Source organism: Lissotriton helveticus, chromosome 7, assembly GCF_964261635.1.
Source record: "Lissotriton helveticus chromosome 7, aLisHel1.1, whole genome shotgun sequence".
NCBI lineage: Eukaryota > Metazoa > Chordata > Amphibia > Caudata > Salamandridae > Lissotriton > Lissotriton helveticus.
The window spans coordinates 749,705,642-750,859,074 of NC_136068.1; the positions used below are offsets into that span (position 1 = coordinate 749,705,642).

General features: G+C 45.9%; 1 protein-coding gene and 1 pseudogene across 2 annotated transcripts; one reads left to right on the forward strand and one right to left on the reverse strand.

Annotated features, from left to right (window-relative positions):
- Nucleotides 1-121,273: 121,273 nt before the first annotated feature.
- Nucleotides 121,274-629,008, reverse strand: RAD50 (RAD50 double strand break repair protein). 2 transcript variants are annotated; one of them, XM_078653096.1, is made up of 26 exons: nucleotides 628,831-629,008; nucleotides 611,428-611,609; nucleotides 553,950-554,033; nucleotides 537,004-537,155; nucleotides 533,453-533,638; nucleotides 494,949-495,153; nucleotides 484,322-484,450; nucleotides 482,307-482,472; nucleotides 471,395-471,588; nucleotides 463,003-463,209; nucleotides 439,201-439,383; nucleotides 422,175-422,332; nucleotides 416,233-416,408; nucleotides 382,155-382,392; nucleotides 371,243-371,432; nucleotides 352,688-352,814; nucleotides 349,318-349,511; nucleotides 346,539-346,649; nucleotides 338,356-338,448; nucleotides 338,157-338,270; nucleotides 302,955-303,082; nucleotides 291,835-292,059; nucleotides 156,275-156,360; nucleotides 147,540-147,679; nucleotides 126,540-126,673; nucleotides 121,274-121,566 (listed from the first exon to the last, which is right to left on the reverse strand). In XM_078653096.1, exons 2-26 carry the CDS (start codon nucleotides 611,554-611,556, stop codon nucleotides 121,380-121,382), a joined length of 3,936 nt encoding a protein of 1,311 aa, XP_078509222.1. In that variant the 5' UTR covers nucleotides 611,557-611,609; nucleotides 628,831-629,008; the 3' UTR covers nucleotides 121,274-121,379. The 2 variants fall into 2 exon arrangements, with proteins under 2 accessions (XP_078509222.1, XP_078509223.1); XM_078653097.1 differs by lacking the exon at nucleotides 628,831-629,008 and adding an exon at nucleotides 615,877-615,984.
- On the forward strand, nucleotides 157,242-157,927 carry LOC144767106 (phospholipid phosphatase 5 pseudogene; annotated as a pseudogene).
- Nucleotides 629,009-1,153,433: the final 524,425 nt, after the last annotated feature.

A 1,153,433-nucleotide genomic window follows, 5' to 3' on the forward strand; every position in this document is an offset into this window, starting at 1 on the left:
GAAGTGGTGCAGAAGGTCCGCATGCCGGAGGTATGAGCGGAAGACAGCGAAGGGCGCTCCAGACACAATAATCTCCGAATAGTGGGAATCCCGGAGCGAGAAGAGGGATCCGACGCTGTTCAATTTTTGGAGACCTGGATAAAAGCGGAGGTGGCGCCGGAGGGCCTCTCTCCCTTCTACGCGCTGGACCGCCAAAGCCTGGGGCCCCGCCACGCCCGATGGTGGTGAGACTTCTACACTATCGCAATGGCGACTACATCCTACAGAAAGCCAGGGAGCTGCAAAATTTGCGAATTGGCAACAGTAAAATACTGATGTTCCCGGATTACACCAGGGACGTGCAGCGCCAAAGAGCTTCTTTCTTAGCGGTGAAGCGGAAATTGAGGCAACTACACCTTCCTTTCGCAATGCTGTTCCCGGCCCGGCTACGAGTAACTGCTGACGGGGGTACGCACTTTTTCCTCACGCCACAGGCCGCCTGGGACTGGCTGGAAACCCGAGGGGAGTCTGGCGAGTGTTCACCACCTGCGGCCTTGTCTCAAAATCACTCCCCTACCACACTACCAATGCAACGGCCAGTCTCTCCCGCGGATTGGCGGCAAGAACGGAACAGGGGGGTTTGGGCGGTGGCGGCCATCAGCCACGGAGATCTCAGTCCAACCAGCAACAATTCGGAGTGCACGAAGAGTGGAGAAGAGAGCCCCAGTTCCAGCAGCGTCCACGGTCTCTCGGAGGCTGATCTGCCAGAGGTTACCCCACAAACAGAGGATGGGGTATTTAGCTGAAAGAACAGCATGAACGATGTGACTGACTTCAAGAGGTACCTGTGTTGCCTGCTTGGCCTTAGGACCCTGTACCTATTTGAGGGGTGAGCTGTCTGGGCACACTGTGGAAACTTTGAGGGGGACCTGGACAGAGATATTAACCTTTGGGAGAGGGGAGGGGGTTGGGGGGATATCTGGACTTATTGAGCCGACGTTCCAGGCAACCTGAACTGACTAGATTTTCTAAGTGCATTTCTTTGTTTGGATGGGGATGCCGTGTTGGGTGCCTGTCCTGGGGAGGGGGAGTTGGGGATGTTTTAATTGTGGGGTTTGGTTCAGGGGACCTGGGCGTGTCCGGGGGTGGACGGGTTAGAACATTGTCTATATCAGTGTCAGTAATGGGACCTGCATTAGGATACACATGTCTCACATGGAATGTAAGGGGTATGCATACTATGAATAGGTGCCACAAGATACACTCCTTGACACGTAGAGGTATACCCATCGCCTTCCTTCAGGAGACCCACCTCATTGCGAAAGAAGGGAAAGCTCTTCAGCGCCGCTGGAGGGGTCAAGTCTATTACACTACATTCTCTGCGTATGCGAGGGGGGTCTTAATTTGGGTAAGGGCTGGGGTTCCCTTTCAGTGCACATCGCAATTGATTGACCCAGAGGGCAGATATGTGGTGATCCAGGGGAAACTAGACTGTAGAGATTTAACACTGGGATGCCTATATGCACCTAATGTGGACCAACCCACCTTCTTCTCTTTGCTATCCCACAAACTGGCGACAGTCCTGGTAGGGCCACTGTTACTTGGGGGCGACTTTAATTGTGTTACAGATATTGACCTGGATCGCTCTCACCCCCCCTGCCGAATGCACTCGCGTATAAACTGGCAGTGGCGCGATCTACCTGGATGCAGACTTGGGGGTTAATAGACACTTGGAGGGTTCAGCCCCCATTGGTTAAGGATTACTCCTTTTTCTCCGCCCCTCCACAAGTTACATGTCCACCTAGATGCATTTCTATGCTCCCCTGATGTACACGGAGAGCTTTGCAATCGCGAATATCTCACTCGCACTATTTCTGACCATAACGCGCTGATGGCCCAGTTGAGATGGTCGCGGCCGCGCCCCAGAATCCCTACCTGGAGGTTGCGTCCGGAAGCGCTCGAGGATCAGGTCTTCCGAGCTAATATAGCCACGGCCATTGAAGACTAATTTCAGTTTAATGAGGGGACTGCGGGGTCGGTGACTGTTGAATGCGACGCCTATAAAATGGTCATGCGTGGGAGATGTATTTCCGCGGTGGCTGGGACCCGGAAGGCCCTCCTGCAAGACATCCAAAGGGATGATGATCGATTGCGCGCCTTAGAGAAGGAACGCCCTGAACGTTCGGATAAGCAGGATGAATTATTGGAGGCAAAGGAAGCAGTTGCAGCGAATGTAGAACGCCTGTGGTGTTTTGATTATAAGGCCTATATCACACTGGCGCACTCAGAGCGAGATAAGACGGGAGCCCTGTTGGCCTGGCTAGCTAACCCCGCTTGGCGCGGCTCAGTCATACTGGAGATGAGAGACCAGTTGGGAGTGGCCCGCTTTGATCAACAAGGGATAAATGAGATGTTTTTTGACTACTCTATGGAGCTTTATCGTAGTAAAGTGCTTCCATCTGAGGAAGATATACAGAATTTTACTGGGGGTCTGAACTTGCCGGAATTGGGGGATGAGGATGCGAAACTGTTGGGTAGGAACATTGAGGTGCGAGAAGTGCAGGTAGCCATCAAAAGTATGGCACGGAATAAAATGCCGGGTTCAGATGGCCTCCAGTAGAATTCTATCTCACTTACATCGACCTCCTTGCACCTCGCCTGGCGTGGCTCTATAACGAAGCCAAGAAGTTAGGTAGGTTGCCGGACTCCACCAGGGAGGCGATCATTATCTCCTTAATGAAACCGGGCAAACAACCCTGGGATAGATCGGCGTACCGTCCGTTATCTATGCTCAACTTGAATTACAAAATCCTGAGCAAAATTCTAGCGACTCGGCTGCTTCCCCACATGACCACACTGATACATGCCGATCAGTCTGGGTTGATCCCCGCTCGCAACACAGCGCTTAATATATGAAGGCTCCTACACATTTTGGAGGCTGATTCTTATGAGGTGGATACTGCAGCGGTGTTTGCTGTTGGCATCGAAAAAGCATTTGATAGTTTAGAGTGGGAGTACCTATTTCATGTTACGCGTCGAATGGGCTTGGGGCCTGAATTTTTGAGCTGGACAGCTTTGCTATACGCAGATTCCACGGCCAGAGTTCGAATGGGGGGGGGAGGTGATTTCTGAGGCATGTAAGGTGGGAAGGGGCATGCGCCAGGGGTGTCCCCTCTCACCATTGTTGTTCGCTATGGGGGTGGTGCCCCTCGCGGCGCACGCTCGATTAGGGTGGGCATATCAGGGATTAGACGTGTATGGATAGGTCCACCAAATCGCACTTTATGCGGATGACCTCTTACTGTTTTTGGCAGATACGGGAGAGGCCTTGCGGGGAGCAAAGTCTCTGCTGCGAGCCCTAAGCGTGGGGCAGGGTTAAAGGTCAATTGGACAAAGTCGTGCCTATTCCCGACCCGGGTAGATAGAACTTGCCCGCGGAACACTGAGGGGGTGACCTGGGAGAAAAGACGTCTTCCCTACTTGGGCATGGTGATTTACTACAAACGGGGGGATATACTTGAAGGGAATGTGGGGAAGGTGATCAGGGGAGCCAGAGCTAATTTTGAGTTCTGGAGCACCCTTCCTTTATCAGTAGCGGGATGGGTGGCACTACTCAAAATGGTGACCCATCCCCGGTTACTCTACTTCTTTAGGACTCTCCCGATCTGGATCCCGGTCAGCTATTTTCAGAGGCTTAAGACGATGATCAGTTCCTTTCTGTGGGGAACAGGCAGGCGCAGGGTGGCGCTCGGAACGCTCATGAGGCCCCGAGCGGAGGGGAAGCTAGCAGTTCCAGACTATGAGACATATGACATAGCAGCCCAACTTCAATGGCTCACACAGTGGGTAGCGAGGGCCTCTAGGGAGGAAGGAGAGTCAGGTGAGCCGACGGGTCCCTTGCTGGTATTGTCTCGCATAGTTCTGCGCCTCCCGATCGGAGACATGCACCTTACTCAGGAGTTTGCCACAGCCCGAAAATGTTGGAATAGGTACCTGCGAAGAGGGGGTATAGCAATCCCTTACGCGCCCGATATCCCACTAAAGATGTGCAGGGCACTGCCGCACGGACGAACCTGGCAGAGGTTGGAGGCCTGGGAACAACAGGGTTTATCAACAATAGGTGACCTATATGAGGACGGTACCCTAATACCGTTTGATGTCCTCAGGGACCATTTTGAACTACCAGGGGGTCACTTTTTATCACTTGCTGCGCTCACGACAGCAGTTCGTAAACACTGGAAAACGGGCATGGCAGAGCCACCTACATCTATGGGTTGCCAATATGTTGTGGTCACTGCTGGCACAACCAAGGCAGTTACATGCTTATACAAGCGCATGACCCAAGAAGCCCTACCCCATTGATAGCTTTGAAGACGAAGTGGGAAGCTGATTTAGGGACGGATATACCCGACACGGCGTGGAGATTCATGGCCGACAGGAGAGAGCTGATGGGATGAGCTCCGGGGACGAGGGATCACAAAAGTGTAAATCCCGACCCAGAGCGACCCCCCCGGACTCCCTCCTCAGACCAGCTCGACAAGCGGAGGTCTACACAGGGGAAAACGGGAAGAAGCTGACACAGGAGTCCCCGGCAGCCACGACGAAACAAAGGACCACCCCGGAGAGCTGACTGAGAGCGGGCTCTGATGAAACCGGAGCGCTCCTACCTCCCCCCCCACGCAGCCCAGAGAAAGGTAGGAGGCGAATTCCCGACCCGGAGTAACCAACCGAGCCCCCTTCTCGGACCGGCGCATCTAGCGGTAGTCCACAACGACAACACCATCAGGATGCTGACACAGGAGTCCCCACAATCTCGGTGATAACTAAGACTGCATAGGCTATCTGACCGATGTCTGGTTCCCCATTCACACCGGAGAGCACATCCCTCCCTCCCCGTAACCCATGAACAAGATAGGCGCCACCTCACTTACCACTAATGTGGGAAGCTCCGGACCAATTCCAGGAGTACTGCGCGATCCAAGGAGCTGCGAAAGACAGTGTCCCGAGGCAGCCATTAGATCGTTGACATGCCAAGAAGAGGAGACCGACCCTAAATGGTCTTTTTACCCAGAATCACAGTAGTTTCGTCGAGAGAAGCTCCCGACCACCGTCATGCTTCACTACACTCGGGACGTCTGTCCTCAAGATGGCCGCCACTCCACACCAGTCCCAGCAATCTCGGCGCTTTAAAGTGCTGAAATCGACTAATTAACACGAACAACTTGCCGATTGGATCACAACCCCCATAGTGGGCTAAAAGAGGGTGACAGGACCAAGAAAGCCTCATGGGTGGTCTTACCCCTTCACCGATCTGTGTCCAGGGCCACCTGACCCCAAAATGGCCACCAACTACGACTGTTAGTAGTAACTAAAGACGCCCTCACTCCGGACCTCCTAAACAGCAGGAGACGATTTGACTTTCTCCCCCTGCATAGCAGCAGAAGAGGATTGCAACAGGAGAGGATTAGTCTACCACCCCCCTGTACATGCCAACCAAAACTACCCAGCCCAAGGCAATAGTGCCACCAAGCTGGGCATTAGTATAGTTGAAGACTGCAGCACGACCCCCCCCACCGCAGAGCCCCCTACCCACATTATTCCTCTAGGGCAGCCTGAGCTCTCTACTGATATTCCAGTTCTCACAGCCTTGCTGGCTCCGGGCATATTGTTTCCCAGATAACAAATAACTCTTCTCCCAGTTGGAGAACACAGGTCCTCCGCCCCCCCTCCCCTATTAGATCTTTACACCCACCGGCAGGTGGTCTATACCCCGGATGGTCCGAACTAGAAGACTGCACTCTTATTGAATCCCTCAGTACGTCCACTGTACCTATCTGCTCCCCCCTCACATTAGACAGTGCCACCTCCTTCCTCAACCAAACCAATATGCCCCCAGCCATACATCTGGTCGAATGCCCATGCCTAACCTCGAACTACCTAACTCCCCACAGTCAAAACACTTTCGCTATTTCTTTCCCCCTGTACACTCTCTATCAAAGCATAAAAACTCCTTAAACTCAAAATTATCAGACAATTCCCAGAAACACTTATCGTAGACACATACCACTGCCCATCTAGAGGGCAGCTTAAAATGGACTTCATCTTTTACACAGTCAGACCGGAACACTGGATCAAAAGCCTTAATGCCCACCTCCTAGTCGCCAAAACCACCATCACAGCACTCAGTCGCAAACTTACCATCTCCCTTTGAAAACACCAGTCCCTCACCGGCTCCATTTCCACAACCATTTTTGACAACGGCACCATCCTGATACAGGCAAAAAATGAGAACCTCGAGTTCTTTGACTTCCTTTTCCTCACGTTAAAGAAGACCCCCTCTCTTACCCCACCACAAGCATGGAACGCTCGTCAGGCTAAACTCCAACCCCTAACAGTCACAGGACCCAGCTCGAACACCCCCACCACACCACCCCCCCGCCTACTAATGCCAACCAACACCAATTGTCCACCGGTATGAAGGTGCCTACTGCCGCCCAACTCTACCCACCCTCCACTCAGACTCAACACACAACAGTAGAGCCCCACTCCCTTCCCCTCCCACAACGTCCCCTGAACCCGCCCCCTTACACCCTGACAGCGCAACCCACCACCCTACTAGAGACAACTCATACCACCGTCCAATTCCACCCCACCACCAAGCTTAATCACCACTCCAGAGTAGAACCCTATCCCCTCCACCAACTAGGGAGTCCTCCCACAGCCGCTACACCACACACCCCTAACTATGATAGTCAGATCACTAGAGAAGAGCCCCATTCACATTCCCATCCACAATGGCTCCCTGGCCCCCACGCCCAACCACTCACAGTGCAGCCTACCACCCAACTAGAAAGTTCTCCCCCTCCCCCCTTGAACCCCCCCAGAAATATCTTCACCCGTGGTTCACCCGCACATATCCCGCATGATGAGTCAGCACACTCCACCCCTAAGACAAACCACATCCTCCCTTACCCCCACCCACTCCATTGACCAGTCGCATCGAGACAGCTCCCGGGCAGCTCATACCGAAACCTCAGAGTCTTTCCCCCACGCCTGCTGTTCCATACCAGTAACATCGCTACATGCGCGCACCCACCCCCAACACAGAACACCATCCTCCCCCCCTCCTACTCACACAAATAATATATCGTACCGCCTCACCCTTCTGGAAGCCCAGCTCGAAATGCTGGTCCGAGGCATGAACGATACCGTTTCCTCCCTAGCCAGAATCGAATTGCCCTCCCAACAGCCCGCTCACCCCCCTACCCCCGCCCTCCCCAGACTGCCCAAATCGCCTCCTCACATCCCGACCCTCGCCCCCACCAGATCGCTCCCACACGCCACTATACCAGAGGCAGAGAAGCGAACAGACAGACCGAGAAGAGTGAAGCCCTCCCTCTCCCCCCAGGAAGTGATCACACTCGCCTCATCCTACGACCGCCCGCGACCCCCGACCAGAGCACCTCACAGCATTCACAGAGAGGGACTCCACCCACCTTTACTCAGGTCCCCAGGCTGATCTCCTCACCCAAGTCCTCTATTCAAGTAATTACAGGAGTGGGCAGGGATCATCCCCCCTCTAGATTCCCCAGACCCCCAACACACCCAACCTTTCTAACCAGGGCCCAACCCAGCAAGTCGTTGCCCGAGGAAGAACCCCGCATCAGATGCTTGCTCATCAACAGCAGATCTGCCTCCAAACACGCAACAGAATTAGCAGAAGCTATCCTCTCTCATGATATTGATGTAGCCTTTATCACAGAAACCTGGTTCAACTCCCTGTCAGCCCCCATCATGGACATGCTGGTTCCACCAGGATTTTCAATCACTCAAAAAGACCGCCACAAGCAGAGAGGCGGAGGTGTAGCTATCATCCACAAGACTAACCTCGCTATCACGGAAAGCTCATCATGCCTGTATAGCTCCTTCGAATGCCTCTCTATCAACATCAAATCCTACGCAAAGAGCTCAATACTTTGCCATCTCCTCTACCACCCACCTGGCAATTCTAAGGAACTCGGTCTGCAACTCTCTGACCTAATCACCCAATGCGCGCTCAACAACGCCAACAACATAATCCTGGGCGATCTCAACATTAGATGGAACGAAACAAACAACCCGCTCATCCAATCCCTCAACAGCCTTCTGGTAGGAAACGATCTCACACAACACTGCTCTGAAGAAACACACTACAGAGGAGCGATACTTGACGCAATCATTGCGGACAAACACACAATCACCATTGACTATATCATTCCAGTAGACTGGTCAGACCACCACTTAATTCTGTTCCATATCAACCAACCAGCGCCAACTCGACACACAAATCAAGCTCCTTCCAAATGGATCAGGAATATTGCCCAAGTCCCACAGAACATTCTAGAACAGTGTTTCCCAAACTGTGGTCCGCGGACCCCCAGGGGTCCGTGACACATTCCCAGGGGGTCCGTAGGCAACAGTTTTAAAAGCACAGAAACATTTCTTGTATTATTAGCTGTTTTCCAGCAACAATAAAAGTGTCAAGAGAATGCCAGTGATTAATGTACCTGCTGGAGAGCGAGGATAGCTTTGTTCAGTGGCAGCTTTGATTTAACTAATGTAGCACAGAGGGTTAATGTGCCTACTGCAAAGAACGTGTAACATGCAACTTAAAAAGCAGTATTTTATGTGCCTAGGTTCGTGGTTACTGCTTTTGTCACGGAGATTCTTTTGTTATTGTGCACTTCATAAGTGACAATCGTAATCTAGCAGAGGGACCTATAAACTGTCATCAAAGAGCTGCTTGCAAACTGCATGCTACCAGTTAGTAACTTATATTTTGTCCCAGTTATTCATTATCCTGATGCAGCTAAAAAGATATAATTGGGTGGAAATACATTTTTAATGTTAAAGTCAATGCTAGCCACTGTGTTATGTTCTGAATCCTGAGTTTGTGCTTTTCCAGACCAAGCACTCTAAACATTTTGTATACACACTAATTTACATGTATGATTCTATGTCTCTATATGTGTGTGATGTAAAGTGCTCTGACATCCTACAATGGTATGAGAGATGCTATAAAACAAATGAAATGCATGTGACAGAGGGGCTATTACTTCAATATAAAATACTAAGGGCCAGATGTACGATCTGTTTTTATATGCGCAAACGGGTTCGCGAACCCGTTTGTGCATTCAAAAACCTATTGGGCCATGAACATAGCCTATTTCGCGAGTCACAATTTGTTTGCAACTCTCTAAATAGGTTTTGCAACTTGCTATTTGGAAGGGGCATTCCCTTCCAAATAGCGAGTCTCAAAACCATGTACAAATGTTTTGCGGTCGAAAACAGTCACAATTACCACCTACTTTAAGTAGATGGTAATGCATTCGCAAATGGGAAGGGGCCCCCAGGGGACCCCTTCCCCTTTGCAAACGCATGCAAAATTATTTTTTAAGGGCAGGCAGTGGTCCCAGGGACCTCTGCCTGCCCTTAGAAAATGAAACGAAAATGTTTCATTTTCTTTTTAAAATGCATGGTAAACAGGCTGCATTTTTGTTTTAAAAACTGCTTTATTTAAAAGCAGTCCGAGACAACCCATCGCTGGGAGGGCTGGCATTCCCAATGGGCTCGAAAATTGCGAGAGGCTCATTAATATTAATGAACCTCGCAATTTGCGACCCCATTGGGAATCCCAAACAGTGTTAAACACACTGTCGTACATTTCATTTAGCAACTCGTAATATGCTACTCGCAATGTGTTGCCAATTGCGAGGCGCTAAATGAAATGGTCGTACATCTGGCCCCAAAATCCTTAGTACTTTGGGTATTTGTTTTGTGTGCACACGTGTGTATTTTTTTTTAATTACTGTTTTAATGTTTGAAACTTAACTCCTACAAATTGCTTGGGGGTCCCCGGCTTCCAGTGTTGACTCAATGGGGGTCCTCAGGAGTCAAATGTTTGGGAACCACTGTTCTAGAAGAAGAATTAAGCACTCTTCTCCCGAACACAACGTAGCACCTCTCAACCACAGATCTCACCTCCCTCTACCATTCCAATTTGACGGCCACCCATGACCGCCTGGCGCCCTTGAAACTAAAAAAACACAGAAACATTCCATCGAGATCCTGGTTCACCTCTGACAGGGCCGGTCTTAGTAATTGTGGGACCCTGGGCGAAATGGAAGATGCGAGGCCCCTCTAATTTTCATGTGACATCACATGAAGTGACATCATAGAAAACTGACATCCAGTGGCGGAGGAGGTTCGCCCCAGTGCTTTTAAGCAGCGTCACTTAAGGAAAAATGAAATTATAATATCTAAGTTATTATATTATTTTTTGCTTGTTGCGGCAGCTTTGCAGGAGGGACGGGGCGTGGCTGCTCTGCTGACAGAGCAGGGGAGTGAAGGAGTGGTTTGCACTCCCTAAAGTGTGCATGAACGTTTGGCCGGCCATTGGGGCTGGCCAAACATTAATGCGCACTTTGCATGGTCTCCTTGCAGGCTGCATTACAGCCTGCATGGAGAACATGCCCAGCCTCCCATTCTCTAGCTGAGTGCTGATCCATGGTGCTCAGACCACTATCAGGAGGCTGGGAGTGGGATGCATCCTTCTTCCTGCCCTAGAAGTGGGGGAGAGGACCGAGAGGAGGCAGCGGTGATGGCAAGCGGCAGACAGGTAAGTGTGTGTTTTTTTATTTCATTCCCTCTCCCCGCTCCGTAAAGTGTGTTTGTACTCAGTACATGCAACAAACAAGGCTAAATAAGTGCAAGGCCTAGATCCTTGTGTGTGGTTGTCAATTGAGTAACTGGATTGGATAGTAAATCTGTTGACCAACAAAGACTGGAGAGGAGGCAAGCAAAGACCTCTGTATCTTCACAGATGATAGCAGAATAGTTTTGTGAGTTGCACCCATCTGTATAACTGTATAACGGCTGTATAACTGCAGATCAGTAGTTTGAATCTATGAGTTGGACAATCATCCTTCCAGGATCCAATATGTGAGCGTCATTATATAGTATAATAGCAACTCCTTAGAAAAAGTGTAATTAAACACTTTTATATGGTAGTGGTAATTCAAATGACAGCTAAAAATACCTTTATCACACCATTACATATGTATTGTGTGATTTACTACTGTGTTAATACCCAATGTGTTGTGTGCATCTTTTCATGGTATTCTTGGCAAGGGCTCAGAATAACATAACCTTTAACAAGCATTGGCAAAGCCAATAGGTCTCGCCTATAAGAGCATTTGGCTTTGGCAATGTGGCAAAGTGTATTTGGCATGTTGTACATTAGCGTGGCTGCTGTTCCACATGGTTAAAAGTTAGTGGCACAGAGTGACCTTGAGTGGAGTGGTGGGAGTAGAGTGTCAGACTGGATTTGATGGAGTGGAGTGTTGCAGAGTGGATTAGGAGGGAGTACAGTGTCATACAGTTGAGTAGAGGGGAGTAGAGTTCAGTGGTTCAGTGGCGGTGCAGTGTCATATAGTGTAGTACGATAGAGTGGAGTGCCGTAGAGTGGAGTGGGTTGGAATCGGGTGAAGTGGGTTGGAGTGGATTGAGACAGTGGGTATATTGGATTGGAGAAGTTAGGGGTGGATTGGACTGTAGAGTGAATTTGATTTAGTGGAGTGAGGTTGATTGGAGTGGATAGACTGGATTGGATTGTAGAGGGGTGGATTGAAATGGGGTGTGTTGGATTGGTTTGAGGTAGGGTGGATTGGATTGGATTGGGTGGATTGGACTAGAGTAGGGTGGTTTGGAGTGGGGTGAATTAGACTGGACTGGAGGGAGTGGATTGGATTGGACTGGAGAAGGTGGATTGGACTGGTGTAGTGGGGTGGATTGGACTGGATTGGGGTGAATTAGAATGTGGTGAGCTGGAGGGATTGGATTTAGTGGGTTGGATTTAACTGGGGCGGGTGATGGATTGGAGCAGATTGGGGTGGACTGAATGGGGTGGGTGGAGTGGGGTGGAGTGGAGTGGGGTGAACAGGAGTGTGGTCCACAGGAGTGGGGTGGACTAGACTGGAATGGAGTGGGGTGGAATGTTGTGAGGTGGGGTGGATTATAGTGGGGCGGATTGTAGTGGATTGTAGTGGGGCAGATTGGAGTGACCCAGATTGGATTGGAGTGGGGCAGATTGGATTGGAGTGGGGCAGATTGTTGTGGATTGGAGTGGGGCAGAATGGAGTGGGGCAGATTGTTTTGAATTGGAGTTGAGCAGATTGTTTTGGATTGGAGTGGGGCAGATTGTTGTGGATTTCAGTGGGGCAGATTATTGTGGATTGGAGTGGGGCAGATTGTTGTGGTTTGGAGTGGGGCAGAATGGAGTGGGGCAGATTGTTTTGGATTGGAGTGAGGTAAATTGGAGTGGGGCAAAATATTTATGATTGGAGTGGGGTAAGTTGGAGTGGGGCAAAATATTTTGGAGCGGGGTAAATTGGAGTGGGCAAAACATTTTGGATTGGGGTGGGGTAAATTGGAGTGGGCAACATATGTTGGATTGGAGTGGGGTAAATTGAAGTGGGGCAAAATATTTTGGATTGGGGTGGGGTAAACTGGAGTGGGGAAGATTGTTTTAGATTGGAGTGGGGTAAACTAGAGTGGGGCAGATTGTTTTTGATTGGAGTGGGGTAAATTGGAGTAAGGCAGATTGTTGTGGATTAGAGTGGGGAAGCTTGTTTTGGATTGGATTGGAGTAAATTGGAGTGGGGCATATTGTTATGGATTGTAGTGGGGCAGATTGGGATGGGAGGATTGGAATGTGGTGGAGTGAGGTGAATTGGTTTGGTGTGGATTGTATTAAGTGGAGTGGATTGGTGTGGGGTGAGCTGGGGTGGGGTGGATTGGAGTGGGGCGGATTGGAGTGTACTGCACAATTATGTGTCAAAGCATAATTTCTGAAAATGGACATGAGAAAGAAACAATGTTGCTTTGCAATAACATAATCCTCATCTTTTGAGAACAGTGTCCACAAGCAAAAACAAACGGAAGCATGAGTGCAAATTAAGAAAAGAAGACTTGGCAAAATAACAGAAACTTGACTATAGAAAATAAATCTTTGCAACCCTGCCCTGGGCTTCCCAGCACTACCTAATGGATATAACACCCTGCAAAGGGGGCCCCACACCAGGACCTTGCAGCCTAGGCCCTAATGGAATGCTGCGAGGCCACCTGCTCTGGGCTTCGCAGCACTGGATAATAGGCCAAGTCCCAGTGAAATGGGTCCCACAGATGGCCTTGTAACCTGATCGAGTGCTTCGAGGCCCAAGGGATGGAAAAACACCTCCCCTGTGCCTCAAAGCAGCAGCGAGACACTTTTCTTAACACTGTACTACTGTGCCATGCCAGTCTGATCTGGATGCTCCCTCCTCCCCTCAGCCACCTCTCCTTACCTGTTAATGTCCGGCTAGTCCTAGACACAAAAGAGCCTTCTGTTGCTGAGAAACGGAATACACAAAGGGCAGACAAGGTTTTTAACAGAGGTGCTGCCCCGCCCTTTTCCCGTAGAGGCGGCATAATTGCTGGCCTTGCTGCTATCACCTACTAGACCGAGCTGTTTGTTGTCTTCCAGAAAAGATTGGGGCCTGGCTTCTGGCCAGCCACTCTAAGCCAGCACTAATATAATTCACAACTGGAGGAGGAAGGCGATCAATTAATCAATACAATTTGGAACTGACCATGGTACTAACACTCACGGCTATTAGAATCACTGCCTGACATCCTTTAGGATTAATGAGGTAGCAACAGCGACAAACGAAAGATTCGTGTAAAGGTGTATTTTTTTACCCGGATCAAGTTGGCCGTTCTACGTTGTCATTTTTTTAAAGTTGGATACGTCAGCTTGAAAGAAACACCGATGTACATTTAGTGCACTGTTAGGTGTAAACGAGCCTTTCACTGAAAGCTTACAACCAACATGACACGGTTTGTTGCACGTGTATGTACTTTCATAGAAAATTCAGGACAGGAAGCCAGGGATGTGATTGTGTTTATTTACATAAGCGTAAGCGCGCGCACACAACCTTATCCCCCCCATCCCTCAAAAAACCTTGAAATTCACACATGAATAAAACACCATGCCGGGGCCGGCGGCGGGGCCCCCCTGAGAAACACACACACTCTCGATATTATTGGACGGACGGAAGAATGCACTGTGCTGTGCTCACCACTGCGCAGCGCTTTTCCCCAGGCCATCATCATTTATTATTCCCGCAACTGCGGGGCTGGCGGCGGGGTCCCCCAGAGCGCGAGGCCCTGGGCACCTGCCCATACCGCCCATGGCTAGGACCGGCCCTGACCTCTGACATCAATGATGAAAGAAGACTTCTCAGATCCCTTGAAAGAATCTGGAGGAGCAATCCCTCCACCCATCACCGCGAACAACTCAAGATAGCTCGCAAAAACTGCAACAAACTCATCAAGGACAAAAAGTCTTCTTTCTTCTGCTCCTCACTAGATAATGCTAAATACCGCCCCAAAGAGCTCTTCAGCATCATCAGAAACCAAACATCCAAACCTATCACATCCGATTCAGTGTCCTCCAAAGAACAATGTGACAACTTTGCCAGCTTTTTTAACGAAAAAATCACCAAGATCGACCTCTCCCTCATCTCAAACCCCTCCTTTCTCAAGGAGACCAAGACTCCATCACTGAATGACAACACCTTATTGATCCCACCCACTTAATGGTCTGTCTTCACGCCGATTCGGGAAGCAGAGATCGTCACCCTTATCACAAACGCCAAACCATCATCCCACTCCATGGATCAGCTTCCTACAAATCTGGCCAAAGTCCTAAAACACACCCTAGCCACAATTTGGTGCAAAATCATCAACAACTCGCTGAGCTCGGGAAATATCCCTGACTGCCTCAAGGTCGGCCAAGTCACGCCGTTACTAAAAAAACCAGGGTTGGACACGGAAGATATGAACAACTTTAGACCCGTGTCAAACCTTCCTCTCTTATCCAAAACACTGGAAAAATGCATTCTCTCACAGTTAACCCAACACTTAGAGAACATCAAGCTCCTTGACCCCCACCAATCGGGTTTTAGAAAGGGATGCAGCACTGAAACTGCCATCCTAAACGTCATAGACGATCTACATAAATCACTTGACTCAGACCAATTCTGCCTTCTCATTCTCCTTGACCTATCGGCCGCGTTTGATACTGTTGATCACACATTGCTCCTAAAAGTCCTCCAAGAAAGAGCAGGCTTGGAAATGACGGTACTTAACTGGTTTTCCTCCTTTCTACACAATCACTCGCACAGAGTAAAAATCAAAAACTTTGAATCCGATCCCCTACCAGTCATTACAGGAGTCCCACAAGGATCAGTACTCTCCCCCCAACTCTTCAATATCTACATGGAACCCCTCACCACAATACTCAGGAATTCAAACATCCCCTTCCACCTCTACGCTGATGACACGCAGCTCTATCTGGAAAACACTTCTATGGACGACATTCTCAAACTTAATGACACGCTCAAAGACGTTCAACAATGGCTCACACAGAACCACTTGAAGTTTAATCAAGAAAAAACTGAAGTTCTAATCATCTACAACAGAAACGAAAACCCCCAAATTGAAGAATGTCTCAAAGCCATCGACGCCCTCAATGGCACCCTCAAGCCGAAAGATTCGGTCAAGTCCCTAGGTATCACCTTAGACCCCAAACTAGACATGAAAAAACACATCGCGAGCTCCGCCAAAAGCGCCTTCCTCAATCTGAAACTTCTCTACAAAATAAAACCCTTCCTGCCTCCAAAGGACCTTTAACAGGCCACTCAAGCATTGATGCTTTCCAGAATTGACTATTGAATCGCAGCCCTGACCGGATCAGCTGAATCACACCTAGGCCCATTGAAATTCACCCTCAATGCCGCGGCTAGAATGGTCACAGGAACCAAGAAATTCGATCACATTTCTCCTGCGCACAAGGATCTGAAATGGCTCCCTATTGAACAACAAGCCAACTTTCGAACAGCATGTCTCACGCACAAAGCCCTTCACACAGGTAAACCAGAATACCTGGCCGCGAAACTCAAAAGGGCTGGCCAGTCCAGAAACCTCAGAAGCTCCAACACGCTTCTTCTCATTCCCTTGAAATCGCGGAAACACAAAACTATAAGTAAATCCTTTGCGGGCAATGCACCCCAGATCTGGAACACCATCCCTCCCCACATCAGAATGACCTCACATTTCCCGAAATTCAGACTTTACTCAAAGCCCTCTTCCTTGAGTCCACCTGAACTGAATGGGGATGATCATAGTACCCCTCACCCTTTTAGACCTTATGATCTGTATGATTATGTTATGTACAATGCACTTAAGTTGGCCAGATATGGAGTCTTCCTTCGCCGCTAAGGCATATTGCTGTACCTGTTGTGAAGCGCTCTGATACCCTTAGGTCCAGCTAGCGCTATACAAAACTTATAATAAATATATAAATAAATAAATAGTGGAGAGGGCCTGGAAGGGTACGCGAAATGCGCGATTCCAGTTGGTGCATTTTCACATCCTACATAGGGCATACCTAACACCAGTCCGTTTACATAAATACTTCTCAACCCAGTCAGCGACCTGCCCAAGATGTGCAATGGATGACACCGATTTCAAACATATGCTGTGGGCTTGCCTGCCGCTTGAATTCTTTTGGCAAGTGGTGACGGCACTTCTGAGAGATGTCACTGAAAGGGACCTACAACCCTCCATGGCGCATTGTATCCTTCATTGGTTTCCCCACACTTTAAAGAACAAAGTCACCAGTAAATTTATAGACCTGGGGTTCCTCTTAGCTAAAAGAGCAATAACCTCTCAGTGGAAAGCGAACAAAGGTCCCAGTTTAGATAAATGGAAAACTGAATTTTGTAAGTGGGCTCAATGTGAGGGGGAGGTCCGGTTACAAATTGCACATAGAACGAGTAGTGAACAGGCGTTAGAGAGGGCGAGAGCCTGGGAAAGACTGGTCATAGAACTTACACTCCCCGCAGATGAGGATGAGGAGGCCCCAGCAAATAGCCCTGGGACACACCCATTATAGTGTATCAAGATGTTCGCAAGACACCTCGCCTTGTCTGGTTGACAAACTGCTGCCCCTTCCTGTGAAGTGAGGCGATTCATACCACATAGTATCCATTGGTCCAATTGCTAGGTACGACCGGAGTTGTAAACCCATTTCCCTTCCAGGGGACACACCACGACACGCCTGGGGGGGGGGGGGGGGGTGATGTATTGAGAGAGGGAGGAGGGGGTATAGTTGGGGTAGTTAGTAGATGGTTGGGGGGAGGGGGGATCGCTTAGGGGGTTTTGTTCCAATATCCACACTTTGTTTGCACTGACACTACTGCCAAGAGCTAAATAAACATGTGAAAATATTCTCCTGCTGGACAACGTACTTTACTGAGTGCCTGCCTTTGGATGGGCCGATGATTATGTCTGCTATTCATTTTCTGATATGATGTTTTTCTGAGTTCTTAACCCAATAAAAATTGTATTGCAAAAATAAAAATGGTTGAAAAGGTAGGAACTCCATTTGTTCCTTCAGTACACCACATTTTTTTTATCTGTGATATTTTTACCTCCAGTGCGGATGCATATTCAATTAACTAAGAGATTGACAAGCAAGCCCACCTTTGTTTAGTTATATTCCCAGGGCGCACGCATGTTAGATTAAGAGGTGTAAGCCCAGGTTTTAGGGTATGGCTATCAGCACTAGCTTAATTTCTGGCCATGAACTGGAGCTCCTGTGACTCTTGGCGAGCAGAGCTCATGTCGCCCCACTCTGGTCAGTGATTCACACTGCCCAGACCTGGTGTCTGGGACAATCAGTCAGGACCAGGCCGCTAGAGATCAGGTTTTTGTTTGCAGCTATATCTCCATATCCTGTGGTCCTGACACATCGACCATCTAGGTTCTGGAGTGGACTTTGCCTAATGTCCATCCCGAGAGTGGGTAATGGCAAAAGAAGATATTTCATAGCAAAACATACATTTTTAAAGTGTATCCATGGAACTAGGCAGAAAAGTCAAATTGAGAGATGGCAATTCAGGCAGTGCAAATGTGGGGGAACATTCTTGAGGTTCATATTCATACTTGTGTCAGAACTCTCAGGACTTGAACACACACTCAGAGTTGTGTGGTGAGGCCCTCCAGCAACGGCTCTACCTTGCTGTCCATGCAGCTTACTGCTCTCCTTCTCCCCAGTTCCTTAAACGTCAAGTTTCCTGGCTTCCTTCCAAAATTTGAGATACTAGGCAAAAAGTCAAAATATCGAAGGCAAATAGACACCAGTAATAGCACTGGGAATATTTACACCAGAGAGAATCTGTTCCATTTGAAAAGTACAGGGTGCAGTGCCGGTGATTCAAATGTAAATTGCAGTATTCCAAACATTTATTATAACACCTGACGTGGCCATCTACTCTGATTCACCCCCAGATGAAGAACCTTGGTTAAAGACTGATGTTTTGCTGATTAACATCGAAACAAATAATTATTTCAAGAAGGACACCATTTGGATCCAATGATGACATAACAGTCTTTAGATGAATTGAGACTGACAAACCCTCTGCTTTTCCAAAAAATGCTTAGACAGGATGGCGACAGTATTTCTCTGAAATAAAATGCAGTACTGGCTGCCAAGCCTTTCTTTGTTCACATCTAACCAAAATTTACTATCAGTTCTCACGCTCACGGAGATGCTTCCCATAGTGAGGAGGAAAACACCTCACAGCGCAAGGTCTCCAGTTATTCACTGTGCTCGTCATTGCTTTCATGTTAAAGTCAACTACTTCATATAAAAAAAAAAAACTTTGGGATTTTCTCCTTGCAGCCGCCACTCCTAGTAGAAGACCTTAGAGTTCATTTAGTTTCTATTCATCCAATCATCAATCTTCATCCTTTCTATTCATATTTGAGAAAAGTGTGGGTAGTCAATTAAACATTAACACGTCTCAAACTTAGCGACCATTAGTCGAAAGAAAGCTGCCCCTGCTTGACCAGAACCTCGTTTTAGGCATGTGTCCTTCAAATACTCAGGTATTTTAAAGGCCTACTACTCTTGGAAGGCCTCTAGCCATCTCTGTGGAACCCAGAACTCTTGGGGTCATCTTTGACACGGATCTTCCCTTTGCCCCAGGTAAACGCACAGCAAAAGGCGTTACATTTTCACTTTCAGTACGGCTGAAAATTCTCCCTCAACATTGAGTAGAGATAACTGGAGGCTTCATAATGGCACAGTGGACCTCACCAAGAATCTTATAGACAGGGTTAAGAAAGTGAAACATTAAGTTGCAAAAATCTTTCTTAACTTAAGTAAATGAGATCATATGTGCCAGCATTAAAAACTTTCACTAACTCTCTGTGGAGTTTAGCATTACATTGAAAATCCAAAGCACAAATCACAAAAAATGCAGTCAAAGGTCCAAGATGCTTACACAAGTTAGGCTCTCTGTACATCCTTGCCAGAGATTTTGGAACAGCTAACTCCAACCTGATGCAACAACTCTATGCGTTTTAGGAAACTCTGTCAACTAAACTCTTCATGATGACTTTCAACTGAGCTTGTTCCCTGAGGCTAATATCAGAAGAATATATAATACATACCCCTGCATCTCGGTACGCTGATCAATATCTACACCATACGATATTCTAGCTCTACAAAGTTTTGTAAGATGACACTATAGGACTTGATAGCATCCACACAAAAAAATCATGAATAAATACATTTAAAAAACACAGAGTGGAGTCAAGACCTGATCCAAACTCATGTCCCATTTCATTTGTGAAGTTGCATCTCATTGGGCGAGAGTTCATTTGCAAAGAGTTTAATGGGTCAATTTTATAGAGCCACAGCATCCCCTTCTTTCTCTTGTTTAAGTTGCCATCAAGAACAGCCATGACAATGATACTTACATCTTTGCTTAGCCTGTAAAGATTGATCCTCAATCGTATGATTTGACCCTGCAGCGAGGGACAGTCTTTGATGTCCTTCAGCAATTTTTTTGCTTTGCAGAAGACAGATTCGTCTTGCATCTGATAGAGAGAAGATTTGGGACAATGATATATTCATTTTCTTTCTAAACATTCCATTCCATTACAATCATAACGACTTGTGCTGACAGTGTTGGGGTCCATTGCAGTTATTGGAGGCGGACTTCCTTGACCTTGGAAGCATCACTAAAATAGAGCATGTTTGCTAAGTTTCTTTTTGCACACTATAGAGAGATGTATGTTTGTGTACAGGATGTATCGAGCTCGTATCTGCCCAAGGGCTTCCCAGTGCAAGGCGTCAGATAAGACACAGAAGTTAGAGGGGGTTAGTGGTGCTGCTGGAAAAGCCGTGTTTCGATCTTTTTTCAGAATTTTGATTCTGATTCCAGAAGTCTAAATTCACGTGGAAGAGAATTCCACAGCTTTGGTGCCAGATGAGTAAAGGATCTGCCACCCCATTTGGCTCTCTTGATTCTGGCCGTTTGTAGTAAGAGATCAGAACAGGATCTAAGGCATCTGTTAGGGACATAAAGGCTCACCCAAGCCGCTGATTTACTGGGGCCCTTGTTGTGTTTGGCTTTGTGTGTCAGACAAAGTGCTTTGAATTGGGAGCCAGTGTAGAGCGTTTATGTGTTTCCAAGCAGATTGCTGTATTGGAACCTTACATAGCAGTCTGACAGCAGCGTTCTGGATGACCTGAAGTCTTTTGATGACATATTTTTGTGCCCCCAGAAAGAGGGAGTTTCCATAGTCCAGATGTGATGCAACCAGAGGATGGATTACTACCTTTCTGAACTATACAGTGATATGGTCCAGGATTTTTCAGATCTGAGTAACCCAAAACATGTGCCCAAGTGTTTGTTAGCGTGGGTTTCCATGGTTAATTCCCTGTCGAGCCAGAAGCCAAGATTTCTGATAATTGCGTTCGGGACAGGTGGACTACCCAGACAGTTAGGCCAGCTGATTAGAGGCCTGGGGACCGCATTGTTTCTGAGGAGCATCAGCTCTATCTTGTCCCCGTTCAGCCTCAGACTTGACATCCATTCCACAACTCTTTCCATTCATGGTGCTAACCTACCTGATTCACCATTGATTCTGGGGTCCAGAGAGACCACCAGCTGTGTGTCATCTGCATATGAAATCATAGAGATACCACATTCTTGGACTATCTGATCGAGTGGTCCCAGGTAGACGTTAAACAATGTGAGGCTGAGCAAAGAGCCCTGTGGCACCCCACAAGTCAGTGTCCTGATATTAGAGAAAAGGGTAGCTTCCATGACTTGAAATGTTCTTCCCTTCAGGAAAGATGAAAGTCACTCCTTTGTCTTGGATACCAATATCCAGTAATCTGTTTTGTAGAATAGAATGGTCCACAGAGTAGAATGCCGCACTGACATCTAGAAGAAGTGTAGCGGCTAAACTGCCTTGGTCCAGGGTCATTTTTAATTATTCAGTCACTGCTAAGAGTGCTGATTCCATGCTGTGTTGAACACGAAAGCCCATCTGAATGGGATGGAGGAGTTGGTTAGTTTCCAGAAACTCTGTAAGTGCTCATTTATATGTTTCTTTATTACTTTGCCAATAAATGGTAAAATTGATATATGACGATAGTTCCCGAGTTTACCAGGGTCTAAATTGGATTTTTTTTAACAACGGTTTGATAATTGAATGTTTCCAAGCTCTTGGAACTTTGCCTGTCTCTAGGGAGAGACTGATACGTTCAACTAGTGCCTGAAGTAAGACCTCAGTGACCTTACTAAGGACATGGGGTGGTGAAGAATCTAGTGGTGAGCCTGATTTGACCTTATCTATCAGATATCTCACATCAGTTAAGTTAGTGGGTGGGAGGCGAGTGAGGACAGGTGTGGGCGAGATCCACACTTGATCTCTTTCCTGGCTTGCGGTTCTTACTTCCAATCTGAAAGGAGCTATAGATATCAATTACTTTTTTAAGGAAGTAGGTGGCTAGATCATTACATCTTTACTCTGTAGCCTGAACGATATGATTATCAGGAGTTAGGGAGGTTAGAGATTTGACCCCTTTAAAGAGTTCCTCAGAAGAATTCTGAGCCTGGCTAATCTTTTGCTCAAAAATGTTGCCTGTTCATCTTTGATATTGTTGTGGTAAAGTCTGATGGCTGCCTTATACCTGGCTTTAAGTTGTATATCATAGTTCTTCCTCCATTCCCTTTCAATCTTTTAGCAGTTTTTTCTTAGGGACGCTAGTTGTGCGTAGAACCTTGGTGCCTTTTTAGGTTTGATTTTTGGTTTGTGAGTTGTTTTAGGGGCCATCTTAACCAGTGAATGTGTGATCCAGCTTTCCCAGCTAGAATAAGCTTCTTCAACCTTTCCCTGAATCTTGGGAGCACACGAGGCTAGGAGATCCCCCCACGCGTCTAAGCTAAGCTTAGGCCAGTTCCTCATTTTTGTGTTAATCGAAGGTTGGTAGTTTTTCTTTCCGGCTCCCCTATTACAAAGTGCAAATGGAATAAAAAAATGGTCTGACCAAAGTATAGGTACAGGGGAAGATACTAATATTTTGGGGTAGTTTGCGATTAGTGTATCTAGTATGTGTCCCTTAATGCGAGTGGTAGACGTTATCAGCTGGGATAGTTATAGCCCCTTGAGATCTAGCAACAACCTCTTAACATTAGGGAGATTCTGATCCTCAAGGTGAAAGTTTAGATCTCCTAAGATGGTGGTGTGGGCTTTCTTCACCATCAAGCTGGCCAGGGTGTCAGTCAGACTGTCTAGAAAGTCCCCATAGGGACCCAATATATTAATGGCCCTGAGAAGGTATATGTTGGTGAGAAGGAGATGGTGGATTGGCAGCTTTCACAGTCAAGTAAGGGGGTTAATGCCTCATTTAAATGTGTTTGTTATCAGGGCGGCAAGACCACCCCCCATCTTTACTATGCGATTGTAAATTTGATATCCAGGGGGGAGGGCCATTAAGATATCTGGGGTGGAACTGTCATTGAGCCAGCTTTCAGTAATGAACAAGGCTTTGAGATCGGCCTCCTCTAGTAGCAGACAAATTTCGGTTTTATGTTTAGGGAGGGATTGACTGTTGATGAGGACTAGTTTCCAGGCCATGTTCTCAGTGCAAGAGCTACGAACCTATGAATTAAGGTGTAGTGTAGTTCCTAACACCCACATGCATCAAGTGGTTTTGGAGTCGCAAACGGTGCGAATCGGAAAAATCGGCCGTTTGCGATTCCAAAATCACTTTTTGGGATGCATGAAATATTTTTAGAAAACTCGCTATTTTTTGCAATTCTTAAAAATGCGAATGCATTTAAGGAATCGCATTTGTGCGATTCCTTAAATGCAATGCATGAATTTAAAAAAAAATGCGAATTAGGAAATAGGAAGTGCAAATTAACACGAGGTTGACCCTCGTGTTAATTTGCGAAATGTTGCAAAAAAGCTCAAAAATGCATTTTTGAAAGTGACATGTTACACACACACATGTCCTTTGCACATGTGTGTGTGAAACTTGCACTAAAAAAACCATTTCAAGGGTGCAGGGGGGGTCCTTTGGACCCCCCTCAGCACCCTTGCAATGCATCAACAAATTGTCATTCGCAAAATCAAATTCGCAAAAAGCTAATGCCTTTCCATTGATTCCTATGGGCCTCTAGGCCCATAGGAATCAATGTAATGCCATTCCTTAATTGCGATTCGCAATTAAGGAATCGCAAATACCGAAAATTAAGAAATCCTAAAAACCTTTAAGATATCTTGATGTATAGGATTTTGCAATTCCTAAATTGCGATTCCTTAATTTTCGCAATTTATGAATTGCAAAATCCTACAATGATGCATGTGGCCGCAAATTCCCAATAGGCTCTAGGCATTGGAATAACATATCCTATAGATTTGACGTAGGACTTAGGTCGACTAGGTCTCTATCAAATATATTAGACTTAATTGTGAGTGGCAGCTACCTCAGAGGTCACCAGAAACTTTCTCGAATAAACAAAAAGGGATTAGTTTCTGACAACCGCATGAACATGACAACTTTGTTTCCCCAAGAATAAAACTGATCTTCAGAGTCGTGGAAACAATAGATAGATATTTTACTCAGTCAACCTTGCATGCTTCGTTTCATCAGAGGTGTAGAGAAATAGAGAGACGGGCGTTTTCAATAAAAGGGTTTTATTAAACAGTCTTCTTTCTCATGCAAGTAAAGTGAACTGCTACAATCGTAATACTGGTTGCAAAGTATAATGCGTACAGTAAGAAGAGTATTATTAAATATTACTGTACAAGCATTGTATGGTTTCTAGATCATAGATAAATACATACATAAATAACAAAGGTTAAAAAGTACTCAACTGGTGCTTCTAAAATACGCCTACCCCAATGTACCTAACCTAAGTCTAGTACGAAGGAAGAAGTAAGTGAGGTGTAGCATAGGTTTAGTTTTTGCCAAGAATCTAACCCAGATATCTCTTAGGGTCTAATCAGCTCCGTACCTTGGTTTTAGAATGAATGAGGTCTGGTATCTCTGTCTCGGACTCGATTTCCCAACACCCCGCGAGAGGAGCTTGGAAACACTGGAGCTGGATTCTCAGCAAGAGAAAGGACAGCTTCTCTGTCAGTGCGTCAGCTGGAGGGTCGGATTCCTTCGGCACTTGCTGTAGCGAGCTGCGTTGGGCAAGCAGATAGTCGAGCTGCTCCGAACCACTGTGTGTTTGCTAGGGCAAGAGTGGGTATATTCATACCTTGAAGGTGTCTAGTTTGACGTAAAGTCAGACATAATAACTTCACCAAAGAACCCCAAGGGAATGGTAGTTCTTAGAAAACGCCATGATTTCTAGGACAAATCAATATTCAAGTAAGGGTATGTCCCTGACCGCTGAAGCCGAGTTTTCAAAGAAATCGTTGTGGCTTTTTGGAACTAGTGGAAGTAGCCATGCCTGTATTTGGACTGGATGGGTTATGTCCAAATATGGGTATGATTTCTATGCCTATATAAGGGCAATGTGAATTATAGCTATATAAGGGCATGAATCGGTAAATTACGCTTGGATTCTAAAATGCTACACAACATTCACTCCACTTTATTATGTTCGATATTACTAAATTCTAAGCATTTTAAACATATCTAAAGCATGATGTGTAAAAATCCCTCACAAAATACATAAAATGCATTTGAAATGGTTGTACATGAAAGATGAGCATTTGTGCCGCACACATTTAAAAAACTATATTTTCATTCAAAGCATGTAGTGTGACACTGGAAAATGCTTATCAGAATGAGTCATGAAATAACATTTATGAAATGGCTCTTAAATACAGAAGAAAGGTCGAGACCATTCCATGACAGAATATATAAACTGTTTAGGTTGTGGACAAGGTCAAATATTGTCATTTGGAAGTGTTTCAAAGAATTCTTGTTCTCTAAGAATCGTTCTACTTTAAGCAGATTACTTTGTGCCAAAAGTTCAATTTTGGAAAAAGTCAAATCACAGACAAATAGAGTTCTAAGATTGGAAGTTTTGTTATGAAAAGTGAATGTCGAATACAGAGTCCCATAGAACGCTGTGTGCTAAATTTAAAAGTCATTCTCGTTATTAGGAGAAAACATCAAATCTTCTAAGCTGGCAAAGAAATCGTCTACCACAGTAGGTGAAAGTTGGACCACTTCTTTAACCCCTCCCCTGCTGGTGACGGAACCACTCCGTCATCAGCTGCGGTCGCGCTGTGCTGATGACGGAGCGGTTCCGTCACGGCCCGCTCGGCGCGCCTGCGTGGCGCGTTCTATTGAAAGGGCGGTGCCGTGACGGAACCGCTCCGTCACGAGCACAGCTCAACCGCGGCTGGTGACGGAGCTGTTCCGTCACCAGCATGCGGCCGCCCGCCCCCTTAGCACTGTGGCGGAATAGCCGCCGCAGTGAAGGGGTTAAGTAAATCGATAGCACAAAAATTTGAAGCATCGCCATCAGCGTTAGCCGCATTAGCAATGTTCATCGGAGATGGAGATGGTACCTGTGTGCCTGTCGATCCACATATCTCACCGTCAGCAGATTGCGTCTGTTAGATCTCAATGAATGCCGTCATCAGGATTGGTAGCCGCTGGGGACAACATGAAGCATGGGCCGTTACTGAACCAAGCAAAGTATCAACATCCGTTGGCAGTGCTGATGGAAGTGTTAGACAGACGTCCAACACGCATTCTTCTCCACATAGCAGGCATCGTAGAACAGGTAAGATGCAATCTTGCCAGATTGGTCAGAATGTTAGGAACCACGTGGTATTCAGGTCTCTTAAGCAAGCCAGGCCCAGCATCTGTATGATGCGCTCACGACACTTCATGCCAAGAGAGTGTTCTCGATGGTAATCTGGGTGTCGTTGCTGACTGGACTTGCCATATCGGAGCAGAAGGAACAAGAATAGTATTCCTGCTACGAGTACCAAAATGAGAGGCAGGGCGCCGAACACAGAGTGCACGAAGTTTGGCAAAATGCACAGGACTGCTTCAAAGGGTGCTAACAGTCCCGAAAAAACTGTCTTAAATATATGTACAATACCACTGGTATCTGACATGTTTAAGATACGACCTAGTCACAATAAGAGAGTCAGGGTATGATACAGTCACTCTTCTACCCCAAACTTGACAATTGAATTAACAACAAAAGAGCGATGTGGTCGAGTATCAAATAAACTCGATCATGATGTCTTAAAAAGGAAATAAAAATAAAAATAAACCCAGTGAGTGAACAAACACACAAATTAGTAGTAAAAGAACCCTCACTCACCACATAGTGGTGACATGCTTCATCATGGGGTTCTCACTGGAAGGACCGAATGCCCTCCCAGTGTGCTACCACGCCTGTTTACAGCGGAGCTGGTTATTTGTGTGTTGAATAGTGCCAACCAAAAAGATGTGAAAATGTGCAGGAATTAAAAAATGCCAAGTTGTGACTATCAACTATTTTATTAAGAGTTCAACTCGCATTGATTAAAAGGAGGTGAAAACAGGACTTATACCACCGTTTCGTTATTGAAAACCTCTAGTCCTTATAAATCGGTCAACATGTTTCTGCATGGGAGCCAAAAAATCGCTCTGCATTCGTCAGGACCTTCTGATAAATCTTCCGGCGGTGTGCACACACTAAGGCGCACCCGACCGTGAAGATATATGTGTGAAAAAGTAAAAAAAGGTAAAACAGACTTTTTACTCACGGTTTTACCCGTGGGGGCACTCACAGTATTTACTGGGGCCCATTCAATGATAGATATTATTTCAGTGCTCCAAGGATTCGGCCACGGAAGTGAACGGAGTTAGGTTTTCTACGGGGAGCCGCCGGCTGTAATGTAGCACGGCGTGAAGCATACCCCTGCTGTGGTTACCCATGGAGCACTGAAATAATATCTATAATTGAATGGGCCCCAGTAAATACTGTGAGTGCCCCCATGGGTAAAACCGTGAGTAAAAAGTCTGTTTTACCTTTTTTTACTTTTTCACACATATATCTTCACGGTCGGGTGCGCCTTAGTGTGTGCACACCGCCGGAAGATTTATCAGAAGGTCCTGACGAATGCAGAGCGATTTTTTGTCTCCCATGCAGAAACATGTTGACCGATTTATAAGGACTAGAGGTTTTCAATAACGAAACCGTGGTATAAGTCCTGTTTTCACCTCCTTTTAATCAATCCGAGTTGGACTCTTAATAAAATAGTTGATAGTCACAACTCGGCATTTTTTAATTCCTGCACATTTATCACATCTTTTTGGTTGGCACTATTCAACACACAAATAACCAGCTCCGCTGTAAACAGGCGTAGTAGCACACTGGGAGGGCATTCGGTCCTTCCAGTGAGAACCCCATGATGAAGCATGTCACCACTATGTGGTGAGTGAGGGTTCTTTTACTACTAATTTGTGTGTTTGTTCACTCACTGGGTTTATTTTTCTTTCCTTTTTAAGATACGACCTAACATTTCTATGAAATGTATGGGGCAGTTTGTTGATAATAGGGCATGTATCTCTGCAGAGGACCTTGCAACTTGTAGTTCATACATCTCTTTAGACGAGGTCAGTGGCACCGTTTTTTGTAAAAGAATGGCTTTCATTCTGCTTAAAGTATCAATTCGAATAGAAGAGATGTTCAGTGAAGGCCATAGCGGCGGCTCCCCATCTGTCTTAGCTTTAGGAAACAATACTTGCATACAACAAGTGACCCTGGCTGACACAGTTACGAGATAGGCTATTCCTGGCATCATTCTACAACAGCTGTGATCATTCAACATTATATAGCTCCCGTTAGAAAGCTTCCTAAAAATTGGATCTATCACTGCTGCAGGAGAACCTTGCAGGTGGCAGGATAAGTTGTTAGAAGAACCTTCACTGGCTCCATGTAAATTAATACCCTGACATAAAAGTGTACCGCTTAGTGCGCTCTTGCATTGTGTACCACTAAGAAATACCTCTTTTCCCCCACTCCAACATTTGTGTGTGTGTGGTAATTCCCAGGTTGACGTTATGTATTCCTTATCCAACCTTTCATACACGGCAACTGGTATATGTTTCAAACAGTATTGAAAATTGAAAACTGTGACAGGCAGAGTGATTATCCCGTGTATTATCCATTCTGTTGCAGGCTTTTCTGAAACAGTTAATGGTAATCTTTCCAGTTTTTCAATGCTCAGCACCGTGTAGTCTGCTCCTCTCTGTGCCAAAGTGATTTGTTTATCCGTAAGGTTAAATACAGAAAACAATGACGCGGTGTTGATTAGACGCCATGGCACATATCCAAAACGAAGATTTTGCAACGTCCAGCCTAAAAGCATTATAGAACGTAATTGTGATTCTCCATGCTGTAGCATGAGCAAGTCCTGTTCCATTATGTCTAAGGCAGAGGATACTATGCTGTCCAAAGAATAAATTCCGGATGCTTTCTCTAAATTAATACGATCAATTTCTCGTATTCTTTCTGCAGTCTCTGCCTGTGTCGCTTTTCAAGCTTCATTATAAATGGCATATATACCTGGGTATATGAAACATTTATGACATCGTTTCACAGGACCTAGTAAGAAGTCCCATAAATCAACGCCATCCTTAAGTAAAGATAAGTGTTGTTTAACCTCTGTGAGTGTAGATTTTTGTAGCCACTCAAGGCACAGTTTTCCTACACTGTATGTTGTTACTATCCCTGGATGTTGTCTCTGGACATATCTTGGATCTGACCTAGTTACTGTAAACCCTTGTGTCTTGTTCAGGAATCTATGACAGTTGTTCATGTATGTGGGCCAGATTAACCTTATCTTCCAATCAGGATCAGTTCTGTTTTTAAATAAAATAGTTTTTACGTCGACCCCTCCCTCTGAAGTGTTTTGACTATCAGGTGTAGGTATAGGTATGGACGGTTTGTTCAAATCTTTTATCTTGGCCAGGCTAAGGCAGGATATCTGTTGAACAGTGTCATTCAAAAACATTATTTGTTCGGGGATAATGCAGGCTCGAAATAAAGCTTCTATTCCCTGCACTTGCCAGTCTTTTGATCCCCAGACAGTTTTTGTTTCTATGTTGTCACTCCAAAAGCTGAAGCCTAATGAGGACAGCCGGGCATAAAAGGCTGCTGAATAAATTTGCTTTGTATTTATTAACATACTTTTCATTCCTGTCTTATTAACATTTCTACAGAAAATGTCTCCGGATTTGTGACATTAAAACCTGAGAAGTATGGAAATGTTTTCATATAATGTTTTTGAGCTACCTTTTGATGGCGTTGGACAATGTTCCCATTGATTGAAAGCATAAACATTTTTAGGGTTTGCAGATTTGTGCAAATAATGATGACCATAATGATTATAGCGATACATTTGTGCATAATCTGATGAACCTTCTAAGTATTCATGTTTTGTAAATTTTGCACACATCTCTAAGTCTGACATCATATTATAAACAGTCTCAAAGTCCCAATCATCAGAAAACGTGCTGACTGAAACAAAGTCACTCAAGGAAACCTTAAATTGATGTGGAATAATCAGTTCTGTCTCATACTATACCTCCAGGTATAGGAACGGCTGTGATGTTCACTGAGGTCAAGCCTCTTTGTTCAAGATGATATGATTTGTGTGGCTTCAGGAGCAAGTTGATGTTCTTACTTGCTATGTCCATTTTATCATATCTTCCATTTATATGCATTCCCAAAGTTAATACCATGGCTAGCCAAAGTAGGAGAAAAAGTATGCCAAGTTGTTGAAAAAGTTCTGTTACTTGTTCTTTAAAAGTTGTATTTACTGCCGTCATTTCAGGCTCACTGAGATCCTCAGAAAACATATCAAAGTTGATGAAATAGCCAGAGGCAGTTCTGTCAATTGTTGGAATTGCATCAGGATTATTTGAAATTACTGGGGCTACCTGTTCCTTTGTCATATTAGTGTACTCAGATGCTACATCATTGTAGACAGGAGTATGTATGTATGTGTCTTGTAAAGCGCACTGCTGCCCTGAGGCGTCGTGGCGCTGTAGACCGCTGGGGAAACCGTCCTGGCTATCCCTGTGAGATGGTCCCTACTGGGTATCTCCAAGGCGAAACCAGGCATCCCCGGCGTCTGTGGGGGGCCGTTGTAGAGATGAGGCAAGCTAATGCCCAGAGTTGCCGAGTGTGATCCCTGGTTAGAGTAGGCACCGAGGCGAGAATTATCGAGTCCGCTGACCCTGGTCCACGACCCTGCCACGTCGGGAATTGAACACTGGTCCCGGGCCGTTCTCTGCTTACAGGTCTGCCGCCTCTAACCAGTGAGCCACACCACTCCACTGAGTGTATTGACGAACTGTATTTGGGTCTCAAAAGGCACAAGTTCCATTGCTTTATTGCTTAGTCCTTCTTTTCTTACTGCAGATTCTTCAAAGGTGATGAGTCTTTCAGTTTGAACCTATTGGATAGTAGCAAGATTTGGTCTTCTGCTACATCTTTGTAGTCCACTGGGCCTACTACTTATTATCGGCCACATGATGTGGTTTGACCAGGTCAATGGCTACAAACCTGTTCTCTTTTCTTCCAGCAAGGGGCGGCAGTAACACTGTTCTTGGTCCGTGGATTGCTAGCACAGGTACTGGTTTTCGGTAAGAAGGCCCAAATCCCTTCTTATCCGCGATCTTTTCTCTGTCTAGATCCCCAATCTTTGGAATCCAGACAGGCCTTGCTGGGACGGGTGGTTCTCCTTCAGTGGTCGTTGGCTCTGTATTGTGTTGCTTTGACTTCTCCTTTTCTCGCTTAAGTCCTCCAAAACAGCCAAACGGTCTTTGATATCAAAGGGTTTTTGTTCCACCACTGAAGTGTGACGATCGAGGTCCTGGACAAGCATTCTAGTACCAAAAAGTATTTAATATGGAGTGATTCCATCCAGAGAATTTCTTGGCAGATTGTTTAAACTACATTGGACACTTATTAGATGTTTGACTAACCCGTCACCTGAGCCTAATACCCTAGCTGTTATAGATTGGTTTATGTCCCGGTTTTTTCTTTCCACAACCGAATTTCCCTCAGGGTGGAATGGACTTGAATACCGCAATGCAATGCCCAGATTGGCCATGGCCTCCTTGTAAGCTTTGGAGCTAAACGCAGGACCCTGGTCAGAATGTAGCGTGCCGATTGCATATGTGCCGATAAAGACTCGCAAATCTTTTATAACAGTTTGAGTGTCAGCCGAGCAATGAGACCACATCCAAATGAATCTTGAGCATGAATCCACTGCGACCATGATATATTTGTAGTTACCATCCCTCTGTAAGGGACCACAGTGGTCCAGGTAAACACAAGCTAATGGTTTATCTGAAATTAACAGGGGCGTCTGCGCCGGGCGTTTCATTGTTGAAACCTTCATTTTCTGGCAGATTTCACATTCCAAAACATAGTTTCTGGTCTGTTTCGTCATGCGCGGCCACCAGTATCTTTGTTTTAATAATGACACTGTGGCGAAAACTCCTGCATGTGCAGAGGCAAGCCCTTCATGTGCTGCTAAGATTAGTCCTAATCTATGTTCCATGTTTGGAATTACTCTACCCCCACTCCAGGGATTCGAGCAAAAGGAACTTTATTTGCATCAGTTATATATGAGTACTTGAGTGGAAAGCCTTTTGGTAACATTTTACCGCTGTCTTTATTGGAAGCGGTGACAGCTTGCATTATTTCGCTGTCTATTTTAGTTTTTGAACGAGTGATTGCAGCTACGGAAGCTGTTTGCACAGCTGCCTTCACAGCTTCATCAGCCAATGAATTGCCTGCAACGTGAACGCCATCACGTTGATGACTCAGTGTATGGATCACATGAGTCTTTTGTAGTTCTTTCTGTAATTGAACTACTTGTTCCCAAAGCAACTTATGCTTTATTGTGCCACCTTTTGTATCTTTGAAACCGTTTTGAACCAAGTTCTGCAAGTATTCATTGTAAGACTGGACGCAGTAATACGAATCGCACACTATGAGTGTGGGGAATTCGTGATCGGTATTTTCAAGCGCCATCTTGAAAGCCTGTAGTTCAGCTCGCTGAGCTGTACAGTCTCCGATAGATTGAGTTTTTGTGACCATAGGTCTGAATTTTCCATCGCGCCAGCGACCTTTAACAACTGCGCACGCAGCACTATAAGCTTGTTTACCCCCAATTGCGGGCTGTGCTGATCCGTCTGTATAAATTATACATTCGTACTGTTCTAGAGGCAGAATCTCAGTGGGCAGAGTTGGTTGTAAAGCCTTAGCATTCGGAATGCTTGCTTTTGTCACTGCCTCTAAGGCAGGTACAGGAGTAACGACCATTATGCGTTTACCCTGTGCAAGAGCTCTCTCTTTTGTTACTGCAGTTTGAACCATTGTCAGAATTTTTTCTGTTGAAGTGAATTTCATTACAGCTTGTGTGTACAAGTGTGATTTGTAAGCAATTGGTACTTTTTCTCCTTCATTAATTGTTAAGTACGTAAATCCGCATCTTCCTTGAATTATTCTGATTACAAGATTGCGTACGTTTAATCGTGTCTGTAAATGTGATGTTGCTAACATATCTGTTTGCACTGAATGCAACATTTCTGTGTGTTTTTGAGTACAATTAGTAGTTTTGAAATCAGGTTTGATTTATTCGTAGAGAGGTTTAACCCTTTCTGCGTAATTTAGAATGTAAGTTCTTCCAAAATTCAGGAAACCTAGAATTGACTGTAAGTTTTTCAGCATTTTTGGAGGTTGGAGTAGCGCACACTTTTCTAAAAAGTTGGCTGCCAGGCTTTTGCCTTCACTTGATAACTCGTATCCCAAAAATAGGACATTGAGGTGTGCAATTCTTGATTTTTTAAAGTTGAATTTGTACCCTTCAGAGGCGAATCCAAGTATAATGGTATTCACTCTGTTCAAGTGTCTATCCAAATCATCGTCTGTTAGATGTCATCGACATACGATAATGCCTCATCATCATACGTTTGTAGTAACTCTGTTACTCTGGCTGAAAATAACCCCGGACTATTCTTGATTCCCTGGAGGAATGTGTCCCCATAATTGAGAAAGCGGTCAAGTTCCTGCTTTCAGGTGCAATGTTTTGACAAAAGAAACCGTTAGAAATATCGAAAGTAGTTTTATATTTTTTACGCACAATGTTATTCATCAGTGCTGCACTGTGTGCATTTTGTACTGCAAAGGTTTTGCAACAAGAATTTAAATGTCAGTAGTCCAAAACTAGACAATATGTATTGTCTGATTTGAAGACAGGAAACAAAGGATTGTTCAAGGACGAGGTGCATGTTTCACTCACCCCTTGGTATTCAAGTTGATCTAATATCTTCCTGACCTGTTTTTTTTAGCTTCTTGCTTCACTGGATACTGCCTCTGAGCAGTTGGTTGTGATTTCAACTGGATTTTGTGGTGAGGGGAATCCTCATCCAATCCTACATGATTTTTATATAATGCTGGAGCCTGGGCCACAGCCCATTTTCTGGCATAGGTGTATTTTCAGTGAATTGGAATATGGTTGGAGAAGGCTGGCATAATGATGTATTCGCTGTGTGGGCACTCCCTGACACATTTTGGTGGCCAGTCTTTTTCAGCTAGAAGAATGTCATAACCCTTAGAGAGCTTTTCCCAAAAGAGTGCTCTTATTTTCCTAGTTATGTCCCCCTCCATCCGGAGTGTTACTTCATATAACGTATGGGGTACACTAACCCTGGTATCAGCTGTTTCAACTTGAATGTACTCATTCAAGTCCACAGTCTCCAGATGATCCTTCAAGATCATCCATCTATGGTGACGTCTGCTGCGCTGTCCAGCATTGTCTGGGCCCACTCCCAGTTCTTGAGTAGTGTCCTCAAGATCCTCTGCATGTCTGATGTTTAGACCTGCTACCTTCTTTTTGGTGAATTAGGTTTTCTTATTGTTTGGAACTTGTTGATCGTCTTTGGACTTCACGCGCTCTTCCTTGTGTTCTGACCGTCCTCTTTTTTCCGATTTCTGTAAGGAAGTCTGAAAGGTACGAGAGGAACATGTATCAGTATCTTGATATCTATCAGGTTTTCTCAAATTACTGTTCTTGAGGTTATACCTCTTTTCCGAGGGCTCCTTTTGAGGAGACCTTCCTCAGATCTGAGAACGCTTCTCATTAGAAGTTTGTTTAGTATTTTCCCACTTCTTTTTAGGAGTAGTGAGAGTATTTCTAATAAAGACCTTATTAGGACTTTCTGTTTGTTGGGGCTTGACTGGTTTCCCACCCAAACTATCCCTACCTAGTTCTTCATAGGATTTTTCAATTATTCTGGCCAGTTCATATGGTTGCTCAGTTATATCAATTTCCCTTATTTTTTGGCGGATCGCCACAGATGCTGCCTCTCCTTTAATATTAGCTAATATTATAGCTGGGACATGTTTGAAATCTTTCAGTAATTTCATACCCAGATTTAAAGCAGGCTCTGCCCCGTATTCATTTTGAATCTGTTTCAGGACGTCTGGTATCACCGCCATTGACGGAACACCATGTGTTTTTGTGTAGATTGCAGCAAAGACTGTACCCCAAGTGTCACAGTCCTCCAGGTGTGGTGCGATCCCCATTGGTAAACAGATTGTTAAAATTCTGTGTTTCTCATGAGGTGTACTGTCAGGAAATACTGCCTCGATTTGAGTAATTTTTTGAGCTATCCAAAATGGAATTTGTTCCCTTTTTGCAAGCAAAGCACCAATGACTGATTGTATAGTCTGTGGTGTAATTTTATTTGTGTTCCCCTGGTGAGGGGTATGTTGTGGAATCCTTATAGGAGGTTGGACTGTTAGAGTCCGCATGACGTATTGAACCAATTGTCTATGTGTTTTTATTAGTTGTTTTAGTTGAACTAATAGTTCCGCACCTGACATTTCTTCAATGTCAGGGTGTGGTGTATAGCTGGCTATTACCGGCCATGTTGCTCCTGGTCTACCTAGTGAACCGAGCCTGGTAATGTGATTTTTATGTTGTAGGGCGCCTTTAAACCAGAGCTGATGCTCTTGGTAAGTTAGTGGAATTTCAATGTCCTCGAAAGGAGTGTATTCCGTTGGATTATCCTCTACTTTGTAGAAGTGGCACACATGCGATACTGCATTTGCTTCAGGGAAGATTATTCATGAATAGAATACCTCTGTCTGCAGATATTCGTGTGCCTCTATGACAAAAATTACCCTACCACCACTTGATAATAGGCCATTTGTTATAAGCTTTATAGTGATGGTTTTCCTTAGGTTTTCCAGGATGATTATAGCATCCGGGTCGTTTTCTTGGAAACCTGTAATGTCTAAACCCGGTCGGGCTGCAGCTGCAGCTCTTCCGTTCTCGGGGTCACTCATTTTGTTAACCGAAAGTTTGCAGAGCAAGTTTCAAGGAAACAAAGATAAGGTGCACAATATTTTGGAACACTGTATCCTTCAAAGTTGAATCAAACCGAAAACTAATAAATAAGATTTTCGTCCTACTCAGTAATGGCGGATATTTTATCCTTTTACCTACTCCAGACGTCTATTGGAGTATTTTACGGGAAAAAGTGGTCTCTGTGAAAAGCACGACTGAGTTACTCTAGTATCTAGCGTTAAATTAGTGCCTTACCAAACGTTGGGCGCCATGTAGTGTAGTTCCTATATTCCCAATAGGCTTTGCGCATTGGAATAACATATCCTATAGATTTGACGTAGGACTTAGTTCGACTAGGTCTCTATCAAATAAATTAGACTTAATTGTGAGTGCCAACTAGCTCAGAGGTCACTAGAAACTTTCTCGAATAAGCAAGAAGGGATTCATTTCTGACAACCGCATCAACATGACAACTTTGTTTCCCCAAGAATAAAACTGATCTTCAGAGTCGTGAAAACAATAGATAGATATTTTACTCAGTCAATCGTGCATGCTTCGTTTCATAAGAGGTGCAGAAAAATAGAGAGACGGGCATTTTCAATAAAACGGTTTTATTGAACAGTCTTCTTTCTCATGCGAGTAAAGTGAACTGCTACAATCGTAATAACGGTTGCAAAGTATAATGCGTACAGTAAGAAGAGTATTATAAAATAATACTGTAAAAGCATTGTATGGTTTCTAGACCATAGATAAATACATACATAAATAACAAAGGCTAAAAAGTACTCAACTGGTGCTTCTAAAATACAACCACCCCAATGTACCTAACCTAAGTCTAGTACGAGGGAAGAAGTAAGTGAGGTGTAGCATAGGTTTAGTTTTTCTTTGCCAAGAATCTAACCAAGATATCTTTTAGGGTCCAATCAGCTCCGTATCTTGGTTTTAGAATGAAGGAGGTATGGTATCTCTGTCTCGGACTCGATTTCCCAACACCCCACAAGGGGAGCTTGGAAACACTGGAGCTGGATTCTCAGCAAGAGAAAGGACAGATTCTCTGTCAGTGCGTCAGCTGGAGGGTCGGCTTCTTTAGGCACTTGCTGTAGCGAGCTGCATTGGGCAAGTAGATAGTCAAGCTGCTCCGAACCACTGTGTGTTTGCTAGGGCAAGTGTGGGCATATTTATACCCAGAAGATTCCTCAAGACGTGGCTCTTTGACCAGTAGCGGAGGAGAGGAGCACCCGCTCTCACACCGGTAATTAGCAAGAACACAGTATAGTGCGGTTTAAAGATGTGTTTGACCACCCACTCAAACTTACTTTATATAATATTTAATCATCAGAATTGTTGTTATAGCCTCTGCTATATTAGAGAATTGTCAGTCTGAGCATCAAGCACTAGTAAAGAGCAAACATTGTGATCTGATCTCATGGCTAAACTTCAATGGCATGTGACGAGGCTACAACGACCCAAAGGCCTTTCTGAGGTCATCTCGCTGTCACCTGCATCTTTTTTGATATTGCGCTTTCTGGAAAACATGTATTGACCAATGAACTTGCTCACTTTCGTGTTCTCAAAAATATCTGAAACAAATGTGGCACAGTCTTCCTGAAAAGGAGAAAATAAACAAATGACGATCAGATATGCACAAGTGCTGTGCACCTTATCTGTATTCATTTTGGGGTGTGCACTGGACAAAGATCACTCTCACATGTATCTACACTATCAGTTTTAATAGCCGTTGAACATGTAAATAGTGCTTTGGAGAAGGGTCAAAGACGACAAGCAAGCAACAATATGTAAAGGGGGAGGTAAACATGTGATTATTAATAACGAGAGAACTGGATTTTTTTAATGGAACACCTCAGGGTGTCTCTACAGAACAGTGATCTCACAATATTCAATAAAAGGAAAAATCTGGTATCCAAACAGAATCATCATCTTTTTTCATTGTGATGGACAGAGTTTATTACTACTAAGCATTTGAAAGATACAGTAATGAAAAATCCTTTCGGTTGTTGCCAAGGCCTATTCAGTAATTAAAGGAACAATAGTCCCTAAGCATTAAATGTGAACACAATAATTGTGGAAAGTAATAATTCCCAGGAATTTGTTCCAATGACTATAAGCAAAAATGTATTTATTATAAGAATAAGAGACACATTAAAGAATTGAACACCGCCAGGGTAAATACAATACAAGTGTTAAAAACAGACAAACCAAAAAGCAGAACACATACAGGCAAATAGCAAGGTGTGGCCAGCAATCAGATACAACATTAGGGTCCCTTATTTAGAGAACAAAGCAATTCTGCACCCAAAAAGAAAGTTTATACAAAATATAACGGGTCAGAAGTGTGGGCCGGCGGCGTTTCGATCCCTTTTAATATGGGGTCCTCATCAGAACAGTTAATACTTTGCTTGCAACACGACGACTTTTTGACTCATGGATGCATTTTGTGCTAAAACAAAAAAGCACAAAATCAGGAGTGGTAAAATCAACAGCTTGTCCTGTTAGGGCCGCTGGATGTTCCTAAGCTAGTATTGCAGTAAAATGTTGTCACAAACGAAGTGTAATTAGGTGGTGTGGCCTAAAAGTGTAATTTCATCAATGTGATGTAACAAGCAATTACGTCCGCTGCCTACTTTTATGTAAAACACTATAGGAACAGAATAATGTAAAATAAGAGTTTTTATCACCCAGCGCATCCGCGCTCTCTTTATCGACTCCAGACGACTGTAGGGTGAGCAGGCTAGACTATTATTCAAAATTTTCAAAGCACATAAAGAGGCTGCCCCATTTGTTTAATATATAGGCTCAATCAGAGTCCTTAATCTAGGCCATGCATATGAGAGTTCACTGACACCAGAAATTGGACCACAGTTTTATAAAAATACCAAAAATCATTTTATTTATCTTAAATTCATAATTTTTTCATTTTTCTCTATAGATTTCAGTAAAACATTTCAAAACAATACAACATTAATTGAGATCAAAACGAGCATCACATTATATTATTTAATACATATCCCACAACCACTCCAACAGGTCTCAACAGCAAACATCCGACAGACATACACGTTTCAATGCATCATACACACTCAATGGTCAGACATACATCAAACATTACTCATTCATTCAGGTCCATCATTCTTCCACAATCAGATGTAACCCAGTTCCTCTGTCCAGATGGCACTCCCGCTAACAACGTGGGAGATCAGATGGCAAAAATATATCCAGACAGGTTATAACACGCCAACGCGCGTTTCGGGGCAGTGCCAGATTTTTAAGGCCACACCTTCATCAGGGCGATCAGACAGAAGGAGGGGGACATGACGAACCCGCATACAATCAACTATATAAGATAGACTATATTCCGACACTCCCAACACTAAGATTAACTTCTCAATTCCAAGTGCGTGGAGATTCAACTAGAACAGACACCAGGGGGCAGAGTCAAGTGATTCCGGGAACCTCATGTGTCTGGGTCCCGTGTGTTTCTTTGCGGTATCTCTGGGTTCACATAAGATAGAGCAGCAAGATCCAAGCCGCCGGATCAAGCGATGAAGGAGGACAGGATAGTGTCGGGGAATTTTTTGGGCTTCCCACATCCACATCTGTTTGGTTGCGAGGCACTTTCCTCTGTGTTCGGCAAGGGATAAATCAGCAACCGATCGAGTTTCTTCAAAGGTTTCACTCCTGGCGGCTGGACAGCATATGGAACGGGCTTTCACAGCTCCGACGTACACATCAACAGCAAGGCGTTTCCAGCCTGTACCCTTTAGGCCATGCACAGAAACCTACAGTAAGTGCACAAACAGACTGAGCTATCTTACCAACATGCTGAACGTGACATCGTTCTTGTGCATGTGCATACGCCTCACGGCCCGGGCACTCACCGTGTTTGACTTTGAGGAAAAGGAACCGACAGCGGCCACGGTCTCTTCGAGGAGGGTGCTCCGGATCCTGGCGCACCCCACCCATGCCAGGGCAGCGAAGAGAAGGGCACACCTCAGAGGGGACTTCGTTGTTCAGTATCAGCACCTTTGACAAAACCCCAATGAAGCCCGAGCTGAGCTGTCTTACCTTTACCCCAAATCGTTTTAAATATTGAGTTCAGAGGTTGGAAGGGATTTTTGGGGGACTACTCTGTGATAGAGTGTGGTCCAACCTACTCGTTTTTACACATACTCACCTGGGCCCATAAAACATACACACTTTGAACAGGTAAACCTACGCTAAATCAGAATATTATTTTAACCATTTAGGACCTATACCATTGACCTTACCAATCCTTGTCACCGGTACCTAAAGTCCTAAGGGATCAAGGGAGTTAGAATAATAGGTAGTAAATAAACATTTGCACTCATTTAAAAAAAAACACATTAAAAATAACCACAGACTCGGGAAAGATTTGAACACTTTATGTAAGTAAATTCGTAAATGTCAGTAAATACCAAATTAGTCACAGCTTGTTCAATTAAGAAGAATATAATCAAAGCAAGATGATGCAAAAATATTATGGAATTTTCTTTAAGCATTGAAACATAGGAAGGGTAAGAAAAGGAAATAGTACAATGACATACCCACATGAATTTTATATTTACCTACAATGGTGTGAAGACCAACCCTCAGCCACGGGCTGGGATAAAAGACAGGACTTCTTGCAGTTCAGATGCCAATAAGACAGCACAGGTGTAGTTCAGGACCAGTGATGACCAAATTAGGATGGATTCAGGTTGGAACCAGGTACACTCAGCTAAGTGCAACGCCAGCATTACACCCCTCACTGCGGCTAACAGTTGGACCCCGATTGGGTTAGCGAATCTTCTCCCTCAGGAACCCGATTGGGTTATCGAATCGCCGTCCCAGAACCCCGATTGGGTTATCGATTCTTCTGACAGAGTGCTCCGCCAGCACCTCTGCTCTCGATCGCCTATTGAGTGCGTTGGATCACTGACAGGTCAGCTATTCGGACAAGTCGGACAATCTAACTAGCTAAGCCTACCTTAGTTATACCATTTTCCAGGGCAGTGTGCCACCTCCCAATGTTGCAAATGTGTGTATTCCCTCAATTTGATTGGTCAAAAGATGAGGAGAGGTCATCACACCATACCAGTTATGAGGTCACTTGATTCAATAATGCAAATTATCTTCCCGCTCATAACTTTAATTTTCCCATGCATTTTATTCCATCCAACAATGGATGTTCTAATAGTAAATACAATGTTAAACAATTTGTCAAAATTTCTTCCTCTCGGAGGAGCTTCGTGGGCATCCAAGATGGTCATGTGAGCAGAGGGCCCCCGAGACCCGCGCTGCCCTTCGTTCATATCCTTACTACATCCTGATTTTGACGATGGGCTTTTGAAGACGAACTCTTGCTGATCCCGACGCTCTTTGACGAATTGAAATCGGACGTTGGGATCCACTTTTATGCCATCTTAAACTTTGCGGCTCGCCCCGAGGCCAGACCGGGGAGTAGTTGAATAACATCGGCCGGAGGGGTCTCCCCACCAGCGGTCTCCTGCCTGACTTTCAGTTTCGTTTTCCTACTCCCGGCAATGATCGGCTGAACCGCAGCTTGGATCTACCCTAGGAACGGCTAGATGCTTTCACACCGTGGTGTGTCTTTCTGGCGTTTTGCCATCTACTCTGCTCTATTGGCATACTTCGATTTTGGCCGCTTTCACTGTTTTTGACCACATCCAGGCCGGCCATTTTCACCAGGTAGCTCGGGCCCCTACGGGGTCCTTTCTCCAATATGGCCACCAGACCCGAGACGGAGAGACGCAAGATCAAGACGCCTCACCGAGGGGGTCAGACCCAGACAAACATCATGGATCACTACTCCCAATTGAAGGGTTCCCCCAGTAGTGTTGGCCCCATGCCTGATGAACCTAGGGCTGCCTCCGATACGACGCCAGGAGTGTCGCTGCAAGATGTGATGAGTGCTATCACCAATATGGAGGCCTCTATGGGGCAACAGTATGAGGCTCTTGCCTCCAAGATCGACACTGTGGCCGTGGATGTTACGCTGATTAGAGCTGACCTGGCAAAGACTAATGCGAGGGTCAAAGCATTAGATCTGAAGACCTCCAGCCTGACCACTGATGTAACGGACATTCAGACCGAGATCGGGAATCTGCGTTCTTCCCGGGATGTGCTGGCCCGTCGTCTGGAGGACTATGAAAATATGGCCCGCCGCAACAACGTGCGCATTATTGGGGTCCCTGAACATCCCGAGGCTTCTGCGACCGACCTCCTGGTGGAAGATCTGATCACCAATTATCTTGCTCCCACCGGACTCACTAAGTTCTTTGCGGTCGAGAGCGCACATCGAATCCCTGGCGGAAAGTTTCAGCCGGGTGCCCCCCCCGAGACCTATCGTTGCTAAACTATTCCACTTCAGGGATAGAGACGCCATCCTGCAAGCCTCTCGGGACAAGGGCCCTGTGAAGTTCGAGAATGCCACCGTGAACTTTTACCCGGATTTTACCCCGTTCGTTCAGAGGCAGAGAATGGGATTCCAGGGAGTCAAGAGACGGCTACGGGACTTGGGCCTTAAGTACGCCATGCTGTTCCCGACCAGACTCCGTATTGAGTATGGGGAACAAATGTTTTTCTTTGATCGCCCGGACAGTGTCAGTAACTGGCTTGATTCTTTGCCAAAAAAGGATGATCGTACTGAGCACCCCGGCGGAGCCGAAGGTGGCTTGCCGGAGCAGGAGTGACTGATGGATCCCGACGTCTGAACTTTTCAACTTCTCCAGCTGAGTTTGGACAATGATTCTTTAGTTCTTCCTTCCTATTGGCCTGAGGGTGGTGGGGGTGAAGGGGTCTCTTCCTCCCCTGGGGTTCTTCGTGTAGATTAGTTTCTTGATGGGGCGACAGGCACACTGCAAGTTGGGGTGGATTTTTAGTCTAACGCAGTGGTGCAGGGTGGGGGGTGTTGTAACGGGTTTCAGTTGGGGGGTGGGGGGTGTGTGTGTTTGTTTGTTTTAGTTCACAAGGCATTCAATTGTTTTATTTAACTGTCTCTGTCTTTGGGTTCTGTGTCTGGGGCGCTCTGCTTCTTCTCGGGGATGGGGGGTGGTGAGTTGAGACTACTATCATGGAATGTTAATGGGTTGGGCGACAGAATAAAGCGAGGGGTAGTGTTGCAGTTCACCCGATGTAGTTCTTCTACAGGAGACGCATCTTATAGGGAATACGTGTCGGGCCATGAACAGACGTGGATACCGCCTAATTGCTCACTCCGGTTTCATCTCTGGTTCCAGGGGGGTTGGCATTCTGGTTCGGTCTTCTCTCCCCCTTGAAATTGATGAAGTTATACTTGATGATAGAGGGCGCTATGCTGCGTTCACGGGTAGATGGGAAGGGAAGACACTGTCTATACTTTCGGTATATATCCCCCCTGGCCTTCAGGCCTCCACGTATGCCGACTTGGGTAGGGTCCTACTGGGGTTGCCTGAGGGCCTTCTCATCCTTGGAGGGGATTTTAACTCCGTTGTCTCTGGTACATCTGATCGTTTTCCCCCCAGGGGCTTGGCTAGATCCCATATGTGGTTGAGTGACTTCCTTGATACCTTTGGGCTCGTTGATAGCTGGCGGTTGTTGCATCCTACACAGCTTCAGTACACCTTCCACTCTTGGGCACATGGTAGTCTTTCTAGGTTAGACTATTTTCTAATGCCATCAGCTCAATCCTCCTTCATCATTTTCCCAGGGGTATTTCTGATCATTCCCCCTCGTGGCTTCGGCTTGCGATGGGTGCGGGCAATGCGGGCAGAGTGGCTCCTATTAACCCCTGGTACTTTCGTGATCCAAAAACTCGTTCTGAACTTGTTAAAGCCGTGGATCACTACTTTAATGACAATGTGGGGTCTGTTTCTTCTTCTGTAACTTTGTGGGAAGCTTTCAAGACTGTCATCAAGACTGTCATTCGTGGGCATTCTCTTTCACTGATTGCCGCTGCTAAAAAGGCTAAAAATGAGGAGCTTGTGTGCCTGGAAACTGAGATAACTGCACTAGAGAGTGACCTTGATACAGGAGTAACACGTTTAAAAATGCATTCCCTCAGTCTGAAGCAGGCCGATTACAGGTCCGTCGTTACTGACGCGGCTAGGGTGATATACATGGAGCAACAGGGCAGGATGTACGATGTGGGTGATAAGGCCGGTAAATTGATTGCTTGGCTTGACAAAAAGGAAAGAGCGAATCGTGTTGTCCCCGTGATTGAGAGGCTGGATGGTGAGTGTGTCACTGACCCTGCTGGGATTGTTGAGTGTTTTGTTGACCACTTTCAAACGGTGTATGCCTCTGTCTGCGACAGAGACGAGGAGGACTCCCAGTTGTTGCTTCGTGACATTGCGTTGCCCTGCCTTTGTGACAATGACAGAGACCTCATGGATGCGCCCCTCACGGTGGATGAAGTAGCGGAGGCTATACGTTCCCTCCGCTCAGGCAAAGCAATGGGCCCCAATGGACTACCCATTGAACTTTACAAACTGCGACCCGATAAAATGGCGCCCCACTTGAAGGATATGTTCCTCGAGGCTCTGGACTCGGGCTCCCTTCCCGCTGATCAGCGACTTGCCACAATTGTGGTCATTCACAAGGAAGGAAAGCCACGGGATCGTTGTGCCTCATATAGGCCTATATCTTTGCTTAATGCCGAACCAAAAATTTTGGCTAAGTTGTTGGCTAATCGTTTGATTAGGGTGATCGGGGACCTGATCCATCCGGATCAGTCCGGTTTCATTCGCCCTTAATCTTCGGAGACTCCATGGAGTCCTCGCGAGAGCTGGGACTCTCACTGAGTCAGCCATTTTAGCTTCCCTTGATGCTACCATGACTTTCGACACTATCGAATGGCCTTATCTTTGGGCGACCCTCTCAAAATTTGGATTCGGCCCGTGTTCATTGCATGGGTGAAACTTCTTTATGAGATGCCCCTTGTCCAGGTGGTGGTTAACGGGAAGGCGTCCGGTGTTTTCACACTCGGACGCGGTACTCGGCAGGGCTGCCCGCTGTCTCCTCTGCTTTTTGCCCTCGCATTGGAACCGTTGGCGGAGTGGCTCTGTTGGGAGCCTTCCATAAAAGGCATTCGTTGGTCTCCCGATTTCGAGGATCGTGTCTCGCTATACGCAGATGACATTCTCCTATATTTAACTTCCCCTCAGAAATCCTTATACGTGCTCTTCGATGTTCTTACCTCCTTCGGGAAGAACTCGGGACTCGTTATTAATTGGACTAAGACCTGTGTATACGTTTTAGCTGGTGGTCTCCCCCCATTGCCTCGTAGATTTCCGATTCAAATTACTGAGTCCGGTTTTAAGTACCTGGGGATATATGTTTCCTTGGACCCCACCGTTCGGTATGAGCGCAACTTGCTGCGTCCTCTTCAACGGCTGAAGTTAGATGTTACACGTTGGCGTCATTTGCCACTGTCACCGCTAGGTCGTGCGGCTCTCTTTAAGATGATGTCGCTGCCTAGATTTTTGTATGCGCTCCAGAACTCGTTTGACCCCGTTCCCTCTCGTTACTTTCGGAGGTGGAGAGTCTACAACGGCAACTGTTCTGAGATGGCCGTGCACAAGTCGCTCTGTCTACACTCACGCTTCCGTGGTATGATGGAGGCATCGCCCTTCCTGACATCAGGCGCTACTATTGGGCCTCCCAATTGAGTGCGGTCAACCACGCCACGCATGTTCCCGGTCCCGCCCCTGCCTTTGCCATGGACAAACACCTTCTGCCAGGGGGGAACTTCAATAGGGCGCTGCATTCCAGGAGGCTCTATACATCGCTGACTGGCCCAACGAAAGTCGCGGTACGTGTGTGGCATGATGCGACTGCGGCCTTGGGATGGAAGGATAGACTCACTTGCGCGACCCCCTTGTATGACTCTGAATGCCTGGGTAAATTAAGGATTTGATAAATGGGACATGATCGGAATCGCTAAGGTGGGGGATCTTTGGTCCAAAGGTGATGTTAAGACCTTTGAGGTGCTTAAGGCGGAGTATGAGCTCGGGGACAGGGAATTCTTCAGGTACGCTCAGTTCCGGCATGCTCTACTGTCGATCTTTGCTGTGGGTACAGCTATTCCTGAATCCTCGCCTCTTGAGGATCGTATTCTTGATGGACATGTGCCCGACAGCACTATTTCATTAATCTACAAGAAGCTTCTCTATAACAGGGTTGACCTGCTTGTGTGCCTGAGGGCCTTGTGGATTGCCGACAGTCTAGAATTAGATGATGAGGACTGGCAGTCCGCTCTGTCCTCGCCAAAAGAAGTCGCCATACCCGCACGCCTTAGATTTGTTCAACTTAAGATCCTCCACCGTGTGTATGTCACTGGCCCGAGTCTGATACGCATGGGATACTCCTCTGATGACTTATGTAAGCGTGGTTGCGGTATGACTGGTACATTTCTCCATATTCTGTGGGAATGCCCGGCGATGGTCGAGTTTTGGTCCCGTGTGCATGTTGTGATGGAGAGGGTCACTGGGGTGGCACTGCTGCCAGAGGCGAGGCGCTGCCTCCTGAATGTCTGGGAGCCCAATGACTACACTGCGACACAGATTGCCTGGGTGACCCTTGGTAATATGATCGCCAAAAGAGATATTGCACAGCTCTGGGGTTCCCATAGGTCTCCGACTGTAGCGCTGTGGGCAGAGAATATGCATGTTTCGTGAGAAGATTGTTTATCTGTCGCGTGGACGGCCCAAGAAGTGGGGCAGAATCTGGTCGCAATGGAACGCATACCGTGGCAATATATGCACCCCTCCCCAAGATTTGTTTCCCGATGCCACCTTGTCCCCCTGATTGACATTCCAAATATTAATTACGTTCTATTGCTGCTGGTTTCCTTGCTACCCCCTCCCCACGAAACACTATACTATGTTATGTATGCTACATTGCTGAAGCGCCGAGTACATGGACCCATGACTGTATTTCCGATCCATTTTTGCCTTGTGTAACATGTTATTGTTGTTGTTAATTTTCAATAAAAAAGCTTTAAAAAAAAAATAATAATAATTTCTTCCTCTCGAGAGGTCGCGGGGTGAGTTTCCCAGGCACATCTTCGAGCAAGACTGTCGTTAGCATAGATTCAATGCCTTGGCTTGTGGACTCTTGATAACGCAGCACATGCGCAGTTGCGGGACCCAAGATAGAGCAACATCGTACTTGATTGGTCCAAACACGAGCTAATAGCAAAGTCAAAGAAGAACAGTTTTAGAACAAGAATAAATGAATACACTGTATACCACTTATCTCTACTCTATTCCCATTATTTAATTTTAACTACAGAGTTAGGAATTAAGCAGAACGAACAATTTAACAAAAGCAGCAATGCAAGCGTTAGCACATGAAAATATTGAGCTGCCATCTTTAGTTCTAGTGTGCAGAAGCAGAGTGTGACAGACGCATGCGTAGAAAAGTTTCCCGCATTGCGCTGGCCATTTTAAGACACTCGAGTTACGGTTAGTAGAAAGTACATTGAAAAGCTTCTCTTAGATACTAGAAATGTCGTGTGGTGCATTGTTAGTAAGACAAAACATGTTGATTAAAATATTATATATTGTTTCGAGAGGGTTGAATCCAAGCAAGTCTCTTTACGAGAGAAACCTTGCCCCATCATCTGTGACGTGGAATTGGGCCAGGAAACAGCAGAGCGAATTACCGAGATAAGAGATATGTGGCACCGAGACTATGTGGGTAACACGATGCCCACTTTAAATTCGAACAGCTGACACTGGCATAAAGGGACGCCAACCGCAGAAGAAAGACTGCTGTTCACAGGCTACCACACAATACCATAGAAGTGTCTGCTCCCCACTCACACAAAAAGAGAACCTGTTTCTGTAATAAAGTCCTAACTCCTCCTCCCTTGTAACATGTATTCCATTAAAGCTTGACAAGGAAGGAAGCCTGTCACTTTGACCTGTCTAGCTGTATCTGAAACCACTGCTGCCACACACTTACTCGGGGTCACTGCTACATGATGGATGGCGCTGTAACTTTGTATAAATAAATGAAGGAATGTATGCAGTTTACTTATTCACATTGCTTTGGGCATGAATTACGAGTGCGGGTAAACATCCCCTCTGTGGCCTTGTCCATTCCAGAAATGTTATGGCCACAGAAAGTGTTACAATACACGGGTCGCTTAGGGGGTGAATGTGAGCATGACAAGATACTACCTGAAGTGGAATCGGCGAGTGTGGCCTTTACCCATCGCTGAAAGAGAAGACCAAAACAATGTCTACTGTAAAGAAAGTACTTACATTCCAATCCTCACAGGTAACAGTTTCCTTTTTAGACCCCCCCCTAAGCAGAGCAGTATAAGTTTTTTTCATGCAATGTCCCCTTTCATCACAAGAACGAGTTTATCAAATTATACAAAATAGTTGTACCTCTGTACTCATTTTATTACATATTTCTATTCATGTATGGTAAAACATAGCTCCCGATCAAAAATTCAGTATACCAACTCACTGGAAAAAGACAATTTGAGGAAATCAGTTATGCAAAAGAAGAACTCCTATTCATTTCTCATTGACAGAGTTTCATACTATCCGTGGTATTTGAGTATACAGTGTACAAATAGACAAATGACAGAAATAATTTTGTATCTTGTGTTACTGTTTATAAATCAACATGTGGAGGTCTCATTCTTGAACCTTCTTAGTTGGTGTGAGAAGATGGCAGCCGGCACGTGTTTCCTTAAAAAAGTAACTTCTTCAAGGCTTATGTTTGTATAGTTGAAGACTCCATTTAGCCCAAAACAGTAGGTGAAGGATTCTCAAAAAGGGGATCCTGGTAGGCATGGTTGCTGAAAACTATTCAATTCGGTTTCAGAATATTCACATCCAATCAAAATAGACCCAAGAGACGATATATCCAAGCCTCCAGTATTGGGCAAGTGATCCTTAATGTTCTCATATATGTCACGTCCTCTTTTCAGGTCATCCGACGAGGGACAAATGCACTTCTGATGTCCCATTTTTGTGCTCTGTGCACATTGCCTGTTCGGGAAGACAGTTAACTGTACTCTTCTTACATGAATAAGCACATGCACCTCGTGGGCCCTTCCCCCAACCTTGATCACTTGGTTCTCGCTTACACCTTTCACCAAAGTTGTATTTACTTAGAGCTGGTCATAGCCATGTTCTTGTTCCATTCATGTTCTCTTTAGAGGTAAAGACTGGCATACATTGTCACTGAAATGCCGCTCGCCCCCCCCCGCTACCCCCACCCACTGCAGTGACACATCTTGCCATTGCTCATGTATTGTTATTGTTATTTTTTTGCACAAACATATCAAAACATTTTACACAGACCCATTCATCAAGAGAGAGTGAAAGAGAGTAGGGGTAGAAGTTAGGACACAGACTGAACAGTATAGTGCTTGCAATCAATCACTCATGGCTATACTAAGGAGGAGTAGGCTGCTCACACCTTGCAAGAAGATCTGTATTTGGATGTGTGGTGAAGGGTGATGGAGCAGGGGAAAAGCCAAAAAATGTGTGTACCCCTTGTAAAGTCAATCCCTCATAACATGTATTAACCGTGTGAAGCATGATAATTAATCGACCAAAAGCATACACAGAATAAAGTTACACGTGGGAAAAACTAACTTGCTGATTTACAAAAAAAACGAATGTATTAATAATGTGAAGAAGTCATACTAATATAGTGCAATAATATTTTTTTAAATAAATAAAGGTGTGTATTTGTGTGTTTATCGAGTAGTTGTGTGACAAAATGAATACATTTGGGGTTTTTACTCCTGAGTAACCAGGAAGCAGGTTACTTCCTGGCTAAGTTGCTGTTCTGAATGAGTTCTCCTTGCCTGAATCGACGTTATAATAAATTGCTCCATTTTGGTGGATTCCTGTGTTCCTGAACTCACGGGAGTGCTGTGCCTGCTTGTTCCTTTATCCCCTTGACTCCAACTCCAGCCCAGGGGACTGCGGGGGCCGCTCGAGTAAGGAGACTTTGTTGGAGGGCAGTAAATTGACTCATTCCGGACCCCAGCGGGACTGCGAGGACCAGCGGGCAGTGCGTTGCTAATCTGCCGCAGCTGGTCCTCTTCCCGCCCCACCTCACGGATTGATTGATTAAAGTGCCATGCCGACTGCATCTCGGAGGATTCCTGTGTTCCTGAACTCACTGGAGTGCTGTGCCTGCTTGTTCCTTTATCCCCTTGACTCCAGCCCACTTCTCGCGGCCCCCGCTCCGTGGGCGCCGCTCGAGTGAGGAGACCTTGTTGGAGGGCAGTAAATTGACTCATTCCAAGCCCCAGCGGGACTGCGAGGACCAGCGGGCAGTGCGTTGCTAATCTGCCGCAGCTGGTCCTCTTCCCGCCCCACCTCCCGGATTGATTGATTAAAGTGCCGTGCCGACTGCATCTCGGTGGATTCCTGTGTTCCTGAACTCACGGGAGTGCTGTGCCTGCTTGTTCCTTTATCCCCTTGACTCCAGCCCACTTCTCGCGGCCCCCGCTCCGCGAGCGCCGCTCGAGTAAGGAGACTTTGTTGGAGGGTAGTAAATTGACTCATTCCGGACCCCAGCGGGACTGCGAGGACCAGCGGGCAGTGCGTTGCTAATCTGCCGCAGCTGGTCCTCTTCCCGCCCACACCTCCACCTATTTAACTGACCATGGGCTCGCGCACGCGGGACGCGCGCGGGCAAGCCGGGCTAAGCCCGGGCAAAGGGCGGGCCGTCTGTGGCCGTCCGAGGTCGGCTGAGGTTGGGTTGGGCCACCACCTTTTTTGTTTTTGTCTTGCTGTTTCTGTCTACGTAGGGAGGTATTGTTGTTCACCTTGGTGCCCCATTAATACCTGGCCTTCGTCCTCATTTTGAATCCTGCCCTTACGTTCGGGAAAAGAAAGATCCGTGCAATTGCAGACGTGTAGTGGGGTGGTAACTGGTCCCATAGATGCTTTTATAACCAGGGCGACTTGTATCTTGGAAAAGGAGATAGCCTTTGCCGAGAAACGTCTATCGCTCGATCTTATCATGGGGAAGCGTTCCTCTATAGGTCGCTTTGCGACAGTGGTTAGTCCCCAGGCATCCACCATGCTCTCTATCCTGACTTTGGACCCTGTGCTGGTGAATGTTCATCCAGAGGTGGAGAGATTGTTTCTGAACTCAACTGAGGGTGGCTCTCAATCCAGTATCTCTATAGGAAGTAGCGAAGGGGAAAGTGTGTTAAATGCTAGTCCTGTCCAACCCGATCCTATTTCTGGGGAGTCCCAACGGAATATAGCCTGTAAGAGGAAGAGAAGTAAGGGCCCTCAGAAGGGGGGTACTTCTAAAATACCCAAAATAAATAGTATTCCCCAGCCTATCCTTGCCCCTGAAACAATTATCAGCTCCCAGCCTTCTCTGGTTACAACTAGTCCCTCGTCCCCTCCCCAAGTATCACCTAGGAATTTAGCCAATAGCCCTGAGTGTTCTAGTAAAGACGATTGCCTCTTAAGTAAAATAGAACTACAGGTAAAAACACTTATGTTACCATTACTAGAACGAACTAGACTTATGAACTCGAAATTGGATTTATTGGAGAATCTTGTAAAAGATAATACTGGTATATTAAAAAAGCTACTAAATGTTCAAGCTACACCCCTCATTCCAACTAGCATATCAAATCCCTCGGGAGTCGCTGTTACTACTAAGCGGCCACTTCAGCCTCCCGTTAAACAAACTAATATTCGATCTGCTACTAATAATCCTGTTGGGGTAACATCTAGGGGTGGGAGCTTGAAAGCTGACACAATGCACAATACCAAGTCTTCTACTGCTGCCCAAGCTCTGAACCTTGCAAGGGGTGGTTCCAAACCGACCACTCTGACCAAACCAAGTACCAGAGCTTTGGGGAGCCAAGACAAAAACCCTCTTGCCTTGGTTCAGAAAGTTCATAAACAGGGCTCCCCTTGTATCGACTTACCTTCTGAGGCCACTCCTTATACGATTGTTTTAACAGGTGTCTCAACCCTTAGGGAAGACACACCTGAATCCTATGGGGACCTCAGAAACAAAGTTGTATTTTGGTGAAACAAAAACAGACCCCTCCCTCCATCCTCTGCCCCGGAGATATTGAGTGTCAGACGAGTAAACTGGGTGGGACACTGCCAGAACGACCTGGAAGGTGATTGTATCATTATAAATTTCAGGGATCCTTGGGTGGTTCGCTTTATACGTAGGGAAGCTAGATTTGGGAGGATGGGGGATGTGCAGTCATTGGGTCTTAGTTATTTTTATCCCAAAAGAAATAATGTCCCCTTTGGTAATCCCCTAAGGCCCAGAAGAACTTATGGGAGATTTCCAACAGACAGGAACACATACACTCCATTCACCCCACAATTGTTTAATCGCTTTGAAGCACTCTCTGGTTTGGAGGGTATTGATTGACTCCGTCCAGTACCCGACGGAGAGAGTCATTCAGGCAACCTTGAACATGGGGAAGCTGATCTACCTAGTAGAACATGTTTAGCTAGTCAGGAGGGGAGGCACTCGAAGATGGATCTGGTTGCTGGGAGTGTTTTAAAGGGCAATTCCCTGGACGGTATTCCGCCTATTAACGGTGGGGATCTAGGTCGAGACTCGATGGTTTTGAATTACGATGCCCCTTCCCTTCAGGACGGAGTACTTAAAATAGCATCATGGAATATTGCAGGGCTCAAAGGGCGAATAGCCTCAGATGACTGGGTAGATTTTGTTGATTCTTTTGATGTTTTATTATTTCAAGAGAGCTGGGCTCCTGAACCACTTTTTCGAGCAGGCTTTCTTAATTTTTATAAACCGGCCATCAGGGGTACTAAGGGTAGAGCATCAGGGGACCTAGTAATTTGGGTTAGGCAGTCCATCAGCTACAGGCCGGTGGAAATCCTAGTGGAAAACCCCGATTTTCTGGGGATCAAGTTATATAGGGAAAATCACCAGGACATTATTCTTATTAATATTTATGCTCGAGGCCTCCCCGGCGGGAGAAGCCCGGCTATTATAGAGGAGTTGGACTCCTATCTCGAATTGATTGGGAGAGATAATTTAATACTCATAGCGGGGGATGTAAACTGCACCTTTGAACCCCTGAAGAGTGAGGGTGAGGACTTGTGTTCTGAGGAAGATGCTATGTGGAACATTCCGAACCTGACTCTGAATCATATTAAGAAGGGTTCCGAGGCTGCTTTGCACTGGCTAGGGCTGTGCTTAGAGTGGGGTTTGAGGGCAGCCAATGGTCGTACGATTTCTGACAAAGCCGGTCAGCCTACTTTTGATAACGGGGCTAGTAAAAGCAGAATCGATTATATTTTGGTAAAAATGGAGTATTGGTCCCTCCTGGAAGACATGGTAGTTGTGGTTCGTCCCGAGAGTGACCATAACCCGTTGTCTCTAAGTTTGAAGCTCTCTGGTGGCTTAGACAGGTCTCCAGCAGCAACGTGTGTAACTGCAGAGGCAGTCTTAACAAATGATAGGAGGAGGGTCAGATGGTGTAGGGTCCTGGCGGATCCTGCCATGCTAGATGGCATATCTCTGGAAGTTTCATCAACCTTGAGTGCCATATATGATCTACCTAATAATATGGAAGTAGTCCACCAGATTAGTGATCTATACGAGCAGTTCTTTTATAAACTAAAGGCTCTCCTTACCCTACCTCCGAAGCTCGGGAAAGAGAAAATAATTAGCTCCAGTCAGAAATGGTATAACAAAAAATGCAGGGAGGCCTATAGTGGGCTCAAAAAAGCTATCAAATCTAGGATAACCCTTGATATTAAACTGTCACGACAAAAGTACAAGAGGGTACAGTGGGAGGCGAGGAGAGAGTGGGACGAGTGCTATTGGTCTGATCTATATGAGGCCAGCCTTTCCTCCAACCAGACTAAGTTCTGGGAAGTTGTTAAATGGGGCAGAAACCCAGACTCACAGTCCCCAGTTAATTATGTTTCGGCGGAAGCATGGGTGGACTTTTTCTCGGCTCAGTTTAAAGATCCCGAATATGAACTTCGTGACGCCCCGGAGATTTGGGTTCCAACGCCACCGTCTCTCTGTCACCCTTTGGTGTTTACGAATGATGACACGGAGTCCGCCCTCCGGTGTGTTCAAGCAGGGAAAGCTCCCGGGATGGATTGCATCCCAGCTGACTTATTTAAATCTGATCCCAAACTCTGGGTTCCTTATATTACTCATGTTGCAAATGCTATCGCCAAGGGGGCAAGGACCCCAGAGTCTTGGAAAGGAGCGGAAATTCTTCCCATTTTTAAAAAGGGGGATCGATCGGTACCAGGTAACTATCACCCCATAAGTCTCATAGATTCCCTGCAGAAAATTGTTGCCAGGATGGTTCTTGCCAGGGTTCAAGGGTGGATGGAGATGGAGAGTATTCTCTCACCACTACAGGCTGGATTCAGATCAGGCACCAGCACCATCGACCAGGTCTTCCGATTCGTTTTGATATACTGGAAGGTGGTGCTGTTGGGCGGTGGGACCATCTATGCCGCCTATGTGGACCTTAAGTCCGCCTTCGATCTTGTGCCCAGGGCAAAATTGTGGGATGTCCTAGGTAAGCTAGGACTGCCGTCCGAACTCCTTGAAATCCTGGTAAGACTGCATGAGGGCACTTTTGCTAAGGTGAGGTGGGGGAGACAGGGGCAGGTGACGTACAGCTTTCCCGTCACGAGGGGTGTCCGCCAAGGGTGCGTTCTGGCACCTACTCTTTTTTTATTATTTATAAATCAGGTGGTGACGTTTTTCGCAGATACTCCAACTGATGCACCTATATTGGGCGGGACCAAGTTCCCATTGCTCATCTTTGCAGATGATACATTAATCCTCTCTAAGACACGTGGTGGTCTCCAAAAAACGATTAATAGATTTGAGGATTTTTGCCAACTAAATGATCTGCAAATAAATGTGAGCAAGACTAAATTTATGGTTTTAACTAAAAATCATCCCATTAAAAGTTTTGTCAGCATGAATGGAGTCGCCCTCGAACAAGTGGATGTTATGACCTATCTTGGAGTGACTTTAGACTATCGCCTACGCTGGAACCCACAGGTTGACGCTCTCCACTTAAGATCTGTACGCCTTACGGGTTGTCTAATCCAGGAGCAAAGAATGTCTTTGACTAAAAGGGTTTTACCAGCACTGAAGATTTTTGAAGCAAAAATTAGCTCTGCAATATTGTATGGGGCCGAACTATGGGGTTTTAAGGATTTAACTCCCTTAGTAAGAGCACAAAATAAATTTCTGCGTAAACTGATAGGATTACCCCAATCCACACCAATCAAACCCCTTTTGCTGGATATGGGCTGTAAGCCGATAAATGAGATGGCACGGTACCGGCTCGTAGCATTGTGGAGAAGGATCTGGACGTCGCCGGATCTAAGTCTCTTTGCTAACGAACTAGCGGAAGTGAGATTAATCACGGGTTCTGGCAATATCCCATGGCTCCGGGAGGTGAAATTAATCTTGGAAAGTATGGGACTAAACCAATTGTGGGCTAATCCGGGGTCTACTGTGTTTCCCTCCAAAAAAGAATTTAAAATGCTTTTCTGGGTTTCTGTTAGACACCAATTTGTTGCACTGTCAGATGCTACCACCCTAACGGGTCGATTCTTGGTGCACAAATTGGATCCCCTACTTGAGAACTATTGGGATGTAATTACCAGGAGCCTGGACAAAAAATCATACCATCAGTTTAGAGTTGGGTCTCTGCCAGTAAGGTCCTTTTCCAAGAAATGGGATTGTTATACAACTGAGTACTGTCCCTGGTGTAATGACCAAAAGGAGAGTGTGGGTCATTTTTTCTTTGCCTGTCCAGCTTATTCAGCCCCAAGGAATAAATGGATTAGGCCTATCTGCCGTCAGTTGAATATTGGAGGGAGTGCAGAGGCATTGTGGGCTCTAAGAACAAACACCTCAGAGATTTGGTTATAGGAGTAGCAAAGTACCTAGGGTGGGCCTGGGTTATCAGAGCTAGACACCTTCATGTACATTGACCATAACTTTTAATTATGGATATCTTTTTCATACTGAGTCTTTAAAATGTACTGTTTAATTCTTGTCTTAAAATGATGAATTGTTTTGGATGAAATATGATGTTGTTAAATTTTATGTATGTATATATGATCCGGTTTTATTCCTTTTATGTAGATTGTCTTTTATGATGTAAAAATCGAAATAAAGACGTATGAAACTGAATACATCTGGTAAGTAAATGACACAAATTCGTTGCTTTGGCTAGGTAACCTCTAACAGGGAAAATTTGTATGGCGGGAGGTAAACAGAAGGGCTAAAATTCTAAATCTAAAGTCTGTTGTGTTTTGTTTTCATATTAGTTCTAAAATGGCTCTTTATGTGAGACTTCGAGAAGTATGGCTATACGAATGCGCGACTGTGCGAGAGATGCTTGAACGGTCTGTGCTCGGGGTAGAGATGTCAAGGTCAGCTTGTCCTGGGACACCGGAGTTGTGCCAAAGGATGCTTGAATTTGAAAGCCTGGGAAACTTGCATGCTGTAACTACATTATGTATAAAAGATACAAGGACGGGATGACAGATTGCAAAATGGACAATCTTGACTGTGTGGGAATATGCAAAGGTGACGTAGCGAAAATGTAAAACCAGTTTGGACGAAGAGGAAATGAGGTGATCTTCACCATCCCTCTAATGAACCAATGAGAAATGAGTATTGACCCTAAAAGTTTCAATTTTGAGTTAGATAGTTAGGGAAAATGTGTATAAAAGAGCCTGTACGAAAGAGGGAAAAGGTTGGTTCAGTGAATTTTATTGCGCGCCACAACATGCTGTCAGACTGAACGAAATTTGGTCCGGAAAGACTTTGAATTTTTTGGCCTTTAAATTTTGATGTGGCAAAGAATTGAATGCGGTGTCCTGATGGGAGATAGACATAGAGGAGGTTAGAAAGACAGTCAGCCTGGGAACCTGTTTCATGGTAATCCTGTCATCGTCTATGGCAGACTGGTAATATAATTTCTAAATTTATATTTCTAGAATGTATTAATAAATGCTAAAATTTTGATTTAAAATGTTATTTCTTTTTCTAACCAACATTTAGATAAATGTTCTTTATAAAAAAAACTATATGAGTCTATGTTTTCATTTAAATAAAAGTCATGAGAAGTTAGAAAATAAATAATAATTGGAATATTGTGATTGAGCTGGTCTTAATTGCCATCAACTAACTTCTACTAGCTGGTCCATCGACCAAACCAGTGGGGTGCCTTGATGTTATTTCCAAAAATTCTAGGGAAGGAGAAATTTTGTATATATACATATTTGCACAATCACATATTTGCACTATTTTGAACACTTCCAGGGCGGCTATTACTAGTAACATTTTGACTAGCATAACATTTGCACAAAGCGGATTTTGCACATACCCATTGAGATACAACTCCAATACAACATTCTTGTGATTTATGAAATACAGGAATTTATTCTGTCATATATTTCAATCTTCAGTACTGTAGCGAATTGGAATTTTTTATATTAATGATTTTTTATAAAAATAGTATTTATGTATTTATATATTTATATATTTATTTGCCAATTATATATATGAATGGGTACATTCTTACCTCTTTCTGTTTATCATTAGTCATCTAAATGCCATATTTTAATTCGTGACAACAATGAACAAAATACTGTATGACTTTTTGCATTCCTGCAAATGAATCTCTATTACCAAGTGTGTTGCTTAATAATATATTTCGCGATGTATGCATACAATGTATTACAACTATGATGTCGAAATGGAGAAAAGAGAGAACATAATAATACTGATAGTGTTTTGTCTATGTTTACCATATCATGTGATCGGGGTGTTAGCATCACAACAAAAAAACACGGCATAAAAATAGCAAGCAGACTGCGTTTCTGCCAGTGACCAAGGATACTCAGGTATCCGAGACACATCTGACGAAGGCTAAAATAAATCGAGACCTGCTGAACCACGAAATCTGGTGTCCGTTTCCCTTTTCTCGGAGGCATTACCGGCTGGAGTGCTAGAGACAGTTGGGAGAATACTGCTTGGACATATGTATATAATGTACACAATTTAAATTTAGGTTAATAGGGTGCTCTGCTGTCCAGAAGCTCGCCTTCTGTTTTCACTGATCCCAGGAGCAGTGTGGTGTGTGAATGTGTGACTCATGGTGCTACGGGCCCCACCGATGAGTAAAGTAAGTCAGCTCCTGGGTTAAGTGGGATGAGTTGGGAGGGTTGTTTGAGAGCCGCGCTGGGTCAGATTTCTTGGTAGGAGAGGTCTGGTTGCTATAGGTTAGTTTGGATAAGTAATGTATAGTTTGACCAGTTAGGTGTATATAAAACATATGTTCAAGATTTATGACTAACATTTTATGTTGACTTTGTATTACGTTATGTGTAGTCGGAATTTTGAAGCTTTCGGGAAGTAGGAAGTTGATCACTCTGTCTGCAGGCAGAGGAATGTGTGGCAAGAGAAGTTGCGCACTACATTGTCTGATTTCAAAGTGGTAACATCGTCGTATGTTATTGTTAGGGACATTTTCCATGTGAGAATGGTGAGTGTATAGCGAAGGCCACTTGTACAATTTCAGCTCTAAGAACAGGAGTCAAATGTACTCTGATTAAAACTTACCCCTGGGAGAGTAGCGGGTTTGTCATCTAAGCTTGTTAGAAGGGTAAAGTAGAGGGAAGTGCTGCTTTATCGGCGAAATTAAATTCTGTGGTAGAGAAGAGGTAAGCGCTGTCTACTGGAAATACAGAATCCTTGTGAGTTTGAATAATCTATTACTTTGGTTTTAGTGAAACAGGCACTGGAAATGATTTGTGCCATAACTAACTGATTTAAGTTGTATAAAATACACAAATGTTGTGTCGATAAATTTAGTAAAGGAGGGTTCAGCAGAAGCCAGAGCAGAGCTGACATCAGCAAGAGTCACGCTAGGATAGGTCCACGTGACTAAGACGTTTTGAGTGCTGATTGGTGCTTTAGCAAGGACTGCGCAAGCATAGGTCGAAGTGATTGTGACATGTTCTATTCTGATTGGTGCGTTAGTGTGAATCGCGCTGGGATAGGTCAGCATATTGGAGCAGTTTGAGACAGAGTGTACGGTTGTTTTGAAGGAAGAAAGTCTGTGGAAAAAAGGATTATTATTATTATGGACAAGATAGGGAGAAACCTTCATGATTTAAGAAACTTAAAAACTTATAAAAAAAGGGTAAGGAAATAGTTACTAGAGCGGCAAAAATACTTCCTCCACCGCATTATACATGATGACGAAATATGGCTATCATACTTCATTTTGCTAGAGAATTGGGCAAAGTATACTAAAAACGATGGAGTATTGGCATTTCCAGAAGTAGGTTCATTTAGCCTAGCAGTATTCCGAAATTTGAAAGAGAAGATTATGAGACTTGAACCGAAACCTAGACTGACACTATTTGAAGCATTGACGGAATGAGAAGAAGAGATGCATGAGTTGGAAAGAGAGAGATTTGATAATGCAAAGGAGATACGATGTAGTCTGAGAGGTTTATGGGGAACGACTCATGAGAGTAGAATGAGAAGATGGAGAAATGCTGAAGAGGAAAAATGTAAAATTAGAAAAAGTAAGTTGTGGGATCAGTGACACCAAAGATGAGGAGATTCTAAATAGAAGACCCCCTCCATATCAGCCAACTTCTGCAGTGGTGACACCAAATACACCACCAATGGAGACTAGATTGACAGGAACCCCAAAACAATATTCTGAAAAAATAAATAGCTCAGAGAAACAAGAGTTAAAATCAGTTGAAAATCCTAGTACTTCTGAATTAATGTGATCAACAAATGAATTAGCTGAGAAAATTCAAGAACTCGCCAGAAATATAGAAGCTGTAACTGTGCCAGTAACTATAGGTCCAGTAACACCAGTTTTTGAAAATCAAAGAATAAATGAGCCTCCGTTTACAATTCCATTGAATCCAAGTTTGCAAAAAGTAAAGGAAAAGATTTATCCTGACTTAAATGAAACCAGAAATACTATTAGAAAACCACCACCTGATTTGACTATAAATCAAAGCCCAATATATAGAATTCCTATGGGAACAGAGTCAGCATCTGAGACTCCAAAGAGAAGTATAGACAAAATAGAATTGACAAAAACTCCGATAGGGCCAACGGCAGAAGAATTAAATGATTGGGTTAAAGTTTGATTAAAAATAGATATGGAAAAACTGATTATTGGAACTATTGGAACTGAGAGACTAAAAACATATCAGGATGAAGAGCTTATGTTCATGTTCAAAAGTATAACTTGGAGAGCTAAAAATGTACATGATAAATTAGAAGAAACAGCGAACGAATTAGGAATGGAATTTGCAAAAATAAAAATGTTACAGAAACCCTACAGAGTAGATTTTACTGAAAAGGATATAGATAATTTGAATATCTCAGGAAGATTGACCCAAATAAAAGAATTAATTGTGTTACTGAGAAAATGGGGAGATGTAGATCGATGGAGAAGCAGATGGATAAAGAAAAAGGAAGAGGCCAGTGATAAAACATCCTTAGCATTCCCTGTCAAAGAAAAGGAATCTGAAGTGCCCGAATTTCCCATGAGAGAAAAACCAGGAGGAGGTTATGTACATGTGCCATGGACTAGACAAGATACATTATCATTTACAAATGATTTTCCAAGATTACAAGAAAAACCTGCAGAATGGCATAGACAAGTAGACAGGTTTGTGAAAATGTCAAAAGTATTGTGGGAAGATTTAGATGGATTATTTGACATAGTTGTACCTGCAGATTTGTGGATTTGCGGACAGAATGTAAAATTACTGTTGATTGGTCAAAAGAAGAATATCCAAGAGATGCTAAACCAGGTGCACCAGGTCCAGAGGTAATGAGAAAATATGATCAAGTTATAACATATTTGAAACGTAAAATTCCTCCAAAAGAAACAGATTGGGTAAAAATCAATAGAACTCTACAAGAGCCTAAATAATCTGTACATGCTTATTATGAAAGATTGCTTTTAGTTTTTAAACAATACAGTGGATACGAAACATTAAGTGATAAGGATATGAGTATTTTGTATACAGGTTTGTATTTGGTTTAAGACCAGAAATAGATGAAATGATAAAACACCACATGATGTGCTGGCAGTCCAGTTCAGTAGACAATGTACTAAGATATGCAAAATATTGTAGTGATGAAATTGATGCCAAACAGAGAAAGCTTAAAGAAAAAGCTATGTGGGCACAAGTGAAAGTAGCAGAACAACAAGAAGCGCAATTGCTTAATCAAAATAATGAAGTAGGTCAAGCAAAAATGAAGGGCAATATGAATAAAGGGAAAGGACAAATGAATAGAGATGAAGCAAAAAAGAAATGGCCATGTCATAATTGTGGCAAGATGGGGCATTGGAGAAACGGGTGTAAGTTACCCCCAAAGGTTAATCCGGAAAATAAATCAATTAATCCACAGGTGCAGAATGAGGTAAATCCACATTCATCGCCACAGCAACAGGTAGTTACTCCACAGAGTCAGGTACCCATACCACCTCTCCCACAAAGTGTAAATCTCCAGAAATACAGTGCAGAGACAGGAATCTAAGGAGGAGAGCAGGTAAAGAGATCACTGCGTGCAGCTGCAATTCCACAGTTTTGGTGGAGATCAGATGGAAATGATTCAGATGAGAGCTACTGACGGTGCCTAGGAGAGGAAGTGGAGTGCGTGCTTGGCGCAACTTTGGAGGTAGATCAATCTGGTCCTTTTGTGAATGGAAAGGTGAATGGTGTAAATATTACCTTCCTAGTGGATGCAGGGGCTACCCGTTCTACTGTTAGATCAGTAGAAATTCAGAACCTTCCTCTCTCAGGTGAGCATATCCAAGTTGCAGGTGTAACCCATAAGCAGATTAAAACACCACTCACTCAACCAGTGGAAGTGGAAATTAGAAATTTTAAAGAAATGCATTGGTTTGTGGTATGTGACAGCAGTCCTGTTAATTTGCTTGGACGCGACATACTCTGTAAAATGAGCTGTGCCATTTATTGTTCACCAGATGGCATTGCTTTCCAAACAGCAGATGATGACATACTGTATAAAATGACTAAGCCAATAATAGATTCAGAGCCGGGTGAAATGTTTCCAGTGTTTGACAGAGAGAAAATCCCAAATGAGTTCAAAGAAATAGTCAAATAGGAAGTGTGGGGCTTTACTGGAGAAGATATAGGTCTAATGAAAGATGTGAGTCTTGTAAAGATTTCTGAAAAAGAAAGAGATATTTACCCGAATATACCACAGTATAAATTAACACCAGAAATAATTGAAGGAGTAACCCCTGCAATTGACAAAATGATTGCACAAGGAATTCTGAAAGAAATAATGAGTAGCCCATTTAATTCACCTATAATGGGACTGAAAAAGCCAAATGGAACATTTAGAATAGTACAGGATTTAAGAAAGGTAAACAAAATTGTTGTCTCATGTTGTCCAATTGTACCAAATCCAGCTGTGATATTGTATCAGATTCCACATGATGCAGAATGGTACACAGTCAAATTCAAATTCAAAAATCTTTATTCGGTACATTTTTCATGACCATAAAAGCATACTAAAAATACATGATAGAAAATATATAAATCAATTCACAGATACAGTCAATATTTCAACATAGATCCAAGGAAACAATTTAGTTAAATTTCATTAAAAACTCATAAATTCATTAATATTAAAATGGAATCATCTCGTGTAGTATATAAAGTGCATTCGATTTTGGTTATAGATCTTTTAAGGTATTATGCATGTTATTATCCATCTTCTATGTACATAATTTTCATAGGTTAACGCCTCTAAATGGGAGAAAGTCTTTCTCTTCCTTATTGACAATTGAATGACGTTACATACAGCACTCATATTTTTTTCATCCTCCAAAGTACATATAATATTAAAAGCTACTTTATAATGGTAATATGTATTTGTTTTAAAAAGATGTTTCAAAACGAGTATACGAATGTCCCTATAAAAATCACAAAATAATAAAAAATGCAGCGTGGTCTGGGGAGATTTTCCATCGCATGGACAATTTGGTAGTACTTGGTATTTATTCCTTGTCTTTGGGAACGCAACCAAATAATGTAAAATACCAAATCTTAATCTGGTCAGTAGGAACCTCTGCTGGACATTTCTTACTATAACAAGGTACAGTTGTATGCCCATAAAAACGGGGCGTTCATAGTAAGAAACAACACTTTGTTTTGCACCATGCTCGCCCACCCTTACCAAGTCCATTGCAGCAATAAACCTTGTTTTCAATTCTCTCTTACTATAGACTGCAATTGACATGGGTTCCTTTGGCTCTAAAGTTAATTTGCAGCTTTTTAATAAAGTTTGTACATATTCAAGCCACAATATATCCCTACTGTTGTCTAGGGCCAAGCAGTCAAGTATTATACTCTTTGTAAACCCAGTTTCTTCACGCGTCCAAATCCCATGCCGTAATGTCAACCCTGCTGTTTTTATAAAATCACTAATGTAAGGGACAGACAATTCTCTATGGACTAGACAGTTTGAAGCAGAACTTGGAACTGCTAATAAACGTTTTAAAAACGTATTCTCCTGCATTTGGAGGGGGCAATATTTGCTCTCCCCCTTAGTGTTGCACCGTAACATGCGATCGAAATAGCCTTACTTCTGTAAAGCGAGAGCATTTCCCTTATCGGTTCATTTCCTATTTTTTTCGAGAATCTAAAAATGCCCTCTATACATAGTATACATTTTAAACTTGATAGATTAATATGAGGGCCCCACGTACTATTTTCATTAGACCTCTCAGAGAATGTTATTCTCAGAGGCCCAGGTTTCTAGTCTTCCCAGTAGGACTCTCCCCATCAATTTTGATGTGGAGTCAAGGAGAGATATGGGACGAAAGCACTTAGGATTTCCTCTATCCTCTTTTTTAGATATCGGGACTATAATGCTTTCAACCCAAGATGTAGGCAGTTTCCCATCAAAAGTAGCATTAAAGAAATTCAATAAAATAGGTGACCAGAATTCGATATCGTGCTTGAAAACATCGATTGGGACCCTGTCAGGGCCAGCAGCTTTACCGCTGGCACTTTTATTAAGAGCTCCCTTAATTTCTTCCAATGTTATTAACGATATTCCAATGGGTTTAACTGTTATAAAATTGTTTTCCTCCTTAGATGACAGGTAAGTTTCAGTGCTCGAAAAATATACAGGGGCACAAAGCCTACTAAAGGACATGCACTGAAACTTACCTATTGGACTACTACAACCATCATGCAAATCGGCTTCATTGTAAGCCACGCTCACTGGGGGCGATGTCATTCAATAAAAGGTGAATGCTAAAACAGGTGATATCTTTTGTGCCTCTGTGGAGCAGTCCATGACTAAGAGAATTGAGGCCAGATGTAGGAGCCATTTACCGACCGGTAACGGCCGATTTCGGCCGTTACCGACCGGTAAATGGGTTTTCTATATGTAGGGGCACTTTTTTACAGAATCGGTAAATTTACCGATTCGGTAAATTTACCGATTCTGTAAAATACCGAATCGGTATTTTTACCGATTCGGTAAATCTCAGATGTAGGTGGGACTCTTCAGAGTCCCAAAGGCCCTACAAATTCGGTATTTTACCACCCAATCCAATTGGGTGTTAAAATACCGAATTCAGGTGTTCATGCACATGTGTGCATGCACACCTATGCCATGTGACAGACAGACATGCCCTTAGGGCATGTCTGTGTGCCACATGGCGCACATGTCAATTTTTGGGGTGCCAGAGGGTGTCAAAGTGACACCCCCTGCACCCTTGCTAAAATCGGTATTTACCGATTCTGTAATTACAGAATCGGTATTTCCCATTGATTCCTATGGGCTTCACAGCCCATAGGAATCAATAGGAAATACGGATTCGGTATTTACCGAATCGGTAAATACCGAATATTACCTATTCTGTAATTCCACATCTGGAATTACCTACATCTCCCCCCCTCTATTTTACCACTTCTTAAATACCGAATCGGTAAAATTCGGTATTTAAGAAGTGGTAAAATAGATTTACCTACATCTAGCCATTGGTTGCCTCGAAACGCGTTGGGCATGGCCAAAATGCTGGACTGAAAGGAAGCGAGCGGCAAGGAGGCAAACAATACCGCGAGGTGCAAACATCGTCAACTGCATTCTTAATCGCAAGGGCCTTGATGGTAACTTGTTTGCACGGCTGCCCAAGCCGTGGGAGAGGTGCACCATTCCTACACATCAAGGAAAGCTGCGGACAGGCACGAACCCGCTCCGTATCAGCACGATGTTTTCTGCTAAATTAAGCCCGCATCTCAGGATGTCCTTCCTACTATAGGATTTAAATTCAAGCTCGAAAAATACACAGGGGCACAAAGCCTACTAAAGGACATGCACTGAAACTTACCTGTTGGACTACTATAACCAACAAAGAAATCGGCTTCATTGTAAGGCACACCCACTGGGGGCGATGTCATTCAATAAAAGGTGAATGCTAAAACAGGTGATATCTTTTGTGCCTCTGTGGAGCAGTCCATGACTAAGAGACGTGGTTGCCTCGAAACGCGTTGGGCATGGCCAAAATGCTGGACTGAAAGGAAGCGAGCGGCAAGGAGGCAAACAATACCGCTAGGTGCAAACATCATCGAGTGCATTCTCAAGCGCAAGGGCCTTGATGGTAAATTATTTGCACGGCTGCCCGAGCCGTGGGAGAGGTGCACCATTCCTACACATCAAGGAAAGCTGCGGACAGGCACGAACCCGCTCCGTATCAGCACGATGTTTTCTGCTAAATTAAGCCCGTATCTCAAGATGTCCTTCCTACTATAGGATTTAAATTCAAGCTCGAAAAATACACAGGGGCACAAAGCCTACTAAAGGACATGCACTGAAACTTACCTGTTGGACTACTATAACCATCATGCAAATCGGCTTCATTGTAAGCCACGCCCACTGGGGGCGATGTGATTTGATAAAAAGGTGAATGCTAAAACAGGTGATATCTTTTGTGCCTCTGTGGAGCAGTCCATGACTAAGAGACGTGGTTGCCTCGAAACGCGTTGGGCATGGCCAAAATGCTGGACTGAAAGGAAGCGAGCGGCAAGGAGGCAAACAATACCGCTAGGTGCAAACATCGTCGAGTGCATTCTCAAGCGCAAGGGCCTTGATGGTAAATTATTTGCACGGCTGCCCGAGCCGTGGGAGAGGTGCACCATTCCTACACATCAAGGAAAGCTGCGGACAGGCGCGAACCCGCTCCGTATCAGCACAATGTTTTCTGCTAAATTAAGCCCGTATCTCAAGATGTCCTTCCTACTATAGGATTTAAATTCAAGCTCGAAAAATACACAGGGGCACAAAGCCTACTAAAGGACATGCACTGAAACTTACCTGTTGGACTACTATAACCATCATGCAAATCGGCTTCATTGTAAGCCACGCCCACTGGGGGCGATGTCATTCAATAAAAGGTGAATGCTAAAACAGGTGATATCTTTTGTGCCTCTGTGGAGCAGTCCATGACTAAGAGACGTGGTTGCCTCGAAACGCGTTGGGCATGGTCAAAATGCTGGACTGAAAGGAAGCGAGCGGCAAGGAGGCAAACAATACCGCTAGGTGCAAACATCGTCGAGTGCATTCTCAAGCGCAAGGTCCTTGATGGTAAAGAATAATATGAATGTAGCAATAGGTATAGATATGCCACAATAAGGGGAATTGTGTATACACTTTGTATAACAATTATTTTGTAGGTGCAAGTGAATGTAAAGACACATACATTATCCAAAGGGGATGGGGATTTAAAGGTGGAAAAGATCCTGTTTTTCCTGGAATTTATTTTTTATGTGGAAACAAAGCTTATTATAGATTACCGGACCATTGGTATGGGTCTTACTATATAGGTTTGGGCTTTCCAAAAATATTTCATGTAGATAGAGGAACTAATTCATGCGATGGGTAAACCATTAACACGTAGAAGAAGGGAAAGTTTCTTAGAAATAGTAGGTGACATTTTTGGAGCATTGATACCAGTGGGTATATCTTTTAATGCAAATAAAATTCAAAAATTGTCAACGATAGTAGATCGTTTATCAACAGATACTGGCAGAAGATTTTTGATGGTAAATACTGAAATGGTTGCTATGAGAGCTATGATGATGCAAATCAACTTGCTCTTGATATATTATGTGCAAAAGAAGGAGGAGTCTGTGGAATTTTATAGGTACAGCACTGTTGTACATATATCCTGGACAAAAGTCAGAATATTCAAAGGTATATTAGAAACATTACTGAAATACACAAAGAAATTACTCCACTGGAGGTTGATGGTGTTCTGGAAAAACTTAGTAAGAGTTTTTCTGCTGTAAAGAAGTGGTTTGTAGAAATAGGCAGATCAATAATAGGGAAAGTTTTAATTCCATTGAGTGTAATAGTTTTCATAATACTAATATTGAGATTAGCATGCAAATGTATTAGAAAAAGAAATACTGAGAAATTGAGAAAAGAAGAAATAGAAGAAAACAAGGAAAGAGAACGTGAAATGGGTGAAATGGAGTTGGAGAAATATAAAGATAAGATGTATAATAATACAAGAAGGCTGGATATGAAGGATACTAAAGTCTAAAATAACCCAAATGAAAGAACCTGCAACATGTTTTGATTGAAATTTAATGGGGTGTTGTGTGGTGATGAAATCACCAAAAGGAGGAGTTGATGGAGCAGGGGAAAAGACAAAAAATTTTGTGTACCTCTTGTAAAGTCAATCCCTCATAACAATAACATGTATTAACAGTGTGGAGCATGATAATTAATCAACCAAAAGCATACACAGAATAAAGTTACACGTGGGAAAAACTAACTTGCTGATTTGCATAAAAAACTAATGTACTAATAATGTGAAGAAGTCATACTAATATGGTGCAAAAATATTTTGAAAAATAAATAAAGGTGTGTATTTGTGTTTTTATCGAGTATTTGTGTGGTAAAACGAATAGATTTGGTAAGTAAATGACGCATATTTGTGCCTTTGGCTAGGTAACCTCTAACAGGGAAAAATAGAATGGCGGGAGGTAAACAGAGGGGCTAAAATTCTAAATCTAACGTCTGTTGTGTTTTGTTTTCATATTAGTTCCCATTGAGGCCCGTGCGGTCTAGTTTGAAAATGGCTGTTTATGCGAGACTTCGAGAAGTATGGCTCTACACATGCGCGACTGTGCGAGAGATGCTTGAACGGCCTGTGCTCGGGTAGAGATGTCAAGGTCAGCTTGGCCTGGGACACCGGAGTTGTGCCAAAGGATGCTTGAATTTAAAAGCCTGGGAAACTTGCGTGCTGTAATTACATGATATATAAAAGATACAAGGACAGGATGACAGATTGCAAAATGGACAATTTTGACCGTGTGGGAATGTGCGAAGATGACATAGCAAAAATGTAAAACCAGTTTGGACAAAGAGGACATGAGGTGATCTTCACTACCCCTCTAATAAACCAATGAGAAATGAGTATGGACCCTAAAAGTTTCAATTTTGAGTTAGATAGTTAGGGAAAATGGGTATAAAAGAGCCTGTACAAAAGAGGGAAAAGGTTTGTTCCATGAATTTTATTGCGCACCACATGCTGTCGGACTGAACTAAGGGGCCTATTAGGATGGCGGACGGACCTGCATCCGTCCGCCACCCCAGAGGTGGAGGGACCGTCCGCAGGGGCAGCGGCGGTCCCTCCGTGCGAATTAGGATGTGACCGCCACCCTGGCGGTCACATCCTGTAACTTTAACATTGCGGAGGGTGCTGCTTGAAGCATGCACGAAGTGGCAGGCATCGCGCTGTGCCTGCCGCTTTGTGAATGCAAATGCAGGGGGGTACCAAGGGGGCACTTGCGGGCCCCCTTCACCCTGGGGGCCCGCAAGTGCCCCCCAGAAGTAAAGGTCCACATGCTTTTCCACGGCGGAAAAACCGCCACGGAAAAGCATGTTTACACATGCTTCCTAATTTGGCTGGCGGTGTCTTGCAGACACCGCCACCAAATATCAGGCTACACCCTGCAGATCAGCGGCCATCCTAATCTGGCAGGGGGTCTTTGTAGCCACCGCTGCGGTGAATCCGCATCCTATGGGCCGGCGGTGGCTTCCGCCGGCCCGGAGGATGCAGATTCACCGCAATCCTAATCGGCCCCTAAATGTGGTGCGTAAAGACTTTGAATTTTTTGGACTTTAAATGTTGATGTGGCAAAGAATTGAATGCGGAGTCCTGATAGGAGGTAGACATCGAGGAGGTTAGAAAGACAGTCAGCTTGGGAACCTGTTTTGTTGCAATTCTGTCAACGTCTATGGCAGACTGGTAATATAATTTCTAAATTTCTATTTCTTGAATGTATTAATAAATGCTTAAATTTTGATTTAAAAATTATATTTCTTTTTCTAACTAAAATTTAGATGCATGTTCTCTATAAAAAAAATAAGAGTATATGTTTTCATTTAAAAAAAAGTCATGACAAGTTAGAAAATAAATAATAATGGGAATATTGTGATTGAGCTGGTCTTAATTGCCATCAACTTCTACTAGCTGGTCCATCGACCTAAACAGTGGGCTGCCTTGATGTTATTTCCTAAAATTCTAGGGAAGGAGAAATTGTTTATTTATACATAAGTATATAATGTATAAAATGTAAAATTGGTTAATAGGGTGTTCTGCTGTCCAGCAGCTCGCCTTCTGTTTTCACTGATCCCGGGAGCAGTGTGGTGTGTGAATGTGTGACTCAGGGTGCTATGGGCCCCACAGATGAGTAAAATAAATCAGCTCCTGGGTTAAGTGGAATGAGTTGGGAGGGTTGTTTGAGAGCCACGCTGGATCAAGGGCAATACATAAATGCAGCATATTACGGTAACTGGTCAGTCTTGGGGGAGGTGATAAGAAGCAATAGAAGTTCTAGAGGAAGGAATGGAGGGAAGACCATAGATGATGAGGAAGAGAGAGCACGGTGAGTGGAGAGAAAAAGGAATGGAAAATATGATTCTTATAGGCGCACGGAAACCTATTATTGCCTTTGATTTATTGTAAGCCTGATGAGATAGTTCAAAGAAACATGAATATTAGAAAGAAACCAGGAAGGGTAAGCGTAGTTGATCACCAGACTTGCATTGGTGCATTTCATTTTAGGTGAATGTGCACAAGTGACCAGGCAAAATGCAGTCACCGATGGTGCAAGAGAGCTAATGGTTGATGTGGAATGACTCATTACCCAATTATGCATGCTGTGATGGGCAGAAGCAAAATGTGAATGACATTTGAAAAGATAAATCAATGACGAGGGCTAACCTATCGTGCTTCTAACAATGTACTTATATGTCTTTTGTTATTTATTAATTTTATTGATTATGTGAGGCAGAAGATCTCTGAAGCTGTCTATAGGTAAACGTAGTAATGAATAGTTCTATGAAAACAAGAATGTTATTTTTTTAAAAGGTACAGAAAATGAGGGGGCACTTGTAAGAAATTGGGTTATTCATTGATGAGGGGAGGAAACTCCACTCAGGCAACAATCACAATCCTTGTCAAAGTGAACCACACACGCAAGCCCCCAACCTGGAGAAATATATGGAAACATGTTCCACTCTCAACTGCACACCACAAATCATAGACTTCATGAAATCCGTGAGAATAGTACTTGATAAGAACTTGAACATGCAGGATCACATCAGAGCATCTACCAAAGGAGCAAACTTCCAAATGAGCATCCTAAGGAAACTCAAACCTTTCCTTTCCCCTGATGACTTCAAGTCTGCAGTGCAAGCATTAGTCATTTCACGGCTGGAATATGGCAGTGCAACACTCTGCTGTCTTTCGAGGTACAGACTGCCCCTCCGAGCTTCCCTGAATGCAGCCGCAAGGCTCTTCACAGGTTCCAAGAAGAGCAATCACATCTCCCCTGACTTGAAATCTCTAAATTGATTACCTTTCGAAGCACGGATACTAGGGGTGGCTGGTCCATAGGGGCGTCGGGGCAGCTCCACACTAGGCAGATTCAACAAGAAAAACTGCCCACGGGCAGCTGGAAATGTAAGCAGACGCAATTTGTCTGTTTACATTTCCGGCCTGTACTGGCAGCTGCTTCACAGACTCAAGTGCGCATGAGCACAGTCAGTCTGTCATTCAACAATAAACGTGCACGCACGCTGGCGAGAGCAGCAGGAGTCCAGAGTTGGACTCCGACTGCGCATCTGCGAGGGGCGCTTTTAATTTAAGCACCCGACTCCATTGACATCACATTAGGCATGCTGCGCATGCCTATTGTAGTACAGGAGTCTGAAGATAGGATCCTGCTCGGGCGGTGACGTATGGTCGCCCCATGCCCTGCCAAATGGCAGGATACAGTTGAGTAGCTGCCCCCCAGTTGCATTCAGTCTCATGATTTGCCACTTGCCATGAGAGGACTCAGAGACATGATGCAACGCGGGACCGGTAGAGGAGATGGCTCATCCTGGTAAGTTTATTTGTTTTTATTTAATTTAATTACATCCCCCCTCCCCGCGCGTACCACCCGAGTCATGCCGGCCCCGACTCTCTTCACATTTGTGGTGAACGCATGAAACCCTAGCCATCGGCGCTGTTGCCATTGGCATGTAAAGCCAGAAACCACTCGCTTCAAGTGTGCAATGTTTGCGAGGAGTATGAGTTAATCTCTTTCTTTGCACCTCTCCTATACTCGGTTTCACTTCCATACTAATCGACAATGAGACGTTCATGACCTCCCGTTTTGTATTTGGAACTAACCTCCGAGTGGGCACATGCCCTTTACAGATGTCTTATCAGACATGGGAGCGAGCGTAGACGCTCCCTTCAAGAGAGGACATTGACCTAAACACAGATGTCTAGTCAGGGGTTTCAAGACAGGAGCGCAGTGTGCCCCAAAGTCCTGACCTGTCCCGGCCCTCCTTGCTATTCCAGAACTTTTATTTTATTTTTATTTTTTTATTTAATGCATTCTTATAAAGCGCTGACTTTACCCGAAGATGTCAGAGCACTGTACAATAGAACCAGTTACGTTACATGAGAGAACTGATACAGGAATGGAACAAATAAAAATAGCATGCCATAGAATCAAAGCGACGTAAGCATAAGGCACACAATCTCAGGCACAGCAAGCACAGACTGTACAAGCAAAAATATGAATATAAATGACAAATTTTACAATGAATAAAGAACTTCCTGGCGAAAAATAGCAGGCCATAGAATCAAAACAACTCAGGCAAACGGAACACAAAATCAAACGCAGAAATCACAGGATGTACAAATAAAAATATAAATATATGTGACACATTTACAATGACTAAAGAACTTCCTGGCGAGGTCTGAGAAGGGGGGAATTAGTTCCGAAGGTGTCTTTGGAATAAAAGAGATTTGAGGTCCGCTTTGAAGTTCTGGATGCAGGTGATGGCACGGAGCGAAGGAGGAAGTGAGTTCCAGATTCGCACCGCATTACCTGAGAACGATTGTGCCATACATTTTTCCCTTTTGAAGGAGGGGGGCTCAAGAAGGAACTTTTCCGCATTCCGAGACAGTCTTGAGCCTCCAGACAATTTCAGTTTATTCGCCAGATAGCGAGGGGAGTGCAAAGCTTTGTGGGTGATGCACACCGTTTTGTAGATAGCTCTAGCCTCGATGGGAAGCCATCGGAGAGAAGACAGGATAGGGGCGATGTGGTCACTTCGTTTGGACCCTGAAATGAAGCGAGCTGCTGAATGGAGGACGGATTTGAGGGGAGAGAGGTGAGATTTGGGAATGCCAGTCAGAAGAGAATTACAATAGTCCAATCTAGAGAGAACTAGCAATTGAACCTTGGTTTTTAGGTCATTCTCCGGGAAGAACCGACGAATCCCCCAAAGAAGGCGCAGATGATAGCGTGCGCTTTTGGCCATGGAATTGATGTGTGAGATTAGGTTGAGTCTTTTGTCCAGTATGACACCTAAGGATTTAGCGCAGTCCACAATGATGGGCTTACTGTTAAGTAGATTCAACTGATCCAACCAGGATTGAACAGGAGGCGGGGAGAGAGAGTTAGATAAGAGGAGGAATTCCATTTTAGAGGGATTGAGAATGAGTTGGTGCACTAACATCCAGTTGTGAAAAGCGTTGAGAGTAGAGCTGAGTAGTGAGATATCATGAGGGGAAGAACCTTGAGGTATATTTGGGTGTCGTCCGCATAGAAATGATAGAGGATTCCAGATTTGCTTAGGAGGTTCCCTAATGGTTCCAGATAAAGATTAAACTGCGATACGTTGTCAAAGCGTGTTCAAGAAATCCGTCAGCAATGCCAGGGTGTTAAATTTAGACAATTAAAACGTGTTGTTCCCATAAAGACAGCCTTGGGTGCTGCAGTGTGTTGTTGTCACTAATGGAAGGTGATTGCAACAAAAACTGGCAACTGCATGCTCAGCGTAGAATGGGTGCTAAACTATTAACCCATGCAGGCAGCAGCATTTATAAAACTAAAGATAAACACTAGTATGGAGGGGACCCCGGCCACTATTCTGCCTCTACTGCTGCGCTGGGGTAATGTGCAAGATATGCTCACAGTGCCTGTTGGTCCAATCAGTAAGGAAGGGCTTTGTCCTTGTTAAATGTCTGCTATGCAGAACGGCAAGTCTTTATTGAAAAACTCAAAACTAAATTCACACACATGCACTGGCTTTGCCAATAGGCCGGTAGCCAGCATCTCAAATCCTAGTGGATTTGCCAAAGCTTGCAATATACAGGAAGCAATCGCCAACTAAAACATCTGCAAGCTAATTTTGAGAAAAAGTATGTAATTTAGAAGAATGCATTTTATTTACGAAATGTGGTATTACGTGCCTATAAGTGGTATAGTTCACCTGACATAGTAACAGCGTCCTTTAATGTTGATTTAATCTGTAATATTTTTAATTAATCACGCACAATGCTTTTTTTGCTTATTATGCAGTTTCCCCTACTCCCTATGTATTGCCATCCTGTTTCTGTAGCTTAAACCCTTGTTTGCCCCTCCCAATGTCTCTTCAATCCTTCTCTTTCTTCTCAATCATCACTTTCTCACATCACTGGTCTCGCCCTTTGTAATTTATATGTCCCCTATATGCAATCCTCTCTTGCTTAGGCCCTGATGTGAGCTTGGCTAACAGGTGGCGTACCCTGTCCACCAACTGACGGCCCACCCAGTCCATTCAGAGTCGGGAGGGCACTCATGTTTCTTCTGGTACTGCCCACTTTGTTCCGCCAGCAGAAACACACTACCAAGGTCCTCACAGATGTGAGGCCATACGTGTAGGTGGGGCAGAATGTCAGCAATATTTATAGCAGAAGGTCTGTTTGGGGCCGCCAGGGAAAGCACGGCTCTTCACCCTCCTACACAACAGCACCCAATGTCTACCATTGTCCTATTTACCGAATGTGTCATTTTCGATTCTGAAATGCTAAATAAACCCTCTTCTCCTCTGCATTCCTTCATGAGCTCTATCTCCTCACCCACATATGTATCTCCTCTGTATACGCAGACTAGCCCTTTCTCCATTTCTGCAATCTTAGTGTTGTAATGTTCTCTGTGTATCAGTCCTCTCCCCTTGAACACCCACTCCCCCGGTTCTTCCTAGTGCGTCTTGTTTCTCACTTGAGAGTTTCTTGAAATGTTCACCCAGGGGTGCTCCACTCTTCAGCAGTTGGAGTGGAGAGGTTGTTAAAAGGGCCACCAGTGCATGATGCCACAAGTGGTCTCAAAGCACAGGCAGATATCATCAAATCAGTGGTGGTGCATCCATTGAGGGCACTGGGTTGTTGCCCCACTAGCCACATCGCCCTAAATTGTGCAAGCAAATGAAGCAATTCTCAACTCAAGATGGGTTATGGGTTGCACAAGTTGATTTGTAGATACATCAGCCCTCCATCTGTAGCCAGCTTAAAGAAATCGATTTGGTGGGGATGTGCTCACTGAGAAAAGGCGGACAGTAGCGTGAAGAGTCACCTGCGGGCGGCAGAGTGAAATGTGGATATTTCAACAGGAATCTAGTTGAATCTATAAAAACCAAGGTTGTGGTGACATAAAGATGGTTGCTTTACATCGTAATACAAATGAGAAGTCTAGCCACCTTTGAATCACATAGCCGCTGCATGTCCTACTCCATTCAAGGTTACCCTTATCCTTAAAATATTTTCTATTGTGTGTAAAACAGCCAAGTGTGACTACCTATGTTACGTACAATATTGAGCTATCCTTGCTGAAGACGGCTGATTGCCAGAAACCGGTCCTAGGATGCTTGATTCCGGTCCAGGGAAGACATGGCTTGGCAGTGCAGGCTGGACTGTTCCCATGAGGCACAGGGTCAAGACTGATTTGCATATGGCCATGTCTGAACTGGGGTGGCTTGGTGAACAAAATAACGATGGAGTAAACCCAGATCTGTGACTGGGGGTGAATGTTCTGCCATTGTGCAACATTCCGTCCATCATCTTGTGTGTTTTGACGTACAATATTGATGTCGGCTTACAGAAGTGGATTCATGATACACTGCAATACCCTTTAAGGCGTTTTTGGCATTCTTGTTCTTCTAGCCTTCAGTCAGCCTTCCAAAGCATAAACTGCGGTGTCAATCAAAGGGGCCCTGCTGTGAGGGATACCCTGCACTTTGACCCCAAGGGGCTCCCAATGAATATATTGTAGTACTGTACTTCTCCTTGTACTGGTCTACAGAGCTCTCCTCAAAGATCTGAAAGGCTCCAAGCACTTAGAGCTACACACTCTCCAGAATGTGATGTCTTTCACAGTGAGCGCATGCACAGCATGTTTTATAAATGGGGTGCACACAGCTACCTACGTGTGAACATGCAAAGATTGGGGCTACGCATCCCGCTCGCAAGCATGGCCCGAGGACCACATTTGATGCTTTTAGTGAAGATAAGGTAGGCTTTGGTGCTGACACCCCAGGTGATGGCCTGGTATAGATTTGCTCTGGCACCGGCTAAGGTTACTTGTAGTTCAGAGCTGCACCCGAAGAACACACATGTATATCTAACCAACTAACAAATCCTTGTCTGCCCTGGCATTGCAAGCAGGCTGTGACGAGGATCAGCGATAGCTGTGAGCCTCTGTGTGCTTGTGCAGGCTACAATGCAACCAATAAGGTTGCAGAATGTTCCGACACAGGATGTCAACTTCACGGTCACCTTTCCTGCTTCCTAATTGAAACAATTAGTAGGGATTAGCACCAACAGATATCAAAAAAGGCACCAGAGATAGGATTTATGCAAATCACCCCGTTTTATGCCTTTTCTGCAATTCTGCACCTGTTTCATTTAGAGTCTGGTAAGGCTTTAAAAGAAACAGATGACTTTAGTCAACAATGGTTGTCAGTTCACCTCTGGGCCTTCATTAGCAGATGGCAACAGCATGCCAACAAGTGCACAAGCATGAACATTTAACAGTTCCCTTTTTTGTGTCCTAAAAGAGACGTAATGTATCTTTGAGAGCTGATGTAATGAACAAAATGTACATGCAGCAAATCATGCATTTTCCTGCAGGGGACTAGTTTTAACAAAATCGTAGAAAAGTGACACTGCAGTCCGACAGACCACGTCATATAAAGACGGCAATATCGCAAGACCTTTGACCGCCATGGTATCATTGGATTTTTTTTTATTAAAAGCTGTATGGTGAAGTATGGTAATGAACCGTGATAATTATCTTACGTTAGAGGGTTTCTTTGTATTTACAGGCCAGTCGGCACATTGGTTATGGGGGAATGCTGGAAATGTCAGTGTCATGTAGATGCATTCCATGCTGACTTGGAAAGGCTTGGCTGATACCGGCAGAGAAGCGGTTGCGTTTTGCAGGAAGGCATACATTCCCGGTCTCTGTTTCATACAATCCAGAGAGCGCCAAACATGCACGTTATTTTGAATTTTCAGTTTATAGATTCTCAGCGCATCAACCACTTGTCAATGACTTTTCTGTCCTTTACAAGGCATTTCTCACGGGCAGGCTTGATCAGCTACTATGGGAAAATTACAGATTTCTTTTCCCCCGCGAGAACACAAATGGTGCTTTCGAGACAGGGAGAGAGAGTGAGACTCAGAGTCAGCCCAGTTGGTATCTGGTAACGAAATTCCGTCATTAGATCTGATAAATGTGTGTTTAGCCACCGTGCGAGCCCTTCATGATTGACGGAATGCGTTTCGGGAACATGGTAGCTTAAAGGTTCCTTTGTGTGTGTGTCGTTTTGATCGTAAAAGCGGCGTGAGCGCCTCCATCCAGCTGCCCTCGCCATCCCACTTTGTACATCCGCTGTCAGCGTGTTTTCTGCAACTGCATCCCCTCCTCGCACCCTGTGATCCTCTGCAACCGCATCCTCCATCGGTAAATCCTGTCTTCACCCTCCTTCTGGGCATTCTCTAACCCTGCACCCCCTCTCCATGTATCCTCTGTCCCTGCAACTACAAGAGAATACCTCTAACCTGACCTATTTGCTTTCAACATGAATACATCTACACATTTAAAAGGATGCAACACTTATGAGAAATATTCAGGCAGACATGTTATTTGAATATTTCTCATAAGTGTTGCATCCTTTTAAATGTGTAGATTTATTCTCTAGTAGGTCCTTTTTTTTCTCCCTCCCCTAGACCTAAAATCAACTGCGGGAGTATCCTTGTTATAATCCTCTGTCCCTGCACCCTCCTTCATGCATTTTCTAATCTTGCGTGTATGCTCTTTCCCTACACGCTCCCTCTGGTCATCTTCTGACGCTGCATTCCCCTTCTCTGTACTGTCCGGCGTCTGCCACTGCTTGCAAACTATACATTCCCACTGCTTCATAAGCCTTGCTTTATTGCTGCATTCATTTGCTTTAAAATGCACAATTTGTCAATCTTTCTCAGGAGAGGGACCCTCCCTAGACCCCAGGTTTGTCAATTGAACTTGTTCAGATCGCTAACTAGTGTTTTCTATTGGAAAGGGTAGAGCCAAAGCAGTCTTGCTTTTACCCTACCCCTTGTAGGAGAGTAGGGTCTGCTATCCTATGGTCACCCCAAATTTTTGCTTTTTGCTTCACTGGTTTTCGACTACTGAGGCTGTGGGCCTGCTAATCAGACCCCCAGCCTGCTGTTTTCTCTCTAAATTATTAATACATGTGCTATAGGTACATACCACAATTGGAAATGGACTCCTTGTCAGCCCCTGTACCATGCACTATAGGTGCTCAGGGCATAGGTGCCACCAAGGCCTACCAGGGGCTGCAGCATATCTTTTGCCACCCCTGGCTGGTTCTTAAATTGACACAACTGGCTGATCACTCAGCTGGGGCAAGGTGGTGTAATCACCCCTTGCTTAGGTATAGTATACCTATATCTAAACCTATATCTGGACACATATAAACCTGTGAGCCACTCCTATGAAAGGCCTCATCAACCCTGGAGGCAGAGTGCATGGTTTAATGTGAGATGGAGCTCTAGCATGAGCTGAGCCTGTCTGCAGCTGTCGGGAACAACTCCCTAAGCTGTTTCAGGATAATGCCATACCATATACTATTAAGTGCATTATAATCCTCGCGGTTATATAGCAACTTTGGTTTGGCTTTATCAAAACATGTCGTGTAAGGTGTCATACGATTTGGAATACTATCCCCTCGCCAGTTCTGGCGACGGGGATAGCATTCCACCCCTCTAGAGGGAGAAGACATGTTACTTTACTGAAATGCGGTTAATTTCTAAAAGGGCCTCAGATCCACAAAATGGATGCTTCTGCCACAGACACAAGTCTGACCCCCTGAAGCTGACCGAAACCCAGCCAAGGGGGCCTGGACAAAGGGTTTCCTGTCGCAGGGAGGTGTCACACCCCCCCAGACAGGAGATAGTGGATTGTAGCTGGGAGGTTTGAAAGAAACCAGACACTGCATGGGGAGCACAAGGCTGCCCCTTGCATAATCCGGTCAAACCGGTTCTGGGGCACACCAGCCCCAGTCCCAGCGCGGCCTGGATCAAAGGAAAGGGGTGTATCCACCCCCTTCCTGGGTCCCACCCATAGGAGGGGACCTAGCAGGTAATTCAGCCCCCCAGATTCGAATAAGAGTGGGAGCAGTGCCAATGCACTTCAGATTATCCTGATGAAACATAAGAAATGAAACTCTGGACCCTTCGACATCCTACTCAACGTAGGAGACTGAAGAATCTCCCTTGTGGTCAAGGAGTGACCACCCTGTGCAAACAGGCACCATCCAGCACCTTGACGTCTGCTTTGTTGCAGTTCCCTCCGGAACTCGAGCGACAGAGATCAACGAGATCAAGCTTGCCTGCCCTCCAACAGCCCAATCCACAGTCCCTGCAGAGCTGAGACCCGTGGAGGCGACCGGAAGCGTGGGGCACACCATCTTGGAAAGACCTCGAGACGCTGACCGTGCAGCCCACGAGTGACCCTCGAAGCTGTACACCAGGGTTTGAGAAGCCCCAACCCTGAGCCACTCTTGCACCGAAGTTCAGCCCTCCACACTCGATGAGTGCTGCGTGGGGCCCTTCTGCTTCTTTTGGCTTAACGCGTTGGCCTGGTCACTTGCCAGCTGGCTTGTGGCCCCTGTGCCGACGAAAACCAAAAAACGACTTGTGATTCTGGTTGCTCCAGATTTGCACCAGCTCCCCTGAAAAGGAGCCCCCACTCTGACCTTCCTGGTCCGAGTGAGAAGCAATCTCCCAGTTCCGCGTGGATTGCTTTTGCCAAGTGTTGTTTGCTCCAATCTTGAAGCCGACAGCGAGAGCCTTCGTGGGACAGATCGTGACCCGCTCCTGGACATCGCAGATGCCCCAGAGCCCACGTGACAGCGGAGAGAAGCTCCTCGACAGTGACCTGATTGCGCCCGACATTGCCTGGTTCCGTCCTGGTTCCACCCTGGTCACTGCTGAGTGACCCAGACTCTGTCCCCTCTGCTTTCAGGTACTTTCTATCCGGATCCACCCTTGGATCCCACCGGACACTTCTTCTTCACAGCGCCTGCAGCCTCTTCAGCTTCAAACACCCAGAACCTGCACGACGAAACCCGACGCCACTTCGACCCTATGCACCCGCTTCCTGTGGGTGAGGTAACATTGCAACGCCGGTGTTCCCACACTGGTACACACCTCTAGGGTCTGTGTCTAAAGTTTTGTCCTTCTAGGTTCAGCGGAAGTATCCTTAAACTCTATTTGTGTAACTTTTACGCACCGTTGACTTGCATTGGTGCATGCGTGTGCTTTTAGCACTGCACCCGAATCCCGCGGACTTTTCCCGACTTCAGCATTGCTTGTCCCGACTGCTCCCAGTGATTCCCTAGGCCCTAGGCCTAACCACTGTTCGATTGGTATCTCTTATACCACTTTCTTAATATATGGTTTGAGTGGCCACCCGCCCTCATCCATAATTGTGCAACTTGTATGTTATACTGTGCTTTTGATTTAACGCTTGTGCCCCTTTGTTCATAAAGAATACTGGGGATTATTTTAAGTAATAAATACATATATTTTTAATAATATATACTTGTGTGGTGTCCTTTCATTTGATATTACAGGACTGTGATTGGTAAAACAGCTCGCTTAACACGACCTCTTGAGTTAAGCCTTTAAGGCTGCTTAGTCTATGCTACCATTAGGATAGCTTGTCTACAAGGTTGACTTACAACCAGACACCATAAGGGATAGCTTGGACTGATACAAGGTGGTTCCAGAATTGGAAACATCATATATCAGGCCACCTTCTCACACCCCTCTTCAGAAGTTAGACTTGCTTGGCAACCCAGCAATTCTCTGAAATAATGTATGAGTTTTTTCTTTAATGAATGCCTAGAAGAACTGAATTTTTAGTCCATTTATCACACAAATAGTGCTGAAAATTGCACCAAAAAGATGCCACTTTTTAAAAAATGTCTTCACGGGGGAGAACCCCCCCAACCCCCCTTATTGACATCAGGCTTGCTCGCTGCGCTCACTCGCATACATTGATTCGTTCTGCATACACCCACCAGTTTCAAATTTCACCAGCCGTCACTGACGGATTCAACTAAAACTTGCCTGCATGACCCTCAAAGCCCTTCGCTTCAACACTCCTCTATACCTCACAAAAAAACTTGAGCTGTCGGGTGGTGCCCGTTCCTCCAGGAGCTCCAGTACCTTGCTGCTTAAACCAAAAATATTCAGAAAAACAAAAACTTACAATCATTCCTTTTCAGGAATCACCCGGAGAATCTGGAACTCCCTACGGAAACAAGACTGATTCCATCAACAGTGTCCTTCAAAAAGGAAGTGAAAGCGTTATTTATGAGTACCTTTCTGACTTGAAGTTTAGGCGGGGTCCTGATTTACATAAACCAAGTACTTATGGGTCCTTCCTAGCCCATTGATCGGCTACTCCTCATCTACTGTCACAACAACTCTTTTTGCTGTATTATACTGACATATTCTTTTGCCTATTATTTTGTCGTAACATACCTACTGTTAAATTTGTCTATTGGTGATGTTCTGCCACAATTGCCTCCCCTTATGTGTGTCGCATCTCTCAGTAAAGCGCTCTAATACCATCTAGGATCATGATTGCGCTCTACAAAACTTCTTAAATAAATAACCATTTGGTAGCTTGACACAAAAACAGTTAGGCAATGTATAAAGTAATTATGCAGCACACAAATAGTAAGAAAGTGAAACCACAGCACAAGAAAAATCCCAAACCAACTTAGAAAAATAGAGTAAATTATAATAATTAAAACAATACCAGAACAAAAAATACAATCAGTAGAACCAAAGAGATTCGATTTCAGAGTTTTTAGGGAAAATAGTGCCTAAAAAAGCACTAGACTGAGGAAAAGTCACACATTTAGACTGACCACGATGGATTGTGGGTTGAATACAGGGACCAGATTAGTCCAGCTATAAAGTTACATTTTAAGTCCATTTGAGTTAGAGGAAGCCGTGAGGAGCAGGTTGAGCATCACAGACAGTTGTAACTGTAGCGTAAAGAGCTGGTCAGGCATCATGGACGATGGTTGCTGTAGCTTAAGTTTGGTGGCCATCGTGGACTGTCATTGCTGTATCAGGAGGTGTGGTCTCATGTTGCCGGTCGTCGCTGGTGGTCTCACTTGAAGCAAGCTTCAGAGTCTTGGGTCCGTTCACGGTCATGTGGAACCCAAACTTCAGAAGTCTAACCTTTTCTTCAGGAGGTGTACACTCTGATGCCATCCAAGGGTTCAGGACCTGGGGAGGCGCCTCTTGAGGATCAGAGACTCACTTCAGCAGAGGCCAGCAGCAGGGCTGAGGCAGGTCCAGTTGCAGCAGGTTGTCTGGGCAGTTGTAGGGAGGTCTCTGATGCTTTTGGGGTCCCTGTAGCTCACACAGGTGGTCATCCAACCAACCCTTGGAGTGACTCTGGTTACCCTAGGATGAAGGTAAGCAGGTCCAATATTTCTACTCAAACAGCAAGGCAGTCCTTGAAGCAACAGGGCAGTTCTCAGGCAGAAGGACAATCCTTCTGTAACACAGGTCCAGGAGTGTGCTGAAGGGTGGCTCTGGAGGTCCAATATTTATACTTCATGCCGACCTTCCTGTGTGGGGACCCCCTGTACTACCCTCACATTTGGTAGTGGAAAGGTCTTCTCCCCCGGCAATGCTCCCAAATTGTCTGGGGATGACAAAAGGCAGGGCAGTCGTTTCAGATATTTTTGTGTGTGCAGGAGCCAAAGCCCTATGAAGTGGGGCTGGATGCTGCCCCTTCCCAGTAATCCTATCAGGACAGTCCATACTACCCACACTTACCCCCTTTTGTGTTACTATCTGGAAGCAATATACATACGCCAACAGCAGAACCATTGAAAATCATGTAACCCAGGACAGTGGCAGAAGGCACAAATGATTGAGACAAGAAAATGTCAACCTTCTAAAAGGGCCTTTTCAGAACTGTGGGTTAAAATCTCACTTTACCATTAAAGAACATTTTAAATTACAATTCATTTGAGTGTAAATAGTGTATCGCTATCTGATCCCAACTCAAAGTTAACACTTAATACATGTATTAGGGTAAACCAGTGTTAGTCAATGGAAGAGATAGACCCGAAAAAAGTGAAAACGACTTTATGATTTTCACTGCCAGGACATGTAAAATGTAAGTTCATATGTCCTACTTTTTAAATACCGTGCACCATGCCCTATGAGCCTTTAGGGCCTACCTTAGGGGCGATTATGACTATAAAAAAGGTAGTTTTAGTCAGGCAAAAGGCTTATTTTGCCAGGTCGAAATGTTAGTTTAAAATTGTACAACTTGAAGGGGTGGTATTTTAAACATCTATTTATATTATCTCTACATAGGTATAATGAAATAATTTAGCAAGTAGGTCTGCACCATGCTAATTACATTATAGTTTCTATTCTGAATTTGTAATCAAGCGGCCTATAGCTTGTTAAAAAAACACTTAAGAAAAGGTGCTCAGATTCTCTCATTTTAAATGAAGTGTTTAAATTATGCCTGCATTCAATCCATAAACCCACATTTAGAGTCTGAAGTACAAAAATACTGCCTGCAAAAATTGGTATGTGGGCCCAAAGTGGCTAAGGGTATGCCCAGCTGTGGGTCCCTTGCTTGCAGCGCCACTGGATGCAAGCTAGCCTGGCTGATGAGGGGTGATACACAGAAACCGGTCCCAGGATGCTGGTTTCTGGTCCACCGAGGACCTAGCTTGGCTGTTCAGGCTTGACTGGTCCCATGGGGAGCAGTGTCAAGACTGACTTGCATATGGCTGGGTCCAAACTGGGGTGACATGATGAGCAAAATAACAATGGATTAAAGCCAGATCTCTGACTGGGGATGAGTGTTTGAAAACGTTCAGCACTCCGTCCATCATTTTATTTTGTGATGTTGTCAGTCACAAAGCTACCCACCTAATGAATATTAATAAGGCAGGTCCCTAATTGTGACCACATGTGGTTGGCAAAAAACACAGACATGGTGGCCAGTATGAAACAGCATATCATTTCTGCCTTTCTATTCCCAGACAAGTTGTTTTTAAAAATATCCTAAATTCTTTATAGGGGACATTAATGGAAAAAACTGATTTGGGAACACATTGGACGAATTGCCGCATTCTCTTGAGTTCACCTGTTATGGTTACCAAACGGAAGCTGTACCACAGGGGCAGCTTGCCCTGTGTGTTACCATCACCTTTGAGGAGTTGGTGACTTTTTAATGGATTACAACCACAACTTGAGTCACAAACCATTGATACAGGACATTCCAAAACGCAGGTAGGAGTGGATACCCATTTCACATCCCTTCCTAATCATGTTTTGGAATGGATCTGTAACACCCTGTTGCTAGTTGGAAATGCATTTTGGATTCGATAAATTAGTATAATACGAAGCAAACATAGGTTGTGGTCGCAAACCCTATGATTTTGCAAATAGCACAATTTGCGACTACAAAATGGCTTTGTACATCAGGCCCTTAGTGCTGACTCACTTTTCCAGTGTGGGAGTATCAACCTTCAAGAAATGGTTAAATTACTTAGCACAGACATGTTTTCACATGCCAAAACGTACAATACTGATGTTTACTGCTAGTGATTAGAAAAAAATGCCAGACACTACATTTTGCAGAACCATGACTAGCATGTCAAAATATTTTTCCAAAATAAGACATTTTAGTAATGCTCCAAAGTATATGCTTCAAGTTACTGCTATGTCCTTTACAGTTTCAGTAAGCGTCATTATTTCTAATGACTGTGTATGTTACAGTTATAGTAAACTTTCATGAGGTTTTCCAGTGGTAAAACATTAGCTCAATATCTATTGACAATTGTTGCAATTCTTCAGTTAAGAAGTCCTAGCCTTGTTCCCCATTTTCAAAGTCCAGTTCTTCTTTGGACATACTTTTAACCTTCTGACTTCCTTTAATTGTTTGGTCAGTCAATCAATTACAGCTCTGTGGTTCGCTGGTCTGTACATGGGAGATCTGTATGCATCTTTTAAGGTGGCTAGGTTCACATTACACAAATACCACATATATTCATAGATAAGTAGGGGTAGGGTCACTTTGGTAAAGAACAAAGCACCAAGGAACCAAAGTGTCTGCTAAAACTAGACAGGCTCTTTCCAACATCCCATCAGTGGTGTACTGAGTCATTCAGGTAATTGACTCCAGCACTATATTTTTAAACAGATGACCTGGCATTGTCAACTTGCTCCTTCATTCAGGGTCGGGTTTCCAGATCGGTAATGCTAATGTGTTAGAAATCGGGTCTAGTCTAGTTGGCAGAGGTATGCACCCGGTCCAAGTAGGGACCACAAACCTAGTCAGGGTACGTCAGATACACACCCTAAATTAACCCGTGGTCACCTTCTGGTAGCTGGGCACAGAGAAGTCAGGCTTAACTTAATAGGCAATGTCTAAAATATTTGTGCAACACTTTAACCAGTAACACAGTGAAAACACCACATAAAGACTCCACACCAGTTTAGAAAAATAGATATGATTTTAATAAACAGAACAAGCCCAAAACGACAAAACTCCAATAAGTAGAAGTCAAGATGTGAAGTTTTGAAGATTAAATGCAAAAAATAATGCGTAGAAGCATATAGTGCAAAGAGTTAACTAGTCACAACCGGACCAGGACAAAGTCAAGAGTTCAGGCTGCCCGCGATGAAGAGCAGGCTCACTATGGAACCCATGCAGGGCCGGCTGAGCGAAAGTACCTTAATCCTTGTCACAGCACCAGATGCTTCGAAGATCCCCACGCAGCTGGGGTGTTGCCCCAGATTTCTCCACGCAACTGTGACAATGCATCGGTTCCGTTGAGCGAAGTGCCGATTCCAATTGTGGCGGTTGCGAAGGTGATGCACTGGGTTAATCCCTGCTAGAGGGGTGATGAGTCGATCTTCTCCACGCAAAGGGGGCAATGCAGTGGTTCTGGAACGACACAGCGGCTTTGAGTGTAAAATGCTGATTCTGCTCCAGCAACTGCAATGATGTGTCAGTTCTGCTTGCCGTAGACAGGAGATGTGTCAGTTTGACTGGAGCAAGCACCTGGGTCCACTTCCTATTCCAGGCCCAGTAGCAGGTGGTGAGACTTTGATATTGTGTGAATGTTTTGAGTCCAAAATGCATTTGCAGAACATTCACATTTTACCGCCTACTTCAAGTAGGTGGTAACCCGTTTACAAATGAGAAGGGGTCCCCAAAGTAACCTTTCCCTTTGTGAATGTTTGCAAAAAAGTTTTTTTAAGTGCAGACAGTGGTGCCACAGACCACTGCCTACCCTTAAAAAATGTAAAGAGAACTTTTCATTTTTCTTTTTGAAACACATCCTGTTATCCTTTATGAAAAATGGTCTGAATTTAAAAAAGAAAATTGCTTCATTTAAAGGCAATCACAGACATGGTGGTCTGCTGACCCCAGCAGGCCATCATCCCTGTGATTTTAGTGATTCCCAATGGGTCACAAATTGTGACCTACCTCATGGACATTAATGAAGAAGGTCTACTTGCGACCCACTGGGAATCGCAAACAGTCTAAAATATACTGTAGTACATCACTGTTTGTGATGACCTAATAGCAAATTGCAAAAATTCACTATTAGGGAATTTCAAATACAGAGGTATGCACATCTGGTCCACAGAGCTTTAAGAGCAGAAAAATACCAACTTTCTAAAAGTGATATTTTTGAAATATTAATGTTAAATCCAACTTTACCAGTAAAAAGGATTTACCATTACCATTCAAATATGAAAGAGCTTCTCAATCAGGAATTGCAGCTTAAAAGTGTAATAAGTCGTTCCCAATATTAACCTGTGAGAGGAGTAGGCCTCACAGTAGTGAAAAACAAATGTAGGTGTTTTTCGCTACTAGGACATGCAAGACTTAAAAGTACATGTCTTACCTTTAACTTATACAGCACCCTGCCCTATGGACTACCAAGGGCCTATCTTAGGGGTGACTTATGTGTAATATAAGGGGATTTTAATGAATGGCAAGGGGTTTTAAATGCCATGTCGACATGGCAGTAAAACTGAACATACAGGCTCTTCAGTGGCAGGACTGCGATATGTTTAGAGGGCTACTTGTGTGGGTGGCAAAATCAGTGCTGCAGGCCCACTAGTAGCATATAATGTTCAGGCCCTCGGCACAGGTATTGCACTCTACTAGGGACTTCCAGATAAATTAAGTATCCAAATTGTGGATGAACCAATTTTACCATGTCTAGCGGACAAGCACATGCACTTTAGCATTGGCCAGCAGTGGTAAAGTGCTCACAGTCCTAAGGCCAACAAAAATAATCAGCAAAAAAGAAGAGGTAAACAGGCAAAAGGTTTAGGGGAAGACCAACCTAAGGCTGTAAGGTCTAACACATGCCCCCACCCTCCAGCAGAAAGTGGGGAGAGTTACCCAACATCTAGGGAGTTCTCATCACTAAGGAGGAAAACACTTGATGACCTTCAGCATTAACGTGGTCTACCCCTGGTCTCTGTTCCACCCTAAAGTCCATAACGTGTAGGGAAATGGACTGCCTCAATAATTTTGGATTCATACCCCTCATTTGCATTAGCCACCTGAGGAGCCTGCGGTCTGTATGAATCAGGATGTGAGTCCCAAACAGGTATGGTCTCACCTTTCTCAGTGTCCAGAGCACTGCAAATGCTTCCCTTTCAATAGCACTCCACCTGGGAGGTAACCTCCTGTAGATGAAGGCTACAGGCTAGTCTACGCCCACTTGATTAAGTTGTGAAAGTACTACCCCTATGCCATGCTCCGAGGCATCTGTCTAAACGGTAAATGTCCTGGAAAAGTCATGGACCTTGAGCACAGTGGCTGTGCACTCGGCCTGCTTTCAGCAGTCAAATACTTCTTGGTATGCCTCTGTTCAAATCACGTTCCTGGGCTACTTCTTCAAAGTCAGCTCGGTCAAGGGGGGCAACAATGGTGCCATATCCCTTGCCAAACCTCTTATAGCACCCAGTGAGACCTAAGAAGGCTCTGGCCTCATTCGATACTGAGAGTGTTAATCTGATATAGGCTAGCTCATACATTTGAGGCCAGATCATGTCATTTGTGTGGCAATTTTTCGATAGCTTTACTTCATTATTTTGTCATTTGTGCACACTAACACCACTGTCTGGGCGCAGGTTTCACCTCATTTATACCGGTATAACACTCCAATACATCAATAAGAAATTGGAATGTGACCAGTCAACCTATGTGAAGGGTCATCTGCTGCATCGATTCTGATGTCTCTACGTTTTAGATACTTTTCATCCTTTTGAGCTAAAAACATGTTCTGTTAAAATCTGCAGATTATGCAGCAGATGATAGATCATGTGGAAATAGGCCAATTTCACAGTTATGTGGAAAAACTTGTGGCAGCAAAATTGAATACTTTCAATAGCCCTGAATAGGTTAATAGGCAGCTCGGCTGTCGCAAGTGTTACTGGTAACTGGGTTCCCTTGTAGATGTTTCTAGAATCTAACAATTGAGCGCAAGGTGTGTAACCTGAAGGAACGCTCCGCTGTAGGTGTTTCCGAGCACTTCACAAATGAGGACATGACATATTGAGGACAGTTTTGCTTGAGGGACAGCTCTGCTATCTCATTCCTTACAGAGGTGTGTAGCCAGAGAGTAACCATTGGTATAGCACTGTTGTTTCACATCCTAGTGACGGCTGTGTACCCTGACGCTTAACTCTGCATACACATGCTTTTCTAATAAGGACAGCTGTTGCAAGTCATAAAATCCATGCAACCGTTAGGGTAGGTTTGCTGTCCCAACTGTTGACAACAGCTTTGGGGCCCCTGATAGAACTCTCCTGTCTCAACATTGAGAGGGATGTAACCCAGTCAATAGCTCTGCTGTTTTAAGCATTACTGAGAGATGTGCAACCAGAGAAGGACCTTTTATCGGAGGCCTTGACGAGAGCAGTGTAGCCTGAGGTACATCTGTGCTGATGCAGACATTGAGAGTTGTGACACATGTAGGGTAGTTTGGCTGACCCTCGTACTGCCTACATATTTGTAAATTAACTATTGCTCTGCTCTCCCAGTTGTTAGTGATGGTAATGGAAAATTAGGTGTGTCACCTGAGAGGCAGCTCTGTTATCATAATTGCTACTGAGATATGTGTGTATGCTAAGAAACAGCTGTGCTGCCCATGGCTTCTGTCACATCTGTGCAACCTAAGAGGAAGACATGAGGTTCCAAATGTTCATGAGAGCTCGGGAAGGTCTTACAGTATCCACTGGCTCAGACATTAATGAGATCCATGTAACCCAATTGCTAACCCTGCTGCCTGAAACGTTACTTGGAGATGTGCAACCAAGGAGGTACCTCTTCTGTCTAATGCCTTGATGAGAGCAGTGTAACCTGAAGCAGAGCTGTGTTGACTCAGGCATTAATGAGAACTGTGACACATGTGGGGTAGCTCTGCTGATTCTCGTGCTACCAAGATTTATGTAAACTAAGTATAGCTCTGTTGTCCCAGGATCAACTGACAGTAGTGCAAACTGAGGGATACACATCATGTGCCTGCAGTTTAGCATGCACTTGTTATTTGGTGAGCAGTTTATTTTTCTTTTATAAGTGGATGTAATTTGGGCTTTATATAGCCTTACACATATTTACGAATTAAGCTATAATTGTACTACCCAGGATAATGTGCTGCATGGCTAAACACTTATAAGGTCCCAAAGACGATCTCAATTGGCTATGCCAATGCTTGTTTCATATTGTTTCTCATTGCTTTTTGGGAGCGCCTCATTCTAGCTCAAAAACCTCCAAAGAGCACCATACCTACATTGATCATTAAGGTTCTTATTAACCCCTTTAATGCAGGGGATAAACCGTTCGCGTTGACCGCCCTACCTGAGCAGTGCAATGGATATGAACAGTGGGCCCATTATGGGGGTCAGGAGGAATCTCCGGTGCTTGGACTGGAGGTTTCCCCAATGTAAATATTTATGTGGCACGAGACCGAATCCCTTCTGCAACAGCCATAACTTGATCAATCATTTCAGCACACCGCTGTGATTATTCCCACAGGGCAATATGTACCTGCAGCAAGTGGTGCTCCACACACTTAGTGGGCTTTCTCATCATGCAAGCTTCCCAAAGCAAGGGAGAAGCATCGCTGAAAAGTGGATCGCCTACCCTTTCCGAAAAATATACCAGTATTTCCACTAGGCGACAAGGATTTTTTTGGGGTGGGGTGGTGGTGGTGGTAGGGGGGAAATTAGCCCTCTCTGCATTAAGAGTCCCACACAAGTGGGTTGAAGTAATTGCTGGCCATTTTTCCATCTACCTGGGGCCATTTGGGCCCACAAAATGATGTGATTGCCTCCACCCAGGGAATGGAAAATAGAAGTACTATATATATAACTTTTTTTTATGAAAGCTCCTGACTGAGGGCATTTTGCCACCCCTGGGCAAGAAACATGACATAAGGGCACACTTGGAAAGGGGAGAGCTCTCACAATCCAATGGTGCATCTCTGCCATGGATTCCTGATACGAGATCACTGCAGAGAGCACATCACCAAAACAGTAATTCTACTAGGGAAGTTTTTTTGCCATGGTGAAAGGGGGGGTCGATCCCTCTGGGCATGGATTGATGTCCCCCAGGGTTATTAAATTATTTTTGGGCTCACTACAAGAAGGGGCAAATGGTCAACTCTTTTCAGCCCTTAGATAACTCTGTGAGTGATGGCATTATATATTAAAGGTTCTTATAGACAGCCCTCTTCTTCAATGGGTCAATTGCTGTGTCATTGACATTTGTCGTTGGCTCAGTATGGCATACATAATGGGAAAGGGGTCAGCCCTCTTCAGACACAGGCTAACTTCTATGTGAGTAATGGCATTGTGCCCTTTCACAAGAAGCACATCCTCACACTAAGTAGCTCCCGTCAGGGCCAAAGTCTAATACAGCAATATGTGCTTTTGAGATCAAATTTCTTTTTTGATTTTGGCCAATATATATTTAAGAGTGGCGACAGCCTGGCAGATTCCCCAACAACAATGATTTGCCAAAACCGTGAATCTGTTTGGGGAGCATAATTAAATTTCAGCATTTTCTCCTCCCCGGTTGATAGGGCCATGGCATCCCCCCAGGGAAAGGAAGTCTGAAAAATGTATTGCACTTTAGTTTGACTTATTGTGTATTTTGCAAGTTGAAGTTTTTTTTTTCTCTATTAGATTTACTATACTTTGGTGTTGTGGCATGCATCCTAAAAACTAAGTGCTAGATTTATCCCTGGGAGGACGGAGTCCTGTCCGTCTGGATGGTAGAAGACTTAACGACCGTCATCCTGAAGGAAGTCTACCTGTTGTGATGGAGGACCCTGTCTGCCAAATTCTAAATGACACCCTATGTGTGGTTTCCCGCTTTTGTCCAGGAAGATGTGGTTCTTGTCGCTATTACTTTTATGGTACAATCTCACTTTTAACTTTCAACTCATATCTCAAACACAGCATTGACATGTCTACAAGTACATCTTCAGTCTACTTTGCAGTACATTTTATGAGGAAGGATTTACACAGTTGATAGAGATTGTTGCTCATTGAAGGACGGTTGTCCAAGTCCTAACTCAAATAATTGAGGCCGGCTATGATACTGTGACATCATCCTAGGTAGAGAATCATGAATCAGATTCAGAAAGTGGTTTTTTTTTTTGTTGTAATTCCATTTGATGGTGATTCATCTCTTTTAGTGATTCGGAAGAACAAGGCTATGGCAGTTGTGATGTTCCTCTCCAATTGCAATGTACACAAGTGACAGGGTGGCCCAATCTGGAGGGCAGGTAGGTACCACACGGAGCACAGGGATAATGCAAATTTGGCAGACCCCAAAACATTTCAGTTGCAGAGTGCCCCCATTTGCTGCAGATGTTGGATGTAAAGTCAATACTACAAATGTTTTGCCCATTGACTACTATATTTTAAGCGATGATGTGTTCCTTGAACAAATAGAGCACCAAGTGATTTTGCCTGCCAAACAGTTTTGTGAGGAGCATGGAGGCAGTCTGGTGCCTATTTCTCAGGCATACCTGTGCTCCACTTTATTCTGGGCGTTGAAAAAATTTCTAGGGCTTGCACTACTCCTGGGAATAGGACACAAACCAAGAATACATTCTTACTGGTCTCCTCGTATTACCCCAGCCTAATGGTGGTGTTAGACCTGGCACCATTGGCGTGGGTCTCCCCTGTAATGTAATGTAAGAGACATTTCTATCGCGCAACTTTCACTCCAAGGAGTATCTTGGCGCTCATTCAACTTAGATGAAAGAGTTGGAGGGAGAAAAAAGGATGTCCTGCATTCTACACCACAATTACACCAAGGTCCTACACATGGCATCGGGCAAAGAGAAAATCCAAGTTTTTAATGCTTTCCTAAAAGAGGTTTCTTGAGAAAAGGAGCGTAGAGAGGGGGAAGCTTATTCCAAGCCTTGACGCCCAATACAAAGAGGGATTTCCCACCTTTTGTAGCCAGTTTAAAACGAGGAAGGGTGAGCAAGTTCTGGCTGGCCGACCTCAGACCCTGCATTTTTTGCCTTTGCCTCCTGTGTTTTTGCTGTGTGTTGGACTCCGTTTTGCTGGTCTAGATGATTTGGGCACTTTGCCCCTGCTGATCAGTGCCAAAGTGCAAGTGCTCCCTTTGTAAATTGTGGTACGAGTTACTTACCTTCGGTAACAATGTATCTGGTAGAGACGATTCTAGCCGCAGATTCCTTCACGTAGAATTATCCCCAGGCGTGAGACAGGATCTGGAAACTTTTTTGCCACAGCATCCCTGGCACCGGGCGCAGGGCGGCATCACGCGACTCCACCCAGGCGACGTCCACGTACGTCATGTCAGCGACGTCACATAAGTCCCACCCCGGCGCTCCTACGCCAGTTTTCTTTGGAGAACTTTTCCGCACCACAATGCGGAGCCACCAGACAAAAAACTGTGGGAGCATGGGAACAGTGTGCCAAAGAGTAGAAAAAAAGAGACAAACGGCACCATAAGGAACAGTGCAACACAGCAGTGTCCAGAGGAAGGAGCAGAAGAAAGAACAGAGCCGGGCCCTGAGCAGCCATCCTGCCAGTACATAGACAGCCTTTCCCTGGAGACAAGAAGAACAAGTTACTTACCTTCGGTAACGTTCTTTCTGGTGGATACAATATCTGCCTGTGGATTCTTCACCTTGCGAAAATCCCCTGCGTCAGCAACATTCGGAAAATTATTTTGTAGCTCTTCACGCCGACATGGACGACGTTACAGAAGCACGGCATCGCGCGCGGCTCTGCTGTCGTCACTGACTCCATAATAGGGGTGCTTCTGTGACGTCGTCCACGTGGGCGTGAAGAGCTACAAAAGAATTTTCCAAATGTTGCTGACGCTGGGGCTATTCACAAGGTGAGGAATCCACTGGCAGATGTATCCATCAGAAACATGCGTACCAAGTCATAACACATGTAGCAGGCCTACCACCCCCATCCAGAAACAAGGAAGGGGAGCCAGTCCCAAGACAGACAGGAACAACAGCCTCCAAGCCACTCCAGCATAGAGGGCAACCACCCCCGAAGGAACAAGGGCAAGGCACGGCACGGCCAAATGACCCAAACCTGGAGTACCCAGAGCAGCGGGGCATAGGAGCACCGTAACCCCATCCTCCAAAGAGCCAAGAGGAGGAATGAACTGCAACCAGACGGAGTCACCCGTCAAGAGCAAAAGAAGGCACTCACAGGAGACACAGCCCACCACCGTGAGGCGAGTACCGAAGACCAACCCAAGGGTCCTCGCAGAACGGGGAGGAAGGGCGGCCGTGAAGGAATCTGCGGCTAGAATTGTCTCTATCAGATACATCGTTACCAAAGGTAAGTAACTCGTACATCTGATAGAGACTACTAGCCGCAGATTCCTTCACATAGAATAGATAACTTAGCAATACCCACGACGAAGGAGGGTCTGCGAAAGGACCCCACCAGCCTGGACAGACCGGGGGGCCCATAGGGGACCAGGTAAGAAACCTCGTCCCTGCCAGGCAAGAGGACCCCCACCAGCAGAACACCACTGACCCCAAGAGGATGTAGGAGGAAGAAAGAAGACTAAAGAGGCCCATACACTCGCAACAGATGAACCAAGAGCAAGGCCAGAGAGGCCGAAGCACCCCACTCCCCTACAAGGCAACAGAGCTTCCATCCAAGCAGAAGAAGAAGAAGCCTAGAGGCCCACGGAAACGAGGGAAAGAAGGCGAGCCCCTCCACAGATGGAAGGCAACAGGCCAGCCAGAACGGCGCCGACAGTCATAAGTCGCCAGAAGCAAGAAAAACAGCCTGGGGCCCCAGGAAGACCGTGCAGGCGACGCCTAACAAGGGAGAACACAGAATCATTCAAGCCCTCAGGACAGGAGCAGGAAGGTGAGGACATGCCCGGACACACCACTACGAGGGGCCACGCATGCAACCTCAAGAAGCAAAGCAACATACATAAATGCCATGGAGAACCGGCAGCCGAAGGCGACCACAACTCCCAACAGAGCGCAAGCTATATAACAGCTACCACTACTCCACATAGGGTACGTTAAGTCCCAGGATATGGGAACCCTCTTTGGAAGAACTTCCGCAGCAGAGGAAAAACACAAAAGAGCCACGGGGAAAGAAAAAACCCTGTGGAAGGCTTGTTACGCAGCCCAGGAGGAAACAGAAGGCCTAATCTCAGGGCCAAGTCTGTGCAAACAAAAACACAAGGGGCCGTCCAACAGCCAACAACGCCATAGTCCCAGCAAGGAGGACTCGAATGGCCATAAACGCGCTCCACAGCAAGGGCAACCGGCCCAAAGAAAAGTCCAGAACCAGCTCAACTCAGTAGTCACTGAGGAGGGGAAGGAGGAGGAGGAGGGGGATGAGGAGGAGGAGGATAAGACGGAGGAGGAGGAGGACGGAGCCCCACCAGGAACCATTGGATGGCGGAGTCAGCCGGGGCATGGAATAACAGGATGCCATCAAATGGAATCAGCCGCTCCCGAACATTTTCAGGGAACACGCCGTCCCTGTGAGAAGTTGGCCTGATATATAATGTTCACTATTCTAGTGAGCACTTTGTATCAGTCCAAACAACCCTTATTGATGATTGGTTGTAAGTCAACCTTATAGACCAGCTATCCTAGTAGCATGGATACGAGCAGTCTAAGGCTAAGACTCTAGAGGGCGTGTTAAGCCAGCTGTTTTACCATCACATTACCCCTTGAACACCAAGTGAAAGGACACCACACAAGTTGTTATGAAAATAAACAGATATTTATTTATAACAAGACTACCCTGAACTCTTTATGAGTCAGGGAGCTAAGCACACAACAAAACTCTTAAGAAAATACTTTAAGTCGCACAATTTACACAAATGCCCGAGGGGCACGAAAAACCATATATTACAAAAGTGGAATGCGAACTACTAGCAGGTAAGTAACTATTCTCATAGACTTTAGAAACGCTAGTCCTACAATGCTAAACACTTAGATTAGTTGCAGGAGGCCTGTGGACGTCGTGTGCAGAGTGGGAACTCTCACGCGTAAGGCGGGAAAAAGTCTATGGAGGCTAGTAGTCACAAAGTTACTGTTCTCGGGCGAACCCGACTAGGTGGGTCGAAAACGGGAGTGGATCCGAACACTTAGGGTGTTGGACTATGCTGAAGCACCGGAGTACTTGGTTTACCTAGCCCAGGGGCTGCGGCTGCATAGGGTTGAAGTTACGTCGGAAACCCTCGTTGAAGAACCAGGAGCCTGAAGAAAGAAGTTGCTGGCAGGCGGTCAGTGAAGAGAGTTCGTGGAGATCCAAGCCTGGATCAGGGAAGAAGAAGACCTGAAAGCAGAGGGGACCAAGTTCTGAATCACTAGCCAGTGATTTAGGTGGGCACCAGAGTGGCACCGGACGAAGTCACCTCGACCAGGTGAGTGGGCGCTGCTGGGCTCTGCAGTCTCTCGGACCAGGAGGCGTTGTCGGCGACCAGGATGGAGGTGCGAGCTGTCCCACGAAGGTATCTGCTGCTGACGTCGCTGGACCCAGGATTGGGCAACAAGTCTTGGCAAATGCAAGGCCCACGCGGTGGACCTAAAATGGCGTCTTGAGTGGACCAGGAGGGTCCAGGGTGCTCCTCTGTTGGAGGGGAGCAAGGGCTAGTCTGGAGCAACCAGACCAGCAGTGTTTGTCGTCGTGGAGCGTCGTGAGAGGGCCACTAGCCAACGGGCAAGCGACCTGGACAACGCGGTGAGCAGCAAAGAGCAGAAGGGCCCCACGCAGATCTCGTGGATGCAGGGGGGCTGAACTTCGGTGCTGGAGCTGCTCCGGGTCGGGGCTTCTCTTACCCCAAAGCACTCAGTCGAGGGTCACTCTGGAGTCGTGCTGGACAAGCGTCGTGCAGTTCTGAAGATGGCCGGTCCCTCGAGGTCTCGTCGCACCCACGGATCACAGCTGGGCTGATGATGTAGGTTGAGGTCAGAGGTGCCAGGGAAGCCGGTTCTCGTCGTGCTGGAGCAGTCTTGATCCGAAGGAGAGACTGGCAACAAACCACGATACTTGGTTGGTGCCTGCTGCTGCAGGGTGACTACTCCTTAGTCACAAGGGAGAAATCTTGAGAAGAGTTGAGTTCCTTCTTGCAGAAAGTAGTTTCAGGATTCAAAGATGATCTAATTTGGAAGGGGGCCAGTTCCTACCTTTATCCTGAAAAAGGGGGCTGGCACGCAACTAAGTCCTGCCCTATGGGTGGGACCAGGAGGGGGGTGGTTACACCCCTCTCCTTTGGCGGGCTTTTCCCCAGAGCAGGGGCTGGAGTGCCCCTGGAACTGGTTCCAGCCGGCCTATGCACAGTGAGCACCGGGGTGCCACTTGCAGTCACCTTCCTCTAAAGCCCTGCCTACCTAGGATACACAAAATCCTGTCTGGGACGGTGCTGGCACCGCCCCTGACAGGAAACCCTTTGTCCTTGCCTCCTGCTCTGGGAGGACTCCCAGCAGCAGGAGGGCAGACTTGTGTCTCGGTGGCAGCATCCATTTTGTGGAGCTAAGGCTATGTCTGACTTTAACCGGGGTTACAGGTTACATACATGTCGTGTCCCTCTAGAAGGGTGGAATGCTAACCCCGTCGCCAGAATTGGCGAGGGGTTAGTATTCCAATTCGTATGACACCTTACTCGACATGTTTTGATAAAGCGATACCAGAGTTGGCATATAACCGCGAGGATTATAATGCACTTAAGAGTATATGGTATGCGTTATCATGGAACAGCTATTAGGACTTGGTTCCGCAAGCTGCAAACGGGCTCAGCTCATGCCAGAGCACCATCTCACATGATTCCAAGCACTCTGCCTTCAGGATTGTTAAGGCCTGCCATAGGAGTGACTGATAGGAATACATGTGTCCATTTTAGGGTTAGATATAGGTATACTATATCTAAAGCAAAGGGTGATTACACCACCTTGCCCCAGCTGTCGTGCAGCCAGTTGTGTCAGATTTGGATGGCCAGCCAGGGGTGGCATAATACATGCTGCAGCCCCTGGTAGGCCCTGGGTACACCTATGCCCTGGGTACCTAAGGTACACTGTACAGGGACTGATAAGGTGACTCAGTATCCAATTAGATATGTACCTAAGGTACATGGAATCCATTTTACAGAGAGAGCAGTAGACCTGGGGCCCTGAATAGCAGGGTCCCAGGTCAACTAAGTCAGAAACCAGCAAAACACCAGGCAAAAAGTTGGGGGCAACCATAGTCAGGGATCTACCTTCCTACATAACCCCCCCCCCCCCCAAACGAAAGGAGATAAGGCTATCCTTGACAGGTAAGCCTATATTGCCTAAGTGGCCATTTAAGGAAGTACCAGCACTGGCATGGTTACCCCCTATGTCATGGTCCACTAAGCAATCCCTCACCCTAAGGGTATCTGAGGGTCTCCACCATAGGGAATCTCTACCTGTGGTGTGTTTTGGCAAAGTAAAAGGCTGGTGCTGAAATGGAGTACTGAAGTGAGGCTCCACTAATTTTGGGCTCAGCTTCCTCCAATCATTTTCCACCATAGAGGCCTTTCTTTCCAAGACTGAGTTGTTTTGGGCTCTCAGGGTCAACCTCTGGCTACCTACAGCTGGAGGTTGGGTCCCTCTGTTTGGCTTACTGGAGGGACAGGTCAGGTTTGGGGCCCTTAGGTCCCAGGTCTGGCTGTGCCCAACAGTGTCCATCTGGGGGAGGTCCCTAACTAAATTTAAGGGGGATCCCTCAGGAGTTTGTTTTATTTTCACTTGGCTAGGACTGCTAGCTTCAGTGCCCTTAATCTGCTGATTGGGGGATTCTTTTGGACAGGGGGCCCTTTGGGGTCCAACACTGGCCTCCCTGACCTCTACAGCCCTGGGCTGACAGAGGCAGGGTAGAGAGGGGCAGGTTACCTGCTCCAGACTGGGTCCCACCTTGGAAGGGTCCACTGACATCAGGGGTTCTGCCAGGCTAGGCCTGACTACCTCTGTGGCAGTTTCTTCACAAGGGGTCAGATCAGTTCCCTGAGGAGGCTGACCCTTACTAAAGTCTGGTGGGAGGGAGATTTCTCTTCCTCCTCAATGCTCTCTGTCTGAGTGGAGTGATCCATAGTTTCAGGCTTCACAACACTATCATCTGTCTGAGTTTGAGCTGTGGCCATCACAACTCTCCCAACCTTTTCAGGAGGGGGCTCAGTTTGGGTGTGGGCTGTGACCATCACAGCCTTGACAACCTGTTCTGGGAAGGAAGTTGTCTGAGATTGGGCTGTGACTGGCACAGCCCTCCTGACCTGTTCAGGGAGGACATCTTGGACTGGGGCTGTGGCTATCACTGCCCCACTAACCTTACCATGGATGTTTACCATTCTAAAATGGGGTTCTTGCTCTACTTCAGCCCAGGCTGAGAGCTCTAAATCATTCCCCAGTAGGCAATCTACAGGCAAGTTTGGTGACACTGCCACTCTCTTGTGGCCAGTGACACCTCCCCAGCTGAGATTGACCACTGCCATGGGATGATCTCTCTGTACTCCATCAATATTGGTCACCTGGTATGTGGCACCAGGTAAAAGTTGCCTTGAGGGGACTAGACTCTCAGTCACCATAGTGATGCTAGCCCCTGTGTCTCTATAGGCCTCAACTTTTATACCATTGATGAGGGGCTCCTGTCTGTACTTGCTCAAAGTGTTGGGACAAGTAGTGAAGTTGGCAAACCCCATGCCATTTTCACAGACAAGAGTATCTAAGTCAGGGGACCTGGTTAGGCCAGAGTCCCCAGGAACTCCCAAAGTAAATGCACCCAAATTTTTGGGGGCACTCCCACCACCTGGGGGATTACTACTTGTAATAACAGGAGGTTTGGGAATGTTACTTGGGGGTACGTTCTCCTTATTGTTGTTCTTTGGGCAACTGCTGTCAGTTTTCAAATGACCCACCTGTTTACAGGGATAACAATAAGGTTTCTTCTGGGCATTGGAAGGATTCTGGGACCCACCCCCCTCAGAGGATTTTTGGGGCCCTGACGTGGTTTGATCTGCAGATTTATTCCCACCCTTCTCTTGAGGCTTGGTTGATTCCTTTTTCTGGTCACCACCTTGGTTCTTAGGCCTAATCCTGGTTCTGACCCATTTGTCTGCCCTCTTACCCAATTCTTGTGGAGAGGTCAGATCAGAGTCTACCAGGTGCTGGTGTAATAACTGGTTCTGACAATTATTTAAGACTTGCTCTCTCATAATAAGATTATACAATCCTGTGAAGTCAGTAACCTTGCTACCCAGTAGCCAGCCTTCCAAAGCCTTAGTGGCACAATCAACAAAGTCAGCCCAATCCTGAGACTGAGTTTTCTGGGTATCACTGAACAGCAACCTGTACTGCTCAGTGGTTAAGCCAAACCCATCAACCAGTGTATTTTTCAGGACTTGGTAATTGTTAGCATCCTCAACTCAAGTAGTGAGGAGCTTATCTCTACCTTTGCCATCAAAGGAGAGCCACAGTATAGCTGCCCACTGACTTTGGGGGATGCACTGTACAGTGCAGGCCCTCTCGAAAGCAGCCATCCATTTCTGGATGTCATCCCCTTGTTTAAAGGGGGGCACTATCTTTGTCAGGTGTTTAGTATCTAAACCCTTCTCTTTTTCTCTTGGGAGATTGCTGCCACCAGTGGGAGCTAACCCACTCATCTGCTGCTCTCTTGCAAAGGCAAGCTTATCTTTGGCCAGGGCAAGTTCTTCCCTTTCAATCCTCAGAGTAGCCTGTCTCATCCTAGCTTCATGCTCCATTCTCTGAGGGGAAGTCAATCTCCTCTGGGGAGAGTTCCTCCTCCTCTGAGAAGAGGCATTAGAGTGCAGAGATCTATTGGAGTCCCTAGAAAGAGATCTATCTCTCCTAACACCAAGGTTAGGCCTACTTAGGGTCAGTACTGGGGGTCCCCCAGATCCTAGCCCAAGCAAGTCTAAGTTGACCCTAGTTAGCCTTCTGACTACCTCAAGACCTTTGTCTGCCTCATCCCCAGAGAGTTCCTCAAGATCCTCCTCCTCAACTGCTTTGTCAGTGTCAAGGAGGTCTGGATCCCCAGTGGTACCCTCTAAGGCTGGCATATTCCCATCTAGTTGAGAAATCTTTCTCGCATCATAGGTCTCTAAGAGACCTATCAGAAAGGGAATGGTGGGGTTAGACCCCTGTTTCAGTTTCCTGGAGGTACACACTTGTCTCATCTCCTGGAAACTGAGAGCTGCATATCTTGAAGTGACCTGTGGAGGGTCAATGCTTACCAGGGGAGTCTCAGTGGACTCTCCATGGTTAGACATGCTTTTCTAGTGAGGTGTAAGTGGTGCACTTACCTACACTATTTGTTTGCCTACTGATCCCTTGCTAGAGTTGTAGTTTAGGGTGTGCTAGGCCCTAGGAGCTACAACAGCTGGTTCAGTAGAACTCAGAGTATTCTAAGCTAAGTTAAATGTACCTTTAGTACTTATGTGATCTTTCAAATGATATTCTTAGGATATGTGTGGTAAAACAACAGCAAGCTCAAATCCCAACCGCTGCTCACCAATGTGAGAAGTTGGCCTGATATATAATGTTCACTATTCTAGTGAGCACTTTGTATCAGTCCAAACAACCCTTATTGATGATTGGTTGTAAGTCAACCTTATAGACCAGCTATCCTAGTAGCATGGATACGAGCAGTCTAAGGCTAAGACTCTAGAGGGCGTGTTAAGTCAGCTGTTTTACCATCACATTACCCCTTGAACACCAAGTGAAAGGACACCACACAAGTTGTTATGAAAATAAACAGATATTTATTTATAACAAGACTACCCTGAACTCTTTATGAGTCAGGGAGCTAAGCACACAACAAAACTCTTAAGAAAATACTTTAAGTCGCACAATTTACACAAATGCCAGAGGGGCACGAAAAACCATATATTACAAAAGTGGAATGCGAACTACTAGCAGGTAAGTAACTATTCTCATAGACTTTAGAAACGCTAGTCCTACAATGCTAAACACTTAGATTAGTTGCAGGAGGCCTGTGGACGTCGTGTGCAGAGTGGGAACTCTCACGCGTAAGGCGGGAAAAAGTCTATGGAGGCTAGTAGTCACAAAGTTACTGTTCTCGGGCGAACCCGACTAGGTGGGTCGAAAACGGGAGTGGATCCGAACACTTAGGGTGTTGGACTATGCTGAAGCACCGGAGTACTTGGTTTACCTAGCCCAGGGGCTGCGGCTCCATAGGGTTGAAGTTACGTCGGAAACCCTCGTTGAAGAACCAGGAGCCTGAAGAAAGAAGTTGCTGGCAGGCGGCCAGTGAAGAGAGTTCGTGGAGATCCAAGCCTGGATCAGGGAAGAAGAAGACCTGAAAGCAGAGAGGACCAAGTTCTGAATCACTAGCCAGTGATTTAGGTGGGCACCAGAGTGGCACCGGACGAAGTCACCTCGACCAGGTGAGTGGGCGCTGCTGGGCTCTGCAGTCTCTCGGACCAGGAGGCGTTGTCGGCGACCAGGATGGAGGTGCGAGCTGTCCCACGAAGGTATCTGCTGCTGACGTCGCTGGACCCAGGATTGGGCAACAAGTCTTGGCAAATGCAAGGCCCACGCGGTGGACCTAAAATGGCGTCTTGAGTGGACCAGGAGGGTCCAGGGTGCTCCTCTGTTGGAGGGGAGCAAGGGCTAGTCTGGAGGAACCAGACCAGCAGTGTTTGTCGTCGTGGAGCGTCGTGAGAGGGCCACTAGCCAACGGGCAAGCGACCTGGACAACGCGGTGAGCAGCAAAGAGCAGAAGGGCCCCACGCAGATCTCGTGGATGCAGGGGGGCTGAACTTCGGTGCTGGAGCTGCTCAGGGTCGGGGCTTCTCTTACCCCAAAGCACTCAGTCGAGGGTCACTCGGGAGTCGTGCTGGACAAGCGTCGTGCAGTTCTGAAGATGGCCGGTCCCTCGAGGTCTCGTCGCACCCACGGATCACAGCTGGGCTGATGATGTAGGTTGAGGTCAGAGGTGCCAGGGAAGCCGGTTCTCGTCGTGCTGGAGCAGTCTTGATCCGAAGGAGAGACTGGCAACAAACCGCGATACTTGGTTGGTGCCTGCTGCTGCAGGGTGACTACTCCTTAGTCACAAGGGAGAAATCTTGAGAAGAGTCTTGAGTTCCTTCTTGCAGAAAGTAGTTTCAGGATTCAAAGATGATCTAATTTGGAAGGGGGCCAGTTCCTACCTTTATCCTGAAAAAGGGGGCTGGCACGCGACTAAGTCCTGCCCTATGGGTGGGACCAGGAGGGGGGTGGTTACACCCCTCTCCTTTGGCGGGCTTTTCCCCAGAGCAGGGGCTGGAGTGCCCCTGGAACTGGTTCCAGCCGGCCTATGCACAGTGAGCACCGGGGTGCCACTTGCAGTCACCTTCCTCTAAAGCCCTGCCTACCTAGGATACACAAAATCCTGTCTGGGACGGTGCTGGCACCGCCCCTGACAGGAAACCCTTTGTCCTTGCCTCCTGCTCTGGGAGGACTCCCAGCAGCAGGAGGGCAGACTTGTGTCTCGGTGGCAGCATCCATTTTGTGGAGCTAAGGCTATGTCTGACTTTAACTGGGGTTACAGGTTACATACATGTCGTGTCCCTCTAGAAGGGTGGAATGCTAACCCCGTCGCCAGAATTGGCGAGGGGTTTGTATTCCAATTCGTATGACACCTTACTCGACATGTTTTGATAAAGCGATACCAGAGTTGGCATATAACCGCGAGGATTATAATGCACTTAAGAGTATATGGTATGCGTTATCATGGAACAGCTATTAGGACTTGGTTCCGCAAGCTGCAAACGGGCTCAGCTCATGCCAGAGCACCATCTCACATGATTCCAAGCACTCTGCCTTCAGGATTGTTAAGGCCTGCCATAGGAGTGACTGATAGGAATACATGTGTCCATTTTAGGGTTAGATATAGGTATACTATATCTAAAGCAAATGGTGATTACACCACCTTGCCCCAGCTGTCGTGCAGCCAGTTGTGTCAGATTTGGATGGCCAGCCAGGGGTGGCATAATACATGCTGCAGCCCCTGGTAGGCCCTGGGTACCTAAGGTACACTGTACAGGGACTGATAAGGTGACTCAGTATCCAATTAGATATGTACCTAAGGTACATGGAATCCATTTTACAGAGAGAGCAGTAGGCCTGGGGCCCTGAATAGCAGGGTCCCAGGTCAACTAAGTCAGAAAACCAGCAAAACACCAGGCAAAAGGTTGGGGGCAACCATAGTCAGGGATCTACCTTCCTACAGTCCCGAAGCCAAGCATGGCGACGGAGGGCGACAGAGGAAGCCATGGCCCGGCCCAGCACCTCCGAAATGTCCAGAGCTGAGCGCAGAATAAAAGCCGCTAGTTCCCTGCCATCCAATGCATGATGCCGTAAATCCACCTGAACAGTCTCCAGTGAAGTTGCGGATCCCAGCCTAATCCCACACACATAAGGTGCCCTAGCCAACACACATCAATCAATCAATCAATCAATGCATTTTTAAAGCGTGCTACATACCCGTGAGGTCTCAAGGGGCTAGAGGGCGGTGGGGGGGGCGCTACTGGTCGAAGAGCCAGGTCTTGAGAAGTCTTCTGAAGGCCAGCAGGTCCCGAGTCTGTCGTAGGCTGGTGGGGAGAGCGTTCCAGGTCTTGCCGGCGAGGTAGGAAGAGAATCTGCCGCCGGCGGTGGCTTTTTTGGATACGAGGAACTGTGGCGAGGGCGAGGTTGGCTGAGCGGAGGCTTCGGCTGGGGAAGCTGAGTCGGTTGTTGAGGTATGAAGGCCCGGCGTTGTGTAGTGCTTTGTGTGCGTGGATGAGAAGTTTGAAGGTGATCCTCTTGTTGACGGGGAGGCAGTGCAGGCCTCTCAGGTGGGGTGTGATGTGGCTGCGTCGGGGGACGTCGAGGATCAGGCGTGCCGAGGCGTTCTGGATTCGTTGTAGTCTTCTCAGGAGCTTGGTTGTTGTTCCGGAGTAGAGAGCATTCCCGTAGTCGAGTCTGCTGGTGACGAGGGCCTGGGTGATGTTTTTTCTAGTGTCGGGGGGGTGAGGGGGGGCGGATCCACTTGAAGATCCTGCGGAGCATTCGGAGGGTGTTGAAGCAGGATGCAGAGACGGCATTGACTTGCCTGGTCATGGAGAGGGTGGAGTCGAGGATGACTCCCAGGTTGCGTGCGTGGTCTGTGGGATGAGGGGCTGTGCCTAGTGATGTGGGCCACCAAGAGTCGACCCAGGCTGATGCGGTGGGTCCGAGAATGAGGACCTCCGTCTTGTCTGAATTCAGCTTCACACTGCTGTCCTTCATCCAGTTAGCTACGGCCTTCATTCCTCTGTGGAGGTTGGCTTTGGCGGTGGGGGGTCTTCTGTGAGGGATATGATCAGCTGGGTGTCGTCGGCGTAGGAGATGATGTTGAGGTTATGTTGACGTGCGACGTGGGCGAGCGGTGCCATGTAGATATTGAACAGCGTTGGGCTGAGGGTGGATCCCTGTGGGACGCCGCAGATGATCTCGGTGGTTTTTGAGCGGAAGGGTGGAAGGCGGACGCTCTGTGTTCTGTCGGAGAGGAAGGATGTGGTCCAGGCCAGGGACTTCTCTTGAATTCCGGCGTCATGGAGGCGTGCTGATAGGGTGCGGTGGCAGACTGTGTCAAAGGCTGCTGATAGGTCCAGGAGGATGAGGGCGGCTGTTTCTCCTTTGTCCATTAGGATCCTGATGTCGTCAGTGGCGGCGATGAGGGCAGTCTCGGTGCTGTGGTTGCTGCGAAAACCGATTGGGAAGGGTCCAGGATGTTGTTGTCTTCGAGGTAGCGGGTTAGCGGTTTGTTGACAATCTTCTCTGTCACTTTTGCCGGGAACGGGAGCAGGGAGATGGGCCGAAAGTTCTTGAGGTCCTTGGAGTCCGCCTTGGGCTTCTTAAGAAGGGCGTTGATCTCGGCGTGCTTCCAACTTTCCAGGAAGGTTGCTGTCTCGAAGGAGCTGTTGATTGTTTTCCGGAGGTGGGGGCGATGGTTGTGCTGGCTTTGTTGAAGACGTGATGAGGGCATGGGTCGGATGGGGATCCGGAGTGGATGGAGTTCATGGTTTTGATGGTGTCTTCGTCGCTGACGTTGGACCAGGCGGTCAGGCCGCTGGTGGGGGTGGTCGTCTCAGAGTTGAAGCTGTTGTGGATGTCGGTGATCTTGTGGTGGAAGAAGGTGGCCAGGGAGTCGCACAGGTCTTGTGATGGTGGTATGTCGTTGGTGTTAGAGCTGGGGTTGGAGAGTTCTTTCACGATGCTGAAGAGCTCTTTGGTGTTGTGTGCGTTGTTGTCGAGGCGGTCCTTGAAGGCGGTCCTCTTGGCGATCCTGATAAATTGGTGGTGTTTGCGGGTGGCGCTCTTGTGGGCTGTTTGGCTGTCTGGTGTTCGATCGCGAAGCCATTTCTTCTCCAGCTTCCGATAGGTGCTCTTGGAGGTCCGGAGGTCTTCGGTGAACCAGGCAGCTTTCTTGTTGGTGTGATTGGTTGTGGAGGTCTTGAGAGGGGCGACGGCGTTGGCGCAGTCGTTGATCCACTGCTTGAGGTTGGTTGCTACGGTGTCGGCGGGTGGTCTCAGGGCGAGGGTGGTAGTCATTTGGTCCTTGGTGACCTTGCTCCAGCAGCGGCATGGCAGCTGTTGGGTGCGGTGGTGTGTGGTGTGTTTCCTGAAGGTGAAGTGGACGCATCTGTGGTCGGTCCAGTGGGGTTCGGTGGTGTGTTTGAAGGAGACGTGGGGGCTTGTGGAGAAGATGGGGTCCAGTGTGTGTCCAGCGGGGTGGGTGGGGGTTGTCACGAGCTGTTTGAGTCCGAGGTTGGCGAGGTTGTCTATCAGGGCGGTGGAGTTGGCGTCGTTGTTATTCTCGAGGTGGAAATTCAGGTCCCCGAGGAGGATGTAGTCCGTGGAAGCGAGGGCGTGGGTGCTGACGAGGTCGGCGATGGTGCTGCTGAACTGTGGTCTTGGTCCGGGAGGTCTGTAGACGAGTGTTCCTCTGAGGGTGGTGTTGGGGTCGGTAGGGATCTGGAAGTGCATGTGCTCGGCAGTGGTGAGGGTGTCGTCGGTGTTGGTCGAGACTGAGGGTGTCCTTGTGGATGATGCCGATTCCCCTTCCAACTCCGTTGGTATGGTCCCTCCAGGTGATCTTGTAGCCCTGTGGGATGGCTATGGCGATGTCTGGTGCCGAGGCGACGTTTAGCCATGTCTACGTCAGGAAGGCCACGTCGGGGGCAGTGGAGTCTAGGAGGTCCCAGAGTTCGATGGCGTTCTTGCGAGCCGAGCGGGTGTTGAGGAGGATGCAGCGGAGGTGGTTGGGTTCTCTGGTTGGTGGTCTGGTGGGCTGGATGCTGGTGAATCTGAAGTTCCGGCAGGCGAAGGGCCCTTGGGTGCGCTTCGGGATGGCCCGGTAGCAGGGGTGGTCTCGTCTGGTGTTGAGTGCGTGGAGGGTGTTGGAGTCATAGTGCAGTCTGGCATTGCGGGGGGTGCGGGGTCCAGTGGTTATGGCGCTGGGCGCCATCCAGGCACGGACGGGCGCAGCCGGGCTTGCCTTTGGCGTGCCCGCTGCGCGGCCTCCATATGAGGGTCAGAGGGAGGGAGGAGCAGCTGGGAGGTGGGAGCGGGGCGGCCAATGGGGTGGGAGGGGGCGGGGCTGCAGCGGCGGGAAACAGAGGGAGAGGGGCAACAAATGAAGGGGGTACAAGGGGAGAGACGGGCCAAAACAAGCGGGAAGTTAAAAACAAAAGGCACAGATGGGCACAGCAGAATGGGGTACAAAAGCAGCAGGGCACAGAGGAGGGGGTACAAAATGAAAACATGGGCACAGAGGAAGGGGGTACAAAAAGGAAAAAATGGGCACAGAGGAAAGAGACAGAGACAAGTACCAGTGGGGGCGCAGGCGAGGCGGGCTGAGCACGGGCAGTGGCGGCGGCAGAGGGTCACAGGTCACACAGGGGGCTGCGTGGCGGAGAGGGGAGCGACCTGCCTGGTGACAGGGTCAAAGGTGTTAAGGGCATGCAGGGCAGAGCTGGTCAAAGCAAACATGTTGCGCCCCCAAGAATCCAGCCAGCGAGCCTCCCGAGACGGCAGAGCCAACAGTGGCGGCGGGGAGGGGAAAGCTGTCTGCAAAAGTGGACTTGAGGCAGAGGGGTGTAGGGAAAGACATGCCGGGTCACGCGGCGCTGGAAGGTGCAGGTGCAGAAGGTGTTAAGGCACCGGATCCCCCAAGGCAGGGCGCCTCCAAACCCTGTCAGGGAAGACAGGAGCGAACCCTTAAAGGGAAGCAATATCTCCCTCCCACCAGAGCCCTGGTGGAGAACCTCCAAGAGATGGTCTGCCGGAAAGTGAGCAATCGGGTCGCCCATGCGCAAAATGCCCACAGCCGTGGACACCACGTGAGCGTAGGCCGCACCCGCCTCCGTAGGGCCCCGCGGTGGAGAAAGCAGCTCTTCCGTGGGCGACGGCTGCAAACTAAGGCGGCCGTCCCGAAGCCAAGCGGGGCACGCAAAAGCCAGACCTGGAAGTCAGAAGGAACTAAAGAATCGGGGACCGGTTGTTCCCCGATGAATACCTCGGACTCTGCAATGGCGGGGAGCTGTCCTTCGATGATGCCGGTGAAAAAGACACCACGCGGCAGCCTGTCTCCGGGGAGGATGACACCAGTATAAATCCCACCTCCGGAGAAGAGGGAGCGTTCGAAGACGAATCCGTGACCCGACGCCTGTCTGGCAATGTAGAGTCCTCCGCCTGAGGCAGGACGGCAACGTCATCCGGCGCCGAAGGAGACGACAGATAGGGCTCCTCAAAGTTACACCGCGCCGGGGATCGGAGCAGGCCGGATCCAAAGCGGCCAAGGGGTGGCGCCGGAACAGCGCCGACTCGACCTCCGCCAAGGCAGCCGCCTGCGAGGAGGAACAAGAGGGACCAGGGGAGTGACATGAAGCCTTTCGCCAGCCTCGGCCCAGCATGTAATGGAGGTGGCCCCGCAATCCATGCGACGCCGCTAGGGGCGACTCAACCTCCGACTCGCCCTCCAAAGAGGCAGCAGACAGAACCACCTTGTCCAAGGACCAAGAGGGGCTCGGGGCTGTAACCGGAGCCATTGCGACCTCCCGCGACACCACAGGGACTCCAGCAGGAGTTTGCAGCGAGGCAGAGGCACCGTAGTCCAAAGGGCCGCACCCCAACAGCACCACATCCTTCAAGTCTGGAGCCGAACCATTCGGCACCGGGCGGGAGCGATCGGTGGCGCTGCGGAGGGCCCCGTGCAAGGCAAGTACTCCGCCAATGCCCCAGGAGGGGAAGGAGGAAGAGACGCCAGCGAGGCCTGCAAAGCTGCCGCATATGTCTCCATCTGGACTCTCGACGCTCCATCACCGGGAAAAGGTGGATAGGAGGCCGACACGCTGGGCCGCATCACTTGCGGAGAGCCCACGCCCCCTGCCGGCCAAACAACAGCCCCCGGGGACAAACTGCGACACTTACCCACCAGGGAGCGACGCTCTCATGACATCGGAGAAGGGCGAGGACGACGTCAACGTCTGTATCTGAAGCCTTCTGTCCAGGCTGAGAGATGCGCCGAGAGAAGTTTCATACGGCGCTCCCGCCGCAAGTTCGGCTTCAACTGTTGCCACGCCTCACAATCAGTGGTGCCGTGATCCTCTCCTAAACACCACATACAAATGAGGTGACGGTCCATTGCCGACATAAGATGCCTACATGACGTGCAAGTCTTGAAGCCTGAAGGCATTCGCACACTGTTCCACCAAAAAATAGTCAATGAGGAAGAAAAAAGGGGCCCAAAACAGGTCAGAGCAGAGACCGGATCCGTGTTGCACACGGAAAAGGAAAAACTGACGAAGGCGCGCCGGGGTGGGACTTATGTGACCTCGCTGACATCACGTACACTGACGCCTGGGCGGAGTCTCGTGATGCCCCTTCCCCCCCCCCCCCCCCCCCCCCCCTCCCCACCCCCCCCACCCCCTGGCACGCAGGGATGCTGTGGCAAAAAAGTTTCCGGATCCAGTCTCACGCCTGGGAATATTTTTATGTGAAGGAATCTGCGGCTAGTAGTCTCTATCAGATGTTATGGATTAGTGATACCATGATTTACTAGTCAGACCCTAGTACAGTGCACTGTGTGTGCCCAGGGCCTGTAAATCAAATGCTGCTAGTGGGCTGCAGCCCTGATTGGGCCACCCACAGAAGCAGCCTGTAAAAGGTGACTCTGGCATGCCATTGCAGAGCCTGTGTGCAGTCTAGTACTACCATGTCAACTTGGCAAGTGCACTCACTTGCCAGGCCCAAACCGTCCCTTTTGTTACATGTCAGTCACCCCTAAGGTATGCCCAAGGTATCTCTGTGGGCAGGGTGCAGTGTATGTGAAAGGTAGGACATGCACTGGTGTGTGTAACATGTCCTGATAGTGAATTGCTGCCAATTTCGTTTTTCACTATTGCAAGGTTACCTGTTCCCATAGGACAGAATGGAGAGTTTGTTATAACATCTTATAAACATAACTGGCCCTGGGAACAAGGTGGGAAAGTAAGGTTTAGTATGCCTGAACCCAGAATGTTAAGATGCATCTTTTAGTGGGGTGATTTTTACATTGTGTTTGAAAATACTACTTTTAGAAAATAGGTATTTTCTTGCCTAACCATCCACTGTGCCTCTGCTACGTTTGTGTATTGCATGCCTGGCTTTGGATGATAGGGGCTGGAGAGCAGCTGTGGCTCTAGAAGTCTGATGAGTCAGGGCTGGGCTGAATAGACCTGGGCTGCATTGAGAGTAGGGGGAGGAGATTTCCTTTCACCAGCATGGGCCCTGTCACACAAGTTACTACTTGTGTAACGATATATCTGTAAGAGACATTAGTTAGTATTAGATTCCTTACCTTAGAATATCCCCAGGCGTCAGACTGGATCCGGAATTTTTTTGCGTAGCAGTACCCTTGCGTGTCGGTAGGCGTTGTCTGCGGCTCCGCGTCCGTCGTGGGCGTCGTGGGCGCCGTAATGACGTCGTCGGAGTACTTAGACGCCGCCTCCGCGTGCTGACGATAGTTCTTAGACACAGCTTTTCCGCGCCAGAAGCGCTGAGCCATGTTAAAAACCAACACTGGTGCCATTGAAACTAGGGCCCAGAAAGGGGATAACCCTAACCCTAGATATCGGTTCGCAGAACGGGGAGGATGGGTGGGTCGGTAAGGAATCTAATACTAACTAATGTCTCTTACAGATATATCGTTACACAAGTAGTAACTTGTGCATCTGAAAGAGACACGTTAGTATTAGATTCCTTACCTTAGAATAGATACCCCAGCAATACCAACCCCGGTGGTGGGTCTGCGAACCAATATTCAGACCAGAAAGTCCTGGAGGACAGAACGGCCAAAGAAGCCATCCCTCCGGACTTGGCTGTCCAGTCAGTAGTGTCTTGCAAACGTGTGCAGCGATGCCCACGTAGCTGCCTGACAGATGTCTTGTAAGGGCACTCCCCGGCCCAGGGAAGTTGTAGTCGCCGTGGCTCGGGTGGAATGAGCCCGTAATCCAACAGGGGGCTCCTTTCTAGCCAAAGAGTAGCATTCCTGGACACACAAGATGATCCACCGGGAGATGGTCCGCTTGTGCACCGCTTTCCCCTTTTTAGCGCCCACGTAACCAACAAAGAGTTGGTCATCCACCCGGAACTGGCGTGTGCGATCCAAATAGAATGAGAGCGCACGTTTTGGGTCCAGACGGTGGAGCCGCTCTTCCTCTTTAGAGGGATGCGGTGGCGGACAGAAGGTGGGCAATGTGATAGACTGCCCGATGTGGAAGGCCGTGACAAACTTGGGCAGGAAAGATGGCTTAGTACGCAACACCACTTTGTCCGGGTGGACAGAAAGGAAAGGTGGAGTACAAGAAAGAGCCTGGAGCTCACTCACTCTCCTGGCAGAGGTGATGGCAACCAGGAAAGCAGTCTTCAGAGTAAGAAGACGGAGAGGACAGTTGTGAGGTGGCTCAAAGGGAGCGCACATCAGAAAAGTTAGAACACGGTTCAAGTCCCACTGAGGCATCACAAACGGAACAGGAGGGAACGTGTGTGTGATGCCCTTTAGAAATCTGTTACAATAGGGAACAAAGAAGGTTGATCAGGCAGCCTCAAAAAGGCTGAAAGGGCAGAAAGGTATCCCTTGATAGTGCCCAGAGCAGAGCCCTGCTGGGCAAGAGAAAGAAGGAAGATAAGAACCTCAGAGAGAGGGGCAGCAAGAGGATCCACAGCCTTTGCTGTGCACCATGCCACAAATCTGTTCCACCTGCAGGCGTATACCGACTTTGTGGAGGGACGCCTGGCTGCCAGAATGATATTACAGACTTCAGGAGGTAAGTCAAATGGCCTCAACTGTCGCCGCTCAATCTCCAAGCATGGAGGTGGAGACTGGACAGGTTCGGGTGGAGGACCGTCCCCTGTTGCTGCGACAGAAGGTCCTCCTGAAGAGGCAGACGAATTGGGGGAAAGGCGTATAACAGACCGCAACTCCACACGCGACAAAAAGCGTCGCCGAGCGAGTGCCGCCTTGGAAATTCCAACGCGCAGAACTGATGACATTGCGCGTTCTCTTCAGTGGCGAACAGATCAAACCAAGGCTCTCCCCATCGCTGAAAGAGGCCTTGCGCCACGTCCGAGTTCAGACGCCATTCGTGATCCATCATGCACCGACGGCTGAGCTCGTCCGCCCTGGCGTTCAGAGAACCTGCCAGGTGTTGAGCCACCAGGGTCACGCCCTGGCGTTCCAGCCATTGCCAGAGGCGCAGAGCCTCCTGGCAAAGGGTCCATGACCCCACCCCGCCCTGTTTGTTGCAGTACCACATAGTGGTGGTGTTGTCCGTGAACACTTGCACAACACTCCCCCGGACAGAGGGGAGGAATGCCTTCAGTGCTAGACGAATCGCCCGCAACTCCAACAGGTTGATGTGGAGCCGGGCCTCTGCCGGAGACCAGAGGCCTCTGATCTCCGCCTCTCCCATGTGCCACCCCAGCCCTGGAGGGACGCGTCCGTCACAACTACGTGCTCCGGTTGGGGGAGGGAGGGATCTGCCGCTGACCCAATCGCGGTCCGTGAGCCACCACTGCAGCTGTCTCGCAGTGCCCTCCGAGATCAGGACGTGGTCGGACAGGTTGCCCTGATGCTGGGCCCACTGAAACTTCAGGTCCCACTGCAGATCCCACATCCGCCACCTGGCGTGATGCACCAATAGGATGCAGGAGGCCATAAGCCCCAGAAGCCGCAGGGTCAACCTGACCGAGACCCGGGATAACGGCCGAAAGATGGGAATCAGAGCCTGAATATCCCGGACCCGCTGTTCGGGTGGATAAACCCGAAACCGCGCCGAGTCCAGAACCGCTCCGATGAAGAGGAGCTTCTGAGAGGGGCACAGGTGTGACTTCGGCACATTGATGGAGAACCCCAGCCGGTGCAGGAGATCTGCCGTAGTCTGGAGGGGGCTGACGACTGTCTGGGGCGAGCCCGCCTTCAACAACCAGTCGTCGAGGTAGGGGAAGACTGAAAACCCTAACCTGCGCAGATGAGCTGCGACCACCGCCATCACCTTTGTAAACACCCGTGGGGCGCAGGTAAGGCCAAAGGGGAGCACGGTATACTGAAAGTGCTCGTGGCCAATCGTGAACCGCAGGTAGCGCCGGTGGGCCGGCAGGACGGGGATGTGGAAATAAGCGTCCTGCAAGTCCAAAGCTATAATCCGGGTCTCCTGGGTCCAGGGCAGCTAGGACCTGAGCCAGTGTCAGCATTTTGAACTTCTCCTTCCGGAGGAAGCCGTTGACGTTCCGTAGGTCCAAGATAGGGCGTAGGCCCCCTTTGCCCTTCTTGGGTACTAGAAAGTAGTGGGAGTAGCAACCACGCCCTACTTCTGGCCCAGGAACGCGCTCGATGGCCCCCTTGGCCAAGAGGGCCGTAACCTCCTCCTGCAGAAGTCGCAAATGATCCCCCGATACACGGTGGTTCTGCGGTGGCATGGCTGGAGGAGTCGCCTCGAAGGGGAGGGAGTATCCCCTTCGGACGATTTGCAGCACCCACCTGTCCGATGTGACAGTGCGCCAGTGGAGGTGGTGATGGCGAACCCTGCCCCCCACTGGCATCACATGGGCCTGAAAGCACGGACTAGGAGGGTTTTGAGGCGGATGCTGCGGGGGAAGGTGTGGACTGACCTCGCCGTTGTCCCCGACCGCCGGGACGGCGGTTCCCAAGGCCGCCACCGCGTTGGGTATTACCTTGCGGAGCGTGGCTGGCAGCACGTGTGGGTACACCCCTTCCGTGGCCACGAAAGGAGTGAAAGGCTGGTGCGGGGCCGAGAGGCCCAAGGACTTGGCCATAGCCCTGGAGTCCTTATAGCGCTCAAGCGCATGGTCTGCCTTGTCACCAAAGAGGCGAAGGCCATCAAACGGCATGTCCATCAGTGTGTTTTGGACATCGGCCGAAAAGTTGGCGGACCTCAACCAGGCGTGGAGTCTGACCGCCACCGTCATTGCCATCGCTCTACCTAGTGAGTCGGTGGTATCCAGCCCACACCGGATAGAATATTTGGCTGCATCCCGGCCCTCCACAAGGGCTTGGCCGAGTTTGGCCCGTACCTCCAACGGACACTCTGGCAGCACTTCCGCAACCGTATCCCACAGAGAGTGGGTGTAGCAGCCCAAGAGGCATGCGGTGTTGGAAGACCGCAATCCGAAACTAAGGGACGAGAAGATCTTTTTACCGTACTGCTCGTACCTCTTGGATTCCCTCTCCGGCGGAGCCGACGGGAATGCGGTCTGAGAATTGGAGGCCTGGATGACCAGGCTCTCGGGGGTGGGGTGGGTGGACAGGAAACATGGGTCGCCCGGGGCCGGGCGGTGGCGTCTGGCCACATTCCTATCTACGGGCGAACCCATAGCGGGCTTGGACCAAGTGCCTAAAAGAACGTCGGTTAAGGCCTCGTTAAACGGCAGCAGAGGCTCGGCTGAGCATAACTGCGGCTTAAGGACCTCAGTGAGGAGGTTAGTCCTCACGGCCGCGACGGGGAGCTCAAGGCCCAAGGCCTTGGCTGCCTTCATCAACACTACAATATAGGTTGCCCCCTCCTCCGTAGCCACGGTAGGAGGTGAGACAAATCCAGTGTCAGGCGAAGTGTCTATACCACTGGCCTCCCCAAGTTCACCTGCCCAGTCCTCATGAGACTGGCATTCACGTGCCAGAGGGTCCACAGACCCCTCCCAATCCTCCCCATCACCCATCCCCTCGTACTCAGGGTTATCAAAAGATGGGGCCGGTTCATGGAAAATGAATTCCCCGAACGGCATCATATGCGGCGCCCAGCGGCGCCGGAACTGGGTCGAGGGACGCGTCGGGGACGGCGCCGCCCGAGGACGGCGCCGGTGGTGACACCTGAGGGGACGGTGCCAGGAAGGTCGTTAAGTCCACCGGCGGTGACACGGATCCGGAACCGGATCCAGCGGGGCCCTGCGGCGCTGGCTGCGTCGGAGCCGAAGCACCCGACGGTGTCGGGGCCGGAGCGCCCGACCCGCGAAGATCCCCAGACGGTTCCGCTGGGCCCGAAGGCGCCGCGGAGCCCGTCGGAGGAGAGAGAGACCTCATGGCCATGAGGAACCGCTCGATATCCTCCGGCATCGCGTTAGGCCCAGGGACCGAAGGGTATGAAGCCGGACGCGGTGCCTGCGACTCCGACGGAGCCGCGTGGGCGGTGCCACCCGAACCCCCGGCCGCGTCGCGCGAGCGTCGGGGGGAGTCGGAAGAGCGATGACGTCTCTTCGACTTCTTGTGCTTACCTGACGACTTCGACCCTGAGGAGTGATGTCGACTCCCGGAGCTATGATGGCTCCGCTCCCGCGACCGGTCCCTCGACCTCCGTCCGGACCAGGACCTCTCTTGGCGCGGGGCCGACTGCCGGAGTTCGAGCCGCTTACGGGACCGCTCCCGTCTAGCTTTCGAAGTGAGGGCCCGGCAGTCGGAACAGGCCTTGTCGTCATGGTCGACGCCGAGACAGTGGAGACACCGACGGTGAGGGTCCGTTACCGACATCAGTCGGTCGCAATCCTCACAGGGCTTGAAACCAGGCATCCCTACTGGCACCGAGTAGGAGTCGAAGACTCAAAAAATGAGATCAAAAAGATCAAAAAGAGTTAGTCAAAAAGTGACCAAGGTACCACTTTTTCCGGATCTGCGCTGCTGGCGCGGAAAAAAGAAGACCTGACGTCAGCACGCGGAGGCGGCGTCTAAGTACTCCGACGACGTCATCACGGCGCCCACAACGCCGCCGAAGGACGCGGAGCCGCAGACGACGCCTACCGACGCGCAAGGGTACCGCTACGCAAAAAAATTCCGGATCCAGTCTGACGCCTGGGGATATTCTAAGGTAAGGAATCTAATACTAACGTGTCTCTTTCAGATTGCCTTCAACAAAGCTGTCTCCACCTCCAGCCAGAAAGCTGCACCAGTGAGGACAGAACTGGTTTTGGTTTGGTACAGACACTCTCTGCCTTCAGAGGACAAAGGGTTTTTATGTTTAACCACTTGGCTGCTAAGGCTTTTCCCGTCCTGTGCTGATATTTATTGAATCCCATTATACATGACGAGTTCACCTTGTCATGAGCACAGCTCCAGTGTGCCTCATGACGAGCTCACCTTGTCATGAGCATGCAAGAGGTTAAAAAGAGGGGCCCAGACCCCAGACTTTTATATCACTTCTGGGAATCAAGAGGAACCTTTGCCAAGGAGAAGAGGCTGAGAAGCTGAGGAGGAATACTGTCCCTGTGCTGTTTGCTGTCTGGGGTTGGCCTGCAGTGGATACTTGCTGCCAAGGAAAGGAGAAAAAACATTGCTGTTTACTTTGTCACCTGCTTGAGGAAAAGATCTCCAAGGGCTTGAAATTGAGCTTGCCTCCAGTTTTGAAGTCTCAGGGACAAAAAGACTTCACTTCTTCTGTCTGTCTGGATCTGGAACTACTGTTTCAGCTGCCACAGAAGGAGATTGCAACACCGACCCCGGCGAGCGATGCCGTTACCTGCACCACAGTTGTAGGCACCGACCGTGAAGAGCACGAAGCACCACTCCGACTTGCACTGTAGGCACGATTCTTGCTGATGTCATGTCGCATCGACACCGAAGCCGTCACCGAGGCTGCTGCCTGCACCGGAGCCGAGGACACCGCTTGTGGCATCCACGATGCAACGTCCCGACTCGCACCGCAGCCCCAATTTTACCAATGCCGGTGCTTCATCAACGCGGAACAGATACTCTACGTCGGTGACTCCTGAATCCATCGACACCGCACCATGGTAAGAAACCGCCGCCTCAGTCACGTCACCTCCCCGACACAGTTAGGAACGATCTCACCTCCCCTGCACCGCAGTAAGGAATGGAGGCTTCACCTTCCCTGAGGTCGTATGGAACCGATGCTCCTCAGCGCCAACGAAGCATCACCTCCCCAACACCGTGCACGATCTTTGCCGTCATCAATTTCATGGTACTGTTCTTTGGGGGTCTGCTTAACTACGCGCCCAGATGCCGCAGACTTTGTGGTCGGGCCGTACTTTAGGATTTGTATTTGTCACAGTCACAAGGGGCCGTCCAGCAGCCAACTACGCCATAGTCCCAGCAAGGAGGACTCAAATGGCCATAAAACGCGCTCCACTGCAAGAACAACCGACCCAAAGAAAAGTCCAGAACCAGCTCAACTCAGTAGTCACTGAGGAGGGGAAGGAGGAGGATAAGGCGGAGGAGAAGGAGGAGGACGGAGCCCCGCCAGGAACCTTTGGATGGCGGAGTCAGCCAGGGCATGGAATAACAGGATGCCGTCAAATGGAAGATCAATCAGCCGCTCCCGAACATTTTCAGGGAACACGCCGTCCCTAAGCCAAGGATGGCGACGGAGGGCGACAGAGGAAGCCATGGCCCGGCCCAGCACCTACGAAATGTCCAGAGAGGAGCGGAGAATAAACGCCGCTAGTTCACTGTCATCCAAACGCAGGGAATTAGCGTTGGATGGCAGGTGGACTTATTTGTCCACCTGCCATCCAACAACTCCAGGTGGACTTATTTGTTGCAACAAATTTTAATTGAGTGAATAACCTATTTTTGAGGATATCTTGATACCTGTATTGTGGATTTTTGTTGTTTGGTCTTATTTTGGTTTAGATAAAGATTACTTATTTTTCCTAAATTGTTGTGGTGTCCATTTGTAGTGTTTTCACTGCATTACTGTATGTGTTCCTAAATGCTTTACACACTGCCCCAGTGATAAGCCTGTCTACTCGTGCCAAGCTACGAAGGGGGTGAGCAGGGCTTATTTTACAAGTGTATCCCCCTTACCCTGACTAGATGCAAGGGCCCCTATTTGGATAAAGGTACCTACCTCTGCCAACAAGAGACCCCCATTTCTAACAGGTGGAATACTCTGGATAAGACAAATCTGAACTATCCACATAGAATGAAGACTTAGACCCTGACTACATGTGCCAGGCAAATATTGTGCCTGATAAAATTTGATACTCTGGAGTTTGGTATTTTTCCTATGGGCTAATCTCGTATAAGAGCTTAGCTTTCAAAATGGGACAGTGAAGTGGAGTTTGGGCTTTCTTTGGTAAAACAACACGTTTTGGTATTTACTGGACCTCTTTCACCCATTAAAAGTCAGCATGTTTGCCCCACCAAAAGATAATCAATGCGCTGTAGGGCTTGAGGGAACTGTTGGGAGTGCAGAATTTATCACACTGAGCCAATCATTGAGTAAGGCAAACTTCATTCCTCTTCTAACTGCGACCAGAGCACCAACATCCATCTACGGAATGCCATAAAAGTGTAGGGCACTCATAATCGAGGTCTTAGTCTGGATTCTGGTAACTCTGTGCTAGGCGCATTTCCTTTCAGTTAAGTAGGGTTTCAGGGAGTTGAGCATCATAACTTAATGTCAACACTTGCACTCCTATTTGATGTGTCCCATTTCAGAATATCATTTGGCTGGAAGTACATGCCACTTTAGTATATAGTATGTTATACATTTTGTGTAGACTGCAACGGAGATGGCTACCATACATGACAGACAGAGACAAGAAACTGGAATTCTTTGTAGACCTGCACAAAACGCAGACGTGATGAACTCCTACATCTCTATGCCTGATCTCACTGGAAAGGGGCACTGTCTTCTGTACATCAACAAGGTCACTGAATTTAAATGTGGTTGGACCCTGTAGTAAATGAGAATGTCGAAGACTGCAGGTAAGTTAAAAATGTATTGTGAATCAGGTGCCCACGACTGCCAGTGACCAACCGGATCGGATCCCAGGATGAACTGAAACGATCACTGGAATCCTTGCCTGCCGCTCTGCTTGTCAGCACGGGCCATTACAAAGCATAACAATATTCAAACAACAACAAAGTTGAAGGAGAGGTGCAGCTCGAGGGTGGTACATAACGCACGAGCTGCATCAACACACACACAAGCACTGCAATACATACTTTCAAAGCAATACAATTCTGCACAGTTAAGAATGCCGGCTTGTTGCAGTTTGAGTTTTGACAATTTTTTCTAAAAGGAATGAACCATTACCAACTCTCGAAATTCTTGCATAAGAAAAGGTAGACTCCCCTTTATTGACCATTCCTGTTTTTTTTATCAGTACCTGATCTCCAACAGCAAAACCAAATTAAATATTATTGTTATTGTTCTTATAAAACATCTGGTTTTCTAAGACTGTTGCCTGGACCTTTTCTTTCCAAGCGAAACTCTCCCCCACATCTGCTGGAACACAGTCTCTCAGCCAAATAGGGAACAGAGCTGAATGATCTTTACACCCTCTTAACAATAAAAATGGAGTCACACCCGTGGTACAATGAGGTGTTGTGTTGTACTCCCAGACTTATTGATTTAAAAATGGTTCCATCTTCGCTGCAAGAGCTGTCTGTACCCCTTCCTTAATTATTTTATTTCCTCTTTCTACCAAGCCATTAGATGATTGCGAGTACAATGTAACTTTCAAGTGTTTAATATCATGTATGCTCAAAAATTTGCACATTTGACCAGAAACAAAATGTGAACCATTATCGGTCACAAGAGATCTGGATGACCCCTCAAGGGTTAACACTGGTTTCAGAAATGTGATTGCAGTCTCTGATGAAGGGGAATTGCCAAATGAAAGGTACAACCACTTAGAAAATTAGGTGACTAACAAAATGACATACACTATTTTACCAGGATGTGAGACAAACTATCCTGAAAAATCCATGCCCAATTTGTCCAAAGGCATTTCGGGGTATGGAACGGGGTGCAAAGGCATCCTGCTTGTCTTCCAATGTTTTTTTTTTTTTAAAGGGGGACCCCTATATATCTAATAGACTTGCTACACATAGAGAAAATGGCTAATTTGAGTAAAGGTCTGTAGCTAAGTCAGTCAGACATTTGACAACAAATACATGAAAAGTTCTAGGTTGATGAAATGATTATCTAGATGATTATATCCCACACATATAAGACTTGTCACACATAGGTGATAGAAAAAAATATATTCATTTTATTTATTAGTTTTTTTTGTAGTTATAAAAATATAATGAATCATCGCTCTCTGTGTTGACTTCATTTTATGTATAGATATACAAATTTGATCTCGAAGATTGATATTTCTTGTAAACATTCATATATATTATCTCTCAGGCGTATTAAAAACAATCAGGATAACATGAGACCTGGAAGCAAATGCAATGGTCTGTTCTCTGCTACCTACTCTCTGGCTTAAGACCACTTGTAACCCTTGGAGACTGGCATCCACAGTGATCATAGACAGACACTCATCCCTGAAAGCAGACAGAGTTGGAGCCTTCACAATCAAATCATTTACTTTATCAAAAGCAGTCTGCATGTCCTTCGTCAAAATGAACTTCTGCCCCTTAGCAACAGAGATCTTAGAGGTTCTACTGCTATTGCATACCCAAACACAAACCAAGCATAGTACTCTGCAAGACCTAAAAAGGAACACAGAGCATCATAGCCTTAACCAGCAAGAATGTGGGTTTGATTCTCAAATCGGTGATGGTATGACCCAAGTAATCTAAATTCTTGGTAGCAAATTTGCACTTGTACTTTCTGACAGTCATACCTGTTTGTGTGAGAATCGATAAAACCTTATACAGAATACCATTATGTTGTTCAAACGTTTTACTAAAGACAAGACTATCCTCCTGTTATGCTTGTACCCCTTTGAGATCGGCAAACAGGACATCTATTAGCTTTTGAGAGACGCTGGCGGGCGATGTCAATCCTCATCGCTAAATTGTATTAAATGAAGATCTCAAAAACTGCAGGTAAGTTAAAGATTTATTCTGAATCAGTTGCCCACGACTGGCAGTGACCGGCCGGCTCGGATCCCAGGATGAACTGAAACGTTCACTGGAATCCTCTCGCCTGCCATTCAGCTTGTTAGCTCGGGCCTATTACAAACCATATCAATATTCAAACAACCACAAGGTTGAAGAAGAAGTGCAGCCCGAGAATGGAAAAGAACACATGACCTGCACCCACATACACAAGCCCTGCAATACACTACAGTCCCAACCAGCCAATAAGAGCAAGTCACGTGGTCTTGACACTTACTTATAAAAATGCTGAGGATAGTGAAGGCATATAATACAGGACTGACTTAAAAAAAGGGTGAATAAAGCTTGGAAGGGACTCATCTTATCACCGTAAGAGCAAATCAACGGAGGCACTGAAAAGATTTATGATACCTACCTTGAAGTGCCTGCTGTTTTGCTGCTTCATCAGGATTGTATTTTCATTTTGCCGTAGCAACTGGTGAACCCAAATGGAGAATATCTAGGCTGTTGTTTAATATCATTTTGCATTAGATCTTAACTAAAATATCAAACAAATGATTACAGCTTTTAGCGAAGAAAAGTAAGACAATGCAGCAGCAAAACGAAATAACTTTTTATTGAATATTTTTAAATCTTTGAAACTTATTTTACATATATATTTTTTTTTGTAATTTCTCCTATTTTGTTTCCGTACACTTTTTTACAGTTAGTGAACATATGAACCCAAGGAAGCCACGCTGCATTTCACAATCTCGGAGCACTGGTCAATGTTCTTCTTGATTCGGTAAAAGCTCTCCACATATTCCGAACGGCCGAGGAGTTCAACAAAATCCTCATCATGAGTAATTATAAGAAGCTGGAAATTGCGTTGCTGTGATCGACTCTTGATTATCCTGAAGAGGAAAAACACAGGGTTTCAAAAATGTTACAGAAATCAAAGCTATGCAGTCGCGATATGGCACATCTGAGGTATATACAGTCCATCAGAGAACATCATCCCAATATCGAAAGTAAGCACTCTACAATTGCATAAGATTTTTTTCTTATGTACGACAAACCTGAATATTATTCCTGATTATTCTACCAACTCACAAAATACCCAAACATGATTTTTTGTATATTATTTGTTTGCTTTACTGAAGTGCCCTTCAGCTATAGTCGTATTCTGATGCCAATTTACCAAAGTTTCTACGTAGACTTAACATGGAATGTGATGGAGACATACACTGAATTATGGATCCACTGAAAGGAAAGATTGAAAGCATATTCTTGTTGACTAAAAGCTTCAGGAAAGAATAATGCAGGAAAATGATGGACAATAGAGAAACATGATTACATTACAGGCTCTTGAGAGTGGTGTATTACTCTGGATTCTGTGTAACATACTACAGAATAGAGGTAGTAATCCTTGGGGTCTACGTCTCTTAGACAAGGCTATCATTTTGTAGATTAAAGATTAAACCTATCAGTGAGCCACACCTCTGAGAATCCACACAAAAACATTCCAACAACTAGTAAAGGTATAGGTTAGTCAGGCACAGCGAGTATGATCTCTTCAAAAACACAATACCAGTTGTTTCATTAAGGTTAGGATTAAGTGAAAAGCAGGATAACTTTCTATGTAGTATTTCGTTGATGTGATCCTTGGTGTGAGTAAGTCATTATTAACATCACACAGAAAGGTTGCAAGAGAAGGACCAGCCAACACATTTTCCCGCTGTGGTGCACAGGCCTGGAGGCTTCATCAAAGCTGTTTACATATGAAATATGCATAGAACCAAATCTTTACTTTAGCAATCTTTATTTCGGCCATATGGCCATCAAAGATATACAATAAAACATATACAACCATTGTAAAATCATCCACAATCAGTACAAATTTATACACTGTAAATTGCTCATTTCTGTAATTTAAACTACTAAAATCGCATTGGACTTATAGAGTTAAAATGAAATGGAAACCTGTGACTTCAGGATACGGGTGCGGGTATGCCAGACATTGGAGAGAAATTTTGCTAATGCAAAAACGATTGGACTTGAGACGTCGGTTTTTAAAATTCTGTACATCGGGAGATACTCCCTACAACCAAGGTTTCTAATAAGCGGAAGGAGCCAATATTTCCTAGCTGCCTTGTAAGTTGTACAAAACAGGACCACATGTAGATCGCTTTCCTCGGCACAGGAACATGTCGGGCACTGCTTGGAAGAGGGCGGGGTTGACCAGGAACTGGTGAAGGATCGCAGAGGCAATGTGCCATATCTCCATTGGAGAAACAGCTTCCTGGCCAGCACGGGGGATATAGCGTCCAAAACCCTCTCCAGCCTATAAGAGTCCTTACTTAACGCAAATGCGGAAGTTAGTGACCCCTCCCCCTGGGAATCCAAGGCAATGCCTAGTTTCTGTTCATAATAAACATTGGCCAAAGCTCTCCGTGAGATGTTTGGTGAGGCACTGGCAGGATCAGACCAGAGGTCAGGGAACCCCAGTCTCGTACAGGTTTTTTGAATATATTTTATCCAGGGGATCTGTAATGCTTTAGGATGGATTAAAAGCTTCCTCAATTCCGCCCTGTAAGGCGAGAGTTCTTCACTACTCCATAGTCTTCGCCAGAAGACTATGGGTCTGAGACCTAGTTCGTCAGCTATTTGTCTCAGTCCTAGATCCAACCTCAGGGGAATGAGTGGGGTGCTGGGCGGAAGTGCCACTATCTGTCTGATAAAGTTGTTCTCAGTTGAGGACAGACTGCGGAAAGATGTATGGCCCCATAGTTCCGCCCCGTACATAGTAGCACCCCTGGCCTGCGCCTTGTAAATCTGGATGAGCGGCCCCAATGGGCGGTATGTGGAGCCTTTCATCATCCGCATGATACCCCCAGTGGTCTGTACTAGTTTGAGGTTGACCCTGGTCTGATGTGGTCCCCAGGACATATTTCCGTTCAGGGTTACACCTAGGTATTCAAAGGTGGCGACTCTCTCAAGGCGTGATGCTCCCAGGTATGGGTTCGGGCGCAATTTTTGGCTGGGGTTCAGGACCATGAACTTAGTTTTTGCAGCATTCATTTCTAGGCCCCTGTCTGAGCAAAAGGCCACAAATGAGTCAAGGATCCTCTGAATCCCCATAGGGGTTTTAGACAGCAGTAAGGTGTCGTCTGCAAACATAATTGCAGGCACCCTGCTGCCGTTCAGCTTTGGGGCGTCGGTATATTCAGTGCCGTTCAGATGGGCGATTACCCAGTTGACAAAGAGGCAAAACAGGGTCGGTGCCAGCACACAGCCTTGCCTAACCCCCCTGTCAACGGGGAATCTATCCGTCAGTTCCCCAGACCTCCCGCACCTCACTCGAGCATAGTTATTATGATGCAATCTCTGTAAGATTATCAGGATGTCCGGGGGTACGCCCATCTCGGCCAGGACACTCCAATGTTTCCTTCTGGGCACCAGGTCGAAGGCGGCCCTCAGATCCACAAATATTGTGTATAAGCTGCCGCCTTCGAATATCGCTGCCCTCCAATAAATGATGTTCAGTCGGAAGACCTGGTCCACTGTCGAAACTCCCTTTCTGAAGCCCGCCTGATAGGGACTGAGGGCCCCCGTTTCCTACACCCAGTCCTGAAGCCGGTTCAGCAGTACCCTAGCAAACAGCTTCTGTGGCACATCAATTAGGCTGATTGGTCTGTAATTGGCTGGGAGCAGAGGCGAGCCCTTTTGAATATGGGAACCACCTCTGCCCCCAGCCAAGTACTCGGGATTTCCATGCCACTCAGAACTCCGTTAAACAGAGCGGCAAGGTAGGGGGCCCAAACATCGGGCTCCTGCTTGAATAAATCCCCGGGCAAGCCATCCAATCCTGGCGCCTTACCCGAAGTCAGTCCTGCTATTGCTGCCCTAACCTCCCCCACTACTATTAGATCCCCCTCATAATCAGCCCGACCAATACCGGTGTCAATCCTAGTTTCTCCCAGCTCAGAACAATAAAGGGATTGAAAGTGTGCCTGCCACACCCCTGCTGCGATATTAGGCTCAATAGCTGAGTGGAGGCTCCCCGACCCCCCGTTCACTACTCTCCAAAACATTCGGTGGTCTCTTTTTGCGAGGGAATTAGTAAGCTCCTCCCATTGATTCTCCTCCCATTCAGTTTTAGCATGGGCAATTAGTTTTTTGTATGCCTGTCTGCTTTCTTTTAGCTTCTCACCCCCTAAGCCCTCCTTGATGATTCTGAGAAGTTCTTCCTTTGCCTTTCTGCAGGCTGTATTATACCATGAGGATTTATGTAGCTGCCCCCTCCTCTGATTCTGAACATTGCTAAAGAGGATGAGGGCGGCTCCCTTTATGAGGTCCTCATGAGCCTGGTATAATCTGCCAAGTGAGTCTTTATTGCCCGCCTCAGTGGCTAGATCTCCCACAGTCTCCAAAATAGGGATTAGCCCTGCATATAGCCTCGAGAGCGTCTCCTGGCTTGAGGCTAGTTTTTCCCACCTGATTCTTCTCCTATTATTGGACAATAGAAGTTCAGGTTTATTCTCCTCCACAGTTGTTATAGGAATTTGGAGGCCGGGATGAGTGAAATCAAGTTCCAAAGCGTTGTGATCGCTGTCCAGCCTTTCAGTAACCCTGAAATCCTGAACAGATGGCCAATTCACTGTCTGTACCAGGACATAATCCAGGCGGGATTCTCTTCCCGCTCTGTTATAGGTAGTTCTGCTAGGTAAATCGGAACTAGTACGCCCATTGCAGGCTCTAATTCCAAATCTTCGGGTGAGAGCTGTGATCTGCAATGCTACCGGTGTCCATGCCTTCGGGGGGGCTTCTACCAGAGGTACCAACCACCTGACCTCTTCTTCCATAGGGAAACCCTCTAGGAGGCCAGGCAGCGGCTTAAAGTGGGAGTTTAGATCCCCTCCCACTACATAGGGTAGATCTCTTGGTATTTCGGCTAAGAAGAGTGAGAGTTCCTCAATGGTAGGCGACTCCCTAGCAACTCCCACTGGCCTAGAATAGATATTAATCAAGGCGAGTTTCGCTTGGTTCGGCCACGACAGTAAAACCACAAGGATATCATCAGATGGCACCGGTAAGCGTGAGGCCTCACAGCCTAAGTGGGATGCTACCCACGTTGTTAGTCCACCTGAGGGGCGACCTTTGCCCTCCCACCTGGCCGGGATGGACACAGCGAGTATGATCTCTTCAAAAACACGATACCAGTTGTTTCATTAAGGTTAGGATTAAGTGAAAAGCAGGATAACTTTCTATGTAGTATTTCGTTGATGTGATCCTTGGTGTGAGTAAGTCATTATTAACATCACACAGAAAGGTTGTAAGAGAAGGACCAGCCAACACATTTTCCCGCTGTGGTGCACAGGCCTGGAGGCTTCATCAAAGCTGTTTACATATAAAATATGCATAGAACCAAATCATAAATAGAAAAAAGTGAATACCCAATATTGTCAAGTATTAATACTTAATTTGACTCCTCAAATGGCAATAATGATTTGTTTCATTCTCTATGTTCATTTTTTTTGTGTCTGTCATTGGACAAAGGAAGGAAGATAACTTGGCCACAGCACCAATGTCTTCCCCATGTAAAACCAGTCGTAGACTTACAGACTGGTAAACAGTGGTTGAATGTAGAGTGTTATTGGGTTCCTTAAATGCATATACAAACATAAGCCAACTAAAATAAACCGTTGCAGACTAATTATATCTGGGACAAAGTAGCAACAAATGCAAGTATACAAACGCACACACAGCCACACCCTTTACAATTTCATGAGTGTACCCGTTGCAGAGCACATGGAAAATAAAGGGTTTTTCTATCGTCAAGTACAATTATAAATTTTTAACAAAGTTTATGGCTATCAGTACTTACTCAACTAAGGCGTGCGCAAGAGACTCAATATTTTCTCGATCAAGATTGGTGGTGGGTTCATCGAGAGCAAGAATGCCACAGTTAAGGCAGAATGTCTCTGCTAGGGCCAGTCGTATAATGAGTGATGCAAGGACCTGCAAAAGACAGCAAAACAGCGTAATTATTGATTAGCATTTTAATGGGGCGTTTTGAAGGAATTCCAATTATTCATACCAATGCTCTCGTTTTCAACCAACTAGATATGCAAATACCCAAAACAAAATCATACTAGGTGGCTGACATAATGAATACTGGTGAATTTTGCTAGAGGGGGGAGCACGTAAGAAGCAAAGGGAAATTGGAGAAAAAAACCAGGAAGAAGAGATAAGCAGAGATTCACATTGTGAAATGAAAAAAAATCTGTCCCTAAGCAATCATTACTTCAAATTGTGTAATTGGTTACTTACTTATGACTTCCCATACATAATGAAGCATTTTGTCTATCTCTTGCATACACGTTGCAAAGAAAACCTGCTTTTGCATTGAGTCTCTAAAGTGCATTTATTCAAAAAGCAGTGATCAAATCGGGCACTAGTTGCCCCAAGCAGCTGTAAAGGAGAGGAACTTATCTGGCTAAGAAAGAAAACAAATTAACAGCAAACTATAGAAATGTCTAGACTTGAGCTACGATATCAAGTTTCAGTTCTCTAATGAGTAGATAAATGAATGAAATCAAGGAAAATACTAAATCTCAGAGTGCCCTTAAATTTTCTCAAAACGTGTGAGGCTTCTAAATGCAGTGGCAGCTGGTGACATTTGAAAGTGGTGCGGCGTAAAAGTTCGGTATGACTTAGGTATCTCAGCACAATATACATAACACAAGATTAGTATCATAACAGTTACCATTACAGAGGACAAGACACCAAATAACACATGCTGGCATCCACTCCTACGTGTGAAGAATGGGAAATGGAGGCATCTATGCCTTTGAATGATGAACGTCTGGCATCATGCAGGGATGCAACCTGCGATGCCCAAAATCCTGACTCTGAGGTTCCGTGACGATTTAACTCGTGTTTGTAACATTGTCGTAAATACATAATTTTGGTATCGGTGAACCGCAAATGATCCATTTAGTATATCCTGGTGTTTTCGCTATGCTACGAGCAAGAGCACTCCTGTTACCAACACATTTGTGATCTACCCATGGCATCCATCTTAGAACGCGGAAGCCATTTTGTATTCCTTGCCCTCACATAGTCAATGGACACGCAATGACCTCTTTTCATTGAAGGACACGTAGGCTTTGGCCGGCGATTCACCTTGCAAATGACACGTGCACCTTAGGCCAGCAACGCTGTGGCAGCATGACTCGGCAAGAGCTGCCTCCCCAGCCTGAGGCCAGTCCTGCTATACTGGTTCTTGTGTTCGTTGGCCTGATCATGATTAGGCGGCCGAAGCTGGTAACCGTGCCCATTTACGACCCACAAACATTTCTTATCCTGTCTTTCTATCTTCCACACCTGGCTCTGCTCCTTTCCTTCTGGGCCTTTAGTAGGGGGTGGTAACGAAATTTACGATGAGGCGGTCCGGGTCTTGAATGAAGAATTGACATGGGATTATGATGGACTAGTGGGAACCCCTCATTTGTAATGTTTTGACATCAGATACTGTTGACGATTCCTGTGCAACGCCAAATATTTATTGTATAAGACACGAATGTTTAGAACTGTGGTAACATGTAAAGAATTTGCCTGAAGCCCAATATTTAGTATATAAGGAACAACCCTCTTTGTACAAATCGAACAGGCTCCTAGATACTGCCCATGTGTAGTTTCTGTGACTTCTGTGTCCCTGCAGTAATAAACCTTTGGTCTTTGACGCCACCATCGAGAAGCCCGTGTTTCTGTTTATTTGTGTACCAAGACAGGTTGAACTCCGGGGTCTTCGGGTGTTGTCCCTGACACCTCTGGACGGTACCAAAAAAGTCCAGAACTCCAATTGGCGCCCAACGCGGGGCGACGTCATTCGGTACCGGTCCAAAAGCCTGAAGAATTCGAGGAGCTTCGTGTGAAGATTTCAGAGGGAGGCGCCCCACTTCATCGATCCCGGCATATCGCAAAAGTGGCCCCGACGTCCTCTTCCACGAGGGTTCCCGTTCAGACGGCTGCAGTGGTCCGTTGCCTTGACCGTCGCCCTGTCTTGGACCCGAGGTGCAGTCCTCAGTACGGCGAAACGTGACGGGTTTCTCCTTGGTGACGTCTTCAGTGCCTCAGTTAAGTATTTAGTGGTTGCTAGTTGGTTATTTTGTGAGGGTTGCTCCTATTTGGATAATCCTTTTAGTTCTCAGTTCAGTTCAGTTCTGTAAGGTTATCACTGGTTATTCTGGTTACGATAATCATTCTGTTCAGTTCAGGTATCGATACAATTATCAGTTCTGGTAGGCCTAAGTTCTCGGTTCAAGTGCGCATTTTTTGTGTTTTGTTTGTCTTGTGTTCCGGATTATAAAATGGTAAGTCGGAAAAATTGTATGTTGTCTTGTTTTAGTTGCAACAGTGATTCCCAGTTGGAGGACTCGTGTTTGGTTCCTCCGATTGGAACTCCCCTTTATGATCTATATTGCAAATTTGGTGTGGGCCCTATCTCTTATAACGAGATATGGATCCGCTATACAGAAAAAGATGGTGTCCTTAGTTGGCCACTACATGGTAGTTTTGAACCTGAAGTTCTCGATAATCTAGAAAGAAGGTTGTTTAAGAAGAAAGCCCGGCCGGCAATGTTTGATTCTTTCCGTTATTGGCGAAAAGAATCTAAACAGAGAGAAATTAAAAAGTTGAAGAAAGAACAGAAAGAGCAAGAGTTGACTTTAGAACAGTCTGCTAGGCAGCTGCAACTCAACGAGTCTGAGAAAGCGATGGAGGTGGCCGATAGAGAGCGTAATTTAGCGATAGACAAGTGCTATCCTGCTTTGCCATCGAGTACGGCTAAGATAGTAGAGGACCCTGAAAAGGATCCCCTGTTGTCTTACTTGTTACGATCACCCCCACCGTATGCACAAGGTGCTACGGCTCCACCTATACCGAATGTTCAATTACCGGTTGCTGGACAACCTGGTGTCCCTGTTCTCGCTCCCCTGAATCAAGTTCCTGTACCTCCTGTGGTCAATATTAATGTTCCTTCGACAACCCCTCTTCTAGGGTTGCCGACTTCTTTACCTATGCCTGTGTCGCTCACACCTGCTACTTCACAAGCTAATTTTCCAGCTACTCCTACTGTTCCTGATCTATCTGTTCCAACTGCTACTCTATTCACTGCCTCTGCTAATATTATGACTCCGCTTTCTGTTCGTCGAAGAATCACTGATTCTGTCTCTAATATTCTATCTCCCTTCTATAAAACTCTGATTAAGACTCCTACCTCTGACTCTGTGCAGAGACGTAGTCAGCTTCCCAGTACTGAAGAAAGAGGAATACTAGATTCCACTGCTCTTAGATGGGTTTCGAAAGTTGGAAGATATAATGTACAAAATGTATTAGATACATTTATGCAATGGAACGAACCGACACAACGATATGTGTTCGATGAAATGTGTTTCCTTCTACGTGAGGAATTGGAAGAGGATGACCCTGAATCAAATCTAGGAGAATTAATTAATGTTCAGAAAGAGTTTGCTACAGGTATGATAGTTGGACAAAATATAAAAGAAGCGATGGAACTGGTTCTAAGTTATAGATCCGACTCATCCCTTCTTTCACCGAGAGAGTTAGAGAAACGTAGTACGAAACGAAATCGTCAATATCCAATGAGAGAGGTTCCACCAATTTGGCGCGAAGCTGTGCAAGCTAATGCACCGCTTGGTATTGCAGCCGCTCCGGCCCAATTCCAGAGAGTATGGATACATATTCCATGGAAGCGAGCTGAAGTGTTAGCAGTAAAACAGGCTTTGCCAGATCCGCGTAAAAATCCTGCAGGGTACTACAAAGAGTTAGCTCAAACAGTTGACGCTTGTGTATTAAATTTAACTGACATAGATCTGCTGTTTGGTAATGTAGTACCGCAACCAATTTGGGCTAAAATTCGTAAAGAGAATCATCCAGTTGCCCTAGGTGGTGACTGGGCAGCTATAATTGCAGCGGATGGTCAACAAATAGGTGGTTCCAAACCAGAACCCCTAATTGCTAATTTGCCTGGTAGAATAATCGATTTAATGAAAACCTTGATGCCAGCATTGCGCGTTAACTGGGACAAATTGTCCGCGTGCAAACAAAAGAAAGACGAAAGCGTCTCCGACTTTTTCACAAGATTCGAGGAGACTTTTGTGGATCATAGTGGTCAGGATATGAGCACAGAAGGAGGTCAGAGATTATTTGTCGATAAATTTGTGCACAATCTGTTGCCAGAACTTAGTAGTAAATTAAAGAATTCTGAAAGTGCGTGGGCTGTCTCTACAACTGCGCAAATACTTGCGACTGCTCAGTACTATGAAAATAGGGATAAAGAAGAGAAGGAAAAATCAGATAAAAAGACGAAAGATTTAAAAACTAAAGTACTTTTACAACAAGCTTATCCGCCTCGCATGAATCAAACTAATATGCAGCAGGGGTCATATCAAAGAACGGATTATAACTTTCAAAGGCCACAATACCAGTGGAATCAATGTGCTTATTGCAAAAAGGAAGGTCATTACAAAAGTGAGTGTCCAGTTCGAACACAAAATAATGATGCGGCAGCTCAGAGAGGTCGTGGTAGTTCTATGCAAAACTCTAGAGGTCGAGGACGAGGTGCTATGCCTCCACAGACAAGCGATCGCCCCTCTAATTATTTCGACCAGCGAAATGGACAATCTGCCCAACAGAATAGGTCTCCACAGTATTATGTTGAAGACTATTATGAAGCTAGTGAGGAAGGTCAGCAAAGTGAATACTAGGACAGCCATGGACAAAGAGAGGGAGTAGTATCAGTACCAGTAGATCAGAGTGGGCCTTATGTCGCAGTAGCAACATCAGGTATAGTCGAACCGTTTCTGTTGGATACTGGTGCAGCAAAAAGTTCTATCATACATGCAAAACTCCCTGGCGCACCTTTGTCTGGCTCAACAAACGTTTCAGTAGGTTTTTCGGGCGCCCCTGTTCACAACCCTGTTTCTGGTCCTTTGTCTATTTCTGTTGGACCCCGTCAATTGAAAGCACCCCTGATTTTGACGACAGGTTGTAACGAAAATCTGCTTGGTTTAGACTTGTTAAAACGCCTGTACGCGACATTGTACTGTTCTCCAGCGGGAGTACAGCTTACGTTGGGTAAAAGAATCATCTCCCCGATGTACTTGTCGATGGATGCGCTCCCACCAGAGCTGCGTTCACTCCCTGATACTCTTTGGGCGACTGGTCCTAATGATGTAGGTCTATTGGAAATTCCACCCTATGTAGTAACTTTGAAAGCAAATGTCAAACTTCCACGAATTCCACAATACAGAATCTCCAGTGAAGGTGAGCGTGCGCTCCTACTGATAGTACAAGAACTGATCAAGAAAGATGTTGTAGAGGAGACTAGAGGTAATGTCTGTAATAGTCCTGTACTGCCTATTTTGAAACGAACTGACCCTACAAAGCCTCCAGTATATAGGTTCGTAATTGATCTTAGAGAGGTTAATAAAATTGTGATCCCACAGTTTCCTGTGGTACCAGACATTACTGCATTGTTAACGTTAATTCCCGCTACAGCAGCATGGTTTTCAGTTGTCGACTTGAAAAATGCCTTTTTCAGCATTCCGATAGCCGAGGAAAGCAGAGATATTTTCGGTTTTTCTCTAGGAGGACGAAGTTTTAGATTTAAACGCGCTCCACAAGGTTATTGTGAAAGCCCATCCATTTACAGTCAAGCATTAAAAAGTCAGTTAGATTCCTTCGTACTTCCTCGTGGTTCTGCTTTAGTACAATATGTCGATGATCTTCTAGTGGCTGCCGATGACAAGGAAACTTGCAAAACAGCTACGATTTCTTTATTGCATCACTTGTCAGATTTGAATCACAAGGTGTCACCTTCAAAAATGCAATACTGCTGCCAAGAAGTGACCTACCTAGGTCATCTCTTGTCAAAGGAGGGAAGGAAGTTGACCCCAGAGAGAATAAAAGCAATTACACAGATGAATGTTCCTAGCACGCAGAGAGAAGTGCGTGCCTTTTTGGGTATTACCTCCTATTGTAGGCAATGGATCCCAAATTTTTCTCTTTTAGCAAAACCATTAGTAGCCTTGACTAGGAAAGGTGTTCCGAGTCCGGTACCATGGTCTGTTGAATGTCAGCAGAGTTTTTCTGAGTTACGAAATGCACTGTGTTCAGCACCTGTATTGGGTACACCCGACTACAGTAAGCCATTTACGCTCTATGTCCACGAGAGAGAAGGTTGTGCATTGAGTGTGTTGACGCAGAAATTTGGTGATAAACAACGCCCTTGTGCGTATTTTTCATCAACATTAGATCCCGTAGCTAGAGCGTTGCCTAGTTGCTTGAGAGCTACAGCCGCAGCTGCAGCTTCCATTCGACAATCTGCTGGTTTAGTCATGAACAACATGCTAGTAGTTATGGTTCCTCATGCTGTGGATACACTCATGAACCGAACCAAGACGCAACACCTTACCAGTGCTAGATTATCAGGCTATGAATTGACACTATTAGCTAGTCATATTCAGATCAAAAGATGCAATGTATTGAATCCAGCAACATTGTTGCCGACTAGCCAAGAGTCGAGTGATTCCGAACCACACGACTGTTGTTTCAGAACTGAGGAAGAAACAAAAGGACGAATCGATCTAAAAAATACTCCGTTGTCAGATCCAGATGGCACGTTGTATGTTGATGGGTCTTGCTTCAAATTGGAGAATGGTGATGTGACTGCTGCTTATGCAGTAACGACTTTGAGTACGATTGTAGAGACTGCAAGAGTGAGTCAGAATTCTGCCCAGGCTGCAGAATTGATCGCGCTAACAAGAGCGTGCGTTTTAGCTAAGGGAAAGAGAGTGAATGTGTTCACAGATAGTCAGTACGCGTTCGGCGTGGCCCATAGTTTTGGCCGCTTGTGGAAAGAGAGAGGTTTCATTACGTCCCATGGGACTAAGATTCAACATGGTCAGCTAGTTAATGACTTGTTGGAATCTCTAACCTTACCGACTGAAGTTGCGATTGTGAAATGCAGTGCTCATAAAGCAATCACGGATGATGTTGGTCGAGGGAATGCTTTTGCTGATGAGATCGCAAAACAGACAGCTAGAAATATGATGAGTAGAATGTATGTTGCAACGTCTGCAAGATGGATTTCTGAGTCTGGAATGTGTGAAGACACAGTGGAAAGCGTGAAGGAAATTCAGAAAGAGGCGACTGAGGAGGAAAAACGTGCATGGAGAGAGAGCACGGGTAAATTGGACTCGAGTGGGTGTTGGATTGATTTGTCGGAACAACAGCGTTGGATGTTACCTGATGCGTATGTGCTTGCAGTAGTAACGATGGCACATGGAACAGCGCACATCAGTTCAAAAGGGATTTGTAAGATGTTGGCTCCGGTCTGGAAGAATGACGGAATTAGTAAGTGTGCAGAGAGAGTGGTGAGAAATTGTATGGTATGCTTGATGCATAATCCTGGCAAGGGAATCCCCACACCTGCAGGTCACTTCGCTCCTCCTTCCTGCCCTTTTGAAGTGATCCAGCTAGACTTCATTCACATGGACCGTTGTAATAACCTGAAATACGTCCTAGTGGTAGTTTGTGCTTTTTCCAGATGGATCGAAGCATACCCACTGAAGGACAACACTGCCTTATCCACTGCCAAAATTCTTCTTAAAGAATACTTCTCCCGATACGGAATGCCACGGATTGTATGGTCAGATAACGGAAGTGAGTTCGTAGGGAAAGTTATGCAGAGTGTGTGCGCCGGCCTAGGGATTAGGCAAAAATTTCATAGTGCAAATCATCCCCAGTCCGCGGGTTTAGTCGAGGGTTACAATGGCACCCTTAAACTGAAACTCGCTAAGATACAAGCATCCACGGGTTTGTCCTGGCCAGACGCATTGCCTTTGGCATTACTATCAACAAGAGCAACTGTACATTCTAGAGTAGGGCTTAGTCCTTACGAAATAGTTTTCGGTCGTCCTGCAAATGTTTGGGGGGTACCTAGACCGAAAGAATTTAAGCAGCTGGAATACCCAATGTTAATTGATTACCTTTTCGACTTGACTGCTAAATTGAGTCTTATTCACCAACAGGTTTTCGACGCATTGCCAAAGCCACCGGAGAGTCCAGGCCATCAGCTGAAACCGGGTGATCAGGTGGTCATCCGAAATTTTGCAAGAACGAAAAATCTTCAGCCCAGATTTATTGGCCCTTTCCAGGTCCTGTTAGCAACGAGAACTGCTATTCGTGTGGCCGGAAGGAAACATTGGATCCACACGACACATGCTAAACGTGTGCCTCTGCCACTTCCTTACGACAACTGGGTAAAGAAAGGAATCGGTGCCTCTGAAACGGAACGAGTCCCCAGGTTCATACCTTTCAGCGATGCAGAACTGATCACGGATTCACCAAATTCTGACTCTCCTCCTGAAACTGCTCTTTTGAACCCTGAACATTTGCCATCTGCACCAAAAGAACATTTGCCATCTGCGAACGTGAACATTGCAACGTCAGCTGAAAATACATTGTTTCCAGATCAGACAGCTCCTGCAAAACTGAGATACAACTTACGTTCTCACGAGATGGACAAATAAAGCAGAAAACTGCCTATTTTCAGATTTGCATTTTCTATACATTGCCTCCAGCCAGGAAGTTTGCTAATACTTTGTATTGTTTCTTTTTGTTTTAAAATTGCCTTGCCGTCTGGGTAGCCGTAGGGTCGTGGCTGTGTGCCTAGTTGAATCTGCAGGGGTCTGACACAAGGTCGATCTTTCTGTTAGTTCTGGGAACTCCCAGGGCTGATAGAGGCATTTTCATCTACGTACACATCATCAGTGGTCGCGAACGGTCGTAGAAGATGGAGCTTCCTGAGCTACAACGAGAAAATGTAATTTATGTTCGCAGAAATAGACTGTACAGAATACTACACAGCAAATGCTTTCTAATGCAATGTGCAGTTGCATTTTTAATTGTTTTGATAACGCTGGTGGGTGGAATCGTCTTTGGCGTACATTTGATTTTTGTGCCAGTAGCTACAGTACCTCCCCTTGATCCTACTACTTCTACGGTTTCTTCTATGCATTCTTTTCACTCATTTCCTGAACACGAACAAGCTCGACGCTCAGAATTTATTAATAATACATTTGTACAGCTCTTGCATCAACACCAACTGATAGTTAATACTACAAACTGCTGGGTGTGTGGCTTGATACCTCACACTATGGATAAAGGCATTCCCTATCTAGTCTTGCCTTTTAGCTATAATGGATCATTTCAGGCCTTTCAGACCATTTTTTCATATGCCCTTGAGACCTATCCTCCGCGTCCACCACGGTCCACTAAATACAACTCAGCCAACAAAGCTTTAGTCCAGGGAATTATTGATATGATTAAAGACGTCAATAATACTCCATCTTATCCTAGAGATGAATTACTGGTGTATCTGAGTTGGAACTCTACAGAGTATCGCCTTAGTTTGGGAGAAAGCAAGCGTAAAAGCTCCACTTCAGTTTGGGTCGTGCCTCACCGAGGTCAGGTCTGTTTGCAAGGAAATGGGAGAAATCCGAGAGCTCAGCTAGGGAAGAGTGAGTGCGTTGAGACTTACGTATTTCCGTCTAACTCCTCCCCTGCCTTTCTGACTGCTAGGGGTACCTACTTCATTTGTCAGGACAGAGCATATACATGGCTGCCTGCTGACTTTTCAGGTTCATGTTATATTGCTCGATTGTTACCCCCGACATACACTGCTTCTTCAGATTATCATAAACCCAGATTAGCAAGAGGTGTCTTCAGCAAGGAAGATACCGCTGGTCAAGAAGCTGGAGACTTCTTCAAAGGTTTCCTTCCGTTTTGGGGGCCTATGGCCAATAGTAGAAATCTTCGCCAACTAACACGGGTAGTTGAATCTACTATTACAGAAACTGCAGGTGCCCTTAGTAACTTAACAGCTGAGCTTCAGGCGGATCGTCTCATGACGTTACAGAACCGTATGGTTCTAGACGTAATACTTGCAGATCGAGGTGGGGTATGCAGAATGATCCAATCGAGCTGCTGTGTCTTTATTCCTAATAATGCTCCAACAGTCTATGAAGCAATCTCTAAGCTACACAAGATTTCCGACTCTATACACGTAGACAAGGGAAACTGGTCCTTCATGGAGTGGTTTTGGACTCTGGTATCAGCGTGGGGATGGAAGGTCCTGATGGTCATTGGCGCCATCCTAGTATTTCTGTTCTCGTGCTGCCTTATTATCCAATGTGGTCCCGCTCTGTGTAGTCTCTGTGCTGCAACCTGTTTCAGAAAACCACCTACATTAGGAGAAAAAACACGAGGCAGGATGATGATACAACGACATGTCGCTGACCTATTGAGCATAGAAATGGACTCTGACTCTGATATAGACTGAGTAATTGCCTATGTAAGGGCAAAAGGAGGGTCTGAGGTTCCGTGACGATTTAACTCGTGTTTGTAACATTGTCGTAAATACATAATTTTGGTATCGGTGAACCGCAAATGATCCATTTAGTATATCCTGGTGTTTTCGCTATGCTACGAGCAAGAGCACTCCTGTTACCAACACATTTGTGATCTACCCATGGCATCCATCTTAGAACGCGGAAGCCATTTTGTATTCCTTGCCCTCACATAGTCAATGGACACGCAATGACCTCTTTTCATTGAAGGACACGTAGGCTTTGGCCGGCGATTCACCTTGCAAATGACACGTGCACCTTAGGCCAGCAACGCTGTGGCAGCATGACTCGGCAAGAGCTGCCTCCCCAGCCTGAGGCCAGTCCTGCTATACTGGTTCTTGTGTTCGTTGGCCTGATCATGATTAGGCGGCCGAAGCTGGTAACCGTGCCCATTTACGACCCACAAACATTTCTTATCCTGTCTTTCTATCTTCCACACCTGGCTCTGCTCCTTTCCTTCTGGGCCTTTAGTAGGGGGTGGTAACGAAATTTACGATGAGGCGGTCCGGGTCTTGAATGAAGAATTGACATGGGATTATGATGGACTAGTGGGAACCCCTCATTTGTAATGTTTTGACATCAGATACTGTTGACGATTCCTGTGCAACGCCAAATATTTATTGTATAAGACACGAATGTTTAGAACTGTGGTAACATGTAAAGAATTTGCCTGAAGCCCAATATTTAGTATATAAGGAACAACCCTCTTTGTACAAATCGAACAGGCTCCTAGATACTGCCCATGTGTAGTTTCTGTGACTTCTGTGTCCCTGCAGTAATAAACCTTTGGTCTTTGACGCCACCATCGAGAAGCCCGTGTTTCTGTTTATTTGTGTACCAAGACAGGTTGAACTCCGGGGTCTTCGGGTGTTGTCCCTGACACCTCTGGACGGTACCAAAAAAGTCCAGAACTCCAACGCTGATAGCTCCACACGACTACAGTGGATACCACAATAGATCACAAAGGCAATAAAGGGCTTCATAACAGAAAGCCCTGCGTCATGCGTCACAGTGTAGAAAGTTGATTTACTACCTGGTTTCCATCTTCTGCATCAGAGGGAGGCAGAGCGAGCAGTCTAGGACAGACAGACAACCCAGACTTCAATACATCAATTTGTTTTTAGAGATAAGATCATATCTCTAAATAAATCAAACTATTTAATATTTGTATTTAATACGTGTAGGAATTACAGAAAGGCGCAGCCCCAGAGCCCTAATGGAGAAACAACCCCTTTCTAAATGCACAGTAAGGCGTTTAGGTGCATAGATAAAAACCCCGTTTAGCTGCAAGGTGAGAACGATTGCAGATAATTGCCTAATAAACATGGATACGAAAATTTACACATGAAAGAATCTATGGCTAAATAAAGTCAATACCCGATAAGGTGTTCCAGAAGATAAGTAACCTGTTCATTTGACAGAGAGAGACTTCTAGCCACAGATTGTTTCCCTTAGAATAGAAACAAAGCAATCTCTCCCTGGAGGTGGGTCTGTGGACTGTTTTAAAATAAGAAGTCCTGCAGGACAGAACTGGATGAATGCTCATCTCGCCAAACCGGATTGTCGAGGAAATACTGTCCGGCAAACGTGTATATTGATGCCTACGTAGCCGTCTGACAGATGACCAGGACTGGGACTCCTCTAGCCAATGCAGTATTCGCAGCTGTAGTTCTGGTTGAGTGAGTTCTTAAGCCTCATGGGGCTGTTTCTTGGCCATTGTATAGCAGATCTTAATGCACAGAATGATCCAACGATAGATGGTTCTCTTCTGAATTACCTTTCCTTTCTTTGCCCCTGCAAATCCAACAAAGAGTTGATCGTACACTCAGAATTCTTTGGTTCGAACAATGTAGAACAATAAGGCTGTTTTTGGATCCAGGCAGTGGAGTCTCTCCTCTGCTTTAGAAGGATGAGAAGGGGGGAAAGGGGTAGGCAGGGTGATGTTCTGCCCCACATGAAAAGGTGTGATGACCTTAGGCAAAAAGGATGCTCAAGTTCCAAGAACCAGCTTGCCTAGAAAGAATAAAGTGTAGAGAGGATTAACTGAAAATGCCTGCAATTTGCCAACCCTCCTGGCAGATGTCATCGTCACAAGGACAACAGTTTTGAGAATTAAGAGCTATAGATGGCAGGTGTGCTTCGGCTCAAAAGGGGAACACATGAGGGCGGTGAGAACTACATTTCAAGCCCCATTTGTGCATAAATAAGGCTGTGGGTAGAAACATATGCTGCAAACCTTAACCCCTTCCATGCTCATGACGAGCTCAGCTCGTCATGCAGTACACTGCTTGTGTGCTCATGACGAGCTGAGCTCGTCATGAACAATGGTACATATGGATCTTCAGCACAGAGCATGAATTGCTGTAGCATTCATGTGGTTACGGAACCTGGTCACAAGAGGTGACTTAATCAGGAAAGATTGGTAGGGCAACTGTAGAAAGGCAGAAATGGAGGACTGATATCCTTTAACTGTGCTCAAAGCAAAGCCTTGCCAGGGATAGAATGAACAGAAGAACCTCAGACAAGAGTGCTGACAGAGTATTAACAGATTTAGATGTACACCAAGCCACAAACTTGTTCCATGGACAAGAGTAAATAGTTTTAGTAGAAGAACCCCTGGCTGCCAGAATGACATCACATACTTCTGGAGGAAGATCAAACACCCTCAACTGTCTTCACTCAATATCTATGCATGAAGGTGGAGAGTAGACAGGTTTGGGTGCAGTAACCTGCCCTGTTGCTGTGAAAGACAATACTTCTGACTGGAGGACAGATACTCTTGCTCAGGAGTTCAGGATACCATTCTCTCCGTGCCCAATCTAGAGCTACTAAGATGACTTGGGGCCCAGTTGTTCTTGATCTTTTTGAGAACTATGGACAGGAGTGGTATTGACAGGAAGGCAAATAGAAGGCCTGAGTTCCACTCGAGACGATAACTATCTCTGAGTGAGAGTTGCCTTGGAAATTACAGCAAGCAAAACAGTCAACATTGTGCATTCTCGAAGGAGGCAACAAGATCTAATTAAGGATCTCCCCATTCTTTGTGACACCTCCGGATGGAGACACCATTCGTGATTTGCTAGGTATCAACAGCGGAGTTTGTCTACTTTGGCGTTCATAGAGCCCGCCTGGAGTTGAACCACCAGGGATATGACCTGTTATTCCAGCCATGTCAAGAGGTGCAAGGCCTTTGAACCGAAGATCCACAACCCCATCCGTCCTGTTTGTTGCAGTACCACATGGTGGTGGTGTTGTCCATGAAAAACTATACCCGTCTTCCCCTAATTGAAGAAAGAAAAGCTTTTAATGCCCTCCGAATCATCCGAAGCTCTAACAGATTGATGTAAAGCCTGGATTCCGCTGGAGACCAAAGTCCTCTGATCTACACATCTCCCAGATGGCCGACCCAGCCCAGAAGTGACGCATCTTGTTATTGTTATTGTTAATTTAGATTTATATCGCGCCAATCACCTGCAGGTCTCTAGGTGCTCGGAAATCGATGGAATCGTACAATAACTATAGGTCCCACAAGAAGATAGTACAGCAGCCAGATTACATTGCATCTGCCACTACAGTCAGCTCTGGGTGGGGTAGGGAAAGGTGTCTGGCACTGGCCCAATTGCAGTTCAGTATGCATCATTGCAGGTCTTTTGTAGTTCCATCTGAACGATGTCGGAGAGATTCCCCAAATGCTGTGCCACTGGGACTTCAGGTCCAACTGCAGAGTTTGCAAATGCCAGTGGGCATGTGTAACAAGCAGAAAGCAAGCGGCACGGAGGCCCAGCAACCTCAGGGTTGTTCTCACAGAAATCCAGGCTAGAAGCTGAAATATTGGTATTGTAGCCTGAAAGTCCTGGACTCACCACTTCAGAAGAAAGCCCCAAAGCTGTACTGTGTACAGAACTGCTCCGATGAAAGGGAGTATCTGAGAGGGAGTCAGGTGTGGCTTTGGCATGCTGATCGGGAACGCCAGCTAAAGCAGGAGGCTTGCCATTGTCTGGAGGTGGGAGACGACTGCCTGAACCACAATCTACTTCTGATGCCAGCAACCTCTCTCTAGCTCCCTTGCCCAAGTAGCCAACACTTCCAGACAGAGTAAGGAGAAGTGGTCCTCTGTCAGCCGTAAGTGGGCATCAAAGGTGGCCACAGAGTCGGGGGAATAGCCCCTTTGGATGAGCTGCAAAACCCAACAGTTGGATGTTAATGACCTCCAGTGGTTGCATATCCTGTCCCCCACTAGATACCCATGATGGTTGGAGGGCAAAATGAAGGGGTTTGGAAGCTGTGGCAGCCAGTGGGTGGTAGACTGGCCTGACTTCTGTCCCATGTCGTATGCGGGAACCACGTCCTAAGCCATGACAGTATTGCAAACCTCCTGGACTTGTTGGCTAGGAGTGTAGAGACAGTGGTTGAAAGCCCCCTCCATGGTCCAAAAGGGATGGAAGGAGGACCGGGGTTGGCGTGGGCCATATAGAGGGCCAATAACCTGGCAGTAGCTCTGCTGTCCTTGAAGTGCTTCAGTGCACAGCCCTCTTTCTCTCCGAAAAGACGTCAGTCATCAAAGGGCATGTCCATGAGCGAGGCTTAAACATCGACCGAAAAGCCAGTCATTCTCACCCACGAGTGGTGCCTAAGGGCCACTGACAAAGAAATCGTTCAGCCCAGCAAGTCTGTCTTGTCCAGCCTACATCCTATGGTGAACTTGGCAGCATTCCTCCCATCAGCAATTGTTTGGGAGAATATGTCTTGGTCCTCCTCCAAGACCATGACCAGCACTAGCGCAACTGAGTCCCAGATCGTACTGAAGTACCGGGCCAAGAAGCAAGCGGTGTTCACCAACCACAGTGCCAGGCTGGAGGAAGAGAACATCCTCTTACTGAAGGTATCTGCCCTTTTGGATTCCCTATCTGGTAGAGTGGTAGAAAATGTGTTGGGGTTGATTCTGGACCACCAAGCTTTCCAGGGTGGGGTGCTGGGTGTGGAACTGGTGTTCCCTGGGGCGTGGCAATGGGCAATTTTCCCATGCACCACAGACCCTATGCAGGGCTTTGACCAGGCCCTAAATAGGATGTTGGTCAGGGCTTCATTAAATGGGAATAATGGTTTGGTGGGGGCAACTTCTGGCTGAAGCCCCTCCATCAAGACATTGTCTTAAATGCCACTGAGGGTAGTGCAAGGCCCAGGACATCAGACACCCACCACACCACCATTGCGAATGAGGCACCCTCCTCCATAGCCATGGTAGGGGGAGAGACCATGCCAGTTTCTTGAGAGTAACCAATCCACTGGCATCTGCGAGATCCTCATACCAGGTGCCCTTGGGACCTTCTAATGGTTGATATCCATAAGGGCCCACAGACCCCTCCCAATCATCACCAATTCAGGCCAGTCGTAGGTATAAAGCATTGGCTACGATATGGGGAGTCTGCCCCCCATCAGCGTTGTAGCTGGCATCAGAAGATGCCCATCCGGCTCTGTATAGGAGTCTGGAATGATGTGGAGCGGTGCCACAGATGGGCGTTGGTGGTGATGAGGGCATCTTTACTGCAGCGGGAGCAGGGGAAGGTTGAGGATGCTCGACCGGCACCGCTTTGTATCTGCTAATGGATCCGAGGGGCCTGACTGATGCAGTTAGCGAACCCACCAGCAGACCAGTAGGGGCCCCTCCCAGGCCCATGGAGCCCAAAGATGGTCTAGAGGGGTTGGGCAGCCCAAAGTTGAGGTACATGGCCTTGGAGGAGGGGGAGGGGTACAGGAGGCAAATAGGGGGTATAGGAGAGGATTATCTTTTTTTATATTAAAAAATAATATCCCACTTTAGGATTTTCTTTTTTGAAAAAAAAAAAAAAAGAAAACAGAACAGTTTGGCAGAAGGCACTGTCATGCTGATGGACCCTTGCACCAAACTGAAAAGCATAGACAGGAGGGGAAGAGAAAGCGGTTTCTGCTAATGCTTTAGAAATGACCGCCAACTTGGCAGTCATTTCTGCATTCATTGGGCCCTGGGGGAGAAACGGGCCTCCCTTGATATCTAAATCGGCCCCTAAGCTCTCAGTCTTTATCTAAAACTGCCTCCCAACATTGATATGCTGAGAATGTTCAAATGTGCAAACCTTTTGGATATGTTTCACTTCCAACTATTAGGTGAGCGACATTTTGTGTATTTCTACAGCCTGTTACTGTTCAAATCTGTGTCACAAGTTGAATACATTTTTCCTTGAATTTTCTGTTCGTCTTTAGGTCGGTGAGAGAATGGTTGAATAGTCTCTTTGACAAATGGGATCCTTTCCTCCTCTGTCAGAAGAGATGCCTTTATACCACCGAGATGGGCATGTTACCTTTTCTGGAGAATCCACGGCCCTAGATCCGTCCAGTAAAAATCGGCAGCAACCAAAGGGAGATTTGAATAAAGGAATACACTATTATCCTGTTGGCTCACACACTTCTCAACCCACAACTGTCTCCAGAGCTGCTAAATCTCGGCGTTGCCATGCAGCCGAGCTCTCACACCTAAATGAAGTCCGAGGAGGCTGCTACACACCATATATACATTTTGATTGTCGATTTGTCCAGCTTCCCAGGACAGTTGTTGCAAAGTAACCATAAGGAAGGACCACACCCCATTCTCAAACTGTAGCATTACTTTATTCAGGCATATACCATGGCATAGGAACCAAACAACTCATCCTTAGCTGCTTTCTCAAGACAACTGGATACTTGGATCATATCATATATCAATACAAAACTAAACCACCAATCTTGTTCCTAAGGATGAATATTTCAGTCAAACAATATTCTGTATCTCACTCGGCTTCTTATGTAAAATCCATTTCAATACAGGGAATCAAATATCGCCAATTTTTGATTAGAGCAGTAATTGATCTCTCGCGGCACCTAACAAATCTCCCTGAAGACGGTAAATAGGTTTTGGGAGGAATGCTTTGCTCACGTTTTGAAATTTGGAAGGCTTCATCACAGAAAATGCATGTGGTAATTCAGCTAAACAGCAGTACAGTTATGTAAATATACATCCAAATCAAATTAATTTAAAACAAAAAATATTTTCTTAAAGAAGACTTATGAAACAAAACAATTCCTGTAGCATTGAAAGAAGCTGTACAATGATATTCCCTAAGAAATGCAAAAGAACTGGAGAACATTAAAGAGTCCCTCAACTATTTGTTTTCTAGCAAAGTGTCAAGATTTCCCACAAGCCTTGGTAGCAGAGCTACCTTGAAGAAAAATCCTTAAATCTGCAGGTCTGTCTAACATTTATTTCCAGTTGTGACAGCTGGTGCAGGCCCAGATCCAGCTGAATCGACTGGTAACTGCAAATCACCTAGACATGCACCAGGTTCCACCGTCTCAGGACCTTTCCACCCTCCACACAGCAGGGACAAGCTAGCTTGACTGGCAAGCCCTCAAACTCCTTATCACTGTGGGTAAACCAGTGACTTGCATCACCAGTCCTGGAGTAAAAAGCTGGAAGTAGTATTTCAGTTAGAGTAGGAGGCCACTTTCTAATGAACGTTAGCAAGGCGACAGGGACATCTCTACTCTTCAGATCCAGGATTATCCCCTTGCAGTGGGTCAACGATTGTATTTTAAATAGCAAACCAGTCAGTAATTGGTGAGTAGACCTATCCATTCCTAGCATAATTCACTCCCACTCCCAGTTTTGTAGCAAGGTGCTGTATTTTCTTTCCTACATTTATGCTTTGTGGCAGTGAAAGTACAGAAGATTTCCATGGAACACATTCAAAAAGACGATTCTCTTTCTCAGATGTGCACGGCTGCCCTCTACCACCCAACTATATCCTTGGATTTGCCAATTCAGCTCTCTGGGCTTCACAGTTAATCCATATCTGAGCCAATCTGTGTTCATGGTGTGGAATAGGGCTTGGTTCCTCTCGATCTTATGTGCAACTCTACTACAAGGGGATAGGTGCTACAGGATCTATTCAATCCCAGATGCCCCTATTTGACAGGTTCAAGGGGTTTCCTCCCACCGACCGCAGCCATTTTGAGACTATTTCTTAGTCAAAGCAGCAGAATCCTCAAAATGTATGACCGGGGTGCAATTACAGACAGAGACATGCATACATTTTGGAATCCACTTGAGCACGCTCAGGAAGAATATCATTCATATTTGCAACTGCCTTAAGGGTAATAAATATAACAGTCATTTAAATTCATCACTGGTGGCATCAGCACAGGTAATCTACACATTGCAAAATCGGTTTGAAAAACACCTTTCAATCAAATATTACAATCTGAATGCCACATAAAATATTTTACATAGCTGGCAATGTGTGCTGCAACAAAGTCTAGTAGGAAAACACAATCTAAAATCATGCCAGGCTTTAGAAAATAGTAGTTTTTTTTCATTCCTACAGGAATGATTGAAGACACAAAACACGTGGCTGCACCTGATTAGCATGCTACAGTCACTGCAGAGGTAAACTCCCAAATGTCCAGACCAAAAAGGACTTTGAAGATGAACAGTCATGAGACACCCTCGGGATCGAGAGCATGTCCGCACCTTAGACCACGACCAGGCTTCCTTCAATTTCATTTGAAGTTCTGCAACAGCAAGTTTGGCTGTGCAGTCGCAGATAGCCTTCTTATTCATCTTTGTGCACCAGGTGCACGACACAGAGTCGTGTCTCAAGCCGAGGCACCAGAGACAGACGTTTTTATTTTTTAACCAATTCTATTAGTTTTTAGTTCAGTACGTAGGTTACAAGAGGATAACAATCTGAAAACATTTGTATACTCTATACACCTTGGTATTGGCAGTGTTTTGCAAGGAGAAGTCGGTTCATTATTGCATACCAAAAAATAGCACCCAAATTGACCGCCAGATCACAATAGTGGGGGATATCATATCATGTCTGCGTGGGACCTGAAATCAGTTATCATCATATAAGTAGCGTCTCCTCACTACGCTTCTATATTAAAAACACAGCCTGTGATTGAGTCACTTTCTTCTGCCCAACAGTATGGATCTAAAAGGCACTCCCATAGGGAAGAAAACTGCATCCTTAGCCCCTACAAAAAAAAGAGTCACCGGGGCTCAGAGCCGGGTTAAAGGAAGTAACCAGCTAAGTCGACAACCCCGTATTCAGAGGAGTTATCTCATAGGGTGAGAGTGCCCCCAGTTAGGCTATAATGTACACTCTGCCCAGGCTGTGGTCACCTCCACGTAGTTTAGGTCTCTGCGCCCCATTGCACTTGAAACCGGGACTCTATCGTCTCCAAAAGAACCTAAGCCAGGGGACAGCGGCACGGATCGTGGCAATTATAAATGGATGGTGGGTATGGGATGCAGAGCATGATTATGCTGTGTCCGCCATCTTTGCTGGGTTAGCCTCGCCTTCTGCACCAGAGACAGACATAGTGGGTGTCCGTTACCCAGCATCTGAAAGTTGCAGTCCTTACAAGGTGTAAACTGCTGTGGTTTTAGGAGGGGACATGTCATTGTCAATTTTGCTGGCAAAGAATTTCTGTCAGTCTGACAGGATTTGGTAGAGCACTGGATCTGTGTTGGAAGGTGTGGAAAGAAAGGAACTCATATCAGGGTACGGATGTGGTGCATTTAGCATATATAGTAGACCTGATGTCACATCGGGTGGAATAGATCCAACGCAGAGCTGCAGGACACCACCTTCAGACGCGCAAGGGAATTGCAATAAAGATTCTCTGGATCAAGGCCAACACCCGGGGAAATTGAAAAGGTGAGGAATATGTAGTTAGAAGCCTCTATCAGAACGCCTAGATCCCTATTATCTGCAAACAAAAATCCTGTCTCTTGTGTAAAGAACATATCTCTTATGTTCTTTACAGCAAGTGGTCACTAGTTGAGGTTACTGGACTCTCCTTTGGAAAACCTTTCCCACTACCATTCAACAAGTTGCAGATATTTCCTCCTTTGGATGTAAACTCAAGACTCTTTTGTAACTGCAGGTGCCCCTTCTGTGGCAGACCAGCACCTGGAGACAGTCTCGGTATTTGGTATGTATATTAATAACTTTACATTTCATATAGAGGGAGGGAGAAGTGTGGCGCAGCGGCTAGAGCGACTGACTACGGAGCGTGGGGCTCACGGTTCGATCCCTGGCTGGCAGCTCAGGTCAGCATCATGTGACTCTGGGAAATAGCTCACTTAATCTCCCCAACAGCCCCTTGAAACCTTAAGGGGTGATACGTTCGCACTTTACAGGTATGGATTATTATTATTATAACATCATTTGTTGTACACTTATTTTTATCACCGAGATCAATGAAGGTAATAATACAAACATGAGAATTACTGCACAGTCTTTCCCATGGTGAATGTGGAGGAACAACTACAAAATATAATACTGTCAGTTTGAAGAGGCACATACCTTCTGACCAGCACTGCACCTCCCTCTCATATCCAGTGCGGTGTCGCCTTTTATCATCACTACTCTGTAGTTATACGTTCTTCTTTTGTCAGCGGCCACGTTTTCATCAGCATCAGAACGAATTTCAACATATTCAATATCTAAGAGAAAAATAAATATTTGTACACAATCTAACAACCTGTAGAGGGGCAAGATACGGTAATATGGTGTTGTCTTGATTACCAACAAGGGAGACTGTACCATCCAGTAGCGGTCGGTGGTAGAAGTAGCTGCCAGGCGGTGACGTGGGGAGGGGCATGGTGGGGGGTAGTAATCTATGGATTACGGAGAATTACAGATAAGTAAGGATTACAGATAAGTAAACATATAAATAAATTAAACGAATTTCGTTGCACGCACTGCATCCCCAACTGCGATGCACTGCACACAACAAAATTCGTTTTATAGGTTTACTTACCTGTAATCCTCTGTAATCCATAGATTACTACCACCTGCCCTGCCCCTCCCACTCCCCACGTCACCGCCTGGCAGCTACTCCCACCACCGACCGCTACTGGTACCATCTGCTTATTTCAGTGTGCTTCCAGTGTTTGTTTTTAGGTGTAGCGGTGAAGATTCACAGCTGGCAACTTGACCATTGCTCTGGCTCGCCTTTGGGCTACAAACACCAAGTCCACAACCTTTGATTCTGAGATCTCCTATGTCCACAACCGAATGGGACAACCAAGTTAGCACTTTATCACCGGAGACTCTTCTGCCACCAATATCTTACTAGCAAGGCACACTGGCTATCATTCGTCCTGATAGGCGCCATGTCCCAGGAATTTACTGCAGTGATTCATATGGGAAGCTCTCCGCTCAAACTTGCAACAACCTGCAGCCGTCTCAAAACCACAATATTCGTCTCATCTTTGGCTTAGAGAGATCTGACCACGATGACTTAACCTACTGAAATCAAGTTCCAGAGTCTTAGCTATAATATTATCATGACCAGTCATCCAGCTACCAATCAAGTGTAAGAGAAGGGGGGGCCAATCGGCCCCCACGCAGGCATGGCGGGGCCCGGCCCCTCCCACACCCCGCTCCCCTTCGTGGTCGCTTGCCCCCGCCCTCGCCCCGGAAGTAGTTGAGCACTTCCGGGGTGAGGGGGCGGGGCCGCGGCTTCGAAGGGGTTAAGAGCTTGGGGAGCGCGGGAAGCGGCCTCTTTGTGCCCGCGCTCCCCAGGCTCGCTCCTCGCCCCACCGTGGGGCTGTGTAATTTTCTTTTCTTTTATTTCAGGTTCCTTTGTCGCTACGGAGGACTCGGAGTTTCCTGGAGCCCAGACCGACGCATTTGAAAACGGAGCGTGAGAATTGGTCGCTGCGGAGGACTTGGAGTTTCCGGGAGCCCAGACCGACGCGTTTGGAAACGGAGCGGGAGAATTTGTCTTGTTGTCGTGGAGCCAGGCGAGCGGTTGCTGCTGTGAGGACACCACTGAGGCGGAGCAGGGAGAACGCGGCCAGGATAAAGCGAGAGAGGAGGTTGCACGGCCGTGCAGTGGTTACCGATTGAAAGAGAGCAGCAGGACACGAGGTATTTTGCGGGGCGGGTGGGCGGCTGAAGGAAGGCTTAGCGAACGTGCGGGGAAAAGCCAGTTTTAAATTGCCCACAACAGCGGTGCAAGGTAGTACTTTTGACGATAATTGTGCTTACTTTACTTGAAATTAATTAAGGAAGGCTTAGCGAACGTGCGGGGAAAAGCCAGTTTTAAATTGGCCACAACAGCGGTGCAAGGTAGTACGTTTAACGATAATTGTGCTTACTTTGCTCGAAATTAATTGTGCTTATTTTGCTTGAAATTCGTGTTTAAAAGTTATATGGCACACAACAGCGTGCATCTGTAGCTGCCAGCAACTATATAAAAAAGCTAAGCAAAGAAAGCTAGGGCACAGTGCGGATGGGAGACCAGGGAGGTTGCTTGCAGTGAAAACGCTCGAATTTAGCAGTGAATGTGGCTTCATATAATGCAACTGGTGATATGTTAAGTGCTCTGATTACATTTTAAAGTATATGAGCTGTAGTGTGTCCTATAAAAGTGATTGATCTGGTCAAGGCACACAAGGTTTAAATAATTGGTTTTACGTGAACGTGGTTTGACTTACGACTTATTTACGAATTAAATAAGTACATGAGACTGTTTCTTTTAATCCCTGTACAGGCCACCAATATACAAGGGGTTAGATTATAAGCTAAACAAGGAAGCCCCCACATTGTGATAAGGGGCGATATTGAACGTGCTTTTACTATTGAACTGTTAATCGCATTTTACTGATTTTACAACTTAAAGAAGGATATACCCTGTTGGGTGTAGGTAGTACAAAGCGGTGGCCTATATATTTCGTGCACCCTCAACTGGAAGTTTAACGTACTTTCTTTTTCAGGACTACAGACCGGGTCAGGTAAACAAGACTAGGATCTGGGTCCGCGTATTCCAGTTCGTGCACCTTCAACTGGGTCAGGTACGGAGCACGGTGTGCTCATAAATATGTCTGCAAGAAGGGGGCATGGGAATGCGAACGTGGGTGTAATGTTCCAAAAAATGATGCGCAGAATGTCTGCAATGGATAAGCGACTGGGGAAGTTTGATAAACTTGATAGGACTGTAGCGGAATTGGGGGCTAAGGTGGATGCTCAGGCTGGGCCATCGGGGAGACCTAAGCGGACGATAGTACCACCCAAGCCAAGGGGCGTATTTGTGACACCACCCAGGCGGGCGAGAAATAAGAGGGTGGGGGGTCGGCCACAGAGTCCTACTCCCAGTGTACCTCCAGCTGCACCTATCCCTCCACCTCAGGCCCCGTTGGGCGTCCCGGCACCGGTGCCCCAGCTGCCAGTGGCAGTGCCAGTCGTGCCGGCCATCCCGGTGGCGGCACCGGTGCCGCCTGTGGCGCCACCGCACATTCCGGTGCCCGTGAGTGCGGTCCCTAATTCTATCCCCGCGTCGGGGCCAATGCCAACAGACCTGGCAGCCCAGGTAGCAGCGGTCCTCCCGTGGTTAGGTGGGGGAGCGCTGCCGGCCAATACGGCCCTCACGGCAGAGCAGCAAACATTGATTACTCAGATACTGTTGGCTAGTGGCCGGGGCGCCACGCCACCTGCACCAGTTTCTCCCCAAACAGGTCCAGCGAACGATGGAGGCGGTGCCAAGACCGCGGAAGCGACGTTACCCAGCAACAATGGTAAGGAGACTGCCTTGCCACTGCTGGGCGAGGGAACATTGCCCTCCAGGGGGGAGTGTTTAGCACAACATGTATCACAAAGTGTGAAAAAAATGATATGGGCTGACAAATATGTTAATATTTTTTCATTACTGATAGATAACAGAGAATGGGAGTATGCAAAATCACAGAAGGATATGTTGTTGCCTAGTGAATGGAGAGCAAAATTGTACAAATTTAGGGTGGAAGAAAACATCATCAACTGGGTGAGGGCCTTTGCGGTGTACGGCGCAGTAATTGGCGAACGCTTCACGGGAATGCAACCAGCTATGAACTGCTATCAGAGTAGAATCGCAATGTTCCATGAGAATCATGCGGGGGATGTGTGGAAAGAATATGATGTAGCTTTCAGAAAGGCTAAAGAATTTGATAAGACTTTGACATGGGACAAGGTGGATTCTATGTCATGGCATTCGCAATTTGAGAAGGGTCAGGGAGCAAGCACTAGCTCTACCGCGAATAAAGGTTATTCCCCCAGGCCGCAACAGCCGTTCCAACAGCCCTTTCGATCAGCACAGGGGGGGGAGGCAGGCCAAAAACAGAGAGTCAATGGAGGGGCGAAGGGGGTATGTTGGGACTTCAACAGGCGGACATGCCACAGGGCACCGGGCACCTGTAAGTTCAGGCACGCGTGCAACCTATGCGGGCACCCTTCCCACCCAGAAACAACATGCCGAAATAAAAGCAGTGGCTCGGGAAACAGGGGTAGGAAGAAACCCGAATAGTAAGATCCATCCCATTATAGCACATTCACCCATTCAGGTGTCAACTATGATCCCCTGGCTGAACAGGTACCCTAACCACACCTCTGCTAGATTGTTGCAAGAAGGTTTCACACATGGTTTCCGAATTCCTGCTGGGGGGTATGTCGGGACATCACAGTGCAGAAATCAGCTATCAGTTCTTTCCAATCCCACGCTGGTGGCGATGAAAATAGGTAAAGAGGTGCGTTTAGGTAGAGTAGCGGGACCTTTTCATGTTATTCCCACGCAGAATTTTGTGTGCTCCCCTTTGGGGGTGGTTCCAAAGAAGGAGAAAGGGGAATTTAGGCTCATCCACAATTTGTCTGCACCTAGGGGTATATCCTTGAATGATGCTATCGATGATTCAGTTTGCAGTGTGAAGTATGCGTCCTTCGATCAGGCAGCGGACATGCTGAGGGGTTTGGGCGCGGGAACACTGATGGCTAAATCAGACATCGAGTCAGCCTTTAGACTGCTCCCTGTTCACCCAGAGGACCAGCACCTTCTAGGTTTCTCTTTCAAAGGGAAGTACTACATGGATAAGTGTATGCCCATGGGTTGTTCAATTTCATGTGCATATTTTGAACAGTTCAGCTCTTTTCTGGAATGGGCCTTAAGACAACGTACGGGTCACCAGTGGGTCATGCACTACCTGGATGATTTTCTTTTCCTGGGTCCGGCGGGTTCACGGGAGTGTGCGTCAGCATTGCAGGAATTTTGCATGCTCATGCGCTCTTTCGGGGTCCCGTTGGCGCAGGGGAAGACAGTTGGGCCAGTAACATGCCTCGAATTTTTAGGCATTGAGCTGGATTCAGTAGAGGGCTGTTTTAGACTACCAGAGGAAAAGATTCGAAGATTCAAGAATACACTAGGACTGTGCCTACAAGCGAAGAAAGTGAATTTAGGACTGTTGCAGCAGACAGTGGGGCAGTTAAATTTTGCATTAAGAGTAATTCCCATGGCACGCCCCTTTTCACGCTCAATTGCACAGGCCATGAGGGGTCTTCGGGAAAAACATCACCGGACACGGCTATCTGCTGAGGTTCGCCAGGACATGCGGATATGGATTGCATTCCTGGAGGACTTCAATGGCAGAGTGCTGTGGGGTGCACCCACGCGGTCCTCGGAGGACCTTGGTTTATGGACCGATGCGGCAGGCAGTGTAGGGTTTGGTGCAATCCTCGGCAAGAAGTGGGTGGCACAGAAGTGGCCCGCCTGGTGGGAGGAGAGCGGGCTGACGGTGAACATTGGTTTCCTCGAGCTCTTCCCAATCTGGGTGGCACTGAAAGTGTGGCCCGAGGATTTGGCCAACCGATCGGTAATCTTCTGGTCAGACAATATGACAGTGGTTGAATGCATCAACCAGCAAGCTGCAAGGTGTCCACTCATTTTACGCCTGATCAAAGAAATTGTGCTGTGTTGCATGACATTGAATGTACTTTTCAGGGCAAAACATGTCCCGGGGGTGTTAAACAATGCAGCTGATGCCCTTTCTCGCTTTAAGATGCAGGTTTTCAGGGAGCACTTGCCGGAGGCAGAGACAACCCCGGCCCACTTCCCGTCGACTCTCTGGCAAATTGGTGCCCCCAACTACATGACCTCGTGGCAGCCAGCCTAGCACCCAAGACAAGGACGGCATACGAAGGGGCGTTCAGGTCTTACTGTCACTTTCTGGGCCAGGGCTGGGAGAGTAGGTGGACTATGGAGGCTAGCTTCAATGGGTACATAGGCGCCTTACACAGGGAAGGGCGCACGGCGGCGACAGCCAACAGGCACAAGGCGGCTATCTCCTTTTTCGCACGTGCAAAAGGGGGTAGGGACCCTACGAACAGCTTCCTGGCTCAGAAGGCGTTGAAAGGATGGCGGCGCATGCAGCCCCCTTCCACAGATTCTAGGAAACCAATAGGTTTTGAACGCTTATCAGCAGTTCTCCTCGCTCTACCGGACACATGTAGCTCTACGTCCGAGGTGGGCTTCTTTAAAGCAGCATTCTCTTTAGCCTTTTATGGGGCATTCAGGGTGGGCGAACTGGTGGCGGCCAATAAAGGTGATAGGGTAGGCGGCCTCCAGCTGCGTGATATCAGCATAAAGGGCGCCACTATGTTGATCATCATCAGGAAATCAAAAACTGATCAGGAAGCTAGGGGCCAAAGCCTGGCGTTACATTGTGCAAGGAACAATCCCTGCTGCCCGGTGACACATGTTGAGGATCTGATAAGACAGCGGGCGCAGGAGTGTGGGGGGTCACTGCTAATGCATGGGGATGGGACCCCTTTGACCAGATTTCAGTTTCAGAGGGTACTAGCCATGAGTATGGCAAGGGCTGGTTATAACCACAAAGAGTTTGGGACGCACTCCTTCCGGATAGGGGCAGCCACTGAAGCAACAGCCAGGGGTTTGACCACAACTAGTGTGCAAAGGATTGGGAGATGGTCCTCAAGTGCCTACAAACGTTACGTGCGGTTGCACATGTTGTGAGAGCTGCCGCCATGTGGAGTATTGCTAATACCTGCTGTTTTTCTGGTTATTTACAGTTTCTCGGGCCTGTGACGCAGGACGGAAACTACCCACGGATCATCAAGGCAACTTATCTACATCATGGAGGAACCAGGAGGACAGACAGAAGAGAGTGGTCGTTTGGGTAGTGGGGCATTCGTATGTCAAGCGTGCTAATCCAATTTTTCTTGCAGGATCAGGTAAACAGAGGGTGGAGAGCAGGGGGTGCACGGTCTCCTTCCATGGCAGGGGGGGGGCTCCGCCTCAATCAGTTCAGGGACTATATGTCGGACTTATTAGCACGACATACTACACCTCCCTCGGCGGTGATCCTTCATCTAGGGGGTAATGATCTGACAGGTTTGGGTAGAAGGGTCCTCCTGGAAGAGATTATATCAGCAGCAGGATGGCTAGCGAAGCGGTTACCGGGTAGTGTGGTGGTATGGTCACAGCTGATACCGAGGATGCAATGGAGAGGGGGGGACTCAGTCAGCGCGTTGAATAGCTCGTTAAAGAGGGTCAACAACAAGCTGGACAAGTTATTTAGAACTCCGGTCTTACAGACCATTCCTCATGGTTGCATCTGGGGAGAGCACTTCTACCTGCGGGACGGGGTCCACTTGACTGAGGAGGGGAATGCCCTTTTTATAAGAAATATCTTGGCATGGGTGGAAGTTTTTGCAGGGAGAGTATGATCTTTCTATAAGGGGTGTGTTCTGGGGGGGGGCCAGATAGTCGGTCAACTACCTGGCCTGTGGCGGTAAGGTTATTAATCGGTGAGCAGCATTTTAAGGTCCTTACGGGGGGGCGGACCCATTCACGAAAGGGGCCGCCCGCGGGAGGGGCCATTGGTCTCTCTCAGAACTTCAGGGGCAGGATATGATATCCAGTATTTTAAAGGGTGCGGGGGAGGGAGTCTACGCTTTCCTCAGGCTGGTAGCCACCCCTCACAACACTATGACGTCACTAAGGTGCGCGAGTGTCTGGGCCCTCCTGTTATGGTTAAATGGAGTTCAGGGAGCGCACGTGGGTGTAACGTGCCCTGGGTTGCGCATGCGCATCTCGAACGTGAGAGCGCAGCTGTAAAAGGATCTGACACCGGTTGGCGACCTTGCCGTAGGACTTTATTAATATTAGAATGCAGTTTAATTTTCAGGATGATTAGATTCGGTTAGGAAACACGCTGTACTAGATATTTGTTAAGGTTAGCCCATCATACCATGTCGAAACGGATGTCAATCTAATGTTCTGAAAAGTGTGCATTTTAATAATTGTCAGAAATGTTTATTTGATTAAAATTTTTGATTTGTTTTTATATTTTAATAAATACGGCCAGGGGGGGGCCCTGTACCCCCTGACTTCCAAAGACCCCATGTGTTGACTGGTTGAATGGGTAATTCAGTCAGTATGTCAAGGGGGGAGGTGGCCGGCAGTCCCAGCCCATGTACATGCAACCGCCAGACCTCATGACTTCTGCTAGCTATCCACAGCAAAGTACAAACAAGTCTGAATTGGCAAAGGTCCTCCTTTATGAACTTTCCTCCCCTGCATCTCCATCTCAAACCTGGCTCATGAATCTTAGATCACTCAAGACTTGGCACTTTTCAATCTGCCCCAGTACTTATGCCCCCTTCCCTCTTTTGGAAGCTTCTATCACTTTCAGGTTGCCCTTTGGTGGACCGAGTGCCATACAAAATAACACAAATAAATGCAAAAAACACACTAATGCAGCCTGTATTGCACCACATACAAAGGAGCCTGAGAAATATCGATCTTCCCTAAAAATGTGAGTGTTTTCAAAGGCAACCAATGCAACGCTCTTGATCAACTGATTGCAAGAAGAGTAAAGGGCAAACCTAGTTAAAACAGTACCTTAAAAAGGTGAGAACTACAAGAATGAAACTCGTAACAAACTACACAGATTTCCAACAGATAGTTCAGCCACAATGAAGTGAAGTCACAAATATGGCCCATTTCCAGCTGAACACCGGAAACTTACTTTATTCATACATATTGTGGCAGCCCCATAAATAGACGAGGTCAGGACACCAAGCAGGAAAATACGGAAACGCATGCATTACAAACCCCAAAAAGCCCATGAACATGTCTAAAAGGAATAAATACAACCTAACTTTCATACATCACAAGTGCAGTAAGCATGTTTTGACCTAAAGTCCAATTTTAATGGATACAACGAATTATAACATATTTATAAGATGATGACATGATAAATCAGTACCTTGGCCTCTGTAAGTACTTCGCCAAAGGTCGCGGATAATTTTGTTGATTTCTTCCATTTTCATACTATGAAATTTCATTATAGCTCTAAAAAGACAGAACATAGAAAAAAGCATCAAGTAACTGTACGGCTCTTAGTCCGAAGAATCCAGCCAAACTACTCTAGTTTGCTGGAGAAACTGATACCACCCATAAATGTAATCATAGTATGGTTTATTATTATATAAATCTCAACATTCTAAAATGTTACATTCAGCCTTACACAATAAGCTTAAACAAAGGCCTGGAATAGTACGATAGTACTAAATATGCTTTGTTCATTCTATTTTGGATACGATACTAACTTCGTTCTCAAAGTACTCGTAAATCATTGTTTGCATTATTTACAAAAACAACTAAAGCATACCATTTGTGAAGTGTAGATAAAGGCTGTTAATGAAGTATCTCAGTAGCAGAGAAGCGTATGAAAACAATTCTTTGATCATTTGTTTACAGACATTCATGAAATGCCTACTGATTCTGTTTGGACTAGATGATAAACGTCAACTATCCGTGGTTCTCAACCTTTTGACTTCTGTGGACTCCCACTTAATCATTACTGATTACTGGGGGGCCCCCAAAGGAATCAATTTTGGAATCCTGGGACCACGACAGAGTTATTACTGGAAGCTGATGAAGCATTTTCGATGATTTTAACTGCAAAACAATACACAAAAAATGTATAATAATGCCGATCTTACATCCACTCCACTTGGGAGTACAAGAAGAGCAATAGGACTCCAGATCCCACTAGTACAGGTTGTGAACAAATTCACAGTTAATTCTGCAGTATATTATTAGCAAACAGCCCCACACAGCACAGACATGATCGGCAGAAACAACCGGAGGAGGTCGGATGGCAGAACTCATGAATGCACCATTCGCAGTTTAACTTTCATATTTGTCGAGTATGTCTGCGGTGGAGCAAAATGAGGAAGGAACTGGTGTTTGGGTTTCATGGCAGCAGTGTGCACAAGAATTCGATTAGGAATAATTTTGGTGATGACGCTTCTCCATCCGTTTCAGCACGTCATTTAGCACGAGGAGATGTGGCCGCATGTGCAGGAAGAGCGGGTCAACAAGGCCTATACTTGTGATTTCCTTCTTTCTTCGCTGGTGATCATACTTCTGCCAAAGCGTTTCAACAAAGTTGAAAAGGAGGTGGACACGGTTCTTACTCAGCAGCCAGCCTGGCTCTCGCTCTCGCCAGGTGTTTGCAAACACAGTGGAGATGATGGCTAGAAGGCCTCGACCAGACTTCTACCGATGCTTCACTGGTGGACTATCGAATACTCAGTTGTTGTGCGCTGGTGATCTCGAACCACGGATTGAAGGGTGCAACAGCTTTCCAAGGGGACATTTTTTATTTCCTTTTGCTGGCCTGGGATCTACCGCCTTCTACATCACTGGAAATCTGCACTGTGTCCCGGCCAGGGGTCGGGTAAAAGCTTGGAGACTTTGCGTCTCCTTAACTTCACTCCTCGTCACCACATGGCACACATCTAATTGTTGATTGCTGATTGGTCTGTCACTCGCCTACCTGTTTTATAGACACTATTACCCTTAGCTAAATGACCCAGAGTGCCACAGATCTGGGCACTGCAAATTCTCATAACGTAAAAACAGAGGAACCTTTTCAAAAGTAATCTAGAGTTTAGCAGTAGAACATGAGAGTCCCAGCCTCTGGGCAATTATCTTGTTCTCTTCTGCCTTTTGCATGTAGATCGCTAGTAGCCCTAACAAAAGATGTGTAGCCATATAAATTACCCAGACTAGAAGTCACATATTTCAGGAGAGAGCCTTCTTAGGCTTCCTAACAAAGTCTTTTTCAAGAAACACATTTCCACAACTGAAAAGCTGCATTTTCTAGTACTTATAGGACTACAACTGGAAGGATTGCCCATACTAGAACAAAATGTAGGATTCTCCATGACCCTATCTATTCATCTCTATATTTTGAGGTGAGCTTCTGACCTCACCTGTTACCCATTCAATGCATCATGGCAAATATTAACTTTCAAATGTTTTTCGAGGGTACAACTAGTTAGGCCAGATAAGTGTAGAATAGCACATATTTCTCCAATGGTTTACTATCTACTGAAGTACCGGAAGTACTACTGAAGGACCGGGAGTAAAAGAAATAACCTAAGAGTCTATTGGTACCTTTTTTTCTGGAACTTTCTAACTCTCCGATGTCAGCACTGGGGAGAACCCCTGTTATCTAAGAAAGATATATGTATGAACAGGAGAAATCAAACAAGTTTCTTTATTTGATTACAAAAATGCATCTAGGAAGGGTGGGGTGGCATGCAGTTGTTTGGAAGAATCAGGGGAGAAGGCATCAACTCCTCCAAAACTTTAATCCAATTGTGGAGTCTTGATAGGAAGGAGCAAGGGCCTGAGGACACAGCCTTGGAGCTAGATCTCATGGAATCTTTTCCAGACTTTGCCTTACAGACTTTGTCTCCTTGGTAATTTGGAAAGGCCTTCAACGGTTCATACCAGAGGATGATGCTTCCAAAGGACAGGAGCAGGCCTGGTGGGTGCCAACTGGCATTATTGGCTTTGATCGTGCACTGGGTGAGAATATATCCGTCTGCACAAATGGCAGTAGTTGTTTCCATTAAAAAGTAGTTTGAAGACTTTTGCCTTGGCATCACAGTTAGCGAGAACAACAAACATGGATCATTATGGGCCGAGCGACAGCCATTTCCAGAACATTAAGAGAGATACGCTTGTTCTGTTGCGCATTGTCTGCGATCCTCCCCTATCCAAAATAGGAGCTATAATGTGGTTCGGCTTGTTAGAAAGGGGACATGTCTGGACTGATTCTCACACAACTGGAAGTTACAGATGGCTCTAACCACAGCCACGTTGGTGGTTGCACTGTTAGGAACTATTCTGGAAAACCTTTCCATACAACTGTTTGGATCTCCCCGCTCTCTCTGGCACGATTAATAATGAAAGCAATAGAACTTTCTCTCCGAGGGGTTGTTCACGGATATCATAGTGTCATGTTTCAGTGGTGTGGGTTCACGTGGAATGATTTTCACAATATTGACTGGATGTTTGGTTATCTTTCTGGGTTCGAATTTCTTTAAAACAGAACCAACCACTATAACCTTCAGTCAAGTGTAGTAAGGCCTTGTGAATGGGCTTTTTGCTAAATTTATTTTTCATTTTTAGATATCTGGATCTTGGGGAATTGTGTAATTATCACGTCTTGAGCTCCTGGATTAGGAATGGTTCTGTCATCAGACATACGGCCAAAGAGCGGCTGTAAAAACACGTTGTGTCACCAGTGCCGGTGACACTGTGCCTCCAGGATTCATGGCATGCTGAGGTGAGCAGGAAGGAGCTAAAGTTACTTGGTGGTGCTGGGACTGTATACCCAGCACTAACCAAAGCACTCGCTAGTTGCACAAGATGCCAGCACAGCTAGATGCAATGCACGTGTTGCCTTCTTACTGGACCAGAAGTTGGCTGCTGCAGGCGCCACGCTGGGGGAGGGAGTACAGCTAGTAGTCTTTCTGCTACAAGTGGCTTGTTCCTACCTACTGCCAAGCGGCTGTGAGTCTTCGGAGGTGCGACAGGATCGGTTATGAGAGTGCTGTGGGGATTTGTGTGTGTAGCCAGTGTAAGTGCTGGGGCTGTGAGGGGATACGTTGGGTGTCGTAATGAGTTTGGGGGTTAAAGTGATCTGGCGTGACTTATTTTCAGGGTGTGAAGTTGTGTTGATGACGTGAATGCGTAGCACTTCCAGAGAGTGATGGGTTAGAGATGTGTACCTTGGGTGTGACAGAGAATAAGGCAAGCTGTGAGGTGTAAGAGGTTAGCGAGGTTTTGAAACAGAGGCCTTGAAGTGTTAGTGTGTGTTTGAGTGTGAAAGTGAGATGGACGTCATTAAAGCTTTGCAGTGTGGTTGTGTTGCATGTGAAAGACTGCTCTCCGTATTGAGAATGGTGCACGTGAGTGCTTGTGGTGTGAGGTTAAACTTGGTTTGAGTGCGCTCGATATGAGAGAGACTGTGAAAGTGCCATGAGTGTTAGAACCTAGTGGTACATAAAATATGTGAAAGAGTGATTCCCAGAGAGAGTTTACCATGCATGGGGCCACGCTGGGTGTGAGAGCTGTGTGTGCTGGGTGTGAGAGCCGTGTGCATTGGGTGTGAGAGCCGTGTGTGCTGGGTGTGAGAGCTGTGTGTGCTGGGTGTGAGAGCCGTGTGCGCTGGGTGTGAGAGCCGTGTGCGCTGGGTGTGAGAGCCGTGTGCGCTGGGTGTGAGAGCCGTGTGAGCTGGGTGTGAGAGCAGTGTGAGCTGGGTGTGAGAGCAGTGTGAGCTGGGGGTGACAGCAGTGTGAGCTGGGTGTGAGAGCAGTGTGCGTTGGGTGTGAGAGCAGTGTGCGTTGGGTGTGAGAGCGGTGTGCGCTGGGTGTGAGAGCAGTGCGCTGGGTGTGAGAGCCGTGTGCGCTGGGTGTGAGAGCCGTGTGCGTTGGGTGTGAGAGCCGTGTGCGCTGGGTGTGAGAGCCGTGTGCGCTGGGTGTGAGAGCCGTGTGCGCTGGGTGTGAGAGCCGTGTGCGCTGGGTGTGAGAGCCGTGTGCGCTGGGTGTGAGAGCCGTGTGCGCTGGGTGTGAGAGCCGTGTGCATTGGATGTGAGAGCAGTGTGAGCTGGGTATGAGAGCAGTGTGAGCTGGATGTGAGAGCAGTGTGAGCTGGATGTGAGAGCAGTGTGAGCTGGATGTGAGAGCAGTGTGCGTTGGGTGTGAGAGCAGTGTGCGTTGGGTGTGAGAGCAGTGTGCGTTGGGTGTGAGAGCAGTGTGCGTTGGGTGTGAGAGTAGTGGGCTGGGTGTGAGATCAGTGTCCACTGGGTGTGAGAGCAGTGTGCGTTGGGTGTGAGAGCAGTGTGCGTTGGATGTGAGACCAGTGGGCTGGGTGTGAGATCAGTGTCCACTGGGTGTGAGATCAGTGTCCACTGGGTGTGAGAACAGTGTCCGCTGGGTGTGAGAACAGTGTGCGCTGGGTGTGAGAACAGTGTGCGCTGGGTGTGAGAACAGTGTGCGCTGGGTGTGAGAGCAGTGTGCGCTGGGTGCGAGAGCAGTGTGCGCTGGGAGTGAAAGCATTGTGAGCTGGGTGTGAGCTGGGTGTGAGAGCGGTGTGAGCTGGGTGTGAGAGCAGTGTGCTGGGTGCGAGAGCAGTGTGCGCTGGCTGCGAGAGCAGTGTGCGCTGGCTGCGAGAGCAGTGTGCGCTGGCTGCGAGAGCAGTGTGCGCTGGCTGCGAGAGCAGTGTGCGCTGGCTGCGAGAGCAGTGTGCGCTGGGTGCGAGAGCAGTGTGCGCTGGGTGCGAGAGCAGTGTGCGCTGGGTGCGAAAGCATTGTGAGCTGGGTGTGAGAGCGGTGTGAGCTGGGTGTGAAAGCAATGTGCTGGGTGTGAGAGCAGTGTGCGCTGGGTGCGAGAGCAGTGTGCGCTGGGTGTGAAAGCATTGTGAGCTGGGTGTGAGAGCGGTGTGAGCTGGGTGTGAGAGCAGTGTGCGCTGGGTGTGAGAGCAGTGTGCGCTGGGTGCGAGAGCAGTGTGCGCTGGGTGCGAGAGCAGTGTGCGCTGGGTGCGAGAGCAGTGTGCGCTGGGTGCGAGAGCAGTGTGCGCTGGGTGCGAGAGCAGTGTGCGCTGGGTGCGAGAGCATTGTGAAATGGGTGTGAAAGCATTGTGAGATGGGTGTGAGAGCGGTGTGAGCTGGGTGTGAGAGCAGTGTGAGCTGGGTGTGAGAGCAGTGTGAGCTGGGTGTGAGAGCTGTGTGCGCTGGGTGCGAGAGCGGTGTGCGCTGGGTGTGAAAGCATTGTGAGCTGGGTGTGAGAGCAGTGTGAGCTGGGTGTGAGAGCAGTGTGCTAGGTGTGAGAGCAGTGGGCTAGGTGTGAGAGCAGTGTGCGCTGGGTGCGAGAGCAGTATGCGCTGGGTGCGAGAGCAGTGTGCGCTGGGTGCGAGAGCAGTGTGAGCTGGGTGTGAGAGCAGTGTGCGCTGGGTGTGAGAACAATGTGCGCTGGGTGTGAGAGCTGTGCGCTGGGTGTGAGAGCAGTGTGCTGGGTATGAGAGCAGTGTGCCCTGGGTGCGAGAGCAGTGTGCGCTGGGTGTGAAAGCATTGTGAGCTGGGTGTGAGAGCGGTGTGAGCTGGGTGTGAGAGCGGTGTGAGCTGGGTGTGAGAGCAGTGTGCTGGGTGTGAGAGCAGTGTGCGCTGGGTGTTATGTTATGTTATATGTGTTTGTATAGCGCTCGGCTGCCCCAGCGAAGGGGCGTCCCGGCGCTTTCTGTATGAGACAGGGGATGGGGTCAGAGGGAGAGAAAAAGGGAGAATACTGTTTAACAGAAAAGGAGTGTTTAGATTGCTTTTCTAAGGGATAGCAAATCCTGCATCCCTCGAATCTGGTCTGGGAGGTCATTCCAGAGTTTGGTGGCCAGATATCTGAAAGAACGGCCAACTATCCTGGCTAGTTTGATGCGAGGTACGGCTGCTAAATTCTGCCCCTCTGATCGTAGAGTACGCCGGGGGACGTAGACTGACAGGAGTGGGCAGAGCATGGGGGGAGATGCCGTTTTTAGGATTTTAAATGCTAAGCATAGCGTTTTAAAGTGAATCCTTTTCTCCAATGGAAGCCAGTGGAGTTTTGTAAGGACGCTAGCCACAGACGTATGGCGGGGGAGTCCTACCAGAGCCCTGGCGGCGGCATTCTGGACTCGCTGAAGTCTGTTTTTTTCTGCCACGTTAGCTCCTAGCAGGAGGGAGCTGGCGTAGTCCAGCCTTGAGAGAATGGCTGCCTGGACTATCATCTGACGGGTTTGATGGTCGAAAAATCCTAGGATAGGCCTAAGATTCCGTAGAAGGCCGAAGCAGGTGGCCGCCACTTTTTTGGTATGGTGGGTATAGCTTAGGGCAGAGTCTACCCAGACTCCTAGGTTTTTGACACAGTCCTTTGGTTCAGGTGGTTGGCTGAGGGTTTCTGGCCACCAGTTGTTACCCCAAGTGTCTGTCTTTTTTCCCACCAGCAGCACTTCCGTTTTTCCGGCGTTGAGCTGGAGGTAGTTCGCCGTCATCCAATCTGTGATATCGACGAGCGTTTGTTGGAATTTTTGGGCGCCGTGGCCACTCTCGTCGTTTAATGCCACCACTAGCTGTGTGTCGTCAGCGTATGACACAAGAGACATTCCGTGCCTCCTGGCTACCTCTGCCAGGGGTTGGATGTACACATTGAACAGGGTGGGGCTAAGAGCTGACCCCTGGGGCACGCCCTGCTCAATGGGGCATTCTTTGGAGAGATAGGGGGGGTGGAGACTCGGAATGATCTGCCTGATAGAAAGTCTCTGAACCAGCCAAGGGCGTTTCCTGATATCCCGACCTCCTTTAGCCTGAACAGCAGAACCTCGTGTGACACCGTATCGAAGGCAGCACTGAGATCAAGTAAAATCAGTGCTGCCGTTCCGCCAGAGTCTAGAATGGTACGGAGGTGTTCTGTCACTTTTAGTAGGGCTGTCTCGGTGCTGTGTCCAGCCCGGAATCCATGTTGTGACCTGTCCAAGATGGAATTCGATTACAGGTATTTGGTCAGGATGGCGTTTACATGGGCTTCTGCTACCTTGGCTGGCCATGGGAGGAGTGATATCGGTCTGAAATTTTCGGGTAAGTTAGGGTCCAATGTGGGCTTTTTGATAATAGGCGATACCCAGGCTTGTTTCCATTTGGTGGGGATTCTGGCTGTAGAGAAAGACAAGTTTATAACGTCTCTCAGGGGGCCTAGGACTGTTATGTCGGCTTCTCTGAAGGTTTCGGGTTTGAGAGGGTCTGCAGGTGAGCCAGATTTTATTTTGTTACAAATTTTAGTGAAATCTTCTTGGCTGAGTGCCGGGATACTAGACAGGTTGGGTCTGTTGAGGTCAGTCGAGGGAATGAAGTGGGGAATGATGGGAAAGGCGCTGTAGATTTTCCAGATTTTCTCTAAAAAGAATGAGGCCATGTTATCGCACAGTGCGGGTGAGGTGTTTGGGTTAGCCACTGTTTTTTTGGCACTGAGCTCTTTGAGGATTTTAAAGATGGTTTTAGAGGCATTGTGGCTGTTCTTAATCTCGGTGGCGTAGTGGGTGTGAAAGCATTGTGAGCTGGGTGTGAGAGAGGTGTGAGCTGGGTGTGAGAGCAGTGTGCTGGGTGTGAGAGCAGTGTGTGTGCGCTGGGTGCGAGAGCGCTGGGTGTGAGAGCAGCGGGCGCTGGGTGCGAGAGCAGTGTGCGCTGGGTGTGAGAGCAGTGTGCGCTGGGTGCGAGAGCAGTGTGAGTGCTGAGTGGTGTGAGAACAGTGCGCTGGGTGTGAGAGCAGTATGAGCTGGGTGTGAGAGCAGTGTGCGCTGGGTGTGAGAGCAGTGTGCGCTGGGTGCGAGAGCCGTGTGAGCTGGGTGTGAGAGCAGTGTGCTGGGTGTGAGAGCAGTGTGAGCTGGGTGTGCGAGCCGTGTGAGCTGGGTGTGAGAGCCGTGCGCTGGGTGTGAGAGCAGTGTGTGCTGGGTGTGAGAGCAGTGTGTGCTGGGTGTGAGAGCAGTGTGAGCTGGGTGTGAGAGCAGTGTGAGCTGGGTGTGAGAGCAGTGTGAGCTGGGTGTGAGAGCAGTGTGAGCTGGGTGTGAGAGCAGTGCGCTGGGTGTGAGAGCAGTGTGCTGGGTGTGAGAGCAGTGTGCGCTGGGTGTGAGAGCAGTGTGAGCTGGGTGTGAGAGCAGTGTGAGCTGGGTGTGAGAGCAGTGTGAGCTGGGTGTGAGAGCAGTGTGAGCTGGGTGTGAGAGCAGTGCGCTGGGTGTGAGAGCAGTGCGCTGGGTGTGAGAGCAGTGTGTGCTGGGTGTGAGAGCAGTGTGAGCTGGGTGTGAGAGCAGTGTGAGCTGGGTGTGAGAGCAGTGTGAGCTGGGTGTGAGAGCAGTGTGAGCTGGGTGTGAGAGCAGTGTGAGCTGGGTGTGAGAGCAGTGTGCGCTGGGTGTGAGAGCAGTGTGCTGGGTGTGAGAGCAGTGTGAGCTGGGTGTGAGAGCAGTGTGAGCTGGGTGTGAGAGCAGTGTGAGCTGGGTGTGAGAGCAGTGTGTGCTGGGTGTGAGAGCAGTGTGAGCTGGGTGTGAGAGCAGTGTGAGCTGGGTGTGAGAGCAGTGTGCGCTGGGTGTGAGAGCAGTGTGCGCTGGGTGTGAGAGCAGTGTGCGCTGGGTGTGAGAGCAGTGTGCTGGGTGTGAGAGCAGTGCGCTGGGTGTGAGAGCAGTGCGCGTGGGTGTGAGAGCAGTGTGCGCTGGGTGTGAGAGCAGTGTGCGCTGGGTGTGAGAGCAGTGTGAGCTGGGTGTGAGAGCAGTGTGAGCTGGGTGTGAGAGCAGTGTGAGCTGGGTGTGAGAGCAGTGTGAGCTGGGTGTGAGAGCAGTGTGAGCTGGGTGTGCGAGCAGTGTGAGCTGGGTGTGAGAGCAGTGTGCGCTGGGTGTGAGAGCAGTGTGCGCTGGGTGTGAGAGCCGTGTGCGCTGGGTGTGAGAGCCGTGTGCGCTGGGTGTGAGAGCCGTGTGCGCTGGGTGTGAGAGCCGTGTGCGCTGGGTGTGAGAGCCGTGTGCGCTGGGTGTGAGAGCAGTGTGAGCTGGGTGTGAGAGCAGTGTGAGCTGGGTGTGAGAGCAGTGTGAGCTGGGTGTGAGAGCAGTGTGAGCTGGGTGTGAGAGCAGTGCGCTGGGTGTGAGAGCAGTGCGCTGGGTGTGAGAGCAGTGTGCGCTGGGTGTGAGAGCAGTGCGCGTGGGTGTGAGAGCAGTGTGCGCTGGGTGTGAGAGCAGTGTGCGCTGGGTGTGAGAGCAGTGTGAGCTGGGTGTGAGAGCAGTGTGAGCTGGGTGTGAGAGCAGTGTGAGCTGGGTGTGAGAGCAGTGTGCGCTGGGTGTGAGAGCCGTGTGAGCTGGGTGTGAGAGCCGTGCGCTTGGTGTGAGAGCAGTGTGAGCTGGGTGTGCGAGCAGTGTGAGCTGGGTGTGAGAGCAGTGTGCGCTGGGTGCGAGAGCAGTGTGCGCTGGGTGCGAGAGCAGTGTGAGCTGGGTGTGAGAGCAGTGTGAGCTGGGTGTGAGAGCAGTGTGAGCTGGGTGTGAGAGCAGTGCGCTGGGTGTGAGAGCAGTGCGCTGGGTGTGAGAGCAGTGTGTGCTGGGTGTGAGAGCAGTGTGAGCTGGGTGTGAGAGCAGTGTGAGCTGGGTGTGAGAGCAGTGTGAGCTGGGTGTGAGAGCAGTGTGAGCTGGGTGTGCGAGCAGTGTGAGCTGGGTGTGAGAGCAGTGTGAGCTGGGTGTGAGAGCAGTGTGAGCTGGGTGTGAGAGCAGTGTGAGCTGGGTGTGCGAGCCGTGTGAGCTGGGTGTGCGAGCAGTGTGAGCTGGGTGTGAGAGCCGTGTGAGCTGGGTGTGAGAGCCGTGTGAGCTGGGTGTGAGAGCCGTGCGCTTGGTGTGAGAGCAGTGTGAGCTGGGTGTGAGAGCAGTGTGAGCTGGGTGTGAGAGCAGTGTGAGCTGGGTGTGCGAGCCGTGTGAGCTGGGTGTGAGAGCCGTGTGAGCTGGGTGTGAGAGCCGTGCGCTTGGTGTGAGAGCAGTGTGAGCTGGGTGTGAGAGCAGTGTGAGCTGGGTGTGAGAGCCGTGTGAGCTGGGTGTGAGAGCCGTGTGAGCTGGGTGTGAGAGCCGTGCGCTTGGTGTGAGAGCAGTGTGAGCAGGGTGTTTGAGAAACTGCTGGAGATGTATGTGCGGAGTTTTAGTGTACGCTCGGAATGTATACTGGACCTGAGAGTGCTCTGTGTGACATGGCTCTCTTCCTGGACGGAGTGTAGGGCATGAGAGTGCTCGTGGGAGGAGAGAATACTGGGATTTATACTGCTGAGTGCGCTTGTGGTATGAGAACGTACTCATAACCAACACTCAAGCATTACTCTCATTTCACTGCAAAGCGGCTGTGAAGGGCGGAGGGTGGGGGAGGCATGCCTGAGGAGTTCAGCACCGAAGGGGAAGTAGGCGCTGCAGCCCTTGCTGTTTGTGGTAGGGGTTCGAGAGAGGAGTGGGGAGGTGACGGGGATGCCAGCAGGCGAGAGTAAACCCCACTCATGAAATAGAGTTCCAAGTACTCAACTGGTAAAGTGCCACTCATGAAACAAAGTGGGGAGATTGCCATAAAATAATGACCCCGGTAGTTTGACTGGGGATGAAAACGCAGCAAAAAAAGTGTTCAGGGGTACCGTGATGAACAAAGCGGAGCCTAGACCACCTTTCTTTTCAAGAATCCATCTTGTCCAGTCTGCACCTAGTTATGCACTTTTGAACAACCTGGCACAATAAAATGTCCGCCTGCTGGATGAAACCTCTTATGCGATGCCATTGCCAATCACATCTTCATTATCACTGGGGAGAAATACACTGTTGATGGGGGCCCTAAGGGCGACATGGAACTGGCCAAACCTCTTCATCATGGGGACAGAGTTCAGAAATCACAGGGCAAGTTTGGATGTTAGCTTAATTGCCCCTCTGCTCTCTCAGTCAAGACGCTCTTCCAGTTCAGAGCCAGGCCATCAAAAGGACCACTTCACGGACTCTACAGTACCCCTAATATTATGGATATAATAATAGATGGAATTTGTCCGTAAGGAATGTTAGGACTGGAGCAAAACAAACTTGAAAAAGAGAAAAAGATTTTCTCCAACAACCATTAATCAGCAATATTTACAAAACTGATGTGGGAACTCACTCAATGATATTTATGTATTCATGTTTTACAAAAAAAAATACTCTGTCAAAATACATGACAATATCAATAATTAGTAAATATATTAACACAAATGAACACGATAAAAGTGGGCATTTCAGCAAGTAGCGAGGACAGTGAGAAACAAAACTTCACCTAACTTTAAAGTGATATTTTATTAAAAAAATTAAAAGTATTGGACCAAAAACACTTTTGTTCACTCTACATTATTAACCAAGTTCTTAAAACGTAAGGGTGTTCTGGGGATTGAAAAGGGTCTTTCACAGAGAAGAAGCTACATTTTTCTTGGCCTTTGCTCCTGGGTACCGTTGACACGTTTCAACCTCGAACCACTTATGCCATAAAGCAACAATTGGACATTACTGAATCCAGTCTCTTTTTGTTTGGATTGAGCAATGTATTTATGTTATTGGAGTCTCGTAAAGAACCTTGGATATGGGTTAGACATGTTCATCTACTGAAGGATAAAACAGACACCACCTTAGACTAAGATGAAGGCGACATTTCAATTACTTGAGACCAAATGGGTGCACGTTGCTTCTCACTGTAAGCAAACTTACAGGATGGAAGCACGTGAGCGGCCATATCACTGTTCCAACACCACGATGGCACATATTTACATTACTAAGCACAAATAAATGCATCCACAACAACGCAATGCTGATTGTACACTTCACAGTGCATGCCCAATTCTTTCAGAAGCAGTGTGACATGTATTAACATTAAGGCAATAGCAGCACTCTTGCAGGATGGTCTGAAAAGACAAGGAGGGATACAGTAAGTAGTCTTTCAGGCACTATTGAACAAGTGCGCCCTCTGGTGACGCAGCTGTGTAAAAAAACTACAGTACCGCAAGAGAGCAGCCCCTCTCTTCACAGGAAGTTGTGGTGTTCTGGGACTGTTTGTGTGCAATGAAACAGTTGTGGTCAGCAGTAATGACTTCCCATCATGCAAACCTCAGGCCGGTTTCCCTCTTTGTGTTCAGCCACAGCCTGAGACCTCGCTGCTACCGTCTCCCTGACCACCAGCAGGAGGGAAAAGACTTTCTGCCTTAGTTAGCAGTTGGCACTTAGTTTGGTTTTGTTTGAGACTGTGTTACAGTCCCTTCACAATCATGCTGAAAGTAACTTCTGGTTAGCTAGAATATGTGGTTTTACTCAGCGCTTCATGGCCCTTTCAGCAATTCACACCCTCACTGTTTCACAGACCGTTTGAGCAGTACAAATGCACATATTGTAAGATTTTGGCGTCCACTTCTCCGAAACCATGTAGCTCATCAAAGTGCTTCTAATATGGTTCACTTTTAAAAGTCCCAGATCTTGGGCCCTCGCATCATAAGAGCTGTAGAAGCTTCAGGTAACATAGCCAAGCATGACTAAGGAGCTTTAGGTTTGCAAATGCACTAACATCCTTCAACGGAATTTTTGCATGTACTTTCAATTTTTTTTATTACATTGATTGTTAAATTATTTAAGGTCCCCTTAAGGAATAATGTTCAGCGTAGTGTTAGGAATGCTATGCTTTAGCAGCTGCCCAGAAATGCCCCAGTCCACACTAGGCATGGCTTGTGGCCATGCGCCCTGGGCACAGGCCATAGGGTGCGATCTTCGTTCACACTGGGCATGGCCTGTAGCCCAAACTCATTTCAAGACCACGGAGCTTGCTGGCTACAGCCTTTGTTACCAGCGTGCCCAGTACCCTGTGCTCACGTTTCCACCTGGGCACAGAGCCTGGCTTTATGTCCAGACACAGATTTTGCCCAGTACTAAACACTTAGCACCACTTTTGGAATTCCAATATTGGTTTTACTTTGGGAAATGTATGGGAAAACACGCCCCAGGGGAAATATGCACCCAACTTTAAAAGATAAATTCGTAGTGTATTCATTTTAGGAAAGTGTTGTTCAGATTTATACGTTGGCGCCGAATTTATAAGTAATGCGAATAATGCATTTTTGTGTGGATGCTTGCAGTGCCATTGCCAACGGGCTTTAGGCAGTGAGGCCTGACTGTCCAACAATCCTGCCCACAGTACCTACACGAACCAGTTCAGGAGTAGGGTCAGTGTATAAGGGAGAGGAATGTTAATATCAACTCACATGAATGACACAGGTAAAAAAAGATGTTGAATATTTGTTTGTCACTCTTGAGTTGTGTGTACAGACACTGTGACCAAGTGAAAAAGTTAAGGACCTTCAGTACTGTTCTTTCTGAGAGGCAGGGGCATCTTCCGCAAACTCCTCGTATGCACATGGCTCCCTGATGCCAAAGAGAATCCTGGGAAGTCACCGGCGCCTGTCAGTGTGATAAGGGACTGTCTGTGGAGCCTTGTGATACCACCAGAAGTGACGTCTGAAGCACAAATAAGGGCCTCAAGATCAGCCCCGGACCATATCGCACTGCATGAGTGAGTAAAGTATGCGATCCTGATATTTTAAAGCTGGCCCACTGTAAGAGTTGCCCCAAATCTGCTTTTCCTCTTGCTCTGCATTCCTGTTAACATCTTTCGGACACTCATTCCATTTGCCTCTAGTTTAGTTTTTTCTTTGCTGTTTTTATCTTTCTTTAACGATGTTTGGTTCCATTGCTACCGTTTGTCAGACACACAACACCTGCAGTGTTATTTATAGCTTCTGATCCAGAGAACCAGGGAATTATAGGGGTAAAGAAGCTCTCTCTAATGAAAGGCAAACAGTCTGGAATGTGAAACGATTTAAAACAAGCTCGGGCAATGCCAGTGATTTTGTCTTTTGTATAAGAAAAATGTACTAAACTAGACTTAAAAAATCCAGAACAGTCACAGTTTGGAGGGAGCTCAACCATGCATCTTTACTCAGGAAGGAAGGAAGGATGAGATAAGCAGTTACCCAGAGGCTGAGTTTAGAGTGGTAGACTGTAAGTAGGAGGGGGGGTTTTGTCCTACGGGTCCTGGCAGGACAACTGTATTAATAAGAAAATAAGGTGCCAGGGCTCGGGTTTGAACCACCTAAGCTTGTTTATTCAGCTGGTGTAAGCCTTCCTTTCAATGATTCAAGAAGGTATGCGTTTGTCATATATTAAACATTTCAAAACATATTTACATTTTCATTCAATCCTCATAGGAAGAAACCTTCCTTAAGCTGTGGATGCAGTTTAAGGGCTTTTTACATACATTACAATGTTTTCAAAGCATTTAAAACGAAAAAACAAATAGAAAGAATTCACAAACAGTTGTACTTTGACTTTCAAATGTAAACAACATCTGTGAGTTATGTACACCTAAGCTTGTTCAGGTACATATGTTCTTGAATACATTGCCCTATGCTATTATGCGTCTCTTTCCAACAGCCAAATAGCCGACGCGTTTCCAAACCCTTCTCTTAATCAATGGGGTTCTTCATCAGGGCTGGGCTGTGTACCTATGGTGCAAAATTGAGGGACATTTAGTATCTCCTTTTCCCTATACTTTGTGAAAATTGGTATGCAGGCTAAACCTCTAGAAAGTTTTACCTTGTTTCACGTTAATGCAGGACGCTGTTTTCAGAACGGGGCATCGAGTAAACTTGGGTTTTCACCACTATCTAAATGAGGGTGAAGAATAACGATTCTTGTGAGTATTTCAGCATTGATGTTTGCTTATTATTAAGTTCCGTATAATAAGGGGCGCTGACACTTACTTGTATGTTATTTTCATCTAGTACGTCACTACATCAGTGCGATCTTGGTTAAAAGACTGCAGCGTGTTCCGCGGTGGTTGTTGTTCTGAGCAATTAAAAAATTAAATATCAGTTTGTGTGTAGTGTTCTTGCTCAAATTTTATGTGCGTTAGAATTATAACATGCTTACTTGTGCGAGGTGCGGCGGGGGACCCAGGTGCTGCTACAATTATTTCAGCTGCCACACTCTTTCCAATTGTGCGAACGAGTTATTCAAGGATGAATTGATATTCTGTTAGGGAAGATTCACAATGGAAAATTCCGTTACCGATTGGTCACGTTCTTTCTTTGACTGGCGCTTGGATTCATTTCCAGGGCCCAACCTTACCTTGCTCTGTTACTTCAGAGGCCGTCCTCGGGGGTCTGTCTACCGCATGGCTCTCACAAGGGTTTTAGTTACATAGCAACAAAATGCAGTAGAGACCTTATGGTCCACACTGTTGAAACTGCTAAGAGAATTTGTGAAAAAGAAAAGGAAGAGATAGAGGCGTTGATCAAGGCCATAGAGGACAATCATACTGTAGACGAAGCGAAAGCTCTACTGGAAAAAATCAACAAAGAAATTGCAACATTTAGAGATAACACCATTAACTTTAGGTCCAACAAATTCGACAAAGACGTCAAAGCTTTCAAAATAGAATCAGTCTACCCATACCTCAAGGAGGATTACTATACTCAAACAGAATCCCGACGAGTGTTATCACAATATCAGGGGAGGTCTAAAAACAGGTTTACAACCTTTTCAGAGAGTTCATCTTCAGAATCCACAAACGACTCAGACCCCAGAGAGGGATCTTCCAAAAGAAATCCTTTTTTAGAAAAGGGCGAAGGCAGAGGAAGAGTAAGGTTCAAACCACAGCCCCAACCATGGGAAATGCGAACACGAAGAACCCAGTACAAAACGTAAGCCCGACCTCAATAGTGAATATTTCCAATAAGGAATTAACTGCCCATGAAAGATCTGTATTGGAATTAGGATTAAAATTCGTGCCAACAGCACATACTGACCTTACTAATTTAAAAATTGAAGCTTTGGAGTTTTGTCGAAAATTAAGACTCAAGGCCTTTTTTCACAATAGAGAAGATAATAGAGCTGACGAACCCTCTAACCTGTCCAATAAATCCACATTTGTTCCTCCTACATACACAATCCCTAAGGAAATAATAGCCTTTGAACAGGTCGTTCTATCCTCCATCACGCAATTAAGCAAACAAAAAATGTTCCTCAAGAGGAACATTAGTAGAGATCAACAAATGGCTCTGAACAACCTATGCAAAGATGATTCCATAGTGTTAAAACCCGCTGACAAAGGGGGTGCACTGGTGGTCTGGGACAGACAAAAATATATTGATGAGGCCAATAGCCAGATTAAAAACACGGAATGGTACAGAGAAGTCAAAGAGGATCCAACTCCACAGATAAAAGCTGAGATCCAGATAAAACTTGCGGAGGGTCGTGACATGGGGATATTAGGAACTAAAGAGTTTCAATATTTAGACAAAAAGAGTCCACGCATCCCCGTGATTTATTTTCTACCGAAAATTCATAAAAGCTTGACTGAACCCCCCGGAAGACCCATAGTCTCCGGGTGTGATTCACTGTTGGAACCACTAGCAAAGTATGTGGACGTGTTTTTAAAACCCTTTCTACCCGAAGTAACATCATACCTCAAAGATACAAGGGATTTTATTAATAAGATCGAAGGGATCCCATTTGATGGAGAACAAGAGTTGATGGTATCCTTTGATGTCACCTCTCTATACACCCAAATTCCCCAACAGGAGGGTTTAGAAGCAATGGAATATTACCTCAATACACGACCCAGACCACACAGAGTCCCCACAGACTTTATTATTGACTTGGCGAGAATAGCACTCAAAAGGAACTATTTTCGGTTCATGGACACCTTCTACGTGCAGGTGAAGGGCACCGCCATGGGGTGTCCTTATGCCCCAGAAATGGCGGTGCTTTTCATGGCCCTGTACGAGGAGCGTTTCATCTACCACAACAATCCATTTTCGCAGAACATTACAAAATGGTATCGTTTCATTGATGATATCTGGTGTCAATGGAAAGGGTCTGAAGAAATGCTTGCCCAATTCCATCAGTGGCTCAACACCAGACATCCAGATATAAAATTCACAATAACATCTAGTAGAATATCTCTCACTTTTCTTGATGTGGTGGTTTTTCCCTATGAAAACAAACTAACAACCACTTTACACCGCAAAGATACAGACAAGAACACGATCTTGCACTACGCAAGCTCTCACCCCAAAAGCTTAAAATCTAACTTGCCGTACGGACAAATGTTGAGAATCCGATGGAATTGCTCCAGGAAGGAAGACTTTTTGATCCATTCCCAAATACTAAGTGACCAATTGCAACAGAGAGGATACCCTCATAAACTACTAAAACATTCCACCATACGGGCATGGCACACCCCAAGAGAGGAACTGTTGGCCTCGAAAAAAGAAACTAAACCCCTCGAAAGGCCGGTATGTGTCACCACATTCGGGCCATACACGAATAAGTTGAAAGCCATCATTCGAAAGAATTGGCATTTGATTAAGAATTCAGATGTTCCAATGGAGGAGCCATTGTTTGCCCTAAAGAAGAACAGAAGCATAGCACAGCAGATAGTAAGAGCTGATCTGGGTATCAGCCAAGCAAGAACGGACTTACGCACATTATGGAAATTACCACCCATAATAGGCCATCACAAATGCGGCACGTGTGCTTCCTGCCCAAATACAATAGAAGGTGATGAATTTGTATTCAATACTGTGAGATGGACGCACAAAGGATTCTCAAATTGTAAAACGACTAACGTCATATATGCAATCATGTGCCCTTGTCCCAAGTTGTATATAGGGAAAACCACACAAAGAGCTAATCAACGAATAGCTCAACACAGATCTAGGATCAAAAACAAAGTGCTGTCTGCGCCCATGGTACAGCACTTTGTTGAACACAAACATAATGAGACAGATTTCATGTGGACAATATTACAAGCCATGAAAGTTCCCCCTAGAGGAGGAAACATCGATGCCATGCTACTTCAAAAAGAATCTTATTTAATTCTCAAATTTAATTGCGTGATGGATGGCCTGAACGAAATGTCCGAATTACAAAGATTGAACTATTGAGCCCCCTGTGACCCCCACTGTTGCAGAATATACAGACTACGGATATGTGAACCATAGCGCTGCACTTACAATCACAAATTGTCAGATATGTTTTGGTTAAGCGCAAATTATGCGTCAAACTACAAATCCCACAATGCTGAGCGGCATATTTAAATAGGAGATCGTACTCCGCTGGTGTAGAAACTCGCCCAGAACATTTCCAAACGGAGTGAGAGCCATGCGGTAGACAGACCCCCGAGGACGGCCTCTGAAGTAACAGAGCAAGGTAAGGTTGGGCCCTGGAAATGAATCCAAGCGCCAGTCAAAGAAAGAACGTGACCAATCGGTAACGGAATTTTCCGTTGTGAATCTTCCCTAACAGAATATCAATTCATCCTTGAATAACTCGTTCGCACAATTGGAAAGAGTGTGGCAGCTGAAATAATTGTAGCAGCACCTGGGTCCCCCGCCGCACCTCGCACAAGTAAGCATGTTATAATTCTAACGCACATAAAATTTGAGCAAGAACACTACACACGAACTGATATTTAATTTTTTAATTGCTCAGAACAACAACCACCGCGGAACACGCTGCAGTCTTTTAACCAAGATCGCACTGATGTAGTGACGTACTAGATGAAAATAACATACAAGTAAGTGTCAGCGCCCCTTATTATACGGAACTTAATAATAAGCAAACATCAATGCTGAAATACTCACAAGAATCGTTATTCTTCACCCTCATTTAGATAGTGGTGAAAACCCAAGTTTACTCGATGCCCCGTTCTGAAAACAGCGTCCTGCATTAACGTGAAACAAGGTAAAACTTTCTAGAGGTTTAGCCTGCATACCAATTTTCACAAAGTATAGGGAAAAGGAGATACTAAATGTCCCTCAATTTTGCACCATAGGTACACAGCCCAGCCCTGATGAAGAACCCCATTGATTAAGAGAAGGGTTTGGAAACGCGTCGGCTATTTGGCTGTTGGAAAGAGACGCATAATAGCATAGGGCAATGTATTCAAGAACATATGTACCTGAACAAGCTTAGGTGTACATAACTCACAGATGTTGTTTACATTTGAAAGTCAAAGTACAACTGTTTGTGAATTCTTTCTATTTGTTTTTTCGTTTTAAATGCTTTGAAAACATTGTAATGTATGTAAAAAGCCCTTAAACTGCATCCACAGCTTAAGGAAGGTTTCTTCCTATGAGGATTGAATGAAAATGTAAATATGTTTTGAAATGTTTAATATATGACAAACGCATACCTTCTTGAATCATTGAAAGGAAGGCTTACACCAGCTGAATAAACAAGCTTAGGTGGTTCAAACCCGAGTTTAGAGTGGTGGCACAGACTGCTGAGATCTGATTGGTGCGTTCAGCAAGAGTTTCATTGTAAGGTCTTGCAGTTTCCAAAGGAGCCGAAATTCTGTCTCGGGAGGCAAAAAAATAAATGCCTGCGGGCCATGATCCTACCAAGGCACCATGAATGGAAGAGAGCTAAGAAGATCTCCCTTTGGGAAGACTTCGGAGAAAAGAATGACACAATAGTTGTAAGACTGTCAGGAAAATCAACAGATAAACTGTCTGGCACTAGGGCAAGTCAGACCTACTGAGATGAGCTATCCATGCCAGGACCCGTCGTCAATAGGTACGAAGCGCAACCGGCGGAGAAGTTTCGGGGACCCACCACCGCTAATCTGACCGAATGCAATAATTACATACCATGTGCCACCAATGACAGCCACCACTGCAGGGTACCAACCCAAGTGGAAGAGGGTATGACAGTGAGGGGGGGCTACCTCATTGCACAAAGGCTAGGGCCTGTCTTAAACTTGGCTTACCCTCATCCTTTCCTTTTCCTTAAGTCAATTAAAGCACAGCCCCATATTTAGGTAAAACCAAAGGGACTAACGAGAGACTCGCCTCACCTGCTCACATGTACTTGTTACAGCAACAATATTTACTGTGCCACCATCATAGGGCAGATGTTGAACACTTCTGGTTATTTTCTGTGTGGCAGGGATGAGGTGACCTTGCCCACGGGGACCGAGATTCAGTATAATTACTTTACATGTATAATTTTCGGGAGAAGAAGACAGAGAGACTATATAATCTGCAAACAAGTGCATAAGTGACCCAGCTGTCTGATGGAGAAATAGTCTGTGCATAGTTTGGGTGCTGAGAAAGGTTTGCACGTAAATAAACTATTGTAATTCCTTATTAAGGATTTCCAAACACATACCAGACCAGTTCAGGTTGGCATTAGGTTCCTATTATCTCAGCTGTCCTAAAAGGCATTACGATGACAACAGAACACCTTGGTAAAAACAGAATATCACAGAAGGAAACAATATTGGTTGTGCAATATGGGAGTATAGTGATGGGCCAGTCCGACTGGAGAGAAGGAGATGCAAGGGTAAAAAGGGAAATGGTTCAAGGTGCCATAGGACGGATTCGGCTGGCTTGATGACAAAATTCAAGATACACATGTTCTACAGCTATAGCAAACACAAAAGTGGCTTAAGGCACAGTGACACACGTAAGAGCACATTCCTAAACTGGCGTTGGCGGGAGAGGGGGGGCAGGGCGGTTGTGATGGGGATTGGGGGTGGACCAGATGTCCAAACCAAGTGTGTAGATTCTACACTGTAGAGTCTGTTAGATTAGAAATGGCCATGCAAGATGTGGGGATGTTTGTTCGCATCAGACACCTATAGTCCTTGGATGTAGCGGGCAGATCAGAGGGGCAGGTATTTGGTGCGTGAATATCTATAGTCGGGACAGAATACAGACAGCCCCCACATACTGAAATCCTGCTTGGTACCCAGGGCACTCTCACTAAACCCAAAGGACAAATATGTAGGGGGTGTCCCTCAAGGACAGGGGGAAAAAGATGGCCTATCATGTTGGTGCCACAATGAACACCATTACAGAACAAGCATTTGCAATGCAATAGGTCTCGCATTAGGAAAGTTTGAGCTATTGGTCTAGTAAATGACAATTTTTTTATTAATGTGTTGGTTTTTGAAAATAGCGACATTAATAGCTTTGTCATTGACAATGCCAATAGTTTTAACTTTCGCAAATGTGACACCTATAGCATTCGTAATGCAATATGTGTTGTATTTACGTGACTTAGATGTATTGATATTACAAATAACAATGGCTTTTAATTTTTTTAAATAATTAATACTTAAATGAAAGTTATTGTAATTTATAATGGCAATAGCTTAAACTTTTGTAAATGACTTTTGTGAAGATTATGTTCAGTGTATTTTATTGTGACGAAAATCCAAGAACAGAAGTGAAATATTAACATCTTTTTGTGACATTTGTAATAAAGCTTGAAACATTGAGAGAGCATTTTCGAACCAATTGTTATGGAGAGGGAGGGGGGTGGGCTGCCTACTAATGCGTGTGGCAACAGAGAGAGACTGGGGTGCGCGCTGGAGAGGGAGGGGGTGGGCTGCCTGGTTAGGCCGAGACCTAAAAAGATGGATTTATGCCCTGATCTCTGTACTGGGGTGAATGTATGACATTGTCCTGCATTCTGTCCATCAACTGTTCTTTTCGCGATAGATATTCTACGACATCGCTCACCTTACACAAACTGAATGTATCACCAGGGAGAGTAATTGGATGCTGCCTGCCAAGAGTTCCGGAAAACATTAAATGCGAAATGAATTCACAAGGGTGAGAGAGGGTGGAGCGTTCAAGGTTCCACGTTACAATTCTACTCAAGGTTACAAGCAGGCAGTTAGGATGAAAGTTTCTCTCCAGAAGATGCAAATAAACGTAGCTAGTATTTTCAGAGTTTCAAATGCGGGGGGTGGGGTGGAGGGATGGAGAGGAGGGGGGGGGATTAACACCAAAGCAGGCGAACGCGGCAACACGTTTTATGTTTGTAGACACGCTCCGTCATACTTCCAATGGGCTGAATGAGCCAGTTTCCACCTTAAATATGATGAAGCCTTGTCGTATTTGTTTGGGTAAATACTACGGGAGAGCGGCGATTACTGTACGGGATATTCCCAAAAAGAAGTTTGGGCGGCAGGCAATTTAAATGCAGCTAGCTGTAAGGAGGCTGAATCACCTGAAACATTAAGGTCTGCATTCTCGTGGGGTCGTTAGTATATTAGTCCCTAAAATTGCTGCCACTTCGAATTAAAACAATTTTTTTCCTAACTACAGAATTAAGATTGTTTATTTACATAAAAAAAGATAATCTGAGACCACAGTCTTTCTAATGCAAACATATTTTTCTTCTGGGCTTCTTGAAAAGGAGCAAGCTGAAGTCAGATTAATTGCTGCATGCTGTAAGAGGGGAGTATGAATAACCAGGAAACGCAGCCGCCGGCCCTTTAAAACAGTATCCACGCTGTATGCACAATAACACATCTTCAGATAGCAAAGATTGCATCTTTATATAATATTGCTTGGCGTTCTCGCAATGTGGCGCCTAAACTGCAGCCCTCCGCGCTGCTGAACTAGCTACAGTAAGAAATGCCAACTGAGAAAGTCACTGGCCAAACTCCCATCAGACGCGGTAACCTGGTCATATATAAAGCCTGTACCCACAGCGATCGCTGTAATAGAACTGCCTCAGAGTTCTCTGCGTGACACATATACGGCCCTTTGGCACGCATTCGAAAATAACTGCTTTAATGAATAATTCAAAGAGGAACAATATTTTTAGCAGCCTGGTCACCTCACCCTTTGGCAGGGGATCCCAGGCAGTGCACAAACACTCTGGAAAAATAGCAACTAAATATTTTGTAAGTTATTAGTACACTTTACAGATGTTAATAAACCACAAGGCCCCTTTCAAAAATGCCAAAGGAAATAGTAGAGCAAGTGAGATCGGCTAAGGCATATTTCTTCAATGGCCAAGTCATTAAATACAAAAATTGAAAAATCTTACTGGGATAGCATGAGCACATGCACCAAAACTATAAGAATAAAATCGGCGTACGAAGACGATCGCAGGTGACACAGCGACAAGAAACACATTCATGTTTTAAACAAGGGCCCGCTGCCAAGGCCCGGGGAAGAGCTTTCTGCAAGGAACAGGAGGAGGATGCTTCGGGAGACGCGCTCGGGAGCCAGGATCAAAGGAGGGCCCAAAATATGCAGGAATGGAGGAACCAGGGGGCGGAGGGAACCATCAAAGAAAGGGTTCAAAAATGCAAGGTCCCAAGCAAAGGCTTGACAAAAGCAGAGAGCCAGGGCAGAAGGAAAAGAAAGACACACAAATTTAGGGACAAAGGGAGGAAATGAAAAACAAAATGCAAGGTGCAAAGGGAGCGAGGGAAGAAAATGCTGCGCAATGCGAAGTGCAACAAACAATTGATTTCTCTAAGCGAGAGCCTACCTCGCTGTACTGTGGACGGGAGACGCTGTGCCCGCCTCCCTGCTCGGGGCCGCGCTGTCATTGGCGGCCGCCGAGGCAGGAAGACAGGCAAACACGGAGGAGACGTGGAGCCACTTCCTTTGGGCGGGACTTCCGTCTTCTGAAGTCCCGCGCACGCGCCCACGGAGTACCTGAGAGCGGGGCTCCCATGCCCGAGGGAGAGCCCCGGCTACCGAAGTCCCGAATGGCGGTAAGTGGGGCTTAGTTCTAGGGGGGAGGGGGGTGCGCTTGTGTGTGTGTGTGTGTACGTGTGCGATGGCGGCAGGGGGAGGGGAGTCTTTGTATGTGTGCGTGCGTGTGTGTAGGTGCGCTGGTGTGTGTGTGTGGGGGGTCTCTGTGTGTGCGTGTAGGTGCGCTAGTGTGTGTGTAGGTGCAGCGGCGACGGGGGGGGGGTGTGTGTGTGCCTGTGTATGCGTGTGGCTGTGTATGCGTGTGGCTGTGATGTGCGCATGCGTGAGTGTGGGTGCGCGTGTACGCAGTGTAATCCAGCCGAAGAGAAGCGCGTGGCAGTTTCTTGTCCTTCATTCCCCCGAGTCAGCTAGCTATAAGTCTCCACCTGGACGCATCCTTTGGATGCGAATTCCAGGCTCGACCTAAAAAGGCTTGCCAGCACAGTGCCATGGTGTATTACTCTTCTGGGATCCCGGTTATTCGAGACAGCAGTCGATTCCTTCATCCAGGGTACTTCAGCATAGCGAGAAGAAAGCAATGTCTGAGATGAGGAAGGGGGAGGGTAGGGGCCTAGGAACCAGGGTTTGATTTGACAGGCCTTATCAAAGTCTTATAAATCTACCCCAAAACACACTGAAGAAGTCACCGTGGTTATTAAGCTGATAAACAACTGTCTCATAACCCGCCACTTTCATCATTTTTTTCAAAACAGTAGGAGGGGTTGGAAGCTGGTTGGGTTTCCATATGCTAAGCAAGCTCAATTTAGAACAGGTATGGCAGTGACAAACCAGCGCCTCCAGTGAGCCGATTTTCAAGGTACATCAGACAAGTCATGCAGCAGGACCAAGGAGACAGGTGGTACAAAGCAATAATGGCAGGACTACAGCATGGACGCCCATTTTTTAGACCAATATTGTACTATTTTGGGACAGGACCACAGCATGTGTAGGATGTTGCCGTTTTCGTAAAGATTTCTCCAACAATTTGGACTGATTTTATTTTTTTGTTTTTGTTTTTGGAAGACCTTTATTGTACATAACATTGTTGCCATACATTGTACATTCCGTGACATGCAAGGGCCGGTTGGGCCATATATTGTCAAGAGGATCCTTAGTTGAATGACACAGCCATTTAGCCGGTAACCCGGGGGTCCGGCGGCGATATTCATAAACATATATGGACAACAGTTTGGTATTCAGGTGTATAAATGATAGGTCTACATTTTATCTTTTACTATGAACATAAACATTGCAGAGTTAGTCAAGCATTAGTGCTGTCGTGTTCAGCGCTCGAGTCCCCCCTGAGGAACTGGGTATCCGCCGTGGTTAGACAGTAGTGGGGAGCTGTCGGCGGGTGGCGGTTCAGACGGGTGTGCGTAATGCCGACGTAGGTGAAGCAAGATGTGTGATGGTATAGCTCACTGAGGAAGAAGAGCAAGCAGTGAAGCTTGGCGTGGCTTGTCTGCAGCCATTGTGGACGGAGACCAGGATGTCTGGTGGTGTGGTATATATGCGGCTCTCCAGTGCTGCAAGTAGGAGGTCGCAAAGGAAAAGACTGGGGGGTGACGATCGGTGTATTGCATAGCCTGGTCGTGTCCTAACGTGAGTGGGGTTCCAGTGTGAGTCCGCATCTTACTGCAGTCCTTGGGCGCTGTCGCGGCTCAGCAGTCGGCAGGCAGTATGAGTTCTGTAAGGGGGCCGCTTCTTGCCATTTGCATGATGCAATGGTTACTTCCGTCTGCAATAAGGGAGGGGGTCTGGTCGGGGAACTTGACCAGTGAGTTAATTATCCCCTATGTCTAGACAACTGTTGGAAAGAAAGATCTCTGTAAGTGGGGAAGCAAGTGAGATCAGGGGAGGGAGAGAGTGGGGGGGAAGGGCGGAAGTCGATATGGGTTCCGGTCAGGGGGCAGCTGGCGCGGGGCGAGGCGCAGCAGGATGTCCCGTAATGCAAGACAATCGACACGGGGGGGACACAGCCATGGTCACTGTGGTCGTCAGTTTGTGCTGTCATAGTGGCAACAGGGCTTGCCGCTTCAGGTTATCCCTTGGTCCTGGCAGGCGCGCTGGAATGTCTTAAGGAGGTCGTCCCAGAGTTGGGCGATGGGGAATTTTCGAAGCTCTGCGGTTTCCTCCCGGAGGAGGACCGTGCTTTCCGCACGCGCCCAGTTGATGAAGGAAGTGTGCCAGTGTCGAATGTGTGGGGGGGTCACGGCTTTCCAATGTTTAGTAAGTAGGCGTTTCGCCATTATGAGACCCATGTCCCAGAAGCGCGCTTGTACCTTTTTAAGTTTCGTGCGTCTGTATAGGCCCAGGATGCACGCCTCCCATGTGTGGGGCAGCTGTCCATCAGTGTCGTGGGTGAGTAACGCTGTGACTCCGTCCCAGTATGGCCGTATGTCTGGGCAGTGCCACAGCATGTGTAAGAGGTCGGCCCCATGTAGGGAGCAGCGTTGACAAGTAGCAGTCGTGGTCGCGAAGTATCTGTTAATTTTGTCGGGCGTGAGGTAAGCACGGTGTACGATGTAGAATTGAATGATTTTAAAGCGGGGGTTGCGTGGAATGTATGTCGGTCCGGCCAAAATCATCTCCCATTCTTTGTCAGTCCAGTCCCGTCCTCTGTCTGTCGCCCATTTTTCCCGTAGCGGCGTCGTTGATGGTTGTGAGTGCGTCTGCAGGGCTTGCGCTAGCCAGTGGATGATGTGTGAGCCGTTGCCCATAACGTGCAAGTATTGCATAAAGGTGTGCATCGGGGGCTCCACTGTCATGTCGCCCCAGGAGGCGGTAAGCGTACTCAAGAGGGACGCATGTAACAGGAACTGGCCAGCTGGGAGGCCTGTGTCAGCTGCTAGAGTCGCAAAAGGGAGCAACTCACCATCCGCATACAGATCGCTAAGCGTGTCTACACCTGCTTGCGTCCAAGCTGTCAGGCGTGTCTCAGTTAGTGCACCTGTCGGGCCCGGAGTGCCCAGTAGGGGCAAGATCGGGGCATATGGTGTCGTTGTTCGTGTGAGTTTCAGACACCTCAGGAAGCACTTGCGTGCTACTGCAAGGTGCAACTGGGAGGGGCAGGGAGCCTTGGTGAGCGGTTGGAACAATGTGCAAAGTTGGGTTTGCGTCCAGGCAGCGGTGTCCGAGGTAGTGTCGTCTAGATGGTTGCCGCTTAGCCATCCCGCCACCCATTGTAGTTGTGCCGAGAGGTAGTACAACTCAATGTTGGGAACCGCCAGGCCTCCCGAATCAGTGGGCATATACAGTTTGGTCAGTGCCACTCGGGGGCGGCCCGAATTCCAGATGAGGCTGCGCTGCAGGACCTCCAGATCTCGGAATACTCTGTTGGGCACATACGCCGGAAGATTGGCGAAGTAATATAGCAGCCTAGGCAGTACAATCATTTTGGTCAGCGCGATTCGGCTAGGTACATTGAGGGGCAAGGTGTTCCAGAAGTAGATTTGTGCCCTAATTGAGGCGATCGTCCGCAGGAGGTTCCCTTCCAGGACATCTGTTGGGTCCCGGTAAACTCGTATACCTAGATACCGAAAGGTGGTAGGGTACCATTGTAGTCTCCCTCCGCCCAGGCGGATGTCGCACTCGGGCGTGTTCGGACTGAAGGGATAGGCCCCGGACTTGGCCCAGTTGAGTCGCAGACCCGACATCTCCTCAAATGTCCGGAAGACGTCAGTGAGGGAGGCAGGGATGTCAGTTATGTCTCTAACGTACAGCAGTAAGTCATCTGCATAGAGCGACACTGCATGCAGGCCGTCCGTCAGTGGTATCCCCCATGCTGGTCCCTGGGTCCTGAGAATCGTGGCTAGGGGTTCCATGGCTAGTGAGAACAGTATGGGCGATAAGGGGCAGCCTTGTCTAGTGCCTCTCCGTACTCAGAGTGCGTCCGAAAGCAGTGCGCCCGTGCGGACCCGAACTGTTGGTCTATCATATAGGAGGCTCACCATAGCTATGTAGTCATCCCCCAGCTGGCACTTCTCAGTAACTGCTCTCAGGAACGGCCACTCGACCGAGTCAAAGGCCTTTTCCAGGTCCAATATCAGGCATCCTGCTCTGGGCCATCGCTGAACAGCGTATTTTTGTATCCGGAAGAGGCGGCGGATGTTGTGGGAGGTGTGTCGCGTTGGAACAAAACCATTCTGATCCGGGTGAACCAGATGAGGTATGTGAGGAGCCAGTCTGCGGGCTAGTGTGGAGGCCAGGATTTTGTAGTCCGTATTCAGTAGCGCTAGGGGGCGGTAAGAGCCCATCTGTGTGCAGTCTTTATCAGGTTTAAGGATAGAGATTAGAGTGGCTTCATTTAGTGTGGGGGGGTAAGGCCGCGTCCTCCACAGCAGCAGTATACATTTTCAGGAGTTCCGGGACAAGGATGTCAGCGTTAGCCTTGTAGAATTCGGCCGGAAGCCCGTCCGGTCCCAGGGATTTGCCGTTGGACAAGTGAAATATAGCTTCTCGGATTTCGTCTGGGTCAAGTGTGGCCCCCAATTCGGTCTGCTGGGCAGGTTTGAGTTGTGGCATTGGCAGGGGGAAAAGGTAGCCAGTAATATCAGGGCAAGGGGTTGCTAGTCGGGAGCGGTATAGTGTTGTATAGTGTGTGGTGAACGCGTTGTGAATGTGTCGTTGAGTGTACAGTAAGCCCTGTCCTTCCACATGTATAGCTGTTACAGGGGTCACGCGACTTTCCTGGGATATCAGCCAGGCTAGGAGCTTGCCGGGCCTGTCGCTCAGGTGGTGTGTCCTTGCCGAGTGTGCTGCGTAATTAATGTTTCGCAGTCGTTCCAGTAGTCGCGTGTGTTCCGCTTGCGCCTCCCGTAGCGAATCAGCATCCCCCCCAACGGCCTCCTCCTCGCCGGTCAAGCAAGTCAGATTCCAGTCTAGTCAGATCGCCTTCCAGTTGGTGCCCTATGCGTCCCTGTGTTCTCAAGCAGTGGCCTCTGATCACTACCTTGAAAGCGTCCCATTCTACCTGGGGGGAGGATGCCGTGCCTGTGTTTTCCTCGAAGTATTGGGCAGTGCGTGTGAGAAGGGAATCGCGGAAGGTCGCATCAAGCAGCAGTGCGGGTTGTAAGCGCCAGGTGGGTACAGGGGGGCGCGGGCGTTCCCAGGATAGAAACAGAAAGTGTGGGTTATGGTCCGAGTGTGTGCGGCCCATGTATCGCGCATCTGTTACTAGACGTAGGAGTGCGGTGGATGCCATGAACCTGTCAAGGCGGACATGTAGGTCATGGGTCCAACAATTTGGACTCATGAGAACCAAATATAACCGTAAGGGAACCATTCATGTAGAATTTAGAACAGTAAAATGACAGCGAAAACACAGTGATTAATGGAATGCTTGAATCAATCTCGGCCACTAGCTATCGCTCAGGTCGAATCCAAATCCATTGTTCTTCGCCCACCATGCCACATCAGTTGGACCCAGCAAATATTTCTCCCATCATCTTCTGTGTTTGATGCGAAATTGTTAGACCTTTAATTGCTAGTAAACTGAACCTCTAACTTCTGCTGCTGATGTTGAAAACAAGAAATCAATAATAGTACAATCTAACCAGGAGACCGTTCCCCTGCACTGTCCTCAAAGTTTGAAATATTTCCAAACAATGGAAACTGCGAGAGGAGCCCAATCTGGACGTTACACACGGGACAATTGACCAAACTTCCAAATTTGAGAAGACGTCAGCCAAAGTTTGTGTAGAGGTCATCAAATTATTTCAGGTGCTTTCCATCTCTGAATTTGTCCAGAGTATGAATCCCAGCGTTCTTCCATGTTGCCAGAGGAACTTATGAAATTATAACCATTATTGGCTTTCCGCCGACAGCAGTCAATTCTTGATGCGGACCCACAAGAATACGTTAAGGCACGTCAGTAGGCCAGTTGCTGACCCAAATAACATGACGGAGCAAAGGCCTCCGTTCATGTGCTCACATGAAGTTTAGCAGGTTAAAATATCGACCTAGTCAACCAAACAGAAGTTTGATGATAGAGACAATTTGTATTAGGCTAGGGTTCGTGATACACAGAGGTAGCATAGCAACAAAAAAAATATTAAATCTTGGTGCTATAGTCATCTTCGCAGCATGTAGCCTCCACCACATCAAGACGTTTGTCAGTGTTTTCAACAACAAAGACTGGAGAGTGTCTTGTACCATGATAAGTAAGCTTTGGCTAAGCAGAATACCCAGGTAACTGAGATTAGACGATAAGCAGCTGATGGAGTGGGCACCTAATACCGATCTGTACATGAATTTGGACATCCGCATTACGTCTCTTTAAGTCCAATTAATGCAATACCCAGAAAAACGAATTCTTCAATCAGTGACATCACACTTGGTGGGGACCGTACTGGATTTAATAGCATCAACAGGACTGCGTCAGCTTACAACAGGATTATCCTGAGCCCACCCTGTGTGGCAATTCCTGCCACAGAGGGTGTTTGGTGCAACTTAGGACACAGCAGCTTAAAAGCCAAACTGAATAAAAGGGAGGAATGTGGGCAAAAATGCATCAGAGAGATACCGTTGCAGATTTTATGGGCAGAGGGGTGGTACATAACCTGCAAATCTTATTTAGAAAGTCCTACCCTAGTCCCTCTCTTTCAATGGTCCAGAAGAGGAAGCCCCACTACACCCAATCAAAAACCTTTTCAGTGTCGAAAGAAAGGGCTACTTTGTCGTCACTTCATTCCTAACCTGCCAGAGGAGGTGAAGGAGTGTTTTCATATCATCCCCAAAGATCCACCAAAAACAAAGTCCACTTGTGTAGATTGTATTAAGGAGGATATCAGCATCTAAGACTATTGTCAAGGCCCTTTACCAATGTCTTCATGCCAGAAAATGGACCGATGGCTAGCACATTGTAGTGAGTATTTGTTGCTGGGCTTCGATATCGGCGATGTCATTGCCCAGTTAAAGGACATAGCTATCTGAACTCTCAGCATCCTAGAATGTTGTGTACAACAAATTGAAAATTTGGATTTGTTAATCTTGTAGTATTTAATCAGTAAACCATCATTTCTGGGTTTATGCCCAGTACATGTCATCAACAGCCTTGCTTAGAGATACTACTGCCCAGGGATATCCCATGTTCAACACCAGGAACTCCTCTTCCAAGTGGCAAGTGAGGTCATACAGATCTAAAAAAAGTATCAGATCTAAGTATGTTGACCAGAAAGTTCCTGTGAGCGGCACAAATCACCAGCGTTGCAGACATCTTTACTGCTGCACCAACTGAACTGTCAGTTGATGCGAGGCGTGCTCAGTCTGGATTGCATAAAGTAAAATATGTCTGTCTTTTCCTATAGTTATGTAGTTATGTCTTGAAGGAACGGGTTAGAGGGTGAATCATAGTAACATCTGACCAAGTCCCTGGAAAAAATATCTAGTGCCACCTGGTTGTCCCAGAGCTTTAGTTTCCGAAGAGAAGAGCCTCTTGACATAAGACGTCTAACGTAAACCTTGCTAGCTGCCCATAGTCTTTGGTCCAAGAACACATAGCCCTTGTGGGCAATTCTGCCAGGTGTGCATATTAATTCATGCATCCGCCTCAAGGGGAAGGGAACTGCACCACGAGACCTAGATCAAGTCGTAAGCGAGCTGGTCCGATAAACCCCATCAAGAATAATGTTGGTCTCAACTACCAATAAATCGGAAGAGGCAAGAAAGAATTTGAGGCGGTTGCAAGTACCATAAGACACATGCCACAAAGGTATAATCCCTTTCCTGGTGGTGCAAAGTCACCATAGGTTCATGAGTGAGTGGCCTTCTGCATATCACATGACAAACCAGTCCCTCCCCGGCTTGTGTCAGATCTACCCAACCTGTCCAAGACGAGGTAGGCTGTCATGGTGAAGTCACCCTCTAAAATCGTCTTTAGTCAGCCAAATTCTGCAAAGGTTCTGGATAGCTGCAAAAAAGGCAGCTTTTGACCATTAGGAGTGCAAACAGATTACACCATGAATAACTTACATACTGAACAGAGATTTTGGATGAATATGAATCGCCCTTCACTAGACCCTCTGAACAGTCACAGGCACCGACTTTCCGAAGAGCATGGCTGCTCCTCCCTTCTTGTAAGCGGGAAAGGCAGAGATCTCGCTGCCTGATCGCTCCTCACCAAAAGTGTGTGGTACCCTGTCACCTTAGTTCCTTTTTTTTTTTAAAACACATTTTTATTGTCAATTAGCACATATATTGCAGGGCCCTGTACCCCAGGGACAACCACAGAATCAAAAGAAATTAGGATTGACTTTGACATTTTACAAAATAGTATTAAGAAAAAATAAAGGGCAATACAAACAAAATCCAACTCGCCCTCCCTCCAACCTCCCCCCTATCGCACCATACACCAACTCAGGTTGGAGGCATTCTAATGTTAGAATAGGAAATACCCACTAGGGTTCCATTGTCTATCCATCTATCCCCTATGAACCCCATCCTACATACGTGGGTCCCTCTCTGACGGGACCGGATCCAGGAGCCATCCCCTAAACTCTGCCCACCTTTTCCATATTTTAAAATGTTTGAGCGGGCACCCCGTGGCAATGAAAATGGGTTTCTCTAGGCCTATGCAGAAGTCCAGGCCATTCTTCCAGGGAGATAGTGAGGGGGGCCCGGTGCCTTCCACACCCTTGCTATGTCTCTTTTGGCTAATGTAAGACCCAACAGCAACAAGTGACGTTTGTAGACATTGCCGCCTATCCCCTCCATAACATGTAAGAGCGCTAGCTTCGGCGAGCGGGGAAGATCCCAGCCCAGCACCTCTGATAGGCAATTGAAAACCTCCCTCCAGAAATGATCTAAAGAGGGACACTGCCAGACAGTATGTATTAAAGTACCCTCATCTTCCTCACATCGAAGACACATAGGGGAGGCAATCAACCCGGCCCTCCCCAGACGCATACGTGTATAATAAATTCAATGCAGGTACTTAAATTGGACCAGGCGCACTGCTATGGCCGCTTCTCGAGGGGCAGCCAGAGCCTCCACCCAATCCTCCTCCTCTAAAGGATCTAGATCTCTCTCCCAATCCTCCCGGAGTTTTTGGAGCTGGGAAGAGCAGTGAATAACCAGAGTTTGATATATTCTCGAGATCTTACGATCCGGTAGTTCACCCATAAAGACTTTGGCTTCCAGAGGACTAAACTCAGCCAAAGATTCTAATCCCACCAAACTAGGTAGCAGAGCATGACGAAAATGCAGGTACTTGTAGAACTGGGACTGCGGCATATGATATTCTGCTTGAAGGTCCTGGAAGGATTTCAACACAAGACCCCTCATGACGTCACCTAGGACCGATATCCATATGTGGTACCAACCCCGAAATCCCGGCAAGGCCGCCAGTTGTGGCAACCGCCCATTATCCCATAGGGGAGTCTCCCGCTTTAGGGTGTTCCACCACCCCATCCTACGCAGCGCCTGCAGCCAGATCTGGAACACAACCCTCGTTGCGGAAGGCAAAGATCTCCGTAGCGGTGCTGAATATAATACCCGGTGCAGCGAGTGGACTCCCAAGAGCCGCCTCTCTACTGCATATGCCGGGTACTCCCGATCGCCTTACCACCATTCATTCAATACAAGCAGGTGAGATACTTGATAGTATGACAGGATGTCCGGTGAATCCTGTCCCCCACAATAAGTAGATAGGATGTACGTCCGTAAAGCCATGGGTACCCTACCCCCATCCCACAAGAACTGCCCAAGGGCCGCATTTACCTGCCAAAACCAGCGAGGAGAAATCGGATAGGGGTGGTTCTGCAGCTGATATAATAAGCGAGGGAGCGCAACCATCTTAAATATGGCTGATCTACCATATATAGCCAGCGGCATGCAGGACCAGGTCACTTAGTTCCTTTTTAATGTTACAGATACAGAAAGGTGGCCGGGTAGGAGTCCTACACTAAAACTAATATGGGTAATCACCGTGATGATTTTCAGTGGGAGTATATACAGGTTTATGTGGCCGGCGACAATACTTGGAGAGAGGTATGGGGTGAGGGCGGAGGAGAGTTTGATGGCTCACTAGACTACTTAATTCGCTGCAGGGACCTGTGTAGGACTACACACTAACAGGTTCAAATCCAGGTGAGTCCACTCATCCTTTCATCTTTCCGAGGTCAATAAAAGCAGTACAAACTAGTTGGATAACAAGAAACCTGTTATTCAGAGCAATAATACCCTTCTGCATGAATGTGTGCTTTACAAATACATGTTATACTATGGGGCATTTCAGACTGGCCAGGAGCGTCAAGTAAAAAAAGAGAGAAGATTATGGTGCCAATGATAGCGAACAAATAGCACTCTTAGTTGAAAGAGAGTAAGTAGTGGAGTGGTAGGTCCAGGAGGACTCTGCGTTCCTGCAGATGAAGAAAGGTGGTGAGTCCCTCCACCAATGGCCCCTCTCTGCAATTTTTTTACCCAAGGTCCTTAAACCTCCTTCAAGACAAAAATAGCCAAGAACAAGATATTAAGCACCAAACAATGGCATAGAACTAATATAATATGTGTAGCCAAACCTTGGTGTGGTTACATATCCGTCAATAGAAACCGTGAAGGGCGGTCTCTCTAAGGCTGCAGCAGGGCATCCAAAACCTTTTCAGTAGCCTCAAGAGCGAGTTCCTGAGAGATCCAGGCCCCTCACACATACAGCTCCCAGTGTGGTAGGTCCAGAGGGTATTCAGGGTATGTTCTTAGAAAGTCTTATCAGCAGGTCCACTGGCACACTAGAAGGTTGTGCAGCGCCGCACCTCATACGCTGCATCATTCGAAGAGTTGCTGATGCTCGTATACTGCCCGGCCAGTAATAGAATGTGGGGCCTGCCGGTAGTTTCTCCTATGTGAGAGGTGCAGCCCTCACATGTCACCTGAGGCCTCAATTATCTGCTGATTCGGGTGTCAGGCACCCATTCATCACCAGGCTCAGAGTATCAGTCAGAGGAGTAGCACCCGCTATGTTGTGCTGCCACTTGGTGCACTCTTTGCCTCTGCCCTGGCATCCCTGACAGATTTGCACAGCTTTCCCAGCCAACCTGTGAGGGGGTGGGTGGCATCAGAACCTGAGAGGGCAGGGTCTATCTGCAGCAGCCTTTCTTTACTGTCCCATGACACTGCGACTTGAGTGCCACCGCAATGCACTTGGCATCTGTGCTCCCTGGCAGACGGTTGGCTTAAACAAGGCCCATCGTCTCTAGTTAGGATGTTCTCATTTTAAAATCTAGCAAAGTCTACTGCTCCCAGTGTGAAACTACCAACATTCTGTTTCACATGGTCAAACACCTGGTAAAGTTGTGAAGTGAAGCAAAGTGTAGTGAAGCTATTAATTCACAGACAAATACTTGGTAGCTGTTGTGAACTGAAGCAAAGTAAGAGGGTCCCGGAAGGAGACCTACTGAATACTAGAAGCAAACCCCAGGCTGTTTTAAAATTGAGGTTTTCTTTGTAACCCTCTCCCCACCCTTCCACGAACCTGTGACACTCACACCTCTCCCCGATATTGGAAGCCTAAAACTGACCTTATCTTCTTCACTTGCAGTACTGCATCCTGGAACATTTTCCACCAAGGAACTCAATGCTACATCTTCGTCAAACATTCCACATGGCTGCAAACTTAGAAGTGTCCCCTCATCACTATTTAAAGGAGAAATCACCGTCTCCGTCTACAATAATGGAAAGATACTGACTCGGTCCTCTGATTTATGCCTTGCGTTACTTGACCACATATTCCTCATCCTGCTCAATGCCCTACTGCAAGCTCTTTCTGACTCTCCTAGCATTCAACCCAGCCCCTCCAGCACACCTCAACCCACACTTCAACAAACCACTACCTCATTAACCCTGCCTCACCATCTCAAACATACCCCCCCAACGTCTACCTCACCTCCCCAAATCTACCTCATATCCCCTACTCCCTCTTTCTTCACCAACAATACACCCCCACTCCACCCCTCACCACGATTAGCTAACACTATTATCCCACCCTCCTAAGCACCACTTGCGAACATCTTTGAAACCTCAATTCCTCGAACCAGTCCCCACTAGCATAACTCCATCATGCAAGGCCACAGACAGACTAGCCCTTCCTACGACACCACACCCTCCAAAGTCAATCATCACCCCTTCTCACCTTGCTCACACACATGGAATTTCTCCCCCACTCAATGACAACCTCTCGCTATACACCACCCCTCCCCCACATTACAAACACCTACACACATCACCGACCTACATCGGGTTACTCCCCTCTGCCTCACCAGTGCCCTCCTCCACCCCTACAACAATCATAACCCCTCATCATCACACTGGTACCCACACACTGGAGATCATTCTCATCAACAGCTACCCAGTTCCTACTATGCATGTATTCCCCTCATTCACTAAGACTACAGCTCCTTGTCTATGGCTCAGGCTACTCCTTCTTCCCACATGACACTGACACACACAGCAACTGGTATCTCTCGCCACCTTATCCAGCCATCACCACGAAGACCACTTTCCACAGTCCCACTGAGGACACACCTCACCTCATTTCGCTCCTATTCACTGCACCTTACACCATAACCCACTGCTAGAAAGCAAACTTGAGTTCCTCTGTTCGAAATTTTCCCAGCTAGATGACACAATATCCAATCTATGCACCAGACTTTCTTCTCGCCTAGACTCTCCACTACACCAGTTGAAGCTATACAATTCCTGTGATTCAATACTGAGGAGTAGCAGTCTACCTCACCCCAAAAGATGTACACTCATTCTCTCCTAAGCCAACATTGTTGACCAACTTGCACCCCCACCCACTCTACTCTCAATGACACCACCTCTGGAGAAAACTTCATCAAACACAGAATTCAGATTTATCCTTACCTTGTCCCAAACTCCAAACCCCTCCAAAGCTGACACCGGCTAAGAGGAACATTATTGCTATCCAATTCAAAACCTCGGACACCCCTCACAGCAAATTAGTTACCTCAGATCTATACTGCATGCTCCACAAATGCATATCTGCAATGAAGCACACGCTGGAAACCTCACATACCATTACACACTACAATCTCAATCCCTTAATTCTTACTGAGACTTGGCTCAATGATACATTCCTTAAGACTTTTGATCTTCCATTTCCTCCAAACTACTCCATCAGAAAGGACAGGGTAAACAGAGTCGAGGGAGACATTGCAGCCATCTGTGGAGACTCTCTGTAGTGCAAAGAGATACCCAAGGGTTCTTCATCCACACTCCAAAGCCTCAATATTGATCTCCGCACTCAACACAATCCCCCTTTCAATGAGCACAGCCTTTGTCGAGGAATGTATTGCCCTTTTTAATGTACAAACAACTCAAAGAGACAAAATTATCTTTCTGGGAGACGTTAATCTACCCTGGGCACTTTGCCTGGAATCTCTTCAACACATACAAAAGGGTCTGTACTCGACCTCATTACCCCCCAAAGAAGACCTGCTCTTAGTGGACGAACCCAGAACAGTAGACTGGTCTGATTATTTCCCTTTTCCCTTCACTTTGCCACTTTCTCATACTGTGACAACGAGTCAACCTAGAAGAGCAATTACATGATTGTGCATTCTCAAGAACTTAAAGTATACTCAGCAACACTGCCAAGAAAATATTACCTCCCATCGGCCCCATTACAGAACTCCCAGTATTCAATATCTCTCTCATCTGCTTTATGATGTTGTTCTGCTTCAAAGCAAAAATGAACTCCCTAAACCCTCAACCTCTTGATTTAACAAGCACTGATATGAGGAAAAGTAAGCCTTAAGAATTATAGGAAACCTAACCTCACATGTCTTCAAAAAGCAAGGCTCCTGTACAAAAGACATACCTTTTGTGAGAAATCCAATCACTTCAGATCCCTCCTGGAGTCAGCTAAGAATCAACAGAAGCAACTCTATGATCTTGTCAAAACTGCTAACAGCCCTTCCACATGCAATACATTTGATGACCCGTCCAAGAAAGCAGAAGAATATCTACAGTTCTTTGACTCCAAAGTAAAATAGTTTTTATTCCATGACATCCACCCTCCCCCTCCCCGGATGTGCAAACTCTTTTGAGGGTTGTTAATTTGTGCCATGTACAATGACAACAATTCACAATAGCGATCAATGTTTTATTTATATAATTCTGTTTAACATGTTTGTGAGAGGAATAATGCTTTAAATATGTGACATGTTTAATGCAGACCATGTAAATATGGCGGCCAATGTTCCAATCTTAAATCAGGTAATTGGTACTAATGGTCTATTTGTCCACCAGATACAATCAAGCACATAAATGGGTTGTGGTAGAATTAGATCAGGTTGTTTACTCTCCTCTTGGTAATTTGATATTTTCATGTTCGAAAATACTTTGATATTGCTCCCAGTCCTGTTTTTGTTTCCACCAACAAAATAAACATGGCGCGAGGGTATTAAGTCAGCGCACGCAATACAGGGATGTGGTGCGTCTTGCTCATTGGGAAATGCGTAAGCCATGCATGACCTGTTTTTGTGATGGAGGATTTGTCATGACAGTTACTTTTGCTTCACAGACACTATGGACTGATGGACGCATTTTGATATTGTGTTTGAAGAGGGCAGGTATCTTAGAGTGAGTTCTTCTGCTGTTTTATGGAGATTACAGGTTAAAATACACGGAACTGGGAACATAATCATCAATATATAGTTTTACTAATCGGGAGAGCATGTGTCCTGATTTATTGTTTTTTTAATATATCCAATTGTGAGAAATAAGGCTGATAAAAATATATTGAACATACTTGTGTTCGGGAGGATTGATTTTCTACTTTGTTTTGTTTCAATAGTTTCTGGATCACGGTGTTTGGCAAGAAAGAATAAGTTAGAAATATTTTGAAAGTGTACGTTATTAAAGTATGGTTTTCTTTAATGTATAATGGTGTTGATATTAATTTGGTAACCACGTTTGGGCTTTCCGACGGTTTATTTTCAGATTATTAAATTTATTAGATGTAGGTACACCTTTTGCTTTTGGTGTGGTTAGAGAAACATTCTCACTCTTCTTGATTTACTATTTAGGAACACAAATATACACATTATGGAGAATGCGTATTGAGTGTGATCAGGTATACTAAATATATCTTTGCTTACTATATCACATTGCTAATAAGAATCTTTGTTATGTCATCATGGGGCTCCGGTGATGGACGGTTGATATATAATATGATGTGAGGCTAATTATTGTGTATTCATAGGTTATTCTAGATTTTAAGAAGTTGAGGCATATTAGCCTATACGAGACACATGTTGGTTAGAAACAATCTTTGGCAAATTTGGAAAATTAAATAAAGAGCAATATGTCTACACTACAATGAAGAAAGTCTATGTGTGCTCCTCCACAGTGCTCACGGTGAATATAATTAACATTTCCTGACTGCCTGAAAACTGGACAAGTCACCACTTTCCTCAAAAAACCCTCTACAGATACTAATGACCTTAACAGCTATTGCCCGATTTCCAACCTACCTAACCGTGTAAAAATCACCGAAAGGTGTATAGCGAAGTAGTTTACTCAACAAATCAAAGGTAACCCACTCGACGAATGTTGGACCTGGCCTCGTGGCGTGGTTCCCCCCGTTCCTCTGCACCCCATTAGCGTAGCCCTGCACCCCGAGTCCCCTGGTCGCCCTGCTCCCTGTACGCCCAAACCCCGTAATCAACGACCAGCCCCACATGTCCCGTCCCGCTCCCGGCTCCAAGCGCCCAGAACCTGCATGCCCCACAAGGACCGGCAGCCATTTTCCTTTCCCGAGACCCCTGAATCCCTGGGCCAAGCATGACCCCGGCCCCAGCGAAACTTAGACTCCAAGGCGCGCCAGTTCCGGCTGGGGGGTAAAGGGCTCCCCGAGTGAGATAAGCGAGGGAGTTTCGATGGCACCTCCGGCCTCCCCTGAGAGACTGGTTTCTGTCACACCTTTGGGCCTCCCCTGTGGGCCAGTTTCGATTGCACCTCTGGCCTCCCCGAGTGCTGGCTCCAGACCCTGCTGGGCGTCTGGGAATTCCCGGACGCATCTTCAAAGGATCAAAGAGCCAACCGCCGGACCTCTCCAACGGCCAGCCCCCAAGGCCTGAGGCCTCCGCCTGCGAGGGTCCGGACATCAAAGGGCCAATGGACTATATCAGGGGCCACCCAACAACTAGCGGGGAGTTGTGTCCTGGACAAGAAAGCCCTGCTGATCTGATCGCAGCTGAACCGTGGGGAAAACTGAACTTCTGAACCCTTCGAGCCCTGCTGACGCTGTCGCGGCTCCTTCTCGTAACACGGAACTGGAACATCAGAGCCCTGCTGACGCTGTCGCGGTTCATCCTAGTAAAGATCGAACTAAGACCTCCGAACCCTGCTGACGCTGTCGCGGCTCATCCTTGCCAAGACCGAACTAAGACCTCCGAGCCCTGCTGACACTGACGCGGCTCATCCTTGCAAGGACCGAACTAAGACCATCGAGCCCTACTGACGCTGTCGCGGCTCCTCAAGAACATCTCCGGATCGAGCCCTGCTGACCTCGTCGCGGCTCGAGGAATACACTGGTCCGGCTGGACCATCGACGCTACCAAGACGACCTGAGTCGACTCGAAGTGAGTGAAGCAGCCAGTGCGACCATCATCGTCCGTAATCCCCGGCTTGAGGATTGAGAGCTGCGCGCAGGGTACGCTTCGTACTGGCCTAAGACTGAGACTGTCCCGCTTCCCCCTTCCCGAAGCCCCAAAGACTTTACGATCCCTCGATCGCTTGTAAATAAGAGTGCTAATTTCTTCTTACTATTTGATAAAGAACTTATTACTGAAAACCAACGGTGTGGTGTCCGTCCGTAAGTGTGGTGTGAGTTCAGTGGGTACAATCCTAGACTCGAAGTCCCCCCGGGTGGGGAGCACACGATAAGACTCGGCAAGATCTGTGGGAGAGGTGGGTCCCGGGGTGGTCGGGTGAGCATAACCTGGCCCTCTGAGATCGCCCCGTCCAACATTGGTGGCAGCGACGCGATAAGAACCTACGTCTAGGGATCGTACAGGAACTGACACACTACCCGAACGAAGAACAACCATGAGTCTCATCCTAACAAACGACAAGACCACCTTCCAGATGGAACTTCTGGAAGATTATACGCACCGAGAGCTAAAGCAGTTTTGCAAAGATCTACATATCACGACAACTGGGTTGAGCACCAAGGAGGACTTTCAAAAAGCCCTGACAGCATGGGTAGAGGCCGGAGCCCATCTCCCACCGCCAGCAGAAGACGGTGGAGAGGGAGGGCCACCGACCGAAACCCACGTCCAAGAGGGTGAGAGAGCAGAGTCCCCGACGCGGAGTCCCAACACGGAGAGAGGCCTGTCACCGGAGGAGATGACCGACCGAGAACGCAACAGAAACCACTAGCTAGAACTAGCACGCCTGAAGATAGAAGGAGAACTCAAGTTGGCTGAGAAGAAGCTGGCCATCGAGCAGTTGCGGCTGCAAGGAGAACTGGAGGAGAAGAAACTCCAGGGAGAACACGAAGGCAAACGACTCCAGCTAGAGCTCGAGCGCGGCCTAAAGGAGATCGAACTGAAGGCCCGGAGCGATGACAGCCGAACCTCGGGGACCCGAGAAGCCATCCCCCGGCGGAACCCAAAGTCCACATCCCCAAGGATGTAGTAAAAGAGTATTACAAAAACGATGATATCCAGCAATGGTTCAAAGCCTACGAAGTCGCCATGACCTCCCACCGAGTTCCTCAGAAGGATTGGGGAGCCGGGCTGTGGGGTCGATTCCTGAGCGAGGGGAGAGACACCCTGCTCGATCTACCATCTTCCGAGCAAACTTCCTACAGCCACATGAAAGAGGCCCTCCTCACGAGATATGGGCTCACCCCAGAGATGTATCGACAACGGTTTAGAGACTGCAAGAAGATCCCCGGCACTACATGGGTGGAATATGTGAATTTCTACAGCCGGGCCTTGGAAGGGTGGATCAAGGGCAGCAAGGTGTCCACCTTTGAGGGACTCATTGATCTCATCGCCTATGAACATTTGTCCGCGAATTGCTTTGTGGAACTGAGACAGCACCTTCTGGACAGCAAGCTGGCTGACCCCCCGGAAGCTGGCCGTCAAGGCAGATCGCTGGGTGAGCACCAGAGTCCCCCGGGGTCCCGGGGGAGACTATGGCCGAAACGAGCAAGGACCTTCCCGCCAGAGAGGAGGGGGGGTCAGAGTAGACAGAGGGGGTCACAGGTAGGATCCCCAAGAAGCCCCCCCAGAAACCAGTCAGGGACCTCTCCCCCTACAGCTAGAGCAGGGTTTCCTCTGGCCAGACCAGGGCCACCGAGTCAGCCAAGCTTGCTTCCACTGCCAGCAACCAGGGCATTATGCCAATGACCCCCGCTGCCCTCTATTCAAGAAACCCGCTGCTGCGGGTCCCCCAGCGAGCCAGCTAGCCTCCGTAGCCCTAGAGGAAGAAGGGGGGGAGGATTTCGAGGGGGGTGACCCAGCCACCATGATTTTAGTCTCCCTGGGTGATAGGGAGATGGTCCCCGGAGCCCCCCTGCCAGACAACACTGAGAAGTACAGACAGCAGGTGACCGTCAATGGCCACCCCATAGGGGCGCTCCGAGACACAGGGGCCAGTATCACTGCAGTAAGGTGTCACCTAGTCACCAAAGACCAAATTGTACCCCACGCCTCCTGCAGGGTGATCGCAGCTGACAATTCCATCCGCACCTGCCGAATAGCTCAGGTCCCGTTCGAATGGGGGGGCGTCTCCGGAGAGCTACGAGTAGCGGTCCGCACGACATGCCCGTGGACTGCCTACTCGGTAACAACCTGGAGAGCTCCCCGTGGAAGCAAGTAGAACGAAGGACCCACCTGGAGATGGTGGGCCTGCCCGAATGGGCCTGTGTGAGCACCCGTTCCATGACCGCCCGAGTGTCCTCCCCAGAGGGGGTAAGTCTCGAGCACGCCCAGCCAGTCCCCGAGGATCCCGAGGTCCTCGGATCATCTGAAATCCCCGAGCTGTCTCCCAGTGAGAGCCTTATCCCTGACGCAGGTCCCCTCGGCCCTGGCGTCGATCAGACCTCGAGCTTGGACGACCTTCCTGAATTGGCCCAGTGGCGCCAGGAGGGAGGACCGCCCCGAGAAGAATTCTGCCTAGAACAGACCTCCTGTTCGTCTTTGGTTGGGTCCCGGCAGCAGGCCCCCGGTGACCAGTCCGGCTCCCACCTTATCTATTGGGAAAATGGCCTGTTATATAGCGAACAGAAGTCCGCCGAGCTAGGGTCAGCCCGGGTGCTGGTGGTACCCCTATGCTTCCGCGGCTTCCTCCTGAACCTGGCCCATGATGTACCCCTGGCGGGACACCTGGGACAAGACAAAACGTATCACCGCCTGGTCACGCACTTTTACTGGCCCGGCATGCGCTCCGATGTGGAGGCCCACTGCAAGTCCTGCTCCACGTGTCAGTCCAGCGGGAAGAGCAGCGGGAGGCGCAAGGCCCCCCCCCCTCCAACCCTTCCCCGTGGTCAGTACCCCCTTTGAGCGAGTGGGCATCGATATCGTGGGGCCTCTTGACCCCCGGACCTCCTTAGGCCACCGATTTATCCTCGTCCTGGTGGACCATGCCACCCGATACCCCGAAGCCATCCGTCTCCGAACGGTGACGGCCCCCGTAGTGGGGCGGGCTCTCATGGGGATCTTCTCCCGGGTGGGATTCCCCCGAGAAGTAGTGAGCGACCGAGGAACAAACTTCATCTCGAAGTACATGAAGTCTCTCTGGCAACAATGTGGGGTGACGTACAAGTTCACCTCCCCATACCACCCCCAAGGTAACGGCCTGGTTGAGCGATTCAACCGGACCCTCAAGGGAATGATCATGGGTCTCGAAGAGTCCCTGAGGCGCAAGTGGGACATCCTCCTTCCCTGTCTCCTGTTCGCGTACCGAGAAGTCCCCCAGAAATCCTTGGGGTTTAGCCCCTTCGAGCTGCTCTATGGGCACCCCGTCAGGGGGCCCCTCAGCCTGGTCAAGGAAGGCTGGGAAACGGCGGCCTCAGAGCCCCCTCCGGATGTGTTTAGATACATCCTGGCCCTCCGAAACCAGACTCGGAAGTTCCGAGAGCTGGCCGAGGCAAACCTCGAGGCCAGTCAGGAAGAGATGAAACGTTGGTATGACCAGAATGCCACTCTGGTCGAGTTTCAACCCGGTCAGCAGGTCTGGGTGATGGCCCCAGTGGAACCCTGTGCCCTACAAGACAAATGGACCGGGCCTTTCAAGGTGGTGGAACGCAAGAGCCAGGTGACCTATCTCATTGATGTGCAGTCCCCCAGGAACCCCTTGAGGGTCCTCCATGTGAACCGCCTCAAACCCCACTTCGTGCGGTCCGAGCTGAGTTTGCTCCTCGCCACTGACGACGGAGATGAAGAGGAAACGGAGCCTCTCCCCGATCTCCTGTGTGCGAAGGAAAATGATGGCTCCATAGAGGGAGTGAGTCTCTCCTCCTCCCTCACCCCTGAGGAGTGTGAGGGCTGTCGCCAGTTACTGGGACAGTTCTCTGGCCTTTTCTCCCTCATCCCCGGCGTCACCAGCTGGTGCGTCCACGACGTGGACACCGGGGACAGCCCTCCGGTACGGCACAGAGCCTACCGAGTCCCTGACAGAGTCCGGGCCTGCATCAAGGCCGAAGTCTCTAAGATGCTAGCTCTAGGAGTGGTCGAATGGTCCAGCCCCGTGGTCCTGATTCCGAAGGCGGCCGCCCCCGGTGCTGTTCCTGAGCTGAGGTTCTGCGTAGACTACCGCGGGCTCAACACAGTCACCAGAACCAACGCCCACCCCATTCCACGAGCAGACGAGCTTATTGACCGCCTAGGGGCTGCTCGCTATCTCAGCACGTTCGACCTGACCAGCGGATACTGGCAGCTCGCCCTCACAGAGGGGGCCCGAGAGAGATCCGCCTTCTCCACCCCGGATGGTCACTACCATTTCGGGGTGATGCCCTTCGGGATGAAAAACGTCCCCGCCACCTTCCAGAGGCTGGTTAACCAGGTACTGGCTGGGTTGGAGGAATTCAGCGCCGCGTATCTAGACGATATCGCGGTGTTCAGCTCCCACTGGTCCGAGCACCTCCAACACTTTTGGGAGGTACTGACAGCCCTGCAGAGGGCCGGGCTCACCATTAAGGCAAGCAAGTGCCAGATCGGACAAGGGTCCGTAGTCTACCTGGGGCACCAGGTCGGAACCGGCCTCGTAGCCCCCCTCCAGCCCAAGATCTATGCAATCGTGGCCTGGGAGGCCCCCACGACCCAGACGGAAGTGCGGGCGTTCCTAGGGCTCACGGGGTACTACCGAAGGTTCATAAAAGGGTACGGCAGCATCGCAGTCCCCCTCATGGAGTTAACCTCCAAAAACCAGCCGAAGAAAGTCAGCTGGACCCCTGCCTGCCAAGAGGCGTTTGAAGCATTGAAGGAAGCCATGTGCACTGCCCCAGTACTCCAGGCCCCCGACTACTCCCGAGAGTTCGTGGTCCAAACGGACGCGTCCGAACATGGCATTGGAGCCGTCCTGTCCCAGGTGAACGACAAAGGCCTAGACCAGCCAGTGGCATTCATTAGCCGGAGGCTACTCCCTCGAGAACAAAGGTGGAGCACCCTCGAGCGGGAGATCTTCGCAGTGGTTTGGGCCCTGAGAAGCTGAGGCCCTACCTGTTCGGTACTCACTTCCGGGTCCAGACCGACCCCTCCGATGGCTAATGCAAATGAGAGGGGAGAACCCCAAACTGTTGCGCTGGTCCATCTCCCTCCAGGGGATGGATTTCACTGGTGAGCACCGGCCTGGTGCTGACCACGCCAACGCAGACGGCCTGTCCTGATTCTTCCGCCTCAGTGAAGAGAACCCCCAAGAGGATGGGTACTTCTCTCCGCCTTTCAGCTTGGGGGGACGCGTGTTGGACCTGGCCTCGTGGCGTGGTTCCCCCCGTTCCTCAGCACCCCATTAGCGTAGCCCTGCACCCCGAGTCCCCTGGTCGCCCTGCTCCCTGTACGCCCAAACCCCGTAATCAACGACTAGCCTTACATGTCCCGTCCCGCTCCCGGCTCCAAGCGCCCAGAACCTGCATGCCCCACAAGGACCGGCAGCCATTTTCCTTTCACGAGATCCCTGAATCCCTGGGCCAAGCATGACCCCGGCCCCAGTGAAACTTAGACTCCAAGGCGCGCCAGTCCCGGCTGGGGGGTAAAGGGCTCCCCGAGTGAGATAAGCGAGGGAGTTTCGATGGCACCTCCGGCCTCCCCTGAGAGACTGGTTTCTGTCACACCTTTGGGCCTCCCCTGTGGGCCAGTTTCGATTGCACCTCTGGCCTCCCCGAGTGCTGGCTCCAGACCCTGCTGGGCGTCTGGGAATTCCCAGACGCATCTTCAAAGGATCAAAGAGCCAACCGCCGGACCTCTCCAACGGCCAGCCCCCAAGGCCTGAGACCTCCACCTGCGAGGGTCCGGACATCAAAGGGCCAATGGACTATATCAGGGGCCGCCCAACAACTAGCGGGGAGTTGTATCCTGGACAAGAAAGCCCTGCTGATCTGATCGCGGCCCTGCTGATGCTGTCGCGGCTCATCCTTGCCAAGACCGAACTAAGACCTCCGAGCCCTGCTGACGCGGCTCATCCTTGCAAGGACCGAACTAAGACCATCGAGCCCTGCTGACGCTGTCGCGGCTCCTCAAGAACATCTACGGATCGAGCCCTGCTGACCTCGTCGCGGCTCGAGGAATACTCTGGTCTGGCTGGACCATCGACGCTACCAAGACGACCTGAGTCGACTCGAAGTGAGTGAAGCAGCCAGTGCGACCATCATCGTCGGTATCCCCCGGCTCGAGGATTGAGAGCTGCGCGCAGGGTACGCTTCGTACTGGCCTAAAGACTGAGACTGTCCCGCTTCCCCTTTCCCGAAGCCCCAAAGACTTTACGATCCCTCGATCGCTTGTAAATAAGAGTGCTAATTTCTTCTTACTGTTTGATAAAGAACTTATTACTGAAAACCAACGGTGTGGTGTCCGTCCGTAAGTGTGGTGTGAGTTCAGTGGGTACGATCCTAGACTCGAAGTCCCCCCGGGTGGGGAGCACACGAGAAGACTCGGCAAGATCTGTGGGAGAGGTGGGTCCCGGGGTGGTCGGGGGAGCATAACCTGGCCCTCTGAGATCGCCCCGTCCAACAACGAATACCAATCTGGTTTCAATCGGCCACAGCACAAAAACAGCTTTACACCAGGTGGTCGATGATACATTTCATATCCCGTCTCCTGATTCTTCTTTACCCTTCATCAGTCTTTGATGAAAATAGAATGGGTATTGATGGGTGGTCCTTAAATGGTTTGAATCATTCCTCATGGGCAGATTGCAAAGACTATATATATATATATATATATATATATATATATATATATATATATATGTATATATATATCGATGACCGTCATTCAACGCTGATGGGGGTTGAGCAAAGGGTCACCCGAGATCTATCTTTGCCCAACCCTTTTCAACCTGTACATGAAGCCACTAGGAAGCGGGGATTTTGTATCATAAATATGCAGATGACATACAACTATATCTAAACTATATCTAAATGTCTCCTCACCAAACAGCGTCTCCCTAAACTCTGTTCAAACCTGGATGACTTCTCATCACCGAAAACTGAACCCGTCCGAAACCGAATTGCTCCTCATCTTCTCTTCGAAATTAACTCTTCCATTACAATACTGGGAGGACACACTCAATATCTTCAACAGTAAAGAAGCTCAACGTGCAGTCTAAAATCAGCACCATGACCAGAAATGTGCACTACTAACTGCATCTTCTCTGGGGACTCTGCCTCTACATTCAAGAACATGATTTGAAATCTGTCACTCATTCACAGGTGCTCTCCCGAGTTGACTATTGTAACTCCCTCCTAGCTGGTCTCCCGTAACCCTATCTCTCCCGCCTGAAAATGATTCTACACTCAGCAGCACGCTTTGACTACTGGGCCAAAAGGAATGGCCGCATCACTCATATGCTGGTCTCTCTCCGTTGGTTGCCTATTGAAGCCAGGGCAATAATCAAGACTACTTCCATCACCAATAAGGCCTTCTATACATCCAGTCCCCGTTACCTGGCAGACACACTCAAGCTTTCAGAAGTTTCTAGACCACTGCAAATTGCCGAAGCATTGCTGCTAGAATCCCTGACCTTACAAAAGGAACGGCTCCTGGCACAATCCTTCTTAGGCAGCGCAACCAGAATTTGGAACTCACTATCCCCAAACCTTCTCACCACTATGACTATTACTTCAATGGTGATCCTCAAAACTGAACTGCAAGCCCTCCTCCTGCAACAATATTTTAGGTAAGTCATTGCAGTCAATCCCCGCCATTGAGTATATGCTGCACTCTTGGCACAGAACTGCACTACCTCCACTTCATCAGATGTTTATAAATGTTTCACTGTCCTTTATACCTACTGTCTCACTGCTATACATACTTACTGTACATAGTTTTTGTATAACTTTTGCTTCCTTATGTGATGTTGTTATTCTACAGCTTGTGTAATTATATTTGGTAACATTTGGTAAATTTTAACCCTCCGTAACTACCCATGTACCAAACATATTTCTTCAGAAAAGCGCTCTGACACCTTTGGTTAATGTTTGCGCTATATAAAAATGCAAAAAAATAAATGAAAAAACAAATAATTGAGGAATGACACCCATCACAGGATGGGGCAGATGAACAGCAGGGCTGACCTGAGCACTACACAATGGTGGCGATCTTGAATGCAGGCACGCTCTGCCTTCTCCAAGTAGCCCATTTAAATGAGTTGTCATTTCCCCATGTGAGACTCATTTTGAGGGGTTTCTGGACCCTGTAAACTAGAGTAAAAGTCCAAAAAACATTCACATATGTATGGTCTAAGTCCGTGAAATTCATGTTGCGCACCGAAAGAGGAATGTGAACCACTTCACAACTAGATGCAGATACGGTGCCTGATCACCCTTACGGGAGGAAAGCTGGGCTGCAGAAGGAAGCCTGTTCAGACTTTAGAACTACTAACTTCACTAGCATTGATGGATGTATGCCGAACTACGAACGTCAATAGTCTTTTCTCCCCAGAACCATCAAATAGCCATCCAAAAACTGTGTAGATTTATGCTGGCAGATTCTCGCCTCACAATAATCAATCGTGAGGTTCAAAACCAAAACAACTGATTCCAAGTTTAATTTATGGCAGCATTATATCTCTGGTTTGGGGAGCCAGCATCAAGCTCACACAGATCTGAAAATTATGTATCACGCAAAATATCAGCACTCGAGCAATGCAGTACGGAAAGAAAGGCAACCGAATGCAAATCAGGCAACCCCCAAACATGATTTGCATGCCTTATCTACCAAAGAATTCTAGACTTAATACGAGACTTTAGTAGCAGCAGTTGACTTCCTACAAAATGCTTGCTGACGCACAAGCTCGAAAGAGAGAAATGACTCAACATACCCCTTCTAATGCTCTTCATCAGAGGGCGCATCATAACAAAGAGATGCCTATCACGAGCGGCTAAGCCAGTTCTTCTGCGATAAGAGGCTTTTAATACTGTAGGTGGAAACTATTAAAGGATAGAAAAATGTTGCTAACAATCGTTCCAGTGACTGGCACGTAACCTTTGACGGAGCTTCTCTTAGAAGAGTCCTCAAACAGGAAGGTCAATGTTGGCCTGACGCCCCAGGTGTGCAGCACACATGTAAGGCGCATGCGTCCTGCCAAGCAACTGACAAGACACACGTCTCGCACTGTCTGGCGTCACCACGCGGGTGACCTCTGGCAATTCAAGAGGCTTATTTGAAACATGCATACATTACAGAAGGGATAAAGGGCACGCTTTGTATGTTATAAGAATAGTGCAGGTCACTAATGAGTTCGGCGATAATACAGGACCGGGGCCGAAGGCAGTTTCTTTGTAAGGTCACGGGCCCACAGGGGATGAGCAATATGCTTTTTATATACCACTGTGGGCATTTTATTCTTTATAACCCTTAATCAAACTATCACCCTCTAGATAACCTCCAAGAAATCCTTGGTCTCTTCCTCACTCTCATGAAAGTGATATCCTGGTATACAATAAATGTGCAGTATTCGGTATTAAAATAATCACATAAAACACAATTTAAATCACTAGCAAAGCAATCATTGTGCATTAGAAAATCTCAATATTCCAAATCAACCCTCAGAAGTGACACCAATAAACAATTTACTAAAACCGTAAGACTGTTGAACGTTAAGAAGAAAAGACTTTGAAGAATAATTTTTATGTCAAGACCTGAGGCTTCTGTTATGCATCACTTGCTGTTTATTCTCAAAAGCAGTCAACAACTGAAAAAAGAACCATAGCATTGAAAACAGAAACTAGAGTAACCCATAGACCCTTTGGGTAAATGAACCACAAAGGAATAGGCAACACAGGTGTTGTATCACGACCCTCCTAAACTGTCTCTAGTTGTAGTCCTTCCTCTTTCTTACTGCTCCTGGTAGCCAGTTTAGTAATAGTTATTCCTCTCTTGTAACTCATGTTGATACTAAGGTACACATGTATCAAAGTATTTTGCATTTGCAAACGATGCAAATTGCTAAATTCACTCGTTTGCAAAATGGCCTTTCTGAATGAATGAAAGGCATTGGGATTCGCAATTTAGATACCACAATTTTTTAGCAATTATCTAAATTGCGAATGAAAACAGGGATTACCTAATGCACATCTTGTTTCAAGAGTATTTCGGGGGGGGGCCTTAGGCTCTCGTGCAGTCTTGCCTTTGCGTTACCTATTCTGCAATTACCAATTAGGTAATCGCAAATCAGCTAATGCAAAACCATTCGCACCTATGGGTCTTTCAAATCAATATTAAGGAAATATAAAGGAATAGTAAAATCTTTGGCGATTCCTACATACGTAGCATTTACAATTATCAATTAGCGATTCGGTAAAAATCGCTATTTGGTAATCTCAAACTGCTTATATCATACATGTGGCCCTAAATGTATATCTGCTCACTGTATTACAGGGTATTTAAAATATATCTACTGATTTTTTTAAATCATCTTTCTTGCAATGAATTGCAAGAATGTCTGGGCTATCTGAGGGTAGTTTGTGGATTTTGCAGCAAAGTGCTATTTTAACCCAAATCAATACACCTCTTGAGTGTGTCCTAGCTTGGAAGCAATTGCGGGACGATGATATAACACAAAGCCCGGCATGTGGACTGGTACTACTCTCCAAGTTTCTTGAAGAATACAAATATCAAAGGAGTCAATAAACAGGAGCCTATGAGGGAGGGACATTTTCCTCCTGACCCCTGCCACATTCCACGAGACCATCCTGAGCTTGGCACAATCCTTCTCAGGTAGAGCCACTTGAGCTTGGAATTGCCTTTGGGCGAAGAATGAAATAAAGGGTTAGGAGCTCCCAGTGGGTATTCAGCTAGAATATCAATATGATGGAAAATAATAGGGGATTCTCTAGTACGGAACTCTGTTGTGATGCCTAAGAGACCCCTGTTGCACAAGTTACTTACCTTCGGTAACGATATATCTGTAAGAAACAGTAGTTGGTATTAGATTCCTTACCTTAGAATATCCCCAGGCGTCAGACTGGATCCGGAAACTTTTGCGTAGCAGTACACTTGTGCGTCGGTAGGCGTCGTCTGCGGCTCCGTGTCCTTCGTCGGCGTCGGGATGACGTCGCCGGAGTACTTAGACGCCGCCCTCGCGCGCTGACTTCAGTTCTTATACACAGCTTTTCTGCGCCAGAAACGCAGAGCCATGATAAAAACCAACACTGTTGCCATGAAACTAGGGCCCTGAAAGGGGATGACCTTAACCCTAGATATCGGTTCGCAGAACGGGGAGGATGGGTGGGGCAGTAAGGAATCGAATACTAACTACTGTTTCTTACAGATATATCGTTACCGAAGGTAAGTAACTTGTGCATCTGAAAGAAACAGGTTAGTATTAGATTCCTTACTTTAGAATAGATACCCCAGCAATACCAACCCCGGTGGTGGGTCTGCGAACCAATGATCACACCAGAAAGTCCTGGAGGACGGAACGGCCAAAGAAGCCATCCCTCCAGACTTGGCTGTCCAGGCAGTAGTGTCTTGGGAATGTGTGCAGCGAGGCCCACGTAGCTGCCTGACAGATGTCCTGTAAGGGGACTCCCCGGCCCAGGGCAGTAGTAGCCGCCGTGGCCCAAGTGGAATGGGCCCTCAGCCCAACAGGAGGCTCCTTCTTCGCCAAAGAGTAGCATGCCTTGATGCACAACACGACCCACCGAGAGATGGTCCGTTTGTGCACCGCCCGCCCTTTCTTAGTGCCCACGTAACCAACAAAGAGTTGGTCATCCACCCGGAACTGGCGTGTGCGATCCAGATAGTATGACAGCGCACGTTTTGGGTCCAGACGGTGGAGCCGCTCTTCCTCTTTAGAGGGATGCGGAGGCGGAAAGAAGGTGGGCAAGGTAATGGACTGCCCGATGTGGAAGGCTGTGACTACCTTGGGCAGGAAAGAGGGTCTTGTCCGCAACACAGCCTTGTCCGGATGGACAGAAAGGAAAGGAGGCTTAGAGGAAAGAGCCTGGTGCTCACTCACTCTCCTGGCAGAGGTGATGGCAACTAGGAAAGCAGTCTCAAGTGTAAGAAGACGGAGAGGACAGTTATGAAGCGGCTCAAAAGGAGCGCACATCAGGTAAGTCAGAACCAGGTTCAAGTCCCACTAGGGCATCACGAAAGGAACAGGGGGAAACATATGAGTGATGCCCTTCAAGAATTTGTTAACAATCGGGGACTTGAACAAAGAAGGCTGATCAGGTAGCCTCAAGAAGGCGGAAAGGGCAGAAAGGTAGCCCTTGATAGTGCCCAGAGCAGAGCTCTGCTGGGCAAGAGAAAGAAGGAAGAGGAGAACCTCGGAAAGGGGGGCAGAGAGTGGATCCACAACCTTTGCTGTGCACCATGCCACAAATCTGTTCCACCTGCAGGCGTATACCGGCTTTGTGGAGGGACGCCTGGCTGCCAGAATCACATTACAAACTTCAGCAGGCAAGTCAAATGGCCTCAAGAGTCGCCGCTCAATCTCCAAGCATGGAGGTGGAAACTGGACAGGTTCGGGTGGAGGACAGTCCCCTGCTGCTGTGACAGTAGGTCCTCCTGAAGAGGCAGACGAATCGGGGGATCGACAGACATTCTGAGTAGCTCTGGATACCAATATCTTTGTGCCCAGTCCGGAGCCACGAGAATAACTTGGGCCAGGTCGCACCTGATCTTCTTCAGCACTCTGGGCAGAAGTGGTACAGGCGGAAAGGTGTACAACAGACCGCAGCTCCACTCGCGACGAAAAGCGTCTCCGAGCGAGTGTCGCCTTGGAAATTCCAACGAGCAGAACTAATGACATTGCGCGTTCTCTTCTGTGGCGAATAGATCTAACCAAGGCTCTCCCCACTGCTGAAAGAGGCCTTGCGCCACATCCGAGTTCAGACGCCATTCGTGATCCATCATGCACCGACGGCTGAGTTCGTCCGCCCTGGCGTTCAGGGAACCTGCCAGGTGTTGAACCACCAGGGTCACGCCCTGATGTTCCAGCCACTGCCAGAGGCGCAGAGCCTCCTGGCATAGGGTCCACGACCCCACCTCGCCCTGTTTGTTGCAGTACCACATGGCGGTGGTGTTGTCCGTGAACACCTGCACTACACTCCCCCAGACAGAGGGGAGGAATGCCTTCAGTGCAAGCCGGATCGCCCGCAGCTCCAGAAAGGTTGATATGGAGCTGGGACTCCGCCGGAGACCAGAGGCCTCTGATCTCCGCCTCTCCCATGTGGCCTCCCCAGCCCTGGAGGGACGCGTCCGTCACAACTACGTGCTCCGGTTGGGGTAGGGATCTGCCGCTGACCCAATCGCGGTCCGTAAGCCACCACTGCAACTGTCTTGCAGTGCCCTCCGAGATCAAGACATGGTCGGACAAGTTGCCCTGATGCTGGGCCCACTGAAACTTCAGGTCCCACTGCAGAGCCCGCATCCGCCATCGGGCGTGATGCACCAGAAGGATGCAGGAGGCCATCATCCCCAGAAGCCGCAGCGTCAACCTGACCGAGACTCGGGATAACGGCTGAAAGATCGGAATCAGAGCCTGAATATCCCGAACCCGCTGTTCGGGAGGATAAACCCGAAACTGCGCCGAGTCTAAAACCGCTTCGATGAAGAGGAGCTTCTGAGAGGGACACAGGTGTGACTTCGGCACACTGATGGAGAACCCCAGCAGGTGCAGGAGGTCGACCATAGTCTGAAGGTGGCTGACGACTGTCTGGGGCGAGCCCGCCTTCAACAACCAGTCATCGAGGTAGGGGAAGACTGAAACCCCTAACCTGCGCAGATGAGCTGCGACCACCGCCATCACTTTCGTGAACACCCGTGGGGCGCTGGTAAGGCCGAAGGGGAGCACGGTAAACTGAAAGTGCTCGTGGCCTACCGTGAACCGCAGGTAACGCTGGTGGGCCGGCAGGACGGGGATGTGAAAATAAGCGTCCTACAAGTCCAACGCTACCATCCAGTCTCCAGGGTCCAGGGCAGCTAAGACCTGAGCCAGTGTCAGCATCTTGAACTTCTCCTTCCGGAGGAAGCCGTTGACGTTCCGTATGTCCAAGTTAGGGCGTAGGCCCCCTTTGCCCTTCTTGGGTACCAGAAAGTAACGCGCTCGATGGCCCGCTTGGCCAAGAGGGCCGTAACTTCCTCTTATAGAAGTTTCAAGTGATCCCCGACATGCGGTGGTACTGTGGTGGCATGGCTGGAGGGGACGCCTCGAAGGGGAGGGAGTAGCCCCTTCGGACGATTTGCAGCACCCACCTGTCCGATGTGAAAGTGCGCCAGTGGTGGTGGTGATGGCGGACCCTGCCCCCCACTGGCGTCACATGGGCCTGAAAGCACGGACAAGGAGGGTTTTGAGGCGGATGCTGCAGGGGCAGGTGTGGACTGGCTTCGCCGTTGTCCCCGACCGCCGCCACGGCGGTTTCCACATCTGCCAGCGCACTGGATGGTAGTCTGTGGCCCGTGGCTGGCAGGACGTGTGGGGGCCCCTTCCTTGGCCACGAAAGGGGCGAAAGGCAGCCGTTTGCTGGCGCGGGGCCGAGAGGCCCAAGCACTTGGCCGTAGCCCTGGAGTCCTTAAAGCGCTCAAGCGCATGGTCCGCCTTGTCGCCAAAGAGGTGACGGCCATCAAACGGCATGTCCATAAGGGTGTTTTGGACATCAGCCGAAAAGTTGGCGGACCTCAACCAGGCGTGGCAACGAATCGCCACCGTCGTTGCCATCGCTCTGCCCAGTGAGTCCGTGGTATCCAGCCCACACCGGATGGAATACAGTGCTGCATCTCGACCCTCCGCAAGGGCTTGGGCGAATTTAGTCCGGGCCTCCTCCGGACATTGTGGCAGCACGTCCACGACCGTGTCCCACAGAGCGGGCTTGGACCAAGTGCCCAGAAGAACGTCTGACAAGGCCTCATTAAAAGGCAGCAGAGGCTCGGCCGAGCTTGTCCACAGTTTAAGGACCTCGGTGAGGAGGTTAATCCTCACGGCCGCGACGGGGAGCTTAAGGCCCAAGGTCTTGCCAGCCCGTGTCAGCACCACACTATAGGCAGCCCCCTCCTCCGTAGCCAAGGTAGGAGGGGAAACAAAACCAGTGTCGGGCGAAGTGTCCAGACCACTGGCCTCCCCAAGCTCACCGGTCCAGTACTGAAAAGACTGACACTCACGTGTCAGAGGGTCCTCGGACCCCTCCCAATCCCCCACGTCACCTATCGCCTGATACTCAGGCTCAAAGGACGGGGCCGGGTCGTAGAAGTAAAATTCTCCCAGCGGAGCCGCGGGGGCGGTGTCGCCCAAACCCCCGGCCGCGTCGCGGGAAATCAGAAGAGCGATGTCGCCTCTTTGACTTCTTGTGCCTCTTACCTGAGGACTTCGAGCCCGAAGACTGATGACGACTCCTGGAACTGTGGTGACTCTGGCCCCACGACCGGCACCTCGACCTCCTTCCGGACCGGGATCTCGAGCGGCGCGGGGCTGACTGCCGGAGCTCGAGTCGCTTGCGGGACCACTCCCGTCTAGCTTTGGACGTCAGGGACCGGCAGTCGGAGCAGGACTTGTCGTCGTGGTCTGGGCCCAGACAGTGAAGACACCGGCGTTGGGGGTAGGTAACCGACATCAGTCGGTTGCAATTGACGCAGGGTTTGAACCCGGGCATCCCTACCAGCACCATCGGAGTCGAGAGACTTCGAAAAGATGATCAAAAAGGATCGAAAAAGTTAGTCAAAAATTGACTAGTGTACAACTTTTTCTGGATCGGCGCTTGCTGGCGCGGAAAAAAGAAGAACTGACGTCAGCACGCGAGGGAGGTGTCTAAGTACTCCGGCGACGTCATCACAACGCCGACGACGCCGACGACGGACGCGGAGCGGCTGACGACGCCTACCGACACGCAAGGGTGCTGCTATGCAAAAGTTTCCGGATCTAGTCTGACGCCTAGGGATATTCTAAGGTAAAGAATCTAATACTAACCTGTTTCTTTCAGATAAAAGGATTGCTTCGTAAGTTCCTTACTGAATTAAAATCTGATACTTGGGACCCACCAGCCTTTAAGGTTTCATGGTTTGAAGTAAGTAAGAGGGCTGGGGGTTCTATGTCTGGATGTGCTACTTCTGAGAGAAGTCAGTCTATCTCAGCCAATGGGGAAGATTGGCCTGTTTGTTTGGAAGGGAGAGTGGGCAAGAGTAAAGATGGATTGTAGGCCATTTGGTACTTAAATTGGAAGTTAGTAGAAGGGGGAGGGCAAGATCTGGCGTCCAAGGCTATTAGAGTTATGCACTAGCCTCCCATCCACCAGAAATAGTTCAATTATGTCTGTAGGGCTGTTGGAAAGGCGGTGCCTGCTAGCGTGCAGAATGTCCTCCCTAATCAATGACCTACACCCTCTCACCTGGCGGATCCACTGGATTGATTTGTTCTTCAATGAGTTCTCATCTTTGTATCTCTCAAATTGACCATGTTTGGGCTGATTAGTTATAAAAATATGCGGGTCTAGCTATTGCTGAGTGGGCCTCATCTAAAAGGGGCTGCTTGTGGAAATGCCTGGGCGTATTTTCAAGTTGTTGTAGGTCTTTCAGAAAAACTGTGCCTCTTGTATTTGAATGTGTAGCTACCTTTGTCGGTGGGATAACGAGTAGGACTCTACTACATTCAGCTTCATCCCTGTCTGCTCTAGATGGATAAGTATAAGGGTCACTAGGGGCATACGAATGCTTCTTCCAAGAGGAGCAGGCAGTACAGGGAGACAGGAATTTTGCTGGAATATTAATCACCCACCTATTGTTATCAGTTTGTTCACCTGACCAGTGAGAGCTTCTATTTTAGACCCAAGAGCAATAATTTCTGTTCTTAGTTCATGAATGAGCTCCAGAGCTACCGGGTCATGCAGGGCTATCTCGTTGTGTCTGTACAGGTACCCCCTCACCTTCCTGCTTCTCTAAATCTGAAGGATCTTCTAATAGTAATCGGAGGAGAGAAAATCAGTCCCTGCAAGCAAGATCTGGATTACCCGGGTCAGTGATCAATTCAAGGGGCAAGCTGCAGGTGATTCAGTATAGACTGAAAGAGAGGTTACAGCTTCTTTCCTGTGCGAATTCAATTTGTTAAACATGTGTGGAAATGCGTCTCGACCCAACAGGACTTGCAAGGCTAGAAGAGGCCTTATAATTGTGGTCTGGATTGGGTGATGGCGGAGTTACTATCTCTTCACATTCTACCACACTGCATGACTCAGAACATTTTTAGTTTTTTTGTTTTTCTTTAGTACCATCAGACCCCCTCTTCTGCAGCTGTCCTTTTCCCCATGGCTCTCCCTGTCTTCCTGAAAACTAGATCCTGGGGAGTTTCAGCCAGTAGAGAACACACAGTACCTCAATGATCAGTCCAACGACCTTAGGGGGGTGGCCCTGCCTTTTCCTGTCGCAGATGGGCCTTAAGAGCGCTGGGGGCATTTTTGGCGCCTCCTCCTAAGGGCAGCGAATCCCCTCCAGCACAGCAGCAGCAGTGTCCAGGAGGCGTCCTGAGTCGCAGGTGATGACGGGCGCTTAAAAGCGCTAGGGGCAGTGCTGGTCCCTCCTCCTTAGGGCAGTAGCAGCCTGAGACAGCGAGTCCCCTCCAGCTCAAAAGCAGCAGTGTCCAGCAGGCTTTCCTGTGTAAGCACTTTGGGTGATCTGGAGTGAAGGAGTCAGCGAGAGGTAGCAGGCTGCTCGATAGGTGCAAGCCAGACCGGACTAACTCCGGCCCCTTCTGCGCCTTCCCCCACAGGCATGAACCGCTTATTTATTTATTTTATAAATTTATAAAGCGTGCAGCTACCCAACAGGGTCTCCCAGCGCTGGACAAGTAGATGATTCAGAAAAGGGGGTGGTGATGAACAGAGTGCCTGAATTAAGCAGACCACTCTTACCCAGTCCAAAGATCAGGGCTTGATCCATCACCGTTTTTTAGCTCACTGCACCATCCCAGCTCAGAACTTGGCTATATGCAATTTAGTCTGTTCCTGTCCCAGTGCATGATGGGAACAGGGCAAACCAAACTACCAAGCCAATTCTTGTACTGGGAAGGAAACAAGCTTCCGGGGACCGGTTTCTGCCATTTCAGGCGTCGTCGGCCCGGCTTTCTTGAATCCTGATGGTGCAATGAGCAAGGGACTCACATCTGAGTATACCCTTCCACGCTTATGGTGGACAAAATGATTCAGAAAAGGGGGTGGTGATGAACAGAGTGCCTGAATTAAGCAGACCACTCTTACCCAGTCCAAAGATCAGGGCTTGATCCATCACCGTTTTTTAGCTCACTGCACCATCCCAGCTCAGAACTTGGCTATATGCAAATTAGTCTGTTCCTGTCCCAGTGCATGATGGGAACAGGGCAAACCAAACTACCAAGCCAATTCTTGTACTGGGAAGGAAACAAGCTTCCGGGGACCGGTTTCTGCCATTTCAGGCGTCGTCGGCCCGGCTTGCTTGAATCCTGATGGTGCAATGAGCAAGGGACTCACATTTGAGTATACCCTTCCACGCTTATGGTGGACAAAATGATTCAGAAAAGGGGGTGGTGATGAACAGAGTGCCTGAATTAAGCAGACCACTCTTACCCAGTCCAAAGATCAGGGCTTGATCCATCACCGTTTTTTAGCTCACTGTACCATCCCAGCTCAAAACTTGGCTATATGCAATTTAGTCTGTTCCTGTCCCAGTGCATGATGGGAACAGGGCAAACCAAACTACCAAGCCAATTCTTGTACTGGGAAGGAAACAAGCTTCCGGGGACCGGTTTCTGCCATTTCAGGCATCATCGGCCCGGCTTGCTTGAATCCTGATGGTGCAATGAGCAAGGGACTCACATCTGAGTATACCCTTCCACGCTTATGGTGGACAAAATGATTCAGAAAAGGGGGGTGGTGATGAACAGAGTGCCTGAATTAAGCAGACCACTCTTACCCAGTCCAAAGATCAGGGCTTGATCCATCACCGTTTTTTAGCTCACTGCACCATCCCAGCTCAGAACTTGGCTATATGCAAATTAGTCTATTCCTGTCCCAGTGCATGATGGGAACAGGGCAAACAAAACTACCAAGCCAATTCTTGTACTGGGAAGGAAACAAGCTTCCGGGGACCGGTTTCTGCCATTTCAGGCGTCGTCGGCCCGGCTTGCTTGAATCCTGATGGTGCAATGAGCAAGGGACTCACATCTGAGTATACCCTTCCACGCTTATGGTGGACAAAATGATTCAGAAAAGAGGGTGGTGATGAACACAGTGCCTGAATTAAGCAGACCACTCTTACCCAGTCCAAAGATCAGGGCTTGATCCATCACCGTTTTTTAGCTCACTGCACCATCCCAGCTCAGAACTTGGCTATATGCAAATTAGTCTGTTCCTGTCCCAGTGCATGATGGGAACAGGGCAAACCAAACTACCAAGCCAATTCTTGTACTGGGAAGGAAACAAGCTTCCGGGGACCGGTTTCTGCCATTTCAGGCGTCGTCGGCCCGGCTTGCTTGAATCCTGATGGTGCAATGAGCAAGGGACTCACATCTGAGTATACCCTTCCACGCTTATGGTGGACAAAATGATTCAGAAAAGGGGGTGGTGATGAACAGAGTGCCTGAATTAAGCAGACCACTCTTACCCAGTCCAAAGATCAGGGCTTGATCCATCACCGTTTTTTAGCTCACTGCACCATCCCAGCTCAGAACTTGGCTATATGCAAATTAGTCTGTTCCTGTCCCAGTGCATGATGGGAACAGGGCAAACCAAACTACCAAGCCAATTCTTGTACTGGGAAGGAAACAAGCTTCCGGGGACCGGTTTCTGCCATTTCAGGCGTCATCGGCCCGGCTTGCTTGAATCCTGATGGTGCAATGAGCAAGGGACTCACATCTGAGTATACCCTTCCACGCTTATGGTGGACAAAATGATTCAGAAAAGGGGGTGGTGATGAACAGAGTGCCTGAATTAAGCAGACCACTCTTACCCAGTCCAAAGATCAGGGCATGATCCATCACCGTTTTTTAGCTCACTGCACCATCCCAGCTCAGAACTTGGCTATATGCAAATTAGTCTGTTCCTGTCCCAGTGCATTATGGGAACAGGGCAAACCAAACTACCAAGCCAATTCTTGTACTGGGAAGGAAACAAGCTTCCGGGGACCGGTTTCTGCCATTTCAGGCGTCGTCGGCCCGGCTTGCTTGAATCCTGATGGTGCAATGAGCAAGGGACTCACATCTGAGTATACCCTTCCACGCTTATGGTGGACAAAATGATTCAGAAAAGGGGGTGGTGATGAACAGAGTGCCTGAATTAAGCAGACCACTCTTACCCAGTCCAAAGATCAGGGCTTGATCCATCACCGTTTTTTAGCTCACTGCACCATCCCAGCTCAGAACTTGGCTATATGCAAATTAGTTTGTTCCTGTCCCAGTGCATGATGGGAACAGGGCAAACCAAACTACCAAGCCAATTCTTGTACTGGGAAGGAAACAAGCTTCCGGGGACCGGTTTCTGCCATTTCAGGCGTCATCGGCCCGGCTTGCTTGAATCCTGATGGTGCAATGAGCAAGGGACTCACATCTGAGTATACCCTTCCACGCTTATGGTGGACAAAATGATTCAGAAAAGGGGGTGGTGATGAACAGAGTGCCTGAATTAAGCAGACCATTCTTACCCAGTCCAAAGATCAGGGCTTGATCCATCACCGTTTTTTAGCTCACTGCACCATCCCAGCTCAGAACTTGGCTATATGCAAATTAGTCTGTTCCTGTCCCAGTGCATGATGGGAACAGGGCAAACCAAACTACCAAGCCAATTCTTGTACTGGGAAGGAAACAAGCTTCCGGGGACCGGTTTCTGCCATTTCAGGCGTCGTCGGCCCGGCTTGCTTGAATCCTGATGGTGCAATGAGCAAGGGACTCACATCTGAGTATACCCTTCCACGCTTATGGTGGACAAAATGATTCAGAAAAGGGGGTGGTGATGAACAGAGTGCCTGAATTAAGCAGACCACTCTTACCCAGTCCAAAGATCAGGGCTTGATCCATCACCGTTTTTTAGCTCACTGCACCATCCCAGCTCAGAACTTGGCTATATGCAAATTAGTCTGTTCCTGTCCCAGTGCATGATGGGAACAGGGCAAACCAAACTACCAAGCCAATTCTTGTACTGGGAAGGAAACAAGCTTCCGGGGACCGGTTTCTGCCATTTCAGGCGTCGTCGGCCCGGCTTGCTTGAATCCTGATGGTGCAATGAGCAAGGGACTCACATCTGAGTATACCCTTCCACGCTTATGGTGGACAAAATGATTCAGAAAAGGGGGTGGTGATGAACAGAGTGCCTGAATTAAGCAGACCACTCTTACCCAGTCCGAAGTTCAGGGCTTGATCCATCACCGTTTTTTAGCTCACTGCACCATCCCAGCTCAGAACTTGGCTATATGCAATTTAGTCTGTTCCTGTCCCAGTGCATGATGGGAACAGGGCAAACCAAACTACCAAGCCAATTCTTGTACTGGGAAGGAAACAAGCTTCCGGGGACCGGTTTCTGCCATTTCAGGCGTCGTCGGCCCGGCTTGCTTGAATCCTGATGGTGCAATGAGCAAGGGACTCACATCTGTGTATACCCTTCCACGCTTATGGTGGACAAAATGATTCAGAAAAGGGGGTGGTGATGAACAGAGTGCCTGAATTAAGCAGACCACTCTTACCCAGTCCAAAGATCAGGGCTTGATCCATCACCGTTTTTTAGCTCACTGCACCATCCCAGCTCAGAACTTGGCTATATGCAATTTAGTCTGTTCCTGTCCCAGTGCATGATGGGAACAGGGCAAACCAAACTACCAAGCCAATTCTTGTACTGGGAAGGAAACAAGCTTCCGGGGACCGGTTTCTGCCATTTCAGGCGTCGTCGGCCCGGCTTGCTTGAATCCTGATGGTGCAATGAGCAAGGGACTCACATCTGAGTGTACCCTTCCACGCTTATGGTGGACAAAATGATTCAGAAAAGGGGGTGGTGATGAACAGAGTGCCTGAATTAAGCAGACCACTCTTACCCAGTCCAAAGATCAGGGCTTGATCCATCACCATTTTTTAGCTCACTGCACCATCCCAGCTCAGAACTTGGCTATATGCAAATTAGTCTGTTCCTGTCCCAGTGCATGATGGGAACAGGGCAAACCAAACTACCAAGCCAATTCTTGTACTGGGAAGGAAACAAGCTTCCGGGGACCGGTTTCTGCCATTTCAGGCGTCGTCGGCCCGGCTTGCTTGAATCCTGATGGTGCAATGAGCAAGGGACTCACATCTGAGTATACCCTTCCACGCTTATGGTGGACAAAATGATTCAGAAAAGGGGGTGGTGATGAACAGAGTGCCTGTATTAAGCAGGCCACTCTTACCCAGTCCAAAGATCAGGGCTTGATCCATCACCGTTTTTTAGCTCACTGCACCATCCCAGCTCAGAACTTGGCTATATGCAAATTAGTCTGTTCCTGTCCCAGTGCATGATGGGAACAGGGCAAACCAAACTACCAAGCCAATTCTTGTACTGGGAAGGAAACAAGCTTCCGGGGACCGGTTTCTGCCATTTCAGGCGTCGTCGGCCCGGCTTGCTTGAATCCTGATGGTGCAATGAGCAAGGGACTCACATCTGAGTATACACTTCCACGCTTATGGTGGACAAAATGATTCAGAAAAGGGGGTGGTGATGAACAGAGTGCCTGAATTAAGCAGACCACTCTTACCCAGTCCAAAGATCAGGGCTTGATCCATCACCGTTTTTTAGCTCACTGCACCATCCCAGCTCAGAACTTGGCTATATGCAATTTAGTCTGTTCCTGTCCCAGTGCATGATGGGAACAGGGCAAACCAAACTACCAAGCCAATTCTTGTACTGGGAAGGAAACAAGCTTCCGGGGACCGGTTTCTGCCATTTCAGGCGTTGTCGGCCCGGCTTGCTTGAATCCTGATGGTGCAATGAGCAAGGGACTCACATCTGAGTGTGGAAGGGTATGCTCAGACATGAGTCCCTTGCTCATTGCACCATCAGGATTCAAGCAAGCCGGGCCGAAGACGGCTGTAATGCCAGAAACCGGTCCCCGGAAGCTTGTTTCCTTTCCAGTGAAGAATTGTCTTGGTAGTTTGGTCTGCCCTGTTCCCATGATGCACTGGGCCAGGGACAGACTAATTTGCATATAGCCAGGTTCTGAACTGGGATGGTGCAGTGAGCTAAAAAACGGTGATGGATCAAGCCCTGATCTGTTGACTGGGTAGGAGTGTTCTGATTAACTCAGATACTCTGTCCATCACCACCCCCTTTTTGTAATTATTTTGGCCACCATGAGTGTGGAAGGGTATGCTCAGACATGAGTCCCTTGCTCATTGCACCATCAGGATTCAAGCAAGCCGGGCCGAAGACGGCTGTAATGCCAGAAACCGGTCCCCGGAAGCTTGCTTCCTTTCCAGTGAAGAATTGGCTTGGTAGTTTGGTCTGCCCTGTTCCCATGATGCACTGGGCCAGGGACAGACTAATTTGCATATAGCCAGGTTCCGAACTGGGATGGTGCAGTGAGCTAAAAAACTGTGATGGATCAAGCCCTGATCTGTTGACTGGGTAGGAGTGTTCTGATTAACTCAGATACTCTGTCCATCACCACCCCCTTTTTGTAATTATGCTGGACAAGTAGAGGCAGAGAACTTTAGGCAACAGACAAGAGTAGGAAACAAAGGAATCAAGCCAGGTCGCTAAAAAGCAGAGTCTTTAAGCACTTATGAAAAGTTAACAGAGAATGACAATTCCTAAGATCAACTGGAAGAGCATTCCAGAGCTTGGGGCCCAGGTAAGAAAAAGAGCGACCCCTCATACAGACAAGTCGAAACCTGGGGACAGAAAATAGTGAAAGGCTGGAGGATCTCAGCTGTCGAGCCGGAGCATAAGGTGTTACCAATCTTTGACTATAGGAAGGGGCAAGGCCACATTTGACCCGAAACATGTAAGAAAGGGCCTCAAACTCAATGCGCTTATTGACTTTAAGCCAATGGAGTTGGCGGAGCAGAGGAGACGCAGAGGCGCATCTAGGCAGATGAAAAAGAAGACGAGCCGCTGCATTTTGAATGACCTGCAATCGGTGTACTGAGGCTTTGTATGCACCCAGATACAGCACATTGCCATAGTCTAGATTGGATATCATCAGAGCCAGCGGAACCGTTCTCTGAGCTGCCAGTGGAATTAGCAGGAGGCTTTTTTTGATCCATCTAAGAACAGCAAAGCAGGATGCCGTAACCCTGGATACCTGAGGTTTAAGTAAAAGATTCTTATCAATAATGAAACCCAGGTTTTTGACTTTGGGGATGAAGGCAGGCACAGGGCCCAGAGTATCAGGCCAATATTTGATTTCCCAAAGCTCAGGGTAATCACCCAGAACAAGCACCTCTGTTTTATTGCCGTTTAGCTTAAAGGCATTACTGGTCAGCCACGAGGAGACATTCCTCAGGCCTAGATGAAACAGGGAGGGATCTAGGTGCTGGGCGGTGGAGAGGGAAAAGATAATTTGGGTATCGTCAGCATAAGAAAAGATAGTCAGTCCCAACTTCTCAGCAATGTCAGCCAAAGGGCGAAAATATATGTTAAAAAGCAAAGGGCTCAAAATAGAACCCTGAGGCACTCCAAAGGTTAGAGCTAGAGTATTAGATCTTACTTCATTCAAAAAAGACATGGGAAGTACGGTCTTTTAAAAAAGAGATCAACCACCTCAGAGCCAGACCCAGAATGCCAGAGGCTTCAAGACGATCTATCAGAATGGAATGTGACACTGTGTCAAAAGCCGTACTTAAATCCAGCAAAATTAGGGCGGAAGTACCTCTGGAGTCAAGTTGTTGCTTTAGATGCTCTGTGGCCCCGAGAAGAGCAGACTCGGTACGATGGCCAGGTCTAAAGCCATACGGTGAGGGGTGCAGCAAATTACGAGTTGTAACAAAAGAAGAGAATTGAGTATTAATATGCTGTTCCAAAACTTAAGAGAACACAGGCAAGAGAGAACTAGGGTGAAAATTTGACCAACAGAGGATCAAGAACATCCTTTTTAATAAAGGAAGGACGAGTGCATGTTTCCACCTCTGAGGTACCAAACCTATACTTAAGGAGGTGTTGAGAAGGTTAGGAATCAGAGGGCAGCCTCGTCCAAGAGACTAAGCTTAGGAGGGGATAGAGGATTAAGAGGTGAGCCAGACTTAATAGATCTCAGCAACAGCTTCAAGGAAGGCAAATCCAAAGGAAGCCAGGAGCTAATCTGTAAAAAATCCCCGGACGCAGTAACCTGAGGGAAAAATTTAGGGGGCCCTACCATTGGGTTGACAGGAAACATTAAATTCCCATGTTGAGCGGCCTCCACAGCAAGTTGGCCATGGATGGACTTGACTTTATTGTGAAAGAACAGCGCTAGCTCATCGCATTGAGGTTGAGAAAGCGAAGGAGGGGACAAAAAAGCAATAGCAGCTGAGAGTTTATTCACAACTTTAAACAAAGTTCTCTGACAGCTTTGGGAGCTAGAGATTTTCTCAATAAAGAAGGCTGCGCAAGTCGATCGGCAACAAGCAAGATATTTCTTTAATGCTCCCAAATACTCCAACTTAGCATTAGACAAATAATGTTTCCTTCATTGTCTTTCTAAGACTTTGCAGCGTCTTTTCTCTTGTTTAAGACGTTCAGTAAACCAGGGGGTAGGAGGATGGGTTTTGAGCTGTGCTTAACTGAGAGAGGTAGTGCAGAATCAATGGCCGCTGTAAGCCATTGGTACACAGAGAGCTGGTCTTGAACAGGGGAGGAAACAAGAGAAGGGATATTGTCAAGGTGCACTTTGTTAAGTGCCGACAAATTAAGTTTAGACCAGTTACTAGTTTTAGTAGTTTTAGGCAATGAGGTAAGCCTAGTAAAAGAGGTAGAGAGAAGCTTGATGGTAAAAGGAACTGCAAAATGATCAGTCCAGAAAAACTGGAGAGGTGGTACAACAGATAAAGTAGCAAGATTAGAAAAAACAGTCCCCAATCTGCCCCCGGGGGCAGAAAGCACACTAGGCCCAGGGATTTTTTTTACGCTGCCCAAAATGGCATGACAATTCCCCTCCAAACCCCCAAATTCCACAATCTTTCTGCCCCCCTCCCAACCCTCCCCTCCGGAGGCATACGAAGGCAATAGCCCCCAATCTAAGCACACTAGGCACCAGGGATTTTTTTGTTTTTACAACAGTAGGGGTGGGGGCTGCCCAAAATGGACATGCCAATGCCCTAATCCCCCCCCATCCCGAAATTCTAGTCTTTCTGCCCCCATGTAAGGCAGGTGGGGGCAATAGCCCCCAATCTGCCCGAGAGGGGGGGCAAAAGCACACTATGCACCAGGGATTATTTTCTTTTTTATCTGTAGGGATGGGGGTTGCCTAGAATGGGCATGGCATTTTCCACACCCGACCCCCCCCCCCAAATTCCACAGTCATTCTGCCCACCCCCTCCTGGAGGCAGATCTGGGCAATGGCCCCTGATCTGCCCCCCCCTCCGGGGCAGAAAGCCCACTAGGTACCAGGGATTATGTTTGTTGTTAATAGGTAGTGGTGGGGGGCTGCCTAGAATGGGCATGCTAATGCCCCCACACCCCAAAAATTCTTTCTGCCCCCACCGGAAAGGCAGATCAGGGCAATAGCCCCTTTTCTGCCCTTCTGGGCATGTCAGGGAGAAGCCCCATAGCAACAGGTCACTCCCCCTTTTTTAGGCACACATTTTGGTTGTTTCAGTATTATTTCTAGTCATATCTACCCCCAAGCGGGGGCCTGAAAACTATAGAAACCAGGGAGAGTTTGTGTGTGTATGTGAACTGAAGTTTAGCTGACGGTCTGCGTGTACTGACCTTTGGCTGGCATTTTGCTGGTGGCGTGTGTGGGCTTGCACTTGGCTAATGATGTGTGTGGACTAGCGCTTGATGAAGATGTATGTAGATTAGTGTTTGCCTGGTGGTGTGTGCGGAGTGACACTTGGCTTGCGGTGTATGTGGACTTGCGCTTGGCTGCCGGTGTGCATGGATGTCGCTTGGCTGGTGGAATGCCCGGATGGCGCTTGGCTGGCGGAGTGCGTGGATAGCACTTGACTGGAGGAGTGTGTGGATGGCGCTTGGCTGGCGGCGTGCATGGATGGTGCTTGGCTGGTGGTGTGTGTCGATAGTGGTATGCGTGTATGGACTCTTGGCTGGCGGTGTGGCTTGCAAGGATTCCGCAGTACTTTCTTACCTAGAATCCCCTGCAAACCTCAAATTTACTTACAAAGTCACATTTTCCTCACATTTCTGTGTGGGTAAGTTGTAGGATCACCGCTCAGGCACAAATTTCCTACCACCCAGCGTTCCCCTTGGCCTGGTGAGAAAAATAATACCTCACTTGTGTGGGTGCCCAAAGTAGCGTCAGCCTAGAACCATATAAAGAAATTACCCTTCTAGAACCGCCTTGGGCCCCCTCAATCTCTACATGTGCTTTGCCCTTTCAAGTCATAGCCAATTGGCCCATCCACACAAGTAAGGTATCATTTTTATCGGGAGACTTGAGAGGAACGCTGAATGGTATAAAATGTGTGCAGTGCAGTGATCCCACAACGTTCCAACACAGATATTCCATACCTCCCTGGACTCCCACAGGTGACTAGTTTTTAAAAATGTCTGGGTTATTTAGGTTTCCTAGATGTCTGCAAGCCCGGGACCAAAAACACAGGTGTCCACATATCTATCACAAAATGACCTGGTTTTTAAAGGGTGTCACCTGTATTTTTGGACCAGGGCTCAGCAGCCATCTAGGGAGACCTACCAAACCCAGAACATTTCTGAAAGTCTAGGCACTGCGGCTTGAGTGGATCTCCCAACATTTTCTTGCCCAGCATCCCCTGTAAACCTCAAATTTAGCTGGAAACAAATCACGATTTCCTCACTTTTCTGTGTGGGAATGTTGTTGGATCACTGGAACGCCACAAATTTCCTACCACCCAGCGTTCCCAGATAAAAAGGGTACCTAACTCGTGTGGGTAGGCCTAGTGCCCACGACAGAAAACACCCAAAAAAGTACTGTGGAGACCTCAAAATTACCCATCACAAAACAAACTGGTTTTGCAAGGGGGGGGCAACTGGGTTTTTGGCCCTGGGCATCTAGAGAAACCGACCTAACCCACACATTTCTGATAACTAGACACTCGGGGGGAATCCAGGGAGGTATGGCTTACGTGAACAGCCCAACAATTTCCTACCCAGAATCCCCTGCAAACCTCAAATTTAGTTGACAAAATCAAATTCTTCTCCACTTTCTGTGTTGGAAAGTTGTGGGATCACCGGGCGGACACAAATTTCCTACCACCCAGCGTTCCCCCAGGTCTCCCGATAAAAATGGTTTTACTTGCGTGGGTGGGCCATGTACCCACGACAGGCAAGGGCCCAAAACGTATTGTGGAGACATCAAAATGACCTATCACAAAACAACCTGGTTTTGCAAGGGGGTCATCTGGGATTTTGGCCCCAGGCTCGGCAGCCATATGCGTAAACCTACCAAACCTACAGGTTTCTGAAAACTAGACACCCGGGGGAGTCTAGCAAGGTATGGCTTGCGTGGATCCCACACTGTTTTCCTACCCGGAATCCCCTGCAAACCTCAAATTTATCTGAAAAAACCCACATTTTCCACGTATTTTTGCGTGGAATCACTGTGCAGGCACAATTGTCCAACCCCACAGCGTTCCCCTCAGTCTCCAGAGTAAAATGATACCTCGCTTGTGTGGGTGGGGCAAGGGCCTGTGACTGGGAAGAGCCAAAAAACATAAGGATTAAGGGTATAGCACTGCAAATTCTAAGCGCTACATTTTAAAATACGTTTTTAGCCAATTCTGTAGGTTTCCCTGTATGACCGCCAAGCCCGGGGCCAAAAACCCGGGTGAACCCCCTTGCAAAGCCGGGTTGGTTTGTGATAGGTAATTGTGATGTCTCACAATACTTTTTTGGCCCTTCTCTGCCGTGGGCACTTGGCCCACCCACACGAGTGAGGTACTATTTTTATTGGGAGACTTTGGGGAATACAAGGGGGTGGAATTTTGTGAATCCACGCTGAATCTAGAACTTTCCATCACAGAAATGTGAGGAAAATGTGTGCATTTTTTTTTAACAAAGTTTGAGGTTTGCAAGGGATTCTGTGTAACTGATTCTGGTTAGAGCAAGACAAGTCACCCCAAGCTGGATTTCCCTGGGTGTCTACTTTTCAAAAATTTATAGTTTTGCTAGATTTCCCAAGGTGCCGGCAGAGCTAGGGTTCAAATCCACAGCTAGGCACTTTGCAAAAAAGGGTTGGTTTTCACTGTAAAAATGTGTGTCCACGTTGCGTTTTGAGCCGTTTCCTGTCGCAGGCACTAGGCTCACAAGCGAGGTACCATTTTTATTAGGAGACTTAGGGTAACAAAGAATTGTAGAGCAACTGTTATTACCTATTGACTTTCGATGCATTTCTGCCTTCCAAATGAAAGACAATCTGTAAAAAAGAAGTAACTTTGAAAAATGTCCTATAATTCACATGCTAGTATGGGTACTCACAATTTCGGAGATGTACAAATAGCTACTGTTTCTACACTCTATATTTTGTTCTAATTTCAGAAATACATAGGTGCCTATCATCATGATTTTTCACTGTATACATTTTTCCAAATGAATTGCTATATACCCGGTACACAATAAAAAACCATTGCAAGATGCTGCTCAGTTATTGGCTCTGGGTTCGTAGAGTTCTCGGTGAACCTCGTAGTCTTATATATCCCCATAACCAGAAAGGTCCAGCGGATGTGATGGTATATTGCTTTAAAAAATCTGTCATACTCAGAAGAAATTACAGCTGAAAACGTTGGCACAAATGGCTATTTTTTCAACTCATTTTCAATTTTTGTCTACTTTAAACTGTTAGTTTCTATAAAAAAACAATGAAGGATCTACACAAATGACCCCTTGCAGAATGCAGAATTTGGTCTACTTTTTTGAAATGTATAGCTTTCCAGGATCTATTATTGCTTTTATACTCAATTCTGCCATTAACTGGAAGAAGGTTGAAAGCATAAAAAATAGGTTATGTCACAGTAAAATGCCAAAAATGTTGGTTTTCTTACTAAAGTCTGCCAGTCCCTGAAAGCTGGGAAGATAGTGATTTCAGCACCACAAATCCTTTGTTGATACCATTTGCAGTGAAAAAAACAGACATTAATTTACAGCACTTTTTCCCATCCCCCACCCCCAAAAAAACAAAATGTAGCTGTATTTTGGCCAATTTCTGGGTTCCTCCAGCGTAATCCAAAAACCCTGGGTACCTTTAGAAGTCCCATGATGTTGGAAGAAAAGGACACAAATATGGCATGGATACCTCATGTGATCAAAAAGTTATAGGAGCCTAAGTGCGAACTAACCCAAATAGCCAAAAAAAGGCTTAGCACAGGAAGAGAAAAGGCCTAGCAGCGAAGGGGTTAAAAAGATGGAGCTGATGTTTAGGTAGGGAACGACAGTTTAAACTGAAACAGCGAAATTTGCTGTTAGGCGGAGCAGTAGTTAAAGTATTAGGAGAAGGACAAGGAGCACCACGCCCTGCCTGGAGGTCATGCAAGGCCACCAGCTGAAAGTTAGGAGTACACTTAAAGTGGCAACAAGTGCAAGAGTAAGAGGGGAGAATCCTGAGTAAAGACCTGGCGAGACATGTCAAAAGAAGGTCGGAGATTTCGGAAAATAAGATAACATCTAAAAGCTGACTGCAACGGACCAGGGTTTCTGGCCCCTGGTCCAGACCAAGCGCAGATGGGCTTGCCTTATGTGCGCCTTTGGCCTTGGGGCAACAGGGTCAGAGCTGATTTGCATATCGCCATTGTCTAACCCAGGGTGGTGTGGAGTGCAAAAAAACGATGGATTTGGGCCCAGATCTTTTGACTGGGGGAGTGTGTGACATTGATCCACATTCAGTCCATCACTTGTTGTTTTTGCAATTGCCGCCCTAAGTGCGCTGGGGATGCCCAGACGTGGGTCCCAGGCACTCCACACCACTGGAATCAAGCTAGCCGGGCTGAAGAGAGGTGTTACCTCGAAACCGGTCCGGTCCTCGGATGCTTGATTCCGTTCTGGGAAGGACATGGCTTTTGTAGTTCGGACTGGACTGTTCCCATGGGGCAACAGGGTCAGAGCTGATTTGCATATCGCCATTGTCTAACCCAGGGTGGTGTGGAGTGCAAAAAAATGATGGATTTGGGCCCAGATCTTTTGACTGGGGGAGTGTGTGACATTGATCCACATTCAGTCCATCACTTGTTGTTTTTGCAATTGCCGCCCTAAGTGCGCTGGGGATGCCCAGACGTGGGTCCCAGGCACTCCACACCACTGGAATCAAGCTAGCCGGGCTGAAGAGAGGTGTTACCTCGAAACCGGTCCGGTCCTCGGATGCTTGATTCCGTTCTGGGAAGGACATGGCTTTTGTAGTTCGGACTGGACTGTTCCCATGGGGCAACAGGGTCAGAGCTGATTTGCATATCGCCATTGTCTAACCCAGGGTGGTGTGGAGTGCAAAAAAACGATGGATTTGGGCCCAGATCTTTTGACTGGGGGAGTGTGTGACATTGATCCACATTCAGTCCATCACTTGTTGTTTTTGCAATTGCCGCCCTAAGTGCGCTGGGGATGCCCAGACGTGGGTCCCAGGCACTCCACACCACTGGAATCAAGCTAGCCGGGCTGAAGAGAGGTGTTACCTCGAAACCGGTCCGGTCCTCGGATGCTTGATTCCGTTCTGGGAAGGACATGGCTTTTGTAGTTCGGACTGGACTGTTCCCATGGGGCAACAGGGTCAGAGCTGATTTGCATATCGCCATTGTCTAACCCAGGGTGGTGTGGAGTGCAAAAAAACGATGGATTTGGGCCCAGATCTTTTGACTGGGGGAGTGTGTGACATTGATCCACATTCAGTCCATCACTTGTTGTTTTTGCAATTGCCGCCCTAAGTGCGCTGGGGATGCCCAGACGTGGGTCCCAGGCACTCCACACCACTGGAATCAAGCTAGCCGGGCTGAAGAGAGGTGTTACCTCGAAACCGGTCCGGTCCTCGGATGCTTGATTCCGTTCTGGGAAGGACATGGCTTTTGTAGTTCGGACTGGACTGTTCCCATGGGGCAACAGGGTCAGAGCTGATTTGCATATCGCCATTGTCTAACCCAGGGTGGTGTGGAGTGCAAAAAAACGATGGATTTGGGCCCAGATCTTTTGACTGGGGGAGTGTGTGACATTGATCCACATTCAGTCCATCACTTGTTGTTTTTGCAATTGCCGCCCTAAGTGCGCTGGGGATGCCCAGACGTGGGTCCCAGGCACTCCACACCACTGGAATCAAGCTAGCCGGGCTGAAGAGAGGTGTTACCTCGAAACCGGTCCGGTCCTCGGATGCTTGATTCCGTTCTGGGAAGGACATGGCTTTTGTAGTTCGGACTGGACTGTTCCCATGGGGCAACAGGGTCAGAGCTGATTTGCATATCGCCATTGTCTAACCCAGGGTGGTGTGGAGTGCAAAAAAACGATGGATTTGGGCCCAGATCTTTTGACTGGGGGAGTGTGTGACATTGATCCACATTCAGTCCATCACTTGTTGTTTTTGCAATTGCCGCCCTAAGTGCGCTGGGGATGCCCAGACGTGGGTCCCAGGCACTCCACACCACTGGAATCAAGCTAGCCGGGCTGAAGAGAGGTGTTACCTCGAAACCGGTCCGGTCCTCGGATGCTTGATTCCGTTCTGGGAAGGACATGGCTTTTGTAGTTCGGACTGGACTGTTCCCATGGGGCAACAGGGTCAGAGCTGATTTGCATATCGCCATTGTCTAACCCAGGGTGGTGTGGAGTGCAAAAAAACGATGGATTTGGGCCCAGATCTTTTGACTGGGGGAGTGTGTGACATTGATCCACATTCAGTCCATCACTTGTTGTTTTTGCAATTGCCGCCCTAAGTGCGCTGGGGATGCCCAGACGTGGGTCCCAGGCACTCCACACCACTGGAATCAAGCTAGCCGGGCTGAAGAGAGGTGTTACCTCGAAACCGGTCCGGTCCTCGGATGCTTGATTCCGTTCTGGGAAGGACATGGCTTTTGTAGTTCGGACTGGACTGTTCCCATGGGGCAACAGGGTCAGAGCTGATTTGCATATCGCCATTGTCTAACCCAGGGTGGTGTGGAGTGCAAAAAAACGATGGATTTGGGCCCAGATCTTTTGATTGGGGGAGTGTGTGACATTGATCCACATTCAGTCCATCACTTGTTGTTTTTGCAATTGCCGCCCTAAGTGCGCTGGGGATGCCCAGACGTGGGTCCCAGGCACTCCACACCACTGGAATCAAGCTAGCCGGGCTGAAGAGAGGTGTTACCTCGAAACCGGTCCGGTCCTCGGATGCTTGATTCCGTTCTGGGAAGGACATGGCTTTTGTAGTTCGGACTGGACTGTTCCCATGGGGCAACAGGGTCAGAGCTGATTTGCATATCGCCATTGTCTAACCCAGGGTGGTGTGGAGTGCAAAAAAACGATGGATTTGGGCCCAGATCTTTTGACTGGGGGAGTGTGTGACATTGATCCACATTCAGTCCATCACTTGTTGTTTTTGCAATTGCCGCCCTAAGTGCGCTGGGGATGCCCAGACGTGGGTCCCAGGCACTCCACACCACTGGAATCAAGCTAGCCGGGCTGAAGAGAGGTGTTACCTCGAAACCGGTCCGGTCCTCGGATGCTTGATTCCGTTCTGGGAAGGACATGGCTTTTGTAGTTCGGACTGGACTGTTCCCATGGGGCAACAGGGTCAGAGCTGATTTGCATATCGCCATTGTCTAACCCAGGGTGGTGTGGAGTGAAAAAAAACGATGGATTTGGGCCCAGATCTTTTGACTGGGGGAGTGTGTGACATTGATCCACATTCAGTCCATCACTTGTTGTTTTTGCAATTGCCGCCCTAAGTGCGCTGGGGATGCCCAGACGTGGGTCCCAGGCACTCCACACCACTGGAATCAAGCTAGCCGGGCTGAAGAGAGGTGTTACCTCGAAACCGGTCCGGTCCTCGGATGCTTGATTCCGTTCTGGGAAGGACATGGCTTTTGTAGTTCGGACTGGACTGTTCCCATGGGGCAACAGGGTCAGAGCTGATTTGCATATCGCCATTGTCTAACCCAGGGTGGTGTGGAGTGCAAAAAAACGATGGATTTGGGCCCAGATCTTTTGACTGGGGGAGTGTGTGACATTGATCCACATTCAGTCCATCACTTGTTGTTTTTGCAATTGCCGCCCTAAGTGCGCTGGGGATGCCCAGACGTGGGTCCCAGGCACTCCACACCACTGGAATCAAGCTAGCCGGGCTGAAGAGAGGTGTTACCTCGAAACCGGTCCGGTCCTCGGATGCTTGATTCCGTTCTGGGAAGGACATGGCTTTTGTAGTTCGGACTGGACTGTTCCCATGGGGCAACAGGGTCAGAGCTGATTTGCATATCGCCATTGTCTAACCCAGGGTGGTGTGGAGTGCAAAAAAACGATGGATTTGGGCCCAGATCTTTTGACTGGGGGAGTGTGTGACATTGATCCACATTCAGTCCATCACTTGTTGTTTTTGCAATTGCCGCCCTAAGTGCGCTGGGGATGCCCAGACGTGGGTCCCAGGCACTCCACACCACTGGAATCAAGCTAGCCGGGCTGAAGAGAGGTGTTACCTCGAAACCGGTCCGGTCCTCGGATGCTTGATTCCGTTCTGGGAAGGACATGGCTTTTGTAGTTCGGACTGGACTGTTCCCATGGGGCAACAGGGTCAGAGCTGATTTGCATATCGCCATTGTCTAACCCAGGGTGGTGTGGAGTGCAAAAAAACGATGGATTTGGGCCCAGATCTTTTGACTGGGGGAGTGTGTGACATTGATCCACATTCAGTCCATCACTTGTTGTTTTTGCAATTGCCGCCCTAAGTGCGCTGGGGATGCCCAGACGTGGGTCCCAGGCACTCCACACCACTGGAATCAAGCTAGCCGGGCTGAAGAGAGGTGTTACCTCGAAACCGGTCCGGTCCTCGGATGCTTGATTCCGTTCTGGGAAGGACATGGCTTTTGTAGTTCGGACTGGACTGTTCCCATGGGGCAACAGGGTCAGAGCTGATTTGCATATCGCCATTGTCTAACCCAGGGTGGTGTGGATTGCAAAAAAACGATGGATTTGGGCCCAGATCTTTTGACTGGGGGAGTGTGTGACATTGATCCACATTCAGTCCATCACTTGTTGTTTTTGCAATTGCCGCCCTAAGTGCGCTGGGGATGCCCAGACGTGGGTCCCAGGCACTCCACACCACTGGAATCAAGCTAGCCGGGCTGAAGAGAGGTGTTACCTCGAAACCGGTCCGGTCCTCGGATGCTTGATTCCGTTCTGGGAAGGACATGGCTTTTGTAGTTCGGACTGGACTGTTCCCATGGGGCAACAGGGTCAGAGCTGATTTGCATATCGCCATTGTCTAACCCAGGGTGGTGTGGAGTGCAAAAAAACGATGGATTTGGGCCCAGATCTTTTGACTGGGGGAGTGTGTGACATTGATCCACATTCAGTCCATCACTTGTTGTTTTTGCAATTGCCGCCCTAAGTGCGCTGGGGATGCCCAGACGTGGGTCCCAGGCACTCCACACCACTGGAATCAAGCTAGCCGGGCTGAAGAGAGGTGTTACCTCGAAACCGGTCCGGTCCTCGGATGCTTGATTCCGTTCTGGGAAGGACATGGCTTTTGTAGTTCGGACTGGACTGTTCCCATGGGGCAACAGGGTCAGAGCTGATTTGCATATCGCCATTGTCTAACCCAGGGTGGTGTGGAGTGCAAAAAAACGATGGATTTGGGCCCAGATCTTTTGACTGGGGGAGTGTGTGACATTGATCCACATTCAGTCCATCACTTGTTGTTTTTGCAATTGCCGCCCTAAGTGCGCTGGGGATGCCCAGACGTGGGTCCCAGGCACTCCACACCACTGGAATCAAGCTAGCCGGGCTGAAGAGAGGTGTTACCTCGAAACCGGTCCGGTCCTCGGATGCTTGATTCCGTTCTGGGAAGGACATGGCTTTTGTAGTTCGGACTGGACTGTTCCCATGGGGCAACAGGGTCAGAGCTGATTTGCATATCGCCATTGTCTAACCCAGGGTGGTGTGGAGTGCAAAAAAACGATGGATTTGGGCCCAGATCTTTTGACTGGGGGAGTGTGTGACATTGATCCACATTCAGTCCATCACTTGTTGTTTTTGCATTTGGCATTGCAGCGGCGTGCCCGCTGCACGTTTGCTTTCACATCGGGTTAAGTAGGGGAAATGCAGTGAGAACTAGACTGCGCCCGCCTCACCCGGAAGTGGAGGAAACAGCCCGAAATGACCGATAAAAGACTAACACCACGCCCTCCACACAAACGGCACTCTCACAGCGCAGCCTAGGCACTCACCTCACAAAGTGATTTCCTACCTCCCGCTGTGGGGATGTGTGAGGTGTACGGGACACACAGTAAGTCTAGCTGGTAAGTCCCAGTTCCTTGTTCCTGGGTGCGTTGCTTGCAGCTGAAGGGTCATGCAACAAGCACACAATGGGATAGAACAGAGTGAGGCCAAGGATGGAGGTGGCTGCAACGGGGGAGGGTCCAGGCTTTCCAGGGTGCACCACACGAGGCGTGCAGCCTCACAACCTCACCTGGGCTGTATGTAAACAATTGGGTACCAAAGAGCATGGTGAAGCCTTGAGTATTCTTAGATCTGACGCAAGACCATTGTTTGCTTATATGCTCGCTAAATTCTTGGGTCGCATGTGGGGTATTCTCTATAGGGGCTAGTGCTATTAACATTTGAAAGAATATTTCATTTTGGCCCAGACCCAGTCTGCCAGTAGTAACAGGTCATCTATAACAATACCTGATTCAGAGTACATATGTCATGCTTATGTGGGGAATTATCCAACTAAATCTTTGACTTTACAAAGTTTTAAAAGTCCATGCAGGACAAAACATGGGGTAATTTAGTCATCAAGTTCCTCTGTCAAAATGATTACTAAACGTGTTGGATCAGAGAATGAGAGCACCCCATTTCTGTCCGAATCTGGTGGTGAATCAGTTTTAAAATAAATCTATACCACTCCAGATCTCCAATTAAAATATGAGCTCCCTGCGATGAGTTCTTGACAGGAGATTATAGTCTCAGGAGTCAAGAATGTTCATAAATTATTTAGAGCTTCTTGCACACTCATTGTTCCATCCTCCTAAGGAAGGACAATCTCATAGCGTTCAAATATATCAACCATCTGGTGGCATCCTTTAAAAAATACTATCAATGCTTGTTAAAGAGCAATTGGAGCATTGTGTCTTCATCACATTTTGGTAACTGCGGAACATTTTGCAGGGCACCTCAATTCAGTTCTAGCCTAGTTTGTGGCCATCCAAGAGATTACGGAGATTGGCACCTCCATGTACCATTGGATCAACACTTACAAAGCACTTGGGGTCCTCCGTCAGTGGACCTGTTCACTTCCAGAATCAGAATCTTCCTTCCCCAATTTTTCATTTGAAGGCCGGATGCCATATCACTAGAGACAGACATATTTCTCCACCCATGTAATTAGGATAGCCCTTAAACCTCCCCATTTCTTATTTCACTGCCTCTCAAAAGTCAGATGAGAGCCGACTTAATTAATAATTGTCAAATCTTTCTGGACAAGTTCCTGCAGTTTCTGCAAATGCTGACTGACATTCTAATCCTCTTTTACAACTTAAGACATGTACTCCACAATCCAAGGGGGCACTTCCGTGACCATATTCTATCAGGCAATCTCCAACTGATGGATTGAAAAATATTGACCCATCATAGTCAGTCCCAGAACTTTCATCAGAAACTCCGGAAGTTTAGAAAGTGACCAGTGCCAGTTCTAAAGCTCTAGGTTGCACAGAGAGATAGAGTAAGACCGAATACCCCTGCCCCTTGCTTAACATAAAGTAGGGCCACTGAATGGCTGTGAGCACTTGGACATCCTTCCCCATGAGGAAATTAATACAATATTTCAGGACAAAAAATTACCTTTAGCTATAGGTCTGCGAAGCACAGAACTCTGTCCTAGAGCTCACAAAGGCTATTGTCCAACAGTGCTTTCCAGCACTATTGGTGAGTCAAAAGGTACTGTGATCAGTGTATAGGTAGGAGTTTGGAATGAATGGGAAGTTTATTTATAGAAGTCCTGACCTAGAATCCACCAATTAAAAGACTCACCCATCTGACTGAAAATTGCAACAATTTTGGTACTGTGAAGTGAGAGACTTCAGTTCTCATTCAGATGTTGAAGCAGGATTCGCATTTGGGCCAACGCAAAAGATCATGAATGAATGAGGACACATGCCAAAAAAACAGTGAAACAAATATGCCAAAGTGACAGGTTGGCTGGAATAATAATTCTACTGCCGGTTTCAATTAATGTATTCTTTTGAAAACAGGCACACTAGACATAAAGTGTGGTTATTCACCTGTCTGTATAAACTGAAATCTGTGTTGTGGAAATATGGACTGAAAATCCCATATCAAAGAAGGTGTTGCTAACCAGATTAAATTTCTTTTGGCAAACCCTGGGAGACTGGACCTTGACCAGCCAGCCATCAAGTACAACTGAACTGCTTGAACATCAAGGTAGGTTTCCACATGAAAAAAGCACCAGGGACACCCTGGGAGAAGAGTTCAGTCCAAAGGGTAAGCATCTGCACATATATTGTTGATCTCCAACAGTAGATCTCAGGCAATCTTGATCAGTATAAGAAGGTAGACATTATAGAATTCAGACGTCATCCAATCTCCAATCTGCATGGTCTCAGCTATCTCAAAAGCTATGTATATGTGAAAACGCCTCAATGAGGAGAAACTGATTCAGAATACAGATATCAAAGATATGTAGTATGACCCCTGCTTTATGAGGCACAATAAAGTTCATGGAGTAAAACACTAGGCCCTTTTTAGGTCTCACCTACGCAGTGCGCATGCGCTGCGTTGGAAAAAGACCTTCAGCCATCGGTTCCCTTTTTCGCCCAAAAACGAGCACGTGTTGCATTGCTTTTAATGGCAACGCGTGCACGTTTGGCGATTCCCTTGAGGGAGTGAGCAGCGGCGCCATATGTAAGCATTTATCGCACCTTGCTGCTCGCTCCCGCAAGGGAAACCGGCGCAGGCCCCCTCCTCTCTCCCCTCCCCCTGCTGCCGCGCACGCTTGTTCTATGTTGACTCGAGTCTCGTTGTCTGGTTGCCATAGTAATAGCTGTAAACCTCAGGCTCCGACTCAAAAATAGAGGACCAGGTCGTCCCTGGGCTCTGAGTGACTCCTAGCAAGAGAGCTTCCGGCAACAACAGGCTTTTGCACTGCAGAGGTCCAAATTTCCAGGCAATAACCCCATGTGCAGCCGGAAGCGACTTCTTCAGCAACAGACCCATTACGGACGGGTCCACATCACAGATACAACAATACTCCGGCTACTCCCAATGCAGAGACATCAACTGTCAGTGACCCCAGACAAATAGACGAACCTCACAGATGCTACACCCCACATATAGGGACCCCCTACAACAACAGTGTTGTTTTACTAAAAGAGGAACCCCCACTCACAGAAAGCCAGCAACAAGCAAAGCCTCAACCTTCTCTATTAATCACCCACTAATAAGAGCTAAAGGACAACCGACGGCCACTGCCCCCTTCTACCAAACAGCAAGACACTTACTTACCCAAAACACAGAGTAAGGACCACCGAAACACCCACTTCTACTTCACAACAAGATATTCACCACCGAAACAGTTCAGAGGATGCTAACCCCCCTTCCAATAGCTCCCCAAAGTAGAAGACTTAAGCCATACATAGCAGCACCGACCACACCTCCCTAAATCACAAGTGACTCACCACTGAGATAGTGAAGTAGCCATCACACCGAACTCTCCTGATCCAAAATGGCCTTTTTCAGGATTACAACCCTCGGCTACCAAGAGCCTTTCCAACCCTGAAGACTCGCCTTGAAAACAAGTGAGAGGTGGCTACTGACTGGGGTCATTCATATGAAGCAGTGTGCAAGTGGTGGTGCTCTATGAAGGGGAGTGCACCCTAAATGTGCTTTCAGGGAGTCACGTGCAATGTTCTCTGGTGCTGTGGGTGCTTCATGGGTCTGAAGGGAGTCATGGGTCATTGTGTGCTGTGCCTGCCTGCCCACGAGAGTGCAATTTTAGAGAAGAGAAGGGAAACAGACGTGGTATTCCTTTGTGTGGCGGTATATCCAAAGGGAGTAATGCCCCTCATGGATGTTGAGTCCATGCAAAGGCAGTGGAATTATGCGACGGGGAAGATCATATTATGCAGTAGGGTTGACTAAATTATATAGCGTTATGCAGCACATGCTGTGACCGTACTCCTGCATTATTTTGTCATCTTTCACGTTAACACTGTCTGGGCAAAGGTTCCGCCTCATTATTAACAGTTTAACACTGAAATACAGCAATAAGGAACTAAAAGATGACAAGCCTAGTTTTGCGAAAGGCCTTCCACTACACTGCAATAGACACTGCTGCATTTTTAATAACTTTTGATCCTTATGAGCAAAAAAAGGTTGCTGCAGTCGACAGATTATGTGGCAAATGCAGCAAATCCATAATTACGTAAAAAACACCAAAGGTGCAAAAACATCATTCCTGGGGTCCTGCTCATAGATATCGAAAAACCAATGAGGATGGGTGAGAGCTCCAGGGTATGAAATGTGGCAATTGAAATCCAATTGACGGTTAAACCACTGGGACAGCCCCCATCGCTCCTCTCACATGGGCTCTGTTCATAAAAGTATTTGCACATCTACACCAAATGCTCAAATACCATTATTTACTTGTTCATATTCGTGTCAACAATTAAAACAAGCATTGGCATAGCCAATAGGTCTCGCCTTTGGGGCATTATAAGTGTTTAGCCATGCAACAGTTGATGTTGCACCAAGGATATTGTGCTGCATAATTAAATACATATACGGTCGCAAAGGTGAGACCAATTGGCTATGCCAATGCTTGTTCTTTTTGGCAGGTAGCTTGATTGTCCCCTAAAAGGAGGACATTGTGAATTTACAGTGTAAGCACTGGGCATGACCCTTGCAATCTTAAAGGAAATGAAAGAGGAGTGAAGGAAGGGTAAAACTTTACTGTTCCTTGATGAGATATAGAGTATATACACAGGGCTAGACTGGGGTGCATGTGTCAAGCACTGCTGCTTAACAAAAACAGCTCCCACCACTGCTGCTTTTGTTACTGAGGGACGATAGTGCAACATCGCTGCAAAATCGGCTCCCAGTAGCAAAGTCGCCTCTCGCTGCTCCAAAACTGGCCTCCATTCTTTCAGCCTCCCGGGTAAAAGCCTGATGCCCGCAGCGGCCAGTCCGGCCCTGAGTATACACTACTCATTTGTGATTTGTGTCCACTGTTCATAAAAGGATGATATTTTACCTCTTAGTAGAAATGCCTGCTCCAAGATAACTAAAGGAGGTTCTTGCACTAGCAAGCAGAAGTCTACCTGACCCTTTGGACAAATCTGTTTTGAAGCAGGAAAACTGGTGATTATTTTAAGACTCAAATGAAATCTACAGATAATTCTAGATCGATATTGCTTTGCATTAAATTGTGACTCTAGCCATTAAGCCACTGAAAGGAATACCTGGTCAATGGAGAAAATAAAGTTTATTTCCCACTAATGCTAAACCAATCTCTGTCAGAACAGATAGCAAGGCGTTGTTTAAAGTGACGTATGCAGTCTTACCTAATAGTGACATGAATGCATAAGACATTTTTGCCTCATAAATGCAAACTTTCAGATTTTCAATAATGATAATTTCCTTCCATGAAGCATGTACCCTGTCTTAATGAAATGCTGTACATGTGCCAAAGCAGACAATGTTGGCAGTATACGCACAGGAGGCTTGTCTAAACAGACGAACAGGAGACTTTCACAGAAGGGAAAAGGGTGGTCAACATGAGAATCTGCGAGGCATCCCAAAATATGGTCCCGGAAGCTCCCAGGAAGCCAACATCATCACCTTCCCACAGCGTAAATAAAGAAATATTTAAAGGGCCACAGCATATAACAAAAAGGTGAAGTAGCTTATTTTGAGTCAAAGTTTTAGTTTCACAAATAAAATATTTAAGCTGTGCGTCATGTAGGATGTGTGGAGTACCAGCCCTTCCTTATGGGAGAAGACAATCCCAACCCTATTATCTCTCAGCCCCACAATGTAGTTAAAAGCTTCTGTTCTTCAAAAGGGACACTACAGTAGAAATCCAGAGGCCAGATGTACAAAATTGTTTTGCAGTCACAAACCCTGCAATTCGCAAAACCACAGTGTATGCAACTGCAAATTCAGATGTTGCAAATTTACAATTTTTAAGATGAAGAGAACTACGCCTGCAACAGATTTTCGATATTCTTATTATATGGTTTATTAGGAATTTAATGAATCATTCTGTTTGAAGTTAGGGAATAATTTGTGTCTGCTTCTGTTTTATTCATTGAAGTATCTTTGGTAGTTGACATTCCCTTTTAAGGACATTTAAAAAAGCTACCCCGTTTTTATTAGGTCTCGCCTGTCGATGCGCATGCGCATCGAGCAAGGCGAGAGTATTGCGAGTTATCCACTCTTTATCCACACTGCAAGGAATCGTGGCGATTCCTTGCAGTGCCCGTGACTTTTAAGGTCAATGCGCATGCGCATTAAGCTTATGCGCATGCGCATTGACCTTAAAAGTCACGGGCGCGTGCATGTCCGTCTTTGTTTACCCGCTCCGCCCCCTCCCGCCGTGTCGCCTTGCCTACTCTCTTCCACAGCCTCCCCCAGCTCCGCCCCCTCACTACTTGATTGCACGGCCGCTAGGCCGTGCCTCCCCTACTCTCCTCCCCCCTCCTCCACTCCAGGGCACTTTTCGGTTCTCTCTTGGCAAACAAAGTTCACTTCTTGCAAAGTTACGGACACACAATTTCAGCGATGTTCTCACTGTGGCCGCCAGAACTCAGTAACCGAACAGTTTTAAGATGCTCTTCAGCTCTTGCAACAAAAGACTAGACGACACGACCCTGGCAAGCACCGGAGGCGCATCGGTTAAAATCAGACTGACAACAGCGTCTCGTTTGTAACAAACGGGGCTTCTAACAGCTGAAAGCGCCTTGACGAACAGGCAGACATTCAGCAAACACATCTGGTCCGGTTTTCGGACCCCAACGAATCATGCTCCCCGCGCGCAGCGCCCTGGAAAGGGACAGGTCGCACCAGGTATGTAGGAGAGTCTAAACTAAAAGCGAGTGCTAAGCAAAAATAAGACATTAAAATCGTAAATCGCACGTGCTCAGGTGATTTATTTCAGGGCTTGCATGCGCTTCTTAGAACAGGCTTCGGTCTCAGCCAGCGTCTTGGCAATCGTACTGTTTGTTGCAAAACATGGCAGCCACCCTGTGTTTTCTCTTGAGTCATGCCCCCTTCCACCTCCCCGGTTGCCATGCCAATGGATTCTCCCCCCATCCCCCCCGGGTGTTCAGGCAGCCAGCGAGTGCCAGTACATTCTGTGTTCGAGGCAAACATCACACACCTCTGTGGGTAGGGGGCATCCATGTGTGTGCGCGGGAGGGAGGGGGCGGTGCTGCACAATACAGACCGAACTTGGTCAACACCTGTCAAGGAGACCGCCCCCACGCAGCGTGCTGCATGTGGTGTCCTATGCAGGGGTGGTGGTTGGGCCAATGCAATGTCTTCCAAGGAGGGCGAAGCCTGATGCGTAATCAACACAGCCGAAGCACTCCACCAAAACAGTACGTACCCACCCAAAATAATGCAGATAAAAATGCTTTGTACTGGGGAGGGCATTTTATCTAGTCAACAGAAATACTTAATACACCGTTCTATACGGAGATGTGCTATAACGCCGATGCACCCCAGCCTCCCCACGTGCAAAACGTGTAATCCTGCGCAAAACACTGTTCTGCCTCAAGAACCAGAGGCAATGCAAGATCAGCAACTACCACTCAAGCAATACAAGCTTGACGGGACAATCACAGGATGTGCACTGCACTACACTTAACCGGTCAGAAACCCTCCAATGAAGGCAAGCCAGCAATCCCCTCGAGCGATCACTCAAGCCATCACTCAAGCCACCGACAAAAGCAGTGACCTGCAGGCCATGAGTCGAGCCTCGGCAAAGACTAGCCACCCTACCATCAGGGCCACAGTAATTAGGAGATGTGGCGTTTTCCGCATAATTATGGCATACAATCCTTCACTAGATACATATTTGGTAAAATCTGCAAATAAAATGTGTTTCCCAATCAAATAGATCAAAAGTTACTAAAAAAAGCATAGAGTGTTGCAGGTCCTTGCATTAAAAGCGGTCTGTATCTCTAGTAACAATACTATGAGTCTACCCAACTAGGCAGGCTTACTTTGTAGAATACAGGGTCAGTCTTAGTCCTCCAAATAACACCCCTAGAGGGGAGCGGCTGGGTTTTGCATCACTTTAACAGACCTACTCAACCACTTATCAATTCAGTTTTGATAGAATAAGCCACTATTAATCACATTAGAACGTTCACACCCTCACTCACCCTCACCCACCCTCACCCTCACTCACCCTCAACCCCTCACCCTCACACAGTGCAATAGGTCTCGGAGCATTTGAGTTAGAGCTTTTAGAAATGTTTATGGCTTTTTTTTTTTATTCTTTAGCATTGGCTACAGGAAACAAAAATGCTAAAGATTTACACAAAAACCCATAAACAATTCTAAAAGCACTAACTCTAATGCTGCGAGACCTATTGCATTTCCAATGCTTGTTTATCTATGAGCATACTCTTCCTCATTGATTTGGCAAGTAAACTAATAGGAAACCCACCCACTGTGATGTGCAATGGAAAAGAAACAATCATCCCTATCTATAAACCACACAGCCAGTGGAAGCCCTTTGTCGATGTAGTTCACCTAAGAATAAAGACATTCAGAAGCTGTGGTTGAGAAAATTATAACAGAGGAATTCCCCTTCTTAGCTACACCGGTGCAAGCGTTCTGTATAATGATATAATCGAATAACTTGAGTGAGTCAGCAAAAGACAGGCATACGTCAACAATGAGACAACTTTATTTTTTCTAGTGTGAGGCTATCTTCTCGTAGACACTGTATTCATCAAAGCTTACAGAACAATCTTACAGAGTGTTCTCCTAGGCTTGCAGTTCGCCACCACCAGCCACTCTTCAATGGGTCGGGGGCATGGATAGGCCTCCTTGAGGCTTCCGTTATTTGAAATTAAAGGTAGTTGCCACCTATCAACAATGTAATCTTGCTCCTCCTAAATGTGTTTCTTGCTTACCTCTAATAAAAAAAAAGTGACAGAGTACAAAGCCAAAGCGGAGTCTTCTGATTGAACTAGCAGTTGGTACAACTGGTCTGGCATGTACCCTAACAGACTGAACCAGGCTCTGAGTCCAAACATATCTCTGGAAGCCCTGTATCTGGAAAAAGTGCTGAACATAAAGGTGAAATGACTAAGCCACCTGCATAATGTGGCAACATAATGTGAGTAGAATAGCTGTAATTGTGTGCACTTGGAAGATTCTTTAACAATCAGCACCACCCTAGTTTTCCGATACTTTTCTTGCATAGGTCTCAAGCCTGAGTAGAGAATTTCTTTTTTTAGTCTGGACAGGAAAAACAATCTATGCGTTTTATCCCAATGCAGTCATTTCCAAATCCTTTCACTGCCTCATATGCAGCAGCCCTCATGAAGTGACTCAGATTACTTCTTCTGCATTTGCATACAAATTTGGGTCATGTGGCCTGATGTCCAAACAGCCAGGCCGCCAACGCTGGTTTCAAATTGCACACTGACAATTTGCAACCTGTCTGATTTTTTTCTATGCAACCAATGTACTAATAGGCTGTGTCAAAAAAATCTCCGGTTTCAGGAGATCACACAATGACCTGTCTAATGAATAATTAATTAGACAGTTCGTTATTTGCAATCCCTTGTGATTGGCTACAGCCGCAGGGATGGGAGCCTATGAGGACAGGAGACCACCATCCCTGCATTTGCATTCCCAAACAGGATTTTTTTTAAGTAGCCTGAATTCTTCAACAGACCCAGATATGTAAAAAAACAACTAATGTTTGGGAAGGCATTAGGGAAAGCTGGTCACCCCCAAAGGGTTGCCTGACAATTTGCAAACAGATATAGTCCAAACCGGACTAATTCCCTTCAACAATCTGCTACTCCATTCTTTGAGGCATCTCACACTTTTCAATGGTTTGCACAAACCATTGATACATATTTGGGGTGATTTGTTGAACCCATTTTGTGATTGTGAAAGGCTTTACCACATCACAAATGGAATTAGTGTACGGCAAAACACCACCAATCATGTACTTACAGACAACCTCTGCGACCATGATCTCCAAATTAAAAATGTTTGATGTCAGGTTGCTATTAAATTCTCTACTCTATAGCCCCCCTACATCAGGCTATGTCGATACTTAAAATGTTCACAATTTGTTCGCAAGTCTTTAAAAGCTGAACACACAAGAAAACAGTGAAACTCATTTTAACTGTTTGATTATCGTGCAAAACAAGCCTGTGAACGATCTCTTGAACACCCAGAAGATCATTTATTCTAGGTTAAAATACCCACGCGGAATTACAAGCACCATAAAAATGGAGGTATTGCATAGTCAATATACTATTCTTTCTCTGGTACCCATTTACATTGCTAGTATAGGGCACCTAAGAATTAGTCTAATTTCTTATTAAAATCATAAATTTCAAACTGAGCAAAATAACACGCTTTAATCCTTTTGCCACAGGGTTTTGTAACATTTTCATGCATGAATTAATAAAAATGTAATCCTAGATTTAACAATTATTTAGATATATATAATAAGCAAGGTAGAGTAAGAGCACTGTGTAGCTCATCATGACTGGTAACCCATTTTGAAATATTTTCGCTTTAGGATTTGACAATAATTTAGACTAGAGTAATGTGGTTTTACCTGGGCCTGCAGTGAACCACATTCACAAACCTAATGATTTCTGTAATTGCAACCAAGAATTTTCACCTTACTTGTCTGGAGAGGGATGAATACTTTGACTGCCTTCCTTGGAATTGCAATCCTTGTTGTGGCAAACTAGAAAAAAATTGACAAAAGGGAGTGGGAAGCATGGAAGACACAGCCCTGCTTGAGGGATAACTATGGATTAGGGATTATGCCATTTTCCACTGCCACCATAGGTTTTTATGTTTGCATTCCCTGCCCTTTGCAAAGTGTAGTCATGTCGTAACCACCTATATGAGCAAATGCCTACATAATGGCAATCGAAAATCGATAGGGAAGTGATACCACTTCCCCTGGGATCACAGCTTACTGGACTTTGGATGTTGCTTTGACTCGTCTACCGGTTTGTGTCGCGTCACCCTTCCCCTCCTCTTTCCATGCGATGTCCTTCACCCTCCCCTCATCTTTCCCGCCTTCATTACCTGTCTACTTCCCCAGCTCCTTCCCCCTCCCCTGAATCTTTCCCCTTGCTTGCTTTTCCCCTTTCGTATCTGTGCTTATTGTTTATCTTGACCTTACAAGTAACTATGTTGCCATGCTCTAATAACTGTGTAACCTTTGAAACAATGCAACCTGTAACTATGATCTGATGCTCATGTAAAGCACTCTGATACCTCCGGGTCTAGCCAGCGCTATTTAAAACCTTTAAAATAAAGCTACTGTTGAAAGAAAGAAATCTGAAGTCCTCTTCCAGATGGGGCGTACGACCTCTCTGCTCTGAAGGCTGGGGCTTTCAGCCAGACTCTCGGACAGTAGTCGGGTTCTACTGGGGCGACATTTGTTGTCATGTTTCTGACGCATCTCTTCCAAGGAAAATGGTGACGCAATTCCAGCACACATTAAAGACTGACAGGACGGCAGGATCTGGACACAACAGCCAAAGTAATGATGGAGGGATATATGTATTTATTTTTCTTTTTGTAGAGCGCAGCATTCATCACAAGGGACATCACGGCGCTAGGAAAGCGAGAACCTGTTTGAAAAGAGGTTTAGCTACGTCAGACATAAACAACTGGGTCATAGGCAGCTAACTCCTGGGCATCGGTACTTATGTTCTGAGAAAAAACACGTTTTCAGCTTCTTCCTGAGCCTCATATGTTCATCAATGAGCTTGACAGGAGTTTGTTCCGGCCAATGGCCGTCAGATAGGAAAAGGAGCGACCTCCTGCTCTAACTTTTTTTAATGCATGTATGTGGTACCTCGCTAACGCAAACCTAGCCAAAAGGCAACGGAGCACAATGGAATATTGAATATCAAATAAGGATTTAGGCCACTGAAGGGCTATCACATTTGATTAGAAGCCCAGGCCCAACAGGCTGCATAGGAAGTTTTCGTAGTTGCTATAAGGACTACCAAAATCACAAAACCGGAGGGGATATATGACCAATCATTAAAGTGATTACAGACTGGGTGGCGATAATTCGGATGGGCAGGGAAAACAGACTCACGGCCACTCTTAGAATTGGACTGTGTGTATTTTCACACTTGGCAAATGAACTTTACTCAAAACTTAGCAGCTTTTTTTTATAGAAAGGCATGTCCAACCATTCCTCTGACCTCATTCCCAGTGGCATTGCCATTGATTTCTATACTAACACTCTCTCCTACTGGACCAGGCTAGTCAATCTCTTCCTCAGTCAAGGATCCCTCCCAAGTGTCCTCAAAACAGGACAGGTTACCCCCCTTCTAAAAAAAACCTCTGCAGATGCAAATGACCTCAATAACTTCCGCCCCATCACCAATCTCCCTTTTCTTTCAAAGATCACAGAAAAATGTGTTGTAAAACAACTGTCCCAACACATTATGGACAATAATCTCCTCAACATGTTCCAGTCGGGCTTTATTCAAAACTGCTTCAGAAAAGGGGGTGGTGATGAACAGAGTGCCTGAATTAAGCAGACCACTCTTACCCAGTCCAAAGATCAGGGCTTGATCCATCACCGTTTTTTAGCTCACTGCACCATCCCAGCTCAGAACTTGGCTATATGCAAATTAGTCTGTTCCTGTCCCAGTGCATGATGGGAACAGGGCAAACCAAACTACCAAGCCAATTCTTATACTGGGAAGGAAACAAGCTTCCGGGGACCGGTTTCTGCCATTTCAGGCGTCGTCGGCCCGGCTTGCTTGAATCCTGATGGTGCAATGAGCAAGGGACTCACATCTGAGTATACCCTTCCACGCTTATGGTGGACAAAATGATTCAGAAAAGGGGGTGGTGATGAACAGAGTGCCTGAATTAAGCAGACCACTCTTACCCGGTCCAAAGATCAGGGCTTGATCCATCACCGTTTTTTAGCTCACTGCACCATCCCAGCTCAGAACTTGGCTATATGAAAATTAATCTGTTCCTGTCCCAGTGCATGATGGGAACAGGGCAAACCAAACTACCAAGCCAATTCTTATACTGGGAAGGAAACAAGCTTCCGGGGACCGGTTTCTGCCATTTCAGGCGTCGTCGGCCCGGCTTGCTTGAATCCTGATGGTGCAATGAGCAAGGGACTCACATCTGAGTATACCCTTCCACGCTTATGGTGGACAAAATGATTCAGAAAAGGGGGTGGTGATGAACAGAGTGCCTGAATTAAGCAGTCCACTCTTACCCAGTCCAAAGATCAGGGCTTGATCCATCACCGTTTTTTAGCTCACTGCACCATCCCAGCTCAGAACTTGGCTATATGCAAATTAGTCTGTTCCTGTCCCAGTGCATGATGGGAACAGGGCAAACCAAACTACCAAGCCAATTCTTATACTGGGAAGGAAACAAGCTTCCGGGGACCGGTTTCTGCCATTTCAGGCGTCATCGGCCCGGCTTGCTTGAATCCTGATGGTGCAATGAGCAAGGGACTCACATCTGAGTATACCCTTCCACGCTTATGGTGGACAAAATGATTCAGAAAAGGGGGTGGTGATGAACAGAGTGCCTGAATTAAGCAGACCACTCTTACCCAGTCCAAAGATCAGGGCTTGATCCATCACCGTTTTTTAGCTCACTGCACCATCCCAGCTCAGAACTAGGCTATATGCAAATTAGTCTGTTCCTGTCCCAGTGCATGATGGGAACAGGGCAAACCAAACTACCAAGCCAATTCTTATACTGGGAAGGAAACAAGCTTCCGGGGACCGGTTTCTGCCATTTCAGGCGTTGTCGGCCCGGCTTGCTTGAATCCTGATGGTGCAATGAGCAAGGGACTCACATCTGAGTATACCCTTCCACGCTTATGGTGGACAAAATGATTCAGAAAAGGGGGTGGTGATGAACAGAGTGCCTGAATTAAGCAGACCACTCTTACCCAGTCCAAAGATCAGGGCTTGATCCATCACCGTTTTTTAGCTCACTGCACCATCCCAGCTCAGAACTTGGCTATATGCAAATTAGTCTGTTCCTGTCCCAGTGCATGATGGGAACAGGGCAAAGGGAAGGGTATACTCAGACATGAGTCCCTTGCTCACTGCTCCATCAGGATTCAAGCAAGCTGGGCCGAAGACGCCTGAAATGGAAGAAACCGGTCCCCGGAAGCTTGTCTCCTTTCTGGTGAAGAATTGGCTTGGTAGTTTGGTCTGCCCTGTTCCCATGATGCACTGGGCCAGGGACAGACTAATTTGCATATAGCCAGGTTCTGAGCTGGGATGGGGCAGTGAGCTAAATAACGGTGATGGATCAAGCCCTGATCTTTGGACTGGGTAGGAGTGGTCTGCTTAATTCAGACACTCTGTTCATCACCACCCCCTTTTCTGAATTATTCAAAACTGCAGCACTGAAACAGCCCTGCTGTAAATGATCGATGATGCGCTACATATTCTCGATTCAGGGGAATCGTGCCTTCTGATTCTTCTTGACCTCTCTGCAGCTTTTGACACTGTTAATCACAACACCCTCCTTAACATTCTTCAACAGACAATGGACGTGGAAGGCACTGTACTCAAATGGTTTGCCTCTTTCCTCACAGACAGATCCCAAATGATCAAGATTGCAAATAGTCTCTCGTCTCCACTGGTGGTTGGTCAAGGTGTCCCTCAAGGTTCTATCCTTGCTCCCACTCTGTTCAATCTCTATCTGGAACCATTAGGGAACCTTCTAAGCAAATCTGGAATCCTCTACCATCTCTATGCGGATGACACCCAAATCTACCTCAAGGTGTCTTCCCTTCATGATCTCTCACTACTCAGCTCTACTCTCAACACTATTCACAACTGGATGCTAGTTCACCAACTCATTCTCAATCCCTCCAAAATGGAATTCCTCCTCATATCTAGCTCTCTCTCCTGTTCAAGCCTGGATGGATCAATCAAATCTACTCAACAGTAAACCCATCATTGTGGATTGCGCTAAATCCTTAGGTGTAATACTTGACAAAAGACTCAACCTCATCTCACACATCAACTCCATGGCCAAGAGCGCACGTTATCAACTGCGACTTTTATGGGGGATTTGTCCGTTCTTCTCAGAGAATGACCTAAAAACCTTGGTCCAATCGCTAGTTCTCTCTAGACTGGACTATTGTAATTCTCTTTTGACTGGCCTTCCCAAATCTCCCCCCTCCCCCCACAAATCCGTCCTCCATTCAGCAGCTCGCTTCATTTCAGGGTCCAAGCGAAGTGACCACATCACTCCTATCCTTTCTTCTCTCCGATGGCTTCCCATCGAGGCTAGAGCTATCTACAAAACAGCGTGCATCACCCACAAAGCTTTGCACTCTTCCTCCCCTCGCTATCTGGCGAATAAACTCAAACTGTCTGGAGGCTCAAGACCTTCTCGGAATGCGAAAAAGTTCCTTCTTGAACCCCCCCCCCTTCAAAAGAGAAAAACTGTTGGCACAATCGTTCTCAGGTAAAGCGGTGAGAACCTGGAACTCGCTTCCTCCTTCGCTCTGTGCCATCACCTCCATCCAGATCTTCAAAGCGGACCTCAAATCTCTTTTATTCCAAAGACACTTTCAGAACTAATTCCCTCCTTCTCAGACCCTGCCAGGAAGTTCTTTAGTCATTGTAAATTTGTCACATATGTTTATATTTTTGCTTATACATCCTATGCTTGCTGTGTTTGAAATTGTGTTCCTTTTGCCTGCGTTATTTTGATTCTATGGCCTCCTATTGTTCGCCAGGAAGTTCTTTAGTCATTGTAAAATTTGTCATATTTATTCTTACTTTTGCTTATACAGTCTGGTCATGCTATTTTTGTTTGCTCTAGTCCTGCAACAGTTCTCTCATGTAACGTAACGGGTTCTATTGTACAGTGCTCTGACACCTTCGGGTAAAGTCCGCGCTTTATAAAAATGCGTTAAATAAAATAAAACAAATAGATAACAAGGGTATTAGTATGTGAGAAATATGGTGTGCAATCTATTGACCACTTAATATAGATGAAAAAATTCCCATGCGGATGAGCTGATTTTAGTGACGAGTATTTAAAGAACTGTCCCCGTTGTGCATATCATATCTTTCTTGAAGTGGGGAAGCCAGTCTTAGAGGTCAACGTCACGGAACGGAAGTGAGACTTCCCGCACTGCACACATAGGCATGCTGACTGGCAGGAAGTGAGGTAAACATATCTGACAAGATCAGGGCCAGACACTCCGCAGAAGTGCCCGGGATCCCCCACAACAGCCCGTGGGTCTATCAGATCGCGGGGCGGCAAACACTGCTACGAATTCTCTGAATAAGGAACATTGTAAGAAGTTAATTTAAAATCAACGGTGTAATTTAAAATCAACGGTGTTAACAAGCACGACACCCCGCGCTCACTGAACTGAATACTGCTGGGCATACAAGGGAGTAAGGCATGAAAGACCCTGCCCTGCAGCGAAAGGAGGCTCCCAGCCCCCAGGGGCTGGGGTAAGGGGGCAAGCCTTTCAGCCCAAAGTCATTGATTATTTGTGAGATATGGGAGTCTTAGGAGCCCCTCATCGCGTTCTGCACGGGGCCCTTCATTTTGCGTTACGTTACTGTGGTCATGCTCTGAAAGCATGGTGAACCGAGCATTATCTACAAAACCCCAACAGGAAGGCAAAAAATGTACAATGCAATCGATCTCGCATTTGTGAAAGTTAGAGCTATTGGCGTTTTATATGACAACGTGTTTGACTTTTTTTCGTTTGCAGTGGAGTGACCACTTAGAAAATAAGTGCACGCTATACCAGAAGGGAGTCTCGGACTCCAAGCTGTACCATAAGCAATAAAAGAATATCCATGCAGCAGGGAAAGGGAGCAGGGTCACAGGCTGCTACTAGGTGTTCCACTGGACCTTTATTAGCCACACACGGCACTGCACAGAGGAATCCTGAAGAATCCAATCGGAAGCACAGCAATGAGTAAAATAAAAAAAATGACAAACCTCCTCAAATGCGAAACAATATAACGCATGAGCCCGGCGTTTAACGTTTATACTGTTACATTACAGAGAGGACTAAAAATAGGTGAATGGCGTGCAGGGCTGTCTCTGCTCTTCATGCTAAAGTGCTCACTGTTATCATAATGCTTTTCGATGGATCGTCATACAACCACGTAAATCGTCACTGTGGGCACGACAGGTCAGTTTGTTGAAACTTTATTTGTGTCTGGAGGTAGCAACACTTCTGCAGATTACCTCAGCAGGCCACGAATGTGACCTGTTATGCTGTTCATTATGATAACAGTGAGCACTTTAGCATGAAGAGCAGAGACAGCCCTGCACGCCATTCGGTTGTATGACGATCCATCGAAAAGCAACACATCGCGGCCGTTCGCATCGCGGCCAATACATCACACTGACAGTTACATCGTCAATTTTGTCATCGCACGTCGTTGCAACGGAAATGCGGCCGTGGCCTAGGATCGCGTATCACATCGGCGACATTACATCGCGCGACGTGACAACGCGATGTTTCACCAAGTTACAAATCTTGGCAGCCAATAGTTTGTTGTGGGGGGGGGCGGGCGGGGGTGGTATATATTGTGTTGCCCACCGTTTTTTCCGCCATTTGTGCCCGTATCCGTACCCTGTGGACAGCCTTTTGAATCAAAAATACTTTGGCCCACGTTGCATTTATTTGCGCCACCGGATAAATATCGGTCAGGTCCTCCTGGCACCGCCGCTTGTTGCGGCTGACTATCTCCTTGACTTTGGCGGTCGTGTCGGGGAAGGCTGGTCGAGAGAAGGCCGGGAGGGATAGGGGTGGGACGCGACACGTCCATCTCGGAGTGATTTGAGTGTTTTTCTGGTGCACAGCAAATTCAAAATGCCTTTGCCAAGTGACCGCAGATGATGCGCTTAATACACTGAAGGCGCTGTGCGCCGCTCACCATGGCATCGTACTCCAGGCGCTTCATGAAGTGCGCGGCCTCCGCACCCTTGTAGTAGTTGAACCAGACGGTGCCCTGGTACTGGTCTCCTGTGTCCAGAAGCAGCACATGTTCCTCGCAGCTCCCGTACCTTGGTCAGCCTGCGGGCCACTCCGCCATAGCAGCCTTGCTGCGGCTTGGTGCACTTTCCGGAGTTGCGGCTGGTCTGGTCGAGAGAAGGCCGGGAGGGATAGGGGTGGGGGGTGGTGCTGTTGCCTTTTCTGCAGGGTGGCAGTGGTGGGGGAGCGGGTTCGGCCTCCTCCGCTCGGGGGGTGCAATCCTGTCCTCCCGCGCCGGGACGGCATCTGAAGTGTCTGGTGCAATAATTCAATTACTTAAAAGGACAGAGCAGAGATAATGTGACACGAGATAGGTGATGCATGTGCACTGCACTGACAAAAACACGCTGGTGCGCCGTCCACAGAATAATTTACAGATGGTTTGGTGTACACTTGCGCCCATTTGTGTAATGCATGCTCTTTGCCTTTAATAGGATAAACGAAGTGCCACGGCAACCGCTTGGGGTTAAACGCACTCAAGGCCTCATTATGAAATTACGTAGCAGCAATGACTTGAAATACATATGTGCATATGTGGATTTGTATCCTCTAAAAGTATGCCTTCGACCAATGTATTGCGTCTTTTTTCTTGTGTGTGCGTGTAAGTAATATTTTCAGCGGAATACATTACAATCTTAAAGGCAAATAAAAGGATGGAATAAAACGTCAGTATAATTTCTGCATGTATTTTATTCGATACTAAAGATATAAAACAAAAACGTGTTTTTGGTGTTTAACAAATAAAAATGTACATACGTGATTATTGTGTTTTTTTCTAAGTGACATAACATATCACCTTGGTTTATGTTGTTGCATGACACCCATCCTCCAGCACCCACCCATCCAGCCATCCATCCCTCCCTCCATACATCCACCCATCCATCCACCCATCCCACCCATCCATCCATCCAGCCATCCATCGAGCCATATATTAATGTATATGTTCGTATGCGTGCGCGAACCGTGTCTGTCTGCACCAAAGTCTGTCAATGTTTCCGTTAGTCCACCTATTGTTGTAGTTTCATTGTGCGCATATTGCAAATACTTCAATAAACATTACTAAAAGATGTAGTAAACATAGTTCTTATGCGCTAAATAAACATTGTTCATATGCGGGTCATATGCGCTGCTTCCGGTTTTAATGAATCTTACCTAAATAAACATTGTCAGCACCATTAGTAAAATAAAATACTTAAATAAACATTACTAAAATCATTTCCGGCGCAGTGTCATAACTAAAATAAAATCCTTAAATAAACATTAGTGAAATCATTGCCGGCGCGAACTGTGTCTGTCAGCACCAAAGTCTGTCTATGTTTCCGTTACTCCACCTGTTGTTGCATTGTCACTGCGCGCATATTGCAAATACTTACATAAACATAACAAAAATCTTGAAATAAACATTGTTTATATGCGCTAAATAAACATTGTTCATTGTCATTGTCATTTTAATGTTTTAATGTTGCTTAAATAAACGCTTCATATGCGCTGCTTCAGTGCTTCCCTTTTTTCATTTGCTTCATATGCCATTTCATTGTAACACATTTTTCATTAGACAAAAATGTGCATTTTTGCTTAAATAAACGCTTCCCATTTTTCATTTTCTTCATATGCCATTTCATTTTAACAATTGTCATTGTCATTTTAATGTTTTAATGTTGCTTAAATAAACGCTTCATATGCGCTGCTTCAGCGCTTCCCATTCTTAAATAAACGCTTCCCTTTTTTCATTTGCTTCATATGCCATTTCATTGTAACACATTTTTCATTTGACAAACATGTGCATTTTTGCTTAAATAAACGCTTCCTGCTTCATATGCCATTTCATTGTAACACATTTTTCATTTGACAAACATGTGCATTTTTGCTTAAATAAACGCTTCCCACTTCAGCGCTTCCCATTTGAACCTAATTCGATGTCATCGTTAACGATGTATTAGCTAATGCGATGTACTTGCATGCGCCCTGATAACATGCGATGTCATGACGGGCAACAAACATGTGCATTTTTGCTTACATAAACGCTTCCCACTTCAGCGCTTCCCATTTGAACCTAATTCGATGTCATCGTTAACGATGTATTAGCTAATGCGATGTACTTGCATGCGCCCTGATAACATGCGATGTCATGACGGGCAACAAACATGTGCATTTTTGCTTAAATAAACGCTTCCCACTTCAGCGCTTCCCATTTGAACCTAATTCGATGTCATCGTTAACGATGTATTAGCTAATGCGATGTACTTGCATGCGCCCTGATAACATGCGATGTCATGACGGGCAACAAACATGTGCATTTTTGCTTAAATAAACGCTTCCCACTTCAGCGCTTCCCATTTGAACCTAATTCGATGTCATCGTTAACGATGTATTAGCTAATGCGATGTACTTGCATGCGCTCTGATAACATGCGATGTCATGACGGGCACGATGTAATGGCCGCGTTGCAAAGTCATCGCGATGCGATGTATCCGATGTAAGGGGTGCTTCCCATGTAACGTAGAACACAACATGTTGTGCAAACACTGGCAATAAAATGCGACACTTTGTTGGGTTTGAAAATCATTATAATGGGAGCTACAAGGTGTTCACTAGGTCTTTACCTTTCTTGCTTTCACACAGCTCATTGAAGGCTGTATGGCAAGGGTGATGAAAAAAACTGCGGAGCTCTCCCTTTAAAATGTACTCAGTACCTGACAGTACCTGCCTGTTTAAAACACTGGGTAGTTTCAAGGTGGCACAAATTATATGTGCAGATTTTGTTAATTTTCGTTATGTACAGCGCTCTAAATGGAAAAGCATTCACAGCTCGTAGTCGTGTACCTTGGGTATCAGAGGACTCTGCCCGCTACTTTGGAACTTTGCAACAACTCTACCAGTGTATAACTGCTTACAGGGATAGCACGCCGATTTTTGGGGCTGATATTGTGGCTAATCTGCAGGAGCGGGACTGCGAGGACCAGCAGTCTTCGCGGCTCTTGATCTGCCGCACCTGCTGCCTCTTCCCGCCCCCACCTCCCAGCACCTTATTACGACTCGCGGCCCCCACTCCGCGGGCGCCGCTCATAGTCGTGGACCTTGGGTATCAGAGGACTCTGCCCGCTACTTTGGAACTTTGCAACAACTCTATCAGTGTATAACTGCTTACAGGGATAGCACGCCGATTTTTGGGGATGATATTGTGGCTAATCTGCAGGAGCGGGACTGCGAGGACCAGCAGTCTTCGCGGCTCTTGATCTGCCGCACCTGCTGCCTCTTCCCGGCCCCACCTTCCAGCACCTTATTACGACTCGCAGCCCCCGCTTCGCGGGAGCCGCTCGTAGTCGTGGACCTTGGGTATCAGAGGACTCTGCCCGCTACTTTGGAACTTTGCAACAACTCTACCAGTGTATAACTGCTTACAGGGATAGCACGCCAATTTTTGGGGCTGATATTGTGGATAATCTGCAGGAGCGGGATTGCGAGGACCAGCAGTCTTCGCAGCTCTTGATCTGCCGCACCTGCTGCCTCTTCCCGCCCCCACCTCCCAGCACCTTATTACGACTCGCGGCCCCTGCTCCGCGGGAGCCGCTCATAGTCGTGGACCTTGGGTATCAGAGGACTCTGCCCGCTACTTTGGAACTTAGCAACAACTCTACCAGTGTATAACTGCTTACAGGGATAGCACGCCGATTTTTGGGGCTGATATTGTGGCTAATCTGCAGGAGCGGTACTGCGAGGACCAGCAGTCTTCGCGGCTCTTGATCTGCCGCACCTGCTGCCTCTTCCCGACCCCACCTCCCAGCACCTTATTACGACTCGCGGCCCCCGCTCCGCGGGAGCCGCTTGTAGTCGTGGACCTTGGGTATCAGAGGACTCTGCCCGCTACTTTGGAACTTTGCAACAACTCTACCAGTGTATAACTGCTTACAGGGATAGCACGCCAATTTTTGGGGCTGATATTGTGGATAATCTGCAGGAGCGGGATTGCGAGGACCAGCAGTCTTCGCAGCTCTTGATCTGCCGCACCTGCTGCCTCTTCCCGCCCCCACCTCCCAGCACCTTATTACGACTCGCGGCCCCTGCTCCGCGGGAGCCGCTCATAGTCGTGGACCTTGGGTATCAGAGGACTCTGCCCGCTACTTTGGAACTTAGCAACAACTCTACCAGTGTATAACTGCTTACAGGGATAGCACGCCGATTTTTGGGGCTGATATTGTGGCTAATCTGCAGGAGCGGTACTGCGAGGACCAGCAGTCTTCGCGGCTCTTGATCTGCCGCACCTGCTGCCTCTTCCCGACCCCACCTCCCAGCACCTTATTACGACTCGCGGCCCCCGCTCCGCGGGAGCCGCTTGTAGTCGTGGACCTTGGGTATCAGAGGACTCTGCCCGCTACTTTGGAACTTTGCAACAACTCTACCAGTGTATAACTGCTTACAGGGATAGCACGTCAATTTTTGGGGCTGATATTGTGGCTAATCTGCAGGAGCGGGACTGCGAGGACCAGCAGTCTTCGCGGCTCTTGATCTGCCGCACCTGCTGCCTCTTCCCGCCCCCACCTCCCAGCACCTTATTACGATCGCGGGCCCCGCTCCGCAGGCGCCGCTCGTAGTCGTGGACCTTGGGTATCAGAGGACTCTGCCTGCTACTTTGGAACTTTGCAACAACTCTACCAGTGTATAACTGCTTACAGGGATAGCACGCCGATTTTTGGGGCTGATATTGTGGCTAATCTGCAGGAGCGGGACTGCGAGGACCAGCAGTCTTCGCGGCTCTTGATCTGCCACACCTGCTGCCTCTTACCGCTCCCACCTCCCAGCACTTTATTACGACTCGCGGCCCCCGCTCCGCGGGCGCCGCTCGTAGTCGTGGACCTTGGGTATCAGAGGACTCTGCCTGCTACTTTGGAACTTTGCAACAACTCCACCAGTGTATAACTGCTTACAGGGATAGCACGCCGATTTTTGGGCCTGATATTGTGGCTAATCTGCAGGAGCGGGACTGCGAGGACCAGCAGTCTTCGCGGCTCTTGATCTGCCGCACCTGCTGCCTCTTCCCGCCGCCCACCTCCTACTATATAGTCATGCCCATACCCGCGAATCGCGGGACGCGCTCGGGCAAGCCGGGCTAAGCCCTTAGATAACATTACGGTTATCATCCATTCTATCCAAAATGCGCATTTAACATATACGCTACATGCACTCGAACTCTTTCTCGAGATACCGATGTTGTCCGTCGTTTATTGTATATTATTCCTCGCTATTTGCAACTGTTAGTTCCCTTACCATGTATCTCTACATAAACATCTTATTTCATATAATTCGGTACCACTGGCTAAATGTTTTTTGTAGATGCACGTAAATTACGTTATCTTTATTATTTATTTCATCCAGAATACGCGATTTACATACACGCTACATATACTCTAACTCTTTCTCGATATACTGCAGTTGTCCGTCCTTTGGTATCATGACTTTCACTATACAATACTAGTCCGCGCCTTTCATTTCGACATACAATACTGATAAGGACGCCCCTTTAAATTTGGCGCCTTCCCATACTCGTTGTTTTCCGACACGGGATGTCGGCTCCCATCCAGTACCAGATGCCGTAACATGGTAGCAATAAAATAATACCTTAGTTCTGCCACTTCAGGGCAATATGTCTCCTCATTGCCCAATCCTGCCTTTATATAGGTCTCCGCACATGCGCCACAAGCGATATTCTCATAAATATATTTACATTTTCAGCACCATCGTAACCTTCTGCATCACCTACAGTCTGGCTTGAAATCATCGCTAGATGCCGTTAAACTTAAGGTATTTATTAGTATTTGTTCGAATATTACACTTATCCTTGTGTTTCTGCAGATATATGAGTGGGTTTCTACAAACCAGGCTCTCTTTACAATTTTAGAGTAATCATTCATATTGATGATACTCCTGTGGATACCTTTTCCAGAAATAATCGTCTCCAACATTTAAGCAACTAATACGACTCACCATCCATGAGTGTGAAGGTACATAAGTATTTTGAACTTTTTGTAACGAATCTGAGGAAAACGTAGCGCTTAGAAGGACAAATCCATATGGTTATGTAATTTCTGTCTTTTAGGACTCTAAACTTCTATCTTAAATTGAATCTATCCGTATCATAAAACGACGTTTGGTAAGCGCTTCGAGTAATATCTTAGAAGTATTTCTACGAGATCTTTATGTGATACACTAATTGGGATATAAGGTTGTAGGTTATGTCTTTCATTATATTTAAATAATCACTAGTTATTGGTTTCTTTTAAACTAACAGCACTACCCTATTTTATATCAATTCACAATTCCCTATCTACTCTTTATGTGGAGTTCGTCGCTCTCCACAACATTTATTCATCTGTTATCGTACTTAGGTAATCAAGGGACTGAAGGACTTCATTTATATGTGGTTCAACTATCTTCTGTCTACACCCTGATTTGTTATAGTAAGTACCATGACATTCTTATGCATACATAGTACTCTAAAAACTAAGGTTTTCGCATATATAACCTGATGGTGAAGATGTGCTCTTATCTGTTCTGAATGCCTATAAATGATTGTTCTGGCTCTCTCTATGCAACATTACTGATATATTGGTTTCAATCACTGTTCAAAGGTATTAAATCTAAGATACCCTAAACAAGAAATGCACTACTCGACCAAGGTTCAAAACAGTTACTGATTGAAAGTCTATATATATATATATATATCTTTATGTGAGAAGAAAATGAATATATCTATGTTTTCTTTATGTATAGGCCATATCATCAAAATACGGAGGTGAACAACATCAACCTTAGGAAATGTACGGCAGTCAGTAGTGGCTAGATATAAGACTGTGAAATATTATGACATGTATAAAATAAAGCAGTATATAGGCTTAAATGTATATAAACAATTGAGAAATTGAATGTGTTTGTTTTCAAAAAAATCCAAACAATAACAAGGAGATATATATGTGCCCACTAATGTTTGATTTTCGTTTTTTTTATTATGTGTACAATTGACTGTCATTTATGTCTTAAATTATAGTGTCAAAGACGGGTCACCTGATGAAGGCTCCCAAGCCGAAACGCGCGTAGTGCATCTACCGCTTTGCCTGCATCATGTCTCTCTTTCTTTTTTAATGTCCATTTATGTGTATGTCTGTATATATTTGAGAAATTCCAAAAATAATAACAATATATCATAAAATGTATTGAAATGTATTAAAAAATATCTATCTATAAATAAGCAAAAAAAATATATTTTTGTAAACAATACATTTTTAAAGATATATATTTGTGTAGTTGTTGACAGTCTGTTAATAGTGGGTTTTAGACATATATACTGAATTGATTCGTATGTCTAGTTATAGGCCTTTCCAAAACAGACTTCTTTTCCCTATGTATAACTAGCAATTTGTCTATATAGGGGTCCCCTACTTTCCAAACTACTAAGCCCGGGCAAAGGGCAGGCAGTCTGAGGCCGTCCGAGGACGATCGAGGCCGGGCTGGGCCTAGTTCTTTACACCTTTAATTTTGGTATTGTTAAGTGTTGTTACATATATTACCTTTTATTTTGCTGCTGGCTGGTAGCGAAGAGTTAATTTTATTGTCAGGAAACAGCTTGCCGGCCCTTCTGTTTGCCGGTTAAGTTATATTTGTTAATTTACTAACTGGCGCCACGCCCAGGGAGGGGGAAAAAGATCACGCTTTCCACAAATGGCGGGGCGGCTACTGGGACCCTTGATCAATTTATTAAACGGGCAACGGTAATTCTGGAAAAAGAAATAGCTTATACAGAAAAACGCCTGTCCATAGACCTTTTAACTGGGAAGCGTTCCTCTCTGGGCACTATTAGGTCAGCGGCCACTCCAGAACAAAGTAGACCAATAGATCCTTCGATTGTTTCGAGTTTTAGCCCGTGTTCATTGTTGGAGGGGCCTGATGATGATCTGGCGGCTTGTTCCATCGTAAGCCTTACTCCAAGTAGTATCGACTCAAGTGTCTCGAGTAGCACAGCTTCTAAATTTGTATCACCACAGAGATCCCCTACAAAAGCTCTAGAGCAGGTGCTAGAAGTGAGTACAAAACCTAGAACAATAGTAACAACTAGTAAAATGAAAAGAGGGTGAGGACATCGGAAGGGTGGTCGTGCAAAAATATCAAAGACACAAAATGTGAATCAGGCCCCACCCACTGTAGTTTAATCCCCTACCTGGACTAGGGTGTCCCTTGCCTCTACCCAATTACCAACCCAATGTAGTGTAACTGAGGGGCTATTGGGAGAAATAGGAAAACTTGTTAAATCATTGATGCTACCATTATTGAAAGGTCAAAAGTAATTAATTTGAAACTTGGCCAATTGAAAAAGTTAGTAAGTGCAAACACATCTATGTTGGACAAGCTGACAAAGGGTTTGGAGAGAGAAGGCACAAAAGCCTTGGCTACCCCATCTCAAGGGCTCAGTAAATCCACCAAATCAAGTAGGGCTGTTCAATTACCCACTGCTGTAAGTTTAGAGAAAAACTCGGTAGTGAGTAATCCCCAATGCACTATTAGTGATAGGGGTTTGGGGGGTAAACATGGCGACTAGTCTGCATCGCTTCCAAAACCATTGGGAAACAGCTAAAGGGACAACAATTATTGGGCAAAGTTGACTCCACACAGCAGCTGCCTTGTGTAAATCTTCCCCCTGAATCATCACCGTATACTATCATATTGACAGGCATCCCAGGTATTAGGACAAACCAACTAGAGTCACACAGAGAGCTCAAAAATAAAGTCACTTTTTGGCTGAATAAAAATCGAACGCTCACCCCTTATTCTAAAACAGAGATTTTAAGTGTCAGAATGGTGAGCTGGTTGGGTCGCAGCAAGAAGGACCTTGAGGGTGACTGCATTATTGTCAATTTTAGAGATCCCCGGGTGGTCGACTATATTTGTCAAGAACCAAGGTTTGGCAGGATGGGAGATATCTAATCCATAGGTCTAAGTTATTTCTATCCCAATATGAATAGTGGTCCACCTCGTCCAACATATAATCATTGTAGGGGGGAGACCCTATGGTGATAACCAATTTGATTGGGCGACCCAGTATATCCCTTTGAGAAATCGATTTGAGCCACTCAGAGGGATGGAGGGGGTGGACTGACTTGTGAATGGCCCTACTGGGGATATCGTGGCTAAGAAAATTGGCAAAGTACCTTCTGAAAATGTAATTAGATTGCTAGTGGAAAAACCAGCAGTGGCAAAAATGGTCGTTAGTAGAGATAGTGATCCAATTGTAGAACGTATTAGCCCAGTCTCTCCAAGTAACCAATTAGATGGATGTACCTTCCGATTAATTACATGGAATATAGCAGGTCTTTCCCGTAGGTTACAGGATGAGGCTTGGTCTAAATATAAAGCAAACTTCGACATTATCTGTCTCCAAGAAACCTGGAGCAGAAATGATCGTGACTTGGATGGTTACCAATCCTTCAACGTCCATGCTGAACCATCACAGGCAGGAAGAGCAAAGGGTGGGTTAATGATTGCTATTTCTGTAAAATATAATACTGTAAAAACACTTAAAGTGTGGATTCTCCTTGGTACCAACTGCTTCTGATTACGAATCTGTTCCCAGTTCCTATGCTTTTGATTAATTGGTATTACAATATTTTTAACCCTAACTCCACATTCGCTATTGATATGTTACAAGGGGAGATTGCTAATGTGTCGAATAGCCCATCTCCTCTGTTCATTATGTGGGTAGGGGATTTTAATTTTTCTCTGTGCAAATTTAGTGGGACCAGGGCCTGTGGCTTGGCCGATACAAATGAGCAGCCACTACTGCATTTTAAGCACACGTCACAAGGAGAGGCATTGAATAACATTATTATGATAAATGATCTCTGTATTTTAGATATGCCAACCACTAGTGAATCTTTGCAAATACCAACTTTCCAAGGGACAGGGGGCCAAATGAGTGTAATTGATTTCGCCATGGCTTCTAGTAGGTACATTCACTTTGTTAATGAATTTAAAATAGAAGTAAACCCTGCTAGTGACCATAACCCCCTTGTTCTGAAATTCTTCCCTGAAATTCCGCCACAACCACATCTCCGCCCACCTGAGAGACCTGCACTGGCTCCCCGTCGAGCCAATGTTATGCCAACAAGAAAAAACTTCTGAGGGTGAACAGCTAGGCATTAATTTAAAAGGAGAACACGCCAGGAATGTAAGGACCAGGCTGAGGTCCCCACCAGGACATAATGAAAGGAAAGGGTGTAAACATATGTTGCAAACTTCAACGAAAAAAAGAAAAGACGCATCACAACAGGCAATTTAAATAAAGGGCAGTAAAGGCAAAAGCGGTTACAAGTATCTTTTAACTGTGCCAAAAGCAAGTCCTAGCTGAGCTAGGGATAACACAAAAAGCAACACTACAGAAAGTTTGGCTTGAACTGGGTCAATCTGCAGAGTAGCACACCGAGCTACAAACTTGTCCCATCAGCAGGTATACACCGATTTGGTGGAAGGATATCTGGCTAGCAAGTTGACATCGACAACATAGGGAGGAAGGTTGAATGCTGTCAATTGCACTGCTTAATTTCCATGCACAGAGGTGAAGGTTCCACAGTCTCTGATGCACAACCCTGCCCTGTTGCTGTAACAGAAGATCCACCCAAAGTAGCAGCCAGATTGGTGGTGCTCAGGACCAGGAGTTCTGGATACCACACTCACCGTGCCCAGTCCAGAGACACTATGATGACTTGGGCTTGGTCATTCCTGAACGTCTTCAGAATTCGATGCAGTAAAAATAGGGCCAGAAAGGTGTATGGAAGTCCTGAACTCCACCCCAGGAGGAATGTTTCTCCAAGAGAGAGCCAACTTGGGAACACCAATGCACAATATTGCTGATATTGGGTATTCTCAGCGGTGGAAAAGAGATCGAGTCAAGGTTCTCTCCATTCGCAGAAGAGACCCTGCACCACCTCACCACAGCCATCGTTAATGGCTTGTGCAAGCGGGGAACGCAGATCATCCAGCAGCGCAGGTAGAACCAGAGTGAAGGTGTCCAAAAGGTTGTGGGTATAACGCCACAGAGGGCTGCTTGACTGAGCGTAATGCCAATCTGGTGTAGGAGAACATGAGCTTTCTGAACGTTTCAACACGCTTGGAATCCGGCAGCGTGGTCAGGAAGGCATTGGGGTTTATTCCACTTGTGGATCCCTGTACAACCTGGCTTTCCGGCATCAGGTGTTGTGTTAGGAATGCTGGATCGCCCAGGACTGGGCGATGGGATGTAGATATCTGCCTGTTAACTGGTAAATTCTGCAAGTCTTGCCTGTTCCTTCTATAGCAGGAACCCAAAGTAGAACTTATTGTATCTCTCTACTCTATGATCAGGGCTTCACTTTCAAATACAAGTGGGCATGGATATATCAGAATGATGAACAGCTTGTCAATGGCCATGTCTCCATACCACTTCAAAGCGATAGCCATGTCTGAAATGGGGTGGCTGAGTGGGCTAAAGAATGGTGATGGATTAAACCCAGATCAGTTGACCTGGGGTGAGTGTTTGATTTGCTCAAACGCTCCGTCCATCATCCCCTTTTGTATCGCTTTGTTCGCCCTAAGTGTGGCAGGGTATGCTCAGACGTGAGTCCCTTGCTCACTTGGCCACTGGATTTAAGATAGCCTGGCTGATGAGGATTATGAATCCAAAACCGGTCCCAGGATGCTTGTTTCCGGTCCATGGAAAACATGGCTTGGCAGTTCGGGCTGGACTGTTCCCATGAGGCACAGGGTCAGACTGATTTACATATAGCCATGTCTGAAATGGGGTGGCTGAGTGGGCTAAAGAATGGTGATGGATTAAACCCAGATCAGTTGACTGGGGGTGAGTGTTTGATTTGCTCAAACGCTCCGTCCATCATCCCCTTTTGTATCGCTCCATACCACTTCAGTCATACAATATTCTTTTTAGTTTGGGTAGAAGGATTCTTCCTAAAATTGTAATCGGCCCCAGCCTTCTTTGTTAGTTCCACTCAAAACCAACTACACTCAGTCAATTTTTGGGAGGAACTACACACCCATGAAACTCCTTAATTTGGGGAGAGGGTAGGATACCCATTTCTAAACACCATATTTCCCTTAATCATATCGTTTGGGCACTCATCACTTGGAGTTACATTACTTTGCTGTACAGCATCAGTCTGTCGCAAAGTGGCTGTCTACTAGCAAGCAGCGTCTATCACTCAATGCCGTCCACAGCACTGCTATTGCAGTGCAACAAAAACTCTCTTTTTCCTAAATTAGTGACTGGAGACAGCTATTAATGGAGGAGGTTCTTGTAAAAAAAAGTCCATGCTAGTGTATGAACCAGCAAATTTTAATGGGACTGTCTACCCTTTGGTAGATTTGCACAGTGGGGTCAATGAGTAGTTTGGACCTGTGCTGCTGCCACGCAGGTCGCTGAACAGAATACTTTGGATGTGTTGCATGCTCTGTCAAGATGGCATGGAGCTGCAATATTCCTGTTGGTTAATTCCTGGTCTAAGGACAAATATCACCCAAGACCAACGTAGTGTGCAATAGTTGCACACTGGAACTATTTGCTCTTGGTATTGCACAGCCTCTGTTTGACCTGAGAGCTGGTTGGTAGAATAATCACACTTCTAGACTTTGCAATGTTGATGCTGCAGGACAAAACACATGATGGCATCAGTCTAATTGGTTCCAGAATGCTGGGAACAGCATCATGGAGAAGGAATGGAGAAGGGTTGTGGCATTCAGTTTGGTGGTTTTAAGCAAAGCATGACTGAAGCTTAAGTAATTTGATTATCAAACATCAGTCATGCTTCACAAAATATACATTTGCCCTAGATGCTGTGCTGTTCTCTTCCACATAATGACTGTATGTACAGTAATTCGAGAAAATGTCACCCAGTAAGTTTCGTCCTAACTGAAACGGGACATTGGGATGGTTCTTGAAAGATTTGCCCCGTTCCCCAGCTTTATTCTGACCTAGGTGTCTGAATATAGGTTTTCAATTGCTCTTAGAAGAGTTGGCGGTGCGCCCCATTTCTTTAGCTTGCTCCAGAGCAGGTTTTGTGTGACGCAGTCGAAGGCAGCTTTATAAGCTATGAAACGCAGATAAATTGATTGCATTGAAGATTTAGGGGTTTCAAGCAGCAGGGTCAGTCCCATGATGTATGTCAGGGTTCCAGTTTTTTTGTGAACCCCATCTGATTCATAGGAATGATTGAAATGGTGTAAGCCCAGTCAAGGAGTCAGTCCAGCAAAATGTTTGCGTAGTACTTCACCTCGTTATCGATTAAGGCTATCAGTCTGTAGTTTTCAGGTTTTGCCTTTTCGCCTCTCCTAAAGATTGATGAAATGATAGACCCCTTCCAGGATGCTGGGACTTTAGCACCTGATAGAGCGTCGCTGAAAAGAGGGGCCATGTCTTCGGCCCATTTTGCTGGGTTGATCTTGAAAAACGTCTGAGGAATTCCATGCGGGCCTGGAGTGCCTGTTGATGTGCTTTTAACCACTTGGCTGCTAAGGGGTGTGGGAGTGGGTCCATTGACTTTCCATTGAAATCAATGGAAACTCCATGACGAGTTACCCTTGTCATTAGCACTGAAGGGGTTAAGTATTAGTCTTTTCATCAAGCATTCATCCAGTATTTGCTCCTCCTCTGAGATTATGGGCAAGTGGGCGAAGGGGCCTTAATCTCCTCCTGCAGTCACCCCTGGGCTGACCGATGTGGCCACTGTGTTTGAGGAGTGGTTGAAGTGAGCGGTGAGGATATTCGTTGATTTGATGATGCTATTTGCCAAGCATAAAGTTGCCTTTTAAAAATAAAACTTGGCGTTCAGTCAATAGAATTGGGAGGATCATACTGTGAGTCTCGTAGATGGCTTTCTGCTCCTCCCCATATGACCCAAGTGAAAATATGGAAACAATCCCACTAAGACAGCATCTGTTATGCAACTGGTTACCATTCCATTGTGGGAGTTATGCGATCAATGGTTTACAACTTCAGTCATAAGGCATTGATACATTCCAGGGAGATTTGCAAAGGAAAGCAATCTACACCTTACACACCCATTGCGATTCTTTATGGGTGGCAGAGCAAGCTTTGCGAGTTGGAACGATATTACATTTTCACAATGTGACTTTTGTATGTTAGGGCTTGACTTCTTATAGTCTTAATCTGTAACTTTGTGAATTGTAGGTTTTGCAACTACAAAAAGGTACACTACATCAGGCCCTTCTCGCTCTCTCCGCTGATCATCCCAGTTTAGGATGGTGTCCCTTGCCCACCCCATTAGCAACCCACAAAATCCATTCTTCTGCTTTTCTTGATCCTAACTTGTGGAACTGTCTCCTTCTTTCCATCATCCATCACCACAGGAAGTGACATCTTGCATTTGCCTGCTCCAACTCTTCGATTAGTTATATATAACTGGGTTCACACCAAAACTATCGTTAAAAAGAAGACCCCTCACAGGATAGAGTGAAGGTTCCAGCATCTAGCTTTACAGGAAGAAAAATCACTGCATTTTTTACAATCCACCCATCAGGAATTAAAATTACTTGTTTCCCGCCAAATCCATCTTTAAAGGGAGAAGTAGACAATCGGACATAATTCTCCATCATCCACCTCTCCAGGAAGTAACAGCACTGCATTTCCAAACATTCAACTCTTCAGGAAGTAACATTACTCATTTCCTGCCAGAACCATCTTTAAAAGCAGAAGCGAGACAAGAGGACTGCATTTCCCAGTATCCATCTCTGCAGACGTGACACATCTTCCTGCCTTCTCCATACTTCAAACAACTCCTGAGGGCGAAACCAGCACAGGGTAGACACAGACAATGGCATTACCTGTTTTGGCCCCTTAAGGCAAAGAAGAGCCTCAGGCCAGAACTCTTTTCCCCATGAATTCTGGACTCTCACCCTTGACCTCACACTACTGATCGCCACAATCATAACAAGACCTATGCTATACACTCACATAGCATTTCCACAATACATAGACACAACCTTATACATACATCATTAATTACCATACGCCCACTAACTACCAAACACGTATTTCAACTCTTGTTCATTACGATATGCTTTACATGGCTAAATGCTCCAAACATCACAGAGCTCATCACTAATCACAAGCTTGATGCACTGTTCATCATAAAATATGACTCACCTTCACAATCTTGCACATCTTGGGTATCCTTATTTGCAGAGGCTACAGCATCCACTGCCTGATGCAAGCCTACTGGAAGAGTGGAAGCATTGCTGCTATCCATAAAACCTTCTGGTCCTGGCCCGAGGCAGGAAAATGAGACTAAAGTCAAAGTCAAAGTCAAAAAGTTTTTATTTGTTACGGTACTCTATTGAGGACCACAAATTTGATAAAATATAATAAAAAAACAATAAAATTTCATACAATTAATACATTTTCAGCGAAATTTTCAGAAACTTAAAAATTCTATAACAGACGTATTCATTAGGTGGATTTTTACATAGTGTTAAGAAGTCCTTAGTGTTAGCAATTCTACAAGATCGGAAGATGGGTTCTATACATGTTAACCTTGCATTTACGATTTTCTCGTTTGGACAAATAAAAAGAAGGTGTGCCAAATCCTGTATGCCCCCTTGACAGAGGGTGCATTCCACAGCTCTATCCGGACTCCACGAAGAACTAAAAGTTAATACTGGGAGTATACCTAGACGCAGCATCAAGATCGCTCGCCTTGCACCGTGTACCAGAGTGTATCCTAAATACAACTGTTTTTGTTTGTATTCCTGAGAGTCTGCATAGGTCCTGTACACAGATAGTTTTTTACAATGCTTATGGTCAAGCTCATAGCTCAATTTGGGCGAGAAGTTCTTTAAGAAGAGTTTTAGTTGTGCCGGCGTCCAGGTTGACAAAATTTCCAGACTAAGTTTCGCAAGCTGGAATGCATCTTCCATGTTTTTAAAAAAGGTAAAGTGAGCAGAATCTTTTTTAAATGTCTCAACTTTTAACAAGTTTCTCAAAGTTCCTTCTTTTGAATGCAGTAAATTATAAGCCCACCTGATGATGCTTGTTATTGAAGTAGCATATGCACTCGTGATGGAACATTCTATTCTCAATGCCTGTACCGGTGTAGATGTGGAAACTTTCATTAGTTTTTTTAATATTTTGCCTTCTTGTTGGTCCATATATACCCATTGTTTTGTAAGGATATATTCTGAGGCATATGACATAAGTGGTGGAATCTTCGCTTTATAAACTTGTAATAGTGCAAAGAAGTGTCTGTTCCCAGCAGCTGAGTATAAACGTGACATGGCCCCAGCATGCAGGTCCGCCTTCTTTTTAAGATGTTCTATTTGTTTGATGTTATTCAAATTATTTGAAAAAATTCTCCCAAGATATGTATACTCCTTTACCTGCTCTAATTTTTTCCCTCCTAGCTTCCATTCGTACCTTACACATTTCTTCTTTTTTGAAAATACAACCACTTTGGTTTTATTTATGTTTGGGATAAGATAATTTTTCCTCGAGTAATTATGTAGGATATCTATGAGATTCTGGAGTCCAAACGGAGTGAGGTCAAAGAGGACAATATCATCCGCATACATCAGTGTGTGTATGCACTCAGTGGCAATCTTTGGAGGAGTGCATGATCCTAATTGAAGTTCGGCAGGTAAATCACTTATATACAAGGAGAATAAAATTGGAGCCAAAAGACACCCTTGCTTCAGGCCATTAAATGTCAGTATTTTCTTCGTCAGGCCCTTATCGCGCCCCATTTGAACCCGACACCAGGTATTGCTGTGTAAGTTCACTATGAGTTGTAATAGTGATTCTGAAATGCCCATCCTTCTTAATTTTGACCACAGTGTCGGTCTATCGACTCGGTCAAAGGCCGTCGAATAGTCGATGAACGCTGTATAAATTGGTTGTTTTTTCCCCAATGTATATTTATCTAAAATTGTCTGGAAGATCGCTATATTATCTGTAACAGAATGATTCGGGCGAAATCCAGACTGAAACATCGGGATGTGTCCATTTGTGAATGCCCAATCTTTCAATCTGTCCAGGATTTCTGCTGCAAATATCTTCCCAGCCGCGTCCATAAGTGCTATTTGCCTATAATTTCCTGGTATAGATTTTTCCCCTTTCTTGTAAATCGGGATAATTATGCTTCCCTTCCAGGAGTTTGGCATTTTGCCGGTGTCGAATATATAATTAAAAAGCGGTGAAAGCACCAGACCCCATTTTTTCCGATCAAGTTGGTAGATTTTGATAGGGATTTGATCGGGGCCAGAAGCGCCCGTGCTTCTTGCTGTTTTTATATTCATAGCGATAGATACTGACGAAGTTTTATTGATCTTAAACTCATTTGTTTCCATTGATCGGTCTTCTGCCTTTCCTACCTTATTAAACTGATTTGGTCTGTACAACTCACTGAGGTATGTATCCCAATCTTCCTCTGAGACTGGAGTTGCTTCTAGCTTTTTTTTGGTTCCAGTAAATTTCGCAATCAAGGACCAGTATTTGCGTTGATTTTTTTGCTTGGCTGCCAGTTGGATATCAATCCAGTTAGAGTCCTGTTTCATTTTTTTCTGCTTGGTTTTTTCTCTCCGTATTTGGTTCTTTAATCTATTAATTTCCGTTTTTATTTCAGGCGAGAAGTTCAAATACTGGGCTCGGATCAGCCTGTTAAGTTGTTTTATATTTGGTTGATTCCAATTTTTGTTTTTACTGTTACGTTTTCTTTTTAACTGTGTATCTGTTTGTAGTTTATTTTGCAAGGCCAGCTTAAGTTTGTCGATGATAAGTTCAAAATTCTCTATAGGATCATCTGAGTAGGTAGTAGTCAGTAATTGAGTGTGAAAAAATAGAGTACTCAAATGGTCTAAATTTTCAATGCTCCAGTATAAACAGCGCTTTTTTGCGCTTACTTCCGTATTTGGTTTATAAAATATTGACTGGTTCTGAAAGGAGGTCAAGACATTCCAGTTAGTTGTTAAATATAGTAGTGCATGGTCGCTTTCCTCATTGAATTGAATCGAGAGTTGGGTAAATTGTTCTTTCTCTCCAGTCCCACATATAAAGTAATCAAGGATAGAGGGACATCCATTTCCCCGTCTCGTGTAAGATGCCGGTCTATCTCCGTTGGTATTACCATTTAAGATTGTCCCATTCAGTATCGGAAGAGTTGATAAAAGTGAGCGTCCTCTCTTATCCGATTTGACTCCTTTCGGTAACTCTGGGAGAGATGTTTCCAACGATTCCTCTTTGAATAAGAGTGCCCATTTCTTGAGTTCACTATTTGAAATTTTAGCATTTAGATCTCCCATGATGATGTATGGTATGTGGAGATGGTCTTCTATAATATGCAAGATAGTCTCCATCAGATGGTCAAACAGCGAATCATAATTACAATTAGGAGGCACATAAATATTAAAGAGTAGTATTTTTTCTTTCGTGGCTGATGATTGAGGTTTAAGTGATATCCTTATACATTGCAGATTCTCAGTGTTCGTATTTATTATTACTTGTGACCAGGAGTATTCTTCTTTAAGTAAAAAGGCCAGACCTCCCTTGGCATGTCCTCTTTTTGATTTTTTTGCCGGTGTTTCATGGACATAATACCCTTTTTGTTTGAAGGGATCAGTCGACCATGTTTCCTGCAAGGCTATAATGTCTGGGGAATCCTTAATTGCAATTTTCATTTTTTTAACAGATTTCCCTGCCAAATTCCAAGTTAATAACAACAGTCCTTTGCTAAACCTGATGCTGTTGCGGTTTATCCAATTTTTTGCTATTTAGAGTCTCTGATAGCCATGCCCAGGATGTTATAGGGTTCTCGGTGTCACTTGTTTTTGGTTCCCAAGACCAAACTGACCTCTCACCATGCTTTACTTGTATTTGGAGTGTGTCCTTTCTGTTGTTATTTAATACACCTTCTCCCTTTTCGAAACCATAGTCATCATTTCTTCTCTGAATTTGTCCATTTATGCAATTAATTTGTGGATTGGTTTTGAAGTCGGGTACTGAATATACATCGTAACCATTTCTGTGGAGAATTTCCTTCTCTCTAATGATTATTCTAGGAAGAACTGGAGAAAAAAAGGATACCTGTGCTATTTTATTGTTATCTTTCTTTGGAAAAAGTACCAGGTCGATTTCTTTACTTGTAATAGAGTTCAAAGATGAAATTTCTTGCAAAAGGTTAATTATTCTGCTGCGATTGAGAGGCATTTTGTCTGTTGGAAACAGTTCTTCTATTATGATAAGTTTTGATGAGACTTTTTCCCAGTGTTGAGATTGCACTTCATCCAATTTATTGATGACCATAGACTTGTGCACAGGTGATCGATATTCTGTCATCGGCCGATATTCTTCTGCTTTTGGATTCAATATGTTCACCAGTGGAATTATTGCTTGAGTTGTATTATTAATTAATTGAGAACTCTCAGAACTTGATGGCATGGATTTTTGAAATGTAAGTTTAATCCCTTTTTTCTTCTGTATTCTTCTCAAAGACTTTCTTCTCCTTTTCTTACCCTTTGCTTTTTCCCGCTCATTACTTTTTCCAGTCTTTTCTGTCTGACTAGGCTCCTGATCAGTAATAACTCCTGATGACACTAGTTGTGTATCCCAAGTTATACGATCTGAGTTGTTACTATTTTCTTTACTAGAGAAGATGGGATAGATCTTATTATTTTTACCGCTGGTAGCTTCCTGTTCTTCTTTAAACAATTTTTTGAGTGAGTAGGTAATAGGATGTTGTTTCTTGTTTTTTATTTCTTTAGTTTTGGTCTCAATTATTACCACATCGGTTGTTTGGGTGCTTACTTCCAGTTGATTTAGATTTTTTATCCCATTAGAAAGACAGTCTTCTATTAGAGAGTTTTTACCTGATTCATGGTCGTTGGGAATTATTTTGGATAAATCTTTTTTCCTTTTTTGTTCAACCAAAAATTTTAGGATTCCTATTTGAACATCTAGTGTATCATCAGAATTGGCCAAAATTTGTCCAAGATGGGTAAGTACTGATTCTAGAATTTCCTGCAGTGAAAATAATGCTTTTGACAAAGGAGGAGCACTGTTTTCAGATTTTAAATTAAGATTTGTAAAGTTAGAGTCAATGGAATTAGCACAGTTGAAGAAGAATTTAGGTGATTTTTCCGGTGAACTGGTGAATGGCTGATTTTGACTGAGTAATATTTCTGATTTTTCATGTTCTCCTTTCATGCTGTTATTTACAGATAGCTCCAAAATTTGCACATTGTCTTGTAGTTTTGTCGGTGTCATAGACTTTATTTGAGATATATCTATGGGCGATGTTTGGCATTCTACAGGAGAAGGAGTTTTTACCGAGCTGTTCTCTGTAATTAGGAAGTCTTGTTCATGATGTCTCTGAACAGAGGAGAGAGACATTTCATGCTGTACCCTATCCATGATGAGGTCTGACTTATCTTGTTCTTCTGATGTAAATACAAGTGAATGATTTTTTGAGGAAAGAGTAGAAAAATATTTATTTATAGCTGGAGTATAAGATAATAGTCCCGGTTTCATTGATTTATCAGTTGATTTCCTAACAGCTGCGTCGGTACCCATACGTCTCATGTAAATTGTACGTGAGCGTAATTGTTTTAATGCCCTCATATTGGGGCAGAGTGTTCGTAGTTAATTGTGGTCGTCTCAGCTGATTGACAGATGTTTAAATCAAATAAAAAATATTTTAGTGTGAATAAGAGAATTTTGTTTTTATTTTCCAGTACTTATACTTATATTACAATATAAGATCCTTAGTTGTTCGTCAACTCAAAGGAAAGAACAGGGAATGTAAATCTGGCTTACCTAGATTATGGTGTAGCGCGACCTATTCACAATATAAATGATCATAAATCCCTAATGCAGATGTTAGAGGGATAGACCGTCCCGTCCTCGGTCGTCCCCGGACGGCCACAGACGGCCCGCCCTTTGTCCGGGCTTAGTCCCGGCCTTGGTCCCGCGCGCGTCCCGCGCCGCGGGATGTGATTCTGTTTTTGTACGTTTCGTTGGTGGGCGTGGCCGTGGGCGTGTCGCCTGGGGGAAGAGGAGCCAGCTGACCCCAGCTGGGGTTTCTGGACCTCGCAGTCCCCCGGGCTAAGCGCGCTGAGATAGATTACGCTGGGCTCAACCCTTCTGACTCCAGCTGGGAGCGGTTGACTGAGCTTGCAGATTGCTGCTTACGCTCACACCAGCGAGTCAAGGGGAGCCAGTCCACAAAGCAGCGCTGACAGGAGACGCCAACCCAGGCACAGCGAAAACGGGATACAGGCAATAAACAAGTCTAGAAATCCCGCTCCAGGCACAAATATGCAGCAACTTTCCAAGTCCTTATCACGGTGAGTGGCGCCCGCGAAGCGGGTGTCACGAATCTTTATCCTTCTCGTTGGTGGGCGTGGCCGTGGGCGTGTCGCCTGGGGGAAGAGGAACCAGCTGACCCCAGCTGGGGTTTCTGGACCTCGCAGTCCCCCGGGCTAAGCGCGCTGAGATAGATTACGCTGGGCTCAACCCTTCTGACTCCAGCTGGGAGCGGTTGACTGAGCTTGCAGATTGCTGCTCACGCTCACACCAGCGAGTCAAGGGGAGCCAGTCCACAAAGCAGCGCTGACAGGAGACGCCAACCCAGGCACAGCGAAAACGGGATACAGGCAATAAACAAGTCTAGAAATCCCGCTCCAGGCACAAATATGCAGCAACTTTCCAAGTCCTTATCACGGCACTGGCGGCGAGCGGCAGACAGTCGACAGCAGGGAGTGGAACACTGGGACAGGCAGGGCCAGGGCTAGAAATAAATTAGATTATGGGGTGCCGGGAGAGGGCCTCTCGTCGTTTCAGTCTCTGGGTTCTGGAAAATGAGACTAACCTTCATCAAGATACTCACATGCCACTTTTCATTCTCTGGAACTCCGCCTGCTGCCTTCATTCTCCTCTACAGGCCCACCCATTTCATCAACCAAAGCAAAATACTAAAACATCACCATTATTGAAACTGCCAACGGAAGCAGAACACTCTTCCAAACAACCACACACTGTTTTAATCCACTGTCTGGACCGAGTAACCCATATTTCAGACACAAATGAAACTATCAACAACTTCGTCAAAAAATGCAGATGATCCAACAGCACCTTGACAACACCAAGCCTGCTTCTCCCCTTAGACCCACCCCTTCTTGTAGCATACATCAATGGTCATCCTTCAAAGCCCAATCTCTAGCAGTTCACATAGACATACTCAAGTCCCTAAAAGACACCTACTAGGAGATAATGTCTTACCTCGCCTTTTACCAAAGCTCTCTCTAGAGAAGCTCGGTCACCCCTGATCACTACTGTCAACACCTCCCTCACTCAAGACATCTTCTCAGAAGCTCTCCAGACAGGCTAGATCATCCCACTCAAAAGAAACAAACTAGACCCAGATGACCTTACCAACTACTGGCCCATCACTTACTAACCTCCATCGGCAAGACCATTGAAAATGCAGTGTACGCTTGTCTCAAAGATATCACATCAAGGCCAAGCATTTCGAGTACCATTACCAATCTGACTTCAGTTCATGATGTAGCATGCAGCCATCTAACTTACCCATTGTAGACAACTCCCTACGGACCACAGATGAAAACAACCCTTGCCTATTGAAACTGCTGGACCTCTCAGCTGCCATCGATCCTGCTAACCATCACATCCTCATGCATACCATGAAGTCTTAAATCGGATTGAGAGGCAATTTCCCTCAATGGTTCTTCTTCTACCTTTCCAACAGACTATAGGGTCATTCACATGGGCAGCTCCATGTCACAGATGAACCCTTACCACCTGGGAAGTCCCCGAGAGTTCCATATTGTCCCCATTTAGCCTCAATCCTACAAGGAGCCCTTTGCGGCTCTATTCACTGCAAATTACACACAGATCTACTTTAAAGTCTCTTCAATTCCAGGCATCCAACACCTCAGACGTCTCAGACACAGCCTGCACCTCACCCAGTCATCAGTGTTCAGCACCTACATGAAGCTCGGACCCACCAAGACAGAATTTCTGCTATTTGTTAAGACAAATAGGCAAAAAACAGTAGAACTCTGACTCAGTGACCTGAACCTGGATGGCTTTGAAGGTAAAGTTTTGTCCACTGTCAAATCAATTGGATTCACTTTGAACCCCAATCTCACTCAATTAACATACTTTCCTCAGGGATCACTCTGCCAAGACAATAAATGGCCTAGTACCAGCTCTGAGTCCTGTTATGCAAGCCCTAGAACTCACGCATCAAGATGGTAGAAAGGACCTACTCCATTGCCTCCCAGACTCCATGTTGGCCCCAGTAAGGCATCCTTTATGCTACAGCATCTCATCCAGGGCCTGAAGAAATATGAACACATCACTCTTTTCTTGAAGGAACTCTGCTGTCTCCCCTATCCAGGCTTCTCAATCCTTCAAAACCAGCTGCATTATCTTACAAAGGCCTCACAACCTGCAACCTCGCTTATCTGGATGACAAGCGCCCCATCTCCAAAGGCTTTTGCAAACCCGCACCCAGGACGCTATCAGAATGGAGAGAAAGATGTGTTAAAAAAACCAAGGCTTTTTTGTGCAAAGGTATCTACCCAGGCAGACAATTAGGACAGAAAGCTGGCTATTGAAAGAGACACATATTCATGAACATCTAATTGGTAAAAGTAAAGCAATGGACTGAAAAGATATCAAAGGGTTGATTTTTAATATAATTATAAAAGATGTATGGATACATACGATACAATAAAAAGATGGTTACATGATATGAGTAAACATGACTTCATTGGACAATGGATATAAAACAAACATATCAATGTACATAAAATGAGGGGTAGGGGGCTTTTAAAAAAAAAAAAATTTCTCCAATACAAAAAAGTATCTAGGGCTGTGTGTCAACGCGTTTCGACATGTTACGCCTTTTTCTATTAAATAACTATTCTTAGGATTCATCCCGTTACTGACAATAGTGTGATGTTCATTAAATATGTAAGTGTTTTCCAACTTTGTGTCCTTAAACCATTGTTGTACTATGATATAAGTCTGGCTATGTGAAGAAAAAGAAAGAAAAAAAGAAAAAAAGAAGGAAAAGCTTCCTTTAAACTGAATTAGTTTTTGTCTATGTAAATAGTAGTATTAGCAATGTACTGTGATTTATTTGTGATTTTGTTTTATTTTATTTTATTTAGAAAAAGTGGCTGGATACCGATCTGTCCTGATGAAGACAAATGATTTTGTCGAAACGCGTTGACACACAGCCCTAGATACTTTTTTGTATTGGAGAAATTAATTAAAAAAAAAAAAAAAAGCCCCCTACCCCTCATTTTATGTACATTGATATGTTTGTTTTATATCCATTGTCCAATGAAGTCATGTTTACTCATATCATGTAACCATCTTTTTATTGTATCGTATGTATCCATACATCTTTTATAATTATATTAAAAATCAACCCTTTGATATCATTTCAGTCCATTGCTTTACTTTTACCAATTAGATGTTCATGAATATGTGTCTCTTTCAATAGCCAGCTTTCTGTCCTAATTGTCTGCCTGGGTAGATACCTTTGCACAAAAATTGTTTTCCCTGACCCAGGAGTACGATCCATATCAGGGGGTCCTTGTTACCCACAAAAAATTAAAAAACCAAGGCTACAGGACTTTTGTATCTATGTACCCATGATTTGGAGCAACATCCTGCATCCATCCAGGACACCCCTACTCATCGACACTTCAGGAAAGAGTTGAATAGGCACCTCTTCAAAGAATACTACATCATGATGCAATAGTAGTCCACAAACAACTACCTCCCAAATTATTTGTTGAGTGTATTATTGCCTTTGACCATGTACAGCACTGTCCCGCCTTTGGCTATGTATGCCCTTCACAAATAACTATATTAATTCATCCGCTCTGCTCCCTGCTTGCACTTCTTCTGTCCTTGTTGAAATACCATCTCTTTCATGAGGAATTCCCCAACAGATTTAGCACTTCTACAAGCAAAGATGAACCGCTCCTCTGTGCACCATTATTACTTTTGTATTTTATGTATCTTCAGTGGTACTTAGCTCAACAATCTTTGTACACCGCTTACGCAATAGTGGTATACAAGTTCAATTAAATGAAATCCATATACATCTCATACTTCTAACACCATATGTCCTTGTCTCTCAATACAAGCCACTTGCAAAATGATTCAATAAGTTACAAAGCACAACCTGTGGTCAACTTCCACCCTATCAAGCAACCAAAAGGATAACCTTACTGCAAAAAAGGTTACATTTTGTGGGGAGAGAAGCCATTAGCTGCGTGATGACCAAACTGGTTGCAAAAGTCACCTTAATTATCCACCCAGGAACGCTAAACATCTTCTTACTACTACTGAATACTATATGACCCTAACCATCCCTGAACTTACCTTACTACCCAATACACTACCCACTCTTGAAGTCTAAAAAAACATACTACCTCTGTTCACATTACTCACCCTCCAAACTCTAAAAAGAGTTTACTACCCCAATACACTACCCATCAATGAGCCGTAAACACCTCCTACTAAACCTATACTCTACCCATCCCAGAACTCTAAAATTCCATAACCACCCTAAAAAACGCAAGCATTACATTTGAATGATGAAATATATTTATTTTGTAATATCGTATACCCTTTGGAAATATGTTTTTCAATAAAATAAATCTATACTTAATACATAATATATTTTGTAATAACCTAATATATATTACTTATTAAATAACTTCCAATACATTTGTATTAACATATTTTAAACTGAAAAATATGTATTAATTATATTACTTAGTTATGAAGAAATTAATAAAAACCGACCAATTTAAAAATAATTTTAAATTCACCTTATCTCATTATATATGTATGCACACGTACAATTATTTAATTCAAAGGAGTATGTCACTTACCCTGTTAGCATCTGTTTGTGACATTTAGTGCTGTAGATTCACATGCTTTGCATACTCTTGCCATCTAGTGTTGGGTTCGGATATGTGCAAGTTGTTCTTTGTCGAAGAAGTGTTTAGAGTCATGAGTTTGAGTGACCTCTTGTCTTGGTTGATAATGTGCATGGGCATTGACTCTATTGTTAGATTGTTTTCCCGCAGGTGGCTGAGAATGGAGTGTAAAGTAAGTGTAAGTAAAGAGATGTCCATGCACATTTAAAAAGATAAAGGGAACTGCAATAGCCACAGGTGTGCAGCGAGTCGTGTGGGCGCATGTAAATCTACAGCACTACATACCACAAACAGATGCTTACAGGGTAAGTAACATAATCAGTTCGAGGCATGTGTGGCTGTAAATACACAAGCTTTGCATAGACTGTACAGCAGTGATCACGAAAGCGGTGGCTAACCTGTTGGTGTTGCAGTTCTCTGAAAGCCTGACCTACATTAGCTTGTTGGCATGCTAGAACATCGACACAATAACGTTTAGCACAGGTGTGTGGTGTAGACCATGTAGCTACTTTGCATATGTCAGCTAGGAGGATGTTGCCTAAGAAGGCCATAGAAGCTCCTATCTTTCGGGTAGAATGAGCCCTAGGGGGTGTAGGTAAATTTCGCTTGGCTTGAACATAACATGTTTGAATGCATTTAACTATCCCCCTGGCAATGCATGGTTTGGATATAGGCTTTCCTTTATGAGGAGGTGAAAAAGAAACAGATAGGTTTTACTTCCAGAAAGGTTTAATTCGGTGAATGTAGTACAAAAGGGCTCTTTTGACTTCTAATGTATGAAGAGCCCTTTCTGCAACTGAGTCTGGTTGAGGGAAAAACACTGGCAACTTGATCGACTGAGGTGAAAGTGGGAGACAACCTTTGGAATGAATTTGGGGCGGGTGCGAAGGATCACCCCGTCTCTCAAATTGGAAAAAAGGTTCTTCTAAGGTTAATGACTCAAGCTCACTAACACGTCCAAGTGAGGTAATGGCAATTAAAAATGTCACCTTCCAAGAGAGAAATTGAAGGAGGCAACTTAGTAGGAGTTCAAAAGTAGGACCCTTAAGTCTTGCGAGTACTATGTTAAGGTTCAATTAAGATGCAAGTGGAAACCGGGGTGGATTCACTCTCTTAGGTCCTTCCGTTAAGGCTTTAATGAGTGGTACTTTGAATAAAGACATGTGTTGTCTGTTTTGCAGATAAGCAGCTAGAGCAGCAAAAGGTAACCATGTGGATGTGAATGCGAGTCAAGAGAGCTGTACATGCAACAGGTAACAAACAATGCTTTGTACTGTGGCACTAAATCGATGAATTTGTTTATTATTACAATATCAAGAAATCTTTTCCATTTAGCCGTGTGGCATGCTCTAGTGGTATGCCTTAGAGCTTCTTTGAGAATGGTCATACATTCATGTGGGAGACTGAGGTAATCAAATTCTATGACCTCAGGGGGCAATTCGCCTGGTTGAATGCCTTGGGATCAGCGTGCCTGATTTCTCCATGGTTCTGATTGAGAAGTTCCATCTTGAAAGGAAACTTCTTGTGGGGAACTACTGAGAGGTCTAGTAGTGTTGTGAAACAGGGCTGTCGAGCCCATGTGGAAGCTACTTGTATGAGCATGAGGGGTATTTCCCTACGTTTCTGAAACTAAAAACAAAAGGAGAGGGAGAGGCGGAAAAGTGTAGGCAAATATCCCTGACCAATTTATCCATGGAGCATTGGGAGTGAGAACCTGGAGGAAAAGCCTAGGCATTTTGCGTTGTCTGTGGTTGCGAAAAGATCTATTTTTAGGAAATCCCTACCTGTGAAAGTAAGGAAGGAGGACTTGGGGGTTGGAGTTCCCACTCGTGGGCTTGTTGCTGCATCCTGCGGAGGAGGTTGGCAAAGTCGCTATCTATTCCAAGAAGCTGTTCAGCTAACAGATAAATGTTGTGATGTAGAGCCCAACAGCAAATGGTCTGAGATAGGTGGGACAACTGTAGAGAATGTGCCCCGCCCTATTTTTGTAAATAGTAAATGTCTGTCATATTGTCTGTACGGAATAGGACAGCCTTGCTGATCAGGGGAGGTAGAAATGCTTTCAATGCTAGATGAACATCTTGAAGCTCTAGGTAGTTGATGTTGAGGTTCTGGTGTTTGGCATCTTAGAGACCCTGTACTGTGAGATGTTTTAAGTGAGCCCCCCAGCCTGTGAGGGATGAGTCCCTTTTCAGAAAGATGTGGGGAACAGGGTTGAGGAGAGGCCACCCTTTTAACAGACTGTTGGTGTTCCACCAATTATTAGAGCTATGAGTGTGGCTGTTTATCAACACTAGATCTTCCAATTGACCTTGTGCCTGAGACTACTGTTGCACTAGACATTCCTGTACTGGACGCATGTGTAGTTGGGCATGTGGTACTATGGCAATGCAGGAAACCATCATGCCTAGGAGCCGCATGACTGTGGCAACCTGTTGATTGGGTTGGAACTAAGGAATCAACATTTGAAAGTTCTGGATTCTTACAGTATTGTGATAGGCTAGTCCCACTTGTGTGTTTAGGATAGCTCCTAGATACGGTTGAACCTTTAAAGATTGAAGGTGAGATTTGGCGACACCGATTGTGAACCCTAAGCGATGACGCAGATTTATGGTAGCTTGAGTATGTTGCTGGCATAGATGATAGAGTATTGGCCTTGAGGAGCCAGTCAAGGGAAGACATGGATGTTTTGTCTGTGTAGATGTGCTGCTACCTCTACTATGCATTTAGTGAACATCCGTGGTGGAGTAGTCACCCTGAATGGGAGGACCTTGAATTGATAATGTCTGCCGACTATCAGAAATCTGAAATAAGAAATCTGAGGTATTTGCGACGTGCAGGATTTATTGGAATAAGAAAATAGGCATACCTTAGATTAAGTGCTGCTCGAAAGTCGCCTTACTTGAGAAGTGGGATCACATCTTGGACAGTGACTATATAGAAATGCTCTGACAGGATGTGATGGTTTAGAGACCTGAGGTCTAAAATTGGCTGTAAAGATCCATCTTTTTCGGGGATTGCCATGTGAAATTGCCAGTGACTAATTAAGGTAATCACATTGGAGAATTGTTTTATATGTATTTATTCCCGCATTACAACCTTTTTTTTGATTATGTTTAACGCCAGACAATAAGCATGTTGGATAATGTCCAACACCCACTAGTCTGATGTTATTGATTACCATGTGGGTAGAAAATACTGCAATCGATCCACTCACAGGTGTTGCATGGTTGGAGGGAAGGAGATGGAAGTCATTGTTCACCCATACTTCTACTCATGGCATTGTTGCCCCTGCAGGAGTCTCTATAGTAACCTCTTGGTGAGGCATATTGACTCAGACTACCGTGGTAGGGGGTGTAGCACCAGAAGAGGTTGTCCTGAAACCTCCACAATAGCTGGAAAAGCGAAAGGAACCACGTGGAGTAGGTGTATTAATGGCCCCCATCGATTTCGCTGGCTTTGTGTCCTTTTTAATCTTTTCTAGGTCCTGGTAAACTTGGGGACTGAAAAGATGTTCTTCATCAACAGGTACATTGAGGAGACTTTCCTGCACCTCTGGTTTAAAATCAGAAATGTGAAGTCCTGCATGGCACCGCAGCAAGATACTGGTATTGTTGCCTCTAGCTGCACTATCAGCAAAGTCTAAGGCACAGCGTATAGAGGTGTTTGATATTAGCTGAGATAAGTTCCTGTCCTCTTTTCCTTTGCTCTTCTGTTATTGGAGCAGGCCCTCCATTTCATCCCAGTGATAACAGCTACCACGAACAAGCAACCCCACTGACTTGGCAAAATGCAAATGGCTGGCAGATTGTGCTGTAACCCTTTTACCCGCCGCATCAATACTCTCGCTCTCTTTTTCAGGCGGCGGGCGTCTCTGCATTTTTTATTGACCCTGGGTGTTATTAGTCAAGCCCTCATAGGGTCTTTAAAAATGTCCTCAGTATGGCATAACATGCCCTTGCGCATATGTATATACTGAGTGGCCTTATGTGTAGATGAAAGGGTCTCGAAGAGGAAATTCTCTTCTAAGGGTTCCGTGTGAAGCTGCTAAATTTGGGTCAGTGTCCTCTGAAGGCTTATATCATATGCGTTCCAGGGGTCATTATGTGGTGGTGTACCAAAGGTGTTATGTCTTGCACTGTGCCCCCTGTTTGATCTTACAGGGACCCTTGAGGTGAAATATCTAGGGGATCTCCAAAAGACTATGGTGGAGCGGTTGAGTCTGATGGTGGTGGAGGTGGAAGGAGAGATAAAGGGCTAGTGGCTTTGTCCGATTTCTTTTTCTGTTTTAGTGGTATTGGTGAGTCAAGAGCCTCCTGGAAAGACAACTGTCTTTTCAATGGTGAAGGAATCGGAGCGAAGGCTTGGCTAGGATACACCGGTATGAGGCTGAAGATGGATCAGTCTTTGTCAAGTGTCCAGCTTTTCTTGCAGTTTATCTAAGAATCTACTCTATTGGCTTGCCAGTATCTGTTTCAGAGCCGGCTTCGAAGCTTTGTGATTTGAGCCCTGTTATTGCTTTGGTGCCAAAGTTCCACTTGGTGTCGAAGCTGTGGAAGTTGGCGGACTTCTCAGCACCAATTGTCGGCTCGGCACCAAGGTGCTGGCCACGAAGGTTTCTGCTTGGCGCCGAAACACAAGCCTGAGGGAGGGGTGTCCGAAACAGTTGGTTGGTGCTGACCATGGCCAGACAGCTGTCCTCTTGAAGAAGAGGGCCATGTGTATCTTCAAGTGTTCAACATAGTGTTGAGGGATAGAGGGGTACCGTACTCAGACTGTTGAGCTGGGTTAACTTACTGCATTTGGAAGTCGAGTTTGATGTCGGAGCCAGAACTGCCCTCAACGGAGAACGCCTCTTCTTCTACTATGGATGCTTCAGAGTATTGTCATGTTTACGGCGCTTTGCCGTTCAGTAGTCACCTCTAGACACGAGCAGTAGACCGAAATCCTCACTTCCGGGTGGAAGCCGAAAACCGGTCTAGTCATTGAAGGTCCTCCCTCTGCGACGGAGCACTTCCGGGGGATTCGCATAAACTCTGTGTTTCCCGCCGGCTCTTTGCTTCGGATTTTTGCCGGAATCCTGGTTCGAGGTCCTGACCGAAGACGCCTTCCTGCTGAAGGATTTACAGAGGACTCCTGGTTCTACGCGTCCATTCTTGGTTTCCGCTACATCGGAAACACCCGTTCTTTGCGCAGGGGCGCTTGTTTGTTTTTGGTGAAACCGTGCTGGAGCGCTTGTGTAGGGGACATATTTTTCCACGCAGGAGCGCTATATTATTTACTTAACAAAACCGCGCTGGAGCGCTTATCCTTGTTTATTAAACCCGCGCAGGGGCGTGTTCGTTTTCATGACAAAACCGCGCTGGAGCGCTTATGATTGGTACATTGTTTCCGCACAGGAGCGCTTTATGTTCACATGACATTGCCGCGCTGGAGCGCAGTTCTGGGGGTACATAGCAGCGCGCTGACGCGCCTTATCCTTGCTTTTCTTATTACTGCGCAGGAGCGCTTACATTCTTTATCTTCCTGGAGCACCTATACTTTCCTTGACTGCAAGGTCTTCATAAGCCATGGTGAGTCTTTCTGTTGGCTTTCACCTGAGTGTTTTTAGAGGTGTACATAGGAAGAGAGGAGGGGTCTGGTTTTCCTTCTAATTGGGTCTCTCTTGTCTCTCCCTTAGTTGACACCACGGTCCTACAAGAACCGCTGCCTCAAGTCTCCTTCACATCTTTATTTTGCTCCTTTCCCTGGTTCCATCTCATCCCTGCCGGGTACATCCTTCCGTACGGGGTCAGGTGGGTACAGGGGCGGTAGCTCTTGTCGTCTCTGCGGAATCGCTTCACAAGCAGAGGTAAGCCTTGTGGGGTGTCTGACAAGTATTCTGGTTCTTCTTCGCCGATATCATCAGGGCCGAAGATGTAGGGTACCCTCGATGCTTCTCTGCTGCATTTTGAGCGGACATGCTAGGTGGTCTCCAAGGAGGGTTTTTTTTAGAGCAGAAGGAGTAATAGGCCTCTCTGTATTACGTTAACAAACACAGATCACAGTAAGTTAGTCTGGGGATATTTCACATGGCAGCGAGGGCAGTAACGGAAGGGCGTCTGTTCCATCATCAGCACAGCATTCTCTGAAGAACCTGATGGAGACTGAGTAAGATGGGGGTGTGGCTTGGACGGCGATGTAGACGGCAGCGGATTTCGGAGCTCCTCCGCGGCCGCCCTTCTCCCGTCACCATCCTGAACACTGATCCGGGTTCCCGACTCCGGAGGCCCTACCGCTGCCACCCGTGCCCCTGCTGAGCGGTGGGGCAAGCGGAATGGTGCCCTGGCTGCGGAGTTACGGACTCTGGAAGTACACCTGCGGTGAACTGCCCAGAGGTTCCCAAAATGGCGGCGAGGGTCGCGAGAATTGCTGCCTGACCGGAGCTCCCCTCCGCTAGCGGCACAGCTCCTGCCACACGGGCGGAAGGTGAGAGAACCCCAGCGCAGGAGATTGCAGAGAAGCACCGAGGGCTGGAGAGGCGACTGTGGGTTACCTGCCTGACCTCAAGATGGCGGCGCCCTCGTGACACCGGAGCAGTGCTAGAGGATCTTCTGCCTGAGGACCCTGGAGCCCAAGAGCTAGGCGGCGACCAGGCTGGGGCCCGGCTTGGGAATACTGGGCTAGCGCTGTGCCACGGAGTGCGCTGCGGCAGTAGCAGCCCTCATTGGAGATGCGAGCCCACGAATTGCGCTTCGTCTTGGCCCTACACATGGTTCCACGTCCCGGGGCGGTAGCCCCGTGCCGACGCACTGGTAGGGCGCGGAGGTGAACGGGCCCGCTCCCTTAGCGTGATTTGCGGGCCCTGTCGGCTGCAGGGCGCGAACATACTCTGTCCACTGGACTCCCGCAGTCAACCGCCTTGCACTGGTCCATGAATTGCGAGTGGGGGTCCTTCCTGGAGTTCTCCCCTGTTGAGGACCCTGTCCCGCACCCCCCAAACTGAGGAGTCTTCCTAACCAGTTGAGAGGGGAGCGGGAGACCAACGCTGGTGCCTCCCCTAGCGCCACGTTGATTGAGAAGGAGTCCGCGGTGCAGTTGTGAGAGGGGTTGCTGCCTTTTCTCTGCGGGCCTGGTGGCCCAGAGCCTGGGGAACGACTATTGCAGTACCTGAGGTGAGCACTGGAGCGAAGGCCCGGGCCCCATCCCTGAGGATCGCCGATTACACGTGCCCTGGGCCCGATGCGATTCCCGCCCGATGGCGATTCCCGCCCGACCTGTACTACCTACCGACTGGATTCATTTGATACCTGTGATCGGAGCAGGGCCTGGCAACTGCAGCTCGTACTCAAGATGGTCAGGGGGAATAGAAAGAAGGACTTTGAGACGCTGCGACTCGATGACCCTCCATGGAGGAGGAAGAGACAGCGTCTTGTCCTGGAGGCTTTGCCCAGCCACGGGACCCTTCACTGAGTGACATTATGCAAGCCATCGTGGCCTCAAGGGAAGCGCTGGAGAAACGGATGGACTCCATAGGTTCGGACCTATCTCTCTTGAAAGATGACCACAGGAAGTTGAAGGAACGGGTGGCGACTTCGGAGCGGCCATGAAGGGCATTCCCGATGAGGTAGCTGCCCTGAAGAGTTCGCTGGCTGAAGTGGCGCAGAAAGTCCGGGTGTTGGAGCTCCGGGCTGAGGACAGCGAAGGGCGTTCTATACGCAATAACCTCCGTATTGTGGGTGTCCCGGAACGAGAGGAGGGCCAGGATGCAGTATCCATCATGGAAACCTGGTTAAGGGCAGAGGTGGCACCGGAAGGGCTCTCTCCATTTTATGCCCTGGAACGAGCCCACAGAGTTCCAACTCGCCCGCCTCGGCCTGGGGCCCCAACACGCCCGATGGTGGTATGACTCCTACACTACCGGGATCGCGATCATATTCTCCAGAAGGCCAGGGAGCTACAGAACTTACAAATTGGCAACAGTAAAGTCATGATTTTCCCGGATTTCACCAGGGACGTCCAACGACAGCGAGCCTCATTCTTGACGGTCAAACGGAAGTTACGGACACTGCAGCTGTCCTATGCCATGTTGTTCCCGGCCAGATTGAGAGTTACTGCTGAGGGGGACACGCACTTTTTCATCACACCGCAAGCGGCTTGGGACTGGATAGAAACCAGGAGAGAGACTGGTGGAGGCGCTTCACCTGCGACCTCGCCTCGACGACGCTCCACCGAAGTGTCGCAGACGCGACGACCTGGCTCCCCTGCTGGATGGCAACAAGAACGGAACAAGGCGGTGTTGGCGGTGGCGGCCATCAGCCAGGGAGACGTCAGCCCCTCCAGTAATACTTCGGATCGCTCCAAGACTGGCGATTTGAGTCCTGGCTTCAGCAGTGCCCATGATCTATCGGAGGCCGACTTACCGATAGTCACTCCGCAAACTGCGGATGAAATATTTGGTTGAGGGGACTGTAAGGACATTGACGACCCTTCTGTAAGGTACTGGGGAGCGTGATGAGTCTTGACCACCGGTACTGGGGTCGGGAGGCAGTTGGTTACGGATACTTGATAATGCTATATTAGGGGAGGGTCCTGCTGACTGGATCTGAACTTTTGGGGGGGAGGGGGCATTCGGACCTTTTTGAATTGACGTTCCATTTAGCCTGACCTGATCTAATCGATCTGCGCTTTGTTTGCTTGGTTTGGATGGGGCTACCATGTTGGATGTCTGTCCTGGGGAGAGGGAGTTGGGTAGGTTTGGACCGTTTTGTTTCTGGTGTATGTTTTAAGGGGCCTGGGCGTGTCGGGGTGTTCTCTGGAGGGAACTATCGAGTACAATGTTGTCTGCTATGGGACTCGCCTTAGGCTATAAATGTCTCACATGGAATGTTAGGGGGATGCACACCATGCATAGACGGCACAAGATTCATTGTTATTTAATCAGAACGGGTATTCATATCGCCTTCCTACAGGAAACGCATCTATTGGCGAAAGAAGGGAAGGCTCTGCAACGAGATGGAGAGGGCAAGTTTACCACACTGTCTACTCGGCCTATGCTAGGGGGGTGCGCATATGGATAAGGGCGGGGGTTCCCTTCCAATGCACAATGCAGCTAGTTGACCCAGAGGGTAGATATGTGGTGGTGCGGGGGAAACTGGATGGCAGAGACTTAACGGTGGGATGTTTGTATGCCCCGAATGTAGAGCAGCCTACCTTCTTCTCCTCGTTGTCCCGTAAGCTGGCTTCGGTCTTGGTGGGTCCATTGCTCCTTGGAGGGGACTTTAATTGTGTGCCCGACATTGCCTTAGACCGTTCACATCCCCCTTTACCAAATGCACCGGCGGGTAAACTGGCGCTTGCGCGTTCTGCTTGCCAGCGACAGTGGGGGGTGATTGACTCATGGAGAGCTCACCATCCATTAGATAGGGATTATTCTTTCTTTTCCGCCCTCCACGAATTACATGTTCGCATAGATGCCTTCTTGAGCTCCCCTGACATACATGGAGAGGTGTGTCAGAGTGAATATCTCACGCGCACGGTCTCTGACCATAACCCGCTACTAGTCCAGCTGCGGAGGTCTCAGCCTCACCCGGGAATCCCCACCTGGAGACTGCGCCCAGAGGCGCTTGACGATCAGGTCTTCCGGTCCACGATAGCCTCGAGGTTAGAGAACTATTTTCATTCAATGAGTGGTCCGCGGGGTCAGCCACCATTGAATGGGATGCCTTTGAAACTGTAGTGAGAGGGAGGTGCATCACAACGGTATCGGGAGTCCGGAAGACTCCCGATATCATGCAGTAGCATGATATCCACCGGGAGGATGAGAAAATGCGCTCCCTAGAGAAAGAACGGCCGGAACGACCGGATAAGCAAGAGGCCCTATTGGAGGTGAGGGAAGTTACGGTGACCATGGTAGAACGTCTCCGCTGTTTTGACTATAAGTCCTATCTTATGCGGGCGCACTCGGAATGGGACAAGACGGGAGCACTACTGGCCTAGTTGGCCAATCCGGCTCGCCGAGGCTCGGCTATCCTGGAACTAAGGGATCACTTGGGTGTAGCCCGGTTTGATCAACAGGGAATTAATGAGCTATTTTACGATTATACGGAGCTCCACCGCAGTAGGGTACTACCATCGGAGGTCGACTTGCGGGGATTTTTGGAAGGGATATACCTGCCGGAACTGGACGAGGAAGATGCAAAATTACTGGGCGGTAAAATAGAGGTGAGGGAGGTGAGAGTAGCCATTAAAAGTATGGCACGAAACAAAACTCCAGGCTCGGATGGTTTCCCGACGGAATTTTATCACACCTACATTGACCTCCTGGCGCTCCGCCTGCCGTGGCTTTATAATGAGGCGAAAAGGTTAGGCAGATTGCCGGAGACTACCGAGGAGGCGATCATTGTTCCACTGTTGAAACCGGGCAAGCAGCTCTGGGACAGGTCGGCGTATCGCCCGTTGTCCATGCTCAACCTGGACTATAAAATTTTGAGTAAAATACTGGCGACGCGTTTGCTTCCCCACATGTCTGCACTAATTCATGTGGATCAGTCCGGCTTTATTCCGACCCGCAATACCGCGCTTAACATACGACGGCTCCGTGCCGTGGGTAAGGGCACTCGTCAGGGTTGCCCCTTCTCCCCATTATTGTTTGCCATAGCGGTGGAGCCTTTGGCGGCGAGGGCTATGGTTGGGTCAGGCATACCAGGGATTAGACATTTACGGGCAAGTGCATCATATTGCGCTGTACACCGATGACCTTTTGATGTTTTTGGCGGATACTGCAGACTCCTTGTGGTGGGCGAAATCTCTATTGAAATCACTGAGTGCAGTGGCTGGGCTCAAAGTTAATTGGGCAAAGTCGTACCTGTTCCCGACTCGCGAGCGCAGGGTATGTCCGCACTCTTCTGAAGGGGTGACCTGGGAGGGGAGATGTCTCCACTACCTGGGCACGGCGATCTACCATGACGGAAGGGACATTCTGTAGGGTAATGTAGGGAAGGTGATCAGGAACACTAGAGCGAACTTTGATTTCTGGGGTACGCTCCCGTTGTCTTTGGCGGGGAGAGTGGCACTCCTTAAGATGGTGACCCTGCCGAGATTGCTCTACTTCTTTCGAACCCTCCCGATCTGGATTCTGACTAGTTATTTCCGGCACCTACGGACGATGGTTAATGGCTTTCTATGGGGATCGGACAGACACAGGGTGGCGCACAGCACGCTTCTGAGACCCCGTGCGGAGGGAGGGCTGGCGGTACCAGATTATGAGTTGTATTACCTAGCGGCTCAGCTGCAGTGGCTTACACAGTGGGTAGTGAGAGCCACGAGAGAGGAGGGCGAGTCCGGTGAGCCGGCGGGGCCTGTTCAGGTTTTGTCTCGGATTGTACTGTGCCTCCCGATGGGGGATTTGCACCTCTCCCAGGAATTCTCCACAGCCAGGAAATGTTGTCATAGATACCTGCGTAGGGGGGGTATAAACGTCCCGTATGCGCCCGAGATCCCACTCAAAATGTGTAGGGCGCTCCCACATGGGGGCACATGGAGACGCTTGGGAACCTGGGAACAGCAGGGGTTGGCGACCATTGGTGACTTGTATGAGAATGGCGCGTTGTTGCCCTTTGACCTTCTGAGAGACCGATTTGAACTGCCTGGAAGAGACTTCCTAGTCCATGCGGCGCTATCAGCAACAATCCGTAAGCATTGGGGGTTGGGTATGACCGAGCCGCCTGTGGCCATGGGATGTCAGTATGTGGTAGTGGCTGCGGGGACCATCAAGGCTATCACATGCCTTTATCAACGTATGACTGAGGAGGCCTTGACCCCACTCCTAGCTCTGAAGGTGAAGTGGGAGGCGGACTTAGCGACAGAGATCCCTGATGCAGCGTGGGCTGGTATTGTGGAAAGGGCTTGGAAAGGGACGCGCAACGCGAGGTTTCAGCTGGTGCATTTTATATCCTTCACAGGGCGTACTTGACCCCTGATAAATTACATAAATATTTCCCGCCCCACTCAGTGGCCTGCCCGCGCTGTCCGGCGGAGTTGGCTGATTTCCAACACATGTTCTGGTCCTGTCCGGCGTTGGGCTCCTTTTGGCAGGGGGTGGTGGAACTCTTACGGGAGGTTACTGAACGGGATTTACAGCCCTCAATGGCACACTGCGTACTACATTGTTTTCCACACACCTCAAAGAACAAAATTACTAGCAAATTTTTGGACCTGGGGCTGCTCCTAGCGAAGCGTACCATAACTTCCCAGTGGAAGGCGACTAGGGGTCCCGCAGTAGAGCGGTGGAAGGCGGAACTCAGTAAATGGGCCCGCTGCGAAGGGGAGGTCCGGTTGCAATTGGCACTTAGATCAGGCAATGAGCCAGCTTTGGAGAGGGCACGGGCCTGGGAAAGATTGGTCTTGGAACTCACACTCACGGAAGCTGACAACGAAGAATCCCCCGCACGAAGCCCTGTTCCCCCGGTAGCATAATGTGGGCTGCCATTGGTTGAGAATCTACACCCTGGATTGCTACCCCTCTCACGTGACGACCGTTGATACTTTCTGCCTACGTCTGATGGCCTGCTTCTGGCTAGAACGACCGATGATGGGTTCCAGGTTGCACGGGTTGTACTCCGACACGCCTGGGGAGGGTGGGGGGGTAGGGCTGCGGGACATGGGCTTCGGGGGGTTGGTTTCCTGGTTTGCACGGGTGGGGGAGGTTTGCGGGGTTTTTAAGAGTTGTGGATTCGGATTTGGGGGTGAGTGGGGGATGATTGACAGAGTCGTGGGCTGCTGCCTTTCTGAACTTATGACCCAGTCATCTGGACATTTGCGGCCGATCTTCGCGCCACTTGGGGCCAATGCAGACTCCACTGTACCTGTAATTGTTGTGTGATAGTGGTTTTAAGGGGATGGATTTAATGATGTTCTTTTGTCATATTGCCGTCTTCTCTATGCATAAAGCAATAAAAATTTTGTTTAAAAAAAAAAAATGGAGACTGAGTAAGATGACCTCGAAGGGCCAGGCCCTGTGTGAGCCGCAGTGGAAGCGCGTCGACTCGACGAGCGATATAGCATGATATGCAGAATAGGAGAGCGCGATCAAAACAATACCGATGCAGGTGAAAGTGTAGTGCGAAACGAAAAGAGCACCCTAACACTCTAACACGAGAGCGAAGGCACACAACATCTAAACCCGATGGCAGAAAGAAAGCAATCTAACAATGTAGTCGGTGCATTATCAGCAAGAGGAAGATCCACTCAAATTTGTGACTCTAAAGACTTCTTCAAAGAAAAACAACTTGCACACATCTAGACCCAACAATAGATGGCTGGAGTATGGAAAGCATGTGTTTCTACAGCCACATGTGCCTCAAACATATTGTAACTTGTGAAGTAAAATACTGTGATGTAAAGTAATCAAAAATGTACCTGCTATGTAAAGTCCCATGAAGTAAAAGCTGCATTGTAAGGGTATCATGCCGATAGCAGAACTTATGTGGACTACTGAAAATATGCCAAAACAGACAGTTGCCCTACTGATGATGTCGACAGAAAAGTGAATTGTCCAGTATTCATAACAAAGAAAGTTAGAGTACTGGAATTTCTTCAAGACTGTACCTTGGACTTGAACCGATAAAACTGCAGAAACCTAATAAGTGCAACTAACCTGACTCCTTTCAATGTTTCAACAGGGGAGGATTTCCTTGTTAAGAAAATTACTGAGCAGATTCAGAATCATATTTATAGTATGTAGGATATGCGTGGGGCTAGAGGAGTGATTGGTACTACGAGCCAAATTATAAACCCTCCAGCACCCCACCTGCAGCAAAATAGTTAGATGTCATCAGTCCACTTGTCAAATAAGTTTGATTTCAAACCATGCTTCTGGAACACAGAAGCAAAAGAAAGCTCCAAATACTTCTGCTCACAACTGAGACTCCTTCACACTGTAGTACATAATGCCTCGACTTTCGATCTTTTCCCCACTTCTGCAGATCAATGTTGCTTATTGTGTGCAGGTGTCCTTACACCACTACTGAATCAACGTTGCAAGTGAACACAAACAGATTAACATGGTACCTCCAGCCCTAAAATATTCACACTTGTAAAAAATACTCTGCAAGAAGAGCGTCCCACCTTGTACACGCTGGGAAAGCAGATACATTTTGCTGTGCTTTTATGAGGAATAGAGAGGAGTTGGTGTTACTCACTGATCCAGGGTCTTGTAATAGATATCTAGGTCCTTGTTAACCAGCTCTGTGGTCCTCATCACAATCATCATTTCTCTGTACTTCTCCTCCGCATCTTTGTACTGCGGCTCCCGCAGCTCCTTCTTAAATCGAATGATTTCCTCCTCAAAACCTTTCTGTCTCCCGAGTGCCAGGCTGTGGTTTCTTTTCAAGTTTTCTATTTTATCTTCCAGCTGACGAAATTCACTGCAAACAGGGAAGCAGCAAACAAAAAATAATTAAAATTGCATGGGTCAAAAGAACTAGTAACTAGAAACTAAATACTATTGTAACTTTTGGGGACTGGGTAACTGCAACGTTTAGCATGGGATTACAGTGTGGTGGTCACTGCAGCAAATTATATCGACACAGCACCGATTTGATGGCATGAGTTAAATGAAGTACAGTCGTCGCTAATGTCATTCAATATTTTCACTAATGGTAACATGAAGGAGAAACTGAGAACCATGTGTTCGTTCAGACACTGTGCGCCTGCAAATACCTAAAGGACAGTAATACATTTATCACACTTGTCAATTATTAAGAAAACAATACCCACATCTCTTAAGAGGTCACCCATTCAACTGCTCGTAAACAGGTGCATTTGCAAATCACGAAGGTAGTCTAGCAAGACTCTAAGCAGCAAGACTGACACAACTAACAGGGATTAGGTGTAGGGCCAAATGGCCCTCGCTTCCACTGCAGAGTGACAGCCCTACAAAACACCCACTCTTCAAGGATTTGGCCATAACTGCTGAAATCTGGTACGACGTTCACATACTATGTTCAACTCAGACTTTCATCCTTCAAAGACTTATAAAACTGGGGGGCATACGTATGAAGAAATCATTTTGCGATTCTCAAATTGCGATTTTTAGAGAATCGCAATTAGAGAAACACAAAATGCAATTTATGTGCGATTTGCAAAAAATTTAGCGAATCCTACATATTCCTTATTTGCGAATCGCAAATTGAGATTCGCAAGTAAGGAATACCTTGCCATTCATTCCTATGGGCTAGGAGGTCCATAAGAGTGAATGGGAAGACATCCTCAATTTGCGATTAGCAATTAGAGAATCGCAAAGTTAGAATGCAATTTCAAGGGTGCAAGGGTGTCATGAGGACACTCTGATGCACGTCTGAAATGAGCACGTGTGCACATGTGGCGCATATTCATGCCCTGAGGGCATGTATGTGTGCCACATGGCACTTAAAAAAAAAAAAATAGCAAAATGGGGGGGGCGTGGCTAGCAGCCAAGCATGGCGGCAGCATAGTGTGAGAGCTCCCGAGGGCACTGCGGCCTAATTAACAATCCGGCACACTAATCCGTTAAACTACTCACCCGAAGCGGCGGTAATCGGGTCCGGATCCGAAGCGGCGCCATCCGGCCCAACCCTGGCGAAAAACGGAGGCTGGGAACTGCCTAATCCCGCACTGGCGAACTTGGGCCTGCGACCGGAGGAGAGCATCGACCTTGCGTGACTGTCCGGTCCCGGCGGAAGTGAGGCCGGGCCGGCTTGATTTTGGAGGCACTCCCCTGCACCCTGACCGGAACACAGAAACAATCGGCCGTGCGACGGAAACACTGGGAGGACCTTCTGAGATACCGCCGAGACGTGGACCAGCAGACACACCTACCAGCACCTGAAGACTGCTGCCGAAGAAAGCCGGCGACTGCGGATACAGGCGGGAGACCGGGCGGCCGGCAGCACCCCGCACGACTATACGGCACCCAGACGGGGGGCGATCTGATCGGAATAACTGCGCTGGAAGGAGTGCGGCCGCGACGAGAGCCCCGTTCACCCTCTACAGCGGCGCGGCCGATCCCATGTGACGCTGGCCTACGGCGGTGAGTGCAGATGCCCCCGGGGTCCCGCAGGACACAGTGACCGCACAAGGCTGAGCACCGGAGGGGTTAGGAACGATCGTCCTGACCCAGTGGCAACAGCAGCCCTGACCCAGAAGGGGAGCAGCGGGGGGGACGCCAAGCGGGAAGAACTCTGGTAGGACTCCAGCCAGGCCTGTGAAATCGGAACCGTGTGTGACCCACCAGTGGTGCTACCAATACCCTGCAAGGCATTCCACCTGGCTATGCAGAAACTGACTTGACCCAGCTCGGAAAGCCCAGCAAGAGGATTAACGAAGTCGTCCCTGCTCGGGGCACGACTGGAGACGGGTTGCGACGCGGCGCACTTGACGCGCAGAATAGCGGCGCTGAGAACCGCAGTCGCCCCAACCTGTTTAGCGACCTACCTGACAGAGGCAGCCCGGAGGATTCGTACCTCAAGGGATTGGCGAGACTGGAGAGGGGTCTGTGGTACATCGACAGGTACGCGGCGGAAGGCTCTTTAGTAACCGGATTGTCCGAGGCGTGCTAGACACCCCTGCCACCAAAAGGTACAATACTCAGAGAGGGACGCTCTTCCGTGCCCACAAGGTCGCGGGGCCCACGCCAGTCCGCTCTTCCCTGGCCAACGCCGACGGGACAAAGGTCGTCGCAAAACACTGACTGCGGTACAGACCGGAACCAAACCATTATCCGCAAACCCCGAGCCATGACGGGCAAAGGAACCAGGAGTGGATCAACCCAGGCTAAATTGGATAAGTTTGCCTATTCCAGCACGGACAATCGCAAAGTACTGGGCGAAACTCCACGGGCACTACTCAAGAACAGGAAGGGACCAAGAAAGTGACGCTGGAGGACATTATGAGAACCCTCTCAGACGTCAAAACTACAGTAGGCTCCATCTCCTCTGAGGTTACGCTGCTACGGGCGGACTTCCAAAAAATGACTGAAAGGGTATCCCAGGTAGAGGTAGTCACGAAATCTCTTGTAGAAGACACATCGGAGCTGCAAATAGCCATGGAACGTATGGAAAAAGTCACCAGGCTTCTACAGGACAAGCTGGACGACCAGGAAGGGCGTTCTCGAAGAAATAATGTACGCATCGTTGGACTTCCGGAGACAGAGGGGAAGGGAGCTATGGACCTCTACGTCGAAGATCTCATAAAAAACAAACTGCAACCCAAAGGTCTGTCTTACTTCTTTTCAGTAGAAAGGGCACACAGGGTCCCTGGCGGAACACCCAAACTTGGAGCCACGCCGCGGCCTGTGTTGGCCAGACTCTTCAATTTTAGAGACAGGGATGCAATCCTGCAAGCAGCGAGAGTCTCACCACCTGTTAAGATTCAAAACTCGACCCTGGCTTTCTTCCCGGACTACACAGCGGAGTTGGCCAGACGCCGGAAGTCGATTACGGAGGTGAAAAAGGCACTACGAGATGGAGAATTGCCATACTCTATGCTGTTTCCTGCCAAATTACGGATTGTAGCCGATGGGAAGGCATGGTTCTTCGACAAGCCGGAAGTGGCACAGGACTGGCTTGATGGCTGGAGGCAAGTGGGGCAACCTCACCGTTCACATAGGGATCGGCCGAATCATCGTAACGGCAAACATATGGACAGACAGACCGGACCTTCGGCACATCGAGACGGCATGGGCGGAACAGAGTCTGAGGTGGCGCAGGATCCAATTGACTCTGGACAGCTAGCCCCTGTCTGAAGATAGACTACATATGGGACGGATTGAGTGCGACGCGATGGACCTTGGGCCTGGTGCAGCTGAGTAGGGTGGGCAAAGACGGTGCCTGTAGGGGACTCACCAACCCCACGAGCAAGTAAGATAGTTGGGGAAGGGCTGAGGCACTCTGCAAAGTTGGGGAAACGGGCGGGGGTTTGTCCGTGGAGCAGGGGAGCAGGGAGGGGGGATGGGGGATGGGGGAAAGTTTTATTGTTCACGTTTCTGTTCGAAGTCATCACTCAAACCACACGATATACAGTCACACCAAATACCAGCATACTCCTATGCACCGACACGAAACGCAACGTCTGCACGGAGACTAGCGACATGTTCTACATGATGCTATCCCAACGACCCAATGACCCGACCACTTCATGCTACACCCACTGAGGGTACCCCTACGACTACAGAAGTGCCTCCACTGCGCCTGCTGACTTGGAACGTCAGAGGCTTAGGGGATAAAATAAAGAGGGGCTTGGTCCTACAGGCCATTAAACAACAGAGCCCAGATCTAGTACTACTCCAAGAGACACACCTTGCAGGGACAACGTGTAAAGCGCTTGATAGGCGCGGCTATAAGATGGCAATACATGCAGAATTCACTACAGGCTCCAGGGGGGCTGGGATACTACTGAAAAAGACATCGCCCTTTATAGTAACGCACCACAAGACGGACGACCAGGGTCGTTTCGCAGCCATACATGGCCAGTGGGAGGGGAGGCCACTTAATGTAGTCTCCGTATACATCCCCCCGGCACATCACTCCATAGCATTGCCTGCCCTAGGTAAATTCCTCCTAGACCTCCCTGAAGGCGGTATGATCATAGGGGGGGACCTGAATGCAATAATAGACCCTACGCTGGATACCTTTCCCATCAGAGACCGCCCAAGAGGAACTGCATCACTCCCTGACTTTCTAGACGCAATTGGCATTACAGACGTGTGGCGACACCTACACCCCGCGGCAACTCAATACACTTTTTATTCCGCCGCACACAATAGCCTATCGCGAATAGACTACCTTTTGTTCCTAGGGGTTGGGCTGGGGTCTGTAGACAAAATAGACATCCTGCCTAGAGGCATATCTGACCATTCACCAATTTCTCTATCTCTTACCACCAGAGAAAAGAAATGCGCTAGAATCTACCCAATATACCCAAATTATTTAAAGGTCCCTAAGATCAGGAAGAAACTTAAATTGGCGACAACACATTACTTTGACGAAAACGTTGGAACGGTGGCCTCGCCATCGGTCCTGTGGGAAGCGTATAAAACGGTCCTCCGGGGTGCAGCAATAGCAGCAATAACGGGGCACAAACGGGATTCCCGGCGAGACCTCACAGAGATAGAACTGGCACTCAACGGCGCAAACACTGCCCATATGGCGGATCCCACCCCGGAAACAGCACACACACTGCAGTTGAGGCAGCGACAATACCAGGCCCACCTCACAACGAAAGTCCAGGGCTATATCACAAACACGGCGCATAGAATCTATGATGTGGGCGACAAAGCGGGGAGAATGCTGGCGTGGTTAGATAGGAGAGGGGGAGGTGCGAGGGGTATTCAGAGGCTCCACTCCTATGACGGCCAGCTGCTGACACATCCAGAAGAAATTGCGCGCGCACTGGCAGACCATTTTCAGGAGATATACACCCCAGAACATGTCGTCACTACACAGATGGCATCGATCTCGCTTGAAGGCATTGCCATCCCCAGTATAACACAGGATGCTATGCGCGACCTATAGGTGGACCCGACGGGGGAAGAAATTCAGTTGGCGATTCAGGCGCTGCAGTCAGGCAAAGCGCTGGGTCCCAATGGACTGCCCGTGGAATGGTATAAATAGATGTCCTCAGAGCTCAGTAGACCTCTACTGGACATGTATATGGAGAGCCTGGAAAGGGCGGAATTACCGCTTGACCAGCGTACAGCCACGATTGTGGCCATACCAAAGCCGGGAAACCCCCCAACTGAATGTACCTCATATCGCCCAATATCCCTGCTTAATGTAGAGGCCAAGGTGCTGGCTAAACTTCTGGCCAGCCGTCTGATGCCACACCTGCACACCCTGATCCACCCTGACCAATCAGGCTTTATGCCCCACAGAAGTACAGCTCTGAATCTCAGGAGGGTTCATGGGGTACTGGCTCGTTCGCACCTCCTCTTGGAGAAGGCTGTGCTTCTTTCCCTTGACGCCAAAATGGCTTTCGATCTAGTGGAGTGGGAATATCTTTTTGCGGTGCTTGTACGTATGGGCTTTGGACCAAAATTTACAGCTTGGATACGACTACTCTACACGAAACCGGTTGCGCAGGTGGTAGCCAACGGCCACATCTCGCCGACGTTCCCGCTGGGCAGGGGGACTAGGCAGGGATGCCCCTTGTCACCCTTACTTTTTGCCTTAGTGCTTGAACCCTTAGCAATCCTGATTAGAACCACGCCTTTATTCAAGGGGATCAAGTCGGAGGAAGGATGGGAGGATAAAATGTCCCTGTACGCGGACGACATGCTCATTTATATGCTTGAACCTGAACACGGGATCCCAGCCTTGCTGAATCTCTGCAACACACACGGGAAGTCATCAGGCTATACCCTGAACTGGTCAAAGTCGGTAATATACACACTGAAGGGCCCGGAACCGAGGTTACAGGAAGATTGCCCTCTGGCATCACCGACGACCTCCTTTAAATACCTGGGCATCGTCATCACAAATAATGAAGCGGACTTCTTTGCCAACAACTTAAAGCCACCCATGGAGCGCCTACGTGCAGACGTTAAGCACTGGGCGACCCTGCCCCTGACCCTCCTCGGAAGGGCGGCTCTATATAAAATGATGGCACTTCCCAGGTTACTATATATACTGGAAAACACCCCACATCTTGTCCCACCGAGATATTTCAAACAAATTGCTGCGTTAGTCTCCAACCTACTCTGGAATAATGGCCCGGCGCGTATAGCCTACGACAAGTTGGTAAAAAGTTGGTATGAGGGTGGGATTGCGCTGCCCAACGTTCAGCTGTACTATTGGGCAGCACAACTTAAAATAATTAACCAATGGATCCATACTCCGAGGGACGACCCAGCATATAGGGCGGACTGGTCACAGTTGGGAACGGACTGCATGCTCTCAGTACTATACAATAAATCACAACTTAAAAAACTGATGGGTCCAACACGACACACGGCGGCCTAATGGCACATAGCACAGGCGCGACTGGGCTGGAAGGGGCGGATCACCAAATTGACGCCACTGTGGGACACAAAGTCACTGGGGAACCTTAGATTATGTAAAGGATTTACGCAATGGGACTGCATAGGAATCTCCACAGTGGGGGACCTATGGGACAAAGACACGGTGATTGCGTTTCCACAGCTCCAACAGCAGTAGGACCTCAGCCCCACTGAAACGTTTAGGTACGTGCAAATTCGACACGCACTGCTCCGGGCAATCCCAGCGGGCACTGACATCCCAGAGTCCTCACCACTAGAGGATAGACTACTGACAGACTTCATGCAACAAAGCGCAACTTCCCTCACATACAAAAAACTGGTCAACAACCTGGAAGACCCTACATTGAAACTCAAAGAAAAATGGGTGGGGGAGATAGGTGAGGCAGATGAATCGGAATGGAGTGAGGCACTAGCCTCCCCGAGAGAGGTGGGCATTTCGGCAAAGTTCACACTAGTGCAGCTCAAAATTCTACACCGCATCTACTACACTAGGACACTGCTTCACAAAATACATAGGGCACCTCATCCCTTTTGCTTGAGGGGTTGCGGGGAGGAGGGGACACTGTTTCATACACTATGGGACTGCCCACAGGTACAAGAATTCTGGAGGCAAATTCTGCGTACAGTCTCACAAACGCTTAAGGTCTCCATTTTGCCAGAGCCACGCAAATGCCTCTTGAACATCTGGGACCCCAACGACCTAGATAGATATGGACTAATTTGGGCCACACTGGCCATGACAGTGGCTAAGCGAGATATTGCGCAGAAGTGGGGGGCTCCAGAACTGCCTACAGCGAACAGATGGGCTAAAAACATGGACATACTGATGATTACGGAAAGGGCGGTATATGTGCTTCGGGCTTGCCCCCGCAAATGGAACAAGGTGTGGGCTGCCTGGAATGTCTACAGGGGAGAATTATGTGAACCTTTGCCGGAGGGGGACGACCTGGACTCTGAGGGGGAGGATGAGTAAGGGAATGGGTGGAGGGTGGCTACCGAAATGGACCAAGTGGAGTAACGTTCTGCGATAACTTTACTGAAAGGTAACTCAGGGGCATGGAGAATTCCTGATGGGTGGAGATGAAAGTGGAAAGCATACCTAAGAGTGATGACTCATGTTTGGTTTTTTAGAATTTATGTGATGGGGGGGTAACAGATGGACAGCACACAGCGAAAGAAAATTCAGTATACTCCGGCGACTGCTATATGAACAAATGGGAACGACTACGAAAGTTACAGTTGGGGTAGAATACGTCACGAATTGAGAATACGTAATAAATGTTGTGGCCTAATGATACGTGAATGTACAAATACAGGACTAAAAGTTTGATTGTGCTAAAATATATGCATCATATGCCTTCATCTTAATAAAGATTTTCAAAAAAAAAAAAAAAGCAAAATGGTGCTTTTCTCAAAGAATTCGCAAATTACCATCACCTGTCAGTTGGTGGTAATTTGAGATTTCTTATGCCAAATTCGCACAACTTAGGTGCTTTCTAAATCGCATTTAAGGAATTGCAATTTGCGATTCCTCAAATGCAATCGTAAAATAGAGAATCACAAGTTTTGTGATTCTCTAATTTGCGATGCCCTTTTGGGATGATACATCCCAAAAGGTCTTTTCCCATTTGCAAACGGGCCGATTCTGAGAATCGGCCCGTTTGCAAACAGGAAAAGGGTTAATACATATGCCCCTGGGTCATTAAAGTGAGTAACAGTAACTCCGGTTAATAGCAGTAGTTAGAAATGCCAAAATGGTGTCTGCGAGCATCATACAAAGCATATTATAAATTGATATTAGGGATTATTTTCTAATAAACTCTCCTTTTAGGTATAATAAGCCTCTCTGTGTTTACTTTGAGATAACTCAACAACAGAAAACAATGACCCTAAAAAGAGATAAATATTTCACCAGTTTTCTTTACAAGTGGTGGCCGGCCGCTCACACGCACAAGGCGGGTCTCAAGTCGTGTTTTTCGTGGCTGACCTCAGACCTAGGTGGTTAAGAAATCAGCATCCAGAAAAGTCAGAATAATGTTTGGGGCTCGACAACAAGAATGTATCGCTAACTAAAGCTGTTAATTTGTGAGGGCATAGGGAACTAGTCATCAGTACACATTTTATCAAAACTTCCCGTTTCAGTAAGATCTTTACTAGACTGTATTGATAAATTTAAGTGGTATTTGTATTGCACAAACCTATCCAAAAGGCACAGACTGTGTTTGAAGAACAATTTTAAAGGAACAGATCGAATTCTTCTGCAGTGGCAGGGTGGCTTTTCGGATCACAATGCCTACCGGAACAGACAAAGATCTTGGAAAAGGCGAATCCTGGTGTCCTAGAAGGAAATGCCTCAAATGCTTGAATGCTTTCGTCCTTAGAATGTATGTAACTTTGAATATGCACCCAGACAAGCTCTTATGAAAGGCAGAGAAAAACTGATGTACGTGTTCTAGAGTAATCATTGGGTGGATGGGATCCCGAAGAAGGTATTTTTCCTATTTCTGTATGCATTGGTCCCAAATGTTGATAAGGCAGCAGTTGCAAATATACTGGTCATGCGGATGTTTATATTTTCACTTCACTGTGATGGCTTTCTATTATTTAATTTATATCACTCATTTATCTTTCAACTGTCACCATGTTTGGTTCAAGTTTCTATTCCAGATTAGATCTGATTACTAAGGGTTTCATATTATGACTTGAGAGAAACTTATTTAATTTAGCTCTGGTAGCAGATTGCTAGTTTCATGGTAGCAGCCCATTTGTGCTTCATTTTCTAGAATACCTTCTGATTAAGCATTAAGTTGCCCCTTGGTATTGCAAAAGACTCATAATGTTGGCAAACTGTCCGTGGTGGCATAGTTGCTTGCTGGTTACCGGGCTGGTTAATCAAGGTTGAGCTCTATGAAAAGGGTAATGCCTCTGTGCCTCACACCATATTCAGAGAAGCAAGTCCTTTGCTATCAGTGTATTCCAGCCCAAGGATGCATGTAGCCTGCTTAATTTCTTTCTTAAAGCACAGTGTACCAATGAAACAGAATTAAAGAGAAGTTATAATTCACTCATTGGTTATTTATATTTATCAGTTCTCAGATCTATGGACTTGATTGCCCTGCCCAGTATATAGATTATCTTTATGGAATTTAAGTAGGCATCATGGCACAACTCTCTATAGGGGCTGTTACCTCTGTGTATCCATTTAGCACCTTCTTTTCCGCAACTTGTCCTGACTCATCACAGTTATTGGCGTCTTTTGGTGCCTGAAGGCTCAAGTACATACCTGGGCAACAGCAGGTAAAATCACCTCACCCAAGAGCAAGCAACAGAAAACGCACATTAAGGCTGTATTGCAATTCTGATTTCAGTTAGCACATTCTGAGAAAGTATACCCCCTTCACTTCCTAGCTCCCTTTCACCTTTATCCCACCATCTGCATCCTCACCTCAGTGCTACTCAACTCACACAGGAGATAAAAAAAGTCCTACTTAATTAACATAGTGCCAATATTTCAACCCCCAATTGGAAGGTAATGTGAGGGGGTGGGGGCAAGGAGAAAAAGGTGTCAATTTAAAGAGTATTCAGAACTTGGGAGGCATGGAGCACCAGAGGCTTCATGAGGATGCAGCATAAATTGAAGGGCAGGCTGCAAATGAGGTCCACAAAAACACTGGAATTAACCTAGCCCTTCTTCAGTGGCAGGCAAAACAGTTATTTTGCTGATGAACTTTTTCTGATTTCACAAAAAATACATGCATGGTAAAGTTTGCTAGTGAGCTGCGAGGCATAGCTACTTCCAGTCTAACAGAATAATTGCACACCAAAGAAGAGACAATTCTCACCATATTTCTAAAGCAAAATAAACATGCAGATCTCCTGCAAGTGATTCGCAAGGCAAGTGGTGATGGGAAAACACACACTGAATAAAGTTGTCAAATCATAAGAAGGATGAAGAGCAAAAGATGGGGGTTAATGAATACATGAAGTAGACACAAGGGAGAAGATACAAACAGAGATGAAGGACCGAGATAAATTAATGTGTGCCTCCAAGGGCAGTCAACCATGTTTAGGGAAGAAGGGTCTTGTGTCAATGTGTAAACATATGGACACTCACAAAGTCCCTTTGCAGTTACAAGAGCAAGATCAAGATCAAAAGTTGTGGAGAACATGGTGGATTTGAATGAAAATAGGCTAAAAAAAAAATCAGTTGTATTTGTTAATGTTCAGGAGTAAAATAGACTCTCAAATTAGTTTGAGATTTGTTTTTTAAATGGTAAAAGCTCATACGTTTTCATTTGCATGACTTGCATCTGCCCCATCTCTTTTGTAAGCTTCTTTCTCTGGTCTTCAACACTTTCAAGCTCTTCCATTCTTTTGCGCAGAGTCAAATTGTCTTGCAGCCATCTTTCCTGAATCTAGACAGAAGAAAAGTATTTGTAAATGTTTATTTAAGAAACACCTTCCTTCCAATTTAGTCACCCTAGATTAAAAAATCGAGAACTGTTTTAGTTAAAAAAAAAAAAGTACCAGGGAGTGAACTTAACACAAGCCAACATGTCAATGGGCTAATACTGACAGAACTGTAATCTTGTAGCACATATAGTGTATCATAGGTAAAAGGTAATATGTAATTTGTAGATGAAATAAAATCAATTCAACTTATGGAATACTAAAAGGTGGAAACTTTGAGCATCCTTATTTGCATAATGGCTAACCTACAAAGTTCAAATTACGTTTCTGAACCAATTCTGGTATCACTGGCAACATGTACAGTGCAGCTTTTCTGATTGCTCAAGTTGGTAAGGTTAAACCTCTTCCCAAAACAATACTAGCAACTCGGTATTATAAATAATTTTTGTTTTATATTAGGTCTCTCTTTCGGCACAAAGATTCTGGGGGCCCATATTGACTAACAACTCAATTAAGTGATTTTGTATGAGTGTTTGCTTCAGGTGACCCGTTCCTGCATATCACCTGAGATAAGTCAGCAGCTCCGAACATGGTCAGTCACACAGCCCTACTTTTGAGTCTGGCTCAATATTTTTTTTAAAGTTTCCAGATACCTGGAGCACCACTTTGAACAGATAACATAATTTTTAAAAAATTTTTTATTCCAAATATTTTTTTATATATACATACATACAAAACATGACACTTTTCCTGAGTTATAGGATGACAGCTCGCCCTGGCATTGGTAGTGACCGATAGAGTAATAGAAATGGGTGAGAGAGGAAAAGGAATGAAAAAGAAAGAGAGGGGGAAAGAGGCCTTCGTGTCTCAGAGGTATGTATACTTCGAGACTCTAAAGTGGTCATGTGGGGGTGTTGTATGTGTTCCCCTTGAGCCCCACTGTAGGCTCTGTTCACGGGGGTTCATAGGGGTCCAGGTATTTTTCCAAGGAGGCCCACATTCCCCTGGAAGCTTGCCTCCAGGGCCCACTCTCTCACCAACTCTTATTCCTATATGGTGATATCCAACTTTACCGATAACTCCTCAATCTGTATCTTGAACTACTAGGAGACCAACATGGTGGGACTCACTATATCTCATCACCAGTACGCTAACAATTCTGAGTGCACTTAGGTGTCGCCACACCTGCTAACCTTTCTATGGCTAACCTTTGAAGCAAGATGTGGGGTTCACATGGACCAGTTATCCACTCTCAAGAGGTATGTAGTTATTAGACTTAAAATCAAATGAAGCACAGATATTCTAGGGAATTAATGATGGTGCAAATTTTGCAAGAATTTCATAGACATACATAAAATAGAACAATTTTTGATTGACAAAATGTACCAGAATTTGCTCACACCAATGGGCAAACAAAATAGAAAAAGTAAAGAAGAACCTTTAGACTTTCATTCATGGTGGTCTATTGTAAAGAAAATGAAGTCAGGAAGCAAGCAAAAAAGGGTAAAGCTTCATACTGCCTGAATCATCCTCCAACAAAGAAAATGAGAAGCTGGGAAATGTATGCGTCCACTAAAACAAATCTCAAGACAGCACTAAGTTAAAAATTACTTATCAGTAAGATGTACATCGTTGACAGGTGTTCAACAATCGCAGGTGCATTTTTTACTATCTCTTTGGGGTTTATCACTGGATACAGCTGATCTGCTCTGAGTGTACATAAACCAGAAGCCTGAGTAAGAAATGCGTTACTTACCTGTAACTGCAGTTATCCAGTATTGGTGTCTTTCATAGATTCACATGCCTGAATCATTCCCCGTCGTCGGGATGGGAGTACCCGGTACATAAATAAAGTAATGTCCATAGACATATAGAGAATAGTAGGACTAAAGGCCTCACATTAGTAACATATCCATGTCCTTTTGTAAAAAGGACCAAACTTTAGAAAAGAGCCAATCAGCTGTCACCTCCCTCTAGAACCCTCCTGGCAGGAGCCTCAGTCCCTCAAATTTTCGTACGCACTAAGCTAATTAGGCGTGTTACTGAGAGAATTAGGTGAGTCCTTCCAGGGGAGGCGGGAGGGTTGCATGTGAATCTATGAAAGACACCAATACTGGATAACTGCAGTTACAGGTAAGTAACGCATTTCTTATCCAGTATTATGGGTGTCTTTCATAGATTCACATGCCTGAATCAGAGTAGCAAGCAATGCAGAGAGCACATTTTGGATGGTACAGTATATACAAGTCATTAGATAATAACATATCAAGCGACTAGTAACAGCCAATAGACGCCAACAACAAGTATCAGTAAAGAAATGTGCATACAAGAGGAGGATGGAGGGATGAAAGAAGGCTCACCTCAGTGAAATAGATAGCGTAGTACTGCTTGTCCCACCGCTGCATCTTTCATAAGCTCCGTGTCCAGGCAGTAGTGAAGGTATGTGGCGACTTCCATGTTGCCACTCTGCAAATGTCAATGACCGGCACCCCTGCAAAGAGTGCCATAGAAGTGGACATAGCTATCGTGGAGTGGGCTCACACCTTAGAGCGCAGTGGCTGTCCTGCTTGTTCATGACAGAAAGAGATGGCTGCAGAAATCCAGCATGAGATGCTCTGTTTAGTAAGTGGGAGACCCTTCCAAGGTCTGCTGTAAGCTACAAATTGCTGATTTGACTTCCTGAATGTTTTTGTTTTGTCGATGTAAAATTTTAAGCATTGCTTGAGATCCAAGGAATGCAATGATCTCTCTGCTGCTGTACTGGGATTTGGGAATAAGGAACGCAAAACCACAGGCTCATTAAGGTGGAAATCCGACTGACCTTTTGGGATAAACTTCGGATTGGTCCTCAGGATCACCCTGTCATTTTTTTTTAGAATTTTTGAGTCAAGTTACAACCAGTACAAATAGATCTTCAACCCCCCCCCCCCCACCTACCTCCCACTCTTGGGCTAGAAGTACAGCGCGACGTCAAACACTTATCCGCAGCCTTTGCAATGAGTTACACAGCCATTTAGCCAACAACCCTGGTAATAGGGCAGGCGGCGTTATAAAAGCACAGAAATATTTACAAGCTCAATTCTGAGGACGCTAGGAGGCCACACCCCCATGTCCCGCAGCCCAAGCCCAGGAGTCCAAAACATAGCTCGATATCAAGTGCACAACATGTATTACCCACTCTCCTCTTGAGGCTCCTGTAGGTCCGCACCATGGTCTGTGTCTGCGCTAGCTACTAAGTAGGTTTGGTAGAGCCCCCAAAAGTTTTTCGGTCTGCTAGTGGGGGGTAGTAGTTCGCTGTATATCTCAGATTGTGTGCAGCAATACAACATATCGTGTGCCGATCTTTTAGGAGTCGGTTTCGGTCCCCTCATCCAGCAGCATGCCACTACTCTGCGCGCGAGCAGGAGCCCCATGTCAGCTAGCCTGCGGACTGCTTTCGGCAATTTCTTGGTGTAGCCTAATATAGCCATTGCAGGGTCTGGGGAGATGGTTACATTGGTGATGGTGCTTAGTTCTGCGAAGATTTTGACCCAAAAGTCGTTGATACTTGGGCAAGTCCATGCTAAATGGAAGAAATCAGCGTTGGGGGAACGGCATCTCTCACACTCCGCAGTGGTTCTAAGACCGTATCTGAAGAGTCTGGACGGGGCGTAGTATATCCGGTTAAGAGATTTGAAGTGTACCAGTCTGTGCCGTCCGTTCAAGGAGATGCTCCTAGTGTTGGTGCAGCAGTATGTCCAAGTGTCGTCATCCAGCGTCATTTGTAAATCCACTTGCCAGGCTAATCTCGCTTTAGTGTATGTGTTTTCCCTATGTGATTGCGACAGGGTGTAGAGGTGAGTAAGTAATTTCTGTGAGGTTGTGGCCTTAATAATATATGTGAGCTCCTTCACTTCCGGCGGCTCTGCCATGTCTCCCCCGAGGAGTTCCAAACAGGCATGCCGCACTCTAAAGAAGTGGAATCTCGTCAGCAGAGACGGGTCTTCCTGGTCTGCCTGTGTCTGTTCCCAAGTCTTAACCACCCCGTCCTCAAATAAGTCACCTGCAGTCTCGATCCCGAGATTCCGCATAGCGTCCAGTACCCCCTTCTCGTGCAGTGGGGGCAACCACCGCATCCAGCCAATAGGCATGCTAGGGGAGTACAGCAGCGCATCGTTCTGCCTCTGCAGGAGGTTATTCCACGCATGAGTCGTAGCCGCAAGTGAATCTAGGATTCCCGTGCGGCGATCGGCTGGTTCAAATATCGTGTGTGGGAGAGAGAGTGGATGTGCAAACAATGTCTCCATTTTCACGTGGGGTATGTCTTTGTGTCCGTGCACCCATGTGTGGAGGTGTGTTGCTTGTGCCACCCTATAGTATAATTCTAGGTCCGGGGCTCCCAGACCCCCCATGCTGTATGGTAAAGTGAGGAGTGACCACTTCGCCCGTTGTTGTCCGCCCGCCCAAGCAAGCCTAGTCAGTTCCTGCTGCAGTCTTTGAAAAAATATTTTGGGGAGCACCATCGGGATGGATGTGAATAAAAATAGGAATCTGGGGAGCACTACCATTTTCATGATAGCAATCCGCCCAATTAGGGAGAGAGGGAGTTTACACCATGCGGTCACGTCATCCTCCAAACTGCTAAAGGCAGTACCATAGTTTGCTCTGAAGAGGGTCTCCGAATCCGTGTGGAGGTGGACCCCAAGGTACCTGACCGTGTCAGTAGTCCAGATGAGTGGGTATTCCATGGTCGTGGGCCATGTAATGGGAGTCAGGGGGAATGCTAGAGATTTCGACCAGTTTACTCGAAGGCCTGACAGTGCGCCAAAACGGACAACCTCTCTCGACACCGATGTCAAGTTGTTGTCTGGGTCTCTGACATATCATAGGGTGTCATCTACATACATCGAGACCACTATCTTGTAGTTTGGGAAGCAAATGCCTTCGTTACTATGGTATTCCCGCAAGGCACAAGCTAGTGGCTCTGCAACTAATGCGTATAGCAGGGGAGAGAGTGGGCACCCCTGTCGGGTGCCTCTAGTGATAGGGAGTGGGTCCGTGACCAGGTCATTGATTCGTATTCTGGCACGCGGCCTATAGTACAGAGCTCAAAAAATTTGCAGAAAAGGTTGGCCCAGACCCATGCGTTGCAACAACTGTCTCATGAATGGCCACTCCACAGAGTGGAATGCTTTCTCCATGTCGAGGAATACTGCCAACGCAGCCCTATCTCGTCGTGTGTGATGCATTGTGCCCTATACGGTGCGGATGTTGTATGTCAAATTCCTGCTTGGAATGAAGCCAGCCTGCTCCGGGGCAACCAACTGGGGAGCCAGTAAGGCTAGCCTAGTCGCCAGAACCTTAGCGAACAGCTTCACGTCCACATTGAGTAGGGACAGGGGACGGTACGAGCTACATTCATTCCTGGGTTTGCCAGGTTTCAGGATGGTTACTAGTAGCGCTTCTCTCATTGATTCTGGCATCTTGCCCTCCACACAGATGTCATCAAATAGAGTCGACAAGTGCGGTATTAGTTGTTCTTTAAAGGCTTTATAAAAGCCCGCCGTAAGGCCATCAGTTCCAGGAGCGCTGCCCGTTTTCATGCTCATTAGGGCCTCGAATATTTCTTCCTTTTCTATCGGGTGCATTAGAAATTCCCTATCGGAGTTTGGTAAAAAAGGGAGATCAATATGCCCCAGGTAATCCTCAATGTCCTCATCTAGATCCCCTCCCTGAGCTGTGAAAGAGGGTAGTATAGTAAGCCTTAAACTCATGAGCTACATCTACCGGATCAGTAAGGGTATCACCCATGGTCGATTTAACCTCAGTGAGTATCTGACGTTTTCTCCCACCTCCAATTATCCTGGCCAACAGCGCGCCCGGTCTATCTCGTTCACCATACACTCTAGCAGTAGCATATTTTCCCATGTGCTTAACTTCTCTGTCTGCTTCGTCGTGATATTCCTCGAGCAAGATTTTAATTTTGTTGCTCAAGTCGCAGTCTGCGTTGTCTATCTGCCTTTTTTCCAACTCGTCCAACTGTTTCTCGAGGTCAGCTAGCCGCGTACGGATTGCCTTCAGTACGCCCGAATGTTTGGAAATCGCTACCCCTCGAATGTATACTTTAAGTGCCTCCCAGACTGTCTGGAAGCTGTCTACTGAGCCTATATTGGTTTCAAAGAATAGATCTATGGCTGCAGCCAGTTCGCTCCTAAATACTGGGTCCAGTAACGAATATGGTGGGAACCTCCAAGTGAAAGGCGGGACAGACGAACTTTGGGTTGCTATCTCCAGAATGTAGGAGAGTAGGGTCTGCAATCCTATGATCACCCAGATTTTTGCTTTTTGCTGCACTGGTTTACGACTTTCCCTGGCTGTGGGCCTGCTAATCAGACCCACAGCCTAGCTGTTCTCTCTATCCAAATCGTACTCAGGTACTGAATTGGCACTGGGCCCTCTCCAAGTCCCTGTACCCAGGGCTGAGGTGCACCCAGAAGTCTCCCAGGGGCTGAAGCATGTATTGTGCCACCCCTGGACTGACTAACTAAACTGACACAACTGGCTGCACGACAGCTGGGGCAAGGTGGTGTACTCACCCTTTGCTTTAGATATAGCATACCTATATCTAACCCTAAAATGGACACAGATCTCCTATCAGTCACTCCTATGGCAGGCCTTAACAATCCTGAAGGCAGAGTGCTTGGAATCGTGTGAGATGGTGCTCTGGCATGAGCTGAGCCTGTCTGCGGCTTTCGGGATCTATCCCTTAGCCGTTTCCATGATATCGCATACCATATACTCTTAAGTGCATTATAATCCTCGCGGTTATATGCTAACTCTGGTATCGCTTTATCAAAACATGTCGAGTAAGGTGTCATACGAATTGGAATACTAACCCCTCGCCAATTCTGGCGACGCGGTTAGCATTCCACCCTTCTAGAGGGACACGACATGTATGTAACCTCTAACCCCGGTTAAAGTCAAACAGAGCCTCAGCTCCACAAAATGGATGCTGCCACCGAGACACAAGTCTGCCCTCCTGCTGCTGGGAGTCCTCCCAGAGTAGGAGATAAGGACAAAGGGTTTCCTGCCAGGGGCGGTGCCAGCACCGTCCCAGACAGGATTTTGTGTATCCTAGGTAGGCAGGGCTTTAGAGGAAGGTGACTGCAAGTGGCACCCCGGTGCTCACTGTGCATAGGCCGGCTGAAACCAGTTCCAGGGGGACTCCAGCCCCTGGCCTGGGGAAAGCCCGCCAAAGGAGAGGGGTGTAACCACCCCCCTCCTGGTCCCACCCATAGGGCAGGACTTAGTCGCGTGCCAGCCCCCTTTTCCCAGATAAAGGTAGGAGCAGGCCCCCTTCCAAATTAGATCATCTTTGGAATCAAGACACGACTTTCTACGAAAGGACTTCAAGATTTCTTCTTCAAGATTCTCCCTTGTGACTAAGGAGTAGTCACCCTGCATCCGCAGGCACCATCCGAAGAACACTGCGGTCTGCTGTAAGTCCTTCCTCCGGAATCCGACTGCCCAGCTCGACAAGACCCGGCTTCCCTGGCACCTCCGACCTCTACTCACCTCTACAGCCAAGCTGAGAACCGTGAGTGCGACGATACCTCAAGGGACCGACTATTGCCAAGACTGCACGACTTCTGCACAGCAAACCCGCCGAGTAATCTCCTGGCGAGTGCTTTGGGGTCCGAGAAGCCCCAACCCTGAGCAGCTCCAGCACCGAAGAGCAGCCCCCCAGCATCTCCACGATCGGCGTGGGGCCCTTCTGCTTTTTGCTGCTCACCGCGTTGTTTGGCTACTAGCCCGCTGGCTTGTGGCCTTCTGAACGACGCCCGACGACATCACTGCTGCTAGTCTGGTTGCTCCAGACTGGCCCTTGCTCCCTTCCAGAAGAGGAGCACCCCGGACCCTCCTGGTCCACTCAAGACGCCATTTTGAGTCCACCGCGTGGGCTTGAATTAGCCAAGGCTTTGTTGCCCAATCCTGGGTTCTTCGACGCCGACAGCTTCATCCATCGTGGGACAGCTCGCCTCTCCATCCTGGTCGCCGACAACGCCTCCTGGTCCGTGAGATCTGCAGAGCACAGCGTCGCCCACTCACCTAGTCGAGGTGACTACCATCCGGTGCCCTCCTGGTGCCCACTGACTACTGGCTAGTAGTCACGAACTTGGTCCCCTCTGCTTTCAGGTGTCATCCATCTTCCAGATCCAGGCTTGGATCAACTCGAACTCTCTTCACTGGTCGCCTGCCAGCATCTTTCTTCCAGGCTCCTGGTTCGTCTACGAGGATTCCCAACGTCTTTTGAGACCTATGCAGCTGCAGCCCCTGGGCTAGGTAACTTCGGCATTTCGGTGCCCCAGCATAGCCTCACTATCCAAGGGTCAGGATCCACTGTCGTTTTCTCCCTACCAGGTCGGGTTCGCCCGTGAACACTAACTTTAACATCGCTAGCTATCATAGACTTTGTCCCGCATCCAGCGTGAGAGTGCACACTCTGCACCCGAGTCCCCTGGGTCTCCTAGAAGTAATCTAACGATTCTATAGTCAAGTCCTAGCGATTCCAAAGCCTATTAGTACTGTACTTACCTGCTAGTAATTTCGCATTCCACTTTTAGAGTATATGGTTTTTCGTGCCCCTCGGGCATTTGTATATACTGTGCTAACTTAAGTATTTTCGTAAGAGTTTTGTTGTGTGCCTAGCACCCTGTCCTCATAAAGAGTACAGGGCTGTTGTGATTCTAATAAATACACTGTTTATTTTCATAACACTTGTGTGGTGTCCTTTCACTGGGTGTTCAAGGGGTAATGTGATGGTAAAACAGCTGGCTTAACACGCCCTCTAGAGTCTTAGCCTTAGACTGCTCGTATCCATGCTACTAGGATAGCTGGTCTATAAGGTTGACTTACAACCAATCATCAATAAGGGTTGTTTGGACTGATATATAGTGATCACTAGAATAGTGAGCACTGCACATCAGGCCAACTTTTCACATTGGTGAGCAGCGGTGGGATTTGAGCTTGCTGTTGTTTTACCACACATATCCTAAGAATATCTTGTGAAAGATCACATAAGTACTAAAGGTACATATAACTTAGCTTAGAATACTCTGAGTTCTACTGAACCAGCTGTTGTAGCTCCTAGGGCCTAGCACACCCTAAACTACAACTCTAGCAAGGGATCAGTAGGCAAACATATAGTGTAGGTAAGTGCACCACTTACACCTCACTAGAAAGAGCATGTCTACCCAAGGAGAATCTACTGAGACTCCCCTTGTGGATGTTGACCCTCCACAGGTCAAATCAAGATATGCAGCTCTCAGTTTTCAGGAGATGAGACAAGTGTGTACCTCCAGGAAACTGAAACAGGGGTCTAACCCCACCATTCCCTTTCTGATAGGTCTCTTAGAGACTTATGATGCGAGAAAGCTTTCTCAGCTAGAGGGGAATATGCCAGCCTTAGAGGGTACCTCTGGGGATCCAGACCTCCCCAACATTGCCAATGCAGTTGAGGAGGAGGATCAAGAGGAACTCTCTGGGGACGAGGTAGACAAAGGTCTTGAGGTAGTCAGAAGGCTAACTAGGGCCAACTTAGACTTGCTTGGGCTAGGATCTGGGGGACCCCCAGTACTGACCCTAAGTAGGCCTAACATTGGAGTTAGGAGAGATAGATCTCTTTCTAGGGACTCCAATGGATCTCTGCACTCTAATGCCTCTTCTCAGAGGAGAAGGAACTCTCCCCAGAGGAGATTGACTTCCCCTCAGAGAATGGAGCATGAAGCTAGGATGAGACAGGCTACTCTGAGGATTGAAAGGGAAGAAATTGCCCTGGCCAAAGAGAAGCTTGCCTTGGCTAGAGAGCAGCAGATGAGTGGGTTAGCTCCCACTGGTGGCAGCAATCTCCCAAGAGATAGAGAGAAGGGTTTAGATACTAAACACCTGACTAAAATAGTGCCCCCCTTTAAGCAAGGGGATGACATCCAGAAATGGATGGCTGCTCTGGAGAGGGCCTGCACTGTGCAGTGCATTCCCCGGAGTCAGTGGGCAGCTATACTGTGGCTCTCCTTTGATGGTAAAGGTAGAGATAAGCTCCTCACTACAAGAGTGGAGGATGCTAATGATTACCAGGTCCTGAAAAATGCACTGATTGATGGGTTTGGTTTAACCACTGAGCAGTACAGGTTGCTGTTCAGAGACACCCAGAAATCTCAGTCTCAGGACTGGTCTGACTTTGTGGATTGTGCCACTAAGGCTTTGGAGGGCTGGTTGCTGGGTAGCAAGGTTACAGATTACACAGGATTGTATAATCTTATGATGAGAGAACAAATTTTAAACAATTGTCAGAACCAGTTGTTGCACCAGCACCTTGTTGATTCAGATCTGACCTCTCCCCAAGAATTGGGAAAGAAGGCAGACAAATGGGTCAGGACAAGGATCAAACAGAACCAGAACCAGAACCAGGGTGGTCAGAAGAAAGCAGACCAGAAGGGTAATGTTAAGAGTGAACAAAATGACCAGAAGTCTTCACCAGGTCCCCAACAAACCAAAGAGGGTGGGGGTCAGGCTTCCCAGAAGAAGAAGACTCAAGAAGGCCAGTCAAAGAGGTGGTGCCAGTACTGTAAAAGTAAGTCTCACTGGTTTAGTGAGTGCACCAAAAGAGGAGGACAAACTCCTGCCACTACAGCCCCTAAGGCAACTGCACCCCCTAGTACAGTCAGTAGTGGTAGTGTACCTCCCAAGGCATTAGTTGGGTTAACCTTGGGAACTGAGGGGTCTGACAACTTAGTTGGCACACTCACTCAGGCTGTCCTTGTCTGTACAGGGGATATGGATATGTCCCCTGATATAAGTCCCAATACGTTGGGCAAATACAGGCAGACACCTTTGATTAATGGCAAGATGGCTCAGGCCTATAGGGACACTTGTGCCAGTGTCACCATGGTGACACCTAACTTTGTGGACCCTGGACAGATCATGCCAGGTACAGATTTCCTGGTGACCAATGCCAGCAACGTCACTACCAGTCATAGTATGGCGATTGTGGCTTTCTCCTGGGGTGGAGTGAAGGGTCAAAAGAAAGTTGTAGTCAGTTCAGACCTCCCAGTTGATTGTTTGTTGGGCAATGATTTCGAGTCATCACTATGGTCAGAAGTGGAGCAGAGGACTCACATGGAAATGTTAGGCTTGCCAGCACATGTGCTTGCTGTGACTAGGTCACAGGCCAGAAGATGCCCCACTGAACAGGTGCTGGATCCTGAAATTATGGACCAGACACCTTCCAAGAAGAAGAGCAGTAGGGTTAAGGCTTTGCCTTCCCCCTTGCCCCAGGTTGAGGATCAGGTCTCTGAGGAGGCTGATCTGAGAGAACTGAGGGAAACTGAGCCTAAAGAGCTTGAACTTGATCAAGTTGAGTTTCTGGGCTCAGGGGGACCCTCCAGAGCAGACCTGGGGAAGGCACAGTTAGACTGCCCTTCCCTTGAACCCCTCAGACAGCAGGCTGCTGCTGAGGCTGCAGGGAATGCCACAGGTGCCCACAGGGTATACTGGGAAGATGGACTCCTGTACTCTGAGTCAAGAGACCCCAAGCCTGGTGCAACTAGGAGGCTGGTCATCCCCTTGTCTCTGAGAGGTTTCCTTCTCACCTTGGCCCATGAGATTCCCCTTGCAGGTCATTTAGGTCAGACAAAGACGTGGGACAGGCTTGTCTCACACTTTCACTGGCCCCACCTGAATGAGAATACCAAGGAGTTTTGTCGCTCCTGTGTCACTTGCCAAGCCAGTGGTAAGTCAGGTGGCACAACAAAGGCCCCCCTCATACCACTACCTGTGGTGGGGGTTCCCTTTGAAAGAGTGGGGATTGACATTGTTGGTCCAATGGAACCCCAGACAGCATCAGGGCACAAGTTTATACTGGTGGTAGTGGATCATGCCACCAGGTATCCTGAAGCTATTCCACTTAGGACCACTACAGCACCTGTAGTGGCAAGGGCCCTAGTTGGAGTGTTCTCCAGAGTGGGCTTCCCTAAGGAGGTTGTTTCTGACAGAGGTACAAACTTCATGTCAGGATATCTGACTGCAATGTGGAAGGAGTGTGGTGTGAACTACAAGTTCACCACACCCTACCACCCACAATGCAATGGGCTTGTTGAGAGATTCAACAGGACCCTCAAAGGGATGATTCATGGGCTACCTGAAACTCTTAGGAGAAGATGGGATGTCCTGATCCCCTGCCTCTTGTTTGCTTACAGAGAGGTCCCACAGAAGGGGGTTGGCTACAGCCCTTTTGAGCTTCTGTATGGGCATCCTGTAAGAGGACCCCTGTGTTTGGTGAAGGAAGGTTGGGAGAGACCTCTCAAAAAGCCTGCAACCAACATAGTGGACTATGTACTTGGTCTCCGCTCCAGGATGGCTGAGTACATGGAAAAGGCATCTAAAAACCTGGAGGCCAGCCAAGAACTTCAAAAAGCTTGGCATGACCAAAAGGCTGTTCTGACTGTGTACCAGCCAGGACAGAAGGTGTGGGTGCTGGAGCCAGTGGCCCCAGCAGCTCTGAAAGACAAATGGTCTGGGCCCCACACCATCATTGAGCAAAAGGGAGAGGTTACCTACTTGGTGGACCTTGGAACTCCCAGGAGCCCTCTCAGAGTGCTCCATGTGAACAGGCTCAAGGCATATGTTGACAGGAAGGACATGAGCTTGCTCATGGCCACAGATGAGGGACAGGAGGAAGAGAGTGACCCTCTCCCAGACCTGCTCACTCAGAATCCTGATGATGGATCAGTAGATGGTGTTGTCTTTTGTGGCAGCCTCACTGACCATCAGCAACAGGATTGCAGGCAAGTTCTGCAATCCTTCAGACATATGTTCTCTCTGACACCCAGCCAAACTGATTGGTGTACCCATGATGTTGACACTGGAGACAGTCTGCCTGTCAAGAGTAAACTCTACAGACAGCCTGATCATGTTAGAGACTGCATCAAAACAGAAGTGCAGAAAATGTTGGAGCTGGGAGTCATTGAGCCCTCAGATAGCCCTTGGGCTAGCCCAGTAGTTCTAGTGCGAAAGCCTCACACCCAGGGTGGTAAGAAAGAGATGAGGTTTTGCGTAGACTACAGAGGCCTCAATGCAGTCACTAAGACTGATGCCCACCCAATACCAAGAGCAGATGAACTTATAGATAAATTGGCTTCTGCCAACTTCTTAAGTACATTTGATTTGACAGCTGGGTATTGGCAAATCAGGCTAGCTGAGGAGGCCAAACCCAAGACAGCATTTTCTACCCCTGGTGGGCATTATCAATTTGTGGTAATGCCCTTTGGTTTGAAAAATGCACCTGCCACCTTCCAAAGGTTGGTGAATCAAGTCCTCACTGGGCTGGATGACTTCTGTGCAGCATATCTTGACGATATTGCTGTCTTTAGCTCCACCTGGGAGGATCACCTGGTCCACCTGAGGAAAGTGTTAGAGGCTCTGCAAAAGGCAGGCCTCACTATCAAGGCCACTAAGTGCCAGATAGGGCAGACACAGGTTGTATACCTGGGCCACCTTGTAGGTGGAGGCCAGGTTCAGCCACTGGAGAGTAAGATACAGGCCATCAAGGACTGGACTCCTCCAATCACCCGGACTCAGGTTCGAGCTTTCTTGGGCCTGACTGGGTACTATAGGAAGTTTGTCAGAAATTATGGGTCCATAGTGACCCCTCTTAATGACCTGACAAGCAAAAAGATGCCAAAGAAAGTTCAGTGGACAGCAAGCTGTCAGAAAGCATTCAATGACCTAAAGCAGGCCATGTGCACAGCACCTATCCTAAAGAGTCCAGATTACTCCAAGCCATTCATTGTCCAAACAGATGCTTCTGAGTTGGGCGTGGGAGCTGTTCTGTCTCAGCTGAATTTTGATGGTAATGATCAGCCTATTGCTTTCATTAGTAGGAGGCTGGCCCCCAGAGAGAAAAATTGGTCAGCTATTGAGAGGGAGGCCTTTGCTGTGGTTTGGGCCCTGAAGAAGCTGAGGGCCTACTTGTTTGGCACTCACTTCACCATTCAGACCGACCATAAGCCCCTCTTGTGGCTAAATCAGATGAAGGGTGAAAACCCCAAACTGCTTAGGTGGTCCATTTCCCTACAGGGGATGGATTTTACAGTGGAGCATAGACCTGGTACTGATCACAGCAATGCTGATGGGCTCTCCAGGTATTTCCACTTAGAGCAAGAAGACTCACCTGGTCAAGGTTAGTTTATTGTCCCAAAGTTTGGGGGGGGGGTCATGTAGGAGAGTAGGGTCTGCAATCCTATGATCACCCAGATTTTTGCTTTTTGCTGCACTGGTTTACGACTTTCCCTGGCTGTGGGCCTGCTAATCAGACCCACAGCCTAGCTGTTCTCTCTATCCAAATTGTACTCAGGTACTGAATTGGCACTGGGCCCTCTCCAAGTCCCTGTACCCAGGGCTGAGGTGCACCCAGAAGTCTCCCAGGGGCTGAAGCATGTATTGTGCCACCCCTGGACTGACTAACTAAACTGACACAACTGGCTGCACGACAGCTGGGGCAAGGTGGTGTACTCACCCTTTGCTTTAGATATAGCATACCTATATCTAACCCTAAAATGGACACACAGATCTCCTATCAGTCACTCCTATGGCAGGCCTTAACAATCCTGAAGGCAGAGTGCTTGGAATCGTGTGAGATGGTGCTCTGGCATGAGCTGAGCCTGTCTGCGGCTTTCGGGATCTATCCCATAGCCGTTTCCATGATATCGCATACCATATACTCTTAAGTGCATTATAATCCTCGCGGTTATATGCTAACTCTGGTATCGCTTTATCAAAACATGTCGAGTAAGGTGTCATACGAATTGGAATACTAACCCCTCGCCAATTCTGGCGACGGGGTTAGCATTCCACCCTTCTAGAGGGACACGACATGTATGTAACCTCTAACCCCGGTTAAAGTCAAACAGAGCCTCAGCTCCACAAAATGGATGCTGCCACCGAGACACAAGTCTGCCCTCCTGCTGCTGGGAGTCCTCCCAGAGCAGGAGATAAGGACAAAGGGTTTCCTGCCAGGGGGGGTGCCAGCACCGTCCCAGACAGGATTTTGTGTATCCTAGGTAGGCAGGGCTTCAGAGGAAGGTGACTGCAAGTGGCACCCCGGTGCTCACTGTGCATAGGCCGGCTGAAACCAGTTCCAGGGGCACTCCAGCCCCTGGCCTGGGGAAAGCCCGCCAAAGGAGAGGGGTGTAACCACCCCCCTCCTGGTCCCACCCATAGGGCAGGACTTAGTCGCGTGCCAGCCCCCTTTTCCCAGATAAAGGTAGGAGCAGGCCCCCTTCCAAATTAGATCATCTTTGGAATCAAGACACGACTTTCTACGAAAGGACTTCAAGATTTCTTCTTCAAGATTCTCCCTTGTGACTAAGGAGTAGTCACCCTGCATCCGCAGGCACCATCCGAAGAACACTGCGGTCTGCTGTAAGTCCTTCCTCCGGAATCCGACTGCCCAGCTCGACAAGACCCGGCTTCCCTGGCACCTCCAACCTCTACTCACCTCTACAGCCAAGCTGAGAACCGTGAGTGCGACGAGACCTCAAGGGACCGACTATTGCCAAGACTGCACGACTTCTGCACAGCAAACCCGCCGAGTAATCTCCTGGCGAGTGCTTTGGGGTCCGAGAAGCCCCAACCCTGAGCAGCTCCAGCACCGAAGAGCAGCCCCCCAGCATCTCCACGATCGGCGTGGGGCCCTTCTGCTTTTTGCTGCTCACCGCGTTGTTTGGCTACTAGCCCGCTGGCTTGTGGCCTTCTGAACGACGCCCGACGACATCACTGCTGCTAGTCTGGTTGCTCCAGACTGGCCCTTGCTCCCTTCCAGAAGAGGAGCACCCCGGACCCTCCTGGTCCACTCAAGACGCCATTTTGAGTCCACCGCGTGGGCTTGAATTAGCCAAGGCTTTGTTGCCCAATCCTGGGTTCTTCGACGCCGACAGCTTCATCCATCGTGGGACAGCTCACCTCTCCATCCTGGTCGCCGACAACGCCTCCTGGTCCGTGAGATCTGCAGAGCACAGCGTCGCCCACTCACCTAGTCGAGGTGACTACCATCCGGTGCCCTCCTGGTGCCCACTGACTACTGGCTAGTAGTCACGAACTTGGTCCCCTCTGCTTTCAGGTGTCATCCATCTTCCAGATCCAGGCTTGGATCAACTCGAACTCTCTTCACTGGTCGCCTGCCAGCATCTTTCTTCCAGGCTCCTGGTTCGTCTACGAGGATTCCCGACGTCTTTTGAGACCTATGCAGCTGCAGCCCCTGGGCTAGGTAACTTCGGCATTTTGGTGCCCCAGCATAGCCTCACTATCCAAGGGTCAGGATCCACTGTCGTTTTCTCCCTACCAGGTCGGGTTCGCCCGTGAACACTAACTTTAACATCGCTAGCTATCATAGACTTTGTCCCGCATCCCGCGTGAGAGTGCACACTCTGCACCCGAGTCCCCTGGGTCTCCTAGAAGTAATCTAACGATTCTATAGTCAAGTCCTAGCGATTCCAAAGCCTATTAGTACTGTACTTACCTGCTAGTAATTTCGCATTCCACTTTTAGAGTATATGGTTTTTCGTGCCCCTCGGGCATTTGTATATACTGTGCTAACTTAAGTATTTTCGTAAGAGTTTTGTTGTGTGCCTAGCACCCTGTCCTCATAAAGAGTACAGGGCTGTTGTGATTCTAATAAATACACTGTTTATTTTCATAACACTTGTGTGGTGTCCTTTCACTGGGTGTTCAAGGGGTAATGTGATGGTAAAACAGCAGGCTTAACACGCCCTCTAGAGTCTTAGCCTTAGACTGCTCGTATCCATGCTACTAGGATAGCTGGTCTATAAGGTTGACTTACAATCAATCATCAATAAGGGTTGTTTGGACTGATATATAGTGATCACTAGAATAGTGAGCACTGCACATCAGGCCAACTTCTCACACAGAAGTACAGGTGAGTGATCCGAAAGAGTTCTGGGAAGAACCTTACAACTGGCAATCAGGTCAAGTCTGGAATCTGGGATCAACCAGGAGTCAATTCTGGTGTGTATGTTGTGATATGCGGAGTAGTGGGTGTAGCCCCCCTGTGCCGGATTGCGTGTTCGCCAGGCGTCTCCGAGTCCTAATTGTGTCATAATACCCTGCAGTTCCACCGCCGCAGCGGCCAGTTTACGATGTGGGCCGGCGGATCTATCCAGTGCAGGATTCAGGGTGAGGTTCATATCCCCCCCCACCAAAGGTTATCAGGGTTGTAGCGCCGAAGTTTACTCGCTACCCCCTTGTAGAACTCGGGGTAATCAAAGTTAGGACCATACGTGTTGACAACTACGAAAGACATACCCAGTCCAGTGCATCTAGAAATTACATAGCGGCCCTCCGTGTCTGTCTCTAGTGTCTGATGTGTGAGTTTGGATCTAGGGTTCACCCATGTCATAACCCCTCTGGCGTGTGTAGTGTATCCAGAAGCCGCCACATTGCCGTCCAATCCCCTGTAGTGTAAGATCCTACTGTCCATAGTGAGGTGCGTCTCCTGAATCAATGCGAAATCTATATTGTGCCGCTGCAGATAACTCAGCACCTTGCGCACTTTTCTGTGGTCATTGAGACTGCGCACATTCCAGGTGAGCGCCCTGATTTTGACAGCGCACGCTTCGCCTATGTCAACCGCCATTGCTTCGGATATGCTGCGCAGGCTCTCTTGGAGTGTAGGTCGCTTATGCATTCTCTCTGTGTGCTGCCTATGCGCTTAGTGTATACTACGCTGTGTTTGGTGCTGTGTGTGCGTGTTCGCGCCAGAACAAGTGTATCAACATCAGCGCCGCCGAATTTCGCCCCAACTCCCCCCATTCAGAAGTCCCACCCCCCTCCCACAGCAGACCGTCCCCAACTCGGCCTAGCCGGAAGTTACCCCCCCTCGAACTACCCAGTTGACCAATACTGGTCACAAAAGGAACCCGTAGTGCTGACAGCGCTGGGGCAGAGGTCGCCAGAGTTTGAACAAGTAACAAGTACAGTCAAACAGTTTTTCACAGTCCTGCCCCTGGCCTCATCACCCAGTATATGTCTCTTAACGGCAGCCCACATCCTGGTGTCTGTATATGCCAGTTAGTGTTCTCCACCGGGATCGTCCCCTCCACCACTAACTGGCTAGCAGGCTACTCACCCTCCAGCCTAGGTCGGGGGTAAGTACCCAGGATTCCGAAGTCAGCCAAAGCATTAACAAGAAGTACAAATATAACATGGAATGATCTCACCATAGTTCGGAGTTTCTGAGCTCGTACAGGCAGCCCATAGTGTCTCCCGTCTCCACTGTCTGTAGGACCGAAGGACCAAATATGTGAGTCTCAGCTCCTGCATCGCCTTACTGGTTTGTCGCAGGTCGTCGCTGCCCTAGGTGATGCAGGTGATGTTGTACAGTCATTCTTGCTCATCCAAGCGGCTGGTAAGGTCCTGTTCTTCCTGCTGACCCCTAGGGCTGTTCCTTGTTCCTTAGTCCAAGTCTTAAGCGCCTTTTGAAGGTCTTTAGGGTCAGTGAGGAAGTGGGAGTGCCCTCGTCGGCTTATTCTTAGCTTCGCTGGGTACAGCATGGCGTAGTCCAAGCCAAGATCCCGGAGCTGTTGTTTGTACGGAGCAAAGTGACGCCGCTCTTCCTGCACTTTTGCTGTGAAGTCCGGATATATGGATATATTTGCGCCCTCGAATTGCAGCTGCCCCTTCTCCCTAGCCACACGGAGCGCAGTGTCTCTGTCTCTATAGTTCAAAAGTTTAGCTATAATGGGCCTTGGGGGGGCTCCTGGGCGCGGTTTAGGACCCAATGTGCGGTGCGCTCTCTCCACTATGAACATAGGCGAGAAGACGTCGTCGCCCAGCAAGGTGGTCAGAAGTTTCTCCACGAAGAGCTCCATTTTGCCTGTTTGGGTTGTTTCCGAGACCCCCGTGATTCGTATGTTGGATCTCCTGGAGCGGGCTTCCAAATCCTCTGATTTGTCCTGAATCACTTGTAGAATCTTAGCCATGTGCTTGCGGTCTTTATCCAATTCCGTTTGCCCTTCCTCCACTTCAGTAAGCCGTCTTTCTGACATATCTAGGCGCTCCGCATGTTTGTCCACTCTTTCGGACATCCTGTCCATACGGTAAGAGAGGGCATCAATCTTTGTCCCGATCGACGCCATGCTGTCCTGCAAGCCCTTCTTCATGGTAACAAGCAATTCCTTAATGTCGGAATATATCGAGTTGTCCCGAGTCCTGGTCTGCTGTCCAGTTTCCGACTCTTGTGAATCTGGGGCCTTCGCGCGTCGCTGTTCGAATGGGAGTTTAGACTGTGTTTTATCGCCTTTCCCCATCGTGCAGAGACGGCTCTCCGTAGTTGCGTTCCGAGTGGTCCGTCCCGGGGGGGAGGGGGAGGGGGGGGGAGGGGGGAGGGGGGGGGGAGGGAAAGGTCCAGATGGGTGCTGCACTGTCGAACAAGTTACTTACCTTCGGTAACGATATATCTGTAAGAAACAGTAGTTAGTATTAGATTCCTTACCTTAGAATATCCCCAGGCGTCAGTCTGGATCCGGAAACTTTTGCGTAGCAGTACCCCTGCGCGTCGGTAGGCGTCGTCTGCAGGCGTCCCCTGCGGCTCCGCGTCGTCGGCGTCGTGCGCCGTGATGACGTCGCTGGAGTATATAGACGCCGCCTCCGCGCGCTGACGTCAGTTCTTTGCACACAGCTTTTCCGCGCCAGAACACGCAGAGCCATGTGAGAACCAACACTGGTGCCATTTGAAACTAGGGCCCTGAAAGGGATGTCCCTAACCCTAGGTATCAGTTCGCAGAACGGGGAGGATGGGCGGGGCGGTAAGGAATCTAATACTAACTACTGTTTCTTACAGATATATCGTTACCGAAGGTAAGTAACTTGTTCATCTGAAAGAAACAGGTTAGTATTAGATTCCTTACCTTAGAATAGATACCCCAGCAATACCAACCCCGGTGGTGGGTCTGCGAACCAATACAACCTACACCAGAAAGTCCTGGAGGACCGAACGGCCAAAGAAGCCATCCCTCCGGACTTGACTGTCCAGGCAGTAGTGCCTCGCAAAGGTGTGCAGCGAGGCCCACGTGGCCGCCTGGCAAATGTCCTGCAAAGGGACTCCCCGGCCCAGGGCAGTAGTAGCCGCCGTGGCCCGAGTGGAATGGGCCCGCAGCCCAACAGGAGGCTCCTTCCGAGCCAAAGAGTAGCATGCTTTGATGCACAGGACGACCCACCGAGAGATGGTCCGTTTCTGTACCGCCCTTCCCTTCTTCTCACCCACGTAGCCAACAAACAGTTGGTCATCCACCCGGAACTGGCGTGTGCGATCCATATAGAATGAAAGCGCACGTTTTGGGTCCAGACGATGGAGCCGCTCTTCATCCTTTGAAGGATGCGGAGGCGGGAAGAAGGAGGGCAAGGTGATGGACTGCCCAATGTGAAAAGCAGAGACTACCTTGGGCAGGAAAGAAGGTCTGGTCCGAAGAACCACCTTATCAGGATGAACAGACAAGAAAGGAGGTTGAACAGAAAGAGCCTGGAGCTCACTCACTCTCCTGGCAGAGGTGATGGCTACCAGGAAGGCCGTCTTTAAGGTGAGAAGACGGAGAGGACAGGAATGAAGGGGCTCAAAGGGAGCGCACATCAGGAAAGTCAAAACCAGGTTCAAGTCCCACTGAGGCATCACGAACGGAGCTGGAGGATACATGTGCGTGATGCCCTTCAAGAATCTTAACACAATAGGGGACTTGAACAAAGATGGCTGATCAGGTAGCCTCAAGAAGGCGGAAAGGGCAGAAAGATAGCCCTTGATAGTGCCCAGAGCAGAGCCCTGCTGGGCAAGGGAAAGGAGGAAGAGGAGAACCTCAGATAGAGGGGCAGAAAGGGGATCCACAGCCTTTGCTGTGCACCATGCCACAAATCTGTTCCACCGGCAGGCGTATACCGACTTTGTGGAGGGACGCCTGGCTGCCAGAATGACATCACAGACTTCAGGAGGCAAGTCAAATGGCCTCAACTGTCGCCGCTCAATCTCCACGCATGGAGGTGGAGACTGGACAGGTTCGGGTGGAGGACCGTCCCCTGCTGCTGCGACAGAAGGTCCTCCTGAAGGGGCAGGCGGATCGAGGGACCGACTGTCATGCTGAGTAGCTCGGGATACCAGTACCTTCGAGCCCAGTCCGGAGCCACAAGGATAACTTGGGCCCGGTCGCGCCTGATCTTCTTCAGCACTCTGGGCAGAAGTGGTATAGGCGGAAAGGCGTACAACAGACCGCAACTCCACTCGCGCCGAAAGGCGTCGCCGAGCGAGTGCCGTCTTGGAAACTCCAACGCGCAGAACTGATGACATTGCGCGTTCTCTTCTGTGGCGAATAGATCTAACCAAGGCTCTCCCCATTGCTGAAAGAGGCCTCTCGCCACATCCGAGTTCAGACGCCATTCGTGATCCACCGAGCACCGACGGCTGAGTTCGTCCGCCCTGGCGTTCAGAGAACCTGCCAGGTGTTGAACCGTCAGAGTCACGCCCTGACGTTCCAGCCATTGCCAGAGGCGCAGAGCCTCTTGGCAAAGGGTCCACGACCCCACACCGCCCTGTTTGTTGCAGTACCACATGGCGGTGGTGTTGTCCGTGAACACCTGCACTACACTCCCGTTGACAAAGGGGAGGAATGCCTTCAGTGCCAGGCGAATCGCCCGCAGCTCCAACATGTTGATATGGAGCCGGGACTCCGCCGGAGACCAGAGGCCTCTGATCTCCGCCTCTCCCAAGTGGCCACCCCAGCCTTGGAGGGACGCGTCCGTCACAACCACGTGCTCCGGCTGGGAAAGGGAGAGGGATCTGCCCCTGACCCAATCGCGGTCTGTAAGCCACCACTGCAACTGTCTCGCAGTGCCCTCCGAGATCAGGACATGGTCGGATAGGTTGCCCTGATGCTGGGCCCACTGAAACTTCAGGTCCCACTGCAGAGCCCGCATCCGCCATCTGGCGTGATGCACCAGAAGGATGCAGGAGGCCATCAGCCCCAGAAGCCGCAGCGTCAACCTGACCGAAACCCGGGATAACGGCTGAAAGATGGGAATCAGAGCCTGAATATCCCGGACCCGCCGTTCCGGGGGATAAACCCGAAACTGCGCCGAGTCGAGAACCGCTCCGATGAAAAGGAGCTTTTGAGAGGGACACAGGTGTGATTTCGGCACATTGATGGAAAACCCCAACTCGTGCAGGAGGTCTGCCGTCATCTGAAGGTGGTGGACGACTGTCTGGGGCGAGCCCGCCTTCAACAGCCAGTCGTCGAGGTAGGGGAAGACTGAAACCCCTAACCGGCGCAGATGAGCTGCGACCACCGCCATCACTTTCGTGAACACCCGTGGGGCGCTGGTAAGGCCGAATGGGAGCACGATAAACTGAAAATGCTCGTGGCCTACCGTGAACCGCAGGTAACGCCGGTGGGCCGGCAGGACGGGGATGTGAAAGTACGCATCCTGCAAGTCCAACGCTACCATCCAGTCTTGTGGGTCTAGAGCAGCCAAGACCTGAGCCAAAGTCAACATCTTGAACTTCTCCTTCCGGAGGAAGCCGTTGACGTTCCGTAGATCCAAGATAGGACGCAGGCCTCCCTTGTCCTTCTTGGGTACCAGAAAGTAGTGGGAGTAGCAACCACACCCTACTTCTGGCCCAGGAACGCGCTCGATGGCCCCCTTGGCCAAGAGGGCCGTAACTTCCTCCTGCAGAAGTGTCAAGTGGTCCCCCGACACACGGTGGTTCTGCGGTGGCATGGCTGGAGGAGTGGACTCGAAGGGGAGGGCATAGCCCCTTCGGACAAGCTGCAGCACCCACCTGTCCGATGTTATCGCGCGCCAGCGGGAGTGGTGATGGCGAACCCTGCCACCCACTGGCGTCACGTGAGCCCGAAAGCTCGGACTAGGAAGGCTTGGATGCCGCAGCGGAGGGAGGCGTGGACTGACCACGACGCTGGCCTCTACCGCCACCACGGCGGAAACCACGGGCGCCACCGCGCTGGGGAGCGCTCTGCGCCGCGTGGCTGGCAGCACGTGTGGGACCTCCTCTCCCTTGGCCACGAAAGGGCCGAAACGAACCCGTCTGCTGGCGCTGGGTCTGGGTCGAGAGACCCAAGGACTTGGCCGTGACCCTGGAGTCCTTGAAGCGCTCCAGCGCGTGGTCCGCTTTGTCACCAAATAGGCGACTGCCATCAAATGGCATGTCCATAAGCGTATTTTGGACGTCTGGTGAGAAGTTGGCAGATCTCAGCCAGGCATGGCGACGAATCGCCACCGTAGTGGACATGGCCCGTCCCAGTGAGTCCGTGGTGTCCAGACCACAACGGATCGAGTACCGCGCCGCATCCCGGCCTTCAACAAAGGCCCGGGTGAGCTTGTCCCGCACTTCCTGGGGGCATTGCGGCAAACACTCCTCGACCGTATCCCACAGGGAGTGGGTGTAGCGGCCCAAGAGGCACGCGGTGTTACAAGACCGCAGCCCAGCACTCAAAGAGGAAAACACTTTCTTTCCAAATTGGTCGTACCTCTTTGATTCCCGGTCGGGCGGAGCCGACGGAAATGCGGACTGCGAAGTGGAGGCCTGGATCACCAGACTCTCCGGGGAGGGATGGGTGGACAGGAAGGCAGGGTCGTCCGCGCAGGGACGGTGACGCCTGGCAACGTTCCGGTCAACCGGCGCACCAGAGGCGGGCCTGGACCAGGTGCCCAGAAGGACATCCGTCAGGGCCTCATTAAACGGCAGCAGAGGCTCCTGGGGGCATGACTGCGGTTTAAAAACTTCCGTCAGGATATTCGGTTTGACCTTCGCGACGGGGAGCTCAAGGTGTAAGGCCTTGGCAGCCCTCATCAGGACCACCGAATAGGCAGCACCCGCCTCGGACGCCACAGGGGACGGAGAGACAAACCCAGGGTTGGGCGACTCGTCCAGGCCACTGGCATCACCCAGATCACCTACCCAGTCCACATCGTACTGGCAGGCACGGGACAGAGGGTCCTCAGACCCCTCCCAACCCTCTCCATACTCCTCCTCGTCATACCCATATTCTGGGTCGACGATATAGACATCGGGGTCAACGGGCCCCATCGGCGTCGGGTCCGGCGTCGGCCGACGCCGGTCCGGCTCCGAGTCCGGAGTCGGGGAGGAAAGGGGGGTGGCGCCGCGCGGCGTCGGTGCCGGGGACCCGACGCCGGCCGGAGCCGACGGCGGAGTCGCTGCACCACGCGGGGGCGGTACCACGGGCTGGCCCACAGGAACCGACGCCGGAGAGGCCGGGAGACCAGCCGGCGACGAACCAGAGGGAACCAGCGGCGCCGGGGCCGGAGCCACCGGCGGCGCCGGGGCAGGAGCACCCGAACCGCTCGGGCCCCCAGACGGGACCGACGGGCCCGCAGGCGCCGAAGGCCCCGCCGGAGAAGACCTCGCCCTCATAGCAATGAGGAAGGCCTCGATCTCCTCACGCGACGCGCCTTCCCCAGGGACCGACAGGTGTGGGGTAGACGGCGTCGGCGACCCATGCGGGACCGCGGGGGTGGGGTCACCCGAGCCCCCGGCCGCAGCACGCGGGCGTCGGGGGGAGTCGGGGGTGCGATGGCGACGCCCCGACTTCTTGTGCTTACCTGACGAGCCGGAGGAATGGTGGCGACTCCCGGAGCGCCCATGGCGGCTCCGCGACCGCTCCCTCGACCGCTCCCTCGACCTCCGACCGGACCGGGACCGCTCTCGACGCGGGGCCGACAACCGGAGTTCGAGAAGCTTGCGGGACCGCTCCCGCCTAGCTTTTCCAGTCAAGGCCCGACAGTCGACGCAGGACTCCACGTCGTGGTCCGCGCCCAGACACCGGAGGCAGAGTCGATGGTGGTCGGTGACCGACATCATGCGGTCGCACTCGTCACAACTCTTGAAACCGGGCATCCTACCGGCACCGTAAGATCAATCAGTTAACAAAAAACTTGGTCAAAAGACCGGAGTACTGCTCTTCGGATCTGCGCTAACTGGCGCGGAAAAAAGAAGAACTGACGTCAGCGCGCGGAGGCGGCGTCTATATACTCCAGCGACGTCATCACGGCGCACGACGCCGACGACGCGGAGCCGCAGGGGACGCCTGCAGACGACGCCTACCGACGCGCAGGGGTACTGCTACGCAAAAGTTTCCGGATCCAGACTGACGCCTGGGGATATTCTAAGGTAAGGAATCTAATACTAACCTGTTTCTTTCAGATGCTACTAGCGAGATCCCCGGTCTCCCTGAGCTGCCCTCCGGGGCAAGGGCGCCGCTGTTCTAGCAGGCAAGGCCGGACCAATCAGCCCAAGGTGGGGGAAGGTATATAGGGAAGGGGTCCCGGACAAAGCAACAATATTCACAATTTTACATAAACCTTTACAAAAAGACAGATAAATCAATGCAAAAAGATTTATTTCAAATTTTGCATTCTAACCATTCATTGGTTGCATTTCATCAATAACACATTACAAAGATTCTTATCTATGTGCCCACATACACAACAAGGAGGGGGGTGAAGTGAGGGAAGGTGCCAAAGTTTTTAAAAGGAATAAAGAAATGATCAAATTCGTTCGTGATACGGATATATCCAAATTCAAAAAAACCAACAGATGTTCACGTGATTCCTTGAGAACAAGGTCCACAATACTATGCTCATATAGAGTCCATCATAAAATTCGTGTAGACCACCTAGCTCCCCTTCAGCTGCTTTAGTCTAGCTTGGGGGTAGGAGTTGGTGGAGAGATTGGCGTCTACGTTTCGACCCGCTTAGCACGTAGGATGTTCGTCCTTACAACGGGGTCTTCTTCAGGACGGGAAGGTTGTGGGTGGGCAACCTCCTAAAAAAACATTTGAAAAGCCATTTAGTACGCAACTACCTTGTTATAACATACGAGGCAGGTGGATATTTAAAAAAAAAATTTAGGTCAGGAAGGGAAAGGACATGTTGTCTGCTGTCCACTGTACAAATCGAGTGTTGATAACTACGATTGGAGTGAACATCCATAGTCATTTAAAATGCAACTCACCTAACATACACCGGAAGCTGAACCAGATACGAGTCTTGATCCAGATGATTCCCAGACCTTAAGGGTATGTTCCTAGGTGGAAATCATACAAGAAATATTAGTGGGTCCTGCATAGGCCGCCCAGAAGTGTCTCACACAACCCCACTCGGGTTTGCTTTGACGTGAAAGCTAACACTGGGATTTGCCGGATATTTTTAGCCGACCTACCTATTAGCAAAAATGATGGCGATGGCCAGGGGGTACTCCTGCCTGGAGCGATCTTAAAACGGGATTAGATTCCACCGTAGGGCCATCAGCGTGTCGCCAAACAGTCTGTTGTAAAGTATGAATCAAAAGGTTCAAAAACACCACATACTGTATCCTTATTAGCCAATTATTACGTATATTAGAAAAGGGGGCTAATATTAACTGGGCTACACGTACCTCTAATTACTATATAGATTGTTGGGTGGCTTGGCTATATTGAAAAAACAGCTATGATGCTGGCGGTGAAGGTAAAGTCTGATGGGTGATTAACTCAATTACCTGCTAGTCCAAAAACAAACCACAATGCCATTATTGTCATGGAAGAATCAAAAGGACTTTCCTTAGATAGATGGCTACATTCCACAAATATACTGCACCTTAATTTCAAGAGACACTCGGGATAATTCGATATCGCGTTCTCATCACTAGTAGAGCCCTACTGCAAAATGAGGACAACGTTAGACACAGTCCACCTATACACTGAAGACATTCAGGGGCCGGTGAAAAACAAAGATCTCACCTGGAGACTAGGCACGTATTAACTGGTCGTGTACCCAACTAGGCTAATTTGTCATTGGCTCCCAAAATGAATAAATCTGGAAATTCAAAACAGTTAGGCTATTAGTCCACTGTTTTTCACCGGCCCCTGAATGTCTTCAGTGTATAGGTGGACTGTGTCTAACGTTGTCCTCATTTTGCAGTAGGGCTCTACTAGTGATGAGAACGCGATATCGAATTATCCCGAGTGTCTCTTGAAATTAAGGTGCAGTATATTTGTGGAATGTAGCCATCTATCTAAGGAAAGTCCTTTTGATTCTTCCATGACAATAATGGCATTGTGGTTTGTTTTTGGACTAGCATGTAATTGAGTTAATCACCCATCAGACTTTACCTTCACCGCCAGCATCATAGCTGTTTTTTCAATATAGCCAAGCCACCCAACAATCTATATAGTAATTAGAGGTACGTGTAGCCCAGTTAATATTAGCCCCCTTTTCTAATATACGTAATAATTGGCTAATAAGGATACAGTATGTGGTGTTTTTGAACCTTTTGATTCATACTTTACAACAGACTGTTTGGCGACACGCTGATGGCCCTACGGTGGAATCTAATCCCGTTTTAAGATAGCTCCAGGCAGGAGTACCCCCTGGCCATCGCCATCATTTTTGCTAATAGGTAGGTCGGCTAAAAATATCCGGCAAATCCCAGTGTTAGCTTTCACGTCAAAGCAAACCCGAGTGGGGTTGTGTGAGACACTTCTGGGCGGCCTATGCAGGACCCACTAATATTTCTTGTATGATTTCCACCTAGGAACATACCCTTAAGGTCTGGGAATCATCTGGATCAAGACTCGTATCTGGTTCAGCTTCCGGTGTATGTTAGGTGAGTTGCATTTTAAATGACTATGGATGTTCACTCCAATCGTAGTTATCAACACTCGATTTGTACAGTGGACAGCAGACAACATGTCCTTTCCCTTCCTGACCTAAAATTTTTTTTTTAAATATCCACCTGCCTCGTATGTTATAACAAGGTAGTTGCGTACTAAATGGCTTTTCAAATGTTTTTTTAGGAGGTTGCCCACCCACAACCTTCCCGTCCTGAAGAAGACCCCGTTGTAAGGACGAACATCCTACGTGCTAAGCGGGTCGAAACGTAGACGCCAATCTCTCCACCAACTCCTACCCCCAAGCTAGACTAAAGCAGCTGAAGGGGAGCTAGGTGGTCTACACGAATTTTATGATGGACTCTATATGAGCATAGTATTGTGGACCTTGTTCTCAAGGAATCACGTGAACATCTGTTGGTTTTTTTGAATTTGGATATATCCGTATCACGAACGAATTTGATCATTTCTTTATTCCTTTTAAAAACTTTGGCACCTTCCCTCACTTCACCCCCCTCCTTGTTGTGTATGTGGGCACATAGATAAGAATCTTTGTAATGTGTTATTGATGAAATGCAACCAATGAATGGTTAGAATGCAAAATTTGAAATAAATCTTTTTGCATTGATTTATCTGTCTTTTTGTAAAGGTTTATGTAAAATTGTGAATATTGTTGCTTTGTCCGGGACCCCTTCCCTATATACCACTAAATTACCCAGGTCCCTTGACTATATTGGGTTCAACCCTTTGTGTATAACAAGGTGGGGGAAGGGCCTCAAGACGGGTCAGAGCGTCGAGCAGCTTGTCCACCTCTGAGGGCTGCGAAAGGCTCAAGGTGCCCCCGCTTTGATATTACGTCCACCACGTCCGTCCCAAAGTATCAGTATCTACTCCTCTATGAGGCTTCTCCCAGTTCGTGGAGAGGAGGAATATTAGAAGTGGTCCCAGTACAGCACCGCTGCGTGCTACGCCGAGTCCGGATCTCCAAGCACCCCGCTTCAATATGGCGCCCCGGACAGGACTGCTTGCGCCGTCCGTGGGAGTGCCCTAATCAGAGTGTAAAAAAGTGACTCTGCCGTCTGCGGGGGATTAGTTCCGCCGACCGAGTTTAGGCTCTCGGGTGAAGGGCAAGAAGGTCCCTGCCGACTACAGTGCTCAGCAGCTGCCACAGGGCCCGCAAATCGGGCGCAGGGCCTGCTCCAGCTCGCGGCGCCCCAACCAGCTCTCCAATGCCCCTCAGGCCGTTGTTAGTACACCGAGACCCCCCCTCATGTGGCCGCCTCAGGTAGCTCCTAGAGCCGCGTGTCGTCTCACAGGCCGCATGGGTCAGGAGCGCCGCCTGCCTTCCGCTGTGTTACGGGACGCCAAGGCTGAAATAAGGCACTCCTCTCTGTGTCCGCCGCACACGGGGGCCCACTCACTCACCGCCGTCTCAGTCAGCTCTCAGTCATCACCGATCGGGCTTCTGATCCCGGCTGCTCCCGGTCCTGCGTCTAGACGTTCGCCGCACGTCGGGCTACGCAATTCGGGGGCTGCTCCACGCCAGACCGGGGCTCCGCGGCCTCCGCCGCCGAAGTTTCGGGCAGTTGTAACTCCCGCTCAGGTCACCAGAATTCTCTCGCTCAAAGCGCCAAAGATGCCAGGTGTGCTTAGGGGTCGTATGCTGTCTTCGGTGGACAGCGGGCGCCGTTATTCTAGGATAAATGCTGGATTTGTTGAGTGAATTGGCGGAGCTCGGTGCTCAAGCGTCCACCATCGACGCTAGCAAGCTCCGCCCCCACCCTGTCATTTTTAAATTGCAGAAAAGGATCCTGAATTGAAAATGCCTGCAGTTCACTCACCCTCCTTTAAGAGGTGAGTGCAAGAAGGAGCGCTGTCTTCCAAGAGATGTATTTCAGGTCAGCTCTGTGCACTGGCTAGAATGGATGCTTCATGAGCTGATTAAAAACTACATTCAGATGTCAGGTAGGTGGCAACATCCTTACAGGAGGGAAAGACCTGTATAAACCCTTCAAAAATTGTTTGATCAACCTGTTTGACCAGCGGGAAGGACCCGCTGAAGTTCTCTTATAACGGGATATTGCAGCCAAGTGGACTTTAATGGAAGAGTGGGCTAGGCCGACTTTGCCAGATGTAACAGGTAAGGTAAAACTTGTTCCGGTGAGGAAGAGAAAGGGTGTATCCCTTGATCTGTACACCAAACACAAAACCTCTTCCATTTCAGGGAATACGTTTTGGTGGTGCTATCCGCTCGTGCTCTAGCTAGGATGTCTCTACAGTCCTGCGGAATATTCAAATTTCTAAACTCTCGGAACTCAGGAGCCAGGCGGCTAACTTGAGAGATTTCAGATCCGGATGTTGAACTTGCCGGTTGTTCATTGTGAGCAGAGACGGACACTGCTGCGGCGATTTCAGGGATAGACGGTGGAGTTCTGTGAACCAATGTTGTCTTGGACAAGTTGGGGCTATTAAAATGAGAGCACAAGGCTCCACCTTCATCTTCCTGCGCACTCTGGGAAGCATTGGAAATGGCGGAAAGGCGTACGCAAAGACGTTGGCCATGCAATGGAAAATGCATTCCCTAGAGACCCTGACTGGGGATGCCAACTTGCGAAGTGTGGGCATTTGGCGTTGGTCCTTGTAGCGAAGAGATCGATCTGTGGCGTGCCCCATCTGGAGAAGATTTGGTCGAGGATCTTCTGATCTAGCTCCCACTTGTGAGATGATGTATTCTGCCTGCTCAATGAGTCGGCGAGTACATTGTCCATGCCTGGGAAATATTCCGCCCGTAGGGCTACATTGTTCGTTATTAGCCAGTTCCAGATTTTCTGCGACTCGCGAGAGAGTGTCAGTGAGCGCGTCCCTCCCTGCTTGTTGAGGTAGTGCATCGTCGTAGTGTTGTCTGGCCTGACGAGCACCAGGGAGTTTTTGATCCTTGGTAGGAAAGACTGCAGGGCCAGGAAGACCGCTCTCAGCTCGTGCAGATTGATATGGAGTTTTTTCTCTGCAGCGGACCATTTTCCGCTTATCTGCAGCTCCTATAGGAAGGCTCCCCAACCTTCTAAGGAGGCGTCTGTTGTGATGACATGAGGAGCCGCTGGAAGCAGGAATGTCAATCCTTGAGACAGGTTTCGTGATGACATCCACCATCGCAAAGCTTTGACCATCTGAGAAGACAACTTTATGCGGTCGTCGAATGACCCTGTGCATTGGACCCACTGCCTCGAGAGTGCCTCCTGCAGAGGACGCATCCGTAGATGGCAGTGAGGGATCAAAAGGATGCACGATGACATCATCCACAAAAGCGATTTGAAGATGCGGACCGTCAACACTCTTTTCGAGGCTACTCCAGACGCTAGTGCTAGGAGTTTGTTTTTCCTCTCCTGAGATGGGAACGCTTTTGCAGAACGTGTGTCCAAGGTTGCACCCAGGAAGTTGATGGATTGAGAAGGTCGTAGGGTTGATTTCTCCTGGTTGAGCGTGAGACCCAGGCAATTAAAGAGACTTAGGCAGGCGTTGGAATACCTGGACGCGTCTTCGAAGGATGGTGCCTTGATCAGCCAGTCGTCCAGATATGGAAAGACTTGATGATGGCGCTTTCTGAGATATGCCGCCACTGGGGAAAGACATTTCGTGAAGATGCGAGGCGCAGACTTGAGTCCAAAGGGCAGGACGCAGAACTGGAAATTCCTGCCTACTGCAAATCGCAAGTACTTTTTGTGATTCTTGTGAATTGGTATATGGAAGTAAGCATCCTGTAAGTCTAGTGACGCCATGAAATCTCCCTCTTCCAGAAGATGTAAGACCTTCTGGATCGTTACCATGCGAAACGACTGCTTCTTCAGGAATTTGTTGAGGGACCTGAGGTCTAGGATTGGCCTCCATTTTCTTTTTTCTGGATCAAAAAGAAATGGGAATACAATCATTTTCCCCTTTGGGATGGTGGTACCTTCTCTATTGCTCCTTTCTGCAGCATAACAGAGATTTCTCGTAGAAGCAGTCGTAGGTTTTTGTGATGCATTGAGCGAGGCAGATTTTGTGGAGGGGTGCGTATGAATTCCATAGAATGGCCGACTTTAATTAATTGAAGGACCTAACGGTCCGTAGTAATTATCTTCCAATTTTGCGGAAAATGGGTAATTTTTCCTCCAATTTTTAATAAGTGAGATGAGGTCTGGACTGGCTGGATAAACAAGTCCATGTCTGCGTCCGTTGTTTCTCCTTTGTCCTTTACCCCGAAAGGACGACTTTCCATACAAGGATTGTTGGCCTTGTTGTTGCTGGCATTGCTGGTACTGTGTTCTACACTGGTTGGAAGAGTAAGAGGACCTGTATTGAAAACCTCCTTTGTAGGAAGATTGACCTCTTCCTCTGTTTCCCCGAAAGGACTGATTTTTAAATTGGAGTGTGCCCAAGGCTCTTGCAGTGTCTGTGTCCTTTTTTATATTTTGTAGAGCCTTGTCAATCTTGGGGCCAAATAATAGTTGGCCGTCATATGGCATATCCAAAATCTTTGTCTGCACCTCAGGACGGAATGAGGTTGCTTTTAGCCATCCTTGGCGCCTCAAAACCGCTGCTCCAGCCAGTTGGCGGAACCCTGTCATAGCGACATCCATTGCACAGTCTATAATCTCCGATGCTGATGTTTCACCCTCCAGTAGTATTTTCTTTAAATCCTCTTTGGACGCGTCAGGTAATTCGGACAGGTATGGGGCTATATCTGTCCACAATTGTCTATTATAACGCCCAAGAAGCGCTAGGGCATTTGCTGCCTTGTCGGTCATTGCAGACATTGAGGAAAACCGTTTCCCAATGTTGTCCAACTTTCTTCCGTCTTTATCAGGCGGAGCCGATAAAGGAGATGAAGGATTTATGGAGCTCTTTTGGGCCGCCTGCGTCACTACCGAATCCGGTTTAGGATGACCTGTCAGACAGGCCGGTGCTGTATTTGGAGCTTTATACTTTTTGTCCAATCGAGGGATCATTGGCGAAACAGAGGCGGGATTCTGCATAACCTGAACCCCCTGTGTCCAAAAATAATCAATAATCGGAATTGACCTCATTGATTTTTTGAGAGGTTCCCTGAAATCGTACAGGAAACTGTCCTGTTCCTGGGAATCCATAGTAATTTGGAAGCGCTTAGCGGCCCTTTCCACCACATTATGGAAACCGCCGATGTCAACCGGTGGAGAATCTGAGGTTGCGGGCACTGGAGATGCTGGCGAAGGTATGACGTAATCCTCCCAGTCCTCATGGACAGATTGATCATCCTGCAATTCACCTTCTTCTTGTTGGTCTTCTTGCTGTTCCTCCTCTTCTTCTTCATCAGAAGATTGAGGACGTGGCAAATCCACCCGTTCCTTTTGAATGGTTAGGGAAGGGGGTCGCGGTCTTGGTGGTGGAGCTGACGTGGAAATTGGAGGAGCCGGAGATTCTGGGAACTTCTGCTGGTAATCTTGGATGAGGTATCGCAGATCTGTAACTAGGGATCGCGGAAGACAGACCATAGGTGTAGGTGGTGGATGAACTACCTCTTCCTGAGCAGCCTCCTCATCTGAGCTCTGGCATTTGGCATGCAGTTCTGAGGGGCTAGTTGCCAACTGGAACATATCCCCATCATCAGAATCCTCATCTTGAAGGAGACATGCTGGTGGCAATAGTTGCACACGGCTAGGAGATGTTAAATCCGGCGTCAGTGTCTTTCTCGTGATCTTTAGACGCACAGAAGCTGTCTGGAAGCCAGAATCAATCACCGTCGACAGGCCCGTCGACGGTGAGATTGTCGACGGAGTAGTGTCGACAGTTGCCATAGCCGGTGAAGCTGTCGTTGATTGGGCCGTCGTCGACAGTGTAGATGTTCCTGCCGTTGACGGTGCCTTCGTCGACGGTGCCTTCGTCGGCGGTGCTTTTGTCGGCGGTGCCTTCGTCGGCGGTGCCTTCATCGGCGGTGCCTTCGACGACGAGGCCTTCGTCGACGGTGATGATCTCGTCGTCGACGCTGTCGTCGGCGAGGCTATCGTCGACGGGATCTTAGGCCTCGACGATGATCTCTTGATTACTAATGTAGACGATAAAGTCTTACCCGCCGTCGACGATGGGGTCGTCGTCGTCGATGATGATAATGAAGATGATGCCGTCGTCGTCGAGACTGTCGTCGTCGACGTAGACACATAAGCAGGAGACACTGCTTTCTTCGTCGCTGAAGATGACAGTGCAGGCTTCTTGAAGGTGTGAACCTCTTTCTCAGAAGCTGTTTTTGACATAGCCTCTGAAGACTTTTTTGATGTCTTCTTTTGAGGAGTGTCCAAGGGGCTAGGGGAAGCTACCCTAGGCCTTTTCAGAGATTATTTTGAGGAGACTGAAGAGCCTTCACTTTCCTCAGAGGAATCCAAGTTATCTGTATCTTTAAGCCTTTGGAGCCAGATTAAAAGGCGTCCTTCTCGATCTTTGAGGGTCTTAGTTGAAAAGGTTCGACATACCTTGCAGTCCTTAGCAGAATGATCTGGGTATAGGCAGTACAGGCAGTCCTTAGGTTGGTCATCTATGTGTAGCCTTTTCTTATAACAAGAGCCACAGGCTCTAAAGAGACCCTTCTTTGGAGTGTCAGCCATAGTGTATAGCTTTCACTTGAGGAAAAACAGGAAAATATTGCAAAATACTGAAGAAAAAGCTGTGAAGAAACAAACCTGAGCAGAGCTCAGGGGAGACTCCCATAGCACAACGTGTGGTAGAAAATCTGAGGGACTGAGGCTCCTGCCAGGAGGGTTCTAGAGGGAGGTGACAGCTGATTGGCTCTTTTCTAGAGTTTGGCCCTTTTTACAAAAAGACATGGATATGTTACTAATGTGAGGCCTTTAGGCCTACTATTCTCTATATGTCTATAGGACATTACTTTATTTATGTACCGGCGACTCCCATCCCGACGACGGGGAATGATTCAGGCATGTGAATCTATGAAAGACACCCATAATACTGGATCATACCTGAACCTTAATCGTATGGCGAGTATGAGAGCAGAAAGTGACATTGTGGTGTTTAAATCCACTCCTGTAAAGCCATCAAGTGAGTGTTGGCTCTTTCTTCTTCGTCAGATAGAGCGTTTTATGTGGTGAGTGCATTTCTGATGAGAAGTGCAACATTATGCTTCCACTACACTAGACTGCTATAATGAGTTTAGAGAAGCCAAACCAGTAGCTTGAAACACACACCAAACATTTCATTAAATTGTGCTGCACCTGTGATCTTCATTCTGTGTCAATCCCTTAATTATTATCAGAACCAAAATTCCCACAAAGTGCTCACAACCTAGTTCAGGCAATTCACTTAATTTATACTTCATGAAAAAAAAAAACCACTGGCATACCTTCTGGGTGTCAATATCTTGCCGGATGGTTACCATATCCTTGTTTATCTTATCTTTCATCTTTTCACATTCATTTAAACGAGTTTTCATCTCCTCCAAATCGGTCTCTTTTTGCTACAAGAAGGGAAACTGAGTGAGTTGAACAAAAAATAGAATACCAATGCTCAAATGTATATTTTCGTGTATAGCCTTTGGTTACCTCTTTGTATTCTTCTTTACCATCTTTAATGTATTTTTCGATTTCTCTCACAAAGTTAGCAATTGTCTTAATCTTCTCTTTGATAATGTTTAACTGCAAAAACATAAAGGCAAAAACTTTAATTTAGAAACAGCAATTGCAACTAACCCACCAAAAACATTAAAACAGTACTTTTACAGCAAGAATATTTAACTGTAATACAAACTATTTATTGACTGCTGATACCATGGTGTGAGAATATACTTTTCACTTTACCAAAAGCATGTTATTGGGTAAGAAACGCCTTCCATAAACACTACTCCCAAGACAAAGGCAAGATAAAGGGGAACCCAATAGACCCTTGTCGGCTTGGGCAGTTCACAATGTCAAGGTAAGAGTGCCTACATGGGATTTATTCAAAAAGCTTTTTTTAAAAGATTCTTCAATGTAATTCAAGGGTAAGTTTGTATTCAAGTAACCTACAGAGAGGTCAATCTGGAAAAATCAATCAGAACAAAATAACATGCATTTATCTATGAATCAAACATCATAGCAACATGAATTATGAAAAGAAAAAAAAGGAAGAACTGCAGCCGCAGAGGAGCCATAAGTGTTTGAGAGACCGCGCTGGGAAGGAAACACACATGAAATATAAGGGCACAAAAAGCGCTTCCAAATACCAGGAAAAATCACCACACATAACAGTGCAATATAGAAAAATATTGGCCAAGAGGCCAGAGGCACTAAGGCCTAGATGTAGGTAAATGTGAATTACCGATTCATAAATACCGAATTTTACCGATTCGGTATTCATGAATCGGTAATTCAAATGTAGGTAGAAATTCGGTAACAAATACCGAATCGGTATGATTCGGTATTTACCGATTCTGTAATTACAGAATCGGTATTTGCCATTGATTCCTATGGGCCTTGAAGCCCATAGGATTCAATGGCAGTTGCCAATTCGGTAATTACCGAATCGGTAAAAATACCGAATTTACAAGGGGGACAGGGTGACACTTTGACACCCTGTTGCACCCCTGTAACTGGCTTGTGCGCCATGTGGCACACATACATGCCACATGGCACAGGTGTACATGCACAGATGTGCATGTACACAAGAATTCGTTATTTACCATGCAATTGTATTACATGGTAAATAACGAATTCTAAAGGCCCTGTAGCACTGTTAGAAGTGCTACCTACATAGGAAAATACAGATTCTGTAATTCTACAGAATCGGTAATTTTACCGATTTGGTCAAATTACCGATTCGGTAAAATTACCGAATCTGTATGTTTTCAGTGCCCCTACATACCAATGTCAAAATACCGGTCGGAAACGGCCGAAAATCGGTATTTTCGGCCGATTCCGACCGGTATTTTGACACCTACATCTGGCCCCATGTTTGGTTGTTAGAGCAGTGAAGAAAGAGGCTGCAACATCAATGAGGGACTAGCAAGGGGTCCTGGACTGTTGATTGGGCACTGATTTACTGTTGACTTTTCCCCAAAGTGTTATGGGAAATTAAGTCTTTGCCGTGTTTACTTAGCTTGCCCGACCTGTAACGCCCAGCAATTTTATATTTAGGGGCACCCTGAACCTTCCTTCCTCAGATCCCGATTGCAACAAGAAGAAGAACAAGAAACAAGAAGACCTGCCGTGCAGCTGCTAACAAGAGGACGACACAAACTGACTTGGCCTCAGAACCCTACAGGCCTGTTGATCCTTGAACCTGCTCCTGCAAAACTCTAGCATCTCCTGCGGACAGCAATCTCGAAAACCCCAGAGGACCTGCCTGCCTTGAACCTCTAAAAAGCCTGGGACTCCCACGAGCAGTGGTTCTGCTCAAACAGCAGTACCCCTGGTGCCAGCCACGAACCGCGAATCAGGCACACTCTGCACCCGCCAAGCCCGGCCTTTGCCTGAGTGATCCAAGACCACAAGGACATCCACCCGGTGACTGTGACCCGGAGTCCAGTGCCCAAAGACCCTCCTCCACGACCCAGACAACGCCTGCAGCCTCAGTACCAGGGACCCCTCCAACCGCAACCAGCTGAGAGTAAGATTCCCCAACGTCAAAAGTCACCCCTGCACCCGGCGCTCCACAGCCCCCTGTGCCTTCCTTTGGGGTACCTACCTCTTCTCCAAGATCCCAACTTACCTCTCGAAGTGGTGGTCGCACCTGAAGAATATCCGTCCCTGAGCCTCCAGCCTTTGTTCACTTTTTAACTTTCCCATTGGATAACATTGAGAGTCCGACGACTCAAACGCACCCTGCACCCAGCCGCCCGAGTGCCGCGGGAAGTGCAACTACTATACTACTTTACTTCTCCACTTGCCCTGAGTAAGTGACCAGGAGCTCCGCTCCCACAGCCGCGTGGCCTGCTTGCTTGCAGCCACCAACCAAAGGCATCCTACCCTCCAAATTATTGCATTGGGCCTACACTCTCTGCACCCGGCTGCCCCTGTGCCGCTGAGGGTGCCACATCTACACCTTTCTGACCCTGGGAGACCCCTGAGTCTATGCCCAGAACCTTAACTCTACCAGTCGAGTACTTACCTAAAAGCCGATAACTCATTTTCTTTCCATAGGTTCAGGTGACAGGCATCCTTCGTGAAGCGGCAATTGTTTGTTTTAAAAATTAAATGGGAAAGTTACCTTTTTATATTTAGGCGAAGCACTTTTTAATTGAAGCGGCAGCTACCAAGGTTAAAGGGCATCTAGGACTCTGTTATTTTAATTGGCACATTGCACCAGCAGCACTTCTCCCGCTTCCGGGAATTTTCTTTTCCACCTCCCCGGTCCACCGCGAGCTTGCTCGTTTGTTGTGGAGGGAGGGCCTTGCTATTCCTGAACTCTCCATCTTTTCCCTCACTTCCGGTGGGCTTCGAGAGAACGGTCTAGTGGTTGCCGTCTCTCCCCCATAAAACCGAATGTGTTGGCCTTCGCGCAGCGGACACGCCGGTGGCAAGCCCGTCTGCGCCCATCTGCAGCAGTCCGGGGCAAGGGGAGCGCCACTATGCCCGTATAAAAACTTACTCAATAGACCAACTAGAGCATCTTCAAGGGGAGTATAAGATCGATGATACTCTTAAGCGCACCTTGGTGCATCACATATTACTGGCGGCCAGCCCCATACAGCACCGCACAGGTCAGATCTTGGCTCAACCTACCAAGCCTGCTCACCCAGTTATTCATGCAAAAAATTATATTACTCTGCCCCCTGCCACGCGCAAGAGCAGCGACTTGTCTATTTACTACCTAAACACTCGCTCCTTGTGCAAACATCAGCTAGAGCTATTTTCGTTGCTGGACACAAACAGACCGGACATTCTATTTTTGACGGAAACATGGCTCACTCCCGATCCATCCCAGATACTCTAGCGGCTAACCCCGATCCTTACTACATCTTGCGGGTGGGCAGAGCAGCGGGTAGAAGAGGAGGAGGGTAGCGGCTATTATCAACAAAATGTATCAGTTTACTTCACTGTCCACCATCCAAGTCCCGCATACTGAAATCTTAATTATAAAACTGGAATAACCCCAGTTTTCCCTAGTATGCATGGTTGTTTATCGCCCACCCCAATCTATGCCAAATTTCCCCCATGCATTTGGGGATTTGACTGCACAACTTGTGATCAACCACACGAGGGTGCGGATAGTTGGCGATTTCAATTACTGGCCCGAGAACAGTAAGGAAGATTCCTTATCTCGTGACTTTACAGACACTTTGGTCAGCCTAAACTGTACCCAGCACATACATACAGCCACGCACAATAAGGGCCAAATTTTAGACAAAGTGTGGACCCAGAACCTAACTATTTCACATATAACTATTATTCCTTGTGTATGGTCCGATAACTACCTGATCATGTTTACGATTTCGATTATCAGCTCAGCTACCACCTCCAAACCAGGCAGTATGACAGCCAGGAATTGGAATCGAGCAAATATAGAGAAATTTCATACTGTATTAGCCAACACAGCCCCTCCGACTCAAGACTGTTCAACCTCCAGTCAGGCTACCAATCTTTCCATTTGGCTAGAGAATGCTTGCAACACAGTTGCCCCTCAAAAAAATATTAAATCACGAAGACCCCACGACGCCCAAAAGTGGTTTTCCCCAGTGCTTAAAGAAGCCAAATTAAAACTTCGACAAGCTGAACGGAAGTGGAGATGCCACTAAAACCCCGAACTTAAACTAATTTACTTACTCCTCCTCAGAGCATATAAATCCTCCATACTTGTGTGCAAAACGGAGTATTTCTCCGTAAAAAGTGTGAATTCAGCTAACAAGGCAAAGGAAATTTTCGCAATTGTAGAGGAACTTACTAGCTCGGCCAGAGTAACTGCACAGCCCGAGCAATCTCAGCAGCTCTGTGACTCATTAAACCATTATTTCTTTGACAAAATTACTGCAATAAAAGCAAGCATTCCCCACTCTAACACTTCCTTCACTCCTAGTCCCAGCTGCCAAACCCCTGTGGCTTTTAGTCAATTTTCACCTATTACTTTTGACTCTTTCTCTGAACTAATGATTAAAGTCAAGTCAGGCTCCCCTCCCCACATCTTGCGTGAAGCTTTCACGGCCTGCCCTGAACCCCCTATTTCCCTCCTCAATTCTTCTCTTAGCAGTGGACAGGTTCCGGAGTTCTTCAAAGTGGCAGAGATTCTTGCTATCTTGAAGAAACCTGGCACAAACCCTCAGGTCATAAATTACCACTCAACTTCCCTCCTACCCTATCTTGGCAAGATCTTGGAGTCTCATGTAGCAGAATGCCTGAGCTCCTTTGTAGAAGCATCTTCTCTCCTAGATTCCAACCAGGCCGGATTCCGTCCCGCCCATTCGACCGAACCAGTCATCCTGTCGGTCATGGCCGATCTTCGCAGAGGAGCAGATCAAAACATCTCACAGGCTCTAATTCTCCTTGATCTCTCGGCAGCATTTGACACGGTCGACCACAACATCTTAGTCGACCGTGTCCGAAGTGCAGGGGTCGGAGGTCAAGCATTGAAATGGCTTCAATCGTTTCTGTCAGACAGGTTTCAATTTGTTCGCCTGGGCCATTACTGCTCCACGAAAGGTAGACTCCCGTGTGGAGTCCCGCAGGGTTCCTCTTTATCTCCCCCTTTGTTTAACCTCTACATGCAACCTTTGATCACTGCCTTGAGGGAGAGGAACGTGCTGGTTTTCAACTACGCAGATGATCTGCAATTAATTTTCAACTTACATTCCACCAGTTCATCTGAATCCCACTTGCGGGATACTATGACTTATATTAGCAACTGGATGAACCTGAACCAACTTAAGTTAAACCCGAACAAAACAGAGTTGATCCTGACTGGCGGCAACAACAGCCCTTGGAACTCCAACTTTTGGCCTATCCACTTGGGACCTCCTCCCGCCCCGGCAGTAACGGCGAAGAGCCTGGGGATAACGATAGGCAAGGATCTATCTATGAACCCACAAATCAACTCAGTGGTTTCCGCTTGCTTCTTTATGCTGAGGAAAATAAAGAAGATGAAAAGATTCCTCTCAAAAGAAGCAGCCACTTTGGTATTCCCGGCGTTAATCATTTCCAGACTGGATTATGCAAACTCACTGTATGCCGGTATCCCAGCCTATCAAGTGCAACGCCTACAACTGATACAGAACCATGCAGCCAGGCTTATATTCCAACTTTCTTCTCGCCACCATGTCAAACCCCTGCTGCAACAATTGCATTGGCTCCCTGTGAGCCAACGTTGTGCATTTAAATTAGGCTGTATTGTCCATAAAGCTCTGACGGACACCGTCCCGGTATTCAAATCCAGTAAGATCAAGAAATACAGTCCCTCCCACACCCTTTGATCATCCTGCCAAAGTCTCTTGAGCACCCCAAGATATAAACGAAATAAACATGGCGGGCTGTGTTTCTCAACGCTGGCTCCCAAGTTTTGGAACTCTCTCCCTATCTCCTTACGACTAACCGACAACCATCTTCAATTTAGGAAGCAGCTTAAAACTTGGCTATTCACGTCCGCCTATCTCATCTACCCCACTTTTGCTGCAGCGCCCTGCCCTCCAGCGCCAAGAAACTTACCCGGTGTATGTCGCGCTTTAGAAATAATTTTTAACATAACATTAACATAACATAACATAGAAGAAGTTCCAAGTGAAACCAGTCAAAGTGTGGAGTTTTGAAAATAGTCATCTAAAATCAGCCGAATAACTAATTCCGATTTACTCACCTGTGATCAGGAGAGAAGCCAGTGCTGCACCTTTTAGCCCAGCAGTGAAAGGAAAAAGTAATTATAACTGTACTTACCAGTAACTTGAATTTCCTCCCATAGGATAACATTGCTTGGTTTTCACTGAAAATGTCAACTTTGAAAATACAATTATATTCTTTAAAAATCACAACTGACACCAAAACGGTTTTACTTAACTGTTTACAGCTTATGTACCGGGACTGAATCCAGGATCCAGTCCTGTGGTTAGAAAAGTAACCCATTGCATTTATCTAGAAAAACCCATTGAGCTCAATGTTAAATTGCATTTGAAATTGTGTTGCCTATTCCAACCACTGTAGCCATTGTACTTACAAAGTCTATTGCCTATTTGCAAAGTAATTACCTAAAGTCACTCATATTGAGAAAAGTATATTTTGATACCTTGTTGGTTCTAAAATAAAACAACTATATCTTTTGATATAAAACAATTGGCCTAGAGTTCAGTTCTTGAGTGCGTGAGACCATTTGCTGACTGAGTGTGTACAACAAATGCTTTACACTGTCCTCTGTCTGATACTGCCTTACTGCTCGACCAAGCTACCACTTCAGAGAGTAAGGTTATATCTAACGTTAGCCTCCAGCCATACCTCTGGGGACTGGGGACTCTATGCACACTCTACCTTACTTTGGTCCAGTATATATAGAGCCACTTTCTTACAATGGGTGACTCAAAAGCTTAATGATATAAAAAATTGGATACGGAATCAAAAGCAATTCTTCTACAGCATGGCATGACAGAACAATCATCAGGGGCACCCTCGCCTACAGACCTCCAGCACCACGTACCAGTTTCATCACCAACTTCATTGCCCCACTAAGCATCAAGTCCAAGCAATACATCTTCCTCTGAGACCTCAACTTCCACCCGGACGATCCTACGGACACTAACTCGCCCAACCCCCTGGAACACATGAGCAGCATGGTCGTGACCCAGCTGGTCCCTGAACCCACACACAGTGCAGGACACACACTACACCCGATTTTACAGGCCAGCAACAGAGTCAAGTACGGCCAAGCCCCAGAACTCACCTGGACCAACCACTCCATTGTTCACTTCACCATCGCAGGATCACCATCGCAGGATCAACATGCACAATCACCCCCTCCCCACAGAGGTCCCATTCTGTAGCTTGAACAAAGTAATACAGGCCTAATGGATGGATTCCCTCAACAACACCCAGCACGACTCCCCAACCAACCTGGAACAAGCAGTCCAGAACTTTACAACCTCGATCACCAATCCCGCAGACCAAGTTGCTCCATTCAAACAAAGTAGGATCCACAGAGCCACCAAACAAGCCAGCTGGTAAAACTCAGGACAATGAAACGTAGCTCAAAACTTCTGGAGAGAAGATGGTGCACCAGGGAGACACCACAGACCGAGCCACTTTGAAGTCTACCCTAAACAAATACCACTAGAGACTCAGACGCAAGAAAAGTCAGCCTGACAAACAGCATTGAAGCAAGCACCAAACACAAATGTACTCTTCAGCAATGTTAGAATGGATGCTGGATACTGCTTTGCTAACCGAATGGTGTATTTTTAAATGGATAATGTTGTATGACGGAACCACACTTGCCTTTTCCACACAAGTCTATACACACATACACGTATAAAAATGGTTTATACTTACCTGTAAAATACTAACATTATCATAGTTTTTGTTGTAAAGGCGTGCAGGGTTGAAGACATATGTGTGGTGAAAACATATATACTTTCTCTTTTATGTTTTCCTCTATCGGAGCAAATACCAAATCCTTACTCTTGGCATTGTAAGGAAAAGAGCCCACAATCCCTCCTAAGAAAAAGGAGAAGAATCAAAGGATTTGGCTCTATGGTATGGCCAATGAAATTTACAAGCACCCCAATGTGCATAGCTCAGTGAATGCTACAAATCTCCTAAAGTGATCAATATTTTGCACTCACCTTTTCTTGCATTGCTTTGCTGCTTGAATTTTTTTTCTCTATCAGTTCCTGTTTCTCCTGTTTCAGTTTTTCTAAAGTAGCTTCCAAAGGAGACGCCTGGTCTTTAGCATCCTAGACAACAAGCGAGTTAACTGTTACCCAGCATGGAAAGCCAAAAAGAACAAAACAACCTTAACATGTAAATATAACTACATAGCATTAGTATCTTTCACATGCTTGAATCACTTCCATCCTAAGTTCTTGTCCAAAGCCAGAGAATAAAAGCAGAGGACCTTACTCCCATATTAAGAACTTGTGGAATTAACCTGACATGAGTCAGGACATCCATATTCACAAAAAAAACATCTGCATATGTAAATATCAGTGCTCAAGGAACCAAGTGCTGAAGTTGAGAGATGGAATGGATCAATGGAGTATTATCCCTCCCTCTAAAGTCAGGATATTTGGCATTTGATAACTTTGCATGGTAGTGCCTTGGAGAGAACAGAGATGTTCCAAAATTCAGACCGAGCATACAATACATGTTGTCTTAGATACAGAAAGTAACACACATCAAGTTTTAACCGAATGTGTATGCCTCCATGATCATTAGACTGTCTCACCAATAATTTGGTTCCTATTCACCTACAAAACAAGTGTTTGTATTTCAAAATGGAGTGGATTTGTAAAGGTCTAATTGAGGGAGGCCCCAGACATTGAAGACAAACAAAAGTTCACTTTGATTCTGTTCCCTTTTGGGGCAAGTGTGTAGTAGGCTGCTGTGTACCAAACACTTGCACTGTGATAGAGATATTCCTTGAGAAATTACCCACTTCCAAGTGCCAATTACGAGCCATGTAAGCTATGAGTTGTGAAGGCCAGTTAGACCCTGAATGTAATATGAGATGACCTTGTTTTCTATTAGTATCATGATCACATTTGGTCGGACCACATGGAGAAAAACTTTTAGCTCCTTGAAAGATGTCCACAAACTCCTGCATTTTTATATGAAGCAGTATATCTGAACTGTTGTAGATAGTGGTTATTGAAATGTCTTTGCAGTAACTTCTCTCTTCACATCCAAACTTGGCATAATCTTAGATAACCAAGATTTTGGTCTTCTGGTGTTGAAATTAGTTAGCTCTATAAAATGATCGGTGTGAACCAATCTGTTGCTGTAGAACTCAGTAGACCTGAATAAGCTTGGTTTGACGGTTCAAGGCCTAGTCCAGTATTAAGCAGTAAGGAACAGAAGCAGATGATTGAGAACTTGCATGCAAACTAATCCTATGCAACAGGCATTGAGTAGGAAAAGCTCCATAAACTATACAAGATTTGGAGAGAATAAGACTAACTGTATTGTGAATATACAAACTCGCTTACAGAAGAGGAAAAGCATTTGTTACGATTGTCTAAGACAAACCTCTTAGAGGCAATCAGACATGTTAAGGGTGTGCACACCGAAGAGGGTCTTCCTGAAACAATGGTTCTTCCTACAGTGACACCCTGCCCGTTGTCTAAGAAGAAAGGAAGGGCAGCTGGCAATATTACACTGCCACTAAACTATACAGGCAAATATATGTTTTTAAAAAACTTGAAGGTTTCATCAGACGTAGAGGACAAGATAGAGATCCTAGGCTATTGTCGTAAACTACTTTCCACTACTTCCTCCAAGGGAAAAAACCTCAATCGCAAATGTTGACGAACGCTATTACCACTCCTGTACGCGCATAAACCGAGTCACAGTACAAAAAAACTGCCTTTGTGCACGTCTGTGTTTGCATGTCATAGGCGTACAGCAAGACTAAACAGACCCTGGGTGTTATGTGTTTTCCAATACTTCTGTGGCGAATGCCAGCTCACCACAATCTTTCGAGTGTGTGTACCTTTGTTTTTCATTGTATGCTGTCGCTTGGAGTGAAATGTGACTGGTGCTTCTACAAAGCAATGGCTGAAGGGGGTAAGTGGTTATCTTCCTGGATGTTCTAAGATTACCGATAACCAAACAATCAAGTGGCTGAGGAGACAGATAAAGCTGTGTCTAGGCAGACCATAACCCCTTCCATGCTCATGATGAGCTCAGTTCGTCATGCAGTACAGTGCTCTTGTGCTCATGACGAGCTGAGCTCGTCATGAACAATGGGAAACAAGGATCTGCAGCACAGCAGGATAATCTCCCTAGCAGCGATGCGGTTAAAGAAGACAGTAGCAATGGCCTCCCATTACAGTGCAAGGACCACTGACCTTACCTGCACAGCAGTGCGAACACTTCATAAGTAGACTGACATGTCTATCCATTTGTGCGGATACTGGTGAAAGAGAAATACTCCCAATGGGTTGATAAAACATCCATCATAAGAACCAGAAGGCGTAAAGAGGAAAAACTAATTCCCATCTCTTTACATATTTGTTTTCTTCATGTGCAAGAACAGATACTGGTTATCACCAAATCCAATACACTCAAAGTAAATACTGCACTTTACAGTATATAAGCCACACAAGGAACAAGAGGGTAAATGCCTCGCCTCTAAAACCTTACAATCCAACATTTCAGTAGGCATCTGTACAAAGAAACACAAGGAATTCAGACACACGTAGAGAAGGACTCCTAATTTTTGTGGGAATTAAAAAACGGTTCAAATGTTTTTAAACATAAAAAAAAGCTCTAGTTTATGTAAAGCAAATCTTGCGCATTCCTCACCAAATTGGTATTGCACATAGAAACATACATACAGCATTGGAATACTCAATAAACCATGAGACAATAATTACAAAATATTTTGTGAGGGTTTATTCTTACCCTTATCTCTCGGAGTAGAGCATTGACCTCTGTAGACAGCTCCACACTCTGCTCATTAAGCTGTTGCCGACGCTGAAGGTTACTTGATATGTGCAATTTTTCCGTTTTAATCTCATTAACGGTGCTTTTTAGCTGCTGGATCAGCTCCTGTTGGTCCTGTATACGTTTGCGCTTCAACTCAATCATTCCAGACACTAGTAGACAATTATGAAAAAAATATCAAAGGGTGAGAGAATTAGGCTAAATATGTAGTATAAGAGATTCTGCTGAAGATATTTAATTGCATCCTTTAGCAGGCCTGTATCCTCTAAGTTGATTGGTTAAAGGTTTATAAAACAGGGGCTATAATAAAGACTGGAGTCCAGTCTTTCCGAGTCCACTCAGGGACTCCGTGTGGGTAGGTGACTAAGGACTTGTCGTTGCTACTGACAGGTACCTTCCCTTATGGTGCCACAACACGGGATTGACTGTAGAAGCGTTTCTTTAACCCTACTGGGTCTCAACCTTCGGAGTAGGACCGGCTGGCCTGCCCTGCTACTCCCAAAGGAAGGTAGTATAGCCCCTTCCTATGTGTAGAACTCTATTTAGGTCCTGACGAATTGCATAGATTAGCATGAAACATGTCGACCACTACCACAGGCAGTAGATGCACCACTGGACCATAGTACCAGTGTGTATCCCTCCCTCACTTTTTTTTACCAAGGTAGGCAACCACACCATTAAAATTTAGCCGTGGATTACCTAACCTTTTTTAGACTTTCACAAATCTCCCTACGTCTACACTAATATTAGTACCCTCATACCCGCATGCAACATATGGCAGGAACAAAAGATCTCCGATAAAGAGCCCCTTCGTGGGTGCCCGTCAGACATTGCAGCGCCAGTCTGACGAGGAGCAGAACCCAGATGATGAAGCATGACACCTAGCTCGCTGGGTGTGTGAGGGTTTTAGTTCCGAAAGGGCATTTCCCCTTTTTTGCCCCCTTCTCCTTCCCTTTGCTTGGTCCTTTTAATCATTTCTGTTTCCTTGGGGAACTGTGTACTTCTCTTGATCTTGAGTCTTTGATAGGGCTTGTACACTGGACCCCGTTAAACATTGCCCTATTAGGTTCCTCCTTTTGTTGACACATGAACTTGTTCTATCAGTCAAAAAGTAAAAGGATTTTCTATAGCAAGAATCTTTTTTCAGAATTAGTCAGCAATATTTAGCTGCTTGATTCACATTTCTCTGTGTGTCTCCTAGTCTTAGGCATAAGAGTGATTATTGATGGTCACTGGTAGATGTCCTGCTTACCTCAGGCCAGCCTTTTCTTATAAAAACCCACCAGAAATCAACTCAGACCATGAATGTCCTCTTCTGCCTCGAAGAATGGCATTTTCTGAACATGTAAAGTTGAGAGTAGTCTATGAAAACAATTCTGAAATTTTCTCACCATTCTGCATCGAAACCCTAGCTGCCAAACACACCTATCTGCTCCTTCCATTTGACTAAGCAAATTCAGTAATTTCCCAGACTTATCCACATATTCACACAACCATCTCTGTGAGGCCACAGAAACTTGTTTGCTGCATCCCTCAACATTACTTTAGAGTGTTGTTTTTTCACAAATTCTGTAAGATTAGAAACTCTATAGTTCGTCTAGTACTGATGTTCTAATACAATAAGCATAGGTTCCAGGTACAAATTTCCCTCATCTTGGTCACAAGAAAATGGTTGCTTTACCCATATTAAAATTATGCAATCCTTCGAGAGCCACATCACTTACGTCTGTCTTTCTAATGTAAAGAATCAAACCCGGTCTGTGTCAACCAAATGATATCCTTTTAGCCCCTGCATGTCTTGCAGAATTTCCCTCACTGTTGCACGTCCAGAAATGTGGGGAATGATCTCAAATATATTGCTTGGTACTTTACTGAATATATGATTATCAGTACCCTGTAGAAACCATAGCTCAACACAAAGAAGGAGCCATGTGCAGAAGAAAAATGTTCACACTGTCTAATAGAGTACATCTCTTTACATGTTATGAAAACCTATTTCATCTATGAACCTTTTCGATGGTGGTTCTGATGCACAATTGCCTGAGTTAGTCTCTTTCTTTATTCTTGCCTGTTATCAAATCAAATGAAAATCTCCACCAGCTTCTAATTCAGAAATATTATGACTTCGTCTGGCAAAGTGCCTGAGCTCATTCCTCCAATACCAATGTCCAGACAAGATGGCTGCTACTCTTTAATTTTTCTTTACAATTAAAAAAACCCCACAAAGTAGGCAGCTTATGCCAGGGACCCAAGATCACTGCTGCCTTTTTTACTTTGTATTACTTTGTCATTAAAACATTTATAAAGTGGAATACATTCTAATTATTTTGGTTTACAATTGTTTTGATTACTGAACTTTTTGTTTTATTACAAGAGATTCCTACCCACTTAGAAAGACATTTCACAATTTGTCACTTTTTGCTTAAACACAGTTTTCGCTTTATATTTGCACCTAAAGTATTTTAAACAGCATTCATTTTCAGAAAATGTCACAAGCTAGCCTTTTGATTCGAGAACAGTTTATTCTTATAGGGATATTATATAAATAGTATGACCAGTAAAAAGCACTAATTCCTTTTAGATGTGTTGTCAAATCAGGTTAATTCTTCCCAAGTACATCATAATCCACTAGTGAATATGAAGTTTTTTTTATGGGTGGGCAGAGACCATTAAACAGCCCTTCTGCACTGGCGTTGCCAGGAAAATATCTACGTCAAGATCAAATACTCATCCAAAGTCCACATTAAGAAGAAGAGGGATACTGAGCTATCCAGGTGAGGAGTTAGTAAAGAAGCCTTTTGAAAATTGTTGAAAGCAGACAGAATTGAAGGTTTTTAGGATGATAAAGATGCACCAAGTGTGCCGCATCCGCCCCACTGCATTGATCATAAGAAACTGATAACAGGAGGTAGAAAGTACAAATATCTTACATGCCAAGACAGAGAAGGTTTGTCATACAAGTATGCTAGGAAAATATACATGTAAACAAAGTAGTAGGCAAATATAACATAATAATGACTTAGAAGTTTATCAGAGGGCAGACTGTACTAGGTTAGACAGACAAATCTGCCAAATGCAGGCCATACGAGTTTTCCACTTCAAAATGTACATTTAGAAAGTAAAATCGGATTCACAAAATATATTAAATGGATCCAAATTAAAACCAAAACAGATAAATGAAACATTGTCTAGCCGAACTTTATTCCAAGTTCTAGATAATTTTTGAGATCTAGAGTTAAACTTTCTGAATTGTTCAAACCTGAATCAATTTCTAGTTTATTAAACTGTTCTTCAAAGAGCATGGCAGGTGTGACCTCAAATGCCTTACCTGTATCCAAGGTATGCTGTTTCTCCTGTTTCTCTTGATTTACCATCTGCACTGTCCGGTTTAGATCTACACCTTGTAGTTTAGCTGCCTGTTGAGCTATTTTCCTATCAACATCTTTCAACTCCATCTGGAAAGCAAGACGCCAACAAAAAGTTCATCATTGTGAAACACATATCATCCGTAAAGCTAATTTTAATTGAGTCAATCAGTTCTACCCCAGGAAATTATTTTTCCTTTGCTTCTGACCTACATTTCTACACCAGTAGCATGACTGGTTTGCAGGGTAAGGGCACTAAGCACAGAGAGCTACAAATTGAATAAACACAAGGGATATCTTTTTTTAATGACTGTATGTCTTATTATTCTGGGGTTTTATTCACTTGCTAGTGCAAGAATCAATTTAAATGTAAACGGTCTAGCATCTTTACCTCACTCAATGATCCCCGCTCTCCGTGTGAGGACTTCAATCCCCTGCAACACACCTTGGCCGCCGTATATCAGGAGACCAGGAGTTATAATTCGGAACCACATTTTTAATCACATTATAATTTCTAAGTTTAGTCAATGAGAATTTTGATATGTTTTAAGGGTTTTATTTTCATTAAACAGGTTTAGTAAGTTCTTCTTTTTATTAAATTAGTCAAAGGCATCAGTAGAATAACAGAATTGATCATAAAAATATGGTTATAACAAGTCATAACAAATAATGCAATATAGTTTGTTCCCTAAATGAAAGAATCCTTATACTAGTAGCAGGAATGCATAAATAGTTTATATGCGAGAGGCAAGACTGAGAGAAGCATGAAGTTCAAAATTCAAATAATCAATATCAGCTGAACTTCCCATAAAGATTAATCATGCAGTAGCAATAGCAACTGCAAACAGCAATCGGTTGGGTAGGGTGCCAAATCAGCATTCAGAATAAAGCTGTTGGCTTCAGTGCAGGTAAGGACAATAGCAACAAAGGAGAGATAATTCACTCCCAATCAGAAATACACAGCATCTTTCAAGAAAAATTAGAAAACCCTCAGTCGCACCAGCCAGCATTCGAATAGTTAGAAAATTACAGTACATGAGCACTCCAGTGCAAGAGCAGTCAGAACAAACGTACGAGTTACTTACCTTCGGTAACGATGTATCTGGTAGAGACGATTCTAGCTGCAGATTCCTTAACATAGAATAATCCCCAGGTGTGAGACTGGATCCAGATATTTTTTTTGCCACAGCATCCCTTAGCGCTGGGGGGACGGCATCACGCGACTCCGCCCAGGCGTCGTCTGCGTACGTCACGTCGGTGAGGTCACATAAGTCCCACCCCATCGCGCCTATGTCAGTTTTCTTCGGAGAACTTTTCCGCGCCACAACGCGGAGCCGTCAGACAAAACTGTGGGAGTAAGGGAACAGTGTGCGAAATAGCAGAAAATTGGAAAAACAAATGGTGACGAACAACACCATAAGGAGCAGTGCCAACATTGCAGTACCCAAAGGTAGGGAAAAGAAGAAAGAACAGAGCGCAGCCCTCAGCAGCAACCCTGACAGTACGGGGGAGCCACGACAACAAGTAGCAGGACTACAACCCCAACCAATAACAATGAAGGGGAACCAGTCCGCGACAAACAAGGAACGCAAACCACCAATCCACAGCCCCAACACAGGGTGTGACGACCCCCCAAAGGAACTAAGAGCAGAAGCACAGCCAAAAGACCCCAACCTAGAGGATAGCAGAGGGGCCAGAACCCTTAGTAAGAAAGGGGGGGGGGGGAGAGAAAGGTAGACCCCAGCCTGGAGCGACCAGAGCAGAAGGCCACAGAAGTACCTATAAACCCATCCTCCAAAGTGCCAAAAGAGGAGGAAATGATCAAAGAAACAGGACGAACCATCCTGTCAGAAAGAGCGAAAGAAGCACTCACTGACGACATAGCCACCCACCGGAAGGCGAGTGCAGAAGACCAAACCAAAGGTCCTCGCAGAACGGGGAGAAAGGGCGGGCCATGAAGGAATCTGCGGCTAGAATTGTCTCTACCAGATACATTGTTACCGGAGGTAAGTAACTCGTACATATGATAGAGACTTCTAGCTGCAGATTCCTTAATGTAGAATAGATACCCTAGCCAAACACACGGGGAAGGAGGGTCTGCAAGAGGACCCCACAGCCTGGACCTAACAGAGGGTCCCACAGGGGACGAGTCCAACTGACAGGGCAAGGAGCCCTGTCACCCCAGGCAAGGGGAACCCCCCACCCAGAGGACCACCGACCCCAAAGGGGATGTGGGAAGAATAAAAGAAGAGGTTGCCCATTCACACTCCGCAGAGGAAACAAGGGCTAGGCAAGAGGAGGCAGAAGCATCCACGCCCATACAAGGCAACAGAACCTCCACCCAAGACCAAGGCAAGGAAGAGCAGGACCGAGGAAGAAGATCAACCTCGAGACTCCAAGGAGACAAGGTAGAACGAAGTCAAGCCCACCACCGGGAGCACATGCCGTGAAGAGGGCAGCAGAGCCTACCACAGCCAGAAGTCAATAGATCAGACAGACCAGCACCGATAGCAAGGAGCAGGCGGAAGCAGAAAGGAGCCCAGGGTCACCCAGGAAGAATCGGCAGGCAGGCAGGGAGGAACACACAATCCCTCGCAGCCCTCAGGGAGGAAAGGCAGACCCGAGCACGGGGTTCGATGAAAGAAGTGGACAGGCAAGAACGGCCGACCCACCAGAGTGCCCAGAAGACACATCGGAGAAGAAAAACCCTATGCCAGCACCAGCAAGCCCAGCCAGAGGCAGATAACTCACATGACAATGCACTCAGGGCAAGCCGGACGTCAGCCGAAGACAGAGAGCAGGAAGGTGAAGTAGGGCCCGGACACGCCTCAGGGAGGAGTCCACCCACAGGAAGAGAATTGCACCTGCAATGTACTGTAACGCCATGGAGAGCAGAGGCCCGAAGGCGACCACAGCTCCCAAGCACAGACAGCTACCACTACCCCACATAGGGTATGTTAAGTCCCAAGACATGGGAACCCTTTTAGGAAGAAACCGCCTCAGCAGAGGACAACAGAAAAATCTGCGGGAAAAACCCCCACAGAAGGCTTGTCAAGCATCCCAAGAGAAAAAACAGAACGCCTACTCTCAGGGCCAACCTGGTGTAGATAACCCAGAGCAAAAACACACAGTCAAAAAGGGTCGGACAGCAGCCAACAGAACCACAGTCCTGACAAGAGGACTCAAATGCACATGAAGCACACAGATCACCCGACAGGGGCGGCTCGCCCCAACGAAAGAACAACTCACAAAAACCAGATCAACTCACAGGTCACTGAGAGGGAGAGGAAGGAGGAGGAAGAGGAGGAAGAGGAGGAGAAGAGGAGGAGGAAGAGGAGGAGGAGGAGGAGGAGGAGGAGGAGGATGAGGAGGAGGCCAAAGCCCCGCCAAGAACCTCTGGATGGCCGAGTCTGCAGGAGCATGGAAAAAAAGAGTGCCATCGAAGGGAAGATTCACCAGTCGTTCCCGAACATTTTCTGGGAACACACTGTCCCGAAGCCAAGCATGGCGGCGAAGGGCAACGAGGAAGCCATGGCATGACCAAGCACCTCCAAAATGTCCAGAGCGGAGTGAAGAATAAACGCTGCCAGCTCTCTGCCATCTAAAGCTTGGTGCCGCAAATCAACACCAGCACCATCCTGAGAAGCGGCAGACCCAAGGGTCTCCGCTGAGTCCCACAAGCAAGAAGTGGTCCTAGCCAGCACACTTAGAGTGTTAAGGTCCTGCAGAGCCGCACTGGTCGAAGCGAACATATTGCGCCCCCAAGAGTGGGCTTCTGGCAGATGGGTGGAGGGAAAGACACACCGGGTCCCATGGTGCTGGAAGGTGGCAGTGCAGAAGGTGTTGGGGCACAGGATCCCCAGTGGCGGGACGTCACCAAGTCCCATCCAGAGAAGAAAGGAGCGAACACTCAAAGGGAAGCAACAGCTCCCTACCACCAGAGCCCTGGTGGAGAACTCCCAGAAGATAATCCGCGGGCAAATGGGCAGCAGGATCTCCCATGCGCAAAATTCCCACAGCCGTGGAAACAGCGCGAGCGAAGGCCGCACCCGCCTCCGTAGGGTCCAGCGGTGAGGAAAGCAGCTCCTCTGTAGGCAACGGCTGCAAGCTAAAGCGGCCATCACCTAAGCCCATGTGAGTGGGGTAGGGCCAGGCCCGTAAAGGAGGAAGAGGGGCCGAGGAGTGTGGGACTTGTGGCTCCTCCGGCGAAAGCCGCAGAAACGGCGAGGAGCCATCCTTTGATGATGTCGGGAAAAAAGCCACGACGTGGCGGCCCGTCTCCGGTGAGGACGACACCTTCAGGCGTCCAACCTCCGGAGAAGAGGAGGCCCCCGAATACGAGTCCGCGGCCCGACGCCTGCCCGGTGCCTTAGAGTCTGCAACCTGAGGCAGGACGTCATCGCCATCCAGCGCCAAAGGGGACGCCGGACAGGCCTTCTCCACACCACACGGTGCAGGAGACTGGGGTTGGGCCGGAGCCGAGGCGGCTTAGGTACCGGCGCCGACTCGACCTACGACGAGGCAGCCGCCTGCGCGGAGGGACAAGAGGGACCCGGGGAGTGACAAGGAGTCCCCCGCCAGCCTTGACCCATGTGGGGAAGACAGGGCCCCGTCGACCCCTGTGGCGCAGCCAAGGCCGACTCGACCTCCGACGAGGCAGCCGCCTGTGTGGAGGGATGAGAGGGGGCTGGGGAGGGACGAGGGGACCCCCGCCAGCCTCGACCCTTGATGGGACGGGAGGGTCCGTCGAGCCCTGTGGCGCCACCAAGGCCAGCAGCTGCCGGCGCCGTAGTGGCATCACCTCGGCACCAGATAAGATCACTGCCTGTCCATAGGGCCGAGAGGGGCTCGGGGATGCGACCTGAGCCCCGGCAACCTCCCGCGACACCACAGGGACTCCCGCAGTAGTTTGCGGCGAAGCGGAGGCGCCGTGGTCCGAAGGAGGGAACCCCAAAGAGCTCCCCGCGGCACCACATTCTCTGAGCCCGGATCCGAGCCTGTCGGCGCCGGGGCCACAAGCGATGCCACGGAGGGCCCCACACACTGCAAGGGATCCGCTGACGTCCCAGGAGGGGAAGGAGGAGGCGGAGAAGCCAGCGAGGCCTGCAAAGCTGAGGCATATGTCTCCATCTGGGCTCTCGACGTCCCCTCACGGGAAACGGTGGATAGGGGGGCGATACGCGGGCCGCATTCCCCGTGGAGAGCCCACGACCCCCAACAGGCCGGTAACCAGCCCTCGGGGACAAACTGCGACACTTACCGACAGGTGAGCGACACTCTTGCGGCTTAGGAGATGGTTGAGGACGACGGCGGCTTCGAAAACCTTCCGCTGAAGCTGATCAAGGCGACAAAGTCAATCTGGACATGTGAGCCGAAAGAAGATTCATCCAGCTCTCCCGACGCGACTTCGGCTTCAACAGTTGGCACGCCTCGCAATCAGTGTAGCCGTGATCTTCCCCCAAGCACCACATGCAAATGAGGTGCGGGTCGGTCTCCGACATCAGGAGCCCACAAGACGAGCACGTTTTAAAGCCCAAAGTCATCCGCACACTGTTCCCACAAACACACGCTAAAGCAAAAGGGAAGGGCCTAAACAGGCCCGGAGCACGAACCGGATCCGTGTTGCACGCAGAAAAGGAAAAAATTGACGTAGGCGCGCCGGGGTGGGACCTCGCTGACGTCACATACGCGGACGACGTCTGGGCGAATTCGCGTGATGCCGTCCCCCCGGCACGCAGGGATGCTGTGGCTAAATTTTTTCTGGATCCAGTCTCACGCTTGGGGATAATTCTACGTTAAGGAATCTGCGGCTAGTAGTCTCTATCAGATACTTACTACCCAGGAAATTAAAAATGGATGGATATAAAATGCTGGGCTCAGAAGGATTAGTATTAGGTGTCCAAAGGAAACCCAGAAATCAATAGGGACCTGGGGCATATATTTTATTCTGCAAGACTGTGGTCTCAAATAAGTAATTTATTCATAAAATTGGATCCGAATGGTATTTTACTCAAAGTACAGAACAACAAAATAAAAATGAAATACTCAGTAAAAATAGCAACGCAGTGGGTCCTAACTGCAAAAATGTGCTTGGTGTTCTCTTATAAGCGAAACACACTTGGAGGGGGAACCCAAAGGCCTAGAGCAAATAGTGCCAGGAAGTATAATCAATCGAGGGGCCTTAAAAGTGACTGCTGTGCCTATGGGACGATGTGTGTTTGAGACCAGACCAAGCTAATTCTAATAGGCAATTGAGCACCTAATGTGGTTCTGAAGTTACAGGATCGAAACCTTGGAGTGGGGCCACACACAAAACCTCTCACACTTAGCCTGGTAGTTTTAAGAGTTTCTGGCAATTTAGCCTGATGCAGTATGGCTAGACAATTGAAAAGGGTGCCTAGCTGAAAGTACTTCAATTGTTTTTTTTTAAAGATCTTTTTATTAACAAAACCACAAAATAAAACATAAGGTGACATACAGCGCTTCACATTTGTCGTATATACTTTTCCGTACCACAAGATAAGACATGCAGAATAACATTTGGAGTTCACAGGGATTCCTGCGCTATCGCTTCATTCCGAACAACTGGAGGAGCACACATATCGCCACGATACCAATTCGAGGCTCCCCAAACCTTCCCCCACTTCGCAGGACAGCCCCTGGAAACATAGACCGATCTCTCCCTATACATACACCAATCCAGGTCTTCCGTCCATTTCTCAACCTAGGGCGGTTGGCTAGCACCCCACAACTGGGCGATGTTACGCTTGGCAATCATACACGCCAGGGTCTCCCACTGTCTCTCATTCACACCCAGACATTCAAAACCCACCTTCGAGCCTCCATTGTCATCTCCATCCCCAGCACCTCTCGCACCTTACAATTAATTTTACTCCAATAATCCTGAATCGCTGCACAATGCCACAAAATATGCATGAAGGTTCCAAGCTCCCCACACTCCCTCCAACACTCCCCGCCCCCCACCCGACCCATGTGCACCAGCTGGGGCCCCGTAACATATGACCTATGTAGGATCTTTAACTGGACTAGCCGGAGTCTCATCTGAATAGCAACTACCTTTGGAGAGGAGACTGCCTCCCTCCAGTCTTCATCATTGAAATCCAAGCCGTCTGCTCCACATTGTGCCCTAAGAAGTACCAGCGGGTCCTCCATGTTATTAATAAGCTTTTTCTATATTAAGGAAATGTTTTTTAGGGGATTTGGGGAGATGACCGTCTAACACTTGATCTTCCAGAGGGGAGGCGTCTGGGAGCACAGTGCCTCTGGAAATGAGAGTAAGCAAGGTGTGCCGGACTTGGAGGTAGCGATAATGCTCACTCTACCGTAGTTGGTACTTTACTTGGAGGGCACCAAATGTAAGAATTGTATCCTTTCCCCAGATATCCCTGATCTGTGTAATCCCAATGAGATCCCATTTGTCAAATCCCTTTGTTTTCCACAGGCTGCCCAGCTTTTCCGAGTTCCATAGTGGGGTGGCAAGTGTGAGCTTTCCATCCCATTTAAGATGTCAATTAGGTGCGTGCAACATACGCACTGCATGAGGAGACGGTCCAACGAGGGGAAATCAACCGGCTCTGGCATATAACGCCCTAGAGAAGTCGCCCCCCCCGGCACCTGCCCGCGGTCTCCGGGAGGTCCAAAGATAGCGTGATTCACTGCCGCTAACTGGGAAGCCCAGTAATACTTCCGCAGATCCGGCAAGCCAATTCCACCATCATACCAGGGAAGGGAAAGTTTAGTGAAGGCAATGCGCGGCTTACCCTCCCAAAGAAGCTGTCATCGGCGTAAAGCGAAATCTTGTCCTCCCACTCCAGTGTCCAGCGCAGCCCTCTAATCGACCGGACCGACGCCGCCAAAAGCTCAAGTGCCAGGGCAAATAAAAGTGGGGACAGGGGACACCCCTGTCTCCTGCCTCTGCCCAGAGGAACGTCAGCGGATTTCCAATTGTTCACCACGACTCTGGCAAGGGGATCTGTATACAAAAGATGGACCCAATTGATGATTTCAGGGCCGAAGCCCATCTTCCCCAAAACAGCAAATAGGTAGGGTCATTCGACCCTGTCAAAGGCCAAGGTGGCATCCAGGGACACCAGCACCGCCGGCTCCTGTATCTGTGGGGCGCCAGCCAATATCCTGTGCAACCTCCGCAGGTTAAGGGGCGTGTTTCGACGCGGCATAAAGCCAGACTGATCTGGGTGAATCAGGGTGGTAATGACTTCGGCCAATCTTGGCGCCAGGAGCTTTGCCAGATCTTTAGGCTCCGCATTAAGCAGCGAAATGGGCCTGTAGGAAGAGCAGTGCGTCTTAGGTTTCCCTGCTTTATGGATAACAACGATATTAGTTACTCGCTGATCGTAGGGGAGCTAACCCTCCTCTTTGCTCTCAACAAATATAGCGCGAAGAAACGGAGCTAGTCTATTTGCACTTAGTTTATACAGTTCTACAGGGATACCGTTTGGGCCAGTGGCCTTCCCGGAATGCACTCCCCTAATGACCTGCACCACTTCATCATTTGTAAGAGGGGAGTCTAGGTATTTCTGATCGTCCTCTGATTGTTTGGGTATACGAATATCGGGTATCATGGCCGCATTTTCTGCCTCAGAGTATCCCCCCGTGGAGGTGTACACTTCACCGTAGTATTCCAAGAATTCGTTAGCTATAAGTTGGGGGTCAGTTATCTCTTCGGAGTCGCCTTTCTGCAACTCTGAGACTAGCCTTGACGCCCACTCTCCCTTCTCCAGCCACGTTATCAGTTTACCTGCTCTGTCCCCGTGTTCGTATATCCTGCTCTGAGTGCACGCGTGTTGTGATTTGGCCCTATCTATAGCTAGATTCCTAAACTCGTCTTGGAGGAGACTCAACCGATATGTACCCTCTGGAGTCACATCCCTGTATACCCCAGCCTCCATCTTGGTTACCTCCGCTTTCACTCGGTCTACTTCTGCCCGACGTTTTTTTTTTCCCCGCAATTAAGGATAAAGCATCCCCTCGAATAACCGTCTTGTACGCCTCCCACAGGGTCAGAGCCGATTCGACGGAGTCTGCGTTCTCTTGAAAGTACCTCTCTGTATTCGTGGCTATTTCTTTCTTAGTGGCGGGGTCTCTTAGGTGCCAAGCATTTATAGGGGCTATTCTTCCTACGTCATGTTGGTCAATCTCTACCCGGAGCCAAACTAGTGAGTGATCAGAGCTTCCCCTACCCAAGTGCCGCACCTCTCGGATTGTTGCTGCCTGAGCCACCGGTACCAGGACATAATCTATTCTGGATAGGGTGTGGTGAGCAGCCGACACGTGTGTGTGGTGTATCTCGCCTGGGTTCCTCAGTCTCCAACCATCAATGAGTCCCGTTATTTCTAAGAAATCGGGGAGCCACCTCTGGGATGGCCTCAAAGTTCGGGCTGGGCATCTATCTATCTCACCATCTATCACTGCATTAAAGTCCCCGCCCATCACCAATAGGCCCATGGGCAGAGCAAGGAAAATTGCACCCAGATCCCGAAAAGTGTCAGTTTGTAGGCCCGGTGGAACATAAACAGACATAAAAGTGACAGTTCTTCCCTCCCACAGTCCCGATATACCTGCCTTTATGGTCAGCCCATGTGGCCTGGATGGCTAGGGGAAAAGAATTTTTCACAAGGATACCTGACCCCCTAGAACCGGTGGTGAATCCTGAATGAGCCACCAGCGTGTATCCCCCTTGTGTAAAGCCATGCAACGATTACCAACAAGATGTGTCTCTTGCAGCAAAACTACATCTGGGGAATCACGCCTAACCAACTGGTTCACCACTCCCCTCTTAATTTTATCCCCAAGACCATTTACATTCCAACTGAGCACATTCATCCCCAATCCCCTTCTAAGAGTAGACATTCTGGTGGTAAGGAAACAATTTGATTATAGCTATGTCACCAGATGGAAAAAAGGAAATAAAACAAACTACAAATACAAATGCAAAAACATACTGCAAGCAATTCTTCAAACAGGAGAATCTCAAAACCAAAAAACCACGTCGAATCCATACCCCACCCCCCCCCTCCCTGCACCCCTGCCTACGGCCAATGATCATCCCCAACTAGCAGTGTGCCTGTCGCCCAACATCCCAGCTTCAAACTAACTAAAGGTAGTAATGGGAAGGAGGCCACCGCCCCCCCAGCTCAAAAACCACACACAATCCCGGAGCTTCGGTTCTCCCAAAGCTGTCTCATGACAAGGATGCTCGTGCGATCCTAGTCACAGATCCATCCCGCTACCTAATGTACCAAGCCAGCACAAAAGTTCTGTTAGTTGGCTTCATTCCTGTTCCCGTTGACCGTCAATATTTATTTAAGAAGCTTGTAAAGCGCGCGACTACCCCCCCCCCCCCCCTCCACGACGGGTGTGTCCAGGCGCTGCAGACTGAGGAGGCACCAAAGGGGTCAAGCAAAGCGTGACTATAGGTTGGAAAACAGACATCTCTTCAGTTTGCGTCGGAATACCGGATCAGATGTGATCAGCCGAAGACTCAGTGGGAGGCTATTCCACAGTTTGGCAGTCAGCACCGCGAAGGCTCTTCCCCCTGTCCTAGAGCGGCGGAAGCTGGGAGATATTTATCTCCATCATCTCTCCTTTCTGAGCCACTCGCATGTCTGCTGTCCAACCAGTCCGAGGCGACCTCTGGGTTATTGAAAAACCAGGCTCCCGGTAAAGAAGAGACTAAGGGACAAGGGACAAGGGACTAAAGTATGCAATGATGTTCCCAGCAGACGAACTGGGAACATCATTGCATACTTTAGTCCCTTGTCCCTTAGTCTCTTCTTTACCGGGAGAAAACTCTGCCGTTATCTCTGTACCATCTGAGTGAAGTCGAGAAAAAAGGAGAGTGTGGCGTTCTGATTTCGCGAGGGGGCGCCAGTGCGTGCTGCCTGCAGGATTGCATCTCTGTCTCGAAAGTTTAGCACCCTTGCTATCATCGGACGAGGGGGGCCCCAGGCTTGGGTTTCCCCCCTGGCACCCTGTGGGCTCTTTCTATTGTAAATAAGTTGCTCAGCCCCTTGGGCTTCAGATGGTTGAGAACTATGTCTTCTATAAACAGGTCCGGTGCCTGCCCCTCCGATTGTTCGGGTACCCCAAGAATGCGAACGTTGTTCGCCTAGCTGTCCCTTCATAGTCGTCTAGCTTCCTGTTTGTTAGATCCCCAGAAGTCTTAAGATCACGGACCTCCCGCTGCAGCAACTCCATGTCGTCTATCAAACTAGCGGTTTTATTATCAAGCTTTTTGACCTTTTCGCTTGTCTCCGTGAGATCGTCACGTAGCAGGTTAACCTCAATGGTGACAGTATCGAGTTTATTGTCCAATACTTCCATCTTCTGACCCAAGGAGGACTGGACCCCTCTGATGGCCGCCATGACATCGGTGAGCGTAGGCTCCGCGGAAGAACCCAGAGAATCACTCTCCACCACTTGGGAAGGCTTCGATTCCGTCGGGGAATTTCGGGGTATCGTGTAGCGATCTAACTTATTAGCTTGTGTCTGCTTTGATCCCTTAGAGGACCTGACCGAGGGCTTCTCCACCTCTGGCTTGGTTGCCATTATAACATCTGCCACTCTCCGCCACCAGACGTAATACCCACCTGGGTATCAGACAGCCCAGGTTCACCAGTTTATATCCCATGGGGGGGAAGCTCCTACACCGCCCCAATGAACTCCGAGAACCCCCCACACCCCAGGCACCACTGGATGAACTCACGAGGCAGTGGCCGGCTCCCCCCACTCCTGTTCTGCGACACTGCTGCTCTATGCCCACCAAGGCCCACTCTTCACCGGTAGCTTCATGCGGGGGCTAACGGTCCAAACTTATATGCTTAGGGGCACGGTCTCTCACCAACTATCGTTGAAGAGCCATATGGGAGGGGGGGCCTGCATGTATTATGGCTGTGGTCTCCGGGTGTGAGCGCGAACAGGCGCCTGTTGCTTCACCTACATCACCTCCGGATATCATAAAGCCACAGAGGGGGCGTCAAAGGCACATCCCCCCCTCGGGCCGACATCATCGATCAGTCTTCTCACCAGGCCTCGCCGTATGGGTCTGCTCGATGCTTCCCTCAGACACATCGGACCCCGCTCACATCCTCTGCGTAGTCCGGCTAGTTCACAGTATATGCTCCCCCTTTGCTGGCGATATGCAACTGGTCCGTCCTCAGGCTCAGGCGGCGGCAGCTGGCCCGCACCGCCATCAGGCCGCCGCAAGAACGCCTCCCCCACACTCCACAGGGGCTCACTATGGGCTCAGTTTCTGGTCGTGGGCACCCCAATTCAGCTCTGCCATCACACCCCAGCAGGGGCGCACCACTCTATTCGTCCCCCAGCCGGAGCCCGGGCCAGCCACGTCCTCAGGCTCTCCAACAGGGACCGTCAGCTCCCACCAACTGCCCGTGACCCGCACCTCCTCCTTTCCGCCTGCCGAGCGGTCCCGGGGCCGCCGCTAGAAAGTCTTCTCCCCTCTTCACATGGGCTCACAGTGATCTCCGCGCACACTGGCCTCGGTTCCAGGCCGCGAGCGCTACGGTCCGATTCCTCTGTCGCGCCCCCGGCCAGAGAGCGACACTCGCGTTGGCTCCCAGCCGGACCCGGGCCAGCCACGTCCCAGGCGCTTCGATAGGGCGCCTCTCAGGAAAAACGGCAGCCCCTGCCGCCCGCCAGAGCCCCACTTCACCGCTGGCCGTCCGTTGGGCAGTTTCGGGGCCGGACTGGCAACTTCTGGTTTCCGTCCCCGATGTTTATCACTGCCACCTCGGGCTCAGCGTTCACTTCAGTCCCGGTCCGGGCAAGTGGGAGGCCACCTTTCTTCCAACGACGTAGCTCAGTCCCCGGACGCCTCTGATGACCTAGGAACACCGCGACGTGGGTCGCTTATCCTCTGCTACAAAGCTGCGGGCACAAGTGCAGGATTTCAGGCAGGATACTAGAGCTGGGGAAAGGGGTCGGCGGAGCTAAGCACTCACGCGGCCATCTTGGGCCAGCGCGTGGCTCCTCAGAGAACTTCAAATTGTTAAAGAGCTATGCAGGTAAATTGAGAGAGCCTGAATTGTGATGGAGAATCTGGGCCTTCTCTCTAAATAGATCATGTTGACCACCTAGGTGAATACAAGGGGCTTCTGAAAGATGGAGGAGGTATGCGACCCACTACTGGCGAGGCAATCCTTGAGCAGAGGGACTCAAACTTGCAGGCTTCCCTCCTGATCTTCCTGAAAACTTGTCGAATAAATATATATATATCTCATAGGGGCCGGATCATGGCCCTGAATACAGTTTCTTTACAAAAGACACAGCACTCGGGGGTAAAGTTTTCAGGGGATTTAATTGCACCTCTCAACCAAAGTGTTTCAGCTTACATCAGCTTGAACAATGCTGATGTAAGCTGAAACGCGTTGGTTGAGAGGTTCGATTAAATCCCCTGAAAACGTTACCCTGGAGTGCTGCGTCTTTTCGGACATACAAGAACTGAAGCATTGTTTAAACATGGGAGAAACAACTACAGCTCCCTTCTGATTGCTCTCAGAAAAATGAGGCTTATATGAAGCCACCACTCTGTCTCTGATGTGGGGTCATGTAAAGATGTAGTGTTTCATCTTAGAGCAAAACTATGTTCCATGTAACCACCCCTTGTGTTGAAGAAATGCTGTTCCAACCATCTGACAAAAACTATGTTCTCATTGGAAGGTTCTTCACTTGAAGATAATTGCTCTGTAGCTTTCTTCTTTTGCTGCTACATCATTAGGCGACTTTATTGTCAACCCATTTTACAAGCCTTGCTTTAATCTCTCGAATTGAGACAGTAAATTTAGTCACCATGGTGAGAATATGTGAGCAAGTCTGCTTTGCCATTTGAAGCACAAGGTCGGAATGATGCATTCTTTTATTCTGACATTTTGTGGAAAAGATTCAAAATACACTGTCATGTTCGTCTGGTTCCTTACTTACCCCCATCACGTTTGCCTGTGCACGTAAGTCTGCCTCTGCGGGAGGCAAATTTTACTCACTTCCGGGTCTGCCGGTTAGCAGTCTAGTCGTCGGACTGGAAACCACAGTAGCGTCATCAGCGCTTCCGGGGACTCTGCTTATCAGAGACGGTCTCCCACGGCTGAGCGCTTCAAATTTGTTTTGCCACTGTTGGAAATTGGATTTGCCCGGAGGTAAACTTGTACGCTGTGGTCTACCCCAGCGCTGGAGCGCTTATCTCTGGTTTGTTCACCCCCGCGCTGGAGCGCTACCTCTAGTTTGTTCACCCCTGTGCTGGAGCGCTTCACTCTGGTTTGTTTCCCCCGTGCTGGAGCGCTACCAGGTGCTTGCGTATGATATGTAGCGCAGCTATCGCAGGCACTAATGTGATACTTCAGAGTTGGTACTCTAAGGAGTGTTATCGTGACAGTGTTTGCTTGTGATACAACGCTGGTCCTTCACTTGCCTCTCAGCGCTGGTGCGACTGCTTGAAACCTGTGACTTTCCTGTAGCCGGGTTGCATTTCCTTCTCAGTTTATACTTGCCTCTGTACAAGGATCTATTGTACATTTATAGTGCAGGAACGCTTCTTGACTTTCCTTATTCAGCGCAGGTGCGCTTCTTGATTTCCCTTTCCTCGCGCAGGAGCACTAACGTCTTGGTAAGAGTTTTTCAGTTCCATCTCATGATGATAGCAGGCCTGCTGATGTCCACCTAGAAGGTAATCGTTGTTCCCGCATGAGTATCTGTGTATGTGTGGTAGCTAGTGGTTCACTTATAGTGATAAGTGTTTCCTTGTTTCCCTGTCCAGCTGGTGCCCACAGCCTATCAGAACAGAGGGATTTTCACCACTACCTCCTGGCATCAGCTTGACCCCTTTAGCTACCATCCTCACTCCCATCTTCATCCTGCTTATTGTCATACCTCTGGTAGGGTAAGGTGGGCGTGGGGCGAAACCTCATGTCGTCTCTGCAAGATCTCGCCACAAGAAGCAGGTAACATTGGGGAGAACCTGGCATACACTAGGACACAAACCTGAAACAGTCACCCTGCCAGCCTGAACAACTGTATGAAGTCCATAGAACATGTCAAACATGTATCAGACTGGTTTAAATGAGAAAAAAAGGACTCTAAGCTCAGCTCTGAAAGAGACTTTCAAATACATGTTACACAGTAAAAAAGGTATGGTAACCTCTGGGGCAGAGAAGTTCATTGTGCTTGTACCTAATTGGTTGGACTTTTGGTCTTTTCTAAGAAGGTGAGTGAGTATATTACAGTAGTTATTTTCTACATATTTCTATGGAAAGCTGACCTTATAGCTAATGTATAATAACTGTAGGACTCCCACTCAATCACCAGGAATAAATAAAAAATGGGAATCTAGGAATGAGCCATGTAGGCCAGAGGCCTGCGCCGCCAACCCAATGCACAAGACTGGGAGAAATTGCTCTCTAGATTGAGTGACCACTAACCCCCACCCCTCCCTGACCGCAGCAACCCTACGCCTGAGGCTCCCAGTCAAGCCTCTCACTCCTGCAATGGCAACACTAGCTCACCCCACCACAGTTTCAACAGCCCTCGACAATGACCCAGGACCATCCATGTGTCACATGGCTCACCCATATCAATTGCCTTGCTCCCTCACATGGACCATCTGCAATCAATGCACCACCAGGACCTCAGTCCCATGGCTCCCCAAGCGTGCATCACACCTAGTAGCTCCAATATTAATTCTGCACAGTTTGAGCACCTCCAGGATTTAAATAGATAGGTCACCAGTATCTTGAAGGGGCAAAACACCCTCTCACAAATGATGTGCCCACAGCTTCACTTCTATATCGTGTAATACTGCGGAATGGTCCTCAACGGGCAAGTAGATAACCATTACCCAAATGTAAATTTGATATTTAATTTACAGGTTGGGGAACTAATAGAACTTTCAATTCATATGTTTTGCTCTCATATTATTCATGTATTGAACATCCAATTAAAAAAAAATCTATAAAGGAGTCAATGCTCCTTTGGTTTCCTTGGCTTCTTAAAGCCCCACAATAATCTCTTAAATTGCTTAAAAACAAGGATGACTGTGAAAATCTTAAATATTGATTTGGGAGTGATGTACTCCACCAACTTAATAAGAAACTAGCTGGGTAGGTCACTAAGAAACCTTTTCTCAACTCCTCATAGCTATAGCTAAAGCAGATAAATGTTTGCTCAGTTTAAGCAGGACCAAACAACATTTAAGTTAGGAAACACATTATTTGGAAAAATCAAGAGAAACATAAAAAGGTAAATAACACAAGCATGCTGAAAATCAGATTGGAGTTGTGAAGGTTGAAAGTTTGAAGTCTAAAAAGCTGCAAGAAAACTCTAAGAGCAAACTGTATTCCAATGCGTGATCCACTGGGTCAAGGAGCGAATACAAGCTGATGACTATGAACAAGGGTCAGGTTAGTATGTTGTCCCAGTCAACTTTTTTAATGCATGCCTGGAAATTATATGAGCAGGGTGAACTGGGAGATCTCGGCCCCTCACACCATGTCTTTTTCAGGGGTCAGAAAAGCCCCAACCTTCTGAAGGTGCCAGTTAACATCTTCCCTGGACTGTTAGGGAGTACCCAAATCTCCCAGACAGCTCAGTGAGACACCTCGAGTCTAGGCAACAGTTCAGCAGCAGCAATGTCAAGTCCAATTAATTTTTAAATGGCAATAGGTTTTTATGCATAGGAGCTTCTCAAAGGGGTCACAAGTACAGAGGTTACCATCACAAATGTCACCTTGTTTGACATTGCAAAGGCTTCATCTGGGACCTTTGAGATATCTGTTCCTGCCACTCCCAAATACAATGCAAAGGTGAGTAGGCAGTCTTGCCCTCACGCATCTTTAGGTGGCAGCATTTTATGGCTAGTCATTATCAGTCCTCATTAGAGTGCAGGGCATTCTGCACCAGTTGGAAAGGAGGCTTAGCAGGAAAGAAAAGAGTTAAGGATAGATCAGTCCTAACCTTTTAAAGAAGAATCATGGTATCCAGAACAGAGTTCCTTTGAAATTAAATTAATTTCTGGCTCTTCTGTCATCTCAAGAATACTGATCTGATTTTATCCATGAAGGTAACTGGAAGATGCTGGAATGATTTTAATAATGATTTTGTTTCTGCAATCAGTGTCATAATGCGGTCTTTAAAACACAAATGTAGCTCTCTGTCACCTTCCACCCCAAGCATCTACCAGATAAAAAATATTCAACAGTCAAATAGATGACCCTTTCTGTTTATCTGATTAGACTGAGATTGTCATAAATTTAATTAGAATCAGCTAGCCTTCCTTAGTTCAGATTTGGAATCAACTGAATGTAAGATGTCATCCATATATAGTTTTGTTTTAAAACAGTTGAGCAGTCACTTGAATTAAATGGTAGATTCGAAACCTTTGTGCAAAGGATTCAATAAACAATTCCAAAAAAAAGTTAATGATGGCTAGCACTGTTTAGTGAACCTAAGCATATTGTTCAGGCAATATATGATAATAAAACTGCAGTTGTCTTTTATGAACCTTTAACACTTTACAGAGACAGTGGTAGTAACCCTACCTTTGACTGTGGCCAACATATAACTTTGAGTACTTTTTTTCCATACCTACTATCAGGCAAAATAAAATATACCCATGTCTATCAATACCATACAAATGTTGACTATTAAAAGCAGAACAACCCTGGCCATCTTGATGATTTAGGGAGCCACAATTGTTTTTTTAGTCTCAATGCCCAAATCTTATTTTCATAGTTTATTTGAGAGAGAAATTTGTCTTTAAACATTCACAAGAATCCCAATCTTCTTTCACCATCAGAATTGTACGTGCCTAATCCAATTTGCTTAGCTCTTGTTCATAAGGTCTCTAGATACATATGCTAAATGGAAAGCTTTCAAATGCGGATTACAATGTAAAATGGCACCCAAATGTAGTAAACAATTCTCTGTGACGTCAGGACAAATGAAATGACATGTTGTATCATACTCGGTGTTCTCATTAAGATCACAATTATCATTTTACTCTGGAGGACATTTTCTAAACCAATGGCATTAGACGAGCATGTGTTTCTATTTTAGCCTTGATTTCTGCCTTTATTAACAGACTGAGAATTCTGCTATACTGCACTTCTCAGATCTGATCTGTCTCTCAAAGCATCACATCACAAATGTCAAAAAGAAGTAATACCTATTTAACTGAAGTGCATGCGACTTGGCACTCTAAGAATGAAAACAATGCGAGTCTGCAGAGCTGTCAAGGATCATCAGTTAACAGGAAGGAGGACTTCTGTTTTTAGTCTAAGTACGGAGTAATGATTTTCTAAATACTTGTCATACTTTAACAACCGAAACTCTTCCTTTTCAAAGTATTTTGGGCAAACATTTTACCTTTTGTTAAACAGCAAAAAGGAAATTTCACATGAATGTTCTATCCTTAAGGTATAAGCTCTTCAGAATTACAATACTGCAGTTGGCTGAATTCCTTCTGAACTCACCAGGTACCGTTCCATCAGTGCCACGTCCTGTAAACACGCCTTAGCACTCTCTTCCTCCGACATGACAGTGGCTAGAAGAGTTTCCTGCTCTTCCACCTCATTCTTCAAGCGCTGGATCTCGCGGTTTATATTCTGCAACTTGTTTCTGAGCTCTGGTATTTCCTTTTCCCGTAATTCAACCAAAGTTTCCCTGAATAGAAAAAAACAAAATATCCCCCGAAAACATTACTTAAAGCAAAGGTACAAAAATATCCCCAATTTTTCACTCATGAAATTAGTGATGCAGACGTTCCTATGAAGGAATCGTCTAAAATCCGTCATTAAGATTCACTGCATGAATTTGGGGATTCTTCCACAACCACAGTGATAGATACCAATTTTGACCTTGTTTTTGCTTTTTAGAGTTCTAAAAACATAAAGGAATAAATAGATTTGCAATATTTAATGTACTCAACTGATGAGTTTCAAATTTTGAAGAATTCAGTGGATTAGAGCATTGGCTATGAACCACTGGTTTTAATTATGGAAAGACCATGGTAGGTTTCTATACTTAACTATATAAAATCTATTGGGTCATATCGATTGATTGTTAACTACGCAAAATATCCTTGCACTTCACACACAGGCTTAATATACAAATGGTTTATAGAAAAAATAAAGGTTGGCAATCGAAAGCACAGTGAATTTACATTGCCTAGATTTTCTGACACATATATTGTGAGCAATACTTAAATATCTTCTCCATATCTTGGTGACATGTTTACACGGACAAACCTCCAATGTATCATTGAAAAAGTAAGGATACATTTGAATAGAAGTACGAGTTACTTACCTTCGGTAATGGTGTATCTGGTAGCGACATTGTCTAGCCGCACCCTTGCATCCGGAATTTTTTGCAGCAGCAGCACCTCTGTGCGCCGGGGGATGGCGCCACACAACCCCGCCCTGATGTTGTCCGTACGTGATGTCAGCGAGGTCATATAAGCCCCTCCCGGCGCTTAATTCAGTTTTCTTATGAGAAACTTTTCCGCTGCACAACGTGGAGCCACCAACAAAAAACTGTGAAAGTATGGGAACAGTGTGCTGGGATGAAAAATCTGTGTACAAAGAAGAGGATGGTGCAAGGCACCATTGTAAAAGACAGAAGCAGACACTGCATACATATAAGTGAAAGCTGTGAGAAAGAGCCCCGCGAAGGAAGCGAAGACCCTTTCCCAAGTACAACAAATGAAGAGCATCTTAACAGACAGAAATAGACTGTTATTACCATTTAGAACTGTGCCGTCCAGTAAGAACGGAGCACAGAAAGAACAACAGTCCATTGCAGGAAGGTATGAAAAGACTGCCCCTTCCCCTATAAAAAGGGAGGTATGAAACAGAGCACAGCCGATCCCCAAAGAGGACGACCCAGGAGGAGACCAGGACCCTGAGTCAATAGAGAAGGCGGAAGGAGGGTAAGGTAACTGGAGAGGAAAAATAATCTCTTAGTGAAGGTGAATTAAAAGGCACCATATCACAGGAAAGAAGCCCCTCAGCAGAAGTTAACTGTATATGGAAATACTCAGAGGGGTGCAACAATCTGAACTCCCTTGAGAGAAAAACCAAAGGCAACCGAAAGAGGCCAGTGGAGAACACCACTCGGCAAGGTCCTCGCAGAACGGTGAGGTTGGGTGGGCGTTAAGGAATCGGCGGCTAAACAACGTCTCTACCAGATACACAGTTACCGAAGGTAAGTAATTCGTACATCTGATGGAGACATCTAGATTCCTTAACTTAGAATAGATACCACAGCCGTACCCCAAAGGTGAGGTGGGTCTGCGAGAGAACAGAAAGCGCCAAGTCTTTGATCCGGCAACAGAGTGACGGACAATGGGGGATGCTGTGGCGGAACACCTAGACAGCTACCCAAGCAGCTCGGAAGAGCAGAAACAACGGGATGCCAGACATCCCAAAATGCCGGAATGGCGCAACACTATACCTGCATAAAAGCGACAGGTAGAAACGGAACCAGCCATATACCAGAACAAAGAAGAGCGCGAGAGGAAGAAGGACCACTCACAGCTTAATGGTAATTTCTGTGGACACCGACCAAAGGATGAGAAGAACATGAAGAGATGCAACCAGAGCCTACCAGACCAGCCTATGGAAGGAAGGCTGAAGGAGCTTTTGCCAAGAACCCAAAGGGCAAGAGGTAGAAACTGAGCAATGCTTTAAGAATAGCGGGCAGGTTAAGAAACACGCCAAGTGCACACCCAATGCCCAAGGGCTAAACAGGGGCGAACAGCAGCAACTTAAAGCCCTCTGAAGCAGGGCACCACAGAAACATGCAGCAGGCAACTGCCACAGAGACCTCAAGGTGGTATAGTCAAAGAAAGCAGAAGACTGTCTGGCCGGGCGGCAGGAAGGCCAAAGAGAAAATCAACCCATGAATATAGATCTGCAAGGAGTAGACCAAGGACAACAGCCAGCAGAAGAGCTGTCCCGCAGGCCTAGCTTATAGAATAGTAGGGTGATACCTAGGAAAGAGGCACCTGCGAAGGAAGTGGCCACAAAAAGCACCAAGGCATTAAAACGTGAGAAGAGTCTCAGAATCCGAGACCAAACCTCTAACTGGAGGAAGTAACCGGCGTCCAGAAAGAGATAAGGTCAGTGTCTGAACACTTGTAAAAGGGAGCAGTTGAAAAATTGGAAAACCACCCCAGTAAGCGCAAGCAAAGAGGGATGGGCATTCTCGCAAACACACTGACAAGCTCCCCAACACCTGGAGACATTGCTCCAGACCTTACAGCCTCGAAGAGAGGTGACGACTTAGGAAGAGGAATACTCACGTCAAGCGGCATCCATACAAAACTCAGTTTTTAGCATTTAAAAAGGTTGTACTTAAAAAAGTCTTAGGACAGCAATAATGTTTTCTAGGTCTATGCCAATATGATGCAAATTAAGAGCACCTTTCACTTTAAATAACGGCACTGAAACGTATCCCATGTCATGTGATCAAGGCCTGTGGTGGGCTGAAACGCGTAATGGCGAGATTTTGCATCCTGGAAAAATAAAATTAAAATAAAGCACATTACCGTGGTCCGTTCCGTTTTTTCCTTTCAAGGACGATTGGCGGAGCTCAGGAATATATATATATATATATATATATATATATATATATATATATATATATATATATATATATATATATATATATATATATATATATATATATATATATATATATATATATATATATATATATATATATATATATATATATATATATATATATATATATATATATATATATATATATATATATATATATATATATATATATATATATATATATATATATATATATATATATATATATATATATATATATATATATATATATATATATATATATATATATATATATATATATATATATATATATATATATATATATATATATATATATATATATATATATATATATATATATATATATATATATATATATATATATATATATATATATATATATATATATATATATATATATATATATATATATATATATATATATATATATATATATATATATATTTATTTCTCAGGTCCACATCCTCCGCAACGCCAGGACACCAAGACTGCGGTGCAGATCAGGGGCAAAGGTAACCCTGTGTCAATATTTCACTCCACAATGCGTAGCAAAGTCACGCCAACTGCACTCGCCTCGAGAAACCAGGGATCACACTTCAAACCATAATGCGCTTTTCCAAATGTATTTAATCATTCCATTGCAGCATCGTGATACAAACACGGAAAACAACCCAACGCGTTTCGGCGAGGAAACTCGCCTTGGTCACGGGTGGTTTCAAAAAACAGTGAACAAACAATAAATAAAGTTTCACGTGAGTGGGTAGCAAAAATAAACAAAGGACTCAAAGCCTCAAAATTATACGAATGTGATGTTTTCAGAAAAATGTATAATTTTGCATGCAGTGGCAACTGTTCCTTTGAATTAATGAACACACTGTACATATTAGCACGGTTAAATTGTACAAAATGTATTGGTTAGATGCACTGAATTGGCCATTCAATGTATATAAGCGTACTACACTCCAAGATGGCCGACACATTGAGGCTTTGAGTCCTTTGTTTATTTTTGCTACACACTCACGTGAAACTTTATTTATTGTTTGTTCACTGTTTTTTGAAACCACCCGTGACCAAGGCGAGTTTCCTCGCCGAAACGCGTTGGGTTGTTTTCCGTGTTTGTATCACGATGCTGCAATGGAATGATTAAATACATTTGGAAAAGCGCATTATGGTTTGAAGTGTGATCCCTGGTTTCTCGAGGCGAGTGCAGTTGGCGTGGCTTTGCTACGCATTGTGGAGTGAACTATATATATATATATATATATATATATATATATATATATATATATATATATATAAATAATGACAGGCGGTAACCACATAGAAGAGGAGAAGCACCATGAAACCCCCATATGGAGGTGTAATAAGCAAAAGGCAGAACAACCCATTGTGTACAGAAGATGGTGCCAGGAGAAAACAGTGTACACTGTAAAACTGAATATAACAGCACCAGGTGATGCCTGGAGCCCACAGGATCACTAGGCCCAGGTGAGATAAGCAGAGCTGTATAATAATATACAAGTACCCCACATGGTGTATGTATACCCCAAACAACGGGGAACACCTCTTAGGGAAGCCACAAATAGAGGACCAGACACAGCAACCTGTGGAATACTGCCAAAACAGTCCAACTCCAGCTCAAAGCAAAATGCATCCAAGGGATGCCAATAAAAGAGTTATCACCCTTGACCATACAAAAAGAAGACTTAAGGTTAACTGCCCATCTAAAACACAGAATGCATCCAAAGAATGCTAAATGAAAAGTCACCACCACGGAAGACAGGCCTAACTGGGAGGGCGAAAGCCCGCAAGGAGGCGGTGAACCGCCGATTCGGTGTGAGCATCAAACAGAAAAACCCCATCAAAGGGTAAATCAACCAGTCGCTCCCGGATATTTTCAGGGAAGACGTTATCTCTTAACCAAGCATGACGCCTTAAGGCAATAGAACCAGCCATAGCCTAGCCTAAAGAATCCGCAGTATCCAAGGCCGAGCGGATAGTGAATTCGGCACGGTGACGGCCATCCCTAAGGAGATGAAGGAGGTCGACACAAGCGCCTTCAGAGGTGGCAGAAAGCAAGGACTCTGCAGAGTCCCACAGGGCAGAGGTAGCCCGAGCCAAAACACCCACCATATTTAAGGACCGTAGGGCAGCACTAATGGAGGCAAAGATGTTCCGACCCCATGACTCAAGTCATCTGGATTCCTGGGAGGGAGGAAACATCAGTCGGGGCAGGGAAGGCAGTTTCCAAAACAAACCTCTGCACATCAGGGTGCATAAAAAGGTAAACAGGATAATGTTGAGCAGGACGGTGGCGGTGCAAAACTGAACGAGCTACCGGATCACCTGAAGAAGGCCAAACCCAGGTACCCAATAGGGCATCATAAAGGGAAGCTTCAAAGGGTGGAAGCGGCTCCACATTCCCGGACCCACGGTGAAGGACCTCTAGCAGATGGTCCACAGACAAGGGGGCTGAAGGGGGTTGCATGTTCAAAATGTGAGTGGCCAAGGAGACCACTCTCAGAAAAGCTGCACTAGCTTCGGTAGCCCTCCGTGGAGGGGACAGCAGCTCATCAGTAGGGGAGGGCTGTAAGCTCACTCTCCCAAGACACTGAGGGTGCGACCAAATCCCCACTGAAGGGAGCCCCATTGAAGAATGAGGAGCCTAATGGGCTGGCTCTCGAGGAGGCGATGAGCCTGCTGGGTATGGAGGCTCCTGAGGAGGCTCCACAAATTCTACGGGTGGCACAGGCAAGTATACATCAGTTGTCACCGAGCGTGAGGGCAATGCCAAACTCTCTCTAGAGGCCTCTGGAGAAGAGTTAGCCACCTGGCGTCGACGGGGCGCTGAAATGACGTACATGGGGGCTAATCGAGCCTCGTCAGGCGTGACTCGATTCCATCTGGCGTTGAGTCAGCCCCGTCCGGCGCCGAAACCACGACAAGCTCCCCTTCCGAAGAAAAAGAAGAGGAGGAGCCGGGGAGGCAAGCCTCCACCATCGCACTGGCGCCAACTCGGCCTCAACCATGAAAGGCTCTGACTCCGCAGAAAGAAGCGGAGGCAGAGCGGAGGCGAGTGTACGGCGCCAACCCTGGCTCCGGACAAGCAGCCGCTTGCCCGGAAGAACGGGGCGTGCTCAAAGCAAGGCTCTGCACACCAGCAGTGGCGAACAACAGCCCCGGGCCCCAAAAGGCGATCGACGGCGGAACCGGAAAGAAGTGGGACCCGCCGGCGATGAAGAGGCCAGGGGATGACATGACTCCGACTGAGACAGCCGTGCCGAGAGAAGCTTCATCCATCCGACTTCTGCTTAGGGTGTTGGCAGGCGTCACAGTCTGTAGAGCCGTGGTGCTCGCCCAGACACCACATACAAATAAGATGCGGGTCCGTTGCAGACATCTGCTACGAACAAGAAGTACAAGTTTTAATGCCCAAAGGCATCGCACAGTGTTCCAGACGCGAATCATCGAAAAGGGGGTCTGAAAACAGGCCAGAGGAACCGCTCACTCCGGATCCACGTTGAATGCCGAAAAGAAGGAAACGGACGTCAGCGTGCCGGGAGGGACTTATATAACCTCGCTTCTGTCCCGTACGTGGACGGCGTCAGGGTGGGGTTGTGTGGCGCCGTCCCCCGGAGCGCAGAGGTGTTGCTGCAAAAAAATTCCGGATCTAGTCTGACACCTGGGGATATTAGAAGTTACGGAATCTGCGGCTAGGTGTCTCTATCAGATATAAGTATTATAATACAAGAATTCTGTGCAGACGATTCCCATGTCAGATTGAGGAGAACTCAATCTTGAACTCCACTGAAGATCTCTTATTCACCAGGTAGCCCAGCAAAAGCTGATGTAGTTTCGGAAAAGTTGGCCTTATTACAAACTCTACTACATTCACCGTACTAATTTGAGTTTACTCATGGGTGCCTGGCGGTGCAAGTAACTTTCACCCAACAATAAAAATTGTTTTCTTTTTTAATACATATGTAGATGGTAGTTCTTTTAGTATTTGGCAATCATCATTTGAAGGAATCTAGGCGTGGGATTAACAATCAGGATTTTATCCTAGAAGAAGTACATAATTCAGAAAAGGATGCAGAGAATCAGGAGTTATGGAAGACTGGCAAGGTTATGACATCACTGAAGGTGATGTTTAAGTGTCAGCCATTATTAATGTTGCTGTTATGCAAGAGACTGCAAATGTAGTTGAAGCTGCTGTATAGGCCTTTAAATGGTAGGCTACTTATCTACAAGAATGAGATTTACAGATACATATGAAACAAACAAAAGGTGATGGGAGAAATGCTTGCAATAAGTCTCACCACTGACAATCACTCGAGGTAGCATTTCAACTCGTCATTCTTTAGCCCACCATGCCACCCCAGCTTGGACCCAGTCATAAGCAAGTCAGTCTTGACCCTTCTTCAGTAGGAATAGTCCAGCCCAAACTGGCAGGCCAGGTCCTCCCTGAACACATGTGTATGGGTGCATATGCAGCCACAGTTGTCACTCTGACCTCTTAGGTCATAGAGGTGTCTCCTCTAACTCAGCATTTAACATTTTCTTGCTGCCAAAGAGCTCCCCTTCTTTAGATAAGTGAGGATCAAGAACTATGCTAATGCTATTCAGCTGTTCTATCACATCTTTAGAGACTACTAGACATACCCCAGGGCCCTGTCCAATCTTCCATTAACAAATAGAAGCCTTAATGGATGCTAACTGGCGAGCACTAAATGCTAACAAAAATAAATAAATGATCTCTTGGCAAAGAATATTCTTGGAAAACCCAGCCTTGTCTTGAACTCAAGGTACTGATGGATCTAGAACTCTCACCTGGCTAAACACTGAAATCTGGGAATAAAGTTGTATCCAGTGTGTACTAAATAAGTGAATAATGTTGTCAGAAGCTGCAGTTACTCCCTGATGTTGCTTTGTAGACTTCAACACAGTCATAGAGCATCATGGCAAGGGTAATTACCAGTGAAAATCTGGACTCATTAAGCTACTCTATTGGGGATTGCTGAAGAGGCTTTTAAAAAGATGTCAGAAATTTCAACATTTGATGGCCAGAAGGGAGGCTCAGGTTCGCAGAAAAACACCCATTTCACTCAATGTTGGCTGTAGGAAAGTGGAATATTGCATGGTACAGTTGCAAGACCAGACCATGCAATATTAGCACAATGCCGCAAAGATGACCATTGGATACAACAATAACAATCCTTAGCTCAGTCCTCGTAGTGTGGCAAAGAGTAGTCAGGCATTACTGGAGGAACACGCGTTAGGTATTTTACAGTACCACCACAGTGCACAAGTAATTTACATGACTCGAAATAAAATCTGACACCAATTTATAAAAACAGAGCTTATTTTTATATAAATATACACACCAAAACGTACTTTTTTTTATCATACATATAACCGGAGTTATCATTTTTCAACGCATTAGAAAAGAAATGCATTAAATACTGCAGGCATTTAACATTGAGGTCAATGGGAAATTCTGCTAGTGACAAACGGTCAATTAGGGGTTGAGATCCGTTCCATCCTCGCAGGGTAGAGATTTTTGGGGGCCCAGGACCAAGTTTTCAACAGTCAGAGTATTTTTTATGTGCACAGGGGATCATGGTGCAGGGGTAATTTCTGAGCTGTCAATGGGCTTTAAAATGGGGCTTTTAACATTGCAGTCAACGGGAAAAGTTGCTTAGTGAGAAACAGTCACTTCGGGGTCAAGTTACTTTCAACCCTCGCAGGTAGAGTCTTTAGTTCAACAGCCGGTTCATTTTTACCTTGCTCGGTAAGTCCGGTGGCAGCGGTCGCTTCGGTGCTGTCAATCAACTTGAATCTGGTTGTGCCAAGGCGGACGATGACACCTAGAATAAGATGCAAGTACACCAGAGCGGGGTAGTTACGGACGTCACTCTGGGTTCCTGGGAGCTGCTCTCTTGGGGTAGTTACGGACGTCACTCTGGGTTCCTGGGAGCTGCTCTCTTAAAGCAGAGTCTACTTACGGGGTCAGTCACCAGCCTGGTGAACAACAAGCCTTGGTTGCGGTAAAGGTAATCCAAAGAAACTTTGGTGGCTGAAGGTCCATCGGAGTGTAGTAGTGGTTTGAAACTTCAGTGAGAGTTGGACTACAATGCCCAGAGTGCACTGCACCACTTTCCTTTGGGCAATCTCTTAGCGGGCTCAATGGCCAGCACTTCTTTGGTTTCGGCATGTTGTTTTACCTGCAGTTTGCACTGGACTGGTTCCTTCTGTTACCTCGTTGCGAAGACCTTTAACTCCCTGCTTCTGAACCTCAGACAATCACCATCGCTGCTGCAATTCAGGAAGGACCTCAAGACTTGGCACATTGACTGAACCGCAGACAGACTTAGCGCCTTGAGACCCTCATGGGTGAGCAATCTCGCTTTATAAGATTAGTGATGGATTGGTTGATTGATAGTCTTGTCATACTCCCAACACAGCTGCAGTACCCACCATCATCCTTGCTTCTGTTTATTTCACAGTTTGAACAAACACATTAAAAATCTATTTGTCTTTAAAAAAAAATATTTTAAGAGTGTCATGGGATCCTATAGAACAGGCAGTAATAACATACTTTGTATAAAAATTTAAAAAACGAAGGTCTTATGAAACCAAGTGTTTTGTGCTAAATGTACAGGATACTGCAGTCATATGGGTTCCAAACAAAAACGGAGACACCACAACATTAACAGCATGTCTAGCAACCTTCGTACGCAGTTGTTCCAGATATAATACAGCCAAATAAAGAGAGCTTTCTGGTAGAAATCAATGGTCCACTTGCTTTCAGAAATACATTACAAAATCATAACCTGAGGAGTCGTGTTTGACAAAGATCTATGCTTCACAATACATATCTAACCAAATCATAAAAACACCAACTTTTAACAACACCAAGAATGCGGCCCTACTGACTTCCAAACAATTCAAACATAGATGGCACGACTAGAACAGCAGCCTTAACCAGAGTAGACCACTCTGACAAAGTATCCGTGGCCTTCTACAAAACCAAAGAAAAGTATAGACCATTTAAAAAGACTGTTAGATCAATAGACTGAAATATTGCTAAAATTAGTCACTTGCTTTATGAGGTCTTTCCTGACTCCTGGGGAAACAAAGAGTTAACTCCAATATCCTATGCCTTGTACACAAGGACTCCTGGAGGAGTGTCTCACCTAGGAGGTCAGCCAGGAATCACAAACCTGCCAGAACCTAAGAACCGCGTCATCATGGACATTGGCTATGCAACACCCTGAGAAAGATAGAAAGGCAGAGCTCCTAGTTAAGCTGGTGACCATTTGCTGTAACACCTTCTCTCCAAATCTCTAAAAGTGAAAATACTTCAACGAAATCCTTGAAAGCACTACTTTTTGTTACGTTTCCAGCTAATTCATTTAACTTCATCTCCATACCTCCTCTTACTTTTTCATTTTTGTGTTTTCCAGATTACTATTACTTTGTCTATTTGTAGCAGATAAGTACTCCGAAGAGGCTTGAAATTGTGGTATGTGGCGTACTTTAAGAGTAAGATAAATGATTTATCTAATCCAATTTACTACTGATATTTACACTGCAATAGAAAGAGTAGAAATACCACGACCGACTGACTTTTCCCACACACTAATGTTTCTATTACAAAGTATTTTGCACTATAAAAAGACTTGTTTCATAGCACCGTGGGTATGTGTGGGCTAGCAAGAACCACTAACACTGCTGCAGCAATCAAACACTTGTGACACGTTCGCTAGAGCACGCTTACATCACAGGTCTCATCCCCATCATCTCGTCCCGTTTCCGCTCCCTCCTCTTCAGTTCACCCTCCGTGGACTTGAGCTTGTCCGGAACAAGCCGCAGCTTGGACTGCATGTCGCTGATTACATCCTGCAGCTCCGCCTCCGATGGGAACACCCGCTGACACACTGGACAGCAGGGCTGGTTCTCTTCCGTCAACTGGGTGATGAACTGTGTGTAAACAGCTGTGGCTCCAGCAAGCATGGCTGCCCGGCAGGAAAGAAATGTAAAGTGATATTAGTAAGGGCAAGTCAAAATAAAGTTATTAGATATGCCCAGAGAAGCAGGAAATACACTTAATTATGATGCGATATTGCAACAGGTCAGTGTCTGCCTCTGGGTGGGTAGAGGCCGACCTGGCTAAGCTCGGAGAGCAGCAAATCTGACATATTGGCGGTTCATCCAGAAAGAAACATTTAAAAATGCATTGAATTTGCATACAACTATGTGAAATTATAATATTGCTAGATAAGTTATGTAAGGAAACAAACTTCAGAAATCCATGAAATGACTACCGTATATCACCTTTGCAATATTTTGCCTGAGGGCGAACATTTTCTACAAAATTAATTTTGTAGGACATTTTTGTAAGGAATTTGCCTGCGCAATAACAGGTATTGTGAGTTTTTTTCCCTATCAGCGTGTTTTTACAGGATTTTGCTGCCGTTACTTTTTTCAAGAAGTTGGTGCACTTTTATGGAAAAAAAACAAAAAGTTGATGGAGTTCAACATGGCACACCCATAGGTGGTGAAAAGCTCAATACAAAAACATTTACTGGAGCCCATCAAGGAACCTTTAACCATTATACTTGCAGCAGACAGCACAATGCACAAACATAAGCCTTATGTAAAACTGTATATCCGACACCACTGAGAGCAGTGTTTGGCAATAATATTACACATTTCAACACTAGTTTAGGCTCGTCTGTGGGCAGTTTCAGGGCTTTCGTGGGGAAACCACATTATAAAAGCTCCTAATAGTGTAAATAAACATTTACATAAGGGAAACGTAGACTCGGAGGGTATATATGAGGTCAACACCACAACATTTATAGTAATAGGAGACCATTTCCTGAGAGCACCATTTCCATCTATTAGGAGAGTGCCGTAAACAGCAATGAGGCCACTATATAGCTGCGGTTTAAGTCAATTTTGAGATTGATGCGAGGGTGTCTTAATATGGGACTTATTCAATGCACATTTCAGTCCGATTTATAATGATGTACAAAAAGTGTAGCCATTTGCTAACCAGTCATTTATGTTAAAGGTGTTTTATACAGCATCAAACCTCTAATTTTGCATTTGAAAAGAAACATCTCTCTCTCTCGTTTCCAGGCTGGTCTGAAAGTACACGTAGAAGTGTGCCATTTCTTAACTTAAATGACAACGCCTTTACCTGCAATGGGCACCATCTGTGATTTTGCAGCAGATGCAAACAGGTGCACTTCATCCATCTACATTGGGTTCTATTGTGTGATTCCTTTAGGCAATGGCATGGCGTGCCCTCTACTTCATCTACAGCCAGTGGTATTATTCAATGAAGCAATTCAATAGTCTCTGGGATACTGCCCTCAGTGTCTTTTAGGCAGTAATGTTTTCACATTGCTACTTTGATAGCGGTGATGTCAAAGCTCTACCATGTGAGACTATATGTAATTCATGTAAAGAATGGTCTTTTGTTTTAGCAATGTTAATAAAAAATAAAAAAAAAGACATAAAAAAAAACAATGCTACTTTGTGTGAGGACTGTTTTGGCCATTTCTGGTCCAGGATCTCAAATGCCTTGCCCATTCAAGATGAATCTAGCTGGGGAAAGTGCACCTTGTGCTTCTATGAATCCTCACACTTCTCAATCTCATCAAAAGAGTGCTTAAGTCCATAAGAATCGTGTAAGAAAACAAATTCCAGAATACATCTGGGAGACTACAGATTAGAGGAGTTTCTGGAGTAACCAATGTGCATGGGTCTACTTAAACACAATGGTTTGCATATTATTCCAGTATAAGGCGGTCAAATAAGTACAGACACAGCTAAAAAGCAATAGATGGACCAATCCCAAGGGATATCCCCAAAGTCTCTGGGGGAGCTGCAGAAGGAGAGGGCCCTGGTACCAGAGGATGGGGCTTGTAGAATCTGAAACATTCATCAGATGTAATCTAGGGCCAAACATGATGATGCTTGGTGTTGGACTTGGCCCTATCTGCACACTCAGACCCAAAATGTTTGCCTCCACTCCTACTGTTTTTGGAATCCGTTTTTGTTGATTTTTACGTGGTAAAAATGGCTTACAGCCAATTTGTACATTTAATTTGTTTCATAGGGGCTCATTATGATGGCGGAAGGACCGCCACTGCTGGGCCGGCGGTGGCAGTCCTTCCGCCATCTGACTCCCATTTCACCCGCCACATTAGGATGGCGAGGAGAATCGCTTTGTGACCGCAGAGGTCGCAGAGGGAGAGGTACTTACCTTCGGTAACGATATATCAGGTAGAGACACAGTCTAGCCTCAGATTCCTTAACTTAGAATATCTCCCCAGGCGTCAAGCTGCATCGGGAAAATTTGTTTTCCCAATCGATACCCCTGCACGCCGGGAGGGGGCGTCGCCCGGCTCCATCATGATGTTGTCCATAGAAGCAACATCAATGAAGCCATAAAAGACCCTCCCGGCGTGCTGACGCCAGTTTTCTGCAGGAAACTTTTCCGCGCCACAACAGGGAGCCAAACAAAAAACTGCGATAGCATAGGAAGAGTGTGTTAAAAAAGAAAAAATCGTAGAAAAAGCACCCAGTACCCGGAGGGACTGAAAGGAGCTCACAGAGTACGTGCTGTAAGCAAGAACCCCACAAAGTGCCAAAGCGTGCCCCACCTCGAGGGGCGGTAATTGCAAAAAACAACAAGTGATGGACTGAATGTGGATCAATGCCACACACTCCCCCAGTCAAAAGATCTGGGCCCAAATCCATCGTTTTTTTGCACTCCACACCACCCTGGGTCAGATAATGGCTTTATGCAAATCAGCTCTGACCCTGTTGCCCCATGGGAACAGTCCAGTCCGAACTACAACAGCCATATCTTTCCCAGACCGGAATCAAGCATCCGAGGACCGGACCGGTTTCGAGGTAACACCTCTCTTCAGCCCGGCTAGCTTGACTCCAAGTGGTGTGGAGTGCCTGGGACCCACGTCTGGGCATCCCCAGCGCACTTAGGGCGGTAATTGCAAAAAACAACAAGTGATGGACTGAATGTGGATCAATGTCACACACTCCCCCAGTCAAAAGATCTGGGCCCAAATCCATCGTTTTTTTGCACTCCACACCACCCTGGGTCAGATAATGGCTTTATGCAAATCAGCTCTGACCCTGTTGCCCCATGGGAACAGTCCAGTCCGAACTACAACAGCCATATCTTTCCCAGACCGGAATCAAGCATCCGAGGACCGGACCGGTTTCGAGGTAACACCTCTCTTCAGCCCGGCTAGCTTGACTCCAAGTGGTGTGGAGTGCCTGGGACCCACGTCTGGGCATCCCCAGCGCACTTAGGGCGGTAATTGCAAAAAACAACAAGTGATGGACTGAATGTGGATCAATGTCACACACTCCCCCAGTCAAAAGATCTGGGCCCAAATCCATCGTTTTTTTGCACTCCACACCACCCTGGGTCAGATAATGGCTTTATGCAAATCAGCTCTGACCCTGTTGCCCCATGGGAACAGTCCAGTCCGAACTACAACAGCCATATCTTTCCCAGACCGGAATCAAGCATCCGAGGACCGGACCGGTTTCGAGGTAACACCTCTCTTCAGCCCGGCTAGCTTGACTCCAAGTGGTGTGGAGTGCCTGGGACCCACGTCTGGGCATCCCCAGCGCACTTAGGGCGGTAATTGCAAAAAACAACAAGTGATGGACTGAATGTGGATCAATGTCACACACTCCCCCAGTCAAAAGATCTGGGCCCAAATCCATCGTTTTTTTGCACTCCACACCACCCTGGGTCAGATAATGGCTTTATGCAAATCAGCTCTGACCCTGTTGCCCCATGGGAACAGTCCAGTCCGAACTACAACAGCCATATCTTTCCCAGACCGGAATCAAGCATCCGAGGACCGGACCGGTTTCGAGGTAACACCTCTCTTCAGCCCGGCTAGCTTGACTCCAAGTGGTGTGGAGTGCCTGGGACCCACGTCTGGGCATCCCCAGCGCACTTAGGGCGGTAATTGCAAAAAACAACAAGTGATGGACTGAATGTGGATCAATGTCACACACTCCCCCAGTCAAAAGATCTGGGCCCAAATCCATCGTTTTTTTGCACTCCACACCACCCTGGGTCAGATAATGGCTTTATGCAAATCAGCTCTGACCCTGTTGCCCCATGGGAACAGTCCAGTCCGAACTACAACAGCCATATCTTTCCCAGACCGGAATCAAGCATCCGAGGACCGGACCGGTTTCGAGGTAACACCTCTCTTCAGCCCGGCTAGCTTGACTCCAAGTGGTGTGGAGTGCCTGGGACCCACGTCTGGGCATCCCCAGCGCACTTAGGGCGGTAATTGCAAAAAACAACAAGTGATGGACTGAATGTGGATCAATGTCACACACTCCCCCAGTCATAAGATCTGGGCCCAAATCCATCGTTTTTTTGCACTCCACACCACCCTGGGTCAGATAATGGCTTTATGCAAATCAGCTCTGACCCTGTTGCCCCATGGGAACAGTCCAGTCCGAACTACAACAGCCATATCTTTCCCAGACCGGAATCAAGCATCCGAGGACCGGACCGGTTTCAAGGTAACACCTCTCTTCAGCCCGGCTAGCTTGACTCCAAGTGGTGTGGAGTGCCTGGGACCCACGTCTGGGCATCCCCAGCGCACTTAGGGCGGTAATTGCAAAAAACAACAAGTGATGGACTGAATGTGGATCAATGTCACACACTCCCCCAGTCAAAAGATCTGGGCCCAAATCCATCGTTTTTTTGCACTCCACACCACCCTGGGTCAGATAATGGCTTTATGCAAATCAGCTCTGACCCTGTTGCCCCATGGGAACAGTCCAGTCCGAACTACAACAGCCATATCTTTCCCAGACCGGAATCAAGCATCCGAGGACCGGACCGGTTTCGAGGTAACACCTCTCTTCAGCCCGGCTAGCTTGACTCCAAGTGGTGTGGAGTGCCTGGGACCCACGTCTGGGCATCCCCAGCGCACTTAGGGCGGTAATTGCAAAAAACAACAAGTGATGGACTGAATGTGGATCAATGTCACACACTCCCCCAGTCAAAAGATCTGGGCCCAAATCCATCGTTTTTTTGCACTCCACACCACCCTGGGTCAGATAATGGCTTTATGCAAATCAGCTCTGACCCTGTTGCCCCATGGGAACAGTCCAGTCCGAACTACAACAGCCATATCTTTCCCAGACCGGAATCAAGCATCCGAGGACCGGACCGGTTTCGAGGTAACACCTCTCTTCAGCCCGGCTAGCTTGACTCCAAGTGGTGTGGAGTGCCTGGGACCCACGTCTGGGCATCCCCAGCGCACTTAGGGCGGTAATTGCAAAAAACAACAAGTGATGGACTGAATGTGGATCAATGTCACACACTCCCCCAGTCAAAAGATCTGGGCCCAAATCCATCGTTTTTTTGCACTCCACACCACCCTGGGTCAGATAATGGCTTTATGCAAATCAGCTCTGACCCTGTTGCCCCATGGGAACAGTCCAGTCCGAACTACAACAGCCATATCTTTCCCAGACCGGAATCAAGCATCCGAGGACCGGACCGGTTTCGAGGTAACACCTCTCTTCAGCCCGGCTAGCTTGACTCCAAGTGGTGTGGAGTGCCTGGGACCCACGTCTGGGCATCCCCAGCGCACTTAGGGCGGTAATTGCAAAAAACAACAAGTGATGGACTGAATGTGGATCAATGTCACACACTCCCCCAGTCAAAAGATCTGGGCCCAAATCCATCGTTTTTTTGCACTCCACACCACCCTGGGTCAGATAATGGCTTTATGCAAATCAGCTCTGACCCTGTTGCCCCATGGGAACAGTCCAGTCCGAACTACAACAGCCATATCTTTCCCAGACCGGAATCAAGCATCCGAGGACCGGACCGGTTTCGAGGTAACACCTCTCTTCAGCCCGGCTAGCTTGACTCCAAGTGGTGTGGAGTGCCTGGGACCCACGTCTGGGCATCCCCAGCGCACTTAGGGCGGTAATTGCAAAAAACAACAAGTGATGGACTGAATGTGGATCAATGTCACACACTCCCCCAGTCAAAAGATCTGGGCCCAAATCCATCGTTTTTTTGCACTCCACACCACCCTGGGTCAGATAATGGCTTTATGCAAATCAGCTCTGACCCTGTTGCCCCATGGGAACAGTCCAGTCCGAACTACAACAGCCATATCTTTCCCAGACCGGAATCAAGCATCCGAGGACCGGACCGGTTTCGAGGTAACACCTCTCTTCAGCCCGGCTAGCTTGACTCCAAGTGGTGTGGAGTGCCTGGGACCCACGTCTGGGCATCCCCAGCGCACTTAGGGCGGTAATTGCAAAAAACAACAAGTGATGGACTGAATGTGGATCAATGTCACACACTCCCCCAGTCAAAAGATCTGGGCCCAAATCCATCGTTTTTTTGCACTCCACACCACCCTGGGTCAGATAATGGCTTTATGCAAATCAGCTCTGACCCTGTTGCCCCATGGGAACAGTCCAGTCCGAACTACAACAGCCATATCTTTCCCAGACCGGAATCAAGCATCCGAGGACCGGACCGGTTTCGAGGTAACACCTCTCTTCAGCCCGGCTAGCTTGACTCCAAGTGGTGTGGAGTGCCTGGGACCCACGTCTGGGCATCCCCAGCGCACTTAGGGCGGTAATTGCAAAAAACAACAAGTGATGGACTGAATGTGGATCAATGTCACACACTCCCCCAGTCAAAAGATCTGGGCCCAAATCCATCGTTTTTTTGCACTCCACACCACCCTGGGTCAGATAATGGCTTTATGCAAATCAGCTCTGACCCTGTTGCCCCATGGGAACAGTCCAGTCCGAACTACAACAGCCATATCTTTCCCAGACCGGAATCAAGCATCCGAGGACCGGACCGGTTTCGAGGTAACACCTCTCTTCAGCCCGGCTAGCTTGACTCCAAGTGGTGTGGAGTGCCTGGGACCCACGTCTGGGCATCCCCAGCGCACTTAGGGCGGTAATTGCAAAAAACAACAAGTGATGGACTGAATGTGGATCAATGTCACACACTCCCCCAGTCAAAAGATCTGGGCCCAAATCCATCGTTTTTTTGCACTCCACACCACCCTGGGTCAGATAATGGCTTTATGCAAATCAGCTCTGACCCTGTTGCCCCATGGGAACAGTCCAGTCCGAACTACAACAGCCATATCTTTCCCAGACCGGAATCAAGCATCCGAGGACCGGACCGGTTTCGAGGTAACACCTCTCTTCAGCCCGGCTAGCTTGACTCCAAGTGGTGTGGAGTGCCTGGGACCCACGTCTGGGCATCCCCAGCGCACTTAGGGCGGTAATTGCAAAAAACAACAAGTGATGGACTGAATGTGGATCAATGTCACACACTCCCCCAGTCAAAAGATCTGGGCCCAAATCCATCGTTTTTTTGCACTCCACACCACCCTGGGTCAGATAATGGCTTTATGCAAATCAGCTCTGACCCTGTTGCCCCATGGGAACAGTCCAGTCCGAACTACAACAGCCATATCTTTCCCAGACCGGAATCAAGCATCCGAGGACCGGACCGGTTTCGAGGTAACACCTCTCTTCAGCCCGGCTAGCTTGACTCCAAGTGGTGTGGAGTGCCTGGGACCCACGTCTGGGCATCCCCAGCGCACTTAGGGCGGTAATTGCAAAAAACAACAAGTGATGGACTGAATGTGGATCAATGTCACACACTCCCCCAGTCAAAAGATCTGGGCCCAAATCCATCGTTTTTTTGCACTCCACACCACCCTGGGTCAGATAATGGCTTTATGCAAATCAGCTCTGACCCTGTTGCCCCATGGGAACAGTCCAGTCCGAACTACAACAGCCATATCTTTCCCAGACCGGAATCAAGCATCCGAGGACCGGACCGGTTTCGAGGTAACACCTCTCTTCAGCCCGGCTAGCTTGACTCCAAGTGGTGTGGAGTGCCTGGGACCCACGTCTGGGCATCCCCAGCGCACTTAGGGCGGTAATTGCAAAAAACAACAAGTGATGGACTGAATGTGGATCAATGTCACACACTCCCCCAGTCAAAAGATCTGGGCCCAAATCCATCGTTTTTTTGCACTCCACACCACCCTGGGTCAGATAATGGCTTTATGCAAATCAGCTCTGACCCTGTTGCCCCATGGGAACAGTCCAGTCCGAACTACAACAGCCATATCTTTCCCAGACCGGAATCAAGCATCCGAGGACCGGACCGGTTTCGAGGTAACACCTCTCTTCAGCCCGGCTAGCTTGACTCCAAGTGGTGTGGAGTGCCTGGGACCCACGTCTGGGCATCCCCAGCGCACTTAGGGCGGTAATTGCAAAAAACAACAAGTGATGGACTGAATGTGGATCAATGTCACACACTCCCCCAGTCAAAAGATCTGGGCCCAAATCCATCGTTTTTTTGCACTCCACACCACCCTGGGTCAGATAATGGCTTTATGCAAATCAGCTCTGACCCTGTTGCCCCATGGGAACAGTCCAGTCCGAACTACAACAGCCATATCTTTCCCAGACCGGAATCAAGCATCCGAGGACCGGACCGGTTTCGAGGTAACACCTCTCTTCAGCCCGGCTAGCTTGACTCCAAGTGGTGTGGAGTGCCTGGGACCCACGTCTGGGCATCCCCAGCGCACTTAGGGCGGTAATTGCAAAAAACAACAAGTGATGGACTGAATGTGGATCAATGTCACACACTCCCCCAGTCAAAAGATCTGGGCCCAAATCCATCGTTTTTTTGCACTCCACACCACCCTGGGTCAGATAATGGCTTTATGCAAATCAGCTCTGACCCTGTTGCCCCATGGGAACAGTCCAGTCCGAACTACAACAGCCATATCTTTCCCAGACCGGAATCAAGCATCCGAGGACCGGACCGGTTTCGAGGTAACACCTCTCTTCAGCCCGGCTAGCTTGACTCCAAGTGGTGTGGAGTGCCTGGGACCCACGTCTGGGCATCCCCAGCGCACTTAGGGCGGTAATTGCAAAAAACAACAAGTGATGGACTGAATGTGGATCAATGTCACACACTCCCCCAGTCAAAAGATCTGGGCCCAAATCCATCGTTTTTTTGCACTCCACACCACCCTGGGTCAGATAATGGCTTTATGCAAATCAGCTCTGACCCTGTTGCCCCATGGGAACAGTCCAGTCCGAACTACAACAGCCATATCTTTCCCAGACCGGAATCAAGCATCCGAGGACCGGACCGGTTTCGAGGTAACACCTCTCTTCAGCCCGGCTAGCTTGACTCCAAGTGGTGTGGAGTGCCTGGGACCCACGTCTGGGCATCCCCAGCGCACTTAGGGCGGTAATTGCAAAAAACAACAAGTGATGGACTGAATGTGGATCAATGTCACACACTCCCCCAGTCAAAAGATCTGGGCCCAAATCCATCGTTTTTTTGCACTCCACACCACCCTGGGTCAGATAATGGCTTTATGCAAATCAGCTCTGACCCTGTTGCCCCATGGGAACAGTCCAGTCCGAACTACAACAGCCATATCTTTCCCAGACCGGAATCAAGCATCCGAGGACCGGACCGGTTTCGAGGTAACACCTCTCTTCAGCCCGGCTAGCTTGACTCCAAGTGGTGTGGAGTGCCTGGGACCCACGTCTGGGCATCCCCAGCGCACTTAGGGCGGTAATTGCAAAAAACAACAAGTGATGGACTGAATGTGGATCAATGTCACACACTCCCCCAGTCAAAAGATCTGGGCCCAAATCCATCGTTTTTTTGCACTCCACACCACCCTGGGTCAGATAATGGCTTTATGCAAATCAGCTCTGACCCTGTTGCCCCATGGGAACAGTCCAGTCCGAACTACAACAGCCATATCTTTCCCAGACCGGAATCAAGCATCCGAGGACCGGACCGGTTTCGAGGTAACACCTCTCTTCAGCCCGGCTAGCTTGACTCCAAGTGGTGTGGAGTGCCTGGGACCCACGTCTGGGCATCCCCAGCGCACTTAGGGCGGTAATTGCAAAAAACAACAAGTGATGGACTGAATGTGGATCAATGTCACACACTCCCCCAGTCAAAAGATCTGGGCCCAAATCCATCGTTTTTTTGCACTCCACACCACCCTGGGTCAGATAATGGCTTTATGCAACGCAAATCAGCTCTGACCCTGTTGCCCCATGGGAACAGTCCAGTCCGAACTACAACAGCCATATCTTTCCCAGACCGGAATCAAGCATCCGAGGACCGGACCGGTTTCGAGGTAACACCTCTCTTCAGCCCGGCTAGCTTGACTCCAAGTGGTGTGGAGTGCCTGGGACCCACGTCTGGGCATCCCCAGCGCACTTAGGGCGGTAATTGCAAAAAACAACAAGTGATGGACTGAATGTGGATCAATGTCACACACTCCCCCAGTCAAAAGATCTGGGCCCAAATCCATCGTTTTTTTGCACTCCACACCACCCTGGGTCAGATAATGGCTTTATGCAAATCAGCTCTGACCCTGTTGCCCCATGGGAACAGTCCAGTCCGAACTACAACAGCCATATCTTTCCCAGACCGGAATCAAGCATCCGAGGACCGGACCGGTTTCGAGGTAACACCTCTCTTCAGCCCGGCTAGCTTGACTCCAAGTGGTGTGGAGTGCCTGGGACCCACGTCTGGGCATCCCCAGCGCACTTAGGGCGGTAATTGCAAAAAACAACAAGTGATGGACTGAATGTGGATCAATGTCACACACTCCCCCAGTCAAAAGATCTGGGCCCAAATCCATCGTTTTTTTGCACTCCACACCACCCTGGGTCAGATAATGGCTTTATGCAAATCAGCTCTGACCCTGTTGCCCCATGGGAACAGTCCAGTCCGAACTACAACAGCCATATCTTTCCCAGACCGGAATCAAGCATCCGAGGACCGGACCGGTTTCGAGGTAACACCTCTCTTCAGCCCGGCTAGCTTGACTCCAAGTGGTGTGGAGTGCCTGGGACCCACGTCTGGGCATCCCCAGCGCACTTAGGGCGGTAATTGCAAAAAACAACAAGTGATGGACTGAATGTGGATCAATGTCACACACTCCCCCAGTCAAAAGATCTGGGCCCAAATCCATCGTTTTTTTGCACTCCACACCACCCTGGGTCAGATAATGGCTTTATGCAAATCAGCTCTGACCCTGTTGCCCCATGGGAACAGTCCAGTCCGAACTACAACAGCCATATCTTTCCCAGACCGGAATCAAGCATCCGAGGACCGGACCGGTTTCGAGGTAACACCTCTCTTCAGCCCGGCTAGCTTGACTCCAAGTGGTGTGGAGTGCCTGGGACCCACGTCTGGGCATCCCCAGCGCACTTAGGGCGGTAATTGCAAAAAACAACAAGTGATGGACTGAATGTGGATCAATGTCACACACTCCCCCAGTCAAAAGATCTGGGCCCAAATCCATCGTTTTTTTGCACTCCACACCACCCTGGGTCAGATAATGGCTTTATGCAAATCAGCTCTGACCCTGTTGCCCCATGGGAACAGTCCAGTCCGAACTACAACAGCCATATCTTTCCCAGACCGGAATCAAGCATCCGAGGACCGGACCGGTTTCGAGGTAACACCTCTCTTCAGCCCGGCTAGCTTGACTCCAAGTGGTGTGGAGTGCCTGGGACCCACGTCTGGGCATCCCCAGCGCACTTAGGGCGGTAATTGCAAAAAACAACAAGTGATGGACTGAATGTGGATCAATGTCACACACTCCCCCAGTCAAAAGATCTGGGCCCAAATCCATCGTTTTTTTGCACTCCACACCACCCTGGGTCAGATAATGGCTTTATGCAAATCAGCTCTGACCCTGTTGCCCCATGGGAACAGTCCAGTCCGAACTACAACAGCCATATCTTTCCCAGACCGGAATCAAGCATCCGAGGACCGGACCGGTTTCGAGGTAACACCTCTCTTCAGCCCGGCTAGCTTGACTCCAAGTGGTGTGGAGTGCCTGGGACCCACGTCTGGGCATCCCCAGCGCACTTAGGGCGGTAATTGCAAAAAACAACAAGTGATGGACTGAATGTGGATCAATGTCACACACTCCCCCAGTCAAAAGATCTGGGCCCAAATCCATCGTTTTTTTGCACTCCACACCACCCTGGGTCAGATAATGGCTTTATGCAAATCAGCTCTGACCCTGTTGCCCCATGGGAACAGTCCAGTCCGAACTACAACAGCCATATCTTTCCCAGACCGGAATCAAGCATCCGAGGACCGGACCGGTTTCGAGGTAACACCTCTCTTCAGCCCGGCTAGCTTGACTCCAAGTGGTGTGGAGTGCCTGGGACCCACGTCTGGGCATCCCCAGCGCACTTAGGGCGGTAATTGCAAAAAACAACAAGTGATGGACTGAATGTGGATCAATGTCACACACTCCCCCAGTCAAAAGATCTGGGCCCAAATCCATCGTTTTTTTGCACTCCACACCACCCTGGGTCAGATAATGGCTTTATGCAAATCAGCTCTGACCCTGTTGCCCCATGGGAACAGTCCAGTCCGAACTACAACAGCCATATCTTTCCCAGACCGGAATCAAGCATCCGAGGACCGGACCGGTTTCGAGGTAACACCTCTCTTCAGCCCGGCTAGCTTGACTCCAAGTGGTGTGGAGTGCCTGGGACCCACGTCTGGGCATCCCCAGCGCACTTAGGGCGGTAATTGCAAAAAACAACAAGTGATGGACTGAATGTGGATCAATGTCACACACTCCCCCAGTCAAAAGATCTGGGCCCAAATCCATCGTTTTTTTGCACTCCACACCACCCTGTGTCAGATAATGGCTTTATGCAAATCAGCTCTGACCCTGTTGCCCCATGGGAACAGTCCAGTCCGAACTACAACAGCCATATCTTTCCCAGACCGGAATCAAGCATCCGAGGACCGGACCGGTTTCGAGGTAACACCTCTCTTCAGCCCGGCTAGCTTGACTCCAAGTGGTGTGGAGTGCCTGGGACCCACGTCTGGGCATCCCCAGCGCACTTAGGGCGGTAATTGCAAAAAACAACAAGTGATGGACTGAATGTGGATCAATGTCACACACTCCCCCAGTCAAAAGATCTGGGCCCAAATCCATCGTTTTTTTGCACTCCACACCACCCTGGGTCAGATAATGGCTTTATGCAAATCAGCTCTGACCCTGTTGCCCCATGGGAACAGTCCAGTCCGAACTACAACAGCCATATCTTTCCCAGACCGGAATCAAGCATCCGAGGACCGGACCGGTTTCGAGGTAACACCTCTCTTCAGCCCGGCTAGCTTGACTCCAAGTGGTGTGGAGTGCCTGGGACCCACGTCTGGGCATCCCCAGCGCACTTAGGGCGGTAATTGCAAAAAACAACAAGTGATGGACTGAATGTGGATCAATGTCACACACTCCCCCAGTCAAAAGATCTGGGCCCAAATCCATCGTTTTTTTGCACTCCACACCACCCTGGGTCAGATAATGGCTTTATGCAAATCAGCTCTGACCCTGTTGCCCCATGGGAACAGTCCAGTCCGAACTACAACAGCCATATCTTTCCCAGACCGGAATCAAGCATCCGAGGACCGGACCGGTTTCGAGGTAACACCTCTCTTCAGCCCGGCTAGCTTGACTCCAAGTGGTGTGGAGTGCCTGGGACCCACGTCTGGGCATCCCCAGCGCACTTAGGGCGGTAATTGCAAAAAACAACAAGTGATGGACTGAATGTGGATCAATGTCACACACTCCCCCAGTCAAAAGATCTGGGCCCAAATCCATCGTTTTTTTGCACTCCACACCACCCTGGGTCAGATAATGGCTTTATGCAAATCAGCTCTGACCCTGTTGCCCCATGGGAACAGTCCAGTCCGAACTACAACAGCCATATCTTTCCCAGACCGGAATCAAGCATCCGAGGACCGGACCGGTTTCGAGGTAACACCTCTCTTCAGCCCGGCTAGCTTGACTCCAAGTGGTGTGGAGTGCCTGGGACCCACGTCTGGGCATCCCCAGCGCACTTAGGGCGGTAATTGCAAAAAACAACAAGTGATGGACTGAATGTGGATCAATGTCACACACTCCCCCAGTCAAAAGATCTGGGCCCAAATCCATCGTTTTTTTGCACTCCACACCACCCTGGGTCAGATAATGGCTTTATGCAAATCAGCTCTGACCCTGTTGCCCCATGGGAACAGTCCAGTCCGAACTACAACAGCCATATCTTTCCCAGACCGGAATCAAGCATCCGAGGACCGGACCGGTTTCGAGGTAACACCTCTCTTCAGCCCGGCTAGCTTGACTCCAAGTGGTGTGGAGTGCCTGGGACCCACGTCTGGGCATCCCCAGCGCACTTAGGGCGGTAATTGCAAAAAACAACAAGTGATGGACTGAATGTGGATCAATGTCACACACTCCCCCAGTCAAAAGATCTGGGCCCAAATCCATCGTTTTTTTGCACTCCACACCACCCTGGGTCAGATAATGGCTTTATGCAAATCAGCTCTGACCCTGTTGCCCCATGGGAACAGTCCAGTCCGAACTACAACAGCCATATCTTTCCCAGACCGGAATCAAGCATCCGAGGACCGGACCGGTTTCGAGGTAACACCTCTCTTCAGCCCGGCTAGCTTGACTCCAAGTGGTGTGGAGTGCCTGGGACCCACGTCTGGGCATCCCCAGCGCACTTAGGGCGGTAATTGCAAAAAACAACAAGTGATGGACTGAATGTGGATCAATGTCACACACTCCCCCAGTCAAAAGATCTGGGCCCAAATCCATCGTTTTTTTGCACTCCACACCACCCTGGGTCAGATAATGGCTTTATGCAAATCAGCTCTGACCCTGTTGCCCCATGGGAACAGTCCAGTCCGAACTACAACAGCCATATCTTTCCCAGACCGGAATCAAGCATCCGAGGACCGGACCGGTTTCGAGGTAACACCTCTCTTCAGCCCGGCTAGCTTGACTCCAAGTGGTGTGGAGTGCCTGGGACCCACGTCTGGGCATCCCCAGCGCACTTAGGGCGGTAATTGCAAAAAACAACAAGTGATGGACTGAATGTGGATCAATGTCACACACTCCCCCAGTCAAAAGATCTGGGCCCAAATCCATCGTTTTTTTGCACTCCACACCACCCTGGGTCAGATAATGGCTTTATGCAAATCAGCTCTGACCCTGTTGCCCCATGGGAACAGTCCAGTCCGAACTACAACAGCCATATCTTTCCCAGACCGGAATCAAGCATCCGAGGACCGGACCGGTTTCGAGGTAACACCTCTCTTCAGCCCGGCTAGCTTGACTCCAAGTGGTGTGGAGTGCCTGGGACCCACGTCTGGGCATCCCCAGCGCACTTAGGGCGGTAATTGCAAAAAACAACAAGTGATGGACTGAATGTGGATCAATGTCACACACTCCCCCAGTCAAAAGATCTGGGCCCAAATCCATCGTTTTTTTGCACTCCACACCACCCTGGGTCAGATAATGGCTTTATGCAAATCAGCTCTGACCCTGTTGCCCCATGGGAACAGTCCAGTCCGAACTACAACAGCCATATCTTTCCCAGACCGGAATCAAGCATCCGAGGACCGGACCGGTTTCGAGGTAACACCTCTCTTCAGCCCGGCTAGCTTGACTCCAAGTGGTGTGGAGTGCCTGGGACCCTCGTCTGGGCATCCCCAGCGCACTTAGGGCGGTAATTGCAAAAAACAACAAGTGATGGACTGAATGTGGATCAATGTCACACACTCCCCCAGTCAAAAGATCTGGGCCCAAATCCATCGTTTTTTTGCACTCCACACCACCCTGGGTCAGATAATGGCTTTATGCAAATCAGCTCTGACCCTGTTGCCCCATGGGAACAGTCCAGTCCGAACTACAACAGCCATATCTTTCCCAGACCGGAATCAAGCATCCGAGGACCGGACCGGTTTCGAGGTAACACCTCTCTTCAGCCCGGCTAGCTTGACTCCAAGTGGTGTGGAGTGCCTGGGACCCACGTCTGGGCATCCCCAGCGCACTTAGGGCGGTAATTGCAAAAAACAACAAGTGATGGACTGAATGTGGATCAATGTCACACACTCCCCCAGTCAAAAGATCTGGGCCCAAATCCATCGTTTTTTTGCACTCCACACCACCCTGGGTCAGATAATGGCTTTATGCAAATCAGCTCTGACCCTGTTGCCCCATGGGAACAGTCCAGTCCGAACTACAACAGCCATATCTTTCCCAGACCGGAATCAAGCATCCGAGGACCGGACCGGTTTCGAGGTAACACCTCTCTTCAGCCCGGCTAGCTTGACTCCAAGTGGTGTGGAGTGCCTGGGACCCACGTCTGGGCATCCCCAGCGCACTTAGGGCGGTAATTGCAAAAAACAACAAGTGATGGACTGAATGTGGATCAATGTCACACACTCCCCCAGTCAAAAGATCTGGGCCCAAATCCATCGTTTTTTTGCACTCCACACCACCCTGGGTCAGATAATGGCTTTATGCAAATCAGCTCTGACCCTGTTGCCCCATGGGAACAGTCCAGTCCGAACTACAACAGCCATATCTTTCCCAGACCGGAATCAAGCATCCGAGGACCGGACCGGTTTCGAGGTAACACCTCTCTTCAGCCCGGCTAGCTTGACTCCAAGTGGTGTGGAGTGCCTGGGACCCACGTCTGGGCATCCCCAGCGCACTTAGGGCGGTAATTGCAAAAAACAACAAGTGATGGACTGAATGTGGATCAATGTCACACACTCCCCCAGTCAAAAGATCTGGGCCCAAATCCATCGTTTTTTTGCACTCCACACCACCCTGGGTCAGATAATGGCTTTATGCAAATCAGCTCTGACCCTGTTGCCCCATGGGAACAGTCCAGTCCGAACTACAACAGCCATATCTTTCCCAGACCGGAATCAAGCATCCGAGGACCGGACCGGTTTCGAGGTAACACCTCTCTTCAGCCTTCAGTGATGGACATTGATCCACATTCAGTCCATCACTTGTTGTTTTTGCAATTGCCGCCCTAAGTGCGCTGGGGATGCCCAGACGTGGGTCCCAGGCACTCCACACCACTTGGAGTCAAGCTAGCCGGGCTGAAGAGAGGTGTTACCTCGAAACCGGTCCGGTCCTCGGATGCTTGATTCCGTTCTGGGAAGGACATGGCTTTTGTAGTTCGGACTGGACTGTTCCCATGGGGCAACAGGGTCAGAGCTGATTTGCATATCGCCATTGTCTAACCCAGGGTGGTGTGGAGTGCAAAAAAACGATGGATTTGGGCCCAGATCTTTTGACTGGGGGAGTGTGTGACATTGATCCACATTCAGTCCATCACTTGTTGTTTTTGCAATTGCCGCCCTAAGTGCGCTGGGGATGCCCAGACGTGGGTCCCAGGCACTCCACACCACTTGGAGTCAAGCTAGCCGGGCTGAAGAGAGGTGTTACCTCGAAACCGGTCCGGTCCTCGGATGCTTGATTCCGTTCTGGGAAGGACATGGCTTTTGTAGTTCGGACTGGACTGTTCCCATGGGGCAACAGGGTCAGAGCTGATTTGCATATCGCCATTGTCTAACCCAGGGTGGTGTGGAGTGCAAAAAAACGATGGATTTGGGCCCAGATCTTTTGACTGGGGGAGTGTGTGACATTGATCCACATTCAGTCCATCACTTGTTGTTTTTGCAATTGCCGCCCTAAGTGCGCTGGGGATGCCCAGACGTGGGTCCCAGGCACTCCACACCACTTGGAGTCAAGCTAGCCGGGCTGAAGAGAGGTGTTACCTCGAAACCGGTCCGGTCCTCGGATGCTTGATTCCGTTCTGGGAAGGACATGGCTTTTGTAGTTCGGACTGGACTGTTCCCATGGGGCAACAGGGTCAGAGCTGATTTGCATATCGCCATTGTCTAACCCAGGGTGGTGTGGAGTGCAAAAAAACGATGGATTTGGGCCCAGATCTTTTGACTGGGGGAGTGTGTGACATTGATCCACATTCAGTCCATCACTTGTTGTTTTTGCAATTGCCGCCCTAAGTGCGCTGGGGATGCCCAGACGTGGGTCCCAGGCACTCCACACCACTTGGAGTCAAGCTAGCCGGGCTGAAGAGAGGTGTTACCTCGAAACCGGTCCGGTCCTCGGATGCTTGATTCCGTTCTGGGAAGGACATGGCTTTTGTAGTTCGGACTGGACTGTTCCCATGGGGCAACAGGGTCAGAGCTGATTTGCATATCGCCATTGTCTAACCCAGGGTGGTGTGGAGTGCAAAAAAACGATGGATTTGGGCCCAGATCTTTTGACTGGGGGAGTGTGTGACATTGATCCACATTCAGTCCATCACTTGTTGTTTTTGCAATTGCCGCCCTAAGTGCGCTGGGGATGCCCAGACGTGGGTCCCAGGCACTCCACACCACTTGGAGTCAAGCTAGCCGGGCTGAAGAGAGGTGTTACCTCGAAACCGGTCCGGTCCTCGGATGCTTGATTCCGTTCTGGGAAGGACATGGCTTTTGTAGTTCGGACTGGACTGTTCCCATGGGGCAACAGGGTCAGAGCTGATTTGCATATCGCCATTGTCTAACCCAGGGTGGTGTGGAGTGCAAAAAAACGATGGATTTGGGCCCAGATCTTTTGACTGGGGGAGTGTGTGACATTGATCCACATTCAGTCCATCACTTGTTGTTTTTGCAATTGCCGCCCTAAGTGCGCTGGGGATGCCCAGACGTGGGTCCCAGGCACTCCACACCACTTGGAGTCAAGCTAGCCGGGCTGAAGAGAGGTGTTACCTCGAAACCGGTCCGGTCCTCGGATGCTTGATTCCGTTCTGGGAAGGACATGGCTTTTGTAGTTCGGACTGGACTGTTCCCATGGGGCAACAGGGTCAGAGCTGATTTGCATATCGCCATTGTCTAACCCAGGGTGGTGTGGAGTGCAAAAAAACGATGGATTTGGGCCCAGATCTTTTGACTGGGGGAGTGTGTGACATTGATCCACATTCAGTCCATCACTTGTTGTTTTTGCAATTGCCGCCCTAAGTGCGCTGGGGATGCCCAGACGTGGGTCCCAGGCACTCCACACCACTTGGAGTCAAGCTAGCCGGGCTGAAGAGAGGTGTTACCTCGAAACCGGTCCGGTCCTCGGATGCTTGATTCCGTTCTGGGAAGGACATGGCTTTTGTAGTTCGGACTGGACTGTTCCCATGGGGCAACAGGGTCAGAGCTGATTTGCATATCGCCATTGTCTAACCCAGGGTGGTGTGGAGTGCAAAAAAACGATGGATTTGGGCCCAGATCTTTTGACTGGGGGAGTGTGTGACATTGATCCACATTCAGTCCATCACTTGTTGTTTTTGCAATTGCCGCCCTAAGTGCGCTGGGGATGCCCAGACGTGGGTCCCAGGCACTCCACACCACTTGGAGTCAAGCTAGCCGGGCTGAAAAGAGGTGTTACCTCGAAACCGGTCCGGTCCTCGGATGCTTGATTCCGTTCTGGGAAGGACATGGCTTTTGTAGTTCGGACTGGACTGTTCCCATGGGGCAACAGGGTCAGAGCTGATTTGCATATCGCCATTGTCTAACCCAGGGTGGTGTGGAGTGCAAAAAAACGATGGATTTGGGCCCAGATCTTTTGACTGGGGGAGTGTGTGACATTGATCCACATTCAGTCCATCACTTGTTGTTTTTGCAATTGCCGCCCTAAGTGCGCTGGGGATGCCCAGACGTGGGTCCCAGGCACTCCACACCACTTGGAGTCAAGCTAGCCGGGCTGAAGAGAGGTGTTACCTCGAAACCGGTCCGGTCCTCGGATGCTTGATTCCGTTCTGGGAAGGACATGGCTTTTGTAGTTCGGACTGGACTGTTCCCATGGGGCAACAGGGTCAGAGCTGATTTGCATATCGCCATTGTCTAACCCAGGGTGGTGTGGAGTGCAAAAAAACGATGGATTTGGGCCCAGATCTTTTGACTGGGGGAGTGTGTGACATTGATCCACATTCAGTCCATCACTTGTTGTTTTTGCAATTGCCGCCCTAAGTGCGCTGGGGATGCCCAGACGTGGGTCCCAGGCACTCCACACCACTTGGAGTCAAGCTAGCCGGGCTGAAGAGAGGTGTTACCTCGAAACCGGTCCGGTCCTCGGATGCTTGATTCCGTTCTGGGAAGGACATGGCTTTTGTAGTTCGGACTGGACTGTTCCCATGGGGCAACAGGGTCAGAGCTGATTTGCATATCGCCATTGTCTAACCCAGGGTGGTGTGGAGTGCAAAAAAACGATGGATTTGGGCCCAGATCTTTTGACTGGGGGAGTGTGTGACATTGATCCACATTCAGTCCATCACTTGTTGTTTTTGCAATTGCCGCCCTAAGTGCGCTGGGGATGCCCAGACGTGGGTCCCAGGCACTCCACACCACTTGGAGTCAAGCTAGCCGGGCTGAAGAGAGGTGTTACCTCGAAACCGGTCCGGTCCTCGGATGCTTGATTCCGTTCTGGGAAGGACATGGCTTTTGTAGTTCGGACTGGACTGTTCCCATGGGGCAACAGGGTCAGAGCTGATTTGCATATCGCCATTGTCTAACCCAGGGTGGTGTGGAGTGCAAAAAAACGATGGATTTGGGCCCAGATCTTTTGACTGGGGGAGTGTGTGACATTGATCCACATTCAGTCCATCACTTGTTGTTTTTGCAATTGCCGCCCTAAGTGTGCTGGGGATGCCCAGACGTGGGTCCCAGGCACTCCACACCACTTGGAGTCAAGCTAGCCGGGCTGAAGAGAGGTGTTACCTCGAAACCGGTCCGGTCCTCGGATGCTTGATTCCGTTCTGGGAAGGACATGGCTTTTGTAGTTCGGACTGGACTGTTCCCATGGGGCAACAGGGTCAGAGCTGATTTGCATATCGCCATTGTCTAACCCAGGGTGGTGTGGAGTGCAAAAAAACAATGGATTTGGGCCCAGATCTTTTGACTGGGGGAGTGTGTGACATTGATCCACATTCAGTCCATCACTTGTTGTTTTTGCAATTGCCGCCCTAAGTGCGCTGGGGATGCCCAGACGTGGGTCCCAGGCACTCCACACCACTTGGAGTCAAGCTAGCCGGGCTGAAGAGAGGTGTTACCTCGAAACCGGTCCGGTCCTCGGATGCTTGATTCCGTTCTGGGAAGGACATGGCTTTTGTAGTTCGGACTGGACTGTTCCCATGGGGCAACAGGGTCAGAGCTGATTTGCATATCGCCATTGTCTAACCCAGGGTGGTGTGGAGTGCAAAAAAACGATGGATTTGGGCCCAGATCTTTTGACTGGGGGAGTGTGTGACATTGATCCACATTCAGTCCATCACTTGTTGTTTTTGCAATTGCCGCCCTAAGTGCGCTGGGGATGCCCAGACGTGGGTCCCAGGCACTCCACACCACTTGGAGTCAAGCTAGCCGGGCTGAAGAGAGGTGTTACCTCGAAACCGGTCCGGTCCTCGGATGCTTGATTCCGTTCTGGGAAGGACATGGCTTTTGTAGTTCGGACTGGACTGTTCCCATGGGGCAACAGGGTCAGAGCTGATTTGCATATCGCCATTGTCTAACCCAGGGTGGTGTGGAGTGCAAAAAAACGATGGATTTGGGCCCAGATCTTTTGACTGGGGGAGTGTGTGACATTGATCCACATTCAGTCCATCACTTGTTGTTTTTGCAATTGCCGCCCTAAGTGCGCTGGGGATGCCCAGACGTGGGTCCCAGGCACTCCACACCACTTGGAGTCAAGCTAGCCGGGCTGAAGAGAGGTGTTACCTCGAAACCGGTCCGGTCCTCGGATGCTTGATTCCGTTCTGGGAAGGACATGGCTTTTGTAGTTCGGACTGGACTGTTCCCATGGGGCAACAGGGTCAGAGCTGATTTGCATATCGCCATTGTCTAACCCAGGGTGGTGTGGAGTGCAAAAAAACGATGGATTTGGGCCCAGATCTTTTGACTGGGGGAGTGTGTGACATTGATCCACATTCAGTCCATCACTTGTTGTTTTTGCAATTGCCGCCCTAAGTGCGCTGGGGATGCCCAGACGTGGGTCCCAGGCACTCCACACCACTTGGAGTCAAGCTAGCCGGGCTGAAGAGAGGTGTTACCTCGAAACCGGTCCGGTCCTCGGATGCTTGATTCCGTTCTGGGAAGGACATGGCTTTTGTAGTTCGGACTGGACTGTTCCCATGGGGCAACAGGGTCAGAGCTGATTTGCATATCGCCATTGTCTAACCCAGGGTGGTGTGGAGTGCAAAAAAACGATGGATTTGGGCCCAGATCTTTTGACTGGGGGAGTGTGTGACATTGATCCACATTCAGTCCATCACTTGTTGTTTTTGCAATTGCCGCCCTAAGTGCGCTGGGGATGCCCAGACGTGGGTCCCAGGCACTCCACACCACTTGGAGTCAAGCTAGCCGGGCTGAAGAGAGGTGTTACCTCGAAACCGGTCCGGTCCTCGGATGCTTGATTCCGTTCTGGGAAGGACATGGCTTTTGTAGTTCGGACTGGACTGTTCCCATGGGGCAACAGGGTCAGAGCTGATTTGCATATCGCCATTGTCTAACCCAGGGTGGTGTGGAGTGCAAAAAAACGATGGATTTGGGCCCAGATCTTTTGACTGGGGGAGTGTGTGACACTGATCCACATTCAGTCCATCACTTGTTGTTTTTGCAATTGCCGCCCTAAGTGCGCTGGGGATGCCCAGACGTGGGTCCCAGGCACTCCACACCACTTGGAGTCAAGCTAGCCGGGCTGAAGAGAGGTGTTACCTCGAAACCGGTCCGGTCCTCGGATGCTTGATTCCGTTCTGGGAAGGACATGGCTTTTGTAGTTCGGACTGGACTGTTCCCATGGGGCAACAGGGTCAGAGCTGATTTGCATATCGCCATTGTCTAACCCAGGGTGGTGTGGAGTGCAAAAAAACGATGGATTTGGGCCCAGATCTTTTGACTGGGGGAGTGTGTGACATTGATCCACATTCAGTCCATCACTTGTTGTTTTTGCAATTGCCGCCCTAAGTGCGCTGGGGATGCCCAGACGTGGGTCCCAGGCACTCCACACCACTTGGAGTCAAGCTAGCCGGGCTGAAGAGAGGTGTTACCTCGAAACCGGTCCGGTCCTCGGATGCTTGATTCCGTTCTGGGAAGGACATGGCTTTTGTAGTTCGGACTGGACTGTTCCCATGGGGCAACAGGGTCAGAGCTGATTTGCATATCGCCATTGTCTAACCCAGGGTGGTGTGGAGTGCAAAAAAAAGATGGATTTGGGCCCAGATCTTTTGACTGGGGGAGTGTGTGACATTGATCCACATTCAGTCCATCACTTGTTGTTTTTGCAATTGCCGCCCTAAGTGCGCTGGGGATGCCCAGACGTGGGTCCCAGGCACTCCACACCACTTGGAGTCAAGCTAGCCGGGCTGAAGAGAGGTGTTACCTCGAAACCGGTCCGGTCCTCGGATGCTTGATTCCGTTCTGGGAAGGACATGGCTTTTGTAGTTCGGACTGGACTGTTCCCATGGGGCAACAGGGTCAGAGCTGATTTGCATATCGCCATTGTCTAACCCAGGGTGGTGTGGAGTGCAAAAAAACGATGGATTTGGGCCCAGATCTTTTGACTGGGGGAGTGTGTGACATTGATCCACATTCAGTCCATCACTTGTTGTTTTTGCAATTGCCGCCCTAAGTGCGCTGGGGATGCCCAGACGTGGGTCCCAGGCACTCCACACCACTTGGAGTCAAGCTAGCCGGGCTGAAGAGAGGTGTTACCTCGAAACCGGTCCGGTCCTCGGATGCTTGATTCCGTTCTGGGAAGGACATGGCTTTTGTAGTTCGGACTGGACTGTTCCCATGGGGCAACAGGGTCAGAGCTGATTTGCATATCGCCATTGTCTAACCCAGGGTGGTGTGGAGTGCAAAAAAACGATGGATTTGGGCCCAGATCTTTTGACTGGGGGAGTGTGTGACATTGATCCACATTCAGTCCATCACTTGTTGTTTTTGCAATTGCCGCCCTAAGTGCGCTGGGGATGCCCAGACGTGGGTCCCAGGCACTCCACACCACTTGGAGTCAAGCTAGCCGGGCTGAAGAGAGGTGTTACCTCGAAACCGGTCCGGTCCTCGGATGCTTGATTCCGTTCTGGGAAGGACATGGCTTTTGTAGTTCGGACTGGACTGTTCCCATGGGGCAACAGGGTCAGAGCTGATTTGCATATCGCCATTGTCTAACCCAGGGTGGTGTGGAGTGCAAAAAAACGATGGATTTGGGCCCAGATCTTTTGACTGGGGGAGTGTGTGACATTGATCCACATTCAGTCCATCACTTGTTGTTTTTGCAATTGCCGCCCTAAGTGCGCTGGGGATGCCCAGACGTGGGTCCCAGGCACTCCACACCACTTGGAGTCAAGCTAGCCGGGCTGAAGAGAGGTGTTACCTCGAAACCGGTCCGGTCCTCGGATGCTTGATTCCGTTCTGGGAAGGACATGGCTTTTGTAGTTCGGACTGGACTGTTCCCATGGGGCAACAGGGTCAGAGCTGATTTGCATATCGCCATTGTCTAACCCAGGGTGGTGTGGAGTGCAAAAAAACGATGGATTTGGGCCCAGATCTTTTGACTGGGGGAGTGTGTGACATTGATCCACATTCAGTCCATCACTTGTTGTTTTTGCAATTGCCGCCCTAAGTGCGCTGGGGATGCCCAGACGTGGGTCCCAGGCACTCCACACCACTTGGAGTCAAGCTAGCCGGGCTGAAGAGAGGTGTTACCTCGAAACCGGTCCGGTCCTCGGATGCTTGATTCCGTTCTGGGAAGGACATGGCTTTTGTAGTTCGGACTGGACTGTTCCCATGGGGCAACAGGGTCAGAGCTGATTTGCATATCGCCATTGTCTAACCCAGGGTGGTGTGGAGTGCAAAAAAACGATGGATTTGGGCCCAGATCTTTTGACTGGGGGAGTGTGTGACATTGATCCACATTCAGTCCATCACTTGTTGTTTTTGCAATTGCCACCTCGAGGGGCAACAACTGTGGCACGAAATACATGACAAGCCAGACACAGCTTGTCACCACAGGAGTGAAATTAAAGAACCACAATATTGAAGTAACATGTTGCAAGACAAGTGACTAGAAGTAAACGACCACTAGAAAGTTCACTACACACACCCTTCAGAGATTTAAAAACTGTAGCACCAAAGAAAACCCAACCCAACCGACTGCCAGAGAAAGAAGGAGGCATACGTCTGGGCAGAGGTAGGGAAAGAAAAACAGAATAACTCCACGCGTGAGGAGCACAGGTTGAACAACATGAGAAGGTAGTAAAAGGTATAGACCTGAACCACCTTAAAACATGAACGGAGTGGAGAGCCAAAGGGCTCGAAAGCCGAACCACACCCCCTGCGCCACACGAAGGTACAAGAACACGCCACCAACCAACCCTAGGACGGAGGGGAGTCCAAAGGGCCCCATGCAGAACAACTCACCCTACCCCAGAGTGAGGTGCGAGAACACACCTCTGGAAGACCAAGGCCACCAGAAAGTGGGGCTAAGTGGACAAACACCATATGAAAAGGCCTTCGCAGAGTGGGGAGGATGGGCGGGTGTTAAGGAATCTGCGGCTAGACTATGCCTCTACCAGATATATCGTTACCGAAGGTAAGTAACTCTCCCATCTGATAGAGACATCTAGCCGCAGAGTCCTTAACTTAGAATAGATACCAAAGCCATACCCCATAGGAGGAGGGTCTGCGAAACAACCACCAAGTTCCAGGAGAAAATATTCGTCAACTGCTGACGAAAAAACGGTGGAAAACGCAATGTCAGGACAATGATCATTAGACCCATGACCACCTTAAAGAGTATGAACAAGGGATGGTAAAGACACCAAATCCGACGAGGGACGGTGTGAGACCTCTCTCGCTCAGACACTGATGAAAGGAAAACAGAACTAGAAAGTTCCATGCCAACGTAAGAAACAATGCAGCGAGACATTCAAGAACGATCCAAGCATCAGTCCCATTAATCCAAGAGGAACAAAGCTCTAAGGGTCAAAACAACATTACAACGGTAGAGCATACCGCCTGAACACACATCATAGTGGAAGCCACAAGAAACAGGGGACAGTTGGAAGACTGTCCACCCCAGAAGAAGAGACGCAGCATGAGGCCCGTGGGTGTAAGAAAAAACACATTAATGTGTACTGCCTAGGACATGTGACAACAGTGGCAGGGCCGAGTCCAGAGTCTAGTGCCAACAGAGACAGAGGAGCTACCATTGAGCAAGCTCAGGAGGTAGGCAAGCAGCCAAACAAATTAAAAGGCACCACTGTGAGTGGATAACTTGCAAGGCTATGAACACAGAGGACATTATCCCAAAGGAAAGACTAAGCAAGAATGTCAGACACTAAGGCAAAAAGACTTAGCATGCGAACACCTCAGTGGCATGTAGAATCCACGATATACCCGCAAAGAGACAGGAATGTCGACACACGTATGTGGATTGACTCTTCCTAAATAGGGGAGTCATGCAAGCGGTACCACGGCACCGGTGTGCTGCATAACAGTTAAGAATACAGAAAAAATAACAGGTCCCTGAGGGGGAAAAAAATCCTGGTCTCCCGTGAGACAGTGGAAACATAGACCACAAGACTGCTCATAAAGAATAGAAAGAAGGCACAGACAGAAGCCTGGCACCAAAAGCCTACACCGCCTAAGACCGACACCGTCCACCAAGATGGAGAACTTCGAGAAGAATAAACACATAGTAATGCTACCTTAAAGAAGCACCTGTGCCAGAATAGAGAAAGAACACACACCCAGAAAAACATCAGGGGTGGAGCACAGATCCAGTGGCAGAAAGGCATAGACCAGAGCCACTCTTCAAGAACTAGGAATATGCACAGGACAGGAAGGGACAAGCCAGACCCCATATCCTGCAAGAAGCAAGGAACCAGAGACCGTGCCAGGGAAGACCTGCCCCCCACAACCAGGGACGCATGCCCACCGATAGACAGGCAAGACGCACACAGCTAGGTTGTAGGAACAGGCCAGGGCAACAAACCCCCTACTGAGGCGATGATGTATTCCGGACCAACCGTAGACAACCAATGGGAACCCTTGGAGAGAAACCAATCCTATGGATCTCACCAGAGGAGACATCCTACAACAAAAGGAAGAGTCAGCTTGTGTCAAAAGTTCCTGGGCAAGGAAGAGTAGCAGCACGATTGCCAACAAATACCCCATATAGGGTAAAGCACAACCCTACAAAAGAAGGGACCTTCTTGAGACAAGCTCGTAGGCAGAGGCTCAAAAGAAAGATAAACACAGCTTAACCAGCTGTACTAGAATAAGTAACCACACGGCTGAGCAGCCACACAACCCAAAACATCTGCAGCCCACAACGGGTAACAGAAAAGAAAGGGATGGCACCGTCACGAAACCAAAAATCCTCCACAAAGATTAAAACTGAGGAAGATACATATACAGGAGGCGCCTGACTGCCAAATCAGCATGGGCGTCAAAAAGAGTTACCCCTTCAAATGGAATATCTCTAAGCCACTCCTGAACATGATCTGGGAAAAATGCCAGCACGCAACCACGCGTGGTGGCGTATGGCAACCGACCTGGCTATAGTACGACCCACAGAGTCCGTGGTGTCCATAGCAGACCGAATTGAAAAGTGCGCCATAACAGGAGTCACAGAGAGAGCTGCCTGAAGCACAAGTCCATAAACAACAAAGGTACCAGAGGGTCTCAAAGGATGTGCCCAAAAGTAACAGAAGGTCAACCACTCCCTAAAAGCCAAAGTGATGCGTCACAGAAGTTCTCAGCAGAGTGAGAGAAATACCCATCAGTCACCATACGGATCCGCCCTTCATCATTTGGGATTTTATCCGTACCACCCGTCTGAGAAAATCAGTGCCACATACAGAGGTCAACCCGGTGGTAAGGGGGTTCCTCAGAAGGTAAAGGCAATGACAGTGTGGTATGCCACTTGATATTAATGAGTGGCCAGAGACATGGGACTGGGGTGTGCAGTGTTGGAAAGAGTGAAGGAGTAAGAAAACCAAAAGAGAGTGTATTAAAATTGGTTTGAAAGAGGCACTTGACAAAATTTATTCGGTGTGTGCCTAACATACCAATGTTAAAAATCAATGCAACCCAAGGCTGTCTGATTACATAGACCGCCTGAGGTAAGAATGGTCGACTAGTTTCTGCAATTGGGGGACTATTGTGTCTTTGCATTCATCAGGACCAAAATAAGATTAAACTACTGCACCAAGTGAACTACGTGAAGTGAAGGGAAACACCAGGATAACAAAAAACAAGTGCACATGGTCACCTGAATGCTCCGGGTGCCCTTACAGTCTGTGTTGATCACTATGGAAAGAGAAAAGGGTTAGGTATAGCTATCGTGATCTAATGGGCTGAGAAAAAAGTCCATCGATGTGGATCTAGCGTAACCTCACATTCAGATTGAAGGGATACAGGCACTTAATACAAATATGGCCCGATTTTGAATCATTCGGAAAGAAATTTCATAAGCCAAATGTCTTTCAGTCCTTACCTCGATCTGTAAGGTAGACTGGCCTCACCCCACCTGGCAGCGGCTCAGGGGAAGATGAAGCACCGCTCTAGAAAACATGTGAAACACACGTCAAACACAGTATGCACAAACATGGACAAAGCACTTCCTATTTACGGTAGCCGACAAGAGATGGTATCAGTCTCTTAACAATAATTAATTCATACCCAGCAGTAGCGGAGCCGAGACCCCGTTTAAGAAAGGATACCTTTTGTTAGAAGAACGCAGCACTGCGGAGAGAAGAAGGGAGGGCTCCTCTTACCTATCCGTCGGTACTCCAGGGCCGGCGTCCTGGCCGTCTGGGGAGGTGACGAACGACCGAGGAAAGGCTGTTTATAAGCCGCGCTGCCATTGGTCGCGCGGTCACGATAGCTATACCTAACCCTTTTCTCTTTCCATAGTGATCAACACAGACTGTAAGGGCACCCGGAGCATTCAGGTGACCATGTGCACTTGTTTTTTGTTATCCTGGTGTTTCCCTTCACTTCACGTAGTTCACTTGGTGCAGTAGTTTAATCTTATTTTGGTCCTGATGAATGCAAAGACACAATAGTCCCCCAATTGCAGAAACTAGTCGACCATTCTTACCTCAGGCGGTCTACGTAATCAGACAGCCTTGGGTTGCATTGATTTTTAACATTGGTATGTTAGGCACACACCGAATAAATTTTGTCAAGTGCCTCTTTCAAACCAATTTTAATACACTCTCTTTTGGTTTTCTTACTCCTTCACTCTTTCCAACACTGCACACCCCAGTCCCATGTCTCTGGCCACTCATTAACATCGAGTGGCATACCACACTGTCATTGCCTTTACCTTCTGAGGAACCCCCTTACCACCGGGTTGACCTCTGTATGTGGCACTGATTTTCTCAGACGGGTGGTACGGATAAAATCCCAAATGATGAAGGGCGGATCCGTATGGTGACTGATGGGTATTTCTCTCACTCTGCTGAGAACTTCTGTGACGCATCACTTTGGCTTTTAGGGAGTGGTTGACCTTCTGTTACATTTGGGCACATCCTTTGAGACCCTCTGGTACCTTTGTTGTTTATAGGCTTTTTTGGGGATTGTATCCAGAGCTTGGTCTTTAAACTTCCCCTAGGTCCCCCCTACCGTAGTGTTTTTGTTGAAGCACAAGTCCACCAGCTCCAGGATGGAGTAGCCGGCTCCAGCTACAGGCGGGATCCGGCCGATGGCGATGTGCCACAGAACGCTTCACAGGGTCCCCCGAGAAGGGCTGTGCCCACGTTCCGAGAAGGATGTCAAACAATGGCTCCGCAAAAGGTAACAATGGTTCCATGTTTCCCGCACCCTGGTGGAGAATATGCCAAAAAATGCTATGAAGGACTAGAGACTGAGTGCGGCTCCATTCTTACAAAGAACGAAAGCTAAACCGGGCACTTAGAGGCTCAGCAGCAGGATGAGTAGGCCAATGCTCCACTGGCGCCTGTGCTGGAGCAGTGAAATGACTCATGGGGTGGTGAACCCAGCGGGACCACATCCACCACCAATAAAGTTGGAGATGGTACCGTCGTCGATCGGCGTCGGAGACCTCGGAAAAAGCCCCGACTGGCGGAGTGGAGCAAGCGTCAGCGACCTCCGAAAAGGCCTTGACCGCAGGAGTCGAGCCGACGACCTTCAAAAAGGTCTTGACCCTTTGAGTGGAGCCAGCGTCGCGGACATCCGAAGAGACCTCGACTCCTCGAGTGGAGCTGGCGTCAGCGACCTTTGAAAAGGCCTCGACTCCTCGAGTCGAGCCGGCAACCTCCGAAAAGGCTTCGACTCCTCAAGTCGAGCCGGCGACCTTCGAAGAGGCCTCGATCCTTCGAGTCGAGCAGACGTCGGCGACCTCCGAAAAGGCCTCGACCGCTCAGAGTTGGACCGGCGTCGACTCAACATTCCCCTAGGTGGAAACCTGTGGGAGAGAGTATGCGGAAGCGGTGTCGTGCACCGCGCCGCAGCCACCTTCAGCGATGCCGCAGGGAGCCTCGGAAGGCTTTGTGACAGCGCTATGGAAGGGCTAGACGTTGTGAGATGCCCCTCCGGGCCGTGTACCGACATCCCGGCGACTCTGGTGTCAGGGTAAACTCGCCGGCGGTGTCCCAACCTCAATCCCTATCCCCTCTGTGGGGCCCAGAGGTGCGCCAGGGAGGGTGGGGCAAATGCTTACCTGACGTAGGCGAAAGACGGCGACGGTCCCATGACCAAGAACGTCCTCCCGTAAGGACTTGCGCCGGGTGAACGACTCCGCTGGAGAAGGAGACCTGCGTCGCAGGGGGTCCGTTCAGCACATCTGGGCAGACAGCAGCTTCATGCGGCGTTCCCGCAGGGATTTTAGCAGCAGCTGGCGCAAGCTGCGCACTCCACAGAGTCATGGTGCTCTCCCAAGCACCACATACAGATGTCGTGAGGGTCCGTTGCTGACCTCTGTTGCGAGCAGGACTGGCACGGTGTGAAGCCCACAAGGGACATGAACACACTGTTCCTGGATGTGAAAGGCGTCGAAAAGGCCTGCAAGTAACAAAAACATGCCCAAGGTATCACTTTCCCGGATCCGCGTTAGGACGCGGACCCGGGCGAAGACGCCCGGTTCCGTCCTGACATTGTCCACGGAAGTGGCATCAATGGAGCCCTATAAGCCCCTCCCGGCGTGCCTGTGGCAGTTTTGAACTTCCAATTTGACTTGACAAAGTAAACCATATGCCTAGCCTAAACCTTCCTTTCTAATACATAAAGGTCACTCCTAGGGTAGGCCCTAAACCACACACAGGTCTTTTCCACCCCGAACTGGACCTTCATGACAGACCTTAAGCACATAACTTTTTCAGTGGGATTAGCCTTGTTCCTGTATCCGGTCTGTGCTCACTTGCAGTCGGCTTGCACTTATGGCTTTCCCCTGGACTAGCATGACCAAATAACTTCAAGTGGCACTTTGTGCTTTTAGGCGCTATGCTTACTTAAATCTTTGAGAAGGACATACATCTACTTCTACTGAATGGATTTTTGTTGTTGGGGTCTAACTCTATTTTTTTACACTTACTCTATTTTTCCACTTTTGAGTGATGTTTTTCTTGTGTTATGTTTGCACTTTATTACTGTTTGCATGTTGCATAAATACTTTACAGATTGCATCTAATTTAAGCCTGAATGCTTTTGTGCCAAGCTACCATAGGGCCAAGCACAGGTTAATTTTGTGACTTTTGTGGTTCACCCTGACAATGATAGTGGCAGCTGCTTGAGGAGGGCTCACACCCCCTCAACCAACAATCCAATTTCTCACACTTGGACTAGGATATCTAAGGTCCAAAACAAAGAGCCAAAGGAGATGACAGAGTTCTACTTCTCATATTAGGTGGGAGATACATGGACTTTGAGAGATTGGATTCGGTGACTGAGCTAAAGTTGGAAAAACAGCATTCCTACGCCTTCCTGAGTAGATTGGTTATTAAAGAAAGAGTATTAAGGAAATATGATACTGAGTGCGCAAACTAGTACACCTACTTGATAAAAATGCCCTCCGAACGCTTTTACTGGCTTTAAGAGTTAATGGTCCATGGAATCCCTTTCATTCTTTCTTTGCTCATGCTGAGGGCAGAGGTAAAGGAAGGGCTTAATAATGGCTTTACTGTGTAAACAACCTAAATTCTTCTCCAAGGGTCTTTAACTTCATCCTAACCATCTGATAAAAGCATACTGAAAGCTGGACTCTTAAGGGTATACAGATGAGGGCTTGTTGACCTGCAAATATACTGGTATCACAGCACATACGCAACCAACATCAGAAAAGGGAAGAATTGCATCAAGGCCACAAAGAGTAACAAAGAGAACCTCTTCAAAGTAATCTACTCTCAGCCACCAGAGGGAATAGCTGAGGGTGCAGCTCACAGCCTGGTAACATAACAGAGTGTATGTGCCAAATAAGCAGTTGGCAGGCAAAGGCCAATTGAGAGTCAGACTTAGAGAGCTGATTCGTGCTTTTGAAGCTTGGTCAATAACATAGAACAGGCACAAGGAAATACGTTTCCCCATCAAAACTAGGCCTCGGTACTAAAAGGCAAATGATAGCGCGAACGGCTCAAATTCCTTATTTTCACTGATCAATAAAATAAGAGAAACTGAGAGATGCACTATGCATTATACCCAGAGTGCCCACTGGAACACCGTTCTGGTCTATGAAACCATGTGACAGGTTTAATCCAACCTAAAAGCTTCCAAAATCTGTGTGTTATCAAGGCCTAACACACAAATCATGTGTAATGTAATTCTATGATGCACAATTTATACTATTTGCTTTATTATTTTAGTTTGGAATGTACTCTAGTGGCAATCCTACTTAAACTGTTTATTCAAAGTATTTATAGTGGAGCATGGACAGGACGGAAGCTGAGTGAGACATGCCTCCCGACCATCTGGCCCATTCAACTCAGCTAGAGCACTGTTTTTCAAGACAACTGACATTAACCCCTTCTATGCTGGTGACGGAACCCCTCCGAGTGGTTCCGTCACGGCCCGGCCGCCGTGCCTGCGCGGCGCGTTCTATCAGGCTGGCCGTGACGGAACCACTCCGTCATTAGCACAGCCCACCCGTGGCTGGTGACGGAGTGGTTCTGTCACCAGCATGTCGGAGGCCCCCCCCTCCCGCCTCCCGCGCCGTGGCGGAATTACCGCCGCGGCCAAGGGGTTAAAGAAGACATACAGGTCTCTGAGGAGTTGCTGGCCGAGCAGCCTAAAATAAATCTACAGACGGCCGCAAGGAATGAGGCATACGAGAGGATCTGCTGGCTGCTGCAGACCCCTGTAGAGCAGAAAACACTGGCTGCAAGTAAGTGAGGGCTGAACAGAGGAGGCCGAGCCTTATTGGATTGTTGACATTTTAGCGTCATCGTGTTTACTAAAGTTTACTTGATTTCCCTCATTCATTTTGGGGATTTTATCGCTGTGCATTTCAACTTTATTACTGTTTCAGTCCTGCATAAATGCTTTCTTTCCAAGTATTTTATTGCTTTTTATGAATAAGTCAAATCAACAGCAATCACATATAACATAAATGGCATATTACTCATACACGTTACATATAGTCCCGGATGGATGCCTCTTAGTACTGAATAAATACTTAACACATTGCCTACAAGTTAAGCCTGTCTGCTCTATGACATAGCAGCCAGTAGGTTCAGCTCGTATTTTGATTTAGTGACTTTAGTGGTTAACCCTGAAATGCATTGTGATTATTATTTCAGGAGGTTACCTATCCCCCTCAATTAATAACCTAGTTTCTTACATTACTGTATTACAATAACAGATTATTAAACGAACTCACCCCGTTGCTTAGATGATTTCTCAATATCTTCCTGAAGACGTGTAAGGTCACTATCAAAGTCTTGGCTGCCACATAAGTTGAAAAGCCTTTCTTCATAATTTGTCAATTGCTCCTCCTTCCGGCGTAGCTCACTGCTCAGGTGGTTTTTATTCTGCTCTGCAGACGCCAGTTCTTTGCTGAAATAAGCACATGGAAGAACTGAACTAAATAAATACACACATTTGATACCATAATAAGAATAAAGAGCCCAACATTGTGAATAATATGAATGACTTGAACCTTCACCTAAATAGCTTTCAAAAGGACAACCTCTACAAACTGTTCCTGTCCACTTACTCTTCACTCACATACACAGTATACCACAAGAGCACAAACTTGGCAGCATAACACACTTATGCTCCACCACCATCATTCCTTAACCATCTAACAAACCGCTGATTCAACTCAGTCCAACTTCTTCCACCGTGCTTCTGTTTATTTCACTCCACAGAATCTTTGCACTGGCTCCAACATACTCACTTCTGTTCCCCAAAGTAACCTTTCAAGCCTTATTCCATGATTTCTGAGCAGCTTTCAACACTGCCATAAACTCTGTTATGATCCTCGCCCTTTCTTCAGAGGAAATTTCTGGAAAAGCTCAAACGGATCTGCTCCTACCTTTCATTCTACTCATTGTGTTTCCCAATGATTCACACTTCCCTTATCCACATCCATAGGGGTTGGTACACCCAAATGATGAGTCCAGGGACCTCTCTCTGGTGCTTCATTCACACCACCAGCCTTGGTGACATCTTAGCCTCCTTATTCCGTACCATGATGTTTAAGCTGATGAAATGCAAATGTATGTAGATTTGCACTATAGAAAATACCACATACATACACATATAGATGAATGTATATGAATGTGGTATTTCGATAGCGCAAGCCAAACCAAAAGGCAGTGGAGACCTGTAGACAGTCAAAAACCATCAAAGTCAAGACGCAGTAGGAAATAAAGCTGGTTTGTGGACTGTTAATGCATTATGATGTAGTGTTCCTTAAAGTGGTGAGTCTTAATTAGTAGCAATTAAAGCAGTAGTGGCTTTCCTAAAGGATACAGGGGTGTGGTTTCAGACCGTGGGTGCACAGATATAAAAGCCTACTGCCTTTGGTTTTACTTTTTACACTTCTTAGTTGGCAGTCTGATGATGCCCAGGCTGTGGGTCTGCTGAGAATCACCAGGGATGGTGAGCTTGCCTTCAAGATAAACAAGAGCCGGCTGTGATGGCTTTGTAAATGATGCTGCTGGATTTGAAGATGGAGATGACTGGCAAGTAAAGCCACTGAAGATCCATCAAGACTGGGGTGATGTGATCATATTTCATCAGGCCCTTTGTGAGATGTGCTGTGGCATGGGGGATGCCTTTAAGGGGTACCATTTTTGAATTTCGGAGGCCAGGGAGTAGGACATTACTACCATCCAGGCGAGAGAGTGCATGGGCTTAAATTGCAGTTCTCAAGATGCATTCTGGAAAGAAACTGGTTAACTTTCTTTAGAAGAGATAACTGGTACCAGGCCATCTGTTGTTTTTAGCACTATGAGCCTAGAAGGTGAGATTGGTGTCATGAGTGAATCCAAGTGCCTTTGCACTCAGTGAAAGTTGGGGTTCGAAGCCGTCAAAGCTCATGTCATCTAGCCGTTCTTATTCCTTCTAAACTTCAGACCACAAATCCAAACAAAAATTCAATCCAATCAAAAATATTGGAATGGCTTCAAAATGAGCTGATAGCCATTCATTACTTACCACAGCCCCTCAGCGGTCCATTTTCAACTGCCCTAAATTAAAATAATATGCCAATATCTCAGGTTTAAAGCAGCAAAATCTCTTAACTGGTGCATTGTTTTTCAGCAAGGTAGAGAACGGTAATCACCTCTCTAGAATAAGGGTATTTTCCGACACTCAACAATGGTGATAAATACAATATTATACTATATATAGAGAGAATACATAACTGGTAACTGTGTAACATGGTCCAAAAATGCCATTGAGGAGTTCTAGCAATATCCGAAACCGCGAGGCTGAAAGCACTGATTGGAATTCAAATGTTTTAGGTTTTATCTTTCTTTAATACGTTGTTAGGGAACCAATGAACAATTGTTAAACATAGTATCCTTAGTGTGGTATTCTCCCAGTGGTTTTGCCTTCACTTCCTGATTTTTTGCTGAACTCTTTTTTGTTGGCATTAGGACCCTGTACTTTCTCCCTGCTAATCAGTGGCAAAGTAATTGTGCTCTCTCATCTAAACATGGTAACATTGGTATTCACCCAATTGACACTTTTAATTTACTTGTAACCCCTAGTAAATGGTAAAAACATGCATCTAGGTCCTGTAACTTAAATGCAACTAAGTGGGCTGCAGCACACATTGTGCCACCCACAAAAGTAGCAATGCAAAAGATTTCTCATGCCACCGCAACCTATAGTACAGTTTTAAACTGCCATTTCGACCAGGAAAACTAATCCTTTTGCCAGGCGTAAACTTTCCATTTTAAAACGTATAAGTCACTCCTAAGGTAAGCTATGAAGGCTCATAGGGTAGGGTGCATGCTATTTTTTTTTTTTAGAAGGACAGGTGTACTTGTGTTTTACATATCGTGGCAGTGAAACACTCAAAGTAGTTTTTCACTGTTGAAAGGCTAAGTTTCCATCAGACTAACAAACTTATTACACTTAATAAGTGATAATGCCAGTTTGCGAAGAGAGAGAGAGAAAGGCTTCTTCAACTCAAATTAATTGCAATTTAAAATCCTCTTTCTTACAATTTTGAAAATGAAACTTTTAGAAAGTTAGGGCATGAAAATGCTTCAATAAATCTCAGCCACTGGCAAGTGCTCGCACCGCATCCAAATCCATCAATTTTCACCCACCATTCCACCTCAGTTTGGACCCAGCCATATGCAAAACAGCCTTGACCCTGCTCCAATGGGAACATTACAGCCCGAACTGCCAGGTCGGCCCCCTCAGACAGATCACCTCATAACTGTTCCTAAAGAAACTAGTAAAAAAAGAGAATATTTTTGAAGAGTTTCGTGAAGATTCGTTAAACGTTGCCAAAGTTATTAGTAAACCAAAAATGGCATCTCCTAAACGTGCAGACCTATCGGTAAATACACATAATGTAGATATATATTAAAGGCATCTGCGTGGTAAAGGCAAAGGCATGCATGAGGATTACTGCGTTGTAAAGGATGATTCCCCCACTGTTGCAAGGCCCTGTGGTAGTGAGCAGGAGGAAGACCCTGAGCGGCTGCCACACTGTCAATATCAGGAGCCGACCATGTTAGAGGAAAATGAGATACTTGAATCGCGTTCCAAGTGCAGCAACTGACATCCTAGAAACAGTAAGCTGGTTTACTTTTGTCATACATGTTTGCAGAGACATCTAGTGAAAACAGTGGGTAGTTTAATAAAAGTATGGATAACATAATGTAGTTAAAGGGGCCATTCAGTAACTGTCAAAACACATCTCAAAACCCCAGCTGACATAATCAAAGCAATGTTCTAGAACACTGCAGCATACAAAGTGTGCCTCACAAAACTTCTTACATAAAAAACATTTTTCATTTCTTGGAGAAAATTGCAAGATTTCTAATGAGAAAACAAAATTATGGATGGTCATAATAATTTCCCCTCACTGCATACCTCAATTGGTCACAAAGATTACCTAATTGTGAGAAGCTATTGTAAGAACAAGATCTGGAAGCTACACTCAGCATTCTAAAATGCGTATATCACTTGTTGAATTTGTTCTGACACACAACTATTTTGTTTTCAATAAGGAATGTTACTTAAAATATGCATAGTAATTAGTGGGCTGCCAATTTGCACCATCTTAGGCAAATTTGATAGAGTGTTGGCGGAAATAAAGGTATGCCTGAAGGATGCACCACTGTATTTTTTTGGGTAATGTATGTTTGTGGTTAGATATTATAGATGACATACACTTGATGTACTCCATCTTGGTAGATCGTCTTCCAACCCCTCACAAAATGCACAGCAAACCGTTGCTTAATAGCTAGGCATGCACTATGTAAATACCAATACACACAAACATACATACATAATAACATATTTTGTTCTGTATCTGACTAATAACCCTTGACAACATTAAAGTAACTAGGATCAAGAGCCAATCAAAAAGTTTATTTTTGTACACTATAGTTGAAATAACGAACAGACAAGTAGAATCATATTCACAGAAAAACTGCCTGTAATTGAATCCTCCATACTACATCATTCAACCCTAGCACACTAATAAAGAGCAACCTGTATGGAGAATTTTTAACAGCCAAAAGAATTTGTAGTTTAAATTTAAAATTCTTAGAAGAAACTAAAACAATGATTGAAAGATTCACGCCGCCGCCATGTCCCACATGGAGAAAATCCATTAAACACCGGAGCAGTTCATCCAAATTCCCAACGTGGAGGAACACTTAGTCCTGTGACAGGGGCACGCACACTCATGTGCTTTCTTAAGAGCGAGAACCTACTTGCAATAGGTATGCATAGCTTATGAGTATGTGGGTTTTCATCTAATTAAAGAAGTTGCCCAGCCAGAAACATCGAACATCCTTCCATTTACTCTAACCAAACCCTGAGTTTGAAAATGCGAGAATGCTACAACCCCAGAGAAAATTTCCTGTTCATAAGTGGACTTTATGAGTTAAAATTTCACTGATACAAACTATGTGAATCAGGACTGGGAATTTTTGTTTGCAAAGCACGTACAAAGTTGTACTCGAGTGGAAAAATGCCTTGATAAGGAAAGGAAAACTGGCAAAAGTTGTAGACAGGGGAAAGGTTGACATGGTACTGTTGCCGAGGTGGGATCCGATTCAGATCTCTAGGTTGGAAGAAATTGTGGGATTAAATGAAAGTAGTTTGCTCAGCTACAGCCTGAGTTTGGATAGCCCCCCTTACACACATATAAATATGTGATGGGAAATTACAGCAGGGGATTCCAGTCAATGTAGTCAACCGCTCTGTTATCACAGAATAATCCCTCCTAGAGGCAAGGATTCTACTGGAAGAATTGATGGTGAGGGAGAAGAAGGGTTCCTCATCTATAGAACTCTAACCATTAATGCACCATAATGTCTCCATGGTGTTATGAGGTAGTGGAAGAAAGATTTTGGCACCCAATGGGACCGGTACCTGAAGGTGACATTACTGTAGCCATGAAAGACAGCCATCCATGCCAACTTCATTGTTATCCTATGTATCTAAAAATGTAAGACCATGTACGATCTATGTAATCAACAAAATAGATGTGTTGCCCGAGTATAGAACCTATAAGATCTCAGATTATGGCTAATTTTAGGGTGTTAAAGTCCTACGTGCAATTATTTTTGGTTTAAATAAATATAGAAAAATACTAGTTGCAATTTTTTATTTTTTTCAACAGAAAAAATACACTTGTAAAAATAAAATGAATATGGAAATACTCAGAGTGCGGGGTCAAAAAGATGAATGTCACAAAACTCTGGAAACTCAGTTATATTTAATAATACTGGCCTCAATAGGGCCCCTAAACTTTTTGCCAGTCCACTGGGGTCTGGATTTACAGCATTAAAGTATCCTTCCATAATGCAAAACAGAAAGAAAAAAAATATTTAATATGACAAGTATAGTTTGAAAAAAAGTTTCTTCCACTCACAATAGTATAACAATTGAAAGGAACTATTCAATACCATTGCCTCATTAGCCCCTGTTTTGGAGTACAAAAACAAATTTATTATGGTGCTCATTTGAACTTCGCCTACACACTTTTAGAGACTTTAACCATCCCATTAAGAGCACCTGCTCTTTGGCGCATAGCGGTAAAATTTGATAATTTGTCTCTTTTCACCCCCTGCCCAGCATGACAACCTAAAGCAAGAGACAGAATAGAAGAATACTTACTTGAACTTGTTCAGTGCATCATGAGTCTGTCGAATATCTCGTACTTTTGCATGAATCCAGTCTTCCAACTGTTTTTTGGTTGGAAAATATCCGATCAACGAGGTCAGTTCATCTCCATGTCTGGATTTGATTTTTCGGATCTGCTCATCTTTGTCCGTCTACGGAAAAAGTTTTTTACAACCAATGGATTTAATAGTCCCAAATAAAATAGAACGTAAAAACAAATGCTTGTGGAATTCACAGAAAAAGTTATTTACACCTTGGAAGTGGTAGGCTCATCAAATTGGATATATCTGCCCTAAGAATGGCCAAGGCTATAAATCTAGCCGAAGATCTGTCAATTTCTGTGCCATATGCTGGTTTCATTCAACTAAAGAAAGCACTGGAGGAGTATCTTTAAAGTGGGATTAAAACATCAAGGTGGAAATACAAAGTCTAAGTCTAAGGAATTGTAGTACAGAGGAGACTTTCCTCTCTAATTTGAGGGAAACTGAGGAGCGCTTTCTGAATAGAGGATATCCTAAGGATACTCTAAAGAAAGCACACAGAAAGGTAATGAAAGTACCGAGAAAAACGACCCTAGCACCTGTATCGTGTAAAGACTCTACAAATACGCCAATTGCCTTTAGTACCCAGTTTAATGACCGCAGCAGTAGGGTGTATAATGTCTTGAGAAAGCATTGGCATCTACTGCTGGACATACCTAGCTTACAGGGCACCCTTGCGACAAAACCAAAAGTAACCTACAGAAGAGGCAAAAAACTACAAAATATACTATGCCCCAGTTACGTCATGACCCAGAAAAAATCAAGTTGGCTAACTCCTACAATCAAAGGCTTTTATACATGCAAAGATTGCAATGAGTGCAAGCTAGGAAAAAACAAAACCAAAGATTTCTGCTTTAACACCAAAAAGAAATACACAATAGAACATCTGATTAACTGCAACTCTAAATATGTAACGTATATATTGGGCTGCCCGTGTGACAAAATTTACGTGGGGAGCACTAAAAGGGCTCTGGAAACAGGAATACAGGAGCATGTCCGCGCAAGGCGCAATGGGGATCTCAGATACCCACTTACATATCACATGCAGGAAAACCATACACCAGAAGAGAACTTTTGGTTTATTGGAATTGATCATGAACCAGTGCAACCCAGGGGTGGCAACAGGGAATTGGCCCTGAGAAGAAAGGAGGCAGGTTGGATATGCAGATTACGTTGTGTTGAATTGGGTCACAATACTGAGGATGAACTACAATATTTCTTGGAATAATCTGACAAATAGGGAGCTCCGATCTTTCCTCCAATCCTTGGCCAGTTTTGGATCACTCACTGAAGAGGAAATCATTTAGTAATCAAAAAGTTTGTTTGATTAATCTGGGACATGAGAAAGTGGGTAGGGAATGGCAAGGGTGCAGTTAAATACAGCCTAAAATATGTGATCAATTTGTAGTAATACTGTTTATCCTTTATCCATATGGACCCGTCCACTTGTCTCTTGTTCTGGAATTATATGCATCTTTCCTTGTCTGAATACAAATGTGGGATCATGTTTGCCCTTTGCAACAGTCAATAAGCAGATGAGTGATGACCTCATCTCTCGTATGAGTTAGAACTTTATATGTTCTCCCATTTATATGTTGGATAAATGGGGGCTTATTTTTGTACATGCCTGTTTTGTTTTAATTCTGTCTCCTCTTTTCACGAGAGACTCGCCCTTTACTTATTTTTTGTATTTTGTACATGGCTATCCTTAGTATTTGGATGTACTGCATCAAGTCTATCTTTTGTCTATATACTAACTTTCTTACTGAATTTTTCAGACTGTTTTTATCTTTTCAACATTCCATCATCCCAGGGATTAGAATAATATTGACATTGATCTCAGCCTTGAGACTTATCTCAACCTTTTGTCTCGCACTATATGACATGGACACATCACCATGTCGAAACGGTTGAACTTTGGCTCGGTTCAGCTGTGAGGGGGTCGATACTGTTCATCTTTAGCCTTTCCCAGGCTGTTCATTATCATATAAGTTTTTACGATAAGATGGCTGCTGCTCCATTACATCTCTCTGTTTGTACTCTGCAGCCTTGCTACAGCTTCTTTTTTTTTCAATATGTTCAATCAGCTGATTTACCGGTATCCTCAGACCAGACGATTATTATTCATCACGTTCTCAGGCGCCTTGTTTAATTAATCTTTTATCATCATTGGAGGCCACTTAATAAAACCTGTGTTTATTAGTATGGGTTACCCTTACTGACTGTTTATTCAGTTTCAATAATAATATTTCATAGCTTGGTAAATTGCATATACATAGTTATCAGTGTTAAGATGGCCGCCACTTGTGCTTGCATAATCACATGATCTACTATGACATCTATTACATCTCTCCGCTTGCACTCTGCAGCCCTTTTACAGCTGCTTGTCTTTTCAAAATGTTCAGTCATCTGTTTTGCCGGTATCTTTAGACCTTAGAGCTTGATGATGACGCATCACGTTCTCAGGCGCCTTGCTCAATTTATTTATATACATTTTCTTCTCAGAGGCCACTTAAGTCTTGTGTTCATTGCAAGCATGGATTACCCTTACCAACTGTTTATTCAGTTTCAACAACAATATGTTATAACTTGGTAAATTGCATTTTCATACATCACTTTTGTTCCTTTTTTATATATTAGTCATACACATTTATTCGTGTTAAGATGGCCGCCACTTGCGCTTGCATAATCACATGACCTACTAGGACCATCCCAGACTCGCAGCTCACAGGTGTTTTTCATTTACCCACTGCAGGGCGCTATTTAAACGTAGCCAGGGCACTCGACTTCACTCGTTGCCGGAGGACTAATCGTGGTCGCTACTGGGTGGATTGTTGACACTGGTGGCAGTTTTTAACATATTACGGTAAGACGCAGGATTGGGACTCTGTAGTTCTGCATGGGATGGGGAGATTGCCTTCACCAACCCTTAATTTAATGGACTGCCATTTACTCAATTTATATGTTGTCACTTTGCGTGGGGATATGGGCATGAATCTTTTTAATATTCTCCATTACATATCTGGGGGATAGATGCGGGGTACTTGACAGGACAGATACTGTCCCCCAACAAGCTTGACATGGGCGCACTCAGCTAGGACCACTTACAAATCTTTTGGTAGCGAAGTATACTGTGCTCAGAGGCACATGTTTGCCGGGACTTACTGACATGGTCTGTTAATGGTTTCGCTCATCTGACTTCCCTTCTGGTATTAGGTTCATGTACTGAGATCATTGTATTGTATTGTATTGTATTAATATTTATACCGCGCAGCTGTCACCCTACGGGTATCCTGGCGCCAGAAGGAATATTCAGATGGGAAGAACAATACAGCAAAGTTTGTGTCAGATGGAATGACACAACGTTTGATGAGCCTGGGGTATATTTATTTCTATTAGGTCTCCTTTGTATTTTATAGACTTGGGCATTCTAACCCATATAAATTAATCCTTTGATTGACTACACGCTGTGGGACCACACATCTGATATGGATGACAGATAGGGAAGTAGATAAGTTTACCTTAAGCCTTAAGGGGTTTCTCTTCCCCATTGTTTTATCTTGTCTAGCTATTAAACACATATTAGGGTTTCTTGTATCGCATCATAGTGGAGACAATTATTGACGTGGGATTACATTACTCACGACCGGTCATATAATGGGCTAGTGACGTTGTAAGTCCATGTTTGTACATATTGGGACGATTTCTATATCACTTTGGGAATAGAATTGAGCGGACCTTAAGAAATTTGCATAACCAATTGACTTATTCCTATTGGGCCAGTTGGAGAGATTAGACTCCTCTAGGGGGATATTACTAATGATTCCACCCTTGCTCTTACAGACCTATTACCACATGCAGATTTATATTTTTGGAGCAACAGATACCATAACCTTCTGAATACAGCGGATATATTTATTAGATGATCATTGGACCACTTGTCCCCAGTAAGTGTTATTATCTTTCCATATTCATATTCAATTAAGATCTCGAACTCTATGGTGACCATGCAGAGAAATACTGATTATGATATTAATTCAATCTTCAGATTAGTTGAGACAAGCCTTTCCGTGCTCTGCAGTGCTACACCTTTAGATCTTCAATCACCACTTCTACTTGAAGTCTCTCTTTATTAGCAGAAGGTATATTTCAGCCTGGATTTCCCAGCTTTCTTCACTATTGTTTATATTGAGAAACCAAAACATTTTGTTCTGTTATTGAGCTATAATACATATTAATATTTGGCTATTCATGCCCAGGTATGCCCTGTGTTTACCTCTCCCCATGGTAGGGAGTCAACTTGGACAAATGGGGGGATTAAGGCCATAACATCTGTCTACAATTGTCGGCTGCATTTACCAACTGCACTATTCGCATACATAAAAACTTGCTTCAATCCACCCGCTTTATTCTCCCTGCTGCTCACTCTTTTTCCTATACTCTCTTTCTAACCTCTCCTCTGTGGTACTTTCACCTTCTATGTTATCTCCCTCTTTTTGACTTCACACTAAATATTCAGAGCACTCTTGATGCCCTAGATTATGCATATTAAATAATGGGTATGTTGTAACCCAATATAAAGATGATGGATACAAATGTATCATAACTTTATATATTATTGTTCACGCTGTCGGTCTGATTATGCTTGTATATATATATGCTTCAGAAAAGGGGGTGGTGATGAACAGAGTGCCTGAATTAAGCAGACCACTCTTACCCAGTCCAAAGATGAGGGCTTGATCCATCACCGTTTTTTAGCTCACTGCACCATCCCAGCTCAGAACTTGGCTATATGCAAATTAGTCTGTTCCTGTCCCAGTGCATGATGGGAACAGGGCAAACCAAACTACCAAGCCAATTCTTGTACTGGGAAGGAAACAAGCTTCCGGGGACCGGTTTCTGCCATTTCAGGCGTCGTCGGCCCGGCTTGCTTGAATCCTGATGGTGCAATGAGCAAGGGACTCACATCTGAGTATACCCTTCCACGCTTATGGTGGACAAAATGATTCAGAAAAGGGGGTGGTGATGAACAGAGTGCCTGAATTAAGCAGACCACTCTTACCCAGTCCAAAGATCAGGGCTTGATCCATCACCGTTTTTTAGCTCACTGCACCATCCCAGCTCAGAACTTGGCTATATGCAAATTAGTCTCTTCCTGTCCCAGTGCATGATGGGAACAGGGCAAACCAAACTACCAAGCCAATTCATGTACTGGGAAGGAAACAAGCTTCCGGGGACCGCTTTCTGCCATTTCAGGCGTCGTCGGCCCGGCTTGCTTGAATCCTGATGGTGCAATGAGCAAGGGACTCACATCTGAGTATACCCTTCCACGCTTATGGTGGACAAAATGATTCAGAAAAGGGGGTGGTGATGAACAGAGTGCCTGAATTAAGCAGACCACTCTTACCCAGTCCAAAGATCAGGGCTTGATCCATCACCGTTTTTTAGCTCACTGCACCATCCCAGCTCAGAACTTGGCTATATGCAAATTAGTCTCTTCCTGTCCCAGTGCATGATGGGAACAGGGCAAACCAAACAACCAAGCCAATTCTTGTACTGGGAAGGAAACAATGAAGCCGACGAGGCTGAAATGCCAGAAACCGGTCCCCGGTAGCTTGTCTCCTCTCTGGTGAAGAATTGGCTTGGTAGTTTGGTCTGCCCTGTTCCCATGATGCACTGGGCCAGGGACAGACTAATTTGCATATAGCCAGGTTCTGAGCTGGGATGGGGCAGTGAGCTAAATAACGGTGATGGATCAAGCCCTGATCTTTGGACTGGGTAAGAGTGGTCTGCTTAATTCAGACACTCTGTTCATCACCACCCCCTTTTCTGAATCGTTTTTGGCCACTATAGGTGTGGCAGGGTATACTCAGACAGGAGTCCCTTGCTCACTGCTCCATCAGGATTCAAGCAAGCCGGGCCGACGAGGCTGAAATGCCAGAAACCGGTCCCCGGTAGCTTGTCTCCTTTCTGGTGAAGAATTGGCTTGGTAGTTTGGTCTGCCCTGTTCCCATGATGCACTGGGCCAGGGACAGACTAATTTGCATATTGCCAGGTTCTGAGCTGGGATGGGGCAGTGAGCTAAATAACGGTGATGGATCAAGCCCTGATCTTTGGACTGGGTAAGAGTGGTCTGCTTAATTCAGACACTCTGTTCATCACCACCCCCTTTTCTGAATCGTTTTTGGCCACTATAGGTGTGGCAGGGTATACTCAGACATGAGTCCCTTGCTCACTGCTCCATCAGGATTCAAGCAAGCCGGGCCGACGAGGCTGAAATGCCAGAAACCGGTCCCCGGTAGCTTGTCTCCTTTCTGGTGAAGAATCGGCTTGGTAGTTTGGTCTGCCCTGGTCCCATGATGCACTGGGCCAGGGACAGACTAATTTGCATATAGCCAGGTTCTGAGCTGGGATGGGGCAGTGAGCTAAATAACGGTGATGGATCAAGCCCTGATCTTTGGACTGGGTAAGAGTGGTCTGCTTAATTCAGACACTCTGTTCATCACCACCCCCTTTTCTGAATCGTTTTTGGCCACTATAGGTGTGGCAGGGTATACTCAGACATGAGTCCCTTGCTCACTGCTCCATCAGGATTCAAGCAAGCCGGGCCGACGAGGCTGAAATGCCAGAAACCGGTCCCCGGTAGCTTGTCTCCTTTCTGGTGAAGAATTGGCTTGGTAGTTTGGTCTGCCCTGTTCCCATGATGCACTGGGCCAGGGACAGACTAATTTGCATATAGCAAGGATCTGAGCTGGGATGGGGCACTGAGCTAAATAACGGTGATGGATCAAGCCCTGATCTTTGGACTGGGTAAGAGTGGTCTGCTTAATTCAGACACTCTGTTCATCACCACCCCCTTTTCTGAATCGTTTTTGGCCACTATAGGTGTGGCAGGGTATACTCAGACATGAGTCCCTTGCTCACTGCTCCATCAGGATTCAAGCAAGCCGGGCCGACGAGGCTGAAATGCCAGAAACCGGTCCCCGGTAGCTTGTCTCCTTTCTGGTGAAGAATTGGCTTGGTAGTTTGGTCTGCCCTGTTCCCATGATGCACTGGGCCAGGGACAGACTAATTTGCATATAGCCAGGTTCTGAGCTGGGATGGGGCAGTGAGCTAAATAACGGTGATGGATCAAGCCCTGATCTTTGGACTGGGTAAGAGTGGTCTGCTTAATTCAGACACTCTGTTCATCACCACCCCCTTTTCTGAATCGTTTTTGGCCACTATAGGTGTGGCAGGGTATACTCAGACATGAGTCCCTTGCTCACTGCTCCATCAGGATTCAAGCAAGCCGGGCCGACGAGGCTGAAATGCCAGAAACCGGTCCCCGGTAGCTTGTCTCCTTTCTGGTGAAGAATTGGCTTGGTAGTTTGGTCTGCCCTGTTCCCATGATGCACTGGGCCAGGGACAGACTAATTTGCATATAGCCAGGTTCTGAGCTGGGATGGGGCAGTGAGCTAAATAACGGTGATGGATCAAGCCCTGATCTTTGGACTGGGTAAGAGTGGTCTGCTTAATTCAGACACTCTGTTCATCACCACCCCCTTTTCTGAACCGTTTTTGGCCACTATAGGTGTGGCAGGGTATACTCAGACATGAGTCCCTTGCTCACTGCTCCATCAGGATTCAAGCAAGCCGGGCCGACGAGGCTGAAATGCCAGAAACCGGTCCCCGGTAGCTTGTCTCCTTTCTGGTGAAGAATTGGCTTGGTAGTTTGGTCTGCCCTGTTCCCATGATGCACTGGGCCAGGGACAGACTAATTTGCATATAGCCAGGTTCTGAGCTGGGATGGGGCAGTGAGCTAAATAACGGTGATGGATCAAGCCCTGATCTTTGGACTGGGTAAGAGTGGTCTGCTTAATTCAGACACTCTGTTCATCACCACCCCCTTTTCTGAATTGTATATATATATGCAGCAAACTTGAATAGACTTTTACAACATCAATTGGAAAAAGAAGAAAACATGATGTTGAGTCTTGTTAGGCCTTTTGACGATCTTATATATGTATATATATATATGTATATATACACACATATACATGTCTTTTTATATGTGTCTTATATATGTTTGTTTATATGCTTGCATTTAACAGCCCTGAAGAAGTCTCTCTTCTGGACTAAACGCGTCGGCTGTATGGTGCTTCACTTTTTTTTAAAGTAAGAAATCAAATCCAGGAACTTCTATCTCCGTGACTTATTGGAATTGTATATTAAATATTGACTTACTTTATGCTAAATGTTGTGGTGCACCTGTGCTGTTATGATAATTGACTCAGTTTCTTAGGTAACAAGCATTGTTACAGTGGGTGCTATTCAGTGTGCACACAAACCCCCATGAAATTAGTAGGGGTACCAATCACTATCTGGGGCTACTTTTTGTTAGGTGCTGTTTTTGAGAAGGCTCCTCTGTTAGGTCTATTTACCTGCATCAAAGTGGAAATACAAAGTCTAACTAGCATATTGAATGCACAAGATTAATTGCACAGCTAATCATACTTGCAAAGAGCAGACTCGCTAAAGTATGGATGAAAGGCTTAACTTCAAAAGTATACCTAGTGCTCATGTAATTTATCATCCAAAGATGTTTTCAGGCATGTGCAAAATGGACTCTGGCAGAGGGCCCCCACATTTCAAAGGTCCCCCTATTTAGGAGTTTGTGACAGTCCTAGATTAAATAGAGGTTTTAAGTAAGCAGCGCATTTACTTACTCACTTTCTTTTTTTTTTAGCCAGCCCAAAGTGCCCACCCATTTCGGTCACTACCTGATAGTGAGGGTTAAACAAAAATACCTATTAGATTCTGGTTAGATTCAGTAAGTATGTAACATTTTAAAGAGTATAGGTCCAGCCCAATAGCACCAACCTTTGCCTTTATGCAGCATGTGCTATGCTTACTGTGCAGTTGAGGTTGGCATTGTGTGTTACCTCTGTGAATATGTCATTCTGTTTTGGGCAACTTCCAGACAAATGTGACCACAGTTTAGTACCACGGAACTTTGAATACCAGTCCCACGTGGCAGAGGCAGTGTAGTAAACAAAAGCACCCATCCGCACTGAATGCCTGAATGGTGCCAACAGAAAAACTATGCCACACATTACTGGTAAAGGGCTTGGACAGACCACTAGTCTTCCTGTTTTCTGGCCACAAGTGTAAGCCACATGTCACCATCTATGTGGAGCTGCTGCTGGGCCAGTGTAATCACAGCATAGTGCTAACTGACTCAGAATCGCTCCTCCTCGCATATCAAGGACTGGAGTGCATACTCTACCGCTGTCGCCGATAGGCCGTATTTCCCAACTAAAAATGATCACCTTGCCGCGCCTGCTCTACTACTTCCGCACTCTGCCCATCTGGGTGCCCAGCTCTGTATTCCGTAGATTACGTTCACAGGTCACTTCCTTTATATGGAACTCGGGGAGGTGCAGAGTGGCACTGACAACGCTCATCCGTCCGAAGGACGAGGGCGGTCTAGCCGTACCGGACTTTGAGCTCTACTATCTTGCGGCTCAATTGCAGCTCTTCACGCAAGAAGTAGCAAAAGTCTACTGTGGCCCGGAACAGGAAAGAGAGCGGGGGACGCCGCGTCACGTACTAGCGTATATAACTCTGCAACAGAAGATTGCCCTGACAGGTTTAACTCCTGAAGAACAGACTTTCAGGCTGTGTTGGAACCAATCGCAGCGCCGAGCGGGTCCGCAGCACCCATATGCCCCTGAAATCCCGCTTGGGATGGTGACCGCGCTCCCACATGGGGGGGATTGGGCGCCCCTACAGCAATGGGAGGCGGCGGGGCTGCAGGTGCTTGGTGACTTGTATGAAGAAGGGGCACTGATACCCTACCAGGACCTGCAGGAGAGATTTGGCCTTCCGCGAGGAGATTTCTTATTACACGCAGCAGTGACGAGGGCCATCCGAGCACATTGGAAGGGGGGCTTGACGGAACCGACCACCACCATGGCTTGCCATTATACAATGATGGCGGCGGGGACCTATAAGGCAGTGACGTGCCTGTATTCCAGAATGGTGAGGGAGAACCTTCCGCCGCTCACGGCGCTTAAATCCAAGTGGGAAGTAGACATTGGCAAAGGCATACCGGATGCCGCCTGGGCCCAGATAGTGCGACGGGCTAGTAAGAGCACGAGAAACGCGAGATTCCAACAGATCCATTTCTACATCTTACATAGAGCCTACATGACACCGGGCAGAATTAAGAGACTCTTTGGGGCGACCGAGGCGAAGTGCCCACGCTGCACCCTGGAAGGGGCGGAGCTAGACCATATGTTATGGAACTGCCCGGAACTGCATGAATACTGGCGGGCGATAGGGGAGACGCTTAACGAGGCCACCGACAGAACAGTGACCTTTGACATGGCGACCTGCATATTACACTGGTTCCCGCACACACCTAAGAATAAAACCACTAGTAAATTTATAGACCTGGGATTGATTCTGGCCAAGAGAGAAATTACGAGAGTATGGAAGGCGAGGGTGGGTCCCACACACAGAAAATGGGTGAATGAGCTTCTAAAATGGGCTACTTGTGAAAGCACGCTCAGATACCAAGCAGCCCGAAAACAACCAGACGAGAGAGCAACAGACACGGCTGCAGCATGGGAGATGATAGTGCAGGCACTGCGAGATAGCACTCTGCAGGAAGACGAGGAAGCTCTGACCGCACATAATAACAGCCCCCAGGCCGCACCAGAAACACCACATAACTGATTACACACCAATTCCTGGAAGAACCCATACAGGTAGTCAAGAGAAGGCGTTCCTACGCAGATGGTGAAGGGGGGAAAGGGGGAGAGTTCGAATTGAAGTGTTCTGGATTGTGCCACGGGGAGCGGGGATGCACAACCACAAAAGCAGAAGTACACGTTTTTCGACTGTGTAGAGTGCAATTGCTATGACACTGAACGATGGGCTTGTCCCCTTTGCTGAGTGCCGCCCGACCTCCGAGATGTGGGCTGAAAGGCTGTGTATCGAAAAGTATGGCGGGATGGATGAACGGGTGTTGACATAGCACTGCTAACTGTGTGATATCAGATGTACTGCAAACCTGCAATAAAAATTGTTTTACAAAAAAAAAAATCAAGGATTGGAGTGCATTAAAGGACAAGTTACTTACCTTCGGTAAAGCATTATCTGGTAGAGACATGATCTAGCTGCAGATTCATTCCCTTTGAACTTCCAGGAGTCAGGTTGGATCGGGAAGATTTTTCTTAGCAGTACCCCTGCGTGCCGGTTTGTGGTGTCGGTCGACTTCACGTGACATCGGCGTTGTCGATTTAGTCGCCATCGTGACATACGCATTGTCAATATAACCGCCACTCCAGTGCACTGACATTAGTACTTTTAACGACTTTCCACGTTGGAAGCGTGGAGCCATGAAGTGACTGACCATGGGTGTTTTAAAAAGACAGCTAGGGCCCTGAAGGGGAACAGCCCTGACACTAAAAACAATTCCGTAGTGTGGGGAGGATGGATGGGTCAGTAAGAAATTTGTGGTTAGATCATATCTCAGCTACGGCATTACAGATGGTAAGCAAATTGTCCATCTGTTAAAGACATCTAGCTGCAGTTTCCTTACCTTCGAATAGATTCCCAAGCAATACCTTCACCGAAGGTGTGACTGCAGAAGCTTTTAGACCAGAAAATCCTGCAGAACAGAGTGACCAAAAAGGGCCTCTCTGCAAACCTGAGAATCCAGGCAATAGTGTCTGGCAAACGTGTACAGAGATGGCCAATTGGAACGCCACGCTGGAGGGCTGCAGTGACTGCCTTTGCCCTGGTGGAATGGGCCCTAAGACCGTCGGGAGACACTTTTTTTGCCAAGGCGTGACAAATCTTTATACAGAGGATAACCCAACGGGAGATGGTCCTCTTCTAAACAGCACAACCCTTGTTTGCTCCCATGTACCCTACAAAGAGTTGGTCATCCACCAGGAACTCTTTATTGCGAACAAGGTAGAACGATAACACTCTTTTTGGGTCCAGACAATGGAAACGCTCTCTTCTTTGGAAGGGTGCAGAGGCACATAGAAAGTGGGCATAGTAACGGACTGTCCTAGATGGAAGGGAGTTCCAACCTTCAGCAAAAAGTATGCCCTACTTTTTAGAACCACTCTGTCCGGAAAGACTGTCAGGTAAGGAGGCTAAGATGACAATGCCTACAGCGCATGATGAGCAAAAGAATGATGGATGTAACCCAGATCTCTTGACTGGGGGTGAATGTATTGATTTGTTCTGCATTCCGTCCATCAATTGTGTGTCTTTTGCTTTCAATGCCTACAGTTCGCTCACCCTTCTGGCAGAAGTAATTGCCACTAAAAAGACTGTTTTGACAGTGAACAACCATAGAGGGCAATTGTGCAGTGGCGCAAACTGAGCGTACATCAAGAAAGTAAGGACAAAACTAAGGTCCCCCTGTGGCATGATAAAGGGAGTAGGGGGAAACAAATGTGTTAACCCCTTCAAAATACTTCTGTACCAGAGGGGACTTAAAAAGTGAAGGCTGATGTGGCAGCCGAAGAAAAACTGAGGAGCCCATGAGCTGGCCTTGGACCAGGTGCCAAGAAGAACGTCCATCAAGGCCTCATTGAAAGGCAGCAAGGATTCTGAGCTGAAGACACAAGGCTGGAGGACCTCTGTCAAGACGTTAGTCTAGACTGCCACCACAGGGAGCTGCAGCTCCAAGACATACACAGCCATACACACCACTGTAGCGTATGTAGCGTATGATGCCCCTCCTCAGTAGCAGGGTTGGGGGAGACAGCATGCCAGAATCTTGGGTAGTGTCATGGCCACTGGCATCACCCAGCTTCTCATACCAGTCCATGTTCTGGGGTGGCGGGATTTCTAAGGGGTCCTGCTCCCCCTCCCAATCCTCTTCATACATTCCTAACTCATGTGGCATGTTAAACGGAATGGAGCTAAATGGTGGACACCTGTTGGCTCCGTGTCGTCGGGAATGAGGATTGGGGAGGCATTGCCTGCGTGTGCTGCTGATGCTGAGGACCTTGGCTGCGAGTGCAGCGCCACGAAATGTCGCTGTGGAGGTGCGACCGGTGCCAGTCCGGACCCGAGGCTGTGGCCGGAGCCAAAGGGACGGAACCCACAGGTATTCCTTCACCCAAGCCTGTGGGGCCCGAAGGCACGCCGGCAGGGTGGGCCACCCAAATATGGCACGAGCCTCGAACACAGAGGTTCCTCCATCTTGACAGATGTGGCAAAGTCAAAGCACGCTGTGACTTCTTGTGATGTCTCTTTCCTGACGACTTTGAAGAAGAGGACTTCGATCCACCAGAGCAGGGCTCGGACCTTTCTCTCCACCAGGACCGGGATTGAGACCGAGATTGAGAGGGCAACTTCCGAGACACTGCTCTCCGGGCCGCAATTAGCTTTAGGGACTGCTCCCTCAAAGCTTTCGGTGCCATGGCCCGGCAATTGGACCACAACGTTTTGTCGTGGTCACTCTCCAGTCAACGGAGAGACACTAAGTGGGGGTCCGTGACTGACATGGCGCGGTGACAGGTGTCGCACGACTTTAACTTGGAGGTCTTCTTGCTAGACATCCTTAGCACACCAAAAGAAATTGGTAGAAAGTCAATAAAAGGTCTGTTAAAAAATGACACGGCATAAGCTCTCTTCGACAGATCTGTGCTGGCTTGCATGGAAAGAAGAGAAGTGAAGTTAGCGCGCCGGAGTGGCTGCCAAGAAGACCTCCTTCAAAGACCACCACGACAACAACGCACACGACAGCAAGGAGCTCTTCAACATCGTGAAGGAACTCTCCAACCCCAGCTCCAACACCAATGACATCCCGGCGTCGCAAGCTCTGAGCAACCCCCTCTCCACCTTCTTCCACCGCAAGATAGCAGACATCCACGACGGCTTCAACACCCAGACAGCCCCAACAGACAGCAACACAACAGACCCTCCGCACACCATCGACCACGTCCCCTTGCTAGCCGGGACCAGCGTGAGCGTCGATGACACCATCAAGACCATGAGCACAATCCACTCCGGCTCTCCGTCAGACCCATTCCCTCACCACGTCTTCAACAAAGCAAGCAGCTCTATTGCACCCCACTTACGCAACGTCATCAATTTCTCCCTTGAGACCGCGACCTTCCCAGAGAGCTGGAAACACGCAGAGATCAATGCCCTACTCAAAAAACCCAAGGCAGACCCAAGAGACCTCAAGAACTTCTGACCCATCTCTCTGCTCCCCTTCCCGGCCAAGGTCATTGAGAAAATCGTTAACAGACAGCTAACCCGATACCTCGAAGAGAACAGAATCCTGGACCCTTCTCAGTCAGGGTTCCGCAGCAACCACAGCACCGAGACCGCCCTCTTCGCCACCACCGATGACATCAGGACCCTGCTAGACAGCAGGGAGACTGCAGCACTAATCCTCCTAGACCTCTCCGCCGCCTTTCGACACCGTCTGCCACCGCACACTACACGCACGCCTCCACGCCGCAGGGATCCGAGACAAGGCTCTGGAATGACCCACCTCCTTCCTCTCCGGCAGAACCCAGAGTGTCCGCCTCCCCCCGTTCCGTTCTGAAGCCTCCGAGATCATCTGCGGCATACCCCAAGGATCCTCCCTCAGCCCGACGCTGTTCAACATTTACATGGCTCTGCTCGCACACGTCGCCGACAGCACGGCCTCAATATAATCTCCTACGCCGACGACACTCAACTGATCCTCTCCCTCACCAAGGACCCCATCACCGCCAAATCCAACCTCCATGAAGGAATGAAGGCCGTCACCGACTGGATGTAGATCAGCCGTCTGAAGCTGAACTCGGACAAGACGGAGGTCCTCATTCTCAGCTCCAAACCGTCAGCCTGGGACGACTCCTGGTGGCCAACGGCACTGGGGGCAGCCCCGACCCCCACCGACCACAAACGCGACCTGGGAATCATCCTCGACTCAACGCTCTCAATGACCAAGCAAGTCAACACCGTCTCCTCCTCCTGCTTCAACACCCTCCGCATGCTCCGCAAGATCTACAGATGGATCCCGACAGATACAAGAAAGACAGTCACCCAGGCCCTCGTCAGCAGCAGACTCGACTACGGAAACGCCCTCTACGCGGGAGCCCCGACCAAGCTCATCAATCGACTACAACGCATCCAAAACGCCCCGGCACGACTGATCCTCGATGTACCATGACACGGCCACATCACCCCCCACCTGAGAAACCTGCACTGGCTCCCCGTCAACAAGAGGATATCCTTCAAGCTCCTCATCCACGCACACAAGGCACTCCACAAGACCGGCCCAGCCTACCTCAACAGACGGCTCTCCTTCTACACCCCTAACCGCCAGCTACGCTCCGCCGACCTCCCACTTGCCACTGTCCAGCGCATCCGAAGAACAACCACTGGCGGGAGATCCTGCTCCCACCTCGCCACCAAGACATGGAACACCCTCCCACTGAGCCTATGACAGACCCAAGACCTGCTGACCTTCAGGAGGATACTAAAGACCTGGCTGTTCGATCAGTAGCGGCCCCCACCTCCTCCCCCCTGCGCCTTGAGACCCTGGTGGGTATGTAGTGCGTTTAACAAATGACTGATTGATTGATTGATTCTATTGATGATGCGGACGTGAATATGACGGTGAACACAACGCCGATGACATCACACTGAGTCGACCGACCCCACCTACCAGTGCAGGGGTACTGCTAAGTAAAAACTTCCGGACCCAGTCTGGCGCCTGAAAGTTCAAAGGTAAGGAATCTGCAGCTAGATGTCTATATCACATCAAAAATGCACTCTATGTACAGGCCCGAAAGATGAGACACCAGTTCACTGCACCATATGTAGCTGGTTTGTCGATGTCACTAGTCTTTCTACTTCACTAGTGCTGACTAGGTGGAGAGACACTGTTTGGTGCAATGTTGTGCCCAGAGGAGAACTGGCCAAGGAAGAGGGTTTTCAATTATCCGACTGTAGTTGCCAAGGTCATGTTTGAGATGAAAATGCATAGGAAATTCTAATTTTTTGCGAGCAGGGGGCCCCTATTCAGGTATGATCTCGGCCCCCCAAAATTCTTAAGATGTCCCTGCTATCACTGTCCGCAGTTCAGAGCAGAAAGAGTTGGGCTAATGCTGATCATTTTCAAAATGTTCTTTATAAGAGCCCCCAAAGAATAGTGCAGTCACTCCATCCTCTCTAATTTCCAGTATGCAATGTTGTAATCTACAGGTGAGCACAACTGCTGCTGACATTGAGCTAGTGATGACGTGTCAGCATTTTGATCAGGAGATGGCCTTAGAATTATGAACAGACAATATTTATGCCCCTGTCGGAAAGACATGTGCATTTAAGAAGTGGGAACTGTAACAAAGGAAAATACAAAAACATGGGAAATAAAAACAAAGATCACTAAATTTGTCACTTGGAATCTTTAAGTCTCCAGCAGAACAGGCAGATTGGCTGCTCTCTCTAGTGCCCCCTACAGTACAGTCTTTGTTTCACCCACCCCTTGAGTAAAAGAAATATGCTTAAGAGAAGTAAGAACATCTAACTTGGGCTTGAGGGTAGCCATTCTATAACTATGGATTATGTCTTTTATTTTGCTATATCTTTTTTCCTTGAATTTAGACTTATCTGCGAAGTTATGAGAATCTACAATATATATCATCTTATGAGCATGCAACACACTGTACATTCATTTTTTTTTATAATAATGCTACTAAATAGTTGAGTCAAAAGAAATTAAAAACCTTGAGCCAAAAGAGTAAAGAACCAATATGGATGTCACTGGTTCACAGCTGACGCAAGTTGCATTTTTTCATTTATTCCCCCAAAGGTGTAAACCATAACAAAGGTACTTTAAAGCAGAAAGGAGTTTGAAAGTCAATTAGGTTTGCAAAGTGGAGCACTTGCTTGCTAACCACTTTGCAGATAGCAGTTGTAGGCACAGAATACAACCAGAAAAATCATAAGGAAATTAATGTTACCTTGTCCTTTTTCAGCATGTCCAGTTGAGTACGTGCTGTAGTATGCAAGTTTAGCTGCTCCATTTCTTGATCCAGTCTGCGCAACACTCGGTCCAATTCGGCCTTCTCCTTCTGAAGATCTGTCACTTCAACTTTTAAGGCATCAATGTTAAAGCTTTTCTCTGCATCATCAAGTTCACGCTCCTAACCAAGAAACATAATAGGTTAATCAAAAAAGCTTAAACAAACTATGCATGACTTCCTGCTCTCAACCACTATAAAAGATTATCCTGTATTATGATGTTGTAAAGCTGCTTTTCACACCTTGATGTGTTTCCCAAAGCCTCAAACTATCAAAGGACAGGCCAATTTGGATTTACAATCTATAATGGAAATTCCATAACTACCTTCAGATATTTGAAGCAGAATGCATAAAACATAATATAGGAGCTAGCAGAAGCCTATAGGCATCCTTAACTTTCAAACAATGGTGGTCAGTCTTTGAGAAGTCTAAATAAAGTTAAAAGGATGAATGAAATTATCTCTGCTCTATCCAGTTGGGCATCAATGTGTCTGTATATTCATGTCTCCATCTGGAACTAATTTGTCCTATAGACAAAGCATCACAGTAATCTCCATACTACCAGTCTTTGATTCTCAAATATTAAGATTACAGCTGAAAAGAAGAGAAACCCCAAAACATAAAAAAGACACTGAAGAAGAAAAAAACCGAAGATCCTTCAGCCTGGAATAACAATTTACTTACCTTTGGTAACTCTCTTTCTGCTGTATACTCGATCTACAGATTCCTCACCTCGTGAACATTCCCAATGCTGGATTTGTAAATTTTAAAGCACTACTCCTGCGTGCCAGAGTGTGGCAAAGTGCACCTTCGCACCAATGTCGTTCCACTCCAGAAGTGATGGGCAAAGCTGCATATAAGCATCACCCAAGCATCCTAATGTCAGTTGCTTTCTCAGGCTGTTCGTGCTCTCAGGTGCAGGGTCTATCGTCAGACTACATGTATCATCCTAACAAATATCCAAGACAGGCGCTCCACGTGCCAGTGCAGTGGTAGCAGCTTTGGCTCTGGTGCAATAAGCAAGCTTTCTGGAGGCTTTTCTTAGGCAGTGCACAGCAGATCCTAATACAGAGAACAATCCATCAAGAGATGGACCGTTGTGCACTACTTTGCTCTTATTTGACCCAGAGAACCCCACAAAGAGCTACTAGTCTACCTGATGTTCTTTGGCGTGATCTATGCAAAAGTTTAGTGCTCTCTTGGAGTCCAAACAATAGAGTCTCTCTTCCTCTTCGGAGAGATGAGACAGATCAAAGAAAGCCAGGAGGCGATAGCCTGCCTGACATAAAATGGAGCGACCACTTTCAGTAGAAGAGAAGCTCAGGCCCTCAACACAAACTTATCTGGAAAGAATGTTGTATTAGGTGTATTGACAGAAAGAACTTGCAGCTCATTCGCACATTGAGCTGATGTTATGGTGACAAGAAAGACTGTTTTCAATGTCAGAGGCCTTAATGGATGACTGAGCAGTGGCTCAAATAGGGATGCACAAAAAGTGAGAACTAAGTTCCAACTCCCACTGTGGCATCATAAAAGGTTTAGATTAAAATAAGTGTTGCAAACAATTAAAAAACAACAAGTGATTTAAATAATGATAGCTGATACAGAAAATGTAAAAGAAAAGCAGAAAGAGCCAACAAATAGCCTATAACTGTGTCCAAAGTAAGTCCTTGCTGGGCCAGGAACAAAACAAACATCAATATTTCAGCCAACTTGGCAGTTGTCAGTGTATCAATTTGGCGGGTACCGCATCAAGCCACAAATCTGTTGAATTGACTGGCGAACACTAATTTTGCAGGTGACATCAATGGCCTCAGTACCTCAGTAATAAGGTCAAATGCTGCCAATCAGTTTCCATTCATTGAGCTGGAGATTGGACTGGCACGAGTACAGGACCCTGCCCTGCAGCTGCAACAGAAGATCCTGCACAAGTGGCAGATTCATTGAAAGACAGATGTTCATCCTCTCCTTGCCCAATCTGGTCACATAAGGATGACTTGGGCCCAGTCATTCTTGATCTTCTTCAGAACATGGAGCAGGAGAGGAAGAGGCGGGATGCATACAGGAGTTATTGAATGAATTAATGAATTTGTTTAAATTAATACAAATTGTTACAAAAGGCCGTGCCTGGTGTGTGCTTCCAGGCACCTTCTTCAGTCATTGATAAAAACAAAATCGTATCATTTCATTTAGTACATTTCGAACAGTTACACAGGGCATAAAGTAAGAGTCCATGAATCTTGATATGTGCTCGCTAATTTGGACCTATGGTCTGCCTTTACACTGAGGCTCGGTCTTTGCTTATGAGTTCTTGAAGTTGACGTGCAAATTTCGCTAGTCTAGCCAGTTCTATGGGGGTCACTAAACTAAAAAAACTTTCATTGCGTCTGGGCAGGTATGGGTGCCGTGATTTAAAAACAGAGGTTTCAATAAAGTGCACCGTGCCGGACTCAAATAAGGTCAAATAAAAACTAGGTGAGCCTAATTCTTCTTGTACAGATTACACAATCTGCAAGAGGTGACCACCTCAAGGGATTTCCAGTGAATGTTTATGTCTTTTATTGGCATGACCATAAGTCCGACTGACATGATTTGCTTCAAGATTGATTTATTCAGTGCTGAGTCAAGATATGGCTGGCTCAGTTTGTCCTTGTAGGAGCTGGCTAAGTTTCAGATATTGCTACTAGAGGGCTCTATGAGCCCCAGGTCGTCTTGCTTGAATAATAGTCTTACTTGTTTCCTTGAAATGTTTTTTTAAATTCCTCGTTGATGAATAAAACCCCCCCAGTTGGACAAGTCAAGATGTAGTTCGCTGTAGCAGTAGATAGGGAGTCTGCCTGGGGATTTTTGCCTTTAGTGAAAATTTCTTTCAGAGTTGCTTTCATTGTATTTGAGGGGCTGCACATATCCCTAGATCGCAGCGTATGATCGAAGCCCAGTGTTTGTAGGATTGTTTGCTTAGTCCGAATTCCAGCAGTACTAACGCATTCCGGGCGTGGGTGGGTATCTGGAAAATCTGTTTAAATGCTTGGCAATTGGCAGACTCCATGGTGTTGGTTAATGCCCCAGAAAAGATTAGTTGCCCTTATGAAATTGAGGGAAGTAACTTAGCTTTTATAACCTTTCGGATTGGTTTGGCTGATGGGCTGCGCTGTCCACCCTAGGCAGAATGCATCTCCGAGAGATAGCCTCTTGGAAACTTCAAGCTGACATTATGCGTTCTCCTTGGTGGCAAAAAGATCGGTCTGGAGTTCTCCCCATTGTTGGAAGATGGCCCGCACCACCTCGGAGTGTAACCGCCATTCATGGTCCACATGCGTTGGCCGCTGAGCTTGTCTGCCTTTGCATTTAGAGATTATGCCACTCTGTTCTCCACCAAGGAAATTTCCTGGTGTTCCAGGCACTTCCAGAGGCAAGAGCCTCCTGGGAAAGGACCCAAAACCCCACTATGCTCTGCTTTTTTCAGTACCACATGGTGGTGGTGCTGTTCATGAGCATCTATACCAACCTCACTGCAGGTCTGTTTCAGTCTTCTCTGAAATTTGGATACAGTCTGGCATAATACCCTGATGCTGTTCCCACTTGGACATTAGATTCCCCGCAGACCCCCCCCCCCCCCCCCCCCCCCCCTCCATGTGCAATCTGGAATGGTTCTGCAGCAGGATGCATGAGGCCAGCAATCTCAGCAGCCTTAGTTATCTGCACCAAGATCCAGGGCAGAGGCTGAAGCACTGGGACCATAACATGTTAGACCTGTCAGCTTTCAGGTGGCCTTCCACCAAAACATTTTGCTTTGACCTCCACGTTTTGCTGTATCTTTTTGTTAGCCATAGGACCCTGAGCACTTTACCACTGCTGACCAGTGTTAACGTGCATATGCCTCTTCCCTAAATAGGTTTGTGATTGGTGTAAACCTGAGTGGTATGCTTTATTTACTTGTAAGTCCCTTGTAAAGTGGTACACCCTGTACCCAGGGCCTGTAAGTTAAATGCTACTGGTGGGCTGCAGTAATGATTCTGCCACTGTTAGACCTGTCAGCCCTAGAGTGGTCTTCCCCTAAAACATTTTGTCCTCTTTGCCTCCCACTGGACCCCACATTTTTGTTGTTCTTAGGACTATGGACCCCTTACCACTGCTAAACAGTGCTGAGGTGCAGGTGCTCTCCCTTAAAAGCATGGTGACACTAGTCTATCAACCATAGACCCTGCTACTGCAGTGAAACCTACCCTCCATCTGCATGCTGATAGTCTGCATGGTCTGGGACTTTTTGCAACTGTAGCCTTTTGTCCCTGTTGACAGACAGTAGGAAAGAAAGGGAACACCCCAGAGCCTCCTGGATTTTTCCAGAAATTTCCAACCCCCTAGATTCTTCCAGAAAATGCGGCCCCTCCAGGTCACCTGACCTTAGGGTATAATAGGAAGGGTTCTGGCCACACATCTCTGTTACACTACTGGAGCAGGAAGAAACTCTGCTAGAGTGAAGACTGCTGCACCAGGAGAATTGCTACACTGCTGAGGCTCACTGCTCCCAGGAACTGCTGCACCAAGTTAGCTGAGTTGCGCTGCCTGCTGATCTTGCCCTGCTAGAGGGGACCCAGGAATAACATCTCCAGTGTGCCTCCATTCTTATTTTCCCTCTTTGACTGGTCCCCCTTCTAGTTACTGGGGAATCACAATAATTGCACCCAAGGACTGTCCCAGCAACATGGTGGAACAGCCTTGCTGCAAAAAAATGGCCCATAGCCCAAGTTACTACTTGTATAATGATATATCTGTAAGAGACATTAGTTAGGGATAGATTCCTTACCTTAGAATATCCACAGGCGTCAGATTGGATCTGGAAAGTTTTGCTAGCAGTACCCCTGCGTGTCAGTAGGTGGTGTCGCGCGGCTTCGCATCCGCGGCTACCGTCGTATGCGCCGAGATGACGCCACGGAGACCACCCATGCACGCTGACGTCAGTTCTGTGCATGACTTTCTGCGCCAGGAACGCAGAGCCATGCTAGAAACCAACTACTGGTGCCATGAAACTAGGGCCCTGTAAGGGATGTCCTTGACCCTAGTAATCAGTTCGCAGAACGGGGAGGATTGGTGGGGCGGTAAGGAATCTATCACTAACTAATGTGTCTTACAGATATATCTTTACACAAGTAGTAACTTGTGCATCTGAAAGAGACACGTTAGTGATAGATTCCTTACCTTAGAATCGATACCCCAGCAATACCAACCCCGGTGGTGGGTCTACGAATATGATTACACCAGAAAGTCACGGAGAACAGAACGGCCAAAGAAACCGTCTCTCTGGACTTGACTGTCAAGGCAGTAATGCTTGGTAAACATGTGCAGCGAGGCCCACGTAGCTGCCTGACAAATGTCCTGCAAGGGAAAGCCACGTCCCAAGGCAGTAGTGGCTGCTGTTGCCCTGGTGGAATGGGCATGCAGCCCCACAGGAGGCTCCTTCTTAGCCAATGAGTACCAGGCCTTGATGCAGAGAACGACCCACCGAGAGGTGGTCTGTTTGTTCACGGACCAACCTTTTTTGTCGCCCACATAGCCAACAAAGAGCTGGTCATCCACCCGGAACTGATGTGTGCGTTTCAGATAGAACGAGAGCGCACGTTTTGGGTCCAGACGGTGGAGCCTCTCTTCCTCTTTGGAAGGATGCAGAGGCGGAAAGAACATGGGCAAAGTGATGGTCTGCCCGATGTGGAAGGGCGTGACAACCTTAGGCAAGAAAGAAGGACAGGTCCTCAGAACCACCTTGTCCAGGTGAACAGAAAGGAAAGGAGGTTTAGAAGAAAGAGCATGGAGCTCATTCACTCTAATGGCAAAGGTGGGAGCAACCAGGAAAGCAGTCTTTAAGGTGAGAAGACGCAGAGGACAGTTATGAAGGGGCTCGAAGGGAGCGCACATCAGAAACGTCAAGACAAGGTTTATGTCGCATTGAGGCATGATGAATGGCACGGGAGGGAACGTGTGCATAATGCCTTTCAGAAAACGGTTAACAAATGAGCAATAAAAAAGAGAAGGCGGATCAGGAAGCCGTAGAAAGGCGAAAACAGCCGAAAGATAACCTTTGATAGTGACCAGAGCAGACCCCTGCTGGGCCAAAGAAAGAAGGAACAAAAAAAACTCAGAAAGAGGGGCAGAAAGTGGATCCACAGCCTTCGCTGTGCACCAGGCCACAAACTTGTTCCACCTGCAGGCGTATACCGTTTTTGTGGAGGGACGCCTGGCTGCCAGAATGACATCACAGACTTCGGGAGGAAGAACAAAGGTTGTCGATTGTTGCTGCTCAATCTCGACGCATGGATGTGGAGGCTGGGCAGGTTTGGGTGAAGGACAGTTCCCTGCTGCTGCGACAGAAGATCCTCCCGAAGAGGCAGTCGGATCGGGGGATCGCTTGCCATGGTGAGTAGCTCGGGATACCAGTATCTTCGTGCCCAATCCTGAGCCACAAGAATGACTTGGGCCCGGCCGCGCCGAATCTTCTTCAGCACTCCGGGCAGAAGTGGTATAGGTGGAAAGGCGTACAACAGACCGCAACGCCACTCGTGGCGAAAAGGGTTGCCAAGCGAGTGCCACCTTGGAAATTCCAACGCGCAGAACCGATGACATTGCGCATTCTCTTCGGTGGCGAATAGATGTAACCAAGGCTCTCCCCACTGCAGAAAGAAACCTAGCACCACGTCCGAGTTCAGACACCATTTGTAATCCATCATGCACCAGCATCTGAGTTTGTCCGCCCTGGCGTTCAGAGAACCTGCCAGGTGTTGAACCACCAAGGTAATGCCTTGATGTTCCAGCCATGTCCAGAGGCTCAGAGCCTCCTGACATAGGGTCCACGACCCCACAACGCCATGTTTGTTGCAGTACCACATGGCGGAGGTGTTGTACGTGAACACCTGCACTATACTTCCCCGGACAGAGGGAAGGAATGCTTTCAGTGCAAGTCGGATCGCACAAAGCTCCAAAAGGTTGATATGGAGCCGGGACTCTGCCGGAGACTAGAGGCCTCTGATCTCCGCCTCTCCCAATTGGCCTCCCCATTCCAGGAGGGACGCATCCGTCACCACTGTGTGCTCCAGTTGGGGAAGGGAGAGGGATCTGCCACTGACCCCATCACGATTCGTGCCCTGCGAGATATGGACGTGATCAGACAGGTTGCCCTGATGCTGCGCCCACTGGAACTTCAGGTCCCACTGCAGAGCCTGCACATACCATCTGGCATGTTGCACTAGCAGGATACAGGAGGCCCTCAGGCCCAGGAGCCGGAGGGTCATCCTGACTGGAACCCGGGATAGAGGCTGAAAGATCAGAATCATAGCCTGAATATCCCGGACTCACTGCTCGGGGGGATAAACCCGAAACTGCATAGAATCCAGAACCGCTCCGATGAAGGGGAGCTTCTGAGAGGGACTCAGGTGCGACTTCGGCACATTGATGGAGAACCCCAGCAAGTGCAGGAAGACGGCCGTAGTCTGAAGGTGGGTGGCGATTGCCTGGGGCGAGCCCACCTTCAACAACCAGTCATCGAGGTAGGGGAAGACGGACACCCCTGACCTGCGCAGATGAGCTGCGACCATCGCCATCACTTTCAGGAACACCAGAGAGGCGCTGGTAAGGCTGAAGGGGAGCATGGCAAACTGAAAATGCTGCTGGCCTACCGTGAACCGCAGGTAACGCCGGTGGGCCGGCAGGACGGGGATATGAAAATATGCGTCCTGCAAGTCTAGCGCTACCATCCAGTCTCCAGGGTCGAGGGCAGCCAAGACCTGAGCCAGAGTCAACATCTTGAACTACTCCTTCCGGAGGAAGCGATTGACGTTCCTGAGGTCCAAGATGGGGCGCAAGCACCCTTTGTCCTTCTTGGGAACCAGAAAGTAGTGGGAATATCAACCACGTCCTACCTCTGGCCCAGGAACGCGCTTGATGGCCCTTTGGCCAAGAGGGCCATAACTTCCTGTTGGAGAAGTGCGATCCCCCGACATGCTGTGGAACTGAGGTGGTATGGCTGGGGGGTAGACTCGAAGGGGAGGGAGTAACCCCTCCGGATGAGTTGCAGCACCCACTTGTCGGAAGTGGCAGAACACCAGTGGGGAAGGTGATGTCGAATCCTGCCACCCACTGGGGTGGTGTGCGACCTGAAGCTCAGACTAGGAAGGTTTTGAGGTGAACGTCGCGGGGGCGGAGGTGGACTGACCATCAAGCCAGCCCCCGGAGCCACCCCGGCGGCCTCTACGCATACGCGTGCGCTGAGTTTGGTTCTGCGCAGGCTTTTGGCTGAACGAAAGGGCAATGGCACCTCTGCAATGGCCACGAAAGGAATGAAAGTTAGACGTGTCCGGGAGCGTGGGGGAAAGGCCCAAGGACTTGGCCGTAGCTCGAGAGTCTTTAAAACGCTCCAATGCAGTGTCGGCCTTATCACCAAACAGGCCAGTGCCGTCAAAAGGCATGTCCATGAGCGAGCTCTGGATGTCCAGGGAGAACCCAGTGGACCTCAACCAGGCGTGGTGACGAAGCGCCATGGTTGTGGAGATTGCCCTACCGAGGGAGTCCGTGTGTCCAAGCCACAACGAATGGTGAACCTAGCTGCATCCTTACCCTCAGCCACAGTCTGAGACAGCACATTTTGGACCTCCTCCAGGTACTGAGCAACACCTCAGCAACGGTATCCCACACCGTGTGGGAATAGAGGCACAAAAGGCACGCGGTGTTCAGCGACCGCAGCCCTAAACTGGCTGACGAGAACCACCACTTACCAAACTGTTCCAACTTCTTAGAATCCTTATCCGGTGGAGCCGTGGGAAAGGCACTCTGGGACGTCGAGGCTTGAATGACTAAACGCTCCAGTGTGGGATGAGTAGTCAGAAAGGCAGGCTCACCCGGTGGCGGGCGATGGCGCCTGGAGACATTTTTATCCACAGGAGCCCCTGTGGCCGGCCGCGACCAGGTGCCCAACAAGACTTCAGTGAGGCATCATTAAAGGGCAGCAGTAGCTCTGATGAGGTGGACGCTGACTGGAGCACCTCAGTGAGGAGATTAAACCTAAGGGTCACAGAGGGGAGATCGAGGTTAAGGACCTCCGCTGCCCGACGGAGCACCATAGTATACGAGGAGCCTTCCTCCATAGTGGGCGGGGGAGAGGCAAACCCTGGACCAGAGAGATGTCAAGGCCGCCGGCCTCCTCCAAGTTGTCCACCCATTCCTGCTCAGAATCCCACTGACGAGCAAGTGCATTCTCGGACCCCTCATAGTAATCCTCCACCGCCGGCGTTATAGGCACCGGCCTCGGCAGTGGGGCAGGGACCGGGGAAGGGATAAAAGGTGCCAGGAATGGCACAGGCCGGGGCCAGGCCAGCACCGGGTCCCAAGTCAGATCCCAGGTGGGAACAAACCCGTCTGGGAACCGGGGCAGAGGCGGAATCAACGGTATCCACTGTGGCAGCGCTGGCAGAGCCGAGGGCAGTGCGGGTGCCAGAGCCGGCAGCATGGGACCTCTTGGCACGAGGCCGGATACAGCAGGATCCCACGGCGCTGGAGCCGCTGGCAGGACCGGGGCTGGATCCGCCGGAGTAGTCGACGGACCAGCAGGATCCTAACACGGGACCGTGGTACTTAAAAAAGCTTAAATAGGCGGTCCATGGCAGCAAGAAACTCTTGCACCTGTGCGGGAGTCGCCGACGGACGCTGGTAAGGTGGGTAGGCTGCAGGACTCCCAGGCTTTGAAGGAGCCACAGGGGCAGAGCCCCTGTCCCCCTCGTCCGCATCCGAGGACCGACTGGGGGACGTCGGAGAGATAAAACACTGCTTTGACTTCTTTTTGTGTTGTCTCTTACCCGAATCCGAGGGTGAAGACCGATCCCGAGGAGCAGTGATGACGGCTCTGCTAGTGGTCACTGGAACCACGACCCCTGGACCTCGAGCGTCACGTGGACGAGTGCCAAACTTCAAGCAACTTCAGGCGCCGCTCCTCAAGGCCTTCGAGACATAGCCCTACAGTCCAGACAGGACCAGGAGTCTTGCTCATGCTCCAGGCTGTAGAGACAGATGTCGTGAGGGTCCGCCACCAACATATTGCAACGGCAGGCCACGCAGGACTAAAAACCAGGCATCCCTACTTGCACCAGGGAACACCAACACGAGATAAAAGTCTCAAAAAGATGGTCAAACAAGCATTTACAATGCAATGGTCTCGCCATTCTTAAAGTTAGAGCTATTGGCATTGCTCATGACATTATTTTTATTTATGTTTTTGGTTTTTAAAACATAAATAAATGGCATTGTAATTTACAATGCCAATAGCTTAATCGCTCGCAAATGCGAGACCTATTGCATTTGCACCCACACAGAGCCACACACACAAAGCCACCCACACACACATAGAGACACCCACACAGAGTCATTCACATAGAACCACCCACACAGAGCCACCCACACACACACAGAGCCACCCACACACAGAGCCAGCCACCCACCCACACACAGAGCCACCCACCCACACACAGAGCCACCCACCCACACACACACACACACACACAGAGCCCCACACACAGAGCCCCACACACAGAGCCCCACACACAGAGCCCCACATACCGAGCCACACACACACACCGAGCCACACACACACACAGAGCCACACACACACACACAGAGCCACACACACACACAGAGCCACACACACACACACAGAGCCACACACACACACAGAGCCACACACACACACACACAGCCACACACACACAGAGACACACAGAGCCACACAGACACACACAGGGAACAGAGGCCTGAAAAAAAGCTCACAACGAGGGAACAGGGGGCAGGAAAGCCAGCACAACCAGGGGGCAGGAGAGCAAGCACAGCCAGGGGGCAGGAGAGCAAGCACAACGAACGAGGGGGCAGGAGAGCAAGCACAAAGAACGAGGGGGCAGGAGAGCAAGCACAAAGAACGAGGGGGCAGGAGAGCAAGCACAAAGAACGAGGGGGCAGAAGAGCAAGCACAAAGAACGAGGGGGCAGGAGAGCAAGCACAAAGAACGAGGGGGCAGGAGAGCAAGAACAACGAGGGGGCAGACGCCAGAAAACGGACACAATCAGGGAACAGAGGCAAGAAAAGCGAGCACTCACCGGAGGACTCGGCAGCTTCTCTACTTCTTCCGGCGGCGGTCCAGCAGAAATGGCTCCCGAAAAAGCCCCGACATTTTAGGACTGGGGGGCGTGTTTTTCATTTTCTCCTCTTCCCATTGGCTGGAATGTAAAATTCCAGCCAATTGGAAGAGGAGAGAAAGAAAATAGAAAGAACGTAAAAAACACCCCCCCAAATCCGGGCTTGAACGGAGTGACGCCCCTCTCCTCCAATGGCTGGCCTCCGTTTAGGAAGCCAGCCAATGGAGAAGAGGGGCGGGTTCAATCCCCCATACTGTAAAACAAAATGTCTCACCAGCGAGACTGCGCAAGCGCAGCCTACGCAGGCCGAGACCTAAAAACGGTCAGTCCATGATCTAGTGCACTCACATCAGAAAATTGTTACTCTAAATTGCTGATTTAATCCAGCCTGCAAAGTGAACATGGCTCCCATCAATCGTTATTAACTCGCCTTATTGAAAACGTACTTATCCTGCTCCCTTCATAGACCTTAACAGATATCTGGTCCTCTTAGGACTAGACTACAGCAATATTACTGAGCATACAACAGTTTCAGAGATACAGACTCAAGTGGCCAGCATATACATTAACTGAATTAACATATACACTCAACCACTACCTTGATGTTGAACGATTGTAGAACCTGCACAAGACCTTCTAGGGCAATTATCTTCAAAACCTTAATACATTAGCACCAACAATTTGAGATCAAGTACAATTGCTCAGATCAACTACAATGAACTCTTATTAAAAAAATATATATATGAACGAGGCCAGCCACTAGTCATTCACTTCATGACATGCTTAATCAAACATTGAAAACACAACAAATTTACCAAATGTTCAAGAATTACCTGAAATGGAATGAGCCCTATTTAGACAGGTTCTGCTGACTACACTGTCACAGAGGTATTACCCACCCCTCCTTCATACCCTTCCAATGGCAGGACTGATTATCCTTCTTGCATCTGGTTTATCAAGCTAAACTCATGCCACCAAGCACATAACGCACCCAAGAGAAGTTCAAGTCATTCACTAGACACTAATTCAGCGATCCTATGGGTCTTACAGTGCTCCAATTATTGTGAATGTTAACTGGCAGTTGTATACCACACAATCTGCACTATAGTGGCATCTCTGTGCCCTTTGCTAGGCTAAAGAGAGACTGAAAATATTTCGACTGTAGACAAGCAACTACTCTGGTTTTGTGGACACTGTCAATCTCAAAAATCACAAATGCTCATTAGAGCAAAGGAAGGAAATGTACATCTCTCTCCTATTTTTCAAAATAAATACTTGCATAACTTAGAGAAAGGCACTCACTGTATTCCATAGAATTTCCTTACAAAAGTGTCTAAATATTGATACTGTAATCACAGATGGGAACGCCTCAGGAACCTGAGCTCTAATTTTGCTAAATTGTCAAAATCTGGCTGCATGGTAAAGTTCCAGATTAACATGAATATGAAAATGTCTTTCCAAATACAGAAGGCAACAATGACCCAGCAACTGATCCAGAGTTCAGAGATATGACAACCATTAAGGAGTGACTAAGAAATCGACAACAATCTCTAAATGTTGGACTAAAAACAAAATGGCTGTATTAATTCATACTTAAAATTATATCATACTTAAAATTATACCATTTAGACAAGGCTACAAAACACCAGCGAGTTGTATTTGGTAAAGAAATACTGTTTCACATTGACAAACGTTTAAAAAAGGCACCATAGTGTGTTTTGGACCATACATGGGTGAAAAACAGAAGATTGTAAACATACATCTGGATCCTCCGTAACAGAGTGAAAATGTATCACATAAGCATACTCTATTTCTCCCATTAACAATGACCGACAAAAAAGCTGCTCATTTCATTGCTGCTCATGTCCCTGCAGTTGAGAGGATGATGGGAACGAGGTTTAGGCGAAACCCCAATTTAGCTAAATAATTAGGGCTGCATGTCACGAAGGGGTTGACTATAATAGCTGATTTAAAAATGATTCGAAGTCACAGCAATATAAATTTGACTTGATATGACAAGAACCTTCTTAATATTCTCCAATACGAATTGTGCAACTGCCCTCAAGTACAGAAAAGAAATATGCATTTTAGGAAGCGATGCAATTGCTACTCCTGCAGCACAAAATATAAAAATATAACTTCCATAAATTGTGTTTTATTATCATTTTATCCTACATTACAATTGAAGTACATGCTCAAACAAGACCCCTCAGCAGTATTTTGAAGCAGAAACCTGTCTAGTCAATTTCTGTATATTCTGTAGTTTTTCTAATCCGCTCTCCCTGTGGTTGAGCAAAATCGAATTGCCTCTCACATTTTCAGACAGCTGTCGTCGGATTAGAAGAAAGTTTCAATTGAGAGCATGACGAATGTGCTGAGTGAGGGCAGGAAGCGATGTACAAATACCTGACCCCTCCTCAAAGTCTTGCACGGCCACGCTCCAGGGTAAATGTCCAAAAGCTATCGCCCCTCCAAAAGGCAGAGTTTGCCTTCTTAGAGCCAACTCACCACATGACTGTCCAGGTGCAGGTGACCCACTGCAGGGTTGTGTTGCAGCTGCTTCGCACGGGAGCCCATCACACAATATTCATCAGGCGCTTGTCAGAATCCTTTCCCAAGTGCATTCTGGTACTTGCGGTTCAACATGGTTTTCCTAGTGGTAGTTTGCCTGGCAGTCACTGAATGCTTGGGCCGCATCAGTTACCAGCACTTGATAAACATTGTTTGAGGAGGCTTCATGCCAGGGGGCACCTCCTGCTTCAGTGATGTGAATCTACCCGCAGCGTCAGAGCAGCACGACTGGCGCCATCTTGATAAAGGTAAAGAGATGTGTGCTGATGCACACCAAGGGTTGTGCACCTCTGGTGTGGAGACACTACTGCGAAGTCAAGAATGAAAAGTACAACTGTGGAAAATAGTAAACGGCACCGCCCGGGATGCACTGAGAGCACATACATGACGGTGGAAAGAGAGGACCATACACATGACAACAACGATCCTGGTGATGTCACACGCACAGAACAGGGAACGTCGAACGTGAACTAAAACAGGACGCCTCCCTCTCCGATCGTATTGGATCACGGCGCATGCGCAAGCACTGCTTTAACAGCACAACGGATGAGGTGCGCTCGCTAAATTACAGGTTTCTAAATAAAAGAGCACTATCCGTCCACGCTTGCGCTGTCATTCTAGGCATGCTTCTGGTCATCGGCTGACCACGCTCCACACGTCAATGGTTATGCTTTTTGGTCAGGTTGGTGCAACTGCGGAAATGGTAATGCCGGGCGCGAAAGCAGTGGGAGCGCATGTCACCGTGAGCGTGCACATCGGATCGCCGGAGAAGACACGCCGACCTCCGTGGCTGCCTGCTGCCTACACTGACCCGCTGCAGAGGGAGAGGGACACGCGGAAAGAGCCAGGTGAGTGGGTGGGGGGCAGAGGGGGGGTGTGTGTGTGTGCGTGTGTGTGTGTGTGTGTGTGTGTGCGCGCGCGCGTGCTTCCGTGTGGCTGTGTGCGTGCGTGATTGTGATGTGCACGGCTGGGGGGGGGCTGGCTGGGCATGCGCGTCCACGATGTGCAATCGGCGCTCGTGCACCAGTCTATCCCCCTTGAGGAGCAACTCGGTGACAATAGGTCGAGAGAGCTCGACCTAAAAATGACTGAGGTACGTGCTCTAACCGGATCTTCGTTTACTGGCGCGGAAAAAGAAAGAACTGACGTCAGCGGGCATGGGTGGAGCCCAAGTAGTCTCTGTGAAGTCATCTCGGCGCATACGATGCCAGCGACGAACACGGACCGCACAACGCCACCTACGGACGCTCAGGGGCACTACTAGCAAAACTGTCCGGATCCAGTCTGACACCTGGGGATATTCTAGGGTAAGGAATCTATCACTAACGTGTCTCTTTCAGATACGGACAGCAACGATCTGTGTACAAATTGCCCTTGCAACGATGTACGCCTAAAAATCACCGCCGCTGCTCAGGGACCCTACCTGAACTGGAAGGTGCTGTGAGCTTGAAGCGCTGTGACCTGGTAATCACCGCTGCCACCCGGGACCCCTGAGGCACTGCAAAGCGCTGTAAGGAGGAAGCGCTGAGAGCCTGAAATCACCGTCGTTGGCCCGAGCGGAGCGCGTCACCAAAAGCACCCCCGCAGCGCTGTGCGCGGGTGCTTGCCCTTTACTGCCGACCGGACTTCAGGCTGGCCCCGGGTTCGTCGCCGCTGGCCCGAGTGAAGGACCGGATTTGAAGCCGTCCTCTGGATCGTCGCTGCTGGCCCAGAGTCTGCAATGGGACTGATATTACCAGCGAGGAGGCCGTGTGAGCGTCGCCTAGCAACCGGGATTCCCTCCCCAGGCGCGTCACCACAGACGAACGGCAGTCGCGGAAGGAACCTCCCAGCAGGGCGTCAGCCTCCCGTCAGCGAGGGAAGCCACGTCAGAGCCGGGAAGCTGCTCCGGTCCCCCCAGGAAGTGTCGGACACTGGGCGAGAGGTTCCAGAGAGGGGAAAGCCTCGGGGCACACCGCAGCAAGAGATCAGCCTCCCAGGTAACGCTAAATCCTCAGCCACTTGTTGTGTTGCCTGGGCGCGCTGGGGGAAGGCCAGCTGGACTGAAGGGTGTTTAGCTGAGGTCCAGGGCCTCGAGGGGCAAAATACGGACAGTTGCCGAAAGAGGAGATCGAACAGACACTCCGCGCAAAGGGGTTTTCGCCTGGGACCGAGATTTCCCCTTTGATTCTTGACGCGCGTGCCGGAGGGCTAATTAGGATAGTTCCTACGCACGCTTCCCTTAGTCAATATCAATACCGGCTATTGAGCTGGCAAATGAACACTCTGCCTAAACCAAACAAGACTTGACAAGATTGCTTTCTGTACACAGAACACCGTCAACTAATAGTGCCATTGAGGAGCTCATGATATCGGGGAACTGTTTTTGTTGATTCACCTTGCCTAAAAATTGGATTTACCTTATTGTTGATCTCACCTGAAACATAGATAAAGATTTTATATTTTCATAAGCGACTGGTGTATAGTCTGTTTGTGTGTGTTTTCACTGCGCTACTGTTGGTGTGTGTTGCACAAATACTTTACACATTGCCTCCTGCGTTTAGCCATCCTGCTTTCCGCCAAGCCACCCTGTCAGAAGCGATGGTCCCTACTTGGACTAGGGTGCATACCCCTGCCAACTAGAGACCCCGGTTCTAACAGCCACCAACAGAAGTAGCCTTGCAAATCTGTCTCAGGCCTGCAACTGCAGTGCCTGTGTGCGTAATTTACTGCTATTTCAACGTTGGCATTTAAAACTATGTGCCTGTCATTTAAAACTATGTGCCAAGCCCTAGGCTCCCCTTTTATTACATGTAAGTAACCCCTGGGGTAGGCCCTAGGTTGCCCTAAGGGCAGGGTGCTATGTAACTAAAAGGTAGAAAAAGTACCTTTATGTTTGACATTTTCTGGTAGTGATAAACAGCTTATTTTGTGTTTCACAAATGTGAAGTACTACTCTCACAGGTTACAATTTTAAGATGTAATTCCTGATCAGAGAGGATTATCTCATTCATGTTTCATATGTTTGGCATGGTAGTGATAAATCCTAATAACTGGTGAGGTTGAATTTAACTTTACCATTTTAGAAAAGCTACTTTTAGAAAGTGAACATTTCTCTGCGCTTCCTGCTCTGTGTGCCTGATAGCCTGTCTTCAATACAGGTCTGACCTAGGCTACGTGACAGCTACATTTGTGCATTCCCTCAAGACACAGCACAAGGCACTCAACTGCATCTGCACTCATCTGCATGCTGATGGGTATCCCTGGGAAAGAGGGAGAGGAGGAGCTAACATGTGACATGAATAGGTAGTGTCCTGTCCCAACACAAAGGACTGATGTACCCCCCCCCATAGCTAGGCTGGCAGACAGGACTGGGCTGAAAGTGGAACCTGTGCACTTCAGAGAATTCTTTTGAAGTCACACCCACATCAAAAGGCACTTTTGAGTATAAGTACTTGGTGTATTCGTTGGACCTATAACCAGACACTGCTGGCTCTGCATCTGCACATTGCCAGAAAGACTACTGTGCTGCCATAAGGGACTGCCACTTTGCTAACTGCTCTGCTGTATTGACTTGCTGTTTGCTGAACTACAGAAGGGACAACAACTTTGCAACCAGCTGTGCTGTACTGGCCTGCTGCCTACTACCATTGTGCAGTGCTGGACTGAACTACAAGTGTTCTCCAAGGGCTCACCCCCTTCCACTGCTGTGGGGTCTGTAACTGGTGAGTCCGGCGAGTGGGTTTTGACACGGATCGGCTTGTGAGCCGATCGCTGCCTCGATCTTAGCATAATGATCAGAGTTTCACCTTTGCCAAGGGCTTAGTTATTCGCTTTTCAACAACCAGCATTGTCTACGGGGCTCAAGTTGTTCCGGCTGTGCTTGTGCCGCTCTAAGTCACTGCCACACTCTCAACAGCTGCAGCACCTTCCAACATGGCTCTACTGCGACACGTTGCTCAAGTGACCAGAGGCATGTCAAGGACGCGAGGTTCGTCAGCTGTCGTTGTGACCCAGATCAATCAATGAAGCAGGGTCCGCTCACGAGTCCAGACAACAACTCGATTGAAAGGTACTGTACTGAGGAGTCAGATCCCGAGGTTCCACTCACAGAGCCGCACATTTGCAGGTGGTTCGCCTTTTGTTGAATTTCCATGGTACCGAGGGGCCTGTATAAAAACGAAACTCAGGTGCCGTTTTGTGAACTGCTTTGCCCTGCGACGGCGAGGAAGTAATACTTCTCAGAAACCACACGATGGTACATGCTACTAGCACAAGGCTTACCTTAATGACTGCAAAACATGTTTTTTCTAGCACTGTGATTACTGTGGGCATTTAATGTGATACATTGAAAAGTGTACATTGCATTTTTGTCACTTGGGTCTTGTTTCGTTTATAAAACAACAGCCCATTTCTTATAAACTGGTGTGGAGTCTTTTTGTGGTGCATTCATTGTGTTACTGTGCAAGTGTGTTGCACATATACTTTACACATGGCCCCTATAGATAAGCCTGACTGCTCCGTGCCAAGCCACCAGAAGGACAGTACAGGTTATCTTAGTTGTGTATCTAGCGGACCCTGACTAGATTGGTGGGTTCTGCCTGGCCACGGTCTATATCATAGCGAACCAGAAACCCAATTTGAGCCATATAATAAATGTCCTAGCTCTCCAGAGGAAGGCAAGAAATTGTACATTATACAGAACAGCTCAGATGATCTCCAGCTTTTGCTAAGGAGTCAGATGTGACTTTGGTATGTTGATAGAGAACCCCCAATGATGTTAAGACATTTACCATAGTTTGGAGATGGTTGATGACTGCCTGGTGCGAGTCCACCTTCAACAGCCAGTTGTCAAGGAAGGGGGTGACTGGAACCCTTGACCTTTGAAGTTGGTCTGAGACTACTACCATCACTATCGTGAATATCCAAGGGGCACAGAACATCCCCATGCCTGACCCCAGTCAGGCATGGAGTTGAGGTGCCACACCTCTGGCAAACACCTGACCTAAGCAGGTGGTTGTATCCGAACCAGAAAAGATTACAAACATTGCTGTGTTGCATTCATCATAGATAGCTTGGGTTCGAACGCTAGGAGGTCGTCCGGAACTGCTGGCAGAGTTTGATCCACTGTGACCCATAGTGCATGGGTGCAGCAGCCAAGGATACAGCAGGCATTGACAGACAGCAAAGCAAGGCTCGTAGATGAAAATATACGCTTGGCAAACGTCGCTGTGTGTTTAAACTTATGATCAGGCAGGGATGTGGGGAACCCATTATGATTCGCCTTACTTGTTGGTGCCTGTACCACCAAACTCTCCGTCATGGGTTGTGGTGTCAGAATGGCAGGTTCACTGGATGCTGGTCTATAACGACGAACGACTTGTTGATTGGCTGGAGGCTCAGAGCATGGTTTTGCCCAAATGCCTAAGCGAGTATATGAGAGGACATCATTTAATGGCAATAGCGGTCCTGTAGGTGCCTGGTAAGACATGAGGACCTGTGAAAGAGCATTAGTCTTGAACTACAACTACCCACTATGGAGGTACAGTACTTCTGCCGCCCTTTACATCACAAAAGTGAAGGAGGTGCTTTCTTCTGTTGCTGGGCTAGGAGGATAGACAAGTTCAGTGTTTGGGGAAGTTACAAAGCCACTAGGTATCCTTAAAGTTTATCATGCCAATTGCCCTCATGGTATTGTGGGACAAAATCATCCCCTTCATCAAAATTGTTGTTGTCTGAATCAGTGTTAGAAGAAACTGCGTAAAGCATGAGCTCAACCCTGTTGTAAAGGCAAGTTATCATAATCTGAGGGGTTACCAGGTGCCTGCGCTCCAGTTGATCAAACGTAGCATTAGTTAAGGTCAACACATGTTTGGCTGGGAGGCCGAAAGCACAATGGATTGTGCATCCTCCTCCGGCATGGATGCAAAAGGAACTGGCATAAGGAATGCAACCAGGACCGAAATCTGCACCAGAGTCAGGGTGGAACCCCAAATGGTTTCAGAGGGACACAGATGGCCCGCTGGTGGAAGTCCAACCCAGGCTCCTGTGGTTCATTAAAACCTGAAGGCGTGCCAGAGGAAACTGGCACAGTGCCGAAGATAAACAGCGTGGCTTCTCAAACAGCCTCAACTTGCTGCAGTGTCACCTATAGATCCAGGAATTCAGGGGTCACCGGGACCAAACTTGGTATTGGCTCCTCAGGAGATCGGGAGCGAGACCGGAAGGTAGGTTGATGCCCTTTCACCTTCTCTGGAGTTTGAGAGTTATGGGATGGGGAAGAGTACTGCTTGGACTGCTTGTGTTTCTTTTTTTAACTTACTCGAAGAGTTCAAAAGAGACAAATATCTGATGGGTGAAAGTCTTCGTGAAAGGCACCTTTTTCTAGACTGTTTACTGCATGGAATCCTTCGACATTTGGGGACAGAGATCGCTTTCTGGTCCAATATAGTCTTCAGTTTCATCTGGACACAGTTGCTGTAGGACCAGGAGTTGTGTTCCAACCCCGGGTACCACAGGCATGCCTCAAGACCGTCAGCCACAGACATCTGTCTGTGACAGTCCCTAGAAGGTTTAAACCTTTCTTTGGGAAGTATCATCCTCTCTTACACACTGGAACCTAGAACTATTTGTGAAGAAAAGTCCTGTCAAAGATAAAGGAGAAGCTGTGGATCCACGTCTGTACGTGTTGAAAGAAAGGACACATGTCAGCATGGATGGGTGGTGAATATCTGCAGCCCTGGTTGGCACTTCTGGAGTTGGAAAATTGTTGTCACTGAGTCACACGACGCCACCTACCGGCATGCAGGAGTACTGCTGTAAAGTTTCCAGATTCAGTCTAACGTCTGGAGAATATTCACAAGGTGAGGAATCTGTGGTTATAAGTATCCATCAAATGGAAAAGTTATGAAGCAAAGGTGTACTCCACACACCTCACAAAAACCATTACAATTTATACAATTTCTGCACAATGTAACTCAAAAGTGAGAATGAACGGAAGTATAGCTTCATGTGAGGTTATCAAACTGTCTTGCATTCCAAGGAGAAAACACCCTAAACAGCACCATACAATTATGACTTATCAAATATAACATTGCAATGGTGAGACTAATGTGTTAGGAACATCACCAATACTGGAAATAAGACTCCATTAGGATAAACTTAAAATATGAGACTTTCATGCATTAATAAATAGCGCTCACATTGTATTTCCACTTGGTAATTCCATGCCCCCAAATACACAAACAACTGGATATGAAAATAGAATTTTAAATATATTAAATCCGATTCCAAAAATCAACAACTGAATAGTTTAATATCCCTATCACTCTTTGCACTACTGCTTGTATTAAGACACAGTTTTCAGTCTTAACATATTTTATATTTGGAGCATCTTCCTTAGAGTTTGAAAGCCACCCAAAACTCAAATCATTAAGCAAGTCTTTCCAGAACTAAAAAAAAAAATCAAAGGCTGTAGTTTATTGAACTGACAAATGCAAAAACAACAATTGATGGACAGAATGCAGAACAATGTCATACATTCACCCCAGTACAGAGATCTGGGCCTAAATCCATCGTTTTTTTGCACTCCACACCACCCCAGGTCAGACATGGCCATATGCAAATCAGCCTTGACCCTGTGCCTCATGGGAACAGTCCAGCCCGAACTGCCAAGCCATGTCTTTCCTGGACCGGAATCAAGCATCCAAGGACCGGTTTCTGGCTATCAGCCGTCATCAGCCTGGATAGCTTGACTCCAGTGGTGTGGAGAGCATGGGACTCACGTCTGAGCATACCCATCCCACTCGGGGTGACAAATGCAAAAACAACAATTGATGGACAGAATGCAGAACAATGTCATACATTGACCCCAGTACAGAGATCTGGGCCTAAATCCATCGTATTTTTTGCACTCCACACCACCCCAGGTCAGACATGGCCATATGCAAATCAGCCTTGACTCTGTGCCTCATGGGAACAGTCCAGCCCGAACTGAACTGAAACATAACACTTGTCTCTCACTTGGTGAAACGTTGCCTTCTGGATAATGGCTTTCAGAAAACAAGAAACATTTAATTTAATACACTGTCTGAGCTAAATTCGATCTTGGTCTATGCACTACGGTGAACAAATTTTTACAAATAAAAGCTATGGGTTAGGGGCATGTGTGATGGTAGGAATGTTTCTATTACGCCACTTTTCTGAAAAATCACTTCCAACTCACATATTGGGTTACATTAGGCAACAATGTAAGTCTTTGTTTAACGCATAATCATATTTTCTATTTAATTCAAATTTAAGAATATTCAATCAATGCACACAAGAACATTTTCCTACCCACCTCAGAAAATAATTAGTCATTCCGCAGACATTACAGACATTGAGAACAAGTTGCCTTATTTAAGAATGTAACCGGCGGGATACCCATCGGCTGTGGGTCTCCTCTTGCCAAGAAGATGGGGTTAATCTACATGTTTAGAGTGGACCACCCTGACAGCAGGAGGTTCACCCAAGTGGGGACATATCTGCACTGAGAGTGGCCAAGTGAAGGCCATAACCCTTGTGGTACTGCTGTCAATGTCTGCTTCAATCAATAAAAGCCGGCACTGGAGATGTATCTTCACAGTTCGATTAAAATGTCACTGTTTACATATAGCGACTCATATATAATGCACAAGATTAACTGCGCCACTAATCTTACTAGCAAGCAACAAAGCACAGACTAGCTCATGTAGAGATAAAAGGCCCGACCCCAAAAGTGCAAGATTGGCTGCGAGATGCCTCGGTATGAAATGAAATAGCTGAAACATATGCAACATTGCAGACTATTAGAGCTAAACTTATATATGGGGCCAACTCTGAAGATTTCTGGCAGAGCGAGAGAATAGGACTAGTGAAACAGAAACCAGTTGAGCTAACTTACGTCTTAGATGATTGATTTTGTAATAAGAGATCCCCCTTGCCAGAATAGAACTATGCAGACTACAAAGAACAGATAGGAAGACATCATTTATATGAGGCATGGATCCAGGGAATAAATTAAGAAGCCATTTGCTAATTCGGTTACATAACTTTATTTATGTACTTGTCCATTATCTGATATGCACTTGATAAACTGGTGTATATTATATTATCTTAATACACTACCACGATCTGATGAATATTCAAAAAATCATTATCTCGGTCTACCTGGAAGCCATGTTGTTCAGTGAAACTGAAGTAAAACATTTTTTTAAAGTCTGACTGACATGCATCGGGATGTTTCCAAGCATGGGCAAGAGGAACTCCTGCAGTCCATATGTGCATGCGTGAAAACCTGCACTGTGCCATTTCAGGACCGCAAAGGAAACGGAATTAAAATGTGCATACCAGTGACACCTGCAGTACAGGTCGACGACCCACTCAAGGCTCGAGCCGAAGGCCTGGCACAGCTCGAGGTCCCCATTGGACCATCGAGGCCGAAAAAAGCCAAGCATTAATGTGGCTTCTGCCTCTCATCCACGATTGACCATCACGCGCCAAGAGTTCGAAACAAAGCATAAACCCTTTGTGTTCAAATGGCGAGAAAGCGGTAGCCATCATTTCTAGTGGGTGGATTGCATAATATGAAAGCAGCAAGTCCGGAGCCAATCCTGGCTTCCCCGCTTGATCAAACTGTGCGATCCTAGGCACGTGAGAGAGCCTTCCAATACGTGAGTTTAGGTTTGCGCTACACACAAAAAGCTGATGTATTAACGTGAAACTATTATGCATGCTGGATATTTTTTTGTATATTAAAGAGACTGCCAGATTTTCTGTTTGTTTCATGATGTAGATGACAACTGTTTTAGGCCTCGGCTCGTGCACGGCCTCGTTGAGTCCCCCAGGCCCTCGGGTCGGCGCTGGGTCGGCTCTCATTATTGGCTCGCCCACCTCTAAGTTGAACCAATGGACATTCGGCAAAAGGGAGTTCTGCAGCTTGCCGAATTCAAGTCAGTGTTTCCAGAACCGCAGCTCCAGGAAGGACAGATACAACTAAAACCTTACCGTTTTCACCAGCTCCTGGTCCAGCTCGTGAAGCCGGTCCGACGACCCCTCCAGCTGCTGCAGGTCGGATCTCACATTTCTGAGCTCAGCCTGCCTTTTACTCAGCATGTCCGATTTCAGGTCTATGGTCCTTTCCAGACCCGTCTTTTGGTCCCTTATTTCATCCATCTGTTTCTGCTTCAACGTTTCTTTTGTAGCAAAATCTCTCTGCCCATAAAAATACAAGTATTAAAACTTGGGAATACAAAAACCTTCTGCACACTTGTTAGGATATGGTAAACAGAAAATGTTCAAATACTGCCATTACATTTGTGAAGAAAATATCGGGTTGCTATATAAATTGCATTTATTTCCACTATATTTGCAAATCAAACCCCAATCTCAGACATGCTTTTACTGTGCGACAAAAGTTTGAAGGTGTGTCCTGGATCTGGTTTACTTTTTATTTTCTGATTACAGTACAGACAGGCACGCAGCTGGGATACATACTACGGAAACTGTAGCAGATTGCAGATGTGCACATTGCGGAATTGACACCATTATGTCACATGTGAAGCGAATACATTTCTGCCGGATTATTCTTCTTGCGTGGAACTATTCCGCCACCATGTGTCCATTCGTTGCATCACAGGCAAGCCAGATACGTTGGTACTGCCAACTGCTGTTTACTAATGAATGGGAAATTTTAACTGATCAACATTTTTTTCGCATCATCCTATTATTTTATATACTCACCTTCGTGACTCACTGAATTAGTTTTTTCTTTTAGTTACAGCACAGTCAAAAACGTTCATGAATATTTTTATATGGCGCTGATTTATCTACAGGAGTCACCAACTGAAAGACGGAGACGACATTCGTCGTTTAAATGCAGAGAAAAGAAACACATTGTAGTTTTAGTTTTTCAGCAAGCAGAAAATAAAGGCTTAGTTTAGACCCTGTTTTTATAGTCAACTTTAAATGTAAAACATAATAAACAATATTGTTGAACTTCAACTCTCCCCTGTGCTAAACTCCGATCATTCTACTTTAGAATACCTCAGACCGGAACTTAAAGTGCTAGGCTCCCCTCCAATTCGACAACACAATATCTATCATCCTCCCGGCGATCCTCTTCCTTTTGCAGAAGAATTGTCCGACCTTCTTACCCAATCCTCACTTTCCAACTTTAAAAACCTCTTCCTCTGAGATTTTAACCTTCATTGGAACCAAAAGGACGGTCCTATGGTTAACCTCCTCACTGATCTACTTGACATCAATGACATAAAACAACTGTGCCACTCTCCTACTCACTCCAAAGGAGCCACTCTCGATGCTATCATTACTAGCAATGAGCTGGCCTCCCTTTCTTCATTGTTCCCATGGACTGGTCCGACCACCACCTCAGCCTTTTCACAATCTCTAACACTGTACTACACCCTCCACCCAAAACCATCAAACAGATGAAATTGACCAGAAATCTTCATCTTATCCCCCCAGGCAAACTTGAGACCAAAAGTCAAAGCTCAACTTCGACTCTCTCCTCCCTCCCAAAAGGCCAAGGACCTCACCAAACACTTTAATAAATCCATCGTTGAGATCCTTGACCAAATTGCCCCAATCAGACTAAAACGACAGAAAAACTCCTCCTCCAAATCCTGGTTCAATCCAGATCTCCACAATGAGAGACGTGCACTTAGATCGACTGAACTCATATGGAGGCAAAATCCTTCCCCCTTTAATCTCTCTCTCCTCAGATCCGCTAGGTCCAACTATAAAAAACACATCCTTAATGCTAAGACTTCCTTCTTCCGCTCACAGCTCGACCGGGCCAAAAACAGACCTAGGGAACTCTTCAGCATTGTTAAAAACCAAACATCTTCTGCACCCCCAAAGGTGTTTGGCACCACTGAGAGATGCAAAGAAATTGCCAACTACTTCTCAGAAAAAATCTCTAAAATTGATCAATCCTTCGCCCTAACTTCCCTCCCTCTTAATCTACTTCTCTCCCCGGACATTTCCTCCAACTCTCCTTCGCTCTCTACGCTTCTTCATGACTCCTCATCGTGCCCTCCTATCGTCCCTTTTCTTGAACCCGTCCCCATCACACTTGAGCAGAAAAATAATGCTTCTTGGCACGACTTCCAACCAGTAACTGAACTTGATGTCCTTAGCGTCATTTCCAGACTTAAACCGTCATCTCACACTAAAGACCCTCTCCCTTCCAACCTTGTCCAAGATCTAAAACATATCATTGCCCCCTCTATCATCAACTCCTCCTTTAACTCGGGTTGTGTCCCTGCTTCCCTGCAATTGGGACAAATCACTCCCAGCCTCAAAAATCCTGCTGGTGACCCTAATGACCTAAATAACTTTCGTCCTATCTCGAACCTTCCTCTTCTCTCAAAAGCCCTTGAAAAATGCACCCTGCTCCAACTAGATAGACACATTGATTCATTCAATCTTTTCGACTCTTTCCAATCAGGCTTCAGAAAGGGTTGCAGTACAGAAACGGCAATGCTAAACATAATTGATGACATCCATCACGCCCTCGACAAAGGCAAATCCTCCCTTCTCATTCTCCTTGATCTCTCCGCTGCTTTCGACAGTCAACCACTCTACTCTTAACACATTGAAAGATCGTTTTGGCCTCAATGGTTCAGTCCTCAAATTCTTCACCTCCTTTTTCCAACACAGAACCCAGCAAATTAAAATCCGTGACTGCCTTTCCAAACCTCTGCCCGTCATCCTAGGGGCCCCCGAGGGTTCTATCCTCACCCCCTCTCTATTTAATCTCTTCATGGAACCCCTCACCCTTATCCTTAAATAAGCAGGAATCAATTACCACCTATACGCCGATGACACCCAACTTTACTATAGGATTCAATCCCCCTTGGATGTTCTTCACCTCAATGATGCCTTGAGTAAGATTCAATCCTGGTTCCACTGCAAACACCTCAAACTCAACCCCAACCCAAAAAAGACCGAAATCATTCTTTTCTTCTCTAAGAATAACTCGCTCCACATTCTATCCTGGATCTCTGACCTTACCGCACTCAACTGCTCTCTCACTATATCAAACTCAGTTAAATCCCTCGGTTTTAACAGTGATCAGAACCTTACTCTTATCCAGACATAAAAAATTCAGCCAAAAGCGCGCTCTTCACACTCCATCACCTCAAGAAAATAAAACCCTTCCTTCCTGTTGACGACTTTAAATTAGTCGTCCAATCGCTGTTCTTGTCGAAAATCGACTATGGTAACGCCATACTCGCTGGAACCCCTAAAGCCCACCTAGCCCCAATCAAATCTGTTCTGAACCTGGCTGCTAGGCTCATTACCAACCTCAAACGGTTCGATCACATCTCCCCTACCCTTAAAGCCCTCAATTGGCTTCCCGTTGAAGGTAGAGCTTCCCACAAGACAGCCTGCATTACGCACAAAGCCCTGCATCAACGCTCCCCGCAGTACCTCTCAGATAAAGTTCACAAATCTGGCTGCTCTAGATCATTGAGGAGCTCCAACACCCTCGCTCTTGTCCCTCCTCTGTTAAACAAGAAAACCATACAATTTTGCTCCTTTTCCGGGAACGCGCCTAACATCTGGAACTCCCTCCCTAAAGATCTTCACTGCAACATCTCCTACGTCAGCTTCAAAAAAGACCTCCAACTCCTGCTCAACAAATACTGGGGTCCTTAATCCCTTCCCTGACCACTCATCCCTCCCTGACCTCCTACTGTTTCCCCCCCCCTCTCATCTTCCTTTGCCCACTAACTCCTCCCTCTAGCCTTTCCCAAAGGACCTGCTTCTTCCCACTCGGTATTGCCTTAACCTCCCCCCTCCTCAGCCTCGCCCCATTCCCATACCCTTCCTCCCCTCTTCTCTATCCTTTCCGTCCCGCGCTAGGCTAATCTCTCAGGACTTGTTGTAGCCCATTGCAATACATGTAATTTGATAGTGTAAAGCTGGAGTTGTTTTCAGTGTCCGGATGGGTTTTGAGTACTACCTCATTGTAATTCGATTTCATTACAATTAATTATCCATATATTGCGGTATGATACTGCCTTAACCTACCCCCCTCCTTAGCCTCTCCCCATTCCTATACCCTACCTCCCTCTTTTCCATCTTTTACCTCTCTCACTAGCCTAATCTCTCAGGATGTGCTGTAGCCCATTGCAACTTTTGTAATTTGATTACGTAATATTTATGCTGCTTTTTACTGCTTGTTTTGGTTTTTTTAATACTACCCCATTGTAATATTTTGCTTTACTGCAATTAATACCCATGTAAAGTGCTCTGTTACCCTCGGGTCCAGCCAGCGCTATATAAAACCTTTTAAATAAATAAGATGGAAAGTATGTGGAAGCAAAATGTATCACTAGCTATTGTAATGACACTTCTTTATCTTTCGTACACTCTCCTTTACTCTCCGTTACAAACAATGCAGGCACTTTTACAATGATGTAACCACATTTATTTCACTTCATCTAAAAATTATTTTTGAAAAATGCTTATGAATAAGTGATGCTTTTTAATCCTTTTCACATTGGCGAATTTATAATGAAGTAGAGTTTGACTAAAATGTGCTCCAAAATAAACTGTTAAGTAGATATGCGGTGGTGTACCATCACTAGCTTCAAACTATGTGATATGCGTTAAGCATACTCCTTCAAGAGCAGTTTTGAAACAGTTTTGAAAAGGAACTGGTGCTTTGTTAAACTTCAGATATTTGCTTGGAAGACATTTATTTTTGATGCGCCAGTAAATTTTTGATTACACCTTGTGGAGAAGTGTGGCTCACTGGTTAGAGGAGGCAGACCTGGAAGCAGAGGTCAGCCCGGGACCAGGGTTCAATTCCCGGCTCGGCGGGGTCTTGAGTCCTAAAATGTCCATGGACTCGACAATTCTCGCTCCGGTGCCTACTCGATTCACGGGTTCACACTCTGCGACTCTGGGCAATAGCTTGCTTAATCTCCACAACGGCCCCTCGCGGCGGGATGCCTGGCTTTCACCTTGCGGATACCCTGCTGGGGTTATCTCACAGGGGAATACCAGGACGGGTTCCCTCAGCAAGCGCTTAGAAACCGCTCAGTGATTTGCGCTATATAAATTCCTGTACATTTACATTTACCTTGTGCATCACTTAACCCTGTGGCCGCGGCAGTAATTCCGCCGTGGCGCTGGGGGGGGGGTGGAGGGTCCGCGCAGCGCCGCAATTCCGTCACGAGCGCGCTGTGCTTGTGACGGAGTGGTTCCATCACGGCCCCGCCCGCTAAATAGAACGTCCGCGCAGGCGCGGAATTCCTGAAGCGTGGGCGGGGCGGCCGCACCGTGACGGAACCACTCCGTCACCAGCACAGCATGTCCATGGCTCGTGACAGAGTAGTTCCGTCATGAGCACGGAAGAGATTAAAAACCCAAATCCGTTGTTGCTCTACATACATTTGTATTAATTTTTGCATGTTTTAATTATAGTTGTTAGTATCTGAAGAGACTAATTGTTTTGTGTCTCCGTTACAGCATTGAAAAACACGGACTGGATGAGACTTGTCTAGAGTCTATGCTTTCTGGGACATTAAAGAGGCTTAATCAGACTGTTATTTTGTAAAAGTGCCTCAGTTTGTAACTATACAGAAAGTCTAGTACCGGTTGCATCTACGATTTCTTTTACTGAGACTGTACCAAAGGTGCTGGACAATGAGGCCTTTGATTCCATTTATCATAAATCTTTTGAGGTGAGCATTCTGCTTTGCATACTCTTGTCCAAGGTCAACACCATCAAAGTTAATCAAGAACACACACCTTTTATCAGTGCTTTAAACACAGTGGGGGACCACTAGCCAACAGCATCTCAATGTTACACCTATGAAGAAAGTGTGGCAGGGCAGGATAATATGGGGTAATAGTGGGAGTCTATTCTTTGCCGTGCAGCATCAGAAGCACTTCTAATGGTTGTCTAGCACTGGGCCCATGCAGACACAAGTCTCAATCTACTTGCTATACTTTACCACAGAGGCATTGGTCCTCGGATGGACCTTTCTTCGTCGTAGCGAGGGGTGAAAATCTAAGATGATCCACTGCTGGCTTACCCAATGAGGACCATTAATTGGTAGCCAACTCCCAAGCAGTTTCAGAGGAGAGAGCATGAATTTCAAAATAAAAGACTCACAACAGATCTTTAGCATAAATTGGTTATTGTATTTGAGACTCAAGATCAATACACATAAGTAAGATCTTTAGGAATTCTGTCATGCATACTAACGCACGCACTAAGAATCCAACCATTTGGTCTAGGTAATTTGACGTCATAAAGAATGGTTTCAAAGCAAGAGGATGGTTCAATAACAATTTCTCAGTAGGGATACAGGAATCAAGCTAAAGTCCGCTTGGGGAAAGTCCCTGGGTATGGGCAAAAGGGAACAGAGCATCAATCAGAAAGTTCAAGTCTGGACTCTCACCAGACAGTTCCAAACAGTCTAGCACAGAAGTTCATAAGCATACAGGAATGGCAAGGGCACTTCAGTTCTGAAGGCAGGCTAGAGTCAAGGAAAGTGATGGAACAGCAGCAGTGGCCACAGTTCTCAAGAGCATCGGCAAAAGAGTCCTAATGAGAGATATCCAATAAGCCAAAGAAGAAGCTGGAGAGAATGGTGGACTCCTCCTGAATCCAATAGTCTTTAGAGTGCATAAATTGTCATCATGACATCATAGTCACTCCACAGTGGTCTGATCATCGTATGACCACTCTTCAGTTTACCAGGTACAAATTGTTCTCCAGCACATTTTCCCATGCATCTTATGTGAAACAACTGTACGTTGCATCCTCAAAGATTTGCCGACAAAAAACCTTAACACTTTTGCTGTACATAGAGAAGGTCCAAAGGTCAGGCTCTCACAAAATCCACACAAAAAATAATTAAGAAAAGTGCCCGGTTTGTTTTAAGGAATTTGGCACTATCAGAACAAATAAGCAACATTTGAAAACGTGTCAGAGTTCATTGCATCAGGCCATGAAACAATGCAGCCTAAAAAGAAAAGTTATCTCAAGCATCTTTTGAAAGCTCATATTTTCATTAGTGCCAAACTCCAAAAGTAAGTGAAAAGGTGTAAGGGAATCACGCAAATATATTATATATAAGCATTCTGTGATGTATGTCAGTGATTATTACACAAAAAAATGCCACTGTGGTTATGGCCTACTGCTACAATCTCGAAAGTAGCAACCTTTAAAATATTTTTAAAACTCATTAAAATAAAATCATTTTTAGACATCTAGAATCTTTATGATGTTAAGTATTTGTGTTGAAATCTAGAATCTTTATGAAAATTTCAGACATCTAACATGTAACATATAGGAATTGCACCAACATCGAGTTTTCATGCTTTATTTTCATAACATCGTTGTTACAAATATAAGGTAATTAGTTATGACATCATCTATCATTCTCGAACTAACCAAGCACACTTGTACGGTGCAGTGTTACAACTCCTCTCATTTTGGTGCGCTGGTTTTCTGGACGCTTGCAAGGTGGTGCAAATCAGAGATCTCTCTTAATACCACTGCGTCTCAAGTACTTCTGATGAAATATGCAGTGATCCTTTGGAACATTGCCCTAGCTCTAAAGTGAACATTCAAATGACTCATTTTCTTTTTTGTGGGTCTTGGCTTAACACAGCTACGAGACTTATTCTGACTTGGTAAAGCAAAAGCGAAAATGCTTGCAACTTCATTAGCTAGATATTTGGGCTCTACTCTCTGAACGACACTGTCACATCTTATTAAGCTCAGCTTTGCCTTAAAAAAAGGAGGTCAAATGTATGCCCTTCCACGCCTATAAATATGGCTGCAAGCATCCCTGCTCCATCCTTGAGGTTCAACTGTATCCCTGGTTAAGGAGCACAACAGCATGGAGGTGCAACAAAAAAAGAGAATACAGCTCGCAGTGTGCAGACCCAAAAATCAACAAAGCACAGTTGCAAGTGTTAATATAATATCATAACTTTGGTTCATCCTCGGATTATCATCACCCCTCCCAAAAATGTTAATAAAGCAGAGAATAGAGTGTTCTGCACAGTAAACAGGTTCCATATAACCTGCAAGGGCAGAGCTGGCAACCTGGCTGAAAACAGTACGCCCCAGACTCTAGAACTGCAAAGGTCAAGTGTCCCACCATCAAGTCTAATGTTGGTGCAGTTCTGTTGAAGGTACAGGGCTTGCATTGCTGGGCTGTTGAGTGGTTCATAAACCATGCTTGGCCAAGGTCAGAAATGTGTATATTATCAGTCAAAATCTACACAATCCCACATTTGGGGCAATTGCCTAACACCATACTTTTACAAAGCTAGAAGACCAAGATTTGGGAAATTGTTAAACTATTTTAGAAGTTAACTATGGAAATAACAGAGGAGTTACCATCATCTGGTTTGCAGCAGCCTCTTCCCTCTCTTGTCTTTCTTTCACAAGGGTTTGAAAGCTGTCCCTCTGGCGATCATTGAATGGCATCCTGTCATAGCCATCAAACTCCAACTCTGCCGCCAAATCATGGATTAAGGAATCCCGTTGCTTAATATTCTGCTGGTGGCGATCAGCTTGCAACTGCAGCCGTCCTTTAAAGAGGGTAGAAAGGCACACTTGTTCAACGCAAGCTGCTGAATGCTGTGTTACCGTAAAGCATTCATAAAGTGTAAAATTACAAAGTTTTTTAACAGGAATCAGGAAATGCAAAAACAAAAAATGTCACACGACCTTAAATGTATGTATGTTTGTTTGTTTGAATGCATGTATTCATCTTGAGGCACATGGCACAAACCTATCATTGGAATACACCAAAAATACGAGAGACATGGCAATCAACTACAATTTGTTTACATTGATTCAGGTAATAGGATTTAATTTCCTTTACTGAAGCCAGTTTACATTACAATGGTTATTTGATAAAAATGCTGAAGCTACTAAAGGTTGGAATTCTAAACTCATTTATATAATAATAATAATATTAATAATCCACATTTGTAAAGCGCGAACCATCACCCGTTAGGGTCTCTAGGCACTGGGGGGCGTCGGGAAGATTAAGCAAGCTATTGCCCAGAGTCACATGGTGCTGGGCTAATCTGCCGCCGGCCCCGGGGATCGAACCGTGATCCCCAGATTCCGAAGTCAGTCACCCTGGACGCGGCGCCACCCCCTCCTTTATACAGATGACAAGCCAACTTGTACCATATTTCCACCACCAGTATTATCAGAGCTTGGTTCTACACCAGTAGTTCTTAACCTTTTGAGTTCTGTGGTCCTCTGCTTAATCATGAATGGAATTCGGTGACCCCCACAGAACATTACTGGAATCCAGGGTCTGCCACTGAGTCATTACCGGAATGAATATGCTACTTACCAGTATGCATCTGTTCTTGGCATGTAGGGCTGCTGACATTCATATCTATAGCATAGATCGCCGCCTAGTGTTGGGTCCGGATGATTGCACATTGTGGTCCTGGAAGAGTCTTCGAAGTATCACGAGATAGGTGGCTCCTCCCCTGGACTACAGTGCGCATGGGCATCGACTCCATCCTCAGATTGTTTTTAGCCATTGTGGCAAAGATGCAGTGTATTAGTGTAAGCGATGGTCATGTTTAAGATGAAATGCAAGAAGAGTCTGCAGCCGCTACAGGCGCCGGGGAGGAGGGCGGGCGATATGAATGTCAGCAGCCCTACATGCCAAGAACAGATGCATACTGGTAAGTAGCATATTCAGTTCGAGGCATGTGGGCTGCTGAATTCATATCTATAGCATAGAATACATAGCAGTCCCTCCATTAACGGCGGCCGCCTGTGCCAGCTGCAGAAGTCTGAAAAAATGTTTTAAGAACAGCCAGTCCTACAGCTGCCTGCTGTTTGGAGTGCACATCTACACAGTAATGTTTAGTAAATGTATGTAGTGTAGACCATGTGGCTGCTCTACAAATGTCTTCCAAAGGAATATTACCCAGGAACGCCATGGAGGCCCCCAACTTGCGTGTGGAGTGGGCCATGGGGGCGACCGTTAAAGTGCGCTTAGCCTTGTGATAGCAAATCTGAATACACTTAACGATCCACCTGGCTATTCCTGCTTTGGAAATGGGGTTGTCTTTGTGCTGGGCTGGGAAGGCAACAAAGAGCTGTTGTGTCTTTCTAAAGTCTTTGGTCCTGTCAATGTAGTACATTAACACTCTTTTGACATCAAGCGTGTGGAGCATTCTCTCTGCTACTGTTTCGGGGTTCTGAAAGAATGCGGGCAGTTCGATGGTTTGATTGACATGAAACTGCGACACCACCTTAGGAAGAAACTTAGGGTTAGTGCGCAGCACCACCCTGTTAGAATGAATTTGAATAAATGGCTCTTGTACTGTGAGCGCCTGTAGCTCACTAACACGTCGTAGAGACGTGATGGCAATGAGAAAAGCTACCTTCCATGTTAAGAACTGAATCTCACAGGAGTGTAGAGGCTCAAACGGTGGGCCCATCAATCTGGTGAGGACCACATTGAGGTTCCACACAGGACCTGGCGGGGTCCTGGGGGGGATGACCCGCTTTAGCCCCTCTAGGAATGCTTTAATAGCAGGCACCCTGAAAACAGAGGTGCTGCCTGTTTTGGAGATAAGCCGCTATGGCGGATAAGTGTATCCGAATGGAAGCATATGCTAGATTGCATTTGTAAAGATGTAACAAATAGCAGATGATATTAGGAATGGATGCATCTAGCGGGTTGATATGATGTTCCGTACAGTAAATGACAAACCGCTTCCATTTCGCTGCATAGCAAGCTCTGGTAGTGGGCCTCCTCGCCTCCCGGATGATGTCCATGCATTCAGGAGGCAAGTCAAGGTAGCCAAATTCTAAGACCTCAGGAGCCAGATCGCCAGGTTGAGCTGTTGCGGATCTGGGTGCTGAATGTCGCCATGGTTCTGCGTTAAGAGCCTGGGTGTGAGGCGCAGCCTTTGATGCGGTACCACGGAGAGTTCTAGAAACGTGGTGTACCATGGTTGGCGTGCCCACGTTGGAGCAACCAGGATGAGTGTCATCGAGTGTTGCTTTAGCTTTCTTGCCACCAGCGGTATGAGAGGTGCTGGGGGAAAAGCGTACGCAAATCTGCCTGACCAGTTCATCCATATCGCATTGCCCTGCGACTGTGGGTGTGGGAACCTGGCGGCAAAGGTTTGGCATTTTGCGTTTTCCCTTGTGGCAAACAGGTCTATCTCTGGATGACCCCACTGCTGGAAGTATGGGTGGAGTACTGATGGGTGTAACTCCCACTCGTGCATCTGGTGGCTGTACCTGCTAAGCAGATCCGCCATCTGATTGTCCTTGCCCAGGAGGTGTTCCACCATGAGGAAGATGTTCCTCTGAATGGCCCACTTCCACATGCTCTGAGCCAGGCGAGACAGCTGTGGAGAGTGTGTACCTCCCTGCTTTTGGATATAGTACATTGCCGTCATGTTGTCCGTCCGGATCAACACGACCTTGTTGCATAGATATACTTTGAAGGACTTCAGTGCCATGAAGATTGCCATCAGTTCTAAGTAGTTGATGTGCATCTTCCTCTGCTGCGTCGACCATAGTCCCTGCACTGTTTAGTGGAGTACATGAGCTCCCAATCCCTGGAGAGATGCGTCAGTCGTCAGGATAATCTGTGGCACAGGCTCCTGGAACGGTTGGCCCTTGCAAAGGTTGTGTGGATTCCACCAATGCAGAGAGTTGTATGCCCGACCGGTTACCAACACTAGGTCTTTTAACTGTCCGTGAGCCTGAGTCCACTGATGTGCCAAGCATTCTTGGAGCGAACGCATATGTAACCTTGCATGCGGGACTATGAAGATGCAGGAGGCCATCATGCCTATCAACTGCATGAACACTCTTGCTGGAAGCGAGTGTTGCAGTCTGAATTTCTGGATCAGCGCCTGAATGCTGTCTATTCCCACTGAATTTGGCTGAGCCGTCGCCGCCAGAGTATCTATCGTCGCGCCCAGATACTGCCGCACATGGGCTGGCTGAAGGTGCGACTTCGGATAGTTCAGTGAGAAGCCCAGACCGTGAAGAAGGTGAATGGTGTGGGACATGTCGGCGGCGCACTGCTGGGCCGACTTTGCCTGAACTAGCCAGTCGTCCAGATAAGGGTATACATGGACGTTCTGTCTCCTGAGGTGCGCAGCCACTGTCTCCAGACATTTCGTGAACACTCTGGGGGCTGTTGTCACTCCGAAAGGAAGGACCTTGAACTGATAATGCCGATTCAGAATGGTGAATCTGAGGTATTTCCTGTGGGATGGGTGGAGTGGAATGTGAAAGTAAGCATCCTTGAGGTCCAAGGTTGCAAGGAAGTCTCCCTGATTTAGCAACGGAAGAACCTGCTGCAGTGTTAACATGTGGAAGTGTTCTGAGAGAATGTACTGGTTCAGAGGCCTGAGGTCCAGAATGGGCCAGAGGGACCCGTCCTTCTTTGGGATTAAGAAGTACAGGGAATACACCCCTGTGCCTTCTTCCTCCACTGGCACAAGCTCTATTGCGCCTTTTTGCAGCATGACTAGAACCTCCTGCTGCAATAAGTGCAAATGCTCTGTGGACATAGGACGGTGTCTTGGTGGTATGTTGGGTGGAGTGGATGTCAGCTCCAAACAATAACCGAACTGGATAAGTTTCCTGACCCACCTGTCTGTGGTGATGGATTTCCAGACTGGCAGGAACTGCTGGAGTCTCCCCCCGACAGGTGTTGGATGGTCGGGGGCAGTGACAGGGACTTACTGTTTGTTGGTGGCAGAGGAACGGGAGTTGTTGTTTCCTCTGCTTCTGCCCTTGGCGCTGTTGCCCCGGTATCCTCCTCTACTCTGCTTGGTGTACGAGGATTGCGCCCCACCTTTATTGAACTGTGTCTGCTGTGACATCTGGCCTCTGTTAACACCTCGATTGCCTGAGCGACGAAAAGTGTTCCCTCGAAACTGTTGGGACTGGAGAGCTCCCATGGACTTGGCAGTCTCAGTATCGTTCTTTATTTTTTCCAGGGTGGTATCCACCTCTGGACCAAACAACCTGTCAGGGTTTACTGGCTGGTTAAGGATGGTAGTTTGGATATCTGGTTTAAAACCTGAGATTCTGAGCCATGCTTGCCGTCTGAGCATCACACTGGTATTAATTGCTCTGGCCGCAGTGTCCGCAACGTCTAGTGCGCACTTGATGGAAGCGTTAGAGATGAGCTTCCCTTCCTGGATAAGCATCTCCCCTGCCTCTTTATATTGGTCTGGTAGATGTTGCAATAGGGTCTCTAGTGTGTCGTAGTGTGCCCTGTCGTAACGTGCCAAGAGTGCCTGCTTGTTAGATATACGCCAGATATTGGCGGCTTGAGCTGCTACTCTCTTTCCTGATGCCTCCAGCACTTTTGATTCTTTGTCTGGGGGAGGAGCTTCACCAGTGGTTTGCGAATTCGCCCTCTTGCGGGCATTAGAAACTACCAGAGAGTCCAATGGCAACTGGCCCTTGATGTAGGTAGGGTCGCCAGGTGCCGGTCTGTATTTCTTTTCAATTCTAGGGTTGACCACCCTTGACCGCGTGGGTTCTTTAAAAATGTCTGCAGCATGTTTAATGACCCCCTTTAGCATAGGTAGAGTTTTTACAGTTTTTTCAGCAGTTGAAAAAGTGTCAAAAAGGAAGTCCACCTCCACAGGATCAGCATGCATCTCAACTCCGTGGTTGTTTGCTGCCCTTTCAATCGGTGCATTAAATGCTGCAGAATCCTCAGTGGGAGAGGTTTTGACGTTGTACACGTGAGGTTCATGGGCAGTGTGCTGATCCCCTTGGTCACCTGCCTCTACCCACGAGTCCTGTTGTTCGTCAGGCTCCGTGTTATCAGGAAAATTGTATTCCTCATCTCCATCCCCAGCATCTTCTCCATCAGAATAAGTGGGTGATGGTGTTGTAATTCTTGGAGTCTGAGGAACTATTGGTTCGACCAAGTTTGGTGTGTATGAAGCAGGCCTTTTGCGCTTCAGAGGAATGGTATACGACTCCAAGGGTTGCGATGGAGTGATCTTCCGTTTGTAAATCATAAGTTTTCCGGTGTCGGCTTCAATGAAATGCTCCGACTCCTCTTCCAGCAAGGGTGTTCGATGCTTCAAACTCCCTGGCCGGTCCGTTGGCTTCGACCCCACAGTGTCCTTGGGCACCGATTACGGTGCGAAGGCCTTCGGCGCCTCCTTCGGCGGCAGCGTGAAGCGGATCGGCGCCAAAGTTTTTGGCTTCGGGACAGGTGGCTTCGGAGAGGCAGGCGTCTGTGGTTCCGCCGCTGAAGCTTTTTCCCTGATCCGCCTGAGGGAGTCCGAGACCTGCTTCGTAAAGGAAGCGGACGGTTTCGTCGACCCGACAGCCGACCTCGGTTCACCAACATGGGAAGACTCGAGCGTCGATGACCTTGGTTTTTCTAGCCGAGGCGTAGCAGCATCCTTGGTAGGGGCGCTACGATCTTTGTCCGTGTTAGCCGCCGTCGACGCCGATGGTTTCGGATCGGCGGGTCGTGCTACTTGTTTCGGGGTCCCAGCCGGGCGCCCTTACTTGTTTTCGGCTCGACGCCTTTACTTGTTTTCGGCTCGACGCCCTTGTTGGACTTCGGGTCAGCGCTTTTGCGCGATTCCGACTCCACGCCCTTCTTGGTCTTCGGCTCAACGCCCTTGACCACCTTCGGGTCGACGCCCTTGACCACCTTCGGCTCGACGCCTTTGCCCGACTTGACCGGCTCAACGGTCTTCTTCGGCTTCGGTGGCCCCGACCCCTGTGAGGACGATGGCGTCGAAGGGGGTGCCGACGTCTTCGGTTTCGATGGCGCCTCAACCGATTTTGTTTTTGTCGACACCGATGGTTTCACTTTCGGTTTCGTTTTCGACAATGGCGGCTCCGTCGAAGGGTCCGTAGCCGGGCCAGAAGGCGGGGCCGTGGATGCAGGTATAGGGTCTTGGGTAAGGCCGTGTGGCGATCCCTCGACCTGAGCCTTTGAAAGTGTTCGAACGGGGCATAGCTCTTCCTCCGAGCTATCTTCTATGGCCCCATAGGCCTCATTGTCGTCCCCTACCTCGTCGACGACTTCTTCTACATCAAGGCCTTCGACATCCTCTTCGTATTCATACTCGACGTCGACTGTTGGAGGTGAAATCTGCATCTGAACCTCTTGTTCATCTGCTTCTTCATCGTCGAAAATGTCCACCGGTGCTGGGGCCGTCCGCCGGGCCTCGAGGCGCGCCACGCGCCGGAGCCGGATCGTCTTCTTCGATCGAAACCTGGAACAGGCCATACAGTTGGCTTCGTCGTGGTCCGGCGACAGGCATTTGTTGGGTGGACGTCAATGTGTGGGTACTTGGATCCACACACGGGACAGTGCTTGAACGGACTCCGTTCCATGCCGTCGAAAGTCTTGCTGCGTCGACTGGGCCTCGATCACCGAAGAGTCACACGACTCCCCGGATATCCGACTCGACAAGAGGGAATAAAGTCGGGCACCGAACGCAAACAATACCGACGGTTCGAAAAAGGCCTTTTGGCCTCGAAAAAGTTTTATAATGATTCCGAACAGGAGATAACGAAATCACATCCGAACCCAATGGCGGAAAAAAACAATCTGAGGATGGAGTCGATGCCCATGCGCACTGTAGTCCAGGGGAGGAGCCACCTATCTCGTGATACTTTGAAGACTCTTCCAGGACAACAATGTGCAATCATCCGGACCCAACACTAGGCGGCGATCTATGCTATAGATATGAATTCAGCAGCCCACATGCCTCGAACGCCAGGGACCCTATCCTTTGCAATTTTAATGATGTTAATCACAAAACAATACACAAAAATACAGAAACAAGCATTCATCAAACAACTACGCAAATCAGCAAATATTTAATTTAATTCACAAACGCATTTCTCCCATGAAACAGTCTGAGAATACAATCTTAATTATTAGCTCCAATTCCAAATTCCTTAAAATGTACAGAATATTAAAAAAAATCCATTAAAAATTAGTATTTATATACATTTTAATAATCTGTTAATATTATTTGATTTGATTTTCTAAGCAGTCGCGTACTGAGTAGGCGTCAAACTCCGAGGAGTCCCCATACCCTAGGTTAAGAAACACTGTTCTAAAACAATTGTAAAAAACCTTTATTTCACAGCAAAATAGTCACATAAATCACATGAATCCTCTCACTCTGAAGTCAAAGAAAGAAAATTAAACACTAAGCTCCATCAGACGACAGAGCTTGACATTTGGCCTCCGTCTTTGCATGTACAGAAAATGTGGCAAGATAAGAACAACATTTAAAGGCCTGTTTACAGAAAGCGAGGACTCTTAGAAGTATATAGTAAATAGGCTAAGTTACACGGGAGGGACAAACATATTGTGGATGAAAAAAAAGTCTATCTAGAGCGCAGAATTGATGCAGCGGAAAATACATGCAAAGAAATTTTTAGAATTGTAAAAGAGTTTATTTCCCCTCCCTCGAGCACGCCCACCCACTCTCATACTGAAGTCTGGATTAGCCAGCTCAGTGAGTTTTTTATTAATAAAATCAAAGCTATTCAGAGCTCCTTTCCTGTTGTGGGCCTTGGTCCAACTGCTTGTCATTCGACACCTCTGTCACCATCTATAAAGGAGAGTGGCCCTTTTCTGTCGGTTTTTCCATCCATCTCTCTGGCTTCTTCTCTCGACTTTTTGTCTCGGCTCCAATCGGGTTCGCCGCTCGATCCTTGCCCAGCGAAATGTTTAGGGAGAGTGGCGCCGGCAGTTAATGACTTGCTCAATCCACTGCTTAACTCTTCCCTGACATCGGGAGAGGTACCTATGGCTTGGAAGCATGCCCTGATTCTGCCGCTGCTTAAAAAACCATCTTTAGATCCCCTTGCTCACGCCAATTACAGACCAATCTCCCTCCTTCCCTCTCTGGCTAAGGTGATTGAGAAGCATGTGCATCTCTCCATTTACAGCTTTATAGAGAGTAATAACATCTTGCATGACTCTCAATCGGGCTTCCGTGCAAATTTTAGCACGGAGACAGCTCTTCTTGAAATCACCGATGCCATAAGAGAGACTCTGGATGGTGGGGGTAAAGCCATCTTGGTCATGTTGGATTTGTCGGCGGCTTTCGACACCGTCCCTCACGACGGTCTCCTTTTAAGACTCTGGGAGATCGGCTTTCGTGGGACGGTGTGTAACTGGTTTAAGTCCTGTTTGACCAACCGCCGACAAGTGGTCTGGGCACCCCCGTTTTCCGCCGAAATGCCGCCGCTGGAGGTTGGGGTGCCTCAAGGGTCCATTCTGAGCCCCACCCTTTTTAATATCTACATGGCCCCACTAGCGGCTGTGGCGGAATCTTTTGGTGCCCTGATCATATCCTATGCTGATGACACCCAGCTTCTTTTCACGTGTAGCAAGGGTGAGGACTTTGACGGCGGCCGGATTAGGGAATGCTTGGGCGCGGTATTTGATTGGTTTCAGAGGCATAGTCTGTAGTGCAATTCCGATAAGTCAGAGCTGCTCTTCTTCGGATGCCCGCCTGATCCCTGTTGGAAGACATGGTGGCCTCGCGCTATGTCTCCGCCGGATGCTCCCTCGTCAAAAGCCAAAAATCTGGGTGTTTTGTGTGATGTTGATCTTTCTTTCAGACCCCAGATTTTGGGACTGACAGGGAAATGTTTTGGCACCCTGAAAATGCTTCGGAAGTTTCTTCCTCTACTATCCCTGCAACATAAAAAAATCACTGTCCAAGCCTTGGTAGGCTCGCGTCTTGATTACGCGAATGCTTTATACCTTGGCCTTCCCAAATATTTGTTGGCACGTTTGCAGGTCGTGCAGAATTCGGCTGCCAGAGCTATCTTTGGACTACAGCGAAGGGCACGAGCTTCGGAGCTACTCGAGAGACTGCATTGGCTCCCGGTCTCTAAGAGAATTACTTTTAAGGTCCTGACTCTGGCCTTTAAAGCCCTCCACTCTATTGGCCCAAAATACCTTGGGAAGCGTATGGCCTTCTACGCTCCCAGAAGGACTCTGAGATCCGCTCTGCTGGCTAAAGCCGTTGTTCCTACCATCAGACGGGCACGTACTGGAGGTCGTTCCTTCCGGTGCCTGGCACCTCGATGCTGGAACGAGCTTCCCTTCTCCTTGAGAGCAGCCAATAGTTTGCTCTCTTTTAGAAGGGAACTGAAGACCTGGCTTTTCACTCAGTAATTCTTTGGCAACCTACGGTCGGAGCTGTGTTGTGCATTTTTTTCCTTTCAGTTCTCTTTGCCAAAGCGCCGGGACACTCCACGGAGTAGCCGTGCGCTATAGAAGAGACTTTTATAACATAACATAACATAACATAACATAACATAACAAGCCGGACAGCCTAAAACAATTAAATACAGCAAACAGAAAGCAAGCAAATGAGAGTTACAAAACACAAGCCAATGATAGGCAATTGGATAGATGCATTCCCGGGGAGGCTTTCAGAATGTCCCCAAGAAGTTGTTAGCAAATCAGAGAGCTGCACTTTCTGGTAGGCTTCGACCTAAAAAGGAGAAATTCGGAAAAGTGAAGCCTAAAGCAGTGGCCCACCAGTTTTGAAATTGAAGCACACTCATTTGCAGGCTGATGTACACATGTGACCAGCCAAAACGTTTTCACTCACAGGGCAATAGAGCCAGTGGCTGAAGTGGGCTGAACTACTGGCCTATGCTTTATGCTCTTGTGAGTGAATGCATAATGTGAATAATTGAAACAGACCAGTGGCTCACAAGGGATGACCGAAGTGGAAAGCATCCGCTTACCCCGCAGTCAGCACAACGATCTGCCTTTAGAAAACAGTCACTACCCCGACTACGACTACTACCATGCATTCCTTTAACCCGCAAGTCGTTACAATGACTTGCTTTAGGAGGCACAGTGTTGGACTGGATTAAGATTTTAAATCCAATGTCTTACCTAATGTTCCACGGACTGGAGTTGAAATAATAATTCATACTATTCCAAAGTCTAGTGCTTCCTAAAGCAAGAAGTAAAAACGACTTGTGTGGTATAGTAATGTGTGATAGAACTTTCAATACTTATGTGCTGCAAAAATCTATCTATCTGCTAGGTCCTTGCCTCCTATGCCCCAGCAACCCACACACTAGTCAGTATGACACTCGGTCTTTGCTCCTGAAACAGGACTATGCCCGATCTTTGGTTACATAATTCCAAAATATTTTGGAAAGAATGGAACAGGACAGTATAAGTAAAATAACATAGTAATTTGATTCCGAACTAAAGAAAGATGGTCTAAAAAGGTTATATTGCTCAATGTACCTTGCTCAACCAACAGGTCTGACTTCTCCCGGTTGAGCCGCTGCGAATCTTTGTTTGCCCTCTCCATTTCACGCTGGCACTCGGTCAATCGTTTCTCCTTTTCCCTCACAGTTCTCTGGTGGTTTTGATACATCTCATTTAGCTGTTCATCTGTTCCTTGAAAAACCTAGATGACAAGGAAAACAGTGCATCCAATTTAACTGAAGTCATTGATCTATTTAAAATGACCAAAATGCACTGATTAAGAGTAGAGCAGCCAGCTTTCTAAACTACCCATATTCATTTCGGTTATTTTATATTCCTGGCACTCACGTTGTGCAAAATCATTAAGGAATTGTAGTGGACCATAGAACATTATGGGGCAGATTTCGATGTTGAGCGGAATTGCTTCCGCCTGATACTGACTCGGTCCTGAGACCGACCAGCGCCCGGTCGGCGGTCCTGACTGCCAAATTAGGATGCGACCAAACACTGTTTGGTCGCATTCCTACATTTTCCTATGGTAGCATGCATTATGGCTATAAACCGGCCTTAATACATGCTTCCGTAGGGAAATGGGAGGTGTGGTTCATCCCTGATCAATAGGGGGGCACCATATGTGCCCCCTCAGCCCCCAACCGTAGGCCGCACACTCAAGGGGCTCTGCTGGGGGCCCCCAAACATGCTTTCCAACATGGTTTCCATGTCGGACAGGCCGGCAAGGAAACCATTTCTGAAACCATGCATCATAATCCCAAGGGCGGAAAGGCCAGCCCTTTGGGATTAGGAGCCAGTTTCGACTGGCTCTTTTCGCCTGTCGGAAGCCAGCCGGAATGACAGGTGTGAAAAGATTATTTAGGTGTTTGAATATTCAACGTTTGCTCTGCTACCCTTTTTTAGACTATTTAATACACTAGTTAAGATTAATTTTTGGTTTCCCTGTGCCAGCCCAAACAGTCCAAGGAGTAAAACGAAGACAGAAACTTAGAAACATAGGTTTGCCCAAGATTTCAGAGTTTTGGGGAACAAATGCAGTCTTAATTAGGGGATACAATGAGTATTATCATCAAGATAATTCTCTTGGATTTCACAGTATCTTTCAAACTAAACTGGACCTGAGGAGACAATATTCTGTTTGTTTTAGGCATCGTGGTCGCTTGTATAGCAAAAACAAGTAGAGAACAATCGGCCCTCGGAGAAGGAATAGAAGGCAGAAATGAGGACATTAGCCGTTTGGGAATAGGATGCTACACAAGAGTTGGCATATTAATCCAAATAGACAAACAATGGACTCATGTTGTAAAAACAAATATCGGAATGGTGAATGAAGAAATATCAGGCAAGAGTGTTGACTGTAATCTATGACACCGAGAACAATTCAAAATTGTGCCTATGATTTACGCATTATCAATAGCATAATGAAAATACATCTGGAATGCAGGATTCTTAACATTTTTGGGAAATAATAAAAATGATATAAAAAAAAACACTTTCAAGGTGAAAATACAACACAGTATTTAAGAAAAAGCCTAGAAAACCGTCGAGAAACAACCCCCCCGTCCCCCCAAAAAATAAAGAATTGGAGTTAACCTATAAAAAGTGGAACATGTATTATAATAGTAAAAATTCACAGGGAAGAATGGATATATGAATGGTCTTAATCTACGCTGGGTCATTCACACCCTATGAGTTAAACTACTTTGCTATTTCAATCTGTATTGTGCATATACGTGACAGAATTCTGTATAGATTTATTAAACGTTTATTCCACAATTGTGTACAAGTTGTATAGAAAATGTATATATATTTTCAAAAGGTTATTGTGCACGAGCCAGTGATCAGTGTGAAGGATTATCAGCTCAGTTTACAATCAATTCTACAACTATTAACCTACTGGAAAATATCAATGTTACAGTTGTTATGCATCAGTGAATAGGATGAGAGCGCCCTGGACTATACAGTGCTATAGTGATTATGTTTGGGAAAAGAAAATTCTCTTCAACCACAATGCACTAAGAGGCAAAACATTTGCAAACCTTTTCCATTTTCTCTTCCAGGTCCTTGTTGTCATTTTCCATCTGCTTCTTCCTGCTGTCCAGAGCTCGAATGTCATTGTCTAGACGCACTACTCTGGAAAGATTTTGTTCAATGTCAGCTTGTCGATTCTGAAAAGTAAACACATAACAATACCTGTATGTCAAGATATACACTCAGGTTTTCTCAAGTCAAAAGCAACAATGTCAGCAAACAAAATATCTTTTAAGTGTCTTTCTGTAAGAGGAACAAGCAGCCTCAGAAGCATTGAGGTATGAGAACAGAACACAGGCTAGTAAGAGGGGACGTGGCGTTCTATGAACTTTCCCCCAGATTCATCAAAGTCCTGTTTTGCGAGTCCTTAATAGCGATTTTTAAGGAATCGCTATTAAAGACTCGCAAAACGGGATGCATGTAGAAATCGCAATATTTTTTGCGATTTCTACTGCTTCCTTATTTGCGATTTGCTAATTGCTAATCGCAAATAAGGAATGGCTTTGCCATTCGGAATGAATGGGGAGTCATTCCTTATTTGCGATTAGCAATTAGCGAATCGCAAATAAGGAAGCGATTTCAAGGGTGCCAGGGTGTCCAAAGGACACCCTGTAGCACCCCTGAAATGGTAATGTACACTGGTGTTGCGCACACACATGTCCAAAGGACATGTGTGTGTGTAACATACAACTTAGAAAAATGCACTAAAGTGCATTTTTCTAAGTTTTTGCTATTTACCACGTAGTTAGACTTCGCGGTAAATAGCGGCCCCAGATTGCGAATCCGCAATTTTAAAATGGTTCATGAATTGCATTTAAGGAATCTCAAATTGAGACTCCTTAAATGCAATTATTCGCAATTTAGCGATTTCTAGAATTGCGATTTTTGCATTTGGGATGATGAATCCCAAATGCAAAAATAGCGCTCGCAAAGGGCCAGATTCTCAGAATCTGGCCCTTTGCAAGACGATTATGGCTTGATGAATCTGGCTGATAGATCCCAAATAAATTCTATATTCTAAAATGAAGCTTAAATGTTAGCTGAAGAATGTCAACATATTCCGTTTGGCAGTATTTACCTTGGATTGTTGATCAACATGAAGATAAACGAAACCTCAGGTGTAAACAAACAAGTGAGGGACAATACATTATTCTGACAGTTCAAAGAAATTTAATATTGCTACCATAAAACTAAAACATGTCAAGTCAAGTCAAGTCAAACATTTGTATAGTGCGCTACTCACCCAGAGGGTCTCAAGGCGCTTAAGGGGGATGAGTTCGCAACTGATCGAACAGCCAAGTTTTGAGTTGCTTTCTGAATCAGAGGTGGTTCTGTGTGAGACGGAGGTGGGTGGGGAGGGAGTTCCAGGTCTTGGCCGCCAGGTAAGTGAAGGATTTTCCTCCCATGGTGGCTCTTCGGATGCGTGGAATCATGGTGAGGGCTTGGTTGGACGATCGAAGATGGTGGGTGGGGGTGTAGAAGGTCAGGCGAGTGTTGAGGTATCTGGGACCTAGGTCGTGGAGTGCCTTGTGTGCGTGGGTGAGGAGACGGAACGTGATTCTTTTGTTGACGGGGAGCCAGTGCAGGTCTCTTAGGTGACCGGATATATGGTTGTGACAGGGTATGTCTAGGATGAGTCTAGCGGAGGCGTTCTGGATACGTTGAAGTCTTTTCTGCAATTTGGCTGTGGTTCCGGCGTAAAGGGTGTTTCCGTAGTCCAGACGGCTGGTGACAAGTGCTTGGTCTTCCTTGTTTCGGTGGGGATCCATCGGAAGATCTTTCGGAGCATACATAGGATGTTAAAACATGATGAAGAGACGGCGTTGACTTGTCTGGTCATCGAGAGGGAGGAGTCTAGGATGAATCCCAAGTTGCGAGCATGGTCCGTTGGTTTGGGTGCGCTGCCTAGGGCCGGAGGCCACCATGAGTCGTCCCTGGCAGAGGGGGATGAGCCTAGGATGAGGACTTCCGTCTTGTCTGAGTTCAGTTTTAGGCGGCTATTCTTCATCCATTCGGCTACGTCTTTCATCCCTTCGTGTAGGTTGGTTTTGGCGGTGGTTGGGTCTTTGGTGAGGGAGAGGATCAGCTGGGTGTCGTCTGCGTAGGAGATAATGTTGAGGTTGTGTTGGCGTGCGATGGATGCGAGGGGGCTCATGTAGACGTTGAAGAGGGTGGGGCTGAGCGATGATCCTTGTGGAACGCCGCATGTGACTTCGGTGGCCTCTGATCTGAAAGGGGGGAGGCGGACTCTCTGGGTTCTTCCGGCGAGGAACGAGATGATCCAAGCCAATGCCTTATCCTGTATCCCGACGTTCCTGAGGCGTTCTACAAGGGTGCGGTGGCAGACCGTGTCGAACGCTGCGGAGAGGTCCAGGAGGATGAGGGCCGCTGTTTCACCAGTGTTGAGTAGAGTCCGGATGTCGTCTGTGGCTGCGATTAGGGCGGTCTCGGTGCTGTGGTTGGCTCGGAAGCCGGACTGTGAAGGGTCGAGGGAATTGTTTGATTCAAGGAAGGCGGCGAGCTGACTGTTGACGGTCTTCTCTATGACTTTGGCGGGGAACGGGAGGAGCGAGATGGGGCGGTAGTTCTTAAGTTCGGTGGGGTCTGCTGTAGGTTTCTTCAGGAGGGCGCTGAGTTCGGCATGTTTCCAGCTTTCCGGGAAGGTAGCGGTGTCGAAGGAGCAGTTGATGATGTCCCGGAGTTGGGGTGCGATGACGGAGTTGGCCTTGTTGAAGATGTGATGGGGGCATGGGTCGGTTGGAGATCCGGAGTGGATGGAGTTCATCAAGCGGATGGTGTCTTCAGTGCTGATCGGGGTCCAGGTGCGGAGGGTGTTGGTGGGGGCTTCGGTTCAGTGGTGGGGGGGAGTGGACTGGTCGCCGAAGCGGTTGTGTATGTCTGCTATCTTGCTGTGGAAAAACGAGGCTAGAGAGTCGCAGAGGTCTACTCATCTCTACATCTACTCATTATTAAATTATTGTACATAGTTGTGCTTGAATGTAGCACGTTATTATAGTAATAATTATCTACAACTGGGCCCCTTCTTAGTCACTCATTTGGTGTCCCTTTTCAATAAATAAAAAACATGTTTAGAATTATTATTCAGGGCCACCTTATCAATACTTTAAGCTTAATGGCTGCTTTCACAAATGCTATCAGAACACTAGATACTATGGCAATTCTACACGCAGGTTTGAATCTGCAAGTATACACTAACTACTGCCGTAGTACATCTGGCCACTTGCTTTTTCCACACTGCCCATCAGTGAAAGCTTGGAAAGGGCACACACAATTTCTTGCACAACAATTAATTTTCTTTTACTTGAAAAATAAATTGCGTCTGTCATATTATGGCTAACTGTTCAGGCTACTGGAGGACAAATCACAAACCCTGTGTACCTCACATTCTTTGATATATACAGTGATTGTGACAAATCAAGCTTGACTACCTGTTGCGGAGGAAAAATAAATTATAAATCCTTATGCACGAACTGCACACAATGTGGAAAAAAACAACTTAGCATTTAAAGGAGAAAGGTTTTGAACAAAAACACTAAAATGTAAACAGGATCCTTGTATTCCACAGTACAAAATGCCCCCAGAAATACCCTTCATACCTATCCTCCAACCCTTCAAGTCACCGTAAGCTAGTCTAGCTTGCACTTTAGATCCTGCTGTTATTGTAACTCAAGGGCCTAGAGATGAATGTATGTACGTATGTATGTATGTATGTATGCAGTTGGTATTTATTAAGCGCATATATCACCCGAATGTCTCATAGCGCTAACTTCATCTCAGAAAAGAAAAGCCAGAAAGACGGGTGGACAGTGCTAGAATAGCCAGGTTATAAGGGATCTGCGAAATTTCTTGTGATCGGTTTCCAATCGGAGATGTAGAGGCAGTCTGTTCCATGTTTCAGGAGCAACTCTGGAAAAGGATCTGCCACCATTTCTGATTGTGCGGACCTTAGGAGATGTTTGCCGGTAGAGCGAAGGGTTCTTACTGGTTGGTGTTTTGTTTTTTGGCTAGATATTGTGGTCCTTTGTTATTGAGGGTTTTGTGTACCAGACAGCAGAGTTTGAAATGTATCCGCTTTCTGATTGGGAGCCAGTGTAGGGTCTTTAAACTGGGCATAGAGGGTGATCGAGGGAGCAGGTTTAGGACCAGTCTGGCCGCAGTATTCTGCAGGACCTGGAGCTTTGCAAGATGCTCTTCATTTATGGATGCAGGTAGTGAGTTTCCATAGTCCAAGCAACTAATGATTAGTCCCTGTACTAGGGGCATGCTGGAGGATAGTGGAACCCACTTGAATATTTTCCTAAGACTACGCATTAGACCGTAGCTAGTGCGGACCAAGTTGTTAATATGGTCTGACATGGAGAGCTTGCTATCTATTATCACCCCAAGATTGCGGACTGCTGTCTTGGGTGGGGGGCAGGGTCCCAAGGAGGAGGGCCACCAGTTGTTGGTCCATAGTTTCAGTGCATCACCAAATACCATGATTTCTGTTTTGCTGTTTGTCATCCAGTCATTTATAGCCATCATGCAGCGTTTGAATCTTTGTTTAGTGTCGGTGAAGTTGGGTCCTAAGGTGATTAATAACTGTGTGTCATCTGCGTACGACACTGTTTAGAAGCCAAAGGCTTTGATTAACTTGGCTAATGGGGACACATACAAATTAAAACGTGTTGGGCTTAAGATGGATCCCTGTGGGACCCCCTTGTCAATTGGTTGGCTCTTAGAAGAAAAGTTTCCTATTTGGACCTTGGAGGATCGGTCCATCAGGTAGCTCTTGAGCCAGTTCAGTGCGGAGCCCTCAACACCAAATGCGCAACATCTTAGTGCTGCTGGCTGAAAAAAATTGAAAGGACTGAAGTTGACTACTACTTTATTAAGTTTTCTTCACACAGTTGCAGAGGGACTATCAGTATATAAGGTTGCTATTGACAGAAAAGCCTCAAAACAATGTGCACTACTATCCACAGAAGTATGTTCTTCCAAGTAAATGCGCTCATGTTATACCTTATTCATCAGCAAGCAGCTGCAGTGCCATCCATCCAATACTTTCGAAAGGAAAACTGGTCTACCTCATACATAGAGCCTCCAAGGCCTGTCACCTTCTCCCTTTCCAGGATTTACAACCAGTCGGAACGTCCTAAGGGTTCAGGTCAGTAATACCGTCCATATGAACTTGTCTAAGATATGAATTTTAAATACTTTTTGGAAACCCAGAGGTTTTACATCTTTTAACATGACTTTGTGTGTCATATTATGAATTTAAAAAAAGCTGTAGTACAAGAAATGTTTTTCAGGGATCGTAACAGAATCAAGGAGCCTGATAAATCCTCAGCAGACTTGGCAAGCATCATTAGTTACCCAAAGGCTAAACAAGGGACCGGTGGGTTAAGGAATGATGATTACCCTAGACTGTTAGTACTGCCAGAGCTACAGCCTAAATTGCTGCCTATGTAGGGCATGAATGTGCCTTAAATCTCCCAACCTACACCAACAAATTCAAGCTAGCCTGGCTGATGAGTGGTGAAACTCCGAAACAGGTCCCAGGATACTTGTTTCTGGTCCAGGGAGGACCTGACCTGGCCTGGCAGTTCAGGCTGGACAGTTCCCATGGGGAGCAGGATCAAGACTGATTTGCATATGGCTGGGTCTAAGCTGGAATAGCGTGGCATGCAAAACAACGATGGATTTAACCCAGATCTTTGACTGGGGGTGAATGTTTGGTTTGTTCAGCATTCCGGCTATCATCTGTTCTTCTTGCACTGAATCTCCCATGAGACAGACAGCTTTCTAAAGTTCAAAGAATCATCATTGGACTGATAACTGGCTCTTTGTCAACTGATCAAACACATAATCTCCACCAGGAATTGAGAAAGCCATGTATCAGGCCCCTCCTACTGAAGAGGCTACAGCTCTACCTCGTTAACATCAGCAAAGTGCAGCCTTGGATCAGTTGCAGAATAGGCACTGGATACCAGGTTCACAAAATAGCAGCCGAGGCTACTGCAGATTGATATCCTGGTATCTAAATGTTCAATACTGTATATAATGTTCACCACTTGAGCACTATGCACATTTGTCACCCATATGCACTTTATGACTTTGCAAATTATTGCCTTTTGACAGTCTACCTTTGTATATGTATATATTTTTGAATTAAGTAATTTGGATATAAACTATTTTCATCAAAACATTTATCTCAGGCCTTATTCATTATGTGCTAAGATATCATAGTATTTGATCCTTTCATAAATCATTGTGCGTTTGAGAGCTTATTATTATTTGTCAGATTGCATTAATAGCATCCCGAACTAACGTTTGTTCAACCCGACAGAACCGCCTCTTGTTTAACCATCACTAAAGTTGGTCAGTTATTCCAAGATGACCTCTTTCTCACTCAGTTACAATTTCAGACATTAGGAAAGATTAATGCACTCAATAGATTTGCTTATTTTAGACTGCGGCATGCGTTCTCGCAATGGCCTGACATCCCCCAGTAAACCATAAGAATTTGCCCACCCACACAGATATGTCTTTCCATTATCAGGGGTGTTGGTCTCTCGCTAAAATAAGATGTCAGAGGACCTACGTCATTCCACTACTCTTAAAGAGAGATGGGAGACCGAGCTGATGATACCGCTTTCCAGCAAGATTTCGGGTTACTGTTAAGAAAAGACAAAGCGTGTTTCCACTAACTAGTGGTATAGACTCATCATGGGCCTAAGAGTGCGTGCGATGATCCACGTGATCCTGCCAACTTAATACAGGTGGTCAGGGCCTGCCCCCCAATTCAAGGCTTTTGATCTGAAGTTGCTATCCCAATTAGTGAAATAACAACTACTTCACTGCTGTGTGCACCACTCTCCATGTTCCTGGGCATGTTGTCAATATCCCCTAACCCAGGAGGAGATTGGTAGCCCTGTTGTTGGTACTAATGCGGCAATGGGTGTAAAAAGGTGTGCTTAAATGTTCCTATCCTTGAAGAACTGAAACTTCTGGCCCTACAAGATAAGCAGTAGCTTGACCCCTCAGTTACATACATGTTCAACAGACTCGGCCTTCTAAATTCTGGTCCAGCAAAGGACCCCAGTGTATTTTTTTGCCAGTAAAACACTTAACAAATCATAAGAATATTATGTCCACAGTCCACAACTACCCATTAAAGGATTAAAACATAATATATATATAAACACCCGCTCTATAGGTAAACATCAGTTAGAGTTATTCAACCTACTAGACACCTAGTCTCCTTATATTCAGATTATGGCAGAAACGTGGTTGACTGATTAATCCACCCCTGATATACTAGCTGCACTACCAGAAAAGTATTATCATTTACAGACAAACAGACCTTCTGAATAAAGAGGGGCCGGTGTGGCAGCAGCCATTAAAAAGTACCTTTCTTTCACCGCCATCTCTCCACTAGGGATTACACCAGCTGATAGCTATAAAGCTGGATTCTCCCACTTCTGCATTGGTGTGAGTACTTATTTATAGACCTCCAATAGCGATGCTGGAGTTTCCCAAAGATCTAGCAAATAGCATTGCCTCACTGACTGTGGATTACGCAAAACAAAATTAGAACTGGCGTTTTGAACTGTTGGCCAAACAAAGAAGGGGGGGCAAGGGCTCCATGGAATAGACTGAAATGCTACAGAGTTTGAACCTTGAACAACATATACATGTGCCTACACATATCAAAGGACATACACTTGATCAGCTTTGGTCCATTAAAATTTGTTTCCAGAATCTAGTCATTCACCCATACATCTGGTCAGACCATCACTCAATCAACTTTTCATTAAGTGACATTATTTACCCAAACCCTTGGCTCACCCCAAAATTATGACCATAAATTGGAATAGCACAAACTTGAGCTCCTTTCATAATACATTGGCACTCAATTTGCCTGCCATGACAACTATGAAAAAGAGATCTGTAATTGGCAATTGAAGGTAAGTAATACACATGCCACTTTTCAAATTCATCCCAGCCGCTCTCGGTGACATGAGGCATCTAAATGGTTTTTCACCGACTTAAAATTAGCCAAACTAAGAACGTGCCAGGCAGAACAGAAATGGGGCAGAACATGCTCACCAGAAAACAAGGAATTATTCATTCAGAACCTGACAGCCTATTAAAAAGCCATCTAAGACGCTAAAGACAATAAAGTAAAGGACATATTTAATGTAGTAGGGGATTTATCAAACCCCGACCGAGTAATACCTCCTATCATTCCCACTCAAACTGTGCGATGATCTAAATCTTTAAATTTTGTTTTAGATAAAATGAAGAAAATACAAGAGTCAATTGCCCCTAGCCTACAGTATATGAAAAACACACAGGAAGATAGTAACCCTACTACAATTTCTACCTTCCCATGCATAAACAAAGAACGGCTCACAGAATTACTAAATAAAGTAAAATCAGGCTCTCCTAAAGACGTTTGTCCCCCCCACATACAAAAATCTATTTTTACATCCTTCCCAGAAAGCACTCTCTCCTTACTGAACCTATCCCTCACACAAGATGTCCCCTTCGCCTTCAAAGAAGCAGTGATAATCCCGCTTCAAAGAAACCTAGCGTGAACCCCCAGCGGCTAGACAACTATAGGCCCATATCCCTTCTATCTTATCCTGCTAAAATTCTAGAGTCACATGTAGCTAAACAACTTTGTTCCTTTTTAGAAGAGACTAACTTCCTAGATCCCCACCTAGCAGGTTTTCGGTCCTCTCATTCCATGAAATCAATCATTTTAACTGTAGTGGATGACCTAAAAGAAGGGTCTGATAAAGGAAACACACAAGCACTGGTCCTATTGGACCTGTCTGCAGCATTTGATATAGTTGATCATGAAATCTTAGCTGATCGAATAGATGAGGCAGCTTTTAGGGGAATTGCCATAAAGTGAATGAAATCCTTAAAAAAAAAACTCAATCAGTCTATCTCGCATCCTATAGCTCTGCTATAGTTAGTACGAACTGTGGGGCACCACAGGGCTCTCCCCTGTCCCCCCACCTCTTTAACCATAACATCCGCCCCCTGATACATACCTTACATACCTTACATCAAATGAAGGAAAAAATCTATAATTATGCAGATGATATGCAGCTGATTTTTATAATTGACAAGACATCAGACTCCAAGGGGCTCTTCAAGAATACCATACTATTCATCAGAGACTGGATAAAAAGCGACCAGTTAAAATTCAACTCTGATGAAACAGAGATTGTCATCGCCAACAATAAATTAAATTACTGGACTCCTATTTACTGACCAAAAGAGTTGGGTCCCCCACGGTAAAAAGTCTTGGCATCCAAATTGACGCAGACCTATCCATACAAAATAAACCTGCCAGAATTATCTTTCAACAGCCTAGACATTTCCACACAAAGCCGCTGATGAGGGAGCTTCATTGGCTCCCAGTAGCACAGCGATCCACGTTTAAAACAAGATGTATTATCTCCAAAGCAATCCACAAGAAAGGTCCCAAATATTTATCCACAAAGATCCACAGATATTCCCCAAAACACAACCTTAGATCTGCACAAATGAATGTACTGGTGCTCCCGAGATTCAGACGCAAAAGGATGAGAGACGCTAGGACTCCAACTCTGGAACTCTATGCCTTTAGCAATCAGACAGACAGCAATTTACAGGTGTTTTAGAAAAAAAATTGAAAACGTGCCTTTGTATTCAAGCATATAGCTAGATGAACATTCAGCGGTGGCCACTAACTTAGCGCCAAGTGACCCGTTGATGTATGTGCGCTTTATAAATCCCCCCTAACATAACATAACATATCCTCAAACACCGTGATTGGCTTGCGATCTTACATTTTGTAATAAAGAGGTAGAAACATTTTCATCACTACCAGTTCCAAAAGAGAGGCCTAGAGATATATGGAGACCTTACTGGGAATATATGCTACAGTTAATTCAGAATGACAAGCTGTGATTGGTCGCCATGCTTCCACCTGAGTAGAGGCCTGGCCCAGGGCCGCTGATGGACCCACGAAAGCAGCAAAACATTGCCTTATTCAGTGGATCTATGTATATTGATTTTGCCACGGCCAACTAAGTCAGGAAATGTGTTTTTGTTCATTGATGCCATGTTTTCCTAAATACCTTTCTTCTCAATGACCGGTCGACTCGTAAGTATTTATTTTCCTTTGTGTATTTTAGTTTCTGTATGAATTAGTTAAAAACTCAATAAAAAGTATTCAAATAAATAAATAGGAACCAATACTAGTACAAAAATAATCCCTAAACCCGGTCCACGAGGTCGTAAGGGATAAATTATCCAGATATCAGTGGAAGGAGAGGGGTAATTGTAAACAGGCTAGTCTCAAGAGTTAAGGAACCATTGTTCAGGAACACCAGTGATGAAAAGTTAACTTGCAGAGACAGAATGTAAAAAGAAATCATCTGTTCCAATAAGCAAAAAAATGACACAAAAACATGGGATGCCATGCTCCGCAGACACTCAAATATATATCTATTGTGAATGAAAGCTTTTCAAATTTCCCAAAATATAAAACAATAGTAAACATTATAAAGCGCTAAGCTTAAAGAGAACTAAAAAAAAAAAAAAAAAAATTAACAAGTCCATGAAAATTACCTTTAGAGGCTCCAGTTCATTTTCAATGGCTCGGACATTCTCCTTGGAGGCCGCCAGCTGTGCTTCTTTATTGCCAAGAAGCTCCTTAATCTCCTGAGCTTTTCCGCGGTTCTGCTTGAGATACTTCAGCTCTGTCTGGCACTCTTTCACCTTCTGGCCCTGCTTTAGACGCACCACACGCAGGGTTTCCAGGGCCTTTATGTACCTGCCAAGAAAGATTCCAATTAATCATTAGAAAGCAAAAATATACCGCCATCCAGTGCAGTCCAAGGCACCGCATTATGGGTAAGTATAGGCGAATTTTGCGAATTCGCGGTTTACTAATTCGCAAAAATATCCACGAATTCGTGGATTTCCCTGCGAAATCGCTGATTTTTTTGCAATAGCACTATACTCAACTGGAGTACTTTCTACTGGCTAATCAGTAGGTGCTACCTCGTTGGGTAAATGTATTGTGCTTTTCCTACACTACAGCTGCGTAAAGGCCCAGAAGAGTTGTCCAGTCACCACGTGTGTCTGTAACTTTGCCACCGCGCCCATAGGCGCCGAGGTCCCTCGAGTGAGCTGTCCATCACAGTGGGGGAAAGGGCGGGAAGAGGTTGCATAGCCTAGTCTGTGTGGGGCCGGGCTTCTGTGCGAGTTCATATGCCTCTTGTTTATAAAGGGTCAGACACCGATCAGAGCAGCAGATGAGGAGAAAGCAGTAGGTGCTACCTCGTTGGGTAAATGGATCGTGCTTTTCCTACACTACAGCTGTGTAAAGGCCCAAAAGAGTTGTCCAGTCACCACGTGTGACTGTAACTTTGCCACCGCGCCCATAGGCACCAAGGTGCCTCGAGTGAGCTGTCCATCACAGTGGGGGAAAGGGCGGGAAGAGGTTGCATAGCCTAGTGTGTGTGGGGCCGGGCTTCTGTGCGAGTTCACATGCCTCTTGTTTATAAAGGGTCAGACACCGATCAGAGCAGCAGATGAGCAGAAAGCAGCCTCCTGGTCACTGGAAGTACAGGGGGATTGCGCTCGAGAAACTCGTGGATGCCTAGACATCCATCACGGATTACAGCTATTTGTAGACTGTAGATTTGGGGAGAAAGCACACCTGCCTAGCATCGACCGTGCTCACTAGATTCTTGGGCTGATTATAATGCGTTACTGAATTTGAGCTTCAACTCGGGCACCTTCTTTATTTATATCTGTAAGTGCTTCCTGCTGAGGTTTAATTTTTGTGACAGGAGCCTCGTTGCCTAATTGTAACTATTCTCTGACCCTGCTTCGAGGGTCAGAGCAGGGTCAGAGAATAGTTGCAAGTAGGCAACGAGGCGCCGCTCAGGAAGCACTTGCAGGGTTTCAGCAGGTACCCAAGTTGAAGCTAATTTCTTTGTAACCATTTTGTAAATGGTTACAAAGAAATTAGCTTCAACTTGGGCACCTGCTGTAACCCTGTAAGTGCTTCCTGGAAACAATTGGTCCCGCTAGCGGATTCGCGGATTTTTCCGCAAGTTCGTGGGATTCGCGGATTGCGAAATTGCGGAAAATCCGCTAATTCCGCGAGCGGAACGCATTTTCGGCCTATACTTAATTATGGGCCCTTCCTCTAAGAACGCAGCTGTCACTCTTTCGGTTTCTGCTCAGAGTCACCGCTATGGGGATGCTCCCTTATTTACATATTCCTTCAAAGTTTCTAGTGGCTGCTCAAAGCCAGGAGAACGTCATGGACCAGCATGCTCTGGGCGCTCTTTAACCTGTCCTTTCCACTCTAAGCTTAGGAAACAAATAAGAAAAGCAGTGGTCTGTGAGAGGGAAGCAGAAAGGTTTGGTGAAAAATGTAGGGAGAATGGTACAAGCTTCACCTCCTCCTAAGTAAGCAGGTTGCGAGTCAACATTCAAATTTTAAATGGGCTAAATTGGTAACACAGTGTTATGGTCAAGCTGTGTTCTGCACGAGAATGGACAATTGATCACTAAGGAATGCCTTCTACTGGGCATAATCCATATCCCAGCCAAGGATCTGCAGTGCCTGGCTCAAAATGAATATAGCATAGAAGACTGGGTGTGTGTGTGTAACACCTGAGTGAAGCAATAATTTCGAAGTTGGTCAAGAATAGTATATGGTGGTCAAAAAACCAGAGTAGATTTAAGACTTATTTTTATCACAATATTATTGCATGCAAGTGAACTTAAATTGTGCTTTAGATTTTTGAAAAACACCTATACTGATGTCTAGGACTGGAAAATATCAGATTAGGTAAAGTAAATGGAATATAGATCGATGTAACCGTCTGACTGTGTTTCGTCCCATTTTTTAAAGGGGTTCATGTACTACTGAGGGCAACCGCATGGGCTAGAAGTTTCGGGGCAGAGTCAGATGAGTGAGGGATGGAGGCAGGGCAGAGTTTTGGTTTCTCATATTTGACAGATTTATTAGTTATAAAAAGGCTCTGTGGGGCAGTGAAATGGCAGATGTGAACAGGGTTTCTGTTCCACTGTTCCATACACCTTAAATGAAATGTGAATAGTCCCAACAGTAAGGATAAACGTGTGGCCGTGTTGGAGTCCACTGGGAGCTAAATCCCTGCTTAGTGATGCTGCAAGCCACTCACCTATTTGGATCACAATGTAATTTTGTTTAGGCCATCATGGTTTCTCGAATATGTACAATAGAGTTTACAAAGATAGGTTGACCTTTCGTTACATGACCACAGTTCTTTGGTGGCAGCTACGGCAGACTTTTTAAAGAAACAAGCCCATGAATGTGGGAAATGCTAATGGAATCTGATGAAGTAAGAATCTTATCGACGGTGTATGGGGAAGTTGACTGGGGTTATTTCTAAGGGAGCAAAGCTTCCACAGTTGGGTGCTTTACATAGGACTGTCTCCTTGATTAACAAGCATTAGCATAGCCAATAGGTCTCGCCTTTGGGACCTTATAACAGTTTAGCCATGCAACAGTTGATGTTGTTGCACCAAGGATATTGGGCTTGCATACCTAACCACTTATAAGGTCCCAAAAGCGAAACCTATTGGCTATGCCAATGCTTGTTCTTTATACAGTTAACGAACGTATTTGCGATAGGGCAGAAGCTAACTAGCGCTATATTACTGTAATATGCTGTCCTGCAGGTGAATGCCGTATACATATTCTCCACAGACAGAAGTTTTTGAACGTATTACTAAAAGGCTAACCAGAATTTTCTCTTGTTCATCAGTCTCTCAAATGAATTGCTTAAAATGCAATCATATTAATATTTAAGTGGTCAGGTGGCCCGTGACTGCATTCTAAGTGCTGTACACCGCCAAGCAGGGAACTGCAGTTTAAATCCCCTCTCGGTCAGACACAGCAGCGTCTGGATGTGTCCTGCTTCAGCCTCAGTAGAGCCCCAGGGCAGAAGCAGCTGCGCACCTTAGGAGCTGGGTGACATACAATACTTCTAAAGAGGAGTCGGAGAATGGTGTAACGGTTTATTTACTTATATGTAAGTAAGTCCACATTTGTAAAGCGCACAATCACCCGTAAGGGTCTCTAGGCGCTGGGGGCCGTCGGGAAGATTAAGCGAGCTATTGCCCAGAGTCACATGGTGCTGGGCTAACCTGCCGCCGGAGCCGGGGATCGAACCGTGATCCCCAGATTCCAGAGTCAGTCGCCCTGGCCGCGGCGCCACACCTCTTCCATATATGAATTTCTTTTAAGCAGGAATATATAGCGTGAACTCCTAGACCCACTGGGCAGCAGGGCGCTTTGTACAAATAAATACATGCGTTGTAATTTAGGAAACATTGCGTGTTTATATACAAATAACCGTAGAAAAAAGTTCTTGAGGGGATTAGCACCCATTGAGACAACGGAATGTTTTTAAAGGTATTACGGGAGCTTCACTGGTATAATTAAAACTAGATTCAGCTTCACTAACTGACAAAGGACAGTGGTAATCTTTTCAATTCGGGTTGCGGGTTTGAAGCATTAGATGATCTGTCTCCTAAACAGGCGAGAGAACGAAGCGAGTCCCGCCCTATTTGTGCATTACAATTAGACGGTGTAATTTACTCGCCTCTTTTTAAGTCTAGTTAAAGAAACAACCTTCCCATTAGAATAAAATATCACAGCATGTTGTCTTTTTCTGGCCGCTGGATAGGCACATCTGTGTTACTTGTTTTGAACCACCCCTCAAATAGTATGCATTGTTGGTCAGTCAGGGGTTGACAGCTAAACTATCAGGTGAAGTAGTACAGGGCACCATAACACTGGGAGGGCAGGGGGTCTGGTCCTCGGCACCTCTGCACCCTAGGGCAGCTCCAGGGGCAGAGAATGTTCATGTTCAGACAGCATTTCTATCGGTTTCCGCTTTTGCCTTGGTATTCTTAAGGGTATTGAGAGCATATTTTAGTGAAGATATGCCAGAAAGCTCTTGACTATTATAGAATGCATAGCTGACACGAGGAGGAGGGCAGCCAAGCCTGTTTAGGTTGCCTGTCTCACTGACTGAAGCATCCTGCTAGCCTCGAGTAAGACCCAGGTCTTTTCAATAACCATCTTGCTTTAGGTTGTTTTGTTAAAAGTGATCTTTGATCCTACAGGGACTCTGACAGAAATGTCAGCTACAAACATGGTCAGGTATTATTTGACTAAGTCACCAACATACATTATCTGCTAGTAATGTTAGTTTGTAAATAAAACAAGTAGAGTTGACCAAAATGATTCTTAACCTGTTGACCGCGGCGAGAATTCCGCCGCGGCGCGGGTGATTTATGACTGGGCGAGGTTAGGACAGCCCCTGGCCGTCCTCCGCACACGCCCACCGTGGCGTCAGATGGCCGGGGGCCGCCCGACCCACGCAAAGGGTCTTCGCCCTGTGGTCCTGCACATTTCGCCCCTTCCCCACTGATGCCTCCTGGTACCACCCCCATGAATAATGCCCAAGCTGGATTGGAGAGATTTAAGCAAGCAAGCCCACCTTCCTTAGATGTTTTCTTTTTTTAAATGTGAAAAGTTGTGCGTTTTATAGCCCAATGTTGGCTACATTCATTAAAAAGCAATTGGCTCTGAAATGGCCCAAAGATTGTTGACACTTTGGTACTAGCCAGTGACATTGTGTTGAAAGCAGGTCTGTGCTTTGCTTCTTAATAAAAACATTAGGAAACCACGTTGTGCCACATCTAGCTGTCCATTTAAGTAAGAAAAATGAAATGGCCATAGCCATGAATTGATCTTCTGTGAAATAAACTTGTTAAAATTCTCCTGGCCAACAGCCTTTAACTGCGGGTATATGTGGTTAAATGCTTCAGCTGGCTCAGCAAGCACATGTCCAGTAAGAACTTGCCATGTCTGTCCTTACAAAACCCTGACCTGCCAAAACATAATCAATAGAAGAGCTGCTATTTACAGAAAGATATGAAGTGTAGCTGCAGTTCAGCAGTGAGCGAGGAGACTGGCACAATTACAAAACCATCTCTGCGTACTTTAATGCAGAATAGAACGGTCAAGTGTTTTGTCATACGTATCTCTTGACATCCGTGTTTAGCTTGCCTCTAAGCACTCCACTCCCGGGTTGCATATTTATTGAACATGTGAAGAGAGGAATAATGTGGTTTGCCCAAGGTCACACAGTTTTGTCTTATTGTTGTAGTAGGAAAATCCTGAATTTGATCCCAACTTCACAGATGGGAACTAAGCCATTAAAAAACAAGTTGTGCCGACTTCTGCATGTGGACTCTTTCTAACTGTTTCTGGTGCATTACACTTCCCCTCATGGATCGGTGCAAAGGGAAGATATCCCTCCCCAGCCAGATATTCTGTGGCATTGGTTATGGGAGATTGTTTACCTAATTTTACCAACAAGTTCCAGATGGTTTTAGGAGGTCTGACACGGAGTGAAGTCAGAATAGCTAGCAAACCCCCCCAAAAGGTGTTGTACTCTGGCCTTACCTGTGGCTCGAGATTAGAATGGTGGGAGAGAGAAGTTGGAGGAGTAATTAGGTGACTATAGAAAAACCAGGCTGCAGTACTACAGAGACCGGGAGGGAGATAGCAGAGAATGCGGTTACCTAAAAAAAACAGCACAAGCGTGCGCATCGCACGGCGGGAGGGGGTTTGCGGGAGAAAGCAGCAAGGCGCGATGATTGCGACCATATGGTGCCACCATATGGGGCCATTCGCTCCCGCAAGGAAATCGCCCCTAAAGCTGTGCCAATGGCTAAAGGTCTCTTTCCTATGCAGCGCATGCACGCTGCATAGGCGAGACCTAAAAAGGAGTTCAAAATACTGGCTAAAGCCCTGGTAAATAGTTATGGTTCCAACTGGCTGACAAGCTCCTTGAGCCCGTCAGAAGCCAGCCGTAATGACCGGCCGGTTTCAACTCTGACCGCTGTATTCGCAATATGCGGTAGGAATTGAAACCGAAGATGTCAGTTGGAAAGCCTCCAACCACAGTTCGGAGGCTTTCAGGCTGACATCAAAATCAGGACCATAGTGCTAACACAATGCCCAGACTGTTGTTTAACACACTGAAAAGGGAGATATTGATTTGCAGTGCTCTACAAAATGATTTTATACCAGAAAGTCTTAACTGCAGTCAAGTTCTGTAAGAGTTAGCTATAGACAGGTGTTAGACTGAAAATGCATCTGGTTGACGCTTTCTAGCATTATGCGAGTTAAGTTAGCATTTGAGGCACCATTTTGTATTCAGCTGCCTGTCTGCCTCAGCAGAAAGCAGCCTTGATTGTTTCTCTTTATTTTTCAAGGTTGAGCTTCGCTGCACTAATGAATAGATTATTCTTTTTTTGCATGCCTTTCCTTGTAGGTAGCCCTACTCCCACTCTCAGAAAGAAGGGCACGGGCTGAGTAAACTTGAAGCTAAGATAGTGTGTTTCTGGTCTCAGGATGGTAGCTCGTCCTTCTCTGCCTCCTTTGTTAACCTGCTCCAATTGGAAATTTCCAGTCTGAGCGGGTCCTGTTGGGTTTTGGAAAGGTATAATATCTGATGTTCTGTTGGTGAGGGTCAGTCCCTCTGCAGCTATTTAAGGAGGCTGGTCAGACCGGACTCCACTCGAACGCATACTAATAAATAATTTTGGTTTGTATTCTCTACTGTCTGACCGACTGTTCATTTGTATGGAAGGCGGAGAGGTGGTCGTCAGTGAATCGGGTGGCCCTAATTGGGTCACTTTCTTCAGTTGTGCCCGAACAGGTACCCCATCGGGTGAGTGACCCATCTTTGCCCGTAGACGGGTGAGGAGGACGGGCCACATTGGGTCGGACGGGTGGATCAGGGATCCCTGCATGAAAGAGTCTAGGACTCGCAGCTGCCCAGTCTGTCTCACCGGACGGTGCCTCTGCCAGCAGTCATTTCATCTGGGGTCCTGAACGGCTTCGATCTGATCGTTTGGTCCGAAGAGTCGGCAGTGGAGAATAACTTTGTTTGACCTGTGTGCATCAGGTGAGTTTGCTTTGGGCCATGGCACCACTTTGGCTTGAATTCGGTACGGTCTGAGGATCGTATTTGGACAAGCGCTTGAATTAGTTTGGGTTCTTTGTGAACATGGTATTGTTTTGATCCGGGTTTGGTGAGGTCTGCGGACCAATTTTGGAAAGATATCTTCATATATATATATGCTTGGCATAGATAGTGAAAATGCTTTAGTTTCAAGATGTCTTGTTTTAGTACGCTATGTTGTGTGAGTTGTCGTTTTTCTACTGATGCTCGATTGGAGGAAAGCAGCTTGCGCCTCTAGAGGGCACCCCGAACTTTGACATGTATGTCAAACATGGCCTTGGCCCTATTATGTTTAGTACATTATGGCACAAATATACAAGGGACAATGCTGAGTTGCAGTGGCCGTTAACAGGTACCTTTGATGAACAAAAACGGAATGTCCTGCAGGATAAATGGTTTGTAAAACGGAGTAGGCAGTCGATGTTTGATTATCTCCAGGTATGGCAGAAGGAAGCTAAGCAGAGGTGAATGAAAGCAGAAAAAGAGGCCCGGAAAGCGAGAATGCTTTTGCTGATAGAAAGTTTCGATTGCAATGTGACAAATCCTATGTTGCCTGGGAGGAAGGTGGTACATTTGTGGAGGAATGGTTAGACACCCGACCTCCGCCTCTACATGCCCCGCAGAGAATATACCCTCCTGTGCCCCAGTCGTCTGTCTCTTCTGCCCCTGCTGTTTCTGCTTCTTCTGTTATTGACTCAGTGGCTTTAGCCGCTGTGCCTCCTGTCAATTCTGTGACTTTGCCCTCCGCGCCTGCGATAACTGCTGGCCTCCCTGATATGCCTATTGTGTCCATGTCTTCTTTTTCTCCAGCCCTTATACTCACAACACAGCCATTAACGACATTGATGCCTACTCACTCAGTTACTACCCCTTCCCTCTTCCCTCACTCCCCGGCGGTACTAGGTAGTGGAACACCTGTACGGGTACTGGGGGACAGGGAATGGGCAACTACTAGGTAGCGTTTGGGACAAATTTTAATATGATCTGATAGGGGGGAGGATCAAAGAAGTGCAGCAGCAAATCAGGCCGCTCAGTGGGCCCGTCATCCCATCTCTAGTACTGAAGATGTGTGGAGTGTGATGAGAGATTAAGAGCTTTTGGTGCAACAGCATGCCCTCAAGCACATGTCGGCTACATTGATTGGGTTGTGGGAACAGTGCTTCAATGCTATAGTGCCCCAGATTATTTACATGAGAGATAATGTATATGTAGCTGGTATGGCACCTGAGAATGGTTTTCGTAAATGTTGCGACATTGGTAGCTTACCGAGGTATGCTGTTTGAGAAGAGCCGAATACAGTGTCCCAGTTTCCGATGAGGGAGGTCCCTCCCATATATCACCCTGAGTTGCCAGAGCTACGAAATCAGCATGCTGCTGTCATTAGACCGAAGGTAGAAGCCCGTTTTCAAGAACAGTGGGTTTATACCCCATGGAAGAGGCATGAGGAGTTATCCCTTAAGACTCAGTTACCTGACCCTAGAAAAAATCTGACTCCATACTAAAAGGTATTAACAGAAGCCGCGTCATCAACAGCAATGAAGCTTGCCGATATTGAAATGTTCTTTGGTCTGCTGGTGCCCGTCAACATTTGGAGGCAGGTGCACACGCAGTAGAATTGGGTGGTACATAGGACCAGATTAAAGCATGGGATATGGAAAGGAAGAATGGAGAGAAGCCACAGGCTGAGATACTAGCTTTACCCGGTCAAATTATTACGTATATGCACTCCCTTATTCCTCCGAGAAGGGTTGATTAGGACAAGTTAGCGGCATGTCGTAGGAAGAAAGATGAAAGTGTGTCTTATTGTTTCACATGGTTCGAGGGGGTGTTTTGGGATTTTAGTAGACAGGATTTGTCAGTAGAAGGGGGTGTCCGGTTGTCAATAGATTGGTTATGAACTTGCTCCCAGAGATTGCAGCTCGGTTGCAGGCTTCGGCGAGCACTTGGACAACATCCTCCCCTTACATTATATTGAGTATGGCACAGTATTATGAGCGCAGGGAGAACAAGGAGAAAGAGAAGGTGGAAAAGAAGCATAAGAGTTGAAGACAAAGTTGTTGCTATAGCAAGCGTCCAGTGGTAACAGTAGAGGACGTGGAGCTGGTCCGGCCCGGCAGCTTTCCCATACTAGAAGGAGCACTGCGCAAGTGGGGCCGAATCAGTGTGCGTATTGTAAGGAGAAGGGGCACTGGTGCAGCGAGTGTCCGGTGTTGTTGCAGAAAGTTGCGGCACCCAGTGGACTAGGTTCCCGTGGGCAGGGCCGTGGAGCAAGTGGTCAGGCTGGGGCTCGGGAGGATGGGACATCGCAGGGTCGCTCTGATTAGAATTACTTTGATGACGCTCGAGGGAAACAGTATTACCACAATGATTATGATCTGGATGAGGTGACAGGGATGTCTCACAGCTAGGTCAGACAGGGACAGAGTGAGGGACTAGTTCAGATACCTGTAGATAAACGCGGTCCTTATGTCAACGCAGATTTGCAGGGCTTTGTCAAGAAATTCTTAGTGGACACAGGTGCAATGAATAGCTCTGTTTCTCGTTCGCTGGTCCCTCGGGTAGCTCTGTCTGGCAAAAATAATGTTTCAGTAGGCTTTTCAGGTATACCGGTTCTAAGCCCCATTTCTAAACCTCTTGCTAGGACTATCGGTCCTTTTATTGTACATTCGCAGTTCTTATTGACATCAAGTTGTGTAGAAAATCGAATGGGCTTGGATTTATTAAAGAAGTTGCAAGCGCAAATTTTTTGTTCTCCGGATGGTGTTTACATGACAATGGGACTAAATGTGACTAGCTTTAAGCAGTGCCTGTCCAAAGATGCACCCCTCCCTGCTGAGCTCCAAGCTGTCACGCCCACTTTGTGGGCAACAGGTGACACAGATGTAGGATTCCTGCAAATTCCCCCGAATCCATTAAGGTTAAAGATAACACCATCTTGCCCCGTATTCCTCAGTACAAAATGCTACAAGCAGGAGAGCAAGCTTTGTTGCGCATTATACAGGATCTTATTGAGTCAGGGGTGGTTGAGGAGACAACATCGAATGTTTGTAACAGCCCTATTCTTCCTTTGGTAAAAAAGACATTTTCAGACTCCCCCGATGACAATCCAAATGTTTATCGTTTTGTGATTGACCTGGGCGCAGTTAACAAAGTAGTGGTCCCTAAGTTTCCAGTGGCCACTGACATTACTGCCCTTCCCACGATGATTCCGTCCTCTGCCAAATTCTTCTCTGTCATTAATTTGAAGAATGCATTCTTCAGTATCCCAATTCATCCTGATAGCCGTCACCTGTTTGGTTTTACCCTAGCTGGCAGAGGCTTTAGATTCTGCCGCACTCCTCTGGGCTATACTGAGAGCCCTAGTATATATATATATATATAGCCAAGCCGTGAAAGCCCAATTGGACTCCCTCACCCTTCCCTCAGGTAAAGTATTGCTTCAGTATGTGGATGATATACTAATTGCTTCAGACACTGAACAGGGAAACAAAGACAGTACGGTTAACTTGTTGCTACATTTGGCTCACCATGGACATAAAGTGTCACTTTCTAAATTTCAATATTGTCGACAGGAGGTCACCTATTTAGGTCACCTACTGTCAAAGGAGGGTAGGACATTGACACCTGATCACATTAGCGCCATTGTTAATATGCTCATCTCTACAACTCAGAGGGATGTACGCACCTTTATTGACATCACTTCCTACTGTCAAAATTGGATCCCTAATTACTCATTACTAATAACGTGTCTGCTAGCGCTAACCACTAAAGACGTGCATGAGCCCCAGCCTTGGACGCATGAATGGCAGCAGTCTTTTGAGCAACTAAAAGTTGTGCTTTGCTCTGCTCCTGTGCTTAACACGCCTGACTAAGCGAAGCCGTTCATGTTGTACCTACACAAGACGGTGTCAGGAACCCCTGTCATGCCATCCACAGAGTCCCCTGCATTGTTTGTCAACACCCATATGGTGTGAATATCAATCATATTGCAGTGTTTCTACAATAAGTACTTTGACCAATGTTTGTATTTTCTTTAATGTATTTGCTTTTGCCAATGTTTATTATTTTGGATGGACCTTGCCAATGCTTGTTAGATATCAGATGGCACAGGTGCAGCTGCTTGCAGAGAGCTTAACACGTGAGCTGTAACTGTACTGAGCACATGGATTGAACACGCCCGGCAACGCCCAGGATCTCGGCTATAAAGAGCTTCAATCTGCAGACCCCTGTTGCTTGGCTTTCCGTTTCCAGCCACAGGCATTCCCTGGAGCCCCATGTCATCGGAGCATCAGCTGAAGAGAAGGATTTCACCTTGTGACCTCTACCAGCAGAATTTCTACCTGTCTTTGAGCCGGCTCAGGACTGAGATAAGAACATTTCTGGACTCATTTTAAAAGCGCTTCAGAGCTAAGTGTTAAATTGAAGCTTTACATTTTTTGTTGTTATTGAAAATGATCAAGAGCTAAGTGTTCAATTGAAGCTTTACATTTATTTTATTATTGTAAATGATCATTAGTGCTATTTAAGTTAAGAGCTTAGCTTTTAACTTAAAGGTATAGCTCTTGAATGCAATTCGGAAAACTGCTTGATATTGTTGCACATGTTTTTGATTGTAAAATGGGCAACACTTCTTCCTGGTGTTTTTGAAGCTTTGATGCTTGGTGCACACATTTTCTGGTTGTGTTTTAGACAACAACTCTCTTTGTATTTTGAAATTGACTAATTTTGGTTGTGCACTTCTTTGGCAGTAGTAAGGGGTCACTTGATAACATTGTAAAGCGCCAAGGACTATAAGTAAAGTGCGCCTTTTCTGATATTGTTGTGCACAATTGTGTTTTAGTGCGCCATTCTTAAAGTTGCTGGATATTTTGGGCAGCATTTTAAGGCACAGTTGCTTAGTGTGTTTTAAAACAGGCTTGGATTGAAGTCTGGAAAAATATTTGGAAACGTCTTTGGAAAAGTCTTATGCACAATCAGGTGAAATCATAAGGTATTACAAAAGAACCAATATACTACGTGAATTCATAACATAGAATACACAGTCTAATACAAATTCCTGTTTTATATTCATAGAAACCTGTAAATACATTTCTTAAATGCTTATTGAGAGATAAACTGTTTGAATACGGGGGCAAGATGGCCGCTGACAGGCCGTAAGGAGCAGTCGCTACCCTCCCAGGCTCCTGCTCAACGGTGAAAGTAACGGAAAATGCCACTGACCGCTGCGGTTTACTCAAAGCTGGTATGCTGTATCCTATGAAACTTGCAAAGTGGCTGCTTTCCTGGGTAGTGAAAAGCAAACTCAGTTTTTCAACCGTGCTCTGCTGGTTCGGAGCCCCGAGCAAAACCCTTCCACATCCACGTCAGGCTCTGATGCAAAGTATGGCCCCACACGGCCCGAGACCGCAGAAAGATCTTCAGAAGGAGAAAGAAAGAGAGAAAGCTGTTTTAAGTGACCCTGGCATAGCTGCTCCAAGTTCTAATCTACGATCTATGACCCATAACCGAACCCGAAGAAATATGATAAAAGACAATACAGAAGAAGATGAGAACAGTGAGAAGGTTCAAAAGGGAATTGAAGCAAAAATAAAGGAAAAAAGGAAAAAACGCAATTAAACAGGAAAGGAGCAAAACGACAGAATAGTAAAGCCGCTGGTAAAGAAGGAAGTATGCGTCAACCTACCCTTCACGAGTCCTTCGCAGTGCCTGGCTCAGCTCTGCCCTCGGTTGCAGCGGCAGCTTTGGCAATCTCGGAGGTTGCATCCTCCCCACTACAGACGGACCCTGGTGCAGACGGGAGTGTGAGTGGTCTGGGAGAATCGAGCTCGGAACTCCGAAATACCGGGATAGGGAGCGCAGGCGAGACTGACGCACGGACAACAGATGGAGCATCACGATCGACGCCCTCTCAGCCGGCTGTGTTGGAGACCGCGAGGACGCCGCAGCAAGACCAGCCTCAACATGGGAGAGGACAGAGCACCATTCTGTCTAACAATCGGGACCTCCCTTTGGATTTGGCGGAATCTGTGGTTTCAGGCACGAAGCAGCAGTCTAGGACCCCAGCGACAATCTGTGGTAAGGAGGACAGCGAGGGCGGCAAGGGGGTTGAAAGGGTGCTTGAAAACAGCAGCAGTGAGAAGCTGCGGGGCGCGGGTCAGATTGTAGACATTATGGATAATACTGAGAACGCAAGGACTTTACACAAAATAATAGATATGGCGGAACCAACCGGAAATATGACAAATAATTTACAGAACGTTCCCCTGGTTACTGAATGCAATGTACCCTCTACTGGGCTCACTGAAGAATCCTCCGCAGCTTTACTAACAGAAGGGGGGGGGGTCTATCGCGCCATAAAGACCAGAGCTCCGAAGGCCAGCCCTCGGGGATAAGCGTGATAGAATATCATAGACAAACACCCAGTCTACAGGCCCCGGCTGGTGCCCATATGAATTTTGGCTCAACCAATGATGAATGTTTTTATTCCATAAATGATGAGGAGGATGACGACGAGAGGGGGGACTTAATAACTGAAAGCGACATTGATATCTCAGAGACCGAGTCGGAGTTGGACTCCGAAGCTGCAACATCGGATAGCGGGGAAATTCACAAGCCATGTACCAAGAAAAGGGTAAAAAGTTTGAAAAATAGATCTCGCAATAAGTCTAAAACCAATACGAGTCCCTCACACGCAGAGGTTTCTAAAAAACTGGACTGGGATTATTCAGCGACCTCTCAGCTTTATCAGGAGGGGGCTGCCACTCTGCCTGATCCCCAACCTAGCATTCCTCCTCAAGCGACTACGATGGATATGCTGTATACAACATTAAAACAAATGCAGGGGGAGGCTAGAAGTGAGTCGCGGAGGGCAAAACAGGCTAACCAAAAAATACAGGGATCACTACGAAAGGTGAATAAACTAAATGCAGACATGGCATCAAGGGTCACTGAGGTAGAAGCAAGGACCGAGAGACTGGAGGAAGATGTTGGGAAATTGAATGAGTTTCGGAGGGTGCAGGAAAAGATGGCAACCGATGTACATTGGAAACTTGAGGACTATGAGAACCGCCAAAGGCGTAACAATATTAGATTACTGGGTGTGGCAGAAGGAAGGGAAGGACAGGATGTGCAGGGCATTTGTTATTAAGTTGCTTAAGGGGGCTTTCCCAGAATTAACGGGTTGGTCATGGGAAAGTGAGATACAAAGAGCACATAGGTTCCCAATGGTAAAAAAAAAAAGGCTTATCTACTGATAAACCCAGGGTAATCCTGATATTTGTAGGGAACTTCCTTCTAAGGCAAGAAATAATGGATAAAGCCAAACCCGAAGCTAGACGGTCCTATAACGGCACGACCTTCTTTGCCCGCCCCAATTTCTGCCACGCCACGGTGGAAAGAAGATGGCGGATGAGGCAAATGATAACCCCTTTTCAAAATATGGGCTGTGAAGCCTATTTGATGTTTCCATCTCGCCTCAAGATAATCGACAAGAGACAGACTAAGATCTTTTTTTCAGAGATTAAAGCTCAGGCATATCTTGACGAGATTAAGCAAAGAAAAGGGGGCTAAAAAAACTTGACGGTCGCACTAACTCAGACAATGCAAAAGATTTAACAATAATTTGAAAAAATTAATTTGAAAAAATTAAGAGGGCAAGTCTAAATACAGCAGTAGCGGCAGTTAATGGCAGTCTATGGCATAAACATAGGATGGTAACTCGGCAGGGGAGGGAAGGGGGGCGGGTGGCACCTGGGGCTACAGCTGTCACGCATAGGTCAGGACTGACCTATTTTCCCGAAAGGGGGGGGGGGAAGGGGTACAGGGCACCTGAGTGTTTTTTGGTTGAATACTTATGCACAGAGAAGATCTCATGAAATTTGTATAACTGAGAGGGTGGACAGATCACAACGAGGAGGAATTGAAAAAATAATGTGTTTTGCTGATGTTAACTTGCTGGGACACCTAACAGATGTACATTAATGGGTACTCGCATAATTACTGTGAATATTTGTGGATTAAATGATCGTGCTAAGAGGCAGCGGGTGGCAACGTGGTTAAGATCTTTAAATGTGGATCTAGTGTGTCTACAGGAAACGCATATAGAGGGAGAGCAGGGTCACTTGTTAGACCAGTTGGGATATCGTGTACTAGCCTATACTAAGCAGGGGGGCAAAAATAGAGGTGTGGCAATTTTGTCAAAACAAAGAGACCTTATAATAAGGAGAAAGCTTGAGGATTAATGGGGCAGGTGGGCCCTCATAGAATATAAAGTTAATGAGGAATGGGTCACTTTAGGGTGTATATATGGTTCAACAGAAGATGACCCTGATATCTTCGATTTTTGGGATCTGGAGTTGACCACCTGGTCACCAATTGTTATCTTAGCTGGGGATTTTAATATCAATGGGGCAGGTGGACCCGGATTGGTCTACAATGGGGGGTATCAGGGTAGAAAAAGGAGAGTCTGGCGCTCATTATGTAGCCTCGCAAGGAATAATGCCTTGATGGATGTGTAGTGTGTTTATCTAGGTACCTGAATCGATATTTCTATTCTTTGCCCTTGTCCGGTTATAAATCAATAATATCCCTACAACGGCATAGAAACCCTATTCATAATTCAGTCATAGCGCATGCTGTCACATTAAGCAAGCCTATTCCTCCAGCCCCCTAGAAAGCACACTGAGTTCTTAAACAAATCCAAGCCTCCAGCAACCTGGGAAATCCCCGCTGCTTTGTTTTGATTTCGTCCAAGAACTCCTGTAAAGCACTGTAAGAACGACCAGTTCTTAGTGACATCTTTATTGACGTCTTATGTCCAACCTTATGTCAAACCCGGCACCTCTCAGGTATAAATATACCAACGCTGCCTTACGCAAAGACACGGTGGTGATGAATCTGGAGCAGCTACTACTTGCCCGAGAGCCCAGCTGATGCGAGAGCCCACGGACGCTGCCCCTCCCTTTTGACGCGCTGAGAAAGACGCTGTCTTTTCTCCTGCCGAGAAATCCAGCCTCCGGCGTTTCCAGCTTACCCTTGCGGGTGACTGGGATATCGAGTCCTCAGAGAGAGATACCAGCCCTCCTGCTTTCTAATACCTAGGTACTGAACTGACTAAACCCTTACAGAGAATTCTTGAGTCAGATTCTTGGCAAAACAAACTTAACTTAAACTTCTACTTATTTACTCCTTCCCACGTATTAGGCTTAGGTCAGGTACATCGGGGTAGGCGTAGTTAGAAGCACCAGTTGAGTACGATTAGTCAATGTATATATGTATGTATCTATTTTATCCATTTTAAAGTATCATATGGCTAAGAAACCATATCAATGCTTTTACAGTATTATTTTATAATCCTGCTTTTACTATATGCACTTTACTTAACTATAAGTATTGCAATTGTAGTAATTCATTTCTCTTGTATGAGGAAGGAGACTGCTCAATAAATAATACCTTTTATTGAAAACGCCCGTCTCTCTTTTTCTCTGCAATCTGGTGAAACTAAGTACGCACCTTTGACTGAGTGAAATAGCTGTCTTTTGTTTTCACACGACTCTAGAGATATACTCTTAATCAAGGAGAGCAAAGTTGTCATGTTTTATGGTTGTCAGAAACTAAATCCCTTCTTGTCTATCCAGGGAGGTTAAACTCCTCCTCGCTTATTCGAGAAAGTTTCTAGTGAACTCTGAGCTAGCTGGCAAAAAACGTAAGTCTAATATAGTCAGTAGAGACCTAGTTAACCTCAGTCCTACGTCTACACTACTGAAGATATTATTCCAATGCGCAGAGCCTATTGGGACTATAGGAACTACACTACATGGCGCCCAACGTTTGGTAAGGCGATAAATCTAATGCAAGACGTTAGAGTAACTCAGTCGTGCTCTTTCACACAGACCCTTTCTCCCGTAAACACTCCAAAGACGTCTGGAGTGGGTCAAAGGTTAAAATCCGCCGGAACTTAGTAGGAAGAGATTCCTATGTATAGTTTTTGGTTTAGTCAACGTTGAAGGATACAGTGTTCCAAAATATTGTGCACCTAATCTTTGTTTCCTTGGAAACCTGCTCTGCAAACTTTCATTAAAACAATGTCAACTAACGGCGACAGCAACGAAACCGGTGAAACTGCAGTAGATGCAAATCAACGGGGTTTCGATGTTACAGGGTTTAATGAAAATGAACCGGGTGCAATTATTATCCCGGAAAACATAAGAAAAACTATAACTCTTAAACTTATAGAAAATGGACTAACATCGAGAGGTGGTACAGTCATATTCGTAATTGAGGCACATGAATATCGGCAGACAGAGGTATTCTATTCATGGATAAACTTTCCAGCAGCAAACGCTGTCACACATGAATTCCACTATTACAAAATAGAGGAACCTCCGGATGAGTACACTCCTTTCGAGGAGGTGGAAATCCCATTAAAATACCAAGAGCACCTGCTCTGGTTTAAAGGCGCCCTAAAACATAATAATCACATCACCAGGCTCGGTCCACTAGGTAGACCAGGAGCAACATGGCCGGTTCTAGCCAGCTACACACCACATCCTGACATTACTAAAATGTCAAGCGAAGAACTCTTAGTTAAAATAAAAGAATTAACACAGGCATATAGAGACATAGTTCAATTGGCAGCTGAGGATATAACTTTCCTCCAGAAACTGAAAGAAACAGATATAGCAGAACAACCATTTGAACTTGCAGAATCATAGAAAAATCCTATGAAGAGCTAGGAAGAGATAGTTTGGGTGGGAAACCAGTAAAACCCCAACTAACTGAAAATCCTGAAATGATATTTATTAAAAATAATCTAAACACTCCAAAAAAGAGCTGGGATGGAAATAAATAATCCACTCCCAAAGAAAAAAGATTCCAGTCCAGAGGAAGGTCTCCTCGGCGGAGAGAAAGATCTCCGGACCAAGGACACAAGTCTCCCCAGAGGGAGCCCTCTGAGAAAAGATACAACCTTAGAAATAGGGATAATTTGAAGAAACCTGATAGATATCAAGATATTGATACACGTCTCTCTCGGTCTTTTCAGAATTCCTCGCAGAAATTGGAAAGAAGAGGACGGTCAGAACACAGGGAAGAGCACGTCAAGTCCAAAGACAAGGAACCTGCTCATCAAAGTAAAAAATTACAATTTTCTAAAAAGAAGGTAGCCAGTATTAAAGTAATCAAACATGCCGAGGATCCTGAGGACACAGCTGAAAAACGGAGAGTGGGCTCAGACAATGCTAGACAGCGCAGCAGAAGTGAGCATAGCTCGCAAGATCCTGATGAATCATCTGGAGACAGTGGACACGAATGAATACATTCAGGTGGAAACTGCAGATACCAGATATAGCAAACCTCATAAAATATACGAAATAACATTACGTATAGAGGGAGATAAGACTAGGAAAATAAGGGGTCTATTTTGGGATAACCTCTCCAAAGGCTATGACATCCTTTTAGCTGAAAGAGACTGGCCACCGGAGTTTGTCAGGGAGTGCCCTCATGGCGAAGAAATGCTTATGCCTGCCTTCTCAAATCATATTTCAATTCATAAAAAATATACACTTGCAAGAAAGTGGGCAGTAGCCCAAGCTCCTGCATTATATAAAAACCATGTAGGATGGGATGAGGACTCTCCTCCTCACAAAATCCAGTTAAAAAAAGTCAACCAACTTCACAGAGGCAGTACCCAATTAAGCAAGAAGCTAAAAAACAGGTCAGGGAGATCTTAGATCAACTTGAATACCAGGGGGTGATTTGAACTTGCACCTCCCAAATGAACAATCCTTTGTTTCCGGTCTCCAAGCCAGACGATTCATATCGACTAGTTTTGGACTACAGACACCTAAACTCATGTTGCAAAACTTTTGCAGTACAAAACTCACACAGTGCAGCACTAATGAATAACATCGTGCGCAAAAAAATACAAAACAACATTAGACATCTCTAATGGATTCTTTTGTCAAAACATAGCACCTGAAAGCAGGTATTTGACTGCTTTCTCAATAATGGGCTCGCAGAAAAAAATTCTGTCGACTCCCACGGGGGTTCAAGAACAGCCCAGGATTATTCTCAGCAAGAGTAACAGAGTTACTACAAATTATGATGATGAGGCATTATCTTATGTCGATGACATCTATCTAACAGATGATGACTTGGATACTCACTTGAAAAGAGTGAACACCATAATACTTGGGTTAGCAGCAGAGGGTTACAAATTCAACTTTTAAAAGTCAGGAATTGCCCATCTAACTGTCCTGTTTTTAGGATATGAATTATCAAGTGAAGGCAAATGCCTGGCAGACAATTTCTTAGAGAAATGTGCTGTAATCCAAGCACCAAGAACGCTGAAAAACTTACAATCAATTCTAGGTTTCCTGAATTTCTGAAGAACTTACATTCTAAATTATGCAGAGAGGGTTAAACCTCTCTATGAACTAATAAGACCAGATTTTAAAACAATGAATTGGACTCAAAAACACACAGAAATTTTGAGATCATTGCAAATAGACATGTTAACTAAAACAAAATTGCAAACACGCGATAACACGCGCAACCTTGTAATCCGAGTCATCCCAGGAAGATGCGGATTCACATACCTTACCTCTAACGAGGGAGAAACTGTACCAATAGCATACAAATCACATTTGTACACAGAAGCTGAAAAAACATTCAGTATTGCGGAAAACATTGTACATGCGGTTCAAACAGCTGTAGCAAAAGAAAGAGCCGAAGCCCACGGCAGACGGATTACTGTTTTAACAGCAGAATCAGCCTTTGAAGCATTAACAAGCCCATGTAATTAAACTACCATGGCATTAAATACAAAATGGATACAATGGGAAAATTCTCTTGCTACAGACAAAGTGAAATACTATTTTGGCCCGAACATGAACAGATTAAAAAATCTAGAATATGAAAAAGAATATCCTCTGCCAATCGACATTCTGCCCATACAACAGTACGCCTGTGTAATATATACAGACGGATATGCACAACTCTCAGTTTGGGGAAAACAAGCCTATAACGCCACATGCGAGATTGTTAAATACGTGTGGCGCGGAGGTAAATTGAGACCTCTGTTAACAATATCACACTCTGTAAAAAACAATTCAGCACAACAAACTGAAGTAATAGCTTTAAAAATGGCGCTAGATAATGCCGATCGCGAATTCCCGACACTAATAGTGTGCGATTCGCATTACTGCGTCAAATCATACAATAATGACTTGCAGAAATGGGTTCAAAACGGTTACAAAGATGACACAGGTGCCACAATAAAGCAAAAATCGCTTAGGGAACAAGTAGTTCTTTTAAAGAAAGAACTACAAAAGACTCAGGTGATACATTCACTGAGTCATGAACGTGATGGCGTTCACGTTACAGGGAATTCATTGGCTGAGACAGCCACAGCGGAAGCAACTAAACCGGCTTCCGTAGCTACAAAAAAGCGTTCCAAAAAATACATAGACGTGGAAACGATGCTGGCGGTAAAAACGTCATCAAAAGGCGACTATGCAGCACTACCCGTCAACTATCCACTCAATTATACATACATAATCGATGCAAACTCCGTTCCTTTTGCTCAAATCCCTGGAGTGGGGGATAGGGTAATTCCAAACACGAACAGGAGAGTATTGTTAATAGCAGACGCACAAATGGGTGAGGGTCTAAGACACCTTAAGATTAAGGAATCTCTGAAAGAATTACAATCAATATACTGGTGGCCAGGAATGAGCCTGCAACATCACAAATTCGCAATAAACTGCCCAGACTGCAACAGAGATCGCAGTGGCGAACCGGCCGGTGTATTGCCATGGCCTTTCGCTTAGATAGGACAATGCTATCTATATGCAAAACCCAGTAGGATTAATGCGTCATATTAACATATAGAGACTAGTTTCACTTAAAATGTAGACCCCAGCTCTCGGCTGACGTCTGAACTGTTATAAAAGATTTGCGAGTCTATAGCGGCATAGACGCAATTGGCATGCTACATTCTGACCAGGGTCCTGCTTTTAGCTCTCGAGCTTATAAGGAGGCCATGACCAGCATGTGCATTGCATTGCGGTAATCTTATCACTTCCTTCCTGAGGGAAATGGGATGGTGGAAAGAAAAAACCGAGACATAAAGCAATCTATAACGGCAAAGGTATTAGGTTCGGGGGTTGGGTGGGTCAAACATTTAACAAGTGTCCAACGTAGTCTTAATAATCTGCCAAGAAATTCTCTAAAAGGTTTCAGTCCGTACGAACTATTGTTCGGGACTAGAATGCCTATCCAGGACCTCGATAGTCAGACTTCCGTGGTAGAAAGAAAATGCTTTGATATCAAAGATCGTTTGGCTATTTTACAGGACTTAAATGAAACAAGAAAAGACCTGAGCAACATAAAGTTGAAACAGCAGCCAACAGCCACTGAAGAGAAACCACCTGTCCCAGCAAGGCCTGTCTGGATTCCAAAGATTGGGGATCTGGTCAGAGAGAAAATCGCGGTGAAGAAGGAATTTGGGCCTTCTTACAGAAAAGCAGTACCTGTCTTAGCTGTCAACGGAACAAGATCAGTTGTACTACCGCCCCTTGCTGGTAAAAAGGAGAACCGAGTTGTATCCATCGACCTGGTTAAACCACAATCATGTGGCCAATAATAAGTAGTAGGCCAAGTAGACTCCCAAGAAATAGCAGAACACCAAAGTTTGCTACAAATCAAGAGGTTCAAACTGAGAGACTAATCACATTTGATAAACCTACAGTGAATCGACAAGGACTATGCAACAAAGCCATGGAACTTGGGCCTCTTAAAACCCAAATTGCAACAATTCGTCAAGAAACACCTGTCTACAACGATGTAGCCACAGACTATGCTAATGAAACAAAGAAAAATCCAGAAGCAATTCCAACAATTGACAAAACTGCATCAGGCTACTTCATCAATTTCGATGATTTTTCTGAAGATCCGAGTGAACCAGAAGAACAGCCAACAACAAAGACTTTTAAAGACAAAGCAAAATAACTTGTTCATCAACTCCAAGAAACCTATCTGATTTCTCCATGGATTGAATTTTGGGTGGTGCTAGGTGTACTTTTCCTCCTGCTTTGGCTCATCATGGTACTGTGCTTGGGACATTTCATTGAGGGGAAATATATTACAATGGACACAGCAAGTCAGAATATCAACTTGGTCCTAAAGCCACACAAGTCTTCACACATCGAGAAAAGACAACTATCATCAGTAAATTTCACAGCCAATCCAATACCCGGTGGGGTAGCTTGGGACAAAACAGACTACGAAATCTATGGCCCGGTCGAGCTCTTGAAGTATCCACATCAATTTAAGGTTTCATTAAGTGACTTTGTAAAACCAAGCGCATTCTCTGATGATTGGGACTTTGAAAGTATTAATGATATGATGTCTGATTTGGTTATGTCAGCAAAATTTACAAAACATGATTATTTACAAGGTTCATCAAATTATGAACAGATGTACTGCTACAATCACTATGCTAACCATTATTAGCATAAATCTGCTCAGCCGAGAAATATTTTTAATTATATTTAATGGGAACATTGTGCAACTCCACCAAAAGGCAGTTCAAAAACATTTTATGATAAATTCCCATACTTCTCAGGGTTTAACACAAGTGAAGCAGAAACGTTTTATTTCAAACTGTTAAATAAGACAGGAATGAAAACCATGCTGACAAATACAAAATTAATCTATTCAGAAACATTTTTTGAAAAAATGAATACATTTGGTTTTGATTTTTGGAAAAATAACATTGAAACGAAAACCATCTGGGGTACCAGAGATTGGCAGGTCCAAGGTATAGAATCATTATTCAGAGCCTGCATGATCCCAGAACAAATTATATTCTTGAATGACACAATTCAACAGACAACCTGTCTTGGCCTAGCCAAAATTAAAGACTTAAACAAACCGTCTATTCCAAAGCCAACACCTGACAGTAATAGCACTGCAGATGTTGAGAAAGACGTATCCCATATTTTAAACCAAAACAGAACACATCCTGATTGGAAAAAATGGTTGATCTGGCCCACAGACACAAATAACTGTCAAGATAGATTCCTGAACAAAATACAGGGGTTCAAATTGACCAGGCCAGACCCTAGATACTCCCAGAGACAACATCCAGGGATAGTAACAACATACAGTGTAGGAAAACTCTGCCTCGAATGGCTACAGACATCCACACTGGCAGAAATTAAGCAACACTTGACTTTACTTAAAGAAGGTGCTGACTTACGCGATTTCATAATGGGACCACGCAAACAGCGTCAAAAACGTTTCATAGCGGCCTCTATATATGCGGCATACAACGAAGCTTGGAAAGAAACACAAATTGAAACAGCAGCAAAAATACGGGAAATTGACCGTATTAATTTGGAAAAATCACTTTCTGTTGTGGACAATGGGTTAATGACTCTGTCTTCCAGAATATATTCACTGGACAGTATTGTATCATCTGCAATCGATATAATAGAGCAGGACTTACTAATGTTACAACATGGTCAGTCCCAATTGCTTTCTATTGTACAGCTTGGCTGGACGTTACAAAATCTGCGTTCAGGCTACGTGCCTTGGCGTTTAATCAACACAACGTCACTGTTCTCTATCTTTAACCTTACTGATACACAAATCAGCTTGGCACAAAAAGGAGCAGAATATACAATTCTGAGCATTGAAAAACTTGAGAGATTACCATTGACAATGTCAGAACGACCTGTCATTGAATGGATAATACACGCAATCATAACTATTCCGATAACAACTTTCCAATTTCAATACTGCCAAAAGTATATACAGGCAGGCCAGTATGAAAGGTTGGGTAAAGGATACATGAAGTCATCATGGAAATTACCTTACACACACACATGTTATAGTGAAAAAGGACAGAATGTATTTCTTAGTGGTAATAATTGTGAAAAATCACTAAGTGGTATACTTCTGTGTCAGGGTATAAATCTACATGGGGCCTGTGAGGGGACTTCAAATAACCTTTCATGCCGCCAGCTTGGCACACCTGCAACTCGAATAGAGCCATTCTTTAGACGGCTTTCGAACGGGAGCTACATTCTAATAGTGGACCACAGATGTTGTGGCTTGGTGCCAGGAAAAGCTTATCTAGTAAGTGTTTTGTCCATGGTCACTTGTTGTATGCAAGTATTGTATCCGAACGACACTCCAGACAGGGAGGGAAAAATTTGGCCCAGTTTGAAAATCTCTTCTATTCGAATTGATACTTTAAGCAGAATGAAGTCTGTTCTTCTACAGACGCCTGTGCCCTTGACGTCATCAAAAGAAACGTATGATCTCCAAGTTGCAAGGACAACGGCAGAGATACATAACCTTTTATCAACAAATTGCCTCTTACATTTCGCAGAAATGCTAAACCAAACCTTAAACATTTCAGATACGAATGGTATCCCAAGTGTATTTAAGACAATTTTTTCGGGACTGTTGACACCCTTTAAAGCAGTCCTGGGCATCTTTCCTAATTTTGTCCATTCGATCTTTGGCGGCCTTCCACTCCTGTTGGGACTCGTAGCAGGCATTTTGTTTTTGATACTCCTGCTTCGTTATGGCAAGCCATGTCACAGACAAGACTCCAGCAACAATGGAAGAAACGATCCTAGCTATACGCTATCGGGACCGCATAACTAAAGTCCTTGGATTAGCCCGGCTAAGAGATCTGAATATGACCTGGTTTCTTTCATTCAGACCCACCTGGCAGAATTGTATCCTACCTGTGTTAAGATGTATGCTGTGCAGAGAAGAATGCGTGTTGGACATCTGTCTCACACTACTATCAGAAGTACCATTGGATACAGATACTTTGCTAAGTCCTGTAACGGCTCATGCATCGTGTTGTCCCCAGCGGTTACCTATCCTGATGACGGCATTCGTGGAAACTTCACCACTGCGATTAAAGGGTAGTGAAGTACAAGATGAGAGCAGCATCAACCAGGTACGACCTTCTGTAAGCAATGCTGATCAATACATCGATGAAAGCAATCATGCTCAAGACTGCATGGTAGCGACATTTTCCAACTTGGTCGAACTTTCACCTGAAGCGGTAAACTGCTTTTTTGAAAGTCTGTCTGAAATGATGTTCTCCCCTGAACAGAAATATTAACTTTAAAGTAAACGAGCACACAGCGTTCCCTGAACTCTGAATTTGGCCTTCTGCTTTGAAAAACAAAAGCTACTGGAAATATTTGGAACTATTTTTTTCTTCTTCCCCTGAAAAGAATTTTTTTCCCCCCAAATTCCAAAATATTTACTTCCTTTTTGGCACTCGTCCTCTGCTTAAAGTAGAACTATTCTTAGAGAATAGAGCTTCTATTTTTAGGAACTCTAGAGACAATATATTACCTCAGCCTCTAGCATATTTACAAATAAGTGTATTTATATGTGATGAAATGGTCTCGCACTTTTCTTTTCTGTATTAAGAGCCATTTCATGTGTAATTTTCGCAAAATCATTCCGCTGATATATATGCATCCTATTTTATGAATGATTACTCTGCTTGAAAAACGTACAATACCTATACTCATTTTTCATGTATTTCGCATACGCCATTTCAAATGCAAAAAAAAAATGTATTTTGGGGTGGATCGGTATACACATGCACCGTTACATATGTTTACTATTGCTTAGTTTTAGTAATTATGGACATGAATTCGTGGAGTGGGTGTAGTGTGTTTATCTAGGTACCTGAATCGATATTTCTATTCTTTGCCCTTGTCCGGTTATAAATCAATAATATCCCTACAATGGCATAGAAACCCTATTCATAATTCAGTCATAGCGTATGCTGTCACATTAAGCAAGCCTATTCCTCCAGCCCCCTAGAAAGCACACGGAGTTCTTAAACAAATCCAAGCCTCCAGCAACCTGGGAAATCCCCGCTGCTTTGTTTTGATTTCGTCCAAGAACTCCTGTAAAGCACTGTAAGAATGACCAGTTCTTAGTGACATCTTTATTGACGTCTTATGTCCAACCTTACGTCAAACCCGGCACCTCTCAGGTATAAATATACCAACGCTGCCTTAAGCAAAGACACGGTGGTGATGAATCTGGAGCAGCTACTACTTGCCCGAGAGCCCAGCTGATGCGAGAGCCCACAGACGCTGCCCCTCCCTTTTGATGCGCTGAGAAAGACGCTGTCTTTTCTCCTGCCGAGGAATCCAGCCTCCGGCCTTTCCAGCTTACCCTTGCGGGTGACTGGGATATCGAGTCCTGAGAGAGAGATACCAGCCCTCCTGCTTTCTAATACCCAGGTGCTGAACTGACTAAACCCTTACAGAGAATTCTTGAGTCAGATTCTTGGCAAAACAAACTTAACTTAAACTGCTACTTACTTACTCCTTCCCACGTATTAGGCTTCGGTCAGGTACACCAGGGTAGGCGTAGTTAGAAGCACCAGTTGAGTACGATTAGTCAATGTATATATGTATGTATCTATTTTATCCATTTTAAAGTATCATATGGCTAAGAAACCATATCAATGCTTTTACAGTATTATTTTATAATCCTGCTTTTACTATATGCACTTTACTTAACTATAAGTATTGCAATTGTAGCAATTCATTTCTCTTGTATGAGGAAGGAGACTGCTCAATAAATAATACATTTTATTGAAAACGCCCATCTCTCTTTTTCTCTGCAATCTGGTGAAACTAAGTACGCACCTTTGACTGAGTGAAATAGCGGTCTGTTGTTTTCACACGACTCTAGAGATATACTCTTAATCAAGGAGAGCAAAGTTGTCATGTTTTATGGTTGTCAGAAACTAAATCCCTTCTTGTCTATCCAGGGAGGTTAAACTCCTCCTCGCTTATTTGAGAAAGTTTCATGTGTACTCTGAACTAGCTGGCAAAAAACGTAAGTCTAATATAGTCAGTAGAGACCTAGTTAACCTCAGTCCTACGTCTACACTACTGAAGATATTACTCCAATGCGCAGAGCCTATTGGGACTATAGGAACTACACTACAGATGTATGGGGGACAATATATCCTGACAAACAGGGGTTCACTTATTACTCAGCGCCACATAGGGTATGTGCTAGGTTAGAATACTTTTTTGTCTCAAACTCGCTCCAATCAAAAATAAAAATTGAGAAGCTCCCACGTATAATCTCTGACCATAATCCCCTGATTTTAACAGTAAATCTTAGTAGTAAAAGTCTGGACCGCATATGGACATTCGAGAGAGGGCTGTTAAAAGACGAGACCTATGTTCTCCATATGAAGGAATGGATTATTAGTTTTTTAAATATCAATAGAGGTATCAGGGCGGCTGGGAACGTCTGGGACTCGTTCAAAGCAGCCGTTCGAGGGGAGACAATAAGTTATAGTGTAGCTAGTCGGAGGAGGGAAAGACAAAAGGACGCAGATCTTAATAAAGCGGTGGCAGATGCAGAGGATGAATTAACCAATAACGTAATAAGGGGCGCACCTCTAGACCAGGTATTAATTAGAATAGCTAAAGCAAAGATGGAGGCGCAGGAGAGCATAGCCAATAAGGCAGCTAAAACATATCTAGTAAACAGAGAAAGATGCTACGAATTTAATGAGTCTGTGGGCCGTACCCTTGCTATACGTACAAGGCAAAATGTCTCCACTGGCCAAGTGCGGGAGGTTCAGGATGATGTAGGAATAATAGTGTCAGACCCGGAGGGGAAACGAGAAGTATTTAGGACATTTTACACCTCATTATACGATCAACAGAATACAACTGACGTCTCTAAGATAAGTGATTATCTGCGAGACATCCCAGTAACTACTTTACCGGAGGAGGAGGCAAAGAAACTGGAAGATCCATTTAGTTCCGAAGAGATTTTGGCTGCCCTAACTAGTCTCCCCTCTGGGAAGGCTGCAGGACCTGACCAAATTCCACTGGAATTTTTAAAGATTTTTTGGGATGTAATTAAACAGGATTTGATCATCACAATGCAGCAAGCGCAGGGAGGAATATCAATCCCGAATAGTTGGGCAGGGGCAGATATCGTTATTATTTTAAAAAAGGGCAAACCACCTAACCAACCTGGATCATATAGACCAATAACTCTGATGAATGCGGATACAAAAATATACTCCAAGATATTGGCGCTCAGAGTTGCCAAAGTAATCAATTCCCTTGTGAGCATCAATCAACACGGGTTTATACCAGGGAGAGGTACCACCCACCACACACGAAAAGTCATCACTCTTTTAGATGCTGCAGAGGTTACAGGAGACCCGATGGCTGTAATATTATTGGACGCGGAAAAGGCTTTCGATCGGGTCTCCTGGGACTTTCTATGGTGTATCTTGAGGAGGCTGCGGTTTGGAGGGGGAATTGTGAGAGCCTTGCAGGTATTATATGCAGACCCAACTGCTCGTATACGAGTAAATGCAGGGTATACGATTCCATTTAAGATCAAGTGGGGAACGCAACAGGGGTGCCCCTGCTCCCCGCTTCTGTTCGCACTCTATATGGACCCGTATATACGACGCATAGATTTAAATGATAACATCTGCCCAGTAGACACTTATAGGGACAAATGCAAAATATTGGCTTATGCCGATGACGTAGCGATTATTACTCCTAAACCCACAGAAGCTATAGCATTGGTGAAGATGGAAGCCCAACAGTTTGGAGAAGTTTCTGGCTACGCTTTGAATACTACTAAAACGCAGATTATTAAAAACAGTAAAACACATTGTGTAGATAGTCGGGTGGTACAAAGGGGAGTATATTTAGGGGTAACAATTACAGCAGATTTAGACAAACTAGTAGAGGTAAATAGAACACCTGTATTAAATAATGCCAGGAAGGACTTAGACAGGCTACATAACATCCATTTTTCAATAGTAGGGCGAACTAATATAATTAAAATGATATTCCTACCAAAATTTCTGTACTTATTCAGGGCTAATTCTTTATTATTTGAGGCAAAATGGTTCGAGACCCTGGAACATATCTTAAATCGTTTTGTTTAGGCGCATGGAAAGACCCGAAGGGCTCTGAGATTTATGGCACTCCCCAGGGAGCGTGGTGGATGGGCCCTACCAGATTAAAAATTATATTACTGGGCGGCATCCCTTCAGTATATGGCAGGATTATTTGGAGGGGGAGAAAGGGAAGGGCAAGATGATATAGGATCCCTAGCAATCTATAGACTGGTTCTAGGAGACCATGCTGAGAACCTCTTCTTGAAGATTACTGATCATAGTTATTTTAAGAGGACTAAATTTAAAACAGTCATGGCAGCCCATAAGATATGGACATCATTTGCGAAAAAGTTTGGCCTTGGTAGGTATAACGCCTACACTAGGTTAAAAAATAACCCTAACCTCCCCAGTGACATATTCTCAGGGCCTGTCTTCAACGAGTGGGCAATCCATGAGAATCACGAAGATGGGTGATATTATGGGACCACAGGGGATGATGCAGTTTAGTGCTCCGCAGGCAATATATAGTCTGGATTTGACTCATTTTTTTAAGTATTTGCAAATAAGGAGTTTTATGTTGACAAAAACTGGAGGGGTGGTTGGATTCAGCTTGAACCCCATTTTGGATATTATACAGAACGGTACAGAATGCACAATCAAAAGAATTTATGGTGAATTGATAGAGCACCAAACAGATGATTTGGAAAAGTTTGAGAACAAATGGGTACAGAAACTGGGGGTAGAGAAGAAATGTTTTCATAGGTCATTGGAGCTAGGCCAGCAACTTTTGTGCTCCGCACCACTTCAGGCACAACACTATAAGGCTCTATATCTATTATATCACATGCCCGCCAGGATAGCACAATGGGGAGGCACAGCTGGTATTACGTGTCCAAGATGTGACAGTGATGAAGCTGATTTAGTTCATATGCTTGCAACTTGCACCCATTTAAAGGTTACCTGTGATGAAATTGAACTGTTCCTTAAAATATCATTAAGGATAGAAATCACACTAACGCCAGCAGTGGTGCTTTTCGGAATAAGTGATAACGCTACCCAAACAAACTATGAATATTTTGTATTTTTTAGCCATGGCTGTTCTGAGATTGTGCATTGCCACAGCTTGGCTCAACCGCTTACCACCCACATTCCACCAATGGTTAACGAAGCTACTAGCCACGTATAATCTTGAGAAAGCAATTTATGCTAGGAAAGGTAGAAATGGTAGGAAATTAGGAAAGGAAATATGGGAACCAATCCAAAGATGAAAGGAGATAGATCCGGGATAGGAGGTATTAACATTTGTGCCTCTAGGATTTAATCTACTCATTTGATTTGTGCTCATCTAGGTTTGGATTATTTCTGTTTAAGCTAACCCGATGGTTTTTATGATTTGTTATACATCTCTATGCTGTATTCTCTCTATGTTTTAATTTCTAAGTTGAATAATTGTGCCCTGTACAAACAAAAGGGGGGGGGAATAAAAAAAAAAAAAGAAACCTGTAAATACATTTCTTAAATGCTTATTGACAGACAAACTGTTTGAAGCGCCATCACGCCTAAAAGGTAATCAGAAGTAGTAGAAGACTTAATGTTGGTATTGCTCGTAGTCTAAAGAGTTTTTAGGGCATTCTGTGCTTATCTACCTCTGTATATTTTAGTAAAAGTTACGAGTGTTTCGCCGTGTCAAATTCCAGAACCTGGCTGGCCCAGATGGCACACACCCTCTTCTTGGCAAAGCGTGAAGTGTAGCAGTCTCTCTTCCTTGTCTCTCATCCCAAATCCCCTTCCCTCTTTGGGCACCTGCCAGGGCTTCAGGTTTTTTGGTCAGCAGCACTGAGAGGTGTTCTGGGGGGGTTGAGGAACTGTCACCGTCCCTGCAGACGGACCTGGTGGTCAGGTGAGTGGCTGGACTAACATATAACATAACAGCTGGTTGTCCGATTTCTGTTCTAACACAGGCCTTTGGAGGTAATCAACGGACGTGTGCTTATTTTTCCGCTTTGCTTGACCCAGTCGCCAGAGCCCTCCTGAGCTGTCTAACAAAGTTCGCAGCTGTGGCCATCTCTATAAGGTAATTGGCTGGGCTCGTTCTTGATACTAACCTCACAGTAATGGTACCGCATGCTGTGGACACTCTCTTGAACAAGACTAAGACGCAGCTCCCTACCAGTGCACGTCTGACCGGTTATGAGCTAACTCTTTTTGCCCCGCATATTACGATAAAAAGATGTGCCACTCTGAACCCTGCCACGTTACTACCCCTCCCTTCCGAGAGTGAAGCGATAGACATACATGATTCTCTGTTTCGAATGGAGGAAGAGACAAAGGGACAGGTAGACCTGACTCATGTTCCCTTATCTGACCTCAAGGGGAACTATATGTCGATGGTTCTTGTTTTAAATTACCAGAAGGCACTACAACTATCACTACGCTGCGTACAGTAGTTGAGACATCATAAGTTCCCTAGCAGTCTGCTCAGACAGGTGAACTAGACCCTCTTTATTAGAGCCTGTGAAGTGAGTGAGTGACTGGCTGTTAATATTTATAGTGAGAGCCAGAATGCCTTCGGGGTCGCCCATAGTTTTGGGCGGCTCTGGGCAGAGAGAGTTTCTCACATCCCATGGAACATGAATTCAGAATGGGCCCCTTATACATAGTATTTTGTCTGCCTTCACACTCCCTAAGTAATTGGCTAGAGTGAAGCGCAGTGCCCACAAGGCAATCACCGATTATGTAGGGAGGGGAAATGCATTTGCAGATCAGGTAGCAATGGAGACAGCTCAAACGAAAATAAAAAAAGATGTTTTTAACGGGACTTGCCAGGTGGGTACCCGAGGCAGCCATGTTTGCGGACACTCTAGACAATGTGAAAGAAATCCAGAGTAAGGCAACGATTGAGGAGTTAGCAGTATGGCAGGAAAGTACAGCACGTTTGGATGAGAATGGGTGCTGGACCGACAAGTCAGAAAAGCAGAGATGGTTGTTACCGGATGCTAATGCCCTTCCTGTGGTCACTCTGGCGCACCGGCCACCCCACATTAGTGCGAAGGGAATAAGTAAGCTGCTAGATTCTGTATGGCAGAATGACAACATTCCCAAGGTTGCTGCTCACCTAGTGAAGTACCAAATGGTATGCATGATGTATAATCCTGGAAAAGGCACCCCTTCACCTCCTGGTAATTTTACACCGCCTTCTTTCCCTTTCGAGGTTCTCCAGATGGATTTCATTGAAATGAAACGGGTTAACAATCTGAAATATGTGTTGGTGATTGTTTGTGCATTCAGTAAATGGGTCGAGGCTTACCCCACTAAGGAAAACACAGCTATGGCGATGGCGAAGGTGCTCCTGAAGGAGTTCTTCATGTGCTTTGGTTTGCCCAGTTTGATGTGGAGTGACAACGGAAGTCACTTCAGTTCAAATGTTATCCAGGGTGCACATCAAGCAGAAATGTTATGCCGCAAATCACCCCCACTCAACAGGCCTGGTTGAGAAGTACAATGATACTCTTAAACTCAAATTGGCAAAGATCAAGGAGAGCATAGGATTGCAGTAGCTAGATGCTTTACCATTAGCTCTTTTGTCTACAAGAGCAACAGCTCACTCTAGGATTGTCACCGTACGAGGTATTGTTTGGCTGCCCGGCAAATGTATGAGGCGTCCCGCGACCATGCTGGTTCTCTGACTTAGAATATCCTTTACTTGTGGATTATTTATACGAGTTGGCTAAAAGCTTGCGTTCTATTCACCAACAGATCCATGAAACCTTGACAACAGCTCCAGAGGGGCCAGGCCATGCTATCCGGCCTGGGGACTACGTTCTGGTGAAGAATTATCAGAGGAAAGGCAGTTTGGAGCCTCGCTGGCAAGGGCCTATCCAGGTCCTCCTCGCCACTCGCACGGCAGTGAAGGTGAAAGGTCGGAAGAACTGGATCCGCTCTAACCATCTAAAGAGGGTGCCTCTTCCGTTGCCCTATGACCAGTGGGTCCTTGATGGGATCACGCAGCTCCGCCGAAAAGTGCCCAATAGCACCACCGTAGATGAACAATAGGAGTCTACCAGAGAGACTCTGACGGACGCTGTGAACTTTGCCCTTTCTTGTTTTATCATCATTGGCTGTCCTTTCCTCTGAATCATCTTCGTAGTAACTGTCCTGATCTTTCTGATAACAGTAATTGGAATATTGTGGTTCCTTGAGGAGAAATATCATGTGCACTCCTTGATTGGTACAACGCCCGTTCCTAGTGAGCACATGTTTGTTACTTTAGCCCCTTGATAGGGTGAGCACAGAAAAACATATGCAGATAACGTTTTCTCGCAGATGCTTCACTAGGCACATTATACATCAAATATTACTATTCGCTGGATTTGTGGGCTGCTCCCTTCTGCGACACATAAAAATTATGTATTACTGTCCCTGCCACTTTCCTATCTGGGAAGCTGTGAAGCATGGTTCCAGCTGTTTACTATGGTGTTTACCCATTTCCTTTCTGATACAATGAATATGACATATGCTGATTATGATACTGTATTAGATAGATACATGTTCACCAACGGTTCACCCCAAGAAAACAAGCGGCCCCCGATACATTGTCCCCCACAGCCTGCATGAATGAGTATCAGAACGGAAAAAAATTAACATGGCTTCGAAATGAAATGTTGGATTTTCAGGGATTCAATGTCACTGAATATTTTAAGTCTTTTCAGATGCACAATATTACTCAGGATGAAGCAATGCCAGGGCCGGTAGTTAACTCAACAGCTAGTTTTTGTGTTCAAGGTCTTGGAAACTTCAAGTGGGGCAGAGTAATTGCAACTATACCTATGTACTGAGCACAACAAATAGCCCACCTTTGCTTTCCCCCCATAATGTTTATTTTGTTTGTGGGTCCCTGGCTTATGTGTGGCTTCCTATGGGGTGGTCGGGCATATGTTACGTTTCATTTCTCCTTCTCCCAGTGTATATAGCAACATCTAACTACCTTAGAGATCTCCGATTGCAGCGTAGGCAAGTTCAACTATTCCGTATTAGAAGGGTTATTAACACAGAATGTATAGATTAGACAGATACTACTCTACAGCAGTTCACTGATGCTATGAAGGGTATCATTCCCTTTTGGGGCCCTATGTCCAATAGTCTCAATATCCATTGCCTCACCAGGGTAGTGGACGGGGTCATTAATACCATAGCTGGAATTTTAACAAACATTACAGCTGAACCCCAAGCTACGAGACTTGTTGCTCTTCAGAACAGGATGGTGTTAGAAGTCATCCTTGCTGATCGGGGTGGGGCCTGTCGCGTTATCGGCAGTAGCTGCTGTGTATACATACCGGACCACGCTCTGAATGTATACGCTGTGATACAGAGGTTGCACAGACTTGCATCTGACATTCACCAAGAGAATGGTACTTGGACTCTCTCTGGTTGGCTGTGGGGTTTGATAGCATCCTGGTGTTGGAAGATCCTCATCTTTCTAGTAGTAATTGCTGTTGTCATTTTCACTTGTTGCTTATGCATCCATTGCCTTCCTGTCTGTTGTGCCTACTGTATTGAAAGTTAACACCTACACCAAAGGCCCAGTGCATGATGTTAAGTCTTCAACTATGAGAATGCTTTGGCAAGGGTCTCTGACTTCCAGAAATTACTCAGAGGGCGTTCTAAATTCCAATGATGATTCATTGGGGGTCCCCTGGTTCCAATAATGATTACATGGGAATCCATAGAAGTTAAAAGGTTAAGAATCACTGCTCTAAACAATCAGCACTCTGACAAAGTGTCCCACAATGTACCATCCTCTATCCTTGTCAATCTTTCTATGGATACACTTGCCCCCCCATCCCCCAACCCCCAAAAACTCAAGCATTGCTTAACAATTGTGAACAGAACCACAACTCTCTCTCCTCACCTAAAACATCAAATTCAAAGTACAAATTCTAGAAGGCAAACATGGATAACAATACTTCACCTCTAACTTTATCCAAAAACAGAGTTCCTTCTCATTTCCTCACAAACCATCCCATTCGCTGTGCTATTCCAGTCCTAAATTTGCTTTTGCATGTTCAGTAATGAACTGCCATCACTTAATTGTGGAATGTGCCAAATAACTAGCCTTCATCTTGCATACAGGTTTTAACCAGCAAGCTCACATCAAAGTATTTAGCTTTTTTTTTTTAATGGTTCACCTTAGATCATACTAATTTGATTATATCTTGTTCCGAGGATAGTCCAATAACTTAGAAGTAGTTCTGATTGTTTCCTAGTAACTCATATTTTTGGGTGATGCTTCACCATTGATGGAGTAGCTTCATCTCATCACCTTCTGACTTTTATTTCAATTGGTCAAATCCCTTGAAAGCTTTGCCTTCAACTCCAACCTTGTCTTCCTCGCTCGGCCACCTATGAGAAAGTTTCCCTTACCCTTCTTTTGCAAGGCCTAGTACACTGAGGCATAGTGTATGCATCTTACGTTTGCAAGAAATCCCAGCACTGTCTCCAGTGAATCAAAAAGTTCGTTTGGGCATAACATATCGAAGTTGGGAACTGCAGAGTTCCATTCATTAATTTTCCATCTTATCTCGATTGTCCTCATTTCCTAGTGTTTAAACACAGTACTTTTACAGATACCCGATCTGAAAATACTTGAGCGGCCTTATCACTGTTTTGAAATTTTTCATATAGTAGGGAGAAAATATTCCCTCCTGCCAGAGAACGTTGGGAAGTTGATTAAAATGTTTCCATAGACTTTTCTTCTATGATATCAGTGTTAGGTGTCACGTTGCAAGTGCTGAATCCTGGCTTTCATTCTTTAAGCAAAATTAACTGCGATCATTTATACCTAAATCCTTTCCGTCTTAATTCATTTCCTTTCCGTCAGGCAAACTCAGAAATTAAGGTGACTATTCTCATAATTATCTTACCGAGAATTTGCCCATCACTTGAGTTTGGGTTGTAAATACACGGTCTATCCTTTGGCATCTTTATTCAATACCTTCCATCCAGCTATGAACTTTTTCATTTCTTAGGGTTTCATACAGCATTATGTAACCTCCTTATCGAGCTCTTTTACATGTCACCCCCTTCCTCCTTTTCTCTTTCCTCAGGGCCTTCCTGTACTTTCTCTGTGTTATGATGTTATTATTGACTTCAGTAGGGTAGAAGATTATAAACTAGTTTGCTGGCAGGGTACAGCAGTAGGAGTGTTAATCAGCTTGGCTATCTTACTAGCTAAATTTGCAGGTCCAGCATTTCCACTTTTAATACAGAATAGCGAGTGCAGGTATTCCTTAAGAGATCTTTGTATCTTCAGCAGGTCTTCCATTTTAATACAGATACAACAGATCCAATAATTAATGTGCTTGCAGAAATATGTGAGTTGTAATCAGTTGGTCACCAGATTATCACCAGAGATGGTTTAGATGTGTAAGACACTGCTGCAGTGAGCTGTACTTAACTTGCAGGTCATACCATTTAGTTGGCTAGTAAACAACACCTATTATTAAGCATTAGAAACAATTTGATTTGCATTGTGTGCTGCATAAATGGCAAATATTAGGAAATATTATACAGTTAAACTGACACACATTACATGCAGTTTGCAATAAAAGACACATTTTCATTGTTAGGCTTGATAATAGGATGCAACCTATCTTACGCCACTTTCTAATGTTTAACTTGTTGACCTCACATCACGCATCTGGTTCACATTTCCTTTGGAAATATGTTTTTCAGCGAGTTTGAGAAAGGAGACCGCTTTCATTTTACGGTTTAGCTATTAGCCAACATGAAAAATTACAGCTGCAAAGTGAATCTACTGCTTGTTCGTTGCATCTGGTAGTAAATATGATGTGTGTCCCTTGCAGGACAATCCGGACAACATGCATTACTAATTTTCTTTCAGGTATGTAATTTAGAGATACCCCGACCGCCTCTCTCTTTTCTAGAGCCACAATGAGTCTGTAAAAAAGGTCTCCTGTTCCAACCTGGTCACTAAGCAACTTGTCACCTATATTCCTGCAAAAGATGAACATTCCAGGCCTAATACTCTAAGAGTTGTAGCACCATGACCACAATAGACAATCTATTTGCTTTGTGAAGGTAGAAAGACGTACGTTGGCAGCATGTCCTACAAGACCTCTCTTGTACTAATGCACAATAAGCTACTCACTAGTGGCAATGACATGTCCAAAAAAACTCTGCAAAAAAAGTGGGCAAGAATCTCTCTACTCTATTGGTATTTTGTTGTAAGCATTCTGCCTACAGTAAGAATTTGTTCTTATTATTTGCAAGCGCATTTGATTAAAACTGTTTAAAACAGGCCCCTGGCTGGAAGTCTATTATTATTTCTGATCACAGAAGACGCCAAAAACAAACCATCCAATTAAATATTTCCGCCTTTTATATAGTCCTTTTCTCGTCATGCTCCACGAACTTCTTCCTCAAGTCTGTTTCAATCCAAGACATAATTCAGTTAATCAGTGTCCCAGCACTTCAGATGGAAGAGATGATTTCAAATGGCATTTTAAAATGGACGATATGCACCTAACATGATGTGCGTCTCACTGGAATAATAAAAACCAAGTAAGGATGTTCAACACTCCTGACAACAAATATTTCAGTGCTGAATTGCTACACATCCAGTAAAAAAATGGCGCTTGTCTACCTTTATATGTTAGTTTGATGCCAACTAATGTTGGCTGCCTAGGCTAGGACTATTCGTCTCTGAAAGGCACTGGTCCTGGGAATACTTATAAAGTGATTTTCATAGCTTTATTGAGCAGCCAATTGAAGGACGTGTGGACAGCGAAATGGCCTGCAATTGGAGTCGAGTATGAAAACAGGCAATTAAGATTACTGCATTTTCTCAATTTGCATGGTGTCGCTTAGCATTTGCAAAGTGTACTATTAGGCAGTCATCCTGAAATATAGCATTAAAAATATGTACAGTTATATAACAATCATATTGTGTTGCTGAATTGAGGCCAGACACCAAGGGACAACTCTCTTCAGATCAAAACAGAAACAAAGCAGGATCTAAAAGCATGTTCTATAATATGCCTACAAACCTGGTGGCTGAAAAAATCTCATCAAATTTGATCTTGAGCTGTCTCCCCTCACTTAGCGGCCAGTTGGACTCCTCTTGATGGCAGAAGATCACGTTGTTGAGCACAGCTTTCGAGACACCCAGGGCTGTGATCATCTCCCGGTCCACTTCTGCACACTTGGAACTCAGGCTCACTTTTTCTCCATGTCTAGTAAAATAAGCGGTAAAGGAGAAAATGTGCAGAGAAACAGATGTGAAACCAAAAACTAGGATGTACACAAACTGAAAGACAACACGTAACCCCCTTAAAATCTTGCTGCTTGATACAAATTGCCACAATGATGTAACAAAGAATATATGAAATGCCCTCACTTTCAACGAGAGGTACGTCCTCATTCAGCACATTCAAAATTGTCCACAATGCCCACCTCCTCATCGACATTCAGTGTAACTAATCTAAAGCCCTGCTCTCATGTCTGCTCCTACCAACTGTGAGTTTGTAACAAACCAACACTGCACGTATAAACAGAGTATGTACTCTGATGTCCAGCTCTCTCATGCTCAATTCATGTGCCAAGATCAATTTATTCTCCTCTAAAGCACGAGCTTTCTCCCTCTCCACTGCCATCCTCTCATTTTCAATGGCATCTTTTTGGTTCTCAATTTCCAGTTGCTTCATACGAAGCACAGCAAAAAACTCAAGTAGAGAACTTTTTAAAACAATTAAATCTCTGTCTAAACCGAACACGGAGTGCTCTGGCAGTCCTGATGAGGCATTTTGCAATACGTTGCCAATCTTTTTCCAGTATAAACTTAATTATCATTTATGTAGTACCTCTATCACAATAGCGGCGTGTGACAGAATCCCATATCTGGCGATTAGCATCAGGCAGAAAATATAATCGCCGTCCTGCATTGAGCCCAATATCATGAGCTCGAAGCCATGGATGTTTTAACTAAAGAATATATTGTCAACAATATATAATACTGCCATCTTCGAGGTACAAGTCAAGACCCAATCAGCCTCACCATACTAGTGCTCCCAGGCAAACCCAATATGAAATACAGTGCTGTAATAATAGCTGATTCAGCACAGATACATTGGACATAAACCGGATATCATTGTTGAAGCTTTGTGGCCCTCTTTTCCTGACGAAGGCACTTTCCTGTGCCGAAATGCGAGTAGAAGACCACTGTCAAATTGTGCCACACACTTTTTGGTCTACGAAAATCACAACTGAACATCAATGATTATGCACAATGTTTAAAAAAAAATGTTTAGAGTGTCTGAGATTGTATGAATGTAAACATGAATGGATCAGTGTGATTGAGTTATCCAATTTTACTTCTTGTCAAAAAATTCCTAATTTAATAACTTTTGTAATTTTTTAAGAAACATAGACATGTTGGTTCTTTCTTCTCTCTAATTGCATTATATTGATTGTAATAGGATTGTTTTGTATATGTTGCCTTAAATAGTTACGTTAAATTATTCTAGCCCTGCCTTAAGGAACATAACCTCTTAGCAGGGGGCCTCTCTCTTTACACTATATATATATGTACCTCCATCCAAAGTCATTAGAGCCTTCGGGCTTGATACCTTGTCTTACGCAGATGATACGCAGTTGGTCATTTCCCTCGATGGAGACAATTACAAAGCGAAGGCTGGCTGGTATGAAGGCGATTGCTAGCTGGATGCTAGATAACCTTCTCCAGTTGAACCCAGGTAAAACTGAAATTATTCTGTTTGGACCTTAGACTGGTGGCCTCTGGAGTTTGTCAAGGCCCCTTCTCCCAGTAAAGTAGCAAAAAAACTTGGAGTTAAGGAAGACCAGAAACTAAATATGAGGAAGCAGGTTCTATCCACCACAAGCATTTGCTTTTCTACATTATGCCTACTGAAGAAAACCCTGCTATTTCCTCCTCTGACAGCCAGAAAGACCTTGGTACAAGGTCTTGTGGTAAATCAGATGGATTATGGAAATGCGCCACTGGCTTCTGTCAACAAGTCTTTAATAGCCAAACTCCAAGTTGTGCAAAACACAGACACACGGGTGATCTGTAACCAGCCTCCCAGAAGGCCTTTCGCTCCTCTTCTACAATCCTGACACTGATTTCCAGTAAAGAAAAGAGTTGCTTAAAAACTTCGCTGCTTAACGTATAAAGCTCTTCAGGGAAAACATTCCTAATACCTCTGTCAGAAACTCAAGCACTATCTTCCCACTAGGAACCTGCATTGCATTGATAAAGAGCTGCTTGTGATACCACGCATTCAACGATCTACCTGTAGCAGCAGAGCCTTTTCTTATGTGGCTCCTACCATCTGGAACAGCTTTTCTTTCTCCCTCCAAACTTGACCTGACTACAACAACTTCAGGCAAGCACTAAAAACAGAACTGTTCTAGATCTCATAATCAGTTTTGAGTAAGCCAAACACTGAGATACCCCTGTAGGGGTGATTCACGTGTAATATTAAACTGCATTGTATATACAGAGCCTCCTTGTGTTTCTTTCTCGCCTTCATAACCTTCCTGCAGAATCTCGCAAGACATTCTATGCGCTCCTTCATGTACAATATTAGAGCCATTAGGAAAATTGTGGACAGCATTGCTGGCTGTGTGGAGGCTGACACAATTACATTTATCATTTTGGTGAGGTTGCGGTCAACGTTTCTCATGTAGAGTAACCAATCGTTGATGTGGTTTGCTTTCCTGTTGACAAAGCCCCTCCAGTCATCGGCTAAGAGTGAACCTTCTTGACAATTCATATGATGGCATAGTTGATGAGGGATCATTAACAACCTGGGCGAGAGCGGGGAGGTCATCAAAAAAGTGGTTAATGATGTTCAAAGGCTGCTAACTGAAGGAAACAGTCCCTTTAACAAAGCAGAGCGAATGAGGAGGTGACAATTGCACTGGATGTTTTGATGCCCTCTTTGTCATCTACAGAGAGAACTGTAAAAGAGCAGAACAACTAACATGATTTCAGCAAAGGATTCCCAGGTCAATTCAGAAACTTCCCCATTTTATCTCCTCTAAATGGTGCTGCAAGATGATTTCATATTGGACTTTTTCAAAGCAGGAGAATCACTCCTGACAGAATTTTCTCCTGGTGAAGAGGCCTCCCTGATGGCAATAACCCACCTTGTCCCTTTGAACTTTAAGGTTTTGCCTGAAAAGTCCTGGCAGGTGTTGACTTTCTGGGGTATATGCTTGGGATACAAGTAGTACATGCAAGGTAAGTGTGCTACATCCAGTAAAATCATTTTGGCGACAAGTGTTACAGGGCAAATTTTGGCTACAATTGTTACAGGGGCTAAATAAACACACTTAAAAAAGTGTGGAGATGAGAAGAGAGGCTGACACTGTGTAACGGCTGTGTCCTTTAGTTTGTAAGTGCAACTTTATAAGTGAGGATTAATTAGGCTAGGGTGGATTTAATTGTGCGAGATGGAGGTCCAGTTTATGCCAGATAGGGTGCGTTTTGCAAAAAGGTATGCTAATCCTAGTGGAGCAGAAAACAATTAAATGCTTCACGCAAAAAGATCAATAGAAGAAAGAATAAAATGCATACTTTACTCGGGTGATGACTCCCTCCAGGGTTTTGAATTCAGTTTTCTTGCCTTTCTGACTGCAGACCATAGATCTCTGGACTGCGATAAGTTCTCCGTTCACGTCCCGGAACTGCAGGCGGATCTGAGCTCGTACATCAGTCTCATGGGCCACCTTGAAGAAACATCAAACATATTTTTCACCGTAACATGCTAAACCTCACAAGTTGAAAGAAATTGTGTACAATATCACAAGGCTTCGATTATCAAAGTTGATCCAGGCCAAGTCAACAAGTTTGAGATATAACTTAATGACTGGTGTTTCCCATCTTATACCCTCTGTGCACACTAAAATATACAATTTTATTGTTCAAATAGGCCATTTGTATCGGGTTTGTACTTTAAAGGCAGCATAACTTCCATTAAAGGTACAATCTTATCTTCTTAAAAAAAGCTCCCAATTTAAGTGTCTTCATGTAAACTTTGTAACATTGGATCTATCGCATTTCTATATGCGTTTAACACAATTCCCCTTCTTCCTGGACATGTTCTGTCCTAACTTTCTCTCTCACGATGTTCATACAACTGAGTCAAACCGGGATAATAGCAAAGAGCAACCGATCTCTCAGCAATCAGGGGGCATATATCAGCAGAGGCAAACTAGGATCATGTTACAGCCAAGTGTGCACCACTAGCACAGGTCACGAGCTGGAGCTCAAGAGCTGTATCAGTTGTTTGTCTCTTATCTTAACACATACCACCTTTCTTCAACATAAATGTGAACGTGTGTAGGTACGCAAATTAACAAATGAGAAAGGGAAAACACTGACAGCCAGCCCAGAAAAATATTTAGAGAACATCTGAATGCTAGTTTTCAGTGTAATTAAAAAGGCAGTCAAAAAATCTATTTCAAAATTCTTTATTACGTTAACAAATTAACCATAATGGCATAAAAGAGATAGAAAAACAATTTCACTCCAATCAATATCAGCAAGATACACCATAGCAAATATAGACAACAAATACAAAAGATCACAACATTTCTAAAACTCCTAAAACAGATTTGTTTAAATATACAGTTAAAAAGCAATTCAAACCATGCTAATATGCCAGCAAAAATGGATGTGTCTGTGCAGATGACAAGCAAACAATTTCAAAGCTGAGGTAAGAGGCTAATTTGACATAATAAAGTCCCCCGCAATCGAATAGCAACCTGAATAAACTTGGTCGCCACTCAAAAGTGAATCAATGTGAATGATTGAATAAAAAGCAGAACCTGTCTAAATTGCCTAAAATTTTTTGAGACTCATATTTGGTACCAAGAAATACTTCCTGATCGGGGGACAGAATTTGCAAAAAAGTATAAAATGCATTGGGGACTGAGGGGAACCGGACACTGGTAGGCTATCATGATTATAAGATTAGAACAGGGTTTGAGGAAAGAAACCAAAAATTTTATTGTGTTTAGCCAAAGTTGTGTCAAAAAAAATATGTGATGATTATTCCAAGCAAGATAAGACCCAATTGCAGAGGTAGTGTTGACTAATGCGGTTTACCATAGTGTGCTTCTGGCACTCGATATGTTCCAGAATCATCTTGTAGAGGGCCACAAAAAGGGCCTTAACTATAGTTTTGCAAGATTAATTCAAAGACCACAGATCAGAGAAAAATTCAGGCAAGTTCAAAGTAATAAAACATTTCTGATGTAAGCTAGCCATTGAATCTTCATATCTTTATCAGATTTAATACAATACCAATCGACTGAAAACAGTTTCCTGCTTAGTCGAAATAGACAACAATAAAAGAAGGGAGCAGAGCTTGATCAAGTCGCTTATATAATGCAACCCTAGTTCAGTAAGACACAGTTCGAAGTGCTCAGAGGGACTGTCAAAGGTTTTTGCAAGAAACCATTCTCCGCATTCTGTATGGGTGGAAATTCGCGGAAACCCCAAAGCTCAACGTCGTATGTGGCAATCAATAAACATTTTGATTTGCATAGCATCACCATTTCTTTCATTAGTTCGATGACCATTTTCAATGGAAAATTAAAGACCACCTTCACACTTCTCGCACAATCAGCTGATTTTGTGTCACCCCCACCCACCTCCAACATACTCCAATCACAGGTGTCAGCAACTTGTACCCCCAGATACAGATAGGTATTTAGACTCAAACCGGAAAGTCTTTCAGAAAGTCCTGCAGGACCAAGTGAGCAAAATGGCCCTCTCAGTGAACCTGACTGTCCAGACAATAGTGCTTTGTGAAAGTATGGAGGGATGCCCACGTAGTCCCCTGGCACATTTCTAGAACAGAGGGATTTCGCATGCTAGTGCAGTAATAGCAGCTTTGACCCTGGGAGAACAAGCATGCAGTCATTCTCAAGGCCACTTTCTAGCCAAAGCATAGTAGATCCCAATGCAGAGCACGATCCAGCTGGAGATGGTCCTGTTCCGCATGGCCTTGCCTTTCTTTGCTCTATAGAATCCCACAAACATCTTATTGTCCAACTGGTGTTTTTTTAGTATGATCTATGTAGAAGCTCAGCACTCTTTTGGGGTCCAAGCAATAGAGTCTCTCCACCTTGGAGAGGAGAGGTGGCGCACAGAGCGCAGGCATGGTGATGTGTTTACTGTTGTGGAACAGTGTCACAACTTTAGGCAAGCAGAACCAGTTTGTCTGAGGAAAAAGATGACAAACAGCAGGTGGCCACAAATCTCACTCCCACTGCGCTGAGGTGATGGCAACCATCTTGAGGATGAGGAACCACAAGGAACAGCTGTGAAGCACAGAGTTGAGGTCCAACTGTGGCCTGACAAAGGATGAGGGAGAAAACAAATGTAGTAAACCTTTCAAGAAGCACATAACAACTGGAGGCTTAAACACAGAGGGCTCATCCAGTAACTGCAAAAAGGCAGAAAGTGCCAATGGTACCCTTTAACTGTGCCCAATGAAAGGCCTTGCTGAGTTAAGGACAAAACAAACATCAAAATGTTAGATACGTTCGCCTGGAGGGGGTCTATCTGCCGAGCACCGCATCAAGTCACAAATTTGACCCAACTACAGGCATTTACAATTTATGTCGAGGGACGCCTGACTGCCAAGAGGACATCGACCACTTCCAGAGAAAGGTTGAAGGTGTTCAGCTGTTGCCAGTTAATCTCCAAGCACAAAGGTAGAGTTTGCATAGGCCTAGGTGCAGAACTCTGCCCTGTTGTTGCAACAGCAGGTACTTCCAGAAGGGCAGTCTGATCAAAGGATAGATGCTCAAGATGAGGAGTTCTACAGACCACTCTCTTCGTGCCCAATCTGGGGCCACTGGGACTACCTCTGCCTTGTAGGTCTTGAACTACTTGAGAACTCTGGGCAGAAATAGCATCAGTGGAAAAGCTTACAGGAGTCAGAGTTCCACTTATGGCAGAATGCGCCTCAGACCAAGAGATGCCTTGGAAATTCCAACACACAGAAGTACTGACTTTGCAAGTTTTCAGCAGAGGCAAACAGATTGAGTCAAGGTTCTCAAAATTCTCAGAAGAGACTTTGCGCCACCTCTAGGGTAACTGCCGCTCATCCACCCTGGCATTCAATGATTCTAACAGGTGATCGACTACCAGGAAGGTCCCTTGGCGGTCCAGTCATTTTCAAAGGCGCAAGGCCTCCTGTCACAGGGTCCATGAGCCAAACCGCCCTGTTTGTTGCAGAACCGCATGGCAGTGGTGTTATGGGTTAGCACCAGTAACTGCCTCCCCTTGATGGATGGCAGGAAACCTTTCAACGCCAAGCAGATGGCCCTCAGCTCCAAAGGTTGATATGGAGCTGGGACTTCGCCAGAGACAAGAGGCCTCTGATCTCACCTCTTCTTGATGGCTACCTAAACCCACAAGCGATGCATCGGTCACCATTGTCAGCTCTAGAAGAAGAGTGAGGGGTCTGCCGCTGACCCAACTGCAGTCAAGCAAACACCACTGCAGATCTCTCCTCGAAATCTAAACATGATCAGAGAAGTTCCCTTGATGTTGGCCCCACTGAGACTTCAGATCCTGCTGTAAAGTCTGCATATGCTGCCTGGCGAGCTGGACCAGCAGCATACATGAGGCCGTCAGCCCCAGCAGCCATGGAGTCAACCTCACTGAAATCCAGTACCCGGGCTGAAAAATCGGGATCATAGCCTGAATGTCATAGACTCTCTTCTCAAGGGGAACCGAATAATGCGCATGGTTCAACAGAAAGGGAGTATCTAAGAACGAGTCAGGTGTGACTTTGGCACATTAATAGTGAGCCCCAAAGATGAATGGAGGTTCATCATTATCTGGAGGTGATTGATGACTGCTTCGGGCAAGTCACTGAGGTAGGGGAAGACTGGCAACCCTGGCCTCCGGAGATGTGTGCTATCACTTTTGTGAACACCTGAGGGGCACTAGTGAGAGCAAAGGAGAGCACGGCAAAGTGAAAATACTGCTGTCCCACCATAAACCAAAAGTAGCGCTGATGGGCCTACAAGATGGATACATGGAAATAGGCTTCCTGCAGATCCAACGCTACCATCCATTGTAGGTTTGTCAATCGTTGGGGGACATTGAAAGATGCAACAGTACAGAAAGGAAGGGTAGGTCACAACCCTTATGAAAAATTTGCAGGACACACCTGTTGGGTGTTATAGCCTGTCAAGCCAGCAAGAATCTTTGGATCCTGCCTCCTACAGGGTGGCTGTGCTCCACTAAGTACACACTACAGTGGTATCATTTGTCTTGGCAACACAAATTGTGCCCTGTCCGTGGAGCATCACCGCTCCTTAAGCTCGGAGACCTGGCAGTCTCAGAGGCAGGCACAGTAGCGCAGGTTGGCCCATTTGGGAAACCCTTCATAAGGGAACTAGGCAAGTTTGTCTGTACCTTTACTTAGTTAGACAAGGCCCAATCCTCCATCAAAAAGGTTTTCCACCCTAGAGTTTTTGGGGGGCCATTCAAGGAGGGGCCGCTCGTCCAGCAGCGTATATGCGCAATACATTCCAAAAGGACAAGGCTCTAAGCGAGGAGCCTATCAACATCACTCCCAGTTTGCCAACTTTTACCACACAAGGACAGTGTTTTTGTGGCACGCTGCTTCCCAGTCTGGTTAGTGTCCTTCCTTCACTTCTAAAGGTAGGAGGGCTGTCTGGCAAATTCTGCTCAAGTTTGGAGCTCTATTACCTCTGATGCTAGGGTGTTACAGGCTATCCGGGGTTTTCAAATAGAATTCTATGGTTCTCCTCATCAAGACAAACCCCACAGGCCCATTCAGTTCTCCTCTCCGAAAGCTGCCCCGATAGGCGCAGATGTGAACTACCTGTTGGACAAAGGGGCTATCTGCCCCACTTTTCCTCACCCTTGAGGTTTTATCAGCTATCTTTTTCTCGTCAACAAGGCAGATGGGGGTGGGGTGGGGGGGGGGGGGGGGAGGGGAAATAGACCGGTTATAAATCTCTGCAAATTTAACGAATGGCTGGTATACCGTCACTTCAAAATGGAGGGTATTTACCTTCTGCAGGACGTCTTATGCCCCTCGGATTGGATGGTATGTCTTGACTTGAAAGATGCTTACCTGGCAATTCGATTCTTCCTTCTCACAGGAAATGCCTTCAGTTCACTTGGCGAAACCAAACGTATACGTTTTCCACTCTGTCCTTCGGTTTCTCCTCTGCCCCTTGGTGCTTGACCAAGGTCCTGAAGCTGGTGGTGGAGTATCTTCGAGTGCAAGGGGTGCGTCTCATCGTCTATCTGGACGACATGCTCTTGATGGCCCACTGCCTTCACACACTTTCACTCCAGCTGCAGTTGGCGGTTACCCTTTTACAGGATCTCGGTTTTGTCATCAACAACAAGAAATCTCTTATGGTGCCCTCTCAGATAGCTACCATCCTGGGGTTTGTGATAGATTCCACCTCCACCAAGACCACTTTGAGCCTACCACCTCGAAAGGTGGCAAAGATTTGTCACGAGTTGCAGAGGACTGTGTCCAAAACTCACGTGTCAATGTGGCAGTTCGCCTTGCTGGTCAGCCTTCTTTCATCCTCAACTCAAGCGATTTTTCTGGGTCTCCTGCATTATCGGGCCCTACAACGCCTGAAAGCTGTTTATTTGCATAAGGGTCTCACCTATTTCCAAAGGGTCTCACTGTCTTCAGAAGCGAGGGACAAGATTTCCTGGGGGCTGGCCAACATGGAGGCTTGGAATGGGAGGGTGATTTTCGGCTATGCCCCAAATCTGATCATAAAGTCAGAAGCCAGTGGAACATGATGGGGCGCTCAATGTGGAAAGTTTTCCACCAGAGGTTTGTGGTCTCCTTAGGAGCACAAATTACATATCAACAACTGTCTAAAGCTTCTTGCAGGCTCCTTTGCCATCCAGTGTTGGACCAGAGGCAGGATGCAGTCCTGTGTTCTGTTACAGATAAACAACTTATCAGCAGTCAGAAATATCAACCATTTCGGGGGCACCCACTTCAAGCCATTTTCAGATTTGGCATCTAGTTTTTGGCAGTATTACCTCGATCATCAGATTTCAGTTATTGCCGAGAACATACCGGGCCTGGAGAACCAGGTGGCAGATTGACTGTCATGTCACTTTCGGGACACCGGTCTCTGGAAACTTCACCCAGAAGTCTCTGTGATTTCCCAACAGGTTTGGGCCCCTTCTCTATCAACCTGTTTGCGTCTAGACTGGACCATCAACTTCCCAGATTTGTCAGCTGGTGTCTGGAACCCACATGCAGTTGCCACGGATGTGTTTCTCCAGGATTTGAGCCCGGAGTAGGGGTATGCTTTTCCCCCATTTGCGATGACCACATGGGCCTCTACCTTGGTCAGACATTGGCAAGCGGAGGAGGTGATGGTCAAGCCCATTTGGAAATCTCATGTTTGGTTTCCGGTTCTTCTGGAACTTTCCTGGGATTTTCCAATCTGTCTCCCCCAATTTCTGACTCTCCTCCTGGATCCAGATCAGAATCCTCATCAAACGGTTCTAGACGGATCCCTATCCCTGATGGTGTGGCAGATTACAGGGGGAGATGGTCAGTACAGGCCTTTCACACAAAGCTGAAGAGCTCCTCTCTAAAGACTGGGCTGACAACCAGATGGACCAGTTGGTACGTGTGATGAGGTCTTGAACCCATAGTCATCGATGTAGTACAGGTTCTCAATTTCTTGGCTTACCTGGCCTCGAATGGACTGGCTTACCTCTCCATTCACACTTTCCACTCTGCCGTATCAGCGGGCCATGTTATGGTAGATGGCACCCCAATGGGAGAGCATCCTTTTGCCTGTTGCATCCTTTTGAGGTATTCATCTGTCACTTCCACTGGAACAGCAGTATTACGCCCTCTGTGATGTCAATAAGGTTCTTAACTTATTTTTGTCCTGGAAGCCCAACAGATTTATTTTGCGGAAGAAGCTCTTGGCAAAATTAGCCATGTTCTTATGTCTGATTTCTTGCAGAAGGGTGTCTGATGTACAGGCTTTGGACATAGACAACAGATCTTTTTCTCCTTTGGAAGTATTTTTCAGGATCAGATGCCAAACTAAATGTCACACTAGGACCATCTTGCATCCGTCTTTCCCTGAGATGCCGAAGCTGTGTGTGGTGCAGTGCCTTAAAGCTTATTTGAAAATTTTCAAGGCACATTGGTCCAAGGTGAAATGGCCATCAAAAGCATTCACCCTGGGTGCTCGGCTGGAGCACATTATGAAGTCAGCCGACTGGTCCTCGTACTCTACCTTTCATTTCCAGCAGGAGCTTGATATGGCTCACTTGGTGGTGAGCAAGCATTAAATGAGCATAATCCTCGCCTCTGGTCCTGACATAGAATGAAAAAGGTCCTAGCTATCATAACAGAAATTTTCAATTCTATTAAGGACGCTGAAGCGAGGATTATTCCCACCCAGAGCGTATGGCCTGTTCCCGCCCTGTGACTAGTAAGTAGGACATTTTGTTGTAATTGATGAAAAGTGTTGATCCTATTTGGTTTGGTACTGTTTATATTGTGCATTGTTAGATGTAAATTACTGCAGGAATCACTTTCAACCATTGGCGATGCAATGTTGTATTGTTCCTAACTCGTCTGTGGTTTGCTGTCGTGGATGAGGATTGGTCTCATTGCTCATTTTTTCTGCCTCGGCGTGGAGTCAAGAAAACAAGAGACATAACTTCAGGAAATAAGTGTGACTCGCATGACGGAAGGGAAAAGGTTTATGGAGGACTATATGGAGACGAAGGAGCTACTGATTGCCTGAGACATGGACTTGATGCTCATTGGCTGTTGAACCGTTGTTATTTCCAAGGGTTCATAGGAAAAGTAGTTTTTCTTGCATCTTTGAAATGGCTGCTGTGTTATATTAAAGCGAAGAGAGTACAGCATAATCCTCGCTTCCGCGTCCTTAATCGAATTGAAACTTTCTGTAACAATAGCTAGGAAACTTTTCATTCATATGGGTTTTGCTTTCAAGCCAACCTAAAAATTCCAAAATTAAGACATCTGGCTAGCCTTTAACACACTTGAATGTACAAGCATATTGCAGCATTCTGCATTTTAAAAACATATCCTTTTAATTAAGATTAATGCCAACCACATGTTAAAGATCCCGTCAAATATATGCTGACGCACAAGTAGTAAAATGCCGCTAGCCTTTCAGACCCACCCCAAAAAAGGAAGCTATTGTTTAAAATGTTATAAATCTTATACATTTTCTAAAACAAATCTAGTTAGAGGAATCAGTTCCACGGAATGTATTACTTATGGAAACACACTCAGTTTACAAATCATTAATAGCCCTTGCTTGACACTGTAGATGGAAAAAAAATCATGGTATTATGTGGACAGAACAAATGTTTCCACACATGTTGAACAACTGTTTTTGGTGTGTAGTTCGACCATCAAAAGACAGCACTTTTAAAAAAAAGTTGATTGTCAGATAAATCACATCCTGCATACGATTTTGTTACTCAATAACGAGTAAAGGAGGAAACAGATGCAGAAATCCAGTCATGTGGCATTTAAGGTCTCACTGGGGGTAGAATCACTCTCCTGGACTGCTTTTTAAGGCCATTTTGTCCAAATAAAACTTACAGGAGTCTTAAGGAAGCATACTTTTGGAGAAACATTACCTTGCCAATAGAGCAGTTGTGAGGGAAGTGCACTTTGACAATACCCAATAAGTAAACCTCAATTTCGTGACAGGTGTCTCAACACCCAGCTTGTCTATGGAGTGGATGTAAAGGGTAAAGGCTAGCTACTCAGAAAACAGGTGCTCAACACATGATATTGTAAGAAGGACCGGATCATCCCCATGATTAGAACATTCATCCTTGTGGAACAACTAGATGCCCTCATTTTGACAGTGGGGCTGGATTTTCGAGACCAGAAATGGCACAGACGGGTTATGTTTATCAAGATAATCCCTTTAAAACCTGGTCTGTCCCAGCTTTCTTTAAAGGACTATCAGCAGGAGGAGAAGGGATAAGGCTAAACTAACCCCTAGAAATCAGAGATACACGTATTGACGAAGCAAAGCTATAGTATTTCTTGTTGAGGAATATCAGAAAGGCACTGTTAGCTTGATGTGCCAAGGCTACGAGGATGAAGTCATGATCGGGCAAGAAGGCAGATGATCTTTGAGCGCTGCAAGGTTCAGATGGTGTGAATGGTCTTGCCTGAAGGGGCCCACAGCAGAGTGAGGTGGGGCCCATGTCAAAGATGAGAGACGCTTCCTGTGCCTAGATTAACATTAGTAAGGTGGCAGACGGGTGAGTTAACAGCAGTGGAGGTCCCCTCCTTCCTGACTGGTGTGTGAGTTCTCCCTCCACCGATCTACGTCTCTTTCACACCGGTGCGGAGGAAGGCGTGCAGTAGGTTCCTGAAAGCTGGAGTCCATCACATACCAGGCCGCGCGCTCCAAGCCCCAGAGAGAGGCTAGAGTGGACCAGAGCACCTGGCAGAAGGAGGTCTAAAAAGGCTCTGAGTGCTCCCAATGGGAGACTACAGGGTCCCCTGACCCCAGCCCATTTTTTCTTTTTTTAAACATAATTTTATTGATTTTGTAATATAGGACAACACATAAATAAATAATTAACAATGGCAATGGTAGCTGCACCTTACAGATGCCAATAATGAAAAGCCAAACAGTACATTCACATAAAAGAAAACTGTATAGCTGCACCGAAGTTAAAGATAAAGAAAGAGCTGATTCATACAGAACCTAGGCAACGCAGGATAGGCACAAAATACATAACATAGGTAACTTTCGCAGCATAAGCAAGGTTGAACTGTACATTGTTTCATCAGCCTAATCTATAACACACAAAAAAAAAACATTATAGTAAAATAACCAACTCCCCCCACCCCCCGTTCTCTGGTTCGTAAATACTGAATGGTATCCTAGACTCATATGGGACTATCCCTTGTGCACATAAAGCGTATGATAAATAATAGTGTACAAGGACATGTAATGAGAACCCTGATGGATACTCAAAGGACAGTCGTGCACCCGTACACTATAATTATAAAACTGACTATGGTCACAAAAGTACAAGCAAGTCTTTCAGGGAAGTACAGGAGTAATGGGGTGGGTCGCAACTATTGGTGACGCCGGAGGTGTAAAAGAATCTATAGCTCTAAAAGCTTCCAGCATTTGATTCTATTCTAATGAGATAGGAGTCTTACGCAAGCCCCTAAGTTCCTCCTGTCAGAGTATAGTACTTTCAGCTATTCCCCATCGTATATATTCAGTGTGCCAATGCAGTGGCGTAGTAGAGAAGGCAGATCAGATTTCCACCTCATCGTAATTGCCTGCTTAGCAATTAGTAGTGCCAAGTCAGCAAACTTCAACTGTACCTTCTGCTTTTTAGGGCACCCATGGAGGCCCAAAAGACAAACTTCTAGAGATAGCCAGTCAAGGATGTTAGTAACTTGTCGAACAGTATGAGTGGCGGCATGCCAAAAGAGACGAAGTCTAGGACAGGCCCAGATCATGTAGAGGAGATTTGCATCTGCTTCCTGACATCTAGGGCAGGAGAGTTGGGCACCTGAATTTATAATATTAAGGCGGTGAGGTGTAATGTACACTCTATGTAAGATCATTGATTGAATATATATAAAACGAGCATTACGGGAAACTTTCTTAGGGAATTCCAAGATTGCGGCCCATTCTTTATCTGTGATTTCCCTGTTGAGATCTACTGACCACCGTGTGCAGAGTAAGAGGAAGGATGTGCTGGAATGAGTCCGAATACCCCTATACAGCCAACGGACAAGATGACAACCCTCTCCATTAAGTGTATTGCGTGAACTAAAGCACGTGTAGGAGGTTCGGACCCATCAGGGGCCCAGTGTTGTTCAATGTAACGAACAAATGCTGCAGGTAAGAGGAATAAAGTCGGAGGAACTCCATGAGCACGTTGAAAATTATCATGATCAGTCAGGGTGCCCTCAATAAACATCGCACCCACTTTCGAGACCCCTCCGGTCATCCATGGGGATAACCGTTTAGCAGTGACCGTCCCAGCAGCAATAGGTATTCCCATTAATGGTATATTACTGGAGTATGGAATGGTTTCTTTTGTATGTTTGAGTGTTTGTTTCCAATAGAGGAATGCCGTGCTGAGTAAAGGAGGGAGCGCATGTGGAATCCTACCATGGGGTAAGAGCAAGCTGTGCATAGTGCCGTGGCATAGGAGTCGAGGAGTGTATTCTATTTCCTGCAGTTGGGGACCCGCTAACCAGAATGAAAGCCATTGAAGTTGGCTGGCCAAGCAATACGCTTTAAAATCAGGCGCTCCCAGTCCGCCCTCCTCCGGTCTCAATGGTAATATTGACAGCGCTATTCGTCTGCGGCCACTGCTCCGAACAAGTTCAATCAATAATGCATTCAGAGTTTTAAAAATGGAAGACTGAATCACAACAGGTAAATTAGCAAAAAACTATAATAGGCGGGGAAGCATCACCATTTTGGAAAGTGCAATTCTTCCCATCACTGACAGTGGCAAAGAAACCCAAAAGCAGATCTGACCCAGGCCCATACGATCATCTACATTACTGAAACTGAAGAGGGGTGTTGGAGTTTTAGGGCACAGTTAAAACATTATGAGAGACAGTAACCTACGTATCTGTTGCTGCAAGAACATTTGAAGATTGAGTAGAAGACGGCAAAGGATGTACAAGGATAAACAACCTCTCAATCATAGCATTTCTAGAAAACATTAAAGGAGCTAAACCTGGGCACCCCTTGGAACAATAACTAAGAGGATGGAACCTAAATGAAAAGCTGTCTCAATGATTCATCTTCTAATGCGCCCACAGGTCACTTACACAGAATCCCCTGTTGAGGCCACAACAAGCCCCCTCATATCCTGCTTTCATAAATATAAGGATAGAAAAAACATCCTGAGAACAGCCAAAGAGAAGGGCATGAGGGAACATGTGTCTAAATTAATCAGATTTCCTGACTACATGAAAAATGTCCAGAGACAGTGGATATTGTTTGACAAGGATAAGAAGTCATTGAGAACCATGAGCATACACTGCATGTTCATGTAACCGGTTAAGCTGAAGGTCAATTTCAGTCTTCTTTGAAACACTCAAGAAGGCCTGTGTGTGGGTACAGGGGAGCAATGATACTGGATCAGACAAATACTCCACAGTACAAAATAGTGGCCTTCCACAAGCTGGAACAAATCAACCAAAAGAAAGGGAATACTTGAAGAGCCAGAAATATTTCTATGCCTGCAGTAGCAGAATAAACCAAACTTTGATATCGACTGCAACCGCCTACCTCACCATCACTGCCGGTCCTGGACATACAGATAGGTGAAGAGAACACAGAACCCTTGGCAAAAGGGAAAGACTGATTAGCATCAGAGGATCTGCAGCTCTTAGAGAAAATATGTATTGGGACTAAACTAAACCTAAGTGACAAGACGCCTAAGCAGTATAAAAAGTTCAGTTAAAGTGCATTCAATGGAAAATTGTCACGACGTAGACCAAGATTACGCATCTTCCTCTATGTTGGGCCTAGAATCTGGTCATGTAGGACAGATGCTTCATAGTTGGAAGTATGGGGTGGGAAAAGGGGAAGGGGGAGGTGATCAGCTAATAGTTCAGATGATTATAAATACCAAGTGTACACTAATACACACTCCGGATAGCACCATCAACCAAGACATGAACAGATGTTGATGTTGGCAGGATTTGTTGAGGGTTATCTTGAAGGTGGCTCGGTCTGTGGAATCTTTGCTGGTACGTCAACTTCTTTCTTGTCAATTGTAGTTCCTTTCCATTATTCTGAGTTTTTAGAGTATACCAACTGGCTTGTTTGGTGGATCTGCTGGGCTTGGCGGGCTTGATAGGAGTGACACTGTTGGTGCAGCTGGAGATCCAGGTGGAGAAATTCTGGCCATTCTGTTCCAGGTTGGATGCGGAGTCCGGCTGGGTGGTGTTGTGGGCGTCCTTCCGTTGGGTCTCTTTGTTCCAACTGCAGTGGGAGGAGCTGGGGGAGCGTGGTGGTGGTGCATGGGGAACTTGTGAAAGTTGTGATGGTGAAGTGGACAATGGCGCGGTCGGTCCAGGTGAGTTCGGTGACATAATTGTACTTGACTCTGTCACTGGCAGTGAAGATCGGGTTGAGTGTGTGTCCTGATTCATACAAATACCTTGTTTGCCTGCAAAACTTAAGGGATTATTGGAAAAACACTAACCAAAATAGAAATCATAGATGCTTTCGGACAACTTTTGCCAGATAAAAAAACATGTCCTAACAGATTGCCAGCTGAATTCTACAAAGACGTTGCAATCCGTTCAGCCTAACCCATACTTAGCCTGCTTGAAACAGCCTGTATTGATGAGGTACTCCCAAAAGAAAGGTGCAAATCCTATATAAATGTTACCTAAAGCCAGATCGTCTGCAGATAGATATGAATCATAAAGACCTACTTCCCTTTTAAATGTTGCAGCCAACATTCTGACAAAAGTGCTTGATAACTGGTATTTAAAGTGATACTAGACATAGTTCTCCCTGATTCATGACACATCGATCCTTAAGACACAACATTAGATGGGCATTCAATGCGCCACATTCACAAAGAGCCACTAATGCTCTTATTGTTAGACCTTGAATAACCTCTTTAGGGACTGTATATCTACTTTTTTTGCCAAAATGAGATTCAGTCCAGAGAACATTGCCTTTATATGCATGCTGTACAATGGGCTGATAGCATGGGTGATGGTCAGCGGGGCCTCTCAAATCCATTCCCTGTTATGAGGGGAGAACACATGGATTCCTGCTATCTCCATTTTACGATACAGACATTGGCATGGTATTCAGACAGGACATTCAAGTCACAGGCTTCTGATGGTCATCTGAAATTAAAGACATTTACCCTGACAATTTGCTGATTTATCTGAGCAATCCTTTGACCTCAAGCCCATAAGTAAAACAAATATGAAACCAAATCAACATATATTCTGGACTAAAGGTCAACTGGGCAGCAACTAGATTGTTGCTCCTCTGCCCTGCTGAAAAATAATACTGCTTGGGCAGAGAGAATGCAACTTCAAGTTAACATACACTTCCCTAAATTCTTGGGCATCCAAACTGCAAATAATGAGTAAGTGGATAGATTAGAAAACATTCCACAATTAGTAGATCAAGTCCCAAAGGGATACCTTGAACTGGCCATCGCCTCCTATTGTAAATGTAAGGAGAATTGCAAGTAAATCTCCCACGAATACGTGGTGCTGTGTCTGCAGCCCGGCCCCCGTCTTTATTGGCTGCGACTGACACCATCTGATGATGTAATGTTTGTTTCTGCTGCAACGCACGCGCCCCTCTCTTTTAACATCAAACATCTACAGAAATAAACTTCATGAGTTTGTGCTCCGGACAGAACTTGTAAACGGGTTTTTGAAACGTTAATAATTGTGGAGAAAGCCGACGTGCATGCATGCTGACTTTGTATCCCACGCGCTATAAATAACATGTTAACTTTCCATGCGGCCATTAAACATTATATTATGAACATTCCCATTTCTTTAATGCCGCGTTAATATTATATGTTTTGTGTCACGTTAATGTGTCTACTCTTATATTTTGAAAGTGAATATTTAATTGACCCTTCACAGTTTGTGTAATAATTCCTAGGAGCACTGTTTGAAATGTCAGACATCCCGAGCCCCATTGAGAGTGGAGTTAAAACGTCAATAATCTTGTTGCAGGATATATGAAAAGAATTGCCACAAGATACACACAATGCATATCAGCCAAGCTGTGGCTGTCTTCAAGGTCTTACCCCCGACCCCCGGGGGGTTCTACAACAGTGTTCTTATAGTACTAATTATATGTGATATGGTGTCTGGAGTTCTGAGGCACTGTAGGAAGCTGGATGGGGTGTCTGGATCGAATACTGTGCACCCCAAAACTCCATGCATGCAGTCGTCATATGTAGACATTTTCAGAGCACACACGCGATGTTCGCCGTTTTCAACGACATTTGAGAACATTTTTTTCTTTTACTTCTTAAATAATTAATTTATCAACTGTCCACGTGCATGGTCCGTTTTCCTTCTTCGGCTCTTCCATTGGTATTGAAAGCCTCACAATTGTCCGTGTTTGAACCATTAGATTCACAGATAGATAAGAACTTTTGATTAATCAAAATCATTACAATGGTAAACATGCATCAGTGATAATAAAAACGTGTATCAGTAGTACTAAAGTATTTACACATGGTACAAAAGACAGGTGTCTATTTTCAGAAAATTATTATTTTCCTTTTAGATTCAGTAGATCTCCGCTATCTTTCATATAAGGCCTTTTTGTGACTTGTTAGGGAGGGGAATTTGGAAATAGGGGCTTTTATGTTCCAAACAATTTCATCACTTCTTGCTAGATAAGGTCCTTCTTTCATTTCAAAGATACCTTACTCTTTCGACTCATCCCAGGAGTTGGCATTATAGATTTTTCACCTTCTTCAGGTTTACAAGAGGGAGTGTATTTGAATTCCCTAGACACCAAGATCTTTACATCTACATTGCTAAAACAGCTTCCTTTCGGGAGGCTGACTGTTTCACTTTTAGCATTCTAGATGAGATCTACGTCCGACTTCTACTCCCATTAGACAGCTCAGACCAAAGTACAATTCTGCTGGATTACAAGAAACCAGTAAAGAATTTTCTAGTCCAGTTCCAGGAAGAGGACCATAGAAGCATCAACTTCTTGAACAACTTTCAATGAAGGACATATGCTTGTGTGGCACTTGGGCAAATCCACATGCTTGTATGACTTACTAAAGTCTCCAAGTAAGGGATGATTCATCTACAGACTTTGGTTCATGTACTGGACTCTGGCACATCATGATGTTTAATATTAATTTCTGTAAATTAAAAACATACATAAGACACTGGGTGTGTTCCATGTTTTATGTATGTGCGTGTAGCCCAGAATCTTTCTGCCTGGGTAGAACCTCATTCCGTAAGGACTGGGACGAGGAAGATGAACGAGGAGGGAATGGCCTGAATACCTAGCAATAATCTGTACTACTCCAGAGTTCTGGTGCTCTTTGTCACGGTTCTAGTTTCCGACCAATTCTCCTCAAATTAGCATATCATGATAGACCAGCTTCTTATTTGGATTTTTAGCTTCAACATTACATGAAGTGGGCAGGATGTCTTTCTCCTTTTCTTGGGGGGAGAAGGTCCCTGGTGGGCAACAGATGCATTGCTTGACAGTTTAAAGAAACTTGCTTGGAGGCAAGCAACGTCTGGAAGAGAAAATATTTACTCATTCAGTAAGTAATGTGGCGAGAAAGATCAGCAATCAAAGTAATGACAATTACCGATAAGAAACCAGCCAAATATATCAGGTCGCCACAGATATAGGCTTGGTAGACTTGGAGAGGCTGTACCGAAAATAGATAGACATACATTGAAAGATGTAAAATATAAACAATACCTTTGGATCATGAACAAATGTGTTTCCTTTGGTGCCGGGAGGGAAATCCCCAGTCGTAACATACTTGAGACATTCAATTATAGTCTGCAGAAATTAGGAAAAAAATGAGTTGTGAGTATTTACTATACCTTTAAATAAAATAACACGCACAGTGGGTGTTCACTCAGATGTACAATATTATATAACATTAGCATTACAATGGCCTTCGTCCTACATCTCTGATGCTACTCGAATGAATAGTATGAATGGCACCTTGAATGAACCATGTCATCAGCACCTAAAGCTGCAGGTGTGCTACATTTCACTCCATATCATCAATTCACATTAAAGTGGTTAGCCAGGATTGTGTATCTAGAGCAACAAGACTACAACTAATACAATATTTAAGAATTTTTCTTCAGTTACTTGCATGAGTACATGGTGATACGGACTCGTCAGCATTTTTCTAGAGATGTATCAATTTATGTAGATAGATTAGTGTTGTTTTTAAAGTTTTTGGGAAGCTCGTGAGAGTAGATTTGTCCACGTTATGCATTTATTTTTGTTGTTTTAAAGAGAGTTCCCGGACTTTACAGCGCTTAACTCTAGAGATACCAAGGTAGTTAATTAGCAGAGAAACAACATGGATACATAGGTGCACACACAACAAAGTTGCAGAGACAAAAAGTACATGCAAATTACAACATAATATTGCTCAAACAAGGATAAGTACAGATCAGTAAAGAGAGCTTGCAAACATCGCTACAAAGTCAGTACAGGTTAGTAAATGGAGCTTGCAAACATTTTAGCAAGGTCATTATGCACTGCTTTCATATAGAAATAACGTTCAGCTGAAGGATACAATGCAGAGTACAGAGTGAACAAGGCCACAATATATGGTAGCTGGTTCAGGACAAACTAAGAATAACACCCCTAGAAGATGTGTGTTAGAATGTGGGTATCTACTTGGCAGAGGTATTCACCCTGTCGAAGTAGGGACCCAATTCCTAGTGAGGGTTAGTCACAACACAACCTACATTATCCTGTGCTCAGCCTCTGGTGGCTTGGCACAGAGCAGGCAGGGTAAACTTAGAATATGTAAAGTATTTGTGCAATAACTCATTCAGTAACACAGTGGAAACATCACAAAAAAACTCCATAACTGTTTAGAAAAAGAGAGATTATTTATCGGAGTAAAAAGAGACCAAAACTACAAAAATCCAAAATGTAGAAGATAAGAAGCTGAATGTTGAAGAAATAAATGTGGTAAAGTGCTTAGAAGCAAGTAGCACTAAAAAGGTTACTTTAGAATTCGCTGGAACGGGGCAAAGGCAAAGTTTGGGCCGACCATGATGGAGCGCCAGCCAGCTACAGGCCCCACGCAGGCCACGGTGAACAAAGTTTTTTCAGACCGCAAGAAGCAAGATGCGTCGATATTCTCCATGCAGTGAAGGCAACGCATCAGTTCCGAAGACGAGTGACGAGCCAAGAGGTGCCAAACGATGTGCCGGTTTTTCCCCCGCAATCGAATCAATGCACTGATCTTACCAAGCTGGAGCGGCGGCATTACGCGGTCCAATGCATCGATCATGAAGGCAAAACGCTAGATCAGAAGCAATGCGCCAATTTTACTCCTGCAATTGGGTCGATGCGCCTCTTCTGTGTTGCAAATCTCTGGGTCACTTCCAGTGAGCCAGGCACAGGAGCAAGGGTAGAGACATTGACATTCCTGAGTCTCAAGCAACAGGAGGAAAGCTAACAAGCCTTTGGAAATTGGTGGACAAGGGCTTTTTTGCAGGGTCATCCCTGAACATTTTACCTTCCTACTGTATTTTGTCTGACCTGTTTTTGTTGGTTTTATGACTCTGGGCACTTTACTACTGCTGATCAGTGCTAAAGTGCATATGCTCTCACTATTCTATATTGATGTATGGATTAGTGACTCCATGATTGGCTGGTTTGGTTTACTAGTCAGACCCTAGTACAGTGCACTGAGTGTGCACAAGGGCTGGTAAATCAAATGCTGGTGGTGGACGTGCAGCACTGGTTGTGCCACCCACAGAACCAGCCTGTAAAGTGTGTCTCAGGTCTGCCATTGCAGAGCCTGTGTGCAGTCTGGTACTGGCAGTTTGACTGGGCAAGGGCACCCACATGCCAGTCCCTAAACCTTCAATTTTCTTCATATCAGACACCCCTATGGTAGGCCCAAGGGCAGGGTGCATTGTAAGTATACGGTATGACAAGCCCTGATGTGTGTGGCATGTCCTAATAGTGAATTACAGCTATTTTCGTTTTTCACTTTTGCAAGGCTACCTGTTCCCAATAGGCCAGAATGTGCAGTTTGATTATTACCTCTTATAATCGTAACTGACTCAGGGAACTAGGTAGAAATTCGAGTTTAGTATGCCTGAACTCAGAATGATAAAATACATCTTTTAGTGGAGTAAGGTTAGAGACATTGACATTCCTGAGTCTCAAGCAACAGGAGGAAAGCTAACACGCCCTTGGAAATCACTTGGAAGAAGGCATAGTAAAGCTCTCCTTCAGCAGAGTCACAGAGCAGCAGGGAAACAAGAAGAAGTACAGGCCCTCCAGATCAGCAGCCCAGTTGAGTCCTTTGAGCAGTGCAGCAGTTCTTCTGACAGAGGTTCAAGCGTAGGTCCAGAAGTGTAGGATTTGTGTGTGTCAGGGTCCCAGTACTTATACCCAAAAGTGCCTTTGAAGTGGAGGTGACATTAAAGGCTGGCCTCTGAAGTGCACACAATCCCTTTCTGCCCAGTCCCATCTGCCAGGTTAACCCTGAGGGGTGCATCAGTGATTTGTGTGTAGACAGGACACTACCTATTAGATTGTAAGTGTCAGCTGCTCCTATTCCTCCCTGCTCAGGAAGACCTATCAGAATGGAGATGAGTATTCAGAATGCAGATTAGCCTCATCTTCTTGTTTGTGGCTGTCTAGAGAGAATGCACAAAGTGTAGCTGTCACCTAACCCAGAAGTATAATGGAGACAGACTGTACGGCACAAAAAAGCTAACAGCAGAGAAATGTCCACTTTCTAATAGTGTTCAAGGATAGGAGGCGCACAGCTGGCTGTAAAAGCGTTTTAAATTCGTAGTGTTCACGAATGTTTTAATCAATTGGGTGCTCCCAGCAGGTAACGTGTCCGTCCTAGGCACGTCTTAACAAACAATAAATCATGTGTCACCATGAAGCCATGATGTCATCCCTGAATGTCGGGCACTCCATTGGTTCTCATAGAAGTGAGACTCCAAATATTGTTCAAAAAGAATTTTAATCATTCATCTTTGTTTTCATGAGTATTTAGTTTGAATCAGTTCAAATTTTCACAAAGTAAATATATCCAAATGCTCCAATGCGTAGTAGTGAGGTCGTTTGTTCCGAACGTCGGATACCGACGTTCGGAACAAACGACCACACTACTACGAAGGCTCCCCGATGAAGGGCTTTGTCTGCCCGAAATGCATTGGAGCATTTGGATATATTGACTTGGATATATTTACTTTGTGAAAATTTGAACTGATTCAAACTAAATACTCATGAAAACAAAGATGAATGATTAAAATTCTTTTTGAACAATATTTGGAGTCTCACTTCTATGAGAACCAATGGAGTGCCCGACATTCAGGGATGACATCATGGCTTCATGGTGACACATGATTTATTATCACTTTCTAATAGTGGCATTTCTTAAACAGTAATGTTAAATCCAACTTCACCAGTAAAGAGAACTTATCAAGACCATTTCAAACATATGAAGCATGAAAAAGCTAATCTTCTCTGGTGAGGAATTACAGCTTAAAAGTGTATTAAGGAATTCCCAATGGTAGCCTATGAGAGGAGTAGGCCTCACAGTGGTGAAAAAACGAAATAGGTTGTTTGTCACTACCAGGACATGTAAAACATAAACGTATATGTCCACCATTTACTTACATAGTACCCTGCCCTCGGAGTTACCAAGGGCCTTCATTAGGGGCGACTAGCATATAAAAAAACAGGAGTTTAAGGCTTGGCAAGTAGTTTTAAATGCCAAGTCGAAGTGGCAGTAAACTGCACACACAGGCCCTGCAGTGGAATGCCTGAGACAGGTTTGAAAAGCTACTTGTGTGGGTGGCAGAATGAGTGCTCCAGACCTACTAGAAGCATTTAATTTACAGGCCCTGGGTATATAGTATATTTATTTACATGGGATGTACAGGTAAATGAAATATACCAAACAGGTGCAAGTCAATCATAACATGTTTAAGGGAGAGAGCACATGCACTTGATCACTGGTTAGCAGTGGCAAAGTGCTCAGAGTCCTAAAACCAGCAATACCGAGGTCAGATAATTAGAGGAAGGCAGGAAGAAAGTTGGGGGAAGACCACTCTAAGGCTGTCAGGTCTAACAATGTACAAGTGTTAAAACTGAGAGGCAGCAAGAGTGAGGAAAGACAGACCAGTTGCTAAACCTTAAGAATCAAGGGAGCAGAGAGGAGATTAAAGACACCAAAATTAGGTGGAAGAGAAGGTGTTTCAAACCCTTCTTAAATATTACATGAGAGGTGTCGGTACTAAAATGTGGAAGAGTAAGATCTAGTTTTTTAATGTCATGGGTTCAAGTAAAAGGAACTGCATGTTGGGTAGGGGTCACGGCTCACTAGATCATTTCGTTTTTTTTGACAAGTAGAGTGGAGTGGATCTATGTAAGGCTTTATGGGTGATGCATTATGTTGTGTACAGTGGTCTAGCTTCAATGAGCATACAGTTACATGTGCACCACTTATAATACAAGAGTGATGTGGTCAGTTTTCAGGGATTTTCTTGAAAGGGCACAGCCGCATGAAACACTGCTCTTAGCAGTTTATAATGCACTTTTACGTTGTCCAGTTAAGTGTGAACAGCCATAATCAAGTCATGGGAGATCAACCACCTACAGTGGTCTCAATAGAAATTGCTCATTATTGGCCACACCCCGGATTTGGAGGTTTAGCTTTTGTTAAGAATGAAACCCCATAGATGGGTCATTCTCAATGATAATGGGTTACAATCAAAGCTGTTGCAGGAGTTTATCAATGAGCACGCGAGTACAGGAGAAACGTCATTCTTCCTTTTTTTCTCCCAACATCGTTTGAATTTCAAATGGTTGGTTGTCAAAATTCTGGCACAATCTTGAGATTAGGTAAAACATGTAAATATCACTGTTGTGATGGGAATGTATTTTGCATGGTAAATGAAAGTGTACTCATTGCCTGAGTGACTGAAATAAATGAGAAAATGGTATCCTGACTTTTCTTTGGCCCAAGCTAACATGCAAATATTTCATGCACATTGAGGCCTTGGCCTATCCAGGATGATTCTGAGGTCCAAAACCTGTTCTGTGACCTGGAGGCGGGACAAAAGACATACTCCTGAAATCCACATGGAACTACTATTCACACACTAAGTTGCTGACATAAAGCAGAAGTGGCAAAATACTGTTTGGATTACAGTATTGGACAGAGCTTTTTCACTAGATCAGATAGTGTGGTACCTACATGTCTAACTTCTGTAAGGTTCTGCTTACATATGACACCCAGACCCTGGAAATGACATCCTGTATGCATCTTGAATACGTGTGTGAAGAGCAGATGGTAACTGGGCTTTGTTTTATTGCGACTGTATTGTTGTTGAGAATAACAGGATCCATTTTGGATTGCCCCGGGTTTTACATGGTAGAAGATGAAGATAGGAGAACATCTTCCCCGGACAGTGGATGTGCATTACCTAAATTTCTGAAATCCAAGAGAGGAGCTCTAGACAATGAAGCATGGGGGATTAGACAAGGCTGAATTTAAAACACCTATGATGACCTTTTAGCAGAGTATTACAGATTAGTCCTTTCTCAGCACTGCCACATGGTTAATGGGAGGGGTATGGGAGCGAGTCAGCAGTTTCTGTTGTTAGAAGGTGTGAACTTTCAAAGCAGGACCTGCTACTTTTGTCTCTCCCTGAGTGCTACAGCAGGAAGGCGAATGTTAGCCAGGTGCATAGGTTTCACACTTAATTGTGCTCATGTTACTGATGCTTGGAGTCCGAATCATCAACATTTGTAGTTATAGCCATAAACTTTCCCAAAGATTGTCTGCACAGCAGCCAGAAAATACAATTTGATAATGAACTACCTCAAACCAGTTCTTTGACAATGGATCAACATTTCCTTTCAAAAAATTTAAAAATCTAACTATAGGTGGGACCCCCAAACATGCTGCTTTATACCAGTTTTCAAGTTCAATGTCACACAAAAAAGTCAAGAAAGGGAGTGCTCTACAGGGTTCTCTAAGCAATACTGTGTTCCAGGCCTGGAGTCTGTCTGACAGCAAAACTCCCATAGATCATGGGACATTGTGTGATGTCTGCACAACTTGCTGGAGTGATGTGGGTCTGCCTAGCACATAGAAGTCTGACTACTCAGAGAGTAAAGAAGGGTGCCTAATATAGGACAGTTATCCTTTTTGCCCCAATCACCCCCATTTTTTGACTAATACTGGTGGTTACGGACTCTGAAAGTGCCCCGGGCCCTGCTAACTAGGCCCAGTGCTCTGTCCTTAAAAGGTATATAGTTATTGCTGTAATTACAATTGGTTAATCAACCTACCTGTCCCTCGCATATGGTAGGGCATGAAGGTTTAGAGACTCCAGTAAACTTAAATACACTTAAGTGAGCACTGCTGTGGTGTCTGGTGTCATTTTAAAGCCAGCCCTGCCTTATGCTGGTTTTACAATAAAACTGTGGCCAAATTCGACTTTGGAATTAAAAGTACTTTGAAAGTCCAAAACGAACTTTTTATTACATGTAAGTCACCCCCACGGTCTGCCCTAGGTGCACCAAAGGTAGGGCACATTGTTATAAAAGCAGGGACATTATAAAATATGTTTTATATGCCCTAGTGAGGGAAAACAGCCCAAATCGTTTTCCCCCGTTGTAGTGCTGCTATCTCCATAGGCTAACTTGGGACGGCTTTATTAAACTTTCATTAAGTCCAACTTTTTACAACAGAGAATTAGCGACATAATTCAAGATATCAAATAATAGTGACAATAAATCGACTTCTTGTAGGATAGTAGTTTTAGAACTTCCTTTCCTCAAGATACATAAAACAGCCCTGTAGCAGCCTCTTCCGATTGGACAGCCTGAGCCATACTGCTCATTGGTTAGATGTGAAGAAGCCTGGGGTTGAAATAATAGAGCCACCTCGTTGGGGAGATCTGAGGCCTGCAGATGACATGACAGGAAGGGGGTAAGGGAGATAAACTTGTCTTTAATGGGAGAAGCCCAGAAAGCACAAGAATCAGGCCCATCCTAACTTCCCTGATTCCCAGCAGAAAGGAGCCCCCCTAACTCGATTAGGAGAGGGGCTAAAAAGGGAGTGTAGGGAAAAGTTATCCACACCTGTGGGTTGAGTTACCCAGACCTGAAATCCAAGGAGAGATTTTCTCCATTTTGGTTTTGCGGAGATGGGCATTCTGTGCCAAACATATACCACACTTCCTAGGAAGTTGTCATGTCAGAGGGTGGCAACTTGACCCTATTGGTTAGGGTGTGTGTCCCCCCCCCCCCCTGCCAGCCCATTGGGGTATAAATATGGGACAGCTGCACGAGTATCTCAGATCCCTGCCTGAAAACATCTGGAGTACAAGGACTGCCCTGCTGGGCCCTTGGACTGCACAAGAAAGGACTGCATCTGCTGCACTCTCAAGGCTTCACAAAAAGAGGACTTTGTCGGTCTTAAAAGATACAGGAATTGATTTCCTGATGAGCAAAAGATAGAAAAGTGCTCGAAGAAACTATCTGCAACATCCACAACCCCAGCTGACCAGCTTCACCTGGATTTTACTAGGACTGACCAGGTGCATTGTGGGAGTTGTGTTTGAAAGTCTCCTTTGAGCCAATGATCTCTCTTGGGTTGCACCTGTGTGCCTGTGGAGTGGTACTGTGACCTGTGAAGACTTGGGCACAATTTCAGCAACCCCTGATGACTTTTCTCTGCTCTATATTACTTTTGCTCTCTACTGATGAAGGGCTAAACCCAGAAACACGAGTCTAGAGATAACAGCACTACCTGTACCAACATTGGTAAACTACAGCAACTTTGAAAGTAAGCGTAATGCATTTAGCAGGATGCAATGGGGAGAACTGTGCTGGGATGAAAGCAGTGTGCTCCCCCCCCCCTTATGTTTGAAAGGCTCTCTTGAGCCAATGAGCGGACAAGCTCTCCTTGGATGCACCTGTGTGCCTATGGAGCGGTACTGTAACCTGTCCTGTGAAGACTTGGGCACCATGTCAGCAACCCCTGATGACTTTTCTCTGCTCTATATTACTTTTGCTCCCTACTGATGAAGGGCTAACAGCACTACCTGTACCAACTCTGGTGAAGAACTACAGCAACTTTGAACGTAAGTGTACTGCATTTACCAGGAGGCAATGGGGAGAACTGTGCTGAGATGAAAGCAGTGTTTTCCCTCCCCCCCTTGTGCATTGTTGGAATGGAGTTCCAGGCCCCAGGAGACAAACAAGAGCTTCCAAACCCCCCGCTTTTGTTGTGGACCCTTTCTGACACCCAAGGAACTTTTCAGAAAAAGATCTGAAAGTTTGGGAACTTTTTGGCAATTTTGTGAAAAAGCTCCATGAGAAAACCAATGTTGATGACGAGAGACAAGCCGGTGATGTTGAACCGCGACTTGGCCAGACCATGCAGGTTAGCCCTGCTGAAAGATCTGGAGCTCCTCACCTAAGACAAAGACCTCCAGGATTCACCAAGGCAACGCGCTGCAGCAAGCTGACGTAATTGAACCGAAATCCGGATCAGAGGACCTGATGGCTCGACGTCGAGAGAAAAAGCTCAAAAAAGTGACTAAGTCAGAAGGAAAAAACTTGACTAGGCACAACCACTCATTGTATCTGACCAGCGCTCCATCTTGGTCGGCCTGAAACTTTGACTTTGTTCAGGTCCAGCGAAAGCAGATAGCCGCATTTGGTGCCTTACACTTTTTGGCACTAGAATGTTTTTTTTTTATTTAAACTTAAAAAATTAATATCTCCGGTTCCCTACATTAGATTGGTGTCATTTTAAAGCAGAAAATATTCTCTAGTTTTATACGTTTGTGTTGGATTTTTATTGTGTTGTCTTTAAATAATTTACTGTTTTGAAGATATTAAATACTTTACACACATGTCTCCTAAGTTAAGTCTGACTGCTCATCAGTCAAGCTACCAAGGGTTGAGCACAAATTAATTTATTGGGACTTGACTGGACCTTTTTGTGATTGTGGTGTTATTACTAGCTGTAAGTGCCTACCTGCACCTACTAATAAACAAACTTCAAACAACTGACCATGCAGGACGGCAGACTGTTAGGGAGGAGAGGTTCAGCAGTGTGCAATGTTTCCAAAGTGTGGGGCAGCTAGGAGAAATGACTTGCTAACAGGAGTGTAACCTGCACCTATATGAGCTACAAAAAGGGTGCCCCTGCCTCCCAGCATGGCTTATTTATCAAACTGTGTGAAGTATGGAGGACCTTGCTCAAGATACTGGGTACACATATGGAAATGTCTTACTGTTTGTGGTTTTTCTTTTTTACTTATTTTTACATCCCTTAGTCTATATTCTGATCGCATCTTACCTGCAGGTGTGCCGAGATCCACCTGAGATGGTGAGCCTGTTTTTATAAGTGGAGGTGCTGGTTATGCTAGCTTTGTAAATGATGCAGCTAGTTTTGAAGATGGTGCAGGCCAGCAAGTGAAGCCAGAGGCGTTCCATCAAGATGGAGGTTAACAAACCCATATTTCTTCAGGCCCTGAAATAGATGTGCTGATAGGTTCAGGTCTTCCTTGTTTTCCTTTCCCTGCGGGGTGCCGCAGAGCTCCTCATTGAGTCAGACACTTTTTAATCTTTATGTCACCCCCCTGGGCACTCTAATAAAGTAATTCAGATTCACGGTTGTGTCATACGTCAATGACAAGCAAATCGTGGCATCCTTTCCTGGTAATCCGGAGGACACCGCGTCTTGATTTCATGGCTGTATACAGGAAGTTGGAAAATGGATGTCCAAGAACTGCATTCAGCTGCCTTCAGCTGAATGCAGAAAAAATGTAGGTGTTTTTCTTGGGTGTGACACCTCTTTCTGAACACCAGGTTGGTGGCCGCAGAAACTAGGAGAACTTCCTAATCCAGTCACCAAGGTAAAAAAAACTCAGGAGTCTATTTTGGCACCAAACTGACTATCGAAGGTCAAATTAATGCTATCACCTCTTTTGTTATGATCAAAACTCTCTTTAGACCTTCAGAAAGCTGTAATTTCTGCACCTATTCTATCAAAGATTGATCATTGTAGTGCTCTCTCTTTTTTAATATTCAATCTGAATTATTTTTTAATCATCTTTATTTATTTTATTTTACATGCAAGAACATCCCCCCACCCCTTCTCTCCCCACCCCCCTCAGACAGGTAAAACATCGACACATAATTCATCAGGTGCAATACAGAACTTAATTAATCATCCAGGTATATTTCTATGAATCTCTAGTCAAGTAGTACCCATAAAGGTGCATGTGAATTTCTAAAGTGACATGTTCATATTCCCTTTTTACTACACAAAGTCTATACAAAAGATGATAAAACATGCATAGGTTCTATCAAGACCCACTCTGCCCTTGCATCCATTTGATCAGGGGATCCTATATTTTCATGCCTTGTTTACGTGCATGACGCCCTTTCCTTTTATATATGGCTACCTCCAGGCTACAGGATGCTAACAATCTGGCAAGCCATCGTTCAAAGGCGATGGCCTTGCATCCAACCAGGCAAAGGTGATGCATGTCCTTAAGACAGCCATAGCTAAAAAAACAAAAAAACCATGTCCATTCCCTACACGATTTGTTCCTGACGTACCTAACATTATTTCATTTTCTGATAATGTTATTTCAGTTCTTAACACTTCTGATTAAAAATTCCGAAATATCCTAAATTAAATTTTGCAATACAATAAAGGATGCAAACATATCGATAATGTCAGTTTTATAAAATGCATTGCGTGGATATACTGTTCCTTTTCCATTTGGCTATCTTATCGGGTGCATAATACAACGAAAAACACATCTTGTAAAATTGTGCTTCCAACCTAATGGACATTAAAAGAGATTATGACAATTCATAAGCGTACAAAAAAGTTTCCGCTGAGCACCCCAGTTTGGTCTGCCATTTTAAAGATTTGTCCAGATCATCGGGCTTTGCAGCATTGATAAAACCATAGATTTCCACGATAGATCTGGTTTTAACTCTAAGTATACTTTCAATGGATTCTACTATCTGAAACTTAACTCTTCCCCCTCCCTTTTGCCAAAGAAAGTCCCTAACCTGGAGGAACTTAAAAAAATCCCTTTGATCAAGGGTATATTCATTTTTCATTTAATCAAAAGACTTAAGTCCTAAAGAGAAAAAAAAACAGCCAATCTGAACAAAACACAGCCCAAACCCATGTAGCCATATATAGATCTCCAAAAATCTCGGGGAGATTATGGTTGCTGGATATAGGTGTATAAAAGGATATTCTACAAATTCCCAGGGTTTTATGTATGGTGCTCCATACTTTATGGATATTAAAAAGAATTTAAAAGAAAACTTTCTTGTAATAACCATCATGTAGTTTCTGCCACAGATATCCTCCTGTCTCCCCCCCAACATAAGTTCCAATGGTGAGGATACCTTAGTATTTTAGCCTTTTATCTATATGTATCCTAAGCAACTCACAGCTATAGATTAGTGTGGTAGCCCAATAATATAATTTCAAAGAAAGGAGGGCCAAGCCCCCTCTGTCCCTCAGTAAGGTGATAAATCTAAATGCTGTGCGAGGTTGTGCATATGCACATATAAACCTGGAAAACATATTCTCTATTGCTTTAAACCATTGAGGGGTAAATTCCAAACATATTGTCCTAAAAAATAAAAAATAAAAGTATTTCGGGAGAAACAGCATTTTTATTACATTACATCTACCCCCAATGGATAGATGTAAGTTGTTCAACCTTGTAAGATCCTTTCTTGTATGTTTCATTAAGGGTTCCATATTGTTCTTGACCATATTATCCAGTTTAGAGGTTATACTAACACCCAGATACGTGGCTCTTTTAACTACCCGGCTATCTGCCATTGTGATTTTCTCATTGAGCACAATCTGTGTCTTGCCCTGATTCAAAGCATACCCGAAGACATGCCCAAAAAGCCCAGCCTCATCTTCGATTATCTTTATGGCAGTATTTGGATCAGATGTAACCAATGCAATATCATCGGCATAGGCCAATGTCTTAGTCGGCCATTTCTGCGACCAGATTGCTGGTATAAGTGCATTATTCTCTAGCCTAGGGATAAAAGTGTAAATAAACACCTCCAATGAGAAATGGGCGCACGGGCAGCCCTGTCTGGTCCCTCTAGTGATTAAAAATATTTCTGAGAGTGTACCATTCACCATAACGACCGCTGATGGTACGGTATATAATATTTGTACTGCCTTGATATAGCCATCCCTGATGCCATTTCTAGACATAGCCATACATAAATATTGCCAGGAGACCCTATCAAAGGCTTTCTCAGCATCCAACAAAATGAGTGCCATAAGGTCTCCAGCAACTATGGTGATGTCGTATACGGTAATCACTCTCTGGATATGGTCAATAGTAGATCTACCAGGGACAAACCCATGTTGGTGATCTGAGATGACTTTGTGGATTACTGGGGCAAGTCATCTGGCCAGTAACTTTCAATATATTTTAGAATCAGCATTAATCATGGTGATAGGGCGATAGGACCCCAGTTGTAGCGACTTTTTTAAATTTTTTTTTTTTAAAGAAGACCACAATCTTCGCCAGAGACCATGATCCCGGAGGCCGTCCACCATAAAAGAGGTTAATGAATAGATCATGTATTATTCCTTTTAGCTGCTGGGAAAAGGTGCAATAAAATTCAGTCTGTATACCATCTGTATCAACAGTTTTACCTTTAGCTAAGCTATTCATAGAGAGTAGAATCTCATCCCACTGTGGCAGACAATCTAGGCTATCCTGGTTTTCTCCCTCCAATCCTAAAAGTGGGATTAAATCCAGATATTCCTCAATCTTGCTCTGATCCTCCACCGTACTAGCCTTATGCACTATTGGATAGTACCCCCGAAATGCCGCCCGGATTGCTTCTGGTTCAGTTGTCCGGCCACATTAATTTCTCGAATAACATTAGGTGTGATTTGTTGTCTGGTGCGGACTGCTAAATGGTGACCGATCTGTTCGCTTAGTTCGTACACTGCTTTCTTTTGAATTGTCATTTTTTTATTGCTTGGTCTGTTAATATATCCATAATGGCAGCTTTAGCGATTGCCACACGTCTAAGTTCTAATTCCACTTCCCGTCCCTCCTGTACAGCCCTTATCAATCCCTCTTCAGCTGCCCCCAGATCTTCCTGCAGAACCTCCATTACTCGTTTAGCCTCTTTGTTAAGATTTAAGGAGTACCACAATGTTTCCCCCCTAATCCCTGCTTTCAGAGCAGCCTATACCACCTCAATTGACCTGAAACACTTTTGGTTTCCTTGCCTGATATTTATATCCGATTCAAAAAGGGGGGTGGTGATGGACAGAGTATCTGAATTAAGCAGAACACTCCTACCCAGTCAAAAGATCAGGGCTTGATCCATCACCATTTTTTAGCTCACTGCACCATCCCAGTTCAGAACCTGGCTACATGCAAATAGTCTGGCCCTGGCCCAGTGCATCATGGGAACAGGGCAGACCAAACTACCAAGCCAATTCTTTACTGGAAAGGAAACAAGCTTCCGGGGACCGGTTTCTGGCATTACAGCCGTCTTCGGCCCGGCTTGCTTGAATCCTGATGGTGCAGTGAGCAAGGGACTCACATCTGAGCATACCCTTCCACACTTGTGGTGGCTAAAAAGATTCAAAAAGGGGGGGGGTGATGGACAGAGTATCTGAATTAAGAAGAACACTCCTACCCAGTCAAAAGATCAGGGCTTGATCCATCACCGTTTTTTAGCTCACTGCACCATCCCAGTTCAGAACCTGGCTACATGCAAATTAGTCTGGCCCTGGCCCAGTGCATCATGGGAACAGGGCAGACCAAACTACCAAGCCAATTCTTTACTGGAAAGGAAACAAGCTTCCGGGGACCGGTTTCTGGCATTACAGCCGTCTTCGGCCCGGCTTGCTTGAATCCTGATGGTGCAGTGAGCAAGGGACTCACATCTGAGCATACCCTTCCACACTTGTGGTGGCTAAAACGATTCAAAAAGGGGGGTGGTGATGGACAGAGTATCTGAATTAAGCAGAACACTCCTACCCAGTCAAAAGATAAGGGCTTGATCCATCACCGTTTTTTAGCTCACTGCACCATCCCAGTTCAGAACCTGGCTACATGCAAATTAGTCTGGCCCTGGCCCAGTGCATCATGGGAACAGGGCAGACCAAACTACTACTACCACTTGGTCATATAGCCAGGTTCTGAACTGGGATGGTGCAGTGAGCTAAAAAACGGTGATGGATCAAGCCCTGATCTGTTGACTGGGTAGGAGTGTTCTGATTAACTCAGATACTCTGTCCATCCCACCCCCTTTTTGAAATTGATATTTATATCGAGCTACCAACGACCAATCACTGGGTAGATTAATATTATAGTCTCCACATAAAATCAGTGGGAGGGGCCAATGAACGAGTTCATTAGAGATATCATCAAATATACTGGGGTCGTCGCTTGTATTCCCGTATACCGGACTAGTGTCAATTTCTGACCCGTGCCTTATTGACATTCTGTGATTGCCCATCAACCAAATGTATTGGAACATGACCGTGTAAATTGCAACCCGCCAACTTTAGCCAACATAGCAACGCATGGAACAAAACAACTTTCAACCTGGCTGGATTCTACAAAAATACTAAAACTCTTGCTTTCTGAAAGGGGGTTATGAGCTGTCTAAGCCGCCATCTCCTCGCCACAGTGGCATGCCCAAAGTCTGGTTTGGCAAAAAAGGAAACATTTTCACAATTCCTTTTGGCATTAGGTCTGGCCAGATCGTACACAGCCTGGCGTAGTAAAAAAAATCCGAAGTAAATCAATATGGCACGGGGTAGTGTCCGATCATTAGATGGGCGCTTTGCAGGAGTTAGAGAAAATCGATGGACGAGTTGCACTTCCTTGTCCCAATCCCAGTGGGAAAGTTCAGCCAAGGAACTTTTCAGCATGGTGATTGTAAATTTCCTTTGTGAGAAGTTGGCCTGGTATATGATGTCCAAAGTTCTGTGGGCACCTTGTATCAGTCCAAACAATCCCTTATGGTGATGGTTGTAAGTCAACCTTATAGACAAGCTATCCTAGGGGTAGCATGGACTAAGCAGCCTTAAAGGCTTAACTCAAGAGGGCATGTGAAGCCAGCTGTTTTACCATATGCAATCCTGCAATATCAAATGAAAGGACACCACAGAAGTTATATATTATAAAAATATATGTATTTATTCTCAGAATAATCCCCACTACTCTTTATGAGCAATGAAGCACAAGCGCTTAAACAAAAGCACAATATAACATATACAAGTTGCACGTTTTTGGATGAGGCCGGTGGCCACTCAAACCATATATCAAACGAGCATTTGCAATGCAATAGGTCTCGCATTTGCGCGAGTTTAAGCTATTGGCATTGTAAATAACAATGCGTCTTATTTATGTTTCAAAAACCAAAAGATAAATAAAAGGCATTGTAATTTACAATGCCAATAGCTGAAACTCGCGTAAATGCTAGACCTGTTGCATTGCAAAAGCTTGTTTCTGGTGGTGGGCACGGGGTCATTAAGATTAAGTGATTTGCCTGGAATCATAGGATGTTGAGCTTCCTTGCCGAGACTGGAACCCAGCTTCGACGTCTGCTCTAGCCGGAAATAAAAAACACAAAAACTGTCCCTGACCCTTTTTGAATCGTGGTTCTGTAATTCACACGTTGAAGCGTGACAGCTTTCTAGAAATAAACATTTCCCGCCATTTTAAAATGCATGCGGCAGCCTCAGGCTCGTCGGACTGCTCCAGCTAGTCAAATCCTGTCGGTCAGGACGTCACGTGAAGGTACAGTGCTTTTTACCGCCCAAACGACCCAGTTTCTTAGGCTAGTCTGACACGCCCGACTGCAGATAGGTGGGTGGAGTCAACAGTGACAGCGCAGACGCCATATTGAAGAAGGGAAGTTTCAGAGTTCACTGTAAGTATGCCGAAATAAAGGGTTACTAAAAAAAAAAAAAAAGACAACAAATGTTTACTTGGGACAACACAACTTATATGTCAATGCAATACATTTTGCATATTAAAAGTAAATACCTGTAAACAAACACATTCCCGTACAAGGTATCTGCCTGTTGTCTATGGTGCAATAATAGACTTAGCATAATTTGTTTCCATTTAGTGGCTTGAGTGGCGCCCTCCCACTACCTGCTGTCTACAAGAGTTAGAGTTTTAAAATGGCAGACTAGGTCGCACCGCCAGCGGACTGTTCCAACGCAGTTCTCTAGAAGTCTCCACGAAGAGACTGGCTTGTGAGCCACTGATTGGCTTGTGCGGGAGGAGACCTAAAGGGAGGGAGGCTTGTGACTTCAGGCCTTTAAAACCGGCCGGCTGGGGTGCTGAGCCGTGATTGTGCGCGTGCTGTGGTACTGGAAGTGTTTGCAGAGCAGTTCCACGTCTCGCAAGAAGTGACTGTTAGGAGCGCGCGCTACTCGTGCCTCCACCTTTAGCACCCCACAGTACCTGTAGGAGCCACCCAGAGCCTTCGGCTGTAGCCCCCACCCCCAGGAGGAGGTCAATATGAGTTTCATCGTGTGTGCTGAGAGAAACCAGGTACGTGGGGGTCAGGTGGCAGACAGAAAAGACCAGTGAGATGTACGACCCTGGATATCTGTTCTGATTATGGTTTTCATGCTTTTCCTAGTAGTCGTTAGTCGTTCTGCTAATGTGCACGTCTCCGTGTTTCCGATTCTCCTTGAATGCAAGGCTTGCAAACTGCCTTTTTGCCGGCTGTTACTTTCCAGGATATGTGGCAATATGTTCGCCCTCATCCTGGTTTTGAAATAATGTATTGTGAACTCTCTCTCCCCCCTCCCCTTTATTATATTAGGCTATCATAAGAGATGCTTGGTGGTTTCTTACAAAATGTAAAGCGTTCCCCCCTCCGTATTCTAATTAATTGTACCTAATTTTAAATGTGATAGACGAGTAGAGGCCAGGGATCACCTCTTATAGCTCATACTTCGTGCAGGCACTGAGCGTCAGATGTGTCTGCAAGCTGTACCGGATAGTTCAGTACAAGTATGCGGACGAGAGCGCGGGAAATCGGGGTGCTTTTTTTTTAGGGGGGGGGCGTCCTATAGGAATACGCACCACTAAAGAGGTACGCTGTACGGTGCCTCCAGCTACATGTTGGGGAGGTAGGCCTACCTGTTATAAAAAAACATGTCTTCATTAGCATCCCCAACCTTTAGGCGTTTTGTGTATCTTACTTATGCATGTTCAAGCAGCAGAACTCAGCCAAATATATTAAACAGCAGCCTTTGTTCGTAACTTATTTTCCAACAATACTACACCCGAGACAGTCAAGATATTGCGCCTTTGCTTTTAACTAGTAGGTAGCCTTGGGCGTATCTTTGCATTTGGCATTATTACACGTGCCATCACTGAAATTCAACTTCTTGAACTTTCGTTTCTTTAAATTAACTAAATGTAGAATGCACCACGCCGCAGTAATTTAAATGTGCACGTAATTAAGCAACACGGTAATTGAAATGTGCACGTACATTAAAGGACTACACTTGCCTAGTTTAATTTGAATTTGCACGTGATTGACTGAATATAGAGACACGCCGCACGGTCTTTTTAATTGCATTACAAACTCATAGCTTTCGTCAAGGCTTTTACTAACTTCTAGACGCATTGCCGCCAGCCACTTTGATTCTAAGTAAAATTAACACTGACCATGTAGAGCGCGCCCCGCGACGCCAGCCCTTTTAAGCAAAAAACAATAGGTATGGCATGGCGCAAAGTATCACAGCGTTACACTATTTAGTAGCAGTTTAACTGCCCGTTTTATTCAATGCTTCTCACTAAGCAAAAAACCATACATATGGCATGGCGCCAAGTATCACAGCGTTACACTATTTAGCAGCAGTTTAACAGCCCGTTTTATTCAAGGCTTCTCACTAACTTCCAGATGCGTTGACGCCAGCCCCTTTAAACTCCCCCCCCAAAAAAAGGAAACTGACTATGTAGCGCGCGCCCGGCACTGCACGTTCTACATGAATCACTAACTTCCAGACGCGTTGACGCCAGCCCCTTTAAAAGCGAAACTGACTATGTAGCAAGCGCCCGGCACTGCACATTCCACATAAATGAAACTGCAACTAATTCAAGCCATGCACGTTACAAGCAGCCAGGGCGCCAAAGCGCGCCCACGAGGTCAAATCTCCGGCAGGAGAAGCGCGTGTCAGTCTGCTGTCCACATTCCCCCAAAAGTGATAACATAAGTTGTCTCACTCTAGACAGCAAAAGCTTCGCTTTTGCTTTCGTCTAGGCTTGACCTAAAAAGTGGTATAACAATCACTAATCGATTGGGGGTAAGACCTAGGGCCTTGGGAATCGCTGGGACTACACTGGACTAACAGCAGTTAGGACGGGAGTAGCCCGCGGGATTTGGGTGCAGTGCAGAAAGCACACGCATGCACCAATACAAAGTCAATGGTGCGTAAAAGTTAAAAGTTACTGCAAAAGGAGTCTTCCGACTGGACTAGGACTACCAAACTTTAGAATTAGGCACTAGAGGTGTGTACCAGTGTAAGAACACCGGCGCTAGTAAGTTACCTCACCCACAGGAAGCGGTGCATAGGTGCCAAAGTGTGTCGGGTTTCGTCACGCAGTTCGATGGTGCCTGAAGATGAAGATGCTGCAGGCGTCCAGAAGAGAGGTGTCCGGTGTGATCCAAGGGTGGATCGAAGTTGAAGAGTACCTGAAAGCAGAGGGGACAGAGTCTGGGTCACGAGTCAGTGACCAGGACGGAACCAGGAAGGAACCAGGCAATGTCGGGCGCAATCAGGTCGATGTCGTGAAGCTTGTCTCCGCTGCCACGTGGACTCTGGGGCACCGAGGATGTCCAGGAGTGGATCACGAGCTGTCCCACGAAGGCTCTCGCTGTCGGCGGTGTCGGCTTCCGGATCGGAGTCAACAAACCTTGGCAAAGGCAACCCACGCAGGATTCGAAGAAAGCTTAATGCTCGGACCAGCAAGGTCAGAGCGGGTGCTCCTTTTCAGGGGAGCGAGTGCCAGTCTGGAGCAACCAGACCAGCTGTGTAAATTCGTAGGTTCGTCAGTTGTGGGGCCACTAGCCAACGGGCAAGCGACCGGACCAACGCGTCGAGCAGGAAAATGCAAAAGGGCCCCACGCAGCACTCATCGAGTGTGGAGGGGTGAGCTTCGGTGCAAAAGCTGCTCGGGGCTGGAGCTTCTCAAACTCCAATGCACAGCTTCGAGGGAGCCTCGGGTGCTGCAAGGTCAGCGCTTCGTCGTTTTTCCAAGATGGCCGCTCCCACGCTTCAGGTCACCTCCACGGGTCCCAGCTCTGCATAGACTGTGGATCGGGCTGTTAGAAGTCAGGATCGCTGGCTCTTGTCGATCTCTGTCACTCGAGTTCCGGCGGGAACTGCAACAAAGCAAACGTCGAGGTGCTGGATGGTGCCTGTTTGCACAGGGTGATCACTCCTTGACCACAAGAGAGATGCTTCAGTCTTCCACATCGAGTGGGATGTCGAAGGGTCCAGAGTTTCGTTTCATAAGTTTCAGTCAGGATAATCTGATGTCTGAGCTTTTTGGGTGTCTCTGAACAACAACCTGTATTGTTCAGTGGTTAATCCAAACCCATCAATAAGAGCACTCTTCAGGACAGTGTAATTTTTAGCATCCTCAGCTCTAACAGTGAGGAGCTTATCGCTCCCTTTCTCAGAAAAGGAGAGCCACAAGATTGCTGCCCACTGATCTGAAGGGACCTGCTGTACCATGCAGGCCCTCTCCAGAGCAGTTATCCATTTATGGATGTCATCCCCATCTCTGTAGGGGGGCAATCTTACTCAGGTTTCTAGTTTCATAGGACCTGTCTTTATCCTTTGGGATATTGCTGCCACCAGTGGGTATCTCACCACTCAATTTCTGCTCTCTTGCCAAGGCAAGTCTAGCTTGGGCCAGGGCTACTTCCTCCCTCTCTATTTGGAGTTTAACAGCTCTCATCCTGGCATCATGCTCCAATTTCTGGGCAGGAGTCATTCCCCTTTGAGATTCTCTAGAGGCACTAGAAATGTGAGAATCTCCAGAATGAGATCTCTCCCTTCTATTGCCTGTGAGAACTCTGTTATGTACTCTGGGAAGGGGCTGGCCCTCTCCATTTCCATGTAGGTCCAAGTTGGCCCGGCTAAGCCTTCCAACTGGTACCTGGCTAACCCTTTGATCTCCATCTGAATCATCTCCATTTGAATCTGGGTTCACCTCCTCATCTTCTACTTCTGGGGTGGTGTTCTCAGTATCTGGGGGGTCTATTTCATCTCCTGATCCTGAGGGAGCTACTTTAGCTTTCTCAAAGTCATCCTTCTCTAAGATGGCTATCATGATAGGAATGGTAGGGTTGTGACCCTTTCTCAGCCCCCTTGAAGTGCATAAAGCACTCAAGTCCTTGAGGCTGAATTTGTCATAGCTGGAGGTTGCATGTGAAGGGTCAACCACCACAGGTAGAGAGCCTGTAGCTTCACCTGTGCCAGACATGACTCTAGTGAGGTGTAAGTGATGCACTTACCTACACAAAGTGTTTTCCTACTGTACCTTACTAGTGAGTTGTAGTCAGGGTGTGCTAAGCCCTTTTATCTACAACTACTAAGTTCAGTAGAACTTAAATATGCTAAGCTTTGTTTATATGTACCTAGGTACTTAATGTGATCTTTCAATTTGATATAAAGATTGCAATGGTAATAACAACAGCAAGCTCAAATCCGCACCGCTGCTCACCAATGTGAGAAGTTGGCCTGGTATATGATGTCCACAGTTCTGTGGGCACCTTGTATCAGTCCAAACAATCCCTCATGGTGATGGTTGTAAGTCAACCTTATAGACAAGCTATCCTAGGGCTAGCATGGACTAAGCAGCATTAAAGGCTTAACTCAAGAGGGCATGTGAAGCCAGCTGTTTTACCATATGCAATCCTGTAATATCAAATGAAAGGACACCACACAAGTTATATATTATATATATTATAAAAATATATGTATTTATTCTCAGAATAATCCCCACTACTCTTTATGAGCAATGAAGCACAAGCGTTTAAACAAAAGCACAATATAACATATACAAGTTGTACGTTTTTGGATGAGGCCGGTGGCCACTCAAACCTTATATCAAAAAAGTGGTATAACAATCACTAATCGATTGGGGGTAAGGCCTAGGGCCTTGGGAATCGCTGGGACTACACTGGACTAACAGCAGTTAGGACGGGAGTAGCCCGCGGGATTCGGGTGCAGTGCAGAAAGCACACGCATGCACCAATGCAAAGTCAATGGTGCGTAAAAGTTACAAAGTTACTGCAAAAGGAGTCTTCCGACTGGACTAGGACTACCAAACTTTAGAATTAGGCACTAGAGGTGTGTACCAGTGTAAGAACACCGGCGCTAGTAAGTTACCTCACCCACAGGAAGCAGGTGCATAGGTGCCAAAGTGTGTCGGGTTTCGTCACGCAGTTCGATGGTGCCTGAAGATGAAGATGCTGCAGGCGTCCAGAAGAGAAGTGTCCGGTGTGATCCAAGGGTGGATCGAAGTTGAAGAGTACCTGAAAGCAGAGGGGACAGAGTCTGGGTCACGAGTCAGTGACCAGGAAGTGACCAGGAAGGAACCAGGGAGGAACCAGGCAATGTCGGGCGCAATCAGGTCGATGTCGTGAAGCTTGTCTCCGCTGCCACGTGGACTCTGGGGCACCGAGGATGTCCAGGAGTGGATCACGAGCTGTCCCACAAAGGCTCTCGCTGTCGGCGGTGTCGGCTTCCGGATCGGAGTCAACAAACCTTGGCAAAGGCAACCCACGCAGGATTCGAAGAAAGCTTAATACTCGGACCAGCAAGGTCAGAGCGGGTGCTCCTTTTCAGGGGAGCGAGTGCCAGTCTCGAGCAACCAGGCCAGCTGTGTAAATTCGTAGGTTCGTCGGTTCTGGGGCCACTAGCCAACGGGCAAGCGACCGGACCAACGCGTCGAGCAGGAAAATGCAAAAGGGCCCCACGCAGCACTCGTCGAGTGTGGAGGGGTGAGCTTCGGTGCAAAAGCTGCTCGGGGCTGGAGGTTCTCAAACTCCAATGTACAGCTTCGAGGGAGCCTCAGGTGCTGCACGGTCAGCGCTTCGTGGTTTTTCCAAGATGGCCGCTCCCACGCTTCAGGTCGCCTCCACGGGTCCCAGCTCTGCTGTGGATCGGGCTGTTAGAAGTCAGGATCGCTGGCTCTTGTCGATCTCTGTTGCTCGAGTTCCGGCGGGAACTGCAACAAAGCAAACGTCGAGGTGCTGGATGGTGCCTGTTTGCACAGGGTGGTCACTCCTTGACCACAAGGGAGATTCTTCAGTCTTCCACGTCGAGTGGGATGTCGAAGGGTCCAGAGTTTCGTTTCATAAGTTTCAGCCAGGATAATCTGATGTGCATTTGCACAGCTCCTACTTTTAAGTCAAATCAAGGGGCTGGATTACCTGCTAGGTCCCTCCTATGGTTGGGACCCAGGAAGGGGGTGGTTACACCCCTTTTCCTTTGTCCAGCTTCCCGCCAGGACTGGGGCTGGAAAGTCCCAGAACCGGAGACACCTTGTGCGCCCCAGGCAGTGTGTAGTTTCTTTCAACCCTCCCTGCTACAATCCACTATCTCCTGTCTGAGGTGGTGCAACACCTCCCTGTGACAGGAGATCCTTTGATCAAGTCTCCTCTGTCGAGTTTCGGTCAGCAGCAGGGGGCCAGACTAGTGTCTGTGGCAGCAGCATCCATTTTGTGATGCTGGGGCTCTGGTTAGGATTAACCGCATTTGCAGTAAGTAACATGTCTTCCCCTCGTAGAGGGGTGGGATGCTGGCCCCATCGTCAGAATCGTCGAGGGGGTAGCATTCCACGTTGTATGACACCAAACACAACATGTTTTGATAAAGCCAAACCGGAGTTGCAATAACCGTAAGGATTATAATGCACTTAAGAGTATATGGTATGGCAGTATCACTGGAACAGCTATAAGGAAATGGTCCCGAAGGCAGGAGACAGGCTCAGCTCATGCTAGAGCACCATCTCACATAAAATCAAGCACTCTGCCTCCAGGATTGTTAAGGCCTGCTATAGGAGTGGCTGATAGGTATATATGTGTCCAGATATAGGTTTAGACATAGGTATACTATATCTAAGCAAGGGGTGTTTACACCACCTTGCCCCAGCTGAGTGATCAGCCAGTTGTGTCAAGTTAAGAACCAGCCAGGGGTGGCAAAAGCTATGCTTCAGCCCCTGGTAGGCCTTGGATGCCCCTATGCCCTGGGCACCTATAGTTCACTGTACAGGGGCTGACAAGGAGTCCAGTACCAATTTGGTTATGTACCTAGGGTACATGGAGTCCATTTAAAGAGAGAGCAGATAGCCTGGGGCCCTGATTAGCAGAATCCCAGGCCAACTAAGTCGAAAACCAGCTAAACACTAGGCAAAAAGTCCGGGGTAACCATAATCAGGCATCCACCCTCCTACATCCTTATATCGCTACCTTCACAGTTTTCAGGTATTCCTAACGGTCTCAAATTATTGCGACACTGACGATTTTCAGACTCCTCCAGCTTCCACGTCACATCTTTCAAAGTACTCTCCTATGATGTAGCCTGGACCTTCAGCGTATGTACAGTGTTCTCCAAGGCCTCCATGTGCGTTTCCATCATTTTAATCTTTCTGAGATCTCAGTACATGTTTTCCCAATCTTCCAAACCGATCCTTGCAGTTTTTTTTAAGACTAACTGTGGCGGTTATCTGATTTGACCTGGTCTTGAAATAGGCACAGGGATTGCAGAATCAGGGACAGAGAGGGCTCAGTCAATTTCCCATTGTTTGTTTGCACAGTCTCGCCCACTGGATTCTCCCTTGGAGATTTCCCCTTTTCACTTATTCCATCAGTGGCTAATAGCTGAGTAGCTGAATAATCCCAGCTCAATTCTTCCTCATCCTCTCTATCCCCAAGAACTCTCTTACGGATTCTTTCCCCTGAAGTCAGTTTGGTTCTTTTCGGGGTCTCCCTTTCCCTTTGCATACTGCTATTGCTTGAAGGAGAAGCTACGCCATAACTGCTAGCAGAAATGCAAGTGTCGGATACCCCTGAATCCTCAGTTAAAGCAAAAATCTTTTCCAGGGAGTCAGGGGAGAGGTGTCCGGTCTCCATGGTCTTTCTTTGGGGGTTACTCCCTGTAGCTGTGCCGTGCCTAATTTAGTTTGCCATGTCTAGTGTATTAACCCCCATCTCAGTCTCTGCTTTATTGATAGAGGCATTAAGGGAGCAGTTATTATTTAACACAATTTCCTTCTCTTTGCCATCCTCAGAACGAGTACCTAGGGGCACTTCCAGGATAGTACCGTCACATTTTGACAGCCATGGGGACCCACCCTGAACAGGCAGACTCTCATGCTCTCCCTCGCCTTGTATTCCAGGTATTATACTCTGTATTGGGTCATACAGCAAATCCCCCACATGGCTCGCTTCCCCACTACGGTCATTATTTCCTTGATATTTGTGTCACCCTCATGCCCCCCTTTTATTTTTGCTCATGTCTAGGGGTAAAAACATTTTCGTAATGGAGGGTTGTATCTTCCCCAGCTCCCCAGACAGCTGCATACGTTGGGAAACAGACTTGCCAGCCCTTCAGACTTTTCCTTTTCTTTGTCCTGTTTGGTCCCCTTACAGGTACAGAGGTCTACATTCCTGCCCTCTATTTTAGCCTCAGGCTCTTCCCGGCGTGGCTGTGTGGGAATGGTAGCCGAGCGAGTCTTTCATCGTCCACGGAAAGCCATCGCCATAGTTTTTGTGGTCTGAACTACAAAAGCGTCCTGGTAGCCAGGCAACCAAAGCAGTCGGCAGCCGTCGACGTGTTCAATCCAGGAAATGACCATCAGCAGCAGCCGTGCAAGAGATTCCCAGCTCGCGCTGCAGAATCTAAATTCTTAAACAAATTGCAGGTCATCCAAAATGCAGCAGCAAGCCTGCTGCTCGACATCCCGAAATATCAATCGGTGGTGCATACCCTGCCAATATTGCACTGGCTGCCAGTTAGAAGGTGAATTGAATTTAAGTCACTCTGTATCGCCTTTAAAGCACTACATAGGCTTGGTCCTGTTTTTTTTTACACATAGATTTATATGGTATGTTCCAGAAAGGCAGCTTTGTTCTGCATCGTCTTTTAACCTTGTAACTCCAAGGGCAAAAACTGTATCTTTGGGGGTGGGGGGGAGTTTTGTGGCAGACACAGTCAGCCTTTGGTATTCCGTGCTGTTGGCACTTAAAAAAAGAAAACCATCTTCTCGTTTTTTGCAAATTTTTTAAAATCTGTCTGTTTACAAACAAATATTCCATTTTCTGTTAGCCTCTTTTTAAATCATATCTGCCGCGCCTGGACACAGCTATCAGTGTGCATTAAAAATTATTATAATTTCATTTCATTATGTTTGATGTCCCCGAGGCATGTCAGTGTACCACCTGGAAGGGCCTGGAGTAGGGCATTACCACCACCCAGATGCGGGAGTACAAGGGTGTTGAACAGCAGTTCTGAAGTAGCTTTCTGGAAGAAATGGTTTGACTTTCTTTAGAAAAGAGAGCTGGTGCAAGGCTGTCTTTGTTTTTTGGCAATGTGCTTCCTTGAGGTTGAGGTTGGTGCCTAAGGTGAATCCAAATGAGTCAGTATTTGGTTAATGTTGGGGTTTGAAGCCATTGAGGTTCATATCATTACGACAGGTATATAATGTATCTAATGTATTGCTCTTGGCAAATAACAGTAACTCAGTCTTGTTGGATTGAACTTCAGGTAGGTACTGCACATCCAGGAATGAAATTTTGTGCAAGCAGTGTTTGAGGTCTTGGATGTCTGAAGAAGAGATTTTCAAATGGCGTTGTGTATCATCAACATATTAGTGGATCTTGATGCTGTTATCTGCGAGTAGAGCGCCTAAGTGGCTCAATGTACACGTTGAAGATTATGGGAAACAATATAGAGACGAGGGGGAATCCACCGGGCATAACATGATATCTGGACAAACTGGATTTGGTTGGAACGGTAGGACAGGAACCAGTGAAGGACACTCCCGGTGAATCCCATTCAAGACTACAGGGTCCATATGAGGGTGGAACGATCGACTGTTGAAGACAGCCGAGAGGTCCAGCAATATCAGGAATTCAGGGTCATCCTTATGCTGCAGCGTGATCTGAAACCAAACTGGTAGTCATGCAGGAGACGCTTAGCACTGATGTTGTCTTAAAGTTAAACAGAGAATGCTTTCTCAATGATATGGTATGATATGACATAAACTAAAGTATAGGTTACTGAACAGAACAGTTGCGAGTACATCCCAAAGGTGAGCTCGCACCTGTTGCTATTGCTGATTTTCGCAGCTGCTTTAACTCTACAGTCCAGTTTGAGATTCGGGTTGAAGTTGGCAATATCCCACAGTTGTGTTTTTTTAGAATCCTGTAGAGGAGCTCGATTAATATATGTATTATTTAATTTTGCTTTGAGAATAAATAACTTTTCTTCTTAATAAGACAAGCATATGGTTGAACTATAAATTGCTATTTTGGTTTGACTACGTGACACTTGAGTCTCTCTTACACACATTACATCCCTGAGATGCCTATTACTGCACACCATCACTACACCAGATTCAAGCTTGGAAGTGTGCTTGGCCATGTTTGTAGAACCATAGGAAGACAGCCCCTAGGACACCAGAGACAAACTATCCCAACCACCAAGAATGCAGCCTAGTAGCCCCTACCTTCTGTGTGTCCCTCCCCCACCAAATGGAGTCTGAAAATCTCTCAGTGAAGATATTTTTGAAAAGATCTGTGTAACATCCGCATATGGTTGGCAAAGATCCAGAATTCATAAAAACAACCCAAAGAGGTTCTATATGTAGATTAAAGTCAGAAATAGACAGTAAATGGGGTACTGTGGAATATCCTATGATGGGGACTACATGATGGGGGGAGGGGGGGGGACACGCTCTTACTTTTCATAGAATATACTTGGCCACTTACCTAATAGAGGAAAACAAACCTATGGAAATAAACCTACAGAATCAACATATGGAAGAACTGTCACCAAGATTAGTAAGGCATAATATGGAAAACCGAGGCTTTCCACATCATCCGTGGGGGAGAAAACAAGTCAGAGACATACCATCTCTGACAACTGTAGTAATTCAAACATGGTGGGACAGTGAGATGGTCTGGTAGGGAAACTTCTAAATGGCAACCCTGCTTTCAGTGAAATGGCCATGCCAGAAGTCAATGGTCCACAAGGTTTTCACAAAATGAGATTTAATAAATATTTCCCAACTGGGAGATGCATGGGGGACTGCTATTGTCAGAAAGAGTGTTAACTTGGGACGAGGTTACCAACTATGGTTTGGTCAAAAAAGGTTCTGATTGAGTCTCTGCACAACCCCTGGTAAGTACGGCTCAAGAAGAACGAAACCGCTAGATGTGTGTGCTCTTCTCAAACAGTATTAACACTTTCAAAGTAAATAACACAACCAAATAGATTTTGTAAAATATGGACAAATGCAATTAACAAAATGACACCAAGATAGAATAGGGGAAACCGGAGATCTGGATTTTTTAAGTTTTATGGCACAAAGAAACAAGAAAAAGTAAAGCGTCAATGAAAAGTCATTGTTCATGGTTGACAGGAACTCGAAGTGCGATTTAACTTGAAACTGGCCTCAATGGAGCAGAGGTTGGATACATCAAGCAGGTAGTCTTGGTCAGCATTTTTTCCTTCCAACTTAGGGGCAGATTTATCGTAGTGTTGCACTAGGGGATTACTACTTTAAAAAAAATATTCTGCATTTGAAAATGCCAGACAGGAGAGTTTGCAACCATAAAAAAGCTTTGTCTCTCTGGCCATTACTACCTTTCTTGGAAGTCAAAATCATCCAGCGAGGCAAGGCTGGAAGCCAGTAAGAGCTTCACGATGCTAAATACCTTTACTGAGAGGTCTGATGAATCAGTGTTTAGTACAACAAAAAGCGGATAGTGGAACAAACCTCATTTTCTTGTAATCTTTGGGTGCGACCTCCCTGGGCACACTTCAGCACCTTGTCCCAGTCCTCCATAGACTGGAAAAAATGACTGTTCACGGCCGCCGGAGGCGCTCGCCACCCTGCAGGTTCACCTGCTGACCCGTGTCCTGCCAGGTTTTTGGCAAGGACGGCGGAGGTGGTCAATCCTCTTGTGAATCCTGTGCTGAATTGTTCCTTGACCAGCGGCGTTGTTCCTGGTGTTTGGAAAGAGGCGAGGGTGGTTCCGCTTCTCAAAAAACCGGGCCTTGATCCTGACCTTCATGCTAACTATCGCCCGATCTCTCTCCTACCTGCTTTTGCCAAAATCGTTGAGAAGCATGTCCATAAGGTCCTCTCTGCCTTTCTTGAGTCACATAGCCTGCTGCATGCCACCCAGTCTGGCTTCCGTACCAACTTTAGCACTGAAACTGTGCTTCTCGAAGTCAGTGAGGCTATCAAGGATGTGCTGGAGTCAGGGGGTAGGGCCATGTTGGTCATGCTTGATCTGTCGGCGGCCTTCGACACCGTCCCTCATGAAGGTCTTCTCCGCAGACTGTATGAGATTGGTCTGCGTGGGACGGTGTTGAGGTGGTTTTAATCTTACCTGTCTGGTCGCCGGCAGGTGGTCTGGGACCCCCCTTACTCAGCCGAAGTGCCGCCGCTGGAGGTTGGAGTACCGCAGGGCTCCGTGTTGAGCCCCACACTCTTTAATATCTTTCTGACCCCTTTGGCGGTGCTGGCTGAGTCCCTTGGGGCCCAGATAATATCATACGCCAACGACACCCAGCTCCTTTTCACATGTGCAAAGGGGGCTGAGTTCGATGGAGAGAGTATTCGTGGTTGCCTGGGAGCGGTATTTGAATGGTTTCAGGGTAATAGTCTTAAGTGTAACCCTGGAAAATCGGAGGTGCTCTTTTTTGGGTGCCAATCTGACCCGAGTTGGCAGGAATGGTGGCCGCATGACATGTTTCCACCGGTATCTTCCTCCACCGTGGCGAAAAATCTGGGGGTCAAAATTGATAATGGCCTGACGATGAAAGCCCAAGTTCTTGGCCTTGTGGGCGTTTGCTTTGGCCTGCTTAGGATGCTGCGGAGGTTTCTCCCTCTGCTCTCAATTGACCATCGCAAAATTACCGTCCATGCCCTCATTGGCTCGAGGCTGGACTACTCCAATGTTCTCTACCTGGGTTTGCCCGACTACCTGCTGCAGCGTCTTCAGGTAGTCCAGAACTCGGCGGCCCGCGCCATTTATGGTCTTCCCCGCCGTGCCAGTGCCTCTGACCTTTTATCCACCTTGCACTGGCTCCCTGTCAGAAAGCGCATTGCCTTTAAGACCCTTACTTTGGCCCACAAGGCGCTCTATTCTACGGGAGCAACCTATATTCGGAAAAGGCTAGCCTTTTACAAACCTACTAGGGCTCTGAGATCAGAAACTCTCTCTCTTGCGGTGGTGCCAGCGGTGAAGAAAGCCCGGACTGGTGGACGCTCCTTCAAACGGCTTGCTCCTCAGCTCTGGAACACTCTTCCCTTATCACTCCGCAGCACTGCCAATTTGCTTGCTTTTAGAAAGGGACTTAAAACCTGGTTGATCTGTCTTTAGTTTTCTGTTTTCTTTTTTGCCGGTCTTTTTTCCTGTTGTGTTATGTGTAAGCTGCTGACCTGTTGGTCTGAAAGCGCCGGGACACTCCTTTGGAGTAGCTGAGCGCTATACAAAACCTCCCTATAACATAACATAACATAACAAGTAGCACACACGGACAACGCACGACGGATTGACGAGCACGAGCGCGACCCGCAAAGAGGAAACGGGGGGAAAACAAGCCTTGAACCACGGGCTATATTTAGAAAATTGCAATCTGTCCCAGAAAGGAGGATGGAGCCCAGCCCCTTGAGCCCAACGGCCTGAGCACTGAGGCACAAAACTGTCTCGATTGGCCCCTGTCGGGCTTTCATACAAAGTGGTCTGACGGCAAAAGGAGACATGAGAGCAGGTTTCAGCCTTTTCTAAGCCTGGGCTTTTGTCAGTTGGAACACCGGCGGATCACCGGCCCAGCAATGGTACAGCAGCAGTGGTGCAGCAGCAGTGGTGCAGCAGTAGTGGTGGAGAGAGCGCCAAGGCAGTGGAATAAAGGTAAGTCGAAATAAGTTGACTTTGTGTTAAAAAGGATAGATGGTTGTACATGCAGTAGGAAAGAAAAGTGGATGTCGGTGCTAGCCATAAAGGGAATCAAGGGAGAATAAGGACATTTGGCGGCGCACCGTGATTGAATAAAGGAAACTCAGAAGTAGTATCGTGGTGGATGCCTGTGACAGAGGAAAAGAAGAAAGTAGAAAAAGTGATGGCCCTTGGGATAGCAAAAGCTCGGAAAGCCCAAAAAAATACCAAAAAAATCAAATAATAACGGACTAGGGGCAGAGGATATGGTTGATATTCAGAAAGAAAAAGGAGATTGAATGGAGACCAAGGAGCATCTACTGGAAGTAAAAAATTAGCACAGAGAAACACCCAATCACTGAACCTAACTCCACAGACAACGAAGACAGGGGGTGTAAAAGGAGGATCATCAGTCTCTAATTTGATTAAAGACTTTTTGGGGAAACACTTCAAAGGGAAGGTCTTGACAGAAAAGGAACTGAGTGTTGTTGAGATTCATCCAACACCCATAGATCTGGCAGCCCTGGCTTTGGACTCCCCACATCAAACCAACTTTAGTATCTCAGGTACCTCCCTCGACCCACGATTGTCCTCTTTTCCAAGACTCTTCCAGCCCTCGATTGAACAAGAAATTGAGGCAGAGGAGGATGAGGAAGTCCCAAGTAGCAAGGCACAGAGTAAAGGGGACAATAACTACACAAAAGACCAACTTAATGAGAAAGAAGGAGCGGAAAGTTCTTATGTCATAGGAAATGATCTGTTGGGCCCATCAATGCATAGTTTGGAGGTCACTGGAACCTCAAGTGTCTCTATGCTTGAAGTTATGTTGATTCTTCAAAAAACTTTGCAAGGTCTGTTAGAGGTTTCAGTGTTGTTTAATGACATCTTAAAAACCCAAAGAGAACAGTTTAAAACTATGATTGGGGATTTGGTACAAATTAAAGGTCTAATGCCCCTGATAGTTAGGCCAATTGGAGACCTCCAGGAAATGGAAGACGGTAGGGAGGAAGAAGTGGTAAGGGAAACCAGATTACAGAAGGAGGAGCCCAGCGTATTCATATCTCGTTACCGGAAGATTGTAAAGATTGGGGGTGGGGGGGAAGGAAGAGCTATAAGCAGTATATCCCACAGCCAAGAAGGTGGAAGAACATCCCTTGTAAAGGCCAAACCTCAAGGCGGCAAGGAAGAGTGAAGGGAGTAGGGAAAAAAACATGAGTTTATAGGAAAGAAAGTGTCACCAGTACCAAAAAAGAAACTATCTCTGAAAATATAATTTCTACCAGTAACCTAGCACAAAGTAGGAGGCTGGAAAAAGACAAAGTAAATTCTAAGAGCAGCAAAGTTATTTCTAGGAATACCTTGGGGGAGGAAAAATGGGGTGATGTGGAAAGAAGGATGGAAAAGAATACACATGTAGGGCCTAGTAGTCTTAGCAGTAGTAGGGGACTTAGGAAGAGAGGCAAGGATAAGGAATGTAATGGAAGAAGGGAGGCTGTTCCAGTGGGGGGTCCACCGGGAGTAGGGTCAGAATGTTATCAGGACCTGTGGGTTTTTCTTGGGCCAACAGGGCAGGGCAAAGGTGGAAAAAAAAGCTAGGAAACAAAACCCCCTAAATTGTTCTCAACTCCTTTTTTCCTTATTTAAATGTGCAAGCCTACGTTATGTTGGCACTGAGGATCTTAGAGAAGTAGGGTTCATGATAAAGAACAAAGGGGGTGAAGTAACCAAGGTCCTCTTTTACTCAGCATAAGTAATAGTAGCATTAGAAAACGCAGAATATGAGGTACAAAAGGAAGGCATAAGATTAGTAAAAAGGGAGGAAATGCTGAATAATAAGCAGGGGAAGTCATTCCTCATGAATCATGCCGGACTGGGAGTACGATAGATAAGATTGAGTAATTCCTGCTGGGAGAATAAGGAAGAACTCGAAACTACTATAACTTCTAAGAAAATAGAGAGAGATGAAGAAGATTTGTTAGTTGGGAATAGATAAAGAGCCCTTGCACCCCTAGAGTATGAGGAAGAAGGGTGCCTGGGTGAGATCGACTAGGAGCAAGGATCGTCGCACAGTCTATCCATACTATCTTGGAATATAAATGGGTATAAGAGAATAGGGACCCAAGAAAGTTTTAACAAGATTAATGAGAGCAATGACATAGTGTGCTTGCAGGAGACTTGTCTGTGTGACAAAACCCTAGTTATTGAAGGGATTGCCCAACATTCGAAAGTAGCAAGGAAGAATTCTCTTGGCAGACCTTCAGGAGGACAATTGATGCTGATCTCTACAAAAATTGCCAGGAAAGTAGATCCCCTGGAACTAAAATGTAAATGGGCGATAGGCTGTAGAGTGCTTCTAATGAATGCCGGCCCATGTCATGAAGGTATATGTCTTGTTGATGTGTATATACAGAAGGGAAAGGAGGATGAATGGATTGAGACTGTATGTGAGACTTATCAAAAGGATGTGTTCTTGGTGTCGGGTGACTTTAACCACAGATTAGACCCACGTAGAATAGATCCATGATGTAAGGAACAGTTAAGTGCCTATACTATAGAGGTGGTGATATCTTGTCCAAAGATTTGCCTTTTGGACAATTGTTGGGATCCATGGGTTTGCTATGTGTAAATGGAAGCCGATTGGCCGGCTAGGCATACATTTACGATAGGCCAGCAACACTGCCCTATAGACTACACATGCCTGGAGATTTGAACTAATTAAGCATTTCGAGGTGGTAACAGTGGAAGGTAGCGATCACTACCCCCTGAAGACAAAACTACACGCAAAAAGGGGAAGTCAGAGAGACACGGTACTCCAGGTACATGTGGACTACCCAAAGCGGTTAACAACCAGTATATCAGAGGAGCACGTTAAAAAACTGAGTGTAGTTCAGCAGACTATATCATTAGAAAAAAAAACATTTGAAGATGACAACGTCTGGTAAGAAAATACTATAAGACAACTGGTGGAATGCCTAAAGGTAAAAATTAAATGTAGTAAACCCGGGGCAGCTTGTAATAATATATCCCACACTTGAGATCGTCCATGGTTTGATGAGGAATGTCGTAAAGTAAAATCTTGTATTAGACAAACGGAAAGAAGACTTAGAGTAAGGTATAACGTTGAACTATTATCTACCCTCCAGAAAATAAGGATAAAATATAAAACGATTATCAGGAATAAAAAAAGAACCTATAAAGATAGTTGTTGGGCAAGCATGCTAGCCGTAATTGAGTCCAATGATGTGAAAGGTTTCTGGAAGCTGGTCCAAGAAAGCTCCGGTAAAATATTAGGGTCTCTGCACTGTTTGGTCCCCGAAGACAACTGGGTGGGTTATTTGGGGGAAATCTATGGGAAATGGCCAATGCTGGGGAAAGCAAGTACAATAGCATGGACAGGAGTGAGGGAGGAGATAAAGGAACATTTTACCTCCAGTCATAATAGAACAATAATATCTAGCCTAAACCTAGCTAAGGCCACAGGCCCAGATTATCTGCCGGCAGTGATTATAAAAACCAGGCCTGAGTGGTGGTCAGAGTTCTTTGCACAAATGTTTCGGGAGATCCTTAATACAGGCATTGTGCCAGGAAACTGGAGAAGAGCTATCATAAGGCCAATCCTTAAAAAAGGAGACGTAAATGCCCCAAAGAACTATAGATTAATGAATCTCTTTGATATAGCAGAAAAAGTCTTCACCAAAGTAACCTTGGGAATACTTAAGGACTGGCCAGAAGTAAATCGGATTGTGTCCCCCGGAACAGGGGGGTTTGAAGAGGGACATTCAACGGTCAACCACTGTTTTGCGCTCTGGTCCATTGGGCGGAAGTCAATTGAGCAGAGGGGAAGTCTGTTCTGCTGCTTCGTGGACTTCCACGCAGCATTTGATCTGGTGGACCGGGAGCAGCTGTGGGAGACTTTGACTGGGTATAACATCCCAAGGGAGTTGTTAGGGCTGATTCAATCACTTCATACCAATAGCTGGGCCCAGATAATCTTAGATGTAGAGGGGAGATTATCTCAGAAAATCCAGATTGGCAATGGGCTGAGGCAGGGGTGCCTATTGGCCCCTCTGCTTTTTTCCTTATTTATTGCAGACTTGCCTTCAAACCTAGGCAATGTAAGTGTGGCATGCCCAAAGCAAGACGGAAAACCTATCTCATGTCTACTCATGCGGACGCCCTTGTAATTATGGATCAAACAAAGATTGGTCTACAAAGAAAGTTAAACAGGTTAAATGAATTCTGTCAATTTAAAAACTTGTTGTTAATATGGATAAGACAAAGAGCTTATGTTTTGGTCGAAGGAAAATAGGGTTCACATGGTTTCTGGGCACCGGGAAGTTGGAAAAGTTGGCAGAATATAGGTACCTGGGGATGTGGTTCGAGAGAAGCCTGCAATGGCGCACTCATCTGGACGCACTAAAGCGGAGGACATCGGCATCGGTGAAGAGATTAAAAGATTCAACTGTGCTTATGGAAAATATGTCCGATAGACCGGTCTTAAAAGCTTACTCAGCAATGGTACCACCTCAGTTTTTATATGGTGCAAAATTGCTTTATCTGAGTTGCAAAAACAGATGGGACATTGAGGAGGGAAACACTGAAAAATCTATTTTCATTGCCCAAATCGTCAATGGTCCAGGCAGTGAGACTAGAATTGGGTACCAACTCATGGGGCATAATAGCTTGTATGGCCCTATTACGATTCTGGCAGCACCTGGGAATGGGAGAAGATTATAAAATCTCACAATGGTGCAGAAATGAGATTGCAAATAGTGAGCTGACCTGGGCAAAAGGGATCAGAGCTACCATCACTAAACCGTGTCGCATGATAAAACTTCCGCTGTGCCCCCAGATCCTCCATCTCAAGATCGACAAGAGGGAACTTAGGGTCCTGGGAAAAGAAATCTCTCAAGCACAGGACCAATACTACCTCTCAAGAAAAGACTCTGTTCATTTCATGGCTTCAGCGTGGCAAAATGAACAACATTCCCCTTATATTGACAGGCTACCTAGCAATCAGCTAAGAAGAGAAGTGCTAAGGTTAAGAATTGGGTGAACCCATGTTATGCAAATAACGGGGTAAAAAGACTTATGATAGACAGTAAGGGAAAATGCACTTGCACTTTGGGAACAACATGTGACATCCTACATATAATTTTGGATTACCAGATGGTTTTAGAGATACAAAGAGAGCTTTTATGTCCGAATTTTTAAAAGTATGATATTAAAAACAGGACTCAAGTAGTAAAACTCCTAACAGAAATGATTAATTTTGACATACCTTGTGCCATAGGGAAGTTCACACAAAAAGTTAAAGAATTTCTCAAATGTGATTAGAATTGAGATACCTATTTTATAGTTTTATGTGGCCTATATGTTATGAATTGTTGAAAAGAATGTGGAGTGTAATGTGGAGTGTAATAAATGACGTTTTATGAGGTTAAATAATGAATTGTGATTTTAGAAGTTTTTACTGTAGTTTTGGACCATTGATCAAAATACACTTGTATTGAAATTGAATTGAAATTGACTGAGTCCCGGGGCGTGGCTTGGACGGCAGGAGGAATGGCCGCCTGAACCGTGTGCTCCGCGGAAAAGGGAGAGCGAGCTTTCAGCTACCACTGCTTCCAGCGGCGTGATTCGGCCCAGATGCACAGCGCTTGCATCCGGCCCCTCGCTGCACACACCGATGACCTGAAATAGGTCTGAGACCACTTTCGAAGGTCTTTGCTGGCCTCTGAGCGGACGCGCGATCCTCACCTCGGGCTTTGCCCAAAATGGCGGCGCCCTGTCGCGGCTCCAGCGCCTGATCACCGAGTGAGCTAAGGTGCTCCTACGTTCTGCAAACGACCCCCGCCGGCGGCGGAGGACTCACAGCCCCAGACAAAAACACAGCCGGTATCCGAATGCCATCGGAGGGAGGTACGTGAGCAGCTGAGGAGGAAACGCCTGGCTCCACGCGCCTGACCCTAAAATGGCGGCGGCGCCGATAGCGATCTCCACGAGGAATGTGCTCACAGACCCTTGATGAGCTTCAGGGCCCTCCACAAGCCCATCTGCTGCCATCCTCAGCCATCTGATGACCTAACCTACTGCCAAATGAAGGTATGTGCAGCCCTACCTGTCTCGCCACTTCTGTCGATGGTGGCCAGTGACTGAGCCCATATCATTAAACCCACGTGGGGTTTCCTGTCCGACCACATAGCCACAGGCAGCATTAACATCCTAAGAGGAGTTCTACTTCCACGAACTACAAGAGCAGCACACCCCCGCTAACAGGCACTGATCGGTCTCTGCACCCTGCCCATCCGCAATCCAGTCGCCATTACCCAGGGTCATACATCCTTTGGAATCTGGTCCTGTCCTCTCAGGTGGCCACAGGGGCGTATGTAATTCCTGCAGACGTCCCTCCTTTTGCGTGGGTGCCAGTCGCGACAGCCAGCAGCGTCTTCCTACAGTATCTAAGATCTGGCTGGCTCCCCGCAAACGCGTTCAGTGATCAGCATCAGTGGTTCCACTGCCATCTCTTAGCACATAGGTGCCAGCCTCGTCAACAAGCGGTGCCCTTCTACAGCGATTAAGTTCGAGCAGGCTCCCAACGAGGGCGAACTCAAACCAGGCAACAATGGCAAATATAGAGGGCAGGAATAACCCTAAAAAAGTAAAGCCTGAAAGCCTGTTGGACTCACCCATCAAAAGTAAGGCAGACATGGCAGCCAATATAGAAATGATCCTAAGAAAGATGGCAGATCTACACGAACTTTCTAAATCTACCAAAACCAACACCGACTCGATGCAACTGGAGCTCACTGCAATCAGAGCAGATATAAATGTGATTAATATTGGCTTGGGCGCAGCTGAGCAACGAATAAGCGACGTGGAGGACATATCGAAACAATCAGTCGCCAAAATCAAAAGTCTAGAAAAGATCACGGAAGAGATGAAACGTCACAATGCAGAGTTGGAGGACAGGAACAGAAGAGGAAACATCAAGATCTTTGGTGTGCCAGAGAATTCCGAAAAGGATGCGGATTCCTGCGTAGCATTCCTCGAATCATGGATTCCCATGATAACCAAATTGATCTTCCCACACGGCCTTGAATTGGATAGGGCACACAGGATCCCCACCTTCACTACCAAGAACTCCAATGGCCCCAGACCACTGATCTGCAAACCACTTAGATTTCAACACGTAGAGATGATCCTCCAATTCGCGAGAAGAAACCACTCCATCACATGGGAAGGCCATAGAATCATCTTCACACAAGACTACTCTAGAGACACGGTATCAATCCGCAAAGGGTTCCTGGAGCTCAGAGACAGGCTAAGAGCCAAAAGCATTCCTTTTTCTTTTGCTGGACCAGCGAAATTCAGGATCCTCTTCAACGGCCATCCGAGATACTTCACAGACCCCAAAATCCTTGCAGCTCTTCTGGAAGATCGTCAGGAACAAGAAATGGACCTAGCGTTAGGCCTCTCGAACAAGAGGAAGACTTGATATCATATGTTCTCACACGCAGTCAGGCTCATTCTCAATCTCGAGCTCAAGTGTAAAGTGTCATTGTCGTGCTTTAATGGTGCTAGTCATTAATTAGCGGTTACAGGTCTCCACATGTCTCCACAGGTATCCTCATCTGTAATGTGAGTAGGCCTTGTGCCCCATGCATTATTATTATTACGTGTTCTACTCACGTACGTTGCATTTTCATGTTATAGGCTACGTTGTTCTTTATTGCTCAGAAAATGCTCCTATGTGCTCCTATGTGCTCACCATCACAGGACAGTTACAATGTTTTGGATTTCTAGATTATAGATTTAATGGATTTATCGTGCTTTAATGGTGCTAGTCATTAACTTGCGGTTACGGTTATGTGCTCCTATGTGCTCACCATCACAGGACAGTTACAATGTTTTGGATTTCTAGATTATAGATTTAATGGATTTATTGTGCTTTAATGGTGCTAGTCATTAACTTGCGGTTACAGGTCTCCACATGTCTCCACAGGTATCCACATCTGTAATGTGAGTAGGCCTTGTGCCCCATGCACTATTATTATTACGTGTTCTACTCACGTACGTTGCATCTTCATGTTATAGGCTACGTTGATTCCTCTACAAACTAGTTTTGCAAATTGGTTTGTGCCCAGATAGAAGGAGGTAACTTTGATGTAATAATATTGTTCTTATTGCTCAGAAAATGCTCCTATGTGATCACCATCACAGGACAGTTACAATGTTTTGAATTTCTAGATTATAGATTTAATGGATTTATAGAGTTATTCATTCCGCCCATGCTCACGGTTAAGTTCGCGGGCCTCTCAGCTTCACCGTCAGGGATGGGTGTACTAGTTGACATATGTACATTTCTCAAGCTTTATTCCTACAGTGTTTTATTTTAAGATTGGAAGCTTCTAGTTATCTTCTATGTATCCCATAGTTCCGCCTTGCACGGGTCTGCCGTCGCACTCCCGATGTACGTTTTTGGGGGGAGGGGGGGAGGGACAGAGGGTGGGGGTTGGGAGAGGGGGGGGGGTAGGAAGGGGAGAAAATGGAGCTGAAAGGGTCCAAAGAGCCTTAATGTCCTTTCTGTACGTTCTATGCTGTTTTGTTCTTAAGGTTACCTGTGCCACAAATGTCAATTGTATTTTTTTACAGTCCACTATGCGTCCACACATTGTCCCACATGTTGTGCAGCCGGGGGTTTTATCCACTGCCTGCCTTAGATCACAGCGCACTATCTCAACGACGTTCCTCATCCCCAATGGCTAAGATAAACTTGTTAGCCGACGACCTCACAATAGTCTCTCTCAATGTTAAGGGCCTAAACCACCCGGTAAAAAGGAGGAAAATTCTTGATTATATCACCAAGTCAAAGGGTGACATTATTTTGCTGCAAGAATCCAAATTGTCCGAAGACGACCTACGTTTCCTCAATATTCATTGGGCGTCACACATCCTGTCCTCACCAGCTTCCCACAAAAAAGGAGGGGTTATTACCATCTTAGCGAAAAAAGCAAACCTTACTCTAATCTCACACTCCCACGACAAAGTAGGCCGGCTTTCCATTACTAACCTTCTCAGGGAGGATGACCCCATTCATGTACTAAATATCTACGGCCCAAACGCAGACGACCCAGATTTCTGGGAATCGGTCTCCCGCTCCCTTGAACCTATCCCTACGGATGATCTGTTGATAGTGGGAGGTGACTTTAATCTCCCCCTGGACCCGATCCTTGATAGGCAATCCAAATGTGCCTTCCACCCCTCCCGCTCACATGACGCCCTCCTTCGCATATGTGACAGATACCACCTGAAAGACTCGTGGCGCCTACAAAATCCAGACGGTAGGGATTACACGTTTTATTCTGCACCTCACAATTCCTATTCACGTATCGACTTCATATTAGTTTCAAGCCCCTTCACTCACCTTATAGAGGAGACAGAGATAGCCCCCAAACTAGTCTCTGACCACGCATGTATCAGAACCAAACTGGCTGGTTCCAGATCGATTTTACCACCAAGGAGATGGCGCTTCAATGACGAGACACTTACAGACCCCGCAAACAAATTATTAATATCAGAGGCCATTGAGGATTATCTCTCTTTAAATGACACCCCCGACACTACACCTACCACCCTGTGGGATGCTCTGAAGGCCACAATCCGCGGGACCATCATCACAATCAGGGCAAGGGTAAACAAGGCACTCAATAAAGAGCTAGTAGCTCTAGAGCAGCAGATTAACACACTAGAAACCCAACACAAATCCAACCCGCTTGACTCTACCGTCTTTGATACTTTGACCAAGAAAAAATACGAATATAACACCATCACCAGCAAACGGGCGGGGGTATGGGTTAACCGCTTCAAGGCCCTGAAACTGTGCGAGGGCAACAAAGCAGGGAAATTGCTGGCCTCCTATCTCAAACACAAACAGAAACTGACTACCATATCGTCCATTAAAGACTCAGGCAACGTCACACACACCAAACAGTCTAACATCCTTGACACTTTAAAAAAATTCTATGAAGACCTTTACAAAAATGACAAATTACTAGATGAATCTGCCTGCGCTGATTACCTCTCTTCACTCCACCTTCCGAAAATTTCGGAAACTGACAGATCCCATCTGGACTCCCCAATCTCTGGTTCGGAAATCAAAACAGCGATTAACACCCTGAAGAACAATAAAGCCCCCGGCCCAGACGGCTTCACTGCACCATTTTTTAAGGCCTTTGCGGACCAAATTAGCCCCCCACTCCTAAAACTCTTTAACTCCACTGCAAACAATGGCGGTGTCTCTCCATCAATGAGCGAAGCCACAATAATAGTACTGCCAAAAGAGGGGAAGGACCCACTACTCACTAAAAATTACCGTCCCATATCCTTGATAAATCTGGACTGCAAGATTTATGCTAAAATCTTGGCGAGCAGACTAAACTCCATTCTCCACAAAGTAATTAGCCCCTCGCAGGTTGGCTTCCTAAAGAACAGGACGTCCAACGACAACACTAGACTACTATGCCACATCCTAGAAAAGGCAAAATCCTCTTCCGCGCCAATGGTAGCAATAACCTTGGACGCGGAAAAGGCATTTGACAAGGTTTCATGGTCCTTTCTGCGCCAGTGTATGTACGCCTTCAACCTGGGCGATACCTATACCAGGATGGTGATGGCCCTCTATTCTGCACCTTCGGCCAGGATTGCTATAAACGGCACCCTCTCGGAACCATTCCGTCTATACCAAGGTACAAGACAGGGCTGCCCTCTCTCACCAGCACTCTTTCTCCTAGCCCTTGAGCCCCTCATTACAGACATCAAAATTAACAGAGACATTGCGGGTATCTCCTTTGGGGACACGCGAGTCAAGTTAGCTGCATATGCAGACGATATCTTGATAGCGACCGAAAACCCTACTACCTCCATTGCTGCCCTAATGACCTCGATAGACAAATACTCCTCCCTCTCCGGATACAAATTAAATAGGGATAAATCCGAAGTAAAACCTCTAAATGTCCACACTTCGAAAGAGGTGCTGGGCGACTCCGGCCTTCTCTGGCAAACAGGAGTGATTAAATATTTGGGAATCGAATTCACGGATGAGTTATTGAGTACCCTTAAACATAACGAAAACAAAATCCTGAACAAAATCAAAAATCTGCTGGACGGTTGGTCACCCCGTTTCATCACCTGGTGGGGCCGTATTGAAACTATAAAAATGATGATATCCCCCATGGTTAACTACCTCGTCACGATGCTCCCACTCGTCCTCTCCAAAGAATTCCATGCTAAAGTAGATAAACACATCTCGGCTTTTATTTGGCAGGGCAAAAAAGCGAGAATCAGCTTAAAAAAACTTCGATTGGATAAGAAATTAGGAGGAGTTAATCTGGCGGATTTTAAAACATACCAAATAGCCTTCTTAGCAAAACAGGGGTCTTACTGGATATCCTCCCAACCGGACTATAGCCCAGTATGGCTGTCTGTAGAAAAATCGATACTGAAGGGGCTCAGCCCCAGCGCCCTACTCACTGTCAAACCCAGCCCCAACCTAGGTCCAGGTCTAATCTTCAAAAACACTAAAATGGCTCTCTTAAAAGTCAGTAAATATTTACCACACCAATTCCGACATTCACAGTGGGAGTCAATATGGCACAACACAGCCATCACATACAAAGGGAAACCTCTCAATTACCCCTCCTGGATAGACAAGGGCGTCATATTCCCCCACCAACTCGTCGGAAACGCGCTACCCCTAACCTTTAAAGAAATTCAGGATAAGTTCCACCTCAATAATATTTAATTTTATAACTTCCTACACATTAAAGTAGCTCTAGCAAAGGCTAACCTGAAAGATGCCACTCCATCCCTCCTAGATTTATTCCCCTCCCTTAACAAGCAAGGACACCAAGTCTCTAGCTTGTACAAATTAATGCGTCCGCAAGCGTCCTCCCTAAATGCACCCATCCAACGATACTGGGACTCATTCTCCTCCGTACCGAACTCGGACACAATTTGGGCCAGAACGTGGGAATCCACCACCCGCCACAAAATATGCCCTACACTGTCTCAAACCAAGTTCTGGCTTCTACATAAAGCATTCTGGACTCCCAGGAGGTTGTTTCTTCACAAAATCAAGGACGATGACACGTGTTGGAACTGTTCAGGGGTGGGAGGAGATCTGGAGCACCTAGTCTTCAAATGCCCCTGTGTTATCTCGTATTGGGACAAGATCTTTGGTTTCGTGAAGGAAGTCCTACATATTACTCTACCAAGAGAATTCTCGTCGCTTGTACTAGGTTTTGCCAAAGCCGTCACTCTCAATGAAAACGATAAAGCCCTACTGGACCCGCTGCTGACGGCTGGGGTTAAAATTATACTTAACAACTGGAAAAGCACGAACAAAGCCTCCTTTCCTCACTGGTTGAACTGGGTATCGTACTTGAGAGGTGCTGACAATATATCCTTGACCTCCACCCTGTGGAGACCCCCATCAAGGAAAATCTGGTCCTCGCTAGACACTCATTTTGATGCATACAAACCTCCTTGAATCTTGTCTACAAGGTTCTAGAGCGTGTCATCACACAATGTTTCATTCTGTTTGTTAGCCAGTCTATGTTTTGTACATTCTTTACCACAGTGAGATGACTCCATCTCCCTCATGTACTACAGGTTTGGTTTACGATAATGTACATCTTATGAAGCTTCTGCGCTAGTGGGGTGGTGCCTATCTCCTTCCAGGTCAGGCTATACATGACATCAGGTATCATCGGAATGTATGTGGACATTTTAAGGGGAACCTTATGTAACGTGATGGACTCATTGTTTTATGGACTCATTTGCTTTATTGGTACCAACTTTCTGTATTCCTATTCATGTGACTTTTTATTGTTTCAACGCTCTGTAACTATTTGTACTGAACAGACTATTCCTGTACTGATGAATCTCTTTGCAGCTCCTAATAAAAAATCTTTTGAACATAAAAAAAAAAGAAATTGACTGAGTCCCAACTTTTTTCAAAAGTTCCTCTTGGCCAGTCCTGAAGCCCACAGCCTCCCAGGGCAGGCTTCTACGTACCAGGTCTCTTTCCAGCCAGGTCTCTTGGAAGGTCCAGTCTTTCATAGTCAGCTTGGCTCTCTTGGAATCGGAGTCCTTCTGCTTTTTGTGTCATTGAAGCCAGACCCTTCGAGATTCCTCTTCTTCCAGCAGGTCTGAGGTCTAAGAATGTCATGAGGAAGTAGAGGGGCCATATTTATCTTGCACACTAGCCAGTGATTAGAGAAATTCTACCATCTACTCCAAAATATTGTCTTTCAGTTCTCCCACATCCTTTCATAGTACTTCCTCTTTACCTCACTGTACAAATACAACAGATGTCCCTGTTTCAAGATGGCAAGATGCATCTGCCACCAGGCAGCATTTACTACGCTACACCACTATTTAGATTAGCTCTCCTCCCACCTGAAAGGGGGTACAACTGGTTTTCTCTCCAACTGAGACTGGAGCCAGGCTGTGTAGTCCCAGAAATTATCAGAAAAAGCACTCCTTTGCATTTTCCAGACAAAAGAGGCAGTCCTAAAGCTGACCTTTGTTGTGTCAGCTGTTCCTGTCGACTCCCAGTTAGCTAATCCCTGCAGAGTGGACAGCAGTTAACACCCATCAGCCCTTCATGCAAATGTCCTCTGAACCAAGATCGTTAACGCTCCAAGACAAAGAAGTGTATTCTAAGTCTGGAGGTAAGATAAATGGCACAACTAGTATGAGGTCAGGTCAGGCTCAGTCAACCTAAAACACATTTTTATAAAGTTGCTTTCTGCTTATGTTATCAAATGTATGATTTCATCCTTAAATAAGGGTTTAAAAACCAAGCAGAAATAACTTTGAAACATCTTCTAGCCTTTTCCTAAGAGGAGATCAGAAATTAAGTTTTAAATTCTGTCTAAGCTCCCATGACTAAAAAGAAAGTCTACAAGGTCTACACCGTGCAATGGCTTTTGCTTTATGTCACTGTGAGGGTATACCAACGCCAAAATGTAGTGTGCCCTATATTTATATATTAGCACCCTGCCATTTTGGGCTTACAAAACACACTTTTAGGGTGGCTTATGAATAGAATTTTCTTACATGGCAAAGGCTATTTTACCTGCCATGTGTCAGTCACTGCAGCCCAGTCAGAGGACAGCATTGCTCCTGGCAGACGTTATTTTTTGTTATATATATTTATGTCGCAAATACACACTGCAGCCCACATATGACATTTAATTTTCCCTACCAAAGATAAACTTTAGGATGTAATACACAAATGAGAGGTGGCTATGCCATAATGTCTGCACAGTCTAAGCTTGTACAAACGTTTCAGGGAACTCAATGTGAAAACCAAACAATAAAGTGAGGTTTGGTGTTCCCTTGGTATGAGACCCTGCCACCAGGGGGGCAAAGGCCCGAACAGGAGATTCCCCATTCGGCGTACAATTATTCAAGGACAATTCCGAAGCACTTTTAGATAACTCCACAGCAATGCAAATCTGTTCAATAAAGTGATAAGGCTAGGCTGTGATTGACCTTTGTGCGATTTATTTCTTCCACAATGTTGCATTCTTTGCATCAATTCTTGATATCCAAATACAGACAGGCAGCCGACATGTGTTCCGTCACAGAGACTTTGGGTGAAATAAGTGGTGAAAGGGAAAATATGAAGAGCGTGCACGCCGCAGTATGGTGTCTCACTGTAAGAATCAGGAAACAAATGCCCGTAATATAAATGAGAGATCAGTGGAAAAGCTGTGAGGCTACAATAATCCAATCAGTTAACGTGATCACACAGATGTAAACAGGAAAAGTACTAAATCGGGCCTTGATAAGCCTGTGCGCGATCAGCACATCCATCCAGGAATCTCGTCGGAAAAGTGTGACACTTATACAGAGCTCAATCACAACCTCAACCCATCACTTTATTGAACAGATTTACATTACTGTGGACTTCTCTGAGTGCCTCGTTATTATCTCTTTAGGATGTACACTGCAACAACAACAAGGTGATGGATGGAATGCTTGAATTAATTGAGTCAGTACTGTGGTTACTCCAACAAATGTTGGTTAACTGTTGTCTTAATGTATATTATGGCTTGCAATTGAAGGGGAAAAAATCTGATTCTGTATCTTTATTTTACATGTTCAATTTAGGCAACATATATTTATTTAATTTTTTTAACTGGAGAAGTGACAAAAACTAAGAGACTACATTATGATTCCTCTTTATTATTGGTCTTGAAAACTTTCAAAAATATATATAATAAACATTTTTTAATGACATTTGGACCCAGAATGGAATTTTGTGGTAGTCCTCACAGCATACGGACATAACTTTAAAAGGAGTTGCAAACTTTGATAAGATGTGAACCATTGGTCAGGTATAAACAGAAACCAGTTTAAGACGCACACCATCAAAGCCCACACGGTTTTTGGGGATGCTTGAGGGAGACTTTACGGTCTGTGTCGAAGGCCACAAATAAATCACACAGAACAAGGAGACACAGATTTACCTGTCATGAATGAAAGTCTATCATTCACAACACGGAGCAGAGAGGTTTCAGTGGTATATCCTAGCTTGAAACCCAATTGAAAATGATCTAGGAATTCATTATCTAAGATATGATGAATAGATTTGGAACACACACAATTTTTAATAACCTTCTTTAGGAAGGGAAGGCACAAAACAAGATACTGTTAAGATCGTTGTCACCCAGTGGGATTTCTTTAGAAAGGGCTGAGGTCTTGGCAAATTTTTATAAAAGCAAGGACAACTGTTTACACAAAACATACATTCACTAAATTAGCCTGCTATATTGCCACCTGGTTAGATAGGTTTTTTTTGGTTTTTTACATTTCCCGGGACAGGGTTTGACCATGGCAATACGTTTTAGCTATTCACTCCCTGAGACTGGTGTAAAGATGTGTGTAATGTGGAAACAATTTTGGTTTGACGAATGGTCAGGGAATTATGCCAAAAACATTCAATAGATGTGAATATTATCAGATAAAGTTATTTGCGTTCAGCTGAGGGTCTACTACTGTGAAAGCTGTGTAAGGGGTATTTGCTAATGTTGGAATTCAAACGGTTATGGGCGATTGTGAACCTTTGAAAAAGAGCTTTAACATGGCTTGCCTTCCTGTTAATGATATAGATTTTCTAGGATTCCAGAGCACCACATTAACGCCTAAAGTAGCATGTATACCTGATCAACACAGCTGAAAAACAGTCCAAAACCCCTGAGCCCAAGCAATCTACTAACCTCAGCCCTCCAAGTAGCTAGGAAAACAGGCACCACATTTTTCTGGGTCAAAATGATCTTTATTATGCTGAGATTTTCTCTCTTCAAAATGATCACAAAAGAAGAGTTAAGAGACGGTCTAGATATGTTTTACTTTCATTTTTAAGTGGTGCATATATCATTTCTTTTCATGCATTTATTATATTTAGAGGCAAATACATTGACACTTTGCTTAGTGCATTATAAGCAAGTGTGTGTTTTGGGCTTTCAGTATCCATGTATTGACATCGAAAATTTTAGCTCCTTGAAACCATGTTATCAGCTTTTTTTATTGGGCAACGGTTACGTTAAAACTAGTTGAGAAAGGAATTAGGAGATGTTCAACCCAAACCACCAGGATGGTCTCATTAATAATGAGCAGATAATCATTGTAAAAAATTAAATCAATTGAGGAAGCTTTTATTGTATGTAGACTTTTGACAGTTTTGTTGAGTTCACTGCCTAATATGAAACAAGAAATAATTGACTGTGTATCACTGGAGTCCTCCGAGTGAAAGTTGGCATTTGACTCAGAGGAAATTATTTGATTCTGAACATACTATATGCACTATTTAATACATATTATGTAATTGACACAGTGTTAAGTAACATTTATTGTGCCCTAGGATTAGGAACTGGAATAAGGAGTATGAAAAAATTAGGTTGTTTTTAGGTCTCGCCTAAGCTATCCCGTTATGGATGCTTGGCGATATTAAAGTAAGGGCTCTGAAAAATACACCCAAAGGCGGATTACCTACAGTGCATGTGAGCCGGCCGCGTGCACATAGCACAAAATTTGTTCCGCTTGTGAGCCTCGGCAGCAGACTTCAAAGGAATCCGCTCCCCCGCCCCCGCATCAGGCTTAAAAGGAATCCGCTCCCCCGCCACGCAATGCCGAGAGCTGGTCTTACTTCCGCTGTAAAACCCAACCACGCACGTTCTCTTCTGTACGACTTCATTTCACCGATCTCTGCTCGTTTCCACCCCCACGCCTCCATTTTCCTCCCCTGAGCCGTTCTTCCGCTGTCTCCATTCTAGACTAGTTCTTTCTCTAATTGCAGCTCGAGTCCCCCAACTTTTACTTGTTTCTCCTTATGGCTTTTATCTCTCCCACCGTCCACAGCTCCTCCTCTTTCCTCCCCCTTTCGCTTTCATCTCCTTTTTCGTCTTCACGTCTTATCCTTTCTTCTCTCTTCTGTCATAGTGCACCTCTCGTTCACCCTCCGTCTTCTTCGTTTCTCTACACTCCCTTGTCATATTTTTTAACTCCTTCCTCGCATTTTATTCTCTCTTCTTTTTTTTTTCTTTTTCGATCGCGATTACTTACTTTGCATGTTTCCCGAGGCGGTAGCCATTTGAGAATTAGCGAGCTGAACGTTTTTATTCCTACATTTAATGTCAGTTTAAATGCAGTACTTTATCACTTATTTATGAAACACTGTAATCTAGCACTTGCGGTGTCACCACTCACCCTGTGGAAACGCTCTGGTTTTGTTCCTGCTGACTGTGCAGCGGGGACTCTGAAGAAATAATTAGCTCCGGTGGCACTGTCCAGATATTTTATGCTTTCAAGTTACAAAGCACGATAATTGCTGCCACGTACACGGCGGTTTTCTCTGCCATGAGTCCTTTCCCTCTGCTAGCAGTGTTGATTGCAGTGCTGTAAATGATAGCTCCAAGGCCGGAGACTGATATGTCGTTACATCAGACGAGAAACTCGAAGAAAGCATCTCTTAATGGACAGGCCTAATGAATGTGCCCTGCTTCCCTCACTTGCGTGTACAAGGCACAACCCTGGGCTCTCATGCATATTTCCACAATGTCCTGGCATCCATCTTAGGTCTCAGGTATGTAAATAAGGTTCTTGCAGCTGCGGGCATGTAGGTGCCACCAAAGAGGAGGCTCTTTATTTCAGTCAAAGCTAACTCTCATGGCGGACTTTACAGGGAACTTCATCTCTCGTGATGGCCTCGAAAAAATTATACTGGTCTTTATCGGCGGTAAATCACAAAAAAATAGTGCAGGACAAAAAATGGAAAATATTGCCACCAACTATATATAAGTATTCAGCGTTAGAACAATTTCACGGGCCCTGATGAAGGCTTCATTTTACAGCTCTTCTGGAATTGCTACAGAATATGTACCAAGTCTGCAATACTATTGGATATCTGAAGTTAAACCCCATCTTCACCTTCATTAGTAATTCAGTAAATGTATCACACCAGAAACAGATTAGGAAAGAAAGCAAAGGATGTATCGGGAATCATGGCTATTAATCACAGTCAGAGCAGCTGTCGGACCCCAATCTTTAAGTTTTTTTTTACTCTGTCCTTGTATTTGGGACGCCTTCACTCGGAGTCATGGTGCAGTTTCAGGGGCAAAAAGAAAACAAGGGGGTTACAAACCTACTTTTATTCCTTCATTTTTAGGTCTCGGCCTGAGTTTAGTGTGTGTTTGACTCCTTTCCATAACCACACACACAAACACAACCACCCACACAACCACCCACACAACCAAACATACAACCACACACACACAACCCCACACACACACACAACCCTCCTACACACACACAACCCCACAAACACACACACAAACCCCACACACACACACACAAACCCCCCCACACACAAACCCACCCACACCCCCCCACACACACAACCCTCCACACACAACCCCCCCACACACAACCCCCCCACACACACAACCCTCTAATACCCTCACTCTATCGACATCACTCTATCGTCCCTCACTCTATCAATCTATCTATCGCCCTCACTCTATTGCACAACCCCACAAACACACAAACCCACACACAACCCCCCCACACACACAACCCCCCACACACACAACCCTCTATCGCCCCTCACTCTATCTATCGCCCCTCACTCTATCTATCGCCCCTCACTCTATCTATCGCCCCTCACTCTATCTATCGCCCTCACTCTATCTATCGCCCTCACTCTATCTATCGCCCTCACTCTATCTATCGCCCTCACTCTATCTATCGCCCTCACTCTATCTATCGCCCTCACTCTATCTATCGCCCTCACTCTATCTATCGCCCTCACTCTATCTATCGCCCTCACTCTATCTATCGCCCTCACTCTATCTATCTATCGCATCAGCACAGCATCACTCAGCACCAGCACAGCATCACTCAGCACCAGCACAGCATCACTCAGGGGCACCACAGCATCACCATGCGCTACCACAGCATCACTGAACGCCACAGCATCACTCGTCGCCACCACAACATCACTCAGCACCACCACAGCACCAATCTGTGCATCCATTCAACAACAACTGGTTCAAATATGTTCTCTCAATGTTTCAAGCTTTATTACAAATGTCACAAAAAGATGTTAATATTTCACTTCTGTTCTTGGATTTTTGTCACAATAAAATACACTGAACATAATCTTCACAAAAGTTATTTACAAAAGTGTAAGCTATTGTCAATCATAAATTACAATAACTTTTATTTAAGTATTAATTATTAACAAAAAATAAAAGCCATTGTTATTTGTAATATCAATACATCTAAGTCACGTAAATACAACACATATTGCATTACAAATGCTATAGGTGTCACATTTGCAAAAGTTATAACTATTGACATTGTAAATGACAAAGCTATTCATTTCACTATTTTCAAAACCAACACATAAATAAAATATTTGTCATTTACAATACCAATAGCTCAAACTTTCCTAATGCAAGACCTATTGCATTGCAAATGCTTGTTTACATTGGAGAGCAATATAGTGGATCAATGCCACACCTCCCATCCACCTGCATTCCAGATCACATTGAAAAGTAGTCATCATGGGGAAGAAGGAGGTGCATATTCTTATGTGAGGTGCCGCTGAGACTAGTTTTGTGAAGGATTAGGATATTAAGGTCCAGATTAATAATGTAGACAATCCCAAACCTGAGTTTCACACTAGATCTACAGTAAGGTAGGAGACATTGAGGTAAAGAATAAAGTTTTGGTCAAAAGCTTAACCAAATTCACCAATATAATCTATATATCAAACTGGGCTCATAGATGTTTTCCCTCCTCCAGCGATTCATGACTCATAAGCACAGCAAACAATATACTTGCCCCACCACACGTTCGTCCTCTTCAGCAGTAGATAATATAATACTTTCCATTTCTCCTCTAAAAAATTGCAAACATAAGGGAAAACCTTGCTGCACTGCATACCTTGCATCTACACCTCAGCCCTCATACTCTTACTCTGTTCAGCTCCCCATATTTCACCACATGATCGAAAAAAGAAAATCATTCCAAAACTTTAGTTCGCTATACCCAGCTTGAGCTCCTTCTAACTCTTTCAGTCCTCAAATGATTAAACTTCTTGTTATCGCCTCAAAACATGTCTGTATAACCTCTTTGTTTATTCAATCGCTAGTAATTGGCATCTACCCTTCATGTTTCAATTAGCTGTAAAAGTACACCTGTTAAAATCCCAAAATGTGATCCTTCTTTCCACGCCACCATCGAGTCTCCGATATCACTCCCTTTTTAAAGGTCCTGGAAATAGTTATATTAAAAAAACACAATCTTAGACCCGTCAGACATAGGGTGGTCTTCCCACAATCTTTTTACCTTCCTCCATTTTTGCTGGCCTCAGAACTCTGCACACTTTATCACTACTAACCAATGCTAAAGTACATGTGATCACTCCTTAAAACATGGTAGCATTGGCTTATCCCCAATTGACATATTGAATTTAATTGTAGGTCCCTAGTAAAGTGGCACTACTTGTGTCCCGGGCCTGTAAATTAAATGCTACTAGTGGGCCTGCAGGATTTATTTTGCCACCCACTTAAGTAGCCCATTAAACATGTCTCCAGCATGTCATTGCCGCCTTTGTGTGCAATTATTAATTGCCATTTCGACCTGGCAAAATAATGCTTTTGCCAGGCACAAACCTTCCTTTTTAATATGTATAAGTCACCCCTATAGTAGGCCCTGGACAACCCAGAGGGACGTTTGATGTGTACTTAAAATGTTGGACATGTACTTATTAGTTTTACAAGTCCTGAAAGTGAAAAACTCTCATATTCGGTTTTCACTGCTGCAAGACCCACCTCTCCCATGGACGAACATTAGAATTACCTTATTACATTTAAAAAGCTTTCACTTCCAAATGGGAGCAGGTAACCAGCTAATGTTTGGTGTCTTAGGATTTGTAATCAAAAATCCTAACTCATGGTCAAGTCGGATTTAAAATTACAATTTTGAACATGCCACTTTTAGAAAGTTTCCATTTTCCTCCCTTAGCCATTTAGTGCCTCCAGCCTGTACCTGGGTTACATGACTGGGTATAGCTCAAAGTTGAGCTTTGTGTATTCCTCCTAGACAGCCACATACAATAGGGAGCCTGGGTGTGCTCGGATGGGCCATCACTGGCAGGAGGAGCAGGACAAAGCCCCACTTACACTTGAATAGGCTGTGTCCTGCCTCCACACAAAGGGCTGCATACCCACTGTAGTGAGTCTGGACCCAGGAAAGGGAAGACAGGATGTCTGGGGACTTCAAAGGGAAACCTCTAGAAGTTTCTCCCCCACTTCAAAGGCACAAATGGATATTAATATTGGACCTCCGGCACCACCACTTCAGGAGGACACTTCTGGACCTGTGGATACTCTGCCAGAAGAAGGCCTGCTGTGCTGCTGAAGGACTGTAACTCTGCTAAATTGCAGCCCTGCTGGACTACTGCCTTGCTGACCTGCTGCCATACTGCCTTGCTGACCTGCTGCCAGTTGGCCTTTTACATTGCTAAACAGACTGGACGCGCATCTCTTGAACCCACAACCCCTGAGTGACTCCAACGGTTAGTTGGCTGGCCTCCGGACTTGATTGTCAGGGACAGAAGGCTCCAACAACCTTAACCCAGCACCTGGACTCTGCCATCTGTGAGGCTACCCTGCCAAGTGGTGTTTGGAAGTGGCCTAAAGTGCTCTGACAACTTCATGGCTCCAGCTGACCCAATGCATCCCCTGCGGCACGGAGCAACCCAGGGCCGAACCAACACATCACACCTACTGTGTGCATCTGAACCGTTGCAAAGAATCGCATCGCAGCCCGACCCCCCACCGGAACTGCCGCTGCATAGCGCATCCTCAGTGCAGGCCTTCATATCCCTCTTCGACGACAGACTCGATGAGGATGCCTGACTCTGCATCGCAACTCCTCGGAACCGATGCTAAGCCCAGACTGCACGGCGCATCTTTGACTCGGACTTTGCATCGCAAGGCTTGGTCGACAAGATCCTAGCTGACAGTTCAGGACAACACCCCACAGCCTCAGCGCATCTCAGAACCGACGCATTACTTCAGCTGCACGCCGCATCTTCAACATGAATCCTCGCAAACCAGGATTTAAAGTACTTTGTACAGTGCGCCAAACCGGGTACCTATAGTCGGCCCAAGCTCTATCGCGGTTAACCTGAAACTGTAGCTTTGTCCCTGTCTGATGAGACCAGATATCCACAGTTGCCACTTCATAACTCATGGAGCTATTTTCCCTAAAATCTTTAAATTTTTATATTTCCAGTTCTACTAAGTAGATTTGTTTTGTTCTTGTTCTATTTATAATGTATCACAGTGTTACTGTTTGAAGTGTACTTTGTCTCGGAGCTAAGCCTGCCAGCTCTGTGCCAAGCTACCAGAGGGTTGAGCACAGATTAATTTAGGGTTTATTTGTGACTTCACCCTGAGAATAACTGGTGTTGCTGCTTGAGAAGGGTTTCAATCCCCTCAACCAGTAACCCAATTTCTTACACACAACTTGTAACTCAATCCCGTACAATATGGGTTGCATACTGACCCCTTTCGTAAAAACCACTCTCTCACAGGTAGTACATATAAGCATCACAGCAAACCACAATCACCTATCGTCAATCCTCGGCCTTCTTGATCTTTATGCAGCGCCGGATAGTCTACTGTCTTCGTTCAATAAGTTATTCATCTTTGGCTTCAATCTCAAATGGTGCTATTCTCGTCAATCTGAACACTTTTTTTGGCCTCCACGCTTTCTGCCCCTATTAATCAATCAATCAGGGGGGTTTATAAAGTGTGCTACTCACCCGTGAGGGTCTCAAGGTGATGGGGAGGGGGCAACTCCGGATCAGTCGAAGAGCCAGTTCATGAGGTCCTTCCTGAACGTGTGCAAGGTAGGGGAGTGTTGGATGCTCACCGGGAGCTTGTTCCAGGTCTTGGCTGCGATGTAGGAGAAGGCTCTCCCGCCTGCTCTGTTGTGAGGTAGGCGGAGCGGAGGTTCTTCTTGGGTGCGTGGAAGGAGACTCTCTTGTTGAGGTATTTGGGTGCAATGTTGTTGAGAGATTCGTAGGCATGGTTGAGGAGTTTGAAGGTGACCCTCTTCTCGACGGGGTGCCAGTGGAAATCTCATCGTGTTGGGTCATGTGTTTGTGGCGCAGTGTCCCGAGGACGCGTCTGGCTGCGGAGTTCTGGATGGTATCGAGTTTGTGTAGAAGAGTTCTGTTGATCCCAGCGTAGAGGGCGTTGCCGTAGTCCATTCTGCTGGTTATGAGCGCGTGGGTGACGGTCCTTCTGCACTCGGGGTGGGGTGGGGGATCCATTGAAGGTCTTGCGGAGGATGCGCAGGCATTTGAAACTGGCGGAAGCAACGGTGTTGATCTGGCGGTTTATGGAGAGGGAGGAGTCGAGGATGAGGCCGAGGTTTCATACGTGGTCTTTAGGGGTGGGTGGATTCCCGAGGCGGGGGGCCAACCGGTTTTGTCCTAGGGGGGAGGTGCAGGGTCCGAGGATGAGGACCTTGGTTTTCTCAGAGTTGAGCTTCAGGCAGCTGTCTTTCATCCAGGCTGCAACGTCCTTCATTCCTGCCTGGAAGCAGAGTCTGGTGTATTCAGGATTCTTTGTGAGGGAGACTCTAGGATACTATGCTCAGCCCATGCTGTCTGACAATGGCGGCGAGTGGGGCCATGTAGATGTTGAAGAGCGTGGGGCTGAGGGATGATCCTTGTGGTACTCAGCAGTTGATCTCTGTGGGTTGGGAGAGGAAGGGAGGGAGTCTGATCCTCTCTATTCTGCCAGAGAGAAAGGATTGGATTCAGTCGAGGGCGGGTCCTCGTATTCCCGCATCGTAAAGTCTGGCTGCTAGCGTGCGATGTGAGACGGTGGGGAAGGCCGCCGAGAGGTCTAGAAGGATGAGGGCCGCAGTGTGTCCCTGATCTAGTAGCATGCGGATGTCATCAAGTGGCGCAAAGAGGGCGACCTCGGTGCTGTGGAATCCCGACTGGGAGGTGTCTAGGATGGAGTTCTCTGCGATGAATGCGGTCAGCTGAGCGTTTACGAGCCTCCTCAGTGACTTTGGCCGTGGAGAGGAGGAGAGAGATGGGCCGGTAGATTTCAGGTCCATCGGGTCGGCCGTAGGTTTCTTGAGTAGGGGTTTAACCTCCGCCTGTTTCCAGTCATCTGGGAAGGTGCCGGATCTGAAGGAGGCATTGACGGTCCGTCCTAGTTCGGGTGAGATTACGGCGGCGGCCATGTGGAATATGAGCGGTGGGCAGGGGTCCGTCGGGGCTCCTGAGTGGATTTTCATCATGGTTGCAGTGATGTGTTCGACGGTGGCGAGATTCCAGGTCATAACGATTGGCTTGTTGGCGGCGGTGGGGAGGGGGGTGGTGTCCGGTGTCTCTTCGCTGAAGTTTTCGTAGAGGACCTTGATCTTCAGATGGAAGAAGGAGCTGAGCTTGTTGCAGAGTTCCTGGGAAGGTGTGATGTCCGTGGCTTCGCTGGGGGGTTGGTTGAAATGCTGTATGATGTTGAACGGTTCTTTGGTGTTGGTCGCGTTGGTGTAGACTTTGTCTCTGATGAATGTCCGTTTGGTGTCTCTTATGTGCTGGGGTATTCCTTCAGGGCGCTCCTGTGGTTGTTCTATGCTTCTGTGGTTTTCTGGTTTCGCCAGGTTTTTTCTAGGCGTCTGCAGGAGCGCCTGGCTTCTTGTAATTCTGTGCTGAACCAGGCGGCCTACAGAGGGCGTTGTTTGGTGGGGTGGCGGAGGAGTGCCAGCTTGTCGGTGCAGCAGGAGATCCAGCTGTGAAATATCCTGACTGTGGCGTTGGTGTCAGTCTTGGCGCTGGGGGGGGGGGGGCGGGTCGTTGCAGTTGTAGAGGTGGAAGTTCAGGTCCCCGTGTAGCATGCAGTCCGTGGAGGTGATGGCATGGGGTGCGACGAGCTCGGCGATCGTAGTTGCGAACTGGGTGCGAGGTCCCGTTGGTCTGTAGACGAGGGTGCCGCGTAGCGTGGTCCTGGGGCTGGTCTGGATCTGGAAGTGGAGGTGTTCTGTGTTGGAGTGGGGGTTACTCATGCTGGAGGTGGAGAGTCAGAGGGGGGTCTTGTGTGCGATGGAGATTCCTCCTCCTGGGCGGTGGGGGCGGTCCTTTTTCTGGATCTTGTAGCCGTCGGGGATGGTAGTTGCGATGTCGGGCCGGAGGTGGCGTTGGTCCAGTTTCCATTAAGAAGGCGACGTTGGGCGAGAGGGTGTTGATCAGGTCCCAGATCTTGATGGTGTGTTGGTGTAGGGAGCGCACGTTGAGGAGGATGCATGTCAGGGTTCCGGCAGTGCGTCCATCCGGCGGGCCTTCGGCGATTATGGGTGTTTTGTCGTAGGTGAAGGATCTGCGACAGGTTCTGCACGAGAACGGTCTAAGGGAGGTGTTCGGCGAGGATCTTTCGCAGTCGGTGTGTCTACCGGGATTGAGGGCGATGGAATCGTAACGGTGAGGCTTGAAGAACCAGGGTTCCTGGCGCTGGCCGCGGTCGGGACGCGGACGGGCGCAGACAGGCTTGCCTTCGGTGCAACAGCGCAGCGCCCACCATTAAGAAAGGGAGGGGGGAGGGACGATCAGCTGGGAGGAGGGATGGGCAGAGGAAGGGGGCAGGGCAGCAGGTGCAGAGCGGCGGGAAAAACAAAGCGGGGCACGGAGCTTAATTAGGGGAGCAGGATAAAACAAACAAATTCAGCACAATGGTAGAAACGGCACAATAGTATGGAAACTAGTCCACAGTCAAGTAAAAATTATTGTACTCAGCAGAGGTGGCAGGCACGCTGGGGACTCGAACCCCTCGCAGGAGGAGGAGAGGAGGCTTCTACGGCGGAGAGCTTGGTGCGGAGGTGCTGGGGAGAGAGTGTGTCCTCGACCCTACTTCTTTATCCACTTCCCCAATGTTTAGCCGTAGGACTTCAATTTAAAAAAGCCACAATCTGGTCCAAGCTCTCTCTTTACATCAAACTTAGTGGAAATGTGTCCAGTTGGAATCTAAATCGTCTATTTTATCATCACTTGTCCACATCTGACCAACCTTCATGGGATTGCAAAGAACCACTTACATGAACCTATGCATCTTTAGACAGGGTCACACTACTCAAACAAGCCAAAAGTTAATGGTAATCAAAACAAAAAGATTTTTTTAATGAACTAAATATATTAAGCATGAATAGTGTTGGTGAAGCAAATCGTTTAGTATGTATTCATATACACATACACTTAAAGTATAAACACTATGTATTTGCAGGAAGCACAGAAGTCGCAAACTCAAACTCACTGCTTTGAAAGTTGTGTAATACATACTGTCTTTCCTGCTCCATTGGGTCCCACCAGAATTGTTAACGGGTTAAAGAAGGTAATAACTTGCTTATCTTTGTCTTCAACGCCAAAACTCCTCACACCAAGAATGCTCATTTTATCTATTTTAGACATCTTTAATTAGACAGACTTCAAAGGTGGTCAAACAAAGTCGGTTTAAATTTCTCCTGCAAAACAAAAACGGATGAAAAATTAATTAAAAACTAGGCAATCCTGCCTAGAACATTAAAGCATCCCCTATAAAAAAAAAGATGAGAATGTCTGTGTGACAACACAATACAGAGGTTTTTAGTAAAATGACAGTAAAGTTGTATTTGTCCAGGCAGCACAAGAGGCTTAACAGTAAATACCATAAGGAAAAGAAAGAACAATTCATACTCAAAAGGACTTGATTGTAATCAAGTCCATCAAAGGAATAACTGAGGTGCTCTTAGACGGACGAGGTATCCTTAGGTACTATCAAAAGACAGTTCAGTAAAGTTTCACAGTAACACAATGAGATGTCAAAAAAAGTGATCATGTGACATTCCAGGAATGACTCACTTGGCTTCACAATGAAGCAGACTATTGAAGAGATTTCATCAAACACTCTCCGATTTATTTTCGTTATCTGGGGCTATTTGGGATCTACTCTAGTGCACATCCCACTTTAACACACTGTGTTGGTACCCTTGGCCTTTATTAGTATAAACATTGGCCAGAAGAGAAAAGGAACCATCTGCTATACTGGTGGATGCAATAAACTGAATAATGTGGTTTCATAAACGTACTTGACAAGTGCGAGTTTGGAGTATGTCTCTTTCTTGTGAAGTGTTAGACCTGACAGCCTTGGCGTGGTTTCCTGTGCATCTGTGCCTCTACCTCCTGTACTGTTGACTGTGTGCTGGACTTCATTTTTGACGGTTTTGGTACTCTGGGCACTTTACCACTGCTCATCAGTGCTAAAGTGCAAGTGCCCCCTGTGTAAATTGTGATTATGACTGATTATAGAACTCAGAATTTAAAAATATATCTTTTGGTGAAGTTGATTTTCAGATTCTGTGTTTGAAAAATGGCACTTTTAGAAATTGGACATTTTCTTGCTTTACCATACTATGACTGGCTGTCTGTGGAATCAACATCTGGTTTAGACTGGCAGTTGGGCTGTTTGTACATTCACTCTAAACAGTCTCACAAAGGGAGCTGAGGTGTGCCCTGCATATATTGATGGCCCATCACCAGGTTGGTGGGCGTTCCTGAGCTAAAGTGGTGGGAGGAGTTGTCGCTGACACCTGAATAGGGCTGTGTCTGTCCTCTCACAATGCTGTCTACACCATGCTGTAGTGTGTCTGGAGCCAAGGCAGGATCTTGTGAGCTACAACGATTTTCCAGGGGTATAAGTGTTGGACCTGTACACATTTTTAGAACCGTTCTGATCAAGAGGAGACTCTGCCAAGAGGAACAGCTGCATAGCTGTCAGGAGGGGTATTGTCCCTTTGCTGTGTTGCTTATCTGGATTGACCTGCAGTTGCTACTTCAGTCTTGGAGAGGACAAGCACTGGACTTTGCATTTTTCCAGCTTGAGAAGATTCTCCAAGGGCTTGTGTGCGCTTGCCTTCTGTTAAGAAGTCTCATGGCTATCAAAAACATTACCTGGAGACCCCCTGATCTCCTGTGCTGGGAGTTCTGACCTGCCAAGTGATGGCAATTACAGTTCTGGGCCTTGGAGTTGCTTTGGCTGCTTCAAAGACTCAAAATCCACGCATCGCATTCCAGTGCCATTTTTCCCGCCGCAAGCTTGCTGTGCGGTTGAAAAACCAACACATCGCTGCTGTGCAGCTGAAAAAAAGAAAAAAGAAGCAGCCCCTGTTCATGGTCAGAAGAACCGCCGCAGAATGAGTCCAGAGCATCGAGTCTCCAACGTCAGAGACCCTCGCTCTTACTTCGATGCATGCCCTACTGTGCGGCTGAAGGAATTGATTCATCACTGACCCGCGGCTGGAAGACTGGATGCAGCGCCTGTTTCGGCACTGCCGCGTCGACAGCACAACCGGATTTCCACGCATCTTACCTGGGCCCAAAGTTTCCAGCACATTGTCCCGCAGAAAGGAGCTGTCTTCCAATTATGATGCATAGCTTCTCTTCGCAGTAAGGAATCAACACAACACTTCTCTTGTGAGCACAGAACCAACGGCTCCATTCCCCTGGGACTCAAGAAATGACACACATCGATTGTGCTTTCTGACACTTCCCTCCTTTGCTGCTGTTTTCGTTTTGGATTTTGATGCAACAAACATAGTTTGTGCTAAAATCACGGCATCCATTGAGTTCTATGGAGAGAATTGCTTAAACCATTAAAAAGTGATATCTTGAGTTCTGTATGTTGGATTTTTATCATTTTGGTCTTGTTTCGTTTATGTAAAGATTAGCTATACTTGTTAACTGGTGTAGTGTCCGTCTGTAGTGTTTTCACTGTGTTACTGTGTGTTTATATACAAACGGTTTACCCATTGCCTCTGCGATAGGTCTGACTGCCAGGTCCAAGCTACCATGGGGCGAGCAGGGGTTATCTTGGGTGTGTAACACCCTACCCTGACTAGAAGGATAGAAGGAAGGGTCCCTACTTGGACAGGGTGTAAACCACTGCCAACTAGAGATCCCCATTTTCAACAAGAAGTGTGTCTATGTCATATATCTTTCCGTCCCTCCTCTGCATTATTTACTTTTCTCTCTATCTGGATCAGTAACATGCAGCCCAACTGGCCCACTCTAGGCCACGGCCCCCATTTCCTTGATTACTAAGTTAGCATGCCTAGAACAGCAAACAATGGCTTGAACCTTTCCTGTGGATAATTGACAAAAAGTATGTTTGGTAAACGGGGAATTAATTATTGAAGATTCTGATGTTTTATCGTCAATGACTGGTTTTCCTATAATAATTTATTAGCAAATGATCGCGACCCCCCAAAAATCACAGGGTCTTGGTCACAAAGCTCTAAATGGGACCAACTTTTGCACAGTCAACAGCTTTCATTATAAATAAAATGCAAAAGCAAAACAAGTAGGTCTGTTTTTTTGGTTCCGGCAAAAGTTTAGTAATAGTTGGACCCTAATTCACAGAAAGGCTACTAAACCAATCAGGATTACGTTAGAAGCCATCCCAGAGTCATTGGATGATCATCCAACTACCTGAGAAGTCATTTACACGTCATCAGACATCATCAAGCTCTTGAAGTCATCAGCAAGCTGCAGAAGCTCAGCCTGATGATTTGAGGATGACTTGAAAATGAGTATCTGATGACTTTAGAAGGTGACATTATTCGTGATGATTAAAGGATGACTTGAAAAGAAGTACCTGATGACTCTAGTAGGCGTCATTATTCGTGAAGATTTAAGGAGGACTTGAAAATTAGTATCTGCTGACTTCAGAAGGTGTCATTATTTCTGAGGATGACTTGTAAATGACTCTCCGATAACTTTACAAAATGACATTGTTCCTGATGACTTTGGGGTGATTTGAAAATAAGCATCTGAATACTTCAAAGGTACTATTGTGTTTTCAATAAGATGTTTTTGCGTCTGGAGATTTTAACAGGAATTGTTTGTCTATTTAAAGAGCACGTCCACCACTTTGGTTTCAGTTTTCCAGAAAAATGCAAACTGTTGGATGATTGCACAATGAATTGCAGATAAACGTCTGACCTCCTGCAGCTGGGAGCCCCAAAACCCAAACACACCCTGAACCCCCAAATTAACCCTTGCACCCCAAACCCCAATATTAACCCTTGCACTCCAAAAACCAAACACACCCTGAACCCCAATATTAACCCTGGTGCCCCAAAACCCAAACACACCCTGAACCCCCAAATTAACCCTTGCACCCCAAACCCAAACACACCCTAAACCCTAAAATTAACCTTGCACCCCAAACCCAAACACACCCTAAACCCTAAAATTAACCCTGGCACCCCAAAACCCAAACACACCCTGAACCCCCAAATTAACCCTTGCACACCAAACACAAACACACCCTAAACCCTAAAATCAACCCTTGCACCACAAACCCAAACATGCTCTAAACCCTTAAATTACACCTGGCCCCCCAAAACACAAACCCACCCTCAACCCTAAAATGACCATGTACGCCCTAAAATCCAAAAGCCCTACAAACCCCCAAACTTTTTATGAATACGGGAGGCGCTGCTGTGATATGATGCTTTCTGTACCCCCAGGCTGCACTTCCTTCATAGAGTATTTCCATAAACACATAGTTTAGTGGAATCCGACTGTTAGACTCTTTAAACAAGTGCGAACAGAACTGCTCATGGCCCGAGGAATAGGTATTGCAAAGGAAAACAAGCTTTGTCGTCATGGTGACTGCCGAATACACTCCATCACAATACTAAAATACATTTTTAAAAAGCACAGATGCCTCTAACACAATGCCAAAATCACCTATTGTAAACCATCAGTCTGCCGGCTGGCTGGGACTCGAACCGCAGATCCTCAATAGAGAGCAAGCAGCTCTCTCACCTTTTCATATACCGGAAGCCGGTGGATTCCTCAAGCAAAAGGCTACGCACATCCGGGAGCGCCGGAAGTGACGTCATTGTTCTGCGGCAAGAACGAAGACTGCCGTGAGTTCAATAGCCATTAAAGGGACAGGTGGATTGGCATCGGTCTCTTTATTTTCATCGATTCCAGCGTATACTCAGGTAAGTGCTGCAGCTGTTAAAAAAGAGCAGCATCGATCCTCCGCTCTCGGACCCAGCTGCTCAATTTCCGTCCCAGACCAGCTTCCTCATTTTTCGGAAAGCACGAATTTTCATTAAGGGGTACATTCTGACGCACTTCCCTGCATGTGTGTGCTTCGTACGTGTTATAATTAATGCCTGCCTTGCAATGTGTGTGTATTATGTGTGTTTGATGTTTGTCTGTATCAGCCTGCCTGCTTGTTTAATATGCACCTTTTTGTGTTTGAGCTTGTGTATGTGTGACGTAGTGCGTGCCTGTGTAAGTTGTGGAACATTGCAAAAAGCCTAAAAAATTTGTTTTACATCAAGTTTTTCGCCGTAAGGAAAAATAAATTACTGCCCGTATATTGTAGGTCCCATGTTGGTTCCAAGTGCACCTGCGTGTATTCAAGATTCTCGACCAAATGGAACAGTTTTCGATCTACTGAAAAGGTGTCAATCAAAGAAGGCTAAACACATTTATTTATGTGAATATTGTATATTGTTGAGCATTACTTGTGTCCTTGCAACTTGTAGTGAGCTTTCATTACTAAATGAATGTGTGCTCTATTGTTGAATCCTGGTCACGTTCCCCAAGCAGAGCAGCACATCTTCTAAAACACTGGCAGTTTTCATGGATGCGTTTCAAAGCATAAGGATAAATGCTTCAAATAACTTAGCCGTTGTAATGCTGGTTCCTTATTTTGTTGGCTATTTGTGTAATTGAAAGGCCTGGTTGCCTGTGGCGATTGAGGTTTACGCCCTATTTAGGAAACGTAGTCAGACGCATTCCAACATCTTGCAATATCTACTTTCGCAAAACAGGCTATCATTCTGGTTTCGTTCCATGTGCATGCAATGTTTTTAACTCGTTTGTATATATTATTGAGACAGGGCCAATTACGTATTCCCTGTGTGCGCTAATTTACCTTGACCGCTAAGATCTCTGTAAAAATGAAGCAGGTCTTGTTACATCTGCCACTATCGATCCCAGCCATATCCAGTTACAACATGACCTACTGCTAAAGTGCAGAGGGATCGAGCCCTGAGATAAATGCTCGCTCTCGCTCTCTCTCTTGCTCTCTCTCTCCCTCTCTCTCTCTCTCCCTCTCCCTCTCTCCCTCTCCCTCTCTCCCTCTCCCTCTCTCCCTCTCCCTCTCCCTCCCCCCCCCTCCCGGATCATGTGTTAGATATTTATAAGGTGAAAGCACACACAAGTTGCAGTAACGCATGCCTTCCCCGTTGATTGAGTTCTTATAAGAGGTTTCCCCATGCCCTCTTCTCGTTTGAACTGCGGGTACTGCATGTGTCAACGAGGTATGGGATCCCTTTATGTTAAATTGCATCTCTTACCAAACACCTCTGGCAAAACACTTATAAGGTCCCAGAGGGGAGACCTATTGGCTATACCAATGCTTTTGCTTTATGTATTTGCCATTGTAATGCCTTTTGTTTCATTTATTAAGCCATTACATATTGCACAATTAACGTACAATACTACTAGCCAGACCCTCCAGGATATCGCGATTTGCCGCGAAATCGGCACTTTTAAAAAAATGCCGCGATTTTTACAAAAATGCCTGCGAAATCGGCATTTTTATAGAAATCGCGGCATTTTTCGCTATATCCTGGGGGGTCTGCTTTATGTGGCTATCGCCCCACCTCCCTTCTTCACTCCGATGCTGCACCAAAGCTCCTCAGATACTCAGCAGCATTGGAGAGGCACAGCGGGATGGCAACCCTCACACCTCCAGCCCTTGATGAGCTGTTAAGAGGTGCTTCGAAGGTGACTGAGAGGGAGGGGCTGCAGGTTCAGGAGCAGCGACATCTGTTCACATGCAAACGGCCCTGAATGCGTCATGTCTCTGCTATTTACAGGCGGGCTCACACATTCCATTTCTACCCAGGGCCCCAAACATCCGAGACTCGGCCAGATTACACCCCTGATTACACAGAGGCAGCACGTGGTTCTCTTCACAGAGCGTAATTACTGTCACTAAATTGTAAGCAAACCTCGGTTCTTCAAACATGCAGTCTATAATGTAAGAAAATAAAGAAATGGCTCAATCGCACCCACACTGCTTAACAAAGTATGGAGGACAATCAGTTCAATCAGTTCTCTTAGAGTATCTCCTGTAAGTACTGTACATCACAGCGGGGGATTGCATTTTGAACAGAGAACCTGTCTTCTCGTTGTCTTGTACAGGAGGGGGCGAGAGGAGCCCAAGATGATACTAGACTACTGCATGCCCACCCCTGTGCCCACCCTGGTGGATCCTGTTCCCTCTCCTGTGATGGCTCCTGCCCTCACCTCAGTGATGGCTCCTGTCCACCCCCCGGCTGTGATGGCTCCTGTCCCCCCATGTTGTGGCTCCAGTCCACCCCCGCCTGTGATGGCTCCTGTCCCCCCCTGTGGTGGATCCTGTCTCCGCCCTGGGTGGCTTCTGTCCCAGTCCTGGAACGGCCCCTGCAGCGAGGGTGAAGTTCTTGATGGGCCTCTCCTCAAAAGGGCTCAGCTCAAAATTAATATGGTAAGGTCGGCGAGTAAATAAGTGAAGGGATGGGTGAATGGCTGGATGAATTAGTGAAAGGGTGAATGGATGAATGAAAGATTGAATAAATGGATAATGAGAGAGGATGGATGGATTGATGAGAGGGGAAGCATGGAGAGAAAATGTAAATAGCTGGATGTATGGGTGGAAGGGTAGCTGGATGAGGGGAAGGATGATGGATGGAGGGGAAGGATGGATGGATGGATGGATGAGGGGAAGGATGGATGGATGAGGAGAAGGATGGCTGGGTGAGGGGAAGGATGGCTGGGTGAGGGGAAGGATGGCTGGGTGAGGGGAAGGATGGATGGGTGAGGGGAAGGATGGATGAGGGGAAGGATGGATGAGGGGAAGGATGGATGAGAGGAAGGATGGATGGATGAGGGGATGGATAGAGGGGAAGGATGGATGGGTGGGTGAAAGGATGGATGGATGATGAGGGGAAGGATGGATGATCAGGGTAAGGATGGATGGATGATGAGGGGATGGATGGATGGTTGATGAGGGGGTGGGTGAAAGGATGGATGAAGAGGGGAAGGGTGGATCTTTTGCGCCGCCGCTGCGTCACAAAAGTGACGCAACGGCGGCGTAAAAGCAGCGCAAGGGGCTTGTAAATCTGCCCCAAAGTGTCTACATTGTAAAGAAACCAAATATACATAGCTTCATGTTAAATAACTAAAAAAAAACTAAGATATCTGTGTTTGTTGTAGGAAAAATGGCCACATAAAATGCCGCAAAATTGCCGCTAAATTTCCATATTTGTGCCGCTAAATTTCCATATTTGTGCCGCTAAATTTCCATTTTTGTGCCGCTAAATTTCCATTTTTGTGCCGCTAAATTTGCTAATCCATGCCGCTATATCCTGGGGGGGTCTGACTAGCAAAGCTAATTTCTTTAGCTTAATAAAAGGTGAAACCTATTGCATTTTTAACGCTTGTCCTTTCATGTTGGGGGTGCCGGTGGGCAGAGGGTAGCAGGCATCTGACTCTCTATGCATCTGTGGGGATAGGTAACTTGATTTCCCGTCACAAACCCCAGTGTGAAAGTTCACTTATTGATAGTTCTTCTATTTCTCTCATAATGCTTCTACTTGGCTATTACTATTTGTCCTGAGCAGCAAGACCTAAGCATACACTCTGGCTCTCCAAAAATAAAGTTGATTATTAGGTAATTTCCTCAATGGCCTTCAGTGCATGCCCAAACACTTCTTTGTTGTCCAAAATCTAGGCATATTAGATAGAAATTGCACCAGGTCAGTGTACTTTTTGGGGTGCTTTTCTCCAATTAAATCTGTTAATCAGTTTGATATGCTTTGTATTTTACCTCTGAAACTTAAACCACACACAAACTAATTCCTGATTTTTATATCTAGCAGGACATAATCATGGCTTCATTCAACGTCCTGTTTTTCACTTGTGACCATTCTGTGTGTGTTCGAAAAGATGGTGACTTCCTGCTTTTGGACAATCCCGGGGAAGTTCTTTGTAAATGGCTGGTTTCAGTAAAAACCTACATTTGTGATTAATTAATCCAATAATGGACAGTAAAAATGAACATGCATGTCCCCACATATGCCTTGGATTGCTCTCCAGAGACAAATGTAACACATATGAAAAGGACTGAAATGTTTAGCTTGTGGCACTACTCTATGGCAGCCATTTTTGGATAAACTATTTTATTTAGGCAACTTTTTTCAGGAGGTTCAAGTTCAGGCTTACAATGTGTACTGTCTATTAAGGAAAACTTACTTACTTGGTTATGGATAGATTGTACATTTGTCCTTTATTATCAATATCTCTTTATTTATATATTATGGCTAGAGCGTGAAGATATATTGCAAGTGGTCAATGTGTTCTTTTCTGTTTTGAAGTTTATATGTAAATATATATTTTTTTTCTCTTGCTTTTTTTTTAGTGAAGAAACGGTGTCTAATGATTCAGGATATTTTTCAAGAGCTAATTGCAAGCTATTCTGGCACGACCGAGGGTCTAAAACAGGTGTTACTTCAAAGGGCACTGGAGAAAAAGCAGATGTTAATGGACTGTGGCAATCGGGGAAGCGCTGGTAGACTTAAGAGGGTGTTACGCGAACTACAAGAGGAAGAAATTGCAGAGAAAAGATGCAAGGACAAGAAAGCCAAGCAGAGTGGACTGGATTATATAAGAGTTGGTAACAAAGCTCATGCTCAAAGCACAACTTTTCAGTCTGGTGATGCAAGTTCGCGGATGAATTTGCAGAAACTTGAAAACCTGGCCCTTTTAGCAGGGATGGCTAGTGTCCTTCATCAAAAATCCACAACTAAAAATGACGCATCAGACCGTGAAAATGAACTTGTCTTGGAGTCCACGCTTAAATCCAAATATCAAGGACAAAAACATGCCTCCCTTTCACCACGTCATCCTAGAGTAATCAACACTCATTCTGAAAATATAATGGGGCCATTCTGATGTAATCAATAGCCACCCTGAAGCTGTCATAGGATCATCCAGGAATAATCCACACTCATCCAGAAATTGTCATGGGATCATTCCAGAGTAATCCACTTCCATCCTGGAGCGGTTATAGGATCATCCTGGAATAATTGACAGTCATCCTTAAATTAGCTAGAACCCATCCTGGAGTAATTCTCACTCATCCTGAAGTTGTCAATTAGTATTCGTGGAGTTGTAAAAGGTAATCGCTTCCTGCCAGTAGAAGTCATCAGAACACCATCCTACTGTAGTTTTTGTGATGAGTCTAGGTTCGTCATCACATTTACATTTTTTGTCCTACAGGCATACTTCAGGATGGCTTAGGATGACTTCCCCAGATAATTGCAGGAATAGCCTGACTGTAATCATCAGATGAGTCCAGAATGACTCCAGGATGATCTTCCTTTTTGACATGGAAATGGCTGGAGGGGGGCGACAATCGCAAAAAAGTTTAGAAAAAAATAAACGAACAAAAAAAAACACCCCACACGCACCATGGCACTCTCTAATGTGAGAATCGAGTTTAAATCACGGCGAATTTTGAAAACATACGATCATATCTATGAGGCACTTTTATGTAACTTCTTAACGTTTCCGGAGAGAACAGATATACCACAAAAGGTAACTGGGACGAAGTCTTTTTTTTTTTTTTTTTTTTTGTAGTGCTCTTATTTTGTCAAGACAATTTTAAAATATAAATAAAACAAAACCACAGGACACACGATAAGTAGGCAAAACTTTCTGCATGCCACACGTACAGCTGAGTGTTTTACGATGGAAGAATTGAATCTTCAGACGGCGGGCCGTATTGCAGATGGGTCACTTCCTTCCCTTATTTCAAAGGGAGAGAGCACATTTTTTTTTTAGGTCGAGCTGGAGTTGGAGCGCGAAGCGCTCCCGCTAGCGAGACTATAGTCACCTTCCTCCCTGTCAAGGGAGTAACAGCTGTGAACGAGCCCGATACAGACCTGGGCACGAGCCGACCCAGGTCTGTGAACGCGCTTCAAGGTTGAGCAGCTTGTGCACGTTTGTTGGACGTCAGGCGCTGCAAGCCAGCCAGACCAATTATCCCAGCATGAAACCACAGCCACAAGACCAATTATCCCAGCAGGAGTCTCCACTTCCTCAGGCGCCGCAACAATTATCACAGCATGAGACCCACTTATCACAGCATGTTAACAGGCGCCCCAGGCTGCTGGACCACTCAACTATAATTAATGTGCAGTTGAGTGCTCCAGCAGCGTGGGGCGGCTCTCTGCATGCTGTGATAATTATCACTTTGGGGCCTCATGCTGTGATAATTAGGGCGGCATGCTCTATTTGCAGCAATGAACATTTTCAAAGAAGGCATTGGAGACACTCAACCTCACGCCCTCACCCCCTCACTCGCCCTCACACCCCCTGACCCCTCACACACCTCCTCACCCTCACACCCCCTCACTCTCACACACCCTCACATACCCTCACACACCCTCACTCACCCTCACACACCCTCTCACCCTCTTACCCTCACACCCCCTCACACCCTCACACCCCCTCACCTTCACACCCCCTCACCCTCACTCACCCCCTCACCCTCACACTGCCTCCCCCTCACACCCCTCACCCTCACACCCCTCACCCTCACCCACTCTCACCCTCACACTCACACACTCTCACCCCCCTCACATACCCTCTCACCCCCTCACCCTCACACCCCCTCACCCTCACACCCCCTCACCCTCACACCCCCTCACCCTCACACACCCTCACCCTCACACACCCTCACCCTCACCCCCCTCACTCACCCTCACCCCCCTCACTCACCCTCACACACACACTCACACCCTCACATACCCTTACCAGCATAGTTTAGCAAAACATAGCATAGCATAAGGAAACACAGCATAGCATAGCATAACAAACAAACGCATAGGATAGCAAAAGCACAGCATAACAAAACAAAGCATAGGATAGCAACACACAACAAAACATAGCATAGCAAAACACAACAAAGCATAGCATAACAAAACACAACAAAACACCATAGCATAACAAAACAAAACAAAGCATATCATAGCAAAACAACAAAACATAGCATAGCATAACAAATCATAGCATAACAAAACATAGCATAACAAAACATAGCATAACAAAACAGCAGAACATAACAAAACATAGCATAACACAGCAAAACATAGAATAGCATAATAAAACAAACCATAGCATAACATAGAATAGCATAACAAAACATAACATAACAAAGAATAGCAAAACAAAACATAGCATAGTAAAACAAAACAAACCATAGCATGACACAACAAAACAGCAGAACATAACAAAACATAGCAAAACAAAGCATAGGATAGCATAGCAAAACATAGCATAACATAACTTAAAACAAAACATAGCATAGCAAAACATAGAATAGCATAGCAAAATATAGAATAGCATAACATAACACAAAAAAACAGCAGAACAAAACAGAAGAACATAACAAAACATAGCAAAACAAAGCATAGGATAGCAAAACAAAACATAGCATAGCAAAACATAGCATATCATAGTAAAACAACAAAACATAGCAAAGCATAGGATAGCAAAACACAGCAAAGCATAGGATAGCAAAACACAGCAAAGCATAGGATAGCAAAACACAGCAAAGCATAGGATAGCAAAACACAGCAAAGCATAGGATAGCAAAACACAGCAAAGCGTAGGATAGCAAAACACAGCAAAGCGTAGGATAGCAAAACACAGCAAAGCGTAGGATAGCAAAACACAGCAAAGCATAGGATAGCAAAACACAGCATACCATAGCGCAACATAGCGCATAACATAGCATAACATAGCGCGCAACATAGCGCATAACATAGTGCATAGCGCATAGCATAGCGCATAGCATAGCGCATAACATAGTGCATAGCGCATAATGCGCAGTGCATAGCGCATAATGCGCATAACATAGCGCATAGCGCATAATATAGCGCATAGAGCATAACATAGCCCATAACATAGCGCATAACATAGCGCATAACATAGCACATAGCATAGCGCATAACATAGCGCATAGCTTAGCGCATAGCATAGCGCATAGTGCATAACATAGCGCATAGCATAGCGCATAGCATAGCGCATATCGCATAACATAGCGTATAGCGCATAACAAAGCATAGCGCATAACATAGCGCATAACAGCGCAAAGCATAGCGCATGGCATAGCGTATAACATAGCGCATAACATTGCACATAGCGCATAACATAGCGCATAGCATAGCGCATAGCATAGCGCATAGCATAGCGCATAGCATAGCGCATAATATAGCGCATAACATAGCGCATAACATAGCGCAACATAGCGCATAACATAGCGCATAACATAGCATATAGCGCATAACATAGCATATAGCGCATAACATAGCGCATAGCGCATAACATAGCACATAACATAGCGCATAGCGCATAAAATAGCGCATAACATAGCGCATAACATAGCGCATAGCATAGCGCATAACATAGCGCATAACATAGTGCATAGCGCATAACATAGCGCATAACAGCGCATAACATAGCGCATAACATACCGCATAGCGCATAACATACCGCATAACATACCGCATAACATAGCGCATAGCATAGCGCATAGCATAGCGCATAGCATATCGCATAACATAGTGCATAACATAGCGCAACATAGCGCATAACATAGCGCATAACATAGCGCATAACATAGCGCATAGCGCATAACATAGCGCATAGTGCATAACCTAACCTAGCATAGCGCATAACCTAACCGCGCATAACCTAACCTAACCGCGCATAACCTAACCTAACCAAGCATAGCGCATAACCTAACCTAACCAAGCATAGCGCATAACCTAACCTAACCAAGCATAGCGCATAACCTAACCAAGTATAGCGCATAACCTAACCAAGTATAGCGCATAACCTAACCAAACATAGCGCCTAACCTAACCAAGCATAGCGCATAACCTAACCTAACCTAACCAAGTATAGCGCATAACCTAACCAAGTATAGCGCATAACCTAACCAAGCATAGCGCCTAACCTAACCAAGCATAGCGCCTAACCTAACCAAGCATAGCGCCTAACCTAACCTAACCAAGCATAGCGCCTAACCTAACCAAGCATAGCGCATAACCTAACCAAGCATAGCGCATAACCTAACCTAACCAAGCATAGCGCATAACCTAACCTAACCAAGCATAGCGCATAACCTATCCTAACCAAGCATAGAGCATAGCCTAACCAAGCATAGAGCATAGCCTAACCAAGCATAGAGCATAGCTTAACCAAGCATAGAGCATAGCCTAACCAAGCATAGAGCATAGCCTAACCAAGCATAGAGCATAGCCTAACCAAGCATAGAGCATAGCCTAACCAAGCATAGCCTAACCAAGCATAGAGCATAGCCTAACCAAGCATAGCATAGCCTAACCAAGCATAGCATAGCCTAACCAAGCATAGCATAGCATAGCATAGCCTAACCAAGCATAGCATAGCCTAACCAAGCATAGCATAGCCTAACAAAACACAACAAAACATAGCATAACATAGCATAACAAAACACAACAAAACATAGCATAGCATACCAAACACAACAAAACATAGCATAGCATAACAAAACATAGCAAAACAAAGCATAACACACACCACACACACAACCACACACAACTATCTATCAATCTATCTATCGCCCTCACTCTATCTGTCTATCGCCCTCACTCTATCTGTCTATCGCCCTCACTCTATCTGTCTATCGCCCTCACTCTATCTGTCTATCGCCCTCACTCTATCTATCGGCCTCACTCTATCTATCTAATCGCCTTCACTCTATCTATCGCCCTCACTCTATCTATCTATCGCCCTCACTCTATCTATCTATCGCCCTCACTCTATCTATCTATCGCCCTCACTCTATCTATCGGCCTCACTCTATCTATCTATCGCCTTCACTCTATCTATCGCCTTCACTCTATCTATCGCCTTCACTCTATCTATCGCCTTCACTCTATCGCCCTCACTATCTATCGCCCTCAGTCTATCTATCTATCGCCCTCACTCTATCTATCGCCCTCACTCTATCTATCTATCGCCCTCACTCTATCTATCGCCTTCACTCTATCTAATCGCCTTCACTCTATCTATCGCCTTCACTCTATCTATCGCCTTCACTCTATCTATCGCCTTCACTCTATCTATCGCCTTCACTCTATCTATCGCCTTCACTCTATCTATCGCCTTCACTCTATCTATCGCCTTCACTCTATCTATCGCCTTCACTCTATCTATCGCCTTCACTCTATCTATCGCCTTCACTCTATCTATCGCCTTCACTCTATCTATCGCCTTCACTCTATCTATCGCCTTCACTATCTATCGCCCTCAGTCTGTCTATCTATCGCCCTCACTCTATCTATCTATCGCCCTCACTCTATCTATCTATCGCCCTCACTCTATCTATCTATCGCCCTCACTCTATCTATCTATCGCCCTCACTCTATCTATCTATCGCCCTCACTCTATCTATCTATCGCCCTCACTCTATCTATCTATCGCCCTCACTCTATCTATCTATCGCCCTCACTCTATCTATCTATCGCCCTCACTCTATCTATCTATCGCCCTCACTCTATCTATCGCCCTCACTCTATCTATCTATCGCCTTCACTCTATCTATCGCCTTCACTCTATCTATCGCCTTCACTCTATCTATCGCCTTCACTCTATCTATCGCCCTCACTATCTATCGCCCTCAGTCTGTCTATCTATCGCCCTCACTCTATCTATCTATCGCCCTCACTCTATCTATCTATCGCCCTCACTCTATCTATCTATCGCCCTCACTCTATCTATCAATCTATCAATCTACCTATCGGCCTCACTCTACCTATCGGCCTCACTCTACCTATCGGCCTCACTCTACCTATCGGCCTCACTCTACCTATCGGCCTCACTCTACCTATCGGCCTCACTCTACCTATCGGCCTCACGCTATCTATCGCCCTCACTCTATCTACCTATCGCCCTCACTCTATCGCCCTCATTCTATTTATTTAGATACTGATCGCCATCACTCTATCTATCTGTCTAGCTATCTATCGCCCTCCCTCTATCTATCGCCCTCACTCTATCTATCTATCCCACTCACTCTATCTATCGCATCACCACAGCATCACTCAGCACCACCACAGCATCACTAAGGGGCACAACAACATCACTATGCGCTACCACAGGATCATTGAATGCCACAGCATCACTAGTCGCCACCACAGCATCACTAGTCGCCACCACAACATCACTCAGCGCCACCACAGCATCAATCTGTGCAACCATTCAACAACAACTGGGTCAAATATGATCTCTCAATGTTTCAAGCTTTATTACAAATGTCACAAAAAGAGGTTAGTATTTCACTTCTGTTCTTCTTAAGGTCCCATAACAACTGGAATTGTTGCTCCATATCTTTACCATGCTAAAAAGCTTCAAATAAGACTTGGAAATTTTTGAGAAAGGATTGTGTGCCACATGTTATATAACCTGACTTAAACGTCATTGCTGCATAGGATCTTTTGACAGAACCCTCTACTTTAATATCTACTTGATCAGTAGGTTGAGACTCATTAGATACCACTGATACCTGATACAACAATTTTGCTAGTGAACCGTTGACTTTAGGTACAGAATGAAAATCATTTTCAAAATTCTCTAGCGGATACTGTTTAACCAAATTATGACAACAATTTAATTTTCCACTGTCTATCCAGTCTTTTAATACAATCTTCTTGCAGGAAAGCAAAACATCAGGATCAGTAGGCTAATGCTGATCAAATAAATATCCCTCATTTGATGTCTTTTTGGTTTGAAAATCTAAGGGCCATGTTATCAAGAAAGGGCGATACATTATCGCCGCTTTTATTGGCAGGAAACTGCTGCTAAAGCGGCGATAATGGGCTTGATAATATGCCCTTGTGAATTCCCATAGAAGCCCAGGTTAACACCACAATAAAATACACTGAACATATTCTTCACAAAAGTTATTTACAAAAGTTTAAGCTATTGCCATTATAAATTACAATAACTTTTATTTAAGTATTAATTATTAAAAAAATTCAAAGCCATTGTTATTTGTAATATCAATACATCTAAGTCACGTGAATACAACACATATTGCATTACAAATGCTATAGGTGTCACAAGTTAAAACTATTGGCATTGTAAATGACAAAGCTATTATTTTTGCTATTTTCAAAACCAACACATATATAAAAAATGTGTCACTTACAATACCAATAGCTCAAACTTTCCTAATGCGAGACCTTATGCATTGCAAATGCTTGTTTTTTTTTGTAGTGCTCTTATTTTGTCAAGACAATTTTAAAATATAAATAAAACAAAACCACAGGACACACGATAAGTAGGCAAAACTTTCTGCATGCCACACGTACAGCTGAGTGTTTTACGGGCCGTATTGCAGATGGGTCACTTCCATCCCTTATTTCAAAGGGAGAGAGCGAATGCGTGCGTTAATCACTAGCTGCCCATCTTGAAAAGTTTCTGACCAAGTCATCAAACAGCAAAGACTATTCACGTTATTAATATCTGGAGAATGTTTGGCAAAGTGCAGAACCTAGTAAAAAAACAAGTGTCACTCACCCTGCTGCTCTCGATCCGTTTTCCCCGCCAATCCCGAATCAGTATCAAACTGCACAGCAAGAAGTATGCGCTGTGTGACAGCCAGGGGGCAGGCTGGATGAAACAGAGGGCTGCCTGTGCTTGTTGCCACCACTGCTCCGGAAGAGACCAGACGCACTGCGGCGGAAAGAATGAACCCTATATTCACGGTGCGCTGCTTCCAAGCGGCTGCAATTACAAGACGTGAACCGTCTAACCCGGAAGTACATGGTGTCCATTTTACCTTTGGCGTGAATCGGATTCTGTTCTTCAATGTACTGGACCGGAGGGAGGGCAGTTTTACAGAGTTTTGTGGGAGCAGTGCACGTACTGTAATATGGAAACGAAAATGCAATTTTTGGGGCTTTATTTTGACATATGCAGTGTAATGACAGTGAGGACTAGTTTCACGCATCGTGTTGCTTCCCATCCAACACGAGATGCCTAGGGCAGGGGATTTAAAGTGAAGTATGACAGCTACCCTTCGGCGACTGCTGGGACCTGTCCTGAGCTTCAGGTGATAACTGTGCTGTTCCTGATGGCTAAATTGGTGACCCAGCACATGGAACATTCAGGACAATAATCTCTACGTGCAACAAAGTGAGTGTAATTCACAGTGTGGGTTACGTTTTTGAGCACGCCATACCATAACAGATACAATCCTGCGGCATGCCAGAAAAGCGGATCCTTTCAAACTAGAAAACAACAAAGTACTAATTTTCCCTGCCTTCACTACACTGCTGGGCAACGCCAAAAAGCCTCCTTTGTAACAGGCAAGAGAAGTCTTGAGAGGCAGGTGTGGTGTGCTGGGACTTAGGCCCACATGCTGTGTAAATGACAACACAAACACAGTGTACTTGGGTACTGTAACTGGCCCCGGGCACGTGCGCCTGGCCTCTTTTATTAACAGGGTCACCTGACTGGTGATGCCTGTGGTGGGTGGGTGTAGAGTGTCTTACATCACAGGCTAAACACTAGAATGTATCTAGCCGGATACTACATCCCTCCCAAACTTTATTGACAAAACAAACAAGAGTCCAACCTGTAATGAAAACAAATAAATACCACATAGCACCAAATGAGTCTATACAGGCCATCCGCCAGGCAACGCTAGAGCCTCGGACCGCATGGTCGGGATGCCTTCAGTCGCCTTGGCGATGCTCTTCAGACCGGCCTGGTCTTGCGGTGTAGAAAGTCTATGTATAAAAGTTCAGTGCCGATGCATCTGGAGCTGTGGTGAAATCCACTTCGGATTCGGAGACGATCTCAGTGAGTGAGGCCTTCCTGTGGGGGTGTCGTGCTCGCTGACCCTCTTTACTCCTGACTGCTGAGCGACGTTCAACTTGCCTCTCTCGCCTGGACTCCTCTGCCACTGGAGCCTCTTGGATGGCTTTCCTTGCTGGCCGTCATGGGACCGTGTGGAGCTTTGCGTGAGCCGCGCAAAGGCGTCGCTGAGGAACTGCCAACGGATCCACAGCCAAGTCACTCATGTAGCCTCCACGGGTGGTGTTATCGTCTGGGCGTCCTCGCCGTCTGGGCACGGGTTCTGTGCCTTCCTCTGGCGATCTTGTGGGTGACAAGTCTTCCGCTGTGACGTTCGTGTTTCCTGCGCCTGACGTGGAGCTGCGGCTGACACATCTCTCCTACTCAGACTCCCTTCGCACGGAACTCTGTTGAGGCCCTTGTCTCTTGGACTGCCACGTAACCGCGTGGGCTGTGCGGGCCGTTGCGTTGGCCACGCTTAGGGGTCGCTGCAGACCTCCCAACAGGGCCACGGCCAAGTCTTGTGTAGTCCCCAAGGGCGGATCTTCAAATGGCCGGGTGTGCTCGACTTCGGCAGGCTATAGGTTGACGGGGGTGCACAGACTGTTCCTGGGTTATTCGCCTCCTTGAGCTCCGGTTGTGCCGGGTGTGTGGATTAACTCGGGTGGTGCGATGCTCCTTGGTAATGATGCACTTGGGAGGTGGTAACAGTATGTTGGTTCCTACAGTGGGCAGACAGGCAGTGATCTTCTGTTGGGGTGACCTTAAGGAGTGAGGAGGACCTGAGGGACTTCGTGGCACTGCTCCATCGTATGCAGGCAGGTGCACTGCGAGGTGCGGTGTTATCGATGCCAAGCAGCCGGTGATGGGTGAGAGGACGGTCGAACTGTGAAGCGTGTGGTCAGGACGCTGATCGCGCTTGCTAGCGGCTTACGGTAGGTCCTCCCGTGGAGCTGTCCCCAGTGACGTCTCTGCACCCCGGTGGCCGGCTTGCGGGGATGAACACCTTCCTCAGTGCTGGTGGAAGTCCTTGGTCCTGTCGTTCTTCTCCATTCCATCTTGCATGCCTGTGGTGGTTGTCTGCCCTGTGGTGTCACGCCACTGTTCTTTCCTCCTTTGCGAATTGGCATCATACCACGTTCTTCTCCTTCTTCCGACAAGGCTTTTACGTGGATGTGGCGTCCTGCTATCAGTCTCATGTTTGCTCCACATGGACATCTCACTGGTCGCGTCGCTCTTGTGATGGTCTTTCCCTTTCTTTTGCGGACCTGATGCAGGCCTGTCCTGTCAGTAGGACTTGCATGTACCTCTTGGGGACTTCCAGTGGCGCCATCCCCTCCTCGGGGATTTCACGGTGTCCCTCTTGCTTGCGCCTCGAGGCAGTGCCGTCGTGGCGGCTGCTTCTTCCTTTCTTCCGGTGCGCTTCTCCGAACTGGTCACTTTGCGTGACGGGCTCCTTTGTCGTTGTGCGCTGTGACATCCGGTCACGTGTCGGAGCGCCTGTCACTGTGGCGGCCTGCCACGTGGAGTGTGCGGTTCCTCTCTTGCCTCTCATGGGTCACTGTCGACTCTGTCCTGAGGCAGTGTGAGGGAGGACACTCTGTGCTGTCTTTGGCCCACTTCGGGCTTCCTGGTGCAGTAGAGATGAAGTTGCTCTCTGTACTGCGTTTAGCAGTACTTCGTTGTGGAGATGTCTATCTCCCGGGGAGCCCGCCCGTGCTGTCAGGTTCACTGGCGCCGTCTTCTGCATGCCTCTGACTTTGTGTGCTTTGTCTTCTACTTGGACGCTTTCGTCTGGCACTTTGTGTGCCTGTAGTGTAGCTTGAGATTATATCTGTGTACCAGGAGGAGCGAGAGATCCGATCTCTCCTCCAGTGCTGGCGTAGGGCATCCACATGTGGTGCGCACTCTGCACAAGCTTCTCTTGAGCTGGTAGCGGGGACAGCGACCGTGAGACATTGCTGTTCTGACTGGCCGTCCACTCTTGTCGGTGGTGGCTGTCTGTATGTAGCTCAGAGTTTCTTGTAGCTCCTTGTGGGGTTTGTCAGTCTCTCCCTGTACTTTGCAGAGGTGGCAGGCAGTGCTCTTGCCTATATGATGCTGGTTTGCGCTGGTGCAGCTTGGGGCACCTTGGGGGCTCACGAGTGTGGCAGCTACTTGGATACTTTGCTGTCTTCGAAGGTGTCCTTGCTGCTCTCACTAGCAGGGTGCATAGGGCCACTCTATGAGCATTCTTCTCTGAGGGCACGTTTTGCTGTGCCTGGTGCAGTCCATCTCAGCAACTGGGTGTGAAAAGGCTGTCTTCCTGGTGGTGGCGGTGCGCACTCTGGGATCTGTTGACTGCTGTTGCCGGCTGGTTAGCAGGATGCTGTGCTGTGCTCTAGTACTGCTGGTCTGTAGGGTGCAGTGCAGCCACACTTGTCACTGGTCTGCCACTCTCGTCGGTTGCGGTGGGCAGTCAGTGTGCTTGACCGCTCTTTGTGTTTGACCGCTTTGTGGATGCCCTGGTGTGGATCCTCCTGCATTGATTACGTTGCAATTTTCTATTGCTGATCCTGCTACCTCTGGTAGGGTAGTGGTGCAACAGGGCCTCTCCTTCAGCCTATCGTGCTGCTTAGGCTGACGGTTGTGGGGCACAGCTGGCTATCTGCTCTGGCCAGGCAGTACGTCCGTTCTTCAGCACGTTGCGTCTGGGGAGCCACCAGGTTGCGCTGCGTTCGTCGCGGTGGTTTGCCCTGATTGCTGCAGGTTTTGGGTGCTGGAGGAGCTGGTGCAGGGTTTAGTACCATGCTGACACGCGACGCTGCTTTCTATCTCTCTTTCTCTGTCTAGGTGCTGCGAGTCAGGGCAGTAAGACTGTCACAGTGGCGCTGGAGGGCTGTGTGAGAGTTCCCTTGAGGCCGGTGGAGAGCACAAGACACCAGGCAGAGCAGCAGTTGTCACACCTTGCGGGCTGAGGGCAGTCCCACCGATGCAGTGGTGCTGGAGATACAGGTTTTGTCTGTACTGTGCCTATCTGGCTGTACCTCACATTCCTGGTCCTCCCCTGACATTGGAGCAGAGTTGAGGCAGGGAGTCACCCAGTCAGAGATGGGAAACGTGGATGCCACACGTTTGTATCTGCTTTAGGCATATTGGCACGGGCCCTATATGTGCATACTGTAAGATGCTGTACCACATATGGCCACTGGGTGGCACTGTAGCCCTGTACTTCCCCAGCCGCCTCAGTCCTTCTGGAAACTGTGGGCGATGCAGCTTTCACGAGTAGAAAGGAGGCTGTTCTTGCTACTGGCATTCTCATGAGGTAAGTGTGGGGGCACTGTGGGCATCACGCTGGGCACCTTTACTTTTGTATGAATTGCGGCCCGAATCATTTACTTCGCGCTGGCCTCCCTCACCTGCAAGGCAGCCTCTTGTGCAGAAGGAGCTCTGTGCTGACACTCGCTGCTGGGGGAAAAGTGTTCTCAGGGCTGGTGGAATGTGATCCTGGTGCCTCTTGTCCAGTTGCTGCACAGACACCAGCAGACATGCGAGTAAGTTCCGTAGCTGCGGTGCAGCAAGTAGGCCGTAGGTGGTGCTGCTCTTAGTTCACAGGGGCAGAGACAGTGTTTGTGAGTCGCGCTGGGCTGGGGATACCGGCGTGGAGGCAGCTCATTAACGGTGCAACAGGGCAGCTTTCTCTCCCGCCATCACGGTCTTGCAAACTCTTACAGCCAGGGATCATAAGTACACACAGGCCCACTGGGGTTTATACAGTCTGCACCCACTTTGCCTTGAGTGGCCTGCACTGAGTTTGGTCATCTAACGCTGCCTATTGGCGGTAAAGAGCGTAGGAAGGTAGTGCGCCCTGGCGTACCTTGTGGTGTGCTGTTATGTCGTTGGCCCAAGGCCCGCATGAGGGTGAATAACTGCGACACAAACACCAGTTAGTTAGTGAGCCACGAGCTCGAGCGCTCGGCTCTATTTATTAACTGTGTCACGTGATGTCGTGACATCAGTGGTGGGTGGGTGTTTAGTGTAGCATTACATTTTAACCCTTAGATTTTCTGCTAGGACACAACATTCATCCCAAAATTTGATAAAAATTAAGGAAAGACAAAAGTCCTAATCTGTGGGAGGAAGTACATAAATATACACTAATTACAAATTTACATTGAGTCTCTTCAGCTGCTTGCTTGATGATGATGGTGGAAATTGCTGCTGAAACTTTATTTCTTCTTGGCTTGACGTCCTGGTTCTCGGTGGGCGTGCTCTTCTTTACTTGCGCCGTGGAAGTGTGTTGGTCAGTCCACTGAGATCTTGCTTTTGAGGATAACGTCAAACAGGATGACCAGATGTTAGACTTGAAGGATGTTGTCTTCTGCTGGTCCGTCGGTTTCTTCGCTGTAGGCAGCTTGGCTTTACTTGACAAAGGATGGAGTGTTCGAAGGACATTCTTCTCACTAGGACGCCCCTCTCTCGGGTGTGCTCCTGCCACAAGATGTCCCGGAGGCCATTTCATCGGGTTTCCACTGGGCCGGGTATTATTCCACAGCGTTGCTCCAACTCCACAGTCTGCGTGTGAATGGAGGAGACGATGGGGGTACTGTCTCACAAAGTCCGTAGCTCCACCTGAAGGGTAGTTGTTGACTCCTGCCTTCGCGCACAAGTTCCTCATCTTCCTGGGACGTGCAGGTTAGACGGCGATGGATTCATCTCTCATGTCGGGACCCTCTGCCACCGGTGTCCCTGAGGCCTTTGCCCCTTGGATCTCCACGGGCTGGTGTGGAATGGTCAGTTCTCCTTATTCAGGCCATCTGAGCTCCCTCCTCATCCAGATTTCCGCTCGATCCCAAAGGTGGGTGTTGTCAATGGTCCGGCCTTTGCTCTCCTACCGTCCACGGGTCGTCGGGGTCTTGTGAATAGGTGCCTGTTCTGTTCTTGGTGCTATCAGTGTTCTCCTGGACATGCGGGTCACTGTACACGATGTTGTGGTGTGTCACCTCTTCTTCTTCTTGTAGGTGTGTGGACTTGTTACACCTCTCTTCACCTTTTCCAGATGTTCCTGACGGCGTCGTGCCACATGACTTCTTACTTCAGTTCTTTTCTTCATGGCATCGTGCCACTCTTCTCCCTTCTCCTTTTCGCGACACGGTCCGGTCACCTTTCTTCCTTTGTCTTGCTGACCAGGCTTCTTCAAGCAGCATGCACTCCGCCTGTTCCCGTCTGGTCTTGTCCTGTCTTTAGGACACTGTCTTCTCTCCACTCTTCGGTGACTGGACCGGTCATTAGGATCTTCTCTCTTGCCTCCTATTACTTCTAGTTATTGTTGGTGTTGCGTCCGTCTCTCCAGGTCTTCTGATCTCTCAGTTCACGGACGTTTTCCATCGGTTGCCTTTGGATCTTGCTGCTTGCGTTAGACGTCTTGACTCTCTCTCGTCGTCCAGCGTGAGGTTGTCTTCTTCTGCGGTTGCGGTGAACACCTGTGGCGCCCGGGCGTCACCTCAGCAGTTATGATGGGTCTCCGTCCGTGTCGCTGCAGGCTTGTTCTCCATGTAGGCTTTCCCTTGTGCTGCCCTGTGCTTGTTTTTTTTTGTTTGGCTTCTGTTGTTGCAATGCTCCCCAGTGTCCACTAGATGGCAGAGCAGCTTCACTTTGCTGGCAGTCCATGTCGTTTTCTGCTTTTCAGGAGATTTCCTCTGCTCCTTCTTATGAAGCTGCCGGTGCTGGGCTGTGTGCTGCGTGGGAGCAAGTTTGTGGATACCGTGATCAATCTATCCTCACTGGTGTGCTGGGGGTCGGCCTCGAGGATGCCAGGTAAGTTCGTATTTATTTATTTATTATTGGTTGTTCTAGGGCTGGCAAAACATACTTTTCCGCACCTGGGGAGGTGGGGCTTTGTGGCACACTTCGAGGCGGCTCCGGCCGCATGTAGTCTTTTCTTTCCTCCCCCACCCCTCGCAGCAGGCCCTTCAGTTCACGGGCTGTGGGGGAGGGGATGCAGGTGCTACACTCTGCCATCGGCCAATCGCCGTTTCCTCCTTGGTGCTCCTGCCCGCAGCAGCCTCCACACGCTGCGGGCGTTTCTCGCCTCAGTTCAGTCCCGCCACCGCGGTTTCACGTCACCCACTGCTTCTCAGCCTGCAAGGTGGGCACTCGCATCGTCGGCCTCTCCTGTTGCGCGGGTGGGCTCCGCAGTAGTTTCTTTAGTGCCCGGCAGCTCTTAACACACTGCGGGCGCTCTCTTTGGCAGTTTTTTTCACCCCCGCCGCCGCAGCCTCACACCCCACACGCTGCGTGGCGGGGGACAGGGACGCTGCAGGTAGGCCGCGGGTGGGCTCCGCTGGCCTGCCTTTGCCTGACACCGTTTATTTACGGTCCTTTCACACCTGGCACGGCACCCTGATTGTGCGGGTGTGCTCTGCTGTTGTTGCACAGCGCCCGGCAGCTCTCCACACGCTGCGGGCTTTTCCTTTCACCCCGCCGCCGCATTTCTCACACGCTGCGGGGCATGCTGCAGGCAGGCCGCGGGTGGGCTCCGCCGGTGCTGCTTTATATAAAATTAATTGTAGCTGCAATGTCTATGCGGGTGGGCACCGCGTCAGTTTTCCATACGGAGGACCGCTTCATGCAGGCCGCGGGTGGGCTCCGCTGGCCTTGCTTAGTCAGTGGGGGACAGTGTACTGTTTATAGCGGGTGGGCTCCGCTTCCGGTGCTTTACTGTCCTGAGCTCACCTTCGGCCGACGGACCTGTTCTTCAGCTGCGGCCGTGGCGAGTGGGCTCTGCCCAGCCAGCACTCCTCTCCGGGGCACAGTCGCGGCCGGTGCAGGTGGCCTCTGGCCGGTCCGCTCTTCGTAGACGCTAGGCCTGGGGCAAGGCACACGCCCCACGGGCTTCTCGGCGGCCGGCGCCACGCCTGGGGGAGGGGTACGATGTCGCCCTTCTGTTTTCTCCCCTTGACCCACGAAGAAGGTGGCTGTGGCACGCTGGGGCTTAGCCACTCCTCGTCGCCAAATGTTATGTCGTGGGCCCAAGGCCCACATGAGGGTGAATAACTGCGACACAGACACCAGTTAGTTAGTGGGTTAGTGAGCCACGAGCTCGAGCGCTCGGCTCTATTTATTAACTGTGTCACGTGATGTTGTGACATCAGTGGTGGGTGGGTGTTTAGTGTAGCATTACATTTTAACCCTTAGATTGTCTGCTAGGACACAACAGTGGGCGTTCTTCTTCGGTGTCTGGACCAAAGCACTCACTCGTTTCCGCGTCACTGCCCAGCTGGCTCTGTCTTGTCGCATCTAATTGGGAAGGTGCTCAGTTCCTCCCGTGACAGACAACGGCAGGCGGGGTGACTTGCGGATGCCTCTGCAGGTCGAGGCATACCATTTTCTGGGCCTTCTGTCGGAGGGATTTGCAGTCTACTTGCCTTGCATGGGCGTTACAGGTCCTGAAACGGGTGTCTGCCTCTCGTGGTACTGGATGGCAGCGTGGGGGCTCCTCAAACCGCTGTGTGTGCTGCGACACTTTCTTCCTTTTTCCCGCACTCAGTATATGTTCAGCTGGCAGCAGGGGGTGCCCTAGACAAGGGATATGATGTCCCTCTTTCAGGCGAGCGAAGGAGCTGCCAGCACACGCACGGGTGTCGACCCGCTCGTCGCCATTGTGGTGTGCTGGGCCTTAGGCCCACATGCTGTGTAAATGACAACACAAACACAGTGTACTTGGGTACTATAACTGGCCCCGGGCACGTGCGCCTGGCCTCTTTTATTAACAGGGTCACCTGACTGGTGACGCCTGTGGTGGGTGGGTGTAGAGTGTCTTACATCACAGGCTAAACACTAGAATGTATCCAGCCGGATACTACAGCAGGCTCATATGCTGCTTTTCCAGGCAAATTTTAAAATTATGTTCGGCAATTTGTCCTTGTTTTCACAAACTAAGAGGAAGTATGAAAATATGATGCCAGCTGTATTGAAAAGCCCTATCCAAAGCAGCGCTCACTTCAGAGCAAATGGGCTCAGAAAAGCCAAACAAGATTTGATATTTAAAGGCTCAAGCTACAGAAGAAAGGGGGAAGTCGAGAACATGCCTGACTTCTTGGCCACCTCATATGCAGAGACATGCCTTCAAGATAGAGGGAAATGGTTTGATAAACTATAGTTGGGTTTTAGGCAGGTGTGATATTCTTAAGATTGGAAACGCCATCCACTCAGTACTCCAGCCTGCCAGCAGGTCTCTCCTAACAGTCCCTGGTCAAAAAGGAAGATCATCCTGGACTCATTCTGCAGCCATCTGATGACTTCAGCTGAGCTATTCCTGTAATTATCTGGAGTTGTCATCCCAAACCATCCTGAAGTATGCCTATAGGGGAAAATATTTAAATGGGATGACTCTTACTGTAATCACAAAATCTACTCTAAGATGGTGTTTTGATGACTTCCACAGGGAGGGAGTGATTACCTTTTACAACTCCATGAATACTAATTGACAACTTCAGGATGAGTGAGAATTACTTCAGGATGGGCTCAAGACAATTTAAGGATGATTGTGGATTATTCCTGGATGATCCTATTACCGCTTTAGGATGGAAGTGGATTTCTCTGGCATGATCCCATGATAATTTCAGGATGAGTGTGGATTACTCCAGGATGATTTAATGATAACTCAAAAATGAGCATAGATTATTTAGGATTATATTAGGACAACTACAGAATGAGCGTGGATTACTAGACAATGACTACATAAGGTCTTTAGGATGTTTATGAAATACTCTTGCAGGATTTTATGCCAATGGCAGGCCAAGTTTAGATAGCTCCCAGGTGATTTAATGAATAACTTAGAGTGGCAGGGGATCACTAATACATCCTTACGGGCTGGATACACCTTGAAAATTCCATGTTACAGGCTCATTAGCCGACTGCCAGTATTCCCTTGCAGGGTCCCACTATTAGTTTAGGAATATGGATTTGCTGGTAGTGAAAAATTTAGAGGATCACCTCAAGGAACCTTCCTGTCAAAAACAGGCCTCTTGGATGTAATATGCCTTCTTTATACAATACCATGAATTATTTGCAATGCCATGAGTTCTAAAGTAAGGCCTAGATTTACAAAAGTGTCACTTAACGCAGCGCAACACCCAAATTTGCTGCGTTGCATCACAGGGTGAGAGCAGGAAAGTGCCATGTCTACCCCTCTCCCTTGCACCACTGCACCATATACACGCATTTGCACTATGGTGCAAAGGTGTCTGCAAGAGTCTAGCTTAGGTTTTGTACTGGAAGGGCCCCCTTGCAGTACAAAAAATACTATGCCTAGAAAAACCTGAAAACTTTTCCCATTGTGGGTGAGGGTTGTAACAAATACCAATTTGCGCTGGTTTATAAATCCTGAAAAGATTTTGCGTCAAGTCTGCATTATAAAACTTAAGCAAATCAAAAACAAAACTTCCATGAATCTGGTCCCAATTACCCAATCAAAATTCTCCTACTCTGGAAAGATTACTTTTTAAACTCTAGCGTGAGATGGGCACACTGTACAAAATAAATCTCAGAACCATTCCTTTTGGCTAGCTTTGTGCTGTAGAAATACCATATGCATACAAAAGTAGTGGCGTCAACAATGTTATACTTTGCATTCAGATAAGATTAACCCCTTCGGTGCTCATGACAAGCCCAGCTCGTCATGGCATATACCTCTCAGGTGCTCATGACGAGCTGAGCTCGTCATGACCACACCCATTTTTATTATGGCCTAGCACTGCAGGGGAATCGCTCCATCAGCCATGAGGTTAACCACATGTGCAGCTACTCCCATACTCCCGACTCACTGGGACTTGCCTTACAGAGCATTATCTGAAGCTGTTTAATGTGGTGACCAGTGGCAAAAGACTGAAACAAAGTAATGGTTAAATGAACAAGCATCAAAGGGGATGTGTTAACATGTAATTTTATTGATCTAAAACACACCTTTGGCCCCATAGAAGCCAGGATACTGAACAAGAGTACATAGAGAAAGTCCAGGACACTGTTGAAGAGGGGGGGAAAATGCCAGAATACTACAAAAAAGCTTAATAAAAAAGCCAGCAAGTTAAATTTTAGTTTTTAGATTCAGTTTTCTTTAGTCCTCTTCCTGTATTGCAAATCTTTATAGCCAGATTCCTTCTCATACTTCTGTTGTCCAGTGATGGCCAGCCTTCATCCCTGCACATAGACTTCATAGAGTCTGGAGGAAAAAGAAATTAACATACATCAGTATCATGTTAACACCACTATTTTAGGTTTTTAATAGGACTGGGCTGCCTTTAAAATGTTCCAATTCTTTTATTTCATTTAGTGTGCCCGGTGAGATATGGTTACAAGGGTTCATAAGTTTAACATTAAGGTTACTAGGTCAAAGAGGTAATAGGGAGAGCAATACATTGATTAAGAGGTAGGCAGGAGGTAAAGAAGACTCACCTGTCCAAGTGAAGAAACCACCGCTGTTCACCAGACGCTGTCACGCTTCCTCTGCAAACTGAAAGCTATCAATACCAGATTTCATTTATAAAACCATCATGGAGGCAGCCATGTTGAGCCTGAACTTTACAGTATTCTTATTTGGAGAACAGTCTAAAAAGTTACCATACTGACCAGAAATCCAAATAGGAGCTTACAACCAAATGCTAGGAACAGGGCAAATGATCTAATTATTGGGAAAGCTGAAATTAAATCCCAACTCAAGGCTATGCGCCAGATTTGCATGCCATTTGTAGCGTAAATTTTCAATGAGTTACGACCCCTCCACCATTGCTCTTTTGCAGACGACTGTTAGCTAAGTGTGAAGGAGCCCTTGTACAATAATATGATCTAGGACCACATATGCAAACATATATTTTAACACTGTATATATATATATTCATGTATTTTCATAGTCCTAATTCAGTCAGAGGGGAAATTGTGCCAGTAGTGGCTGGGTGTGGTTCTGCTTGGGCAACAGCATCCCCCAATAACAGTTGACAAGTGCAAACAGAGCCATGAGGCCATGCTTAGTAAGAGCAAACCAAGGCAAGTTAACCCCATGGCACTGTTCACCGCCATGCGGAATGGGGCACTGACCACATAACTTAATGGACTAATAATTATAAGGAACAGGGCACAACTCTGTGTTCCAGACCATGGACAACGGATATATAATGTCAGGTCACCAGTTGCTATTTGAGAAAATTAACCTTGTTGTACCTGTGTTAATATGAAGGCCAACTGACTGACTTTATGAGCCATGCCATATAAGAAAGTATAAATTGACCACGGGGGAATTTCAGTATTTTTTCTTAGACGCTATGTTCTTTTCTGACCCAACACCTTTTTGTGTAGATTTTTCACATTACATCCTATCTAGGAAAATATGTTTTTTACCTAGTATTAACTAGGATGTATATTTTTGGGGTCAAATTGAGTGCTACAGTGGCATTTGTTACGGTTAGTCCCTCTCATTGTTTTTTGCAACTATACATATAACTTATTTTACCATAAGGTGAATAACTAAACTCACAAAAAAGGGTCACTGCCCATTCTGCAGAACCAGGCAAACAAGGATGTGGGCTCTCGGCTATGCTGCATAACCAGGCTAAAAAAAAAAAGCAGGGCCCTAGTCGAAGGTGCACAACATAGGCTCAAATACCATATACCAGTGCTTAGCTGCATAGAACACGCTTAATTCATGCTGCATACACTAGATGGGGAGCACAGATATGTGCCAGACACGAGTTCACATTTATAAGGGGTCACTGGTCCGTGCTTCATACTCAGGCTTCACCCACAGAACTAGCCTATGTTGCACAGTAACGTTTAGGGGGACAAAGGAACAATAAATAGCGCCAATTTTTTTGGTTTGCGTTCAGTGAAGCAGCCCTGATACCAGGAGTAGGGGCTAGTTGAGTTACAGAAGGACAGCATCACAATACAAAGGTTTACTTTTTGCTTTTATACACACTTTTTCCAATGTAAAAACAATTATTTGGGCCACCGCCCTGACTTTCCTCTTCTCTCATGTAATTTAAAAGGTAATTTTTTCCTTTCGCTGTATAAACATAATTAACTGTGCGCTTCCACAGCAAATGTCAGTTTTAACTCTGCAACAGCCGAAATGCATGTTTTAATGGTTGCCCTGATTATGTTTACCTAATGTGTGTTTGTGAACGGCATGGTCTCTGGACAAGGCCTCTCCCAGAAGCCAGGGTGAGTCTGGCATGCTGTGGTGCGTCTCAATCATACCCATCAATTGCAGCTTGCAATGGATGGGTATGAAGGGAATCAAAATGGGCAGAAGCAGCGACTGGAGAAAAGCATCAATAAAGATACATACAAAAGTTCTTACACAAAGGCTATAAGGAAGGCAAGCCCTAGTACACTGTACTTTACCAGTGCTCCTGAGTTTTCAAAGGAAGTGAAGCATCAGCAGTGGGAACACGACAGGAGGCAGCAAAGAAGTTCAACGCTGTTATAAACCAATTGTAGGCAGGAATAAAGCGGTTGTATCGATTACAGAAGGTCTTGCTTGCAGCAACGATTGCGCGCTGCCAAAGCTCAATCCTAAAAATGCATATTTATTAACCATACAAAATAAAAACAAACACTTTAGAAAAACCTATACAAATGATTTACATTACATAGAAATATGTTGCAGGATTTCCCAAAACCATCGAAGATAACCATTGGGTCGATTTTGCTGGGGTTTGTCACAGCAGTTAAGTAGATGAAGTAAGCAAAATGGGGAGATGAATGGTAAGGGTATGTGAAGCACAGAAAGGGAGAAGATGTGAGGCTAAAGAAGACTGGATCTATTAAAAAGGAATACAGGCAGAAGAGTCAGAGCTGAGCAGAAGGGGAGAGAAGCGTTGAAGGGGGAGAAGGGAGGCTGAAGGGGAGGCTAAGACCGAAGAATGCTGGCAAGAAACAACTGAGTGGAAGTGAAGGAGCAAGAGGAATGAGGAAGACGTACCCGGTGAAGAGGAATAAGGAATAAGAGGCAAAATGAAGGACAATTGTAGGGTTAGGAAGGACTAACTTGTGAAGTTTGGGCAAGTTAAGTGTAATAACCTAGCTTTTTTTTTTAAAGAGTTTCATATAGCGCAAACTCGACCCAAAGATTTCAGGTATCAGAGCGCTTTACATGAGCACCAGTTTCGTTACAGATGGACACATTCAAGGAGATTAAGTGATTTGCCCAGAATCACAGGATGTTGAGTGTCATGGCCAAGACTGGAACCTAGTTCTCCAGCTTCGAGGTTGACCGCTCTAGCCTTAAGGCTACATCCTCTCACCTCTTCTTAGGAGTACTGAGTTATTCATGCCCCTAACACACATACCACAGATGTACCCGAAGTGCTTGGCCTCATCGATCTCTCATATTAAGGGTCCGTATGGTGGCTGCCCCTCCCAGGCCTTCATTTCCTACCTCAATGGGCTCTGTGGCATCCAACTTACAGGTGTCCGGGAAGTGTTTTCCATGTCTCCATCTATCCCTTTAAATCTGAACAATTTATCTAATACAGCCATTCGGAGGGACACAGGGGGTCGGACCCTGGGTAGAGTGGAGTGGCACGGAGTGGCTTAAAGGGAGTTGCGTAGAGCTTTGTAGGGTGGAGCAGTGGCGAAGAATGGCACAAAGTGGAGTAGAGGGTCAGTGGAGCAGAGTTTGATGGAGGAGAGTATCAGAAGTGGAGTTGAGTGGCCTAGAGTGAAGTGGCATGAAGTACAGTGGTGCAAAGTAGATTGGAGTGCATTAAGTTTGAGTAAAGTGGTGTACAGTGCTTTGGCGTAGAGTGGTGGAGAGTAGATTGCAGTGGTGTAGGGTACAAAGGAGTAGTGCAGGATCGTAGAGTGGTCCAATGCGGAGTAGAGTGGTGCAGAGAGCAGTGAAGTAGAATATAGTGTTGAATATAGTGTCGAAGAGTGGAGTAGGGGGAGCAGAGTGACGTAGAGTTAAATAGAGGGGAGTACATTTCAATGGTTCAGTGGTAGAGAGTGTTGTAGAGTGCAGAGGCATAGAGTGGAGTGACGTGGGAAAAAACAGGGTGGTGTCGGTTGGAGTGGATTGGAGTAGAGTTGGGTGGATTGGAGTAGAGTTGGGTGGACTGAAATGGGGTGAGGTCTATTCGAGTGCAGTGGGTTAGATTGAGGTGGGTGCATTGGATTGAAGTGATAGGACTAAGGTGTGGTGTATTGGGATGCATTGGGAGTGGGGTGGAGTGGAATGGGGTGGTTTTGATTGGACTGGACTATGGTAGAGTGGACTGGACTGGGGAGGGCTGAACATGGGTGGATTGGATTGGGGTGGAGTGTAGTGAATGGGGTGCACTGGATTAAGTGGGGTGAACTGGATTGCTTGAGTGGGTTCTACTGGGTAGATTGATGTGCGGTGGGCTGGAGTGAGGGGGATTGGATTGATTGGGGTAGATTGGATTGAGATGGGGTGGACTGGATTTGAGTGGACTAGACTGAAACGACTGGAGTGGATTGGTTTGGACTGGAATAGGGTGGGTTGGACTGGATATGATTGGATTAGAGTAGGGTGGATTAAGGTGGTTTGGAGTGGGGTAGATTGGTTGGGGTGGATCAAGGTGGACTGGATGGATTAAGGTAGATTAGATTGGAGTGTGATGGATTGGAGTAGGATGGGTGGTTCAGGTTGGAGTGGGGTGCCATGGATTTGGTGTGGGTGGATTGGAGTGAGGCGGATTATAGTGGGGTGATTTGGGATGATTGAATTGGGGCGTATTGGACTGGAGTGGGGCGGATTGGACTGGACTGGGGCAGATTGCTTCGAATTGGAGCGGGCCAGATTTCTTAGGACTGGAGCGGGCAGATTGCTGAGGACTGGAGCGGGGCAGATTGCTGAGGACTGGGACGGGGCAGACTGCTTAGGACTGGAGCGGGCAGATTGTTTATGATTGGAGCTTGCAGATTGTTTAGGACTGGAGTGGGGCAGAATGCTTTGGACTGGCGTGTGGCAGAATGCTTTGGACTGGCGTGTGGCAGATTGCTTTGGATCGGCGTGGGGCAGATTGCTGTGGATCGGCGTGGGGCAGATTGCTTTGGATCGGTGTGGGGCAGATTGTTTTGGATCGGTGTGGGGCAGATTGTTTTGAATCGGTGTGGGGCAGATTGTTTTGGATCGGTGTACATTGGTGTTAGACCTGTCTGGCTTTTTGGCAATGTCCCTCCTAATTTTTATTTATTTTGTCCCCTTTTAGCCCCTCATACCCTTGGTAATCTTTTTTTTGTCTACTAACTTTTTAGGTGCTGACCAGGGGGATAGGTGTTCTTTCCTCCCTTGTAATCTTTTACCTCAGGCCCAGAGGCCTGTGTTGTCAGGAAACCTCATGTTGTCACAAAATGGAGGGCCCTAACTGTCACCAACTGCCACCCCATAGTCAGCCCCATAGGCTAACATTAGGACTTCCAGAACCTTCTGGACCCTACTGGACTCTGTGAGGCTAGGCTATAAAAGGGCAGGGGGCAGGAGGCCATTTTGTGTAGTCCAGTGTGAAAGGAGAGAGGCTGCAGTGTGCGGAGGAGGACGCGCTAGGAGAGGCTAGTTGGTTTCATTAACTGACAGCATCTTTCAGAGGACGTTCCCCCTTGTGCTGCTGACCGAACCCTACCATTGGCCTGAAACCGATCTGGTCCAGTCAAGTAACCAGGGACTTTGGACCTTTCCCCAGACGGCTGTGTCCCACCTTCACCCCTTCGTTCCCTCTTGGGGTTATTGACTAGCTCCCCGCCTTCCTGCCGAAGTTCTAGCCTACCCGGATTAGAAGAGCAGTGCCCGGTGTGGTTTTACAGCTTGTGAGGCCGAGGCGTCTCTGTCTGGAGGGCGCGAGGGGGCGTGAAGGAGAGCAGTCCGCGGAAGAGTGGCGCAGCTTGCTGTTCAAGCCGCGCGGCGGAATTGATGAGGAGACGCTGATCCCCTGCGCAGGAGCAGAAGCGTGTACCTCCCGGCGGAAGGGGGCGGTGTAGTCTGTGCCACTGGTTTCCCCGCATCTGCGCAGTAGAGCCCAGCATCCGAGAGACGCGAGGAATTCCCCAGGAGCAACGCGTCTCCGGTTGTCTTCAGCGGACCCGGTCCGGTCAGGGCTGGGGCGGAGGAGCGTCCTGCATTCCCCGAGGAGCGGAAATCTAGCGCCACAGCCGATCTGCTGTCAGCTTGACCAGCGTCCGCCTCAGACGGTGAGAGGAAGGGCGAAGGGCCGCCGTCAGTGCTCCTCCCCACTCCGGCGCTGAGGTGAAGAGGTTGGCTGGTGTTTCTCTTCGGCGGAACTGGCTGTTAGCCCCGACCCCTGTGGACTGGGGCAGGGCAAAAGACGTAAAGAAACAGTAAGGAGCCGTGGGGGTGAGGAGGAACAGAGCTGAGTCCTCTTTGATAACGTATTAAATCCCAAATCCCAGCGTCTAGCGTGATGCCCCTATACTCTGACGTCTTTAGCTTAAGCTGTGTCAGAATAGGTGAAGGGGGAAGGTAGTTTCCTATTCCCAACCTCATTGGAACAGGTCTAAGAGTAGCCATTACGCTAGAAAACAGAGAGGAACATAAATTACTGTCAGAAGAGCACTGACATTACTTGCTAAAGGGGAAACTCCCTTCAGATCTTCATGGCAGTTGTTGTGTAAAGATAGTAAATTGGTAAAATTCCTGCATTCCACTCTGAATGTGTATTCTAACGCTGTATTAAGGTGGAGATAAGGGGAGAGAGTTCTTAATACTGTGATAGAGGTAAAGCCAGTGATTTGGCAGGTTAAAGCGATGTTATTGATTACTAATGCAAAGTGATACTGTTTAGTGTAACCCTAATGAGATAATTTCAATTCCAAACAGCGAGCACTTCTGAACTTATGACAGCTAAATGTTTTGAACTGTAATTTTTCCACAGCAAGAAGAGTGTATTTACTTCTCCACATCAAAGGTATAATTGTTATTTCTGAGAAGAACTAAGATGTGTCACACTGTATAATTTGAAACCAAAGAGTATATTATTTTTATAAAACAGCACGTATTTTCACATAATTTTGGTGTAGAGTTTTCCTTTTGAGTGTTATTGCGTGGAGTTACTTTTGGGTGGTCTGCAACCTTTACACTGTGCCTCTGTTATGTTAGTCTTGCTCTAGGCCAGGCTACCTAATTCCAACATATTGGTGCCTAGCGGTGGGATTGCGGGCTTGGTTGCAGCTACTTACTAGTAATTTGACGTAATACACCTAACCTACACCAGGAGTTTTCTCCTTGCGGCCCTCCCAATTAGTCCTTTTGTTTTTTCTAAATTTATTCCTGGTGGTGGGTGGAGTTGGTTTTAGGTTACCCTTACCCCTCTGAAATTTCTGGTGTGTATCCAGGTTTGCCAGACTCACAATGGAGTTTGCAGTGGAAAACCTGGAAGTCTATTCCGTGCCCCAATTGAGAATGTTCTGCCAACAAATGGGGGTCTTTTTCAAACAGGGTGCCAGGAAGGGGGAGCTCCAGACTAGCCTTAGGGCCTGGGTGGAGGCACACCAAGAGACAAAGGAGGAGGATGAAGAGGTTTACCAGGACATGGTGGGGGAGGTAGAAGAGTTATTCCGCGATGAGGGGGAAAACTTACTCACCAAACCAATGTCCTATTCCAGTAAGGGCAGTAGCATCTCTGGGAGAAGCCTAACAGAAGCCGAGCTCACCGATAGGAGAGAGAAAAGACAGCTAAAGTGGGAGTTGGCTAAGTTGGAGCAGGAGAAAGAGGAGAGGAGGATGGTCCACGAGTTTAGACTGAAGGAACTGGAGCTCCAAAGTCTGCGACGGGGGTCCTCTCCTGTTAGGAATGGTGGCAGCGAACCAAAAGAGTCAGCCAGGGAGACCAAACCCTATATCCCAAAGGACCTGATAGCGAGCTTCAGTCAGGGGGATGATGTAGCTAAGTGGCTGGCCGCTTATGAGGTTTCTTTGAAGGTTCATGGAGTGCAGGAGAAGCACTGGGGGGGTAGTTTGTACAAGTACATGCCTCCTGCTGGTCGGGACACCTTGCTGGCCCTGGATCCAGAGGAACAGACAAACTACCCCACCATGAAGTTGGCGTTATTGAGGAAGTTCGGGCTCACCCCAGAGAGGTACCGACAGAAGTTTAGGGGGAGTCACAAGATGGGCACTCAGAACTGGGTGGACTTCCTTGATTATGCCAGAAAGGCCTTAGAGGGTTGGGTCAAGGGCAGTGAGGTAAAGGATTATGAGGGGCTGTACAATCTATTTTTGAAAGAACACCTCCTCGAGAAATGTTTTCCCGAGCTGCGCCAACACCTGGTAGACAGCAAGCTGACCAATCCCCGGAAGCTTGCAGAGGAGGCGGACATCTGGACAAGTACTCGGGTGTCCTCCAAGGGGACTGGAGGGGAATCTCAAAAAGCCGGACAGGGCGCCCCCCAGAAGAAGGAGGGGGGGGAGAAAAAGAAAGAGTTCTCTAAAGGTCCCCAAAATAACTTCCAAGGGAAGGGAGCAGGTTTCACCCCTAGGGCAAACCCGCCCCGGAACCCTTATCCTGGCCAAAGCCAGCAGCCCAGGGTTCCCCACTGTTTTGAATGCGGTGGCGTTGGACATTATAAGGGAGATGTCAGATGCCCAAAGAGACCACCCCCTCCCACCGGAGGAAAGTCACCGGGAGTAGCTAGTGTAGCGCTCGGGGAGGAGTTGCCCTTAGATAAGGGGGGTGAGTGGGCGGGTGTCACCTTAGTGTCCCTGGGAGAGCGGGAGATGGTGCCAAAGATCCAGGTGCCCCCAAATACTACAAAGTATGGGCAATGGGTTACCATCAATGGCCAGAGAGGGGAGGCTCTGAGGGATACAGGAGCCAGCATGACTATGGTGAGAAGTCAGCTGGTGTCCCCAGAGCAGGTTGTTCCTAATGTACTCCACCCCGCCGCGATGGCTGACGGCAGAATGGGCCACTATCCAGTGGCTGAGGTTCCCTTTGAGTGGGAGGGGGTTGCAGGTTCACTTCGAGTTGCCGTAAGCCCTGCCGTGCCAGTCGATTGTCTGTTGGGGAATGACATGGAACACAACACTTGGAGAGAGGTGGAATACCGGACGCATTCTGCGATGCTGGGTACACCTAACTGGGCCTGTGTCAGCACAAGGTCTGCGACTGCCCGGAGAGGGAGTTCGCCTGGGTTGGAGCCTGGAACAATGGCCCAACCCGCTGCTAAAAAGGGTCAGAAACGGAGACAGGGACAGCCTGCTCCGGCTTCCACGCCCCATGAGACAGATCGGCCACCTGCAGTGGTAGGCCAGGAGTCCGTGGAGGGGGAAGTAGACTCTCTGGAGGATTTGCCCATCCCTGCTGAATGGCATGTGGAGGGAGGTCCTACCAGAGAGGACTTCTGTAGGGGGCAGAGGGAGTGCCCTACCCTTGAGGGACTGAGGCGTCAGGCCGAAGCCCAGGCAGCAGGTGATGTTACGGGACACTACCATCTTTACTGGGAGGATGGACTCCTCTACAGTGAACCCAAGGTACCTCTACCTGGCTCATCAAGGGCCTTGGTGGTCCCGCAGCAGTACCGAGCCTTTCTGCTGGAATTGGCTCATGCGATACCACTGGCAGGACACTTAGGCCAGGACAAGACCTTTGCACGGCTTGTCCTCCACTTTTACTGGCCTCGAATGAAAGTGGCGTCCGACACATACTGTAGGACATGTGTAACCTGCCAGGCCAGTGGGAAAACAGGGGTGAAGCTAAAGGCTCCCCTGGAACCACTCCCCGTCGTTAGCACCCCCTTTGAGAGGGTGGGCATCGACATTGTAGGGCCATTGGATCCACCAACCACAGCTGGTCACAGGTTCATCCTGGTTCTGGTGGATCATGCCACACGGTACCCAGAGGCCATCCCTCTGAGGACTGTTACTGCACCTGTGGTGGCTAGGGCCCTGATGGGAATCTTTACTAGGGTAGGATTCCCAAAGGAGGTTGTGTCCGACAGGGGGACTAACTTCCTGTCTGCTTACATGCGGACCATGTGGAAAGAGTGTGGGGTGACCTACCGGTTCACCACTCCCTATCACCCCCAGTCCAATGGACTGGTTGAGAGGTTCAATAAGACCCTGAAGGGCATGATAAGAAGTCTGCCAGAGAGCTTACGGAGGAAGTGGGACGTCCTCCTACCTTGCTTACTGTTTTCCTACAGAGAGGTGCCTCAGAAAGGAGTGGGCTTCAGCCCGTTCGAATTGTTGTATGGGCACCCGGTGCGTGGGCCTCTCAGCCTGGTGAAGGAAGGATGGGAGAAGTCTCCCAGAAAACCTCCCCAGGATGTGGTGAGCTACATGTTGGCCTTCAGAAGCCAGATGGCCAAGTTGTGGAAGCAGGCTGCTGACAACTTGGAGGCCAGTCAGGCAGTCATGAAGGAATGGTATGATCAGAATGCTCACCCGGTGGAGTTGGAGCCTGGCCAGAAAGTCTGGGTGATGGAACCTGGGGAGCTAAGTGCCCTTCAGGATCGTTGGACAGGCCCATTTGAGGTGTTGGAGAAAAAGGGTAAGGCCACTTACTTGGTGGATCTTAAGACCCCGCGGCAGCCCCTACGGGTGCTGCATGCCAATCGCCTCAAGCCCCACCATGAGAGGCCAGAGGTCATCCTGATGTTGGTGACTGATGGTGATGAGGAAGCAGAAAGCGAACCTCTCCCAGACCTCTTTTCATGTCAAGAGAAGGATGGGTCGGTGGAGGGAGTGATTCTCTCCCCGTCTCTCACTCCTGAGCAACGAGAGGACTGCCGACAGGTATTGGGGCAGTACTCTTCACTGTTTTCCCTTGTCCCAGGAAGAACCCACCTGTGTACCCATGATGTGGACACAGGAGACAGCCCCCCAGTGAAATCCAAGACCTATAGGCTGTCGGACAAGGTGAAGGCTAGCATCCATGGCGAAGTTGCCAAGATGTTAGAGCTAGGAGTGATAGAACCGTCCAGCAGCCCTTGGTCCAGTCCGGTGGTGCTAGTCCCAAAAGCCGCCCCACCGGGCACCACACCAGAACTGAGGTTCTGTGTGGATTACCGAGGACTGAACTCAGTTACCAAAACTGATGCTCATCCAATCCCCAGGGCGGATGAGTTAATTGACCGGCTAGGAGCTGCCCAATACCTCAGTACCTTTGACCTCACCTCAGGGTACTGGCAGATCTCCTTGACAGATGGAGCAAGGGAAAGGTCAGCCTTTTCCACGCCCGAGGGACACTTCCAGTTCTGTGTGATGCCCTTTGGTCTCAAGAACGCCCCTGCCACATTTCAGCGACTGGTGAACCAGGTCCTCTCTGGAATGGAGGGTTTCTCGGCTGCTTACCTGGATGACATTGCTGTCTTCAGTAGCAGTTGGGAGGACCACTTGCAACATTTGCAAGCAGTTCTCCAGGCGCTGAAACAGGCTGGATTGACCATCAAAGCCAGCAAATGCCAGATTGGGCAGGGGTCGGTTGTGTACCTCGGACACTTGGTGGGTAGGGGGTCCGTGCAACCCCTACAGGCGAAGATTGAGGCAATCATGGCCTGGGAACCCCCCAAGACACAGACTGAGGTCCGAGCTTTCCTGGGCCTCACAGGTTACTACCGTCGCTTTGTGAAGGGGTATGGCACTATTGTAGCGCCCCTCACAGAGCTCACCTCTAGGAAACAACCTCGACGGGTAGTTTGGACAAAGGCTTGTCAGCGAGCCTTTGAAAAATTGAAGCAGGCAATGTGCGAAGCACCGGTCCTGAAGGCTCCCAATTTCTCCAAGGAGTTTATTGTGCAAACAGATGCATCCGAACATGGCATTGGGGCAGTGTTATCGCAACTCAATGAAGAGGGCCTGGATCAACCTGTAGTCTTCTTATCCAGGAGACTGCTTCCCCGGGAACAGAAGTGGAGTGCCATTGAGAGGGAAGCTTTTGCGGTGGTGTGGGCTCTGAAGAAGCTGCGGCCATACCTCTTTGGCTCGCACTTTCTGGTTCAGACTGACCACCGACCCCTTCGTTGGCTGATGCAGATGAAGGGGGAAAATCCCAAGTTGTTGAGGTGGTCCATCTCCCTAAAAGAAATAGACTTTCGGGTGGAACATCGGCCTGGAGTGGACCACGCCAATGCAGACGGTCTCTCCAGGTATTTCCGCCTTAGTGATGAGGACTCCCAAGGGGTTGGGTAGTTCTCCCCACTTTCAGCTGGGGGGGACGCATGTTAGACCTGTCTGGCTTTTTGGCAATGTCCCTCCTAATTTTTATTTATTTTGTCCCCTTTTAGCCCCTCATACCCTTGGTAATCTTTTTTTTGTCTACTAACTTTTTAGGTGCTGACCAGGGGGATAGGTGTTCTTTCCTCCCTTGTAATCTTTTACCTCAGGCCCAGAGGCCTGTGTTGTCAGGAAACCTCATGTTGTCACAAAATGGAGGGCCCTAACTGTCACCAACTGCCACCCCATAGTCAGCCCCATAGGCTAACATTAGGACTTCCAGAACCTTCTGGACCCTACTGGACTCTGTGAGGCTAGGCTATAAAAGGGCAGGGGGCAGGAGGCCATTTTGTGTAGTCCAGTGTGAAAGGAGAGAGGCTGCAGTGTGCGGAGGAGGACGCGCTAGGAGAGGCTAGTTGGTTTCATTAACTGACAGCATCTTTCAGAGGACGTTCCCCCTTGTGCTGCTGACCGAACCCTACCATTGGCCTGAAACCGATCTGGTCCAGTCAAGTAACCAGGGACTTTGGACCTTTCCCCAGACGGCTGTGTCCCACCTTCACCCCTTCGTTCCCTCTTGGGGTTATTGACTAGCTCCCCGCCTTCCTGCCGAAGTTCTAGCCTACCCGGATTAGAAGAGCAGTGCCCGGTGTGGTTTTACAGCTTGTGAGGCCGAGGCGTCTCTGTCTGGAGGGCGCGAGGGGGCGTGAAGGAGAGCAGTCCGCGGAAGAGTGGCGCAGCTTGCTGTTCAAGCCGCGCGGCGGAATTGATGAGGAGACGCTGATCCCCTGCGCAGGAGCAGAAGCGTGTACCTCCCGGCGGAAGGGGGCGGTGTAGTCTGTGCCACTGGTTTCCCCGCATCTACACAGTAGAGCCCAGCATCCGAGAGACGCGAGGAATTCCCCAGGAGCAACGCGTCTCCGGTTGTCTTCAGCGGACCCGGTCCGGTCAGGGCTGGGGCGGAGGAGCGTCCTGCATTCCCCGAGGAGCGGAAATCTAGCGCCACAGCCGATCTGCTGTCAGCTTGACCAGCGTCCGCCTCAGACGGTGAGAGGAAGGGCGAAGGGCCGCCGTCAGTGCTCCTCCCCACTCCGGCGCTGAGGTGAAGAGGTTGGCTGGTGTTTCTCTTCGGCGGAACTGGCTGTTAGCCCCGACCCCTGTGGACTGGGGCAGGGCAAAAGACGTAAAGAAACAGTAAGGAGCCGTGGGGGTGAGGAGGAACAGAGCTGAGTCCTCTTTGATAACGTATTAAATCCCAAATCCCAGCGTCTAGCGTGATGCCCCTATACTCTGACGTCTTTAGCTTAAGCTGTGTCAGAATAGGTGAAGGGGGAAGGTAGTTTCCTATTCCCAACCTCATTGGAACAGGTCTAAGAGTAGCCATTACGCTAGAAAACAGAGAGGAACATAAATTACTGTCAGAAGAGCACTGACATTACTTGCTAAAGGGGAAACTCCCTTCAGATCTTCATGGCAGTTGTTGTGTAAAGATAGTAAATTGGTAAAATTCCTGCATTCCACTCTGAATGTGTATTCTAACGCTGTATTAAGGTGGAGATAAGGGGAGAGAGTTCTTAATACTGTGATAGAGGTAAAGCCAGTGATTTGGCAGGTTAAAGCGATGTTATTGATTACTAATGCAAAGTGATACTGTTTAGTGTAACCCTAATGAGATAATTTCAATTCCAAACAGCGAGCACTTCTGAACTTATGACAGCTAAATGTTTTGAACTGTAATTTTTCCACAGCAAGAAGAGTGTATTTACTTCTCCACATCAAAGGTATAATTGTTATTTCTGAGAAGAACTAAGATGTGTCACACTGTATAATTTGAAACCAAAGAGTATATTATTTTTATAAAACAGCACGTATTTTCACATAATTTTGGTGTAGAGTTTTCCTTTTGAGTGTTATTGCGTGGAGTTACTTTTGGGTGGTCTGCAACCTTTACACTGTGCCTCTGTTATGTTAGTCTTGCTCTAGGCCAGGCTACCTAATTCCAACTTATGTTGTGTGTGGTGTGGGGCAGATTGTTTTGGATCGGTGTGGGGCAGATTGTTTTGAATCGGTGTGGGGCAGATTGTTTTGGATCGGTGTACATTGGTTATTGCTGTATTTGTGTGTTATTCTGAAAATAATGAGGTGAAACATTTGCGCAGTGTAAACCTGCGCACAGGTGTCAAAATAATGAAGTAAAACTCAAAACAAATATCACGCACTATGCTACATAATTTTCGGTTTATCGCAGTATAATTTAGTCGGCTCTGCTGCATAATTTAGAAGCTAGCTTCCCTCCCTCTTAATTCAAGTGGCTCCGTTTATTTAACACCCAGCTCCAGAGCACTGTGCACGGCGGAGGTGATTTTGATTTAAGGGTACAGGAAATGAGAAATGTACACAAATAAAAGGTACATGCTAACAGAAACAAGCAGAACATGTGGAGGATATAGCGTTTTTTGACAGGAAAGCGTACAAAATCAACATGGCAGTGGCAAGATTAGAAAAGAAAGTGTGGGCACCGGTTAATAGAGAAGACGTGGGGAGAGCGGGGATGGATATTGGCATACGAAAAGGCGAGACTGTGGCACAGGGTATTCAGATGGGGACCTTCTAAGAGGCAAACATGTCTGTGGACATAACATAGTTTCAGATGACAGGAGCGGCCCACATGCCAGCGAATAGTAGGAAACACGCTGCCCATAGTACGACGTGTATTTGTGATGAAGGGTATCATAAATGAAGTGTAACCAAGTAAATAATGAATTGAAGAAGTATTCTTTGCTGAAGAAAGATTTATTCTTCAGTTGAATGCAGCAAATCACAGGAGCACATCTGTTCAGAAGAATGTCCAACTGCTGAATGGCTTATTCAGCAATTGGAGTTTCTAGATGAACATACTCCACGAGCGATGCACCTTTGAAGATATACATTCTAATAAGGTACGCATGCCATGGAGAATACAATGACAACTATGAGCGATAAACATAGAAGAGGTACAAAGTAATGTACATTCTAAGATAAACATAACATTACATAATCTCCCTTCTTTAAACAAAAGCAGAAACACTGTAATTAAAACAAGTTAACAGTAAAACAGAATTAAGATAAATAAAAATCTTTAAATCTTGCTGGAAAAGGACAATTTCTGGAAACTTTGTTAGAAATAGAAACAGAAGGTGTGGAGGGATCTGGAATTAATTGTGAATTAGAAATTGCAGAGGTAATAATAATTCTTTATTGTTCGATTACTTAAAATCTTACAATTTGACATGTACATCTACTGTAATATAAAACCACTAAAAACTAAATAAAATGGATGCAACACAACTACTAAACCAATTACAATAAATATAACAAAATTTAAAACGGTTTCAAACTGCGCAAAAGTTTTCGTAATTATAATCTCCCAGTTTTGCTTTTACTCTTAATAAAAACTCTACAAAAGCAGAATTCATACTTATATCATTAGAATGCAGACACCATATCAAAGCTTGCCTACATGTCCTTATTCCTCGCGTGTTAAGACATGTTTTAAGTATAGATTTCCTTTCAATCTGAAGTTCAGGACAGATACATAGCAAATGGACAATATTCTCCTCGCTGGTTTTACACAATCAGCATACTGTAGCCCCCTCCATTTTCATCTAAAGGGGAAGATGACTAAGGAGTACACCAAATCTTGCTTTGATAAAAATGTGCTTATTTTTTAATGACCATGGGATCTCTAAATAAACTTGAACTTGCTTTTTTGTAAACCCATTAGTTATTGGCCATGCATGTTTTCTTTTTGCCAATATATCTTTATCTCGTACGATCGACAGTTGGTTCGTTGTTCTGTTAACTATTTTTTTGAATGAGATCTTGTTTATTGTATTGTTCCAAATTGGCATAACAGCAAATTCTTCTAACGCCATTTTAAGATAATTCCAGGCTTGTGATTTCATATTGTTATTTATTTCTTGCCATAATAACTGAGACAGCTGGTTATCATGGTCATTTTTTATCCTGTTCCATGCTTTAATGCATTTTCCCTTTTGTGCATACAGCTGGTTGTTTAGGCCAAACTCCAATCTTATTTGTGCGGGTGATGCATTATTTGGTAGATAAAAAAGGCATTTAAAAGTTTTTGAGACTGCATTATTTATTGTCCCAGTATATTTCCCAGTTAGTGCCTCACTACCATATGTAAGAGTGGGAGGGAGTTTTGCCGATATAACCTTTAAAAGGGGACAATAAGTGAGATTTCCAAGTGATTTCTGCAGTATCCTGAATGCTGCCATCAAAGCGTTTGCCTTCCTTTGTATGTCCAGTTTTTGTGTGCGAAAGTTTCCTTTTTCATCAAATAATACTCCCAAAAACCTGTATACATCAATTTGTTCTAGTTGGATATCTTCCATATACCACTTGTGTTTATGTTTTAATCTTACATTTTTAGTGATAACCATAACTTTAGTCTTGGCTTCATTTATCACCATTCCATTTTCTTTCGAGTATGTAAATATTCGATTTATTAGGCGTTGTATTCCCACTTTTGTTTGGCTTAAAAGGATGACATCATCTGCATATAGCAGATTGGAAATTTGTTTGCAGGCTAATTTCGGTGGGTGTGCGTTTATTTCATCCAAGGTCTCCGTTAAATCTACTAGAAATATATTAAAAAGTAAGGGAGCCAGTACGCATCCCTCCTTAAGACCTACTGTTGTTAATGTTTCCTTTGTTAGCGTGTGGCCGTCCCCCATCCTCACTCTGACCCATGTTTTGCTATACAGAAATTGAATCAGTTTTAGCAATTGATCTGGAATATCTTTTTGCTGTAGTTTTTTCCATAGGAGGCTTCTTTGGACACAATTAAAAGCAGATCTAAAATCTACAAAGCATAAGTACAGCAGCTGTTTCGTTTTAATCGATTTGTCAATTAAAAGTGATAAAGCTAAGATGTTTATTCTTGTTCCGAGTCCCTTGACAAAGCCAGTCTGGTTCCGAGGTAATACCTTATTATCCATTGCCCGTTCAGTAAGATTGGTAAGCAAGATCCCTGCAAACAATTTAGCATCTTGTAATGTTATGAGCCTGTAATTTTCGGGGTGTGCCCAGTTTCTTTTTTTGTGAATAGGTGAAATTAACGACCCTCTTCATGATTTAGGTATACTGCCTGTCCGTACTATTTCTTCAAAAACGTCCGTAAGGTATTCTGACCATAAGTCCTGTTTTTCTTTGTAGAGGGCAAAAGAAATTCCATTAGGTCCTGGCGCCCCATCTTTCTGTTTCCTAATTAGTTTATTTTGTTGAGTTTTTGATATATCAAATTGACCATCAATATCATACTTTGGTATGTTTGTTCTGATCTGGGTCTCTTCCCCTATTAATATTTTTCCTTTTATATCAGAATGTATTTGTTTTTCAAGGAATCTAACCCATTCTTGTTCCGTTAATGTCAATGACACCACCAATTTGTTTCATCGCACTAAGCCATTTATTGTTTTCCAAAATTCCCTTGAATTTGTTTGGTTGCTTGCATAAAACAATTTTGACCAAAACTTGCATATCTTATAAGCACCCAATAGCACCTTAAATCGGGTTCGCTTATAATAACTGCCATCAATTTCAATAAATAAACTCTGCTTCATGCTAGACGCCAGCAGGATTTTGAAAATTGATGGATGATTATATGTATGTTCAGTTGCTTCCCCTGTTAACAAAATCCCCATTTTCAATAAAAAGCAAACTGTATAGTAAAGAAAAAAATCTGGGACCCCTAACCCTCTCCTTTCAATTGGTAACATCATGTGTTTCATAGCTCGCCTTGATTTTACGGGGCTCCAGATAAATTTCCCACATAAGGATTGCAAAGCCTGTATCCTGGGCTTTGGGAATTCCAAGGGTATTGACCTAAACAAATATAACACTTTGGGTAGAACATTCATTTTTATGATATTGGTACGACCAATAATAGTAAAGTTTAGTCGTTCCCACCTCTCAAGTGACATCTTAATTCTGTCATATACATTGTTCCAATTAGAATCGGCCAATTCTGCCATGTTAGCCTTAACCAATATCCCAAGATAAATAACCTCCTTAACCACTCTCTCATCTTCTCATGCTAAGGCTTCGGAACACAAGATCTGAGTTCTTGATTCATTGAGTTTATAACCGGTTATAGTTCCAAAGTCTTTTGCAAGCCTCTCGATCTCTACAATGGCAGTAGCAGGGTTAACAGTAACAACTGCAATATCATCCGCATAAGCGAAAGCAGAAAAAGCAAATTCAGATACAATAAAGGGGTATAAGTGGATTTTGAGTTAATCAGACCCTCCAGTTTATCGCGATTTCGCGATTCACGAAAAAATCGCGAAATCGGCAGATTACCGCGATGACCGCGATAATACCCATATTGGCCGCGATTTTTACAGAAAAGTCTCTCTACCGGGAGACAGCAAAATAAACAATGCCTTTATTGGCTGTGCGCCGCCCCCACCACTTGTGTGTGTCAGCAGCTTCCCGGGACACACACAGACAGTCAGTTTTGGAGCTCTGCCAGCCGCACCCAAGTACTTCACAGGTCATTAGGCCAAGCTCCCCTTGCGCCAAGGGACTTGAGTTACCATGGCAGCGCACTGTGAAAGCAGAGCGCTGTATTTATGGCAGACACTGATACAGCAGGACCCCCAGAGAGATGCAGAGCCCTCAACAGTGCGATCCTTAGTCCAGGCGAGACTCGCTGAACAAAACTGCTGCTTGGACTCCAGCCGGACTCGGAGACCGGTTTATGTTAAAGGGAATTCGCATTCCCACCCATTGCTCCATTAGTAGAAGCTAATCCTTTATAAACGGGCCCTAATGGTTAAGGGGTCCTTGGTCTGTCAGTTGCGGAGCGCAGTAAAATTATCTTCACCGTGCCAGGCACACCAAGAGTTAATTGTATCATCAGTAAGCAAAAAACACAGTTCAAACTGACCACAGATATCCATTCTAGAGTCATGAAAATATGTAAAACCAACTGCTTCTGGTCATTGGACCATGTGTCAGTCAAAAGTTGCAATTTAAACATTTTAGCCAGAAAATGCACAATGTAAAATACTTGGAGACCGGTTTATGTTAAAGGGAATTGTGTGTGTATGTGTGTGTGTGGGGGGAGGAGGGAGGCAAGGAAGGATAAGTGAACTTCCTGGAGATTTATAACCAGATATCATTACTCGCTCTTCGAGAACAAAATGTAAAGAAAGCTACAGGCAAGCTGGTAAAATATTGAACTGGTAGCATGTGAGAAAAAGAAGTGTTGCACACCCCAGCAATTGAAGTATCCCGCACACATCAACCTTAAGAGCCGTCTCAATTCCAAGGACACCAGGGTGGATAGCCAGACCCCAACAAGAGGCTCAAGCACCAGCGACCAGATTGCTTTAAGGAACAGGGGCAGGTGGTTACACCACTAGTTAGCTCTGAGAAGCAGCGCACTCCCTACATCCAGGTTAAGGACAGCCCTGCCAACTCCTGAGGAGGGCTTAGAAATATATCTAGGAAGACCAATCATATTCAGGTTTATGTCTGATAACAAGCGGCAATAAAACGTGAATTAAGCAGAAGAAGCACATATCTATAAACAATATACATGGGTCTTCAACTAAGAAGCCTAACATCTTGCTGTAAAAAAAGACTAACCGGGACTGAAACAAAACTGAATGAAACATAATTGTGATGCACAATTGTGGATTAACCTGCATTTCAGATGTGCAAATGCAATGGTAAGCCAATTCTTCAAGTTGGTTCCCTTTAAGGTTCTTACCTAGGAGCCCTGATGATTGAAGCTTTCCATATTCGCTTCTGAAAGCCGGAACAGTGTGTACACTATTTAAATGAATCAAGCACCTCGCCGCAAGCTCGTGAATTGAGGCAGGGATTAAGGCCTCAGTTTTCAAGTTCACAAAGCATGAGCAAAAAGTCTACTTTTCCAATCACTGATTCCATTAACCAGATTGTGTTGGGCAGGATGTATGACGTTACAACGCATACTTTTACAACGCCTACCTTTACAACCCATTTTTTACACCGCAACATCCATTACAACGCACACCATTACAACGCATACCATTACAACAAATTCTTTGAAGCTACCTTTACAAAGCATTCCACTACAACGCATACTACATTTACAACGCATACCATTACAACGCATTACATTACTTTGCATGTAAGGTAAGTGTTGGATAGTGTAGGGGTAAAAATTACTATTCTAACGCCAGGGGGTGCAACAGTAGAGTAAGTGTTGGATAGTGTAGGGGTAAAATTTACTATTATAACTCCAGGGGGTGCAACAGTTGATGACCTCCAGCTTATATTTAATTTCTCCTCTGCTTCATTTGCTGCCACTAACTTCCAGTCGGTCCTTCTGTTTATCCGAGGTTGGATGAACGCTAACCATCTAAAGCTCAACCCGGATAAGACAGAACTGATCTTGACTGGGGGGAGTGGCAATCCTTGGTCACCATCCTTTTGGCCTGCCTCTTTTGGTCCCTCTCCCACCCCCTCTCATTCTGTCAAAACTCTGGGCATTATGCTCAATAATCAGTTGACACTTCACACCCACATTAGTTCTGTTGTTTCCTCTTCCTTCTTTGCCTTACGTACTATTAGGAAAGTATCCCGTTTTTTTTCTCCCTCTGCACTAAAAATGATTGTTATGGCCATGATTCTATCAAAACTCGATTATGGCAACATCATTTATAATGGAGCCCCGGCCTATGCACTCCAACGCCTCCAATTGGTGCAGAACCAGGCAGCTCGCCTGGTATATGGCCTTTCAAAATTTCACCACGCCTCCCCTCTTCTTTTCGCCCTCCACTGGCTCCCAATTAAGCAAAGAGCCCTCTTTAAGCTTGGATGTCTTACCTTTCAGGCTCGAGCCGGCACGGCCCCTACTTTCATCAATGCGGCTATAACCAACTACATTCCCGTAAGAGAGTTGCGTTCTTCCTCCGAATCTCTGCTAGTCACCCCTCGGTTTAAGAAGAGCCGCTCAGGCGGCCAGAAATTCTCGGTGCAGGCCCCCACTTTTTGGAACTCTCTTCCCTTTTCCCTAAGATCCCTGTCATCCTATACTGAATTCCGGAAAAACCTTAAGACTCTGCTGTTCCAGCAAGCGTTCAGCCCATAATTCTCCCCCCTCCCTCCCTCAGGTTGAAATCCTATAGCGCCATGAAACTGCTAGTGAACGTGCGCTTTAAAAATAACTCAAAATTCAAAAATTCAAATTCAAAACAGTAGGGTAAGCGTTGGATAGAGTAGGGTACTATGTGTTGTAATGTTATGCGTTGTAATGGTATGCGTTGTAATGACTGCGTTGTAATGACATGCGTTGTAGTGGTGTGCGTTGTAGTGTCATGTGTTGTAATGACTGCGTTGTAAATGCATGCGTTGTAATGGTATGCGTTGTAATGGCATGCGTTGTAGTGGTGTGCGTTGTAGTGTCATGCGTTGTAGTGTCATGCGTTGTAATGACTGCGTTGTAAATGCATGCGTTGCATGGATTTTGCAGTGTAAAAGTTTAGTTGTAATGGTAGTGCGTTGTAAAAATTGCGTTGTAAAGGTTGTATACCGTTGGGCACCTTGGAGATTACCACACTTACTGTGCAAGATGAACTGTTCTGTAATTCACAAATGAACTGAGGCAGAAAGGTAGGATAAGTATTCACTGCGAAAAACTTACAGAAACTTCAGCAGACCTGGAGGAAGCAGAGTATCCACCAGACAACTTTGCTCAAAGCTGGGTATTTTGAAATTTTACAATTATCTTGGTAAGCATGGAGATAAATTTAAAATTGACTAACATTTGAAGTTGTTCGTCGCCACTTCTTCAGGAGCCCACTCCGATGGTTGTAATGTAACCTTCAAGCCCTGGCACGGCCCTCCCTAGGAACAGGACTCACTTCCGCATCATTTGTACTCTGCACCTGCCCCTCGGATCCAGGCAGGAGCCATGACTTCAGAGGCAGGAGAGCTTTGGGGGCAGAAACCAGACATGCAGGGGGGGGTCAGGTGTGGGTGAGTGCCTGTCACTCAATCCCTGCATTTCATCCGCGCTGGGGTGGCCCTGATGGAGACAGGGATGTTCTCCCCGATTCTGGGTACACGGATGGAGGAGGCCTGTTGTCTTGTTTTGTCTTTATTTCACTTCTTTGGAGGGCACAGGTCCTAAAAAACAGAAGTGGGGGGGGGGTCTAACCAAGTTAGGCAGCATAGCGCGTGACATCACATTGAGTGACATCATTGAGCGCGACATGGCACATCGCATCACAGGAAGTGGCATCAAGACCCATGACCTCACAGGAATTGACATCACAAAATGTGACACAAAATTTTAGACCTCACACTTCTGTTTAGCCCAACTGGCAGATGAAGAATTGCAATTCCAAGGGATAACAGCCTTCACCTGTGGGCTGCTTCCTCTATTCCATACTCCAGGTCGCCTATTCAAAGTGGAATACTCTGCTAAAACAGTTTCCATTGATTTAAGGCTGAAAATGAATGCTTATGAGTAAAATAAAGTGCCGCTAAAATGCCGCTAAATTTGCATATTTGTGCCGCTAAATTTCCATATTTGTGCCGCTAAATTTGCGAATCCATGCCGCTATATCCTGGGGGGTCTGGTTAATTGTTCTACAAAAGGGTTGATATACAAAGCAAATAATAACGGGGAGCAAGGGCACCCTTGGCGAGTCCCTCTAGTAATATTTAATGAGTCTGAGAGTGCTCCCACAGCAGAGATCTTGGCAGTTGGTGAGGAATACAGAGCTTTGATTGATTTAATAAATATTTGGCCAAATCCCATTCTATCCATTAGTCTCCATAAGTAGTCCCAGCACACACGGTCAAACGCCTTTTCTGTGTCCAACAGAAAGAGCGCTAATTCCAGATTATTCACCGCCGCGATGTCAAATAACGTGATAACTCTGTTTATATGATCCACCATTCCTCTTTTCGGTATAAAACCGTGCTGTTGTCGAGAGACTAACGATGTTACAACTTTGGATAGGCGATTAGCCAGAATCTTTGAATAGATCTTGTTATCGACATTCAATAACGATATTGGACGATAAGATCCCACAATATCCGAAGGTTTGCCTTTCTTACAAAAAACCGCAATAGTCGTCTCTGACCAGGTACTAGGTGGATTTCCCTGCTATGCTTTCAACATAACTGTAGTGTTTTATCTAGGAAACCCGAATCAATATTCCTATTTTATGCCCTTGTCCGGTTATAATCAATAATATCCATACAACGGCATAATAATCATATCCATAATTCAGTCGTAGCACATGCTGTCACATTAAACAAGGCTACTTCTCCGGCCCCCTAGAAAGCACACCGAGTTCCCTAAACAAAACCAAGACTCCAGCAACCTGGGAAATCCCCCTTGCTTTTGTTTTGATTTCGTCCTAGAACTCCTGTAAAGCACTGTAAGAACGGCCAGTTCTTAGTGACATCTTTATTGACGTCTTATGTCCAACCTTACGTCAAACCCAGGCACCTTTCAGGTATAAATATACCAACGTTGCCTTAAGCAAACACACTGGTGATTCTGGAGCAGAGCAGCTATCTACTTGCCCGTAAGCCCAGCTGATGCGAGAGCCCACGGACGCTGCCCCTCCTCTTTGATGGGCTGAGAAAGACGCTGTCTTTTCTCCTGCCAAGAAATCCAGCTCCGGCGTTTCCAGCCTACCCTTGCGGGTTGCTGGGATATCGAGTCCTGAGAGAGAGATACCAGACCTCCTGCTTTCTATTACCCAGGTACGGAACTGACTAAACCCTTACAGAGAATTCTTGAGTCAGATTCTTGGCAAAACAAACTTAACTTAAACTGCTACTTACTTACTCCTTCCCACGTATTAGGCTTAGGTCAGGTACACCGGGGTAGGCATAGTTAGAAGCACCAGTTGAGTATGATTAGTCAATGTATATATGTATGTATATATTTTATCTATTTTAAAGTATCATATGGCTAAAAAACCATATCAATGCTTTTACAGTATTATTTTATAATCCTCCTTTTACTGTACGCACTTTACTTTACCATGAGTATTACAATCGTGGCAATTCATTTCTCTTGTATGAGGAAGAAGACTGCTTAATAAATAACACCTTTTATTGAAAACGCCCGTCTCTCTTTTCTCTGCATTCTGGTGAAACTAAGTACGCACATTTGACTGAGTGAAATAGCTGTCTTTTGTTTTCACACGACTCTAGAGATACACTCTTATTCAGGGAGAGCAAAGTTGTCATGTTTTATGGTTGTCAGAAGCTAATCCCTTGTCTATCCAGGGAGGTACAACTCCTCCTCGTTTATTCGAGAAAGTTTCTAGTGACCTCTGAGCTAGCTGGCAAACCTTAAGTCTAATATAGTCAGTAGAGACCTAGATAACCTCAGTCCGTCGTCTACACTGCTGAATATATTATTCCAATGCGCAGAGCCTATTGGGATTATAGGAACTACAGTAAATGGCGCCCAACGTTTGGTAAGGCGATAAATCTAACGCAAGACAGAGTAACTCAGTCGTGCTTTTTCACACAGACCCGTTTTTCCCGTAAATACTCCAAAAGACGTCTGGAGTGGGTAAAAGGTTAAAAATCCGCCGGAACTTAGTAGGTAGAGATTTCTATGTATAGTTTTTGGTTTAGTCAACGTTGAAGGATACAGTGTTCCAAAATATTGTGCACCTAATCTTTGTTTCCTTGAAACTTGATCTGCAACCAAAATGTTTCTGTCAGTAAAATGTCAGAAACTGAAGAAGAAAAGGAGGCAGCAAGAATGGCAGCCCGACTCCTAGAGGATGACACAAGTCTCCTACAGAGTGACCCAGATGCAATACTCATTCCGGTCAACAGAAGAAAAACTATAACTCTTAAACTTATAGAGAATGGACTAACATCGAGAGGTGGTACAGTCATATTCGTAATTGAGGCACACGAATATCGGCAGACAGAGGTATTCTATTCATGGATAAACTTTCCAGCAGCAAACGCTGTCACACACGAGTTCCACTATTACAAAATAGAGGAACCTCCGGAAGAGTACACCCCTTTCGAGGAGGTGGAAATCCCATTAAAATACCAAGAGCACCTGCTCTGGTTTAAAGGCGCCCTAAAACATAATAATCACATCACCAGGCTCGGTCCACTAGGTAGACCAGGAGCAACGTGGCCGGTTCTAGCCAGCTACACACCACATCCAGACATTGAAAAAATGTCTGTACCAGAACTTTTTAGTCCAGCTAAAAATAATAATTAAAATACATAGACAATTAGTCCAATATGTAATGCGGACTTCAACAGTCCAACCAGCTATTAACATTCCACAGCTGACCCCTCATCAGGGGAACACAAACAAAATTACACCACAGAACATACAATCATGTCTGGGTAAAGTACCCATAAAACGGGAACAAATTCCATTCTGGTTAGCACAAAAAATCACTCAAATAGAGGCAGTATTTCCGGATACTACCCCTACTGAAAAACACAGAATTCTGACTATCTGTCTTCCAATGGGGATCGCACCAAATGTGGAGGACTGTGACACTTGGGGCACAGTCTTTGCTTCCATTTACACAAAAACGCATGGTGTACCGTCCATGGCGGTAATACCCGATGTGCTAAGACAGATTAAAAATGAATACGGTCCAGAACCTGCTTTAACTCTGGGTATGAAATTACTAAAAGACTTCAAGCAGGTCTCGGCTATATTATTAGCCAACATAAAAGGAGAAGCAGCATCTGTAGCGATCCGCCAGACATTGAAAGACACAAATATAGCAGAACAACCATTTGAACTTGCCAGAATCATAGAAAAATCCTATGAAGAACTAGGAAGAGATAGTTTGGGTGGGAAACAAGTAAAACCCCAACTAACTGAAAATCCTGAAAAGATATTTATTAAAAATAATCTAAACACTCCAAAAAAGAGCTGGGATGGAAATAAACAATCCACTCCCAAAGAAAAAAGATTCCAGTCCAGAGGAAAGTCTCCTCGGCGGAGAGAAAGATCTCCGGACCAAGGACACAAGTCTCCCCAGAGGGAGCCCTCTGAGAAAAAATACAACCTTAGAAATAAGGATAATCTAAAGAAACCTAATAGATATCAAGATATTGATACACGTCCCTCTCGATCTTTTCAGACTTCCTCGCAGAAATCGGAAAGAAGAGGACGGTCAGAACAAAGGGAAGAGCACGTCAAGTCCAAAGACAAGGAACCTGCTCATCAAAGTAAAAAATTACAATTTCCAAGAAAGAAGGTAGCCAGCATTAAAATAGTTAAACATGCCGAGGATTCTGAGGACACAGCTGAAAAACGGAGAGTGGGCCCAGACAGTGCTAGACAGCGCAGCAGAAGTGACCATAGCTCGCAAGATCCTGATGAATCATCTGGAGACAGTGGACACGAATGAATACATTCAGGTGGAAACTGCAGACAGCAGAGTTAGCAAACTTCATAAAATATACGAGATAACATTACGTATAGAGGGAGATAAGACTAGGAAAGTAAGGGGTCTATTTTGGGATAACCTTTCCAAAGGCTATGATATTCTTTTAGCTGAGAAAGACTGGGCACCAGAGTTTGTCAGGGAGTGCCCTCATGGCGAAGAAATGATTATGCCTGCCTTCTCAAATCACATTCCAATTCATAAAAAATATACACTTGCAAGAAAGTGGTTAGTAGCCCAAGCTCCTGCATTATATAAAAATCATGTAGGATGGGATGAGGACTCTCCTCCTCACAAAATCCAATTAAAATGTCAACCAACTGCACAAAGGCAGTACCCAATTAAGCAAGAAGCTAAAAAACAGTTCAGGGAGATCTTAGATCAACTTGAATACCAGGGGGTGATTGAAACATGCACCTCACAAATGAACAATCCTTTGTTTCCTGTCTCCAAGCCAGACGATTCATATCGACTAGTTTTGGACTACAGACACCTTAACTCATGTTGCAAGACATTTGCAGTACAAAACTCACACAGTGCAGCACTAATGAATAACATTGTGCTCAAAAAATACAAAACAACAGACATCTCTAATGGATTCTTTTGTCAAAACATTGCACCTGAAAGCAGGTATTTGACCGCTTTCTCAATAATGGGCTCGCAGAAAATTTCTGTCGACTCCAACAGGGGTTCAAGAATAGCCCAGGATTATTCTCAGCAAGAGTTACAGAGTTACTACAAATATATGATGATGAGGCATTATCTTATGTCGATGACATCTATCTAACAGATGATGACTTGGATACTCACTTGAAAAGAGTGAACACCATAATACTTGGGTTCGCAGCAGAGGGTTACAAATTCAACTTTACGAATTGCCCATCTAACAGTCCTGTTTTTAGGGTATGAATTATCAAGTGAAGGCAAAACCCTAGCAGACAATTTCTTAGAGAAGTGTGCTCTACTCCAAGCACCTAAAACGCTGAAGAACTTACAATCAATACTAGGTTTCCTGAATTTCGGAAGAACTTACATTCTAAATTATGCGGAGAGGGTTAAACCTCTCTATGAATTAATAAAACCTGATTTTAAACCAATCAATTGGACTCAAAAACACACAGAAATTTTGAGATCACTGCAAACAGACATGTTAGCAAAAACAAAATTGCAAACTCGCGATAATACACACAACCTTGTAATCCGAGTCATCCCAGGAAGATGCGGATACACGTACCTGACCTCTAATGAGGTAGAAAAGGTACCTATAGCTTACAAATCACACTTGTGCACACAAGCTGAAAAAACATTCAGTCTCGCGAAAAATGTTGTAAATGCGGTTCAAACAGCTGTAGCAAAAGAAAGAGCCCAGGCCCAAGGCAAACGTATTACTGTTTTAACAGCAGAATCAGCCTTCGAGGCATTAACAAGCCCGTGTAATTTAACTACCATGGCATTAGATCCAAAATGGATACAATGGGAAAATTCTCTTGCTACAGACAAAGTGAAATACTATTTTGATCCGGAAATGAAAAAATGAAATATCTAACGTATGAAAGAGAATATCCTCTGCCAATCGAAACTCTGCCCATACAACTTTACGCCTGTGTAATATATACAGACGGATATGCACAAACCTCAGTTTGGGGAAAAGAAGCTTATAACGCTACGTGCGAGGTTGTTAAATGCCGGTGGCGCGGAGGTAAATTGATGCCACTGGTAACAATATCACAATCTGTAAAAGACAATTCAGGTCAACAAACTGAATTAATAGCTTTAAAAATGGCGCTCGACATTGCCGATCGCGAATTCCAGACACTAATAGTGTGCGATTCGCATTCCTGCGTCAAATCATACAATAATGACTTGCAGAAATGGGTTCAAAACGGTTACAAAGATGACACAGGTGCCACAATCAAGCAAAAATCGCTTTGGGAACAAGTAGTTCTTTTACAGAAAGAACTACAAAAGACTCACGTGATACATACACAGTCATCAGCGTGATGGCGTTCACGCTGCAGGGAATTCATTGGCTGAGACAGCCACAGTGGAAGCAACTAATCCGGCTTCCATAGCCACGAAAATGCGTTCAAAAAAATACATAGACGGGGAAACCATGCTGGCGGTAAAAACGTCTTCAAAAGGCGACTGTGCAGCATTACCCGTGAACTATCCACTCAATTATACATACATAATCGATGCAAACTCCGTTCCTTTTGCTCGAGTCCCTGGAGTGGGGGATAGAGTGATTCCAAACACGAACAGGAGATTCTTATTAATAGCAGACGCACACATGGGAGAAGGTCATGGGCATCGAGGGATCTTGAAATCTCTGAGAGAATTACAATCAGAATACTGGTGGCCGGGAATGAGCCTGCAAAACTACAAATTTGCATTTAACTGTCAGAACTGCAACAGAGATCGCAGTGGCGAACTGCCCGGAGTATTGCCAGGACCCTTCTTTTAGATAGCATAAGACTATCAATACGAAATACCCAGAAAAAATGCGTCCAATTAATATTATTTAAGACTAGATTCACTTAAAATGTAGACACCAGCGCTCAGCTGACGCCAGAACTGTTATAAAAGATTTGCGAGTCTATATCGGCACATACGCAATTGGCATGCTACATTCTGACCATGGTCCTGCTTTTAGCTCTCGAGCTTATAAGGAGGCCATGACCAGTATGGACATTGCATTGCGGTAATCTTGTCCCTTCCTTCCTGAGGGAAACGGGATTGTGGAAAGAAAAAAACGAGACATAAAGCAATCTATAACGGCAAGGGTATTAGGTACGGGTGCTGGGTGGGTCCAACATTTAACAATTGTCCAACGTAGTCTTAACAATCTGCCAAGAAATTCTCTAAAAGGTTTCAGTCCGTACGAACTATTGTTCGGGACTAGAATGCATATTCAGGACTTAGATAGTCAGACTTCAGTGGTAGAAGAAAAATGCTTTGATATCAAAGATCGTTTGGCTATTTTACAGGACTTAAATGAAACAAGAAAAGACCTGAGCAACATAAAGCTAAAACAGCAGCCAACAACCACTGAAGAAAAACCACCTGTCCCAGCAAGGCCTGTCTGGATTCCAAAGATTGGGGATCTGGTCTGAAAAAAGATCGCGGTGAAGAAGGAATTTGGGCCTTCTTACAGAAAAGCAGTACCTGTCTTAGCTGTCAACGGAACAAGATCAGTTGTACTACCGCCCCTTGCTGGTAAAAAGGAGAACCGAGTTGTATCCATCGACCTGGTAAAACCACAATCATGTGGCCAATAATAAGTAGTAGGCCCAGTGGACTCCCAAGAAGTAGCAGAACACCAAAGTTTGCTACAATACAAGAGGTTCAAACTGAGAGACTAATCACATTTGACAAACCTGCAGTTAATAAAAAAGGACTATGCAATAATGCCATGGAACTTGTGCCTCTTGAAACCTAAATTGCAACAGTTCGTCAAGATACACCTGTCTACAACGATGTAGCCACAGACTATGCTAATGAAACAAAGAAAATTCCAAAAGCAAATAAAAATCCGGAAGCTATTCCAATAATTGACAAAACTGCATCTGGCTACTTCATCAACTTCGATGACTTTTCTGAGGATCCGAGCGAACCTGAAGAACAGCCAACAACAAAATCTTTTAAAGACAAAGCAACAGAACTCTTTCATCAACTCAAAGAAACCTATCTGATTTCTCCATGGATTGAATTTTGGATTGTGTTAGGTGTACTTTTCCTCCTGCTTTGGCTCAACGTGGTTCTTTGTTTGGGAAAATTCATTGAGGGAAAATACAGTACAATGGACACAGCAAGTCAGAACATCAACTTGGTCCTAAAGCCACACAAGTCATCTCACATCGAGAAAAGAGAACTATCATCCGTGAATGTCACAGCCAATCCAATACCCGGTGGGGTAGCTTGGGACAAAACAGATTACGATATTTATGGCCCGGTCTTGCTCTTGAAGTATCCACACCAGTTCAAGATTTCATTGAGTGACTTTGTAAAACCGAGCACATCCTCTGATGATTGGAACTTTGAAAGTATTAATGATGTGATATCAGATTTAGTAATGTCGGCAAAATTTACAGAACATGATTACTTGCAGGGTTCATCTAATTATGAACAAATGTACTGCTACAACCACTTTGCACATCACTATTTGCATAAATCTGCTCAACCTAGAAATGTTTTAAATTATAATCAATGGGAACATTGTGCAACTCCACCAAAAGGCAGTTCAAAAACATTTTATGAGAAATTTCCATACTTCTCAGGGTTTAAAACAAGTGAAGCAGAAGCTTTTTATTTCAAAATGTTAAATAAGACAGGAATGAAAACGATGCTGACAAACACTAAATTATTCTATTCAGAAGCATTTTATGAAAAAATGACTACTTTTGGTTTTGATTTTTGGAAAAACAATATTGAAACAAAAACCATCTGGGGTACCAAAGATTGGCAGGTCCAAGGTATAGAATCATTATTTAGAGCCTGCATGATCCCAGAACAAATTATATTCTTGAATGACACAATTCAACAGAAAACCTGTCTTGGCCTAGCCAAAATTAAAGACTTAAACAAACCGTCTATTCCAAAGCCAACACCTGACAGTAATAGCACTACAGATGTTGAGATAGACGTATCACATATTTTAGACCAAAACAGAACACATCCTGATTGGAAAAAATGGTTGATCTGGCCCACAGACACAAATAGCTGTCAAGATAGATTCCTGAACAAATTACAGGGGTTCAAATTGACCAGGCCAGACCCTAGATACTCCCAGAGACAACATCCAGGGATAGTTACAACATACAGTGTAGGGAAACTCTGCCTCGAATGGCTACAGAAATCCACACTGGCAGAAATTAAGCAACACTTGACTTTACTTAAAGAAGGTGCTGTCTTGCGTGATTCATAATGGGACCACGCAAACAGCGGCAAAAACATTTCATAGCGGCCGGTATATACGCAGCTTACAACGAAGCTTGGAAAGAAACGCAAATTGAAACAGCAGAAAAAATACGGGAAATTGACCGTATTAATTTGGAAAAATCGCTTTCTGTTGTGGACAATGGGTTAATGACTCTGTCTTCCAGAATATATTCACTGGACAGCATTGTATCATCTGCTATAGATATAATAGAGCAGGACTTACTAATGTTACAATTACGTTCTATTGTACAGCTTGACTGGACGTTACAAAATCTGCGTTCAGGCTACGTGCCTTGGCGTTTAGTCAACACAACGTCATTATTCTCTATCTTTACCCTTACTGATACACAAATCAGCTTGGCACAGAAAGGAGCGGAATATACAATTCTGAGCATTGAAAAACTTGAGAGATTACCATTGACAATGTCAGAACGACCTGTCATTGAATGGATAATACACGGAATAATAACTATTCCGATAACAACTTTCAAATTTAAATTCTGTCAAGAATATATACCAGCATGCCAGTATGAAAGGTTGGGTAAAGGGTATATTAAGTCATCATGGAAATTACCTTACACACACACATGTTATAGTGAAAAGGAACAGAATGTATTTCTTAGTGGTAATAATTGTAAAAAATCACTAAGTGGTATACTTCTGTGTCAAGGTATTAACCTGCATGGGGCCTGTGAGGGGACTTCAAATAACCTTTCATGTCACCAGCATGGCACACCTGCAACTCGAATAGAGCCATTCTTTAGACGGCTTTCTAACGGGAGCTACATTCTAATAGTGGACCACAGATGTTGTGGCATGGTGCCAGGAAAAGCTTATCTAGTTAGCGTTAGTTCCATGGTCACTTGCTGTATGCAAGTATTGTATCCAAACAGCACTCCAGACAGGGAGGCAAAAATTTGGCCCATTTTGAATATCTCTTCTATTCGAATTGATACTTTAAGCAGAATAAAGTCTGTCCTTTTGCAGACAACTGTGCCCTTGACGTCATCAAAAGAAACGTATGATCTTCAAGTTGCAAGGACAACGGCAGAGATACATACACTTTTATCAACAAATTGCCCCCTACATTTCGCAGAAATGTTAAGCCAAATCCTAAATATGTCTGATACGACCGGTATCCCACATATATTTAAGACAATTTTTTCGGGACTGTTAACACCCTTCACAACAGTTCTGGGCATTTTTCCTAATTTTGTCCATTCCGTCTTCGGCGGCCTACCACTCCTGTTGGGACTCGTAGCAAGCATTTTATTTTTGATTCTCCTGCTTCGTTATGGCAAGCCAAAACGCAGACAAGACTCCAGCAACAATGGAAGAAACGATCCTAGCTATACGCTATCGGGACCGCATAATTAAAGTCCTTGGATTAGCCCGGCTAAGAGATCTGAATATGACCTGGTTTCTTTCATTCAGAACCATCTGGCAGAATTGTATCTTACCTGTGCTACGATGTATGCTGTGCGGAGAAGAATGCGTGTTGGACGTCTGTCTTACACTACAATCAGCAGTACCATTGGATACAGATACTTTGCTAAGTCCTGTAACGGCTCATGCATCATGTTGTCCCCAGCGGTTACCAATCCTGATGACGGCATTCGTTGAGACTTCACCACTGCGATTAAAGGGTAGTGAAGTACGAGATGAGAGCAACATCACCCAGGTACGACCTTCTGTGAGCATTGCTGATCAAGACATCGATGATAGCAATCATTCTCACGACTGCACAGTTGCGGCATTTTCCAACTTGGTCGAACTTTCACCTGAAGCGGTAGACCACTTTTTTGAAAGTCTGTCTGAAATGATGTTTTCCCCCGAACAAAAAGAATAACTTTAAAGCAAACTAGTACACAGCGTTGCCTGAACTCTGAATTCGGCCTTCAGCTTTGTTAAACAAAAGCTACTGAACATATTTGGAACTATATTTTTTTCTCTCTCCCCTGAAAGCGAAATCATTTTTTTCTGCTTCCAAAATATTTACTTTTTCTTTGGCACATGTACTCTGCTTGAAGTAGAACTATTCTTAGAGAACAGAGCTTCTATTTTAGGAACTCTAGAGACAATATATTACCTCAGCCTGTAGCATATTTACAAATGACTGTATTTATATGTGATGGAATGGTCTCGCACTTTTTTTTTCTGTATTAAGAGCCATTTCATGTGTAAATTTCGCAAATCATTCATGCCGATATATATGATATGAAATGAAATGAAATGAAAAACATATTTATAGAGTGCTAGCAGTTGCCCTGAGGCATCCAGGCGCTGAGAAATTACCATCAGTGCTCAACAGAAGAAGGAATAAATCAACTACTTAATTAAACAGAAAAGTTTTAAGTTTCTTACGGAAACTCAGGAGGTTAGATTCTGATCTAAGATGTAGTGGCAGAGTATTCCAAATTCACGGGGCATTATATGCGAAGGAACGACCTCCGGCCCTTGCTCTATAAATTCTTGGAATTTGAGCTAGAAAGGCGTGTGAGGATCGAAGAGCTTTGGAGGGTTCATAAGGCGATACTAACAAGTGATTTATCTCTGGGCCTAATTTCCAGTACGCCTGATGTGCAATGCACAAGGATTTAAACTTCACTCTCTCCCTGATGGGGAGCCAGTGTAGTGTTCTTAAGCCAGGTTTTATTGAAATTCTCCTAGGAATGCCAAGTAGGGTGCGAGCCGCACAATTCTGGGTACGTTGTAATTTTTTTAAGGTGTATTCCGGCGCCCCAAGGTACAGGGCATTGCTAAAATCTAGGCGAGATTGAATTAAGCCCTGAATAACTATCTGCTTTGCCTCGAAGGGAAGGAGAGGCAAGATTTTCTTTGCCATCCTTAGGAGGCCAAAACAGGTCGCAGAGACTTTTGTTGCCTGCATGTCGAAGGTCAATGATTTATCTAGCCACACCCCCAGGCTTTTGATGTGATCTCTGGGGGTGGGGGCTGTGCCCATGCTCAGAGGCCATGACACCTCCAGAGTGGAGAGAGTTGGAGGGCCTAGGAGCATCAGCTCAGTTTTATCATCGTTGAGCTTCAGGCATGATTTAGTCATCCAACTCTTGACATGCTCGAGACAGACTGTAAGATTGGACTGTGGTAGTGGGGAGCTCTTTTGTGCAAGAGAGACCACTAGCTTGGTATCATCCGCATAGGTGATGATGTCAATACCATGCGAACGTACTATTCCAGCCAGCGGTCTCATGTAAGCATTAAAGAGCGTAGGGCTTAATGAGGATCCCTGCGGAACCCCACATCCCAACGGCTTCTTCAAGGAGACTGATGTGCCTTCAAAGACCTGGAAGGTTCGGTCTGATAGAAAAGACCTGAACCACTCCAGGGCTTCTCCCGAGATTCCCATGTCGAGGAGGCGGTCCAGAAGTATTTTGTGGTTGATAGTATCGAAGGCGGCGCTCAGATCAAGGAGGATCACTGCCACTGACCCTCCCTGATCGAGTATCCGCCTAGTTACTTCTGTCACTGCCAATAGGGCTGTCTCCGTGCCGTGTTTTGGGCAGAAGCCAGTCTGAGAGATGTCGAGCAGATGGTTATGCTCAAAGAACTGAGTTACACTGATGTTAATGTGTTTCTCTAAGATCTTAGTAGCCCAGGGCAGTAGTGAAATTGGGTGATAGTTGTTAAAATTAGTTGGGTCAAGGTTAGTTTGTTTTAGCAATGCTCGGACCATGGCGTGTTTCCAGGGAAGTGGGACTGTCCTACTCGTGATAGAAGAATTCAACAGCTTCATTAAATTGGGAAAAATGGCTTTATTAGCTAAAGTTAACATCTCAGGGGGAGCAGGGTCACAAGGTGAGCCTGATTTAATTTGGTTTGTTAAGGCCTCGAGAGTGTCAAGGTGCAGCATTGGGAAGCGGTCCAGAGAGTTGTTATGGGGGGGGCCCACTGATGTGGTCAACGGGTCAGGTTTTTGTGGAGACGAATCAGTTGCTGGGTCAGAGAAGGAAAGATAGATTGTGTTTACTTTTAAGAAAAAGGCATTGGCCAGTTCCTCACATCGAGAGGATAAGTTGTTATCAGTAGATGGCGGTGATGGCAACCTGGTCAGTGTTTTCACAATCTGATAAATTTCCTTAGGCTTAGATTTTGCCTGTTTAATCATTTCCGCATAATATGTGGCTTGTTTATCTCTGATTTCGTTTTTATAGTTCCTGATAGCCTCTCTATACGTCGCTTTATCCGCAGACTCGTAGGATAGGCGCCACTTCCTCTCTAGTCTTTTACAGAGGCGTTTTTCTGCCCTAAGATCTTCAGAGTACCAGGGGGCAGTTTTTTGTTTCCTTCTAGTGCCGGAAGTTCGATAGGGAAGTACAGAGTCCAGGGAACGTGTTATCCAATTATTGAACAACTCGTTATTAGCACAGGGATCAAGGGAGAGTGACGGGTTAGTGGTAGTAAGATTGCTCACCCATCCTGTATTGCGCTGTTAGCCAAGTTTATATTCATATCCCCACAAATCACTATTGGTTGAGAAAAATTAGCTAACTTTAGATTTACTTCATTAAAAGGTGCGGGGTCACCTAAATTTTCTCCATAAATTGTAACTAATGTTAGCTGCCTACCCCCGACCCTACACTCAACTATAACCCAACGCCCATTTTTATCCTCAACTTTCCGGCCAACATTTGTAGAATTTTGTTTAATAAGTATAGCTACCCCCCTTATCATGCTAGACTGGCCAGAAGCAGCGACTAAAGTAAAACCAAGTTCTTTTAGTAGCCCCCTTTTCTACCATGGGATATGTGTTTCCTGCATGCACACTATGTCGGGTTGAATATATTTCAATTCTGCCGCTAATTTCTGTCTTTTCATATGTTTATTCAATCCAGACACATTTATTGAACAAATTCTTACCCCTTTATTCGCCATAATAGTTTAAATCCATTGCCTGCCACAATCTGTCTGCCACCCTCCCATTCACCATCAATCTTAAAGCTACATGAATGCTACTAAGCCATTTCTTTTATTTAAACTATTCTTCACATATTCTCCAAGTATTTTGCTGTGAACTCTTTTTCCCCACTTTAAAAAAAAAAAATATTGCAAAAAATTTTAAGTGATACAATCGTATAGTCAATCCCTGTTTTTGCATTATGGGACTGGAAGGTAAATGCTGGCGGTGCATCTGACATCAATCTCCCATTTAGAATTCGTAATCCCATCGCTTCTATGTCCTTTACAAATTGTGTTCCAATTTTACTTCGTGGGCGATTTGTCTCCCTGTGTAAGACGTGGTGAGGGATAGCCCATTGATGATCTTGAGACTGTGTGATGACATCTCTGATAATATGGTACTAATAGGTTTAATTTAAAATCCCGGTCAAAATAAAGTCTACTAATGGGTCATCCAACAATTGCTCCAACACAAAACTATTAAGTGTGGCACACATTTTTTCTCTAATACTTTGTGTTGGGTGTATATATATATATATTAATCAGAATTAAGGTCTTTGATTTATTGTGATTATTTGTTTTGTATTCCAACTTAACCGTTAGGATATTAGGACTAATTGTATCTAATTGCTGGTGTTCTGCTAATAAGTCAATGGATATAAATGTTACTAGCCCCCGCTTGGACGGCCATATTTATGTATTTTATTTGCAGGTTCAAAATATCCTTTATATCCCTGTAGCATGATTGGATTGGTTTCCCATGTTTCTTGCAGTAGAATAATTTGATATGTATTAGAGATAGAATTTAAGTAGGCATTATTAACCTTGCTTCCAACCCCGTTTTTTTCAATGAACACATCATACGTTTTACAGAGTCTTTTTCCTCCTTTGACGGAACAGTAACTATATTCCGTATTAGGTCTTTGTTGCCGTGTAATGCCAAAGCTATCCAATTTTCGTTTATTACCGCTGACTTTTCTATTTTGGTTTGTGCAGGTATTACCTCTGTATTTTGGGCAGATCCACCAAGGGCATTTTTTAGTACGGTGCAAATTTGCTTGTTGTTCTTTACCTTCTGTGCCAGACCTTCATCACTTATAAGTGGGGTTGGATAAATATTTGGAGCTGGCTTACTAATTATTATACCCCGGCTGTTAAATATTTTCTGTTCGTTTATGACTTGTTCTGCTATTAACGCAGAATTTAGAGTAATCAAAGTTGTTGCCTGGGTACCCTCGACATTTGTTATCAATCCTATGGAATCAATATCCTTACTCAACACTTTTATTACAGACGGGATTGATTTAAATAGGCGAAGGATGTTTCCTCTATTTAATATGTCTTGATTACCTCTCGAGTCAAATTCTTGGTTGAAAATCAGTTACACCTTCTCGTTAGTTGAATGTTCTTTATTCCTATCTTTTTCCATGTTTTCTATAGCCTTATATGTAACTTGCTTTTCCTCTCCACATCTTTCAATGACCAGATGGTCCCAGTTTGATAGTCGCCTTATCATTTCTGCTTGTTCTAATGTAATTCTACTCCCCTCAGTAATTGGAGAGAATTTCTTTTGCTTTTCTACATTTTGGCCAATTTTTTGATTCTGTTGTTGGGTTGTTTTCAAGTTTGCACTCTTGGGTGAGTTGTAGTCCCACACCTACCTAAGGCCTATGTACAATCGGGAAGATATTGATTTCTTCCTCGTCCTTTTCGGGTATCCTATCTGAAGATTTGAGTGAAATAGATATGGTCTTTAGCTTCACTAACACTTCTGGGAGTTCACTTTTTATATACGCTGACGCCTGATCTATGATGCACCCATTTCCAGTTGTATTCATTTTCTTCTTAGTCATAACTTCCTCCATTACTTTCAATTTATTCCCAATGTATCTTACATTGGCTGTTGTAATGGGTGTATTTTTCTTTGAGCTTATTTGGTCACTAGTTTGTTCTTTTTTGAATATAGTGAAGTATTTGTTATTCCCATTCTTTTTTATGGAACAGCTCTTTTTATTCGAGGCTTTTTCTTCTTCCCTTGATATTTCATTCCCTAATTTGCTTCCATGACTCTCCATAAATGTTAGTGATTTTTCCTCTGATTTTTTTAATACAGTATTTAATTGTTTCGCCTTTTTCCTCGCTTTACGTAATTTATTCCTGTGTCTTTTTGACATGGTAAAGGGGGGGGGGGTGTCATGGTCTTTAAATTCTTGATCAGCCGTTAAGTTTTGCATTCGAGCAGTCAAAGATTTTGTACCTTTCATCTCATCTCTTTCCTGGTCCCATGTTCGCAATTTTACCAGTGTTGTTCTTTCTTGGCCGACTTGCTGCACCATCAGCAATTTTCTGGGGGCTATTTGTTCCGGGCCATCCACATCTTCGGAGCAACTGGACTGCTCCTTATCAGTATCTATCGTAGAAGTGTTCTTTTCCTTTGTTTTACCATTGTCCTCTTTCCTTTCCTTTTGGAGGTTCTTTTTAGCATCTTTGAATATGGTATACAAAACCTCTGGTATTGTGGCTAGTTTGTCTATTATAGGTGTACAAGTACATTCAGTGCTTATTTTGATATTTTCGCTTTGAGCTCTAACTATCAAACCCTTCAGCTGGGCAAGTTTTTTTATCAATTCCAGCAACTGCATTTGCCATCATTTTAAGTAGATCTATTTGTATGTCCATTTTATTTGATTGATATGTTAGTGCTTCCAACTTTAAAGATGGGGTTTGGTAGAAGATATTCCAGATCATCCCCTTATCCTTTTTCTCTGTAGTTTGTATCTTTTGTTCTTTTGGTTGATCATAAGCACTAATTGTAGAACCTTTAAGTAGAATACTCGGGTTTTCTACAGTTATTTTATTGATATCTGTGTGTTTGCTGAGATCTTGTTCTTCTTCGTTACGCTGTATTTTACTATTATTTCTGGTAATTTTTAAAGCTATGTCCACTTTTGTTCCTATGTTTCCAGTTTTTTGCCATTCGACTATCTTGCACCAATCCGATCCTTTGATCTTCAGTGGTCACTAGGTTTGGGTATCCCTCCATGTCCTCATTTTTTATTTTTGGATTGATTCCTTCATTTAATTTGTTTGTTGAAGCAACCTCTGGGTTATATTTATCCTGCTTTTCTCCTTGATAATCCTCATTATCTTGAGTAGATATTCACAAGCCATGGTTTTGGTTGACTAATTGGCTATGCATTGTATTATCACCAGTTGTTTGTATCCTTTTCCGTATTTCTACGTTTACTTCTAGAGGTAACATGGTCCTTGGGGTTAGTTTTCTTTGAGATGTTTCTCCATGGTATGTCTCATCCTGGAATATTCCTGACACATCCATTTCCTTTTGAGTTACATTGGTAGGTGATGTGATATTTAACATTTCATTGTCAGTAATTTAAAATTCATTGTCAACAACATGATCTATATTTTCTTGCGAATATCGCTCCTCCTCCTGCTGACTAATTTGTATGCTTTGTATACTTGGTGTCTCATTACTAATTGGTTTAATTGGAGTTTGTAATTCAATTTTTTCTGATTCTATTTGCATGGTCATTAGTGCTCCAGACGGATCTTTCATAAAATCAAATTTATCTGGGACTTTTGTGGATTTTTCATTCATCCTTACGATCAGCGAGATTAATGACCGATTCAATTCTATATAATTAGTTTTTTGCCTTTTTGCTTTTTGTTCGTCTTGCGGATGGACCTGTCACCCTCTCTTTACCTGAACACATAGTTCTCTCTTTATTCAATGATAGTGATTAGCCACCGGTCTTCCTTCCAGCTCTCGTACAGTACCCTCTGGCAACCACTCCTAAGTTTTCCTAGCAGAGGGAAAAAGGAAGTGAGAGATGATCTGGCTTGCACAGGAGAAAAAACCTGACAAGCTGAGTGCCGGCCTTTCCCAGCCAGTTCTCGGGCTGTACACACTCCGCGCTTAAGTTTACCAGCACCATGACAGCACACTTGGAACGGGGGGGGGGGGGGGGGGGGTGATCAGGCGGGCGGCTGAAGGAGCGAGCGAGCAAGCACCGGTGTCTGCCACCTCACCAGATTTTCTCAAGCTCAGTCCCTGTATTCTTTATTCCATACCCGTTTCCGTGCCCCCTCTTCCTCTTCCTCGTTACGTTGTATTCTTCCTGTTGCTGCTGCTATTATATTCCCCAGCACCAGTTGAACAAGGGGGGGTGATCAGGTGGGCGATTGAAGGAGTGAGCGAGCGAGCGAGCAAGCACCGGTGTCTGCCACCTCACCAGATTTGCTCAGGCTGTAGCTCAAGCTCAGTCCCCGTATTCTGTATTCCATACCCGTTTCCGTGCCCCCTCTTCCTCTTCCTCGTTACGTTGTATACCTCCTATTGCAGCTGCTATTATATTCCCCAGCGTTTCCAAAAAATGTTCACTCTAAGAATATCTTGAGATTCTTTGCCCTGGGGAGCAACTCACAGGGGTGCTTCAAAAGAGAGTAGTTTACCAAGTAGGCTATTTACAACTACGTCACTCTCTTAACCGCTCTCCCCAGCTTCCCATGTACAGCAGTGAACAGCTTCACCAAGGTCAGCTCCACTGAGAACGGAGAGTCTGCTATTGAGCCTCGTCTGTCTCTCTCTAGCCACAGCTCTAGCCCCAGCCCTTTCTAGCCACCCCACGCAACTCTGGGGCAGGGGACGTGGGGTTGAAACAAGGAGCACAGCAGCTGAAACAGTGGTTTCCCTCTCCTACAGTATATATAAATACTGTCAACCTAAATCTGAATTTGTGCTGCTTTCGCACCCCGCAACAGCTTTTCCACAGCTTCACCCTCTCACACTGACCGCTCACTGGCCAGCTGTCCCAATTCTCAGTTCTCACCAGTTCAATCACAATTTGCCGCCATCCACCACAGTGCCCCTGCTAACCCTCTACTCACATTAGCAGGGCAGATACTTCGGCAGGTGCAAAAATAGCCGTAATGGTGTCATCAGTCGATAGGTGCAAGGACAAGGGCTTGAAACGAGGTTGCAGTAGCGGGTGAGCGCTGAGGACCAGAGCAACCTCGTGGCAGGAATCGTATGTCCGAATGAGGTCGCACACCGCTCGTTCCATCAGCGTGTGACCCCGGAGCATTATGGTCGATGTAGTCGGTATCAGCGGGTGCGCTTCTACCCGGGTCTTGAGTCTTCAAGGTATTCACTTGGTGTGCTTGCCATCCCTGCAGGTGGCAGGAATCTTCTGCGTCTTCCGCAGCTCTTCCCTTTCCCTCTCCTCGGTTCCTCGGCTGTCACCAGGGTGATACGAACGCGGGAGCGGGTGGAGGCCGGGGGCCGGGGGCCGATGGCCGATGGCCGATGGCTGGACGGGAGACGCGAGTCGTTTTCCGTGTCTCTTTTCCTCTTTTTCTCCTCACTGCCGCAGGAACGCAGGAGCGGGTGGGGGCCGGGGGCCCTGATGCCCAGAAGCCGCCCGGGAAGCAATCCGGGAGACGCGACACAAGTCATTTTCCGCATCTCTTTTCCTCTGTTTCGCTTCTTTCGCTTCTCTCTCTGCCTCAGGAATGGAATGAATACACGGACTGGAACCTGGAAGGCTGTCTCACAGAAAATTGGAGAGGTACAATGAAAGGAATTGTCTGAAGGTGCTTCTGTAATATAAGTACAAGGTTGCAACAGATTGTCAGAAGGAGTACCCAAGGGAAAATAAGAACAAGAGGAACTATCAACAGAGTGTTTTGCAAAGAAAATCCTGTTGGCTTGTTCTGGAGTAAGTTTAACTATTACTCCCTTGTTTCACCATCCCTTTTTATCAAGGAATAGAGAACCCTTTGAAATCTTGAGAACTTGAGTAGGTAAAGAAAATTTAGACAATCCTTTCTTGACTCTGTTTGGAGTCTTAATCATGACCCAATCACCAATCTGAAAGTTATGAGAAATGGGATTGAGTGTAGAATCAAAGTGTCTCTTTTGTATTTTTTGCCTGATGAGAACATTAGTCTTAATACATTTTTTGTCATGACAAGCAAATCATAAATTATTGTTTTACCAAGACTTTTGATCCACGAATGACATATATTACCATTTGGATTTCTTTTTTTTTAGCAACCTGAAAGGAGAAATACCAGTGGTGGAGTGTAGTGTAACTAGATATGACCATACTTTAAAAAAAAAATAAATCTTCTACAGCAACATTGCATGAAATAGCAGTTTGTATACCCTCCTTGATGAATCTATTCATTCTCTCAATGAGACCATTAGATGAGGGTGAATAAAGTGCAACTCTGAGATGTTTAATAGCATGTAGTTTTAAGAAATGTTGCATTGTAGAAGAGCAAAAATGAGATGCATTGTCAGTGACAATTTCCTTAGGAGAACCCTCAGAAAGAAAGATTCTATTCTAGAAATTGACCACTGAAAGTGAGTTTGGACTCTCACAAAACTCAAATTCAACCCATTTAGAGTGGTAATCCATGCGTGTAATAATATAGCATTTGTCGTGTGACAAAACATCAAATGGGCCTGCGAAATCAATAGCTACTTTAGACCAAGCTTCCTCAGGCAAAGGAACATTAAGTAAGGGAAGCCGAACAGTTTTCCAGTGTTAGAAAGTCCAATTGGTCGCACACTGCTTGTCCTACCAGCGTGTTGCCTCAAAGCATTGTGGTCCATGAAGTAAGCATCAGCGGGTGCGCCTCTGCCAGAGTCTTGAGCAAAAATCACTGTCGCATTGGCCATCCCTGGACACGTGTTTCGAGGTTGTTACCTCTCGTCAGCAGGGAATAGGCATATATGTAGGGGTGCTGCGTAGGCTGGCAAAAAATATTCTCAGCTCCGGTACCGCTCGTGGCAAGCAGGTGCGTAACCCGGGCTCGTCAGCCCCACCAGCTCAGGGGAGCTTGAATATAAAAGAAAGTCCAATTGGTCGCACACTGCTTGTCCTACCAGCGTGTTGCCTCAAAGCATTGTGGTCCATGAAGTAAGCATCAGCGGGTGCGCCTCTGCCAGAGTCTTGAGCAAAAATCACTGTCGCGTTGGCCATCCCTGGACACGTGTTTCGAGGTTGTTACCTCTCGTCAGCAGGGAATAGGCATATATGTAGGGGTGCTGCGTAGGCTGCCAAAAAATATTCTCAGGTCCAGTACCGCTCGTGGCATGCAGGTGCGTAATACGGGCTCGTCAGCCCCACCAGCTCAGGGGAGCTTGAATATAAAAGAAAGTCCAATTGGTCGCACACTGCTTGTCCTACCAGCGTGTTGCCTCAAAACATTGTGGTCCATGAAGTAAGCACCTGCGGGTGCGCCTCTGCCAGAGTCTTGAGCAAAAATCACTGTCGCGTTGGCCATCCCTGGACACGTGTTTCGAGGTTGTTACCTTTCGTCAGCAGGGAATAGGCATGTATGTAGGGGTGCTGCGTAGGCTGCCAAAAAATATTCTCAGGTCCGGTACCGCTCGTGGCACGCAGGTGCGTAACCCGGGCTCGTCAGCCCCACCAGCATAGAGGAGCTTGAATATAAAAGAAAGTCCAATTGGTCGCACAGTGCTTGTCCTACCAGCGTGTTGCCTCAAAGCATTGTGGTCCATGAAGTAAGCATCAGCGAGTGTGCCTCTGCCAGAGTCTTGAGCAAAAATCACTGTCGCGTTGGCCATCCCTGGACACGTGTTTCGAGGTTGTTACCTCTTGTCAGCAGGGAATAGGCATATATGTAGGGGTGCTGTGTAGGCTGCCAAAAAATATTCTCAGGTCCGGTACCGCTCGTGGCACGCAGGTGCGTAACCCGGGCTCATCAGCCCCACCAGCTATGGGGAGCTTGAATATAAAAGAAAGTCCAATTGGCCGCACACTGCTTGTCCTACCAGCGTGTTGCCTCAAAGCATTGTGGTCCACGAAGTAAGCATCAGCGGGCGCGCCTCAGCCAGAGTCTTGAGCAAAAATCACTGTCGCGTTGGCCATCCCTGGACACGTGTTTCGAGGTTGTTACCTCTCGTCAGCAGGGAATAGGCATATATGTAGGGGTGCTGCGTAGGCTGCCAAAAAATATTCTCAGGTCCGGTACCGCTCGTGGCACGCAGGTGCATAACCCGGGCTCGTCAGCCCCACCAGCTCAGGGGAGCTTGAATATAAAAGAAAGTCCAATTGGTCGCACACTGCTTGTCCTACCAGCGTGTTGCCTCAAAGCATTGTGGTCCATGAAGTAAGCATCAGCGGGTGCGCCTCTGCCAGAGTCTTGAGCAAAAATCACTGTCGCGTTGGCCATCCCTGGACACGTGTTTCGAGGTTGTTACCTCTCGTCAGCAGGGAATAGGCATATATGTCGGGGTGCTGCGTAGGCTGCCAAAAAATATTCTTAGGTCCGGTACCGCTCGTGGCACGCAGGTGCGTAACCCGGGCTCGTCAGCCCCACCAGCGCAGGGGAGTTTGAATATAATAGAAAGTCCAATTGGTCGCACACTGCTTGTCCTACCAGCGTGTTGCCTCAAAGCATTGTGGTCCATGAAGTAAGCATCAGCGGGTGCGCCTCTGCCAGAGTCTTGAGCAAAAATCACTGTCGCGTTGGCCATCCCTGGACACGTGTTTCGAGGTTGTTACCTCTTGTCAGCAGGGAATAGGCATATATGTCGGGGTGCTGCGTAGGCTGCCAAAAAATATTCTCAGGTCCGGTACCGCTCGTGGCACGCAGGTGCGTAACCCGGGCTCGTCAGCCCCACCAGCGCAGGGGAGTTTGAATATAAAAGAAAGTCCAATTGGTCGCACACTGCTTGTCCTACCAGCGTGTTGCCTCAAAGCATTGTGGTCCATGAAGTAAGCATCAGTGGGTGCGCCTCTGCCAGAGTCTTGAGCAAAAATCACTGTCGCGTTGGCCATCCCTGGACACGTGTTTCGAGGTTGTTACCTCTCGTCAGCAGTAAATAGGCATATATGTAGGGGTGCTGCGTAGGCTGCCAAAAAATATTCTCAGGTCCGCTACTGCTCGTGGCACGCAGGTGCGTAACCCGGGCTCGTCAGCCCCGCTAGCTCAGGGGAGCTTGAATATAAAAGAAAGTCCAATTGGTCGCACACTGCTTGTCCTACCAGCGTGTTGCCTCAAAGCATTGTGGTCCATGAAGTAAGCATCAGCGGGTGCGCCTCTGCCAGAGTCTTGAGCAAAAATCACTGTCGCGTTGGCCATCCCTGGACACGTGTTTCGAGGTTATTACCTCTCGTCAGCAGGGAATAGGCATATATGTAGGTGTACTGCGTCGGCTGCCAAAAAACCTCGAAACACGTGTCCAGGGATGGCCAACGCGACAGTGATTTTTTTGCTCAAGACTGTCATATAGCTCCTGTATATCCTTATATCGTGTTAAGTTAGCATAGGTACATTTGAGGTTTAAACGCCATTTTTCTTTCTTGCAACTTCTGCACACGACACTTAATTGTTGACTTAGCTTTCAACCTAGTAGTTTGCCGTGGTTTATGTGAGAATAATATGTTATTGCTCTGATATCAGCTTTGCTTAATAAACTATGTCTGCACGAAGAGTGCTGAAGTTTCAGGAACAACACGATATGGAATTGTTATGAGGTCTGATCTCCACGCCTTCATAGTCATAACACAAGTGCAGCCTTTGCCAACTCTGGCTTCAGGCGGGATTGATATTGCTTTGCACGAGGCACATAGAACACACTTGATGCGGTGCACATGCAGAGAGAGCTGGTGTATGCTGATGTGATTCCTTCATGCTAGGACACTAAGGTATGGGCCCGCCCTAAAACAACCCAAAGAGACCTTCTTAGCTAATAATATAATATATGTGTTAGGGAGGGTGAGATATAAGTGTTGTTAACTCTTATTCATTACAGCATGTTAACATGCTGTCACCATTCGCTTTTTATGTCTTAGTAACTATGCTGATAATTTTGATACTGATAATAAGTATACTTGTATTATCTAAGATACTGCGCCTGAGAAGACGGCATTAGTAAATAAACATTTCAAATGCACATGTGTCTTCTTTACTCCATGTTCTGGTTTGTAATGATAATATAACAAAAGAGTGTTCATGAGTCCCACGTACCCTGAGGTACTGTAAGTTCATGTTCTGGTTTGTCTAAACATTGGGAGTTTGATATGTCCAATGAGACACTGTAGCTAGCTCGGTAAGGGGTGAGTTGGTTGCTAAGGTAAGTTTTGGGACACCCTAATTTGCCGAGGTTCCACTCCTCTGTGCACAGTTCTGTGTGAGAATAGAAACCCTGCGACATGGCGCCCAACGGTTTCGGTGGTCTTATATCATGACACTCGAGTAGTATATCGTTCATGCCTTAACCCCTTCACCTCCGTTTCCGGAAAGCGGGGTGTCGGTGAAACCTACCTATTTTTTGAGATAGGTCTTTTTTCAAGCTTGATTCTTTCTTAAACGGTTTCTTTGAATTACTACCCAGTTGTGCTACAAAGTATTCTTTGTGATTTCTAGTTTCCAGTGTTGTCATGGCGGCAGTGGCCATTGCGCAGCATAGTCGCGTGGCGGTGCGCAACCATCTTCAGACGTACCAAGTACCGGTAGATGGGATGGCTGTGATTTTCGTGGTGTGTGCAGATCCGGCGTTCCCTTATGAGTTGTTTTACTCTTGGGTTACGTTTCCGGCTGTGGACGCTAATTCTGGTTTGTTCCACTCCTACACCGCCTCGGCTGTCCCGGCTGAGTATACACCGTACAGGGCATTGGAAATACCTATTGATCATTGGCAGCATCGAGTTTGGTTTGATGGCGCCCTCCCCCACTCTTTGTCCGCTGCGAGGTTAGGTCCACTCTCAATTCCAGGTACAAATTGGCCTGCGTTGGGTGGCTTTACCCCGCACCCGAATCACGGCGCTTGTACCCTGCAGGAAATTCGTAGGCTGCATGTTGTTTCCATTTCCGTGATTCGTGCATTAGTGCAATACATCGGTCGCCACCTGCCTGGTGGTCCCCAGGGGGGTGCGGCCGTTCCCGTGGATCGAGGCGGAATGCGTCTCAATCCAGTGATGGTTAATTCGGTTTTTGGTGCTCGTCCAGTTGACAACGATGACTTCCCATTCTGGCTAGCTGAGAAGTTTGATCAACTGGAGGCGGTTTTTCCGAATTCTACTCCTGCTGATAAGCATAGAATGTTGACGATTACTTTACCGAAGGATTTAACTCCTGAACTTGTTGACTGTGAAAGCTGGGGAAAAACATTTGCGGCAGTTTATACAAGGTGCTTCGGCACCCCGTCTATGACTGCCCTGCCTGACATCATTAGACGTGTTCAGAATGATCACGGTCCAGAGGCAGCGGTTGAATTGGGTATGCGCCTGTGTGGTTCTTTTGAGATTGTATGTGATCTCATTCTCTCCAATGTTAAAGGAGATGCAGTTAACTTTCAGGTGTCGAATGCTTTGGCTGCTCTGCCCGATGCCGACAAACCCCGTCAGTTGGCAAAGATTGTAGTGGCCGCTTATAAGACGATTGGCCGCACAAGTAGAGGTCTGAAATATTTTACAGTAAAGGAGAAAAAACAACCTCAGGGACAATCTGCAGTTGCAGATGTCCAACCCAAGTCCAAAAAACAGAATTGGCCTACTAAAAATACACAGGGGAAGAAATATAAGCAGACTCAGGATTCTTTTCCTGCACTTCAGACTCCTGCGCCGACAGAGAAAGTTTATGATTTGCGCGATCGCGCGATGATTAAATCACCTGATCGATTTCAGGGTTCTGATCAACGCTCTCCTCGTTCCTTTCAGGAAACATCGGCCCCGAAGACCGGTGGAGGAGGGGGTGGACGTGGACGTGGAGGCCAACAGGGACGTGGTCAGTCCCGCCAAGCTGACGGCGCAGTGAAGCAGGAGGATTCTACGCCTAAAAGACCGCAGTTTGCGAAAAAGAAAGTCGCAGCCTTAACAGCGCATCGATATGCCACAGATAGTGAGAACGCGGCTTCGGAATCTGACGTGGGCTCTGACCTTGCTGGACAGCGCGGCGGAGATAACCATAGTCAGAGAGGCGCTGCGTCCACTACTGAGGGTGACAGCGACTGAAGTGTTCGTTGTAATTGAAACAGCCGATACAAGACTGGCTCCCCCTGAAAGACTTTTTGAAATTGTCCTGTTAATTGAAGGTGACATACAGCGTACTGTCAGAGGGGTATTTTGGGAGAACCTTTCGTCTACGTACGACATTTTGCTTTCCGAGGCTGACTGGCCCCCACCTTTTGTGCTCGCAGCGCCGCGAGGGGAGGAGGTAATCCTTCCCAGTTTCGCGCACACTGTCTCGACTGAGCATGCGCAGCATTTTGCAGAAGAGTGGGCTCGGGCTCTTGCACCGGCTCTCTACCGCAACCAATGTGGTTGGGACAAATTGTCCCCGTGCCACGAAATTCCTTTGCGGTCTGAGCCACAGCCTCAGCCTCAATATCCCATACGGCGTGAAGCTAAATCTGCCGTCGCAGAAATCCTTGAACAATTGGAATATCAGGGAGTTATTGAAACGTGTGTGTCACCGATGAATAATCCCCTTTTTACTGTGACCAAACCTGACGGATCATATCGTTTGGTATTGGATTACCGGCATTTGAACTCGCATTGCCGTAACTGTGCAGTACAGAATACTCACGGCTCTGCCCTAGTGGATAGTCTGGTGCGTAAGCGCTTCAAGACAACGCTTGACATTTCCAATGGTTTTTATGCCCACAGACTGGATGACTTTAGCTCCCAGTGGACAAGTTTTATGTCCGCTGGGGTGCAAAAACGCTTCCGGCGACTCCCAATGGGCTACAAAAATAGTCCTGGAGTCTTCACCTCCAGAATAGTCACTCTGTTGGAGGGAATCGATCCAGATGCATGTTCTTATGTAGATGATATTTATCTCACAGACGACGAGATTTGGATGCATCTGTGTCGAGTGAATTCCATAATTTGTACCTTTGCTGATATGGGTTACAAATTTAATTTTGCAAAATCGCACATTGCAGAACACACGGTGTTGTTCCTCGGCTATGAGCTGAACAATGAAGGTAGAGGTTTGGCTCCTCACTTCTTGGAGAAATGCGCACAATTGCGCGCTCCTACAACACTGAAAAAATTACAGTCTTTGCTGGGTTTTTTGAATTTCGGCAGAACTTACATTCCGGAATATGCCCAGCGTATCAAGCCGTTGTATGCTTTGATACAACCAACTTTCTCAAAATCATGCTGGCTGCCTGAGCATTCAGCCATTTTGCAATCCTTGCAGGCTGATCTGCTCGCTTCTAAATATTTACTGACTCGTGATAACCACACCAACCTAGTAATAAGAATAATTCCTGGGACGGTGGGTTTCACATACCTCACTTTTAATGAAGGTGACACAGTACCTATTGCTTACAAGTCGCACTTGTACACTTCGGCTGAGTTGCGGTTTCCCACAGTGGAAAAGGTTTTAACTGCTGTACAGATGGCAATTCTTAAGGAACGAGCACTGTCTCAGGGGAAACGCATGCTAGTGGTAACACCCTGTCCTCATTTGGAGGCAGTCACGAAGGCCAGTGTACCAAATTCTAAAGCTTTGCACCCTCGGTGGATTCAGTGGGCTGCGTCATTGTCATCCACGGATGTCATGTTTATTTTTGACGCCTCCTTACGGTCGCAAGAGTACTTGCAGTATGAGTTTGTTCATCCTGCTCCTCTGGCTATGCGACCTTTGGAGGACTTCCATTGCATCATTTACACTGATGGGTCGGCGCAGGTTGCGCATGGCTCTAAACATGCCTACGTTTCCGCATGCGCCATTGTGGTCGGTGCTATGTTGAACGATGAGTTCATATCCAGGGAAGTGCACACGTTGTCCCTGGGCGATTGCACCGCACAATTGGCAGAGCTTCGTGCTCTATTACTAGCGTTAGAGTACGCGGATCCAAGTGTTACAACTCTGATTGTAAGTGATTCTTACTACTGTGTTCAGTCTTACAATGAAAACTTGTTCTTTTGGATTCAAAATGATTTTCATGATTCCAAGGGTAGCACAATAAAACATAAAATGATCTGGGTTCGAGTGGCAGAGCTTAAGGCTAAGTTGCCACTCGTTTTTGTTATTCATACTCTCGGTCATCAGCGCGTAGGAGTTCACGCTGTTGGCAACTCGCTTGCTGATGAAGCAGCGAAATCAGCAGTATCTACATACTTAGTTGCAGCAGTTACTAGGTCTAAAACCAAGATTGATAGCGACATCTTGGCAGCGATTGCTGCCTCTGAGAAGGGAAGTAAACATCCTGCGGGATTCCCTTCGAAGTATAAATACCACTTAAGTCCCGAAAAGGTTCCTTTTGTGACAATTCCTGATGTTGGGGAACGGCTGATTCCCAACTCGGATCGCAGAGCACACTTGATTACAGCGGCTCATGAAGGTGTGGCGTCTGCGCATGCGGGCGTCTCGGCCACTGTAACTCAATTACAACTACGTTTCTGGTGGCGGGGACTGTACAAACAGACGCGTGATTATGTCCTTCTGTGTGACATATGCCAGCAGATTAAACCTTCAACTGCTACGCGTCCGCCACAGACTCAGTTGTACATTTCTAATAAACCGCTAGGCTGTGTTTATTTAGATCACTGCGGTCCTTTTTCATCTGATACTGCGTATAAGTACATCTTAGTAGCAGTTGACTCATGCACACGCTTTGTGTGGGTATGGCCACATCGCAGCGCTGATTCACGGACTGTCATTAGAGATTTGCGTATCTTTATAGGGATTTTTGCCTGTGGTACCTTCCATTCGGATCAGGGTCCGGCTTTCGCCTCTAAGGCGTATAAGGATGCCATGACTTCAATGGGGGTCCAAGTCAAGTTTTCGTCACCCTACAGACCTGAGGGTAATAGTGTAGTAGAACGAATGAACCGTGATTTAAAGCAATCTTTGACAGCCCGAGTTATAGGCACTGGCAGAAACTGGCTGGCTCATCTCTATGGCGTGCAGCGTGCTCTTAATAATCTCCCTAGAAGGTCTCTGGGTGGGCGGACCCCATACGAAATGCTCTTTGGCATCAAGATGTACGTCCCTGACCTTGACGGTCTAGACTCAGTGGTTCGCGCCACTTCCTTTGACGCAGATGAACATTGCAATGTTTTACAGAATCTACAAAAGACCAGAGACAGTCTTGCAAAGGAACATTTGCCCTCCACATCGGATGATGCGTTGCAGATCCCGGTAGTTGGCTGGCTACCCCAGGTTGGAGAACTGGTTCGAGAGAAGATCGACAACAAGAAAGAGTTTGGTCCCTCCTATCGAGCTCCAGTCCCAGTGCTTGGAGTGAAGGGCACAAGAACAGTCATATTACCACCACTTCCAGGTCGTAAGGAAAACAGGTTTATTTCTATTGACAATGTCAAGATACACAGAGTGGCCGATTCTTCTTAGCATGACACCAGCTGTTTCCTGTCCTTCCATTGTGAGAAATTCAATTATGCCCACTGCTTCTAATATTGAACCTGAAGTGGCCATCGAATTACCTGCTGTTTCCAGTCCTTTATTAAATAATTTACCGGGAACTAACATTGATGAGACAGACTATGCCTATCCCACTGATTTGTCCATACCTGACCTGCAAGCACGTTTAGCCACAGAATCCAGATTTTCGTTTGACTCTGTTTCTCTTACCTCAAAGGAACCCTCTCGTGTTGCAGTTTATGCAAGCCTGTTTAAAAAACATTTTTTAATACCACCTTGGACTTACATTTGGCTAGTCCTTGTTTCGATTTACCTTTTTATGTCAGTTGGTTTTGTGTTTTATTTTTTTCGAATCATCAATGGACATTATGTCGAGGAAAGAACATGCATTACTCATTTAAATGGAACTTTGGCCCCACTTTCCTCTTCACATTCTACACACAGATTAAAAAGAGACTTGACTTTGGTTAACATCACAGCATGGCCTGTCCTGGATGGAATCGTGTGGGATGCAGTTCGGTTTCAGATTCATGGCCCAACGGAAGTCGTTAATGTTCCTAATGTACTTAGAGTGAATATGGGGGATGTGGTGAAACAAAACATTTGTTCTGATGATTGGGATGTTAATGCTGTGGAAAGTTTGTTTTCTGATTTGAAATACTATGCTGCTTTTGATGCTGAGGATTTATATTTAGAATCTGCTAATTATGGTGAATTGTTCTGTTACCAACATTATGGCAATCACTTCTTACACAAAACGTCATCCCGAAGGGAAACTGTTAATTTCACTCAGTGGGAACATTGCCCAGCACCTAAACAAGGGAGTTCAGAAACATTTCTGAAAAAGTATACTTATTTCACTGACTTTAACCAGTCCAATCCTGAGTCCTTTTATTTTAAATTTCACAAACAGCCACTGTCCAAGGTTAGACTTACCGATACTAAATTATTGTATTCAAAGGCCTTTTTAGATCAATTGGTTACTGGAGGCTATGAGCTATGGAAGGAAACAATAGACCTTAAATCGGTTTGGGGTTCAAGGGCCTGGCAGGTACAAGGCACTGAGGCTTTGCACCGTGCATGTCTCATCCCGAATCATATGTTGTTTTTGAATGAAACAATTTCCCAGACCACATGCTTTGGATTGGCTACTTCTAAAAGATTGAACACTCCTTCTTTCCCGGAGTTGGAGGAATATGAGGGTTGGAGTAATTTTACTCAATTGTCCATTAAAGATTTACAGGCTCTGCTTCTTAATTCTTCCTTTAACAATTCCAGTATGAATCCTAAGGGTTGGCTGCTTTGGCACCGTAGTGCTGATTCTTGCCAAAAAAGATTTTTAAATATGACTGACGGTTTTAAGACTGTTAGATCTGATCCCCGGTTTGACTTGAGTCATACTGTTACCTCTTACTCTGTAGGCAAGTTGTGTCAAGCTTGGCTGAAACATTCAACTTTACCTGCGGTTAAGTATCACCTTTCCAAACTGAATTCAGACGTGGATTTGAATGATTTCATTAAAGGCCCAGCTAGTGGCAGGTCGAAAAGGTGGTTATATGGGGTTTACAATGAAATTTGGAAACTGTCACAGATTGAGGCTGCTACACGCCTTAGGGCTATTGATCAGGCGAATCTTGAGAAAGTGCTTGCAGTTGTTGACAATAGCATTAACGTGCTTTCCTCTAGAATTTACACATTGGATAATATTGTGTCGTCTGTTGTTGATATTGTGCATGATGAGGTGTCAGTATTATACCATGGTCAAAATCAATTACGGTCAATAATGCAGTTTGCATGGACCCTTCACACTCTGAAAATGGGTAAAGTTCCCTGGGGATACATGAACGTTTCTTCTTTATTTGCACCGTTTAATTTGACTGACAAACAACGCTTGCTTTCAATGCGTGATGCTTCCTTTTCTATGTTACATATTGAAAGGTTAGAATCTTTACCTTTTTCCGTGGCTGAAGCCACTGCTGCAACGTGGCTTATCCACGGTTTAATAACGCTGCCTTTTGCTTTATATAAATTTTCAAATTGCATGAAATATGTACCCATAGGTCGTTATGAGCCTTTAGGTAGCGGTTTTCTTCATGAAGTCTGGTCACTCCCATACACATACAGATGTTTCAAGGATGAACAGGAGGTTTATCTAACAGGGGAGGAGTGTACTGAGACGCCAGATCATTCTTTAATGTGTCGACACATACAGTTACACGGTTCATGCAATAAGGACAGGCCGAATATGGCTTGCGTTTTACAGGGCACGCCTGTTCCTGCTATCATCCCCACGTTTAAATTATTAGGGAATGGAAGTTATTTAATGCTCAATAATGAAGACTGTTGTGGGTTAATTAAAGGTATCCCTTTCATAGTTACAGTAAGTGAGCGGGTTATTTGCTGTAGAAATGTGCTTTACCCTCCCACACATGAACATAGAGATTCTTCCATCTGGCCAAGAATACCAACCTTGGGAGCAGAATTCAGCGGCATGGCAAGAATAAGAGCTCTTTTGTCCCAGAAAGAGGTGGCCTTGAGCTCGGCCCGTGAAACTTTCGTGCTTCACATTGCTAACACACGTACAGAAGTTCAGGCTCTATTAAATACTGATTTGCCTTTGCATTTCGGAGCAATGGTTCGAACTATCTTTAACGCATCCTCCACAAAGGGCCTATCACATTTTTTTAAAGTTGTTAGCAGTGGTCTCGTGACTTCCTTTGAGAAAATTTTTTTTGGAGTCATCCCTGCTTTCTTCCATTCAATCTTTTCATCCTTGTTTGGAGGGTTCCCGTTTTTACTTGCACTAGCGGCTGGCGCTCTGGTGGTTTTCTGTCTTTTTAAATATGGATGCCCATCCTGTGCAAGACCACGCGCAACTGCTGCTGACGCGGTTCCGCAATCGCATGCTTGAATATTATGGCACACTGCCGTTGGCGACTTTGAGCACGGCATTTGGATTATCTTTTCGATTCTCCTATTTCACCTGTGTCCAACCTGTTTTTCACTGCCTGACCTGTGATTTCCAGTGGGCCATTGATTTGTGTCTCTGCGGACCGGTTTCTCCTGACGTCGATTTTAATCAACTGATGAGTCCTATCATTGCTCACGAGTTGGTTTGTTCTGACGAGAGGATTATGGCCTTAGCAGTGGCGCATGGACTAATTGGTCCCTGGGATGTGTTGTCGGCAGCACGGAATTTCTTGGAACTGAGTTTTCTTGAAAACCCACCGAGCTGTCCTCTGATGGTTATAGAGGATCCGGTGCTGGAAGAACACGTATGTTCCTTTCATCTTTTAAATTGGATGGCTGAACTGTTTTCGGATGAGGACAGTGACTTCCTATTGGAGGCTGTTGCTACTTACTTTTCATATACAGTTTTGTCATAGACACTGCTTCGGATTGACGTGCTGATTAATAGCATTTCATTGATTTTATTGACTTATTTGTCAAGAACTTTTTGTTTTCGTTTGCCTATTGGCTTGAGCCACGTTATATTTTTGGGCTATTTTTTAGCATTACTTTTTAAAGTTTGGTTTCGACTCATGCTCGTTTACTGTTGAGTTCTGCTCTCATGTGATGGCACTTCTGTTATCATATTTAGTCCGTTCTCGGATCATGGGGGGGTGTCATATAGCTCCTGTATATCCTTATATCGTGTTAAGTTAGCATAGGTACATTTGAGGTTTAAACGCCATTTTTCTTTCTTGCAACTTCTGCACACGACACTTAATTGTTGACTTAGCTTTCAACCTAGTAGTTTGCCGTGGTTTATGTGAGAATAATATGTTATTGCTCTGATATCAGCTTTGCTTAATAAACTATGTCTGCACGAAGAGTGCTGAAGTTTCAGGAACAACACGATATGGAATTGTTATGAGGTCTGATCTCCACGCCTTCATAGTCATAACACAAGTGCAGCCTTTGCCAACTCTGGCTTCAGGCGGGATTGATATTGCTTTGCACGAGGCACATAGAACACACTTGATGCGGTGCACATGCAGAGAGAGCTGGTGTATGCTGATGTGATTCCTTCATGCTAGGACACTAAGGTATGGGCCCGCCCTAAAACAACCCAAAGAGACCTTCTTAGCTAATAATATAATATATGTGTTAGGGAGGGTGAGATATAAGTGTTGTTAACTCTTATTCATTACAGCATGTTAACATGCTGTCACCATTCGCTTTTTATGTCTTAGTAACTATGCTGATAATTTTGATACTGATAATAAGTATACTTGTATTATCTAAGATACTGCGCCTGAGAAGACGGCATTAGTAAATAAACATTTCAAATGCACATGTGTCTTCTTTACTCCATGTTCTGGTTTGTAATGATAATATAACAAAAGAGTGTTCATGAGTCCCACGTACCCTGAGGTACTGTAAGTTCATGTTCTGGTTTGTCTAAACATTGGGAGTTTGATATGTCCAATGAGACACTGTAGCTAGCTCGGTAAGGGGTGAGTTGGTTGCTAAGGTAAGTTTTGGGACACCCTAATTTGCCGAGGTTCCACTCCTCTGTGCACAGTTCTGTGTGAGAATAGAAACCCTGCGACAAGACCCTGGCAGAGGCGCACCCGCTGATGCTTGCTTCATGGACCACAATGCTTTGAGGCAACACGCTGATAGGACAAGCAGTGTGCGACCAATTGGACTTTCTTTTATATTCAAGCTCTCTTGAGCTGGTGGGGCTGACGAGCCCGGGTTACGCACCTGCGTGCCACGAGTGGTACCGGACCTGAGAATATTTTTTGGCAGCCTACGCAGCACCCCTACATATATGCCTATTCCCTGCTGACGAGAGGTAACAACCTCGAAACACGTGTCCTGGGATGGCCAACGCGACAGTGATTTTTAATCAAGACTCTGGCAGAGGCGCACCCGCTGATGCTTACTTCATGGACCACAATGCTTTGAGGCAACACGCTGGTGGGACAAGCAGTGTGCGACCAATTGGACTTTCTTTTATATTCAAGCTCCCCATAGCTGGTGGGGCTGACGAGCCCGGGTTACGCACCTGCGTGCCACGAGTGGTACCGGACCTGAGAATATTTTTTGGCAGCCTACGCAGCACCCCTACATATATGCCTATTCCCTGCTGACGAGAGGAAACAACCTCGAAACACGTGTCCTGGGATGGCCAACGCGACAGTGATTTTTGCTCAAGACTCTGGCAGAGGCGCACCCGCTGATGCTTACTTCATGGACCACAATGCTTTGAGGCAACACGCTGGTAGGACAAGCAGTGTGCGACCAATTGGACTTTCTTTTATATTCAAGCTCCCCATAGCTGGTGGGGCTGACGAGCCCGGGTTACGCACCTGCGTGCCACGAATGGTACCAGACCTGAGGATATTTTTTGCCAGCCTACGCAGCACCCCTACATATATGCCTATTCCCTGCTGATGAGAGGTAACAACCTCGAAACACGTGTCCTGGGATGGCCAATGCGACAGTGATTTTTTGCTCAAGACCCTGGCAGAGGCGCACCCGCTGATGCTTACTTCATGGACCACAATGCTTTGGGGCAACACGCTGATAGGACAAGCAGTGTGCGACCAATTGGACTTAGTTTTCCAGTGTTTGTCTGACACTAAGCAGGTATCACAATTGTTGATCCAAAGTGCTACGTCTTTGTCAAGAGCTGGCCACCAAAAGTGTTCTTCGTTGCACCAACACCTAAATGACCTTGATGTGCAGCATGGAAAAGTTTCACGCGAAGAGCAGAGGGAGGTACGCATTGGTCTCCTCGAAAAATAACATCATTTATGATAGATACATCATCTGAAACTTGAGAATAAGATTTCAGAGGGGCAGGAAGAGAGCGTTCTTTCGGCCAACCTGAAATGATCATGTTTTTAACTGCCATGAGAGTTGAATCATCAGAATAAGCTTTAACCAAATCTGATTCCAAAATTGCAAAAGGAGAAAGAACTAAGTCCTCTATAGAGGCAACAACACACTCTACATCATCAGCACTCTTATCATTTGAATCATTCTCTAAAGGTAATCTAGAGAGAGCATCAGCCCTTAAATTGTTGCCACCAGAAATGTGCCTTGTAGTGAAATTATATTCATGTAGCCTTGAAAGAATTCTGACAAGTCTGGCTGATGCTTTCCCTGTGCCATTTCCATTAAGTGCATGTAATAGAGGCTTGTGATCACTGAGGAGTATAAAATGGGAACCCCAAATGAAAGTCTTAAATTTTCAACCGCCCATGAGCAGGCAAGGGCTTCTCTCTCAATGGTACTGTAGTTAGACTCAGCACTATTGAGAGACCTTGATACAAAGCCAATGGTGTGTTCTTTTGCACCATTCCACTGGCAAAGTACTGCACCTAGCCCTTTCTGACTTGCATCAACAGAGATTGTACATTTTAAACCAGGGGTAAAAGAGGATAAAGCAGGAGCTTCAATTATGACTGTTTTAACAAGATTGAATGCCAACTCAGTTTCTTGAGACCACAAAAACTTGACATCTTTTTTTAAAAGTGCACGTAAAGGTTGTACTAATTGCGAATAGCTTTGAATAAACCTTGAATAATATTCCGTTAAACCTAAAAATTATTTTAAGGTGTCTTTGTCCTGGGAATGGGAACATTTGATTTAGCTTGGGTGAGGGAATACTTAGGTTTGATTCCATTTGCCGATATTGAGTGCCCAAGGTAATCCACTTCTTTTGCGAAAAATTGACATTTGTTTTTCCCTAAAGTTACCCCAACATCTTTGAAGCGAGATAATACTGTCTTTAACGTTTGAACATGTTCATCTTTACTCTTTGAATATATCAGTACATCGTCTTGATAGGCCTGAACGCAATCAATATTTTGTAGTAGGGTATCCATAAATTTCTGAAAGACACTAGCCGCTGAGGCTAAACCAAACGGGAGTCTTACATATTTAAAAGCTCCAAAGGGAGTGATAAATGTGGTGAAATCAGAAGAGCGCTGAGAAAGGGGTATTTGATGGTAAGCACTTCGGAGGTCAAGAAGTGTAAAAAAATTTGAACCAGAAATGCCAGTAAGAAAATCCTGAATTTTAGGTAGTGGGTGGCAATCAATTATTATATTTTGATTCAAAGAGCGAAGGTCAGCACATAAACGAATGCTGGAATCTTTTTTTTAAAAACTACAATTGGACTGACTCATAGTGAAGAATCTGCTGATCCAATAATGCCTTCAGATACCATCTTGTCAAATACTTTTTTAAATCATCTCTTACATTTAGTGGTATATTTCTTAACTTGTGAATGACAGGAGTGGCATCTGGTTTGAGCTTGATAAGATGTTCATAATTTCTGATCTTTCCCACTGAGTCAATTGAAATAATGCCATCTATTAAACCATTATAATTAACAGACACAAAAGAAATAGAGGCATCATTGATTTGAACAGGGCAATCCGAACCAGGCACTAGCTTTAGTCCCATTCTTGCAAGGTCCTGCCAACCAATGATGCTCTTTCCATCAATAGCAATGTAAACTTTAGTTTTTATGCATTTTCCTAAGCATGAAACATCAGTTAAAAAATAACCCAGCATATCTATATCCTTGCCTACCATACGCTTTTGGAATAATGTCTAATGGTTGCAACTGCACATGAGAACACCAATGAACATTGAACAAAACATCAGAAATAATGGTCACAGGAGCCCCGGAATCTGCCATCATGTTAAAAGATATTTGATCTATTATGACTTCCCAAGTTGGATCCTTAGCACGAATAAAGTTAGTTGGATTTTCAATTGAACCAATAGAAAGTATTATTTTCTCTGGTAAAACACATGAGGATACATCCAACACAATGATATCAACAGTGTTGATATTAAGGTTCTGTAAAGGAGCTTGAAGAGAAGAAACGTCAATGTCAGAATTTTCCATTGAAGTTATAGCACTAACTTGAATTGACCGTCTACTTCTACAGACAGTGTGAAAATGTCCCATTTTGTGACAATTTATGCACCTTTTTCTAAGGCAAGACAAACAGGACTGTTTCCAAGTTGTGCTTTTGAACCACATCTGTAACATGAAGAAGTTGTTTCCCTTTGAAATTGTTTAATACATTTGTTCTTTGAGTAAATTGCATTTATATGCATATCATTTTGTATTGAAGAAACACTTTCCTCAGAAATACATTTTGAAGAAACAATTGATCTTTCTATGCTCTTAGCCATGTCTATGACTTCGGAAAGAGCGGGATCACGACAGCTTAATATTCTTTCTTGTATTTTCTTATGGAAGCATTTGTAAACAAATTGATCCCTGATCACAGTATCAAGATATGCTCCAAAGTTGCAATCTGCAGCTAAATTCCTGAGAGCGGAAATACATTCCTCTACTGATTCATTTGGTTCCTGTTTTCTTTTTATAAAATTATATCGTTCTCACATAACACTTGGTTGCTCAAGGAACTTTTTATTTAATCTTTGTACCGCGTCAGTAAAAACATTCCATCCGTCTCCATTCCCAGGTGGAGGAATGGAAGATGGAAGATTATCAAATATTTGACGACCAGCACTTCCCAAATGACTGTATAAAATAGCAAATTTTCTTTTAGCTGAATAATCATCTGCATCAATTGCTACAAGATAACTCTCAAAGCTTCTAAACCATATTTTCCAAGTCTCTTTTAGTTTTCCAGGCACAGGAAGAAAATGGTTCACATTGACAATTTGTTGATTTGAAGCCATGATACTTTTTAGGTAATATTTATAATTTTCATACTTCAAGTAACATGAAATATAAATCTTCCTTGTAATATAATTATAAATATTAAAAATGTACCTTACTTCTTTTTTTGTATTGACGCTACAAAATCCGCTTTTCTGTCTTGTTTTTTAAATTAAAATAGTTTAACACGTTATGTGTGTATATTTTGAGGTAAATACACAAAGACGTGTGTATCGTCGTTGAAATACACTGTTTTAACATGATCATGAACTTGTTGCCATGGAAACGATGCCTCCGATTAATTTAAGATGGCCGCAGTGAACGTGATCATGCTTGCATGCATGATGACGTCTATCTCCACCTCACAGTCAGCTGAGAGCACGTTGCTGTGATGCTTTCCCTGTTGCTAGGGAGTGACGGTGCGTCAGCCGATCGAGCCGCAGAAGTGAGGAAACGATGCCTCCGATTAATTTAAGATGGCCGCCGTGAACGTGATCATGCTTGCATGCATGATGACGTCTATCTCCACCTCACAGTCAGCTGCGAGCACGTTGCTGTGATGCTTTCCCTGTTGCTAGGGAGTGATGGTGCGTCAGCCGATCGAGCCGCAGAAGTGAGGAAATGCTTTAAAATTTCACAGCGAAGTCGTTCCTGGGGACAATCTCTCCGGATTTGAACGATGCGTCACAGTAGTTTTCCCTCTGTAAGGTATTGTTGTAAAGATTTCTGTGCAAATAATGGTGAAATGCCGTGCTTTTCCCTCGTCACCAAAATGTGATGAAGGGTATCATAAATGAAGTATAGCCAAGTAAATAATGAATTGAAGAAGTATTATTTGATGAAGGAAGATTTATTCTTCATTTGAATGCAGCAAATCACAGGAGCACATCTGTTCAGAAGAATGTCCAACTGCGGAATGGCTTATTCAGCAGTTAGAGTTTCTAGATGAACATACTCCACGAGCGATGCACCTTTGAAGATATACATTCTAATAAGGTGCGCACGCCATGGAGAATACAATGACAAGTATGAGCAATAAACATAGAAGAGGTACAAAGTAAAGTACTTTCTAAGATAAACATAACAATGCAGTATTACAATGATACTAGCTTTCTGCCTGGCATGTTTTATGCAGCCTTTTATTTTATTCAGATTTAACTCGATTTGTTTAAACCCAGGAAGAAGGCTTTCCTTTACAAAATGTTATCATTTACATCAAACAAGCATAATCTTGCCAGACAGCATTTGTTGCAAGAGCCTTCCATATGTTTAAAGTATGGCCCCTTTATGGAAAGGTGAATGTCTCTGAAGTAAACTTCATGTTTTCACTTAGGAAGGACTCAAGTGCTGCGCTGGTTCCACTGCAACAGCAGGACTGGCCTTGCCGAGTTAACACCTGCGGGCCCTGTATGTTTTCAATGGCAGAAGTGACTTGGTCTCCTGAGTGCCCGCCTTTCAGAGCCCAGGCATTTCCTTCCTTACCAGGTATCTTGTATTCTCGTACGTCCGCTGCAGTGACACAGAGAGCGTGCAAAGTCAGGTTAGCAGTATATTTCCCCAGTACTACCCTGACGTGCGGATGTATTATTGCCCACTCTCCGTTTCATTGGAGCGATGCGATGCAGGATCTCTTTTAAATAAAGCCCCTCTTTCAATGGCCGACATGTCTGGAGAGTTTCCCGCCTTTGAAACCACAGATGAGACAGCCCAGAGTGCGGTGGTGGGAAGCCACAACTCCCTGACAATATGACAATGTTCAGCAATCCATCTTCCTTCCACTCTTCTGCAAACACAAGACAGCATGGAATCAGTTGTCGGTCACTCGGCACAGAAGCAGCTCTTCCTCTTTGTCTCTCCTCACCAGTCTGGCTACCACCTGCTTCCAGTACTCGAGGGCAACTTCCGTTTGAGAAACGTGAAAGAGAAAAGGGACAACAGTAAACCCCAGGATAATGTTGAGCTCCGGCTTTCCCTGTACATTCCTCACTATTGCGTGCTTTGTTGGATTTTGTGTCTATGTAACCTTCAGTTTTAGTCTCCTGTCTTTCTTTGTAATGTTTTATTGTGTTTCCACTGTTCTCTTGTAACGTAACTGGCTCTATTGTACAGCGTTCTGACACCTTCAAGTAATGTCCGCGCTTTATAAAAATGCACTAAATAAATAAATAAAACTCGGCCCAGCAGCAGCTCTTCCTCTTTGTCTCTCCTCGCCATTCTAGCTACCACCCGCTTCCGGTACTTGAGGGCAACTTCCTTTTGAGAAACGTGAAAGAGATAAGGTACAACAGTAAACCCAAGGGTAATGTTTAGCTCCGGCTTTCTTACCACGGTACCTCTTGATAGTGCCATTTCCGTTGCACAAGTAAAATGAACACACCATTTTAATAATAATACAAAAATGAATGTGTCGTAATGTAACTGATGCTCATGTAAAGCGCTCCAATACCTTCGGGTCAAGTTCACGCTATATAAATCTGCAACAAAAAAAAATTCTGTCCAGAATTAAACATACCCTATTTTATTTGCTTGTAAAAGTGTGTTAAATTCTTAACTTTAATTAAATGTTCTTGTAAAAAAGAGTGTGTTGTGGGAAGGATATAAGCATGTCAATAATAAGGTACACAATAAACATTTATTGAGAAAATACAATTAGCAATAAGCCCACAGGCGAGGACACAAAACAGAACTGGTCGGGTCAAAGGTTTGCCGGCAAGTGGCGGGTTGGCCAGATGACGTCACAGATATAGTCCCTGGGGATTGGGTGATGACTAATAATGACGTAGGGAAAGCTAGGGTAGAAAGGGAAAAAACCCTCACCAAATAATAACAAGGAAACCTTTATCATGAAACAGGAAAACTACAAGTATATTCTGAAGGTACAACATCTCCTTTTTTCCTAACAAAAGAAAAGCAAATTCATTACAAAGTCGTCGAAAAGTTTAGGAATTTTGATTTGTCTTCCAGACATTGTTTAATTAATTTTCACGTTATACATTTCATTAGTACTGTCTTTACCAAGCATGACATTTACATTACCATTAGCAACTCTGTTATCGCTTTCTGTATACAAAGCACCATCCTGCTCAGTTTCATTGCTACCTTCATTGGTAAATAAACTGCTTTCCATTCCAGGTTCAAGATTGCTCGTTTCAAAAAGAGAAGAAGGATGACTATCATAATCATCGTAGAAACTTTGATTACAAGAAGTATTTTCACTAGGATCCAACAAACTGTCATTTAAAATATCATGTTGTTCTGACCTCCCTCTCATTATGATTTTTTCTTGGCCGTTCTTTAATGGTACAATATCACTTTTGCTCCACCATCCTTTCTTTCCAAGATAAACAGCCCCTCCGAGACCTTTTCAACACAAATAGGAACAGTGAAGGTAGATTCACCTTTAGGTACTCTATATGGTTTTTTATGATGACCCAATCACCTTTACTTATTGTCTTCTCTTTGGCGCTGTTATACATGTCAGAATAAGCTTTGGTATGTTTCTGTTTAGCTACTATTCTCTCCCTAATTTCACAGTTTTCATCACAAATAGTTTCTGTCACATTGTTCTTGTTATACCATTCATTATATTTAGGTGTGAGAGCTGCGTTACACTTCCTTCCTCTCATTAGGTAAAAAGGGGTGTATTTGGTTATGTCATTGGTGGTGTTATTGTACGTGCTTACCTTATCTCTTATATAGTCCAGAATGGGTAAATTAGATGCTACCGCTAACTGAACACCTTCTTTCAGGAACCTATTCATTCTTTCCACTTGCCTGTTAGATTTGGGACTATACAGTGGTGCCTTCTCTTGTTTGATACCCAGGGTTTGCAAAAAATCACTTATTTTTTTGAATTACTACTTGTGTTCCGTGGTCTGAAACTAAAACCTTAGGCTGTCCTTCTAATGCAAATATTATCTTTAAAAACTGTATTACAACATCAGTTTAAATTCATAATGTACCCACTTACTGTAATAATCAGTTAAAACAACCAAATATTTACAATCATTCGGTAGGACATTAAAAGGTCCCGAGAAGTCAATAGCAATTTTTGTCCATGGTCCATCAGGTATTTCGACCATTTGCATTTCACCCTTACTTACTCTCCAATGCTTGTCAGCTTTCAAGCACTGTTCGCACTTGTCGACATAGTTGTTAACGTCATTGTTTATACCTGGCCACCAATAGTATTTTTTAAAGATTTTTTTGTTGCAATGCTTCCTGGATACCCTTTATGTGCAAGATGTACTACTTTATTTTGGTAATTTTGCGGGGGGCAGAAATAAGTCATGTCTTTTAAGGAATCTGTTCCCAATAGTCAATTCATCACAGATTTGTTGGAAAGGTTTCAGTTCAGCATCTAGGTTTCTCATTGGCGGCCATACATTAGTTACATAGTTAACACCCCTTTGTATGATGACATCTTCTTTTTGACTGTCTATCCATTCTTTCTCAGAAAGAGATCCCTCACATATAATTGTGGCATCAGTGTGTGCCACTACACATTCTATATTGTCTAGAACTCCTTCCTCACAGTCATTAACTGGCAACCGTGACAAAAGGTCTTCTCTATAGTTTAATCCTCCTTTTATGTGTCGAATTTTGAAATTGTACTCTTGTAACTTAGATAGTAGTCTTATTAGTCTTGCACTCGCTTTTTGGTTACCACGACCATGTCCCTCCATCATGTAAATCAACGGTTTATGGTCAGTGACTATTTCAAACTCCTTTCCCCACAAGAACATTTTTAACTTTTCCACAGACCATACACATGCTAGTGTTTCCCTCTCTATGGTACTGTAGTTTTTCTCTACATTACTGGGTTTTCTAGAGATGAATGCAATGGTATTCTCCTTTTGACCTTGCCTTTGGCAAAACACAGCACCAATACCCTTTGCACTTGCGTCAACTGTTATGATGTTTTATAACGTTGGATCAAATGGTTGTAGAGCAGGTGGTTTGCAAATGCTGTTCTTAACATCCTTAAAAGCCTCCTCTTGTTCCTTGCTCCAGTGATATTCCTCACCTTTACGTAGTAGTTTTCTTAGCGCCTCAACTTTATCTGCATACCCTTCTATAAATCTCACGTAATATTCACTAAGTCCCATAAATGATTTTAGGGTTTCTTTATCACTAGGTGTTCGAACTTATCTTATTGCCTTTATTAAGTCATTTTTTGGTTTTATTCCATCTGAAGACAGCACATGGCCCAAATATTCAATACTTGTTTGCATGAATTTGCATTTGTCTTTGGACACCGTCATCCCTTTCCCTTTTAGTATTTTTAAAACTTCATTTAAAATTTCAGAGTGTTCTTTTTCTGTTTTTGCATGTACCAAAATATCATCTTGAAAGACTTCTACACCTTTAATTCTGCTAAACAAAATGTCCATCAGTTTTTGAAATACACTTGATGCGTATGCTAATCTGAATGGCAACCTTACGTATCTTAGTGCCCTAAATGGGGTTATTAATGTAGTTACATTTCTGGATTCTTCAGACAAACTCACTTGATGATATGCTGATTTCAAGTGTATCAGCGAGAAATATTTTGATCCAGCAATGGATGTTAGTATCTCTTGGATTTTCGGCAACGGGTGGCAATTAACAATTATATTTTTATTGAGAGACCTAAGGTCGACACATAATCTGATCTCTCCTGTTTTCTTTTTCTTAGAAACAACTATTGCTGACACCCACTCTGAGGAATCAGTTGGTTCTATGACTCCCTCACTACATAACCTTTCCAGAAGCACTTTAAGTTCATCCTTTACAGATAATGGAACTGTTCTTACCTTATGTGCCACAGGAATGGCACCTTCCTTAAGTTTGATTGTATGTTCGAAGCCTTTTACACATCCTATTTCATCCTTAAAAACATCTTTGTGACTTTCTAAAATGTTTTCTAAATTTTCACATTTTTATCCAATTTGTATGGTACTAACATACTCCTCATCTAGAATGATAGGGTCTTCTGCTCCTGGTTTCAAAATAACTCTAAGCCTTGCCAAATCGTTCCATCCTATTTAATTACGTCCACGTACAGCTACATACATTTTAGTTTTAATCATTCTTCCTTTAAATGTAAGAGTATCATGGAAGTATCCCACCATATCTATATCGAATTCCCCAAAAAGCCTTTGGGTTAACGTCAGTTTCGTTTAATTCGACATTCTTCCACTTTTCTTCAAATATGGTATCAGAAATAATTGTTAGTGGTGTTCCTGAATCAGCAGTAACTTTTAATTCAATATCACCAATGAGAACATCCCCTATGGGTCCTTTTATCTTACCATCCACTATATCCACAGATAATACGATATTTGCACACATTTTTTCTTCAAAATCTTTTATGGCATTCACTTTTACCTGACTCAAATTCTTTTTTGTTTTACACAATTTAGTAAAATGGCCATATCTTTTACATTTCAGGCATTTTTTAGCTATAGCAGGGCATGTTCTACAATCTGCTAAATGCTCATGTGAGCCACATCTGTAACAACTTAACAATTTACCTTCATTTTTCTTGTTATTCTTACTTTTGTCATAGGACCTCTCCTCATTCCTTTTCTTTTCCTGTAGGTAAAAAACTTTATAATTAGTACTTTCTTTAGACAGTTCTTTCGTAGAAATTAATGACCTTTCTATGCCCTTCGCAATGTCCACTACTTCCTGCAACGTTGGATTTCTACAAGCAAGCAATCTTTCTTGTATTTTTTTAGAGTAGCAATAAAACACTAGCTGATCCCTTTTGTAAATGTCAGTCATTTATTCAAACTCACAATCTTTAGCCAAAACGCGCAACGCGGCAATATATTCCTAAATTGTTTCTCCTTCGTTTTGTTTCCTTAGGGCAAATTTATGCCTGCCAACCATCACATTACTCTCCTCTAAAAATTGTTTTTCAAGTCTTTTAATTGCCTCCTGATATTCATTTAATGGAATGAAAACTCTGGGTGGACTTTCATACTCTGGCAGACTATTGAATATTTCTTGTCCTGCATTTCCAAGTAGACCAAAATGAAAAGCTTTTTTCCTTTCAGCATCATATTGTTTGCCATCAATTGATATGATATCATTTCCAAAGGCTCTTAGCCAGCTTTTCCACTTAATCGGTGGTTTTCCTGGTACATCTAAGAAGTGGGGTGGCACACATACATTGTTACTTTGTGCCATTATCTCTTTGTTTTATCCTTCAATTTTATATTTTTATTTGTTTCAAATTGCTTTTATTTTCTCAGATTTATTTCTATTTTATATTATAACTTTCAAGTTTGCGGCATTAAACTTATAGTTCGCTTTACCCTTTTGCCAGTCCTATATCTTCGTTAATTATCTGCGTTAGTTTTTGTTTGGTAAATTCCTGTCAGCATCAATCATTATTCTCCTCACAGTTCACAAAATGGCTGCACGTTTATTTGCGCTTGACGTTTATGGCCAACATCCAATTAGAATCTTGGATTTCTCACTTCGTCATAGCCGGGCTCGAGCAAACCTTTCTGACAGGATTTTTCATCGCTGTGAATTTATGACTGAATTGAAACGCCATGCATCATTGTTAGACTACGCACTCACTTTATCTCCCAGAAGGATTCTTCCGACGTACGTGCGCTCCATCGACAATGTTCTGGCAGTTAAGGTACGCAGAAATAATTCCTGTCCCTCCGTATTTGTCCGTGGGCCTTTAGTTTGTTGACCCTCGTCGCCAAATTGTTGTGGGAAGGATATAAGCACGCCAAAAATAGGGTACACAATAAACATTTATTGAGAAAATACAATTAGCAATAAGCCCACGGGCGAGGACACAATACTACAGAACTTGTGGGGTCAAAGGGTTCCGGCAAGTGGCGGGTTGGCCAGATGACGTCACAGATATAGTCCCCGGGGATTGGGTGATGACTAATAATGACGTAGGGAAAGCTAGGGTAGAAAGGGAAAAAACACTTGCCAAATAATACCAAGGAAACCTTTATCATGAAACGGGAAAACTACAAGTATATTCTGAAGGTACAACAGAGTGTCAGAGCCACTAAAATTATGACAAATCGTGCTGCCAGAAAACAACAAGACCTGGCAAAACCAACAGGGTTTGCCTACAAGAGAACTATTAGCATTATTTTAAGCCATCTGTTATAGCAGCGAGCTGGAAGTAAAAAAAAACAAGCATTTGCAATGCAATAGGTCTCGCATTTGCGAGAGTTTGAGCTATTTTTATTGTAAATGACATTGCCTTTTATTTATGTTTTGGCTTTTGAAACATAAATAAAAGCCATTGTCATTTACAATGCCAATAGGTCAAACTTGCTTAAACTATAAATTGCTACTCAAAGTAATCGTTGTAGTAGATTGAAACACAGTATTTTTCGATGTTAAAGATTCTTTCTGTAGTCCACTGCACACAATGGGTCTATGGATGGCTGGGTCCCTACTTTGGCCCTTGGTGTCAAGTCTGACCATGGCTCTGATCTCCCTATGAATTTTGTGATTTGCCTCTTGTCATAACCTTCCACACATACTGCTCATTGCAGCACAAAGATGCCAAACACGAAAGTAACACAGACTTTCCGGGGGTGGAAGGCTGAGGCGCCCTCATAGGATTCGAACTCGTAACCTGAATTCTCCACTTTGTTTAAGTTGAGAACATACAGCTCACAGAGCTATCTTTATGCCTGCTGACAGCCATGCTCCTAAGTGCATGAGTGGTGACGAGGGCAATATAAAAAACTCGGACCAAATACCAGCAATCAATGTATGGTTTAAAACAGAACATTTCTCCTAACCTCCCCTCCCCTCCCCCAACTCCATACACACACACACACACACACACACACACACACACACATTTCACCCTAGCGACACACTTGTCTCAGTACAGAAATATATGTGTACCAGCAGATCTTGGAGTCCACACCAGGAAGTTACTGCATCCACTGCGAGAGTCGCATTGGACAGCAGTCGCAGCACTAGGCAGGCAGCTCAGCTAATCACTACACCTGCTGAAGAGACCTGTGTATAATTGTGGGTCACAGGGCTCAACCATAGAAAGACAGCTTAGTGGGTAACTGCACTTCCCACAGAAATATGTGTGTCTGAAAACCCAATCCTCTCAGGAAAGTCCATTGTGTTACCGTGGCTGATAAAGAGATTCGGACTGGGATAAAAAACATAAAAGTGCCACCCAGTAACGAACCAGAAAGTTACAAAAGTGGCCCACATGTACAAATTGGCTCAATTTTGAACTTGTAAATGCACACTTATAGGTGGTTTGCAAGCTATGAGAGACTGCCTGCATTTGTGTTTGCTGTAGGCAATGCTCGTGCTAATAACAGGGAAATCAGCAGTAAAATAAAATCATACTGTGTAAAAAAAAAAACGGAAGCTCCGGCCGACATTGAGGGTCTCATTCCAGGCGCCGCTCCAAAATGTCGAGGTATATTATACCGTTCAGCACTCCTTCACACTCTGCTATGAGGCTTCCCGCGGAGGTGAGTGTAGGGGTGGGTAGGGGGTCACATGCCTTCCTCGATAATTGCTTACCCTTCTCCTCCTTGGGGATCATTCAACGTGTCCTCATTAGTGCCACCCAGGCTCAAAAGCCTGGGCTATAGTCATTCACAGAGACAACACTGTGTTGGCACCTGGCCCACTGATGAGTCGTTTTGGCTGTGCCCTCCCCCACCACACACAGATCCATCACCTGTATTAGAAAACCTGCCCCCACCCCGCAACTTTTGAGCTGCCCCCTCATTTCTACGGTGGTCTCCCGCTCAGCCACTATGTAGGGCCCTGTCTTGAGTGGGCTGGTAATCTGGCTTCCGGTTGAAAACTCCCGTTTTTTTTAACGAAATTGGATTACAAGTGGCCCTGTATTTCTGTGCACATATCTACCTTCTAAAAGCAGGTGGAAGAATGGATGGAAAACACACAGAAAACGGTGCAGTGATCCCGATTTCGCCTCGTAATGGCTGTTTCAGTTGTGAGAGCTCGTAAGGCCCAGGGCCTGGTAGAAAGAAGCACGGCGGTACTGCCCGGTATCGGTAATTCCACGTGAGGTACCACCGTGCATACAGCCGGGAACCAGTCCCAAGGAACCCTTAGTGGAGAGGTATTTAAGGGATGTGCGCAGATTACTTGAATGTGGGACAGTCATGGGACCTGCTCGTGGAAGCGACCCGGATGTGCAGGGGCAGCAGTCCGCTTCCTGAGCTCAAACTGTAGTCCGCGCTCAGGGTCTGGCCAAATGACATTTTTTTCTGAGTCTTTAATTAGACTCATTTTTTTTCCGGCTGCAAATCAAATCTCAAGTCTGGTGCCGGCAGCGCCAAGGAGCTTCTGCGCCCTTGAACCAGGTACGATCGGGCACGGAGATACCGACTCCGCAGCTGCCAGCAGCCTGAGACGGGTCCTGCTTTCTGGCTGAGGGCACTCACAGTGAGAGCAGGGAAGGGTTTTGAAGGTAAGGTGGAGGCGCGAGGCGGGGGCCCGCGGAGGCGGCGAGCAAGAGCGTCTGGTGCAGAGGGACCAGCCCTCGTCTGAAAGCTAATACCCAAAAGGAATTTGCACGTCGACCACCCGCCCTCTATTTTTGACAAATTTGAATATACTTAATATGTGGGTGTACTTATGACAAAGACGGGCCCCATTTATTCTTCATGATGACAGCAGCAAGTGTGGCCACGCACCAGTAATGCTGTGTGCGTGTTTCTTTGGCCTGGTTTCACCTTGAGAGGTGTCGGTGGTGTCTGAGCGACCATGGTCATGACTGGGCTCAGTCTTGGTTCATGCCCGGTGGTGACTCGACAGCCTTGGTGTTCAGCAACCCCAATGCTTGGTAGGGCCGGCGGCGGTCTTCAGAGAACAAGCGCGGCAGGCTGCCGGCGGCTGGGAGAGGCGCGCGGCAGCAGGGTGGAGGGGGGGGCTGCGCGATTCACTTGCAAGAGTGATAATTATTATTTTTTCTTTAAATTGTATTTATTGATTTTTAAAGCAAGGCGGACAATCAATGGTACAGAGTCATTGAAAGCGAAGGAAACATATAAAACCCACAACATCCCCCCCGCCCCCTCCCCCTCACCTCCCCCTTGTGGAACAGTAGTATAATTACAGTACACTTTGGACAACAAAGCTGCATTTGGTAGTATCTAATAATAAAGAATGTTTTTAGGCAAAGTCCATCCTTCAGGTCCACACAGTTGTTAGCAATAAGTCCACACCCCACTTGCGGGAGCGATAATTGCTACCATATGGCAGCACTCGCTCCCTCAAGTGAATAGCCAGACGTGCACGCGTTGCCATTGAAGGCAATGGAACGCGTGCACGTTTTTGGGTGAAAAACCAAAGCAACAGCTAACAGTCTTTTTGCCTATGCAGCGCATGTGCCCTGCGTAGGCGAGACCTAAAAAGCACAATGACAGTTGTGTCATGGGGCTTTTTTTTGTTCATTCAGCCACGCTGCTGTCTGACATGGCTAAAAACATTGACAAAGCTAATAGCTCTCTCATTGGTTAGATCTTCTTGCATTGCCTATGCTTGTTTTAGTCTTTCTTCAAGTTAGGAAAAATCATTCTTTTAAAAGTGTCCCCCTGGGGTCGGCATTGTTACTGTAATGGCAGAAGAGCAGGATGTGACACAGCTGAGGAGGCTTGGCCAGAGAAGACTACTACCTCCTAACAAGAGGTGTTTGACACAGGCCAACACTCGCACAGTTAGTTGCCCCGTGGCAGTGCAGGGGATGCGCGCTCAAAGACTGTTTCATATATTATGCCTTTACATCAGAATGATATATGTCGCCAGTCAGGTAATGGCTGCCAATTTTCCAACCCTTAAGTAAAAAAGCAAAAAATGATCAACTGATTTGACCTTATTGCACATAATAGACACCTAAAGCAGAGGATTCTGAGCCTCGCTTGAAGCTCAGTTTCAAGAGAAACATTTCCGAGGTGGACGGCAAGGCGAAATATGTTCATATGATGCTGCAAGGCATTTTCCGCTTTAATTAGTCCACAGGAAGTGAAAACTACTTCATAATGTAAGGAAAATAGGAATTTCAAGAAATACACACAGCCAAATAATCAAGATTTACTAACTTTTATTACTGTTAAGTACGCCTGCAGTCATACATTTTATTTTCTGCACAAGTCTCCCTAAATCTAATAAAAACATAAACATATCACAGATTTTTCTGAAGCACATTGTTTGCCTATTTGGATGTTACAGGCAACTCGTGTAGGAGTTAAATAGTTTTCACTGTTCAGTAATCAGCCTAAAGGCTCAGCATTCCTGATGAAAATGCAACCAAAAGAGAGAACAGAAAATGCATTTTTGTTAATCCCTCTAAAGTAATCAGATAGTCATTTTTAAATCATCTTGAAGTCATCAGGAACAATCTCAGCCTAAGAAGTAATCCTAAACTAACTTTCATATCATCCTCAGTCATCAGGAAGATTCTTATCTTGTGAAGTAATCAAATGGTCATTTTCAAGTCATCCTGAAATCATCAGGCTCAAGTTTCTAAACTTTGCTGATGACTTTAGGAGCTTGGTGATGTCTGATGACGTGGAAATGACTTCTATAGTAGTTCGATGATCATCCAATGCCGCTGGGATGTCTTCTAAAGTAATCCTGTTTGACCTGGGTCATCTAGTAACATTTTACAATCTACCCAACAGGTTCGAGACCAGTGATCATATTCAAATGACAACAAGAACCGAGGGATTACCGGTTTGGATTTCATTGGGATTTCACAGGAGGGTAACTTTCCACTTCTGCTTGGGGATAGGGAGTTCAACTGCAAATAAATCAGGGTAACACTACATTGATGAACGGCAGCTCCCTGGCTGTTGTGGCTTCTGTTACAAGTGAATGGGAGAGGCTGACGATTGTGCAGAGGGCTAGGCTCTGTATCCCCATTATTCACATAAATATCCTTAAAGAAATAACCTATGAGATGAACACATTTTTATTTGCAGAACTAATTAAAACCATTTAAGAAACCCCAAGTAGGATGAAAATACACGATGAAATGTTAAAAAGTATGAAAACTATTATAAAATGCATGTAAAAGATTGTGGGTGATAGGCAGCCCTTTTCTCCACCGTCTAAATAACTCCCCTTTATTCCCCTTCATCCGCTATTCGAAATAAAAAACGAGGGCCGGACTGGGAGACAGATTAACTCAGCCCTGACAAGACGACAGAGGCCCAACTAAAGCCACATTTTGGGACGGGGGGAGGGGGGTGCTAGTCAAAATTTCAGGGGGGGGGGTGCTGATTCTTTCAGCAATATGCAGAGTAGAGATGCAGGGGCTCTAAGAAGGGGTGAAAAGACAACAAAGCCTCGTTAGTAAATGATTGGTCCTGTTAAAGACCTGTGAAATGCTCTGGTGAGGCTGTGTGTGCCTGGGAAGTTGTCTCAGCTGGGCTGACACACAGGACGGGGGGCTGAAGCCATTTAAGCCCAATTGGCCTGCAAGACGATCATTTTAAGCTTGAGGGTTTCAGCATAATGGAGGTTCTAGTGCCTGGGGGTACCCAAGCAGTATAGTTACTGAATGCATAAATATCAAAAACGGCCAGCTAACTGGGCTGAATCTCCTCTCAAGCAGGCTTCTATGGCTCAACAGGTTTTGTTATTTAAAATGCACCAAACAGGCAGGAACCAAAACTTCCTTAATGGGAGTAATTTAACACAGATGCAAAGAACATATGTTAATGAGTCCTCTCCCTTAGAACAGAGGCAGCAATGCCTGTCGGAGTCATCTAAGTCTCTGCGACCATACCTATAGGATTTAAAAGAGATTAGTCCAAATCGCAGGTTCATTAACTGACATTTCATGCTCGGGCCAAGAGGCAAGGAGAGATAGGATGGAAGAGTTCCTGGCTCCCACAGCGAGGAGGCATCCCCCCATGTGCCTATTTCTTCACTGGTTGTGCGCCATGTTCCGATGATATTAGCTTCGCTCGTTTGATCAGTAATTTAGCAGCCAAGGGTGATGGCATGACACTTGATCAAATGTCACTCAGCAAGCCTTAAAAAAATTCATTTTTGATCCCTAATGATGAAGGGTAATGTGAGGAGGATCAGGGTCATGGGGGTAAACAACCCAATGGCAATATACCCAGCTGGACTCCTTACCATCTTTATGATGAGGGCGATGAAGCTAATAAAACAGACTGCCCGATAATGAAGAATCTTTTCCCAACCCCACAGTACGCCAGACTTGACTCGGAAGTCGTTCCTCCCGGAAGCGACTCAGCAGCCTGACCAATGGGAAACCAGCCAAAAGGGTCAAGAGCAGCAGAAAAAGCTGGAAGTGGAAACAATCAGGGCGCCCGCTGAAAGGAAGCCTACGGAGACAGGAGGAGAATCCAACGGAACCAAGGTCTCCACGATACATAGAGAGACCGCTGAGGAGACTCCAGCCGAAGGTCCGGAGGATTCCGAGACATGGACCGAGGAGTGGTGGAGCCCGGAGGACACATACGAGCCGCCACAACTCAGGAGAGTTGTGGCAGACAGCAGTACGTAACGGGTGCCGTGGGAACAATAAGCGAGTGGGGTGGGACATTCTGGGGGAAGGTAGTGTAACAACTTTTACTCTCGCCTTGCCGTACTAGCCCTGGAGTCATCACATAGCTCCCCATCTGGTCACTAGTCATAAGGGATAAAGTTTCCAGAGACCCGCATTTGCCAGAAACGCCATAACTCCTACTCTTGCTTTAACTTCCCTACGTCACATAGGATAACCCAACCCAGCACGTGGTGTGGTGACGGACTAGCTTAAAACATATACCCCAGATATGGTCAGTGACCGCTGTTTTCTTTTCTTTATTTGAGTGATTTCGGTACTCCAGGGGAAACCATACCAAAGGGAATGCCAAGAGCTGCCTGGACCACCTGACAACACACCTGAAAGAGGACCTTTAGAAGATAACTCCATAGTGCTATACTAACAGGACTGTTTTGTTATTAGACTTTATTTAAAACTACACTGTCTATTACTGCGGTTTATTGAATACCATCAATAAAAACCCTACAATATTCAACCTCTACGACCTCCTTGCTTCTGTTTCCGACCTTCCCTCCTAAAGATAACATTTAGAAACACATCTAGAGATGAACAGCACTATCGGCACCAACACTGTTGAAATACTACTACTAATATTAAGGGCTTATTGTGAACTGCATTCACCATAATACAAAAGGGTGAACTTTGCTGGGATGTGAAGCAGTATGCTCCCTTCTACCCTCAAATATGCCATGGTAGATTCATGCCAGGCTCACCTGCGACATTCACGCACACATTCTGTTTTAGGAAGGCTACTATTGATTATATTTGGGTGTCCTTGGCTTATTTTCAATTAATAGGCAAGTTTGAAGTCATGCCGACCCTGGCAAGTGACCACGTAATTCTCATATGTAAAGCACAGGTCCCATGCCCTACTCGCATTAAAACATGTCTTGTAGGAACTAAGAAGAGCTTGAGCCCATTAATAAAAAAAAGTGGTCTTTGATTATTAATGATGAGCAGGGGGTAACCGTGGACCAATTCCTAGATAAGATTCAATTAGCAAACTGCAAAACCACTGATCCAAATATCTGGGGCATCCTGGCTGACCACCTAAGGAAACATCATGGAAACTTGGGAAGGTTTGGAAAGGGCGAGGTTATTAGCCTCGCAAAAAACATCAGCAAACTACAGAAACCAAAAAGTGGCCCGAAAATGTATCCAAATAATATCTTGAGAAGGGTTGGCCTTGATAGGGAGGAGAATAAATGGCTGCAAACCCGGGTGGCTGCGATAAGATCAGAATATAGGAAAGCTCTCTTCGTCCAACATAGGGAAGATGCGACAAAAGATGGACTGAATCGATTGAGGTAGTTAAGCCAATAACCAGAGGAAATTCTGACTCTGCCTCAACAAATGCTCTACCTCTAACCGACAAGCGTCTGCAGCCAACATTACCCGTGCAATGGAAATCATACATCTAAGGCCTATATGTAGACCATCTGGTTGACTGTAACAACCTCAAGGCAACTGAAATGGGACGCAAGTAGCAGTCAGCACTATTAAGCCCAGTTCCCTCAGATATGTTGTCAATAAGTTAGACCGAGAGTTAAAACAGCTCTCAAATCAATGCAAGCAAAGGCTGCTGCTGGACCAAGTAGCATCCCCTCTGCAGTATATAAGTGGGCCAAAGACAATGGGCCACAGTAATGGCTCCCTTATTCCAGTAATACCTACTGGGGTCACTCATTCCGGAATCATGGTGGGGCTCACTTCTGGTCCCTGTCCATAAGAAAGGCTCTCAATCATGCCCTGGGAACTATCGCCTGATTGTGCTTCTCTATACGAAAGGGAAGTGCTTCTCCAGCATTTTAAGTAGGGAGCTCTAAGCTTGGGTGGAAGAAGAAAAGTAAATTCCCCTGTGCCAGAAACAGAATTTCTGGTTGGCTAGAGCATGACCTAAGCCAGGCAGAAACCACCACTCTAGTCAGGGCAAGGGAGTTACACGCTAAAGATAACCCCTGCTCACTCCCTCGGTAGCTTGGCATGAACAGTCAGGTTTATCCTAGAGGCAATGTGTAAAGCGTTTGCGCAACACACAGACACAGCAGAGACACACTAGGTACACCACAAAAGAAACTCCACACAAGTTTCTAAAACAAAAGGTCTTTGTATTATCATAAACACATTAGATCATAATCACACATATACACTGTGCCAACTGGCAACATGTAGTAATTTACATGGGTTTATATACATGACAGGGCCAATTGGGCCACTGTCAGAACCTTTAGAACACACAAGTAGAAAAACACCACCAGTAACTACTGGTGCTGCACAGGTAGCATAAACGCATTATGCATAAGTCTTTTAGGCAAAACATCTAATATAACATGGTACGCAGACCATAACATCACATCATGTATTAGCATTAGGCACACAGCCTACCTTAGCAGTGCGCCCTAGTATCACTAGGAAGGTGCACACATCCCCAAGGGCCTTACGCCACACCAAGACACAAAATGACCCCAGGCCACTAGCCTTCCTCGGGGGTCCGTCTCGGCTGTCCCAACTGCCCTTTTCCCAAAGTCAGGGCTTGATTATCATAGTGCCTTCCAACTGGCCCTCTGGCTGCCTTGGCAGCGAAGATAATGTGTGTGATGCACTGGGGGCGAGGGTGCATCTCACCCCTTCCTCGCTATCAGTATAAACATGCCCCTGTCGTTGCAGCTGCCTGTGCTCTTGCGGCGCAACTGTGTACAAAATAAGCACCAACAGTGCCTCTTCAGCACCCTTACTGGGGGTTCTCCTAGGGGCCAACAAGGAATGCCTCCACGGTTGAACCTGCCCGCCCTCTGGCGGTGCAGCTGGAAGAATTAGCACCGGCACCCACAGCGCCTAGGGAGCCCTGTTCACTGGGCTCCTCCTGGTGCGCCCCATCGGCACCAACAATGCTCCTGACCGGCCCCACTTACCGGGGCTTTGCTGCGGAGAGAGCGGGGAGCAGTTGGTCATCAGTAGCAAGGAGCCCGCGAGGCTCCGGTCCTTCTTCTGGTAGCTTGCGAGGCTCCAACTTCCCTCTTGCTGCCGCGAACAGCTTCTACACACGCTGGGCTCCCCTCTCTGCCATGGGAGTCCATGCCTCCCACCAGGCCTGGATCTGGCCTGACTTCCAGCCAGCAACTTCCTCTTCCTGACCCCACCTACAACCAGGCAGCTTGCCTGACTTCCGGGATACCGCTAGTGCTGCGGTGGCTTCTCGGCATGCGAAAATGTGGGGCGGGCTCCCACTCCCTTTCCATGGATAATGGGGTAATCCCCACACCGGGGTTCCCTTAGAACTCTTCGCAGCCCAGTGCTGCAGGGCTCAAACGCTCCTCTCTTCCTTGCAAAAATGTGGGGTGGGCTCCCGCTCCCTTTCTATGTACCACAGGGGAATCCCCATGCCGGGATTCCCTTAGAACACTTTGCAGCCCAGCGCTGCAGGGCTCAAATGCTCCTCTCATTCTGGCACCAGTAATTAAGGGGTAGCGCTCATGAGGCGCTAAGTTCAGAGCCTAAGGGGGAAAGCTGGGCCCAGGCAGGCCAGCTCACAGGGCCATCCAGCAGAGGGGCAGTCCTTCGTGGCGGTTCCTCCTGGGGCCCAGCAGGTACAGCAAGCACCCAAACCAGCGCATTCAAATGGGGCACAGCCGCAAATTTTATACGACATTGGTCTTTGTTCTGCCCTGGCACAGGGCTAGGAGAACCAGTCCCAACTGGTTCTGGGGGGGTACTGAAGCACTTTGTGTACAGTGCTCACTCCCTCCTTTGTCAGGTTGGGCTCCGTCCTCAGACACACCACAGGGGGTCGGAGCCAGCATTGATCAAGGAAGGCACAGAAATATTCAGGGTCAGGGGCTACTCCTCCCACTACTCCAAATGCAGATCTGCCCATTCAGCCTAGCGCTGACTCACCCTGCCCCACTGGAGCTACACACCTCACCAGCCCCTGTCACATGCAATACACATCAGTCAGGCAAAGGCACATAGCGCACAGAAATGCCAACTTCTAAAAGTGGCATTTCTAAAATATTTATCATAAATATGCGCACGCCATTACGCAGCATTTATTATCACTATTCCAAACATACCAACCTTGACCATGCTGCTCCTCTCATATCAGGAATTACCACTGAAACATTTATCAGGGAATCCCCTATGCATTCCTATGAGAGGACAGCCTCACAGCAGTGAGAAACCAAAATGGCTGTTTCTCACTACCAGGACATGTCACACACTTAAGGTACATGTCCTACCTTTTACCTACAATGCACCCTGCCCATAGGGCTAACAAGGGCATACCTTAGGGGTGACGGACATGCAGTAAAAGGGTGGTCACAGATGTAGCAACCACTTTAGGTGCCACGTCACAGCAGCAGTAAACTGCGCACACAGGCCCTGCAATGGCAGAGGCCTGGGACAGCTTTGAAAGGCTACTTTGGTGGGTGGCTCAATCAGTGCTGCAAGTTCACCAATTATTTACAACAAGGGGTGGTGATGGACAGAGTCTCTGAATTAAGCAGAGTACTCTCACCCAGTCAAGAGATCCAACACCGTTTTTTAGCTCATTGCACCATCCCAGTTTCAGAACCTGGCTGTATGCAAATTAGTCTGTCCCTGGCCCAGTGCATCATGGGAACAGGGCAGACCAGACTACAAAAGCCAATTCTTACACTGGGAAGGAAACAAGCTTCCGGGGACCGGTTTCTGGCATTTCAGCCGTCTTCGGCCCGGCTTGCTTGAATCCTGATGGTGCAATGAGCAAGGGACTCACATCTGAGTATACCCTTCCACGCTTAGGGTGGACAAAATTATTTACAACAAGGGGTGGTGATGGACAGAGTCTCTGAATTAAGCAGAGTACTCTCACCCAGTCAAGCGATCAGGGCTAGATCCAACACCGTTTTTTAGCTCATTGCACCATCCCAGTTTCAGAACCTGGCTGTATGCAAATTAGTCTGTCCCTGGCCCAGTGCATCATGGGAACAGGGCAGACCAGACTACAAAAGCCAATTCTTACACTGGGAAGGAAACAAGCTTCCGGGGACCGGTTTCTGGCATTTCAGCCGTCTTCGGCCCGGCTTGCTTGAATCCTGATGGTGCAATGAGCAAGGGACTCACATCTGAGTATACCCTTCCACGCTTAGGGTGGACAAAATTATTTACAACAAGGGGTGGTGATGGACAGAGTCTCTGAATTAAGCAGAGTACTCTCACCCAGTCAAGAGATCAGGGCTAGATCCAACACCGTTTTTTAGCTCATTGCACCATCCCAGTTTCAGAACCTGGCTGTATGCAAATTAGTCTGTCCCTGGCCCAGTGCATCATGGGAACAGGGCAGACCAGACTACAAAAGCCAATTCTTACACTGGGAAGGAAACAAGCTTCCGGGGACCGGTTTCTGGCGTTTCAGCCATCTTCGGCCCGGCTTGCTTGAATCCTGATGGTGCAATGAGCAAGGGACTCACATCTGAGTATACCCTTCCACGCTTAGGGTGGACAAAATTATTTACAACAAGGGGTGGTGATGGACAGAGTCTCTGAATTAAGCAGAGTACTCTAACCCAGTCAAGAGATCAGGGATAGATCCAACACCGTTTTTTAGCTCATTGCACCATCCCAGTTTCAGAACCTGGCTGTATGCAAATTAGTCTGTCCCTGGCCCAGTGCATCATGGGAACAGGGCAGACCAGACTACAAAAGCCAATTCTTACACTGGGAAGGAAACAAGCTTCCGGGGACCGGTTTCTGGCATTTCAGCCGTCTTCGGCCCGGCTTGCTTGAATCCTGATGGTGCAATGAGCAAGGGACTCACATCTAAGTATACCCTTCCACGCTTAGGGTGGACAAAATTATTTACAACAAGGGGTGGTGATGGACAGAGTCTCTGAATTAAGCAGAGTACTCTCACCCAGTCAAGAGATCAGGGCTAGATCCAACACCGTTTTTTAGCTCATTGCACCATCCCAGTTTCAGAACCTGGCTGTATGCAAATTAGTCTGTCCCTGGCCCAGTGCATCATGGGAACAGGGCAGACCAGACTACAAAAGCCAATTCTTACACTGGGAAGGAAACAAGCTTCCGGGGACCGGTTTCTGGCATTTCAGCCGTCTTCGGCCCGGCTTGCTTGAATCCTGATGGTGCAATGAGCAAGGGACTCACATCTGAGTATACCCTTCCACGCTTAGGGTGGACAAAATTATTTACAACAAGGGGTGGTGATGGACAGAGTCTCTGAATTAAGCAGAGTACTCTCACCCAGTCAAGAGATCAGGGCTAGATCCAACACCGTTTTTTAGCTCATTGCACCATCCCAGTTTCAGAACCTGGCTGTATGCAAATTAGTCTGTCCCTGGCCCAGTGCATCATGGGAACAGGGCAGACCAGACTACAAAAGCCAATTCTTACACTGGGAAGGAAACAAGCTTCCGGGGACCGGTTTCTGGCATTTCAGCCGTCTTCGGCCCGGCTTGCTTGAATCCTGATGGTGCAATGAGCAAGAACTCACATCTGAGTATACCCTTCCACGCTTAGGGTGGACAAAATTATTTACAACAAGGGGTGGTGATGGACAGAGTCTCTAAATTAAGCAGAGTACTCTCACCCAGTCAAGAGATCAGGGCTAGATCCAACACCGTTTTTTAGCTCATTGCACCATCCCAGTTTCAGAACCTGGCTGTATGCAAATTAGTCTGTCCCTGGCCCAGTGCATCATGGGAACAGGGCAGACCAGACTACAAAAGCCAATTCTTACACTGGGAAGGAAACAAGCTTCCGGGGACCGGTTTCTGGCATTTCAGCCGTCTTCGGCCCGGCTTGCTTGAATCCTGATGGTGCAATGAGCAAGGGACTCACATCTGAGTATACCCTTCCACGCTTAGGGTGGACAAAATTATTTACAACAAGGGGTGGTGATGGACAGAGTCTCTGAATTAAGCAGAGTACTCTTACCCAGTCAAGAGATCAGGGCTAGATCCAACACCGTTTTTTAGCTCATTGCACCATCCCAGTTTCAGAACCTGGCTGTATGCAAATTAGTCTGTCCCTGGCCCAGTGCATCATGGGAACAGGGCAGACCAGACTACAAAAGCCAATTCTTAATCTGGGAAGGAAACAAGCTTCCGGGGACCGGTTTCTGGCATTTCAGCCGTCTTCGGCCCGGCTTGCTTGAATCCTGATGGTGCAATGAGCAAGGGACTCACATCTGAGTATACCCTTCCACGCTTAGGGTGGACAAAATTATTTACAACAAGCGGTGGTGATGGACAGAGTCTCTGAATTAAGCAGAGTACTCTCACCCAGTCAAGAGATCAGGGCTAGATCCAACACCGTTTTTTAGCTCATTGCACCATCCCAGTTTCAGAACCTGGCTGTATGCAAATTAGTCTGTCCCTGGCCCAGTGCATCATGGGAACAGGGCAGACCAGACTACAAAAGCCAATTCTTACACTGGGAAGGAAACAAGCTTCCGGGGACCGGTTTCTGGCATTTCAGCCGTCTTCGGCCCGGCTTGCTTGAATCCTGATGGTGCAATGAGCAAGGGACTCACATCTGAGTATACCCTTCCACGCTTAGGGTGGACAAAATTATTTACAACAAGGGGTGGTGATGGACAGAGTCTCTGAATTAAGCAGAGTACTCTCACCCAGTCAAGAGATCAGGGCTAGATCCAACACCGTTTTTTAGCTCATTGCACCATCCCAGTTTCAGAACCTGGCTGTATGCAAATTAGTCTGTCCCTGGCCCAGTGCATCATGGGAACAGGGCAGACCAGACTACAAAAGCCAATTCTTACACTGGGAAGGAAACAAGCTTCCGGGGACCGGTTTCTGGCATTTCAGCCGTCTTCGGCCCGGCTTGCTTGAATCCTGATGGTGCAATGAGCAAGGGACTCACATCTGAGTATACCCTTCACGCTTAGGGTGGACAAAATTATTTACAACAAGGGGTGGTGATGGACAGAGTCTCTGAATTAAGCAGAGTACTCTCACCCAGTCAAGAGATCAGGGCTAGATCCAACACCGTTTTTTAGCTCATTGCACCATCCCAGTTTCAGAACCTGGCTGTATGCAAATTAGTGTGTCCCTGGCCCAGTGCATCATGGGAACAGGGCAGACCAGACTACAAAAGCCAATTCTTACACTGGGAAGGAAACAAGCTTCCGGGGACCGGTTTCTGGCATTTCAGCCGTCTTCGGCCCGGCTTGCTTGAATCCTGATGGTGCAATGAGCAAGGGACTCACATCTGAGTATACCCTTCCACGCTTAGGGTGGACAAAATTATTTACAACAAGGGGTGGTGATGGACAGAGTCTCTGAATTAAGCAGAGTACTCTCACCCAGTCAAGAGATCAGGGCTAGATCCAACACCGTTTTTTAGCTCATTGCACCATCCCAGTTTCAGAACCTGGCTGTATGCAAATTAGTCTGTCCCTGGCCCAGTGCATCATGGGAACAGGGCAGACCAGACTACAAAAGCCAATTCTTACACTGGGAAGGAAACAAGCTTCCGGGGACCGGTTTCTGGCATTTCAGCCGTCTTCGGCCCGGCTTGCTTGAATCCTGATGGTGCCCCTTTTCTGAATCGTTTTTGGCCACTATAGGTGTGGCAGGGTATACTCAGACATGAGTCCCTTGCTCACTGCTCCATCAGGATTCAAGCAAGCCGGGCCGACGAGGCTGAAATGCCAGAAACCGGTCCCCGGTAGCTTGTCTCCTTTCTGGTGTAGAATTGGCTTGGTAGTTTGGTCTGCCCTGTTCCCATGATGCACTGGGCCAGGGACAGACTAATTTGCATATAGCCAGGTTCTGAGCTGGGATGGGGCAGTGAGCTAAATAACGGTGATGGATCAAGCCCTGATCTTTGGACTGGGTAAGAGTGGTCTGCTTAATTCAGACACTCTGTTCATCACCACTCCCTTTTCTGAATCGTTTTTGGCCACTATAGGTGTGGCAGGGTATACTCAGACATGAGTCCCTTGCTCACTGCTCCATCAGGATTCAAGCAAGCCGGGCCGACGAGGCTGAAATGCCAGAAACCGGTCCCTGGTAGCTTGTCTCCTTTCTGGTGAAGAATTGGCTTGGTAGTTTGGTCTGCCCTGTTCCCATGATGCACTGGGCCAGGGACAGACTAATTTGCATATAGCCAGGTTCTGAGCTGGGATGGGGCAGTGAGCTAAATAACGGTGATGGATCAAGCCCTGATCTTTGGACTGGGTAAGAGTGGTCTGCTTAATTCAGACACTCTGTTCATCACCACCCCCTTTTCTGAATCAGCAAGTTCACCAATAGCATTTAATTTACTGGCCCTGGGTATCTGAGATATCATTTTACAAGGGACTGACAAGTAAATTAAATACGCCAAACAGGTGAAGACCAATTTTACTATGTTTACCACAGAGAGCACACGCACTTTGCACTGGACAGCAATGCTAAAATGCCCAGAGTCCTAAAACCACCAACACCAGATCATAAAAAAGGCTAGGAGGAAGGCAAAAACTTCAGGGATGACCTGCAAAAAGGGCCAAGTCCAACACCCTGACTCAGACCAGCTTTCAAAAGAGATGACACATTGTAGATAACCTCGTCTGCATTTCCCACCCGAGTGAAACTACCATGGCAGCAAAGGGCATGTCTCTCCACGTTGGGTTTATCAACTTTCAAACAGCGTTCATTAGTGTATCTAGATCAAAACTCTGGTCCAAACTAAACTCCTGGGGCATTCCTCAAAAGTTATTGAGAGCTAATATTGCCTTATGCACTAATACACATGTAAAGTTAAGAGTCAGAACCAGATGGCCCACCACAGACCAAATCTGGACAAATAAAGCCCTGAACATAGGTTGTATACTGTCACTGCTATTATTCAATATGTAGCTGGCTGACTTGTCAGGCCACCTGGCAACGGCAAGGGCTTTTCCTCCAAAAATTGCTAGCCTTGAAGGTCAATCGCTCCTCCAGTACGTGGACTATACAGTCCTTTTGGACCAAACACCAGTTGGCCTCCAGAGGTTTTTTAATGCACTTGCCAGATAGTGTAGGGTCAATAACCTGAAAATTAATGTAACAAAAACGAAGGTAATGACAATCACCCATGACCTATAAAGTATTAGCTTTGAATGTTAGGGGTATGGGAACAAGCTTGAAGTGGTGTAAGGTGCAGGACTTCCTAAAGCACAAATCTGCTAATATTATAACACTGCAGAAAACTAATCTTGCAAGCCAAGACTGCGTAGATTGAGGGGACAAATAATAACACTGGTGTACTCCTCATATGCTAGTGGGCACCAATATGGATCTGCCATGACACTCTTTAAAATGCTCAACACATCCATTATTATTAATGGAAGATATGTTCTAGCTCATGGGAGGCTTTACGGAAGACAAATAGTACTGGGGCAAAATACGCAGTGTTATGTTAAGTTATGCCGATTTGTAGTGTGCAGATAATCACCCGTGAGGGTATCCAGGCGCTTGAGATTGGTGAGTGGTCACATGGTCCCAATGGAGTGCTTTGAATAGCCGGGTCTTCAGCTTCTTGTGGAACAAGAACAGAGGAGGAGTCTCTGATATGTTCAGGGAGGTTGTTCCATCTTTTGGGTGAGAATGAGCAACTTCCTGCTCTGTTTTTGTGAATGCAGGGAATGTGTGCGAGTGAGAGTGAGGTAGAGCGTAGGTGTCTGGTGAAAGTGTATAAGGTTGTTAAGGTACGTTGGTCCAATGTTGTGCAGGGCTCTGTGTAAATAAGGAGTTTGAATTGGCTGCTTTTGTGGATGGAGAGCCAGTGGAAGTCATGGAGGTGCAGTGTGGTGTGTCTGTGGTGAGGGAGGTTCATTGTGAGTCTAGTAGTGTCATTCTGAATGGTTTGGAATCTTTGTAGGAGATGGTTGGAGATTACAGTATAGAGTGTGTTGCCGTAGTTGAGCCTCCTTTGATAAATGCCTGGGTGGCAGTCTGTCTGTTGTTCTGTGGTAGCCATTGGAAGATCTTGCGTAGTCTGGGTAGGATGTGGAAGCAGTATGTGCTCACTGCATTGACTTGTGCCGTACTGGAGAGTTTGTCATGTAAGATGATCCCTATGTTTCTCGCATGGTCGGTGGGTGTTGGTATTAGTCTTAGCCCTACTGACCACAAGGCTGAGTCCCATGGGTAGGTCTTGTTTCCAAAGATCAGTACTTCCATCTTGTCAGAGTTGAGCTTCAGGCAGTTTGTTTTCATCCAATCTGCTACCATGGTCATGCAGTTTGTGAAGGTGCCTCTGGAGGTAGCTCTCTTGTCCACTAGGGAGAAGAGGAGTTGGGTATCATCTGAGATGATGGAGATCCCTTGAGATAGGATGATGTTGGCAAGCATGGGTCATGTAGATGTTGAACAGGGTTGGGCTCAGGGATGATCCCTAGGAGACCTTGCTGATCAGACGTTTGTTTTTTGATGTGGAAGATGGCATTCTGACTCTTTGGGTACTTCCAGTGGGGAATGAGCAAATCCATTGGAGTGAAGGTCCATTGATAACTGTGTCAAGAAGTCTCCAGATCAGGGTGTTGTGGGAGACTGCATGGAAGGCTGTGGACAAGTCAAGTAGGAAGAGAACTGCTATTTCTCAGTTGTCCAGGATGCTATTGATGTTGCCGCTGGCTGCAATGAGTGCCATTTCGGTGCTGTGGTTCTTTCTAAAATCTGATAAGATGTTGTTTAGAAAGTGGTGATGTTCAAGATAGGTTGAAAGTTGCTTGTTGATGGCCTTCCCCATTACTTTGGCTGGGTAAAGGAGCAGGGATATTGGACGTAGGTTGCTCAGTTGGTTCGGGTCGGCTGTAGGTTTCTGAGGAGGGCGTTAACTTCTGCGTGTATCCATTTATCTGGGAATGTGGTGAATGCGTAGGAGTATTGATGATGTGGGAGAGATTCCCAGGTTATAGATGTGGCAAGGGTATGGGTCCATTGGGGCCCCTGAGTGGATAGTACTGAGGTACTGGGTTTTTCAGAACCGGTACCGAACCGGTAACCCAGTGGTGTCAGGGTACACACCCAAAGACCTCGAGTACTTTCCTGATTTAGACCACAGAAACTCAGAGTCTTCTAGGTGAAGTCAAGGATCAATTTTATTGGCTGCAACCAAGTAACAGGCGTCCTAGAAGTACAACAACACGGGATGTATATTCTCAGGAGACTGCTCAATCTTACAAAGCCAGGCTTCTCTTTTTATACAAAATATTGTGCTTCAGGCAAACATTCTCCACATTTTAGTATACTATTCACATGTTTCCACTACAAAGAAAATGCAGAGTCATGATGACAAGCCCACATTTCAGTTTGTCCAGCCCACAACAAATTACCCGGCAAGGCCCAACATTTCCATCAGATATCGGTGGACCCCCAATAAAAACGGGCACCTCCTCATCATAAAGCAAGTGAGAGAGCAAAGAGCAGGGGCAGGTGTGAGCAAGATTAGGCAGGGTGTGTGTGCGATGAAAAGGGTTTATGGCATGTTGTGCCTTGATGCTTTCTCGTTCGGCCACTGGGAGAGGAACTGACCAAACAGGTTTGGCCTGGGGCAATGGTTCCAGCTTGCCCAGGTCAGGGAAAAGTCAATTAAGGTGTACGTGTCCTTGGGAATCGAATTTGGCTTAATCATCTGCCTATGTGAGGGCAACTCACAAAATGGAAGCCAAGGGTTCAGGACGAAAATGACGATTTCGAGGTGAAATCGTCACTCGACTATGACTTGTACATAGTGTACTAGCCATTCTCGGTCTTTTGATATAAAAATCGTCATGCTACGACAAAGTTTATTACACGAGTCCAGAATTATTACACGAGTCCAGAATTTTCAGAACCACAAACCCTCCTTTTGCCCTTACATAGGCAATTAACCTATCCTCATGCTAATCTGAGTCCAGGTCTATATTCCTAAAGTCATTGAGATGTTGCTGTAACATCATCCTAGTACTTAGCTCGTCTCTTGATACAGGTTTCCTTACACATGATGTAGCACAGAGGCCACATATTGCAGGAGCACACTGCACGCACTGAGAGAACAGGAAAAGAATGGCTAAGACCATCCCAATGACCATCAGAATTTTCCATCCCCAGGCGGATATCAGTTCCCAGAACCATCCCATTAACGACCAATCTCCCTTATCCACATGAATAGATTCGGAAATCTTATGTAGTTTGGAGATGGCCTGGTACACTGTTGGAGCGTTATCTGGAATAAAAACACAGCAACTCGATTGGATCAATTTACATACCCCACCTCGGTCTGCAAGTATGACATCTAATGCGACCCTGTTCTGAAGGGTCATAAGACGATCCGACTGGAGCTCAGCAGTCAAGTTACTAAGGGCACCAGCAGTTTCAATTACGGTGGACTCAACCACCCTTGTCAATTGCCTTATGTTCCTGCTGTTAACCATGGGTCCCCAGAACGGCAGAAAACCCTTTACGAAGTCCCCAAATTCCTGTCCTGCAGTGTCTTCTTTACTCAAGACCCCTCTAACTATCCTTGTCTTGTGGTAATCTGCCGCTGCTGTGTAGGTGGGAGGCAACAGGAACGAAACAAAACATGAGCCCGAAAAGTCAGGGGACAACCATGTATAGGCTCTATCATGGCAGATGAAATAGGTACCCTTAGCTGCTAAAAATGCAGGGGAAGTCTGAGACCCAAAAACATACGTTTCAGTACAGATACTCTTCCCTAAATGAGCTCTGGGATTCTTGCCAGTACCTTGCAGACACAGGTGACCCTGATGGGGTACAATCCAAATCGGGGAGGATCTCTTAGCTTGCTGTTTCTCACTCAGAGTAGTTCCATATCCGGTCACGTTCCATCCTATATAGGCAAGTATCTCATCTTCGGGGGTAGTTTCATAAGAAATATCTTCCTTAATCATGTCGACTATACCCTTAACTAGAGCACTATTCTTAGGATTGTCTTTTACAGAACGTAGGGGGTGGACTGCACGAGCATAGATGAACATCGTTCTGTATGCCCACACAGAACCATTATGGCTGAAGGGCAGGACCAGATAAGGGATACCTTTATCCGTGGTGTGAGGCATAAGACCACACACCCAACAGTTAGTCGTGTTCATTACTAGTTAGTGTTGGTGCAAAAGCTGAACAAAGGAGTTATTAATAAACTCTAATCTCCTAGCGGATTCATGTTCAGGAAGGGGTTGAAAAGAATGTGAGGAAACAGTGGAAGGAGGAGGTATAGGCGATGTAGTGGGTGCAAATGTTACTCGAAAAGAGAATAAAACATATCCTATTAAAAACATTATCATACTGAATAACATGAAAATGCACAATATCAAAAAGCTTTTCTTTGTCATAATTTTATGTATCCTGGCTTTAAAGTTCATTGTTTTGGCAGGTCTCTCCATCTCGAAAAACTCCATCCTCTCTAAAGTGCTGCCCGCGATGGGAGGTTGTTTCTGCTAAGGAATGCTTCTGTCAGTCTAGGGCAACTCCCTTGGACCAACCAGAACTGTCGACCTAACGTCGTCAGCTGCACCCCAAAGACTTTGGGCAATCGCGGCCATAGCAGCGGAACCCGGATGGCGGTCGAAAAACAAAAATAAGCAAGTTTCTCAGATGGGAGAGCTGCGCTTTCAAAAATAGTATTTGGAGGAAAAAAACTTTTATTCGTTCGTATTTCTCGGCCTCAGATTATACCGTTGTTTTCCTGGTATTGTATTATCTTGGAAAAGGAGTTCAGGTTCTGTAGTGTCCAATCGAACTGATGGTGATACAGCTGGTTGCAAAACGTTATCACTGTCTTGTTCAGTAAGTGTTCCTTTTACACGTGCATCACTGAAAGGCAGAAAACGTGGCACAGTTTCAGTCTCTGAGTCGGCGACACCCTTCTGGACCCACTGGTCGTATGGCAGAGGCAGAGGGATCCGCTTGCAGTGGATCCCGTGGATCCAGTTTTTCTTCCCCTCCACTCGAACAGCTGATCTTGTGGAAAGAAGGACGAGGTGCGGTCCGGTCCACCTGGGCTGATCGTTCTTTGTTCGCTGGAAATTTTTCACGAGAACCCAGGATCAGGGGTCGATGGGATGACCTGGAGTTTCAGAGACCGGAGGCAGGGTGTCATGGACCTGTTGATTTAAAACACACAATTTAGCCGTCTATTCGTACAAATAGTCAAGCAAAACAGGGTGTTCGATTTCACTGAACTTTGTGGGCCTTGGCACTCCCCATATGTTGGCCGGGCGGCCAAAGACAATTTCATAGGGACTAAGTTTCACTCGCGAATGCACAGTCATTCTGGTGGATAGGAGTGCTAAGGGTAGAGCATCAGGCCATTTAAGACCAGTGCTCGCTTGAATTTTGGCTAGTTTTAACTTAAGCGTCCCACTATAACATTCTACTAGTCCAGCTGATTGGGGGTGATTTGCAGCGTGGAACTTCTGTTGAATGCCTAGCCCTTCACATACTTTTTTCATCACTCGACCCACAAATTCACTTCCATTGTCACTCCAGACCATTCTAGGCATTCCAAATCTAGGGAAGAACTCTTTCACAAGGGCTTTCGCTGTGGACAAGGCAGTATTGTCTTTTAGGGGGTATGCTTCTACTCATCTTGAGAAGGCACAAACAACAACGAGTACGTATTTTAAGTTGTTGCACCTCTCCATGTGGATGAAATCTAGCTGCAAAACCTCAAACGGATACGTAGGAGGCGCAAAATGACCAGCTGGAGTTGGGGTTCCCCTACCAGGATTGTGTTTCATACACACCATGCAATCCTTGACGACATTCTCTGCACACTTAGGAATTCCAGCATTTTGCCATACTGGCGCCAACAACTTACAAATCCCTTTCACGCTGATATGAGCAATTCCATGAGCCATTGTAACCACTGCAAGCACATACACATCGGGTAGCAACCATCTCTGATGCTCTGACAATTCAACCCAACAACCATTTGCATCCATTATACCCGTACTTTCTCTCCACATGTTCAACTCTTTCTCTGTAGCTTCAGCTTGAATAGACTTCACACTCTCTATCGTGTCTTCACACATTCCAACATCACCAACCCATCTTGCAGGGCCTGCAACATACATTCGGCTCATCACATTCCTTGCAGTTTCTTTCGCGATTTCGTCAGCAAATGCATTTCCACGAGCAACATCATCAGTCACCTTCTTGTGAGCACTACATTTCACAATCGCCACTTGCAGAGGCAAGGTCAGTGATTCAAGAAGCTCATTCACCAACTGACCATGCTGAATCTTAGCTCCATGCGAAGTCAGGAACCCACGTTCTTTCCACAATCGTCCAAAACTGTGAGCCACTCCAAACGCATACTGACTGTCGGTGTAGATGGTCACTTTCATTCCTTTCGACAACACACATGCTCTTGTAAGTGCAATCAATTCTGCTGCTTGAGCTGAATTATGTGGGATACGTGCAGCTTCAACAATCGTATGCAAAGTCGTGACAGCATATGCTGCAGTCGTGTCACCATTCGGAAGCTTGAAGCATGAACCATCCACCCATAATGTACCATCACATTCAGCAAGAGGAGTATCTAGGAGATCTACTCTCCCTTTCGTTTCTTCTTCTGTTCTAAGAAAACAATCATGCTGTTCTGAAGCATCTAATTCCTCTACAATTGGCAACACCGTAGCTGGGTTGAGAGTGTTGCATCTTTTAATGTGCACATGACTCGCTAACAATGTCAACTCGTAACCTGACAATCGAGCACTAGTTAAGTGCTGTGTCTTGGTTCTGTTCAACAACGTGTCTACTGCATGTGGAACCATCACGACTAACATGTTATTCATCACTAGACCAGCAGACTGTCGAATAGAAACAGCTGCTGCCGCTGTTGCTCTTAAACAACTTGGCAATGCTTTAGCTACCGGATCCAAAGTCGATGAACAATATGCACATGGACGCTGCTTGCCTCCAAACAACTGTGTCAACACTGACAATGCACAACCTTCTTTCTCATGGACATACAATGTAAAGGGCTTACTGTAGTTGGGGGTACCCAACACAGGAGCCGAACATAATGCTGTGCGCAATTCAGAAAAACTTTTCTGACACTCTTCAGACCATGGAACGGGATTGGGTGTATCTTTACACGTTAATGCCACCAAAGCTTTGGCTAATAACGAAACATTTGGTATCCATTGCCTGCAATATGATGTAATGCCCAAGAAAGCACACACTTCTCTCTGTGTTCTTGGCACACTCAATTTCGCTATTGCCTGGATTCTTTCTGGGGTCAGTTTCCTTCGATAAGAGATGACCTAAGTAGGTCACTTCTTGTCGACAATATTGCAATTTGGAAAGTGACACCTTGTGATGCAAATCACACAGATGACGCAACAATGACAATGTGGCTTCTATACAGATTTCCTCAGTATCTGCAGCGACAAGCAAATCATCAACATACTGAATGAGAGTAGAGCCGTCAGGTAGAACAATCGTATCAAGCTGTGTTTTTAGAGCTTGACTATATATTGATGGACTTTCACAGTGGCCCTGGGGAGCGCGTTTAAAGCGGAAGCTTCGTCCTCCTAAACTGAAGCCAAAAATATCCCTGCTCTCCTCAGCAATTGGGATGCTGAAGAAAGCATTCTTCAAGTCAATCACCGAAAACCAGGTTGCAGAAGCTGGAATCATAGTCAATAGGGCAGTAATGTCAGGAACAACTGGAAATTGTGGCACAACTATTTTATTGACCTCTCTCAGATCGATCACAAATCTGTAAACAGGTGGCTGAAAAGGATCAGTACGTTTCAAAACAGGCAGAACAGGGCTATTGCAAACGTTGCCTCTTGTTTCTTCAATCACACCTTTTTCAATCAGATCGTAAACGATCGCTAGCAAAGCTTTTTCACCTTCACTAGAAATTTTGTAGTGGGGAATTCGTGGCATTTTAACATTGGCTTTCAATGTCACAACATATGGTGGTATTTCTAAAAGACCCACATCATTAGGACCAGTAGCCCAAAGAATATCAGGAAGAAACGACAATTCTGTTGGAAGTTTATCCCTTGATAAATACATTGAGGAAATCACTTTCTTACCTAAAGTAAGTTGTACTCCTGAAGGAGAACAGTACAAAGTCGCATACAATCTTTTTAACAGATCCAATCCCAACAAGTTTTCACCACAACCTGTTGTCAGAATAAGAGGTGCTTCGAATTCACAAGGACCAACAGAAAGGGACATAGGACTAGAAATCGGGTTCCTAACCGGGGCGCCAGAAAAACCTACAGAAACATTCATTTCGCCAGACAAAGGTGCGCCAGGGAGTTTTGAGTGCATAATAGAACTCTTTGTAGCACCAGTATCCAACAGAAAAGGTTCTGACACACCTGATGTAATCACCTCAACGTATGGTCCACTCTGATCTACTGGAACTGAAACAACTCCCTCTCTTTGTCTATGGCTGTCCTAGCAATCATTACCCTCCATATGCTCATCTTCTGCATAGTAATCATCAGCATAGTACTGAGCCGTCCTACCAGATGCGTTATTCTGCTGATCGAACCTATTCATCGAATTTTGAGGTGGAAGAGACTGTGTGTTCTGGGGGAAATTTCCACGTCCTCTACCTCTAGACGCTTGTTGAACACCTCGACCTCTTACACCAGAAGCACCATTTGTACGCTGTAATAAAATAGGACAACTATACTTGTAATGACCCTCTTCCTTACAATATGAACACTGATTGGGGCCTACAGGGACACGTGGTTGAGTATACTCGACTCTGCGAGTTCCTCTGATATTGTTGAGGCTGCTGATAATTATTCTGATAGTTATTCTGACCACCATTATTCTGGCCACCACCACCACGTGGCGGATATGCTTGCTGTAACAGGACCTTCGTTTTCAACTCTTTAGTTTTCTTTTCTGCTCTATCTTTCTCGTCTTTGTCTCGATTTTCATAGTACTGTGCAGTAGCCAATATCTGTGCTGAAGAGGAAACTGCCCAAGAACTCTCTGAATCTTTTAACTTCTTACACAACTCTAGAAGTAGATTGTGCACAAATTTATCAACGAACAATCGCTGACCACCTTCTGTGCTCATATCTTGACCACTGTGGTCGACAAACGTTTCTTCAAACCTGGTGAAGAAATCAGACACCGTTTCATCTTTCTTCTGCTTACACGCAGACAATTTATCCCAATTCACACGCATCGCGGGCATTAAAGTTTTCATGTAATTAATAATCCTACCAGGGAGGTCTGCTACTAAAGTCTCAGGTTTAGCCCCACCAACTTGTCGGGCATCTGCAGCAGTAATATTAGCCCATGAGTCACCTAACTCCTGATCATGATCTGCATGACGAATCTTTCCCCATAAAGGCTGTGGAACACCATTCCCAAACAACATATCTATGTCAGCTAAATTCAAAATGCAAGAGCCTGCAGTCTGTGACAATTCCTTGTAATACCCTGCAGGATTTTTACGGGGGTCAGGCAATGTCTGTTTAAGGGCCAAAACCTCAGCGCGCTTCCATGGAACATGTACCCAAACACGCTGAAAATGTGCTGGTATAGCTGGTGGAACATTACCAGGACCAGCTGCTACTTCTTCCTTCCATACTGGAGGAACTTCTCTCATGGGATATTGTCTTCCCTTCTTTTTACCAGAAGAATCAGACTCAAACAACGACTTAGAAACACCTTCAGTCCTAAGCGACAACAACGTCGCAACTGCTTTCTTAACATCTGAACCCACAATTGCGCCTTTTGAAAACTCAAACCGTACATGGCTCAACTCGGGCGGATTAGAGTCCAAATCATTATCCTCTAAATCTTCACACAGAAAAACACACATTTTCTCGAAAACGTATCTCTGCTTTGATGCTTCCCACTGATGGAAGACATCCATAACAGAATTTAGATCATATATTGTCGGGTCAGTCACCCATCTATGTGCCAAATGATTTAACGTTTCCTTCTCCCTAGAATCAGGCTGTTGGCTACGCAACTGTTCATGCTCAGAGACAGGAGCCGGACTTGCCGCTGCAAAGAAACGATATAAAATACTAGTAACAGTACTAGCCACTCTCTGACGAACAGAAGGAGAAGTCGATGAAAAGACAAGAGGGAAAGCAGAATGAGACGAGGCAGATGCAGAGGCAGTGTCAGGAGGAGTACCAGGAGTGGTAGTCGATATAGTAGTCAAAGTTGTAGGAAGTATAGGAAGAGCAGATGTAAAAGTCGGTGGCCCTTGAGGAGGCTGCACCGGAGGAGCAGGAGCCAGCTGAAGAGTAGCTGGTGGGTGCTGTGGAGGAACAGGAGGCATAACAACCACAGGTTGCGCAACTAAAGGTTGCGGAGGTGCCGTATCATTCTGCGCATAGGGGGGTGGCAAACTTAACAAATGCGCCATTAACGGATCTTTTTCAAGCTCTTTTGCTGCATCTTGCTGAAGAGGCGGCAAAACTGGATAACATTTATCGATGACCATTTTACGTTGCCTGTGCAACTTCTCACTCATCTGTTCTTCTTCATTGTCTTTAAACTGCATAGCAGCTTGCATTATCGAAATACCCCTTTCTCTCTTATTTTTCTTCGCTAATTTAATTTCCTTCTGTTTGGCCTCCTTACGCCATAGGCGGAAAGAGTTAAACATTGCCGGCCGGGCTTTCTTCTTAAAAAGTTTAACTTCAAGGTTATCTAGGATTTCCGTGTCAAAGCTACCATATTGGGGCCATTTTAAAACACCATCTTTTCTGGTGTATTTGCTCCACACTTCATTATATGTGATGGGGCCTACTCCATGTTTCACATACAATTCATAGGTTGGAGTTCCAATCGGAGGAATCCCTTTTACTACAACCAAGACAAAACAAATTTCCAAGTCTGCTAAGACCAGGCATCTTCGCTCTCTAGTCTAGCTTCAAACTTCAAAGGATTATCGATTACGATATTGCTCGTGAATACACGAGTCCTTTGGCTTTGGCACTTGCAAGTTCCAAACAAAGTGATCCCAAGGGGATACCCAAACTAAGACCAACTAAGGACTGGGAGACGCTCCACTTATACTTAACTGAGATATCGATGACGTCACCAGAAGACTCGTCTTATCATTTCGCTCTACCAAACTTCAAGGGTCCAAATCAGGGCGATAGCCAGGGCAGCAGTCCTTTGTAGCCGCCGGGAAGCGGGGAACCTCGCAGCAAAGACTTTCGGACCACGTCGACATGCAGGGGTCGATGAGGTGGTTGGCCTTCCTCCAGAATTTTCTCACGAAGGTCCTCACGAACCTCTGGCTGGACCGGTACCGCTGGTATCGCCCAACGTTGGGCACCAACTGAGGTACTGGGTTTTTCAGAACCGGTACCGAACCGGTAACCCAGTGGTGTCAGGATACACACCCAAAGACCTCGAGTACTTTCCTGATTTAGACCACAGAAACTCAGAGTCTTCTAGGTGAAGTCAAGGATCGATCGGGATGTACATTCTCAGGAGACTGCTCAATCTTACAAAGCCAGGCTTCTCTTTTTATACAAAATATTGTGCTTCAGGCAAACATACTCCACATTTTAGTATACTATTCACATGTTTCCACTACAAAGAAAAAGCAGAGTCATGATGACAAGCCCACATTTCAGTTTGTCCAGCCCACAACAAATTACCCGGCAAGGCCCAACATTTCCATCAGATATCGGTGGACCCCCAATAAAACCGGGCACCTCCTCATCATAAAGCAAGTGAGAGAGCAAAGAGCAGGGGCAGGTGTGAGCAAGATTAGGTAGAGTGTGTGTGCGATGAAAAGGGTTTATGGCATGTTGTGCCTTGATGCTATCTCGTTCGGCCACTGGGAGAGGAACTGACCAAACAGGTTTGGCCTGGGGCAATGGTTCCAGCTTGCCCAGGTCAGGGAAAAGTCAATTAGGTGTACGTGTCCTTGGGAATCGAATTTGGCTTAATCATCTGCCTATGTGAGGGCAACTCACAAAATGGCTGCCGTACACAAAATGGAAGCCAAGGGTTCAGGACGAAAATGACGATTTCGAGGTGAAATCGTCACTCGACTATGACGAAAATGCTTGTACATAGTGTACTAGCCATTCTCGGTCTTTTGATATAAAAATCATCATGCTACGACAAAGTTTATTACACGAGTCCAGAATTATTACACGAGTCCAGAATTTTCAGAACCACAGTCCTCATGAATGTCGCTGTGTCATCTCTGGTGAAGAGGTGTCCATTCAGTCAGGTGCTTGTCTCAGTTAAAGGTCGGTAGGTTGGCGATGAGGTTGCCAGAGTCCGGTTGATGTGAGAAATTCCGGTAAATGCTTGTGATTTTGATTTGGAAGAAGTTTGATAGGTTGTTGCAGAGTTCTTGGGAGGGGGATGTTGTTCATCTAAAGCACAATTTTTAGTTTCTCGTAGTTGTTGGTGTTAGAGTCTAAGAGCGGCCTTGTAGGTGGACCAGTCGGAAGTTTCGTAGCAGGTTGTCCAGTCCCTTTCTAGCTGTTTGTAGTAGTGTTTAGATTCTTGGAGGTCCTCAGTGTACCAGTTGGCTTGCTTGTTTGATCTTCTTTCCTTGTCCAGTTTGATGGGATGTATACTAACCAAAATGTTTCGAAGAGTTCTCCTCAAAGATTGTGATGTGGCCACAGGCAACATTGCTATTAGGTGAAGAGTTCAACTCTGTATCTAACATTGGTCTGGATCGGTCCTAGCCACCACTACCAGGCACACACGTCGTTAGATTATCTAAAGTCCTTAACACCTTTAAATAGCAACAGGAACTAACAGACACATAGAGACACCTGCGCCCATTTTCGGGGGTGTACTCATTTTAATCCCTATGCATAAGGTACATGTCAGATTAGACAGTATACTATGTTCAAACCACACACTGCCAACTGTGAATCTTGCTGAATACTTAGGCAGAACTTAGTTTAACTACAATCCATGAATTCAAACTGTCACCAGAGGAATGACACACATCGTGGAGATTAGAGGCTAAAATGGTAAAAAAAAATGTGTATTTTGCAGTCTCCTCTCCAGCAGCTGCTACCTTTTTAAAAACAGACTTAAGCCCTTCAGTGTTGAGCCACATATTGCCCAGCCCACCGACAGTGGTGGTGTCCACTCTGTATTTATAGTTAAGACTCTAAGGTATAGGAATTCATCAGACATTTTGTCTCTAGTAACTTTGTGGCAGTTTGACAAATCTACACAAAACTTTGCAGACCTATTCTTCCTTCTACATTGGAAGATGATGTAAAGTTTTGCTGTAATTGGTGAAGGGGGTGAAACGATAAAAGAGAGGTACCAGACCACGTTTTTCCACTAATGCATTTTCAATAGACTTTTGGATCTCGCGTAGCGCAAAAACAGCAGGATGGATTTAAATGAAATTTGGCAGGATTAGACATTATGGTGCACAGATGATCCTTTTGATTAACACAGTTAAGTAGGGTAAGTATTTTTTAAGTTATAAGGAATTTTAACTTAGTAATACCTGTGACTGCGGTATTTATGCAAAAGTTCACAGTATTTTGCAGAGGTACTGCAGTACATAGTGATGACAAGTGATTATGTGATTGGATAATGATTACCTTTACAAAAGCTAAAGCTAGCCATATTGTTTTTAGGTACACTTTAGCTGTGTTCTGTGTTTCACCCTTAGATGTAGGTAAGGATTACTTTTAATATTTTGACTATACCAATTACAACTTCATTAAAGTTCCACTCCACTGTATACTATACCAGTGTATGCTGCTGAACTGTATGACACTCAAGACTACGTCACTCCACTCTATGGTACTACACTACTTTATGATAGTGGTAATAGGAAAAAAAACATGTTTATAAGTTTATATATATTTAAAAAAAGTATGGAGTACTGCTGTACTGCCTCAGGAGTACCGCAGTACCAAAATAAATAAATATGTTAGAAAATAAAAAGTACTCTTTAGTATCCTGTATTTAATAAATATAGTGTACTACAGTGTATTTTCCATTTTTAACATATGTAAATCTTGAGTAAAAAGTCATTGGAGTACTGCGGTACTACCAACACATTACCAGGCTACTATCAGTTATCCCTGCTGTAAAATTATTTAGAAAATTATAAATATATTTCTCTACCTATTGGCACTTTAAGAAAGCGGTAGTAGGTAGGTAACAACATTAAAACCTGCTACCTACTTAGCTCTAAGACCCTAACCCACAACGCCAGGAAACGCAGAATGCTGACAAAATGTGTTTAAAATGACATGGCTACATTTTACCTTTTGTAAACACAGCCATTAGCCTATCACAAACTCCCTTATCATGCACATGTACCACAGTATATCACGGACTTACCGCGGTATACTGCTGCACAATATATAACAATTTCTTTTTTCATTATAACTTTTTAACTGGTTACACCATTCACACATACTACCAAAAGTTACCATTTACAACAAATAATATATTTTCCTGTCATATTAAATCTGCATCAGTTAAAACACTTTAATGCGTTTTCTATTTCAATTACCAGACACCACTGTACACCACTATAGTCGGTGCCATTTCACTCTATGTCACTCCACTCTACGTCATTCTACTATACACCACTCCACTCTATGTTAATGCATTGTACGCGCTCCAATCTACCCCATTCCACTCCATGCCACTCCACTCTAAATCAATACACTGTACGCTATTGCATTCTAAGCCACTCCATTTTATGACACTTTAGTGTACGCTATTTCATTTCACGCAACCCCACTCTACGACACAATCTCCATGCTATTTTATTCTTTCCCTATTCAATGTACAGCGCTGCACTGTACACTGTGCACTGCACGCCAATGCACTGCACGCCAGTGCACTGCACGCCAATCTACTGTACACCACTCCACTATATGCCTCTGCACTCTAAGAGATTCAACTGTATGCCATTACACTGTACATCACTCCATTCTACAGCACTAAACTCTACAACACTCTATTCTATGTCATTCCACTCTACTGTACTACACTGTATGGCATTCCACTCTACGGCATTCTGCTCTATGCCATTCTACTTTGCGCTATTCTACTATATGCCACTACACCCTACGTCACTACACTGTACGCCAGTAACACTGAATAGCAGGGGTGAGGAATTTCTATTGCCAGACGCCCGAGACATATTGATATCTTTGGGGGACTAGAAAATGTATTTTCTATTTTGTCCAAAGGACAAATGTGCAATAAATTTATATAAACAAGGGGAGATCTGTGGAGCGTTTAGCGATCTACCATACTATCACCTTGCAGCAGTCTTTCTGAGAAACTTAAAGTTTTTCACGAGATGATTGGAATAAAAGGTAAATATTGTTTAAAGCATTTTTCTTTGAGCTGACATATTCTTTACAGGACCTAATTGTTAGGATCAGTCATTTGCAAACTTGCACTGAAACAGCACTAAACCAGAAAGGAACCATCATAAGAACAACAGGATACTGTCTCAAAGCTTTCAGTGTAGCTTGCCGAATTAAGTTAATTATTTAATGCACAGGCCATTCCTGTAGTAACCATGAACAAAGAGCATGTGTGAAACTGTATTTGAGAAAAAAACAGCATAAAAGTAGTGTAGCTTTCTTTTGTGATTGAATACAGAATGCAATAATCTTAGCTGCCTCATGCAAAAGAGAAATGGAATGAGCTTGAGAGGCTCAGATAAATTAAGACCATGTTGTTTTAAAAGATGGTGCAACTAGGGTAGACATGAAGCTATTTGTCCATTGCTCTTTGAGTACGTCACTAAAGAAAAAACAGACCTAATCAGATAGCAAGCGTGCCAGGCATAGCTTGAGTGGTGAACTTGATTTGAGACTAACACAGCATCCTCAACCAGTTGACAGTCCAGTGGAATACATTTAAGAATGCTGGTAGTGGTAAAGTAGTATTTAAAGAAAAGGGCAGATTGTTTTGGCCAGAATAGGATTTCTAATCTTCGTATGACAACGCACTTAATTCCGTATGTCAGTTAAAATCATCTACATCCATTGAAGAAGCTTAGCTTATTTCAAACAAAATGTCATCTCATCATCTCAAGTGTCTGCGCACACAAGCTACTGGATGCACAGTTTTCAATCCTTCTGTCCTAGCGAGGGCCCTATTAGTGTTTCCTGACCACGTCACAAACACAGTTAATTGGAGGCAAGGGTAGATGTTTCAACGCTTTTATTTCTTTTTAAGGTGTAAAGGTAGGAGTAGAAGTTGACTGTGTCACAGAATTTAGCTGCACTCTCCAGTTCTCCAGGCTGTCCTTCCTCTCCTCTTCCAGTTGCAGCAATCGGGGGACGATTAGGGACACCGAGGGATAAGAAAATAAAGGAAAACAAATTTCAGGCTACTGGCCTTCTTTTTATATTGGCAAAGGGGTTGAGGATGTGCACAACTTCACCCTTATCTTTAATCGTGTAGTGCCTAGGTGAGGGATTAAGTGTTTGGGTGTGCTCGTGCTCCGGACCACCACCCTTTAAATGAAAATAAACGTGCAAGTGGTACTTGCCTGTAACCACGACCCTCCTTGGCCGTGGTAAAGGGAGAACCAGCCTCCTTGAGTCCCTCTGGAGTACCGGTCTCTGGCACAGTGCTCTGTGAGCGTTGGTCGTTGTCTTGGTGCTTCTCCTGACCAAGGGCTCCTCCGGTGTGGTCGGTGCACTTGTCTTCTTCTCCTCCTCGTGTTCGGTCTCCTCGGTCCCTCTCCGCGGGGTTCGTTTGCGCAGTTGGTCTTCCTCCTTTGCGTGCTCTGCAAGCCGAACGCGCCTGATATCCTCCGTGTTTTTTTTGTATTCTCTTCCCTGCCGATGATGCCTCCGTTGTGCGTCTCATTGACTAGAGTGCCTCACTCGCTGCCTGTGTGCGAGAAAACGACCACCATGTGTAATCCTGCTTCCCTCGGGATCGGGTAACTCAGTCGTATCCCACACACCACCCCTGTTAACCTCACAGAGGATGTACCAGACTGAAGGTTGATGGAAACATGCTCTTTATTCAGGCTTGTGTAACAGTCAAATAATAAGCAAAACAAGATAGCACAAAAGGTCGGGATTGTGTCTAACCGTCCTCTGCAATGATGCTAGTCCTAGCACCTTCCAACAGAGGACACCGTGCTAAATAATGGCCGAAAATGCCACTCGATGCGTCTATCATTGTTATGGATATCGCTCCGTCGTAATCGTCCTCCGCATGCGTGGCAGTCCTGACACGCTTCCAACGGAGGGCAATTGCGCTAACCTAAGTATGTTCTCCACACTCGATAACCCTCGAGTGGGGACTGGCCACTGGTCTCAGCAAGGGACCTTGTCCTGTTAACTCGATACCCTCGAGCGGGGACAGGCCACAGGTTAAGTCAAAGGACCTCGCCCTTCTGCTTGATACCCTCGAGCGGGGACTGGCCACAGGTCGCTTCAAAGGACCTCGCCCTTCTGCTCGTTACCCACGAGCGGGGACTGACGTATATCCCAAAAGGACCGGAGTCCACAAGCTCGAACCCTCGAGCGGGGACTGGCGTAAGTGTCGAAAGGACCGTTGTCTTTTCTGCTCGAGAACCCTCGAGCGGGGACTGACAAGGGGTCGGAGCAGACCGGCGTTCAATTAGTTATCACAGAGCGTGTAGCGGAGCCCCGCTGACACGGCATCAGGCATCAGTTGTTTCTCAATCTCCCGACTCCTTTCCAAAGCCGCCGAATACAACGGAGCACGCCTTCCACTTGTCCGCTTCTCCGTACTCGCGGTGAATGTTCAAAATATTCGACGCCTACTGCTGGCGTCCGGGTTGCTTAAATGGGTACGCCCTCTCCTCGCGACTATCTCGCACTGCCTTCTGGGAATGGTAGTTCGGGCGGGCTTGCTCATGGGTTATGTAGTTCTCATCTCTTGTTGCCTCCGCGACTCCGACGTTTGTCTTAACAATACATCCCTCTCCCGTCAGGGCCTCCAGCCGGGCCGGGCTTGGTCGGGTACTTCCTGTGAAACGCCGCCACCAACCGCGGCGCACAGATCCCGGCTACGGGCTCCCATGAGTTCTCTTCCTGCCCGTACCCCTTCCAAGCAACCAGGTACCACAGCTTGCCTCTTCTCCAACGGGAATCCCTGATGCAGTGCACTTCGTACTCCTTCTCCCCGTCCACCAACACCGGAGGAGGTGCGGTGTGTCCGGGCTTCAAGGAGGGTTTGAGCAGCGAAACATGGAACACAGGGTGAATCCGGAGATTTTCAGGCAACTCCAACCTTACGTTCACTGGGCTTAGGCATTCCTTGATGCGGTAAGGCCCTATAAAACAGGGATGGAAAACGCTGTGTTTACGGAAACGTAGGTTCCTGGATGATACCCAGACGTAATCCCCGGCTTGATACAGCGGGCCCGGTCGCCTTCTTTTATCCGCCGATGTTTTATATCTCTTTTTGGCCTCCTCCAAGCACCTCGTTGCTTTCCCCACGGTCTCCCTGATATGCGCCACCCTTTTGGCTGTTTCAGGAATTCCCGACGTTGACGAGGGGTGCGACCTGTGATGGTGCCCATAGTTGCTGTAGAAAGGTGACACCTTGGTTGAGGCGTGTGTGGCGTTGTTGTACGCGATTTCTGCAAGCCACAACTGGTCCACCCACTCTTCCTTTCCTTGGTCAATGCAACAGCGGAGATATTGCTTCAGGGTTTGGTTGAGACGTTCCGTCTGACCGTCTGTTTGCGGACGGTAGCTTGTTGATAACGCTGAGGTGACATGGAGTGCTGAACACCAGGTCTTCCAGAACCGTGCCGTGAACTGCGATCCCCTGTCTGAAACGATTACGCTGGGGAGGCCATGAGCCCTTACTACCTCTTTCAAAAGTACTACAGCCAATTGTCCGGCCGTGGGTACACCCTTACAGGCGATGAAGCGACCCATCTTGGTTAAGTAGTCGACGACCACCAGTATAGCAGTACATCCCTTGTCCCCGGGCAACCCCACAACGAAATCCAGGGAGATGCAGTCCCATGGCCTGGTGGGAGTTGGCAACGGAAGCAGTAACCCCTGTGGGCGTCGGTGATCCGATTTCATGGCGGAGCAGGTCGCACAGGCCTCGATCCAAGTCTTCACATCCGCCCTCACCGTAGGCCACCAGAACTGGCGTAAGGCGTAGTCGACCGTCTTCTCCAGTCCGAAGTGTCCCGCACTGGCCGACTCGTGGCACCACCTGAACACCTGCTTCTGTAACCGTGCGGTAGGCACCAATACACGATCACCCTTAACTGGAATGCCGTCGCGTACCTGCCATTCCTCGTGTCTACGCAACCAGGCTCTCCATCGAAAGGGGTTGACTCCTTTCCGAACGTCGCGTAGGAAGTGTCCAGGCTGGATAGCCCCTACCACTGTGCTCGGGTGGATTATGGACTCAACGGCCGGTTGCGTACTCCGCGCTTCTGTGGTTTGCCTCGACAACACGTCGGCCTTCCTATTTTCTGTTCCCGGCCTGTATGTGATGGTGAAATGAAAGCCGGAGAAGAACAACATCCACCTCATTTGGTGAGGAGACAATTGTCTGGCGGCCGTCATGAACTGTAGGTTCCGATGGTCGGTGTAGACCAGCACTACGTGCTTGGCCCCATCAACAGGTGTCTCCACTCGGAAAAGGCGTCCTTGATGGCCAGGAGTTCCTTCTCGGCAACGTGATAGTTCCTTTCTGCTTGGTTCAATTTGCGGGACATAAACGCAACAGGATGGAGCACCCCCGTCTCAGGTTTCTTCTGCAACAGTATGGCTCCCACCGCCATATCGGAGGTGTCCGCCTCTACCGTGTATTGCTGTTCCGGGTCAGGGTGGGCAAGGACAGGCGCAGATACAAAGGCGTGTTTCAAGGCACGGAATGCCCCCTCCGCTTCTTCAGACCAATGGAACTTCACCGACTTCCGCAATAGGTGTGTGATGGGCGTTACTAGCCCAGAGAACCCCTCTATGAACCGGCGGTAGAAGTTGGCAAAGCCAAGAAAGCTCTGTACGTCCTTGATGTTCCGTGGCGCTGGCCAGTCCGTTACTGCTTTCACCTTTCTCTCAGCCATGGTTTGGCCTTCTGGGCTCAACATGACCCCCAGAAATTCCACCGATGTCACGTGGAAGTCGCATTTGCTGAGTTTGCAATAAAGTGAATTGTCTCTGAGGATTTGTAGAACTGAGGCCACATGTTTCACGTGTTCTTCTGTGTTGTCCGAATAAATCAAAATGTCATCTATGTACACGACTACGTATACATCCAGGATGTCTCTCAGCACATCATTCAAAAAATATTGAAACGCGGCAGGGGCGTTACATAGCCCAAAGGGCATGACTCTATACTCATACAGACCGAACCTGGTTTTGAAGGCCGTCTTCCACTCGTCTCCGCGACGCATGCGGACCAGATGGTATGCCCCTTTCAAATCGAGTTTGGTGTATACGTGGGCCTTCTTTACTTGTTCCAGAAGCACGTTGATGAGCGGCAACGGGTACCGGTTCTTAATCGTGATGGCGTTAAGCGCCCGGAAATCCACACAAGCGCGTAGTTCCCCATTAGCCTTAGGGATGAAGAACAGTGGCGAGGCCGCAGGGGATTTTGAAGGCCTGATGAAGCCTAGGCGAAGCATCGTATCCAGGTACGCCCGGAGGTGGGTGTTTTCGGGCTCTGACAAGGCATACACCTACCGCCCGGTATCGTTGCTCCCGGGACCAGGTCTATTTGACAGTCGTATGCCCTATGTGGCGGGAGTGTGTCCGCTTGGGTATCATCGAACACGTCCTTGTACCCCCGATAGGCTTCAGGGAGAACCATCTCCTTTTCAGCTGCTGTTGCCACCACCCACCCCTGGTCCTCTGGAGCAAGCTTGTTCTGTGCGCAGACGCTTAAACAGAAAGGGGAGTCCATCCTTAGTTCCTGGGTTTCCCAGTTGATCGAAGGGTTGTGTCTTTTCAGCCACGGTAAGCCTAATATGATCCCATACTGCGGCGCACATATGATGTTGAAATCCAGAGTCTCTGTGTGTTGCGTCCCGTAGACTACCTTGATATTCCCAGTGTGGTGACTGATGGGCCCTGAAATCAACCTGCGCCCATCCACAGCAAAGACTTCCTCTGGGACCTTGCACTCCTGAAGCGCTACTCCTACGCGATGTGCTTCCCTCTTGTCCATAAACAGCCCCGTGGCCCCAGAGTCGACCATCGCCGAGACCGAAACCCATCGGTTCAGAACCAACAACTGTAAAGGAATGAACAAGTGTCTTTTGCTCTCATAGGAGTGTAGATGAGCAGAAGGGATATAACCATGGCTCCGAGAATCCCCTTCGTGGTTCTGAGAGCTCTTTAGTTTTCTGCCGCCTTGTCCACTGAAGCCGTGGACATGCGACCAGGACGAGGACGTCCAGTCTTGGGTTTTGCAGGGCATTCTCGCACGTAGTGTCCCTTCTTGCCGCAGTACAGACATAGCCCTTGTTTTCTTCGCGACTCTTTCTCTGTGGCCGTGAGGCTAGCTCTAACGGCCCCAATGTCCATGGAGTCCACGCGGGGTGTGGGCGTCGCCTCGGTGATAGCTGTTTGACCCGACGCGGCAGGTGCTTTGTCCTTCTTGTGCACCCCCCCTCGTCTTTCACTTAGTCGATGGTCGAGGCGAAGGGCCAGGCTGATCAGATCTTCGCAGTGCACCGGTTGGGGATCTATCTGAGCTATCACGTCTTTCAAGTCCTCGCTCAAGCCTTGGTGAAATAGCGCGGTTTGTTTGGCAGGGGGCCATTTGGATTCAGCAACCAAGCGCCTGAACGCGTTCAGATAATGGACCAGCCCTGTTGTGCCTTGTTTCAGTTCCAGCAGTTCCCTGTCCGCTGTGTACGAATCCGCTCTACAATCGAACACCTTGATGAACTCTTCTTGGAACTGTTCCCATTTGTACAGTAGCGGATCGTCCCGGCTCACCAAAGGCACCGCCCATTGTGCGGCATTTCCTGCCAGATACGAGATCATGAAGGCCACTCTCGCCTGGTTGGTTGGAAATGACTTCGGTTTACAGGAGAAATGCAGCGCCACTTGTGTGATGAACACCTGAACCGTGGTTGGATCCCCACTATACCGTTCCGGTGTGGCGAGAGGTATAGCTACCGGCATCTCCACCACCACTGCAGCCGGGGTTCCCATGGTAGACGCCCCCGCATTGAACGGATTGCGCTGTTGATGGTCCACCCTGGCCCTTAAGTCCGCCGTTTCTTGTCTTGAAGCAGCTAATTCGTTTTGGACGTCTAGTAACGTCACCAATACGTCCTCCATTGTGGCCATGACCGGTTACTCAACCAGGAGGTTGATTGATGTTGGATAAGGTCGAATATTGTGTAATCCTGCTTCCCTCGGGATCGGGTAACTCAGTCGTATCCCACACATCACCCCTGTTAACCTCACAGAGGATGTACCAGACTGAAGGTTGATGGAAACAAGCTCTTTATTCAGGCTTGTGTAACAGTCAAATAATAAGCAAAACAAGATAGCACAAAAGGTCGGGATGGTGTCTAACCGTCCTCTGCAATGATGCTAGTCCTAGCACCTTCCAACAGAGGACACCGTGCTAAATAATGACCGAAAATGCCACTCGATGCGTCTATCCTTGTTATGGATATCGCTCCGTCGTAATCGTCCTCCGCATGCGTGGCAGTCCTGACAAGCTTCCAACGGAGGGCAATTGCGCTAACCTAAGTATGTTCTCCACACTCGATAACCCTCGAGTGGGGACTGGCCACTGGTCTCAGCAAGGGACCTTGTCCTGTTAACTCGATACCCTCGAGCGGGGACAGGCCACAGGTTAAGTCAAAGGACCTCGCCCTTCTGCTCGATACCCTCGAGCGGGGACTGGCCACAGGTCGCTTCAAAGGACCTCGCCCTTCTGCTCGTTACCCACGAGCGGGGACTGACGTATATCGCAAAAGGACCGGAGTCCACAAGCTCGAACCCTCGAGCGGGGACTGGCGTAAGTGTCGAAAGGACCGTTGTCCTTTCTTCTCGAGAACCCTCGAGCGGGGACTGACAAGGGGTCGGAGTAGACCGGCGTTCAATTAGTTATCACAGAGCGGGTAGCGGAGCCCCGCTGACACGGCATCAGGCATCAGTTGTTTCTCACCGCAATCTCCCGACTCCTTTCCAAAGCCGCCGAATACAACGGAGCACGCCTTCCACTGTCCGCCTCTCCGTACTCGCGGTGAATGTTCAAAATATTCGACGCCTACTGCTGGCGTCCGGGTTGCTTAAATGGGTACGCCCTCTCCTCGCGACTATCTCGCACTGCCTTCTGGGAATGGTAGTTCGGGCGGGCTTGCTCATGGGTTATGTAGTTCTCATCTCTTGTTGCCTCCGCGACTCCGACGTTTGTCTTAACACCATGTTGGAATTCTCGCGGTCCGGATCGGTGAGCTCATCACATTGCCTTTCCCCCTGAGAATGGACGGTGGGCCATTCAGACACAGGAAAATGAGACAGGTAGTCCACATTGGTCTGCAGCTTCCCGGGGACGTGTATTGTTTTAAATCAAAACGTCTGTAAAGCAAGAAACCATCGAAGCACTTTAGAATTAGAATCCTTATGTAGGGACAGCCAGGTAAGAGGTGCATGGTCTGTAAGGAGGAGGAACTGTCAACCCAGAAGATAGTATTGAAGGGCTTCTTCTGCCCATTTAATGGCCAAAAATGTTTTTTCAAATATGGCATATCTTGGTTCTCTAGGATATAGTTTTCTGTTAAGATAGAGAATGGGGTTTAGATCCCCGAATTCATCTGGTTGTGAAAGAATAGCCCCTAGCCCCCTTCCTGATGCATCGGTTTGCAGTACGAAAGTCTTGTGAAAATTGGGACATGTAAGGGCAGCAGAATTTCACAGAGCATCTTTTAGGTTATTAAAACTCTGTTCCTGAAGTTCTGACCAATCGAGTGGTCTACTCATGTAGGTTTTTGTGAGAAGATCCGTGAGTGGACTAACTATGGTGGAAAAGTTTGGGATGAATCTTCGATAATACCCTACTAAGCCTAAAACGGAACGGACATCTTTTTGGGTCCCCGGACATGGGATGTTTGGGTTTGCTTCCAGTATGTGTACTTGGGGTCTGATCTTCCCTGCCTGAATGTCGTATCCTAGGTATTCAATGTGGTCTGTACCGAATGTCGTTTTTTCTCTGGGTTGATTGAGAGTCCTGCTTGTCGTAGGGTGTGTAGGACATTTTTTAAATGTAGCATGTGTGTTTCCCAGTCTGGACTATGAATGACAATATCTTCTAAATAGGCGACTGCATATGACTGGTGGGAAGACAGAATAACTTCCATTAGTCTCCGAATCATGGCTGGGCACCATGAAGGCCAAAGGAAAGTACCTTAAATTGGAACAATCCAAAGGGTGAAGAAAAAGCAGTTTTTACTCATGCCTCAAGGGAAAGTGTAATCTGCCAATAACCTTTCTTGAGGTCTATGGTGGTCATAACCCTGGCATCTCCAAGGCTTTCAATAAGCTTGTCAACCCGGGACATGGGATATGCATCAAATTTTGAAATTGCATTCAGTTGGCGGAGGTCTATGCAAAATCTGATACTGTTGTCGGGTTTGGGTACGAGGACTATTAGGGAGGACCCTACACTGTGTGATAGTTCTATTATATCAGCTTCCAACATTGACTTGATCTCCTGTTCAACTGCTTGCCTTCTAGCTATGGGGATACGATAAGGTTTCAGCTTAATAGTGATATCATGTTCAACCAGGCTGTTTCTCCCGGGGTTCCCAGATATGACATCGAAGAAGGAGACACATAGGGTCTTTAGTTGTTGTTTCTGTTTCTCCGTTATTTGTTTCCCTCTTTGGAGGGGTGATTTTTCCACTGGGGTTTGTGGAGTCAGGGAGATTTCTAATGGTTTGTCAACAGCCACATGGTGTATCATTTTTGTTACACACAGTGATGCTGGTAAGGGAGCATCCCAGGCTTTTAGTAAATTGACATGGTATGTTTGACCTGTTCTGTTTTTATGGGGTATCGCTACCCAATACGTGACTGGGGTAACCTTCTCTAATACCTGACAGGGTCCCTGCCAAGTTGCCAAGAATATTTTCACTGTTGTGGGTAGGAGTAGTAGTACTTGGTCCCCCACCATAAACTCTCTTAACTTACTGTTCCGGTCATGCAACTGTTTTCGTTGTCCTTGGGCTTTCTCAATATTGGAATGGACTTCTTCCCATAGTGTTGAAAACGTCTCTTTTAGAGAGGCAATATATTGTAGCAGTGACTTCCCTTCGCCCTCTTTCTCTGTCCATTGTTCTATTGCCATATCTAGAAGTGTACGGGGTTTCCTCCCAAACAACAGCTTAAAGAGAGAAAACCCTGTAGAATGTTGTTCATGGGTCCTTATGGCAAACAACACCAGAGGACGTTGTCGATCCCAATCTCTTCCTGTTTTATCTATACTTTTCCTTAACATCGTTTTGATGGTTTTATTGTACTTCTCAACTAACCCGTCTGTTTGAGGGTGATATACTGATGTGCGTATCTGCTTTATCCCTAATAACCCACATACCTGCCTCATTAATTTAGACATGAATGGCGTACCCTGATCAGTGAGTATCTCGTGGGTAAACCCCACAGGAGAGAAGAAGGTGTTCACTGCCTAAGCTATTGCTGTGGTGTTGCCCATGGTTAAAGGGAAGGCTTCTGGATATCGGATGGCGTAGTCAATCAATACGAGGATGTATTGGTGACCTCTTGCTGAGGGAATCAGGGGTCCGACTAAATCCATCCCTACTCTTTGGAAGGGAATATCTATAATGGGAAGGGGCTGTAGGGGAGCACGTGGAAGGACAGGTGGATTGATTAGCTGGCATCTAGGACAAGAGGCACAGTACCTAGCTACTTCCTGATATACTACCGGCCAATAAAACCGATCTAATAGATACAGCAACGTGTGTTCCTTCCCATAATGTCCAGCCCCTGTTTGACTATGGGCCAGGCATAGGGCCTGTTCTCTGAAGGCTTTGGTAATCAACAACTGTTCTCTGACTCGATTGTTGTCTCGGAATATCCGATATAGAAGACCATTTCTTATACAAAAATAAGGGCCTACCTTCTCAGGATGGTCCTCTTGGATCTGTTCCGAGGCATGTTGTAACTTGGAATCGTCTCTCTGGGCTGTATTAAAACTCCTTATTGGTGCTTGTGTCACATCTGAGGAGGCAAGGACATGAGAGGGTATAGTGCGGTGTGTTCGACTGTATAGTGCCCGCTACTCTGGTTTTTCCCTACGTGTTTTCACCCTCTTGTGGCTGGGTTCCTCTAGTCTTTCCCTACAGAAGGGGGCGCTTTCCAACCAACTTACTAAGGAGGGTGGGGGTTTAAGGGCTTGTAGGTAATCGTGAAACTTAGGGAGATCAGTCCCTAAAAGTTCTGTTTCAGGGAGGGAGGACACTACTCCAACTTTTTTCAGTTGGGGTTCTCCATCTATTTCCATTACAACCTCAGCTAGGGGATACAATTCCCTTTCTCCTTGTTTACAGATAACCTGTATATTTTCCCCTTCAGCTATCTGGGAATTGGATACTAGGTCTTTACTGACAACAGTGTGTTATGTTAAGGGGATTTTGTATAGCGCACTGTCACCGGAGGTATCATGGCGCTGAAAGGGTGCTGAGGAAACAGAGGGAATTTAGCGGGATTGTGGGAAAAGCCAGGTTTTTAATGATTTGCAAAATTGAATGAGAGTACCGGAAGTCCTAACTGAGAGGGGAAGAGAGTTCCAAAGTTTGGGGCCGAGAAAGGCAAATCTTCGACCCCCAGATCTACAGAGTTTGAAGGGAGGGACCACCAGAAGATGTAAGTGAAGTGATCTAAGGTTACGTGAGGGACAGTAGGGGCAGATAAGGGATTTCAGAAAGGCGGGACAGGAACCAGAGAGAGATTTGAAAATAAAACAGCCAACCTTAAAGGCAGCCCTTAGGCTAACCAGGAGCCAGTGTAGCTTGATAAGGAGGGGTTTGGCGGACTGCCACTTCGGAATCCCGAGGGCCAGTCTCGCCGCCTGGTTTTGAATGACTTGCAACCTATTGATGGAGCATTTGGGCAAGCCATGATAGATGGAATTTGAAAAATCCAGGCGGGAGAGAACAAGGGCCATGATGACTTGAAGCAAGGCATCGGGAGTAAGAAGGTAGGCCACCTTCCTGATCCTGCGCAGTTGGAACATGCAGGAGGAAACCACTGTCCCCACCTGCGGCCCCAGAGAGAGCCCGGCGTCAATAGTGACCCCGAGGCTTTTCACCGAGGTTACCGGGGAGGGAGGAGAGCCAAGCTCTGTCGGCCAGAAATATGGACCCCAGTGGACGGCGCTCCTACCCGGCAGGAGGAGCTCCGTCTTACCGGGGTTCAATTTCAGCTGGTTCTGACACATCCACTGAAAGATATGGGACATGACTGCCTGAAAAGTAGGAATAGAAGAAGGAGAGTTAAGAGAGAAAATGAGTTGTAGGTCGTCCGCGTAATTGAAGACGCGGACGTCCCACTGCCTCAGAGAAGAGAGAAGAGGGCGAAGATAGAGATTGAAAAGAAGAGGGGATAGAGAGGAGCCCTGAGGGACCCCACAAGGCAGATGTTCCCTAGGGGCCTCAAATGTACCTAGGCTGAGGGACTGGGATCTCCCCATAAGGAAAGATTTCACCCAGGCCAGCGCCAGGCCCTGGATGCCGGCCTGTTCGACACGGTGGAGGAGGATGTTATGGTCCACTGTGTCGAAAGCGGCCGACAGATCTAGTAAAACCAGGGCCTGGGAGGTACCCTTGTCAGCTCCGTCTCTCAAGGTGTCTAGGACAGCCAGGATCACAGCCTCCGTAGAATGACCAGGGCGGAAGCCGGCCTGGTTGGCCTCGAGAAAGATGGAACTCTCGATGAACCCCGAGAGACAGGCAGTGACATGGGCTTCCAAGATTTTTGAGAAAAAAGGTAAGAGAGAGATAGGACGATAGTTTGCCGGGACGGCAGGGTCGGCTCCAGGCTTCTTCAACAGAGGCACTAGAACGGCCTCCTTGAAGGAGCTGGGTACCGTCCCGGAAAGAAGAGAAGAATTGAGCAGAGGAAGGATACAGTCGGGTAGAGAGTGGCAGATGTCGCAAAGTATGGAAGGTGGACAGTGGTCGTCAGGGGAGCCAGACTTGATCCGGGCAGCCAGGTTGGCTAAAGATCTGGCGTCTAGTGGGGGAAGCTGGGTGATAGAGAAAGCATTATGAGGGGGTGTGATGGGAACAGCATCCAATGAAGTGACCGGGATAGAGCCCTTAATCAAAACAATCTTCTGTAAAAAAAAGGTGCTAAGTGCATTGCAAGATTCCTGGGTAGGGGCCTGGGACAAAAGCGTTCTGGCGTCAGACGTGAACTCGTCCAGAACTCTAAAGATCTCCTTCGACTTACAGGGAGCTGACAGGATACGCTCGGAGACATAGGCTTTCTTGGCTGCAGAGATAGCAGATTTGTACCTGTTACGAGCTGCCACATAGATATCTCTACTTGACGGGCAGTAGTCTCTTCTCCATCTGCGTTCGAATTGACGAAGTTCTAACTGTAAAGTTTTGAGGAGTGGAGTAAACCATTTATGAGAATGGTTATGACGAGAGCGAGGGAACTTGGTTAGTGGGGCAAAGATATCGCTGGCTGATATGAGCCAGTTAGAGACTTGCCCATCTAGCTCATTAATGTCAGGGTTATTGGGGGGAGGCGGACGTGTGTGAGACAGATGAGTTAGCAGTTTGGAAGAGTCGACGGCCTTCCACTTACGAGCCATGCCACCCTCCCGCGAAGGGATCCTGACCTGACCAGCCATCGAGATGGTGGTATCGATGAGGCGGTGGTCCGACCACACGCAGGGTGTAATAAGCGGGTGGGAGGGCTTCACCCCATAGACCCAGATATGATCAAGTATATGGCCACCACTATGGGTGGGGGAGGTGACTAACTGGCTGAAGTTCAGGCTCGAGAATCCTTCAAACAATTCGAGGGCATGGGGGCCGGCGTCCCTGTGCTGAAACCAATAATTAAAATCCCCAGCAATAACTATGCGAGGAGAAGAGGTAGCAATGCTAGCAAGCTGCTCAATAAACAGTGCGGGGAAAGAGGGCATGGATTGTGGGGGGCGGTAAAGTACCATAAAGGTAACAGCGCCCACCTCAGTTCCAAGACTGAAGACAAGATTATCTACATCGGGAAAAATCATGGAAGTGGGGGTGATAACCTGAATATCCTTACGTATTACCGCCGCGACCCCTCCTCCAGGGCGACCCCCATGGCGGTGACACCCTATGTCTAGCAATGCTATAACCTGTTTCCTATTGACATGTATCTTTTACTATAACCTTCAGGAGTTTATTCTGTCATCAACACCCTTCCACCGGCATACCCAACTTCCATAGGTTCTGGAGGAAGGTTGAGGATGGGGTAATGAAGGGATATATGTTTCCACTCTGCACAATGGAAATACTGTGGGGCTTGCATTGGAGCTGTACTAGAGCTAGGTTTCGGTAAGGGCTTTGGGAAAATCATATTCTTGCTTTCTGTCTGTGTAAGGTTTAGCCTATTTGGTGGTTTAGGAGGTCCTGTTGGTGTTTGATGTGACTGTTTCTCAAACTCTGGGGACCGATGATAGGCACACACCAAATCTACCGCCATTGTAACCGTTAGATTGGGATGATGTTTTATCCATGACCTAGTATGAAAAAGGAGCGCTTCAAGATATTGCCCTAAGTATATTTTTTCAGTTCGTTAATAGAGAGAAGATAAGGAATGTTGTAACCAGCGGTTTCCGAGGTCCCTTATACGATTGTACAAGCCCGTGGGTTGTCACCTATTGTCCATTTTTCATTCCTGAAGCGATTTCGGTAGTATTCTTGATCACAGCTGAGATGTTCTAAAATGGCTTTCTTTGTTTCCTGGTAACTAGTGATGCCCGCTGGATTGGCTGCCTGATAGGCGGCTTGTAGCTCACCTAACAACAGGGGACCTATGTACTGTCCCCGTCTTTCTGGGACAACAAAAATGTTCTAGGTGCGTCTCCATTCTGAAATTTTTTAAGTACAGACCCCAGTACACTGGGCTGTACCCATGCGCTCGCAATGGCATCTGTAAAACAAAGTATAGCAGTGTCTTGCACCTGTTGGTTTGTAGTTATCAGGGCAGGCTTGATTCTTTATGACTCAGTGGGGGTCCTCTCATTCTTTGTTTGCTTGCTTCGTCTGTTGCTCTAGGACCAGCTGTAAATGACATTGGCCCTCCGCTAATTGTGTTATAATTGCCTCAATGGTGATGGGGTGGGTCATTATAGATAGACCAGTTATCCTACTTCTGACACCACTGTCCTAGCATGGGCCCTATTAGTGTTTCCTGACGATGTCGCAAACACAGTTAAATGGAGGCAAGGGTAGACTTTTCAATGACTTTAGTTCTTTTTAAAATGTAAAAGTAGGGGTAGAAGTTGACTGTGTCACAGAATTTAGCTGAACTCCCCAGTTCTCTGTTGCTGTCCTTCTCCTCTTCTTCCGGTTGCAGCTCTCCGGGGACGATTAGGGACACCGAGGGATAAGAAAATAAAGAAAAACAAATTTCAGGCTACTGGCCTTCTTTTTATATTGGCGTTTGGGTTGTGCACACCTTCACCCAAATCTTTAATCGTGTAGTGCCTAGGTGTGGGATTAAGTGTTTAGCTGGGAGCGCCTTGTGCTCCGGACCACCACCCTTTAAATGAAAATAAACGTGCAAGTGGTACTTGCCTGTAACCACAACCCTCCTGGGCTGTGGTAAAGGGAGAACCAGCCTCCTTGATTTCCTCGGGAGTACCGGTCTCTGGCACAGTGCTCTGTAACCATTGGTTGTTGTCTCAGTGCTTCTCATGACCCAAGGGATCCTCCAGGTGTGGTCGGTGCACTTGTCTTCTTCTCGTATTTGGTCTCCTCGGTCTCACTCCGTGGAGTTTGTTTGCACAGTTGCTCTTCCTCCTCTCCGTGCTCTGCACGCGAACACGCCTGATATCCTCTGGTGGTTCTTTTCTGTTATCTTCCCTTCTGATGACGCCTCCGTTGTGCGTCTCATTGACTAGAGCGCCTCCCTCGCTGCCTGTGTGCGAGAAAATGGCCGCCATGTTGGAATTCTCGTGGCCCGGATCGGCGGGCTCATCACACCTTCCTTTGGTTCTTTTTTGCATTTCAGTACTGCAACACCATGTGAGTAGCCATATGAGGTCCCATATGTCATACTTGTATGACAGTCATTCTCAGTATAATGATTCTTACAGAAACTCCTTCCCATGCAAAGGAGTTACACTTTGCTTTATGGGGTGACCACACTACAGCACCTGAAGAAAATTACTCAACAGTTTTTAGTGTTGTGTCTCACTACTTGTTGGGTGAATAACAGTAATGCCACTTTTCTAGTTTAAAATGAGATTTTACGTTTGCACTGATGCAAATCATTTTGGTCAGTTTCATTAAGAGTAAATGGGAAGCTTTTAATGTTTGTATCCTGACCCATATCATTGATTTACAAAGCAGGTGGAACAAATGGATTTCTTTACAGGACATTAAGATTTCTGTGGCATTTTGTCCTGAAAAAGCAAAGTGTGAGAGGGCGACGGGGACACCAAGATGCAACCCCTTCCTTTATGTCCTACAGGACCCAAACGCAATACTGAATGTGCCAAAATGCTGGGGAAGCAAGAGTTAACTCTGCCTGCTGCCACTTGTGTGCAGGAACGTGTAACCCAGCTGGGAGACCTCGACCAATGGGAGACTGCATGGGCGGGGCCTCCACTCCTAAAGGAGATCCCAGTCAACCCGGAAGATGCGCTGAGCCAGGAAGAGAAGGAACAGGAGAGCAGAGACGCCGTGCTACGAGAGCAAGGATCCATGACCAGAGAAGAGCCAGATATTCCAGAAGGCCCCGACCCCCAAGGCCCTGACGAAGGGGGAAGACCTGAAGTCTGGTCAGACAAGTGGTGGACACCCCCAGAGGACGCTGGAGAGCCGCCGCATTTCAGGAGCACTGCGGCTGAAGCGGTAGGTGACTCAGGAGGGGCAGAAGGGAGGGAGTAAAGGGAGGGGAAACGAGGGAAATTCACTAAGGGACCACTGTGGGCACCACTGTTTGCGACGTTTTTCTTGCTCTTTGCACAAACCCTCACGACCGACCACTGACCTGCCCTACACTGAACCCTGCACTTAAAAATATCCCCTTCCCCAACGCGAGAAGCTTGTCAAGAGCTCTGAATAGAAAGAGGTCAGATGACCTGAACCATGGCTCTTTGCCCCTTTCTTTGGTTTCTTTCTTATCTTATTGTTTTTCTCTTACTAGGAGCCTGCATGCCTACCAACCAGAGAGAAAGGTGAAGGGCTCTATCCTGCCTGAGTAACTAAGGATCAGAGTGACTTACCGCTCCTTTTGTTTTGTTCTCCCCTCTCATCTGTGAGCCTCCCGGGACACCTACCAGGGAAAAGAACGCCCCGAGAAGCAGAGAGACGACAGCTACGGCCACCAGAGGATGAAGATAACCCAATCCCTTAATTCTCTTTTGTGTTGGACATTCAAATAAATCTTAACATCATTGAGCCCATACTTCGGCCTCCTTGTTTTTCCTCCCGCCCCCGTCCCTCTCACACAAAGGTTACAGAGAATTTATGCTCAGATTTCACTTGTACAAAACAAGTGAAATTTAGCCGTTCTAGATGGATGCTGAATGAAATTGGGGGGTGGGGGCAAAATGAGACGAGCTGCAGCATTTTGTAAGGTTTGCAGTTTGGATAAAAAAATTTGTTGCAATGATGAGCCTTCCTGAGCTAGAGTGGTGGGAGGAGCTCACACTTGCACCTGAATAAGGCTGTGCCTGTCCCCAAAGAAAGTCTCCACCATCTGTAGTGTGTCTGTAACTATGGCAAGGAAGGGCAGTGTCTTGATCACTACAAAGACCTTTTTTGAAGTCTCCCTAATTCAAAGGCTAAAATGGAAATAACTACTGGGCCTCTGACACCATAAACTCAGAACACTTCTGGGCTAAGGACATTCTGCCAGGAAGAAGAGCTGTTGTGCTGCAAGGAGGTACTGACACGTTGCTGTTTCCTTTGCTGTGTTGGCTTTCTGTGCTGCTTCTGTCCGGGTAATGAGAGGACTAGACTCTGCTTTCTACATCCCTCTTTCTGAAGTTTCTCCAAGGGACTGAGTTGAGCTGAGTGAATTTCAGTGCATAGAGCATAGTAGGGTTTTACCTTTAGGTGGGCGATTTCTTTGGATATTTAGACGCCATGGTTTACGGCCTGGAAAGGTTAAACCTAATTCTAAGCCAAGAAGAACAGGCGCATGATCAGAGTTTGCAGTTTCTAAGATTTAGGAATCAGTGGTGTTAGCAGTCATTGAATGTGAGATAAGAAAATAATCTATTCTGGATTGGGTGCCATGGGTAGAAGAGAGGAAGGTACATTCCTGATCAGATGGATGGCAGAGGCGACAGTGATCTATTAGTCCATGATCCAAGGTTATGTTGCTTAATAAAGCTCTATATCCTTCATTTCATTTGTCTAAAGGGCCTGTTCGATCTAATACAGTCACGGGCTGAATTCCAGTCACCATCAATTATATATTTGGATGCACCTATTTCAATCAACAATCGATTTAAGCTAAGATAAAAGGAACTTTTGGCTCCTGTTGGGGCGTACACGGAGCCTACAAAAAGGATCTTGTCACCTATTTTTAGCTTTGCAAAAATGTGTCTGCCCTCCAGATCAATCCAGGTTTTGAATTAGGGGTGGGCGGAATTTGCGTAATCGCGTTACGCAAATCTCCGCGAAACTGTAAAAATCTCCACGAACACGCAGAAATTCCTGGAACACACGGAATTGCTTGTTCGCGGTGCTTTTTTACTGTTGGCAATCGCTGTTTGCATGCTCGGGGGAAATATCTCGCAAAAACGCATTTGAGAACGCGAACAAGCAAAAAATGTTGCGAAGTCGCCGAACGCAGAATTTTGGACAGTTTCGCGTTCTCCGTGGAACGTGAAATTACCCAAATTCCGTCAGCGGAACGGAATTTACCACTCAGGCCTAGTTTTGATAGCAGTAACAGGTAAGGATTTATGAAGTAGAATAGCTACTCCACATTTCCTTGGTTGAGCATCGTTAGAAAGAGGATGTGATGTCAGACCACAATGTATAACCTTTTCTACCCAGTCTCTATGTAGCTTAGAGGATTCTAAAGCATTCAGATGAGTTTCTTGTAAAAGTGCAATATCCGTCTTTTAAGTTTGTAGGTATGATAATACTTTTTCCGTTTAATAAAATGTGTGAGGCCAGGAACATTCCATGAAACGATACGTAGTGGATGAGAAGAGGAAGGGACACTAAATGCCATTTGTACGTTAAAATGAAAGAATATTAACCTTTGAGAAGAATAAGAGAATGGAAGAGGAATAAGGATGAAAAAGAAAGCTTTGGACAATGAGGAAGAAGAAGTATCAGATAACTGATAACAGGTATTAGGATAATTGATTAAAAAGAGATTGATATACTAAAACTAAGAATTAATTAATAAAGGGAAAAAGTAAAAGTAAATAAGAAAAAGAAAGAGCAAAAGAAAATAGGAAAGAAAAAATAGAAAAAGTGTAAGTATACTACGTAAAAGTAATACAGTACTTAAGGGGATAAAACTGTTTCCTGTGGATCTAAACTTTCGGGCTACACACGCCGGGGGAGCCCCATCCGGCAGCAAAGTGGGTGAAAAGGATATGTTAAAGTCATCATATGAATAGTAACGAACAATATATAAAATAATATAATATATGTGAGTTCTCATATAATATAATGGTAGTAATAAAGATCGGAGACAATCATGTTAGGATAATATAACAACTAAATAGTATAACAGCTGTACAGTGATATAGTTTAAGCACAACCATAATTAACTAGATAGATATAAATGAATAGGATGAATATTAGAATAACGATATATACAAAGAATTGTATAAATAGGGACAGATAAAAGAAATTACAAAACGATAAAAGAAAGAAAAGAAGAGAGCAAGAAGGAAAGTAAAGAGATGAACGTATAGAATAGTAAATGCAAAATCTTAAATGATATGGTAATGGTAATAAGTACTGGATAAGAATATATTTAAAAAATAGGACATTTGCATTGAGTTATATAATACAACAAAGGCATAGTAATATAATAAGGTGTTACCTTCATTAATTAGGTAAATAATAATAAATCAAAGTAACATAATAAGTGGTGCAATGATAGATAGAGGAAGAAGAAAAGAAAGAAAAGCAAGAAGGAGATAGAGTTGGCGTCAGACGTCTGTACTATATATATCCATGGAGTTCCAGAAAGTAATAAAGAGAATGAGTATTTTTACACTTTAATTTATATATGCTAAGTCTTAATCCATATTATACATAAAATCCATAACACTGAAATTATAACATTGTAAAATTAGAAAATAATCTTAATCCTATTATGTGCAAATGCAAGGAGATAAAGGAGGGAAGAAAGGATTTAAGAAAAGGAATAGAAAAACAGTGTATTATATATAATGAGAGAGAGGAAAGAAGGGAAAAAACAGAGTGATAAATGTATAAATTAGGTATATGAAAATTACATAGTGTGATACTAATATTGAATATTGTCGCAGGGATTCCTTTCTGAAGAACTGTGCATAGAGACTTGGAACCTCAGTGAATTAGGGTGTGCCAAAACTCACCTTAGTACCCAAAATCCCCTACCAGACTAGCTACAGTGTCTCATTGGTCATTACAAACTCCCAATGCTTAGACAAACCAGAACATGGACTTAGTTTACCTCAGATAACGTGGAACACATGAACACTCTTTCGTTATACAATCGTTTCAATGCAGAACAAGGATTAAATTCGGACACATGCATATTTAAAATGTTTATTTACTAATGCAGGGTTCTCAAGCGCAGTATCTTAGATATACATTATAAGAAGCAAAGTAATCAGCATAGTTACTAGTCCATAGAATGCAAAAGGTGACAACATGCTAAAATGCTGAAATGAATAGGATTAAACAATACCTAATTCTCACCCTCCCTATCTAGTATATTATATTATATCTAAGAAGGTCTCATTGGGTTTTAGCAGGGCGACCCCATACCTCAAGATCCTAGTGGTAAGGGATCACATCATCTTCCACCAGCTCTCTGCATGCGAAGCACCATCAAGTGTGTAAGGGTGCTCTGTGTGAAGCAATATAAAACGTGCCTAAAGCCAGAATTTGGCTGCCGCTGCATGTATATTATGTCTAGGAAGGTGCGAAGATCAGACCTCACAACAACCACTGTGTCGAGTTATCCTTGAAGGCTTCAGCACTCACTGTACAGACACAGCTCACTAAGCAAAGCTGATATCAGAGTAATAACATATTATTCTCGTGTGAATTAAAACGCTCTACTAGGCTCAAAGCTAAAACAACAGTTATGTGTCGTGTGCAGAAGCAGCAGAAAGGTAAAATGGCGTTTAAACTTCTAATAAGCTCATGCTAACTTAACACAGCATATAGGCAAAGCGTATCTATATGACATCCCCCCATGATCCGAGAACGGATGAGACAAGATAAGATAACGGGCTCATTTTTGAAATGCAGAGTTCAAGAACGATAGTCAGTTCATTTTTGAGGAAGTGAGAAAAAATATTTTCGTCACCCAAAAAAACAAAATCTCACCATCTTGACAATTTAGCGTTCAATTTGAGCAAAGTCAATAGATCTGGGACATGAAAATGTATTCATAATTTCAAAAAATATATCGAAAAGAGTTCAATGTCAACAAAGGCTTCGATTGGTCTCAGCCCAGGACTGAATATGCAAAATAAGCAGCAACAGCTTCCAAAAGGAAGTCACTGTTATCATCTGAAAATAATTCAGCCATCCAATTCAATAGCGGGAAAAAACATTCATGCTCTTCAATTACCGGAGCCTCTAGCACCATCAGAGGACAACTCGGTGGGTTCTCAATGAAGCTGTGTGCCAAGAAATTTTGCGCCGCTGCAAATATATTCCAACGACCCAGTACTCCATGCATCGCTGCCAAGGCCATAATCCCGTTGTCGGAACAAAGCAACTCATGAGCAACTAATGGACTCATGAGATGATTAAAATCCACGTCAGGAGAAACCATCTTGCAGAGACACAAATCCAGGGCCCAGTCGAAATCGCAGCTTAGGCAATGAAAGACAGGCTGGACACATGTAAAATAGGAAAATCGAAACGATAATCCATACGCTGCGCTTAAGGTTGCGAGCGGCAGCATGCCATAGTATTCAAGCATCCTGTTGCGAAACAGTGCCAGTCGCGACTGCTCGTCTTGAAACACAGGACCTGCATCCATTTTTAATAAAACAAAACAGCACCAGAACGCCTGCAGCCAGCGCCAGAATAATGGGGAATCCACCAAATAGGCTGGAAAAGATTGAATGGAAGAAAGCAGGAATGACTCTTTTCAAATGAAGTCACAAGACCGGTGCTAACTATTTTAGAAAAATGTCCGAGGCCCGATGTGGAGGACGCGTTAAAGATTGTATGAATCAGTTCACTGAAATGCAATGGTAGGTCAGTATGTAATAAAGCTTGTACCTCTGTGCGGGTGTTGGCTACGTGAAGGACAAATGTTTCACGAGCTGAAGTAAGGGCAACTTCTTTTTGTGACAATAGGGCTCTTATTCCACTCATTCCATTGAACTCTGCCTTCAAGGTTGGAATTCTCGGCCAGATGGAAACATCCTAGTTCCTATGCGGGCGTGGATACAAAACATTTTTACAGCAAACCACACATTCACTGACTGTAACCACATAAGCGATGCCTTTTATTAACCCGCAACAATCTCCATTATTTAAAAGTAAATAGCTGCAGTTTGCCAGTAACGTGAATGTGGGGACGATTGCGGGAACGGGAGTACCTTTCAAAACACAGGCTAAATTAGGCTTTTCTTGGTTGCAAGAGCCGTGTAATTGGATATGTCTACACATTAATGAGTGATCTGGTGTTTCTGTGCACTCTTCACCTTTGAGATAAACTTCCTTCCCTTCTCTAAGGCATCTGTATGTAAAAGGAAGCGACCAGGCTTCATGGAGATATGAACTACCCATGGGCTCGTATCGACCAATGGCAAAATATTGCATACAATTTGTAAATTTAAATAAACAAATGGTAAAGTAATTAACCCGTGGATAAGCCACGTTGCAGCAGTGGCCTCTGCCACAGAGAACGGTAAAGACTCCAATCTTTCAATGTATAACATGGAAAAAGATGCATCTCTCATTGAAAGCAAACACTGCTGGTCAGTCAAATTAAAAGGGGCAAAGAGAGAGGAGACATTCATGTAAGTCCAAGGCACCTTTCCGGCCTTAAGTGTCTGCAGGGTCCATGCAAACTGCATAATGTAACGCAATTGATTTTGACCATGGTAAAATACAGACACCTCATCCTGCACAATTTCAACAACAGATGAGACAATATTATCCAATGTGTAAATGCGAGAAGAAAGCGTGTTAATGCTGTTATCCACAACTGCAAGCACTTTTTCTAAGTTAGCTTGATCAATAGCTCTAAGGCGGGTAGCCGCCTCAATCTGTGATGTTTTCCAGATCTCATTATAAATTGCATATATCCATCTTTTCGATCTACCACTAGCCGGGCCTTTTATGAAATCATTTAAATCAACATCATCAGTCAGCTTAGAAAGATGCAGTTTAACCGATGCCAAGGTAGAATGTTTGAGCCAATTCTGATATAATTTGCCTACTGAATAAGTGGTGACAGAATGGTCAGTCTCAAAACGGGGATCGGTCCTGACTTGAGTAAATTCATCAGCTAATCCCAGAAAACGACGTTGCCATGAATCAGCACCTCTGTGCCACATCAGCCAACCTTTCGGATCCAAACTGGAATTGTTAAAGGACGAATTTAGCAATAGAGCTTGAAATTCCCTAATGGAAAATTGTGTAATATTACTCCAACCAGAATATTCTTCTAAATCAGGGATGGAGGGGGCGTGGCCAAGATGGCGAGGTGAGCGGTCGCACTCTCCGCGAGCTCCTCTGAACCTGGACCTCTAAGCCTTGAATTTGAGCAGATCTCCCCCCGATCGGCCTGGAACCTGCAGTGGGGATGGAGGAGCAACCAACAGTCCGTCACAGACCCGACTCCAACCCGGAGACCGTAACGGCGGAGCTCCGCAGCACGGACGGGAGCCGACCCGGAGCGCAGGAGGAGCCAAGAACCGAGGCCCGCTGGAGCACAGGGAGGCATTGAGACCCGGCCCACGGCAGACCTGGGTGCAGCAGATTGCCCGACTGTAGAGACGAGGCTTTAGCGGAGCCACAGGCAAAGGCCCAGAGACAACGGGGCAACCGGAAGCGGCCGGCGGCGTTGCCGGAGCAATTCCACCAGCGTGAGGCTCCTACGCAAGGCCGGGGACGCGGCCTACAAACGGAGCGGTCCGAGCTCCCGCAACAGACCGAGTGGAGACAAAACCTGCCGCCGGCGGAGGGGAGGTGAGAGGCTGGCGGTAGTGGGGAGAGCGGTGGAGAGCAAGCCCTCTGGGGCGACAAGGCACGATAGTCGGCGAGAGGAGTAGGCCTCAGATCGGACCCGCCTAGGGAGCGCGGCCTCCTTGGAAAGCGGCCGGGTGAGCGGCCGGCCCTTGCACCGGTGGCTACAGGTGAACGTCGGGCCCCTCTAAGCTCAACCGGCCTCTGGTGACAGAGAGGCGCTGACGGTGGACTGGCCCTGGACCAGAGACGATGGCTGGGTGGCACAGCCTGAAAAGCAGGAGGTGAGCGGCCGACCCCCCCCCTGTGAGCCACGTGGCGGACACCGAATCGTGTGGCCTAGTTGGGACCTGGGGGACCCTGGGACTGACTTTGAGCCCGGGCTGTGTCAGAAGTGGGTCTCGCCGGGAACCGAGACTAGAGGGCGGAGTGCTCAGATGACCGGCCCCACACGATAGGGCCTTCCTGATTGCACCAGCAGGCAGAGCAGTGGTGTTGCCGAGAGTGGCCCCAGGCCCAGGACGACGGACACGGCGACCCGAGGAGATCGGGCTAGGGCGTGGTGGGCACGCTGAGTCATCACCAGCAGACAGCAGGGGCAGCGGAGTCGCGAGGCCGATAACAACAGGGGCCTGTGGATGGACGCGTCCCTGGGGTGCCCGCGACGACGGGAGCAATGGCGGCCTGCTGAAGTGGCCTGAGGACTGAAGGGGGTCCGGTTGCACATTGCTAGGAAGGCGCAGCCAAAGAACCGAGGAGGGGCTGAGGCAGGGATCAAGCCCACACAGTCTCTTGAAGCAGCGGAGACGACCACAGGAGGCTCGCAACCGGACCGGTGAATCACGAGGTGTCAGGTACGGGACTCACCAGATAGAAGCAGATATCAGGCAAACCTGGTGACCGACGTGATAGCGATAGCAGTCTGGATTGCGAGGGGAGTGCGAAACCGAGCCACGCCAGATACGACGAACCACCACGTGGCTGGTCTGAGGATGGTAACGGCCGCCGAACTGAGACTGAGCTCGGAGAGTGATCTGGAGACCTGAGACGGAGAAGGACGGTCCACTGCGCCCGCCAAAGACGGTGGGCTGCACGTCGGCGACAGGAGAGGCGGTCCCCCCAGATTGGCAGCGGCCCCTGCACATTGCTGACTATCACTACGGGCCGGAGACCCGATAAGACTCGCTCAAGCAGTGCCCGCTTCTGCAATGGCCGGCAACAGGGGGAACAAGAAAGGGGAACGGACATTACCGGAGATGTTGAACAGGGGAACAACGAAACAAGACAAAGGGCAGCACTCGCCAGGCCCCTCGAGAAGCTCGCTGGAGGCGGGGGAGAAAGAACCACCGGTCACCAGGTCCTTCCTAGAATCTCTTTTCAGTTCCCTGCGGGATGATTTCCAGACGCTAAAGCAGGAGGTGGCTGGAGAAACAGCAGTTGTTGCAATTCCAAGGGCACCCGGTTGCTCTCTTCCAGGACTTATCGACGATTACGCTCCAGAAACGCAGAACGTTTAAAATAGCGACAGACTTTCTGAGAGCCCATGGGACACAATATTCCTGGGGACATCCTTTCCGTCTTATCTTCCGGTGGAACGGCGTCCTACACCAGCTTCGTTCCCTCCAGGAAACCTGTGAAGTACTGGGAATCACTGCGACGGATGAAGAAGCACACACTCCACGTCGAAGACGCATCACCAGAGAGGGCTGGCAGAGAATCTCTGCACGCCAGTCCTCTACTTCTTCTGGCCGCAGTGAGCTGATATCTCATGCGCTCTGTATGTTCGTTCCTTTGTGTTGTACCAATAAAAATACTTTAAACCTAAATCAGGGCCGGAAGTGTCGTGCAGGCCTCAGCCAGACCCGCTAGTGCAAGGGGTTCGCCCTTCTGTGCACAAAGTCCTCAGACTCCAAAGGAAAAAGTTGGCACGGAAACTGGAAATACAAAACATAACGTTTATTACACCTCATGAGGTGGTGCTATAGTTCAACCAGTACTCATTGGCACTGCGAGAAGTAGCACAAAGGGCTACTGAACACATGGTTCATTTATACCCACACAGGGGCTCGAAAGAAGGAGGTACAAAGCATAAGAGCACATTTTATGTCCATACAAGGTAATATCGAGAAGCACAATCGATCAGTGGGAGGAGCTAACTGTCTTGGGGTCTCGGCTAACACATTCCAATCTAAGGCTAACCATTAACAGATGTGGACCCTAACGGTCAGCAGCAAAACACAGAGATGCTATTAATAGCCTGTTGCCGGGCAGATTCAAAAGCCATGAGCAAAAAGGTAGGACAACGCACTTGGTCGACACGAGGTAGCGTGTGGTAGACAAAAATGGCTGCCGTGAATCCAAAATGGATGCCGCCAAATGTCAAGATAACGGCCAAAACTAAGATGTCTTTTGCTAACGCTCAACGTAATCACTGTTAAATTACAACAGACGACCCTTTTAGCGTTAGCTAAGACAAATGCTCTTTTAGGGTAATCTGTGCATTCATCTTGTATATCTATACACATTATATCTGTCACCTCTTTATCCAATGTTTGTTGTGCTTTCATGGCATTTCTCTTAGATGGTATACAGGCAGTTATGCACATAGAACATAGCATTGGGCCACAGTGGATACACATACAACAGGTGAAAATCACTGCAATGAATACATAGAAAAGTCAGTAATTTCCAACCCCAAGCAGAAACCAGAGCCCAAAACCATCCAGCAAAAGTCCAGGTGCCATTTTTGACATGAATATCGGCAGCGATTTTATGCAGTTTAAGAATTGCTTCATATACAGAAGGCGAGTTGTCGGGGATAAAAACACAACTACTTCCGATGACTTTACATGCTCCTCCTCCATCTGCTAACATGACATCTAGAACCATCCGTTTCTGAAGAGTTACAATTCTAGCAACTTGCAACTCCTCCGTAATGTTTCCTAGGGCTACAGCAGTTTCATTAGTGACAGCCTCCACAACTCTAGTCAATCGTCGTATCGTCCTACTGTTCAATGCAGCACCCACGAAAGGAAACAAACCTAAATTAAAATCAACATATTGCTGCAAACTAGTGTCTGTCTGATCTATATCATCAATCCGTATTGTACGTTTATAACGATTCATAGAAATATTTCTAAACAATTTAAAATCTCGGTGATATGAAGCAGGTGCTAGAAAAACAGGGGGCAATAGAAAAGAAACATAACATATGCCAGACCACCCTACAGGCAGTCTGTGATATCCATGACTTCCACATACTAGATATGTGTTATGTGAAGCCAGGAAGGTACTCTAATTTATTCCGTCCGTATTTAATACAACAACACAATCACTGGTTCCAACTGGAATTCGTCCAGTACTTTGTACACAAAGGTCTGCTTTTGTCCGTGTTACAGTAATTACAGATTCATTGCTTGTGGTAGAGTCTCTCGTGTGGGTGAAAACATAAGGCGTAGAAGCATTGTCCGGTCGGTATTCTTCCCATTCCCATATAGTTCCATTTGCTTGGGGATACACTCTTTATTCAAACGGAAGAGAAGTCCACCTACTGCAGGTTTTCTGTTCGAAAGGAGAAGAGTGTAGCCGGCTCAACAAGAACCATTATGCGAAAAAGGAAGTGGAATAAACGGTGTTCCACCTTTCTTCTGATGAGCTGGAAGCATACCACATATCCAGCAATTTGTAGGGTTTGTGGCGTTGTGAGTATGATGGAGCATTTGAACAAACGTATTATTCAAATAGGACTCTCGATGCTTATACTCATGATACGGAAGAGTGAAATGCTGATGCTCTTCCGGAATTGGAGTAGTAGGAACCACAACAAACTCACGAGCAGGAATCATCATTTCAACAGACCAAGTGATCACTGCCATAATTGTTAAAACAACAAAAACACCTAACACTCCTAAAATCTTTTTCTTAGTAGTTATCATAGTCACAAAGTCAAATCTTCAAACCAAAAGATAGAAAAAAAAGAAGAAAAAATAGTCAATGAGCTCTTTACCCTGGGTAGACGTTGGTTTCTTCACCACAGATCAAGACAGGTGTCACTACACTACGCAGGGCTGATCCCCCTCCCTTGTCATATTGGCTTTCCGTTTCCACTACCCAGAGCGGTTGCTCAACCAGTCTCGCAAAGAAAAAAACTATAAAAATCACTTTCTTGATCTCAAATTGTATCGCACGGCTCCAGGAGTCGTCTGGTCCGGGAAGAACTCCGAAGATCCATCAGGTGATACAGCAGGGCCTTTCTCCATAGTCAAGATCTCTCGATGATCGGGCAGCACAGCAGGTTCCACCAAGGTCGACAATACCTTCCGACAGTGGGTGCTATGCACCCAGTTCTTCTTGTTGGTAACTCGAACTGCCGTTCTTGTGGCGAGGAATACTTGTTCTGGTTTACGCCACCTCAGCTCCAGGCTGCTTGACCTCTCAAAAACTTTCACCATGACAAAGTCACCAGGACGGAGTTCATGGCCCTCACCTTGGGATTTATCGGGGAGCGCTTCTCGAACCTGTTGATGAATGGAAACCAAGCTGTCAGTTAATTGTGCCAAATAATCATTCATTAAAACACAAGGTACATCATACACAGAACTCGGTTTCGGAACTCCCCAAATATTCATTGGCCGTCCAAATACCACCTCGTACGGTGTGAGACCCGTCCTAGAATGTGTCACTGATCTGATGGACAACAATGCCAATGGCAACGCGTCTGGCCAAGTCAAATTCGTGGAAGCTTGGATTTTCGCGATTTTCAGCTTCAGAGTAGCATTATACCTTTCCACCAATCCTGCTGATTGTGGATGGAACACAGCATGGAATTTCTGCTTGATTCCTAATCCCTTCAGAACATACTTGATAACTTCCGCAACAAAATGAGGTCCGTTATCATTCCTTAGGAGCCTGCAAACACCAAATCTCGGGAAAAACTCCTTCAGTAGCACCTTAGCAGTAGTAATAGCAGTATTATCCTTTGTGGGGTATGCCTCAATCCATTTACTAAAAGCACAAACCACCACTAGAACATACATTAAATTATTACACCGCTCAAGCTGAATGTAGTCCATTTGCAGGACTTCAAAAGGTGCAGTTGGTGTGACAAAACCTCCAGACGGAACTCGTGTCCCTTTTCCAGGATTGTACTGCAAACAAATCAAGCAGGACTGTACTACTCTCTTAGCTGTGCTAGCAATCTCTGGATGCTCCCAAACTTGCGTAAGCATTCTTGTTATCGCGGAAGCTCTAACATGTGCTAGCCCATGTGCCATCTGAACCATAGGTTGTACGAAAGCTATAGGCAGCTTCCATCGATCCATATGCTTATTTCTCCAACAACCTTCGTCATCTAACTCTCCCTCTTTAGACCACTGCTCACGTTCCTTGTCAGAAGCTGTTTTCTGTATCTCTCGCACTTCCTGCCTAACATCGTGCCATCTTTCAGCTTGCGACTTCACTACATACATGGAAGTAGTGTTTCTCTGCATCGCAGTTTCACGTGCCACGTGGTCTACAAAGGCATTTCCCTGTCCAATCTTGTCTGTCACTTTCTTGTGTGCACTGCACTTCACTATGGCTATTTTCTTCGGATATGTCAATGCAGTCAAGAGATGATGCACTAATTCTCCATGCATTATCCTGTGAGACGGGCACTAGTTAAGTGCTGCGTCTTTGTCTGATTCAAAAGGGCATCAACAGCATGTGGTACTAGCACTAACAATTTGTGTGACAAAACTATTCCCTCACTCTGTCGAATTGACACAGCTGTTGCTGCAACTGAGCGAAAGCACCCAGGTAATGCTCTAGCAACGGGATCAAGAACTGCTGAGAAATATGCACACGGACGTTGCTTATCGCCGTGTAACTGAACCAACACTGACAATGCACATCCATCTTTCTCATGTACGTAAAGTGTGAAGAGCTTCGTGTAATCTGGTGTACCTAACACTGGTGCTGAACCAAGCGCTTGTCGTAACTGTCGAAAAGCACTTTCGCATTCCTCTGTCCATGGAAGATGTACTGGAGTATCTTTCGTCAAAAGTGCTAACAAAGGCTTAACAATGTGTGAAAATCCCAAAATCCACTGTCTACAAAAGGAAGTAAGACCCAAGAATGCACGTACTCCTTTCTGCGTGGTGGGAACTGGCGTATCTAAAATTGCTTGTATACGATCTGATGTCAATGCACGTCCCTCCTTAGACAAAAGGTGACCTAAGTAGGTTACCTTTGGTCTAAAATATTGCAACTTTTTCCGAGACACTTTATGATGATGTGAAGCAAGAAAAGAAAGCAAAGATAGAGTACATTTTTCACACTGTTCTGGGGTGTCAGCTGCCAACAAGATGTCATTGACATATTGAATGAGAGCCACACCTTCGGGCAATACAAAAGAATCAAGTTCCCTCTTTAATGCTTGACTGTAGATACTCGGACTCTCAGTATAGCCTTGAGGAACTCTACAAAATCGGTACGATCGATTATTCAAAGTGAAACCGAATAAATATCGGCTGTCAGGATGAATAGGGATCAAAAAGAAAGCGTTCTTCAAGTCTATAACAGAAAATGTAGTGGCAGTCGGAGGAACCAAAGTAAGGAGTGTCGTGATGTCGGAAACCACGGGATACTGTGGTACGACAATCTTGTTCACCTCCCTCAAATCAATAATGAACCTGTAAACGCGTGTGTCAGTATCTCTCTTCAGAATCGGGAGAATCGGACTATTACAGACATTGTAAGGAACTTCCTCAACAACCCCAACTCGAATCAAATCATGTACAATACGTATGAGTGCTTCTTCTCCCTCCTGTGAAATCCTGTATTGTGGCAAACGAGGTAACACAGCTCCCTCCTTGACACTAATCTGAACCGGAGGAATGACCATCTGACCCACATCAGTGTCTGAGGTAGCCCACAGAGATCCAGGAAGTGTGGCTAATGCAACATCTTCCTTAACAAGACAAATTCTGTCAAATTCGGAATAATTATCATTTAAAATGACTCGTACCCCTTCAGTAGAACATCGTATCGTGGCTCTAAAGTACTTCAACATATCAAGGCCCACAATATTGTCTGGTGTGTTAGGGGAAAGCAAGAACGGACATGGAGCACTGAATTTATCAACATAAAATGGAAGTGGTTGTGACAATGGGCTAAGGGAAGGTGTTCCATCGAAAGCTATCGAAGTAATAGTTGTGCCAGACAGGGGAGCCCTCGGAACCAATTGCTTAGACAGAGTGCTACGTGTAGCTCCTGTATCAACCAGAAACCGATCAGTAGAACCCAAAACATGTGCTGTAACATAGGGACCCGTCTAATCTACTGGAACTTCAACTGATTCCTTACCCCATCCTAGGCAATCCTATGCATGAGCAGAATCGTAAAGATCAGGCTGAACATAATCGGACATTTGATATTGATTTTGTCTATCGAAAGTGTTCTGTCTGTACTGTTAATGTACATTTGTATCGGATCGGGCACATTTCCCCGAGACTCCGAGGATCCGGAGCCATTTCTCCGAGAGAGGTGTAGCTCACTGGTTAGAGGCGGCAGACCCGAGAGCAGAGAACGGGCTGGAACCAGGGTTCGATTCCCGTTGTGGCAGGGTCTCGGACCTAAATGATCAGCGAACTCGATAATTCTCGCCTTGGTGCCTACTCAATCCAGGGACCACACTCGGTAACTCTGGGCATTAAGCTTGCCTCATCTCCACAACGGCCCCCCACAAACGCCAGGGATGCCTGGTTTCACCTTGGAGACTCCCAGGAGGAACTATCTCACAGGGAAAGCCAGGACGGGTTCCCCAGCGGTCTATAGCGCTACGAGGCCTGCGGTGCGGGTAGCAGTGCGCTTTACAAGACACACTTTCATTTCATTCATTCCATTGGCCCCGGCCACGAGCATCCTGTTGTGGATGCAATAATGGGCAATTACGCATCCAATGGCCAAGCTGCTTATAATATGCACATTGATTGATAGATAAGTTTGTACGAGTGTAAGGAGTATTGAGAGATGCTCGTCCAACTCTATCATAGTTTCTATCAGGGCCCCTATCGTAACCTCTAGAAGGCGGACCGTAAACCTGAGCCAACATAACTTTTGTTTTTAACTCTTTAGATTTCTTGTCCTCATTCCCCTTCGCCTCCGCTTCTTGGCGCTCACAATATTGAGCCATTGTTAAAACAGAGGCCGGAGAGGAGGTAGTCCAAGAACTTTCGCTAGCTTTTTAACGGCTGGCTATCCCTGGGAACAGATTCGTAACATATTTATCGACAAACAAATGCCTGCCGGTATCATCTGTTAAAGACTGGCTGCTAAAATCATGAAAAGCTTCTTCAAAACGTGTGAAAAAATCAGAAACCGATTCATCTACCTTTTGTTTACACGATGCTAGAACAGTCCAATCAATCTTTTTAGGGGGAATAATCGTTTTAAGTTTAGTCAAAATGGCTGCAGGAAGATCTAATATTAACCAATGCGGTTTTTGGGCGGGCTCTCTGTCCGCATCAAGTCGTTCCAAATATTTCCATTCAGTACTGAAAATAGTACGGTCATCAATTTTTCGAACAGTTCTCCACGTGTCTTCGGGCAAAATTAGGCCGAAAAACAAATCGATATCACATAGGGTCATAGTACAGGAATTTAAAGCGCCTTCGACTTCCTCATAAAAGGCTGCTGTATTTTTACGCGGATCAGGCAATGCTGTTTTAAGCGCCATTACATCTGCTCTATTCCAAGGAGTGTACACCCAATTATAAATAAAATATCCTTTAGAATCAAGAGAAGTTTTATCATCACTATCACCCGTTCCTTTAGGAGGAACATACAAGGGCGCGGCTTCCCGCATAGGTTTCATTGCAACTGATTTTATCTTATCTGTCACGAAGATAGGAGACTGTGCCTCTCCGGGCGGATTGGACTGTGGAACGGTGCCTGCGGTCTTTTTCTGCTCCTTCAGATGGGACGCCTCATTTCGTATTTTAACCAGTCGTCTAATCATGTCTTCTACCTGGGAAAAAACAAAAGAACCATCACGCAGGTGTTTACGATCAGTTGCTATATCAGTAGGTTCTAATACTTAGAAATATTTTCGAAACATTTCTACAACTTCATCAGCAAATGTCGCAGTGAAATATATCTGCTCCTTTTCTGACCAATCCTTCATAATGGCAAAAAGATCGGAAGCAGGATCAGTGCTACGTAATGCTTTACGAGCAGCTTGTCTGATTTGGGATGCACGGTTGGCAGACAACATGGATCGAGTGTCCCGCGCTTTCTGTTGATCCGAACCAGAGTCCTCGTCGTCTCCAGACGGAGCGGACGGAACGGCATACGGAGGTGGAGGTCGATCTAATAACAAAAAATCCTCTTGCGGTTTATTAAGGACAGCATAGAGAGGCTGATGGACAGAATATTGGCCAGATATCTGCAATCTACGTTCTTTTTCCTCTCGCTCCTGTAATTCTTTCGCTTCTTTCTTTCTCAACTCAAGCGCTTTCTCATACACACTCTTTCGCTGTTCTTTTTCAATCAACGCTTGTTCACTCTTCTCTTGCTGACGTACTTCTTTCTCCCACATTCGCAAACTCTCAAACATATCACGTCTAGACCGTCGCTCAAACAAACATCGTTCCACATACTCAACCTTTCGCGCATCTAAGGACCCATGCAGTGGCCAACGTAACTCAGGATCCTTTTTCGTGTATTTATGCCACAATGTGCTGTACATTATGGCAGAAAGACCAAACTTTACATACATGTCTCTATTTGGCGTCCCCTCGGGGGGAGCCGGCTGCGATTCCTCGAGTCGTAAACTGGTACCCTTACCAAAGCAGCACAACCTTCGAAGTGCGCTAAAAACAGGCATGTCAAAAGAAATAGCACAAAATATACACTATGTATAGGGAAAGAGCACTTAAGGTACCTTCTTAGTATGTTGCGCTATACAAATCAAAGTTGAGGAAAAGTCCTCGCATTACCTGCCTATATGAGTTGCAACACATGCAACACATATATTTCCCACATACACATACAAATCCAAAGTAGACAAGTCTATTCCCAAATACAAATATGCCACAGTAAGCGTTCCTAAAACTACCTTACCACACAAGGGCATCCAAATTCCAAAACCTACAACAGGTGCCGCAAAACGGCTCTTACCAATCATGGGCTGTCCAGGTTCCAACCGCCAAGTTCTAAATTCGACCAAACGGTCACTGCACGGCAGACCAACAGAAGAGATCTCAGTCGAAGACCGGCGCCGCCTGGATGGTCGGATCGGAAAGAAGGGAAGAACCGCTGAGGGTGCCAAGACTCGGGTCTCCTCTGGCAGCGATCGCATCCTCAGCGAGGTTCCGAACCTTCGTCACGACCAATCCTTCGGGCATCCGAGTCGTCGATGAGCCCCACGTGCCGGGCGCCAATTTGTCGTGCAGGCCTCAGCCAGACCCGCTAGTGCAAGGGGTTCGCCCTTCTGTGCACAAAGTCCTCAGACTCCAAAGGAAAAAGTTGGCACGGAAACTGGAAATACAAAACATAACGTTTATTACACCTCATGAGGTGGTGCTATAGTTCAACCAGTACCCATTGGCACTGCGAGAAGTAGCACAAAGGGCTACTGAACACATGGTTTATTTATACCCACACAGGGGCTCGAAAGAAGGCGGTACAAAGCATAAGAGCACATTTTATGTCCATACAAGGTAATATCGAGAAGAACATTCGATCAGTGGGAGGAGCTAACAGTCTTGGGGTCTCGGCTAACACATTCCAATCTAAGGCTAACCATTAACAGATGTGGACCCTAACGGTCAGCAGCAAAACACAGAGATGCTATTAATAGCCTGTTGCCGGGCATATTCAAAAGCCATGAGCAAAAAGGTAGGACAACGCACATGGTCGACACGAGGTAGCATGTGGTAGACAAAAATGGCTGCCGTGAATCCAAAATGGATGCCGCCAAATGTCAAGATAACTGCCAAAACTAAGATGTCTTTTGCTAACGCTCAACTTAATCACTGTTAAATTACAACAGAAGGAGTATTTAATCTTTTAGAAGTAGCCAATCCAAAGCATGTTGTTTGAGAAATGGTAGAATTCAAAAACAACATATGATTTGGGATGAGACATGCACGGTGCAAAGCCTCAGTGCCTTGTACCTGCCAACTTTTAGAACCCCAAACAGATTTAAGGTCAATAGTTTCCTTCCACAACTCGTAGCCTCCAACAGCCAGCTGGTCTAGAAAGGACTTCGAGTACAATAACTTAGTATCGGTAAGTCTAACCTTGGACATGGGCTTTACTGTCATTTTAAAATAAAATGAAGCGGGATTGGACTGATTGAAGTCAGTAAAATAAGTGTACTTTTTCAAAAAAGTACTCGAACTGCCTTGTAAAGGAGCCGGGCAATGCTCCCATTGTGAATAATTTACAGTATTTATTTATTTATAAGATTTGTATAGCGCGCAAATACCCTGGGGTGTCTCGGCGCTCAATGTAGCTCAAGAAACGCTGGGAGGATTTACTGATTGAAAAGCCATGTTTTTATCTGTTTTCGGAATAGCATCAAGGATGGGCTGTTTTTGATGTGGAGGGGGAGAGTATTCCACAATCTAGATACAGCCACTATGAATCGTCTGTCTCCCCAGGCCACTTTTTTTGTGTGCGGGATTGGGAGCAAGTGGGCCATAGATGACCGTAAAGTTCTTTTGGGTGTGTATGTGCGCAGAGCCTTTTTTAGAAACTCCGGCCCTATATTGTTCATGGCCTTATATGCAATACACAGAGCCTTGAATTTAGTGCAACTTCTGATCGGGAGCCAATGGAGCTGACAAATGATGGGTGATATTGAGGTGAACTTTGGTGTGCAGGTCAGAATTCTAGCTGCCGCATTTTGGATTAGCTGCATTTTGTTAAGGACTTTCTCTTGTGCATTTAAGAAAAGTCCATTGCAGTAATCGACCTTAGATAGTACCAAGGTGCACATGAGGGTCTTGCCGGCACTAGGAGGGAGAAAAGGCAGGAGTTTTCTAACCATTCTGAGAGTGTAAAATGCGGAGGAGACAACCGCATTTGCATGGTTGACAAAGGATAGCTTGTCATCAAATATTACTCCTAAGTTCCTAAGCTTAGTAACAGGTAGTGGAGGGGGACCCAGATCAGTAGGCCACCAAACTGGGGACCAGGAGGGGGTGAGGCTGCCAAAAATCACGACCTCCGTTTTGTCAGAATTAAGTTTTAGGCAGTTACATGCCATCCAGGAACTAATAGCCATCATACCATCTTGGAAGTTGGCAGCAACTGCTCCTCCATCATTATGTATAGCCAGTACCAGCTGGGTATCATCGGCGTATGCTGTTAGCCTTATTCCGTGTCCTTTAATGACCCTCGCCAAGTCCGACACATAGATCTTGAATAATGTTGGACTTAGCGAGGATCCTTGGGGAACTCCACAGGGGAGGGTGAAAACAGGGGAGTAGTAGCCCCCAAGTTTAACCGACTGTTTACGGTCAGATAGAAAGGAGGACAGAAGAGTTTTCGCCTTATGATGGATACCGATGGAGGATACACGGTCGATCAAGATGGTATGATCGACCGTGTCAAAGGCTGCAGACAGGTCCAACAATATCATGACTGCCGTGCCACCTTGGTCAACGATCATCCTAATTTCTTCCGCTGCCTTTATGAGGGCCGTTTCTGTCCCATGGCCCTTCCTGAATCCAAATTGGGTATCATCCAGAAGATTATTTTGGTCAATATACTGGGACAGCTGGGTATTCATAATTTTTTCAAATATTTTGGATGGGAAGGGAAGGCATGCAATCGGTCTATAACTTTTAGGTTCTGCGGGGTCAAGATTGTTTTTTTTTATTAGGGGCTTAATGATGGCTTTTTTCCAAACAGATGGATAGGAACCTGAGAGGAACATGGAATTGCATAGTTTAGTAAGAGCGGGTCCTATTAGATTGGAAACAGGCTTGAGGATGGAGGGTGGTCAAGGGTCAAGGGGGGATCCTGATTTAGTGGACGCTATTAATTCAGCTGTCTTTGTAGGGGAGATTTTGCTAAATTCAAGAAATGTTATGGAGGGGGAACTGGAGCTGGTGTTGGGACTAGGACGATCAGTAACAACCTTGGTGGTGAAGTTGGAATGCATATCGTTGTCTTTAGGGAGTTACAAAGATTTTGAGAAGGTTCTGTGGTTGCAGATGCTGGCGGAATAGATAGTTTTGTTACTACTTGGTAAAGTTGTTTGGCGGAATTTTGAGCTGATTCTATTTGTGAAAGATAGAATTTGCTTTTTTCTGTTGTTATAAGCAATCTATATGTGGCAAGTGCTTTTTTGTACACTGCTCTATCATTATTATCATAATGTTTACGCCATCGCCTTTCAAGATTTCTACAACGCTGCCTTTCTAGTCTGAGGGTTTCTGAGAACCAGGGGTCAGAAGGTGAGGTCCGGTTAGGCAACATGTTCTTAGATGGTGCTAAGGTAGTAAAGGCGTTATGTAGCCAGCGACAATAGTTGTTGGAGGCTGTACGGGGGTCTTTTGTGTCATCTGGCTGAGTGGATGAAAGGGTTGTCTGTAGGGCCGGGACATCAATGTTTTTCCAATCTCGAAATTGAACAGAAGAACGAGACGTGACATGTGAGTTTTTATGATTAGGTGTCCTAATGGTAAACATAACTGCTGAGTGGTCAGTCCAGGTTAGTGGCATGACTGCTGATAAAGCAATGTGGGGATTATTAGTAAATAAACCATCAAGGGTGTGTCCCGCTTGATGAGTAGGTACTGCGATTGATTGTTGAAGACCAACTGACAGAAGGTCCGAGGACAAAGCTATAGAGTCTTTGTCAGTGGAAATTTCTAAATGGAAATTAAAATCTCCCAGTATGGTGTAATCAGGAGTAGCGGCAATAGGCTCTATTAAGTTGTTAAGGGCTGCAAGGTATTCAGTGCGGGGATTAGGTGGGTGATAGAGAAGGGTTCCTTTGAAGGATTGGGAGTGAGAAAGCGTAATTGAGAAAGTTAGTGCTTCTGCAGATGAAAGATAAATAGGTTCTATTTTAGTTGCCAAATTTTTCCTAAATATAATAGCTATTCCACCACCTTTTTTATTTGAGGTCTGTCCTGTCTGACTACTTGGTAGCCATCGGGGGTGGCGATGCAGAAGTCTGGACCGGATGCTTTGTCTGCCCAAGTTTCCGTTATGAAAAGGAGATCGATGTTATGGCTGGTTATCATTTCAACGATTTCATATTTGTGTTTTACGAGGGAACGAGCATTAATTAGCGAGCATTGAATAAATTTGAATTCGAATTCATTGATTCCAGGAGATAAGTTATCCGTTTGCTGGTGGAAAGGTAGAATAATCTTATAAGAACAGTTGGGACAGTGTGTGGATACTAAATTAACGAAGGAATCAGATTTAAAATGGGGGCAGCGAGAAGTGCAGGTTGTGTTTCTAATATCCGAAAGTTGGCGGCTGGTATAGGTTATTACTGTGCCTCCGGTTAGGGGTCTCGGAGGGTCAGGGGGTATGGCCCTGGGCGCGATCCAGGCGCGGACGGGCGCAGACGGGCTTCCCTTTGGCACGGCTTCAGCGCGTCTACGGCGCGCACGCTGCGCGCCCAGTGGGTCATGTGCAATTTATAGTCTAGCCCCTCCTCCAGCTAGACCGCAGCCTATGGTCCTGCCGGGCTCGGGACTGACCCAAGATGGCGCCCTGCCCTCCACACAAACGGCAATGCAGCCGCGATGGACTGGGGCAGGGAGAGCACACCTCACACCAGGTAGGACAAGGAAATTTAAAATGGTGTTGTAGCAGCAATTGGAACTTTAAAAATTAATTTAGCAATGCGAGTGAAAACTATAAAAACAAGCAATTAGGTGATCAGTAAAGCAGAAGAGTAGACAGTAACCTCAATCATTACAGTAAAGTGCCTCGCTGTCTGCCCCTCAGCGCTCAGCGGACTCGTAGGAGCTGCCACCACCTACTACTACCGCCTGGCGCTTCGTTCTGTCAGCCAAGTAATAGTCTAGCCCCTCCTCCAGCTAGACCGCAGCCTATGGTCCTGCCGGGCTCCGGGACTGACCCAAGATGGTGCCCTGCCCTCCACACAAGCGGCAATGCAGCCGCGATGGACCGGGGCAGGGAGAGCACACCTCGCACCAGGTAGGACAAGGAAATTTAAAATGGTGTTGTAGCAGCAATTGGAACTTTAAAAATTAATTTAGCAATGCGAGTGAAAACTATAAAAACAACCAATTAGGCGATCAGTAAAGCAGAAGAGTACACAGTAATCTCAATCATTACAGTAAAGTGCCTCGCAGTCTGCCCCTCAGCGCTCAGCTGACTCTTAGGAGCTGCCACCACCTACTACTACCGCCTGGTGCTTCGTTCTGTCAGCCAAGTTATAGTCTTGCCCCTCCTCCAGCTAGACCGCAGCCTATGGTCCTGCCGGGCTCCGGGACTGACCCAAGATGGCGCCCTGCCCTCCACACAAACGGCAATGCAGCTGCGATGGACCGGGGTAGGGAGAGCACACCTCGCACCAGGTAGGACAAGGAAATTTAAAATGGTGTTGTAGCAGCAATTGGAACTTTAAAAATTAATTTAGCAATGCGGTGAAAACTATAAAAACAAGCAATTAGGCGATCAGTAAATCAGAAGAGTACACAGTAATCTCAATCATTACAGTAAAGTGCCTTGCAGTCTGCCCCTCAGCGCTCAGCGGACTCGTAGGAGCTGCCACCACCTACTACTACTCCTTTTGGAATTAGTTTTATGTAAGTAATGGTTGCCAAAATGTTGGAAACAAAATAATTCCCCATAATTTGCAGATTCCAAGTACAAATCTCCAGCATCAAAGGCAGCATAATATTTCAAATCAGAAAACAATGCCTCTACGGCCTGAACATCCCAATCATCAGAACGTATGTTTTGTTTTACCACATCCCCCATGTTTACTCTGAGTACATTAGGGACATTTACAACCTCAGTAGGGCCATGGATTTGAAATTTAACAGCATCCCATACAATCCCATCAAGGACAGGCCAAGCAGTGATGTTAACAAAAGCCAAGTCTCTTTTCAGTCTGTGTGCTGAATTCGATGAGGAAAGTGGTGCCAAAGTTCCATTTAGATGTCGAATGCATGTTCTCTCTTCGACATAGTGTCCATTGACGATTCGGAAAAAATAAAACACAAAACCAATCGACATAAAAATATAAACTAAAAAAAAGCACCAACCAAATATATGTCCAAGGGGGAATCAAAAAATGTTTTTTAAATAAACTTGTATAGACTGCAATACGTGAGGGCTTTCCTGATGTATGTGAAACAGTGTCAAACAAAAATCTGGATTCTGTGGCCAAACAAGTTTGTAAATCAGGCATCGATAAGTCAGTTGGGTAAGTGTAGTCAGTTTCAGGCAAAGTACTCAATAAAGGACTGGAAATTGCAGGCATCTCGAGAGCCACCTCCGTATCAGGATTCGAAGTAGTGGCCAAAACAGAATTCCTCACAATCGAAGGACAGGAGACTGCCGGTGTCATACTAAGAAGAATCAGCCACTCTGTGTATCTTGACATTATCAATTGAGATATACCTGTTTTCCTTACGACTTGGAAGTGGTGGTAAAATGACTGTTCTCGTGCCCTTCACACCAAGCACAGGAACTGGAGCACGGTAAGAGGGACCAAATTCTTTCTTGTTCTCGATCTTCTCCCGAACCAATTCTCCAACTTGGGGTAGCCAGCCAAGTACTGGGATCTGCAACGCATCATCCGAAGCGGAGGGCAAATGTTCCTTTGCAAGACTGTCGCTTGTGTTTTGTAGGATCTGTAAAACAGTGCAATGTTCATCTACGTCAAAGGAGGTAGCACCAGCCACCGAGTCTAGACCGTCAAGGTCCGGTACATACAACTTGACACCAAAGAGCATTTCGTATGGGGTCCGCCCACCCAGAGACCTTCTAGGGAGATTATTAAGAGCACGCTGCACGCCATTGAGATGGGCCAGCCAGTTCCTGCCAGTGCCTATAACTGAAGCTGTCAGTGATTGCTTTAAGTCACGGTTCATTCGTTCCACTACACTATTACCCTCTGGTCTGTATGGAGACAAAAACTTGACTTGGACCCCCATCGAAATCATGGCATCCTTGTACGCTTAGAGGCGAAAGCCGGACCCTGATCCGAATGGAAGATACCACAGGCAAAAATCCCTACAAAGACACGCAAATCTCTTATGACAGTCCGTGAATCAGTGCTGCGGTGGGATGAGTACTTCGAAGGGAAACCTGTAGGATATTTACTTCCCTTCTCCGTGGCCGCAACAGCAGCCAAGATATCATCATCAATCTTACTTTTCGACCGTGTAACTACTGCAACTAAATATGTCGATACCGCAGATATTGCCGCCTCATCAGCAAGCGAGTTACCAATAGCGTGTACTCCAACACGCTGAAGGCCGAGAGTATGAATTACAAACACAAGTGGCAACTGCTCTTTAAGCTCAGCCACTCGGACCCAGATCATTTTATGTTTTATTGTGCTACCCTTGGAATCACGAAAGTCATTCTGAATCCAAAAGAACAAGTTCTCATTGTAAGACTGGAAACAGTAGTAAGAATCACTCAAAATAAGAGTCGTCACACTAAGATCAGCGTACTCCGATGCAAGCATCAGAGCACGAAGCTCTGCCAATTGTGCGGTGCAGTCCCCAAGAGTCTGCGTGTGCACGACCCTGGACTTGAACTCATCGTTCACCATGGCACCGACCACAATGGCGCATGCGGAAACGTAGACGTGTTTAGAGCCATGCGCAACCTGCCCCGAACCATCAGTGTATATGATGCAATGGAAATCCTCCAAAGGCCGCATAGCCAAAGGTGCAGGATGAACAAATTCATATTGCAAAAACTCCTGTGACCGTAAGGAGGCATCAAAAATAAACGAGACATCCGGGGACGTAAATGAAGCAGCCCATTGTATCCACCTAGGGTGCAAAGCTTTTGAATTAGGTACACTGGCTTTCGTAACTGCCTCCAAAGCAGGACACGGGGTAACAACCAACATGCGTTTTCCCTGTGACAGAGCACGTTCCTTAAGAACCGCCATCTGTACAGCCGTCAAAACTTTCTCCACAGTGGAAATCGCATTTCAGCCAAAGTGTACAAGTGTGACTTGTAAGCAATAGGTACTGTGTCTCCTTCGTTAAAAGTCAGGTAAGTGAAACCCACCGTCCCAGGGATTATTCTTATCACCAGGTTGGTGTGGTTGTCACGAGTCAGTAAGTATTTAGAAGCGAGCAAATCAGCCTGCAAAGACTGCAGTATAGCAGAGTGCTCAGGCAGCCAGCATGATTTGGTAAAAGTAGGTTGTATCTAAGCATAAAAAGGCTTGATACACTGGGCATATTCCGGAATGTATGTCCTCCCAAAATAAAAAAAACCCAGCAAGGACTGTAATTTTTTCAGAGTTGTTGGAGCGCGCAGTTGTGCGCATTTCTCCAAGAAGTGAGGTGCTAAACCTCGACCTTCATCATTGTGCTCATAGCCCAGGAACAACATTGTGTACTCTGCAATGTGTGACTCTGCAAAGCTGAATTTGTAACCGAAGTCTGCAAAACTACAAATTAAGCGGTCAACTCGACACAGATGCTCCCAAAGTTCGTCGTCTGTGAGATAAATGTCATCCACATACGAGCATGCATCAGGGTCGATTCTCTCTAAGAGAGATCCAATGCAGGCGGCAAATACCCCCGGACTATTTTTATAGCCCATTGGTAACCGTTGAAATTGTTTTTGCACACCGCCGCAAGTAAAGCCATTCCATTTGGAACTCAAACCATCCAAATGGTGGGCATAAAAACCGTTGGAAATGTCAAGCGTGGTCTTAAACCGATTACGCACAAGACTATCCACCAAAGCAGAGCTGTGAGTATTCTGTACTGCACAGTTACGGCAATGCGAGTTTAAATACCGGTAATCCAATACCAAACGATATGAACCGTCAGGCTTGGTCACAGTAAAAAGAGGGTTATTCATTGGTGACACACAAGTTTCAATCAATCCCTGATATTCCAATTGTTCAAGGATTTCCGCAATGGAAGCCTTAACTTCATGCCTAATGGGATACTGAGGTTGAGGCTGAGGCTCTGAATGCAACGGTATTTCGTGGTGTGGCGAAAATGTATCCCAACCACAGTGTGTACGGTACAGAGCCGGTGCTAGAGCCTTAACCCACTCTTCTGCAAAATTCAGCGCATGCTCCTTCGAGACTGTGTGCGCGAAACTAGGGAGGATCACCTCCTCCCCTCTTGGAGCTGCGAGAAAAAAAGGTGGGGGCCAGTCAGCCTCCACTAACAAAATGTTATAGGTAGTTGTAAGATTTTCCCAAAATATCCCTTTTACGGTACGCTGTATGTCACCTTCGATCACAGGACAATTTCATAAAGTCTGTCAGGGGGAGCAACTCTAGTGTCAGCTGTTTCTACCACAACATAACGGTCAGTCACTGTCACCTTCAGTAGTGGACGCAGGGCCTCCCGTATTATGGTAATCCCTGCCGCGCTGTCCAGCAAGGTCGGAGCCCATGTCAGATTCTGAAGCCGCGTTCTCACTATCTGTGGCATATCTCGCTGTTAAAGCGGCGACCTTCTTCTTTTGAAACTGGTGTCTTTTCGGTGTAGAGCCGTCCTGCTTGCCTGCACTGTCTTTCGGGCAGGGCTGGTTACGTCCTTCCTGGCCACCCCGACCCCTGCCGCCTCCTCTACCACCGGTCGCCGAGGCCGATGAATCCTGAAAAGAACGAGGAGAGCGTTGATCAGAAACCTGAAATTGATCAGGTGATTTTATCTTCGCGCGATCGCGCAAGTCATAAACACGTTCTGGGGGCGCAGGCAAGGGAGACGCAGGATGAGACTCCTGTTTCTGTTGTTGCTTCCCCTGTTTTTGTTTTTTAGGCCAATTTTGTTTTTTGGACTTGGGCTGAATGTCAGTCTCTGATTTCTGCCCTTGGGGTTGGTTTTTCTCTTTAGTAGAAAAAGGCTTGAGACCCCTACTATTGCGGCTCATGGTTTTATAAGCCGCCACAATAATCCTCGCCAACTGTCGGGGTTTCTCGGCATCGGGAAGCGCATGCAAAGCATTGGCTACCTGGAAGTTCACTGCATCCCCCTTAACATTTGCAAGAATGAGATCGCAAACCACATCAAAGGTGCCACATAGGCGCATACCCAGTTCAACCGCAGCCTCAGGTTCGTGCTCATCCTGAACACGCTTAAGGACTGTTGGCAGGACAGCCATAGACGGAGTGCCGTAACACCTTGCATAGACCGCCGCAAATGTTCTACCCCAGGTCTCACAGTCACCGATTTCAGGGGCCAAGTCTTTAGGTAAGCTGATTGTCAGAATCCTGTTTTTCTCACCAGGAGTCGTGTTAGGAAATACTGCCTCAAGCTGGTCAAACTTTTCGGCAAGCCAGAAAAGAAAATCATCCTTATCCTGGGGACGCTTGCACATCACAGCGTTGACCATTACAGGACTGAGCTTCATGCCGCCCTGTCCGGCCGGAGGCGCCGCACCACCCGGGGCCCCGCCCTGGAGATTACGGGTTATCTATTGTACTAATGACCTAATCACGTTAATTGCGACTACATGTAGTCGTCTTAACTCAACCACGGTACATGCCCCGTGTTGAGGATGAGGTGTAAATCCAGCCAAAATAGGCCAATTTGCGCACGGAATGGACAAAGGACCTAACCTCGGAGCTGTCAAAGAGTGGGGGAGGGCGCCACAAAACCACACGCGATGCTGCCAAGTATCTATAGGTACTTCCTGTGCCCTATGCGGAGTATATTCATTCGGCACTGCAGTGGGAGTGTACGTATGGAACACACCTGAAGTTCCGTCCACAGTTGGGAAGGTCACCGACGAGTAAAATATTTCGTAAGGGTAAGCCACCTCAGCACTCACCACCATTATCACGGCCATGCCATCCACGGGAACAATATACTCTAGCAAATGGTTGCGCACCGCAATGTGACTATGCTGTGGAATGTCCACCGCGGCCATACCAACACAGAAAGTAAAGAGGAACAAAGGAAACTTTGTAGCACAACTGGGTAGTAATTCAAGGAAACCGTTTAGAAAGATTCAAGCTTGAAAAGACCTATTCAAAAAAACAGGTAGGTTTGTCCGACACCACCGTTAACCGGACACAATAGTGAAGGGGTTAAGAATCGAAACATGTACTACTCAAATGTCATGTAATAAGACCACCAACGTTGGGCGCCATGTGGCAGCGATTCCGTTCTCCTACAGAACTGTGCATAGAGACTTGGAACCTCAGTGAATTAGGGTGTGCCAAAACTCACCTTAGTACCCAAAATCCCCTACCAGACTAGCTACAGTGTCTCATTGGTCATTATAAACTCCCAATGCTTAGACAAACCAGAACATGGACTTAGTATACCTCAGGTAAGGTGGAACACATGAACACTCTTTCATTATACAATCGTTTCAATTCAGAACAAGGAGTAAATGAGGACGCATGCATATTTGAAATGTTTATTTACTAATGCTGGGTTCTCAAGCGCAGTATCTTAGATAATATAAGCAAACATATTATAAGAAGCAAAGTAATCAGCATAGTTACTAGTCCATAGATTGCAAAAGGTGACAACATGCTAAAATGCTGAAATGAATAGGGTTAAACAACACCTAATTCTCTCCCTCCCTATCTAGTATATTATATTATATCTAAGAAGGTCTCATTGGGTTTTAGCAGGGCAGCCCCATACCTCAAGATCCTAGTGGTAAGGGATCACATCATCGTCCACCAGCTCTCTGCATGCGAAGCACCATCAAGTGTGTAAGGGTGCTCTGTGTGAAGCAATATAAAAGGTGCCTAAAGCCAGAATTTGGCTGCCGCTGCATGTATGTTATGTCTAGGAGGGTGCGAAGATCAGACCTCACAACAACCACTGTGTCGAGTTATCCTTGAAGGCTTCAGCACTCACTGTACAGACACAGCTCACTAAGCAAAGCTGATATCAGAGTAATAACATATTATTCTCGTGTGAATCAAAACGCTCTACTCGGCTCAAAGCTAAAACAACAGTTATGTGTCGTGTGCAGAAGCAGCAGAAAGGTAAAATGGCCTTTAAACTTCTAATAAGCTCATGCTAACTTAACACAGCATATAGGCAAAGCGTATATATGTGTCAATATTACATATAATAAAGTTTAAATAGTGTGATAATGGAGTTGAGTGATTTAAATATTAATACAATATTTGTGTATTCACACAATTAAATGTTGTTCATACATGTTTAAATAAATATTTTAATACATCCAGATAACATTAGATAGGTAGTGAAATGGAAAGTCGATGAATAAGAGAATAAAATAAAAGAAATGTGAAGAGAAGAGAACATCAGTGTTAAACATCATATATTAATTCATAACATTCATACTATATGGTAAGGAAGAAATGGAAGAGACGTAGGAATAAAAGAACTGTAATCCTTAAATGTGTAGGATATATATGTCAGTAGAATTGTATAGAGTAAAGAGAGGGAGAGGAGAATACATTATTGGTTTAAACTTAAATATTTATACTTCAATTTTTTTTAATATGCTTAAAATTCATAACATACATATTATTATAACAATATGAAATAGTTGGATTTTAATATATATATATATATATATATATATATATATATATATATATATATATATATATATATATATATATATATATATATATATGTAAGAAAAGAAGGGGGAGAGAAGATTTAGGAGAAGAAATTTCATATAATATAGCATAATATAGTATATAGTCTAATACAATATATTATAGAATATAATGAATGTAATCCTATAAACAATGTATAATATATTGAATAAATGTCCAAATATTCATCAGAATGAAGTTTCAATATATAACAAAGTGAGAGACAGCTACATCAGAACACAGTGTCAGCTAATAGTGAAGTAAATTACTTCTTACTGCTTTACAGTGGTAATCATCATAAAAGATGGGTTATAGTTCAAGTAGCATCTTTTTCAGATGATGGAAGAGATTGTAAGGGGGAACGTGACTTATTTCTGTCTCTTTCCTGTGTAAAAGTAGGTACTGCTTGTAGGGCTTGAGCTTATAGATATACTAGTAGAAAGGGAAGTGGAAAGAGGGTTTAGAAGAAGCAATATAATATAATATAGCATAGTATAATATATAGTCTAATACAACATATTATAGAATAACATGAACGTAACCCTATAAGCAATGTATAACAGGATATATAAATATTCAAATACTCATCAGATCAAAGTTTCAGTAAATAGTGAAGTAAGTGACTTTGTTCTAACTGTTTTTCAGTGGTAATCAAAATAGTTAATAAGTCAAAGTTCAAGGAACATCTTCTTCAGATGATGGAGAGATTTTAAGGGAGAACGTGATTTTTTTCTATCTCTTTCCTGTGTAAGATCAGCTACTGCCTGTAGAGCTTGAGGTCGGTCTCCAAAAGAGCATACGTGCCAATCTGGATCTCTTCCTCTGCTCTGAGATCGGTTTGGGTTGTGCTGAGATTCCTCAGGAGATTTCCTGGATATCTGGGAAGGAAGCAGAGGTTGTGGTTCAGGTATAGGCACATTACATTCCATATTTTGAGGAAGAAGAGCGTCTAAAAAGAGATGAAGATCTTCTGGATTAAAGAAGTCTTTGGATATGCCATCTTTAGTGATCCATAGATGTGCTGGTTCAAAGAGGCCGTACTTAATGTCCAGTTGACGTAAGCGGGCCTAAGAGAAAGAAAGGCTTTATGGCGCTCATTTGTTTCTTTTGAAAATCTGCTGCCATTCGAATCTGATGACGTTCCAATTGATATGGACCATGCATATGGGTCGCAGTAATTAATTGACGAGCATGTTTATATCCAAGGAAGCAAACAATAAGTGTACGTGGATTTAAGTTTTTCCCACTTTTCAATACGATCTGTGAGAAGTATGGTAAGGATGTGATCATGTTAATGGGCGACTTTAATCATAAAATGCACCCCAAAAACGTAGATTGCTGGTTTCAAGAATTACTAGAGGCCTATGAGATACCGCAAGCTATTTTTCCAGACTGCATAACAAGTGCTAAGGATATCCAGTTGGGAAACTTTTTGGGAACAAAAAATCTTTTCTGTCTAAATGGAAGATCCCCCTCAGACTGTCCAGCAAAAAAAACGTTCAAAGTGGGCACTCAAAATTGCCCAATTGACTACGTATTTGTGTCCCCCTGGAGTTTCCAACTAATAACAGGGTTTAGGATTCTAAATAGAGAAGGGAGCGACCATAATATTGTAGTCCTGGAGATTCCAGGTGTACAACTAGAACCCGGAACCCAAGTTATGGAGCAAAGGATGGATTATCCTAAACGACGACGTACAACTAGGTTAACCGAAGAATATATGGCCAAACTAATGCAACTACAACAGAATTTAGATCTGGATGCAGAAAATGGCCAGGGCCTAGACTGGTATGTAGGAAAAATTGAGAAGGTAGTCCAAATCCTTAGTGAAGGACTGAGAACTAGCCAAAAAACCCTAAAGGAAACAGCTTAAAAGTGGACAAACAAAAAGGTTGGTTCACAAGGGAATGCTGGGAAAAGAAAAGAGAAGTGAGGAGAATGGCACGACGTAAACTGATAAAAGGTGGGCATGGCAGTGGAAATGCATTAGCATCCCTAAAAAGAGAATATAATATGTTAATCAGGAGGACAAAAAGGGAATTTAAGGAAAGTTGTTGGCAAAAGCTATTAGAGACCATAGAGGAAAAAAACTTATGACAGCTCTGGAAACTGGTTCATTCAGCAGCAGACCATCAGCCAGCTGGAATGAACTGTGTAGTGGAGGAAGCAGCCTGGGAGGACTACCTTCAGGAATTATATAGTCCGGGGAGGAACCGGGAAGCGAATCAGCACACAGATTGGAGCGGTCTGGTAGCTGATATAAAACCTGACTTCACGGCCTCTATAGTTAAAAAAAACGATAAAGGGCCTGAAATTAACAAGGGCAGCTGGTCCAGATAACCTCCCTGCACCGATAATTAAAACTCAAATAGACTGGTGGGCGGAATTTTTTGCTAATATGTTCCGAGTCATTTTAGATACTGGAAGGATTCCCGAGAGCTGGAAAGGGGCAATAATAAGACCAATACACAAGAAAGGCGATAAGCACACCCCAAAAACTACAGGTTAATTAACCTGTTAAACATTGGGGAAAAGTTATTTACTAAGATAGTGCTGGCCAAACTAAAGACTTGGGTAGAAGGGAAGTCAATTATCCCGGTAGAACAGGGGGGATTTAAAGGAGGGCACTCCACAGTGGATCACTGTTATGCCCTTTGGGCACTTGCACGGAAGTCGATGGAGCAAATGGGGAACATGTTCTGTTGCTTCGTCGACTTCCGGGCAGCCTTTGATTTGGTGGACCGCGAGAAGCTATGGGAATGCCTGACTAAATATGAAATCCCAGCGGGTCTACTAGCAATCCTAAAAGAATTGCACAGAGAGAATTGGGCGCAAGTGATTAAAGATACTCAAGGGGCACTGACAAGGAAGATTGACATAGCAAATGGGTTAAGACAGGGCTGTGTCCTGGCCCCACTCCTCTTCTCGATTTTTCTAGCAGATCTGCCAGCAGCACTGGAAGTAGAAAGAAGTGCTAGCCCGAGAATGAGTGGCAGGAAGGTGGCAAGCGTGCTTTATGCGGACGACCTAGTAATAATCGACCAAACAGAGCTAGGGCTACAGAGAAAACTAAACGTTTTAATGACTACTGTAAGGCAAAACTTTTAGTAGTAAATATGGATAAAACGAAGATTCTGTGCTTTGGTAAAAGGTCTAAAAGTTTTAGCTGGTACCTAGGCAAAACTAAATTGGAAACGGTAAAGGAATATAAATACCTAGGCTTATGGTTCGAAAGCTCCTTAAATTGGGATAGACATATTGAAGCCCAAATGGCAAAAGCATCATCCTCTATTTGTGGGTTGAAAAAATTCAATAGAGATTACGGGGACCGGTCGCATAAACCCATGCTAAAGGCTTATGAAGCAATGATCCCTCCCCAAGTATTGTATGGGATGGAAGTTCTTTACTTCTGCGGCAAAGTGGGTTGGGATCGGGAGGAAGGTAAGGTTTTGAAAATGCTTCTGTCCTTGCCAAAGTCAGCGATGATACAGGCGATTAGATTAGAGACCGGAACAATAGCATGGAGCATTCAGGCTAAAATGGCTGTGGCAAGGTTCTGGAAACGACAATTACAAGAGGAAACCCAGAAGGTGTCCCTTTGGTGTAGTAATGAAATCCAGTATAGCAACCTAAAATGGGCAGTGGAGGCAAAAAGGAAAATAAAGGAGGTAACTGGTAGCTTAAAGGTGAGAGTTAATCAGAATCCAGTAGAAATCTCCTTCACCAAAGGCGTACTAAGGGTACAAGGAAAGGAGCTATCAAGACATCAGGACATAGAATACTTGAGAAAGAAAAAGTCGGTTCAATGTATGATAGAAGCATGGGAAAATGATGCATGGTATCCATACTTACAAACCCTGCCGAACTACGGATTGAGGTGGGAGATTTTGAAAATCCGAAATGGAACTAACCCATGGCTACTGGAGGGGAGATTAAAAGCAGAAATGCTATATCCTGATGGGTTATGTAAGTGTGAACTGGAGACGAAGTGTGATATTTTGCACATATTGTTGCATTGCCTAACTGGTTTAGGAGTGAGGAAACAGTTCTTACGACCGTTATTTATAAAATATGGCATTAATTCAAGAGGTCAAGCAGCTACACTACTAATAAAAATGGAAAAATTGGATACTGCAATTGCACTAGGGAACTACCTGAAAGGTATAAACCGTTTGGCCAGGGAAAAGCTCAAGAAAGGATTGTGACTCATTTTATTACCTATCCTTGCAGGAGACATTATTAAAGCCCGATGCACGTCTAGTTCAAATGGTCTTAACCTTTGTAAAATAATAATGATGTTTGCACAGGTTTTTTAAAGATCGTAAATGCTTATTTTATTATGTTTAGAGATTTTTTATATTTTAACTGACTTTTAATTTTTGGAAATACTGAAATATATGGGCCTATAGTAGCTAGGGTTTTACTAGAAATGTATAAGCAACTTAGAAATGCAATTGTGTGATTTTAGAGATCATTACGTATCATTGGCACCGTTTGGTTTGTAATGTTTTAATTTTATATGAACTCGAAGTTTAAAGACCACGGTCCAAATAAACAGATTTCTCTCTCTCCCACTTTTTAAAGGACCAATTCGATGTGCTCTTTGCATTTCTAACGGTGGATCAAAAGTAAGTCCTGTAATTTTTGGGAGGGCCGTTATAAGAAAGGATTTAGCATCTGACTCTTCCACTCCTTCTGGTAATCCAAAGAAACTTACATTGTCACGATGGTTTCTATCTTCCAAATCTATCAACTTCTTCTGAGGAAGAGGAGTTCTTGATCTCTATCTGGTATGTTGTCAAGGCGGGTCTCAACTGTGGTTACTCGGTCATTAAGGCCATCTAGTTTACTCTGAAATCCAGCAATATCTGCGTGCATCGATTTCGTCTCAGTAGTAAGGGCAGATATGGACTAACCCTGGGCAAGGCACTACGCTACGCTCTCGTAGTTTGCGAAGTTTCCGCTACTTCGCACTACGCACGTAGAACAGTGCAAACACGCGTAGCGGTCTTTTTTTGCTTGCTCGTGGTCCTCAACGTCAAGTTGGCGACCGCAAGCAACAAAATTACATCCCGGCAAGACTTTTTCCTCGTTCGCTATCAGCAACATCAAGTTGCTGATCGTGAGCGTGGAAAATAAACCTCCCGGCGAGATTCTCAATGTGGGGAGGTCAGGTTTCTCATTGCGAGTGGTTGCGTATGCTCATGATCCTCGCAATGGGAAACTATCAGTCCGCGTTGAGAAAGCTGCCGCTCGAGTAAAAATCTACTCGAGTGGCAGAAAACTACAGCTCGCACTGTGCAAGATGCCGTTTGCAATGATTGCTTCATCCCCTCTAAACGTCATCCAGCCACAGTAATTTCCTGAAGTATCTTATCCATTGTGGTGTCTGGTGCAGTTGACATCAGAGGGTTGGATGATTTTTGGCTGGGAAATTGGTATTCCAAGTTTCTGAAGTAGGGCGGCCCTTATTTAGGATTTCAGAGTATGAGAGTTGTTTTACGGAACTACCAGTTGCTTTACCAGAAGACATTCTCAGATGCTCCTGTAAGGAGCTTTATAATTAGTGAATATATACTTACAAAATGAGCAGTCTTTGGCTCTACACAAATGTAGTGAGAATAGGTGTAGGAGAGATCTTTTGTGTGATTCACACATTGTTGACATACAATAAGAGCACAACCAATTTATAGTCAGTTTAATCTCAAATAGTTCAAAATATTATAAAATAAAGTATTAGATCAGCACTTGCATTTTCTATAGCAACCAAAAGGATTGTGCAGGAAGTTGGGTATTATAGAATAGTGCTGCTATTAATTACCTGGCATTGTTTAATCAAACATATAGGGCAGTAGATACGAGTCTAAAATTATCACAGGCATTTTCATTATGTGGTAGGATCACTCAGAATCTATAGGCAACTTAACTCCAGTCAAAACCGCTTCACCGTATCAGCAATATATCTAAAGACTAGGAAAAATTGCTAAGGAAAGGAATGAATAAATCTTAAAGTATAGAATGCAGTGGTAAAATCTCTTTAGATATTGGGATGCATAATAGTAGTGCACTCTGTGTTACCCTATTAGTTGTGGCACAGACAAAACAGTGAGGAAAACTGCCAAAGAGTTGAGTGTTGTAGATGACAATGGTGTCTATCTTTACTTCATGAGATGTATAGGACAACAGGAAGAGTCTAGTTAGCACCATTCCAGTCTCAAGTATTTCACTGTGCCAGTAATTACATGAAGTGAAAAAAGTTTACTGAGAGAATAAATGTAGATTATTGCGGATTAATTAATATTTGCTGAAGAGAGCTAACTTCATTAGTGGTAAAGTCACCTCAGGTAACTTCAAAATGTAGGAGTTGGCAATATAACCCTGTGTCACCAAATACAGTAGACAGCTGTATGTAAAATTTCAACTAATATATGTGCACAAATATATCTTAATTGTAGTCGTCAATTGTTAACTCAGAATGAGAAAAGCTACCATTACAATCTTAGACTCTCCACTGTTGACAGAGTATATTAAAGGCAGTCAACAAACTTCTGTCGACATACCAGTTTTCTTTCTGCGCATAGCTCAAAGAACAGGCTTTATTATATAATGTTGCAGTCTGTTAATATTTTCCACAGAATTTCCTCAGAGACAGTTGGAACATTTGTTCAGTTAAACAGTGCGCTAATTAACACTACAGTTCAATTTCATAAGGCAGTTTTCCCAATAACACATAAATTCCACAATTCTTTATTGTAGTAAAGCTGAAGCTTTATAGTGCACTTTTTTTTCAAACAGCACATACATTTCTGCAGCTTCAATTATATCCCATCTGGGACTGTTCCTCTTACTGAAATGTCTCTCTCTCTCTCTCACCAAGGAACTCCTGTCGACATACCAGGCTCCTTACAGTAAAGAAGAATAAACCTTTGCATACAATGTTGCAGACTGTGCATTAATCACTCAAATTTCCCTCATGAATGGTCAAAGCATTTCTTCCGCTTAGTTGCACAGTTCAACACAGCAGAACAGCCACACAGAATCTTTCAAACAGGATGCAGACTTCACATTAGTGATTTCAGCTGAAACTATTCCCACGCTTCATGAGGTAATAATTCAGATCAGTACTTGAACTTCACATGAACTCCATAGGCCCCGGTTGTGTTGGGCTAGAGTCATGCATCATAATGAAAAGACACTGTTGTCTTTCCTCCAGACTCTTCACGAGGCAACGCTGACCCCGTAGTCTGTGAGGTGACCTTTACATCGCAGTCACTATTCCTTTAATTTCTGGAATGAAGCTGTAGCCCCAACCCGAAACAAAGTAGCAGAGTCTGAGCCACAGACACCGTCCGGAAAGCACTTCCAAAATCGTTTTCCTCTTGTCAAAGAACACCTGCCACCGTCCGGGGCTCCCCACAGCATGGAGCTCCGGATTCAAGCAGTCATCTTCCTGTGTGGCCAGACCACGCCCCCTTTTCACAATTCTTTATATAGCATGATATACCTCTTTCTCTCTTTTTCAACCATAAAGCCTTTGCAGAACCAGCCCTGCCCAAATGTATCATTCTATTATAGGGGGTAACCAAAACAAGATGATTGGGTTGCACAATCTTCAGTCATATACTAATGGTGAGGTCCTTCTCAATAGGTAACAGGAATTGTCATCATTCAAGCACAAACCCATCATTCAAAAATGAGCAGTAACTGTGCTAAGAGAAAACAATTCCTGGAAATTTGGTCAACAGCCTTGTTCCAAAGAGTACAATTAAAACTACACCAACACATAGCTGCCAAGGTTTCAGATTGCCATGTGTGACATTTTCATAATTTCAGTGTAATTATGAGGGACATTTCAACGACTATGAGTGACACTTTCTTGCGGGCAAAATTAAGCAATGAAGACAATCAACACATGTAAATATCAGAAATAACACCACAAAGAGCGCTCCAATCGAAACATGTCAGTCTTTTGAATAAACATTTGAATAAACTACTACGGAAACTAAATCTCACAATGCAAGCTTTCCTCTGTGTGTGACCACGACGCTCTCGCTCTCTCTATCCCACTCCTCTCTATCCTTTTATCCCTCTCACCTCTCTGTCTCTTTTTATCCCTCTCCTCTCTCACACGCTCGCTCTCTATCCCTTTCCTGTCATTATCCCTTTCCCCCTCTCGCACGCTCTATTATTTTATCCCTCTCCTCTCTATCCTTTTATCCCTCTCCTCTCAATCCTTTTATCCCTCTCCTCTCTCTTTTTATCCCTCTCCCCCTCTCGCACGCTCTCTCTCTCTCTCTTTCCCTCTCCTCTCTATTCTTTTATCTCTCCTGTATCTCTTTATCCCTCTCCTCTCTCACGCGCTTACTCTCTAGTCCTCTCCTCTCTGTCTCTATCCCTCTCCTCTCTATCCTTTTATTCCTCTCCTGTTTCTTTATATTCCTCTCCCCTCTGTTTATTTTGATCTCTCTCCTCTCTCTCACACGCTCGCTCTCTATCCCTCTCCTGTCATCATCCCTCTCCCCCTCTCGCACGCACTCTCTATCCCTCTCCTCTTTATCCCTCTCCTCTCTGTCTCTTTGTATCCCTCTCTCACACGCTTTCTCTCTCTCTATCCCTCTCCTCTTTATCCTTTTATCCCTCTCCTCTTTATCCTTTTATCCCTCTCCTCTCTCTGTCTCTTTTTATCCCTCTCCTCTCTCACACGCTTGATCTCTAGCCCTCTCCTCTGTCTTTCTCCGTCCCCCCTCTTGCACGCTCTCTCTATCCTTTTATCCCTCTCCTGTCTCTTTTTATCCCTCTCCTCTGTCTCTTTTTATCCCTCTCCTCTGTCTCTTTTTATCCTTCTCCTCTCTCTCATGCGCTCGCTCTCTATCCCTCCCCTCTGTCATTATCCCTCTCTCCCCCGCTCTCTCTCTATTCCTCTCCTCTCTATCCTTTTATCCCTCTCCTCTCTATCCTTTTACCCCTCTCTGTCTCTTTTTATCCCTCTCCTCTCTCACGCGCTCGCTCTCTAACTCTCTCCTCTCTGTCATTATCCCTCTCCCCCTCGCACCAGGCTGCAATGTTTTTTTTTATCAGAAAACATTAATTTGGAGTCATTTGTTCTCGATAGAGGCCATACCCGTCATGAAAAATGAAAACATTTTTGGCAAACAGCTACGCATCTGCGCTCACTCAGCCTTACCTTGCACAGTCTAAGTTGCTGCTCCAAAAACCCCAGCAACACTCTGTACTAGCCGCTTCTCTTGGGTCTACCTTCCTTCCACAGAGGCACCTGCTTCGGTCTTTTTTTTACTGGTCACGACTTACTGCACACTTTTAATTGTTGCGCTGCAAATGGGCATGGCTGACATTAGTAGGCCTGCTCTTTGCTTCTCTGCGGGTGCTGTCTCAACTTTACTCCATTTTTTTAAGGCTCAGTCTGTATACATGACAGAAAAAAAGGCCCATTATTACTGCAGAGACCTGTACAGCTGCGATGAGAAGCAGCCTCACTCTGCCTGTACCTCCCGCTCTCGTCAGTCAGACACAGGCTCCAGCACTCTCCCTCGACCGGCCCTCTGGCTCAATAATTATTTACTGGCAGGGGGCAGCCATAGATATTTTAGCCCTACTGCAACAGGAGGCCCGGCAGAAGCTGGGATCCGATCTGTAGTGCTGCCAGCCAGCCGAGCACCATGATTCCGGTGCCCCTGCCGCCCGCAAACCAGTGACCTCTGCAGCCAGCCTGAGAGAGCGTCTCGAGTCGAATCCCCCGCCGAGCACTTGACCCTACTTCCTCTAGACGTGACATCCGGATTAATCCCGGCCCCCTGTGCGCCACACGTGACGGTGATTGACAGCTGAGTAGAGTATCCGACTCAGAGAGCAGCCCGACCCCCCGTGCAGACTAGGACAGAGTCTGACTAGCCAGTGCCGGCCGCCCTGATTTGCGCATTATGTTTCCAGGGCAACAGGAGCCTCTCAGTCGGACAGCCTGCCAGAAGATACATTATAGCGCGCCACGGTCTCAGAGCTGCAGTGTCTCAGTTAACTGTTTAGGCACTCGGGCGGCTGGCAGCACCTCTCAGAACACAGAGAGCCCAGGCACAGGAGCGCCGCTGGCGCGCCTGGCAGCACAGGTCGAAAATGCGTGACAATGCATTTCAGTGCGGTGATGCGGATCACCGCACTGAAATGCGTGAATGTCACACCTGTTGCATGACGCTTGGCAGGACTGCCAACATATATGGCGGGAACTTCACCCAACGCCAAAAGAGTTCTTCTATTACTCCCCCAGTCACCACACTCAAAGCAGACTGGTTTGGTTCCTTTCCAGTACAGGGGTCACTAAACATTAGGGGGGTGAGCTACCGGATCTGGTTCCTGTTGGACCATGCCCTGTAATGCTGTGGGGCGTACAACAGCCCGCAGCTTCTTCCACACAGCAGGGTGCCACACACCAGTTTGCGGCACCCTTCTCCACACCTCCGCTGACCACACAACAGCCCATGGCGTCCTCCTCCATAACACTGCAAGCCACACAACAGCCCACAGTACCTGCCTCTATACTGCTGTGGAATGTGATTCAGCCCGCGGCACCTCACTTACCTGCTCGAGCACGTCGTGGTCTCTTGCGGTGCCCCATTATTGTCAGAACATTGCAGGCATGCCCTTCACCATAGCAGCCTGCAGTGATTTCCTTCGCTTTAAGGCTGTCAGACCCCCAGACCACCTGGTTGATACTGTGTGCGCATTACAGAGTCAAAGACGCTATCTGAAAGGAGAAGATCTGACCAGGAGCTACACTTGGGGAATGCTGTGACACTAGAGAAACTAAAAGATGGCTGCCGAGTTTCTAAACAGCTTTGCGTTCTAGTTTATTTTACCCTCAGCTGTTTGGAATCTTAGGTTAAGCGCGCTCTCCCTAACTAATGCAGACTTCACTGAAGATTTACCCGAGTTCGTACTGTGTGGAAATTGCTCCGTGAATCGCCGGTTTTCCTCTTAGTTCGCGACAGAGCTTTTCTCCCGGTTTCCTGCCGTCCGGTCCCCCGTCGTGAGTAGGACCTTCCAGCATATCGTCTGTGATTTGTGCTTTGGTTTCCTGAAGTGAAGGGCTTATTCCTGGACGTTTCTATTCAACGTCGCCCCTCCTTCTTCCTCAGCATTCCTGACTGTCGTCAACTGCAGTATTCTGATACATAAGCTAAGTGACATAAAAGTGTAAAGGTTATTTTTGGCATTAAAGAAAACTAAATTAGGACATTAAGACGATGTATATAATTGTTTAAAAAATAAATAACTTAGCTCTGGATAGTTGTTTGTGATTCCTATAAGAAAAGAAGAAAAAACAAATTAAAATTCAGCAATAGAATTTACAATACAGAAAAAATTCAAAAGGACTTTTACAGGAGAAATAGAAATAAAGTACTGGTAGGTGTAAATTATCAAGAATAATCACCTAGTTTTGGAATAGCGATAGGTAGAAACAATAGTAACAAGTTATGTAATTCACAGGTTGACATCTACTGAATACAGTACCCAGTAAAAGAAGATTGAGACAGAAATCACCAATTTAAAACCATATAGAAGAGAGGTTCAGTTTTGGGGCATTGGGTACGTAGTAAGCATATAGGAGAAAATTATAAAAAAGAAAGAATAGAGTAGAATAGGGTTTACAGTAATTGTTTGTGTTTAGTTTCCTCAGGTCTCCTCAGTACCACAGTCTGCAGAACGGACAGGCACAAAAGGAGCAGTTGGGAAATCATGAGTCCCGAACCAGTCTCTTCTGTCGTTTATTATTTTATCCACTCCCCTTCCCCCATGGGGGTCTTTCGAGACAAGATTCATATCGGTCTCTGGGGAATCCCTGAGAGAGAGGAGGGAACTAGCAATTTCTGTTCCTGTGCAAGTTCTTGGTAAGAATCCTCTGCCTACATCCTTGACAGAGTGTAGTGCCCATGTTTTTCACTTGAACCTGAACAGAATGGCCAAGGGAATTAATTTGCAATCCCTAGGAACGGTCTTAAAGGTGATTCACAAAGAGTTAGTAGCTGTAGGAGAGGATAATCAGAACCTAAGGCAGGAGATGATAAGTTCAAGGAAGGAAACGGCAGAGTTACCCTTGAGAATGGGACAACCATATAGTTCAGGAAGGAAAACCTTAAGCCTACCGCGGAAGGTTCAAATAGGTTAACTACACAAGTAATACACTTGTTGTCCCCAGTCATCCTGTTGGCCTCTTCGGAACGATTTAGTGGGGATCCACAAAAGGCACAGGTTTTCCTCACTCAATGCTCATTGCATTTCATGTGTCACCCTTAGATTTTCCCTGAAAAGCAGTCAAGAGTGCCATTTGTTTCATCATATTTGAGCGGAGATGGGGCATCATGGTCCATGCCCTTGGTTTCCCGCGATGACGCACTTCTGTATAATTATGAAGAATTTAAGCAATATTTCTTCGAATTTTTGACAGGCGAAGAATCTCTCAAGCTGTTGATAATGAATTGCTCAAACTACGACAAGGGAACAGAGATCTTGTAGCATACTTGGCTCAATCCAACAAGCTAGTGGTGGAGACAAACTGGCCAGAGAGTAAAAGAGCTGCGTTTTTTTACCGAGGGTTAAGAGACAAACTGAAGGATGTCCTGGTGCAGATTCCAAATCGACCCACAGAAATCTCAGCCTTAGTAGAGCTAGTTTTAGAGATTGATTTTCGTCAAGGCGAAAGAAAAGGCCAAAAAAGGAGAGACTCCAAACCAACAGTTTCAAGATTTGATAGAGTCAGGTCTGAAAACGGCAAGGTTACAGAAGGACAATCAGATTCGGAATGGATGCAAATAGGGACTATAAGAGGCCCTTAGACTAAAGAAGAAAAAGATAAAAGAAGAGCGGGCAACTTGTGCATGTATTGTGGTTCGAATGAACTCTTTGTAAGAGATTTTCCGTAGAAACCAAAAACCTCAATAAGGCAGAAGGAAAACTTGCAGCACCACCTGTAGGAGGAGTTGGACCGGTGGATGCTAATCAAGAATCAATTCCACAAGACCATCTGGTGGCAAATACCTTGCAGTCATCCTCAACACACTTAATGTTGTCCATGGTTATAACATTTCGACAAGTGACTGACAGAAGTGTCAGTGATGATAGATTTAGGAGCCACCGAAAATTTTTGTGACCTAAGATTTGCAGCTAAGTTGGGATTGAGAGCCATACCGAAATCCAAAAGCGAGGCAGTCTGAGCGGTGGATGGGACAAATCTCTTGTCAGGGCCCATAGTAAGCCATACGGAACAAGTACAAATGATCTCGAGTGATGGGCACAGAGAGGAGATTCTATTTAATTTAATTGATGCACCCCAGTTTCAACTTTTTTTAGGTCTACCATGGCTTACTGAGAACAACCCGACCATCAATTGGAGTTCCAGAACGATTGGGATGAATTCGGATTATTGCAAGGGAAATTGCTTTGGGGGAAAAGAAGGAACTTGCTAAGGTAATCCTGCGCATTCCTTGTGTATGGCAGGAGTTTTGGTGTGCGTAATAGATTCACAGGAAATACCTCGAGAATACCAGGATTTTGAAGATGTTTTCAACAAAAAAGAAGCAGAGCAATTGCCACCTCATCGTTTTTACGATTGTAAAAGAGATTTTGAGCCCAACTCAAATATACCTTGTAGTCAGGTCTATGCTCTAACTGAAAAGGAACATCGACACCTAAAAGAATACTTAGACAAGTACCTGGAAAACGGTTTTATCCGGCCCTCCCAATCGCCTGTATCTTCGCCTCTGTTTTTCATGCCTAAGAAGGAGGGAGATTTGAGGACTTGCATAGATTATCGTGCAATCAACAAGATTACTAAGAAAAATCGATATCCTCTTCCCCTCATTTCTGTCTTGTTGGATCAGGTCAAAAGAGCACAAATTTATACAAAGCTAGACCTGAGAGGGGCTTATCATCTAATCAGAATGAGAGAGGGCGATGAATGGAAGACAGCCTTCAGGATAAGATTTGGGTTAATTGAATAAAAAGTTATGCTGTATGGCCTGTGCAATGCTCCAGCTGCCTTACAGCATTTTATAAACAACTCACTTAGTGAAATCAATGATCATGTAATCTACCGTGTGTTCTCGGGGTCGGGTAGGACTGGTAAACACAACAACAGTGATACACCAAGGGTTAGTTTCCCAATAGTATTTATTGGTTTGTAAGCATAATGAAAAGAAAGCAATCAAGAAATAATAAAGTGTAGTCAACGATACCCATTTGCCAGCAAAGTTCTCCAGTAGGGCTACGGTCCAACCGTCCTCCGCATGAACACCGGTCCCGGTGTACCTCCAACGGAAGGCACTGTGCAAAGCAAAGGCCGGAAATGCCGCTCGAATGTGGCTAATGGGATCTCTTGGTATCATGTGTACCACTCTGGTGACTCAACAGGTAGGGCGCTATGGTAGACGAACACAGGAATGCCCAGCCGGGGACTCTACCGCAGTGTTCGTAACGGGATGTCAGGGAGCAGCCGTTCGACCTTCCAAGCCCTTAGCCCTTGAACCGGGACGCCAATCCTTACTCGGGTGTAGTGCTTGAATGTCTGACGCACCTACACCCACTGTTGCAATCCCGGGCTAACAGCGCAATACACCCAAGCAGAGACGCAGCAAACACCTACGTGGTGTGCGTCTCTGTCCAATCCTTTCTCGGGAGCGTATCAACAAACGCTCGACCGAGACGAGGTAACGCGAGCAGACGCTCCTTCTTACCTCCAAGATGTTGCTTCGTATTCCAAACAGATTTCACGGAACAAAGACAGGAATCACAGGTCCGTGGTCTGCACCCAACGGAAGGCCGGCAAGGATCTCAATATCCAACGCCATTCCATGAGTGAGTACGCCTTTTATGGGTGTTGCCGATCTGCGCGCTGATCGCACACAGCATGCTGGCTCCCGTAGTTCCCACCCCCGTGACAGGCTAGGCTGCTGTCACCGAATCGCTGCGTGCGCGGGCAGAGAGGGGGGGGAATCCTTGACAGATTAATGTGCTATTGTATACATTGACGATATCCTGATTTATTCATTTGACAATAGTAAACACCAAGAGCAAGTAAGAAGGGTATTGCAAAAACTCAGAGAGAACAAATTGTTTGTAAAGCTGGAAAAATGTGCATTTCATGTTTCCAAGGTGGAGTTTTTGGGCTTTATCCTTTCACCTACTTGAATAAACATGGATGAATGAAAAATAAGAGCGGTCGTTGACTGGAAGTCCCCTACAAGTGTTAAGAGGTCTAAGGCTTATTGGATTTACAAACTTCTATAGCAGGTTCATCAGTGAGTTTTCACGAAAGATTCTTCCTCTTACATGGTTACTCAAGAAAGGAATTTGCTTTGAATGGACAGGAAAAGCAGAAGAAGCCTTTAAGTCACTAAAGGAGAATTTCACTGCAGCACCAATCCTTCTGCATGCAGATCTATCAGAACCATTTCACGTTGAAACCAATGCTTTTGATCTAGCAGTTGGGGTTGTGCTATCCCAGAGACATAAGAAACAGGTCAACTGCACCCAGTTGCCTACAGATCAAGAAAAGTAACATCTGCCGAAGTGAATTATACCATAACCGAAAAAGAGTTGTTGGCCATCAAGGATGCCTTTAAGGAGTGGTAACACTATCTTATGAGGGCCAAGCATGTGGTAACCGTTTTCACAGATCACCGAAATCTGAAATTCCTGAAATCAGCTAGAACCTTAACTTCATGACAACTTAGGTGGTCTCTGTACTTTGCCGATTATGACTTTGTAATCACTTCAAGACCTGGAACTCAAAATGGGAAGGCCGACGCCTTGTCTAGATTAGGAACAGAAAATCAAAAGGGTCAGATGGAAATCCAAACGATTATGCCAAACTCAAGAATAATTTGTGCTACCGCACCCATTGAATTGAAGGAACAAGTCACTCAGGCCTTAAGTCCAGAAGCTAGGTAGGAATGGGTCAAACAAGAAGATGGAAGAGAAATTCAACATCAATTGCCTTACCACAAGGGGGCCTTGTACTTACCTACGAAGGAATTGCAGAACCTAGCACTCTATGACTTTCACGATAATCTTTTGGCAGGGCACAAAGGAGAATCAAAATCTGAAGAGCTGGTGAAGAGAAACTATTGATGGCCTCAAATGAATAAAGATATTGAAAAATATGTTAAGACCTGTGAAATCTGTGCTCAGGGAAAATCGGAACGGGAGGCTCCAAAGGGGTTATTGCAACCTATGCCTACCCCCCTTTCCTTGGCACACAATCACCCTGGATGTAATAAGTGGTAAGTGACGGCTTTCAAAGATGGCACATTTCCTGGCGCTAAAAGGGGTTCCCACTGCTAAACAACTAGCTAGTCACTTCAGCACACAAATAGTGAAAATTCACGGAATTCCCAAAAACATTATTTCAGACCGAGGTTCACAGTTCCTGTCATACTTTTGGAGAGCCTTTGCAGAAGGTTTAGGAATTGAAGCCAGACATTCAACCAGTTATCATCCCAAGACAGATGGACAGACCGAGAGGGTGAACCAGGAATTAGAGCAGTATCTAAGGTTGTTCCTTTTAAAACAAGATGGGGATTGGCCAGACTATTTATGGGCAGCAGAGTTTGCACATAATAATACTAGGAGCCTATCCACAGGATATTCTCTATTTTACCCGAACTAAGGTGGAGACCCAAATTCCACTGCAAGGCAAACTGAAATCTCGGTTCCAGCAGTCAAAGATTTAGTGTCCCATATAAACCAAGTTCATCAAACAGCGTCAAAGAAGCCAAGCAAGCCAAAAAGAAGTATAAGGCCTATGCAGATTAGAAGAGAAGGACTCCCTTTGGAAGAAGGGTATAGTGTTTGGCTAAGCACCAAAAACCTTAGGTTAAAAGGAAACCGAAAATTTCAACCTAGGTTAATTGGACTTTACCTGATTGAGAAAAAAGTGACTGCAGTAACTTAACTGTTGAAATTACCTACCAAGCTTGAGACCCATCCAGTCTTCCATGTTTCTTTGTTAAAAAAGGCATCTCCAGATTTAAGGAAAGATTCACCTCCAAGGCCTATCCAACTAGAGTCCGGAGTAGAATTCGAAGTAAAAGGATTTCTAGATTCTAAAAAGTTTAAGGGAAAACTGTACTATTCTGTGGATTGGAAGGGTTATGGTCCAGAGGAGCTATCTTGGGGGCTCGAGTCAGACGTTCATGCTCCTAGGTTGGTAAAATCCTTTCATCAAAGATTTCCTACAAAGCCAAGATTGGAAGGACCTTCTTTGTTGGTGGGTACTGTCAGCCCCAGACCACCTGGTTGATACTGTGTTCGCATTACAGAGCCAAAGACGCTATCTGAAAGGAGAAGATCTGACCAGGAGCCACACTTGAGGAATGCTGTGGCACAAGAGAAACTCAAAGATGGCCGCCGAGTTTCTAAACAACTTTGCGGTCTAGTTTATTTTCCCCTCACCTGTTTGGAATCGTAGGTAAAGCGTGCTCTCCCTAACGAATGCGCACTTCACTGAAGATTTACCCGAGTTCGTACCGTGTGGAAATTGCTCCGTGAATCGTCGGTTTTCCTCTTAGTTCGCAACAGTGTTTTTCTCCCGGTTTCCTGCTGTCCAGTCCCCCATCGTGAATAGGACCTTCCAGTGTATCGTCTGCGGGTTGTGCTTTGGTTTCCTGAAGTGAAGGGCATATTCCTGGGCATTTCTATTCAACGTCGCCCCTCCTTCTTCCTCAGCGTTCCTGGCTGTCGTCAACTGCAGTATTCGGAAATGACAAGAAAAAACGAAGAACACATAAGCTAAGTGGCATAAAAGTGTAAAGGTTATTTTTGGCATTAAAGAAAACTAAATTAGGACATTAAGACAATGTATATAGTTAAAAAAATAAATAACTTAGCTCTGGATAGTTGTTTGCGATTCCTATAAGAAAAGAAGAAAGAACAAATTAAAATTCAGCAATAGAATTTACAGTACAGATAAAATTCATAAGGACTTTTACAGGAGAAATAGAAATAAAGTACTGGTAGGTGTAAATTATCAAGAATAATCACATCGTTTTTGAATAGCGATAAGTAGAAACAATAGTAAAAATTATGTCATTTACAGATTAACATCTACTGAATATAGTACTCAGTAAAAGAAGATTGAGACAGAAATCACCAATTTAAAAACCATATAGAAGAGGAGCTCAGTTCTTGGGGCATTGGGTAGGTAGTAAGCACATAGGAGAAAATTATGAAAAAGAAAGAATAGAGCAGAATAGGGTTTACAGTAATTGTTTGTGTTCAGGTTCCTCAGGTCTCCTCAGTACCACAGTCTGCAGAACGGACGGGCAAAAAAGAAGCAGTTGGGAATCAGAAGTCCAGAACCAGTCTCTTCTGTCGTTTATTATTTTATCCACTCCCCCTTCCCCCTTGGGGGTCTTTTGGAGACAAGATTCATATCAGTCTCTGGGGAATCCCTGAGAGAGAGTAGGGAACTAGCAACTTCTGTTCCTGTGCAAGTTCTTGGTAAGAATCCTCTGCCTACATCCTTGACACAGGCATGCCACAGGACCATAAAATAACATTCAAGTAGCTATTCTCTTGCATGGGGGCCATCTTTACTTTTCTTCTTTCCATAATTCCACAGTCTTTCTACCAGATGGCTGTTGGAAGGGTTGTGTTACACCATTCTGAGATGGCGACCTTTCCTATCTTTGTCATCACCTTTTCCCTATCCAAGATGGAGATTGCTTACTTCCGATGACATCACTTCCTGTCTATTTATATATAAGGGGCCAAATCCTTCATCTCCTTGCGTTGCAACACTCCTTGCTCCTGCTGGTGTGTCCTCACTCCTATTGGTGTTCTGTACTCCTGCCTAGTGTATCTTCGCTTCCTGTTGGTGCTTCACATTCCGGTTGGAATCCTTGGAGCCTTCTGCTCTTGCCTGGATTTTCTTGTCTTCAGGTCTACTTTTCTTTGATGGGGTTTTCTGGCATTTTCCTTGCCCTTCTCCTTTTTGCTACCTTTCATTTCCTGGAGTCTCCACCTGTAGTAAGAGGTTGTTTTCCTTCAGGGGTTTTCCTCTTTGAGACTCCTTCTGGAAGGCTCAGTCTGCTCTGGTGTTATATTGTCATCAGCACCGTGGCTAACGGAAAGGGTCGCACTTACCTCGGTCAGACCAGAACCTTCAAGAACTGAAGTCGGGAACCATCTCAGTGAACCAAAGTTGGTACGAGACGCTGTGACCTTAACAATGCCCTGTTTCTCCTGGAATTGAAGGGGCTAGCAGTCATAAACTTACCTTGCGCCTGTAGGAGTGAAATGCTGTTCCTTCCTCGGTCCGGATCGGACTAGCGGGAGCGAGCAGTTCCGGGCTACAACTCCCATGAGTCTGGGTTCTGCTTCCTGTTCCAGAAGGAGGTGAAGGATGGGAGGATGTCCGGTTGGAATCCTTGAAATTGCTGCTTCATGAATAGCTCATGGCATATTATTCGCTCCTGCTGCTCGAGCGTCTTCCAGTGCCTGGAGCAGTTTCGGAGGTCCTGTGTTTGTCTGCTCATCTTTGGGTAACGTATTCAGGCGGTGCGTGGGTTCTTCCTGTGTACCTTTTGGTTCTGGACTCTTTGCCTTGCTCTTTCCAGCCTCTGCATACATTGACCAGCCTTGTCCAAGGCTGTGGCTTCTTGTTTCATTATTTACAATTACTGCTTGTTGGGCACCACTAATACCTCAAGGAGATGTTCTGGTATTAGTTTATTACTCAGTAGAGTCTAATCCATGAACATATACCACAAGGAGAGATACTGGTACTCATTTAGGACTCAGAGGAATCTGCATCTATTTCAAACCTCAAGGAGAGGTATTTTGCTATTGAGGCTCGACTGAGTCAGTGTTCACCCTGGGATATAATGCTGCATATATTAACATTGTGACTTTTGCTGTTAATTCCGATGCATGGGTGGGAACAACCCTGCAGGTGTGTACTTTATTAGGGTGCATGGCATGGATCTATTGTGGCTTTATTTTATTTTCTCTATTGACATTTAACAGGGAAGGATCTTTGGTGAAGTATCTTCTCTTCCCCTGTGATGCTGAGTATTTAATACCTTTGGGTAGGTACAGGAAGTTCTTCTGTAGGTCATACATTTATAGCGAGAAGTATTGAGGGTGCTTGTTTCTGAGCTTGTTTGTGCCGTCTGTGTATTACAGGATTAATTCTTATGGATCTTAATTGAATTCAAAAAGGACGTTTTATTATGCAGCTTGCCTTTCTTTTCTTTACAGGTATAAAGAGGTCCTTATTTACGTTTGCATTACTGTGTTGCTGGTAAAGATAGCTAATGTTTGCATTTCTCTTCTAGGTCTCCTTCCCCGCTGTTCCCTTCCCTTCCATCCCTCACTTGATCCGATCAAGATTCTGTGTTTATGACTACGGCAGAATTGAGACGATTAAGAGGTTGACCCGAATTGAGCATCAAATCGACTCCAAAGTATTCATTGATGACACTACCAGCAGAGACTGTTAAGAGATGAGAACGGTTATTTAAATAAAGAGGTATATAATGGGTCTGTAACCCATTAAATTGTTTTATTGTAAATAAAAAATTGTTATATTTTTGTTTCTTTTCAGAAATATCCGTGGCTCCTGAAGAAGGCGTTTTTCCAACGCCGAGACGCGCGTAGACGCTTATAAATGCCACTATTTGATTTTAAACTGATTGTTTTCATTAAGTTGTATATGATTTTATGTGATTAATTGTGTATTATTGAATTTGTTGACTCTATATGAAACAAATCTCCCCTTTTTTATATATGTTTAAATTAAAGACAATATAAATTTTTAACTGTTTTTGTCTCTGTTGTTCTCTCTCATTGCAATCCTGATTCCCTTATTGTTGTTATAGAATGCCTAGGTTTGATACACACACTACCAGCAGAGACTACACAGAGAAGGTGACTGGCCAAGCTGGATGCTGGCCTGGTTGTTGTGGCGGGAGAGGCTCCACTATGTGATACTCTCTTTGACGAGGGCAGACGGACAGGTAGTTTTGGGTCAGGCAGGAATCAACCTGACACTGCAGGACCATCTGGGGGAGGTCTACACTGAACCCCTCGACAACATGTCGCAGGATACGCTAATGTTTCTATAGGGAATTTAGGGCCGGATGTAGGTCGGTCGGTAACGGCCGAAAATTGGTATTTTCGGCCGTTACCGACCGGTATTTACAAAATGGTATGTAGGGCCAAATATTTTACAGATTCGGTAAATTTACCGATCGGTAAATTTACCGAATCTGTAAAATACCGAATCGGTATTTTTACCTATTCGTTAATTTCGATATGTAGGTGGGACTCTTCTGAGTCCCACAACCCTTACCGAATCTGTATTTTACCATCAAATATATTTGATGGTAAAATACCGATTCCGGTGTGCATGCACATGTGTGCATGCACACCTGTGCCATATGACAGGCAGACCTGCCCTTAGGGCAGGTATGCCTGCCACATGGCACCCGAATCTTTTTGGGGGTGCTAGAGGGTGTCAAAGTGACACCCCCTGCACCCTTGTTAAAATCGGTATTTACCGATTCGGTAAATACCGACCGGTAATGCCCCATTCATTCCTATGGGCTTCAAAGCCCATAGGAATGAATGGGGCATTACCGGTCGGTATTTACCGAATCGGTAAATACAGATATTTACCGAATCGGTAAAAGGAACATCTGGATGTTCCTACATATCCACCCCTTAGATTTACCGATTTTTAATTACCGAATCGGTGCAATTCGGTAATTAAAAATCGGTAAATCTATTTTACCTACATCGGGGCCTTAAATCCCCTGCTTGAGGGCGATGGTGGAGAGGACTCAGGGGGAGATATTCAGCTTGATGACCTGAGGGCGGCTCTCTGAGATATGGCCAGAAGGAAGTCCCCGAAACCTGATGGACTCCCAGTTAAGTTTTTATCGGGTATACTCTGCTGAACACCTTCCCAAGCTCCTAGAAATGATCTGAGAGGCAAAAATGGTAGGTGTTTTGCCCGATCATGTGCAGGAGGCTCTTATAATCAGGTTGCTGAATCCCGGTACAGGCCCCAGTGATCCGGGATCATGTAGACCATTGTCTATGCTAAACATCAATGTCAAATTTTTGGCGAGGGTCTTGGCAACACGGCTGCATCAGATGGTTGCCAGGTAGATCCATAGTACTGATCAGTGTGGTTTCATGCCAGGTAGGGGGACATACATGAACCTCAGTAGACTTTCTCTTGTCCTACATGCTACCAAAAACACAAGGCTAGAGGCTTTCGACCTAGAGAAAGCCTTTGACACCCTTTCCTGGACCTACCTCTGGGAAGTGCTCCGGAGAATGGGTTTTGGCACCCGGTACTGCCTTGGATCCACCTGTTATATACGGCATCCAGGGCATGAGTTGGCACGAGCCAGGTAGTATCAAAGGCCTTCGATATTAGTAAAGGCACTAGACAAGGGTATCCCCTGTCGCTGCTCCTTTTTGCTCTTGCCATGGAGCCCCTGGTGATTTATCTGAGGGACAAACTTGGCCACAGGGGGATAGGAGTAGGAGACACCACCCATGTAATATCCATGTATGCAGACAACACTCTCCTTTATGTGACTGATCATGTTTGTATCATTCGCACGTAGGACATGTCTCAGGTCTCCGGGTAAATGCCAAAAGACTGTGTTGTTTCCAATGACAGCATTAGTCTAATGCCCGGTGAAAGATCTTCCAGTAGTGAGCCTTCCCTGGGAACTGAGACATGTTCGATACCTCAGAACACAGGTGACGCATGACGACCATATGCAATACGATCTGAATATGGGGCACACAGTGCAGGATCCCACTCGTTCCATGGAAAGTCCCTGCTGTTGTCGGTCATGGGATGAGTGACCTTGAGAAAAATGGTTCTGTTACCAAGATGCCTATATGTTATGCAGAACTCCTATGTGCTTTACCAACAGCACTGTTTTGGTGACTTGATGGGCTGCTGGTGTCTTTGGTCTGGGCTGATAAACGTAGCAGGTTAGAACTTGAGACCCTGAAATTGGATCAGGAGTAGGGAGGTCTGGGTCTCCCCGATCTCCAGATGTACCACCTTGCGGGACTACATCAGTATGCGGCACTGTGGTGTGAGGAAGACCTTAATCGGGAAAAGAAGCTACTAGTGGGATTGGTACCTTCAACCGATCTCCCACAGCTCCTTATGGGTGGGAGTAGAGTCCCGGCAGGTACATCATTTATAATATCACAGGTAGCTTAGACCAGGGAGAAGGCGGTGGCGTTTGTTGTACAACAGGCACTACACGAGAAAATGCTCCCATTCTGCTGGATAACGTCATTTTTACATCTGAGAGACTCCATGAATGTAGCTCCCTGGATAGCAGGAAACTGTCAGAAAGTGGGTGACTTTTATCTGAATAAGACATTCATAACATTAGCCGAAGCGGGCGAGTTGTTTGGCGTTGGCCCGGGACAGTATCTACAGTACGTTGGCATATCACGCACGACCCGCAATATATGGACTAGCTACCATGATGAGCTGGAGGCATCCAGGTGTTGAGGGTCCTGTCCTGTTAGACCTGGTTCACATAGGGGCCTTATCTCTTGAAGCTATGCGGTCCTGAAGGGGGACAGTAAAATCAAAATTACTAAGTCTCAGCTTCGGTGGAACGAGGACCTGGATACCCCATTGACCGATGGTGATTGATCAGTGTGGGTTCATGCCAGGTAGGGGGACACACATGAACCTCAGTAGACTCTCTCTTGTCCTACATGCTACCAAAAACACACGGGTAGAGGCTTTCGACCTAGAGAAAGCCTTTGACACCCTTTCCTGGACCTACCTCTGGGAAGTGCTCCGGAGAATGGGTTTTGGCAACCGGTACTTGCCTTGGATCCACCTGTTATTTACGACATCCTGGGCATGAGTTGGCACGAGCCAGGTAGTATCAAAGGCCTTCGATATTAGTAAAGGCACTAGGCAAGGGTATCCCCTGTCGCTGCTCCTTTTTGCTCTTGCCATGGAGCCCCTGGTGATTTATCTGAGGGACAAACTTGGCCACAGGGGGATAGGAGTAGGAGACACCACCCATGTAATATCCATGTATGCAGACAACACTCTCCTTTATGTGACTGATCATGTTTGTATCATTCCACAGACACTGTAACTCATGACGCACGTAGGACATATCTCAGGCCTCCGGGTAAATGCCAAAAGACTGTGTTGTTTCCCCTGGCAGCATTAGCCTAATGCCCGGTGAAAGATCTTCCAGTAGTGAGCCTTCCCTGGGAACTGAGACATTTTCGATACCTCGGAACACAGGTGACGCATGACAACCATATGCAATACGATCTGAATATGGGGCACACAGTGCAGGATCCCACTCGTTCCATGGAAAGTCCCTGCTGTTGTCGGTCATTGGATGAGTGACCTTGAGAAAAATGGTTCTGTTACCACGATGCCTATATGTTATGCAGAACTCCTATGTGCTTTACCAACAGCACTGTTTTGGTGACTTGATGGGCTGCTGGTGTCTTTGGTCTGGGCTGATAAACGTAGCAGGTTAGAACTTGAGACTAAGCATGGGCGGATTTTGCGGATTCGCAATCCGCGAATTTGCGGATTTGCGTATTCGCGGATTGCGAAAATACGCGAAATCCGCGAATTCTCGCGGATTAGCGGATTTTTTGGGGGTGTGTATGTTCGCACGGGTTTCTGCAAGTTCGCGAGGGTTTTGTACTATTTCGCAAATTGCGAACTTACTTGTCGGGTCGCCAGTTTAGCGAACTTGTTGTTTCTACGTGCCCAGCCTGTTTGCTAAGCTTTCTTCATCACTGCCACCCTCTGTCACCACTGGCACTCTCTTTGGTCACCCATGCCACCCTCTGGCTCACCCATGTCACCCTCTGTGTCATCACATCACCCTCTAGTTCACCAGTGTACATTATTGGGGCAAAGCAAAGCACTGCCATCCTCTGTCAACACTGGCACTCTGGTTCACCCATGCCACCCTCTGGCTGGCACACCCATGCCACCCTCAGTGTCATCACAACACCCTCTGATTGACCACTGAGTGAACAAACACCTGCTAAGTGCCTTAAGTTTTGCAAACAACAACACCTGCCCTGCCCCAACTGACATTAATGAAGGCTGGCACCTGCTTGTCTGCTCCCTTTCCTTTTTGTTGCAAATGCAAAGTAAATAATTTTTTTTAACAGGATGTAATGGCATACTTGTAACTATTCTGTGACTGTCAGAGCAGGGTCACACAATAGTTGCAAGTAGGCAACTGGATTCTGGAGGGCCCCTTCAGGAAGCACTACAGGTAAATGGTTACAAATGATGAGCTCGAACTTTTGCACCTGCTCGTTCGTTTTGCTTTTGCAAAACTCGTTTTTCGGTAATTTCGCCCTATTCGCGGGGCGCGTCGTAGTGCGAACTGGCCCGTGGAGGCCGCGAACTCGTGCGAGTTACCTCAAGGTTGAGTATGGGCGCCGCCATTTTGTTTGCGTGACGTATTTCCGTTTCCGCCCGCTAAGTGTAATCTCGCCCGACTCGCGCCTTGCGAATACAAGTTCGCACGAGTTCGCGAGAGAAATCGCGTGCGAACTTACTTACGCGCACGTGATCGGGCCGCCATCTTGTTTTTCATTCATTCCTATGTGTCTGGGTATGGTGTTTCTATCCTCTCTATATCTCTGCCATCCTTTGCTTGTTTTACTATTTTTTTGATCTATTTAACTTATTTTCTATCCCTGTATTTTTCTAGATCTATATTTTTGTGTTTTAGGCTATTTTTGTTTACTTTTGAACTACTTTTTTAAACTTTTACTTTCCTTCTTCTCTACTCTTATTCTTTTTCATTTTATCTCCTTACCTGCCCAGAACATGGTGAAGACAGCAGTCAAGCTGCCCAAGACGGGCACCGCAGCCCGTGCCCGGCTCCCGTGTGGTCGATTGAGGGCGGAAATGGTGGTGCCCCGGGAGATTTTCAGCCCTGAGGAGGTGGGCGCACTTGTTTTTTACGTGCAGCGCCGTCTCCCCAGGACCATCGCGGCAGGCGGCAGGATTGCTGCTGGTTACACCAACAGCCAGGAGCGACGGAAGCGGTGGGGGCAGGTGTGCCGGGCCCTTTTTAAGATCACGGGGGTCCAGCGCACCTACAATCAGGTCACCCACCGCTGGACCGACATCCTTGACCGAGAGCGTGACCTGCTAGACGTGCTGGGAGTGGAGGTCCCCGGTCTTGGTGAGTAGTAGTAGCAATTTTTTCATTAATATTTCAAAATCTTCTGTGCATTTCAGGTGCACTGTTCTCCTTCTCTATGCCGGTGCCACTGCTTATTTGTTATCTATTTTGTGTTCATTTAATTGGGCTGAGTATGAGTGTATTTTACAGAACTGCGTAATGCTAGACACAAAGGGGCAGATTTACAAGCCCCTTGTTCCACGTTTACACTGCCTTACCTGACGCACAGCGACGTAAACGTGGCGCATCCCTGCGAGTCATGTACAACGTGATGCATCTAAGGAGATGCGCCACGTGAATGCCTGGGCCTGCGCCTCAATGGGTGCGTTCCCACGTAGGGGGGGAGTGGGGGGTGGGTGGTGCCGGTCAGGCAGATGTGTGCCTCGCAAAAGTGCCTGCGTAAAATCTACAAGATTTAGCGCAGGCACTTCCGCGACGCTGCTATGTCAATTCTTTATGCCTGCTTGCTTGAAGCAGGCGTAAGGACTGATGCGGTATGTAGAGTATTGGGCAGCCCTGAGCACTGCTATAGTTGCATTGCGCCCACGAAGCGACTCTAGAGATGCGCCCCTATTTCGTCACGAGATGCGTTACGCATCTGCCTACCCTTGCGCCAGGGTTTGCCGCATTGTAATAGCGGCGCATCTGCCGTGACGCAAGGTTAGTTTTGCGTTACGTATTTGTTCTGGTGCACATCTGGAGGTGTCCAGCTCAGAACTCGTAAGTATGCCCGTAAGTGTCAGATTAGCAATTACCTGCGCATCCCTGCAAAGTGTGTGGCACGGCAGCACCACCCATGGTGCGCCGTATTTACAATGCGGCACACCATGGTCCCAAAACGTCACCGAAGCGTTACGCATCGGTGCCGTAAAGGCGGCTCTTTGATGGAGTTGCGTTGCAACGATGGCGCAGCTCCAGCAATGCTGCGTCAAGCCGTAAGTCTGCTTCATGCAGGCGCAGGGTTTCAGTGACGCATCATTGTCCTAAATGACTGATTGAAATTTTATATATTCCCCATAGCCACTTTTAGCATGGGTTCCTGCGCAGGAACGCCATCCCTTGCGATGGAATGCTCCCTAATGGCGCAGGGTTTTAGAATGGGATGCATCTCCCATATGCGTCACGTTGTTAATATACGCCAGACCATGGCGCCTCTCTTGTGGCGCTGCGTCACAAAATTGACGCAAGAATGGAGCAGAAGAGCTGCAAGGGGCTTGTAAATCTGCCCCTAGAGTAGAGGCTCAGGTGCAGTCCTTCCATTGTAGCCCTCTTTTTGGCTGAAATAGTAGGTTCTTGTTCTTTCTAAATGTTTGATTTGGTTGACAAGGACATCGGCAAGCAGCAATCATCAATGTTTTCTGTTATTTCTTTCATGTTGTACGTCAGGTCCGCCCAGGGGCAAGCGGGCGGAAAAGGAGGATGCAGCAGTGGCTCCAAAGGAGGAGGATGCAGGCCAGGGCGGCGAGTGCTCCTTTGCTGGCCCCAGTAAGTTTTCATTTAAATATAGAGGACCTATTGTTGTCCAAGCATTCCTAATTTAATTGTTTCGAAATAGTGTTTAGATAGGAGCAAAATCCATAATACTACTGTTGCAGGGACACTTCTCCACAAACCGAACTATGGACACCAAAGACCAGAGTAATAATATTTCAGAGTGGCGTGTTTGGCACACTGTATAAATAAACCTGGTAGTGTCAGCAGCACAGATTCCTCCTTCCAAAAATTGCAAAACTTTTCGCTCAGTCACTCTAGTCTGGACTCTCTGGAGGAAAAACTACAGAGTCAATTCAAGTTTAAAAGCTTTATTAAAAGTTTAAGTAAACACATATATTAAAATAAAGTTAGTTGGAAATGGAAAAGTGCTTGGTGCAGAGTTGATGAGTACTGGATTGGTAGAAATTTCTTGTGGTCGAGCCGAGCTTTCACCTGGTTTCAAGTTGATGTTCCTCTTGTCCTTAGAAGTCCAGTTTCTGTCTGTTCAGAGAAAAATAATGTGTGTTAAAATTAAGCAAGCATTCAACAATTGTGACAAAAAAATTAAGCAAGACAACAGCTTTCCCTGGAAGGAGGGACATTTACTTTAGACTAGAGTAGACAGTCAATTACTTTTTCAGTTGTTTTCACATTTTTTCATTCATAGACCAAATACTAGTGGAGTGGTGTAATCTAACATTCTTAAATCTACTTTGTAGGTGGAACATCTGGTGGCGGGGCCAGCTCGGATGTGGTCATCATTGACTCGGAGTCCGAGGGTCAATCTGGGGAGGAGGCGGCGCTAGAGGAGTCGGACCAAGAAGAAGTACAGACTGTGAGGAAGGAGACAGTGGCGGTGGCGAGTACAGGTAAGCTGGATCATGGTACTATCTGACTCTTAGATAGGATATGATGTGTATCCAGTGGTGGCCCAGTGACAAATTACAATATGGTAATTACAGCAGGCTGGGACCGAAAGACAGATAGAGGCAGAGACAGAGAGAGAGGAAGACAGAAGGAGAGAGAGAGAGAGAGGGAGGGAGCCAGAGGGAGGGTGAGGAAGGGAGACAGAGAGAGAGAGACAGCGAGGTAGAGGGAGACAAAGGGAGACAGAAAGAGGGAGACAGAGAGAGAGAGAGAGAGAGAGAGAGAGAGAGAGGGAGGGAAACAGACATATCGCCTGGGCCTGGTGCAGATGATACGGTTGCTGGTGTGGTTAACGGCTCAGAGGAAAAATCACTCACTTCTGCCACATCTCTTTCATATGAAAGAGCACCAAACCAAGGATACAAGAGAGTTGTGGGAAGGGAAATGGTGATTCAAGCGCCCCTCCCTGCGGACGCCCATGATACTGGCCTGAATAGTTTTGTACTGCCCTGGCTAGTTGCTAGTTGTACTGTGACACAACTTCCTGCTGAATCATTTTGTGTTAATCATATTCCTAAAGAGCATTGCTTACAGATTATGTCTTTCTTTCTTCATATAGTTGGCAATACTAAAACCTCCAAACCAACGAGGAGTATGCTGGCTGTACTGGCCCGGCAACGGAGGCTGGAAGCAACTGTTGCGGAATATCGGCGACTGGTGGAACTCGAGGGGGATGACACGCACTCCAGTGCATCCAACTTAACATCGTCTACATCCTCCTCTGTTACCCCACGTTCTGCCGGTAAGCACAGTGCTCCAGCGAACCGGAGCCGTGCCGGAAGACGCCACCGCCGAGCAGCAAAAGCTGCACCTCGCAGCACTGTTAAAGGTCGCTTGCGCCGTGCACTCCGCAGAGTGTCAGACCTAGAGGCGGAGGTCCAGAAATGGCACAAATTTCAAAATGTGGTGGAGGGCCTCCGCCTAGAGCAAGCCATCCTCCAAGAAAAATATGATGCCCTGGCCCTAAAGCATGATGCCCTGGAGGCCAAACTTACCAGCTTGCATCCCTAGAGTGTCCCTTGCCCCTTTTTTTGAGACTTTTGGGGGGTGGGAATTGGGAGTTGGGTTTTTTGGGGACTTTTGAGGACTATTTGTTGGGGTTAGGGAGGGTCTTGCGGGAGATTATTTTGTTAGGGATATAAATATACTTTTTCAAACTTTATCTGAGCATACCTGTTTTTTTACTACTTTTGAGCTGGGTGGGTGGTGGTTTTGCAGTAATTTCATTTAACTGAACACTGTCATCGTGTTGGTTCACGTGCAATAGGCCAAATGTTTTCCTAAGTAAATGCCTGTCACAGAGTTTGTTAATTCAAGAGCCCTAGGACTTTGCTGCTAGTACCACTGTCACTCTCTCGCCTCTCCGAATACTCCATTATACTACCTCCCATCCAAAAGCTTATCTTACCTGTAATTTGTGTTTGAGGGCTGGCTCCACCTGGAATTCACAGAGTCCTAACGCGTTCTGCAGCAGGGCCACAACTGGAGTTTCCCGGCGTGGATTTTCTGCAAAACAAAAACAATCAACATTAGAAATGTGGTAGCGGTGCTGACACAACCCTAAAACCTAGAAGCCCCAGAGACAGCACCCCTGAGACAGGCAAGCGAGCAATATAACGCCTACACGTTCACGTGCAATAGGCCAAATGTTTTCCTAAGTAAATGCCTGTCACAGAGTTTGTTAATTCAAGAGCCCTAGGACTTTGCTGCTAGTACCACTGTCACTCTCTCGCCTCTCCGAATACTCCATTATACTACCTCCCATCCAAAAGCTTATCTTACCTGTAATTTGTGTTTGAGGGCTGGCTCCACCTGGAATTCACAGAGTCCTAACGCGTTCTGCAGCAGGGCCACCACTGGATTTTTCCGGCGTGGATTTTCTGCAAAACAAAAACAATCAACATTAGAAATGTGGTAGCGGTGCTGACACAACCCTAAAACCTAGAAGCCCCAGAGACAGCACCCCTGAGACAGGCAAGCGAGCAATATAACGCCTACACGTTCACGTGCAATAGGCCAAATGTTTTCCTAAGTAAATGCCTGTCACAGAGTTTGTTAATTCAAGAGCCCTAGGACTTTGCTGCTAGTACCACTGTCACTCTCTCGCCTCTCCGAATACTCCATTATACTACCTCCCATCCAAAAGCTTATCTTACCTGTAATTTGTGTTTGAGGGCTGGCTCCACCTGGAATTCACAGAGTCCTAACGCGTTCTGCAGCAGGGCCACAACTGGAGTTTCCCGGCGTGGATTTTCTGCAAAACAAAAGCAATCAACATTAGAAATGTGGTAGCGGTGCTGACACAACCCTAAAACCTAGAAGCCCCAGAGACAGCACCCCTGAGACAGGCAAGCGAGCAATATAACGCCTACACGTTCACGTGCAATAGGCCAAATGTTTTCCTAAGTAAATGCCTGTCACAGAGTTTGTTAATTCAAGAGCCCTAGGACTTTGCTGCTAGTACCACTGTCACTCTCTCGCCTCTCCGAATACTCCATTATACTACCTCCCATCCAAAAGCTTATCTTACCTGTAATTTGTGTTTGAGGGCTGGCTCCACCTGGAATTCACAGAGTCCTAACGCGTTCTGCAGCAGGGCCACAACTGGAGTTTCCCGGCGTGGATTTTCTGCAAAACAAAAGCAATCAACATTAGAAATGTGGTAGCGGTGCTGACACAACCCTAAAACCTAGAAGCCCCAGAGACAGCACCCCTGAGACAGGCAAGCGAGCAATATAACGCCTACACGTTCACGTGCAATAGGCCAAATGTTTTCCTAAGTAAATGCCTGTCACAGACTTTGTTAATTCAAGAGCCCTAGGACTTTGCTGCTAGTACCACTGTCACTCTCTCGCCTCTCCGAATACTCCATTATACTACCTCCCATCCAAAAGCTTATCTTACCTGTAATTTGTGTTTGAGGGCTGGCTCCTTCATTTCTTCATTGTGCAGAATCCAGGCATCAGCATTATGGGTAATGGATAGGGTGAGTCTGGAGGAGGAGGACTCAGGATAGACGACCAGGACTGAGTTCTTGTCAACTAACTGTTGTGAACCTGAGGAATGCTGCGGCATCAAAATCAAGATAGTTCTGTTGATGGGTTTGTTGTTTTATTGGTTGATTACAGTTTTGTTGGGAATGTGATGAAGCACTTGCTAAAGAAAGGCAGACACACAGGAATAAAAGTGAATAAGGAGGACTATTTACAATTAATGAATGATTGAGTCATTTTCAGAACTCGCTGTCAGGGAAGCAGAACTCGTCCTCATACTCTGCTAACTCATCAGTCGGGGTTACTTCTGGTAACTGAGGAGAACTTTCCTCGGGTAGGGCGGTGTCCTCTTCTTCCTGCGTGCATTCTCGTACTCTGTAATCTGGTGGTATGAAGTGCTGGTTCATCTTTATCAAGGTGAGCCGCTCCACATTTGCGGGCAAGAGGCGGGACCTTTTGGAAGTCACAATGCCACCAGCAGAACTAAAAACACGTTCTGAAGACACGCTTGCGAGTGGGCAAGACAAGTAATTGATAGCCAGGTTGGTGAGCTCTCGCCATATTTTTCTTTTCCCATGCCAATACGCCAATGGGTCCTCAGTAATATTGACCTCTGTTGAGTCATCCAGATAGGCCTGCACCATTGAAAGAATGTCCTCCCGGATTCCTGTACTTTGCACTTCTGTGTCCTTTCTAGGACCAGGAAACCCTAGCTGAGTTAGCCAACTCGCTTCAGACATATCGCATGCGCCTGGTGGAGATGATACGGTTGCTGGTGTGGTTAACGGCTCAGAGGAAAAATCACTCACTTCTGCCACAGGCACAGATGGTGAAGTGCTTTTTTGGGACGCCTGATCGCCTGCTGATTCACTAGTAGTACTGTCTTCTCCTACAGTTTCCTTCCGTTCTATTTCAAAACGAATGGCTGATTGAGCTAGCCAACCTTTGTACTCTGTAACATCCGATGTTTCAAAAGGAATTATTACTTTGCCAAACAATGGCTTTTTGTAACGTGGATCCAGAATAGTAGCACAAATGTAGTGCTGTTGTTTCTTGATATTTACAAGCCGTTCATTGCTAACTAGGCGTTGTAATAATCTCTGCGCCAACTCATGTGCTTCGTTCTTTCCAACGTCCTTTAATTGTGAAGACACCACCTTGACTTGGTGCTCGAGCTTCAGCAACAGTGGGATAGCTTTGCTCAAAGAACAGTCCTCCCTGCTCACGTCACGCGTGAAGACCTCAAAAGGCCGAAGCATGTCTGTCAGGCTTTTAACTAGCTGCCATTGCTCCACCGCTAGTATCATTCCTGTCGTATCACCACCCAGGTTGTAGAAATACTCATTGACTACTGGAAACAGCTCATGCAGACGCTCAAGCATGTAGAAGGTTGAGTTCCAACGTGTTGCCACCTCCTGGATAAGTGCTTTCACTGGCATTCTACGTTCATTTTGCTTGCGCCTCAGCTCCTTCCGGGCCTTAAAAGAATGGTTGAAATGTGTGCATATTCTTCTGCAGATGGTCAGTGTTTTGTCGACTGCAAGTTCTTTTTTCAAAAAATTTTGCACAACAAGGTTGATACAGTGCGCCAAACACGGCACTCTGAAATAGAAACTGTCCGCCATGGCCCTAACTACATTGCTGCCATTATCTGTAGAAACATAACCAACCTTGCAATGTCTTGGGCGCAGCCATTGCAAGACCTTTTTGTTAAAGTCAGCCAAAATGTTGACTGCAGTATGACTTTTCTCCATGCCAAACATGGCTAATGTTGCATGTTTACGAGCACCCTTAAAAATCTCGACCAAGTCACCACCTGCATTTATCTGTTTAATAACCCCTGAAAAAGAGACCCAGTGTGCAGTGATGCACATGTAATCAGTGGCTGCGCAACTGGTCCACATGTCTGTTGTCAGGTGTATAGTGTGAACAGCACTCTTCTGCAAAGCTGCCCCCACCAACTCAAGCACCTCTTTGTGTAGTGCTGGAACAGCAACCCTGGCAAAATAGTACCGGCTAGGAACCTTCCATTTAGGGGCCAATGTTGCCACGAGTTCAAGGAAACCCACACCTTCGACAAACGAAAAAGGGAGAAGGTCCACCGCTAGCATTTTTGCCAGCTTAGTGTTATAGAGGCGTACAGTTGGGTGGTTGCGTTGAAATTGCGCATCTGAGGAGAACATGGCTGAAATGGTGCGCTGGACAAATTTACGGGATGATGCTGATGCCTTCTTCGACCCACTTCTGATCAGTGTTGACATTTTCCGCATTGGTGTGTCTCCCAGACTCTCAGTGTGCCTGCTATGTGTTACGGAGGGTGTGGTGCTGCAAGGGGTACTGGGTGCAACCGGACACATGTCTGACGCTTCTTCTACCTCCCCATCATCTTCAGATGAAACACCTACTATGGGTATATTTTGGCCACTTGCCCTTTGGGATCGCTTTCCCTTGACGTTTGCTAGGTGCGGAAACCATTCGACAGCGTGCTTTCTTTCAAGATGACCTATCTGGCCTCCGGTTCCATAGTTGGTACCAGTCTTACCACGGCTAACGCTAGTCTTACAAATGCAACAAACGGCTATGTTATCATATTTTTCATGGACACTAAAAAAGTTCCAAACTGGGGACTGGAAACTTCTGGTTTTGCCGCACGAGGTGATACTGCTGCCAATGCCAGATGAAGCAGTGGTGGATGAGCCTTGCAGACATCTACTGGGTTGTGCAATTATTGCAGCAACCTTACTTGAGGGAGTCGAGCTGGATGGAGTCCCCCTCCGGGGAGAAAATATGGGAGCTGTAGGTTTTGTTGAACTTGTGGTACTACTTGACTGCGTTGGTGGTGCTACCAGTGGCACGTCGCCAGGGTCACGCTCAGCATGACGTCGGGATAGGGTGTAAATGTCTGTCTGCTGCATGGCCGGTGTGGCTGGACTGACATGTGTGATGACTAGGTCATTGCTGTCATCCTCTTCAACAACATCAGAATGCACCACTTCATCAAGTCCGACGTTCGGATCCATAAGTATGAGCTTTCCGGGGCCCTTCCTTTTAAGATTTGATACCATTCGCAGCTCATGGTGTGCCTCCCTCTCAGACGTCGGAGATGGTTGCCAATCCAGATCCAGATCATCATCTGATGGAGCGGGGCTTGAAGAGGAACTTCTACACACCCTCCTTGATCTTTTCCTTGCTGGGGAGCTGGGAGAAAATGAATCATCAGGAGGAGTGGCTTCGTCTTCCTGACATGATACCCCGGCTCCAAAGTCAATTTCCTCCTGTGCCCCTACTTCTGGAAGAACAACCATTGTGGGCACTTGCACCGCTCCATGGCCATCTTCACTGACCTCTACTTGCAAGTCTCCATGGACCTCTCCTTCTCGGCCTTCTCCTTCTCGGCCTTCTCCTTCTCGGACAGCTCCTTCTCGGCCTTCTCCTTCTCGGACAGCTCCTTCTCGGCCTTCTCCTTCTCGGCCTTCTCTTTCTCGGCCTTCTCCTTCTCGGCCTTCTCCTTCTCGGCCTTCTCCTTCTCGGACAGCTCCTTCTCGGCCTTCTCCTTCTCGGCCTTCTCCTTCTCGGCCTTCTCCTTCTCGGCCTTCTCCTTCTCGGACAGCTCCTTCTCGGACAGCTCCTTCTCGGACAGCTCCTTCTCGGCCTTCTCCTTCTCGGACAGCTCCTTCTCGGACAGCTCCTTCTCGGACAGCTCCTTCTCTGACAGCTCCTTCTCGGACAGCTCCTTCTCGGACAGCTCCTTCTCGGACAGCTCCTTCTCGGACAGCTCCTTGCGCATGTACTTCTGCTTGTACTAGTAGCCCATGCAGTTGTTGTTGCGGCTTTGGTTGTTGAATAGTACTTGTGAGATGAGTTAAAACCTGTGTTGATGGCGTGCTGCTACTTTCTTGCGATGATCCAACATCACTGGTCGTTGGTGATTCAACAACTAAACAGGCTACCTGTGCAGCACTCATGGTGGGCCTTTGTTTTTTTGGTTGTTGTTGCCCAAAAAATGTCTTGGTTGAGCAACCAGTCGCCTTGGTAAGTGGTGCCACTTGCTTCTTCTTCTCCTTAGTAGAGACATCTTTCTTGGAAGAGGACCTACGGGCACCTCTTTTTGGAGCCATCTTCTTCAGATGTCGGAACAACAGGCCGCAGCAGCACTTCTTCCTGGCACTGATGCTCAACGATGATGATGCGTAGTTTTGTGCACCTAAACGCAAACGAAGACAGAGGAACATCAGTAAATATAAATGTTGCATATGTAGCGCTTGAATAAACAGTTAGCAAGTAGGCATTTATGAATACACACGTGCACACCACACAATATGGAATTTTCAAAATTAGGATTTGCTAAATTTTTGGGAAACAGGAATTTAACATTGATCCAAGAGAGCACACACACAGAGGGTTGTGCTTTCATGTACCCCTGACTCCGCCTGGGCACAATGGGTGAAAGCAAGGCACACCTATGTCTCAAAGCTCACTGCCTGCCTTCAAAATGGCCGCTTGACCCCCCCATCCACATGGCCAGGACCATGCCTCAAAATGGCCACCACCAACATAGCCAGCACCCAACCCCTACTCCAAAAAGTGAAAACACACAACACAAATCAAATCACCACAATCCAATGCCATCCATCCATTTTCAGAAGGCTTATGCTGCCTGCTGGTGGTTTTCCGGTGCAAAATTGCATTTTTTACAATTTCGCGAGTGCGAGATTGTTGCTTCACGGCGCGAACGTGGCAAAAACCCACAAAATCCGCGAACAGACCGATTCTGGGCCCCCCTGGGCATAATGGATGACATCAGAGCACAGTGGGTGCAGGCCTATGGCACAAAGCACACAACTTACAAATGGCCCCTAGACCCCCACCCACACGGGACCAGACAATAAAATGGCCCCCACCCCCATAGCAAGCCCCCAACACCACCCCAAAAAGTCCTAAAACACACAAAAATCAGCACAATCCAATGTCATCCATGCCCTGGCCAGAATCATGTTAACAAAAATAATTTCAACAAAACAGTTGTATCATCCATGCACCCATAAATAAGCCTGGTGGTTTTCAATTCATGTGCAGCAGAATTGTAATTTTTACAATTTCGCGAGTGCGAGATTGTTGCTGCGCGGGACACGAGCAGTGCGAACACAAGCAAAAACACATCCTCAGCTCGCGAACTTGCAGATTTTCCCCCCAAAAAAGTCCAAAAAAAACAACACACACAAAAATCACCACAAACAAACAACATCAACTTACTTCTTTGTGAAATCAAAATTCGAATCCAAAAGTAATCCAAAAGGCCTCAAATCCAAATATCCAGCAGCAACCACAAAAAGTAATCCTTCCCAGTCAAGATCGAAATCAAAGTGGCCAGGAAATGGAGGAGCTTGCTGGACAGGAACAGGAAGTTGGAGACTGGGGCACTTCCTTCACCCCACCCCTATGGGAGGAGCTTGCTGGACAGGAACAGGAAGTTGGAGACTGGGCCACTTCCTTTACTAAGTAATTTTTGTACTTTCGCTAGTGCGAGATTGTTCCTGCCCGCGCCGCGGACCGCGAGCAGCGCGAGCAGTGCGAACACAAACAAAAAATCCGCTTCGCGCGGATTTTGCGTATTCTCGCCGCATCCGCGAGAGTTCGCGGATTGCGGATTCTCCGAAAATACGAAAAATCCGCGAGCGTAACGGATTTTACGCCCATGCTTACTTGAGACCCTGAAATTGGATCAGGAGTAGGGAGGTCTGGGTCTCCCCAATCTCCAGATGTACCACCTTGCGGGACTACATCAGTATGCGGCACTGTGGTGTGAGGAAGACCTTAATCGGGAAAAGAAGCTACTAGCGGGATTGGTACCTTCAACCAATCTCCCACAGCTCCTTATGGGTGGGAGTAGAGTCCCGGCAGGTACATCATTTATAATATCACAGGTAGCTTAGACCAGGGAGAAGGCGGTGGCGTTTGTTGTAAAATGGGCACTATGCGAGAAAATGCTCCCATTCTGCTGGATAACGTCATTTTTACATATGAGAGACTCCATGAATGTAGCTCCCTGGATAGCAGGAAACTGTCAGTAAAATCAAAATCACTAAGTCTCGGCTTCGGTGGAACGAGGACCTGGATACCCCATTGACCGATGGTGATTGGTGGTGAGCTAGGGCACTGGGGCAGGAGACTGCCAGGTTCAAGCCAACGCAGTTCTACAACCTTCACATGGCATATCTGACACCACAGAGACTAAGCAGGATCTACCCGACGTGCACAGCTGACTGTGTACGATGTGGTGTGCCACCTGTCGGTTTTGTCCACGTTACGTGGACTTGGAGGGTTCTGCGTCTGTACTGGACTCAAGTCACAGAATCAGTGACCCGGATAATGGGGGACCAATTGACCCAGACAATCTGACACTGCCTAAGGAAGGCAGAAAAACGAATCATAGATTTGCTCTTGTAGGTCTGGTACTAGCTTGATACCTTATAGTCATTAATTGGATGTGAGCAACTTCCCAGACCCATGGCAGATGGCAAGTGGATGTAGTAGAGTGAGCAGTCATGGAAGGGGTGTGCCACTGTGGTGTCCACACAGATTACCACATAGAGAGAGACCTTGCAAGATGGGACAAGATGATGGAATGAGTGGTAACTGAACATGAGGCGGCGCAGAGGACTCCGCTGAGGACCTCCCCCAACTTTCCATAGAATTCGTCCCCCCTCCAAATGACTGAATCGAAGACCAACTAACGCAGTGGGAGGTCTTTGCCCACCCAGAGCCAAGTGTACAGTTAGAAGTGATTATGGGTGATGTGGATGTGAGTTAGTGAGGTGGAATTTAGACATTAGATCTCCACCCTGCTTTACTTTGGTTGGAACTGGAGGTTTTTCTGTGTCCTCTTCCCCTCCTCTTCCCCATATTCTTGGATCCTTCCCCTAGGCTATATAAAGTATTTCTGTTTGGATATTCCTGAGGTGTAGACACTCCTCTCCCTGTTTCCCCGTTGTTTCGTGATTGAGTGCTCCAAGTAATGTGCTACCTGTAATTACCATTGTACATGGAAAATAGGGCCACTGTATGCCACTGTAATATGTTTTTTTTCTTTTTGTTTATTGTCTAAACATTTTAATAAAGACATATTTAGAAATGCACCAGTAATGGTAACATCAGTCCAATGCTTTGTGCCATATTTATCAACTTAGGGCCATATGTAGGTAATTGCAAAATACCAAATTCTTAATACGGAATTTTACCGATTCGGTATTAAGAATTCGGTATATGTGATGCAGGTACATTTTTGGTAAAAAATACCGGATCGGTAATATTCCTTATTACCAAATCAGTAATACCGATTGGGTAATAAGGAATACCTACCCATTCATTCCTATGGGCTTGGAGGGCCATAGGAATGAATGTGAAGGCATTCGGTATTATCGAATCAGTATTACAGATTCAGTATTACCGGGAGGTATTTCAAGGGTGCCAGGGTATCCAAAGGACACCCTGTTGCACCCCTGAAATGTGCATGTGTGCACATGTGGGGCACATACATGCCCTAAGTGCATGGATGTGTGCCACATGGCACATTTCAAAAAGCAAAAAAGTGCTTTTTGAAAGGAAATCGCTACTTACTACCAACTTGCAGTTGGTGGGGCTGCAGCAGTGGAGTATCGGGGGTGCCTTGGCTGTCAAACCGGACAGTGTGGGGGGTCTTCCCCTCTCTCCCTCCCTTCCTCCATTGATGTAGGCCCCCTGCCACGCTCAGCTGGGGCCCCCGGGGCAGGGGGTTGCCTTAAATAGGAGTCCGGCTGTCATTTCGGGTGGCTGTGGGTGTGGGGGTCTCCTTCCTTCCCCCCCTCCTTTGGTGACCTGCTCCCTGCATTGCCCATGGGTGCTGCGCCCTACGCTCCGATTGGGAGCAGGACCCTGTGCTCTGGGCCCGACACCGGTGCCTGCTCTGAAGCTGGACCTGCATGCTCTGTTCCTGGCCTGAGGGTGGGGTGGTGAGGCGCCGGGGGGCCCAGGCAGTCACTTCGGCAGGAGGGGGCCTGGTGGACTGTTTGGCCCCCTCTTCTTTCTCCTAACCATTGGCTCTCTATTACCTCCAGAGTGTCTTTTAAACTCCTCTGCATTACTTACAGGGCCCTCATGGCTGGCCACACCGATGCTCTTGGGTCTTTGCTCACCCGGTATGTCCCGAGCAGATGTCTACGATCTCTAGAGCTGAACCAATTGGTAGTCCCTCGCTCTAGGAAGGCCAGATGGGGGAGTAGGGCTTTTTCCATCTTGGCACCCCAATTATGGAACACACTTCCTCTGGAGATCAAATCACAGCCCTCCTTGGATCTCTTTAGGAAAGCCCTTAAAACCTGGTGTTTCATTAAGGCCTACCGGTAAGCTCCTGTCACCTGGTGAATTCAGCTAGATATTGAGTTAGGCGCCTTGACGCCCACTGGGCTAAGTTGCGCGGTTACAAATCACATTTAATAATAATAATAATTGTAGGCCACACAAAGGCACTTCTGGATCGAGGAGGCCCCCCTGCTTAGTGGGTTGCCCGCATAGCCTAGAATCCAGTGACTGCGGAGGGGGGGCACGGAGGATCAGCTGTCATTTCGGGCAGCGGGAGCGCAGCCTTCCGGGGTTTGACCTCATCTGTCTTGGCTGAACACCCAGATACCAGCAAGCACTTGCTTTCAAGGGGCTCCGGGCGGAGACGTCGATCTCCTTCCTTGGGCCTCCTGACAACACGAGGCGCATGGTATATCGGTGCTGCAGCGGCGGCGCTGATCTGGCGTACACCCTTGAGCTGGCTGGGCCACAACGGAGCGGATCGGATGTCTTTTCAGGCAGCGGAGGCTCCTTGCTAGGGAACCCCCTCCTCCTGCCATTCGGAGCTGCGAGCGCATTGTGTGGTGCACCCCAGCCCGACCTCTTGGACAGCCGCTGGGCTTCCTTGGTGCCTCTTGAACTTAGCACCGGCCGGGTGGTGGTGGCTGCACCGGAGGGCTTGACTGCTGTCCTCCCCCCACCGGACTCCTGAGCTCTGGTGCCAACAAAGCGCGCCCTGGAACTTGTCATGTCATGGTCACCCCCCTGGTCCATGATTTTCGGGTGGTTGGTTCTCGCCACCATACTCCAAGCCATTAGCACCTCCCAATCTTCGGTGGAGGGTAAAATTGGAGAAGTCGGGGTGGACATGGCGCTTATCCGCCAGGACCTTTGCAACGCCACAGCCCGGATCAAGGAAACTGAATTCCACATTTAAAAGGTGGAGGATGATGTCCATTAGCTAAAAGACCAGGTGGCCCGCCTCCTGACCCAAACCCAAGAAATGCACAGGCGTGCTGAAGACGCTGAAAATAGGTCGAGATGTAACAACCTCCGCCTGGTGGGGTTTATGGAGGGCTCAGAACAGGGCCAAACGACCGATTTCATTGAGCGTTGGTTGCGCTTGTGGGTGCCCGTGGACTCCCTTTCCCCGTGGTTTGCAATTGAGCGAGCCAACCGCTCTCTCACCCCAAAGCCGCCACCGGGAGCACCACTCCAGCAGATCCTTAATTTCAAGGACCGGGACTCCATCCTGGCTGAAGCATGCAAGCAACAACATCTCAAATACCAAGGCCAGTCGATCATGATTTTTCCCGATTACACACAGGAAGTTCAGGGCTAAAGACGCTCATTTGTAGAGGTCAAGCAGAAACTCCGTGCCCAGAAGGTCCAATATAGGCTTCTCTTCCAGGCCCGTCTTTGTGTGGTCTTCTAGAACAAAACCCTCTTCTTTGACTCCCCTAAAGATGCCCTGACGTGGCTGATGGAAGAGAGCCCTTTCAGACTGAACACCCAGAGCCAATCCCCCAAGAACCGCACTGAGAGATCCCAAGGGGGTTCACCCGAACCTCGCCCTAAACACACCCGCTCCCGCAGAAGGCAAGGGCAAGGACGAGCCATATCAGAGTCACCGCCGGGCCCCAGACAACGTCTAGCGTCCAGAGAACCCCTGAGCAGCCTCCCAATCCCGCGATGTACAGGCTCATCGAACCACCCGGACCTCCACCCCATTCCTCCCTTGAGGATTTGACGCACACAGACCTCTCCTGGAGTCCGGCCTCCTCCAAGTACTACCTTGAGCCCACAATAGGCTGCCGGACATACGAAGCGCGGCGGCTAATGTCACAGCAGTCATGCTTGCCACAACCTATCTCTCTCGATGGACTTTTTCAGAGAACATCCTGCTAGGAGAAGGGGTCCTCCACAAATCCCCATTCCCAAGCGTTTCAGTTTGGTTACTTCTTTAGCTTTTTCGCCTGTTAGGGTCGACAGATGCTTCAGTTCCTGAAGTATGGGGAGGGGTTTGGGGGTAGGGCAGGGGAGGGGGACTGTTGTCCCAGTTCTATGTTAAAACACTGTGTTACCACACCAGCAGCTTTACTCAGCAACATGGTGCGCACATGCACAACCTGCACCACAGTGGTGCCCCACCACTCTACGCTGGCAGGAAGCTCCACCCGCGCTTGCCACCCACTTCGCAAATCTTTGTCCCCCATGGCCGACACGCATAGTGGTAGGGGATTACTTTGCATAGTATCATGGAATGTCAACGGGCTGCTGGACAGAGTCAAATAAACAGCGGTCCTACGGTATGCACAGCGCCAAGCAGCAGACATACTGCTCCTCCAAGAAACCTACCTTGTAGGCAATAACTGCCCCTTCCTGGCACGGTACCGCTACGACAGGGTCTGGCACTCAGGCTTTAACCAAGGGTCGAGAGGCGTCAAGAGACGCACCCTCCCATTCGTGTTGCTCAAAGTTACTGACAATCCTCTGGGTTGTTTCATAGCCCTGGAAGGGACCTTTGGGGGCCAGGCCCTTAACCTACTGTCCATCTACTCCCCGCCGTCGCTGCTAGCCTCCACCCCTAAGCGTAATGCGGAGCTGATTACCGCCTTGCCCTCTGGGATGACAATACCTGTGGGGGACTTTAATGCAGTCATGAACCCAGCCCTTGATACCTCTTGCACCCCTTTGACCTCCAGAACCACCCATGCTAATCTCTTGATGAATTGGGAGAACACCCTGGGAGTATGTGACGCCTGGAGAATTTGGCACCCACTAACCAAACAATACACACACACCCAGGCAGCACACCACATGCACGAACGGCTAGACCACATTTTTATGCCTGCTATGGACTGCCGGGAAATTAAAGACATTGCCATCCTCCCCAGGGGTATCTCCTACCACTCACCCACAGCGATGGGGTTGGGCGACCACCCAGGCACGCTGCAACCAATCTGGAGACTGAACGCCTGGTTTCTCCAGGACAAGGACTTTAAGAAGTCAGTGGGTAATGCGCTCCACTAATATTTCCTCACTAATCGGTCCTCCATCTCCACCCCGAGTACACTGTGGGAAACTGGTAAAGCCACCATTTGCTAGGTCTCAAATTCAAACGACTCACACAAGATTCCCAGATCACACTCTTGGAAGCCCAGGCCACCCTCATTGAAAAACAATCGCAGGAAAGGAGAACCGACTCCCAGGAAAGACCATTAACACTTCTGAGAGACGAGATCAGACAGACTTCCCTGGATGCCGCCAGGCTGCTGTGGAGGTCCTCTGTGGCCAGAGTGTACGGATGGGGAGACAAGAATGGGAAGCTCCTTCATCGACTGGCCACGTACCCAATGGCCAACCACATAATCCCTGAAATTATAGCCCAGACGGAGCGACCCTCCACTCGCCTGTGGACCAATGTTTTTCCACCTACTACGCTGCCCTCTACTCCGCACAGCACCCCAGTCTTCCACTCTCAGAGCTCCTTCATTGAGAACAAATCTCTTCCGCGTCTCAGTGCGCCTGAGACAGCGGCTTTGGACCTCCCTATTACTACAGAGGAGGTCAATGATGCAATATCCCGCCTGGCCTCTGGTAAGACCCCGGGCCTGGACGGATTCCAGCAGGAGTTCTAGGCAGCCTACTGGGACACACTAGTTCCCAATCTCCTGGAGGTGTATGCCAAGGCAGCCCACAAGGGATCGTTCCGCCCCAAAACCAATACTGCCACCATCGTGGTGATTCCTAAGTCCCAACCCCCTTCGACACGCTGCTCCCATTACTGTCCCATCTCTCTGATCAACTCAGAGGTCAAGGTCTTCGCATCTGTCTTGCAAACCGCCTGCGGCCGCATCTGACCAAACTTGTCCATCTCGACCAGTGCGGTTTCATGCTGTCTCGGGGTACCAGACACTGCCTCAGGCGCCTCCACCTTGCCCTAGCGAACCGCCAGTTGCTGACTCCCTACTTGGCTCTCCTTCTTGTTGACTTCGAGAAAGCCTTTGATTCCGTAGACTGGCATTACCTTGAGGCGGTACTGGCCAAACTGGGACTAGGGCAACACCTCCATAAATTGGTGAAGATCCTCTACAGTGGGCCGCAGGCCCGAGTACTGGTTAATGGGGCACTGTCACAGCCCTTCCCTATCAGGAGAGGTACGAGCCAGGGATGCCCCCTCTCCCCCCTCCTTTTCACTTTAGCGATGGAGCCCTTCGCTTGGCTCATACGGTCAGACACGCAGATTACGGGATGGAACTAGCCTGGGCTGGGTGAGGACAAAATTGCTCTCTATGTGGACGACGTCCTGCTCTTTCTGGCTGAGCCGACTCAGTCTGGTACCGGGTGCCTTTGAGCTTTGAACAGGCCTCCGGACTGCGATTGAACTCTGCCAAGTCCGTCCTGGTCCCCTTCCACATCTTGAGAGACGGCTTTGACTGGCAGGCCACAATACCCACTTGGATACAGTCCTTCAAGTATCTTGGGATTTGGATCGCCCTCCTCCCCGACCTTGCTTGGTCGCTCAATGTGACCCCGCTAGTGAAGAGGGCCCGCGCTGATCTACTCAGGTGGCAGGCGCTGACGCTGAACCCCATGGGCAGAATAGTCCTTTTCAAAATGATGATTTTTCCCAGGTTCTTGTATGCACTTCAGAATGCACCCTTCTGTTTCTCTGGAACATGGTTCTCGGAAATAGACAGAATAGCTACCAAGTTCCTCTGGGAGGTCGGAGGCCCCGTCTGACTTTTGCCCAATGTTGGATCCCACCCTATGATGGGGTTTGGGAATGACCAATCTGTATTTGTATTATTTAGCGACTCGCTACTCACCATACACGACTGGTTCAAAGGCGGCTGTGCGGACCCAGCATACAGAGTGGAACTGCATGCCCTAGGCCTGTCTGGAATCCAAGGGATGCTGTACGGGGAAACTATTCCCAGAACCCTGCCCGTCGTGACGCGGGGAGTGCTCCTGGCCTGGCGGGCCTCTCTGCGCCATCCCCACTGGTCAGGCAAAGTGATTCAATGTACCCCACTTTGGCAGGGCACTTGGCTCTGGGAGGTTGCCAACTTTTCTGGCTTTAGAGACTGGGATCTCATTGGGGTCTTGAAGCTTGGAGACGTGTGGGGAGGTGACCACATATGTACTTTTCAGGACCTTCAAACCCGGTATTCCTTACACCCCTAACAGTTTTACTAGTGCCTGCAATTGCGTCACGCCCTCTGCTCCCGCATCTCAGACGGTACCTCCTTGCCTGAATACAGCCCGCCCGAAGCCCAAATCATGATGGGTGACCTGGGGAAGGGGAGGTTTTCTCGCATCAATCGTTCCCTTACGAATAATACCCCAACGCACTACTTCGAATTAGAGACCAGTGGGAGGGGTGACTTGGAACCCTGGATGATGAAGACTGGAGGGATGCCCTAATGACACCGAAAACAATCACAGCCTCTGCGAGGCTCCGTCTAGTCCAAATATACTATCTCCACGCTGCCTACCTCTCTCGACCGCGCGGGGCTCAGAGCAGACGCTTTGTGTCCCAGTTGTAGCCTACAAAAGACAGATTTTTTCCACATGGTATGGCTTTGCCCCATTATCACGCGCTTTTGTGATTCCGTGGTTAGGGAACTCACCGAGGTCTTGGGCTGGGAGGTTCCCTAACCCACTGAAAGTGCTCCTGGGGGTTACTGATGGATTGGATGGATCCAGAGCGGACAAACTCAATCTGAACACAGCCATGATGGTGGCCAAGAGGGACATTGCAGCTACCTGGTTGAACCCAGTTGCGCCCACCATGAGACGATGGTGCAGGGGAGTGGATTGGTGCGCTGCGCAGGAGAAGCCCTTGTATGAGGCCAGAGGATGTCCGGCGAAATACCACAAAGTATGGGGCAACTGGTTAGGGGTACTGGCCTCTGCAAGTGTGGCCTCGTTGTTAGAGTCCACCTTCCCCTTTCTCATATGCTATGCTTTTCAAAGGATTTGCTCGATGCTGCAATGATGCCATGTATTTGTTGTACACTGCTGCCTTTAACTGCTGCTGGTCTTCAGTCTCATTTTTGTTTGTTCTCAACAAAATCAATAAAATTAGTTATAAACAAAAAATAAACTTCACCTGCAAGAACGCTAAATTGTTCCCCGCCTGTGCATCATTGCAGTCAGCCAGGTTAGAAACCTGGGACCCAGTCACCCATGGTCCTTAGCATAACATTGTCTTCTCACTTCCCCATTGTTTTGCATGGACACGTTTTACTTTTTCTTGAACAAGTCAGAACTCATGATCTACTTTACCATTGGGGAGTTTGAGTTGTTCAGTGCCTTTTATTGCTATCCTTTGTGAATAAAGTATGAGCAATGATGTATATTTTATTCTAGTTTTTTTTCAGAACATGTTTTTGTGTGTATATGTTCAACTAGGCGCGAGTTTGTTCGTGGTTAGTAGTAATTTCCTGTTTGTTTGAAGAAGTGAAGATGTTATAGGAGATCGATTCACAAAGAGTATGTAAAACAGTACACCTCTAGCAGTATTTTATGTACTCTTACATGTCTTTGTGAATTGGCCTGTAAACAACTAAAATGAGAATATTCAGGGAATATTTCTACAGTTAGTACAAAGAAAGGAGTGTGCCCAAAGGTGACTAGGGTAGGAAATGGGCAGCTTACATGCAAGTAGACGTTGGGGCGATGCCCTTGTAGTATACAATGCTGGTGTCTAGTGTGAATTGGTTCCATAGTGTTTTGACCTGGCAATGTATGTGTATGTACTACATCTAAGCTGTGCGTTTTTAATGTAGGTGTTCCAGAGCCTGGCAGCTAGCTCTAATTGAGGGACCACATGCCGTGGGTCTTGAAAGGTGAGGTTGTCTGTGCAAATGACTTGTGTTTTACCTTTATTCAGAGTATAGCCAGAGGCTTTACCGAATTCTCTGGCCACAGCTTCTATTTCCCTGTTAGCTCCTTCGAGGTCAGTGGTGACGATGGCAATATCATCAGCATATACGAGCACCTTAGTCTCAAACTCTATGCTGATAATTGGCTTTATCCCCTGATTGTTTAAAATCTTCTCGATCATTGGGTTTATTTTGAGAGGGGCAATCCTGCCTGGTCCCCCTCGACACTTTTATGATGTCAGACTCTTCCCCCATTAGATGGATCCTTGCGTATGGGTTGGAATCCATAGCTTTAATAGCGGTAATCATTTGGGGCCCAAAACCCTTTGATTTGAGTATACCCCATAAAAACCTCCAGGCCACCTGGTCCAAAGCCTTCTCGGCATCAAGGAGGGCCATAGCCATCTATTCCCCTGTCTCGGCTGTGATGTCGTACAAGGTTATCGCCCGCCGTATACAGTCCATAGCCCTCTGCCAGGTATAAAACAATGGTGCTAGGACAACGCTAAATGGGCTATGACCCTTCCTGGCTGGGCTGCCAGAAGTTTAGAGTAGATCTTGTTGTCGGAGTTTATCAGTGTTATCGGCCTAGGATGTATGACGTTACAACGCATACTTTTACAACGCATACCGTTACAACAAATTTTTTACAACGCAAAAACTTTTACAACGCATACCATTACAACGCATGTTTTTACAACGCAAGTACTTTTACAACGCATGCCATTACAACGTAAGTATTGGTAAGTATATAATATATTTTTTTTAAATTAATTGTAATTAATATAATTTAATTTAATTTAATTTAATTAATTTAATTTTTTTTACCCTGTACCCCTGTACCCCAAAAAACCCAAATTAACCCAGAACCCTAAAAATACCCCTGTACCCCAAAAACCCCAAACTGTCCCTGAACCCTAAAAATACCCCTGTACCCCAAAAACCCAAAACTGTCCCTGAACCCTAAAAATACCCCTGTACCCCAAAAACCCAAAACTGACCCTGAACCCTAAAAATACCCCTTTACCCAAAAACTGAAAACTGACCCTGAACCCTAAAAATACCCCTTTACCCAAAAACTGAAAACTGACCCTGAACCCTAAAAATACCCCTTTACCCAAAAACTGAAAACTGACCCTGAACCTTAAAAATACCCCTTTACCCAAAAACTGAAAACTGACCCTGAACCCTAAAAATACCCCTTTACCCAAAAACTGAAAACTGACCCTGAACCCTAAAAATACCCCTTTACCCAAAAACTGAAAACTGACCCTGAACCCTAAAAATACCCCTTTACCCAAAAACTGAAAACTTTAAAAAAAAAAAAACATATAAAATATTAAATATAATTATATACTTACCAATACTTACGTTGTAATGGCATGCGTTGTAAAAGTACTTGCGTTGTAAAAACATGCGTTGTAATGGTATGCGTTGTAAAAGTTTTTGCGTTGTAAAAGTTTTGTTGTAATGGTAGTGCGTTGTAAAAGTTGCGTTGTAAAGGTTGTTTCCCTCGGCCTATACTAGGCCGGTTTGTCCAGGTGTTTACCCTTCTTGGTGAATATAATAATATCAGTATCCTCCCAAGAATCTGGTGGAAACCCATTATTTTGTACCCCCCAAGAACAGGTACAGGTCCAGGGGAGAGGGGTTGGCCTAACGGCTAAGGCGCTCGACCTCGGACCTGGGGATCTGGGTTCAAGTCTCGGTAACGACGCCAAAAACCCCCTGTGATTCTGGGCAAATCACTTAATCTCCCCGTGCCTAAAAAAAAAAATGAAAGTGTGTCCTCCTCATGAAACGTAACTGGTGCTATGTAAAGCGCTCTGATAACTGATTAGGTTCGGTTCTAGTTCGCGCTATATAAAACTCTGCAAAAAAAAAAACAAAAAAAAAAAACTCTGCCATAAAATAGGGACTAGCTGGGATTGAAGTGTCTTATAAAATTCAAGAGGTATTTTACCAGGGCCAGCAGCTTTCCCTGAAGGTATATCATGTAAGGCTGCTAAGACCTCTTCCAGTGTTATTTCCGCTTCTAGTTTCCCCCTGGAGGTTCGGTCTAGGATAGCTCTAAGATCCACCTCTGACACTATTTGAGAGATATCCGGGGATCTTCTTTATATAATAGCTGGAAAAATTGTTGGAACACACGAAGTATGACACTAGTCTCTGTGTAAGTTCTTCCATTTCTCCTGTTTGTGGCTATCACACTTCTAGGTGCCTTCTGCCATGTATGCAGCACAAGCATTTTACCGACTGATACTCCATACTCATTTGTCCCATTCTTATGAGTTTGAAATTCTTCGCCCATTCTCTGACTTAGCCAGCTGTTAATATCCGCTCTTAGGGTAATGATCTCGAACTGGGTTTGTGCCACTCCTTGCCCCGTGCCATCCGTGTCACGTGTTCTTGCTCATTCTCTGTCGGATCCCTCAACAGCCTCTCTTTTTCAGCCTGGCGCTGTCTCTTTATTTGGGCAGCAAAGCTAATGACCCCCTTCCTCAAGCCGGCCTTGAAAGCATCCCAAACTGTACCTCAAGGAGCATGTACCTATTGATGTCAAAATACCCCTGCGTCTAATTCCTGATAGGCATCCCAATCTGTACCTCGAGGAGCGCTGTACCTATTAATGTCAAAATAATCCTGTGTCCAATTCCTGATATTCTTGACAAAGGCTACATTTGCCAGCAATTTCCTATCGAAAACTCTTTATGTCGCCCGCCAGGGACTTAAAAGTACAGTTCATCACACAGCAGCATGCAAAGTAAAACAAGTAACAATATATCCTTTTTCCTAAAAACATATAAAATCTATATCTTTATACAACTATGTGCACATATTTCTAAATAAGACATCCTATTAAAAAGTAGGATGCTAAAAAGAATGATCCCAGGTGGGGCCCAAACAAAGACACACTGGGATTTAGGTCATCAGACGGGCGATCGACTTAGGGCTTTCTTACGTAGCACCAACATTGCTCCCAAGAATTTTGCAACAGAAATGACCAGTGGTATGGAAGAGTCTGATCTACGAATATGGATGGCATTCTGGTGATTCTGTACACCTATTGACCTGCAAATCAGTGTCAGCCATTTATGCCTGGAGGATGAATAGCCTGGGCAAGTGAAACACTTTCCTTCTGATGGTCACATAAAGGACAGGTGCTACCTCCTTCACCCTTCCAACCTGCTGTGAATGACCTGAGGGGGAGGGTGCCTATACGAAACTGAAAATAAAGTTTCCTTATGCAATGGGACTGTTACTACATCCCCAAACAATTCCCGCCCCCTCATTGACTTAATATCCATGTAATCACTTATCAGCTTAGTAGTGGCTGACTTCTGAACAACTTCGTCCTCCACAAGTGACCAGTATTTCTTTTCAAACTCATATTTGGATGGAAAAAACAGATGTAATCAGTTGATTCCCCAAGTCATGAAGTCCTAATGAATACAAGGCTGACTTCTTGTTTGAAAGCCATGGGGTTGAGTTAAATAGGTCAACTGTCAGTGTATTGGGCAAGCTAGGGACTAGTCACAAACAGCTCCAGTACAGCATGGGCCGTAGGCAAATTATATGCATGGCCCTTGCAATACTTACACCACTAAACAACTGGTGTAATGGAGTACTAGTTGGGAGAGAGGTCAGAATCCGAAGAAACCATTTAGTAGGAACTTACAGGTAAGTCCTCCATTCCAATTGGGTACAGCCAATTCGACATGGGGTCCAAGCACTGGCACTGAGGTCCGGTTATCAAGCCTCAGTGCACTCTGAGTCGAAAAACGAGCAACATCAGTTGAAAAACTTGCGGGTGACCAGAAGCGAAAGTGCATTGAGGAGGTCGCAGCCTCTAGCTCCTTCTCCGAAAAGAAGCCCTGTCTTGCTGATCGCCAATCCTTTCGTCAGTGGTCTGCTCCACCGTTAAGGTGGAGGAGCAATGCCCCACTGCTTTTAAGCAGTGTCACTATAGGTAAAATAAAATTATAATAACTAAGTTATTATCATTTTATTTTTTCCTTCTTGCGGCAGCTTTGGTGGTCGGATGTGGCGGGGCTGCTCTGCTGACAAAGCAGCGAAAGGGAGGAGTGGTTTGTACTCCCTAAAGTGCGCATGAATGCTTAGTCGGCCCTCTGGGGCCAGCCAAATATTCATATGCACTTTGAATGTTCTCAATGCAGTCTGCATTACAGCCTGCATTTAGATCATGCCCAGCCTCCCATTCTCGGGCTGAGCCTCGATCCAGTGCGCTCAGAACAATCACATTGTTGCATTGATTAATATCGGGTGCTTCCTGCCCTGGAAGTGGGGAAGAGAAAGCAGCGAAGGCAGGTGGCAGCCGCAGACAGGGAAGTGTGTATGTTTTTATTTTTATTTCATTCCCTCCTCCTCCCCGCTCCATGATGACCTACCCACCCCCACTGCTTTCAAATACCAGCCACCACTGCGCTTTGTAACACAATTCAGTGTTAGCACCGAAAAGCCACTGCACACTAATGAGGAGCCCAAAGTTCCACCTTTCTGGGTATGTGAGCCTTCAGCAGCTGCATGACACATGATGTGGCAGATTTTTAATTCCTAGTGACGTGAGCCCCCTATTGTTCCACAAGGTCTGCATGCATCAGTTTTGTCCCTCTGCACCAAAGCCGCTCAATGCTAGTTTTAATAAATCGGTGATGGAAGCTCAGGTGTTTTTAAACCTGTAATTCAAAACGGATTATTTTGTAAAGGTTATTCCGTTTTCTTCTGTTAAAAATGAGAGCAACTACTACCTGTTCTTTTTCCGAAGTCAAAGAAAGTATACCTATTATGAGAACTTTTTTGAACTACTTGTGATGTGATTCATGTTTTTGGATTTGCAGGTTTCAAGTTCCTTGCTTCTCCATATTTCTGTTTCCCATATACTTCGCCTGCGTTCCAGATTTGTCATTATTCCTAAATTCCCTTAATCCAATTCTCCTCCGATTGCATCCAATCCGGTACAGACAAGAACAAGTAAGACCCCCAGAAAGGGTCACAGGCATCACAGAGGATGGGAACATGGTACCGGTGGAACCAGGGGCCTTGGGGTGGAGGGAAACTCGCAGGACAGATGCTGGCAAAGGACAGGAAAAGGAGAGCTTGGGCCTTACTGTGGGATGAGTAGGTTGTGAGGGGGTAGAATGGAGGCACTGGTGAGACAAGGACAGTGGTGTCAAGCATTTGAAGGAGAGAGGTAGGGATCAGTAAAAAAAAACCAGAGGGGCCATTAAATTGGGTACCTACATATGTGTATTGCTTTGTTTACTCGTGTATAATAATTATGTTTTTAAAAATATAGATATTTGTTAGCTCTGCTTAACAAATGTTCATATTATCTAAAGTTATATTAGTCTATGTTTAACATGTATATGGGTGACTCTATAAATCATAAACCTTTGATCAGAATTATTTATCTACAATTGCTTCCCTACTGAATTACAAAAAAGAACAAACTTAAAGTACAGCAACACTTGAAAGTCTGAGTTTATTAAATACAACTTAAATCTACATATATTATCTTACCTGTACATATATACATTCCATGTACTTTTGTACCTTTATATTTATTACTTTGTTTCGAATTCCCCATCTCCATTGCACTACCCTATATCCCACACAATACCTCTCTCCATATATCCTCTACCTCCTCTCAGACGCATCTCAAATCTCATTCTACTCCTCTCTCCATTGCTCTATCCTATTTCTCACCCTATGCCTCTCTCAATATATCCTCTACCTTCAGTCTTTCACTCATCCCATACCCCATTCCACTACTATGATCCCCCAATAAACCGTTCTGGACTCTTCCCTCCTGTAACCCTCCTTGCACCGTCTCATACCTCTTTTACTATTCAGATCTCCCAAACAAGCCTTTCTAAACCCTTCCCTATGACTCCTCCCCCTCCCCTTTACTCATCCCAAACCTCCTCCTCCTGCTATGAACTCCCAAAAAAAACACTATTCCTTTTCAATCCAAACAACAGACTAACACATCCACTGCTCAAATTAATTTAATATTTCCCTATACTAATTCTCCTCTAATACTGTTTGGGTTCCGAAATAGCATCCTACCCATTGAAAAGCTCTTCAACTTCTCATCAGGGGTAGCAAGCGCTATATAGTTGCAAAACCCTTCACTCTTCCATCTCTGGCCTAACCTTTTTCGATACAAATAACAAACTTGCACGTCCACAGCTCAAATTAATTTCATATTCCCCTATACCACTTTCCCACTAATCCTGTTTGGGTTCCAGAGGAGCCTGCTACTTGCCGAAAAGTTCTTCAATACCTTATCAGGGGCAGCAAGCGCTATATAAATGCAAACCCTCCACTATTCTTTTCAATCCAAATAACAGACATGTCCACCACTCAAATTAATTTCCTTTTTCTCAAACCAATTCACCACTAATCCTTTTTAGGTTCCGGAGTAGCGTGCTACTGACCTAAAAAGCGCTTTGATGCCTCGTCAAGGATAGTAAGTGCTATGTAAATGCAATTACAATGACTTTCCTTTAGGAAGAAACTTAAGACATGGCTGTTTCTCTGTTAATGTACCAGAGGCCCAAATCTCAGCACAGTACTCACCAGCGTGGGGAAGTCTTCGGGTAGCCATTCGCTTACCAAAACACAAACATAAACAGATAAACATTACAGTTTCAGTTTATAAACTTTATTTTGATTTAAAAGTAATCACAAAAGTTATCACAGTCCGGGAGTAAAACCGGGTTAACCATAACAATAATCATAGGTCGACAGACTTGATTATACAAGGACTTAACATGCTCGATATTAAAATAATAAATAGAACAATTAAAAGCTCAATGTAAAAACAAGCCTTAATAAGGCCTATAATGTACATAATAATAATTTAACCAGCTCCTTTTACAATTCATTAAAAAAGAGACTCCAATTTCATTTGCAATTCATCAATAGGAACATGGGACACAACATGCTTTCATAAAACAATAGCACAAACATGTGCAGGCAATAGGGTTACCTATACCTTCCCCCCGTCCACCGGATCACCCACACCTGGCCCAAGAACTTGGCCGTTGCTAACATAATTGGGCCGTCTAGTGCACTTTTTAGTATTCTGTACACTTCTCTGTAATCTCTAACACCCAAAGCTAGACAGGTTGGTTTCAACCAGCGTCGCCTCGGTACACTTTAAGCCGGGCAGGCCAAAAAAAATGTGTGGTATGTATTCAACTCTGAAATGGATATAAAGGGGGGTCTAAGGGAATTTTTACCGACCATACATTGCTATCATTCCGTAAAAACACTATGAATACCAACAACTGGGATAGCAATGGGTAAAAAACACAATATCCAAAAAACTGACTGTGTATGTTCAGGGTACCAACGCGAAATCTACTGAGAGTATAACGTGGTGAAATAATTATTCCCATCAGATTACCAACCTGTACCGCCCTACATCATTTGGGATCCTTCACCATGAAGGAAAGTGGTTTTACCCACAGTAGATTAGGCAGATTGTAGCCTAGTCCTATCAAATGTCTCAAAAATAAGTATGGTGTACTTATGGCATCAGGAGGTAAACTGAATATCAGTGCGAAAATGTGAAAAGAATAATAAGTGCTAAGTGTGAGTATGTTTAAAATTGGGTAGTGGAAACGGAAAAACAATTTTATTAGGTCCTACCCACTCCCAGAGATTAAAAAACAGTGCATAGTAGTGTCAACAAATACCTACTAAAGTTGGTTTGTGGTCGACATGTTTCTGCAGTGAATGCGGAGCCTGTTGGTCTCCTACTGCTTCATCAGGACCTTGATTTCTGCTACTGCATGAAGTGAACAGTGATAAAAGAAAATTATAAACAATATCACCTATCCCTAGACAGCCTAGATGGATGTCCGGAGTACCGACGGACAGAGCGGTGCTCCGTTTTACCTGAGCTGTAGCCAGGTGAGGTGGAGTGTGCATTCCCTAATTAATAGGTGATATTGTTTATAATTTTCTTTTATCACTGTTCACTTCATGCAGTAGCAGAAATCAAGGTCCTGATGAAGCAGTAGGAGACCAACAGGCTCCGCATTCACTGCAGAAACATGTCGACCACAAACCAACTTTAGTAGTTATTTGTTGACACTACTATGCACTGTTTTTTAATCTCTGGGAGTGGGTAGGACCTAATAAAATTGTTTTTCCGTTTCCACTACCCAATTTTAAACATACTCACACTTAGCACTTATTATTCTTTTCACATTTTCGCACTGCTATTCAGTTTACCTCCTGATGCCATAAGTACACCATACTCATTTTTGAGACATTTGATAGGACTAAGCTACAATCTGCCTAATCTACTGTGGGTAAAACCACTTTCCTTCATGGTGAAGGATCCCAAATGATGTAGGGCGGTACAGGTTGGTAATCTGATGGGAATAATTATTTCACCACGTTATACTCTCAGTAGATTTCGCTGTGGTACCCTGAACATACACAGTCAGTTTTTTGGATATTGTGTTTTTGACCCATTGCTATCCCAGTTGTTGGTATTCATGGATTCAACTCTGTCTGGAAAATAAGGGCACATGCTGGTAATTGCCTCTGAATTTGACCGCCACCTCGAAGTGAAGGCCTTAGTTGGTAAAGAGCCTACTCTGAACTGGTGGAACAATTTCCTATCACGCGAAGAGATTATGTCCCAATACTGTTCGAGTTTAGGTTTGTGCTTATTCTCAAGGAAAGTGCCAGTCAGGGACAGACCACTGGAGGCTGTGAACCGTCTAAGGTTTATAATATACCAGTAGGCTGCCTTTAATTCAGCTTTACTGGGAAAGGAACTAACTGATGGCGTGGTCCACAAATGACTCCACCCTAGCTCACAAAAAATGTTTCTTACACAACTGAACCACGGAAGTTTCTTGTTAACATCTAACTTCCTAACTTCATCCAGAGCCAGGGCATAATTGGCCAGCTCGGGTGTCACCCAGAGTCTCCTCTAGTATACTGCTAGCCTATAGAGCGCAACATCTTTATTGGAGCAGCACCCCAGATCTAAATATAGGGGAACCATGGGGGTTGATTGCGGTAGCCCAACCACCGATCTTAAAAATGTGTTTTGGCTCGCCGCTAGGGGTTCTAGGTTCCCATATTCCCACAGCTCAACACCATACAAGATAGATGCGCTAATTTTGGCTTTGTAGATCTGCAGTACAGGAGCTACGGGTTTGGTGTCAGAGCTTTTTTGTTCCTTCATTAAAACCCCAGAGAGTTGGGCATGTCTCACCATCAAGCTATCTATTTGCGGTTTCCAGCTACGTTTTTGTCAATCATAACCCCCAAGTAGGAGAAAGTCTCTGCTTGTTCTAAAATACCCTCCTGCATTCTGACTTCGCCTGTGAGTTTGCTCGAATCCTGTAGGACCATGAACCTAGTTTTGTCTACATTGACAACTAGGTCATGGTCCACACAGAACTCCTCGAATCTGGAGAGGGCGCGTTGGAGTCCCTGAGATAAACATTACAATACCAACCCCAAATGTGACCAAATGTCAGTAGGTTGAACAATTTGAATTTGTGTGTGGGTGGGAGGGAGGGGCGGTGGGCATACCATCCCAGTGGATTCTAGTGTCTGTTTCCCGGCTGCCAGACTCCATCGTCCTTCACAACTCTCCTGTCAGTTTTCCCTTTTTTTCTGGGGAATTTTTGATCTGAGTGAGGGCACCACACTTTGTGGCACAGTGTGCCGGTTTCCTCAGCGTTTAGGCCGCATTTACACTGACACTACTGTTGCACCATTCCACCTTTGAACAAACAAACTTGACATTGAACTAAGGTCTCAAAACACCTCTTTTAAAGCCTCTGCATGAAGATAAGACACAGGAGTATCCTTTCCTTTGCTTTTGGCCAGAGCAGGAAACCTGGAGTTTTCAGTGCCTCGCAACTTGCACTCTGTGATCAGAAATCCCCCTCCACCTCGAATCTCACAAGTTCCCTATCAGCCATCTCTGGAGTATAGATTTTGTAAAGAGAAACAAATTATCAAAAAGATGCATGGGCGTATCCTCTCCCTCTTGCTTGCTACGAAAGGGGTGCTCCATGTTTAAGCATCCATCGTAGTGAGAGTGTACCAATGCCCTTTCAATGAAATATCTGGTGATTATTGGAGCATGCTACTCCTGAGTTTACCACGTTTAAAAAGATAGATACCTGTGGTTTGTCCATGAACATAAAAACAGGCATTTCAATTTCCCCATGAAGACGCTGTGTATAGGAAAGACAGACTAGAATCTGCTGGGATGTTTTCTTATGGGAGAATCAGTCTTTTCTCATGGGCTGAACGATTCTACCAAGCACTAGAGACGATTTCCAAGCCCCTCTTTGAGCGCTTAGAAGGATGGAAGCTGAACTAGACCTAATGAGTTATTCAGCTTCACTTATATCTCAAACGGACGGCCAAAAATGAAAATATAGCCATGGACATGACACATCACTTAGCGACCAATATGGCTATCTTCTGGGTAGACCCACCCTGGTTGATGTGCTACCGGTCGATGGGGCAGGATTCCTTGGGAAAACGCTATTTTCACCATGGCCTATTGAAGACCGCTGTTTTGTGGAACTTAGGAAGAATTGCTGCCTTTTCCCAGTGTGTGCATGCACGTTTGTCGAAAGAAATGAGACACTTGCGATTCTAGATTCTACCATGACATAACACTGAATGTAAACCTAATGAAAAGTTGTGCGGGATCCAAAGAATAAATGGAAGCAAATGGAAGTAGTAAGTGCCAAAATTCCTGTTTATGTGGGGGATTTTGAGACAGCTTGCTTCATGAATACTTCAGTGTTTTCAGCCAAGTAGGTCATCAGATGTTGAAGGATTCTGGCAATGAATTGGAAAAAGCATAGCAGGAGCAGTCAATCGCTTTCTTGATGGGAAAAGGTTTGTTAAAACAGAAGCATCTTCAGGTTCTTCTTGAAAGCGGGATGCCCATAAATTTATTGAATTCAGGCTTCCACTAAATTTCACAGGGCATGGATTTCTTTTCTCACGTCTCTTCAGAGACGCTATATTGCTACTCAAACATAAAACATATTATGTATAAACACACTGACACACACGGTAAACTCAAGTTAGGGTTCTTAGAGTGGTTTATAAAGTGAACTAGTTATTCCATTGATAAGTATGGCCCCCAACTCTAATTCATAAAGAAGCGTGTCCCTCGTGGTACCTAGTATGCACAGAGGCAGTTTTAACAGAACTCTGGACGTCTTGCTTATCCGATAACATCTATCTTGAACTTGCTCACATAGATATTGGGATCACCCTGATGGGGGAACCATCCTTTACAACGCAACTTTTACATCGCACTACCATTACAACGCAGTTATTACATCGCAACATCCTTTACATCGCATGCCATTACAACGCATGCATTGCATCGCATGTCACTACAACGCATACCATTACATCGCATGTCACTGCAACACAGGCATTACATCGCAAGACATTACAACGCATACTGTTACAAAGCATAGTACCCTTACACTATCCAACACTTACCCTACTGTTGCACTCACTGGAGTTAGAATAGTCATTTCTACCCCAACACTATCCAACAGTTAACCTACTGTAATGTACTGTACTGTAATAGCCTGATGACCGCAAACTGTACCACCAGTTTAGGACACGTACATTACCCCTAAGGTGGATCACAAGCAAATGGAATTCTGCAAGTAGCGATAAGTGCGTATTTTGCCATGATCTTAGTGAAAGCATTGACCATTTTTTATTTGTATGCCCTGTTTATCACCAGCCGAGGAGTATTTGGTTGAAACCAGTATGCTTGACTTTGAATACAAGATCGGCAATGGTTGCTAAGAGAATACTGAAATCAGACACTACAAACCTTGTCGTAATTGGTGTAACAAAGTTCTTGAGCTGAGCGTGGGCCTTATGCAATAAAATGGGGGGGGCAAAGTAGCTGGTGAATGATGAAATTTGGGACCTTTTAGCAGCGGATGGAGTTCGAATATTAATGTATTGTGTGGTTTACAAGTTGATTAACCTATGTAAATTAACTGATGAAGATTAAGCCTTTTTGCTGAGAAATATATTTCAACCTTTTGTAAGAACTTTTTTAACATGTATTTATATATATATATATTAACTTATCAATTATTGTTGTTGTGGTATAGTTTAAATTTTAGATTTAGAGTATGATGGTGTATTTTATAAATGAATGAAAGCTGTTTTATCTTTGGAAACTTTTGTCTTTTATGATGAAAAACTGCAATAAAGACTTAATGAAATGGAATGAATAGTAATTATTACCCCTACACTATCCAACACTTACCTTAAATGCGATGTAATGGTATGCGTTGTAATGGTATGCGTTGTAAATCTATAATGCGATGTAATGGAATGCGTTGTTAAGGTAGTTTCTAAAAATGCGTTTTAGGGACATGCGATGTAAAATCCTGTGATGGATGTTGCGATGTAAAAAATGCATTGTAAAGGCTTGCGTTGTAAAAGTATGCGTTGTAACGTCATACAACCCCCTGATGGTATTACCTTATCAGTGTTGGACGAGGCAGCCAATGATTCATCTTTCCACAAATATGTGGGCGATGCTTTGTCATCCGTTAGAAATAATAGTGTTACTCTAAGGGCCCTACCTACGTCTCTTTGTGTGATTCATGAATGTAAGGAAAGCATGTGATAGTGATAAAAACGTCTGTTCTCTCTAATTGTGGTGCACACGTTTGGTATCAACAGTGGAAATGTCCTTTCTTCATAGACAAGGTTCAGGCAGATCAGCAAAGTAAGCTTGCCTATCCTGCAGAAGAAGGAATGTATGACAAAAGGAAAACAAGCTTCCCTTTTTAGGTCGAGCCTAGGCAGTACATGTGCTGTCTCTCAAGACATGCTGTATCTATTTGATGGGCTTTGAGCACTTCTATCGCTTTTTATTGGTTCTTTTTCGTGCGGTTCATAAATTGGTGCTTTTCATAGGTGAATCTGTTTTATTTGTCCCACCTTGTGGTGGTTTGTTAACTTCCATGGTGACTGTCCCTATTACATGTTGCTGTCCTCTTCCCAGCAATTATGTGGTTTTCAGCACACTATATTTTTCAATTACATGGGCTTGTGCGTGAACATAATTTAGGGGTATCTCCAAGGGTCACAGATGCGATCCCTGGCTTGCCCCTTGCTATCCATGGCACTTTCCTTCAGACCCCTAGCCTCAGAAGCTTCAGGAGCAGCGCTAGGAGTAGAAGAAAAACAGGGCTTTCAGAGCAGTTTACTCTGTCCGCGCAGCCCCCTCCTCCTGAATCTAAGAGAGGCACTCTTCCACTCATGGTGAGCAGCAACAGCATCGTTTTGACCTAGAGAGCTAAGAGGAAACTGTGGATATTTAAAAACAGAAAGTTAACAGGGTAAACCTCAGCCATGACCTTGTTCTGCTTTTCAGGTGAACTGAAGAAAAGGAGTTTTTTCAGACTCTGGTGGGATGAGGTTTAGACTCTTTTGTTACATTGTATAACTTTTATTATTTGAAAGGCACAAGCACCACAAGCCTTCCTGCACTTAACACCTAAAGCAATGTAATTGATTTCAGTGATTTTTTGGTTTGTAAATATGATATTGGATCCAAATTGAAATGCAATTTTTTAAGACCCCTAGCCTCTGCAGCCTACAGCTATAACCCACTGAGCTATCGGCAAATAAAACAAGCACACGCTGTAATCAATAATAGAACTAAAAAAACAACACTGGTGATACCGCTCCTGACCATGGAATATCTAGAGTCAAAACCATGGTTGGACGGTACCAGACCCCAGTAGAGATGCAAGACCCTGCTGTCAAGTATTGATTTTGTACGGGAAGGGAAACCTTTCTGTACGAAACTTATGCTTTAACACTTTTCCCTCCTTTTATGTGTGCTGTACAGTGCAGCACACAGGCAAAGTTGGAAAAATGTGGAGATTTTTAAAGTTGCTTCTATGTTACATCTGCCTCCAGGAGGCATAATTTATTTTACCAAAATACCTGTGAAAAAATGTTATTAGACAGGGGTAGGCATAAAAACCTTGGGGGGTGGTATCGGAATGTCCATGTACAACCCTTAATATGCCTCTTTGATTTTAAGTATATCATTAAGCTACTAAATGCTATTTTGGGCAACATTCCACAGCAAATTATGATTTGTGTTGGAACGTAAATCTCATCACAACATTTTGCATTAGGGTTGTGTCTCTTTTGGGACCAAACCAGGCGCAAAGTGTTAGTAAACCTGGTCAAGGTTTCCTTTTAACATGGAATCATATTTTAACTCTAGAGATGCATTTGTAAGTTATGTGCTCCCAGTGTTTAGAAATCAGAGAAGTTATAATTCTCCATCACAAATTTGGTGGCTTTCCTGACCGTTGTATTACAATGGACTATATCCTATGGCACTTGAAGAAAGGCGGGCATGACATCTATCACATCTGTAATGGAGTATCCCAGCCACCAAACTCTAAATCAGGCCCTCAGTGTCTTTGTATAATTTTGTATTTCACAATAAGTGGCAAATATTCCTAAATTGCTATATGGTGAGGTGAACATTTAAGATTTAGTCTAAGAGCTAGAGTTTCCACCTTATCAAGAGAAAAATACTGACCACATGTTCACGTGCAAAAGCTATGACATGATGCTTAAATAGCCTTTCATAAATCATCTTTTTTCAGTCTTAACATGGTCTGTATGATTTTGATTACTCTAGTTATCAGTCTGGGAAAATTAAGGGAGCTCTGAACACTCTTTAAAGTGTTTCTTCCATATATTAACTACTGTTTTAAGTATGTACTGGTAAGGGGATAACTTTAAGTGACTTTAAGTGATTTTACTTTAAGTAAAATCTGACTTTAAGTGATTTTTATCCTAATGTTTGGACCGGCTGGGGCATGAAAATGCTGTTCATGGCAGTAATAAAAACAGTCAGGTGCAAACCTACCAGTAGGAGATGAGTTTTGAAATCTGATTTAGTAAAACATAATCAACCCATCAGGGTTTTGTATAGCGCAGCTACTCACAAGTGAGGGTCTGAAGGTGCTTAGGGGGAGGGGAGGCTGCTGATTCATCTGGGTTCAGTCAAAGAGCCAGGTCTTGAGATCCTTCCTGACCTAGGTCAGCGAGGGGGATTGCCTGAGGTAGAGGGGCAGGGTGTTCCAGGTTTTGCTGGTGAGTTAGGAGAAGGATATTCCTCCGGTTCTTGTCTTGTGGATCCAAGGGACAGAGGAAAGGGCCAGCTGGGCGGAACAGAGGTGTCTGGTGGGAACTTGCAATGCGAGGCAGTGGTTCCGTTATGCTGGTCCAGTGTTGTGGACGGTTTTGTAGGCGTGAAGAGCTTGAAGGTGATTCTTTTGTTGACTGGGAGCCAGTGAAGTTCAGGAAGATGTTCAGTGATATGGCTGTGGTGGGGGGTGTTGCGGACCATTCTGGCTGCTGCATTTTGAACATCTGTAGTTTCCTGATGAATTTCTGGGTGATGTCGGCATAGAATGCTTTGCCGTAGTCGAGCATGCTGGTGATGGGTGTATGGGTAACTGTCTTTCTTGCTTTGGTGGGGATACATCTGAAAGTCTTTTAAAGCAAGCGTGGTGTGTGGATGCATGAGGAGGATACAGCGTTGATCTGGAGGTTCATTGTGAGTGAGGAGTCGAGTATGATGCTGAGATTTCATGCGTGGGATAGGGTGGGGTTTCCAGTGCGGCAGGCCATCAGGAGTTGTCGTAGGCAGAGGGGGTGGGACTCAGGATAAGTACTTCCGTCTTCTCCGAGTTGAGTTTGAGCCAGCTGTCCTTCATCCAGAAGGCAACAGCTTTTATCCGGTTGTGTAACTTGATTCTGGTGGCCGAGGGTTCGTTAGTGAGGGATAGAATCAGCTGGGTGTTGTCAGCATAGGAGACAATGTTAAGTCCGTGGTTTTCTACGATTGCGCTGAGGGGGGCCATGTAGATGTTGAAAAGGGTTGGGCTCAGGGAGGAGCCCTGGGGTTCTCCGCAGCTGATCTGTGTAGGTTCAGAGTGGAACAGGTGTAGTCTGACTCGTTGAGTTCTGCTGGAGAGGAAGGAGTGGATCTAGTCCAGGGCCTTACCCCGGTTGCTGGTATCATGGAGTCTCATGATTAGGGTGTGGTGTGAGACTGTATCAAACGCTCTTGAGAAGTCCAGCAGGATCAGGGCTGCCATTTCACCCCGGTCTAGGAGGGCATGAATATCGTCAGTGGTGAGGAAGAATGCAGTCTTGGTACTGTGATTGCTTCGAAAGTCCTGATATGCGACAATCCAAAAAGGTGTTTGTTTTAGTGTGTTCAGAATCAAGGAAAAGAGTATAGACTCGCATCCTGCCGGTCGTTCCCTGTCCCGTATACACCAACTTTCAATCTTTATATCGTACGGGTAAGGTTACCCCCACACACCTCCCATTGGATTAGAATGTCTTAATCCTTGGACCTTTTAATCCTCTATTGCCTAACTGTGTTTAAAACATAACAAACAAGGGGTTCCCATATGCTGGCTCTCTTCTCAGAGGTGTTTATACAATCTAACCTACCAAATCGTCTAGCTTCCGTTAACCAAGCTATGCAAGAGGGTGGATTACTAGGGGTCCAATTAATACATATTTCCCTACGAGCAATGATAATCAAGATTAATAACAACTGCTAAAGCAATTTCCTGTTCTTTCCAATGAAGCCATGGTTATCTAAAATCCCCAAAATAATCAGAGATAAGCTTACCTCAATGTTCTTTTCCAAAATATCTGTTAATACCTTACCCACATCTAGCACAAAGGCATTCACCCCCGGGGCATTGCCAGAACATATGCACGTCATCTGCTTTTGGCAATCAACATTTCAGGCAGCATCTTGTTTCCCCACCTATTCTGGACAGCTTCTTTGGGGACCAATACACCCTATGTACAGTAAATAAATGGTTCTTCCTTTATAGTGCGTATTTGACAAATGAATGTAGTGTATTGATAGATACTTGTCAGAGATTTCCTAAGTCGTCGTCTGGTAGGGCCTCTTTCCATTTTTCCTCCTGTGGGATATTATGGGAATCTTATTCCTGGTCTAACATTCAGTACTATTTAGCAGTCTCTTTTTTCTGTACATAGTCACCATAAAGCGCTGTTTCCCACTTGTTCGAGGCTCCTACAGATGGTTGGTTTTGGGCCCATCTTATTAGTTGCAAATATTTAAATCTAGACAATAAGTTGTTGGTTTTCTCTGATAGATAGTCCCATGCGATTAAATTATGCTCATCCATAAGTTGACCCCACGTCTCAATTTCAGAATCTGTTAGTGGTGTAGATAAAGACTCTTGTAAACAGGAAGGGGTCCCGGGAGATTTCCAAATTGGGGGCAGCTGGCTTTAATAAGGTAAGTTCATTATTCTCCTGACCTGAGTCCAGAGTCTACATGCCACGCTGAAAACCTTCTGGCAAATTTAAAAAAAAAATGTGTGATGCCCATATTTGAACAGGAAGTGGCTGCCTTGTTCTGCTAGATCGTTGACTAGTGATCCATAACAAGGTCGAAGTAGCTGAACATGTTAAGTTAGTAATGCTCTGAAGTTCTTTAACTGAAAGTCCTAACAGTACAACTGGATATCTGGTAGGGCGGGCCCCCATCTGTCTTTTTTTTTTACAGAGCTTTTTCCAGGCAATTCTTGGGTTCTTATTGGCCCAGATAAAACTTGTCAAATCGCCTTGTTGTTTTTAAACCACTTTGTCTCAAAATGTAGTGGTAAGGCACTAAATATAAAGTGAACTATGGCAGAATCATCATTTTTATCATGTTAACAATGCCAATGATCGATAAAGCTAAGGTAGACCACGTCTGCAAAAGCCTTTTGGTATCTTTCATGAGTTTTGAGAAATGTATCTGTGCCATTTCTTCCAACGTTTTAACTACCTGAACTCCTAAGTACCTTATCTCTTTCTTCACGTTTTTCTCAAGATTGGGGTCAAGTCGTGTGTTCCAAGCCAGTATCTTGGTTTTCCCTTCATTTACCTGGTATCCAGATACTCTGCCAAAGTCTATTATTATACACATTATAATTGGGAATGATTTTGTAGGGTTTTTTGTATATATATATTATTAGGTCAAAAGCATAGAGTGCCTCTTTCTTAGCCCAACCTTGATATTGAAAAGGTTGAATCCGCTGCTCTTTCCTAATCCTCCTTGCTAACGGCTTGATATACAGGTTAAATAGCAGAGGGGATAAGGGACAACCCTGCCGCGTGCCTATACCTATTCTTAATTGCTGGGTAAGTGAGCCATTCATTAGAATCCTTGCAGAAGGACATATATAAATGTTCTTAATTTCACTCACAAAATTGCTCCCTAAGCCATTATGGGACAACACAGTATAAAGGAAGGGCTGGCTAACCCTACTAAATGCCTTAGCGGCATCGACAGTCAAGACAGCTAGTGGAAGTTTTCTGTCTGTGGCTAAATCAATAGCACACACCAGGTCGTGGGTAAGATCGTTTAGCTGCCTACCTTACGTAAACCCCTTCTGTGAGGTTTCAATTAAATCACCAAAACGTTTTCTAGCCTCTTTGCTAGTATAATCGTAAATATCTTGTAATCATTATTAACCCCTTCAGTGCTAATGACAAGGGTAACTCGTCATGGAGTTTCCATTGATTTCAATGGAAATTACATTGAGGGGCCAGAGGTGCCTTAGCAGCCAAGTGGTTAAGTAAAGATATTGGGCGATAAGACTAGCATTTTTGGGGATTCTTATAATGTTTCAGTATAAGGGTTATTGTAGCGGCAGTCCATGATTTAGGGCTTCATCGTTTATATAAATTTAATTAAATAGTGATGTTAATGAGGGAGTTATTTCCTCTGCCAGAACCTTATAGAGTTCACTGGGAATTCCATGCGGTCCAGGGGCTTGACCACTTTTCAGATTTTTATTGCTAGAGATACCTCTTCAGCTGTAAATGGATTATTTAGTAAAGATTCCTTGTCTGGCAAGAGTTTTGGTAAAGGATCACCCAGAAGTCATTAAGATAACTGTTCATTTGACTAGAAAGTCTCTTCCTTTTATACATTTTGGAAAAAGTCTGTAAAGGCAGCCCCAATGTCTTTATCATTAATACAACTTACATCTGACCCCTCTTTGACTCCCTTTTTTACTGAATTCCTGACTGGGTCTCCCCTGGTCTTCCATGCCAATAACCTCCCACACCCCACACCATACCCATAGTGCAGGAGCTTACTAGCAAACCATTTTTTCTTTACTATGCTTTCCAGATGTTCCGCTAATTTGTTCTTCCCCTCATCAATTTGAGCTTATATCCTATTTACTGCTGCTGAGTCACCTGCGACATAAAGATCTTCTTGCCAGGAGATTACTTTTTTTCTCTATCCTCTCAATCTTTTTGTCATTTTCTTTCTTCCTGTGTGCAGCGTAACTAATTATTCTCTCTCTAATATAGGTTTTATATGCTTCCCACAAAACCCGTAGAGAGAAGGAGCCAGTATTAAAATCAAAGTAGTCTTGCGTGTCTTGTTTAAATTTTTTTGTATTACCAATTTTTCTAAAAGGGACCTGTTCTTAGTCCATCGAGGTACATGCACCCCTTGTTCTATAAATATCTCAAGGCTAACTGCTGAGAGATCAGATAGGTGGGCATGGTGGTGAAAGACTGTCTTAATCTTATTGCTTAGTCTTGAGTCGTCAAGATAGTAATCTATACGAGATGTATGACCATATTTTTTATTTTGGTGTGTGAATTCTTTCTTTCTGCTGAATTTCTGCCTCCAGGGATCTATTAGTCTCAAGTCCAAGTATATGGACTTAACCTGTTTAAGATTTTATCTGCTCAACATAGTTTTCCACTTCCTCTGGGTCTCTGAAATTGTCCATTTTGTTATTCCACATTATTTCTAATGTGGCAGGAAACTTAATCTGGGCAGTGGCCCTAGAGATTTAAGCTCCTGTATGTGCCTTCCAAGCTCCAACTGATGTGCGTGGGTTTCTTTTGATAGTTCAGAGCGAATGCGGAATGACCCTCCATCTCTAGTATATGATCCTAATTTTAACGCTTCCGCTAGTATTTTTTCCTTAAAAGAGAAAATGTTCAAATTAATTAGTATTTTCCTAGGTTTATCCCTGTTGGGATTCCGCCTAAAGGGATCTCTATGAATTCATTGGATATCATGGAGGAAGTCTAATTCCTTAGCTTCTGGTATTACTTCTTCAATCAAATTCATGAAGAACCCTTTCAAATCCTCACCCTCTTTCCCCTCTGGGACATTGAGAAGTCTTAGATTATTCCTTCTCAAGTTTTCTTGGATTTCGATTATTTTCTCTTGGAGGGCTTTTCCCTTTTCCTTACAATGCTGAATCTCTTTCCGGGTATCGGCAACTTTCATTCTCATATCCTCTGAGGAGGTTTCCAGATTCCTAATCCTGTCAGTTAGGTCTGTGTGTTTCTTGTTGAGGTTCTCACAAGCATCACACATTTTTGCTTGATTTGCTTCTGACAAGGCAAATCTATTTTTAATTTTCACAGATAGTGTTTGCAATATTCTCCTGCCTCTGGGTTGTGCAGGTGCCCTCTTCACTGCTGGAGGCACAGATGGTAGGGGTTAATTTTCATCCTGACTGACGGGTAAGATTTTAAGGGGTAAAGGATCCACCGTCAAGGCTTGATATCTATTATCCAAAGGTAGGCTAGACATTTGCTGTAGCTCTCCGACCGTTTGCGAATTCATGGTGTTAGAGCTACCTGGGGGGTCTAGCACTCTCGTAGCAGTAATAGGTAAGTTGACACTCCCACTAACTTTAAAAAAAGACCTTGGTGAGGAAGTTATTTTAAGTCTAGACTCCCCCTTACTGGTGCAGAGATATTAGCGTCTTGATTTTTTTTACGGGATTGTTTAGGGGCAATGTCTTTATGAGGTGCTACAAGTAGAGTCTCTGGGAGCTGTAACAGAGGGAAGGTAACTGGTGGAGACGCTTTTTGCCCTAAGTAAGATTTGTCGACATCTATGCATTTATTCCTTAATGTGTACCTGTTGGTATGTTGTGCCTTTTGCCCCCCAAGTGTAGCTAGTTGTTTCCCCTCCGATTTCCTCCTCTGTGCTGGTTTGATGTTGCGGCTTTGTTTCCCAAATATCTTCATGGGGCTCTGTATGCCCCGAACTCAGCAGGTAGCACTATACATCGGCCCTCCCGGGTATCAACAAATCCCCCCCACCACTGTGGCACTGTGGCAGAATCAAGGAAAGGGATCAGTCAAGCTCCGCAGAACACCGAGGAATCACGGGGTCCCCCCAGAAGTAAAAAAAAAAAATTATATATATATATATAAATATATACCAGTAGGTAGTTATAGTTAGGATTGTTTTCCATAGGGAAATCACAACATTCTATTGGGAATAACTTTGGCGCCGGTTGAGGAATCTGCCTGGTTAATTTCCATAGGGTGGTTGGACTCACTTTTAGCCCGAACGGCTGAATGGATTTCCACCAAACTTGGCAAAATTGTAGGGACTGGTAGCCCGATGTGCCTTTGCTATGTCTCAAGATATGTGCTCCAGTGGATTTTGAGTAATTTAGGTTCAAAAAAATATATATATCTATAAGCGCGCCTCGGTACGCGCACCGGGGAGCGCACCGGGCACGCTACGCGAGTAAGCGATCGGAAAGCTGATTGGCTCTCGGGTGTCTGTCAACATTCCAAACAGTCCGGAGCGGCCACCATCTTGTGTCTCGGTAGGATCGAGACACAAGAGGTGGCAAAAACAAAGGTGGAAATGACCAAAAGGGGGCAGGGTAGACCCCCCCTGACCCCCTAGGTTTGATGTGGGGGCCATAAAAGGAGCCCACCGGGGAGCGTACCGGGGAGCGTACCATGGGGAAAAAAGAATGAGAGAGTTTTTTAAAAATGTAGCATTTTTTTATAAATTGGAGGTAGTTCTAAAAAGAACAGTTTTTTTAATTCTTTTTGTTGTTTTATATTTTTTTTATTGTTTTTTTGATTTTTTAAAACTTTTTTTGACTTTTCTGAACAGTTTTTTTTGTTGTTGTATTTTTTAAGGGGAGAAACAAAAACAGGGAATTCTAAAGGGCTCAACAGGAGCAAAAAAAAAGCGGAAAAAATTAATGTTTCCTTGGGCACTTGTGGTTATCCCAAGCACGGTTAATAAGTGTGATGCTTTGCTCTCCAAAGCATATTGTTGCACCACAAAAAATACAAACAATTTTAAAATTGGAAAACTTTGTTTGTATGGTGGAGCATATCTTCCTAACTTCCAGTCCCGATGGGGTGGGAACATTAGTTTGGGAGGTGCTGGCAGAAGATTGGACAGGGTTTCTGGCCAGTTCCCTGTCCTCTGCCCTAGCATAGGTATTTGGATGCTTGCGTTGCATATGCCTGATCATAGTGTGGTTGCCAAAGGAGTATTTTTTGTTGGGATTCCCCCTTGATAGCTCCTGATGACATATTAAGCAGGTTGCCTTAGGCGCATTTACTTTTTTCCTGTCCTTGGGGATTGAAAAAAACTGCCAGATGATGTGCTCTTTAGGTTTGTAGGTAATATTGTCCTCTGGGAGGAATCTCCTCTCCTCCTCCTCCTCTTCCTCCTCCTCCTCCTCCTCCTCCTCTTCTTGATCTCCACCACTGTGATGTTGTGGTGGTCCTTGTGGTGGTGGTGGTGGTGGTTGTGGTGGTCCAGAAGCTCCAGCAGCTGCAGCTAATGTAGCCATTTTCTACTGAAATAACTGCAGGTCTACCTCTCTCAAAGCACAAAGGGAGAATGAGGAAAAAAGGTGGGGTCTTTCATCATTTGGAAAAGAAAACTGTTCTGAACCAATGAAAAGTGTTATTTTTAGGTCACATGACCTGGCCTTACATCATTAGGAAACCAAAAGTGAAATGAACCAATGAAAAGTGTTATTTTCAGGTCACATGACCCAACGCGCCTACGCTACGCGCCCCGGGGCGCGCCCGTAGTCGGGCTCCGGTAAGCGCGTCAGGACGTTGCGCGATCGTATGCTCTCGCGTGCTTCCGGGTGCGCTTACGCAGTGCGTCATATGACGCATCACGCGGTTTTGCGAAACGTCACGATGTTGTTTTCGTTCGCGAGAACAGCGCTAACGGGACGCTCACCAGTACGCGCCCCGGGGCGCGCCGTAACATTGCGCTTACCCGTGCGTTCACCGGTACGCGCACCGGGAGCGCTCCTGGGCAAAAAAATAATTTTAAAAAAATTACATAATTATACAATATAAAATTCGTTATAAAAAATATTACATTTCATACCTATAGGGATTAGCTATTAAAAAACCTATGAAATTCACTGAAAAAAACATAGGTTTCACACCAGTTATAGTTAGGAATTAGCATTTAAAAAACCTATTAAATTCACTGAAAAAACCATAGGTTTCACACCAGTTATAGTCAGCTGGAAATTTTACTCGTATAAAACCATTGAAATTCCCACGTTATAGTTAGTTGGACTCACTATAACTTGCGCGTGCAATGCACTGCTGATGACGTCACATATTACATCACTCATGACATGGTCAGTGACATCACTCATGACATCACTGATGACACCATCCTTGTGATACAGTGACAGACCTCCTTTCACTGTAATGTAACCCTTCAAACACATATTCAAAAATAGAAACTAAAATGTTCAAAAAAATGGCAGTAAAATTTCCAGCTAATTATAACTGGTGTGAAACCTATGGTTTTTTCAGTGAATGTATATATATATTCACTGAAAAAACCATAGGTTATAGACCATATATAGTTAGGAATTAGCATTTACAAAACCTTGAAAATTCACTGAAAAAAACCATAGGTTATAGACCATATATCGTTAGGAATTAGCATTTACAAAACCTTATTTTACTCACACAAAACCATTGAAATTCCATATATAGTTAGTTGCACTAACTATATATCGCGCACCCGCAATCCACTGCTGATGATGTCACATATTACATCATTCATGACATGGTCAGTGACATCACTGATGACATCACTGATGACATCTCAAATGACATCACTGATGACATCACTGATGACATCATCCAGTGACTGTGTGTTTCTGTAAAGTTTAAATATGTTTTACATATTGAAGAATGAGTAGATGTATAAGTGTCTGGATGAAGCATTTAGTAGGTGGGTGACTGACTGTATGAGTGAGTGATTAAATGTGTCTCACTGAGTGCATGGGTTAGTGACTAAACTGTCTTAATTTGTGCATTATTATGTCTGTTGTTCTGTAAACTGCTGCATGTGTTGATCAGTAGCTATATGAGTAACTATATGGGTTATTAATTGATTGTCCAAATATTTGTATGGGAGACTGAGTGTATGTGTGGCTGGCTGGGAGATGTGTGACTCTGTGCAGATCAATGTGTACTTGTATCAATGATTGTATAAGAGAGTAAGTATGTGTTAGTATATGTTTGAAAATGTAAGGTACTCTATGTTTAACTGTATAGATTAGAAAATGGAAGTGTGATTGATTCTTTACAGGACTGACTAGGTGTGTGAGTAACTCCATGGATGAGTGGCAGAGTGTGAGTGTCTGTATAGGTGTATGAGTGCATATGATAGTGTTGTAAAGATGAGTGATTGTATGTATGAATGATTGTATGGGTGAATGAGTGAATGTGTGTGTAGACGTAGGAATCAGTGAGTGCGTATGTAGTAACTAGTATTGGTGTGTCAATGGTTTCAAAAATTATACTCTGTATTTAACACTGGGTGTAACAGAGGTTATATTAAAGTGTGAGGAGATGCATTGTATTGTCACATTAATGATATCATCATTGATGTGACCATTAATGTCAAATGAGATATCATCAGTGATGTCATCAGTGATGTCATTTGAGATGTCATCAGTGATGTCATCAGTGATGTCACTGACCATGTCATGAATGATGTAATATGTGACATCATCAGCAGTGGATTGCGGGTGCGCGATATATAGTTAGTGCAACTAACTATATATGGAATTTCAATGGTTTTGTGTGAGTAAAATAAGGTTTTGTAAATGCTAATTCCTAACGATATATGGTCTATAACCTATGGTTTTTTCAGTGAATTTTCAAGGTTTTGTAAATGCTAATTCCTAACTATATATGGTCTATAACCTATGGTTTTTTCAGTGAATTTCAATGGTTTTTTAATAGCAAATATCATAAGCTGTCGAATGTCAAGTACGTGGTAAGTAAAAACATTTTCGTGTTTATGCACACTGATCTGCTTTGAATGCTGCCCCCCACCCCTCATTTCTATTAGGAGTACTCTCTCTTTGCAGATAGTGAAGGGTAGTTAACGCAGGCCTTTGCCCCCGTTGTAATCCGTCGTGCCTGCTTCTCTCTCCATTTGATTGATTGTTCTCTTTGGTTCATTCTCTATTTACAAACAAGCACAGAGTCGCAATACTCTGTTTAGTCTTTGCAGATAGCGAAAAATCGTGTAAAAAAACAAAAGGAATCGAGCAAAATCAGTAGGCCACTAATGGGATCTCTTTTTGACCTCGCTAAAATAGAAACATTAAGAACAACCTGTTGAAAATAGCAATGTGTATGTACATAAGCGGCGTCCATTTGTGTTCACAGTACCCCTTGTTGATTGTTTGAATCGAGCATTGAATTGTTCGAAGTTGGTTCTCTTAAGGATCTTCTCTGCCTGCAAACGAGGAAGAATAGGAATATTCTCTCTCCCTTTGCAGATAGTGAAGGGTAGGTAACGCAAACCTTTAACACGTCGTGCCTATTTCGTTCCTCATTGATTGATTGTTTGCCCAAACATTGACTGTTTGGGAATTGGTTCTTTTTGGAGGTATTCCCTGTTTGCAAATATACGTAGGAAAATCTTTGCAAGTAGTGAAAGGGTAGGTAATGCGGACCTTTCTCCCCCGTTGTAATCTGTCATGCCTATCTACTCCCCACTGATTGATGCACCTGTTTCACCCGGACCATTTACTAGAGATACGTCATCTGGCCCGACCAGAGAGCACCCCTAGTGAAAAGGACATATGCAATAATAACGAAGTGATCACTGTATCCTGTTAACAGAAACTTTAGCATGAAACAACCTGGAAAGAAAAGAATAGGAAAACGAAAATCAGTAGGCCACTGATGAACTTTTTATTAAATAACAAACAAAGAAACGATAACAATACGTAATGATAAAACCTATTATTGTCCTAGAAACAAGAAACGTTAGAAGTAAGCCTGTAATAAGAAACCTGAAAACATCGCCCCTCACTGCCCCAAAACCTGTCGGTCCCACCGCCTGCCACGGCCAAATAATGGCAAACTGGGAAAGATAGAAGTCAGCAGACATCCGCCCCATTCTAGAAACTTCCAAAGGGCAACAGTTTTCGGCTACGCCCAGCCGGAAGCAACACATATAAGACGGGTCCTGCTGCCACGCCTCGGCCAGGAGATCATCACGTAGGGTGTAGCCGGAGGAGAGGCCGAGGCCAGCGGGACCCGGCTAGGGGGATTGACAACGCTGGAGAGTTGCAGGGGGGGGAATGTCCGTGTCCTCGACCCTCCCCTCTCTCTCCCAGTCCGGCCGCGGTGGCCCTTGACAGTTGCAGGTAGTCCCGCCACATTCTCTACCGGTCCGGCCACCAACGGCCGGGGCCGATGGGATCCGGCTGCAGCCGATAAACCAAGGAACCCGTTCATGGGGCCAGAGCAAGGGGCGTCCGGCCGACATCCACCGGAAGCCCGGCCCGAAGACGATGGGACATTTCTTCTTTCTTCAATAATGGCTTTGACAACACTGGGGGGGATGTCTTGCACATGCCTCCGACCCCCCCCCCCTTGTCCTCATCGCCTGGTCCGGCCATAACAAATCTCAAGCGAGACGCCGTGGGGTGCACTGGGAGGGAGAGACGGTGCGAACAGGCCTCTCCCGCCTCCCCAGTGGAGGCTTCCCACCTGCACCCTCAGCGCTCCAGGCGCCCGGAAAAGGGTTCTTCCACTGTGGCGATGCTGCAACGTCTCGCCCGGCAGGGTGGAGCCCGTCCGCTCATTTGACCCCGCGATCGCCAGTAGCTACCGAACTCTCAAAATGGCGGTCAACCTGGCAAGAGCGGGCCCAGCATAAAGAAATGGCCCGGTCACTGGTTGACTCCACCACCGTAGTCCTCCACGACCTTGAAGATTCTAGAGGAGCCGCGGGAGTCTCCGACCCCCGCAGACACCCCCGATGGGGAATGACTGCCATGATCGCCCGTGGAGTGACGAAACTGTATCCGCGGGACGTCGGCGCTCCCATGCTGGCGCCAGCCTCACTTTGAATGACTAGAATCCTGCAGACCTCAGTTCCGGTGAAAGCACACTGTGACCCGGTAGGAAAAATTGTTGCACCCCCTCCCCTTTTTGACTGATAGTTCAAACCACCGATCCTTTCCTTTGCCCTTTTACCAGAACTTTGGACTGCCTCCCCCTCTTTTACATTTTCTAGAGAAAACAAAACATTAACCACTACATTAGCATAGCAGTTGACACCAGAACTGTTTTCAAATTGAAAACCAACAACATCTTCAACAGAATCCTTTTTGTTTCTGCTGTGACCCTGCTACAGCACAGGCATTGTCCCCAGCAGTAATTCTGCAATGCCGGTAAGTATAGCTGTGGTGCCTACTGGACTCACTCACCCCCGCGGCGCCCCACGCCGTTATTTGCTGGGCGGCAACTTACTAGACATCACCTTCGTGACATCCAGATTTCAGCGCTTTCTGCTGCCTTGGAACTATTCGCACAACAGACCGCTACTGACAATCCACCCCCCGGGACGCCCCACGCCGGATACCCAAATCAGTGCGGCACCCAGGCAACATCTTCTGAATTTTCATAATTTGAAAGAACTAGTAACATGTCCTCATCAGGAATTTCCTCATGAAAAGTCTGCAATGATGATTCTTGTAACTCTATGGTCTCCAAACATTCGATAAATTCGCCATCAAGAGATTGATCAAAAAAATCATTCAAGTCATCTCCTCCTTGTGAGAATATTTCATTATTGGTGCTGTCAATTTCAATAAATGTATTGGATAATTCAAAAGAAATTGCCACGGTCTCTTCGTTGTTTAAATGTTTTTACTGTTTTTGTTTTGTTGTATATATTTATAAGTTATTAAAGTTTTATAATCCTACTACTTTGTTGGAGTGCTATATATTTTTAATGTGACACATAAATGTAAAAACTTTGATGTAAAAAGAGTCATCCCTGGAATCTTCCGCTTCAGGCTCGGTCCCCTCCCCAATCACAATACAGGATGGTTTTCAGATAGTAGGAACACGTGTGGTGTGACGGATCTCATCGGGTGTGGGCCTTGATCTACTATAACTCCTTTGAAGAGGGGTGATTCTTTACAGCTGGGGCCATAAACTACATCTGCAGGGCTAGCTGATAGCCTGGACAATCGGACACAGAGGAAGAGGAGTGTCAGAGGGTGCGGTAGTGAATAGGGCGAAAGGGAGGTGTCGGGCGGGCACAGAGTGTGATTCTCAGGGAAGAGCAGCGCAGATGGGGGGAGGTTTATTGCCCATGCATAAGACAGAGAGCGGGGGTAACCAGTGCCTGGGGAAGATGCTTGCGAGGGTGGGGAGCCATGCTACGAATCTACAGCGTGCAGAGAGTGGGTCTGGTCAAGGCATCTAAAATGGCTGCCGTGCACGACAAAAGTGTGGCATTTCAAAAAAGGCAAGATGGCGCAAACAATGTTTTTCAACACTTCCTCATTTCCTTCGAATCGAACGTTAACAGACGTTGGTGCATATTACCAAAGTTAAGCGATATTTATCGCTAACGATGCTTACCAATGAATTTTTTACCGCTAAGCATCGTCAGAAATTATCGAAGATAAACCTTGCTATTATCAAGGTTTATCGCAAATGCGATAAAAAACGGCCGCAATGCATGAATATCGCTAAAAAGTCAGCGATATTCATGCATTACCGAGCTAATGCTCTTAGCCATGTTATCCACCTCCCATTGGATAACATGGCTAAGAACTGCTCAGGGCAGGTGTTAGTTTTTGGAGATATTCGCGCTTAGCGCGAATATCTCCAAAAGTTGGTAATAGGAGATAGATATCTTGCATGTTGTAATGCAAGTTATTGTGGTATATGGAACTCATACCATAATCTCTCAGGAAAGCAGAAACTGATCCTTTTGGGACCGCCTGAGAAGGCCTAGGGGGTGAGGGGTACTCTACTTTGCCCCCTTTTCACGTTCCGAACTATTTTATTTTACTCTCTTCTGTAATTACACAAAATAGCAGCGATAAGATGCATCAGAGACACACAGTGAGAGAAAGGAGGCCGGAGATGAAGAAGAGATGTCAAATACACATTGGAGATAATATAAATTCGCCATCAACAGATTGATCAAAAAAATCATTCAAGTCATCTCCTCCTTGTGACAATATTTCATTATTGGTGCTGTCAATTTCAATCAATGTAGTGGATAATTCAAAAGAAATTGCCACGGTCTCTTCATTGTGAGCCATTTTATTTTGAAATTGCTTGCTGTAAATTGCAGAAAAAAATAATCACTTTCATTTATCGTTTTTAGTAATACATAATATAAAACTAACTTTATCAAGTATTTAGTATAACAGAAGGACTGCAAATAAATAACAGAAAACATTTTTCAAATTATCTTCAAGTGTACAACATAGTTCCCCTTACAAATTAACAACTCACCTTTTTAAAAGTAGGAGAAGTGTTAGTACTGTGTAAATCAAACACCAGAAATTGACCACCAAAATTTCCTCACAAATGTACCTCAGACAGTAGTATCACAAAATGGCTGTGGTTTCCTCTCATTTGAGATATATACATAACCAATTAACTTTCATCACACACAAATACAAAACCAAAGTAACATTTTAATTGGTTCTAAATTTCAACACTTTCAAATGTGTTTTCCCCATGCAATTTTCCATAGGACATTTACATACGTCTACAGCCTGAATGGCTGAACGGAATTACACCAAACTTGGCAAAATGGTACATCAAACCTAAGAGGTCAGGGAGGATCTACTATGCCCCCTTATGGTCATTTGCCCCTTCGCGTTGGCCTCCTCTTGTCTCTCGATCCTACCGAGAGACAAGATGGCGGCCGCTACGGACTGTTTGGAATGTTTACAGACGCCGGAGAACCAATCAGCTTCGCAAAGCTCCGTAACGCGAAAAGTACGCGAAGCGGAGCGCTGTTACAGATATATATCTTTTTTTGAACGTTAATTTCTCAAAATCCACTGGAGCACATATATTGAGACCTAGCAAAGGCACATCGGGCTACCAGTCCCTAATATTTTGCCAAGTTTCGTGCAAATCCATTCAGCCGTTCGATTATTATTATTATTATTTTTTTTTGCCCCGCGGGGCCCTTTTAAAACCTCCACATCAAACCTAGGGGGTCAGCGAGGATCTACTATGCCCCCTTATGGTCATTTGCCCCTTCGCTTTGGCCTCCTCTTGTCTCTCGATCCTACCGAGAGACAAGATGGCGGCCGCTACGGACTGTTTGGAATGTTCACAGACGCCGGAGAACCAATCAGCTTCGCTTCACAAAGCTCCGTACCGCGAAAAGTCCGCGAACCGGAGCGCTGCCCGGTCCGCTGTTACAGATATATATCTTTTTTTGAACGTTAATTTCTCAAAATCCACTGAAGCACATATATTGAGACCTAGCAAAGGCACATCGGGCTACCAGTCCCTACAAATTTGCCAAGTTTTGTGGAAATCCATTCAGCCGTTCGGGCTAAAAGTGAGGCCAACCGCCCTATGGAAAACTCATTGTGCAAAACACGTTTTGGGACCCCCCTTTTTTCTCGGCCCCCCCTTGATGAACCCCCCCCAAATTTCCAGGGGCTGCTCAGAAACAAAATGTTCCATTTTCCAGAAAATTTCAGCCAATTCCGTCCACAAACGCCAAAGTTATTAGACATAGAATTTTCAAAAATCCCATAGAGAAAAAATCCTAATTATATATACCTACTGGCGACCGCCAGTAGGTAATATATATATATATATATATTCAATGAAAAATACAAAGGTTACAGGGACATTGTAGTTAGGAAAGAGCATTTTAAAAAACCCTAGAAATTCACAGAAAAAAATCAAAGGTTACAGGGACATTATAGTTCAGAAATGGAATTTTAAAAAACATAGAAATTCATTGAAAAAAACCAAAGGTTACAGGGACTTTATAGTTAGGCTCAGGTTTTACTCGTTTAAAGTCCAATGAAGTTCATCAGTGGTATGTGAACAAGCTCCCTTGTGGAGTGAAACGCGTCATTCAGTAATTAAACGTTTTCCTGCATACTCACTTGAGTTGATTCGTTTGTGAGCAACTTTGGCAGTTTGTTGTGGCGTCCTGAGGTCTGCACCCTGCTGTTGCCTGTCGTCCATTGACAGGTTGGGATCTCTCTTTCATATATATATATATATATATATATATATATTCACTGAAAAAACCATAGGTTATAGACCATATATAGTTAGGAATTAGCATTTACAAAACCTTGAAAATTCACTGAAAAAACCATAGGTTATAGACCATATATCGTTAGGAATTAGCATTTACAAAACCTTATTTTACTCACACAAAACCATTGAAATTCCATATATAGTTAGTTGCACTAACTATATATCGCGCACCCGCAATCCACTGCTGATGAAGTCACATATTACATCATTCATGACATGGTCAGTGACATCACTGATGACATCACTGATGACATCTCAAATGACATCACTGATGACATCACTGATGACATCATCCAGTGACTGTGTGTTTCTGTAAAGTTTAAATATGTTTTACATATTGAAGAATGAGTAGATGTATAAGTGTCTGGATGAAGCATTTAGTAGGTGGGTGACTGACTGTATGAGTGAGTGATTAAATGTGTCTCACTGAGTGCATAGGTTAGTGACTAAACTGTCTTAATTTGTGCATTATTATGTCTGTTGTTCTGTAAACTGCTGCATGTGTTGATCAGTAGCTATATGAGTTACTATATGGGTTATTAATTGATTGTCCAAGTATTTGTATGGGAGACTGAGTGTATGTGTGGCTGGCTGGGAGATGTGTGACTCTGTGCAGATCAATGTGTACTTGTATCAATGATTGTATAAGAGAGTAAGTATGTGTTAGTATATGTTTGAAAATGTAAGGTACTCTATGTTTAACTGTATAGATTAGAAAATGGAAGTGTGATTGATTCTTTACAGGACTGACTAGGTGTGTGAGTAACTCCATGGATGAGTGGCAGAGTGTGAGTGTCTGTATAGGTGTATGAGTGCATATGATAGTGTTGTAAAGATGAGTGATTGTATGTATGAATGATTGTATGGGTGAATGAGTGAATGTGTGTGTAGACGTAGGAATCAGTGAGTGCGTATGTAGTAACTAGTATTGGTGTGTCAATGGTTTCAAAAATTATACTCTGTATTTAACACTGGGTGTAACAGAGGTTATATTAAAGTGTGAGGAGATGCATTGTATTGTCACATTAATGATATCATCATTGATGTGACCATTGATGTCAAATGAGATATCATCAGTGATGTCATCAGTGATGTCATTTGAGATGCCATCAGTGATGTCATCAGGGATGTCACTGACCATGTCATGAATGATGTAATATGTGACATCATCAGCAGTGGATTGCGGGTGCGCGATATATAGTTAGTGCAACTAACTATATATGGAATTTCAATGGTTTTGTGTGAGTAAAATAAGGTTTTGTAAATGCTAATTCCTAACGATATATGGTCTATAACCTATGGTTTTTTCAGTGAATTTTCAAGGTTTTGTAAATGCTAATTCCTAACTATATATGGTCTATAACCTATGGTTTTTTCAGTGAATTTCAATGGTTTTTTAATAGCAAATATCATAAGCTGTCGAATGTCAAGTACGTGGTAAGTAAAAACATTTTCGTGTTTATGCACACTGATCTGCTTTGAATGCTGCCCCCACCCCTCATTTCTATTAGGAGTACTCTCTCTTTGCAGATAGTGAAGGGTAGTTAACGCAGGCCTTTGCCCCCGTTGTAATCCGTCGTGCCTGCTTCTCTCTCCATTTGATTGATTGTTCTCTTTGGTTCATTCTCTATTTACAAACAAGCACAGAGTCGCAATACTCTGTTTAGTCTTTGCAGATAGCGAAAAATCGTGTAAAAAAACAAAAGGAATCGAGCAAAATCAGTAGGCCACTAATGGGATCTCTTTTTGACCTCGCTAAAATAGAAACATTAAGAACAACCTGTTGAAAATAGCAATGTGTATGTACATAAGCGGCGTCCATTTGTGTTCACAGTACCCCTTGTTGATTGTTTGAATCGAGCATTGAATTGTTCGAAGTTGGTTCTCTTAAGGATCTTCTCTGCCTGCAAACGAGGAAGAATAGGAATATTCTCTCTCCCTTTGCAGATAGTGAAGGGTAGGTAACGCAAACCTTTAACACGTCGTGCCTATTTCGTTCCTCATTGATTGATTGTTTGCCCAAACATTGACTGTTTGGGAATTGGTTCTTTTTGGAGGTATTCCCTGTTTGCAAATATACGTAGGAAAATCTTTGCAAGTAGTGAAAGGGTAGGTAATGCGGACCTTTCTCCCCCGTTGTAATCTGTCATGCCTATCTACTCCCCACTGATTGATGCACCTGTTTCACCCGGACCATTTACTAGAGATACGTCATCTGGCCCGACCAGAGAGCACCCCTAGTGAAAAGGACATATGCAATAATAACGAAGTGATCACTGTATCCTGTTAACAGAAACTTTAGCATGAAACAACCTGGAAAGAAAAGAATAGGAAAACGAAAATCAGTAGGCCACTGATGAACTTTTTATTAAATAACAAACAAAGAAACGATAACAATACGTAATGATAAAACCTATTATTGTCCTAGAAACAAGAAACGTTAGAAGTAAGCCTGTAATAAGAAACCTGAAAACATCGCCCCTCACTGCCCCAAAACCTGTCTGTCCCACCGCCTGCCACGGCCAAATAACGGCAAACTGGGAAAGATAGAAGTCAGCAGACATCCGCCCCATTCTAGAAACTTCCAAAGGGCAACAGGTTTTCGGCTACGCCCAGCCGGAAGCAACACATATAAGACGGGTCCTGCTGCCACGCCTCGGCCAGGAGATCATCACGTAGGGTGTAGCCGGAGGAGAGGCCGAGGCCAGCGGGACCCGGCCAGGGGGATTGACAACGCTGGAGAGTTGCAGGGGGGGGAATGTCCGTGTCCTCGACCCTCCCCTCTCTCTCCCAGTCCGGCCGCGGTGGCCCTTGACAGTTGCAGGTAGTCCCGCCACATTCTCTACCGGTCCGGCCACCAACGGCCGGGGCCGATGGGATCCGGCTGCAGCCGATAAACCAAGGAACCCGTTCATGGGGCCAGAGCAAGGGGCGTCCGGCCGACATCCACCGGAAGCCCGGCCCGAAGACGGACGGGACATTTCTTCTTTCTTCAATAATGGCTTTGACAACACTGGGGGGGATGTCTTGCACATGCCTCCGACCCCCCCCCCTCGTCCTCATCGCCTGGTCCGGCCATAACAAATCTCAAGCGAGACGCCGTGGGGTGCACTGGGAGGGAGAGACGGTGCGAACAGGCCTCTCCCGCCTCCCCAGTGGAGGCTTCCCACCTGCACCCTCAGCGCTCCAGGCGCCCGGAAAAGGGTTCTTCCACTGTGGCGATGCTGCAACGTCTCGCCCGGCAGGGTGGAGTCCGTCCGCTCATTTGACCCCGCGATCGCCAGTAGCTACCGAACTCTCAAAATGGCGGTCGACCTGGCAAGAGCGGGCCCAGCATAAAGAAATGGCCCGGTCACTGGTTGACTCCACCACCGTAGTCCTCCACGACCTTGAAGATTCTAGAGGAGCCGCGGGAGTCTCTGACCCCCGCAGACACCCCCGATGGGGAATGACTGCCATGATCGCCCGTGGAGTGACGAAACTGTATCCGCGGGACGTCGGCGCTCCCATGCTGGCGCCAGCCTCACTTTGAATGTCTAGAATCCTGCAGACCTCAGTTCCGGTGAAAGCACACTGTGACCCGGTAGGAAAAATTGTTGCACCCCCTCCCCTTTTTGACTGATAGTTCAAACCACCGATCCTTTCCTTTGCCCTTTTACCAGAACTTTGGACTGCCTCCCCCTCTTTTACATTTTCTAGAGAAAACAAAACATTAACCACTACATTAGCATAGCAGTTGACACCAGAACTGTTTTCAAATTGAAAACCAACAACATCTTCAACAGAATCCTTTTTGTTTCTGCTGTGACCCTGCTACAGCACAGGCATTGTCCCCAGCAGTAATTCTGCAATGCCGGTAAGTATAGCTGTGGTGCCTACTGGACTCACTCACCCCCGCGGCGCCCCTCGCCGTTATTTGCTGGGCGGCAACTTACTAGACATCACCTTCGTGACATCCAGATTTCAGCGCTCTCTGCTGCCTTGGAACTATTCGCACAACAGACCGCTACTGACAATCCACCCACCGGGACGCCCCACGCCGGATACCAAAATCAGTGCGGCACCCAGGCAACATCTTCTGAATTTTCATAATTTGAAAGAACTAGTAACATGTCCTCATCAGGAATTTCCTCATGAAAAGTCTGCAATGATGATTCTTGTAACTCTATGGTCTCCAAACATTCGATAAATTCGCCATCAAGAGATTGATCAAAAAAATCATTCAAGTCATCGCCTCCTTGTGAGAATATTTCATTATTGGTGCTGTCAATTTCAATAAATGTATTGGATAATTCAAAAGAAATTGCCACGGTCTCTTCGTTGTTTAAATGTTTTTACTGTTTTTGTTTTGTTGTATATATTTATAAGTTATTAAAGTTTTATAATCCTACTACTTTGTTGGAGTGCTATATATTTTTAATGTGACACATAAATATAAAAACTTTGATGTACAAAGAGTCATCCCTGGAATCTTCCGCTTCAGGCTCGGTCCCCTCCCCAATCACAATACAGGATGGTTTTCAGATAGTAGGAACACGTGTGGTGTGACGGATCTCATCGGGTGTGGGCCTTGATCTACTATAACTCCTTTGAAGAGGGGTGATTCTTTACAGCTGGGGCCATAAACTACATCTGCAGGTCTAGCTGATAGCCTGGACAATCGGACACAGAGGAAGAGGAGTGTCAGAGGGTGCGGTAGTGAATAGGGCGAAAGGGAGGTGTCGGGCGGGCACAGAGTGTGATTCTCAGGGAAGAGCAGCGCAGATGGGGGGAGGTTTATTGCCCATGCATAAGACAGAGAGCGGGGGTAACCAGTGCCTGGGGAAGATGCTTGCGAGGGTGGGGAGCCATGCTACGAATCGACAGCGTGCAGAGAGTGGGTCTGGTCAAGGCATCTAAAATGGCTGCCGTGCACGACAAAAGTGTGGCATTTAAAAAAAGGCAAGATGGCGCAAACAATGTTTTTCAACACTTCCTCATTTCCTTCGAATCGAACGTTAACAGACGTTGGTGCATATTACCAAAGTTAAGCGATATTTATCGCTAACGATGCTTACCAACGAATTTTTTACCGCTAAGCATCGTCAGAAATTATCGAAGATAAACCTTGCTATTATCAAGGTTTATCGCAAATGCGATAAAAAACGGCCGCAATGCATGAATATCGCTAAAAAGTCCGCGATATTCATGCATTACCGAGCTAATGCTCTTAGCCATGTTATCCACCTCCCATTGGATAACATGGCTAAGAACTGCTCAGGGCAGGTGTTAGTTTTTGGAGATATTCGCGCTTAGCGCGAATATCTCCAAAAGTTGGTAATAGGAGATAGATATCTTGCATGTTGTAATGCAAGTTATTGTGGTATATGGAACTCATACCATAATCTCTCAGGAAAGCAGAAACTGATCCTTTTGGGACCGCCTGAGAAGGCCTAGGGGGTGAGGGGTACTCTACTTTGCCCCCTTTTCACGTTCCGAACTATTTTATTTTACTCTCTTCTGTAATTACACAAAATAGCAGCGATAAGATGCATCAGAGACACACAGTGAGAGAAAGGAGGCCGGAGATGAAGAAGAGATGTCAAATACACATTGGAGATAATATAGTGGGAGAAGGGAAGTAAATATGAGTAAACTTACCATGTAACATAAAAATGTTGCACTCTATACTATAAGTCTCATTTTATACTACAATCACTTCGCTACAACCTCATAAATTAAAAATAAAAATGAATAATGTCTCAAACAATTTTTGATTTCTAAATATAAATTTATTCTTTTGAATTTTCTAAATTTGAAAGAACTAGTAACATGTCCTCATCAGGAATTTCCTCTTCAATCATCTCATCTGGAATCTCCTCATTAAAAGTCTGCAATGATGATTCTTGTAACTCTATGGTCTCCAAACATTCGATAAATTCGCCATCAACAGATTGATCAAAAAAATCATTCAAGTCATCTCCTCCTTGTGACAATATTTCATTATTGGTGCTGTCAATTTCAATCAATGTAGTGGATAATTCAAAAGAAATTGCCACGGTCTCTTCATTGTGAGCCATTTTATTTTGAAATTGCTTGCTGTAAATTGCAGAAAAAAATAATCACTTTCATTTATCGTTTTTAGTAATACATAATATAAAACTAACTTTATCAAGTATTTAGTATAACAGAAGGACTGCAAATAAATAACAGAAAACATTTTTCAAATTATCTTCAAGTGTACAACATAGTTCCCCTTACAAATTAACAACTCACCTTTTTAAAAGTAGGAGAAGTGTTAGTACTGTGTAAATCAAACACCAGAAATTGACCACCAAAAATTCCTCACAAATGTACCTCAGACAGTAGTATCACAAAATGGCTGTGGTTTCCTCTCATTTGAGATATATACATAACCAATTAACTTTCATCACACACAAATACAAAACCAAAGTAACATTTTAATTGGTTCTAAATTTCAACACTTTCAAATGTGTTTTCCCCATGCAATTTTCCATAGGACATTTACATACGTCTACAGCCTGAATGGCTGAACGGAATTACACCAAACTTGGCAAAATGGTACATCAAACCTAAGAGGTCAGGGAGGATCTACTATGCCCCCTTATGGTCATTTGCCCCTTCGCTTTGGCCTCCTCTTGTCTCTCGATCCTACCGAGAGACAAGATGGCGGCCGCTACGGACTGTTTGGAATGTTTACAGACGCCGGAGAACCAATCAGCTTCGCAAAGCTCCGTACCGCGAAAAGTCCGCGAACCGGAGCTCTGCCCAGTCCGCTGTTACAGATATATATCTTTTTTTGAACGTTAATTTCTCAAAATCCACTGAAGCACATATATTGAGACCTAGCAAAGGCACATCGGGCTACCAGTCCCTACAATTTTGCCAAGTTTTGTGGAAATCCATTCAGCCGTTCGGGCTAAAAGTGAGGCCAACCGCCCTATGTAGGTAGGTAATATATATATATATATATATATATATATATATATATATATTTATATAGCCTCACCACCACCACCTCCATGGCACAATTAAGAAAAGATGGCAGGGTAACGTTCAGCTCAAGCCGCTGGGTCCCACCTTTAATTAGCCCGCCAAACGCTGAGCGCCTCCAGACCCAAGCTGCCACAGCCAAGAGCACGGGTCACTCAAGCAGCACAGAGAGTCGCGGAAGTCCCCAGAAGTCACCCTAAGTGAAACAAAGCCCCCCGAAAGCTGCATGTACCAGGACTGCCAGCCGTTTCTAGCTCACCCTCCTGCGGCGCCTCCAACCGCAACCGGCCGATCCACGTCTGTGGCAGCGTCAGAAAAGCAGCAATGGAACAACGGAGATGCCCGGAAACACGAGAACAAGCACAAGTGTGTTTTTTTCCTTCAAGGATATTCACCGCATACCATAAATCTAAGCGTTTTTCATAAGTAACACCCTTAACTTTCTATCGCACGCTATGCTCGCATGCTATACTCGGATTTCAATTTCAGATAGCTGGAGAGAAGCGAGCTTGCAGCCGCAGCGGACTCCTTAGCCGGCCGCCATGTTCCCCTGTTCTTTACTGTTTGGTATGTTTTTTTTTTTTTTTTGTAAATTTTTTTTATTGCAGAGGTAATGCGAGTTATACAATATACATGCCAATGTGTTCTCGGGGTCGTAAGCAGTCACTGTACATCCAGTCACTATATACACAGCCTTATAACCCACATCCCGGAGGTTGGGTGGCGTATAATCATGTATCGTGTGGCTTCAGTCCACATGTACAATTACACTCATTGAGTCATCACTCTCCGCTTTTAACTGTTCAATGCCTTCTGTACCCCCTCGTTCAGTGGTGGTGTATGAACCCTCTTCAATGTCTGAGTTAGTTTAACTTTTTCTCCCCCCCTCCCTTCCCGTCTCCCTGGTGTCTGAGCCTACGTGTTATGGTTGCAAACTTGGGTGAGTCGGTGGTGTTAGGATTGTGAAAACAATGATTAGGTGTGTGTGTCCGGCATTAGTGTGGGGTCTAACACCTCCTCCCCCGGGGCCTCCATGTGTTCTATTTCCTCCTCTTCATCTCTCGTTTCTGCCCTGTCCCTGAGCGCCTGGACTAGGGTCTCCCACGCTAGCGCCGCTTCCTGCGCCTTCTCATCTGCTTTACGCCTGGCCAGCTGGTACCTAAGTGTGCTCTCCGCCGCTGCCCATTTCAGAAATTCGTTCAACCATTTTTGATGTGTCGGTGCTGTCTTAGATTTCCAACCCCTGGTGAGCTCCCTCTTTGCGATAAGGAGGCCCATGTCTATAAATTTACTGAACAGTTTGGTTTTGCTCGTGTGCGGGAACCAATGTAGAAGGACGACCGCGCTGTCATAGTGCAGGACTCTATCTGTGACCTCATTCAGGGTGTCCCCAACCCCCATCCAGTACTCATGTAATTGTGGACAGTCCCTGAGCATGTGTAATAAATCAGCACCTACTAGCGCGCATCTGGGGCATGCTGCATCTACTGCGCCAAAGTATTGTGCTATTTTATTCGGAGTGAGGTAGGCCCTGTGAAGGATGTAAAGATGTATTAATTGGAAACGGGCATGTCTGGTGCTGTTCCTAGTACGCTGAAGGAGCTGTGACCATGTTGTGTCAGGGATTTCCTTTTGTAGATCAGTCTCCCATTGTGTTTTGAGGCGCGTTAGCGGTGGTATGTTTTCCGAGCTCATTCTGGAGTAGAGACACGTAACCGCTTTGATCGTTCCTGCTGTCATCATCGTGTATTGGCACGCCAGAGATGTTTTAGGTTCAATCAGTCCCTCCCCCCAATGCGTCTGAATAGCCCTCACTACTGCCGCATGCAGTAAATAGTCTCCTCGTGGGAGATCGTATTGTTCCTGCAGAGTCTGGAATGCCGACAGCACCCCGTCGGTATATAGGTCACCCACCATCTGAAGTCCCGCCTCTTCCCATAATTGGAGGTTCGACCAATCCCCTCCATGCGGAAGCGCCGTCATCATCCCTAATGGTATCTCTGGCGCATACGGGTGACCAGGACCGGCACGCTTTTGCATGCGATTCCAACACAGCCGCAGCTTCCTTTCCTCTTGGGTCAGCCCACTGAGTATTAATTTCTGCTGTAGGGCTATATATGCTAGCACATGGCGGGGGGTGCCCGCTTCTCTCTCTTGGTCAGGACCCCGGTACACTCTTGACACCTCCTGTGTAAAGAATTGCAGTTGCGCAGCCAGGTAATAGAGCTCGAAGTCAGGGACCGCTAGCCCGCCCTGATCCTTCGGGCGCATGAGAGTCGCCAATGCGATTCGCCGCCTGCCTTCACCCCATAAGAAGGATACTATGCTAGATTTCAGGCGACTGAACACTTCTCCCGGTATCCACACAGGGAGGGTCCTGAAAAAGTACAACAATCGTGGCAGGGCGATCATTTTAAGGAGGGACACCCGTCCCGTCATGGATAGGGGGAGGGTAGCCCAGAAGGACATGTTGCCCTTCAACGCTCGAATACATCGTCCGACGTTCCCGTCCAACAAGTTGGCGGGATCGTGGTAGATGTAAACCCCAAGATAATGCAGGCAATCCGGCTCCCAGCGCATGGTAATGTTGGTCGTCGGACACTGCTCCTCCCTCCGGAGCGGAAAGAGGCACGTTTTCGCCCAATTCACTTTCAGGCCTGAGAGTGCCCCGAATCTCAGCAGTAGATCCTCCGCACCCTCAACCGCCTCCTCGGCATTATCTAAGAATAGCAGGAGATCGTCTGCGTACAGCGATATATGGTGGTAGGTCCCTCGTGCTTCAAGACCGCGGTACGCATCACCTCTTCTAGCCAGCATTGCAAACGGCTCCATGGCCAAAGCAAAGAAACAGAGGAGAAAGCGCACATCCCTGTCTCGTTCCCCTGTTCACCTCGTAGCGATCCGATATTAAAGCTCCTACTCTCACCCTTGCGCCTGCCAGAGCATAAAGCACTTTGGTCCATTATATATAATCGTCCCCTAGACCGAAACCCCGCATCACCGCATAGAGGTAGTCCCATTCCAGGCTATGGAACGCCTTTTCAATGTCGACTGATAACACCATAGGGGCCCTTGCGGTCTGTGGAGGGTCCGCTACTAGTCTGAGCAATCGCCGAATGTTGTGGGATGTGTTTCTATTAGGGATGAAGCCCGATTGGTCTCCATGAATCAGACCCTTCATATGGGCTACTAGTCTCTCGGCTAGGATCGTGCTTAAGACTTTGTAATCCGTCGTCAGCATTGACAACGGCTGGTATGATGCTGGGTCAGCGCTATCTCTACGCGGTTTTAGCAGCGGGATCATGATCGCCTCGCGCATCGATTGGGGCAACTCTCCCTTCATTTTGGCTTCATTATATACCGTTCTAAGTCTTGGGGCTAGTAAATCCACATACTTTGCGTAGAACTCAATAGGCAGCCCGTCCATCCCCGGTGTTTTGTTACGCACCATTTTCTTTATGGCTCCCCTAATTTCGGCGAGGTCGACCGGGCCTCCGATTGTTTTAGCATGTTCTGGGTCCAGCCGAGGCAGCTGGATCTCCGCTAACAAGGCTTACGTCGCCTCGGGTTGGGCCTCCAAGCCCCTCCTGTATAAGTTGCCGTAATAGTTTTGGAAGCACCTCGCTATGTCCGGTTGGGTGTTATATACTTCCCCGCCCTCCCCTGTTAGGGATAGTATCGGGGTAGAACCCCTATTGGGGTTGGCCAGCCAGGCTAGGAGTGTCCCCGTCTTGTCCCCTTCGGCGAGAGCCTTAGTCAAGTAAGATTTGTAATCATAGCTGCGTAGGCGCTCCACTTCAACGGCTACCGCCTCTCGTGCTGCACAAACCCTACCCTGTAAGTCGGGGTTGCCGGGTCGCAATTTCTCAGCGTCCCGCAGTGCTCGTTCAGCCCTGTCCAAGTCCTCTACCAACGTTCGGCGTGCACCCGCAAATTTCCCTATACAGTGTCCCCTTACCACTACCTTGAATGCGTTCCATTCGGCGGCTCTAGAGGAGGTAGTCTCCTCGTTCTCTGTAAAGTATTGGGTAATTCTGAGTTCTAAGTCCGTTCTGAATGGTGGGTCATCCAACGTGTCTGGCCGGAGCCGCCACGTCGGGATCGGTGCAGTCCCAGTCATCCAGGCTAGTGTGAGTAGTAGGGGATTATGATCTGATATCGTGCGTGTTAAATATTCCGAACGGGCAACCATCGGTAATACTTGTCGGGAGCCTAGGAATGCGTCTATACGGACATGGAGGTCGTGCATGCTGGAATAGAAGGAATAGTCCCTCTCAGCAGGGTGTTGTATGCGCTACACATCAGTTAAGTCCCACTGCTCCTGCCATTGCAATCTATGCCTCGCCAATCTATGTACTGGGGAAGCGTGTAGTGGCGGGTGTGATCTATCTAATGAGGTGTCCTCAATTGAGTTGAAGTCCCCCCCCCATCTATATAGGGCCAGCGAAGTAGGTAGCCAAGTGCTTGGATAATTTAGTGAAGTAAGCCGCTTGCTCAGTGTTCGGTGCATAAACGCAGCAGAGTGCTATATCACGGCCCCTGAGTAATCCCTCAACAGCTACAAATCGCCCCTCCGGGTCTACAGTATGTTTAGTGACTTGGAAGGGGACCCCAGCCCGAATCCAGACCAGTACCCCCCGGGCAAACGCTGAGTATGTGGTGTAGTACAGTTGACCCCTCCACCTCCTCTGTAGTGCGGCCCCTTCCTTTTTAGTTAGATGAGTCTCCTGCAGGAAGGCAATGTGAACCCCCCTGCGGACCAGGTAAGAGTGAACTTTGTGCCTTTTAGTCATTGAGTTCAGACCCCGCACGTTCCAGGACACACATTTTAATGATCCCATGCTATCCATTATGTCGACATTGTCGGCTGAAAGCCCTGTCCAACAGCGGCCAGACACCAGTAAAGACCCCATCGTTCCCCATCCCCAACTGTTCCGTCACCCTCCCCCATCGCCCTCTGACCCCCCTTGCGCAGTCCCTCTCCCCCTTCCCCCACCCCTGTCCTGAGTTACCCCAACATCTCTAGACATCCTCCCCCCTAGAACAGGACCTAACCACAAAAGAGTTACCCCCGTCCAAACAATTGAGCAAGGTGCTCTCAAAACTGTCTACTCCGCAGTCTGTACTGCGGCGGCCTTAGGGGCCTCTGGGCACGTGAACTAGCTTCCTCGATGGAATTCGCCCCCCTTTTCCCCCCCGACCCTCAATATGCATCCAAACTCACGATTGTCCAGTCTGACGTCCGCTTGCTCCAGCGGTTGGGTGCGCCATTCCAGCCTGGCTGTCGCCGCCAGCCCCCCCAGGTTCGAGATTTAGCTGCCGAAGACTTCCTCCGCTGTTTGCGGCGTTACCGTCGGGCCCCTTGTGCTGTCCACCTCCGACAGTTCAGTTTCCGACCCCGTTCTTTTGTCCTCCGAGATCGAGTCTTCTCCCCGCTGTGGCGGCTCCACGCCCGAGACCTCCTTCACCGCTTGCAGTGCTGCTTTCCGCTCCACCACCGTCTGCGAGTCCGTCGGCTTTTGCCGGTGTTGGCCACGTTTCCGGAGCCGCTTGGATCTTCGTACTGAGCCTTGTTGGAATTCCTCCGCGGCCCTGTAGCGGGCCCCATCCGTTCCAGCCTTGTAAGAGTCCCACCAGGCCCAAGCATCTGCCGACGATGTAAAGAACAGTGCCTTCCCATCCAACGAAATTCGGAGCCTTGCCGGGAACAACAACGAATACTGCAGTCCCTCCGTTCGTAGCTCTTTTTTAATGGATAGGAACGAAGCTCGTTGTTTTTGAGTTTCGAAAGTGTAGTCCGGGAACAACGTGACTTTGCTGTTGTCAACCTGGAATGGTCCCGTTTCCCTCGCTCGTTGCAGAAGCCAGTCTCTGTCTCTGTAGTGGAGCACTTTAATCACCACCGGTCGTGGGGGGAGCCCCGGTTTCGGGGGCCCGGCAGGTACACGATGTGCTCGCTCCAACGTGAAGAATGGGGACAGACCCTCCGGCGCCACCACTGTCCGCAGCCAATTGTCCACATAACCCAGTATGTCCGTCCCCTCCTTTTTCTCCGGAAGGCCCACCAGTCGTACATTGTTTCGCCGGCTTCGGTTTTCCGCATCTTCCGCCCTCCTTTCCAGCGTCTGGATGCGGTCCAGGGCGTCCGTAAGTTTTCCTTCCAAAGCCTTCTGTCCCGGCACTATGTCTTTCAGGGAGGTTTCCGCTTCTTTGACCCTGTCGGCTAGTTTCCCATGGTCCGCTCTCTGGAGCCCCAGGCCCGTCGACACCTGAGCAATGTCTTGTTGCAGAGCGTTCCTCGTAGCTGCTATAGCTTCCAGGATTTTGTCTTGCATCGTTAGCAGCTCTGACTGGGGTTGTTGCATGGTGTCTGGAGTCTCAGTGGCCGGTTCCCCCTCACCTTTCGGCCCTCTCGGTTTCCCCATGCCTCCTCTGGGTGAGCCGCCGGACTAACTTGGACTGGTCGTGATAGGCAGTCCACTCAGCAGGACGTCTGGTCGCTTCTTCCAGTGAGAGCTGTCACCTGCCTGGTAGTCGTGGCCTGTGGTCTGCTCGGTCGGGGATCACTCGCCGGGAGTGGTAGCTGTGACCCAGGGGTCCCGCCGCTGCGCCCGCTCTTGCCCCCCTCCACAACGTGGGGGAGGGCGACTGTGGCTGCCCTTCTCTGCACTGCGGTTCCGGTATGTCCTGGTCGCCGCTGCCGGTCGGGCCCGGTTCTCTCTCTGTACCCCGGTGCCGTTCGCCCGAGTTCCTCCCCTCACCGTTGGCCGTCGTGCTAGTAGCCGGTGTACCGGGCTTCTGTGCTTGCACTCACGTGCGCCTGTCGGAGCCTACCCCCCAATGGGGGATTGGGCAGTCGTCTCGGTGGTGGAACAGCCAGTCCTCGCTGCTATTCACCAACCAGGCCGCACTCTAGTTCGGCCCAAGATCGCCAGCCAGTCGCCACTTCCCTCCTGTTTGGGAAGTCTCGCAGTCCCCTGCCGGGCACAGAGCCGCCAAAGGCGTCGAGGCTCACAACCACTGGCACTTCACACTGCAGGAGTACTGTTCCGTTAGCCAGTGCGGCGCTGAGTGCCTCTCCGGGTGGACGTAGGGCGCCGATTTCCACCGTGGGCGCCCCCGGGGGTAGTACAATGGGGTGGGTCGGCAGAGCGGGTGGGTCTGGTTACAGGATCAGGGGCGCGGCACTCAGTCCAGCAGCGCCTTAATGGAGCCAGTCAGGCCCCCCCAGGTCCTACGAGGTGAGGCAGCTGGTTCCCCGGGTAGGCCCCCTGCGCCGCTCTCCGCCTTTGATCTCACCCCTCCAGGGCCCCCGTCCGCCTACCGTCGCTGCGGCTCCCAGACTGCTGCCGGTTCGCGGTGATGACCCGCCTGTGTCCTGGGCTCGGCGGCACCCCCGCTGTCCGCCCGGGGGGCTCCGCTCGCCGTTCCCCTGTGAGCGCCGATGTGCCAATGCCAGAGGGGTCGCGGGCCCAGAAGCCGGGGCGTCGATTTTCGGGCTCCCCGGGGCCTCAGTAACTTCCAGGCCCCGCAGCGCCGCACTCGCCTCCACGCAGTCTGCCGCCGCCGGGCCGCCGCACGGGGTCAGCCCCCTCCTTACAGAGCTGTCGATCTCAGGCAGCCTCACCCCGGGCTTCCACCGGCGACAGTCCGGCGTCCTCCGTGGTCTCACTCCGCCATCTTGCTCTCCGCCCTCTCAGGCACCGCAGGACTCGCAGCGCTGGCCGTGGTCGGACTGCGCGCCTGTCACGCACCCTGGGCAGGCACCGATATTGGACGCGGAATCGACCCGTTTTTCACGGGGATTCCGTGCTGAATTAAGGATAAATTGCGGATAAATGGGGCGAGGGCCGGGAGCCTCGCTAGGCTGCGTCCACTGGCATCGGCTGCTAGCCACGCCCCCCCTACTGTTTGGTATGTTAGCGTGGAATCTGTCTTGGAGGGCCATTTTCTTTGTGGATTTGAGGAGGAGGTGGTGTGTGGTGGTAAAGGTTTTGAAGGCTGCGTGGGTTTCCAGGGTTTTGTTGTTTCTCCATCTCTTCTCGAGTCGTCTGCTGGTGCGTCTGTATTCACGGAGGTCAATCTATCAATCAATCAATCAATCAATCAATCAATCATAAAATTTGTATAGCGCGCTACTCACCCGTAAGGGTGTCAAGGCGCTAAGGGGGGGGTCGCTACTGCTCGAACAGCCAGGTCTTGAGTAATTTCCTGAAGGAGAGGTGATCCTGGGTCAGCCGTAGGTGAGTGGGGAGGGAGTTCCATGTCTTGGCTGCCAGGTAGGAGAAGGATCTACCTCCGACGGTGGATTTCCGAATTCTTGATACGGAGGCGAGGGCGAGGCTGGCGGATCGGAGCTGGCGGGTGGGTGTGTAGAAAGTGAGGCGGCTGTTGAGGTACTTCGGGCCCAAGTCGTGGAGAGCCTTGTGTGCGTGGGTGAGGAGTCTGAACGTGTTCCTCTTGTTGACGGGGAGCCAGTGCAGGTCTTTCAGGTGGGCGGAGATGTGGCTGTGGCGCGGGATGTCCAGGATGAGTCGTGCTGAGGCGTTCTGGATGCGCTGGAGTCTTTTCTGGAGTTTGGCTGTGGTTCCAGTGTAGAGGGTGTTCCCATAGTCCAGACGGCTGGTGACGAGGGCCTGGGTGACCGTCTTCCTGGTTTCGGTGGGGATCCATCGGAAGATCTTTCGGAGCATGCGCAGGGTGTTGAAGCAGGATGATGAGACTGCGTTAACTTGCTTGGTCATCGTGAGGGAGGAGTCCAGGATGACGCCCAGGTTGCGTGCGTGGTCCGTTGGTTTGGGTGCACTGCCCAGGGCAAGCGGCCACCAGGAGTCGTCCCAGGTGGAGGGCGATGATCCCAGGATGAGGACTTCCGTCTTGTCTGAGTTCAGTTTAAGGCGGCTGTTCCTCATCCACTCGGTGACGTCTTTCATCCCTTCATGCAGGCTGGTTCTGGCGGTGGTGGGGTCGTTGGTGAGGGAGAGGATCAGCTGGGTGTCGTCGGCGTAGGAGATGATGTTGAGGTTGTGTTTGCCTGCGATGGCTGCGAGAGGGCTCATGTAGACGTTGAAGAGGGTTGGGCTGAGTGATGATCCTTGTGGTACGCCGCAGATAACTTCGGTGGCCTCGGATATGAACGGGGGGAGGCGGACTCTCTGGGTTCTTCCGGCGAGGAACAAGATGATCCACTCCAGTGCCTTTTCTTGGACTCCGATGTTGCTAAGGCGCTGCACTAGGGTGCAGTGGCAGCCAGTGCCGAATGCTGCAGAGAGGTCCAGGAGGATGAGGGCCGCTGTTTCCCCGTTGTCGAGCAGGGATCTGATGTCGTCAGTGGCTGCGATGAGGGCGGTCTCGGTGCTGTGGTTGGCTCAGAAACCGGACTGCCAGGGGTCGAGGGATCCGTTCGTCTCGAGGAAGGCGGCAAGCTGTCTGTTGACGGTCTTCTCGATGACTTTGGCAGGAAAAGGGAGGAGCGAGATGGGGCGGTAGTTCTTGAGGTCAGTGGGGTCTGCTGTTGGTTTCTTCAGGAGGGCGCTGAACTCTGCGTGCTTCCAGATCTCCGGGAAGGTGGCGGTGTTGAAGGAGGTGTTGATGATGTCCCGGAGTTGGGGTGCGATGATGGAGTTGGCCTTGTTGAAGACGTGGTGGGGGCAGGGGTCGGTTGGTGATCCGGAGTGGATGGTGTTCATCGTGCGGGTGGTGTCTTCGGTACTTATCGGGGTCCAGGCGCAGAGGGTGGTGGTGGGGGGCGTTGGTTCGGTGGTTGTGTGCGTGGTAGGCGCGCCGAAGCTGTTGTGTATATCGGCCATCTTGCGGTGGAAGAACGAGGCGAGTGAGTCGCAGAGGTCTTGCGAGGGGGTGCTGTCGTTGTTTCCGGCGCTGGGGTTGGAGAGCTCTTTGACGATGCTGAAGAGTTCCTTGCTGTTGTGGGCATTGTTGTCCAGTCGTTCTGTGAATGCTGTCTTCTTGGTGGTGGGGATCAGATGGTGGTGTTTGCGGGTGGCGTGCTTGAGGGCAGTCATGTTATCTGTGGTCTGGTCGTGACGCCAGGTTTTCTCGAGGGTGCGGCAGTTCTTTTTGGAGTTCTTGAGTTCGTAGGTGAACCAGGAGGCTTCCTTGCTGCCGGGTCTGCTGGGAGGGATCTTCAGTGGTGCGAGGTCATTTGCGCAGTTGGTGAGCCACTGCGTGAGGTTGCAGGCTGCTTCGTTGGGGTCCGTTGTGCTGGCGGGAGGGTTCTGGCGGAGGGAGGTGGTGATCTGCTCGGTGGTGATCTTGCTCCAGCTCCTGCGAGGAATCTGTTGCGGGGGGTGGTGGGTCGTTGTTCTTCTGAAGCTGAAGCGGATGCAGCTGTGGTTTGTCCAGTGGAGTCCGGTGGAGTGGCTGAAGGAGATGTGCTTGCTGGAGGAGAAGACGGGGTCAAGCGTGTGGCCAGCGTAGTGGGTGGGGGTGTTCACCAGTTGCTTGAGTCCGAGGTTGGCGAGGTTGTCCAGCAGGGCAGTGGTGTTGCTGTCCTTGTTGTTCTCCAGGTGGAAGTTGAGGTCCCCTAGGAGGATGTAATCAGCAGAGGGGAGGGCTTACGGGCTGATGAAGTCTGCGACGTCTTCACTGAATTGTGTGCGTGGTCCCGGGGGTCTGTAGATGAGGGTGCCTCTGAGGGTGGTCTTGGGATCGGTGTGTATCTGGAAGTGGAGTTGTTCGGCGGCGGTGAAGGTTTCATCGGGGTTGGTCGTGATGTGGATGGTGTTCTTGTGTACGATGGCGATGCCTCCTCCGGTCTGGTTGACGCGGTCCTTCTGGGTGATCTTGTATCCGTCTGGGATGGCTATGGCGATGTCAGGCGCTGAGGAGGCGTTCATCCAGGTTTCTGTAAGGAAGGCGACGTCCGGTGATGTTGTGTCGAGCAGGTTCCAGAGTTCGACGGCGTGCCTGTGGACGGAGCGGGTGTTGAGCAGGATGCACTTGAGGTGGTTGCTGCTGGTGCTCGGCTTGTCGGGTGCGGTGTAGGTCCAGAGGCAGGTGAATTTGCATGCTTGGCAGGTGAAGAGTCCGTGGGTGTGTTTCGGGGTGGCTCGGTAGCAGGCGGGGTTTCGGCCGGCGTTCAGTGCTTTGAGGGTGGCGGCGTCGTAGGTCCGTCATGAGGTCTGGCGTCGTCGGGGGCCAGGGGTCCTGGCGCTGGGCGCGGTACAGGCGCGGACGGGCGCAGACGGGCTTGCCTTTGGCGTGTCTTCGGCGCACAATCGGCGCGCCCGCTGCGCGTGACCGCTGCGCATGACCGCTGCGCGTCCGCGCGGTCTCCATATGAGGCGAAGTGGGAGGGAGGAGCAGCTGAGAGGCGGGAGCGGGGGCCAATGGGGTTTACAGAAAGGAAAGGGGGCGTGGCCGCGAGGGAGCAGCGGCGGGAAGCGGGGAGCGGGGAGCGGGGGGGCACACAACAGGGGGTACATCCAACAAAAAGGCACAAAATGAATTTAGAACAGAAGAAAAGAAATTATAGGTTAAGAGACTGGCGAAACAGAAGTACAGTACAGTACAGTATGAGGCAAGCTGGCGAACAAAAGAAAAGAAATTACAGGTTAAGAGACTGGCGAAACAGAAGTACAGTACAGTACAGTATGAGGCAAGCTGGCGAACAAAAGAAAATAAATTACAGGTTAAGAAACTGGCGAAACAGAAGTACAGTACCGTACAGTATGAGGCAAGCTGGCGAACAAAAGAAAAGAAATTACAGGTTAAGAGACTGGCAAAACAGAAGTACAGTACAGTACAGTATGAGGCAAGCTGGCGAAAATGCGGAGAACCACGAGGGAGGAAGAACGAGCGGCAGCGAGGGGGCACCCAAGTCAGGGACGAGCCTGTGGCGCAGGGCAGGGGTGCGCCAACAGCTGGAGGGCCGTGCGGCGTGGGGGTGTCCTGGGGACAGGTCACAGAGTGAACCAGCTGGCTTTCTTAGTGTGTGGTTTTCCGAGGGTCTTCTTGAGGGGAGCCAGGGAGTTGGTGCCATTGGTGATCCATTGGTGGAGGTTGTGAGCTGAGGTGTTGGCATCTGCTGTGGTCGAAGGTGTGGTGGGACTAAGAAAGGCGTGAGATGTTCCTCATGATCTTGTTCCAACTGCAACGAGGGGGGACGGTGGGTGCGGTGGTGTATGGTGGGCGAATTGAAGGTGAAATGTATGCAGTGGTGGTTGGTACGGAGGAGTTCTGTGGTGTGGTCATAGGTGACGTTCCTGCTGGTGGTGAAGACAGGGTCGAGCGTGTACTTTGCACAGTTTTCTGGTCATGGGGATTGTCCAGGTGGAAGTTGGGGTCACCGAGTAGGATGTAGTCAGTGGAAGCGAGGGCCTAAGGAGCGATAATGTCGATGATAGCATTAGTAAAAGGCAGGCAGGGAACAGGGGGCCTGTAGATGACGGTTCCCCGGAGGATTGTATTGGGGTTGGTCCGGATCTGGAAGTGAAGGTGTTGCATGGTTTGTAGACTCTTCTTAGTGAGTGGTCAGGCGGAGGAGTGTCCTTGTGGACAATGGCGATGCCTCCTCCTGGTCAGTAGTCGTGGTCCTTCCGAGTAATTTTGTATCCGTCGGCGATGGCGCATGTGAAGTCTGGGCCTAAGCTGGGGTTGGTCCAGGTTTCCGAAAGGAAGGTGATGTTTGGCGTGACGGAGTTGAGGAGATCCCAGATTTCTGTGGCTTGTTTGTAGCGGAGTGTGTATTGAGGAGGAGGAGGCAGTTGAGCTGTTTGGGTGTGCTGTTGGTCGGCTGAACGGTGAGAGGAGTTGGCGTGGGTGAAGGTGTGGCTGCAGTTCCAGAAAGACAAGCATCCCTGTGAGTCCTTCAGAGCTGTGAGGTGGCACTTGGCATGGTGTCCTGTGCTGAGGGGGAAGAGAGTGAAGGTGCCATGTCGATAGAGGGTCCAAGAACGCCAGTGCCCGCCCACTGCACAGCTGCATGGCAGCCACCATTATCTAGTGCTGTGGTGGGGCTGGACAGCTGAGAAGCTGGTCACTGGAGAGGGGTGGGACCGTAGGGGATCGCAGGGGCAAGGGCGGCTAAAAAAGAGAAGAAAAGGTAAAAAGGAAAAAAGCTGAATAAAGGCAAGAAGCAGAATCAGGGAAAAAAGCTGAAATAAAGGCAGAAAGGAGAAACCGGAGCAGCCCAGCAGCAGAGCAGTGATGCTCGACCATTAGACCACTAGGGATGAGGCGCAGGCGGGAGCCTAGGGGTGGAGGGGGGCCTCCAACTCCTGACCAGAGGGTCAGCAGCAGCAGCCGAGGCAGCAGCAGTTCCTAGGCAGAGCTGTGTGTGGAGTGAGCAAGTCCACTATAAGGTCACAAAGAAATAGCACTCATTAAAAGATACTATCAATTTAGGGCTAGTTTGTACAGGCCTTTATAAAGTAACTTGTAGAAAAGCAAAAATAAATATGGACCTATTGCCTTCTGGTGTGGAATATAAACCCAAACAATTTAACAGTGCTTAGGCAGCAAGGTGCTACAGTTCCATATAATATGGACAACTATGCACAATGTTATTTTATGTAGGAAAGATATTGAGCCTTATTGTTAAAGCTATTTGCGCATGTGAGTCTGACTTAGTGAGGTCAATACCATGAGCCCCATTTATTTAGCTAGTGAAGTTAAGGGATTTTTCCTTTCTAAAACAAGGATTGTGCTGCTTTGGCAATCTATTTCCTTATGAATAATGCTATGTGCACAGCTATATGCACAGTATAATATATATATATATATATATATTCACTGAAAAAACCATAGGTTATAGACCATATATAGTTAGGAATTAGCATTTACAAAACCTTGAAAATTCACTGAAAAAACCATAAGTTATAGACCATATATAGTTAGGAATTAGCATTTACAAAACCTTGAAAATTCACTGAAAAAACCATAGGTTATAGACCATATATCGTTAGGAATTAGCATTTACAAAACCTTATTTTACTCACACAAAACCATTGAAATTCCATATATAGTTAGTTGCACTAACTATATATCGCGCACCCGCAATCCACTGCTGATGATGTCACATATTACATCATTCATGACATGGTCAGTGACATCACTGATGACATCACTGATGACATCTCAAATGACATCACTGATGACATCACTGATGACAACATCCAGTGACTGTATGTTTCTGTAAAGTTAAAATGTGTCTTACATATTGAAGAATGAGTGGAAGTATAAGTGTCTGGACAAAGGATTTAGTAGGTGCATGACTGAATGTATGAGTGAGTGATTAAATGTGTCTCACTTAGTGCATGGGTTAGTGACTAAACTGTCTTAATTTGTGCATCATTATGTCTGTTGTTCTGTAAACTGCTGCATGTGTTGATCAGTAGCTATATGATTAACTATATGGGTTACTGATTGATTGTCCAAGTATTTGTATGGGAGACTGAGTGTGTGTGTGGCTGGCTGGGAGGTGTGTGACTCTGTGCAGATCAATGTGTACTTGTATCAATGATTGTATAAGAAGGTAAGTATGTGTTAGTATATGTTTGAAAATGTAAGGTGCTCTATGTTTAACTGTATAGACAAGAAAATGGAAGTGTCATTGATTCTTTACAGGACTGACTAGGTGTGTGAGTAACTCCATGGATGAGTGGCAGACTGTGAGTGTCTGTATAGGTGTATGAGTGCATATGATAGTGTTGTAAAGATGAGTGATTGTATGTATGAATGATTGTATGGGTGAATGAGTGAAGGTGTGTGTAGACGTAGGAATCAGTGAGTGCGTATGTAGTAACTAGTATTGGTGTGTCAATGGTTTCAAAAATTATACTCTGTATTTAACACTGGGTGAAACAGAGGTTATATTAAAATGTGAGGAGATGCATTGTATTGTCACATGAATGATATCATCAGTGATGTGGTCATTGATGTCAAATGAGATGTCATCAGTGATGTCATCAGTGATGTCATTTGAGATGTCATCAGTGATGTCATCAGTGATGTCACTGACCATGTCATGAATGATGTAATATGTGACATCATCAGCAGTGGATTGCGGGTGCGCGATATATAGTTAGTGCAACTAACTATATATGGAATTTCAATGGTTTTGTGTGAGTAAAATAAGGTTTTGTAAATGCTAATTCCTAACGATATATGGTCTATAACCTATGTTTTTTTCAGTGAATTTTCAAGGTTTTGTAAATGCTAATTCCTAACTATATATGGTCTATAACCTATGGTTTTTTCAGTGAATTTTCAAGGTTTTGTAAATGCTAATTCCTAACTATATATGGTCTATAACCTATGGTTTTTTCAGTGAATTTCAATGTTTTTTTAATAGCAAATATCATAAGCTGTCGAATGTCAAGTACGTGGTAAGTAAAAACATTTTCGTGTTTATGCACACTGATCTGCTTTGAATGCTGCCCCCCCCCCCCTCATTTCTATTAGGAGTACTCTCTCTTTGCAGATAGTGAAAGGTAGTTAACGCAGGCCTTTGCCCCCGTTGTAATACGTCGTGCCTGCTTCTCTCCATTTGATTGATTGTTATCCAAGCATTTACTGTTTTAGAATTGGTTCTCTTTGGTTCATTCTCTATTTACAAACAAACACAGAGTCGCAATACTCTGTTTAGTCTTTGCAGATAACGAAAAATCGTGTAAAAAAACAAAAGGAATCGAGCAAAATCAGTAGGCCACTAATGGGATCTCTTTTTGACCTCGCTAAAATAGAAACATTAGGAACAACCCCTCATGACAAATACGAAACTAGTAAGATGAACTGAACTCCACACAATGATGGCTGCAAAACAGCTCGGCTCCGCCACCCACCCCGCCCAAAATAACGATAAAGAGCGGCTGCCATGATTGGTTGCGGAATGGCCACGACGGAGCTACGAAATGGTGGTGCTCTCATGCTAACCCCAGCTTCAGTCTGAAACATCCAGAAACACTGTAGACTACCAATTCGATCAGTTCCGGTAGCGCCCCAATGTAACCCGGTAGAGAAGAACTAGCCCTCCCCTCTTTGACTGATGGTTCTTGTTGCCTGTCCCTTCTGTTGTCATTTAACAGAACTATTTAGCCTGCTGAAAGGGGTTGTGTTCCGGCCGCTGGTTGGTGGAGACATTTTGACTATATTCTGGACCTGCGTTGTCGCGTAATGCGTCATATGACGCGCCGCGTTAGCGCCTCCGGAAGTCCTCCGGGGCGCGACGCGCAGCGCGTAACGTAAGCATAACAAGTCATGTGACTTGTTAATAAAACTTTTCATTGGTTCATTTTACTTTTCTTATTCTAATGATGAAAGGCTTGGTCATATGACCTAAACATTACGCTTTTTATTACTTCCGAACATTATTTTTTCTTAAATATATGTTATAATGTTCCAGGCTAATGTACTTTCCCGGAAAATTTACAACTGTCCTGCAAGTAAAATATATTCTTTTTTCGAGAAAAAGAGCGTTTCTTCGTCCCATGACGGAGCCGTTGAGCAAAAGAGGGTCGACCTGCTGTCTTAGTCGCCGATACGCCTGAATATGAGATTCTTATCGATCACTTTATGTTGCAGGAGTAGAAAACACAACTGCCCTTGACCATTTATCTTTACTGCGTTCCTGCGTATTATACCTTTTACCCTTCATGTAATTGGTCTGCTTTATTTCACCTGCCTTTTAATGATTCTAAAACAGTGACTATTATTAAAAACTTTACCAATGTATATACTACTACCATGTTTTCTTTTAAAAACCTTTATTGTGAAAATTTCATTATACAAATACGAGCCTATATCCACGTGGGCCGGCCACGGAGCAAACTGTAATCGTATATGATGAGTAGACATTTACACTGTAGAGGAACGTAACGGGCGGGCCATTAGGTTGCAAGAACTAAGGTGTCTAACAGTTGCGGAATTGGTGGACGTACATTTTATAATTAAAATACGACAGGGCCAGTTACAATAAAATTATCTAGATATACATTTGCGGGCAAGTACCATGGGTGACGTTAATTCGAACTTTCAATAGTAAAGTAATCAATAACACATCAGAACTTAATATCAATAGGGATGTCGAAATATTCAATCAATTCTCGTCCCCGCCCGCCATGTGCTTCAAAATTGCATACGTATCTCGTGATTTCAAGGTTCTGCAACCAGTACACAACAAGGAGTTACGAGTCCCATTTATTTCGGCGCCATTTTGGGCGAGGACGGGCAGGTCCAGGATATAGTCAAAATGTCTCTAGCAACCATCGACTATGATGATGTTCATATGCTGTATTTATTAGAGTAACACTCATCTGTCCACATGAAATTAATTTGCCACAATCTAAACATGTCATTTTAATCTTTCCAAAGTTCTTCTAAATATTTGGGACCGTTTCCCTTGCCTCTGATGCTGTCAGTGCCACTTCTTTGATGAATGTACTGGCAGGTCGGGGGTTCTCCTCCAAATCTCTCTTTTATGCAGCACTATAATTAATTGGTGCCACCTCTCCATATGACGATGCATGGTATAGTTACCATAACTATATTTTTTTTCGGTTCCTCTGGAGAGTACATCGTGGCAGATGAAGCGTGTAACGTACCGGGCATTTACCTTTTTTTGCATGTACAGGAAAGGAAAAAAAAATCGAGCGTCCGAGTTCTAAGGTGTCCCAGGGCCATTTTAGTGGACCAGGCCCAAATCCAAAGAACAGGCCGCCATTTTGAGAGTCCTGTTGCAGCCGCCTGTCGCTGTAGCATCAAGAGCAGCCGAAACTCAGCTGAATGGCAACTGAAACGGTAAAGGGGCGCCCCACTACAGCAGACGAGCCTCCACCTAGGAAGGCCCGTTCACGCCGCCTCCCCCCCCCCCCCTTCGGGCACCCCACGCCGTTATTCGGAGCAGTATTGTAGGATGGCCACACCAGTGCAGCAACTTGCTAGACATCACCTCGGTGGTAACCGAATCTCAGCACCTTGGTGTCTTCTCTTCAGAAAATATTGTTGCGCTGCCTTTGGCCCCATTCGCACATCGGTCCGCTACTGACGCCATCTCACAGGCTAATGGGGCGCCCCACGCCGAGTTTCAGCATTGTAGGATGGCCACACCAGTACAGCAACTTGCTAGACATCACCTCGGTGCCATCCGGATCTTGGCATCTCAGCGCCTTGTGGTGTCTTCTAGTCAGAAAATATTGTTGCGCTGCCTTTGGCCGCATTCGCACATCGGTCCGCTACTGACACCATCTCACAGGCCAACAGGGCGCCCCACGCCGACTTTTACCATTGTAAGATGGCCACACCAGTGCCACAACTTGCTAGACACCACCTCGGTGCCATCCGGATCTTGGCATCTCAGCGCCTTGTGGTGTCTTCTATTCAGAAAATATTGTTGCGCTGCCTTTGGCCCCATTCGCACATCGGTCCGCTACTGACGCCATCTCACAGGCCAACGGGGCGCCCCACGCCGACTTTCAACATTATAGGATGGCCACACCAGTGCGGCAACTTACTAGACACCACCTCGGTGCCATCCGGATCTTGGCGCGTTGTGCTGCCTTCGGCCTATTCGCACATCGGTCCGCTACTGACACGAACTCACAGGCCAACGGGGCGCCCCACGCCGACTTTCAGCATTGTAGGATGGCCACACCAGTGCTGCAACTTGCTGGACACCACCTCGGTGCCATCCGGATCTTGGCGCGTTGTGTTGCCTTCGGCCTATTCGCACATCGGTCCGCTACTGACGCCGCCTCACGTGCCAACGTATTTTCTCCGCATTTTATACCCTATGCCGCATAACAGGTCATGTGACTTGTTTATAAAACTTTTCATTGGTTCATTTTACTTTTGGTTTCCTAATGATGGAAGGCTTGATCATATGACCTAAAAATAACACTTTTCATTGGATGAAAACTTTTTTTTTTTCCCAAACGATGAAAGCCCCACCTTGTTTCTGGATGTTTCAGACTGAAGCTGGAGTCACCATGAAAGCACCACCATCTCGTGGCTCCGTCGTGGTCATTCCGCGAGCAATCATGGCAGCCGCTCCCCACCAGAAGCCTGCAGGAGTCGGGGGCCCCCAAAACTTTTGATGAATCCTCAAGGCGGAGGGGACGCTTTCGAGAATGGGGTCCAAGACCTAGCAGACAAGCGTCCGATTTCCAAGGTGTCCCAGGGCCATTTCAGTGGACCAGGCCCAAAAAGGAAACAGCCTGCCGCCATTTTGAGAGTCCTGTGACAGCCGCCTATCGCTGCACCGCAAGAGTGGGCGCAACTCAGCTGAATTGCGGCTTTTGACACAGTGGACCAAAAGCGGACGGAATGGCAACTGAAACGGTAAAGGGGCGCACCACTACAACAGACGAGACTCCACCTGGAGAGGCCCGTTCACGCCGCCCCCCCCCCCCCCCCCGGGGCGCCCCACGCCGTTATTCGGAGCAGCATTGTAGGATACCAAAACCAGTGCGGCAACTTACTGGACATCACCTTGGTGCCATTGTTCTGCTGCCTTGGAACTATTCGCACAACAGTTTGCTACTGATGACCCACCCCCCGCGATGCCCCACGCCGGATGCCGAAATCAGTGCGGCACCCAGGCAACATCACCTGGGTGCCGTCCAGAAATCTGGACGTTGTGCTGCGTTGGGACTATTCGCACAGCCGACCGCTACTTCGTTGTTTTTCCCTAAAAATGTTTATATGTTATTACTGTTTTTGTTTTGTTGTATATATTTATAAGTTATTAAAGTTTTATAATCTTACTACTTTGTTGGAGTGCTATATATTTTTAATGTGACACATAATTGTAAAAACTTTGATGTGCAAAGAGTCATCCCTGGAATTTTCCGCTTCAGGCTCGGTCCCCTCCCCAATCACAATACAGGATGGTTTTCAGATAATAGGAACGCGTCTGCTGTGACGGATCTCATCGAGTGTGGACCTTGATCTACTATAACTCCTTTGAAGAGGGGTGATTCTTTACAGCTGGGGCCATAAACTACATCTGCAGGGCTAGCTGATAGCCTAGGACCGGCCTGGACAATCGGACACAGAGGAAAAGAAGTGTCAGAGGGTGCGGTAGTGAATAGGGCGAAAGGGAGGTGTCGGGCGGGCACAGGGTGTGATTCTCAGGGAAGAGCAGCGCAGATGGGGGGAGGTTTATTACCCATGCATAAGACAGAGAGCGGGGGTGACCACTGCCTGGGGGAGATGCTTGCGAGGGTGGGGAGCCATGCTAAGGATCGACAGCGTGCAGAGAGTGGGTCTGGTCAAGGCATCTAAAATGACTGCCGTGCACGACAAAAGTGTGGCATTTGAAAAAATGCAAGATGGCGCAGACAATGTTTTTCAACACTTCCTGATTTCCTTCGAATCGAACGTTAACAGACGTTGGGGCATATTACCAAAGTTAAGCGATATTTATCCCTAACGATGCTTAGCAACAAATTTTTTACCGCTAAGCATCGTCAGAAATTATCGCAGATAAACCTTGCTATTATCAAGGTTTATCGCAAATACGATAAAAAAACGACCGCAATGCATTAATATCGCTGAAAACTCAGCGATATTCATGCATTACCGAGCTAATGCTCTTAGCCATGTTATCCACCTCCCATTGGATAACATGGCTAAGAACTGCTCAGGGCAGGTGGTAGCTTTTGGAGATATTCGCGCTTATCGCGAATATTTCCAAAAGTTGGTAATAGGAGATAGCGATGTTAGCGACTGTTTCCAGTCGCTAACATCTTGGCATGCCCACTTTGCATGTCATTAGTGATAAATATCACTCACATGCAAAGTGGGGCCCAAGATGGTCGCTATCTCCTACTAGCGGTCGCTAACTGGTGTTAGCAACAGCTAGGTAATACAGAGATAATTTTATCTCCGCGAAGCGGAGCGCTGTTACAGATATATATCTTTTTTTGAACGTTAATTTCTCAAAATCCACTGAAGCACATATATTGAGACCTAGCAAAGGCACATCGGGCTACCAGTCCCTACAATTTTGCCAAGTTTCGTGCAAATCCATTCAGCCGTTCGATTATTATTATTATTTTTTTTTGCCCCGCGGGGCCCTTTTAAAACCTCCACATCAAACCTAAGAGGTCAAGGAGGATCTACTATGCCCCCTTATGGTCATTTGCCCCTTCGCTTTGGCCTCCTCTTGTCTCTCGATCCTACCGAGAGACAAGATGGCGGCCGCTACGGACTGTTTGCAATGTTTACAGACGCCGGAGAACCAATCAGCTTCGCAAAGCTCCGTAACGCGAAAAGTACGCGAAGCGGAGCGCTGTTACAGATATATATCTTTTTTTGAACATTAATTTCTCAAAATCCACTGGAGCACATATATTGAGACCTAGCAAAGGCACATCGGGCTACCAGTCCCTACAATTTTGCCAAGTTTCGTGCAAATCCATTCAGACGTTCGATTATTATTATTTTATTTTTTTTTGCCCCGCGGGGCCCTTTTAAAACCTCCACATCAAACCTAGAGGGTCAGGGAGGATCTACTATGCCCCCTTATGGTCATTTGCCCCTTCGCTTTGGCCTCCTCTTGTCTCTCGATCCTACCGAGAGACAAGATGGCGGCCGCTACGGACTGTTTGGAATGTTTACAGACGCCGGAGAACCAATCAGCTTCGCTTCACAAAGCTCCGTAACGCGTAAAGTCCGCGAACCGGAGCGCTGCCCGGTCCGCTGTTACAGATATATATCTTTTTTTGAACGTTAATTTCTCAAAATCCACTGAAGCACATATATTGAGACCTAGCAAAGGCACATCGGGCTACCAGTCCCTACAATTTTGCCAAGTTTCGTGCAAATCCATTCAGCCGTTCGGGCTAAAAGTGAGGCCAATCGCCCTATGGAAAACTCAATGTTAAAAACACGTTTTGGGACCCCCCTTTTTTCTCGGCCCCCCCTTAACGAACCCCCCCCCAAATTTTTAAGGGCTGCTCAGAAACAAAATGTGCCATTTTCCTGAAAATTTCAGCCAATTCCGTCCACAAACGCCAAAGTTATTAGACATAGAATTTTCAAAAATCCCATAGAGAAAAAATCCTAACTATATATACCTACTGGCGACCGCCAGTAGGTAATATATATATATATATATATATATATATTCAATGAAAAATACAAAGGTTACAGGGACATTGTAGTTAGGAAAGAGCATTTTAAAAAACCCTAGAAATTCACAGAAAAAAATCAAAGGTTACAGGGACATTATAGTTCAGAAATGGAATTTTAAAAAACATAGAAATTCATTGAAAAAAACCAAAGGTTACAGGGACTTTATAGTTAGGCTCAGGTTTTACTCGTTTAAAGTCCAATGAAGTTCATCAGTTATAGCTAGTGGAGCAAACTATAACTCTTGCCCCTCCAATGCACTGCTTATGACCGCACATATTACATCACTAATGACATGGTCAGTGACATCACTGATGACATTAGTCATGCTATCTCAAATGATATCACTGATGACATCATTCACAGAATTACTGAAGCACCCACTCACATCCCCATAGAACCGTTCATACACCCCACTCTCACACAACTATTCACAAACGGATTCACAGGCCCATACCAGTACTTGCACTCACTCACTGATTCATAGATCTACACACACCCACTCGCTCACCCATACAACCACTCATACACCCATTCAGCCACTAATATAGCCATTGACATATCCACTCATAAACACATACAGCCATTCACACACAAAGTCAGTCACCCATAGAGCTACTCACACACCTATGCACTCACCCATACAATCAATCACACAGCCACTTACTCACTCGTACAAATACACACACCCACTCATACAGATACTAAAGCGTACTCACTCACCTATACAGTAACTGACACAGACACACATTCACCCATACAGCCACTCTCACATTCACTCACTCACCTGTAGTCACTCATCCACCCCATCACTCACATATAGTGCCTTTCACATACCCAGTTACTCACCCATATACACCTAACACATCCACCAACTCACCCACACAGCCATACACACATTCACTCACCCATATAATCCATCACACATGCACTCACTAACCTATACAGCCACTGACTCACTCACTGACTCATCCATACAGGCAGAAACACACACCCTCACCCACCCATATAGACATTCAGACAACAATACAGGAACTCAGGTAAACAATCACTCATCAATACAGCCACTCAAATACCCACTCATACAGCCACTTTGACAGCAACTGACAGACTGATACAGACATTTACACAATAAGTTCCTCAGCCATAGATTCACTGAGACACCTAATCACTCACTTTTACAGTCCATACAGGCACTGATTCACCAATACACCTTGGTATATATATTTAACACTCATAAACTTTTTAAAAACACTCACAGTCACCGTATGATGTCATCAGTGATGTCACTGACCATGTCATGAGTGATGTAATATATCAGGTCATAAGCAGTGAATTGCGGGGGGCACGAGTTATAGTTAGCTCAGCTAACTATAACTGCTGAATTTCACTCGTTTTGTACGAGTGAAACCTGCGCCTAACTATAACGTCCCTGTAACTTTAGCTTTTTTCATTGAATATATATATATATATATACACACACACACACACACACACACATATACACACATACATACATACGACAAAACGTACAGCAGCTCCCTAGTTAATATATGGGTGGTAAATAAACTAGATTTTATCATTGTTAGTAACTTTCTTGCTATTTTAATTTATTAATCTTCAATTTAATGTATATTTTTTAAAACAACACTGGTATTTTCACTTCCTGTAATATCATCAGGGTCAAAGTCATGTGATATCATTCCCTTTGACGTCATCAAAGTGTGTGATGTCACTTCCACTACCCAAGATATTTGGGTGAATTGACATCTGTGACTAAGTGTAATTCCATTCTGAATAATCATGCACCACCTCAACACTTTTGAATAGACCCTGGCCTTTGCTTCCTTTTTCGTAAAACATCAGTATGCCCATGTTGCTAGTGACAGTGCAGCTTTCTAAGCATTAGGGCGGATTCCTCTCTGCACGGTATTTGCTGAAGTTGCTAAACTGGTATCTTTTTGGAGCCCTTGGAGGAAGCATATGGCGGAAACAGTCATTTCTTTGTACATATATGTTGTTTTTTTGTCTTCTATATTAAAGAACATTAGGGCCTTTCCTGATTCAGCTGTTCCTCGAAACTAACTGTCTGAGGGATGGGCACAGGATTCATCTAGTGACATTTGAAGTAGGAGTGCAGTGAAAAGTCCCTAATATGGCTGGTGTCAATTTACTGGTAAGGGCACTATGAATCCTTCTAACTTGATGCCACTTTTGTACTTATATACAGTTGACTCTAAATACCTCTTATAAAATGCTCCCAAGAATCCCAATAATCACACTCCACATTGGGCCTCTTTGTGACGTCCGCTTTTGGTTTTAAGGGTGGGATACTGGGAGCTCTGGGGACGGGGGCAGAGTTACTGGGAAGTTACGAAATGAACGATGTGAATATTTTAAATTATGTTTGAGATATAGGTTTTGTGCAGCGCATATGTTTCCAACCCACATTGCTTTTTAGGAGTTCATGGTTTGAAAATTCATTGTTCGTAGTATTACCATACTTTGTTATGTAAACAAAAACGGACTTAGAAGTAACCAGGGTGAACTCAAAGATTTAGGCTTTGGTTGACATTTTTTGAGGATAGGATGTCATAATAGTGTGTAATTCAGGAAAAGTCAATTCGCTTTCGTTGTTTATATAACAATGTATGTTGAGTTATCACCCATCTGGCCACTGTAATCCACTTATTCATGAGATATTGAGAGTGTGGTTTAAAGTTTGCACTTCTAATTCAGAGAGTTTGGGGTATTGTTTGGTGCTGATCGACTAACATAATTCAATTGGTAAAGTTAAGTCATATCATTATAGGTTTAGTTATTTTTAACTCAAAACAAAGAGAGGAGTATCCCCCTTGAAGATAAAGAACAGACATCAAAACAAAGAGAGGAGTATCCCCCTTGAAGATAAAGAACAGACATCAAAACAAAGAGAGGAGTATCCCCCTTGAAGATAAAGTTATTTTTAACTCATTTTAAAATATAAACTCTATTAGACAGGATGAGACTTTGTGTTAACCTTACCAAAACAACATTAGGTAAGATTAGAGAAGGTACGCTGAGAATTTTATTAGCAGTTACTTTTAATGTTTTACAGCCCACGTGAAATGTTGTATGGAACAAGCGTACATGCATCATTTGAGGATAACAAATAGCTGCTGAAACAATAAATAGGAATAATAATTAGGAATTAATTAAGGACTTGTATGAGGCAAGGAGCCTAGATGACACAAATTCGACATGACAAAATTTAAGGTAATTGCTCACATTTTTATATATAGGTTACAGGGATTCTAGCCCCTCGATTTTTAATTTATAATATATACTCTTAGAAGTGTAACAAGCTGACATTCTACAATTACAACGAGTCATCTAGATGTGGAACGTTGTCTTTTAAGAAGCCTTATGTTAAGCAGTCCAACAAAAAAAGGAAAGTGATTGAAAACTATATCACCATGTAGGAAAACCGTACTATATATTAATATGTGTTTTAGTAACAGTGATATGAGGATAGATCTAATTAGTATTATGTTTTACCAAAGTATGCAAGGAATCCACAACTTTTGAATACATATCTCCTGATGCCCACTCATGGCGAGTTGATTGGCCATTCATGTGTTGGTATGTTTATATACAATTTTTTCTGCAACAATAAAATAATAGATTGGAATTTTTACCTACTTTTGAAATGTTGGTTCTTTAATTGGCACAAATGTTAAAATGAAGTATGTTTAATATCGTAATAATCGGCAAATATTGTAATCATTATGATTATGAAGATTTCAATGTAATTAGTATATTGTGGTGTTTTGTAATGTGCCCAATATATCATTTAATCGGTCATTCTCACTGCTCTGAAGATGCAGCATCACAGCTGCGAAATATTTTAGCTGTTCCTTGTGAGAATCAGCTATACTGTGGAATAAAGGTCCTTCTGTGGAAGCTATGAAGGAAACCTTCAAGAGAAGAGTGTGATTGTCAATATGCAAGATTCACTTTCTCCATGTGCACTGTCATGATAACATGATTTTATTAATGGACCTTATAAGAATCATGCTCTATGTGTGTTTTACTAAAATGCTTTTTGAATGAAAAGGATTAATAAAATCAGAGTTTAGATATCTATATTTGAGGTTCTTAGTACACTATTGAAACCTAGCATTCTAGAGGCTACATGGTTGCACTGGAAAGCACAAGGGACATCTTTACATCTAAAAGTAATCTAAGGGGGTTATTACTTATTATCAGTATGACAGTCCTGGGACTGCCCTACTTGCAGCGGTGTTCATTTCATGGCTGGGCTCACCATGGTAGGCATGGAGGTAAGGGGGTCCTAACAATTTGCTTATAGAGGTGCATGCGGGGGGCACATGTTGTGCCCTCTATATTTGTACCTTTGTTCCTGAACTGTGTGGCATAACATGGAGCATGGTGCATAATGTGCAGTAGGCGCTGTCATCGTGGCAGTCTGCTTGTTAGTCTCTCCTATGAGCTTAACATACCGCATCTGTGACAAGGCCACCTCACCACCGGTGCACCATGGACTTGGCGGGCCTCCTGGGAACGGTCCTACAGGAGGACCACCAAACTAGAAATCGGCCCCTAAGTCATCACACATAAGCCTGACCCCTCACCAGTATTTTCTAGCCTGGATAATATTTTCATGCCAATACAGGTAAACATATCAACATTTTTCCCCCTTTGAAATATAAACGAAACGAAACAAATATTAACTGAAAACAATTTTTAAAGCAAACGAGGCACAAACTGCTGTGTTGTAAAGAGAATACAGAGAATGTTACAAAACTGTTATTCCAGTTGCAGCTCCTGGCCCAACTAGAATCCTAAAACAGAATCAAATGATTGTTTTTTTCTGCGAGAAAGTTGGCAGTCCTAATCCCACATTAAACTGTTTATCCCATAGATTCATTGAATGCGAGGAGCAATCTTTATTTATATTTATTCTGCAGCCATTCATTTCAAGAATGAAAATGGTAGCCAGACCTATTAGATTTTTCAATGCTTGTTCTGGTTTATTCTTCTTTTAGAATTCGAAAGCAGAGGCTGATTATAGATTGTATTGGGTTAAAGGGGAGCTGCACAGAGCATATGCTCGCCTCATTATGTGTAAAAGGGCGCTTTACTGAAAACAGGTGCTTGGCCTTTGCCTTAGAAAACTAAACGTCATTAGTCATGTTTATAGTGCAGTTAATACAATTATTTACAAATATGACAGGTATTAAAATGCTAAGAACCGTCAAAAAGGTTTTAATTAGCCCAAACACAAAACAAATTGAAACCAGCCGTCTTCGCATCGCTTGGAATCCTGAAGTGTAACAGCTGTGTGCAAGTTTGCACAGTTCAAACCACGAGTTCGCAATGGGGGAAAAATCAGCTAATCTCTTGTTCGAGGCTGGCTCAAATCTTTTCAGGGTACTAGGGCGAGCCAGGATAATGTGCTGTCAGTGCATTATGTCGTACTTGATAGATGGTTCCAAACAGTCCAATTCTGGACAGTGGGTAGTGGGGCTGGATGACTACTTCCGTTGCCCCTGCCTGGCCCCGTGCATTCAGTTAGTGCATTGTGAGTTTGTTGGTCCTATGCAAGTCTGCTTAAAGGTGTAAACAGTGCGTAAGATCTACGAGCTAGGAATGGCAAGCCACGAGCGGTTTTACTAGTCCCAGGCCTAACTGTAATCTACCGGCTCTAAATACGTTTCACAGGCTACTTGATGAACCTAAATTAGCCTATTTTGGTGGCTGTTGTCTCAAGACATTTGATAGTTGTAATATTTAGTTTACAACTAAACCTCACTATACAACAAGTCACGTACGTTTGCTTGCCCCCACACCTGAGATTCCCCCCTTTACATGTTTACCTTGTAAATGTCTAACTCCAACACTGATATTAAAATGGTGACCTTTAATTCCCTTATTCATTAACCTACATCTACTAACATCTATTTAAATTTCCGAAATCTTATCTTTTTATTTCTTGCTTCATGCAGGTGTAACTTTATTGACATCCCTATTTTCTTGATTCAACTATATCCACAACAATAATCTTAATCTATAACACTGACAATTTATTTGCCAACTGCCTTGCACCTGCCTCAAGCTATAACGGTATAACACGATCCCAACCCTGCGTACCTATTACCTATGAAAACCACCTATTAATCAGAAAAAATATGAACCGGATACCCAATCTAAATTGAAAAAAGGGGGATGAGAATGTGGTAGAAAACGTGACTATCTAGCTCTATGGCCACCTTGTCAGCTTCCCAAAATGGTGACAGTGGGTATAAAATGGCCATACTTATATTGGGCTGCTTACCAAAACACATATAGCCCAAAGATAGCCCATAAGTAGCCTGGGCTGGTCCATTCACCCAATATCCCTAGGGGGCACACCTCCCTGCGGTCGTCTGACCCCCTCCCCCCACCCTCTCCCCCCAAAGCTCATTAGGGTAAAAGGACAATGGATGGGATTCACATGCAGAGTTGTTGCTACGGCAATGGGACTTGGGAGTCAAAATGGCACCAGTTCTGCGAGAGGTGAAAGATTACCTCTTCAAGCAAAAACACTGGAAGGGTGCAAACAAAAGGTGACACTCATTCTGTACGTTCCCTGGGGGCTGTCTTCATGCGTAAGTAAATGGGGTCCCATTGAACCAAGTGACATCCCCCTGCAGATGTGCGCAGTCACTCACTGTACCAGCTTGCAAGTGGATCTCTGCCCCTATTTAAATTGCAGGTGGGTTGCCGCCTGCATTGTAAAAACTCGGAACGCTTTGGAAACAGCCCCTCCATAGTACACTGAGGGCAGCACATTCATCATAACAAGGCGCACTATTCTGGTTTGCGTCAAACCCACTTTTAGATAGGTATGCCATGGTGGAAACACAGACAGTGGGCCTTACGTATAACATGGGCCCAGGCACTACTATTTCCATATTTAATGATGCATTGTTTTGATAAGTCAGCTGTGTCGTGTGATCACACGATACTGCTGCTTGTCACAATGTAAGCCAGGCGTGTAAACAGCTCACATTGCTCAGAGACAAATTGATGACAGGATGGAACAGCCAGCCGCCTACCCACTGGGGCACTTAGCTTTTCATTGAGGAAGTTGAGGTTAAAATACAGTCATTGTGGTTTTAGTCCTCTGCTATCTGCCAATATTCATTTATCGTGTAGTTTTTAGGAATCTGAAAGTGGATAGGGGAACCCTCCTTGCTTCATTAAAATAGATGACGCAGAAAAATGTACTGAAGTGACCTCCATCCATCCTCCAACTCATTTCCTAGCCATTTTCTACCGGTAATCTTCATTTGTCCGGGTCTCGTTGTCCTTGTTCCATTCATTAAAAAGTGGAGATGACCATCTCCCGACAGAAAAAAACAAGAGGAATGCTGGGACCTTAATACTGCCCCTCCCACTGGGAGTACATAAGCAGTACTTATCCAGCATCGCTCCTGTACAACCAAGCCCAGACAGGAAGGCCGGCCGTCCGGGAGGGAGGGAGGGGTGTATGAAGGGGACGAGGACAACGGGACCCGGAGTAATGAAGATTGCCGGTAAGTAATAGAGCATTACCCCCAGGTCCCTTATGTCCTCGTCCCATTCATTACAAAGTGGAGAATACCAAAGCAGAAAACCGGCCTTCCGTACCCACAAGCACACCCAGGAAACCACAACAAAAGCAGCAACCCAAGGGAGCACCGAGGAGGAGAGAAAGGGGGACCACAGGAAACAACCGTCCCGCAACCCATAACAGGACAGCAGAGACCAAACAAGGACCGGAGACCAACAGAAGGCCAGGACCCCAACATGGAGGCTGCCAACCAGAGAAACCGGAGATAGGGCAAGCGGAACTAAAGGACACGGTGAAGCAACCTACCGGACAAGGCCGCCAAGCCCCGAACCACCGGGAAGGCACACAGCACCAGGCAGCCACACAGACACAGAGCAAACCGAGACAGCCCCGAAGAAGGCCAAAGAAAGAAATGACCAACAAAGCACAGGCACAAGCACCAAGACCATTCAAGGAAGGAGGAAAGCACAGGCCAGAAACCGGCCCACACCACCAAACCAAAGGACCCGGCCCCAGAGAATCCAGAGGAGAAAACCCACCAAAACTCCGCGAGGAGGACCAGTAAGCAGCAAGAGCCACAGGCCAGAGATGCCCCCAGAAAGAACCAGCCCAAAGCCGACCAACAAGGAGAGGCCAACAAGACCGGAAACCAACAATGAACAAGCCCAGAAACTCCTAACCCAAAAAAGGGAGGGAAATTAAGGCAGGACGGAAGTCCAGAGCAACCGGGAACACCCAGCAGCCCCTAAACCAGGTACAGAGGGCAGAAAAAAACAGGAGCCAATACGGCAGAGGACCGAACAGGCACCCAACACCCAGGCCAAGCAAGCAGCAGGGGCAGGAGCAGCAGAAAAAAGAAAAGGCCCAGGGCGGACAGCACCCAGACTAAAAGCCCACAAAGCCCGACCCCAGCAACGCCGGAGAGGAACCAAGAAAACAGCACCCACCAGGGCAACAGACGCCAAAGGAATCAGGAAGCCAGGCCCAGAGCCAAGCAACTCCACCACGCCGACCCAACCAAACCCCGGAAGGAGCCCACGCAGCGCCCAGGCCAAAGCAAAGGGCAGGGAGGAACAGGGATCCCCCAGCACACCTCCGGACCACCAAAAAGGTCGGAAAGATACAGAGGAAGCCACCAAAGCGGAAGCCAGAGGAAGTAGAGAAGGCAGAGAGCAAGCAGCAGGATAACCCGCATCCAGGAGGGAGTACCCCACAGAGGCAAGAGCACCACAGAACCGCACCCCAACCAGAGGGGGGGGGCACCCAAACAGACCCACACCAGGAACAAAGCCCGGGGAAGCAAGGGAGGAAGAAGCAAGCCTTCACACCAGAACCAGGAAAGAACCAGATAACGCCCAGCCAAACACTCCCCAGGGCAGCCCAAAAGCGACAGCACAGCCAGAAACCAAAGAGGCACAGCCGTAGGCCACCCCTAACCAGCAAGAAGCCGGCATACCCAGAGCCACAGGACCCCACACAGGCCACAATACAGGCGAAACAAGCCCGGAAGAGAACCGCCAGCAGGAGAAGGCCCCGAAGGACCCACCAGGACGTGACCCCAACTGCAGAGCACCCTGCCAGGACACAAAAGAGAGCCCAGGCAAGGAAGCATAGCCCAAAAAGTAGCCCAACATTCAGGAATAGAAAAGCCCCAGCCAGACACTCACCAAGGGAACCAGACGAGACCAGAACAACCCAGGGAGCAAACACACCCGATTGCAGACGGACCAGAACCCGGCAGCCCCAGGAGGCCAGGCAGGGACCAATCGGGCCCGACCACGCACAAAAACAGAGAGCAGACTAAAGCAGGCTCAGAAAGGAGGACACTGCCACAGGCCACCAACCTGCAGACAGAAGAAGAAAAACAGGTCCCACGCCAGGACAAGGAAGCAGCAACAGACAGCCAGGCCAAGACAGCAGCGGCAGGAACCCCAGAGAACAGCCACACCAGCCAGAAAAACCTCCATTAGACACCCCCAGGAGGTCCCCAGCCAGGAACAACCAGGCAGGAACCACGACAGAACCAGGAGGGGTGGCCAGGAACACCAGAAGCAAGCCAAAGGCAAGCACAGGGAGAGCCAGGGCAGAAGCAACCAGACCTCAATAGCAACCCAAGCCCACAGGAGGCCCCGGGACAAACACCCGAAGCCCCAGGCCGGAGCAAAGGAGGAACTCAGGAAGGATCAAGAGGAACCAGGCGCAGTCCAACAAAGCCCAGAACCAGGAGCCCCAATATGGAGGAGACCAGAAGGCTCAGCAAAGCAGAAGAGCAAGCTCCCCAGAGCCAGGTGCCTGAGACAACTCAGCCAACCCGACAGCAGCCGGACAAACCAAGCAGAAGCCCGGAAGTGCAGGTGAAGAACCAGGACACCCAAGCGGAGCAGAGGCCACAACAGCCAGCCCGCATCGGAGGGAAGGGAACCAGAAAAAAACACACACAGCACACCCAAGGCAAGGCCAGGACCCCCCGCACTCGCGACACCCCGAGAAGCAGGGATGCAGAGTGGCAGCAAAGAAAAGCAGAGAAACCCGTGGCAAGCAAACAGGAAACCAGGGGAGTCAACAGGACCCCCCCAGAGGCCCAAGCAGCAGGAAAACTGACCCACCACCAGCAGGAGGAAGCAGCCGCGGAGGAGCCAGAAGCAGGGGGGAACAGAGTTGCACCCCCAACAGACCTGCCGCCGAAGAAGCGAGAGCAATGCCGACACAAGAGCAACAGAGGGCAAGGCGTAAGCAAGCAGGCAGGGAGACCCCAACAACACTGGGAACCGAAGGAGCAAGCCCAGGCAGAGCCAGCGAAAAAAGGAACCAGCCACCAGAGATGCGACAGGAACTCACGCCAATCCGAGGCAGGAAGAAGCGACCCAAAGGGAGAAGCACCCCGGAACGCCCAACCCCATAGAACAAACGAGAGCAGGGGCGAGCAGGAGGCAAGGCCGCAGGCCAGAGACAGAAAACCCCCCAAGAAGTCACCACTCAAACAGACCCCGGGCAGACAACCAAGCACCGAAGGCGGGGGCAGGAGCAGAGAGCCCCAGAGAGTACCAGGACGGAGCCCACACAGGAAGCACCACCGACGGCACCCACGACCAGGACAACGAACCCCCGGGAGCAGCGGGGGAGCAGCGGCAACAGCATAAGTGACATGCCCAGAACCACAGGCTGTTGAGGCCACACAGAGACTAGAACCTTGGGATCTGGACCCAAAGCCGGCAGTACTGGCCATAAGGCTACGTTCCCTACCTTGGAAAATAAAAAAACCCTCAACAAGTGCAAGCGCCAAAGAAACATTCTCAAGCTGTATTCGAGGCGCCAGAGGCCACCGGAGAGTACCAAACGCCAGCCACATGGTGACTGCCACGCAGGGGAGCGAACCATGAGAACAGTGCACCCAGGGAGGTAGCAGCGTGGGCTGATGCGCCACAACACTCCACGGAGGACAGAAGCAGGGATGCAGCACAGGAAGGAGGGCATCACGGCAGAGTGCATGTCTCCCAAGAACGAGGCCCCGGGATCAAACCCCGGAACCCCCAGGAGACCCCTGTGAAAATTGAAGCAAACACCAAAATGCCAGCTCGCCAGCAATACAGGACCGGCACAAGCACAGCGATAAAAACATCCAGGGCGGGGGCCAACAGCACAACAAGGCCCCCACAACCACCGGGAACAGGAACCATATTAACGCGAAAATAGTACCAGAGAAACACGGGAATCAAACACGGTACCCCAGCGCCCAGTACACAGTAGCACGACAGGGAATATCACCGTCGAGGCACAAACATATAGTGAGCAGTGCATGAGCCATCCGATCCACACTGTAACCCAAGATAGCCCGCAAAGCATGCCTCCACGCGTTGTCATCGCAGTCACCAGCAAGCATCAAGGAAGGTACAAAAACCCGGCAAGCGGAACTCACCCGGAGTGGGGGCCTTGTTCCTGGGGTTGGTCCCCACTCCGGGTGAGTTCCGCTTGCCGGGTTTTTATACCTTCCTTGATGCTTGCTGCAACACATCCAGGACACCGGCAGGAGCCCATCCAGCGAGGCACGTCTCACCCGGCCAAGCTCGGGAAGACGAGCCCGCGACCCAGAAGCAACTTCGGGAACTCGAGCCCCAGCTGCAAAGGACCGGGAGGTGCACACAGTGCACAGCAGAACACCAGCTCCAAGAGAGACTGTCGCCCAGCAAGCTCGGCAGGCCAGGAGACAGTCCAGGGAACCCCGCGCCCGCACAGCCAGGCAGCCGGGCAGGGGGTGAAGAAAAAGCACTGCCACTTGAGCCCAGCAGGAGCAGCACCAGCACACCATCCATTCTGTCGACAGACAAAAAAAAAAGAACAGGAGGGATACTCCCAGCATTCCTCTTGTTTTTTTCTGTCGGGAGTTGGTCATCTCCACTTTGTAATGAATGGGACGAGGAGATAAGGGACCTGGGGGTAATGAGATATGCAAAGCCTGGTTCAATCTAGGTGTGCTGAGAGACCTGGTCCAACAGTTCATAAACAGACAGACAAGATCTGCAACTATTTAATACAAGTGGATAAGGAGGGGGACACGAGGCGAGAGAAGGTGGAAAAGGGTGACTATAGTGCAAGAAAGACTTAGGGACACATGGGAGAATGTCAGGGAGAGAAAATAGGAATAAAGAAGAGCAAACAGCAAAAGAAAGAGCAGGGTGAACTACTACATTTCATTTATAAACTACCACTATATCGCTGTATCAGCAAGGGAAGTATATATAGGGAAGCGTAGATTTACTATTTGAATTCCATATCTGCTTACCTTGATGATCTAGTGGTAGAAATACTGTGGAGTTGAAATATTAGCAAGTCACGATTAAACAACTTATTACAACTCCCCACTATGTGGACAATGGGAAGAATGTAAAGCCATGAGAGAAGATCCAAGAAGAAGAAAGAGTAGGCAGTCCCAGGAGAGAACACAAAAGACCATACAGTAACCGACAGAGCAAGCAAAGGCAAAAAAAGGGTGAGAAGAGCTTAGGGAGCACGTACAGAGATGGGAAATCAATCAGGGACAGAAGAGAGCAAACAGGGACAGGGGAGCACAGGCCGGGGCATGGAAGAGCAGCAGGAAAATGGGTCAACAAATAGGCATGAAGTGCATAGCATAGAAGCAAAGAAAAAACTGTGGAATGGGGAATAGAAAGCACAGGGGAGACAATGCAGGGGCACAAGAGAACGCTAAGAACAAATGAGGGCAACATGTCTACAGGAGAACAAATTAGGATTGGACAGGGGCACCAAGAGACATGAAGCAAGATGTCAGCATAATCTACTAACTTGTGAAGATAAAGAAATGGATTGAACTTCAAAATGCTCTACTACTGTTGGATGAATGGAAACAGTCTCCCAAGCAGATGCTTAGCACTATTGAATGAATATATGTTCCCGTACTTTGTACTAAGTGCACTGTGCCACACTCGGTTTCTATTTGTTGTAAATTCCAATATTTACATCTTTTTTTAAATCAGTGTTTATTAGTGTTTACCCCTTTTTGCTTTATAGAAAATCATGGCGGTGATATTCTTTGAGTACCTAAAATAATTTAGCTTTATTCCTTCCTTCCCTCCTTTGCCCCAGCAGTCAGTTCTTCCTTTCTACTTTCCTGCTTCTGATTTCCTTCTATGTACCTTTTCTTGAATGTGCACTAAAAGTATCTTATTTACCTTACCTCCACAGCCTGCCTCATTTCACAGCACTTAAACTTCCTTTTCCAGAGGTCCAGACTCTTTGCATGTCCAGGATGTGAATGTATGGCATATCTTTGCATCTCATTAAAATTTAAACGCAGTACATAAAAGATGAATGGTGAACATTTAACCCACTTTCCTGCTTCTGTATTCATCATACAAATGACAAAGATCGACTTAATGAAGATGTTCTACTTACAACATAAGATATACATTGTGAGGTGCTTTGTGTTCTTTTAATGCAAACTAGCGTCAGTCTGCCCTCTTCCTTTTCTCAATACACGAAAAGTCTGGGCATTACCCCAATAAATATGTTGTTAGAATCTGACCTAGGCCTAATCATGCCCTACCTGACCATGGGTTAGAAATCCCCTAAAGGAATTAATATTTATACCATCAGCTATGGGTTTTTGGTGACAGCAAACTCAGTTGCTGCACAATGAGGCAGCTGAGGTTGTAAAGCAGCTTCAGGAGCTATAGTGTGCCTTGGGCCATTTGCCTTTCCAGTTCTCACTGGGAAGGATGTCTATTTTACAATGTTGGGACACATCCATGGGATTTTTGTTTCTGTGAACCCCAGCATGAAGACCGCTAAGCATTGATTTTCAACATGCATATCGGCCTTCGTTTATATGAAAGTAGTGCAGGAACTGTACTCCTGCTACGCATGTGTGACCATTGCCCGAAGCACTTTAACTTTGTGTTCTGAAGGGTTTACTGTACTAGTGCATTTTCCGTCTTGGGGGGTGGGGGGAGAGTCCATATCAATGAGTTTCCATTAAACATGCTCATCGTGGTTTGTACAGGTGATTTGGGCAAGTATCAAGCTTTGGTTCTGCACCATAAGATCCCAGGTTCATTCTGACTTGGAGGCAGTTGGACTGAAAGTTGAACTTAATGATCCTGGGGCTGTGTCACAAACTTTTTCTACTTCAGTACACAGGGTCAGATGGCCCTTTTACCTGTTTGTGCTGCAACTGCTGTCTGAAGCGCAAGCTAGAAAACAGAGAGCAGTGGCTGTCTACTCATATTTCTTAGCTGAACTGTCTGCAGCCCACATTGTAACTAGTATATTAAGTTAATGTATGTACTGTAGGCAGTGCAGTTTCATCAAAACCAGACCGTGGGCCTCTTCCGGACCTGTGCAAGGTTGCTGAAGATGTGTGTAATATTATATTTGACCTCTGTGTGAGGGGATACAGCTCTGAAAGGAATGCTTTCCAAACCATCATAATGTTCTGAGTTGCCACAATCTTGATGCCTTAGCTTTCAGAAAGCAATGCTTCATCTCCTGTTATTGAAAGAGGATGATATCATGGTGATGTCTCCCATCCAGGGAAGATACCCTGTTACTAGTTCTTCTGCAAAGCTGCAAGCCACTATCCAGCAATGTGCTGCGGACAGTGAGCTGAAGACATATTAGGTGAGCCATGCTCCTAAAACAGAAGTGGAGTTAGGTTCAAGGACTACATGGGTTCCATGTCTATGGTTCAAGTGGATCAAAGCAGGAGCATACAACACTGGAAAGACGGGTTGCACTTGTACTGCTATGACAATTGAGGGCACCCAAGCCGTGAAAGCATTTTCACATTGTATCGGAAGGCAATTTTTACACTGTATTAGACCATGCAATTCTATGGATCAGGGCATATTGCATGACCCTCTCTCGGTCAGCTAAAGCAAAACTTCAGATAATGCAGAGGTGCAATCTAATTGTAGTGTGGGGAGCCCCGCACCCTAACACCATACAATACACATTTTACTCTTCTGTTCTTGCCTCGAGCTCCAGAATAGGTTTCTGAACTCACATTGTAGGGCATGATGGTTTGGGCACAGGACACACACCTGTTTTACCAGCACACTGTCCTATCATTCACCTACACTATTGACTTTGAGATGCCAGCCAATTTTCCCTATGGTCAGAACCTGGAGATTTTCAGATGCATCCCTCCACAATACTTTGTTTACATTGGAGATAAGGTAACAGATCAGTGAGTATTTTGAAATAAATGTATTCTCTGAGTGACACTTCAGGAGGCCTTCATAACCTTCAATAGAAGCATATGCATCTCTACGGAGGCACGTACCTTGAAAGCAACCCTTGGGCGCTTGGATAATCTAAGTTACTGGTACTGGAGGTTGACTAAGAGAATGGATATGCTACTAAGATGCTTGCTGAGATATCCCACACCCTATGATTTTTCAGGGAAACTACAGATCAAGTTTTCTTGCATGTAGATGGACATGCAAGAGCTTTGAGCGTTGGAGAAGAAGATAGGTCAGGTAGATCCCTGGCTTGGATCTTTATTGGGCCTATAGCACAGGGACATATTGAACTCATGCAGGGCCCCAGAGAGCCTTGGCTAGTGCACCCGCAAGAAACACTAACCATATTTTTATTATATTACTCAAAACTATTCACGTCATGAACGGAGCCCATGCTATCTGAGCTAGCTGAATATCTAGACTCTATAGTGCTGGCATGAGTGAAGAGGGATGCAGGGAACATCTGAATGCTCCACTATCAATAGAAGAAATGAAGGAAGTAGTTAAGGGATTGGCAAGAGGCACGGTCCATGGCCAGGATGGCCTGACTATAGTTTTTTTATAATGATTATATAATTTACCCAGATGCTAGATATGTATGAGAAGTCTGTTCAGGTGTCTGTATTTATCAAGCTACCTAAACTTGGAAAGAGCCGGAAAAAGCTCTTTATACAGACATTTATCACTCATAAATGGCCAGACATTGCTTCCCTGTCTGACTTAAATCTGTCTTTGAATATCTCCATGATATATAATCTATAAACTTTCACAGTAATACATCTTAATGACCCACTCTATTTGGCAGGGAGGCTTTCTCACATACTTTTATTGCAGAGAGAGCACATAATGCACATAGGGCACTGTGCCCCTTCCTTGATTAGGACAGCACAAATATCAATAATAAGCAGTATCTTGAATTATGCAGTAGTCTGGCTGATGAGAGCCACTGTGACACTGTTGCCTGATGCCAAAAAAGCATTTGACTTTTTGGAGTGGCCTTTTATGATGGAGTTCCTCCGTAGGACTCATATTAGAGACTTCTTCATGAGACTGATTAAACTACTTTACAAGGCCCTTACCACTCAAATCTGGGTGAATGGGCTGCTCTGTGATCCTGTTGGAATAGAATGGGGCATGCATCAGAGGTGTTCGCTATTGCCCCTCTTATTTGTGTCTTATTTGTGATGGCCGTTAAGCGATTGGCGGACATGTTGCAGGAATGCCAATCTCAATGTTGAATATATATAAGAGCTGCCCCACTAATTACTTCCCAGAATCTGGACCATGGTATATTATAGATGCAAAATCCCTCAACCCAATATTTTGTGAGGTAATTTGGTTTGGAGACTATTTGTACCTGCTAATTAGATGGGAAAAGTCTGAAATGCTACCATTACCACTGCACATTGATTTCTCAGTGCATCGGAAACCCACATTCATTAACTATCTTGGTAGTCATATCTATTAAGACTCTTGATGATATGAAATGACACATATCTGCAAGACCACTACCCGAGAAAGATCCTTCTCCTACCAAGCAGCGAAGACCTGGAACATCCTGCCTTGTCCACCTCAGGAAATCACCATCACTGCTTAAGTTCATGAAGGGCCTCAAGACCTGACTCTTTGACTGAACCACAGCAAATTCTACGGACGGGTGAGTAGTTGCGCTCTACAAGCTCCTGATTGATTGATGCAGATTTTACCAAAATTAGACATGAACATACTAGGGGATTCATTTCCAAGGTGGCATTTCATAACCCTGGAGGGAATAAATAGAAAAAAGGGGAAAACCCCACCAGCATTGTTGTATTTCTAGCTGAGACTGGAGGCCAAGGCCCTTTTACTAAGATGAATATGAGGGTTGATGGCAGATGTATGTTTTACTTCATCTATGTGGAGGCAATTGGAGTATGATGAGAGGTGGAGCTTTCAGTGGCAAGGGGAAGAGGGGAGTGGGATCTGGGAGATTTTGTGTTGGATGACTGATTGTCCTACTGATGTGAATGAGCAGAATTACGGATAGAATATATTGTATGAAATGAATATAGTGTCAATATTATTGTAAGTACCTAAATGTTGTGGAAAAGAATATTTAAGGGAAGCAGATCATTTTTTGTATACAATAGCACTTAAAAAAATGTATAATTGTATTTATTATTGTTTACTTTAAAAGAGTTGAAAAAATATTTTTTTATTAATTTAATATATGTTAGTATATTGATCTTAACTGCTAACATTGTTAGTCTAATAGTATTTTTGTAAATAGTTTCTAACTTTAAATGTGAAATTTGTTTTTTTATTTTAATTGGTAATTCATAATGCAGTAGTGAGTAGTTGGGTTTGTAGGGGAAGAGGCTGGGACGATAATTCAATTACAATTAATTTACTTTATATGAATATAAATATGAGTTGAAATAGTAGATGTAATCCTTATGAAGTTCAATACTTTCCCTACCATTGCTTAAATTGGAGTGGACATAGTGGAAATAGTAAATGTGACCCCTCCAAAGTCCAACACTTTCCCTAATGTTGCTTAGACTGGAGTTGGAATAGTAAATATAATTACTTAAAAATCTAACATTTTCCCTTCTGTTGCTTAAACCTCTCCAAATTCCAACACTTTCCCTAATGTTGCTTAGACTGGACTGGGAAGAGTGATTCTAAGTCCTCCAAAGTCCAACGTCTACCTCACTGTTGCAAACATTTGAATGGGTATAGTAAATCAAACCCCTGCAATCCCCAACATTTTCACTAATGCTGATCAGAGTGGATTTACAGTATTTAAAATATTTTTGTTTAATTTTCTTTCTTTATTTAATATTTGTTTTGTAAATGTTTATATTAGTCCAAAATTATGTTTTTAATTTTTTTATATATTTAATATATTATTTCAATATACAATGTTTCTATATAAGTATGTTATCATTGATTTATTTCTGTTAATAATATGTCAGCATTTTGTAATTAAAATATTGTTAGTATGTTTTGTTTAAAACACATTTATGTACCTATTATGTCTATGTTTAGTGCAATATTAACAAAAGCTGTTTTTATACTTTTATTTAAATTTATACTTTAGATTACATATTTTTGTTGAAAAAAAATGTATATATATATTGAATTTATTGAACACTGAGGTGAATGAACACCTGTTTGACTCTGTAAAAGGACTGGATAGTAGATTTATTGCACTCTAATGAGGTGGCTGACGGCCATTCTGCTATAGTACCATCCACAGCAACACAACCACATTTCTGGGATCTTATGCGTTAGTAACGCTTAAGTAATAGTATTTGTGTAGAAAAATAGCAAGGGGAGTGGGAAGGAAGGATTGAGGGTCTGACTGATAATGGTACATGAAGTAATAATGAACCCTCTTCTACGTGTGATCTGTATGCCTCAAATGATGCTGGGACTGCTCCTGCCCCTAGGCGAATGCGCTCCATGCAAAGACTAGACAGACAGCTGTGTACTGTATACAAAATTAGATTGAAGCCGCGAGGAGGCACATGTAAGATGAAACTGAGATTGTAACCTACCTTGAATTGAAAGGATGCACTAGTAACCCAAACCTGTGCACGTATAACACTGTATGATGTTAAATAACAAAATATGAATAATATTTTAAAAAAAGTTTAGAATGGGGCGAGCAATGGGTACTGGGAAGAAGAGCACTGACAGACAACAACTGCAGGAATTGGGGAGAACAAAAATGGACAGATGAGAGTCACAGGGAGAGGTGAGAATAGCAGGTAAAAGGCAGGGCAGCAAGTACAAGAGACAACAAGCATTTGCAATGCAATAGGTCTCGCATTTCTGGGAATAAAAGCTTTTAGCGTTGTAAATGACAATGTGTTTTGGTTTCTAATGGAGTGGATGTATGTAGTGTGGAGTGGAATTATGTAGGTTGAATTGGAATTGTGTAAAGTGTTTTTTGTTGTGGAATTATGTGGCATTATGTAGTAGTGGAATTGTGTGGGGAGTAATTATGTAGTAGTGAGTGCACTGGAATTATGTGGAGTGGGATTCTGTGTTATGGAATGTAATTATGTGAAATGGTATTTTGTGTTGTGGAGGGGTATGTTTTGTTTAATTATATAGTGTGCTGTTGTATTTTGTGGCATGATGTGGAATTGTGTGGATTGAATGTATGTGGTGTGTTGATTTATGTGGCTTGCTGTTGAATTATGTGGCGTGGAATGGAAATGTGAAGATATGGTGTGGTGTGGAAGTGTGAGACGCTCAGTGAAATTATGCTGATTAGAATTATGTGGCATGGTGTGGAGTGTATGCGCATTGTGATGCCAAGTTTAAAAATGATGAAGCATAATTGCTGAAACCCAGTCAACCCTCCACAAAGAGGTCTCTAACAAGAGGCAGCAGCTGGCGCGGGGAGATGGCCTGATAGCATTGATATGGGGCTGCCGCTGCCATACAAAACACCTCTCCCTTTATCAGCGCCTTTTATCTAACTGATAGCGGTAATGAGAGTTGAGAAAGAGACTCCTATTTTGAGGCGGAGGGAAGGGAGAAAGTGACATGAAACGGGGAGAAAAATCTGAATTTTCGTGACAAAACATAGGGACTAAAATACATAATTTATCACGGTATTATCGGGAAATCCAGGCAGTCCGCTCTAATCACGGAGCACTGAGTGACTATTTTTTGCCTTATCATCCAAAGTGGTGGAAACGGAGAAGGAATTATCAGGCTCCTGCAGATTGCTGGGCTGGAATTTTAATGGTAATGATCGGGTTTCTGATGCCTTATCTTCCCCACTTATCTTTCCCATTATCGCCCCTTATCTGGCCAGTCATCAGAGCAAATTAATGGCGCTCTTTCAGCGTCGCCTTTTTTATCGCTGCCCGGAGAGCACCCAAGGGGAGCGAATAAGCAAAATATTAAAATGCTGCCTAAATCACGATTTCAGATAGCGGGGAACTGTATGCTGGAGGAGGAGAGAGAGAAAAGCGACCGATGCCCAACAACCTTTTGTCCTGTCTCCGGAGTCCTGGGTATGCAGGGACTTTTTGCCTGCCAGACAGCTCCATTGTGTGAGCGCCAGCTGTAGTACTTGGGCAGTGAGCAGCGCACAGCGCACGCGCCTCACGCGCAGCGGCTCGCGACTACTTTCTGTTATTTCTACTTAAAAATATGGAGCTTTAATATCTTTTCCCAATATCGCTCTTAATAACCGGGTACGTATGTGCGCCCATTCTCTTTTCTCAAACATTTGAAAAGGTAAACATTTTCCAACATTTTGCTTTTTTGTATTTCTTGTAGGTGACTAAATTCTAACCTTGGGACACATACGACTCTGTAGAAAATGCAAAATATGTTCCTTCTATGTCTTAGGTAATGGGTAAACTCGATGCTGCAAACAGCAAGGAGGCGTGGCAGTGTTTAACAACTGAAACAAGTAACTGCATGAAAATTAAAAAAAGAAATACCTATATCATGTTAAACAAAGACACATCCAAACTAAAGTTTGAAATCTCACGAGGAGTCTGTATAGAGATTTGGCGCATGAATTCAGAGGGCCCCTTAGTGACATCACGAAAACAACCAGCTGTCTGTTTGGTCAGAACTTGACCTGAGTACTAGCATCATCAATGCTATGGGAGGCTTAGGGTGTAAGCAAGGGTTGTGCGAATCAACATAACAATACAAGTTCCCGCTTCCCGCCGGGCCGCCACGCTGCCTGCGACGACCCGGAAGCGGTTGGGCAGCCGGCCAATCGCAGCGCGGCCCCAACCGGAAGTCCCGCCCCCATCGCGGCGCGAGAGAGAAGCCACTGTCCGAGGAGCCCCGAGGGCTCCTGATCGAGTCCCGGTCCCGAGATGGGGGACCGGGTGAAGAGCGGCCGGGCGCATGAAGAAGGCGGGGCTCTCATGTGGTGAGAGAGCCCCGCCAAGCGCAACCGCCGCCCGAGAGGCACGCCGAGCACCGCCAGAACAGGTAAGTGTGTTGCGGAGGAGGAGGGGTGAGTGGGGGTGGGGTGTGCGCGTGTGTCTGTTGTAGTGTGTCTGTGCGTGCGTGTGTCTGTCTGCGCGTGTGTCTGTTAAAGGGGGGGTGCGTGTGTGTGTGTGTGTATGCAGTGTGTGTATGTGCGCATGCGTGCGGGAGCCTTTCTGTGCATGGGAAGAGCAGGGACGGCGACGCGACGTGCGCGCTCACGAGATACAATCGCCAGGAGGACAAGCTCGTCACAGTCTGCTGTCTACATTCCCCGGAATCCCTGGAAAGTGGCGACATAAGTAGTCTCCCTAGACAGCAAAAGCTTTGCTTTTGCTTTCGTCTAGGCGAGACCTAAAAAACAGAGAATGGGAGAGCACACAGGGACAGTGGAGATCAAGTAAGCCCTAGTGGTGAATAACAGCAAAGGGTTAGAAGCAGGCAGAGCATAACTAGGTTTTCCTGTTTTTAGTGTTTACTTTTTGTGGATTTCATTGGTGTTTTGTCTGTGTTTTTAAATCAGTGCCTATCAGTCTTTATTCTGCTGCCCAATCACCAAATTAGATAACAACTGTGTATTTTAAGTGTTTACAAAACATGTTGTTTTATTCAGTGACTTTTATAAAGCACATATCTATTTAAAAAGAGAAGTAACACAGGGTATGTAGTGTCTTTCAATTGGCAGTGTGTCGAATGGACTTATGTTAGACTGTTTAAGCAAATAAAGTCTGTGTGTCACACTCTCACTAACACACAACTAACAACCCTCTCTCACATCTCATTATCTCTCACATTCTGTCTAGTTTGAAGGACTATTATTGTATTCATGAAGTGAGAGTACTATATTAATTTTTTTGAATAATCAAATTCCTGTACTTATTTGAGGGCCATTCACCTATTCCTGAATGTTATGACATTGTAGGGTAGCTTAACCATGTCAACAGCATACTAACTTGTGACACCTTTAAATGTTGAATGACACTAGATTAATTTCTAGCTCTGTATTCCATGACCTGAAATGCATAGGCCCCAATTCCTTTCTGAACTCTTTGTCTAACTACACAAAGGTAGTGCTGCTGTTGTGTGGATATTCATAGCTGCCTAGTGTCGCCAGGGCAAATGTTTCACTTTAAATCAGGCCGGCCTTTTCAACAGATTATTATTTTGAGATTAGGTGGAATTATAAAACATGGTAATAGGACAACTTGCAGCTATGAATTTTGTTAGTATGTTAAGGTTTTCTGTCAAGGTTTCACTAGAATCCCATGTGCATGGTGACAGCACTCTTCACAGGAATCTGTCTCTACACCTTGCATTGAATGGTTGATACCTAGGCTGTTCTGTAGGTGACCTGCAATAAATACTGACTTGTTAGAAAAGGGGGCAGTTGTATACAAGGGTTTTACTCATTCTTTGTTTATAGGTAAATGTGATAGTGCATATTGGCCAAGAGGATATTTCTTAAAACAGTCTTGGGTTCCTTTAATTTCGACTTAACTGCATATTATGGGGCTGATTAGGATGGCAGGCAAACGGGAGCGCCTGACAGGCTGTCAGCAGTTCCGACATAGTCATTACAATGCAAACGCCACCACAGCAGTCGTAAAGCCTATATTTTGTATTGTGGCGGGTGCTGCTGGCTGCAGCACACGAGGCGAGACAAACAGGAGTCACTGCATATGTGATTCCCCTCTGACGCACCGGCGGGCTCAAGGAGCCTGTCGGATGCATGGTGGTTGGTCTTTCCGCCAGCCAACAAACCGCCCGCCATCCAAATGTGGCGGGCAGGCAACTTGCTTATGATGGCCCTGGGACTGCCACTGATGGGCTGTCGGTGGGGGTCTCACCGCCATCCTAATCAGGCCCTATGTTTGGACGTTTGTTTATTTCATTTCCCAAAACTATTTCTGCATTCCGCAATACACATTTAGCTGATATTAGATATGGACATTTGTTCATTGTTTCATACTGTGAATACAACGCATAGGGGAGTGTGGCATTTGCATAATTTGATTTTGGTTTATTGCTCTAAAATATAGAAAATCTACAAAATGCCAAACCATCATTTAGTGTTATATTTTGGAGCAAAATACAACCTTGCGTCCATTTTTGATGCAAGACCACATATTGTGCAAAAAAACTGTGAATAAAACAAAAGCATCACGAACAATAGCTGCTCTCATTCTGTTGTTCCAGTGCATTTGCCATTAATCTTGACCGCGAATGGTGCATTCGCTTTCGATTCATACCACAGATGTTGCGTTATAATGCAAAGAGGAGTAATGGCATCATTTCTGGAATTTCAAATAACAAGTGTAACACCAAATTCTCAAAGTTACATGTATTACAGTGCCATAATTTGAATTATGCCCATGCCTAATTACAAATCTTTAAAGACATGCATTATTCTTTATGTGTAAAGTAACACACTACCTAAAACAGTCACATCATTGCATTCACAGACAAACAAGTTGATAGACATGACAGTTTGATGTACTTATGAATACATACACTATTCAGATGAATGTCCATTCACAACTTCATTTATTTATTTATTTATTCATTCATTTTGCGTTATTAAATAAGGTGTGCTATCACATCCTAGGAGTCTTGTGGTGCTGTGTAGCTTTGAAGAAAGTATATGCTGTTGATGTTTAGGACCTTGCATTTTAGATTTCAAGGGTATAGAACCAGGGGGCCGATTCACAGAACTAATCTGAGACAAAATCATAAACTTGCTACTTCTGGTATTCACAGTAGGCACTTACGATTTTTGGTATTCACAGAAATCATTTACAACTCCTAACTTTACTTCCGCACTCGGGCCAGAATTTCTACACCCGGAGCGGAATTTCAGCACCAGGACCAGAAATCCCACATTTGTGCCGAACTTTCTGCACTCGGGCCGGAATCCCTGCTTCCAGGCCGGAATACCCACATTCTGGTGTTAATTGACTTCATCTAATGCATGGAGGGGGATGGTAGGCACTTGGACAGGTGATCAGCATTGAGGAAAATGCTCAACCAGCCAGAATGCGGGTATTCAGGCCCGGAAACGAAGATTCCAGCACAAGTGCAGGATTTCCGCTCCGGGTAGAGAAATTCCGCTACAGGTGTAGAAATTTCTGCCCGACTGCGGACGTAAAGTTAGGAGTCGTAGGTGATTTCTGTGAATACCAGAAGTAGTACGTTTAGGATTTTGTCTCAGATTAGTTCTGAGAATCGGCCCCCAGGTTTTTAAGGTTTTTCTGAATTTTAGCCACGTAAGAAAGAGAAAGAAGCTCTAAAAGGATTGTATACCACATCATGGGCCCCTGTACCCTTATCCATTTAACGCTCTATTTCTTGTAGTCGGACTTCTAAATTTGCTTTGTGGCCTAATCTGACATTACATACAGGTATATATTTTGTGAATTTGCTTATGAGAATATTAGGGGCTGTACCATGGTAAATTTAGTACATCATGCAGGATGTTTTAAAAAATATTATTGTTCTCACTGGGAACCAGTGTAATTGTTCAATATAGCTGTAGACAGAGACAAATGTTTAAAGATTAAAGATGAATCTGACCAAGGTATTTGGATTTTATGGAGACAATTGATTGATTTAGGTGGGAGTCCTAGGTAGTCTGAAAAGATATATTCAAGGCATGAGTAAACAAAAGCACTGGCAATCATAATCTTGTCAGTGAAACAGAGGAGTGATGAAATACATGATTTTGATGGAAACATGTTGAGGTGAGCCTTGTATTTGGGTTTCCAGATTTTAGTCTGAATCCAATAGAAATCGTAAATTACGGGTAGCTGAAACTGCTTTCAAGCAATTGCAGAGTTGAATAGGCCATCACAAATTGGCCAAGCCGTTGAGTTCTTTAAATATGGGTAAGATCTTTGATTTGGCCTAATTTAATATAAGGCAGTTTTATTTCATCCAAAATGATACTCTGTCAGAATAATGGATAGAGCTGTGACAGATTTAAATGCATCCTTAATTTGGACAACACTGATTTGGGTATCATCAGCATGTGGATAAACAGTCACCTTGAAATGGTTAGGAATTTTATGAAGCGGGGGGCGTGGTTTGTGCGCCGAGGAGTAATGGCGGACCCGGCGTGAGCTCCGTCACATCACGGAGCTTGGAAGCTGATTCTGGTTATCATTTCATACCTACGGAGCGGAAAAATGCTGAGTTTTTTAATCGGAAGCCGCGGTGAGTCTGCAGACGGCATTGCTGTATGGATTCTCGCCCGCTGTAAGCTGCTTTTTTATTCACGGTGTTTTGTTCCTGTCAGAGACGCGAGCGGCCGACATTTTAGGTCGCTGCGCTCGCGTCTCTTTATAACTCATCATATTCGGCCGCATTTACTTCCTTTTACGCTAGCAGCACGTCGAAGTGCCAAATTGGTGATCCATTGAACTTTTGGCACATTATGTTCTTATATTAAGTTTCCATTTCGTCAAGACCTGAAATATTTATCCTCCACTGATATTTTCAAGGTCTCAAGCACCTGAGGGAGTCCATTCATTTAATATTCGTGCTATCTACAATGAGAGTGTTTAATTGGCACCAGTGGCTACAGACTTATCCTTATCACACTACAAGGAGTATTGACAGTATGACAACATGAGATGCAGGTGTAGCTGTAGTTCTCTTCCTCTAATGGATTCTCGCCAACTATAAGCTGATTTTCATTCAAGGTGTTTCGTTTCTGTCAGAGACACGAGCGGCCGCCATTTTGGGTTGCTGCGCTCATGTCTCTATAAATCATCGTATTTGGCCACATTTAAATCCTTCTGCAGTGGCAATATGTCGAAGTACCAAGTTAATGGTGCACTGAACATTTGAGCCTTTGGCATATAATGTTCTTTTCTTAAGACACCATTCCGTCACGACCTGAACTATTTATCTTCCACTGATATTTTTAAGGTCCTAAGCCTCCGAGGGAGTCAATTCAATTAATGTTCGTGCTACTTACAATGCTACTTGATAAGGGAACTGTATAATTGACTCCAGCGTCTACAGAATATATATTTATCACACGCAAGGAGTATTAACAATATGATAGCATGAGATGCAGTAGTGGATGTACTTCTCTTCCTCTAATGGATACCTGAAATAAGTTTCTACTGTTATTGTAATAGATGCCTGTTCATATTATTTCTTCTGATCTTCCCAATACAATGTGGTCATAGTGCTGCCTTTCTCAACTGCCAACAAATGTTTTTTCTGAGGTATGATTTCATTGCTCTTTTTGTATTTTTGAAGGACTCTTTGCTTCTTGTTTTCACCTTGACGATACTATTATATCAAATAACATTCTCTTGGGATTATCGCAACAATAAGTGAGAATATCTTCTACTTTCTCTAGCGGTGTGGTGTCTCTTGTTACATAGCACAAGGGCTAATGATACTCATTCTGCTAGAGCTTCAATTACCGGGACTAAACCAAAACGTCATAAGAATGATCTCCCTTCTCCTATTCATTCTTCTCAGAATCCTGTCCTGGACTCTATTTTAGATGAAGTGCGTGGTCTTCAACCCTTTATGACTGCGACTAATGAAAAGCTGAAACAAATTGAGGAGAGATGGCTTGTTATGGAGAGTAAAGTTCTGGACTTGGAACAGCGTGAGAGTAACCTACAGGACGTATCCACAAAGATACCTTCCCTGGAACAAGAAATTCATAAGCTCAAAATCCATACGGAGTATCTTGAAAATCGAAATCGTAGGAACAATCTACGCCTTTATGGACTTCCAGAAAATATTTAAGGGTCCAATATGGTAGCGTTTCTACAAAAGTTCCTTCCAGAACTTCTAGATCTTCCAGCATCTTCGACGACTCCCCTCAATATACAAAGAGCACATCGTTTGGGTCGTCTTACTCCAAATGCTACAAAGCCTCGTGGAATAATACTGCTCTTTCTTGAATTTACTGAATTGATGCAAGTTTTGAAAGCTGTACGACTTAAACGCCGTCTTACTTGGTCTGGCCATAATCTCTCCATTTCACAGGACATTTCTAACGCAACAAATGCGCGTCGCAAAGAATTTCTTGCTTTGCGTCCTCAGATGAGACAGCTCAATATCCAATATGGTATCCTCCATCCATGTTTATGCAAAATTACTCATAATGGTCGATCACGCTCCTTTGATGATCCAGAGAAACTGAAATAGTATCTTCACAATATTTCCTCTAATGGAATGGATACTAATGTCTGATATTTCTCTTCACTAAGATTGTTCATTTGAACTCTTCATTGGTGTCTATTCAATGTTCCTAATTTCGTGGTTTCTCTGTATATATCTTTTTCCTTTTCTTCCTCATTTTACCTGTTTCTGAGGTCCGTGCCCTCTGGCGTCACTATGCTTCTCCTTCCTCGACTTCTTTTCTTTTTACAGATCTGGATGTTATTCCTTGATCTGTTTTCTTTGTCTTTCCTTCTATTTCTTCTACTTCCCTCTTATGTCTCCCTTTTCTTTCTCCCCTCTTCTTCTCTGGTCGCATTTTTTGTCTTGTCTTTCGGTAACTGTTTAATCTTTAAAAATGCTTTACATTGTATATCAGCTTTAGTTTTCTTTTCAACATCTATTGTTTATTTATTACCATGTTTTTTTATCACATACTGACCTTTTTCTTTCCATTTTCTTTTTTTGTGGTTTTAGCAGTTCCGTGTCCCTGTTTTCTCCTGTTTCCCATTTCCCACTGTCATGATTAATGTAGTTTCGTGGAATGTTCGTGGTCTTGGTCATCCTGTCAAACGTCAAAAGATATTGTCTCATTAGCTAAACTTAATGCCCAGGTTGCTTTTTTGCAGGAAACCCATTGTAATGATAAAGAATCGCTCAAACTTAAACGCCAATGGGTAAATCAAGTTGTTTTTTCACCTGCTGTTGATCGTCATGGTGGTGTTGCTATATTGTTTCACAAGTCTACTCATGCTCAGATTGTGTCATCGGAATGTGATACCTCAGGTCGTTGGGTTTTGGTAGATGCTATTATTAATAAACAACAAATTTCCTTTTTTAATATTTATGGTCCTGTCAAACCAGATCCGGATTTTCGGCAGTCCATAAAATTGAAATTGTTATCTATTTCAAATTCTGACATTGTGGTTGGTGGGGATTTTAACAACTGGTTAGACCAGTTTTCGGACGGTCAATCAAAATGCAAATTTAAACCAGATAAAACACACAAATCATTTCAATCAGCTATTTCCTCCCGTCCCCTATCTGATACCTGGAAAACATGTAATCCTGATACTACAGAATTTACTTTCTATTCTCCTGTACACCATACTAAATCTCGTATTGATTATATTTTAATTTCCAAATCTCTGCTACCTTGTTTACAAACTTCTGGAATTGGATCTATTTTTATTTCTGATCATGCTCCTACCTCTTCATTTATTGACCTATTCACTACCACATGTAAGCAAGGTCGATGGCGATTTAATAATCACCTCTTATCGGATCGTACCTTTATATCGGAGGCAACATCCTTTATTAAGGAATTTTTTGATTTTAACAATTCATTGGATACTTCAATGCAGCTTTCAAAGCATCTTTTAGAGCCTTCACAATTGCCTACCCTTCCAAAAAGAAAAAGCTAATGAATGCTAAATATAAGGAAGCTCTAATTCTTATTAAAACATTAGAACATGCTTACTACTCATCCAAATCCTCATCATCACTACAAGAATTGATTAAAGCTAAATCCAATCTAAATAAAATTCTCACTGTGGATACATGTAATGTCCTCCTTAAGATTAAATCAAAATACCACGGTGGTCCAAACAAAGCAGGCAAGATGTTAGCAAATTACCTAAAAATCAAGTCAGAGCGTAAATCTATTGGACCTATTCACTCGGAAGAGATGAATACACTCCTCTCAACTGATGCTGATATTATTAATACATTTCAATCTTATTACAATCTCTTATACACAGAAACTACTACTCCCTCTGAAGAAGATTTTACTTCTTTTTTCTGAGATATCCCCAAACCTACCACCTCCCCAGATTTTTTTCAACAACTTGAGGAGGATATATCTCTTCAAGAACTACCTGATGCGCTCAAATCCATGAAAAAAGCTAAACCCCCGGTCCTGATGGATTTTCTGTTGAACTGTTTTTAGCCTTTTCCTCAATTTTTTCTCCCAAAATATTAGATCTTTTTAATGATTTCATATCTAACTCTAAGGCTTGTGGAACTTTTTTAGAAGCCCTTATTATTGTAATCCCTAAGGAGGATAAGGATCCATCTTATTGCAAAAATGTTCGTCCTATTTCATTAATTAACTATGACTGTAAAATATTTGCAAAAATGTTGGCATCCCGTTTGGAGAAGATTATCCCTTTCATTATTAAGCCTGACCAAGCTGGTTTTGTCAAAGGTCGTCTGGCCTCTGATAATGCTAGAATGTTGTCCAATATTTTAGTTTTTAGCAAAAAATATCCCTCTCCATTAGCTGCCTTATCTTTGGATGCAGAAAAAGCTTTCGATCGTATTAATTGAGATTTTATGATTCACACACTAAAATGGTTTGGCTTTGGTCCAAGATTCATTTCATATGTTAAATTATTATATACTAATCCAAAAGCTTGTGTTTTTGTTAATGGCCTCTTCTCCTCTTACTTTTCTCTCCAAAGAGATACTCGTCACGGTTGTCCCCTTTCCCCGTTACTTTTTTTGTTGTGCTTAGAACCCTTTTTGGAACATATTAGAAGTAACTCTCTCATTACTGGTTTTAAAATTAAATCACACCACATTAAATTGTCTGCTTATGCTGATGATGTTCTTATTTATATGTCTAATCCTGTATCCTCCTTACCCCCCTTTCTACAAGAGATCTCTGCGTTTGCTAACGTTTCAGGTTACAAATTAAATTTTTCTAAGACGGTGATTTTACACCTAAATTCTTCATGTTACAGACATATGTTTGATTCAACAAATTTCACATGGTGCCCCCAGAAAATAAAATATTTAGGTACATGGTTTTCCTCTAACATTCGTGATACATTACTTCTTAATATTAATGCCTTAAAACCTAAAATTCCGAACGTATTGAATCTTTGGTCGCCTTTATTTTTATCATGGTGGGGTAGACTTGATACCATTAAAATGATAAATGTTCCCCAGATATTGTTTTTATTATCTATGTTACCATTCAAAATTCCTACATATTATTTCTCTCAGATTAACTCGTTATGTATTAAATTTCTCTGGAATAATAAACATGCACGTATTGCTATATCCAAATTGATTCGTCCCAAAAATGAAGGGGGTGTAAGATTCCCTGATTTTCAATTATATCATAATGCTTTTCGGATTCGTCAATTTTATGCTTTAGCTGCAGACTATCAGGATATATCTAAACCCTCCTGGGTCAATGTTGAATGTTCCTTGCTAAATGATTTCTCCATGAGAGATATTGCCTGCATGGATAATTGTACTTTTATTTCTAAATACCCAATTTTGAAACACTCTCAATACCTTTCACATTCCCTTTTCTTTAAAAATTTTAATAAATATCAATGTTTTTTAGCTTCCTCAATATGGTTTAACAAATACATTACGTTTCAACACAAATCCTTCTATTACAAACAATAGAAAGAGAAGGGCATTTGCTATGTTTACCAAATAATTGTTAATAATATGATTTTATCCTTTCATCAATTGCAAGAGACCTTTCACTTATCAGATTCCTGTATTCATCAATATAACACCTTAGCTCCCATACTACAGGAATGTTTCCAGAATTTTATCTCCGATCCCGTTCCTACATCTCTCACACCTGTTACCCCATTATATCAAATCTCCACTGATTCTGTTCCTAGTGCCTCCTTTATTTATAAAATCTTGTCTACTTCAGAAGGCACTCTGAGTAAATCAGCTGTTGAGCTTCAATGGGAACTAGACCTTTCTCTGATATTATCTGTAGCTCAATGGGACAGATTCTGGAAAAAATTGTTTAAAACCTCCAAAGCTGCAAATATTACACAATCTCTATATTTTATTTACAATAGAGTTGTTATTACACCCTTGCTATTACATAGTTTCAATCGTTCTATCTCCTCAACATGCTGGTCTTGTAATTCTGCTGAAGGGTCTCTGACTCATTTACTGTTTTATTGTCCTAATGTATATACCTTTTGGAAAGTTATATGGTCGAAATTTAATTTAATTTTTCATCATAAGATTCCATTTAACGTTATAAATGTTTTTCTTGGTACAATGTCACCTGATTTTGATCAAATTTCCTCCATGTCTCTCTTATTTGACTTATTTCTTGCTGTTGCTTTTAAAGTTATATTAACTTACTGGAAAGACAATTCTAAATTATCCTTTCTTTTTTGGTGGAATTTAATATGTGATGAACATAGAAACTCATCGGTCCCTCAATCTTCACTTCCTTCACAAATTAAATCTGATCTATTATGGTTACCTTTCACTACCTTTTTATCATTATCTTCTTAAATCTTTTCAGTATTATCACTTTATTTCTCACACTTTCTCCCCCCTCCTCTTCCCTTCTTTCTTTCTTTCCTATCTCTTCCAACTCTTTGCTTTCTCTCCTTTCTGTTTTTTATAAAGAAAACTACTATTATTTCCTCTTCTATTGTATACATTCTCTATTTACACAGGTTGATTATCTACTAGTACTATGGTATATTTAGGTTTACGATGTATTCTTATTCTTATAATCACTAATTTTGACCTTTTCTTTTAAGTTTTATTATAGTATAGTTGGCTCTTAGGATATATTTCATGTATTTTATATATATTCATGACTCATACTTTTGTCCTCACCTGTTCATCAAAAATGTTTTTAAATGTTATTTTTAATCCTGTGTTCTTCTTATCTTCAATAAAAACTATTCAACAAAAAAAAAGGAATTTTATGAAGCGGTTGAACATGTATGTTAAATTCAAACGGGGTAATAAAGATCTGTGGGAGACACCTCAACAAAGGGCAGGGGGCAGATGGAGAAAAATAGCCCCTTTGAATTTATTGTGTTATGCTGGGTAGAAAAGATTTCAAACATGAAAAGGCCTTATTGCTAAAAAAGACTGTGGGCACTATCCACAAAGGTAAACTTAGACATTTGGTCTAAACTTCGACCAAATGTCCATCTTTCCAACTCTAGGAATTCACAAAGAGCATTTGCCAGTACTATTTTTATGTCCGCACTCGGGCCAGATCTCCGCCCGAGTTTGGACATAAAGGTAGTACTCGTAAATGCCCTTTGTGAAATCCCAAAGTTGTAAATTTAGACATTTGATTTAAGTTTAGACCAAACGTCTAAGTTTACCTTTGTGAACCAGTCCTCCTTGTTGAGATGTTGGAGTATGATCTGATGCTCAAGCCCTCAGGGCCTTAGTTAGAGCTTTGCGGACTAGATCCGCTGTTAAAAATGGGTGGATATCCATCCCACCCTCTTACAAGAGCCATTGGCTATTATGCATATCTATATGGTGGATGGGGCATCCACCGGGTTCATGCTGGGGAATCTTGTATGCCAAACTCTAAATAAGGTCTGCAGTGTTTAAAGCGATTGTGAAAACAAGAAAGCTGAGTTCATATGTTGATTACCTCACTAGTGACATTGTGTAGACATGGAGAAATTACTTCATTTCCTCTAAATCCTGAGCAAAATTGGGATTACAATTAGAAATGTCCTCTAAAGCACTATATAAATAACTGTACATTAATATAACTTTGCACACCTTTTGGGATCAGTAGTTAGTATCTCTGGCACCTGCATCTGAAGACCATCGTCCTCTTCCCCTAACCACCCTTCAACCTTGTTCAGGACTGAGAATACAAAGCAAAGTGTGATGACCTACACAAACTGAGGTGTGGATAGATCAATTGCTGTGTATCTAACGAAACCTGTGGGATGTTGGGAGAGAAGATTCCTATTCCGGTTTTAGGGCAGGCACTGTTAAATACTTGCTGTGTTTACCCCTGGAATTCTGGGAAAATTTGAATACCTCTCCCTAGTACAGGCTATTTAATTCATACTACATGTGACATACAGCAAATCCTTAAAATAAATCAAATGTAAGTATGACTAAGAACTACATTTGAATGCATATACTTGTAATATTAGTGTACACATTACACAAACTTTGATGTTTCTAGTAAGATTACATTCTACATATAATAAGATGGTTTTAATCACAGTTTCAAGTCATTTTGTGTTAATCAATTGTTATAGCACACGTTTAGGAGAGTCAGGTTTCTCCTTCAGAGTAAGTGCGTTATCGATTAAATGAGGATGGTTTTATATTCATTAAAACTTCATTGAAACAACTTTACTAGCTTAGGTAAACACACACATGAACAAATTCTCAAATTCTACAATAAATGCACTCTTTAGTAGTAATGTCGAGTGAAATATTTTCAATATTCATTGAATCAAGTGAGAAACATGTTCTAAGTGCACGTTCAGGTCCTGTATCTAGTAACATTTTCTGTCATAATTTGTGATGTGTAAAGTGTGGGCAACTTTGCGCTGCACCAAAGTGGAGTTGTTTGAGTCAGCCTTGCCTTGTTTTGGAGCCATGTTTTTTATGAAACCTGGACAATCATGCAAACTCCTCGATTAATGTTAGGTAAATAAATGCTCACCAGACGTTACGGCATTCTAAGTGTCATTCTTTTCCAGGTTTTGACACTTCAGTTAGATTTACAGTAGGCATCTGAGCATTTAGATTTACAGCGACAAATTGCAGTGTCGGCTCCTGTGCTGCCGAGCTTTCCATTCTATATCAGCAAGGAAGACTCTTTTCGTTCAGCGCCTCCTGTATCATCGCACCCAGCCTGCAATTTACCTTTACAGCAAATGGATGTAAAGTGTCACCTGAGACAGACTCCTTCACTTCTCCATACTGTGCCTTCCTGAGGAAGACTAGGGTGTTAAGAGTGAACTTTTCAACACTCACAATGTCTGACACTCCAATCACTAAATGACTGTTCTGCGAGCTGAACTAAAACATGAAGGACGCTGGCAACTAAGCCAATGGCTGAAGGCGGCTGACCCATTGCCCTCTCTATTCATACCGCTCCATGGGCATATCAGAGAATGCAAATGATGATCTAACTAAGCAATGGCCGAAGGGGCTGACCCAGGGCCTAATTTGCACCAATAGTTGCTGTTGGGGGCCACCGGCACTCAATTTTTGGAACCAAATACATTTTTTTGCACCAGACATATTCAGAGAGCAATGGAGTGAAGCACACAAAAAGCGGAGAGATATAGAAAGACAGAAAACTTGTTTCAAAGGAAGAAAGCAGGAACCTGCAAAAGTGAGATGATGGGACGGGGAGTATCTGGCATTGGGATTAACAGGTATGAATGAGGTTTATTTAAGACTACACAACATTGCTATTCAGTGAACCCACATTTAATCGCACCTGCTGCAGGCTTCTGAGCACAGCTTTGGGAACCGGCACTCATTCTGTTACATATAGGCACTCACTCGCCAGACCCAAAGCCCTTTTCGAGAAGATAATACAACTCCATCAAAAGTTTCTCAAGCATAGGCGAGACTGCAGTCAATTGGATCCTGAGACCTATCAAAGTACAAAGATTTGCTTCAGGAACGGAATCTCGCCCAGGCAAAGACAGCCGACTCAATGCTCTTCTAGTGCAAATATCTGGAGTCCCCGAAACAGAGCTCAGTAACGCTTTTGACAAGAACCCATGTAACTTGTAGAAGTCAAGGCAAATTAAACTGTCTGTACCAGAAAATGCAAATGGAATCCCTACAAACAGCAGTGCATTGCAAGCTATTTTTGAAAGAGGGCCTAATGCTTCCTAATTCCATTTATTCTGTAGAGACTACAGGCTCTCTGTTTCACCTTTTGGTCAAAGTTTAGGAAGTACGATTTTTCTAAAATTAAAAGTAAGCACATTGTGCGTGGGCCAAAAACCGCATTTATGGCAGAAGTGTCTATATATAGTTCACAGGGACACGTTGGTGTTTTGATTTTTTTCTGTGACGAAAAATGGTGGGAAATATTCTGAAAATTCTACTGCTTTCGATTTTACCACGTGGCATTTTCAACCATGCTATACCAGTTTCCCACAGCGTAATCAGAATGTTGCAATATAGGGCTACATCTGCGTGCAATGAGGTTAGGTGACTCATGGAACTAGGAATTGCAATGAGCTAGGGCTGCATAGAGAGGATTACATTGCAAATGACACTGCAATTGTTACAAATGGCTATGGAAGAGATGTGTATGAGCCAAACACCGGTTCTGCAAAAAAAAGTGTGTAAATAAAATTGTGTGCAATCTTGTTTGATGAATTATTAGATGGCATAGAGACACACAGGGCTGCGGCTCTAGAAGATTCCAAGAATAGGTAGGTGACCCGGGCATCAACTAAGTTGGGTGGCAGATTACCCCCACAGGCAGAGAGAGAGAGAGAGAGAGGTTGTGCTGTATTTAAGGGAGGCAGAAAGAAAGTAGGTATGAGAGAGAGAAAACGGAAAACGATGGAAAATGTAAGTAAAAAAAAACAAAAAGAGAGTAAAAGAAGATGAGTGTATGCTACAACTGCACCGTAAACACATCCAAAATGTTTTAAGTGCCTAAAATAATGATATATTTAATTGTAGAAGAAATATTTAATCTTTTTCCCTAATAATGAACTATCTGTCCTAGTAGTGTATATTTAATAGGTGGCGCTCTCATGTGGATATTAGGATTTAAACTTGGATCCTTAAGGTTACATTTATTGTGCCACAACCAGCCTACTAATATTCATTACATAACATCCACTACAACAGTGCATCCAACATGTCAGAGAATTGTACTGACATATGCTCTTGCAAACTAGAATCACTCATGAAAGCCATTAATACTTCTAAAGTAACGATAGGCTGACTAATGTGTTTCAGAATTAAAACATGTTCCTTACCTTCCCACATCACATCACATCACAATTAAGTCTAAGAAATGGGCACATTGGACTCATCACTATTCCACTAAAATACTTTTTCTGCCATTATGTGCTCGTGCAACAAGCATCCCTGGAATTGAAAATAAATACTGTAATAGGCGGAGTGTTCTAGCTGGAATGAGAAAAAGAAACTCATTGAAAATTCTGCCAGAAGATACCAGCCCACTGCCACGAATTTGGTGTCTCGCAGAATAGAGATATTACAAAGCAGGGCCCACTTAATTTAATGAAGGCCAACCATTCTCTCTTTGAGTGTAACCCTGGCACGTGTTTGTTTCAGGGTGCTTTTTGCAGACTTGAACAAGAATGTAGGTTGTGAGGGTGAGAGGCTGCTGGTCTTCAGATGCTTGTAACATCACAGCTATGAGTAGGGAAATCATGGTCCCTAGTGGTAGAGCTCATCTGGCGCAACTGAAGCACTGCTTAAGATTGCTGTTGTGAAGCTATGTCTTCATTTACATAAAAAACATCTAATACTACTGTGGTGGCTGCATCCTCCCTGGGCCACTTGAAAGTGGGGGGTCTGGAGTGCTGGATAGCCAGATTCTATACAGAACGCAACCACTGTGCCTTATTAGGTATGGCAAACGAGGCATCAAAGCCTTGGCAAATGCGTACTTTCTATAGTTCCTTTATAAAATCGGTGCAATTATCTATTTGTCAGGTAGACATAGTCAGGCTTGTCTACAACCTAGTATTCTAAATGGCTAGTGTTCTCCCTCAATTACTCTTTTTTTTTTTATGTTTGAAAGCTTTATTAAAGTAAATAATCAGTACAGCAAGGTGACATCAGCATAAATAAATGAGGAAGAGGAACTATGAGGAGATAATCATAATAAAGCCGATGGCACGAATGAGGAAACAAAGCATTTTGAGTTTTAAGAGAGGGGGGAAGGGGGGGGAGGGGGGAGGGGGGATAAGAAAACCTATTAATAAGTCATAAATGTAAAATTGCAATAATCATAAACAGCAATCACAATAAAGTACAGTAAAAGCACCAATAACGGCAAATACATGTCCTAAAAGGCATTAGAGAAAATATGCATGAAGCTAATAAAACAGCATAAGTGAAAGATTAAGGAATGTACTTATAAGCAGGAGTACAAGTATTCAAGGGGGTTTAAAATTGGCAGAGGAGAATGTAGAGGGTTTCTTCTTGGCAGATTGATCCAAATGGAGAGTAAGGGGTAACCAGTACAAATCAACATTACGAGAGGGTTTGCAAGAGGCTGCAAAGGCAACGTCGAGCCTATGGGAGTGACAAAGTAAGTTCCACCAACATATTATGGAAAGTTTGTTCAGAGACTTCCAATTAGAAGAAATGTGTTGGAGTGCAAGGGCAAGCATGAGGTCTAGGAGACCCCGTGAGTGCAGAGGGAGGTCAAGAGATTCTGAAAGACTCCCCAGAAATACCAAAGAGGCTGAGAAAGGGATAGAGAGGTGAAAGATATGAGAAATACGAGTCCACACCTGTGTCCAGAAAAGACGAACTGAAGGGCAGAGAAAGAAAAGATGAAAGGAATCCGCATTGGTAGCATTGCAGGTCCAGCAATTAGCACTAGAAGAGGAGAGAAAGCGAGACAGGGAGAGTGGAGAAAGGTAGAGTCTATGATAGAAGAAAAAGAGGGATTGAGTAAGAGAGGCATTGCGGGAAGCTTTCAGAGATTTAGCCCAGACTTTATCCCAAAGACAAGTCGGCCATGTGGAATCGAGATCTTTTTCCCAAGAGAGTTCCAGTTTTTTTTTTTTTTTTTTTTTTTTTTTTTAAAACCTTTATTCGAGCAAGCAGAAATGTACAAGGATGGGCCTACAACCACACGGGCCAGCCGCTAAAAAGGAGGAGACACATATCACATATGCCCGCAGTGGTAACCGTCAATCAACAATGCAATACTCCACTTTATATACAGGACCAAAACAGGTTTTATATATATGAAAGAACAAACATACAGAAAGGCGAGAGTGTATCACTGAAGGTCAGCTCAAGGGACGCAAGGGGGGGGGACAGCAGCGGAAGTGCAGTAGTAATATCCTAAGCACTAAGGAGTATGGAGTGGGGGGGGGGGGGGGAGGGGGGCAGAGATCAGGAAGAAGAAGGGGGGAAGAGCCGGAGACACCAGCTCAGTCCCCATATAAAGATTCCGGGAACGCTAGCCTAAGGAGATAGGGTAATCTCGATAGTGTCCACAAGGGGAGGAGTACAAATGTCGCCACGGTATTCGTTCCATTGACCCCACACCTTCACCCATGCCCTGGGTCTACCCCTGGCCACATAGACAGTTTTCTCACGGAACATGGACCAATCCATATTATCCTCCCATTGCGAGAGGGCAGGGGGCCTGGAGGCCCCCCAGAGTTGCGCAATATCTCGCTTCGCAATCATATAGCCCAGGGTAGCCCATCTAGTCTGTGCCACCGAATAGTCCGTGGGCTCCCAAACATTCAAAAGACAGCGACGAGGTTCCGGTCGCAAGGATATCCCTGTCACCACAGTCATCAGATCAAGCACGGCCACCCAATAAGCAGTCACCATCGGGCATTCCCAAAGAATATGCAGGAAAGTAGCACGCAAACCACATCCACGCTTACACAGTCCATCGGAGGAAAAGCCCATCACCACCAGTCGCGGTCCCGTCACGTACACCCGATGAAGGATCTTCAATTGGACCAGACGGAGTCGAGCCGGTATAGCCACCTCCTTCGGAGAGGAGAGGGCCGATTGCCAATCCTCATCATCAAGTTCCAACCCATCTCCCATCCACTGTTCCCGAAGTCGGGCCAATAGGTCAGTCCGATTGTTAATCAACTTTTTATAGATCAGGGAGATAGTGCTATCAGGAAGATGTTCGTCAAGGATACGGTCTTCAAGTGGGGAAGAGTCAGGCGGAATCTCACCAGGAGCAAACACCGAAACCAAAGCGTGCCTGACCTGTAAATAACGAAAGAATTCCCGACTACTCAGGCCGTAGTCAGCCTGGAGGTCCTGAAACGGGCGCACAGAACCCTTAGAATATACATCCCCCACTTTAGAGATCCCAATCAAGTCCCAACGGTCAAAACCCTTGGAAGACCAAAGACCGCCCAGACGTTCCGAAGCATAAAGCGGCGTCGCCAACGTCAAGCGATCCTCCCAGCCCAGGCTCACATTCGCAGCACGCCACACTGTCAAAGCAGTCAAAGTAGGTCCCACAAGATGGCGCCCAGCGGAGCGGGAATAGAGCACTCTATTAAAGTCACCTCCCGGAAGCTGAAGTTTATCCATCTCAAACGCCGGATTACGACCCGGAGAGAACATAGCGTGATTAATAGCGGACAGATGGGAAGCCCAGTAGTATCTCTTAATATCGGGGAGCGCCATGCCCCCATCGTACCACGGGATGGAAAGTTTCGCGAGAGCAATGCGCGGTCGCCCATCCCAAATAAGTTGCCTCTGAAGGCTCTCAATCTCCCGAAAAAAGGTCTTGGGGATAGGATCATAATAATTCTGGAGAGCGTAGAGAAACCGCGGTAGGGACATCATCTTAAACAGGGCCGCCCGACCCAGTGGAGACAGGGGAAGTTTGCGCCAGCGGGCAACGTCCAAACGGAGCCTAAGCAACGGGGGAAGGAGATTACGATCAAAACGAAGGGACGGATCCAAGGTAACGAAAACCCCCAAGTATTTGAAACCATCCCGGACCACCTGAAGAGGAAGTCTACTCGGTAACGGAGGCAAGATACCAGATAAAACGTATACACAGGATTTACACCAGTTGATGACGAGGCCTGAGTTAGCGCCAAAGGACGCAAGGACGTCAAATAAAACAGATAAAGACTTGCGAGGAGAAGTAAGATACAAGAGGATGTCGTCCGCATAAAGCGAGACGCGATCTTCGAAGTCCGGGGCCCAACGAATACCTTTAAGGGACGGTTCCCAACGGAGCCAGGCCGCCAATGGTTCAAGAGCGAGCGCGAACAAGAGAGGGGACAAGGGGCAACCCTGACGGGTACCCCTGCCCAAGGAGAAGGGGGCAGACACTCTACCGTTCACTACAACTTGCGCCAGAGGTTCCGCGTACAACAGCCTAACCCAGCTAATAAACTCGCACCCGAATCCAAATTTCTCAAGTGTTGCCCATAAATAGGGCCACTCCACAGTGTCAAAGGCCATCGAGGCATCCAAGGACGCCAAAATGGCCGGTTCAGTCAAAAGCCCCGCCCTCGCCAGCGCGCCGTGGAGGCGACGTAAATTCAGAGCAGTGTTGCGATGCGGGATAAAGCCAGATTGATCCGGATGGACCAACTCCCCAAGAACCGAAAGGAGACGGGTCGCCAAAAGTTTAGCCAACACCTTAGGTTCAACATTTAATAGGGATATGGGCCTATACGAGGAACAAAGGTCACGCGGTTTACCCTCTTTGGGAATGACGACGATTGTCGCCAGACGCTGATCATAAGGAAGTATGTTCCGCTCACGAGATTCTAGAAACATGGCGCGGAGATACGGCGCCACCTTATCGGGGCGTAACTTGTACAACTCGATAGGCAAACCGTTCGGGCCCAGTGCTTTGCCCGAACGGAGCGATCGAACTGCATTGGCTATCTCATCATTCGTAAAAGGGGAGTCCAAAGCAATACGGTCCAAGTCGGTGACACAGGGCAAAGAGATATCACGCAAAAGAAGGCGGGAGTCAGCAACATCCCTCACAGACACGGGAGCGTATACCACACGGAAATATTCCGCGAAACGATCAACAATGGCGGTCGGATCAATCACATTCTCACCACTTGCAGACTGAATCACGGGCACCACACGATTAACTCTTTCTTTCTTGTCCAACCACGCTAGGAGTTTGCCCGCCTTGTCACCCATATCGTACAATCTGCCCTGCTGTTCACGAAACATCACCCTCGCAGCGTCAGTGACCAGAGATTTATATGCAAACTGTTTTAGACCCAGGGCATGGAGTTTCTCAGGCGTGACACCAGATTCCAACTCGTCCTCCAAAGCAGAGATCTCCCCCTCAAGGTCCACCACCTCCTTCCTCCCTGCCCTCTTAGCTTCAACAATCAAGGAAAGGGCCTGACCACGAATCACCGTTTTAAAGGCTTCCCACAGGGACACAGCCGAAGAGACCGACCCCTCATTTTCCAGGAAATATGCATCCATGGACTTGAGCAAGAGGGTACGAGTCTCAGGGGAGGAAAGATACCAAGGGTTAATGGGAGCCACTCGGCCCGCCGCCTCTACCCCAACCTCAAAACGAAGCCAGAGCGGCGAGTGATCAGAAATACCCCTCGGCAAATGTAAAATCTCGCGAACCGCCGATGATTGGGCTGCGGGCATCAGGAAATAATCCAGCCGGGACAGACTGCCATGGGCCCCAGAATGGAAGGTGTATTGGAGCTGAGTAGGATGCAACAGTCGCCAGCAGTCCACAAGGCCAAAGGTATCTAAAAACCCACCCAACCACTGCTGAGCCTGCGGGGTATCTCTAGGGGGATAGCGATCGTGAAGGCCGGAGAGCACCGAATTAAAATCACCGGCAAGGAAGAGAGAGCTATCAGGGAGATCTAACAAAACACGGCCCAAGTCAGTAAAAGTAGAGGCCTGCAAACCCGGGGGAACATAAACATTGAAAAGAGATAGGGTGCGGCCTTCATATCTACCCACCAGGACAGTATATCTCCCACGGTCATCATGAATCACCTCATCGATAGCCAGGGGGAGGGAGGTTCGAACAAGAATACCCACACCCCTAGATCCGGAGGTAAACCCGGAGTGCGCCACAAGGCGGTAGCCCCATCTATTCATTGCATAACAAACATTACCAATCAAATGGGTTTCTTGCATGAAAACAATGTCCGGTGACAAACGTCGTATACATTTTAAGACCACACTGCGCTTAATACGATCTCCCAGGCCATTAACGTTCCAGGAAAGAAATTTCAACCCTCTACCCCCCATCCCAACCGCCCGATCCAAAACCCCTCGTCCATGAGCTAGACATCAGAAACAGCAGCAAACACAGGAGCAACTCGCCTTGAAAACAACACACAAAAAAGAAAACACTTCCCAACCCCCCACCCCCAACCTGAAGAGAAACACCCCCCACCCTGCACCCCTGCAAAAAGCTAAAGAGCCACCCCAACCTGCAGTGTGCCTGTCGCCCAAGAACCCCTATTCTACACAAAGACCCCGGAGGAGGAAAGGTCTCCGTTCCATCCACCCCCCGACCTCAGCAAGAACAAAAATAATAAACGAAAGACAGGGTGATCACAATGTAGAGGGACGCCGGCCAACACTCCTGAGAATGTATTCAAAATAAGAGATAAGAGCCGAACAGTTAGATCTCCACACCACCTTCGGCACCACCAGGGTGAGCGGCGGAGTCTGTCTCAGGAGGACGGTCAGGCAATGAGTCCAGCCAGTCATTAACAGCATCTGGCCGATCAAAGAAAAGGGTACGTTCATTGTATTCAACCCGGAGTCTAGTGGGAAAGAGCATGGCGTAACGTAGGCCCCGATCCCGGAGACGCTTCTTGGCACCACGAAACTCCATACGTTGTCTCTGAACCTGTTGGGAAAAGTCCGGGTAAAAGTTCACCGTAGCATTCTCAAAGGCCACCGGGCCCTTCACCCGCGAGGCCTGCAGGATAGCGTCCCGGTCTCTATAATGAAAAAGCTTCGCTACAATGGGTCTCGGCGGGGATCCCGGCTTGACTTTGCCCCCTGGAACACGATGTGCACGTTCCACCGTGAAAAATTTTGTGAGACCAGAAGGGGCCAAATGGTTCAGGACCAGATCCTCAACCAGGAGATCCACCGAGTGGGGTTCAGGGTTTTCCGGTACACCAACCAGGCGAACATTGCAGCGACGCGCCCTATTTTCAAAGTCCTCCAGGCGACGGGTCATGAAGTCGTTCCCTCGACGGAGATTTCCAATCTCTGTTTGGAGCTCCGAGACGTCATTCGTAAGGCTAGAGGATTTAATATCCAGTGATTGTACCCTCTCATTCGTCTTGCCGAGATCAGCACGAATCAGATTCACCTCAATAGCCACGGTGTCAAGTTTGTGGGCCAAGGCCTCGTACTGCAGGCCGATGGATTCCCTCACGCCCGAGATGGCGCCCATGATATCCTGTAGGGAGGGCTCCGCCGACTCTTCCACAATTCGTTCGGACGCTATACCAGAACCAGGCAGGGCAGCTCCGGGGGACCCCTTAGAATGGGTATAACGGTCCATGACATTTGATTGAACTGGAGCCCCGCGCAGAGGTGTTTTCGTCTTGCGCGTCTCTCTGTCCCCTCTGCCCGCCATTTTGAAGATGCGTCACAGGACAAGCCACCAGGTTCGACGGGCCCGACACCCAAAGTACAGGATCAAAAGTACATAAAAAGGGGGCACAACTCGGGTAGAGGTTGCCAAGCCAGCAAATAGGTCACATGAAAGCCCAACAGCCGATCTGTCTCCAAGTCTCAGTCGCAACACGACATCCACGTCCGTGGCCCAAGTCGGAACGGAATCGAAACCGAAACTTAGGAAGGGGGGACCCACAAGGCCAGATCTCCTGCCGTTGTTGTTCAATTGCAGGACGGCTACAGTACCGCACCCCGTCCCGGGCGCACCTCCAGGGCGGAGCCCAAAAGTTCAGAGCACCATATCTCAGGAATACGAGATCCAAATCGATTTCTGAAAAGTGCCAGGGTAATCAGCCAAACGTCCCCTACACGAATTCTTGCAAGAAATCAGGATTCAGCCAGGATAAAATGTCGGGAGCGGCGAGGGTCCGGAGAGCGCTGTGCTCAAGCGGCCATCTCGGATGCCCGCCAAGCTCCTCCCTCAGAGTTCCAGTTTTGATTTGGGGCGATCAGGGTCAGGAGCAGAGAAAAACCTGTAGATAAGAGAGGTCTTAGGAACATTGGAGAGAAGTGTAAGTAGAGAAGAGGATGATGAGGGTGAGATGTCCGATTCAAGAGAGTAGTACCGGTCAAGAACAGTTTCCATAAGAATGAAGTATTTCTTTGCAAAGGAGGAAGGACAGTGGAAGAAGGACTGAAATTGAGGAAGGGAACGAGGAGATAAACCATCGAAAAGATGATGGACCCAGATAATACCCCTCGACCTCCAGGTAGGCCAGGCAATGGGTCTGTTTCGTATGAGAATGAGTGAATTATACCATATGGGTAATAACAGAAAGGATTCACGAGAAATAGGGCCAGTTGATATCAAGGGTCATAAAAGAGAGGAAGTGTGCCTAAATAAAGGGGGGATAAGACATGGAGCTTTAGTGGTAAAATGGAGAACTTCCTGGAATGAATAAGGGAGTAACAGGTCACGTTCAACAGAAAGCCAAAGAGGTGAAAAAAGGGAAATGTCCTGTGACAACCAACGAGATGCTTGATGGAGGGAAAAGGATTTGTGGTAAAGACGGAAATCCGGGAAATTAGTTCCACCATTAATTTTGGGTTTACGAAGGGATGAGAGTGATACTCGTGCTTTTTTCTGTTTCCAGAGGAACTTGGACAAGACAGAGTCAATACGACGAAAGTAAAGAGCCGGGATATGGATAGGGAGCATGGAAAGTAAATAAATTAAGATTGGGGCAATCATCATTTTGATGGAGTCAAGACGACCCCACCAAGAGAGGAAAAGGGGATTCCAGGAGGAAAGTAGGGCGTCTATCCTAGAGATAACTGCGTTCATGTTAAGCTGAATAGAAGATGAAATAGAGTTGGAAAAAAGGACACCAAGATATTTTATTTTCTTACTATTCCAAGCGAAACCAGTGGAAGAAAAGAAGTGTGGAAGGCAGAATTTAGTTAAGGGAAGAATCTCCGTCTTATCCGAGTTTATTTTATAACCGGAGACCAAAGAAAAGTTCTCAAATTCAGCTAATAAGGAAGGGACCGAGGTAGTAGGGTCAGAAATAAATAGAAGTATGTCATCAGCATATGCAGATAATTTAAGTTGGTGGGGTCCGTACGGAAAGCCAGAGATGGAAGGATTATTGCGAATGGAGGTCAAAAAGGGTTCAAGAGCTAGGATAAACAAAAGAGGGGAAAGAGGACAACCCTGGCGGACACCGCGTTTAAGTGTAAAGGGTGAAGTAAGTTTACCATTGACTAGAACAGATGCTTTGGGCATAGAATAGATTAAGGAAATATAGGAAATGAATTTCGGGCCAAAACCGTGCCACTTCAGTGAAGCTATCAGAAAGGACCAATCAACTCGGTCGAAAGCCTTTTCAGCATCAACTGAGATGGCCGCAAGAGGGATAGATAGGGAGGAGGCTTTACTAAGGACATTGAGGAGTAGTCTGGAGTTGTCCGAAGTGAGGCGACCTTTAACAAAGCCACATTGCTCCTTCCCTATGAGGTGTGGCATAAGGGGATCAAGGCGAAGAGCTAGAAGTTTAGCAAACAGTTTATAATCTACGTTGACTAAAGATATTGGCCGATAATTTTTACAAAATTTAGGATCCCGACCTTCTTTAGGGATGAGGCATATAGTAGCGTCTTGGAAGGAGCCTTGAGCCAGGCCGTCGGAACAAAAGGACTGAAAAAGGAGGAGAAGATGAGGTAAAAGAATGTCGGAAAAATGCAGATAAAATTCAACCGGGAAGCCATCGGGGCCGGGGGTCTTGCCTTTGGTGAGAGACGTCAACGCAGTGGACAATTCAGAGAGGCTAAGGTCAGAGTCTAGAGTAGAAAAGTTGAGCTGGGAGGTATCAGGCGTAGGTAAACGATCAAAGTATGATTGAAGAAGATCTGGAGTAGGGGGATTTTCAGGTGAATATAAAGATTCATAGAAAGATTGAAATTGTTCCAAAATGTCTTTGTCTGTATGTAGAAGAGTGTTGGACGGGGAATAAATAGAATCAATAATAGTTCGTTCTTTTCGTGATTTTAGATAGTTAGCAATCAGTTTACCTGATTTGTTACGACCACCATAGTAACGAGCACTACTTCGGAGAAGATAGGAAGAGGCTGAATCTGTAGTGAGTTTGTTAAAGGCAATTTTAGATCGAAGAAGTTCAGGAGACATCTGATTTGGAGAGGAGGTATAAAATTGGTGTTCTAGTGACTTTTTAATTGTGTTAGGGCGATCTTGCGTTTTTGAAGGAATGCTTTCTTTTTTTTGGAGACAAAGTCGATAATGAAGCCGCGGGCCGTGGCTTTAAAAGAATCCCAAAGGATATGCAGAGGGGTGTCAGGGGTAGAGTTGATTTGGAAAAATTCTGAGGTGAAAGAGCGAAAGGAGGAAGAAAAAAGAGGATCAGTGAGAAGAGAGGAGTTAAAACGCCAGCGAGAGGATTTAGGAGCAGGAGGAAGAAGATCAAAGATAGTAATAATAGGGGCATGATCAGAAATGACAATAGGTTCAATAGAAGAGGAGAGAAGGTTTTGAGATAAGGAGGAAGAGAGGAAGAGGTAATCCAGGCGGGAGAAGGAAGCATGTGGGGGAGAGAAAAAGGAAAAATCTATGGTTTCAGGGTGTGTTATCCTCCATGAGTCTACGAGATGAACCTGAGAGATAGTATCAAGGAACTGCTTGTGGGTCTTATGAGGGGTGAAACGAACAGAAGACTTACGGTCTAAAAAGGGGTCAACAATCTGGTTACAGTCTCCGCCTAATAAAAAGGAATCATCTTTGTATTGGATACATTTTGCTGTGATCGAGGGCCAAAAGGAAGAGTCAAAGCATGTAGGACCATAAACATTCAATAAAGTAATCGGGATAGCATTGATAAGTAATTTAACCAAAACCCAACGACCCTCTTCATCCCTCTCCTCAAGGAGTACTTTACATTTGAGACGTTTGTGAACTAGGATAGCAACACCATTCTTTTTATGAGAGGCAGGTGAAAAGAAAACATTGCCCACCCAAAGTCTTTTTAGTTTCAAAGATTCAGCATCAGAAAGATGGGTTTCTCGAATGAGGACAATATCAGGATTGTAAGAGGAGAGGTGGGAAAGTACTCTCTGCCGCTTAATAGGATGATTAAATCCTTTCACATTCCATGAAATAACTTTAAATATGAAAACGCATAAAACTGTTCAAAAACAACAAGTGCAAAAATATACTGTACATGTGATAAGGCAAATTAGAGAAGGTAAGAACCATCACAATTATTAGAGGAGTAGAATGAAAAATAGGTGGGAGCATGAGAGAAAGGGAGAAGGGGGGGAATAGAAGAAGGTAGAGAGAAGAGGTATAGCAAAGGGATGAAGAGAGAAAAGAGAGAGCGCATAGAAGACAGTACAAATCCAAAAGGATGACTGCGGGAAACATACCTGAAGGGGAAGATACACAAAGGGAGGTGGGGAAGTGGTGATGCGTAACAAGACTGGCAGACCAGGAACAGAGGCCCAACCGCACCGGAACCTCACAACAGAACAAAGGTTGAGAACATGGTGAAGGGGATAACCGAAACACATCTGTAAAAAGGGAAGAAAAAGAACAAGGAAGTTACATGGGTCAATCACCAGAAAGATCAATGGAGAACAAGGTCAACAACATAGAAGGGAACAAAGAAGAAGAGAGAGAAGCTGAATTAACAACGAGAAACTGCAACAAGGAAGAAAAGTGGAAAAAGAAACCGTTAAAGACATTACAAGTGCAGAACAATCACAGTTGGTCAAAAACTATAATCACTATTATCAGCCACTAGTCGAGGGTGAAGAATCCATTCCATCGTTGTTGTGTAGAAGAAGGAAGTTACGGAGTTCTCCAGGATCCTGAAAAGACCAGGACTTGTTTTGATGGGTGACTTTGAAAGTACAAGGGTGGAACAAGCCATATCGGGCACCAAGAGATCGCAAAGAGGGTCGAAGAGCTAGGAATTCCTTACGCCTAGAAGCGGTGGCATTAGAAACATCTTGAGATATGAAGATACGTTGACCCTGCCAGGATAATTGACGTTTGGTTCTGGCTGCGGAAAGAATGGATAACAAATCAGTGTACTTCAAAAAGAGGATGATAACACCTCGAGGTTTCGTAGACGTGGAGGAGCGAGAACCCAGTCTGTGTGCCCTTTGAATACTGATGGACGTGGAAGGCGGTAAATCCACTAATTTCGGAAGGAAAGAGGTGAAGAAAGTGACTGGGTCATCACCCTCAAGAGTTTCCTGTAGACCATAAATACGAAGGTTGTTCCTCCTGTTTCGATTTTCCAAATCCTCTGTGTGGCGTTGTAAAGATAGAACAGTCTTTTCCAAAGATTCTATGCGCTGCGAGTTGGAGTGGACCTCCGGAATTTGTTGCTCTATGGAAGAGATGCGAGTGTCCATAACCTCCCACTTGTCTTTCAAATGTTGCATGTCTCTGCTCGTTTCCTCAATGAATGGACGCAACGCACAAATCTCCTCTAGGATTAATGCAATGGAAGGTGAAGGAGGAGAATCTGGTGGAGGAGAATTCTGCTTCAGTCTTTTACTAGATGACTCAGAAGGTGGTGTTCTGGATGATGATGAATGAGCTGAAGAAGAACGTTGAGAGGAGGAGGTTGCCATCTTGAGAGGTCGTGAGGAGGCACCCAAGGATGAGGAATGTACAGTAGGAATCCTAGAAGAGCTGAACACAAACTTAGGTTTGCGCAGATTCACCATAGGAGATGAAATCGATGAAAAGACAATCGGCAAAAGTACATAAATAGGACCCACTTGGTGAAGATGAGGCAGTATGAGTCAATTATAAGTTGATGGGTCCAGTTACAACCAATGAGCTGTCGAGAGTGTTCACCATCGGAGACTGAGAGAAGCACACCACAGCCTAGATGGGGAAGCAAGTATGTTGTTGTACAAAACAGAAGGTCAAAAATGACGAATAACGCCTTCCACTCTTAAGCTGAAGAGAGTGCAGGGGCCACAGGTCCTGCTAGTAAAAGTGGTGGAAGTACCTACACATAAGTAGGGTAGTACATACAGTGGCGTAGAGGCACATTATAGGAATCTGCGAGAGTCAAACCGTGAAGAACCTCGTGAGGCACGCAGAAAGGAGATCACCATGACGACTGGTTCAGTCTATAGTGCGCAAAATGTAAATAAACGGCCATCACCCCACATAAGAAACAATCATTGTAGGTGCAACAGTGTTCGCGTCGTTACACTTGTGAGGGAAAGCTCGAAAATCAGCTATTGCGCAATCAAAATGGCGGTCTTCTGACTAACAAGCAGTTCGTGAAGTAGAAATGAGAAGGAAAACAGCAGGAACAGTGCCAGCAGTAGCGTAATGCTCACCAAAGATGTCGCAGATAAAAGGCAGCAACTCGCAAAGACCAAAGCATGTCAGGCGAGAAGAGCGTGAGGTCCGCTGGTGAAGCTGAAGCTGCAAAATGGCCGCCGTTGAATACGCGATATACACATCGCGAATTGCGGGTGAAAAGCGGTACTGTAAGGGCCACAGAGAGGACCCGGGTGCTCACCGTCGGGTCCGCTTGTAGAAACCGCTACGCCGAGACGAAGACAGTCCCCGTCACATCGGGAAAACTGCTAGGAGGCTTTCCAGTGCGGCGGAGCTCCGCAACTAGCCGGCCATCTTGCGCAGCAGCCAAGCCACGCCCCCTCCCTCAATTACTCTTAATAAATCGGTACGATATAGTTAATGGATTAAGGTTCACCGGATTTCTATTATTCACTGAAGCTTTTTCTTCAACACATATTTTATTGAGTGAACAAGTACATAACAAGTGCTGACAAATCATGTAGTTACGTAGAACAGTCTACTGTGTATGACGGGGTCATTGGTTTGCAATTACAATATAAAGAGGAATAGGATTATTCATCTCATAACTTTTTAACTAATTTCCACAATCTTTATTTATCGGAGTAAAAATACTACAGGATGATGTACTTGTTGTGGTGAAAGGGTGAGCAAACAAAGATCTATCGGCATATGTTTAACTTTCCATTGTAATTCGAAAAAGAGTAAGGAAGAAGAATGAGGGATCATACATTAAAAAAATACAAATAACTTGGCAGATGGGAAGGTGTAGATGAACAGGAGTGGAAACTAAACACTGAAGGCACAACACATTAGGTGACAGGATGTTGAATTTATGTAAACAGTAATTTTGGCAACTAATTGGGAACAAGTCCAATAGGAGGGCGAAATTAGTGGGCAGAGAACACAATTCAAGTTCATCTATGTGGGATTATCCCTCAGGAAGAAACACAGTATCATACAAAGCCTATCACTGTCGGAATAGAGGTACATTTTCTCTTTGTAGTAAATTTACTACTTTTTGACTCTTCATCACTGAAGAGTGTACATTTACTACAAAGTGTAGACTTAAATGTCTTCAACCCGTGAAACCAGGGGAAAAGCCTAATTTACGAATGTAAAGTTACTACTTGTAATTTATAACGCATAGTATAGGAAAACGTGAAAAAGTTTATTAAACTTTAAAAAAATACTAACTATATGTTTATGTTAAATATTATTGTAAATGTATTTAATATGTTTATTTTAAATGTAGGATAACATAACACAGCAACCTTGTTAACTTAATATGAAATTCAATTTTACATGTTGTTGTTGTAATACTTTATTCGATAGATATTTATCATAAAAGTACAAACATACAAAATACATAAAAACAATCTACCCAATAGTATTACATTTCCAACAGAACAGCACAAGACAATTAAAAAAGGAAAAAAGAGGGTTTTAAAACAATACAATCATCCTAAATAGCTTTTATACATTGCCCAGCAACCTTGAACGGATTATCCAAGCACCCGCAAGGTATTTTGCAACCCACAATCAATATACATAGAGGCAGTGTTGGTTAGCATAATTCGCAGGGCTGATCTATGATCCTTCACGCCCAAAACCCTACACACTGGTTTCAACCATTTATTCCTAACATGCTAATAGGCTATACATGCGAATAGAAAGTGGCCCAGGGTTTCCTCCGGGCAACTACAGCCTGGGCAATTTAAGTCATGCACCCCCTTGCTTTTCCAACCTTCCATAAATTTCTTGAGGGGCAGAGTACCGTATCTCAGCTTCAAAAACAAAGTCCTGTCTCTAGGTAGCTGGATAAAATTCAGGAAGGGTTCCAGCTTACAAGTTGGTTTATGATCAAGGAAGTTGGTCGTCAGAGTTCCCAATTTGGGTTTAACATGAACCTTGGCCTCAACCCAGTCCCAATATAATTTTTTGACAAATTTTTTAGCAGGTGCACATTGCGAGGCCCAAGACTCTCCCAAGCCTATAGATGTTGTCAACAATTTAAGGTTGTTAAGCCACTTTATCTTGTTGTTGACATTTAGGGATATTAGTTCGTCCAGCACTCGAGCATATTCTGTTAATTCTTGAGTCCTTCTAAGGCGCACCCAAAATAACAGCGGCCTAAGATGGATTTTATCAGAAATTGGTTTTTTACCCATGTCAAAAAATAATGGTAACAAAGGGGTTGACACTGGGAGTGAAACCAAATCTCTAATGAACTTATTCTCTGCGGATGTCAGGGCCTTAATATTTTCGGTACCCTATAGTTCAGAACCGTAAACTGCCGAGGCTACAGCCTTCCCTTCATAAACTGCCAAGGCTGGGGCAACCGGTCTGCTGATGGAGAGGCGCTGGTTCTTTAGTATCGCTCCAGAGACCCTTTTGAGATTAAGTACCATTTTAGATATATGGGAGCCCCAGGACATATTATTGGGTAGCCTAACCCCCAGGTAGTCAAATTCATTTACCACCTCCAGTTGGGACCCGCAAAATGTAATGTGTACCTTCCTAACCTTTCTATTTGCAGATAAAACCATTAGCTTTGGTTTCAAGGTATTTATCGATAGACCGCGCTCTTTACAAAACGGTCAAGCAGTTTTTGCAGGCCCTTCGGGGTCTTAGACATCAGGAGGGTATCGTCCGCAAAGAGGAGTGAAGGGGTCTTCTCTCCGGCAAGGACAGGCGCATCCGCAGGGTCCTCCCTCAAATGGTCCACCACCCCATTTATAAAGAGGGAGAATAGTGTTGGGGCCATCACGCATCCCTGCCGCACCCCTCTGTTGACTGATACCCTCCCTGTCAATTGCCCCTGACTCCCCCACCGTATCCTTGCAAAATTGTCCTCATGGAGCTTGATGACCAATTGCAGCAAATAGCTTGGGAACCCCATGGACAATAATACCTCCCATAATTTAGCTCGTGGAATAACATCAAATGCGGTTTTAAGATCAATGAAAGCCAGATAGAGGCTGCCCTTATTGAGAGATACTGACTTCCAATAAACCGCACAGAACCGAAACACCTGGTCCATTGCACCAACATTCCGCCTAAACCCGGCCTGAAAATGTGTTAGTACACGTTCATCCATAAGCCATGTCTCTACTCTACTTATAATGACCCTGCCAACTACCCTTTGGATGGTATCAATTAAACTAATTGGTCTGTAGTTGGCAGGGTCCTCTCTATCACCTTTTTTATAAATCGTGATCACCTCCGCCCCTTTCCAAGATTCCGGGACGGGATGGCCTGACTGGATTAGATTCATTAGGCATGCTATAAAGTCTGCCCAAATTAGGGGGTCGTAAGAAAATAAGTCTCCAGGCAAGCCATCTGGACCAGGTGCCTTGCCTGGTAGGATATTAGAAATAGCATCTCGGACCTCTCGCGGGGTGAATGGGACAGCCTCGGTAAGAGAGTCTGTTCTTTCACCCATATGAGAAGGCCACCAGACGGGCGACCTTTCCCTGAGGAGACTGCCGGAACGTGATAGGTGGAGTACCCATTTTTGTATTGCGGGGACAGACACCAGGTTTCCTGAAACATGCAGATGTGGAAGGGATCAATAAAATCATTCCAGTCTGGAATTGTAAGGTTTTTCCTAAGCCCTGCTATGTTCCAGGAAAGAATATTAATGGGAGTAATGGCTAAAGTCGGTACAGTAGTTAAGTGTGTGGCACCCGCTTCCTCTTCACTAAGACTAGAGCCGCAGAACTCCAAGTGTACTTGGCCCTCCCTAGCACTACCAGCTTCAGCCCCTGGAGGGTCTAGCGCGTTCCTCAAAACTTCTTTATCCGTTGAATTTGCGTGTGTAAAGTCATCTTCGACTTCACTTAGACTAAGGCTACAGGTTTCCACGTATACTGGGCCCTCCCCAGCTCTATCCACATCAACCCCTGGATCATCCAGCATTTCCCTCAGAGCTACATTACCCGGTAAAAAAGCTGGGAGTCAGTCAACGGCTTCCAACCCACTATAACGATTAAAACAAGGTATAGGAGGAGGATTATACTGTGGACCTGTCCATGCCCCATTGAGGGGGTTAGCCCCATACAGGGGCCTATCAATTCTTCTGGGGACTGTGCTCCACCCTCCATTGTCGCCGCCATCCCACTGGCTGGGGTTATTAAGATGTTGACCAGACCATGTCCCATTTTGCTGGTTGACGGCAGGAGGGCGCCTACCAGTTGTTCTTTGCGCTAAAGGCCACCCTCCGCTGTTACTACCATCCCATTGATTTAAGTTGTGGTCCAGCCAAGGCCCCCCTCTTGTTCCTCCTCCCGTTTAGTTAGAGCCTCTCAACCAACTCCACCTATTACTACGATGGTCTGTAAGCATATAGAGATAGGATAGTGGTTTAGCTAAAATTGTGGAGTTAATGTTGCATGGGGGCCCTGCACATATATGTTCAACCGGACGCGAGTCCTCAAATGTCACAACAACACAGTCCCCTTGAATATTTTTTTTATTCTCACCCACCCATGGGGCTCTCTCTACCATAAGCATATTACTATGAATATTTGTTGGTAATGGATAGTTCTTATCTAACCAATGGCAGACTTTATTTTTGAGAGCCCAAAAAGATTCTGTTGTTGAGGGGGCATGCTCAGGGACGCCTGTTAACACTATTACATATGGGCAGGCGTCAGGTGGTAAACTGATATTGCGACGTATCTTAGGGTTCACAGGTGGGGGTGTTGGTAGATTAAGTGCCGGGAGGGGGGGTCCATCAGAATTCTGGGGTTTGCTAGGGGCGTTAGATTTCAACTTAGCTGTACCGTTGTTAGTGATCATGGGAGTGGGTGGTTTAGGTGGAAGTGATTCATTGGCCGAATTTTTCCCTACTGGCTGCTTAGGAGGTGCCGGTGGTTTAGTATTAGACAAAACTGGAGTACCCAATGCTTTTTGAACAGGGACTTTTGGTGAAGTTTTTAGCTCCGGGTGTAGAGCCTGGAGCTGCTGTTCAATCCCCTGCAATCTAATCTCCAAGGGCGTAAGTAGAGATTTGATGAGGTTGGATAGGGAACTCATAAATAAGCCATTTCTATCTTCCAATCCCTCTGTTGTTTCATCCAGGCTGCTTATCTCCAGGAGACTCGCAAGGCTGGTATTTGAATCTGAATCGTCAGGAATACTCATCAGGATGGGGTTGGATACGTGGTTTACCTCTACTCTCACTGCACTGTTGCCCAAATTAGCCATACTATCCCTTCCCTCAATATGGCCACTATTGATGCTGGCAGACTCAATAGGACCCCCTGCCCCTTCATCAACCCCCATACAATCACTACTTTCCTTACTGGTTGGTTTAGGCCGTTTAGGGATAGCACCCTCCCGTATGCCCCTATGGTTGAGTGGCTCTTCCTGACAGTCGATAACTAACTGGGGGGTCACGGAGGGGATAGGAAGGGCTGTGGGAGGGGGGATCAAAACGAGGGGATCCAAAGGGGCTGGCTGGGTGCTATTGAAGAAATGGGTTATAGGAGAGGACACAATTAAATTTGGTTCAGAGGTTTGATGAGCTTTTAGTGGCGTGCGTGCAGAAGCTATAATACCTAAAGACGATCTTCTCGCTTTTCCGAGGTCCTGGGACACCCTTCTTTCCATAAGGGCAATACCTTCGTCAATTAGGGAATTCGTACGTACAATAAAATTATCTAGAGTGCCTGTTAATTTTGAAGCACCAGCTGCGGTCTTACTTCTCGTTTCACGGGTACACATTCCTAATGCAAAGAATTAGGCCTAGCTATTAAAACACAACCCTACAGAGTACAAAACAGTTACTTTAGGAACAAGCAGTACACTCACAATAATAGCAGGCCACAGAGACTACGCAATAATATATAAGGAGAAAAATAAAAGTGGCTTACAGCAAAATCAACAGTTCAGGCCAGACCAGACTCTGCAGGCCTCGGAGGGCCACAGAGGGCCTGCCCTTTGCCCGGGCTTAGCCCCGGGCTGTGTCCCGCGCGCGTTCCGCGAGCGCGGGGTTAGAAAGGTTAAAATAAGGGAGTTGGGGGCGGGAAGAGACACCAGGTGCGCTGGGATGGTAATGCGCAAAGCACCCTGGGTCTCGCAGTCCCTGCCCCGGCAGCAACGGCGATGACAGCCTCAAGGTCCTCGAAAATCAGGCTCCAGATGAGGGGCAGGTCGTGAAGAGTTTACACCCAGTGTCCAGCCACGGCTAAAATTTTATCCAGCAATGGTATTCCCAGTTCTCGGCTGCGAGCGGCACCTTTACATGAATTTAAACATGTTAATTTAAATAGATATTATTGTAAATGATTTATTTTAAAAAGCTAAACTAAAATACTTATATTTATTATGAAGTAAAAAGTAGTAAATTGTATACATTAACGTGCATTCCCCGGACGCGCAGCGGGCGCGCCGCCAGCGTGCCGAAGGCGCGCCAAAGGTAAGCCCGTCTGCGCCCGTCCGCGCCAGACCGGGCCCAGGGGCCAGCCAAGCTGGCTATTCTATCTCATACTCGGCTGACTCCCTGAGGGAAATACAACTCCCTAACCTTGCGCCCTCCCCCTCCACCATTAGACGCATCTCCATGACCGGTATCACTTCGTCCGATCGGCGCCCCACTAGTAGGAGCGCGCCCCCTACCCAAACTACCGAGAGCAATAATACCATCAGGGTCCTCTATTTGAACACCCGCTCCCTGGTAAAACATCACGCCGATATCTTCATTCTCCTATCCAACGAGAAACCAGACGTTCTCCTGCTCACCGAAACATGGTTGACTGCAGATTCTGTCCCTGACATCCTGGCGGCCCTCCCCCCAGACTATTACATTCTCCGTGCCGATCGACCAGGCAATCGCTCTGGGGGTGGAGTAGCGGCCATAATATTTAAACGCCTCACCTTCTTCTCCACTCCGTCCATCTCCCTCTTGGGAGTAGATAATCTTATCTTCAGCCTAAAGACGGACAGTGGGGCCTTAACACTCCTTCTCCTCTATTGTCCCCCCCAACAGATGCCTTCCTTTGTGGCCACCCTGACCGATCAGCTGATTAACCTTCTCACCTCAAACCCCAGATTCGCCCTCTTCGGTGACCTTAATTATTGGTTTAACGACATCAACGCTGGGCCCCACGCCTTGGAGGTCTTCGAGGCTCTCACCAGCCTCAACTTGACTCAACAAATCACCTCACCTACTCACATTAAGGGCCACATTCTGGACCAGATATGGACCCAAAACCTAACTCTCTCCCCCCCAACCGTCTCACCCTGTACCTGGTCAGACCACCACCTAATAGATACCACCCTCACGGTCAGTGGCAGAACTTCTACCCCACTGATGGCTGGCGACCTCTCTCGCAAATGGAGTTCATATGACTCCGAAGGATTTCTTGCGATTCTCTCAGATACCCGGCCTGCCCTCGATTCGCGAACCAACATCGATAAACTAGAAAGTGACATACGCACCTGGCTGCAGGCAGCCAGCGACCAATTTGCCCCTTTAATCAAATTCCCCCCAACCAGACACCACAACTCCCACAGATGGTTCTCGCACGACCTCAAAAAACTCAAACTGAAGGTACATCAGCTGGAAAGGACATGGAGACGCAACTACTCTGAATCAGACAGACTGCAATACACCTCGGCTCGCAGAGACTACAAATTCGCAATCGCCTCAGCTAAATCAGCCCACTTCTCCAACCGTATTTCAACCTCGGACAACAAATCTAAAGACATTTTTAAAATTATGAATGAACTTACATCTGATGACAGAACCCTCCCAGGCCAAACCCCCACCCAAGAAACTTGTGACGCTTTCAATCTTTTTTTCACTGAAAAAATTAATAAAATCAAAGCATCGATCCCCACTGTCCCTCAGACCACTACTTCTGACACTCCCCTCAACAATTCATCCGTCTTCACCGAATTCCCCCCCATCAACCCTGCCTCCCTAGCACAGCTTGCGTCCCGGATAAAATCAGGCTCCCCGAATGATGGCTGTCCACCCTCAGTCCTACGAAGCGTCTGTCATTCCCTACCGGAATGCATTTTACCTTTACTGAACGGCTCGCTCAGCACAGGTAATGTCCCCAGCTCCTTCAAAGAGGCTATCTTAGTCCCGCTATTGAAGAAACCTGGCGCAGACCCAGCTGAATTATCCAACTACCGCCCCATATCGCTTCTGCCCTATCTTTCCAAACTACTCGAAGCGCATGCCACTAGATGCCTCTCCAACTTTATTGAGACCTCTTGCTACCTGGAGCCTAATCAGGCCGGCTTCAGGGCTTCCTTTTCCACTGAAGCTGTCAACCTAGCCGTTCTGGACACGCTGAGGAGAAACGCCGACTCGGGGACCCCCGGGCCCTCGTCCTCCTGGACCTCTCAGCCGCGTTCGACACGGTTGATCATAACATCTTGCTTCACCGTGTCGAACAGGCTGGTATCCAGGACCCCGCCCTCAGCTGGATCCGGTCTTTCTTGTCTGGTAGAACTCAAGCCGTCCGGCTGGGCCCCTACACAGCACCCAAGACCCCCACGTCATGCGGAGTTCCCCAGGGCTCCTCCCTGTCACCTTTACTGTTTAACCTTTACCTCCGGCCCCTACTCCACTCACTCCGTAACTGGGACATCACAGTTTATAACTATGCTGATGACTTGCAGATCATTTTTCCACTCAACTCCCCACAATGCGGTAGATAACTTCCACTCCGTTATGCTTCACATCCAAGATTGGATGAACTCCAATCAACTGAAGCTGAACCCCGGGAAAACGGAGCTCCTTCTCCCGGGCTCCAGCCCCTCTTTTTGGGGTACCCAGTTCTGGCCCACTGAACTGGGCCTTCCACCAACCCCCTCGAACTCTCTAAAGAGTCTCGGCGTGACCATCGACGCCGAACTCTCCCTCCGACCCCATGTCGGCTCCGTGATTTCATCCTGTTCCTTCCAACTCAGAAAGATTCGAAAGGTCAGCCATTTGCTTCCCCCACCGGCTCTGATCCAAGTAATCATCTCCCTTGTGCTCTCCCGCTTGGACTTTTCCAACTCCATCTATCAAGGACTTCCTAAAACACTTCTCTCCTGCCTTCAGGTAGTCCAGAACCAGGCAGCCCGCTTCACCTTCAAATCTCCAAAATGGCAATCGGCCAAACCCCTGAAGCACAAATTGCACTGTCTGCCTATAGAACAGAGGGTGGCCTTCAAACTGGGCTGCCTCACGTTCAAAGCTCTCCACTGCACCAGCCCCGCCTTCCTGACCTCACTCATCACTCCTTACCGCCCAAATCGCAATCTACGCTCTGCAAATTTCTGTCCTGAAATTAAAGCCCGGTACAAAGCTGCACAAAAAGAATATAATAAAAAGATACGTGTGTCCAAAGCTTCTCACTACAATGACCGGATTCAGGAAGCTGAAAACTCCTCGAAAGAGCTTTTTCAGATATTTAAGGAAATATCAATAATTGACTCGAGCCCTACCTCCCATAACGATTCTGTGGATACCTGCAATAAAATCGCGAACTATTTTTCTGGCAAAATCGCGAACATATATGCAGGTTTTCCGGGAAACAAAATACCTGGTATTGATTTTGTAGAGAGCAATGATCACATAAACACCCAACTCCATCTAGACGCTTTTTCAGTTCCCTCTGCTAATATACTAGTGTCTGCCTGTAAGAGTATTAAATCCGGCTCCCCAAGTGATCCTGCGCCTCCTAAAATCCTAGCAGCCAGTCTGTCGGTTTTAGAACCCCACCTCAGACACATACTGCAACTATCCTTTTCCAATACCTGCCTACCTGCAGAATGGAAGAAAGCTATAGTGCTCCCCATCAAAAAGAAACCCAACATGAGTCATGATCTTCTGGAGAATCTACGCCCCATCTCCCTGCTTCCTTATGTGGCTAAACTAGCAGAGAAAATTGCCAATGTCCAACTTATGGTCCATCTTGAAGCCCAAAATGCATTTCATACATCACAGTCCGGCTTCAGATCTAGATTCTCCACTGAAACAGCCCTCCTGAGAGCTACCGAAACCCTGCGAGAAGGAGCCGATGAGGGCAAGACTATGGCCCTTATCATGCTGGACCTCAGCGCCGCGTTTGACACTGTAGCTCATTTCACCTTGCTACAGTGTCTAAACCGGGCGGGTGTCACCAAAGAGGCTCTGGGATGGCTGAAAGCTTTTCTCACCAACAGAAGCTTTCAGGTCCAAAGAGGGACCTTCCTCTCAGACAATATGACATTGGGACAGGGGGTGCCTCAGGGCTCTGCCCTGAGCCCTACCCTGTTCAACCTGTACATGGCCCCTCTGGCAGAAGTTGTTCAATCGTTCGGCGTAGAGCTAGTCTCTTACGCCGACGATACTCAACTGTTGATCTCTCTATCTCAAGCTCCCTCCTCTGAGGCCGATAATTTCAAATCCTGCATGAGTGAACTTGCAAGGTGGATGAACGAAAACTGCCTCAAATTAAACGGTACAAAAACGGAGGTACTCGTAATTGGAGGAAAAGAGGACAATGTGGACAAAAGACTGGTGGCCTTCCTGCTTAGGACCTTTACCTACTCCTAGTCAGGAAGCTAAGAACTTGGGTGTCTGGATAGACAACAAGCTCTCCTATGACAGCCATGTCAAAAAAAACGGTAGGTAAGTGCTTTGGAGTCATGAAAACTCTCAACCGCACCCTGGACCTGCTCCCGCTGAATTCCAGGCGTACCATGACTCAGGCACTTATTACCTCCCGTATAGATTATGGCAATGTGCTGTTGTTGGGAACATCGGACAAAAACATCAGGAAGTTACAAGTTCTGCAAAATTCAGCTGCACGTCTAGTGCTAAGACTTCCTCGTAGGGCTCCCTCTAAACCCTCCCTGGCCTCCCTTCACTGGCTGCCTATTGGGCAGAGGATACTATTTAAAGCTCTCCTGTGGTGCCATAGGATTATCCATCTAAAAGCCCCCTCCTATCTGTCCGACTTAGCCCTACCTTATGAGCCGAATAGGTCCCTTCGTTCTAAGGGAATGGGGCTGCTCAAAACATCGTTCGTGAAAAAAGCTAGGATGGGTGGAAAGTCCTTCCGCACTATTGCGGCCAGGCCCTCCCTACTCCCATTAGGCTAGAAAATAATGAGGCCTCTTTCAGGAAACTGCTTAAGACACATCTGTTTACCCTCTAACCGCCACCTTTCCCTGGGTTGGTTAAGTTTCTCTCTCCACAGCGCGGGGACACGCCGGGAGGCATCACCAGGCGCTTTAAAAGCCCCTTTAATAATCATCTTCACTCGCTTGTCGTACCCAAAACCAGAACCAACAAATCCAGTGGACGAAGGTTTGCCCTCTTGGCCCCGAAGTTTTGGAACTCTCTCCCCCTGACCATCAAATCTAGCAGCTCCCTCCTCCTTTTTAGGAAGCTGCTCAAAACCTTCCTCTTCCCCCCACCCTGCTAACCTTGCTAAACCCCCAGCCTGTGTTTCACCTCTGTCCTATAGCGCCAGGAAACCCATGGTGTCAGTGCGCTTTACAAATCTCATTTAATAATAATAATAATAATACATCACGGTATCCCTGCAGGCCATTTAATTTATTTTTAAATTAAAAAAGGTTAATAAATATTTTAAATTCAAATAACTTTTTTCAGTTGTATGTATTGTTTAACATGTATTTATATGTATATACATTTTTAAGATGTCAAAATAAATACATTTTTCTTTAAAAAAAAAATACTATTGGGTTTTATTTTAAGTCTCTGCCTCAATATTTTACATAAAATTGTGTTGCAGAAACAGTGGTGCTGGATTTAGTACAGGTCTGAGCCAGAGTAGATTTACTTCGGTTTTGGCTGTTTTTGACTGTAGTAACTTTAGAAGTGCAGTTTGTGAATAGCAATGTGTAAGATTAATTGCAGAGGCAAAGTTTCAGAGAAGGACATTTATTATAAGTACAGCTTGATATACCCCATCCACAACCACCGCTCCACCGCATCTAGCTGCTGCCAACACCAACTGACTCCACTCAACCACTTACGTTCCAGGTGATGATGCTAGGTTACAGGGGAAACAACCTTTACAACAAGTTTTTTACCTTGTCGAGCCTTTACCACGCATTTTTTAGCATGCATATTTTTACCGCGAATATGCATTTACAACGCATGCCAATACCACGCATGTAAGGTAAGTGGGGGTCTCCCCCACAAATAAATTGTTTTTAAATCTAAAAAGAATGCATGATTTTGGCATGCATTGTAAATGCATATTTGCGGTAAAAACATACGTGCTAAAAAATGCGTGGCAAAGGCATAAGATGTATTTACCTGCGTTATACCGTAATACAACTGGTTACAGAATGTCGCATCATCACCTGGATACAGAACACCACGCAATGGTATTACTCCTTTGTTGGTAGGTGTATGTCCTTCCCTAAACCCCTCCTGCCCTTAAACTCTCCCTCTCTTCACCCCTCCCTAGTCTTGCCAAACCCCTGTACTCGTAGTAAATCTTACTCCTTTTCCAGCTGCTTGCCTAGGTCCCTCCCACATCTAATACTCAAATTCAGGTGTACATATGCGGAGCTCTCCACAGTTGGGGCTGAGATATACGTTCAGAAAAGACAGGAACGGGTGAGGCATATGTAAGTTTGTTAACAGCATTTTGTAGTAGGTGACTATTAATATTGTAGTACTACTAAACATAACATGCTACAAAATTTAGTTTGTGAATAGACCCCTATGTGTCAGTTTTTCACTGCCTCAAATTGTTCTAAGTTTAATCCTCTATTGGCTAAGTTAGGAGAAAATATTTTTCTTCCAAAATAACAAGTAACACATTTGTCTGCCATTGTTGCCAGGATTTGGAGAAGGTTGTTCTCCTTTTGTGTATGGGTTCAAGCTAGGCAGGTCGCAGACAGAGACATCAATGCTTCATGCGGAAAATCAGTTCCCAAAATTCTTTGAACCTCATGATGTATTTTGGTTAGAACTTATATAATTTTATGATTTGTCCTAAGGATATGAACCAGTGTGCCTGTATGACCACAACCCCTCCACTGTATTTGCTCGCCGTCATCCCAAGGACACTTCTGGGAAGGATTACAAAAGTACCTAAGTAATACTATACACTGATGCTCCTGAACAAACACAAAGTCATAATAAAAAGCTGATGAAATTGCTCTGTGTCGCACATTTGGCCAAAGTAATTCCTCCAATATCTGCATATGTTTACGAAGACATTTGGTGAAGACATTTTCTGGACAATGTCGTAATATATAGAAACCAGGTATCAAGTAAATGGGGCTTTTTGTGTTAGAGCAAGCAAACCAACCTCAGGGAGACTTTCTAAGTACATACCTCTGGGCTCTTACAGGGGCATGCCTCACAGTAATGATACATTTTCAAATAATTACAAAAGTGTATATGGGAAAAATTAAATTGTACATGAAAGTCTTCAAACATCATCAACTCTTCTCTTTTCAAAAATTATGGAAGGTGGGTTCTCGGTCCCCCTTATCTCAAGATATTTACATTCTGAATGAAAGCTCGGTGTCCATGTTGGTTGGTCCAAACGGCCTTGTGTGCAGTAGGTCTACATGAGATCCCTTCATATCTAACCATCCAGTCTTCTGTATATTTATAACTAGAAACATGGCTAAACACATAAATAGCTGTAACGACATAAGTATTTTGATCTTATTTGAAAAGACAGACTTGTATTTAGACACCCTGCAGTTCAGCGCCCTTCATAAAAGTTTCTGATCTAAATTTTTCCACCAGAAACTCCATGGCCAATGCAAAAAAATGAAATGACATTAGAGGACACCCCTGAACAGGAATAAAGGGCCACTTGGCATGGTCGAAGGGCTTCTGGCCATGAAGTGTATTCACTGACCATGGTTTAATAATATGGTTCACTGAGCCTTCCACTTTCAAGAGGTGTTTCACATTGTCCCACCGAATTCAACCTAGGATACATTTTGTTTGACCTTTGTGGCATGGGATGGTTAATAGTCTGTAATTCTCTTCAAAATATTTTTTTTCTGATTGTATAGTCCAGTTTTAAGACAGATATGGGGCAGTATGATGTGACCGCCAATAACTTTGTTCCTTGTGTCGGTATTATCATCACCAACTCTTCCAGCTATTGTTTAGGCATAGGTGTTTCAGTAGTCTAGATTTTCGATTTAAAGTTCTGTGTTTTCTTTACAGAATTCTGAGGTGTATCTGTATAAGGGAGTGTGACACATGGTCAACAAAAGGATTAGAAATAACAACAAAACCAACAAAAACAACTTTGATTTCAACACTGTGCTCACGTGGAAGGGACACAATCCTTAAGTGATATAAATATGTGTGTTCCTGGTCAGGCAGTCTCTGAGCTGGCCCAATTAAAGATAGCAGTAAATTTAAAATTGAATTGTGGGTGAAAAAACCTCAATGAAGAGTGAGTGGGAACCTTGTTAAAAAGTTAAGCAATAAGAAGAAATAGTCTTCACCTCTGAGAAAAGGTGACGGAGTAAAGGGAATCTTAATCTACTCCCAAAAAGGACACAGATGATCTGAAAAGGGGGGACAGAGTAAAGCTATTCTGCTCAGAGTTTGTCTGTGAAAACCAAGAATAAAAGGATTGCCTTAAGAAGTGAGCATGATATTACGAGTGGCTTTTTAAAGATACAGGAAGGCATGTGTCATGCAGTCCCATAATGGAAGTCAATACCCCCTTGATGTTTTTTCCCCCAAAACAATCGGTGTTCATGAAATTGGCCCATTAGGATACCCATGAGGGCCCTTATTAGTGTAGGAGACCAAGTCATCTCAAAAAAACCTTTAAGATGTTCTCAGAAGAGATTCATCCTTATTCTAATTTAAACAATGCTTGACAGGCTCGCTAATAGGCGATCTCCATCTCTGTCCATTAGGTATTTCTGGGGGGCAGATCCAGTTTCTGCATTCAAAGTCCTTTATGCTTAGAGCAATTTTATTCTCCTGACTTCTAAATCCAGACCCTTCATTGAGGGAATTACTTCAATAATTTTATGAAAATGTTGTTGTTTTACCTGCAGCCAGTTCAGTAACTCAGTCGGAATATTTTCTTAAAGTGATTACCTTTGCCTTAGGCTGCATCTTAATTTCTCTGAAGTGGAAACATCATTTCTAAACTGCTTCTGCATAATCATTGTCAATGAAGATTTCTGTTCCCTTATATGTATACTTTGCACCCCTTTTCCAGACCTCGGATACTACTTTTTGTGCAGTATCCAAAGAAATAGGCCAAGATTGCTCTTGGGGGTTCAGAGTCCACATTCAGCGGAGATCACAGGGTTCTGTGGGCTCAGATCACATGGAATCTAATATTCTCTCGTGGGTTGAAAAGTGACTTCCACAAAGTCTAATACATCTGTGCATTCAAGTTATTTGTTCTCCTGACCACCTGTAATTTATTGTGTGCATTAAAGCAGATGGAGCAGTTCTTTGTCCCTCTGTATGTCCAGGGCATCACCTATATTCTTTACTTTAGGTCGTTCTCTCTCATTTCCATACAGATTTTCATTGGTTTAATCAAATTGGTTCTTCTAGGATGAAGTGTGGTCCTTCCACTCTTTTCAGGAAACAATGGTTCATACTCTAGATCTCATGTAGAATGATTACCATGGACACTTAGGCCCACATTAGGATGACAGGCGGACTTTACTTGCCCGCCATTCTCACGGTACTAGGGACCGCCCGCCATAAGGGCGGGGGTCCCGTGCATGGCATTAGGATGCGCCCACCACAGTGGCGGGCGCATCCCGCATTCCTACCATTGTGGTGGGCGGTGCACTCAGCACATGGACATGCAGAAGGCATGCAGTGCACCTCCATGCACAGCATGGCAGGCACCGCGCTGTGCCTGCCATGCTGTGCATGGACCTTCAGGGGGTACCATAGGTACCCCCCATGTGCACCCCCCCACCCTCCCGGAGTCCATGGGGGGCTACGGGCCCTGTCTAAGCACCATGTCTACATTTTGCTGATTTTGAGCAATTTGTTCTTGTTTTGATACAGCATGCTGAATCAGGTGTGATGGTCCTGTTTGTACTTCTTGCCAGTGTTATTACAGTTATTCCACACCTTGGTTCCTCTGTTTGAGCAACAAACAATTCAAGTTACTGATTGAGACTTACTTTCATTAATCGCAGGAGGACTGCATCATGTATGTTGGTGATCTCAAGAACTTCTGAATTACAATAAGGTCTTCTCAGTTTTGGAATCATTAATAGAACTTTAACCCCGCCCATGCTGCCGTCGGCCTTTGGCCAACGGCAGCACTACCTGCCCAGTACTGCCGTAGCCCAATGGCCGATGATGCCCCGCCAGTTTTGCGGAAGTGCCACACTTCCGCAAAATCTCGGGTGCATGAAACGGGTTAAGGGTATTGTGCTGGTCAATTAGTGTTAGCCTTAAAACCACATTCATTGGTTCGTATCAAATCAAGCTATCTCACTGCCAAGAAATCTTCATTCAGAGTTTGTGCTCTAGGTCTAACATTGTGAGTAGTTCAACTCTGTAGAGCTGCACTTTCACAATGGCCGGTAGAGACTCTCGAGTTTCAGGTGGTCGAATGTGACTCAGGGTTCCATTCTACCTGGAATCTGGTCTATCTGTTTACATGCTAGGGTGTCCGATATGCCTCTAATTTCGAAGCATGCCTCCAGGTAGTGAGGGGAGACATCTATTCCAAACTGTCCCGCACCAAAGATACAGTTTATGTCTGGAGCACAAGGTAGAAAGAAAGGTGCTCAGACCCATCTCCACTGCTCGTCACTCCTTTCCTGAATTGGCAGCATATACTGTGCTTGGGTCCCAGGACTAGCTGAGGCCATGGAGGCCTTGTGTTATGTTAACCATGGGTTCAAAGTATCTCAGCAGTGTCCCCACAACATGTGCACCACTTCTGACCAATATCAATTTCTAGCACCAACACTGAATAAGCTTTAAACACGGTACTTGAAAATATATGATTTAGCAGTCGTGGCTGTTTTCCTATAGTAATGGATTTGGCTCATTTGCCACTTAATCCATCATCTGCTGCCCAATCTACAGATTTTAACAACAAAATGTTTCTTGCTCAAACTGATCAAAAGTTACTAACATCATGGTGACACGTGTTCCTGCACAGTAGAAGTCCCTTTGTGAAGAGTGACTGGTCAGCCTTCATCTGTGCAGTCCTCTGACTCACTATGCCCATATACTGCCCCTCCCAGCCATCACCAAAACCTTTAATCCCTCTGCTGAGTGTGTGTTCAAATGCAGTATTAGCTCTGAACATGACCAGGCAAAGCAAATAAAATCTCCAGACTAAAAAGTGGTTTGATAAGGTGAACTGTGTCAAATTGTGCCATATCATTTTTTTGATGGGATGGACCTGGACTATTTTCTGAGGGACCTCCATGTTCACATGTCAGTATCGGTTCCATATACCAATTACTCAGCTTGTGCTCAATGTTGTAAAACTGGTAGGGGTGTTCGGCAAGGGTGTGATCTTGTCCTGTTTTGTTTACTTTATATATATTTATATATATATATATTACCTACTGGCAGTCACCAGTAGGTAGTTATAGTTAGGACCTAGTTTCCATTGGAAATCCACAACATTCTATTTGGAATAACTTTGGTGCCGGTGGACGAATCTTCGTGAATGTCTCCAAGAAAATGGCCTGCTCGGTTCCGCTCCTTCCCTGAAAGTGTGGAGGTGATTCGTCAAGTGGGGGCTGAGAAAAAAGGGGGTCCCAAAACATGTTTTCCCCATGTAATTTTCCATAGGGACCTTTAGCCAGGGCTACAGCCCGAATGGCTGAACACGAAATTTGGCAGAGAGGTAGAGTTCTGTTCGCAGATTTTGCTTTTTGTTAAATGGTGTAAATCCGTTCAGTAGTTTCTGAGAAAATTGCAAGTAAAATCATAGCAATATCTAGAGTCGGAGTTCAGTACGCGTACTGAAATCTGTTCAATTACGAGCGCGAGCTGCATGCTGATTGGCTGTGAACTGTCTGTCAACACTCGAAACCAGGAAGTGTTGGCGGCCATCTTGTGCCTCGCTAGAACCGAGTCATAAGAAAACAGTAAAACAAAGTTGAGAAATAAGGGAAGGGGGTAGGGTAGAGATATTATGACCCTCTAGGCTTGCTTAGGGGGTCGTATATGGATGTTTAGGCTCTATTTTTTATGTTATTTTTTTTAAAGAAAAATCGCGGCGTACGCGTATGTAAATACCTACAATTACGAGCAGGAGCTGCATGCTGATTGGCTGTCAATACTCCAAACCAGGAAGTATTGGCAGCCATGTTGTTTGTCGGAAGAGCAGAGTCACAAGAAAACAGTAAAACAAAGTTGAGAAACAAGGAAAGGGAGGTCGGGTAGAAACATTCTGAGACTATAGTCCTGGTCAGGGGGTGGTACGTGGATCTTTAGGCTCAACTTCTATTTTAAAAAAAATAAAAAATGGCGGGGTACTCGTGCAGTACTTGTACGCGGTGGAAAAGGTGAAAAAAAAGTAGAAGTCTGTTTTATACATTAGGTCCTGGGGGGGTAAATTACGGGGGCAATTTTTATTCATTAGGTCCCGGGTGGGTAAATTACGGGGGCAATTTCTCTGCATAATGGGGGCTTGTAAGGTGCCCCGTGCACTGGGGAACGGCACTCCTCTGGTTTTATTTTGAAGTATGCGGGGGGTTACGGTCCTACTCCCCGCAGACTGGGAGAGCGGCACCCCTCGGGTATTTAAAAAAATATATATGTTTTGAGCTCTCTCACTCTCTCCCCGTACACGTCGCGGGGAACGTCACCTTTCTGGGGGCAGTGATATGTAAAATGACCTTCCAGCTCCGGGTATCTGCATTGTCTGCAGTTTTTTATTAATGCTGGGAGGGTGGGCTTGATAATACGTCCTTGCTAATTACCACAGAAGCCTATGTTCTGGTGCTAACATAGGGTTCTATGGGAAATAACAAGGCCGTATTATGAAGCTCATTATCGCCGTTTTATCAGCAGTTTCTTGCCAATAAAACTGCAATAATTTTAACACCGGTCCTTGATAATATGCATCTAAGTTTACTGGTAAAAAAAAGAGCAATGGTCTATATTGTCAACAAAAGGCTATACATTATCGTCGCATTTATTCGCAGGAAACTGCCGATAAAGCGGAGATAATGGGCTTGATAATATGTACTTGTGAATAACCATAGCAGCCTAGGTTAGGATCAGAACCTGGACTGCTATGGGAAGTTACAAGGGCCTATTATCAAGCACATTATCGCTCCTTTATCGCCAGTTTGCTGTCGATAAAAGCGGCAATAATGTATTGCCTTTTGTATGTAAAGCTTTCCTTTTTTTTGGTGTAGCAGTTGTACTCTCTTCGCATGCTCAGCGTCGTTTCGAAGTTCACGTTTTTTTCTTCAAGTTCAACAAGCAAACTATATCAGTTAGTAAATCTGTTGCTTTCTTTTCCCGGTTCGTGTGATTCATCCGGTGCTGTACTTTTGTACAGTATTAATAGTCATAGTTTTTTATATATTTATTTCAAAGGTAGTGCCGAGGTGCCAAACGTTGATTACGTACTCCGTCCACCGCCATTTTAGTAGTTTCTCACCGTTGTATTTATTATATCAGTTAGTTAGAACTCAGTAGTTTTCAATCCTAGTCTTGAATATCTTACTATAGTATTTCAACATTATTTTTATTGTGGACCGTCATACCCCTTCCCCACAAAATAAAAGAAGTATGTCGTTTTTTTAAATTAACTTTTATTAAACAATAAATATAAACAAAACTCAATTAACTTTTATTAAACAATAAATATAAAAAAAACTTAATTATAACTATATTAGAACTGGCAAAATAAGTTAAACAATGTTATAAAGAAATTGTGAAATGGATTCCAAAAGGTGTCCGATTGGTAATCTTCAAAAGAAAAAAGAAAATTAGAGTTTAGAATTATGTAGATGTGAGTAAATGAGCTGAAGCATTACAAGTTGTGGTAACTCTACAGTTTTACGTGTGCAGTGTGACTCGTATATTCCTGTTCTGTTATAGTGCCGCGCTCAAGTGGTGTCTATATGGAAGTGCCTATTGCGTTACTGACGCCCGTTATGGCGACTTATTTCTAATGCATTCTTATGAAGGATTTGTAGATCTAGGCCTCTGTGCTTACCGTTGTATAAAGCTTGAGGCCAAACACTGCATCCACTGCGATGGACAACTTCAGGTGGGCTGATCTTCTACGCGTCCAAGTAGACAGCAGTGTCTAAGTTTAAGAGAGATAGAGAAATGATGTCACAGAGAGTGAGACAGAGAGTAAACATTAAAACTGTGTCGCAGAGTCTGGAGTTGAGATTTTTTGTTGAACCAGAGGTAGATTTACTAGCTCCTTGCATCACTTTACCCATGTAAAAAGTGACTCAAAAGTGGCATAATACGGTTGATTATCTGTTTGTCAGACTGTTGTAACCTATCTGTTGTCACTGCTCGGAGGTAATTATACATTTTACAGAGAAGCTGCTGTACACTACGCACTCTGGGCCATAATATCAAGCCTTTGGTGACAAAAATTATTGCCACTTTATCGGCAGGAAAGTGTTGTTAAAGTGGTGATATTGGGTTTGATAATATGCCTAATGGAATTCCAATCGAAGCTCATGTCAGATGTCCTTCACATCTAACATGCCAGGACCGCAATGGGCTGGCAAACCTTACTGAATACCTTTCTGGCCTTTAGGGACCAGCTGGACTTGTTAATTTCACCAAATCCTTCGTTATGGTGGTGGACCCTCTCTCAACCAGGTCCTAAACCTATAGGGTTGAAACTCACAGCCTTCCATTACTTGGGTGTCCTGTTTGACACAAATCTAAGTGCCTGATATAGTTTGGCAGGATCGCAGCAAAGTGGGGTTTTTTGGTGGGATTCCTGCGTGCCTTCCTGGTGATCCGGCTGCCCAATTTAGGTGTGCAGTTCAATGAGTAAGAAGACCACTGGGGTCCTGCCACGCTCCCACTGACTCAGCAAGAACTTTGCTCCCCGCCCCTTTGGCACTGTGGGCTGCAGCAGGCAGCGATGAGACCCCAGCCAGGATGTCCACCATTGCTATTTGGTAATGGCTTGTTTCTAGGGGAATTCCTACAGAAATCACTCCTACTTCGAGATGACAGAAATGGACGAAAAGGGGTGAGAATTCAAATTTGTTTCAGGGTACATGCTGCGGTTTCCTCCTCTTCACCTTTGCCCAGGTAACCCCCTGTCCTGATGCACCTTGACCGCAACGGAGCTGAACCCTATTTAGACGGACTCGAAGGTAAGTGTATGTGGTGTGTGTGAGTATACAGTGCATGGTGTGTGTATGTTGGTGGGGTACAGTGCAGAATGTACAACATGGGGTCACTGCACATAACCTACATACAAATATGGACACATGCACAACATATATGTGTTATACGTAAAAAATAAAATGTCACTTAACTGTATCCCCACCACCCTGGTAGCCCACTATCTTCACTCTGCCGACAGAACACTACCAACCCAACTAGAACATCGAGACCATGGTGGTCTTTTGTGTATCACGTATACATCTGAATATGGCGGTTGGGATTCTGTCAACCCGATGGAGTACTGGAGCCTGCCGCCGTCATGGGCTATCGATCGGACTGCCAAGCCCTAAATGATGCCCTAAGTTGGAAACCTCTACTATTAGGGAAAAAAGAGGAGTTTATAAGGGCCAACGCCGCTGTGTTTAGTTTTGTCTCAAGATTGGGGAGTAGACAAATGAAGGCCGTAGTTAAGGTCTATCAGGCAAAGTGTATCACTATGGTCTCATATAGCTGTGACATCTGGGGGATTTGCAGATGTCAAACAACTTCACATTAAAGAAAATGAAGTTTGAAGGCGCTTGTTATAAGTCACCAAAAGGACCCTTTTATGAGGAGCTGGGTGTTAACTCCTTAACCGTGGTGCAAATTTCGCCGCAGGGCAGGAGTTCTAAAGGGTGGGCGGGGCTGCGTCGGCCAACGGTCGTGTGCAGCACTGAGCAGGTAGTGCTCGCGTCGCCCATGGCCGACGCCAGCACGGAATGGGTTAATAACCTTAGTGACCTGTTCACCCTTCACCCCTGCTTTACTGCATTAAGGTTTGGACAATGGTGGAATCCAAATTGAACAAAAATATTTTCAGGTACTGGATGTTCCTTGAACATGCATTTAATATCCACTGGCTCAAATACATTAAAAAAAGTCGTTCTAAAGTATGGGCAGGGAGGAGTTATTCTCAAGCCCCAAGAATATGCCAAAGGTATACTAGAAATGGTTGTAGGAACACTTTTTAATGTGTTATAGTTTGAGAGAGAACCCTTAGCACACCAGGGGATTAGAGTACTAATAAACAGTAAAAAAAGGAGGAAATCCCTTAGTGGAAACACTCTAATCAATCAATTAGTGTAAAAATTACACCAATATTAGAAGTGATCACTAACACAAGATAATACACAATCAGTAGATTCTATAATTTTTCTTTTTCTTTTTTGGTTAAAAACAATTCCTAGGTATTACAAATTCTAAAAACGGTACATTACAATTGCATCGGAAACATATACATTAGGACCACATTTATATCTGTTTTTCATTAAGACAACAGTAAAAATTATACTAAAAGTATTTCTAAAACAATATATAATCCAAAAAAAGAGAAAAGGAGAGACAGGCAACTGACAATCCTATTTGTCATATGTATACACATCAGGGAACCCAATTTTTTAAAAAGCTAGGCCTGTAAAAACTCAGTTTTTCATGTCTACAAAAAAAGCCCTGTCCCTTAATTATGTAGATCTGGGCGTCAACGTGTTTCGATGGTTTTAATTATAATAGACCATCCTTTTCAAGACAAATTTGATACGTCTCTCCTATAGAGGGCACTGGATGGTTGCCACTTTCAAAGGAATCCTTATATCTTTTTATTCATTTGTATTGGACTTATTCCACATCTCATATTTTTACACCTTTCAGTTATCAGGATAGTTTCTTTAATTCACAGTATTCTTTATTTTTTACATGCCACATCCATTAGTCATTGGTTCTTGATTCTCCCTTCCTTGCTGTTATTTTATTTATTTTTTATCTCCTTCTGCTTGCGCTATATATAAAGTCTTCTTCTTTGCCTCGCAAGATTATGTGTAGCGACTGCAAGGGAATTCAGCAATTTTACCCCTGTTTCATGGTTATTAAAAAGGTGGGTTTTTTCTTTTTAAGATGAGGTCCCCGGTGTGGTTTCAGATCGTGTGCCTTCTGATTGGACTCTCGAGACTCCAAGCGCTGGTCTAGAAGTTATATCACGCGTCCTCACCCGGGTCGTCCTTTCGGAAAATGGAACACTTTTTAAAATAGAGAATGCTTGTCAGGGAACAAGAGGAACTGTTAAAACCAGCAGTACGGGGGTATGTTCTGTTGATCACAACCCAGCTGATTACACTTTATCTAAAAAATTTGAAAAATAATGTGAAACACTTTTTGCTTACTAGATTTAGGCTTAGCTTGTTGCATTTGCTATTAGCTTATCCCAGAGGATGGTATGAGGTAGGCTCATTGCGCCCTTGAGGCATTGGCAATGTCTCCCCGCAAGACACAATGCACTTTACTATGATCGGTGGGTATTATGTTGAGCACAGGAGAGTTTTCATTGTTCAAACTGCTCTCATTTTGTTATAATTATTATCTGATGAATGTATTATTTTTAATGTTGCTTGTTTTTTAAAAGCTATATTGAGATTGTAGCATATTGCGGCTTATTCAGAAAGATTGACGTCTTATGTATTTTAACTGTATTTTAAGGTTTATGGTTTATGTAATGTTATGCTTTGATGGTTTTAAATGAAGCTGAATAAAGCTAAAAAAAATGAACTATGCTATTGGCTTAAAAATTATTCCTTATTGTTAATACATTTTGATCACTTATAACACAGTAGTGAGAAACACAGAGGGAAAGACAGTGGGGCACATGCATCGTTTGAAATTGCATTTGCAAATGGTGCAAATCGCACATTTCGGCTGTTTGCGCATGCAATTTCAAGTTTTGGGATGCATGAAGATTTTTTTGTTTTTTCGCAATTTAAGGAATCGGTAAATTTTTAGCAATTCCTTAAAATATCGCAAAATGAAGGTATCGCAAATTTAGCTAAAAAAAGTACATGCATGAAAAATCGCTATTTGCGTTTCCTTAAAAAATCGCAAAAAGGAATTCTTAAAATTAGAAGAACTCAGACCAGGTGGTAAAGTATGAAAGAAAAAAAACAGGTGAAAATCATTAGGATAGTATTTTAGGGAGCCCAGATTGGCTCCAAAAATATTTCACAATGGCAGCACTCTTTTTTGCGGCATGGAGGTTGAGGCTGAGAGCTGCAGCAAAGAAGAGAAGGAGGATACATGAGAGGATTTTTAGAGTACGTGTCACCTTACTAGGGCAGACAGAAGCAGAAATATATTATAAGTATAGACTCAATGCTGACTTAATCTTGGATTTGATAGATGAATTAGACCCAATCTTGCAGAGACAGACACACAGGACACAAGCCATACCAACCCATGTACAGGTCTTGTGTTCACTACACCTCCTTGCGTCGGGGTCATTTCAGGGTGTCATAGCTACTGCTGGAGGTGTGTCCCAGAGTTCCCTATCGCGTTTCTTTATTGGTTTCCTGAATGCAATGTTGCAAAGGATTAGGCATTACATTAAATTTCCAAACACACCACAGGAATTGCTACTTACAAAATTAGATTTCTACAACATGGCACATTTTCCACATGTGATTGGCTGTGTAGATGGCACGCAAGTCCCCATTTGTCCTCCATCTGAAAATGAGTACATTTACCGCAACCGGAAATGTTACCATTCACTAAACATTCAGGTAAAATGCAATTCCAAAATTATAATCACTGACTTAGTTGCAAGTTACCCTGGAAATGCCCATGATTCTTACATTTTTAGGCATAGTGGCATAAATGCACGACTGCTTGCCGGAGATTTTGGAGATGGCTATTTACTTGATAAATATATTCCCTTCAATTACCATACATCTCTGAACCTTGATGTCACATTGTACTCCTAAAGTTTATCTTCCATCCCATTCCATTGGTGACAGTGCATACGCTATGAGGTCATACATTCTCACACCCTATTTGAATCCAGCTACATGGAAAGAACAGCACTACAACCACGCACACATATCACCCCGCAACGAAATTGAGAGAACATTTGGTGTCCTCAAATCTCGATTTCGTATACTACATAAGACTGGCGGTGCTTTACAATATTGTCCTGATATATGCTGTAAAATAGTTGCAACATGTGCCATGTTGCACAACTTAGCCACTAGAAGAGGCATAGAACTGGAGGAGGAGGATGTACTACCTTACAATTATAACCAGCCTCAACAACCACAACCAAGACTACGTGGACCTGACGCAGCAGAGGGGAGAAGAAGAAGGACAGAGATAACTCAACATTACTTTTAATAGAGGTAAGAATCACACAACACAGCTTTCTGCATAACTGAAATATTTTTATTTTAGTTTTCTTCAGCATGGATTAAGGGTACTTAACACATCTTAGTCCATGCAGTGTGTTGACAGCAAATTAAAATGCATTTACTGGTCATAGTCATTGCACTGCATTTTCTTCAGATGTCCTTTGTACAAAAGCTATGTAGGTTATTAAGTCATATCCTACTTCTTGCGTCCACGTACCCCTAACGCCTTTCCAGAATTTTTTGCATCAACCAAAGTAGGCCTCTCTGCAATTTCTTGTCTTCTGGTGCCTCGGCGTCCCCCAGGCACAGAAGGTTTCAGCAGGCTACTTACATTTGAGCCCCCATCATTCCCTCCAACATGAAGTAGGCTCCCACTTGCAGCTTCACTTTGCATGCCCTCCACAACATTCATGAGTGTCATCATGCCCCTGTCAACATCACCGCAACATTGTGACATCTCCAATTGCATGGCAACTGTTCGCTTTGAAAGCTGAGCTGTAGTGTTGCAAAGACGCCTCAATGCCCTGGTATACCCTTGCATGCTGGACATTGCACTATGATGCCTATGGTCACTTGCTAATTGCTGCGCTGGTAATGTTGTATACAGTTTCTCCATTGCTGTTGCCACACGGTCAAGTTTCCCAGCTGTCGCTCTCTGTCCTTGCTCAATGACATTTGATATTTGCTGAATACAGTTGTGTATGCCACCAAGGTCATGACTGATTTTAACAATTTTGCCCTTCATGACACGTATGTCTTTGCCTTGCAGGCGCTGGACTTTCAGGCTTTTAACCTCCACAACAATGGCGTTCCATTCATCTTCTCCTGCCGTTTGATTTTGTGAAGGTCGTGGCCTGCGCCTATAGAACTGTTGCAACCTACTACGCCTGCTCTGCTGTGTGTTTAGGGTTGCTGGAGTTGGAGCAGCCTGTTGTTGTTGGACAGATAATTTGTCATCATCCTCACTCTCTGACTGTTGCAGTTGGCGCACTATGCTTGTCAGACTCCTACGTGCAATTGTGGGTGAAGATGTGGCTGCATTTGATACATCTGTGTCTTGAAAGTCCTGACTGTGAAACTCGGACCCTTCATGTTCATTTCTGTCCTGTTCTGTATCTATGATTGAAATAGTGCAAACAGTTTGTTACTTTTTGAATTTGCACTTATTACTGTGTAAAATCAAGTATTTTGTAAATAAAACCTACATAATGCATTATATGTCTCCTAATCTTACATTCCTATTGCAAAATATTAACTTTTATAGACTTTGCCATAGTATTTCAGAATTTTATTTTGAAATGACTACAACTCCCATGATGCATGAGTGCAGTAAGCGAAAGGGTTAGTAGTTACTGCAATTTCATACATTTTAATTTCTACAATAAGGGGACAATTTCTTAAGAACTACAACAAACTTAGGGGTCTCTCAAACTCACATTTACATGCAACACACATGTTGTGTTCTTACCTTTAGATGTATCTGCATGCTCCGAGGTGTCAATGTCTATTGCGCCAACTGCCTTTGGAGTAAGGGTGCCTTTCACCAAGTCCTCAAGGGGGGTATTAGGCCTGTCCCTGGGTGTTCCTCCGCCAGTCTTCTTAGCTGCCTTCATCCTGTTGGCAATCCTTTCCTTTGCTCGACTGCGCAGATCATACCAGAGCTTTTGTAAAGTTTTAATGTCACGGTGGGCAACCCCAATAGCGTTTACATTTGCTTGTATTGCAAGCCATAGTTTTCTTTTTGCAGCTTCTGGCACTTTCAATGATTGTTTGCCAAAAAGCTGGTCCTGCCTCTGAGTTACTTCCTGAATTAGAATTTCCAGTTCCTGGTCACTAAATGTAATCTTTCATTTTCTTGCTTGTAGTTCTCCTGCATTTTCTGACGCCATTTCCCCTTGTGCTGCAGGCTCACAGTCAGCTCCAGTTCCTCCTAGCTGAGCTCCAACTGCCAACTGCCTCTCCTCCAGCTTTCCCTAGAACCAGGTGTGTGCAATCAGTGGCCTTGCTTCCTGGTTGTGATGTCATGGAATTCAGCAACATGGGAAATTCGCTGTTAGACCTGGCACCTTGGCGTGAGTCTCCCTTCCACTTTTTGCTGATGTGCCTCAGATGTTTTTGCTGGTATTCGATGCTCAGGGCACTGCGCCACGGCCAATCCGTGCCGCAGTGCAAGTGCTCCCAATGTAAAGTGTATATGTAATTGATTTCCACGATTGGCTTATTTGGTTTACTGTCAGTCCCCAGTAAAGTGCACGAGGAGTGCCGGGGCTTGTAGATACAAATGCTGCTAGTGGGCCTGCAGCGCTGGTTGCGCCACCCACAGAAGCGGCCTCGTAAGATGTGTCTCGGGTCCGCCATTGCAGACCCCGCGTACAGTTCAATACTGTCATGCTGACTGCGCAAGTGCCCACACTTGCCAGTCCCTGAACCTCCCCTAACCTTCATATCAGTCAGCCCTATGGTAGGCCTACGGGCAGGGTGCATTGTAAGCGTAAGGTAGGACAAGCCTAGAGTGTGGCATGTCCTAGTAGTGAATTACCGCCCTTTTCATTCTTCACTATTGAAGGGCTACCTGTTCTCTTAGGCCAAGATGAGCTGTCGGAACTATTACACGCTATTACACGCTATAGTCCCGGCAGGCTCAGGAAACACGGTAGCACGTCGAGTTTAGTATGCCTGAACTCAGAATATTAAAATACTTCCTTTAGTAAGGTTTATTTTAATATCCTGTGTTTGCAAATGCTACTTTTAGAAAGTTAGCCTTTGCTGGCCTAGCTGTTTCAGCCCGCCTCTGCCAGGATGTGTATCTGCTGTCTGGGTTTAGGTGAGTGACAGGGCTGGGAGATTCCTGGAGACAGTCTGGGGGCTCCAGGTGGTGAATAGGGTGCTTACTCCAGGATGGGTGGGCGGAGTAGTCCTTGGCTCTGAATAGGGTTTTGCTCCCCCACCACGATGCTGGCTCCACCTCCTGCGGAGCGTCTGATGTCTCTGCCCTGCGCCCTGAAAGAAGACGGCAGCGTCCTGTCAACAGAGTACTCCAAAACCGGGTTGAACTAGGCTCAGGTCCCCTGGCCTGCAAAGACAAAAGAAACGCAGTATAAATATAGGAGCTCCGCTCCTTACAAATCACATCCAGTTTTGACCACGACGAACCTCTGCCTGACTAGAAGGACCAAGAGAAGCTGAAGGACGGAAACCAGTCTGTATCCTGTAAGACTGGCCTGCAGTGGTGCCTTGCTGAGAATGGAGAATAAAGGACCAGAGAGGACTTTTTAGACTTGTGCCTGAAACGATCTCCAAGGGCTTGATCGAGAGCTTGCCCCCTGAACGGAACCCCAGGACCATTGGGTTCTATTCTGCTTGTGCCCGTCTGCTGTTGGGCCTTAGTTCTTATTCCCTCGCCAGAGTTGTGACTCGGGTGCCTTCGCCCCCGCCCAAGTCGTGACAGCTCGGAGCCTGGTCACCCCGCCGCAGAGAGCCCCGCTCATCCCTGAGTCGCTCTCCGCTCCAGTGCCGGGCCACCCGCTCTCCTGTCACCTCGCCGCTAACGGAGCGCGTTGTGTGCCTCTTATCTTCTCCAGCCGGAATCTGCACGGAGCGCATTCCATAGACTCGGACGGTCCGTACGTCGTAACGTACCCGACTGTCTCGCTTTGCCCTCCTGCATACCAAGGCTCGTACCGCACCTCAAGAAAGGCCTCCCCGTACAGTGGTACCGGAAGCCTGGTGCTGCACCCGTCTGCCCGAGAACGCGATACCCCTCACAGATCCACGAGTACGACCCGGCGTGCTAAGAAGTAGTACGTCCCACAGGCCTGAACGGCGCCTCGCCCCGTGAGCTGCATCGACCCGGGATCGCCACAACCCTCCACAGTCCTGCTCACCCGCCTCGCACCTCGAGGGGGACCGAGCCGGAGAGATCCTCTGGAGAACCGTCGGCCTCGTCCCGGGTCCGCCCTCACCAGTAGCCGCGACTGAAACGCCTCAGACTTCCACAAGCAAGGTACACTTGAACTCCGTCTCGAGTTCATTTCGGATCCAGGGTCCGCAACGTTCTTATTTCCCTGTCATCGTACCTTGCTGAACAACGAACATTTAAAGACTAAATTGCCTATTGTAATCTGGCGGCCTCGAATCGCTAAACGTTATATGGTCTTGTGATAATCCTGCTGGAATCTATCTTTTATATCAAGTATACGTATTTTTGATACAATCATACGACTGGTGTCCATTTGTGGTGGGTCAGTGGGCTTACTGTGTGTGGTCATAAATGCTTAATTTACTATCGCCCTGAGCATTAGCCTTGTCTGCTCGCGCCACACTACCTAGAGGGTGAGCAGGGGTTATTCGAAGGAGTAGTTCCCTTGCCCTGACTGGAAGTGAGGGTCCCTGCGTGTCACAAGTGCATACCTGTGCCAACCAGAGACCTCCGGTTCCAACATTGGTGGCAGCGGTGATGATTTCTGATTTGCATTTATGATTCATGTACAGTGAATTACTGATCACCACGTAGTGAGAGCAGACCTATAACGAAGCCACAGATTTACTTCCTTGTCGAGAGATCTCCAATCTCCAAACCATGCCTGGTTCACTCCCCGAAAGAGCACCCTCTTTTATCTCTGGATTCGACAATGTTGACTGGGAAGGGCTTGACAAAAGCAAATGGGATCAATTGAAAGCCCTCTGCGAAAAGTTCCGAGTCTCCCAAACGGGCTGCAAAACCAGAATGCAGACCCTCAAGGCACTGAGAGCCTGGAAAGAGTCGAGAGAGACAGAAAATCGGGTGGTAGTAGATCCACCAGATAGCCTTGTCGAGGTGCAGGGAGGCCCGTCGTCAGAAGAGCTGGCTGACAGGGCCGCAACCAGAGCGCATGAAGTGGAGATGGCCAGATTGAAAGGACAGATGGTGATGGCGGAGAAGAAGCTCCAGCTAGAGCACGAGATACGCCTTAAAGAAATGGAGCTGAAAGCAAAGAGCTTGGACGCAGCTCCTGGTGGCAGCACAATGTCAGCCCAGGTAGAGTCAAGGGTCTACATATCGAAGGAGTATTTTAAGGGGGATTACATATGGCAGTGTTTCCGGCCTACGAGGTAGCCATGTCCTCCCACCGGGTCCCTGAGCGAGATTGGGGAGCGGGGTTGTGGGGACGGTTCCTGACCGAGGGGCGGGATACCCTGCTAGATCTTCCCTCTGAAGAGTCCAACTCCTACCAGCACATGAAAGATGCCATGATGAATCGATTTGGGTTAACCCCTGAAATGTACCAACAGCGGTTTAGGAATTGTGTGAAGATTCAAGGGGGTACGTATGTGGAGTATGTGACCTTTTTCTGCAGAGCGCTGGATGGTTGGGTGAAGGGCAGTAAGGTAAATGATTTTCAAGGGCTGCTTGATTTAATGGCATGGGAGCACTTGTCGCTTAATTGTTTTCCTGAGTTACGCCAGCACCGGATCGATAGCAAGCTGTCCAACCCGAGGAAGCTTGCTGAGGAAGCGGACCGCTGGCTCAGCACCAGGGTCCACAAGGGTCCAGTGGGAGACTCAGCCAAAGGTGGGCAGGGTCCCCAGAAGAAGAGTGGGGGGTACAAGGGAAAACAGAAAGGGTTCCACAAAAGCCCCCAAAGTAATCCCCAAGGGAACCAAGGGAAAGGTTCTCAGCCTCCTCCACCCCCGAAACCGACCGGGGCCCCGACAGGTAAACCTGTTCAAAGAGGGCCCATCACCTGTTTTAGGTGTGGCGACCTGGGTCACGTTGCATCTGACCCTAAGTGTCGCTTGTTCGCAAAACCCGCACCCACTGGTGCTCCACCCCGGCAATTAGCTAGTGTTAATTTTGGGGAGGAAGTAGCCGTCCAAATGGGTGGGGATCCCGTACAGATGATCCTAGTCTCACTAGAAAACAGTGAGATGGTCCCCGAGAACTACCTACCCAGTAACACTAAGAAATATGGGCAGGTAGTGACCATCAACGGTAAGAAGGTGGAGGCTCTTCGAGATACAGGAGCCAGTGTGACTGCGGTGAGGCAGCACCTGGTGTCTCAAGAGCAGGTAGTACCGCAAGCCTACTGTAGGGTTGTCAATGCTGACCATTCTGAGAGCCAGTGTCCGATGGCTCAGGTTTCCTTTGAGTGGGGGAGGGGTCTCTGGTACTCTGCAAGTCGCTGTAAGGACATCCATGCCTGTAGATGGTCTGCTAGGGAACGATTTGGAGAACTCCCCTTGGGGAAAGGTGGAGAAAACGACTCATCTGCGGATGGTGGGTCTACCCGACAGGGCGTGCGTGACCATGCGGTCCAAGGCAGCCAGTAGGGGTGTTGAAGAAGTCCTGGAGCCTGAAGGAGAGGCCCAGGAACCGGCCTTAGAGAGAAGGCACGGGAGGCGCGGACAGCCAGCCCCCGAAGTTCCCACGGACCAGGAGGAAGCAGACCTTGAGGGGGATGCCCTGGAGCCTACCGGGGAACAGATCGCCGAACTGGGAGACCTGCCTGAGTTGACCCATTGGCAGCAAGAAGGAGGCCCCTCCAGGGAGGAATTCTGCAAGGAGCAGAAAGAATGCCCTTCTCTCGTGGGTATGCGGCAGCAGGCTGCAGACCAGGCCAATGGTGTTCAGTCTGGAAAACACTTGTTCTACTGGGAAACGATTTTCTGTATTCAGAGCCTAAGGCTGCTGAACCTGGGTCAGCCCGTGCGCTGGTGGTACCCCAGAAGTTCAGAGCCTTCCTACTGGGTTTGGCTCACGATGTGCCTTTAGCAGGACATTTGGGGATGGACAAGACCTATGACAGGCTTGTCACCCACTTTTATTGGCCCCAAATGCACAGGAGCTCAGACGCTCACTGTAGGACCTGCCAAACTTGCCAGGCAAGTGGTAAGTGCGGAGGGAAGAACAAGGCTCCCCTCCAACCATTCCCTGTCGTCAGTACCCCATTCCAGCGAGTGGGAATTGACATTGTGGGGCCTCTGGACCCCAAGACAGCCATGGGCAACAGGTTCATCCTGGTCTTGGTGGACCATGCCACCCGGTACCCTGAAGCCATCCCTCTGAGGACAGTGACGGCCCCCGTGGTGGGACGAGCACTGATTGGAATTTTCTCACGAGTGGGATTCCCTCTAGAGGTGGTGTCTGACAGGGGCACCAATTTCATATTTTCATATCGAAATATATGAAGTCCCTTTGGCAAGAGTGTGGTGTAATGTACAAGTTCACCACCCCTTACCACCCCCAAGGAAACGGGTTGGTTGAAAGATTCAACCGAACCTTGAAAGGCATGATCATGGGCCTAGAAGGACCCATGAGGCGTAAGTGGGACGTCCTCTTACCATGCCTACTGTTTGCGTACCGAGAGGTGCCGCAGAAGTCGCTCGGGTTCAGTCCCTTCGAGCTTCTGTATGGTCACCCGGTCCGAGGACCTCTGAGTCTGGTTAGGGAAGGCTGGGGGCAATCTCCCAGGAAACCTCCCCAGAATGTATACAGTTACATGCTGGCCTTCCGAAACCAGACCAGGCAATTCAGGCAACTTGCTGAGGCAAACCTGGAAGCCAGCCAGGAGGAGATGAAGCGGTGGTACGACCAGAATGCCACTCTGGTGGAGCTTCAACCTGGACAAAAGGTGTGGGTCTTGGCCCCAGTGGAGCCCTGTGCACTTCAGGATAAGTGGATGGGTCCATTTGAGGTTGTGGAGCACAAGAGTCCTGTCACCTACCTGGTGAACTTGCAAACTCCCAGGAACCCTTTGAGGGTCCTACATGTTAATCGCCTTAAGCCCCACTTGCAGAGGTCCGAAGTGGGCATGCTGTTGGCAACCGATGACGGAATGGAGGAGGAGACCGAGCCTCTTCCGGACCTCTTGGTGGCCTCCGAGCCAGACGGGTCAGTGGATGGAGTTAACCTCTCACCCTCCTTGACCCCTGAGCAGCAGAGTGATTGCCGCCAGCTGCTGGGGCAATTCTCTGACTTGTTCTCCCTGGTTCCGGGTGGCACAGATTGGTGCGTCCATGATGTGGACATGGGAGACAGTTTGCCGGTGAAGCACAAAGCTTACCGCGTGACTGACAGGGTACGAGCCTGCATCAAGGAGCAAGTCTCGAAGATGTTTGCTCTTGGGGTGATTGAGTCCTCCAACAGTCCTTGGGCCAGCCCAGTGGTCTTGGTCCCGAAGGCTGCGACGCCGGGAGCCACACCCAAACTACGGTTCTGTGTGGACTATGGAGGATTCAATTCGGTCACGAAGACTGACGCGAACCCCATCCCCAGAGCTGATGAGTTAATGGATCGGTTGGTGGCTGCACGGTACCTCAGTACGTTTGACTTAACGTCTGGGTACTGGCAGATCGCCTTAACTGATGGGGCCAAAGAGAGGTCAGCGTTTTCAACCCCAGATGGGCACTACCAATTCCGGTTCATGCCATTCGGGATGAAAAACGCCCCTGCCACCTTCCAGAGGTTGGTCAACCAGGTGTTGATTGGACTGGACGCGTTCAGTGCCGCCTACCTGGACGAAATCGCAATGTTCAGCGGTACGTGGGAAGAACACTTGCGACACCTGTGGGAAGTGTTCGCGGCGCTGCGCAAGACAGGCCTCACGATCAAGGCAAGCAAGTGCCAGATCGGGCAGGGTTCGGTGGTGTATATGGGACACCAAGTTGGGAGCGGCCAGGTGGCGCCCCTTCAACCCAGAATTCAGACCATCCTGGCTTGGGAAGCCCCCAAGACCCAAAAGGAGGTGAGGGCCTTCCTCGGACTCACCGGGTGCTACAGGAGGTTCGTCAAGGGATACTGCACCATCGTTGCCTCCTTGACAGAGCTGACTTCGAAGAAGCAGCCCCGGAAAGTGATCTGGACTGACGGCTATCAGATAGCATTCGACACCCTGAAGACAGCCATGTGCACGGCGCCCGTGCTCCTGGCTCCTGATTTCTCCAAAGAGTTCTTAGTGCAGACAGACGCTTCAGAGCATGGGATAGGGGCTGTCCTTTCACAGACGACTGAGGAGGGCTGGGATCAACCTGTGGCCTTCATCAGTCGGAGGTTACTTCCACAGGAACAGAAGTGAAGTGCGATCGAGAGAAAAGCTTTTGCTGTGGTCTGGGCCCTGAAGAAGCTAAGACCCTACTTGTTTGGGTCTCACTTCCGAGTTCAGACAGACCACAGGCCCCTCAGGTGGTTGATGCAAATGAGGGGTGAGAACCCGAAACTGGTGAGGTGGTCCATTTCTGTACAGAGTATGGACTTCACGGTGGAACACCGCCCTAGCATCGACCACGCCAATGCGGACGGTCTGTCAAGGTTTTTCCACCTTAGTGATGAGGAACTCCCTGGGGAAGGGTAGTTCTCCTCACGTTTCAGCTGGAGGGGACACGTGTTAGACCTGGCACCTTGGCGTGAATCTCCTTTCCACTTTTTGCTGATGTGCCTCAGATGTTTTGCTGGTATTCGATGCTCAGGGCACTGCGCCACAGCCAATCTGTGGCGCAGTGCAAGTGCTCCCAATGTAAAGTGTATATGTAATTGATTTTCACGATTGGCTTATTTGGTTTACTGTCAGTCCCCAGTAAAGTGCACGAGGAGTGCCGGGGCTTGTAGATACAAATGCTGCTAGTGGGCCTGCAGCGCTGGTTGCACCACCCACAGAAGCGGCCTCGTAAGATGTGTCTCGGGTCCACCATTGCAGACCCCGCGTACGGTCCCTTACTGTCACGCTGACTGCGCAAGTGCCCACACTTGCCAGTCCCTGAACCTTCCCTAACCTTCATATCAGTCACCCCTATGGTAGGCCTACGGGAAGGGTGCATTGTAAGCGTAAGGTAGGACAAGCCTAGAGTGTAGCATGTCCTAGTAGTGAATTACCGCCCTTTTCGTTCTTCACTATTGAAGGGCTACCTGTTCTCTGTTCTTGTCTGAAAAGACCAGGACTTGTTTTGATGGGTGACTTTGAAAGTACAAGGGTGGAACAAGCCATATCGGGCACCAAGAGATCGCAAAGAGGGTCGAAGAGCTAGGAATTCCTTACGCCTAGAAGCGGTGGCATTAGAAACATCTTGAGATATGAAGATACGTTGACCCTGCCAGGATAATTGACGTTTGGTTCTGGCTGCGGAAAGAATGGATAACAAATCAGTGTACTTCAAAAAGAGGATGATAACACCTCGAGGTTTCGTAGACGTGGAGGAGCGAGAACCCAGTCTGTGTGCCCTTTGAATACTGATGGACGTGGAAGGCGGTAAATCCACTAATTTCGGAAGGAAAGAGGTGAAGAAAGTGACTGGGTCATCACCCTCAAGAGTTTCCTGTAGACCATAAATACGAAGGTTGTTCCTCCTGTTTCGATTTTCCAAATCCTCTGTGTGGCGTTGTAAAGATAGAACAGTCTTTTCCAAAGATTCTATGCGCTGCGAGTTGGAGTGGACCTCCGGAATTTGTTGCTCTATGGAAGAGATGCGAGTGTCCATAACCTCCCACTTGTCTTTCAAATGTTGCATGTCTCTGCTCGTTTCCTCAATGAATGGACGCAACGCACAAATCTCCTCTAGGATTAATGCAATGGAAGGTGAAGGAGGAGAATCTGGTGGAGGAGAATTCTGCTTCAGTCTTTTACTAGATGACTCAGAAGGTGGTGTTCTGGATGATGATGAATGAGCTGAAGAAGAACGTTGAGAGGAGGAGGTTGCCATCTTGAGAGGTCGTGAGGAGGCACCCAAGGATGAGGAATGTACAGTAGGAATCCTAGAAGAGCTGAACACAAACTTAGGTTTGCGCAGATTCACCATAGGAGATGAAATCGATGAAAAGACAATCGGCAAAAGTACATAAATAGGACCCACTTGGTGAAGATGAGGCAGTATGAGTCAATTATAAGTTGATGGGTCCAGTTACAACCAATGAGCTGTCGAGAGTGTTCACCATCGGAGACTGAGAGAAGCACACCACAGCCTAGATGGGGAAGCAAGTATGTTGTTGTACAAAACAGAAGGTCAAAAATGACGAATAACGCCTTCCACTCTTAAGCTGAAGAGAGTGCAGGGGCCACAGGTCCTGCTAGTAAAAGTGGTGGAAGTACCTACACATAAGTAGGGTAGTACATACAGTGGCGTAGAGGCACATTATAGGAATCTGCGAGAGTCAAACCGTGAAGAACCTCGTGAGGCACGCAGAAAGGAGATCACCATGACGACTGGTTCAGTCTATAGTGCGCAAAATGTAAATAAACGGCCATCACCCCACATAAGAAACAATCATTGTAGGTGCAACAGTGTTCGCGTCGTTACACTTGTGAGGGAAAGCTCGAAAATCAGCTATTGCGCAATCAAAATGGCGGTCTTCTGACTAACAAGCAGTTCGTGAAGTAGAAATGAGAAGGAAAACAGCAGGAACAGTGCCAGCAGTAGCGTAATGCTCACCAAAGATGTCGCAGATAAAAGGCAGCAACTCGCAAAGACCAAAGCATGTCAGGCGAGAAGAGCGTGAGGTCCGCTGGTGAAGCTGAAGCTGCAAAATGGCCGCCGTTGAATACGCGATATACACATCGCGAATTGCGGGTGAAAAGCGGTACTGTAAGGGCCACAGAGAGGACCCGGGTGCTCACCGTCGGGTCCGCTTGTAGAAACCGCTACGCCGAGACGAAGACAGTCCCCGTCACATCGGGAAAACTGCTAGGAGGCTTTCCAGTGCGGCGGAGCTCCGCAACTAGCCGGCCATCTTGCGCAGCAGCCAAGCCACGCCCCCTCCCTCAATTACTCTTAATAAATCGGTACGATATAGTTAATGGATTAAGGTTCACCGGATTTCTATTATTCACTGAAGCTTTTTCTTCAACACATATTTTATTGAGTGAACAAGTACATAACAAGTGCTGACAAATCATGTAGTTACGTAGAACAGTCTACTGTGTATGACGGGGTCATTGGTTTGCAATTACAATATAAAGAGGAATAGGATTATTCATCTCATAACTTTTTAACTAATTTCCACAATCTTTATTTATCGGAGTAAAAATACTACAGGATGATGTACTTGTTGTGGTGAAAGGGTGAGCAAACAAAGATCTATCGGCATATGTTTAACTTTCCATTGTAATTCGAAAAAGAGTAAGGAAGAAGAATGAGGGATCATACATTAAAAAAATACAAATAACTTGGCAGATGGGAAGGTGTAGATGAACAGGAGTGGAAACTAAACACTGAAGGCACAACACATTAGGTGACAGGATGTTGAATTTATGTAAACAGTAATTTTGGCAACTAATTGGGAACAAGTCCAATAGGAGGGCGAAATTAGTGGGCAGAGAACACAATTCAAGTTCATCTATGTGGGATTATCCCTCAGGAAGAAACACAGTATCATACAAAGCCTATCACTGTCGGAATAGAGGTACATTTTCTCTTTGTAGTAAATTTACTACTTTTTGACTCTTCATCACTGAAGAGTGTACATTTACTACAAAGTGTAGACTTAAATGTCTTCAACCCGTGAAACCAGGGGAAAAGCCTAATTTACGAATGTAAAGTTACTACTTGTAATTTATAACGCATAGTATAGGAAAACGTGAAAAAGTTTATTAAACTTTAAAAAAATACTAACTATATGTTTATGTTAAATATTATTGTAAATGTATTTAATATGTTTATTTTAAATGTAGGATAACATAACACAGCAACCTTGTTAACTTAATATGAAATTCAATTTTACATGTTGTTGTTGTAATACTTTATTCGATAGATATTTATCATAAAAGTACAAACATACAAAATACATAAAAACAATCTACCCAATAGTATTACATTTCCAACAGAACAGCACAAGACAATTAAAAAAGGAAAAAAGAGGGTTTTAAAACAATACAATCATCCTAAATAGCTTTTATACATTGCCCAGCAACCTTGAACGGATTATCCAAGCACCCGCAAGGTATTTTGCAACCCACAATCAATATACATAGAGGCAGTGTTGGTTAGCATAATTCGCAGGGCTGATCTATGATCCTTCACGCCCAAAACCCTACACACTGGTTTCAACCATTTATTCCTAACATGCTAATAGGCTATACATGCGAATAGAAAGTGGCCCAGGGTTTCCTCCGGGCAACTACAGCCTGGGCAATTTAAGTCATGCACCCCCTTGCTTTTCCAACCTTCCATAAATTTCTTGAGGGGCAGAGTACCGTATCTCAGCTTCAAAAACAAAGTCCTGTCTCTAGGTAGCTGGATAAAATTCAGGAAGGGTTCCAGCTTACAAGTTGGTTTATGATCAAGGAAGTTGGTCGTCAGAGTTCCCAATTTGGGTTTAACATGAACCTTGGCCTCAACCCAGTCCCAATATAATTTTTTGACAAATTTTTTAGCAGGTGCACATTGCGAGGCCCAAGACTCTCCCAAGCCTATAGATGTTGTCAACAATTTAAGGTTGTTAAGCCACTTTATCTTGTTGTTGACATTTAGGGATATTAGTTCGTCCAGCACTCGAGCATATTCTGTTAATTCTTGAGTCCTTCTAAGGCGCACCCAAAATAACAGCGGCCTAAGATGGATTTTATCAGAAATTGGTTTTTTACCCATGTCAAAAAATAATGGTAACAAAGGGGTTGACACTGGGAGTGAAACCAAATCTCTAATGAACTTATTCTCTGCGGATGTCAGGGCCTTAATATTTTCGGTACCCTATAGTTCAGAACCGTAAACTGCCGAGGCTACAGCCTTCCCTTCATAAACTGCCAAGGCTGGGGCAACCGGTCTGCTGATGGAGAGGCGCTGGTTCTTTAGTATCGCTCCAGAGACCCTTTTGAGATTAAGTACCATTTTAGATATATGGGAGCCCCAGGACATATTATTGGGTAGCCTAACCCCCAGGTAGTCAAATTCATTTACCACCTCCAGTTGGGACCCGCAAAATGTAATGTGTACCTTCCTAACCTTTCTATTTGCAGATAAAACCATTAGCTTTGGTTTCAAGGTATTTATCGATAGACCGCGCTCTTTACAAAACGGTCAAGCAGTTTTTGCAGGCCCTTCGGGGTCTTAGACATCAGGAGGGTATCGTCCGCAAAGAGGAGTGAAGGGGTCTTCTCTCCGGCAAGGACAGGCGCATCCGCAGGGTCCTCCCTCAAATGGTCCACCACCCCATTTATAAAGAGGGAGAATAGTGTTGGGGCCATCACGCATCCCTGCCGCACCCCTCTGTTGACTGATACCCTCCCTGTCAATTGCCCCTGACTCCCCCACCGTATCCTTGCAAAATTGTCCTCATGGAGCTTGATGACCAATTGCAGCAAATAGCTTGGGAACCCCATGGACAATAATACCTCCCATAATTTAGCTCGTGGAATAACATCAAATGCGGTTTTAAGATCAATGAAAGCCAGATAGAGGCTGCCCTTATTGAGAGATACTGACTTCCAATAAACCGCACAGAACCGAAACACCTGGTCCATTGCACCAACATTCCGCCTAAACCCGGCCTGAAAATGTGTTAGTACACGTTCATCCATAAGCCATGTCTCTACTCTACTTATAATGACCCTGCCAACTACCCTTTGGATGGTATCAATTAAACTAATTGGTCTGTAGTTGGCAGGGTCCTCTCTATCACCTTTTTTATAAATCGTGATCACCTCCGCCCCTTTCCAAGATTCCGGGACGGGATGGCCTGACTGGATTAGATTCATTAGGCATGCTATAAAGTCTGCCCAAATTAGGGGGTCGTAAGAAAATAAGTCTCCAGGCAAGCCATCTGGACCAGGTGCCTTGCCTGGTAGGATATTAGAAATAGCATCTCGGACCTCTCGCGGGGTGAATGGGACAGCCTCGGTAAGAGAGTCTGTTCTTTCACCCATATGAGAAGGCCACCAGACGGGCGACCTTTCCCTGAGGAGACTGCCGGAACGTGATAGGTGGAGTACCCATTTTTGTATTGCGGGGACAGACACCAGGTTTCCTGAAACATGCAGATGTGGAAGGGATCAATAAAATCATTCCAGTCTGGAATTGTAAGGTTTTTCCTAAGCCCTGCTATGTTCCAGGAAAGAATATTAATGGGAGTAATGGCTAAAGTCGGTACAGTAGTTAAGTGTGTGGCACCCGCTTCCTCTTCACTAAGACTAGAGCCGCAGAACTCCAAGTGTACTTGGCCCTCCCTAGCACTACCAGCTTCAGCCCCTGGAGGGTCTAGCGCGTTCCTCAAAACTTCTTTATCCGTTGAATTTGCGTGTGTAAAGTCATCTTCGACTTCACTTAGACTAAGGCTACAGGTTTCCACGTATACTGGGCCCTCCCCAGCTCTATCCACATCAACCCCTGGATCATCCAGCATTTCCCTCAGAGCTACATTACCCGGTAAAAAAGCTGGGAGTCAGTCAACGGCTTCCAACCCACTATAACGATTAAAACAAGGTATAGGAGGAGGATTATACTGTGGACCTGTCCATGCCCCATTGAGGGGGTTAGCCCCATACAGGGGCCTATCAATTCTTCTGGGGACTGTGCTCCACCCTCCATTGTCGCCGCCATCCCACTGGCTGGGGTTATTAAGATGTTGACCAGACCATGTCCCATTTTGCTGGTTGACGGCAGGAGGGCGCCTACCAGTTGTTCTTTGCGCTAAAGGCCACCCTCCGCTGTTACTACCATCCCATTGATTTAAGTTGTGGTCCAGCCAAGGCCCCCCTCTTGTTCCTCCTCCCGTTTAGTTAGAGCCTCTCAACCAACTCCACCTATTACTACGATGGTCTGTAAGCATATAGAGATAGGATAGTGGTTTAGCTAAAATTGTGGAGTTAATGTTGCATGGGGGCCCTGCACATATATGTTCAACCGGACGCGAGTCCTCAAATGTCACAACAACACAGTCCCCTTGAATATTTTTTTTATTCTCACCCACCCATGGGGCTCTCTCTACCATAAGCATATTACTATGAATATTTGTTGGTAATGGATAGTTCTTATCTAACCAATGGCAGACTTTATTTTTGAGAGCCCAAAAAGATTCTGTTGTTGAGGGGGCATGCTCAGGGACGCCTGTTAACACTATTACATATGGGCAGGCGTCAGGTGGTAAACTGATATTGCGACGTATCTTAGGGTTCACAGGTGGGGGTGTTGGTAGATTAAGTGCCGGGAGGGGGGGTCCATCAGAATTCTGGGGTTTGCTAGGGGCGTTAGATTTCAACTTAGCTGTACCGTTGTTAGTGATCATGGGAGTGGGTGGTTTAGGTGGAAGTGATTCATTGGCCGAATTTTTCCCTACTGGCTGCTTAGGAGGTGCCGGTGGTTTAGTATTAGACAAAACTGGAGTACCCAATGCTTTTTGAACAGGGACTTTTGGTGAAGTTTTTAGCTCCGGGTGTAGAGCCTGGAGCTGCTGTTCAATCCCCTGCAATCTAATCTCCAAGGGCGTAAGTAGAGATTTGATGAGGTTGGATAGGGAACTCATAAATAAGCCATTTCTATCTTCCAATCCCTCTGTTGTTTCATCCAGGCTGCTTATCTCCAGGAGACTCGCAAGGCTGGTATTTGAATCTGAATCGTCAGGAATACTCATCAGGATGGGGTTGGATACGTGGTTTACCTCTACTCTCACTGCACTGTTGCCCAAATTAGCCATACTATCCCTTCCCTCAATATGGCCACTATTGATGCTGGCAGACTCAATAGGACCCCCTGCCCCTTCATCAACCCCCATACAATCACTACTTTCCTTACTGGTTGGTTTAGGCCGTTTAGGGATAGCACCCTCCCGTATGCCCCTATGGTTGAGTGGCTCTTCCTGACAGTCGATAACTAACTGGGGGGTCACGGAGGGGATAGGAAGGGCTGTGGGAGGGGGGATCAAAACGAGGGGATCCAAAGGGGCTGGCTGGGTGCTATTGAAGAAATGGGTTATAGGAGAGGACACAATTAAATTTGGTTCAGAGGTTTGATGAGCTTTTAGTGGCGTGCGTGCAGAAGCTATAATACCTAAAGACGATCTTCTCGCTTTTCCGAGGTCCTGGGACACCCTTCTTTCCATAAGGGCAATACCTTCGTCAATTAGGGAATTCGTACGTACAATAAAATTATCTAGAGTGCCTGTTAATTTTGAAGCACCAGCTGCGGTCTTACTTCTCGTTTCACGGGTACACATTCCTAATGCAAAGAATTAGGCCTAGCTATTAAAACACAACCCTACAGAGTACAAAACAGTTACTTTAGGAACAAGCAGTACACTCACAATAATAGCAGGCCACAGAGACTACGCAATAATATATAAGGAGAAAAATAAAAGTGGCTTACAGCAAAATCAACAGTTCAGGCCAGACCAGACTCTGCAGGCCTCGGAGGGCCACAGAGGGCCTGCCCTTTGCCCGGGCTTAGCCCCGGGCTGTGTCCCGCGCGCGTTCCGCGAGCGCGGGGTTAGAAAGGTTAAAATAAGGGAGTTGGGGGCGGGAAGAGACACCAGGTGCGCTGGGATGGTAATGCGCAAAGCACCCTGGGTCTCGCAGTCCCTGCCCCGGCAGCAACGGCGATGACAGCCTCAAGGTCCTCGAAAATCAGGCTCCAGATGAGGGGCAGGTCGTGAAGAGTTTACACCCAGTGTCCAGCCACGGCTAAAATTTTAGCCAGCAATGGTATTCCCAGTTCTCGGCTGCGAGCGGCACCTTTACATGAATTTAAACATGTTAATTTAAATAGATATTATTGTAAATGATTTATTTTAAAAAGCTAAACTAAAATACTTATATTTATTATGAAGTAAAAAGTAGTAAATTGTATACATTAACGTGCATTCCCCGGACGCGCAGCGGGCGCGCCGCCAGCGTGCCGAAGGCGCGCCAAAGGTAAGCCCGTCTGCGCCCGTCCGCGCCAGACCGGGCCCAGGGGCCAGCCAAGCTGGCTATTCTATCTCATACTCGGCTGACTCCCTGAGGGAAATACAACTCCCTAACCTTGCGCCCTCCCCCTCCACCATTAGACGCATCTCCATGACCGGTATCACTTCGTCCGATCGGCGCCCCACTAGTAGGAGCGCGCCCCCTACCCAAACTACCGAGAGCAATAATACCATCAGGGTCCTCTATTTGAACACCCGCTCCCTGGTAAAACATCACGCCGATATCTTCATTCTCCTATCCAACGAGAAACCAGACGTTCTCCTGCTCACCGAAACATGGTTGACTGCAGATTCTGTCCCTGACATCCTGGCGGCCCTCCCCCCAGACTATTACATTCTCCGTGCCGATCGACCAGGCAATCGCTCTGGGGGTGGAGTAGCGGCCATAATATTTAAACGCCTCACCTTCTTCTCCACTCCGTCCATCTCCCTCTTGGGAGTAGATAATCTTATCTTCAGCCTAAAGACGGACAGTGGGGCCTTAACACTCCTTCTCCTCTATTGTCCCCCCCAACAGATGCCTTCCTTTGTGGCCACCCTGACCGATCAGCTGATTAACCTTCTCACCTCAAACCCCAGATTCGCCCTCTTCGGTGACCTTAATTATTGGTTTAACGACATCAACGCTGGGCCCCACGCCTTGGAGGTCTTCGAGGCTCTCACCAGCCTCAACTTGACTCAACAAATCACCTCACCTACTCACATTAAGGGCCACATTCTGGACCAGATATGGACCCAAAACCTAACTCTCTCCCCCCCAACCGTCTCACCCTGTACCTGGTCAGACCACCACCTAATAGATACCACCCTCACGGTCAGTGGCAGAACTTCTACCCCACTGATGGCTGGCGACCTCTCTCGCAAATGGAGTTCATATGACTCCGAAGGATTTCTTGCGATTCTCTCAGATACCCGGCCTGCCCTCGATTCGCGAACCAACATCGATAAACTAGAAAGTGACATACGCACCTGGCTGCAGGCAGCCAGCGACCAATTTGCCCCTTTAATCAAATTCCCCCCAACCAGACACCACAACTCCCACAGATGGTTCTCGCACGACCTCAAAAAACTCAAACTGAAGGTACATCAGCTGGAAAGGACATGGAGACGCAACTACTCTGAATCAGACAGACTGCAATACACCTCGGCTCGCAGAGACTACAAATTCGCAATCGCCTCAGCTAAATCAGCCCACTTCTCCAACCGTATTTCAACCTCGGACAACAAATCTAAAGACATTTTTAAAATTATGAATGAACTTACATCTGATGACAGAACCCTCCCAGGCCAAACCCCCACCCAAGAAACTTGTGACGCTTTCAATCTTTTTTTCACTGAAAAAATTAATAAAATCAAAGCATCGATCCCCACTGTCCCTCAGACCACTACTTCTGACACTCCCCTCAACAATTCATCCGTCTTCACCGAATTCCCCCCCATCAACCCTGCCTCCCTAGCACAGCTTGCGTCCCGGATAAAATCAGGCTCCCCGAATGATGGCTGTCCACCCTCAGTCCTACGAAGCGTCTGTCATTCCCTACCGGAATGCATTTTACCTTTACTGAACGGCTCGCTCAGCACAGGTAATGTCCCCAGCTCCTTCAAAGAGGCTATCTTAGTCCCGCTATTGAAGAAACCTGGCGCAGACCCAGCTGAATTATCCAACTACCGCCCCATATCGCTTCTGCCCTATCTTTCCAAACTACTCGAAGCGCATGCCACTAGATGCCTCTCCAACTTTATTGAGACCTCTTGCTACCTGGAGCCTAATCAGGCCGGCTTCAGGGCTTCCTTTTCCACTGAAGCTGTCAACCTAGCCGTTCTGGACACGCTGAGGAGAAACGCCGACTCGGGGACCCCCGGGCCCTCGTCCTCCTGGACCTCTCAGCCGCGTTCGACACGGTTGATCATAACATCTTGCTTCACCGTGTCGAACAGGCTGGTATCCAGGACCCCGCCCTCAGCTGGATCCGGTCTTTCTTGTCTGGTAGAACTCAAGCCGTCCGGCTGGGCCCCTACACAGCACCCAAGACCCCCACGTCATGCGGAGTTCCCCAGGGCTCCTCCCTGTCACCTTTACTGTTTAACCTTTACCTCCGGCCCCTACTCCACTCACTCCGTAACTGGGACATCACAGTTTATAACTATGCTGATGACTTGCAGATCATTTTTCCACTCAACTCCCCACAATGCGGTAGATAACTTCCACTCCGTTATGCTTCACATCCAAGATTGGATGAACTCCAATCAACTGAAGCTGAACCCCGGGAAAACGGAGCTCCTTCTCCCGGGCTCCAGCCCCTCTTTTTGGGGTACCCAGTTCTGGCCCACTGAACTGGGCCTTCCACCAACCCCCTCGAACTCTCTAAAGAGTCTCGGCGTGACCATCGACGCCGAACTCTCCCTCCGACCCCATGTCGGCTCCGTGATTTCATCCTGTTCCTTCCAACTCAGAAAGATTCGAAAGGTCAGCCATTTGCTTCCCCCACCGGCTCTGATCCAAGTAATCATCTCCCTTGTGCTCTCCCGCTTGGACTTTTCCAACTCCATCTATCAAGGACTTCCTAAAACACTTCTCTCCTGCCTTCAGGTAGTCCAGAACCAGGCAGCCCGCTTCACCTTCAAATCTCCAAAATGGCAATCGGCCAAACCCCTGAAGCACAAATTGCACTGTCTGCCTATAGAACAGAGGGTGGCCTTCAAACTGGGCTGCCTCACGTTCAAAGCTCTCCACTGCACCAGCCCCGCCTTCCTGACCTCACTCATCACTCCTTACCGCCCAAATCGCAATCTACGCTCTGCAAATTTCTGTCCTGAAATTAAAGCCCGGTACAAAGCTGCACAAAAAGAATATAATAAAAAGATACGTGTGTCCAAAGCTTCTCACTACAATGACCGGATTCAGGAAGCTGAAAACTCCTCGAAAGAGCTTTTTCAGATATTTAAGGAAATATCAATAATTGACTCGAGCCCTACCTCCCATAACGATTCTGTGGATACCTGCAATAAAATCGCGAACTATTTTTCTGGCAAAATCGCGAACATATATGCAGGTTTTCCGGGAAACAAAATACCTGGTATTGATTTTGTAGAGAGCAATGATCACATAAACACCCAACTCCATCTAGACGCTTTTTCAGTTCCCTCTGCTAATATACTAGTGTCTGCCTGTAAGAGTATTAAATCCGGCTCCCCAAGTGATCCTGCGCCTCCTAAAATCCTAGCAGCCAGTCTGTCGGTTTTAGAACCCCACCTCAGACACATACTGCAACTATCCTTTTCCAATACCTGCCTACCTGCAGAATGGAAGAAAGCTATAGTGCTCCCCATCAAAAAGAAACCCAACATGAGTCATGATCTTCTGGAGAATCTACGCCCCATCTCCCTGCTTCCTTATGTGGCTAAACTAGCAGAGAAAATTGCCAATGTCCAACTTATGGTCCATCTTGAAGCCCAAAATGCATTTCATACATCACAGTCCGGCTTCAGATCTAGATTCTCCACTGAAACAGCCCTCCTGAGAGCTACCGAAACCCTGCGAGAAGGAGCCGATGAGGGCAAGACTATGGCCCTTATCATGCTGGACCTCAGCGCCGCGTTTGACACTGTAGCTCATTTCACCTTGCTACAGTGTCTAAACCGGGCGGGTGTCACCAAAGAGGCTCTGGGATGGCTGAAAGCTTTTCTCACCAACAGAAGCTTTCAGGTCCAAAGAGGGACCTTCCTCTCAGACAATATGACATTGGGACAGGGGGTGCCTCAGGGCTCTGCCCTGAGCCCTACCCTGTTCAACCTGTACATGGCCCCTCTGGCAGAAGTTGTTCAATCGTTCGGCGTAGAGCTAGTCTCTTACGCCGACGATACTCAACTGTTGATCTCTCTATCTCAAGCTCCCTCCTCTGAGGCCGATAATTTCAAATCCTGCATGAGTGAACTTGCAAGGTGGATGAACGAAAACTGCCTCAAATTAAACGGTACAAAAACGGAGGTACTCGTAATTGGAGGAAAAGAGGACAATGTGGACAAAAGACTGGTGGCCTTCCTGCTTAGGACCTTTACCTACTCCTAGTCAGGAAGCTAAGAACTTGGGTGTCTGGATAGACAACAAGCTCTCCTATGACAGCCATGTCAAAAAAAACGGTAGGTAAGTGCTTTGGAGTCATGAAAACTCTCAACCGCACCCTGGACCTGCTCCCGCTGAATTCCAGGCGTACCATGACTCAGGCACTTATTACCTCCCGTATAGATTATGGCAATGTGCTGTTGTTGGGAACATCGGACAAAAACATCAGGAAGTTACAAGTTCTGCAAAATTCAGCTGCACGTCTAGTGCTAAGACTTCCTCGTAGGGCTCCCTCTAAACCCTCCCTGGCCTCCCTTCACTGGCTGCCTATTGGGCAGAGGATACTATTTAAAGCTCTCCTGTGGTGCCATAGGATTATCCATCTAAAAGCCCCCTCCTATCTGTCCGACTTAGCCCTACCTTATGAGCCGAATAGGTCCCTTCGTTCTAAGGGAATGGGGCTGCTCAAAACATCGTTCGTGAAAAAAGCTAGGATGGGTGGAAAGTCCTTCCGCACTATTGCGGCCAGGCCCTCCCTACTCCCATTAGGCTAGAAAATAATGAGGCCTCTTTCAGGAAACTGCTTAAGACACATCTGTTTACCCTCTAACCGCCACCTTTCCCTGGGTTGGTTAAGTTTCTCTCTCCACAGCGCGGGGACACGCCGGGAGGCATCACCAGGCGCTTTAAAAGCCCCTTTAATAATCATCTTCACTCGCTTGTCGTACCCAAAACCAGAACCAACAAATCCAGTGGACGAAGGTTTGCCCTCTTGGCCCCGAAGTTTTGGAACTCTCTCCCCCTGACCATCAAATCTAGCAGCTCCCTCCTCCTTTTTAGGAAGCTGCTCAAAACCTTCCTCTTCCCCCCACCCTGCTAACCTTGCTAAACCCCCAGCCTGTGTTTCACCTCTGTCCTATAGCGCCAGGAAACCCATGGTGTCAGTGCGCTTTACAAATCTCATTTAATAATAATAATAATAATACATCACGGTATCCCTGCAGGCCATTTAATTTATTTTTAAATTAAAAAAGGTTAATAAATATTTTAAATTCAAATAACTTTTTTCAGTTGTATGTATTGTTTAACATGTATTTATATGTATATACATTTTTAAGATGTCAAAATAAATACATTTTTCTTTAAAAAAAAAATACTATTGGGTTTTATTTTAAGTCTCTGCCTCAATATTTTACATAAAATTGTGTTGCAGAAACAGTGGTGCTGGATTTAGTACAGGTCTGAGCCAGAGTAGATTTACTTCGGTTTTGGCTGTTTTTGACTGTAGTAACTTTAGAAGTGCAGTTTGTGAATAGCAATGTGTAAGATTAATTGCAGAGGCAAAGTTTCAGAGAAGGACATTTATTATAAGTACAGCTTGATATACCCCATCCACAACCACCGCTCCACCGCATCTAGCTGCTGCCAACACCAACTGACTCCACTCAACCACTTACGTTCCAGGTGATGATGCTAGGTTACAGGGGAAACAACCTTTACAACAAGTTTTTTACCTTGTCGAGCCTTTACCACGCATTTTTTAGCATGCATATTTTTACCGCGAATATGCATTTACAACGCATGCCAATACCACGCATGTAAGGTAAGTGGGGGTCTCCCCCACAAATAAATTGTTTTTAAATCTAAAAAGAATGCATGATTTTGGCATGCATTGTAAATGCATATTTGCGGTAAAAACATACGTGCTAAAAAATGCGTGGCAAAGGCATAAGATGTATTTACCTGCGTTATACCGTAATACAACTGGTTACAGAATGTCGCATCATCACCTGGATACAGAACACCACGCAATGGTATTACTCCTTTGTTGGTAGGTGTATGTCCTTCCCTAAACCCCTCCTGCCCTTAAACTCTCCCTCTCTTCACCCCTCCCTAGTCTTGCCAAACCCCTGTACTCGTAGTAAATCTTACTCCTTTTCCAGCTGCTTGCCTAGGTCCCTCCCACATCTAATACTCAAATTCAGGTGTACATATGCGGAGCTCTCCACAGTTGGGGCTGAGATATACGTTCAGAAAAGACAGGAACGGGTGAGGCATATGTAAGTTTGTTAACAGCATTTTGTAGTAGGTGACTATTAATATTGTAGTACTACTAAACATAACATGCTACAAAATTTAGTTTGTGAATAGACCCCTATGTGTCAGTTTTTCACTGCCTCAAATTGTTCTAAGTTTAATCCTCTATTGGCTAAGTTAGGAGAAAATATTTTTCTTCCAAAATAACAAGTAACACATTTGTCTGCCATTGTTGCCAGGATTTGGAGAAGGTTGTTCTCCTTTTGTGTATGGGTTCAAGCTAGGCAGGTCGCAGACAGAGACATCAATGCTTCATGCGGAAAATCAGTTCCCAAAATTCTTTGAACCTCATGATGTATTTTGGTTAGAACTTATATAATTTTATGATTTGTCCTAAGGATATGAACCAGTGTGCCTGTATGACCACAACCCCTCCACTGTATTTGCTCGCCGTCATCCCAAGGACACTTCTGGGAAGGATTACAAAAGTACCTAAGTAATACTATACACTGATGCTCCTGAACAAACACAAAGTCATAATAAAAAGCTGATGAAATTGCTCTGTGTCGCACATTTGGCCAAAGTAATTCCTCCAATATCTGCATATGTTTACGAAGACATTTGGTGAAGACATTTTCTGGACAATGTCGTAATATATAGAAACCAGGTATCAAGTAAATGGGGCTTTTTGTGTTAGAGCAAGCAAACCAACCTCAGGGAGACTTTCTAAGTACATACCTCTGGGCTCTTACAGGGGCATGCCTCACAGTAATGATACATTTTCAAATAATTACAAAAGTGTATATGGGAAAAATTAAATTGTACATGAAAGTCTTCAAACATCATCAACTCTTCTCTTTTCAAAAATTATGGAAGGTGGGTTCTCGGTCCCCCTTATCTCAAGATATTTACATTCTGAATGAAAGCTCGGTGTCCATGTTGGTTGGTCCAAACGGCCTTGTGTGCAGTAGGTCTACATGAGATCCCTTCATATCTAACCATCCAGTCTTCTGTATATTTATAACTAGAAACATGGCTAAACACATAAATAGCTGTAACGACATAAGTATTTTGATCTTATTTGAAAAGACAGACTTGTATTTAGACACCCTGCAGTTCAGCGCCCTTCATAAAAGTTTCTGATCTAAATTTTTCCACCAGAAACTCCATGGCCAATGCAAAAAAATGAAATGACATTAGAGGACACCCCTGAACAGGAATAAAGGGCCACTTGGCATGGTCGAAGGGCTTCTGGCCATGAAGTGTATTCACTGACCATGGTTTAATAATATGGTTCACTGAGCCTTCCACTTTCAAGAGGTGTTTCACATTGTCCCACCGAATTCAACCTAGGATACATTTTGTTTGACCTTTGTGGCATGGGATGGTTAATAGTCTGTAATTCTCTTCAAAATATTTTTTTTCTGATTGTATAGTCCAGTTTTAAGACAGATATGGGGCAGTATGATGTGACCGCCAATAACTTTGTTCCTTGTGTCGGTATTATCATCACCAACTCTTCCAGCTATTGTTTAGGCATAGGTGTTTCAGTAGTCTAGATTTTCGATTTAAAGTTCTGTGTTTTCTTTACAGAATTCTGAGGTGTATCTGTATAAGGGAGTGTGACACATGGTCAACAAAAGGATTAGAAATAACAACAAAACCAACAAAAACAACTTTGATTTCAACACTGTGCTCACGTGGAAGGGACACAATCCTTAAGTGATATAAATATGTGTGTTCCTGGTCAGGCAGTCTCTGAGCTGGCCCAATTAAAGATAGCAGTAAATTTAAAATTGAATTGTGGGTGAAAAAACCTCAATGAAGAGTGAGTGGGAACCTTGTTAAAAAGTTAAGCAATAAGAAGAAATAGTCTTCACCTCTGAGAAAAGGTGACGGAGTAAAGGGAATCTTAATCTACTCCCAAAAAGGACACAGATGATCTGAAAAGGGGGGACAGAGTAAAGCTATTCTGCTCAGAGTTTGTCTGTGAAAACCAAGAATAAAAGGATTGCCTTAAGAAGTGAGCATGATATTACGAGTGGCTTTTTAAAGATACAGGAAGGCATGTGTCATGCAGTCCCATAATGGAAGTCAATACCCCCTTGATGTTTTTTCCCCCAAAACAATCGGTGTTCATGAAATTGGCCCATTAGGATACCCATGAGGGCCCTTATTAGTGTAGGAGACCAAGTCATCTCAAAAAAACCTTTAAGATGTTCTCAGAAGAGATTCATCCTTATTCTAATTTAAACAATGCTTGACAGGCTCGCTAATAGGCGATCTCCATCTCTGTCCATTAGGTATTTCTGGGGGGCAGATCCAGTTTCTGCATTCAAAGTCCTTTATGCTTAGAGCAATTTTATTCTCCTGACTTCTAAATCCAGACCCTTCATTGAGGGAATTACTTCAATAATTTTATGAAAATGTTGTTGTTTTACCTGCAGCCAGTTCAGTAACTCAGTCGGAATATTTTCTTAAAGTGATTACCTTTGCCTTAGGCTGCATCTTAATTTCTCTGAAGTGGAAACATCATTTCTAAACTGCTTCTGCATAATCATTGTCAATGAAGATTTCTGTTCCCTTATATGTATACTTTGCACCCCTTTTCCAGACCTCGGATACTACTTTTTGTGCAGTATCCAAAGAAATAGGCCAAGATTGCTCTTGGGGGTTCAGAGTCCACATTCAGCGGAGATCACAGGGTTCTGTGGGCTCAGATCACATGGAATCTAATATTCTCTCGTGGGTTGAAAAGTGACTTCCACAAAGTCTAATACATCTGTGCATTCAAGTTATTTGTTCTCCTGACCACCTGTAATTTATTGTGTGCATTAAAGCAGATGGAGCAGTTCTTTGTCCCTCTGTATGTCCAGGGCATCACCTATATTCTTTACTTTAGGTCGTTCTCTCTCATTTCCATACAGATTTTCATTGGTTTAATCAAATTGGTTCTTCTAGGATGAAGTGTGGTCCTTCCACTCTTTTCAGGAAACAATGGTTCATACTCTAGATCTCATGTAGAATGATTACCATGGACACTTAGGCCCACATTAGGATGACAGGCGGACTTTACTTGCCCGCCATTCTCACGGTACTAGGGACCGCCCGCCATAAGGGCGGGGGTCCCGTGCATGGCATTAGGATGCGCCCACCACAGTGGCGGGCGCATCCCGCATTCCTACCATTGTGGTGGGCGGTGCACTCAGCACATGGACATGCAGAAGGCATGCAGTGCACCTCCATGCACAGCATGGCAGGCACCGCGCTGTGCCTGCCATGCTGTGCATGGACCTTCAGGGGGTACCATAGGTACCCCCCATGTGCACCCCCCCACCCTCCCGGAGTCCATGGGGGGCTACGGGCCCTGTCTAAGCACCATGTCTACATTTTGCTGATTTTGAGCAATTTGTTCTTGTTTTGATACAGCATGCTGAATCAGGTGTGATGGTCCTGTTTGTACTTCTTGCCAGTGTTATTACAGTTATTCCACACCTTGGTTCCTCTGTTTGAGCAACAAACAATTCAAGTTACTGATTGAGACTTACTTTCATTAATCGCAGGAGGACTGCATCATGTATGTTGGTGATCTCAAGAACTTCTGAATTACAATAAGGTCTTCTCAGTTTTGGAATCATTAATAGAACTTTAACCCCGCCCATGCTGCCGTCGGCCTTTGGCCAACGGCAGCACTACCTGCCCAGTACTGCCGTAGCCCAATGGCCGATGATGCCCCGCCAGTTTTGCGGAAGTGCCACACTTCCGCAAAATCTCGGGTGCATGAAACGGGTTAAGGGTATTGTGCTGGTCAATTAGTGTTAGCCTTAAAACCACATTCATTGGTTCGTATCAAATCAAGCTATCTCACTGCCAAGAAATCTTCATTCAGAGTTTGTGCTCTAGGTCTAACATTGTGAGTAGTTCAACTCTGTAGAGCTGCACTTTCACAATGGCCGGTAGAGACTCTCGAGTTTCAGGTGGTCGAATGTGACTCAGGGTTCCATTCTACCTGGAATCTGGTCTATCTGTTTACATGCTAGGGTGTCCGATATGCCTCTAATTTCGAAGCATGCCTCCAGGTAGTGAGGGGAGACATCTATTCCAAACTGTCCCGCACCAAAGATACAGTTTATGTCTGGAGCACAAGGTAGAAAGAAAGGTGCTCAGACCCATCTCCACTGCTCGTCACTCCTTTCCTGAATTGGCAGCATATACTGTGCTTGGGTCCCAGGACTAGCTGAGGCCATGGAGGCCTTGTGTTATGTTAACCATGGGTTCAAAGTATCTCAGCAGTGTCCCCACAACATGTGCACCACTTCTGACCAATATCAATTTCTAGCACCAACACTGAATAAGCTTTAAACACGGTACTTGAAAATATATGATTTAGCAGTCGTGGCTGTTTTCCTATAGTAATGGATTTGGCTCATTTGCCACTTAATCCATCATCTGCTGCCCAATCTACAGATTTTAACAACAAAATGTTTCTTGCTCAAACTGATCAAAAGTTACTAACATCATGGTGACACGTGTTCCTGCACAGTAGAAGTCCCTTTGTGAAGAGTGACTGGTCAGCCTTCATCTGTGCAGTCCTCTGACTCACTATGCCCATATACTGCCCCTCCCAGCCATCACCAAAACCTTTAATCCCTCTGCTGAGTGTGTGTTCAAATGCAGTATTAGCTCTGAACATGACCAGGCAAAGCAAATAAAATCTCCAGACTAAAAAGTGGTTTGATAAGGTGAACTGTGTCAAATTGTGCCATATCATTTTTTTGATGGGATGGACCTGGACTATTTTCTGAGGGACCTCCATGTTCACATGTCAGTATCGGTTCCATATACCAATTACTCAGCTTGTGCTCAATGTTGTAAAACTGGTAGGGGTGTTCGGCAAGGGTGTGATCTTGTCCTGTTTTGTTTACTTTATATATATTTATATATATATATATTACCTACTGGCAGTCACCAGTAGGTAGTTATAGTTAGGACCTAGTTTCCATTGGAAATCCACAACATTCTATTTGGAATAACTTTGGTGCCGGTGGACGAATCTTCGTGAATGTCTCCAAGAAAATGGCCTGCTCGGTTCCGCTCCTTCCCTGAAAGTGTGGAGGTGATTCGTCAAGTGGGGGCTGAGAAAAAAGGGGGTCCCAAAACATGTTTTCCCCATGTAATTTTCCATAGGGACCTTTAGCCAGGGCTACAGCCCGAATGGCTGAACACGAAATTTGGCAGAGAGGTAGAGTTCTGTTCGCAGATTTTGCTTTTTGTTAAATGGTGTAAATCCGTTCAGTAGTTTCTGAGAAAATTGCAAGTAAAATCATAGCAATATCTAGAGTCGGAGTTCAGTACGCGTACTGAAATCTGTTCAATTACGAGCGCGAGCTGCATGCTGATTGGCTGTGAACTGTCTGTCAACACTCGAAACCAGGAAGTGTTGGCGGCCATCTTGTGCCTCGCTAGAACCGAGTCATAAGAAAACAGTAAAACAAAGTTGAGAAATAAGGGAAGGGGGTAGGGTAGAGATATTATGACCCTCTAGGCTTGCTTAGGGGGTCGTATATGGATGTTTAGGCTCTATTTTTTATGTTATTTTTTTTAAAGAAAAATCGCGGCGTACGCGTATGTAAATACCTACAATTACGAGCAGGAGCTGCATGCTGATTGGCTGTCAATACTCCAAACCAGGAAGTATTGGCAGCCATGTTGTTTGTCGGAAGAGCAGAGTCACAAGAAAACAGTAAAACAAAGTTGAGAAACAAGGAAAGGGAGGTCGGGTAGAAACATTCTGAGACTATAGTCCTGGTCAGGGGGTGGTACGTGGATCTTTAGGCTCAACTTCTATTTTAAAAAAAATAAAAAATGGCGGGGTACTCGTGCAGTACTTGTACGCGGTGGAAAAGGTGAAAAAAAAGTAGAAGTCTGTTTTATACATTAGGTCCTGGGGGGGTAAATTACGGGGGCAATTTTTATTCATTAGGTCCCGGGTGGGTAAATTACGGGGGCAATTTCTCTGCATAATGGGGGCTTGTAAGGTGCCCCGTGCACTGGGGAACGGCACTCCTCTGGTTTTATTTTGAAGTATGCGGGGGGTTACGGTCCTACTCCCCGCAGACTGGGAGAGCGGCACCCCTCGGGTATTTAAAAAAATATATATGTTTTGAGCTCTCTCACTCTCTCCCCGTACACGTCGCGGGGAACGTCACCTTTCTGGGGGCAGTGATATGTAAAATGACCTTCCAGCTCCGGGTATCTGCATTGTCTGCAGTTTTTTATTAATGCTGGGAGGGTGGGCTTGATAATACGTCCTTGCTAATTACCACAGAAGCCTATGTTCTGGTGCTAACATAGGGTTCTATGGGAAATAACAAGGCCGTATTATGAAGCTCATTATCGCCGTTTTATCAGCAGTTTCTTGCCAATAAAACTGCAATAATTTTAACACCGGTCCTTGATAATATGCATCTAAGTTTACTGGTAAAAAAAAGAGCAATGGTCTATATTGTCAACAAAAGGCTATACATTATCGTCGCATTTATTCGCAGGAAACTGCCGATAAAGCGGAGATAATGGGCTTGATAATATGTACTTGTGAATAACCATAGCAGCCTAGGTTAGGATCAGAACCTGGACTGCTATGGGAAGTTACAAGGGCCTATTATCAAGCACATTATCGCTCCTTTATCGCCAGTTTGCTGTCGATAAAAGCGGCAATAATGTATTGCCTTTTGTATGTAAAGCTTTCCTTTTTTTTGGTGTAGCAGTTGTACTCTCTTCGCATGCTCAGCGTCGTTTCGAAGTTCACGTTTTTTTCTTCAAGTTCAACAAGCAAACTATATCAGTTAGTAAATCTGTTGCTTTCTTTTCCCGGTTCGTGTGATTCATCCGGTGCTGTACTTTTGTACAGTATTAATAGTCATAGTTTTTTATATATTTATTTCAAAGGTAGTGCCGAGGTGCCAAACGTTGATTACGTACTCCGTCCACCGCCATTTTAGTAGTTTCTCACCGTTGTATTTATTATATCAGTTAGTTAGAACTCAGTAGTTTTCAATCCTAGTCTTGAATATCTTACTATAGTATTTCAACATTATTTTTATTGTGGACCGTCATACCCCTTCCCCACAAAATAAAAGAAGTATGTCGTTTTTTTAAATTAACTTTTATTAAACAATAAATATAAACAAAACTCAATTAACTTTTATTAAACAATAAATATAAAAAAAACTTAATTATAACTATATTAGAACTGGCAAAATAAGTTAAACAATGTTATAAAGAAATTGTGAAATGGATTCCAAAAGGTGTCCGATTGGTAATCTTCAAAAGAAAAAAGAAAATTAGAGTTTAGAATTATGTAGATGTGAGTAAATGAGCTGAAGCATTACAAGTTGTGGTAACTCTACAGTTTTACGTGTGCAGTGTGACTCGTATATTCCTGTTCTGTTATAGTGCCGCGCTCAAGTGGTGTCTATATGGAAGTGCCTATTGCGTTACTGACGCCCGTTATGGCGACTTATTTCTAATGCATTCTTATGAAGGATTTGTAGATCTAGGCCTCTGTGCTTACCGTTGTATAAAGCTTGAGGCCAAACACTGCATCCACTGCGATGGACAACTTCAGGTGGGCTGATCTTCTACGCGTCCAAGTAGACAGCAGTGTCTAAGTTTAAGAGAGATAGAGAAATGATGTCACAGAGAGTGAGACAGAGAGTAAACATTAAAACTGTGTCGCAGAGTCTGGAGTTGAGATTTTTTGTTGAACCAGAGGTAGATTTACTAGCTCCTTGCATCACTTTACCCATGTAAAAAGTGACTCAAAAGTGGCATAATACGGTTGATTATCTGTTTGTCAGACTGTTGTAACCTATCTGTTGTCACTGCTCGGAGGTAATTATACATTTTACAGAGAAGCTGCTGTACACTACGCACTCTGGGCCATAATATCAAGCCTTTGGTGACAAAAATTATTGCCACTTTATCGGCAGGAAAGTGTTGTTAAAGTGGTGATATTGGGTTTGATAATATGCCTAATGGAATTCCAATCGAAGCTCATGTCAGATGTCCTTCACATCTAACATGCCAGGACCGCAATGGGCTGGCAAACCTTACTGAATACCTTTCTGGCCTTTAGGGACCAGCTGGACTTGTTAATTTCACCAAATCCTTCGTTATGGTGGTGGACCCTCTCTCAACCAGGTCCTAAACCTATAGGGTTGAAACTCACAGCCTTCCATTACTTGGGTGTCCTGTTTGACACAAATCTAAGTGCCTGATATAGTTTGGCAGGATCGCAGCAAAGTGGGGTTTTTTGGTGGGATTCCTGCGTGCCTTCCTGGTGATCCGGCTGCCCAATTTAGGTGTGCAGTTCAATGAGTAAGAAGACCACTGGGGTCCTGCCACGCTCCCACTGACTCAGCAAGAACTTTGCTCCCCGCCCCTTTGGCACTGTGGGCTGCAGCAGGCAGCGATGAGACCCCAGCCAGGATGTCCACCATTGCTATTTGGTAATGGCTTGTTTCTAGGGGAATTCCTACAGAAATCACTCCTACTTCGAGATGACAGAAATGGACGAAAAGGGGTGAGAATTCAAATTTGTTTCAGGGTACATGCTGCGGTTTCCTCCTCTTCACCTTTGCCCAGGTAACCCCCTGTCCTGATGCACCTTGACCGCAACGGAGCTGAACCCTATTTAGACGGACTCGAAGGTAAGTGTATGTGGTGTGTGTGAGTATACAGTGCATGGTGTGTGTATGTTGGTGGGGTACAGTGCAGAATGTACAACATGGGGTCACTGCACATAACCTACATACAAATATGGACACATGCACAACATATATGTGTTATACGTAAAAAATAAAATGTCACTTAACTGTATCCCCACCACCCTGGTAGCCCACTATCTTCACTCTGCCGACAGAACACTACCAACCCAACTAGAACATCGAGACCATGGTGGTCTTTTGTGTATCACGTATACATCTGAATATGGCGGTTGGGATTCTGTCAACCCGATGGAGTACTGGAGCCTGCCGCCGTCATGGGCTATCGATCGGACTGCCAAGCCCTAAATGATGCCCTAAGTTGGAAACCTCTACTATTAGGGAAAAAAGAGGAGTTTATAAGGGCCAACGCCGCTGTGTTTAGTTTTGTCTCAAGATTGGGGAGTAGACAAATGAAGGCCGTAGTTAAGGTCTATCAGGCAAAGTGTATCACTATGGTCTCATATAGCTGTGACATCTGGGGGATTTGCAGATGTCAAACAACTTCACATTAAAGAAAATGAAGTTTGAAGGCGCTTGTTATAAGTCACCAAAAGGACCCTTTTATGAGGAGCTGGGTGTTAACTCCTTAACCGTGGTGCAAATTTCGCCGCAGGGCAGGAGTTCTAAAGGGTGGGCGGGGCTGCGTCGGCCAACGGTCGTGTGCAGCACTGAGCAGGTAGTGCTCGCGTCGCCCATGGCCGACGCCAGCACGGAATGGGTTAATAACCTTAGTGACCTGTTCACCCTTCACCCCTGCTTTACTGCATTAAGGTTTGGACAATGGTGGAATCCAAATTGAACAAAAATATTTTCAGGTACTGGATGTTCCTTGAACATGCATTTAATATCCACTGGCTCAAATACATTAAAAAAAGTCGTTCTAAAGTATGGGCAGGGAGGAGTTATTCTCAAGCCCCAAGAATATGCCAAAGGTATACTAGAAATGGTTGTAGGAACACTTTTTAATGTGTTATAGTTTGAGAGAGAACCCTTAGCACACCAGGGGATTAGAGTACTAATAAACAGTAAAAAAAGGAGGAAATCCCTTAGTGGAAACACTCTAATCAATCAATTAGTGTAAAAATTACACCAATATTAGAAGTGATCACTAACACAAGATAATACACAATCAGTAGATTCTATAATTTTTCTTTTTCTTTTTTGGTTAAAAACAATTCCTAGGTATTACAAATTCTAAAAACGGTACATTACAATTGCATCGGAAACATATACATTAGGACCACATTTATATCTGTTTTTCATTAAGACAACAGTAAAAATTATACTAAAAGTATTTCTAAAACAATATATAATCCAAAAAAAGAGAAAAGGAGAGACAGGCAACTGACAATCCTATTTGTCATATGTATACACATCAGGGAACCCAATTTTTTAAAAAGCTAGGCCTGTAAAAACTCAGTTTTTCATGTCTACAAAAAAAGCCCTGTCCCTTAATTATGTAGATCTGGGCGTCAACGTGTTTCGATGGTTTTAATTATAATAGACCATCCTTTTCAAGACAAATTTGATACGTCTCTCCTATAGAGGGCACTGGATGGTTGCCACTTTCAAAGGAATCCTTATATCTTTTTATTCATTTGTATTGGACTTATTCCACATCTCATATTTTTACACCTTTCAGTTATCAGGATAGTTTCTTTAATTCACAGTATTCTTTATTTTTTACATGCCACATCCATTAGTCATTGGTTCTTGATTCTCCCTTCCTTGCTGTTATTTTATTTATTTTTTATCTCCTTCTGCTTGCGCTATATATAAAGTCTTCTTCTTTGCCTCGCAAGATTATGTGTAGCGACTGCAAGGGAATTCAGCAATTTTACCCCTGTTTCATGGTTATTAAAAAGGTGGGTTTTTTCTTTTTAAGATGAGGTCCCCGGTGTGGTTTCAGATCGTGTGCCTTCTGATTGGACTCTCGAGACTCCAAGCGCTGGTCTAGAAGTTATATCACGCGTCCTCACCCGGGTCGTCCTTTCGGAAAATGGAACACTTTTTAAAATAGAGAATGCTTGTCAGGGAACAAGAGGAACTGTTAAAACCAGCAGTACGGGGGTATGTTCTGTTGATCACAACCCAGCTGATTACACTTTATCTAAAAAATTTGAAAAATAATGTGAAACACTTTTTGCTTACTAGATTTAGGCTTAGCTTGTTGCATTTGCTATTAGCTTATCCCAGAGGATGGTATGAGGTAGGCTCATTGCGCCCTTGAGGCATTGGCAATGTCTCCCCGCAAGACACAATGCACTTTACTATGATCGGTGGGTATTATGTTGAGCACAGGAGAGTTTTCATTGTTCAAACTGCTCTCATTTTGTTATAATTATTATCTGATGAATGTATTATTTTTAATGTTGCTTGTTTTTTAAAAGCTATATTGAGATTGTAGCATATTGCGGCTTATTCAGAAAGATTGACGTCTTATGTATTTTAACTGTATTTTAAGGTTTATGGTTTATGTAATGTTATGCTTTGATGGTTTTAAATGAAGCTGAATAAAGCTAAAAAAAATGAACTATGCTATTGGCTTAAAAATTATTCCTTATTGTTAATACATTTTGATCACTTATAACACAGTAGTGAGAAACACAGAGGGAAAGACAGTGGGGCACATGCATCGTTTGAAATTGCATTTGCAAATGGTGCAAATCGCACATTTCGGCTGTTTGCGCATGCAATTTCAAGTTTTGGGATGCATGAAGATTTTTTTGTTTTTTCGCAATTTAAGGAATCGGTAAATTTTTAGCAATTCCTTAAAATATCGCAAAATGAAGGTATCGCAAATTTAGCTAAAAAAAGTACATGCATGAAAAATCGCTATTTGCGTTTCCTTAAAAAATCGCAAAAAGGAATTCTTAAAATTAGAAGAACTCAGACCAGGTGGTAAAGTATGAAAGAAAAAAAACAGGTGAAAATCATTAGGATAGTATTTTAGGGAGCCCAGATTGGCTCCAAAAATATTTCACAATGGCAGCACTCTTTTTTGCGGCATGGAGGTTGAGGCTGAGAGCTGCAGCAAAGAAGAGAAGGAGGATACATGAGAGGATTTTTAGAGTACGTGTCACCTTACTAGGGCAGACAGAAGCAGAAATATATTATAAGTATAGACTCAATGCTGACTTAATCTTGGATTTGATAGATGAATTAGACCCAATCTTGCAGAGACAGACACACAGGACACAAGCCATACCAACCCATGTACAGGTCTTGTGTTCACTACACCTCCTTGCGTCGGGGTCATTTCAGGGTGTCATAGCTACTGCTGGAGGTGTGTCCCAGAGTTCCCTATCGCGTTTCTTTATTGGTTTCCTGAATGCAATGTTGCAAAGGATTAGGCATTACATTAAATTTCCAAACACACCACAGGAATTGCTACTTACAAAATTAGATTTCTACAACATGGCACATTTTCCACATGTGATTGGCTGTGTAGATGGCACGCAAGTCCCCATTTGTCCTCCATCTGAAAATGAGTACATTTACCGCAACCGGAAATGTTACCATTCACTAAACATTCAGGTAAAATGCAATTCCAAAATTATAATCACTGACTTAGTTGCAAGTTACCCTGGAAATGCCCATGATTCTTACATTTTTAGGCATAGTGGCATAAATGCACGACTGCTTGCCGGAGATTTTGGAGATGGCTATTTACTTGATAAATATATTCCCTTCAATTACCATACATCTCTGAACCTTGATGTCACATTGTACTCCTAAAGTTTATCTTCCATCCCATTCCATTGGTGACAGTGCATACGCTATGAGGTCATACATTCTCACACCCTATTTGAATCCAGCTACATGGAAAGAACAGCACTACAACCACGCACACATATCACCCCGCAACGAAATTGAGAGAACATTTGGTGTCCTCAAATCTCGATTTCGTATACTACATAAGACTGGCGGTGCTTTACAATATTGTCCTGATATATGCTGTAAAATAGTTGCAACATGTGCCATGTTGCACAACTTAGCCACTAGAAGAGGCATAGAACTGGAGGAGGAGGATGTACTACCTTACAATTATAACCAGCCTCAACAACCACAACCAAGACTACGTGGACCTGACGCAGCAGAGGGGAGAAGAAGAAGGACAGAGATAACTCAACATTACTTTTAATAGAGGTAAGAATCACACAACACAGCTTTCTGCATAACTGAAATATTTTTATTTTAGTTTTCTTCAGCATGGATTAAGGGTACTTAACACATCTTAGTCCATGCAGTGTGTTGACAGCAAATTAAAATGCATTTACTGGTCATAGTCATTGCACTGCATTTTCTTCAGATGTCCTTTGTACAAAAGCTATGTAGGTTATTAAGTCATATCCTACTTCTTGCGTCCACGTACCCCTAACGCCTTTCCAGAATTTTTTGCATCAACCAAAGTAGGCCTCTCTGCAATTTCTTGTCTTCTGGTGCCTCGGCGTCCCCCAGGCACAGAAGGTTTCAGCAGGCTACTTACATTTGAGCCCCCATCATTCCCTCCAACATGAAGTAGGCTCCCACTTGCAGCTTCACTTTGCATGCCCTCCACAACATTCATGAGTGTCATCATGCCCCTGTCAACATCACCGCAACATTGTGACATCTCCAATTGCATGGCAACTGTTCGCTTTGAAAGCTGAGCTGTAGTGTTGCAAAGACGCCTCAATGCCCTGGTATACCCTTGCATGCTGGACATTGCACTATGATGCCTATGGTCACTTGCTAATTGCTGCGCTGGTAATGTTGTATACAGTTTCTCCATTGCTGTTGCCACACGGTCAAGTTTCCCAGCTGTCGCTCTCTGTCCTTGCTCAATGACATTTGATATTTGCTGAATACAGTTGTGTATGCCACCAAGGTCATGACTGATTTTAACAATTTTGCCCTTCATGACACGTATGTCTTTGCCTTGCAGGCGCTGGACTTTCAGGCTTTTAACCTCCACAACAATGGCGTTCCATTCATCTTCTCCTGCCGTTTGATTTTGTGAAGGTCGTGGCCTGCGCCTATAGAACTGTTGCAACCTACTACGCCTGCTCTGCTGTGTGTTTAGGGTTGCTGGAGTTGGAGCAGCCTGTTGTTGTTGGACAGATAATTTGTCATCATCCTCACTCTCTGACTGTTGCAGTTGGCGCACTATGCTTGTCAGACTCCTACGTGCAATTGTGGGTGAAGATGTGGCTGCATTTGATACATCTGTGTCTTGAAAGTCCTGACTGTGAAACTCGGACCCTTCATGTTCATTTCTGTCCTGTTCTGTATCTATGATTGAAATAGTGCAAACAGTTTGTTACTTTTTGAATTTGCACTTATTACTGTGTAAAATCAAGTATTTTGTAAATAAAACCTACATAATGCATTATATGTCTCCTAATCTTACATTCCTATTGCAAAATATTAACTTTTATAGACTTTGCCATAGTATTTCAGAATTTTATTTTGAAATGACTACAACTCCCATGATGCATGAGTGCAGTAAGCGAAAGGGTTAGTAGTTACTGCAATTTCATACATTTTAATTTCTACAATAAGGGGACAATTTCTTAAGAACTACAACAAACTTAGGGGTCTCTCAAACTCACATTTACATGCAACACACATGTTGTGTTCTTACCTTTAGATGTATCTGCATGCTCCGAGGTGTCAATGTCTATTGCGCCAACTGCCTTTGGAGTAAGGGTGCCTTTCACCAAGTCCTCAAGGGGGGTATTAGGCCTGTCCCTGGGTGTTCCTCCGCCAGTCTTCTTAGCTGCCTTCATCCTGTTGGCAATCCTTTCCTTTGCTCGACTGCGCAGATCATACCAGAGCTTTTGTAAAGTTTTAATGTCACGGTGGGCAACCCCAATAGCGTTTACATTTGCTTGTATTGCAAGCCATAGTTTTCTTTTTGCAGCTTCTGGCACTTTCAATGATTGTTTGCCAAAAAGCTGGTCCTGCCTCTGAGTTACTTCCTGAATTAGAATTTCCAGTTCCTGGTCACTAAATGTAATCTTTCATTTTCTTGCTTGTAGTTCTCCTGCATTTTCTGACGCCATTTCCCCTTGTGCTGCAGGCTCACAGTCAGCTCCAGTTCCTCCTAGCTGAGCTCCAACTGCCAACTGCCTCTCCTCCAGCTTTCCCTAGAACCAGGTGTGTGCAATCAGTGGCCTTGCTTCCTGGTTGTGATGTCATGGAATTCAGCAACATGGGAAATTCGCTGTTAGACCTGGCACCTTGGCGTGAGTCTCCCTTCCACTTTTTGCTGATGTGCCTCAGATGTTTTTGCTGGTATTCGATGCTCAGGGCACTGCGCCACGGCCAATCCGTGCCGCAGTGCAAGTGCTCCCAATGTAAAGTGTATATGTAATTGATTTCCACGATTGGCTTATTTGGTTTACTGTCAGTCCCCAGTAAAGTGCACGAGGAGTGCCGGGGCTTGTAGATACAAATGCTGCTAGTGGGCCTGCAGCGCTGGTTGCGCCACCCACAGAAGCGGCCTCGTAAGATGTGTCTCGGGTCCGCCATTGCAGACCCCGCGTACAGTTCAATACTGTCATGCTGACTGCGCAAGTGCCCACACTTGCCAGTCCCTGAACCTCCCCTAACCTTCATATCAGTCAGCCCTATGGTAGGCCTACGGGCAGGGTGCATTGTAAGCGTAAGGTAGGACAAGCCTAGAGTGTGGCATGTCCTAGTAGTGAATTACCGCCCTTTTCATTCTTCACTATTGAAGGGCTACCTGTTCTCTTAGGCCAAGATGAGCTGTCGGAACTATTACACGCTATTACACGCTATAGTCCCGGCAGGCTCAGGAAACACGGTAGCACGTCGAGTTTAGTATGCCTGAACTCAGAATATTAAAATACTTCCTTTAGTAAGGTTTATTTTAATATCCTGTGTTTGCAAATGCTACTTTTAGAAAGTTAGCCTTTGCTGGCCTAGCTGTTTCAGCCCGCCTCTGCCAGGATGTGTATCTGCTGTCTGGGTTTAGGTGAGTGACAGGGCTGGGAGATTCCTGGAGACAGTCTGGGGGCTCCAGGTGGTGAATAGGGTGCTTACTCCAGGATGGGTGGGCGGAGTAGTCCTTGGCTCTGAATAGGGTTTTGCTCCCCCACCACGATGCTGGCTCCACCTCCTGCGGAGCGTCTGATGTCTCTGCCCTGCGCCCTGAAAGAAGACGGCAGCGTCCTGTCAACAGAGTACTCCAAAACCGGGTTGAACTAGGCTCAGGTCCCCTGGCCTGCAAAGACAAAAGAAACGCAGTATAAATATAGGAGCTCCGCTCCTTACAAATCACATCCAGTTTTGACCACGACGAACCTCTGCCTGACTAGAAGGACCAAGAGAAGCTGAAGGACGGAAACCAGTCTGTATCCTGTAAGACTGGCCTGCAGTGGTGCCTTGCTGAGAATGGAGAATAAAGGACCAGAGAGGACTTTTTAGACTTGTGCCTGAAACGATCTCCAAGGGCTTGATCGAGAGCTTGCCCCCTGAACGGAACCCCAGGACCATTGGGTTCTATTCTGCTTGTGCCCGTCTGCTGTTGGGCCTTAGTTCTTATTCCCTCGCCAGAGTTGTGACTCGGGTGCCTTCGCCCCCGCCCAAGTCGTGACAGCTCGGAGCCTGGTCACCCCGCCGCAGAGAGCCCCGCTCATCCCTGAGTCGCTCTCCGCTCCAGTGCCGGGCCACCCGCTCTCCTGTCACCTCGCCGCTAACGGAGCGCGTTGTGTGCCTCTTATCTTCTCCAGCCGGAATCTGCACGGAGCGCATTCCATAGACTCGGACGGTCCGTACGTCGTAACGTACCCGACTGTCTCGCTTTGCCCTCCTGCATACCAAGGCTCGTACCGCACCTCAAGAAAGGCCTCCCCGTACAGTGGTACCGGAAGCCTGGTGCTGCACCCGTCTGCCCGAGAACGCGATACCCCTCACAGATCCACGAGTACGACCCGGCGTGCTAAGAAGTAGTACGTCCCACAGGCCTGAACGGCGCCTCGCCCCGTGAGCTGCATCGACCCGGGATCGCCACAACCCTCCACAGTCCTGCTCACCCGCCTCGCACCTCGAGGGGGACCGAGCCGGAGAGATCCTCTGGAGAACCGTCGGCCTCGTCCCGGGTCCGCCCTCACCAGTAGCCGCGACTGAAACGCCTCAGACTTCCACAAGCAAGGTACACTTGAACTCCGTCTCGAGTTCATTTCGGATCCAGGGTCCGCAACGTTCTTATTTCCCTGTCATCGTACCTTGCTGAACAACGAACATTTAAAGACTAAATTGCCTATTGTAATCTGGCGGCCTCGAATCGCTAAACGTTATATGGTCTTGTGATAATCCTGCTGGAATCTATCTTTTATATCAAGTATACGTATTTTTGATACAATCATACGACTGGTGTCCATTTGTGGTGGGTCAGTGGGCTTACTGTGTGTGGTCATAAATGCTTAATTTACTATCGCCCTGAGCATTAGCCTTGTCTGCTCGCGCCACACTACCTAGAGGGTGAGCAGGGGTTATTCGAAGGAGTAGTTCCCTTGCCCTGACTGGAAGTGAGGGTCCCTGCGTGTCACAAGTGCATACCTGTGCCAACCAGAGACCTCCGGTTCCAACATTGGTGGCAGCGGTGATGATTTCTGATTTGCATTTATGATTCATGTACAGTGAATTACTGATCACCACGTAGTGAGAGCAGACCTATAACGAAGCCACAGATTTACTTCCTTGTCGAGAGATCTCCAATCTCCAAACCATGCCTGGTTCACTCCCCGAAAGAGCACCCTCTTTTATCTCTGGATTCGACAATGTTGACTGGGAAGGGCTTGACAAAAGCAAATGGGATCAATTGAAAGCCCTCTGCGAAAAGTTCCGAGTCTCCCAAACGGGCTGCAAAACCAGAATGCAGACCCTCAAGGCACTGAGAGCCTGGAAAGAGTCGAGAGAGACAGAAAATCGGGTGGTAGTAGATCCACCAGATAGCCTTGTCGAGGTGCAGGGAGGCCCGTCGTCAGAAGAGCTGGCTGACAGGGCCGCAACCAGAGCGCATGAAGTGGAGATGGCCAGATTGAAAGGACAGATGGTGATGGCGGAGAAGAAGCTCCAGCTAGAGCACGAGATACGCCTTAAAGAAATGGAGCTGAAAGCAAAGAGCTTGGACGCAGCTCCTGGTGGCAGCACAATGTCAGCCCAGGTAGAGTCAAGGGTCTACATATCGAAGGAGTATTTTAAGGGGGATTACATATGGCAGTGTTTCCGGCCTACGAGGTAGCCATGTCCTCCCACCGGGTCCCTGAGCGAGATTGGGGAGCGGGGTTGTGGGGACGGTTCCTGACCGAGGGGCGGGATACCCTGCTAGATCTTCCCTCTGAAGAGTCCAACTCCTACCAGCACATGAAAGATGCCATGATGAATCGATTTGGGTTAACCCCTGAAATGTACCAACAGCGGTTTAGGAATTGTGTGAAGATTCAAGGGGGTACGTATGTGGAGTATGTGACCTTTTTCTGCAGAGCGCTGGATGGTTGGGTGAAGGGCAGTAAGGTAAATGATTTTCAAGGGCTGCTTGATTTAATGGCATGGGAGCACTTGTCGCTTAATTGTTTTCCTGAGTTACGCCAGCACCGGATCGATAGCAAGCTGTCCAACCCGAGGAAGCTTGCTGAGGAAGCGGACCGCTGGCTCAGCACCAGGGTCCACAAGGGTCCAGTGGGAGACTCAGCCAAAGGTGGGCAGGGTCCCCAGAAGAAGAGTGGGGGGTACAAGGGAAAACAGAAAGGGTTCCACAAAAGCCCCCAAAGTAATCCCCAAGGGAACCAAGGGAAAGGTTCTCAGCCTCCTCCACCCCCGAAACCGACCGGGGCCCCGACAGGTAAACCTGTTCAAAGAGGGCCCATCACCTGTTTTAGGTGTGGCGACCTGGGTCACGTTGCATCTGACCCTAAGTGTCGCTTGTTCGCAAAACCCGCACCCACTGGTGCTCCACCCCGGCAATTAGCTAGTGTTAATTTTGGGGAGGAAGTAGCCGTCCAAATGGGTGGGGATCCCGTACAGATGATCCTAGTCTCACTAGAAAACAGTGAGATGGTCCCCGAGAACTACCTACCCAGTAACACTAAGAAATATGGGCAGGTAGTGACCATCAACGGTAAGAAGGTGGAGGCTCTTCGAGATACAGGAGCCAGTGTGACTGCGGTGAGGCAGCACCTGGTGTCTCAAGAGCAGGTAGTACCGCAAGCCTACTGTAGGGTTGTCAATGCTGACCATTCTGAGAGCCAGTGTCCGATGGCTCAGGTTTCCTTTGAGTGGGGGAGGGGTCTCTGGTACTCTGCAAGTCGCTGTAAGGACATCCATGCCTGTAGATGGTCTGCTAGGGAACGATTTGGAGAACTCCCCTTGGGGAAAGGTGGAGAAAACGACTCATCTGCGGATGGTGGGTCTACCCGACAGGGCGTGCGTGACCATGCGGTCCAAGGCAGCCAGTAGGGGTGTTGAAGAAGTCCTGGAGCCTGAAGGAGAGGCCCAGGAACCGGCCTTAGAGAGAAGGCACGGGAGGCGCGGACAGCCAGCCCCCGAAGTTCCCACGGACCAGGAGGAAGCAGACCTTGAGGGGGATGCCCTGGAGCCTACCGGGGAACAGATCGCCGAACTGGGAGACCTGCCTGAGTTGACCCATTGGCAGCAAGAAGGAGGCCCCTCCAGGGAGGAATTCTGCAAGGAGCAGAAAGAATGCCCTTCTCTCGTGGGTATGCGGCAGCAGGCTGCAGACCAGGCCAATGGTGTTCAGTCTGGAAAACACTTGTTCTACTGGGAAACGATTTTCTGTATTCAGAGCCTAAGGCTGCTGAACCTGGGTCAGCCCGTGCGCTGGTGGTACCCCAGAAGTTCAGAGCCTTCCTACTGGGTTTGGCTCACGATGTGCCTTTAGCAGGACATTTGGGGATGGACAAGACCTATGACAGGCTTGTCACCCACTTTTATTGGCCCCAAATGCACAGGAGCTCAGACGCTCACTGTAGGACCTGCCAAACTTGCCAGGCAAGTGGTAAGTGCGGAGGGAAGAACAAGGCTCCCCTCCAACCATTCCCTGTCGTCAGTACCCCATTCCAGCGAGTGGGAATTGACATTGTGGGGCCTCTGGACCCCAAGACAGCCATGGGCAACAGGTTCATCCTGGTCTTGGTGGACCATGCCACCCGGTACCCTGAAGCCATCCCTCTGAGGACAGTGACGGCCCCCGTGGTGGGACGAGCACTGATTGGAATTTTCTCACGAGTGGGATTCCCTCTAGAGGTGGTGTCTGACAGGGGCACCAATTTCATATTTTCATATCGAAATATATGAAGTCCCTTTGGCAAGAGTGTGGTGTAATGTACAAGTTCACCACCCCTTACCACCCCCAAGGAAACGGGTTGGTTGAAAGATTCAACCGAACCTTGAAAGGCATGATCATGGGCCTAGAAGGACCCATGAGGCGTAAGTGGGACGTCCTCTTACCATGCCTACTGTTTGCGTACCGAGAGGTGCCGCAGAAGTCGCTCGGGTTCAGTCCCTTCGAGCTTCTGTATGGTCACCCGGTCCGAGGACCTCTGAGTCTGGTTAGGGAAGGCTGGGGGCAATCTCCCAGGAAACCTCCCCAGAATGTATACAGTTACATGCTGGCCTTCCGAAACCAGACCAGGCAATTCAGGCAACTTGCTGAGGCAAACCTGGAAGCCAGCCAGGAGGAGATGAAGCGGTGGTACGACCAGAATGCCACTCTGGTGGAGCTTCAACCTGGACAAAAGGTGTGGGTCTTGGCCCCAGTGGAGCCCTGTGCACTTCAGGATAAGTGGATGGGTCCATTTGAGGTTGTGGAGCACAAGAGTCCTGTCACCTACCTGGTGAACTTGCAAACTCCCAGGAACCCTTTGAGGGTCCTACATGTTAATCGCCTTAAGCCCCACTTGCAGAGGTCCGAAGTGGGCATGCTGTTGGCAACCGATGACGGAATGGAGGAGGAGACCGAGCCTCTTCCGGACCTCTTGGTGGCCTCCGAGCCAGACGGGTCAGTGGATGGAGTTAACCTCTCACCCTCCTTGACCCCTGAGCAGCAGAGTGATTGCCGCCAGCTGCTGGGGCAATTCTCTGACTTGTTCTCCCTGGTTCCGGGTGGCACAGATTGGTGCGTCCATGATGTGGACATGGGAGACAGTTTGCCGGTGAAGCACAAAGCTTACCGCGTGACTGACAGGGTACGAGCCTGCATCAAGGAGCAAGTCTCGAAGATGTTTGCTCTTGGGGTGATTGAGTCCTCCAACAGTCCTTGGGCCAGCCCAGTGGTCTTGGTCCCGAAGGCTGCGACGCCGGGAGCCACACCCAAACTACGGTTCTGTGTGGACTATGGAGGATTCAATTCGGTCACGAAGACTGACGCGAACCCCATCCCCAGAGCTGATGAGTTAATGGATCGGTTGGTGGCTGCACGGTACCTCAGTACGTTTGACTTAACGTCTGGGTACTGGCAGATCGCCTTAACTGATGGGGCCAAAGAGAGGTCAGCGTTTTCAACCCCAGATGGGCACTACCAATTCCGGTTCATGCCATTCGGGATGAAAAACGCCCCTGCCACCTTCCAGAGGTTGGTCAACCAGGTGTTGATTGGACTGGACGCGTTCAGTGCCGCCTACCTGGACGAAATCGCAATGTTCAGCGGTACGTGGGAAGAACACTTGCGACACCTGTGGGAAGTGTTCGCGGCGCTGCGCAAGACAGGCCTCACGATCAAGGCAAGCAAGTGCCAGATCGGGCAGGGTTCGGTGGTGTATATGGGACACCAAGTTGGGAGCGGCCAGGTGGCGCCCCTTCAACCCAGAATTCAGACCATCCTGGCTTGGGAAGCCCCCAAGACCCAAAAGGAGGTGAGGGCCTTCCTCGGACTCACCGGGTGCTACAGGAGGTTCGTCAAGGGATACTGCACCATCGTTGCCTCCTTGACAGAGCTGACTTCGAAGAAGCAGCCCCGGAAAGTGATCTGGACTGACGGCTATCAGATAGCATTCGACACCCTGAAGACAGCCATGTGCACGGCGCCCGTGCTCCTGGCTCCTGATTTCTCCAAAGAGTTCTTAGTGCAGACAGACGCTTCAGAGCATGGGATAGGGGCTGTCCTTTCACAGACGACTGAGGAGGGCTGGGATCAACCTGTGGCCTTCATCAGTCGGAGGTTACTTCCACAGGAACAGAAGTGAAGTGCGATCGAGAGAAAAGCTTTTGCTGTGGTCTGGGCCCTGAAGAAGCTAAGACCCTACTTGTTTGGGTCTCACTTCCGAGTTCAGACAGACCACAGGCCCCTCAGGTGGTTGATGCAAATGAGGGGTGAGAACCCGAAACTGGTGAGGTGGTCCATTTCTGTACAGAGTATGGACTTCACGGTGGAACACCGCCCTAGCATCGACCACGCCAATGCGGACGGTCTGTCAAGGTTTTTCCACCTTAGTGATGAGGAACTCCCTGGGGAAGGGTAGTTCTCCTCACGTTTCAGCTGGAGGGGACACGTGTTAGACCTGGCACCTTGGCGTGAATCTCCTTTCCACTTTTTGCTGATGTGCCTCAGATGTTTTGCTGGTATTCGATGCTCAGGGCACTGCGCCACAGCCAATCTGTGGCGCAGTGCAAGTGCTCCCAATGTAAAGTGTATATGTAATTGATTTTCACGATTGGCTTATTTGGTTTACTGTCAGTCCCCAGTAAAGTGCACGAGGAGTGCCGGGGCTTGTAGATACAAATGCTGCTAGTGGGCCTGCAGCGCTGGTTGCACCACCCACAGAAGCGGCCTCGTAAGATGTGTCTCGGGTCCACCATTGCAGACCCCGCGTACGGTCCCTTACTGTCACGCTGACTGCGCAAGTGCCCACACTTGCCAGTCCCTGAACCTTCCCTAACCTTCATATCAGTCACCCCTATGGTAGGCCTACGGGAAGGGTGCATTGTAAGCGTAAGGTAGGACAAGCCTAGAGTGTAGCATGTCCTAGTAGTGAATTACCGCCCTTTTCGTTCTTCACTATTGAAGGGCTACCTGTTCTCTTAGGCCAAGATGAGCTGTCGGAACTATTACACGCTATAGTCCCGGTAGGCTCAGGGAACACGGTAGCACGTCGAGTTTAGTATGCCTGAACTCAGAATAATAAAATACTTCCTTTAGTAAGGTTTATTTTAATATCCTGTGTTTGCAAATGCTACTTTTAGAAAGTTAGCCTTTGCTGGCCTAGCTGTTTCAGCCCGCCTCTGCGAGGATGTGTATCTGCTGTCTGAGTTTGTGTGAGTGACAGGGCTGGGAGATTCCCGGGGAGTCTTGGGGCTCCAAGTGGTGAATAGGGTGCTTACTCCAGGATGGGTGGGCGGAGTAGTCCTTGACTCTGAATAGGGTTGTGCTCCCCCACCACAATGCTGGCTCCACCTCCCGCAGAGCGTCTGATGTCTCTGCCCTGCGCCCTGAAAGAAGACGGCAGCGTCCTGTCAACAGAGTACTCCAAAACCGGGTTGAACTAGGCTCAGGCCCCCTGGCCTGCAGAGACAAAAGAAACGCAGTATAAATATAGGAGCTCCGCTCCTTACAAATAAGATCCAGTTTTGACCACGACGAACCTCTGCCTGACTAGAAGGACCAAGAGAAGCTGAAGGACGGAAACCAGTCTGTATCCTGTAAGACTGGCCTGCAGTGGTGCCTTGCTGAGAACGGAGAGGAAAGGACCAGAGAGGACTTTTTAGACTTGTGCCTGAAACGATCTGCAAGGGCTTGATCGAGAGCTTGCCCCCTGAACAGAACCCCAGGACCATTGGGTTCTATTCTGCTTGTGCCCGTCTGCTGTTGGGCCTTAGTTCTTATTCCCTCGCCAGAGTTGTGACTCGGGTGCCTTCGCCCCCTCCCAGGTCGTGACAGCTCGGAGCCTGGTCACCCCACCGCAGAGAGCCCCGCTCATCCCTGAGTCGCTCTCCGCTCCAGTGCCGGGCCGACCGCTCTCCTGTCACCTCGCCGCTAACGGAGCGCGTTGTGTGCCTCTCATCTTCTCCAGCCGGAATCTGCACGGAGCGCATTCCATAGCCTCGGACGGTCCGTACGTCGTAACGTACCCGACTGTCTCGCTTTGCCCTCCTGCATACCAAGGCTTGTACCGCACCTCAAGAAAGGCCTCCCCGTACAGTGGTACCGGAAGCCTTTTGCTGCACCCGTCTGCCCGAGAACGCAACGCCCCTCACAGATCCACGAGTACTACCCGGCGTGCTAAGAAGTAGTACGTCCCGCAGTTCTGAACGGCGCTTCGCCCCATGAGCTGCATCGACCCCGGATCGCCACAACCCTCCACAGTCCTGATGCCCCATCCTGCTCCTCGAGGGGGACCGAGCTGGAGAGATCCTCTGGAGAACCGTCGGCCTCGTCCCAGGTCCGCCCTCACCAGTAGCCGCCCCTGAAACGCCTTGGACTTCCACAAGCAAGGTACACTTGAACGCCGTCTCGAGTTTATATCGGATCCAGGGTCCGCAATGTTCTTATTTCCCTGTCATCGTACCTTGCTGAACAACGAACATTTAAAGACTAAATTGCCTATTGTAATCTGGTGGCCTCAAATCGCTAAACGTTATATGGTCTTGTGATAATCCTGCTTGAATCTATCTTTTATATAAAGTATACGTATTTTTGATACAATCATACGACTGGTGTCCATTTGTGGTGGGTCAGTGGGTTTACTGTGTGTGGTCATAAATGCTTAACTTACTATCGCCCTGGGGATTAGCCTTGTCTGCTCGCGCCACACTACCTAGAGGGTGAGCAGGGGTTATTCGAAGGAGTAGTTCCCTTGCCCTGACTGGAAGTGAGGGTCCCTGCTTGTCACAAGTGCATACCTGTGCCAACCAGAGACCTCGGGTTTCAACATTCGCTATTTGCGAATTCGCAAATACAGAATCACAAAATTAATGCGATTTGGTAAAAATTGCGATTTTTACCGAATCGCAAAATAAATGCGAATTTTATGATGCATTTCATTTTGCGATTCCTTAATTGCAATTTCATATTTTTCGCAAATAAGGAATCGCAAAATGAAATGTTGATGCATGTGCCCCAGTGTGGCAACAATAATGTATTATGGAAACAGGTTGTTTAAAAATGGTACATTTTCACTTTTTATTTTTATTCAATCATAAGAGAGTGAATTGCACAACTGAAGATATTTTTATTTACAGAACATGTAGTGTGGTGGATTTCAGCAGCTGCTGATGAATGTGAATAGCGCTTATCAGAACACTGTTTGCATTCTGCTCTTTGCAACGCCTTTGCTACTTCTGACACATCAAAAACAGAAGTTCCAAGTAGAACAATATACAACAATGACATATGTTTACAATTAATCAATGCTAGGGTCAATCATATGAATTAATGACAGGAATAGAAAGGCGTGATACATGCATTCAGTGTAACATGTTGCATGCATTAACAGTATGTTTCAAAGCAAGTGCACTGTGCTCAGGTGATCATGTGGTTAATAATACCAAAATAGTGTGGACATATGTGTAATAAAATAGGTCACAGAAACCCCAAGATCGTGTGGTAGATTTAGGAAGCAGACATTTTTCATTTTTTTCAGTCATTAGACAATTCTGTGGACAACTCAGATCCTGGTGTAGGCACTGGCTCAGACCAACAACATATCCTGGGACACAAAGCAAAACCGAGCAAAAAGAACCAGGGCAGGGGAAGAGGACGGGGTCGAGACCAACCACTCTGCTTTCAAAAGGGAGAAATATTTCAAAAACACAAGAGCAACCCATATGTCCACGTGAACTAGGCTATAGCTATTAAGCTGAAACAATTATTTACAAGGAACTCATTTAAAGAAAAATATTTGAAAATGATGCAAGTATCTTGATTTTTTGCAAATGCTCTCTCGTGGGAGAATAATGTCTATGGGCCCAATTCACAGAACTAACTTAAGACATAATCCTAAACTTACCACCATTTTGGTATTCACAGAAGGCACTTACTTATTTCAGTATTCACAGAAGTTTGGAGTCCTAACTTTAGGACTCCTAAATGCCTTCTGTGAATACCGAAAGTCTTAAAGTTAGGATTTTTCTCAGTTTAGGAGTAGTAATGTTAGGACTCAAAAACTGAGAAAAATCCTAACTTTAAGACTTTCGGTATTCACAGAAGGCATTTAGGAGTCCTAACTTTACTACTCCTAAACTGAGAAAAATCCTAACTTTAAGACTTTCAGTATTCACAGAAGGCATTTAGGAGCCCTAAAGTTAGGACTCCTAACTTCTGTGAAAACCGAAATGAGTAAGTGCTTTCTGTGAATACCAAAATGGTAGTAAGTTTAGGATTTTCTCTAAAGTTAGTTCTGTGAATAGGGCCCTATGTTAATAATTCAACATTAAAGGTTTTTTACTTAACGCATTAAAATAAGTAGCCCAAAATATTGTATGCAGTTAATGCTCACTTTAGCCAAAATGAGTGGTCTTTTTATTTGAAAATGCAAGATCCTTATCAAAAACACACATATTTCAAATTCATATGGAGAATAGAGGCAAGTGACATTTGGGACCCCAGTGAAGTGACCATAACCAATTTCTAATTTAAAAACATGAAGTGACTGTGTGTATTGAAGGACAGGTTATTGGAATACAACAGGATGTCTTATAATATCCTGATTCGATGTTTTCAGATCCAGGACCAGGATTTTTCTAGTGCTCTCAAGACTACCCTTAATGGTTGTCTTGAGAGCACTAGAAACAAGCATTGGCATAGACAATAGGTCTCGCTGTTGGGACCTTCTAAGTATTTAGTTATGCAGCACAATATTCTTGGTGTAACAACAACTGTTGCATGTCTAAACACTTAAAAGGTCCCAAAGGCAAGACCTATTGGCTATGACAATACTTGTAGTAACTTTTGAACAGTTTGAGCTAGAAACAAAATGATTTTTGCTGAAATCTGCAGCTGCACCAGATTAGGAATATGTGGTGAATGCAGAAAATCTATAACTATGCGAAAATCGCTGCAGCCACACAATTGCATAATTCCAGTGGCCCTGGTTATAGGAGAGAAAGATAAGCAGTGCCAGGAGGGAATGGAACTAGAGGAGGGTAGTGACAGGAAGGAGAAGCAAAATGTGAAAACCTTACTATGCCCAGTGTGAAGGTCTCTGAGGAAGGAGAGGGAAACAGCAAAATGCGGGACAACAGGCAAGAGCTATAGAAGGAGAGGACAACGATTGAGTGACCTCAGTGTGAACAGATTTTTAAATGCCGGTGTTCCTTTCTCTTAGATAGGATGGAAACACCAAAAAAGCAAATCTGAACTTTCATATTTAGAGCACAGTTTCAAAATCAAACAAATAGTGCACTTACTAGAAACAGTAGTAAAAGCATAAGAGATTCGAAAAACTGTTTCTTCGCAATGACTGTTGCTTCATTACAGAAACTGACGTCCGGTGAAAGTGCAGAAATACAGTGTAGGTTCGTCATGGGAATGGGACCGACAGTTGAGGGATGGTTATCATCAGGATATTCAGGAGTGTAGAGGTTCGTAGGGAGCCTGTTATTTGAAAGGGATTCATAGGACAAGTTCCATTGGGACAGAGATTGCAGGGGTGGAGGAAGATGGAGAAGGTTTCATGTAAATAGATTGACAATGGAAACAATGTTTTCAGACCACGGTATTTTGACGATTTAGCTATATTTTTGTTATTGGTAATCAAGACCATAGCAACCAGGATGCTTTCGGTTATTTCCTAAAGGCCTATGACCGGAGCTCTGCGCCTTGGGTGGCATGGAATCCATCACGTCCATTACGTCGGGGGCACTCTGTGTGTATCACCATACTAATAGGCACAGAGAGTACTTCGAAGGAGGGACTCGTGATTGAATGGTGTCTATAACGTGGCAATGTTTTGGGAGGAAAAAATAGAAAACAGAAGCTCTTAGCTCGTGACGCATAATTAGAAGATAGAAAAAAACTAAAAGGACACAATAAAAGACATAAAATAAAGGAACAAAAAAATTGAAAATAAAGCTGTGAGTGGGGATCTAAGCAAATGAAGGCATGAGGGGAATGGGTGAACGACTTTAATTGTACATAGTGTTTAGAAATTATGAAAAGGAATGGTGAGGGAGAGGCGGAAAGAATAAGAAGTCACTTACCTGAAACCGGTCCCCTGTCGGCTGCCTCTCAATGCCCGGAGCTCAAAATAGAAAGAGGACAGCGTAAGAACAGGAAGAAACCAACAAAGGCTACAGAAGGAAGCACAGGGGAGGAAACGGAAGACGGGCCACAAACATTACAGAAAATGGATTTTGGTTTTGAATAAAACGCGGGTGGAGGAGAGTGAAAAGGCGGATGAGAGTGATTGATCAAGGAGTCGAAGGAAACTCACTTGAAGTCAGAACTTCTCTGAGGTGGGGAAACAAGCACGTGAGTGGTGCACGCGTGAAAAGAAGCCCGGGAGTTGTGTGCGTGCGTGCAATTTGGTACGAGAGAGTCCCGGAACTCTTGCAGAAACATCAATAAAGCTGACGAGGAGGGAGTGGGAGAAGGGGGGGAGGGTGGAGGGTATTCACGCGCGGCGCGAAAGTGAAAGCAATGAGCTGACGATGAGGGAGTGGGAGAAGGAAGGGGGAAGAGGGGATTCACGTGTGCGCTGTAAGGTTTAATGAGCCATTACAGATGGCAGCTGTGCACGTCGTGTGCACTTGTGCGCGTAACAGCAAGCTGGTGGCCGGAAAAAGCCTCTGGGTAGCTGTCACGGACCAACGATTCCTCAGGATCGATGAGATGCTATAATGGGGTCCACCTCCAGCTGTCCCCGTGCTCCAACTCAACTGAGGTACAGAGCACGATGGTCAGCAGGTGAGGGAAAAAAGAAGCCGGGCGGGAACCGTCATGGAAGGGGAATCTGTAGAGGACAAGAGAACATGAATTAGAAGTGTTCTCGTTCCTACCCCCTACTCCCTTACAACCCTAGGACAGTCGCCCACCTGATACATCTCAGATGCTGCTAGGCCCTTCCTTCTTCTATTCAAGTACATGAGATGACATCTCTCACTTCTAAGGATAAGCGCCTGTAAATACAAAAGCACAATGAATAACACTCTAGAGGCATCACTTGATTACCACTCGATGTATCTCACGCTCCACACAATGCCACATACATACCATACGTTCTCGCCTCGTAGCACAAAGGAATCCTAGGGTCCACACTTGTAATGATCCAGTGATAGTCCCAAAAGTAAAGAGATATAGCAACCAAGGAAAAGATATATAGTGTCACAGTATTTCAGAAGAATGTCGCAGTTCAAACCTAGGACATAGGTCTTACCAGCGACCTTGAAGAAAGCCGTTCCGCTGCAAGTAAGGGAACGCTCAACATCTCTCACTCACAACCCTGCGTCCTCCGGCTCAGAGAGGGGGAAATCCGGCGTCTCTCTGCCGGTTCTACTGCAGGCTGACTCGAGAGGGTGCAAATCCAGCGTCTCTCCGAGTCTACCAATTTCCAAAGTCAATAGTACCGCGAGGGGGGGAAATCCAGCGTCCCTGGCGATACCACAAAGCACTCAGTCACAAACAACAGATCGGAGGAAACCCGCGTCTCCGATCCGTTAAAAGCGCCCAGAACAAATAACCAAGGAATCCTCTGCTGTTGAGCCGGCTCGGTAACCACCAACCGGAAAAGCCACAGCAGCGGTAAAGGAACTCCAGGACAACCAAGTCTCTCAAGACACGAAGGCACAGAGCTTCCACCGCTCTCAAACTCCAAGACGAACAAAGACAAATCACGTGCACCGCCCCCAGCGTCTCACACATATTTAAAGACTCTCCCCTTCCAGGTGCCCATAAGGATTCTGGGAGATGTAGTTCGTATTTTCATAACTGGGTAGGCACATGTCAGACCCTGACAGTAGCACTTTTAACACCCAGTTACTAGATGTCTCGCCAGAGTAGCGCATGCGCTGGCTCGGGCAAGACCTAAAAACCAGTGAAGCATTTTCATTTTTAGGTCTCGCGACCTATCGATGCGTGCATGCGCATCGAGCGGAGCGAGAATTCAAGCAGCGAAAACATCATGAAACCACCAGCTTTTTGCTGGCGTTTTCATGGCGTTTTCCTGCAGTTCATGTGAACCACGTGTTCAAACATGAACGCGCATCAGCCTCCCTCCATTTGCCGCAGAGCACATCAAAGGGCTTCGCCCAGCGTGCGCTCTGCGGCTTCTCCTCCCCTAATTAGTCATTTTCGCCGCTCCCCTGCCCGCCGTCTCGCATTTCTCCTCCCCCTCCCCTTCTCTGCCTTCCTTTCCCGGCGCACGCTTTTTTTTTATTTCAAGCATTTCTCCTCCCTCCTCCCCCTCTACAAGACATGCACGTCACATATCGTTTGCTACCTCTTGTATTTTGTTGCTCTTGATACTTGCACAACTGTCACTCCTTCCTTTCCCGGCGCACGCATTTTTTTTTATTTCAAGCATTTCTCCTCCCTCCTCCCCCTCTACAAGACATGCACGTCACATATCGTTTGCTACCTCTTGTATTTTGTTGCTCTTGATACTTGCACAACTGTCACTCCTTCCTCTCCCGGCGCACGCATTTTTTTTTTATTTCAAGCATTTCTCCTCCCTCCTCCCCCTCTACAAGACATGCACGTCACATATCGTTTGCTACCTCTTGTATTTTGTTGCTCTTGATACTTGCACAACTGTCACTATTGTCTCATGTAACGTAACGTTTGCTTTTGTAGGCTGCGTCTCAGTACACTTTCCACTTTGACACTGATGAAATTTAGATGCAGCTCGACTGTCCAAGTGACCAGAAAAAGAGCTAACCTTACCAATTGCAGACGAAACAAACATGTTACATAAAATATCCATGTTAAATTTAACACAAAGTAACCTACTGATCAAGTCCCTTCTTCGCTAGGGACCTCAAGCTTCACAAGGGCATCTTCAAATTGGATGCATCGGACAGTGAACTACAGGATGATACCTCTGGTGGAAAAGGCTCAAATAACTCACTTGGTTGCATGTCCCCTCTAAGTGGCCGTATTGTTTGAAGCAAACAGCCCATTAACAGTTAAAGACTTGAAAGGGCCAACTGGTGAATATGTTAAACAGGAGGTGTGGGCTAACGGCCAGAACTGCCGACTTTGAAACGAAGGAACCATGTTCGAGTACCGGCGTAGGCTCAACATCCGTCGATTTCAGGCAAATCAATTAATCCCCGTGCCTACAAAATATAAAAACACAAACAACAAACAACATAATCTGACCTTGTAATATAATGTGGCGCGCATGCCTTAATGCCCTTGTGCCGAAATACCGCTATATAAAACTGTTAAAAACATACGTATACAACAATTCTTTTTAAGTATTTGAAGACCTAAATTAAACTGTCAAAAGTCAGTATACTGTCGATGCCACACAGCACGTAAAACACAGCCATGTGTACCGATAGTCCCTATGCCACCTCCTTTACATGTATTTACATGTATTTAATAAGTAGATACGTCCAGTGCGTTAGCGCCGAGGGTCCCATGGCTGAGACACGTAAAAATACTACACCGGAAAAAAATCCAGTGCGCGAGATGGCCGGCTCTGCAGTCTTCAGCAACTTCTCACTCTCCTTACCAACAGAAGCTCGGATGTGAATTCTGCAACCACCTCAATCCGAGTGAGCTCTGCGTAAATAAAAACACACATGCATGAAATGTTTTAGTTTATTCGGGAGGTTCAGGACTGACCCAGCCCCGCCAACATTAACAATTTTTTTTTTTAACACAGAAATGGTTACAATAAAGGGGAGGTGGGTTCTTGTTTACGACCACAAAGCAGCCACAGTGATACGAAAAAACAACGCATGCCACCCTACCATTCCTCACCGTGCTTGCTTCGACCCAATAGTTAAATATTTTATTTGTTCCATTTAAAAATATCTAATTTATTTATTAAACCCTAACACCCTCCTCCCCCCCGAACATTAAATAATTATATTCTACATTAATTAGAGAACAGTCCCTCTACACGCTGAGCATAAGAGCGCAGAACCCACCAAGGCCCATCCCCCAAAAGAAAGGGAAAAAAAACACAAAAGCCCAGAGAGCCAACTCCTTACAAAACTCGAGGGAAAATGCGACTACCAGCCCCTCCTACGTTAGGAGGCGAGGCCGTGCTATCATCGCCCATCCCCAATCCCCTCTGAAGGAACAGAGACGCGCCCTTACAAACAAGCATTGCCATAGCCAATAGGTCTCGCTTGTGGGACCTTATGAGTATTTAGTTACAAGGATATTGTGCTGCAAAACAAAATACTTATAAGGTCCCACAAGCGAGACCTATTGGCTATGCCAATGCTTGTTTTTTTAAATCAGTTCCTTGTGAACAATTCTTTCAGCTTAATACAAAAGGGAGAAAGGCAGACGTGGAGGAAGCTCTACCAGTGGGGTCCTCCACAATAAACACAACATTGTACACTGACAACAACATGAAAGGAACATTGACCACTATTGAGAACATGGCAATACCTGAAACAATACACATTTGTAACCTTTCTGAGCATATCCTTTTCTCTTCTCTGCTTAGCCGGGGACTATCTTTCGGTCGGACTGGAAAAACAGACTTTTTCAACATCCAGATTGCACTTTTCCAAATTTTCCAAAGGCTTTGCAACAAGCCCTTTTTATGGACAATCCCTGCAATGAGTCTTTCAACCCCCTTATGTTGAGGTCATCCTGTGTCCAATCCTCTTAGTAACAAAGTACCTGTGGAAATGTTGACATTTGTGAAAATGGTCCTTAAAGACATCAACATACTCAAAACTAACTGAGAAAAACATACCCTTACACATGAGCTTTGAGGAAAGGCAGGCACTCATCAACCTTATGAAGAACGGTTCCATCATCATTAAACCTACTGACAAGGGGGACGGGATGGTGATACAGAATCTAACAGACTATAAAGGGATAGACTATACAACTGAACAACAAATGTCATCATATACCGCTTAATGGTTACACCCTATGGGAGATCGAATAAACTAGTAAAAACATTACTTTGGAGACAAAGATAGACATGTACTTGAGTAAACTTGAGTTTGAATTAATTTCTGAATACAAAATCCCAGTGCACATCAGCACTTTATATTCCTCCAAAAGTCCACAAGTAAACCAAAAAGCCTCCTAATAGACCCATTGTTTCGAAGTGTCAGTACTGGAACCACTGGGAAAATACATTGATCACTTCATTAATAAATTTGTGCCTTTTACTGAGAGCTATATACGCGACAGCAGGTACATGATTAACCACATTGATGAGATTAATTTTTACATAAATTATGAGTGGTTTGTTTATTTAGACAAAGAGGGCCTCCTTTACAATATCTAAATGTACGACAGTGCAGCAAGCCTTCCTGCTATGCTGCCGTGTCTCAAAAGAAAAGGGCAGGAATTCCTGTCCTTTTTCCTTGTGCTGGCAGACAATGGGCTACAATGTGCCAATGCAGGCTCAAGGGGGTGCTTCTATGGTTACCCCCACTTTTTGCTTGATCTAATGCTGTTTCTGACTACTCTGATTGGGATCCTGCTAATCAGGACCCCAGTCTCTCTGCTTTCTACCCTAAAAGGCTTTTAACCGTATTTTACCTTTTATTGTTTAATACTTTTAATATTAAAGGTGTGAGTTAGCAATTGACCTGTTAAGTTGAGAGGGGGTTAGTTTCTTCCCTACCGGACTCCTGCTCTTCGGTCTGCCGCAAGTTTTCTTCCCTCAATTGCGTGGAAAGAGCAACACTCGGCTTCGCCTCTTCTTTCTTTAACCGTTCCACCATCATAGTAGGTGGCGGTCTAGTCTTTTCACGCACTTCCGGTTCCCTCACTTCCGGTTCCGACTCCCGGGGCATATTTCAGTCATGCAGTCCTGAGCATGCACTAGACGCACGCAGCGGTCGCGCCAAAGGCAAGCCCGTCTGCGCCCGTCAGTGCCAGGACAGCGCCATGTGCCAGAACCCCTGCCCAATTAAACAAAATTAAATACTATGCAACACAGTTATAAACTTTCAATACTGGTAATTGCGACAACTGTGCCAGGTGGCCGGGGGGCAATTACACTGATGGCTATCAGTGTACAGGGTGCTAAAAATTGATAACAATAACTATACTAAATGACAACTAAAGCTGGCTGGTCTAAAGGCTATACTTCTGAGCACCAGATCGACTATCAAGCATAATTAGGAACTAGAACTCCTACTTCAATCCCTAGACCTGTACTTGGTCTTTCTCACTGAAACTTGGGCTATGGATTGCTCGGAGCCTAACTGGGCCACAGTTACACCAGTAGGCTACTCCCTGTCCAGTGCTACGAGATCAGGCAAAAAAGGGGGAGGCTTAGCGATTATCTACCGGTCCATGTTCAAGGCCACATTTGCATCCTGTCAGCTTCCAGTTGCAGAAGTCATGAAGTTTAATATTACATTCTCCAACACTGGTTTTTTTCCTAGCGTGCTCCTATACCGGTGCCCTGGCCCAAAAACGCTTTTTCTCCTGGGTCTACAAATGTTCATGGAATCATGTCTGGACTTCCCAACATTTACTATGCTAGGGGATTTTAATTTCCACTTGGAAGCAGACAAAAACATAGACACAGCCACATAAGGCCCAACACTCTCTTGATGGTATCTTCACCAACCACCCCAATATACCGGTTGATAAAATATTTCCAGTAACCTTGTCGGATCACAGTGTCATCTCTTTGAAACATACATACAAAGAGAGTGACAGTTCCTAGTCCAAGAACCTGCCCCAGGTCAAATCTAGGGCCTGGCATAAAATAGGAAAAGACGAGCTAATAGAGTTGCTTGACACTAGCCCACCACCCCCAGGTGGAAATGTTAACGAGGCAGCTGATAACATGGACAGTTGGATCCAAGCTGCTATTGACCAGTTAGCTCTGCATAGATTAAACACACAACGGCAAAAAAGGGTTTCTACCCCTTGGTGTAATCCTCACCTTTAAGCCATAAAAATCACATGCAGGCACCTGGAGAGCTCTTGGAGAGCAGATTACAGTGAACAGAGTAAACTACCTTACCAACATGCCCTAGAGGAATACAAGCACACCATTATTAGTGCATAAAAGCTGTACATCACTAACAAAATAGAGGGGGCTAAAACTCATCACAAGAGCTTTTTAAGATGGTCACGGCACCATCTAAACTTAACTTAGAAAACCAATTTGTGGCGAACCAGAATTTCTTCAACCAGGTTGCAAGTTTCTTCCAGACAAAAATTCAATTGATTTACGACAAACTGGAAGTTAAAACTTCAAGCCCCTGCAACATTAGTATGCAGGAGACAGTAATCTCAGCCAGGCTGTCCACATACAGTCAGCTCAGCAGTTTATCTCTTCTCTCCATGGAAAGAACAAATGACTTGCTATTAGCAGCTAAATTTGGTTCCCTAGCATGCCCCTCTCTGCCGGCAATTATTCCTCAGGCTTTGAACAAAGTAAGCACCCTACTTGCCCCTCTCCTCAACAACATTATCTGCTCAGGAATTTCCCCCACCTCGTGGAAGAAGGCTTGTATTAGGCCAATCTTAAAAAAAAAAAACTCTCTTCACCCCTATGTGATCGAAAATTACCGTCCCATCTCCTGCCTGCCGCTGGTGGCTAAAATACTGGAAAAATCAATGAAACAAGATTTAATGGGATTTATAGAGCAGAATAACATTCTTGACCATTCTCAACATGGTTTCAGACAACATCACTCCACAGAGTCTGCCTTGATTATGGCTACGGAGGAGATACGTAGAAAATAGGACAGTGGTAGAAAGGCCATCTTAATCCTCCTGGGTCTATCAGCCGCTTTTGATACCATTAACCATCAGGTATTGATTCTAAGGTTGAAGGAAATAGGTGTCAGTGAAGGGGTGCTCAGTCTTCTGACCTCTTTCCTCTCAGATAGGGAACAAAGGGTCTGTTGGGGCAACCAGCAATCAGAGAGCTTCACCCTCCCCTGGGGAGTTCCCCAGGGGTCTGCACTGTACCCAACACACTTTAACATTTAGGTGACACCTCTGACTGAGCTAACCAGAGGACATGGTTTTTCGTTAGTGTCATATGCCGATGACACCCAACTGGTCATCTCCATCTCTTACATTGTTGACACTATTGCAGGGAAGTTCCACAACTGTCTAAAACATATCATGGACTGGAGGCACCAGAACTTTCTCAAACGTAACGCAGGGAAAACTGAAGTGATGGAGTTTGGGTCTGGTGCACCACTCTGGAACTAGGGTCGGTTGCCGGCAGAGGCAGGATGTTGTCCTGCAACCGCAGGAAAGGTCAGGAACTTGGGAATTTTAATGGACGACCATCTGAGTTTTCAACAGCTTACATCAGCATGTTTCTTTCAGCTAAAAGTACTCCGTAAAATCTTCCCATTTTTTCCTCCTGAATTGCGGACATCGTCATTGCCTTGATCCTTTCTAGGATCGACTATTGTAATGCCCTCTTCATTGGCATTAATAAGCGGCAACTTTCAAAACTGCAATGTATCCAAAATGCGGCAGCCAGAATGCTGCTGAACATTCCAAAGTTCCACCACATATCTGCCAGCATTAAAACCCTCCACTTGTTGCAGGTGTGACAGCGAATTGAGTTTAAAGCTCTGTGCCTGGTAAATAAAACCCAATTTGGTGGTGGAGCGGCGGATGTACAAAAACTGTTTCTACAGTACACTCCTCAGCGTAACCTTAGATCATCCAGCAAAGGTCTAGTCCAGATTTCCAGGATTCACAGGGCCAGATGGGTGGGTAGGAGCCTGACATACCGAGCGTCTAAACTATGGAACCAGCTTCCGGACGATATCAGACTCCAAACATCAACACCTCGTTTCAGGAAGTTACTGAAGACATGGCTGTTTGCAAGGCAGAATTAAGGTCCCTCACCTGTACTAAACCTATGTCCTCCCTCAGCGCCAAGACACCTCAGCATGCGTGCGCTTTATAAGCTTACTACTTACTTACTTACTTACTAAGGTACATCACAGATTGGATACTGGGGTACCCGTATCAATCCATAGTATAGTGGTACTAAGATACCCAGAGCATATATACCCTAGAGGTCCCCCATAGGCTGAAGCATGTATTATGTGAATATAGTACATTACAAAACGATCTATTACATCGCATGCTTTTACAACGCGGTTGTTACAACAAGTCATTGTAATGACTTGCAATGTAAATGCATTGCTTACTAACAACGCAGTCGTTGTAACGACCACGTTGTAAGAGTACTGCGATGTAATGGCAGCGTTGTAGCGTTTTAAACGCCTTTTCCCGTATTATGCCACCTATGGAAGACCATTCAAACTATCTCTACAGGCCTGCCATTGCAGCCTGTGTAAGCTGGTACTAACACCACTTACAAAAGATATAGGTTCCCCTATATCTAAGGTCACTGCACTTAAAACATATGTCACCCCTACAGCAGGCATTTTCAATCCTGAAGGCAGGGTGTTTGGTTCTATGTGTGAGGTTGCCCCTGCATGAGCAGGACACCACTACAGCCTTCGGAGTCCATTTTCCCTGATTGTAAGTGAGACAGCCATATATATAGTGGGGCACCGCCTCATTACGCGAAGGCTATCTCAAAACTGGCTGTAACGAACCCTGTAGTGTTGGTATCAAACATGTTAAAATCATACCCCGGTACCAGTCTTCTAAATCCAGACAGCACAGCTTGGCTACTTGCCACCAGAGAGTCAAATCAAAAAAGGGGGGGTTTGCTGCACTGTTCCTAGAGGAAAAGGAGGTAAGGGGATTTAGCTGGCGTGACCAAGGGGGGGATTTAAATGATACCCTGGGGCATCCATTTTGTTGGATGTATTTGCCTCACACACCCCGAGGAGTGTCATGCTTCATCATCGGCGGTTGCTCCTCGTCGGGGAGGCGGTGCAATCCCCGACGGGCACACCTCAGAGAGGGGCTCTTTGGCGGAGATCTTTTTCCAACTGCCTTTTGGTGAAGTGGGGGTATGTGGGCAGGGTCGTGTATTCCTATGATAAGGCGGCTAAAATGTAACAAGGGGTACCGGAATGGACTTTATTCTGGGGGTCCCCTGGCTACAGGTAAAAGGTGAAGCTAGTTGCCTAGGTGTCAACCTATTATGTTGTGTAACCCCTAGTAGAAACTAGCAGTGCATGTGGTCAACATGTTTCTCGCTAATGGTATATTGACCGCGATTCTTCAGGACCAAAGTGAAGACAACAACATGCTAGTATCATATGTGTTGTATTGTTACCTTAGTGGATTCTCCTATGCCTAATGGTCATATGTTTAGAGGCCACGTGAGTGTTCGGCGGGGCTGAACTGCAGAGCTAAGCCCCGGAGGTGTGGCTGAAGTCTTCTGCGTCCGGGCGTTGTGACCTACCCATCCCCGCCGACCTCTAAACATATGACCATTAGGCATAGGAGAATCCACTAAGGTAACAATACAACACATATGATACTAGCATGTTGTTGTCTTCACTTTGGTCCTGAAGAATCGCGGTCAATATACCATTAGCGAGAAACATGTTGACCACATGCACTGCTAGTTTCTACTAGGGGTTACACAACATAATAGGTTGACACCTAGGCAACTAGCTTCACCTTTTACCTGTAGCCAGGGGACCCCCAGAATAAAGTCCATTCCGGTACCCCTTGTTACATTTTAGCCGCCTTATCATAGGAATACACGACCCTGCCCACATACCCCCACTTCACCAAAAGGCAGTTGGAAAAAGATCTCCGCCAAAGAGCCCCTCTCTGAGGTGTGCCCGTCGGGGATTGCACCGCCTCCCCGACGAGGAGCAACCGCCGATGATGAAGCATGACACTCCTCGGGGTGTGTGAGGCAAATACATCCAACAAAATGGATGCCCCAGGGTATCATTTAAATCCCCCCCTTGGTCACGCCAGCTAAATCCCCTTACCTCCTTTTCCTCTAGGAACAGTGCAGCAAACCCCCCCTTTTTTGATTTGACTCTCTAGTACTCAGTACGGACACTAAGCTGCTACTGGACCTTCCACCATCTTGAGTGGTTAATAGTGTCCTCTCGCCTCCCCCCTCTTTGAAACCTACTTGCCACCAGAGACACGATTTTGAACTTCAGCTGCTGAACCAAGCTCAAGCAGGGGAAGGTAGAACAATAGGCATCCTGACACAGGGAGGTGTGAACACCTCCCAGACAGGATTTAGTGTATTGGGGCAGGGTGGTAGCGCTTGCCAGTGCCACATAATTTGCGTGCAAGGCACATTTGTTGCCCTTCCTTCATAGTACAGCTCAAACCAGTTCAGGAAGCCATTGGCTCCCCCAATGGCGCAATACTGGACAAAGTACAAGGGAGTATCCTCACCTTGTCTAGCCACTCCTTAGGGAGGGACCCCTGTATCGTCTCAACCCTTTCTTTAGGTTATTTAAGGGCTTACCTGTGGGTGGGTCCCTAGATTTGTCATGGGGCACAATACAATTCAGACACCACTTCAACTTTGACCATCTGGACACTCTGGACTTTGATGGACTGCGCTCTGGGCATCAAGGCTGCAACTGGGAAGACTCCTGCTGCTCCTGATCTCTTCACCCTGCTTGTCTGTTGCAACGTCCATGCCTGTGGTCCATACATGAAACCGTCCTGGGCCTGTGGACATCCAAGACAGCTAAAGGAATCTCCCTTGAAGTGAAAGAGTCACTTTCCTGCATCTTCAGGCACTGCAACCAAGCTGACCGGTCTGCTGATTCTGGGCTCCTACGGACCCCAAAAGGCTCAGCAACACAGGTGTTGGTTCTCCACATCCCTCCAGGCCTGCCCTGTCCTCTCACCAAGTTTGAGGCCAATATCCCTTGTTGGAGACGCAGGAACAAAACCCCTGTGCAGCGTGTCGACTCGCAGTTGCAAAGGCTTGTCAGCTTCCTTCCACAAAGATCTTTGGGCTTCCAGTAGCCCCAACCTCAAGCATCTCCAGCAACCAAGATCTTCATTGTCACCACATCACTTGCATTGTGGGCCTGCATCTCTGTTGAGCTGCTCAAGGTCCTCTGCGACCCGGTCCCTTCTGCTTGCGGATCCTCTTGAGGGTCTCTTTTGAATTCTTTTGGGCTCCATGATTGCTCGGGCCTGCCCTGACTTCCCTGCTTGTGGTGAGTCTCCTGGACCTTGCTGGTCCCAACATTGCACCTTCTTCTACTTTCACATTGTTTGTAGTCGTCAAGACTTGTTGGTGCCTCCGCCAGACACCGACCCCTCAACTCTCTTCATCCAAAGTGGGACTGCTCGTGAATGGTTCCTGGTTTTCCACAGCATCGCCTGGTCCCAACAGCTGCAGTGTCAAGGGTACTGTAAACTCTCTTACAACACCCAACATTGGTGGCAATTCGTCTTCCGTGCCTCCTGGTCACTTCTAAGTGGCATAGACTCTGTCTTCTCTGCTTTCAGGTACTTTTTGACTTGAATCCACCTTTGGGTTCTACTGGACACTTTCACCTTCTCCAGCAGCGGCATCTTCCTGAAGTCCTCCATTGGGTTCGACGGCAGTTCCTGATGCCACTTCCTACCTATGCACCAGGCTCCCCTGGGGTAGGTATCCTGGTTCCTAAGGTATCCACAGATGGGGTGGCTCTCCAACCTTCTGTCTTCCAATGGGTTTCTTCAAGGTCCACTGGGAAGGGTCCTTCTTCTTTAAAATTGTAATTGCAACTCACACGTTGATTTGTTTGGAGAACGCAGCCTTCATGGGGCTCCTAGATACTCACCTTGGGTGGTTCCTTGGGTCGCCGGCACTTCTACGTCCTCTGACTATTGTCTTGACTCGTGGTTCTCATACCACTATTTTAGTATATGGTTTGGTCCCCCCTGGTGACTACTGTCTATTCTGTGCTACGTACCTGTTTCTATTGCAAAATATTAAAATATTGTGTACATTGTGTATGTGTCTGGCTGGGAGATATCTGTATGTGTTAGTGAGTGTCTTATAATAAATACATATTTTTATAAATCCACTGTGTTGTTCTTTTTCACTTAATCCTTACCTATAATATTATGTTTTGGTAAAACAAGCTGCTTTACATTAATTCTGGACTAAGCCTGAAGGCTACTTTCCAAAGCTACCACTTAGAGCACTTTTTAAGGTTTTCTAAGACCACTAAAATCACCATAAGGGTTGCCTGGATCAGTGCAAGGTGTCCATTTACACAAGTGGACATCATATACTGAGCCAGCCTCTCACAGATAGTCCTAACACAATTGAGAAATGCAACTCCATGGTATACACCAAGCTTACTAGGATCTGAAAATATTCGCTCTGCCCTCAGTGTTACATTTATTTGGCATATCTATACTCCATCATATGTTTGAATCAGTTTATGCAATATGATTCAATTTGCAACAATCCCTGTATCTCATGTAAGATTCACATAGCCTAGTTAATTCTCTAAATTGGAACATATTTGCTATTCTCTTTACCATGTAAATGACCTCACATGAGTTTTATGTACTATTGTTACTGTTGAGTCAGGCTTCTGTTGAAATTATAATATACTATCTAGCTTCAATAAGTAGCATGTTACTATGCCTATTCTGGTGAGACAGGTCACAATTTCATTTGTATTATGATATCATGCTTCATATTGCAATGCTTGTAGCATATCACTATGTCTTTCAAGTTGGGACATTTGGCCTGTGCTATTGTTGTAATGAACAACCTTCCTTCCTGTGATATATCCATTTGAGGCCTGGATTTTGTACTTCACATGTCATACATTGCAACTTCAGTTTTGTGCACATCTGTTTACTTTAGAGCCTATAATCCCAGTATTAATGTTTGCCTTCTTTGGCCAATTGCCTTTACTACTTTTATGACCAAGCATTCACTTCAATTTATTTCCGAACTGCAAGTCTCTTTTGAACTAGATGTGACGACCCTGACTTCCTTTCATGTGACATCTGAGCACATTGAGATTTTGCGACTCCTCTTTAGTAACCATTTTTCCTTTTTATCGAGTCTTTTTTTGACTTCTAGTTTTTTCTGTCCCTGGGTATCTAGAATGCGGGAGTAATTCCTTTTTTATTTCTATTAATTTCATGTGCCCGGGCAGCCATTTTGACTCCTGGTAGTGTCCTGCACACATCTCCAATCTTCTGAAATGGTACATGCAGTAGCAGCCGGCATGGCTCGCAGGGGTGGGGGCGGGCATGGGGGTTCACGAGGGGAGGTAGGGTTGTTCGGGGAGGGGGGTCACATGTTGGGGGTCATAATAAAAATGATTTTTTTTAAACCTACCTCTCTGCCGAATCGCGCGTCTTCACTGCTCCTGCTCTCCTTCCTCCGACAGGTACAGGAAACAGGCAGCCAGGCTCCCTCGCCTAAGCCAATCACAACGCTGCATGTAGTGTTGTGATTGGTTTGGAGCGCCGTGACAAACCACTCCTTCCCTGCCCTGCTCAGAGAGCAGAGCAGCACTGCCCACCCGCCCGCAAGGTAAACATAAAATAGTAATAAATAAAGGTTATTACCATTTTATGTTTTGGCTTCTTGCACTGTGAGAAACAGTGGCCCGGCGCTCATCCGCTATAAGGAGCGCCACTGGGTGCATGGGACTCAGACTGCTGTGCACATTCCCATTTGGCTTGTAGAACTTCTGCTTTTCAGTAAGTCTCTCTACTTGCAGTTGCAAGAGTTTTCAAATCCATGGTTTGTCCACCCTCTACATTCCAATTCTTCTTTTCAGGTGATCATCTAAACTAGTTAAGACCCTGGAATTTACCTATTATGCCTTCCTAAACTTATGAATTTATCAATATCTTTAGATAGTAAGATTTTCTACCATTGAGTTGGGCTTCACTCTGGCACAGTTGTTCACTATGGTTGCACTTTTAACCCCCTCTAATTTTGTTTTATTTAAACTTTATTGTTTCAAATATATTTTTCACTTAACATATGATATTTTTAATACATTTTTCAGAATAAATTCCTCAATAAAGTTTTACATGAGTAACCATGCATGCATGTTTCTCCATTACCGCTAGTTTCTCATCTTCTTTAAACTGCTGGTTCTCTTCTTTTGTTTGCAGCAACTTTTCTTTTGCTTCATAAATACATTTTTAGTCCTGATAATTACATGTGATGGAATTGTTTCTGCGCACCGGTCACCAACATTAAGTTGGTGAGCGCGAGGAAGAAGTTGCACTCTCTAACGTGATGTTGGGGCGCCTAAATTTCTCTTAGTGAGATTTGCTCAAATGCAGGCCGTCGCGGCAGGTCACATCTGTTCGCGCAGAAAATCTACCCAAGCGGCAGAAAGAAGCAGTACACTCAGGTGCGCCGCATGGTGTAGTTCACACTGATTTTACAACAAGGAACAAGCTCCTGGTGCTAAAAATCAGCACAAATAGTGTGATGCATATAAATAATGTAGTTATTATTTTATTACATCAGTCTGATTTAAGATTGTATTTTTTTAATGTTTTGATTGATTTAATAAAATATTATGTTTATTACTGATATAACAATTATTTGTAATGTTGGTTACGTTTATGCTATACTTCTTTGGGAGTTTTGTAGGTCAGTATTTTTTTTATAATATGCTTTCGGCTTTTATTGCTAAGTAATCTATTCCTTTGTTGTTTAGGGAGAGTTTTACTTTAAATTGCAGCACGTGGTACATTCTTTTGATTTCTTTGCTAAGTTTACGGTGAATTTTGGGTTCAAGATTGCGCCATTCGTAGCTCTTGGTAGTTTTACTCTTTTTGTAATGCTTCTAGAAATGGAAAGTATTGTTCTATCCTTCCACTGTGTTGTTTGTTTTGGCTTCCTGTGCCAAGGTGTTGTGAGAGACATTCCACCATGGTATTTGGGTTGCTGTCTGCGCCTGGAGCGCTGTAGTCTGCCAACTCAAGTATCTTCAAAATAATCCATTAGGGGGCTTAGTTTGTGTTCGTTTTCTTAATAAAAAAACGCTTTAAATTAGTGATTTTAATGCTTAGCTACCTCTGTGCCAACAACATAGGCTTGTGCTATAATTATTTTTTATTTCAAAGTCATATTGACTGTCTGTAGCATATTCAGCTATGGGTATACTTTAAAATGGCTTGTTCAAAGTCTATGATTATTTTTTTGTGGGTAGTAGTTATTTCTTTTATGTTTAATGTGGTTTAAAAGTTCAGAGTTAATGCTACTTTGTTTATTTGGTAGTAGGTCATATATAAAAGGGATATTTGTGTTTTGACATTCACCATGTATGGTGTGTACTTGAGTGAATGGTTTGGGACACATTTTGTAGGTACTACCCATCATACAGGTTTGCCCTTCCTTCATAGTACAGGTTTGACAATGGCTTACTTTTAGTAAGTTATCAGAGATATTATAGGAGTTATCTATCATTGTTTAGGTTGCCATATAACACGAAGGGTTCCTCATTCAGGGCCGGACTAGCTACTGGGCTTTCCTTAATAAACAATGCAAAACAAATGTTTTTAAAAAGTACACTTTGAAGCTATTTGTTTTGCATTGTTCATTTAGAAGTACCGGGCGCTCACTAGCAACAAAATCAGCCCCTCAGCTGTGCACCTGGTCCCCACCCTGCCACCACAGCAGTCCTCATTACAGGTTATTTTTAAGTGTTCAGGTATTTCAATATTTTGGTATTTCTTGGGGCAGAAGGGTTTTGCTGGTGGATATTTTAGTTTGTGCAATTAAAGGTTTTAAAGTGGATGTAGGTGGTGTTTAGGACCTTCATCTCAACCCTGGGTAGCTGTGGCTCTGAGCACCAAGGCTTGCAAAAAGATACGATTGTAGAGCATTTAAAAAGCACCAAAACAAATGAAGAAGAAGTTGATGCAAACCAAGAAAATCCGACACCTATTTATAAAAATAGACTCTATTTGTATGTATTTTTTAAACACCAGGATGAAAAATGCCCATCAGAGGGTTCCAGAGATATAGAATTTACAAGGTATATTAAATCAAAGCATTTTGTCAACCAAGAACAAGCATTGGCAAATTAAACAAATTTTACACTTAGGAACTTTTTTTTTCAACAGTTGAGCTAATTGTAATGTTGCCATTTAGAGTCACTTTAGGCAACTGACTCCAATAGGGAGCTAGCCAGGGGCCCAGTAAGGTCCTCATAAAAAGTTACATCAAGGGTAGAAGCAATCTGCAATCTGTTCTAGGCACTTGTATCCATTGTAGTGATTTCCCATGGAAGTGGTCTTGATACAAGGGATCAAGGATGCTGTGCATGCAATGCGGTTGATAATGGTCTTCCTGCAGCTACTCTTTGGGTTATAAAGGAGGTGAAGTGGTCCTGGTCACAGGATCGATGTCCCTCGAAGTCCTCTCAGTACTTGCAGAAGCCCAGTTAACCCTGAGCTGTCAGTCACCCGGGTCTCGTGGTCACAGCCAAATCCTTCCCTGAGCAATAACTCAGGTTCTGGGTGACCAAGCTGCACTCTCGTTACTCACAAATTTGGGTGCAACTTTGAGCATTGAGTCCTGGTCTCTTGTGAAGCACGACAGTGGTTAATGGCAATCTAAAGATTCTGGGCTACCAACTTGCCCCAGCAGGCTTCTCAGCTGTTGTGACCCTGTGCTGTGAACAGGAGGTCAACCAATTGACCTTGGAGCCTCTTAACTTTGGCTATGCTCTGAAGACATCTTCTGCATGAACTGAACACGGGAGGCACAAGCCCTCTCCTTTGCTAGCCACAAGGTGCAGCATGTGCAGTCCATGCTGGTGCAGCCTTTCTTTGCCGGTCCCATGGTGCAGCAGGGGAGTACTTTTTTGGTCTCTCTTCCAGTCAGGATGAGATCTGATTTCTGGGTGCCAGGGGTGCCCTATTCATGCTCAGAAAGTGCCCTCAGGGTAGATGCGGTCAGTCAGCAGTGAGCTACTAGGTTCCCTCCCTCCTGATGTCCACTTCCTGAGAAGTGTGGCATCTGGCCCACTCATAATAAGGCAGAGCCCCTCTCTTTGCGTCCAGAGCTCCCTACCCAACCAGGGGATGTGGCTACCAGTGGGGCAATATCCCCCTGAAAGAAACTAGTTTGACACCAGGTTTCCCTTTTCCTTCCTGAGTGCCAGCTAGTCTGCCTAAGCAATGAGGCTGATCCTTTCTGAAGTGTTCCACGTTTTATTTTCAAAGGTGGCTTCTGCTTTGAAGCTCACCTTTTGGACCAACACCTGCCTAGCTTGCCGCAGGAGGGAGGTAACACCTCTCTCCAGTGCAAGGCTCTATTGTCTTCTTTCCTGGGAGTCATTACCATGTCTTCCTAGAAGGGCAGATAGCTGTCTTGGGTTCAAGCTCCAGGTGTAACTGTTAAGAGCAAATGAGATTGAAGGCAACAAAGTGACAACTTTATAAAAGTTGCATGCTGTATCTTGTTACATTAATTTTGACTTGATAATCAAGTCAGGTTTACTGTAATGAGTTGTCTGGTACGTTGGATTATCAACTTTGGTCGCTCTGTTCAGGATTTAGCACAGCTGAGGGGTCAACGTGTAACCCCGCACTTGCCAATGGGGCAACCAAGTCTTTCCACAGTAAAAACAACAGTATTGCATTTTACTGCCAGAACCCAAACAAAGTACCCATGAAATAGGCTGTACCCTGCCTTAGGCCTCAGTAGGCATGCCATAGGTGTGACTTAGACATGTTTCAGGAGGCCTTTCTTTTAGCCATGGCTTTAAATGTCATTGTAAGGCTGGCAGTCCAAAACTGCTCTTTCAATTATAAATCGCTGGAATTCCTTTGTCACACCCAGGGTCACAGCACCAGTGCTTTAATCTCTAGAGGTAACTCTCTAACTTACAGTCCTTGGGTACCATACACTATATTATTATTATTATTATTATTATTATTATTAATAATAATAATAGCAATAATAATAATAATAATAATAATAACAATAATAATAATAACACTATGGGTTTGCAAGTAAGTTAGCCTACGCCAATTGGGCATAGCCAATATGACATATGGGCACTGGCACTAAGTTCTGGTGTAGCAGGCCTCAGTTCACTCTCTGAGTTTAAAAACCTGTACTATCAGTAAAAAAACTTGGGAGTGGCCATACAAAAAGAGGGATTATGTTACGGGTGTAAAATGATGGTGGCGGTTGCTGCTTACCTTCAGAAATCAGAGATACCAGTTTTCCCCTAGCTTGATGTCTGACTGTTGAAGATGGGCTCACCATATTTGAAGTTCAACTCCAGGCGATGGCAAACCTTCTGACATTGTTGCGGGTCACTCTCAATGAGCTGCAGTTGCATCTGACTCCTTCTCAGAAGCTTCCATTCATTAGAACTATACAGAACACTGCACAGTTCATGGCCTTCCTAGCACAGAAATTAATCCACGACATTCTGACTATGATCCTGATGTTTCATCCATATCCTGTATTTTGGTGAGAGCATCTCTGATGCATCTTGGCTCCTAGCCTCCTGCATCCTCCTTGCCAGATATTGCAGTTGGCAAATGCAGTTCCCGCAGTGCTATCTGAAGCTCCTATGGGCCCAGCATCAAAAGAAACTTGATAGACATCATCATAATCTCAGGGGAGACAGCTCATGTTTAGCCGTGCTGCCTGCTCAAATGCAAATTGTCCAGTGGCAGGCCCTTCTCCCTATCCCCCTTGAAGCTGATGGTGGTGACAGAGTATCGCTGCTGGGTCATCTGCGGGAGGTGGAGATCAGAGGAGTCTGGTCTCGGACAGAAGCCTGGCTCCAAATCATTCTATTGCAGTTGTAGGCTATTCATCTGGCTATAAAGCCCTCTTGTCAGCCATCAAGGTAGGCTAGTGCAGGTTCTTACAGAGAACACCACCACCATGAGGTATTGCAACAAGCAGTGCCTAGTCGGGTCATGGGTCCCGTGCCATGAGACTTTGCTCCTCTGGAGTTGGTTGGATCACCAGGGAATTTCTCTTATTGCAAACTATCTGACAGGGTCTCTGAATACCAGAGCAGACAAGCTTAGCAGGTCTCTCCTGCCTCAAATTCTGAAAAAGATCATGAGCGACCTGGCCCAAGTTGTCCTAGACTCTCCAGATTGGCTGGGAGCACATGGTATCTAGATAATCAGGCCATGAGCATCCATTCTCTGATGAGGCAGCCACTTTGGAAATATCTTCTTTCGCAGCCATAGAGGAGAATCTACCACCTAAATATGTGCAATCTGTTCCTTCATGCATTCAGATTGAGTGGCTGCAAATGGCTGCATTTTGTTCAGCCGCCTGAGATGGTGGAGTCTTCTTTGCTGCCGGATGTCCTTCCATGAAATTCATATATGTTGAGTGCTGAGGTAACTTTGTGAACAAGTGTAGCCCTGTAGTGTATTCCTTTACAAGCAAAGCTGACAGGCATTTTTTTGCTTTGAAGACTTTGCAGTAAGCATTATTAAAGGTTATTTGGTCACCCTTTCAGCTGTTCTGTGTTTAACTGACCAACCATCCTTGTCCAAATCTCCTGTTGTGATGAGATGTATTAGGGATTAAACACACATGGTCCTTCCAAAGCATTTTGTGATGCCACAGTGGGACCTTAACTTGGTCTTGACATTTTTCATGTGTACACCCTTTGACATGATGCCTTGTTGCTTGCTGCATGTCCTGCCTTTGAAGACTGTCTTCCTCGTTGTGAGGATGTCAGCTTGTTGTGTCAGTGAACTCCAGACACTCTCAATGCAGCTGCCATACACCACCTTTTTCGTGGACTCAGGTGGCTTTATTGCCAAAATTTTGCTTTTCTCCTCCATTTTTGCTGTTATTGCTTTTGTTGGCCTTGGGATTATTTGCACTTTACCATTGCTAGCCAGTGCTAAAGTGCCTGTGTGCTGCCATTGCGACCTGGCAAAATAAACCTTTTGCCAGGCCTAAACCTTTTTTATTACATATAAGTCACACCCAGGGTAGGCCCTAATTAGCCCATATGGGAGGTTACTATGTATTTACAAGGTTGGACATGTATTTTTTAACTTTTACATATCCTGGTAGTGAAAAATTCTTAAATTTGTTTTTAACAATTATAAGGCCTACCTCTCCTATAACATATCATTGGGTTGACTTATTACTTTTAATAAGTGATAACTTTAAATTGGGAGCTGATAGGAATCCCGAGTTTGGTGCCTAAAGGATTGTAATTTAAAGCCCTCTTGAAAGGTTAAGTTGGATTTTAAGCCACAATTCTGAAAAGGCTACTTTTAGAAAGTTATTAGTAACAAGAGAAGAGAGTGTCGCCCTTGACCTTGGGTATGCCTCTGCGCAAACAACAGTAGTCCTAAAACCATGGATATCACAATCAATGTGCCGGAGCAAGACCTCTGACCTCCTGGTCAGAGTAATTGCTCTTTCCTCGCGCAGCTGAGCAGTTAAGGCACTGCCTGCCGCACCTTCTGGTGTCCCAGGTAGGTTTTCGAAGCCCTCCTCCACCCCCAGGCTCCTGCCTGCACCTCATCCCTGGTGGTTTTGTGGAATAGCCTGCTCCTCTGCTAATCTGCTCTGGGAGTGTCTTCCTCTTTCTGACTTTGCCTCTGTCTGTCCCTCCTATTATTTGCCTGTAGCCTGTTTTTCCTGTGCCTGTTTTTCCTTTTATCTGTCTTTCTCTGTTTGTTTTTCCTGTGTCTTATTCCTATTCCCCACCGCTCGCAGCCCCCAGGGCCCCTCTCCCCCAGCGTGTTCCAACTCCCACCTGCTCACCCATCCACAAACACTACTTAATGGCTGCCGCTGCAGGGCTGCATGCAGCGGTCGTGCCGCTGGTGCACCAAAGACACACCAAAGGCAAGCTCGTCAGCGATCTGAAAGCAGCTAGCGCCAGGGACCCTGGTCACCCGACTCCCCACCGCTACGACCCTAGCACTCTCCATGCACCTAACCCTGGATGCCACAACAACTGCCAGCTCTCAACACCAAGCAATTCTCAGTGCCCGTTTTCCTGCCGACAAAGCCGCTGCACCTTCAACTACCTCTGGACCCTGTCAGCCACCCTCAACCCATCGGATGCCACACTGCACAAGCCCCTGAGCTGCATCCTTCTCAATGTGCACTCCCTGCACAGACACGCTGTAGAATTCTGGGACCTCCTCAACACTCATTCAACCGACACCGCCTTCCTCACCGAGAACTGGACCAACACCAGCACTGCACATGCCATTTCAACCGCCATCCCCCAAAAATGTATGATCCGAAGGAAAGACCACCCCAACCGCCCGAGGAGTCCTCACCATCGTCCACAAAAGCTCCCTCCGACTAACAACCACCAACTTGGATGACGCCTCGCCCCTCATGGAACACTTCCAGATCCAGCTCAACCCCAGAACGACGCTCCATGGAACACTCGCCTACAGGCCGCCCGGACACCGCTCCCCATTCACCAACGCCATTACAGACTACATCGCTCCACATGCCCTCATCTCCATGGACTACATACTTCTCGGAGACCTGAAATTCTACCATGACAACCTCAGCAATCCCAACACCACTGCCCTCCTGGAGAGCCTCACCAACACTGGACTGAAGCAACTTGTCTCCACCCCCACTCACACGGCAGGACACACTCTCGACCCCATCTTCACCGGAGGAACAACATTCACTTCAGTCACACAACTGAACTGCTCTGGGCGGACCACCACTGCATCCATTTCTCCTTCTCAAAACCTACCACACACAAGCACACGCCATGCTTCCCATGCAGAAACTGAAACAAATTAACCCAACAACACCTCACCTCTGCCCTCAGCTGCACTGCTCCCCCTACCACGACAGACGCCAACACAGCAGCAAATAACCTCCACCAATGGATCACCAACTGTGCCAACACTCCAGAACTCTGCCAGACGACACAACACAAAAGCCACCCGGTTCACTACAGACATCTGAGAATCCAAGTGCTCTTGCGATGACTGGAAAAAACATGAAGAAACAGCTAAACCCCCAGAAGCATGCTCTGCCTACAAGGCCGCAACCACGCCATCCAGCTCATCAAATCAACTAAGAGAAACTGTGACAAAGGGCTGCCTGTGGACCCCTCTTCCAACGCCTTGATTGACAAATTACCCCCTTACTTGTTGCCTTGTCCGCTTCTATCTCTTCAGTCTCCCATCGATGCAAGTGAGATGCCCTGGCCCTTTAAATTTCCAGTACCGGCTTCCGAGTAGGAACACGTGATCCCGTCAGCTGACTACCTGCCCTTCAAGAACAGGAAGTGGACACGCTAGGTTGTTGGTCACCGCCCCTTTCACATGGAGTATCGGCATCCTGGAGGATTGAGAAGAGACCAGAAACCTTCTTTGTTTCCACGGGATTCGGAGGAACGAAAATCACCAGCGAGGCCGAAGCGAAAACACAACGAAGAGGAGCCAGCCCGAAGTGAAGAAAAGAGGGAGCCGGACCCCTTCTGGCAGAGTGCAAGAACCAGCCACGGCTCAGAAGAGTCGTGGCTTCTGAAGGTACGGGCCGTTTGGAAACTGCCTGGAACAGGGGGAGGGTTGGAGAGAGGGGTGTACAATCGGACTGAGTGCGCGTAACTTACTTAAGAAGAAGTAGCGCGATTTTCACGGTGACGGTCGGACTTTAATCCCCTCACTCGTTGCCCTTTGTGTTACACGATATCCAAAACTTACTCCTTACCAGGTTTTCTTTTTACAATATTATTAAGTCCAGCACTCTACAAAAAGGTAATGATAGTCTATATAACACAAGATTATTTCATTTTTTCCAGTTGTTGCTAGTGTTAAATCTTGACAAATGATGCATCTTCAGTGGAATATTTATAAATTCTTTATTTTTTCAAAAGCTCTTTCTTCAATAAAAACAGACTGTAGCCGATGCCAACGCGTTTCATCCACAAGGACTTCTTCAGGGCTACAAATGATACATATATACATTATTTACACACTGTGCATATCATACAATCTATCTATACACATTTTACAACATAATACAATATTTACAAACTTTTTATATAATAATAACCTATCACAACAATTATTTAAAACATTTTTCAATTCCACTGAAGCTTTCTCCTCCTAAGTGTATACCGACACTATCAGTTTCTATACTTGAGTCATATTGTATCTTAAGATGATTCTTTTCATCTCACTATTTCATTCCTATGTCTTTATTAAGTCTGGTGGGTTGTCGCTAGTTTATCTAAGAAAAAACAGTTGAAGTCTAAGAACATCAGCATTCCTTACCTAAGATTGTGAAATACGGTCGGTCTCTAAAGTTCAAAGGAACACCTCTCTGCTAACGCAAGTGTAGATCCAATTCTCTATTTTGAAAAGGATAAATATGAGATTTCATTTTTTGGACATGACCTAATCTTAAAAATGGCACCTTTCATAGAGGGTATTTAATATTCCTTACCAATGGAATACGTTTCTTAATTGATGAAGTGCTTGAAAAACACCTCCTTCAATATATTTGGTTCAATATGGATCACTTCCTCAGTATAATGAGAAGAATACTGCATTTAAAATCTCTGTGGGGAAAGGGACAAGTTGTGCACATTTTATAAGGGTCCACCCTATTTGATTATTTAAAATCATCACCATTTAAACAACCTTATTTGTAAAATGTGATTGGTAAGAGTTTTTTTCTTTCATACCTTATTGGTCTTCAAAGTATCGTTTCTGGTATCCATTGGTCAGATTTTTTCTTTATTACGATATGAACTACGTTGGGTTTTTATATTCCAACATACTGAAAATGACGAGATATATATATATATACTATCACTATCACGATCGTTCAAGGAAAAGAGTCAGCACAGAAAAAATATATTATTACTATTGTATATATATTTTGATGGCTAGGGGATCTTCCCACTACCCAAGAGAACTTAGTCTAATGACCATATCAGCAAACAACCAGCCCCGTGTGCTTGTTACATAAAAAGGAAAATTTTGATACTGACATGTATGAGTTTCAAATATTTGGAGGATCTCCCCACTGCACAAGAGAACTTAGTCAAATAACCATATCAATAAACAGAACAGCCCCGTATGCCTACTACACAGAAAGGATATTGCAGCAGTATATGAGTTTTTAAAAGGTTAAGGAATCTCCCCACTGTGCAAGAGAACTTAATCTAAACGGCCATATCAGCAAGCAGGACAGCCCCATGTACTTACTATAAATCTCCGTAGCATTCGGCTCCGTGGCGTCGTATCCACCGCACTTTGCGAAGGAGTGAGCCATGGTCCGCTCTAAGTAGCCCGCTTGATCGGGTAAATTGAAATCACCTGGGCCGGTTTTGTTCGATCGTCAATTGTTTCTAGCTTACGCCAGCGCCATCTTGGAATGGCAAAAGCGACTCGGCGGGGTGTTATCAACACTATGAGCTATAGTAATAGTCGCAATATCTCGTAACTTATTTAGAGTTGCTTGTTAAATTAACTTCTTGTTATTATTTATACCTGTATTCTAGCGATTTCGGCCTATCTTATCATGGTGCCGGAGATTTTAGCCGTCTTTTAATACAAAACAAAGTACCGAGTATTAGTTCCTCATGTACAACGTCGCATAATGAGCATGTGTTAACTCGTCAGATCTCTCGTTGATTCAAGCCCATACTTTTATAAAGAAGGGGGCATCTTCCTAGAAACAAAGACGGTCTATCACATTGTTGATATTGTAAGTCTGGAGGCCGCGCCATCTTGGAGTGGCAAGCCCGCGGTAAAGTCTTTTCCTCTTGAAAAGAATAGACACAAATCCTTGACTATTAATAATACCAACTACGTTATTAATATTTATTCAATTTAAATCAATTCTATTGGGATATCGATGTCAGTACTCATGAGCAGCGCTACTTTAATCAAAACCATGAACAACGAGTCATTTCTATACATGATGTCATAGTCTCCATTTAGATTTGTAGTGGGCAGCAGGTGGGGCACTGAAGATTACTGAATTTTCTATTTAGTCGCACATTTATTTGGTTTAAGTTTGTATACTTAAAAGGGTATAGATAATTAACCAAAAGATTTTGCACATTAATATGTAGTATAGTCCTTATTTCAAGTTAACAAAAAAGCACATAAGTGCAGGCATCAAGAATAATAAGATTACATTGTTGCCATTGATAAATGTGCTAAGAATGGCCGGACAACCTTGTTTAAACAAGTTATTTGTTATACACGAAAATTAGATCATTCTACATGTGTCAATCTTTTTTAATTGAATAGTCAGATCCTTTAGACCTCACTTTTCAGAGTAACACCATATTTATAATAATATCTAATGTTATAATGCCTTGTGCCATTATGAAAATGAGACAAAGCATCTAAGGCTTTCAGGGAACAGGTTCTCTTTTTTGCGCATTCTCACCTGTTAGCTGGACATAGGGGTGCCCAGAAACCCATTGATATGATATTACACAGGTATATTTGCCCATGTCGTGAAGTTCTGTCAAGAATGTGAGATCTGTCAAAAGAGAAATCCCTATAAACCCCCACCAGTTCCATTACAGCCTCTCCCTATCGTAGGGGTTCCTTTTGAAAGAATTGGCATGGCCCTTATTGGCCCGCTTCCTAAAACTAAAAGAGGGAACCTCTACGCACTAGTAGTCGTAGACTACACCACACGCTATCCGGAGGCCTTTCCCCTACGTACTCCTACCAGCCAAAACATCAGTGACCGACTCTTAGAATTGTTTTCTTGAGTCGGATTCCCACGGGAGATCCTCATGGATCAAGGAACCCCTTTCATTTCCAAGATAATGTGAGAGGTCTGCAAATCCCTTGATATCTCACACATCAAGACATCTGTATACCACCCTCAAACAGACAGTTTATGTGAACGGTATAATTCCACCCTTAAGCTAATGCTTAAAAAAGTACTAGATGTGGAAGGGAAAGATTTGGATAACCTCCTCCCATTAGCCCTCTATGTGATATGAAGCCAGACCCAGTCCAGTCTGGGCAGTTCTCCTTTCCAGCTTCTGTATGGTAGAGAACCCCGAAGTTTACTAGAAATCACCAAGGAATTCTGGGAACAAGAGAAAGAAGAGGAAACCAGGTCCTTCTTAGAATATACCAGAGCCTACGCTCACGACTGCATAAATTAAGGGAATTTGCTGATGGGAATCTAGAGCAGGCCACACCAAACAACAAATCCTTCATAACAAAGGAAAAAAAGTGCAACACCTAAAGGTTGGAGATTGGGTTTTAGTACTTACACCCACTAGTATCACAAAGGTAAGGTCTAGTTGGCAGGGTCCTTTTAGGATATAAATCTCTTTAAAAAATGGCTGGGTCCACTTTCTAAGGACCTCCATGTAACAGATCCTGTGACTAACCCAGAGAATACCTTGCCCTCCCTTGTTGTCAACCAATAGCTAACAGAAAAGCAAAAAGTGGACTTATACACCACTTTGTCTCTATATGCCTCGTTATTTTATGACCTCCCCGGCCGAACCACCATGGCCGAACATGCCATCCCCACACAACTGTGAAAAATTGTCAAACAAAAACCCTATTGTGTTCCAGCTGCTAGGAGGAAGGCCATAGAACATAATTGCCCTAGGAGTCATACGACCATCGCAAAGCGATTGGTGCTCACTAATCGTTTTGGTGCCAGTTAGACTTTAGGGCTGTCAACGCTATTTCTCAGTTAGACTCCTACCCCTTTCCTTGAGTGGATGAGTTAATAGAGCGATTGGGGGATGCCCAATTTATTACGACACTCGACCTCACAAAAGGGTATTGGCAGGTGCCCCTGAGATCTCAAGACAAGGAAACAACAGCGTTTGCAACCCCTTCTGGTTTATTTGAATTTACTGTCTTGCCTTTCGGGCTCCATGGGGCACCTGCTACTTTTCAGCGTCTTATGAACAAGGTCCTATCTTACCATCAGGCCTATTCCTCGGCATACCTAGATGACATCTTCATCTATAGTCCCAAATGGGAAACCCACCTCCACCATTGCCAGCTGGTCCTTCAGGATCTCCAAAACTCCGGGTTACACATTAACGCAAAAAAATCAAAAGCTGGCTTCCAAAAAGTGAAGTATTTGGGGTATATCTTAGGCAATGGCTACATCGAACCCCAGGAGGAAAAGGTGAAGGCAATATCCCAGGCCCCTTTCCCTACTACAAAAAAGGAAGTTAGGGCTTTCCTTGGCCTCCTGGGGTACTACCGCCGTTTCATATCTCAATACTCTGAACTATCCTCCCCTCTCACTGACCTCCTTAGGAAGAACATACGGCTCAAAGAACTCCTCTCGCCATCCCCTACTGCCCTATGGGCATTCCAGCTTCTGAGAATGGGTTGGGATCTGTTCTTTCTAAGGTATCCCCTGAGGGCATTGAACATCACATCCTCTTTTTGAGTAGGAAACTATTCCCCAGGGAACGGGCTTATTCTATCATTGAGAAAGAATGTCTCGATATCAATTGGGCAGTAGACAAGTTGAGGTACTACCTTGAGGTTTCCCATTTCTTCTTGTATACGGATCACGTCCCCCTCCGCTGGATGAGCCGCAACAAGGGAAATAACCAGCAGGTCCTTCATTGGTTCCTGTCCTTGCAACCCTTCACTTTTGAGGTACGCCATCGCAAGGGCACAGATAATGGTAACGCGGACTTTCTTTCTCGTCTCCCCCTGTTCCCCGAAAGTGAACAGGTAAGGGTGGGGGTATGTGACAAAGGGCCGCATGTGGACCCCTCTTCCAATGCCTTGACTGAACGATTACCCACTTACTTGTTGCCTTGTCTGCTTCTATCTTTTCAGTCTCCCATCGATGCAAGCGAGATGCCCTGGCCATTTAAATTTTCAGCACCGGCTTCCAAGGAGGAACACGTGATCCTGTCAGCTGACTACCTGCCCTTCAAAGAACAGGAAGCGGACGCGATGGGTTGTTGGTCACCGCCCCCTTCCCATGGAGTATCGGCGTCCTGGAGGATTGAGAAGAGACCGGAAACCTTCTTTGTTTCCCCGGGATTTGGAGGACCGAAAATCGCCAGCGAGGCCGAAGCGGAAACACGAGCCGAAGAGGAGCCAACCCGAAGTGAAGAAAAGAGGGAGCAGAACCCCTTCCGGCAGAGTGCAAGAACCAGCCACGGCTCAGGAGAGTCGTGGCTTCTGAAGGTACGGGCCGTTTGGGAACTGCCTGGAACAGGGGGAGAGTTGGAGAGAGGGGTGTACAATCGGACTGAGTGTGTGTAACTTACTTAAGAAGAAGTAGCGCAATTTTCACAGCGACGGTCTGGTGTTAATTCCCCCCACTCCTTGCCCTTTGTGTTACACGATATCAGAAACGTCCTCCTTACCAGGTTTTCTTTTTGTTTGTTTCTTTTGCATTATCATGGAAGCATGGAGAATCATATGGACTGAATCTAAGAAAGCAGAACCCAGCAAGCCCACTCCTACTCTCTGAAGTAAAAGTGAGAAGAGCTTCTGATAGACTTTATTATCTTCCTTTGCTGATTTTCTTTTTCTTAACTCATTCAATTAACCGCTTACTGCTTGAACATCATTACAATCTCCCTGTCTCCTTCTCCACCGCATTACAGAATTTTTATCCAAGACAGAATTCTCTCAAACTCCTACAACTCCAAGGAACTCTTTGCCATCATACAATAATTCACCAGATCCAACTGCAAAACTACTAGCATCCCTCCCTGCCAAGCCCTCTGCAACAAACTCAGCTCCTTCTTCCACCACCAGATCAAGAAGCTCTACGATAACTTCAAAGACTAAGACAACAACACTGATCCAACATCCCCCACTAGCAACGCCATTCAGTCGACTTGCCTCAGCTGGACCCCTCCCACCCCACAGAAGACACCACAGAGACTATGAAAAGCATCCTTTCCGGAGCACCCACTAACCCCTGCCCACCACACATCTTCCACTGGACAGCCATTGAACCCAAACTACAACGAACGATCAACTGCTTCCTCGAGATAGCCACATTCCCAGATGACTCGAAACACGCCGAAGTTAGACCCCTCCTCAAGCAGACCCCTGCAGACCCGACAGACCTCAAGAACTTCAGGCCCATCACTCTTCTCCCCTTTGCCACCAAAGTGATCGAGAAAGTCGTTAACACCCAGCTAGCGCATTTCATAGAAACCAACAACATTCTCGACACCTCTCAATCAGTATTCAGCAGCAACCACACCAAGACCGCTCTAATAGCGGCCACTAATGACATCCACACCCTCCACGACCAAGGCCACTCAGCAGCCTTCGGCACCATCTCCCATCTCCCACCGCACACTAGCCACCAGACTCCACGACGCCAGCAACCATGGAAATGCCTTAGACTAGATTTGATGTTTCCTTTCAGGCAGAACACAAAGAATAAGACTCCCGCCCATCCTCTACAAAACTACAGAGATCAGATTGCGAGCACCCAAACCATCCTCACTCAGCCCCATTCTCTTCAACGTCTACATGGCACCCCTCGCAACCATCGCCAGAAAACGGACTCAACATAGTCTCATACTCCGACGACACCCAACTTATCCTCTCCCTCACCAAGGAACCCGAAGACCAGGCACAGTTTCCAAGAAGGGATGAAGGACGTCGCAGCCTAGATGAACATCAGCTGCCTGAAGCTCAACTCGAGGAAAAGAGAAGTCCTCATCCTCGGCTCAACCAGCTCTACATGGGACAACACTGGTGACACTCCGCCCTTGGACACCCACCCACCCCTACGGACCACCCTCGCACCCTCAGCATCATACCCGACGCCTCACTCACTATGAACCGCTAGATCAACGCTGTGTCCTCCACATGCTTCAACACCCTTCACATACTCTGCAAAATCTTGAAATGTATCCCCCGGACTCCAGGAAGACAGTTACCTACGAACTCATCACCAGCAGACTGGACTACGGGAATGTGCTCTATGCCGGAACCAACAAAACACTCCTCTGCAAATTCCAGACCATACAGAATACCGCAGCCAGACTTGCTCCATGACATCCCACTACATGACCACATCACCAAACACCTCCGCGACCTCCACTGGTTCCCCCTCAAGAAAAAGAATAACATTCGAACTGCTCACAGAAGCCTACAAAGCCCTCCCTAACACAGGACCCCAATACGTCAACGAAAGAATCTCCTTCCACACCCCCAAGAGAAACCTCCACTCAGCCGTCCTAGCCCTAGCCATGTGCCCCGCATCCACAGAGCCAGAGCTGTTGGCAGATCCTTCATCACGGCCACGAACTCCCTCTCTGCATCAGATGATGCCTGACACTGCACCTATTCAGAAAGGATCTCAAGACCTGGCTCTTCGTATGATCACAGAAATGCTCTAACCCCACCCCCCAGTGCCTTGAGACCCTCACAGGTGAAATTCTGGTTGATTGATGATTCATTGTGCAAATAGATCAAATGATCAATATATTCAATTGTATATAAAAAACATAAAAACAATGTGAAGGCGCAGTGGGTTGTTGATGAGAAACATGCTTGGTGCTCTTATACAAGTGTTACACAAGAGTGACAATACGGGATCAAGAGTCTGTAAAGTAAGAACAACAAGGCTCATTTTATTCTTATGTACAATCTAATTGAGTCTGTAGAACTAGTAAACAATGTTTCGATCCTTTAGAGAGATAGAAGGCTCATCATCAAGACTCCAAGAATACATTATGCTTTTACATTGATAATGCAAAGAACTCTGTGGATGATCAGCTTTTTGTGAGGTTCTGCTATATGAAGAACATGAAGGTTGTACATAAGAGGACCCTGTTGAGGTGGATAGGTCACTGCATCAAGATCTGCTACAAGTTTCTAAAAAACAGTCTCAGGAGGTTTAAAAACAAATTGTACCGGGGCTAAGGCTGATACTACTACATTGGCTCAATGAGTGCCTGTTCTTAACATCTGTCAGGCTGTGACATTGGCATCAGTGCATATGTTCATGAAGCAGTATTGGCTTGACAGCCAGGTCTGGTGGGAAGAGTGTTTTGCTTACGCAGTCCTGCAGGATTTTTTATTCTAGTTTCCTCCACAGACGCTCCACCTGGGGAGATACTGCTTTGGTATCTATTTTAAAGTAAGGAATCTGCAGTTAGAATTAACTATCGGAAGTTACTTACTGTCAGTGACAGTCTTTCTGGTGGATACTCTTTATAACCACAGGTTCCTCCTCCCTCCCATTCTGTGAAGTGCTCTCTTTTTAACATCTAAAGAGGTCCTAAGTTAGTATTCAGCCCACTGATACCAACAAGAGCTAACACTCTGCATGTGAGGGTGCCAAACAGCAAAAACAATACACTAACATCAGTTTGCAGTGGTGGTGCACTGCTTATATGCAGCCCTGTCCTTCACTTCCTTGACAGTACGGACTCAGCTTGGAGCTGGATGGCACCACCTATTGTCATGTGGGAGCACTGCTGAAGAAACGTTTTCGGATCTAGTCTGGCACCTGGAATAACCCAAGGTGAGGAATCCGTGTTTAGAAAGAATATTCACCAGAAGGAGTGTTACCAAAGGTAAGCAACTTGTTCATTTTGATCTAGGTAGCTGTCATTTGTATTGGAATGTTACTCCATACTCTTAGCGTCACTGATATAACCAGCTTCAAATGCTTCCTTGAAGCACACCTTTTCTATCTACACCAGATGGTCAATTAGGTACACATACCTTCCCAGGTGCATTAATTTATAGAACTGTACTTAGTCAATCACTCAGTCTGATGCTGGTGAAGTAGATCTGAAGATGAAAGGAGGACCAGGTCTTGGTTCCTGGAACTGTTGATTTTCTTTGTGTTATGACAAGAGTGGGCAGAAAGGAATTATAAGATGATTCAGTATTTTGTAATCCAAACTTCCATTGTAGATCATGTAAGGTGATTGACCAAAATGCCTGAGATAACAGAAGTGACACTGTTTGAGCTCTATTAACATTTCAACATTGACAACTTGCCCTATTCATAAATTCTTAATAGGCTTCTATTTGCTCCTGAGGGCCAGAGGTTGGGAAAGAAGTAGAAAAATGTGTATACTGCTACTGAGTGTGTGATCCCAGAGAGCTGATCTAATATAAGCAGCGCTGGGGGCCGGGGGAGACTGGTTAGACCGGCAGCAGATCGTTCTCCCACCTCGCCGCAAAAACCTGGAACACACTCCCCATCCGCCTACGACAGACCCAGGAACTGCTGGCCATCAGGAGACTCCTCAAGACCTGGCTGTTTGAGCAGTAGCAGCACCCCTGCCCCCCTCCAGCGCCTTGAGACCCACACGAGTAAGTAGTGCGCTCTACAAATGAACTGATTGATTGATTGGTAGTAGTTGCTAAACCTGGCCATTCTTAATCAAAATCTATATTGTTTAGTTCTAAGGTGTTTTCTGATGCTGGAGATGATGAGTTAAGAGACTAATGCATTTACTATTCTGCTCAACATAGCAATGATGTATCACACAATTTGGATGTTTTAAGGATTTGTGTAAGGCGATGAGATGCGATCGGTTGTGTTCTGTTATGGAGACAGTGAAACAGACTGTGAACGTAATTACTTTTAATAGATGTCAGCCATCAGAGGCCTGAAAATATTAACTGTTCAGTAGCATAACAGCAAGGTCCTAGCACAGACATTTGGGTTGACATGAAGGCCAATTGGACAACTATCAGATTAAAACAATTTTACTCTGAGAGAGGCTTTGCTACAGAATAAACCCATAGTGGAGTGGTGTGGCTCAATGGTTAGAGGCAGCAGACCTGTCAGCAGAGAACGGCCCGGGACGAGTGTTCAATTCCCGACGCGGCAGGGTCTTGGACCAGGGTCAACGGACTCGATAATTCTCGCCTCAGTGCATACTCTAACCAGGGAACACACTCGGCAACTCTGGGCATTAAGCTTGCCTCATCTCTACAACGGCCCCCCACAGACGCTGGGGATGCCCGGTTTCACCCTGGAGATACCCAGAAAAGGGACCATCTCACAGGGAAAGCCAGGACCGGTTCCCCAGCGGTCTACAGCGCCAGGACACTCAGGTAGAGTAACAGTGCGCTTTACAAGTATCCCACATTTACATTTACATTTACATCTGTCTGCAACCCTCCCTGCATCAGTAAATGTTTTGCCATTCAAATTGGATTAATAGTTGGATACAAAAGACATTGATGAATATTAAACTGTTCCATTTCTACCAAATACTGATTCTGGGATTGGGTTTAACCATGATTGGAGAGAGTGAATGGAATGTTTCTGAATTACTTCTTTGGGAAAATTAAATATAAGTATTTGCTTTCATTTGGATTACTGCTAGGCAATTTGTCCAAGTGATCAATGTGAAAAGAACATTTTTTTTTTAAAACATAGCCCTTGGAACTCCTATCAAGAACAGTATATTAACGTAAATGTCAACTCCACAGAGAGCTTTACTTATACATGGAAGAAGAAAAACACTAAGGGCCTGATTTTGACTTTCTCAGTCCTGAAGCACAGCCCCACACCGCCGCCCTGCTCCAGGACCGCCAAAGCCGTCCGCACACCGCCTGCCAGATTACAAGTTAAAATTCAGCAGGCGGTCCTGCAGCTGCTGGCCCAGGGCACTGCCTTTCAAAAGCTCATAGGGCCATTCACAGTGCAGTGCAGTACGCCATGGACTTTAAAGTACATGCTGTCCTGGAACTGGGGGGTACAGAAAGACAGGGGGCACACCACGTGCCCCCCTGCATGCACTCCTGTGCACGTGGCAAGAGGTGGCCCTGTAGGGCATCCTTTCTTTCCTCACTGCCAGCAGTAACATGGAAGAAGAACCTCCGTGACACTACTGGCAGTAGGGAAAGTCATAATATGTTTGGCGGTGCCTCAGGGCACCACCAAGCATATTGTGGCCCTCAGACCAGTGGAGGACTGCCACGGAATGTGGGTCCCTGGTGGTTGCAGCAGTCTCGTTGCGATCCGACCGCCGCAGTTGTAATACTGCGGGCGGTCCAGCTGTGCGGCGGTTGTCAGACCCGTCATTGTGACTACGAAGGTTCTGTGGATCACGGTAGTCGCAATTAGGCCCTAAATGATTGTCACTTCATTGTACTTCAATATTACATAAATGGTCTTAATTGTATATCCAGGTTTACTAGTTCATTGAAAAACACATTACTAATTAACTTAAGTTTTTCTTCGAGATTCACAAACATCCCTGTCAGTCATTAAATTCTATGGCATTCCTAGACTTTCAGGATGTCTCCTCATGCACAATACTTACTCATATAGATTTTCTACTAAATGCAAATGCTGTTATGAGTACATCATGGCAAAATGTGAATTTCCACTTTTTTGTCTTTTTCATCTTCTTAAAGAAAATAGATTTCCTTCTTCCCTGACTCTTGATTGATGTTTATGGTCGTCCCCTAAGCATTCCCAATATACGAATGCAATTATAGAGTTATTATCAACATTCTGACAACAATTTAACAAGCATGACCAGAGTGGGATTAGTCTTGAAAAATGTTTGTGAACATCCACAGGCATATGATCTTGTGGATATTGTGCAGGATCGGACTGGGAACCCAGAGCAGCCCTGGAAAATTTTGTCAGACCAGCCCTCACACGGTGTGCAGTGAGCGAGCCTGACCACTACAAGGAAGCTTGACGGGGTGGATTCCCCCCAAAACAACATTTGGGAAAAAAATGGTGCATTCTGCAACACATTTTCATTATATATTCAATTGTATGAGTTTTTAAAACATAGTAGGTGATGACGTTACAGTGCACCAGGATACAGCAATCTTTATTGGGGCTCTTCAATGATTCCCGCACTATCACCGTCCAACAGTGCCTCTCATTTCTCCATAGCCCCTCTCTCACATGTATTTAATTTATTTATAGCGCCTCTCACACCACTGTAGGGTGTTGCAGAATTTAACATCACACACGTACCGAGACAATGAATCATACGTGTGTAAATCAGTGTACAGAAAATATTACATAAGACAAAGAGGACTACATGGTGTAGGATTCACATGTCATCCATACTGGTGGGCATTTTTTAAGAGTGCTTGGTCTGGGGAAGCACAAACTCTGGACTCAGAACGTAACAGTGGTTAGGATTGATTGAACTAATAAGAATTTATTTCTACCCACACAAACCCTTTTTTAGCAAAATTAGGATAATGAAAGACTGGGGGAAACAACATAACTTTCTAACCTAGATTACAATGGCAATTTATGAACTGCACAGTAACAAAAGGATCTCTCTGACAAAAGCAGTAACCCACTGAACTATGCACATAAAATACTGTTCTGTGATCTGCACAGTACAGGCTCTTTCCAGCAAGCATTTTAACTCTCTGCGCTACCTTAGATGAGTCAAAACTGCCACTAGACAAAATTCAGATCTCTCTGATCTGTATACATTAATCACCAGAGATTTCTTGGCACTTTTATTGCCGGAAAACGATTGGATTTACAAGGAACTCTGCAGAGCTTTTAAAACTGCTACACTGCTACAAAACCACCACCCAGTAGCAAAAGCGACCCCACCCTTCCAGCCTCCATGGGAAACGCCACATACCCGATATGACCAGTCTGGCCTTGATGTTGTATGATTTTAAGGGCCCTCCCAACCAACACTCATCCTTCCTGCCACTATCAAACGCCACCATCCTAGGTGTACTCATCAATTCAAAATTCCACTCATCCTCATTTTGTGAATCAGGATGTAGAATTTAGAGTAACGAAGGTGGTTTTGGGGCACCAAAGTTATATATATAGGCGGGCAAAGATGAATGTGGCTCAGACCTAAAATTCCTAATGAATCAATTTGAAGTGCCACTGAACCGGCAGAGTGTTTTAGATATCAGCACATGCTTCCTAGGGAGATTGAATGTCCATCATATTGTTTAAGAAATGGATCCCATCATTGCCAGATTAACCAGAGATTGATTGTTCTGATGAGCCATACAACAATAATACTATGCCACTGGAATGCAGCTACGAGCTTCTAAAGAGGACTTTGGCTGCTGCACAAAAAGGTTTAAGGGATCCACATTTCTTAGAGAAGACATCTCTGAAGGTAAGTGTACCTCCCCATCAATGATTACACCTATCTTGTAATGGAGGTCATAAAAAGATAGGGCCATCTCACCAGCTATTATCCAACCACTGTATGGGGCTTTCAGTACATCTCCAAAAGCAATGAGACTGCATCCCACCTCAGTAGACCACTGTTGACCTTTGCTTCAGATTTCCCAAACCAAGATCACCTCTATGGATGGACAGATTTGATTCCATGCCCCAAATGATAGGATACACGTGTTCTCCTTCTTGAAGAGTTGAACTAGACTTGCTAAGCTTCATGAAAGATGTAGGGCTCATTAATCTATCTCCAGTTTATCTACTTATAGGTTACCTCCTCAGAGGTTGGATGGGGTTTTAAGTAAAATTACGAAGTATTGTGTCGGTTAAAGAAACCATTTACAATAATTGTATATTACGTAAAAAGAAACCAATTGTTCCCATTTCAAATATGTAAAAAACTCCTAGGCCCATAAAAACAGATTTAGTAAAATACTGGATTACCTGTACTCCTACTGATACAGCAGTCTAGAATATCAGGTAAAAACATCAAGTAATGAAAAAAAAAGCTATTTTACGTAGAAACGGTCATAGAGATAATCTTTGGTGGGTCTTCATATGCACTGGACATTTTGTTACTGTCGAAAAGCGGAGACGGTTGTGACATAATACATTGTTTGGTCTAATAATAATTGAAGGCGACTGCTCATTGATTGTTGAGTTTAGGCACTCACTTATCATTTATGCCCTCTGTATATTATCCTTGCACTCATGGACCAATTCATCATTTCTTGACTCGTTCCATTTACCCACTCACTCATCTGCAATGACCCACACACACACATACACTCACGCGCAGCACTTTCAGCTAAAGGCCGGATGTGTTGGCTTTGCTAGTGCTTGTTAATGATTTCATCGTGGGTACTTTCCAAAGAATTGTTTGAGAAGCAGAAGGCCCAGACAAATAACAAACATGTGTACTGACGTTTCGAATTCTGGTCAGTGGAAAAACTACCAGACAGTGAGGTTTGATGTAAAATAATTAGTTTCCGGCGCTCCACCCTTTCAGGCTGAACTCTGTCTGAAAGGTAATTTGTCAATTAATTGTTTGTGGTGGAACGAAAGACCATGTTCATGAAACGAAGTAAATGAAATTATTCTTGGTACATAAAACACTCAAGCAAAATAGAGGGCGATTTGCACACATAACTTTCTTTTGCTGCGAGCATCTGTGCCCTCAGTGCCCCTCCAGGGAGCAGTCAGTGGTTCGTGCCTAATTGGAAGCAAAGACGCCATGAACATCTTCCACCAAGGGCTGAACTACTGTACTCGTTTTCTATTTTGACGTACACTACATCCCTGCCCGGTTCCCATAAGGAGCCATGTCATCTGGAACCCACATGCCATGGGCTTCGGATGACGTAGCTCCACCTGGTTCTTGGTTCCTCAGTCGGAGGAGAGCCCTGGAGACACATAATGGGACAAGGAAAAAGCTCTGTCAACTTCGAACGCCAAGGCCTTCAACTTTCACGAGAAGCTCCCAACTAGAAACAAGCATTTGCAAATGCAATTGGCTTCGCCTATGTGATTAATAATACTTTTTTGTAAGTTTTAGCTTGGGGAGCAGTTGAGCAGGAATCAGACGAGAGGAAATAACTAGTCAGAAATGGGTAGGGGCGAGAATAAAGAAGGAGAAAAGCAGGGAGAAAGCACAAAAAGCAGTGTTCTCTCTCTTGGTCACCCTCAAGTTGAGTATCTGTGATCCATAAAATTGGACCGGAGCAGCATAGACAGCACTGCACTTTGAACCATATCCTACACTCTCCTGGGACACCATTTTGAAAGGATGTTACATGGGGATACACCACCACACAGCCTGCAAGCAGGGGGTTAAAGGAAACAAAACAAATTGTAACCTCTAGGATCCTTAAACAGTGGGACATTTGGATGACAGGTATTGTGTATGAAGAAGCTCTTCATTAAATAAACACACACACATCACAATCCCCTTCCTTACCAGGATCAACCCCCAACTAACAGAGCCTTAAGCATCTTACACACCAGATAGTTATGTGAGTACACATACAGACACACACATAGACATGCACACACACACACACACACACACGCAGACAGGCACACACACACACACACTTGTACCAAAAATATTCTGCTCCACTAACCCACATATGGAGTAAGCAGCTTGCACAGAAGGCACAATAGGCCCAGATAGTGAGAGGTGGAAAGAAATAGCACCCAAATTACATTTGGGAGCAGTGGATAGGCACTGATTAACTTGAATCAATCTGTGCTTGGTCCGTGCTCAACACAAAGGATCTTAAGTGACGTTTGGCATGTAGTGGCCAATTATGGATGCTGCAAAGAAGAGAGACACTGAAGCTATCAGGTGGTAAACAATGGGTGAGCTCCAATGCCTTTTTGTAAACAATGGTGTCTACCAAGCGATAGCACAAGAGTTAACGCATGCACTCACAGGCTCGACCCTAATAAAAAGGGTACGACATCTAAGGACAAAACAATGCTTGTTTACACTTTCATGGTTATAGTGCAGTAGAAAGTAAAACTTAATACGGCCTACTACAATGAACCCTATTGTAGGAAGCACTTCAACAGCTGGGCTATTTCACTGGCTTGCTGAAAAAATTGTGTTTACAGATTACCTCACCCCTTTCTGTGCTTTTTAACTCAATTGTCACAAAATTTATACCATCTTTAATGTAATTTTAGCCTCCTTCCCAGGTTGATGTTAATGCGTTTACCAATCAAAAAATTATGGAGAATCTTTGTGGTGTAACCTTAGAAGCCATCACTGTAAATAAATAAGGGGCTTATGCCATCACTTATGCTACCTTTGCAGAAGGAAACTCCCATTCTTAAGCTTTTATTTTTCAAAACATTTACATTCACATTTACTCTGAAGAATGATAGTGAATGCATTTTTGGACATTTGCTCCTCCTAGCTTGACTGCGATCTTTCTCTTAAAACTGCTAAACAAAGATGAAAAGCATGCATGCTTTTAATAATGCAAGGTTGCCCCCATTGTGTATCAAGCTTCAAGTTAATCTGATTTTTTTTTAGTTAACTAAGCTTTATTGAATAAAATATAAATGTACAGAAATATATATTGCTCGGAATGAGAAATCAAGGTATGAAATATACTTTTAAGCAGGAAAGAAAAAATAACTAATACCTAATACGTAAGGAGAAGTTACATCACATACTTATTAAATACGATCATTCTGTACTTAAAACATCACATGTTTGGTATTTTGTGTATTAAGAAAAAAGAAAGAAAGAAGAAAACAGAAGAAGAGAGAAAGAGAAAGGAAAAAAAGAAAGAAGAAATGTTACATATTGCATGTCTGCACATATATCACAAAATAAAACCTATATCATCTAATAATTAGTTCATATAATAAAGCCATGTTATTAAAAGCTCATCTCATATAGTAACAATGGCAAATAATTAGATAAGATGTTTAAAATATTACGGGAAGAAGCAATCATGGTGGCTGGAAAACCAATCACTGGGGATTTTACACTTTTTATTTAAGTAACAAGTAAGCGGAGACCAAAAGAGGCCCATATTCATCATGTGTAACGTAGATGTAGCTGCTGCTGTATCGAGTCTATGATGAGAACAAAGAAGATTCCACCAACTAGTAACATTAAGATTTTTGGCATTTTTCAAAGTGGATGTAATGACTTGAAAGGCAATAGCAAGTGACAGATCTCAAAATTTGCCTAATTTAGAATGTATTGACCAAAAGCGTGAGGTACTTCCTAGAAAAATACATTTTACATCTAAGGGGAAATCAATGGACCAAATAGTAGAGATAGTCTTGCAAACCTGTAACCAAAAAACAGTGGTTGGTGGACAATGAAAAAACATGTGCAAATATGTAATAGGAAGATTTTTACAAGACCAGCCGATATTGGAACGTTTTGGATTATATTTTTGCAAAAATGTGGGGTAATAAATAGCCTATTATAAAAATAATAAAGGGTTTGGTGGTGCTAGCATTAGGCGATGTATGGTGTATTTTATTCCAAATGGAACCCCAATCGCTTAAAGATAAGGAATGTTGAAGGTCAGATTCTCACAATGTCTCAAGTTTGGACTTAGGACAGTAAGGAGTAACGTAATACAGATATATATATATATATATATATATTCACTGAAAAAACCATAGGTTTCACACTCGTTATAGTTAGGAATTAGCATTTAAAAAACCTTTCAAATTCAATGAAAAAAACATAGGTTTCACACCAGTTATAGTTAGCTGAACATTTTACTCATACAAAACCATTGAAATTCCCACGTTAAAGTTAGTTGGACTCACTATAACTCGCGCGCCCGCAATCCACTGCTGATGATGTCACATATTACATCATTCATGACATGGTCAGTGACATCACTGATGACATCTCAAATGACATCACTGATGACATCACTGATGACATCATCCAGTGTCTGTGTGTTTCTGTAAAGTTTAAATATGTTTTACATATTCAAGAATGAGTGGGTGTATAAGTGTGTGGATGAAGGATTTAGTTGGTGTGTGACTGACTGTATGAGTGAGTGATTAAATGTGTCTTACTGAATGCATGGCTTAGTGAATAAACTGTCTGAATGTGTGCATCAATATGTCTGTTGTTGTGTAAGCTGCTGCATGTGTTGATCAGTAGCTATATGAGTGGCTGTATGAGTTATTGATTGGTTGCCCAAGTATTTGTATGGGAGACTTGTAGTACTGAAAATTCTTGACCCGTGTTATAAACATCATCATACCATGACGATTTTGATATCAGTAGACCGAGAATGGCTGGTACACTATGCACAAGCATTTTCGTCATATTCGAGTGACGATTTCACCTTGAAATCGTAGTTTTCGTCCTGAACCCTCAGGTTCCATTTTGTGTACGGCAGCCATTTTATGAGTTGCCCTCACAAAGGCCAATGATTAAGGCCAAACACGGTCCTGAAGGACACGTACACCTTCCCTGACTTCTCTACGACCTGGGCAAGCTGACTCCACTGCCCAAGGCCAAACCTGTTCGGTCAGTTCCTCTCCCAGTGGCCGAACAAGATAGTATCAAGGCACAACATGCCATAAACCTTTCATCGCACACAAACCCTTCCTTATCTTACACACACCTGCCCCTGTTTAAGTGGAGCGTCTCCCAGTCCTTAGTTGGTTCTTAGTTTGGGTATCCCCTTGGGATCTTTGATTTGGAACTTGCAAGTACCAAAGCCAAAGGACTCGTGTATTCACGAGACTGTTGTATTCGATACTCCTTTGAAGTTTGAAGCTAGACTAGAGAGCGAAGATGCCTGGTATTAGCAGACTTGGAAATTTGTTTTGTCTTGGTTGTAATAGGGATTCCCGATTGGAGGACTCGTGTCCGGTTCCTCCGATTGGAACTCCAACATATGAACTATATGTGAAACATGGCGTAGGCCCCATCACATATAATGAAGTGTGGATCAGATACACCAGAAAGGATAGTGTTTTAAAATGGCCCCAATATGGTAGCTTTGACACGGAGATCCTAGGTAATCTAGAAGTTAAACTTTTCAAGAAGAAAGCCCGGCCGGCGATGTTTGACTCTTTCCGCCTATGGCGTAAGGAAGCCAAACAGAAGGAAATTAAATTAGAGAAGAAAAATAAGAGAGAAAGGGGTATCTCGATAATGCAAGCTGCTATGCAGTATAAAGATAACGAAGAGGAACAGATGAGCGAACAGTTGCACAGGCAACGTAAAATGGTAATCGATAAATGTTATCCAGTTTTGCCACCTCTTCAGCAAGAAGCAACAAAAGATCTTGAAAAAGACCCCCTAATGTCGCATTTATTGAGTTCACCACCCCCTTATGCGCAGAGTGCTACGGCATCTCCGCAGCCTTTAGCTGCGCAACCTTTAGTCGTATTGCCTCCTGCTCCTCCACAGCCACCAGCTGCTCTTCAGTTGGCCCCTACTCTTCCGGTGCAGCCTCCTCAAGGGCCACCGCCTTTGACATCTGCTCTGCTTTTACTTCCTACAACTTTGACTACTGTATCGACTACCACCCCTGGTATTTCTCCTGACACTGCCTCTGCGTCTGCCTTGCCTTACTCTGCTCTTCCGCCTGTCCTTTCATCGACTTCTCCCTCTGTTCGACAAAGAGTGGCTAGTACTGTTACTAGTCTTCTATATCCTCTCTTTGGAGTGACAAGTCCGACTCCTATCTCAGAGCGTAAACAGTTGCGTAGCCAACTGCCTGATTCTAGGGAGAAGGAAACGCTGAATTATTTGGCACATAAATGGGTTACTGAACCAACGAGATATGAGCTAGAATCTGTTATGGATGTCTTCCATCAGTGGGAAGCACCAAAACAGAGATACGTTTTTGAGAAAATGAGTACTTTCCTGAGTGAGGATTTAGAGGAGAATGATTTGGAGCCCAATCTGCCTGAGTTGTGTCGTATACGGTTCGAGTTTGGAAAAGGCGCAATTGTGGGTTCAGATGTTAAGAAAGCAGTTGCGACATTGTTGTCGTTGAGGAGTGAAAGTGTTTCTCGGTCATTGTTTGAGTCTGATTCCTCTGTTGAAAAGAAGGTAAGACAGTACCCAATGAGAGAAGTTCCTCCAGTATGGAAGGACGCCGTTGCGGCTGATGTAGCTAATCACGTTGATGCTGTACCAGCTCATTTTCAGCGGGTCTGGGTACATGTTCCTTGGAAGCGAGCTGAAGTTTTGGCCCTTAAGCAGACATTGCCTGATCCCCATAAAAATCCTGCAGGGTATTACAAGGAATTGTCACAGACTGCAAGCTCTTGTATTATGAATTTAGCCGATATAGACATGTTGTTTGGAAATGTTGTTCCACTGCCTTTATGGGGAAAGATTCGTCATGCGGATCATGATCAAGAGTTACGTGACTCATGGGCTAATATTACTGCTGCAGATGGCCGACAAGTTGGTGGTGCTAAACCCGAGCCTTTAGTAGCAGAACTCCCTTTTAGGATCATTAATTACATGAAGACTTTAATGCCTGCGATGCGAGTGAATTGGGACAAGTTGTCTGCGTGTAAGCAGAAGAAAGATGAAACAGTGTCTGATTTCTTCACCAGGTTTGAAGAAACGTTTGTCGACCACAGTGGTCAAGATATGAGTACAGAAGGTGGGCAACGGTTGTTCGTTGACAAGTTCGTGCATAATTTGCTTCCTGAGTTATGTAAGAAGTTAAAAGATTCAGAAAGTTCTTGGGCCGTTTCCTCTTCAGCACAGATATAGGCTACTGCACAGTATTATGAAAATAGAGATAAAGATGACAAAGATAGAGCAGACAAGAAAACGAAAGAGTTAAAAACAAAGGTCCTTTTACAGCAGGCGTACCCGCCTCGTGGTGGTCAGAGTAACTATCAGCAGCCTCAGCAGTTTCAGAGAGACACGCAAAGGACCGAATATCCTCAACAACGTTTTCCTGTAGGCCCTAATCAGTGTGCATATTGTAAAGAGGAGGGCCATTTTAAAAGTAGCTGCCCTGCTTTATTACAGCGCATGAATGGTGTTTCCAGCGCAAGAGGTCGAGGTATTTCACAAGCACCTAGAGGTAGAGGACGTGGAAATTTCCCCCAAAACGCACGTTCCTTTCCACCTCAAAATTCAATGAATAGGTATGATCAGCAGAATAACGCGTCCGGTAGGACAGCTCAGTACTATGCTGATGACTACTATGCCGAAGATGAACATATGGAAGGTAATGATTGCTAGGACAGCCATAGACAAAGAGAGGGAGTTGTTTCAGTTCCAGTAGATCAGAGTGGACCTTATGTTGAGGTTATTACATCAGGTGTGTCAGAGCCTTTTCTGTTGGATACTGGTGCTACAAAGAGTTCTATTATGCACTCTAAACTCCCTGGCGCACCTTTGTCTGGCAAAACGAATGTTTCAGTAGGTTTTTCTGGCGCCCCGGTTAGAAACCCAGTTTCTAGTCCTATGTCCCTTTCTGTTGGACCTTGTGAATTCGAAGCACCCCTTATTCTGACAACAGGTTGTGGTGAAAACTTGTTGGAATTAGATCTGTTGAAAAGATTGTATGCAACTTTATATTGTTCTCCTTCGAGAGTACAACTTACACTAGGTAAGAAAGTGGTGTCCCCAATGTATTTGTCGAGGGACAAACTTCCGACAGAATTGTCGTCTCTCCCTAATATTCTTTGGGCTACTGGTCCTAATGATGTGGGTCTTTTGGAAATACCGCCATATGTTGTGACATTGAAAGCCAATGTCAAAATGCCACGCATTCCCCAATACAAAATCTCTAGTGAAGGTGAAAAAGCGTTGCTAGCGATCATTTATGATTTGATTGAAAAAGGTGTAATTGAAGAGACAAGAGGCAACGTTTGCAATAGTCCTGTTCTGCCTGTTTTAAAGCGTACTGACCCCTCTCAGCCACCTGTTTACAGGTTTGTGATTGATCTTAGAGAGGTGAATAAAATAGTTGTGCCACAATTTCCAGTTGTTCCTGATATCACTGCCCTATTGACTATGATTCCAGCTTCCGCGACTTGGTTCTCGGTAATTGACTTAAAGAATGCTTTCTTCAGCATCCCGATTGCCGAGGAGAGCAGGGATATTTTCGGATTCAGTTTAGGAGGTCAAATCTTCCGCTTCAAACGCGCTCCCCAGGGCTACTGTGAAAGCCCATTGATATATAGTTAAGTTCTAAAAACACAGCTTGATACGATTGTTTTACCTGATGGCGCTACCCTTATTCAGTACGTTGACGATTTGCTTATTGCTGCAGATACTGAGGAAATCTGTAAAGAAGCCACGTTGTCATTGTTGCGTCATTTGTCTGACTTACATCACAAAGTGTCGCTTTCAAAATTGCAATATTGTCGACAAGAAGTGACCTACTTAGGTCATCTCTTATCGAAGGAGGGAAGGAAACTGACCCCAGAAAGAATTCAGGCAATTGCGAAATTGAGTGTGCCAAGGACACAGAGAGAAGTGCGTGCTTTCTTGGGTATTACATCATATTGCAGACAATGGATACCGATTTTTTCCTTATTGGCCAAGCCCTTAGTGGCATTAACCTGTAAAGATACACCGAATCCCATCCCATGGTCTGAAGAGTGTCAGAAAAGTTTTTCCGAATTACGCAATGCATTATGCTCGGCTCCTGTGTTGGGTACCCCCGACTACAGTAAGCCTTTTACATTGTATGTCCATGAGAAAGAAGGTTGTGCATTATCAGTGTTGACCCAGTTGTTCGGAGACAAGCAGCGTCCATGCGCGTATTTTTCGTCGACTTTGGACCCGGTAGCTAAAGCATTGCCAAGTTGCTTGAGAGCCACAGCAGCAGCAGCTGTTTCTATTCGGCAGTCTGCTGGTCTAGTGATGAATAATACATTGATTGTGATGGTTCCACATGCAGTAGACACGTTGTTAAACAGGACCAAGACACAGCACTTAACTAGTGCTCGGTTGTCAGGTTACGAGTTGACATTGTTAGCGAGTCATGTGCACATAAAAAGATGCAACACGCTTAATCCAGCTACGTTGTTGCCAATTGTAGCAGAGCTAGATGCTTCTGAAAAGCATGATTGTTTTCTCAGAACAGAAGAAGAAACGAAAGGGAGAATAGATCTTAGTGACACTCCTCTTTCAAAGTGTGATGGTACCTTATGGGTGGATGGTTCGTGCTTCAAGCTTCCGAATCGAGATACGACTGCGGCATATGCTGTCACGACTTTGCATATGATTGTTGAAGCTGCACGTATCCCACATAATTCAGCTCAAGCAGCAGAGTTGATTGCACTTACACGAGCGTGTGTATTGTCGAAAGGAATGAAAGTGACCATATATACCGACAGCCAGTATGCATTTGGAGTGGCTCACAGTTTTGGACGATTGTGGAAAGAACGTGGGTTCCTGACTTCGCATGGAGCTAAGATACAGCATGGTCAGTTGGTGAATGAGCTTCTTGAGTCATTGACTTTCCCGTTGCAAGTTGCGATTGTAAAATGCAGTGCACACAAGAAGGTGACTGATGATGTTGGTCGTGGAAATGCATTTGCTGACGAAGTCTCAAAAGAAACTGCAAGGTATGTGATGAGTCGAATGTATGTTGCGGGCCCTGCAAGATGGATTGGTGACGTTGGAATGTGTGAAGACAAGATAGAGAGTGTGAAGTCTATTCAAGCTGAAGCTACAGAGAAAGAGTTGAGTACATGGAGAGAGAGTAAGGGGAAATTGGATTCAAATGGTTGTTCGGTTGAATTGTCAGAGCATCAGAGATGGTTGTTACCCGATGCGTATATGCTTGCAGTGGTTACAATGGCCCATGGAATGGCTCACATCAGTGTGAAAGGGATTTGTAAGTTCTTGGCTCCAGTATGGCAAAATGCTGGAATTCCTAAGTGTGCAGAGAATGTGGTCAAGAATTGCATGGTGTGTCTGAAATACAATCCTGGTAGGGGAACCCCAACTCCAGCTGGTCATTTTGCGCCTCCAACGTATCCGTTAGAGGTTTTGCAGCTAGATTTCATCCACATGGAAAGGTGCAACAATCTGAAATACGTACTTGTTGTTGTTTGTGCCTTTTCAAGATGGGTAGAAGCGTACCCCCTAAAAGATAACACTGCCTTATCTACAGCTAAAGCCCTTGTGAAAGAGTTCTTCCCTAGATTTGGAATGGCGAGAATGGTCTGGAGTGACAATGGGAGTGAATTTGTGGGTCGAGTGATGAAAAAAGTATGTGAAGGGCTAGGCATCCAACAGAAATTCCACACTGCAAATCACCCCCAGTCAGCTGGACTAGTAGAATGCTATAATGGCACGCTAAAGCTAAAACTTGCCAAAATTCAAGCAAGCTCTGGTCTTAAATGGCCTGACGCTCTGCCTTTGGCACTCCTATCAACAAGAATGACTGTGCATTCGCGAGTGGGACTTAGTCCGTATGAGATAGTGTTTGGCCGTCCGGCCTACATATGGGGAGTGCCAAGGCCGACAAAATTTAGTGAGATCGAACACCCTGTACTGCTTGACTATTTGTATGAATTGACGGCTAAATTGTGTGTTTTACACCAACAGGTTCACGATACTCTGCCTCAGGTCCCTGAAGCTCCAGGACACCAAATCGATCCGGGATCCTGGGTGCTGGTGAAAAATTTTCAGCGAACAAAGAATGACCAGCCCCGGTGGACCGCCCCGTACCTAGTTCTTCTCTCAACGAGATCAGCCGTTCAAGTGGAAGGGAAGAAGCACTGGATCCACGGTGTACATTGCAGGAGGGTGCCTTTGCCTCTACCGTACAACCGGTGGGTCCAGGAGGGTGTCGCTGACTCAGAGACTGAAACTGTGCCTCGTTTTCTGCCCTTCAGTGATGCACGCATAAAAGGAACAACTTTTGAACAAGAAAGTGACAATCTCTTGCAAGAGGCTGTGCCGCCGCCAATTCGATTGGACACTACAGAGCCTGAACTCCTTTTCCAAGACCAGACAAAACTTGGAAAGAAAATATATAACCTGAGGCCGAGAACTATGAACTAATACAAATATTCCTTTTCTTTGCTATTTTTCGAAAGTGCAGCTCTCTCATCTGAGAAACTTTTTTATTTTTGTTTTTCGAACCACCATCCGGGTTCCGCTGTAGGGTCGCGGTTGCCCAAAGTCTTTGGGGTGCAGCTGAAGACGTTAGGTCGACCGTTCTGGTTGGTCTAAGGGAGTTGCCCTGGACTGACAGAAGCATTCCTTAGCATAGAACACCCTACCATCGCGAGCAGCATTCTAGAGAGGATGGAGTTTTTCGAGATGGAGAGAACTGCCAAGAAAACGAACTTTAAAGCAAGAATATGTAAAATGATGACCAAGAAAAGCTTTTTGATAATATGCATTTTTATGTTTTTCAGTGTAATGATGTTTTTAATAGGATATGTTTTATTCTCTTTTCAAGTGACATTTGCACCCACTACAACGTCCATACCTCCTCCTTCTACTGTTTCCTCACATTCTTTTCAACCTCTCCCTGAACATGAATCCGCTAGGAGACTAGAGTTTATTAATAACTCTTTCGTTCAGCTTTTGCACCAACACCAACTAGTAATGAACACGACTAACTGTTGGGTGTGTGGTCTTATGCCTCACACAACGGATAAAGGTACCCTTATCTGGTCCTGCCTTTCAGCCACAATGGTTCTGTGTGGGCATACAGAACAATGTTCATCTATGTACATGAAGTCTAACCCCTATGTTCTGTGGAAGATAATCCTAAGAATAGTGCTCTAGTTAAGGGTATAGTAGATATGATTAAGGAAGATATTTCCTATGAGACTATCCCGAGAGATGAGACACTAGTATACATAGGATGGAACGTGACCGGATATGGAGCTACTCTGAGTGAGAAACAGCAAGCTAAGAGATCTTCCCCGATCTGGATTGTACCCCATCAGGGTCACCTATGTCTGCAAGGTACTGGCAAGAATCCCAGAGCTCAGTTAGGGAAGAGCGTCTGCACTGAAACGTATGTTTTTGCGTCCCAGACTTCCCCTTCGTTCCTAGCGGCTAAGGGTACCTATTTGATCTGCCATGATAGAGCCTATACATGGTTGCCCCCTGACTTTTCGGGCACTTGCTTTGTTTCGTTCCTGTTGCCTCCCACCTACACAGCTGCGGCAGATTACCATAAGACAAGGATAGTTAGAGGTGTCTTCAGTAAAGAAGACACTGCAGGACAAGAATTTGGGGGTGTCGTAAAAGGTTTTCTGCCGTTCTGGGGACCCATGGTTAACAGCAGGAACATTAGGCAATTGACAAGGGTGGTTGAATCCACCGTAGTTGAAACTGCCGGTGCCCTTAGTAACTTGACTGCTGAGCTCCAGTCGGATCGTCTTATGACCCTTCAGAACAGGGTTGCGTTAGATGTCATACTTGCAGACCGAGGTGGGGTATGCAAATTGATCCAATCGAGTTGCTGTGTTTTCATTCCAGATAACGCTCCAACAGTGTACCGGGCTATCTCCAAACTGCATAAGATTTCCGAATCTATTCATGTGGATAAAGGAGATTGGTCATTAATGGGATGGTTCTGGGAACTGATATCCGCCTGGGGTTGGAAAATTCTGATGGTCATTGGGATGTTCTTAGCCATTCTTTTCCTGTTCTGTCTGTGCGTACAATGTGCTCCTACAGTATGTAGCCTCTGTGCTACATCATGTGTAAGAAAACCTGTATCAAGGGACGAGCTAAGTATTAGGATGATGCTACAGCAACATCTTAATGACTTTAGGAATATAGACCTGGACTCAGATTAGCGTGAGTATAGGTTATTGCCTATGTAAGGGCAAAAGGAGGGCTGTAGTACTGAAAATTCTGGACCCGTGTTATAAACATCATCATACCATGACGATTTTGATATCAGTAGACCGAGAATGGCTGGTACACTATGCACAAGCATTTTCGTCATATTCGAGTGACGATTTCACCTTGAAATCGTAGTTTTCGTCCTGAACCCTCAGGTTCCATTTTGTGTACGGCAGCCATTTTGTGAGTTGCCCTCACATAGGCCAATGATTAAGGCCAAACACGGTCCTGAAGGACACGTACACCTTCCCTGACTTCTCTGCGACCTGGGCAAGCTGACTCCACTGCCCAAGGCCAAACCTGTTCGGTCAGTTCCTCTCCCAGTGGCCGAACAAGATAGTATCAAGGCACAACATGCCATAAACCTTTCATCGCACACAAACCCTTCCTTATCTTACACACACCTGCCCCTGTTTCTTTCTTTATGACTTGCTTTACGAGGAGGAGGCGCCCGTTTTTATTGGGGTTTCGTCGATATCTGATGAAAATACTGGGCCTTGCCGGGTAATTGATTGTGGGCTGAACAAACTGAAATATGGGCTTGTCATCATGACTCTGCTTTTTCTTTATAGTGAAAATATGTGAATGGTCAACTGTACTGTAAAGAATGTTTGCCTGAAGCATAATATTTTGTATAAAAAGAGAAGGCTGGCTTTGTAAGATTGAGCAGTCTCCTGAGAATTTACACCGTGTTGTACTTCTAGGATACCTGTTACTTGGTTGCAGCCAATAAATTCGATCTTTGACTTCTCCTAGAAGACTTTGTGTTTCTGTAGTCTGAAACAGGAAGGACCCGAAGTCTTAGGGTATTATCCCTGGCACCGCTTGGTTACCGGTTCAGTACCGGTTCTGAAAAACCCAGTACTTCAAACTGAGTGTGTGTATAGGTGGCTGGGAGGTGTGTGACTCTGTGCATAGATGTGTGAGCAGTTGATTCACTAGGTGTATGGGTTCAAGAGTGCATGAGGAAACAGCTGTATGGGTGGTTGACTGTGTGCATGGCTGTGTTGGTGAGTGAATGGATATCTCAGTGCTACATGTCCAAGTAAGTACATATGTAAAATACAGTGCATATGACAGTTGGCATATACAAATGACTATACATGAGAGCCTGCGATTGCATAAGTGACTGTATGGATCAATGTATACTTGTATCAGTGATTGTAAAAGAGAGTAAGTATATGTTAGTCTATGTTTGAATAAGTAAGGTTTTGTGTGTATAACTGTATAGATGAGGAAATGGGAGTGTGATTGATTCTTTGCATGACTGAGTAGGTGTGTGAGTAACTCCATGGACGAGTGGCAGTGTGTGAGTGTCTGTATAGGTGTATGAGTGCATATGATAGTGTTGTATTGATGAGTGACTGTATGTATGAGTGATTGTATGGGTGAATGAGTGGATGTGTGTGTAGACTTAGGAATCGGTGAGTGCGTATGTAGTAACTGGTATTGGTGTGTCAATGGTTTCAGGAATGGTAGTCTGTATTCAACACTGGATGTATCAAAGGTTAGATTAGGGTGTGAGAAGGTGCATCATATTATCACATGAATGATGTCATCAGTGATGTCATCAGTGATGTCATTTGAGATGTCATCAATGATGTCATCAGTGATGTCACTGACCATGTCATGAATGATGTAATATGTGACCTCATCAGCAGTGGATTGCGGGCGCGCGAGTTATAGTGAGTCCAACTAACTATAACGTGGGAATTTCAATGGTTTTGTATGAGTAAAATGTTCAGCTAACTATAACTGGTGTGAAATGTATGTTTTTTTTCAGTGAATTTGAAAGGTTTTTTTAAATGCTAATTCCTAACTATAACGATTGTGAAACCTATGGTTTTTTCAGTGAATTTGAAAGGTTTTTTAAATGCTAATTCCTAACTATAACGATTGTGAAACCTATGTTTTTTTTAGTGAATTTCAAAGGTTTTTTAAAAACTAATTCCTAACTATAAAGTTTCTGAAACCTATGGTTTTTTCAGTGAATTACATAGTTTTTTTAAAAGCTAATTCCTTTGTATATCGACTTTATAACCTACGTTTTTTTAAATTTTTTATCAGCTGTTTTTTACACCGGTAAGCTCTTCCGAGAGCGCACCAAGAGCGCTATTTCTGCTTTCGTAAAAATATGTATAAAAAGTAAATAATAATGCAAGACATTTAGTACCATACTTATAAAAGTATTTTTGATTTACGAAATGAAAATGATTTTGCATTTCCATAAAGCTATCAAAACGTCACTCAGGCGCGCCGCGTAAGCGCCCCCGGAAGCGCCTACGTTCGCGCCGCGTAAGCGCCCCCGGAAGCGCTCCGGTGCGCGCAGCGTAAGCGCGTCAAGTCATGTGACCTTAAAATAACTCTTTTCATTGGTTGCTAACATTTCTTTTTACAAAGAATGAAATCCCCACCCATTTCCTTCACTTCTTCTTTCACTTTTGTGACTGCAAGACCTGTCTTTTTGCTCTCAAATCTTTCTTGGATTACCATGGCTGCCAGAGCATCCAGCAGCGAAGATGACACAGAGGGATTTATAGATGAAGAGGTTCCTCAGCCCAGAGTAAAAGAACACTTCATATGGAAGTTTTTTCCATTCCAGATGATAAAAAAAAAGTAAATGCTCCAAAGGTGGAGTGCAGGATTTGTCACACTGTTCTGTCAAGGGGTGACCACACCAGAAAATATTCATTTGGAAATTCCACTATGATTCGCCACGTCGAGAGGAGGCACCCCAGAACTATGCCCGGGAGAGTGTCAGGGCTCTGGCACGAGAGGCTCCCAGGGATGGTGCCTCTACTTCAACCGGAGGACCAACTACATCGGTGAGGGGGCGACCAGAAGAGCTGATCCCTAATATTCAGCCTGCTTTTAATGAAGCCGTAATTAAATGCAGAAAATGTGATCAGCTACTTTGTTATGGGGAACAAAGTGTTATGCTCATCGTTCGAGCATTAGACAACCACCGCTGCCGTCCCCAGTCCTAATTTTGATATTTTTTTTTGCTCCTGTTGAGCAGTTTCCCATTCCCTGTTTTTGTTTTTGTTCAAAAAAAAGGAAAAAAGAAGAAAAAAAGTTCTTTTCAGAACTAACTCCAATTCTCATCAAAGAGCTGTATTCTTAAAATGAAAAAGAGTAACTGAAGTGGAGTGCAGTGAGAGAGGAGAGGAAAATGAGTGAGAAAGCAAAGAAAGGGACGAGAGGGGAAGGGAAGTGAAGTAGGGGGACTGAAAGAAGGTGAGTGTGGGGAAGGAGAGTGAGGAGAAGGAGAGTGAACATGGGGAATGTGAATAAGTGAAGAAAATGTAGTAAAAGAACGGTGGTGTGGAAGGGTAAGAAAAGAGCAGTGATGTTTAGAAAAGAGTGGAGATACAGACTGGATAAAGACAATTGAGTGTGAGACAAGTAGAAGACTGAAGGCCTCATTTATGAGGCCATGCATCACTTTTACGCCGCCGGTGCGTCACTTTTTGTGACGCACCACTGGTGTAAAAAATGCACCTTGATGAGTCATATTTACAAAGTGACGCATCTAGGTAGATGCGTCACTTTGTAAACCCCTGCGCCACATTATACCTGCGCCAGGTGTAATGTATGCAAAGGGGGCGTATTGATGCAAGAAAGGGTCGTAGAAGTGACGCAGTGAAATCTATGAGATTTCACTGCGTCACTTTTAGGACACTGTTGCGTCAAAATCTTGCACCTGCCTCACAGCAGGCGTAAGACTGACGGAGGCCCTTTCACATGGGGCTGGCCTCATGTGAAAGGATGCATTGCTGGAGTTGCGTCACTTTTGTGACACACTCCAGCAATGCATCACTTTTGCGCTTACAGATACGTCAGAAATACTGGCGTATCTGTAACTCCTTGCGACATAATGCGTCATACATTAAATATGATGCATGAGTAGAAGACTGAAGGCCTCATTTATGAGGCCATGCGTTACTTTTACGCCACCGGTGCGTCACTTTTTGTGACGCACCAGTGCTGTAAAAAATGCACCTTGTTGAGTCATATTTACAAAGTGACGCATCTAGGTAGATGCGTCACTTTGTAAACCCCTGCGCCACATTATACCTGCGCCAGGTGTAATGTATGCAAAGGGGGCGTATTGACGCAAGAGAGGGCCGTAGAAGTGACGCAGTGAAATCTATGAGATTTCACTGCGTCACTTTTAGGATACCGTTGCGTCAAAATCTTTCGCCTGCCTCACAGCAGGCGTAAGACTGATGCAGGCCCTTTCACATGGGGCTGGCCCCATGTGAAAGGATGCATTGCTGGAGTTGCGTCACTTTTGTGACACACTCCAGCAATGCATCACTTTTGCGCTTACAGATACGTCAGAAATACTGACGCATCTGTAACTCCTTGCGACATAATGCGTCATACATTAAATATGACGCATGAGTAGAAGACTGAAGGACTCATTTATGAGGCCATGCGTCACTTTTACGCCACCGGTGCGTCACTTTTTGGGACGCACCAATGCTGTAAAAAATGCACCTCGTTGAGTCATATTTACAAAGAGACGCATCTAGGTAGATGCGTCACTTTGTAAACCCCTGCGCCACATTATACCTGCGCCAGCTGTAATGTATGCAAAGGGGGCGTATTGACGTAAGGAAGGGTCGTAGAAGTGACGCAGTGAAATCTATGAGATTTCACTGCGTCACTTTTACAACGCTGTTACGTCTAAATCTTGCACCTGCCTCACAGCAGGCATAAGACTGACTCAGGCCCTTTCACATGGGACTGGCCCCATGTGAAAGGATGCGCTGCTGGAGTTGCATCATTTTTGTGACACACTCCAGCAATGCATCACTTTCCTCTAAACACTCTACATTATTTTTTCACTCTATTGTTTTACACTGTTTTTCCCCGTGGTGCGCTCAGGGTGCGCGTACCGGAGAGCGTACCCGAGAGCGCAGCCAGCGCTTACCCCGCGAAAATTAAAAAAAAAAAAAAAGTTTTTTTGCCCTTCAAAGTCCACCTACGCTCCCCTCAGAAAACCTAGGGGGTCAGGGGGTGTCTACTCTGCCCCCTTTTAATTATTTACCCCTTTCTTTTTCACCTCTTGTGTCTCGATTCTACCGAGACACAAGATGGCGGACTCTCCGGACTGTTTAGAATGTTGACAGACACCCGACAGCCAATCAGTTTTCCGCTCGCGCACTCCCGTAGCGCGCCGGGTGCGCTCCCCAGTACGCGCACCTGTGAGCGCTCGGAGCGCGCCTATAGATATATATGTGTTTTTGAAGTTCATTTTCAAAAAAACACGGGAGCAATTTTCACTTAATATAGCAAAGGCACATCAGCGTACCAGTCCCTACAATTTTGACAAGTTTCGCGTAATTCCGTTCAGCGGTTCGGGCTGTAGACTCGTCAGACCGTCCTATGGAAATTAACATGGGGAAAACACGTTTTGGGACCCCCCTTTTTTCTCGGCCCCCACTTTACGAATCCCCCCAAAACTTCCAGGGAAGGAGCAGAGCGAAACTGGCCAAAACTTTGGAAAATTACACACAAATTCCTCAACCGGCCCCGGAGTTATTCCCAATAGAATGTTGCGGAATTCCTATGGTAGCCAATCCTAACTATAACTACCTACTGGCGACCGCCAGTAGGTAATATATACATATATATATATATATATATATATATATATATATATATATATATATATATATATATATATATATATATATATATATATATATATATATATATATATATATATTACCTACTGGCGGTCGCCAGTAGGTATATATAGTTAGGATTTTTTCCCTATGGGATTTTTGAAAATTCTATGTCTAATAACTTTGGTGTTTGTGGACGGAATTGGCTGAAATTTTCTGGAAAATGGAACATTTTGTTTCTGAGCAGCCCTTGAAAATTTGGGGGGGTTCGTCAAGGGGGGGCCGAGAAAAAAGGGGGGTCCCAAAACGTGTTTTTAACATTGAGTTTTCCATAGGGCGGTTGGCCTCACTTTTAGCCCGAACGGCTGAATGGATTTGCACGAAACTTGGCAAAATTGTAGGGACTGGTAGCCCGATGTGCCTTTTGTAGGTCTCAATATATGTGCTCCAGTGGATTTTGAGAAATTAACGTTTAAAAAAAGATATATATCTGTAAGCGCGCTCCGGTCTGCGCCCCGGTTCGCGGACCGGGGCGCGTACCGGAACTTCGCGTAGCGAAGCTGATTGGCTCTCCGGTGTCTGTCAACATTCTAAACAGTCCGTAGCGGCCGCCATCTTGTCTCTCGGTAGGATTGAGAGACAAGAGGAGGCCAAAACAAAGGGGGAAATGACCATAAGGGGGCATAGTAGATCCTCCCTGACCCTCTAGGTTTAATGTGGAGGCTTTAAAAGGGCCCCGCGGGGCAAAAAAAAAAATTTTTTGTTTGTTTTTTTTGCGTGGGTAGCGCCCGGTACGCGAACCGGGAAGCGTTCTGGGCAGCGTACTACAATGAAAAAAGAATGAGAGACTTTTCAAATGCAGTATGTTAATTGATTGTTGGTTTTGTTGATTATTTTTTATTTTCTTTATTTTTTAAGCATTTTTTTTTATTGTGATTGTGTTTCATAATTTATTAAACTTTCTAACATTTCATTGTCAGAAATTTCATAATTATCATGGAATATACATTGTAGTCTCTGAGGGTGTAAAATGTCCTCATTTGCAAGGAGGTTATCTACTGCTTGTACACATTGCAGTAGTTCATTGTCCCAAGTTTCATCGAAAAATTCAATGTCAATTTGACCAATTGTATCAATCAATTCTTGGCTGCTCTCTTGCAGGTCCATTTCAAAAGAAACTTGGTTTTCGCCTTCCATTTTGCCTGAAATTTGGATTAAAAAAATATATATTAGTAGAGATAGGGCAATGTTGGGAATAATTTTAGATAGGCATTTTTTATCAGTGAATTTATCTTTGGGCAGTGTATAGTATCAGAGTGGAAGTAGGAATTTAAAAAAGTGTATGTGATTTAACGTAAGTAAATTCATAATTATACAAGAGAAGCCTAACTCCATCCATAACTATAACAGAGAAGTCTCTCTAAATCTATAACTACTACAGAGGGATAGTATATATCTATCAGAAAAAGTTTACCATATTAACTTATAGTGCACAATATACTTCAGTTTTAAAAATAAAAACTTACCTTTAGAAAGAAGTTGAAGGAATTAGTGAAAATACTATTGAAATGTACAGCAAGAAGTAGTAGTCAAAATGGCTGTGTTTTCTTCTCTTCCTTTATATATATTCAGGTATATAACCAATGAAATGTCAGGTAAAAAAAGTAGAAAATGAAAGTAACATTTTAATTGGTTGTCAATTCCAACACTTCAGATGTGTTTTGTGAAGTAATTTACCTCAGGGTATTTAGAGAGGTCTACAGGCTAAATGACTAAATGGAATTCCAATCAAATTTGTGAAAATGGTAGGGATTGGTATGTAGTATGAGCTAATCTATATTTGGTGAAATTGTCTCCAGTGGCTTTTCTGTGAACTACTTTCCCACCTTTTTTGATGGTGCGCTTCCCAGGGAGCGACCCGGTACGCGAACCGGTGAGCGCCCCGGTACGCGAACCTTAAGCGTTACGGGAGTCCACCATTTTGTGTTTCGGTCAAATTAAGATACAAAATGGAGGGCAAATAATGTTCAGAATGGGTAGAAGGGGGCACGGTAGACTTATCTTGACACCCTAGGTTTTGTGAGGGTGGCTGAGGAGGCTTATATGTGCGGAAAAAAACCATTTTTTAGCTCCCGGTTCGCGTACCGGGTAGCGCCCCGGGGAGCGTACTTTGTTGAAAATTAGTGAAAAATGTTAGAGTAAAATAATAATTGTGAGTGATTAGATGTAGGGTAGCTCTGAGAAGAGCTTTTGGGTTTATGGTACATTTAGGTACTTATAAGTAGGTACCAATGCACATTCTTAAATTCAGAGTGAAAACTCTGTTGCCCTCATCTGAGAAGTGAACTCCATCTCCTCTGTAGATATCTTGCATGTAGTAACGCAAGTTATTGTTGTACAGGGAGCCCATTCCATGGTCTCTCATGTAAGCTGAAACAGATTTGTTTACATGCTTCCTCGACTTCTCAATTTGTGGACAAAATTGGTTTGACCACCTCCATTTCTGTCTTTGGCATATATTTGAATATACCAAGGCAGTCTGAGGAAAAAGTGCCATCAATTGCTCAAAGGTGTCCTTTAAAAGCATTTCCAGACCTACCCCAGTCAAAGTGCCCAAGTCATTACCTCCACAGTGCACAATTAACAGGTCAGGTTTGGGCAAATGCATAAAGGTTTTCACCAATGGTATCAATTGGTGACATTTTAATCCTCTGTGGCCAAACCACTTAATTTCCACATCTTGTAAATTGAGGTTAGGTAAATTCCTGTTTTCAACGTACCTTTGAGCCCAGTGAATATAACTATGTCCAACAATCCAGACAGAAAACATGGTGAGAGAAGGTTCTCCTGCAGTCAGATGAAGTGTGGCAATGAAATGGCAGTTGAAAAAATGAGAGTTTAAAATGAAAAAAACTGTGGAGTTTCTGTGTTCATGAAGCAGTAACAGTGATTGGTGGATTTTGATTGCTGAAAACAGAAAGTTAGGGTGCACGGATGTGTTCTTTGAAAGATGTATTTTGAATGGTCAATAAAAAATCATTAAATGAAAGAATGCACTGGATATGCAGGTGCACTGAGAGTTCAGAGTTCAATTGCAACAAAGTTGTGTGAACTTGCAAACACCAGAAGTCTTCCAATGAGGTGGTTGCCATGCAGAAAAGGCATGAAATGGCAGAGGGGGGAAGGGTTTTCATTTGAAAAAAAGTGAGGGAAGAGTTTTGATTGGGTGACATGAGAGATATGTGTGAAGATTTACAGCATTTCTGTGCTTTTGATAGCTGCAGACTCTGGAGTGCATACCTTTTGCTCTGCTGAAGACAAATTGGTGTGTTTCTGAGACTGTTTTCAAACTCAAAGTATTTGCTAAGGTGAGAAAATATTTCTTTAATTTAGATAGAGAATAGTGTGCTTTAAGGAGAAAATTATGAATTATGTGGCGCAAATTGCTTGTAAATATGATCCCACATGTGCATGGAAAATTTAGATTTTTAATGTTTGTGTTACATAGCCATGTTAAAAGTGATACAAACATGCTGCAAAGGCAATCAAAAAACGCTTTTATGTGTCTTAAGGACATTTTAAGTAATTTTCCCATGTGCAGTGTTTTGAAATTATGATTTGAAAATCGTTTTTGGGGAAAAGGAATTGTTTTTAAATTTATGACAAGGACATAATGGTGTATGCTTCTTTATACGGCAATTGACTGTCCCTGATGTTATTTTTCCCATTTTAATGTAAGACCTTTCTCTGTGGCGCAAGTTGCTTGTAAATATGCTCCGACCTGTGCATGGGAAATTTAGATTTTAAATGTTTGTGTTACATAGCCATGTTAAAAGTGACCCAACCATGCTGGAAAGGCAATAAAAAAACACTTTCATGTGTCTTAAGGACATTTTAAGTAATTTCCCTGTGGGCAGTGTTTTCAAATTATGAATTGAAAATCGTTTTTGAGGTAAAGGAATGTTGTTAAAATTTATGTGCGCCATATGCCCACAAATTTCGTTTTCAGGGGTGCAGCAGGGTGTTCTTGAGACACCCCTGCACCTTTGGAAAAATTCCTAATTTGCGATGAGCTAATTGCTAATCGCAAATTGCACCTTCATTCCTAAGGGCCTCCTGCTCCATGGAAATGAATGGGTAATTTGCAATTAGCAATTTGCTCATCGCAAATTAGGAATGGTAAAGAATCGCTATTTATTCCTTAAAATTCGCTATTTTGGAAATGCAAAATAGTTATATGATACATATGGCGGTTGATGTCTAACAAGATAAGAAGCTTAGGGATACATTTATGATGACTGGCGCAATGAAGTGGACATCACTTACTTCATTGGTAGAGCTTTACATGTATTATGTCCTCTGTATTCTTCATCAAGCGTAACTTTAATCTGCAATCCTGAGTAGGCCTCACCTTAAACAAACCTCTGGATAGGCCACACCTTATCGTCATCCTGAATTAATCATTTAAAATGCTAGGGACAGATTTATGATAGGTGTATGCCTCTTTTGCGCCACTTACAAAACACTGTCCACGGGGAAATGACTTAAAATGTCCTTAAGACACATGAATGTGTTTTTTTAAAGCGTTTGCAATTTTTTGGGGTGACTTTTAACATGGCTATGTGACTCAAACAGTCAAAATCTAAATTCACCATGCACAGGTGGGAGCATATTTACAAGGAATGTGCTCTATGGGGAAAGGTCTTATAATGTAATATGGGAAAAATGACATCAGAGACACTGAAATGCCTTATAGAGAAGCATACACCATTATGTCCTTGTCATAAATTTGCAAACCATTACTTTTCCCCAAAAACGATTTTCAAATCATAATTTGAAAACACTGCACATGTGGAAATTACTTAAAATGTCCTTAATTCTTAAATTTGCTATTCCTTATTTTGCGATTGCACTGAAGGATTTGCAAATTTTGCGATTCCTTAAATGCAATGTATCAAACAAAAAATATGTAAAAAATGATATTAAGGATTTGGAAACTACCACCAACTTCTAGTTTGTGGTAATTTGCGAATTCTTTTCAAAAAGCATTTTTTTTCCAAAAAACAAAAGGTGCCATATGACGCCTATACATGTCCTTAGGGCATGTATGTGTGCCATATGCCCCCAAATTTCTTTTTCAGGGGTGTAGCAGGGTGTTCTTGAGATACCCCTGCACGCTTGAAAAAATTCCTATTTTGTGATGAGCTAATTGCTAATCGCAAATTGCAACCTTCATTCCTATGAGCCTCCTAGCCCATGGAAGTGAATGGGTAACTTGCAATTAGCAATTTGCTCATTGCAAATTAGGAATGGTAAAGAATTGCTATTTATTCCTTAAAATTCGCTATTTAGGAAATGCAAAATAGTTTGATGGTACATATGGTGGTTCATCTGTAACAAGATAAGAAGCTTAGGGATACATTTATGATGACTGGCGCAATAAAGTGGACATTACTTACTTCATTGGTAGGCCTTTACATGTATTATCTCCTCTGTATTCTTCATCAAGCGTAACTTTAATCTGCAATCCTGAGTAGGCCTCACCTTAAACAAACCTTTGGATAGGCCACACCTTATTGTCATCCTGGATTAATCATTTAAAATGCTAGGGACAGATTTATGATAGGTGTATGCCTCTTTTGTGCCACTGTGCGTCACTTTTATGATGCAGCGGCGGTGCTAATTTGCAATTAGCAATTTGCTCATTGCAAATTAGAAATGGTAAAGAATTGCTATTTATTCCTTAAAATTTGCTATTTAGGAAATGCAAAATAGTTTGATGGTACATATGGTGGTTCATCTGTAACAAGATAAGAAGCTTAGGGATACATTTATGATGACTGGCGCAATAAAGTGCACATTACTTACTTCATTGGTAGGCCTTTACATGTATTATCTCCTCTGTATTCTTCATCAAGCGTAACTTTAATCTGCAATCCTGAGTAGGCCTCACCTTAAACAAACCTTTGGATAGGCCACACCTTATTGTCATCCTGGATTAATCATTTAAAATGCTAGGGACAGATTTATGATAGGTGTATGCCTCTTTTGTGCCACTGTGCGTCACTTTTATGATGCAGCGGCGGTGCTAATTTGCAATTAGCAATTTGCTCATTGCAAATTAGGAATGGTAAAGAATTGCTATTTATTCCTTAAAATTCGCTATTTAGGAAATGCTAAATAGTTTCATGCTACATATGGCGGTTCATCTGTAACAAGATAAGAAGCTTAGGGATAGATTTATGATGACTGGTGCATCACCAGGGATGTGTCAGTCATCCTGCGCCGCTGTTCCGCCACCCATGGTGTGCTGCATTTAGAATGCGGGGCATCATGGGGCAAAAATGGCACAGATGCGTGACGTATCTGTGCTGTAAAGGTAGTGATTGCTGGAGTTGTATCGCAAGTGCGATGCAGCTCAAGCAAGGCTCAGGGGTGCCCCATCTCCACAATGTTGCGTCAAGACCTATGCCTGCTTAAAGCAGGCGAAGGGTTTTGACGAAGCTTTCTCCTATCTGATTGTAAATACGGCACACCATGGGTGGCAGAGTAGTGGTGCACGTTAACTGGTGCATGCCTGGGGATGTGCCATTTAACATAAATCTGCCCCTTTACATTTAAGTATGTGCAGGACACACAGAGTCGGTGAGGCTTATCCAAGGTTAAGAAGAGATGAGTCCTGTTCACTGAAAATTTAGACATAGTCTTCACCTGCTCAGCATTGCTGGACATGGCTAAATAATAGCTGCAAAATATTACTCTTGTTAAACAATTTTACTATTATAATCTCTGAGATTTGTCTCTTACTCTGCAACATCTCATTGTTGTTATCTTTCTTTAAAGATAAAGACAACCTCAACATGAGCGACAATCTGCAATCAGTTGATTTTGACCTCATCATTGAACTTGTAATTGAAACATCAGTGGATGTTGATCCCTTGGATGATTTAAATCCTGAGGATGAAGAAGAGCGTGATGAGGATGCAGACTTGTCCGAATTATATGACATAGGATGGGAAGCTGACCTGCTTGAGCCTATGGAAATATAAACATTTATTTTTAAAATTTATAATTAATAAAAAGTAAAAAGGTAAACCGTTTAATTTAAAAATAAAGACACCTTCAAAAGCAGGTTATGTGTAGTGTCTTCAATAAAATATTAAAATATGCTCATAAAATTAGATCAGATTCACATATAAAATAGCACAGGTAACATAAATATAAATGTCATTTCTTTTCTGCTATTTCTGTATTGTAAATTTGCAAGGACTAAAAAATCTTCTATTTAAAATGTCAAGTAGTGTGTTAAGTTTTTGATCACTGTTATTGTTTTACTGTTTGGTAATAATGGTTAATAACATTTTTTATTATATTTTACCACAGATTCAACTGCAGATCATTTCAAGATTTCACCATGCCAACAATAGAAAGACAGAGAAAGGCTGCAAAACGTCAAAGACAGCAGGTGAAACAAAATAAGCAGCAGTCCTCTAACAAAAAGATTTGTCAAGTCACGAAGAATGCACCGGGTAAGAGCACAAAATATTTCATAAGAAATATGTGTAGTAAAAAAAATATTACTACAGAAAATGTTTCAGTCCATAAAACGAGAAGGAATTCAAATGGAAAGGAAAGGCCAATGAAAAATGTTACTGCTAGAGCAAGAGATAACTCTGTGCATGATAGTAGAAGGAAACAACAGTTTAGGGAGATTCGTAAACGAATGTTCCGCAACAGGATAATTGGCAATTTGTTAAAAAATATTAAGAAAGGTCAACAGAAACTGGTTTTTTATAAGAGAAAAAAAAAAGTTGAGAAAGTTATTGATCAGGCATTTGAAATTAAACGTAAGTTATTTATTTTGATAATCAATAGAATTAGGAAGCTAAACAAGGCAATTTATGATTTCAAAAGAAATAGTAGATGGAAGAGAATAGTTAATCGTAGTAATTTTTGTGAAGTTTTTTCTGGAGAATGGATGCATAGTTCAAGCTGTGAGGCATTTTTTAATGAGGAGAGTTATTTCCAGGATAATGATTTGGTGCATGCAGTTGACACCAGTGGTCGTGCTTATGAAGTGAAAGATGGTTGTCCAGTTGAAAAAGAAAAACTTGTGACAACAGAGGCAGAAGAGGTGTTAGGTAATGAGGTTTTAGGAAGACGTGCTAAGGGTCCTGTGTACACCTGGAAGTGTAGTAGTATTTGCAGTGTGCGACAGGATTCCATCAATTTGCTTTGTGATTTTGTACGGTCATTTAATAAGAAAAGTTTGAAGCAGAAAATGATGTTGTTGCAAGAATTAGATCCTTGCAGAGTGAGAGAAGTGACAGGTTTGCATGGTCATTCACTGGCTTGTCTTTCCAGGAGAGTATGCCAGAGTGTTTTTCATCATTTCAGGATGCTAGCAGTGCATCATAATAAAGTGAGGAAATTAGTTAGAATGTTGTATTATGCTAAGAGTCCAGCAATTATGCTTAAACAATTATGCGCTGCTCTTTTGCATGGTTCTGAAATAGATGTGAAGAATATATGTGAAGAAATTGAGTTTTGTTACTTTGGAAGTAAAGAGGAGAATGTTGAAATTGACCAAGAAGAAGCGGGTAATGTGGAAGATAGTGTACAGGTTTCCAGTACAGATAATTTCCAGAGGGAAATTGCGACGTTTCAGGTCAAATCAAGTGAGAGGCCAAATTTCACTTGTGTGTGTTGTCGACGCACTTATTATAAGAATCAGACTAAGTTAGTGGATTTATATGCAAAAAGTGAAAGGGAAAATAATAGTGAATGGAAGGATTTCGCAACATACTTGATGGTAGAAAATTGTTTTGATTTGGGATTGGATCAACGTGTGTGTACTTATTGTTGTAACAAATTAAATCAAAACCAGATGCCTGCTAGAGCAGTTCATAATAATCTGGAATTGATTGAGATTCCTTCTGAATTGAAGGATTTAAATACTTATGAATCTATTTTGATTCAAAGTATCCATCCCTTTCAGGCTATTGTAAGAATGGAGCCAAAGACAGGGAAATTGCCTCCATCAGATTTACAGAGAGGATTAAAGGGAAGAGTTGTTTATTTGCCTCTAGATTTGAAGAAAAACATTAACACAATTGGAGTAGAAAAAGTGGAAGAGGAACCTCTGGTTATCTTAGTTAATGGGGTTCCGACAAAGAATAAGAAAATATGGCAAGATTTAGTAGATGTTAGGAAAGTTAAAAAGGCAACATTGTATTTGAAAAAAAATAATAAATACTATAAGAATGTATATGTTGCAGAAGAGGAAGTAAGTGAGGAAGAGGATAGCGATTTGTGTGCTGGTCAAATTGAGAAAGTAGAACCCTCTACTAGTGAAGAAATATATGAACATTATAGTGTTCATCCTTTGCATTCCAAGGAAGTCATGGGGAATGCTATTGAGTTGTTTCAAATGAAACAAGCCAAAGGGAGTCCCATTAGTGTTTGGGAGGAAAGTTTGGAAGCTCGGTGTTTCCCACAGCTTTTTCCAACAGGTCAGGGAGGAAGATATGATGAGCGACCTCATCAAATTCCTGCTTCTGAATACCGGACTTTGCGATTGTATGCAGGAGATGCTAGGTTTCGACAATGCATTCCCTATTTGTTTCATCTCCTGTTTGAAAGCGATCTGTCTGGACTGTCATATGCAGTGAACCACATCTTGAAAAGTGGTATACACATGCAAAACATCTCGGCAAGTGACTTTATGGATAAAGTCAATGTCCAAGACAGTATTTTGGATTCTCACCTGATTAATCTCATGGCGTGTCAGCGTGGTACTAATGAGTACTGGTACCGTCGTCATGGTGATTTAAAATGTATGTTGAGGAACTTAGGTACTCCCACATGGTTCCTCACTCTGAGCTGTGCCGAGTATGGCTGGGAAGACTTACTTGAATTTCTACGAGAGGCAAATGCTAACGTAGATAACATCGAATTCAAGACACCCGGAGAACTGTGCTCTTTGGATCCAGTCAATGTATGTAGGTACTTCAATCATAGATTTGAAGCTATGATGTCTTTCATCATGAATAAGAAGAATCCACCTCTTGGAGAGGTGTTGGATTTCTTCTGGAGAAAGGAGTACCAAGCAAGAGGTGCTCCTCATATACATATGTTGCTGTGGATCAAGGATGCACCTAAATTTGGAACGGATCCAGAAGACTCAGTGATGAGTTTCATCCAACAGTATTCTACGTGTGCTGTTCCAAACGCAAAGGAGAAGAAAAGCCTAAGAGAAAAAGTTCTGCGTTTCCAAAGCCATCGATGTGGAAAGTACTGCCATCGTAAATTCCGAAACAAGGACAAGTTCTACACTAAATGTCGTTTCGGCTTTCCACGACCGGTGATTTCTAAAGGAAGAGTAAACAGTTTGATGTCTTCGCTGCGACACAATGTCATGAAGAAATCACCTAAAAACACTTACAATTTGAAGAGGAACGAAGAGTCCAAGTACATCAACGACTACAACCCGGTGATTTTGTCCATGTGGAATGCTAACATGGATATACAGTTTGTGGCTGATAACTGTATGGCTGTGGCTCGGTATGTGACGTCTTACATCACCAAAAAAGAGAAGACAGAATTGAAGGATATGTGGGAGGACATTTCCCATGAAAAGAGCCTCAGCAAGAAGTTGTACAGTTTCAGTCTGAAGATGTTGTCGCATCGAGAAATCGGAGCGTACGAATGTTCTGACCGGTTGTCTTCAGCAAGTCTCTATGCCAAGTCCAGGAGTATCGTTTGGGCGAGTCTTGGTCTTGCAGCAACGCGTAATCGAGTTCTCAAACCTGTGCGGGAAATTGAGTATTTGGCGGAAAAGGAGCCAAACAGTACCGACATTTTGAAGACAAACATGTTGGATACATATTATCCAAATCGAAGCAGTCACCTCGAGAATGTTTGTCTGTATGAGGTTCTGCAAAATTACATATTCAAGAGGAACATCAAAGAAGATACTGAGAAAAGAGTGTATGCTGTAATAGGAAGTGAGGGATGTCTGGTCAAGCAAAGAAAATGCCACTTGGTAAACCATCGAAAATTGAGTGGCGAATCTCCTGAAAAAAAGGAGTTTTTCTATTTAGCACTTTTGCAACTTTTCAAGCCTTGGCGTGCAGAAGAGGAACTGCTTGGAGATTTCCTCTGTTACGAAGACTCTTTCAATGCCGCCAAGGAGACCATAGAATGTCCTGCTTTTCCCAAATATGTAGAAATGTTGAATGCGGAAATTGAGCAGGAAGCAACGATTGCAGCCGAGATTGCCAGAGACAGTTCTCAGGACAGTCAGAGTTCTGCTTCATTGAGTCAGGATCCACTAGGAGGACCTGTTATTGAAAATGAAGCTGCCACTGCTATGAATGAAGTGGAAAGAGCCATGGCACATGCTCAAGAGGATGCGGTTAACTTAGAAGAGTTGGAAAGACAACTCAACGTTGAGCAGAGGAAAATATATGACGAAGTTACCATGCAAATTGATCATGGATTAAGTCATGATAAGAAAGAGTGCTCATGTACGTCGTTGAAGCCTGTCCGACTGTACGTGAGTGGAGAAGCGGGAACTGGAAAAAGTTTCCTCATTAAAGCAATTTCATGCTATTTGCAGGAAAGGACAGAGTCATCGCTGTCTTGTGTTGTCACTGCTCCAACTGGACTGGCAGCACATAATATTAAAGGGATTACTTTACATCGTTTACTGATGCTGCCAGTGGAGCATGACAACAAATTACAATATCACAAGCTATCTGGAGATGCTTGTTTTGAAGTTTCAAGAATCTTGAGGAAAATGAAACTTCTTATCATTGACGAAGTAAGCATGGTTTCCAATGTCATGCTTCCCTTTGTGCATTTGAGGATGCAAGAAGTTCTCAAAACAGAGTATGATGTGTTATTTGGTGGCAAACACATCATTGTTTTCGGAGATCTTCTGCAGCTGACACCAGTGAAAGGGCAACCTGTGTTCAAAATGCTCACGCATGAAGATACCAGGAAGTGCCTAGGCAGCATTGGCAATGTCAATATATGGTTAAACTTCAATTATGCTGAACTGCATGAAAATATGCGTCAGGCGAAGGATGAAGTTTACAAGACTATTCTACAAGATGTTAGAATTGGAAAAGTGACCGAGCATGGGAAAGAAGCTTTACATGCACGATTACTGTCAAATTTATATCCAAAACAAGATGTTGTGCCTGAGAATATTTTTCAGAAAATTACTGAGAAGAAATCTGGAATATGTTTGATGCCAACTCTTGCAGAATGTGCCAAATTTAACAACAAAATGTTGCATTTAGAAAAGCAAGAGATTGTGAAACTGGAAGCTATTGATAGAGTAGAGCATATGGGATCAACAATTATTTTGTCTGAGAATCTGAAAACAAAATTGGATTCATTAGAGAAGAGTATATCTAAAACTGCAGGTTTTGAAAAGACTCTGAATGTGTGCTTGAACTGCCGTATAATTTTAAGAAGGAATTTACATGTTGAAAGAGGTCTGGTAAATGGATCAATGGGTAATGTTGTTGATTTTGTGAAATACAGAAATAGAGATGGAATTGAATTTTTAAAAATTAAATTTGATGGCATTGAGGAAGTACAGCTAATTGCTCGTTGTTCTGCTAGATTTTTGCTTGTAAAAGACTTATATGTTCGCCGTAAGCAGTTTCCTGTTTGCTTGGCATATGCGGTGACAATTCATAAATCGCAAGGTTTAAGTGTAGACAGTGCATTGGTGAATATTGGCAGTTCTGTGTTTAAGGAGGGTATGGCATATGTGGCATTGTCACGAGTTAGAACTTTATCGGGATTGTACTTGATTGAGTGTGATGTCACAAACATTTGTGCGGATCTAGATTGTGTTAAGGAATACAATAGGTTAAGAAGAGAGTATGCGCCACATTTGCCTCAGTATCCTTTGTTTGAGAAACGTGTGGTAGGCCGGAAACGAAGAAATGAGAACAATACTGGGGAGGTTGTAGCAAAAAGACAAAAAGTCAATGAACCTAAAATTACAAGCAGAAACAAAAAGGATTCTGTTGAAGATGTTGTTGGTTTTCAGTTTGAAAACAGTTCTGGTGTCAACTGCTATGCTAATGTAGTGGTTAATGTTTTGTTTTCTCTAAAAAATGTAAAAGAAGAGATTGTGGTCAATTCTGATCAAAGATTTTGCAGTTTGTTAAATTCTGTGTTAGAGAAATGTACCACTGATAGAAGAAACATAGAAAGTGTGTCTGAAATTCGAAATCTGTTAGACAGATGTTCAGGCCAAACACAATTCTCTCAAAATATTCAGCAAGATTGTCAGGAGTTTTTAATGTATATGCTTGATGTATTACATGCTGAAGGTGTAGATGTAGATCAGCTGTTTGGGCTTTCTTATCAATGGCAGCATGACTGCGAGAACTGTATGGTATCAAGTACTACTAGTGTAGACTCAGAAAGATTTATATATTTAACTTTGCCAGACAGTAAATCAGTTTCCTTTAATAAGCTAGTAAAAGCAGCTGATCACAACATGGAGTGTAGCCAATGTAAATCTGAAATGATGTCCACATTATTTATACGAACATATGGCCAGTATGTCATTTTAATGTTCCAACGATGTAGGCCTGATGGAACAAAATTGACAACTTTAATTAAAAATTTTGTAGCTTCGCAGTTGTCAATATCAGGAAGGACTTTTGTAACTGCAGCAATTATATATCATGATGGCCCTTCAATAACATCAGGACATTACACAGCTTATTTAAAGTCTAGAAATGGCTGGTCATTCTGCAATGATTCTGTTTTAATTTTCAAAAAAAAATTGCCGTATGACCTTAAAAACTCTTACCTGGTGTTTTTAAAACCAAAATTTTAGGGAAATAATCTCGGGATGTGCTCTGTGGAATTTCAAGAAGTTCTAATGGCTCCTACACAATTTGGCCTTGAGGATAAGTGTATTTCAGAGACATAACTTCTAACCATAGGACTGGACATCATGGAGAAATATGTGCACTGTGAATGAGTTCAGAAAAACTGTTTCTTTTTATAAGCTAATTGAAGCAGCCAATCAAAACATGGAGTAGAGGGAATGTAAGTCTGCAATGCTGTCTACTGTTTTACATTGCTTTGTGATTAAAAGTGATGTAGAGAATTAAATAATTGTAGTAGTCATAGAGGTAGTGTAAGTCTGCTTCATAGTAAGCAGTATCAGTGTCATAGGAAATGTAGAACATGACTGAGCAAGAAGGGGAAGATATTACTATTCCAGGATTGTGAAAATGATCTTCAACATTTTAATTCTGAAAGTTGCGGAAATGCCAAATGACGGGATTGGCTTACAAGAAATCCAAGAGTTATAAATGTCTCTGACCAGATTTGGCCTTGTGGAAACTTGTGGTAGAGAGCAAGAAGTCATTTATTGCATGTAACGTGTTTTTAAAAACGATGGAGATTTTCTTTCAGAAAGTGGCGGGCTGAAAGTAATAACAGCACAAAAGAGTGTAAGCTGTTCATAGGACATCCTTGGACGTCATGGAAAGTAAGTTAACTTTAAGGAGTTCTGAATTTTCATTTCTTATGTTGTATGGGTTTTTTAAACACAATCATTTTGATTGTGTTTTTTTTCCCCGCTGTTATATGATGAATACCTTCAAGTCACTGTTTTTAGTGAATTTTGATACATTCTGAGAACAGCAAAAATAAACCATTTAACATGTATAATTAATTCTGTACTGTTTGCATTTATGATGTATATGTAGAACTGTGTAGGAGGCATGGAGAAGCTGAGGCTTCTGTAAGTGTCAAAGTTGTTGCATGCAGTGCTGCACTTCTGCGTACTCTTTCATATGATAGACTACATCTGCACAATGAGATACCTAAGCAAAGGAAACACAAGTGATGTGATTGTGAAATGAGCAAAATAAATTGCACGTATTTCATTTACATCACCTGTGTTTCCTATCATTACGAATCACATTGTGCAGATCAAGTTTAGGTCTGTCCAGGGAAACATAGGAGGTTTGAACTTTGTTGAAGAGTGCAGTGGACATGACTCACTTCATTGGTAGACCTTCACATGTATTATCTCCTCTGTACTCTTCAACAAGTGTAAATCTCATCTGCAACCCTGAGTAGGCCTCACCTGAAACAAACCTCTGGATAGTAGACATCTTATTGGCATCCTGAAGCAATTATTTAAAATTTTAGTGTCTTGCGACACTTTTCTGAAACAACAGCAATGCAAAAGATGCACCATGTTTTAAGATAGGCCTCACTTCATCTGCATCAAGATACTGTTAGTTTAAAATGTATATCTTTAGGACTGTGTAGGGGGCCTGGAGAAGCAGAAGCTTCTGTAAGTGTCAAAGTTGTTGAAAAACTGTTTGTCCTTCAATCTTTTCCCTTGTCTTTTCTAATTTTTAAATACATGTTTTAATATTTTTCAAATGTTTGTTCTCTCTTTCACAGATTGAAAGTATAAAAACAAAAAGTGAGTAAGTTAATGACAATTATAAGGTAAATGTTTTGTACTCTTTTCGTTACATTTCTATCACATTCACCTACTAGTAGTTTGACAGCTTCATTTCTTTAACCCTCAGTTTCCTGCCTTTGCTACTTCCCTCATTCCTTTCTCTATTACCTACTTACTCAACTCCTTCCACTCTTTTTCTCAGTCCCTCTCTTCTCATAGTTCCTCACTCTTGTTCACTCACTGCGTCTCTATTACTCTTAGTGTCTTTGACTGATCACTCTATCACTACTTGTTCATAATGCTTTCTCTGTGTAGTTGAAGCACACTAAGGGGAATATTATGAACACAGCCAATAAAATTATTGCTCTTTTTATTGGCAGAAAACTGGTGCAAAAGTGGTTTTAGTGGCAGTTTTCTGCCACAAAAGCAGCTTTAGCGACACATTTCTGCCAATAAAAGCTGCAAAACTTTTATTGCCTATGTTGATGATATGGCTCTATGTTACTTACATTTCTTTGCTGTTTCAATTAATCTTTTTCTGTTATTTTTTGTTTTCTGTTTTCTATTTTTTCTCTCTGTTATTCCTCATGTTTTAATCTTATTTTGAACATTCACTCACATTCTCCAAGAAACTCTTCTTTGTTAATGTTATACTCTCTTTTTTTTTCTTTCACTTCGTTATCTATTTTGTTTTTCACAATTATACCCTCTTCTGTCTTTTCTTCGGTAAATAGATCTATTAAACAGTATCTCTTCTTTACTCCCTATAGCTGTCTTTCTTTTAACATCACTCTCTGTTTCCTTTCCTTATACTTACACTTTTTTTTATTTTTTTATTTAGCTCCCGGTCCGCGTACCGGGAAGCTAACCCGGAAGCGAACCAAAAGAAATAGAGCTTGCCAGAGTGCTAAACATTCTAGCAATTTTTTTGGAAAGGGAAGGTAGTTCTGAAAAGAACTTTTTTTTAAATATTTTTGTTGTTTTATATTTTTTTTTGTATTTTTTGAACATTTTTTGTATTTTTTGTATTTTTTGAACGATTTTATATTTTTTTTGGTTTTTTTTGGGGGGGGGAAACAACAAAAAACAGGCGTTGAAAAGGGCTCAACAGGAGCAAAAAAAATTACTGGGGGCGGTTAGGGCAATCATGGTGTTCATACGCCAGGTTGAGTGCATTGATGCTCATGTTGCCACAAGCTAATAATGCACGACAGTGCATACATAAGTGAATCATGTGCCCAAAATTTTCTTGAATATTTGGCACAGTTTCCCGTGCCTCTTCTGGTGTTAAAGAAACCGGTATTGTTGGTCTGGCCACAGGAGTTGGTCTTGGATTGTCGTGCATATCCCTTAATTCCGCCCGGCTGTAATTTAGGGGATGTTTCCTCGTCATGTGCCTGTGCATTGTATGATTTCCAAAGCTATATTTTTTGTCCGTCCCTCTGGACAATTGTTCCTTGCATATCAGGCAGGTGACATACCTCGCGTTGACTTTTTTTTGGCCACGAGGTATTGAAAAAAACTGCCAGATGAAACTGGCTTTCTTTCTGGAAACCCGGGGCAACTCTTCTAAAAATTGTGGTTCTTCTCCCTCCTCATCCATTTCTTCCTCTTCCTCCTCAGTGTTGGTCAGGACCTGGGGAGGTGGTCCTCTCTTCCCATGAGGAGGTGGTGGTGGTGGTGGGGGTCCACCAGCTGAAGCTACCAATGAAGCCATTTTCCAACAAGCAAAATAGGTCTTCCTCTCACAATGATGAAAGTCAGAGTGAGGAAAGAAGGAGGGGTTTTCATCATTTGGGAAAAAACAATACTTCTCAACCAATGAAAAGTGTTATTTTTAAGTCACCTGACCTAGCCTTCCATCATTATGAAACCAAAAGTGAAATGAACCAATGAAAAGTTTTATTAACAAGTCACATGACCTCTCACGCTCATGTTACGCGCTGCGGAACGCTCCCCGGTTAGCTTCCGGGTCGCTAAGCTTCGCGCCCCGGTCCGCGCCCCGGGACACTTCCGGGTGCGCTAACGCGATACGTCACAAGACGCATTTCGCGGCAACGCGATACGTCGCGCTTTCGCGCCGCGGATCGCTTCCGGGGAGCTGCGTTTCGCGCCTCGGTCCGCGCCCCGGGGCACTTCCGGGTGCGCTAACGCAGTACGTCATAAGACGCATTACGCGGCAACGCGATACCGTCACTATGTTGATTTCTTACCGGTTCGCGGACCGGGTCGCGGAATTAAATTGAGCTAACGGGAAGCTTCCCGGTTCGCGGACTGGGAGCGAAACAAAAAAAATATTTAAAAAAAATTATTAATAAACATATAAAATATATTTTTGGATTTAAAGAAGAATACATTTTACAGCTATAGATATTAGCTTTTAAAAAACCAATGAAATTCACTGAAAAAACCATAGGTTATAGACCATATATAGTTAGGAATTAGCATTTACAAAGCCTTGAAAATTCACTGAAAAAACCATAGGTTATAGACCATATATAGTTAGGAATTAGCATTTAAAAAACCTTATTTTACTCACACAAAACCATTGAAATTCCATATATAGTTAGTTGTACTAACTATATATCGCGCACCCGCAATCCACTGCTGATCATGTCACATATTACATCATTCATGACATGGTCAGTGACATCACTGATGACATCACTGATGACATCTCAAATGACATCACTGATGACATCACTGATGACATCTCAAATGACATCACTGATGACATCACTGATGACATCTCAAATGACATCACTGATGACATCTCAAATGACATCACTGATGACATCTCATTTGACATTACTGATCACATCACTGATGACATCATTCATGTGATAATACGATGAACCTCTTCAGACTCTAATATAACCTTAGATACAATCAGTGTAAACAGACACTCATAGACTGTCACTCATCCATGGAGTTACTCAGACACTTAGTCAGTCATACAAAGAATCAATCACACCTCCATTTCCTCAACTATACAGTTATACACACCTTACTTATTCAAACATATACTAAAACATATTTACTCACTTATACAATCCTGGATACAAGTTCACAATGATCCATACAGCCACTCACACATTCACTGGCTCTTATGCACAGTTATTTATATATGTCAACTCTCACATGTACTGTATTTTACATATGTACTTACTTTAACATGTAGCAGTGAGATATCCATTCACTCACCAATACACTCATGCACACAGTCAACTGCCCATACAGCTGTTTCCACATGCACTTTTGAACCCATACATCTAGTCAATCAACTGCTCACACATCTATGCAGAGAGTCATACACCTCCCAGCCACCCACACACACACTCAGTCTCCCATACAAATGCTTGGGCAACCAATCAATAACCCATATAGTTAATCATATAGCTACTGATCAACACATGCAGCAGTTTACAGAACAACAGACATAATTATGCACAAATTAAGACAGTTTAGTCACTAACCCATGCACTCAGTGAGACACATTTAATCAGTCACTCATACAGTCAGTCATGCCCCTACTAAATCCTTCATCCAGACACTTATACATCCACTCAAGACATATTTTAACTTTACAGAAAAATACAGTCACTGGATGTTGTCATCAGTGATGTCATCAGTGATGTCAAATGAGATGTCATCAGTGATGTCATCAGTGATGTCATTTGAGATGTCATCAGTGATGTCATCAGTGATGTCACTGACCATGTCATGAATGATGTAATATGTGACATGATCAGCAGTGGATTGCGGGTGCGCGATATATAGTTAGTACAACTAACTATATATGGAATTTCAATGGTTTTGTGTGAGTAAAATAAGGTTTTTTAAATGCTAATTCCTAACTATATATGGTCTATAACCTATGGTTTTTTCAGTGAATATATATATATATATATCTGCAATACCTCGCAGCAGCGCTCCACCCCTCAGGTGAAATACGAGGCATGAACCAACTTTGTTGCAGCATACAGTTTATTTCCCAAGTAAACAGCTTGCCATGACGCGTTTCGACCATCCCTGATCACATATATGTATATATATATATATATATATATATATATATATATATATATTACCTACTGGCGGTCGCGTTAGGACCTAGTTTCCATAGGAAATCAGCAACATTATATTGGGAATAACTTTGGCACCGGTTGATGAATCTTCGCGAATTTCTCAAAGAAGATGGCCCGCTCTGCTCCGCTCATTCCCTGGAAGTTTTGGGGGGATTTGTCAAGTGGGGGCTAAGGAAAAAGGGGGGTCCCAAAACGTGTTTTCCCCATGTTATTTTCCATAGGACGATTAGACACGGCTACAGCCCGAACGGCTGAACGGAATTACAAGAAATTTGGCAAAGTGGTGGAGTCTGATTCGCAGATCACGCTTTTGCTGAAATGGTGTAAATCCTTCCAGTAGTTTCTGAGAAAATTAAAAGCTAAAATATATATATATATCTATAAGCACGCACCGTGCGCGAATCGGTTGTGCGCGAGCGGAATTCTGATTTGCTGTTAGACGTCTGTCAACATTCCAATCGGTCGAAATCAGGAAGTGTTGGCCGCCATTTTGTGTCCGAGGCAGAAGAGAGCCAAAAACAAAAGTGGAAAACGTGAAAAGGGGGCTGGGTAGAGACTCCCTGACCCTCAAGGTCTTCTCAAGGGTTCCGTGAAGGACCCCAAAGGCCCAAAATAAATGTGTTTTTAAAAAACAAAACGCGGGGTGCGCGCACGTTGCACGCACTCCGGAGGCAGAAGAGAGCCCAAAACAAAAGTGGAGAACGTGAAAAGGGGGTAGGGTAGAGACACCCTGACCCCCTAGACTTCTCAGGGGGTCCCTGAAGGACCCCGAAGGCCCATAAAAATTATTATTTTTTTTTTTAAATCCCGAGGTGCGCGCACATTGCACGCACCTCGAGGCAGAAGTGAGTCAAAAACAAAAGTGGAGAACGTGAAAAGAGTGCAGGGTAGAGACTCCCTGACCCCCTAGGCCTTCTCAGGGGGTCCCTGAAGGACCCCGAAGGGCAAAAAAACATTTTATTTTTTTTAAAAACCCGCTAGGTGCTCGCACCCCTGAGGCAGAAGTGAGTCAAAAACAATAGTGGAGAACGTGAAAAGAGGGCAGGGTAGAGACTCCTTGACCCCCTAGGCCTTCTCAGGGGGTCCCTCTGGGACCCCGAAGGGCAAAAAAAACATTTTAAAAAAAAAAGAAAAATCGCGAGGTGCACGCACGTTGCGCGCACGTTAGAAAACCCCCCCCAAAAAAAGTTAAATAACAAATTTGAGTGTTTATATGTTGATTGAAGATGTAGACTATACTGTTCAACTTTATCCAAATCATAAAAACTAGCTGTGCCGTTGCATATTACAGGATACAGTCAATGTATTACAATATACAAAGGCAGTTTGTGGAAAAATAAATATATAAAAAATATAAAAATTGATACAGAAATTAGCATTTTAAAAACCTTTGAAATTTACTGAAAAAACCATAGATTTCACACACGTTATAGTTAGGAATTATCATGGAAAAAACCTTAGAAATTCACTGAAAAAACCATAGGTTTCACACACGTCATACTTAGGAATTAGCATTTTAAAAACCTTGCAAATTCACTGAAAAAAACCATAGGTTTCACACATGTTATAGTTAGGAATTAGCATTTAAAAAACCTTGCAAATTCACTGAAAAAACCATAGGTTTCACACATGCTATACTTAGCTAGACATTTCACTCATACAAAACCTGAGAAGGCCTAGGGGGTCAGGGAGTCTCTACCCTGCCCTCTTTTCACGTTCTCCACTATTGTTTTTGACTCAGTGATGTCATGAGTGATGTCACTGACCATGTCATGAGGGATGTAATATGTGACTTCATCAGCAGTGCATTGCGGTCGCGCGAGTTATATTTAGCTGAACTAACTATAACGGGGGAATATATATATTTATATATATTCACTGAAAAAAACATAGGTTTCACACACGTTATAGTTAGGAATTAGCATTTAAAAACCATGCAAATTCACTGAAACAACCATAGGTTTCACACACGTTATAGTTAGATGGACATTTCACTCATACAAAACCAATGAGATTGGAACTGAGTGAGTGTGGAGATGGTCTGCCTAGGAGCATCTCTGAGAGACTCATATTTGACGGAATAAGTCGAAGGAATAGCAAATTTGTTTAGAATTTTGGAAAAAGTAAGAGGAGTCATGTCACACAGCAATTGTTTTGTTTGAATTATACCCTTCAGGTCCCAATTTTTCCCGAAAGATAGTTTGATTCTAGGAATTGTTGTATCGGGGATATGGGCCTTGTGAGGATAAGGGAAGACACCAGTCTAGAATACTTAATGGGTGGAGCAGAAAAGGTTCGAGGAGTGTTAGAGGTTTCGAGAAAAATGGTAAAGAATAAAAAGGAAATGCTGACACTATTGAATCCTCCAATCTGCCTGTAGTAATGATTCAGGAGCCAAGGTAAGTTGTTTAAGTTTATTTGCTGGCTACACGGTTGTGGAGCATAAATCAGTAGCACCACCAGTTACAAGCCTTCCAACAGTAATATCAAATTCAACCTTAAACATTTTAATAATGAGCACACAGAGGAGAGTCATCGCCAGGCAACATGGAATTCTGGTGAAGTATGCCAGAGAGGCATTCATTACAGGTAGCATACTACATACCTCCCCTCCTTCTTATATAAAACAAACAACAAACTAAAAGAAAAATAAGGAAGGAAAGAAAGAAAGAAAAATTAAGAAAATAAAATATAATTAATGATACAATCACTCTCGAAACCGCTTGGGAATGACACGTACCCTTGAATACTTCCTTATTTCAGCATGAACTGAACCAGAACTATTACTCTCCACATTATTTTCAATACAAACATTGTTTCCAATTTGTGCTTTAACAATTTTTAACAGATTCCACAATGTCCCCCCGAAACTTGAACAGCATTATTACAAATTCTCACAACTTTAACAGGTTTGCTGAACTTTCTCTCACCTTTTTTAACATGTACAGAAGACTTGATCTTGACTACAGCTCCAACAATGAATGGAACAGTTTTGGCACCTTACGTATGATTAAACTATGTTTTAAGTTTACTCTGAGATTCAGACATATTTAGTTTCACAATTTCTATGAGTTTGTGTGAGTCAGACTCAGACTTAAGCCACTTATTCATCCAACCAGGTCTGAAACTTGTGTTGGCCTTGCGTCCTCTAAGTAAGTCAAAAGGAGAGATCTTGGTAGAGCAATGAGGAGTAGTTCTGTAGAACCACAGCATACTGTGTAATGATTTAACAATATCATGGTTCCCAGACTTTGCCCACTTGATACGTTCTCCCACCACCCGATTCATCCTCTAAATGAGGCCATTAGTCTGAGGGTTGACCCATGGGAAACTGACAAAACAAAACACCCAAAGAACAGGAAATAATATGCTACACCCAATAGAAACAAAGTAAAAGTAAGAAACAAGCACACAAACCAATGAAAAACAGTAGATTTCACAAATACAGTGCAGGCAATGTACAGGCGAAACCTAAAAAGGAAACGCACCCTGGGGTTATAACAAAATGATAATCCAGGTGAGGCAGTTGGGGCGAAATAATTTGACGACGAGAGTGAAGAGATTTTAAAATGTGAAGGGAGACTTTACAGCAAGAGAACAAAAAGCCTCACAAGAGAGCAAGGGCAAGATATTCAAGAAATAAAAATTAAGGAATGGGGAATGAGTGGAGGAAATGGATGTGCGAGTAGAATGAGAGAGAGGGGTAGCGAAAAAAGAAAAAGCATAAGAAGAAAGTGTAGAGAAAGAAGTAAAAAAAGGGAGAGAAGATGGGATAGGTAAGAAGTGAAGGGTGGAAAGAGAAGAGAAGGCTGTAACGGAAAGAGAAAATGGAAGTAAGAAGATAGAACAATGTAGAAGGGAAAGGTGCGATGAAAGAAAATGGAAATACCAGAAAACAGTATTTGAAAAGAATAGAAAGCGAAGGAGAGAAAAGAAGAATGTAGATATTGAAATGTATGGCAATGGAAAATATTAGATGTGAGAGGAAGATAATCAGAGTCATGGAAGGGAAGGGCGTTATAGAAGGGAGACAGAGGAAGGGATAAGAGAGTATGGAAAAAGGAGTGGGGGAAGAGAAAAGAGTAGATGTGATAAAGGAAATCAAAGAAAAGTAAAAGCATGGAAGAGAATAAGAAGAACCCACTAAAAGTTGAATGAGAGAAATTAAGGCTGCTAGTGAAGAAGAGACCAGTGAAACAGAGAAAAGATGGGGAGAAGGTAAATACAGAAAACAGCAGACGGAATGGGAGAAATGGGAAATGTAAAATGGAATGAAGAGTGAAAATTGAACAATCGGCAATGAAGGTGAGTGTGCACAGTTTGCTGAACTCCTCAGGAAGGGGCGTAGCTTAATTAATAATTTTGGTTGGTGAGTGTGAGATTTCCCAAAAAGTAACAAGATACACTCAAATAAAAAGTATAAAGCGGGGTGAGGCCGGAGGACATTTGTAAAGGACAGGGTTAGGGGTATTCTTTTTCAGTTGTTTGGAACAGTAAGGCTAGTCTGAGTGGGGTCCAGTGATTTAGGGGTCGATTAGGATGGCGGACGGAAACGGGTACTGTCCGCCATGTTCAGGGAATTTTTACTCCCGGCCGCGCCGCAGAGAATCCGCGGTTGCGATTAGGATATTCATGTCACGAAACTCCGACCGCGGCGGACGGATCATAACAAACACCGTCCGCGGTGGACGGCACACATCTAACTCCGTCCGCGGCGGACGGAGCCTAATGAACAGCCACGGCCGCGGACGGCAATGACCGCAGAAAAATACACAATTACCGCCATACCTGTGAAAACTCCGTGTCCGCAATTAGGATAAATCCGCCTGTACCACGGTACGCACAGCCATCCACGTCCGCGGCGGAAAGAATGTAACGATAAACAGTGCATCACTGCGGAAGGCCAACACGCACAACATCCCTAACGTCAAACAAATGTCAGAAAGTGTACCGCAAGTAATTAGCAAACACACGAAAATTGACAACCCCCCCACCTGATACACCAAAACCAAGCACAAGCCTCCATGACACCCCCAAGTACCCAATAATGCACAGTAGTCAACACGCCCACCTACCACCTGACTGCCAACAACCATTGAGACACGACTTTAAAATGACACCCACCCACTACCACAATCCTTTGCATCACAGCATTGCTGCTAGCAAGAGGCCCACATCGATATACAGCTTACTCAAATAGAAGACACACAACCACCACCCTACCACACCCACCACACAAACACCCACCACACCATTCCTACACATCACACACCACACACCTGCACCCCCCAACTTACTCAACCCACACACTGAGCACCACACACCATGGCACCCAAAAAAAAAACTACATTCACGGAGACGGAGTTGAAGGTAATGGTAGATGAAATCATCCGTGTTGAGCCCCACATCTTCGGGGCCCAGGTCCAGCAGACTTCCGTGGCGCAAAAGAATCACATGTGGGACAGAATCGTCAGTCGGGTGAATGCGTCAGGGACCGTGCCAAGGACGAAGCACGAAATACAGAGGCGGTGGCATGACCTGAAAACCAGGGTGAAAGGCATCCGTGCCAAAAACCATGCGAGAGCCATTCACACTGGCGGCGGCACACCCCCGGAGCCCATACCCTACACCGATTGGGAGGACAAGGTGCTGGTTATACTTCGCCCAGAGAGCCTAGACGGACTTGATGAAGGAGAAGAGGCTGGTAAGTACAAACCAAGCACCACGATCAGTACGACATGGTCAGGCTCACAAAACTGAGAAGACACGTCTCCTACGCCCCAACCCATGCACGTCGGACACATACTCACAAATATGTACATGCCTACCAACAGGCCCCCATGTTCACGGGGAGGGTGGTGGTGGTGGTGGGTGGGGTGTGTGAGAGCTCACAACTACAACTCCCAACAGGCCCCCATGTTCACGGGGATGGCGGTGGTGGTGGTGGGTGGGGTGTGTGAGAGCTCACAACTACAACTCCCAACAGGCCCCCATGTTCACGGGGATGGCGGTGGCGGTGGGTGGTGTGTGTGGGAGCTCACAACTACAACTCCCAACAGGCCCCCATGTTCACGGGGAGGGTGGTGGTGGTGGTGGGTGGGGTGTGTGAGAGCTCACAACTACAACTCCCAACAGGCCCCCATGTTCACGGGGAGGGCGGCGGTGGTGGTGGAGGGTAGGGTGTGTGGGGTGTGTGCAACAGGACACAGAAATGTTTACAAATTGATATGAACATGTAATGTCCACATTACTGACCAGCTCATTCTTGTCCCTCAGGTGATCGTGAACTGACTGGGGAAACCAGCACCCGGCCGCAAGACTCGCCTCCCACACATACCGGACTCTCTGGGGACGATGACACAGGCAGCTCCGGTGCGGAGGATGGTGCGGGGCCAAGCAGACAGCCAGGGCCATCTGGCTCACAGGGACTCCCGGGCCCAACAACCGTCGCATGTGTGACTCCAGCGACACCTGCCTCAGTGATCTGCAGACTCCCCACCACCACCACCACCACCACCACCACCAGTACCACCAGTACCACCAGTACCACCACTCCTGCCTGTGCCACCCTGCCTAACCCAGCACACGACGCAGGTCCATCGGCCTCACACCCAAGCAGGGTGAGTGGGCCACAAAGGAGAGAGGCGACGGGACATCAGGCAATCAGGCGACCCACACTCCGCCGTACAGAGGAAGGACAGCTACCCCATCCTGTGGCAGAGTCCCTACAAGCCCTTGCCAGGTGCCAGGCGTCATACGACCGTTCCCAGGAACATGCAGATCGTGCACACCAGGACTCGGTGGACAACACGAACATGTTGCGCGAAATGTCGGGGTACCTTGGCCAGATAGTGCACATCATGGGCCAGCAGACAACAATGTGGAGGGAATGGATTGCCCGGAACAACCCCACCCCCCCTCCACCAATTGTCGTTGCGCCACCGCCACCGTCACCTCCACCTCCAACGCCACCGTCACCTCCACCTCCACCTCCACCGCCACCGCCACCACCACCTGTGCCCCTGGCGACAGATGTGGCCTGTTGTGGTTCCGCCCACTCAGCCCGTGCACTGCAGGAACGAAGTGAAGAATGCACCAATCCCCTCTCCCTGCCCACGTGCCACTTCACAGACAAACAACTGTGAGTGCGCCAATGGACCTGAAAAGAGGGTGGTATTGTACTGACACCCAGTCTTCCACCCTGGAGTATGTAAAAGGACACAGCTCCCGTCTCCTCGCCTCTGCACCTATGCACACAAACAAGAGGGAGTACACATCACAAATTATATAACAAACGAGAGAAAACCAAAGCCTCCCCCAATGCTAGTGAACATGCCCTGCCACCACAGTCACACAGCTTACCTATATACAATGCAGGCTTTGCCACGAGGAACCCAGTGGGAGTAGATGGAAGGAAGTCTGTATCTATCCCAAGTAAAGACGCTTTAGTATGGTGTCAATCAGTTTAAAAATGAAGACTGGGTCTTAGAGGGGAAAAAAGGCACGAAGTGCTCCCTGTTCTTAGAGCACACCAAAAAAAAAACTATCCTTATTGCCGTATCGAAGGCAATGGACTGAAACAGCCCAGGAAAGAAAGAAAACAATACACTACCACTGCACTCGCGGAACGGCCCGAAAAACGGGTCACTTCCGCATAACGATGTGGACCGACTACAAAAGCAAGGGCGCGTCACGAAGGCAAACAAGCCCAGCAATGAGCTGTGTCTCCTCGCAGTCAATGTAATCAAGCCAGACCACAAAAAACAAGCGGAGGTGGATAGGAGCCCCTATCCTTAACTAACCTCCAAAAACGAGTGCAAAATAAAGGGGAAGCAAAAACGAAGGGGCTGGGGGCAAGACTGACTAGCTAGGAGGAGTGGAATGACAAGGAGGGAAACAAAGGACAACAGGTCAGGGGACAAAAAGGCAAGATACTCTAGGAAAGAGTATAAATTCTACACCTCACGAGCCCGTGAGGGAAATCCAATAAGAGCAAGGAAAGCACCAACAGCAACCAGGAACCAGGAACCTCACAGGAAGCAATAACTAGCAGGGAAATGAAGGTAGGACAGACTTATATCCAGTTCCTGTTCGATCATGTGATGGCAGTCCATGAACACTAAAAAAGGACTATCCCTGCCCTCACCTCGCATCCTAACAGTACCCCCCCCCCAATGACCCTCCCTACAGGGCGGGGTTTAGCGGGATGCCTCCTGTGGAACATACGAATCAAACGTGGTGCATGCACCCCCCCGGCAGGCTCCCATGTCCTATCCTCCGGGGCATATCCCTTCCAATCAACCAGATAGTATAGGCGGCCCCTCCTACGCCTTGAGTCTAGGATAGCCTGAACCTCAAACTCAACCTCCCCATCAATAACCAAAGGCGGGGGCGGGGGCAACACCTGAGCAGAGGGTACATATGGCTTCAGCAACGAGGTATGAAACACAGGATGTATCTTATAATCCTGAGGTAACTGAAGCTCCATGGCCACTGAATTAACAACCTGTACTACCGGGAAAGGGCCCACGAATCTCGGTTGCAATTTACGGGAACCCTGCATCCTCAAGTTACGGGAGGCCAACCAAACCATATCGCCCACCTTGTACACAGGGGCAGGGGCCCGATGTCCGTCTGCCTGCCTCTTCATCTCAGCCTTAGCTTCCAACAACCTCACTCGAGCCAAACCCCAGATATCACTCAGCTTTTTACACCCTTCATCAATGGCCGGCACATGCCCAGTGAGTTGGATAGCGATGGCCCTAGGATGGTACCCCAAGGAGCAATAAAAGGGTGTCATGCCCAAGGCAGAGTGCAAGCTGTTATTGTATGCAAACTCCGCAATGGGCAATGCAGTCAGCCAATCGCAAGACAAAGATGAAACCAAACACCTCAAATACTGCTCCATGGTCTGATTGGTGCACTCGGTCTGTCCATCCGACTGAGGATGATACACTGATGATAATCGTATCTCAGTCTTCAGCACCAAACAGAGCTCAGTCCAAAAGTGAGACACAAACTGAGCCCCCCTATCGGAAACGATCGCCAACGGCATGCCATGTAGCCTCATAATCTCAGACATAAACACCACTGCCATCTCCTTAGCCACAGGGATCTTGGGCAACGGAACAAAATGCGCCACTTTAGTGAACAGATCCACCACCACCAAAATGGCGGTGAATCCATTCACTGATGGTAAATCGGTCACAAAGTCCATGCTGATGGTATGCCAAGGAGAAGGAAGGACGTCTAAGGGCTGCAGAAGGCCCGAGGGTTTTCAATGGGATGGTTTATTGATGGCACATATAGGACAAGCTGTCACATGGTTCTGAATATCCTTCGCCATTGACTCCCACCAAAACCATCTTGTGCATAATTCCTTTGTTTTCCCTATCCCAGGATGTGCCACTAATGCCGAAGAATGACACCATTCCAACACTTCCTCCCTCAAGACAGGCGGGATAAACAACCTCCCCTCATGGTATAACAATCCATCCTTCTCGATGACCTGGGGCAAAGACAACCACGGAACCATATCCATCTGACCCAATCGCTCCTTAACCAAATTCACCAAATCCGGAAAATCGCTAGCTGCGACGGCCCCAATGATCCTTTGACCATCAATCATTGGTCTGACTTCACTCAAGGTACTCATATCACCAGGACCAACATGAATCCGGGATAACGCATCCGACTTAATCTGCTGTGCTGCAGGTCTATAAGTAATGACAAAGTCATACTCATTAAAAAACAGAACCCACCGCATCTGACGAGGTGTTAACGCCCTAGCAGATCTGAAGAACTCCAGATTTTTATGGTCGGTATAAATAGTGATAACATGTCGTGCACCCCATAAATAGTGACGCCACTCCTCAAAAGCCAACTTCACAGCCAACAATTCCCTCTCCGCCACAGTATAATTACGCTCCGCTGGTAACAACGTCTTGGAAAAGAAAGGGATGGGATGCATATGGCCAGTGACTTCATCCCGTTGGGACAACACCCCACCCACCGCACACATGGAAGCGTCGGTCTCAACAAAGAACGGCAGGGCAGGATCAGGGTGCACCAACACAGGTGCTGTTGTAAAATGTTCGAGCAAAAGTCGGAAAGCCTCCTGTGGCTCAGTAGACCACACAAAGGGAACCCCTTTCCGCAACAAACGCGTCATTGGAGCCACCACATCAGAAAAGTGGGAGATAAACCGCCGATAAAAATTGGCGAAACCCAAGAGCACCTGGATTTGCTTCACAGTAGACGGTATGGACCAGGATACAATTGCCTGGATCTTTTTAGGGTCCATCCGGACTCCAGCCGCCGAGATAATAAGCCCCAAGAACTCCACTTCAGGGGAGCTGAACTGACACTTCTCCAATTTTGCATACAGATGGTGTTCCTGCAATTTCCTTAACACTTGTGTCACGTGCTCTTGATGTTCAGCACCCGATTCTGAATAAATGAGTATGTCATCCAGATAGACGATGACAGTTCTATCCAGATATTCCCTAAGGACCTCATTTATAAAGAACTGGAACGCTGCCGGTGCATTGCATAAGCCAAACGGCATTACGCAATACTCGAACAGTCCCTGTTTGGTCTTAAAAGCTGTCTTCCACTCATCCCCGGGTCGAACTCGTATCAAGTGGTAAGCGCCCCGCAAATCCAGTTTAGTAAATACTGTGGCTTTGCGCAGCTGGTCCAATAACACGGGGATGAGGGGAAGAGGGTACTTGTTTTTTACTGTTGCTTTATTCAAGGCCCTATAATCTACACAGGCTCTCAAGGACCCCTCCTTCTTCGGAATAAAGAAGATCGCCGATGACACGGGCGAAGTGGAGGGACGGATGTAGCCCAAATGCAACATCTCCTCGATGTATTCCTTGAGATGCACCTCCTCAGGTTCCGACAAGGCATAAATACGGCTACAAGGTAACGGAACACCCGGTACCAGATCGATCTTACAGTCAAATGACCGATGCGGGGGAAGACCCTGAGCACAACCTTTGTCAAAAACCCCCTTGAACTCCGAATACTGTAAAGGAACGGAGCTCACTTCCGTCACCGCACACGACAAAGGATGAATCCGCTCCCTAGCTTCAAGATAGCAATGTCTCAGGCAATGAGCGGAATCCAACGTCACCAACCGCTGCACCCAGTCGATCTTTGGGTTGTGTTCCTGCAGCCAAGGAACCCCTAACACCAGACCAAAAGAAGGTGCATCTATCAAATCAAAAACCACAGCTTCCGAATGCCCGTTCTCACACAACAACTGTAAAGGAACGGTTTGGCGGGTAATGCATCCAGACGTCAGTTCAGTCCCATCTATAGCTCTCACCGGTTCTGGCTGTTCCTTCTGATGACAGGAAATCCGTAGTTTCTCAGCCAACGATATGTCAATAAAATTACCGGTTGCACCCGAGTCCAACAAGACTGACACAGGGACCCGTTCGGACACAGAAAGCAAAAGATGGGCATTGATGATAAAATGTCTTGGCGCCTGATCAACTGCTCCCAACACATCATACTGTCTCATTCGTTCCCTCTGTTGGTGATTGTGTCCCTCTACATGTACAAAAGCTACCTTCTTTCCATACCCCATACCCGATGGTTTCACAGGACATTCCCTGGCGAAATGGCCTCCCTGTCCACAATACAGACACAGATTCAACTCCCTTCTCCTCTTTTTCTCATCAGGAGTCAAAGGCCCACGCATCCCTCCTATCTCCATAGGTTCGGGCACTGTTTTGCTATCCCCTATTGATTTTACCTCTGGCTTAACGTAACCTCCCCGTGAGACCTGAAAACGACTACGTTCCCCACGTCTCTCCGCCAATCGATGGTTCAGTTTGACCACCAGATCAATGAACGCTGCACAATCCCCTGGTGGATCTACCACCTGAGACACCACATCCTTAAGTTCCTCACAAAGGCCTTGGTAAAACAGTGAGGTTCTTTTCTCTGTTGGCCAATGGGTTTCAGACACCAACCGATTGAACGAGGCTATGTAGGACAATAGATCCTGCCTGCCCTGCCGTAACTTTAGGAGTTCCGCGTCACTCGCCTGCATGAATTCATGTTTCGCAAACAAGCCCCGCATTAACTCCTTAAATGCCGCATAGTCATACAACACACGATCATCACTATCAATCAGGGGAATGGACCACTGAGCAGCGGTGCCAGCCAAATATGAAATGATAAAGGCAACCATGGCCGAATCATCCGGAAAGGCACCAGGCTTGCACATAAAATGCAACTGGCACTGGTTCATAAACGTGGCATATTTCTCACTGTCCCCAGAAAATCTCTCAGGGGAGCCAAGGGCACTACCACCAGAGTATTCACCGTAACAGCGAGAGGAACCCCTCCTCCCGCTCCACTAGAACCTGACCCACCACTGTACTGGAAAGTCGCTGGCTGAATGACTGTTGCCTGCCCCCTCTGTTGTAACTGTTCCCTGGCTCTCACAGCCACTAGCTCCTGCTTCAGGCCCATGTTCTCCTGTCGTAAATCCTGCACCTGAGCCTGTAACGCTGTCAAAGCCCCCATAACGTCCTGCATGGTGGGCACACCCGTACCTCCACCCGAGGGATTTCCTAAATCCTCATTCATCTTCGTCCAGGCAGTGCTATAACACGTGGGCTAGTTATTCTGTTGTGGTTCCGCCCACTCAGCCCGTGCACTGCAGGAACGAAGTGAAGAATGCACCAATCCCCTCTCCCTGCCCACGTACCACTTCACAGACAAACAACTGTGAGTGCGCCAATGGACCTGAAAAGAGGGTGGTATTGTACTGACACCCAGTCTTCCACCCTGGAGTATGTAAAATGACACAGCTCCCGTCTCCTCGCCTCTGCACCTATGCACACAAACAAGAGGGAGTACACATCACAAATTATAAAACAAACGAGAGAAAACCAAAGCCTCCCCCAATGCTAGTGAACATGCCCTGCCACCACAGTCACACAGCTTACCTATATACAATGCAGGCTTTGCCACGAGGAACTCAGTGGGAGTAGATGGAAGGAAGTCTGTATCTATCCCAAGTAAAGACGCTTTAGTATGGTGTCAATCAGTTTAAAAATGAAGACTGGGTCTTAGAGGGGAAAAAAGGCACGAAGTGCTCCCTGTTCTTAGAGCACACCAAAAAAAACCCTATCCTTATTGCCGTATCGAAGGCAATGGACTGAAACAGCCCAGGAAAGAAATAAACCAATACACTACCACTGCACTCGCGGAACGGCCCGAAAAACGGGTCACTTCCGCATAACGATGCGGACCGACTACAAAAGCAAGGGCGCGTCACGAAGGCAAACAAGCCCAGCAATGAGCCGCGTCTCCTCGCAGTCAATGTAATCAAGCCAGACCACAAAAAACAAGCGGAGGTGGATAGGAGCCCCTATCCTTAACTAACCTCCAAAAACGAGTGCAAAATAAAGGGGAAGCAAAAACGAAGGGGCTGGGGCAAGACTGACTAGCTAGGAGGAGTGGAATGACAAGGAGGGAAACGAAGGACAACAGGTCAGGGGACAAAAAGGCAAGATACTCTAGGAAAGAGTATCAATTCTACACCTCACGAGCCCGTGAGGGAAATCCAATAAGAGCAAGGAAAGCACCAACAGCAACCAGGAACCAGGAACCTCACAAGAAGCAATAACTAGCAGGGAAATGAAGGTAGGACAGACTTATATCCAGTTCCTGTTCGATCATGTGATCGCAGTCCATGAACACTAAAAAAGGACTATCCCTGCCCTCACCTCGCATCCTAACATGGCCCATGAACAACCTGCACCCCCAGCTGACTCAGTTCCACCTCAAAGACGGAGGGGCCGCCCGAGGCTGGAAGTGGATGAGAGCAGTGTTGGAGCGCCATCCACACGCTCCAAGAGGGGCCGCCAATGACTTTGTCACTGCCTGTGCCAGACATTCATCCTGCTAAGTATCCTGTCCCACATAGACAATCATTGCCACTGGTCTGCTGGACTAGCCTGACACCCCCCAATGTGGTGTCAGCACGGACATTTCATCTGCCATTACCTTCAACTCCAACTCCCTCCCCCCCACTTACTTGTAAATAATCACCAGCACAAATGCACAACCTGTAAATAAATGTCACTTACACACTCAATGATGTTTTGCCTCCATGTTTATTCACAAGATTGCCTTCAGAAACAGACGTCAACAGGTGCAGGGATCCTAGTCGTACATAATCATGGCGCTGCGGGAGTGACCTAGGGAAAATCAGAGACAGCAAACACACGTCATGAAACAGATTCACACACATCACAACACACTGCACAGCAACATTCCACAAACTACACTCATCACTAAAGCATGGGATGAGAGGACACACATCATGGAGACCTGTATGTCCAAAGAAATGAAGACACACATATGCAACCATCACAAACCAGAACACACAGCTGATGCACCCCACATCCACACAACACCAGCAAACATACATAAGGCATTGTCAACCGGCACAGGAGGTAGTTACTCACATTCAAGGGAAGTAGCGATCAATGAGCTGGCGCCTCTGGTCCACACCTTCCTCCTCACCACTATCCTCATCAGTCGACATGGGTGGGATGGGAGGCCGAGGAACTTGTTCGTCTTCAGGGTCCAAGAGCAGTTCAATGTCATTGCGCACGGCCAGGTTGTGGAGCATGCAGCAGGCAATCACGATCCTGCATACTTTTCCTGGCGAGTAAGGCAGGGCCCCTCCGGTCTTATCCAGGCACCGAAACCTAGACTTTAGCAGTCCAAAGGTACGTTCAATCACTCTCCGTGTCCTTCCATGTGCATCATTGTAGCGCATTTCACCCGCTGTTGTAGGATTACGTAGGGGACTCAGGAGCCAGGGCCGGTTTGGGTACGCCGAGTCGCCGCCTATGTAGGGGGATGACAGACACAAATATCACAACAAGATATGGTGGGTACCCCATGCCACACAGAGATCACAAAAGTCCCCACTGCACACTCACCAACAAGCCACGCTTGACCGGGTCGCAGATTTGCCATCAGTTGGGGGACAATGCTGCTCCGCATGATGTGGGCGTCATGTGCGGAGCCTGGGAATCTTGCACACACATGGGAGATGATGTTGTTTGCCAGGCACACCACCTGCACGTTCAGCGAATGGAAGTGCTTGCGATTCCTAAAAACCTGCTCACGTGCCCGTGGTGGAATGATAGCGATATGTGTGCCATCAATTGAACCCACTACGTGTGGTATCTGGCCCAGTGCATAGAAGTCTGCTTTGACTGCTGGCAACTCTTCCGGCCGTGGAAAATGGATGTAGTCATTCTTGTACAGCATCATAGCTCTTAAAACATCCCGAAGTACCGTGCTGAACATGGACTGTGACATCCCCCCGGCATATCTAACTGTGTACTGAAAGGTGCCAGTAGCAAAGAAATGTAGTGCCGCCATAACCTTTGCTGTGGGTGTAATAGAACCAGGATACGTCCTTCGTGGCTGCAGATGAGGAGACAATTGGGCAACAAGCTCCATCAACCGACGTCGATCCAGCCGGAATTTCCTAATCACCTCCTCGTCAACCATATCCTCCAGCACAGTGTATGGCCGATGCACATTTGGAGCCCCCCTGTGTGGGAGAGAGATGTAACTTGAGTCAACTTACAAACGACGCATACGTGTGCAACTCCATTACATGTAAGCCTACATTAGCAAGAAAAAAAATGTTTAGGAGAATGGTCCTATGTGTGACATCTCTGATAGTTAATACAATACGGAGTGGCCCTTTAACAATGTGCAGCCACTTGCAACAGGAAGTGTGTCAACACGTACAACGCTACTTAGTCACATGTGAACATTACTGACAATACGTGTGTCTTGACCCTAATGTTTAGAAGCCACATCACAGACACACATGCAAGTGCATGCACACAAACGATAATGATACACACACCATGTCATCATGCACAAATGCCAACACCAATAATGTTGAGCATACGGTAATTACATGCATGGTGACACAACATCCAAGACACATACACTGAATGCATGTGTACCACCACCATTGTAGTCACCTCGCCAGACCCACACACTGACAACAGAATCATAATTTGCCCATACAGCCATGATGTACTGTGTAGTTGTGAAGATGTAATAACGTCTGTAGGGTCACACCCGACGTCAATACGTCAAAATGCACATCTGTTGCACATTGTGTGCCCACCGATGGGCATAGTATGGACACACATGGAATAGTGAATGACATATGAGGTTTCCCTATCACGCTCACAACCCTCATGACGCAACTGCAGACAACTCATCACGGTGCAGCGTCTGACAAGATAAAATCATTGGCGCCGCCATGGCGGTGCACAGCTTCCGCTACTTTCCAATGCCCATACGCGGCCAGCGTCCCTCTTCCCATTGGCTGCATGTGCACGACCGTCACGGGCACACATCGTCAACCGCACGTGCAAGCTTCCTGCACAGAAGCTTCAGTTGCAACAATGTTCTATAACTGGCGCCACCATGGCGGTGCACGTACTCAGCGGGGGAGGTGCAGGCCTATACACCCTTTAGATGCACTCAATGGACATGGCAGTTCATGTCCCCTCTTACAGTCACATTGCATCATCCACCGTACACCGGCCGGAGCGGCCGGGCCTAGGACGTCCGTGCCGGCCATGTCCACAACCGCCGTGCCAGACATGTCCACAACCGCCGTGCCAGGCCGGGCCTAGGACGGCCGTGCCGGCCATGTCCACAACTGCCGTGCCAGCCATGTCCACAACCGCCGTGCCAGGCTGGGCCTAGGACGGCCGTGCCGGCCATGTCCACAACCGCCGTGCCAGCCATGTCCACAACCGCCGTGCCAGGCCGGGCCTAGGACGGCCGTGCCGGCCATGTCCACAACCGCCGTGCCAGCCATGTCCACAACCGCCGTGCCAGGCCGGGCCTAGGACGGCCGTGCCGGCCATGTCCAAAACCGCTGTGCCAGTCATGTCCACAACCGCCGTGCCTGGCCGGGCCTAGGACGGCGGTTGTGGACATGGCTGGCACGGCGGTTGTGGACATGGCCGGCACGGCCGTCCTAGGCCCGGCCTGGCACGGCGGTTGTGGACATGGCTGGCACGGCGGTTGTGGACATGGCCGGCACGGCCGTCCTAGGCCCGGCCGCTCCAGCCGGTGTACGGTGGATGATGCAATGTGACTGTAAGAGGGGACATGAACTGCCATGTCCATTGAGTACATCTAAAGGGTGTGTAGGCCTGCACCTCCCCCGCTGAGTACGTGCACCGCCATGGTGGCGCCAGTGATTGAACATTGTTGCAACTGAAGCATCCGTGCCTGAAGCTTGCACGTGCGGTTGCCGATGTGTGCCCGTGACGGTCCGTGCACATGCAGCCAATGGGAAGAGGGACGCTGGCCGCGTATGCCCAATCGAAAGTAGCGGAAGCTGTGCGCCGCAACACCAGGGCCAGTCATTGGCCCTTTTACGAACACGCATCCAGGGCTGACCAATTGCTGGCGACGTATGCCACTGACACGTGCTGAGGGCCCTATATATGTGTGTTGTCCAAAAGCACACATCCTACCCTGGGAACCAGTGCTGCCTGTTCACCTCGACCTTCTGCTGCTGCTGAGCTGACCACCGACTGCTGCCTGTGACCATCACCTCGACCTGCTGCTGCTGCTGAGCTGACCACCGACTGCTGCCCGTGACCATCACCTCGACCTGCTGCTGCTGAGCTGACCACCGACTGCTGCCTGTGACCATCACCTCGACCTGCTGCTGCTGAGCTGACCACCGACTGCTGCCTGTGACCATCACCTCGACCTGCTGCTGCTGAGCTGACCACCGACTGCTGCCTGTGACCATCACCTCGACCTGCTGCTGCTGAGCTGACCACCGACTGCTGCCTGTGACCATCACCTCGACCTGCTGCTGCTGAGCTGACCACCGACTGCTGCTCTAGTGCCATACTCCGTGATCTTGCCATGTCGAGAGGCAAAGAGATCCGGTCTCGTCCCTTCACCGCCGCGGAGCTTGATGTCCTCATGGACGGTTAGCTCCGCAACTATGGACGGCTCTACGGCGCACCCGGACAGGTGGTAAGTGCAGTGTGGGACATGTTGGTGTGCATCAGGGGGCCAATGACTCCTGGCTACTGCAATCTTAGCTGTGTAGTGTGGGCTCGACATATTTTCAGGATTGTGCATGGCGGATGACAGATACGTGTTGCCCCTATCTGTGTGACAGGCCAACTGTCCACTGACGTACACCCTTTTGTCTCCCATCATGGTAGGTCAAGCTGCACCTTCGCAAGGACGTGTGGAGGAGCATTGCATGTGAAGTACGGGCATTGGGGGTGTGCAACAGACGACATACACACTGCCACAAACGGTGGGACGACATTTCCAGGCTGAGCAAGAATGTAGCGGAAGTGACACTGGGGATGATTCCAAGGACTCCACGTCTCGCCCGATGCTCCATGACCCCTCTCATGCACCGTATCATTGCTGTGACGCATCCTGACCTGTCCGAACGGCTGAGTGTCGATCAACAGCAAACTAGCGGTGAGCATACTGTCTGTGTAGGAAACTTGTGAGTGCAATGCAGGTATTGGAGCACAGACACAGTATTGAGTTCCGTGGTGCGTATGTATCACTGCGATGTCATGTTGGTCCCATTGGGTGGGTGTAATTTGACATCCAGGTCCGGCATGTTGACACGCCACTTGCTTAGTAGTTGAGTGTTGAAGCACATGACGTAGTGGTCCGTGGCCCCATGGCAAGACATGTGTGCAGATGTACGTGCTCCTGCCCTGTCCGCATGCTGTACATGTGTCACGGCCACCAACGCTTATGTAATGTGAGATGACTGGTAGAAGTGGGCCGTGTGCAGGATGGGGGCTACAAGAACTTTGTCAGCTATGGAATTAGGGAATCCTTGTCCTTCTGTATGTGAGTGTGCCCATGACTTACACCTCTTTTATGTGCATTTCAGCTATGACAGAGGACACTCAGCCACAGACGGAGGAGATTAGTCGAGGCAATGAGTCCGGGTCAGACTTCGCACACACGCAGACTGACACAGAGGAGGGCAGCGCCGGAGAGGGGGATAGGACCGTCCCTGAGGACTCGCATGTGGAGACACCATCGTCCTCATCTTCGGAAACTCTTGGTGAGCCTGCACTGTTGTCACAGACTGGGAGTGGACAATCAACACCTTCTGTCGGAACACAGCACACAGGGCCCACACTGCCACCAACTGCACCATGTACTGTTCGTGCACGCAGGAGTAGGGGGAGCAGAGTGGCGTTCGGTGCAGGCACCGCTGCCCCTGCCACGGTGAGCCAAAATGCACTGTGTGCTGAGGCCGTTGATCTGCTGCGACAGCTGTGTGTGGGGCAGACCAATATGACAAATGCTTTCCAAGACCATGATAGGAAGTTGGGGCAGGTGGTGGCATTCATGGAAGGGATGCATGGCGATCTTGCTGGTCTACACAGGACAGTGCAGTCATTGGCAAGCAGTGTGTCGTCTGCAATAGTACAGTCTCATGGACAGGGTGCTACTTCTGTTTCCGCATCTACACCACTGGATGTCTCAGGGGATAGTGATTATTCTGAGCAGGACTCTAATACAGGTTATTGCACTAGAAGCAGCGTCAGACAGCACGTCAGGGCACGGAGGCCACAGACACCATCCCCTAGGTCAGCAAAATCTGTTCACGAAGACAACGTCAGATACACTGGAGTACACACACAGGATCCACAAGTGTTGTTGGGGGACATGCCTTCACATGCTACACAGGCATTCAACACAAAAGGTACTCCCAAGGCAAGGGATACTCACAAGTCCATGGACAGTCCCTTGGACAAGGCCACTCAAAAGACAAAGGCACCTCCTAAGAGCAGGGAGAGTCCCAAGGGCAGGCACACAACAGAGGAAGGGACCACTCCCAAGGACATGGACAGTCAAAAGACAAAGGCACCTCCTAAGAGCAGGGAGAGTCCCAAGGGCAGGCCCACAACAGAGGAAAGGGCCACTCCCAAGGACAGGGACAAGGACAGTCAAAAGACAAAGGCACCTCCTAAGAGCAGGGAGAGTCCCAAGGGCAGGCCCACAACAGAGGAAAGGGCCACTCCCAAGGACAGGGACAAGGACAGTCAAAAGACAAAGGCACCTCCTAAGAGCAGGGAGAGTCCCAAGGGCAGGCCCACAACAGAGGAAAGGCCCACTCCCAAGGACAGGGACAGGGACAGTCAAAAGACAAAGGCACCTCCTAAGAGCAGGGAGAGTCCCAAGGGCAGGTCCACAACAGAGGAAAGGGCCACTCCCAAGGACAGGGACAAGGACAGTCAAAAGACAAAGGCACCTCCTAAGAGCAGGGAGAGTCCCAAGGACAGACACACAACAGAGCATGGTCCATCTCCCAAGGGCAGGGACACACACAGAGAGCAGGTGTCTACTGGAGACAGGTACACCACAGACGACAAGTCTGCTGGCAGGAACAGGGCACCGACCAAGGCACAGGCAAAATCCAGAGACAACACTCCACCTACGGGTAAGGCACTTCCTACGGACAAGGCTTCTACCATGGACGATGGCGCAGTCAAGGACAGGCATACATCACCCCTGGCTGCACTGCGGCTGCTGTTTTCGACTGAACGCCAAACAGATGTCTCCGCGGCGGAGTCCCCCCATACCTCCACTCCCATCCAGGCCAGTCAGAAGCAGAGGAGGGAGTCCCCTGTTGTTGCATCCCCCATTACACATGAATCTGAGTCCAGGCGGCAGGCACACAGCAAACGACAAGCATGCTCCAGCACGTCCCCAGACACCCGATCCCCGGCTGCAGATGCTCCACCTATGGTGGGTGATATTTGTTTGGAGTCACCACCACTTGCCAGTCCTGTCCTGTCCAGGGTGCACTCACATATCACTAAGAAACGCAGACACACACCATTGACACCTGCCCACCCCGATGTAGCTCAAGGTCAGCTATCCCCAGCTCCCAGGGCCACCCTGCCTCCTGGCCCATACAGCCCTGTGGCTCATCATTTCAGTGGTCCCAGTGCCGCAGGTGCAGTTGACTCTCATGTATCAGATAGTGCCACTGTGTCTGTTGTTTGCGGTCATGCATCATGTAGTAGCACAGTCTCAGTTGTGCCCTCTACTGTTGCAGGTCCTGGCAGTGTACCTGGGTCTATGGCTCATGTGTCAGTGAGTAGATCTGTGGCTGTGTCGCACACTCCAGTTTCTGGTGCTGGCAGTCTGTCTGGGTCAGTGGCTCACGTGTCAGTCACAACATCTGTGGCTGTGTCTCACATTCCTGTTGCTGGTGCTGGCAGTGTGTCTGGGTCTGTGGCCCATGTGTCTGTCACTCGGGCTGTGGCTGTGTCTCACATTCCTGTTTCTGGTGCTGGCAGTGTGTCTGGGTCGGTGGCCCATGTGTCTGTCACTCGGGCTGTGGCTGTGTCTCACACTCCTGTTTCTGGTGCTGGCAGTGTGTCTGGGTCTGTGGCCAATGTGTCTGTCACTCGGGCTGTGGCTGTGTCTCACACTCCTGTTTCTGGTGCTGGCAGTGTGTCTGGGTCTGTGGCCCATGTGTGTGTCACTCGGCCTGTGGCTGTGTCTCACACTCCTGTTTCTGGTGCTGGCAGTGTGTCCGAGGCAGGTAGCTCACGCAGTCCACCTGATTCTGTGATGTGAGGTGCTGATCACTTCACTCACATGTTAGTTCACATGGTGTGTCCATTGTCCATTGAGAACAGCCTTGCACTGTTGTGGTCCCTGGGACGGGTTGGTTGGGACACGTACTTGTGCTGCCTCTGATGTACCTGCTCTGTTGGGCACAATGCCCTGTTGCTGTTCTAATACTGCATTCTGCCCTCTCGTTTACTGCCAATGATGTACCTGCTCTGTTGGGCACAATGCCCTGTAGCTGTTCTGATACTGCATTCTGCCCTCTCGTTTACTGCCAATGATGTACCTGCTCTGTTGGGCACAATGCCCTGTAGCTGTTCTGATACTGCATTCTGCCCTCTCGTTTACTGCCAATGATGTACCTGCTCTGTTGGGCACAATGCCCTGTTGCTGTTCTGATACTGCATTCTGCCCTCTCGTTTACTGCCAATGATGTACCTGCTCTGTTGTCCACAATGCCCTGTAGCTGTTCTGATACTGCATTCTGCCCTCTGATGTGCTGCCTCTGATGGACATGTTCAGTGCTATGGACTGTTGATGCACTTAGCCCCTCTCACGTGCTGCCTCTGATGGACATGTTCAGTGCTATGGACTGTTGATGCACTTAGCCCCTCTCACGTGCTGCCTCTGATGGACATGTTCAGTGCTATGGACTGTTGATGCACTTAGCCCCTCTCACGTGCTGCCTCTGATGGACATGTTCAGTGCTATGGACTGTTGATGCACTTAGACCCTCTCACGTGCTGCCTCTGATGGACATGTTCAGTGCTATGGACTGTTGATGCACTTAGCCCCTCTCACGTGCTGCCTCTGATGGACATGTTCAGTGCTATGGACTGTTGATGCACTTAGCCCCTCTCATTTACTGCCTCTGATGTACCTGCTCTGTTGTCCACAATGCCCTGTAGCTGTTCTGATACTGCATTCTGCCCTCTCGTTTACTGCCTCTGATGTACCTGCTTTGTTGTCCACAATGCCCTGTAGCTGTTCTAATACTGCATTCTGCCCTCTCATTTACTGCATCTGATGTACCTGCTCTGTTGTCCACAATGCCCTGTTGCTGTTCTGATACTGCATTGTGCCCTCTCACGTGCTGCCAATGATGTACCTGCTCTGTTGTCCACAATCCCCTGTTGCTGTTCTGATACTGCATTGTGCCCTCTCACGTGCTGCCAATGATGTACCTGCTCTGGTGCCCACAATGCCCTGTTGCTGTTCTGATACTGCATTCTGCCCTCTCACGTGCTGCCTCTGATGTTCATGCTCTGGTGCCCACTTTGCCCATGCTCACGCAAACACTGTGATTATACCCCTATTATGTGCAATAAAGGTAGTCAATCAAGTCTCGTGGTTTGTCGTTGTCATTCATGCTGGCGTACTACAAATGTGTATTTCTATTTGCTTCTCATCAGTGGTTTCGGTAACATGACACTTCCTCTCCCTACGTCACGACCCTTGCAGGTATTCCCCTCCATGCAGCCAATGGTTTGTGCCTTACCTGCGTCGGCGTCCATGCTGGGCCAAGACTAGGACGTGGTGGATCGCGAAGAGCATCGGGAAAGCGTGTAGCGCTGGGTCCATGGTGGCGAGCAGCTTGTGGTGGGTATCTCTGCTATGTCTCTTTTCTTCGCTGTGGGGAATCCGCCGTGTTCAGTCAGGTTGTTTTTCCGCTGCGGTTTTATGTGTAATTTCCACCATCTTGATTTGGGGGACGGTCTTAGACGTCAGTACGTACGGCGGAGTCTCAGGATGTGTTCCGTCCGCCGCGTGGTCGGGTGTAGTTGGGCGGCGATGCGTGATTTTCCGTCGCGGACGGAAATTTGACACTGTTTCCTATCCTGATATGGCGGACGGAGTGTCCGCGGCAGGCGGACACGGAAAAGGCATTTTCCGCGTACTCCAGGGCGGCGGTAGCTCCTCCGTCCGCCATCCTAATGAGCCCCTATGTCTGGTCTATGGTGTCCACTCTAGACTAGCTCCTCCTCACAGCAACGTAGGGCAGAAAGGCAAAGGGAGCAGGCTAGCATATGTTCATACCTAAGATCAACAGACTAGGCTAAGGTTGGCAGATCTAGCTGCCTGGATTGAGCTTTCAAGCTCGCATGGATGAAGAGCTGTATCAGGAAGAGAAGGCTAAGCTAATTTATGCTGGCATTATATGTCCTTTTATTTTTTTAAATGTGCATTTAATATTGCTTTTTAAATAATGTCTTTTTTAGTTTTGCAAATGGCTGTATTCTGTGTACGCTTACAAGATATCTTGCATATCGAAAAAAAGCTCAATCAATCAATCAATCGAAATACATTGTACCTCTTTCTTTCTCCCTTTTAATTGAAAATATAGAAATCATGTCAAAAATATAAACATATAAAGATTATAGCCATGGACTTGTGTGCTGAAGAACATTGCAGCTTGTTTTGTTCTACTGGGACAAACATAGGTCTATTGTTCAGCTTCCAATGATTGTTAAGTTTGTAGCTACTTTTCCTAAATGTGTGGCATTGATGCTATTCTAACTGTTCATGGATTTGGTAGGTTTAATTTAAGATTTTCACAATGGATATGTAGATTGACGATACAATATCATTCATTCACTGTAACTTGAAAGGATGTGCCACCGAAAGAGCAAACACTTAGATAACTGTAGGGCTTTAATCTGTACTGGACAAATAATGGTGACAGGAATTGGGCCTAATGTGCACTGGTGTTTTAGGATGATATGTAAGTGTGGCATGAGCTGTATGAGCTGCATACACTATTGATCAAGAAAATACTGAAACATGTAGATGTTTTTTAGCTGATTGATTGCCCCAGGATTTGCCCCCTCACCCACTGGCACGTGATAGGACAATACAACACAATGACCTGAAGCACAATAACAATAGAATGGGTAGATGGAATCGGGTGAAGAAGGCAGAGGATGAGAGAACCCAACTCCAAATCAACAAACCCACCACCACAACCCCATGTACAGCAGATGTTGAGGGGTCTTAGGTAGACCCATTAGCAAATGACCAAGTCGGACCAAAGGTTACACAAGTATATCTGTAACAAAAACTTTAACTCCTAGGCTATCATATTTAATCCTCAAATATGAGTTCTAATATTATATATAATGCTCTGGTGCAGGTACATTAACCATCCAGCTACTTTCAGAGGATTGAAACTGTGACCATTGGTCTGGCCAATAATTCCATGGCAAGGTGGTTAAAAACAAATCATAAAAATCATCACACTACAATATTCTCCCCCATTTGAAGTATAAATATAAAGCAGCAACAAGATGAATACACGTCAAAACAATATTAGAACTGTCAAGACTATTCCTACTTTTCTATTAATGAAAACAGAGGCGTAATTGATATGTTAAAGAAAAGGAATACAGATGGTTTTTACACAAACTGCTATTTAAGTACTATTTCCTGGACCCTCCATAACCACAGCTTACAAGAAATGTCTAGTATTGTTCTATGAGGGGGATGGTAACCCTCCCAGTAGGTCTTCAAAGAAGATGAGGACACCCACAGAAAGTTCACAATCATTTGTTAGAATCTACAGTCAGGTGCACCCCCAGGGCACCTACAGACATGTACAACAGTGGGTGTGATAATGCTTCCGAAACATAAGAGGGGCACTTTCAATGAAAACATCCCTCCCTCCCAAAATAAGTACATCACACCATCTATAGTTAAGCGTGTGCATGGATGTGTATACATTTGGATGGGTCTTGTGTATGAGTGTGCATGTGTTCAAGTGTGGCCAGGTGGATTTATATGTGGATGAATGTGTGTAAATGACCCAGATGCTGGTGCATTTAGAGCTCCTGCCTTGCTCTCATGCTGAGCCGTACAAATGAGCTACTGACTTTGAAGGTCATGTACATCTACCTGCTGGGCAATGAAACATGAGAAATCCTGAGACAGGGCAAGCACTGCTACCGAATCTTACGAAGAATCTTGATACTGCACAATGACTTGTGGTTGTCTTATGTGCACTTTGGATTGGTACCCCAATAGCAGAAGATTCTACAATGACAAACATGATATCTTTGATATGACATTGTGACTTGGCCACTACTGGTTGGAATAGAAGATCATAATAGACAGTGTAGCAGTGAGATATCTCAGAATGATGTATAACATGTTGTTGGCGGGTATGTTAAAAAAAGTTCTAAAGTCACCCATGCCACTGTGACTCCAGCAATTGTGTTAAACATGTGCCCCAATTTATCAGTACATTCATTGTTTACCACACTTCAGAATGACACAATGACTCAATAAGTAGCACTATAAGAAGTACTCATTGGGGTGCTAATGAACTGTCAGGAAAAGTATCTGTTTGTACTGACATATTCAGAGCAGATATAATGCCAGCACAAGCACTGGCCCTGTGACTCACTCTTACAGTGCAAAGACAGATGGGTGACAGTTCATGCTGAATTTAAGGGATGTGAGAGGTGCTGTGCTGGGGGATTTGAAGACCTGACTTGGTATGCTGATCCTATGTCTGAGACTTCTAATTGACATGAGAGGACTCAGATAGAGGAATACCAATGTTACAGCAGGGAGTACCATATTTAAGAGCTGACTTCAGTTGGTGAATCACTGTGTCCCAGGTGTTCAAGCACCACACCCAATGCCTGAAAATAGTGTGGACTCCATCTATAATAAGAATCAAGGACACATATGGGTTTTACAGAATAACTGAACTGCCTCTGAGTTAACTACTGGCGTTTTCGTCAGGGCTGAGGGAGGGTGTAGCCTTGGTATGGGATGATAAACCTGCCACACCACTGCATCATGGCCGTGGTGACTGGGAAAGTAGTGTGGAGGACATGTAGACTTTACTTTATTGATCAGCATTCTCCACCTTTGAAAAACAGCCCAAGCATCAGAGAAAAGAGGTTTAGATAGTGTAGGTTTCCTAGGACAAGTGCTAAAATATAGAGTCAACCAGCCAGACTATGGTGCTGGAAGGAAGTCCTGAGCAGGAAACGGGACCCGAGCTGGTCCCACGAAATCTTCACAAATGAGTACCATTCAGAGTGTTGACTCAGGATGTGCAAGGATATCATTTCACTTAGGGTGACCAAATTTGTAGAACCAAAAACCAGGACGGCTGCAGGCATAGAAGTTAGAGTAACTATAGACACTAACTTTGGACACTGAAGCCTATAATACAGAGGTAATCAACATAGACGAAGGTCTACACTGTCACATACGACAAACCTATAGGAAAGCCAGAGCACAAGTCGGGTGTGGACGAGGGTGGACTGAGTCTGCCACCAAAAATTTTAGAGAGGGGAAGCCGTCCAATTTAGTCTAAGCCCGAGTAAGGCTCTAGAGCCTCACATGCAGCCTTTAGGCTATGCCTTGCTGCCTAACGTTGTAGGCGGCCCTCGTGTCTGATCCAGGCTGCAAGTGCAGTGTCTGCCCTCTGCTGACCCCAAGTTGACCCATAGCCTACTCCCTGTGCCTCTACCGTAAGGCATCCCAAGTAACCCTGGGCGGAGTATGCGGAGTGGCACTCCGCAGAGTTCCACGGAGTTAAACAAAAACTCAGTTTCCCCATGTCCCATCAAAAATTGTTAAAAGGATAAAAAGAAAACAACGTACTTGCTCTTTGGCATCTGCGGGCCGCCCTCCTCATCGCCATGGCATCTCCTCCTTGCCGCCGTCCTCCTCCTCGTTGCCGGCGGCAACCCCCTAAGTTTTACGTCTGGCGTGGAATGTGCATGCGCATTCCACGCGAGATATAAAATTTAGGGGTTTGCAGTGAAAACAAGAATGGCGGCAAGGAGGAGAGACACAACAGTGAGGTGGGCAGCCCGCAGGCACCCGAGAGCAGGTAAGTGTTTTTTTTTTTACCCTTACAAGACAAACTGTAAACACACAAAACGATTTTATCTAAATAACTTAAAATATATATATGGTCTTGGTGCTTTCCTCTATATGTAGAACACTCCTTCTCAAGCAGGCCAACCCCGGTTTGAATCTGGCCAGAGCCACCAGCTAGCTGACCCTGTATGCCCCAAAAAATGGCAGGGAGAAAGCTACTCGAAAGAGCAGTAGCCAATGCCTATGTGTGCAGATGCTTTGAAGGTCCGTGAACACCTTTTGCGAGGTGCTGAAACATATGAGGCATCCCTTCATGGCTGCTCTACAGTAAAAAGTACCGGCTAGGTCGCTGATGCCCATTAATTTTGCATAGTAAGAAACTACGTTAACGTGGTTTTGCACCGATCATCTAGTTTTGTTTTTGGAAAAGTCCCACTGTATAAATTCCTCCACGTACCTACTGGAACTTTGTCCATTCCCTGGGCACCGGTTATAGCCTTAAAAGTCTCTTAGCACTTATGGTACTTGGTCGCTGTCATGGAAGTTAGTGCACTGTTCACCAGCGTGCTCAGGTCAGGTCTACCACGTTCCACAGTTTTCATGGTATTGCTGTCCTGTTGCGGCTCTAGCTCCCTGAATCTTTGTTACTGAATACAAGACACTGCATCAGCCACTGTATTTTCAATGCTAGGAACATGCCTGGCCCCGACTGCAATATTAGCTTTAAACGGGCAGCGTACCAAATGCCTCAGCAAGCAGACCACTATCGGCCAATGTGCCATTCCAAAAATTCAAAAGCTTGGACCACAGTGATTGCCTACCCATAATGTGATCTGCGTGTTGGCAAAACACACTTCCCATACAAGGAAGGCGTCTGTGATTAACAAGAGTTCTAGTACCGCCAACTTCTTGGTGATCTCTTTCACATGTCAACATGCCAGCCGCCCCCATGCTGAGCCTAAGATGACCCCGATGCCATCGATCTCAGCTGCATCGATAGAAAGTTCCAAATCTTGTGCCGTCACCCACGGTTTCCACCAGATTAAGGTTCCATTGAACTTGGCTAGGAATGCTGCCCTTTGCTGCAGCTCCTCCTTTACCCCTTGTGTCATACGGGAGAGGTGTGGCGCCGCGGCCAGGGCGACTGACGCTGGAATTTGGGGACCACGGTTCGATCCCCGGCTCCGGCGGCAGGTTAGCCCAGCACCATGTGACTCTGGGCAATAGCTCGCTTAATCTTCCCGACGGCCCCCAGCGCCTAGAGACCCTTACGGGTGATTGTGCGCTTTACAAATGTGGACTTTATTCTGACCTTGTGCTGTCTCTGTGTCAGCCCTCTTGTTAACCATGCCAGCAGTGCTTTAAATGGGAAAAAATAAGTGCAGGTACTATCAATTTAAGCAGTGAATGGAGGAGGGGCAATTGTGGGCGGGGCTAGAGGTGGAGTTTGGAGGCAGGCATTTAATGGGAGCCACATTTTCTTAGTGCCAATTGTGCTTGATAATACAGAAATATTTCTGCTCTCTGTAGAGTATTTGGTGTTTCCTCCCATGTGCAATAGGTTAGATTTATTATTGTGGGAATGTCATACCAATGCAGATTGTCTCTGAGCCTAGACACATATGAAACATAAAAGTAATTTGCCCAGAATCACAGGAATGTTGAGGTGAAGCTGGGACTCAAACCTATTTCCATAGTTCGTTATTCGGCAGCTCTAACCCTAACATCCTCTCAATGTTCCTATCTGGGAAAGATGCCTCACAGTCTGTGCAAATATACCCCCCCCCCCCAAGGCGTGAAAGACACTGGAGCGAAGGTGCTAACAGGCACACAGCAAGGCCAATTCACTAACTCTCCTCCTTTCCCAGCAAAGTATAGCTTCAGGGCGCTAGCCTGGACAAGCAGGGAAGAAAAGCAGAGAGACCCTTAGGCACCATATCATTGCCCAATGTCTGTCTTCCCAATCTGATGCTGGGTAGTGTGAGAAATCTCCCCCTCCCCTCCTCGCAGACTTGTGCTGAGAGGTGCATTGATCTTGGGTGTCACGCTGTAATTTGATTTGTGGGGTAGGGAACAGGCTCAGAGTCCCACACCTGCAGTGTGATTGACTGGGCAGGGTCTGATTGGACCCTTCACTTTTATTTACGGAGGGGCGCAGGGCATCCACAACCCTAAACAGCCCTTAATTGATGCAATGAGCCGCTGCGGGATGCTCAGCAGCGGCTCCATTCAGAGGTGTACACTGCCCCTCCCTCCATTCTGCCTTCTCTTTTTCAGCAGCAGCTGAGCAGAGCACTTTCTGCACAGCAGCACAGCCATCAATGCCATCGAGTCTGCCCTGCCTGACTTTCCCGTAAGAGTACCGGTACTGTCCTTGGCGAAGGCAAAGTGCCGGTACTCAAAGGGAGTAAAATAAAAAGTGCTGGTACTCCGTACCGGTGAGTACTGGCCCATTTAAAGCACTGCATGCCAGTCACCTGGCGAACTGCCTCCCTGCTCGTATCACCTAGTTGGCGAAGTTAAGCTTGCCTAGAAGCTGTTGAATTTCACCCAGCGTAGCTTTCTTCTTCACTAGCACTTCCCTTCTCATTTCACTCCAGACACTTCACCTTAGATACTGGCAGTTGTGCAGTGGGGCCTTCCATCTTTTCCCGAGCCAGGGTCAACCCTAGCTCTTCAGCCAAAGCCACAACTGCCCCAACAGACCCACTCACTAAGCAGAGCCCGTAGTACCAACAAACAAAAAGTAAACTGGGTAATTAATCCATCACACAGCTGGGTGACATTCCCCATTCCAGAAAGCTGCTAAAGGCCTGGAAGCACAGGAGATTGCACATCCCACAGTAGCATAACAAAGCCCCCACAACCCCTGCTGCACGGGTGCCCGTGCTCCACGCACCCCATCAACACAGTACCCTGGCCTGAGAGCTCCTGAGTGTAGTGGAGGAGGCCCCATCCATTTACTTTGCAAGTGGGCCCTCCCAAGTTTTGTTACGCCACTGACATCCCATCGGAAGGCACCTATTGTGATAGTACTCTTTCTCCAGTTTGAACCTAGCAACTGATAGCTTTCTGGGTGCACAGGTAGTAAGTGGAATGCAGATTCGATATCGGCCTCAGCCAGCATGAACCCTTTCCCGCTTGACCTTATCTGATCTATGGCATCATCGATGGTGGCATGGGATACCTACCAGCTTCCTGATCCAGTCAGTTGTTGACCGACTGCCCGGCTGGGTGTGACAGGTGGTGAATGAGTCTAAACTGACTGGGCTCCTCCTTGGGTACCAACTCTAGCAGTGACACCCAGACGACTCATGTGGACATAGATGACGATGGCAGGTATCTCATTGTGCAGGGGAAGCTGTGTGGCATATCACTGACTCTGGTTAACCTGTACGGTCCTAATATTGATGACCCTGGTTTTTATGAGGAGGCCTGGAATAAGGTCTACCATTTGCCCCTAGCTCCGATTCTCTGTGGAGGGGATCTTAATGTGGTACTAGATATACAAATGGATTGTTAATCCAGGGCGGATCCGGTAATCAAAAAAGCTTCGCAGGCGGTTAAAGATGGTATGCAAGCGCTGTCTCTTATAGATGTTTGGAAGCTGAGGCATCCAGGGCAGAGGGATGGTACATGTCATTCTTATGCACAACATTCATGGTCACGGCTGGACTATTGGTTAGTCACAGACGAGGTGAATTCACTGATCACTAAAGCCCACCACTTACCTAGAACGCTATGAGATCACTACCGAGTTCTAATTCAAATGCTTATACCTACTTACGCGCCTCCCCTGTTTCAGTGGAGACTGCAGGTCTCGGCATTGCAAGATCAGGTATTCCGGGAGGGTGTGCGTGAAGCTATTGCTATTTTTTTTTAAGAAAACATTGGCTCCGTTGATAGTTTGGGCACGATATGGGAAGCGTTCAAATTTACTATTGGGGGGTGTATAGAATTGCAGGCGGGGTCATGAAATCGATACGGGGATCTATGAAGCCATTAGAGCAGGACTTCCTAGTTCTTGAATGTCAATATGACGCAACACCGGAGCCTCAGATTCTGGCGTCCATCAGACCGAAAGTTATTGAGTACAACGACCTAGCAGACTCATAGATCAAGCACTTATTGCGTCGTTCGACAGCTAGATATTATGGCTAGGGCAGACGGCCTGGCAGGGTATTAGCGGAGCAGATCATAGGGCCCTGGGCAACAAACAGAATGATACACTCCATTGTGGATGGGGATGATAGGCTTTGTGATACTGCGGGTATCCTTACTACTTTTGTGCAATATTATACGGCCATGTATCAAGCTAGACAGACCGCAGAGGAAGAGGATATAGCTCAATATCTTGAAGACATAGCCTTGGTGTGGCTTTCCAAGGGGCAGCAGGAATTTTTAATGCATCCTTTCACGATTGGAGAATCCCAAGATGCGAGTAATGCTTTGCCAAATAGAAAAGCTACGGCACGGATGGGCTCCCTGTGGAGTTTTATAAGGAGTATGCGGAGTTGCTGGTGCCACAACTGCATGCCATGTTCGAAGATGCTTATGAGCAACAGATGTTGCCGGGCACCCTTCGGGAGGCTTTGATTATAGCCTTATTGAAGCCAGGAAAGGATTCTGACAAATGTGAGTCATATCGTCCTTTATCCTTAATGAATACGGATGTCAAAATACTTGCAAAGGTCCTGGCCATGAGGTTGCAGTTGTTGTTGCCCGTCATGGTCTTGCCGGATCAGTCAGGTTTTGTCCGTCACGATCCACGGCCCACAGCTTGCGTACGCTCTTTGCTGTCCTGCATGTTCTAACACCCACCCTGATGGCTGCGGCTGTCCTCTTGGATGCATCGAAGGCTTTTGATTCTATCTCTTGGCGGTGTATGATAGCAGTACTACATCGTATGGGTGTCCCCTATATTTACACCAATTGGAATAAGTTACTGTATGAACATTCTGTGGCTAGGGTGAGGGTGAATGGTAGGATGTCTGAAACCCTTCCCAATTAGGCGTGGGACACAACAGGGATGTCAGCTGTCGCCTATACTTTTCGCTATAGTGCTGGAGCCATTGGCTTGTATATTGCGACAACGACATGCCAAGGTGGCATTGCGCTTTCACCAAAGACCCTTAGCGGTGTCTATGCACGCTGATGATATGGTTTTATATGTGCGGGAGCCAGCAATATACTTATACCAACTTATCAGGGAATACCTAAGATTTGAATGGAATTCTGGTTTAGGGATCAAATGGAATATGTCAGTGGTGTTCTCTTTGATGACGGCCACACAGTGGTTTGCGTTTGAATTGCCTTTATTGTGGAGTGAAGAACCTGTCAAATATTTGGGTGTGTGGATAGACAGAGATCCACAATGTGTCATCAGCGAAAACCATGGCACTGCGATTACTCGGCTTGAGGAGCAAATCGCTCATTGGATACGCCTGCCCTTGACGTTTTCGGACCACGTAGCCTTGCTTAAAATGGTAGTACAGCCCAAATTTTCGTACTTCTTCAATACTTTACCTATAGTGCTGAAGTCTCATTTTTTTATTACACTTCGCGGATTATTGATCAATCTGGTATGGGGGGGGAGAAACTGCGTATTAGCTGGGATGTCCTGACACGCCCTTATGAGAGAGGTGGCTTTAAGGTGCCTGACATGCATCTGCATTACTTATGTGCACAAGCACAGTATGCTTTCTATTGGTAAAGTGCTCCTCCCTATAGGCGCATGTTGCTGTTGAAGCTGGGGCAGTGCGGCCGGTACCATTACAAGCGATGATTGTTAACAGCACATCTGTATTTGAGAAAGGCAAAGTAGACACAGTGCAATGTATGGCGCTTGGTAAACGTGCTGCGAGATTACCATTATATGCACCATCCATGCCACTGCTGCACCATGATGAGATCTCAGTGACTGGGGAACCTGGCTCTTTGCGGTATTACATGAGACAGGGATACGCAATATGGGAGATGTTTATGATGCTGGTAAGTTTATTAGTATGCAGACGTTTATGGGTGGGAATACTAAGCCTGCAATGGCGATGTTCGTTTACAGTTGCTTGAGAGCTGCGATTAGGGCATTATATCCTGGGTTTCCTGATGAGCCTCCTCCTCTGACAGCATTACAGATACTGTATTCCTCACCCCTTTGAACTAAATTGGTTACCAGACTATACAATGCTTCACAGGCAGATGAGACAAATGTCGCACTAGGGCCTATGAGTAGATGGCATGCTGTGCTACCTCAACCGCTCACAGAAGATGAATGGGAATCCTGCTGTAAATTAACAGGTCTATATGCGTCTAATGGCAATCTGAGATTAATACATTATAACTATCTTCATCAAATGTATTATACGCCTTTGCAGCTTCATAAGTATGGGCTTAGGACCTCGTCCTGCTGCGAAAGATGTGGGGTGGAAGGTGCTGATTTTTGTCATCTGGCCTGGAATTGTCCAAGGGTATCGAACTTCTGGGTCAAAGTTACAGAGGCTCTGGGGGAGATGATTGGTGAGCCTGTACCCTGTGATATGACAGTCTGCCTCCTGGGAAATGTGTTGAAGCTTAAGGCCAATAATCGGAAGCTGGTTGCGATGGGCCTGCTATTAGCGCGGTGCAGAGTGTCCATCCATTGGGATGGTAGACCATCGCCCCAGCTGACGCAATGGCTGAAAGATGTTGCCTATAGTCGTGACCAACTGGTATGTTATGGGGAAGAATTGCCACAGGCCTCTAGGTCTCGGGATTTTTGGGGACCGTTCAATGAATATGTAATGGCTCATTCTTCCAGTGACTTATATTCTTGTTTGCTGCTTCCTCAACTGTGGTTAATTTATTCGTCCTCTCACTGTATGAACTTGGTATATACTTGATTGTCATATTGTTGTCATGCATTGCCGCTATATATTCTGTACTACTTGCTAAAGAATGAAATCTGACTGTTGTTGTTTTTTTTCTAACTGAAAATGTTATAAATAAAATTTAAAAAGAATTAAATAAAAAACTCTAGCGGTGACACAACAAAATAGTTGCACAGGGGTTCTGCAAAGGGTCCTGCAACCTGGCCCAGGTGGACCTCCATGTCTACTTTTTTCCTTACCATGGGTGGGTTGTCCCTGACTTACTTCAAGTTTTGCCTAACAAGAAGAGTTACGGGGCCTTGGTATGGGATCTTAAACCATTCCATGAATCCTTCTGCTAGTAACTGTTTCTCTTTAGACTCAGGGTTGCTGCTCAACAACTTCAACAATGTGTGTGGGCAATTGTGTGGGGAACCAATCCTCAGCTTCCGCTGTCACCGCTCACAAGCTCTTATTTTTTGTTGATTGTGATTTTGGCATCCCCTTGCCCTTTGGGGCTCTTGCATTTGATGGCTGGATGCTGTCCTCCGCAGTTGCTGCAGGCATGCCTGAACTTACAGGACTGTCCCCACTTGCAATCGTCCCTGTCATACCTATAGCATGCTGTATTGCAGCTTTTCCCTGCTTTACCTACTGCATACACCCTTGGTTTGTTATTATGGGGAATCTCATCCAGCCTCTTTTATGCCCTGTTCCCCAGAACTACTGACTCCTTCCCTGGCAGCCACCATATGGGTTGTATACCCTTCCTCATCCTGGTGTTACTAGTCTAAGCATGGCTAGGTTTGCATTTTTAACCTGAAGCCCACATCATACAGGAGCCAGGCATCCCCTTGATGTTTCAGCTGCGTCTTGTGCACATTTTGCTTGTGCAAGAACAGGGCTGCTGTATTTTGCTGGAACTTCTCCACAAACACACTAGCAAATGTTCTGAAGGTCCAAGACAATTCTTGATGTTACACTCTACTAGTGGCTTCCGCCTCTCCCTTTTATCCTCATCCTTCTTATCCTGAAATTTTAGGTCCAACCCTGCCTGCTTTACTTTCAACAGTGAGAAAATGTCTATATACTCCAGATCCCCTCTTTCACAGTTAGTGGGATGAGGTTAACCAACCGGTTTGCCTAGCTCTTTGAACCATTGTGTCACCTGTTTGCTTGTTGGCTTCCTCTGCTGCTTTTGAGTTACTTTGTTGACCCCTCCCCATTTGGCTGTACCACTGCCAGCCCTCCTTCCTGTGCTGCTGGCTGTGGGTTGCCCTCAGCTGGCGCTGTCGTACTTGGTGCCCCACTTTCCTGTCCTGGCCATGGACCCATGCCGGGCCAAAGATATAGGGGGCCAGGTGGCATTAGAGGGCTCTCCCGGCACGGCCAAAGCCACCAGGGGGTAGAGGCGACAGTGGTATGCCCTGTCCCCATGCCCCTGGCCCACTTTCCATTGCCCTATACTGTGAAGTCCTGGCTGCCCCTAGGCCCCCTGCCTTGCATTGGCTTGGTGTACGAAGGCCCCCTGCATTCAGTACCCCTACTTGCATGCCATAGTTAATAGTCCCCCAGATGAGACCACTGCAGTACTCAGTACTCAGTGCACTGCCATCGCTGGGCTACCCCCATGCCCCAGCCACACTGCATGCTTGCGGCTCATCATTATCACCGGTCTTGCCCTTGGACTCTTCTGCTGTGGGCTTCGTGGCCGCCGCTGTGTTGGTCACAGGCATCATCCTTCCTCAATAAACACTTTCATCCTCTCTGTCAGATGCCCTTCCCAGGGAGGGCAATTGTGTTGCCGAGCTCCTATGCCCCTTGCCCACACCTTCTGCTTCTTCATAGACCTCACTCCTGTGGCCCCTGTTCCGGCTGCAAGCCTCCTGTTGCAACGGGTCTGGCATTGGGGCTTCAAGGCCTTCTTCCTTCCAGCTCCTGAGGGGTCCCCAGCTCTGTTCAGCTGGAGCACCTCTGTCACTTGCTTGCTGAACCAGTCTTTGCCCCAACTTGCCACCAAGTTTTGGGCTCTCCTCAGTAGCTCTTGCAGGTTGCTGTCCATCTCTGGTCCCTCATAGCTCTCCTGGTTACTGCTTCCACATTTCACTTGTCGCGCTCCCCCTTCATCATCCTCACCTTCCCTACGTTACCTAGTGGGCTTGCAACGTTCCCTACCTGAGCCCCCAGGATGGGTGCCAGCACTGAGGGTTATAGGCATGACACCTTCCTGAGGGAAGTTGACATGGTATTGCCTGCCCCCACTTGCACTCTGACAGTGGCCCTTCCTCCCAGTACTGGGCCTTTTCAATCCACCTAAAAGGCCTTCGCTCCAGTAATGTCCAGTTCTCCAAACACAATTTTCTTGCAACTAGGATTACCAGAAACTTGCTCTAAGGACCAGTCACTGTAGGGCCAGTAAAAATCCAATGAGTTGCTGTCCCTTTAAGAGCACTGAAACTTCCTTGGGCAGGGTGTGACCAAACCAGTTTCCAACTGCCTTTGAAGCAATCAGTGGGCTCCCAAGCTCCTCCAGGTAGGTCAGGCCTCAAAAGGAGGAACCCTTACAGGCAGCGCACTCAACCACATGCCACTGCCCACCTTAGCAGGTCCCTAGTACTTCCTGGGCAGCATGCTCTTTCCACGCCACTACCTTTCCTCCACACAACATGGGTAATGGGCTCTGCTCCCGCTGCCAAAGCCGATTGCTGTGAAGGCTGCACTTCACGAGCAGCGTGCTCCTGGCCACACCGCTGCCCGGCTATGCTCCCCACACAGGCAGCAAGCTCATGCTTGGCAAAAGGTACAGTTCCTGGTCAGTGCACTCCCACTCACGTCACTGCCCATGATCCACTGCAGGCCATCAGTTCTTTGCGGGCAGCATGCTTGTGACCACGCTGCTGCCCGACTTCGCCGCACACGGGCAGCTCCCTCTTCACATGCTGCTTCCCCATGCAAAAGCTTGCTATCTTGATGGCGAGTGCACTCCTCACCACGCTACTGCCCGGCTTACCGCAACTTTGAGGCCCAATTCAGCAAACCCTAGAGCGATCGCACACCGGGTAGTGAGCTCTTCTCACGCCACTGCCCGTGGCAATCCTCTCCCACGGCAACATGGACCAATGGCAAAGGCACATGTTCTCTTACGGGGGCACCCCACACCCTTATAACCGAGTGGCGCTCCTGAGGGGCCCGCCACCGATTGGTCGCTTCAAACCAAGCTGACCAATTGGCGCCTAGCATTTCTCCGGGCTCATCTGCTGGCCATTCTTGGTTCTGCCCACCGGTAGGGGTTTGTCGCTGGCCCCTGAATTCGTCCTGCTGCACATCCCTGACCTGCATGCTCAGCACATTTATTTTCTTGCCTTGTGTTTTCTTAGACACACTGCAACAAAACCTTAAGTTGGAAAAGGATGAGACCCCAGATAGTGCTATCTCCTCTACTGAAGCCCCTGCAGGCTCTCATTGTTTGGGGTAATAGTAAGTCTCAAGCATTTCGCTTTGTGTTGGGAACAACTTAATCGGCACGAGGACATGTAAAGAACAAGCAGGAGGACCAGTGTGACATCGCAAATACCATTACCACACAAGATTTAACTGCGCATGCTTTTAGTTCGCAAATACATTTAAAAGTACTAAATATGCATTTACTTTGCAGTATATTACTAAGTATACAACTTCGACACATTTTTGACTCTTTTTAAATATAATAAACACAGTAATAGAAATGTATCCACTGTTACGGGATGATATGGGTTTAGGGTGGTGGAATATTTTTAGAAAACGACAGTCAAATCAAAATTCCTTTTTTAAAGAAATTCCCTTTTATTTTAAAATAAAAAAAATAAGTATTTCTTTCAGTACACAAATTTAATATGCCCTTCACCCTTTCTTATATTTAAAAAAAAGAATTCTTTTTTATAATTAATTTAATATTTAATTCTAAATTCCCAAAACAAACATACAACATATATATCATTATGCAAACAATTTAAAATGTCTTAATGTTAAGAATACAATTTCTTTTTAAACTAAATTGTACCACCTTCCACTATTTCAACACATTCTCAATAACCAATAAAATCACAACACTACCACTACCCTTACCCTCATACAGTATACTACCCTACACTACCCAAACAAAACTACACTACCCTAAACCCTAAATCACTAGCCCCACATGTTCTACCCCCTTTCCCCAGTCCTGTCCCTACAATCTTACACTACCCTGCATGACCCCTCAACACTACCCTTAACCCTTAAACACTACACTATACTACACAAACACCACCACTCTAAACCCTTAAACATTACCCTACACTAAACAAACACCACAACACTACCCTAAACACTAAATCACTACCTCCTGCACGACCCTCCCCTTCCCCATTCCTCACACTACACTCAAACACTATCCTGCACCCCCTGTCACTTCCCTAAACCCTGAAACACTACCCTACACTACACAAACACCACAACACTACCCTACACCCAAATACACTACTCTACACTACATAAACACAACCCTAAAACTTAAAAGACAACCCCCTGCACGGCCACTACTGAAGCGCCTCCGTTTCCAAACAACAATGTAAATAGTTGGCACTAGGTAGCGCGCTACCAAGATGGCCGCACACCAGTAAGGCTCTCGCCAGCCGGGCAGGAATATTTCCTTCAAAACCATCCTGAGTTGACTTAAGGGCTCTAATTCGAGCCGAATCTCTGCCAGAACTTCCAGGGGTCCTATTGACGAGGCGCACCCTGGACCAGTGAGGTGGGTGATGCAGATAAGAGCCGAACATCCCCGCGTCCGAGACCATGCTAGAGACCTGGAGCAGGGAGGTGGAGCTGCGACATATGCAAGTCCGCGGCCGGAGGCAGGAAAGTAGGCCCGGGCCCCGGCGCAGCTGCAGCGTGAGGCACGGCCGGCGGTGCTACTACGATATTGGAAGACGCCACGATCCGCAGCTGCATTCCTGAGGTGAGGAGTCGCAGAGGAGGAGACTGACACGCGGCCGCTGCACCCACTGCATCGGGTTGCAGACCCCTTCAAAATTGCCTCCGGCCTGAGCGGAAATATTAGGGATTCGAAGCCAGAACCTTACGGAGCTCTGCTGCACGCTCTGCCCCTTGCTAATGGTGTGGAGGCGGTGAGAAGTTGCCGGCTCTCTCTGTGATGGATACTGTGATGAGGGCCTGGTGCGAGGGGACGGAGCTATAACCACGTGCATGTCGAGGCCTAGGGTGGTGGAGTAGGCCCCGATACAGCTGGAGCAAACAGTATTGCCAGGGGCACGGCCCAGAAGAAAGTAAACACCTTTGTCTGCCGCCACATCCCAGAGGTGAGGGGCTGCGGGAATGCCATTTGAATCGACCCTGATCGACAACGGGGAAACAGCGGTCCTCAACCTCCTGGACCTCTCTGCGGCGTTCGACACTGTCTGCCACCGCACCCTAGTGAAGCGCCTCAGCAACATCGGAATCCGAGAGAAAGCGCTGGAGTGGATCATCTCGTTCCTCACCGGAAGAACCCAGAGAGTCCGCCTCCCTCCGTTCAGATCCGAGGCCACCGAAGTCATCTGCGGCATACCACAAGGATCTTCACTCAGTCCAACACTCTTCAACGTCTACATGAGCCCCCTCGTAGCCTTGGCACGCCAACACAACCTCAACATTATCTCCTACGCCGACAACACCCAGCTCATCCTCTCCCTCACCAACGACCCCACCACCGCCAGAGCCAACCTACACGAAGGGATGAAAGACGTCGCCGACTGGATGAGGAACAGCTGCCTTAAACTGAACTCAGACAAGATGGAAGTCCTCATCCTGGGATCATCACCCTCCGCCTGGGACGACTCCTGGTGGCCTCCGGCCCTGGGCACCACTCCCAAACCAACGGACCACGCACGCAACCTGGGCTTCATCCTGGACTCCTCCCTGACAATGACCAGACAAGTCAACGCCATGTCATCCTCGTGCTTCAACACCCTGCGCATGCTCCGCAAGATCTTCAGATGGATCCCGACCGAGACCAGGAAGACTGTCACCCAGGCACTCGTCACCAGCCGACTGGACTAAGGGAACACCCTCTACGCTGGAACCACAGCCAAACTTCAAAAAAGACTCCAACGCATCCAGAACGCCTCCGCATGACTCATCCTGGACATCCCTCGTCACAGCCACATCACCGGACACCTGAGAGACCTGCACTGGCTCCCCGTCAACAAGAGAATCACGTTCAGACTCCTAACCCACGCACACAAGGCTCTCCACGACCTGGGCCCCAAGTACCTCAACGACCGCATGACCTTCTACACGCCCACCCGCCAGCTACGATCGTCCAGCCACGCACTCGCCACCGTACCACGCATCCGCAGAGCCACCGCCGAAGGAAGATCCTTCTCCTACCTGGCAGCCAAAACCTGGAACTCCCTCCCCACCCACCTTCGGCGAACCCAAGACCATCTCTCCTTCAGGAAGCAGCTCAAGACCTGGCTGTTTGAGCAGTAACATACCCTTCTCCCCCAGCGCCTTGAGACCCTCCCGGGTGAGTAGCGCGCTTTACAAATGCCGTGATTGATTGATTGATTGATTGATTGATTGATCTGAGTGGCCAGATAACACTGCCCATCCACTGTGGGCTCGTGCCTGGTGCGGGGGGAAGGCGGCGGCTCTACCATCTACCCCCACACTGACTGATCACAAGGCCTGGCCGCTCTGCATAGGGACCACACTCCGGTACAGAAACTCGTGACAGGTGCTATACCCCTCCCCGCAGCCAAGGCGAGATTGCGAGGTACAGAACAGCAGCGGCCATTTTGCAACAAGTTTCCAGCGCTTAAATTACCCTATTTCCAAAGGGCCTGAGACCCATTACATTCCTGCTGGAGGGCTCCACTGTACTGCAGAGAACGCGATGGGCAGAATCGACACAAAGCAAACAAAAAATCCCTTTTGAATCATGCAAGGCGTCCAAGCCTGGCTCCGCGGATCATGCTGACTCGGGCACAGCAGAAACCAAGCTGAAGACTGGAAGGAGCTACTGCTTAGCAGGAAAAACAGTCTGACATTCATTGACACAAAAATAGACACCATGAATGCGAGTCTGGACTCTGTGGTGCCTAAACTAGATCAGCATGACCACAGACTCAAGGAGGCGGAAACCAGGATCTCTGGTCTCGGCAAATGGACAAACTCCTCAAGGTCATCGCAGACAAAAACGAGGATTTGGAGGCCTGCTCTAGGCGAAATAATGTTTGAATCCTAGGCCTTGCGGAGACGACCAATATGGGCAGAATGGAGGACTTCATTGAGCAGCTTCTAGTCGATTTGTTTGGGAAAGAATCCTTCTCGGTCCACTTGATGGTAGAAAGAGCACATAGGTCTCTGAATGCGCGCCCACCTCCAGGAGCACCTCCACGCCCGGTGATAGTCAGGTACCTCAACTACCGGGATCGCGACACAGTGCTGCTTCTAGCCCGTGACAAGAAGCAAGTCCAATACGAAAATATTACCCTCGCCTTCTATCCAGACTTCACACAAAATGTACAGGAGGCAAGACGCAAAGATGCTGCTGTCAAGAAGAAGCTGAAAACCCAAGACATTCCATACACAATGCTGTACCCAGCGAAACTTTGTATTACTCACTGAGGAAAACAGCATTTTTTCCAAAATCCTCAACAAGCTGAAGATTACCTCAAGTGTTGCCGCCAGTTGTCCCCTACAGAGACGGCCGCCCATTCACGTTCCAGATCCCAATCTCCATCGTCGGCTCTGGACTGATGACGCACTACCCACTTAGTTGATCTGATGCTTTGTTCTACTTGGACCCCTAATAGTACTTTTACTTGATTTTAGCCAGTGATCCGTTGCATGCGAAGAGACTCTGACCAATGGACCGCCCGGGCACTCACCTTCCTCCCATAAATGCTGCTAGTCTGACGAAGACTTGGTGACACATGGGTGTAACACAGGAAGTGTGATGGCAAGTTGTGAGCCCCTAGTGTCTTCCCTGTGTGGGTGATCCCCCATTTTTTCCGTGATCTGTTGAAAGTTACTTTAGTCTGTAGTTGACCAGGGAGGGAAACTATGGCTGACTAGTTGGGGATGTTGGGAGGGGGAAGGAATGCTATGCTATGCCCTGTAATGCCTGATTTTATTAAGCAGCCCAGCCTTCAAAGCACATGTGCAATGCAACTCTATTTAAATTGGAGAAATGACAGACTCTTCAGAAATCAATAAAAGATGCTCATCCTATCCTGGAACATCCGCGGTTTAAATAACTCACGAAAGAAGCGACAGGTAATGGGATACCTAGAGAGACAGCACATACATATGGCCCTCTTGCAGGAAACCCACCTAGACCCTGCGACCACGCCTGTGTTTGCTGCTAGATGGGCTTCCCACCGCTGCTTCTCGTCCTATTCCATGTAGTCCAGAGGGGTTGCAATCCTTATCTGACGTAATATAACTTTTGTTCTGGGAGGAACTGATGTTGAACCTCAGGGTATATATTGCTTGATTTGGGGACGACTGGCTTCACAAGACATCACAATAGCAAACTATTATGGTCCCAATGCAGACGACCCCCAGACCCTAATTTTACTATGGAGTACAATTCAGACGCTTGGCTCCACTTACCTGCTATGGGGGGTGACTTTAACACAACCGTGTGCCCAGAGATGGACAGACCCCAAGCTACTGCATCACACTATACGGCCACTCAAAAACTGCTAGCGGACCTTGTGACTACCAACTATCTCCTTGATACAAGGCGCTACACGCATCCCGCAGAAAAAGAGGGTACGCACTACTCCACAGTCCATCTACATGGTCCAGGCTTGACTATCTATTTCTCTCAGTGGGCATGGCACACTGGGTGGATGCGGTCATTCACCTAGCACGTACATACTCGGACCACTCGCCAGTCAAGTTGGTATTAAAACTTCCGGTAGACCAGACCCTTATGCCCGATGGCGCCTTAACCCCACACACCTCCGAGATATGGTCTTCAGGACCGAACTCGAACAAGAAATCCAGGATTTCTTTGCATGTAACATAGCATCAGTACCCAGCTTCACCATGGTCTGGGAGGCCTTTAAAGTCACGGTCAGGGGCTGTTGTATCTCTAAGGGTGGGGGGATACTAAAAGACATTTAGAGGGAACTTATACGGCTGGAAAATGACATTAAAACACTCGAGTGGAACCTTGCTTCCACGGGGGGTGGGGGAGAAGGAGGAGACCCGCACCAAGCTGCATGACAAACTGACAGAGTACACGGCCACAGCGGAACAAAAATTTAAATTCTGGGGTAAATACCACGTAGTAGCGCGAGTGTATGGAGAAGGGGACCGCCCGGGGAAGGTTCTGGCAAACTTAGTTTGCCCACCCAAGTTCTCCAGCTATATAGCTGAAATCCAGGACTTGGATGGGGATATTCACAGAAACCTTCCAGACCAATTACACACATTTGTGAGGTCCTACAAAGCATTATATACCTGTCAGAGAGGACAGTCGCCCAACCACCCTCAGGTGAGGATATGGCCTTAGTGTGGCTCGGTAACACCCAACGGGAATTCTTGAGCGACGAACTGGAAATAGATGACATTACTATTGCCATAATGCAAATGAATGTGAGAAAAACAAGGACCCCCTGGGTAGTGATTATGAAAGACTCCTAGGGCAAGGAAAATCAAGTGTGTGCAACAAATCCTAGGCAGTCTTAATGGTAGACAACAAGTTATGGTACCCACTTATGACTAGGAACAGGTGTTCAAAAAATACATAATCATACGTAAAAGACAAACATATTTTTAATATACATAATAAAATTCATATATAGAACTAGCATAATTCAAATTATATGACAGTACAGAGTTAAAATTATTATATGCAATTGTTACATATAATAACAGAATGTACACTATTACAAAAATGATTAAAAAGACACCACAATTGATTGTTACAGGGTGTCCATGAACAAATGAAGAAGAAAATACTCGACGCGCGTTTCGGCGAAAACGCCTTCTTCAGGAGTCACAAATAACCATCTGCAATTACATATAAAAGAAAACTGGTAAATTATATTTCTTAAGTGGCTTACATCTACAAGTAATACTATTAAATCAACAGATAATACACAAACCATACAAAACTACATAACATACTACATGACAATTTGCCGCCGACCTAACATGAGAGGGTCCAACATTTCTACTTTGTGTCTAACTAGTGATATGATACACATATTTCAGACAGGAGATTGTATAGTACTCAAGGTCCAACTTCAAAGTCTATTCATAACATTTTGGTAACTATTTAGTTAATCAGAGAGACAAATTCTGGCGCGTTGATATTTGCATAAAATAATGTGAACTTACAGGGTAAGACAAAAACAACCTTCGAGTTGGTAGTTTCACGTGAAGAAAAGGTCAAACATGTACCTGAAAAAACATATATACAGGCAACATATGCATTAAGGTGTGGCAATCAAATCTCTTGATACAAAAATTACGATGAGTTAAATGAACACAACATTGCCATACAGATGCAAAGGCACATAGAGTTTCATCTTCTAATCTATAGGTCTCACTCTTGATTAGAACAGATCTGTATATTTGAGATGCCTACAGGTGTAGCGATCAAACCTAAATGTTATGAGAGAAGTCCTAAATACGACAGGTTCAACAAATACTTCTCATAGTACCTGTTAAGAGGATATATTATTTCTTTGGTAAACGTCGATTTGAATTCACAAATATCTGTGGAAGATCACTTCGCTGTGTATCAATGACTGTAAAACATAATAGTAGTAGTTCCTATCGATTAGTTTTTAGAAACATGGAATTTGAAACTAAACACTCAGAATTTAATAAAAACGAGGCATGAAATAGGGAACCATTTACCTTAAATTTCTAAAATTGCCATATATTCGAGATCCGTATATTCAGGAATTATTAGCAAAGTGGGATTGTTAAAATCGATAAATCTAGGAAGAGAAGATATGTAGGAGTGAATCTCTAATGTTTCAAGGGACAACCTAGTAATCAAAACGATAAATAAATCAATTACCTGAGAAAAGGAATGAAATATATCTTGTCATTCATAAGAGTATAATCGATAAAAGGTCCACATATAGTTCCAGTCGTGTTTGTCTATATGTCGCAGGGTAGTGACTGTAAATATAAAAGACGGTCAAATTAGGTATAGAGAACATTTGTGAATAAATGTAGGTCTCATATTTAAATTTCGACCCATATCCCGTCAGTCGATATAAAGCCAGCCGAAGAAACTTGGTTTACAAGTGGGGCGCCTGATATATTTAGTTGGAGTTCCTTATCGCGCAACTAGTAAACAGTCTAGCAAGGCATTTTTATAAACGATTCTAGTATGAGACGAGCAAAGGCTGGATACAGACCCTATCTACTGATTTAAGTAAAAGATGGGGGGGAGGAAAAGGAACCGTAGATATTAGTAGTTATTTGATTAAACTAACGGATTCCGCCGAACCGGTGAGGGAGTTACCTGATGAATAGACACGCTGAAGCCCGGATGATACTAACGGCGTTCCCGTAATGTGGCGTGCCGTCGGCGAAGCAAGAATCAATCGGCATCTGTTAGCCAATCTCTTTAAATATGTTACTTGGAGGGCGGAGCTGCCAGAGTAGCTCGGAATTAATCATAAAAATAGATAAGGGACTAAAAATAAAAAAGAGAAAAAAGACTAGAAGATATCCTAAATGGGGGCCTCCATAGATAATGCGATGTATTGGGCATATATCGTCAATTTTGTGAGGGATATCTTTGAAACCAGTTTATAATTCAATATTCAGAAACAAGTAATCTCTAAAGGGATTCTTAAAGGAGAAAAAAAAAAGGGGGGGATAACAAGGAAAGATTGAAGGAAATAAATTCATAGAAACAAGATATATTAATAATGGCTACATGGATGGGAATTACTATATGTACCAAACTATAAACGTGATACATTTCAAATAACACTCGTGAATGAAATAAACTAAAATAAATAAAAATATAGCTGATAACCACACATAAAGTGTATAGTGTAAATGCGACAATGGATAAAAATCCAGGAAAATTATTATCGATCCAATACGAAGTATTTGCGAAAAACAGCATATTAATAGGAACTGGCTAGTTGTTACAAAAGGATATTGGAATGGACAAAGACACTCCCATACTTGGAAGGGCCTAGAATCGCTCTTGTTGATTCACTATATAAGTAATGGAATCATGAGATTATATGAGGGAGACAGACGCTGGAAAATTAATACTGGAGCTTTAGTAGATAGCATTTTCCCATGGAATTTCTGAGTTGAGGCCTTTCTTAAAGGTCCCAAGTGAAAAGATCCAAAAAACCTCTGTTTTTTTTCTAATTTTACCTCCACCTTTACTTTCAGGGAGTCTAATTTTTTCGATGATTCGCCATTTGAAATCATCTGGAGCGTGTTGTTTCTCATGGAAATGTTTTACCAATGGAGCCGTTAGTTTGTGGGTGCGGATGGCTGAACGATGCTCAGTGAGTCTCACTTGAATGGGTCTAGATGTTTCACCCACATATCCTAGCTGACAGGGGCATATGATGAAGTAGACACAGTTAGCGGTCTTGCAGTTCCACATATCCTTTGCATCAACACGGCAACCGTTATGTTCAAATGACTCACCTCCTAAAATGTTCATGCACGATTTACAGGAGGAACACTTTACGGTACCCTTGACTGGGAAGTTATTATCAATGGTCCTTTGAATAAATTCAGATCTAGAATGATTAACAGTAAATCGTGAGTGCACAATTAAATCCTTCAGATTTTTGTTTCGTTTATGTGCAAACAACGGTTTATCCAATTTAATCTGTGATGTGGGGTTAGAATTCAGAATGTGCCAATTACTATTCACGATATGTTTCACTGTGTTATCTAGGGTAGAGTGCTTGGTAACACAAACAAGTTGGGTATTTTCTTTTATAGCTTTTTTCCTTAAAAGCGAATCTCGATCATAAAATCTTGCTCGTTTAAAGAGTCCCTCACTAGTCTATGAGGATAACCTCTGTTCAGAAATTTTTGGCGCATAATACTAGCTTGTGCATCGTAATCAGCTAGGTTAGTACAGTTTCTCCTAATTCGGAGGAATTGGGAGAAAGGGATGCTTTCGCGTTGACAGCGGGGATGGAAACTATTAAAATGAAGAAGGGTATTCCTAGCAGTAGGTTTCACAAAAAGATCAACAATCAATTTGTTATTTTCATGTTTAATAGTTAAATCGAGAAATTCCACTTGATGTTCATCATGGTGGGCTGTGAATTTTAAATTAACATCGGTAAGATTAATCCATTGAAGAAATTCAAGTAGAGTATCTTTCCCACTGGTCCAGACAAAAAAGATGTCATCAATGTATCTGGACCAGTGGGAAACCGACTCATAGAATGGAGCCATTTTGTTGTAGATGAATTTCATTTCAAATGCTGCCATGTAAATATTGGCAATCGAGGGAGCCACCGAAGCCTCCATGCTGACACCTCTTATCTATCGGTACAGAGTGTGGCCGAATTCAAAAATGTTCTCAGTCAGAACAATGTGTAAGAGATCCAAAATAAATTCTTTAGGGCATATGATGTTAAACTGATCAATGAACCAGCTAGTAGCCAAGAGCGCTTCTTTCTGAGGTATATTACTATAGAGCGCTTCAACATCCATGGTTACCATAATATCTGTTCTCGGATTAAAGGCTAAGTTTTCAACTTTGTTTATCATGTCGCCCGTGTCCCTGACATAGGACGTTATTCTCGGTATATGTGGGCGCAGAAAAAAAATCTATGAATTTGGAGAGAGGTTCGGTGTTAGTTCCGATGGTCGACACATTTGGCCTGTAGGGAGGATCTGAGAGGCTCTTGTGAATTTTTGGCGTGCCATAGATGCATGCAATTTTCCCTTGATTATAATTGAGGAAATCGTGGTCTTTTTGGTCAATGTCTCCAGATACGAGGGCCTGATTAGTGAGCATCAGGATTCTATTGGATACTTTACCATAAGGATTTATTTTGATCTTTGAATATGTGGTGACATCTGCCAGCATGGTATTCATTTTAAGTTCATAAAGACTCGAATCTAACAACACAATGCCACCACCTTTATCACAACTCTTGATTACTAATTTGTCATTGTTCTTTAGGGATTTTAGTGTTTCAAATTCGTCCCTGCTGAGATTGTAAATGGGTTTCGGTATAAACCGAAGGGCTCTTTCTAATTGTTGAAGAACAACAAGCTCGAATGTCGCTACCTCTGGACCTAGTTGGTCTAGATTAGGGTAAAAGGTGGATGGAAGGGACAGACGTCTGACTTCAGATTGTGTCTCATTAGAATCTACCATTGATTCAAAGAATTTTTTAAGTCTGATCCGTCTGAAAAAAGAGATTACATCTGTTTGTAACTCAAAGATGTTTACATAGGCGTGTGGTACGTATGAGAGACCCTTGGAAAGTAAGGATTCTGTATAGGAATCTATAGTGTTGGATGAAAGGTTGAAAATGGGCATTACATCCCCTGACCCCAATATTGGCGGTTGCGCGTTTCGCGGATGAAGTGGGGTTCCTGCTGTTGATGTTGTTGCTGTTGGGTCTGATGTTGGTGATGTGACTGTTGAAAGTTTCCCCTGTTGTGACTCTGAAAACGGACTCTCGGGCGTCCCAGACGGAGGCCCCTGTTGGATAAAAAAGGCCTAGAGCGGGGGCCATTGTATTGATTGCAATTGCCCTCTGTTTCATAGATCGTGTTCGTGCCCTCATTTTCAGAGTCAGATGTATCTGTAAAATTATTTACTTGTTGTGGTGTGGATCTGGTCTCATCTACGTAGTGATTCTGCTTGTAAAAATCTTGTTTGAGATAGGGGTAAGTACCTTCTAATGTATAGAAGCGCTTATCTTTGGTCAATTTGTCATGTTTACGTTTATCAGGATAAGCGCTGAAGGATTCCAATTCTTTGTTGGCTTCTTCAATTTTCTTCATTGCTTCCTCTATATTGCCTGCTGCTCTAAGTTTAGATTCTAACTCGTCAATTTCAGTTTTAATTGCCATTGCCAATTCTTTGGCAGTCTCGACAATCAATATCATAAGATCTCTAGAGCATCTATTGGCAATGAGGCTCCATCTCTCAAGGAATGGTCTGTGATGGACAAAAAGTCCAGGGATGTTTCGGACTTTCAGTCCCATGGGGATTATGCTGTTTCTAATGTAGGCAAGCATGAAATCCCCATGTGCTTCCATTTGCTTTAGTTTCTTTTTAAGTTCTAATAGTTTAAGACTGTCTTCATTTCTGTGGCTTACTATGTTGCCATTATTAACCGAGATGGGGTTAATGCCTACAAGTAGTTCGAATTCCTCGTCAGAGAAGCCAAATGTCTTTAGTTGGGCGATTTTAGTCCCACACGCATAGGTACAAAATAAAGGTCTGATAAATGACAGACAGCCAACCAATAGGCAGGAGTACTAAACAATCTTTGATATAGTATGTAATGATACTGCAGAAGGAACAGCCCTACACAGACAAGCTGTGGGTAATCAATGTGAGAAAAACAAGGACCCCCAGGGTAGTGATTATGAAAGACTCCTAGGGCAAGGAAAATCAAGTGTGTGCAAAAAATCCTAGGCAGTCTTAATGGTAGACAACAAGTTATGGTACCCACTTATGACTAGGAACAGGCGTGCAAAAAATACATAATCATACGTAAAAGACAAACATATTTTTAATATACATAATAAAATTCATATATAGAACTAGCATAATTCAAATTATATGACAGTACAGAGTTAAAATTATTATATGCAATTGTTACATATAATAACAGAATGTACACTATTACAAAAATGATTAAAAAGACACCACAATTGATTGTTACAGGGTGTCCATGAACAAATGAAGAAGAAAATACTCGATGCGCGTTTCGGCGAAAACGCCTTCTTCAGGAGTCACAAATAACCATCTGCAATTACATATAAAAGAAAATTGGTATATTATATTTCTTAAGTGGCTTACATTTACAAGTAATACTATTAAATCAACAGATAATACACAAACCATACAAAACTACATAACATACTACATGACAATTTGCCGCCGACCTAACATGAGAGGGTCCAACATTTCTACTTTGTGTCTAACTAATGATATGATACACATATTTCAGACAGGAGATTGTATAGTACTCAAGGTCCAACTTCAAAGTCTATTCATAACATTTTGGTAACTATTTAGTTAATCAGAGAGACAAATTCTGGTGCGTTGATATTTGCATAAAATAATGTGAACTTACAGGGTATGACAAAAACAACCTTCTAGTTGGTAGTTTCACGTGAAGAAAAGGTCAAACATGTACCTGAAAAAACATATATACAGGCAACATATGCATTAAGGTGTGGCAATCAAATCTCTTGATACAAAAATTACGATGAGTTAAATGAACACAACATTGCCATACAGATGCAAAGGCACATAGAGTTTCATCTTCTAATCTATAGGTCTCACTCTTGATTAGAACAGATCTGTATATTTGAGATGCCTACAGGTGTAGCGACCAAACCTAAATGTTATGAGAGAAGTCCTAAATATGACAGGTTCAACAAATACTTCTCATAGTACCTGTTAAGAGGATATATTATTTCTTTGGTAAACGTCGATTTGAATTCACAAATATCTGTGGAAGATCACTTCGCTGTGTATCAATGACTGTAAAACATAATAGTAGTAGTTCCTATCGATTAGTTTTTAGAAACATGGAATTTGAAACGAAACACTCAGAATTTAATAAAAACGAGGCATGAAACAGGGAACCATTTACCTTAAATTTCTAAAATTGCCATATATTCGAGATCCGTATATTCAGGAATTATTAGCAAAGTGGGATTGTTAAAATCGATAAATCTAGGAAGAGAAGATATGTAGGAGTGAATCTCTAATGTTTCAAGGGACAACCTAGTAATCAAAACGATAAATAAATCAATTACCTGAGAAAAGGAATGAAATATGTCTTGTCATTTATAAGAGTATAATCGATAAAAGGTCCACATATAGTTCCAGTCGTGTTTGTCTATATGTCGCAGGGTAGTGACTGTAAATATAAAAGACGGTCAAATTAGGTATAGAGAACATTTGTGAATAATGTAGGTCTCATATTTAAATTTCGACCCATATCCCGTCAGTCAATATAAAGCCAGCCGAAGAAACTTGGTTTACAAGTGGGGCGCCTAATATATTTAGTTGGAGTTCCTTATCGCGCAACTAGTAAACAGTCTAGCAAGGCATTTTTATAAACGATTCTAGTATGAGACGAGCAAAGGCTGGATACAGACCCTATCTACTGATTTAAGTAAAAGATGGGGGGAGGAAAAGGAACCGTAGATATTAGTAGTTATTCGATTAAACTAACGGATTCCGCCGAACCGGTGAGGGAGTTACCTGATGAATAGACACGCTGAAGCCCGGATGATACTAACGGCGTTCCCGTAATGTGGCGTGCCGTCGGCGAAGCAAGAATCAATCGGCATCTGTTAGCCAATCTCTTTAAATATGTTACTTGGAGGGCGGAGCTGCCAGAGTAGCTCGGAATTAATCATGAAAATAGATAAGGGACTAAAAATAAAAAAGAGAAAAAAAACTAGAAGATATCGAATAACTACTAATATCTACGGTTCCTTTTCCTCCCCCCCATCTTTTACTTAAATCAGTAGATAGGGTCTGTATCCAGCCTTTGCTCGTCTCATACTAGAATCGTTTATAAAAATGCCTTGCTAGACTGTTTACTAGTTGCGCGATAAGGAACTCCAACTAAATATATCAGGCGCCCCACTTGTAAACCAAGTTTCTTCGGCTGGCTTTATATCGACTGACGGGATATGGGTCGAAATTTAAATATGAGACCTACATTTATTCACAAATGTTCTCTATACCTAATTTGACCGTCTTTTATATTTACAGTCACTACCCTGCGACATATAGACAAACACGACTGGAACTATATGTGGACCTTTTATCGATTATACTCTTATGAAGGACAAGATATATTTCATTCCTTTTCTCAGGTAATTGATTTATTTATCGTTTTGATTACTAGGTTGTCCCTTGAAACATTAGAGATTCACTCCTACATATCTTCTCTTCCTAGATTTATCGATTTTAACAATCCCACTTTGCTAATAATTCCTGAATATACGGATCTCGAATATATGGCAATTTTAGAAATTTAAGGTAAATGGTTCCCTATTTCATGCCTCGTTTTTATTAAATTCTGAGTGTTTAGTTTCAAATTCCATGTTTCTAAAAACTAATCGATAGGAACTACTACTATTATGTTTTACAGTCATTGATACACAGCGAAGTGATCTTCCACAGATATTTGTGAATTCAAATCGACGTTTACCAAAGAAATAATATATCCTCTTAACAGGTACTATGAGAAGTATTTGTTGAACCTGTCGTATTTAGGACTTCTCTCATAACATTTAGGTTTGAACGCTACACCTGTAGGCATCTCAAATATACAGATCTGTTCTAATCAAGAGTGAGACCTATAGATTAGAAGATGAAACTCTATGTGCCTTTGCATCTGTATGGCAATGTTGTGTTCATTTAACTCATCAAAATTTTTGTATCAAGAGATTTGATTGCCACACCTTAATGCATATGTTGCCTGTATATATGTTTTTTCAGGTACATGTTTGACCTTTTCTTCACGTGAAACTACCAACTCGAAGGTTGTTTTTGTCATACCCTGTAAGTTCACATTATTTTATGCAAATATCAACGCGCCAGAATTAGTCTCTCTGATTAACTAAATAGTTACCAAAATGTTATGAATAGACTTTGAAGTTGGACCTTGAGTACTATACAATCTCCTGTCTGAAATATGTGTATCATATCACTAGTTAGACACAAAGTAGAAATGTTGGACCCTCTCATGTTAGGTCAGCGGCAAATTGTCATGTAGTATGTTATGTAGTTTTGTATGGTTTGTGTATTATCTTTGATTTTATAGTATTACTTGTAGATGTAAGCCACTTAAGAAATATAATTTACCAATTTTCTTTTATATGTAATTGCAGATGGTTATTTGTGACTCCTGAAGAAGGCGTTTTCGCCGAAACGCGCGTCGAGTATTTTCTTCTTCATTTGTTCATGGACACCCTGTAACAATCAATTGTGGTGTCTTTTTAATCATTTTTGTAATAGTGTACATTCTGTTATTATATGTAACAATTGCATATAATAATTTTAACTCTGTACTGTCATATAATTTGAATTATGCTAGTTCTATATATGAATTTTATTATGTATATTAAAAATATGTTTGTCTTTTACGTATGAATATGTATTTTTTGCACGCCTGTTCCTAGTCATAAGTGGGTACCATAACTTGTTGTCTACCATTAAGACTGCCTAGGATTTTCTGCACACACTTGATTTTCCTTGCCCTAGGAGTCTTTCATAATCACTACCCAGGGGGTCCTTGTTTTTCTCACATTGATTACCCACAGCTTGTCTGTGTAGGGCTGTTCCTTCTGCAGTATCATTACATACTATATCAAAGATTGTTTAGTACTACTGCCTATTGGTTGGCTGTCTGTCATTTATCAGACCTTTATTTTGTACCTATGCGTGTGGGACTAAAATGGCCCAACTAAAGACATTTGGCTTCTCCGACGAGGAATTCGAACTACTTGTAGGCATTAACCCCATCTCGGTTAATAATGGCAACATAGTAAGCCACAGAAATGAAGACAGTCTTAAACTATTAGAACTTAAAAATAAACTAAAGCGAATGGAAGCAAATGGGGATTTCATGCTGGCCTACCTTAGAAACGGCATAATCCCCATGGGACTGAAAGTCCGAAACATCCCTGGACCTTTTGTCCATCACAGACCATTCCTTGAGAGATGGAGCCTCATTGCCAATAGATGCTCTAGAGATCTTATGATCTTGATTGTCGAGACTGCCAAAGAATTGGCAATGACAATTAAAACTGAAATTGACGAGTTAGAATCTAAACTTAGAGCAGCAGGCAATATAGAGGAAGCAATGAAGAAAATTGAAGAAGCCAACAAAGAATTGGAATCCTTCAGCGCTTATCTTGATAAACGTAAACATGACAAATTGACCAAAGATAAGCGCTTCTATACATTAGAAGGTACTTACCCCTATCTCAAACAAGATTTTTACAAGCAGAATCACTACGTAGATGAGACCAGATCCACACCACAACGAGTAAATAATTTTACAGATACATCTGACTCTGAAAATGAGGGCACGAACACGTTCTATGAAACAGAGGGCAATTACAATCAATACAATGGCCCCCGCTCTAGGCCTTTTTTATCCAACAGGGGCCTCCGTCGGGGACGCCCGAGAGTCTGTTTTCAGAGTCACAACAGGGGAAACTTTCAACAGTCACATCACCAACATCAGCCCCAACAGCAACAACATCAACAGCAGGAACCCCACTTCATCCGCGAAACGCGCAACCGCCAATATTGGGGTCAGGGGATGTAATCCCCATTTTCAACCTTTCATCCAACACTATAGATTCCTATACAGAATCCTTACTTTCCAAGGGTCTCTCATACGTACCACACGCCTATGTAAACATCTTTGAGTTACAAACAGATGTAATCTCTTTTTTCAGACGGATCACACTTAAAAATTTCTTTGAATCAATGGTAGATTCTAATGAGACACAATCTGAAGTCAGACGTCTGTCCCTTCCATCCACATTTTACCCTAATCTAGACCAACTAGGTCCAGAGGTAGCGACATTCGAGCTTGTTGTTCTTCAACAATTAGAAAGAGCCCTTCGGTTTATACCGAAACCCATTTACAATCTCAGCAGGGACGAATTTGAAACACTAAAATCCCTAAAGAACAATGACAAATTAGTAATCAAGAGTTGTGATAAAGGTGGTGGCATTGTGTTGTTAGATTCGAGCCTTTATGAACTTAAAATGAATACCATGCTGGCAGATGTCACCACATATTCAAAGATCAAAATAAATCCTTTAGGTAAAGTATCCAATAGAATCCTGATGCTCACTAATCAGGCCCTCGTATCTGGAGACATTGACCAAAAAGACCACGATTTCCTCAATTATAATCAAGGGAAAATTGCATGCATCTATGGCATGCCAAAAATTCACAAGAGCCTCTCAGATCCTCCCTACAGGCCCATTGTGTCGACCATCGGAACTAACACCGAACCTCTCTCCAAATTCATAGATTTTTTTCTGCGCCCACATATACCGAGAATAACGTCCTATGTCAGGGACACGGGCGACATGATAAACAAAGTTGAAAACTTAGCCTTTAATCCGAGAACAGATATTATGGTAACCATGGATGTTGAAGCGCTCTATAGTAATATACCTCAGAAAGAAGCGCTCTTGGCTACTAGCTGGTTCATTGATCAGTTTAACATCATATGCCCTAAAGAATTTATTTTGGATCTCTTACACATTGTTCTGACTGAGAACATTTTTGAATTCGGCAACACTCTGTACAGACAGATAAGAGGTGTCAGCATGGAGGCTTCGGTGGCTCCCTCGATTGCCAATATTTACATGGCAGCATTTGAAATGAAATTCATCTACAACAAAATGGCTCCATTCTATGAGTCGGTTTCCCACTGGTCCAGATACATTGATATATCCAAATTTTTAATGGCAGCATGGATAATCAGGAAGAAAATAGCCCTCTGAACCATGGTACTGTCTGTATCTCCTACTCCTCGCTGGTCGA

What these genes read in the sequence shown, in the direction of transcription:
- RAD50 (XM_078653096.1), bottom strand. Translation starts at nt 611,556, where the DNA reads ATGTCTAAAATAGATAAAATGAGCATTCTTGGTGTGAGGAGTTTTGGC. An exon ending in CTGCTGCAAACCAGATGATG is followed by an intron (nt 463,210 to 471,394) that starts GTAACTCCTCTG and finishes TTTTATGGGCAG; the next exon opens with AGAGATTTTGCTACAAAAGA. An exon ending in ACAGCATACCTTGGATACAG is followed by an intron (nt 349,512 to 352,687) that starts GTAAGGCATTTG and finishes ATTGTCTACTAG; the next exon opens with TGTCTGGAATGATTGAGTTG.